This window comes from Fusarium solani, assembly GCF_023522795.1.
Source record: "Fusarium solani strain SB1 chromosome Unknown bctg00000012, whole genome shotgun sequence".
Classification (NCBI taxonomy): domain Eukaryota; kingdom Fungi; phylum Ascomycota; class Sordariomycetes; order Hypocreales; family Nectriaceae; genus Fusarium; species Fusarium solani.
This window is the reverse complement of record NW_027072146.1, coordinates 68,151-929,253: the sequence shown is the minus strand read 5'-3', so window position 1 is coordinate 929,253 and position 861,103 is coordinate 68,151. Positions and strand designations below refer to the sequence as shown.

At 44.6% G+C, this 861,103-nt stretch overlaps 251 protein-coding genes across 251 annotated transcripts; 136 read left to right on the top strand and 115 right to left on the bottom strand.

Annotated features, from left to right (window-relative positions):
- Positions 1 to 37,658: 37,658 nt before the first annotated feature.
- On the top strand, positions 37,659 to 39,401 carry MRS44_016293 (uncharacterized protein; the record flags this gene model as incomplete). The annotated part of the gene is made up of 3 exons (XM_065617968.1): positions 37,659 to 38,169; positions 38,222 to 38,562; positions 38,622 to 39,401. The coding sequence occupies 3 exons, from the start codon at positions 37,659 to 37,661 to the stop codon at positions 39,399 to 39,401; spliced, it is 1,632 nt and encodes a 543-aa protein (XP_065474040.1).
- Positions 39,402 to 42,869: 3,468 nt separating this feature from the next.
- Positions 42,870 to 44,279, top strand: MRS44_016292 (uncharacterized protein; the record flags this gene model as incomplete). Its single annotated transcript, XM_046277784.2, has 1 exon — positions 42,870 to 44,279. The coding sequence occupies one exon, from the start codon at positions 42,870 to 42,872 to the stop codon at positions 44,277 to 44,279; it is 1,410 nt and encodes a 469-aa protein (XP_046125053.1).
- Positions 44,280 to 45,084: 805 nt separating this feature from the next.
- On the bottom strand, positions 45,085 to 47,137 carry MRS44_016291 (uncharacterized protein; the record flags this gene model as incomplete). The annotated part of the gene is made up of 4 exons (XM_046277785.2): positions 45,085 to 46,147; positions 46,212 to 46,421; positions 46,498 to 46,705; positions 46,804 to 47,137. 4 exons carry the CDS (start codon positions 47,135 to 47,137, stop codon positions 45,085 to 45,087), a joined length of 1,815 nt encoding a protein of 604 aa, XP_046125054.2.
- A 1,562-nt stretch (positions 47,138 to 48,699) lies between these two features.
- MRS44_016290 (uncharacterized protein) lies at positions 48,700 to 49,284 on the bottom strand (the record flags this gene model as incomplete). The annotated part of the gene is made up of 1 exon (XM_046277786.2): positions 48,700 to 49,284. One exon carries the CDS (start codon positions 49,282 to 49,284, stop codon positions 48,700 to 48,702), a length of 585 nt encoding a protein of 194 aa, XP_046125055.2.
- A 2,977-nt stretch (positions 49,285 to 52,261) lies between these two features.
- On the top strand, positions 52,262 to 53,827 carry MRS44_016289 (uncharacterized protein; the record flags this gene model as incomplete). The annotated part of the gene is made up of 1 exon (XM_046282780.2): positions 52,262 to 53,827. One exon carries the CDS (start codon positions 52,262 to 52,264, stop codon positions 53,825 to 53,827), a length of 1,566 nt encoding a protein of 521 aa, XP_046125056.1.
- A 1,204-nt stretch (positions 53,828 to 55,031) lies between these two features.
- Positions 55,032 to 56,609, top strand: MRS44_016288 (uncharacterized protein; the record flags this gene model as incomplete). Its single annotated transcript, XM_065617967.1, has 4 exons — positions 55,032 to 55,364; positions 55,417 to 55,633; positions 55,718 to 56,130; positions 56,229 to 56,609. 4 exons carry the CDS (start codon positions 55,032 to 55,034, stop codon positions 56,607 to 56,609), a joined length of 1,344 nt encoding a protein of 447 aa, XP_065474039.1.
- Positions 56,610 to 57,951: 1,342 nt separating this feature from the next.
- MRS44_016287 (uncharacterized protein) lies at positions 57,952 to 59,079 on the top strand (the record flags this gene model as incomplete). The annotated part of the gene is made up of 2 exons (XM_046271714.2): positions 57,952 to 58,535; positions 58,593 to 59,079. 2 exons carry the CDS (start codon positions 57,952 to 57,954, stop codon positions 59,077 to 59,079), a joined length of 1,071 nt encoding a protein of 356 aa, XP_046125058.1.
- Positions 59,080 to 59,423: 344 nt separating this feature from the next.
- On the bottom strand, positions 59,424 to 61,200 carry MRS44_016286 (uncharacterized protein; the record flags this gene model as incomplete). The annotated part of the gene is made up of 3 exons (XM_046267947.2): positions 59,424 to 60,389; positions 60,444 to 60,827; positions 60,889 to 61,200. 3 exons carry the CDS (start codon positions 61,198 to 61,200, stop codon positions 59,424 to 59,426), a joined length of 1,662 nt encoding a protein of 553 aa, XP_046125059.2.
- A 1,284-nt stretch (positions 61,201 to 62,484) lies between these two features.
- Positions 62,485 to 66,936, top strand: MRS44_016285 (uncharacterized protein; the record flags this gene model as incomplete). The annotated part of the gene is made up of 6 exons (XM_065617966.1): positions 62,485 to 62,726; positions 62,775 to 63,545; positions 63,594 to 64,315; positions 64,738 to 65,160; positions 65,217 to 66,258; positions 66,417 to 66,936. The coding sequence occupies 6 exons, from the start codon at positions 62,485 to 62,487 to the stop codon at positions 66,934 to 66,936; spliced, it is 3,720 nt and encodes a 1,239-aa protein (XP_065474038.1).
- Positions 66,937 to 68,472: 1,536 nt separating this feature from the next.
- Positions 68,473 to 71,264, bottom strand: MRS44_016284 (uncharacterized protein; the record flags this gene model as incomplete). Its single annotated transcript, XM_065617965.1, has 3 exons — positions 68,473 to 70,679; positions 70,729 to 70,973; positions 71,032 to 71,264. The coding sequence occupies 3 exons, from the start codon at positions 71,262 to 71,264 to the stop codon at positions 68,473 to 68,475; spliced, it is 2,685 nt and encodes an 894-aa protein (XP_065474037.1).
- A 3,403-nt stretch (positions 71,265 to 74,667) lies between these two features.
- Positions 74,668 to 76,644, bottom strand: MRS44_016283 (uncharacterized protein; the record flags this gene model as incomplete). The annotated part of the gene is made up of 5 exons (XM_046279745.2): positions 74,668 to 75,337; positions 75,400 to 75,731; positions 75,795 to 76,063; positions 76,117 to 76,210; positions 76,261 to 76,644. 5 exons carry the CDS (start codon positions 76,642 to 76,644, stop codon positions 74,668 to 74,670), a joined length of 1,749 nt encoding a protein of 582 aa, XP_046125063.2.
- Positions 76,645 to 77,747: 1,103 nt separating this feature from the next.
- Positions 77,748 to 79,427, top strand: MRS44_016282 (uncharacterized protein; the record flags this gene model as incomplete). The annotated part of the gene is made up of 4 exons (XM_065617964.1): positions 77,748 to 77,896; positions 78,220 to 78,990; positions 79,052 to 79,171; positions 79,226 to 79,427. 4 exons carry the CDS (start codon positions 77,748 to 77,750, stop codon positions 79,425 to 79,427), a joined length of 1,242 nt encoding a protein of 413 aa, XP_065474036.1.
- Positions 79,428 to 80,444: 1,017 nt separating this feature from the next.
- On the top strand, positions 80,445 to 81,588 carry MRS44_016281 (uncharacterized protein; the record flags this gene model as incomplete). The annotated part of the gene is made up of 2 exons (XM_046282781.2): positions 80,445 to 80,780; positions 80,830 to 81,588. 2 exons carry the CDS (start codon positions 80,445 to 80,447, stop codon positions 81,586 to 81,588), a joined length of 1,095 nt encoding a protein of 364 aa, XP_046125065.1.
- Positions 81,589 to 82,080: 492 nt separating this feature from the next.
- Positions 82,081 to 83,855, bottom strand: MRS44_016280 (uncharacterized protein; the record flags this gene model as incomplete). The annotated part of the gene is made up of 2 exons (XM_046273150.2): positions 82,081 to 82,161; positions 82,209 to 83,855. The coding sequence occupies 2 exons, from the start codon at positions 83,853 to 83,855 to the stop codon at positions 82,081 to 82,083; spliced, it is 1,728 nt and encodes a 575-aa protein (XP_046125066.1).
- A 594-nt stretch (positions 83,856 to 84,449) lies between these two features.
- MRS44_016279 (uncharacterized protein) lies at positions 84,450 to 86,202 on the bottom strand (the record flags this gene model as incomplete). The annotated part of the gene is made up of 3 exons (XM_046273151.2): positions 84,450 to 84,539; positions 84,590 to 86,144; positions 86,198 to 86,202. The coding sequence occupies 3 exons, from the start codon at positions 86,200 to 86,202 to the stop codon at positions 84,450 to 84,452; spliced, it is 1,650 nt and encodes a 549-aa protein (XP_046125067.2).
- A 1,173-nt stretch (positions 86,203 to 87,375) lies between these two features.
- Positions 87,376 to 89,306, top strand: MRS44_016278 (uncharacterized protein; the record flags this gene model as incomplete). Its single annotated transcript, XM_065617963.1, has 6 exons — positions 87,376 to 87,808; positions 87,867 to 88,058; positions 88,111 to 88,245; positions 88,302 to 88,501; positions 88,554 to 88,705; positions 88,841 to 89,306. The coding sequence occupies 6 exons, from the start codon at positions 87,376 to 87,378 to the stop codon at positions 89,304 to 89,306; spliced, it is 1,578 nt and encodes a 525-aa protein (XP_065474035.1).
- An 888-nt stretch (positions 89,307 to 90,194) lies between these two features.
- On the bottom strand, positions 90,195 to 90,938 carry MRS44_016277 (uncharacterized protein; the record flags this gene model as incomplete). The annotated part of the gene is made up of 2 exons (XM_046281690.1): positions 90,195 to 90,779; positions 90,828 to 90,938. The coding sequence occupies 2 exons, from the start codon at positions 90,936 to 90,938 to the stop codon at positions 90,195 to 90,197; spliced, it is 696 nt and encodes a 231-aa protein (XP_046125069.1).
- A 232-nt stretch (positions 90,939 to 91,170) lies between these two features.
- Positions 91,171 to 93,169, top strand: MRS44_016276 (uncharacterized protein; the record flags this gene model as incomplete). The annotated part of the gene is made up of 3 exons (XM_065617962.1): positions 91,171 to 92,471; positions 92,523 to 92,950; positions 92,997 to 93,169. 3 exons carry the CDS (start codon positions 91,171 to 91,173, stop codon positions 93,167 to 93,169), a joined length of 1,902 nt encoding a protein of 633 aa, XP_065474034.1.
- A 1,008-nt stretch (positions 93,170 to 94,177) lies between these two features.
- On the top strand, positions 94,178 to 95,690 carry MRS44_016275 (uncharacterized protein; the record flags this gene model as incomplete). Its single annotated transcript, XM_046277788.2, has 9 exons — positions 94,178 to 94,285; positions 94,347 to 94,486; positions 94,540 to 94,581; positions 94,630 to 94,696; positions 94,747 to 94,774; positions 94,843 to 94,855; positions 94,909 to 94,998; positions 95,055 to 95,397; positions 95,448 to 95,690. 9 exons carry the CDS (start codon positions 94,178 to 94,180, stop codon positions 95,688 to 95,690), a joined length of 1,074 nt encoding a protein of 357 aa, XP_046125071.1.
- Positions 95,691 to 96,003: 313 nt separating this feature from the next.
- Positions 96,004 to 96,576, bottom strand: MRS44_016274 (uncharacterized protein; the record flags this gene model as incomplete). Its single annotated transcript, XM_046270189.2, has 1 exon — positions 96,004 to 96,576. One exon carries the CDS (start codon positions 96,574 to 96,576, stop codon positions 96,004 to 96,006), a length of 573 nt encoding a protein of 190 aa, XP_046125072.2.
- A 45-nt stretch (positions 96,577 to 96,621) lies between these two features.
- On the bottom strand, positions 96,622 to 97,278 carry MRS44_016273 (uncharacterized protein; the record flags this gene model as incomplete). The annotated part of the gene is made up of 1 exon (XM_065617961.1): positions 96,622 to 97,278. One exon carries the CDS (start codon positions 97,276 to 97,278, stop codon positions 96,622 to 96,624), a length of 657 nt encoding a protein of 218 aa, XP_065474033.1.
- Positions 97,279 to 101,172: 3,894 nt separating this feature from the next.
- MRS44_016272 (uncharacterized protein) lies at positions 101,173 to 102,139 on the top strand (the record flags this gene model as incomplete). Its single annotated transcript, XM_065617960.1, has 2 exons — positions 101,173 to 101,274; positions 101,492 to 102,139. The coding sequence occupies 2 exons, from the start codon at positions 101,173 to 101,175 to the stop codon at positions 102,137 to 102,139; spliced, it is 750 nt and encodes a 249-aa protein (XP_065474032.1).
- A 1,589-nt stretch (positions 102,140 to 103,728) lies between these two features.
- Positions 103,729 to 104,568, bottom strand: MRS44_016271 (uncharacterized protein; the record flags this gene model as incomplete). The annotated part of the gene is made up of 1 exon (XM_046282782.2): positions 103,729 to 104,568. The coding sequence occupies one exon, from the start codon at positions 104,566 to 104,568 to the stop codon at positions 103,729 to 103,731; it is 840 nt and encodes a 279-aa protein (XP_046125074.1).
- A 2,881-nt stretch (positions 104,569 to 107,449) lies between these two features.
- On the top strand, positions 107,450 to 108,571 carry MRS44_016270 (uncharacterized protein; the record flags this gene model as incomplete). The annotated part of the gene is made up of 3 exons (XM_046277789.2): positions 107,450 to 107,792; positions 107,846 to 108,075; positions 108,134 to 108,571. 3 exons carry the CDS (start codon positions 107,450 to 107,452, stop codon positions 108,569 to 108,571), a joined length of 1,011 nt encoding a protein of 336 aa, XP_046125075.2.
- Positions 108,572 to 108,974: 403 nt separating this feature from the next.
- Positions 108,975 to 111,371, bottom strand: MRS44_016269 (uncharacterized protein; the record flags this gene model as incomplete). The annotated part of the gene is made up of 1 exon (XM_046281691.1): positions 108,975 to 111,371. One exon carries the CDS (start codon positions 111,369 to 111,371, stop codon positions 108,975 to 108,977), a length of 2,397 nt encoding a protein of 798 aa, XP_046125076.1.
- Positions 111,372 to 112,283: 912 nt separating this feature from the next.
- MRS44_016268 (uncharacterized protein) lies at positions 112,284 to 113,978 on the top strand (the record flags this gene model as incomplete). The annotated part of the gene is made up of 1 exon (XM_046271707.1): positions 112,284 to 113,978. The coding sequence occupies one exon, from the start codon at positions 112,284 to 112,286 to the stop codon at positions 113,976 to 113,978; it is 1,695 nt and encodes a 564-aa protein (XP_046125077.1).
- A 6,492-nt stretch (positions 113,979 to 120,470) lies between these two features.
- Positions 120,471 to 121,383, top strand: MRS44_016267 (uncharacterized protein; the record flags this gene model as incomplete). The annotated part of the gene is made up of 2 exons (XM_046277790.2): positions 120,471 to 120,885; positions 121,169 to 121,383. The coding sequence occupies 2 exons, from the start codon at positions 120,471 to 120,473 to the stop codon at positions 121,381 to 121,383; spliced, it is 630 nt and encodes a 209-aa protein (XP_046125078.2).
- Positions 121,384 to 121,562: 179 nt separating this feature from the next.
- Positions 121,563 to 122,315, bottom strand: MRS44_016266 (uncharacterized protein; the record flags this gene model as incomplete). The annotated part of the gene is made up of 1 exon (XM_046271706.2): positions 121,563 to 122,315. The coding sequence occupies one exon, from the start codon at positions 122,313 to 122,315 to the stop codon at positions 121,563 to 121,565; it is 753 nt and encodes a 250-aa protein (XP_046125079.2).
- A 1,649-nt stretch (positions 122,316 to 123,964) lies between these two features.
- On the top strand, positions 123,965 to 125,206 carry MRS44_016265 (uncharacterized protein; the record flags this gene model as incomplete). Its single annotated transcript, XM_046279746.2, has 2 exons — positions 123,965 to 124,466; positions 124,515 to 125,206. 2 exons carry the CDS (start codon positions 123,965 to 123,967, stop codon positions 125,204 to 125,206), a joined length of 1,194 nt encoding a protein of 397 aa, XP_046125080.2.
- An 833-nt stretch (positions 125,207 to 126,039) lies between these two features.
- On the top strand, positions 126,040 to 127,131 carry MRS44_016264 (uncharacterized protein; the record flags this gene model as incomplete). The annotated part of the gene is made up of 1 exon (XM_046271708.2): positions 126,040 to 127,131. One exon carries the CDS (start codon positions 126,040 to 126,042, stop codon positions 127,129 to 127,131), a length of 1,092 nt encoding a protein of 363 aa, XP_046125081.2.
- Positions 127,132 to 127,589: 458 nt separating this feature from the next.
- Positions 127,590 to 128,948, top strand: MRS44_016263 (uncharacterized protein; the record flags this gene model as incomplete). Its single annotated transcript, XM_065617959.1, has 6 exons — positions 127,590 to 127,700; positions 127,754 to 127,779; positions 127,828 to 127,907; positions 127,961 to 128,228; positions 128,278 to 128,749; positions 128,850 to 128,948. The coding sequence occupies 6 exons, from the start codon at positions 127,590 to 127,592 to the stop codon at positions 128,946 to 128,948; spliced, it is 1,056 nt and encodes a 351-aa protein (XP_065474031.1).
- An 828-nt stretch (positions 128,949 to 129,776) lies between these two features.
- On the top strand, positions 129,777 to 130,610 carry MRS44_016262 (uncharacterized protein; the record flags this gene model as incomplete). Its single annotated transcript, XM_065617958.1, has 1 exon — positions 129,777 to 130,610. The coding sequence occupies one exon, from the start codon at positions 129,777 to 129,779 to the stop codon at positions 130,608 to 130,610; it is 834 nt and encodes a 277-aa protein (XP_065474030.1).
- Positions 130,611 to 130,958: 348 nt separating this feature from the next.
- Positions 130,959 to 132,191, top strand: MRS44_016261 (uncharacterized protein; the record flags this gene model as incomplete). The annotated part of the gene is made up of 1 exon (XM_065617957.1): positions 130,959 to 132,191. One exon carries the CDS (start codon positions 130,959 to 130,961, stop codon positions 132,189 to 132,191), a length of 1,233 nt encoding a protein of 410 aa, XP_065474029.1.
- Positions 132,192 to 132,541: 350 nt separating this feature from the next.
- On the top strand, positions 132,542 to 133,546 carry MRS44_016260 (uncharacterized protein; the record flags this gene model as incomplete). Its single annotated transcript, XM_046271727.2, has 1 exon — positions 132,542 to 133,546. One exon carries the CDS (start codon positions 132,542 to 132,544, stop codon positions 133,544 to 133,546), a length of 1,005 nt encoding a protein of 334 aa, XP_046125085.2.
- A 2,145-nt stretch (positions 133,547 to 135,691) lies between these two features.
- MRS44_016259 (uncharacterized protein) lies at positions 135,692 to 136,525 on the bottom strand (the record flags this gene model as incomplete). The annotated part of the gene is made up of 1 exon (XM_046280362.2): positions 135,692 to 136,525. The coding sequence occupies one exon, from the start codon at positions 136,523 to 136,525 to the stop codon at positions 135,692 to 135,694; it is 834 nt and encodes a 277-aa protein (XP_046125086.1).
- A 400-nt stretch (positions 136,526 to 136,925) lies between these two features.
- MRS44_016258 (uncharacterized protein) lies at positions 136,926 to 140,131 on the bottom strand (the record flags this gene model as incomplete). Its single annotated transcript, XM_046273154.2, has 3 exons — positions 136,926 to 138,604; positions 138,653 to 139,856; positions 139,907 to 140,131. 3 exons carry the CDS (start codon positions 140,129 to 140,131, stop codon positions 136,926 to 136,928), a joined length of 3,108 nt encoding a protein of 1,035 aa, XP_046125087.1.
- An 8,205-nt stretch (positions 140,132 to 148,336) lies between these two features.
- MRS44_016257 (uncharacterized protein) lies at positions 148,337 to 149,988 on the top strand (the record flags this gene model as incomplete). Its single annotated transcript, XM_065617956.1, has 4 exons — positions 148,337 to 149,282; positions 149,332 to 149,715; positions 149,764 to 149,823; positions 149,879 to 149,988. 4 exons carry the CDS (start codon positions 148,337 to 148,339, stop codon positions 149,986 to 149,988), a joined length of 1,500 nt encoding a protein of 499 aa, XP_065474028.1.
- Positions 149,989 to 153,312: 3,324 nt separating this feature from the next.
- On the top strand, positions 153,313 to 155,193 carry MRS44_016256 (uncharacterized protein; the record flags this gene model as incomplete). Its single annotated transcript, XM_046273155.2, has 1 exon — positions 153,313 to 155,193. The coding sequence occupies one exon, from the start codon at positions 153,313 to 153,315 to the stop codon at positions 155,191 to 155,193; it is 1,881 nt and encodes a 626-aa protein (XP_046125089.2).
- A 576-nt stretch (positions 155,194 to 155,769) lies between these two features.
- Positions 155,770 to 156,644, top strand: MRS44_016255 (uncharacterized protein; the record flags this gene model as incomplete). The annotated part of the gene is made up of 2 exons (XM_046274274.2): positions 155,770 to 156,172; positions 156,229 to 156,644. The coding sequence occupies 2 exons, from the start codon at positions 155,770 to 155,772 to the stop codon at positions 156,642 to 156,644; spliced, it is 819 nt and encodes a 272-aa protein (XP_046125090.2).
- An 838-nt stretch (positions 156,645 to 157,482) lies between these two features.
- Positions 157,483 to 158,163, bottom strand: MRS44_016254 (uncharacterized protein; the record flags this gene model as incomplete). The annotated part of the gene is made up of 1 exon (XM_046279747.2): positions 157,483 to 158,163. The coding sequence occupies one exon, from the start codon at positions 158,161 to 158,163 to the stop codon at positions 157,483 to 157,485; it is 681 nt and encodes a 226-aa protein (XP_046125091.2).
- A 2,518-nt stretch (positions 158,164 to 160,681) lies between these two features.
- On the bottom strand, positions 160,682 to 162,549 carry MRS44_016253 (uncharacterized protein; the record flags this gene model as incomplete). Its single annotated transcript, XM_046282786.2, has 8 exons — positions 160,682 to 160,873; positions 160,930 to 161,164; positions 161,218 to 161,384; positions 161,436 to 161,699; positions 161,753 to 162,011; positions 162,064 to 162,188; positions 162,243 to 162,336; positions 162,392 to 162,549. 8 exons carry the CDS (start codon positions 162,547 to 162,549, stop codon positions 160,682 to 160,684), a joined length of 1,494 nt encoding a protein of 497 aa, XP_046125093.2.
- Positions 162,550 to 163,398: 849 nt separating this feature from the next.
- On the bottom strand, positions 163,399 to 164,798 carry MRS44_016252 (uncharacterized protein; the record flags this gene model as incomplete). The annotated part of the gene is made up of 4 exons (XM_065617955.1): positions 163,399 to 163,646; positions 163,695 to 163,825; positions 163,877 to 164,658; positions 164,709 to 164,798. 4 exons carry the CDS (start codon positions 164,796 to 164,798, stop codon positions 163,399 to 163,401), a joined length of 1,251 nt encoding a protein of 416 aa, XP_065474027.1.
- Positions 164,799 to 165,315: 517 nt separating this feature from the next.
- Positions 165,316 to 167,171, top strand: MRS44_016251 (uncharacterized protein; the record flags this gene model as incomplete). Its single annotated transcript, XM_065617954.1, has 5 exons — positions 165,316 to 165,367; positions 165,419 to 166,304; positions 166,352 to 166,667; positions 166,722 to 167,079; positions 167,128 to 167,171. 5 exons carry the CDS (start codon positions 165,316 to 165,318, stop codon positions 167,169 to 167,171), a joined length of 1,656 nt encoding a protein of 551 aa, XP_065474026.1.
- A 1-nt stretch (position 167,172) lies between these two features.
- On the bottom strand, positions 167,173 to 169,019 carry MRS44_016250 (uncharacterized protein; the record flags this gene model as incomplete). The annotated part of the gene is made up of 3 exons (XM_065617953.1): positions 167,173 to 167,910; positions 167,957 to 168,498; positions 168,539 to 169,019. 3 exons carry the CDS (start codon positions 169,017 to 169,019, stop codon positions 167,173 to 167,175), a joined length of 1,761 nt encoding a protein of 586 aa, XP_065474025.1.
- Positions 169,020 to 170,293: 1,274 nt separating this feature from the next.
- On the bottom strand, positions 170,294 to 172,789 carry MRS44_016249 (uncharacterized protein; the record flags this gene model as incomplete). The annotated part of the gene is made up of 6 exons (XM_065617952.1): positions 170,294 to 171,193; positions 171,241 to 171,632; positions 171,690 to 172,083; positions 172,137 to 172,288; positions 172,335 to 172,655; positions 172,699 to 172,789. The coding sequence occupies 6 exons, from the start codon at positions 172,787 to 172,789 to the stop codon at positions 170,294 to 170,296; spliced, it is 2,250 nt and encodes a 749-aa protein (XP_065474024.1).
- Positions 172,790 to 173,939: 1,150 nt separating this feature from the next.
- On the top strand, positions 173,940 to 175,853 carry MRS44_016248 (uncharacterized protein; the record flags this gene model as incomplete). The annotated part of the gene is made up of 1 exon (XM_046277791.2): positions 173,940 to 175,853. The coding sequence occupies one exon, from the start codon at positions 173,940 to 173,942 to the stop codon at positions 175,851 to 175,853; it is 1,914 nt and encodes a 637-aa protein (XP_046125098.1).
- A 753-nt stretch (positions 175,854 to 176,606) lies between these two features.
- MRS44_016247 (uncharacterized protein) lies at positions 176,607 to 177,812 on the top strand (the record flags this gene model as incomplete). Its single annotated transcript, XM_046280363.2, has 4 exons — positions 176,607 to 176,689; positions 176,740 to 177,202; positions 177,254 to 177,448; positions 177,498 to 177,812. 4 exons carry the CDS (start codon positions 176,607 to 176,609, stop codon positions 177,810 to 177,812), a joined length of 1,056 nt encoding a protein of 351 aa, XP_046125099.2.
- Positions 177,813 to 179,437: 1,625 nt separating this feature from the next.
- Positions 179,438 to 180,658, bottom strand: MRS44_016246 (uncharacterized protein; the record flags this gene model as incomplete). Its single annotated transcript, XM_046272386.2, has 1 exon — positions 179,438 to 180,658. The coding sequence occupies one exon, from the start codon at positions 180,656 to 180,658 to the stop codon at positions 179,438 to 179,440; it is 1,221 nt and encodes a 406-aa protein (XP_046125100.2).
- A 391-nt stretch (positions 180,659 to 181,049) lies between these two features.
- Positions 181,050 to 182,351, bottom strand: MRS44_016245 (uncharacterized protein; the record flags this gene model as incomplete). The annotated part of the gene is made up of 1 exon (XM_046282789.2): positions 181,050 to 182,351. The coding sequence occupies one exon, from the start codon at positions 182,349 to 182,351 to the stop codon at positions 181,050 to 181,052; it is 1,302 nt and encodes a 433-aa protein (XP_046125101.2).
- Positions 182,352 to 184,558: 2,207 nt separating this feature from the next.
- MRS44_016244 (uncharacterized protein) lies at positions 184,559 to 186,805 on the top strand (the record flags this gene model as incomplete). Its single annotated transcript, XM_046277792.2, has 1 exon — positions 184,559 to 186,805. One exon carries the CDS (start codon positions 184,559 to 184,561, stop codon positions 186,803 to 186,805), a length of 2,247 nt encoding a protein of 748 aa, XP_046125102.2.
- A 402-nt stretch (positions 186,806 to 187,207) lies between these two features.
- MRS44_016243 (uncharacterized protein) lies at positions 187,208 to 188,487 on the bottom strand (the record flags this gene model as incomplete). Its single annotated transcript, XM_065617951.1, has 4 exons — positions 187,208 to 187,712; positions 187,971 to 188,141; positions 188,218 to 188,269; positions 188,325 to 188,487. The coding sequence occupies 4 exons, from the start codon at positions 188,485 to 188,487 to the stop codon at positions 187,208 to 187,210; spliced, it is 891 nt and encodes a 296-aa protein (XP_065474023.1).
- A 1,458-nt stretch (positions 188,488 to 189,945) lies between these two features.
- On the top strand, positions 189,946 to 191,220 carry MRS44_016242 (uncharacterized protein; the record flags this gene model as incomplete). Its single annotated transcript, XM_046279074.2, has 1 exon — positions 189,946 to 191,220. The coding sequence occupies one exon, from the start codon at positions 189,946 to 189,948 to the stop codon at positions 191,218 to 191,220; it is 1,275 nt and encodes a 424-aa protein (XP_046125104.2).
- Positions 191,221 to 191,539: 319 nt separating this feature from the next.
- MRS44_016241 (uncharacterized protein) lies at positions 191,540 to 192,921 on the bottom strand (the record flags this gene model as incomplete). The annotated part of the gene is made up of 9 exons (XM_046272387.2): positions 191,540 to 191,579; positions 191,629 to 192,048; positions 192,095 to 192,232; positions 192,284 to 192,321; positions 192,367 to 192,521; positions 192,575 to 192,616; positions 192,666 to 192,756; positions 192,801 to 192,830; positions 192,877 to 192,921. 9 exons carry the CDS (start codon positions 192,919 to 192,921, stop codon positions 191,540 to 191,542), a joined length of 999 nt encoding a protein of 332 aa, XP_046125105.1.
- Positions 192,922 to 193,572: 651 nt separating this feature from the next.
- Positions 193,573 to 194,379, top strand: MRS44_016240 (uncharacterized protein; the record flags this gene model as incomplete). Its single annotated transcript, XM_046277793.2, has 1 exon — positions 193,573 to 194,379. One exon carries the CDS (start codon positions 193,573 to 193,575, stop codon positions 194,377 to 194,379), a length of 807 nt encoding a protein of 268 aa, XP_046125106.2.
- Positions 194,380 to 195,073: 694 nt separating this feature from the next.
- MRS44_016239 (uncharacterized protein) lies at positions 195,074 to 195,702 on the top strand (the record flags this gene model as incomplete). The annotated part of the gene is made up of 2 exons (XM_065617950.1): positions 195,074 to 195,286; positions 195,340 to 195,702. 2 exons carry the CDS (start codon positions 195,074 to 195,076, stop codon positions 195,700 to 195,702), a joined length of 576 nt encoding a protein of 191 aa, XP_065474022.1.
- Positions 195,703 to 196,503: 801 nt separating this feature from the next.
- Positions 196,504 to 198,778, bottom strand: MRS44_016238 (uncharacterized protein; the record flags this gene model as incomplete). Its single annotated transcript, XM_065617949.1, has 4 exons — positions 196,504 to 196,914; positions 196,965 to 197,256; positions 197,304 to 197,670; positions 197,773 to 198,778. 4 exons carry the CDS (start codon positions 198,776 to 198,778, stop codon positions 196,504 to 196,506), a joined length of 2,076 nt encoding a protein of 691 aa, XP_065474021.1.
- A 491-nt stretch (positions 198,779 to 199,269) lies between these two features.
- On the top strand, positions 199,270 to 199,695 carry MRS44_016237 (uncharacterized protein; the record flags this gene model as incomplete). The annotated part of the gene is made up of 1 exon (XM_046277795.2): positions 199,270 to 199,695. One exon carries the CDS (start codon positions 199,270 to 199,272, stop codon positions 199,693 to 199,695), a length of 426 nt encoding a protein of 141 aa, XP_046125109.1.
- Positions 199,696 to 202,764: 3,069 nt separating this feature from the next.
- On the bottom strand, positions 202,765 to 204,096 carry MRS44_016236 (uncharacterized protein; the record flags this gene model as incomplete). The annotated part of the gene is made up of 1 exon (XM_046282791.2): positions 202,765 to 204,096. The coding sequence occupies one exon, from the start codon at positions 204,094 to 204,096 to the stop codon at positions 202,765 to 202,767; it is 1,332 nt and encodes a 443-aa protein (XP_046125111.1).
- Positions 204,097 to 216,519: 12,423 nt separating this feature from the next.
- MRS44_016235 (uncharacterized protein) lies at positions 216,520 to 217,983 on the top strand (the record flags this gene model as incomplete). The annotated part of the gene is made up of 1 exon (XM_046274276.2): positions 216,520 to 217,983. The coding sequence occupies one exon, from the start codon at positions 216,520 to 216,522 to the stop codon at positions 217,981 to 217,983; it is 1,464 nt and encodes a 487-aa protein (XP_046125113.2).
- Positions 217,984 to 218,358: 375 nt separating this feature from the next.
- Positions 218,359 to 219,182, bottom strand: MRS44_016234 (uncharacterized protein; the record flags this gene model as incomplete). Its single annotated transcript, XM_046271725.2, has 2 exons — positions 218,359 to 219,003; positions 219,057 to 219,182. The coding sequence occupies 2 exons, from the start codon at positions 219,180 to 219,182 to the stop codon at positions 218,359 to 218,361; spliced, it is 771 nt and encodes a 256-aa protein (XP_046125114.1).
- Positions 219,183 to 220,420: 1,238 nt separating this feature from the next.
- Positions 220,421 to 221,940, top strand: MRS44_016233 (uncharacterized protein; the record flags this gene model as incomplete). The annotated part of the gene is made up of 3 exons (XM_046284371.2): positions 220,421 to 221,142; positions 221,190 to 221,388; positions 221,434 to 221,940. The coding sequence occupies 3 exons, from the start codon at positions 220,421 to 220,423 to the stop codon at positions 221,938 to 221,940; spliced, it is 1,428 nt and encodes a 475-aa protein (XP_046125115.2).
- Positions 221,941 to 222,691: 751 nt separating this feature from the next.
- Positions 222,692 to 223,954, top strand: MRS44_016232 (uncharacterized protein; the record flags this gene model as incomplete). The annotated part of the gene is made up of 1 exon (XM_065617948.1): positions 222,692 to 223,954. The coding sequence occupies one exon, from the start codon at positions 222,692 to 222,694 to the stop codon at positions 223,952 to 223,954; it is 1,263 nt and encodes a 420-aa protein (XP_065474020.1).
- Positions 223,955 to 225,908: 1,954 nt separating this feature from the next.
- On the top strand, positions 225,909 to 226,875 carry MRS44_016231 (uncharacterized protein; the record flags this gene model as incomplete). The annotated part of the gene is made up of 3 exons (XM_046282792.2): positions 225,909 to 226,247; positions 226,303 to 226,366; positions 226,418 to 226,875. 3 exons carry the CDS (start codon positions 225,909 to 225,911, stop codon positions 226,873 to 226,875), a joined length of 861 nt encoding a protein of 286 aa, XP_046125118.2.
- Positions 226,876 to 228,815: 1,940 nt separating this feature from the next.
- Positions 228,816 to 230,192, top strand: MRS44_016230 (uncharacterized protein; the record flags this gene model as incomplete). The annotated part of the gene is made up of 1 exon (XM_046273156.2): positions 228,816 to 230,192. The coding sequence occupies one exon, from the start codon at positions 228,816 to 228,818 to the stop codon at positions 230,190 to 230,192; it is 1,377 nt and encodes a 458-aa protein (XP_046125119.1).
- Positions 230,193 to 231,178: 986 nt separating this feature from the next.
- On the bottom strand, positions 231,179 to 233,307 carry MRS44_016229 (uncharacterized protein; the record flags this gene model as incomplete). Its single annotated transcript, XM_065617947.1, has 3 exons — positions 231,179 to 231,488; positions 231,584 to 232,097; positions 232,146 to 233,307. 3 exons carry the CDS (start codon positions 233,305 to 233,307, stop codon positions 231,179 to 231,181), a joined length of 1,986 nt encoding a protein of 661 aa, XP_065474019.1.
- A 1,803-nt stretch (positions 233,308 to 235,110) lies between these two features.
- Positions 235,111 to 235,810, top strand: MRS44_016228 (uncharacterized protein; the record flags this gene model as incomplete). Its single annotated transcript, XM_065617946.1, has 4 exons — positions 235,111 to 235,117; positions 235,187 to 235,287; positions 235,374 to 235,510; positions 235,612 to 235,810. 4 exons carry the CDS (start codon positions 235,111 to 235,113, stop codon positions 235,808 to 235,810), a joined length of 444 nt encoding a protein of 147 aa, XP_065474018.1.
- Positions 235,811 to 237,102: 1,292 nt separating this feature from the next.
- On the top strand, positions 237,103 to 238,786 carry MRS44_016227 (uncharacterized protein; the record flags this gene model as incomplete). The annotated part of the gene is made up of 5 exons (XM_046267949.2): positions 237,103 to 237,261; positions 237,315 to 237,603; positions 237,653 to 237,787; positions 237,834 to 238,060; positions 238,109 to 238,786. The coding sequence occupies 5 exons, from the start codon at positions 237,103 to 237,105 to the stop codon at positions 238,784 to 238,786; spliced, it is 1,488 nt and encodes a 495-aa protein (XP_046125122.2).
- A 760-nt stretch (positions 238,787 to 239,546) lies between these two features.
- On the bottom strand, positions 239,547 to 239,956 carry MRS44_016226 (uncharacterized protein; the record flags this gene model as incomplete). Its single annotated transcript, XM_046279748.2, has 2 exons — positions 239,547 to 239,656; positions 239,707 to 239,956. 2 exons carry the CDS (start codon positions 239,954 to 239,956, stop codon positions 239,547 to 239,549), a joined length of 360 nt encoding a protein of 119 aa, XP_046125123.2.
- A 2,001-nt stretch (positions 239,957 to 241,957) lies between these two features.
- On the bottom strand, positions 241,958 to 243,342 carry MRS44_016225 (uncharacterized protein; the record flags this gene model as incomplete). Its single annotated transcript, XM_046272388.2, has 4 exons — positions 241,958 to 241,999; positions 242,049 to 242,399; positions 242,449 to 243,116; positions 243,168 to 243,342. 4 exons carry the CDS (start codon positions 243,340 to 243,342, stop codon positions 241,958 to 241,960), a joined length of 1,236 nt encoding a protein of 411 aa, XP_046125124.2.
- Positions 243,343 to 244,370: 1,028 nt separating this feature from the next.
- Positions 244,371 to 246,414, top strand: MRS44_016224 (uncharacterized protein; the record flags this gene model as incomplete). The annotated part of the gene is made up of 3 exons (XM_046281692.2): positions 244,371 to 244,381; positions 244,482 to 244,551; positions 244,768 to 246,414. 3 exons carry the CDS (start codon positions 244,371 to 244,373, stop codon positions 246,412 to 246,414), a joined length of 1,728 nt encoding a protein of 575 aa, XP_046125125.2.
- Positions 246,415 to 246,977: 563 nt separating this feature from the next.
- Positions 246,978 to 247,923, bottom strand: MRS44_016223 (uncharacterized protein; the record flags this gene model as incomplete). Its single annotated transcript, XM_065617945.1, has 2 exons — positions 246,978 to 247,564; positions 247,623 to 247,923. 2 exons carry the CDS (start codon positions 247,921 to 247,923, stop codon positions 246,978 to 246,980), a joined length of 888 nt encoding a protein of 295 aa, XP_065474017.1.
- A 691-nt stretch (positions 247,924 to 248,614) lies between these two features.
- MRS44_016222 (uncharacterized protein) lies at positions 248,615 to 249,538 on the top strand (the record flags this gene model as incomplete). The annotated part of the gene is made up of 1 exon (XM_046279077.1): positions 248,615 to 249,538. One exon carries the CDS (start codon positions 248,615 to 248,617, stop codon positions 249,536 to 249,538), a length of 924 nt encoding a protein of 307 aa, XP_046125127.1.
- Positions 249,539 to 250,040: 502 nt separating this feature from the next.
- Positions 250,041 to 251,172, bottom strand: MRS44_016221 (uncharacterized protein; the record flags this gene model as incomplete). Its single annotated transcript, XM_046267951.2, has 3 exons — positions 250,041 to 250,789; positions 250,841 to 251,084; positions 251,140 to 251,172. 3 exons carry the CDS (start codon positions 251,170 to 251,172, stop codon positions 250,041 to 250,043), a joined length of 1,026 nt encoding a protein of 341 aa, XP_046125128.2.
- A 1,997-nt stretch (positions 251,173 to 253,169) lies between these two features.
- On the top strand, positions 253,170 to 254,653 carry MRS44_016220 (uncharacterized protein; the record flags this gene model as incomplete). The annotated part of the gene is made up of 2 exons (XM_065617944.1): positions 253,170 to 253,688; positions 253,781 to 254,653. The coding sequence occupies 2 exons, from the start codon at positions 253,170 to 253,172 to the stop codon at positions 254,651 to 254,653; spliced, it is 1,392 nt and encodes a 463-aa protein (XP_065474016.1).
- A 183-nt stretch (positions 254,654 to 254,836) lies between these two features.
- Positions 254,837 to 256,599, bottom strand: MRS44_016219 (uncharacterized protein; the record flags this gene model as incomplete). Its single annotated transcript, XM_046281693.2, has 5 exons — positions 254,837 to 254,852; positions 254,902 to 255,787; positions 255,836 to 256,098; positions 256,145 to 256,317; positions 256,372 to 256,599. The coding sequence occupies 5 exons, from the start codon at positions 256,597 to 256,599 to the stop codon at positions 254,837 to 254,839; spliced, it is 1,566 nt and encodes a 521-aa protein (XP_046125130.2).
- Positions 256,600 to 257,061: 462 nt separating this feature from the next.
- Positions 257,062 to 258,051, bottom strand: MRS44_016218 (uncharacterized protein; the record flags this gene model as incomplete). Its single annotated transcript, XM_046282794.2, has 2 exons — positions 257,062 to 257,537; positions 257,586 to 258,051. 2 exons carry the CDS (start codon positions 258,049 to 258,051, stop codon positions 257,062 to 257,064), a joined length of 942 nt encoding a protein of 313 aa, XP_046125131.2.
- Positions 258,052 to 270,131: 12,080 nt separating this feature from the next.
- Positions 270,132 to 271,924, top strand: MRS44_016217 (uncharacterized protein; the record flags this gene model as incomplete). Its single annotated transcript, XM_065617943.1, has 2 exons — positions 270,132 to 271,512; positions 271,650 to 271,924. 2 exons carry the CDS (start codon positions 270,132 to 270,134, stop codon positions 271,922 to 271,924), a joined length of 1,656 nt encoding a protein of 551 aa, XP_065474015.1.
- A 483-nt stretch (positions 271,925 to 272,407) lies between these two features.
- On the top strand, positions 272,408 to 274,611 carry MRS44_016216 (uncharacterized protein; the record flags this gene model as incomplete). The annotated part of the gene is made up of 3 exons (XM_065617942.1): positions 272,408 to 272,997; positions 273,051 to 274,123; positions 274,172 to 274,611. The coding sequence occupies 3 exons, from the start codon at positions 272,408 to 272,410 to the stop codon at positions 274,609 to 274,611; spliced, it is 2,103 nt and encodes a 700-aa protein (XP_065474014.1).
- Positions 274,612 to 274,949: 338 nt separating this feature from the next.
- MRS44_016215 (uncharacterized protein) lies at positions 274,950 to 275,549 on the bottom strand (the record flags this gene model as incomplete). The annotated part of the gene is made up of 4 exons (XM_046267952.2): positions 274,950 to 275,057; positions 275,117 to 275,191; positions 275,245 to 275,480; positions 275,525 to 275,549. 4 exons carry the CDS (start codon positions 275,547 to 275,549, stop codon positions 274,950 to 274,952), a joined length of 444 nt encoding a protein of 147 aa, XP_046125134.1.
- A 4,738-nt stretch (positions 275,550 to 280,287) lies between these two features.
- MRS44_016214 (uncharacterized protein) lies at positions 280,288 to 282,225 on the top strand (the record flags this gene model as incomplete). The annotated part of the gene is made up of 3 exons (XM_065617941.1): positions 280,288 to 280,697; positions 280,748 to 281,753; positions 281,812 to 282,225. 3 exons carry the CDS (start codon positions 280,288 to 280,290, stop codon positions 282,223 to 282,225), a joined length of 1,830 nt encoding a protein of 609 aa, XP_065474013.1.
- A 161-nt stretch (positions 282,226 to 282,386) lies between these two features.
- MRS44_016213 (uncharacterized protein) lies at positions 282,387 to 284,406 on the bottom strand (the record flags this gene model as incomplete). Its single annotated transcript, XM_065617940.1, has 4 exons — positions 282,387 to 282,858; positions 282,911 to 283,566; positions 283,613 to 283,995; positions 284,046 to 284,406. 4 exons carry the CDS (start codon positions 284,404 to 284,406, stop codon positions 282,387 to 282,389), a joined length of 1,872 nt encoding a protein of 623 aa, XP_065474012.1.
- An 816-nt stretch (positions 284,407 to 285,222) lies between these two features.
- Positions 285,223 to 287,122, top strand: MRS44_016212 (uncharacterized protein; the record flags this gene model as incomplete). The annotated part of the gene is made up of 6 exons (XM_046273158.2): positions 285,223 to 285,382; positions 285,426 to 285,491; positions 285,546 to 285,665; positions 285,715 to 286,269; positions 286,319 to 286,654; positions 286,710 to 287,122. 6 exons carry the CDS (start codon positions 285,223 to 285,225, stop codon positions 287,120 to 287,122), a joined length of 1,650 nt encoding a protein of 549 aa, XP_046125137.2.
- A 971-nt stretch (positions 287,123 to 288,093) lies between these two features.
- Positions 288,094 to 289,459, top strand: MRS44_016211 (uncharacterized protein; the record flags this gene model as incomplete). The annotated part of the gene is made up of 3 exons (XM_065617939.1): positions 288,094 to 288,229; positions 288,284 to 288,659; positions 288,709 to 289,459. The coding sequence occupies 3 exons, from the start codon at positions 288,094 to 288,096 to the stop codon at positions 289,457 to 289,459; spliced, it is 1,263 nt and encodes a 420-aa protein (XP_065474011.1).
- Positions 289,460 to 292,131: 2,672 nt separating this feature from the next.
- MRS44_016210 (uncharacterized protein) lies at positions 292,132 to 292,782 on the top strand (the record flags this gene model as incomplete). Its single annotated transcript, XM_046271718.2, has 1 exon — positions 292,132 to 292,782. The coding sequence occupies one exon, from the start codon at positions 292,132 to 292,134 to the stop codon at positions 292,780 to 292,782; it is 651 nt and encodes a 216-aa protein (XP_046125138.2).
- Positions 292,783 to 293,455: 673 nt separating this feature from the next.
- Positions 293,456 to 295,197, top strand: MRS44_016209 (uncharacterized protein; the record flags this gene model as incomplete). Its single annotated transcript, XM_065617938.1, has 5 exons — positions 293,456 to 293,612; positions 293,660 to 293,810; positions 293,864 to 294,100; positions 294,187 to 295,111; positions 295,162 to 295,197. The coding sequence occupies 5 exons, from the start codon at positions 293,456 to 293,458 to the stop codon at positions 295,195 to 295,197; spliced, it is 1,506 nt and encodes a 501-aa protein (XP_065474010.1).
- A 55-nt stretch (positions 295,198 to 295,252) lies between these two features.
- On the bottom strand, positions 295,253 to 298,119 carry MRS44_016208 (uncharacterized protein; the record flags this gene model as incomplete). Its single annotated transcript, XM_065617937.1, has 6 exons — positions 295,253 to 296,597; positions 296,643 to 296,728; positions 296,796 to 297,176; positions 297,225 to 297,360; positions 297,414 to 297,620; positions 297,680 to 298,119. 6 exons carry the CDS (start codon positions 298,117 to 298,119, stop codon positions 295,253 to 295,255), a joined length of 2,595 nt encoding a protein of 864 aa, XP_065474009.1.
- Positions 298,120 to 300,139: 2,020 nt separating this feature from the next.
- MRS44_016207 (uncharacterized protein) lies at positions 300,140 to 301,427 on the top strand (the record flags this gene model as incomplete). Its single annotated transcript, XM_065617936.1, has 2 exons — positions 300,140 to 300,160; positions 300,366 to 301,427. The coding sequence occupies 2 exons, from the start codon at positions 300,140 to 300,142 to the stop codon at positions 301,425 to 301,427; spliced, it is 1,083 nt and encodes a 360-aa protein (XP_065474008.1).
- A 1,464-nt stretch (positions 301,428 to 302,891) lies between these two features.
- Positions 302,892 to 303,629, bottom strand: MRS44_016206 (uncharacterized protein; the record flags this gene model as incomplete). Its single annotated transcript, XM_065617935.1, has 1 exon — positions 302,892 to 303,629. The coding sequence occupies one exon, from the start codon at positions 303,627 to 303,629 to the stop codon at positions 302,892 to 302,894; it is 738 nt and encodes a 245-aa protein (XP_065474007.1).
- A 2,726-nt stretch (positions 303,630 to 306,355) lies between these two features.
- Positions 306,356 to 307,144, top strand: MRS44_016205 (uncharacterized protein; the record flags this gene model as incomplete). Its single annotated transcript, XM_046267954.2, has 2 exons — positions 306,356 to 306,575; positions 306,627 to 307,144. 2 exons carry the CDS (start codon positions 306,356 to 306,358, stop codon positions 307,142 to 307,144), a joined length of 738 nt encoding a protein of 245 aa, XP_046125143.2.
- Positions 307,145 to 307,353: 209 nt separating this feature from the next.
- MRS44_016204 (uncharacterized protein) lies at positions 307,354 to 309,183 on the bottom strand (the record flags this gene model as incomplete). Its single annotated transcript, XM_046284372.2, has 1 exon — positions 307,354 to 309,183. The coding sequence occupies one exon, from the start codon at positions 309,181 to 309,183 to the stop codon at positions 307,354 to 307,356; it is 1,830 nt and encodes a 609-aa protein (XP_046125144.2).
- A 416-nt stretch (positions 309,184 to 309,599) lies between these two features.
- MRS44_016203 (uncharacterized protein) lies at positions 309,600 to 315,193 on the bottom strand (the record flags this gene model as incomplete). The annotated part of the gene is made up of 7 exons (XM_065617934.1): positions 309,600 to 309,751; positions 309,799 to 310,037; positions 310,119 to 311,700; positions 311,996 to 312,811; positions 312,867 to 314,552; positions 314,614 to 315,029; positions 315,078 to 315,193. 7 exons carry the CDS (start codon positions 315,191 to 315,193, stop codon positions 309,600 to 309,602), a joined length of 5,007 nt encoding a protein of 1,668 aa, XP_065474006.1.
- A 1,657-nt stretch (positions 315,194 to 316,850) lies between these two features.
- On the bottom strand, positions 316,851 to 319,320 carry MRS44_016202 (uncharacterized protein; the record flags this gene model as incomplete). The annotated part of the gene is made up of 3 exons (XM_065617933.1): positions 316,851 to 316,968; positions 317,454 to 319,173; positions 319,293 to 319,320. 3 exons carry the CDS (start codon positions 319,318 to 319,320, stop codon positions 316,851 to 316,853), a joined length of 1,866 nt encoding a protein of 621 aa, XP_065474005.1.
- A 1,437-nt stretch (positions 319,321 to 320,757) lies between these two features.
- Positions 320,758 to 321,752, top strand: MRS44_016201 (uncharacterized protein; the record flags this gene model as incomplete). Its single annotated transcript, XM_065617932.1, has 2 exons — positions 320,758 to 321,039; positions 321,096 to 321,752. 2 exons carry the CDS (start codon positions 320,758 to 320,760, stop codon positions 321,750 to 321,752), a joined length of 939 nt encoding a protein of 312 aa, XP_065474004.1.
- Positions 321,753 to 323,684: 1,932 nt separating this feature from the next.
- Positions 323,685 to 325,985, top strand: MRS44_016200 (uncharacterized protein; the record flags this gene model as incomplete). The annotated part of the gene is made up of 6 exons (XM_065617931.1): positions 323,685 to 323,694; positions 323,744 to 323,870; positions 324,052 to 324,153; positions 324,207 to 324,466; positions 324,555 to 325,441; positions 325,497 to 325,985. The coding sequence occupies 6 exons, from the start codon at positions 323,685 to 323,687 to the stop codon at positions 325,983 to 325,985; spliced, it is 1,875 nt and encodes a 624-aa protein (XP_065474003.1).
- Positions 325,986 to 326,488: 503 nt separating this feature from the next.
- Positions 326,489 to 327,850, top strand: MRS44_016199 (uncharacterized protein; the record flags this gene model as incomplete). The annotated part of the gene is made up of 2 exons (XM_046282798.2): positions 326,489 to 327,390; positions 327,436 to 327,850. The coding sequence occupies 2 exons, from the start codon at positions 326,489 to 326,491 to the stop codon at positions 327,848 to 327,850; spliced, it is 1,317 nt and encodes a 438-aa protein (XP_046125150.2).
- Positions 327,851 to 328,848: 998 nt separating this feature from the next.
- MRS44_016198 (uncharacterized protein) lies at positions 328,849 to 333,642 on the top strand (the record flags this gene model as incomplete). The annotated part of the gene is made up of 5 exons (XM_065617930.1): positions 328,849 to 329,394; positions 329,448 to 331,428; positions 331,497 to 332,431; positions 332,507 to 333,557; positions 333,623 to 333,642. The coding sequence occupies 5 exons, from the start codon at positions 328,849 to 328,851 to the stop codon at positions 333,640 to 333,642; spliced, it is 4,533 nt and encodes a 1,510-aa protein (XP_065474002.1).
- Positions 333,643 to 333,727: 85 nt separating this feature from the next.
- On the bottom strand, positions 333,728 to 334,708 carry MRS44_016197 (uncharacterized protein; the record flags this gene model as incomplete). The annotated part of the gene is made up of 1 exon (XM_046277800.2): positions 333,728 to 334,708. One exon carries the CDS (start codon positions 334,706 to 334,708, stop codon positions 333,728 to 333,730), a length of 981 nt encoding a protein of 326 aa, XP_046125151.2.
- A 463-nt stretch (positions 334,709 to 335,171) lies between these two features.
- MRS44_016196 (uncharacterized protein) lies at positions 335,172 to 340,457 on the top strand (the record flags this gene model as incomplete). Its single annotated transcript, XM_065617929.1, has 9 exons — positions 335,172 to 335,214; positions 335,292 to 335,322; positions 335,370 to 335,595; positions 335,646 to 335,711; positions 335,766 to 337,491; positions 337,551 to 337,934; positions 337,990 to 338,150; positions 338,221 to 339,152; positions 339,209 to 340,457. The coding sequence occupies 9 exons, from the start codon at positions 335,172 to 335,174 to the stop codon at positions 340,455 to 340,457; spliced, it is 4,818 nt and encodes a 1,605-aa protein (XP_065474001.1).
- Positions 340,458 to 340,699: 242 nt separating this feature from the next.
- On the bottom strand, positions 340,700 to 341,771 carry MRS44_016195 (uncharacterized protein; the record flags this gene model as incomplete). The annotated part of the gene is made up of 3 exons (XM_065617928.1): positions 340,700 to 341,332; positions 341,439 to 341,559; positions 341,611 to 341,771. The coding sequence occupies 3 exons, from the start codon at positions 341,769 to 341,771 to the stop codon at positions 340,700 to 340,702; spliced, it is 915 nt and encodes a 304-aa protein (XP_065474000.1).
- Positions 341,772 to 342,396: 625 nt separating this feature from the next.
- On the bottom strand, positions 342,397 to 344,424 carry MRS44_016194 (uncharacterized protein; the record flags this gene model as incomplete). The annotated part of the gene is made up of 5 exons (XM_046284373.2): positions 342,397 to 342,825; positions 342,877 to 343,054; positions 343,105 to 343,260; positions 343,311 to 343,520; positions 343,574 to 344,424. 5 exons carry the CDS (start codon positions 344,422 to 344,424, stop codon positions 342,397 to 342,399), a joined length of 1,824 nt encoding a protein of 607 aa, XP_046125154.2.
- Positions 344,425 to 345,425: 1,001 nt separating this feature from the next.
- Positions 345,426 to 346,364, bottom strand: MRS44_016193 (uncharacterized protein; the record flags this gene model as incomplete). The annotated part of the gene is made up of 1 exon (XM_046277801.2): positions 345,426 to 346,364. One exon carries the CDS (start codon positions 346,362 to 346,364, stop codon positions 345,426 to 345,428), a length of 939 nt encoding a protein of 312 aa, XP_046125155.1.
- A 276-nt stretch (positions 346,365 to 346,640) lies between these two features.
- MRS44_016192 (uncharacterized protein) lies at positions 346,641 to 353,694 on the top strand (the record flags this gene model as incomplete). The annotated part of the gene is made up of 4 exons (XM_065617927.1): positions 346,641 to 351,344; positions 352,256 to 352,367; positions 352,574 to 353,015; positions 353,091 to 353,694. 4 exons carry the CDS (start codon positions 346,641 to 346,643, stop codon positions 353,692 to 353,694), a joined length of 5,862 nt encoding a protein of 1,953 aa, XP_065473999.1.
- A 920-nt stretch (positions 353,695 to 354,614) lies between these two features.
- Positions 354,615 to 356,492, top strand: MRS44_016191 (uncharacterized protein; the record flags this gene model as incomplete). The annotated part of the gene is made up of 4 exons (XM_065617926.1): positions 354,615 to 355,149; positions 355,201 to 355,245; positions 355,369 to 355,585; positions 355,634 to 356,492. The coding sequence occupies 4 exons, from the start codon at positions 354,615 to 354,617 to the stop codon at positions 356,490 to 356,492; spliced, it is 1,656 nt and encodes a 551-aa protein (XP_065473998.1).
- A 686-nt stretch (positions 356,493 to 357,178) lies between these two features.
- Positions 357,179 to 359,254, top strand: MRS44_016190 (uncharacterized protein; the record flags this gene model as incomplete). The annotated part of the gene is made up of 3 exons (XM_065617925.1): positions 357,179 to 357,682; positions 357,734 to 358,307; positions 358,365 to 359,254. 3 exons carry the CDS (start codon positions 357,179 to 357,181, stop codon positions 359,252 to 359,254), a joined length of 1,968 nt encoding a protein of 655 aa, XP_065473997.1.
- An 84-nt stretch (positions 359,255 to 359,338) lies between these two features.
- On the top strand, positions 359,339 to 360,088 carry MRS44_016189 (uncharacterized protein; the record flags this gene model as incomplete). Its single annotated transcript, XM_065617924.1, has 1 exon — positions 359,339 to 360,088. One exon carries the CDS (start codon positions 359,339 to 359,341, stop codon positions 360,086 to 360,088), a length of 750 nt encoding a protein of 249 aa, XP_065473996.1.
- Positions 360,089 to 360,588: 500 nt separating this feature from the next.
- On the bottom strand, positions 360,589 to 362,702 carry MRS44_016188 (uncharacterized protein; the record flags this gene model as incomplete). Its single annotated transcript, XM_046273160.2, has 3 exons — positions 360,589 to 361,890; positions 361,965 to 362,002; positions 362,063 to 362,702. 3 exons carry the CDS (start codon positions 362,700 to 362,702, stop codon positions 360,589 to 360,591), a joined length of 1,980 nt encoding a protein of 659 aa, XP_046125160.2.
- A 1,231-nt stretch (positions 362,703 to 363,933) lies between these two features.
- Positions 363,934 to 364,715, top strand: MRS44_016187 (uncharacterized protein; the record flags this gene model as incomplete). Its single annotated transcript, XM_065617923.1, has 2 exons — positions 363,934 to 363,964; positions 364,015 to 364,715. The coding sequence occupies 2 exons, from the start codon at positions 363,934 to 363,936 to the stop codon at positions 364,713 to 364,715; spliced, it is 732 nt and encodes a 243-aa protein (XP_065473995.1).
- Positions 364,716 to 365,652: 937 nt separating this feature from the next.
- MRS44_016186 (uncharacterized protein) lies at positions 365,653 to 366,566 on the top strand (the record flags this gene model as incomplete). The annotated part of the gene is made up of 3 exons (XM_065617922.1): positions 365,653 to 365,970; positions 366,071 to 366,305; positions 366,364 to 366,566. 3 exons carry the CDS (start codon positions 365,653 to 365,655, stop codon positions 366,564 to 366,566), a joined length of 756 nt encoding a protein of 251 aa, XP_065473994.1.
- Positions 366,567 to 367,941: 1,375 nt separating this feature from the next.
- Positions 367,942 to 368,721, top strand: MRS44_016185 (uncharacterized protein; the record flags this gene model as incomplete). The annotated part of the gene is made up of 1 exon (XM_046277802.2): positions 367,942 to 368,721. One exon carries the CDS (start codon positions 367,942 to 367,944, stop codon positions 368,719 to 368,721), a length of 780 nt encoding a protein of 259 aa, XP_046125163.1.
- Positions 368,722 to 370,362: 1,641 nt separating this feature from the next.
- On the top strand, positions 370,363 to 371,085 carry MRS44_016184 (uncharacterized protein; the record flags this gene model as incomplete). Its single annotated transcript, XM_046273161.2, has 1 exon — positions 370,363 to 371,085. The coding sequence occupies one exon, from the start codon at positions 370,363 to 370,365 to the stop codon at positions 371,083 to 371,085; it is 723 nt and encodes a 240-aa protein (XP_046125164.2).
- A 376-nt stretch (positions 371,086 to 371,461) lies between these two features.
- On the bottom strand, positions 371,462 to 377,502 carry MRS44_016183 (uncharacterized protein; the record flags this gene model as incomplete). Its single annotated transcript, XM_065617921.1, has 4 exons — positions 371,462 to 376,767; positions 376,836 to 377,004; positions 377,056 to 377,319; positions 377,374 to 377,502. The coding sequence occupies 4 exons, from the start codon at positions 377,500 to 377,502 to the stop codon at positions 371,462 to 371,464; spliced, it is 5,868 nt and encodes a 1,955-aa protein (XP_065473993.1).
- Positions 377,503 to 379,020: 1,518 nt separating this feature from the next.
- On the top strand, positions 379,021 to 382,256 carry MRS44_016182 (uncharacterized protein; the record flags this gene model as incomplete). The annotated part of the gene is made up of 4 exons (XM_046282803.2): positions 379,021 to 379,370; positions 379,426 to 380,454; positions 380,902 to 380,965; positions 381,012 to 382,256. The coding sequence occupies 4 exons, from the start codon at positions 379,021 to 379,023 to the stop codon at positions 382,254 to 382,256; spliced, it is 2,688 nt and encodes an 895-aa protein (XP_046125167.2).
- Positions 382,257 to 382,435: 179 nt separating this feature from the next.
- Positions 382,436 to 384,077, bottom strand: MRS44_016181 (uncharacterized protein; the record flags this gene model as incomplete). The annotated part of the gene is made up of 3 exons (XM_046271724.2): positions 382,436 to 383,333; positions 383,382 to 383,605; positions 383,661 to 384,077. 3 exons carry the CDS (start codon positions 384,075 to 384,077, stop codon positions 382,436 to 382,438), a joined length of 1,539 nt encoding a protein of 512 aa, XP_046125169.1.
- Positions 384,078 to 384,887: 810 nt separating this feature from the next.
- MRS44_016180 (uncharacterized protein) lies at positions 384,888 to 386,282 on the bottom strand (the record flags this gene model as incomplete). Its single annotated transcript, XM_065617920.1, has 6 exons — positions 384,888 to 385,349; positions 385,397 to 385,439; positions 385,487 to 385,607; positions 385,654 to 386,005; positions 386,069 to 386,141; positions 386,206 to 386,282. The coding sequence occupies 6 exons, from the start codon at positions 386,280 to 386,282 to the stop codon at positions 384,888 to 384,890; spliced, it is 1,128 nt and encodes a 375-aa protein (XP_065473992.1).
- A 1,178-nt stretch (positions 386,283 to 387,460) lies between these two features.
- On the top strand, positions 387,461 to 389,409 carry MRS44_016179 (uncharacterized protein; the record flags this gene model as incomplete). The annotated part of the gene is made up of 3 exons (XM_065617919.1): positions 387,461 to 387,867; positions 387,977 to 388,506; positions 388,559 to 389,409. The coding sequence occupies 3 exons, from the start codon at positions 387,461 to 387,463 to the stop codon at positions 389,407 to 389,409; spliced, it is 1,788 nt and encodes a 595-aa protein (XP_065473991.1).
- Positions 389,410 to 390,516: 1,107 nt separating this feature from the next.
- Positions 390,517 to 392,050, bottom strand: MRS44_016178 (uncharacterized protein; the record flags this gene model as incomplete). The annotated part of the gene is made up of 3 exons (XM_065617918.1): positions 390,517 to 391,591; positions 391,735 to 391,990; positions 392,041 to 392,050. 3 exons carry the CDS (start codon positions 392,048 to 392,050, stop codon positions 390,517 to 390,519), a joined length of 1,341 nt encoding a protein of 446 aa, XP_065473990.1.
- A 1,795-nt stretch (positions 392,051 to 393,845) lies between these two features.
- Positions 393,846 to 395,640, top strand: MRS44_016177 (uncharacterized protein; the record flags this gene model as incomplete). Its single annotated transcript, XM_065617917.1, has 3 exons — positions 393,846 to 393,944; positions 394,339 to 394,698; positions 394,741 to 395,640. 3 exons carry the CDS (start codon positions 393,846 to 393,848, stop codon positions 395,638 to 395,640), a joined length of 1,359 nt encoding a protein of 452 aa, XP_065473989.1.
- A 423-nt stretch (positions 395,641 to 396,063) lies between these two features.
- On the bottom strand, positions 396,064 to 396,700 carry MRS44_016176 (uncharacterized protein; the record flags this gene model as incomplete). The annotated part of the gene is made up of 3 exons (XM_046284374.2): positions 396,064 to 396,140; positions 396,191 to 396,577; positions 396,628 to 396,700. 3 exons carry the CDS (start codon positions 396,698 to 396,700, stop codon positions 396,064 to 396,066), a joined length of 537 nt encoding a protein of 178 aa, XP_046125174.2.
- A 390-nt stretch (positions 396,701 to 397,090) lies between these two features.
- Positions 397,091 to 398,701, bottom strand: MRS44_016175 (uncharacterized protein; the record flags this gene model as incomplete). Its single annotated transcript, XM_046282806.2, has 1 exon — positions 397,091 to 398,701. One exon carries the CDS (start codon positions 398,699 to 398,701, stop codon positions 397,091 to 397,093), a length of 1,611 nt encoding a protein of 536 aa, XP_046125175.2.
- A 1,236-nt stretch (positions 398,702 to 399,937) lies between these two features.
- MRS44_016174 (uncharacterized protein) lies at positions 399,938 to 401,485 on the bottom strand (the record flags this gene model as incomplete). The annotated part of the gene is made up of 3 exons (XM_046279081.2): positions 399,938 to 400,050; positions 400,107 to 400,966; positions 401,025 to 401,485. 3 exons carry the CDS (start codon positions 401,483 to 401,485, stop codon positions 399,938 to 399,940), a joined length of 1,434 nt encoding a protein of 477 aa, XP_046125176.2.
- A 1,249-nt stretch (positions 401,486 to 402,734) lies between these two features.
- MRS44_016173 (uncharacterized protein) lies at positions 402,735 to 404,301 on the bottom strand (the record flags this gene model as incomplete). Its single annotated transcript, XM_046282807.2, has 3 exons — positions 402,735 to 403,988; positions 404,059 to 404,238; positions 404,290 to 404,301. The coding sequence occupies 3 exons, from the start codon at positions 404,299 to 404,301 to the stop codon at positions 402,735 to 402,737; spliced, it is 1,446 nt and encodes a 481-aa protein (XP_046125177.2).
- Positions 404,302 to 404,712: 411 nt separating this feature from the next.
- MRS44_016172 (uncharacterized protein) lies at positions 404,713 to 406,707 on the top strand (the record flags this gene model as incomplete). Its single annotated transcript, XM_046282808.2, has 6 exons — positions 404,713 to 404,870; positions 404,923 to 405,190; positions 405,247 to 405,387; positions 405,435 to 405,749; positions 405,804 to 405,913; positions 405,990 to 406,707. The coding sequence occupies 6 exons, from the start codon at positions 404,713 to 404,715 to the stop codon at positions 406,705 to 406,707; spliced, it is 1,710 nt and encodes a 569-aa protein (XP_046125178.2).
- A 319-nt stretch (positions 406,708 to 407,026) lies between these two features.
- On the bottom strand, positions 407,027 to 407,352 carry MRS44_016171 (uncharacterized protein; the record flags this gene model as incomplete). The annotated part of the gene is made up of 2 exons (XM_065617916.1): positions 407,027 to 407,156; positions 407,210 to 407,352. The coding sequence occupies 2 exons, from the start codon at positions 407,350 to 407,352 to the stop codon at positions 407,027 to 407,029; spliced, it is 273 nt and encodes a 90-aa protein (XP_065473988.1).
- An 838-nt stretch (positions 407,353 to 408,190) lies between these two features.
- Positions 408,191 to 409,674, top strand: MRS44_016170 (uncharacterized protein; the record flags this gene model as incomplete). The annotated part of the gene is made up of 3 exons (XM_065617915.1): positions 408,191 to 408,537; positions 408,590 to 408,930; positions 408,986 to 409,674. 3 exons carry the CDS (start codon positions 408,191 to 408,193, stop codon positions 409,672 to 409,674), a joined length of 1,377 nt encoding a protein of 458 aa, XP_065473987.1.
- Positions 409,675 to 409,760: 86 nt separating this feature from the next.
- On the bottom strand, positions 409,761 to 411,484 carry MRS44_016169 (uncharacterized protein; the record flags this gene model as incomplete). The annotated part of the gene is made up of 5 exons (XM_065617914.1): positions 409,761 to 410,083; positions 410,135 to 410,610; positions 410,660 to 410,707; positions 410,762 to 411,172; positions 411,282 to 411,484. The coding sequence occupies 5 exons, from the start codon at positions 411,482 to 411,484 to the stop codon at positions 409,761 to 409,763; spliced, it is 1,461 nt and encodes a 486-aa protein (XP_065473986.1).
- Positions 411,485 to 412,210: 726 nt separating this feature from the next.
- On the top strand, positions 412,211 to 413,866 carry MRS44_016168 (uncharacterized protein; the record flags this gene model as incomplete). The annotated part of the gene is made up of 5 exons (XM_046271722.2): positions 412,211 to 412,321; positions 412,379 to 412,487; positions 412,546 to 412,625; positions 412,675 to 412,922; positions 412,978 to 413,866. The coding sequence occupies 5 exons, from the start codon at positions 412,211 to 412,213 to the stop codon at positions 413,864 to 413,866; spliced, it is 1,437 nt and encodes a 478-aa protein (XP_046125181.2).
- A 43-nt stretch (positions 413,867 to 413,909) lies between these two features.
- Positions 413,910 to 417,292, bottom strand: MRS44_016167 (uncharacterized protein; the record flags this gene model as incomplete). Its single annotated transcript, XM_046273163.2, has 7 exons — positions 413,910 to 414,335; positions 414,383 to 414,771; positions 414,825 to 415,016; positions 415,071 to 415,332; positions 415,386 to 415,574; positions 415,804 to 415,883; positions 415,939 to 417,292. 7 exons carry the CDS (start codon positions 417,290 to 417,292, stop codon positions 413,910 to 413,912), a joined length of 2,892 nt encoding a protein of 963 aa, XP_046125182.2.
- Positions 417,293 to 418,930: 1,638 nt separating this feature from the next.
- On the top strand, positions 418,931 to 419,605 carry MRS44_016166 (uncharacterized protein; the record flags this gene model as incomplete). The annotated part of the gene is made up of 1 exon (XM_065617913.1): positions 418,931 to 419,605. One exon carries the CDS (start codon positions 418,931 to 418,933, stop codon positions 419,603 to 419,605), a length of 675 nt encoding a protein of 224 aa, XP_065473985.1.
- Positions 419,606 to 420,053: 448 nt separating this feature from the next.
- On the top strand, positions 420,054 to 421,592 carry MRS44_016165 (uncharacterized protein; the record flags this gene model as incomplete). The annotated part of the gene is made up of 1 exon (XM_046271713.2): positions 420,054 to 421,592. The coding sequence occupies one exon, from the start codon at positions 420,054 to 420,056 to the stop codon at positions 421,590 to 421,592; it is 1,539 nt and encodes a 512-aa protein (XP_046125185.2).
- A 513-nt stretch (positions 421,593 to 422,105) lies between these two features.
- On the bottom strand, positions 422,106 to 426,687 carry MRS44_016164 (uncharacterized protein; the record flags this gene model as incomplete). The annotated part of the gene is made up of 7 exons (XM_065617912.1): positions 422,106 to 422,234; positions 422,293 to 422,533; positions 422,593 to 423,255; positions 423,310 to 425,411; positions 425,472 to 426,443; positions 426,497 to 426,617; positions 426,668 to 426,687. The coding sequence occupies 7 exons, from the start codon at positions 426,685 to 426,687 to the stop codon at positions 422,106 to 422,108; spliced, it is 4,248 nt and encodes a 1,415-aa protein (XP_065473984.1).
- A 661-nt stretch (positions 426,688 to 427,348) lies between these two features.
- On the bottom strand, positions 427,349 to 429,009 carry MRS44_016163 (uncharacterized protein; the record flags this gene model as incomplete). The annotated part of the gene is made up of 4 exons (XM_046273164.2): positions 427,349 to 427,636; positions 427,690 to 428,461; positions 428,518 to 428,649; positions 428,708 to 429,009. The coding sequence occupies 4 exons, from the start codon at positions 429,007 to 429,009 to the stop codon at positions 427,349 to 427,351; spliced, it is 1,494 nt and encodes a 497-aa protein (XP_046125187.2).
- Positions 429,010 to 429,338: 329 nt separating this feature from the next.
- Positions 429,339 to 430,820, top strand: MRS44_016162 (uncharacterized protein; the record flags this gene model as incomplete). The annotated part of the gene is made up of 5 exons (XM_065617911.1): positions 429,339 to 429,540; positions 429,605 to 429,658; positions 429,753 to 429,855; positions 429,918 to 430,465; positions 430,549 to 430,820. 5 exons carry the CDS (start codon positions 429,339 to 429,341, stop codon positions 430,818 to 430,820), a joined length of 1,179 nt encoding a protein of 392 aa, XP_065473983.1.
- A 557-nt stretch (positions 430,821 to 431,377) lies between these two features.
- MRS44_016161 (uncharacterized protein) lies at positions 431,378 to 433,845 on the bottom strand (the record flags this gene model as incomplete). Its single annotated transcript, XM_046273165.2, has 2 exons — positions 431,378 to 433,693; positions 433,756 to 433,845. The coding sequence occupies 2 exons, from the start codon at positions 433,843 to 433,845 to the stop codon at positions 431,378 to 431,380; spliced, it is 2,406 nt and encodes an 801-aa protein (XP_046125189.2).
- A 559-nt stretch (positions 433,846 to 434,404) lies between these two features.
- MRS44_016160 (uncharacterized protein) lies at positions 434,405 to 437,684 on the top strand (the record flags this gene model as incomplete). Its single annotated transcript, XM_046282811.2, has 5 exons — positions 434,405 to 435,300; positions 435,375 to 435,696; positions 435,745 to 435,857; positions 436,074 to 437,335; positions 437,392 to 437,684. The coding sequence occupies 5 exons, from the start codon at positions 434,405 to 434,407 to the stop codon at positions 437,682 to 437,684; spliced, it is 2,886 nt and encodes a 961-aa protein (XP_046125190.2).
- Positions 437,685 to 438,136: 452 nt separating this feature from the next.
- On the bottom strand, positions 438,137 to 441,227 carry MRS44_016159 (uncharacterized protein; the record flags this gene model as incomplete). Its single annotated transcript, XM_046271720.2, has 6 exons — positions 438,137 to 438,217; positions 438,270 to 438,422; positions 438,479 to 438,630; positions 438,898 to 440,755; positions 440,820 to 440,905; positions 440,966 to 441,227. 6 exons carry the CDS (start codon positions 441,225 to 441,227, stop codon positions 438,137 to 438,139), a joined length of 2,592 nt encoding a protein of 863 aa, XP_046125192.2.
- A 652-nt stretch (positions 441,228 to 441,879) lies between these two features.
- Positions 441,880 to 443,458, bottom strand: MRS44_016158 (uncharacterized protein; the record flags this gene model as incomplete). Its single annotated transcript, XM_046271723.2, has 4 exons — positions 441,880 to 442,490; positions 442,538 to 442,811; positions 442,874 to 443,114; positions 443,172 to 443,458. 4 exons carry the CDS (start codon positions 443,456 to 443,458, stop codon positions 441,880 to 441,882), a joined length of 1,413 nt encoding a protein of 470 aa, XP_046125194.2.
- A 657-nt stretch (positions 443,459 to 444,115) lies between these two features.
- MRS44_016157 (uncharacterized protein) lies at positions 444,116 to 445,798 on the top strand (the record flags this gene model as incomplete). The annotated part of the gene is made up of 2 exons (XM_046277804.2): positions 444,116 to 444,744; positions 445,039 to 445,798. 2 exons carry the CDS (start codon positions 444,116 to 444,118, stop codon positions 445,796 to 445,798), a joined length of 1,389 nt encoding a protein of 462 aa, XP_046125195.2.
- A 1,619-nt stretch (positions 445,799 to 447,417) lies between these two features.
- Positions 447,418 to 448,959, top strand: MRS44_016156 (uncharacterized protein; the record flags this gene model as incomplete). Its single annotated transcript, XM_046277805.2, has 3 exons — positions 447,418 to 447,518; positions 447,574 to 447,999; positions 448,059 to 448,959. 3 exons carry the CDS (start codon positions 447,418 to 447,420, stop codon positions 448,957 to 448,959), a joined length of 1,428 nt encoding a protein of 475 aa, XP_046125197.2.
- A 2,928-nt stretch (positions 448,960 to 451,887) lies between these two features.
- MRS44_016155 (uncharacterized protein) lies at positions 451,888 to 453,529 on the bottom strand (the record flags this gene model as incomplete). Its single annotated transcript, XM_065617910.1, has 5 exons — positions 451,888 to 451,891; positions 451,940 to 452,099; positions 452,154 to 452,809; positions 452,864 to 453,014; positions 453,064 to 453,529. The coding sequence occupies 5 exons, from the start codon at positions 453,527 to 453,529 to the stop codon at positions 451,888 to 451,890; spliced, it is 1,437 nt and encodes a 478-aa protein (XP_065473982.1).
- An 817-nt stretch (positions 453,530 to 454,346) lies between these two features.
- MRS44_016154 (uncharacterized protein) lies at positions 454,347 to 458,925 on the top strand (the record flags this gene model as incomplete). Its single annotated transcript, XM_046267961.2, has 9 exons — positions 454,347 to 454,378; positions 454,433 to 455,360; positions 455,414 to 455,532; positions 455,669 to 455,800; positions 455,849 to 455,998; positions 456,052 to 456,623; positions 457,019 to 457,255; positions 457,314 to 458,779; positions 458,830 to 458,925. The coding sequence occupies 9 exons, from the start codon at positions 454,347 to 454,349 to the stop codon at positions 458,923 to 458,925; spliced, it is 3,732 nt and encodes a 1,243-aa protein (XP_046125202.2).
- A 953-nt stretch (positions 458,926 to 459,878) lies between these two features.
- On the bottom strand, positions 459,879 to 460,160 carry MRS44_016153 (uncharacterized protein; the record flags this gene model as incomplete). Its single annotated transcript, XM_046277807.2, has 1 exon — positions 459,879 to 460,160. The coding sequence occupies one exon, from the start codon at positions 460,158 to 460,160 to the stop codon at positions 459,879 to 459,881; it is 282 nt and encodes a 93-aa protein (XP_046125203.1).
- A 679-nt stretch (positions 460,161 to 460,839) lies between these two features.
- On the top strand, positions 460,840 to 464,015 carry MRS44_016152 (uncharacterized protein; the record flags this gene model as incomplete). The annotated part of the gene is made up of 3 exons (XM_065617909.1): positions 460,840 to 461,060; positions 461,145 to 463,547; positions 463,601 to 464,015. 3 exons carry the CDS (start codon positions 460,840 to 460,842, stop codon positions 464,013 to 464,015), a joined length of 3,039 nt encoding a protein of 1,012 aa, XP_065473981.1.
- Positions 464,016 to 465,349: 1,334 nt separating this feature from the next.
- On the top strand, positions 465,350 to 467,593 carry MRS44_016151 (uncharacterized protein; the record flags this gene model as incomplete). Its single annotated transcript, XM_046280366.2, has 5 exons — positions 465,350 to 465,687; positions 465,742 to 466,312; positions 466,375 to 466,500; positions 466,550 to 467,394; positions 467,461 to 467,593. 5 exons carry the CDS (start codon positions 465,350 to 465,352, stop codon positions 467,591 to 467,593), a joined length of 2,013 nt encoding a protein of 670 aa, XP_046125205.2.
- Positions 467,594 to 469,428: 1,835 nt separating this feature from the next.
- MRS44_016150 (uncharacterized protein) lies at positions 469,429 to 471,222 on the top strand (the record flags this gene model as incomplete). The annotated part of the gene is made up of 5 exons (XM_046272389.2): positions 469,429 to 469,667; positions 469,720 to 469,796; positions 469,855 to 470,130; positions 470,180 to 470,348; positions 470,415 to 471,222. 5 exons carry the CDS (start codon positions 469,429 to 469,431, stop codon positions 471,220 to 471,222), a joined length of 1,569 nt encoding a protein of 522 aa, XP_046125206.2.
- Positions 471,223 to 472,279: 1,057 nt separating this feature from the next.
- MRS44_016149 (uncharacterized protein) lies at positions 472,280 to 473,293 on the bottom strand (the record flags this gene model as incomplete). Its single annotated transcript, XM_046271716.2, has 1 exon — positions 472,280 to 473,293. One exon carries the CDS (start codon positions 473,291 to 473,293, stop codon positions 472,280 to 472,282), a length of 1,014 nt encoding a protein of 337 aa, XP_046125207.2.
- A 673-nt stretch (positions 473,294 to 473,966) lies between these two features.
- MRS44_016148 (uncharacterized protein) lies at positions 473,967 to 476,613 on the top strand (the record flags this gene model as incomplete). The annotated part of the gene is made up of 5 exons (XM_046279083.2): positions 473,967 to 474,268; positions 474,322 to 474,593; positions 474,645 to 475,015; positions 475,064 to 475,809; positions 475,866 to 476,613. The coding sequence occupies 5 exons, from the start codon at positions 473,967 to 473,969 to the stop codon at positions 476,611 to 476,613; spliced, it is 2,439 nt and encodes an 812-aa protein (XP_046125208.2).
- A 693-nt stretch (positions 476,614 to 477,306) lies between these two features.
- Positions 477,307 to 479,613, bottom strand: MRS44_016147 (uncharacterized protein; the record flags this gene model as incomplete). The annotated part of the gene is made up of 5 exons (XM_046277808.2): positions 477,307 to 478,430; positions 478,483 to 479,102; positions 479,158 to 479,319; positions 479,370 to 479,464; positions 479,524 to 479,613. 5 exons carry the CDS (start codon positions 479,611 to 479,613, stop codon positions 477,307 to 477,309), a joined length of 2,091 nt encoding a protein of 696 aa, XP_046125209.2.
- An 848-nt stretch (positions 479,614 to 480,461) lies between these two features.
- Positions 480,462 to 482,134, top strand: MRS44_016146 (uncharacterized protein; the record flags this gene model as incomplete). The annotated part of the gene is made up of 2 exons (XM_046284375.2): positions 480,462 to 480,750; positions 480,804 to 482,134. The coding sequence occupies 2 exons, from the start codon at positions 480,462 to 480,464 to the stop codon at positions 482,132 to 482,134; spliced, it is 1,620 nt and encodes a 539-aa protein (XP_046125210.2).
- A 601-nt stretch (positions 482,135 to 482,735) lies between these two features.
- MRS44_016145 (uncharacterized protein) lies at positions 482,736 to 485,046 on the top strand (the record flags this gene model as incomplete). Its single annotated transcript, XM_046267964.2, has 2 exons — positions 482,736 to 483,811; positions 483,882 to 485,046. 2 exons carry the CDS (start codon positions 482,736 to 482,738, stop codon positions 485,044 to 485,046), a joined length of 2,241 nt encoding a protein of 746 aa, XP_046125211.2.
- Positions 485,047 to 485,211: 165 nt separating this feature from the next.
- Positions 485,212 to 487,768, bottom strand: MRS44_016144 (uncharacterized protein; the record flags this gene model as incomplete). Its single annotated transcript, XM_065617908.1, has 7 exons — positions 485,212 to 485,647; positions 485,700 to 486,003; positions 486,059 to 486,180; positions 486,389 to 486,513; positions 486,707 to 486,742; positions 486,834 to 487,469; positions 487,535 to 487,768. The coding sequence occupies 7 exons, from the start codon at positions 487,766 to 487,768 to the stop codon at positions 485,212 to 485,214; spliced, it is 1,893 nt and encodes a 630-aa protein (XP_065473980.1).
- Positions 487,769 to 488,650: 882 nt separating this feature from the next.
- On the top strand, positions 488,651 to 489,481 carry MRS44_016143 (uncharacterized protein; the record flags this gene model as incomplete). Its single annotated transcript, XM_046282816.1, has 1 exon — positions 488,651 to 489,481. One exon carries the CDS (start codon positions 488,651 to 488,653, stop codon positions 489,479 to 489,481), a length of 831 nt encoding a protein of 276 aa, XP_046125213.1.
- Positions 489,482 to 491,092: 1,611 nt separating this feature from the next.
- Positions 491,093 to 493,148, top strand: MRS44_016142 (uncharacterized protein; the record flags this gene model as incomplete). Its single annotated transcript, XM_046281694.2, has 4 exons — positions 491,093 to 491,160; positions 491,236 to 491,804; positions 491,867 to 492,481; positions 492,580 to 493,148. 4 exons carry the CDS (start codon positions 491,093 to 491,095, stop codon positions 493,146 to 493,148), a joined length of 1,821 nt encoding a protein of 606 aa, XP_046125214.2.
- Positions 493,149 to 493,376: 228 nt separating this feature from the next.
- MRS44_016141 (uncharacterized protein) lies at positions 493,377 to 495,646 on the bottom strand (the record flags this gene model as incomplete). Its single annotated transcript, XM_065617907.1, has 7 exons — positions 493,377 to 493,863; positions 493,910 to 494,104; positions 494,157 to 494,770; positions 494,829 to 494,909; positions 494,970 to 495,450; positions 495,501 to 495,573; positions 495,637 to 495,646. 7 exons carry the CDS (start codon positions 495,644 to 495,646, stop codon positions 493,377 to 493,379), a joined length of 1,941 nt encoding a protein of 646 aa, XP_065473979.1.
- Positions 495,647 to 496,063: 417 nt separating this feature from the next.
- MRS44_016140 (uncharacterized protein) lies at positions 496,064 to 497,536 on the bottom strand (the record flags this gene model as incomplete). The annotated part of the gene is made up of 7 exons (XM_046284376.2): positions 496,064 to 496,206; positions 496,272 to 496,399; positions 496,460 to 496,739; positions 496,793 to 496,944; positions 497,007 to 497,072; positions 497,140 to 497,188; positions 497,242 to 497,536. 7 exons carry the CDS (start codon positions 497,534 to 497,536, stop codon positions 496,064 to 496,066), a joined length of 1,113 nt encoding a protein of 370 aa, XP_046125216.2.
- Positions 497,537 to 498,205: 669 nt separating this feature from the next.
- On the bottom strand, positions 498,206 to 499,270 carry MRS44_016139 (uncharacterized protein; the record flags this gene model as incomplete). The annotated part of the gene is made up of 1 exon (XM_046274279.2): positions 498,206 to 499,270. One exon carries the CDS (start codon positions 499,268 to 499,270, stop codon positions 498,206 to 498,208), a length of 1,065 nt encoding a protein of 354 aa, XP_046125217.2.
- A 405-nt stretch (positions 499,271 to 499,675) lies between these two features.
- MRS44_016138 (uncharacterized protein) lies at positions 499,676 to 501,213 on the top strand (the record flags this gene model as incomplete). Its single annotated transcript, XM_065617906.1, has 3 exons — positions 499,676 to 500,111; positions 500,166 to 500,300; positions 500,348 to 501,213. 3 exons carry the CDS (start codon positions 499,676 to 499,678, stop codon positions 501,211 to 501,213), a joined length of 1,437 nt encoding a protein of 478 aa, XP_065473978.1.
- A 356-nt stretch (positions 501,214 to 501,569) lies between these two features.
- MRS44_016137 (uncharacterized protein) lies at positions 501,570 to 502,848 on the top strand (the record flags this gene model as incomplete). The annotated part of the gene is made up of 7 exons (XM_065617905.1): positions 501,570 to 501,870; positions 501,920 to 502,013; positions 502,069 to 502,261; positions 502,321 to 502,372; positions 502,424 to 502,579; positions 502,634 to 502,706; positions 502,752 to 502,848. The coding sequence occupies 7 exons, from the start codon at positions 501,570 to 501,572 to the stop codon at positions 502,846 to 502,848; spliced, it is 966 nt and encodes a 321-aa protein (XP_065473977.1).
- A 418-nt stretch (positions 502,849 to 503,266) lies between these two features.
- Positions 503,267 to 504,987, bottom strand: MRS44_016136 (uncharacterized protein; the record flags this gene model as incomplete). Its single annotated transcript, XM_065617904.1, has 2 exons — positions 503,267 to 503,316; positions 503,400 to 504,987. The coding sequence occupies 2 exons, from the start codon at positions 504,985 to 504,987 to the stop codon at positions 503,267 to 503,269; spliced, it is 1,638 nt and encodes a 545-aa protein (XP_065473976.1).
- A 580-nt stretch (positions 504,988 to 505,567) lies between these two features.
- Positions 505,568 to 506,788, top strand: MRS44_016135 (uncharacterized protein; the record flags this gene model as incomplete). Its single annotated transcript, XM_046281695.2, has 8 exons — positions 505,568 to 505,613; positions 505,663 to 505,767; positions 505,820 to 506,023; positions 506,078 to 506,308; positions 506,366 to 506,489; positions 506,551 to 506,650; positions 506,706 to 506,714; positions 506,762 to 506,788. The coding sequence occupies 8 exons, from the start codon at positions 505,568 to 505,570 to the stop codon at positions 506,786 to 506,788; spliced, it is 846 nt and encodes a 281-aa protein (XP_046125221.2).
- Positions 506,789 to 507,291: 503 nt separating this feature from the next.
- On the bottom strand, positions 507,292 to 509,581 carry MRS44_016134 (uncharacterized protein; the record flags this gene model as incomplete). Its single annotated transcript, XM_065617903.1, has 7 exons — positions 507,292 to 507,669; positions 507,737 to 508,005; positions 508,064 to 508,351; positions 508,399 to 508,543; positions 508,603 to 508,655; positions 508,703 to 509,204; positions 509,261 to 509,581. 7 exons carry the CDS (start codon positions 509,579 to 509,581, stop codon positions 507,292 to 507,294), a joined length of 1,956 nt encoding a protein of 651 aa, XP_065473975.1.
- A 1,010-nt stretch (positions 509,582 to 510,591) lies between these two features.
- MRS44_016133 (uncharacterized protein) lies at positions 510,592 to 511,545 on the bottom strand (the record flags this gene model as incomplete). Its single annotated transcript, XM_046274280.2, has 1 exon — positions 510,592 to 511,545. One exon carries the CDS (start codon positions 511,543 to 511,545, stop codon positions 510,592 to 510,594), a length of 954 nt encoding a protein of 317 aa, XP_046125223.2.
- Positions 511,546 to 513,349: 1,804 nt separating this feature from the next.
- On the bottom strand, positions 513,350 to 515,273 carry MRS44_016132 (uncharacterized protein; the record flags this gene model as incomplete). Its single annotated transcript, XM_046282819.2, has 6 exons — positions 513,350 to 513,592; positions 513,648 to 513,742; positions 513,798 to 514,334; positions 514,393 to 514,702; positions 514,765 to 515,005; positions 515,077 to 515,273. The coding sequence occupies 6 exons, from the start codon at positions 515,271 to 515,273 to the stop codon at positions 513,350 to 513,352; spliced, it is 1,623 nt and encodes a 540-aa protein (XP_046125224.2).
- Positions 515,274 to 517,135: 1,862 nt separating this feature from the next.
- On the bottom strand, positions 517,136 to 519,766 carry MRS44_016131 (uncharacterized protein; the record flags this gene model as incomplete). The annotated part of the gene is made up of 2 exons (XM_065617902.1): positions 517,136 to 518,376; positions 518,482 to 519,766. 2 exons carry the CDS (start codon positions 519,764 to 519,766, stop codon positions 517,136 to 517,138), a joined length of 2,526 nt encoding a protein of 841 aa, XP_065473974.1.
- Positions 519,767 to 521,129: 1,363 nt separating this feature from the next.
- Positions 521,130 to 522,159, top strand: MRS44_016130 (uncharacterized protein; the record flags this gene model as incomplete). The annotated part of the gene is made up of 2 exons (XM_046284377.2): positions 521,130 to 521,752; positions 521,802 to 522,159. 2 exons carry the CDS (start codon positions 521,130 to 521,132, stop codon positions 522,157 to 522,159), a joined length of 981 nt encoding a protein of 326 aa, XP_046125226.2.
- A 480-nt stretch (positions 522,160 to 522,639) lies between these two features.
- Positions 522,640 to 523,714, top strand: MRS44_016129 (uncharacterized protein; the record flags this gene model as incomplete). Its single annotated transcript, XM_046282820.2, has 2 exons — positions 522,640 to 522,879; positions 522,929 to 523,714. The coding sequence occupies 2 exons, from the start codon at positions 522,640 to 522,642 to the stop codon at positions 523,712 to 523,714; spliced, it is 1,026 nt and encodes a 341-aa protein (XP_046125227.2).
- A 246-nt stretch (positions 523,715 to 523,960) lies between these two features.
- MRS44_016128 (uncharacterized protein) lies at positions 523,961 to 524,935 on the bottom strand (the record flags this gene model as incomplete). The annotated part of the gene is made up of 1 exon (XM_046279085.2): positions 523,961 to 524,935. One exon carries the CDS (start codon positions 524,933 to 524,935, stop codon positions 523,961 to 523,963), a length of 975 nt encoding a protein of 324 aa, XP_046125228.1.
- A 410-nt stretch (positions 524,936 to 525,345) lies between these two features.
- On the top strand, positions 525,346 to 525,916 carry MRS44_016127 (uncharacterized protein; the record flags this gene model as incomplete). The annotated part of the gene is made up of 3 exons (XM_046282821.2): positions 525,346 to 525,500; positions 525,554 to 525,615; positions 525,669 to 525,916. The coding sequence occupies 3 exons, from the start codon at positions 525,346 to 525,348 to the stop codon at positions 525,914 to 525,916; spliced, it is 465 nt and encodes a 154-aa protein (XP_046125229.1).
- A 558-nt stretch (positions 525,917 to 526,474) lies between these two features.
- On the top strand, positions 526,475 to 528,196 carry MRS44_016126 (uncharacterized protein; the record flags this gene model as incomplete). Its single annotated transcript, XM_046271712.2, has 4 exons — positions 526,475 to 526,655; positions 526,710 to 527,005; positions 527,066 to 527,427; positions 527,485 to 528,196. 4 exons carry the CDS (start codon positions 526,475 to 526,477, stop codon positions 528,194 to 528,196), a joined length of 1,551 nt encoding a protein of 516 aa, XP_046125230.2.
- A 621-nt stretch (positions 528,197 to 528,817) lies between these two features.
- On the top strand, positions 528,818 to 529,918 carry MRS44_016125 (uncharacterized protein; the record flags this gene model as incomplete). The annotated part of the gene is made up of 1 exon (XM_046282822.2): positions 528,818 to 529,918. One exon carries the CDS (start codon positions 528,818 to 528,820, stop codon positions 529,916 to 529,918), a length of 1,101 nt encoding a protein of 366 aa, XP_046125231.1.
- A 76-nt stretch (positions 529,919 to 529,994) lies between these two features.
- MRS44_016124 (uncharacterized protein) lies at positions 529,995 to 532,340 on the bottom strand (the record flags this gene model as incomplete). Its single annotated transcript, XM_046280369.2, has 1 exon — positions 529,995 to 532,340. One exon carries the CDS (start codon positions 532,338 to 532,340, stop codon positions 529,995 to 529,997), a length of 2,346 nt encoding a protein of 781 aa, XP_046125232.2.
- A 759-nt stretch (positions 532,341 to 533,099) lies between these two features.
- On the top strand, positions 533,100 to 534,258 carry MRS44_016123 (uncharacterized protein; the record flags this gene model as incomplete). Its single annotated transcript, XM_046284378.1, has 3 exons — positions 533,100 to 533,351; positions 533,406 to 533,487; positions 533,540 to 534,258. 3 exons carry the CDS (start codon positions 533,100 to 533,102, stop codon positions 534,256 to 534,258), a joined length of 1,053 nt encoding a protein of 350 aa, XP_046125233.1.
- Positions 534,259 to 534,423: 165 nt separating this feature from the next.
- Positions 534,424 to 535,772, bottom strand: MRS44_016122 (uncharacterized protein; the record flags this gene model as incomplete). The annotated part of the gene is made up of 4 exons (XM_046282823.2): positions 534,424 to 535,002; positions 535,056 to 535,158; positions 535,216 to 535,372; positions 535,430 to 535,772. The coding sequence occupies 4 exons, from the start codon at positions 535,770 to 535,772 to the stop codon at positions 534,424 to 534,426; spliced, it is 1,182 nt and encodes a 393-aa protein (XP_046125234.2).
- Positions 535,773 to 536,140: 368 nt separating this feature from the next.
- MRS44_016121 (uncharacterized protein) lies at positions 536,141 to 536,896 on the bottom strand (the record flags this gene model as incomplete). Its single annotated transcript, XM_046282824.2, has 3 exons — positions 536,141 to 536,422; positions 536,474 to 536,701; positions 536,759 to 536,896. The coding sequence occupies 3 exons, from the start codon at positions 536,894 to 536,896 to the stop codon at positions 536,141 to 536,143; spliced, it is 648 nt and encodes a 215-aa protein (XP_046125235.2).
- A 1,974-nt stretch (positions 536,897 to 538,870) lies between these two features.
- MRS44_016120 (uncharacterized protein) lies at positions 538,871 to 539,263 on the bottom strand (the record flags this gene model as incomplete). Its single annotated transcript, XM_046274281.2, has 1 exon — positions 538,871 to 539,263. One exon carries the CDS (start codon positions 539,261 to 539,263, stop codon positions 538,871 to 538,873), a length of 393 nt encoding a protein of 130 aa, XP_046125237.2.
- Positions 539,264 to 539,681: 418 nt separating this feature from the next.
- MRS44_016119 (uncharacterized protein) lies at positions 539,682 to 540,887 on the top strand (the record flags this gene model as incomplete). Its single annotated transcript, XM_046271715.2, has 3 exons — positions 539,682 to 539,732; positions 539,804 to 540,253; positions 540,306 to 540,887. The coding sequence occupies 3 exons, from the start codon at positions 539,682 to 539,684 to the stop codon at positions 540,885 to 540,887; spliced, it is 1,083 nt and encodes a 360-aa protein (XP_046125238.1).
- A 615-nt stretch (positions 540,888 to 541,502) lies between these two features.
- MRS44_016118 (uncharacterized protein) lies at positions 541,503 to 542,541 on the bottom strand (the record flags this gene model as incomplete). The annotated part of the gene is made up of 3 exons (XM_065617901.1): positions 541,503 to 542,100; positions 542,154 to 542,380; positions 542,437 to 542,541. The coding sequence occupies 3 exons, from the start codon at positions 542,539 to 542,541 to the stop codon at positions 541,503 to 541,505; spliced, it is 930 nt and encodes a 309-aa protein (XP_065473973.1).
- A 1,361-nt stretch (positions 542,542 to 543,902) lies between these two features.
- MRS44_016117 (uncharacterized protein) lies at positions 543,903 to 545,753 on the bottom strand (the record flags this gene model as incomplete). The annotated part of the gene is made up of 5 exons (XM_046282826.2): positions 543,903 to 544,504; positions 544,566 to 544,670; positions 544,726 to 545,155; positions 545,213 to 545,363; positions 545,413 to 545,753. 5 exons carry the CDS (start codon positions 545,751 to 545,753, stop codon positions 543,903 to 543,905), a joined length of 1,629 nt encoding a protein of 542 aa, XP_046125241.2.
- Positions 545,754 to 546,809: 1,056 nt separating this feature from the next.
- MRS44_016116 (uncharacterized protein) lies at positions 546,810 to 547,937 on the top strand (the record flags this gene model as incomplete). The annotated part of the gene is made up of 1 exon (XM_065617900.1): positions 546,810 to 547,937. The coding sequence occupies one exon, from the start codon at positions 546,810 to 546,812 to the stop codon at positions 547,935 to 547,937; it is 1,128 nt and encodes a 375-aa protein (XP_065473972.1).
- Positions 547,938 to 548,117: 180 nt separating this feature from the next.
- MRS44_016115 (uncharacterized protein) lies at positions 548,118 to 548,860 on the bottom strand (the record flags this gene model as incomplete). Its single annotated transcript, XM_065617899.1, has 3 exons — positions 548,118 to 548,380; positions 548,439 to 548,549; positions 548,599 to 548,860. 3 exons carry the CDS (start codon positions 548,858 to 548,860, stop codon positions 548,118 to 548,120), a joined length of 636 nt encoding a protein of 211 aa, XP_065473971.1.
- A 1,083-nt stretch (positions 548,861 to 549,943) lies between these two features.
- Positions 549,944 to 550,717, top strand: MRS44_016114 (uncharacterized protein; the record flags this gene model as incomplete). Its single annotated transcript, XM_046271728.2, has 1 exon — positions 549,944 to 550,717. The coding sequence occupies one exon, from the start codon at positions 549,944 to 549,946 to the stop codon at positions 550,715 to 550,717; it is 774 nt and encodes a 257-aa protein (XP_046125244.2).
- Positions 550,718 to 550,933: 216 nt separating this feature from the next.
- Positions 550,934 to 553,528, bottom strand: MRS44_016113 (uncharacterized protein; the record flags this gene model as incomplete). The annotated part of the gene is made up of 7 exons (XM_046267966.2): positions 550,934 to 551,546; positions 551,610 to 552,039; positions 552,087 to 552,129; positions 552,184 to 552,247; positions 552,296 to 552,419; positions 552,469 to 553,312; positions 553,367 to 553,528. The coding sequence occupies 7 exons, from the start codon at positions 553,526 to 553,528 to the stop codon at positions 550,934 to 550,936; spliced, it is 2,280 nt and encodes a 759-aa protein (XP_046125245.2).
- Positions 553,529 to 555,554: 2,026 nt separating this feature from the next.
- Positions 555,555 to 556,685, top strand: MRS44_016112 (uncharacterized protein; the record flags this gene model as incomplete). The annotated part of the gene is made up of 1 exon (XM_046284379.2): positions 555,555 to 556,685. The coding sequence occupies one exon, from the start codon at positions 555,555 to 555,557 to the stop codon at positions 556,683 to 556,685; it is 1,131 nt and encodes a 376-aa protein (XP_046125246.2).
- A 413-nt stretch (positions 556,686 to 557,098) lies between these two features.
- On the bottom strand, positions 557,099 to 558,218 carry MRS44_016111 (uncharacterized protein; the record flags this gene model as incomplete). The annotated part of the gene is made up of 3 exons (XM_065617898.1): positions 557,099 to 557,419; positions 557,585 to 557,717; positions 557,971 to 558,218. The coding sequence occupies 3 exons, from the start codon at positions 558,216 to 558,218 to the stop codon at positions 557,099 to 557,101; spliced, it is 702 nt and encodes a 233-aa protein (XP_065473970.1).
- Positions 558,219 to 559,301: 1,083 nt separating this feature from the next.
- MRS44_016110 (uncharacterized protein) lies at positions 559,302 to 561,289 on the top strand (the record flags this gene model as incomplete). The annotated part of the gene is made up of 2 exons (XM_065617897.1): positions 559,302 to 559,523; positions 559,640 to 561,289. The coding sequence occupies 2 exons, from the start codon at positions 559,302 to 559,304 to the stop codon at positions 561,287 to 561,289; spliced, it is 1,872 nt and encodes a 623-aa protein (XP_065473969.1).
- Positions 561,290 to 561,531: 242 nt separating this feature from the next.
- MRS44_016109 (uncharacterized protein) lies at positions 561,532 to 561,930 on the bottom strand (the record flags this gene model as incomplete). The annotated part of the gene is made up of 1 exon (XM_046277809.2): positions 561,532 to 561,930. The coding sequence occupies one exon, from the start codon at positions 561,928 to 561,930 to the stop codon at positions 561,532 to 561,534; it is 399 nt and encodes a 132-aa protein (XP_046125248.1).
- An 838-nt stretch (positions 561,931 to 562,768) lies between these two features.
- MRS44_016108 (uncharacterized protein) lies at positions 562,769 to 563,293 on the top strand (the record flags this gene model as incomplete). Its single annotated transcript, XM_046281697.2, has 1 exon — positions 562,769 to 563,293. The coding sequence occupies one exon, from the start codon at positions 562,769 to 562,771 to the stop codon at positions 563,291 to 563,293; it is 525 nt and encodes a 174-aa protein (XP_046125249.2).
- A 2,523-nt stretch (positions 563,294 to 565,816) lies between these two features.
- MRS44_016107 (uncharacterized protein) lies at positions 565,817 to 566,690 on the top strand (the record flags this gene model as incomplete). The annotated part of the gene is made up of 2 exons (XM_046271711.2): positions 565,817 to 565,942; positions 565,992 to 566,690. 2 exons carry the CDS (start codon positions 565,817 to 565,819, stop codon positions 566,688 to 566,690), a joined length of 825 nt encoding a protein of 274 aa, XP_046125251.2.
- A 488-nt stretch (positions 566,691 to 567,178) lies between these two features.
- MRS44_016106 (uncharacterized protein) lies at positions 567,179 to 568,957 on the bottom strand (the record flags this gene model as incomplete). The annotated part of the gene is made up of 5 exons (XM_046282829.2): positions 567,179 to 567,563; positions 567,617 to 568,215; positions 568,263 to 568,450; positions 568,501 to 568,676; positions 568,722 to 568,957. The coding sequence occupies 5 exons, from the start codon at positions 568,955 to 568,957 to the stop codon at positions 567,179 to 567,181; spliced, it is 1,584 nt and encodes a 527-aa protein (XP_046125252.2).
- Positions 568,958 to 570,046: 1,089 nt separating this feature from the next.
- On the bottom strand, positions 570,047 to 571,132 carry MRS44_016105 (uncharacterized protein; the record flags this gene model as incomplete). Its single annotated transcript, XM_046271702.2, has 1 exon — positions 570,047 to 571,132. The coding sequence occupies one exon, from the start codon at positions 571,130 to 571,132 to the stop codon at positions 570,047 to 570,049; it is 1,086 nt and encodes a 361-aa protein (XP_046125253.2).
- A 412-nt stretch (positions 571,133 to 571,544) lies between these two features.
- Positions 571,545 to 573,728, bottom strand: MRS44_016104 (uncharacterized protein; the record flags this gene model as incomplete). Its single annotated transcript, XM_065617896.1, has 3 exons — positions 571,545 to 571,633; positions 571,684 to 573,463; positions 573,513 to 573,728. 3 exons carry the CDS (start codon positions 573,726 to 573,728, stop codon positions 571,545 to 571,547), a joined length of 2,085 nt encoding a protein of 694 aa, XP_065473968.1.
- A 1,440-nt stretch (positions 573,729 to 575,168) lies between these two features.
- On the bottom strand, positions 575,169 to 576,740 carry MRS44_016103 (uncharacterized protein; the record flags this gene model as incomplete). The annotated part of the gene is made up of 2 exons (XM_046273168.2): positions 575,169 to 576,532; positions 576,596 to 576,740. 2 exons carry the CDS (start codon positions 576,738 to 576,740, stop codon positions 575,169 to 575,171), a joined length of 1,509 nt encoding a protein of 502 aa, XP_046125255.2.
- Positions 576,741 to 577,220: 480 nt separating this feature from the next.
- Positions 577,221 to 579,437, top strand: MRS44_016102 (uncharacterized protein; the record flags this gene model as incomplete). Its single annotated transcript, XM_065617895.1, has 4 exons — positions 577,221 to 577,470; positions 577,534 to 578,221; positions 578,277 to 578,424; positions 578,478 to 579,437. 4 exons carry the CDS (start codon positions 577,221 to 577,223, stop codon positions 579,435 to 579,437), a joined length of 2,046 nt encoding a protein of 681 aa, XP_065473967.1.
- Positions 579,438 to 579,575: 138 nt separating this feature from the next.
- MRS44_016101 (uncharacterized protein) lies at positions 579,576 to 580,478 on the bottom strand (the record flags this gene model as incomplete). Its single annotated transcript, XM_065617894.1, has 1 exon — positions 579,576 to 580,478. The coding sequence occupies one exon, from the start codon at positions 580,476 to 580,478 to the stop codon at positions 579,576 to 579,578; it is 903 nt and encodes a 300-aa protein (XP_065473966.1).
- A 317-nt stretch (positions 580,479 to 580,795) lies between these two features.
- MRS44_016100 (uncharacterized protein) lies at positions 580,796 to 581,638 on the bottom strand (the record flags this gene model as incomplete). Its single annotated transcript, XM_046282831.2, has 1 exon — positions 580,796 to 581,638. The coding sequence occupies one exon, from the start codon at positions 581,636 to 581,638 to the stop codon at positions 580,796 to 580,798; it is 843 nt and encodes a 280-aa protein (XP_046125258.2).
- Positions 581,639 to 583,801: 2,163 nt separating this feature from the next.
- On the top strand, positions 583,802 to 585,246 carry MRS44_016099 (uncharacterized protein; the record flags this gene model as incomplete). The annotated part of the gene is made up of 3 exons (XM_065617893.1): positions 583,802 to 584,489; positions 584,549 to 584,738; positions 585,156 to 585,246. The coding sequence occupies 3 exons, from the start codon at positions 583,802 to 583,804 to the stop codon at positions 585,244 to 585,246; spliced, it is 969 nt and encodes a 322-aa protein (XP_065473965.1).
- An 896-nt stretch (positions 585,247 to 586,142) lies between these two features.
- MRS44_016098 (uncharacterized protein) lies at positions 586,143 to 587,414 on the bottom strand (the record flags this gene model as incomplete). The annotated part of the gene is made up of 4 exons (XM_065617892.1): positions 586,143 to 586,510; positions 586,569 to 586,685; positions 586,744 to 587,112; positions 587,165 to 587,414. 4 exons carry the CDS (start codon positions 587,412 to 587,414, stop codon positions 586,143 to 586,145), a joined length of 1,104 nt encoding a protein of 367 aa, XP_065473964.1.
- An 859-nt stretch (positions 587,415 to 588,273) lies between these two features.
- Positions 588,274 to 589,278, top strand: MRS44_016097 (uncharacterized protein; the record flags this gene model as incomplete). The annotated part of the gene is made up of 1 exon (XM_046277811.2): positions 588,274 to 589,278. The coding sequence occupies one exon, from the start codon at positions 588,274 to 588,276 to the stop codon at positions 589,276 to 589,278; it is 1,005 nt and encodes a 334-aa protein (XP_046125261.2).
- A 1,151-nt stretch (positions 589,279 to 590,429) lies between these two features.
- Positions 590,430 to 595,768, bottom strand: MRS44_016096 (uncharacterized protein; the record flags this gene model as incomplete). The annotated part of the gene is made up of 2 exons (XM_065617891.1): positions 590,430 to 594,009; positions 594,066 to 595,768. The coding sequence occupies 2 exons, from the start codon at positions 595,766 to 595,768 to the stop codon at positions 590,430 to 590,432; spliced, it is 5,283 nt and encodes a 1,760-aa protein (XP_065473963.1).
- Positions 595,769 to 596,821: 1,053 nt separating this feature from the next.
- MRS44_016095 (uncharacterized protein) lies at positions 596,822 to 599,561 on the top strand (the record flags this gene model as incomplete). The annotated part of the gene is made up of 4 exons (XM_065617890.1): positions 596,822 to 597,021; positions 597,089 to 598,178; positions 598,225 to 598,949; positions 598,997 to 599,561. The coding sequence occupies 4 exons, from the start codon at positions 596,822 to 596,824 to the stop codon at positions 599,559 to 599,561; spliced, it is 2,580 nt and encodes an 859-aa protein (XP_065473962.1).
- A 55-nt stretch (positions 599,562 to 599,616) lies between these two features.
- Positions 599,617 to 600,651, bottom strand: MRS44_016094 (uncharacterized protein; the record flags this gene model as incomplete). The annotated part of the gene is made up of 1 exon (XM_046267968.2): positions 599,617 to 600,651. The coding sequence occupies one exon, from the start codon at positions 600,649 to 600,651 to the stop codon at positions 599,617 to 599,619; it is 1,035 nt and encodes a 344-aa protein (XP_046125263.2).
- A 5,815-nt stretch (positions 600,652 to 606,466) lies between these two features.
- MRS44_016093 (uncharacterized protein) lies at positions 606,467 to 607,326 on the bottom strand (the record flags this gene model as incomplete). Its single annotated transcript, XM_046272391.2, has 3 exons — positions 606,467 to 606,490; positions 606,550 to 606,709; positions 606,758 to 607,326. The coding sequence occupies 3 exons, from the start codon at positions 607,324 to 607,326 to the stop codon at positions 606,467 to 606,469; spliced, it is 753 nt and encodes a 250-aa protein (XP_046125266.2).
- Positions 607,327 to 607,728: 402 nt separating this feature from the next.
- On the top strand, positions 607,729 to 608,844 carry MRS44_016092 (uncharacterized protein; the record flags this gene model as incomplete). Its single annotated transcript, XM_046277812.2, has 1 exon — positions 607,729 to 608,844. One exon carries the CDS (start codon positions 607,729 to 607,731, stop codon positions 608,842 to 608,844), a length of 1,116 nt encoding a protein of 371 aa, XP_046125267.2.
- A 5,271-nt stretch (positions 608,845 to 614,115) lies between these two features.
- On the top strand, positions 614,116 to 614,571 carry MRS44_016091 (uncharacterized protein; the record flags this gene model as incomplete). Its single annotated transcript, XM_046273170.2, has 3 exons — positions 614,116 to 614,248; positions 614,299 to 614,348; positions 614,398 to 614,571. 3 exons carry the CDS (start codon positions 614,116 to 614,118, stop codon positions 614,569 to 614,571), a joined length of 357 nt encoding a protein of 118 aa, XP_046125270.1.
- A 397-nt stretch (positions 614,572 to 614,968) lies between these two features.
- MRS44_016090 (uncharacterized protein) lies at positions 614,969 to 616,111 on the bottom strand (the record flags this gene model as incomplete). Its single annotated transcript, XM_065617889.1, has 6 exons — positions 614,969 to 615,173; positions 615,229 to 615,325; positions 615,376 to 615,632; positions 615,682 to 615,740; positions 615,825 to 616,033; positions 616,090 to 616,111. 6 exons carry the CDS (start codon positions 616,109 to 616,111, stop codon positions 614,969 to 614,971), a joined length of 849 nt encoding a protein of 282 aa, XP_065473961.1.
- Positions 616,112 to 616,644: 533 nt separating this feature from the next.
- Positions 616,645 to 617,979, top strand: MRS44_016089 (uncharacterized protein; the record flags this gene model as incomplete). Its single annotated transcript, XM_046280371.2, has 2 exons — positions 616,645 to 616,849; positions 616,907 to 617,979. 2 exons carry the CDS (start codon positions 616,645 to 616,647, stop codon positions 617,977 to 617,979), a joined length of 1,278 nt encoding a protein of 425 aa, XP_046125272.2.
- Positions 617,980 to 618,911: 932 nt separating this feature from the next.
- On the bottom strand, positions 618,912 to 620,626 carry MRS44_016088 (uncharacterized protein; the record flags this gene model as incomplete). The annotated part of the gene is made up of 4 exons (XM_065617888.1): positions 618,912 to 619,883; positions 619,940 to 620,291; positions 620,343 to 620,409; positions 620,473 to 620,626. 4 exons carry the CDS (start codon positions 620,624 to 620,626, stop codon positions 618,912 to 618,914), a joined length of 1,545 nt encoding a protein of 514 aa, XP_065473960.1.
- Positions 620,627 to 621,028: 402 nt separating this feature from the next.
- MRS44_016087 (uncharacterized protein) lies at positions 621,029 to 626,652 on the top strand (the record flags this gene model as incomplete). Its single annotated transcript, XM_065617887.1, has 6 exons — positions 621,029 to 621,359; positions 621,403 to 622,695; positions 622,751 to 623,620; positions 624,027 to 624,208; positions 624,266 to 624,720; positions 624,771 to 626,652. The coding sequence occupies 6 exons, from the start codon at positions 621,029 to 621,031 to the stop codon at positions 626,650 to 626,652; spliced, it is 5,013 nt and encodes a 1,670-aa protein (XP_065473959.1).
- A 409-nt stretch (positions 626,653 to 627,061) lies between these two features.
- Positions 627,062 to 628,183, bottom strand: MRS44_016086 (uncharacterized protein; the record flags this gene model as incomplete). The annotated part of the gene is made up of 2 exons (XM_046284382.2): positions 627,062 to 627,814; positions 627,881 to 628,183. The coding sequence occupies 2 exons, from the start codon at positions 628,181 to 628,183 to the stop codon at positions 627,062 to 627,064; spliced, it is 1,056 nt and encodes a 351-aa protein (XP_046125275.2).
- Positions 628,184 to 628,841: 658 nt separating this feature from the next.
- On the top strand, positions 628,842 to 629,706 carry MRS44_016085 (uncharacterized protein; the record flags this gene model as incomplete). Its single annotated transcript, XM_065617886.1, has 3 exons — positions 628,842 to 629,093; positions 629,161 to 629,512; positions 629,564 to 629,706. 3 exons carry the CDS (start codon positions 628,842 to 628,844, stop codon positions 629,704 to 629,706), a joined length of 747 nt encoding a protein of 248 aa, XP_065473958.1.
- Positions 629,707 to 630,022: 316 nt separating this feature from the next.
- MRS44_016084 (uncharacterized protein) lies at positions 630,023 to 632,259 on the bottom strand (the record flags this gene model as incomplete). The annotated part of the gene is made up of 6 exons (XM_065617885.1): positions 630,023 to 630,220; positions 630,276 to 630,465; positions 630,528 to 630,576; positions 630,631 to 631,348; positions 632,164 to 632,210; positions 632,250 to 632,259. 6 exons carry the CDS (start codon positions 632,257 to 632,259, stop codon positions 630,023 to 630,025), a joined length of 1,212 nt encoding a protein of 403 aa, XP_065473957.1.
- Positions 632,260 to 632,596: 337 nt separating this feature from the next.
- MRS44_016083 (uncharacterized protein) lies at positions 632,597 to 634,646 on the top strand (the record flags this gene model as incomplete). Its single annotated transcript, XM_046277814.2, has 7 exons — positions 632,597 to 633,199; positions 633,251 to 633,284; positions 633,337 to 633,457; positions 633,522 to 633,542; positions 633,605 to 633,984; positions 634,041 to 634,215; positions 634,268 to 634,646. 7 exons carry the CDS (start codon positions 632,597 to 632,599, stop codon positions 634,644 to 634,646), a joined length of 1,713 nt encoding a protein of 570 aa, XP_046125278.2.
- Positions 634,647 to 643,193: 8,547 nt separating this feature from the next.
- On the bottom strand, positions 643,194 to 644,728 carry MRS44_016082 (uncharacterized protein; the record flags this gene model as incomplete). Its single annotated transcript, XM_065617884.1, has 3 exons — positions 643,194 to 643,908; positions 643,958 to 644,436; positions 644,492 to 644,728. The coding sequence occupies 3 exons, from the start codon at positions 644,726 to 644,728 to the stop codon at positions 643,194 to 643,196; spliced, it is 1,431 nt and encodes a 476-aa protein (XP_065473956.1).
- Positions 644,729 to 645,262: 534 nt separating this feature from the next.
- On the top strand, positions 645,263 to 646,675 carry MRS44_016081 (uncharacterized protein; the record flags this gene model as incomplete). The annotated part of the gene is made up of 3 exons (XM_065617883.1): positions 645,263 to 645,477; positions 645,531 to 645,647; positions 645,697 to 646,675. 3 exons carry the CDS (start codon positions 645,263 to 645,265, stop codon positions 646,673 to 646,675), a joined length of 1,311 nt encoding a protein of 436 aa, XP_065473955.1.
- Positions 646,676 to 646,691: 16 nt separating this feature from the next.
- On the bottom strand, positions 646,692 to 648,574 carry MRS44_016080 (uncharacterized protein; the record flags this gene model as incomplete). Its single annotated transcript, XM_065617882.1, has 8 exons — positions 646,692 to 646,822; positions 646,872 to 646,971; positions 647,021 to 647,127; positions 647,185 to 647,664; positions 647,711 to 648,335; positions 648,394 to 648,422; positions 648,469 to 648,497; positions 648,546 to 648,574. 8 exons carry the CDS (start codon positions 648,572 to 648,574, stop codon positions 646,692 to 646,694), a joined length of 1,530 nt encoding a protein of 509 aa, XP_065473954.1.
- A 496-nt stretch (positions 648,575 to 649,070) lies between these two features.
- MRS44_016079 (uncharacterized protein) lies at positions 649,071 to 650,870 on the top strand (the record flags this gene model as incomplete). Its single annotated transcript, XM_065617881.1, has 5 exons — positions 649,071 to 649,291; positions 649,340 to 650,029; positions 650,077 to 650,512; positions 650,567 to 650,586; positions 650,642 to 650,870. The coding sequence occupies 5 exons, from the start codon at positions 649,071 to 649,073 to the stop codon at positions 650,868 to 650,870; spliced, it is 1,596 nt and encodes a 531-aa protein (XP_065473953.1).
- Positions 650,871 to 665,524: 14,654 nt separating this feature from the next.
- MRS44_016078 (uncharacterized protein) lies at positions 665,525 to 667,945 on the top strand (the record flags this gene model as incomplete). The annotated part of the gene is made up of 1 exon (XM_046277816.2): positions 665,525 to 667,945. One exon carries the CDS (start codon positions 665,525 to 665,527, stop codon positions 667,943 to 667,945), a length of 2,421 nt encoding a protein of 806 aa, XP_046125282.2.
- A 37,843-nt stretch (positions 667,946 to 705,788) lies between these two features.
- MRS44_016077 (uncharacterized protein) lies at positions 705,789 to 706,984 on the top strand (the record flags this gene model as incomplete). The annotated part of the gene is made up of 4 exons (XM_065617880.1): positions 705,789 to 705,889; positions 705,955 to 706,072; positions 706,126 to 706,697; positions 706,747 to 706,984. The coding sequence occupies 4 exons, from the start codon at positions 705,789 to 705,791 to the stop codon at positions 706,982 to 706,984; spliced, it is 1,029 nt and encodes a 342-aa protein (XP_065473952.1).
- A 546-nt stretch (positions 706,985 to 707,530) lies between these two features.
- Positions 707,531 to 708,573, top strand: MRS44_016076 (uncharacterized protein; the record flags this gene model as incomplete). The annotated part of the gene is made up of 4 exons (XM_046280437.2): positions 707,531 to 707,592; positions 707,655 to 707,774; positions 707,821 to 708,186; positions 708,237 to 708,573. 4 exons carry the CDS (start codon positions 707,531 to 707,533, stop codon positions 708,571 to 708,573), a joined length of 885 nt encoding a protein of 294 aa, XP_046123730.2.
- Positions 708,574 to 713,924: 5,351 nt separating this feature from the next.
- MRS44_016075 (uncharacterized protein) lies at positions 713,925 to 715,007 on the top strand (the record flags this gene model as incomplete). Its single annotated transcript, XM_065617879.1, has 3 exons — positions 713,925 to 714,249; positions 714,309 to 714,682; positions 714,726 to 715,007. 3 exons carry the CDS (start codon positions 713,925 to 713,927, stop codon positions 715,005 to 715,007), a joined length of 981 nt encoding a protein of 326 aa, XP_065473951.1.
- Positions 715,008 to 724,867: 9,860 nt separating this feature from the next.
- Positions 724,868 to 726,303, top strand: MRS44_016074 (uncharacterized protein; the record flags this gene model as incomplete). Its single annotated transcript, XM_046278033.2, has 3 exons — positions 724,868 to 725,704; positions 725,754 to 726,052; positions 726,105 to 726,303. 3 exons carry the CDS (start codon positions 724,868 to 724,870, stop codon positions 726,301 to 726,303), a joined length of 1,335 nt encoding a protein of 444 aa, XP_046123728.2.
- Positions 726,304 to 727,971: 1,668 nt separating this feature from the next.
- On the bottom strand, positions 727,972 to 729,983 carry MRS44_016073 (uncharacterized protein; the record flags this gene model as incomplete). Its single annotated transcript, XM_065617878.1, has 5 exons — positions 727,972 to 727,980; positions 728,028 to 728,113; positions 728,168 to 729,642; positions 729,701 to 729,864; positions 729,930 to 729,983. 5 exons carry the CDS (start codon positions 729,981 to 729,983, stop codon positions 727,972 to 727,974), a joined length of 1,788 nt encoding a protein of 595 aa, XP_065473950.1.
- Positions 729,984 to 730,701: 718 nt separating this feature from the next.
- Positions 730,702 to 731,906, top strand: MRS44_016072 (uncharacterized protein; the record flags this gene model as incomplete). Its single annotated transcript, XM_065617877.1, has 2 exons — positions 730,702 to 731,095; positions 731,149 to 731,906. 2 exons carry the CDS (start codon positions 730,702 to 730,704, stop codon positions 731,904 to 731,906), a joined length of 1,152 nt encoding a protein of 383 aa, XP_065473949.1.
- A 3,692-nt stretch (positions 731,907 to 735,598) lies between these two features.
- Positions 735,599 to 736,017, top strand: MRS44_016071 (uncharacterized protein; the record flags this gene model as incomplete). Its single annotated transcript, XM_046268589.2, has 3 exons — positions 735,599 to 735,761; positions 735,814 to 735,902; positions 735,970 to 736,017. The coding sequence occupies 3 exons, from the start codon at positions 735,599 to 735,601 to the stop codon at positions 736,015 to 736,017; spliced, it is 300 nt and encodes a 99-aa protein (XP_046123725.1).
- Positions 736,018 to 737,694: 1,677 nt separating this feature from the next.
- On the bottom strand, positions 737,695 to 739,074 carry MRS44_016070 (uncharacterized protein; the record flags this gene model as incomplete). The annotated part of the gene is made up of 3 exons (XM_065617876.1): positions 737,695 to 738,347; positions 738,398 to 738,606; positions 738,824 to 739,074. 3 exons carry the CDS (start codon positions 739,072 to 739,074, stop codon positions 737,695 to 737,697), a joined length of 1,113 nt encoding a protein of 370 aa, XP_065473948.1.
- Positions 739,075 to 739,478: 404 nt separating this feature from the next.
- Positions 739,479 to 741,310, top strand: MRS44_016069 (uncharacterized protein; the record flags this gene model as incomplete). Its single annotated transcript, XM_065617875.1, has 4 exons — positions 739,479 to 739,513; positions 739,607 to 739,869; positions 739,921 to 739,965; positions 740,277 to 741,310. The coding sequence occupies 4 exons, from the start codon at positions 739,479 to 739,481 to the stop codon at positions 741,308 to 741,310; spliced, it is 1,377 nt and encodes a 458-aa protein (XP_065473947.1).
- A 7,237-nt stretch (positions 741,311 to 748,547) lies between these two features.
- MRS44_016068 (uncharacterized protein) lies at positions 748,548 to 749,333 on the top strand (the record flags this gene model as incomplete). Its single annotated transcript, XM_065617874.1, has 1 exon — positions 748,548 to 749,333. One exon carries the CDS (start codon positions 748,548 to 748,550, stop codon positions 749,331 to 749,333), a length of 786 nt encoding a protein of 261 aa, XP_065473946.1.
- A 2,224-nt stretch (positions 749,334 to 751,557) lies between these two features.
- Positions 751,558 to 756,235, bottom strand: MRS44_016067 (uncharacterized protein; the record flags this gene model as incomplete). The annotated part of the gene is made up of 6 exons (XM_065617873.1): positions 751,558 to 751,972; positions 752,027 to 752,256; positions 752,305 to 752,538; positions 752,594 to 753,535; positions 753,590 to 755,116; positions 755,165 to 756,235. The coding sequence occupies 6 exons, from the start codon at positions 756,233 to 756,235 to the stop codon at positions 751,558 to 751,560; spliced, it is 4,419 nt and encodes a 1,472-aa protein (XP_065473945.1).
- An 11,427-nt stretch (positions 756,236 to 767,662) lies between these two features.
- MRS44_016066 (uncharacterized protein) lies at positions 767,663 to 768,820 on the bottom strand (the record flags this gene model as incomplete). The annotated part of the gene is made up of 3 exons (XM_065617872.1): positions 767,663 to 767,800; positions 767,864 to 768,333; positions 768,796 to 768,820. The coding sequence occupies 3 exons, from the start codon at positions 768,818 to 768,820 to the stop codon at positions 767,663 to 767,665; spliced, it is 633 nt and encodes a 210-aa protein (XP_065473944.1).
- Positions 768,821 to 770,409: 1,589 nt separating this feature from the next.
- MRS44_016065 (uncharacterized protein) lies at positions 770,410 to 770,688 on the top strand (the record flags this gene model as incomplete). Its single annotated transcript, XM_065617871.1, has 1 exon — positions 770,410 to 770,688. One exon carries the CDS (start codon positions 770,410 to 770,412, stop codon positions 770,686 to 770,688), a length of 279 nt encoding a protein of 92 aa, XP_065473943.1.
- A 5,287-nt stretch (positions 770,689 to 775,975) lies between these two features.
- Positions 775,976 to 776,473, top strand: MRS44_016064 (uncharacterized protein; the record flags this gene model as incomplete). The annotated part of the gene is made up of 2 exons (XM_065617870.1): positions 775,976 to 776,231; positions 776,298 to 776,473. The coding sequence occupies 2 exons, from the start codon at positions 775,976 to 775,978 to the stop codon at positions 776,471 to 776,473; spliced, it is 432 nt and encodes a 143-aa protein (XP_065473942.1).
- An 11,984-nt stretch (positions 776,474 to 788,457) lies between these two features.
- On the top strand, positions 788,458 to 789,864 carry MRS44_016063 (uncharacterized protein; the record flags this gene model as incomplete). Its single annotated transcript, XM_065617869.1, has 2 exons — positions 788,458 to 789,510; positions 789,556 to 789,864. The coding sequence occupies 2 exons, from the start codon at positions 788,458 to 788,460 to the stop codon at positions 789,862 to 789,864; spliced, it is 1,362 nt and encodes a 453-aa protein (XP_065473941.1).
- A 2,013-nt stretch (positions 789,865 to 791,877) lies between these two features.
- MRS44_016062 (uncharacterized protein) lies at positions 791,878 to 793,460 on the bottom strand (the record flags this gene model as incomplete). Its single annotated transcript, XM_065617868.1, has 2 exons — positions 791,878 to 792,116; positions 792,173 to 793,460. The coding sequence occupies 2 exons, from the start codon at positions 793,458 to 793,460 to the stop codon at positions 791,878 to 791,880; spliced, it is 1,527 nt and encodes a 508-aa protein (XP_065473940.1).
- Positions 793,461 to 802,541: 9,081 nt separating this feature from the next.
- Positions 802,542 to 803,212, bottom strand: MRS44_016061 (uncharacterized protein; the record flags this gene model as incomplete). Its single annotated transcript, XM_065617867.1, has 2 exons — positions 802,542 to 802,918; positions 803,026 to 803,212. The coding sequence occupies 2 exons, from the start codon at positions 803,210 to 803,212 to the stop codon at positions 802,542 to 802,544; spliced, it is 564 nt and encodes a 187-aa protein (XP_065473939.1).
- Positions 803,213 to 803,407: 195 nt separating this feature from the next.
- MRS44_016060 (uncharacterized protein) lies at positions 803,408 to 804,956 on the top strand (the record flags this gene model as incomplete). Its single annotated transcript, XM_065617866.1, has 5 exons — positions 803,408 to 803,432; positions 803,534 to 804,253; positions 804,329 to 804,575; positions 804,628 to 804,863; positions 804,910 to 804,956. The coding sequence occupies 5 exons, from the start codon at positions 803,408 to 803,410 to the stop codon at positions 804,954 to 804,956; spliced, it is 1,275 nt and encodes a 424-aa protein (XP_065473938.1).
- Positions 804,957 to 805,128: 172 nt separating this feature from the next.
- Positions 805,129 to 806,547, bottom strand: MRS44_016059 (uncharacterized protein; the record flags this gene model as incomplete). Its single annotated transcript, XM_046278030.2, has 1 exon — positions 805,129 to 806,547. The coding sequence occupies one exon, from the start codon at positions 806,545 to 806,547 to the stop codon at positions 805,129 to 805,131; it is 1,419 nt and encodes a 472-aa protein (XP_046123712.2).
- A 458-nt stretch (positions 806,548 to 807,005) lies between these two features.
- MRS44_016058 (uncharacterized protein) lies at positions 807,006 to 808,972 on the top strand (the record flags this gene model as incomplete). Its single annotated transcript, XM_046283144.1, has 3 exons — positions 807,006 to 807,806; positions 807,862 to 808,174; positions 808,227 to 808,972. The coding sequence occupies 3 exons, from the start codon at positions 807,006 to 807,008 to the stop codon at positions 808,970 to 808,972; spliced, it is 1,860 nt and encodes a 619-aa protein (XP_046123711.1).
- A 698-nt stretch (positions 808,973 to 809,670) lies between these two features.
- MRS44_016057 (uncharacterized protein) lies at positions 809,671 to 811,121 on the top strand (the record flags this gene model as incomplete). The annotated part of the gene is made up of 3 exons (XM_065617865.1): positions 809,671 to 809,733; positions 809,812 to 810,468; positions 810,576 to 811,121. 3 exons carry the CDS (start codon positions 809,671 to 809,673, stop codon positions 811,119 to 811,121), a joined length of 1,266 nt encoding a protein of 421 aa, XP_065473937.1.
- Positions 811,122 to 811,903: 782 nt separating this feature from the next.
- MRS44_016056 (uncharacterized protein) lies at positions 811,904 to 814,399 on the top strand (the record flags this gene model as incomplete). Its single annotated transcript, XM_065617864.1, has 1 exon — positions 811,904 to 814,399. The coding sequence occupies one exon, from the start codon at positions 811,904 to 811,906 to the stop codon at positions 814,397 to 814,399; it is 2,496 nt and encodes an 831-aa protein (XP_065473936.1).
- A 204-nt stretch (positions 814,400 to 814,603) lies between these two features.
- Positions 814,604 to 815,659, bottom strand: MRS44_016055 (uncharacterized protein; the record flags this gene model as incomplete). Its single annotated transcript, XM_065617863.1, has 2 exons — positions 814,604 to 815,093; positions 815,622 to 815,659. The coding sequence occupies 2 exons, from the start codon at positions 815,657 to 815,659 to the stop codon at positions 814,604 to 814,606; spliced, it is 528 nt and encodes a 175-aa protein (XP_065473935.1).
- Positions 815,660 to 816,950: 1,291 nt separating this feature from the next.
- MRS44_016054 (uncharacterized protein) lies at positions 816,951 to 817,574 on the bottom strand (the record flags this gene model as incomplete). Its single annotated transcript, XM_046270278.2, has 1 exon — positions 816,951 to 817,574. The coding sequence occupies one exon, from the start codon at positions 817,572 to 817,574 to the stop codon at positions 816,951 to 816,953; it is 624 nt and encodes a 207-aa protein (XP_046123704.2).
- Positions 817,575 to 818,854: 1,280 nt separating this feature from the next.
- MRS44_016053 (uncharacterized protein) lies at positions 818,855 to 819,913 on the bottom strand (the record flags this gene model as incomplete). Its single annotated transcript, XM_046273268.2, has 4 exons — positions 818,855 to 819,354; positions 819,439 to 819,577; positions 819,637 to 819,661; positions 819,738 to 819,913. 4 exons carry the CDS (start codon positions 819,911 to 819,913, stop codon positions 818,855 to 818,857), a joined length of 840 nt encoding a protein of 279 aa, XP_046123703.2.
- Positions 819,914 to 820,738: 825 nt separating this feature from the next.
- On the top strand, positions 820,739 to 822,603 carry MRS44_016052 (uncharacterized protein; the record flags this gene model as incomplete). Its single annotated transcript, XM_065617862.1, has 2 exons — positions 820,739 to 822,000; positions 822,057 to 822,603. 2 exons carry the CDS (start codon positions 820,739 to 820,741, stop codon positions 822,601 to 822,603), a joined length of 1,809 nt encoding a protein of 602 aa, XP_065473934.1.
- A 747-nt stretch (positions 822,604 to 823,350) lies between these two features.
- Positions 823,351 to 824,437, top strand: MRS44_016051 (uncharacterized protein; the record flags this gene model as incomplete). The annotated part of the gene is made up of 5 exons (XM_065617861.1): positions 823,351 to 823,391; positions 823,458 to 823,510; positions 823,579 to 823,747; positions 823,803 to 824,005; positions 824,067 to 824,437. The coding sequence occupies 5 exons, from the start codon at positions 823,351 to 823,353 to the stop codon at positions 824,435 to 824,437; spliced, it is 837 nt and encodes a 278-aa protein (XP_065473933.1).
- Positions 824,438 to 824,848: 411 nt separating this feature from the next.
- On the bottom strand, positions 824,849 to 826,586 carry MRS44_016050 (uncharacterized protein; the record flags this gene model as incomplete). Its single annotated transcript, XM_046272454.2, has 3 exons — positions 824,849 to 825,855; positions 825,916 to 826,336; positions 826,416 to 826,586. 3 exons carry the CDS (start codon positions 826,584 to 826,586, stop codon positions 824,849 to 824,851), a joined length of 1,599 nt encoding a protein of 532 aa, XP_046123700.2.
- A 630-nt stretch (positions 826,587 to 827,216) lies between these two features.
- Positions 827,217 to 828,966, top strand: MRS44_016049 (uncharacterized protein; the record flags this gene model as incomplete). Its single annotated transcript, XM_065617860.1, has 3 exons — positions 827,217 to 827,542; positions 827,685 to 828,213; positions 828,277 to 828,966. 3 exons carry the CDS (start codon positions 827,217 to 827,219, stop codon positions 828,964 to 828,966), a joined length of 1,545 nt encoding a protein of 514 aa, XP_065473932.1.
- A 1,147-nt stretch (positions 828,967 to 830,113) lies between these two features.
- On the top strand, positions 830,114 to 831,854 carry MRS44_016048 (uncharacterized protein; the record flags this gene model as incomplete). Its single annotated transcript, XM_046284442.2, has 3 exons — positions 830,114 to 830,272; positions 830,351 to 830,771; positions 830,839 to 831,854. The coding sequence occupies 3 exons, from the start codon at positions 830,114 to 830,116 to the stop codon at positions 831,852 to 831,854; spliced, it is 1,596 nt and encodes a 531-aa protein (XP_046123698.2).
- A 1,080-nt stretch (positions 831,855 to 832,934) lies between these two features.
- MRS44_016047 (uncharacterized protein) lies at positions 832,935 to 834,212 on the top strand (the record flags this gene model as incomplete). Its single annotated transcript, XM_046278027.2, has 1 exon — positions 832,935 to 834,212. One exon carries the CDS (start codon positions 832,935 to 832,937, stop codon positions 834,210 to 834,212), a length of 1,278 nt encoding a protein of 425 aa, XP_046123697.2.
- Positions 834,213 to 834,784: 572 nt separating this feature from the next.
- Positions 834,785 to 836,412, bottom strand: MRS44_016046 (uncharacterized protein; the record flags this gene model as incomplete). The annotated part of the gene is made up of 2 exons (XM_046283141.2): positions 834,785 to 836,040; positions 836,091 to 836,412. 2 exons carry the CDS (start codon positions 836,410 to 836,412, stop codon positions 834,785 to 834,787), a joined length of 1,578 nt encoding a protein of 525 aa, XP_046123696.2.
- A 1,499-nt stretch (positions 836,413 to 837,911) lies between these two features.
- MRS44_016045 (uncharacterized protein) lies at positions 837,912 to 838,532 on the top strand (the record flags this gene model as incomplete). Its single annotated transcript, XM_065617859.1, has 3 exons — positions 837,912 to 838,002; positions 838,075 to 838,209; positions 838,384 to 838,532. The coding sequence occupies 3 exons, from the start codon at positions 837,912 to 837,914 to the stop codon at positions 838,530 to 838,532; spliced, it is 375 nt and encodes a 124-aa protein (XP_065473931.1).
- Positions 838,533 to 839,303: 771 nt separating this feature from the next.
- On the bottom strand, positions 839,304 to 840,191 carry MRS44_016044 (uncharacterized protein; the record flags this gene model as incomplete). The annotated part of the gene is made up of 1 exon (XM_046271894.2): positions 839,304 to 840,191. The coding sequence occupies one exon, from the start codon at positions 840,189 to 840,191 to the stop codon at positions 839,304 to 839,306; it is 888 nt and encodes a 295-aa protein (XP_046123694.2).
- A 15,459-nt stretch (positions 840,192 to 855,650) lies between these two features.
- Positions 855,651 to 857,151, top strand: MRS44_016043 (uncharacterized protein; the record flags this gene model as incomplete). Its single annotated transcript, XM_065617858.1, has 4 exons — positions 855,651 to 855,698; positions 855,754 to 855,826; positions 856,234 to 856,630; positions 856,683 to 857,151. The coding sequence occupies 4 exons, from the start codon at positions 855,651 to 855,653 to the stop codon at positions 857,149 to 857,151; spliced, it is 987 nt and encodes a 328-aa protein (XP_065473930.1).
- Positions 857,152 to 861,103: the final 3,952 nt, after the last annotated feature.

Sequence of the window (861,103 nt, the reverse complement as noted above, 5' to 3'; positions counted from 1 at the left end):
CTTTAATCTTTTTATAAAGATTACTAAGACCCCTAAGATCCTTAAAAAAGAGCCTAATAAAGTAGCTAATTTAAGAATTAATAACCTTACTATATAATTTACTTAGCTCTTAATTAATTTAATAGAAAAGTAAGAGACTTAATTATAACTTATATAAATTGTTTTAAAAAAATAATATATAAATAAGTATAAAAATAACTTAACCTTTTACAATATTATATTATTAATTAATTTAGAGACTATAAGAATTTTTATATAAATATAGCCTATAGGTTTAAATAAGGTAATTATTAGAGTTACTTAATATATTAATATTATATAAAAAGAAATTATTTTTTTAATATTTATATTAACTTAGCTTATAATAAAAGTAATAATATTATAAGCTATAACCCCTAAGGTAAAATAGCCTAACTTAAAACAAATAATTTAATATTATTATTAAATCTTATATATTAACTTAAAAGATTTAAAGTCTAAACACTTATTTATAACTAATGAATAAATTTTTTATAATTAGATTTATATTTATTAATTAGGTAACTTAAGTAATATAATAAGGCTAGGCTTAGGCTTATATTTACCTAGCTTAAGAATAATATTATTAATAATTTAATTTAGAAAAACCTTAAGGCCTTAAACTATTATTAATTAAAATATAAGTCCCTAGAGAGATTTAATTCTTTACCTAAGGAAATTATATAAGAGAATTAAGATATTTTAAATAATTAAAACCTATTACCTAAGACTTTTATTAATATAATCTTAATTAATAAAGACTTTATATTATTTAATTAAATAAAAATATCTTAAATACTTATTATTATAATTATTATTATTAATATTAATATAAAGAATAGCGTTTATATAAAAGATATTATTAAGAAATAAGAAATTATTTAGTTAATTAAAAAGTTAATCTTAATAAAAAAGATATTTATTACTAATAAGAAAAAGACTTAGAGGTTTTAAATATTAAACGAAAAGTAAGCTTTAATTATCTAAAAATTAAGAGATAAATATTAAATAAAAAATGTTAAGTTTAATAAATAAGTTATTTATATTGTTACTTTAGCTAAATAAAGAAATAATAAAAGATTATTAAAAGATTATTAATAATATAAAATAAATGATTTATATTAAACTTATTTTATATATTATTAAAAAAACTAGGGATTATTTAATAAAAAAATTAATAATATTAATATAATCTAAGTTAATAAGTAAGACTAAGGGGAGGCTTATTAAGTAATAATTAATAAGAGAGCTAATATAAATATAATTTTTATTAATAAAGAAATTATAATTAATTCAATTAATAATAATATAAAAGACTTTTAGTTTAATACTTATATTATTATAATTAATATAATACTTTAAATAAAGAAATAAGAATTATAAAAGTTTATTAAAAAGGGGCTAAATTTATAGAAAAGATTATATTTATAATAAAAAGGGAGAATTAATTAATTAAAAGGTTAATAATCTTAAACTAATAATTAAGAATTAAGGGAAAGTAATTATTTAGCCTTAAGAGCTACCTTATATTCTTACAAGACTTAATAACCTAGAGGGTAAAATAATTAAAGTTATAATAAATCTAAGCTTAGAAAGGAATATTATTTTATAAGAACTTATAAAAGCTTATAGGCTTAAGATTATCTAAGCTTATATTTTAATTATAGTGTTCTCTTAAGATTAAATTATGATATTAGGCTAAATTATTATTTAATTATACCTTAGTAATATATAGATTTAATAAAGGATATATATAGCACCTTTTTATAAAATCTTAATTCTTTTTATTCTTAATATATTATTTATTTACTTAGTAAGAATATTATTTAATTATTTAATAAGAAATAATTAAATATTTTTTTAATATTAATTAAATAATACTTATATTATTATTTTAATAACTAGGTTTATTAAATAAGAAGCCTTAATTTATAATATAAATAAAAATATATTATTAAAATATATATTTATTTTTTCTTTAAACCTAAGTTTAATTAAGAAAGTAATTTATAATTAGACAATATCTTAATATTATTATAATAATTAAGTTAAGAGTTAAAAAACGAAATAATAAGTATTATTAAAATAAAGATAATTAAGTAATACTATATAGCCCTAGAAGATATAAATTAATTAATTAATTAAAAAATATAAAAAAATACAACTATATTTAATAATAATAAATTAAAAGAAATATTAATTAATACCTTTTATAAAAAAAAAGAAGTAAGAAAAAATATAAAAGAAATTATAAAAAGATTTAAAATATTATAATTAAATTATATTAAAATTCTTAGAAATTAAGTAAGGGACCTAAATCTATAAGGAATAACTCTAAAGACTAATTAACTAAATAAATAATACCTTTACTTAAGAAAACCTTAATATATTCCTTGAGAGTATATATAATAAAGAGGTAATATTAATATAAGAATTCTTAGAATATAAAAAACTTAATCTATTAGTAATACCTTTATAGGTTATTAAGGTATTTAAGTATAAGGCCTAATAAATATAAAGTATATTTATTCTTAATAGATATAAAAAAGAAATATTAAATTTTTAAGAACCTAAATAAAAAAAGAAATCCTTAAAGAGGGTTATAACTCTTATAAAAACTTAAGTTTTTTTATTTAGAAAAAAAATAATTAATTTTAATTAATTAATTTTCTAATATTAATAAATAAGTATATAATTTAAGATAGCCTTATTTCTCGTAGCTATAATAAGTTCTTTATAGATTCTATAGTATATAAGATATTATTACTTTTAAATTTCTTCTTAATATTATAACCTTCGCGGTTATATTATATAATCTCTATAATTCCTTCAAGCTAATATACCTATTAAGTCTTAGACTAATATTATATTAAAATAATAATAATCTAAGACTAATACGAGCTAGAAATAATATTACTCTTATTTATAATTGGTCTTAATAAGATATATAAAATATATAAAATTTACTCCTTAGTACTTTCTTATATATTAGCTACCTTAGCTATTAATATAACTTAATTATATTTAATACTTTTAAGTATATTACTAGATATAACTTATTCCTTATTTAAGATAATATTAGCATCCCCTCTATAAATATAAACCAATATAACTAGTTTATTTCCCTTAGGACCTATATAATTACTATGCTTAAGATATAATTAAATAAAGCATATAGAAATTAATAAAGATTAAATAAGTTTTATAATACTAATTAAATTACTAAGGATATATATATTATTATAAAGAGTTATAAATTCTATTACTTAATTTATATAAAATATTTTTTAAATCTTAAGAGACTTAATCTTAGATCTATATTAATTATTTTTAGATAATATTTATATTAATAGACTTATAATAAATTATAATAAGAAAGATATAATCCTAGGGATATATTATTCTATCTTAGAGTATTTAATTAATCTTAATAAGGTATTAAGAAATATTAAGCTATTAAGATATATAATTATAAGCTAAAAGTCTTAATTTTATAGAAAAATAATACTAATAATTAAATATTTCTATAAGACTTATAAGAAAAAGCTAAAAGAAAAAAAAACTTATATTAATTTTAGAGTAAGAAGTTTATTTTAATATTAGGGAAATAATGTCTTTTTTTAATATTATAAGATATCAATATTAATATATTAAATAATTTATATAAATTATAAAGCCCTTAATAGACTTATTAAAAAAAGATATTAAGTTTATCTAGGGACTAAATTAAAAGGAGGCAATAAAGATATTAAAGAAGAAGATTATAGCTTTATTAGTTATTATTACTTTTAATTACTTAAAAGAGACAAAAGAGGTAATCTGAATAATTAATATAAGCCTCTTAGGCTAAGGGTATATTTTAATATAAGTAATTAATAAGAAATAAAACTTAATATAATTTAAGTTTAGATAATAAAACCTAGTTAAATCTAAGTATAATATAATAAAAAAAAATATAAAGTAATCTTTTATGCTTTTTATTACCTTAGGGGTATAATTTATAATTTTTTTTTTATTTTTAAGACTAATTTATAAATATTAATTTATTAAATTAATAATAAGGTAAATAATATACTTAGATCCTTTATTTTAAGATATATTAATTACCTTTTTCTCTTTATTTTTATTATTAAATATATACTTAAAAAGAAAAACCATATAGCTAATAGATTAATATAAAAATATATAAGATTATTTAATTAATTAGATATATAAATTAAGGGAGATATTAAAGATTTTATAAATTTTTACCTTAATATAATTTATATTAATACTAAACCTAATATCCTTAATAAGGTTTACTCTTAAGAATATAAAAATATTATTAAATCCCTTTATAGTAATTAATAAGAGTATTATGATTAACCCTATAGATTATTATAGCCCGTCGGAAGCTAAGTTTTAGTTAATTTTAATAAGCCTAAAGGGCAAGAAGTATTTTAGCCTTATAATTAGTATATAATATGCTAGGTAGTCAAGTATTAATTAATTAAATTAAGAAGATATTAGGTGAGGGATTTTTAGCTAACTTACTTATATAGCTAACTTGCTTATTATATATATTAGGTAAAAAAACAATAATATTTATAAAAGATTTATAAGAGTTATATTACCTTAATAGAAATAACCCTCTTTAATAATTCTTAAAGATAAATATAATCTAAGATAATAAAAGTTATTAATTATTATTATCTTAGGCTATATATATAAATTAGATTAATTATTTCTTTTTTAGTTGTTTACTTAGGTTTAAGATAATTATTTTAATAATCTAAAAAAAAACAATTATTTTATGCTAATTTAATAACCTTAAGAAATATAAATTTATACTTAAAGAAAATAAATATAATTATATATATTATAATAATAACTTAGCTAAATTTTATTTTTCTTATAATTAAACTTATAAGATTGAATTAAACATTAGGCCCTTAATATTATTAAGCTATTACTTAAGTCTTAAAATATTTATTTTAATTTTAAGATTATATCTTTAGATTTAATATAAACTAAGGGTCTAAGAAAAATATATTTCTTATAATTATAAATATAAGCTTTATTAATAATATAAAAAATTAAAAGAGGTTATAAGTATTTACTATAAAGCTATTTAAAGAAATAGTTATTTAAAGAATAAATATATAAAATATAATTATTATGTTTAGTATTAAGGTAAAGCTTTTTATCTTTATATTTTTATAAGTTATTAAGAAAAATATCTTTAAAAGCTATTAATTATCCTCTCTTAGAGTTAACCTTATAGGGTTAATCACTTAGTAAGGCCTAATAATAACTTTAATTAGAGTTAGTATTTAATATAATAATTAATAAATAATTTATCTTATTAAGGTAGAGCCTCCTTAATTATATATAAAGCTTTATTATATAGATATATATAATTATTAGCTAAGATAAGAGATTAAAAAAAATTTAAAATAAAATATATTTCCTTAACCAAGCTTATTATTAATAACTTAATAAAGGTTTTTGTATTAAATAAATTTAAATTATCTTATATTTAATTTAGCCTAAAAAATATTTTAATAAGGCTATAATTAAGAGAGAATTAAGAGTTATCTAATTATTAAAGGGAAAAAATATATAATTATATAATACCTTTATTAAAGCCCTTAAATTAAAGCTTAAATAAAGAAATAGAACCCTAAGTTATTAGCCCTAAAGGTCTTAATAAAATATATATATAATTATATATCTTATATAAGAATAAATAAATTAAAGCTTAAAAAGGGCTATAAGAATTAAGTTATTAAAGAATGAAATATTAAGTAAATAAATAAAAGCTATAAAGTATATAATAAATATATTATATATAAAACATAAGACTAATTTTTATTAATAATAATAAAGACTTATCTATTCAATTAAAGTTAATTTATATATTTAGAAAAGGCTAAGAGGCTATTTTTTTTGACAAGGCTAAAGGCTTATAAAGTTAATAGGCCTAGGGTAAGAAAAAATATAACAAACTAAATAAGTAAAGATATATATAATTATTATTAAATAAATTATTACTTAAAGATCTATTAGTATTATTAATAAGATGCTATTATTATAAGAAATAACCCTTAAGAGCAAAGCCTAAAATAATTTATTTATAAATATTTTAAATACATAACTTCTTAATATTTAAAATAATATAATTAAGGGCTAAATTATTATAATAAGAAACTAAAGGCTATAAAAAGTTAATATTAATAGTTAGAGCTAATTTATTAATATGAATTTCTTTAAGATAAAAAGTATTTTTATAATTATAAAGTTATAAAATAATTTCTTTAAGAATATAAATATAATAATTATTAATAATATATAAAGATATAATAATTATTATATAAGATTAAATCTTAGAGAGAGAAAGCTTAGTACTTATCTATAAGATATATAAGTTAAGTATAATAACTTAAAAGATAATAAAAATATATTAGTTATAAAAAAAAAATTAATAGTTATAAAAGAAATAAGCTTTTAAAGTATTATTTTTTTAAGGTAGCTTTAATAAAGGTATTTAAAGTTAGCTTAATTAAATATTTAAGAATTAAGTTTTAAATAAAATTATAATTAATTAAAATAATAATAATTACTTATTTAACTTAATAATAAAATTAATTATTATTTAAGTTATTATATTATTATTATAGCTTTTTTATAATTATTTAATAAGCCTAAGTTATACTTAGAAGTTTTAAGGGTATTTATAAGAAATTAATTAAAAGTTTTTTTTAATTATTTATTATATTATATTTTTTATACTTATAATTATAAAACTATAAATCTTTTACTTATTATTAATTATATATAATAAAATAAAGTATTTTTAAAATTATTATTAAAATTACTATTATTTATATATTTATATAAGCTAAGATATATATATTATATATTTAATTAGATAGGTTTAATTAATTAAACCTATAGACCTCTATTTACTACTAAGTCTAGTACTAATACTTATTAAGTTTATAAAACTCTAATATTAACTCTAAGAACTAATCCCTCTAAGTAAACCTATAATACTAATAACTTTTATTTCTTAATATAATTATATTTATAGCTATATAGCTAGATCTTAGTTAATTATAAGATTTCTTTAATCTTTTTATTTAGTATTATAAAAGGTATTAATATTAATAATAAGAGGTATAAGCTATATTTTATATTAGTTATTATCTTATAAGTCCTCAAGGAATATAATATCTCTATTAATAAGATCTTTCCTTTTTTTTAGCTTCTTTTTAAGAGCCTTTAATAAAAAAAATTCTTTTTTAATAAAATTAAACCTTTTATTAATATTATAACTAAGTAAATAGAGGCTAAGAAAAAGAAAAAAATATTATAATTAATAATTATAAGTTTAATTTATATTAATTAGCTAAGTTTTATACTTAACTTAATACTTTAAAGGGCTTTATTTAATATTATTTTTTATAGACTATTATAAGTACTTTTAGTATCTTTATAAAGCTTATAAATTACCTTAGTAAAGTTATTTTAATTATATTTAAAGTTATATTAATAGGTACTAGTTATATTACTTTAATTATTTAATTAAAGGTTTTTATATTATATTATTATAATCTTTTTATTAATATATTATTAATTAATTAACTAGTTATAAATTAGTTAATTAGTTAGTTACTATTAGTTATAGTTAAACCTCCTTTAATAAGGATAATAGAAGTATAATTCTTTAAGATTTTAGCCTCTTTAAGTGGTCGAGAATTATAAGGATAATCGGAAGGTTAATATTAAAAGGGGGAGCTATTATGTAAAGGGGTTAGATTTTAACCTCTTTAGCTGGTTAAGATATAACCTGTTTATTATAAATAGAGCTGGTTTTAGTGCATTATTAAAGCTATTAATAATTATATAGATAAACCTTATTGATTGAAGCCTATTAAGACCTTAGGCTTTAAGCATAGAGTCTTTATTATTAAAATTATTAAGATATTAACTAAGATACTTTAATCCCTATTTTAGGTAGAATAAAGTCTAAGAATAATATTATTTATTTAAACCTTCTAATTATATAATAAGTAAGGTATTAAAATAATATAAATTACCCTTAATTTTATCTTATATAAAAGTACTAAAGTATTTATTATATATATATCTAAAAAGCCTATAAAGCGTTTCTTTTTATAATAGGCTTTATATTACTTCTAAGCCCCTTTAAATCTTATATTAATATAGGTTTAAATTCTCTTATAGTTATTATAAAGAAATAATATAGTCTACTCTTAGTTAGAGTTATACTTTAATATCTCCCCTTTAATCTTAATCTTAAAATAAGTAATAAGTATAACCTTTTTAAGCTTATTCCAAAGTATATATAATATAATTAATATTAAGTTATTAAGAAGTATTATATTACTTTTTTTTAAGTCTTAATATATATATTAAAGGTATTATATATACTTACTTATATTACTTTATAAATAAGATTATTAAAATAATACCTTTAAAGCTTATTTTTTCTAAGCTTTAATTTACTTAAAAAATTACTATTTAAGGTATTAAGGTATTTAAAGGTTATTAAGTCTTAATAGTTTTATTTATCTCGCGGCTAAAAAAAAAGTAGCTATATAGAATTATATAGCTTCTTAATTATATATAAAAATTCTTTATATTTCTTAAAGAAACTTTTTATTTCATTAAAGTAATTAACTTAAGTTATTAAGTAAGTTATTTCCTTTTTTTTATAAATTATATATAATTAATAAAGGTAAAAAAAAATAATCAATTATATAAATAAAGATATTTTAAGGGTTTAAGATATACGTAAAGGTATAAGGTCATTATTATTTAAAAGTCTCTTATTATTTAATCTTTAATCTTTATAATATATAATTATAATATTATATTATTTTACTTAATTAATTAAAAAGGGATTAATTATTTTTTATATTTATTAGCGTATAAAAAGAGAAAATTAGTTTTAGAAGTAATTATTAATTTATATTAATTAAGCTATTATTAAATAAAGGCTCTTATCTTTTTAAAGAAAAAAGATATATATTTTATACATAAATAAAAGAAAGACTTTATATTTTAATTAAATAATTAATATAAGTAATTATAAATAATAAAGCTTTATATCTTTATATCTTAAGGGAAATAAATAAAAAGTTAATTTATATATAAAATATAAAAATAAATAAATTTATTATTTCTCTCTTAAGAAGCTAATTAGCTTCTTTAATATACGCGAGGAATAACTATAAATTATAACCTCTTATATAGAGATTATTTAAATATATTGCTTTTCTTTTCTTATAGATTTTTACCTTATATATATATAACTTCTATATACTTCTTATTTTCTTATTTTCCCTTTTTTAATCTTTCTTCTCTCTTCTATACTTTCTAATTAATTAATTTATTATATCTATATAAACTCCCATTAAGATTCTTATTAATAAGTAATAAAATATCTTCCCTAATATCTAAGTTATTACTTATTCTTAGATTATTTATATTAATTTCTAAAAAAACATTTTTCTTAATAAAATAATTATAATAAGTTTAAGGTAACTCTTATAAATACTTAGACTATTAATTTTCCTAAGGCTTATTCTTATATCCTTTATATCTTTAAGTCTCTTTTTAATTATATAATTAAATAAGTTTATAAATACCTTAAAGTCTAAATTACTTATATTTTACCTTTAATTAAGATTACTTCCCGCTATACATTTAGCTTATTTTTAATATCTTTAATAAAGAGAACCTACAGGCTATTATAAAGTATTTTTTTAAGTATTATAGCGCTCTTAATATAATTATTAAAAAGCTTATTTTATTAATCTTAAGTTATTTTCTTTAGATTATTTATATCTTTATTAATTTTATTTATTTTTATAAGTAATTCTTTAAATAATTAATTACTTATTTAAAGTATTAAAAAGCCCTTAAGATTACCTTTTTAGGTTTTTATAACCTTATTTTATATTCAGATTATTATTAGTCTTATTTAATTAATATTAGCTAAAATATAAAATATATTTTTTATTTCTTTTTATTTTATATATTAATTAAGGGTTTTATAAATATAAAATATATTAATTATATTTAATATTAAAAGCCTTATAAATAAGAGTTTTTATTAAAGTATTTATTAAAGTCTATTAATAAGGGTCCTTTAAATTAGCCTTTATAAAAAAAAATACCTTAAAGGATTTATTAAGTAAGGTTAGAATTAATTAATTAAACTTAATAGCTTATCTTTATATTTTTTATTTATACCTTATTATAAATAATAATTAAGAGTAAAATTATAAGCTCTTTTAAGAGATATATAAGCTAGCTCTTAATAAGAAGGCTAATTTGATTAAATTCTAAGAAGGATTAAGTTTTAAGTTTTGTTAATTAAGTAATAAATTTATATATAATAAAATATTCTTATTATTTTTGCTCAGCTAATAATAAGGTTTAATTTTATATTTATAATTATTTTTAATTAATTATTTACTTCTTATTTATTATTATTCTTTTCATCTCTTATTATATTTTTTTATGTAATTTTTCTATTACTATATATCTCTTATATTTTTATTAATTAATAATTTCTTAGTAAGGTATTATACTATAAATAATATTATAATTATTTTTTATTATATTTTACTTATCTTATATAATATCTTAGGTATCTTAAATAAGGTCTTTAATATCTAATTAAATAATCCTTATATCTCTTATAAAAATAAATACTTATATTTATTAAAAATTATAATAATTATATTATAACTTAAAATACTTTTTTCTATTTTTTTCTTTCTTATTAAAAACTTAAGGCTCTTTATAGGTTTCTAATATTACTTTTTTTATCTTATTATACTTAAAAGCTTTTATATTAAGTAACTTACTTACTAATTAAGCTAAGAAGCTATATTTTTATATATATAGAATTCTTCCTTTTAGGCATAATATCTTATTTTTCTTGCTAAGATCTTCTTCTTTATTATTTTATTTTTTATTTTTTTATTACTTTCTTAATTAATTATTTAATTAATTATTACCTTTATACTTCTTATAACTTATATACTTTCTTACCTTTCTTTATCCTTGAGAGCTCTCTTTTTTATTTTTATTTTCTTAAGTATTTCCTCTTTATTTAATTCTTTTTCTTATTAATTATTTTTATTTTTTATAAATTTCTATAAATAATCGCTATAAATAGAGTTTAAAATTTTATAGCTATTAAATATTTTAAGTTTATAATAATTTACCTCTTTATAATACTTAAGATATAAAAAAGACTATATTACTTATATATTATTTATATATTTATAGATATATTATTTACTTATAGTATATTAAACCTTAATATTAAGTCTTTAATCATTAAAGAGATTTTCTTTAATTTATAAATATTATTTTTATTTTACTTTCTTCTTATTTTTACTTTAAAAACTTTAATCTTTTCTTATATTACCGCTATATTTATATTTTTCTTTTTAAGGACCTTAACTTTTATTAAGATAAACTCTTTAGTTATTAATATTCTATTATAATTAATTAATTATTTAATTAAGCTTTTAACCTTAAGGGGGTATATTAGCTTTTATCTATAAATAAGGCAAAAAAGAAAATATTTATATAGTACTTTTATAGCTATTTTATTTATAAATAAGGCTCTTTATAAGTTATTATATTAACTTAGTTTCTCTTTTTTTTATTTCCTTTGATACTCTAGAAATTAAGTAATATCCCTTTTTATTAATATTATTAACTTTAGGGTTATATAAAGATATAATAATATATAATACCTATAATTCCTTAAGTAAAAATATAAATTCTTTTTTAAATTTAAATCTATTATTTATAATTATTATAGAAATTATAGTAAATTAATAAATAAAATTAATTATAAAGCGCCTTAATATATTAGTTATAATCTTCTTTAGAGAAATTACTTTTATTTATCTTAGTATATTATTATGCCTTACTTCTATAAGATATTTAAACTCTTAGTTTATTAATATATATTAATAATTAAAATAAACCTTAATTATTAGGTTAAATAATTATATATATTAAATATACTTTAATAGCCTCTAAGGAGTATAGACTAAATAAGTAAAATAATATTATATAACTTTAGAGATTTAATTTTATATATTATTTTAAAAATATTTCTTTTTTATAAAGTTATAAATAACTTCTTTACTTTTATAATTAGTATTAAAATAATATAATATAATTAGCTTTTTATATATCTTATAGTTATTTATTATAAGTAAAAGTATATTATAATCTCTTTTTAATTATTTTTAAAGGTATTACCCTTAAATAAAATAATTTTTTTTTTAAATTATTATTATTATAAGTAATTTAATCTTTTAGGCTTTTAAAAAATATATAAATATTTAATCTCGATAGGATATTATCTAGAAATTATATTAGCTATTTAATCTAGAGGAATAAATCCTTATTTATTTTATTCTTAACCTAGATTCGCAAGGATTTCCCTCTTAGCTTTATAGTATTAAAGAAATAACTAATTAATTACTCGCTAACTATAACGCGCTATTAATTAATATATATTAAGTTTATAATTTTATTAAGTAATATCTAGACCTTTAGATATATTTCTTTTATAAATATAATTACTAGAGAGCTAAATATAAAGACCTAATAATTATATATAATTAATTTTAGCTTATAATAAATATAATTATAAAGTATAATATTTAATTAAATAATCTTTATAATTTTAATAAAATTAATTTTCTTATAAATATAATTATAAATAAAATAATTATTATAAGTATAAAAAGGTATTTAAAGCTAAAATTAATATAGCCTAAAAATTAAAAATAAATTATAATTATTTAAGTAATTAATATAAAAGATTAAATAATCTAATTATTTATTATTAATATAAATTAATATTATTTTATTAAATTTAAGAAATATTATAAAAAAAAAATTATTTACCTTTATATATTATTTTATTTTTTTTTATTTATTTTAGCCCCTTAGTATTAAATACTTTAAGTTATTTAAAAAGGCTTATAATTAAAAAATAAAATATTTAATTAAATAGTTTATTATTTATATTTTAAAAACTAAGTTTTATTTAGCTTTTTATATTATATATAAGGCTATTATAATAAAAAGAAATATTAAGGGGGTATTTAAAAGAATTAGCCTTATTTCTTTTAACCTAGAAATTATAATCTTAAAGCTTAATATATAGCTATAGATACTAATATTAATTAAGGAGGTAATTAAATTATTAACCCCTTAGGCTTTAAAGACCTTAAAGACTATACTTAAGGCCTAATCTTAGTTTAAATACCTTAAAAAATAAATTAAAAGGTATTAAAATAGCTCCCTAGAGTTAATCCTTAAAGCCCTAAGGTCTCTTAAGAAAGGGATAAAGGTAATTATATATTAAGTTACCTTATTAATTACTAAGAATAAAAACCTTTAAGAGGTAAATAAGATACTTAATTAGGGCTAAAGAGTAAAAAGAACTTAGCTATAAAAAAGAGGGGTTATAATAATAAAAAAAAGAAGGTAAGTAATTAATTAAATAAATATTAATATATAAGTAATAGCTAAATTACTAAGAAGTAATAATTAAGGGAGGTTAGCGCGACTAAGGATTTAGTATTATAGTATTTATAGCTAGATTAGCTATAATATAAAGACTTATTAAGTAGTAATTAAGATATCTAGGGAAAAATATAATAAGTATTTTAATTAATTAAATAATTTATAGTATTTTTATTATAATTTTAATCTTATAGGGTAAGAAAAGTAACTAACTTACTTATATAGCTAACTTATTTATTATATATATTAAGCTTTAAAAAATAAAAGATATAATTTTTTATATAAAAAAATAAAATAAGATTATTAATAATAGTTATTATTAAGAATTTTTTTTAAATTATTACTTAAGAGGCCTTTTTAAAAAAATATTATAATAAAAATATAAATATTTTTAAGTTATAAAAGGCTTTTTAAAGTTTTAAGACTTTTCTTAATTTTTAATATTCTCTTAACACTTTTATATAAATATTTTTATAAAAAGAAATATATATAAAGGTATTAATTATATTATATTATAATAATTAATAATTAAAATAATTAATAATACTTATTAATATTTTAAATAATATTATTCTATTACTTTATGCCACCTAAAATAAGAATCAAAGTATCTTAATTAATATCTTAGTAATTTTAATAATAAAGGCTCTATACCTAAAGCCTAAGGTCTTAATAGGCTTAAATTAATAAGGTTTATCTATATAATTATTAATAGCTTTAATAATGCGCTAAAATTAGCTCTATTTATAATGAATAGCTTGTATCTTAACTAGCTAAAGTAGTTAAAATCCCCTTCGCGTAGTAGCTCCCCTCCGATATTAACCTTCTAATTATCCTTATAATTCTTAACTACTTAAAGAGATTAAAATTACTTCTATTATCCTTATAAGAGGAGGTTGAACTATAACTAATAATAACTATAACTAACTAGTTAACTAATCTATGACCGGCTAATTAATTAATAATATATTAATAAGATCGCAATGGCTATTTTCCGCAAAGACCTTTAACTAGCGGATTAAAGCAGCGCGGCTAATACCTATTAGTATACCTTCTTATATGACTAGGATAACCTTACCGAAGAGGTCTATAAGCTTTATAAGGGCGTAAAAAGCACCTATAATAGGCTACGAGAGATAATATTATATAGAGCTATTCAGAGCATTATAATAGGCACGCGGCCTACTAAATAAAAGGTTTAGGTTAAACTCGCGATCTTTAGCTATAACCTTTATCTTTTTCTACCTAGCCTCTTTCTATTTAGTTATAATATAGATAGTCGATTTAACTTTATTAGAGAAGAGCTTTCTTTATTAAAGGCCCTTAAAAAGAAGCTAAAGAAATATAGGTATTTCGCCTAAAAGGAAATTAGTTTCTTTAATAGCTTAAGAGATAATAATAATACGCACCTATATGAGGCGTAGCTTATAACTCTTATTATTAGTATTAATACCTTCCGCTACGCTAAATAAGAAGATTAAAGAAGTCTTACTATAGCCAGCTAGGATCTAGCCACGTAGCTATAGGCGCAACTATTTTGGGAAATAGAGGTTATCGGCGTCATAGGTTTCAGAGGGATCGGTTCTTAGAGTCGGCGTCGGAGTTTAAACCTAAAAAGTATCGGCGCTAGGGCTTAGCGCTAGACTTAGCGGTAGATAAAAGTCTATAGGTTTAATTAATTAAACCTATCTAGTTAAATATATAATATATATATCTTAGCTCATATGAATATATAAATAATAATAATTTTAATAGTAATTTTAATAATAAATTTTAAATAATATACTTATAATTATAATAATATAATTATCTTAATTATCTCTTATTTATTAATCTTTATAGATTATATAATATATCTTAAACTTAGTAAATTTATTATATATATATAATTTATAAGTATAAACTTAATAATAGTATAATATTTTATTATATTTTATTATTAGCCTTAAGACTTTTATTTTTAAACTTAATTACTTATAGTTTTAGAGATATATCTTTTTTACCTTATAAAGTATATTTTAATATAAATAATTCTATATAAGTATATAAAAATAAAGAAATTACTTTAATAGTTTTTAATATATACTAATATAAAGCTTTTTATATTATTCTTAATAGCTTTTTATATACTTATATTTAAAGAGTAAATTATATTTCTTCTTAATAATAATAGATTACGATTAATTAACCCTCTAAATACTTTTTAATAAGTATTTTTATAATATTTTAAGGACTAAGAAATCCTTAATAGAAATATAATATTAAAAAAGAGCTTTATATATATTTTCTTAAAAATATTTATATTTTCTTTATATATATTTCTTTATTATATTATTTTATATTTAAGCTAATAACTTAGGTATAAATAAATATTATTAATAAGATATTAAATAGTATAAGAATGTTTTAAATCTAATTAATATATATTCTTTTAATTTAAGAAGTCTCTTTTTATATAATCTTTTTATTAATTTTAAAGGCAGGTCTTAATATATTTTTTTTATTATATATTAATTTATTAATCTTCTTTAATTCTTTATTTAAGGCTTAGGTAATATATTTTTTATTTAATACCTTTTATTTTAATATATACTTTTAGATTTATCTCTAAATTACTTTAAGGGTATTTTTAAAGAAATTATTTATTAAAGACTTAATTTAAGTATTAATAGATTACTTTTTATTAAATATAATATCTTAAGTTATAATTTCTTATATAAAATAAAATTTATATATATAATAAATTACTTATAATATAACTACTAAAGAATTTTATTTATCTCTTATTAATTTATTTTTATAACTAATTTTATTATAATTAAATATTACTTATAAAGATATATATACCTTATAGTTAAATATGTATAAATATAAAATAATTAATTTTAATATATTTTTAAAATATTATTTATAATTAAAAATTTTAGAAAGTATATTTATTTTATATTAATAATATATAAATATGTAAATATATTATTACCTTTATTTTATTAATAAAATTAATAAAATTATTATTATTTATATATTTAAATAAGCTAAGATATATATATTATATATATAATTAAATAAATTTAATTAAATTAAACCTATAGACTTTTATTTATTACTAAGTCTAGCACTAATATTTTTTAGGTTTAAATACTAATATTAACTCTAAGAATTAATCCCTCTAAATAAACCTATAATATTAATAACTTTTATGACCTAATATAGTTATATTTATAGCTATCTAGCTAGATCTTAGTTAATTATAAGATTTCTTTAATTTTTTTATTTAATATTATAAAAGGTATTAATATTAATAATAAGGGTTATAAGTTATATTTTATATTAATTATTATTTTATAAGTCCTTAAGGAATATAATATTTCTATTAATAAGATCCTTTTTTTTTTTTTTAGTTTTTTTTAAAGAATTTTTTATAAAAAAAGCTTTTTTTTAATAAAATTATACCTTTTATTAATATTATAATTAAATAAAAAAAGTAAAAAAAAAAAAAAAATTATAATTAAAGATTATAAATATAATTTATATTTATTAGCTAAGTTTTATATTTAACTTAATAATTTAAAAGGCTTTATTTAATATTATTTTTTATTATTTATTATAAGTATTTTTAATATTTTTATAAAGCTTATAAATTATTTTAATAAAATTATCTTAATTATATTAAAAGTTATATTAATAAGTATTAATTATATTAATTTAATTACTTAATTAAAGGTTTTTATAAAAAATAATTATTATAATTTTATTATTAATATATTATTAATAACATAATTATTATTAATTATAATTAAATCTCTTTTAAGAAAAATAATAAAAGTAATTTTAGTCTTTTTAAGTAATTAAGAATTATAAAAATAATTAGAAGATTAATATTAAAGGGGAAAATTATTATATAAAGGGGCTAGATTTTAATATCTTTAGTTAATTAAGATATAACCTATTTATTATAAATAGAGCTAATTTTAGTATATTATTAAAGCTATTAATAATTAAATAAGTAAACCTTATTAATTTGAGCCTATTAAGACCTTAGGCTTTAAGTATAAAGCCTTTATTAATAAAATTATTAAGATATTAACTAAGATATTTTAATTTTTATTTAAAGTAAAATAAAGTCTAAGAATAAGTATTCCTTTTATTATCTTTAATTAAAAATACTTTAAGAGTTTAATTTTTTTATTATTATTATATTTTTTTAAATATTAATTATTTTAATTATTTTAGCTTTATTATTTTATATTTAGGTATTTAATATATAAAACTTATAATATATTTTCTTTTTAGAAACATATAATTACTTAAAGATTAATCTTTATAATTTTATTATTATATTTAAAGACTTTTATCTGTAAGGAATATTATATCTCTAAGAGCTTTAAGGATTCTTTTATTATAAAGAAATAATAATCCTATAAATAACTTAAGGCTTTATTTATAAAGATATAACTAAAGATAAATCTTTTATAGCCTTGTATTATTTAATAATCATTTATAATAATATATTTTGTTAATTTTTTATTAATTCTTTAAGAGCTTTTTAAATTATTTATTAAGTTTTTATTATCTTATATATATTATTATTAATTATTATAAATTCTCTTAAACCCTAAGGGTTATTTAACTTTAATTTTATATCTCTTAAGGTAATTATAAGGTATTAAAAAAATATATAACCCTAAGTGCCTTAGGTATTAATATTATATATAAAAGTCTCCCTTAAGTAGCTTATATATTATATAACTTATATATTTTATTTTATCTTAAAATAACTACTTTATTAATAATATATATAACTTGATTAAGTTAATTTAATTAAGTTATCTCTTAATACTTTAAGACTTATTATTTATAAATTGTTTGTGTTTTTTTATAAATACTATTTATTAGTCTCCTTAGGGAATTTTATTTAATTTTATATTTTATATAATATTTTAATATTTTAATTTAAGAATAAAAGCATAATTTATAATAAGGTTTATATATTAAGTAATATCTTAAAGCTTTAATTTCTTTATTAAGTTATTAGCCCTTCTTAAAGTAATAATAATATCTTTATAACTATTTATAAATATTTAATTTATATTTAATTATAATAAATCTCTTATTAAGATACCTTATAAGTTCTTAAGGTATCTCTAAAGATATATAATATAGCCTTAAAGTTAAGTAATATATTATTTCTTAAAGGGTAATACTTAATAATTAATAAGGCTATCTCTTAATTATAAGGATTAATAAATTATATATTATTCTTAGACTTTATTTTACCTAAAATAAGAATTAAAATATCTTATTTAATACCTTAATAACTTTAATAATAAAGGCTCTATACCTAAAGCCTAAGGTCTTAATAGGCTTAAATTTATAAGGTTTATTTATATAATTATTAATAGCTTTAATAATATATTAAATTTAACTCTATTTATAATAAATAGTTTATATTATAATTAGATAAAGTAATTAAAATCTCCTTTATATAATAGCTCCCCTCTAATATTAACCTTTTAATTATCTTTATAATTCTTAATTACTTAAAAAAGGCTAGAATCTTAAAAGATTATATTTTTATTATTTTTATTAAAAGAGATTTAATTATAATTAATAATAATTAATTAATTAATAAATAATATATTAGTAATAGAATTATAATAGCTTTTTATAAAGATTATAAATTAAATAATTAAAATAATATTACTTATATTTATTAATATTACTTTTAATATAATTAAGATAATTTTACTATGGTAATTTATAAGCTTTATAAAGGCATTAAAAATAAGTATAATAAGCTATAGAAATTAATATTAAATTAAGCCTTTTAAAGTATTAAATTAAATATAATACTTAGTTAATTAATATAAATTAAACTTATAATTTTTAATTTTAATATCTTTCTTTTTTTTTAAGCTCTTTTTATATAATTATAATATTAATAAAAGGTTTAATTTAATTAAAAAAAGGCTTTTTTTATTAAAGTCTTTTAAAAGAATATTAAAAAAATATTATATTAATAGAAATATAATATAACTTATAACCCTTATTATTAATATTAATACCTTTTATAATATTAAATAAAAAAATTAAAGAAATCTTATAATTAACTAAGATCTAGCTAGTTAGCTATAAATATAATTATATTAAGTAATAAAAGTTATTAATATTATAAGTTTATTTAGAGGGATTAATTCTTAGAGTTAATATTAGTATTTAAACTTAAAAAATATTAGTGCTAGACTTAGTAATAAATAAAAGTCTATAGGTTTAATTAATTAAATTTATTTAATTATATATATAATATATATTTATTATTAAAATTACTATTAAAATTATTATTATTTATATATTTATATAAGCTAAGATATATATATTATATATTTAACTAGATAGATTTAATTAATTAAACCTATAGACTTCTATCTACCGCTAAGTCTAGCGCCGAGCCCTAGCGCTAATACTTTTTAGGTTTATAGAACTCCGACGCCGACTCTAGGAACTAATCCCTCTGAAACTTATAACGCTAATAACCTCTATTTCCCAATATTACGCCTATAGCTACGTGGCTAAATCCTAGCTGGCCATAGTAAGACTTCTTTAATCTTCTTATTTAGCGTTACGGAAGGTATTAATATTAATAATAAGAGTTATAAGCTATGCCTTATATAGGTATATATTATTATTATCTCTTAAGCTATTAAGGAAACTAATTTCTTTCTAGGCGAGATACCTATATTTCTTTAGCTTCTTTTTAAGGGCCTTTAATAAAGAAAGCTCTTCTTTAATAAAGTTAAATTAACTATTTATATTATAACTAGGTAGAAAGAGGCTAGGTAAAAGAAAAAGAAGGTTATAGCCGAAGATCATAAGTTTAACTTAAACCTTTCGTTTAGTAGGCTATATACCTACCGTAATGCTCTGAATAGCTCTATATGATATTTTCTCTCGTAGCTTATTATAGGTGCTTTTCGCGCCCCTGCGAAGCTTATGGACCTCTTCGGTAAGGTTATCCTAGTTATATAGGAAGGCATGCCGATAAGTATTAGCCGCGCTGCTTTGATCTATTAGTTAAAGGTCTTTGCGGAAAGCTATTATGATCTCGTTAGTATATTATTAATTAGTTAGCTAGTCATAGATTAGTTAACTAGTTAGTTATAGTTATTATTAGTTATAGTTCAACCTCCTCTTATAAGGATAATAGAAGTAATTTTAATCTCTTTAAGTAGTTAAGAATTATAAGGATAATTAGAAGGTTAATATCGGAGGGGAGCTACTACGCGAAGGGGATTTTAACTACTTTAGCTAGTTAAGATACAAGCTATTCATTATAAATAGAGCTAATTTTAGCGCATTATTAAAGCTATTAATAATTATATAGATAAACCTTATTAATTTAAGCCTATTAAGACCTTAGGCTTTAGGTATAGAGCCTTTATTATTAAAATTACTAAGATATTAATTAAGATATTTTAATCCCTATTTTAGGTGGCATAAAGTAATAAAATAAATATAATATATATATCTTAGCTTATTTAAATATATAAATAATAATAATTTTAATAATAATTTTAATAATAAAATATATTATATATAAATTAATAAGAGATTAATAATAATTTAATATTATAGTTATAATTAATTAGATTATAAAGCCTTAGATTATTTATTAAAAAAATAAAGAAATATATATTAAACCTTTCTTAAGAGAAATAATCTTTTAAGTATAATTAATTATATATATTTAAGCTAAAAAAGATTAAATAAGTTAAAAAATTAAAATAAATATAAAAAACCTAACCCTCTCTATATAACTCTTATGAAATAAATATCTATAAAGAAAATAAACAAAGTAAAAAATTTAATTTTTTAAGGGTATATTAAAAAAAGCTTAATATGTTTCTTATTATAAGATCTAAGATTAATTAAATTAATATAAATCTTATTAAAAAACTTAAATTTAAGTTTAAAGTATATTATTACCTTAAGGTTAAAATCTTTTAAAAGAAATATAATAAACCTAAGAAATATTTATTAACTTAAATTTTTTTTTAATAATTATAAAAAGTTATAAAAAATATAATAAGTATTTATAAGTTTTAATATTAGCTTAGGGAAATATAATATAATCTTTTTTTATTATTTTATAAGGTAAGAAAGTATTATTATTAATTATATTATTAATTTATAATATTATACAAAGATTACCTTTATAAATCTAAAATCTTATTTCTAATATATTATTAAAAACTAAGAGGCTACTTATATATTATATATTATAATTACTTTTATATCTTAAGAGAAAAATATACTTATATTTAATAAGTTCTTAAATATAAAGGTAAAAAATATTAAAATAGCTTTTACTTAAACTTAAAGATTTAAAAGGGTTTTTTAATAAAAAGATAATTTAGAAAATATTACTTTTATTAAAAATATATTATAAGATTAATTTTATTTAAAGAAATAAATTACCTTATAAGTTATTATACCTTATAAATAAAGTATAATATATTACTATTTAGGAATATATTATAAAGAACTTAATAAATAGGTATATTAAATACTTAATAAGTAAAATATATACCTTAATACTTTTTATACTGAAGAAAAAAATATATTTATATATACGTTATTATAAATTAATAAAATTATAATTTAAAATTAATATTTTTTTCTTTTTATTAAAGACCTCTTAGATTAGCTTATTAAAGTAAAATAAATCTCTAAGATTAATATTTATAATATATATTATTAAATAAAAGTTATAAAATAATTAATAAAAAATAACCTTTAATATAAAATATAAGTATTTTTAATATATAATTATATTATTTAAGCTTATTAATGCCCTTATTATAGTCTAAGTATATATTTATTCATTACTTTTTAATATATTAAATATATATTATATATCTTATATAAATAATATCTTAGTTTATTTACATATAAAAAGAAATATATTAAAAACCTTAAAGAGGTTTTATAATAGCTCGCAAAAGTATAGCTATATAATAAGTTATTTAAATATAATTGTTATTAATAAAATATTAAGTTTTTTAGGTATATTATTACTTAAGAAAAAATAAAAATAAACTATATTTAAATTGAATTAATATTTAAATACTAAGCCTTAGTTAACTTTAAAGATATATAACTCTTCTTAGGCTTTTATAACTTTTCTTAAAAACTTATTATAGATTACTTAGTAATAATAAGGTTAATTATAATATTATTAAAAAGAAAAAAAAATAAAAATAAAAATAAGCCTTTTAATAGTTTAAATAAGCCTTATATTTTATAATAATTTTTTATTATTAGGACTTATTACTTTTAATTTAGGTAAAAATATATACTTTAAGAAAGATTATTTTAAATATCTTAACTTAATTAATTAATACGTAATAATAATTAATTATTTATTAATTATAAAAGTTATAAGATTAAAAATAATAATAAGCTATAAGATAATAAGAGCTATTAATAATTATTAAGAGCCTTAAATATTAATTTTATTAATTATACAAACTCTTAAAAAAGTTTTAAATTTTAATAAATTATTAAGTACTTATAAGTATTATTAAGGTTTTAAGTAAAGATTTATAAGGTAGATTTACTTACTAAGTCTATTAATTATTTACCTTTAATTTTAATATTAAATATAAGCTAAGAATAAAAAACCTTATAAATATTCTTTTAAAGAGACTTAATTATTTAAAAACAGAGATCTCTTATAAAGATATTTTATTTATACTACTTAAAAAGTTAGAGCTTATATATAAATTATTAAAACCTATTTTATAATATATTATTATACTTAAAAGTAAAGTAAGTATTTTAATTATATATATCTATATAATATAAGTTATAATAAAGGGTTTTTTTTTCTTTTATATATATAAATTAAAAAGTAATACATATTATATAATATTTATTATTATAATTTAATATTAATAAATAAATAAACATAACATATTTTATAAATTACTAAATAAATATAAGATTTTTAATAAGTCTCTAAGGACTTAATTATAGCTAAAGTTATTATTTTAAAGTAATATATTTTATACTTAATTATATAAAAACTTATAAAAGGTAAAATAATATTTTCTCTTAGTTTTTTTTAAAAAGGTTAAGGTATTAATTAAAGAATTATAAAGCTAAGATTAATAGTATTAAGAATTTAAGGTAAAGACTTAAAGAATTATTAATAAATATAAAAAATATATAATTAACTCTTGAGATTTATTATAATATAAAAAAAAATTCACTATCTTAGATTAAGGTGCTATAAAAATAAAGAATTTTTGTTAATATTATAATAATTTAAAAGTAAGCTATATAAGATTATAAAAAATATTTAATTTTATTTTAAAGAAATTTTATTAATAAGGTATTATATAAAATATCTAAGAATATATTAAAAGCTATTTTAATATATTAAAAGAAATTATTAATAATTAAAATAAGCTAGTTATTAATAAATTCTAAATAAACCTTATAAGAACAATAAATAATATATTATAAATTATTAATTATATATTACTATTAGATAAATAATTAAATATATATATTAAGTACTAAAGAAATAATAAAAAATATATATAATAGAATTACCTAAAAAGTAAGTAATATAACTCTTAGATATTACCTTTATTTATAATAATAATAAATATTTAATTATTAAGGACTTTTTAATAAAGGTATTATTTAATTATTACTTATAAGATATATAATATATTTTAATATAAATATAAATAAATATATAAGGTATCGCTAAATACTTAATAATACCTAGCTATATATGGGCCTAAGTATAGAAATATTAAAAAAGAGCTTTAAAGTTATAAGGGAAATATTATAACTCTAAGTATAAGTTGTAAACCTATTATTAAAGATAAATTATTAAAATATTAATAAAAAACTAAAGATTTAAATACCTTAAATTAATTTTATAATTTATAAAAGCTAATATTTTTAATAAAGATAAGAAATAAACTTATACCTTAGAGTTATTAAAGAAATACTAATATAGATATAAGATATTTTATATATTACTTATTAAATCATAAAGTAATTATAAAAAGATTAATAATATTATATAAGATTAATTAAAGCTTAAAAATAAGCCTAATAAATAAGAGGTAAAAAAAGTATTCTTATATAAAGAGAGAATAAATAAAAATCTTTAATTTTATTAAATATTAAAATAATTAATAAAATATAATATATAAAAACTTAAAAAATATTTATAAAATATATAAATAATAATAAAAAAATTACCTTTAGATTATAAAAAAAATTATAAAAAATAAACAATTAAAAGAAATAATAACTAAGATTTTAATAATAAAATAAAAAAGCCTTATTATAATTTAAGGGTTATTATAAATAAAATAATATTTATTAATAAGCTTAATAATATTAATAGCCTTAGGCTTCTTAGCATTATAGCGCTTATTTTAAGTAATACTTAATAAACTATTAATATTTTTATTTTTATTCTTATGAAAAATAAATATATTTATAATTACTAAGGGTTAATAAGAGATTAATAAGGCCTTAAAGATAAAGGTATTAATTAATTAAAAAAATAAAAAAACATAACCTAGGTTATGATTATTAAAGGCTTAATTAATATAATTATATAAGGCACTAAGAATATTAATAATCTTATAGGTATTACCTTTAATCTTAATATTAATTCTTAATATATTCTTATAGTCTATAAGTTAATTAATTATCTTAAGTAAAAGTATTTTAGCCTTAGCTTATATATAAAAGGTTAATTAATACTTAAGTAAAATATAAGAAAAAGATATATATTTTAAAGATAAAAAAGAAATAATATCTCTTAATTAGATATATGCTTTTATATCTAAATATAAGATACCTAAAAAGATATCTTAATACCTTATAATATAAATTTATAGAGATACTTAATAAGCTTTTATTAAGTATATATTATATCTTTAATAATATAATTAATATATTAAATTTAAGTATAAGTATTAAAAATAAATTTATTAAGAATCTAATTAATAATAATATAAATATTATTTTAGAGATCCTAAGTAATACCTTAAAGCTTATAAAGAATTTATAAAATAAAAAAAGTAACTTATATAGTTATATTTCTTTTTATTATAAATATAAAAATATTAATAATTTAATAAGTTATTAATAATATAAGGCATTTAAAGATCCGTATTAATATATTCTAAGTAATATATATAAGAAACCTAATTAATATCTATCTTTTAGAAATATATATTAAGATTATATATAAACTTAGAGAATATAAAAGTATAAATAAAAAAGAGAAATATTATTAAAAGCTTTATAATAATAAAATAAAAAAGTATAATATAAAAAAGAAAAGAATTAAGAAATCTTATATAATATATTAGAAATAAAATAAAGAATTATTATAAAATAAAAAAATAAAATAAATATATATTATAAAAGTATATTTAAATTATAATAATAATAATTATATTTAAGCTATAAATATTATATAATAAATAATATAAAGTATTTATTAGTTTAATAATAATTAATTAATTATAAAAAAAATAATATAATTTATAATAAAAATAATAAATATTATAATAAAAAAAATAATAAATAATTAATAAGATATTATAAAAAAGTAATAAAGGCTAAAATTATTAAAAAATAATTAAATTTTTAATATTTTTTAATATTAAATAATAAATATATATAATTAATTAAATAAGCTTATAAGACTAAGCTCTTAAAAGAGGGGGTAATTATAAAAATATTTATATTATATTAATTATTTTTTAATTAATTAAGAAATCCCTAGATAATTATATAAGCCTTAAGCTATATAAAATACTTTTTAGTAAAATATTATAAAAGCTTTATTAAGTTAAAATATAATTAATAAATTAAACTTATTTTATAGCTCTAATACTACCTTAATTCTATTAATTAAGCTTATATTTTTATAAATAAATAATAATATATAGTTTTAATTAATTAAATTTATTTAATTAAATATATATATATATATTTTACTTTATATAAATATAAAAATAATAATAATTTTAAAAATAATTTTAATAATAAAAAATATAATTATATTATTTTTAAAGTTATATTTTATAATATAAAATCTTAAAATATTAATTATTTTAAGGATTTCTTTTATTAAAAAAAATTATAAAAAATAATTTTAAATTTTAAATTATATAAATTATAATTATAAAGTTTCTTTTAATTTTTATAAGAGTATAGTTCCCGAACGGGTTAAGGCCAGCTAATCGGCTAAACCTCGGGTATAGGGTTACATAACTCTACCTTAGTATAGTATCTTATAGCCGAGGGCTCTTAGAGGACTTAGTAAGTTAAAGTCTTATATATAATAGAGACCTACCTTTTATCTATAATTTTACCCTAATCTAGCTATTAAGGCCTATTATCTTATAATTCTTTAATTTCTTCTTACCTAATAGATAATTAGCGCGGAATTAAGATAGATAGGTTATTAGGAGAACTGCATTATAGCCCCGGGCTATATGCTTTGAGGGTATTCCCTAATAGCTCCCTTAATATAAGGGGGAATATTACCCTTAACCCTAAGATGCCATAGTATTAAACCACGGCGGGAAGTATTAATAAGCTAATCTAGGAGAATAAGGGATAATAAGAACTATATTATATTAATCCCTAGGTTAAGGCTAAGAGCTCGCTAATGCTATTAGAGGGGATTACTTATCTCCTTAATGAGGAATAATAACCTTAACCTAGAGGGCTAGCCTTATTAACTATATATTACGAGAGAGGTAGCTCGATGCGCCGTAGGCAAAGGAGCTCTTTGGGGTTATCTATTAGCTTTAGCTTATTAAAATGGTCTAGATAAAATCATAAGCGAGAATAAAGATATAAGAGATAAGAAGAGTAGGAAATATAAGTAGCTACTCTAAAAGTACTCGCCGATAATATATATATCCTTACTTAGCTCATAGCTTAATTAGCCAGAGGTCCTAAGAGGGACTATAAATAGCCGCTATAATATAATTATAAGACCCTTAATAAGGCTGCCTCTATAATAGAGATCTATAACTAGCTATAGGCTATTAAGTCTAGTAATTAGCTATATATAGGCATAATACTAATATAATAGATTAAATAGTTTTTAATAAAGTTATGCTATTTATTATAAACCTATTAGAGAAACTATATTACTAGCTTACTAAGTAAGGAATTATCCTAGGAAGAGTTTAAAGTATTTATGCTTAGATAATATATTAATTTAGAACTCTAAGAGAAATAAGCTAGGGATTAACTTATAACTATTAAGTAAGCTATAAAGGAGACCTTAATATAATACTTTATATATTAGAGAGTACTCCGCGATATATTAGATAAAGAATAGGAAGAGAGTAAAGTAATTACTTATTATTTCTTTTACTACCTATAAAACTAAGTTAAAAAGAAACTTAAGAGGTAGAGATTTCCCTTAAATAAGGCGAGAGATATCGCCTAAGAGGCAGAGAGGCTCTGGCTATTCTTTATAACCTAGAATGCTAGCTCTAAATAGAAATACCTCTAAGAGGGCTCTAAGCTATCGCATAAGAGGCATCGCTTACCTTATAGAGGAAGCTTTAAAGGGAATAATAAGAGTAATTCTTCCTTAAGATATCTCTCTTAAAACCCTAGAGAATAGGGATACTTAAGCATAGGTAGGTTAAACTCCTCTATATTAATATCTTACTAGCTATAGTAATAGTAGAAACCTATAGTAAAATATTAGAGGTATAGAAAGTAAGGGTATAAATCTTAGGTATGCTATGCTAAAACCTATATTAATAGAATAAACCTTATAAATTAGATATTACTAGGCCTAAGGGGAGAGTAATTAGTAAAGATTAGCTAGATTAGGGCTAAAGAGCTAAATAACTTAGAAAATTAGTTAGGGTAGAGGTTAAACCTAAACCTTTAACCCCGTAGTAATATTAATAGGTACTAATAGGCGAAGTAGCCTTAGCGTCTATGTTAATCCTTAGAGGGCTCACTAAAGAAGAGATCTTAGTCCTTATAGATATAAGCGCAGAGATTAATATAATTAATATAAAGCTCATAAGGAAGCTAGGGCTTAAGTCTATTATAGACTATACTACCCCTAGTCTTAAGTCCTTTAGAGGTAATTAAAGCTATAAGGGAAATACCTATTAGCTTACCTTTTTTTTATTAACTCTTATAGAAGGCCTTAGAAGGTCCGGTAAGTACTTATGGGATTAGAATTAAGATATAAGAATTATAATATTATTATAGCTAATTACTTAATGGGATAAGAAGGCATTATTATAGACTGCGGAGCTAATAAGTGGCATTATATTATGGTGGCTATAATAGACCTTGATTTTTTTACCTAGGAGCTTATTAAGAATAAGGAGAAAGTATATATATTATATATTATAGCTTTCTTAACCCTATAAGAGGTAGCCTAATAGGATATAAGCTTAGAAGAAGATAAGGCATAGAAAACTCTAAGGGAGCTTTTTATTAAACTTTAAGGACTTAAAGGATTTTTTAATAAGTAGGTAGTAAAAATAATACTAGTCCTCTTAGAGGTAATCTATAAGATTAACCTAGTAGAGGGCAAAGAATTACTATATAGTCTATTATATCTTATAAATAAGGTATAATATTAAGCTCTATGAGAGTATATCGCTAAGAATATAGCTAATAGTAGGATATAATACTCTATGAGCTAAGCCAGGGTATTAATTCTCTTTATTTTAAAGAAAGATAGAGGCTTAAGACTTTATATAGACTATAAGGGCCTAAATAAGGTTATTATTAAGAATTATTACTTACTCCCTTTAATCGGCGACCTACTAGATAGGCTAGGTAGCGCTAAATAGATCTCAAAGATTAATATCTAAGATATATATTACTAGATTAAGATTATTAAGGCTAACCGCTAGAAGATAGCTTTCCGCACTAGATATAGCTACTTTAAATATATAGTTATGCCTTTTAGGCTAATTAATGCGCTAGCTATATTCTAAGCGTATATATATAAGTCTCTTGCTAACCTCTTAGATATATATTATATCTTATATATAGATAATATCTTAGTTTACTCTTAGACTTAAGAGGAGTATATAAAGTATTTGCGGAAAGTACTTTATAAGCTCGCCGAGGCATAGCTTTATAGGAAGCTATCTAAGTATAACTTCTATTAATAAAGTATAGAATTCCTAGGATATATTATTATATAAGAAGGCATATAGATAGAGCCTTTAAGGGTTAAGTCTATTAAAAAATAGCCTATACTTACCTCCTTTAGAGATATATAAGTCTTCTTAGGGTTTTATAACTTTTATAGAAAGTTTATAGCCTATTACTCGGCGATCATAGGGCCACTAATAGGAATACTTAAGGGTAGTTAAAATAGAAAAAAGATAGGCGACTTTAGGTAGGAAGAGGAGGCTAATAGGGCTTTTTAGGACCTAAAGCTCGCATTCTACTCCGCGATTATTCTTTAGCACTAGGACCTATCTAGACTAATAAGAGTAGAAATAGATATATTAATTAAGGCTATATCTAGTATCCTAACCTAGCTTATAGACTTATAATAGAGACCTATTGCCTATTAGTCGAGGAAACTCTAAGATACTAAGTAATATTAGGCAATAAGTTAATAAGAGCTCCTTATTATTATTAATAGTTTAGAATATTAGAGTTATTACCTTTAGGGGCTATTAGAGAAGTTCCTTATCCTTATAGACTATTAGGCTCTTATAGGCATTATAGATACCTCGCCGAAGGAGCTTAGGGGAAGACTAGCTAGATAGGTATATAAGCTATCTGCTTTTAATTTTAATATCTAATATCAGCTAGGTATAAAGAATCTAGTAGATAGCCTCTTAAGAAGACCTAATTATATAAAGGGGAAAGTATCCTATAAGGATATACTTTTAACCTTAGCTAAGAAGCTTACTTTTATATATAAGCTTATACTAAGCATTTAAAAAGAGATTACTAAACTTAAAAGTAAGATACTAGTAGCTAAGGTATATATCTATGCCGTATAAGCTATAATAAGAGGACCCCTTCTCTCTAGTAGGTATACGCCTAAGAGTATTACCTACTATTTAATATCCGCAGTTATAACCTAGCGCTAAAGGGCAAGGGAGACTAAAGTAGATGCTCTGCGGATAGCTTAGAAGGGAGAGGGCTCTTATAGAGCCCCCGGGGATCTATTTATAGCTAGGGTTATTATTCCGGAGTAGTATATCTTATATCTAGTTATAAGACTTTTTATAAAGGACGAAATAGTATTTCTCTCTTTACCCTTATAGAGGCTTAAGATATTAATTAAGGAATTATAGAGCTAAGATTAATAGTATTAAGAGCTAATAGAGAAGGTATATAGAGTAGCTAGAAACTATAAAGGCTATTAAATCAATGACCTATAGTTATTATAATTTAAAGGATAATTAGTAATCCCTAAATAAGGTGCCTTATGTAAGGAGATCCTATAGAGATACTATAATGACCTAAGAGTAGGATATATAGGGTCTTAGAAGACCTTAGACTTGGTTAAGAGAAAGTTTTATTAGCTAGGTATCGCGGATAATCTCTATAAGTATATAGAAAGCTACCTAACCTATTAAGGCATCTAAGTATTAAGGCATAAGCTATATAGTTAATTATAGTTATTATTACTATTATTATATCTATTTTAAGAGATTAGCCTAGATTTTATTATAAGACTACTAGATAATATAAGAAGTAATAGCGAGCGCTATAATATAATCCTAGTAATTATATATAAGATAACTAAATATATAATATTTATATTAACTATAAAGCGACTTAGAGCTATAGAGCTCGCGGCTTTGTTATATAAATATATAGAAACCCGCTTTAGTATACTAAAAGGTATTATTAGTAACTATAATAAACTTATTATAAGTAAGTTCTAGGTAGACCTTATAAAAGAAAGGTAGATTTATCGCTAATTATCTACCGCGTATTATCCCTAGACTAATAGCTAGATAGAGAGAATATATTAAACTCTAGAAAAGTATCTTAGGGTATACTTAGGAAATAAGCCTAAGCGCTAGGCGAGCTAATTACTAGATGCCGTATTTACCTATAATAATAATAGATATTTAATTATTAGAGTATTACTTATATAAGTACTTTTTAGCTATTACCTAAGAAGTATTAAGTATATGCCTACTAAGGTTAAGACTAATATCTAAGGCATCGCGGAGCGCTTAGAGATCTTAGGATAAGTTAGGTAAAGGGCATAAGAATATTAGTAAAGGGCTTTAGAGTTATAAGCTAAGTACTATAATATAAGGTATACTCCTTAAGAATATTAGGAGGGATAAGTTATTAGTATATCGACGAGGAATTAGAGATTTAAATACCTAAAGCTAGCGCCTAGATTTATTAGAGTTAAGATTACTAAGAGATATAATAAATAAGCCTATAGTATTAAACTTCTTAAAGCCTATTAGCATATATATAATATCTTTTATATATTACTATTAGAACTATAGAATAACCGGCGAGAAAAAGCCTATAAGTCTTAAGACCTATTAGAGCTTAAGGATAAGCTTAATAAGTAGGAGGTAAAAGAAGTAGTATTATATAAAGCTATTAGCGAGGAGATATATTACCTCGTGAAATAGAAAGGATAGCCTATAGAATATAATACCTAGGAATTAGATTATTATCTTATAAACGTATAAGTAATAATTAAGAAATATTATAAAGTAATAAAGAGATATTATAAAAAGTAAAATAATACCTAGGAGAATATATAGAGAAAGTAAGAGTAAGAATAAAGTAGAAGATTTAGACTAAGCTACTTATATAGAAATAATAAATAATAAAGCTATAAGTAGAGAAAAAGACCTCTCGCTAAGTAAAAGTAAATAAACTAGCTAGGAAATAGATATAAAGAATAATAGATAGAGAATAGCTAAGATATAAACTTAAGGGTTAAGAAGATTTTAAGAAGTATTAATAATAGTAGTAGGCTAAGCCCTTGGCTAAGTATTATTTATAGCTATATAATATCTCTTATAGGGGCAAGTAGGGGCAGCGGTAATTAATAGGTTAGTGCTATTATTATTATTAAGATCTAAGCCCTTATCTTTATCCTAGGCTCCGCGAGGAATTAGGGGAGCACTAATATAATAAATAATATATAAAAGAGATTATTTATTATTCTATTACTTTATGCCACTTAAAATAGGGATCAAAGTATCTCAATTAATATCTTAGTAATTTTAATAATAAAGGCTTTATACCCAAAGCCTGAGGTCTCAATGGGCTCAAATTAATAAGGTTTATCCATATAATCATCGATAGCTTCAATGACGCGCTAAAACTAGCTCTATTTATAATAAATAGCTTATATCTTAACTAGCTAAAGTAGTTAAAATCTAACCCCTTCGCGTAGTAGCTCCCCTCCGACGTTAACCTTCTAATCATCCTTATAATTCTTAACTACTTAAAGAGGTTAAAATCTTGAAGGATTACGCTTCCATTATCCTCGTGAGAGGAGGTTTAACTATAACCAATAACAACCATAACCAACCAGTCAACTAATCTGCGACCGGCCAACTGATCAATAACATACTAACGAGATCGCGATAGCTGCTTTCCGCAAAGACCTTTAACTAGCGGATCAAAGCAGCGCGGCTAATGCCTATCGGTATGCCTTCCTATATGACTAGGATAACCTTGCCGAAGAGGTCCGTAAGCTTCGCAGGGGCGCGAAAAGCACCCATAATAGGCTACGAGAGATAATATCGTACGGAGCCATTCGGAGCGTTGCGGTGGGCACGCGGCCTACTAAACGAAAGGTTTAGGTTGAACTCGCGATCTTCGGCTGCAACCTTCTTCTTCTTCTGCCTGGCCTCTTTCTACCTGGTTATAATATAGATGGTCGATTTAACTTCGTTAGAGAAGAGCTTTCTTTATTGAAGGCCCTTAAAAGGAAGCTAAAGAAACGCAGGCATCTCGCCTAGAAGGAAATCGGTTTCCTTAATGGCTTAAGAGACAATAACAACACGCACCCGTACGAGGCGTGGCTCATGACTCTCGTCATCAGCGTCAACACCTTCCGCAACGCCAAATGAGAAGATCGAAGAAGTTGGCCAGCCAGGATCTGGCCACGTAGCTGCAGGCGCAACTGCTGCGGTGAGCCTGGGTTAGGGTGTCTGTACAAGGGGATGGAAAGTGGCGAATCTCTCACTGTTGGGAAATGGAGGTTATCGGCGTCATAGGTTTCGGAGGGATCGGTTCCTGGAGTCGGCGTCGGAGTTCTGCAAACCTAAAAAGTGTCGGCGCTGGGGCTCGGCGCCGGACTCGGCGGCAGATGGAAGTCTATAGGTTTAATTGATTAAACCCATCCGGTCAAATGCATGATGCGTACATCTTGGCTCGTGTGAATGTGCGAATAATAGTAATTTTAACAGTAATTTTAATAATAAAAGAGATTATTTATACTTATTATTAAAAAGCTCTATGGTAAGAGAGAGAGTAAAATCGGTATAAAAATAAATTAAAGTCTTTTTATTATTTATAGTAGTATTCTCGGCGGAGGTAAAGTAAGTTAATATATAAGTAAGCGCGCTAAGTTAAGTATTATCCTAAGAGTATAGAGGCTAAGTAGTAATAACGCAGCGCTATAAGTTAAGAGGGTTAAACTATTAATTATCTTATTATAAGTTAATAAGAGCGAGATAATAAAGAATAAATAGAGATAAATTTATATAAGAATATTAAGAGTAATAAGCTCTTAAGTTATAGCTAATTCTTATAATATATACTTAGTAATCTTTAAGGAATTAGCGGCCTTATAGGGAGCTCTTAAGTAATTAATAATACCTTTCTATGCTAAATTATAAATATTAAGGGCCTTAGCGATATATTAGATATTAATAAGAGTAAGAGTATTTATTAGAGCTAGGTTAATAGAAGGATTGCAGGCATAGAAGGCCATAGCGGTATTTTAGTATTACTAGGCAGCCCTAAGGAGTTTATTAGGAATCTAAATAACTATTAGTAGGGCGCTTACTAATAATATAGGTAAGAATATTTATACTATTATACTTATAATAAGTAAACTTATATATTATATACTTTAGGTAGTTATAGGCTTAATCCTTAAAATATATATATAGAGTATAAGTATCCTAATAAAGCTCGGCGATATATTAGAGGTAAGGCTTATAGTTAAGTTCTAGGTCTTTAAAACTAGCATTAGGATTAAAGTTATATTACGCAAAGATACGCGCATAGAAGGGCAAGGTAGATATAATTAATTTACTAGAGAGTAATTAGTAGTAATATAGGCAAAGACTATTAACTATAAGAGAGGAGAATATTATAAAGATAAAGAGAAGGTAAATAAAAATAATAGGTATAATTATAATATTTATTTTTCTATAAGTATTAGTAAGCTAAAGCAAAGGAGAGTTATTAGCGCTATTATTAGCTAAAATTATTTATTATTATTAATAGCTAATAAAAGAAACCTAATTATTTATAATATAATATAAAGATATTATAAAGGAAAATAAATAATAATAAATAATATATTACTAATATAATATATATAACTTAGCTAGGTATAAAGGCAATAAAAGAAGCTATTTAGAATTTAAATTTAGTTAAAGGGATCTTAGGGACTAAGATCTTTAGAGGAGAGGTAATTATAAGAGTATAGTTCCTAAATAGGTTAAGGCTAGCTAATTAGCTAAACCTTAGGTATAGGGTTACGTGACTCTACCCTAGTATAGTATCTTATAGCTGAGGGCTCTTAGAGGACTTAGTAAGTTAAAGTCTTATATATAATAGAGACTTACCTTTTATCTATAATTTTACCTTAATCTAGCTATTAAGGCCTATTATCTTATAATTTTCTTATAATAATTATAAAATAAAATAAAATAAAATAAATTATATATATATAACTTTTTTAAAAAATATATTAAATTTTTTATTTAAAAATATTATATTTTTAAATATATAAAAAAAGAATTTATATAATATATATATATAGTAAGTAGATTAGATAAGTAAGTAGATTAAAAATCCCTTATCTTATATCCTTACTATTTAATTAATTAATTCTTTATTACCTATAATATTATAGCTAAATTATAAGGCTAGAGTTCTTCTTATACTTTATGCCTATTAAAATAACCCTAAGTTAAGTCTTAAATATGCTATAAAGACCTATAAGGTTAGTTATAATATATTATAGCGCTAATATAATAGTATTTAATCTCGACGCAATATTATTTAGAAATTATATTAGCTATTTAATCTAGAGGAATAAATCTTTATTTACTTTATTCTCGACTTAGATTTATAAGGATTTCCCCCTAGCTTTATAGTATAAAAGAAATAACTAATTAATTACTTATTAATTATAATGCGCTATTAATTAGCACATATTAGGCTTTAAACTTTATTAAGTAATACTTAGAGCTTAAGATATATTTTTTTTAAAAATATAACTACTAGAGAGCTAAGTATAAAGATCTAGCTATTATCTATAATTAATTTATATTTATAGTAAATATAATTATAAAGTATAGTATTTAATTAAATAATTTTTATAATATTAATAAAATTAGCTTTATAATAGGCATAATTTAAAGTAAAATAATTATTATAAATATAAATAAGTATAAAAAACTAAAATTAATATAGCCTAGAAACTAAGAATAAATTATAATTATTTAAGTAATTAATATAAATAGCTAAGTAATCTTATTATTTATTATTAATATAGGCTAATATTACCTCGCTAATTAATACTAAGATAATAACCTCTTAAGTAATTAGGCTATTATAATAACCTAAAATAGCTAGATTAATAATAAGATTAGTCTTAAGTAGCTTAAGTACTTTAATAAATATATAGCTAAGTAATTAAATAATTACTATTATTTTTTAATCCTTAATAGCTATAAAAGTTATTACTTAATTAAATTTAAGAAATATTATAAAAAAAATAAAATTATTAAGTTTTATATATTATCTTATTTATCTTATATACTTTAGCCCCTTAATATTAAGTATTTTAATATACTTAAGAATACTTATAGCTAAGAAATAAAATATCTAATTAAATACTTTATAACTTATATTTTAAAGATTAAGTTTTTTTTAGCCTTCTATACTATATTTTAGGCTATTATAATAAAAAAGAATATTAAATTAGCCTTTAGAGGGACTAAGCTTATTCCTCTTAACCTAGAAAGTATAGTCTTGAAGCTTAATATATAGCTATAGACTCTAATACTAGCTAAAAAGGTAATTAAACTATTAACCCCTTAGGTTTTAAAGACCCTAAAGACTATACTTAAGGCTTAATCTTAGTTAGAATACCTTAAGAGATAAGTTATAAGGCATAAAAATAACTCCCTAGAGTTAATTTTAAAAGCTATATAGTCTTATTCTAAGGGAATAAAAATAATTATATATAAGGTTATTTTACTTAAGGCTAGGGTGAAAAAACTTAAATAAGTAAATAAGATATTAAGCTAATACTAAAGGGCAAAAAAGACTAGACTATAGAAAAGAGAGGTAATAATAATAAAGGAAGAAAAGTAAGTAATTAATTAGATAGATATTAATATATAGGTAATAGCTAAATTATCGAGGAGTAGTAGTTAAGGAAGGTTAGTGTAACTAAGGGTTTAGTATTATAGTATCTATGGTAAGACTAGCTATACCATGCAGTACCCACCTGCCGGTAATACCCACCTGCCGGTAAGCAAAAAAAATATTTCCCCATACAAAATGCCCAATTTCACTTACACAGTACTTTATCAAAAGGAAAGATTTTTTCATGAGAAAATGTCTGCTGTATTAAGAATTGTATGGAATTTAATATTCCAGCATTGTCTAGTTAATGACGCATGCGGCATGGTCGCGCGGCACTAATGTAAAATGTCTCAAAATGCCTCCCTTATCACCCAGCCTCCCCGAAGCTTCATCCAGAATTTTCTCTTTCCCATCTTTCCTCAATCGCCTCAAACATGCCTCGATTATCTTATACGGAGGAGGATGTTATCCAGGCCGTACTGGATGTCACCGATAATGGCCTCTCCCAGAACCAGGCTGCCCAGAAGAATGGCGTCCCTCAAACCACTCTTTCTGACCGATTAAGAGGCCTACCGTCAAAATCAGAGGTCACTCAGCCTGCCCAGCTGCTATCCAAGTCGGAGGAGTCCAGATTGGTCACCTGGATACTTCGACAAGAGGCCTTGGGCTACGCTCCTTCCCACAGTCAAGTCCGCGCCACCGTCGCTGCCCTCTTGAGACAGCAGGGCCGGGAAAGGCCTATCGGTGTGCACTGGCTAGCCAGATTCATTAAACGCCATCCCAATATCAAGACGAAGGTGGGGAAACGTCAGGAAGCTGCAAGGTTCAATTCCTTCACCCCAATGGCCGTCAATTGGTACTTTGATATCCGCGAGAGCGAATATGGCTGGATCAAACCGGAGAACACGGTTAATGTTGACGAGGGCGGTATCATGGCTGGATTTGGTGAGCATTGATTATTTTTGCTACGAAACTCTCTAATCCACTGAAAAAATAGGCTTGGATTCCTTGGTCATTGGCAGTAGCGACCCTAGGAGGAAGGCCTTCCTCAAGGGCTCGCAGTCCCGCACTTGGACTACCTTTATGGAAGCCGTCACCGCAGATGGCCGTCTTCTCAAGCCGGGGATTATCTTCAAAGGTAAAGAGCTCCAGCAACAGTGGTTTATCGACGAGCTCCGGGGGGTCGCCGACTGGTATTATATCACGTCCGACAATGGCTGGACGGACAACCATATCGCAGTCGAGTGGCTAAAGGAGGTCTATCTGCCTCAAACGCAACCGGCGGATGAGTCTGATGCAAGGCTCATCATACTAGATGGCCATAGGAGCCATGTATCTGTGAGTATCTACCTGTTCTAGATCAGAAATCCCTCTGACGGCGCTGACTGAGAATTCAGGATGAGTGGATGGCTACGTGCTTTTTGAACAACGTATATTGCTGTTACCTGCCTGCTCATTGCTCTCACGGTCTACAACCACTTGACAATGGCCCATTCAATGCATCCAAGGCTGGCTATCGCAAAGAGCTCCAAAAACTGACCAGCCTGACCGATTCTGCGCCGGTGGACAAGGTCAACTTCATCAAGGCCTATGCCAAGGCCAGGGAAGTGGGTATGACGAAGAAAAATATCCTCTCAGGCTGGAGGGTGACTGGAAACTGGCCGATTTCACGGCGGAAAGCGCTCATATATCCTGAGATCCAGCCGGACAAGAAGGAAACGACGCCCGGGTCGGACGGCCACCGAGACGGGCAAGTCGACTCTGATAATACGCCAAAGACCAGCCGCCACATCCGAGATCTGGGGAAGAATAAGAGTCCGTCAACAAGAAGGCGCTATTCTGTGATATCGAGAGGGTTTGAAGCTCAAGAGTCAAAGATCGCCTCTCTGAGCACTAGAATAGCCAGCCTGGAGGAGGAAGTTGGGCGGTTGAGCAGAGGCAAGAAGAGGAAGGCGATACCGAATCCCAACAAAAGATTCATGACATTGGCGGAGGCTCTAGTGGCTGGTGAGACTATTTCCGAGGTAAACGAAGTAATTGAAGAAGCGGATGCTGTTGGGGATGTGATCGAGGTGGGAGGGATGGAAGAAGATGAGAGTTCAAATTCGGAGGGGGAAGAATTAGCTGTGGTACGCACACGCGCAGGGCGTGAGGTCAAAATACCGCGGAAATATTAAAATTTACTTGATTCTAAAACGAAATTCGAAACTAATTTCACGGGTTTTATTTTTGGTGAATTTTCCACATATGGTTGAAAAATTGCATTTTGTATGGGGAAATATTTTTTTTGCTTACCGGCAGGTGGGTATTACCGGCAGGTGGGTACTGCATGGTAATATAAGGACTTATTAGGTAATAATTAAGATATCTAGGGAAAAATATAATAAATAGATATAATTAATTAGATAATTTATAGTATTTTTATTGCGGTTTCTAGTTTAAGAAGTTAAGATTTTTAATTTACTTATTTATCTAATTTACTTATTATATATATATATTAATTATTATTTTTAGATTTTATTTTACTTAAAATAAAAATTAAAATATCTTAATTAATATCTTAATAATTTTAATAATAAAGGCTTTATATTTAAAGCTTAAAGTCTTAATAAGCTTAGATTAATAAGGTTTATTTATATAATTATTAATAACTTTAATAATATATTAAAATTAGCTTTACTTATAATAAATAAGTTATATCTTAATTAATTAAAGAGATTAAAATCCCTTATATATAATAACTCTCTCCTTTAATATTAATCTTTTAATTATCTTTATAATTTTTAATTACTTAAAGAGATTAAAATCTTAAAGGATTATATTTTTAATATTTTTATTAGAAAAAGCTTAATTATAATTAATAATATATTAATAATAAGATTATAATAATTATTTTTTATAAAGATTTTTAATTAAATAATTAAAATAATATAATTACTATTTATTAATATAACTTTTAATATAATTAAAATAACTTTATAAAGGTAATTTATAAGCTTTATAAAAGCCTTAAAAGTATTTATAATAAGCTATAAAAAATAATACTAAATAAAGCTCTTTAAAATATTAAATTAAATATAAAGCTTAATTAATTAATATTATTTTATTACTTTATATTACTTAAAATAAGAATTAAAATATCTTAATTAATATCTTAGTAATTTTAATAATAAAGGCTTTATACTTAAAGCCTAAAGTCTTAATAGGCTTAAATTAATAAGGTTTATTTATATAATTATTAATAGCTTTAATAATATATTAAAACTAGCTTTATTTATAATAAATAGCTTATATCTTAACTAGCTAAAGTAATTAAAATCTAACCCCTTTGTATAGTAGCTCCCCTCTTATATTAATCTTTTAATTATTCTTATAATTTTTAATTACTTAAAGAGATTAAAATCTTAAAGAATTAAACTTTTATTATCTTTATAAGAAAAAGTTTAATTATAACTAATAATAACTATAACTAATTAATTAACTAATTTATAATTAATTAATTAATTAATAATATATTAATAAGATTATAATAATAATTTTTTATTAAAACCTTTAATTAATAAATTAAAATAATATAATAAATATTTATTAATATCCCTTTTTATATAATTAAGATAACCTTATTAAAGAGATCTATAAGCTTTATAAAGGCATAAAAAATACCTATAATAAGCTATAAGAAATAATATTATATAGAGCTATTTAGAGTATTATAATAAGTATATAGCCTATTAAATAAAAGGTTTAAGTTAAACTTATAATCTTTAATTATAACTTTTTTTTTCTTTTACTTAGTCTTTTTTTACTTAGTTATAATATAAATAATTAATTTAATTTTATTAAAAAAAAGCTTTTTTTATTTAAAGCTCTTTAAAAAAAAAGCTAAAGAAATATAGGTATCTCGCCTAGAAAGAAATTAATTTCCTTAATAACTTAAGAAATAATAATAATATATACCTATATAAGGCATAGCTTATTACTCTTATTATTAATATTAATATCTTTTATAACGCTAAATAAGAAGATTAAAGAAGTCTTATAATTAGCTAGGATTTAGCTATATAGCTATAGGCATAACTATATTAGGAAATCAAGGTTATTAGTGTTATAGGTCTATTATTTAAAGGGATTAGTTCTTAGAGTTAGTATTAGAGTTTTATAAACTTAAAAAGTATTAGCGCTAGGGCTTAGCGCTAGACTTAGTAGTAGATAAAAGTCTATAGGTTTAATTAATTAAATTTATTTAATTAAATATATAATATATATATCTTAGCTTATATAAATATATAAATAATAGTAATTTTAATAGTAATTTTAATAATAATAATTAATAAATATAAATTAAATTTATAATTTTTAATTATAATATTTTTTTTAATTTCTTTTTATTTAATTATAATATTAATAAAAGATTTAATTTTATTAAAAAAAAGGAAAATTTTATTTATTAAAATATTATATTTCTTAAGAACTTATATAATAATAATTAATTTAAAATATAACTTATAACCCTTATTATTAATATTAATACCTTTTATAATATTAAATAAAAAAATTAACAAAATCTTATTATAATTAGCTAAGATTTAGCTTTATAGCTATAAATATAATTATATTAAGAAATAAAGGTTATTAATATTATAAGTTTACTTAGAGAGATTAATTCTTAAAATTAATATTAGAGTTTTATAAATCTAAAAAGTATTAGCGCTAGACTTAATAATAAATAAAGGTTTATAAGTTTAATTAAATAAATTTATCTAATTAAATATATAATATATATATCTTAGCTTATATAAATATATAAATAATAATAATTTAAATAATAATTTTAATACTAATTTTTATAATTATAAATATTAAAATAAAATTTAAATAATAAAATTAAATAATTATAATCTTTTAACTTATTAAAATTATTTAAAATTATTATAATTATTTTTAAATTTATTTATTTAAATTTTATAAAATTAATTATATAAAAAAGTTTAATATAAACATTTAAAAGCTTTAAAATAATAATATAAAAAACTTAAATAATTTAATTTAATACTTAAGTAATATAATATATTTAATAATATTATAATATTTTTATAATTATATTAATTTAAATATTAATAAAATTAATTAATAACTTAAGGTTTAATATTTTAATTAATTTTCTTTTTAATTAAATTAAATGATTAAAATATAATTAAATTACTAATTAAAACTAAAGGGGTTATCTTAGTATTAGTATAGCGATTCCATATTTTTTTTATCCCCGACGGGGCTCTTCAGAGCTTCTCCACTAAATTAGGCCTAGACCAAGATCGTAGCGTTGCTCTACAGTGTCAGCTTGCCTTAGCGCGTAGTCAGCCGTACCATGTCAGAAGTCCCTTTCATTTCCTCCTGCTGTAGCCCCTCCCCTCTTTTGAATCTTGGCTTTCTCTTAAGGTCTTGGCTTTTCCTTCCTTGTCTCACCCACTTTCCTTCCTTCACATGCACCCATCGCGTCAATTTGTGCATCAACGCTCGGTAGGCACTCCGAACTCCACTGTTTCCTTCACCATTCTACTTCACCGTGACAGACTGACTGACTCTCCCAGTTTCACAGAGATCGCGTCCCCTAACACATTCGTCGACGACGTGAACCGTTGAGCAAGATGCAGGCCACCACTGCCACGGTCCAGGCGACCGAAGACAAGACTCAGGCGGCCCCAAATGTGAAACCTCTTCACTCGCCCGGACTCGACGTCCCGTCCTACCCACAATCGCCTCCTTCGCCAAGCGTCCACGCCCACCCGCACCTCTTTCATCGCACTACCGAGCCCGATGACAGCTACTTCACCGGTCCGCGAAACCTCCAGAGCCATTCAAAATGGCCGTTGGTCATGCAACTCCATGGTTCCATCATCCCCAAATTGATGGTACCACTCCTTCTCATCGCAGCTTGGTCGACCCTCATAACCGTCATCTCCATGAAGGTTAAACCTATCAACGTTAACTCCGTTCTTCTCACTATTCTTGGTTTTGTCGTCGGTCTGTGCCTTTCTTTCCGCGGGTCCACCGCATACGAACGTTACGCCGAGGGTCGTCGTTATTGGGGAAGCCTCACCTTGGCATCGCAAACCCTTGGTCGCATCTTCTGGATTCACACCGTTGAGCCTGCTGGCCAGGACTCTCGAGAGATCCTCCTCAAGAAGATTGGGGCTATGAATCTTATCGTCGCCTTTGCGATGGCTCTCAAGCACCAACTCCGTTTCGAACCCTGTGACACCCAACCCGATATCCAGCCCTACATTGCGTCTCTCGATACCTTCATTGTCGCCGATGGCAATGGCACTTCACCCGAGGCCCGCGTCAGCCGGTCGAAGTCGATGTATCACTCCGCTGGCGAGTATCTGGGCATTCCCTTTGCTACTAGCAATCCCCGGAAGGCTGTTAAGAAGGCCGAACAACACCAGGGAAATCTGCCTCTTGAAATCCTCAACCACCTTGCTGTCACTCTGGACTCGATGGTCCGCAACAAGCAGCTGCCTGTTCTCATGCAACAGACCCTCGCGTATAATCATCTGACCATGCTCAACGACGCCATGACGGGCTGTGAGAGGGTCCTCAACACCCCACTACCGATCGCCTATACAATCGCTATCAGCCAAATCACTTTCATTTATGTCATTCTTCTTCCGTTCCAGCTGACGGGTAAGCTTGAGTGGATCGCCATCCCGGCCTCCATCGCTGCCGCCTACATCATCCTTGGTCTACTCTTTATTGGCCAAGAGATCGAAAACCCCTTTGGTCATGATGTGAACGACTTGCCGCTCGAGACATACTGCGATCAGATTGCCGCGGATATGGACCTCATCGCCTCTTTCGACACTCGCCAGTCAGACTCTTTCCTCCTGAGCAGAGACAGTCTGCCCCTGCACCCGGTCAGTGGCTCTTCCCCAGAGGTGTGGATGGACCGAAGCGTCGACAAGCTTCGACAAGTCATCAAGGAAAAGCCTCGCACCATTTTCGAATGGCGGCATGGACGTGGCCGCAAGGAAGAAGATGGTACGAAGCAAGCCTAGAAGAGTGGAGGGCATGGTGGCATGGCCTGGATCATTTATATTATTGGAAGTTTCACCTGGTCCAGGTTCCGCATCTATACGACACAATAACACCTGAAGAAAACAGTCTCTCAATATTACTAGAAAAGTTTACCATAGTTTAGCATGGAGTTGAGAGAAGCAGGAAGGCACTGTTGACCAAATTGACCCTTACCGTTTACCTTGCGTCTCCAACAGTCAACCTGGAACTCCCGTTTAAGTCGGTGCCTGGGCCATTTTCACAGCTTGAATCCCAACAGCTCTTGGCGCTTGTCAAAGGGTTCAAGCCAACAGGATTTGCACATTTCACAACGTGCTCGTGGTCCAAACCGTCGTGTACCCATCCATTATTTCTTGTACGATGACTTATTCTACTCCTTGCTGGTGTCACGAGTTGCTGTCAAGTTCCCACTAAGATGGACCCTCGCTGCTTGTACCTAATACAACAAGGCGATATCTCAAATGATGCCATAGGCTTGTTTCTTAGACAACTTCACGGCCATCAAGATCACAGGAGTCCAATAGAGGATTATAGTCTGCCGCTGGGGCTGTGAGAACGATATGCCCCTTTTACAATGTAGAATGGAACTAGGTCTCGATCAGATCTCGCTCGCTACGACGTAATCCCCTTGTTCGATGACATCCATGACAATAGGGCTCGTTAGTTGAGTAGTGGTTGCGAGGTTTGAGAATTGAAGCACATCGTCCGAGCTTAGTTGTGTGAATCTTGTCAGGTATTAAGTCTATTGAACACTTTGTCTTTGCCGCGATAGCCCATCTAATTAGTCTAACACATGGTATTATACAGTCGTTTCCAGAGGGGCCAGCCTTTTCTCGCCTCCGCCTCGTCCTCGTTCCAAGTCTGCAGATACCTCCGACCCGTATCAACATCCATGTCCTTGTCACGCACAAACTTTGTACGACACCAAAGCTTGTGACCTAGATAAAAGGCAAAGATTATAGGCACCGTAAGGACTTGCATGAAGAAAGTCTTAACCCTCTCTTGCGTGGAGGGTTCTCCATCTTCAAGCGGAATTGGGGATGCCGCAACCCAGAACTGCAAAACCAGCACCATTCCATAAGATCCAAGCGCGACCCAAGATCCCCACACACCGACTTGAGAGCGGAATGCTAACTGTGAGAGGTTATATCCAGATAGTTCCCAGGCTTTCCGGAAGCGGATGTGGCAGAGGCAGATGCTAGCCCAGGTGAAGAGGGTGCTGAGCCCACTGATCGCAAGAAGCCAGTTGAAGATTTCGGTATGGATGTCGGTATCGGCGAGAAATGCAAGTAGGCCAACGACACAAGCAAAGATGATAGCAGCCAGCGGGCGGCCACGACGATCGATGTAGGTGAAGATCTTTGGTGCCAAAGACTGCTCTGCCAATGCAGTCAGGGTGCGGGACGAGGCATACACGGCAGTATTGCCAACGCTGATGAGAGCTACAAGGATGACGCCGTTCATAACACTCGGAAGCACCGTCTGACCACCGCTCTCGATGGCAATGACAAAAGGACTAGCCACGGCATCGGAGCCAAACTTAGCCCCCAGTAGCCTAGGTTGGTTATAAGGCACCAGCAAGCCGATCAGCAGGATCGAGGTGATATAGAAGATGCTGATTCGCCAAAACACTTGCTTGACGGCGGCCGGCAATGATTTTCGGGGGTTTGCTGTTTCGGCTGCGGCGAGTCCAACCATTTCAGTGCCAGCAAAGGAAAAGGTTGCCGTGACCAGAACGCTGGCGAAGCCTTTGAAGCCATGGTTGAAAGCTCCAGGGTTTGACCAGTATTGGAACCCGATGTAGCCGCTGTCTGGATGGCCCATGACGTTGATGATGATACCGAGAAGGCTAGATCACGTTAGAACTAGTCCCCTTTCTATCTTGCCGTAGAGGGGGAGTTGAGCTCTCTTACATAAATCCTAGAATGGCTATCACCTTGACCGTGGAGAAGATGAATTCTGCCTCGCCATATCCTCGCACACCAAGCAGATTGATGCCCGCGATGATGACTAGGAACATGGCAACAAATATCGACTTGCTGGGCTCTGGATTCCAATACATAGTAGTGAAGGCGCCCGCAATGATTTCAAGCGGTAACACGATGAGGTACTGGAGGGTATAGCTTCACATGGTGTCAGTGGTCATTGTCTAATTCAGGTGACCCCTGATGAGGGGTTGAAGGCCGACGGGACACTCACTTCCAACCCATCGCAAAACCCCAAGATGGATCCAAGAAACGAGTCGAATAATTGGCGAAGGATCCGCCAACTGGAAAGGCCACGGAAAGCTCACCTAGAGCCTGCATCGTGAAGAACTGCATGACGCCCATGATGACAAAGGCAAGTAACAGGGAGGCTGGACCACCACGATAGAGAGCTACTCCCGACGCGACGAATAGACCGGTTCCTGTGATGGAGTTAGTTGTCGTCAATATGTAAAGACTAGATGTCATCGAGGGCGACGCCAACACCGCATGAGGCATCTGAGTTGAAGGGTCCACATACCAATTGAACCACCAAAGGCAATCATCTGCAGATGACGATTCTTGAGTTCCCGGGCCAATTGCGTGTTGGCAGACTTGTAGTTGGCCCTCCGAAGACTGAAGAACCGCCCATGGGGACCATGGGCTGTGCCGTGGCTGCTCAGGCTCATGCCATCATCTGAGCGGTTGGAAGCTGGACCAAAGCTGTGCAGCAAACGATTGAAGGCCCCCGTTGGCTCCGGGACCGGCTTCTCCGGCTCGCTAATGGTGACGGCGAAGCTGTTTTCGACGAGGATGACTGGCTTCTGGGGCGGCGGCGGTATCGCCTGCATCTCAATCTCTCGTTGATAGGCCATGGTTGAAGGCATACCCTGAGGTTGAGCGATGCTCAACTGTCGATCTGTTCTCACCTCGCTCGTGGGTTGGGCTGGATGTCAATTGACGACGGGTGGTCAAATCTCCAAAGGGCGTCGCAGCCTTTTCACAGGCAGGGGATTCCCTAGCACATCACAGCACGTGCCAGCGCTAACCTGAATCGCTTGAGCCCCTGTCTCCACGTCCGTTCGCGGGACGACGATTCCGCTGCCAAGAGACGCCTCATTCCTTATCAGCAAGCGAGTGCTTCGAATGTCGTCTTGGGAGGGTGGTCTCGCGAGATCTAGATGCCTTCGAAGCTTCTTGTCGTGCAATTGCCATACAGGAGAATCATGCTTCATCAATAGAAGCGATTCATGCCATGTCCTCGATTCGTTAAGGCGCGCCACATGCCGTCGCCAGCTGATACGATTGGCAATGAGCTAAGCAAGCCACAATGCATGGTCCAAACTCAAAATAGCCCGATTTGCCCCCTTAACTAACTTGTTGTGGAAAGGTTGAAACGGAGCTCCAGCCGAGTCTGTGGCACAGATTTTCCGATTGACGGACGGTTCTCAGACCAACTGTTCCCCGGACGAGCTGTCGCAGGAGTCGGTTCCAATTCTCGGTACCGGACGAAACCAGGAGATAAGGCTAAGGGGCCGTTGAAATTGCTGGTTGCTTGCCATGACTCTTGTTGCCTCTACCGAAGCCAGTTGTGTGGGTTGAGTTGTGCATTGGTGGGAGGTAGAGGGACCGTGCGGGAACTTTTGCCTGAGATTCAAGGCATCACTTGGACAGTCGGGCAGCTTCTGCGACTGAATCCCTGTCCACACCTGTTAAAGAATACTTAGAGTGGTACAGAGAAACCACGGAAACGTAAGTACTCTTTAGCAGGATCGTTTAAGTTTTCTTTCAACATGGTTCCACAAGTTCCTCGACTGCCCTGGATGGACCAGCCGGGCTCGGCGGTTTGCTTCATCTCCGCCATCTCCACCAAGACAGACAAGCAAACGGGAAGCCATGTGGCAATTGCCCCGTGCCCAAGCCACTCAGGAACCTCGATCTTGGACGCGCAAGTTGGTCAAAGGGTTCAAAGAGGCCTGGGGGCGGGGGATTTCCATACGCAATATCATCGACTAGATACTTTGCAGTCAGGGGATGATTAATGAAAGGTGCTTGTCATGCTTGAGCTATCGACCTTGCGTTTTCTTTCTTGAGAAAATCTCTAATGACCATAGGAATGGGGTAACTTCTTGCACATCTCCCCAGATGTCAGTCATCTGTCGCGGAACCGTGTCAAATCCCGAAAGCTTCGGTGGCGATGCCAAGATGAAGCATCACCCCCATGGGGGCCGTGCGACGCCCTCGAGATGCCACTTGCCTAAACGGCTCTTTGAGAATTGTGGGGGTAGGGAGGTCCTCGGACGAACCCTGAAATGTCACATCATGCAAAGTGTTGACATGGTTGAGCCAGAGTCGTCAGTTCTAGGATGACAAATTCACAATGTGAGGTACCACGTTGTTACAGTGCGTGCTTGAGCCATAGATTCATTGTCTCTGTTTATGCAACTGCCTCGACGAGCTTCTTCTCAAATATCTTGTAATCAGTGGGCCCCGAAAGAAGCTTGGCCAGTTCAGGGTAGTCCTCGTCAAAACTGCCAAGCTTGACAACCTTGTAACCCAGTCGTTGGTACCACGCCTGCATCCTCTCCTTCCCAGCATGATGAAAGGTTTTCGGCACCAGCACTTCCAATTGCATGATCATGCATCCGCTCCTGCGGCATTCGGCTTCCGCGAACATGGCTAGTCGCCGCCCTAACCCAGCGCCCTGATGCTTGGCATCCAGTGCCAACATGCCGAACTCTCCTCGGCCGGGCCCGAGCAACTTGATGCACACGCAGCCAATGGGGTGGCCGGAATCCTCGAGGTACGCAACTGCGAGTTGCCCGTTGCGGATGAATTGGGCGACTTCGGTGGGAGAGGTGCGTTGGTAATTAGGTAAGAAGATGTCCCCTTCAGCCTCTGTATAGGCTGAATTGACAATACTGGCCACTGTCGCGGCAAAGGACTCATCGTCGGCGTGAGAGGAGGGCGGGATCTTGATGACAATCGCTACCTGCGACTCGTTGGCTGCTTCGTCCCCCATCTTGGCTCGTGCGATAACCAACAACTTCGATTACAAGGACGCTGCACTCAAATATATATGATTGAAACAAGTTTACAACAAAACATCAGAAATTGAGGATCAAAAGAGTACGGTGTTGTTCACAGGTTGTGAGACTTGTCTTACTCATAAAATCAAGGCTCGGATATACGAATATCCCACTGTGACTATCCACTTTGATTTGCATCTTTTTAATGCATTACGAAATCGAAACCGTTTTAAGAGACCATGTATTCTTAGCGGGGAGTTAGTTACAGGTCTGTTAGCATGACTAAGATTCAGATCCTTGTGTAACCTTCCATAGAATGCCAGGGAAGGGAATGCGAGAGATGAAAGGATCTTCCACTTTGGACAGTGTCAGGAGTCATGGATACAATGATTACATCAATCAAACTGGGTCTGGTCTCGGCATAGATACCAATCCCAGGATCGGTTATACGCGCCGGACCTATCGGTAGTGAGTGACACTGGTTGTTTTGATCTCATGCCAATAACATAGCGGGCCTTGATCGAAGCCCCTTCATGCTTCGGTTGATAAATTGATCGTCCCGGGCGCCAAAGTCTGACCCGGAATCACCAGGGGAAGTGGTCATGATAGATCCTCAAGCGTACGTTTCCGCACAACTTGATCACCCTAGTGTTGGGCCTAGGTCATTAGACACTGTTGGCAGATCAATCGAGTTACAGAAAATTCGTCAACTATTGAAATGGTGGTGTAGGGTGGCATGCTCCGTTCTCAAACCACACACACCACTTTCGTACGGCTCCATCAACGTGCAGACCAGAGTTGAGATGCAACTGCGCGGCAGCTCGCCCATAGCTAGGCTGGCTAGAATATTTCGAAACATTTGATCATCGAGTATCCTCCTATATAATTGGAGGAGACCATTTGTTAGCTGTAATCAAAGCCAGACTCTATGGTGTCCATGACCCTACCCTCCTAGCTGATGCGGCAGGACAGGACCCGGGAGGTCATTTTTGGTCTAGTTACTTCTATTGTCACAGACACAAAGAGAGCTCCAGACTTAGTAGCAAGGCACGCGAATAGAATCTTGGAGCGCCTTGACAGGACTCCCGTCGACGCGATTTACTGGCCACATGCGAGTGTCTGCTCGTGCGGCATAAGATACCGTGAACTCTCCCCCTCCCCTGAAACATGGCGTTATTGTAATTTATCCAGGGGAAAAAAAAAAAAAATACTTAGCGAGTGCTATTAATTGTATACGGACGGGAAGCATCATGAAAAGTCAGGCTATTTGATCTCGCGAAGTGCAATGAAGCTCTCCCCTTCTCTTTGCCCTCGCGCGTAGGTTGATCGGATCTCGGCCGGGAGCATCGCTCCTGGATTCTATCATCGGGCGATCTCCCGAACTGCTGTCGGTCGTTGACATAAAGTTCCACATGGGATTCATTGATCTTGCAATTGACTTCAAGCCGCACAGCCGCCCCTGAAAACGGTCGGCGCTCCACCTCAACTCTCCCACGTGAAGTTATTGAGAACCAAAAGCATACGGTAACATGCGTTCAGCGAGTTGGCCGAGGTTTCTGAGTTATGAGAAAGAATGGCATGAAAGGCCAGGGTGTCAGCAAACAGAATCATAGTGGTACGATTCTCAGATGACTGGGACAGAAACAACACTGGCCGTCACACACAGCTTGGCTTCATTCTGTGCCAGAATCCCGATCCTCGGACTTTCCCGTGATATCAGAAGCAAATATGCGAGCAAAGCCCCGAAACTTAGCTACGCTTAGTTGATTCGCATAGCGTGCTAGTTCGTCAGGCTAAGAAGTCTAGAAGCTCAGGTACCTGGTTGTCCATCTTGTTCAAGCCGTGCTGGAGGACATTGAGCTCACAGTACAGACTGATGGAATTTTTGCCTCATTTCAGAAAAGACCGGCTCTGTACCAGCTCCCATGGACCTGTAGGGTGAATACCATTGAGTTTGGACTCAACTCGTAGTATTCTCATCTTGGGGAAATGATCTACAGCCGCTCTCAGGCCGCGGTTAACCGTCAACGAGAGAAAGGTCACTAAAACTATAATGTGCAAATTTTCAGGAGTGACGTCGAATAGCAGACCAAAGCGAGCATCGAGAGACAGGGTATCCCTGAGATGGATAGATGAACACACGGCATCGGCGAGCTCAATATCTCGCTCGCTAAAGCTCTCGTCAAGCCTCTGATTGAAGATTACGTAGTCAAGAAAGCGTCTCGACCGGCAGTGATGGTGTGGCGTCTAATACCCCTCAGACAACGTTTCAAAAAAAAGTCATCGTGGGTTGTGCTCCAATGGCGCCTCCCGTCCGGTTACATCCGTACGCGCCCTTACACGGCCCTGACTTAATAGCGGGAGCGTTAATCATCGTATCCCCTCAAACTACATGCTTCATACAACTGATATTTGAAATCAATTGACCGTCTCTGACGAGACCCTACCATTCGGGACAACGGAAACCAATGCTGGATCGCCATCCTCGTGCGGGGACGCCATCCACGTCCCCCGCAAACTCTCTTGACAAGTGACTTTGCAAAGGCTGACATGGCGGAGGAATCGAGTATCTCGGCGTTCTGGGACTCAACATGCATGTACACTCGCGTTAAGCCGTGAGTAAGGCCGAGCGAGCCGTCCAAGCCATGCATCTGGTTACTGAGAGCAGTGTACACGTGAAGATCAAGACAGTATCAGGCCATGAGACTTGATGAAACCCGGCCAAGGGCAACTACGACTGCGGAGAGAGTTGTATTAGGTGCAAATGTGATTCATCGCTGACAATGCGGCGTCTCGCCATGACGCGGATCTCATGTGTGCTGTTTACAGTTGGTCAAGGGGAATATCTATATCTATCTCCTCCCGTTGACTCAGAACTTCCAGGACACAAACAGCTCAGACACAGCTACTTGTCTATTCATTGCAACAATTACTCTCAAAATCTTTTTCCCAACATTCACTACTGTCAACATGGGTGACCTTCGTTTCTCTTCCTCTTCCTCTGGTTCTCAGGACAACAGGACCTTCAACATCGACCCCTACACCTTGGTCGAGGCCCTTCTCGGCCAGAAGCTCGAGAAGCCCTCGGATGGCCTTCAGGCCGACTACGAAGAGGTTCCCGAGGTGACACCCATGTCCTCTCGACGTGGCAACAAGATGCACCCCGACTCTCCTCCCAAGGACATCAACGTCGGAGCTGTCAACCCTTATGCTCTTTGCGAGGCTCTCATTGGACGCAAGATTGACAAATACTCGCCGACCTCGGCCACCATCCTGTCCAATGTCTTGCAGACGGACTACGATGAGCTCTTTGACATGAAGCACAACTCTGTGCTCTTTGCCGGACTCAAGCTCGATGAGAAGGACCGCAAGGCGGAGCGACTCAACGAGAAGGACATGAAGATCCTCAAGGAGCGTGATCTCATGACCCCTGATCTCTCCGAGATTGAGAGGCTCGACGACCTCGAGCACCTCGGCCTCAAGGACTTCGCCAAGATGAAGGTCAAGATGGCCCGCATGCAGAACGGCAAGATGCACCTCGTCCTCAACGCCCACTCTATCGGCAGGACCGTGTCAAACCGCGACTTGACCATGACCATCAACGAGCTCGTCAGCGAGTATCGAAAGCAGGGTGGCCACTGGAGCCCTCCCAACGGTACCTGGCGCGACATGTACGACCGCCTGTTCCAGGACGTCAACAAGCGACTCATTGGTGACATCGCCATGTTCCGACTTGGCGAGGAGAGAATCGCCATGCACGGCTTTGACGACCCCACTCAGGGCTGCTCGAGCAACAGCTGGCTGATTGCTGCTCTCTTCTCCGTCTTCTGGGCTGATCCCTCTTGCATCAACCGGGCTACCAGGGTCCACCACGACCAGAACCAGAAGAGGAAGCTTGCCATCAAGTTCCACGACAAGGGCGGACACAATAACTCCAAAACCGAGACTGTTGAGGTCAACTACGAGATCCCCATCAACAACTCGAACAACGAGCCCATCTACTGCCGCTCCAGCGACGGTGCCGACATCTGGCCTTCCCTGTACGAGAAGGCCTTTGCCAAGTGGATCACTGGCAGCAACTCTGAGCACCCCGATATCACCAAGACTCACTGTGGTGACCCCGTCAAGGCCATGGCCCAGATCAACGGCCAGGACCCCCACTACTTCCAGACTGAGAAGCACTCTGCCTGCAGCCTCCTTGGCCTTGTCCGCCAAAACTGCGTTAACTTTAAGACCATTAACCCCATGACCGCCTGGACCTATGCCACCGGCGACATGTACCAGGGCAGCAACATCGTGGCCAACCACGCCTACTCTGTCCTCGGCTACACTTTCAAGGGTGACAAGCAGTACATCGTCCTCCGCAACCCATGGGGTGTGACTGAGCCCCTCGGCCTCAACAGCTATCCCGACCTCCTTGAGCGCCTGACCCCTGATCAGTGGCACCCCGCTGCCATGCTCGACCACGGTGGTCTCTTTGCCCTCGAGGCCCGCGCTTTCAAGCACTGCTTTGCCTGGATCGGTATTGCCGACTAAGCGAACACACCTTGACTGGTATTTCCGACCCTGAAACGAGGCAGTCGATGACCCAAAATTCCACTTCGTCGTCTTCCGTCGACCCAACAAGCTGGGCCAATCATTTGGGTTTTCCTTTACAAAACTTCTCTTGGTGATTTTCATGTGACCACACTCCTTACTTATCCTTCTTGTTTGGTAGTCTAGGTTTGGTAGTTGGTTGTCGGGTCGGGGACTAGTCTGGTTCGCAATACAACCATGCTTGCAATTGCACGTCATTGATCTGGTGATTTTCTCGAATTGAAAAGTGAATTCAGTACTCAACTACATATGTCTTAGCAAGATAACGGGGTCTTATGATTAAAGATGTGAGAAGAAGTTCTCGCCAGCAATAGCCCAGATGTTGCTTATCACGACTGTTCAGTATTCTCCTCAGTGCCTCGACATGAAGCACGGCCACAGTCAAAGGCATTGCTCGGAGAGTTCTGAATCATGAAGAAACAGATATGAACATACTCTAACTTGTATATACTCGCGACAGATGGTGGACACGTTCCTGAGCAAGTGGTTCTCATCAGCTTCTGCCATAGAGCAGAGAAGAGGGGGTAAATTGATCAAACATTGGCTTACCTAGCTGCCAGGTATCATCCATGAGCATCAGAATTGGTGTATAATTCCAGCTTGTGGCTTTTGCGCCATGCAGCTTCTTAGTTCCAATGGATCAAGATAATGCCTCGACCTTACTCTTGTGCTCATTATCGACGTTGAGCCCATTCGGCTTCTCCGGACGCAGTCTGCTGCAGTGTCAGCCACTAGCGTTATCCTCGACCTCAGCTCTCGCTTGGGCAATGCGTTGAAGATTGCCTCCATTCTCGGTTTTTTATTTGCTATCTATTTATCCTCCCCCGTCTTGGCGCTGCCTGATTGAGTATCAATTGCCTCTAGTTCGTAGCTGAATATCCACCTGTCAAACCTGTCAGACCTGTCAGATTGGTCCCGCCATGAATTCCCATGTCATCTTCCAATAGTGCATCGCTTCGCTAAGCAGCCCTGCCGGGGAGGGCTGCATTCGGCAGTTTTCAGCTGCTTGGCGTACAGCTACAACAACGAAGCAGATATTTGGAGACCCATATGTGAGTGAAAGGACAGGCTTTAAAAGTCGTGGGTGCTCGGTTCAGAGCCACTGAATTTGAACATCACCATTCTAAGAGTAAGCAGAGCCAAGATGAGGCAATTCGCTTTCATCCAATACGCTTTGGCCGCGCTATTCTTTTCTCTTGCTTCTGCAGCATCAACAGCGTCGACATGCTTTCCCGCGAAGAAGATAGCGGCTCAGCTGGGTCCCATGCTGTCTGCTGATGCCGAGATTTACATCCCGAACCAAGCAGATTTTGTCGATGTCAGCCTGAGATGGTCCAAGTTTGCTGCTCCATCGTATGCGGCATACGTCAAAGTGGCCAGCGAAGAGGATGTTCAGGCAATTGTATGCTACAGCAGCCCTTGGTTCTCTCCCTCCTCTGCCTTGGAGGAGAATCACGGTGTCAAAGTCGGGCACAAAGTGTTGAGTCGATTTATTACGGAGCCTCTCGCTAACTTGTGGCTTTTGACAGGTTCGATATGCCAACAAGAAGAACATCCCTTTTCTGACTGTCTCTGGAGGCCATGGTTGGACTTCGCAACTGCAAAGAATGCAGCATGGTATTGGAATATCTACTCAGAAGCTCAACACCATGAAGTTATCAAGAGATGGCAAGACAGTCAGTCTCGGCGGAGGAGTAAAAAGTGGGCAGGTTGAAAGGTTTCTTTCTGCCCAAGGCAAGCGTTCAGGTGAGTACAGCCGACTCTCAGAGGGCTTCTGACCTAGGCCTTATCAATTAATTATTTGTACTGACTTTTGATCTCCACATCAAGTGACCGGTGTCTGCGAGTGCACCGGCCTCATGGGTGTTGCCCTTGGAGGCGGCCATGGCACCCTGCAGGGACACTACGGCTTACTTACTGACCAGATTGTCGCTGCCCGCGTTGTGCTAGCCAACGGGAAAGCCGTCACAGTCTCCAAAATAAAAAATTCTGATCTCTTCTGGGCCCTCCGGGGAGCCGGTCACAACTTTGGGATTGTTACAGAGGTCACTTACAAGGTGTACGATGCCCCTGCCAAAGACAACTGGCTTGTCAAGACCTTCATTTACCTCCCTGATCAAATCGGGGCTTTCTATGAAGTTGCGAACAAAGCCATCGCAAACGGGTATGGCGTTGATCGGCAGCCAGCAGGCATGCTTGTCGCCTCCCTGTACACCATCGTTCCTAATGTCGACCCAAATACGGTACGTGGGAATGTCTTATTTCTTCACTTGTTTCGGACGCGCAAGAAACCCCCACTTACAAGGCTTGAGCATCATCATCGCTGACAAAGATCCAATAGCCAGTACTACTCTTTCTCATGGTGTACGATGGCTCAGAGAAGGAGATGGCACCACATGCCAAGCCTTATCTAGACCTCAAGCCAGTTTTCAACAGCACCCAGGAGATCTCCTACGGTGAGATCTCTGCCGTCTTTGCGTTTGACGATAACTCTGTCGCGTGCCAGAAAGGCATCCGCACACAAGGCTACTCCCTGAACCTCCAGAAGTATCATGTCCCGACTCAGCGCGCTGTGTATGATGAGTTTAGCAAATTCATAACGAAGAATCCCGACTTCAAGCGCAGCTATGTCATATTTGAGGGATACCCCCTTCAAGGAGTGCGGGCAATCGATGCATCGACTACTGCGGTAGCAGATCGAGAGAGCAACATTATTGCGTAAGTCAGACTCAAAAGGATGCGTAATGTGGCCCTGCTTTAACAAGTCATCTATAGTCTTTTCTCTCTTCTCTATTCATCCCCAAAAAATGACAAAATTGCCGCTAAAATTGGCACAAAAGTCAGGGGTTTGTTGCACAAGGGGACCAGCGAGAGAGACATGAGTGTTTACATTGGATATGCAAGGGGCACCGAGACTGCTCAACAGGTCTATGGAAGCGATGGCGTCCGTTTGAGGAAGTTGAAAGGTTTAAAACAGAAGTATGACCCCCACGGGAGATTCAGCTTCTATGCGCGTATAGAGTGAAGGGCCCTGCAGCTCCGGCCGGATTCCATATTGGGTGCGAATTAAAGTTTAAGGGGCGATCAGGGGTTTCATCCTTCATCTCTACACCATGAAGAACGCACGGATAGCGGTCACAGGAGTCGTGGAAACAGGATGAAGATTGGGGAACAGACCAGTTTTCAAGTCGGCTATTTGTTTAACCAGACGGCTCTACCTTCATAGGTGCTCTTCAATAAGCCGACAGTCTCAGATGGCATGATTTAGTGTTTATCATGGGGGTTGCAATTGAGCACAGAACCATGACAAAGATTTACCACCACTAACTTGCTTTCCAACACGCAAGGTAGAGAGCTATCCTCACCGATTGTTACCCTACGGAGAGCAAAGAAAGCCCGGCTAAGGCGTCATTAGAGTCAAGATGATTGCTTAGTTCAGAAAAGCCTCAAGCTTGCAATACCCGCGCGGCTCACCTCCGAGGCTGTTACCTCTAGTTACCTGGCTTATTGGTTGTTTCACACCAAGTAGAAGATCAAGGACAAATTTTCTCCGTGGTTCGAGCCCGCTAAGGATTGCCACTTATGCTTAAACACCAGCGTTTAAAACAAGGCAAATATGCTCTCCGTCATGTTTATGAAAGAATTTTGTAAGCAAAGCGCATTGTACTTGTGTCCTCGAGCCACTGCAAGGAAGAAGCACTGTTCCTTCTAGGCCAAACAGAGTATCTTAAGCCGTTGTCTAATTATTGTGATACATGCCAGGCCTGGAGATCCACACCTTCGGCCAACGCCGAACGGGCATTCGTCGTGCCCAGAAACACAGCCCACGATGGTTGCATTGACGCGTTTAAATCAAGCGGGTCATCCCGCTCGGCTGTCGTAGATCTTACGCGGCAGCTTATTGATCACCATTGCCAAGGCAAGCAGCATTGCGGGATATCCCTTTAGATGCTTGGCAGAGGTCAGCGGTGTAAGTCAGAATAAAAGAGCAATGTCGTCACCCTTCGTTGCCATTGAACACTCATCACTTTGTTCTCAATCAGGAGTTCATTCAGTCGTTGATCATGATTCGCTCACTTCTTACCATTGCCCTGCTGGGTAGCCAAGCCCTCGTCAATGCGGCGGCGACAAAGGTCGAAAAGCGCAGCATTGATGAGATTCACAAGGCAGCCCTTGCTGAGGGCGGTGTTGTGACCCTCTGGCACGGCGGTGACGAGGCCAATTCGCGAGACGACTTGAAAACGGCCTTCGAGCAGCGATTCCCTGGCATGACCCTCAATGTCACTGTCGACTTGTCCAAGTACCACGACGGCAAGTTGGACAAGCAGATCGCCGAGAAAAATGTCCAGGTGGACAGTATCATCCTCCAAACCCTACACGACTACCCTCGATGGGCCTCCCAGGGTGCCCTGCTGGATTACGCCCCTCTCGGCTGGGACAAGATTCACCCCAAGTTCAAGAACAAGGGAAACGCTTACCACTACGGAATGGCCATCATCGCTTGGATTGGCCAATGGAGATCCGATAAGCTCCCGGGAGTTGAGGGACCTATTGAGTGGGAGGACTGGGTGCGTCCCGAGTTCAAGGATAAGCTTGTCCTCACTTATCCCAACGACGACGACGCCGTCCTCTTTGGCTTTGATCTCATGTGAGTATTCAGTGGTCCAGTAAGGCTTAGAAAGAGTCGCTTATATATCATATTTAGCATCAAGGAGCTCGGAACTGAATGGCTTGATAAGCTCCTTGCCTTGAACCCTCGCTGGGTTCGTGGCACCAGATCCCCGAGAACCCTCCTCACCCGCAACGACACCGAGTGGGCTGCCACCTTCACCGCATCCGGCGGCCTCAGCCCTGTTGCTCCCTACAACATCTCCTTCCCCGTCAAGGGCCGCTTCGTCTCTTGGCCTCAGGCTGGTGCTATTCTGAAGGATGCTCCTCACCCTGAGGGAGCTAAGCTTCTACATAGCTTCATGTTGAGCAAGGAGTTTCTGGAGCCCCGTGGCAGCTGGACCGTTCGCCAGGATATTGCGCCCCCTAAGAACTATCCTTCTATCCTTGAGATGCCCGGAACTGACCCTACAGCTTTCGGCAAGTGGATGTCGGACCGAGCGGCTGTTGAGAGGCTCAGATTCTATCTTGAAGATCGTATTGGAACTGCTCAGGGTGTCAGCCCGCTTGTTGACGATATCTAGTAGCATCGTTGTTTTCATTCATAGTTAGTAGTTTTGCATCTATAAAAGCGTATGTTTGGAGATTTAATACTTGATCCTTGTGTGCATCTACGTGCTCAATATCTCCACAATCAGTTACGGTCCATCCACAGATTCCCTTGAGCCTGGAGAGAGGAAATAAGTCGATCATTGGCGTGTATGTTGGTAGGTCGAACTGCGAATTGACCTACCAAATTTATTTCATACACCTTGCTCATTCTAATGATCAAGTGTGTAAACGTACGGAAATATATTTGACTCTATGGAAGCCGTGGACCAACATCCCCGCCTCACCTATCGTAACGCAACGCCGTAAATCCGACACTCTATAGATGAGGAAACATCTGAAGCCATGCTGGCGAGAGAAACACACCTAGAGGAACAGATCTCAAGCTCAAAAAAGACTCAAGCACGATATAGACCCTCGCAACGATATACATCACCAAGACAGGAATGTTGAAACAAATCAAAGCATAGAATCCGGTATCCCAATAGTCGGACTCACCCCTCTTCTTTGATTTCCCATCTTCTGCATCTTCCCCGTCTCTTGGGCGGTTGGTGACGGTCCGATAGTTGATAAGTTCGACCAGTCCCATAAAGGCAATATCTATGATGAACATGACCGGGGATGCGCAAACAATGAAGAGGCAGCAAATCTTCCAGAAAAGACCCTCAAAATGGCTTGGGAAGGTCCATTTCCATGCTGCTAGATGGACACCGCCGTAGCATGCGGGAAGAAGCAGCGCCAGGCCAAGAATGGCGACGTGAAAGTTCACTACCAGGTTCCGTTCACGGTGGCTGAATGGATACTCGCGAAAGTCCTCTGGCTTCTCAAACTCGTCAAGACGACTGAGGTAAAGAGCCTGACAATCCGTCTTTCCCTGCCCCATGAGTTCAATCTCTTCTTCCATGTGTGGCGCGTCAAACTTGGGGCCGGTCCCACGAGCAAGCACCTCACAGTCTGCGTAGGGAAATGCACTGAAAATGGCATTCCATCTTTCGAGAAACTGTGCAGTGACCTCCAGCTCTCTAGAACTTGTGTGGAGGGCCAAACCAGACAACAGGATATCGCCTTGTCGCATGACTGATGAGTGTTCCGGGCTAAACCATAGCATAGATGCCCGATCGCTGGCTAGCCTGAGGGGAGTTATCGGCCGTTCAGCAGACCATGGCGGGAAGATGGCCAGTTCGTTTGACCAAGAAGAGTAGAACTGTTGTTGAACCATCGCTGCGGCCTCCCCAAGGAACTGGCTTGGATTCACCACCTCTGGCTCCTGTACGTTGAGTGGTTTCTGGGGAGTTCAGTCAGTGACCGAAACGAAGAATTGGGCCAGAGGTCAACATACCTGGAACCAACAGGCGTAAAGAAACACGGCACAGATAACGTGCACCACAGTATGTATCTCCAGCAACGTCAAGGGGAGATCATTCATGTAGCGCGTGACGCACTGAGTAACCATCCAAAGAATCTGTGTCAGAACAAGAGCCTTCTGGATGTAATCTGCTTTGCTTTTGTCATCAATCCGTTTCCTTGAAATGTACAGCCAATGCCCTTTCTCGGCCAGCCGGATGAGGCCACGGGGACTAATAGATGCTGTCCGAGGGGATGGCATATTGGCAAAACGAGTATAGGCACTGGGATCCAGATCCGGCAATGAGAGGATTTCTTCCACGTCAATGTGAACGCCTAGCATCACGACGAAGAAGGCATATTTCAAGTCGAAATTGAACTAAGGTAATAGTCAGCAAGAAAGCCGATAGCATATATCAGAGAAACAGAGTAGCGCCTACAGATTTGTCTACTGTATCGCTCCGACTCTGGAGGTTGCGGAGCTTGCGCCGAAGCGCCCAAGCCCGCTGCAACTGGTCAGCAGCCATGTACAGCACAATCTCGGGCGCGAAGAGGGTCAAGGCGACCCATTGCGTTTTAGACCATAGGATTTGATACCAAGCCGTCTTCTCGGGTACGTTGAGGTGCAAAGCAGTGTAAATGCACGCCACAAGAGTGAGGAGACAGCTCTGGAGGATATCCATTGTACCTCGGACATTGGGGGGAGTTGACCCAGTTAGGGACGACGATACCGCGAAGGGCGCTAGTGTCATTCTGATGGGGAAATAGGACGGTCCATGGCGAGCTTATTGTCGAGTTGTCGTCTGATGGCGCCATGAGAGTTCGTTTGCTTCCGGCTCAAGCTTAGAAGTTTGAGGGAATTTCTTCAAAGCCAAAAGGAGCCGAAGAAAGGAAGGAGGCTGAAAGCAACATGAGCCACCCTGCCACGTACGGGAGTTTTCAGCTGCCAAGAGAAGGTGATTCTAGACCTTGGGCTTTTTCTGCACGTTTCAGAACAAGGCTGCGAGTGGCGTTGAGTACGCAGCCAATGAGGAAGACCAATGCCTACCAGCCTCGATTGAGGTCAGGGATAAGGAGACATGGCTGCCGGGCGATTTCGGTGGAAGGTATCTAGAGATTTGTTAGGTATGCGACATGAGAGACTCGCCTTCTTGTGAGGACTTGACAGAAGAATGTTAATGACTGGAGGTGGAGTTGGCGAGGGTAGCCCAGATGGGGGAGGCGGGATATGAGATTCAGCTGCAGAGGATCCAAGATATTATAAATCGTTACTGCTATGATCGAGCTAGAAAGCGTTTTGGTCTCGGTTTCTCTTTCTATGGATGTCATCTTCATTTAGGTAGTGATTCTGGCAAGCCGATGTCGCATCTTTACTGTTCACCCCTTCTTTTCTCCTGGCGTGGACTCCAGGAATTACTAACTGAACGCCGGACAGTTCAAGCTATTAATAATCCCAAGTCCAAATGTTGACGTTTCTCTCCCCTAGAATGGCCCGTAACTTCAAACAGTCGTGGTCTTTTGCCCCAGACTCCAGCATCCCCTGAAGGGATGGTCACGTGATCTGTGCCACCAGCAGAGGCAGGGTGTTGGTCAAGATGAGACACAACGCCACTGGAGGCATCATGGCTTCCTTTTTGGGCAATATGGTAGTTACAGCTCTGTCTCTCCATCATGTTTTCGGATGTACACAAGCAGTAGGTATCTCACTTTGCTCTGACCCACAAGAGGGGATAGGAGTAGATGGCAGATTGCAAAAGTCCAAGTCCAGGCTGGCTGCGAGTGACAGTACGATACTTAGAACCCTTGAGCTGGAGATTTATAGATAGTAAGCCATGTTTTCCTCAGAATCTCTTCAACATATACACTACATGGTACAGGTCCCGTCCCAATCCTACCCCGTAAGCAGCGGAGCCGGACCCTTGGTGGGGTTAAGCTTTTGCACGGATTGGGATGCTAGCAACGAGATCTTACGCTGAGTGCTTGATAATCAGACCCCTGGTCTTTTCTCTCCTCTGATCACTTCACCGCTCCATACAATGAATACAACGGCCATCGCTGCTACGACAGGCTTTGTTGCTGAGACGAGCTCGTACGGCAAAGTGCTGGTGTTTCTCGTGCTGCCATGTCTCCTTACATACGCCTATACCTCGTACGGCAACAAAGGGTACCGCCATGACCAGGCATCTCGGGAACCACCGAGGGTTCCGTACTGGGTCCCCGTCGTCGGCAACACATTTGGGTTTGCCTTTGACACGGAAAAATTCCTCTTTTCCGCCATGTAACACTCCACCGCGCCCCTTTTGACGCTTTTCCTAACAATCCCTAGATCCAAGTTTGGCAATGTTCCGCTTCGACTCCTGATTGGGGCCGAGCCCATGTACTATATCCCTCACGGCCAACCAATCCTTGATCTTTTCAAGGCGTCTCGCCATTTGACGACCAAGTCCCTTGGTGTTATGACCATTCGAAACGCATTTGGTTGTCCACCTGCAGATGTCAAGATTTATGCAGACGACGAGTCTGGGACAGATGCAAAGCCTGCGCCTGGCTGGGAGCACGTCGATCCTTCACAGCGACTGCACTTTGTGCACCATCGCGACTTACACACACTTCTAGCGGGAAGTTCGTTACATGCTCTTGAAGAAAAGTTTGTGGAGGCATTGTCAAGGAGTATTTCAAACGATTCAAAGTTTAAGGAGGACGAATGGACGGAAGTGAGCGACTTGTACGCCCTATTCAGGGACTACCTCTTCTGTGCTGCACTTGAAGCCTTCTGTGGTGAAAAGTTCTTGGAGCTATCCCCGGATTTCCCAGAGGATTTTTGGGTGTTCGATCATCATCTTCCAAACCTATTCAAGAGGCTCCCCAAATGGCTCATTCCCAAGAGTTTTCGCACGAGAGACAAGGCGCTTGAAGGAGTGCTGCGATATCACAAATATGGGCGAGAACAATTTGACTTCACTGACGATGATGTCTTGAAAGGAGAATGGACGCCCGAGTTTGGATCACGACTTATGAGGGCGAGACAGAAGATGTTCTTGATGACTGGGTTTTCTGTGCAAGGCGCGGCCGCCCTTGATCTAGGCATGCTGTGGGGGTAAGTTCTGTCCTCTCCTCCGATTATCTCGATGCTAACGTGCCCCAGTGTGAATGCTAATGCCATTCCCGCTGCCATGTGGATGCTACTTGGGGTTCTCCTCGACGACCACATCAAAGATCGCCTCATGGCTGAGATCGATCCTGCATTCACTGCATCTTCACTGTCGTTCGACAAGGACATACTCTGCTCAGGACCACTCCTCAACTCCATATACTGCGAAACCCTCCGTGTTCGAGTTGCCGCACCTGTGGGTCGGACGTCGTTGATCCCGGATCTCAAGTTTGGGAAGTGGAAATTGAAACAGGGTGTGACAATGCTTTCAACATCGTGGATTGGAGGCCATGATACTAAGTTCTGGAACGCTGGTAGAGAGTTCCCTGACGGGTCTGTAGAGCATCCTGTGGATTCTTTCTGGGCCGAAAGATTCCTTCAGTATCCAGATGACCCGTCAAGCGGACCAGTTCGCAACCCATCCGTCAAGGCCCCATTCAAGACTAAGAGACGCACACCGAAGGACGATCGAAATGCCCAGGTTGTAACAGATGGCACGCAGGGATATTGGTACCCATATGGTGGAGGAACCAAGATGTGCCCTGGTCGGTTCTTTGCTACTCAGGAGCTGAAGGTCGGGGTTGCCATCATGCTTCGTGCATATAAGATTGAGTTGCTCGATCATGAAGCAGCTACCAAGATCGGGCCCAATATGGACTACTTTCCTTTTGGTACCATCCCTCCCAATGGCAAGGTTGCCGCTCGAATTAGGCGTCGTAAACTGGAGTAAGAAGACTTGGACTTACTTATATTTTCCGCTATGCTTTAGGTAAATGCAGACAATGCCGTGTTCCATGCCGTGTTCTGATGTTGCTCGATGTGTAGCTCAATCCAAGGGTCAAGAAGGGTGGGGGGCACGTCAAGCCCTCACGAATGCCCTGCGACTACTCGAGTAGATAGACTAAGTCAATATAAACGGTAACCAAAGCAATCGGCGTGTCGAATATCACAAACCCTCAAGGCAAAGAAACGCCAAAGTGTCAGCCAAGTCATACGACCAAAACCCAAGTCCATCGTGGCTGTGCTATCCTATCAGAATAAACCCCTCAACATCTGCAGATCCAATGTTTCCCCGCCCTCATTTCTTTGCCATGTCAACTGTCAGCCCTATGAACCAAAACACACTCTCCGTCTATAGCGATACCCACCATGCCATCCCAACTGTGCCACCGCTGTCGCGTCCTTGAGATCGACGACTCGGCAGTTGGGACTATCAAGTCCATCTTGAGGGGGTCGGTGGAGTATCTTGACTACAACCGACAAGGCGCAAGCAGGCAGCCAGACCCTATTCAGCTCGACTACCTCCTAGAAGATACCTTACCAGATCTCGGAGTACTGCAATTCTCAAGGACTGATGGGGGGTTACCTTGTGACTTCTGCCAACTCCTTCGAGACTGTATCTTGGATACCAGACCTGAGGACTCGGTCTGGGCAGGCAAACTCAACATTCGTCTTCAATACATCTTCAGAGAGGGGATCCCTGAAGCATTGCGCGCCTATTGGGAACCACCAGTCGGGACTGAATCGTTTCCCCAAGGCGTACTTTTTGCTTTAGAAGGAGGTCCACGAAAGTCCCCCTCCTCCGTCGTCCAAGCAGCAAACACTAACAAGCAACAGCCCAGATCAAAAGCTGGCTACGATTAGCCTATTCAAACCCTATTCGCGAGGCTTTGGACGCAGAGACTATCACGATGTTTCAAGGTGCAGCCGCACGGAGCGGCCAATATTACCCAATGATGGAGAAAGTGGGATCGTTCTGGCCATCCAGGTTGATCAAGATTGAGGGTTCCCCATCAAACAGAAAGCTCAGCCTAGTCCTTCGCCATGAGATTGAGAAGTCTGAGGACCCAAGCAAGACCAAAGCTGGATACGCCGCTCTGAGCTATTGCTGGGGAACAGCAAAACATGCTGCCAAACAAGCAAAAACATTTACAACCACATTGGCGCAAAGACGAGGTGACATACCCGAGTCTGACCTGACTGCGCTGATCCGTGATTCGATCACCGTCTGCCAGAGCCTGGGTATCACATACCTCTGGGTGGATGCCCTGTGCATTTTACAGGACTCATTCGAAGACTGGTCAGTGGAGTCCATGGCGATGTCAGAGATCTACGCAGGCTCTGCCATCACGATTTGTCCACTGGATGCTCAACACTGCGAGCACAGCTTTCTTTCTCGGCGGCTGGACTGTCAAGTCGAAGTTCCTTTTACTTCAAAGCTCAGGCCTAGAATCACAGGGACATATACACTACGATATGCCGGAATGGAATTGAGCAACCCTGCCGACGACGAGATACCATCGCCTCCAGACTCTTTGGACAGAGTATTGAAGAACTCGCCATGGATGAAACGCGGTTGGACGTGTCAGGAAATGCAGCTCTCCAGGCAGATGCTTTGTTTCGGAAAGACCAGAACCTGGCTCCTGGGCACTCTCAACGCCACCACCGAAAAGGGTGATTCTGAAGTCCCCAACCCAACTATCTTGCCAACTATTTCCGAAGAGTTGTTCTCAAATGGTCTTTCTGATCGTCTGAAGGCTGCACAGCTGTGGATGTTTCTTGTCCAGGACTATACCAGTCGGCAGCTCACATACCGCAAGGACACGTTCCCAGCCCTGTCCGGTATTGCCAAGATATTTGCCAAGAGCCTCAAGGACGAGTATGCCGCTGGGCTCTGGAAAAGAATATCTTGCGTCAGTTGATATGGACCATCACACAGGAGGAGCTCCTATCACAATCCACGTTGCCTTTCCAAAGTTTAGCGGGCTTGCTGGGGCATCTCTCTGACCCGAGAAACTGTTATGGTCCATCTTGGAGCTGGGCAAGCCGATCTCTCGCTGTTGAGTACAACTCAGACACCGATGCTGCATCAACCCTTCGAGACGAAATCGAGGAAATTAGCGTCCACACAAAGGTCGAAGGCCCCAATCCATTCGGTACTGTATCAGGGGGCACTGTTAGGATCCGGACGAGGGCGAGAAGCTTGGATTTCTCCAAAGCTAGGCCATACGATGAGGCTAAATTCGAGTTGAATGGTATATGCCATTGGGTCGTGCCATTCGAGAAAGAGGAAGTCCATTGTCATTTGGACTGGATCACCAAAGAGTTACCAAAGGATCTGAGCAACGCTCGCGTCGTCCTATTGCTCAGCGCAACGGACTGGCTAAACGACGAAACCGATACGGACAACCAGGTTTTGGGTCTGATCGTTTACCCTCTTGACAAACTCCAGAACACTTGGGTACGGATTGGAACTTTTATTTGTGGTGGTCGCCCTGGTACTATCGGCATGAACCTGTTCAAAGGTTGTACGATTGAGGGGACAACCATCCTCTGAACCGTAAGAACAGTATGGCCGCTGGCGTCTCTCAGGAGAGAACCATAGATTACCTAGGGGAAATGAGTTGTGAAACCAGAGTTTGGATTAAGTAGATCTCAAGACCAGCCTCAATGCTTGCCTCGTGAGTTGCAGATGACCTCAGACCACTCATGATCACCAGAATTTCCACAATTAATGACTTGAGCACATTAATTTATTAGTCCTGCGGTTGGCCTATGCAGTTGTTGGTTCCAGTTGAGCCTGAATCGCATGTCGACGGCACAACACCAATTTCACGCTGAGTTGGCCGTTGTTATCCACTTGTTGGTTTCAGATTGCCCCATCTGCATGTTAATTGATGAATTTCAGACACAGAAGATGCGGCTGGGGTTATTCTTTTATCCAAGGCATAACAAAAGTGCTCAGTCGCACAGTCCGGGCTTCTTCCTGGTTGGTCTCAGGTTCATTAATTGCTGGAGCTATCACTTTCACCTCACCGGCCAGGCTCGTCTTTACCCACTTCTAAAAACTTGATCACATCATACTCATTGAATAGCTCATTAGACAGCTTTGCCAATATCTGCTCCCCCACTTCGTCTGAGGTACATTGCTTAACGGGGCAATGGCCGTGTGCCTCGTCGCTCTGGCCTCTTCACCGCTTCGCTTTCACCCAAGCTTGCTCTCAAACATGTTAAGCCACAGCCAGCTCTTACGTGTGTATAAGCCCTATACACTAAGGCCAGAGAATGGCATTGGCCTTCCTTTTATGTGTTCCAGTCCTCCCGCCCTCACGCCAAGTATTTCCAGGAGACATGAGCTGGAGAAGTGGGATCTGCCGTCACGTAGAGTCGGCAACCATATCCGCTCCAACCTTTGGCCAAATTCTTATTGATAAAGAGTGAAACATCTGCTGCTGAGTTTGCTCCACAGAGTCTCCGTGGATTGTAAATGCGGCTGTGATCAGACTCCGCTCCCCTGCTGGCAATGGGGGCCGAGTACCAACAACCCTCCGCCCTACGACCAAGGGAGATGCCAGCTAGGACGTCACATGCACCCAGAGATCCCAGGGGTACCGGGATCTCTATTCAAAGCCTAACCGAGCGCGGTCAAATTTGAGACGAGGCCATGAGCGCAAGGCCCGGTGGCGCGACAAGCTCTCCTTAAGGTCGGGCATCATTTAAAAAGAGGCGGCTTCTGCAGATCACTTCTGGGAGATTGCGGGGAAGGCTAACAAGGGAGATTACATGTATCTTGGCGCCGATCGACCAGTTAGTCTGCAGTCCAAGAGTCCACCGATCAGCCGCCTCGAGGACTTCCATGGCTGGGTCCAGTCCAGGGAGCAGGGCTCTTGGTATGGGGTATCACATTGGAATCACATGGCCTGTCAAGCATCGATGCTCCCGTCATTCATCATCTTCCAAGCGAAGAATCACTGCAGCCAGTTCAAGCAGATGGATGCATCTTTCAGTACGAATCACAGAGACGAAGCCAAGAATCACGACACATTCATCCTAACAATAAAATCAGATTCGCATTACTCCTTCCTAATCCTAATTATTCTTCTTTATTAGAATTAAAGCCCCAGAGCCGTTTCCGCTCTGGGCCCCACCACTTGGAGACCGCCTCGGCCTCGATAGCCCATTGCGCAGCCTCCTCGCCATACTTGGACTTGACGCCCTTGGCCAAGTCGCTCATGGACCACTTCTCGAACGGCGCAAGCTCGAGAGGGTCGTTTTTCAGATCGGTGAACCGATATTGGGTATTTTGGTCCAGAGGGATGACGATCCTCCAGGGCGCATCGGCAGAGGTCATGGAAAGCATACTGGCTCCGCCGTTAATGATGCCAAAGTTCCAGGCCCTGCGGCCGTTGTGGGAGGCCTTGTATGGTCGGATTAGGGATTGGCCTTCGTAGTCGTGGATAAGGTCGGATGCGGCTGCTGTGTCCTTCTTGTTGAGCGAGCCGGTGTTGATGAGGAGGTCGAGAATGGTGGGAAGGATGGAGATAGAGGTGGCATTAGCATTATATTGGACCCGAGGGATGTTGGGGTGTCTAAAGGTGATGGGCACACGGAAGTTGCTGACATGGCCGTTCTCATAGGTGCCGGTCTTGGAGCGCTGGTCTTCCTTGAAGGCCTGGCCGTGGTCGCCGACAAAGACGACGAGGGTTTCGTTGGAGATGCCAAAGTCGTCAAAGGTCTGCATGAGCTCGCCAAGCCACGCGTCGGTGAAGCGGATCGCGTTCATGTAGTTGTTAAAGTCCTCGTGCCACCCATTCTTGCCGTGAGTCTGGAGATACTCCTCCGACTTGAAGGATTTAGGCACGCCCCAGGGGTGGTGGGTGGTGCTGGTAAAGTGAGAGAAGAACATGCGCTTGTTCTCCTTCTGGATCTTGGTAATGTAGTCCTTGATGTGGGACTTGAGGGTCGTCTCGGCGTATCCGAAGTAGTTGATCTCCTCCAACTCGCCCTCCTTGGCATCGGCGTCCAGGCGGTCCTTGGTGACAATGTGCTTGAAGCCGATCTTTTCGTCAAACTTGTCCTGACGATCGTATCCGTCGGTGATGGACTGGAAGAAGGCGGGGTACCACTGCTGATCTAAAAAGTCGTCGCTGGGCTTGTCCTCCTTGATCTTGTTGAAGAGTTCCAGAACCTGAGGGATGCAGGCCTGATAAGCTTGTGTCTCGGACTCCTCGAAGCCGTCGACGGGCATGGACCAAGCACCGCAGTGAATAGCAGCCATGCTCTTGAAGGAAAGAGAAGACGTGGTGAAACCTCCAACGACATTGATGCCGCCGAATCCCTCCTCGGTCGTGTCGTTCCACTGGGGAATTACTACAGGGTCGAAAGCGGAGCCGTCCTTCTTCTTGAAGTCAGCCGACTTTCCAGTGATACGCTGGGCAACGGGTCCCAGGCCGGCAAGTCGAGCGTTGATCTCGTCCTCATCCTTGCCCTTGTTAGCTTGCATGATGATCTTGTGCATGTCAGAGCCGTATTGAAGAGGGAAGAGCTCCTCTCGGAAACTCTCCATCATGATCAAAGCAACGTGCTTGATCTTGACGGTTCCATTGTTGAGAACGTCCTGTAACACCTCCAAGATGTCGTTGCCCTGGTTCGAAATCTTCATGGGGTCGCTGACGGGATTGTAAAAGGCGTCCTGGGCCTCGATGCCAGGGCAGCTGTTCTTAGCCTTGTCGGTTGAGTTGTCGGTCTTCTCAACCTCCTCGGGAACCGCCTTCTTCAAGGACCACTTGCCAAAGCCAGAAGGAACATCCTCGGGGAGCCAATCGGGGACTGTGTCGCGGTACTGCTGAACGTAATCGTTGTTGCTTCCGGGGGCCCATCCCTTGAAGTGACCATTGGGACTCTCCCACTTGGACACTTCGAGCTGCTCGGGGTAAGGCCACGGGTTTCCGTTGAGCGCAGCATTCTCAGCGCACACATCGGGCGTCGACTTGAACATCTCGAGCATCTGAAGCGGGAGGGTGGCCGACATCATGTGGTACGGCGCGAATGGTCGGCAGAGGGTGGTGAGTGTGATGAAGACGGCAACACCACAGACAATGAGCCATGGTGTCTTTTGAGTCGGGTATTCCTCCCGGTTGTCTCCATAGCCACTCTCCAGGCCACCCTTCATCTCGTCGAAGTCATCGCTAGAGTCGCTAGTGTCGCTATCGGAGTTGTACGGGTCGAGGAGTGTGTTGGGGGATCGGGGGTAGTAGTTGCGGCGTTTCTGGGCCCTGGAGCCTCGGCATGATGTCCAAACTTGGGAATATTAGCTGGAGTGAGGCTGATGAGATATGAGACGGAATACCATAGTTGATAGGTGTTGCGATCAAGACCAGCAATGCGCCAACCCCTCTGTAAAGATACCACTTAGCAACCCAGGCAAGACCAAAAATGAGGAGCCCAGATGCAATGACGGTGTTGAGACCGCTGAGCAAGATCTTCATGCCATCCTTGTCGCCAGCATAGCTTCGTGCCTCGGACCATTTAATCTCATTGCCGGTTGAGTAAAAGAAGCCAATTTGTGAAGAGGCGGCGCCAAAAACGATGAGACTGAAATGTCATGTCAGTACAACACAGACAGGTGAGACAAATTGAAGCTTCAACGTACGAGAAAATACAGCCTAGCACGCAGGCGGTGACAGCAGCAACGCCCTTCTTCTGTCGCAGAGCTAGACGTGACACCAAAATGACCAGGAGGTCCGGGAGAAGCAGCGAGGGTAGGAAAAGAACAAAGGCAGCCAAGGAGACGGTCTTGGCGTGTATGGAGAGGTGGACCAGCTTGGTCAAGGTCAATGAAACGAAGGTTAACGAGAAACAAAAGGGAACGAGCGTGGCAAACATCTTTACTAACACGACTCTGATAAAAAAGTACAGGCTAGAAGAAGATGTCGAACATAGAAAGGAAAACGGCTTCAAGAGAGGAGAAAAGAAAGCGAGAGTCAAGAAGCCGTTCAAGAATCTGGGGGAAACAGAAGAAAGTGGAGGAACGGGATCCGTCTCCGTAAGTACGGAGTACGGAGACAACAATGGTCGAAAAGCAAGCCACCTACACCTCAGGGGATCAGAATGCAGCAACAGGTCGCGTGTGGCAATGACCAACAGGCAAGTTCCATGATTAGTCTAATTAAACACACCTCGCACGGGTGTGACCTCGCGCTCTGAGCGTCAAGCAAGCATCTGTCCGTCGGGCACCTCAATAGGGCTGAGCCGTGATGAGTGGCGGTCGCATGGCTCTCTCGTATTCAATCTCGACCCGGGACACACAGTTTTCGCTGACTTTTTGCTTCTTCCCGGCTAGCCGATGGGCATTGGCCCTCAGATTCAGGGGCCATTGTTCGAGAGAGCCAATGAACCATTGTGTTTTCTTCTCCTCTGCTTCCATGGCTTCAGCCCAGCGGAACCCCTCTACCAATGCCTGTCCTTATCCCGGGCGAGAACCTCCACCCCCTGGGTTGTACAGCGCATGTTGCGCCTCATACGAGCTGTGCCTAAACGAAGCCGGTCTGTCAAGCTACCCCAGAGAACCAACGCGGTGGAGAAAATCTCACAAAAATCTTTCCAAAAGTTCCCGCTTCTTTCCTGCGCTCCCAGGGGTGACCCCCCGGCCGGGCGGTACCTGACCTGGGCCGTGGGTCGATGGCTCAGATTAATAGCACCCGCTAACGGCATAAGCGGCATGGGCAGTCAAGGCTAGGGGCGCACAGGAGCGTAAGAGTGACATGTGAGGCATTTCCCCCTTGGACATGGCGTCTTTTTTTAGAATCAATTTGCGGTACGGGGCACGCGACCATTGCGAGCAGGCACGCGAGCAGTACAGGAGAGTACAGGACAAAGAGGTTCACTGTTGCAGCGGTGGCGGCATGATTCAAGAGCCACGACAACCTCTAGACTCCTTATTAGTCGCCATGACGCGCCCATTGCCGCTCCAGACTGTGCCCTCACGTAGAGTTCACCACCGTCCGTTTCATGCCGAGGCACTGCTGCACTGCGCTGCGCTTTCGTGATGGAGTCGGGGAGATTACACGGCGCTCCGTCCGGTCAGTTTAGCGAGCGAGCGAGAGAGAAAGTACAGACAGGTAAAAAGAATCAATGATCGCCTGAAACCGAGGCCCATCGCGCCATGTTTCTCGTCTTGGCGGCGATTCGGGCCATCCATGGTTCCCGGCTCGTAAAGCGTCCATTGACGCACGGCTGTTGATCATCGCTGCATTCTGCTCGTTTCGGCATCTCTGTTGAGAGCCGACAGGGGCGATCCTCCTGGATCCAATGAGTTGGCGACAGATCAGCTGCGCCACACCAGCTCAGAGGCCGTCGGCGACCACGCAGGGCGACCTGAGAGGCCGATGCTGGCCAGGAAGTCAGCCACATCAGATCATCTCCGCTGGTGTGGTGTTCTAGCTGGTTCAGTCAAGGGGTACTTGTTTCTCGCACGCAGCATGACTTGCGCCCAGGTACTTTTCATCATCAGCCCTCGGAGTGTTTTCTCATTAGCTGAACGCTACCCCACAAGCCTTCCAGACTCTGATCCTTCTGGTGGCTGATGCTACACGCTAAACGAGTTTGGCAGCCTTCAACCTGGACGGAAATAGCATCACCACGGGGATTACTGCTTTTGCTGGTTGAAGATGACTTGTTCGGCTGTCAGAACCGAGAAGTGCATGTCTTTGTTAATCCAACATTGGTCGCAACAATCGACAATTCACTTGTTCTTGAAAGTCATGACAATCACTTGCTAACCACCGACGCAATCCATCCTGCAGATCCCACGTCCTACTGTGCCGCTCTACCGCACCACTTTTCCTGTCGTCAGACAGACAACCAACCTGAAAAATCCCTTTCCTCGCTTCATATCGACAGGGCTGGTTTTCCTGCCTGTCATTCAGGATCCGAAAAAGATGCCTAAATACGGATTACGATACAAACCGTATCCATTTCGTCCCCTTTCATCTCGCAACTTTGCGAATCCTTCGCGCAAAACCCCTACCCTAGATTTGAACACCGTTTCTTCCGCGATGACGTAAGAAATACTCTTTTGACGCTGACACTGCGATCGCACCGGAAAATCGGCATCGCCAGGCGCCGACTAATTGTTAGCCTCTGCAGCCTCTTGAAACAAGCCTGTTTTGATCGAAGCCGTGACGTGTCGAACGGCTGTTGCCTTGTTTGCATAGGATCTCGGCGAGGCGCAGGCGAAACTAGAGGGTTGTTAACAAGAGGCGAATGCGCCTTTCGTAACGGACAGGCATCGATCCTTAACTAGGCAGCTGTCATGATCCTTGCAGGATCTCCGTGGTTGATGCCATCACCGCCCGCATGATTACTTGCTGTCGTAAGAAATGGTCAAGTTGAAGAAGCCGAGCTTCCGTGGATAGCGATGCCTTTGAGTTTCCATGGAGCGGAATCGCCCCCATTACAGATGCCTCTTCCGAAACCAGTCGGACTCAAGTTTTGACTCAGAAATGCCTTGTTTCCAGGTTTTCTACAAGTGCAGTTGGACATTCTGACCCTTGTATGTCTTCAATTGCCCGTGAGGGTCTAGACGTAGGCATGTGAGTAAACCACGATGGTTCTTTGCCTCGGCTGAATCATTCGTCCTCGATCCGAAACAAACCTGGACAGTAGAAAGCATGTGGCTGGCTGGTGAGACTTCTGGCACAGCAGCTTCAAGGGGGGCTCGGCAGACGGAGAGTGGCTGACACATGTCTCCGTTCGGAGAGTTGACACTCTCCACTTGGTTTCTTTTCCTAGATATTAGGCAAACTCTATCTATTTGGAGTGTTATCTTGATTAGAGACTTGCCGTTGGGTGCTCAACGTCTCTGAAGTGGCGTTCAACAGATATGACACGCCCGCGCCTACTTGCTACGGGCCTGATTTGGTGATAGGGTTCGAAATCATTAGGACATTTTGGTTGTGTACTCATTCATGGGCTGTGCATTGTCTGCTCTGCGACGCGTCCCTCTGATCTAGCCAAGGACTGACTTCGAGATGCAAGTCTCAACGCCTCTACTAAGCCATAGATCACTGCCTAGATATACCATGACCGTAAACGGCGTAAAGACAGAGTGGTGAACAAGAGTTGTCAATATATCAAGTACATTCGCTGTGAATTGGCTTACCCTAGGCAAACATGGCATTGGGCTTGATGCAATCAACATTACAGCGTAACTTGGACTAGACAAGAAGTTGCTCATGTTTTATGGGTTTCATTAGAGACATAATGGTATATAAAAGCTAGAGATAATCTAGTAATTGAATCTCTCACCGTTTGACGGACTCCTCACTGCTCCTGCTCCCGCAAACCCAAGCCTGACAACACCTCCACCAGCATCCCAGGCTCCATACCTCACCGGCCCAAGATTATCAACAGCCTTGACAATCCCGTTGACGTTCTGATTCGGATCAACGTGCTCCATGACGCGTGAATCTTGACCAAAAGTTCCAAACGCGTTTGCAATCTCCAGCGGGTTCAGGCTCACATCTCGTCCCAGCTCCCACCAGCCCCAGAAGATTGGCAGAACGGCAAAGATGCCAACGAGAGATGCGCCGACGGCTATCCACATCTTTTCATAGTCGGTAACATAGACCAATGTCGTCGTACCGCTGCTATACTCGACGCGTTGCTTATCCGTCTTGTTGAACTGGGCATACTGCAGGCTCGCTCGGAAACCAAGGTCTCTGGTGAGCTCGATCAAATCGTCCATAGGGTTCTCCCATGTATCTTCACATCCGGGGACAGTGTCGTTCATGGTCATGTACTGCGTCGCGGGTAAGCCGTCGGATTTGACATCGTAACCCGTAGCACCGGTGAAGGACATCCATGCCAAGGAGCCGTAGAGAGCATCGACAATGGTACTGAATCCGCCCAAGATATTTCCAGTTCCGCTCGCAACGGTGGCAGCAGGAGTCATATATCTATAAAGTAACCCGGGTTAGCATCGATATTGAGTATAGTCCGCCGGATGCGAGATGCGTACTTGCGCTGGACAAACTTGTCATCCTTCCACGTCCCTCTAAGCTTCACCTTGTCGCCATCTAGCTGCACCGGAAACGTTGAAATTCCAGCATGCAAGTCACAAGTCTGGACCTTGAGCTTGCCATTACATTGGTTGGTGTCTTTAAATAGTGTCGTATAGCGGAGAAATGAGCCATCTTTCATTTGATAGACCGAGTAGTCGCTGAACTCGGTCACATTAACCTGGAAGAGATGTGCTCCATCGAATGCCTTTAGCATACTTGCTTGATCCATGCCGACGGTGAGATTGAAGTTTCGTGTCGACTCGGTACAATTTACCTGAAATCCGAAGCCCTGTGCTTGGTCAGTAAAGATACGGCCTCAAGACCTTGAAGTCAAGTTTCGATGAGATGGTACCTGGACAGAGGTTGTACAGTTATTGCAGTTGGTGTTGAAAGCGATCATATCATTCCGGTTGTTGTATGCTTGGGCAATGTCGCTAAAGTTCTTGGTGAGAAGAGAAACAGAGTGCGTACGACCAGTCTGTATGCTGGCATAGTTGCCAGGAAGTTCTCGAGCAATATGAAAGTCAAAGACACCTTGCTGCGCTTGGAATTCGTTTGCTGTTGAGGACGCCCGTTGCATAAGGGGACCACGTAGGACGGATAATGTCATTAGAATTGAAGCTGATAATGTGAGAATGATGTAGTAGGATAGTAGGATATTGTCAAACACATACCCAGACCAAGAGTCTTGGATTTCATGCTGAACAGATTTATCGCTGCATCGATAAGACCTGTAGAGGAACCATATATGGCATGTAGCCGTTGCAACTGATGACCGTTAACTACTTATATCCTTGAACCATGATAGTACTGCTTACCGTTGCTGTCCTTCCAGCAGCTCGCCAATACGAAATTGCTGCACCTTCTGCAAATGCACATGCCAAGAAAGCACCAGTCAAAGCTGAAGTCAGAGCCAGCCAGACGGTAGGCTGCATGTACTTGTCCCAATGATCAACTGGAACTCCATCGCTGTAGATGAGTATGAAGACGGCAGCCCCAGTCCCGACCAATGCCAATAGCCATGCCCCGAGACCACGGGCGGGGAGTCGCTTCCAGAAACCGGGCTGCCATGGTCGACTGAGCCTTCCAGGATCTGTAGAAGATAGCTCATGCATAGGTTCGAGCTGATACCATGGCCTCTTGTCTTGGACGAGGTCGGTAGGGCCCTCATCCTTGAGTGGCCATTGGGGCGAGACACCCATTGCTGCTGCGGGCTGCTCCACCGAAACAGTGCAGACTTTTCCACAATGGAGAAAATAAAAAAAGAATCAAAATACCAAGACGCTAAATGAATGAAAGATCGTGACTAGACGATAGTAGAAAGAATGGCTGTGGTGAGACACATCAAGGAGAGACACTACTTCCGCAGTGAAGTTTAGGGCAAAAAGAAGAGAAGCAAAACAAACTTCCAAGACCCTGAATATAACATGAAACTTCTGAGACCGGCTGTCAAGTCTCAATAGCCCACAAATAATGACGTCCTTAATTTCTATACGAAGAATAGGGTTCACCAAATCGCCTAACGGACCCGCTGGTAAGGGGATCAACGCTCCACGGGTTTGCCACTGGACGATCAATTGAGGACGACACGAGCTGGCAATGGGTTGAAACATGGGGTAGAAGCGCGTTCAATGAAGAGGAGATGAATTATTCCTCGAGTTAACCAAGTGTTATTGGTCCCGTGGTTCTGGAAGCTGCATCGTCTAGACGTTGAACATCCCCTGGTTTGCCATGTGGTGATGCCAACCAGGATGGTAATGATCGGCCTAGGCATTGCACGAATGAGGAATAACGCCTGGCAGGCCCCTTGGAAAGGCCGAACGGCACTTACATGGTGCCTTGACACTTTCAAGCTATCGTACTATGCGATTGAAGGTGGTCACACCCATTGCTTGGCTGTCTTAGTTCCCCTTATAATATGAACGACAGCTGCGACTAGAGAGGTCTTGGACCTTGAAGTGCAACCTGTTGAGTGGCATCGAAAGCTTCTTTACTGATATAAACATGGCTCTTCATGCTTTCTCCCGCTTCGTCGTTAAGTTGGTTGACTAATTACTAATTAAGCAACTAGTTTGTAATAGGCGTATCGTTTAAATAAGGTACAGGGCTTTGGAGCGTGGAAGGCCAACATGCACCCTGAGGTGAACAGCCACTTGGGCGATAAATCTCCACTACGGAGTGCCTCATCGTTGGAAGAAGCCTTGTCTGGGGTTACATGGGCAGACAGCCACATCCAAAAATACAGATCATTGAGCTGCTGCCTTTGCGTTGCAGACTGAGGCGTTGTTAGCGTGTTCTGGCCGAGATGGTTCCTTCAATCAAGTATCGGCACCTTCAACTTCCCAAGCCTTCGCGCAGCCACCAGACACTAGCAGCAACTGGTGAAGCAAGCCATATCAAATCAATCGACCATGCGCCGGCTACACGGCACATCATATGGAATAAGGCAATCAGGTGCCTGTATTAGCGTCCTTCGCCAAGACTACATAGTATGCTGCTATCTTCCATTGCTATGACTGTCCTTGATCTGGCACTTGATCCTCCTGTTTGACAGAAGACCCAACCTACCGGTATAGCTCAACGCTCCTCGAAATCATCATAACACGTGTGTTGTCTAGATGTCCACTCCAAACTTGGCATCTCCGGACGCTCGTCCCGAGGCCTCCTCGCCTCCCCTGCCCCCTGGCTGGATAGCTAACTGGAGCCCCGAACACAACTCATGGCAAGTAGGAGCGAGTTGTTTACTGTCAGGCCTGTCCATAACATTGATTTCTTAGGTACTACGTCTTCACTGCTACCGGCGCGACACAATGGGAGTACCCGAATGCTCCACCAGATCAACCGCAATACTCGCCCGCCCCCGATCACCAAAGCCAGCCTCCGTACGACACCGCGGCCGATACACCAGTTCAGGATGGAGATCGCGGCTTGGGAAAAGTTGCACTTGCCATGGGCGGCGGTTACCTGCTTGGGCACGGGCACAAACATGAACAGCATCAACAGCACGGGCTGGGCAAGATGACGCAGTCAATGGCAATGGCTGGCGCAGGCGCAATTGGTGCCAAAATATTCGGGTTATTCGGGAACAAGCAGCAACAGCAGCACCAACCATCACCACCACCACAACCGCAAGTACATGTATATCCGGTATACGTACCTGGCCCCCAAGCAGCCCCCTCACCTGGACCTCCGTCGTATTACGGACAGCCTCCGCCCGTAGGGCAGAACTTGGGTCACTACGGCGGCACTCCGGATATGACACCGCCTGCCCAACCCTATCATCACGGGGGAATCCAGTCTCCAGTTATTGGTGGTATGGGCGCGTTCACACCTCAGAATGGACCGCCGCTACACATATACGGCGCCGTGTTTGCAGACAGGGACGTCACGCAGATAGTCAAGAGTCTTGTCACCCCGCAGCAGACACTGACGCTATCCGGGGACACACTGGCCGAGAAACTTGGGGATCCATGGCCTGAAGCAGGACGAAAAATGTTCAACGTCTTGTATTCGTATGGTGATCGACCTATGGAGCTTATCGCAGCTGAGTTGGTCATGCCCGTTGGCTGAATGTGAATGATACTTGGACTAACACGCACTGATCTGCAGCACGACCACGACCAACATCGAAATCAAGCACGAGGCCATATCGAGAAAACGTATGGAATTCTGCCAGCCTCCCCCTTCACGTATTATCGCCTGCGTATGGGGTTATGAGAATCCTTTGACGTGAGTACTAAACTAACACATCGACCGAGCTCTACGAGACTAACAATCTTGTAGACAGCCGAGGATCCAGCAACTGGAAAAAGACGGCGAGATGGAAGGTTCAAAAGAGACTCTCGGCCGAGGCGGATTCTGGGACTGGGAACCAAGAACGCTGGTCTGCTATTACAGGACAGAGACTGGAGCTGTCGGGATCGTCTATTGTAGAGAGGGTGGCACGATACGCCTTCCGTGGAACCCCCTTGCCAAGTGGTCGTGATCGAGCATGCACTTCGTGAAGAGTTGCAGACCGGATCTGATTCGTTCAAATTGCTGCTTCATTATTACATGTGCGGATCCCACCAGACGGAAGTTAATAGCTAATAACACCCGTTTAATAGTTGTTGAATGCTCAGTCTTTTGTCTTCTCGTCGACAACACTCTTCCCCAACTATCAACTAAGCTGGTATAAAACTTGCCTGCCATGCTGAGTGATGAGGGGCATCCACAGTCCCGGATCTTTGAGGCTCATCCCCAAGTACATCCATATTGAAAATCAACAACAATAACCTGGCGGGCGGAAAATCAGGCCGAGTTGGCAACGCGGCTCTTATAATGCACCGCGTTCCAGGTTAAAACGCGGGAAACGAGAACTCGTCTGTAGGTAAGCCAAGCTGGAAGCATCACAGAGTTGCATCGACACCTAGCGCTGCAGCGGTTTCAAAACCGTTGGTACCAAAAATGACATTTCCTCAAGCTAAGCAAGCATGGTGGATAGAATATTAAAGCACGAGAACGTGCTCAGCCTTCCGGACCATCGGGGCGGATCATCGGCTCATATGCCAAGAGAGAGACGTTGAGAGCCGTGTTATTAACGGGCGGCCGATCCCTAACGGTCGTGACGTCTCTGGGCAGAGCATGTAAACTTTGCTTCTTCCAGTGGGACCCTATTGACTACCGATTGGTGGCTGGTAGTTTGATTGACCATCTTAGCAGGGGGGCTGAGCAACTGGCTTGGAGACGACGTTGCTGACAGAGGCAAGTGTAATCTGCTCAATGTTCGAAATCTAGACATCATGACGGGAGTTGAGAGTCGATCACTGCGGTACTCTACATTGTGCCGCGTCTCTTGCGCCTCAATGAAGCATTGCATCTGGAGATTAATCCTGGAGGTTTGGTGTTGAGTCAATATGTATAAAATGTCTTCATCACCGAGAAGCTGCTCTTCTGGACATCTTTCCAACCAAGCTCAAGCTCACCAATCGCATCATCTCCAGAGCCCACCAAGTGAATCAAAATGAAAGCCGCTTGTGTCATCACCACCCTCCTGAGCAGCTTCGCGCTCGCTCACCCCTCGAAGCCAAGGACCAACGATGGCTATCCCAGTCCCACCATGGAGCAGCTGAAGGACATCTCGCGACGAGCTGACGGCACTTTGTCTAACGCGCCACCTCCTCCAAAGCTGGGCGAGAGCAGCAAGACTGCGTTCCAAGCTCTTGCCTTTGGTGAAGAGTTTGAGCAGGCGTACTTTTCGTCTCTGCTTCAGAATGTCACCGATGGTGTACCAGGATACAGGCACCATGGACGATTCACCAAGGCTGAGCTTGTCAAGGTTTTGGAAACTGTTGTTGCTGTAAGTTTTCAGCCCTCGTTTGTAATTCACTCGCTAACTTGACCAACAGCAAGAAGAGCTTCACGCCATCAACGCGATCAACGTCCTGAAGCACTTCAACGTTCCCGCGCCGATGCCCTGCAAATACCACTTCCCCATGAATAACATCGAAGACGCATTTGCCCTCGCCGAGAGCTTTACGATGCTTGTTGTGGGCACCCTGCAAGACGTCAGTAAGACCCTTGCGCAGAACGGAGACAACGGCGTTGTTCAAGCCATCGCCTCGGTCATCGGCCAGGAGGGTGAGCAGGGCGGCTTCTACCGTACTCTTCTTGGACGGGTCCCTTCTGAGAAGCCTTTCTTGACTACTTCTGTCGGAGCATTTGCCTTCTCTTACATCTATAACACGTTTGTCGTTCCAGGCTCTTGCCCATTCGACATCTCAATGATCAACCTGCCCATCTTTGCCAAGCTTGACGTCAAGGACGGTTCAATGGGTCTCGATGTGAAGCCTAAGGACCAGTACCTCACCTTCACTGCCGACATTAGCACCGCGAGAGGTGCCGAGAAGTTCCTTGGAGGCAATGGAAAGGGCCTGTACCTCACCTACTTCAGTGGTCAACTCCTGCCCATCAGCGAGCCTATCACCAACGTCAAGTGGAACAAGGGCCGCATCACTTTTAATGCCTTCTTCCCATTTACGGAGAATGTCATGAAAGGACTTTCTGTCGCGGCTTTGACTACCTCGAACAACTTTACGGCCCCGGGTATGGTCCCTGGTGCCACGATTGCTGCCCCAGCTGTTATTCAGGTCAACGAGAAGCTGTGAGCATGCGGATAGGCGGACTTGCAACAATCAACTTATTGACTGATATGCACGAAGGGGATGGACGAAGTGTTTTGATCTTGGTTGATGTGTAATGTGTTATTCTTCTTTACTTTCTAGCTGCAAATTATTATCTATCAATTTATGTGTGAATCTCACACCGTGGCTTTTATAATGGTGATGTGGATGGCGAGAACTCTCTTAAACCGACCTTACATAGCTAAGAAATCATATTTACCCTTCAAATTTGCCCAAGAGTGATTGTTCGTGCCATGTCTACGGGAGAGTATCAGATGTCGCTCATCACTCTAACCAAGCCTGATGGGAGTCTGAGGAAAAGTAAGACGCATGATATGACCCTAGGCGACGGAAAACGCCGAGATATATGTTTATGTTTGTATGTTAATACGTGGTTTCTTCTAGTTATTCCGTCGAGCAATAGGCTCTAGCGCTGACTCTCTATCTATGCACATGCTTCGATGCTGAAACACACGTTCAGAGCTTCGAGCGAGAAAGGTCAATGCTGAATTCAGCCTTGGCCATATCCCGAAGAGCCCTTCTGAGAATCTTTCCAGACTACAAGACATTAGCATCGTATCCAGACATGCCGTGGGTTTACTTACCGGGTTCTTTGGAATCGCCTCGACAAACCTGACTCCGCCCTTGAGACGCTTGTGCTTGGCGACTCTCTCTTCCATCCATTTCACTATTTCCTCTCCAGTGATCTGCGAGCCCTGAACCTTGACGATGTATGCTCGTGGGACTTCGTCTCCATTAGCTGGGACGCCAATGACAGCAGCGTCTGCTATCTCGTGGTGGTCGAGGAGGACAGCCTCCAACTCGGCCGGTGCGACTTGGTTCCCCTTGACCTTGATGAGTTCCTTGATTCTGTCGACAATGTGAAAGATTGCTCCAGGCTCGAAGGACTCGACGTAAGCAATGTCGCCAGTCTTGAGCCACCTGGTACCATCTGGGTCAACAGCAATCGTATCAGCTGTCGCAGTAGGGTTCTTCCAGTACCCCTTCATCAAAGTTGGGCCTGTAACCCAGAGTTCACCGCGTTCATTTGCCTGTTCCACCACGGTCTTTCCATCCGACTTCATGATCCTCGCTGAACAGTTGGGCGAAAGCTCACCCACTGCCGCGACCTTGCTCTCCACACGAGGATCCCATGTCATGCAAGTGCATGTAACTTCCGTCATGCCCCATCCCTGCCTCACGATAACACTCGCATCCGGCCACAAGGCTTCAACGCCCTGAGCCACCTCGCGACTGAGTGGTGCAGCGCCAGAATTGACACGTTCGACGCTGCTGAGGTCGTACTTCTTGACAATCGGGTGTTTTGAGAGATAGACAAGGATAGGCGGAACACACATGAGGGTCGAGATGCGAAACTGTTGCACGTGCTGCAGCATCTTCTCAAAGTTGAAAGCTGGCATAACGTAGACGGGCACGCCGATGCGGGGATAGATGGAGACAAAGTATGTCTGCCCATAGGCATGATATATGGGAAGAAAAGCGAGCAACCGGGATCTCTTTCGGAACTCGGCTTCTTCGGGGTCCTTGTTTGCGAGCTCAATGACGCCAGTGCCGTTGGCGACGTAGGCCCTGTGGGTGATCTCGACACCTTTGGGGACTCCTGTTGTGCCACTGCTGTAGTTGAGGCAACAGACGGTTGCCTCCGGGTTGCTTGGCTCGCTCCATTCCCAGGTCTTTGCTCGTTCTTGGTTGCCTAGTAGAAGGTCGGTCCACGAACGGACACCGCTGACTTGCGTGGCCTGGGTGGGAGCTGATTGATCAAATGGCGGCAGTACCGAAGGATCCAAGGCAAAGATTTTGTCCGACGGAAGGCCAGCGACATTGGCAGCTTCGAGTGCAGTCTCAATTGAAGTCGATACTGTGAACAGAAAGGTACTGCCCGAGTCTTTGAGCTGGTAAGCGAGCTCTCGCGAGGTGAAGCCAGGGTTTGCGCCGGTGAATATCCCCCCGCTCATCAAGATTCCAAGAAACACGCTTGGGAAGTATATATTGTTGGAAGAGAACACGAGTACTCTGTCACCCTCACGTATGCCTGCATCGATAAGACCTAGCGCAATCTGCTTTGCGAGGAGACGAAACTGGGTCTTGTTGAGGTGGTGAGTCTCTGGTCGATCGGCATCGATGAGAATAGGCTTTTCAGAATCTTCCATAGGACCGGAAGCCGAACCAAAGATCCATTGCTGCAAAGAGCAATCGGGGACTGGCTCCTCCCAGCGTGATCTCAGCGTCATGGTGTTTGTGAGGAGGAAGTTGTAACTTGTAGGGCTTCAGTGGGTTTTTGTTGAGGAGCTAAGCCAACACAGGCAACCGCAGAGTTTGAGACACGGCTTCTCGGAAGATGTTTTAAAAGAGGTTTTAAGATGAAAAGAGAGACAAAATACACCCACCAACGTCTAGAGACTGCTCTAGGCTTTATACCAACTCTTCATCGGCTGGCGCCGCATCGAAATCTCGGAAAAAGCCAAAGTGTGGGGTAAGATCATCCATGACCTCGGCGTCTGGCTGCAGCCTCCCTTGTTTAGGTCGACGAGAAGAGAAGTGTGCCGAGGCACGTCTATATAATGATACGTCACCATTGTTTTGGTCACCTGGCTTCGTTTGTGACCGAAGGGGCAAGTGTTGCGTGGGCTGAACTGAGCTGGAGAGGATGCGGATGTATTGAACGGATTTAAAGGCTACAAACAGAAATTCGGGATATGCATTTGCTCCAATGGTATAGTTGCTATTGTCATAATGAAAGAAACCCCGTAGTCCACGACCTCCTTGGCGGCAATGGCTGAGGGCATAATGGCTCCCAGTCCCACCACGCCCCTCGCTTTTCTCTCTCAAGATGGAAGTTCCGCGACCACGGAACTGTCAACTTCCGCTGGCTCTTCCTTGCGAGGAAGATTCGTGATGACAAGGTATAATACATTCTATGGGTCTTATTAGCATATTCCCCAAGAGTTTGGATGCGGCTTCTTACGCTCTGAAACAGCTGTCCCCATCCACCGGAAGAATTCTTCTTGTCCTCGTCTTTTGATGCACCCTGATCTTTTTCCTCATCATCACTCGAATCATCAGTCTGTTTCTTCTTCTCTTTCTTCTTCTCTTGCTTCTTCTGTTCCTTTTCGCTATCTGAATCTCGATCAGAGTCTGCCTTGCTAGCACTGCTCTCCGCCTCGGCAGGTTTCGCACGCCCATGCTTCCAACGGCCACCAGTGAGCAAGGCCACGATATCACCACTAGAAGCTGGATGATTCGGATCGGCATACCGCGACCGAAACTCGGGTTTGGGTAGCATGTTGGCCACTGAGTGATCTGGATTCTTCCTGATCCACTTGGCCTGCCCACGCCTATCCATGTACTCATCGAGCCACTTCTCTGCATTGTCAAGTTTCTTTTTCTTCTTCGCCTCGCTTTCTTTGCCTTTGGAAATCTCGTCCAGTGACGGAAAGGTGAGTGGTGCTGGTTCAGGCCAACAAACAGTGCCTTTGGATGGCTTCATGTTGTCTTGAAACTGGTACTTGAACTTCTCCAAGCTTTCCTTGCCCGAGGCTTTCTGCATCACTATGTCCTTCATCTGTTGAGTTAAAGGTGGCGACTCAACCGGCCGGCCATCCAAGGCGACCGCAGATACAAGTTCGTCGTTGGTGTTGGGGCTCCAGGTCACGACGAGACACACAAGACCACGCGGAGCAAAGAACTCTGCGTTGACATGGTCCAAGAATTTGTTTGACTTGAATCGACTGTGTGCCTCGACCGTCATGAAACTCAACACGTCGATACTGGCACCAATGAGCATCGAAAAGGGCTCGGGAGCAGCCATGCTGGCAAGACCAGTCAAGTTGATGGCATAGAGATATGGGTTCGGCTCCAAGGACTTGTTGAACGAATCGATCAGGTCAAGAAATGTTTCTTGGTCGATACCAACGTCTGCCAGTACTGGGGCATACGCTCGCACAAACCCGCGACCTCTATCCTTCGGGCGTCGCTGAAGTAGGATGACGGGCAACGCGAGTTTTGTGTTGGTTTCTGTTTGGCACTCAAAGGGGTGTCTCTGAAGAAAAGCCTTGGCGACGTCTTTGGGCTCTTTTGGTTCCTTTTGTTCCTCCGGCTTTGGCTTCTGTAGTTTATTGCGCACTTTGGACTCTTCAGGCTCGTGGGGTTCCTTGAGTTCTGCAGACGCATCGAGTTCCTTGGGAGACTGTGAACTTTCCTCCCATGCCGCTTCTTGGCCGACAACGTCCAGCTCCCAAATGGCCTCATTCAGTTGCGCGGCGATGGGAACTTCATCTGGCTGCTGGGTCACGGGCGCATTCTGTTTCTTTTTCGCTTCCTTCTTCTGTCGTCGGTAGTGGATGGTTTCGGAGACGAACCCGATGCTTGCAGCCGCCAATCTGACGAGGTCATCGACTGGGTCATCCTTCTTCTTGATGGGGCCCTCGGGGCGGCTGATGTTCTTGTCTCTCTCACGAATAGCCTCTTGGACTAATCTAGAGGTGATCTTGGACGTCACCGTCTTGTCTTGTTTTGGTGTACTGAAAGCTATTAGCACGGCACTGGTGTTACATGATTGAGCTCAGATATTTACCTCATATTGGAATTGGGATTGACGATATGGATGAAGTTTGAAGTTGTTCATGTCAGTCTCACTCCAGACAAGATCTCAACACTCTTTTATGCAAATTTCGCAAACACACCGCCTCATTGCTTTGCCTCACGGGGCGTAATTTGTTTCCAGAATACTTCGAGATTGAGGCATCCGACGGTGAAACCGAAAAACACTCGTCATTAAACGTGAACGAGGCATGACGAATGCATCCCAATCCTTCTTCCTGGGCGTGATCTTGGCGTTTAGCGGCCAATGGACTGAGGGTACCCACGGCGCCCGCGGGGAGCGACAGATCTTGGCGTAAGACTCGCACACGAAGGAGCCAAGATCGTCCGATGAAGCGTGGCAGGCCGAACGGAGCCCTGTCTGAGAATTAAAGTTTAAATATACGCGTTTGTGATAAGCTTCTTGTCCCTGCTTGGCGTATATGTTGTCTTGCAGTGGCATCTGAACTAGAGCTTTGTTAAGAAGCGTTCGCTATACGACGGGTTATTTTTGACAGTGGATTCCTCTGTTATTGATTTGCCTAAGTCCGTATTGGAATCTTGCCCTCCCGAAGCTCTCACTGCAAAGTTGTGATACGAGCAAGCTCCCTCCTGACATAACCAAGAACCGAGATGCCACAAATGGCTGGACTACAGAAATCATCGCTGCGCATGGCATGGGCTTCAGCGATCTCAACATAGTCCGGTTGTGAGGGGTGCACTCGACGTCTCTGGAAGAGTGCTGTGTTCTTGAAGTTGATTCGACAAGCGCACATCTCGACGTAACACGTCCATTGGCAGCACAAAAACACAGCCATGTTCATGCCGCTGACTGGCATGAATAGCCCATTGCCACCAGAAGCTAAGCAAGACGCCCCACACGCCATCAAGGCACCACCTTGGAGATGTTTAGCATGTGTTGGTTGCTAGCCATGTGAGGCCGTCCTTGCAGCGCACAATGCCGCCAATTCGAGGCAAAGAGAAATGCAATCCGTGATAGTTGATTTGTCGCCAGTTGTCCTGCATCTTCAGCCGCTGATGTCAGCTCTACAGAATATGTTTCATTTTTATTGAACAATTCAGCATACATAAAAGGCCATATTTTTCAGCTCGAGTTCCAAAGATGCAGCTCGAGCTCGTTCTTCTTCTTTCTCTTTTGGAAATTGTTTCGAGATGGCGACCCTGGGAGTGGTACTCTACTCAGCCCTCGACTCAGCCCCGCTGATCACGGCCGAGGTTTCATTTCTGCTGGGGATCGTCGCACACCTAGCAATCAGGCCCTTCGAGATCGACAGCCAAGCCTGGGCCATTGTTTTTGCCTATTTGGGCGTGATTACCACCCTCCTGCTTACTTACATCCAAGTATGCAAGTTCACCATTATCGGGGCAATTTTGAGAACAGCACTTGTCTCGAATGCCTTCAATCTTGGTCTTGAGAGTAGTATTCTCATCTATCGAGCTTTCTTTCACCGGCTTCACCGTTTTCCAGGACCATTCCCGGCCAAGCTTTCACGCTTCTATGCTATGAAAAATGCCGCGAAAGCATTGAAAGCCAACGAGGAAGTCCAGAAACTGCATGAGATCTACGGGGACTTTGTTCGAGTTGGTATGCTTCTGAATCATAAGTCTGCAGTACGAATAGCAGCTGACTTTGAACGGTACAGGACCTCGTGAGATCTCCATCACTCGTGAAAGTGCCATCTCAATCATCTACGAGCCCCCAAACCAATGCGTAAGATCAACATGGTATAGTCAAGTGTCAGAAGATGTGAGAAAGATCTCGCTTCATACCACTCGTGACTTGACCGCCCATAAACTCCGGAAGAAGGCATGGATGAGAGGCCTAGGCTTTAGAGGTACGAGATTGAAAACCTAAACAAGAGTCTGTACTGACAAGAAGTAATCTAGCCCTTGCCATATATGAAGAGAAGATCGCATCGAAAGTAGAAATTTTGATGTCTCGAATTGCAGAGAAACAAGGCACACCGATGGATATGACTCTATACGCAGCCTTCTTTGGATTCGACGTCATGGGACAGGTTGGTAAGTGAATCTCAACGTGCATCTTCTGACATGATATGAAACACTCACTCAATCAGGTTTCTCCAAGGACTTCAACATGCTGGACTCGGGCCACAAGCACCCAGCCATACAAGCCTTACATGAGAACATGGCTGCTGTTGGTGTACTTTCGACAGTGCCTTGGCTTATGTCTATGCTCGGCAAAATCCCAGGGGCCACTGGGAGCTACGCAAGATTCGCAGACTGGTGCGCACGAGAGCTTCAAGCGAAACGTGCTGTGAGTTATGTCACCGTTCAATCTCCTGGACCTTTAGCTGACCTCATCCAAGATCGAGAACAAGAACAAAGAAACCCTCAAGGATCGGGACCCGAGAGATGTTATCTCTTGGCTCCTCAGGGCTGAAGACGAGAATGACCGCTCTGCCCCTCCTGGAGAGGGAGCTTTTCAGGAAGACTCTCGTCTCATGATTGTTGCTGGCAGGTAAGCCATTAAGCAACAGCCCGCTATCCATGGCAATTGCTAATCATTGTAGTGACACAACGGCAGTAGCCTTGACGAATGCGTGGGCGTCCAGTTTCACCTAACCTCTTGATGAACTGTGCTAATCATGCCTAGGCTATTCTTCTTGACCAAATACCCAACGTGTTATCGAAAGCTACAAGAAGCTGTCCAAGCTCAGTTTCCCGAGGGAGTCAAAGACTGGACATACGGAAAAACCAAGTCGATACCATATCTCGAACACGTCATCCATGAAACACTGCGGTTGAAACCGTCAGCCCCTGGAGGACTTTCTCGCTTGACACCCCCGCAAGGTCTCCAGATCGACGACGTCTTCATCCCTGGTGACACAATCGTCTCTGTTCCCACTTACACCATCCAGCGAGACGAGCGATACTGGGAGAATGCCCTCGAGTTCAGACCCGAACGCTGGGAGAACGTGAACCCGGAGAAGGTGGCGTGGATTCCATTCTCAAGGGGTCAGTACAGCTGTCCTGGAAAGAACCTTGCTTTCATGGAACTCCGTATGGTTCTTAGCCGTATTGCTCTCGAGTACAGCTTGGCCTTTCCCCCCTGGGGATGATGGAGAGGCCTTTGACAAGGGAGCCAGGGATACCTTCACCCTGAACGTGCCGGAGCTACCTATTATATTCACGCCGATCAACTGAGAGGTTAAACGACAAGAAAGAAGCACAAACTTTGCGCGCTCCTAGGTTTCTATAATGGGCATGTTCCGTTGGTCGTGCAAGCACGACTGCTTGCCAACATCACGTTAGAGGTCACGGGGCTCCTAGACAGGGGGTTGCTGATAGAAGGGCACACACTAAAGATGCTTCGCGAAGAGTCACTGCTGGAATGATAAATAGAAGACGGTAGCCATTTGATGATTTGATTAGTGTATTAATATAAATATTGCATGTAGCCAACAATTGCAAGACTGTTGTTCACATGTCGTGGCTCAAGGAACTGCACGCCCTTGGCTGAAGGGAGTTTGTCCACACGACCTTGCCAACAAGACTTGTCCACCGTTACCCGACAATAGCAACGTCTGAACGACTCGTGAAGCAACATCTTTTCGAACCCGACGTCATGCGGAGTTATGCGGTATTGGGTTTCATTATTGTCCGCAATGACGTCTCCAAAAGCAGTCATTTGTGGCTGATGGCTCCTCCTTGAGACATCATTGTAGACAATGATGAAACTGAATACCGCATCACGCCGCATCACATCGGATGTGGTTTTGGGGCTCATGCCAGAGGGTTATCGGGACTGTCATTGATGGCCGCACTTCCCTTCATAGAAACAGTGAGCGCTAGCCACAGCATCAAAGAACGCGGGGATTAGTCAAGAACACAACTAACTAGTGTGCTCTTTGCTAGTCCTGTATTCTTTGATATTGTGCCCAGCACCCCCTGCCTCTACCGGTGAAGAAGTGAACCGACAATAGCACCTGCCTCTCTGATAGTGAAACTCATTGTATGTCCAGCGTTGTATGATCGAGCCGTCGGCGTCGCTTTTCGTTGGTCGCGTCTCTTGCTGGTGTTGGAGATTGGGTGTCTGTTTCAGCGTGTTTCCTCTTCTTACTTATCGAAACACTCGCCGCTGGCGGCGGCTTGGTATCAAGATTCGACAAGGGCGGAGAGGACGGGGTGACGCCGAGTGGCTTTCCAACAAATGGGCCCGTCCGTATCCCGAGCCTCGGAGCGACAGTCTGTTTCAACGCAGCGTGTGACACCATGTCGCAGCTCTGCGGAGTATTGGCCGATGCCGTCGTTAATGATCGCTCGGACGAGGTGCTGCTGTCGGAATCGTAGAGGCCATCGAGGGCAGTCCGGCGCATCTCATCTCTCAGGCCCGGTGGGGTGTGTCCCGGTCGGATGTCATCGGCGGTAGCTGTTCCATAGATGTTGCGGCGGACATTTTGCTGCAAAATCGCCAGCTCTAGGCCTCTGTGTAGCTTTTCGGCAAACTCAGGGTCGTGTGATTGATTCGATGTTGGCGTCGACGGGGCATTAACGAGGTGCGAGCCGGCAGTCTCAACGGGATCTAGAAGAAACTAGGGAAAAGTTAGACGCGAGACCATCGTAGGGGGGAACAGTCATACATCACAGGCCCGGTGCTCGTAAAGAATTGCTTCGACCAGTCGCCATGGTGCTGGATGGCGTGGAGCGCGCGGTTCAGGTGTTGGAGAGTTGCATGATTCAGATATCGGCATGTCGCCTTGGACAAATATTTTGGCGAAAGTTTCAAACGAAAGCTATATCGCAAGCATTTTGCCAACTGTATCCCATCGATATTGAGCGACTAGGAGGTTGATGCGCCGGCTTATTGACTGATTGATGTGGGAGGCCGACCGTCCAGAGGCCGACCGTGAGCAACCAGGAGGCCGACCATGAGGGTGCTGTGATACCGGCATGGAACAATTTTGGCCCGTCACCGGAACAAATATGTCCGGCCTCCCGCGTGTCCTTCAGCCTGCCCCACCCGACGATAGCGTCTCATGCCCCTACCCATCATTCGACGGCTTGTCGAGCTACCAGAGGAACCGTGTAGCACACGTTTTGGCTCATACAATGGCCTCGAGCCCTGCTAGTAGCGAGGTCACAAACGAAGATCCAACGGGGCCTCTTTCTCCAGCCTCCCATGCCACGATAACAATCACTCCTCGTAATGCCGAGGCCAGACTTGCTTTCTCTGAGGTCATGGACTGGCTCCTTGAAAAGTCTCAAGAGGGCCAAGATGACAACGGTGTGAGCTCCGAGACCGCATCAAGAACTCATGCGATCGGCTACATGTGGTCACCACCCAGGCATGTCCGAGATCCAGGGGTTGGAAAGCTCATAGAGCAGATGAATACTGGTCAGCTCTCATCATCATCCCCAAGCTCGTCTTTCAACCATCATTCGCCGAACCAAAGCTCCGGTGCTGCTGTTGCCGCAGAGGATGACCCTGCAATGTCTCCCAGCACGGATCCTGGCACATACATTCGGACAGGCTGTTACTACATTGATCTCAACCGTTCACCTGCGAGCTCTATTCGTGGGTGGACGGCTGGAAGACGAGGAGCACGGAAGTGGCATAATGAGTTTGTATTATGCTTGCAGAACTCAGCTTTGTATGGAATCAGACAACATCACGCCATCTTTCAAATCCATGAGACTGGCAGGATCCTTTTAAAGAAGTTGTCAGACCGGGGCTTGGTAGAAGTTGACGGGGATGCGATGCAACCGAGAGAATTTCGTGTCCTGAACAAACACTCTTCATTCATCCGCCTCGGCCAGTTGAGATATGAGGTAGCATATACACGCTTCAGTGGCACCCAAGAGCACACCGATAATCTCGGCTGGTACATCAGGCCTATTTATGGTCATTCCATCCCCCTTGACCTAAGCCTAACTCCTACCCCAGCAGCCGGAAATAGCATTCAGGTTGGTCAGTGGACTCTTACCAACGCAGGAACTGTTGGCTTGGGAGGCGAAGGACGTGTGAGCGTTGCACTCAACAAGACTGGAGAGGTCGTGGCCTTGAAGCGAATGTCTGTGTCAAAAGCCAGGACCGCTATCCACAGGCGCCAGAATACTCTAGAGGCCCTCACGCGAATAGCTAACGCGGCGAAGAAAGAGCTCATTGTGCGACTTCGAGAAGTCATTACTGATGACCCCCGGGCGAACAATCAGACAGCTGATGTGTGGTTTGCGTTGACGCCTTTTGCGCCCAGTATACTATCCCAGTGGAAAGCACCCGTGCAGTCAGTGTTTGCCTCGTGAACACAACTATGTGACTAACTTTCACTTCCCAGACCAGGTATGGCTCGGACAATGATTGTGTCCTTGCTGGAGGCAGCCGGCTTTCTTCACGCCAACAAATGGATCCATGGTGATATCAAGCCCCCAAACATTGGGGTTCATCACTGGAACTCGGAAAAGGCGTCTATTGTCCTGCTTGATATAGAGGATGCCATCCATGCACCTCAAGGCTTCGCATTGTCAACCCCCGGATGCTCTGGGACAGTAGGGTGGCTGTCGCCAGAGCGTGAGATGGGGCAATTCGATTACACAGCAGATGTCTGGGCTATTGGTGTTGCAGCTTTGCGGATGCTTTTAGGGAAGCATCCATGGCAGTTTAGTGTCAATCCTTGGCGCGAAGGACATGAGTTTGAGGGTTATCGGGAGCGTTTCCATGCCGAGTACGATCGGGTGACGCAGGTGATCACCTCAAACTACCCCGGTAAGTTATAGGCTCAGCTTACGAAGCGATGTTAACACAACAATAGGAAAGCTTGGAACGGCGATACTCCAGATGATTCGACACCCTCATGCACGTGTCGAAGAGCAGGCTCAGAGAAGACCCAGTTGCCGAGAGATTCTCGAGGTCTTGGGGGGCTCAGGACCCAAAATTGAGAGTTCAGATGGCCCGTCAACCAAACGAAGTCGTTTGGATAGGTGATCACATACTTGAGCATCAGTGGAGGCCTCAAGGGAGTACAGCATCACCCACCCTGTAGTTTCGATGCATCATCATGCACACAGCCTCTCACTGCCATGGAGCGTCACTATCATGTTTCTTGAAACAGAAAGTGGACCATGAAGCTCGGTGTCTTCATCTTCCGTCTTAACCGCCCGATTGTGACTTTGACATAGGTTTGAAATAGGTGAGTTGAGACCATCCATTTCGGTGGTGTTCTCACATCCGGTTGGAATACGCATGTCTCAGCCACATAGGGACGGCGGCTCCCGCGGCAAACGTAAACTCTCATGGCTTTGATGCCACTCGTTAAATGGCGTTACCTTGGCTAGACCAGTTCCGTTTTCGTTATGCAGCTACTTGTGTGATACTGCATTTACCGGGGATTCAGCTCCCACTGGAATTGGTCAGGGTACATCGCCGACCTCGTCAACGCAACCGAGGTTTAGTGACTGTCAGCATGGCCAGATGGGGAAAGCCACGTCAATAGGGGGTTGCGGACCTTTGTATCACACACATTATGAAGTAACGTTGAAGGGAGTCATAGACGTGATATAATATGAGACTCTAACAGATATTGATGCTTTGCACTAGACTCGGATAACCGCCGAGATAACTTGATGGGAGCCAACGAGCAACAGCTTCTCGCCCAGACACGGAAAGGGAACCAACATCCTCTTGGCCCTTGCGCCGGGCATTCCCAACTGTCACACGTCGCATCCCAGCCTCACAATTGAGGCATTTCCCACGGGCGGGGTAATGTTTGCGCATTGTTTTGTGACATGCAACCAACCAACCCAGGTCCAGAGGCTGGCTGCCAAGATGCAATAACGTGGAGTAATTCTCGCGTAGTAAGAGGCAAGGGACAAGGGGGCCTTTGACCGGGAATACTGCAGCCCCGCGTCCAACCGAGCGTGTTAGATAAATGATATGACAGTAGCTGTCTGTTCTTCCTAACTCTTTTTCTACGATTGTCAACTGTCTGCCAAGATGTCTGAGCAGCAAGCCACGAAAGAGCCCGAGACCACGACCCCGCAGGCGCAGAATGAGCCTCTCCCTGGTGTTCTGCCTGCCCAGCACTGGGCCCAGATAGCACAGGTATGCGCAGATCAGCGAAGAAAGACACGATCAGCGAGAAGGCTAATTCTACGACCGGCAGACCCAGGACCCAGATGACGATGCGGACTCGGCTATTGAGGATAATGCCAGCAGCACGGCTTCTTTGTCTTCATCTATCCTTCAGTATCGGACGATCCACGGCCGGACTTACCACAGCGATCGGGGGAACGCCGAGTATTGGTAATGTTGACGTGTCCCCAGTAACAGCTCAGAACCTAACCTTGCCTGTCCAGGGCATCAAACGATGAGAGACAGAATGAGGCACTAGATATCATGTGAGCGTGGCTTTTCCGCACTTATGATAAAACTAACAATCTTCACAGTCATCACGTTCTCACACTCTCTCACGATGGCAAACTTCATCTAGCCCCTTTGAAAGATAACGTTGAGGTGTGTTCATCTCCCAGACCCACCAAATCCGCAGTCTCATTGTGTATCAGAAAGTCATCGACATAGGAACAGGCACAGGTGAGTCTTTTTAATATTCACAAAATTGAAGACTTCGCCTCTTGAGGCTAATATAACTGCCTGTGAAGGCATCTGGGCAATGTAAGCTTCGCAGGTCTCCCCCTCAAGTTCAAATAGTGACCGTTCACACGCAGCGACTTTGCCGACGCGCACCCCAACGCAAAAGTAGTTGGTACCGAAATCTCGCCTATTCAACCTAGCTGGGTACCACCGAATCTTGAGTTGTGAGTCTGGACCGGGCATCTGTCTCGCCTTTTACAGTAGCTGACATATCTTCCAGTCAAATGGATGACTGTACGCAAGAATGGACCTTTGAAGAGAACTCCTACGATTTTGTGCATATCCGATGGCTTTTCGGAAGCATCATGGACTGGGTCGCTCTCTTCAAGCAGGCTTACAAGACTCTGAAGCCTGGCGGATACATCGAGACCCAAGAACCTTCTATCCGCTTTGAGAGCGACGACGGCACTGTGAACGAAAAGACCGCTATGGGCCAGTTTGGCAAGATTTTTGTTGAAGGGGGCAAGAGGATGGGCCGTACCATGACAGTCTTGGAAGATGGTATTCAGCGCAAGGCGTTGGAGGAGGCTGGGTTCGAGGCGATCGAAGAAGCCAACTTTAAGGTTCGTTCAACCAATGAAGTAGACCACTTCAAACTTCTAACTCTGCATAGACTCCCATCGGATCCTGGCCACATGACCCAAAGCAAAAGGAGATTGCGAGGTTCCAGCAGCTCGCTGTTGAGCAAGATACAGAGGGAACAATGATGTATGTGGCGGCCCTGGCTGGTTGGTCCAAAGAAGAGGTCACTGTCTACATTGCTCAACTTCGGCGAGAGTTCCGATCCAAGGATATACATGGATACTACCGGCGCAAGATTCTCTGGGCACGGAAACCGGAGACATTTGATGGATAGTGGATATTATCTGAGGACTATTTTGAGGTTTGTATAAGATTGGCGTAATTTGCGGCTTTAGTTTGCTGCGTTTCAAATCGTACTTTTGATGCCATACCTGGGGCTCTCTTTGGTTTTCCCTGGAGGGAAGTGAAGCCGTGAGGAAATATGTCTTTTGTTTGGAAAGTCAAGTCATCAAGCAGGTAATCAAGTGCCGAGAAGGTCATCCGACACAATGGGAGCTCTAGAACTCGGGAAAGTAACATGCAGCTAATACGAGGACTTGACACAGTGATGGATAGCCTACGCAGACCCTGCTATATTCAGTTTGCCTCTAACGCAAGTACCTTTTTCTAAAGTCCAGCTGAAAGTTCAGACTAGAATTGTTATCCCAGAACTCCTGACCGTTTACATTATATCGAACGCAAAGGAACATGAGCTTCATCTCAAGATCTACCAGTTCCGCCAGCCCGACTGTAAACGTGAATACGTCATAACCTTCAATCTCGCGGCAATGCTGCGCCGTAACTTCAGAGATGGTATTCCAGAAGTCCATGGTGAATCGACACACAACAGACTTGTGGTAGGCAAGATTGGCCACCACGACAGTGCCCAAGAGATTCATGCTGTCATTGGAAAGGTAGACACGATCCAGTCTGACAGGTGCGGTCTCTTGAGACACGCGAGAGCGAGGAAAGTTGGGTGTGGAGAGCTCCCACTCGTACGGACCCAGCTCCTGTGGGGGCAACGAGAAGTAGCAAGATGAGCGGTCCATGATAGGCGAGGAACCTGCACTCACCGCTATAGGACGCTCGGCTTGGTTGAAGTAGCGTACGTCCTCCAATGCTGGACCGAAATGAACCGCCTTGGGGAAGGTGGGGCGCTTGCACTCCGCCGATGGACACATGGATGAATGGCGGGGCGGACTGGATCCGTGGACTTCCTACGCTCCCTAGCTCCTCTCCATTGATCGACCTTGTCCTGGCTGTTGGAAGTGAAGGACTGATGTTCCCCTATGAAGTGAGCCGGCAACAGTCCTCCTCCGCAGCCACCTTGGCTCGCCCTGAGCCTGCGGCCCAAGACCCCCGTGCTGAAGGAAGCTCGACCGGCCATCGTCACTTGAGGTTTTCTGATCTTTCACGTCGAAGCCAACACCTGCTTGCGAGCAGTTGGAACGCAAAAGCCAATTGACGAGTTGCCGCAACTCTGTTGATGTCTTATCCTTCCTGCCCAGGAAATGTCGATCTTCTTGGTTGATGGAAGAGGGGGTGATTGTCGTGATACCCTGGTACTGGTGCTTGACTGGCTGCCTTGGCAGGGGCGTGATCGGCGCCCCGGCGGCCACATGGCTTTTCTCCGTGTGCGTGTCCTGCAGGGTCCTTGCACCCACTGCTTCGGCACAGAGGAGTGTAAGTGTGTGCAGAGCATGGTGTGGGGCTGACGGAATGGGTAACGGTCGCTCAGGGGTTCGATTGGCGTCGACAGAGACGGCTGAAGAGGAAAAGGAGGAATAAGGTGATGGAGGAGGAGTAGAATAAGAGTAAGAGGAGGTTGAGGAAGAAGAGGACGAGGGAGAGGAGGAGTGCCGTATCGGAGGAGTGCAAGGCATCACTGTGAGGATGTCCGCCTACTATCTGAGTGGCTCAACAATGCAGATGAATTGAATGCTCGATGAGGAACAGGACAAACTCAACGCTGTGATTGAGAGGCACGAGGTTGAGAAGCTCGCAACATATCCTTTTGTGCCGAAGGCCGACCACGGCGTTGAACCGAATGGCCCTGATAAAAGACATCCGAGATGAACTAGCTATGATAGATGGATGGTACGATTCGACGGACCCCGGAATACCCCAAGTTCAGCTCCAGAGTTCATCGTTCTTCAGGGGCGGGGGTGGAAGCTTGTGGTGTAGTCCCCTCCCAGCGATGGTCCCGAACTCAGACTGCTGGGAGGCTGTTGACTCACGGGTTGTTACCCAACTTCATGCGAGGCTGGGGTTGAAATCCCCAACCAGCAAGTCTGTTCGGCTTTGCACATTCCGACCAGAGTCAGTGGTAGCCAGCCAGCCGGACAACGTGAGAGGATGAGGTAGTACAGTATTTGAGGGGGCCTAGAGTCCGGCCCGGTCTTCCGCAACTCCGTTGTGCTCGGAAGACCAAGCACAGGGGGGCGGTTGAGTTAAGAAAAGGGCCTTTGATTGGGGAAAAAAGATACCTCTAATTAATAAAAGTCACTTTATTACTAATATACTTAATAAGTGAGATAATTAGATAAGTGAGATAATTAAAAATCCTAGCCCTTAAGATAAAAATTATAATAAAAATACTACTAACTATTTAATTAATTAAAATTACTTATTATACTCTTCTCTAGATATCTTAATTATTACCTAATAGGTCCTTATATTATGCCCGGGCTTACCGCAGATACCATAGCGCCAAATACTTAGTCGCGCTAACCTTCTTTAATTATTACTCTTTGACGATTCCGCTACTACCTACGCATTTATATCTATTTAATTAATTACTTACCTTTCTTCCTCTATTATTATTACTTCTCTTTTCTATAATTTTATCCTTTTTGCCCTTTAGCGCTAGCTTAATATCTTATTTACCTCTTAAAGGTCTTTAACTTTAGCCCTTAATAATATAATCTTATATATATTTCCCTTTATAGCCTTTATAAGAGACTTTATAGCCTCTATAATTAACTCTAGGGAACTATTATAATACCTTCTAATTTATCTTTTAAGGTATTTAAACTAAGATCTAGCCTTAAGTATAATCTTTGGGGTCCTTAAGACCTAAGGGGTAAATAATTTAACCCCTTTCTTAATAAGCATTAAAGTCTATAGCTATATATTAAGCTTTAAGACTATAGCTTCTAAGTTAAGGGAAATAAGGCTAGTTCTTTTAAAAGCCCCCTTAATATTTCTTTTTATTATAATAGCTTTATATATTATATAAAAGGCTAAAAAGAACTTAGTCTTTAAAATATAGGTTATAAAGTTTTTAATTAGGTATTTTATTTTTTAATTATAAGCCTTTTTTAGAAATATAAAATATTTAATATTAAGGGGCTAAAATAAATAAGAAAAATAAAATAATATATAAAACTAGATAATTTTATTTTCTTTATAATATTTCTTAAAATTAATTAATTAATAACTTTTATAGCTATTAAGGATTAAGAAATAATAAAAATTAATTAATTAATTAATTATATATTAATTAAAATACTTAAGCTATTAAAGACTAATTTTATTATTAGTTTAGCTATTTTAAGTTATTATAATAGCCTAATTACTTAAGAGGTTATTTTTTTAATATTAATTAATAAGGTAATATTAACTTATATTAATAATAAATAGCTAAATTACTTAGCCTTTTATATTAATTACTTAAATAATTATAATTTATTTTTAGTTTTTAAGCTATATTAATTTTAGCTTTAAATACCTTTCTAAGCCTATAATAACTATTTTACTTATAATTATACCTATAAGAAAGCTAATTTTATTAAAGTTATAAATATTATTTAATTAAATACTATACTTCGCGATTATATTTACTATAAGCTAAAATTAATTATAAATAATAATTAAATTTTTATATTTAGCTTTTTAGTAATTATATTTCTAAAAAAATATATCTTAAGGTCTAGATATTACTTAATAAAGTTTAAGGCCTAGTATATATTAATTAGTAATATATTATAATTAGTAAGTAATTAATTAGTTATTTCTTTTATACTATAAAGCTAAGAGAGAAATCCTTATAAATCTAGGTTAAGAATAAAATAAAAAAAGATCTCTTTCTCTAGATTAAATAGCTTATATAATTTAGGGATAATATTAGCTTAGGCTTAAATGCCTTAATTGCGATTAAATAGAGTATTATAGTTAACTTTATAGATTCTTGTGGCTCGCTAGAGACTTAAGTTTAGGGTATTTTAATAGGCCTAAAGGGTAAGAAGAATTCTAGCCTCTTTATTTTTTTCTAATATATTAGGTAGTTAAGAATTAATTAATTAAATAGTAATAATATAGGTTAAGGGATTTTTAATTATCTTACTTATTTAATTATCTTACTTATTAAGTATATTATAGAAAAAAAAAATCTAATATAACTAAGAACTTTATTAATTATTATCTTTCTTTCTCTCTATATATACTCTTCTTTTTAAATTATAGACTTTATAATATTTTTTAGAGTTTTTTTTATGATCAAGGGACTTATAGTTACTAAGAATTTCTATAGAAAAGAAGTATCTTTTTTCTTTTTCCTAATTAACCGGCCATTTCCTTAGTCAACGCACCTCCCGTGTTTCGTCTTCCAAATGCAACAGAAACCAAACACGGGGGACCGGGCCGGTCTCTAGGCCCCCTCAAGTATAAGCTGGGTCTTGGGATTGTGATACTTTGGCCTCAACGACGTCATGATGATGATCTAATGGACAGATGCGTCGCACAATCTTAATCCGCTGGTTGGCCCGCTGGCCCGTCTAGCTTGCTGAGGTGAACAGGGTCCAGAACCCCGTGCCCTGTGAGGCTTTGCATTACGTCTCGCCATACAGCACAGGACAGCGTAGCGAGCGCGCTATGTAATGCACCCCTACACACCATGATTGTTCCGGTGCTATCCGCATGGTTAATCGAACCACGTCCCACACAGCACTCGGCACTTGGTGGCTCTCATCTCCCTCCATCACGGGGTCTGGACCTGAGGCTCTGAACCCCGAAAAGTAATCATGCCCCTTTGATTGGTCCGACCAGCTTTCCTCTTTGCCCCCTCCGCAGGCAGGGAATAAGCTCCTTCATGCTGCGGCTGAGAACTGCATCTCCAAGTTGTTTGGGACTGATTGCGTGTGACGGCGATGCCACTTTCCGCTGCCGAGGCTCGATGCCCCTGGCAATGACGAGGGCTACGTAAGTTTGTCACCATGAGAATTAACACTCGGACACTTTTGCACCTCGTCGAGTTCTTATCTCTGATCTTCCACGTGTATGCATGTCTTTGAGAAGGGTGACTATCCGAAACTAGGCTGTTGACCATCGTTCTAAGAGTTGACCATTAGGTGCTCAAGATTTGATCCAACCCCCTTATAGGGAGATCCCGTGTGCTACATGTGTCGACTTGGAGGAGCTTGCACACTCCAAGAGGACGATTCCAGCCCCGACTGACTGGGGGCCGTCGAGGCCGGCCCGGCCGTCCACACAACGGCTAAAGCTTCCTTGCCTTCCCGGCTCTCTGGAGGGCTTGGGGTGACTCGTAGATGCTTGGTGGAACGATCCCAGGGTCTTGCAACGGGATCGATCGGCCTAGACTTAGCCTCATGAACCGATATCGCGACGCCTTGATCAGCATCTCTATTTGCCTCACTGACGCGCCATTCACCGATGGTCTTGGTAGATATAACATCATGGGCCCATCTGGAGAGATCCCTGGCACGTCCAAGCGCTGTAACAAGTCAATTCCATCTTTGAACTTGTGTAAGAACTCCAGAATGGACTCACTCCACACACTACGACCCTTGAAGCCAAAGACATCTCCCCTCGACATTAACGATAACTTTGGGGTCTCCTCTTGGGAGGAAAATCAACTCCAGGTCAGCCGCCTTTGACGTGTTTCCAGACCAAGTCAATGCACATCACCCATCACACCCCAGCCCTGTTCCCTAGAAGAATGTTACCACCGTCCCCTGACTCCTGCTGCGGCACCTACTCTTGGGCCCTGCTGACACCGGCTGCTGTAGATGATATTTAAATCACCACCATGGGAGCAAGGTAATCCCTTGACTGTACCTCAGATAACACATCTAGTAGGTGCTCACGCAGCTTTTCCACGCAGTGGCCCTTTCCACGAGAACCTGGGATGCGGACGGATCATCAGCATCTGAGCGCTTCACCCACGATGCCATCTTGGCCTATGGGTTGTCTGATATGCTGTTAGCCGATCCATCACCTCTTTCTGCGGCTGGCCTAGAGGTAGACCCGAGCGACGCCAACTGCAGCGCCAGCCCGGAGCATCTTCTCTTGGATAGCAGCCCTCTTCCGACAAACCACGATTTCCTAGAACACTCAGCACACCGGGGACCTAGACGCGGCTCAGACTTCACGCTGAAGACGGCTTCCGAGAAGCCAAAGAGACTGGCGCGTCACCGCAAGCCAGTTGGTCCGTCAATGGAGGCCAGTGCCCGGGAAGGCCACAACCTGGCCGAAAAACAGTACCGCATCCGACTCAAGGCGCAGTTTGAGGCTCTCCTGGCCGTGCTGCCGGTGGCGAACAAGTCCAACGATGTCGGCCCGTCTCCCAGGGTGATTCAGGGCCAGTGCTTCAGCAGAGGTGAGGTGCTGGACGCCGCAAGGGAGACCATTTTGAAACAGGAAAACGAGATTGAGGCCCTGACTGCAAAACGCGACCAGCTGGAAAGAGACATGGCAACCTTGGAGCGGGTCCTACTGAGAGGTTGAATATGATATGCATGTTGGACGAACGAAAAACTGCTCCTGGCCTGTGGAATGGCTGCGTTCAGAGTGGCACTTTCGCCGTCGGCTGAAGAGAGGTAATAAGTACGGCCATGCGTGGCATTGGCCTAAGCGGGGTGGTGGCCTCTTGTAAATTAATTTATGAGTTTCATATCTAGCCACAGCTGCCCTTATCTGCATTCGACTGGGGAGGACGCTGACAGGGCCTCGTTGTCAGGGTGGCGAGTAAGATCTGTGAGATGGACAATCCGTCATTGAGCCGGAGCAAGTCGCAATGCAAACAAAGAAGGACGTAAAGTCGTCTTACGTGTCTTGTTCCGCGGTTGTGAGGGGTCCCGAAAATCATCGGGTTTTTGGGCAGGGAGCCTCTAATGCTGACCACGCGAGAGTACAGTAGACCACGCAGTTCTGTACAGGCCACGAGGGTACCGAGGCCGGCCATTGGAAGCCGCCTGTCAGCCCAACGTGGTTTGCGTTGCGTAATCGCATGTAGACCCTGTTGGTGGCTTGGAGATACAGTCACTCCGTGCGAGCGAGATGCATTAACAGACGATAGTGGCATGGCCAAGCTTTTCTGCCTCCTCAACCCCTCAACGACTTGGTGTGCTCCTGCTGACTGCCCAAGGACCAGCCCAGGGGTTAGTAGCTTCTCGATGCTGCGATCCGTCTGATATCACCGTTGCTGATAACGGGGGAGAGGCCTTCGAGGACGTGACGTGTGCTCTAGGGTTAGACTTTGTGTGGCTCGCCCACGCTTAGACTTTGGGCTTGCAACGGTCATGAGCTCGGCGACGGATGTGTCGACCAGACCCAAGTCCTCGCAGACCAACATGCAAACCAAGCTTCGGGGATATTACCTACTGATCCGACTGGGACCCCACGATTCATCTAAGGCCCTGGACGCGCTAACCCGGTCCGTCCTGGCCTCGTCACCTCTCCCAGACCCACGAACCATAGCTACAGCCAATAGATGATAGGGACTAACGTGCGCCGCTCGAGGCCTCGTCCTCCTGATCTGCCGGCGCACATAGCCTCGACATCTTCCATGGACCTCCAGTGAGAGGGATGTCGAGGTTTGAATGCCTCGCTTCCCCTCTCACTGCTGGAGATCCGTGAAAGATATTGAGCCCGGTATGTGTGAGATTATCTTTTCTACTCTACTTTTCCAATGACGTATCCGTCATACACTGGATCAAAGAACACATGAAGAGACACACAGCAACATCAAAACCCAATGCTGCAAAACGCCGTAAGAGACTATCTTTTCCACAGCGGCCAGCCGTGGAAACTTGTGCCATCAGTCAATGGATGAGATTTGACCTGCACGTAAGGAATCAACCAGCAGTGTGCCCAGGCACCGCTAAATTCGGCTTGCTGCGCCAGGCCGCCAAGATGATTGCGCATGTGGACAGATGTTTACACGAACCCATCAGGGATAGGAGACACAGTGATGTGGCCTGCTCAGGGTACTGATTTGCTCGGCGCTCCAACTGCCTCAATTATCTACAATGGGACCTACAATATTGAAGTACGTTGTCCTCTCATTCCTCATCGCCATGCATTGTCTCACCACATTAGCCGGTTGAAGTCGAAACCCGTGGGCTCAGGCTGTCAACTGTTCTCCGGGCTTCTTTCTCAATGTACTCCCGGATAAGCAAGCAGTCGCAGCCAGCATGCTGCAGCAGCTCCATCCTCGTACGGAGCACCTCTTCCTTGAGAAAGCTGTAGTAAGAGGAAAGGTATTGATTGTGGCTCTGCAAAGCATCCCCCTGCGCGACCAAGGCCTGTGCCTCACTCCTCCTGCGCTGGCGGGATCTTTCCGCCGCAAGACGGTTGCCTTCAAGACGCTTTCGGTAAAACTCTTCATCAGACGTCGCAGAACCCCTGCGGCCACGTTTTGATGCCCCTCTTCTGCCCTTGCGCGGGACCTCCTTTGAGTTCCGACTATGTGACATCCTCCTGGGTAGTTCCCGGTCGAGACCAGACGCTGGATCTCGCTGTTGTTTCTTGCTACCAGCGCTGGGAGCGTGCCCCGGCTCTTCATACTTGGGCGAAGAGGCGCTCGGGGCAAGCTCTGTGATCTCAATGGCTTGCTGGAAGTCGGCGGGTGAGGGTACTAAATGTTCCAAAGCCATGTTGTAGGAGAATCTATCGATGGCCGTATCGTCGACATATATCTCTGATCTTTGACCTGAGCTCCTCTGCAAGTTAGATGCTGCGGGGGAGCTTGTTGTGAAAGATGGGGCAGAGGAGAGCATCCGGCTGTCAGGGGTGCAGAATGCAGCCAAGTCCTGAAAATCGAGTGAAAATGAGTCAGGGTCAAAGATTTGCCCATCGCTTATAAGCTCATGCTGACTGGGTGGTTGGTCAAGCTCAAAGAAGCCAGTATCAAGGATGGCTTCCGTGTCTACCATGGTAACGGTTCAGTTGTCAAGGTAGCGAACGTCCTTCGTGGTCGGTGAGACAGGTCGTAATGTCCAGGCGTTGGCTTCAGTCTTGACGAGTTTGGTCTCTTACCTAGCAATGGTAAGGCTAAATAGACATGTGACGGCGGTGAATTGATACAAGCAGGGCAAGCCGTAGATCGATGTGTTTCTGCCCGTGCTTAGGGCTTGGTGCTGCTGCGTGAGGTCTAACAAATACTGGCTGGCGTGGTATATCTGCCTTTAAGACGCTTGGAGACACGTTGCAAGAGCAAAATGAAGACTGGATATTTAAAGATCAAGTCATGAAGATGTAACAAGGCACAGCGGTTTAGTTTAATGGTACCGCCATGGGCCACTGTTCCCCCATATAGAGCAGGTCTCTTGACCACCGAGTATCTGGCCATTTCTGGGACGAAAGGTGTGACCAACACATGTACCGAGAGATGTCGCACAGTAGCTAGCAGTCCAGCCACGGCCATAGGGAGCTCATGATGGCCTGACCTGCCTCACGAGAATAAGTTTTCTCCAAAGCAGCCCTATACTGTACTACGCAGGATTATAGGTAGCTTAGAGCCAACAGCCTTGGCCACGGACAGGGTTACAGTACGGTGCCGTTTGCGCGGCAAGGATCGGATTAGCGGGCGTACAGTGCGGTGCTGAGACTTGGGGTTGACAAGTCAGGAGTGGACGACACCGGCAGCAGAGCAAACTAGCGCCGTACTGGAGGAATTGTCGACCTTGACTAAAGTTTGCCTGATATCAGATCATACCCCAACTCTTTGCTCTCTGTCGGAGTTTGCCGAATTTTGTGGTATGCTGCATTTCACTCACGTTGTGGATATCGATCAACTCCAGAGCTCGGATGCTTTTTCGAATCTTGGACTTTGGGTAATTCTACTTCTAAAATATTAGCCATCAAGAGAGCCGAAATGTCTACGACTTCTGGTCTCGGGAGACTGTCAGCTTTTGGGCGACGATGCCATTTCATCCCACTCATTGACATCGAGGATCAAGACTTGACATATAACGGCCAGACATTGAGCATCCAGTTTGAGACGGGACGGCAAAGAGCAATCCATGCTGCTGTTAAGACGAGCTCTTCGCCTTGTCCACCAGACAAGAGGGAAGGGCGCGCCGCATCGGGACAAGCACTGCACGTTCAGTCCTCCACCTTAACTGTTGTCGGTGACTTGAAGGAAGTTGTCTAAAGCAAATAAGGTAAGGTCTCAAGTCATTCACTCCCAAATAGACCTGCTAAGCGGACAAGCAGAGTGTATATTGCATGTCTACAACTCGGACCGTGGTCCAAGCAAGAAGTGGTGAGCAACCGTAGTGGGCGATGAAAGCTACAAGACATCATGTAGTTAAGACTGTCTATCCAGTAGCCAGGCCAAGAATTCATTTTAGCCTCTATTTCTTGACATCAAGGATTCCGCCAGTGCCTCAGGACGCTAGCAAGTCCAAGGTAACGATACCGCCGTGGAATTTGGTAAGGATATGTGGCGAAACAATTTTCGACGCGTACTTGGGATTATATTCGAGGTGATACACTGGTCGGCTCGACTAACATGCTATGGATCCTTTAGTCAATAAAATCCATAACCCTGCTTTACGAGTGTTGATACATCTGCCAACCAATCAACCGAGGCATAGGACTCAATGTCCCTACCAGTTCACTGGATCGCCAACACTCTAACGCAGCAGCATTGACATAATATGTGGCATGCAGAGGGCAAACCCGGGTCTGGAATACTCGGAATGGTCCTAGTGATCTTTGATCTATCATATTGAGAGCGAACAGAAATCTGTGGTACAAGTATGCATCGCCGAGGTTGCAGGTATTTTGGCGAGAACTCTACCGGTTAGCAACATTGTTACGTTTATTACTTGGACGTTTGATTCCAAAAAAAGTTGGGCCAGGGTTTGTTCTCATACCATGCTTCTGTGACGAGTGATGAAAGGTCGTTGGTTAGTGATAGGCATGGGGCATCGTTACTATCTGTTGGCTTAGTTATCTCGTCAAGAGCCGGGCTTCAACTATATCCAAAAAAAACAATAGGACATCGCAAATTTGTTCAGTTCCCTTAGAAGCTGTCTCTTCTGTCCTCCCATTGACAAAGTTGGCTTTGAAGGTCGTTGACTAAATGTTATCAAGAAGTAGTCTGGCAGTCTAATGAATATCAGGGACACCATCATCACCACAATGCAATGGTTTCTATTAAAGCCTGGGATGATGTAGATAATAGCTCAGATTCTGCCCGTAATAGAGAACCTGCTAACTAACCAAATGACTAAAATCACCATACCCCATAAAGAGATGCTGCGAGGGCTATCATCAAAGGCAAACTTCAGGATCGTGAGACCGCTCAGTCGGGTCAAGGGGTATGTGAAAATCGTCCAAGCATGAGGTTATGAACTTCCACCAGTGACCCTGTTATATTTGGGCTGGGTAGTTGTGGAGATGTCGAGGGCCTTGGTAGTAAACTGATGAGATCAAATGAACAGCCAGCGTGCTTCATGGTGCTGGCTAAATGTGTAGTCGCGAACTAAAGGCTGTCACGACAATGCCGGCGCACGATTGACACGGCGACCGCCGAACCCACATGGTTCAGCCTACCGTACGATTGCGGCCAAGGTGATAACATGAAGCTTATTTTGGCCGTGGGCAAATATGGAAGGATGGTAGAATCTGTGGGCGACGCTTGGCATCAAGGTTCAGCCAGTGACTGCTACTGTACGCAACTTGAGGTTAGTTCCATGATCTGATGCAAAGACTAAATAATACCACTTTTGCGCCACAATGACGCACCTATCCTGCGTGGGTAACATGACATGTTAGAGACTCTTGACTGGCTGTCTGGCGCATACCATGTTAAAAGCCACGCTAGGCCCCTTGTCGAAAGCACAAGCTGTACTGTACATGATCGCAGCGAGCATCCTGCTTGAGTCTATTATGGTCTCCAAGTTTCAGACCGCAATCGTTGGCGTCGGCCAGGTTGGCGGCGCAGCGGCCTACGCACTCATCCTCAGCTCCCTCGCGAGCGAGCTGCTGCTTGTCGACACGGATATCGAGCGCAGGGATGGCCAAGTCCAGGACCTCCGCGATGTCGCCTACGGTTGCAACAGCGGAACACATATCCGGGCAGCCACACACCAAGAGGCAGCCAAGGCCGACATGATCGTTGTGACGGCCGGATCAAAGCATACCATAGGTAGGAGCTAGAAGCCGAGGCCCAGGCTGTATGCTTACTCGACTACTTCCCAGGTCAGACCAACCTCGACTACACGTCGAGAAACATGTCGATTATCCGCGAGGCAATGGACTGGATGAAACCCCTCAGGCCAGAAACGATTCTTCTCATTGTGGCAAACCCCAATGACCTCCTCACGTCCCTCGCATGCGAGCTCTCTGGCCTTCCGCCCTCGCAGGTCTTTGGCTCGGGTACCTATCTAGACTCGGTTCGGCTCCGCGGGTTGGTAGCTGAAAGGTCCGGTGTAAGCGTTAGCAGGCGGTTGCGCTCCTTGAAAGGCCCTATGCTAAGAGAAACACCAGATCTCGGCGGACAAGATAGACATCTCGGTGCTTGGTGTCCAAGGAGATTCCGAGGTTCTGGCATGGTCGACTGCAACCATCAACGGCACGCCCATTGACAAGTCGGCCGCAGCCGAGACTCTCAACCACGAGCAGCTGGCGTATGAGTGCAAGCACCGATCACGCAGCATCATCCGAGCAAAGGGTGCGACCCCATTTGGGCTCGGCTCCGTCGTGGCTAGCATCTGTGCCTCGGTGCTCCTGGACAAGGGCGATGTTCACCCAGTCAGCCACTACCAGAATGAACTTGGTTGCTGCATCAGCCTACCTGCTGCCATTGGGAGACATGGAGTTGTTGGTACTCTGCAGAGGCCTCTGGACAGCGAGGAAGAGTCCAAGATAGCCCGGTCATCGGCGGAGCTGAAAGAGATCATTGAATGGGTGCATCATAGCTACTGAGAAGGACGTATGAGGTGTTTTGGGGCAGGTTGAAATGCATCTATGTATTGATTTGGAGTTATATAGTGAGATTTAATGACCAGGTTTGCGACACGCGTGGCTTACATGAAGATAAGTGCTTTCATGCTGAATAAAAAGTGACTATTCTCAGGGGTATTGTTTTTGGAATAAACCGCTTGCTGTTTCTCAAGCGACAGTGAGCGCCTCTTTGTTACACCTCAAGCCTGCCAGAATGGGAGTGTATATAGGCCAACCAACAAGACACTCGATGCACGCTTCCACACGGAAGAACCTTTACAACACGATAAGAGAAGGCAACACTCTTAATTAATGATCGACGGCTTAAGCTGAATAACTCAAGTATAGTCATACAAGCCCCCCATACCGTATCAAAACAACATGCTCACTCGGGCCTCTCGGCCGCCACCGCGTGTCTCTTGACAGCGACGAAGCTGTCAGGACTTACCGAGATGGAATCAATGCCCGCGTCAACCAGGAACTTTGCAAACTCGGGATGATCGCTCGGCGCCTGGCCGCAGAGGCCAATCTTGCGGCCCTTCTCACGGGCGACCGAGATGACGCGGGCAATCATCCACTTGACGGCCTCGTCCTGTTCGTCAAACAAGTCGGCCAGCTCGCTAGAGTCGCGGTCGACGCCGAGCGTCAACTGCGTCAGGTCGTTGGAGCCGATGGAGAAGCCGTCAAAGTGCTCGGTGAAGCTCGAGGCCAGGATGACGTTGGAAGGTATCTCGCACATGACATAGACCTGCAGGCCGTTCTCGCCTCGCCGAAGCCCATTCTCTGCCATGACTTGCAGGACCTTCTTGGCCTCGCCGACAGTCCGACAGAAGGGGATCATGACGATGGCGTTGGTCAGACCCATCTCCTCGCGGACTCTCTTGATGGCGCGGCACTCGAGTGCGAAGCCTTCCTTGTACAGCGGCGAGTAGTAGCGCGAGGCGCCTCGGAAACCTATCATGGGGTTGTCCTCCTTGAGCTCGAACTGGGCGCCGCCGATGAGCCCGGCGTACTCGTTGGTCTTGAAGTCGCTCATGCGTATGATGGCGGGCTTGGGGTAGACTGTGGCGCAGAGAGCTGCGAGACCACGCGATAACTTGTCGACAAAGTAATCGGGCTTGGTCTCATAGCCGGATGTGAGTCGAAGGATTTCTTGCCGGGCCTTGTCGTCTCTGAGCTGGTCGAAGTGGACCAGAGCCATGGGATGCACCTGGATGGCATTGCTCACGACAAACTCCATACGAGCGAGGCCGATGCCGTCGGTTGGGAGACGCCACCAGCGGTACGCAGCGCCCGGGTTGGCGAGGTTGAGCATGATCTTGGTGCGCACCTCGGGCAGGCCGGCCAGATCGACCGTCTGGGTGACAATGTTCGAGATGCCCTCGTACACGAAGCCCGTGTCTCCCTCGGCGCACGAGGCCGTCACGTCCTGACCCGTGTGCAGCACATAAGTGGCATTGCCGGTGCCAACTATGGCCGGGACGCCCAGCTCGCGGCTGACGATGGCGGCGTGCGAGGTGCGGCCGCCGTGGTCGGTGATGATGGCGGCGGCACGCTTCATGATGGGCACCCAGTCCGGATCCGTGGCCTCGGTCACCAGGATGGAGTCGTCGACGAACTGGTCGATATCCTTGGCCGAATGTAGCAGACACAGTCGCCCAGAGACGGCCTTGTCGCCGATGGAGAGGCCCGAGACAAGGACTCGGCCCTTGTTGCTAACCGAGTAGGTCTTGAAGACGGCGGCATCACGTCGCGAGTGCACTGTCTCGGGCCGGGCCTGGACAATGAACAGCTGGCCCGTGATACCGTCCTTGGCCCACTCCATGTCCATGGGACATCCGTAGTGCTTCTCGATGGTGCATCCCCAGCGTGCCAGCTGGAGGATCTCACCATCGCTGAGGACGTAGGCCGCCCTCTCCGCCTTGGAGGTGGGCACGTTGCGCGTGCCACGGTGGCCGTCGCCGTAGATCATCTTGGCCTCCTTATCGCCGCACTTCTTGGATAGGATTGGGGACAAGGCGGCGTGGGAGAGCAGTGGCTTGAAGACCTGATACTCGTCTGGGTTGACGGTGCCCTGGACCACATTCTCCCCGAGGCCCCAGGCGGCGTTGATGAGCACCACCTTGTCGAAGCCACTCTCGGTGTCGATGGAGAACATGACACCCGAGCCACCTAGGTCGGAGCGCACCATGGCCTGGACGCCGACCGAGAGGGCGTTGGTCGTGTGGTCGAACCCCTTGGCCTGGCGGTAGCTGATGGCCCGATCGGTGAAAAGAGACGCGTAGCAGCGTCGGCAGGCTTCCAGGAGGGCTCGCTCGCCAGAGACATCGAGAAATGTCTCCTGCTGGCCGGCAAAGCTTGCGTCTGGGAGGTCCTCGGACGTGGCGCTGGATCGCACGGCAACGCTGAGGCTCTTGACACCGAGCTTTGCACACAGCTCGTGATAGCTGGCTTTGATGGCGTGGGAAGTGTCCGCCGGCCAGCCGCTGTGACGGAGGAACAGACTGCGTATGGCGTGACCCGCCTCGGCCAGGGTGATGGAACCATCCTGCCACTGTGTCATGAGGGCATCTATCTTTCCCCGGATGCAGTTGGCGTCCACAAAGTGCCAGTATGCGATGGACGTTGTGGCAAATCCGGGAGGCACCGCGATGCCCTCGGTGCTTAGAGCCGTGATCATCTCGCCCAGGGAAGAATTCTTGCCGCCAACGAGGGGACCATCGCTGCGCGACAGGTCCTCAAAGTTACGGACCAATGGTCCTTCAGTCTCGATGTCGTTCATGGTGATTCAGGTTGGCTCGTTTTGGCCCATTTCTGGTTGAAGCTTGCTCGCCCCGTGGCCGAGGGCTGACGATATAAATAATGGCATCACTGCAGAGCATGATCTTACAATAGCGGTCCAAAGGTGCGCCTGACAAGTGGAAGCCACAATAAAGAGAAAGGTGGACTTGCAATAGCAGTCCGGCATTGCCCCTACCCTACCCTCCCCTCCCATAATGGATCTCGTGAGCCAACTCACAGAGGCATAGTGGATGATAGAGGCATGACGCATGAACAACGCTTTAACCCAAGCTTTTCTATAAACTCCATACCATCGTCGTGATTCCTTGGCCCGTAGTCTTTGATGATATCACCGGGACGTCGGAGCCGTCTGCCCGTCTGATGGTGGCCAGTAGCGAGGTTGTAGCTTTTCTTTGTCAACCCTGTTGACCAATAGGCACTCGTAAACATTAACCGCAGACTTTCCGCTTCACCACATCTTCTTTAAGTTTCGAGAGTTGATCATATCATGCCTCAGCCTTAGTTCTTGATGATATGTTACATCTCCTCCTAACGCGGACAATGGCAACACCTCCAAACTCTTATTCTAAGCCACCGGTTGGTGGTGAGGCTTCCAGCCGTCAATACCCGTGGCATCGTGGCCATGCAATCCTTAGTCATGCTACTCAGTCGGTAGTTTGGGCCGTTGTTCCAACCGTTAGACATGTCTGTGTACAATTGGCCCTGTACCGTTTCTCGTCCCAAGGCCGTAACCAGTCGTTAGAAGTCTCACTTCATCAGAGACATATTGCCATAAACTCGGCTTCAACTGTCTAGCATAAATGAAGACCGTGTTATCCATCCCTCATCCTAACCAGACTCTCCAGCTTCATCCCCCTGGCAGCAACTGTACCACTATCAGTGAATGTGCACCATGGCCTCGTTCACAGTTGGCGATTATCTCGCCGAGAGGCTCGCCCAGATCGGCATCCGCCATCACTTCATCGTGCCTGGGGACTACAACCTCATCCTCCTAGACAAGCTGGATGCACACCCACTCCTGACCGAGATTGGCTGCGCAAACGAGCTCAACTGCTCTCTAGCAGCCGAGGGCTATGCCCGTGCCCAAGGCGCCGCCGCATGCATCGTCACATACAGCGTGGGTGCCTTCTCGGCCTTCAATGGCATCGGGAGCGCCTATGCAGAGAACCTGCCCGTCATATTCGTCAGCGGAGCTCCCAACACCAACGACGTGGGCCGTCGCCTCCTCCACCACACGCTGGGGGAGTACGATGTGGGTTACCAGCTGGAAATGGCCAAGGCCATCACCTGCAGCGCCATAGCCGTGCGCACTGCTGCTCAGGCACCCGAGGCCATCGACCGCACCATACGGATGGCCCTCTTGAAGCGGAAGCCGGCGTATCTCGAACTGCCCACAAACCTATCCGGAGAGCCCTGTGCCCGGGCCGGCCCTGTCAGTGCCATCCTTGAGCCGACGCCGAGCGACGCGTCGACTGTGGATGCGGCCATAGCCAAGGCATCCGAGCATCTGGCCACGGTGAAGAAGCCCGTCATTCTCGTCGGACCCAAGGTGCGAAGAGCCGGCGCCGAGAAGGAGCTGCTCTCCCTGGCAGAGGCTATCGGGTGTGCCGTCGTTGTCCAGCCAGCAGCGAAGGGCTCGTTCCCTGAGGACCATCCCCAGTTCGCGGGCACATTCTGGGGCCAGGTCAGCACGCTCGCGGCCGACGCTATAGTCAACTGGGCAGACATGCTCATATGCGTCGGCACCGTCTTCACCGACTACAGCACCGTCGGATGGACAGCTCTGCCCAGCGTCCCGCAACTGATAACTGATATCGACAGCGCATCCACAACTGACCCGGCTTCCTACTTCAGCCGTGTCAGAATGTGTGACTTTTTGTCTAGGCTGGCCGAGGCGGTTAGACGGAACGACTGCACCATGGCAGAGTATAACCGGCTGCGCCCTGACTCACCCTTGACGTATCGGTCCAACGGACATGGCGAACTCACCAGGAGGGAGCTCGAGAACCAGACCCAGGCCCTCCTAACACCGAATACGACAGTCTTTGTCGACACGGGTGACTCATGGTTCAACGGCATCCAGTTATGCCTCCCGACGGGGGCAGACTTTGAGATTGAGATGCAATGGGGCCACATAGGCTGGACTATTCCCGCCTCGTTTGGTTACGCTCTGGCGAAGCCCGAAAGGAGAATCGTGGTCATGGTCGGCGACGGCGCCTTTCAGATGACAGTCCAGGAGGTCTCGCAGATGGTGCGGTTCCGCATGCCCATCATTATGCTCCTAATGAACAACAGAGGCTACACGATCGAGGTTGAGATCCACGATGGGCTATACAACCGGCTCCAAAACTGGGACTATGCGCGCATGATACAGACGTTCAACTCTAGCGAGGGCGGGGGGCGAGCTCTTGGTCTCAAGGCCCAGACCATCGAGGAGCTGTCTCGCGCTCTTGAGAGAGCAACGGCGCATACCGACGGGCCGGTCCTCATCGAGTGCAATCTCCATCAGGATGATTGTAGTAAGGAGTTGATCACCTGGGGCCACTTTGTCGCGGCGTCTAATGCCCGGCGCCCGGCCAAGGATTGATGGACGAGGCTGTTTGCGGCTGGCTGTTGGATGGCGTCTGGGGAATGTAGCTCAGTCGTTTAGTTTATAACCATGTCCATATGAATTATTCCTTCTTGGCTTGGTGTATACTTGTGAGCCGTCTCCCATCTGTTATTGTCTTCGATGACGAGTCTGCGAGAGACCGTCAGCCACAACCGTAAAAGACACAGTTGTCTCCTGTCTGTAATGTTCATAACTTAAGAAACCAATCGCAACTCATAGCTTTGCAAATAATAGTGCATATTCTCACTATAGCTTATATAATCACTACTACATTTTGTGTTCTTATTAAATATATTAATTAAAATTATAAATGACTTATCTTAATTAGTCTTATCTTATTATATTTAAATCTGTGCGATCGGGGCCCTTCGAAGTGATGCCAATAGCGAACGACAAGTCTCGGCAGATAAGTAACTACATATTCTGACAGCTGCTTGTGATGAAATACTCCAACAGCTCGGGTATGCCAGGTTTCAGATGATTAATATGATCCATGTTTGTCAACACTCCATCACGTTAATGAAGCTTTCTGGACATATGGCAGTTCCGACCACTTGGCACAGTAGGCGGATTACCACGACGTGTCTGATCTGATTGCATTATACTGAACAACCCATGAATTTCCACGTTACGATGCAGAAAAAAATCGGCCAAGGATGGAACATTAACATCAATTATCAACTACAAACTCATTCGAAACATTCAGAGTCTGGACATCTGTCTATCTACGTTGTCAATCCCTCACCCTTGCTCCGTCCGGCCGTGCCGACGAGACGATGTCATTAAGTGAATTGAGCAGATGGGACAGGTGTCGTGCCTCCTCATGAACCATTGGGAAATGCAATCTGAGTGGAAATTATGCTCGCAGGGTAGATGGCGGACTAAGTCGTCATCCTCGATAGTGTCCAAGCAAATAGCGCTGTGCGGATCTGTCAGTCTCGGCAAACAGGTCTGTATGCCAAAAAGTGAGCGCACCAGATCACGAGTGAACCCAACCTCGCCCATGGTGGGAGTCTAGGCCTGGCTTCTAGCTGCTCCCTCATCTTGTTGCAGGCCTTGGGTGGAGCAATAGAGTCCAGGCCTCTTCTGGCGGAGTCGGCATTGCTAGATGAGCCAGAGCTCTCTGTACTGGAGAATTCGTCATCATGTGGGGGCCGGAAGTGTCTAATGAGCTTGCGTAGTCTTGATTTCTTAGCGAATGGGGACCGGTATCAGCGATTGTGTGTGCCTACGCGGGGTTGAGAAGGACGGCCAAAACTACAGCCACCAGGAGTATGGCGGGAAAAAAGGCCAAGGCCTGGTTGGGTGAGTTGTCCCCTCGTTTGAGGGGGCGTCGGGGTGCATGTCGTTGGTTATCACAGGCATTGCGTAAGGGGCGAGGTGTGGTGGTCGTCCAGCAAACGAAACGAAGCACGGCAGTGCGAATCTATACTTATGTGCTCTGCACCATGACGGCTCCTGCTACGTATGTCTGGGCTGACATTGTCGTGATGCCTTATCCAACCCGTCGACCCGGCCGGGACCGTGATGATCTGGGGTTAAGGTTGGCGCCGTCACTTTGCCATCGAACCACCTCATGACAGATGCCAGACAAGAGTGTGACTACCCAGGGGGCTGACTAATGATAGGCCGCCCCTCTCTTCACCAGAGAGGGGGCATTATAACCTATAACTACATCACTCCTATAACCGCCTCGATTATTATAATTGCCTTATTTCTCTATGAATTAAAGTCTAAATAGCTTTAAATTAAAAATAGATATTATTTTTAATTAAAATTAACTATGCCTTGATTTTTAGCTAAAGAAAGCGCTGCTATAGCGTATATAGCATATATAGCATATATATATCTATTAGGGCTATTTTCGCTATTAATAACTTAGGTAAACCCCTCCTTAGCTAAATATAGTATTAATAATACCGCTATTATCTACTATATAAGTATAGCCCTAACTAAGAAATATATATATTTATTAAAAGCTAAGAAACCGCTATCTTTTAACTCTAAAGGAGAGACCTTAATAGCGCTAATTAGGCTAAAAAAATAAGCTTTAATAACTTTTATTTATTTAATTAAATAAAGCGCTTTTACTATATTAGAAACCTCTATTTATAATTATATTAATTTCCTTTAGGGATATTAATTTAATAGCTTATAGCCTCTTATATTAATATTATAAGTAAAGAGGTTTAAAAAGTATTATTTAGAGCTCTAATATAAGTCCCTTAAAGTCTAAGAAGTTACTTATATTATTACTAAGAGTAATATATAATATATTAATAATTAGTTTAAGGAATTTAATGCCTTAATAAGTACCCTTAGTATCTAAAAGTATAATCTTTAAAACTTTAATAAGACCCCTTATAAATTAGGTAGGTAAATAATAGCATTAAGCTCTTTTTTACTTAGATAAAATAAAATATATAAATAATTATTTTTTAGCTTAGAAATAAAAAGTCTTTAATATCTATTAATACTATTAGTATAGCTAAGAGGTTAATTCTTTTATTTTTAATACTTATAGTAAAGGTATTATTAGAGGAATATACCTAGGCTAATATTAATAAATAGGTTATCTTTATATTTATTAATATAAGTTATAATAACTCTTATTAAGCTATTTAGTAGCTATAATACTTTAATTATTATTTCTTTACTACTAATAAGACCTTTATTAAATCTTTTATTAAGAAGTAATTTAGCTATTTAATAATTATTATAAAGTCTTAATTTAATAAGAAATATATATTTAAACCTTATTATTAATTTAAGAGAGCTTTAATTTTATATTAGCTTTTCTTAATAAATTCCTTTTTTATTTATAAAAATCTTAAATTTATCCAATATTATAAAATATTTAATATTATTTTATATTAGCTCTTAAGTTATTTAAATTATTATTTATAACCTCTTAATATTAATATTTATTAATACCTTAAAAATAAGTAAAAATATATTCTTAGGGACTTTATAATAGCTAGTAATCTATAGATCTCTTAATTTAACTTCTTAAATTAATAGAATTATATATATATAGCGGCCTTTAAGGCTTATTATATATATATTAGGTTTAAGAAGTTAGGTATTTTTCTTATTAACCTAGAAGTTATCTTAAGTTTACTCTACTAGTATACTAAATAATAAGAAAAGCTATTATTTCTAGTTAAATTAAATAGAGATAAAATAACCCTAAGGAGAGTTAAGAAATAATTTTTTAATTAATTTATCTAAAGGTTTATATCTCTTCTTAATATATTAATAAGAAAGATTATTTATTATGCTAAAGTATATATTAATATCTCTATTATAACTTAAGAGTTACTTATAAATAACCTTATTTTATAAAAGGAATATATATAACTTAAGGGATATTATATATAAAGTTAATATTAAATTAAAGGCATAAAAGATAATATTTTTATTATAAGAGAATTAAAATATATAATTAAAGTATAAGATTAAAAGTAATAGAGATTAAATTTAAAAAAATTAATTTAGAAATAAAATAAATTCTTTTAGACCCTTTATAATAATAATTAGCCTTATCTTTATAATAGCATAGCTATAAAAGCTAAGTAAGAAAAGGTAATAATAAAAATAGCCGCGATAGCTTTATAAGAGAGTAATTAATAGAGATTAATAGATAAATTAAAAAGGGAGATCTTAGAGAATTATTAGTGCCTTTAAATTAAAGTTAATAAAAAAAAATAAGACTTTTATTATTAAATTTAGGGCTAGTATATTCTTAAAGCTATTCCTAAGTCTATTAATTATTTAATAGACTTTAATAAGGCTATAGCCTTACGAGAGGCTATAGCCTCGCGAGATAATATCCCTAAAGATATCCTCTTAGTATTATTAAGAGACTTAATACTATTTTTACTAGGTAATAAAGAAGAGAATTATAATAATATTAAGGTTATTATAAACTTATAGATCGAGGCTTTTATATAAGCCGCTTTAATAGCTAGAAGAGAGGATTATTTATATAAAAATAGCGATTAAGAAAAAGATTTATTATACCGAGAAGATTAAGGCGGATTTAGCTATAATTATATGCCTAATAATTACTTAGATAATAAGAGGGTTAAGGCATATATTATAATAGCCGAGATAATAATTCCTATGCTATAGTTATAGGCCTAAGACTAGGTATTATATTTATTTATATATAATAAGATAGGAATAGCTTTAAGTAAATTAAAATTATTAGAATTAATTAATTAGATAAAGGGCTATCTATTAATTATCTTTTTATTAAAATTAGACTTTATTTAATAGAGAAATAAGGTAATTATAATAATCGAGGCGGTTATAGGAGTAACGTAGTTATAGGTTATGATGCCCCCTCTCTGATGAAGAGAGGGGTTGCGTAACGAGCTTACCTAATCCCCTGAGTAGTCAAGTCACATGGTTTCTAGTTCAACCCCTCATCTACATTCATCGTGAAATTGTCCATTGGACTGGAACGGAGAATATCAAGCTCAGGAGTGATATCACACGAACTCAAAAGTGATTCCGCTGTTTTTATTCCTCTCTGAGCAGGTACAGCTTACACCGAGGTACCAAGAATTTAAATTGTTTCTTTTGGTTCATGTTAGCTTGCGGCTCTGGCGTTCATAGTGCCGTTAACATGATGGTGAACTGATTGATGCAAAAGCACATCATAAATGACATGACGTCTTCTTCCCCAGGAGGGCCCCGCCAACCCACACGGAGCTTCCTAGCTAGATTGCAGAAGCAGCACTTGCAAGGACAGATGAGAATAAAAATCGCGCTTGGTGACTTGTCTCCTTCAAGCAGAGCTTCGTTGGCTGGAAGACTGAAGTACGATAAACTCTAGGATGCTTGAGTGCCCACTTGGGGACAAAGCGCTTGCCCATTTCGTGTTCTAGAACATGACTACACAGTGAGGGCTACTCGCATTGTTGAAGGGTGTGGTTTATATGCCCAAGATCAATAGCTCGGAGGCAATACTTGCAATCTGAGAAGGCTTAGAATTTAGTGGAATCAGAAGAGTATCCCTACAGTGATGCAGTTATTTCCCAGTGACTTCTCATCACTATTACCGGCCGCGGAGGTCTATTCTTTTAAGAAGGGTTAAGGATGTCTTTGCCTGAGCTTTGATGTCCTGAAAGTTGAGCTTCCCAGCTCCTGGAGTTGACTTGTATTTCCCGACCCCCAACCCTCGTTTCAAAGTCCGAAGCAGTGGCCGGAATGATACTGGCCATTTGGTCTGATGCTTCTTACCCTATGGCGATACTGGGAGATATGACATTGTTCTGGTTCTGATTGCCTTGTTTCCTGTGTGTAACTCGGGGTTGGGAGCTGCGTTCAAGAAAACCCCATCAGCTTGCGCACTCTTGTAAAAAGAAACTGCAAGTTGTGATTTTTAATCCACTATGACAGAGTACTCCTCCCTCCCCCGACTTTTCCACAAATACAGCGGCAACGCTGCTCCAGAGCCTCAGCACCACGGTAAGCATCACTAACCGATCCCATAGCCGCCACAAGTTGACAACCGCAAAAAGAAACCATCGGAGGGCACAGAGAGACTTGCTCCCGCCAGGGCTTGAACCTGAGACCTTCGCATTACCGATATTACAGTGGAAACTGAAGTATTAGTACGACGCTCTAACCAACTGAGCTACGGAAGCCATCCGAATGGTTGGCGGGTGACCCGCTCTTGGATGGAGACCGGGGTTGCAAATTGGGACCACAACGCTCAAGCAGACACTGCGAGCTCTCTGATGGGTTGTCAAGACCATCTTTTATGGGTTCGTCCGGAGTTGTGAAGGCTAGACAACTCTTGATTCAGTGGCCTTGTGAGACTGTGATCAACATTTTACATAGTTATGGAGACTACCTTTCGTCAGCACTCGCTGCATGCTACTCTTTTGATCGCTAGGCGTGGACATCGCATTTAGGCGAGCGGAACAATGGGGACTGAGCAATCCCGCCAGACTGAATAGAGAGGTTAGAACGTTCTTGTGAAAACTCGATCGGGTTACTTGGGCCACTGAGGAGTTGTTGGAAGGGACTCGGTCAATCGGGAAACCTTATTGACTGCAGTTTTATTATACTGTAGTGCATGATACCCTGGGGCGCGGTGCTGAGTCTGTGTAAAGCAACAATAGATAGTCTGATTCTAGATAGCCAAACCAGATCGGGTTGTAAGCTGTACTCGGAGAGTGAAGACATACCCACTTGACACACCAGCCAAAGGCAAAGCCTCTTCCAGAGCTCAGCCCTGCTCAGCCCTACCATCCCATAGCCCCATTCCATGCTGACGCCCAGCGACGGTCATCCTATTGGTAGCATTTTTTGCGAGCCATCTCGGCGATGACTAACGGGCAGTCTAAGCCACGCAGCTGAAATGATAAAACAGGCTTTCACCTCACGACTTGGCTTGGCATTTTGGCTTGGCATTTTTCTTTGTCTCATCACTCGCATCACACAGAAATCATCATGTCGCGCTTCATCAGACGCATAATAAATCGCCGCTCTATTGAGCACCTGGATTACGAGGTCGACGATTCACCAGAAGATCCAGAGGAGAGAGTCACCATCAACAACATGCGGCGCATCGAAAAGCCGAAAAGCATGCGCTGGCAAGCCCGCCTGTCTGGCTCCGACATGACCAAACTCCTCAAAGGCTTTCGACCATCCGAAATGGAGCAGAAATGGGTCATTGCCGCCAGCGGACCAGATGGCAAAGGCATCATTGATGTCCATCTTTGCAGAAGCTGGACTGGGTTCGAGATCTACACCGTCAGAGTGCGCGTCTTGGCAGGTGAGGACGGCAAGCCTGGTGATGCCGAGAAGAATGGAGGCGAGGTTTTTGAGATTTTGTACGAGACGAGCAACAAATTCGACAACACGTGTGAGAGTGAGGTGGAAGACATGGCAGTTGGGCTCTGTCGGGGATTTCTGGGTGTTGAGTTGGGAAGGGGGCCTGAGCGGCCAAAGCCTCCAGTGAGACACGAACGGCGATAGATACTGAAGGAACGTGCACTTGTTGAGATACGTGTGCTCTGGTTTACGAAATAATGAGAGTGCCTTTTGCTTTGCTGCTAGATCTGGAGAAGAATCAACTGCGCTTGCTGCCTGCGAACCCTAGTCCCAATCACTGATGCACGTAGTACAATATCCTCACAATTCAATAGCCACCCGCCGTCCTATCCATACCACGGATCTCTCCACCAAGCTGGAGGCGCATCTTCATCCCCAGGGCGGCGATACCCAAGCCTTGGATAAGGATTTGGATATTTGCCGCCTCTGTCACTCTTCCAACGGGGGTAATCAGGGTCCTATTGATCACGGTAAGCATATGGCCCCGATCGCACGAAAAGGCGTTACTTACGTCGTCGAAGAAGGGTAGCCTTCGCCCTAGCTCGCTCAACTCTTGATGCCATTCCTTGGTTGGTCGATGTCGTCTTCTACACCAAGTGCATCGGGGAACTGTACCTCGTTCCAGTGTCGCGCCACATGTGCACCAGAACTGTATTACAGCAAGTTAGCGATCCGAGTATCGAGGATAGAATGTAGAAGACAAACCGCTCAACAAAACTTATGGTCAACGATGACCATGGAAGGGCCAGATGGCTCATCATCATATGGGACATCTCTCAAGGCTCGAGCATCGTCACGAGAAAACCACTCAGGATCCCAGTCCCATTCCATAACAGTGTGTTTGTCGAAATAATCCTTGGTGAAGTTGTCCTCTTCCTTCTTGCATTTGAGACAGATCCATCGTGTGTACCTATCGCAGTCACATAGCTCATTGAGAAACTTGCCAGCTACCTCTTTCTCTGTTGAAGCGTCGCATATTGGGCAAAGGCAATAGATGTCATCAACCTCCCCAATGAAGTTCAAATGCGGACGACGATTTTGCGAGAAGATGGATGATGCTGCCCGCGGACGGATGCGACATTCCTCACAAATATTGATGCCGCATTTGACGCAGGGCAAAGCTCCAGTCGCGTCGCATTTGATGTTGTAGAGACGAACCTCGATTTCCTCGTCCCTATGCATTTCAAGATATCGTTGGTTTATCGGGATTGTCTGGCCTCTATCAGGCGGGAGCTTATCTGTTGTTTGGCGTATGACGAGTCCACGGCCATCGCATAGACACTGTCGTATGAGACACTCGAAGAGGGCGGGCGAAGCGAGTATGTAAGATTGAGCTGACCGACTTGTCAGACTCAGATGGAATAGGTCAAGGGTTGATAGCCATGGCGCAAGCGTCGAGAGGATGCTGTAAGATGAGATCAGGTCGATGATGGAGGGTGGGCTGTCAAATGGAGTTGCCATGAGGTATGAAGAGGGTGAGCCGAGAAATTCCTAGAAACGCGGCCGATAGGGACTACGGCAGAGCACAAATATGCTGGAGGATCAAAGATGATGGAACGAGAGGCTGTTGCCCTGATGATCTGATTGCGGAACGGAAAACCCGATCCAACGTCAGCATATAGCGTTGATCGCCATGCCTCAGTGGCTAATGAGTTTGTCCTCCCGCTGGCCTGGCGTTGATAGCTTCAATCACGCTGGGCATGATGAAGCGGCCGAATTAACTGGATTCGGTTATTGAACATGACATACTGAACTCATCTTGATGCAGCAAGGCTTGCTGTGCCATGGTCTACGTTGTGCTCTAAGCGGAGGGTTTAGATGAGGCCCGTCACTCAACAACAGCAGAATCTGAAGTGTTTTTGTAGCAACTGACTTGATAGCCTTATTCTCACTGTAAATCAGGATATGAAGGGAGATTTGGGAGCCTGAGAGGGTGTTTGGTACCTTTGATACTTCCCTGACCGGTAGTTTTGAGAGGTGGTGTCTACCTTGGAGAACATCTTGCCACCACCGGGCGAAGCTGATTCCAGAAAGTCTGAAGACAACTCGGAACTGTCTCATGCTTGTAACTTCGATATAGCATATGCGCGGTTAGAAGATGGAATCAGGGACGAGCCGCAGCTGTCTCTTCGGAGTTTCTTCCCCGCATCGCTTAAGCTTGTCTAAGCCACGATCGCCTTGCCGGACCAGCACGCACCGAACTCGGAACTATGCAGGAGACAAGGACTATGTGTCTGGCAATTTTTAAGCCATTTTTACAATTTGAAGAGAGATTGGCCACATTCTCATGCGTGGCTTGCGTTCTAGGTCTCAGACTGAGCTTGGCGTTACGTCAACCTATTGCTTCGTTGGCTTGATGCAGAGCCTGGTCGCGTGAGCGTCGTAATCATTTGGAGCGAGTGCAAACAAAGTGCCGTAAGAGGAGACCTTTTGAGGACCAAAATGGAGAGTAACTACCAAACTTGCATATTGATGTCCCCCAGTCCCCTGATCTAGTTACGATGATTTCACGGCGTTGCCGTGCCTAAAGTGTGACACATGTTGATAGCACAGCCTCTGGAGCCTTGTTTGGTCGAGCGAGATCTGTTTTCTATAACTACCTTATTTACGCCTCAAACAGAATGCATTCCACATCGGTAAGCGTTCCTGGCGGTCACCTGGTACTCCCTTACCCAACCTCCGCAAATTGACGGCGAGCAAACAAGCACCCTGCAGACGCACAGCTGTGGTTTCTGCCTGACAAGAGTCTAGACGGCTTGAATGGCGCTGCTGCAACTGCATACCCCTCATTCAATAGTGTCGGAGAGCCGCCCTGCTTTTCAGCTTGCACATTGCAAACCTATCACGGCTGCTGTGGCTGCCTGTATGGCGCAGGTCCTCGCATATCGGCATTCCTCTTTAGATCTCCCATAGAGAGTGTCCAATAGACGAGGGGCTACGATGGCTGGTAACACTGCGTTCTATGCTCTTGGCTAGAAGTACTGGCTAGACTGAGCGAATACTACCTAATGGCAATAAAAGGCCCTCGCAACCCCCGGTCAGAATGCATCCACCAAGGCATTCTCTTCTACATACTGCATACGAGGCATTGTTCTACTTGCTTCAACGCCATGATCCTAGACACTTGCAACAGCAACTCAACAAAAGTCGGTCCTGAAGAGCTGGGCCTGACCATCGCAGACTTTTCTGCATCTCTGGCCCATGGCGAATACTGCGCCAAGAACGCATCGTACATCAGGCCCGATGACGCTGGGTCTATCCTCCCATGGCCTTACACGCTGGCCTGGTTCCTCATCCATTTCCCAATCACCTTGATCAGGGTCCATCGCTGGGAGAGGGTGCAAGCCCTGTCCATCATCCTGGCCGTCACCACAGTGTGGTTCCAACTTCAGGCCTACACGAGCAGCATCGAACCAGAGGCTGTGCTCGTGTGGATGCCCATCTTTGTCGTTCTGGATATTGGAGCTATGATGCAGCTCGTCTTTCTTATCGTCGAAGACACTGGGTTTTGGCCTCTGGTGAGGGCTCTGCCTAACTTCTTGCCGCTCAGTGCGCGCCGAAGTAGTACAGCTTCAAGCACGGTAGTAGGGAGCGAGGAAGTTAGGATTGAAGGTATGGCACACCACAAGTCTTCCTGGGGTTTATGAACTGATGAACTAGGATCTGGGAAAACGGCAACACATACTCCCTTGCCCCCGTCATGGACTGAGCTCAACCGTGAACCAGCGAGTTCAGAGCTTGTTGGCCGCGCTTGGCTTGCGTTGCTGTCCTTTGTTCTGGGTATACTTCTTCTTTCTATCCAACTCTTTGGCCTTGCTATGGCCATCAAAGGGTTTCATAGCGACCATGTTACAGCGCAATGGTGTTCAACCTTCTTTGCTACCGCCGTCGCGGTCGAGTCTGACTGCAAGCTCTACGATGTCACGCCCTCGTTAAGCCAAGGAATTGGATGCATCACCATCAAAGGCTACGAGCAGTACACCTGGCTGCAGGCGTCCATCATCATCATCTCTCTATCCTTGGCCTTTCAAGTATTTGACTGCACAATCATGACGCTGGTCAGTGGTACAACGAGGTGGAGAGGAGCCAAGATGAAGCGGCCGTGGTTTACCATGTTTACCGGAAACATTGTTCTTCTGGTATTGATTGTTGTTGGAGTTTTTCAGTCACAGCGTTTGCCCAGAGATGTCAGCCCAAGCGTTCTGGTATACAAGCATGGGAGAGGCCTGGGTAATAGCAATCACACATGTATTGGCGAGCTTACACCTTACGGCGTACGGGGAGCCATCATTGGATGGACGGATGGGTTCTTGGAAAGCTGGGGAGACACCTATTCTCCAAAGTCATATTGAAAGGGTTCACGACAGGGCCAAAACGATTCTGATGGTGTTTCAGCTATCGCAGTACGAGAAGTGGAGTATAAGGTAGGTTCTGGAGGAGTATAGGCCTTGGATTTGGGTTGCAAACATTGGGACTCTGGCCGTGGTTTAGATAATGCGTTGGGACAAATATGAGAAAGATGCGACAATGTTACGCCACTTACTGAGGCGCCTTTGCCCGTTGATCTTGCTTGCGACATTACTCAAATCGCCAAGATCAATGCCCTTGACGATCACGTTCGTGCCTCAATGAAGCCAGAGTCCAGACGTCCCCATTGCGGATTTAGTCCCCTGCCTTGAGCCGCGAATATGCCCGATTAAAGCTCTCCGACCGCCTTTCGTGTCTTTTTTGTTGCGGTGGACAGGCTGATTACCTCCAGGCTTCTTATCGCTGACATGGAGCGCAACATGATTCCCGATCTGGTATGCTTTTCATTTCATGGAACACGAACTAGTGCCTAAGTAGTAGCTTAAACAGCAGGGTATACAGACCTGCCTGGGTCGCACTCGGTAGTATTTGAGCGCTGAATGGCGCCTAACACAGTTAATCTTTGGAAGTCTCATTATGAGTCAATGGGTATCCATAGGCCTTTACCACGGCGGTCTCGGTCTAGCCGCCCATGACAATTATTCCCTGGCTGCGATAATGTCTGGAGGATGGTGGTCAGCCCTATCAATTGACGATCATCGCTGAAATTCGAATCTCCGAATCTCCGACTCTTCCTTGTACATAAACTCTCTTCAGCTCCACCCGCGATTCACGTGTCATCAGCGTCGACGCAGGATCTCATCCCCACTTTCTCAAAATGCCACCATCAACATTGGGCTTTCGAGTGCTCGCGACCTTGTTGCACACATACAATTCAATCCGTTACGGTAAAGACAGCATGGAAGCTCTTTTTGGTCAGGCTATGAAGGATAGCGCGACATTGAGGAAAAGCGAGGTGCCGTGGAAGGACGATGAACCACATACGCAATCTTACTACACTTTTGACTCGGATACTTCGGCTTGGGTCGCAAAGACTCCGTCGGAGGAGGCGGCCGGAAATGGCGGGATCAACGGAATCGCGCTCTACAGTTGGAACATTGACTTCATGCTTCCCTTTGCTGAGGCGCGTATGAAGCCAGCGCTCGCCTACCTTAGCAGCCTAGTAGGCTCTAACCCGACAAATACGGCTCCCGTCATTTTCCTCCAGGAGTGCACGCCCTCAGACTTGGCCACCATTGCCGTCACGCCATGGATCCGAGAGCGATTCCATTTGACGGATCTAGATGCGACCAACTGGGCGACAAATCATTATGGCACGGTCACGCTGATTGACTCCCGTCTGCCCATTACAGCCGCCTTCCGCGTGCATTATTCCAAGACACGCATGGATCGCGATGCCTTCTTCGTGGATGCGTCTGTCGAAGGCAAGACGGTCCGCCTGTGCAATACGCATCTCGAGTCCATGGTCTTCAACCCGCCTTTCCGCCCACCTCAAATGCAGCTCGTAGCACAATACCTACACGAAGGAAAGGTCCATGCCGGCCTAGCTGCAGGAGACTTCAACGCAATCCAGCCTTTTGATCGCACGCTGCACACGGACAACGGTCTTAAGGACGCGTTCCTTGAGCTGGGCGGAAAGGAGGATACTAACGAGGGCTACACCTGGGGTCAGCAGGCAGCAACAAAGCTCAGGGAAAAGTTTGGATGCTCGAGAATGGACAAGGTCTACTTTTGTGGTGGCGCCGACGTGGTCAAGTTTGAGAGGTTTGGTGAAGATGTGTTGACCGAGGGAGAAGACGAAAGCAACCAAATCGTGGCGCTTGGGTTTGAGAAGGCTTGGGTGACAGATCATCTCGGCATCAAGGCTGAGGTCAAGATTCTCGGGGATAAGAGCACGAGCCGTCTCTAGATCCGTCGACAAAGTGTCAAGAACATGAGAAGAACCCATGAATAGAGTTTCTACGCCTCCGACACACCTCGAGCTTGACCGCCTTGGCTCATCACACACGCCAGCCCAAAGCCCTTGCCCATGGCTTGCCCCATGGAATGCAATCAACCACCCAATAAAAACCCCGTCTCCCTGCTTAGTTCACGAACCAAACATCGAACGACCCCTCTTTCTCCATCAGCGTCCCAACAGTCTGGGTCGCCCTGTGTCAGAATTTACCTCATGCAACCTCCCTTAACTTTGTGCGTCTCCAGAGCCAGAACCAGACTGTCGGTATCGCCAGTTCCACTCGTGTTTTGTCCTCGTAAACATCACCAACAGACCCCTTTTTACTCTCTCTCCCTACTCCGGCCTAGCCGAGGGCTTTACACCACCCTTTCCGCTTTGGGTTGGGTCTTGAGGCCTGACGATTCCCCACCATGGACTCGAATGATCCGGCATCCAGCTCAACGACACCAAGAGACAGTCTCTCGGACTACAAGTTTAGCTTCGAGTCTTATCTTGACTATGCGTCAAAGATTGAGATTGACGTGAGTTTATAATGAGTATTCCGACCGATGTTTGACCTGTGCTTACTTGACAGTCGAATCCCCGAACACACTTCACATTGTAGGTCTGGCGGTCCTCCAGCCAGTCCAGCTGCTCATATTTTCGCAGAGACACCGCGTCCATAGCAGAAAGCATATACGAGTTTCACAAAGAAAATGGACGAACCTACCATGCTTATCGTGCCGGCTGTAAGTTCTCCTCCCTGGTCCAAACTTGAGCAAGAGGAACGCTAACGTCGCAGCGTACCATTATCCCAACGACGCGCTTGAAGTTGAACGACTAGACGCGCAATACGACATCCTCAAGATTTTACTTGACGGCAGGGCTTATCTGTCTCCATTTTCTCAAGAGAACCCCCCTCAAAAAGTCCTCGACATCGCCACAGGCTCAGGCTCTTGGGCCATTGACATGGGCGATGAATACCCCGAGGCTCGCATCGTCGGCACAGACTTGTCGCCCATCCAGAGCGACCTAGTCCCACCTAACGTCGAGTTTATTGTTGATGACGCGTGAGTAACAATGTTTTGACAGTGGAAGTCGCTAATCTGACGACACTAGAACCGACGAGTGGCCCAACGGTAGGGACTGGTGCGACTTTGACTTGATACACACAAGAGTCACTATGGGCTGTTGGTCCGACATGGGAACCCAAGTCATCAAGCCAGCCTTTGACCATCTACGACCAGGCGGATGGATGGAGTGCCAAGAGCTCATGGGTCTCTTGGAATGCGACGACGAGACTGTCACCAACGCAAATGCCTTTAAGCGATGGTGCGACGACATAGTAGATGCTAGTTACGCTGCTGATCGTCCCTTGCCGCTAGCTGCCAATTTGAAGCAGTGGTTCATAGAAGCCGGCTTCGTCGATGTGGAAGAGAAGGTGTATAAACTTCCAGTAAATGGGTGGCCAAGGAACCGAAGACTCAAGAAGCTCGGGGAACTATGGCATGCAAATATCGAGGAGGGACTTCAAGCCCTCAGCTACGGCCTCTTGCACCGGTTCAAGAGACGTACAAAGGAAGAGATAGAGGTATGTCCCCAGCTACCTGGCCAAGTCAGCTACCTGGCCAAGTCAGCTACCTGGCCAAGTCAGCTACCTGGCCAAGTCAGCTCTTACTAACCCATGACAGGTGGACCTCATCAACGTGAGGAAAGATTTGGCAGACGAGAGGATGCATGGGTATCAAAAGTTTTATGTCGTATGTGGTCGAAAGCCAGAATATGCGTAATTTGCCAGTTTGATAGGCAGCATGCGGATGTGGTAGCGGGAGAAAATGTTTCATATGGTATTTATGGACACTGCAGGTGCAAATAGATACCTGATCATTCCTGGGACGCCGAGATGCGGACTTTGGGCGTGGAAACTTACCAGGGTTCTAGCTAGAAGGATGCTACTCTCGTTGAGACGGAGGTGAAGATGAGGGGGATTTAACAGCGACCCAAACCCCGACGGAGATTTGTCTTGGATGCCCATTCTTATGCCCAATCATCGGATTATGACAAAGGTAGTGGTCAATCAAGTCAGATGAGACGGACACCTCTGACGAGGGCCAGAGCGTTAGTGAGCAGGCCTGTGATCCTTCCAATATCCCAGGGGATCCGGATTCGTCTGAAGTCGACGCCACCAACACCAAGTTGCTCTCCCTTGTTTCTTCTTTTTCTCTCATCACGGCTAATTTTGTTTCAAGACTCTCTAGTCATGCAGATAGGACCCCCCTCCTTTCTTCGTAAACCTCTTCATTGTGACCCTGCATCGCTCCGCCACGAGCAACACTTGTCGCCAAATCGGCTCTGTCGGAAACATGTGGATGAAATAAAACATGACCTACCCGATCAAGCAAAATGTGTCACAGCTTTATTAACGTCATGATCCTCCTGATCGTGATCCCTGTGTAATTCAGTGGAAGGGCCCTTGCCTCAGCCAGGCAACGTCGTTTCACCACTAGCGCTTATGTCGACCAACGTACGACGCCGTTCGATCATTATATAAAGATACCGGGATCGAAACGATGAGAAGTCGAGAGTTCAGAATCCAGTACGGCCCTCGCAATCTCAATATGCGCTTCTCAACTACTGTAGGCCTTCTTGTGGGCCAGGCAATATCTACCGCTGCCACCGGCGTTCTACTCCCCCTTTACGTCTATCCTTCCCAAGAGGCAGGCGATGGCGCTGTCGACTGGAATCCTGTGTTTGAAGCCATATCATCAAATGTTAACATCCCATGGTTGGTCGTTGTCGATCCGTTGAACGGTCCCGGGGCTTCTGGCAAGCCCGGCAACGACGACATCAACTACATTGACGGCACATCCAAGCTCAACAGCTACTCCAACGTCAAAACCATTGGCTACGTTCGCACCAACTACGGCCAGGCGCCTCTCGACGAGCTCAAGGCCAACATCACTACCTGGAGCAACTGGGGAACGTATGCCTCTGCCGATGTTGGCGTGGACGGCATCTTCTTTGATGAGAGCAGCGCCAACTTTGACTACCTCAACGAGACTATCACTTTTGCTCGTAATACCTTCAGCAAAAGCATTACGACTATTTGCAACTTTGGTAGCAGAGCAGAGACCGAGTACTACTCCATCTGCGACGTCGTAATCGCATTCGAGAGCTGCCTCAACTGCGCCGATGGCCCGCCATACGAGAGCCAGAAGACTTTGAGCAGCAACATTCCCGCTGGCTACGAGTCAAAGGCCGCCGTAATATTGAATAGGCTCACTGGGACGTCTGTGGATGGCAAAGAGGCCAACCGAGGACTGATCAGTGAGTATGTGGAAACTATGAAGGAGAGTGGTCTTGGCTGGTACTACTTCACATCTGCTGATTACAATACTATTGATGCTGAACCGGCAACTGTGGGAGCCAATGTGGATGCACTGGTTGCTTGAAATGGAGCTCTGCGAAGAGTTGAATGTGCATGCTGTGTTTTATGGAGGATTGGGTACAAGCTTGTCATGGATGTTTCTCGAGCTTCATTTCACCTTACCGGGCTCTTTGACCAGTTCTTTCCAATATATTTCTCGCCTTAATCAGAGACGTGTTAAGGGGGCTGCAAAGCTGGACTGGGATCGTCAATACGTGACTGGCCTGCTCGGCTTTGTGTTGAGCACAACGCGTAATGATTGGTCGAAGTCACCCCACAGTAAGAATGTGCCCGTTTTCATGGCCACGCGAGGTCATGTATCAGAGTGGACGAACAGCACGAGTCATGTTTCAAAGGGACCAAGGCTTTTGTCATGGACAAGGCCAGGATCAGGATCGCGGCATTGTCTGCCATGACGCAGACGTGTATGGCTCTACGACACATTGCTCAGCCGTACCTGTATCATTATCCCTGTGTACGCGCGCCCGTAGTATACCAGCTGCTACTCCGAACTCTTGTTGAGCGTCCAGACCTCGCCCAGTACATCAACGAGCTGTCCGCATTTGACATGACCTGTGACGATATCAGACTCATTTCACGAATCCAACCACATATTCGACATGTCGAAGAGAGGATGGTCTTGCGTCACACTCGAGAATGTGACAGGTATCATGATCCCCCGAGCCGCGGAAAACGCGTCGACATCAAGTACGACGTCAATACATTGTTCACTACCATTGTTTTACCCTTTGGCACCAGCCTTCAAACTCTACATCTCGAATTATCTGAAGATTGCGAATTTCCTTCTTGTGAGCCCGGGTCACTTCCACAACTGAAGGAACTGGTTGTAAAGAACTGGGACGCAGAGGAGTCACTCGCAATCAGGGTCATTGCGTCTATACTCATTGCATCTCCAGCTCTGGAGCGTCTTGGGGGCCTTAAAATTTTCCTTGCTGAGTGGGAGGGGCCTCAACCACCGATTCATGAAGACGTCAAAGAGATATGGTTCGAACAAAGTGTGTTAGGTCCCGAAGGGGTTGCTGTACTTTTGGGTCTATTCCCCAGGCTAGAAGCCTTCACTTACGAGTCAGACGATGACAATTCAACCGCATCTGTGTCGGAAATTGGTGAAGCTTTGCTGGCTTGCCAGGACCTGCGATTTCTATCACTCGACTTTACCAACTGCCAAAACGGGGGCGAAGTTTATCCGACAAACCAACCGCGCGGCGGCAGTCTTGCAGAGCTGAAGAAACTGCAAAAATTCTGTGTCAAGGGGTTGACCCTGTTCCGTGAGACAGAGTGGCTGGGTAGGTCTCCTATCACGATCTCCAACATGCTTCCGACTTCGATCACTGAGCTTGAAGTGACACGCCCAAGCGACATCATTTTCGATGATTTGCTTGAGCTCTCTGGGGTGGCAAGCCAGAGATTTCCGTTGCTGAAGCATGTGTCAATTGATGGGATTGAGCAGGAGTGTGAGGTTTTTGACTGGCGTCAACGAGTTTGCATGGGGCTGGAGAGTATTAATAAGTTGCGCCAAGCGTTTGGACAGAGTGGGATTGAGCTCTCGACGGGTGATTTTGGAAAGTTTGTGGGTTTTTTCTGACCTGACATGGGCTACGCTGAGAGCCTAGGTGTAGCAATTTCTTGGACCTGTATATATCCAAGTGGAGATGTGGTTGATGGGTCTCTGACACATCGTCAACGTTAAATGTGAACCTCACAGGTTTGTCAGCTGAGACTTTGAGGCAGATATGTCAGCAAAGTTTGTCAGCGTCACAGTTTGAGACTGTTTTATAGTGCATGAAGAGATTTCTGGTGGGAATAACATCGTTATTGTATGTCTGATGTGCTCCTATAAATTGACTGCTTTCGCAATGTGTCAACCCGTATGTGCCGAGGTCACCGCGAGGCACTCACCACCATTGACCACAAACTTGAACGACCATTACAATCATGACATTGGAAACACGATTCTTTACTGCTGATGGCCATCCAAACCTTGATGCTAGGCCGCCGTCTTCCAACATCTCTCTCACGTTGGCTTACCGCACCTATGGTTCACCTAACAACCCCGCCATACTGATCCCGACCTGCTTTTCAGGCAAAATCGAAACGACATTGGCTTTCTTATACGGAAACGATGATTCTGTCCTGAAAGACTATTTTGTCATTGTCGTTGGCCTTCTCGGTGGTAGCGAGTCCTCCTCACCGTCGAATGTCCCCGAGCCTACCAAGTTCCCGCAAACTTCTTATGAGGACAACATCCATCTCCAGTACAAGTTGCTCAAGGCTTTGGGCATCGAGAAATTGGCCGCCTATATCGGTTTCTCTATGGGTGGCACTCAGGCCTACTACTTTGCCATTCTCTATCCCGACTTTGTGCAGCGCATTATTGTCCTTGCCAGTTCAGCGAGAACCAGTTGGCACAACAAATCTTTCCTCGAAGGACCAATTGCCGCCCTTGAATCCAGTGTTGACTGGCATGGTGGGCTTTACACCGAGCCTGCAGTCCGTGGGACCAGAGCCTTTGCACGCGTGTACTCCACATGGGCTCTAAGCTCAGCGTGGTTTCGCAAGGAACAATGGAAGAGGCTTAGGTGTGAGACAGTCGAGGACTACCTCGTCAAGGTTTGGGACAACGCTATGGGAAAGTGGGATGCTCGCGATCTGATGCATTTGGTCAACACTTGGAGAGGAGGCGATATCTCTGATCACGGGCCGGTCAAGGGTGATCTGCCTTCCGCGCTAGCAAGCATCAAAGCCAAGGTTCTGCTGATGCCAAGTCGAACTGACTTGTACTTTCCTCCGGAGGACAGTGAGGAGGAAGTGAAGCATCTGAGATTTGGAGAACTCAAGGTTATTGAGAGTGTTTGGGGACATCTGGCTGGTGGAGAATGGGCTCTTGAGGAGGATAACAACTTTATTGCTAGCGAGACTGAGAGATTCCTCTCTTGTTAGTCCCGGTTTCGTGCTCTGACCAGGCAATATGATGTTCGGGATGATGATAGAAACCCGGAGGCCTCCAGGGTTTAAGCCAATAGAAGGGCCCAAATAGAGTTGGCACTTCCTCGAACGAGGCAGGTCGGCACAATAAACCAGCATTTGCAGTGAAAACCCTAATCACGTGGTACAATACAACTCCGTGACTACATTGATTTTCCCAGTTGTTACACCGCTTGTTTCTCAAGTAATCGGATCAATGCGAAGTACCAAGTGTCGAAATGCCCTTGATGAATATAGTGGTCGCACTGCTTGCGAGGCTTCAGCCTTCCCTCAGTCTGTACCCCCCCCCAGGAGCCTTACGAATTTTCAATCCACATTTCCAAAGCTAACGGTCACAGTGGGCCTAGGAAGCAGAGCAGCAGCTATCGGAACAAGATTCGTTGATCTTATCCGGGCTTTTCCTACGACCCTTACATCCTTGTCTACGGCAAAGGCCAGAGTAAAAGGACTAGCAGATCGCTTTCCAGTACTGAAAAATTGCCAGTTCTGGGCAACCATCTTCACTACTGCCTCTCTTTTGTTCGCTGGCCTGGCCTTTTGGACATCTTTCGAAGCAGGTCAATACGCCAAGTGGACAGCACACAAGGATTTTACTCTCCTGTGTATGGAAGAGGTGAGCCATGCGTGTTCTACAGTCAAACCAAACTTTTCCTGATGTGAGATCCTAGACAACGCGATATTTGAGCCTGGAATGCCCAGACGCGGCAAATGTTAGCCTACCGGCTCCGCCTGGCTTTCATGGCACTCCAACTCGTCGAGACTTGAATCCCTTCGGGGATGCTCAAGACAATAGCCCTGCCATCCCACACTCTTTTGCACTTGTTGGCTCAAGCTATTTCTACCAAGACATTTGGAATATCACGAGTCTGACCCCAGACCAATGCCGATCCCAGACGACTTTCTGGACCACCGTCCAAGTAGCGATTGCAATATCAGCGCTTATTTGGGGGGGGCCGTTTCCGTTCTGGTCCTGGAAGTCGACAAAATCATCCCGGGATTATCTTAGTGGACCACATCTCCCCTTACAGCATGCAGTACTTAAACGCTCCGGTTTGATGTGGCGTGTTCGAAGTTATCAAAGCATTCTCCTCTTTTGCCTTTATTTACCCCATCGGTTTCTATGCTCAGATGCAGTTTTCGATCGGCAATCCACGATTAAACTTCCTAAATCTACCGAATTGGACGGTTTCTTGATCCTGGTTTTCAAACAGTTGCTGCCCAGACTATCACTTCTCCTATCCCGTCCCATCTCGTTATGTCTGGAACTCGTCTTTCGCTCTCACAGTTCCTTCGGATACTATACTGACTTCGAGGTATTCATCTTGGAAGCGATATATTTGTCTTGGATTCCTTTCCATTCTTTTTTCGTTACCTGGCCAGACCATGACCTTCCCATGTGTTGCAGGTGGCTAGCGTTTATGTGGTGCATTGCTGTAACACCCCGGTCTTTCGAGAAAAAGTTGGAACAACACTACATTGACTGGATCTATGATGCGTCCATCAGTCCAAAGATATGCCCAGATTGCATAGGAATGAAGGGCATTACTCGCGGATACCCTGGGAAATGGCCAAACTGCCGAAACAGAGAAGCTTTTCCTTGGCAGGTAGGATGTATCATCTGTTTACGACCAAAACAGAAGATTAAACTAGTCACGAGCGGAGGCAAGAAAATTGCTTTCTGGTATGGCACCTTGTCAAATCGTTCTATCTGGGACAAGTTTGGTCGCGGTCTTGACTTGCTGGGTTGTGTTGTGATCGCCCCTCTCTGGGTTTACGCCTGGAAGCGTTGAGTCGGTAGGCAGTGGGCAAGCGTCTACACCTCAACTGGATAGCGACAGCATGTCGTGATAGGTGGTGTTGCATCCTATCCAAGGAAGGTTATGGGTAACTAAATGATCGGAGGTACGGATGGAGGCCACAAGCTAAGAGCGTATGTCGAAGGGGTTCAACGTGTTCTTGCAATGGCTATGTAGTGATTAGGCATCGTTGTACCTCGAGTGCTTCTCGCAAGCGTAACAGCGATCCAGAAAAGGAAAGGACGAAAAATAATGGATTGACAGGAAAATACCGCCTTATATGTCAAATCTAAATCCCGTTTGCCTATTCTATCCAACCATGCTGCCTAAGCCATGCCTCACACATCGATGGCCACTTGGAAACGGGTAGATTCAGGGTGTCAAGCGCAAATCCATGAGGAGCGTCAGCAAAGATATGAAGCTCCACAGATCCTCCACCGTTGGTGATTCCCTCAGCGAGACGGTACGCGTTGACAACAGGCACAACTGAGTCGTTGTTGGAATACACAATAAAGGTTGGTGGAGCTGGAGACTTGATCTGTACGTCTGGCTGCACGATGTCGTAGAGAGATTGCTTCTCCACTGGCGGCAAAGGCGGCTTGTCGGCGATGATTGTGCGGCCGACTGCATTGGTAGAGATTGGTCCATATCCGAGAATTGCAAAGTCGGCTCGCGGAATCTCGGGATCAGGAGCAGTCCATGCTTGTGGGTAATCGGCCAACAGAGCGGCTCCAAGGTGGCCGCCAGAAGAGAGACCACATATTCCCAGTCCTTGAGGAGCATGCCCACTCTCCTTAATCAACTTCAATGCGCGTCTCGCGTCATCTAAAGGTGCTGGGGCACCAGTATCGGCGTTTGGAAATCGGTGGACGAGAACAAAGGCGTAGAAGCCAAGACTGTTCAGCCACTTTGCCACCGCAACACCTTCACGTCCAACCATGAGCTGAACATATCCTCCTCCTCCGAGAATAAGAAATCCTCGTCCATTAGCCTTCTCAGGGCGATATCCAAAGAGAAAAGGTCTCTCAACAGTGGTAACGACTGCATTGTCGATCTTGCCTCCCGGTGTTTCGAGTTCAAAGGCTCCTTCGAGGGAACCCTCTCCCCAGAGAGGCCAGTGCTGGTCAGATTCGAGCATCGTGCGTTTTTATCAAAGTGAATGAAGAAGGATTGTTTCAAGTAAAGAAGTGGCCAGAACAACAGACTTTATGCGGGGATTATGACCTGTTGAGATGTGGATCTCGGTCAACACCAACCCGAGGCCCGAAATGCACTTTGGGGGTTGAAGCTGGCCCATGTTTCTTTACTATTTCGAGAAAAGATTTACGCTAGGAAAGGCTATTTCTAGGGATACTAGATTGTAGTCTTGCAAGTTATTGAAAGCACGGCTCCCTACTGGTCCGTCACGTTCAAATCAAACGCCCGCAGCAAGCAGCAAAACATGTCAACAAGACAATAAACGAGCAAGTGAACATATAAAATTTCATTACAATATATTTATATCCGTCCTGAACTCCTTGAACTCCTATAGTCGCAGATCATCTGTGATCTGGTCTAATCTCTGGCGGCTTAGGCCGCTCATCATGTTTCAGAGACAAATGATCCGTGAAAATTCCAGCTCGCGCAAACCGTTTGTGACACCAAGGACATCGATAGAGTCCATCAGAAAAGCAAAATTCAGAGATCTTGGGGTTCTTCTCAGTAGTCCTGAGCCATCTCCTCACTCCTTGCAGAATATACTCGGAAACGCCATAGAGAGTCTCGCCGAATCGAGGCTCGGCTTCTTCTACGGCGGCAGGTCGGTGTGGAGCGAGAGGTCTCTGTGTGGGAACGGGCCTCCTTGGAGCGGTAGGTTTTTTTGTGATGGCAGTTCTCTGCGCGGTGGCAGGTTTCGGTGTGGCGGAGGCCCTCTGTGTGGGCACTGTAGGGACAGGTCTTTGAGAAGGAACAGGTCTGTGTGTAGGGACTGGCTTCCGCGGACCAGTCTTCTTTTTGATTGTCGTGGTAGGAGCTTGGACAACCGGTGCAGGCATGTGCTGTGGTGCCGGTGTATGTTGTGGTGCTGGAGTATGCTGCGGTACTGGTGTGTGTTGTGGTGCTGGTGAGTTGTACGCAGACGAAGGTGCGCTTTGAGATGGAAACGATTGTGTCTGGCTAATGCTGGGTGCCGGGGAGCCCATCTGATCACTAATGGGTCGGAGAGTCTGAGAATAACCCTGCATGCTAGGAAGTGATTGGATAGGTGGTAGTGTTGACTGTAGTGTCTCCAGATCGAATACGGCTTTAGGAAAGATGAGAGTCGTTGACTTTGTCTTGAGTTGAAAAAGATCGGCTGACATGTGGTTGAGTAAGGCGCGTTTAACGCTGTGTTGATGAGACTGGATCTCTGATGGGGGTGGTGTTGGTACGGGGTCGACATAGGTGCTCGCAGGTGAATATGTGTACTGGTTATCCATGACAACATTTTCGGTATAGAAGCTCCGAGACTCGCTGGGCCTGCTTGGTTGGTTCTCAATAGATACCCCTCGATGGGGAATGTTGGTGGGCTCAGGGCTGTTGACAGACCTGAAAGCGTTGGCAGGCTCAGTGTTGATGGATACGGGCTTGCTGACGACCTCTGGGCGGCTAGTAGGCTCGAAGTTGTTCATCGGCTCAGAACTGCCGATCGACTCAGGCTCGTTGGTGAACACAGGGCTGGCGACGTGTTCGGGAATGCTGATAGGCTCAGGGTTGCTAATAGGCTTGGGGCCGTTGGTTGCCCGAGTCTCGTCGACAGGTTCGGATTTGCTGATGGGCTCAGAATTACTGACGGGCTCAGGTTCACTGATCTGCTCAGAAATTTCAATGGGTTCGGAGTCGGTGGGCCTGGAATCGTCGATAGGATCAGTGCTGGCGACTGGCTCGTCGTTGTTGATAGGTTCAGAATTGCTGATGAGCGCTGGCTTGTGGACGAGCTCAGGGCTGCCAATAGGCTTGGGATCAGCGACCTCTGAGAAAGACTCAGTAGTGACTGAGGGCTTCGAATCAGATTCCACGGAAACTTCGCGGCTTGGCTCCGTTGTTGGTGTTTCGACTGGGGGAGTGGCCTCCTTCTCTGGGATAACAGACACAACGACCGGTGCCTTCGGTGGCAAGTTGTCAGAAATCATCAATACGGGGCTTTCAATCTTTGTCGGCGTTGCTTGTGTCGAGGATTGCGTCTTGGGATCAGCTTCGGCTAAAGGTTGTTAGCAGCTTGAAAATCAGAACCCGGTTTTCAACTTACTGTTTGGAATTGCAAGAGGGCTCAGGCTCTTGCAGGCTGCTGTCGTACCCAGACGCTTCGCAACGAAATCGCGAGCCAATGAGAAATGCGGTTCGAGACAAGAAGAGGTATCAGAAAGATCCAGTTCCTGCAAATCACCAGTGCCGACCCATCCAGCAGCATCCTTGCTTGGGAAGCCTGTCGCATCAAAGTAAACCACTGGGAATTGCCGTTGAGCGACAAGAGAGCCACCATCTTCGTACTGCGCCTTCCATTGCAAGCATTTCGTCCCCGGGTCGTAGACATAGCATTTGGGCACGTTTTCTACCAAGCCGAGGGATTCGAGTGTTGTTGATACACCGACCTTGTGGAGGTTATTCCGGGGTAGAACAAGAGCGGGAAGCCAAGTTTTTGTTGATTTTCGGTAGGCCAGGTACACGATGCCTGGCGTTGGGCTTATTATCGGGTCATGGCTCGATTCCTCCATCGGTTCGTCCTTCGTGGGTGATACCTCATTTTCCACATTGCATGGTGTTGATGACAGTTTTCGCTTCTTGTGGCGCGGGATGGTCTCTTCTGGCACCGGTTCTGGAATCGGTTCTTGTTCTGTCGGTTCTTGTTGTGTTGATTCTTTTGGTGCTGACTCCTCTGGTACTGATACTTCCGGCACCGCTTCCGATATTGTTTCCGGTACTGCTTCCGGTTCTGCTTCTGATGCCGGCTCTTCCGGGACTGGCCGTTTTGGTACCGACTCTTCCGGTACTGACTCTTCTGGTACTGCCTCTGGTGTCGGTTCCTTTGACACTGATTCTCTTGGTGCAAACTGCGCTGGTACAAACTCATCCACGTGTTGGGTTTCCTCTCGCTTAATGGCGGGTTTAAACTTCAAGGCGGCTGCATTGTTCTTCTGCGCAAGTTCCTCATTGCAGTTCAAAACCTTGGTGCCGAAATGCTCGATGACGGCTGGTCCGGTCGTGTCTTGCAGGCGACCGTGCTGTCGGCTCCTCAAATGCGCCGAGGCAGCTCGTAGAGGGTGAGTCTTGAAGTCAACGTCATGCTCCTCGCATCGGAGGATATACCAGGATCCGTGGCCTTTCGGGAACTGAGTAATGATGCGCTTGACCGATTCATTCTGAAAAACCTCGTCGAATGGTATTGATCGCTGTGTCAGCTGCTCCTCTTCCTCCACGTCCACCTCATCTTCGTCCTCGATAATCGGCGCCCACTGATTTCTAATGTCAGGCAAATTCAATCATAGTCCACTTTCATACTCACTTCAATCGGCGCGCAAATAATGGTATCCTCTATTCTCTCTGTTTGCGACTGTTCAGATTTCACCGACGGGCTTGGCGAAACTCGCGATCGCTTCAACTTTAGATTCTTGGGGGAAATCTTTGATGAGGCGGGAGACACTGGCGGAGATGAGAGGCGGAGCTTTTTGGACGGCCTCTCCGGAACGAGATTGCTGGAACGCGACGCGAATCTTCTTTTAGGGGGCATCTTGGCGGCGATAAACAGCGACGACGAACGGCGCCTTTCTGAGCAGGTTACTGCTTGAGCTGATGCTTGAACAGAGTCCAGAAGCCAAAAATTAAAAAAGAAAAACATGACTCAACTCATTTGCGGTAGACACGGTCTCCTTATACCACTCAGCCCGAGGCCCGATAGACTGGTGCAAAGCGTGATTGGCCGACGGGCACACCACTATCTCACACATTGCCTCCTATGGCCAATCGCTTATAGCGCCCCAGCGGGGTTGGTACGCGTTTGCAGGTGGCCATCATCATGTGCCAATAACGCCGCCCGACAAGGGTGATTCCATACAAAACACGTGGCCCCTTTTGGCCGAAGGTGACACTGTCCATGACTCCCCAGCTACTGTAATGACTGTTACTAAAATCATTCACTGAAACATTACAAACTTCAACACCCGCGATGATCCCAATGCTCGCTGTTACGCTGCTGTTACTCTGCATAATCACTCCCCCCATTGGTGCTCCTTGTTGCGACATGGGCTAAGCAAGGGGGGTCCGCTGAAACATGCCAGGGTAAACGGTGGAGCTGAAAGCGTTATTTTTTTTTTACGCCTTTTTTTTTTTACCCTCGTAATCACACCAGGCGTGCCCATCTCATAGGAGAGCTGCCCCGGGAGTGCCACACTCACAAGGTATGCCAAGACTGCCGGCGCACGGCGTCCACGAATCAAGTTATACCAAGAATCAAGGTGCTCCGGCCAAGGTGTGTGGTGCTGTCACCAGATGAGTCCGAGCTTAATACGTAGCGGTAGCGAAATCGAATGGTTCAGGGGTCTAGATGACCCTTGCGAGTGAAGCATGGGTTTCACACGTAAGCTCACAGGCTCAGTAATCGGGCTTTTGGATTGTCTCTCTCACTTGGAATTGCGAAGATCTTGGCCCAGAGGGGGCAGCAAAAGTGTCAGGTTAGCGCCGATCGGACAGATCTTGAGGGATCGACAGAGTTTTCTTTTACTGCTCCATGGTTGAGGGCCTCACTGGAACTTGCATACAGTACATGACGCGATGGTGTGTGTTTTACCGTTTCAAGGCACATCATCACAATGGATCACAAATACTTTTGTCAGACACGCATGCTTAAATCAGCGCCAAATCTGCAGGCCAAAGCATCCATGACAATTCGTGAAATGTCCATGCATACAAAAGCGGCCGCCCGAAAGCATCGCCCTATTAATTGCTTGCGCTGGATAAGACCCAAAAAGGATTCAAAAACCTGCTCGTTCGCTTGCGAGCGAACCAATCCTACCTCGAAATAGGTGGCGTTGGGGTCGTATGCTACCCTATGAGGGCATTCGCGAGGATGGTTGGCTACCCTTTAATTTCAGCCATCCAACAAAAGGCGCCACCAACGGGAATGAATGCGAGCCGCCCAAAGAGAAGAGAATATCTCAGAGGGAGCTGCCAAGGTGAGTCTTGTCTCACAGGCTGCGCGCGACCGGTAGAAGTAACTGATTGCAACCCGCGGTCTTTTTTTGCTAACCTGGACACTCTAATTCGGAACAACGGACCGCGAGGCGCAGCATTACAGAACATGGTCTAGCTCGGTTATTGAGAGTTCACTCTAACAGGGCCATAGAGTTTGATCAAAGTTTAATATTTCAATTTATTAATCAATCTTATCAAGTTACCTCGGGAGTTGACAAAGCCAGCTGAATATTGAGGCCGGGAGAAACACCAGGTTGAGTTCTGTGTATTTTCAAGTGACAGGGCAATTCACGGCTCAGCCGGAGACAAACGTTAGTACGTCGCAAAGGACACATGTTCCAATACCACAACGGCTTGAAATACAATGCTGCGGTTCCCTTTGAATTAGATACTCTTCGTCTTGTTCATTTCTATCAGCGTTTGATTTCTCAAACGCGCTCCGATACCATTCTCCGGTTACCCTTTCCCTTGCCGCGCCCCGTGAGGTAGTTTGTCCCTAGATACCCAGCCCGAGAAGCACATCCTTACCCTCCCATGAGTCTTCACGTCCGATCTCTAGTTCTTGATGAAATCTCCGAAAGAAATAATATCTTTGGGCGCTCAGCTACCAATATTCCAATCAATATCAACGGAATGCTCCCCTAGGAAAAGAAGATTGGCTGTTCGCATAAATTCATATCATAAGATGATATAGCGACATGGGCGCTTTAGTCCACGGCCCCTTATCCCCTTCTCACAAGTCTCAAACTGGATTGAATTCGCCTCACCGTGGTCGAAACGAGAAATGTCTCGGCTGTCTGGTTTGAAATTCAGGTTGGAAACCTCGTCGATGAGCGTCATTTGGACATTCAGCTTTCGTGGCTGGGAAAAATCCATTTGAACTAGACATGTAATTGTCCCGCGATCTTTCCGCTTCCTCCGGAGACACATCTGCCCTAGCACTCATATATATTAGCTCTTTCAAACACATTGTCCTAACGGCTAGCGAAATCAGGGCTTCGTCGACGTGGAATCTGTTGCTCGAGGTCACTCGTGGTTGTGCTCGGGATTGTTGAAGGTCCCGAGATCCCTACATTCCACATTGTTGCATCTAATCCTTCAAGGACTCATCCTCCACGACCCAACTGGACACAGGCAATCCATTCTTCTGGATGACGGTGTTAGACAAGACCGAGGAGAGCATGAGTGTGACGGAGACACCCTTGGGCACTAGCGCGATGTTTTTGTTTACACTGACTTGACCACAGTTCATGGAGTTTTGTTGACTTTGTTTCTTTGGAGTCCTGAAGATTGCTTCCAACCGAGAGAAGGATGGAGAGCACTGATGCGACCTTGTTCCTGTCTGCTGAAGAGTAGGTGGCAAATTAGGACTCTTCTAGCTTAAGCTAGAGAGCTCGGCCGTCGGCTTGGTTGTTGACGCTTGCAAACGCGTACCTAGCGGGAGGAGCGGGGCACCCCTCGGCAAGACGGATCAGCAACAGTTTTGAGAAGGCTTCATGGAACACAAAACCGGTGACAGCCAATATTTCAATATCTTCGGACCGGGAGCTCTCGGGAAACGCCTTAACGGTCAGGTTTTTGTTCAGCTTAAAAACTAATAGAGGGTACTGTGTCTCCCTCCTTCTGGATCCGGGGTTTACGGGGTTAGTTGTAAGCATGGGTGCGGGATTGCCCCCCATAGCTTGTTATGAGGGACGGTGCTCTTTGCAAAAGTCGGGGGTAACGGCTTCACGCTTATCGTTTGAGTTGAGCATTTCATTGGTCATGGCTTCCACCACCCATTTCTCTTTTCGGTGTCGATGTTATCTGTTGACAATTTCAAAATTCAGGAGGAGACAGACAATGGCGCGTTGGTCCAAAGAAAAGTGTGGCTTGCTTAGAAAATTCTCCCTGCTTCATTAGAAGCCCAAGTTACGAGACGGATGTTTATCGTAGCACTTCCTAACTACCCAGATAGCTAGCTATCGCCTACAGCGCCAATCTGGACCTTCTCATGCGGGGAGCTCCGGGTAGAGAGAGGAGCAGAGTAGATCAAGTCGGCGACCACCCAAATGTTGTCCGAGGCCAACAAGCCCGTGGCTGGCTGAGGTCTCGACCGCCGCCAAGAAGAGCGGCCTAGCCGAGCCTGGTGCGCCCACAGGTGGCGATCAGCTGCGCCGTTGTCTGCCGAGGCTGGAGGACTGCATGCCCCATCGCGCTATCGACGCACCATCCTGGGGCTATTGGGCAGGTGTGACAGGGTAGTTTTTGCATGGTGTGCTGTTGATACAACCTGATGTGATGTTCATCCGTGCTGACGCGCACACAAGGAGACCCTAATGTTTCTCCGATTGACTGTCTGGGTGTCTAGAGAAGCTTGGAAACTTGACGAGCGAAAAGAGAGTAGTCATAGTGAAGGTACCTCACCCTAGGACACGATGATCAAATAATCGCTCAGCAAGTATTTACAGAGATGAGCTAAAGAGGGGATGCCTTACAAGTATAAAGCAAAGATACTGCCTGCTGTCAATGCGGTAATTATGCTCAAAACTGCCCAATAGATCTTTTGGCCCACGAGAAGCGAAGTTGTTGTCTTTTCCGCTTCCCTTTCGGAGCAATAGCCTAGTCGCTCCTGTACCAGATCATGCTCAGATAAGTAATGTTGAATGGTCCTGGAAGTGGTGTCCCCAAAACCCAACCAAGTTTGCCAGTCTTAGTATTCCACTCCTTCTCTTCCTCTGTTAGAATGCCGCGCACGCCAACAAAGTCCACAACCTTGCTCCCATTCCCCTGCCCGACCAAGGCAGGCTTGACCTCTGCCCATCGCTCCTCCTAGCCTGCCCATTGGCCCAATGCCTACAAAAGCCGCACAAGATCGCTGTGTGGTCAAGGTATCGTATGATGTATCCGGCCAAGTAACGTATTGGGCCTAGATAGAAGTTGACTGATTCCACTTGGTGTCTATCCTTGAGAGATCTAAGGTCGTCGAGGTATTCGACCTTTTCCTTGCTGATTTCCGTAGTGCCGATGAAGGGGGACATGTAGTGTTGGCTAGCCTTTCTTTCGCAGGCATTTGCCGTGGCGATTGCATCCTCAGGGAGAGGACGACTCATCAACATCTCGCAATTCGAACCAACAGGGCTGCTAGTTGGAAGTAAAGGCTAGGTGGTTGTTGCTGTTGATTACTCGTCGGTTCTTGAATCATTGAGACCCTGAACGAGTGTTAGGAAGTATTCTCTATAGGAAGTTGAAATCTTTAGAAACCGCGAAAGCTCTAGAAGCTGAGAGAGAGCGATAGTAGCGGGGGTTTGAAGCGTGGCGACAGAACGGCCAAGTGCAGGAAACTCCTCACTGTGGCAGTTTAGAGTCGACTGTAGACTGGAGACTCTCCCATTGGAGTTTGGTGGTTCTACAGATTCGAGAACCAGCTGAATACTAGATTGGGAGTTGTAGCTGACGATGTGAAAGCTCTTGGAAGCGTCTACCTCGCGTTTACCATGGACAAGCTCTGACCCGCTGGTGTAGTAGACCTTGAGACCACGGACAAGATCGTTCTTGACCTAAATCGCTACTTCGCTCCATGTAGCCGGGCCGGCTGGGGAGGATGGCACCCTTTCCGGGGTCACCAACTACACTCCGTGTGTCTCCCGTGTGAAACACCTTGGACTTAGTCTTATGACGGCTGAGGGCGATTGCCAGGGTTGGGAGTGGCGTGCGGGAGTCTGAGCTGTCCATGCGGCTGCACAGCCACTGCTGCAACTGGGAATATTCATCTGTCCTGCCGAGAAGGACAAGATTCTTGGGGTCGAGATTGTATTCAGCATTGTCCGTATCGACGACCCGCAAAGTGACGACGGAGAGTGGTTAGGTGAAGGGTTATCTCAGATGGTGATGAGAAGTGATGTTACAGGAAGGGGCTGAGTAAAGATGCGAGGGTTTACTTCTCGCTGATGATTCTTTGCGGGGCTGGGAAAGGTGGTGATGTCGACCTGGGTCGTGTTAGTCTTGAAGAGAATACACGAATCATTGGCGCACATTGAGCCGTGAGATCCGAAAAGTTGCAGGCTGCTAGTATGAGGTTATTCAGATCCCAGATGGCGTTATTGCCCCTTATCTGTCCGCCACCGCTCCAATTGACAGTGACAACCTTCTGGGTCGAATTCTTGATCTCATATTTGCTGATATTAACCTTGCCCTTGACTTCTCCAGAGGGAGCATGTATGCCAGAGTGCTTCAAACTCTGCTTTCACGGAATACGTCTTGGTCTTATCGGAGACCTTGACTGAGATCAAGGCGTTGACTTCTCCACCCCTTTTCAAACCTACAGATAAAGGTAGCCTTGGCTTGCCAACAACCAACTGTAGCTGGAGCGATGGAGCACTTCCGTCGTAGACTTTGTTGAAATTGCCATCGAGAGACAAGACTGCTTAGAATTCGGTATAGCCCTCGCTAATAATAGTTTGATTCACCACCTTAACTTGAACAGGGAAGTTGGTGTTGACTCCCTTGAACTTGCCACTATCAATGAACTGGCCATTTGCTTTGTCGCCTATCGTTGCAGTCTTGATTAGCAACGAAAAATAGATGTTCATGAAATCCATAATAGTCAGATGAGGACCCAATTTTTAGCATGATGCATCGCCTGCACCTCTTTCAGCTGCGCCCCAGCACATTCCTCAACCGTAGATGGAGTCGTATGTGGCGTCTATGCCAAGTTCAGCTCCCGCCCCGCGACTTCAGCTGAGGGGGCAATGGGGAAGCACCATGAGTCATTGATCAATGATGTACCTGTGCACCCAGGTTCGTATCACGTAAATGTCTCTCAGTAGTAACATCCCAGCCCTTCTAGGCTCTCTTGCAGACCGCCTTATTGCATAAACGATCGAGACCAAGACATGTACTGGGAATCCTTAAAAAGCATTGGCGATCTTTTTATGCCGAGACGAAGTAGCCAACAGGTTATAGGCAAGCCATCGACGCCACTAAATCAATGCCAGTGACGATCTTGATCAGGCCTCCAGACCTTTCAGTTAAGCCCGGTAACCCTAGCTAAATGTTAGTTACGTCTTTCCTAACATGAGCTTGTCTTAGATGCCTCCATAAGTCTGCTGAGAGTGTGTGAGGGCTCAAGTTGTCTAAGTATTCATTGTCATAGGCCGGCCTTCTGATGGTACTTGGAACCGCATCACGACTTCGCGTTTTGTTGGTCTGCCCATACGCCCTTCACCCTGTCCTTACCAAGACAGGAAGAACATGATCAAAATTATGCTAGACAAAGAGCCAATTCGATAACCTCTTCTGGCGATTGGCGAGCTATTGGAGTTCTCCCGAAGACTCCTTCATCTCGCCCAACCTGGAGGGTGAAATCAGATAGTGCGGATCAGACCGGAACGCCAATTTCAAGGAGGAATATGAAAAACTGCGAGATTTAATCCTTAATAAGCATGAAAAGAACCTAAAAAAAAAATCGAAAGGACCTTCTTGAGAACCATGAGAATATGATGGCTGGGGATCGGGTCAGGTTTGCCGCTGAGACTCGAAGGAGGAAGAACGCAGTCGTAGCTCAGTTCGCACCTGATGTCAAGAAAGAAAAGCCTCTGAAAGTTGGGTCTCTTGGGGATGAGTCGAGTTGCAACACTGAGACGCTGGCTGCCCTGGAGCTGGGGAGGAGTTCAGAAGCTCCTACAACCACTCCATCAACACACGATGAAGGAAATGCGTTTACTGATCCTTCTACGGCTACATCCGCTCAGGTGAAGACCTCATCCACTTACAAGTGAAAGCCTGTGGTGCGCTTAAATGCATTCGGTAAGTCTTCACACCCACTCATCCTTCAAACTGATTCTTCTGACAGTGGTCCCAGGCGAGGCTACTCTCTCTTTATCGCGGTCGAGTTCATTGACAAGTACTACCAGGGACCCCCCTTCCTAGGCATCTCCACCTAGAGACGAGTTCCCGGATGGCTCGCGATGGGCGTATCTGCGTTTTGATGAGGCTTTTCACTCTAGCCAAAACTAGAAGAACCCTACGTATCGCTACTTGGTTTATCATCCCTTCATTCGCCCTCGTCCAATTCCTCAGACCATTTGCGGATAACATCACTCTCGCCACCGTTTTGTCCATGGCAGAGTCTGCCTCAGAGTCGAGCAACACCTACGTAGTCAGTAGAGGGATTGCTATCGGAAGCATAGTCAAGCTAATTGCGGCCCGCCAGCTCCATCCATTGAGGCAGTTCGGTCCTCTGGAGGTTCTAGGATGGGCGCTGCTAGTATACTGAATCCAACGAGTATCAGAAGCGAAGTGATGGAAACAAACAGACGAAAATGGACCTCAGAGTCGCATCAAACGGACTACAGGAACAGGCTGATATGGCAACCCCCGGCGTAAGCATATGATGATCAAAAAGAATGGGCAGCAACCAAAGAAGAATGGGTTCGGCATGAACCAGAATGGTCAACCGGTTGGGAAGGGGCAAGGTGTTTGGTATTGAAAACAGGGCTGTGCAGGCATAATCTCGAATAATCCATAGTCACCTGACTACAGGGACGTCAGATTTTAGCGCTTCTGTTGGTTTAAGACTTGCACGGAAGAAGACTACAATGACACCCTGTGCTGTCAGATCAGCACTGGTCCCCGTTAACCAAGGCTGACTTGCGCGTCAGCAATTAATGCCTAAATCTGCCTTGGAAATGGTAATAATGGGCTCATAGGTGCATTTCTTTCAGCAATCACTGCTTGGCAGAATGCTTCGCCTTCATCCGACTCAATGGAGGTAATACCGGTTCCACTAACAGACCAGCCAAACCCTGTCGACAGGCTTCGCTCTCGCACATTTTTTATTGTGCCAAACAAGCTTGACAATGAAGTTCTGAGAAATGCGCTCGATAGACTCATCAGGAATCATTGGCTGAAGCTTGGTGCTCGACTCGTCTTGTCACCCTCCACGAAGCTCCTGGAGTATAATGTTCCGTCCTCGTTTGATGAGAACTATGTGCTCTTTAACTGGTCTTCAACGACCAATGCTGAATCTATCCGAAAGGTTGAGAGGTTATCTTCCTTTCTTGCACCGAGCCAGAATGTGTCTTTCTTGCCCTCCATGGATGTCATCGACAAGCTCTTTCGACCAGCAAACTGGCCCTTTGAGCGGAAGGACGAGCCGTCCGATGCACCCCTTCTATACGTTCATTTGACCATCTTCAGTGATGCTTCAGTCGTGGCCATGAGCTGTCCGCATGTATTGGCCGATCAATTCGGAGTGGCCAATATCGTGAAAGCCTGGCTGACAGTCGCTAGAGAAGAAGCGCCTCCCGACATGCTGGGCTATCGCGAGGATGTGCTCCCACCGGGACACCCAATTTTTGATTTCATTGACAAAGAATCCCGGAAGGGAATGATGCGTGCCAGAGGTAGAAGAGACCAGACTGCGGTGATGGCCGGTATCGTCCTTGACCTTGTGAGAGCTAGGAAGGAGGAATCTCACATTGTGTTTATTCCTCTCCAACTGGTAGAGAGATTACGAGAACGGGCATCAAGAATTCTGGCAGAGAAAGATAGATACCCTCCAGATATTAGCAATGGGGATATCCTTACTGCCATCTTTACCAAGGCAAGTGTTCTTAGTCTCGGAGCCACGTCACCCTTTCTCACTGGTATCCAGATGACTCGACACGATCGACCAGAGTATCCTCTGAACCTTTCTCAGACTGTCAACCGTAAGTCTTATGTACTCTTTTTGAAATTTCCCCATTAAAGAGTTCCCAGTACGGGGCCGTGCCCCAGGGCTGTGGGACGATGATGGCGACCGATTCATCCACAACGCCCTGCATTACGCCACAGCAAATTTCAAGATCAGCGCAACTACCCCGTTGCACGAGATAGCTCTTCATAATCGCCAAGCTATCAATAAGGCCTTGGAGCAGCCTGAGATCGAAGTTGGGTTGGCAGCGCTGCGAGACGTATCCAAGCGGAGGCAGGTCATGTTGATTTGCGAGCCATTCGAAAAGCTGTATAGCGTCTCGAACTGGTGCGGAGCATGGAAAGGTATCGACTTTTCTGCAGCAGAGAAAGAGTCTCAAGAAAAGAGGGAGCAAGACTGGGATATGCTTGTGTTTGGTCAAAGCAGGCTCACCAAATCGCCTGCACGATGTAAGTTGGGCCCCATCTCTCCGAAATACCGAAGCTGATCGGCAATAGACCGGGTGAGCATCATGTGCAAGACCAAAGAGGGGTTCTGGTGTGATTTTGCGGCTCCGGGTAAGATAGTTGCAAGGATAAGGGAGCATTTGGCGAACGACCCATTGTTAGAGAGGCTCTGAAGAAATGCCTGGCGAAGGGTCCCTGGTCAGGAACGATAAGACAGTCGGATGCCGGCACTATCCGGGAAACGGGCCTCGGTCGGCAGTTGAGAAGGGAGGCTGAGTGTACTCTTCGAATACCTCATGTGATATGCTTTTATGAATCTTCTCCTGCTTTTGGTCGTTGAACTCGTCTGTCCATGTTGTCATGAACCCCGAATCTCATTTCTCATAGGAAAGAGGACATTCGTCGTCCTTGTAGAAAATAACGAGATTAAAGATGACCACTGAACCGTAGCTCGCCGAGGAGATTTATCAGGGCTCGGTATGGTGCCGAGTACATAGCGATGCTACACTTCCTAGCGTTTTACCAAAATCTGCGCCTAGTTACTAACAAAGGTTGCGCTCTCTGTGTAGTATGTAGCTTGGCATATAACACAAACTATCTGAAGAAACGGGCATAAGGCTGTTACCGTAGTAGAGACAAACCTATGCGGGCTTGCCCTGCCGAAGAACAACAGCCATGTGATTGCGGAAGCGTTGCGCTTCCGTTATTGAACAATATCCCCCGCTCAGCGATAGGTCATATTCTACATGTTGACAAACATGAGTAAAAGTGACAGCTATGCTCTCGATCACACCACTTGTGAATCGGGTCCGCAACCGCTTCCGCCGGAACACCTGTTGAGCCGCACACGGCACGGCCTTGAGGCTCCGCGCAGTGGCCTGATCAGTCGGAATTGGAAGCTGATCCGGCGGCATAGGTGAACGGAACCGAATAGAAACTCTGTACTCACGGAGCCGCATACTGCCCTGAGGGGATTCCGCATGTTCTTTTCCGCCGGTACAGCGACCCCGATAGTTGCGGCGCTGAGGTTGGGGTTGTCCGTGGTTGGAATGTAAAACATTCCGGTGAGCGCGTCCGCGGCGGACGCGCCAAGATGCATTGCAGTGTGTTTCCGCTGTGGAATCGTGCTTCTACGAATGGCATCAAGGACCGAAGCCATTCAATTATGATGCGCGGTAATGGAACTGGATGGATGTAGTGAAGTGTGAACTGGTGATCATATCGTGCTGGACAAGCGTGAATCGTCGCCTGACAGCCTATCTCCGTATCTGGCAATCTATCTTCATGCTCACCATCTTAGAACAGTTATCCAAGTTCATTTTGGAAAAGGCCTGTGTGGCCAACAGCGTTCAAAGCAGATCAGGCCATTCAGGACTGAAGGGCATGGACCCGATTCTTTGGATGTATGCTGGCCCTTGCTGGCCGACGGAAGAGCGGTCAAACCAAACGTGGCTCCGCTCTCAAACAGGAAGGTATTCCGAAAGTTCATGTTAATGCGGACGCGACGGATCACGATCGGGAACCCAGAGCGACTTGAATGCACTTCACTATCATTCCTCAACTCTTCAACCTATCTGGGACTTGAATCGCTTCCGCAACTCTGTCAACAAGCAAGTAGCAAAGCGAATAGAGTTTCTTCCTTATCGCAACCTTATCCCGACGGAGCCGCATCGGCCGTGATGCCGAACCAGGTCCGCCCCGGGTCCGCGTCGGCATTCCAGACGGAGCGGCCCCACGCCGGATCCGCATCGGATTGTATCATCGGATCCGCAAGTGAATTCTGAACGAAAGCGACAGGTTGACAACTCCAATGTAGAGAAAGCACTCCGCATCTCGAATTCTATCTGATGCGCAAATGCCACACTGCATTTAACTCCGGACCCGCATTTTGGAGTTCATGCCGCGGAACCAACGGTTCGTGTCGACGGTTCCGCTCTCTGGTCAAGTGGCATGATTGGTTCAGCCCCGAAATCTACTGAGAGAAGGTGAGAGGAGGATCATTGCCAATTTTGAGTGGCTCCTGGATATTTCTACTTCACATGGCCTATGAAACCAGTAGTAAGGGCGACCTGCTCATGACCAAACCGTCTACATGTGAACAAATTCCAGCTTCACACCAATAGTAGTCAAGCGCTCCTCCGCAGGCTGGACTAGACAATAGCTTTCAACATGCAACTTAAGATTTTCCGTGTCTCTCACTAACCTATTAGTTCTACTACATTGCAACTATATCGGTGCGGTTTGTGCCTTGGTGCTTCAATTTGAATCTCGCTCTGACAGGGGGCTGAGGAGCGCAACCTGGGTAGAAAACCACCCTTGGACGCAACATGATGACTTCGGAGTCAGTTTCAGCTGGTTGAAACGGCAACTACACTCTTATTGGCAGATAAGATAACTGCTATGCTTCTGGTTGATTAGGTTCCATTGGATCTTGGGGCTGAACGTCAGAGCAAACAGCGGTTACTCAGACCGTCAAAATGTCAGGCGGGGGACATATTGCCCTCCCCAAGATGTATGGTATAGGAAATATATCAGCAATGTTACCATAGAATATCTGCTTAGGGGAACAGAATACACCCACGCACGGCCTAAAGAAGACGTCAACTGCTTCTTCCTAGAGGTTTCGCGTAGGCAGTTTCACGCTCTGTCCGCTAATTATGAGATAGTAGCAAATAATAATGGCAGAAGCCCATCGCCCTTTTCCTACCTAGGAACAGAGAAATCACCCTGTAGCCTGGAGTGGCTCAGTATGCTTTCGCTTCAACTCAATATGAGCTGGGGTGTCTTGGACCAAGCTGCTCTACATCCATATATCACTGGCTCAGCCATTGGGTACCTTGGAGCTAGAAGAAAAATATATCGCCTCCAGTGTTGTGCGGTTATCACAGAATGATAAAAACTCGGCGCGGTCATATTTGCCAAGATTACGACGTCAAGGCAACATACGCATCACACCTTGTTCTCAGTTTCTCTTCTTAATCTTTTCCTACCCTAATCACTCTTGAAATGAAGCTAGTTAGCTTGCCAAGAAATCGTCATGACCCCAAGAGGGTAGCTACAGGAACTCACTAGCAATAGTCTCGTTACCGAAGTACCTTTGGAAGCATGTGGTGCATTGTTAGAGTTGGGGCATTCGACTAGGCAGCAATGGTCATATGTGGAACCAAGTTATCGTGAAGTTCTGAATAGCGAGCGCCACACATCACTAGTCAAGTGCCTGAGCTCTTAAATGCCATTTCGACCAGGCAGCAGGCTCTAGCTCGGACACTTTTAGGGCAGCGTGACCATTGTGGCATCAAAGCTGAATTGTGATGATCGGTTTTCTGCGACTAACTGTGTAAACCTCTCATTCATTCCAGCGTTACATAGAGTTAAGTTTTGAACTTTTAATCGTCGACGTGCAACAATGCGACAAAACTAGGCATCACTTTCAATAGTTTTTTTGGGGGCGGCTGACGTGAGGATTTGAGACATCTGTTACGTCATGATGAAGATGGATCAAGGAATATTCCAAGATTATTTCTTTCCATCTTGTCGGCTTTCAAATCAATCTACATCTCAACAACGAACATCGCATCTCATTCTTTTGCATCAAACACCATGGTCAAGATACTGCCACCTCCTAAGCCCGATATTCCGGAGCCAGAGCCTGGAATGGCCCTCTCCCTCTTTCCATCAGGTCACTACTTGTGGTTAGACGACTATGAGTACTACGACCAGCTAGGCCGCAATCCTCTCCAGCAGGCAAAGCTGTGGCTCATCACCGACCCGGAAGAGCGAGTGGCCAAGCTTGACGAGGTGCTTGAAAACTACCCGAAGCAAGTTCACAGGCGGAACATGCTATACGATGCCGCAAAGCGCGGCGACGAGGCCTTGGTTCGACGCCTCGTGGCCACGGGCTTGAAGGTGCACCCGGATATCCCAGAGGGTCCTCAATCGGAGGAGGAGGCTCAGGCCGATCAAGAAGCGAGAGAGAATGGATCCATCCCGGATAAGGATGACCCTTCGGCGACCCCAGTTCATGTTGCAGCCCTCTACGGGCATGTGGGATGTCTTGATATCCTCTTGGAACAAGGAAAGACTGATGTGGATGTCCGCGATAAGTCTGGGCGTACTCCACTCATCTTGGGCGCGAAACACCCAGAGGTGGTGCGTTGCCTCCTCGGCAAGGGAGCAGACCCGACTGCAAGGGCAAATTCTGAGTGTGGGAACGGCAACGCACTAGAGTTTGCAGCTGATAGTGCTGCAATTGAAAGTGTCAAACTGCTCTTAGAACATCCCATCCACAGCTCAACCAAGAAGAGGAAGAACACTACTGATAAAGAGCCGGAGGAGTGGGTCACCCCGCTGGCCATCAAAGCGGCTGCAAAGGCGCTTAACGGGTTTGATACGCTCAAACTTTTACTCGAGCACGGTGCTTATCCATTAGAGGCACGAGATGGTAAGACAAAGGGGGAGCTGCTATCAAAGGAACAACGGGAAGCCATTGTCGAGGCGATCCCAGAAGCAGCAATGGCCGGTTCTATCGAGGCTCTCAAGCTGCTCCTCAGCTACCAGTATCCCACCGACCTTGATGGAGAAATCCTCCCCTTTGACATTCCCGAAGACCTCCACAAGCCGTTTATCTATGGCGCGTACGGGGCCATGGAAAACAACAGCCCCGACAAGTTCGAGTTCATCGACAGCTTTGGCATCACCGAGCACGAGACCATGTCCCTCGACAAGCTTCCCGAAGGCCAAACCCTCAACCTTCAGCATCTACTTGACCAAGCTGCAGGGGCGGGGTCTATTGACAGCGCTCGACTGATGATAGAACGCTACGGCGCTGACCCCAACAAGCACCGCATGCCGCCGGGTATGAAGCCCCTCTACTTGGCTGCGGCCAACGACAAGCCCGAAATGGTCCGCTTTCTTCTTGAAAGTCACGGCGCCGACGTCCACGCGGGGAACGGGCGGTACGCGACGGGTCCGACAGCGCTATGGATCGCGGTCGTTCTCAAGTCTATGGAGTCCGTCCGTCTTCTTCTCCAGCACGGCGGCCCGGTGGACCACGTCGACGAGGCGATCCGAAAAGTGCCAGGCCCAATGATTGTCATGCTCAAAGCCGACCGTGAAGACACTGGCTCCGCATCTTCAGTGCGACTTGAGACCCAAGAGGCGGCAAAAGCGTATCTCGAAAAGTACAAGGGCAACTTCCAGAATCTCAACCCACCATTCGTTCTCTTAGAGATAGGACCCAAGGACAAGGAATGGATCGAGAAGCTGCAGGCGCGAAGGTCGGCCGAGGAGCTGGCCGAGTCTGGAGAAAATGCAAGGGGGCTGGATGAGAAGTCGGGAACCAAAGAAGACGAGCTCAGTGACGATGATCCCCGGAAGCTTTCGGCGCCGTTTCCGACCATTACTGAAAGAGACGACGAGCTGCTGAATGATGATGATCTCATTCCAAAGTTTGTGCCGTTCTTGGTGCCCGCGGGACAGTAGGAGTCTAAGTGGTTGCGACTGGACGAGACATGCCTACAAACAAAAAGCTATTTTCCTCTACCAATGATGACTGATTTCACGCACATCTGTCAAAGTTGATGATCGACTAGCTGCTTACGATGCTATGAATGCTTGGAGGTATGAACTTGATAGAATAGCCTCGCCTTGTTGCTCGATTCTTCTGTGATAGCAATTGGCCTCTGCCCGAAAAGTGAAAACAGTCTGCAGTTAATAGATAATTACTCAGACACGCGTTTGAACCAAACAGCGTAGTTGGCAGCTTGCGTAATCTGGTCCAATTACACCCTTGCATGTGGTCCCTGCTCATCGTGTACTTTTAGTTCCATCAATCGCATCGCTATTTCGAGTCTGGGTCGAGTTTCGAGTTGATAGAATAAACAATTGGTTCACCATGCTGAAACAGCAAGGTTGATCCTTTATTAAATTCCCTGTGGATATAGGAGAAGCAAGCCTATCCGTTCATGATCGCCATAAAACAATGGCCTCGCGCCGACCGTGGCTTCCGCTATGGGGCTATGGTGTGTTGTTTCTTGATTCGCGACACAATTATCCATAATGAAGCTTGCGTTTTACCTCGCTGTCCCTACCCTCGCAGTAAATGCGTCGGCGATAGGCCCCCTTCGCCGCGCCAGTGGCCAACCGACTTCAACCTTCTGCGGGGCGCCGAACGAATTCGAGATCATCTCTGGCAGTCCGTGGATTGTGTTTTCCATGAACTACAATTATCAAGCAATTGATGGCTCTTGCTGTACCGGATACTATGACATTTCGGGGTCTGGAGATGCTCAGCAGATCCACTGGAGCAGCATTTGGGACATTAGCCCTTCAAAAAGCCCAGATCTGGTAAAAGGATATTCTTTTGTCGGCCTCACTCAGGGCCTCCAGACAAGACTCAGCGAAATTGGGAGCATTCCAACCACCTATGAGTGGGCTGTTTCCAACTCTACTACCTACAAAGGTACTTCTGGCTTCTAGGATCAGGACCGTGAGACATCAGCTAATGTTTTGAGCTAGGCAACGTCGTGTATGATTTCATGACTTCCGACACCAAGGGCGACGAGACGTCGAGCGCTGCTCAAGAACTAATGCTCTGGGTCAAGTACGAGGGTGGACAAGTGCCAATCGGTTTCGACAAGGGCCCCGTTGCGACCATCAACGACCTCTATGGAAAGAGTGGCTGGAAGCTGTACCAAGGCCTCAACACCGACACTGGCATTACTGTTTCGTCTCTGCTGGCTCCCGAGAATGACCAATTCGGTAACCAGGCTGGGGGTTCTTTCACGGGAGACATCAAGGACTGGCTCTTGGCTCTCTCGAAGCAGGGTGTGTTTAGTGAGAGCACTTATGTCAACGTGGGAAATGCTGGAATGGAGCCGTTCTGGGGAACTGTGACATTCGACAACACACTGTCGCTCAGAATCAACTTGTAGGGAGAGGGGTTGTAGGGTTCGTTCATCATGTCTAGTAAGAGTCAGGTTGTAATGCTATCAACACCAATCTCGCCGGTACAAGAAGCCCTTCGGATATGCTGGCACACATCTTTTTCAGTAGAGCAGTCCTGAGACTCGTACATTCCTTGCCTCTTGATGGTCAGATCGTGCCCGACCAAACTCAGGTCGCAACGCTCAGATCACTTTCTGACCTGCATGTCATGTGTTGCATTGCCAACACCACTCCTTAGTCAAGGATCATTGCCCTTCAGCCAGTCACGCGACTAGGGCTGCAGAGAAAAGAATGGAGAAATGACCCTACAGTAAATGAAAACCTGGATTGCGCAAAATTTTCATTTCTTCCTCTTTCTCTTCCGAGCTATCTGACCTCAGACGCCTGCCTCTGGTCTCGCTAGTCGAAAAAGGCCAGCACCTAACGGACAGTATCAATGAACATGTTTTTGAAGTCATGGTAAGTATCAAACAGTCTCTTCAAACTTCCACGTCTTTGATGAAATCGAATCAATTACTTCCATGGCTATGAACATCTGTCATGATTCAGACACATTCCGACTATTAATCTGAGACACCTTTCATATTACTTGCTTGTCAGACACCAGTCTTGGAAGAAGAATGCTGACCGTTCAAGTTAGGTCTTGTCTGGCATGGAAAGCCTGAGATGCGTTCTCACGCCAGGCGGATGATACGGCTGGTTCTTGTGCGCTTGTAGTATCCATTGTGTTAGATAGTTGGCGAAAGCCACAATCAATTATTAGCCATTAATTGAAACAGAAAATCCATTCTTCCATTGATGCTTCTTGAGAGTTATGCGTCATTATTACGACTGCAACCAGTTCACTGCTGCCACAGCGAACCCTGCTGCGGTGACCGCCCATAATTCAACATTTTGACCTCGACTACCACCATTGGCGTTTTCCGCCGTGATAGTGGCTTTAACGCCAGTCTGACTGACTCCTATACCACTCGTTGCGGTTGGCGCCTTATTATCTGTCGATGTACTAGTCGCATGTGCTACGACGTAGCAACCGACAATCGCGAGGGTGTCATTCAGCCACACTTCCCCATAAGGTACCGCTTTCATAGCTCTATACCATCGGTTGGGACAGTACGCAGCGTTCTCAACAGCTTGGGAACTATGCTCAGCCCACCACGATGACGCCACGCCACCAAAGGACCAGTACTCAGACAACAGAGTTGATGGCACATAGTCTGAGAAGGAACACACTTTTGATCGAGGGGGATTGGTGCAGGCGGATCTCCCCATGACGTCGATAAAGGTGGACTCGCAGCCTTTGTTCAGCTCGCTGCCAAAAGATAAGAAGGCAGAGTCGAGTTCTCCAGTCGGTTTGTGGACGTCAAAGAAGGACTCGAAGGAGCGGGTTGTGCATTCTGGAGGGTCGCTTGTGATTGTTGGCCTTTCTGTAGGCAAGATGGTGTCGAATAAGGATGCTATGGATCCGGTGACGTGAAGGGAAGGGATTGCTGTGGTGGGTTTCATGTTGAAGATGGTGTGAGTGTGTTGTCGTGAGGGTTGGTGTGATGACAACAGTGACAGACAAAGGCGTCCAGAGAGTCGTTTTCTCACTAAATGTGAAGCAAGAGGAAGTATAATATCCTCGTTGATCGTGAGTTGGGTTTGAAGTCATCAAAACTGACCTGATACTCCCCTGTTCGGCGTTATCCCCTTTAGGCACGCGCGTCTTCGGCTGCTGCCATAAGAGGCTTGTCGGTTGAGGCTGGGTAAATTGCACCCTCGCCAACATCCAATGGGAATTGACGGAATGGCGCTTTACCCCTTGGTGATGAATTGAGCCCATGGAGAATTGAACTTTTCCGAAGACGACCGGAATCAACGGGCAAATTCAAGGCCGGCCATTTCAATGTCGCCGACGACAACGCGAGTATTAACCTTTCACTTCTGGATGATGGATTGCAATCCTAAACGTAAGATTAATGGTTCGTGTTAGCAGAAATACTGCTAGTCAAAGGAGACCAAGACAATGGTGTCCTGAGACGAAACGCAAGGGACACGCGTGTCAGCAAGGGGGCCAGCCGTTCTCGTGGCTCGTCTCAATTACTTAACCGTTCTCGCTCCTGAGCATCGGGATCTTACATCCAGGCGGCTTTCTTTCTACCTTGGCTTTGTCGCAGAATTATTTACTCCGGGCGAAGTTGCTAGACAAACTTAACTGATGATCAAGGCTGAAAGGGCATGGACCAGACGAACAATCGCTGTAGCCTTCCTGGACCAATCATCACCGGTATATCGGCCCAGACATCTGCCCACTCCCCAGCTTGCTTGACTTGAATCCCCAAACCGATTAGCGCGGAGAGAAAGCGTGGCATGTAGGTGACACAAGCTGACATGCGGTGCATAAAATGGCTGAAAGTCACAGCTGGCGAGCTTGGCTTTGGGCAAATTCCGCCTACGAAATGCGCCTGGAATCATCACTTCTCCAATGAGAGGCATCCCTCACGTAACTTTTACTCTGGGCTGAAAGACACTCTTCTCTTCAATAATAGCGAACTTGTGGCCCTGGCAGAATAGAGGGAGCATCGGGGTAAGCCAGTTTGGGACGATGAGTATTTCCAGTGCCAACCACATCGCGTCACTTACAGGATCAACGTCACTTTTATCAATGACATCCGTCGCCTCCAGGTCATCGACGAAGAGTTCCTAGAGCGCGTTCCCTGGCCCATGTTTCCTGGGAACATGTCACTCTCAGCGACCTACAGGGAAACCAACTATTGGGCATACCAAGCACTGGCCGATCTTGTGGGCCAGCACTTCCAAGGGCATATTTGGTTTCCACGTGGGGGCTGGGGTGGACGGGTGACAACAACAATGCTGAGCTACTCCTCGCTGGTTGGGCCGCAAAAAGATTTCAGAAATACGAACGAGACCGTCTTTCCATTTGTGGAATGGCCGAGACTAGGCTTCCGGCAAGGCATCGTGGACTTGTTGAGAAACATCACCCTCTCTCTCCTCGCAGACCCAACTTTGCATATCTACGATACGAGCGCCGGCATCTGCGAAACATTTTCGGTCTCCAACATCTGGAGATACGTTCCTAGGGCACTGTGGATTGCTTGCGGGGTCGTCTGTCTGGTGTGCACGGTCGGAGTCGCCGTCGGGGCGGCTGCGATGAGACTAAACGGCTGTTCCAGTGACGTGTCGTTCTCGAGGATACTATGCACGACAAGGAACTCCTCACTGGATCAGGCCGCAGATGGGTCTAGATTCGGGGCCCATCCACTAGGTGAAGAGCTAGAGAAGTTGCCGTTGAAGTTCGGGGAGCTTTCGGACCAGGGCCATGTGGGTTTTGGCACAGAGGGTCAAGTCACTGAACTTGCAAGAGGACGATGCAAGAGAAGGATTGCCTGAGAAGGGAATGTGCCTTGCGATCACCTCGGTTTCTCCATGATTGGCAGAGCCAAGTCAGCTGGCTTATTTTACCCCTGGTCTCAAGAAATTATTCTCCATCGGCATAAACACCTCAATCTGCTCACAGGCACTCTTAAAAGCCTTCGGCCATTTGTCTTGAAGATAGATTCCCCTTCCCCTTAAATCAACCACAGCATAATGCGTGCAGCTCGAACCTCCCCGACGCCTCTACCAAAGGAGGTGGACCCGATGGGCGTCATCTACATCGCCGGCAGCCGCGAGTTATGGGCGCGAATCCTGACTCAACGTCAAAGACTGCGAGATCATCGAGGACGCCATCAGAGCAGACACTAAAGAGCCTGTTGAAATTTGAGTACTACTTTGAGAGCCTGGGGGAGGCTAATCATAAGCCAGAGCGGATTCTACGTCGAGGCAGGATAACTATCGAAGCAGAAGGGGTCAGAAAGAGGAGCGCGGGGAATGGGAAAAGACTCCGCAGCATTGGGATAGCAGTAGTTGGCCGTGACTTTTCCTCTCGAATTTACGCCCATTGGATATGTGGTGAAATGCAATATATTGGCTATGCTTAAGTAGGATGCTAGATATAAGATGCTACGTGCGTCTCCATACACTAATAAACATATCGGAAGTTTAGGTTGCGACGGTCCGTCTTGTCAGAAATCTCAAGTTGGTCCGGAGGCAGAGAGATGGTCGTCTGTTGAAGTTTGTCTCGGCGTTTATTCTCCGTGATCAGTGTGAAACGCAGAACCAGCATCGTCAATGTGGAGATGCCGAAGCAGATAGTCGTTGCAAGGAAACCACTCTGGGATGAAGTCAGTGATGCGCACTCTTCTGCATCAGGAATGGATTGTAACTCACTGCATACTCTGGGGCTTCACGTGGGAAGAAGAGGAAAGGCCCAATAATGTTACCAGCGGCATAGCAGAAGAACATCATGGCTGAAGCAACACTCTTCTTAGTAAAGCCCGCAACGTTGGAAGCAATCAACGAGAGAGAGATGGGAAAACCGGCGGCAAAAGCTACAAAGAGCCAGAGGCCAAGAAGTCGGCTTCCTTGATTGGGCCCAAACCGAACCAAGATCGAGCCCGTCAAACTAAGGCAATGTTAGCTCAAGGTAGTGCCGGCCAGGCCAGGGTCTGTACTAACCTGATGAGACTCAGAGCTGCGCCGATGATGGTTCTGTAGCCGTCGAAGCGACTGCACAGGTAACTTGATCCAATGGCGAAAAAGGCCAGGATAGCACCCATGGGCATATTCAGCAGATACACCTGAAATCGAGTGAACCCAAAGCCAGCCATGACCAGACTGCTAAACTATAGAGACGTCAGAGAGATGTGCTTCATGTCTTCCACCGCTCCGCTTACAGTTGTGTGGGCACCGTTCGGGATGCTGAAAGTCAGCTGATAGACCATCAGCAGCAACACGTTGGGATCCTGGACCACCTCGCGGACTTGGTCCCACTTGAAGTGATTATCCTTCATGCCGGTTTGGTTGCTGCGGATTCGGTCGACGGCTTGAGTTCGTTGTGGTTCATCGAGGAAGCGCGCTTTGTCAGGCGTGTCGGGGAGAAAGATGAGAAGGACCACAGCCCAGACGAGGGTGATGATGCCAAAGATGATAAAGAGCCACTGCGGGTTGAGCGTTAGCTGTGAAACGATAGAGAACTGGGAGTCTTCCATACCCTCCATGCGTCGAGGCTTCCGCCGATATGAGCGATGCCGTAGGCCAACAGACCTCCAAACATGGTAGCAATGGCGTTACCAAGGAACCAGATGCCGTGTCTGAGGGGCTGCTCCTCTCGCTTGTACCACATTCCGGTGATCAAAGAGAATCCAGGCGAGATGGATGCTTCAGCGGCACCGAGAAAGAAGCGAGCAATGATAAGACCCTTGAAGTCCTGAACTGCAGCGTGACAGATCAAGACGACAGCCCAGACAAAGCTGTGAGCCAGGTGAGATTTTGTTCACTGCATCGTGGATTGAACTGACTGACCTTGTACCGGCTAGGTATTTACCCAGTGGCAAACGAACCATCAAGAATGAAGCCGGGTAGCTAAAAGCCAAATAACCAAAGTAAAAGACGCTGCTGCTCCAGCTGTATCTTGATCCGACCAAGTCCTAATGTTGTTAGCTGACTCGAGTTGGAAAACTTGACAAGGAGACTTGACTTACCAGGTCATCGATAATTCCCATGATGGAAGAAAAGTTCAATGATTGCTTGTCGAGAAACTGGAGCGTGTACGAAACGAGGAGCAGCGGCATTAGGCTAGATGACCATTGTCAATATGCGCACCTCAAAATTCCTGATACTCTAGGCTTACCATAAGTCAATTCTCCTCAAAAGATGTTTTCCTTGGTGGTTTCTTGCCGTCCCCTCCTCCGCTACCTCAAGGGAACCTTGCAGACTGAGCATCTCTCCGACCTTGGGAGTTGGCTCCTCGGGGTGGAACATGGTCTTGTCTGTCTTGTCTTGATCCATTGTGGGTTTGCAAAGTGATAATTATTCGAGATGTTGATGCGTCTGCTGAGGTCGCCACTGAAAGGCAGACAGTTGCCTCGTTAAGTAGGAGAAGCTGTATCTGCTGAATGGGGAGACCGAGCGTGACAATGGCCTGTTACTTTATCAATAGCTCCATAGAGCGGTCCAGTCGTTCTCCTCCCCCGCAATCTATAACAAGGGGTATTATCTGGTTCACCGACGTCGTCGTCAATTCTAGACGTCAAACTTTGCCTCCCGTGATAACGTGCCGCGGCGTTAGCCTCCGCGGAGCAGCAACGAGACCGCGCTGATTGGCCACATCGGCAAATGAAATGTTCGCTTCACAAGGTCTGAGCGACGGGTGCGCTAACTTGATCTGAAGAGGGACACCGATTGGCCATGTCGGCAACGAAAAGCCACCGTCCGAGTCGTGCCCTGGAACCTGAATCATCAGGTGGGAGTGGGTGGTTGATATGCTTCCCGTTCCCCGGATCCGAGACCATGGGTTGATATCTCGAACGTGGGGTAATTGGGTTTTGATTACATTCTTGGAGATAACGACGTAATCTCAAGTGGAGATGAGGGCATCTAGATTGCCAGATCTGTCCATGTGGGAAAGTCATAGCGGTGCACACGAGATAACAGGACGGAGAAGTATGCCGTTCTAGTTGATACGTCGGAACCCGGATCCGAGCATTACTGCCAAGATTGCAAGTGATGCCAAAACGAGTCAGGGGAGACGACAGATCGATCAGGGGAAGAGTGCCAACTCAATGCAACCATTACATGAGGGATATCCAATATGTTGGCAATTATGTACATTTTTACTTGAATATGCGGTTTCACATGCTACAGTCTATCTATGATCGGCTCCACATCCCGATGAAACTCCTCCCAAGCTTTGTTCGACAGCTCCGGCCCTAGAAGTATTTCGCAAGCTGTTGCGGCTAGACCTTTGCCGCAGTCTAGTGCGCTGTCTAATGCCTCCTTAGTACCAGCTGCTGCTGCAAATTCTGTTGTGTGAGGCTGAACCAGGGGGTCCTCGATTCCTATCGAGAACATTGGATGGATGCCTGGTACGAGATAGGTGACATTGCCTGAAAGTGTCAGTGAACTGGTGCTTGGTGAGTTTCATCTCGACTTACCCATGTCTGTTGAAGCTCCCATTGGCGGTTTCCCCGAGTCTTCAAGGTACTCTCTGCCAAATGCCTTCATGTGTCTCGTAAACTCTGTCGAGATGGCCGCGTTAGGGCAAAGCTCCATGTAGTCTTTGTCTCTGTTTCCAAGTCAGCAAATGCGCATTCAATGAGCTCAGACAGATACTTACGAATGCCAGTCGCACTCTAATGTGCAACCAGTCCCTACCGCTCCAGCCTTGAAGCACGCCTCCACCTTGCGTGACAGATCTTGGATACTCTCGACGGTACTCTCCCTCAGATAGTACTCGAGACTAGTGGTATCTGGGATGATGTTCGGCTCAGCGCCTCCTGCTCTGATGACACCATGCACCCGTGCCGAAGGAGGCAACTGTTGTCGCAAAAGGGAAATGTTGACATAAGACGATACCACAGCGTCGAGGGCATTCTTCCCATGCCATGGACTCATCCCCGCGTGAGCATTCTGTCCCTTGAACGTCACTTCCAACTGCCTCCGCGCACTCGACTTGGCCGCCGAGATACCATCCACCTTCCTCGTTCCCTCAGGCGAGAGGCGTCCTGTGGGGTGCGCCATGAGACACGCATCAACACCTTGATAAGCTCCAGCTTCGATAAGACGGATCTTGCCTCCGCCTCCTTCCTCAGCTGGAGTTCCAAGCAGCCGCACTCGCCCCTTGAGCTTTCCATGGCTGAGGACTTCAGCTGTTGCGAGGAATGCAGCAATGGAGCTTGTTGCAATCAAGTTGTGTCCACAGGCGTGGCCAAGACCAGGGAGAGCGTCATATTCAGCATTGAACACGACCAACTTGCCTCCTTGGCCAAACTCGACTTCAAAAGAGGTCTCGAGACCATATGCTTGTCTCGTTACCTTGAAGTCGAGATTTTGCAAGAGATCGCAGATGTTGTCATGGGCCTGGAACTCCTGAAAGTTGTACTCTGGGTTTTCGTGGATCTAGAGCTAGATGTTAGCCTTGTAAGTAGCGGTGGGTCAGTGATAAATACCTTTTTACATATTGAAGCCAAGTCGTCTGAATGAGTCTCGATTGACTTGGAAATTGTGTCGTATATTTGCTCCGTGGATAGAATCATCATGGCGTGTTGCTGCTTGACAGATTGGTAACTGGCAATGCACGATATTTGACTATCAATATCATCGTGGCTTTTACAATGCAATTCTTTTATATAACGCATCTACTTCATCATCAGACCATAGCTGCATCTCAACACCAACCAAGGTTTCACGACCTGAATCGCGTGGAGCTCACAACAGGGGGCACACCGAGTCGGCTAAACCGCCCAATCACAAACTCTAATCAGGCGGTCTGTGTTGCATCTCCACTCTTTATTGGCAAGCTAAATTGCCGAGGCGGCCACTCACGAGCTCGCGGGCTGTCGCTCGTGGCTTGGGGGAGTTGAAGCTATTCCCAATATTGAATGCCGAGCCAAGACACTCGCCACCGCGCTTGAGCTCCGTGAATACTTATCCGCGCATCTTGCCGAGCTGACCAATCGGCATCCTTTAGAGTCTTTTAAAGTTATCTGTACCTTGCCGAGCTGTCCATTTGCAACCTCGAGTTCCCTCGTTCTCACACTCATCACGACTCGTCAAATGCCGAACGAGGTCCCATCACCGAATCGCCGAAAGGCGCGATCGAAGAACGGTAAGCAAAGTTGCCTTGTTTTCCAATTTAGGAAACTTACCCCCTACACAGGCTGCCTAACCTGTCGGATCCGAAAAGTCAAGTGCGACGAGCGACGGCCCGTCTGTGAGAGATGTGCCAACAGCCCTATGAAGTGTGAGTGGCTGGAGGCCGGGAAGTCTCTGAGCGTGAGGAGGTCACGGGGGTCCAATAGTGCGTCTAGTCTAGGGAGCTGCCGTAGCTCTCCTCGACCGTTGGCGCCATCACATCCAGCCACGCCTCGAGATAGTCCATCCTCCAGGAGCAGCGGTATGCAGCATCCCACGACACCATCACGATCGAACGAAGATGCCTCGAGTCATAGCCCAGAAAACAACAGCCGACAGCCTCAGTCGACTCTGTCCACGAACCATGCTCCTCTCGCGAATTCACTGCAGCTCAGCGCCGACGATGAAGCAGCATTTCTCTACATTCCAGAGTCGATGATGGTGTTGTGTTATGGGAAGCTATGGAAATGGAGCTGCTTCTCGTACATCTACACACACATTGCGAGCCAATATTCCGGCGTGATGAGAAGTCTGATTGCCGTTGCAAGCATGGAATTACGTGCTCAACAAGTGCTTAAGGCCCAAGAGAGCGATAATTCGACCAAATCACTTGAAGCAGCCCATCGCCTTGGGGCCGCGGCCGCAGCGCACTACAGTCTAGCTCTACAGGATTTGTCATCTCTACTTCATCTTATCTGTCATTCTGAGGGCCGAGACGACGATATAAACGCGTTGTTTACCATGTGGTTCCTCATTTTGCGGTACGAGGCCTACGACTCGGAGAGTACCGGAGCTTCTCTGGTTCATCTAGAAGGCATCCGGTCATTCCTGAAGCCGTATCTGGATGGCGACGAATATTTGGATGGGAAAAGACTGCCGTCCCTTTCACAAACAATGCTACTATACACACTGTAGGCCTTCTTGTCCGAGATGCGAGCTTAGACTGACGGGTTTTCAGATACTTGGATGCAGATTCTGCTACTGGGAATGTACATGGCGGCCAGCTCTGCATGGACTTTTCATCCCGAGAAGCCTCAGACTACATCTCCCACGAGCGCTTATTCCTAAGCGGACGATCCATCCTGCCCAAAATATGGGGAGACGACTACCCGGTTACTGAGATCCTCGATGACTTGGAAAACTACCGGCCACTGCGCCTGTATCACTTGTGTCAGGGTGCAAAGCTGGAGCTCCTAAGACTGGCAAGATCAGCAGCAGGTCCCGACAATGTCAGCCTGCAGAGACTCTGGCGCCATATCCAGAGCTTTGGTGATGTAAGCAGCAACTAACAGCATAAAAAAGAAAAACAGCTGACTGATATGATCAAGGAATTCACTGATATCTTGCTCTTGGCCAGGCAAGTCACCAGCTCCGGCGGCAAGCGACTCATGTGGACAGTCTACTCAGCCTTCTTGGACTTTCACGCTCTACAAGTCCTCTACTCCTGTCTACATGTAGACCAAGAATCTCAATCACGAATGGACTCATCCCTCACCCAAATTCTGAGAATCGCATCCAAGGCTCTAAGAGAGGATCCAAGGCAGACCTACCGCTTGATGTGGTCGTTGTCGGTGGCTCTCTGCAAGACTCAAGGACATCCTGATCACCTGTGGCTATCAGCACAACTCGCAAAGGCGCGGGTGTTGTTGCCAAACTTTGGCGTTCCTGGGTTGATACTTGGACAATGTGATGGACTTCAAAGTGGACATGTACAATGAACTGCCGGTGTAACAGATTGGCATCATATCATCAGCGACAAAACAAACAAGGCTGCTTAAGCTAAACACTCTGCCGTGGTCCCGTCTTTTCCAAGCTCAAATAAACATACTTTGGCGACCTCGACAAAGCAACCTTCTCATCCTGCTTTCTCAACTCTGGCTTGATAGGGTTCATCTTGAACTCCCAGAAAATCATGGTGAAGAATATCCGCAACTCAATATATGCCAGCTTCTTCCCAAAACACCCTCGAGGACCAAGACCAAAGGCTTGAGCAGGTCCGCCGTTGGGATCAAAGACGGTCTCTTCTTCTCCGCTTTCCGTCTTTTGGGTTCTGAGCCAACGCTCGGGGAGGAATTCTGTAATGTTTGAGTTGTCAAAGGCTGGAACCTTTTTCCTGTGCGCTTTAGAGTTCGCTGATCGTTTGCTATAGTCAACCTCGAGGCTTGGAGTGTTTGGTGTCGTCATACCCGGTCCACTGGCCATCATGCCTACCGTCGTGCCCTTTGGAATATGAACACCAAGAATCTGAGTGTCAACCAGAGCTTGGCGAAGAGTGATGCTAGCAGTACGGGCATGTCTCAGAGACTCCTCGATAACGCCGTCAAGATAAGCGACGTGCTGGTTCTTGGTGATCTCGGCAAGTGTTGGGACACGGTTCTCGGCCGCTGCTTCGGGGTATGCTTCGTAGAGGGCTTTTCGAAGAAGGGATTGCGCGCGCTGGTCATCGGTTAAGTACTTGCATGCCCAGCGGATAACAGACGACGAGGTCTCGTGGCCGCCCACCAGGTATCCAAGGAGCTAGATAATGTTAGCGCAAACAGTAGTGTTGAAGAGCCCAACCTACCTCGTCAAGGATGACTTGGGAGTAATAGTTTGGCTTCCGACCCTCCTTTTCAGCAATGACGTCCTCTCGAGCCAGCATGTTATCCAAAGCACATCTCTCTGGATTGCCAGATCTTCTCCGCTCAACACTCTTTGCAATCTCACGATTCCTAAGCCTATCACGACCTGCTGCAGCTCGCCTCATCGTCGGTGAGAGATTCCTGTACAGAAAGTGACTTAGTCTTGGCAGAGGCGACCTGACAGCAACGAGGATACTGTCTGTCAATGTCGTGAAGCATCTAAGTTCCTCGTCGAGGGGCACGTGCTTGAACTCGAAAACGTCATCTCGTCCGCCTGGGCTGGATGCACCCTCAAGCTCTCTGGTTTGCTTAGCAATCTGGGATTGTTCGAGGCCAACACCAAAGGAAGCTGCCATGACGATATCAAGGGCTGCATTGTGGATGTCTTCAGACGCGTTAAACGGTCGTCCGTTGGATAGACGAGCCTTGTTATTCCAGAGATCAACAAGAAGGGCAAACTTTTCGTAAATCTCGGGGAAGAAACCTAGAAAAGTCAGAATAGTCCAAGAATCGGGGCATGATACCAACATCCTGCAGGAAATTCACCGACATCAAGTCTCGGACAAGCTCCTTGTTCCTCTTGAACTGGGGATTTGAAGAATGCATTACGATATGATGACTCGGAGCGACGCCCTCAAACGTATAGATGGTCTGATCAGCTCTGTCAAACTCCTTCGCACGATGCGTCATGATATCCACAGCCTCCCAGTGGTCGGCCACAAACACCCACGGCAGACTAAAAGGACGGAGAAAGACCTGGATCATGGGCGACTGGTGCTTGATGACCTGGCTCACCCACCACTCCCTTCGGTCTGGGGCGGTTCTGAACTCAGGAAGGTCGCCAAAGAAGGAGTTTGCGGCTTCAACATTGTGCGGGATGCCCGGGATGGGCTTGGGACGAGCGAGGCGTAGAAGGACGAGAAACAGGCCGATGAAGACGGCGCCCACGGCCAAGCCCAGGCCTGGCGGCGCCTGACGGAACAGGTCAATCGTGTTCTGCAGCATCTTTGATGTGCCAAAACTCGGTGGAGATGATGAAACAGACAGAGGTCAACCTCGTTTATAGGTGGCTAGTCCTTGTTCACCATCTGCCACGTAGTAATCAAACTCTGATGAGTGGCTGCATCGCCGGCGACCGGGCCTGAGCTTCTCATTGGTCTAAAAGGAATGGTGGAGGGAACATCCAGCCCGATTTAGTCAAACGTGGCTAACGTAAGATAAGCAGTAAGAGTCGATTTGGGGCGTATTCTGCGCTTAGTAGCTCAACTCTCATATTTATCCGTATTGAACCGTCTTACCAACCCTCAGAGAGTTCGAGGTCGATACGCTCATACGCCTGGACTTGACTGAAGTTCCGTTGAGGTATCATATTTATAAGGCAGTGTATAAATAGGTGAGGGCAGCCGAGGGGGGAGGGACCAAGTAATGGCAAGATGCAATCGCCGAAATATGAGTTGGCGGGGTTTATTATCTGTCTTGTAAGATTCACTTGGTGATCTGTTCCATGTCGAGCATCTGAGCATGGCCATTTGGGGAAGCTGTGTTGTCATCTTTCCATCACTCGCTGAGAGTCTGAGAAGGGGGGCGTGATGCTTGGCAGGAAACAAGGAAAGACAGTCATATAGTACCTCGCAAAAATTTGGCCAATCGTTACAGCCGAGTATAAATCCTGGAGTAGCATGGGGTTGGGTGGTTGGTAGGTCCATTCTGACATGTCCAAGTAAACCAAGAACAGGAGAGAAGCATCGACAGCATACCAAAAGGTCATAGGCAGGTTTAATCCTTCTTCTCCCAAATCCTAAGTCACAAAAGAGTGCTCTATCTGGCCGAGTAGTTAACTCATAAGACCTCGCACCGCCCCAAAGCAAGATTCTCCCTTCCGTAATGAACCTAAAAACGCACTCTCTTTTTTGCATTTCCCAAACTTGATCTATCAAGAGTCTTATAAGCAAGGTTAACCCTTTCTCTCCCATCCTAAAAGCACAAAACGTGCTGGCGCCTGGTCAAGTGGTCAATCTCAAAAAATCCGCTCCTAAAAACAAACCTAAAACCACCTCTCTTTAATCCGCATCCCTAAAATTCACCTCTGGCCAGGCGCCATCTAAAAACGTACCACCTAAAAACCCATCTTTTTGTGGTTTTTAACAATATCATTCTTTATCATCATGGTCTTGTTCAACAGAAATCCCCTAGCAGATAACAGCGGCCACAGCTTAACACCAAGACATGGCAAGTTGGAACTAAACGATCTATTGCTCTAGTCTTGATCTTTTTATTTATCACAGATTGAAACTCTCCTCAAGAGGGAGACTTCTACTGCTCGCACCCACAAAAATTGTGTAGTTTCCAGTCTGAAGAGTCCACTCCTGCTTCACCACATCCCATACACTAAAGTCTCGCCGAGTCAGCTCAAACTGGACCTCAGCTGATGATCCCTTCTCGATAGCCAGCTTCTCAAACCCACGTAGCTGCTTGGGAGGGCTATTGGGGATGGCTACGTAGAGCTGGGCCACCTCCTCGCCGCAGACGGGGCCGACGTTGGTGATGGTAGCCTTGACCGTAGCGATGGTTTCCCACAGATACTCGGTCGAAGCAGTGTCTTTGATGTTGACCTTGAGAGAGGAATACTCGAACTCGGTGTAGCTAAGGCCAAATCCAAACTCGAATCGTGGAGTAATGTCTCGAGCATCGAACGAACGGTAGTCGAGGTAAACACCCTCGGTAAAATCGCACTGCGGGTCCTTGCTACCTAGCTCTAGACCACAAGGAACATAGGGCGTGTAGTCACTTTCATTCTTGGCGATGGTGTAGGGAAGCTTTCCCGAAAAACCAGCTTCGCCGTAGAGGAGCTTGACGAGCGACTCTCCACTGTCTTGGCCGGGAAGGTGGGCAATGACAGTCGCCGTGATATTGGGATGCTCGATCCATTGGTCGACGAGGCGGATGCCGGCGGCGTGAATGACGACGATGGTGTTGGCGCACTTGGATGCCACATTCAAGATCAAGCCATCGCTAAAGTCATCATGAAGACCATCGCGATCCCAACCTTCTGTGGCCATGGCGTTGATAAAGACCAAGCAAACATCAGAAGCACCGTTGACATCAGGGTTGAAGGATGAAAGATCCCAGTTGACCCATCCGCCGTCTTTGGCTGCTCTCTGTTGAATGGCACTGAGGGGCTACACAACGTTAGCCAACCCCGAACAACTTGGGAGACTCAACTTACATCGCTGATGTATGGCGGCGAGTTGGCAGCAGCACGTCCTCCCGAGACAATAGTTCCACCTCTGGCCGCCTGGTCGAAATGCTCCTCCTTACCAAGAACAGCCTGGCCCATTTCAGGCGACGAAGTGTATCCAAGCTCGAAGAGAATATCGGCATTCTTTGTCTTGGGGACGGTAGCATCGTATCCGAAGACGGAGATCATCTTGGGGTTCTCGCGGAAAGGGAGAGCGTTGTCTTCGTTCTTGACCAAGACGTGGCCAGCTATGGCGCCCTCCAAGAGGATCGGCCTCGACTCGGGGACACGCGCATCAACTTGTTCGTGAGGAAGTGTGAGGTTCTTCATTCCGATGCCAGGGGTAGGGAAATGAAGATCCTGGCCGGTGAGGTACCAAGCTGCAAGGATTCTGATGGACGTTAGTGACGAGCGAAAGAAACAGGCTATGAACAAACCTGGTAGCCATATCCGTGATGCGTTCCTCGCTGATGGTGCCATTGTGAACAGCCTCTGTGAGATTCTCCCCCAGTTTCCTCTCAAAGGCATCACCATGTCGAGACCAGCATTAGCACTTGAGAGGCTGTGTCGAGCATTCCAGTCGAGAAGCACGAATCCATCAAACGACAGCTCGGACTTGAGAATGCCGTTCATAAGCTTGCTATTCTCGCATCCGTATGTGCTGTTAATGCGGTTGTACGAGCACATGACCGAGGCGACACCAGCTCTGACGCTGTCGACAAAGGGCCAGAGGTAGTACTCGTGCAAAGTCTTGTCGTCGATGTTGGAGGAAACAGCCTCGATTCCGAAGTAAGGACGTCGGAAAGTCTCTTGTTCATTGGCGATAAAATGCTGCAGGAATAAGCATAGGATCAAGAGCTAAGCCAGATAATACGCGCCTTGACGTTTGCGATGACTCCAGCATCTTGGTGGCCGATGATGGACTCGGCACTCAACTGACCCGTGAGATATGGATCAATAGAGAAGCCTTCCCAGTTGCGGCCTCCCAGAGGTGTCCTTCCAAGGGGACCAACATTAGGGCCAAGCAAAACGTTTACTAAAGACCATTAGTAGATGTCAGAACCGTGACGAGTTGAGCTCACCTCCTTTCGCCTTGAACTCTTTGCCCATGTAATAACCCCTTTGGTACGTCAAGTTCTTATCCCAGCTAGCACCAACGTGCAAAGCCGAAGGATAAGAATTCACAAGGTCAGTAGCCCTGACACCGTTCCCCGCATCGTGCAAACACATCCCCGGCCATCCAAGACGAGGCACTGTCCCGGTGTTCCCGGCGCAAACATTGTCAGTTGCAACACCCCCTGTGATGTTGACCTTTTCCTCCAGCGTCAGCAGCGCTACAAAGTCTCTGGCGCTCGCGTATGCATTCTTCCAGATGCCCTTGCCAGAGCCGGGGGCTGCGGGTCCTGTGAGTGGAGGTTTGTTATTGTTGGAATCAGGGGAGCTCACGTGACGGCAACACTTCGGGCGAGAGATACTCTGAGCGAGCAGAGGTGCCAATCGCCTGCACAATCAGATACAAAAGCCCTGAAGACCACATTATGAGCGGTGGCATATGGTGGTCATGGACCTTGACGGTGTCATTTCCTGCTGGTATTTATTGTTGATACCTGAATTGGCTGATCAATTGAACTCGTGTCGGTGCCCGAATATTAACCGACGTCACACTAGGGCGACCAATCGGAAGCGGCCAGGCTTCACCGCATAAACATCCCCGTCCAACCGGAGGAGATTCCGTGTTGCACTGCATCCCCACAGCCAAGTCAACCCCTGAATGCGTCAAGTTGAGATTAAGCGAAAAGAAGTGCCGATGCGTGAATGTCGAGATCGGAGACGTGATGTTGTATAATTCTTCGCTTCGTGACAAGAATGAACGAATCGGATGCCGTTATACACGTGTTACGGATGCAGCGGGCCTATCCCCGATGATCTTCAGACCTTGTTACCCTCCTCGACTGAAGCCGTATCTGACGTCTCACAATGGACACTGCACCTGATACCCTTGGCCACCACATCTTCGGGCGGTGAAAGAAAACCTCGTAAGTGCCAAATCAAAACTGCATCAAGATTCCCTTCATTGATGTCACAGGCTGATAAAAAGGATGAGCCAGTAGCAAAAAAAGAGAGTAGTTATAGGAAAAGCCCGATGCGGGGGTCGAACCCGCAACCTTGAGATCGCGTACTCGTTGCACTTAGATGCGCAAGCTAAGAGTCTCACGCTCTACCGATTGAGCTAACCGGGCTCAATCTGTTTGGTGATTGGCTGGACCCCTGTGGCAGCCTCAAGTTGCTGGCACGTGCAGTGCTGAGAAGGTTCTAGGGTAGGTGTTCGCGACAACATTGTCTCCGACCACGTTGACTGTGATCAACATTAACTCAGGATTGGGTTCGATTTGTGACCCAGGCCAATCAAGAAACTCGGAGTTAAGCATCACCTTGGCTAGGACGACTAGAAGAGGCAAATTGTTGCGACCTGAAGGGCGTAAATCGATGGGTCACTCTCTCGACGGGAGCCACATGATAGGTCCCTCGATGCTGACATGCAGGAAACGCCTGCTGCCTTGACCTTCAACGTCGAGATCCAATAGACGGCGTATGAGTCATCAACAAAGCTACCCAAATCTGGCTTCATCTTGATACCCATTTTCACGATCCTACTCGATCTGTCATTTGCACCATCGACGCCAACAATGCCTTCCCACATCGAGTCTCTCCCAAATGAGCTATTCGAGCCCATATTACTCGACTTGAGCTTGCTCGATGTCGCACACCTCAACCAATCCAGTAAACCCCTCAACAAGTCCTTGGATGGCTACCTGCTCAGGCTCCCAACCGCCACAAGTAGGCTGATGAGATGGGGATGCCAGAATGGGGAGAGATGGGCCATCGAGAAGGCTCTCGCTCACGGTGCCGACATTACCCTCGTCGAAGTCGGTCCCATTGTGTCGTCTACCATCTGCCTCGCCGCGCGACGACATCAGTATGAGACCATCAAGTTCCTTTTGGAATCGGGTGCGCGACTCAACCCTAGCGGCGTTGATCACCGACAAGAGAGGGCTCTAAAAAGGCGACTGTTTGATCCCAGAAACCCGAAGCTGCTTCGACTTTTCCTGGAACTTAGGGCAGGAGACCAAATACCCAACCTCCAAGAGGGCCTTGACGATGCACTTCTCAAGTGCGTCAGGCTGGGTCTAGACCATGAAATCTGTCAGCAATGGATGGACCTGGGAGCCAATCCCGCGAGCTTACCGGGGAAAAACGACGACCCCCAGTCACCATTTTCGATGGCCATTCTTTCTGGATCTCTTCCGTTGGCGCAATTACTCCTCCCTCCAGACGCGAATCTGGGCATTCCCTACGACACTTTGCTATTTGAACTGCCTCGGTTTGCATACGCAGATTTGCATCCATGGCATTCCATACCCATCTTGGCTGCTGCGCGCTCAATGGCAACAACTGGAAAGACAGATATGATGGAGGCACTCCTCGACATGGGCGGAAACATCAACCTCAGCGTCAAATGTCACCTGTCGGCTTTTGGACTGCCTAAACATGATCCGCATCCAGTAAACCCGCTCCTCACGTATGTGCTGTCACTGGACACGAACCAGGATCTGGGAGCCATGAAAGTGACTCCTGCTCAAGGGATCAAGTATCTTCTCGAAAAGGGGGCAAAGCTCGACAAACCAAGACCAAAAGGAGACGACCATGATTCCTATGGCCCCTATGGCTCCCATAGCTCCGTAGTTTTTCCGCTGATCAGCCTCCTGTGGGAGAAGCACAAAGGGCTCAAGTGTCTCCTCAGCGACGAGATGTTCGCCGCGTTCAAGGTCCTCATCGAGAACGGCGGCGCCAAAGATGCTGTTTCTACCTTTATTGTGCCGTTTGATCCCGGCTACTATAGAGGGCCTTATCGTCGTCGTGTGTACGGGCATCGTCAGACCGGGGACGGCAAAGACCCTCTTACTGACGACGAGTACCGCGTGCTGATGGAAAGATGGGGCGTTCTGCTCGACTTGATCCTCAGAGATGAAAACTTTGAGATAAGCCTATTAGTCGAGATCAACGACCTCTTCCTTGACTTTATCAAAGGTGTATTCTCGACGACACTGCATCTCACGATAGACGTCACAGAGGAATCTCCCACCAACGACTTGTATGAATTCATCGATGAGAGTCATCCAACAACCATACAAAAACTCGTCGAAAAAGGCGCAAGCCTGGACAGGAAATCTGCAATGGGCCCATCCTACGCCGACGCCCTCAAACGTGGCGGCTCTACCCTCCTCAAGGATATTTTTGAACAGGCCGATATAAGTCGCGACAACTACTACCTACCACAGTGGCCCCCCTGGTCGCGTCTCGACAATAACCTCCAAGCGGCGAGGCAGCGCTCATTCATCGCTATGTTGGTAGCGATGGGCGCGAGGCCGTTTCTCAACACGCCCGAGCCTGAGAGGCATTCGCCCTCTGCGTATAAGAAGCTGCGTGCTGCGTTTATGGGTGAGATTGTGGAGGCGGAGAAGTTGCTTTGGAATCCGAGATGTGGGTTTTTGTGGGATGGGTCTTGGGAGGAGAGTGACACGGATATGAATGATGGATGAGAAATGTTTTCTTGATTGATGAGGGGGGGTGAAGAGAGGGTTGTGGTACTCTGAAGCACCTGTCCTTTGCTTGATGGTGATACCCATGAGAGATGATGGATGAATTATAAGGCTGGTTCTAAATTGTAGTGACGAGTTGAGAATCTTTCCTCATTGTTAGGCGGTTAAACTGACCATGCTCAACTAAGAGGAAACAGTGTTAGTGTTTCATCGCTGTCATTTTGTCTGGGCAGAAAGACACGACGTTTGATGAGCGATGTGAAACAGTAGCTTCTCAACCACCACCAACCCCGGTTTCGGGCCCAACTCTTGACTGCCCTTTGCCTCTACTCATGCTCCATGTTCAACCCGAGTTCTCATCAAATTAGAAACAATTTAGAGAAGATTAAAATTCACAGATTTATTGACAGTAAAGATCTTTTCGCTAACCGTTGCTCTGGTGATTACGATCGACAAGGCTTTAATTCAAAGCATAAGCTGCCAATCCCGCTTCAAACCCACGCCTCGCTTGATAAAACCGCCTAATTAACAGACCAATTAATGCTCCCCAGGTGTACATTCGGGGCAAAAAAAAACTCGTATTTTGCCATGACTAGCCTCTGCGTTAGTAGGTACGCAATGTCCACGTACCTCCTTCACCCCACGTGACGCGGCGGTCTCCAGTTTTGCCCCCTTTCCCCTTCAACCTTTTTTCGAAATTCTCGTATTTCGTAACGTGTTGTGTATAAACCTTGGAAAATATTCGTTGCAAGAATGAGAATTGCAGACACGAAGCTGGAATGGGCGTTTTTCGGTGTGGCGGTTGCACAATTTGTGCTGGTCACTCTTCTGCAAATGTGAGTTCCTCTCTATTGTCTTTCAACCTGACGCTAAGTGTGTGATATAGATCTGTTCTCGTCAGATATCTAGACTGGGTTAACCCTGCAGTCTATCAAGTTCCCTTATCTTACGTCATTCCCATGGTCTTTGTCATACCGACCTTTGGGTGTCTCTTCCAAGCTACCGTGGCCTTGGATACATGCCGCATCAAGAACAAGATCCAGATATGGGCGCAGTGCGTCATCAACATCTGCCTCTCTGTCACGGCGGGAATGCAATATGTCCAGGCCAAGGAAGCAACTGAGAGGATTCTGAAAGGCCATGACAAGTTTAACAATCCCTTTGCGGATAAAGATGAGCCGTTTTGGAAGTACACGCAGCCGGCTTTGATTGCGTGCATTGTCTTGTTCTCGGCCTGCAGTATTCTTATGGTTGCCCTCGCATGTTGGCTACATGTGGAATTCTCATGGACGCTGTACGAACATGTCAGTCCCGATGTCAAGATGAAGGCCCGGCACTTGAGATACCAGGTAAGTGAGGAAGAGATGAGATCAGGTGGGCATATGCTAACCATTTGAAAGGCATATCTAGTGTGTCTCAAAATCTCCCTCCTCTTTGTTATTCTCTTTGTCGTCGTCTACGGCTTTCTCAATGTTCATTACGAAGAGCCCGAGTTTGGCCTGACAATGGCAATCCTCCCTATTGCCGTCATACAGGCGGGCCTCGCAGCTTACTGCGTAACAAACGAGCATAAAAAGGGCATGTTTGTAGTGATAGTAAGTATCTTCGCTCTGTTGTTGATTGTGTACTAATCTTACCATCAAGGCTTTGCACCTTGGCCTTGTCGGCTACCTCGTCAGCAGGCTGACGATCCTTTTCGGAAAGGGACTTCGGTCCAAGACGTTGATGAAAGAGGAGATGGTACTTTTTGCTGCTATGGGCCTGTTCTTGAGTATTGTATCAGCGATAGCTGCAGCCATTTGCACGGCGAATTTCGACAAGGGATTGAAACCGTTGTTGTTGGGTCAGGAGCCAAGGAACCTGGCACCGCCGCAGGGGTTTGAGCTGACGAGACCACGGCCTATAAGTGGTGTATTTTCTCGTCCTGAGCGGATGTCTCGGCGCTTTGACATCGATTAGTCACTGCTGCCATGGAGGATTGGGCGGAATAAATCTTGTAATTAGGTGCAGTCAATGATGAAATGCGTGCATACTTCATCTTCCAAGCCACCCTCCTTCAGTGACCATTCTTGACAAAAGTTGTGCGTCTCTGACATGACTCGCGAATCCATGGATGTCCGAGTTGACCTTGTGCTTATTGGGTGGTCTGTGAGTGGATCACGGCGATTGGTCGTAAGCTGTAAGAGTCATAAGGCAGCTGCCTAGCACGATGCTGATAGCCAAGCCTCCTCTTCCTATCCCCATAATCGACATGAGAGAGACTTGCTGCGGGCCGTCCTTCTCAAAATTTCTTCATGAGTTGAAAGCACTGTGCACACAGCATGGCAGGTCGCAAAGGATCCAAGTCACAGAAAGGCGGCCAGAGTAAGGCCACTGCTGCAGTGCTGGTGTTTCCGCCTTTTCTCTTCCTTGGGCCATGTTCAGCTGCATCATCTTCGTCATTTCTACAAAGCAATAGCGTCACTTCTGTCATTAGCATCGGATCAACGCCGTCAGAAAAGATCGATGGAGTGACATACCACCGAATCTCAATGGTGGACTCTCCATCTGCATCAATATCCGAGTCGATTGAATTAGCAGCCAACATCATTGACGAAGTCGCTGCAGAAGGCAGAAAAGTATTGGTCCATTGCTCGGCCGGAATATCAAGATCTCCTACGATCATTGCCGGCTATCTAATGACCCGACAAGGCCTGCCACTGAAGGCGGCGTTGGCAGCTATCGTTTCGGCGAGACCCACGGTTTGCCCTAATCCAGGATTTATTGGTCAGCTGCGATCGCTGGACCAAGATTTGCATGGGCATGACTCTTTGGGGGTGGATGAGCTTCCGAGAAGGGCAGAGGATCGCCTTGGTCTCTTCACTCAAGCGGAAAAGGAAACGGATGGGTAATGTGGGTGTAGGAGCCCAGAAATGAGTGGGATGGATGGGAACAAAGGGCAAAGTCATCGCGGCAAGCCTGCAATTAGGATGATCAGCATTATGGCTAATTGGGTGGATTTGAAGTGCGCGCTACTCACCGCGCGACTATGTCGAAGATCGCGGCTGTTGCACTGCAAATTTAAACCCCCTCAAGAGGTGAGAAGTAATGAATGGGACTCGCAGAACCATCATGAAGACCCACCTGCGCATAGTCACTTGCACAACAGTATGTAACTATGTAAGCTATTCACCTAGAGCTGGTCCCTTGATAAGGGGTTGAATAGATTATGATCGCACAGGGCGGCTCTCATCTCACAGAGTTGTTCCTTGAACAGGCGAAGATTCCACCAACAGCCCTTGCAGTTGGGATGCCAATGGCCTAGCTGAGTCGATGTCTACCTGATATTTGGGCTATAGCCATGGCTATCAAGGTACTAGTTTCATTGTGTAGACCAAACACAACCTATCTGCGGTCATGTGTCTCTGCCTTACCTAGGTACCGATCCACTCAACGGCGTGGTCTTGCCTCCTACCATTGTCCACAGGCCATCGCAGCCGCCCCTCCACCAAACTCCATTGTCTGATAAAATACTTCCTAGGAAGATTTATGCGTTAATAAGTGAAGACAGAAACTCGCGTTTTTGGATGTTAAAGACCCTACCTTCATGACGGAGGCAGACGCAAGAGCGCCAACTCCGGCCAATGCTCAGAAACATCCCAAGCAGAAATTTGATTAGAGTGGGATCCACGCTCAGAGCCATCATCAAAGGCATCCACCGGGAAAAGCCAGAAGCCAAACGTAGGGCGCACCGCCTTGTCGAGATCTTCGTCTCGGAACTTCGGAAGCGAAGAACCTGCGGTAGTTTTCCAGTCTATAGTGGAAAAAGGCCCGGTGTATTCGTATGTGCCGTTCCAGATTTCGTCTTCTTTCTGGACCCATTTTCTGGCGTCTTGTTCGTTGTATATGCGACCGTATGGGCGAAAAGTGAGCAGGATTCGGTATTGGGCCTTTGGCGGATCGATGCCCATGCCCTCCATTGCCTCTAACCACGAGGTGTACAGCTCATGTGGGCTACCCATGATAGAGAGACTTTTAAAGTCCTCCCCAGCCTGTCGAGGGTCCCGGCCTATGCAATCAAAGCTGAGTGCCATGCCCGTGATAGGAAATGAGCGGTTGAAGGAAGTTTCGTAGAGCATGAGGGCGCCAGTATCACGGCCTAGGACCATGCGGGCGATATTTTGAACGGATACAAAAAAAACCTCTTCAAGCTGAGATATGATGCCGTTAAAGGCCCTCATGGCTTCGGGGTTGGTGTTTGAAGCTGGCAACGGAGCGAGGCGGCATGGATTATTGCCTAGCGTCCTGCGGCAGAGCGCCAAGTTGCGGATGCCAATGTGCTGCGGATCATATTTGAACTTCAAATCATAGAAGAAGTCTATCATGTCCATGCTTTCTTGCTTAACGTGGAGAAAGTCGTACTCTGGATTGAAGTAGATGGTGGCAGGGACTAAATCGTCACTCCTGGAAGCCCCCTTTGTCAGCCAGCAAGGGAGATGGACCCGGTAGAAGGACAGAGCCGCTCCTCTAGAATCTTTGTTGACTCGCAGTAGCTTGCTCAGTGTCTGATATCCTTCAACCACAGGACGATAGTTCTGGCTTTGGTGTGAAGCTGGCCTTGTCTGACCATCATAGGCCAACTTTGAATCGAATGCGGAGGGGTACCGCAAATGCACCTTGAGTATGCGAGGGTGTTCTAAAGAATGCTTCCAGATCTTGAAGCGTAGTTCGGTCGGCAATTTGGAGAAGAGAGTGAACTCTTTTAGGTCGGCGTTGGACTGGGGGGCATCAATCTTGAAGATCTGGAGATGCGGTTTCGTAGTCATGTTTGCTTGAGACGGTGGCTGAATTCATACATTCTGAAGTATCATGGAATGTTTACAAGAATTTGCATGGGCTCAAGGCCCTCCTAATTATGCGGTGGCAATGGCTGCTACCTACCTGGGTATGCTGACGTATGCGAGTGGCGCAGCCAAACCGGAGGGTGCATCATCCGCACCGCAAGCAAGCTGATCGACATTCAATCCAACCTACGAATGAAGCACTTTGTTCCAGGCTTGAAGGATGTGAACGCTCTCAATGGGTGGCAGGAACTGGCTGTCAAGGCGGCGTGTTTTGGTTCATGCGTGAAGGTGGATAGTGAGAGGTAGTAAATTTAGGCAAGATGCATTTTAAGTGTTGAACCAGCAACAGTCTATCTCTATATCAGGGCAACATCTATTTCGAAGCAGCAGGCAATGGCTTCTTGGCAAATCCTATCCGAGAATTTCCTCCATCAAACACAACAAAGGCAGCCTTCAGCGCAATATCACCAAAGATGTTGATACCCGCAGAGTCACTCGACTGAAGACCACCAAAGCACATGCCCGATCCCTGTTCAGCTGCCTGAGCCTTGAGTCCTTCAAACCTCTGTCCATACCTCCTCTTGTTGAGACCCTGACCCTGAGCTGCACTTCCTGGGATGGGGGCAAAGTTGATGAAGGCGCCGGGAATGGTGATGGCTGCTTTGCCGACACCAAAGGAAAAGTCGGGGAGGTCCGAATCGCAAGGGAATGTGAAGCCACCTGCGGCCTGGTCCAACTGGGCTCCTTTGACTTGGGAGTAGTAAGCCTGGTTAACCTCTCCGGGGAGCAGAAGAAGCGAAGTTCCAGTATCGGCGATGCCGGTCAGGGGTGTCTGAGAGAGGGCATCTTTTCCGACAGAGAAGCCTGTAGAGGTAAACGTCCATAGACCGGAAGAGGAGTCGACGTCGGTAAAGGCGATGTCACCTGTGAAAGCCGACTTGTCGATAAAGCCAAAGTTGTACTTGCCAGGCGCATCCTGCTGCAGATCGGCGGTGAAGAGTGTATTTCCATGCTGAGCGTTGGTGCCAGCAAAGAAAGTTTTTTGCTTCTCCGGCTGAACAGTGTTGATGGAACTGAAGCCCAGACCAACGAGTCCGTCGAGATCCTGCTGCTGAAGGAAGGATTGGGTTACCTCATCCGCAACTTCGACAGCTTGGTTTTGCACAGCAAGACCACCGATAGAGACAGTATCCGTCACGACGTGTCCGGCAGCAGCGCTTCCATCTCCGTATTGGATTTGGAATGAGGCACCGTCCAACTGCTTAGATGTGTTGCTCTCAGCAGCGACATATTGAGTCTGACCCCCTCCAGCAGCCGCAGCCTGAGGACCATAAACCCAAAGATCCGAAGAACCAGTGTCAAAATCCATCTGAAAAGTCTTGGGAGGAGACCCGATCTGCACCGGAGTCAACCACTCGGCGTCGTTTTGAACGGGCACAGTTACAGCACTGCCGGTATCACTGCGGCCGTGGATCCCCCTTGCAGCGGCAGCGAGGTTCTCAGGGAGCGTGATGCCATACTTTCTGTAGGCTTTGATGAGAGCGCGGGTGCCATCTCTCTTGAAGTTGGAGTTCTTGACCTGCTGAACTGAAGAATGGGCCCCGGAAGAGACACTAGGGAGGGCGGAAACGAGGGTGAAGGCCCAGAAGCTTGAGAAGAAGAGAGTAGACTTCATGGCGACGGATATAAAAATTAAAGGGGGTAAAAGAAAATGACAGAAGGAAAGGGTGTTCACAGAACTGGGAAAGGAATGGATTGGCCTGCAACCTTGGTGAGTACATCTCTTGGCAGCGAAAGAAGGCCATTATTATACATCATCAAGGTATCCCTTGAGGATTCTTTGTTCGGTCTTCAGCTCGGAGGCCACCAACGAGTGAAACAGTAGCTTGACAGAGATATCCGCGTCACCAGGAGGAATACGATCATGCTGCGGAACTCCGAGTTTCATCCCTTTAAGCGCAGCTCTCCTTAGTAACTGAAGCCTTTTTGCAGTGGATGCCATAGTGAAGCGGTCACGTTTAGTTGACGCCGTCGGAAAACCGGCAGTTTTGAGATTGTTTGTTCGTGCAATTTGAGAACCAATAGAAACGATTCCAAACGCGCTTAAGGGGCTTTTCGAGTTCAGACGAAGATGCGGGCGGTTAGTACGGCAAATGGATCCGGGGCGATTGGTGGAAGATGGCTGGTACGGGTATAACGGAATTGTGAGACGAGGCTAGTGGTGGCGCCTAACACACTTGGCGAGTTTCAGATGATTTTCTAAGGGGAGAGGTTTCAAGTCGGGAGATCAGGTGACATGATGTTTATATAAAAGTAAAACACTTCTCCTCCGAGTGAGTGAGTGGGTGAGTGTGGTTGGGTTGTGGGAGGGAGAGGCGACTCCAAGGTGGTGAGCATGGAAGTAGCCCATAGCAGTTCAGCCATCTAGTGAAGACATTGCCGCTTTTTATTCCAATTGGAATTTATCATGAATTGAGGCTTTCCCCCTTACATGATTGTCATGATAAGGTCGTAACTGTCGAACTTCTTGAATTTGTCGTTCGTCCACATCGCGTGGACTGGACGCCAGGTCCCACCAATAGTCAACCAATACAAAAAAGCATCGCAGACAACCTTGCGAATTGTCCAAGTCCACAAGACAGGCACATGCCAGCGGATGAGACAGGCAAAAAAAGAAGCCATGCTAGCAATCGTTTAATAGGAACAGCCCGATGCGGGGGTCGAACCCGCAACCTTGAGATCGCGTACTCGTACCAGAGTAACTTTGTTACCGAGGCATTCTAAGAGTCTCACGCTCTACCGATTGAGCTAACCGGGCGTGGCTCTGATTGGTTGGCGGGTGGCATCGAAATTGGATGCCATGCAGTTGAGCAGCTGCAAAAACACCCAAAATCAAAAACTGGCATCTATAACAACTCGTGCCTATGCGTTTTATAATTGCCTCCGTCATGAGCTAAGATCTTTGCCCTTTTTTGCCTTGTTCATCGGGCTAGAAACTTTGCCACTTGTGACTCCGGAGCGGCAAGCCCAAGAGAGACGAGGGGGAAGCGGTGGTGATGGCGAGGACTTTCATGGTTGTGATATTTAGGGTAACAGGAAGATCGAAGTTGAAGGAGCTTAGCTGAGCGATGGCCTTGTTTGTCTTGTTGATCTATTGGTTTGATGATGAGTTAGAGAGATGTCTCTTGACCAAGGAGATGTCTTGGCTTTTATAGTTGGTCAAGACCTTATAAGGGCTTTGGGTCCTGCTTACACTGGTGAAGCCTCACAGACCTTTGTACATGATGCGAGAAAGATCGCCACAATCCTTCGTTCAAACATTCTAGCATGAGCAACTTATTCGGAGAGGGTGCTCAGTAGATGAGACCATGGGAAGAAGACGTAGCGAGCCGGCAAATGAATGTCACTGCCCGGTTGATCTTTAGGGAAGGGTTGCTTCAGCTCATGCAACAAGGGACCTTGTGCATTCGATGTGTGGTGATAATGCAGGCACCTGACGTACAGACCCCGGCTTATCACATCACTAACCCTCGTTAACATGAAACAAATAAATGCAGCTAAAATTCAGCTCCTATGCTGCCAAGTGAAGAAGCAAGGGTTGAACCAATCAGATGCATCACTTTCGCGCGCACTCCTGGCCCATGTCAACTGCGGCTGAAGTAAACTCAACAGAATCCATGACCAAAATGCGATTCTGTAATTAACAGCCGGACGCCATGTGCAGGAGCCCTGGCGTTACATATTAGGTTGCAACCCTCCTTGCAGATCGAGTCAGGTCACTGTCGAAATATTGTGAACCTGTCAGCAGAGTAATAAACCCCATCAATCGCACAGAATCTCGTCCATTAGGTGCTAGCACCACTGCCCGTGTTAATCTTCACCATGTCATCCGGACTCCCATTAAGGCTTCTTTGCCACGACAACGGCAACTTCTTCGTCGTCGACCCTGCTGCTCACCATGTGACAAGCTTCGACATCCTCTCTTACACCTGGGGCCCAGAGGTGGAGCCATACAACTGCCGACTTGGCGGCGTCACCTGGAATGTCAAGATAAATCCCGACAAGCTGGAAGACATCAAGCGACTGATGATGGCGGCTGACATCAAGTATGTCTGGGCCGACTGTGTTTGCATAAATCAGACAGACGAGGATGAGAAGGCGAAGGAAATCCCAAAGATGTTTGAGTACTACAGGAGCGCCGAGAGATGCCACCTCCTTCTCGACATGGAAGAAGAGTGGATCCCGCAGGAGATTGTCGACGACCTCAAGTTCATTGACCACGTCTTGTATCACATGCGCGGTGCGGCACTCGCCTCTGAGGCCGTCGGGCTGACCGACAATCTTATCAATCGCCTGGATCAGTGGGCCAACGCGGAATGGAACTTCGACATAGGCCAGTCAACAGTGAGATCTGCCGCAATCGACATGGGCGTACTAAACTGCTACTCAACATGCATCAACCGTGTCATATCGCTCTTTGACAATGCTTACTTCTCTCGGGTCTGGACGTTCCAGGAGATGATTCTCGGCAAGAACATAACCATGTGGGGGATCAACCCCACGAGTATCTTCTACATCGGTCAGCTCCATACCTGGATGGACCTGGCTATCGATTGCACCGACAAGGCGGCCAAGTTGCACGATTGGATAGAGAACGGTCGGTTTCTCCAGACGGCAGCGGTCAGCGCCATACTGAGGGTCATTGGTGAGGATATTCTATCCCTCGTCAGCCTGCAGACCCAAGTCACGGGGATCAACAGCGCAAGGACCGACATCATCAACGGTGGTTCCTACTGGTGGCGAGAGAACTACAAGGGGATAAGCAACATCTTCTCTGCCATCTCCCTCAAGCCAAGAAAGTGTGGACACACGGCCGACATCTTCAGGGGTCTATTGGGTATCTTCAGCGGGCTGTTTACCAAAGATGAGGTGAATACGCAACTGTCAGGAAGCGACATCAAAGTCATCTCGTTCAATTTCTTCAAGAGACTGTCTACTGAGACCGGGCTGGCATGGACTAGGCTTGGGGTAACTAGCAAGGCAAGAGAAGGCGGATGGAATTGGATTCCAGTAGTGGAAAGCGACAACCAGATCATGACGACCGACTGCTTCGCTGGGGTACTCAACCTGGGTAGGCTCAAGAAGGAAGGGCGGGCTAAAGCACCGGCTATGACAGGTCTCATCGGAACCCCACGGAAGTTCATGAAGATCCGACTGAGCCAGGGAAATGGGGATTTTCAGTTCATCTTCAAAGGCTGCAACTGTGGCAAGAAGCTCAAGACTGGCGTCTTTAGCAGTGAGCGCATACCCACTTACGACCGGCCCAGAGATGTGGTCAAGGACGAGACAGGAAGGATTCTGGTGCAATGCGCCACCATCCTGGGGGCCATCATGGACCCGGGGCGAGATAATCTTGTCGAGTATCGGAGGAGATTGCTCAGAAAGCTGCAGCCGATGTGGGAGACTACGGATCCCATGGCGAAACCCGTGGGGTGGGAAGACCGGTCGGTCAGCGGCACGTTCTGGGAGAATCCAAACATCATCGGTTTCCGGGCGCATAATCTGTCGATGATCTACAGGATGGTCTCGATCACGAAATGCGGTTCGCGCCTTGCAAACGGAAGCACGGCGAGCATCACATGCCACGTCAGTGTCAACTGCGGATGCACCATAGTTGCCCCATTCGCCCTCATCTTCGAGGCTATAACTGCGGTGGAGGGAAGCTCACTTGGTGAAACGGCCGTGACATCGGACGACGACGGTAGGATAGTCCTGCAAGATGGGCTGGGGTTGGTGCAGGTCGGGGACGTCGACAAGGCCTTCGACCTCATAGCTTTCTCGGGTGATATACAAGCCCACAAGTTGTATGCTGCCAGCTGCAGAAAGAAGAAGGAGAACGAGCCTATTGATTATGGAGTGCCTTTGCCGAGTGGCAGGGCTCTCGTGAGGGAGGAGTTTACTCACGACGTTACCGACATGATGAGGGATTATGGGTACGTGCATACTGAGGGGTCTGGGAATTTGCTCTTGTCGAGGAAACATGTCCTCGATCCGTACAAGATCGTCGGAGTTTGTATTGATGAGTTTATTCCGAATAAGAAAGGGGAAGGGCTAGTCACGATTCAATAGGGACATTGCTCAGGTTTATAGTGTCGGACTTTGCTTGTGTTTAGGAGGACTCGGTTTATAAGATGATTGTAATATTAGGGTTAGGTGCTATGTGGAATCTACCGAGCTGTAGTGAGCAAGCTTGGGAAGTAGTATGAGCTACGGCGGAGAGTAACAGGTGTCAAGATACCGGCGAAATGTAGCTGTAAACTCAAAATTGTGAGATAAATAGCGGAAGCACGTTAAATAGCAAACGAGTGTGAAATATGGCCTGCCAAGCAAGATTAGAAATTAGATTAAGATAGACCTAAGGGTCTGACCTGGATCAACCAGGGTGTTCTTCCCAGCATGCTCACCCATACCTTTACATCATCATAGTTGAAGCCAGGCCCTTGATGGGATAACTGAGCCAGAAGGACGCCTCTACACCATCCTTGCCTCTTGACGCATCTGTGATAATGAACCAGCATCAATCACTCCAGAAGGCAACCCCAACTCATGGATAGCATCGCCATGACACAGTATTGCAGTGCCACTTATGGTTCGAACATCCACGTGAAGCCGGCATCCCGTGTGCAACATGAGAACCTGTTGCCAAATAGCTTCGACAGTATGGTGAAGCCCAACCCCCCAGGTACTTTGTACTGTAATTGCTGCCTTTTGCCGGCTGTATCTGAACGCGCATGCGTGTCCCTTTCCGCCGTTCCAGAGAATCATCTCTTGCAGCTTGGGCATCCTCGATGCAACAAGAGCGGCGAGATACAAAAGCTCCATAGCATGATGTAGCCTCTCCTTGGTCGTAGAAGCTCCGACGTCAATGAGAGGAATTCCAGATTGTGCCACGTCCAGAGTCGTTGTTCCGGTCGGAAGAAGTGGAATGCTTCGATCAAGAACGACACAGAGAGGTGTGTGAGCTGTAGACTCTGCTCTGCTATTGTTCTAGCAAGCTCGGGGGATCCGATTCTAGCTAGTCCGGGACGTGGCTGAGGCCATATGCTTGTTCGTATCGGTCTCATATGGATCTCGTCGAAATCCTCGAATATCGATAGCCTCTTGAGTGTACTCGGTAGACCGCCTTCAAGCATCATGTTGTAGTCTGTGCTCTTGTCAGCCATGAAGGCATCCTGTGACCAGCAGATACCCTTACCTCGGTCACGTAGCCGTTGTATTAATGGATCCCACTGACGCCATGGTTCGAAGAGTAGGCACTCTAGTCGGGGAAGCTTGTCCAGCAACATCCGCAAACTGGAAGCCGTGAGCCGTCGGCGGAGATGTCGACGTATCACGAGCCTTGTGACGACGTCCACTCTGAGAAGCCGTAGCCGAGAGGTCAGGTCGATGGTTTCGAATAAGCGTCCTAATGTTCGAGAGTTAGGAGAACTTATTCGAGTTCCATTAGACCAGCCATGATCCGAACTTCCCCAGTTCCTTACCCCTTGGCTCCCATCTCCGAAGCAGTAGTTCTTGAACCAGTGCTGCGGGTCACTAGGTGAATTAGTGCTGAGCTCTAGAGTGACACCGTCGGTGGAGTCCCAGGTACTCAGTATAGCAAAAAGCTTCAATACTGCGACCTTGATCATGCGGTTGTTGCGTATCCAGGATGATTGCGATTCTCGACGATGGCAGATTAAACAAGTGTATCGGGGGATTGCGACATGAAGCCAAATATGTTGCACAAGTGGTCGGGTTCGGTCGGTGACCATGGTTCTTAAGTCGTTGACACATGTTGATCGGAGCTTCAGTCGGCGGAAATTTCGTCTCTCGATCAAGTCCTGCCATTCTCTGCAGACAGCAGCACAGGTGGACAAGTGCCCTGTACCACAGGCTGCAACATATTCGAAAATCATGAAGCGGAGCTCCATAGGCAAGGAGTTCCAAGAGTTCATGATACATTGTGTAGGTCTTGGGCGGTGTGGCGCTTTTGGTGTTTTGTTGTCATTGGTGTCGTAAAGATGATGATGAAGGAGGCAAAAGGAAAGCCTACCATCTTTATCCTGCGGACTTTGTTGAAGGTTTGGGGGTTTTTGGATGTGAAGTTTACAGGGAGGAGAGTTCTAAAAAGCTCAACGCTGCCTGGAGGTGTTTAGGTTCTCACCATGCAGCATGTTTTTTGGGTTCAGCAGAAATGCCTCCTTTCAGCTCCGTTTTGGCTATGCTGCCTTGAGTGAGCAACATGACAAATAAATATCATTGTCAGTGAGTTAAATGTACCGTTGAAGGAAAGAATTTTTTTCACACAAAATTCAAACACCGTGAAAAGTCTTGGCTGTGTGTGCTCCCGTGACAAACCATCTCCCCCGGCCTCCGCGGAAAGGACGTTTAAACTCTGACGTCTTTATGCATTAAACATGGAAACCTTGTCAAGTTAATTTCTCGTATTCCCGAGGACACGTTTTGGTCCCTGTCAATACGTAAAACCACAAGGTGTATTTATATGAAACGCCGAACAGCTGCCAAGATGGTCTGGGCCGGGTTCTCGCCTGTCAGCAAAGGTTTTAAATATTGACCGCGTGATGGAAGTCTTAATAAAGACTCCGTATTATTCTTCGGCAAGTGTATCTGTCCTTAAACCCGTATCCATTAATACTACCATCTTATCTAGTGATGGTTGGGGACCTTTGTCTTCCGGGTTATCGCCTCACTTACACCGTATCTCCAAATGGCATCAAATACGACCACAAACTCGCGACTTTTGTAAACAGCATGGGGGAAAAAGAACCCCTATATATCCCATTGGCCCGCCTATCTCCGCCTCTTCCAACTACCGTAGTATTCCATCCTCCTTCGACAGGGCTGTCGAAAGAAGGTGTCATGTCCATTTTAAACTTCCGTCTATTAAGGGGCCCTACTGTCCAATACGACGGGGGCTACCTTCCTATCTGAGCCAAGCGACTAGCCTCTGAGACCCGGAGCGTCGGTTCCGTTGATCCTCATTTAGATGCACGTTTGACGGCTTTCACGGCGTGAATCATTACACCAATCAGGATGAAGGGAACCCTCGGGAATGGGATGGACGATGCGGGTTTCATGGGTCGATGGACCCCGAGGAAGAAGCTTAAAAACTGCCGGTAAGGCATATAAGTCGAATTGTTTGGACTGACAAGACGACTTTCAGCATTACAGATCAACTCTTTACATTCTTTGACTTACTTTTTAACAAAATGGCTATTTCTAAGCAACTTCTTCTCGCCCTTTCTCTTCAGGCCATCACTGGCTGGGCAGCTCCCGAGGGCATGCTCGTGGAGCGACAATCTGGATCAAGCTACGAGGCAAACCCCAACATCGGACCCGGCGGAAGTCAGTTCAAGGACTCGAACCATTTCCGCGTCTATGGCAACAGCGGCCAGGCCGATAAGGCCCTCTCCATGCTCGAGGCTGCCTATGACTGCTTCGTCGGCACTCTGGGCTTCCGAACCTCCGGACTTTCGTTCAACGATGCTTCCGACAATGGAAAGAAGACCAAGACCAACGTTTACTCGGTTGCCAGCCTGCCTGGAGCAGCTGGCGTCATGCACTCTGATTTCTCAACTGGCATGGGCTGGCTCGAGGTCCAGAACTCGTTCCTCACCGCGTCAGGTGTGACGGTCCACGAGTACGGTCACGCTTTGCACTATCATCAGAAGACTTGGGTCGACCAGGGCCGGACAGGAGCTTGGTGGGAGACGTTTGCCAACTGGGTTGCCGACACTTATCGCACCTCTGATCTGTGTGCCGCTGCCCGTCGGGCCCATGGTCAGGCCACCGAGAACACTGAGATTGAGCTGCGCAAGACCATCGGCGACTCTTTCCAACCCATCGTTGACGGCTCAGTTGACACTGGAAACTATTACCAGGCTTGGCCCTTCTTCACTTACTTAACCAACAACCCTGACAAGTATGCCAAGCTGGGTACTGATACCCTTCACCAAATGATGGTCCAGTACAAGGCCAACAGCAACGAGACGCCTCTCCACACCCTGCAGCGTGTGGCCGGCAGCACCACTGTTGCCCAGATCGTAGGTAGCTACTGGGCTCGCATGGCCTACGTTGACATTGGTCACACCTCTGCTCACCAGACCTTCCTCGACCAACGTCGCTCTCTCAACTACGCCAACGTCGACTCCAACGGTAACGGTAAATACACTGTTAAGTCCGCCCGCCGACCTCAGTACATGGGCGCCAACATCATCCCTCTCAAGACCTCCAGCAGCAGCGTCAAGGTCCAGATCACCGCCAACGGCGCCTACACTGCGACTCTTGCCCTCTTCCGTAACGGAGCTACTCGCTACGTCAAGGTCGACGGCTCTGCCACTGTCACTGTTGCTTCTGGTGAGGAGGTGAGCCTTGTTATTGCCAACACTCCTAGCCTTATTCTCTACGACCCTTTCAACCTGTCTGCTGAGGCTAAGAAGGGTCTCGATTACTCTTTCACTCTTACTGGAGCTACTGTTGCTTAAAGCGGTGGTGGCATTTCCGAGAAGTAGTCTTTGGTTTCACGTATATATTGAGCGGAGCTTTGATAGCTCGCGCTCTCTGCTTGCAAAGCGCCTGTTTCATAGTCTTGTTTCTGTCACATAGCTTCAAAAGCATTCTGTCATCAATGATGTCAAATGCCTCCCGTTCTTGTGAAATTGTCTGCTTGCTACCTAGTTAAAGTGCATACATATCTGGCCGAGATCAAGACTGATGCCATCAGGCATCCAGCTGACCGTATTGATGGCCGGTACACCATCTTTTGGGCAACACCATCGACCGTCAAACGTTCTCGTAAGCTCCTCACAAGGTAGTCTCAGGCTTCCTTGCATAAACGGAGCAGCTGTACGGGTGTCAGTATCAGAGCATGAGAGGAAACACGAGCAGCTTACATAGGCCAGTAAGCATGAATCTTTGGGTCATTAAAGTCCTTCCGCAGTTTGACTAGGAACAATTCCACCTCCTCAGCACTCCAGCCGAGGCCTCTGGTGAAAGGCGCTAGAGTGAGACCTTCGAGAAGGATATTTGAGTTCTCATTGTTCCACGCCCCGAGTTCCTTATACTTGGGATCCTTGGGCCATCGGTTGGTGGGCCATTTGAAGCGCGTCTCGACAATTTCTGTGAATCCCGCATCGGCTAGATAACCCTTGAAGGAGGAAGTCTTTGCGAATTTTCGCTCTAGCTTTGCGGCTGCCTCTTCGAGAAGCTTGCACCATTTGGCGAGAGTGTCGTCTTCGGAGAGGGTACCGTCATCACAACCCATGATGACATCCACCTCTTGGAGCTCGACCCAGCCTCCGGGAGTAAGGTTGCTGCGTGCATTAGGATAAGAGGTTGAAATAGGAAAGAGAGACACACTCGTAGATCTTTTGGAGATAAACCGGCCAGTCTTGAACGCTAAAGTTCATCATCCTGCTGTGGATATAGTCAAAAGGCTTGCTGTAGGTCCAGTCCTCATCAATATCATCGATTAGGAACTGAACATTCGGAGGGACCCTATTTGACATGTCAACAATACCATTGGAAGTTAGTGAAGCTCATGCATACATGTTGGGCTGACTGGGCGAGAGATCAACTCCCACAACCTGTGCACTGTCAGCTTAGGTCTATCACATGATCGTGCGACTGACCTCGGCTTCGGGGTGTTCGTCACCAAAATCGATAGCCCAGATACCAGTACCCGTGCCGAGATCGAGCACGCGCTGAACATTCGAGTCAGGCAAGTTGGGCGGGCAGAGACCAAGCTTGTTGTCAAAGGTAAGAAGGCAAAGGTGGTGTTGAAGATCTGCAAGGCATAAGCACACTCCTTGGAGTAGCCGCGTCGATATCGACACCTACCCAGTCTCTCGTTTTCCTCGCTGTCGTTGGGAAGGTTGTATTCTGCGCGTGTGCATCAGACCTGGCCTTTGATGTGGTGCTTATGACATACTGCCGTCCTTGTATCGGTGGTATGTCCTACCATTTTCATGGCGATAGTCAAGGATGGAGCTTCTTAAGCTCTCCGTCGAGGTTGCGGCGTCCTATTGGCATCAGAAATTTGCTTCTTCGGGGTGGGCATCCATACACCACCGAGCGACGAATCGCCATCATCGAACTAGTTCATGTCAGATCGAGCTATTCCATCAGGACAATGAGCTTACATCTTCATCGGCAGCAATCACGGGATCCGCGTCGACGGTAGCCATTGTCGCTGTTCTTCGAGTCTGTTCGTCTCACCACAGATGAGGGGATTCTCGTCATCTGTTGAGGGGTTAAAAGTCACTCAAATATTGCTGCTTGCTTATAAACAAGACCAAATGGCCAATCGCTATCCACTCGACTTGCATTGTTGTCTCTTGTCTCGCCTGATGGTTTGCAGGGATGGGGCGTAGAATGAGCTGTTGGTTCTGCAGTTGAGTGCTTGTAAGTGGTAAAGATGAGCATAACGGGACTGGGATAAATTAATGCAACATTATGTGCATACCCGATTCACATAGAGGAGCTTGATCAAGTTGGTGACAACTACTCATTCACGATTGAGTCGAAGCAACTCTCTTCGAGACTGCATACTGTATGAACCTTATAGTGCTGTTAAATCAGTGCCTAGCTAGGCAGGTCAGAGATGTCTACTAAAACTAATATACACAGAAAACAGTCAAGATTTGACATGATGAAAACAAATCTCCATTGGCTACAAATATGTATTCCAGGCAGCCACTTGGGGGGCCTCTCAGCCTGTCAGCTTGATTGATTTTCCGACCCGACGAGAGGGGTCAGTCAGCCTTACGTCTCACCCTGCATATGTCAGTCATGCCATCATTCTTCAACATTCAGTGACTCTTTCGACAGAAATAATCATGGACATGTCAAGTCCTGAGGGTATCTCTATGTTTGGGGAGGCGGGAAGAGGTGACATCACCGCCATGAGCACATCGTCATCAGACTCGTCATCAGACTCATCATCAGACTCTCTCAGCGCCAAGACGCCTGGCAGCTTCGACTTTGACGACTCGGTGGCCTATAACATCAAGGCATGCGCTGCTCTGGCACCCACTTTGGACTCGGCAACACCGACTGTAAGCCGCAGCGACCAACGCCGTATGCTCATAGAGCTTGAGGCTATCAGTTCTTGGGGAAACGACAAAGAACGATGGTATACACTGAGACCAATCGTTGAGGACCGATTGGATGCATATCTCGGAACATTTATCGGTCCCAAGGATACGCCATATGAAGGCGGCGTCTTTCATGTCCGCTTCAGCCTCAAGGAAGGGTATCCATTTACACCCCCAGAAATGTGGTTCTTGACCAAGATTCTACATCCAAACGTTGATACCAGAGGAACAATCTGCATGGACCTCGATTGGTCCCCATCACTCACTCTAGAAGTGCTATTGGCCTCTGCAGCATCCTTGCTCGATACCCCAGACTGGTGGGATCCCATGCCAGACGGTCTTGTATCCACGCTGGGGAACGATGCAGAAAAGTTTGATGAAATGGCGAGAAAGTGGACAAAGGACTTTGCAACGGGAGAGCTTATTCGTCCTGGGGATAGAATTGATGGGTTCTGCAATACGACTGATTCAGTTCCGGGATGGGCCAAGCCGATTATGTGGGCGAGGAAGAGACTCAATCCGAATGCTTTTGGGTTATTCAAGAGATAGTGCTTTTACAAAGAACAAGATTATATCAGGTGTTTTGGAGAGTTTATCCTTGTTATTATCTGGGGCGGGATGGGTTTGATGTGTCGTGTTCCCAAGTTGGTGCCATCAAGGACGTGAACCGGGACATGTCTTTTCAAGTCCGCTAAACGATTTGAGAACCATAATTATCATCTCCAATAACTATATCACTTCCGTTCTCAAGTTTACTGAAGTGCCGCGGCTATCTCTGATGTGTCTCGTATTGGCCGTTGATTGGCAGCACGATCTCTACCCACAACCTCTGGCTCAACACCGACGCAGACGCGCCTTGTCTGGTTGCCTGAATGGTGGTCAGACGTCAGTCTCAAGGAGTAACGCATTTATAATCTGTCCAATCAAACATCAATTAGAACCATGCTTTTCTGGTTCAATGTAACCTCAGCCCTTCACTTAGTGGTCGCTTCGCACTCAACAAGAAGCGAGACGAATCAGGCAGTGACCTCCGACGCGCATGCAATCCTCCTCAAGCTAGACCGGGCGAACCGACTGCATGGATACGGCATGGCACGACCCTGAATCTATTAATGTCTCCTGGGAGTAATTCAGCCCTGCAGGGATTCCCATCCCATGGCCGGACATCCCCAAGTTCTGGGCTTTGGATGTTGGCCAACAACTTTTTTCCTTGAACCCAATGCATCACCGCACATCAATTACCATGTCGCGCGATTACTCCGATCTCCAAGTCGTCCCCGACAGGTCTTATCCAGAGGTGGTACCGCAGTTCGAAAAGGACCCTACAGACAAGGTCCCAGCCGAACCGCCACAGCAGGCCACACCTCCAAGGAGGATCTGTGGTCTACCCCCGAAGCGATTCTGGATTATTGTTGTCGTGGTCGTGCTCATCACAGGCGCGGTAATAGGAGGTGCTGTAGGAGGAACACAAGCCAACAAGTCCAAGTCCAACGACGATACCCCAAACAGTCCAACCTCCACCGCCGACCAAGCCACGACCGAACCTACCACCTGTTCCGCAAACGCTGCAACGTTGGTTTCGCAGGCTCCCCCGACAACGTTGTCAACATACCCGCCAAGAGCCTCGACGACTGCATCAACAAGTGTGCAAGGTATAACGAGAAGAACAAGACTGAGATCGCCTCAAGGGAGAGCAACGTTTGCAATTCTGTCTGCTGGAGGCACAGGGTCACGGGAGATGACTGGCCCGGCCAGTGTTTTGGGTCTACGATACAGAACTCTACGAGTAGTGGGTTTCCTGTTGATGAGGACCAGATTGAGTGTGACTCGGGGGCTTGGATAAATCAGGAGATACCGGGCAGGGATGGGTAGAAATAATAACCGTCGTCACAAACGAATCCACAGTTTCAGCTCGGTTATAGGTGGTCCGTCACGTCGAGGCTACTAGGTTAGACTATTTTAGAATGAGAATATCGACGCGAAGTATCGCTGCTTTTATAGAGGGTAGCTTAGGCTCACCTCTGGCATAGCTTAGCTAGTCCTTACCCCGGCTTAAGTGCCCTTACTTAAAGATTTAAAAGTACCTGTTATATAAATATAAGTATTTAAAACTATAACTCTTTAATTCTAAATAAGTATATAATTATTAACTTAGAGGAATATGTAAAAGGGTTTAAGAAAATCTTATTTTATTTACTAAGTAAGATAGCTATACTTATAATAATTATATATTTCTTAAAAGATAAAGAAGTTATACTAGGCTTATATAAATAAGAAGTACTAGGCATAGTCTAAGTAATAAGGTTATAGTTATATGTACTAATTATAAAATAATAAGTCTTAATAGCTAGAATAAGGTAAAATTATAGATAAAAAGTAAGTCTTTATTGAGTATAAGACTTTGACGTACTAAGGCCTCTAAGAGGGCTTGTGTTATAATTATAATATAGCACGGGCGGGGAAGCCTAGTAGAATAATAACTAAGGGAGGACTAAAGGGAAAATATCACGTCTCATTGCGTTGACTTCGTATTTGGACATCAGAACGAAGGACGGCTCTCACCATCCTTGCTTACTTTTTCATACATAGACTGGTGATGAGGCCCCCTTCTTTATGGTGATAAATCTCCCAACAAGCATCAGGCTAATCATAGTTGATCCACTGCGAAGCCGCTCAAGTTGGTAGATTCCCCTGACCACTCCCCTGACTCGACATCGGCTCTGGCCTCAACCATTCGAATGTGTCGAGAAGACCAAACTCAAACTCCATTGATGTGTCTCCAAGGTCCCAATTCCAAGGCTCGAACGCGGGCACCGCTTGTGAAACTCCGCCGGCCGGAGGTGCGTCCTGTGTCACCTTTTCCAAAACGTGGCGGATTATCCGCTTGCACGATCTGCACAGCTCGCCGTTCGGTGCATTCGGTGACACCCAGTCAAGGAAGCTCATCAAGAGGAATAACTTCTCCATGATGGCGAAACGTGACGGGCCCTGTTTCCCGTCGGCTGATACCATGGCGGGGGCTGCGGTTCGTTTGAGGAGCTCCTGGGAAAGGATACCCCCGGCCGGGGCGGCATATGCCATAACCTGACCAGTGGGTGAGCTGAATCACCAAAGGATATTTAAGCACCACTTACCAACCACTCCAAGTCTGTCACGATCCAGGGCAACCGATCGAGGTGCGTCCAAAAAAGGAGGGCAAGGGAGACCATCTCGAAGCTCACAGCAACTAGATCGGCCTGGCTATCATGCCCCTGCTGGATCAGTAGTCTGTAGATGAAGAAGTGGTTTTGGAGATGCTCTAGATGAACCTGCAGCCGACTGTAGAACATGTTCTGATCAATGCGAGGATCGAGCAGGTCCTCTTGTTTGTACTGGAGACCGACCGGGAAGGTCGCCACCGTAGCAACCTCTCGTCGGAGAATATCCCTGTGCTGTTAGCACAAGACAGATGGTTGCCGAAGATGAAGACTCACAAGAGCGTGTCGACTGTCGTTTCAGGCCTGTGGCCCAAGGCGATCTCAAACAGCTCGTCCCTGAAAAAAGCAATCATGGACCGAGCGCGGCAGATTGTGGAGGGGGTGACTAGTCCGCTCTTCTTCCAGCCGTCAGTATCGAGCTGTTTCATGGCCTGGGCCAGAGACTCCTTGTTCCCCAGCAACTCGTGGTCTGCTAAGTCGAGGGGTAAGGCAGTCAGCATGTACCGGCGACCGAAGGCTGGCGGCCTGCCCGTGAAAGATGCCAGGACCTTGTCGATGTTGAAGATATAGGCGACAAGTCTCCGCTTCCACTCCGAACAGATCGTCGGCTGATAGTTCGGGCGGCTGGTTTGTGCGTGGAAGCCTAGAAACGTGAGGAGGGAAACTGTATCACTGTGGAACCTCCACACCAAAGGACCTCCTTAACATTAGCGAGGTGGGTATTTGCCTTCAATGGTGGACCCACTGGCGTCTCCGGATCTCATCGACTCAAGAATGCCTCGCCGCAGAAGGAAAAACAGCAGAAACGAGTTTCCGTTGGTCAGACTCCTGCAGACGTCGACGCAGAGGTTGACGGCCTCGAGATAATCCGTCATATGGAATTTATACCGAGGATCCCTCAGAAGCTCAGCGCGGAGGGGCGTCGAGACATTCGTTCCAAACGCCCAATAGGTAAATATGATGCCCAGGGCTTCCCATCTGAAGTTCATCCCAGAGAATTGTTGCCACCATCGCTCCGGTTCCTCTTCATCTTCCGACAAAGGCTGGGAGGTGTTATAGCACATTCTCTTTGCAATTTCCCCAAGGCCAGCATCTGTTCTATCGTGGCCCAGAAAATATCCAAATGTGTCATAGAACGAGTCGAGCGTTCGATGGCCGACAAGGCGGAGCCACAGCTCATTGGGGTTGGCGTAGATCCTACATAGTTTCTCGCCCTCTTCCCGGTGAGGAACTTTTCGGAGGACGGAAAGACATATTTCCAGCATCCGAGGGGACAAGTCCGGTAATTCTATAGAAGGGACAGGCTCAGCTTGCTGTGGGGTGCAGCCGCAGTCAGTCCGACGGGCGATAAAAAGGTTCTCTTCCGCTTCTTCATAGATGTTGCAAAAGCTCGTCGGACCCAGATAGCCCAGAGAGCTGGAGGGGTTACAGGGCAAGGGGTCTGCAAAAGTTCTAATATCTCCGGTAGACGTCGCCCGCGTTGATCCGGTAGGAGGTTGGCAGGACGAGTGGCTTGATGTCGGCGAAGATAGAGACCGGCCAGGTGTGGACGGACTTAGGATGGACATCCGCGGGTCCACGATGTACTGGCATTGGCTACTTCGAGAAGTCTTCTGGCACCTGCGGCAGATGGGCTGACCATTGTCGCAGGCCACTTTGCGCTTCCGGCATGGCTCGCAAGCCTGAGGGCGTCCATTCGGGCGGCGGAGCGAGGGCCGGCTTGCTCGGTCAGCTGCGTGAGGCGATGGCATGGCGGCACTGGCGCACATAAGTCGCAGGGTTTGGGGATCCGAAGAAAAGCGCTCAATAGGCGGGGGTAGGCCGTTGGTTCGAAGAGTACGCCGTAAAAGCTGATTATGACTGTAGTCACACTCGGCTCAAAACTCGGCTTGGAAGGCTTCGGCTTCGGTATCGGCTCGAACACAATTGGACAATCCGGTCGGGTCGAGCAATAATCGGTGCTGACAATCTCGCCGAAATAAGTTGACCAACAAAGATGTCGCCGATCCACATTTGTTCGGCTTCGGCTCAAGATCGACCCGCCTCACGGCGCGTCCCTCGCCTACTCTCAGCTTCGAGCCGAACCCCGACTCGTGAGACTTTCGTTAACAAAAACGCCTGCATAAGAAGGCATACATAAGAAGGGCCACAATTCCTTGACCTGGCCTTCGTTTCCGGAGTCCGAATCATCCTACAAAGCTATCAATTAAGTTTCAACGCCTTAACAACTCCAACCTTCAACATGCCCCCTCAACTAGGTCAAATCGTGGAGACGATCCTCTACACCTCGTCTGTTCCCTCGCTCGTGGCATGGTACAAGGATGTCTTCTCCATCACTCCCTTCGAATCCAATGAGGCTTTGGCAGGCTTCAGCCTGCCCAATGACTCCATCCTGCTACTCTTTGATAGGAGTGCCATCACGGCGGACAGACACCCACCTGGCGGCACGATCCCCAAACACGGCTGTCCTACGGGGCTGGGCCAGCACATCGCATTCGCATGTAATGGTAAAGAGGAGCTTAAGGAATGGGAGGAGCATTTCAAAGTGAAAGGAGTGGAGATCATTGGGCGCATGGAATGGGAGCGCGGGGGGAGCAGCGTCTATGTTAAGGACTGGGAAGGACATGTCATCGAGGTTATGACCAGGAATATTTGGCAGGTTTACTGACTTGACCATTGCGGGTAATAGAACGCAATTGGGCTTCTTGGGTGGGGGGTTGCAATTCCGGCTTTGTTACATTCCCTGGGGCGGTGAAAAGAACCTTCATTTGCGCCATCCTATCGCCTGTGGGGTGGCAGTGCATAGAGTAATCTCCATCAGCGGGACCGCCTTCTCTAGAATATACCGTCCATAGACTACCTGATATGTGTCTCAACTATAGGTAGAGGCATGTGTTAACTACGTACCATATGTTATTAGCCTGGCGTTGAGGGGGTGACTTGTTGCCGAGGTGAGAACGGATCTATTCAGCTGGGCTTGTTATGTGGGTTGACACTAACTAATATGACAGCAGAAACTAAACAGATCCGATGCTAATGGACCGAATGCCTATACATACTATTGACAAGACAATGACTAGAACCTCGGAAGTTCTACCTAAATAAAGAAAACCCAGCCCCCTCCCCGGTCAGAAGTAGAATGGACTATCTACGAATGATGGAAACTTGGAAAGTGGAAGGGCTCCTCTCATAATGGTAATGCAGGAGAGAAGTGACAGAATACTAGGGCAAGCCTCGTCTAAAACCTTGAGTCTATTAATGATGGTAACCACTTGGAAATAAATTGTTAGGCGGGCTAGCACAGCGCGGGAAACTCGAATACCTTGTTGAATAGAGAATTCGACCGCGGTGGAAAAGTTGTGGAGTGGGGGGCGACGATAACTCGAGCAGGGACTCAGGTCCTGTTTGATCGTCTTAGCGCCATGGTTACGACCGAGCAACAAGGAAAGGGCTGGCTGTTTCTGTCGCCATGTGAAGTGGTGTCCAACCAGAACTATCCGTAGTGTTAGAGCCTTATAGCCAGCGGAGTTAAGGAGTCATCAACGGTAGCCTGGCGTATTACAACCTTCAAGAGGTAGGTCATTGTGTAGGTACAGGCAAAACTCTGTCTCCCCGGCACTTCGGTCGGGGATCTCCAAGTTTTGCTGGCTTGCAGTCCTTCTGGAACTGGAGTAACTCAGGATTAAAGTCTTTCAACGCCTTGCCCCCCGTTGCTGTGTCACGCAGGGATGCTGAGTGCGCTTGACAACAGGTAGTTCTTATTGTCGAGATTGTAATTATTCTTAGTTAAGTGTTCTTTTTTTCTTTCTTTCTTTTAAATGATCTCAATGAGAGGCCCTTTGGGGCCTTATATCTTTGAATGATCACATCTATGACTTTGAACCTTGACCGTAGGACTTCAAACTTTAATCTTGATCCTGAAGTTAAGGGGGAACTCTCAGTTCTTCCAACACCCCCTCCCTCTGCGCTGACAAGATTAAAGCCTGTGACGAGCTAATACCACAGGGGGAGTATGGAGCACGCAACACCTACCAGCTATCCACAGGGGCCACTCCCGCTTGAATTCCACAACACTCGTGTCGGTAAAGTCGACGTCGAAGTCCTCTCGTCCGCCAATCGCGTACCAACACCTGGTTGCATTGTCTCAGCCAATCAGGAACAAGACCCCAAAATACCCACACCACTCGTTGTTAAAGGCGTCATCAACCAAGGCACAAAACAGTGAATTACTTAATGCTAGTGATGATTTTACCCTCGTTGCTCTGACATCATCATCTCGTGGACTTCTTCGTCAATGCTGGGCCGTCAGATTCATCTACCTGTGCTCGGAGCTGCCGAAACACTATTGATAATTTAGCCGGCTTGACTCTCAAAACAGGACTGGTCACATTGTGCAACAACGCTTTTCAACCTTTTCAGTCTCGGTTGAGAAGACTGCTAAACGGGCTGCTGCAGCAAAAACCTCATTAATGCCTTCTCCGGTCTTAGCCGAGCACTCAAGATACCGTGAGGCTCCGATCTTGCGGGCAGCAGCCATGCCCTCGTTACCAGTGGCAATCTTATAAGCCGCGTGACGATGTGACATTTCGATTGTACCGGGATCATTCCGAACGTCTTGCTTTAGCCCAACAAGAATGATCGGCACATTGAGTCGAAACAAATTGACCTTGTCCTTCCACTGGGCGGGTTAATAGTGTATGTAAGAATTCTGGAATGTAGGTTAGGGATTGTGCAAATCATACCTTGAATTGGGCATTTTCCAACGACAAGATAGAGCTAATAGCAAAACAAATTAAGAAAACATCGGCTGTCGGATAGATGCGATGTGACACAAAGTCGTGTTCCTCCAGATTGACTGTGTCGTGGAAACCAAGACTGATACGAGTGCCATCGATGATATAATCCTTCGACCAATAATCAAAGCATTTAGGTAGGTCCTCGGCATGGTCAGACGTGGAGGGAAAATGATAAATTTATTGGGGATTACTGACATCCTATACGCCGAGTTAGCTAACGTTTTGCGGTTGGGGGCAAACGACATGCGGGAGGGAGGTGCCCGAGGTGGTATCTTGAGAGAAGACTTGTCTTCCCGCATCCGGAATCTCCAATGATTACAAGGCTCCTACTGCTTTGTTAGAATGATATGCCGGAAATATACCCCAAGTGTGATTGTAGGACTACTTGACATGGATAACAGGTTAACAGACCTCGAGATAGAGGGGGTACTATCGGGGTTTGACCCGCTGGAGTAAATTGATTGCCTGAGTTGATAGCTGCTCATGGTGCAAGTGTGGTGACGAAAATCAGTGGGATGCTTTGTCGTTAAGCCGTGATCAGAAGGAAAAGAAGTGGTCATCTGTTTAACTTCTCAGTTGGCGGCAAGCCGGATAAATATTTAACCTACCCGGGCCTGCCTAACTGGATAAAGGGGGGAGTTTTATTGGGGTTGCCTCACGTGACGACCACACTGCAGAATAGGCTTCCTATCGCATATCACCGCTAGGTTCGTGCGATTGGATATAAGACGCGGCTTATACTTTAGGTTCGTATATCCGGTTTCACATCTAATTTATCGCATCAAGGATTTCTAATCCTAACGATATAGGCTTGAGTAGCTCTGCCTAAATACATAGCTATTTAATTTCTTTTATTCCTCAGATAAGTCTCATCAATTGACTGGTGCCATCTCTGATCCCTGTGGAGCTAATTGTCTGACAGGCATCCCTCTAAAGGTACCTCAGACCATGTGCCGTTCCGATGAGTTTTCAAATGTGAGAGGGCAGGCGATAGATCCCGTTCTATCCGTGAGATAATTGGACAGATTGTCTCGTAGCGGTGAATACAACTCCCAATCCTCATTCTCTCCGTCGCTCATGCCGCAGAGTCTGCCGTGTAGGGATGCTCGCTGCAGCCTCAGGTTGGTTTTCATACCCGGCAAGAGTTCGCACCAGGACGTAATACCAAGGGAAATGTTAGAAAGCTCGAGGTCAATCAGTGTGCTCCGTTGGAAGACTAGCGCCTTCAGGAAGTCATGTCGGTTACTTAGTATGTTCCTCAGCTTCAGGCTCGAAAGTTGAGTCCATACGTGTCCGGAGGCGAGAACGCAATCGAGGGTAGCGGGAAAGGCGTCATCGTCATAGTGATTTTCGTGCCGCGACGTAAACTCGACCCCTAGGCGCTCAAGTTTGCCAAGGGAAGCCAAGAAGTTTGCAAGTGTGCAACTTTCAGACAAAAATTTCCGACAATCCAGCACGTCAGCCTTGGCTAGCCTACCATCACGGGGGTTGGCTTGGATGCGTATTTGGAAATTTGCCAGGTTAGAGAACATTGTGCCGAGTTCTTCCAATGTGGATGGAGATTGGTTGAAAAATCTCCAACTGATTCCTTCAACTTGAAGGGATCGTAGATTACCGGGATGTGGGCCCGTTTTTAACCCATGAATCAAGGCTTCCATATACCGGCATCCAAGAGGGAGTGGGCCTCGTCCGGGGAGAAGGAAGACCGAGTCCTCACGAAAGGGACCGTTCGGGATCCACCACGGTTCCCTGGGACTAACTGTAGTGACGGTGATATCTTCCAGGGCCGGGAGCTCCCTGAGGGCGTTGGCGAAGAAGAGAAAGTCGCTTTGATCTTTGATCATAGCGGTTTGGTCGTTTACTGCCTCGATATACTTAGAATAAGAAGCCTTCAGGAAGTTTCCCGGCCGAAGTCGTCTTCGAATCGAGTGCCCGGCATCAGTTGGTGCGCCGTAGCTCCGACTCCGGTCGTCCAGGTCTTGGTTGAAGCAGCGCCTAGCGAACTCTCGGAAACAAGAGATGTCGTGGTCATAAAGCATACCATGATATCTCAAAGACCTTACAGACTTGGATATCACGTGGTTGCTCAAAAGACGGCTCAAGAATGCGAAATCCTTGTGATGGGAGTAGAGTATGAGCTCTCGGAATGCATAGGACGAGCCTACTGTCATAAGCGCTCTGCATACTAGGCGGAAGCTCCTGGCGTCGCGGTTTGGGAGCTGGGAGCACACCTGATACAGGAGCTCCTGTGGTAGACGGTCAAGAGAAGCCATGGTAGCCGGCAAAACGAATAAACGAACAAAGAGACCAGGCTATGACTTTGAGGATTTCGATGACAGTGGAGTGTGTCAGAATCGAGACCCCAGCCACCGATGAATCGAGGCTCCGCCAAGGTGCCAGGGTTTAAAACCAAGGGCATAAATGCATTCCAGCAGCCGGACAAGCCGACGGCTAAATTAGTATGTAATTAGGCGATCATAGCAGTGCATAAGCCCCGGCTATATCGCCCTTATTAGGGCTCGTTAGGTAGATTACTACAATCCCCTCTTCAGCCTATATAAGCACCCTTAGCCCTAAAATTTAAGAGTATAAATACAAATATAGTATTATATAGCTTATATTTATATAGCGGGAGCCTATAGGTTCGCGGTGTGACGGTCGTGTATATTCCCAAGGGATAAACCGGTCGTGCTGGGTTTATATTGGCAGGGGATTAGGCGCGTTGTCTTAGACGGGGTGTAAGTCACGTCTAGTAATATGCTTAAAGGTATTAAGTGTAACTAAGTTATATTAATAGCTGAGGTAGCTACTATATAAGAGAGTATAATAAGCGTATCTTATATACTTTCTGTGATATAATAGCTCATAATAGATTATATCTTATAGGGCCTAAGCTATTATGATCTATCTAGCTAGATTAGAGAGGATTATAGCCTGCGAGGCGTGATCCATTCTAATCCATATGTGATTAGTTAGCTAATATGGGTCCTTCTTATTATATGGCCTAATATCGTTTTAGGCCGTAATATAATATTTCCCCTCCGTTAGTCTTATCCTTAAGGCTATATTTATAACCCTAATTATTTCGCGTATATATACTAATCTTAAACCTATAAAAATCTTTTACTAATATATCTAGTTATCTTGCCCTTTCTAAGAAGTGGTTAGCTATTATTAAACTAGGTGATATTATTAACTATTTTAGATTTAAAATTATGCCTTATTTGTCTTATCGTTCCTATAGTCTACGCTATATAGCCTTACCTAAAAAATCAGATCACTGCGGGGAGTGCGCTTATTATGGCCTTTCTTATAATATATTAGCGAATATTTTTAATGCTTATTTATATATTCTCGCCTGCGGGGTTTTCTATTTTACTAATAATTTTCCTAGTAAATTATATTCACTGAGAGTCTAATTATCTAGATTCTAAAGAAGAGCATACTAAAGAGGACTTCTTGCGTTTATAGCGAGAGGCCTAAGAGGCTTAAGCGAGGGTAAATGAGGTTTTAGCTCGTTTAACTTGGCTCTATCGCTAGAAGCGTTAATTATATACTAAAGGTATTAAGATAGCTATTTATGGCCTTTGTTCCCTAGACGAATTAGAGGAGACAAAGAAGGCAGAGTCAGAGGCTATGATTGCTGCGTAGACTATAGGTGCTATGGATACTATTAACTAGAGTGCTATTAGCCTTGAATTTATACCTCTTTTTAATATCACTAATGGAAGTCCTTTAAAAGGCGTTATATACTAGTGAGGTATTCTAGGGGTTTCTATATATTTTCTAAGTCTAGGTAGTCTTTCTATTTAACGAAGTATATTATTTTGCCATTAATTTTATTTATATTAAGGATAACTTCTATAATATATTCTTCTAGTTTATTAACTTTTATATTAGGCTTATTGCCTATCTTAACTTAAATAGTATCTTATATTAATTTAAGTAATAAAATATAAAAGATTAAATAGAGCTTAACCTTAGGGGGTAAGTCTAATTTATAGTTATATTTTAAGATTTTCTGCTTAATTTTATAGGGTTTAATATATTTATAGTTAAGTTTTTTATTTTAGCATTTTATTTTAATATTTTTTATCGCGAGATAAATTATATCTCCCTCTAAGAAGATTAGTCCCTTAATTCTTTTCTTATTAGCATAGCTTATTATCTTATTTCTAATAAATTTAAGTTTTATTCTTATTTCTTTATATAGGTTTTTTAGTTAGTTACTAGTGAGAATTACTTTAGGGTTAATAATAGTATCTTATATTCGCTAATATGCGTCTAGTATAAATCTAAAATTAGTATAAGTTAGTATGATCTTTATGCTTTTATTTATAGCTATATTATAGGCTAACTATGCGGCTAATAGCTTTTTAACCCAGTTAGTTTATTTATAGTTAATATAGCATTAAAGGTACTATTCTAATATCTAATTTATACGTTCTATTTATCTATTTATCTCTTTATAGTATATAATAGAGAGTTTATAATTAATTCCTAAGTATCCTATTAGGCTCTGCTAGAATTTTAAGGCAAATAATAGTCCTCGATCTATAATAATCTCTAGTAGTAAGCTATATATCTTAGCGATATAGAAATAAAAAAGGTAAGTGAATTCTTTTGCTATTATTAATTCTTTATAGGGTATAAAATAAGAAAATTTTATAAGTCTATCTATAATAATAAGAATACTATTATAGAAGTTTCTAGTGGCTAGTTCTTCTAATAGGGGTAGTTTAGTGATAAAATCTATAGTAATAGAGTCCTATAGTTATTATATAACTAGGAGCAGTTATAGTTTCCCGTAAGGTTTATGGCGTCGTGCCTTAGTTTTCGCGCAGAGGTCGCATTAATTAATAATTATTGCGATAATCTTCTTTATTTTAAGAAAAATAAATATTATTTTAACTCGTTTTAGGGTTTTATTAATTCCCTAGTATCTATATAGCTAATAACTATATATCTCGCGTATAAGTCCATATTATAGTTTATCTGGGACTTATTATTTATTTATTTTTTTGGCGTCTAGAAGTTACTTATTATATTCTAGGATTTATTCTAGGAGTAAATTACTTTATTCTACTATATAGGTGGCTCTATTAGTTTAATATAATATTCTAGTGACTCTAGACTATTTATAGAGTCCTAGTTCCTTCCGTTATTCCTAAATTTATTAATTAATTTATTCATAGCATTTCTTATAATAATATATCTTTCCTTATATTTTATCCTTAAGGTCATAGTCGTCGTAGTGCTATTATATAGCTTAGGTTATTTCTTCTAAGTTGCTATGCTAGGTAACTTAGTGATAGTAGTAGTTAAAGATAATTTAGAGTACTCCGTTAGGGATAGAGATCTTTCCTTTATAGGTTTAAACTCCGTCGCTTTATCATCGGTATCCTTATATATAATTAATAAAATCTATAACTAGTCTTTTATATTTCCTAATAAGTGCAAGGTATTCTAATAAGGGTGCTAATTTTTATATTTACCTAATAAACTTTTATCCTAGGTATTCTTCTAGGGTAAAGTATAATAGTTATTCTTTAGCTTTAATCCTTCTAGTATCTAGGTTAAGTTATCGGCTAATAGTATTAGCTCGGCTATTCTTTATTCCTTTAATATAGATAATAATATAGTTAAATTCTAAGAGGTATTTAGCATATTATAATTATTACCCGCTAAGTTCTTATGTTTTTATAAAGTAGGTAATATTCTTATAATTTATATATACCTTAATCTAATATTTGCTTCTAAGAAGATAATATTAGAATTCCTTAAAGGCATTAATAATTACAAGGAATTCCTTATTATAAATAAAGTAATTAAGTTCTGCTCTATATAGTTTATAAGAGTAGAATATAATTAGGTATAAGAGTCCTTTATTATCTTATTAGCTAATCTAAGCTCCTAGCGCAAAGTCTAAGGTATTTATCTTAAGTTCTATTAATCGGGATAAATTAAATATCTTAAGTATTAGTTTACTTAGGATAAGCTCTTTAATTATATAAAAGGCTTCTTATGCCTTATTTCTAAATATAAATATCTTATCTTTCTTTATGAGTTTAATTAGCGGTATTATAACTTTCTTAAATTATTTTAGGAATCTACGGTAGTAATTAATAAAACCAAGGAAGGCTTATATTTCCTTAATATTAGTTAGTTCCTTCTAGTCCTTAATTACTAAGACCTTCTTAGGGTCTATATATATCTGTTGTAAGAGATAATATATCTAAGAAATTCTACCTCCGCGGCATAGAACTTACTCTTCTTAGGTTTTACTAATAAGTTAGCGTCTTATAGTATTTATAGTACCTTATAGATATATTCTATGTGTTTTTCTTCTGTTTTAGAGAAAATAAGGATATTATCTAGGTAATATATAATAAATATATTTAGATATTCTTATAGTATATTATTAATTATTTATTAGAATATAATAGGTGCATTTATGAGTCTAAAAGGCATAATGAGGTACTTAAATAGTTTATACTTAGTATAAAAAGCGGTTTTTTATTTATATCCTTCTTTAATCTAAATAAAGTTATAGGCTCCTTTGAGGTTAAGTGCAATAAAATACTTTATTCTAAAAAGTTAATCCTTTAGCTCGCTAATAAGAGGCAGCGGTATATAATCCTTAATTATAATAGCGTTAAGTATTTTAAAGTTAATATAGAGGCAGAGTTTTCTATTCTTCTTCGGGATAAATATAACGAGGTATTTAATAAATAACTTACTTTCCCTAATATATCCTTTCTATAATATTTCTTTAATATATTCCTTTAATACTAGTAGTTATGCCGCGTTAAGTAGGTAGAGTTTACTAAAGCTAGGTTACTTCTTATTAATAAATTCAATTTCTAAATCATAGTATATATATAGTAGTAGACTTATTTTAAGTTCCTCCGCGAAGAGTTTCTTATAGATACGGTACTTTAATAGTATATTCTTAAGTTATTTTTCTTCTAGTATTTTCTTAATTTACTTAAGGTCTTTTTTTAGTTATTAGAATTATTATATAATGCATATAATTATTCACTAATTCTATTATTTCTATCTATTATGGTATTTATATTATATCCCTTTAGGTAGAGAGGTATCTTATATTTGCCTTTACCTAACTTCTCTAGCGTCTTTAATAAAAGTTTAAGATCTTATATTATCTTCTAAGTTATTATTCGTCGTAGAGGGTGCCTTATTATTAAAAGAGAGCACTTAGCTAGTCCTCTAGTCGAAATATAGGTTAAATCAGCGTAACTATAAGTACCTAAGTACTAGGTTATAGCCTTCTATAGGTATAACATTAAATAAGATTCCTTAGTTCTTCCCTTTAATAAAAACTTTAAGGTAATTAATCTCGCTATTAATAACTCTATTATTATAATTAAATTACTTCCCTTTAAGGTTAATCATAATATAAGGTTCCGCCTTATACCTCTATAATAGCTCGAGCTTATTCGCCATCCTCGGGTTAAATAGGTTTTACTTAGCTCCGCTATCTACTAAAGCGCATAGCTATTTTCCCTTAACTTATACTAGTATTTCAAAGTATCTTCATATTAATCCTCCTTTAGTGGTATATAGGGCCTTTTATAGCATTATAGCCTATTCTTCTGCCTATAGCCCTTTTATAGGTAGGTTTCCTAGTTTTTTAATAATGCATAGCCAATATAGTTATGCTTATATTTACTATTATTACATGCTTTATAATTATGCATATCATCCTAGCTATATAGCTAGTCTTAGTATTATTATTTTTATTTTCTTCCTAGGTCTTTTTTATCTTTTAACTAGGCTATTAGTTCTTATTTTTTCGGTACTTCCTTCTAGCTAACTTATTTTTATTAGTCTTTTACCTTATAAATAGTTTATTTGCGTTTCTAGATCGCTTAGTATAAGTCTTTATAGTATTATGCATATATAACGCTAATAGCATCATACTAATAGAATATCTAATAACCTTCCGTTTTATACTATATATAGGGTTAATTATTTAGTTAAGCTAATAGGGCAACGAGGAAATAATCTTATTCTTACTTCTCTTCCTTATATTTTTCGCACTAGTAATATTAATAAGATATCTAAGAAATACTAGGGTATTTCTTATATATAAGGTATATCCTTATATTATCTTATAGGTTAAATAGTGCTTCCTAGTATTATAGGTTTTTAGCTAGTTCCTTATAGTAGGCTCAGATATAGATTTCTTATATATCTACTATGTCTATGTATTCCTATGCGGTTTAGATATATCTTTCTTATAGATTATTTTAATATTAGTTATTATTCTCGTCATATAGTTAGGGGTAATTTTCCTCTTTTTATAGTTCTTTATTACTCTTTCTTACTTTCTATTATTAAGTGCATAACTTATATAGTTCCCTCTATAGTTTCTTTATCCTATATTTAAACCTAGTTTAGTAGATATCTACATTATCCGCTCGGGGCTAATCTATCTATTAGGGTTTCTTATTATTACGGGCTTATTCCTATTATTTATAGGTTTTATTATATTCTTATAATGCTTTGATTTAGTATCATAGGCATAGGTTGCGGTTATATTATATAGGGTTATCCTGCTAATAATCCCTGCGGTGTATAATAGATAGTAGTAAGGAATATTTATTATATCCTATAACTTATTTCTTATAGTTAAAGCCTTCTATAGCGGCTTTCTTATAGTCTACTTACTTAGTTAGTATTAAGGGCATTTATTATCCCTATTCTACTAGTGCTACTTCTTTCTTTTATTTAAGTTTCTTAGTAATTATTATAATAACCCTCCTGCTACTTATTATATTTAGCATAGGGTTTCCCTATTTTATTAGTTCTAGGAGTGGCCGCTATTATATATTCTGGGTTTCTTTTAATTACTTTCTAGGGGCGTCTTACTTAGCTATAGGCTACTCTTATATCTAGTTCTTATTTATATTTATCTAGGTTTCTCTTAGGCATATTATATCCGCTTCGTGATATTGCGACGAGTTTGGTTAATTAAATCGCGGTCTAGGGTTCCTTGTCTTCCTATTGGGCTTACTAAGCTGTATTTATATATTTCTTACCTTCCGGGAGGGTTTAGCGTTGGTTTAGCTAGTAGCATCTCTCCTTAATATCGCATTATTTTTTATAGCATACCTTTTTAATATAATTTATCTTGCTATAGTAATAGCATTTGAGACTATAGTAGTCTCGCTTACTCTTCTACGCGGCTCTAAGTACTATGGGGCCGGCTTTAATGCCATAAGAGGTATTATTACTCTGTTTCTTACCTTAGTTAGCATTAAATCAGGGGTTATTAGCCTTATTATTACTAAACTTAGGGTTTTAAAGTTTTTTTTTAAGAGAACTATTAGTTATTAATCTTAATGGCTTAGCTAATATAGTTAACTAGGTTATTAGGTTATTCCTCTTTATAGAGTTTTACTTATATTTCCTTTTTTAGTCTATTAAAGAAGAAGGATATTAGGGGGCTCCTAATTCTAGTTAAGCTTTAAGGCGAGCTATAAATACTTTATCTTATATTCTAAAGCAGATTAAGTCTATTATAGTGCCTTAATCTCTCTTTTAGCTTATACCTTCTTATTAATAGTTCTAAAAGCTTATTAAATCACTGCCTTAAAAGCTTTATAATTCAAGTAGAGGTATTAGGTATATAGTAAGTATTAGCTGGCCGGAACTATAAGGTATTCTCTTATAATAAGTTTAAACTATGCAGCGGCGTAGCCCTTAAGTCTTCCCGCGGCATACTAGACCTTACTAGCGGCCAGGGTAAACTACGTTAGGTAATATATTATAAACGCCCTTAGTTAAGTAAGGAATATAGGTAGCTTATAGGCCGTTCCGTCAAAAGGTTCCGGGGGGTTTAGCTTTAAGATTTCTCTTATATCTCTTCCGTTTATAGCGGTGGCTACTATATTACTAATATTCTAGATATTATCTAAGTATTCTACGTTTTAGGTGCGCTGGGTTTTACTTATTCTTTTAATAAGTTCGCGTATAACGTCTATCTCGGCGCTTATAGCGGTGATCTAAGCTCGAAGTTATTTGTTTTCCTTATCGTCTGAGCTATCTCTATTTTTTATCTCTTCGTCGGTTAGAGTAGCTTAAGCGGGTATAGCAAGTAGGTAATTAATAGGTAGGACCTATTAGTAGTTATTTGCGGGAGTTGCCTAAGTAGCTATTATATTTAATATTATTTAAGGTAATATAAGTAATCTATTAAATAAGAGCTATTAATATATAACGGTTATATATATTCCTAAGGGATAAACTAGTTATGCTAGGTTTATATTAGTAGGGGATTAAGCGCGTTATCTTAGACGGGGTATAAGTCACGTCTAGTAATATGCTCAAAGGTATTAAGTATAACTAAGTTATATTAATAGCTAAGGTAACTACTATATAAGAGAGTATAATAAGCATATCTTATATACTTTCTGTGATATAATGGCTTATAATAGATCATATCCTGCAGGGCCTAAGCCGTTATAATCTATCTGGCTGGATCAGAGAGGATCATAGCCTGCGAGGCGTGATCCGTTCTGATCCACACATGATTAGTCGGCTAATGTGGGTCCTTCTTGTTACGTGGCCTAATATCGTTTTGGGCCGTGACACGCGGTACCTAGCTAAACTAATATATAATTAGGCAAGTATAATAATATATAAGCCCTAGCTATATTGCTTTTATTAAGGCTTATTAGGTAGATTAATATAACTATATAGAATAGAAATTGCAAGTAAAGTGCCAGAGAATAATCCGGTGGGCTATGCCATGTGTATAATAGGCTAATATGCAACAAAGGTTAATTACCCCGCATCACATGTGTTTATCACCCCGGCATTATATATAAATAGCTTGCCCAAACGCATTTTTTTCTCATTCCATAGACGCCGTTAGAAATTTCAATTTATATATTTCCGGAATGAATTCTTTAGACGAAATTCGTACATCACGCTTATTACTACGAAGGCTGAGGTCTAACCGTGATGGATCGCAAGATCTTGAATGGTATCACACCGTTTGGAGCGATGACCAAGCTACACAATGGAGGTAATTCACCACTTAACCTATTGTGAAGATTGAAGGCGAGGATCTTGGGCATGACTAAATCTCACATTCTAGTCCTCACGGGCCCTGCAAGACCAAGGAAGATAGCCGTGATTGGATGGCGGGTATCATCCCCCAATCTACCCAAGACAATGGGATAAGAATCGGCTATGCAGTCTTTTGTCAGAGGTCAAGCGAACCTGGGATGATTGAAGCCGACGAGGACTGGGAGATTGCTGGCGTAATCACCCTCTTAGCACCCACTCATGGCGGCTCTGAAGGTACGGCCACATCGGAACCACAAATAAATCGGAGACCTATTGACATCGGCTATTTATTTCTTCCATTCGCATGGGGCCGCGGGCTTGCGACAGAGAGCTTGGAGAAATTGTTGGAGTTGTATCAGGCAGAGTTGGCCGCTACAGAGAAGGATATCCACGTCGACTTGTATGCATACGTGCACTTGAAAAATGCGCCGAGCGCTCGTGTCGTACAGAAGCTTGGTTTTGAGGAGATTAAGAGATTTGAAAAGAAGGTATGGCTGCCGTTGATACAAGGTCCCTCACAAGAGGTTATCGTGGAGTTTCACAAGTCTCTATGCTGAGGGACTAATAATAAACTCTTAGATCATAAGATCAGGGACTCATTCAGTACCCAAATCAGAGTATTGCAGGGCTATTGGGATCAGTACGGCACCTTTTTTCACGACAATTGTGCCTGGCTGGCCAGCGCAACGCTATACATAGGCTGATTTGCGAGGCTGGTAATATACCTTTTATTTCGCGTATTTTAATTAGATTAACCCCCCTATCGTGACCCCGCTGGAGGTTTATCATAGCTCATGGGATAAGGCGCAGGGCAGAATGCTGGAGGGCGTAGCCCTGGAGCTGTGGGGGACGAAGACGATAAATGTCGATGGATATATCGTTCTCCCACAATGCGATCCATATAGCTTGTAAGGGCAGGCGTCGTGATGGCTGTCGCTGGACGGCATTATATTATCTCTAAGATGCGGGATAGAGATCAAGTGGGCCGCCGGGTTCCCCACGAGATGACCGTGACGCAGGCCAGACTGGAGGAATTAAGCAACAAGCTGTTCAGGAAGCTCTGATTCTATGATCTCCCTTACAACACTTGGGCCGCCGCTTCACCATCCGATGGCGACGATGACTTCCAGGACGACGACTCCTCAAATTCTGGGAACTCCGCCCCGCCCGCACTCTTACCATCGACGATGCCATCATTCAGATTTCGCTATCGACCTCGTCGAAGGGATCCTTGGCCTGAATCCAGACAATTTAGACAAGTTCCAGCAACTAGCGACCGAGCTGCGTCAACACTCATTACATCCCGTCTAGAGGCATTACACCGCTGATCGCATGCAGTCCGATCATGTGCAAGATGCCGGCCCCCGGAAACGCAGAGACCCTCTCCCTCCACATACACGCCCGCTCGATATCCGATCGCCAGATCACGATGCTCCCCGAGAGCCTGATGACGAAAGTACCCGCCGAAAATCTGAACCCTGTTGGGACACTTGATAGAGCCCTCTTCGCGATCAATACTCTGGACCCCCAGCCAAGTATGCAAGCTCACATAGTAATTCACGCAAGGGCAGCTCATCTTCAATGGAGATGCGGTCGATCGGCGATAGCCTGGTCGTGTGTCGATTCTCTCACAGAACGAGGAGGAGAGGTCTGAATATCTATCAAGGTGCGGGCCTAACTTAAGAACACTGCAATTTTAGCACAGATAAAAGGGAACGCGAATTAACCAATGTCCCACGGCATGGAGCGGGTGTCGTTCTGATGGTAGAATTCGCCAGCAGTGACGGCATTGCCGAGTAGGCGAAGAGGACGAGCGCCATGATGACCCTCATCATTCTGCATCGTCTGTATGCGGGTCTACACATTGGGAGATTGCCTCTCTCGCTTGGCGTAGGTACAAAAAGAACAGATCTCCACAACGATGCCTGCAGCAAGCTTTAGGTGCCTGCGCCGTCGTTGTGCGATTGGTTGGGCTTGTGGCAGTCGGCGCGTTAAGGTGTGCTTCAGGGCTTTCTGTGGGGAACTAATCTGTACGCCGCGACCAGCGTAGTTGATCCGAAGGAGCCAGCACAGGGGCCGAAGATCTGAACCGCTTGGTGATCCACCCCAAGCCAGCCAGGGTCCCTGAGGCTATGTCTAGTGGACGAAGGAAGCACGAGACATACCAGAAACGGCTGGTCGCAGTCCACCAACATGTTGTTTCATGTATCACCGTCCTCAAGTGAGGGGGCGCCCATCCCCAGGCCCCGTCTTGAGGCGGCCTTTGTCCTACCTTTACCTATCTCTTTGTGTCCGTCCCGCTTCCAATGGAAAGAGTCGTGACATGTAATTCCATGGTCTAAGACTTAGGCAATCACGTGGAAGGCGTCCCGATCTCACCCCACACAGCCCGAAACCGATCGAGATGATTCAAAAAAGGAAACCAGCAACAAAACACCAGAAAATGTGCATCTTGTATCACAAGAGCAAAAGAATTATTCAAAGTGGTTCAGAAAAGGCAAAAAGAACATCGACAACGGCAGGATTCGAACCTACGCGTGCGAACACAATGCCTAGATATGCAAGATAGCAGGGCATCGCCTTAACCACTCGGCCACGTTGTCCTGTGATTGGTTGAAGGAAGGAGCTGGGTTCAGCGCTGATATTGATGGTTGTCTCTACGCCCGAGGCCAATCACTGAGGGTAGCTATGCAGTGTGTTGATCATATAGGATAGCTTTCACAGTGCAGCTGTGAGCGACTGCAATAACATCCTCTAGAGTTCCCGGCGAGGAAGCCAAAGAATTTGGAACTCTTCTCTCGGTCCTAATTTTCATGGTTCATCATCTCAGGTGTGTTTCGCGTGCACTTTTGCTCGACTTTGCCAAGTCAACGATTAAGAAGCATTAATGTCTCGGTGTAGCAGAGGCATAGCCACTCAGAACACAGCAATCCATATCATAGTAACACCGCCACATTGACTTATGTAGGTCCTTGATTTTTTTATATCTTCTAAGTTTGCATCATATTTCTTCTTTCACCCTATCCACTCAGGAGGTCATATAATGCCAGTACAGTAACTGATCTCAGTCCGTAGAACAACCCACGCACTCCCACATTTCGGTAATAACGCGATTTCTAATACTCCAACCTCATAATATAAGCTTCAATAAGCTCACTAGCTGATTTCGGTATCAACGACCCTCAGCTTATATCTTATGTTCGAAAGGATTCTGCTTTCTAAACAAAATCTCCGCAACTCCGCTCAGCTCTGTGGAACCCCCCGGCTGACCACCAATCACTCGACTGCGGCTACAAATCCTTCCGAAGACGGCGGGTATCCAGCGGGTTGTATTGTACCGGTCGGACTCATAACGTTATCGCTTTCCCGCTTATTGTCCGCCGAGATAGATGCCAACTCCCATGCCTCCTTGCGGAGACTGGGGCTCAACGTTATTCTCAATTTTGTATGATGAGATGGTGATAGGGTGAGATACGACGAAGGATTCGATTCTCATGTAAGGACAGGAGAATGAAATCGTATAAGTACAAACATCAAGTCATTCCTGCTGATGATTCATCATAGCCACATACCAAAGCAAGATCAAGAAGCAGAACATGAAGCTTTCGACAAATCTACTTTTCGCTCAGGCTCTCTGGAGCACAGCTTCCCAAGCGCAGCAGATCCCTCCAGCTGTTCCTTTCTCAACAGACTTCAACTCTTCCTTTGCCTTGACTCCTGCTCAGATCAAAGCTGCTGGGCTGTCTGAAACGATCGCATCCAGCGTCAATGCTATCATTAACTTTGATCGATCCAACCTCGCAAACGGCGGACCCAGACAAGATGAATTTTACACACTCCCCCCAAAGGGAGCCAATCTGCGACCTGGCCAAGTCCTCAAGGTTCAGGAAGTCACGGACCCGGAGCCTTTCAACATCGCCTCGGGATCCTCTCTAAGCAGGATCCTATACACCACCCGGGACATCAACGGCACCGTTCTTCCTGCCAGTGCTTACATTCTATGGCCCTTCATCCCGCGCCAATTTGACGGCGAGCCCAAAGGCAAGGCCCCTGCCGTGCTCTGGGCTCATGGTACATCTGGATTCTTTGCCGACGCAGGACCATCCGCATTTCGCACTCTGCAATACGACGACAAGATGCCTAACCATCTCGTGCAGGCTGGATACGCCGTTGTTGCACCAGACTATGCTGGACTCGGACTGGAAAAGTCTTGGGACGGAAGCACAATTCCGCACCAGTACTTTGCAATGCCAGCAGCTGGGCAAGACACCCTGTATGCCATGGAGGCCGCACTTGAGGCATTTGGCAAGCGACTCAGTGGCAAGTTCGCTGTCGCTGGACACAGTCAGGGTGGCGGCGTAGCGTGGAGTGCGGCTGAACTGCTTGCTTCTGGCAAGAAAAACACCTTCAAGCAGCTCATCAAGGGATATGTCGGAACCATCTCGTTTGCTCCCATCACTGAAACGTTGCCAAGTCCGAATTTCGCTAGCACTGTCGGGATGCGCGTGTCAAGCATCTTTCCGGATTTTACTCTCGATCAATGGCTTCAGCCCCTGGCCATTGCTAGAATCAAGCTGTTTGCTCAAATCCAAGGAGGAGCCTCTGTGTTTCAGCAACTCTTCCTCACCGAACCGGGAGATGCTCTTGCCAAGCCAGGCTGGTATAACTCGTCGTACCATGCTCAAGCGTTTGAGAAAATTGGCAATGTTGGAAAGAAGCCGTTTGCAGGACCCATGTTGGTGGTGCAGGGTCCCGAGGACGTTTTCGCTGTAGAAGCAATCACAAACAACACTGTGACCGAAACGTGCAAGCTGTACCCAGACAATGCTCTTGAGTATATGGTTGTAGATGAGCTTGGTCATACTCCGATTATTACGGCGGCTAGGCTGTTGTGGATGAACTGGCTTGAAGAGAGGTTCACGGGAAAGAAGGTGGCCGGATGTAAGAGGACTTCAGTTGAAGGATGGCTTGGCAAAGGAAAGCACTTCACGGGCAGCAACTCTTACTCTCAGTGGGCTGGAGCGCCGGAGTATAGGTATCAGAATGCTGGTTCTATATGATCCGGACGGAGCGTTGGGTTGCGATTGGCTGGCCCGTTCGTGCGAGGAGGCATTTCATCTATGACCGAGAGCTTCTCGATGAAGACGCAACGCAAGAGACAAATTGCCGTCCAAGTTGAACAACAATGTAATTTCTATCGAGTTATTAAGGAAAATCTAGACTTGAGTTACAAAGGAAACGAAAGAGCACTAGTGGAAGCTACAGCAGCGCTATCGTCGAGAAGAATCAAGGAAAAATTCCACCACGGACTGGAAAACACATCATCCCAGGCATCACATCCCTTTAACAGCTAACACGTGAAGAAATCCAGCACAAGCCCCATTAGCTAATAGAGCGCGAGCTGTTGGAGACTAAACACCAGCCCTAGGACCTCCTTAAACTGGAGCAGCCTCCATATCCGGCTGACGACGTCCACGGTAGGCGCTAAAATCGAGCTCCAGCTTACGCCAGTCCCATCGGTTCGCAAAGCCGGTAAAGACAAATGCAAATATGGGCAGGAGCAAAACGTCCAACACACCAAAGATGATGGATCCAACTGTCCTGCTGACCTTGTGGCCACCGTCGCTGATACCAAAGGCGATAGGGTAGAGGAACCATAAGAAGTTGACCCATCCGGCCAAGATGAGGTAGTCTCGGCCGATGCCTCGACGCTTTGCCTCCTTGTAGCTTTCGTTGAGGGTGCTCATGGCGAGGATGAGGTATGACACGGTGCCGAACGCAAAGAAACCCCACTTGTAAGAGGTCAAGGTCAAGGCGGCGGTAAAGTATGGGAGGATCCAGAGCCAGGTGATGGCCATGTTGCAAGCAATGGTGGTCCATGAGACACCACTGGCCAAGCCGAGTCCGAGGGCGAGAGAGGGAAAGGCGACGAGCCAGTTGGCGTATCTGGCAAAGAAGAGGGTGGTGGTCGCGGCTTGGCCGTAGTAGCTGACGGCACCGACGAGGACGGCGACAGTGAAGAGGTAATGGAAGACTCGCTTGTTCTCGGGCACGACGAAGCAGATGGACAGGATGGTCAACTGAAAGAAACTGTTAGCGGAGAAACTTGGACGGAGTGTCGTCGAGAACGAACAAAGGTGACGATGTGGATGGCCGTCACAGCCCAGAGCCAGTTGATTCCATGATTGAAAAAGGCCTTGTTATCTTCCCCATTCGGGTTTATGGCAAAGACCTCGTTGAGAATAGGTAGAATATCCATCTTGTCTTTGGCGGAGCGTGGAGTGGTTGCAGCTGGCGGAGGAAAAGGATGAGTGAATAGTTGTCGATGAGCCAGGCAAAAGGGACACAAGGCATTTTGTAGTCATGCAGTCAACCTACATCATGCCGAAAAGTTGAAAACTTTACGGAAAATAGTTTTTGGTGAGGCATGATGTTGTCACTCAAGATCGGAAAAAGGTTTTGGGTAACAGGGTGTTGATGCGGAAATAAGTTTTGATCCCTGCAGGTAGCATCATCACGGAAGACCTCTCCTCGCTTTCTATTGGATGTGAAAGTCTACAGGTATGACGACCTGGATGCGATAGAATACAGCCGTTGACAAGCAGGCAGCCGAGGGAGAGCCAGAAACCGTCATCGTGCATGCGGCTCTCTCATAGGGAACAACGTGCAAGGAGGAGGAGCAGAGCGGTGGGCTACAATACATACTAGACAATCACGTAGGTGGAATAAATGGACCCGGTTTATCATATGCATCAGAGACGAACAGTATTTTATCACCACTGTGTTAGCATTGGGATATGATGCTATGATGTGTTGACAATGTGTTCTTGATTATAGTTAAAGCCCGGCCCTTGATGGGTTAACTGAGCCAGAAGATCGTATTTTATCGCCTCTTCAATTTCTCATAAAGATGACAAAAGACCTGTGGTCTGCCCCGTCATCGATTCCTTGGTAAATCGGGCCGCGGACGGCAGCAAAAAATGAATGAGAAGAGTATGCCGAGAGAAAAAGGTTAGACCAATGCAACACGTTGCAAATCAAGGCCTGGCTGCCTGGCAACTCACCATGTGACGACACATTCATGACCACCTGTGCAAGACTCGTGCTCTGAGCCAGTGAATAGAGGCGAGATATCCGCGAGAAAACAGCTAATTTATCACCTGACCCAATCGAGTTGCGGGATTGGTCTTGGCTTGCCTCCAACTGAGACACGGGACAGTAGTAAGCCACTGTCGCGGGTCTGCCAAGGCATCGTTATCGTCCAGAGGGCTGGATGACGATGCCGGATTGGACTAAAGATCTAGCTCCTGCACCATGTTTGTTTTTCTCAGCTAGGATCCGTGCGCCATCAAGTGCTAGAATTACGCCAGTGATTGTAGTCGATCGAGATGAGTATTCACTATGGAGAACCAGCGAGTATTTAGCCCACCACAATCGTCGGTCACCATCTGCCTCTGTACCTTCTCTTATTCTCTCTCAAATACGAACACAGTAATCATGTCTCTCGGGAACTTTTCTTCGCTGGTTCTGGATTTGGGCGGTGTGTTGCTGCTCTACTCAGCCAACAACGTCAAGACCCTCACTTCCCGCCAAATCAGCAATGCACTGGACTCCCCAATCTGGCATGACTACGAGCGAGGAAAAGTCTCGAAGCAGTCTTGCTACGATGACATCTGTAGAGAATTTGGCTTCGATTCAAACACCTGGGCTGAAGCGCTGGATACAATGAGGGAGTCACTGCAACCAAACAAGGAACTCATTAATGAGATTAAACGGCTGAAGTCGAACAAGCCTCAGCTGCAAGTCTTTGGACTTTCCAACATCCCCGTGGAGGACTCTCAAGACCTCAAGCCATTGATTGACGAATGGGGCATCTTTGACGACTTTTTCGCTTCTGGCTTGACTGGCTTCCGCAAACCTGATGCAGCCTGCTACGAAAGATTCTTGGAGGATTGCAAGATACCCCCAAAGGCGTGCATCTTTGTGGATGACCGAATCGAAAATGTCGTGGCGGCACAGTCTCTGGGCTTCCGAGGTGTTCATTTCACTGACACGAGTTCTGTGGTGGCTACTCTGAATAACCTCCTTGGCGACCCTGTCGCTCGTGGGTTGGAGTTTCTCAAACGCAACGCCAAGAATCTCTTTTGTGAGACAAATGCGGGGGAGACACAGCCTGACAATTATTCTCAGCTGCTCATACTCGAACACACTGGAGATAGGTGAGCTTTGGCAGATCACATCCAAGACAATGACTGACATGTTACAGAGATCTAGTGACGCTGGAAAAGACTGGTCCAACTTGGAACTACTTTATTGGAGAACCCGTGTTCTTTGATACAGTTTACCCAAATGATGCAGATACGACATCGTTAGCTATGCATGTGCTTGGCGACGTTTCGGCAGAGGAGGAGGCATTTGCAGTAAACGAGATTCTATCCCATCTCAACCCGGACGGCCTGCCATACGTTAGTAACACCAGACGAAAAAAGCTCACTTCTAACGTGATGCAGTGCTGGCTGCAGACTTCGCGCCCTCGGTTCTGTCACGGCATCTGCGCCAACATCTTTCGCTTCTTCTATCTCAGCGGTCAGATCGACAAGCTGCCCAACGTCTACCAGTACCTTTGCCGTCTGCTAAGGACTGAGGCTTACATTCTTGGAACGCGCTATTATGAGAACCCGGATTGGTTTTTATTCCTCCTTAGTGATGTCTGTGGGAAGCGTCCGAATGTCGAGGCACTGAGTGAGATGCGACGTCTGCTCACTTTGCAGATTCAGGATCGCATCGGTTGCGATAGAAACGTTTTTGGTGCAGCTCTACGATCCCTGGCCGCGCAGGCTCTTGGGATCGTGAATAAGAGGGATATCAGAACTTTGCTTGAGACGCAGCTGATTGATGGAGGCTGGGAGAAGCAGTGGCTGTGGAAGTATGGCAAGGAGGCTGTTAAGCTCGGGAGTCGAGGTGTCGTCACTGCCATGGCGGTGAGGGCGATAAAGAAGGCTCGGGAGGATGCGTGAATCTGAACTTTACAGTTGTAGGCTGCCATCGAATCGAAATGGACATGTTGACTTTGCGAACCTCGATTGTGTGATGCTCACATCCAAGTTCTGATTCAACTCTTCTTCAAGCCCTGTATGGCTGAACCCTGCAATATTTACTCTTGAATCTTTGATTTGAATCATGTCGTGGTTTGAGAATAGTTGTTGGGGCAGGCAGAAGTTGTACTTCGCATCAGAGAGAAATTTAGGCATCAAAACTTAAATAAGAGCAGCAACTAACAACTTTATACGTATTTTAAGTTAATGTGAGTCATTATGGGGGGGTTGTGCTCTTGATGAAGTGACTGGATGTTCTGTGATTTCCCGAATACCTGTCAATCCATGTAAACAACAAGCTATTCAGCAACCCAGCGAGCAGTAGGCCCAGTTGAACGATGTAAAACGAGTTACCCGTGGTGGAAGTCATTACTATTCAAAGTCTAACATGTCTTCCGAACTTAACGCGTATAACAAATCACATGTAAGACCAGACAGCTCAACTGCACAATGAAACTCTGTTGAACTCCCTCAGTTACAGTTGTCCAATGCATCAACCCCAACCATGTGCCAAGTCCCTAGTAAACACCTGAATATATGTTTTGATCTATATAGTGCTTCCTACTTCACTTCGTCTAGGCTTAGTAGACTCAAGGCGATCGACTGAGGATTTACTTGCACCTTACCAACCATTACTCGAGCACAAGTGCCTATTATCAACCACTTTTTCATCATGCTTGATATCATTCTTCTGACAGTGTTCCTTGTACGCCTTCTGTTTTGGGGCACGAGACCAGCCAGATCTGTCGAAGGTCATGCTTCCGCGGTTGTCAAGAAAGAGCTGCCTATTGTTCCCAGGCCTAGCAACCCCCTCAACGTCCTCCCGAACGAGCTCTTGATGGATATTGCCGATTTTCTCAACCCTGCCGATAGAGCCTGCTTCGCTTACACAGACCGACGGGCATACTTCTGCATCGGCAGAGCCTTGAAATTCACCTCTTCAGCGGATAAGCTGGAGTTTCTTACTCGCCTCGACCGGGAAGGATTCCTACCTTTCGACATTCTCTGCCACGAGTGCGCCAAGTTTCACCCCCCAAGAAGCAATAGCATGTGGAATGAGTTTGAAGGCAGAAGGGCATGTGTCCGCGATAGCAACTCGGAAGTCATCCAGCAGGGATACCTCGACTCCCCTTTTCTCCCCTACCATGTCTTTTTCGACATTATCGCTGCTGTTTGTCGGTCATTTAGACTCAAAACGGGCAATTACATTGTCAATTGTCTTGCTGATCGACAAGTGTATAAGACTGAAGGGGTCAAGATCTCGAGCAGGACGTCGGCACGCATCTGCGAAGGTCGACTCATTCTCAAGACAGAGAATGTCCTGCTTCTCCAGCCTGGCCCCGATCTCTCGCGAAACGTGGAAAAGCTCAATGAGCTTCTCTATGAGAATTGGTGGTTGACCGGAGTATGCGGGCACGTCAGCTGGGATATGATCTGGCCCTACATCTTCAACCCAGAGGAAGAGCCTGACGTGGGCATTTACAACCGCGTTTTGAGCAAAGATACCACGACTCTCCCGGTTCTCGATGGCTGGGATATCAGCAGTTGTGTCTGGCAGGGCGACATTACATGTTGGACTGTCGATGTCATAAGCCCGTGGGCCGAGTGGCATTCAGATGAACTCTGGACGTGCGGGAAATGCTCCACCAACTTCAAGATCAGTGTCGTTCGCAGGCCGCCAGACCACCCACGAGCCAACGCCATAGTGTTCACCTCGTGGAAGGACCTTGGTAGCGGCGTGAGCTTATCGGATGATAGCTGGAGGGGGCATATGGATACCTTTGATACCGTGGACGACCATGAGTATCCACCGGCGACGCGGCGGAACTGGGCTGCAGAGCTGTTTGAGGGGATTGAGGGATTGGGTACGCGTTTTACTTATCTGCCGGATTTGGGCGAGGTTTTGGATGAATTGGACGAGATTGGCGATGACTGATCTGAAATACGGTTGGAAGGAATTCTTGCCTTCTTACGGGTTCCATTAGTTGAATGAAATAGAAAAACATGGCTCTATGTATTGCAATGGGTTGGCTCATCCAATTGTGAAATCTATTATTATTGTCCACAATGATGACAAGAAGCCATCAACCACAACAACAAATAACACAGTCATTACTACAAGACAGTATCAAAACCCAATACCGTATAACACCATATGATGAAATCTATGTCTATGCTAATGAGTGATCTTCAGAACCGTCTATCCAACAACCAACAACTCCCAGTCAAATGTCAGCTTTGTCTTCAATCCATTCCCACAAAGACCACACGTCTATCCTGCAGACCTCAAACACCCAACTCCAGAGCCTTGTTTCCTGCCCATGTACAAGACTCGGTGTTGTTTCTCGACTCAAAAGTACGACATGGGCACATCCTCCGTGCTGTTTGGATCCTCGCTGCCATCTCCCACCTTGGAGCTGTCATCTTCCATGTTCTGTTCATCTACACCCGCCACCTTTGCGGAATGGTAGTGGCCTAGGGTAAATTCACGATTCCTTTTGGATGTTCTTTTCGCGTTAGGATCGTGATAGGCCACATCAAAACCCCACGGTTGTTGTCGTTGTAGAATGCTCGACATTTCCCCGGCCTCCTTTTTGCGGTGTGGGTCGTCGTCTGGCCGGGAAAAATAGGAATATGCTCAAGAGGCGCAGACGCCTGCACTAGAAGTCTCCCTTTGTTGCGAAAATATCTGGGGTAGTACGTCCGGCTGGGCGTTGGAGCGTTGGCTACCTGGGCTCTCACATGTCGAGCGTAGATCCATGTTTTATCTCGCCAGCGGGCGATATATCTCCCGAAACGATTACTTCTCCTGAGGGAGATATTTGGCCTGCCGTCGAACGTGAACTATGGGCGGGCGGTGCGAGTGACCTGAATACCAACTGCGAGGACGTACATACGTAGGATGAATCGGTCGGACAACGCCTAAGCACTCTCTGAGGACAGGTTTAACACGGAGCCGTGCTAATGTAGCTTCCGGTGCCACTGCAGGTTGAACATAGAAGCGTGCTGGTGTAGCTTCCGGTGCCATTGCAGGTCGAGCAAGCAGGCGGGATAGGGCGTCTTCCTGAGCTGCGGTAACTTCCACAGGCCTTGCCGTTGTGGGTTCCGGATCCGGCGCAGCTAGCACAGGCCACCAGGGTCGATGTCGTTCCATTTCCCGAACACTGAGAACAAGGGATCAAGTGAGAGATGGCTCCTGCACCAGAACAAGCAGAGCATTGTCGCGTGTTGGGGTTCAATTTTACTCAAAGAAAGCGAAGAGAACGTGAATGGAAAGATGGCCTTCAGAAGAGCAGCTTCGATGGCTGGACTTCTTATATCCCCGTACTTCCCATCATCTAGGCCGACCAGAGATACCAGCACATATTTTTTGCTCAAATATCATTTTCGCATATTTGTTAGGGCGTTTTACAAGCTGGGTTGACACACGGTCTTCTGGCTCAGTTATCCTATCGGCGGCCGGGCTTCAACTACAACAAAGAACACATTACTGGGCTGACACACGGTGACCGTAAGCCACAACGGAGTGCTTTGTTCAACGCTAGCTCGTCACAACTCAAGAAACAGGGGCCTCCCAGACCTGAGAGTTGACTCTTTGAGTTGTCGTTGTGGCGCATCAAGAGGCTGCGTCACGCGCCCAACTTGAACCAACTAGGCTGTGATGAAACCCCCCTTTCTATGTGTTGTTAGTCCGTGGCCCTATTCAAGATTCAGCTGGTCTGAGGGCTTTGTCTCGACTGAGGAGACTGCCAGCCTAGCGAGAGGTCAGCCCACGCTATAAAGCCAGGGCTTTGAACTTGCTTTTTTCATCTCAGCCCCTGACTCTTCCAAAAGATACACCATTTTTACCGTCAACATAAATTCTGCACCCCGTTTTCTGCACAACAAAAATGGTCAATCACATCAACCTTAAGAGCGCCATCTATCCAGATGACCCTGAATCTACGCAGCGCCTCTTGGACGTCATCCAAGTCGGTCTTGGCAGGCCAGGTGACGTATCAACAAAGGCTGCCGCGCTAGCTGATGACATTCGAACACTAGGCGAGGCGCGAAGGGCCATGGGTGAGGCCTCGGATTTCATCGAAGAGCTCTGTGGGGTAGCAGTGGATGTTGCCTTTCATCTTCCTCCGGACCACCCGTGGCAGGACACTTTTGTTCAGACGATGCAGAATGTGCAGCAGACTGAAGGAGATTATGAGTCTGACGGAGATGATAAGCAACTTGACGAGGTTGGTATACTGTTCAGTTTATTATCATGCCGCGCTAACACCAACACATCTCAAGGTCGAATACCTGGACTGGAAACACTTACCCGAGATGGGCATGTTCATGCGGGACTGCTGGTTTGGTACGTTTTCGGTCTCCATACTTACAAGTGTTTTGAGGCTTACATTCACAGATCCCACTACTCTCGACGACTGGGAACCCGAAGAGGTGTCCCGCTGGGAGAATCTCAACTCCTTCGCTGCCCGGTTCAAGACCGATACATTTGAACGTTGGCTCACATTCCCAATCTGGCAGCTGAGAGACGCCCTGGAAGAGAAGCTTGACAAGGGCCCAATCCTTAACAGCAGATTGTGGATTGCGACAGAGTGGATTCTATTCTACGGAGAGATTATCTTCGAGGACCAGGCGGCTGGGGAGCAGTTCGATAGGGGCACATCTAGAGCCTTGGAGGGAGGGTCCCTTTGCAAGGGTATCGCACAACTGAGCTTGGAGAGGTTGGCGTTTTGGAAGAAACGCCTTCTCGAGATGTTGGATGAAAGGGAGGCTTTGGGACTCTCTGATGAGATGGCTGAGAGGGTGGCCAAGTCGGCAGAGATGATTGGCGAGTTTGAGAGCAGACAGTCGCAGTAAACATCCGTAACTGCCTGGCGTTGGCGGTGGTTGACAGAAACGGCTTGAAGAATGGCTGCGCTGGACGGGAGGGGTGGAAGTCGGCGTTGTGATTTTTTCAACACTATTAGGTGGAACCAATGATTTGCATTGTAATTGTATTTAGCTTGAACATTCTTTTGTATGCGATATCTTACTTTTGACAGGATGGTGGGTACTTGTAACTGTGCTCTTTGTTGTTGTGGCTGATAACTTCTTTTTGTGAGGCCGTCACCACGCTCACAAGTGGGTACTGGGTACAGAGACCAGGGGTAGGCCAATGAGGGTGCGATATCGATTGTGAAAGTGAGGATGTGGTGTTTGCTGTGTTTTTTGATATAGTTGAAGCCCGGCCCTTGATTGGATAACTGAGCCAAAAGACAGATAGAAGATGTGGTGTTTTTGGGCTCAAGGCCCTCACGTGACCTCACGTGGTACCCCCAAGATGCCTCTTGGAGGCATCAGTAGTTCATCACTCACCCTATACAACATGCCATCAAAGGCTTTATCAGGCTGATAACGCACACACTCACACACACTCATTCAGCCTGATGGAAGAGGATGAGCGGCACCCAATTTAATGAGAGTCTAATCAGTCTAAAAATATTTGGCTACCGTGTCTCTACCCTGAGTTGAGAAATCTTCATCTCTGCTCAGCAGTAGAACACTTTTCAGACACATGCATTAGCGATAAACGTTTCATGCATGCCAAGATGTTGTAACGGGTGCGTTAAAAACCGTGTGAGGGAAAATATGCTTAAATTACATAATTTACATGGGTTCAGTATGTCAAGGGTTAAGATGTGATCAAAGAAAGGACTGATCATCCTTCGGAGATCGACAGTGTTCCCGCCATATCATGTCATTGGGCGGGCAGTCTTGGCTCGCTCGCAACACCTCCAACCCAGACAGCCCCTCTACATTCGCGTGTTTGCACGAGGCACACCACGTGGTCGAGATGTCATTTCAATGCGTCTCAAGGCAGGAGAGCAACGTGATGATCTACCTGGCCTTAAAATACGGAGCCGCAAACATAGCTAACCCGAGACAAGTACATGGCGCAGGAATGTCGAGTCATATACTCGGTCTTATCCACACGTTCCTCCTCTCGAATGCGTGGCCTGTGGGGAGGTAAAACACCACAAGGATCTAAACCAACCAATCGTATGCTACCCAGATCTGGAACAAAAGCTACCCCAACCAGGCTGGTAGGATGAAAGCCAACAAAAGAGGTGAATGGGCCGGTGACCGGATCATTTCTCTATACGAATACTCCAACAAACCAAGCCTCCAACCGTCGCCAAGCTTCCCTCGACTCCTCCTTCATCATCACGCCCACTCCGACACCGGTACATGGCGCCGGAACCCACGCACAAAGGGCCGAATACCTAAAGCCCCGGCACACACAATAGCCAACAGTGCTAGCCTCCACGGGGGATCGCCCTTAAATGCCGCCTACTATCAAAAACCGACGGGCGTCGTGTCGGACCGACTTGTCTCCAACTCCCCACAACGGCGCTCCCCTGCTTGTCCGTTTGAGGCAAGGTTTATTCGGCGTTACCAGGTTGGTGTGGCGGGGAACGACTCCTACTGGGTAACGGCCCGTTGTAGCTTGTTTTATGGTTCTTCCCCGGACGTCTTCTAGGACGGTCTCGATTTACCTAGTGGGGGACGGTGACACCGCGAGATTTTTTTTTTTCGCATTCACCTTGGGGAAGCGGAGGAGGAGACCAAGCGGAGGAGGGTCTCCTCCTCCACATCAAGGGATGAGTCTGGGGATGGGGTCTTGTTGGGGAAGTGGAGGTTAGGTTATCGGGGCGACAGGATCCGCTACGACAAGAGAGAGATATAAAGATGGCAATGATCAAGGTCAATTCTTGCTTGAATCATCTCATCATCCTCCTTCATCTCAATCATCTACAATGGCCGGTGCTATTCCTACTGCTGCCCCTCAGCTGGCAGGCGGCTACCTCACGGGTCGAGCCCTCATCTTTCCCCTGTCGCTCATCATCTCCCTCTTCTTCCTGTGGGGTTTCTCCTACGGTCTCCTCGATGTCCTCAACAAGCATTTCCAAGAGGTGCTCAAGATCACACGTCTTGAGTCCACTGGCCTTCAGGTCATGTACTTTGGCGGTGGTTACCTCCTCTTCTCTCCTGTCGCCGCCGAAGTCCTCAAGCGAAGAGGTTACAAGCAGACTATTCTTATGGGATTGACTCTGTACTCTCTTGGTGCCATTCTCTTCTGGCCCGTCGCCAAATCTGCCGACTCCAACAGCAACGGCCGTGCCGTGTTTGGCGGCTTCTGCGCCTGCACCCTGGTCATCGCCTGCGGTCTCGCCACGCTAGAGACAGCCGCCAACTCGTACGCTGTCGTCATTGGCAAGCCCGAATCTGCTTCAGCTCGACTCCAATTCTGCCAGTCCTGGAACGGAGTTGCCTCTTTCATCGGCCCCCTCATCGCCTCCAAGTACTTCTTCCAGGGCGAGAACCAGAACAGTCTTAAGAATGTGCAGTTCGTCTACCTCGCTGTGGCCTGCGCTGGCGCTGCTGTCGCCGTGCTCTTCCTGTTTGCCAAGCTCCCTGAAGTCTCTGAGGCTGTCATTGAGGACGAGGCTCATGGACAGACTGCTCAGGGATCTTTCTGGAAGCAGTACAACATGTGGTTCGCCTTTGGTGCTCAGATGTGCTACGTCGGTGCCCAGGTTACCATTGCCACATTCTTCATCAACTATGCCCACGAGAACGGTGGCTTCTCCACCAGCAAGGCTAGCACTATGCTTAGCTATGCTCTCATCACCTTTACTGTTGGTCGATTCGTTGCCACGGGTCTGGCTGTCTTCTTCCGCTCCGACTTTATTATGGTCATCTACTCTCTCGTCGCCATTGCGCTCACTGCCTACGTCAGCGCCGGCAAGGGTGCTGCTAGCGTTGGAGTCCTGATCGCCATCTTCTTCTTCGAGGCTCCCATGTACCCTACCATCTTTGCCATGGGCACCAAGAACCTCGGTCGCCACACTCGACGAGCTGCAGGTGTTCTCGTCATGGGTGTTTCAGGTGGTGCCATCTTCCCTCCCATCCAGGGTGCCATTGCCGACGCCAAGGGAACTCGCATTAGCTACCTTGTCCCCATGGTTGGCTTTGTCTACGTCCTTGGCTACGTCACTGTTCACTGGGTTCGCAATGGCATGGGCATCATGGCCCCCAAGGCGGAGCCTACTCTTGAGGAGATTATCGACAAGGAGAAGAGCGGTGCTATTGTTGAGGAGCACGAGAAGCGAAAGGAGGATGATATGGCTTGAGCGTTTTACCCTATTATGAAGTAGCGATGATTAGAAGCGATAATGCAGAAGTCTTGAGTTAAACAGCTCTTGAAGATATAAACGACTTCACATAATCTATCGTGCCTGACCCTGCCTGTGACCATTTCAACATCTCCAAACCCCTCAGACATGAACGGATCCGCAACAAGGTCTTGTCAAACGCCCACCTCAACGAACCCCATCTCGATGCCCAAAGCCAAGATCCCACCCACGTCTACCCCATGGGCTTGGCTTCCCGGTCAAGCATTAGCTCCCGTTGTGGAGCAACTGCGACGCTCGAGACCTTCTCTATCCACATCACCTGTGGGCCCGTTGGTGAAGCCATTTCTCGTAAATCCCACTCGATGCGAAAAAGGGCCGAAAACACGGTTCACCTGGCTGCCTTGGTCGTTATCCACAAAAATTGCGTGGGTGCCGCTATTGAAGTAGTGAAATCGTCGGGGTAGAGCTAGATTCACCTTGGACGTTCAGCGAGTCATGACTTCTCCCCAACAGTCATGCCAACCATGCGTCTATTTTCGCTCGAGAATGCAAGTGTCCGATTAGCATCAGAAAGTCATATGGCTGCCAATAACCCTTATCGAAGAGCTCACTCTTATCGGTTCGCATAATTAACCGTCCGGTTCCATGAACTGACACGAAGCTGAATTAAAATGGTAAACCGGGTTGAGGCAAGACACAAGATCACCGAAGACGCCTGTCGAACCATGGACGTCAACGGTCAATGGGTCAGTTACAACCACAGAATCACTCGGGGGACACTTGGCAGGAATATCATTACTTGTTCCTTGTTACCTATTCACATCTACCAGGGATTCAGCTCAGAGGTTTCATCAATCGCCCAGTCCTGACCCGCCATGTCTGTTACCGAGGCCCTTGCCACATCCCGGCTAGTAGTTCCGAACTGGCGCATAGCCCCAGACTGGAGAGCAGTTGTAGTTCGGTTGCTGATTCTACTTTGGCGGCTATTTATTGTTTTGGTAGTAGTTCTGGCCGGGATTCTGGCCGGGATTCTGACCGTAGCCTGGCTGATAGCTGTTGCTCTGGTTGTAACTCTGGTTGTAGTTCTGATTGGAGTTCTGGTTGGAGTTCTGGCCGTAGTTTGGCTGGTAGTTATAGCGTGGCGGTTGGTTGTAGCTCTGGTTGAAATACTGGCTGGAGTTTCCCTGCTGGTTGTGGTTCGGCTGCGACTGCCCATATCCATGCCCCTGGGGATACGCTGGCCTCTGTTGCCCCTGCTGCTGTCTCTGGGACTGCTGAAACTCATGTTGCCACCTAAGTTGTTCATCAGTCCACTTGAACTGCATATGAGCTTCGTTGTTCCCCCTCCCTCCTCGATGGTCATCCCGCCTTCATCATCGTTGGCCCACTGCTCGTCTTCAAGGTGGTCGCTGAGAACCGCATCGTAAGCGTCCGTCGGCAGACCATTGTCGTCATCCACCATCTGGGAAGTCGTCATGTTGGGTGGAATGAATGTCGGGTTCGTACTCTTGTTCTTAGGATCAACAGTTGTGGACGGGGCCGTTGCCGACTTGTAGGCCACCGCAAACGGACGGATTCTTCCGTCGCTGGTTTCTTCCGCTGTAGACAAGATATGAATGAACTGAATCTGCCAAGTGGACCGCTTCGTTGGCGGTCTTCCTTGCTTCTTAGGCGGCTTGTATCCGTTCTCATAAAAGTCGTGGCCCCTGGTTTGTGGGTTATAGACATATGTTGGGCAGGCAAGGGACTCTGGAAGAAGAGGTGACACTTCGTGCCAGTCCTTTTGCAGCTGATCCTGACCCTCCTTCCGGAGGATCCAACCGGGGTAGAATGTAGAGTATATCTTGGGGGTTTTCTCTTGGGTTTGCGCGTAATTTCGAAAACGCCGAATGGTTTCAGGATCTGAGTCGTCAGCATTGATCATCTCACTGAATCTCACTGTTTACTCACTCGGATGAAGGTACTGTCCTGTTCTGTTTGGCGATACCACGCAATTATTTGGCTCTAGCTTTTGCCAGAGCTCCTCGGGATTGCTATGCTTGCCTCCGTGGTGAGACCACTTGGCAACAGAGCACTTTTGTCCGTCAAAGAAAGGGGATTTAGCCAGGGGACTCTCTATCGGAGTGATAGAGTCTCCTCCCCAGTACAGCGAAAGGTGTGCCGCTTCCGGAAAGAAGAGCACAGAAATGATGGACGACATATTCGCCCAAGTATCGGCCGGCGTGATTTTCTTCCTTGCAAGGGCAACTCGTAGAGCCGCTTCGTCCACCTTTGCCCCGCAGACAAAGCCGCCAACGCCTATACACACGAATCGTGGGTACTTTGCGCCTTGAAAATTGCTCACTTTCACCACACTCTTCATCTTGTTGACCGTAGACAGGAGATCATGCCGAGCATTGTCTGCTGATTTGTCCATTGGCTGGTTGAGATAGTGCCAAAGAAAGTTTCCTGTGAAGAAGTCCATCCCTAGAAGCTGGCGGTGACCCCATTTTGCGATGCAGAGAGGATAGCCGTCTTGGATGTGGTTTCTGAAGTAGACTTGGCCAGTTCCCTCTTCCTCATTAAAGTTCGATTTATCATCGTCTTTGATGAATAAATCGTTCGGTCTCTTCTTGAGCAGATCCGCCTTTGGAGGGTCCGGTACAGCGGGATATTTAGGAACACTGACCCAGTTTGGACAGTACAGATGTGAGAGTGGTGTGTTGCCCAGATATTTCATGCGATTCGACCGACCGTTGCCGTCCATGTTTCTTTGAAACATTTTGAGACTGCCTGCCCAGTGATCATTGTCCCAGTGTGTGACAACCCAAGCATCAAACTTGATCTCCTGGGGGCCTGCTGGGTCGTATCTGGCCCATATCATCTTGAGTGATACTTCGATGATATCGGCAGCATGACTGGCAGACGCGGAGCCGTCGTTGCCGCCGTCCATAAGGATGCTCCTGAGAATTTTCCCCTGAAGGATGTCCGTTCTCTGAACGAGCAGATGAACTGAGCAGTCTCCATTTGGTACAGCGATCTGGTAAGTATCAACTTCGATGGCGTTCAGTTCGGGTCTGGCATGTTGGGAGACCTCAATGCCTGAGGTCGGACCATTGTGAGAAGAATACATGTTGTGTTGTAAGGCTGGACGTATGGAAGTACGGGAGTAAGAAAGATCCCTGTCGGACGCGAGCCTTCTTATGCTCGCAATACTTGCGCTTGCTGTAGGCCAAGAAAGCAGAAAGCAAGCCCTCCTTTACCTGGTATTTCCTAGGTAGCCCGGCCATGGCCTCAATTCTGCTAAACCCCTAGTAGTTGACTCATACTTTCAACTCTATGAGGGCCGAGACCGCTCGGGACCGCTCGCTAACCTCATGCACTCAATCCTCCGACATGAGCTGAGCACTTGTTACCCCTCACACATACCGATTGATAATGTGGCAAGGCGGCTGACCTGATGGGGAAATTTCAGCTCGACCACAGCATGGTTTTTGGAGACTCCGAAAAGCCTATCAGCTAGCTGGAATGTGAAAACGAATCTGTGAGTCGATAGTTTCAAGACATGATGCGAAAGTGTTGCCAGAAACAAACATTCAGCTCAAGCCAACTTCAGCTGAAGAAGGGCTAGACCAGTGAGGCCCAAAGCTTCGTCTCATTGGTTCATCTCTTTACGACGAGCTGATCCGGGATAGCTTCCCATTGGTCGGTCTGCTATGATGTGGTTGCCATCCGACAGTGTGCACTTCAATAAATGGCTTGATGGCGCTGGCAAACTACCATGGGAGCAGCACTTTTTCGCAGTTCGCCATCGCGTGATGAGCTGATTCAGTGTGTCGAAGGTCCCTCGTCCTCTAGGTACTATCCGTCGGCATCTGCCCCTCACTACAAAAATAGAACCCAAATTTGACAGACACCTCAACGGCGCCATGTCACCACCGAATTTATCTCACTTCATGATTGATTTCATTGCTTCTCCCTTAGTAGTACTCACAGCTGTCACCATAGTCAGGTGAGAGGATCCCTGGGGTCTTTCCTTGACTTCCCTTGACAAAACATGTGCAACAGCAGGGAAACAGTGGAGAAGTGTGATGCACTGGGCACATCACACAGCCAACAGGTCGACCTGTGTCGAATCATGAGAGAATAGGTGGATTTATGGCTTTACAACCGCCCACATCAAGAGCGGGGGAGTTTATCGAGGTAGAATTCTCTTTTCCAACCTCTTCCCGAGCTAGTCCTGTTTCGTTCCCACGAAGCACCTCCATCACGATAGCTCCAGAACCGGGATAAGATACTCCAGTAGTCGAATTGCGACATGCTCTCGCGGAATACCCGTTACAAGCATATTTTAGTAGCTTCTTCTACTCGAACATGTACCGTGCCTCTGTTGGTACGGCTGTTCCAGGACCATCTGGGTAATACCGACTCCTCTTAGAGCAAACCATAGGTTTTCCGCATAGGTTCCCAACTACTCGGATCTAAATCACTGTAGCATTTCATCGGCCAGTCTATAAGCCTCGCTATCCTCGGGCATCTTGGACTACAATTGAGTGTTTCACAATGAGGTGGAATCTGAGGACGGTCACCGCTATCATGCATTTCGTGAGGGCACTTATCGAGTGACGTTTCCTCGTGATCACTTTCTATAGCCACAAGAGAAACTGAAGCTAGCCCATAGCCAAGCATTGAGGAAGAACAAGATAGAATGGATCTTGTCCGTCATCCGTACTGCGTGGTACTTGGAGGGGAATTGTTCCTTGCGCCTCTCCTTGACCTCCTAGATTTAGGGACAGGCACTGGCCTCTGAGCTATTGACTTTGCCGACTATAAGCCCTTCTTTAGAGGTTAGTTGGGTCATAACTAACGCCGTCCCCTGCAGTCAATTTCCCTCGGCGGAAGTGATTGGTACCGATCGGAGCCCTATCTAGCCCGCATGGTACGTGAGTCCTTGGCAGTCAAGCCAAGCTCCAACACACCGAAGATTCTCTTAAACTGCACCGTGGAGGTAGATGGTCTCGAGTCAGAGTGGTCCTACCTCAAGCAATTCGGTTTCATCCACCCTCGCGAGTTGGAAGGATGCGTTAGCGATGACGACGAGCTGTTTCATCAGGTATATCAATACTTAGTCCCAAATGGCCCATTGAGCTACAAGCCACCTATTCTCAATTCCTCTCTGACGGTGATACCACCAAAAAGGCAGAAAATGCGCAGTGCTGGCTCAAAATCCTGATAGACGAGCTGGCTCGGTTTGGGAAACCACTTGACAACGCTGTTCAGTGGAAGACCAAGCTCGAAGCTGCAAGGTTTAGGAACGTCTACCAAGAGATGCGCAGGTAGCTACCATCCCATCTCACCGAAATTCTCGATGCCAATTGAATGATTAAATACCCGTTGGTGCCTGTCCCAAGGGCCCTAGACTGAAGGAAATCGGTAGGTTCCAAGGCATCCAGCAAGTGAAGGCTGTCGAGTCGTACATGCCTGCCGAGTTTGATCAGGTTCTTGTGTTGAGTAATAAACAGATTCAGACCCTGGTCTCCAAGCTGCGCAAGGAGTTGAGCGACCCTTCGATTCATCTTTACATCCCTGTGTACTTTGTTTGGTGGGAGAAGCCTGGGTCTGGCGACGATGCGTAAAGCTCGTGTGGATGATCAGTAAGTTTTGTTGCGACAATGAAGCACCATGGATAATTCTGCTGTCATTTGGGCACCAAGCTCTGTGTCCGAACACGTAATTCCGTTGATTGTATGACACTTGAATTCATGGTTGGTTGTCGGACCGGTGAAAATGCTTGGCCAAGGTGGATTGTGTTGGTGGTCGTATTTTCGCTCAGACGCATCGGTTATCATCGCCTAGAAATTGGAAAGCTTATCTAGGCTGACCGCAAATCACCCAAGCAAATCTTCGTTCAGTGCAAGGAATAATACCGGCCAGTTTACGAGAAAAACTCGATCAACGCGGTTGGTGCAGGGTAGATCGACCTCGCCGGTAACGTTGCATCGGCTTGTCCACGTCCAATCAGCTGAATCCAATCGCCAAGACGTGCCAAGGCAACGAACAAGAGCCCAAGACAAATTGAGTAATTGCTCTCGTGCTCATTCAACGTCGGCGGTCATGTGTTGAGAAGGGCATTGACATGAATGCGAATAGCCTCGGCTTTATATCTTTACGCTATGAGCATTTTGGTAGGTAAAAAGCTTTGACATCAACAGCTTCTTCACATGTTTGGTGAGTCTGTTAGTGTGGACCTTGTAATTAACACGCCCACAGTCTCAATCCTTACAGATGCTGTTAGTGCCGTGTTACCCGGCCACCAATTATCACCAGAATCCACCCTGCGTGATACCACCTGCCACAAAGGTCACGTCGGGGAGTCCGTGGTGAGAACAGGCGAGGCCGATAAAGAGAAAGAGGAAAATCTCTTGAAGATCGTCTCAGCTGTAGCTGAATCGTCCACGGACCCTCAGTGATTGTCCCCTGCTCGGGATGTTTATGCCGAGTAGTCAAGCCTTTGGTGCGCCACAGCAGCAAATCAACACCAAACCCGAGATCCATGATGATTACGTATCACCCCCAAAAGCCAATCAAATCGAGTATTTCCCGCACGCAGCTATTGGAAGCATGCTCCGATCTTGAGGAACTTCTGCTCCCTCGAGTGGAGACACCGTTGGTTTGACGGATTCGACCCTTGTGTTGTCCTCAATCCTTTCCCCTCTTCAGAAGCTTTTCTCGAGCCCATTCCTTCTTTTCACACCGAGGATTCGGGCCTTGAGACTTGTGATTTTAATCTGCTTGGTGATTTGTGTCGCCTTGTGAGACTGTCGTGCCACCTCTGCAAGCCTATAACTTTGTCTTGCTGTCCACCATTTGGAGGGCCTCAGCTCATTCTCACCACAGTAATTGCTATCGCCTTTGTGAGCCCCTCACGATGTTTGGGTTCGGAAAGAAGAGCGAGGAGAACTCTGTTGAGCCTCACAACAGCGACAATGCAGACATCGAGCCACGTCCTCAAAGACCGTGGGTAGAGACGGCCCTCCCTGTATTTGCTTGCGGAGCTGGTCTCTTTTCTGATGGCTACATCAACAACGTGAGAATCAAGAATTGAGATCCTAGGCCTCATGTTACTAATGCGACAGCTAGGTCATCGGTTCCGTCAACACGACTCTAAAAATCCAGTACAAAGATGTCTACATCAACTCCAACGCCTTCAAATATGTTGCCGATATTGCCTTTGCTGGTACCGTCGTGGGTCAATTGGTCTTTGGCTTCCTGGCCGATCATTGGTCGCGAACCAACACTCTGATGGTTTCTACGGTTATCCTCATCATCTTTACTGCATTGGCGGCTGGATCATACTGGCATGGGGAGCCTGTAGGCATGTTCAATATGCTCACTGCTTGGAGATTCTTTGTGGGTATCGGTATCGGAGGTATGACATTATCCTTTTCCCTTGTGCCATAGTTGGTTGACAGTTGTAGGTGAATATCCTGCTGGTAGCGTCGGATGCGCCGAGTCTAGCAGTCAGATGAAGAAGGGAACCCGAAACAGGTGGTTTATTCTCTTCACCAACTCCATGATTGACTTTGGATTCGTCATTGGCGCTTTTGTTCCTTGTAAGTAGATTGCATCTGTCGCTCGAATGTCGCTAATATGCTCTAGACGTGGTCGCGGCAGCCTGCCATAACGGCCACCTCAGCACGATATGGCGAACCAGTTTGGGAATCGGTGTCGTGTTTCCCCTCGTGCTCTTCGTCATGCGTCTTGGACTCAAGGAGCCCGAAGAGTTTACCCAGAACTCCATGAGACATCAGACACCTTACTGGCTGGTTCTGCGCTACTACTGGTTCAGACTTCTGTGCGTCAGTCTGGTTTGGTTCCTCTACAACGTGAGTTTCCAAGATTGTTGAGTCGCGTTCATCAAACTGACAAATTAGTTTTCATCTTACGCCTTTGGCATCTACTCGTCGTCGATTCTGTCTGGCATCTATGGTGAGGACGCACCTCTAACTACAGTCTTTGGTTGGAACACAGTCGTCAACATGTTCTACCTGCCCGGTACTTTGATCGGTGCTTTTGTTAGCGACTGGATCGGTCCTCGATACACTCTCGCTCTCGGCGTCACTCTCCAAGCCATCGTCGGATTCATTATGGCTGGAGTATACACCAAGATTTCAAACCACATCGCTGCCTTTGCCGTCGTTTTTGGTATCTTCCAGGCCCTCGGCGAGTTGGGACCCGGAAACAACATTGGTCTGTTGGCTGCTAAGACCTCAGCGACGGGAGTGAGAGGACGGTACTACGGTATTGCGGCTGCTACTGGAAAGATCGGCGCTTTCGTTGGTACCTGGGTGTTTCCCTATATCCAAAAGGCTGGTGGCAACGACACAGAGTCCGCCCAGTACCCTTTCTGGGTATCATCAAGTTTGTGCATCTTGTCTGCCGCCATTGTCTTGTTCTGCATCCCGCATGTCGGCCAAGACACTATTGCCATCGAAGATCAAAAGTTCCGCGAGTATCTCCAGGAGCATGGATGGGATACTGCCCAGCTTGGTGTGAAACAACCTGGTGTGGAGGAGGGCGCTGTGGTAAATGATAAGGCTGTTGAGCAGTAAGGAGAGAAGAGGGCTTCTGCACCGGACGGTATCGCGCTCTCGAATGGAACTATTGATGTACATGGTTCTTGTACTCTTCACTCCGGTCTGCCCATGGGATGAGAGATACCAGGAACGGTCAAAGGAATCCACAAATGAAGCCAATAAGCCCATGATTAGCGTCATATCTGGAGGTATACAAACAGTAGCTGTCACATTTGACAATCGTCAACAAGTGCGTCCAATTCGCGTGGAAGCTCAGCGACTATGGAATTGCACCATGGCTGGGCTCACAGATTTGCCCAGACTGAGTCAATTAGGAGCCTCGTGTCGATTCTTATCAGAGTTGTATCTCGGATTTGCCAGATACGATAGGTTGAAGCTAGCCTGGGCAGAAGCCAAGCTTAGATAGACTTGGACCATCCGTGATCGAAGACTTTCAGTGCTCAATATTGTGCAATACGCATTATTGATTGTGTTGACAAGGTCTGCGAAATGGAATGACGGACTGAGCGACTAGGAGTACGGATAGGGTGGACGATGGCCAGGTTTTAATAGGGTTCAGGAAGAATTGAGTATCACTATAGAGATGCTTGCATAGAATAAGTTTGTATATAAACTAATTGAAGTCTAATGAGAGTGACTCGTGAGATTAAATCTCGTCTATCTAGTATTCAAGGACCGGCGCCGGCGAGCAGAATCTCGCGCGGCCATTATTAACAAGTCCTAGTCGTAATCATATAATAGGCTCGTGATCATCAAAGTAGAGGCCGTGTGCACTCTACTTGCAAGAAAGGAGGTAGCTGCCGTACTGCTTGGCACCAGTGTGGCAGCTTCCAACAGAAACCTCCTGGCGGTCTTCCTTGCAGGAAACATCGCTGAAGGTGTAGACTAGAGACTGAATCAGTATTGGATCGAGTAATCGAACATCATCTACTTACGTGTGCATCCCTTGGCATTCTCGGTGATCTGCTCAATGTTCAAGGACTTGATGGTGTAGGTTCCGTCGAGCTGGCCGCACTTGTTGATGCCGGACCGTCGGACGCTCACGTAGCCAACATTGGGTTGCTCGCAGTCGGACTGAGGGTAAAGACGGACTTGGGCAAAGGGGTCGTAGGGGCCTGAAGCCGGGGCAGCAGAGGCACCCATGGCGAGGGCAGCGATGGAAGCGACGATGGTGGTGAAGTGCATGTTGATGATGGGTGGTTGAGTGGAGGTTGGGGTTGAAGGTGAAGCTGTGTTGTTGACTTGTTTGATGATGAGTGATTGCTGAGTGAGTTGATTAGTTGAAGGTGAATGCGTCTACCTTTATATGTTTTGGATGATGGCTGTGTAGATTTTGATGCATTTCATCTACATCAACGGGCCCCTACGTCATCGTCCACTCCAGCACGAAGCTCACACAATGTAAGACTTCCCTGGGCGGACAATGAGACACAGCTTCTGGATACGAGACCTCGTGTCAGCACTGGGTCACGTTGAACCCACTGATCACCATCTAGGATATCTCGATGCACGACCGGTCTATTCAAAGACACTGTTTTCTGCATCTCCTGATTTTTTTTGCTTCGTATTTCATGCCTGTACAACTGGTTGGATCATGACGATTGTTTATGCTGGGTCGCATGATCCACACCGACGTACGTGCAGGCAGATTATTCGTGGCGGAGGATTTATGGACACTGCCTCTCCCCAATGTTTCACAGAGAAGTGCCGGGGCCTCTGTGGACGCAGAGTTTTGCACTATTGGGAATGGTGAATGGAACTAGTCACGACGATAGGTTTAGAGGCCAAAGTAATGGAAGCTTGAAAGTCGCTTGTGAAGTTCCCAACTTTCATCTTCCTCACTTGTTACCCTTCATAGCCGCCCAGAGAGAGGTTTCTATACTACGTTACTATGCACCTGCAACAGACGCCCTGGCCTCAATTGTAGATCCAAGAATAGATCATCCATGTACCGACGACTCGTAGACATGCAAGAGGAACGTCGGCCCCATTATCGCCGATGGTCCGCTCCTACCAAATCGCAGATCTCAAAATTCCAGAAAATCCCATGGCCGAATCGGCAGATTCATCGTATTTTGCGAGATCCCTCTCATCCTACCGGGATCGAGTGGCAAGTCGGTCAGTTAGGTGCATGGCAACATAGCACCTAAGAAACGTCACCGGATACCTACAGAAAAAAAAAGTATTTTTACACGTTTGAATCGTACGTAATTCGGATCTATGGGCCGTTTAATACGGTCAATTGCTTCGAGCATACACGTATGTGTGTTGCGTAGTGTGGGGAGGATGATCCGCACTGCCTAGAAGACCCCTTTTACCCTGCATCAAAAGCGTTGGATTGCAGCTTCTGGGCGGATGCGGGAGCGGACAAGGAGGTTTATTCGTTGCCGTGTTTTTCATGTCGATCAATGGGGTCTTATTGCGAGGCAAGGTCTATTATTAGGTCCTGCGGGGACAAGGCATGCTTACATGGATTGGGCGGAGCGTCGCAATCCTGAAGCTGTGCCAGCTCAAAGGAAGAGCCTCAAATGCCAGGCATGTCTGGATGATTTCATACTTTACTTTGTGCTCGGGGTATCCCAGTAGATATAGCTAGGACTCGGGGACCTTGGTTAAAGGGCCGGACCTTGGTAGCAGGACCAGGCTGCGGTTCATTTCGTGATCACAAGACCCACGAAGCTTCAGTCATCATGGCCTAAGCGACTGACTGACACGATCTACCTGCTTCGGCGGCCGCCCTGCAGATCTTGGAACGCTGACTTCGTATTCAGATGCACCGTGACGGCGTATTGAGACTCATGTGATGAATAGCTTTTTTCATGTCGAGGAGAGGCATGTGAACGCGTCGTCTAGGTATTTCGAAGTATCTCCATCCCAATGAGAAATATCTTCGCTCCATGACTTCCGTTGCTCTCGTTCGACTCGTTTATCCGAAGATTCGGTCCCGACTGATTAGGCCAAGCCCCATTATCTATGCACACGTTGATGGGATCCACAAGCATTGCAACTTCCCGATAATGACAGTGGAATATCAGAGGGTTTTCAGGCTGTGGCTGGGGTTCGAACAGGCATCTATCTATATATCTTCGAAAAATAACAAGTAGCCGACTCGCTGTCTAGGTAAATAATAACAATACCAATAATATGACTCATTCCTTGGAGCAGAACGCTCTCCCTTTCGACACCTTACGCTTTACCTAGGGTCTTGATCTTCTTTACATACCAGGCCTAGACTGAATGTTAACACCTTATCACGTTCAGGGGTCATAGAACAAACCGTTTCATAACCAGCTCCGATGACATAGTTGCCAATCTTTTTCAACAACCAAGGCGTAGGGATAGAAATGGCAATGGCCCGCGCCTCATCGTCCTTCTTGCTCTTGTCTAGGAGGGTGTTTGTCGGAACAGCGGGATCTAGCATTGCTGGCCGAGCTATGCCAACCATGTCGAGCGAACCGCTTGCCAGAGCGCTCTCTATTACCTTTCGGCTGCGGAAACCGCCCGTGACAAGCAGCGGCAGGCCGGGGAATTGGTCTCTGATGGCTGTTGCAAAGTCCAGGAAGAAGGCTTCTCGTGCCTTTGTGCTTTCTTTCTTGGCGGCTGGGATTTTATCGGGGTCGACAATACCCTGTGGAGCTTGTGAGTAACGGAACCACTGACCGGGAGGAGGAACATACAATTGGCTCCTCGTAGCTTCCACCGCTGATTTCGAGAAAATCGATCCCAGCATCTGTGATCAAGCGGAGTTGTTCGAGACACTCCTCCAGGGCTTGCGAAGACTGGTGATCGACAGAGTTGAACTTGATGCCAACTGTGAAGGTTGGTGGCACGGCCTTGCGGATGGCCTTGATAATATCCACCACAATCTTTGCCCTAGCCCCAGGTGATCCTCCATACGCGTCAGTTCTCTGATTAGTCTTGGGGCTCAAGAATTGCGAGAGGAGGTATCCATGTGCTCCGTGAAGCTCTATCCCGTCGAAGCCGGCGTCGGCGACAAGGACTGCCGTCTTGACGAAGCGATCCTGAACGTCCAAAATCTCTGCGACCGTCATGGCCCTTGGCGTTCCAAACAGTAGCCGAGAGATCACCCCCGCGAACACGCCTTTGCCGAGACGTAGAGGGATAGCGCTAGGGGCGAGCGTCTTGTCGAAGAAACCTCGAGTGCCGGCGCCGACTGGAGATTGCCGACCGGGGTGGCTGATCTGGACTACAGTCGGAGTTCCGCCGCTTCTAGAGGCGGATGCCCACTTCTTCCAGCTGTCTAGAATGCGGCTCCTGTCGATGGAGTCATTGTTGGCAATATCTCCAGCTTGACCCAGGTGGCGAGGATCAACCTGCACGTTTCCTAAATACAGCGGTTAGCAGCCAATGGACCCATTGATTGCTCGCAGAATACCTGTGATGAGCATGCCCCAACCGCCATTTGCCCAAGTTTTGTATGCGATATAGACTTGATCCGTTGGCAAAAGGTCCCCATCTGCAAGGTTCTCCGCCATGGCGGCCTTGACTAACCGGTTGGGCAGCGTCAAGCCATTTTTCAGCGTTATGGGTTTCTCAATGTGGGAAGTCATGGTGCGAAATCCTGTCAGTAGCTTTGGAGTTGACGAATGGTAACAAGTCGATGCCTTGACGCTACCAATCTTGCTGCTCGTGTGGTAAAGAAAAGGTTATAAGTGCAAGATTTGCCTAGGCAGTGCCAATCACGTCACGGAGCCGTGGACGGCATCGCATTAGACCGAACGTAATTAAACGCCAATGGCGTCGGCGCAACTTGGGTCCGTCCCCGTGTCGGTCGAGCCATGAATGATTAGTTATCAATCCCGCACCATCTTGGGCATTGCTGTGGATCCGTTGATTGCCACTACGGGTCTCATGCTGATAAATACTCTAGCCAGGGGACATGTTTGTTAAAATTCCCGATGGTCTAATTGGGTGGTCGAGGGGCTCGAGGTTGTTAAGGCTGGCGCAACTGCCGCTGATGCCTTGGTCGGAGTCCGCGGCACCGAGGTCGTTCGGCATCGCGGAGTTCACGGGCGTCATAACGTCATAACCGATAACCGAGTGCAATCGACTGCTGTATCATGTATCATTAACGAGCAATCCGATCACATCAAAAATCGGCAGCGCTGTAACATTATGAACTCTGGGCCAGGTGTCATGCCATGCCTTTTTGTTGACGCAGGGGCGAAACACGGCCCGCTCGCTAGGGCTTATCCAGACATCTGTCAGAACTGTATCGATCCTCCTCTACCTATCAGAAGTGTAGTACCATCCCCCAATAGAATAAGCCATCTAAAGAGGTGATGACTTACACGCAATATCTCGTAGAGAAGATGCCTCAAGCCCTGAAGCAGCCAATGCGGAATTGTGCTGATACGCGTACGCGGTGAACGGGACGGAATGTCACTCCTCGAATTTTAACTGGCGCCGTTGGTAATCATGACAGCGGCGGACTAGCTGGATTAGGGGAGCTAGAAAGAAAAAGACGTGGAAGTGGCGCCATTGTTATCGGTCAGTTCCAGTTGTTTATTTCGTGATAATGCAGCTGGTAATGGTGATCAACAGTTGGCACCTGTCCACACCAGATCCTGGGTGAAACATGAACTTCTGGTTCGTGCGGCTGATCCATCCGGCGTGGTTTCAAACGACCGGCCCAACTGTTGTTCCACGTTTCGAAACTGCAAACTCGAAACACAACGTTATCCTCCAGCTTCGATCCATGGGGAGATGAGGTTCTATCACAGTATAAGAGATGGCTTGTTCGGGACACGGGATTGAATGTAGGTAGCTCAGAATCAACATTGTTTTCATTGGCTTCTCGAGGCCGTCCGCTCTTTCAACATGTTTCATCTTATCCAACTTCTTGTCCTTCCTTTTTTCTTTTTTCTACCTCCAACGCCCTTCCCAAGCCAAGGCACGGCAATGGAGGGCATCGGTGTCGTCCCGCCATTTCGTCGAATATTTTCGTGCCAACTTATGCTCTGAGCAAGACGCAGGCGTCTGAGACAACTGTCTCGTCCCTTTCGCTTGAATCTTCCACCTCTACTGCTTCTATCGTTTCTACTTCTTCGACCACTGTTCTGTCCCTTTCGACTGAGGCCATCATCTCTACGGACTCCACCATTTTTACGTCTTTGACGACTGCTTCGACTCTTTCGACTGAATCTGCCATCTCTGCGGATTCTACTGTCTTCACATCTTCCGGCTCTTCGGCGACAACTTCCGCTGGCAAAGTCACCCAAACCACCTCCGAAGAGTCTACCTTCGAATCGACTTCAATCTCGCTGACCGAAAATACCTCTGCCCCAACCACGACTTCAGAGCTCTCAACTGCGTCCACTTCAAGTCTTCAAACCGTCTCGATTGAATCTACATTAATCTCTGATGGAATTGCCACCACCAGTACAATTTCGTCCACTTCAGCCGCCCCTACTCAGGGTGGTCCTCCAGCTGTTTTCACTGCGAACCCAAACATTGGCCCTGGCGGAGACACCTACAAAGAATCGGAGCATTTCCGAATCTATGGCACCATTCCGGGCAATGTGAACAAGACCCTCGACCTCCTGGAGGGCGAATACGATTGCCTCGTCAATACGTTGGGATGGCGATCACCGGGCTTATCCAACTACGTTGAGGGCGAAAAAGGTCCCTGGTGCAAGACCAACATATATTCTGTTAGCGATCTCGGCAGCTCGGCGGGTGTTCAACGGGCCGACACCAAGCATGGCTTTGCTTATCTCGATGTTGTCACCAAATGGCTTGATTCCGGTGTCACGGCTCATGAATTTGGTCACGCCCTTCACTTCCACCAGAGAACATGGGTGTATCAATCCAGAACAGGAGCTTGGTGGGAAACTGTTGCGAATTGGGTCGCAGAGACTTACCAGACATCTGACATCTGCGCCCCAGCTCGGGAAAAGGTGCACAGGTCGGCTGCTTCAAGTATCATCGAAGTCAAGAAGCTCATCGGAGACTCGTTCCAAGTCATCGTTGACGGCTCTTCCGGCACTGGAAACTACTATCAAGCCTGGCCTTTCCTCACCTATCTCACCAACAACCCTGATGAAATCCCTGGATTGGGAAGACATGTGGTGCGTGAGTTGATGGTCCAATACAAGAAGGACAGCAACGAGACTCCTCTCCATACTCTCGCGCGTGTGGCGACTACCAAGGTCGGAAGCATCGTCGGCTCATACTGGGCCCGCATGGCCTATGTTGATATTGGACACGCGCCCGCTCAGAAGGTGTTCCAACAACAACGCCATAGCATAAACTACAAAAACGTCGCTCTGCAGTACGACAAAACCTACAAGGTTCTACCTGAGCGCCAACCGCGATACATGGGCTGCAACATCATCCCCTTGACCACATCAGGCGCTGCCACAGTCCAAGTCGACATCAAGCTTGCAGAGAAGGCCGAATTTACCGCAAAGTTTGCTGTTCGAGACACTAGCACGGGGTCTGTACGATACAAGACTCTGGAACAAGGATCTGGATCCATTGAGGTCTCGGACGGTGAGGAGATTAGCTTGGTTGTTGCAAACACGCCAGCGGATCCCATCTTGTATGATGGATTTAAATTGACTAGCGACGTGCAAAAGGGCTTGGACTATTCTTTCAAGCTTTCCGGGGCCACTGCATAGTTCAGCTCAGTGGTGAGGTGTCTTGCCGCGATGACCTTGGAATCTATTTCGTTGATGCCAAAGAGTGGTTGCAACTGAGTTTGCGTATACCCTCTTGAAGCGAATATTCCGATTTTCGTTCATACTATTCACTCATTCGTACATATTTATACCGTTCGCTTTTTAATAAACATTTGATCTATCATTCCTTCAAGCAATACAATTCTAACTGGGTCAAGACCAAACACCCGTGGTGCAATGTACAGCTGCAACAACTCCAATATGACCTATCTCAAGATTACCCTGCCAAGTTGTGCTGGCTCATTTTCTTTGCCAAAAACCCCTACCCCAGCACGCAGATGACCTGCGGGATTATTATCACGCTCTTCAGTCACTCAATGTCGGCACATATTGGCATCCTGACCACAGCGGTGCTCATCTTAGAGCTTTGATTTTGACTAAAATTAATAACTGTGGGCTTAACTAGACCACTCAAGAAGATAAAAGTACATTTGATATAGACTAAGCAGTCGAGGTAAGGCAGTCACCCATTTTCTCGCCCACTGCCGGAATGATCCTCAACTTTAGGCATACAGAAGAGGGAGGACCTCGGGGATATTGAGCTCCAGGTCCACAACAGACACGTTCTGAGACAACTCAGCAGAGCGCTTTCCGATTTCCTGCACCAATGGATCGCCTTGCTGCTTGAAGAAATCCTTCGCATCTGCGACAACATGTTCAAGCGACGGTGATGCTCGGTGAACAGTCTTCTTGCCACCAGCAAGAGCTGACAGGGGGAACAAGGCCAGTCTCTGCGCGAGCTTATCGATGTAGTCATACAGCTCGCGCGACGTGTCAAAGGCCTTGTTGATCCAGCCAATTTCAGCAGCGTCGACTGCAGTGATGTCCTTGGAGCTGAGGATGTATTCCATCGCCCGTCCTCTACCAATCAGATTCGTAAGAAATTGACTACCTCCTCCTCCGGGAAACAAGCCGCTGCCGACCTCGGGTTGGCCAAATGCGGTGTCTACCTTGGTGGCGAATCGCATGTCCAGGGCGACGAGGAACTCATTCCCAGCGCCTCGTGCTCGGCCCTCGACTGCGCCGATGGTGACCTGTGGCAGCCTCGATACGTTGTACATCAAAGTGGCAAACGACTCGACAAATTCAGCTGCATTCCGTTAGCACTGATTCTCTCGCAATGCTTTGTATGGGTATTGGAATCATACGCTTGGCTAGAGCAGGGAGGGTGAGATCGAGATGAGCGACAAAGAACCGAGGCACGTCGCTATTGAAGATGACAACCTTGGTCTCATTGTCATGTTGTAGTCGCGAGACCAAATCAGTCAGGTCATTTTGAGTGTCCTCGTCCCAAAGATTGACAGGTGAAGACGGGTTGTGGAAGGTGACGGTGAGGATACTGTCGTTCTGGGCGGTTTTCAGACCCGTATACTTGGGAAGGTCTAACGAAAGGACAGATGAGGCCATGGAAATGGCCATGGCCAGGCTCAAAGGACGAAGGGGATACATGTTTTGGGAAAAGGCGGGTTGACTATGGTGAAGGTCTGAACGAGATGGACAATCCTCTCTGAGGTTATCCCGCCGTTGCTTTATAGGATCAAAAGACACATTGGCCTTCCTGATAACCTCTTCTCAGGTCGTCATTGATGCTAACAAAGCACACTGGCCTTCTGATTACAAATGGGACGTGGTCAGTTGAATGCGTATACGCATAACTTAATTAATGCGCGGACTATGGAAAACTCTACTTTTGACCCAAGTCAGAAGTAGACATGATTCAAGATGGCGAATGGCATCACAGCTGGCGTTGGCTGTACTGACGTAAAAGCCCCTTGTGGCTGATATTTTCCGATTAGTGAACACGACTCGGGCGAATAAATTGCGCCTTCGGCCGGCGGAGTTGGAATTTTCGCTACCAGGCCAAACCACACTATGAGAAACTTGCGGAAAGTATAATTATGTGCTCCGCAGCTTTAATTCCTGGTTGGTCAGCATATTTCAAAAAGGCAATTTCGATCTGAATATTTCAGCCTCGGTTTGGCTTGATCGCGGTCTTTAATTCATCCTGATTCCCACCAACACTTCCCTCTTCTCTACTTACAGCTATTCGATACCCGGCTCAGCCTCTGAGCCATCCTACGTTTATCTTTTCCCGTTTTAAACACCCCCCCTCTCAAAGCATCTTAACACTACCTCCATCATGTCGTTTAACCCCAAGGACGACATCCCAGATCTGTCTGGCAAAGTCATCATCGTCACCGGCGGCAGTAGTGGACTCGGCAAAGAGAGTGCCCTCCAGCTCGCAAAGCACAACCCCGCCGCCATCTTCGTCACAGCCAGAACGGAAAAACGTGGCAATGCCGCCGTCAAGGAGATACAGGATGCCGTGCCGAACTTCAAGGGCCAGATCAAGTTTCTAGAGTTGGATCTCTCATCCTTTGCGTCCATTAAGAAAGGCGCCACCACCTTCCTCGGCCAGTCTGATCGACTCGACATCTTGATGAACAACGCCGGCTTGATGGCCACCCCTGCCGGTCTTACAGCTGACGGCTATGAAATCCAGTTTGGTTCCAATTACATGGGACCGGCCCTGTTCACCAAGCTACTTCTCCCGACTATCGTCAAAACGGCTGAACAACACGGGGGAGATGCTCGTGTCGTCAACTTGAGCTCCGAGCTCTTCAAACAGGCGCCAAAGGAAGGAATACTTCTTTCTCGCGCCAAAACCCCCCTCGAAGACATTTCCAGCTTGGCTCGCTACGGTCAATCCAAGCTCGCAGATTACTATCACACCCGTGCCTTGAGCAAGTTCTACCCAACTGTCAAGTTTGTCGCCATCCACCCAGGAGTTGTGAACACGGGCCTGTTTGATGATTTCAGGAAAAGGCGCCCTTGGCTCGGTGGATTGATCAGTGTGATTGGCTCCATTTTCCTCACGGATGTTCACGCTGGCGCAAAGGCCCAATTGTGGGCGAGCACGGCTAAGTCACAGAGTGTTAGGAGTGGTGGCTTTTATAACCACAAGCTCAAGGAGTATAAAGACGCGGTTTTGGATGATGACAAGGCTGTTGAAGAGTTGTGGGACTGGACTGAGAAGGAGTTTGCGAGCAAGGGGTTTAAATGAGAGCGGAAGGGCGCCCTGACATACATAATGCTGTAATTATTTCTTTTGTAAATCTAGTCTGAGATACCTAGTCCTTATCCGGGAGATAATAAGAAGAACTTGGTTGTCATTTAGGTGTCCTGGAACCTCAAGCTTTGAGCCTCTGGCGAGTTCACCTTGCCTCCGCAGCACTGGAGGAGGCGCACCCGATGCCCGTGTCAACACTACACAAAGCTGACAGATAATGAGGACATGGGGTATGCTGGGGTCATAATTCGGGTCTGTGTAGGAGAGCTAAGTGACATGAGAGCGAGAGCAACGGAATCCACCATCCACCATCCACCTGTAAACCATGTCCGAATCGAAGGAGCACTAAACCATCTACCGCCCTCTTCCTCCATTGTCAAGAGCCCCGCTCATCATTCGACCCAACCAAAAAAAGAGAAAGCCTGTTCCTGTGAGTGCAGGCGACTAGCTACGCCAATCACAAACGTGATGGGCTGGTCAGAGACAGCTAGGTGATTCAGCTGGCATTGGCCCGACGACCTCGGCGGCGGGAAGGAGGCCGAGCGGCTCTAGTAGAGGTAGCAGAGGGTCGACGCTTGGGCGGCTTGGCTGCGGACGGCGCAGACTGACGGTTGCCAGGTGCGTTGGCGTTGGCAATCGACTGATGAAAGCCTGTCTCAGGTCGCGTACGAGGAACAGCCGACTGTTGTGCGACTAGATCAGCAGCAGTGTACGGAGAGACAGTAGCCAGAGGTGAAGATACGCGAGGGGCATGAGCGTGGGTGTATCGCGAGGGACCTCCATCTTCATCGGTGTCCAGGGTGATGGGGTTAGCGGCAGACCCGAAGTCGAGGCTTGAATGGGAGGCAGAGATGCTATCTAGACCTTCCACAAAGCCCTGGGCTCGCTGAGTGTCAACAGTCAATGGCTGTGGCGCGGGCGATGGCTGGAACGCGGTCGCTGGATGGGCTGGAGCCGCTGCAACAGGAGCCTGGATGGTGTGCTGCGGCTGAGCAAAGTTGGTAGCGATGGGGAGAGGACTTCTGGCCGACATCGCCTGCCTCAGCCGATACTGATAGACGACGTTCTCCTCGGCGCGCTTGTCCTTGATGTACTTCTTCGCGTTCTCGATAGTCGTCATGTCGTTGAGGATGAAACCAACTCTCCACTGAAAGAGGTTCTCATCTTTGCCATTTTCAACTTTAAAGATGGCCTCCCATGCGATCACATCCGAAAGAGTCCCCTTGGCTTGCGCCAGCAGGCCACCTGGATGAGGTCAGTAAGTCGTCAACACTGTCATAGACCCGGAAAACTTACGAATGACAACGGAGCGAAGTTCGTCTTTGTAGTCAAAGTCCAAGCCAATGTCCTTGATCAAATGATCTGCCATCACCTCCGGGGCAATCAAGTTGGGATCGAGGAACTTCATGGCGTCACTTCTCAGGCGTCGAGAGAGAATCATCATCAGCTTGGCCTCGAGGTCGGCACAGAACTTGAGGGTCCATGCCTTCTTGGCGGAATCTGCTTCGAGGTAGGTGGAGAGTCTCTCGCCGGCTATCATCTGCAGGTGGCGTTGGTCAAGTCTGGTGTCGCACGAGGACAAGGGACGGGCTTACTAGGGGGCCATTCTTCCCACAATGTTTGCACATGGCTGGAGCGAGGCTGCGCTAGGCGGACTCGAGGATGGCGGAGTATTGTATGCGCGAGGAGGATCGTGGAGGAGGAGACTGGTCAGGGATGTCCAGGCGACTTGGATCAGTCCACGAGGGGAGTGTTGATGGGAAGATTCGAGAAGAGTTGGATGAGGTTGCACCGAAAAAGTCTTTGAGCGGAAGGGAAAATGCATCAAAGCTCGTTCAGTGCGTCCAAGCAGGCCAAAGTACCGTAAAGGGGGAAATGGTCTCGATTGTGATGTCGTTTGCGCGAGGGGTAGGTCTAGGATTGCCGTTCCGTTTGCCATGTCCAACAATGCTCGCAAAACTCTTGAGGACACTTCGGACTCGGCTGATCAGGCTGACAATGAAAAGTTCTCTTTTTCCGTTTGCACAGTATCAATCGAGTATTTTCAGTGGCAAACGGGTGGGTGCATATCGTGTGCACAAGTTGACGCACCAAGTTTGGTGATAAAGTGCGGTCTCGGGGATAGATCAGGTGGCGGCGCTAGGATATTTGTTTGTTTGTACACCCAGGGAATAATAATCAGGCCAGCATTGTCGTCAGCACATGTTCGTGCGGTCGCAAACGAGCCCAACACTGTATTGTCGCGGCATGTCAGCCTGGAAGAATCATCCAACTTGCGGTGAAGATGTCAGAAAGAAATGAAAGTCGTAAATTGTCCCTCAAGGCAAAACGGTAGCATGATTCTTTGTTCGGCGCCTTGGTGTGACAAACAATACCAAACGCCACTTCCCAATAAATAACCGGAAAATCTTGGTGCCCGAGGGGAATTTCCAAGGCAGCCAATAATCAGGCATCGACTTGACAAAGGACGTGTCAAGTGGGCGAAGTGCAGCTGAAGGGGGCTGTGCTTGCAGAAGCTGAACATGGACAGTTTTACCGCGATAGCCCGATCAACACTTGAAGGCTGACAGGAGCATTGATTTATATGTGTGCAAGATCAGATGGGGAATAAGATTACCCGAGAATGATCCCCTGCTGTTGTCTTGATACCGTCATATGTCGAGAACCTCGTTTGTGAATGTCGCTAATTGCGTCTCTGTTGACCAGCTACTTAATCTCGATAGGACTAAATGCCTCCTCGGCATCACTTACCCCTTCGCCATTCATCATTCCACGAACGTCCACTGCGCACAAAACACACCGAGTCCTCCCGCCCGCCAGCAACCAACCCTCATCGTTGACCTTTGTCTCATTAGACGCCAGTCCAAGGGAGCCCCCCGTCGTTGGGAACAAAGTCCGGTTATTCAAACAAACCGATAGCCTACCCAGAAAGTTATCTTTATCAGACCAGTTTAGCCGCCTACAGTCTTTGCCTTCTTCACAAAGACCCTCGTCGTTGCCGCAGATTTCTTCGATAGATGGCAATGAGCTGCAAGAGTCCGCCGCATCCAGTTCCGCAATAATTTCGCAAGTGCAGATAGTGGCTACCGGTACGGGTTCTCTTTCTCTCAGCTATGCCCGACCGTTTGATTCGCTGTATCCTTTACCCGCGATGGTCGTATACAAGAGAGCATCTTAAGTCCTTCCAAGTCATCCGCTTCCTTAGTCAGCCAGTTCTCCAAGGCACTGTCGCCTTCAGCCTGCACCATCATCCTGCCGACCTGCGCAAACACCTCCACAGCAGACTTGGAATAGTCAGCCACTAACCCATCCACAGACCTTGCTTCAGGTTTGTTGAGTGATATCTTAAGTAGGCAGCTCAGCCTTATAAGTTGAAAGCCTTTGTGCAGCATCAATGTCAGCAAGTCTTGGCGTCCGCCCAGTTGCCATGCCACTGTATCGTGGGCGATAAGCCTGAAATGGGCAGTTGGACTCCAGGCTCAACCCGTTTCAAGTCATTCTGAACAGCCAATCGTCATCGTCCGTTGGAGTGGCTAAGTGGGCGCAGCGCCGTCTCTGGGCGTAAGCACAAAAAGCGGCATTTCAACTTGCACATCATCAACAGCTTCACCGTGATATCCTCAACATGTCATCAACTCCCGGAATCTACGCCCGGAACGACCTACCTCCAGAGGTATGGAGCGAGATATGCCGATACCTACCAAAGCCGACACTACACCGACTGCGGCTTGTGTCTACCAAGCTGAGCGCTATTGGCTTACCCTGGGTGTACAAAAGCCTACGCCTAAAGGCCTGTGCCGACTCAGCCCAGAGATTCATTCTCATCGCCAAGAATCCCAAGCTTCGTCATCTCGTACGAGAGGTCACGGTAAAGACCTGGGGAGATCACGGTGACGATCAAGACCCAAACGGACCCTGGCATATATCCTGGCCTTTTGCCAACGCCCTACCCTATTTGCGCTGCTTCACCAACGTCACTGCACTTCATGTCCGCTTTCACGAATTATTGGGAGTTTCTTACTACGCCCCGGTGGCTTACGATATTGAACATTCAGGGCTTTTCCGATACAGGGTCATGGAAACGATATGCCACTGTGTCATGGGCATGTGGACACCAGAGATACAAGCCAAGATTGATGAAAGGGTACGGTTCCATCGATATTTCAGCGACGCACAGCCCCTCCAGTATGCCGATGACAAGGAGATCCCCTGGGCCACGTCATGCCACTCCAAGAGCTTACCATTTCCAATCTCTCACCTTATAAAGATTATCTCGCTGAGGATTCGGGAGGGTTGAAAAAGATGTTGTCTCTACCAAATCTCGTCAACCTCAAACTCTTGATTACTTCCGGCGGTTGTCCCGATCGTGATAGGGCCCAATCGCTGTTAGAAAATGGTATGCTCCAGACGTTACCCGAGACGTGGATGTTCCCCAGCATCGCCGAAAATCTGCAGACACTTTCGCTCGTCTATGGCGAATACTGGGGTCTATACCCCAAAGTCGACTTTCGACAACTCGGTGAATCATCGCTCCCGAGACTCAAGGTCCTCGCTCTCGGAAATTACGTCTTTGGTCAAGCGTGGCAGGTTGACTGGGTCGCCTCGGTAGGCCAGGAGAACGGCGGACTACAAGAGCTGTATCTTGTCAAATGCCCCATCATTGTGAGGGCCTGGCGTCGACGTCCCTTTGACGATGGAGATAATGATGAGTCCGTCACTGAGACTTTCACTGGGCCTGAGCCTGGCCTTGGGGTCCGTGAGTATCACCTTCGATGGCACAATGTCCTTTCCCGATGGGCAGAGTCCATGAACGGGTTGAGGGTGTTTTGCATGGGCGAGGGCCCCGAGGGTCGGGATACTTCCAAGCCCATCCATGACAGGAAGCATCAAGACTTTGCGTCCGAGATATGCACAGACAAGGAAAAGCGGCTGAAATATGCCAGGCTCAACATCAACATGTTTCACGGTCATTCAGGTTGGAAACCAGCTTTGCAGGTCAAAAGTCCAGGGGATGTTTCTGAGGGTGATACGAGAATCAGGGACGAAGCCGCGTATGAGCGGCTCACGTCGATGGTCAATGCAAGGGTTTTGGTGCAAGGTTTTTTGTGAGACTAGGTGCGCTTTGGCCGGGAGAGTCTGTCAGAACAAGCTGTAATACAAGCTGGGGCCGTGTAAGGCGTTTCTCTGCAAAGTTGTTGTGTCTATCATGACTGCAGAGTGCTCTGGGGAGCCAGTACCTATTCATAGCCGAAACACCCAAGGTAGTTTGAAGCACGTCGCCAGACCTGAGCTTTACAGGACATATCGGCTGTTCACATATTAGTACTGTTCAGCGACTCTCGTTCATTGTGACTTACAAAGCAAGGTTCTCTCGATCTGTCAGGTCCAGCTGCCTGGTGTTCACCACCTCTTCTGTCGTCTGCCCGCTCTCATCAACATGTTCAATAACGCCAACCTCTCTGATCAGACCTTGGCGGTCAATTTCATCTCGTCTCTTGTTTTCCGTTGCCAGATACCACCTTAGGTAGAGGACAATGCAAGTTGGGAGAATGCATGCCACGCCGAGGATGACACCCCAAGTCACGAGGTATCGAGGCGCGTACTGCGGTTGGAAGAGTTGAGGGGAAAGGATATTGCCCAAACCGTATCCAACGTGATACAGGGCAATGACTGCTGTCTTTTTCGTGTGTCCGGCTGAGCAGTTGGCGGCCCAAATCATGACAACAGCGTAAGGGATTCCACCAGTTGCACGTATCCAAATAGCTGTCAGTAGACCCCAGCGGTTGCCCCAGGGAAGGGTTAGGAGCATGATACAGGAAACAATAGGGGGTATGTATGCCACCGCAGACACCCAAGCCCGGCAATTGTGTGTCTTGGCCAAGATCCAAGCAGCTGCGCCAAGAGACACAAGCGCAGTAACACCATTGATGCACCCCAGAAGCGTCGTCTGAAGAGTCGTAAAGCCAAACGACTTGATGATAAGCGAATATTGATTGGTCAGACCGTTGGCCATTTCCTGAGACCATGCGTGAAGGAAGAATAGCCAAGTCTTGGGGTCTTTGATGGCTTCGATGAATTGGTACTTCTTAAAGTGCTTTTGTTCGATGCCGGAATGGTTTGACTCGATGCGGAGAATGGCTTGCGCTCGTTCCTCAGGTGTGAGAAAATGGGCCGTGATGGGACTACCGGGGAAGAAAATCCACACGGAGATGCCGTATATAACGGTCAAAGTGCCGGTAATGACTGGAGAATGCATTAGCAAATATTTGATGTATTGGCTTGGGGGCATACCCATGAACCATCTCCACGGGGCGAAACTGCCAGTATCGATAAAGAGGACGCCATACGAGAGCAGCCCTGAAGTGATGGGACTAGAGTTCCCGATAGCCCACATAATTGGCATCAATACTGCTTGTTCATCGTATGTGAAGAACATGGATAGAATGACGAGGAACGATGGCACGATGCTTGCTTCGGCGACACCGAGAAAGAAGCGGACAACGAAGAAGGAAGCAAAGTTGTTGCATGGGATATGAAGCAACAATATGCATCCCCTGGAAGCTTGTTAGAGGCAGCGATGAGAGAGGGGAGTTGACGTACCAAACGGTCAGGTTAATCGCCAGCCATCGCGCGACAGGAAATCTCTGAATGGCCAAATTCTGTGGCCATTCTGCCAACAGATATCCCAGGTAAAATATTGAAGATAACCAGTTATACTGAGTAGCGTTCAAATGGCCATCTTCAAGAATACCAAGAATTGCAGAGCTTCCAAGCTACATGTCAAGTCAGGTTGTGAGGGTGAGCATGGAAGAGAGGACGGCACTCACAGTCTGCTTGTCCACATACATAAGGTGGTAACCAACACATAGGAAGGGAAGAATCCAGCGGATACACTTATTCCGGATTCTTTGTGCTTCTTCTGGTGTTGGGGGGTCGACCTTGACCTGGGTGAATAGCTTGTAGCTCTCATCTGCATAGCGATCAGGCAACTTGGGTGTATCGACTTGGACCTCCCTCGACGAAGTCCGAGCGATGCTTTTCTGTGGCTGCGCCATGTTTCTTGACAGGCCAATAGATTGCAACGGAGTATTTCCTTGGCGCCATTTGGTACAATACGGATAGATTCTATTAAATATGTCGAGTATATCTCGTGAGTGTATTCCTCATTCCCCACCGTAATCACGAACACCTCCAGCGGTTGCATCAGAGGATGGCGCAACGATCGACACGGTCGATGATTGGCTCGAGTAGAAGCATCACGAACTCGATATGGGAATAGTCGGCTTTTGTCCGACCTGCAGACGGGAAATCGGCATTACCTATACAATCTGGAGGCATCGTCATTATTTTATCGCCTTGCATCACTGAAAGGTGAGAGCCCTATTGGCTTGTAGACCTCCGATCGGAGACTATCCCATGTGATTATCCCACTTTCTAAACCGAATTAGACCTCCTTGATACTTTTGCGCCGACTATTTGCCCCCATAAACTCCCAAGTTATAACTCATTCCCTTGCCTCATAGGCTGAATCTCCCACCCATCTGTGCCGTGACAAACTCCCGAGTTTGATCCATCGCTCCCATAAGAAACTTATCGAGATCCATATCAACATCAACAAAGTGCTGACCAAAGTCCTCTCCCGGAACCAAGTCCTCCACACCCTCTCCCTGGTTGAGACGGAGCTGAAGCTGTTTCCCAAGCCACACCGCAACCTTTTCGTTGTGTCCTCTGATCAAAGTCTCCATGTGAGTTCTAATCTCTCGGCGATACTGCAGAGTCCAATCCTTGGGCTGGAAATGGTCGATGTTGCCTGCGGCTGCGTAGGTCTTATCCAGATCGTTGTTATCGTCGAGATCAAAGAACGACTCAACCGCGACGTTTTCGATAGCGAAGTTCTGCGCCCCGGGTTCGTTGGTGGTATCGGCTATGTAGCCGTAGACGGACGTGCATAGACCAGAGTCGGCGCAAGTGTGTTCGATATCTTGAAGGTAGCCTGTGATCTGTGAGTGCGTGTCTCCTCGGGGCCGGGCTAGGTACTTACAGTCGTGTCCAAGCAGCACCTTGGCGCGCGGAAGACCATAGCTTTGCAGCATCGGCACAGGACCTGTTGGATCGGGAGACTCGTGAATTTGAAGAGACAGCTGCTCGACTGTCATTTTAGAGCCTCTTTCGTTCAGAGCGTCGATGATGAGGCTCAAGGCGTATTGAGTAGCAGTGCTTGCGATGAAAGAAACGATGGCTTTGGCTGGGCCAGACTCGGCTTCGGGACTCTCCTTGACGAGAGGCGCATAAAGCGACATGCTAACAATGAATTTACGCAGGAGTGAGTCGCCGCATGTCTGTCGCATCAGGTCTCCGATGGGGATGGAGCCACAAGGGTCGTTGGGCGAATCTTGCTCCATCGCTTTGAGCATCTTGAGATATCCGGGTTCCACTTCCATAGCCCCCGAGTTCTCGTGGTCGACTTTCCCATACCAGGTCGGTGATGAGGGCGCTGAGAGCTTCATGTTCACGCAAGATCCCCGGGTACGGTAATCGATCAGATTGAACTTGAAGGCTGGGCTTGATGGTGCCGAGTGACAATCAGAAGAATGGATAAAGACTCGCCCACGTTTGTACAGCCCCGAGAGTGATTGCCAGAGTTGCTTTGCGATTGAAGGACAGTGGAGCAAGGTTATGCTGAGGTGCCGAGTGCAGTCGGCAATTGAAACAATTACTACGTTTATCCACAGTCACTCAAGGTCATTCAAAATTTTATTGTCTGCGTTCATTGACTTCAAACGCCGTCACCCGAACAATAGGCCCATCAGGCCAACGGCATCAAACGCAACGACTGCCACGGTAAGCGGCAACGCAGTGTCTTCCGCGCTGCTGAGAAACACGTCGGATTCGTTTGACGAAATATCAGAAATCTTTTTACCCAAATACAGTGTCCCATTGCCGGCCGTTGACGGAGGTAGCCATCTATTGGCTCAATCAAACGGTCGCCCGCAACGTCGGATGCCTCCCCGGGGAGGTGACAGATGACATTAAACAGATTTGACTACTCAAACAGCGGTCAATGTGAATTTGAGAGTTGACGGGGGGGTACAATACGTTGATTAGTCGACTGTGGCGTCGAGATGGAGTGTGAATGTGGAAGAAGGATGGGCAGCGATGATAGAGACAACACGGGAACCCGCCGAAAGAATTGCGAGTCTCGAATCGATCTGAAACAAAACCTTCATCTATCCGTCGGCTCCTCGGTTGTGAACCAGCAGTAATTAATTTGACGCAAGAGCTTAGCTTGAGTGTGCCTGGGAGGCACTTGGCCAGCCGCTCGGGAGGGTCCACTGCCACGAGCCCACGCCTCAGCCGTTGCAGCGTTTGTTAGCCACTCCCTACAAGCCGTTGGTGTGTCGAGATGAGTGTGTATCCGCCTGTACCTGCTACCTAGGTACGCACGCCCTGGCAACGGCAGTCACACAACCTGACGCTAGTGTGCCGTGTCTTGGCGATGGCGTTGGGCTCGAGATGATAGTGGCCAGGGTAAAGCAAACACCCAGGCGAGTGACTGAAGGTAGATGGAAAAGGGTCAGAAAGAATCGAGTTAGAAAAGAAGGACTCAAAAATGATATTCAAAGGCTAGTGATACCCTCAAAAGCAGAGTGAGTGTGGGCTGGGGTCAAACAAGGCTCTCGACTTCTGCACCCCTCTCTTCAATCACGGAACACAATTGGACCATACTCCGTACAGGAGCCTGCGTCTCTAACCACCCTCAAGTGCGCTCCCATCGGCAGTGTCCCAAGTCCTAGCTACTGTGCCGCCCTCGGATGTGACGCGTCTAGACGCGTGAAGCGGCTGTGGGATCGCGATGCCGCCTCCCCTTGGCAGATTGCATGGACTACGTAGGGCTCCGATCTTGTTTGAGTTGTGCTGCGAAGTGGTAGGGACTGTGCTTGGGGTTGAGATTTATGCAATAGGTACTGGTCATATTGTTATGTAGATCTATGCATAGGTTGCACGTGGGGATTTGTGCAATCGGTCAGTGACGAATGCAAATGGATCTGCATATCTTTGTTCAAGGCCGTGCGTCCATGTGCACAATCAAAGCCATCCACCAGACTTAGCCGCAAACAAATCGACGCTGCATAACACTGAGCGATGCAATTTAGGCACAATGAAAATGACATTACATACTAGTTAACGTCTAACCCCCCATAACCGACTACCCCCCATAACTGACCACCCATTTTCCACCTTGTAATACTATTAGGCCATATCTTTAGACCGCGATTTCTTAACTAATATTAAAGCTATCGCTAAGCTAACTTTTATATCGTTTTTGCTATGCCTAAATAGACTAAATAGAATATATAAGATGCGTTATAGATATATATAGATAGTATTTTAATAAATAAGGCCGCCGACGCGTATAAGATACTGCGTTTTACCTTTAAGGGATAAATTTATAGCTATAATCCGCGAAAAAAGTATAATAAAGCCTAGTAAAAGCTTATATTATAGTAAGAAAGAAAGCTATAAGACTAGATTCTTATCTAATATAACCTAGGCTATCTTATTTCTTACTTATAAGTTAGAGACTTCGCTAGTAAGGTAGCTATATATAATAGCTTTAAAGATAGTATTAGAAAATATTAGCTTAAGGGTTTTTTAATATATTTTTTAAATATAAAGATACTTAAAGGTAAGAAAATTACCTTTAATTATTATTATAGCGCTTTATTAAATTAATTAAGGCCTTTTTTATGCTTTTAATAATATCGCTTATTAAGAAGATTAAGTAAAAGTATTATTATAATATAAATAAAGTTAGTATAATAAAAGGGATTAGACTTAATAGTCTTATTTTTAATTAAGTAAAGAAGAAATTAGTATTTTTAAAATAGCCTAGTTTAAGGTCTTAGATTTTAATTCTTAAGTATATCTTAGCGATAAGGAGAGTCTTAAAGCTCTTAGTAATCTTTAAAGGTAAATTAGTTTAATAATAATAATTCCCTTATAATATTAATTTCCTTAAAGATTAGAACTTTATATACTCTAAGAAAAGGTAAATAAATAATTAGATTATATTTTAATAGCTATATAATATATTTATCTTAGAGATAGTACTTAAGGACCCCTAGGAATTATAATTTTTTATTCTTAATAATTATAGTAATTATATAATTAAGGAATTCTTTTTTAAGTATTATAATAATAATATCTATTTTTTATTTTTTATTTCTTACTTTTCTTATATCTTTTAGCCCCTTAATATTATTATCTTTAGTCTTTTAAAGACTATATATTATTACTTTTTTTTTAACCTCTCCTTTATTATAGACTTAATACTAATTAATAATATAATTTTCCTTATTAATTATTATAAGGCCTTGTCACGGCCCAAAATGATATTAGGCCATATAATAAGAAGGACCCATATTAGCCGACCAATCACGTATAGATCAGAACGGATCACGCCTCGCAGGCCATAATCCTCTCTAATCTAGCTAGATAGATTATGACGGCTTAGGCCCTGCAGGATATAATCTATTATAAGCTATTATATCACAGAAAGTATATAAGATATGCTTATTGCACTCTCTTATATAGTAGCTACCTTAGCTATTAATATAACTTAGTTATACTTAATACCTTTAAGTATATTACTAGATATAACTTATACCCCGTCTAAGATAATACGCCTAATCCCCTGCTAATATAAACCTAGCACGACTAGTTTATCCCTTAGGAATATATATAACCATTATATATTAATAGCTCTTATTTAGTAGATTACTCGTATTACCTTAAATAATATTAAACGCAATAGCTACTTAGGTAACTCCCGCAAATAACTACTAGTAGGTCTTACCTATTAATTACTTACTTACTATACCCGCTTAAGCTGCTCTAACTAATGAAGAGATAAAAGATAGAGATAGCTCGGATAATAAGGAAAATAAATAACTTTAAGCTTAGATTACTGCTATAAGCGCCGAGATAGATATTATGCGCGAACTCATTAAAAGAATAAATAAAACCTAGCGCACCTAAAACGCGGAATACTTAGATAATATCTAGAACGTTAGTAATATAGTAGCCACCGCTATAAACGGAAGAGATATAGGAGAAATCCTAAAGCTAAACCCCCTAGAACCTTTTAATAGAACGGCCTATAAGCTACCTGCGTTCCTTACTTAACTAAGGGCGTTTATAATATACTATCTAACGTAGTTTACCTTGGCCGCTAGTAAGGTCTAGTACGCCGCGGGAAGACTTAAGGGCTACGCCGCTGCATAGTTTAAACCCATTATAAGAGAATACCTTATGGTTCTGGCTAACTAATACTCACTATATACCTAATACCTTTACTTAAATTATAAAGCCTTTAAGGCAGTGATCTAATAAGCTTTTAGAACTATCGACGAGAAGGCATAAGCCGAAAGAGAGATTAAGGCACTATAATAGACTTAATCTGCTTTAGAATATAAGATAAAGTATCTATAGCTCGCCTTAAAGCTTAACTAGAATTAAGAGCCCCTAATATCTTTCTTCTTTAATAGATTAAAAAAGGAAATATAAGTAAAACTCTATAAGGAGAAATAACCTAATAACCTAGTTAACTATATTAGCTAAGCCATTAAGATTAATAACTAATAGTTCTCTTAAAAGAAACTTTAAAACCCTAAGTTTAGTAATAATAAGGCTAATAACCCCTAATTTAATATTAACTAAGGTAAGAAACAGAGTAATAATACCTCTTATAGCACTAAAGCTAGCCCTATAATACTTAGAGCCGCATAGAAGAGTAAGCGAGACTACTATGGTCTTAAATGCTATTACTATAATAAGATAAACTATATTAAAAAGGTATATTATAAAAAATAATATAATATTAAGGAGAGATACTATTAGCCGAACTAGCGCTAAACCCTCCCGGAAGGTAAGAAATACATAAACGCAGCTTAGTAAGCCCAATAGGAAGACGAGGAACCCTAGACCGCGATTTAATTAACTAAACTCATCGCAATATCACGAAGCAGATATAATATGCCTAAGAGAAACCTAGATAAGTATAAATAAGAACTAGATATAGGAGTAGCCTATAGCTAGGTAAGACGCCCTAGAAAGTAATTAAAGGAAACCTAGAACGTATAGTAGCGGCTACTCCTAGAACTAATAAAATAAGGAAACCCTATGCCGAATATAATAAGTGGTAAGAGGGTTATTATAGCGGTTACTAAGAAACTTAAATAAAAGGAAAAAGCGGCACTAGTAGAATAAAGATAATAAACGCCCCTAATACCAACCGAGTAAGCAGACTACGAGGAAGCTACTATAGAAGGCTTTAACTATAAGAAATAAGTTATAAGATATAATAAATATTCCTTACTACTATTTATTATATACCGCAGGGATTATTAATAAGATAACCCTATATAATATAACCGCAACCTATGCCTATAATACTAAATTAAAGCATTATAGAAATATAATAAAACCTATAAATAATAGGAATAAGCCCATAATAATAGGAAACCCCGATAGATAGATTAGCTCACCTAAGCAGATAGCGCAAATATCTATTAAACTAGGTTTAAACATAGGATAAAAAAACTATAGAGGGAACTATATAAGTTACGCACTTAATAATAAAAAGTAAGAAAGAGCAATAAAAAACTATAGAAGGAGAAAAACTACCCCTAACTATATAATAAGAATAATAACTAATACTAGAATAATCTATAAGAAAGATATATCTAAACCGCATAGGAATATATAGATATAGTAGATATATAAGAAATCTATATCTAAGCCTACCATAAGGAACTAGCTAAAAACCTATAATACTAAGAAGCACTATTTAACCCATAAGATAATATAAGGATATACCTTATATATAAGGAATACCCTAGTATTTCCTAGATATCCTATTAATATCACTAATGCGAAGAATATAAGAAAGAGAAGTAAGAATAAGATTATTTCCTTATTGCCCTACCGGCTTAACTAAATAATTAACCCTATATATAATACGAAATAGAAGGTTATTAGATATTCCACTAGTATAATATTATTAGCGTCGCATATATATAATACCATAAAGACCTATACTAAGCGATCTAGAAACATAAATAAACTATTTATAAGGTAGAAGACTAATAAAAACAAGTTAGCCAAAAGGAAGCACTAGAAGAATAAGAACTAATAGCCTAGTTAAAAGATAAAGAAAACCTAGGAAGAAAACAAAAACAATAATACTAAGACTAGCTATACAGCTAGGATAATACGCATGACTATAAAGCATGTAATAATAGTAAATATAAGTATAACTATATTAGCTACGCACTATTAAAAAACTAAGAAACCTACCTATAAAAAGGCCATAGGCGGAAGAATAGGCTATAATACTATGAAAGGCCCTATATACCACTAAAGGAGGATTAATGCAAAGATATTTTAAAATACCGGTATAAGTCAAGGGAAAATAACTACGCGCTTTAATAAATAGCGGAGCTAAGTAGAACCTATTTAACCCGAGGACGGCAAATAAGCTTAAGCTATTATAAAGGTATAAGGCAGAACCCTATACTATGATTAACCTCAAAGGGAAGTAATTTAACTATAATAATAGAGTTATTAATAGCGAGATTAATTACCTTAAAGTTTTTATTAAAGGGAAGAACTAAGGAATCTTATTTAATATTATACTTATAGAAGGCTATGACCTAGTACTTAGGTACCTATAATTACGCTGATTTAACCTATATTTTAACTAGAGGACTAGCTAAGTGCTCTCTTTTAATAATAAGGTACCCTCTATAATAAATAATAACTTAGAAGATAATATAAGATCTTAAACTTCTATTAAAGACGCTAGAGAAGTTAGGTAGAGGCAAATATAAGATATCTCTCTACCTAAAGGGATATAATATAAATACTATAATAAATAGAAACGATAGAATTAATAAATAATCGCATGCGTTATATAATAATTCTAATAACTAGAAAAAGACCTTAAGCAAATTAAGAAAACACTAGAGGAAGAATGACTTAAGAATATACTATTAAAGTACTATATCTATAAGAAACTCTTCGCGGAGGAACTTAAAATAGGTCTACTACTATATATATACTATAATTTAGAAATTAAATTTATTAATAAGAAATAACCTAGCTTTAGTAAACTCTACTTACTTAACGCGGTATAACTACTAGTATTAAAGAAATATATTAAAGAAATATTATAGAAAGGATATATTAGGGAAAATAAGTTATTTATTAAATACCCCGTTATATTTATCCCGAAGAAAAATAAAAAACTCTGCCTCTATATTAATTTTAGAATGCTTAATGCTATTATAGTTAAAGATTATATACCGCTACCTCTTATTAGCGAGCTAAAGGATTAACTTTTTAAAATAAAATATTTTATTATACTTAACCTCAAAGGAGCCTATAACCTTATTTAGATTAAAGAAAGATATAAATAAAAAACCGCTTTTTATACTAAGTATAGACTATTTAAGTACCTTATTATGCCTTTTAAACTTATAAATGCACTTATTATATTTTAATAAATAATTAATAATATACTACGAGAATATCTAGATATATTTATTATATATTACCTAGATAATATCCTTATCTTCTCTAAAATAAAAGAAAAATATATAGAATATATCTATAAGGTATTATAAATACTATAAGACGCTAACTTATTAGTAAAACCTAAGAAGAGTAAGTTCTACGCCGCGGAGGTAGAATTTCTTAGATATATTATCTCTTATGACGAGATATATATAGACCCTAAGAAGGTCTTAGTAGTTAAGGACTAAAAGGAACTAACTAACATCAAGGAAATATAAGCCTTCCTTAGTTTTACTAATTACTACCATAGATTCCTAAAATGATTTAGGAAAGTCGCAATACCACTAATTAAACTCACGAAGAAAGATAAGATATTTATATTTAAGAATAAGGCATAAAAAGCCTTCTATATAATTAAAGAGCTTATCCTAAGCGAACTAATACTTAAGATATTTAATCTATCCTAACTAATAAAACTTAAGATAGATGCCTTAGACTTTACGCTAAGAGCTTAGATTAGCTAATAAGATAATAAAGGACTCTTACACTTAATTATATTCTACTCCTATAAACTATATAGAGTAAAACTTAATTACCCTATCTATAATAAAGAATTCCTCGCAATTATTAATGCCTTTAAGAAATTCTAATATTATTTTCTTAGAAATAAATACTAGATTAAGGTATATATAGATCATAAGAATATCACCTACTTCGCAAAAACATAAGAACTTAGTAGGCAATAACTATAATACGCTAAATACCTCTTAGAATTTAACTATATTATTATCCACGTCAAAGGAATAAAGAATAGCTAAGCTAATACTATTAGCTAATGACCTAACCTAGATACTAGAAGGATTAAAGCTAAAAAATAATTACTATACTTTACCTTAGAAAGATACCTAGGATAGAAGTTTATTAGGTAAATATAAAAACTAATACCCTTATTAGAGTACCTTGCACTTATTAGGAAATATAAAAGACTAGTTATAGACTTTATTAATTATGCATAAAGATACTAACGACGGAGCGATAGAGTTTAGACCTATAAAGGAAAGATCTTTATCCCCAATGGAGCACTCTAAATTATCTTTAACTACTACTATTACTAAGTTACCTAGCATAGTAACTTAGAAAAAATAACCTAAGCCATATAATAGCACTATAATAACCACGACCTTAAGAATAAAATATAAGGAAAGATATACTATTATAAGAAATACTATAAATGAATTAACTAATAAATTTAGGAATAATAAAAAAAACTAGGACTCTATAAATAATCTAGAGTCACTAAAATACTATACTAGACTAATAGAGCCACCTATATAATAGAATAAGGTAATTTACTCCTAGAATAAATCCTAGAATATAATAAGTAACTTTTAGACGCTAAAAAAATAAATAAATAATAAGTCCCGGATAAACTATAACATAGACTTATACGCGAGATATATAGTTATTAGCTACATAGACACCAGGGAATTAATAAAACCCTAGAATAAGTTAAAATAATATTTACTTTTCCTAGAATAAAGAAGATTATCGCAATAATTATTAACTAATATAACCTCTGCGCGAAAACTAAGGCACAACGCTATAAACCTTATAAGAAACTATAACCACTCCTAGTTATATAATAACTATAGGACTCTATTACTATAGATTTTATTACTAAATTACCCCTATTAGAAAAACTAGCCACTAGAAACTTCTATAATAGTATTCTTATTATTATAGATAAACTTATAAAATTTTCTTATTTTATACCTTATAGAGAATTAATAATAGCAAAAGAATTTACTTACCTTTTTTATTTCTATATCGCTAAGATATATAGCTTATTACTAGAGATTATCATAGATTAAGGACTACTATTCGCCTTAAAATTCTAGCAGAGCCTAATAGGATACTTAGGAATTAATCATAAACTCTCTACTATATACCATAAAGAGATAAATAAATAAATAGAACGCATAAATTAAATACTAAAATAATACCTTTAATGCTATATTAACTATAAATAAACTAACTAGGTTAAAAAGCTACTAGCCGCATAGCTAGCCTATAATATAGCTATAAATAAAAGCATAAAGATTATACTAGCTTATACTAATTTTAGATTTATATTAGATACATACTAGCGAATACAAGATACTATTATTAACCCCAAAGTAATTCTCACTAGTAATTAACTAAAAAACCTATATAAAGAAATAAGAATAAAACTTAAATTTATTAGAAATAAAATAATAAGCTATGCTAATAAGAAAAGAATCAAGGGACTAATCTTCTCGGAGGGAGATATAGTCTATCTCGCGATAAAAAATATTAAAATAAAACGCTAAAATAAAAAACTTAACTATAAATATATTAGACCCTATAAAATTAAGTAGAAAATCTTAAAATATAACTATAAACTAGACTTACCCCCTAAGGTTAAGCTCTATTTAATCTTTTATATTTTATTACTTAAATTAGCATAAAATACTATTTAAGTTAAGATAGGCAATAAGCCTAATATAGAAGTTAATAGACTAGAAGAATATATTATAAAAGCTATCCTTAATATAAATAAAATTAATAATAAAATAATATACTTTATTAAATAGAAAGACTACCTAGACTTAGAAAATATATAAGAACCCTTAAAATACCTTATTAGTATATAACGCCTTTTAAAGGACTTCTACTAGCGATATTAGAAAAAGGCACGAATTTAAGGCTAATAGCACTCTAGTTAATAGTATCCATAGCACCTATAGTCTACGCAGCAATTATAGCCTCTAACTCCGCCTTCTCTATCTCCTCTAATTCGTCTAAGGAACGAAGGCTATAAATAGCTATCTCAATACCTTTAGTACATAACTAACGCTTCTAGCGATAGAGCCAAGTCAAATAAGCTAAAACCTTATTTACCTTCGCTTAAGCCTCTTAGGCCTCCCGCTATAAATATAAGAAATCCTCTTTAGCACGCTCTTCTTTAGAATCTAGATAATTAGACTCTTAGTAAATATAATTTACTAGGAAAATTATTAGTAAAATAAAAAACCCCATAGGCAAGAATATATAAATAAGCACTAAAAATATTCGCTAATATATCATAAGAAAAGCTATAATAAGCGCACTCCCTATAGCGATCTGATTTTTTAGGTAAGGATTTTTTAGGTAAGGCTATATAGCGCAGACTATAGGAATAATAAGATAAATAAGGCATAATTTTAAATCTAAAATAATTAATAATATCACCTAGTTTAATAGTAGCTAATTACTTCTTAGAAAGGGCAAGATAACTAGATATATTAGTAAAAGATTTTTATAGGTTTAGGATTAATATATATACGCGAAATAATTAGGGTCATAAATATAGCCTTAAGGATAAGACTAACAGAGGGGAGATATTATATCACGGCCTAAAATGATATTAGGCTATGTAATAAGAAGGACCTATATTAGCTAACTAATCACGTATAGATCAAAACGGATTACGCCTCGTAGGCCATAATCCTCTCTAATCTAGCTAGATAGATCATAACGGCTCAGGCCCTATAGGATATAATCTATTATAAGCCATTATATCACAGAAAGTATATAAGATATGCTTATTATACTCTCTTATATAGTAGCTACCTTAGCTATTAATATAACTTAGTTATACTTAATACCTTTAAGCATATTACCAGACGTGACTTATACCCCGTCTAAGACAACGCGCCTAATCCCCTGCTAATATAAACCCAGCACGACCGGTTTATCCCTTAGGAATATACACGACCGTTACACCTAGATTAAAGTAATTATTAAAGATAATATTATAGTAGGCTAAAAGGCTTTAAGATTATAGCTAGTTAATATAGCCTAGGTCTTAATAAACTTAATAGTTATAGAGATACCTAAGAGGCCTAAAATACTGCTTATATCTATAAAAAGTCTTTTTAAATATCCTCTAAGGACTCTTTACTTAATAGTATAGGTAAAATAAGTACTTAATATAATCTCTTTAACCTATGAGATCCCTCTAGTTATATCGCTACTTATAAGGAAAATAAGGTATTATTATAAGGATAATAGCATTATATTAGAGATATAAGTAAAGGAAATATTAATATTAAAGTATTAGAATAAAGAATTAAGACTAAGGAAGAGGAAAAAAGTTATCTTTAATAGTAATACTAAGTTTATAAAAGTTCTTGCGATTAAGAAAGCTTATAAGGCGATACTTAAGATTATATAGCTATATAGGACCGCTATGAGGGTTTCTAAGATAAAATAAGCTAATCTAGAGTATATATTCTATCTAAACCTTTATTAGTTAAAAAATTAGATTAATATAGCTTCCCGTTATTAGTTATTAATTAATTATCGCGATTATATGACCTTGGTGTTATTATAGAAACAGGTGGTCGGTTATGGGGGGTGGTCGGTTGTGGGGGGTTAGACGTTATATAGTGGATTATTTGAACCAACTGGGCTCTCTTCCGTTTTTATGTAGTGTGAGCGAAGCAGCGACAAGTGACGCCAAGCTGCCTGGTTGACTGGCAACCAGCCCACCCAGACATCAGTTCTCCCAGCATACAAAGTTATTAATGTTTCAGGGTTTAGTTGTAGTTTTACGTCTGAAGTTATGCTAACATTTTTCATATTGAAAACGTGAAGCTGTGAAAGAGATCTGAGAGGTTGTGGCAAGGCCAGGCAGGTTCCGAGCTGTAATAGAAGTGCACGCAGAGCATGTGAATGAGCCACCTAAAAAAAAAAAAAAAAAAAAAAGAGAGAGAGAAAAAACGCACGAATAAAGAACCGTGACCGCTCTTTTTCTTTAAGCTTCTGCCCCCCTTTTGCCTGCTTGGCGCAGTAGCGAGGCCATACAAGGCTTGTCCTTTGAGCGTACAACCAACAACCTCCATCAGACGACTGTGGGTCACGATGTCTATAAAGAGACGGCGAGCAGGCCAAGATCTCAGTTTCTAATCTCAAAGGATCCTGTAAGACGGGGCGCTTTGATCAAACAATGCATATACACTCCACGCTCTTGTATCTTCCCCGGGAGATTCTAAGCAACATCACATCCTACCTACAGCCTCCTCAGCTTGCACAACTATCCTATACTTGCCAGTATCTCAGCCAGCATGTCGAGCCTCTTCTCTGGAGGAGTATTGAACTCCACAAGCCCGGCTACCATGCACCCCCCGTCGAACCAAACTCGGCTCCTCCAATCAGACCTGTATCCTTCTTGCGGTGGAGTTATAAGACGATGAGTTGGACTGCTTTTCTGAGGGCCAGCCATAGGGCAGAAGCCTTCTTCACGTTGCTGCAGCGGCTACACAGAGATGACCCGGAACAGTTGCGCCGGCTTGCCAGTCGTGTGAAGAGTCTCTGCGCTGTTATCAAACCAGACTGGCAACCTCACACCGTTGAGGCTGACGCTCCCGAAGGTGGTATCATCCAGTTCTGGCAGCTACTGCCGTTCTTTACCAACCTGGAAAAACTCGAACTTCACGGAGACATCGTCTCGAAATCAAAATACGAGCAAGCTACCCCCGAAATCACGGCTCAGCCTCTGCAGCTCCAAGTAGCCAAACTGTTCGGCTACATCCCTCGCACCGTTGTAGCGTGGCTTCTCAAGTCGGGCAACACTCTCGAGTGGCTGGAGCTCGGACTCCTTGATCGTCCAAACCGTATGATTGGCGGAGATGAGGAGAACTTTCCTCTATCACGCAATAGAAGTGAAGGTGAGGGCAGTGGAGATGAGCGCGAAGCCTACGAGATTGACGACAACGACTTTTTTACAAATTCCACCATCCCAAGACCTCTAGTCAAATTTCTCCCAAGCTCTCGCGGCCTCGAGTTCCCGTCAGAGTTGACTCTGCCAAGGCTGAAGCATCTACATCTGTGCCAGCCATGCAAAGGAAGCTATGATTCTTATGAGGTGGCTTGGTCGATCAGTGCCCAAGCAAGATGCCTGTCAAATTGGCGAGAGATTCTTCTGGCTTGTAGCAATACCCTCGAAGTGCTGGTTTTGGAGCAGCGACCATCTTGTGACTCGGAGGGCATGGTCATGGATGAATTAGGCGAGGTTGAAGTTATAGAGGAGGATGATGATGGAAGAAGACACAGGTCACTAATCAAGATGGTAAAGCGGCTCTTTACCTCTGATAGAGCACTGGCAAAGGTGAAGCAAGTATACCTGTACGGAATGGTTATCGGGCAGGACGCGCTGGGGAACCCGACAGACCGCTTTCCCTCTGGCCGATTCATGGGGTTTCTTGAGTCTCGGGGAATCGAGTGCGAGGCAAGGCAGGGACATTGGTTCGTGTACGACCATAAACCGGGGTTTGAGTTTAGGAAGTCGCTGGATGGGTTGTATGGGACCGAGGAGACGGAAGACAGCGGTGAGTTTGACTTTATGTGCAAGCAGACTCCATTCTTGGCGAGAGTTTAAGATGAGATTCTGCTAACTATTAGCCTTATATTGCTATCTTTCCTACATACAGCCAACTTGATAATATACCACCTTATGCCTGTCAAGGGAGCCATGATAGTCCACCACGGCGGATTGAACGGAAAGCCAAGGACGATGTAGAAAACACATCTTCTGCTCCCTCGCCGCCGGATGAGATTAAGGAGGAGTTTGGGCAATTTTCAGTTCTCATTCATTGGTCTCCATACTTTGTGTTGACAGAGCCCGAAACAGAGCCTGAGAAACATGAGAGGCTTGCATGTTTTGACGTTCAGGGACCACAGGTGGATGTCATGGGTCAGTTGTTTGCGAATTCCATGAAGGGCGATATCACTATTGCCTGATCTTGGGGGCTTTAACGCTTGAATACGAGAGTAGAACAGGATAGATTATCATCAAATGATGTCCTTCCTGCGCGTCGTCGTTTGTCTAGAAATATCCCTCCGCTGCGTTTTTTTCAAGCAAAATCTGTAGGTTGTTCAAAAAGCCGTGCTAAACTTGCCTATTCAAGCGATATACGACTGAATTTCCAAAGACCCATGTTTTAACAATGAAGCGATCCATTCTTCTGGATTCCTATTATACAATCCTTGGCTTCTGAGTGGCTCGTCTCCTCGATCCTGTTAGCGACTGCAACACGTCGTCCGCGGAATCTTCCCAATCGAGCTAGTGCTGACGGGAACATCAACGACCCCAGACATGTTTCGACTCAACTTCGTCCGCGGGCCCCGAGTTTGAATTGTTATCGTTTGATAAAGGGCTTCGATTCAGTGTGGCCATTTATCGCCTTCAAGGATCTACTCAGAGCCAAGACGCACTGGCCAACGATGGAGAGTCCAGCCCTCGAGCCCTCAGGTGGGGATGCCCTGGCCAACATGCCCAAACTCAACATCGTCATCATGGGCTTTGGCAGCCGCGGCGACCTCGAACCAACTCTAGAAATCGCCAAAGTCCTGCAGTTTCATCACGGCCATCGCGTAAGATACGTCACTCATGAACGTCATCGACCTCTCGTCCAGGCCGCCGGCATCGAGTTCTACTCTCTGGGACGAGCCGACCCGAGGGAGATGATATTCCGGAGAAGCCTTGGCGCAGCAGGAATGCGCAAGCTTTTGCCCCAGATTCAGGATGAGTTCTTTGAGATGGGTCAACGATTTTGGGGGGGGGCTTGTATCGATGATCCTGCTGGCATGCCTGAGGAACCGTCACCAGAGCCGTTCGTTGCGGATGCCATCATTGCGACTATGACGACCTTTGTCCACAGCTCTGCTGCCGCCAGAATGGGCATTCCTCTTCATCTTCAGGCGAACAATCCTCGGATATACTCAAAGTACCTGCCACATTCACAAGCGGAGAGCTCTGCCACAAGCGATTCGGTTGTCAGGAATGTGCTCTCGTGGTCGTTGAAGGACTTGGCGTAAGAAACTGAAGTAACCTAAATTGCATTCCCCGCTGACTATTTGCATACAGTTTTCTTCTCATGCTGAATTCTGGTTTCAACCGACTTCGTGTTGATACCATGGGCCTTGAAGCATTCTCTCCCTTATGGTGGGCCAGCCAATTCTTTCGCTTTCGATTGCCTTGCACCAACCTTTGGTCTCCCCATCTTCTCCCAAGCCCTGCCGACTGGGGTGATGAGATTGACACCGCTGGCTTTGTTTTTTCGGACCCAGAACCGTACACTCCGCCCGCTGAGTTGACCAAATGGCTTGAGAGCGGAGATGAGCCGATCTATGTCGGGTTTGGGAGCATGTCATTTCCAAACACGGAACAAGTCCTTCAAGCTGTCTTTGGCGGCATCGCCAAATCTGGTCGTCGTATCATCTTTGCAAAGGGATGGTGTGGCATAGACTCTAGCTTATTTCAGAGAGATGACATCTTCATCGTTGACGAGATACCACACTATTGGCTCTTCCCTAGAGTGGCGGCCGTCGTCATTCACATGGGAGCCGGAACCTTTTCACTGGCGCTCAAGCTTGGAAAGCCCATCATCATGATTCCTATTGCTGGAGATCAGCCCTTTTGGTCTCACCGTGTGTTCCAAGCCGGGTGTAGTCCACAGCCGATTCCTCTTCAAGGCATCACCTCTGATCTGGTCGCCACAAGAGTCCAAGAGGCATTGTCGCCCGAGATTGGTCAGAATATCAAGTCGATGGCAGAAAATATTTCTAAAGAAGAGCCGGGTCAGTTCAGTTTTGCGAGATCTGCTCTGAACACTTTTCAGAAGGCGTACGCAGACGGACATTGCGATCTACTGCCTGACCGCGTAGCTGTGTGGAAACACAAGCCGTCAGGCTCTAAACTGTCGGCGATGGCTGTGAGCATTCTTGTTACCGATGGCCTGATCCAGCAGATAGACCTGAGCTTGATACGACATGTCGAATTGCCGGATCTTAAAGCCCCCGGAGATCCCATCTCGGGAATTTTCAGCGGAGTCGCCCTGCTTGGAGGCCGAGTTTTATCCCTCTTCAAGGCATTCCGAGGCCTGGGAACTACCCAAGGAGCCGTGGAACTGCTGAAGCGGGTGGTTCATGTTGTTGAAGGTGAGCAATCCAAATCCATGGTGAATGACTCTGCTAATCAGTATCCAGCACCTATCGGTTTTCTACACCAAGCCTCTTACGGAGTTTATAACCTTGCGGAATATCTCACATTCAAACTCGGCGGTATTCATCGTCAACAGTTTGACAGCAACCTCTGGGCCTACTCTTATCCCGAGATGCTCTCATTGCTGCTTCTGGTGCCAATCAAAGAGATCAATCCCTGGAGAAATACTTTCATGACGCTGCTCCTGTCACCTGTCAGGTTCACTATTGCCACAGCCAATGTGCCCATTGGATTTCTAGCCTTCACCTTGAGGCTGATCGACAGAAGGATTGAACAGTCGTTGGGCTATCGCCCCAAGGAGGATACAGTGTACAATGCGAGAATGAGGCAGGGCCGTCAAGAGATGGGACTTGCACCCGCCGAGCTGCATGGCCGAGTGTTGCAGTCCTGGGGGAAAGTGAACGGGTCAAGTCGGGCGAAGTGAAGCTGTCGAGAGTCTGTCAGTGGAGTCCTAAGACTAGCGAGTCAGCCGCACACTCTATTACTTTAAGTCAGGGCCCAATGAACTTGGAGATGAAGCATTCGAATGTTGTGTAGCAGAACCTTGCCGTCAAATACGAGTTATCGAATTCTTTTAAAGAAAACAGGAATGAGAAAAATAGGAATGTCATTGGCGTCAAGCACAAGCAGAAACAATGAATTGGACGAGTCAAGTTGATCTTGTTTGCCGTGACCTAGTCACTTGGCATAATGTGGATTGCATCCACCGTTGGTCATTACTATTTACTCATTGTTATTGAAGATGGACACGCTTTTGTTGTTTTACAGGCGGGACTTGGTGCTCTCCTCACGGCCCTGGAGGTTGGGGTGGGGAGTTCGGACGGGTCGAGTCACGGCGTAGAAGGCGAGGCCCTGGGACTTGGTGGAGAACTAGGCGGGTAATGTTAGTTATGTGCCCATGGAGGAATGTCATGCGTATGGACACATACCTGGACCTTGGAGCCGACGTGGAAGAAGGCAAAGTCACCAGGGACAAGGTGGTGGGTGATGCCGGTGGCCTCGTCCTTTGACGTGGTTAGTATGAGTGTCAAGAACGACTTCTGTAGCTCTGACACACCAGAATGTCAATCTGACCGCTGAGGATGTACTTGGTCTCCTCAAAGGTATAGTGAGCAGGTCGTGCCTTGCCAGCGACAATCTTGTAGAAGCCCGAGGTCAGGTGGGTGGGAGAATCGGTCGTCTTGGTTCGGATCGAGTGAAAGTCGGCAGTGGTGGCGTTCTCACCCTGGGGAAGGGGGATGAACTCGTGGCCAGCGCCCTTGACGATGGTGAGGGGGACGAGGTTTGCAGACACTGGGAAGTTAGTAGTGAACTTGGTGTGATGGGAGGTGTCTTACTCCTGTTGTAAGTCTGATGGATCATGGTTAGATTGACTATATCAAATGTCAAGTAGACAGGGCTACCCGTCTAATATAGCAGCTCCAAGTATACATCGGTCAACTCGGTGCATTCTCGGGGTGTGGAGAAGATCTCGGGTGCATGCCCGGCATCGAGGAGATGGCGGATGCAGTCCCGGGGTCCACATGCCCCAGAGGCAAGCCATGCATTTGTGGTGAGAGTGTAGATACCATAGGTGATGCGTTTTCATACAAGAATGGCATGAATCCCAAGAAAAAGCCATTCAATCGTGCTATTTGATTATGTTTGAGCAGGCAGTCTGACCTATAGGCATCGATACGTAGTAGACGTGATGTCGTTAATCGGAGATGATAAGCGAGCAGCCACGGACAATCACGGAGTTTTACGACCAAGGCCGGTCACATGACCTCACACGAAGGAGAGTCCCAGGAACGAGTCTTGGCTCTTTGATCAGCAATTCTCATCGATCTACCTGGATATGAGCAATGAACCGCTAACAGTCTCAGGAAACATCCCTATCGGCACATCCGACTCCAAATCTCTCATATCGCCGAGAAATGACGTGAGTTTTCGGCGTGCTTCAATCACGGTAAGCCTACGCGCAAGCTCTCCGCCCGGGTGGATCCCACCGGCAGATTACCCCGTCCTCCGCCCCGGACCTTCGGCAGACGGGCCGGTCAGCAGTTTCTTGGAGCTGGGGTAAGCTTAAGCGCTAGGTCCAGGAACGGATGCCGAAGGTTGCCGTCAACGTGTCGTAAATGGTGGCATTTTTTACGGGCGTGTGGTAGCGGCTGTTATATGCTCGGATCAGCAATCCTATACCCATTGGCTCATGTGGGTCTAGCGACCCAGGCGAGCCAACCTAGCAAGCTAGGTTAGCCACAAAATTATAAGACAGCCACAAAATTATAAGATAGCCCCTCACTTAATAATATCCTCATTTTCATACAATCACCACCTATTTTAGCCATATTTCACGACATAAACCAATAGAAATTACCCCTCTTTTATCTATCTTCATTATGCCAAGTAAAGTAAATCTCAGGGCTGCCCGGGAAGTCATAGCATTACATACCTGGCACGCCCAGGGCCTCCACTAAACCTCTTCCTCTAGCATAACTTAACCTCTCTTACTTTATATCGCCTACTCACGCCACCCCGGGTCCTCTATTGCCTCTATTTAGAGGATCATAACGAGGATAAAGACCAGATTTACGCCCCAGTAAATCAGTAGACCATAGGTCCTCACAGATAAAAAAGATAAAGCTATTATAGCCTTTATTATCTAAATAAAGAGGTCTAAGTTCCTTGCCTCTAAGCCTAAGATAAAAAATACCGCTATAACCCTTTATTAGCATAAGAACCCTAATGCTAATCCTATTAATAAGATATAATATACTTACTTTTATAATAATTATCCTAAGCTTAAGTAGATATTCCTTAAAGCTATAAAATAATCTCATAAGTCCTAAGAAGCTAGCGGTCTTAATAACCTTAAATAATAATTTAAGAACCTTACTAAGACTATCTAAAGTTATAATATTAATACCTTTAAGTACTAAAATATTAACTAGGCCGGTATTAAGATTAAGGTCCTTAAGGAAAGCATTAAGGTCCTTATTATATAAATAAGGCAAAAAATAAAGAAATAAGTTCTCTCCCTTTTTAACCGGGAGACCTATACCCTTATTAGTATAAGTAGCGCAATAAGTAATATAATACTACTATAGCTTATCTTTAAGATATAGCCTATACTAGATTAGGCATATATAAATATTAATCCTAATATCTACTTCGCCTAGTCTAATATGGCCTTCTTTAATAATAAGATTACTCTTAAGTAAATAATATACTTTAATTAGTATTCCTAGGCTAAGTCTACTAAGGTATAATATATAGGATAAATATTTAAGGAGTAATTTAGGTATAATAAGTTCCTTAGAGATCCTATATAAAAGTATATTTAATATAATATTCCTCTTATTTCTTAGGCTATTAATATAACTATTTAGAGACTTATTATCTTTAATAGCTTTATAAGATATAAAGTCTTTGCTATTAAAGAGTATTATATAAAGTTCTATATTATTATAGCTCTTTTACCTCCTTACTCTATGTATATACTATAGCTAATAGATATTAAAGTCTTTTAGCCACTAAAAAACGCCTATTAAAAGCTTCTCGGCAGGTAACTTTAAAAGAGAAATATCTCTTTCTCTAGGGCTAATTTTATCTGCGGCTTTTAGGTAAGTTATACCTTTTTTTTTTATATTAATAAAGTTATTAAGCTAAAGTAAAAAGTCTTTAAGAAAGAATTTATAATATATAATATTATCTTAGGCTTTAAGAAATTAAGTATCTATTTATTAAATCCTAAGCTAATAATAATATACCTAGCTAAGAAGTAACTTTAAGTAAAGTAAGCTATTAACCTAGCCTTTACCTCCCTCCTTCCTTAGGAATCCTACTTCTAGGCCGCTATAAATACCATTAAATAACTCTTAGACTGATATAGTAATACCTTTAGCTCCCCTATATATACTAGACTTTATTAGATATATAATATTATTATAGAGGCTATAGTTCTTAAATCTATAGTTATTACTTATATTAATAATTACTAGGCTTAAATTAAAAAGAGATATAATACTAAGAAAAGAAGGAAAAAAGTAAAGCTAATAAGAGATTCTAATTATAATATTAGTTTATAAGAGATTTAAGACTAATAAGAGGAGGTTATTACTAAAGCCTAATAAAAAAAGAGAAAGCATAAATTTAGACCACTTATAGCCTTATTATCTAGGAAATAAAAAAAATTAAGGATTAATAGCAGTAAAAGAAAGAAATTACTATTAATAGCATAAAAAAAAAGCATTATAGTCTTAGTAATTAGAGCATATAAGGAAAGATATTAAGTATTATTCTATAGAGATATAATACTTAACTATATATTAGATATTTACCTAAAAGCCTAACCCTTTTATAATAAATACCTAACTTCTGCAAAAAGTCTATAAAGCTATTTATAATGCTAATTTTACCTTAAAACCCCTTAGCGTGATAGACTAGACTGCTCTTATAAGAAGTAATAATAGCATTACTTTCTAGCTTAAATTAGCTCCTCCTAAGAAGAAAAAAAAAAAAAAAAAAATAATAAGGAACTCCCTTTATTTAAACCTTAACTATAAATGCCCTTATCACCGCTAGTTATACCCTCGCCGCTGCGGCTATTATCTTTACTACCTAAATTTCCCTCTATGCCATGCCTAATATAGCCTTAATACTATATATTAGGGATATAAAGAATTACGAGCATTATTACATAAGCAAGGGCCATATAAGAAGCTAGCCTAAAGGGCTAAAAAGATACTCTTATAGCTAAATTTATATAAAGAATCATCTAGGAAGGCAATAGCCTTAGAGGCTTAGGCGGCGGCTTTTATTATAGCTATAATCAATATTATTAATATTATCATATTAGGCATCGCTAATAGCTTTAACTTGCTCTTTTATACCTTCATAAATTACTCTAGACGGCTTCTAAAACTAAAAGACTGAAAAAGGAGGTATTTCAAGGGGAAAACAGGGCCCCATAGTATCTCATAATTTTATGGCTATCTCACAATTTTGTGGCCAACCTAGCTTGCTAGGTTGGCTCGCCTGGGTCGCTAGACCCACATGAGCCAACAGGTACTCGATAATAATAAGTGCCCTGATCTGCTGCCAGCCGAATTCTAGGGGTGGTCGACGCTGCCTGGACGGGACAGACGCAAAAAAATCAGGGTCGTGTCCATCTTAAATGGATGAGCCAGTCCTGCTCCTTCGGGTGCCCTTCAGTCCACGCGCATGTCGCACCGGCTTGCGGGCGGGTATTAGGTTTTTTACTGCAATATTAACCCCTCACAACCGACTGCTTCCCACAGAGCTGGTGGAGGCACCGAGCTACCGGCGCTTACCTGCTGAGATGCAAGACGCGGGGAGTCATACCTGCACCGGGGCCGGTGCAAATAAGATCTGTTATGTAAGCTAGCAGCGCAGAGCCAATCAGAGGCTAACTTAAAATCGGCCACTTAGCCACACTTAGCCACAGCTACTTAACCACCGTACGAGGGCGCTGTAAGCTGCCTCTATAAGCCGGTTGCCTTCTTCAGCGCAATTGGGGCTGTGAGCTTATATAATAGATCTTATTTGCACCGGGGCCGGTGTTGTGGGCACGTGACTTATCTGCACCGGGGGCCGGTGCAGGTATAATTTCCGGCAAGACGCAACCTCCAACGTGGGGGTTCATATTTCACTGCATTTCTAACCCCAGCGGACCTCTTGGGCTGCAGCTTTATCGATAAGGCTACCATAGATCCAATGGAATCGTCTCGTCGCACGTCTTGGCATGGATGGACCTCGACTCGGCCATTCAATTAGCACTGCCGCCATGAGGTGAGGTTTGGCGATGAAATTGTGCAGCCTGAGATTGCTGTTGCGAGTTGGATCATCATTATTTTGTTTGAGCATTTAGTGATACTCCGAGCCGTCTCGCCTTATCGATAAGACTCTTATCCAATGAAATCCTCATTTCTTGACACAGATCTCCACTACTGGACGCCGCCATTCAGCCTCACATCAAAGCTACCAATGAGCTTCGCTCACAAACGCCAAAGTCGTCTTCGCGCAAAGAGCTGAAAATGCGCAGCCTGACCTCATCTTCCCCGCTTCAATCACGCGACGACGAAATGCAAACGCCCCGATGGACCCTCTATCCATCGCAAGTGGCTGCGCCGGCTTGATAACGGCCATCGGCGGCCTGTCCGTCAAGATCCACTCCTTTGTTCGGACGTGTCGAGAGGCTCGTGGCGATCTAGATAGCGTCTCACGCGAGCTTTTGTCTTTGCAGACCATTCTTGAGCTCATTAAAGAAGACGCGTCTGATAAGAACAAGCCATTTCCGAAGACTCTGAGCCAGCATGTCACGGCTATTCTTGGCAATTGTAACTTAGTTGTGGCTGAGATTCAAACTTGTATCACAAAGTATGGCCAAGATCGGCTCAAGACCCGAGTGGCCTGGGCCATCAACGGGCAGGGCGACATAAACAAGCTGCGATCAAGCTTGGAAGCCCACAAGACGGCACTGGAGATTGCTCTGGATATGCTGGCTCTGTAAGTATATGAATGCGTCTAAAGGTTTCGGTATGTTAAGTGTAGCCTAGCCACCTGACGAAAGAGATCAAAAACGATACGACAGAAATTCGCAACGACACTGCCGCGATAAAAGAAGACACGACGCTGATCCTCGAAGAGATTGCTCGACTGCAGGCTCAACTCCCCCGAGATGCTGCTGTCGCTGCATCAAACGACTTCATCCTTCAGAGGTTCTTTGAGGAGATGACAACTTATACTGAGCAAGCACTTGATGCAGCGCTCAGTGACGCCGATGCAAACAGTTCCAAAGAACTGTCATTTGGCGAGGGCCTAGAAGAACATACCACGACTCTAGTTGAACAGAATTCTTGGCCCTACCACTCCATGCCAAGTTCGTCCAAGCAAAGCTCGCGTGGGGAATCATGGGTCTCAAGTCAGATCCAGAATCCTTACCGAGACTCAGAGGCCACCAGCGACACGTCTTTTCCAACCCTCATCAATGAGAGTCTCGGGCCAATGGAGAATTATGTTGATCTGCATCACGACACATATGACGAGGATGCAGACAAGAATGCATCCACCGAACATCAGGGGGTTTCTGGTTTCGAAATTCCAGTGCCTGAACAAGTTCTCAGCCGGTTCCATAGTTCTTTCGGTTTTCCATCTGTCCGTCGCGAATTTACCCACCGCAGGTATTCGACCATCACCTGTCGTCCTCAAGAATTCGCAAAACTCGATTTCACATTTCGGCTTGCCGGTTTTGAACCACCAAGACCGATCAATATCGTCCTATTGTTTTCTATTTACCCTTCAGAGGATGCGTCATCGTTCCACAAGCGATGGCAGTTCCTGCTTTCGTCCTTCTCTCGTCTCCAAGAGGGGATGCGTTATCTGTCAGCCTTGGAAGGCCCATGGCAGCAAATACTTGTTCATATCGACTGCGACACAAGCTTGTATAAGATCGACCCACTCGTCCGGAAATACCTGGCCAACATTGGCATCCTCAACGCTCCCAAGGCAGACGCAGACAGGAGGTCGGTCACGGCAGCCACCATCCAAGCCGAGATTTTCGAGGTAAATTCAGTTGACAATAGAATAATCTGTACAGAATAAAGCTAATACGGACTATTAGTATACAACACATGCGGCACTCTGTCAAATCCCTGAGATGCCATGTGATACTTTGCCAGCGCGAGGCATGACGTTCATCCAAGTCGTCCTGACAGCCTACCGTAACAATTCCCGCTTTCATATGCCGAGTGTTGAGATGATATACGCACAAGCCGGGTGGTTTCACTCAATATGCGCCCTTATTAAACCCGGAATGATTATAAGAATGCCTGACGTGGCCGGCGAAATCCAAGAGCGGGAGTATCGGAATCAAGAGTTCCTCTATGAGGCATGGGAAAGGAAACGCGATACATCGGGTCTCAGGACATATAATGGCATCACTGTTACATCCCTAAGAGAGTACCTGTCGACGCCAATGAGGAAAAAGCCCAAGCCAAAGGGCATCTTGGCGAAAATACTGGACAGTTTGGCATAGGACATTTGTGGAGGTATCACTCACAAGGCGAACCGGGGTGTATATATCTCTTTTCATATCTCTAACACAAACTTGAATGTACAATTCGCCTATTGAAACTAATTCCATCATTGCTGATTTGGTGACTCCTCTCCTGGTACTGAGATTTACCTGCCAGTGATCTAATCAAAGTGAATTCTCCAAAGCTCTCGATCAATGCCCGCAGTGAAATCGCTCCTCGTGTGCATCATTAGAACATTATCACTGACGACAATGTCTCCCTTGTCCCAGGCGTGATAGTACGCTACCCTGCGATCATAGAGGGTTGCATCGATAGCGGCGCAGATCGATGCACTCTCACCAGGTTCTTGGCCTTCAATGATGACGTCTGTGGCGTCGAATTGAGTCCTGCTCTGGGGCCATGGCTCGTGGTAGCGCAGACAGGGCTTCTCGGTGGTTGGGTGTGGGATGACTAGGGGCAGGCCCTTCAAGACGGTTTGGTCGAAGGAAGAAGTCGACACGCTCCATGTGAGCTTGGATAGTTCGTCGACCTTGAGCCACTTGGGAAGGTACTTGAAGAACAAGGTTGACGAGGCAAAGATGGTGAATCCTGTGTCTCGTGGAGATGCTGTTGCACCCTCAAAGAGCTGGAATCTAGAGCCCAATGTTAGTGGTAAAACTGACAAGCCGGATGGGAAAAACATACTGTGGTGGTGTAGAGACCAAAACCTCCTTGCCACTCTCATCGACCTGCTTCACTGTCTTGAACAGTCCATCATAGTGCATGGGCATAGGCTCCGCCGAAAGAACATTGTTAAGACCTCGCGTCTCCAGTCCTCGATCCTTCACCTCGAGCAACAAGCCAAACTTCCATGGCAGCGGTGTTCCAAACTGGTGGCTGAGGTTGATGAATCGCTCACGATCAGGCTTCTTGACGAATCCGCGCAAGATGACGGGAGAGTTGATTTCGGAAAGAGCACGGACTTTCTGTGTGTCGATGTCGTCGATGGTCAACGATCCAGGTCCGTTGGCAGGACGAATGGTGAGACCAGCTGGGTAGATGGGGTCAACGACGATGCCGCCCTTTTCTTCAGCCCAGCTGAGAAGAGGAGACTTTTCGCGGTAGTAGCTTGGACGACCGTCCTCGTAGATCAGCTCTAGGTTGTCGTTGTTCTCAAACTGAGATCGCATTCCGGTCTCGATGGTTCCGTCCAGCTTGAGGACCAAGGTGCTGTGCCATGGCGTGGTATAGATGCTGTCAGTGGGAAGCAAGCTGATGGACAGCTTAACAGCGCCAGTGGATGGGTGAATGGATAGGCGGACATGGTCAGGATACTTCTGACGAACCGCGTTGGCAAAGGCCTGGCTGTGTTAGTCTCTTGTCTCATAGGCATTCTTAGGCACTTACATCTCCTCGAGCCATCATCTGCTTGGCAATGTACTCAGTTCCCCTCTTATACCGAGACTTGGTACGATCCTCTCCAATAGGATACACAGTCTCCAAGTCGGTCTGCAGGAACTTGATGTAGCCACGATATGTCATGCATGCATCCTCAGCCTGACGGACCTCATCCCAGGTCCAGCCAGGCTTGCTGAAGGTGTTTAGAAGGGCACGACGGAAGTTGGAAGCATTGGCGACATATGTCATCTCATCGAGCTCTTTTGGTAGATCAATGTCGACGAGATCTCGGAGACGGGCAAAGGAGATGTGAGCGAAGCCCTTGGAGGCGGCGAGAGCTCTGAGGGTCTCTCCATAGTTCCAGACATCCTTGTCAGGAACACCAAGAAGGTCTAGCAGCGTTAATGTTTTGTATGAAGAGTGAAACAGTGAGATAACACACCATTGTACACAAGACCATCGGAGATAATGGTCAGCTTTGCACCAGGAGGATAAATGTCGGCAATTGCTTGACACATTCCATTCAGATGGCTCAAGGCAAACTCTTCCGCCTTGTCAGGCAGCTTTCCAAGGACCTTGGACGTCGAGTTTGGTGACTTGAAGGGAAACGCAGGAAGGCAAAGCGGCACGGCCTGCTGGGCCTTGACATGTGTGTAGATGAGAGCAATGAACTTGAGGACAGACTGATCAGCACTGGCGTAGATGTTTTCTCCCTTGTTCAGACGATATCTTCCAATGATGTCGAGAATCTTTGAAGAGGTTTCAAGAGCCGAGGTATCGACAGCGGAAGCCAGAGGCTTCATGCTGTCTGCGGCCACATCATGGAGGAAGCTTGGCTGGACAGGGGATATGAAGTGACATCGGCTACAGCCATTGTGAAGAGCGCTGCAGAAGAACTTGAAGAGTGATGGAGAAACAAAGTACAGAAGAACGGAAGAAGTGCTGTTGAAGCTACTACTATTTGAGTTCAAATCCGACGGGAAAGACATGGCAATAAATGTCTTGAAGGCAAAAATTTTATCCCCTCCCCTGTCTGTAAAGACCGAGGATAACAACACACACACGATAGGTGTATCCAAGTCTGGAATTGCTCCGAGATTCCGAGGCGGTTTGACCCCCTGGACATTCAAGAATCGAAAGATCTAATCTGATGTTCAAAACGTCACCGAAAATTCTTCGGCCAACTCTTGTTTTTGCATAAGCATTACCAAATTGGAAATTCAACCTGATGCACCGCCGGAGTGAGGCCAGAACTAGAAGGACGTTGCGTAATCCCCTGAGGCGCTTTATTCCTTGGCGAGACGAGAGAATGATTGAAACAAGGTATGCGGAACAAGGGCTTGCGTCGTCACGGCGCTTTGATGCAAATCATCCCAAGCTAAAAAGCCGGTGGCGGAGTGTATCCCACCGCGGTGGATCGGCGCCGCGCGCTCGGCTATCCCACCGGTCATCCCATCTTAGATCCAGGGTGCACTGCCGGTTCTGCTTACTAGGCCCGACCCGCAGGAGGAATCGGCTCCGGCCGGTGGGTGGGGACTCTGCCGAGGAAGTCCCTTGCGTGGTCAGGCGCATGGGTTCATGGGCTTGTTTTGGGTGACGAGAATGGACGAGTATTTCCGATGTTTGGATATGATACAAGTTGTACGAGTCTGGCTGGATTTTTCAAAGAGTCGACACTTTATTCTGTATTACCCGTTGTTCTCGTTATTCTCGTTATTCTCGTTATTCTCGTCTGTGTTCTCGCAGTCATGGAACAAGTTGATGTCACCATTGTTGGAGGTGAGTTTCTTTGCTTTTTTATGGACTACGCTAACAACATCAGGTGGTCCTACCGGCCTCTTCATTGCCCTTCTCCTGAAGCCTCTGGGTGTTTCGGTCCGAGTGCTGGGTCAGTAGTGAGAGAAGAGTGCTCTTAGCCATTGACATACTGACGACTGTCTAGATGAAAAGCCATCCACGCTTGAGCTTGGTCGAGCTGATGCCTTGAATGCTCGCACTCAGCAGTACTTTGAAGTCGCTGGCATTCTTGATGAGCTGCTCCCAGATGGCCTCAAGTGCAACAGTAAGCATTCACCTACTGACATTGAAATCCTCTGCTGACCTTCGTAAAGCAAGCTCTACCTTCAAGGGTGGAGACTTCAAGTCCCGCCAGAACGAATGGTGGGTAGGCATCCAGAATGCCCTTCACAAGAACTTCCTCATGATTGGCCAGCCTGTGGTTGAGCAGGTCATGAACAATCGACTTGAAGGTGTCGTTGCCTACAATGAGCACGTCACCGACATCACAGAGACCGATGACTTTGTTGAAGTCACGACAAGCTCAGGTCGCAAGATCCAGAGCAAGTACGCTGTTGGTGCTGATGGTGCGAGGTCGTTTGTGAGGAACACCCTGGGCATCAGCTTCACTGGCACAAAGCCCGAGATGGTTTGGGCTGTGCTGGACACGTTCCTGGATACCGACTTTCCCACCTGCCCTGAGATCATCACCTTTGAGTTGGACGGCCAATCTCGAGTGGCTTGGATCCCTCGAGAGCGTGGCATGTCCCGCTTCTACGTTCTTCTCAAGGGCGATGTCACTCAGCCGCTGGCTGAGGCATCGATCAAGGAGCATCTGGCTCCTTACAGAGTCGACTTCAAGAAGACTGAATGGTTCAGCACCTTTACCAGTAAGCGCATTAGGTGACATCGTGCCGATCTTCAGCTAACGCTTTCTAGTCAAGGAGAGGATCGCCGGATCTTTTGTCTCCAAGGATGGCAACGGCCGCATCTTCCTTGCTGGCGATGCCGCCCACGTCCATTCCGTCAACGGTGGCCAAGGCCTGAACACGGGTGCTGCCGATGCATTCGCTCTAGCCTGGCGTCTCAGACTCCTTGTCCAACCTTCCCTTTTGGCTGAGAACGCGCTTGAAAAGGTCATCCAGAGCTACGATATTGAGCGAAGATCTACAGCCGAGCAAGTCATCGGCGTCGCAGCTAAACTAGTTCGAGACACTGTCCGCGAGGCCAAGAAGTATGTGTCTACGATTGAACGGAATGCTGGTTTCATCACAGGTCAGTGTGCAAGGCTCGATTAGACTTTCGGGGAGTCCGCTAACAGGGGATGCAGGCATGGGTGTCAGCTATAACGAGTTTCCTACTCCGCTCATCAGTGGGGAGGAGCAGGGGATCTGGAGACCAGGCGATCGCTGCCCTGACATGGTCTTGGCCACCGGCTCTGACGAGACTAGACTGTACTCCAGTGTTTCGTATGGGAAGTTCTTGGTCTTGTCCATTGGACAGCATCTCAAGGATGCACCCGGCAACGACCAGGTTTCTGTCTTTACGGTATTGCCTCAGGGAGTCACCAATGGACATCATGAGCTGGCTAAAGGGGAGATTGTATTCTCGGCGGATTGGGCCGATGCAAGCAATCCATTGGTGGTGGTTGTAAGACCAGACATGTATATTGGATACGTCAGCCAAAGCGTCGATGACGATGGCTGGAGGGCATACTTGAACAACATCCTGGCTCAGTCTTGAGCATTGGGGGATCTGCATCTTATCAGATCAGGGGTCTTTGTGTAAATTAGTAACTTGTACCGAATCTAAAAATTGAGTTTACGCCCACCTTCCTAGAATAGCCGCATGAACGACCATAAACAAGAGTGAGAGATTGATTGTGGTGGTTGACGTTTTTGACTTGCCAGATTCAGCAGCTGTCAGCCGTGATGTCCAGGATATCTTTGCTGTGACAAAGTTTCAGCTTCAGCTGTCACACGGCACAGATTACGACGTGTCAGTTGAAGATAAGACGTCACATTGTAAAAGTATTGCGGTTCCTGGTTCCTGTGAAAGACCAAAGTCCCTTCTACAATCACCTTCCAAGCTCGGCTTCTGGAATTCGGCTTCTCAATCCCACTCGGCTTCGCAGGGCTTGACTATTCCCTGAGCACTAATGCAACTGTAGGACCTGCGTGTTACAACCGGATATAGCACCACTTGTAGGTAATTCGGCGAAGCTAGGGCCCAGGATCGTATCAGGAAGGTCGGCTTCAGCTGCTAAAACGTCATGGTCCTTGTCCATGGCGCTGGACAAGTTTCTTCAAAAACCCATGTTTGAAGCCAAGTGGAACCTCGTGGTGTGATGTTCCGGCAATCAACCTGGGCCTTGACCGTTTCTTAATTCTCCGGGATATCCCATGTAGTCCTATTCGCCCCGATCTCCTGAGATTGGGTTTCATTCCTTCCACTAGGCGCCCTGCCAAGCCCTTTGCCCTCTTATCCCGAGCGGAAATATGTCCGTGATGACAAAGGAAGCGCGCGCGGCCTTGTGGGACGCGATAATGTAATCCACGCATGAGAGAAAAACTTGGTAAAATGGGGCCTCGGCATTGACTGCGCCCACTTGGTGCGTCGTTCGAGGTTCGATTATTAGTCTGTGCTAGCCCTCTTTTATTGGTCTCGTCGTACAGCTTCAAATATTGAGCCTGTGCATCCACTGCTTGTTTGCCATGGCTTCTTCTAAAGAGGCGTCAGATGAGGCCCCGTCGGTCAATGATGCGTCCACGTCGACGGTCGTTCCAGATGGAGGCCTCCTGGCTTGGCTGCAAGTTGCAGGTTCATTTTGTCTTTATTTTTGCACTTGGGGTATGCATCCATATAAGTCCAGACCATTGGGCAATTTCTGACCATCTTGAACAGGTCTCATAGCCAGCTTTGGATCCTTTCAGACCATTTACGAAAATGACGAACTTTCAAGCCGCACACCATTCCAGATTTCGGTCATTGGATCTCTCCAGACCTTTCTCATGGTGTTTTCAGGTTTCGTAATGGGTCCAATTTACGATGCAGGCTATTTCCGTCATCTTCTCGCTGTGGGATCCTTCTTCATTGTCGTTGGCACGGTACTGCAAAGTCTGTGCAATCGGTACTGGCAGTATATTCTCACGCAGGGTCTGATGATTGGCATTGGAGCTGGTTGTCTCTCGATTCTGAGCGTGGCCATCACCTCGCTCTGGTTCACCACCAAGCTACCTCTTGCCAATGGAGTCGCTGCGTGTGGAAGCGGACTAGGCGGGTAAGTGCATCATCTCGTGAGCCTTGCATAACCACTAACTTTGTTACAGTGTCTTGCTGCCGATTATGGTCCGAGAGATCCACGCGAAAACCACTCTCCCATGGGCTGTGCGCGCAGTTGCTTTGCTTCTTCTCGTCATGCTGGGTTTCGCGAATATCGTTCTTCGACCCAGAGGTGCTGCCAAAGAACCGCGTCAGCGACGATCACTTGTTGACAGAACCGCCTTTACTGACTGGCCATATCTACTCTTCGTAGCTGGCTGTTTCTCAGTATTTTTGGGCATGTACACGCCGTTTGTCTACATCCAACCATATGCCCTAGGTCAGGATATCGTATCGCCGAAGCTGGCTCTGTATCTGCTCGCAATTCTCAACAGCAGTTCAATCTTTGGGCGCATCTTTCCCGCTCTCCTCGCTCAAAGAATCGGACCAATGAACATGATTATTGCTACTGCTGTAGCTCTGGGCATCACTAGCTTGTGCCTCATGTCGGCCACCTCTCTCCCTCGGCTCCTCGTCACAGTTCTTGTTCACGGCTTTTTCACGGGGTCATTCTTCGCTTTGCAGCCGACCATCTTTGTCAGACTGGCAAGTGACCCCAGGATGATTGGAACCAGGTTTGGCATGGCATTTTCTGTCATGTCTTTTGCACTTCTCTTTGGGCCACCTGTTGCTGGGGCATTGCGAAGGGCGAAAGGGTATAACGGCGCTTGGATTTGGGCCGGTTTGACCATCTTGGTTGGAGGGGGTCTGATCTTGACCAGTCGACTATTCAAGGGAAGGGGAACCTTGAGGATATAGAAAAAACTCTATCTGATCTCAAACTGCCCGCTCTTCCACTGCCACCGCTCATCGAGTCATGTGTCAACTGATACCTTGACTGAAATTACGTTCTTTCATCCTGTCCGTGTTTGGCCAGCTCTTTCGTTGAGAGTAGAAATTCGAAAAGACATAGCATCACGATGTGAACCTGCCTTTTTCTTAATAGAAGTATGGCTGTCTTTGATGCATTGGGCCTTTCGCTTACTATTGCTAGGTCCCCATCTGAGTTTCAATCCTTCCTGATTTTCTTGTTCTAAAACGCGAGGCTGATATCTTTGCACGATTATCAAAACCGCTAGTTATCCTTCATGGAAAAATAGCTTAATGAGAATATCATATCAATCACAATCCTCTTCACTGTAACTTCAGGTCTACTCCATACCTTCAAGGAGAGAAGTGCGGCGAGTGCCTGAGCTGATAATGGCGGTGATTTCACTCCTTAAAGTGGAACGCAATTGCAGCATCAATCACAGTTTTTAAGAACACGTATCTCTCTCCAATAAGTGCTAGGTCGTACTTGCGTTTTCAACATTGCCTTTCTGGTCCTTCTTGGCGTATTTCGCTGTCGAAACGAGTTGTCCTAGAAACCAAGCAAAGGTTCACGGTTGTTAATCTATTAAGTTATTATTAAAACATTCAATGTTGAATATTGGCGCAATAGGTCCCAATAAAGAATAATGTACTTTATTCAAATCATCACACCCAGTCTAACACCCCAGGGCTAATAGGCATCGTACTTCTCCTTCTGTCAGAGTACCCCACTTTCTTTCGCGTGAAGTCAACAAGGATTGATAAAATTCATTTTACCTATGTCTCAAGTTTCTTTTATCTTTCTGTTCTTGTCAATTAACTAATCCACTTCCCTCCATTGTTACTATCAGCAAGGTCGTCTCCGTCGGGAGAGTAGCAAAGGGCACGATGATAAACACATGATAGCATTAAATTTCAATACTACAAAACACCGTAACCTCAATAGAATTAAGTCTCTACGGCGGCAGTTATAGAAGATTGGTAGTAGAAAGGTGAGTCTTACCGTGCAAGTCTGCAAGATGCCACTCTATCCTTTTCCCACGAGAGGATCGCACCGCTCTATCCAGAAATAGAAAGTACCGGGCGGAATGGCTAGAAGATGTTTTTTTTAACCTAATGCCATCACCAAAACCAACTTCACCTAGACTTATGCCTGTCTGATTCTCCTTCTCCCTCGTGATTGTTCTCCCGCTGTAATTAATGTAATTAATCGCGAGTATGGAGTGGCTGTCTGGTTGTGGGTAATCAATGCCAGCAACATCTCGATACTTGATAAATACCATAAAAACAGACTTGTCAATGCGGGAGCAAACATAGACAACATAAATGGTTAGTATCAAGTATTCATGTGATTCTTGTCCACCTTGAAGGCATAAGTTTTGCAGGGATCGGATTAGATAGGAAACAACCGGAGAACGCGCGTGGAGTAGAAGATCACACCACACATCAACCAACATATAAAGGAAGCCAACCCATTCATTGTTTCTTATGGTCTTAATTAGTTCCACTATCTTTGCTTTCAAGTTCGCGCATTCTCAATGTCCACGCGACACAGAAAATGCCAGGAATGTAGGGTAGCCCACTTCTCCAACTGAATCAGGTTAGATAATCCACGGCCCCACCCAACTCACCAGCGTTATAAATGTCCATGCCCAGCATCTCAGCTCATTCTTGCCGCTGACAAGACACACGGCCTTCTCCTACACCCTCAATTATGCGCACCACTCTCCGCAGATCCTGCAACGCCTGCGCAAAGGCAAAACACAGCTGCGATCTTCGGACCCCGCGGTGCTCGAGATGCATCAAGAGGAGGGTTTCTTGCGTTTACGCGAATGAACCCTTGACTTTGCAGGCGCCGGAGGGTCCGGGGCATGGCAGGACCATGATCAACAAGGCGAGCAAGGTTACTTGCCTTGCTCAAAAGGATATCAAGATGTCTAGAAAGGTTCAGGATGGCTCGGTGAAGCTGTTGAACTCTGTAGACACGTCTTTTGATCCGTTTGATTCGTATCCGCCTACCCGACTCTCCCGGATACACGTTCAACGCCTGATACACCATTGTATGCCGCTACGTACGTTTTTACGTCTGAAATCTGACTTGATTAGTTCTCTCTAATATTGCCTTTCAATATTACCCACTGGATCTCAGCATGATATCGAATCCCTTCATCGTATCATGGTGGCCGCTGGCCCTCGCCGACCCAGCCCTATTTCACGTATCAATACAGACAGCATGCCTAGACGAGGAATTGAGGGCGCACAAGGGATTTCCAATCTCTGAGCTTCTCATGGTTGATTCTGTGTCCCTAATACGACAGAAGATTGAGAATTCTTCACTCGCTTTTCAGGATGACACGTTGAACTCTGTGGTCACCTTGGCTGCGATTGAGGTAAGAACTCGCACCTAGCAGGCCTCCCCTCTACTTATACGTCTACGGATAGCACGGAAAAGGAAATGTCGAAGCTAGCAGGACCCATATTGACGGGGTTAAACGCATAGTCGGAGTCAGAGGCGGGATAAGCCATGTGCGGCAATCAAGTCCACTAACGGCGAGAATGGTTGCTTGGTAAGAATGCACATTTCAGAGGCGGACGCTTGCTAATATGCTGGTAGGGTATCAATGCTTGTTACAGGCGCACCTCAATTTCCTATTCAAGATGATCTAGGGATTGGAGATGGAGTGTGCCCGACGTTGCAGTGGCTTCTTGCATCACCGGGTTTTGAGTCGCCGAGTGAGGTCATCGACGACCTAGATATCGACCCTGCCGTGATCGACATTTTGACCCGTCTTCGCAGCATATCACAAGAAGCATCAAGCTTATCAGGCACTGGGCTGCACGATCTCACTTGCTTCGTGGTGCACAAGTTGCTCCTCCTACCACCACTCTCCACGCAAAATTTGCAACAGTCGGCCGCCTCGGAAAGTCTTCGGTACGCCTTGGCACTCTACATGCTCGCGATTCACGGAACGACATATTATTCACATATCGGCTTGGTCATGACCATCATGCAACAATTTCGAAGTTATCTCGAGATCCTGGTGGGAAGCGACGTGGATGAGTCACTAAAACTCTGGATATTTTCTGTGGGAATGGTGTCTTCAATTGACCCTATCAACAGCAAATGGTTTACGGAACAGGCTTATCTAGCCGCGACATCTCTCAAGATCCAGACTTGGGAGCATGTACTTGTACACTTCAAGAGGGTATTATGGATGGAAACACCACGAGGGGTAATATTTCAGCAGCGTTGGAAGGGCATGTTGACATGACGCAATACCAAACAATTCCACTCTCCCGCTCTCCCTTCAATCGTTTGGCAGAAACCGTGTTGACGCAAAAACAGAGTTGGCGCCCGTATTCGGATTCAAGCTTGTTTCGGAGACTAGAACTAAATAGGACTAGACTCCGCAACCGTTGGCCGGCAATAAGAATAACCGTTATAACCGGACCAACACCAAGCCTCGGATTTGGTGACTGGCCGAGAGGTTGGCCTCAGCTTATTTCGATGGCATCAGCAGATTTTACAGATCTCCTTTTTCTTCATTCCCCGGAATTGCCCGTTTGTCTTTATCGTGGCCATAGCGTGATGGAAAATGTGTTCCCCACACTCTGGTTCGGAGTCTAGTACGCAAATGGTCATGGCAGGTCTTGTCGGATCTTCAGGGTTGATAGAGATCCCTGTTGGAGACGCTGTGAATCTACCAGAGTTACGGAGATTCTCTCGGGGGATCGACTTGACTTGAGATCTGGCCAGTCAGGTTTGAGGATTTGTCTTGTATTCGGATTCGGTTCGTTTCAAAGGTCGGCCACCTTGGATGGATGATAAAGCAGGGTGAGTTGATCAGTCATCGGCCGACCTTCGGGCATTCAGTACTTAACGGTCTTGTTGCCGGCTCGTTGTCTGAATGAATCAAGCTCTCAACTCCTAGAGCGACCTTCACCATGATTATGGACATACAGGACAGCGGCATGCTGCACAATGGAACCCTCCCTGCAACTGCAGTCCCAAACCATGGCGTCTTGACAGGTTATCTCGTCAATTGTAGCAACTGGCAGATCTTCTTTACCATATTGCTCCTCTTGATGACCTATGATCAAGGTATGCTACTTGATTCTGTCCGGACGGCAAACTGCTAACGGTTCCAGTTGCCTACCTTATCCGGAAAGGCTCAATCGCTGGTCCAAGGTTCAAGATCCCCTTCATGGGGCCCTTCGTGCAGGCTTTGTACCCTAAGTTTGACGCTTACCTCGCTCAATGGGCCAGTGGTCCTCTCAGCTGCGTATCAGTCTTTCACAAGTTTGTTCGGATCTCTCCTGGGTGTCTACTCGTGCTAACACCGTGTTACATAGGTTCGTCGTCCTTGCCTCCGACCGAGACATCGCACACAAAGTCTTCAAGTCCCCGACATACGCCAAGCCATGCCTCGTCCCGATGGCGACCGAAATTATGGGCTCCAATGCTTGGGTCTTTCTGATGGGCAAGGCGCATACTGAATACCGCAGGGGTCTCAACGGCCTCTTTTCCAACAAGGCTCTTGGTTCCTATCTACCCGTCCAGGAAAAGGTGTACGAGGACTACTTTGGGAAGTTTGTTGCTGAGAGTGAGGCCCATGGGGAAAGCCTACCGCGTTCATGCGTCTCTTCAGAGAGATCAACTGTGCGCTGTCTTGCAGAACGTTCTTTGGCGACTACATCTCGCAAGACGCCGTTCAAAGGATCGCTGACGACTTTTACCTCGTCACCGCCGCCCTCGAGCTCGTCAATGTCCCTCTTTCGATCTACGTCCCCTTCACCAAGTGTTGGAAGGGGAAGCGCACTGCACAAGCTGTCCTGGCCGAGTTCGCCAAGTGCGCAGCAGCATGCAAGGCTAACATGGCCGCTGGCGGCAAACCAACATGCATCGTGGATCAATGGGTTCTTCACATGATGGAGTCCAAGAGATACAACGAGAGGATCGCCGCTGGAGAGACTGGAATCGAGAAACCGACGAACCTGATCCGCGAGTTTACAAATGAGGAGATTGGTAGCACTATGTTCACGTTCTTGTTCGCTTCGCAGGATGCCTCGAGCAGCGCTACTACTTGGCTTTTCCAAGTCCTCGCTCAACGACCCGACGTCCTCGACCGTCTCCGAGAAGAAAACCTCGCCATCCGAGGCGGCGACAGAAACCGACCATTCGAACTCTCCATGTTCGAATCAATGACATACACCAACGCCGTCGTCAAAGAACTCCTCCGCTGGCGACCACCCGTCATCTTCATCCCCTACCTCGCCACAAGATCCTTCCCCGTAACACCCAACTACACCGTCCCCAAAGGCTCCATGATCGTCCCATCATGCTACCCGGCCCTCCACGACGCAAAGGCGTATCCCGACCCCGAGACGTTTAACCCGGATAGGTGGATCACGGGGGATGCTGAGCAAAAGACCAAGAACTGGCTCGTGTTTGGTGCCGGGCCGCATGATTGTCTGGCTAGAAAGTATGTGCCGTTGACGATGGCGGCCATGATTGGTAAGGCGGCTTTGGAGCTTGAGTGGGAACATCATGCGACAGATCGTTCGGAGGAGATTCGTGTTTTTGCGACCTTGTTTCCCATGGTATGTTGGTTGCTTGAATACTCTGAGATGTTTGCTGACTCGATGAACAGGATGAATGCCAGTTGGTGTTTAAGAGACGCGAATGAGTTCGACGTAACGTCGGTTTCGGTAGAAATGGATCGGTTATACCAAGTAAACTACCTACTGCAAGCTCTCATGGGCATCGTGAAAAGTGATACTATCTTCGCCGTCGCTCCAGTCTCGTTCACTGTTATCGTTGTCGCCGTCGTCATCTTGTTCTTCTTGTTCGTCGCCTTTGCTCATCGCTCCCCACTCTCCTGCAACGCTTCCATCTGAAAGATGATGTTCATCGTCATCAGTTTCAGATGGACTGCTTTCGTTATACTCATCTTCGTACCACCCCAGAAGGTCATCTTCCTCACAAGCACAGCCACCCCATAACCTGCCCTGCTGCATCAACCGACGCTGGTGCATCACCCATCGACGCATTCGAGCGTGTGAACCATCTGCTTCCAACTCTTGCTTCTTATCTAGAAATATTCCTGCTGCCCAGTTTGCCTCGCGGGTTCCCAGGATCAGGTCGACCATGTTAACGACGATGCGAATAATCAGTGGCTGCCACGTGATGGAGTCGCACACCCTTTCAGCCAGGAAGTCTAATGGAGTATCACCGCTTATGTCGCGAGCGTCGGGATTTACGCCCACGAGCAATTCTGGGTGAAATAAACTGGGTTCAAGATCTGGTTCATTGCGGACCAAAGTTGAGAGCATATTTCGTCCGTCGTCGTCTAACGCTTGGACATTTGCGTGGAGATCAATCAGGAGGGGCACATTTCTGCATGAAAAATCGCAAGCATCGAGCAAAACTGTTCTTCCAACCATTTCTTTGGCCTCGAGGTCTGCGCCGGCGTCCATGAGAGCTCTTGCCAAGGCCGCGACGTGGTCCGAGTCGGCATCTTCATTGTCAAACAGAAGGTGCAAGGGCGTGTGTCTTTCCCCATCCCCACAATTAGGGTCGGCATTAGCATCCAAGAGAATTTGGACCACGTCCATCTCTTGTTGTCGGCCCCGAATGTTGTTGGTAGCGTAATGCAATGGCGTCTGTTTGTCAATGTCAACCGACGAGATGGAGGCGCCCGCATTGAGAAGTGTTCGAACCATGTCCACGTTGCGATTTACGCATGCGAAGTGAAGCGGCGTCTGACGTAGGTGACTGGTTTGCTGGTTGATATTGGCCGATGCTTTCATCAGAGTCTGAAATGCGGCCATGTCTTGTTTATGAACAGCCCAGTGCAGAGGGGCGAACCCAACATCGTCTGGCGTGTTGATGTGCTGCGGCTCCATCTGAATGCACTCGTCCAATGAATGCGTCGTCTCCCCTCGGATTGCTTGATGTAACATGGTCAGCGACGATGTGTCCTCAAGCTCCATGGCCGCAATCTGCCTCAGTGTCACTTGAACCTCTGCGGGTGCCCAGTTGGAATTTCCATCTAGTTCGAATTGCCGCGCCCAATGAACGGCACATCTGCAACTTAGTTTGCAGTCCTCTGATTGACAGGACGAATCTTACCTGCCCGTCAGATCCTTCATCCTTGGGTCAAACCCCAAATCTAGAAGAATTTGCAAAAGTTGCCAGTGTTCTTGATTGATGCATACCTAAGGTAGGTGAGCTCATTATATTATTCCATGTCCTTCGAGCCCACCGGTTTGATTATTGTCTTACTGTTAAAAAGTTTTGGCCCCATTCGACCAAGATATCAGTCGGACGAATTGTGCCACCCCGGAAACGATCGATGAAGGCCCTATCGTCATGGCTTGACGTAATCAACCACACGAAACCGCTGATAGACCGCGGGATCTTGAGAAACAAAGCGGCGCCATCATCGTTGATGGAGCTCCACGATATCGACGCCACCAGTGCCCGGGCTACCAGCCAGCGGGGGAAACACCACTGAAGCTGAATTGATGACTGAGACGCTGATTTACACAACGGCTTGTCGCATTTCTTGATGCCCAGTATCGGAAGGCTCTTGTACTGCACAAAGAGTGATCCCATGACTGAGCTCAACCATTCTGGTGTGCGAGCATATGAAGTCCGATGACACTGGCATCTGCAGTTTGGTGGACATGTCTGCCTGAGAGTCGTGCTGACTGATATCACTGTGTGGTCAAACTGGGTTCTGGTCTGAGAGCCTTGAGTGGCGCGGTTCGAATGTCGGTCGGGAGACAAGTTCGCCATGACCCGGGAAAGCTGCGTCTCGACTCTTGCTTCGAAAACATCCAGTCTTCTACACATAGCTGATATCAAAAGGTGCTACAGAGAGAAGGGGGACAGACATACCTGCTGATGGTTGCACCGGTTTCTTGATGGTTTGCTAAAGTCGAATGGAGGAGGGCAGTTTGAGTCTCGTTCTGCTGCATTATGTGATTAATCGACTCGTGGTCTTGCTCTGTCAAGGTGTTTCCGTGCTGGATTTGTGACGCAACATCCGTAAAAGACTGTTCCATGACTGCTCTGACGTCAAGCACGAGACCAGTCTGCCGCACCCTGTCATTTTGCGTCAGCCTTTGAGTGCAACCAAGTTTATAATATCGACTCGAGCTCACCCTTGAGAAGTGGTGATAGCAGCTAGACAATCCGTCATCTCGCTGCTCAGCTGCTTCACTCGTTGGCGAAGTCCCATCAGATTTGACTGCTGCCTCTGCCACATGATTCTGGGGATCCTGTGACGTCCTTGACTGTCGAGTCCCTTGCTTTTAGCAATGAAATTCATAGCTGTGTCATTTAACTGGCTAGAGATCTCCTTAAAGTGTACTTGAAGATTGCGAATCGTGTCGATATCCGCGTCGGGAACGTCCGAATGGGCACCTGCCAAGGAGTCGAGAGAACGTCGGAGAAGCTCAGCCCGCCCGTTGAGTGTGGAAAGCTGATTCAACAAATCCATGAACTCAACGGGAGCCTGTCGGATCGAATGTAGCGTTCGGATGCCGGTGGTAATCATGCCGATGCCCTGCGCAAAGGCAATGGCGGCCGCGGCGACCTCCATCACAAATGTTGTTTTTGGGTGGTGCGGGATACGCGTTGATGAAACAAGAGATGGTTAACAAGGTGATAATTATCCAAAAAAAAAAAAAAAAGAAAGAGTCCGAGATTTCCAGAGCCTGATTCTAAAAATCAGGCTGTCGTTCAGCTCCCGCACCAGGTCAGCTGACCCTCACACCCATATGTTGTACGCCATGGTGGTGGTGGCTCAGTCTGCATCTCGATATGTCATTGGATGCTTCTAGGCGGTTGAAACCGACATGCAGGCCTGGTTGATGCGGGCGATTGGTTCTGCCAGCGTCCACGACACGAGGCATCTTGGAAGGCACAAAGTCAAATGGCTGGAGAAGCATAGGCATCTGCAAGTCAACGTTGACATTAGTGCTTCACAAAATCCTGGGTGAGTTTCTTCATATCTCACTGCTTCAAGAGTGGAAGGTTTTGCAGCGCTGGCGACGCTGAGGGCAGTGCCACTGCGGAGTACCGACGATGCCAAGACGCAAGCCACCAACGCCCTACTGTCCAGTTGATCAGGGGTTGAGAGCCGGTTGACGTGAAATCCCAATCGCAAAGTCGAGAGCCTAAGGCAATGCCCCCACACGTTTGGGCCAAAGCTCAATGTCTCGGTAGGCGATAAATCGACACTGACGCTGGAGTCTCTTTCCCCGAGCCACCTTTGCACATCCACTCACATACAATGCCCGCCAAACATTAACTACCTCACTAGGCATTATACATGCTGTATTGACGAAGTTTTGACGTTGGATTCCAGGGTGTAGAGACGGTGTAGAGTTATTTTCTCCCGAGACAACATCCTGAGCACGCCTGCAATGTGCAAATTGGTGGAGAGTTACACCCACGAGGTTTGTGCCCAGGAAACGCATAGGAGGTGTCAACGGCAAATGGGATCCACGATAGATAGCTATGGCAGATGAGGTAGTCGATATGACGTGCTGCGCTCTCCGCGGGTCTTGAACAAGCTGCCCGCGGACATCCATTACAGCTCATGAGGAAGAGACTATGGATGCCAAGCAGAATTTTGTCTAGACCAAGGTTACATATACGAGAAGACCAATAGGATTCTGTTGTCCGCGATTAGAGGATAAGCGACAAGACGTTGGTTATCTAGCTGTTCGCCACTGAGATTATTGCTTGTTCTGAAATAGCCTCAGCCCCTGCTCACAACGCCCAGGCTGACGAATCGAGTCCCAATCCATCATTATTCCGTCCTCTCAGGGGTCTTCAGCCCTGGGACATCCATCCCACATCCCGTAAGCAGACTCCACAAGGCGCAAACTACCAGCCCTTTGGTCGACACTCAACAACATCATTACCCAACATCCCCCTCCCATTTCAAGCCCTACAACCAATACGGCGGAGAAGCCGTCGTAGGGCCATGACAGAATATCCGTATCCGTCACCAAACCCGGGATCAGCCTTGCCACCGGGTCCAAAACCGGCTAGCACCCTCGGGCGAGTATCTGAGATTGGTTATGTGCCGTGTCTTACCCCGGCTTGTGATTACCGAAGTGTTATTTGATGCGGAGCCCCTGGCAGCAGTAGTGGCTTTTCTCAAACTCGCTTGTTGGGGACTTCAAACGGTAGAATAAACTCTAAAATTTACGTCTTTTTCGACGTCGGTTCTAGAAAAGTCTCGGAATTGTGATATCTTGCTTGATAGGATGGACTTATCAGTCATTGTAGACGGAATAATTAGCTCTCAGATACCCGCCATTTCCGATACCAAGAACCAATGGCAATGACTTCTTGACCTCAAGCCTCGCAGCTCCCCCACAAGTTCACACTTCATCCCATCTTCCATGACCCCTTCAATTGACAACGGTCACCCCGTATTCCTTCCTCGGTAAGGCTCCCCTGCCTTGTCCAACCCCTGAGACTGCGTCTCGGGTGAGTAAGACCCGACGCACTGTTAAAGGTGACACTTCTTCTTGGATTTTATCTTTTCTGGGATTCTGTCACTGTCACCGTCACCGCCGCAGAAATACGACACAGATGGGTTGAACATGGCTGTGGACGTGGATCGGGTGATTTCCTCCCTCACCTTGGCGGGCAGCGCTCTTTCGTGCTTGGCGACGACTTTTGTTCTGATTTCGTTCATTATATATCGTCGGCATTTGCGGAGCTTTCGGCATGTTCTTGTGTTGAACTTGGTGGTAGCAGGTACGCTTTTCATCTCCAACTGCAATCGCATCACATTTCGAGATACATCACTCACACGACACTTCAGAGTTCATCAACACCTTGAACAACTCTGTGTCGGGCATAATCTTTCTCAAGACTGGTGAACTACAGCCCGGTACGCCATGCATCGTGAACGGCATGGTGGGCCAGTTCTCAGTGCAGGCAGCCGACTTTTCAATCCTCGCCATCGCCCTGGTTACTCTTCTCACGGTAACACGCTTCGTGTACATGCCAGGCGTCTCGACGAAAGGATGGATCCTGACCTGTCTCTCTGTCTGGACTATTCCACTCATCACCAGCCTCACTCCGACATTCCTTGGCGAGATGGTACCTGTCGGCGGCAATTGGTGTTGGATCTCTGCTGGTCGACCTGATCTTCGCTATGGCATGGGTCATGGTTGGCGATTTCTGGTCATCTTCTCTACTATTGCCATCTACATCTACATCTGGGCATATCTACGACGACACTTGGGATCGAAGCCAGTTAACCAACGGTCATCATCTTACGACACACCTTCTACTGGAACGATGGGCTCATTTTGGTCGAAGTGCGGGAGGAAGGGAGGGTTCCAGGTCATGAAGGATGAAGAAGTCGAGCTCAGTACTTTTGGCGATGGATCGAATACGACAAACTCGCAACGAGACATTGATGACGACAAGATACGGAGCAGCAACAAGGAAGAACTAGCCGACTTAGACTTGGAGGCGGCAGAAGGGTCGGGGTCCAGCTCTACCAGACCGAGAAGAAGGTCGACGCGTCACATATCATCTGCGACCAGAAAGGAATTGGGGCTGCCAATTCCGGAAAATGCTCACGTCAGGTATGATGACGCATCTCCAGTTGAGAGACATGGCCAAGGTGCCACGTTGCAGACCAACGCAAGCGAGTTCCCCATACGACGAGACACTCACGAAGTCGAAGTCGAGATCAAGAGGATGATGCTTCTCAACGCGTATCCCTTCATGTACGTTCTTTTGTGGATGCCGGGACTCATCAACCGCCTCATGGAGGCTTCGGGACACTCAACCAGCAAGACGACTATCGCGGCTCTGCAGATTTCAACGCAATACATCGGGCTGGCGAACGCATTGAATATTATCATCACTTGAGGGACAGACTAAAGGGAATGTATCTGACGCCAGCGATTTCACGGATAAAGAGGAGGTTTGGGAGGTAACGCATGTAATCGATAGTTTATGTAATGATAATGAGGATGAGCTTCAACGACTGCAAAATGTTTCCGCTTCTTTGGTAGTGTGCTTGTGCATAGCGGACTAGCATTATCGAGAACGCTGTTAGGATTCTGTGACCTAGAGGTTCCAAGTGCTTGACGACTGGAGCAGTGCAAAGACAAGAGGGCACGCCATTGCATCAGGCTATTATCTTCGTCATTAAATGTAGAACTGCTGATATGGTCTCTTTGTGGACGATATAAGTTAGGGAAGCCGGTGGTTGTTTGGTGTAGGGTGACTCTCCTAAAGACCGGACAGCTTATAACGAGACATTAAAGCTGTCAGCTCCCAGATCTGAATTTTAGATTGACTTTTTCCTCCTAAACAACTACCCAGTATCTCAGCCAAAGATAGCCATACATACTTCTAGATTGAGGTGTTTTAAAATGTACGGTGTTTTGTGTAGGGGTTTGTTGCCTTCACGTAGGGATTGATAACTGGTCTTTGACGGTTGTGGCCAATGCCCTCTTCAAGAGCCCCCATCTATGATAACAATAGCAACCCTTCTAGATCCCCTGTAGGAAGCGTTTACTACTTGAATCTAGGTTCGACCAAATTTGCACAGCTTCAAGTGCTTAGAGTTGCACCAATGGCTCTGCTGGGAAAAGCCTTCGACGCACATCCATTCTCTACCGAGAGGTGTTCCAATCAACATGGATATTCAACTAAAAGACTTACTAGTACTGACAACTGCTTAAAGAACTGAATCTTCACTAAAATTTACCCGCGTTATCGTCGATCAATCTCAGACATAGGGCAGCCGAGTGTCACATGTTTAAAAAACGTCGCCGATGTTCTTGGAGTTAATACATCGCCACTAGACATCCAAACTGACTACTCATGAGTGGCCTTTTAAACCTTATTTAAGTGCAAAGTCGGCGTGGGATCGCTAGATATGGCACTGTTCGTCATGCGGTCTTGCAGCGAGTCCTTTCGTTAACTGCCAAAAATGGGGTTTTGTCTGCGAGGGACAGCATCCCCCTGCTGCTAGACGTTTTATAGTCCAATCTTAGACATTCGAGTTGGGTCAAGGTGCACATTATCAGACGAGTTTAACGTTGTTCATTCTTATATACATAGCGTTGCGAGGCGACAATGCCCGTTATGCCGTAGACTGCAACCAAATTGCATATCCATCCTGCTCGCATCGACATTCTGAGAGTACATCAAAGTATTTACCGGCAGACACAGCTCTTGGCCATTGCCATGCCCTTGAAATGATTCAACTAGTGACGAGAGAAGAAGAAAAGACCAGCTGAGCTCAAGTAGCTCCTTCAAGTCCACGATTCCAGCGCATTCAACTTGAAAAGGGGTGTAGTACCACACCAGAGTTGATCCTTCTTAAGGGGTCTGGACAGCGGGTCCGGGGATGGGGTAGCTGCTGAAGGACTGGTAGAGGTTGAACAGGATGCCGGGGTCCTGGGGGGTGTAGAAGGTGGTGAAAGCGCCAGAGCCCTGGAGGGAACCGGAACCGCTGCCGGTGACCTTGAGGTTGATGCACTGGGGGTAGGCCTGAGCTCCGTTGGCCTGACCGGCGGAGTGAAGGGCGATGATCTCGTGGCGGAGCACATAGTTGCCGGGCTTCAGGTTCTTGGGGATCGTGACGGTCCAAGAGAACCCGTTGGAAATAAGTTGGTCAGCAGCCCAGGTTCCGGGGTTCGAGCCGGAGATGAGGCCCTTCTGGGAGATTTTGGTCCACGAGAGGCTAGCCTTGTTGATGCTCGCGAAGTCTCCAGAGACGGGAGCAAGATACTCAATGACAGGACCCTTGTGAGATTCTGGCCAAGTATCCCACACCAATGTGAGAGTATCTCCAGCGGCGACAGTGGCGGCGTTGGAAGCGGGCTTGCCGTTCTTGTGGCAGATGATGTCGGCGGTTCCGAAGGCATTGGGTTCGACAAAGCCGTTATCTTGGTTACCGGCAGACCATCCAACAGCATCAGCAGGAGCGTTCCAGGGAAGACCACCGGTGTAGGTCTGGCCGCCTGCGACGATGATGGACTTGACGTGGCCGTGGGCGTTGGCAGCTCCGGCGAGGAGGCCAGTGAGAAGACCGAGAGAAAGGCTGGGGTGATGCATTGTGAAGGAGACTTGGGCTAAATCGAGTTCTGTTGGTTGCTTTGAGCTGAGGAATCATCAAGGTAGAGACAGAATCCCTTCTTATATCCGTATTCGAAGAATGTGAAGCCCCCTACTATACAGGGAACACCAATATGCATAACTGGGCCCCTATAGCCAAAGCCCCGACTATAAAACCACTAACCGGATTCGTAACGGAGTATACGTAAAAATGTTAACGTGGGACCAAGTTTGGGGACTTGGCAAGGAGAGTGAAGATCCGAATTACCCAACAGAGCCACCTCAATGCCCCAGGTCTCCAATAATGCCACCTACCAAAGACCATCCTATAGGAGCACGTCTTATTCCGAGGCAATGGAAGGTTTCATGTACAGCGGTGGCGTGGTCGATCACCTTCAGGCTATACTGCCCGCGACCAATGAGATGCATGTCTTCGCGGACTACGGGTGCATCTTCCGAGCCTCAAGTCATATGCCCACGTTTCGAACAGATCCCGTGGCCCCCAGGAAACGGAACAGTGACCCGATTTTCCGTAGGCCGAGGGCAGATTCCTGGGTCGCACTGATGCGAGGCGAGATCTTGGCTTATTTGTATGAAACGTCTTCTCCACACGGGAGCATTTACGGCGCTTGTTAGGTTGTATCTCAGCCATTCATTGTGAAACGGGATTGGTAAACGTATCCACTGGAGAAATTCTTCAGGAGCTTCTTGTGGGTGCTGTAGCATGTTTAAATGCTTGTTTGATGCTCATTCGTGGGGTAACTTGAGGCTCTGGAGATGTTTGGCGGCGAAATAGGACTGACCAACAGCAAGACGGGAATAACCTCCCTGGAATCCTGATCCATCAAGTTGATACATGTTCCTGGGCTTGGTCATGTATATACATCTGAAATAGAAATTTTCAAGTTGCAGTCGGAGAAATATGCCAAAGATCAGATGGAGCCAGAACGCGTCATGAAACACCCCTATCGGAGGATCTCGGGTCTGTGAGCCAAGATGTTTTAAGGACAAAGATATCTTTTCTTGCGCTAAAAAATCTTCCTATCACGCAATTGGTATTCTCAAGGTTATTGAGGAAACGACTAGTATGTGTGCAAGGTATCATCTTTTTAAGCGGATCAGGAAGGGCTGCGAATGGCTTCACGACGGTGGTCACAAACACACGCCGCACCTCTTCGATTGGCTTGACCGCTGTCTTTTTTAGCAAGTAACCATGGCCAAAAGGTATGCTCCGGCTAAATAGAAATATCGAACCTGCAGGGTAGGGTGGCATCCGTATGAATCCATTCAGTCGTGACCAGCAGCCGAGTCATTGAGGAGCCGGCAGTTCAAAGTGCCTTGTTCGATTCCATTTTAACCTGATGCAACTCATCGAGTGCGGGGGGAAGCATTCAGGCCGGGGTTCTCCTCATTTTATACGTATTACCCATTGTCACCCAAGACATCTCATCATGAACTTGGCAGTTTCCTTCTTTGGTCACTCTCATCATCCTCCGTAGAGTTTTCCACTTCTAGACAATACTCTTCAACATGGTATATAAACTTTATTTTTGCGGAGCTTTGTTGGGCACTGCCCTTGATTCAGCTTCTTTTCCTTTCGGCCGGCTTGGCCACCTGATCAAGCTCGGGTCACCGTGAAGGTTACATCGAGCGAGCAGAGTGGCATCTCGATGAGTACACCACGAGATCACCCATTTCCTCACATTGGATTCATTGGTGCTCTAAGTGCTTCTGGGCTCTTTCAAGCGGCTAAAGTAACCTCCCGTGGCTCCTTCGACGGGTCGAGAGGGCAAAACGCCGACGGCACCGATTACTACAGTAATTATGGAGATTTGCTTAACAGCATCGACACCAAAATACTCTGGTATCATCCTAGTCTTGTCTGGTTTCAGTTTTAAGAGGAAATCTCATGCTAGTTAATGTTTTGAAAGTCTTTCCTGCTAGGGGTATCACTACTAAATGCTTCCTTAAATCACCTTGCTATCCTACATTCTAATAACCTTCAAGTAGAGGGCACTGCTATACTACAAACTGGAGCTCAAATCTAGTATTTTAATATTTTTCTTAGGTCAGTTTACTGGTTATGCACTCAAGGAGATAATACTCATCAACTAGCCAAGCCAGCATGTCACACATCTGCTCTTCAACCCATCCGCTTAGCTGTGCCTCCTGCAACTAGTACGGATCGATTAGAACGATTTGCATACGCTTTTGTCATGCCCTAGCGTTTATCCCAACCTCATCTTTTATCCTCGGTTACTACTTACAGAACCTCCTTGTTCCCGCATACTTACATGCTCTTGACACTAGGGCGCAGGATAAGGGCGAGCTATGACATGCCGCGTCAAAGGTTATCTCGATGACAAATCTTCACCGAGGGCATTCTCTGCAAGAGGCTAGGTTCTCCGCTCTCAACCATTGGAGAAGAGGTATTCTTTAACTTGGCAATGACACATCAAGTCGGCGGCCAATCCCCGGCGGCCGGTTGAGTTCGGCAATGATCAATCACTATGGGAATTTAGAGATCTCCTCCGGATTACATCAGCTCTCTGTGTTGGGAACGTGGATAGTGCATTACGTCAGGAATTGCTGATGTGTGCCACCATGCGGAGATTTGACTGATCTTTCCTTCTGCTACAAATAAAACTTTGACTCTTCATCATATCATATTGATTCCCTCTTCCCATCTCCACAGGACTCGGTAATCCCGCATCTTACTCGTCACAATGTCTCAAGACGAAGTCGGTGCCAACGGCTGGACCAGCACCCCTGCTGATGCGGGAGCTATTTTCGGCGACAAGAGTTTCATCAATGAACCCAGTCCCTTATCAATCAAAGACATCAAGTTTCCATCGCATGATTCGATCGTTGCAAAGACGGCCGACTATGTCAAGGCTCGACTTCACCCCGAGACGTTCAACCACTCGATGCGAGTTTACTACATCGGTACATATCCAACACTCAGTCTCATCTTTACATGACTAATATCAGGTATAGGAATGGCCATCACGAAGCAGCAGTTCCCTGAACGGTATGCTGTCGTGAACCCCTCCAGCTGGGCTCTCACGTGCCTCTTGCATGATATCGGCACCGCCGAGGAGAATCTCACTGCGACCCGCATGTCGTTTGACATTTATGGCGGCATCAAAGCTCTCCACATCCTGAACGACATTGGGGCTACCAAAGATCAAGCCGAGGCAACCTCTGAAGCTATCATCCGCCATGAAGACATGGGGGTCGACGGAACCATTACATACTTTGGGCAACTTATCCAGCTCGCGACAACATACGACAACACGGGATATCATCCTCACGTCAAGGATTTTGGCAAGATGCTTCATGAGTCTACTCGAGCCGAGATCAATGAGGCGCATCCCAGACTGAAGTGGTGCACTTTCTTCTCTGGCACGATTCGGAAGGAGGAGGAGATTAAGCCCTGGTGTCACTCGACCCACCTGGCCAACTTTGCCAAGGAGATTGAAGAGAACACTCTCATGAAGCAGTGGGAATTCTGAGGGCAAGATAAAGGAACTGAGTTACTTAGAAGGATCGTCCACATGTGCCAGAATTCAGATTGACGATGATCTCTGTAGCTCCAGAGCTGGCTGTCGAGAATATATCCAACCCGCCTCCAGGGACTTACTGCAGTATTTCTCGTGCATTGTATACCACTCGAGCCTCAGTACTCGAATGCTATTCGACAGAGTGTCTATGAAGAAAGGCGCTAAACAAGAGTGAATGACTCCAGCTCTTCCTCTTTGGGCAACAGACCTCCCTGCATGATTCCATGGACAAAGGCCGCAGAGACGAGAGAGAAATGGTTGCTCTGGTCGCTGAGGCCCTGTCCAGGTTTTCTCATAATGAATGGGGTATTTCCGCCAACCAAAACATGGACCGTGTCTCCGACTTGAATATCCGGAGATGCCAGGCCCATATAGCCTTTGCGCGTGATGAAGAACCGCTGAAAATATAGCAGCTGTAGGTCAATGTTGACTGGCCTTCCGTCTAGAATTGTAGGAATTTCCACCTCCACGAGCTGTCTGTCTTGGTGGGTTGCCATTCGGTAGTCATGCGAGTTAAGCCAAATCAGACCACGGCAGAGTATCATCCACATGTTGTCCTCGTATGTGCCCTCTTGAGTGGGATATCGGGAGTTCCAGTAACCGAGAGATCGAACGAGGTCAACCCACTTGTCAAACACCTCCATAATCTGCTTCCTTGGACAAGGTGTCACTGCATCGCCAACAGCTATGATGTCGTCAAAGAGAATTCCAGAAACGTCCAGCTCCAAAGGGTTGTCCCCAGCGGGAGGCTTGAATGGGGTCAAGTCGACGGGCTTCCAAAAGTCCTGAACGTACAGTAAAGCGACGGAGTAGTATTCCCAATCGCCACCGAGGGAATAATCCGGAACCCATGAAGGAAGTCCCTGAAGACGATCTCCCTGGAAGTGATAGACTTGCATAAACGGCCGGAGATCGCCGTGTAGCTGTATCAACTTGCGAGCTATCTGGGCATACAACTGCACCGTCTCGATGGTGTAATCAGCTTCGATTCCCGCCACAGCAGCCTCGTCATGCGCAAGTCCGAGGACCCCATAGATCATATCTCTGGGATCAGTCGCTTTGCGATCACGGAATCTGCCCAAGAGCATATTCAGTGGCAGTGGATCTTCTCTTCGTCGATCAACAGCCGAGACCTTATTGTAAAAGGTCACAATCGGCGGCTCCTCAGCCAAGTCGTTTCGGACTTTCATGTTGCAGCATCTTCTCTGAAAATGTCCAAACATGTTATCCACAGCCTGACTGAAGAACATCCAACTCATCTTGATGGCCCCGTATTGCACGGTTGGATCATCTGGGAGGACGGCTTCTTGGACGGTCCACATGCGGGACCACCAAGGCTGGGTGACAAGAGAGCATATGCATTCGGTGGCTTTGTACAGGACTCGGAATGACTTGTCTGGTAAAGAGCTCTCATCGGTGTTGAAGTCGAGGTAGAAGATGTGATGATCGTCAGCCAGCTTGCGGATAAGTGCAATCGCGTTCTCGACTCCGGCCTGGCTTTCTGGTTCGACCTCTGTGCTGAATGGCGTAGAAGGCGTTGCATCGTCTTGGTAGTCACCGATAAAGAGCGTGGTCCCGGAAGCTCTCGTAAAGATATCCCTCATCAAGTTGACCTGGTGAGCCTTTTCGACATCATCTTCTTGATTGATGCAAATGGCGTCAGCCCAGACTTGACGGGGAACGGCCTCATATCTCAGTCTCTGAAGAGCCCTGTACAGGTTCCTCGTAACGCAAACCTTATGCTCATCGACAGTGATCTCGCAAACATCAGTTCTATCACCCCAACAATAGGACAGAGCTTCAAAGATGGGCTCGTCCTTGAGGTCAACTATTTCGAGATGGCCTACGATATCGCCGCCGTATTTCCCAGGTTCGAGCGTTAGAAGTCGGATATGTCGACTGTCGAGAGAGAGGTAGGTGCCCTCAATGTCTGCACCTTCGGCTTCGGAGACGACAGAGGCAAAGGCCAAGCCAGAAGTGGTGGTTGACATGTTTAGACGCCAAGTTCAGAGCCCGCTTCCATGAGAAGGGACTTAATTCTCTTTATCCTAACGGTCAAGCAGGTGGCGATCTATTCACGCAACGTAATCGTCCCAGCAAAGCCGTGATGGGGCGGGGCGCACTAATTACAGGCAGCAAGGCAGAATAATTCACGGTCATCTGAGTCTACCAGCTCATTGGCCAACATATGGCGTTGAATAAGCACAATGGCCCGGTCGTCAGCAACAACTTCAACAAGCAAAACGTAGAGAATGACCGTGAACTGAGGCACAGGAGACATGATCATGCAGTGAAAAATGAGGGTTATACGCCGTCACAGTACACGGTATAGTCTAATGAGCAGAAGGAAATACCAGATATAAGGAATCGAACCACTTCGCATGAAACTACAAAACATCGCCTAACTTCAAGAGTACGGTCCCACATAACGAAATCGGATTGTCGGAGACGGTGAGAAAACAACACGACCCCCCAAGCAACCTCTCAGTTTGTGAGTGGAAAAGGCCACGCAAGGATAAACCTTGCCCACGAAGAACTTGTGCTTGTTAAAGGCGGTTTCTAGGAGCAAATTAGCGTGGTAATGGATGATAAAACATAGTATTTACTTGATTTCAGCCGATTCCCATTCAGGGTTACGAAGCCTTCACCCGTGCGCATGTTCAGCCCGCATCCCACGTTGAGACGTTGTCCTCCAGATTCGATGGTCTGGCTGCTGGCGTCGTTCTCCCCGGATGCCCAGGCAGTCAAGGTCGCGGTCGAAATCTCGTAGGACCAGGAGCCAGGGTGTTGCCCGGGTAGTTTGTCGCGTGGTAGGTCGGCGGTGCAGAATCCGACGTAAAGTTTACTACACCGCGTTAGTAAATGCAAAAACCAGGGTCGTTAAGAACTTGGTTAAATTCTTAGAAGGGTCGATATAAATACGCACCCGCTTTCATTCTTGATCCACGTCCCAGCCTCAAAGTAAAAGTGTTCAGCATTAGGCGGTATGCATTCTTGGGTGCGAAAAACAGCAGATGAGAGCCCCGGGTTAGTCAGAGCGGCCGAGATATCCAGCCCGTCACGGGCACCTCTGATAGTGATGTCAGGGTCCTGGTATATATCACGAATAGTTGCTGGGACAGGATACGACGGTCTGTCGAGTCGTTCAACGTCGGTCTTTGCCAGGTGTTCCCTCAAAAGGTCGCCCGCCTCGGTCTGGCCGTAACTGTCAGCGACGTCTGACGGGATCCAATTATCCTTGTCCAGGCGCAAAGCATCTGCCCCGGCTTCGAGAAGCTGTGCAAGAGTGGCTGTATCGCCATGCTGGGCAAGAAAGTGTAGTGCCCATGGGTCCTCTCTCAATGCCTCCAAATCGTCGCGTCTGGAGATCCAAGCTTGAAGGACAGCTTCGCTGGTGTTCGTTGTGAGGGACATTCGAATGAGAATGTTGAGGTCCAGGATTGATAACTGCATGTCTGGAATGCTCTCAAAGACACGGTCGAACAAATCAGTATCCTCAATTTCCCACTTTCGGTCAGTAACCATGGCTTTCAACCCGTAGATCCGCATCGGCATGTTCGTTGCCGCATGCAGAAGGGCGGTACTGAGACATTCCGTGTTACAATGCCTGATGGCCAAATCAAGATCTTGGAAGCCATCCGGGCCACTCTCCTGCCAGCCGTTAAGTACCTCATCACAGGAGAGCAATTTGTCAAGTGTCTCTTGCCAATTGTGTTTCAACGCCAGCTGCAGCGCCGTATCTCCATCCTTGTCGTGGGCGCTGAGCTCAGCGCCTTCAGAGACCAGAAGCATTGCAGTCGACGTATTGCCCGCTGCAGCCGCAATGTGTAGGGGCGTTTTGAGAGCCTTCTTTGTGGTGGCTTTGATCGTGTCTCTCCCAGCATTCAAGATCAAGGATACCAGGTCACTTTCAGCGTCGCGGCAGTCTGCTGCGTAATGCAATGCATTCCAGCCTCTGTCGTCAATGCTTCCGACCTGGGCCCCTAGACTGATTAGCTTCCTTGCAGCTGCTGTCCTACGCTCGAGAGCGGCTAGATGCAGCGGCGTCTGGCCTTGTCTGTTTGGGATGTTGACGTTTCCCAACTCTTTTACGAGATCCTCAATTTCATCCTCATCTGAGAATGCAGCCACATAGTGAAGGAAAGAGTTTCCGCTGCCGCCGTCGGCCTTGGCCGCGGTCCATGTTGCCATGAGTTCTTTGGCAAAGTCGGTACGACTCTGGTCTGCTGTCTCGTCGTCTTCATTCCTCAGAAGGTATGTCAGTGGGGTGTTGCCGAGGTTGTCGACATGAAAAGCCTCAGGAAAATGGGCCAACAGTCTTCTTCCAATCTCATAGCTCCGTCCAAGGGCTGCGACATGGATAGGAAGTCGTCCCCAGATGTCGGTTTGACTAGGTGACAGGTGCTTTAGCAACAGCTCGACGCAGTCCAAGTGCTGTCCCTCCACTGCGAGATGCAATGGGGTCTTGCCGTCCAATCCGCCTGTCTTCAGGGCATCCTTTTGGGCATCTGTTTCGACACAGTCGAAGCATGCGGTGAGAAATTCTAGATGACCGAAAGAAGCTGCAACATGAAAGGGGCTCCGATGAGATTTGCTTAGGCACAAATATGCCTCCACCCCCGGCGTCAGGGTTCCCCTACCGACATATCTTGCGAACTCAGGATACTCTTGAGGCGGGGCAGTTATAGCATAGTGTAATGGAGTCCATCCAAATATGTCAGGCAATGCCCTTTCAGAATCTAAAATGGTAAGCTTGGGGGCACTTTTCAATCTCGAGGGGACGTGTAACCAGGTAGAACTTACCAAAAGGGTCATTCAGGATCGTATAACTTCTCAGCAAAGCATTAAGATGCGCTTCCCGAAACCCACAAGCCTTTCGAAAGCCAGAAGAGTCCTGCCTCACCATGGTGTCGCTGTATGGTAAGAGGGCTTTCGCAAGGCTATGGCGGAACCCACAACGCCTGAAAACCTGATAGAGCTTTTGTGCGCGATCCTGCAGATGAAGGCCTGGTGCTAGGTGCCTCAGCGTGCGTGAAAATTTCTCAGCAATCTCAACTAAAATGCTTCTAAGTGTGTCGATCAACGCATGACTTTGTGAGGCGATAAGTATAAACTCGATCGTTTCCACTAATACCGCTGTCACGAAACGCTCGCCATCTCGACTACTGCATTGTCCTAGCAGTTTGCTGTATAGATGTGTCGTTTCCTGCCATCCGTATTGCTGAATCCCCTCGGAGACTGATGGCATGAGTCCAAGGACTACCTCATTAGGGAGCAGGTCCCTAAAGCTGAGGGCCGGGATCATGCACAAGAGAATGTCGTTTACCGTCCCAAGCCCTCCTGATTCTATCTCCTTTGCCGCCCGTGATAGTCTAGAATGGCTCAGGCGCGGCTTATACCACGTGGAAATTAATTTGTCCGGGTCGAACTCGGTGGCTGAATCGAGCTTGACGAAGTCGGAGGCGTTCGGCTCTCCCTGGTGTAAAATGTCCTTTGGCATGTGTTCCGTGGCGGCCCAGATGAAACTTGTAAAGAGGTGTTGCGCCATGATGTATGGGAGGTCTGCAGTCGATGAGTGAATCATTCTTCGCTCACTCGAGTGATGAGGTCGTGCGTTCCCTAGACCAACCTATTAGCGAGTATGGGTTGATTGGCCATGACCACAACATCTTACCTCGCCAGGGCATATCGAACCCTATCAAGAGGCTCGAGCCCTTGTTCCCACCTTGGTGAGAGGCTTCGTGCTCATCTTCGCATTCTAAGGCAATATCATTACCAATCCACCACGAGATATCTCGCTTCAATGAATCGTCAATGGTCTTGCCCCTCCAATCGCCGACAATCCTGCGAAACTTGACCTTGGCGCCGCCGGATCTTCTCCAATCCCCCTTTCCTCTATCTAAACGGTTGTCAGTTGCCTTACTCTGTTCCGCAACCTGTTGTGCCTCAATGCTAGCCATCCAAAGCGACATTGTCGCCTCAATCTTCCCCAGCTCGGCGACCCATGTGCCATTCTTCCTTTCAATGTGAACCACTACCTCCTCTACATCATCGTCACTAGTAGTATAGAGATTGCTAGTTTTGATTGCCCATGGGATCTCGTCTAACTGGTCTTCTATGAGGCCGAATTCCAACGTTTCGTCCTCGCAGAAGATTTCCATGAAATGCTCAACCGACTGCGCTAAAACAACTGCCATTTCAGACACGGCGGTTTTCCATTTGCACAAGTCCCCCAATCTCGCACGGACTTCGACAAGCTGTTGGCTGGAGCTTTTCTGACGAGGCTCAGAGTCTGGGCCTTCTGTTGGTTGTGCGTCGTTTTCCAGATCAAGAATTGGGCCTGTGCCGTCTTCTGATCCTTCTGACTCTAGGTTTGAAGGAGCTGTCAATCTAACCTTTTCATTTGCTGTCAGCACCTCCCATCGACACACGTCACTCAGATTCCTGTCTCTCAAGTCCCCATTTGATGGCTCACCGTCCTTGAACTCGCGAAAGTTGGGGTAGAAGACAATTTCGGTTGCAAGGAAGTCAAGCTCGTAGCCTGGTAGCGCTGGACAGGCCAAGGGGATTATCCCAACTCCACGTCGGATCAGGGCCCTGACGAGTGCCATGAAAACAATAGCCAGCAGTTGGGACACGGCTACAGGCCATGGAAGTCCTCGTAGACCAATGAATTGAACGATGAATCCCGCAGATCCAAGGAGAACCCCGATGAGAGTAACTACCTCCCACCACCTCCTCCTGCCTTGGTTCACATCGCCAGACCCCTTGCGGGAAGTTTCCGCAGTCCAAAGGTCGTTGCTGCGGGACGATGTGATGATATACGGCTTTGAACCTCCAAGAATGGCATAAGATTCGAAAGCCTGATCACCGACGCTTTGAGGTTGCTGAATCCACATGATGTATGGGTTACGAGTTGGGTCACGAGTTGATTGCGAGTCTGTTTCGTCTTCTGGAATGTTCCCCCCTGTCGAGCGCGTCCATACATATTCGTCGGTGCTGCTCTCAATAGCAGCAGAGCAGATGGCCATTCCAATACAGAGAAGGACAGACCCAGCAACGTAACAAGGAAATCCATAAAGGTTGTTCTCAACCCCGACTGCTTTGCTGGTAGGACCATTGTGTGTCACAACAGCGGCAATGGCAAGTAGTGAGAACTGGAGAGCAACTGCAGTGGTGGAAGCAGCGAAAAGTTCGGCATCCTTCCTTGCACGGGAGGACTGGCCGGTTGAGACGTTCAGCTGAAGGTTTGGTGGGCATTTTGGATTAAGTGGTGCTCCCGGCTGATTGTTTGGGCTTTCTTTTGCGTTCTCGGGGTCTAGCAGTCTTTGAAGTCGTCGGTAGGTTTTGCCTTGATACTCTGGTAAAGACATCTGTTAGCTCACTGATGGCACACCTGAAGGTGGCCGACGTGAACTCACTGGACCTCTCCATAGGTGGGATTTCCCGCTCCCTAGACTGGAGCGCCGTCTGGAGCGTATGAATGCCACACGATGGATCATCGGACTCGCCTCTCTGGACGGCATCATACACATCCGGCAAAATGATGATCTGAGCGAGCGTAGATCTTCCCATCGTCCGGACGATGCCACTCCCGTTGAACATCTCACACACCTCATGAGATACTGATGACATGAGGCCAATTTCGACGGTAGCTAGGTTTTCTCGGGCACGGCCGATGAACGACCGGGCGAGCCTGGGGCCACGGGTGCGAATGGCGCCCGAAAGCGCTGTGATGATACCGAGCGGAACGCAGGCAAAGATCAAGTGATCGAGCCAAGTGAAGCTTTGGCTGAGATACTGTTGGGCAAATTGCTCCCCAAACAGTGCAAGGATGCTGTAGCCAGGTATCAGTGGGTGTCTGGCGGAAGGCCTGATAACTTACGGAGCAATATCAGTGAAGAGATTCAATGTAAACTCGCTTGAGTCTTCGGCGGCTGCCACCCCCCGTATAATGAGGAGCAGCACCACCGGTGGGAAGTGGATGTTTGCGTTCAACATCACGTTGATTGCTATCTCGTGATAAACGACCACAGTAACAATTTGAGGGGAAAAGTTCAAAATTGGATCAATTTCTCGCAGCCTGCTTTTGAAAAGACAAACCGACATAACTGCATAATTATGTGTTATCGAATGTCTTGGCCTCTAATGTGATTGGTGAAAGATCCCATCAGGCTCTCGCTCATCGCTCTGTGATTGCATAGAACGACTGTGAAGTGGCTGCTCACCACACGCCATAAGCAGGGGCATTGCTCAGTTGCCTCGAAAGGCAGCCAGTGGCTGCTGCAAAGAGGGTTGAAATAACGCACAGCGAAACTGGTTCAGCGAATCACAAAACCCAGAGCTGAACAAGGGGCCTCGCAGCTGGACAGTTTCGCTCTGTCAAAAGCAGCAGTCAAGACCGCGAAGCAGGGCGAGCAGCAACGTGAGCTTATCAAACAGATACGTACTCTTTATGGAGGGCTGCATTCGCCTACTGCTCATTCGCCCTGCGGCTTACCTCGTCGCCCGTTCCTGGCCATCCACATTCGGGTGGCGTCCAGCGTGGAACAGCCAACCAGTTATCGCACCATGGTCATTCACCCATCACTCACTTTGCTCTTATCATCGGCTTCCCACTAAATCTCAGTCCTATGCCTCCACGGCATGATGGTCAGATCAGGGAACGCATCCACGTCACATCTCCCGATAGCGAGATGACCAGTTATAATTAGGCCATGCCACACTGTTCTCGACTTATTAATTCATTGCAGCTCACAATTGTATCAATAGGTGTACCAAAACTCGTGGTTGGGCCAGCTGGCATACATCTAATTAGATAGCCATGTAAATTTAGCGTTAGGAAGTAATAAAGTTAAGGCTACCTTAGATAAAGAGAGTCTTATTATTATGCGAAAAAAACAAGCATAGGTCGTGCGTAATATAGAAACCTAAGTATATAAGCTTATTAGAGTATTTTAATAAAGATATTTATAATAGGATAAGTCTTGTAATCTTATTATAAGAGCGCTAAATTAGTATTTAGAAAAGTTAAATAATAAATAAAAGGATAGTAAATATATATAAGGTAGATATAGGTATATAAGGAAAGATCTAAATATATGTGCTAACCCTGACCCGAAAAGGACTATTAATAATTTCTAGTTCACAATTAATTACTTCTTTATTTTCCCAAGATAGGGACTCTAAAGTCCTTAATAAAACACTCGTGAAAGCCACTGCCGATGTTTATTATCTCAACCTCACCAGGAAGCATTATAACCGCCCTTGTGTTCGGTGGTATCTGGACCTGGATATAAAAATCGGAGCCCCTCCACCTCACTTCGGGTCCATGACCATCCTCAGCCTCTACCCACCACTTGCACGAAACCTCCCCATATGGGCTCACGAAACTCGTCTGAGCCCTGTCTATTCCACCTCCAGGAGCGGGCGCCACTCTGACTTTCTTTCACGCAGGCTCGAGGAGACTGAGTCCGCCGATATACTTATGCATCCAGCCAGCCACACTGCCAAACGAATAGTGGCTAAAGCTTGGCCGTTCTGAGTGGACTTTACCATCGGGAAATAGACCGTCCAAGCGCTCCCACATGGTTGAAGCCCCCATGGTCACCTGGTACAGCCATGAGGGCATGCCCGTTTGCAGCAACATGGCATAGAACTAGTCAATGGCATTGTTTGATGACAGCGCAAATCCTACGAGGGGTGTACCGGCGTAACCGGTACCAATCAAGAAGTTGTTATCCGGCACGAGGTTGGAGAGGGAGGTTGCCGCGTCTCTGCGTGTGGAGAGCACAGATGGTGGGATTTGAAATATTCGATCAAATTTTTTATTATTGTCTGCAATGATGACAAGAAGCCATCAGCCACAACAGCAAAAAACACAGTCATTAATACATGACGATATATTCGATCAAATAAATATTCCAAATAGCAAATCTAGCTTTCCAGGCCATCAAATATTTCAAATATGACTCTGGATTTGATATTTTTGATTTGGGGGTGCTGATAAGATATGGCAAGAGTTGGCAAACCCCTAGAAAGACCAAGGATCTACGTTAGTCCCTAATCTAAAACTCAACCCTAAATCCTAAAATCACTGTATCTCTTATCAGATCTCTACCCAATGACCACTGGTTCCATGCGGCGACAGCTGCAAGCTGGAGTCCCAAATGCCATTTTGCCGATAATTCTTTTCCCACAAACAACCATCCCAACACCTTCAGGGACCGTGAGGTCAAAAAAAAGACCCGGGATGCGATACACCTGGGCCGCCTCAGGCCTCGGTTCTTCCCAGCAAGTCAGCCGATAAATAAAGCGTGCCGCGCAAAACTTGCACCGAACACGAGCAATGCCCTCCATCTCAGACCCATGCATTTCTTGGTGCCAGTTTATCTCTCTCCACATGTCTCCTATGCGAGTGTCTGTGGTGTGCTTCTGTGCGGTTTCCATTCCTAACAAGGTCGTTAGTTCGACGGCCAAGCCCTTCAAAGCTGCGTATCTTGGTCCATCCTGCAACTCCAAGTCCCATTCCAAAGCCAACCATTTTCCGAGCAGGCCTCGAATACGGGCAAGTTCATAGTTGCTTCCTTCGGTGTAGTCCCACTCAGTCGGGTTTTTCAACATCTCGCCTGCCATGCGTATGCCCTTCATCTCTTCCTTAGGGTAGATGCGGTCGAATGCGCCGCAGAACGCCTCAGGAGACTCCCCGCTCGCCTGTATCGTTCGCGATAAAACTTTGAAAAGAGTATCGTCAAACTCTTCCGTGACATGAAGTGTATCCCAGTCCTCTATGACGCCAACTGACTCGAGATCTGGTTGAACTCGCCCACCACGTATGATGTTTCTATGTTTGGCATTGCGGTAGCAAACACCCCAGTCCCAGAAGAGAGATGACATCTTGGAGTATCCTCTCAGCCACGGGGCGCGGGGGTCATCCTTCTCGCTTTCCACCGGGGTAAGGAGCAGAGGCGTGTAGTCGCCGTCCTCCAGTGCCTTCCACGCTAGGGAATGAAATTGTTGGAAGCTGTCTGATGGTTCGCTCATGGCCGTACCACTAGTTTCGAGCCCCGTCCGATCAACTCCCATCATAGCATCAAGAGCAACGAAATAGTCATTCGGGTTTCGGCACTTTTTCGAGCCCATGATGAAAATCGCTCCGCCGAGGGTACGATATATATCTTGGCGGTTCTTCCACGTCTCCATGTCGGTCCACGAAACCTTGATGTCCCAATTACAGCCTATTCTCACCAATTCTCCTTGTGAACACCATCCGGTGCTGTTTCTTCCATAAATCGATATATGGTCGTCCAGACGATCGAGAAGGTCATTTGCGGTGATGTTGAATGGGGCCAAATCTTCTCCAATAATGATGACCTTGTTGCTCTGAAGATACTCAAGGGTCACCCACATTCGCTCAAACCAACGAGACCGTGTAACGGCCACCAAGCCGTCCAAGAACAAGGATTTTGACGGATTTTCGTACAGATGCTTGAGATGCATCGAGTCCACGTCATCCAAGTGAATGATCGTCTTGGGCGGGTAGCTATATATCGTAGGAATTGCAGCAATGAGGGTTTGTTGGACGTCGGTTCGCCATTGCGGGACGCTTAGGTAGTCGTGCCATATCTCTACCGGCCCAAACTCTACCGTCAACGCGGCGAGGATCTTAGCAGTGGTTTGGAACACTAGCCGAGTGGCCTCGAAATGATTGGAATCGCGGATATTCACGCCATCCGGCGGCCGGTTAGATTGGATCTCGGCCACCTCTTTGTGCCACGCGTGGGAAATGGGGAGATAGAGAAGGCCGTTAGAGCGAACGCATTGGAAATGACGATTATTGATCTGAATGGGACGAGCCGTTACCGGAGCCTGGGTAATGTCGAAGCGGTTTGGGTCATGCTTGTGGGACTTGTTGAAAGTGATGGTGCGAAGAAGAATGTCGTTGCCATTGTTGTTGATATGTCTCCCGCAGACGTGACATGCTGAATCCAATCCATGCCGCCACACATGCGACAAGAAATCCGACTGGGGGATTTCCTGCCTCGTTTGATCCAGGAAAATAGTGACTTTTAGATCGAAATTTGGTTGCGTGAGCTCTGACCTAGGTGAAATTGTTCCGGATTGGGCATCGTTACTGTCAGGCTCTGAGTGTCCCAAATCCCTATCTCTCGAAACCCATGGTCGTTTTCGGCAGGGCCGTGAGCTTGCACTTGAATCCGCTTCAAGTGACATATGAGACAGCTTCGAAGTGGGGTTTACCAAGATAGAGATGCTTTGCCTTGCACTGTCTGCAATTAGTAAAAGGGCAGACTTCGAGAGAAGAGAGAAAGCTGTGGACTGACCCCGCAGCCGGCCTCACACGGGGTCTATTAATATTGCATAAGACCATGACACAGGATTAGTCAGTCATAGCTGGCAAAAGATTGCGAACCGCGCCTGAGTGATAGGGCACCCGGCAGCCTAGGTATAACTCGCACCGGACTCGGCCCAAATCATCCAGTATCTCTCACCACTTGATCCACACCAAGGTACGACAATGTTGGACATCCACAGGTCTGATGAGAAATCTATCGTTTGACTATTGGACACATAATGGTCAATGAGAAGCCCCCCCACGCTTGCGGTATTCCCCAGCGTTAGAAGCCTGCACACGTTACTGAGCAAGTTATCCGTGTGGCTGGACTACTTAAGCATTGCACTACCAACCACGTCTTCCACAGCTGTTTCAACCTCCCGGTATAATTTTCCCTTGAGATTTCTCGCAAGCTCTTCCCCCTGCTACGCCCATTGATTAAACAGCCGGTGCGACACGTCATCAAAACACAGCCCAGTCCTGTGTAACAGTGGCATCCTTGGCACCAGAAAATGGCACAGCCTCGCGGATAACAGCGCATGCCCTCACACTTCATCGGTAAGAATTGCCAATTTCAGTTAGAAGTAAGTAGAGGAGATATTTTTTGGGCCTTGGCTGGTTGGAAACTCTGTCATGTTTCGAGAGTCCTAAGTCTTCCCATCTGCGGACCGTCGCGCTTCACCAATGCCTTGGTAGGAAAGAAATTGTCGTTTAGCATGTTAGCTATCAGCTATCTGGCAGTTATTCAAAAGAGCGTCGCTCCAGCTAATTGGCGTCGGTAGGCTCTTCTATAACGTTGAGGCTTTCCGTCTATACGGTTGTTGACTAGATTTGGCGGAGTAGTCAAAACCCACTCGAGCGTGACCGCCATTTCGCGTCTCGTTCACCCTCCCGTGTTATATCACACTCTAGTGTCGCTTCCCGTGGGGTCTCTATCATGAGAGTTGGGAAGACTGCATAATGAAGACGGGTAGGGGAGTGCCTGTGTGCGTTGCCATAGATGTTGCTTCCAATAGATTATTGTGCTTTGAAGCTTACGAAAGAGGTTGACATTAAAGAGGATGACTGTAAGCTACATAATACACTTGTGAATCCGGCAATCTTGTTCCCATCCCACAGCTCTCCTCCCATCAAGTAGTACTTCATCTGTCAAACTCAAACTGCTCTCTGGTCTACCAAGCGATCATCACTCACCCTCACCTCTGCCACCGAAATGCCTTCTGATTTCATTCGCTGCCGTGCTCGGCAGATCCAGCGATACGTCCGCGCGAAGCCAGCACAGCCCTTCGCCGACCTCATCACCAAGAAGCATCCCCGTCGCGCTGCCAACCTCGAGAAAGACTTTGCTCTGAGTCTCTCTCCAGACGACGAGGCGCAGTGGCCTTCTAACTGGGGTTCCAACTCCCTCAGTCTGAAATCGTTTCTCCGTTGTCGTTCATGGGTGCGCCTCAAGGTTCCTGCTGAACCCAAAGACGATGTCGTCGACAAAGAGGTGGTATGTCGGTATGGTTGGGACATTAGTAATTGTCAAAAGCTAACTCGTGTCATCAGATAGTCATCGAGGACAGCGAAGATAAATATAGCAACGAGAGCGGTGACACGGTCGAGAGCGATGACGACCAAGCTCAGAAAGCCGACGACGAACCCGAGCCGTTCGCCGAGAACGACATCAACAAGTCCAACGAAGAGTCTGGGGTTGAACAGAACGCCGCTGCAGCTCTGATGGCTTTTTACGGCCGTGGAACCAATGACAGTCCCGTCGAAGAGATCCCGCGACATCGTCGCCAGGGTTATCAACCCTGTCCTATCCCTCGATCTGATCGCTATTACGCTCATTGTGCAACTCGTTCAGCCTACTTCACAACCCAGGAGTCAACCTATACATTTCCCCAACACCGTCCCACTTTTGCCATCCCAAGCTACGCACCATATGGCATGCCCTATCCATCGTATCCCGCTTCTTTTGCCCCAGCCGTTGCGACCGTATACCCGATCGTACAGACACCCGGGTATTACCCTCCTCCCTTCCCGGTGCTTGATGGTCTTCGCCCTCGGTCAGTGCTTGCATACGCACAGCAGGGCTATGAGCAGTATATGGCCAGCAATTTCACATCCTGGTATTCTCGAGTTGACGGGCAGAGCCACGATCAAGAGCAGCAGCATCATGCTCCGCCGCCTGCCCCAAGGGGCCACCGCAGACGGCACTGATGGACCCATGAGTGTTGGTAGGCGGGTGGTCGGGATTCCGAGACAGTTCGTCTAAGGATGAGACAACGGCATTATTCATAGATTAGTACAAACCGGTGCGGATGGCAGAACAGGTATAACTTGAGAGCACTAAAAAAAAATAGGTTGGACGGAAGAGAAACCCTACTACGGAGTACCCTTATGTCTACTTGGCATCTTGCTTGGGAGAAAGTAGGTGGCTGGTGGGCGAGAATTTCTTTTGTACCTTGCTAGCCGCCTCTAAGTGCGCAATTGGATCCGCCTAGGTAGGTAACCGAAACAGGCGCCGTTCTTCTCACCTTCTTTGCGGTAATTCCCTTAGCGAATCTGGTGGCCGGAGCAAAATAGCCGATGCTAGGATTGGCCGGATGTGGAGATACGCGGCTATAGGGTAATCTACTCATAGAGCTTTTTGTTTTAAACTCACGCAATTTTACAGTTCGTAAACAATATTAGACCCCATAAGATTATAATCCTAGGTATTTATCGTATGTTCCTCTAATATCTGCAATATTTCTGCCAAGTGAAGAGTAACATGCATTGTTCAATCTGCGTGGTAGACATGCCACTATCACCAACCTAGGTTAAGCCCAAGCTCGCCCCAAGTGTGGTGTTGAACGACGAGAGCCAATCACTGAGGGTGGTAAAGTGTTGTTCCGAAGCACACCGAGATACGGAGCACGTGCTCCAGGGGGATTCACCGCTGTTCCTAGTCCCTCAATCCTGGTTGATTCATAAAACCGTGTCCCTTTGACGCCCATTTGGCATTTGGTGACACGAAGACAGTACCTGATTCTCTTTTGCTACCAACCTGCTGCCTCCGCGACCATGCCTTCCCAGACCAGCCAATCGACGAATAGTCAAGGCACCAACAGCTCCGCCACCACGAGCTCAGGCACAGCCAACTCTGGCAGCAAACCCCCCTCCCGATACAGAGTCGTCAAGGATGGCTGGGGGAGGAGACCGCCCCGCTTTTCAGTACAGTTACGGCCTTGGAAGTGAGTTCAGCAACCAAATTCCCCTTGAGGCATCGCTGACAGGCGTGCCCGGTAGTGGACCCGGACAGCATCGCAGAGGGAAATGAGATTATTGATGCCATGATTAAGCATGAGTATGGATACAATGACAACAAGGAGCGTTGAAGTCACGACCAGGGCCTTGTGCATAAGACGAAGTGTCATTCACTGATACATTTCGCTCCAGCTGACCAGTTTTCTCAATGATGAATCGAGTTCCTATGCTGTCCTGTGCTGATCACCTGGCCGATTGTTTTACTGTCCGGAATGCCTTTTTTAAGCAACCCCATCTCACTTCGAGACTGACCTTGCAGAATCAATCTTCCAAGCCCAAACTGATCATCGGCAATCGCGTACTGTCACCTGTCACTGAATCTCCGATACGGAGTTATGGCCTGGAGCACTCCGTCCCCGCTCCGTCCCCACTTCGGCCCGTCCGGGGATCCCGTGTCAACGCCGGCCCCCTCGTTACATTCTACGATGTGATTTTGACCGACCCCGAGATAGCATGAAGTATAGTAGTTGGCGAATTATTTGATGCATCCTGATTGATCTCCTCGGGCAATACTTTTGACGCCTCCGAAGATCCCCGGTTGGGATAGTCTCAGTCGTGTTCAGACCCTGATGGACGAGCTTGAGTCATGGATTTGCAACTCTACCTGATAACCGTATTCGCAACTTTCTCTCATCGGCCGGGTGAAAGTGAAAGATGACAATCGCATTCCGTGGCCAGTGAGTGGTTCACTGTACGTCAATCCACCGGCGTTGGCATGTCCGATCGGGACTAAGACGGATTCTTCCCGATCACATGACCGGAATCTCCGCCCATCCCCTCAACCACCAGAATATGGTTTCACTCTCTCAACTTTTGAATTGACCCGTTCAAGCAGTGAACACTATGAGCACACGTAGGGCACGGAACTACAGACGTGTCTCCCAAGCCTGCGACAATTGCAGGCGAAAGAAGGTGCGCTGTCCGGGCCAGAAGCCAAGATGCTCAGCTTGCACCCGACTTGGCCAAGCTTGCTGTTACGCAGATGGAGAGTACAGTGGACAGGCTGCAGCGGGAGTTGAGACCAGAGTGGTACAGTTCATCTTATCGTTGTGGAATGTTCTCTCGTTGACGGTATTAGGCGAACCGCCTCACCCAGCTGGAAGAGAAGCTCGATAGGATCATAAGCAGGGTAGAGTACGTCAAGACAGGCATGGGATATGGGGTAAAACGGGAGTGGATACATGGACCATGCTCTAACGACGCATTACAGCCCCCTGGGGACACAAGATGTTACCCCCTGTTCAGCCCCCGGTGCAGGGTCAACCACATTGGCCTCTTCGCCATCGTCAGTCTACGCACCCCCCACATCACTGTGAGTTCCCTTCAGGTTCATTATATAGACACAAACTAATGCCCTTGGGTTAGACTATCGAGAGAGACCATCACAAGGGCAATCGAGATCTACTTCACACGAATACATCGCCAGCCACTATGGTTGTTCGACACCGAGTCCCCACCAACGCCAGACTCCAGCGTGGAGCTCAACTGTATCATCCTGGCGTTGAGCGTGACCTATAATGGCGCCGGATTTTCCGACGCCGGCTTGAGGAGTCCAGTCTTTTATGGGAACACTGCCCGAAGACTCATCATGCTCAAGGTCGCTGAAGGGACTGTCGACTTGCAGAGTGTTCAAGCTTTGTGCCTGCTGGCCTTTTTCAATCTGATTTGCAGGTAATAAGCCCCAAAAGAATGATAGCTGTTAACCCTGAATAGCTGGCGATATACCTCTGGCTGGCCTCAACACCACGCTAGCAAAGAATATTTTGCAGTACCTGACCCTCGGGCACCAAGGTCAGAACAACTCTTCGACTACCGACGAGCACTCGAAACTATTTTGGAGCATCAACCTTTTGGATGCATGTTACGGGCTACCAGTCCTCGCCCCCTCTTCTTCTGCGGACGCGCAATGCCCGAACTACTCGACTATTCAAACATGGAAAACTTCCGTGACCTGTTCCCCGTTCCCTCAACAATCTCGGCCTGAGGGAGAGCAGACTCTCCCACACATTTGGTCCCACTCTGCAAGAATTAGTAGTCTATGGGGAGCGGTCAGACTCTACATATCGCGGTGCTTTGAAGACGCAATTACTGCTCCCTGGCAGCCGACCTCGGACTACTCCACACTATGCTCAGATCTTCTGGAATTCGAGACGTCGTTTCCAATCTCGCTGAGTTATAATATGGTAAACTTCCCGGAACGTTCTCCCCAAGAGGTTCAAGACAACCGAGCGGACTGGCTGCCATGGCTCAGGCTGCAAGTGACCTACCACGCCATTCACTGTGTTCTGAACCACCCGTTCTTATACTCACCCGAGTCCTCCAAGCAGAGACTTGGGTCCAACACGTTCTGGAGAGGATCGTTTGAGAAGGCTCTCCGCCATTGCACGTGGATCTCCCGATTGATAAGGGTTGCTAACGAGAAGGGCCTCGATCTGGCAGACCCGTTCTTTGCCCAGGCGGCGGCTATCGCTGGGACATTACACTTGTACTGGACGCGCAGCAATGATGATGCCTTGAAGAACTCGGCTACAGGCAACTTGGAGATCTGTCAGGGACTGATTGTCCAGATGGCAGCACACTGGCCGCTCTGTGTGACGATGGTTGGTCCTTCTGCTCAGGCGTTAAAGCAAGTTTTTGGCTGACACCTTTCAACAGTCACGCGCCTTGGAGCACTTCATTGATCTCGTTAGTGCGTCGAACGGGAAGGAAGCGGAAGCAACCCCGGTTGCAGCGAAAAGGTCATTGATGTGGATGATCATGGATATCGCCGCTCCACAGTTCCCAGCCTACCCCGGTGAAGCATCAAACGACAAGGACCTCTGTGAAACTGGGTTCAATGATGATGAGTACAGGGCGACGAATGAGTCTGAGATACACTCCTCTCCAACCGATATGAGGGAGTCCACAGCGCACTATGCGTCACCTCCAGAATGGCTACCGTCAAGATCGGATGGTCCCAGTACGGAGCACCGTACAAAAGAGTCGTTGCAAGAACAAAGACATGTGGTCCCTTCCGGTTCTATTGAGGAAATGGGGTTTGATAGGAACAGTCTAGATCTATTGTGGGGGCCTTGGGAGCAGATGATGCGTATGAGCACGAACCCTATTACCGACTTGGACTGGTGGGACATGAGTAATCTGTGAGCTGCGAGAATTGGTGTGCGCGACAGAACAGACAGTAAATAGCTCAAATTGAATTCTCAGACCCTATCTGACTGGGTGGGATAATGAAGATGTTGTTGACCTGTCACCCTAGTCTGTTCCCTGGCAAGATATTAAGTAATGTTTACCGAGGTTGGTTCTCTTGAACAACCACGCTGTTGTTACTATCACTGCGGAGAACCTTTGGCCCTATCAGTAAAATCCGGCTATCCCCGGGATCTGTCACGGATTCCACCCGGCTATTCCGTGTGAATCCCGCCTCTGACATGTGTCGTATCCTTTGAGACTGAGTTTCCGCTCACATGACCGGGATCATGATACCTCCACGCTTCGCATAGCTGCAATTGGTACGAGTTCCTTGGCCTGTCTAAGTAGATATGGGACATAAAAGGCCCCTGTCATTCAATGCTTTGATTGTAGGTGAATCTATTATCTATCCATCGAGAACAAGCCATCACTACCTCCCATTGCTGCCACCTTCCACCATGACTCCCACCACGTCCCCTTCTTTCGACAGTAGCAGCCTTTCGGCTGTCGCTGCCTTTGCCGCCGTCTTGGCCTTGGTAGTCAAACTCCTCAAGAAAGCCATCTCGGTCCAGAAGAGTGCGGCCGGGCGAAACTCTTTCACCACGACAACTCGAGCACTGCCAGCCTCTTGGTATAGTTCCCAAGAGATCTACGAGCTTGAGAGAAGAGCCATCTTCTCCAAGAAATGGATTCTGGTGACGCACAAGCTTCGGTTTCCAGAAAGCGGATCGTGGATACGATATGAAGAAGCTGGTTTTCAATTTTTCCTTGTCAAGAACAAGGAGGGCAGGATCAACGGATTCCACAACATTTGCCGGCACAGAGCATTTCCGATCGTCACCAAAGAACAAGGCCAGTCGAGTGTCCTCTCGTGCAAATATCACGGCTGGTCGTATGGCCTAAACGGCCAACTCGCCAAGGCACCAGGATATCTCGACATGAAGGGATTCGACAAGACTAATAATGGTCTCTTTCCAATTCATGTCCACGAGGATGCAAAAGGTTTCATCTGGGTGAATCTAGACGCCTCCAAGAAGCCCGAGGCCTGGTCTCAGGATTTCCACAAGATTGACCAGATGTCGCGACATGAGTCCTTCAACTTTGAGGACTATCACTTTGACCATACCTGGGGGATGAGCGGCGACTACAACTGGAAGACCTTGGCCGACAACTACAATGAGTGCTACCATTGCAAGACGGCACATCCCGATGCTGCCTCAGTTGCGGATCTCTCGGCCTACAAGGTTGATCCCAAGGGTGGAAACATTGAGCATTTCGCCAACACCACGACAAAGCAGGAAGAGGAGGGTCTGAAAATCGTCAGCAACTACTATTTCCCCAACGCATGCATGACCGTCTCGTAAGTATCGAGTCCTCGCTTCGGAAACGCCGCTAACCAGCACAGACCGCACTTCTTTTACATGATGAGATGTGTTCCAACATCGGCTAACCACTGCTCAATGGAATACGAAGTCTATCGACACAAGAACGCCAGCGATGCCGACTTCAAGAAAATCGACGAGATGTTCAAGAGAATTCTGAGTGAAGATAAGTGGCTATGCAACAACGCCCAGAAGAACCTCAATGCTGGTGTCTTCATCAACGGAGAGATGCATCCCAAGATGGAGCAGGGCCCTCTGTATTTCCAAAGCCAAGTGAGAAAGTTTTTGAATCAGCACCACAAACTTGAGGAAGCGGCCAAGAAGGAGATTCGGCCTGCTCAGCAGGTCTTGAGTGGGGACAAGGGTGTGACTGAGGTGGACATGAGGTTCTGTTCTGGGGTGGCTTGTGGCAAAGATAAGGGAGCATTGGAGTGGTAAGGTCAGTAAGACCAGAGGGAAGAAGGCGATATTCCTGTAGTATCTGGACAACTTCAGTTAGTTAATGAACTGCGAAATCTTTTCAATACTCAGAAGTCTGTAAGGGTGAATCGTCTCCCAGTGCCCTCTTGTGAAGGTCAAGCACAGTCTCTGCCTGGCTCTCAGCACAAACCTCCTCGGGAGTGCGTCTAGACTCCCCAGCGCTTCCTGTACGCAAATATTGGACCCCTGACGCATCGGTCGCGTGGCCCAATGGCAAGGCGTCTGACTACGAATCAGAAGATTCTGGGTTCGATCCCCAGCGTGATCAAGTTCTTTTTTTGCGTCACTGGGGCGCGATGGGTCCTCCAACTCTGACCAGTCATGCCACCCGTAAGCTAGTCATGGCGAAACATCTACACAACGATCGTGAAGGAAGGGGATGTTCTTTTTGAGGTGAGAAGAAAGTTAAAACGATTTGTACGTGTTCTCACGAACCTTAATCTTAACGTGCTTTGAGCTTAAAATGAATCTCTTTCCCGTTCCGCTTTATCTTATCACCGTGATCTTGAACTTGTTCTCCGCAAGTATTCCTTGAAAAGCTCTCGGCTAACGCGATGCTTCAACTTATCAGGCTTGGCTCAAATCCGCACTCCTACGCACCCCCATGCAGTCAGATTGAGGCCTCCTTTAAGGAATGGGTCTTGCACATGTACCCCCGAGGCAAGCAGGCGATAGGCAGAGCCATGTTGAAGGCCTGATAGGCTGCACATTGAGGCTGTCGGTTAGCCCAGTCTCGAATCATATCTCAGAAATGCAGCGTTTAGATCCACTATCAGTCGTATTATTGGGTGGCCAAGATTGTGGCTGCTTGAAGCGATGGTCTTCACAGCCTGATTCTTGAACAACCGTATGTATAGAGGACCTGTTGTTTGAAAACCCCGCATCTTTTCTTCGGCTGGGAATCGTTGTGACATTCCTTCTCTCCTAGTGCAAAGACAGAAACCTTCGTGCCGACCATGGCACCCAAATGGCTCCAAGCGTTGCGACCCAAACGAAGCAGCAGATCACCATCTCCATCCGGTGGGACGCGCCAGGATACGCTGCCTCATTCGGCGCCGCCTCAGCCCGGACCCTCATCATCCGCCCCTGCACCAATCACTCCAGAATCTCAGGTGTCGCCGACCGTTCCGGTTGTTACCGCCCCGAAAGATCCAATTCGAACTCGAATTTGGAATAGCGCCTACAACAATGTCAAAGAAGATGAGCCACGCCTGGTCGAAGCCTACGAGAAGATCCTCTCTGTTCAGCTTAGTGACGATAACCCTGCCCCACAAGATGGAACCTCGACCAATGTGATCAATCAGGATCCGGGTGTTAGGCAAGACCAGATGAAGCAACTAGTCGACAGAGGGGTGGAAAAGACCGAGAGAGAGGCCAATGTGAAAGAAAAGATCAAGGAAGGAATGCAACCCATCAAGAACATCAAGGACTTTGTGGCGTTGGCAGTCAAGTCAGAGCCGACTGCTGCGGTTGCATGGGTGGGCATCACAACATTTATGGAGGTGAGTATTGTCTTCTTCCTAGGTATACAATGGTGGCCGACTGATCCGGACAGATCATCACAAACCCGGTTACCGAGCCAAGTATCAACCGTGACGGTATCAGACACGTGCTCGAGACAGTTCAATGGTATTGGGAGTTGTCAGATCTTCTCGATGCCGATGGTGCCGACGAATCCACTATCAAGTTGCAAGAATTGCTCGAAAAGCACATCGCCAGTCTATACAAGAAACTACTTGTGTACCAGATGCAGAGTGTGTGCCTGTACAACAAGCACTGGGCTGCTGTTCTCGTCAGGGACCTCGTCAAGGTCGATGACTGGCAGGAAAAGGTCAACTCGATCAAGAAGGCCGAGGAGGCCATTCGTGAAAAGATCAAACAGAAGAGCTCTGAGGTTCTCAAATCACGGCTCGGTTGTATCGATGAAAAGTTAGGAAATTTGCGTCTGGATGTTCAAGCCGTCACGTCGGCTGTGGGAGGGGTCGAGTCAGCTGTCAACGAGCAGACACGAGGCCTGTTGAAGATGCACTATGACGAAAAGGACAACGAGTGCCTCAAGGATCTGCACATTGTGAACCCGCAAACGGATAAAAAAAGACTGGAGAAAACGAAAGGCGGCCTCCTCAAGGATTCATACCGATGGATTCTCGACCACGATGACTTCCAGGGGTTCCGGAGCGACCCAGACCGACGGCTGCTCTGGATCAAAGGCGACCCAGGCAAGGGCAAAACGATGTTGCTCTGCGGCATCATCGATGAGCTAGAGAAGGAATCCTCACAGTCTTTGTCGTACTTTTTCTGCCAAGCTACTCAGGACCATCTTCGCAGTGCCATTTCGGTACTCCGCGGTCTCGTGTGGCTTCTCTGCAAGAAGCAGCCAACGCTGATGCCTTGTGTTCGAGAAGCATACGACATGGAAGGCAAGAAGTGCTTCGAGGACTTTTTCAGCCTCAAAGCCATCTTGGAGAGTATGCTTCAAAATTCATGCCTGCAAACTGCGGTCTTGGTTGTGGACGCCCTGGATGAGTGCTCTTACCAAAGAGACGGTGTCATCGAGAGAGAAGAGCTCATTGACTTGATCATCGAACTTTCGGAGTCATTCAGCGCAAAGTGGATCGTGTCGAGCCGTAACTGGCCCGTCATCGAGGGGCAACTTCGTTCTGCCGACAAGATCGCGGTTTCGCTCGAGTTGAACAAGGACTCCATATCCCGGGCAGTGGAGACCTTTGTCAGATACAAAACTGACGAGCTGACGCGCATCAAACGGTACGACGAGAAAACTAAAGAGGGAGTCCTTCAAAGACTTCTGATCGGTGCAAACGACACATTTCTATGGGTGGCCTTGGTGTGCAAAGAGCTCGCTCGCCCTGTTGTCAAACCATGGGAGACATTGGCCAAGCTCGATCATCTCCGCACCGGACTCAACGAGCTGTACAAGCGCATGCTCGAGCAGATCGTGAACTCAGACTACTCAGAGCTCTGCCGAGAGATCCTTGCTACCGCTTGTGTTGCGTATCGGCCCCTGTCGCTGGATGAGTTGCGGACTCTTGTGCCCGAACTCCAGGCCTACGGCCCAGAGGCTTTGAAGGATCTAATTGGAGAATGCGGATCATTTCTTACCATCCAAGGAGATGTCGTCTATTTCGTGCATCAGTCAGCCCAAGATTTTCTGGTTGGCGACGGGAAAGACACCATATTTCCTTCTGGTACCCGACAGCAGCATCGTGTTTTATTCAGACGCTCACTGGAAGCTTTGAAGGTCCTCCGGAGAGATATCTATGGATTGAAAAGCCCGGGGGTTCTCGCCAAGGGCATCACGCCACCGGGCCCCGATCCCCTTTACCCGCTGAAGTATGCTATCCTTTATTGGATCGACCATCTGGAGCAACTTCAAGGGGACAGACATACCTCTGACGACAAGGCCATTGACAAGTTCCTTAGAGAGAAATACTTGTACTGGCTTGAAGCACTCAGCCTGCAAAGGTTCATGGAGCATGGGCCAGACAAGATTCAGAGGCTTCGGGGCACGATTGTGAGTACGCAACTATTCAAAATGGCCAGCCGTGATTTCTAATATTTTGGCAGCGTCATAGTAATGATATAGGTCTCACCGATCTTGTCAACGATGCTTGGCGATTTGTCTATTCGCACTTGGACATCATTCTGGAAGCACCGCTCCAGCTCTATGTTTCAGCGCTCGTGTTCAGTCCCTCTGGAAGCATGATAAGACGGCTCTTCGCACACGAGGAGCCAAGTTGGCTAATTATGAAGCCAAGGATGGGACAAAACTGGGGTGGGTGCGTTTTGAAACTTGACTTCAATCGCATCCGCCGTGTGGTCATCTCACCGAATGGAAGGCGTTTTGTGCGACTGGACCATGATGCTGTCGAAATCTACAACATCGGCTGGAGCGACATGACACATTCAATCAAGTTCGCCGATTGGGCCGGGTATCGCATGACTGCCAGGTTTGCACCAAACGGGGAACATCTCGCAGTGTGTTCCGACAAAGGAGCAATTCAGCTCCTGGATACCAACACAGGACGCCGCATCTGGGAACTCAAAGGCCACGAGAACTTCATCCAATGTCTCGCTTTCTCCCCCAACGGAAAACTACTAGCATCAGCCTCGCCACAGACAATAATCCTATGGGATCTAGACACAGGACAACGGCTTCAAATGCTTGATTGCAAAGCCTCAATGTCGATGTGTTTCTCCTCCGATAATCAGCGATTGGCATCAGGTTCCTATCGTTCTGGGGAGATGAGGGTTTGGGATGTTACAAGCGGTGATTGCATCTGGAGCATAAAAGCTCACGATGAGGGCATCGATTCTCTCGCATTCGTTTCTGGAGAAATTTTGGTCTCTGGCTCATGCGATGAAAGAGTCAAGATCTGGGACTTGACAGAGAAGATCTGCACCCAGATACTCCAAACCACTTCCAACTCCCCTTCAGTTGTGTCCTTTCAAGACGGAAGGCGCTTCGCATACTTCTCAACTCGTAAGGATGTTGTCATCAATATCTGTAACGAGCGAGGGGTACGCCTTCAATCAATAAATGTTGGGGGTGATTTCGCAACGAGGCACGACTTGGTGTTCCTACCAGGCCCACAGTTGTTGGCCAGGACTTCTTCCGAAGGGCTCACACTATGGGACTTGGCATCAAAATCATCTAAGCAAGCTGATCAAGAAAGCAGCGACCGTCTCGACAAGCTCGTATTGTCATGGGATGGCAAGTATCTGGCTTCAGGTTTAGAAGACCATACAATCAGACTTTGGGATACTTCTGATTCCACCCGTTACCTGATGCTTGACTACGTTTCAGGCAGCCGAACCCTCACCTTCTCAGGCAATAACCAGCTTCTGATCGGAAGGCCAGCTTATTTTAACTTAGTTGTCTGGGATACTGCCAACGGCAACCGTCTGGGTACGTACGGCGGTTACCAGGGGTTACAACTCTCTCCTGATGGTCAACAGATGGCAGGGGAATCAGTCGAGGATACCATCACGATACACGATCTCTCAACTGGCGACTGCATCCAGGAGATCAATGCCGAACTCTGGGAACAACAATTTCTGGTAAACGGAAACCGCATGGTTTTGGTCTCTGATAAGGGCATCAAGGTCTGGGACATTCTTCAATCACGGTGTATAGCCTCTTTGTCATTTCCGTCTTCGGAAATGAGGAGCGCATATATTTACGCTGTTGCGCTATCAAACGATTCCAACTTGATTGCGTTGGATGGCGATTCTGGGCCCATCCAGGTTTGGGATCTAACCACTCAGGAGTTGCGCCACGAGTTAGGTGTCCTATCACAATCACCTGCCTTTTTCCAAAATGGGGAATTGATGTTGTATCACAATCATGGTTACGACACTATTGAGATCCTAAAGCTAAAGACGGGAACTCTTCTACAAAGCATCCAACTTCCAATCCGCGAGTGGCAAAAAGGGTGGCAACTTGACCCTAACGATCAGTCTCGACTATGCACAGAACTTGGTGTGATTGATCTGAGCAACAGTCTTCGTGGTCCTGATTTTGAAATTGAGGAAGCCCGGCGTCAGCCTCCCCACAACCCCCATTATCTAGGCTATGGTCTGAGTCTCGATGGCGCTTGGATCCTCAAAGGCAGCACTCGCATCCTCTGTTTGCCCCTAGAATATCGTGGGGGGCAACTGCAGCGGGCTCAACTGTCGCGATCGCACACGACGAGTCGGGACGAGTATCAGTGCTTCGGTTCGCGGAGTAGGGACCGGGTGAAAATGGAAGATAGCAATGTCAATGAGAATGGGATTTCCATGCTATTCAAGTTCCCAGATGTCTCCTGCTCCTACCTAGAAATGATCTACGCCTATTGTCTTCAGTCGCCTCTTCTCATACGCCTTTGTCGCCCTCCAATTACTAATAAACATGACAAGAACAAACAAAAAGATAAAAGCAGCCGCTATCAAAGGAACAATTAGAGAAAACACTGTGAGCCCATAACTCGTATCCTGGAACGCCTTGTTGCTCTCCAACCTCTCGACGCTCAGCCCAACCTGCATGGCTGACAGCGCAACCACGACGTAACCGAGGATACCGGCCAGCACGGAAAAGTTGTCGCGAAGAAGGTCGCCGTAGACGGAGTGGGATGCCACTCTGGAGTAGCCGCGGAATAGGAAGCCTTTTCGGAAGCTGTAGATCTTGTTGAGGCGGCTGAGACGGAGCTCGCCGTACCAGTATCGAGGGTTCACGCGGTCGTAGCGGTGGTTCTCCAGGAACTGAGCTGCCAGCGCCTTCCAGCCCTCCCAGCTGATGGCGTCTGGTAGCAGACCGCATTCTTTGGCGATCCGAAAGTCGCTGCGATAGGCGATCAAGGCCGTGTAGGAGAACAAAAATCCCCGGGCGCAAGCATCGAGATTTCCACGGTACGCGTCGATGTGCTGGGCATCCGCCGTGATGCCGATGTGGGCTTTCCAAAAGTCTGGGTCCAGAAGGTAGGGAGGGAGGGGCTTCAAAAAGATGCGGTTCCTCCACCAGACCATGTGAAGCGCGATATCCTCGCAAATGACGATGTCGCGAGAGAGGAGCCGTTGGTGATGGAGCGGCCGAGGCGGCATCGGCCGACCACAGATCCAGAGAAGGTCATGGATGTCGTTGAGTCGATTCACGAGCAGCTCTCGCTCCAAGAACTCACTGTCGGACTGGGGGATGACGATGTCATCCTTGACGCGACTCGTGGCCGGCAGGAGGCTAGTCTCGCTTCGCTTGCTGTGCTTCTCATGATAGTCTGGCTCAAGGACCTGCAGTGTAAATGGAGGAGATGATAGATCCATGATAGAATTAAACTTTAATCAAGGTGTGGGTGGGAGTAAAGAAACGTAAAGATCAAAGCCAGGTGGGCACAAGACAAATCCCCCCAAAAAACCGCCCCCTCAGAAGGGAAAAAGTGCGAAATTACCCAAGCCCAACGATCAAGCAAGGATTGGGGCACGAGCTGAGTAGGCATCCAAGACAATTGGGGGCGAAAACCCAGCCATTGGACACTTGGGTCATGCGACTCCATTTAAATCTCACCCACAGGGGAAATCATTTGCGAGGGGCGCCACCCGCTAATGACGGGACTACCCTTTTGTGTCTTGAGGCCCGCTTTCCCGCCAGCCCGAGTTCCCGTGGCTGAAACGATTAAAAAGCAAAGGCGAGGCGGTCTCTGAGCCAACGTCAAAAGACGATTCACGTCCCTTTCAAGGAGGGGAAGAGCGTTTTCGCGATAATCACGTCGAGGAGCTCAGTATCGACATGTCGCTTCGTCGATCGGCAACTCGCAGAGCCCAGGCCAGCAGTGATGCTGCTGGCCCAAGGCAAAGAGGGGGCTTGCGGATGTTCAGCAGGGGATCAAGCAACTCCACCCCGAACCAGGCTCCGACAAGGACAAAGAGACAGAGATTGAGTATGTGTCACTTCAGCCCTATGAGCCCTTCACTCACGCGTCTTCAGCATCGTCTTCGTCCCCGGTCTTGGCGCCCATCCAATAGACAGCTGGAAGTCTGGAACGACGAAATTCAACTGGGCTGTTGACAAAGAGGGAATTATCAAGGACTTTCCCAATGCACGCGTTTTGCTCTACATGTACGAATCCGCTTGGATGGGTGGATTCAAAGTGAAGCAATTTCTTAGCAATCTTGCGTCTACTCTGCTGGATGGGTTGGATGGGATAAGAAATGTTAGTATCTACTAATACCGCAAGCGACATGCGCTAACCAAGCCGATCAGGATTCCAAAAAGTCAAACCCGATTGTGTTCATTGGGCATAGCATGGGAGGACTGGTTATAGCCAAGGTTTGATCCTATCATTATTACGTGTGTATCACGACTAGAACTGACCGGTAACAGGCCATCTGTATCGCAGAGTCCCGCAAAAATGTCTACCCTCACTTGTTTGAGGATATCACCGGCTGTGCCGTCTTCGGTACCCCGTTCAAAGGTGCCCAAGCCGCTTCTATGGCCGTCATGCTCTCGTACATCGGCGAGAAGATGGACAAAGCCGAGCCATCGAAGCTCCTCGAGCTAATGAGACCTGATGATGAGGGACTAAATGAGCTGAGGCGCGACTTTGTGAGAGCCGTGGGAGAGTTGCACCCCAAGATTGCCCTGTTTGGCTTCTGGGAAGAGCACAAGACCCAGTTCTCCGATCTCGGTCCTGTGCCGGATTTTATCAAGCGTCTTGGGATTCCTCTACCCAAGAATCTTGCAGAGTTTGTCACCAGAGACTCGGCGATCCTGGATTGCATGGACTCTATGGGCTTGGCAGCGAATCATCGAGACTTGGTTAAGTTTGAGAGCTCCAAAGACCTTCGGTATGCGTTGGTTCGAAGTCCGCTCAAGAGGTTGATCAACGGTGCTGTTTTGGTGGTTAAGAGCCGTCGTAAGTCTACAAGACCCATCGACTGGGACCTCTTCAACAAGGCCATGGATGCTCTTGATGGAGCACGAGTATGGAAAAAGCGGGACGAGATTGACAAGAAAACTACGCCCTCGTCATGGATACCCGATGAGCCGGAATACGTCGGTTGGCTTTCCAAGGATGGTGGCGCTCTGATCCCTCAGCCTCAGGGGTCCGAACCTCTTAAACAAGGAGAATGCCTCTGGATCCGTGGTCCAGATGGAAGAGGCAAGACCAGTGCCACGTTGGCAGCACTCAATGGCATCGACCACATGATCCAGGCAGGGGCAGACAAGCCCTCAGTTCCCATTCTTCTCGCATACTTCTTGTGCGACAGTACCCCCGATTACGGCACAGCTGAGGAACTCGTCAAGTCACTTGTGTGGCAGCTCATTAGAAGGGATGAGTACCTCGCTTCACACGCCGAGTTTTTGGTAGGCAAGACCGATAAAGTCAAGCCCAAGGTCCAGCCACTGTTGACGGTCGAGAACCTTTGGCAAGTGCTTCAGGACATTCTGGCCGATAAGACCTTGTCTGACACAAGCATATATCTTGTCATCAACAACCTTGAAGCGCTCCCAGACTCAGGCTCTACGAGCACGCTCCTGGGCTTACTCAACGCCGAGGTCGAGAACATGATTGGACGACATGCGAAGGTTAGGTGGATGATCACCAGTGGAGAGTCATATCACATTGGACAGGCCCTCAAAGGCAAGTCCCTGAGGCTGATCGACCTGGAGGATGAAAAATACAGCGACCAGGTTCAGTTGGAGTTGAGAAATCATGCCGCTGAAAAGGTCTCTGCCTTGGTCAAGGAAAAGGACTACAGCAAGGCTCTTGCCTACTTTGTCAGCAGCTTGATCGGTAAACGGGCCCAAAATACGCAATGGATTGATATTACATGTGTCCACCTCCAGGAGCTTCCTCACAAGACTGATCTCCAAGTCCGTCTCCAGTTGGAAGTTGTGCCTCAGGAACTCGACGCGCTTCTCAATTTTGCGTGGCAGCAGGTTTTTGATGTCAACCGCGCCAGGATTGCTGAGATCAAGGAGATGCTGAGAGTGTTGGTCCTCACTCAAGAGGACCCGACAGAGCAAGAGCTCGCTCTTCTTGCGGGCTTGGACTCCCCCCCGCGGAACAGGCAGAGCTTCACGACTTGGTATCCAAGTGCAAGCCGTTGCTAAGCATCAAGCCCACTACCAGGTCCGAGACTACGGTTTGCTTCATTGACGCAGTTGTCAAGAAGCACCTCTTGAAGAATACTCGCAGGATGCTTGGACTATCAGAAGAGGACATCAAGCTACAGCACGGTATGCTTGGCCTTCGAGCATTTGGTCATGTCATGAAGGCTCTTGAAGATCTCCGCAGTACTGAGCCAGATGAGGGTGATGACGCGGGACAAAATGACCAATTCTCCGACGACGAGTCCGATGGTGGAGATGACGAAGAGGGCGATGACGAAGACGAAGACGATGACGATAGCGAAGAAGAAGAAGAAGAAGAAGATGAAGATGAAGACCCTGAAGCACCTGAGATCAAAGACAAAGCTCATGCTTACGCCGTGAAATATTGGCTTCATCACGCTAGCCAAGCCACGACCGACATTGCCGATGACTTGAGTCGAGAGGCAGAATTCTGGAAAAAGGACAGTCATTCGTCGCCGTTGGCTTACAGAGCATCACCAACTTACCGACTCTTTCAAGAACTGGGAACGTGTTGAGTTGACTGGTCTTCATGTGGCTTCCGCCATTGGGTTCAGAGGGTTAGTTGCAGCTCTATTGAAGAATGGATATGATGACGAGAAGAACATGAGAGACTCGTTGTGTTACACCCCTGTGAGTCCTCCTCAACAATCACCAAGTTGCAAACATGATGAGTACATGCTAATGTGAAATAACCATCTAGCTTCACTTTGCCGCCGCATTCGGACAGACAGATATCATTGAGGAGCTCCTAAACAAGGGCGCAGCAATCGATGACGGCAAAGAAGACGACCTCCAGACTCCCCTGCATCAAGCTGCAGCCAAGGGCAATGTCAAGGCTATGGTCATGCTACTGCAAAGGGGAGCAGACCCGAATGCCAGCTGCGATACTTTTGGCAGAGTCATTAACGCTGCTGTTGACTCTGGAAACTGTGAAGCCGTGAAGGTCTTGGTTGAGAAGGATGTTTCTCTTGAGGGAGAAGACAGCGAGGAAGAGGAAGAGGAGGATGGTGAGGCTGAGGGGGAGAACAAGCAGCCAGGAGATGAAGCCGAGGACGACAACGAGGACGAGGATGACGACAATGAAGACGACGACGACGACGACGACGAGAACGAAGATGATGATGATGAAGACGATGAAGATGACGAAGAAGAGTTTATTCGCTCTCCACTAGCCCTGGCTGCTCTCCGCTCAGACCTGACAATGTTCGAGTTCCTCATCAAAAATTACTCGGAGAAACTTCCACCAAAAGAGTTCAACAAAGCTCTCGTCAAGGCTGCAGAAAGTGGTCGTCTCGAAGCCTTCAACCATCTCTTCGACTCATACGAGCACCCCCAAGAGACGTTCCAGAAGGCACTTGAAGGGGCGGCATACGAGGAAAAGTGGGACATTCTGGCAATCTTGCTCGAGAAGCGCCCTGGCTTGAACTGTGATCAGCCCTTCTTGAACGCGGCCGAGGGCGATGATGGGGATCAAGCGATTCGGTCAATAGAGGCTATGTGGGAGTATACCAACGGATCCATCTCTGCCGAGCAGTTGGATAAGTCTTTGTATCAAGCCACCGATTTTCAAAACGAAAAGACGGTTCAGCTGCTTCTTAGGTTTGGAGCAAGCCCTGATGCTACCGGCGAAGTGTAAGTTCGATCCCCCATGGAGCTCTTTCTCTTGCTAATCACGACCTTTCCTCTAGGTACGGAAATGCCTTGACAGCAGCAGCGTACGACGGCACCAAAGATATCGTCAACATGCTCCTCGACGCAAAGGCTGACATCAACTCTCCCAACGGATGGGCTCTGCAGACTGCTGCTGCTGAGGGTCACATGGAGATTGTTGAGCTGCTTCTCAAGCGTGGAGCTGACGTCAACGCATTGACTACCAACGATAACATGAGCTCAGGAACCGCTCTGCAAGCAGCCGTCGAAGCTGGAAATGGGGATATTGTTGCTCTTCTTCTCGAGCATGGCGCTGATCCAAACCTCGGAGGAGGCTCGCTGACATGCCCCATCATCGCAGCGGCAAACAACGGAGAGAAAGAGATCCTCGATCGTCTTATCAACGCCAAGGCTGACGTGAACCGCTTGGGAGGAGAATATAATTCGACTCCCCTGACCTACGCAGCCATGTATCTCCCCCAAGAATCTCTGCGGTCTATTCTTGATGCTGGTGCCGACATCAACTTTGCCGATGACGACGGCGACACCCCGCTCATTCTGGCTGCAAGGTCGACGGATGCCAAGTCTGTGCAGTTCTTGCTTGACCGTGGCGCTGACGTGTTGCTGAGGAATAACAGCAACGACAACGCGTTGGATGTCGCTGTGGCGACTGAGGACATTGATTGCATTAAAACCGTTGCCAAACACGTTTCTGCCATTATGGAGGCTTTGAGTGTTGCCATGGAGGGCGGTGATGCTGCGGTTACGGCTGTTGTTCGAAGTGTTGAGAACCGCAAGCAAGAACTCAACTATGATGAGCCCATTCCTGAGGAGGATGAGAGTGAGGATGATGAAGAGGTGACTCAAGAAACTACTGAGCCGGTCGCTGAACTTGAAGGAGCTGCTGCTGCCGCCGGGGGAGAGAATGGGCAAGTCTCGAGCCGACCTGTATCAGAAGTGAAATCTTTTGACTCTACCAGCACCCTTGTGCCGGAGGAAGCAGGAGGCTCGGGAAACCAGACACCAGACGGTGCTGCAGCTTTGAGGAACAGCTATCAACCTCCTCAGCCAGGGATCGCTCCCATCAGGAGAAAGCCCATCACCGGCGTGAGGCCCACCCCGTACAGACCATACCAACCACCTGGTGATGTAACCCAGCAGCCCGGCTCTGAACAGAATAAGTATTTCGCCTACAGGCCAGGGGCGCAGCCAGAGCCTGTCCCACCTCAGGCTCCTGAGCAAGCGCCTCAGTGGTCACCCAACCCAGCCGGTGTGGCAGAACAGTAAGTTAGCCTTCTTATGACGGTAGTCGAACTTTTACTAACGAGAAAGGATATCTGGATCTGACAGGAAAGAGCATCGATCGTCGTTCTTTGGGATGAAGGCTCCCTGGTCAGGAGACCGTTACTCCTAGGATTTGATAGAGAATTAGAGATGGTACAGTAGCATATTAATACCTAGTACTACTTCTCGATTGCTTAAATAGTAGATTCAATAGGCACACGTAGGAAATAATATTGGATCTAAAACTACTTGTTCAGACGAACAGGAAGAGCAGCAGTGCCTGTGACGTTGAGGCTCAAGAGATCAGGTCGTGAATAGTGCCCCACAACGTCAAGGTTCTGCTTGGCCTTGGCTCGATCAGCTAGGTCAATCTCGGCATATGCAATGCCCTCCGCACCAGGATCGAGAGGCTCAGAGAGCTCAGATCCATCAGGACCATAGATCATCGTGAAACCTCCACCGGGAGTCTTGCCCCAGGATCCTGAACCCATCTCAGCCAGCTTGGTGTTGGCCTTGCCCTTCTCGCTCAGAACCTCCGTGCAGGTCATAACAAAGCATGCACCCTCCATTGCCATTACCTGAGAGAACTTGTTGCTCGCGCTGCCCGAGATGTGGTAGGCCCATGGCTTGCCCTCTGGGGGCTCCCAGATGAGGGGCCAGCTTGCGACGTGGATGTCGACGTCCTGGGAATACTGATAGTATCGCAGGAGAGGCTGGGTGTGCTCCCAGCAGTTCAGGCCTCCGATCTTGCCAAACTGCGAGTCGACAACGCCCTTAAGGGAGTCAGCCTGGCCGTCACCCCAGTAAGCCCTCTCCACATGAGTGGGCTTGATCTTGCGACGGTGGTGGACAATGGTGCCAGTGGGGTCGATGAATGACTATAGCTTAGTCAGTTTAGGGAGTCCCGTATCAACCGTGAAAACTTGCTTGTGCAATGTACAAGGTTCCTCGATATCGCTCGCTGTAGCCGAGAACAACAAACACCCCAGCCTCGCGGACAGCAGCCCTAATACGGTCCATCTCCTTGGACTCCCTCTCCATCGAGTTGTCAAAGTACTCGTTCATGAAGGGCACATTGTCAAAGACGGAGTTTTGCCAGATGCTCCTTGTAAGGTCAATGGGCTAAGCACATTACTCTGGGAGACATAAGACTTACCACGGATAGCCAGGGATAAAGACCTCTGGGAAGCCAACAACGTTGGCTCCGTTGCTACCAGCTTCCTTAATCAAAGAAATGACCTTTTCAACACCGCCTTGGAGATCGTTCCAGACGGGTTCGGCTTGAACGGCGGCAACCTTGATCTTGGAAGAAGCCATTGTTGTAAAGTGGTGGTTGACAAGTTGTTCTTCGGATGATTTGTATTGTTGCTGCGCTCAGGCTGTGTCTTGACATTCCTTCAAAATGGGAAGCATTGCACCTCTTATATAATGAATTCTACATGCTGTGTAACTATGTAAGTCACTAGTTGAGGCAATCGTGAGGCTGATCATGCGGGGTGCATGCATATCGGGATAATTGATACCCGCTTGGGAAGCATACGGATCGACCCTGGATAATTAATACCCGAATCCCGTACGGTCCGTATATCAGAGACGTCAGGAAGATCAACAATGGATAATTAATATCCGGACATTGGTGGCCATATCATTGAGAACAAGGTGTTTCCGTTCGGTCCGTATAGTAACATCTAAGAGGGGACCATAGGCCGAGTCCATGAAGTCGTCAGGGGTTCTTATCTTGTAAGATGATCGCTTCGGCATTACGCGTGGACAGATCTACTTCTTACTATCGCCATCATTCTTTATTCTAATAGAAATGACCAAGGTTGGGCCTGTTGTTGTTTTGTAAGCGCCCAGTCTTGCCATTTTGTAGCTATAGGAGTGATACGAACAAGATCTACATTGCTTCATATCAAGGCACTAGTCATGTTATTCAACATCGTCAAGCCTCATCGGAAAAGTCAAACGCCATGTGACCCATGTTCTGGTCAAAAGCCCAAGCCTGAAAGAGCTCATCAAACATCTCTGGGGGCAACGCCTGCTCCCCGCCGACGCCCACTTCTTGGCCTTGGCCTGTCGGAAAGGCCCCACGTTCGTACAACTCAAACTGTCGCTTATTGACTTCTGGAATGTCACCCAATAACTCCGGGGTACTGAGAGTGACGCCCCATTGGTCAGCCAGGGAGCGAATGGCTCGGATGGATCTGTTCGCCCAGTCCCAATTCGTGTTCATTTCGTAGAGTGCTTTGATGCAGATGCTGAGACAACGCATTGCCTCATTGTTTGCGTTGGGTGGGCCCATCTTAAGATCTAGTAGATGTATAATTGCTGCTGTGAATATGGGATGGACCGCAGATATTGGCTGGCATTGCTGGAAGGTTTGTTAGTAAGTGCTAGATGGTTCGGGGAGCTAACGACTCACATTTGTATAATTGCTCCTGTATATGCGAACGATCTTTGCAATTTTGATTGCCGATGCTTTGCAAGATTTTGAGTGGACATCTTTGCCTTCAGGGTCGAATTCAACGCAATTGCGGCCGCGAGACAGAACCTTGAAGAAGGGTCGATGAAGAAGGATGATCGAGTGATGGTATTGAATGCTGCGCGGGTCATTAGCTTGAGAAAGTATCTGAGCGGTGCTATAACTCACTGAAGGTGGTATACATATGGCGGCACAGGGTAAAGACTTGACTCGGACATCTTGAGTGACTTTGGAAGCTGGTCAAACAGCCTTGCAGACCGTAAATGCGTTTCCATGACGCGGTCCTCTCTTTCTCTGTCTGTCCATGAAGAGCGCTGTGCATACCTGATTTTGATCAGTACTAATGGTTTCTGCCATTCGACTTTGCATCTTACAGTTGATCAATAACCTCGGAAGTAATAATCATGATTTCGCAAGTCTTGATGGCATTCTCGGTGATGTGAGACGTCGGCCAGGGCTGTGAGAATTTTCTCTGTTCTGCAGAGAGAAGTGCTGCAGGTCGGTCTTCAAGAATCTTGGGTTTGGCTGTCGTAATGTTGTACTCCTGAATGCTAGCAGGTCTACCCATTCCAAGGCAGTACAATCTGAGATGTTTTTGTCAGTAATTCTGTATGCCCATTTCATGGATATCCCCTACTTGTCAAGTACATATATGCCCCAAAAGGCGACGTTGCGGGCCTCGACGTCCTCTTCGGAGATGATTCCTTTGGCTGCGTATTGTGTGCAGTCCGACTGTAAACCGAGGTTCATTGCCATGCGTGTTGCCATGCCGATGTACATGAATCCAAGACCCTCGTTGTCGATAGATGCCCAGAACAATCCTAGCAATGCAGTCGCCTGAACCGTTGATGTCGTCGGAGCTTCGGATTCATAGTGTAGCATGGTCTTGGCTTGATCTGCAAATATGTAGCCGGCGGTATTTGCATCCTCCGGGTCCGTTCTCAGCTCTGGTCTCGGCGAGTAGCGCGACGAAAGGGCGAGTATTGCGTTGAGAAGCAACGGCGTGCAGAAGCGTCCAGACTTTTCCACGTAAAGGTCAACAATGAATGACTCTCTAGGCACAATGTATTGCCATGAATTCTGCCATTTCCAGAATAAACCCAGAAGATGATCGCGAAGCTCGTCTGTGGGCTCGAAGAAGGTTGGCAGTTGTTGAGCTGCTTCGATACCTCGATGTCGGGCCTGGACCGAAGAAGCGACTTTGAGAGATGTGCTGGGCATGAGATCGAAATTGCTGGATGTACCAAAGAATCGCAGTTCTCCGGCATCGCCTATTGTGAAACATCCGAGTGCATCCGCGAGATCATCTACCGACTCGGTCTGGTTGGCGTCGTCGGATGGCGACAGTTCGAAAGCGGTTTCTAATGCAGCTGTGCTCACCCCTTCTCTCGGCAGCCGGTAGTTAGAATCATGGACAAATAGTGGGTTCGTCTGTGTTGCAAGGGCCAGGCTCTTCTCAAGGGTCTGAATGCGCGCTTCCAAGGCCATGATGTACGCGTTGCTGGGACGCCTAGACCGCGTGAGATTTGAGACAAATATGAGTGGCAAATTTTCTTCACCTTCTTTTGCTCTCTTCTTGGGTATATTCGCACTCTTGCTGGCGATATTTGCAGGCGCCGCATTGTGGTTGCTCCCCATCGCACTGGGATAGTGAGTAAGATGATATTACCCCCGCTGCCTCAAGTTTGTTTGCTTACCTTGGTCCTTTTTACTCGGCAGCCATTGCATGCCAGGGTAATCCTTTTTCTCCCCGGTCGCCGACCCGGCTCCGTAGTGGGGGACATCTTTGACCTGGGCCTTGGCGCCCAAGCACACCCTACGCTGTCAATGCGAGGTTGTCGTCACCTGTCAGGCTGATACACGTCTCCTTCTCAGGAAGCAACGTTGTCTACAATGAGCGGGGTTGCTTTAATATAAACCTGGCAAGATATGAAGGGATCCGGCAGATAAGTTGTTCCAGGATGATCCGCGCCAACGAGCACTAGTAAACTTTGATAACTAATTGGGGCCTCTCATTGATCCAAGATGGGATCCAAAGTGCGGGGAAGCTACGGCTAGCGTGACTGGCTGCCAAGGAACGGCTGCCTCTCTCAAGGGGTTGAGGTTCTAACTACTTACCCTACACTTTGGAATGATCAACCCATGGAATAGGCCGCCCTTGCATTGTTGCAGCACATCGTTGGTAGGTAGTCTTGGAAGCCATTAGACTAATCTCCAAATCATGACTCCCTGGAACGCTACGGCAAGGCTACATTTCACAGACACATATATTATTGTGACACAAGCGGGCTAGACATTGGCAAGGCCCTAGGAGCCTAATCACCATGATAATCTCGAAATGACAGTATATTGGCTCATCTATTTATCATGACTTGAATACAGCCTGGCTTAAAACAAAAGAAGAATGGGAAAGGCGGCGCTTTCTCCTTATATACTTATACTCGAGCTTTGTCCTATCAGGCACATGCCCCCAACCGCGTTCCTACGCGCTAAATGAGGTCAAGGTATGGAACATTCTCTCCAAGCTCCAGAAGCTGCACCCCATTCTGCAAAGTAATCTCCAACGCGTCGTCCTGGCCGGTTTTCCCGGGTCTAGCTTCTTTGACCACACCATCTTCGTCATCAGAATCCCACTCAAATTCTTCTTCCTCGTCTTCATCATCACCACCCATCGACAGGTGGTGGCCTTTAGCCCTCTTTGGGCGACCGATCACAGGTGTCTGGGTTATCAGGTTGGGGGACCACGTTAGCTTGCTGGATAGCTTGACGACAGAGTATGCAACAGCAATGATCTGTTCTTCAGCAACATGCTTCGTGTATGACCGCGTGTTGCTGGTTGATCCATTCATGCCAAATCCCACATCCAACAATCCGGGATCCGGGATCCCAACAGCCTCTCCAACAGGCACGGTGGCGTTGAACCCCTTTCCTCGACCAACCGTTGTTTCAATCGTCCAGGTACTCTCAGTGGCGGTTATGATGCCAGTGACAAGGTAGGCACGCCCTGACCGAGTGCCCTGAAGCAACCTCAGGGCATCCTGTGCATAAAATTTATTTTGCATGAGTCGTAGAAAGTGATCTTCGGGCAGCGGTAGCATGTACTTTTTGACTAGTTCGCTCTGTAGCCCTCTGCTCTCCTCCTCTGTGCGGGATAGATCGATATTAAGCAGTGCCGACAATTTCATAGAGAAGCCTCGCTCCCTAGCGACCGTCGTGGTTTGGTCGACAGATTTGACCATCTCGGGTTTCGGGAGAATGCATGGGATGATATCGTTTGTCTTGTGACGTACGTCGCCGGAAGGAGAGTATGGAGCGTATTTATCCAAGGGCGATACTTTTGAGACGACTAGCCGACCTAAGAAACTGTCCACTTCGGTGGCCGGGATAGGCTCTTGAAGAAGAAAGAATCTTCGATCCTGTGCCCTCATTGGAACGTTATGGGTGGGTGGGTTTGAAAGGAGAGATGAAAGGCTTGGCTTAGTTAGGTAAGATAGGTGCTTGGAGAAGACGAAGCAATGAGAGAATTTATATCAGTGGCTGGAGGCCTCTGTTTGGGGGGAAAGCACTGCCACATCTTGCATAGGCAGCAGAGCCAGATGTGTTGGTTGAACCCTGTCGGGTGGCGCCACCAACAGGACAACCAACAACATCTTTACATGTCAACAAATGCCTCACGTACGTGTGCGAGGGTTCGGCGGTAAAAAATGTCTCAAGAGCTCGAAATATCGTTACAAGTCGTCGGTCAGACGTCTGCCGGCGGAGGCTGGACGGTCGACCTACTCAAGGATGGAGAGGCCATCCAGCGCAACCTACACATCTCGGATCCTCTAGACGCCGAGGGCAAAGCCATATGTCGGTGGTACTTGCAGCAGTATGTACAGCTCTCTCCTTTTTCCCTCGACAGAGCTGCAAAAGCCGAAGCTTTGCTCGATGAGTATCCTCGCAAGCTTTTGCGCCAGCTGCCCCTGAGGCAGGCTGTGCTGTCGCATATCAACGACCAAATCTACAGTTTGACCCATAATATCATCTCGATCGACATCTACCAAAGAGATAGCGATGGTGGAGACCAACCGGAAGACAACATGCACCAACTGTTTTGGGAAACGCTGGAATCCAGAGAGCTCTGGGGCTACCCTACCTGGCATGTCATTGTTCGACGGTGCATGAAGCGCCAAGCTGCTCTTCTTGCTCCTCAACCCGAGACTATCAATCCTTGGGTTGATGGTGATGGCTCTGCAACAATCAACATTCTGTTGGTGGTTGCGAGAGACCTGACAAGCAATCCATCCGTGTACGATGATGTCAGCCCTTCAATCGCCACGACCACCCTCCTCAAGCTTCGAGATCATCTCAATAAAGTGCCTGGACGCATCAAGCTTAACGTCGAGGTTGTCCGACCTGGGACGTTTGAAGCGTTCAAAGAGCATTTACAGAGGACTGAGCAAACTCGAGGACGGGGGTACTACCACATCGTTCACTTTGACATGCACGGAAGAGTGGGCCTGAGAAAAGGAAGCGGCTCCAAGTACGCCATGCTCTATTTTTCCAAGGTCGGCTCCTTTGAAACTGCCCCAACGCCAGGGGTACGTGTTAGCAAGGTCCTGAAGACGTACGGAATCCCCTTTGCTGTCTTGAACGCCTGCGAGTCTGCCAGAGCTTCCGATGGCGACGACGCCAACATCGCCAAGCTGTTCCTGAAGAACGGTCTTCGAGGGGTCATTGGCATGTCCTTCAAGATCTCGAGTAGCTCCGTGGGCCTGTTCTTGGATCGCTTTTACTGGCTTCTCCTTTCACAAGGTGCATCTTTTGCTGCATCTGCGGCTGCTGGCCGAGAAGCCCTTCGCTCGAGCCCGATGCGTCCGGCGAGGTATGGCTCCGAGCGCCATTTAAACGACAGTTTCGTTGCTGTGGCCTACGAAGATGGCAGCGACCCGTCCTTGTCTTTGCATAGGTTGCAAAGCGACCTCCAAAGCCTGGGTTTTGGATACGACGCCAACTGCTATCATTTACGTCACCAGAATGCTTTCACGTTTGGTAGCAATGTCCCGGAGCTATGTCCAGACAGTGCTCTGGTCGGAAGCAAGATGCCGCTTCTCAAGCATGATCTGGTAGGGCGTGACTTTGAGCTTCTGCGGCTAGAAAAAATGATCAACGAACAGCGTCTTCTCTACTTATCTGGGCTTGCCGGGGTCGGAAAGACAGTTCTTGTCAAGCACGCGGCATCTATCTGGAAATCGACCAATCTTGTCCAATTCACAGTATATGTAGATTTCGATACGGGAGCCATCAAAACTGACCAGGATCTTTTGGAGGCAATATTACGCCAATTCTTCATGCAAGACTCGGGCACTCAATGGGCAGGTTTGTGGTCCATGACATCTCGTTCCTTGCTGTCTTATGACACAAACAAGCTTGAGAACCTTGTCATGGACCTCCTGTCCAGGTTCAATACCGCCATTATTCTGGAGGACCTTGAGCCAGCCCCCCTTCCGTTGGACATGGGAAAGATATTGATTGAGGAGATTTCTCTTATAATCAAGCGGCTCTTGGGCCTGACTCAAGATGAAAACAGATCGACCCAGCTTTACGTCATTCTTACTAGCCGGAGAAGGTCGCCTCACTGCCTCGAAGAAGAACTGGATCACGAGCTTGGTAAATGTTGTTATGACCTCAGTGGTCTTGGACTCCCCGACGCCATCGAGCTGTCAAAGACAATCCTACAGAAAGCCGGCGAGCCTGTAGATGAGTGGACATCCGAAGATGCTGACTGGCTGGAGAGCGTGATTCACCTAGTACAAGGTATTCCGTCTGTCTTGCTTGATATCTTGCCTCTTCAGCGGTCTCGAGGAATACCTTGGCGGCAATTCTTTAGACGTCTTCATCAGGGCATCTTTATGTCACGTGCCGAGATCAAGGAGGATGGCTTTGAGGAGTGTGCTGCCAGTAAGCAGATATACTCGACACTGTTTACCGAGAGCTACTCATTACTTCTCTGCCTTGCCAGCAGTTTCTGGCACAAGGCAGTATCTATGGAACAGCTGATTAGAATTTTCCTCGATATTGCGGATGATCCACTCAAGGAAGACTTTCAACACGGACGCGGTGGTGGAACAATATTCTGGGATCAACTATTCTACGGCTTTGTTGATGACCGTGGATACATTCGAGAAGACCGGAACGGCATTCTTCACGTACATCCCATGTTCACCGTTATTGGCAGAGGTTATCTCTACGATAGTCACATCGACCTCTCAAACAGGGTATTACTCCAAAGAAGCATCGGGACTTCGATGGAGGCGTGTCCCCTACACCAGCTGGATGGGAACGAAGCATTCCCGGCAAATATTTTCAATCTTTTGACTATATTTGGGTGGTGCACTCACGAGGTACCAGCATCCCATTGGCCCTTGAATGTCCTTGGCTCGTCGATGAGCATCAACTTCGACAAGCTACCCCCGGCCTTGCGAGCCCATCTACAAGAAAAACAGTTCACCCTGCTGAAGGACATCCCTTTCAAGTTTCCCCTGATTGAGAACAAGGTTGGCCACGCAAGCCTCTATGCCCTAACTCTCCTTTCATTCTCTTTTGGTGAGCGGGATCTGGACAGAGCAACGTGGAAGCGCGTCTTGGAGGTTTCAGCAAAGGGGCACCCTCTCGTTGCGTCGCTGAGCCCCGATGACGACGCTGAAGCCGTGAACCTCTGCCGGGGATGTCTCCTTGCCGTATCTATAGCCTCTGCACATCGGCTTCGAGAATTTGACCAAGCCCACGCCAGCTGGAAATCGTTGCAGCTCTTGAAGGATGAGCTTGGGTTACCAATACTGCCACCCCTTTCTGCCCACACCACCATGCTAGACCTGGAGGCCATCCAAAAAGCATACTTGGATCAAAACGGACCACCGCGCAACAAACCGGGCTTCGGCGATCCGTCGTTATATAAGTTTCTACTAGCCTCTATCCTGTCGGGCGTCGAGAGCGACATGAAGAAGTGGGAACAAGGAGAGTCGCCGTTGACGGAAAGCCTGGACAAAGAGTCCGATCTGGAGAAGAAGCTTGCCAATCTCTTGAGTGTTGAGGCCATCAATTCGGCCTTCCCACCGGGCATCGACTGTCCCGCACACGTATCAGAACTGATTCTGTTCAACCGTGTTGACAGGCCCCCTCCTCCTGTCGAGCCAAATGCACGGAGAAAGTTGGCTGACCTCGAGGAAGCCTATGACGCGGGAGAGTGGATTGATACATGCGAGAGACATTTCGCCATGGCTCTGGATGCTCTGATGGGGGATCAATTCGAGGAAGCGACAAGTCACCTCGAGTCCATCTACGCCGTGGCGGAAATGGCACCCGCTTCATCATCACTGCTTCTCACCTTGGAGGGCTGCCTAGCACGGATGATCAAAGCAACCTGGGCATATTTGTGTCATACCTCCATCTTCCTTCCAAGATTCTTTGACCGAGGCTCTGGTTATGGCTTTGCCCGACAGTTGGATAAAGCACTTCACTTGAGCTCCATCGACGAACGCTTTTGGGCGACGCAGGCTCTTATCTGGCCCTCTCAAGAGTACCTCTCTGACAGAAATCCGCCCTCCAAGTGGTGGCAATGGTGGGAATGGCTTCTTGAGAGCCAAGGTCAGGACAAGACTTGGGTCACACACGTGCGTGCCAACCTTGGTCTATACCTTGAACAGGCCAGGCTTATGGACCAAATCTTCATCTTCAGTGGCCACAACAACTTTGAAAAAGCCCTCTCTCTCCTCGGCGAGCTTGAACTGGCCTGTAATGATACTGTTTTCACCCACTTTGCTACTCCCATGTCGCCGCTGCAAAGCATCCGGGACTGTCTCGAACTCGCTCTTGAGCAGTCATTGATTGGCCAGAAGCTTGCGGCCTGGAACCATTCAACTCAAGTTCTTGACGACTACCTGGCTCTTATTGACGATTTGGCTTATCTCCGGCCACAATTCTGCTCTTGGCTTCCCAGCAAGAGCATCGAGGGCTTTCGGTTTGCGGCTGAGAGATTTGACCTTTTACGGTACCAGGTCGAAATGCGCGACAAGTCTTTGTCTGTTGATCCCGCTGAGCTGAAAGAGCTTCATCAAGATTTTGTTTTGGCAATAGAAGAAGGCAGATTTGCTCGTTTAGATGCCGATGATGTCCTCGCCGTCAGGTCCAAGAGTCTAGAACTCATGCTAGACAAAGCCACCAAGGACCGACGGTGGAAGGATGGTATCGACTATTGCGACGAGTACTTGGTGGTGACACAAAGCTCTGAGGATGAGTATCTTCGGTTACGAGACCGCTTGATCAGCGTCAAAGAAGAATGCCAATGGCATATTGTCCGCGATGACCTTGAAGAGGCCGAAAACAATCTCAACTTCGACAAGTGCGTTCAACTCCTCGATCAGCAGGTGAGCATGGCAAACAGGCAGATTCAAACTCCTGGACTGCCTCGTTCGACCTTTTTTCTTCCAGGGTCTCGACTCCTGGAATTCAGAAGACAAGTTTACCTTGACAGCTGTTTCCCTTGTGTAGACTGGCTGAACAGGATGCGTCAGCAGCCGGACACTGGCAGGTCTCTTTCAAACGCCAACAAATTGCGCAGTCGCCATCGCCTCGTGATGTGCCTCGTTTGGGGAAACAGGTGGAGAACCCGACGGAGGAGGGTAATGAAGATCAAGCGGAGAGTTGCTGGTGTTGGGCGGATCCGACGAAGCCGGTTATATCCTGTGGACTCCCATAGTCGCGATCGACTCCGACGCTCTAGACTTCCCACCCCGGACAAAATTCCTTGTGAGGATGGCCATGACAGAGAACAGTTTCGAAGGCCTTTTGGATGTGCTTGCCATTGTACTGGCGGATATTGCTTCATGGAGTAGACATCTTAGAACAACCTTGTAGGCGAAGTTACAGAATAGTAACATGAAGGGTACATGGGAAATCCGTTTCCTCAGTACTAGTAGCAACACTACATATGTTATTGAGCGTATTAAAACTAAATAGTTGACTGTTTAGTCCCAAGAATAAATGCAAGTTAGGTACCTGGGTACTACACGTACCGCTTGGACTAAATCCCTCTCGCGCTAGTTGAAGAGGTACCGGGATTTGTATTCAATAACCACGGAGTTCCATGTATTCCTTAGCAGCAGCGTCTAAGGGTTTCTTTTGCTCGCTTTACAATATCAGGCCACGTGATTCTCATCTCTATTGTCGTAGCAATCAATCCCGCTCGCATCCGGCATTTCTGACCTCATCCTTACATTTGCGATAATAATATAGGGCAAACTTAGCACCCAAATCATACCAAGACTATTAATTATAGCACTTTTTTAACGACATGTCGGACGACCCTGCTATCCGTCTCTGGCTTAACGACGTATCAGACGGCCCGCCAGAGAGCCATGTCGCGATTGACCCAAGCGAAGCAACATCGCGTAAGCGAAAACTATTCCAACAGCCCAGCTCGTCGGCATCAACAGAGGAATACAATGAGAATATGTCTGCTATATCAAAAAAGTGAAAGATTGACAATACCTATCTCACTTTCCGAGCCGAGGATATGAGGATAGGAACCATGTACAACCCACCATCTAGACCCTCTCTGGAGTCCTCTGAACTTTCTGAACCCACCACCACCAAGACGATATCAGAGACATCTACTTTTTGGGGGAGATGAGGAGACTTCCTGCAGACGATGCAGGTCTCGAATATCAGGAGCTTAACATCGATGCACCTCCACCTGTTGCTGCCAACTTAGTCCAGCTCTTTGGAGAAATCAGTAAAGGCATTGGAATTCTGCCACATGAGTCCAAAGAAGATGTAACCAACTATCTTCAACAACAGAACTGGAGCCTTCAGCCATTGACAATGGCCTTTCTGGAAAAGGGTGATGAGTCTAACACCGCTCCCCCTGGCTCTATCCGACGTGGGAAGATCTGTTTACTCTGTGTTTGCGCGAGAGACTGCTCCATTGAAGGCCACGATGGGACCAGTTGGAAAATCGAGGTCCATTATGAACTTCTTAAAAAGATATTTCGAGCATCGGGGGCAGACCATAACGGCTCATTGGACTTTATGCCATGGTAAGTTTTGTTTCTAGGATGGTGTTGATTTGGCCAGACGCTGATTACTGATAGCACAACTGCACGCCCGGACAGGACCTATCTGCCGCAGCCTTGGGAAACGAAATTGGTGGATTTTTGCCTTTTTGATGACACAGGCGCCGATAGTCAAGCTCGACTGGATTTTGCAAATGTTACACCTGGCCGATCGGTGAACCACACAGGTTACCGCCCTCTTCACCGCCGCCCTATTGTTCTTAGCATCGAAACTTGGCGTCCTGAAAAAACCTTGGACATGAAAACCCTTGCAATGGGGGTGTGGCATGCTACGCAGTGGAGCTTTCTTCGATCAACTGTAGCTCGCAAGTTCAGAGCAGATGATCGAGAAACAGCTAGCAAGCTAGCTTATAAAGCGCTGAGGGAACTCGGGTTCATTCCTGGAGTCGTCGTCCACGGTCATCGCTGGCTCTTTGTCTTTTCCACACTGGAGTCCTGGACGGCACTTGTTGATGGGCGCGGACGAACAGTCTATCGACCTGTGTTGTGGGCTGGGCAGGAATTTGGATCGACGCGGAGTATGCGCAAGACTTATCAGATTGTTGCTGGACTTTGTCGCCTGGCTGGATGGGCTACTGATGTTTACATGCCTTGGTATCGGCGACATGTACTTTTGATTAGTGATCAAGATCAGGGTGCGTGATCACCTCCCATGGATCGGCGCATTTACTGAAGATAATAAAAGATAATAATAGAATGTCGCAAACTCGACTCCAGGCCGAGCTGCCTCTTGCTCCATCCTGTGTGACCCAATCCCGGGGCAAAAATACAAGTTGTAGGGGCTCATCTGTGACATACCCCCAGCTCATTTACGCATCAGCCGCAGGCCACAGATGGAGAGAAACGAGACGCGCCAATGCGAGCTGCCTACCTGTGTAATAATCGTGGCGAAGCAGTAAGCTGCATTTTGAAGTTTATTGAGATTATTGAGATCAACAGGAGATGTATACAAGAGCAGATGGCCAGTTCTTTGCTCGTGGCCAATAATTAAAGCTGAATACATCGGAGAGCCAGCCACCGAAACACCACACAGTCAGATCTTGTCCAGCCACTATACCGTTCCATGGCACAGCTATTCAGCTGCCCAGAATGACGCCATGGAACCTCTCAAACAACACGTCTAGTCATTCCCAGCGCCGTTGGTCCACAACAAGATGCATTCATCCAACCAGCCTCCATCGTGGCAACCCGCAGGGCTGAGTCTTATTTAAGCTCTCTCCACAATGAGACATTCCCTCTAACCGTTTCTGATGAAACTGGGCGACGTCCTATCATATGGTGACGATCTTGCATGGAGGCTGGAGTGGGTGATCGTCACGCCAAGCTTTTGTGCTCCCGTCGCAGCGGCACATGGTGCCAGAAGGGGTTTGGCGCCGTGGCTGAGCTTGGAGGGAAAACAACATGACGTCGATAGAATGTATACACATGAAGCTGAGAATTGTTGAATTATGATATATAAGACATGAGTTTAGGAGGCCAAAATGGACTTGAATCAGATCAATTCACTTCAGCATTGCTCACAGCTGGCGAACACCCATCACGACCTTTGCATCTTTGCCAACAATGCACATTCATGCACCATTGAGTCTGCTGGCTTTTGCGGCAGCTGGCTCAGCAGCTCGCATCGTCGCAACCGATAATGTCCCTCTCCTCGGCCCATCCTTTGCCAGCAACTTTGACATTTCCAAGTCAAAGGCCATTGAAGATGCCAAGGCCAAGTTTCCGGATCTCATCGAAGGACTCTTCGAATCTAAGGCCCTCGACAAAGACGGCCTCATCTTTTCCCTCGACGTCTTCTCGGCGAGCACCAACAGCTCCATCTACAGCTACAAGCACGTCGGCAAGAGCCAAGAAAAGGCCCTCACCGCTGGAAACCTGAGCGACACGACGATTTCTCGCACAGGAAGCGTTTCAAAGCTCTTTACCGCGTATGCCTTCATCGCCAAGGCAGGCATGGAGGTGTTTAGTCACCCTGTTACCAGGTATATCCCTGAGCTCGCTGGGAACAAGAGCGAGAACCCTCTGGAAAGGATTGACTGGGACGAGATCACTGTTGGCACGCTTCTGTCCCATCAAGCTGGCACTGGAGGAGTTTCAGGTGTGTTTTTCTCTGTACTTTCTTATTTTTTCTCTGCTGACTTGTTGGTAGACCTCCTCATTTCATATTTCAACTCTACGAACCAACCGACCGATGGTAGGTCGATCGCACCCCCCTACTGGCCATAGTTGACATTCTTGACTTTAGAGGGTCTGATCTTAGAGGGTTTGAAACACTTCCGAGATGTTAGACGTCCAGCAATGACTCCGCACCACACAGCTCTATACTCCGATGGCGGCTACAGTCTCTTGACTATTATCTTCTCTCGCATGACAGGCAAGCCGTACGGTGACGCCATCAAGGAAATTCTCTTTAAGCCCCTGGGACTGGACCACATGTCATCAGGAGCGCCCAACGGCTCAGACATTGATGCCATTGATCGCAGACCCGTTGATAACTCTAGCTCGTGGGGTGGCAACCCTGAGTTTGTCGCTGGGTATGTCACCTATCAAAACCTGAAGGATTCAAACTAACACGGCTTCAGATCTGGTGGTATCTACGGCAGCACCCGAGATTTCCGTCTCGCTGGCCTGTCCATTTTGAACTCTGAAATCCTCTCTGCCGCTACAACCAAAGCCTGGATGAAGCCCATGAGCGGAACTGGCTCCCTGGTTGAGCTGGTTGGTGCTCCATGGGAGATCCAGCGTCTTATGATCCCCGCCACGCCTGGCTCAAACCGCACTCGTGTCTCGGACCTTTACACCAAGGCTGGAGGAAACGGTGACTACACTGCCATTATTGCGCTCTCCCCCGACCATGGCATCGGCTACTCTCTCTTGGTTGCTGGTACTTCGGCTACTCCAGCTCGCTGGCCCCTGCGTGGCGTTCTTGGCGAGACCTTTATCCCAGCTGCCGAACACGCCGCGGCGGAGAACGCAAAGAAGAGCCTTACAGGCACGTTTGTCGCTGAAGGTGCAGAGGGTACCAACCTTACCATAACCTTCGATGAGGGCAAGCCTGGACTGGGCCTAGAGTCCTTGTACTTCGAGGGTGTCGATATCCGCTCCCAGATTCTCGGATCACCAGAGCCCTTTCCCATGTCAGTTCGCCTCTACCCGGCCGGTATCACTTCCTCAAAGTCCCTGTCCTCTCTATACAAGAGCAAAGGCAAGATTTCCGTCAAGCACACAGCGGTTATCAGCCCTGTTCCACTGCCGCCCCGGGCTGCAGTCGAGGGCGGAAAGGGAGGCCTATTTGACAATTCGCAGGCTTGGATGAGCATTGGACAATTTGGATCCGCGGATGAGTTTGTCTTTAACCTTGTTGATGGAAAACTGGAGAGTGTGACGAGCATTGCTCTGAGAGATGCTGGTGTCGAAGGGGACTTGAAGCGAGTTGATTAGATTTGCATATTGGCCATCTGATTGGTATAGAATTTGCATTGCTGATTTGGTGTACATATTTATATGGGACTATTTCGCTCACCTTGAATAGATTCAATACTTCATTTGATAATTCGCTCAACTTTGCATAAAAGATTCATGGATGACTGGCTATGTTCCTCCATGCATGCGGGCTACATTCTTACCAATGACACAAGATCTCAGACTTACCCCAGCACACGGAATTGGAGTGATTAGTCAACTTGTATAATTCGCCCTAGTGAACAGACGGGCCAAAAGTAATGCAACGCATCTCCCTAGTAATGCTTGCTCTCAGCAGGTAGCAGAGCAAACACAACACTGCCAAGCGCAAACGCAAGCCCTACTGGCGCCTAAGGTCCCTACTTCTGAAACGAGGCTGCCAGGTATTGGGCTTAATGGCGATTTATCATGTGAATTAATATCGGTCGTGGCTGTTAGTTGGCTCACATACCCCTCGCTGTGTAACCAGCACTTTGTTATTTTTTTCTTCACCATTTGCACTTTTGTCACGTCTTCATCTTTCCAAACTGCTTTGCCTTTGAGTGCAGTATCATTCAGTCGTCGCTATTCAGTTTGCTCCATTCTTAAATCATCTCTGGAGACCATCTCAAGCCCTTCCCCTACCCTCTGTTCAACACCCCACCCATGCGTTCTCACCCCCCACAATGTCTGACCCAGACCCAGAACCACCTCAACTCCAACGGTTTCGCGAGTTAAAGAGCCTGGTTTCCCGATATGAAGAAGCATTCGAAAGGTTACAACCCCCGGATGCCGCCTTTGAGAAGAGGTCTGGCGAGATTGAAGCACGTCTCAAGGAAGCATGGGCCCAACTGTCAACTGCTCGGCCTGAGGGTATACCCAAATTTCAACAGAAGATCGTCGAATTGGGCGGGAGTAAGAAAGAAATCCAACTCGGCCACGAGAGACAAAAGGAGCTCTACGAGGTTCGGCTGCGGATGCTTTACAGTGGGCTACGCGATCGCATCAGTAAGGTCATGGTGGAGCGGCCTGAAGAGACGCCAACAGCGGCCACCTCGAGGGATGGGGATCCTGTCATTCGAAAACCATTAAAGAAAATATCCCTCTCATCGACGCCATCGCTTTCTTCACCCGCCAAACCATCCAGCTCATCTCGCGCTCCGACAACTGCTTCAGTCACTCGCCCAACGGTAAGCCTGTTCCAAATACCAGACGTCAATACGTACCTGACACGTTTCTAGCGAAAACGAAAAGATCCCTCGTCAAGTCTGCTTACGCCCGAGCAAAAGCGTCGCAAACTCGAAAAGACCCCGCGTAGACACCCTCGTGGCAACCATTCCGACCAACAAGACAATCAAGGCATCACTGATCCAGAACCTGGCCAAGTGTACCTTGCCTTTTGCGAAAGTTCCAAACAATGGATTCCGGTCCTTCTCTTACCCATGACAGACCTCGAGCGAGTCGGTGTCTCAGGGTCTCTCAACAACCTCAGCTTGGCTGAGATACTCCCCATTTGCTACGACCAAGACAGTCTCACGGGAGAGCGCACATGGCGAGATGGATACAAGAATGGCCAGCCTCTTGTCACAGAGCGCGAATTTCCCGCCATCTACTTTGAGGGACGCGCGTTCCCAGACAAGAGCCCCGTGAGATGGGTTGCTGCCAAGGACCTGCGCAGGTTTGATGTCGCCACTGCCGCTAGTCATCTTGTTCCGCAGATTCAGATGGTTCCCAAGTTTCTCAAGGGACGTGCTGTTGACACGTCTTGCAATGGGGCAGAGAAGACGAGTCTCGAGAATGATGTTTCTTCATGTGGTTCGTTTCCGATGAGCTGACGGTTATTGTGATCCTGCTAACACATTCTGTTTCTAGTGGATGGCCAGTCCCCGAAAGAAGCTTCTACAGTCTTGAATCAAGATGAAAAATCTGCTCAAGTTTCACCCGCCCCAGAAACAGCCGCAGCACCAGAGGCATCGACAAACGGTACACAGCCTGCATCTGGTCCTACGCCAGAGTCTCAACCAGCACCGCACACACCTGCGACTGGCGAGAGGCCGAGGCCTGATACTACAACCGAAGCTGCGCCAAAAGAGCGTTCGACGGGTGACGCCCAGTCCAAGTCTACGGAAGCTCAGTCAGTGTCACGGGATTCAACACCTCTGTGGCCCTATCGCCCGGTCATGGGGGACTTGACACCTTCAACTCGTGATCCCACACCAGTTTCGGAATCTGAGCTGAGACCCCAGAATACCATCACAAAAATGGAACTGGGTCAAACATCGGCGGACAATGCAGAGCCTGCGCCCGAAGCTGTCATGGCACTTGACGAGGAGACCCCGACAGATGAGTCACCTGGACATACGTTCAAGGTTGAGCCCGACCTGGACATCCCGCGCAATATCGACATTCCGCGCGACATCGAGATCATCTCGATCGCGAGCACCGAGCCTGAAGAGGAACAAGAAGACGATGGCGAGGCCTCAGGGCCAGAGTTTCCCAACGCCACACTTGAACTTGAGGGTCTCCCAGGCCCAGCAAAGCAGCCAGGTGCTGTGGGAGAAGACAGAGCCGAAGAAGGGCGACAACCGCATCATGATGAGAGCCAGAGTGATGCCCAAACCGAGAGTCCCCCTGGCAAGGCGAGTCTCGATTCGTCTAAATCATCTGAGCAAGCACAGGAGACGCCCCAGCCCTGTCGTCCAACAGGATCGATGCCGCGGACAGCGTCGGACGGAGCGGCTGATCCGGATCAAGCGCGATAAGATGGAGCATGGCGTGAGAGTGAAGCTTGGCCGCTACGCACACCAATGAGGAGAGATATTGTCGTAAGAGACACTGTGAGGAATATGCATGCTATTCTAGTCAAACACGGCCTCTTCGACCTCGCGCGTCATTACGAGAACCCCAGTTTGGACCCTTCAGCGGATTCTCCGATTTGCACATCGCCAAAGGACAGCACCCCGAGTCCTCCAGGAGCGGAATCGCAGCCCGTTGTAGAGACTCCGAGCGCTGGTCGTGATCGAGGCTCAATTCACATCCGACCTGACACTCGCGATCCCCCTCTTTCACGGTCAAGCCCGCCGTCCATTCATTTCACGCCTTTGAGCTCCAGTGCATTGTCACCGTCGACCACGGCCGCACCCTCAGGTACAGCGACTTCCTTGCCACCCACGTTTGCTCGGTCATCAGCTCCCAGCTCAGAGGCTCATCATCTCGATTCAACCACTCTGTCAAATTCAGACCAACATTTGAGCAACTGTGGCATCAAACGAGTCCCAGCACCTACCGATGCACAAGCAGCCAATATTCCTTGCCTCCAAACACCCGCATCACAAGGGCAAGCAACACCCCAGGGGATCATGCGTGGCACCAAGTGGCACCCCTTCTTCCCTCTAGGCTTCATCACTTACTTAGAGGATGTCTTGCGAAAGAACGGAGCTCCGGTTATTGGGATGAAGTCGCTCATGAACAGCTATGGCAAGTACTTTTGTCTCTTGTGCAAGCCGGCGAAACGCAAGGCCTACGTCAGGGCTGGTAGTTTTGTATCCCACATAACTCGGCACTGGGAAACAAATGAGGGTCATCGACCAAGTTGAGGGGATCTATCTTCATGGAAGATGCATCAGCGGGCTCTGTGGCATTAGGTTTGATACCGTTATGTGTTGAAAAGTGTTCTTTGGTTCGTTGGTTGATACCATCAAGCCTCTTTCTGTGAAAAGAAGCATCATCATTGAAGAAAAAGGAAAAAAGGGGAAGATCTAGAAAGAAAAGGTCAAAAATCATGGAAGAGTCATGGTGGAGAAAACGGCTGGAGAAGATGAAATGGGTAGCCGATTCTCGTGAGTTTTGTGTTTGGGAGGCATCTGTCAGTCAATACGCTTGGTTCTAGCCATGGGGACATTTTAGTCCATAACTTCAATAAGAAGGTTCCATTAAACATTGTTGCTAATTTTCAGTGAGGAGTGAAGTGATTACCCATGAACAACATATGCTTCTAATGAGATGTTTCTGCGCGTAGCTTAACGCCAGATGAAGTCAGTTCCTGGCCAACAGGCTTTATACAAAACATGTGTGGTTTCAATCCTTTCTGTATAAATTAATCCAAAAACCACCCAGGCAACAAGCTATCCAAGTTCAAGCCGAGGTATGTCTCCAAGTCTATAACGGACCCATCTGGGTTGGTTGGTTCCATGCTAGGGGTTGGATCAAGGGCGTGGAACAGAGACGTCAATAGGTCCGCTGCTTGTCTCGCCTCACTTGATCGATGTTTGGATCGAAGCCAAAGCTCATGAGTTTGCCTTAGTGTTGACAAGATACGGACTTCCATGTCTGTTCCTGCTTGAACGAGCGGATGAGGTCCCAGTGTCGAGAATAGGGCCTTTGAGAGAACCACGGTAGCTAGAAGAAATTCGTGGGCAAGAGTAGATGAGAGCTTCCATCTCACTAGCCAAAGCGGTCCTCCTGGTTGCGCCTCCTGGTAGAGCAAACCTCGATATTCAAGGAGTTTGAGAGCTGCGTTCAACAAGATGTTCAGAGAACTATCCGGCCGAGTAAAATCGTCTTCTTGGGGCGGCGTCGCCATACATCGAAGATGCACGAGCATCTCCGCTTGATGCAGCTGAATAGCCAAGACATATCGATGCATGATAGTTCGGGGGTGGTCGTTAGGCCCATTAGATCCAAGCTTCAGGACCGAGGGAAGGGAATCGTAGGTGGCTTTGAGTAATCCGGCAGCTCCGGCAGCCTTGACCGGGTCGTACTGGGTCGCATTTATGATGTCGGCCATGACGCCCATCACCTTTGCCATCTTGTACCTCGCAATGATGAAGAAGACGGGTGTTTGTTGATCGTCACCTCTGGAGGGCGGGAGTTCAGTGGTGTTCTCGTCAAAGTCCTCATCGCTCAGATTCAATGGATCACGAGTGTCCCATTGACCCTCTTGGACCATTTTCGGTACCCCGATTTGCATCGAAACCATGATATCCGAGATGTACAAAGTTGCCCATACTCGTCTTCGAATCTCACATTCGATGGGACTCAGCTTCGGAAATTGCGCTGGATCCCGGTGATATCCCATCCGCAAGGCAAGACGTAGAATGACACCGAGGATAAGCCAAGTATCAACTTCAGTGTCTGGTCGCCTTACGTGTTCGATGGTGAAGTAGTGCAGGAGGGTCTCGATGACATACGGGCCTCCTCGACTATAATCTGCCAGGGACAGGCACTGGACCACTTGATCAATGTACTGAGGTCTCGCGGTGCGCGTCTGGGTGTTTTCAACGTCAGGCTCGGCCAACATGTTTGCTGGGCTGAAATGTGCTGAGAGACACATCATGGAGTACAAGAACCCCAGCCACATGATGGAAGCGCTGTCGGGGTTGGACCAAAAGTTCTCATACTGCGATAGCTGTCAGGAAACGGCATTTGACGACAAGAGTCTCGATGTACAGTCATCTGCACATCGCAACATACCTGTCGAAAAAATGTTGGTGTATGGAGGCATGCGATATCTGCAGTACCATTCCATCAGTAAGCCAGAGAATTGAATGGTGTGTGGGTTTATCACGTACGTGGCATCATATCGAGGTCAGTGAAATACTCAGATACCAAACGGTCTACCACAGGCCTGGGCGGCATGGCAGCAAGGATGTCTTCCCTCGAAATGCTCCCCTGATGTCCAAAGAGAAGTGCAGGCTTCTCGACTGGGTCCCTGGCAGGGCTATCGTCAGAATGTGGTGACGGATTATCGCTTTCTGATTGGACCTCATTCTTCATCTCAGAGATGCTGTCGAGGATGGCGACCCAGTGTGTGCTGCTGACGTAGGATGGTGCACCGGTAGAAGTGTTCAAGTTGCCGGCCTTGAAGTTGGGTTGCTGGGAAGGGCCTGTCTTGTTGAGGATGTCACATAACGAATCCAGGCTCATGTTGGATAATTGGTCAGTGTTGTCGGGTAGTGAGATTGGATGTGAGACTGCGCTAGTCTCCATCAGAGAGATGATTTGATGCTCGAGGTTATCCAGTCTCTTCCGAATGCCAGTAGAGCTCTCAGCTCTTGGTCGAGACACGCCAGCCCTCTTGGGCTGCCTCGTAGGTGGATAGGTACATTTTGCAGCAATATCACGCTTCACACAGGTGCTGCATGGCAATTGCCGGTCACATTTGGCCCTGCTCAATGTCAGAGTTACGAGGAAAGTGAAGAATCGGAGCATGGATGGGTCAGTGGATGCCGCTTACTTTCTCACTCTACAGGCATTGCACGAGAGCTGGGGCTTATCTCTCCGCCTGTTCGGAGGTGGACGCCGACCCGAGTCCGGGGACGAAGACGGATGGTCCATTATTTCCGGAAGATGAGTTTGTATCTTTTTTGAGGAGTGTTTGTATCAAGTTGAATTTGACTCTTTTCCATGTGTTGATGGGATTGAGCGGGATTTTGTCATGTCCGCCACCGTCCGATCCTCCGATCCTCCGACCGTCCGACCCCGTGACCCCGATCCGGTTCCGCGGAGGATAGAACGGAATCTTATTGGTGACAGAACAAAACAACAAAAAGCAAAGATGATCTGATAAAATGTGTATTGATTCATCCAACATGTATTTATTCTTCGGGTGAGATGTTGGGAGAATTATGGAACTGTAACTTCGGTGAATAACGGACGAATGCGTCCTGAAAGACGGACATAAAGACACCACTTATTATGGCCCAATTAATTGTCTCTGATATCGGAAATCCTACTCGGGCTTCAGTGAGTTTGTTTTTACGCCGTTCGGACTCGTGACGGGATGACTGTTGATCCCCGTGGCATGGGGTTAAAAAAGTAGATGCATTCGGGTGATCAACTTGCGGGACACAGCAACCAGCATCGGAATAGAAGTGGCCATGAGCTAGACCGACTATTATAATTTGTCAAGACTATTTGCATCATTTGGGACATAATATACTCCCAAATAGGGTTGCTCCAAGTTTCCTAGCTATCTCAGAGACAACCTGTGCACTATTGCCCTCTTATGAGCAGCATTTCAGGACGAGTTGCAACTTGTCCAGAGGTGTCATCGGCCTTGATCATTCAATTAGTCAAGACTATTTCCCAACTTCCTAACGTCGTATTAGCCCTCGGAGTTAATGTGGATGCGACGGCTCAGAAATCTATTCCCGAGGCCCCTTTCTTAATAATCTCCGACTCCGCAAACTAAACTGCCTAGGGTTTTCCCGAGGCGCGCTTGCTTGAGCCCTATTCCACCATCAATCACCAAACCAACAAACCAGTTCCTCAAAGATGGGGTTGTCGTCGCCAGACCTAGCCAATCGGGGTCCTGCGTCTTCTGTGGAAGCACAGGGCGGATGTGACCAGGTCAGCCAGCAGAAGGCCTCAATTGAGGCTGCGGCCAACGGCAGCTCACCGCTAGAGTCTCACACTTTTTGAGGGGTCCTTGGCATTTGGGATGCAGGATGTGGTGGACGCCTCTGCTGCGGGTATGTTAACATGTGTATCTCTCACTGTCGTACGCTTACAGGCCTCATAGACCACCTGAGTCCACCTATTCCGGGGCCGGATTGCGACATTTTCACGTTCAAGGATGACAACATTATACCTTCAACTCTGCCAACAGACCTCACACGACCTTATTTACTCGTGAATATCGGCTCTGGAGTTTCATTCTTTCAAGTCTTTGACAATCGCCGATGTGAGCGCATCACAGGCTCGTCTTTTGGTGGTTCTGCCCTCTGTGGACTTCTTCTGCTTCTCACAAAAGCCCGTACCTTTGATGAGATGCTTGACCTTGCAGACAAGGGCGACAACTCTAATGTCGATAAGCTGATTGGAGACATATATGGCGTCGACTATACTCGGATTGGCATGAAGATGACTGCTGTTGCATCGACATTTTGCAAGGCATTCAGCAAAGAGCATCGATCACAGTACCACCTCTCCAGAACAGCAGAAGACGATGCATCACAAACAACAAGCAAACCTCCCTTCTCGGATGCCGATATCTGCCATTCTCTGGTTTTCGCCTTGTTCAACAACGTTGGACAACTTGCGACACTGCAATCACGGGTACACGAGAATGCCGACATATACTTTACGGGTCCTTACGTTCGTGGTCACCCTCTCATCATCAGGACCCTTTGTATTGCTGTTCGATACTACTCTGGAGGAGAAAAGCGAGCGCATGTTGTCAGCGATCCGAGTTTCACAAACGAAATGCATGAAACGTCTTGAGCAGGATACCTTCTGCGGCCACTTCATATACCCTCTGTCGATTAAACTACATAGAAACATCATATCATGGCCCCTCTCTGATCAACCAGACTATCATCAATAATCAAGCCACCCAAATCACAGCCCTCTCCAAACACGGCAAAATGATCTCCAATGTCTTAAAAAAAACACGCTATGACGTCCAACGATCGACGATGCCACCACCTCTTTCCATTCTAGCCTAACACCAACACGTCGCACAGGCTGCACGAGCAGGAGGAAAAGGTCCGCATTGGGTGTTGGTTACGTGCCAACGGGCTGTGGCTGTCGACGAGAGGGTAGGGTGACCCTCCACCACGGCTTAATATCGATTAGCTTTTGGGGTCTGCAAAGGACGAGAACCTGCAGATGGACGAGATGGGAATGGAATGTAACGCTCGTGGTTCAGATACCTGGTCGGTTCTTGAGGCTCCCTGGCAATTACTGGTATGAGAACCTCACCGTCGACACCTACAATATGCGCCTACGCAAATCTCTGTCTATTGCTAGGCGAACCGTCTTCAGCTGTGCAGTTTGAGCATCATCTCACCGCAGCAAGCCGTGTATATCACTTCACTAGACAATTCAAAAAGTGCACTTGATGTCATAGCGAAGAGTGCCCAGTAGCCTACCACAGGTGTCACCGTCACCCGTTCGACGCAACAAACAGCCAATGTGCGCGTCATTCTCAAGTCCAGCACATCAGCCAAGAGGAGGGTCAAATTTGATGTTTGTCTCAAGCCACTTTAGGTAGCTTGATAGCTCCCCCAGGTTTTCCTGACCCAGGAGTTGAATTTCCCTGCTTTTCTCTTTTATGCGCACAGCAACACCATCTTTTTCTCTTGAACCGGATTTTCAGGTTCGACACTAGGCACAGACAGCAAGGATCAAGCTTGTATAGCTCCTCACACCAAATAACATGGCAACATCAGACGAAGCCGGCGTTTTAGACGGTCCACCCCATCAACGGTACCGACTCAGTCCAGTCGGTCGTCACCTCGTCGCAGCATCTGGCGAGTTTGTGGGGACCTTTTTCTTCCTCTACTTTGGCTATGCAGGGAATCTCATGGCCATTCTCCAAGCGCCATATACGGCGCCTAACGGAGGACTAGCCAGCAGCACTGATATCTGGATCGCCGTGTCGTACGGGTTTGCCCTTTTGGTAAATGCATGGGCGTTTTATCGCATCAGTGGCGGTTTGTTCAACCCAGCTGTAGGCAGCCCCTTTCCCGATCTGGTATATACGCAAACTCATATTCTTTATATAGGTGTCTTTGGGTTTATGTGTTGGGGGCCAATTGTCATGGACGCGCGCAGCCTTTCTCTTTCCTGCACAGATTCTTGGGTCTATTTGTGCTGGTGGTCTTGTTGATGCCATGTTCCCTGGACAAGTTGAGCAGGCCAACACTCTTCTTGGGCCAAACACCTCTGTCGCACGCGGTGTCTTTCTCGAGATGTTCTTCACGGCACAACTCGTCTTTGTTGTTTTGATGTTGGCGGCTGAAAAGTCACGCGACACGTTCCTTGCACCCGTCGGCATCGGACTTGCACTCTTTGTGGCCCTTATCCCCGGTGAGTAATCCCTAGTCTCCTTACGGCAACATGACCGAGTACTAACACTCTCTGACAGGCGTTTCCGTGACGGGTGGCTCTGCAAACCCAGTGCGCAGCTTTGGATGCGCAGTCGCAGGCGCAAGCTTCCCCGGCTATCACTGGATCTACTGGGTAGGACCGGCTCTCGGTGCGACCCTTGCTGCTCTGTATTATCGGCTTGTCAAGCGGTTGCATTATGAGGAGGCGAACCCCGGACAAGACAGTCCTCACGAGGTGTAGTAAGCGGGCGGTCGGCATTGAAGCAAATGCTACCCTAGAGCAACGGCGATGCTGGTATTTTCAACGGATAATGGGGGACAAGCTGGAGCAAGGGATAACTATTTTCGGGTAATGAATGGAAACATTTTTGATAATTTCGATAAGCGAGCTATAATATTTGGGCATTGAGCGTGAATTGTAGGAGCACAGCCGGCAGTGTAAACACCTTGTTTCAAGCCCTTATGAAACACCAAACAAAGCTCTCACAACAACTGTCACTACCCGCCTGTTTAGAAAGTCTAAAACACCGCTAATACCACTAAAACAATGCTTGTTTAGCATAATCTAAGTATTTTTACTCTCAATTTGTGCCATGAAACCACCAATACCAGCGCAAGCAAAGACAGCTCAATGCAACCCTCACTAGCCACTGCTCAAGAACGCAGAGTGTGGCTAGGGCCGCAGCAAAATCTATTAAAAGCACTCTCCTCTCCCATGAACCCTGTCGCTTTGATCGATTTAGACGTGTTTTAGTCAGGCATTATTTGGTGATATTAAGATTACGTGGCTTGGCTCAAGTCAAGCGCGATGGATCCCAGCCACTTTGGAATCAAAAGCTGTCATACCCCAGATGCACTCGACAATCTCGCAAATCCATCACAAAAGATCTTTTTTACTTCTTTCACCGACTTCATGTAGATGAGATGCGGGTTAGAGCTGTCATTGTGACATTGCAGAGTCAGCAGGCAATTTCGGGGACCTCAACTTGGGCCGTAAGCTGCATCACCAAGTTGGGGTCCATGGCCCATTGCAGGTTAATGCTTAGTAGTAAAAACCAAACAAGGCTAGCCCTAATCTCGCAGAAACAGATCAATAGCCGACCAGCAAATGTCTCCGCAGTCATCAGCCCCAGCGATCCTTCAGGCCCCTCCAGCCCCCGAAGAGGCGGAGCAAGCCGTTTGGTACTGGAAATAAACGGTCAGCTATGCCAAGCTTGACTCTGATTGGTTACCCTTCCGGAACTCGGCTGCCAGCGCACAGAGATTCAACTCAGCCCTGCTATCAGGGAGTAGTTGGGAATAACAGTGTCATGTGCGGGACTGGCAGTACCGATGCAGTCAGATTCTTGTGATGTTAGCGCTGACGGTTGAGGCCCAAGAACTTTTCTTGCGAGCGGCCGATTAAGGATATCACAGCTTGTAGCGAGGTCAGAGTCCGAGGTCAAAGTGCTTATAAGAAGAACAAGACGGACTAACAAGACACCATCATCACTCACCACCACCCTTCTACACCATCAACAACAACACTAATCATCCACATCAAATCAACAAACTTTTCACACTCGACAACTTCTAATCACTTCTAAACTTTAATCAACACCCCTAAATCACTCAAAATGCAGTTCATGAGCATGCTCCTCCTGGCCGGCACGGCCCTCGCCGCCCCCGCAACCGTCGCCGAACGAGGAAACGACAGCATCGACAACGTTCTCCCTCCCATCGTCCCCATCAACACCCGCTCCGGCGACAGGGACCTCATCGCCAAGCTCCTCACAGCCCCCACCCAGGTTGAGCGCGTCAAGCTCCTCGACCAGCCTGGCGACTACGTCTTTGACTTCAAGGCCGCCACTGGAGCTGGAGAGTCCAAGGGAAAGGGTGGCCGTTCCACCTCTGCTACTGCTCTCACCATGCCTGCTCTCATCGGCAACGGCGCTTCCATGACTGTCGCTTTCCTCGGTCCTTGCGGCATGAACACTGCTCACGTCCACAACCGAGCCACCGAGCTCAACATCATCGTCAAGGGACGTCTCGTGACCAACTTTGTTATTGAGAACGGTGCCCGACCCATCGAGAACACCATGGACACCTGGCAGATGTCCGTCTTCCCTAAGGGAGCCATCCACCAGGAGTTCAACCCCGACTGCGAGGATGCCGTCTTCGTCGCTGGCTTCAACGATGTCGACCCCGGTGTGAACCAGATTGCTCAGAACTTCTTCAGCCTGAACGGGGACGTTGTTCAGGCTACTCTTGGTGGAATCCAGACCATCGACGGAAAGGACATTGAGAGCTTCCGCGAGATGATTCCTGCCAACATTGCTCTCGGCATTGACGCTTGCCTGAACAAGTGCGGTATCAAGAGGAACGCTAAGCGCTCCCTCGAGGAGATTCTTGCCTAATTTTCCGGTCTTTCTTTCTTTCTTTTGAAAACGGTTCGGTTGGGTGATGGGCATGCATGGTATGGTATAGATTGATGATGGATGACGGGTAGGATGAGGGAACGAGTACATGGCATATTTACCTTCTTGCACATATTCTGCACATATTATTGTTTCATATCAGTTATCTATAGACTGTATATAAGTTTTATCATGTTTCATTCATTACATATAGAACATTATGCTTGATTACTTCATTGAAATGTTTACACCAGACCCGCAATGCGCCTATTTTCATCTCACATTGACTGCAAACATAACAGTGATAGCAGCATCAAGGGCACGTAAATACGGCCTGCGAATAGTAGCATTTCAACCCGAGACATGAATTATGTTTCTCAAGTTTCTGATGAATGTGCTCGGCGCTATTGATCGCAGCTAAATGATAGTTTGACAGGTATGCAGACTGGCCAGTGAAGCATCCCCGCGATTGTTACTCATCATGAGAGTTCGCTTAGCTGCCAGCTTACAATGATTCCATGCCTTGTCAGCTCGGGTACCATAACCGAGAACCCTGTCCATCAGGTCCACCACTGTTCATTGGCAGGCTGGAGCGATTGGGGCAATGTCAAAACGGTCACTCTCTTTGCTTGGCCTTGAGCACATCCTCATTATTGATTGGCGCTGCAGTGCGAATTACTGCCAGCCGAGGTGCCCTGCTCTGAATTGTAGGTGGCTAGCTTGACGCACTTGACTCTCTTGGGCTATGGTTATCGCTTAGAGGTCAAGGGCTGACGTGAGGTTGGAAATTGGGGACGTCTGGATGACGGCCAGTCCACTGTCTTGAACGCTCCATCCAGAATAACGTTAGTTTGTACGCTTCAAACAAGGGTCTGACAGGGCTGTGAGCGAGTAAAGAACTTTGGTATGGGCGGCTAGATGTTCAACGATGACCAATGAACCCTGCCAGGTTCGTTGAGTGGAAATATGACGCAAAGTCCGATGACTCCCATACGCGTCTGACTCGAAGAGATATTTATCTCGACTCAAATCTCATGGGAATGCGCGGCTTGTTAACATTCTGCCGTCCGTATCAGCGTCGAGAGATGACTCAATCGGCGATTTGTCAGATCAGGCCGGCGTAATCTAGCTTAGAAATGTACATTCCCAATTCGAACCGCGCTCGTCATTTTTCCGGCAGACGCGATCCCTGTCGGCTTATCAAGCACCGCTGACATGGAACACCGAAGAAACCGAAGACCGAGCACGCAACGCAATGCAAGCTCGTGTTGAAGAGTTGGATGATAAATGTGGTGTTTATAGAATAGCTGTATAAAGATAATCGTTGCCTTGACTCCCAAATCCCATCTCATAGTTCCACATCGTAAACACTGCACACCGTGTACTGCTTCATTCATCCCGATAAGACATTGCTCAAGTGCTGACCTTGTCACATCGACACTAATCCAAATGCGACACACAATTAAACCCCAGCCCTTGGAGGGCAATGGTGAGCCTGCCCAGGCGCGAGTGCCAGGGTCTTGCTGACAGGCGTTGTTAGGCGCGCGATCTCATCAAACGAAAAGCCTCAAATCGTCTTCGCGTAAACATGCTGGGTCTTCTAGGCAATTGGATCAGCTTTCTCGGCTTTACGATGACGCTATGGATCTTTTCAACCAGTCTGCTCTTGCTGCCTCTTTTGAGGACATGCTCAACGTAAAGAACCGCCCACGGATCACGAGACTCGTGTCTCTTGGTCTTGGCAGTCTCTTGGACTCGAAAGACCAACAGCGTCGGATTAAGCAACTCGTTATCTTTATGGCTATCGCGTCCCACCTGACAATACCAATGGCCGAGAAGGGGCCGCTCACGTTATACGCCCAAGATCCCACCTTTACAGCCATTGACGAAGCTTTCCTAAACAGTCTTGGCATCACTGTTCTTCGAACGCCATCCTCATCAGATTTGGGCGACGCTGGACAAATGATCAATGAGGAAACCCTTGTGTACAGTCCATTTTTGACGATCGCCACATACAAACTCCTATTCTCGCAATCATTACATACATCAACACAATCTTCATCTGTATCACCAAAGATTCCGATTCTCGTTAGCGACGACTTTAACGCGTTGAAACTCAAGTGGGATAAGAGAACCAGCGAGCATCGAGACGTGGAGAACCTGATAAAGGGAGCAAAATCGGGCAACTATCGTCGTCGGGCAGTTAACGGGGAGGGCTTTTGGACCGAGTCGGATCGACCGTTCCCATTGGCGATATACTGGAGGCAAACAGTCACTCAGCAGAAACGAGGTATAGAACGGGAGTCTTGCGCTTCGGCCATGAGCTATCCACGGGAGAGCCAGATCATGTCAATTCAAGTATAGATGACATGTCTGAAGAAGGGAAGATCTGTGTTTCGGAGCACAATAGAACTTATAGAGGGTAGCGATTTAGCGGGGCGTTATTGGACAGCAATTGAAGATTATACAATATATATTTACTTCTACTCCTCTGCATGCTTCTCTCGCAAGCTCTACCTCATATTGTGCAGCCACCTGTCACCATCATTGCGGTATCTGGTGTCAACTGTATCCCACATCCAGCTTCCGGTTGTGCCTCGTCAGAACCTCGACCAACTGCATCCGAGTCCCATCTAGCAACATCGCCCCAAAATGGGTGAAAATAAATCTCCCCCAATAGGAAAAGTTAGGTCGTGACTTAGCATTATCAGGACACTACCCGCAGAACCCACATGGCCGATCATCTTACGGGCTTGAACAGGTCAGTCTCTTGAGTATCGCCTCCTGCTGACTTGAGCAGAGACTGAATAGTATCCTCGCTCCAAACGTGGCCTGAGTTTCTCCGTTCTATTTCTGCGCTCTTGAGGGCAACGTCCAGCGGGAGATTGCCATCGGCATCACGCTTGGCCGCATCTGCTCCATGCTCGAGTAAGTGCTTGACCGATAATGTTGAATTCATCTTGCCGGCAAGATGGAGCGGGGTGTCGTAGTTCTCACGACGGTAGTTGGGGTCAGCCCCATGCTGGAGCAAAAGCGCAACAAGGTCTGGTCGGCTGGTTGCGATGGCAATGGATAGGACGTGCTTGAAAGGACCACCGATCTGATTGACGTCTGCACCCTTTTCAAGAAGCCTGACAACTGTATGTTTGCTTCCAATCAGACAAGCCACATGAAGAGGCGACCCTGCTGCACTCCTCGTCACGGAGACAGGGCTTGCACCGTTGTCTAGTAGCGTGGCGGCAATCAGCTCACACCGATGGAACCTGGGAAACGCGATAGTAGGAGGACTGCTTCCGATGTCTTGAGGCCACTTGGATAATCGCCGGCGCTTCCGGGCTGTCCCACGCCTTGGTTTGTGCCATGCTGGCCCTGAATTGGAGAGGTCGAGTCGTGGTGTTCCGCAGGCCTCCAAGGCTGCTTGGAGTGGTGTTTTGCCCTCGCGGGTGGTTGCGTTCAAGTCAGCTCCATGTTGGATCAAGGTATTGACAACAGCTGGGTGTAGATGCGCAGCTGCAAGGTGGATGGGATAGTCCCCTTTGTCGTCAGCCTCGTTGGGGTCCACGCCTTGCTGCAATATCCGCTTCACAGCTTGATCAGCCCCCGCAGAGCAGGCTTGACGTAATCTCAAGGCGGAAGTAGGGAGATAGTCAAGTATAATGCCCACGCTTCTGCTGTTGTCTTCCTTGATAGCCTCGGAGAGAGCTTTCTCGATGATGGGTTCAGGATCCGGAGTCTCCATCAAAACCTCCAGAAGGGCCTCGGCGATCCGGACGTCCTTCACCTCCCTACGATAGGGTTTCTTGAGAGCCACTATCACAGGATTCTCCCAGGGCCCTTGTGCAATGACTCTTGCCCTGGCCGCTAGCAGGTCTTGAACTATTCCCAGGTGGTTATGCTCAGCTGCCTCTGTGAGGACTGTGCGGACTTTGGCCCCGTGTTTGAGCAAGAGACGCACCAGATATTGATCCTCTACGTCGACTGCGAGAGAAAGTGGGCTTCTGCAACCTTTGTTTGTATGGTTCACGTCGGCGCCACGTTCCAGAAGAAGCCTGGCAATGTCCAGTCGTTTCTTGGAGATCGCTGCACAGAGCGGACACGCGTGCCCGCCATCGAGACTGCTGCAGTTGTCTCTCTTTCTGCCCTCCGCGTTGACATCAGCACCAGAGTCGATCAGAGTTCTTGCTATCTCTAGGTTCCCTCGCAGAACAGTAATGATGAGCGGAGGCTGATCAACGTCCTTACCCATACGGTCTGACTCGTCGTCGGATGGAACAGCTCCAGCCTCGAGAAGGGCATTGACTATGCCAACCTTGTTTGTCCTGATGGCCAGTTGTAAGCAGGAAGATGTTATATCTCCATGGTTCTTGGTTTCGAATGTCGACCCCAGCTTGAAGTCTGCGCCGTTGCGAAGAAGCGTGCGAACGACCTCCTCGTGACCGCCGACAATTGCGGCACGTAGCGCCGTCTCCCACTGCCCTTGGAGGATGTTGACTTGAGCACCTGCACTAAGCAGCCGGAGGACCATATCATTATGTCCACAACGTGCTGCAGCCTGTAGAGCTGTTCCGTAGTAGTGTCCTGCAGCATTGACATCGACGCCTCGTGACAGCAGCGTGGCGACCAAGTCGTGGTGGTTTAGAAAGGCTGCCATTTGCAGTACATGTCCGCATCTCTCGTCAGAAGCTGTCCACTGGGGATAGAGCGCCATCAAGGTAGAAATGGCTGCTCCAGGTCCTTGCTTAAACACCTCTTCCAAGGACTGATTGACCTGAAAGCCGCGGCTACGAGAAGAACATCCATCCTCTTGGGGATAGGGATCAAAGTAGTACAATGGCTTCCCAAATAGCTTTTGAATGGTGGTTTCTTCGTCAGGAAGTTTGGCTCCAGAATCCACGAGCACTTTCAGTGCCTCCCCGCTTGACACCTCTCGACCAGCTGCCTTGAAGATGGCCGAGTCTTCCCACACAATCAGGTTGGCATCGGCACCAGCTTCGATTAACTGTTTCACCACTGAAGGAGGACAAAACTCTGCGGCAGCTTGGATGGGATACATCTGTTGACCCCCAAGCTCATTTGGGTCGGCCTCCAAGTCCAGCAGCACTTTGACAATCTGATCAGGGTCGGACTGAGGGTTGATGTTACGCTGCATGCACCCATTCCTCGTATAACCACAGTCTGCTTGTGTGAAGCCTCGAAGAGCGGCTTGGAGAGGCGATATGATAGGGAGAGAAGATCCGGTATTCTTGGGACTTGATCGAGAAGGGCGCCAGATATCCACTTTGAACGGAAACTCTGACAACAGACCTAGCAGAGAATCGAAAGCAAGCTCGTTGACATTTGCCGACACGTCTTGGACCAAGTATTGAGCAACACAGGCATGTCCTCTTTCGCAGGCATTGACTAACGCGCCGCCAATAACCATGGTGCTGAATGGTGCTGTCTCTCGCAACGAGATGAGCAACTTGACGATATCGAGGTGGCCATTTGCCGCTGCTCCGACTAGGCAACTGTCTGAGACTTTGGATATGTCGTGGATGTAGTCAGAGTCAAGGAGAAACTCAAAAAGGGATTTGAAAGGTGAATAATGGCCATACATGGCACACTGGTTAAGTGCTTCTGTCAATTGTTCTGGCTTGAGTTGACAAATATGCCTTGAGTCGATGATGGTCAACAGTTCATCAAGCTTCCCATGGGTACAGGCGGACCTCATATCTTGAGCCACCGGCAAATCATCGCTTGCCTCGTATCTTTGAGCCATCGTGAGCGTCTCCGCCTTGAACTTGTCCAGTTCGACAGGGGTGCAGTATTGGCCTACAATGGCAAAGACTTGCTCCGCCACTGAACAATTCCGAGTCTTTGATTGACGCGCAGCGTCAAAAAGAGACTCGAGACATTCAGTGATGGGTATCCTGGTAGCTAGATGCTTCAGAAGAAGATCGAGAATCGAGAAATGGCCTTGTTCCACTGCGACTACAGTAGCTTTTTCGACTGCGTTGTTGCCAAGATCTAGAGCATCTGCCAGGCTGAGGATCAGACCAACCACACTATCATGCCCTGCCCGGACAGCTGAATCAAGAGCGTTGATGTACTTGAAGGAACCCCTCTCTTGATCCGTCATCAAACTCTGTTTCCGAGTCCAGGGATGCTGATCGGCCTCAAAGATGGCCTCGAGGTTTGTAGGAGGCGAGGAGCATGATTTGGAAGCGGCAATCCCCTTGCTCTCGTCATATTCGCCGTCTTCTCGAGCAACCCTCTCCGGAGATGTTTCACGTAGAAGGTCTCTGGACTCGCTGGAACGGGCCGGCCATTGCTCTTTCCCATACAGCCTATCGCGTGGCCGAGACGGGAAACCTCTTGCGAGCAAGAGCAACACAATATCAGCGTGGCCTCCCTCTATTGCGGCATGAAGTGCGTCCTTTGTATAGCCTCCGATAGAATCGTCTGCCCCTGCGTCAAGTAGCAGCTCTACTGTGTCCAAGTGACCATTGAATGCAGCAGCCTGCAAAACGGATCTATGCACTCCTCGTCGTCGTCGAAAAACGCTCGCTCCTGACTCAAGGAGCATTTTGACAATGCTTGCGTGTCCTTTCATTGCCGCAATGTCCAAGGCACTTCCAAAAGTTCCCTTTGCATTGACGTCTGCCCCGAGTTGAATAAGTACCCAGACGCCGGCTTGACGATTGAGTAAGCTTGCCGTAACCAACGGTGAACCGAATTGACCTTCAGTTTCGATACTCATGCCATTGTCTAGGAGATACCTAACCGTCGCTAGGTCACTATATAGAACAGCCACGGCCACTGCGTCCACCGGGAGGAGATCGGAAGCGAGGGGCGATGTCTTGAGATACCAGGCAAGAGCTTCAATGTGACCACCTTGTATGGCCTTTCGAGTCATCAAAGTCACTTTCTCCTTGTTTTCCTCGGAGAATAGCTGATGATAGAAGTTGAGATGCTCAAGTCGTCCAAGGCCAGCCACAGAGCCAACTTCTGTTGCCTCCACGATGGCCAGTTCGTAATCTGCGAAGGTCTGGAATGATGCTTCGCTCTGAGCAAGATGAATAGGGATCTGTTGCGGGCCACTGGCCGTTTCAACTCGAGATTCAATGCCAAAGGTGCTTCCTTCTGGCGAGGATGTTCCGGCTTCGATCTTTCTCTCTATACAGCCTGTAAAACAGATCACATTGAAAGAGACATCACCTTCGGTTTGAGTTGGAAGAAAGCCTTGAGGCTCAAGGTGGTCTTCAGCCAGCGTGGAGAAGACGTTGATGCCGTCACTGCAAGATACGAGTATCTTTGCCACGTTGCCCGTATTGACAGCAATTTCCTTCAGGGCTTCCATCAGATTGCGACGATCAACCTCCTTGACCTTGTCAATGGCGGTAATGACAATCGTCAAGGGATCTTGCTCTGCTAGTTCAAGAATGAGCTGCACACACTCGTGGCTGTTCAGCCTGGCGACATGTTGCCCTCTCACTCTTGCTAGAGCTGATCGGCGTTCAAAGTCGGCCCATAGAAGTTCGCGGATCTTTGTTTCGTCGTTCTTGTGAGTGAGTAATTGTGACAAGATGGTACGCATAATGGCGTCTGACAAGGAAACCTCATTTCCATACGGCATCTCGGTGCAGCAGATGTGGGCAAACGGGGCAGGAGATACGGTCTCTTGGGCTGCGTCCCACAACTCGTCGACCGCTGCAGAGCACCAACCAGGAGGGGCATGAATGAATAGCAGGCAAGATGAGCTTGAGAGGTGCCAGGACCGGAACTGTGGGTCGTCCAGCACCGGGTTGAATGCTGATGAATCTCTGACAGGCTGGCTGAGTGGTATAGGGGCAAGCCACGAGTTCAATCTCTCCTGGCTATCCGCAGCCAAAGTCTCCCAGCATACCAGAGACAAGGGGGAAGATCGAACGAAAGTTGGTTCTAGGAATCGTGATGCTTGAGCCTCATCCAGTTGAGCAAGATTTAGTATGTCTCTTGCTTGCCTCAAGATTTCCTCCATACCCGCCGAGTTCTGTCTAGGAAGAAAATCACTTTCCTCCATGGTGTCTGTTGTACTGGGGTTAGCATTAAAAACGACAGAGTAAGAGTGTCATGGAAGCACATGTCCAACCTACTAAGAGTGTTTGCTTTGTAGTAGCGGATCATTCTCCCAAGATGCGCGAGAATTTCGGTATACATGCGTGTCAATGCCATTACCAGGTTGTCTCTCATAGAAGGGCTTTGTTGATGAAGGCTCTGGCGTTCGACTTGGGCGCATTTGGTTATTACGCGGGTAATTTGTTCCTATCGCAGTCAGTCGAAGTTTTGGTCTGAGGAGCCTGAAGTATATCTTACCAACTCGCTGATCACAAGGCCATATTCTTGAGCATCCTCGATCAGCTTCCGAAGGAGGTATCGAATAGCTGTCCAGGGAAAGAAAGCATCGATGGGATCAGACAGCCCCTCATTCTGGCTTTCTTGCTGGAACTGTTTGATAGAGCAAGTCATCTTCTGGAACAGGTCGCAAGTTATGACCTCATTTCCATCAACGTCTCTAAATCTCATCCTCTTTCGGATGCAGTTTTGTTCCATCTCTCCTGTGGTTTGTAGCAATGCCGACTTGATGGAACGTTAGGCTCCCAATTTCTGGAACGTATCAGCAGAGGCACATACCAGTATATCTCTCTTTTGCGTTCTCGCGGTTGTTTCTAGCACAGCTTTCAACTGCTCATTCCCAATCTGAGTGAGAGCCTTCTCCCACAGGCTCCCAGCAGGAGCGGAGGGATTTGGCGTAGGATCCATGATCGCTTGCGCTACAGGTGGTGATTGTCGTTTAAAAAGGACAGAGACAAGGCTCGGGGGTAGCAAAAATGGTGGACATGAGCTTCGAAAGGTATTTGATGATAGTGGCCAACATAGCTGGATTTATTTAGGCAGATTAGCTGCGCCAAGGGGGTTTCATATAAAGCTGTTCTGTTGGCTGTTGGACTGCTGATGTTGGCTCATCCCTGGTCTGTGTTGGCACAGTGCACAAGCATGTATGGACCTGGTGCGACGGTGTATTCGAGTATTCGAGTAAGGCCTGGCTCTCAAGAAAGCAGTTTATGGGTGAAATAGAAGAGGGCAATAACGAGAATACTTCAAGAGAGTTCAGCTGGTCGTTGGATGGCAGGACCAACGCAATACGTGCGCCGCCGACAGTACAAATAACGTAACGTGACTCGCACAATGGCCGTGCAAGTATGATGACTGCTCACGGCACACATGGACTCCTCTGTAGCCAATTAGAAGACAGCTTGCCATCCAGCCACCACGGCCACACCTAGCCACAGCAACGAAGGCGGTTGACAATTCAAAACGCCCAAGCGTTTTATGCGTAACGGTCTCAAGGATCCACTAACCATTAATAGTAAGCAAGTCCGCGGACTCCCGCGGCTTCTCCCTCTTCCACATCAATGTCTTCTGCATTCCTCACCATTCCCATCAATTTGAACCGGACTCAAAAGCCCCCGAAGACACCGATTCTAAGCCATGAAGCGCACTAATGCGGGTGATCCGGTAATGGTCATACACCGACCAGCCAGGCCTGCTCTCTCATGTCGCCCCTGTAGGGAAAAGAAGCGGCGTTGTGACCGGAACAAGCCCTGCTCGAGCTGCTCACAGAGGGATATTCCCTGTGTGTATGAAGAAAGGCATCAATTCGTCCAGAGGCCAGTGGAGAACGCCCCGGCACAAGTTGGTGCTGGCCCTACGCCCGCCGACTCGACCCCATCTAGCAGCCTTTCAATGGCACCCTCGGGGCACTCGGCCTTGTGAGTATTCTCCCCAGTCCTTACACACAGATTATTTACAGGCTATGTAGCGACTATTCGGATGTTCTTGGCCGATTACAGAGATTAGAAGAAGCTGTTTTCCCCATGCCAGGAAATATGCATGGGGGCGATTCTGCGAGCCACACCATACCAAGTATGAACTTCTACTCCACGACTGTTCAACACTTGATACTGATTGGTATATCTGGTAATCAGATTGCACTCCACTAAGTTCTCACAACGCCAACACCGTGCCATCTAGCTCTTTTTCCCGTTCAGAACACATTGCACAACTGGTGGCGCAGCTCCCTCCGGTCAACCAGGCAAGGAAGCTATTTAACCATTTCGCCTCCACGCTTCAACCAAGTTTGTGCATTCTGCACATCCCCTCCGCTCGGGACACATTAGAGAACACATATCGGATCATTCTTAGAGGTCAGGGGAAAACAAGATTGAAGACTTGCTCTTGCTATTTAGCATCTTTGCCGGAGCAACACTATCCTGGACCATGCAGCTTCTCCAAGAGTTGAACGCAACCAAAGACAACGCAAAGTATGCCTTTGAGACGTATACCCACCTGGCCACGACGATACTGGATGATACAAGCCAGCCTGTACCACCATCGACAACAGCGCTAGCAGCAACAGCAACTCTTGCACATATTGTCATCAACTCGGATGAACCATTCCCTGCCAAAGCCCTGGCCCTTCGTCTTCGTTGTCATCTGATGGCAAAATCCATGCTTCTGCATCGCCTAGACACACCTTCAAGCAGCAGGGAACGGCTACTTGAGGGTGCCAACTCGATAGAGGCCGAAGTTCAACGTCGAGTTTGGTGGAGTATGGTGGCCTCGGACTGGTAATGGCGCATCCCAATGGTATTTTAGCATCACACTAACCTATTGTCTATCCAGGTTGAGTGCCTTCTCAGGAAGCTCCCAAGAAGGGGTCTACACCTTTATTCCAAGGCAAATGCATGTCAACTACCCAAACAACGTCGACGACGAAATGATGAAGCCGTATGATCCAATACCCAACTTTCCTTTATCAACACCTACAGGAATGACCTGCTTTCTTCACCGCATTAAACTAGCTGATCTCTGCCGAGAGATTGTCGACACCATACCACCCATGATGGACGAATTCTTAGAGGCCGACTATGAAGTGATTCTGGGGTTGGATAAAAAGCTCAATGATTTACTCACAAACCTCCCCTTCTTCTTTCGACTGGATGCTGAAAGCATTCGACAGAGCCAGGACATCTGCAGAGAACGCCCTTATATCACCTGGCAAAGAATCGTCCTCCATTTTGGCTTACATGCTCGTATCTGTCGACTTCACCGGTCCTACCACCTTGAAGGCTGGTGGAATCCCAAGTATGCCTACTCGCGCTCCGCAAGTGTACATTCAGCCCATCAAGTGTTGGAACTTCGACGCATGATGGATGGTCCAACAGCTTCGGGTGGCTTCAGGGCCGAGAGGTTCTGGGTGGTTCTGCAACACGTCACCATGGCTGCTGTCACTCTAGGGACAGATCTATCCTTCAACCCAGACGCACCAGATGCCCAAGCTCGCAAGGAAAAGATCTTGGCGATATACAAGACGCTGGAAGGGTCTGAGAAGGACACACATGGACTGATTAAAGGGATCAAAAAGAAGATGCAGTTGATCATGGCCACTCTTCAGCCTCAACAGCGACAAACCGAAAGCTTGGCAGTAGAAACCCCCTCGTCGTGGATGATACCTGAGTCACGGAACGTGGAACCGGGGGTTGCTCCTGTTTATCCGTTTGGAAATGCAGCAACGGGCCATGCCGAGTCACCTGGAGAAGAGCAGTTGCACCAACTTTGGTCGGAATTCCTGGCTGCGGTGCCTCATTTGCAGGACTTTGAGTGGACATCTCTTCTGAACGATTTGGACATGGACTTGGATAATGAATTGTAGTAAGATAGTAGTAAGATTACTGCCAATTGACAATAAAGGCCAACATGTTAGACCATGGGGAATGAATGATAATGCTTGTTTTGAATGAAAATACTACCTCTTTCACTACCTAAGGGTATGTCTGCTATGAGATATCTGGTCTTGTACATTTACCGGGCGCGGCCGCCTTTTGTTATCCGGCGCCGAGTTTTCCCCATAAACTCGGTGCCGCGTAACCCGGATACCGGAGTGTTTTTTTTTTTTCAAAGTGCCGCCCGATGCACTATGTGAGTGCATCGAGCCGTTGGGGTCGCTGGGGAGGCCCGGAGTGCCCGGAGTCCGGAGTTTGAGCCTCGGGGCCGATTACCTGATCAGGAAATATGCGTCCGCGGACGTCCGCGGGCTCTTCTCCGGTGTCCAACATATAATTCATTTTGCTTCCTACCGATCTCACTTCAAATCAACAGCCAAAGAACTCTCAATTCCTTCTTACTAGCACCAAAAATTCAAGTCATGTTGCAAAAGACGAAGGTATGTTGCACCGTCCCGTTCAACCACCAGCACTAACATGTCCCAGGCCATCATCATCGGAGCGGGACCTGCTGGTCTGGCAACCGCCCTTCGCCTACATCAAAAGACAAACATCCTTTGTACAGTCTATGAGATTCGACCAGAGCCGACGACTCTAGGAGGAGCCATTGGCATCCCGCCCAACGGTCTCCGCCTGCTGGACCGCCTGGGCGTGTCTAATGAACTCCACCAATACGGCAGCAACCACTCCAACCTCTCGATGCACTCCATCAGTGGAAGCTTGCTTGGACAGCAAGATTTGATCGGACCTGCTCAGGAAATTACTGGATTTGGCTATCTGCGCATCAAGCGGACGGATCTGCAGAAGGTTATGACTGACGCTGTCGACAAGGCCAAGATTCCCATCCATTACGACAAACGAATCACCTCCATCAAGGATACAACAGATGGCGTTGAAGTTACTTTCTCAGACGGAACTGTCGATACTGGGGACTTGCTCCTTGGGTGTGATGGTATTCATTCCGCTGTACGAAAACTCCACGTGGATCCGGAACAGGCACCCGAGTACACTGGAATGGCGGGTCTAGGAGCCCTTGTGCCAGCGTCTAACCTCTCCGAGGCGGCAAGATCGATTAGAGGGATGAATATCACCTTCACAGAGGAGGGTATGCTGCTTGCCATGACGTGCACAGCTTCGGATGATGAGTTCTTCTGGGCCTTTTCCAAGGAAGTTCCTCTGCCTGACTCGGGCGATGCAAGAGACGGGTGGGAGGTCCGACGAAAAGAAGAGGTGGATGGCTTCAAATCATCTCTTCTCGACACTTTGAAGAATGCAGGCGGAGAATGGGGAGATGTCATGAGGCAGCTGGTCGACAACACATCTGTCGTCAAGTTCTATCCCACCTACAAGCTACCTCTTGATAGGCCATGGAACAAGGGGCGCTGTCTACTCCTTGGAGATGCCGCACACGCCATGCCTCCCCATGCTGGCCAGGGCGTGTCCATGGCACTCGAGGATGTCTTTCTTCTTGGCCGACTGCTTGGAAACCAGCCTCAGTCGCTACCAGAGACTCTTGCGAAGTTCAGCGAGATTCGAAGACCCAGAGTGAATGAGATGGCCAGCAGATCTGTTCAGAATGGAACGATCAGAAGGAAGACGGGGCCGTGGGGTTTGTGGATGAAGGAGATGGGCTTGTGGATGTACATGCGTGGCTTCTGGGCGTTTGGCATGAATCGATGGGGTTCAGCCACGGAGCAGATGGTGTATGACATCGACGAGGTGCCTATCTAGGCCAACAGAGTTGTTTGTTTGTTCAAGGATGGGATAGACACGGTATTAGTAAGTAGACATCTGGATTGTTTTGGAAGTGTATTATAAAGAGATTGCTGTACTCTCGGTAGTTAGTTTGTTTATCTACAAGTTCATTGTATGTACAGGAACTTTTCATTCTTCATCAATCCCCAACATGCTCATCGCTTGACAATCTTGAGCTCGATGAATCTGAGGATAGGGAAAGTCACAATCGCAAATCCACATCCAAGCCACATGCCAAGATCCGCCAGTGAAGCAGCCTCGGAGACGGGGCCAATGTACCAGACCTGGGACATTCCGAGAATAGCTCCAACCCAACCAAGGATAAAGCTGGCAAAGGCAGCATATCCAACTGGGAGATAAGACTTGTCCTCCCAGGCAGCCCAGTCGAAGCCCTTTCGGCCGCGGAAGAGAGCATGCTCTATTCCAACGATGCAGATCATGAGCATGACCCAGTATCCCATCAAGGCGACAAAGTTCTGGAAGATGACTAGCAGGTGCTCACGGCCAGCCATAGCGAGCACCAAGGCAATGAGGGTAAGGACGCAAGACCAAGACCAACGAGGAACAGCCTTTCCATATCGGCCAAGGACCTGGCATCCCAGAGCACCAGAGTAGATAGATGGGGTGCTGTTGGCGATGACACCAAGAGCGATAATGACAGAGCAGAAACGACCAAAGCCATGAAGAGGGTCGTAAGCAGCGACGATCAAAGCGCCAGTGCTGATAGCATTGGCATCAGTCCAAGCCTTGTTGTTGGTAAGACCGGTAGCGAGACCAATGGCAATGAGGTACACAAGGTTGAAAGAGAGTGTGAGACCAGCGGTAGTAAGGAGAAAGATCTTGAGGCGAGAAGTACGCTCAGGGTAGTAGACGTAAAAGTCGGAGGCGGCAGCAGCCCACGAGTTGGGGACGTAAAAGCAAAGACTGAAAAAGGAGAGACGGTTGGCAGCGAGGGTAGAGCCAGTGACGGTGGGCTCAGCAGCAGCGTCGAAGTAAGGACCGGCTGTACCGATGAGAACAGCGAGAACGATGACCTGAGGGATCCAGGCATATCTGGATGGCATTAGTTTGAGCTTCAAGGAACGGGAGAGGGTAGCATACTGTTCGTATTTGTGAAAGATGCGCATGCCAAAGACGGCAATGATCAATGTCACAACAGCAACGACGATGATGCCCACTTGGATGGTCATGCTACCACCGCTGACGGCAGAGAGGACTTGACCACCAATGATACAATCAATCGTTGTGTATCCAACCATGAGAACGACATTCAGAAGAGTGGGCAGTTTGGCTGGCCAGTATCCCATAAAGTAACGCAAGACGACCTACAAGGTCAATGTCAGCCAAGTATAAGAGTAGATGCGGGCATGCCATGCTCACCATTGTTCGGTTACCGCTCTGCGGTCCCCATGTTGCCATGTAGGCAGTCGAACAAGAACCGAGGATGGTTCCAAAGACAGCAAGCAATGCACTGTCCAAGAAGCCCAAGCCAAACACCATGGGACCAAAGAGACCGGTAGCGAGGTTGTTGAGCGACAGGTTGGCGCTGAACCACAGCACAGCGACCTGAAGATCAGCAGCATGGGATGGAGCCTGACGTTCACTGGGCAAGACACGGTCAATTCCTCTTGCCTCAAGGCCAGCGAGGCCCTCGATACGGTTGTTGAGCTTCTTGAGAGAGGACATCGATGTGTCGGGCTGCCCAGTAGAGCTCATGTTCTCATCGGTGGATGGCGTGGTGCTCACCATGCCATGCTTCTCGTTGGCGAGCTCTGGATCAGGGTTTGAAGCCGTCATCTTGATTGACGAAAAGAAGCAGGACAGAACAAAGGAAGAAGAAAAGAAGAAGGAATGGAACGTGCAGATGGACGGCTGTGTGGGAGCTACAGAATGCAGTGCAGCATGGTACAGCAGACAGACACGTCCAGCAAAAGGGAGAAAATAGGGGAGCAGGGTTAGAAAGACGTTCTTTTTCAGAGGCTGCAGGAATGGGAGCAGCTTAGAGTTTTGTTTAATGACTTGAGTGCATAACCGGCGGCCGCACTCCCACGTTACGTTAGTCAAATGGGCTTCCGTTTGGGCAAGCTACGCGATGCCTGGATGGTTTCACTGCTAGCATGGCCCCGTCCTTTCAGCCCCCAAGGATTCAACGCATGGAGGCTTGCGTTGTCTTTTTGCTGCGAGTCTGCGCTGGCCAAACGCATCGAGGCCCTGAACCCTGGTTACATTTGGCTTTCACTGTGCATTAGCAGCGGTGAAACCACTGCGAAGAGCTAACGCCTTCTTCTCCACCCATCCACACCAGCCCATGCACGAATCAAGGCTAGACAGGGCCACTCTCAGCACGGGCTGCCGACTCAAGCGGGAGCCAAGAAATCTTGGGCGGGAGCCAAGGAACAAGTCCGCGGGGTGCGCGCCCAGAAGAAATCTGCCGGAGCTAGAGGAGGGTCCAGAGGGGCAGACAGGCAGTCCCACTGCTGCCAAGACAGAGGATTTTACACTTCATTTTGATGTTCTAGATCTAATATTTTACATGTACAGCTGTTGAAATAAAGAAAAAACGCCGGAACTCTTCCCATCGCGAACGTAGATATGTACAATCATCGTTTACTTTGTCGTGATATCCACCTTGGTCACCACCATGATGTGATCACCCGAATTGTGTCCATGTCGAGGACGCCCGGTCGTGATCTCAGCTTCAGTCTGATAAGGCTGTTTCACCAAATCAGGCACATTCTGGCCAACGAGCTCTATCTCGCTGCCCTGCTCACGAGAGAGCTCCGTCCTCCCATCCTCATCATCCAACTTGGCCCACAGCGACGCCTTGCTGGTCAAGGTGTGGCGGCTCTGGGGCATGCGACGACCCGAGCTGTCGGGATAAGATGTGTTTGGGTACGAAGGATTTGATGAGTCGCCCTTGGAGCCGAGGGCGAGGCGGATTACTGGCCAGCAGAGGGGCAGGTTTCCGACGCACATGGCCACGCCGACCTCGGCGACGTACCAGTAGAGGAAGACGTATGAGTTGGGGTTGCTGAAGTTGTAGTATCGGTTCAAGACGGCGGCGAGGATCTAAACAGTCAGTGAATGAGGCGTGACAAGGGAGATGGTCTTCTTACGTTGAAGACGCCAAGACCAAAGACACAGCAGAGACCGATTTTCCTGCAGCTGTCAGTAATGCCCACTGGGTAATTTTAAGGGTTACTCACCTCTTGCGTGGCAATCGAATCTTGATCATGAGAGGAATAGGAACGAGAAGCAGCATCAGATCTGATGAAATGTTGCAAGCCGTCGCAAAGATCATGTGGTTATAATACGTCGCGCATTGCACTGAAGGGTGTTAGCAATGAAATAAATGCGACCGATAAATACTCACTGATCTTGACTGGTACCCTCCAATACTCATAGGTAGGACTGCACCAGTAAAAGACAAACATGAGCGTGACAAGCACATAAGTCACGGCGCAGTACGCAGCGACGACCCTGACTCCCCAGCGTTGTCGCGTCGATGTTCCTTCTGTCAACCGTCCGTACATCAACAGCAGACAAGCCTTGACCGTCCAAGTCGCTGTGAGTGTAAAGATCTCGAGGACAAATGTCATCTTGCTGCCCCAGATGGCTTGCGCCTCGCCCTCGGGGGTGAGGTTGGCGGCAACATCGGGGGGTAAGTAATTGCTGCCATTCTTGGCGACTTGGTTGATGCAAACGACAACACCGGTAAAGTTGAGCTATAAATGAAGGGTGTCAGTAATCTGCAGAGTAAGGATGGAAAGGATGGGATGGTGACGTACAAGAGCAAAGACCATGAGATAATCTTCAATGGCCAAGAGACTCCATTTTCCAATCTTCATCCGTCGGGCTATTCTGTAAAGTAAACAGTCAATGAAAGGATTCTTGCCAAGAGATATTTGGTAATAGTAATACTCACAGTCGACAGACGACAGCTGCCAAGCCAACAACCCAAAGAGTCCAAGACTCCAACAACAGCGAGTCTAGAAATTCCATTGTTGGACAAACAAGTTCAACGTTCCATGCCCGCCAAGAGCAGACTTGTCGCTTGTAAAAAAGGGAAAGAAACGAAAAATCTCGCGGAGAAATTCCTGCAACATTTTCCCTAGAGGAAACCTTAATATTGGAACGGCTTCGTTTACAATCAAACCCCGTTCAGGGGAAACCATCCTGACACCGGCGTCAAGCTCTCGACCATGGTCTCGCTCCCAGACCACACGTTTCGGTGTTGAGCTACTGAGCGGGCGATTAGCATGCGGGATATTAGTGCGCGTGTAACTTGCTTTGTCTCTTTAACCGGTTGAATTTTAACCTTGAGTCCAAGCAGCCACTAACAATTTCGACAGGGGCCGGAGGGACACCAGATCTAGTCTAAAACCGCTGGGGTCTAAATTACGGTGGCATCGCAGGCGCTCGAGACCGCGGGTCGGAAGACGGCCCTGGCTCCCCGCTCCGGCTGGGCAAAAGCTTAGCTCCCCGGGGCCACACGATGGAGATGGGGGATGCGAATATTGCGAGATTCTTGAGCTTCTTGGATTATGACGATGATGACGGTCATGTGTGATTTACAGAGCCTCAACGAGGCTCAATTAACATTTATTAACACGTAGATTAGGTTCCATCTAAAGTGGTTCTCTTTCTGTTGGTTCCATAAGTACAGCATTATCCCCTCGACCAACAGAGGATTTGAGCCTGTCCCTTCGTCCTGCCGGAATTCTCCGGTTTTTCCGTCCCCTCGTTCCAGGGATCATCCTTATCCAGCGCATCCTCCGTACCTTTCAGCTCGGGGGATGGGGAAGGCTTAGTGGCCGTGCTACTGGGTGAAATAACCCATCTAGTGCAAACCCATGGTTCGAGTGCTTCGTATGCTACGATAAGAGGAAGCAAAAGCAAGACGGGCCAGCAGGGGCCCTGCAAACAGGTATGCGCGCGTAGGGCACAGTTATAGCTCCCTTCTATTTCCACCCTGTCGACCTGCACCCTCGGCGAATAAAGTGTGCAGCCCGAGACACAGCCATCACGGCGCTAGCAAATCTCCTCTCCATGGGCGATTTATTCTCGTTCATTATCGTCTCAGCCAGGCCCGTTGCTTGCACCACCTAATCTACCGTGTATAAGACTCTAACGTAGCACCCGATTAGCCTCTCCAGCGCATTGCCCATCTCCAACCAACCATGACGAACCCACGGACAGCTGTGGACGCTGACGACTTCAGCCACCGCATCTTTGACTTCCTGATCGTCGGTGGGGGCACCGCCGGCCTGGCTGTGGCCTCGCGTCTCGCAGAGTCTGATGCCTCTTACACGGTTGGTGTCATCGAGGCGGGAGGCGTCGTCGCCCAGGGCGAGGACGAGATTGACGTCCCAGGCCTGTACGGGAGGTCACTGGGCGGCCGTCACGATTGGCACCTCGCAACGGTGCCGCAGCAGGGTCTCAAGGGGCGCTCTCTGCCCTGGCCAAGAGGCAGAGTTCTGGGAGGCACTAGCGCTCTCAACTACATGGCCTGGAACCGCGCCAGCAAGGATGATTACGATGCATGGGAGGCCCTGGGAAACGAAGGGTGGGGTTGGGAAGGTCTTCTGTGAGTGCATCCATCTCTTATCAAGGATTCCTTGTTTGCATTGGTCGTTAACCAAGATTGAGCTGAGCAGGCCATTTTTCAAGAAATCCGAGACATTCCACCCTCCAAGTGCCCATGTACAGAAGCTGCAGAACGTCTCCCACGACGCAAACACGTTTGGCTCCTCGGGTCCCATCCAAGTCTCGTATCCCACCGATTACTCCCCCACGCACAATCTCTGGCATCCAACTCTGAATGCTGTCGGCGTCGAGACTAACTCATCTCATGTTGGGGGTTCCAATGTCGGCGTCTGGACATGCGTCAATGCCGTAGACCCTCGATCAGCCACTCGTTCCTTTTCAACTGGCTACTGCTCGGCCGTAAGGAGCAATCTGCACATTCTCACCAACGCTACGGTAAATGAGATTGTTCTGCAGGAGTTCGACGGCCAATATGTGGCCACGGGCGTCCGCTTCTCATGCAAGGGCCAGGAACACACTGTCTCAGCGTCGCGCGAGGTTATCCTGTCTGCTGGTGCCATCAAGTCACCGCAGATCCTTGAACTCTCCGGGATCGGCAATCCCAAGGTTCTGGCTCAGGCTAAGGTGCCCGTCAAAGTTGACAGCCCGACGGTGGGAGAAAATCTCCAGGACCACTTGAGTAAGCACCCAAAACCTCTTTCAACTTGTCTGCTAACGTGAGGGATCGACAGTGTTGGCGGCGATATTTGAAGTCGACCCTCTTCTCGCTAATCGAGACGATCTACTGACAGATGAAAAGCTCGCCGCTGTCGCGTGGGAAAAGTATTCTCAAGACAAGGCCGGTCCACTGACGATCCTACCCTGCTCTCTCTGCTACGTGCCTCTCAACCACTTTGTGCCTGAAGAGACTCTGGCTCAGCTCTCTGCCAAGGCTGATAAGCTGACGGCATTCGATGCCGACAAGAAGGCCATCTTGAAGCAGCGACTCAATGGAGAGTCCAAGCTAGGCCAGATTGAGTACATCTTTGACCTTGGAAACTGGAACCCCTTCTTCCAAGGCCAAGACGGCAAAAGGTACGGCACAATGCTCCAGATCCTTCAATATCCCTTCTCCGTCGGGTCCATCCACATCCCGCCGTCCTCCACATCGGGAGAGGACCACCCTAGCATTGACCCGCGCTACTACGGTGGCGCACACGGGGCGCTAGACTTGGACGTGATGAAGGAGGCGGCGCGGTTTCTCGACCGCATCGTCCACACGGAGCCCCTGGCCGGCATCATCCGCGCGCCAGCCTCTCCGACCTTGGCAACGCTTCGAGACGATCAACGCCTCGAGGAGTGGATCTCTGACAATACAATTACCGATTGGCACCCAGTAGGCACTTGCGCCATGGGTGGACGTGCCGGCATCCGGGGCGGCGTCGTCGACGACCGTCTTCGTGTCTACGGCGTCAGGGGATTGAGGGTGGTCGACGCGAGTGTCATGCCGCTACAGATCAGTGCACACATTCAAGCTACTGTGTATGCCATTGCGGAGAAGGGGGCGCACATGGTTCTAGAAGATGCGAGAGAGTCAAGATAGATTGCGAGTAGACAAGGTTATTTCTACGATTGCCTTCAAAGTTCACAACGACCCGTTCATGCCAGATGTCACACAAAGGCTGTGCGTGCTGATCCCGTCAGCCCGAGCGAGGGTGGCACAACCTTCACGACATGTGGCGGCTGGCTATCAACACCGTCTGCATTAGTGCTTTATCGAGAAACCAATCGCATCCCAGGATCAGAAGCAGCCTTCATTCGTGGGATTCGCATCCCGCGGTTACCGGTCTTAATTCATGAATAATTCCCTTCTTTATGACTCGGATTAGCTCACCTGGAGCACACTTTATCCAACATTCAGCGCGCCGTTGATGCCACGATTCAAGAGCGACACTACTTTATTTAAGTCAAGAGAAGCCGATTCAGAGTTATAGGTCGGCGATCTGACATCGGATCTAATATAGCCTTCTCGAGATTCTGGCCTGATCATATGTCACTTGGTGAGATAGCGTCATGTCACTCCCAAATTTTCTATCCAAGTCTTGCCTGTATAACTTTGTTTAGCTCCTTTCATACATTCAACTAAGATAGAAAAAAACTGTTCCAATGAGGATCAAGGCTAATTATTACATGATGGTCGACGATACAGCTCATCGTCCTTTCCACTCTGCGTTCCACTACGTTCGGCATTCCCAGAGTATTATCTCATGTTAAATCGCGGTATTGCCATGTTGGATCTGCCAGTGCCAACACAGATTACCCTAGATTAAAATATGTCCAAATCGTCAGAGGAGAAGTGTCAAGCATCGGCAAGATGCAGCACTTGAACACAGTTATCTGGGGTTTGGTTTAAACTAGATGCTTCCTCTGCATGTCATGCTGCTAGATTAACACTATTCATTATTTCTCTTCTTTCTTTATCAGTCCTTAGGACGCGTCACGCACATTACGACGACAATCTTCGACCAACATCAAATACAAGGGAGTAGCGCGAGGTCAAAGTACGCATGGTAGCCCAGGGTCCTGATCGAAAGATGAATAGACCTGCTTTAGCTCAAAAGATGATGCCCCCCTAACAGTTGATAAGTTCCCATAAACTCCATCAAATACTTGACCCAATCTCACATATAACCAGTATCGCGCACCAGTACTAGTCCTCCCTAGCCTTCTTCGAGTTTGCAAACGTCTCCTCAACCATCTTGTTCTGGTGGATAATCTCATCCCTCGCTCCCTCCCAGGTCTTCCTCTTCCCGGTCTCAAAATACCGAAACATGTGTGCTGTCTCAACGCCGTGGTTCATCAAGTTGTACATCTCTCTATCCTTCCACCAAAACTTCCATCCCGCCCAACCCCAGCCTAGATTCTCCATGCCTGTTCCGGCTTGTTTGTGCATCCAGGGCTGGAACTCGTACTGCTTCACCATGCTGACGTCCAATCGAGGCTCAATTGACCAATTCTTTGCGACCCAGTCTTGATGTGTGTCGACCCATTGTTCCATCTCCTTGTATGAAGGCAAGTCGCTCACGCCCCGCCAAACGTTTGAGATGGCCATGCTCATCACATCGCTAAACGAGAAGCCGTTGTTCTTGCCAAACGCCGAGTAGCACAGCATCGCGCAGCTATCGGCATATTTGGGCGGGAAGACGTTCATGTACAGCCGATGAATAGGAGGGCCTCCGTAACTGTGAGCTTTTGGAGTGCTTGTTTCAATGAATGGCGTCAAAGAAAAGTCGGCACGATAACCCGTAGTGAAAATGACGCTGTCAACGTCATCCAGCACTGTGCCATCGTCAAACTCGATCGACTTTCCACCCAAAAAGCGCTTAATGCCGTGCAAACTCGTCAAGCTTCCATCTTGTAGGTGAGGAAGGCAGTCTTCGATCAGACCAGGCAACCGCAGAGTGATGCTGGGAAATGGCTTTAGACGCCATTCTGGGTTTATCTTGAAGCCGGCAGTCCGTGAAGCGAGCAATGAAGCTGCCCAGTTTGCCATGTTTCTATGGAGAGCTGGCAGGTTGCGAGCGATCCATTGGCTAATATTGCGGCGTCTCCATGAGATAATGAGATCTGTTGGCCGTCCGTTGCGATATCGCTTCACGACGATTTGGCCGCTTCGGTGAGAGACGTACACCTTTCGAGCAATGCTGATGAGTTGAGGGGCAATCTCGCCCGTGGTGGTTGCGAGACCAAGGAGTACCACAGTCTTGTCTTGGTAAGCCTCAGGACTGTTAGCTATTAGCAATGATCCTGTCACCAGATCTGAGCTCACAGCCGTTGATGTCCCAACATAGGCTCCCGGAACCAGTCTCAGAGGTTTGAGTTCACTGACCTTCGATATTGCTGTGAATGCACTATTTCTCCCTCATACATCTCTTGCCCTGGAAAATGTGGCATTTTCTTCTCTGTCTGATATCCATGGCAAAAGACGATTTTGTCAAAGTCTCGTGTTTCGGTCTCTCCGGTTTCTACTCTCTCAAGCTGAAGGGCCCACTTTGTATCATCCTCATTGCGCTGAACGAGCTTAACGCTGGTGTTGAATACGATGTATCGAGTCAGGTCGAAGTGATCGACATAGTCTTGCATGAACTCCTGGAACTGTCCTCGACTGAGGTGAGGAGGATATTCTATGGAATAGTCAGTGGCATGCCAGCGAGACTTCGAGTAAAGAACGCACTGTCTGGCATCGGAAAGTCGGTGAATCCACAAGTATACTTGCTGATATTCGCACGAGTCTCTTATTTCGCATTTCCGTCAGCAGACTTCGCGGCAGATGGTGAGAAATGGCTATCACCTTTCAGAGCCGTTGTCCATCCATGATCTGCATCATAAGCCCAAAGCCCTCCAACTTTGTCTCGTCTCTCAAATAGTGTAACATCGAATCCATCCTCAAGTAGCTGCTTGAGCATGGAGATTCCTGTAGGGCCTGCTATAGTATGAGCGGGCTGATTTAATACCTAGTTGAAAATACTTGCCAGCGCCAATGACAGCCACTGTAGTTTTCTCCATCATTTCCTACCACAATCGAGTTTGCGTGCAAATGTACAAATGTAAGCTTGGGTATGGTTAAAGAGATTTATCGTGGATGTTTCAGGCCAGCGCAATACCACTCTCTTATTATGTTCTCAGCAGAAGATCAGCTCTCGGACTCAGCAAAGCCCCTCGAGAAGCTTACGTAGGATGTCTCAAGAGCGCGCGCGCCGGTCCCCTCATTGAGCAGCTCGGAATCCCAAGTTTTGGATTGGCTAGTTCTTCCAGGACGACGTGGTAGGCGTCACACGCGATGCTTCACAAGCCAATCAAAAAACAGGTTTGACAACGGATAAGCCGGGCACGGATAATCATCCGAACTAAAATCTCACCTCAGAGATAGATTGTTGAAACAGGCTTTCGCAAGGGATATGTTGGCGAGCCGACGAGTTATGGCGAAAGGATATGTCGTATAAGACCATGTCACGACACATGCGCTTTCTTACTCACGGCTGACACGTTTACGGCGACCAAGGGAATAGGCGAAGGGGAACTGCTCTTTTGGCGAATGCGAAGCTCACTCATTCTGCCTACATGTAGAAAAACGCTTAGTAGCCTGAGGCCACGTTCTCTGAGCTGGAAACATTTAACCGTGAGGAATTTCCATTCCAGTCTAGGATAGTGATGACATCATTGACCCTTTGAAAGGTCATCGTCAGATCACGTGGAGGGACTTCAGGCAGGAGCGTGGAAGTTCACGTGCCTGACTCCACCAGAACTTGGCTCCACAGCAAACGCGAGACGCGCGCGTGACGCGAGGCCAACAAAGTTACCAACCCACACGCGCCATCTTGGTCTGGGCGCTTTAGAACAATCCCTCATCTCACGTCTTAATAAGATGAGCTCGATATTGGTAAATTGGAAGTTGCGCTGAAAGACGTCCGCGCCGCGAGGATCCAATGACTACGTCATTCTGGACGAACCTGTCGGATCACTTTCCAACAGCATCTTGGCAAAGCATTGCACCGGGCTGAGAATCAAGGCTGGAAGTTGGGCGAGAGTACCTGACGGCGAAAACGTGAATGAACAATGGGTGAGATCATGTAAATAGAATGAGCCAATATCAAGGCACTACTACAAGGGAACGTTGAGCGGTGTCTTTGCTCTTGTATCTGACTCTCCAACTCTACGAGAAGACACGTGCCCCGATTGATAAGGTAGAAATTACATTTCTTCTCCGTCCACTATGCAGCAGGTCACGCGCAAGTACTCGGGTCTTTTGCCTTGTTGGAGAGATTAATCACGGTGCATGAATGCTGCAGTTATGCCGCCACATGACGTGACAGCAGAAAGTATTTTCACAACTGTGAGGTCACAAAATATCTGACGCCCTTCGAGATCTTTGCCCGTTCTTGGTGTCCATGAGCTGATACACGACTGTTTTCCAAGATGTTACATTTTATCGTCATTTTTTTGAGGGATTGATCGTATTGGCTCATAGCATAGAGCGACATGATTGATAGAGAGGGCATAGAACCTGTATTTACGGGCATTCAGAGACGGCCCGATGCTATGCACAGCGATAACTTTAACCAAGACAGCCCTTTTGAGGTAAATCATCAGAAGAGCCCATGGACCTTCATTAAATGTACCAAATCAAAGATAGAAACCCCTGTCTGGTGCCCATGTTGGCTCTTGAAGTCTTCTTTTCTGTTATCCCCTTTCCCCCTTCCACACGGACTCACTTATTCACCCTTCCGCACATACCCGACACAACTCAAACAACCGGACTTGCGTTCATATTTACTTCAGAATGGGCTGCGTCCAAAGCACAGAGGCCGGCCACAATCTGGTTGGAAACCGGCCAGTATTGTTGACCGGCTCTCTTCCTCAGGCAAACACAATCTTGCACCTGCATCCTCCCCAACAAACGGTCCAAGACACTCAGGGCTACCAGAAACCTGCCAAGAATCAACCCAGCTTTAAGCTTACACAAGTGGTGTAGGATGCAGAGCTGCCTGATTATCACCCTGAGGCATCGGTCGACTACATTCTGCGAACCATTCTGGATGCTGAGAATTTCTCCAAGTATGGAATAAAGGGCGCCTTTAATGTCTTGGGCGACCGTCACTTCAATATCTTCATTGACTCTAGCCACTCGCTGTCTTCCGAGACCCGGTGCGCAATCTTGTTGGTGGCCACTGTCTTGCTGATCGTCGCGCAGGCCAAGGACTGTGACATGACGTTTTACTTTACAAGCTACCCGAACAAGAAGAGCAAGAATCTCTCAGAGATTGAACGCCGACATCTCAAGGACCTAATCAACTTGTGGAAGACCCAGAGCTGGCAGGAGGCTCTCGGGATGGTGCGATACACGCAGTCTTTCTAGGACAAGTTGGGGATCCAGGACTGGATTTATAAGCGCAGAAACATTAGCGATGATCAGAGTGATGTCGAAAGACACGCTAAGCTTCTCAACTACTGCCGGGAGAGGATGCTTGCCTTTTGGCATGGCTGGCACCAGCGAGAGCTCACTGTGGACAGCCTTGAGAAGCTGTACGGATCAGCCATGGTCAATGCCAGCCAGCAGCTGAACTCCCTAAACTCGACCGCCTTCACCTACAAGAGGGCAATGGGTCAGTACACTCGTCTCCAAGAACTGTACCAAAAGGACCCATCACAAGCCTTCCCCGTCTCAAACATTTTCCTTCTGGGGACAGCAATTCGACCGACTGAACTGGCCGCCATCCAGGAAGCCCAGAACATTGGAGGGAAATCCGGCAGCAGCTATGGAAGGCCAGAAACGCTCAACATTGAGGGGCGGGGCACCCTCTTTCAAATCTCTTCCGTAGTCATGATCGACCGTATGACTGAAAAGTCTATTAAGTTATACAAGAAGGTAGACAGCTACGGAAAGGGCGAGGATGACATCAACGATTTGAACACGCTGAAGGAGAGGAAGGTCTTGACAAACCTCTTGAGCCCTGGAGCATTCTTAAAGATTCTCAACTCTCATGAGCCGGCGGTGGACAACGATGTCCAAATGCCTACCGGCGATACCATGTATGGCCGACAGCTTCTCAATGCCACCGGCCATACTATCACTTTGCCGAGCGTGAAGCAAGTCAAGAGGATCTTTGGCATCGAGGACCTGTCGGCACTACCTCGTGCTTTGGACGACAGTGACGACGAAGATGATAAGCCAGCGCCGCCTCGGACGGGTCGTGCCAGATTCGAAGTCTCAACCGATGCAGCAGAGCGTAGTTCTGACAAGTACGTTACGTCTCCGACATCAAGCATGGCCTGACTAGCGACTTGCGTAGACAGTTCTTGTACGTGTGACTGGGAGCTTTAAAGGAAAATAATGGGAAGGAAGAAGGGGAGCTTGGTTCAGAAGGAGAGGGTGAAATGTTGAGATGAAGAGGAGTGGGTGTCGAGTCTTGTAGTATTTTTTTAATCTTAATCGCTACTTTGCTCACATATCCTTAGCCATCTGTGAATGTCTCCTCCCTTTTAGAATCTTGACCTGTGATACTCTTCGACTGAGGGTAAAAAGGACAATGGTAGCTTTGGCAGGTTCCAGCAACTACATCGTGAAGACCGCCTATCGGACTGGTTGCTTCGGTCTACTCCACCCCTTGAAGGTTTCAGCAAGCCCAACACTCACCCATCCTCCACCATTCACTGAGTCCCCTTGACCGACCTGGTCCCTTAATTCGACTCTTCGGATTTAATCTTGCTTGAGTTGAGATGAAGTCCGAAGCCGGGCCAGAAGCCGTGACTGCATGTCCAAGGCCATGGCAATAGCTATGCAAGGATTAGAAGACGCCAAACGAAGCGATGCTGGGAGTACTGACGTAGTACGGCATATGGTAGGTATGCCGCATACAATAAAGTCTGCTTGGCCTCATGACTGATGACCTCGGGACCCAGGTGATACATGTTGTGACACACAATGGCTGTGCAGAGACCGGTGACTATACCGTAGACACTGGCTGCAAGCTCACCAGGACCAGAAAGACGTTGTTTCGACACCAGTGCTCGAGTGAGATACAAAGCAATGGGGAATTGAACCAGCAGCTCGACATAGACAAGGAAATCGAAGAAGTGTCCAGGAGTCTCAATCTGGTAGTACGGGTCAGACATGGTGGTGATGTACCACTGGCGATAGTCAACGAGAAAGTGAAGAGGTGAGCCTGGGGGTTGGCAGAGAGACTGGGGATAGAACGGGACAAAATCAACGCCTGGACATTGTCGTCAGTTTCACGAACTTGTTGAGGTGTTGGACACTCACCAAGCATCGCACTCAAGTGCAAGAGCACGACGAGCAAGTAGACATAGTCTCTAGCTGGCTTTGGAGACGCCATGATGAAGGAGTCACTATAAATTGCAGTTCCAGGGATTAAAGAGAGAGTAAGAAAGATGACAGGAAGAGGAAGAAGCGAAGAAGAGGAGTGATGATCAGCCAGCAGGGGCTACATTGTTTAGCCCCATACCGTCGTGGCATGGAGTTAGTGCACTATCGCATGCACAGGTAAGTTTGTACGCTGACATGATATAGACTTAATGAGCTCCGCGTTCAGGCTCTTAGTGCTGACTGGATGGTGGTAATTGTAAGAAAACGTGTCGCGATTGGCCCAATTTTGGCTGAAATTATCACCAACGTGTTAAGCGATAACGGGAGACAAGGTGAAGAAAAGAAGAATGTACATGTTCTATAAAATATTGATCGAAAATGGTCTATGAGCTACGTCTAATTACAAAACCGTATCCAATGTTTGGGTCTCTTCTGGCTGAACCGGCGGATCCTCGGCTTCAGCGACACCAGTCTCAGTAGGAACAGGGGCATCCTCGCACTCAATGCACTTGATGCAGTCCATCTCAGTCCAGGTAAGGCCGCGGCTCATTGGGCTGAAAGACCAATCCAGCTTGGATGCGTACAGAGCGCAATACCTGTTGGGAGTCTCATCGTCGTATCCGAAAGAGAGACAGCCTGGCTTTTCGGCACAGGCAGAAGCGCAGGTTTGCCACTCTTGAACCGGAGTCTTCATGTCCTGGTACTGGACATCTACAGCTCCAGAGACGAAACCGACTTGGAAGCAGGTTGGTGTCCCGGGGACTTGATCAGGGACGTAGCAACCTCCGGGAGCGGACACACCTGAGGGGCAGATGAGCCGGGTAGATGTGGGAGTGGTAGAGGTTGGGATCAGGGTCTCGGATGTTGTCTCCTCCACCTCGGTGCTGGTCTCCAACGTGGTGGTGGAAAAGGTAGTCTGTTGCGCGGTTGTGGTCTCTTCAGCGCCTGTGTCGGTTGTGGAAGCAGTCTCCTCGGCACTGGTCTCGGCTGATGTGGCGGCAGCCGATGTGGTCTCTTCAACGGTAGTCTCTGATGCCGTGCTGGCAACGGAAGTACTCTCTTCAGAGACTGTCTCGGTAGCGGTCTCGGTAGCAGAAGTGCCCTGTTCCTCAGAAGTGGATTCAGACGCCGGGGCAGTCTCCGAGGTGTTTCCCTCCTCAGTAGCTGTCTCAGTGCTCGCCTCAGTAGTCGCTTCGGTAGCTGAGTCGGAGCTGACAGCATCGCTCGAAGCCACACTGGTAGCATCAGTCGTGGCTTCAGTGTTGGTCTCGGTGGCGGCCTCAGTGCTGGTGGCAGAAGGCAGTTGGCTGGTCTCGGTACCGGCAGCATCGAAAACAAGATCGGCATCGCCGATAGTCTCAGGGGTCACCTGGTTGGAGACAAAGATGGAGTCGATGTAAACCTGAGCAGAACCACCACCGACACATGTCAGGGAGAAGCTCATCTGTCCCTGAGTGACCTGAATGTTGGTGGAAACAGTGGAGGAAGCCCATGACGAGGGGGTGTTGGAGCTAGGGAAGTAAGGGGTCGAGGTGAAGACATTGGATCCAAAGGAGGCCTCAATCCTGCAGGCACCAGACTGAGCACTTGACTGAACAGCGTAGAAGAACTGAACAGTGTAGGCCGATCCAGCCTGGAGGTTGGTGAGCTGTTGAGAGATAGCCGCATATTGTCCCACGTCTCGCTTTCCTGGGCCAGGCTGGGTGCTGGCAGCCTCCAGGCTAGCACAGTTTTTCTCTGTGCTTCCGCCGCCTGTGTAACCTCCACCCTCGACGTAGCTGCCCTGGCCTTCAACAACAAAGTTGGAGATGCCGCTGGGCGAGTTGGACCTCCTTCGGAAGTCTCCGCCCTCGATCTCGTTGACGATAGGTCCCGAACCGTGACCAGAGGTGGAGGTGGCAGATGCGCTTGAAGTGGTAGCGCTCAGGGTCGAAGAAGAGCCAGGTCTGCAGGGGCCGGCAGAAACGGAACCGGCCAGGGCCAAGGCGGCGAACGTGCCGACGAAACGCATCTTGTCGAAGTTTTGAAACGATTGTAAAGGTCGGTTGACAAGAGGGGCGGTTGGACGTTGCGGGTTGGACGGCAACGGCCTGGTGATAAAGCATTTATGGGATTTATCCAGACTCACCGGGTCTTCGGTGATCCCCTAACACAGTGGACCCAAGAATCCGAATAGGTCGTAAAAATGAGTAGTGTATCCTCATTGAGGCATTCAGCTTGTCGCTATTGTAAAGCGGACTCATGTGCGAAGCCACAATAATCAACCCCGTTGACTATCGAGCGCCTTTGGCGCCACACCAAGCAAACGGCCGGCTGTCGGCTTCAGCTGCAGGCAATGGTGCTGGACTAGTTCTCTTAATAAAGCGAGACTTTTCCTGAGCGAGAGGAGCCCCTTGTGTCTAAACGATGGCCTCGCATTCTGACCGCTCTATTAGGAAGCGCTTTATCTCAAACGTACGATTTCTCCGGTGGTTGATTGACACTTCTAGAACTATTGTCTACTTATGCCAGCCATTAGCGCTCTGTGGCATTCTGTTAACACTTCGTCTCGTGGATGGCATCTCAGTTCTTGCATGGCGACCTCTGCCAGAGCCTGTCTATGTGTGCACCTTCGGCTCGGCTCGCACAACCGTTTCAGTCCATTCAATCGAGGAGAATACTGGGTTTTTTAACAAGTGTGGTGCTGGTCGAACTGTTGGCAGATGTTGGCAGTCAAGCCACGAGGTCCAGACTTTGGCAGTCCACAATGGGCGCCAATAGTGCGGCACGCTATTCACAGGCTATCAACAAAAAATGGAAGCAGAATCCACAGTAATTTCGGACATGTTACTGTGGATTGCTTACTGTTTCTTGTGGTTGGCTAAGTTTTCTTCGCGCCAGACTCAGAACTTGTTTGTTTCACGTGGCAGACATTTGACAGGGCTGGCTGAGTCGACGTGTCACCTTGAGTCTCTTTCTTAGCTAGCACCCGGACTAAGAAAAAAATGGCATACTATAGGCTAGCAACGAGACCTTTGCGGGCTATAGGGACGCAAAAGAAATTAAAATAAATAAATAAATAAATAAACTATACTCTAAAGTCTATGTATGATCTTAGATTTATAATCATAAGCCTTTTATGCTGTGGTTCTGCGGATTAAAAAGGTAGAGTACTTGCGAAGTGTGAAGTGTGCCGTTTTTTTCTTGAACCACTAAGCTAGGTAACCAATGCGACTGATGTTGGCCTCTCCCTCTTCTTTATCGAACTCTAACCTCCAAAAGTGATAGCCTTGTAGTGAATAAACTCTTCGATTCCATATTTCCCACCAGCACAGCCCCATCCACTACCCTTGGTACAAGTTGCGGGCCCCTTGATAATTGCTGCAAGAAGCATGACATCAGTAACCCGAGCATCAATAGGAATACCCTGGACCTACGTTTAATAGCCAAGGTCATGTCGTTGATCTGGACCATTCCGAATTCTAGCTCTTTGGCCAGGGCAATGGCTCGTTCTCGGTTGCTCGTAAAAATCGCTGCTGACATGCCTCCCTCTCGCGAGTTTGCTTCGGCAATAGCTTCTTCATCGTTCTCGACTTCAACAACAAAGGCGGTAGGTGCGAAACCCTCCTGGCTTGACAAGATTGATCCCCGTGGCACATCTGCCAAGATGGAAGATGTCATTGATGCCGGACCAAGCCTCTGGGAGCTGCCGGCGACAACTCTAGCCCCCCGTGACAGTGCATCTTGGACTGCCACATATGCTTTATCGGCAAAGGTATTGGAAACTGCAAAACCAGCCGAGGGTAACGCATCGATGGCCTCAGTGAGTAGAGAATAGAACTTGTCTTTGACAGAGGAAATAATAATGATTCGTTCCGTCGAGAAACATACCTGGCCATGAAGCAACGTTGCTCCCTGGGCACAAGCTTGGGCTGCCTTGGACAAGTCGGCGTCTTCAAGGACGATAAGAGGACTTTGGTCCCCAAGTTCCATGATCGTAGGCTTCAGATATTTTGCTGCCATGGCTCCAATAGCCTTACCCACCACTGGACTTCCGATGAACTCAATCTTGCGCAGGTGAGGATGCGAGATGACGGTCTCGGTGATTTCTGCTGCTGTTCCACGTGATGACACAATGAGGTTGACAGAGCCCTTTGGAAATCCGGCTTCGAGAAAGGTTTCTGCCACGAACTGATGTGTCCAGGGGCACATCTCAGAAGCCTTGAGAATGACCGTGCAGCCAGCAGCCAGGGCGGTCGCCACGGCGCGGACAGCAAGCAGAAGCGCGCCGTTCCACCTACAGAACAAAAAGTTAGCGAGTGTATGGAAGTAAAGATGCTTTGGAATTGACACACGGAATGATGGATAGAACCGGTCCGATCGGCTCTCTCACCACGATGCTCCGTTCATCGTGAGCCGGATCCGAGAGATCTTCCAAGGCAGCGGCCAGCTCTTGACAAATAACAGACATGCTACCAGCATTCATCTTTGCCCAGTCCTCGTTACAACTGGTCTCGGTCATCTGGCGGTGCATTGCATCGCTAATTCCGTTGTCAAAGAGCTCTGCAGCCTTGGTCAACAAGCGGCGTCTCTCGTCAGTGGGAGTCTTCCGGTAAGCCTGGAAAGCTTTCCATGAGGACTCAACAGCCAAAACAGCGGTGCTGGCATCGACAGACTGGCTGAAGTGAACGGTTTCCTGTTTCTGGGAAGAGAGTATCGGAATGTATGGTTGGTGAGACCTGGCGAGGGGCTGGCCATCGATGATGCAAGCCACAAAAGGCCGACCGTCAGTGTCTTTGGGAAGTACAGTAGGCATTTGAGCGAGGATTCCGATAATAGGCGTAGGGGAGAGGAGAAAGAGAAGAGGTGTGGTATTGACTGCAAGTTCTTGATAGTCTATGAATGAATCCAGCACGATGTTTCCACGGCCTCACTAGATATACGTATTTGGTATTGGAAGACGGTACTATGAATACCTACATGAAGAAAGTGCTTCGGGAATATTGATACAAAACTCTCAATCGGATTTACAACTTTGCCAAAAACGCTGTATAAGGCCAGACCGGATTTACAACAAGACGGAGGACGATAAACCCGATCGCCGAGAAGATGAACGGGGGTGTTTCCGGATGCTAAGAGAATAGAGTTTCGGCACTCGCACTCGGTAGATGAACGGGCCGTCCAAACCGATGATTCCCCGACTTTACGGTCCTTACCAAGGCCTTGAGGGTCAAACACCAGTTTATTGTAAATTGGCTTAACATTCTCCCTAGCTGCAAGTCAGTTGTGCAGCTTCATTAGGCTAGGGCCCGGCTGCTTGCCCGCAGAGTGTTCAGCCTTCACTCGTCATATATATTATTTTTATAAACTATCTGGTATGCTCTCGAGTACGTGAGATAAAAGCTCTCTAATAGAATAAGAAAAGAAATAGAAAGATATGATCCAGAAGCAATTCTACTACAGGGTGTAGTCAACAACAGTAACACAAGAGTCATTAGAGCCCCAAAGCTTCTTGCAACACCGGCCGAACCCTCCCTGCTCACGGATGTCCAGATAGTCATACCAAATCTCGTTGCCGAGGAGCACATGCCGCTGCCCTCGCGCTTGAACTGGTCTGAGGACAGCGACTTGTAGCGGGGATCTTTGTACTCAGTGCCACAGGGGAAGGATTATCTCCACCCTTGCCTTCTTTGTAGACCTGGCACAAGGCTGTCGATCCAGGCCGCTTAGTAGGGAGGGGCCAGACTGGGCGTCCAAGCGGAAAAATGGCTTGAACATTTCGGCTGCCTCATCTTCGTCCCATGTCATAAGCTCATAAGCTTAAATAAAAGTAGTGATTGCTTATGATTACAAGTACCTAAGAAAGGGAATAAGATGAGTTAATATTTGCATTACACGGGAGACTATTTTGAGAGAAAACACAGCGCATAGTTCTATTTGCCCTATTTCGTAATATGTTAGGGAATGGTCTGCATGTAGTAGTAATAAATACTATATATAGAAGGAAACTTGTTAAGATTTCTAGTTATCTACGAACTAAATGATGCGGGTGACCAGCTATACTATCAAGCCAGAGAGTTGGTGTATGATCTCTTAAAGAGAGTCTTGCTATGCCACCAAACTGGGAAAACCATGAGATATCCTGCCCAGAGGAGTGCTGCCATTGTAGCAAACTGTTTGACAGGACCGACTCCGTGCATCCAAGGAAGCGAAGCGTACGATACTCCGAACCCGACCGTATTCTTCAAGACGTTGACAAGGACTCCGATGTCTCCGGCGCGTGCTGGGATGGTATTAACAGCGTAAGCAAGCAGGACGTTTGCTGAGGCTGTTAATCCAAAGGCAAGCATACCCCATCCTACACACACTTGGATCCAGGTGTCAGGGTGTTTGAGACCGTAGCCGAGAACCAAGCAGCCTGAAGGACTGATGAGCATGCCGAGAAGAGCAACCGGAAGTCGGCTTGCCGGGCTAGGGCCCCTGCCGTCTTTCGCAGATCGTATATACAAAAGGTCCGAAAGGTAGCCGCCAAATGGAAGTCCAATAAGGAGACCCAGCAGAGGTGCAACGTTGAGGAGGCCGATTGACTGCGGACCCCACAGCAATGGTGGCTGGGCATATGTCATACCTAAAAGGATCGAGATAATCACTGTCCAGCCAATGGTAAGTCCAAAGACGTAGACGGTGACGAGAACTTGAGGCACAATCAGCATCTGTAGTGGTTCGAAGAAAGCTGGGAGAGCTCTGTTCCATTCCAATGGCATGGGTCTCTTTGTAAAGGATAGCGATATCCACTCGGCTCGAGATGAGACAGTAGGCTCGGGCGATGGCGGTGGTAGTGTTGCTTGGGCATTCTCGACGGTAGAGCTTGTCGCCTTCGGATCGGACGCTCCAGAGTCCGATCCAGAGTCGTTCGTCGGCTCTGGCTTGTGGGTAGTTTCGGGAAGCATGAGAATCGAAGCCAGTAGGTTGAGGCTTGTAATAATAGAGAGGATCCTCAGATACCATCTCCAGCTTCCTTGGTGTTGGGCGACGATACCGGAGAAAATAGGCCCAAACGCAGACCCAGCCGCGAGAGAACCGACATAGACCGCCATGGCTCGAGCCAGCTGATGATCTCTGAAAGTCTCGTGCACTATGGTCGGGCCAAGGGCTTCAACCAAGCCACCGGCAAGGCCCCCAAGGATACGGGAAATTTTCAGAGATTCATAGTCGGAAGCCTCGCCGGACCAGATATTGAAAACAATGAAAAGGGTCAATGATGCGAGGATCGTGTATCGTTTTCCGAAAAGAGCGACCAAGGGGAGGGCGAACACATTCTAAACAAACGCGTCAGCCACTGGACAACTCAACAAGGAGCTGGCATGCGTGAACGGGGGCCAAACATACCGATATTCCCAACATCAAGAGGGAAAAAGTAGTCAAATCTGAAGCTTGCGACTGGGAGCAGTGGAACTCCCTGATGATCAACTCGAAAACGGGTGATATGCCGGCGGACCAAGCATTGCCGAGAAGGTTGTAGAAGCTAACGTTGAAAAGGACCACGAGGCGCCACCAAAGGGGCCAGTTCTATTGATCGTGAGCACGAATGACGAGACTCGGGTAGGATGTGTAACGTACGTATGGGGACATGGTGATGATTCTATGGTGTTATGATGAGAAAACGAGATTCTCTGGTATGGTAGAGGTGTACTTTCAATGGTTATTTCAGGCGCTCCCCGTTGTTGCGTATCACGGCGCTTTGTATGTTTTATTCGGCTCGGGCGGCGTCCGTCTTTGCCCCGGAGCTCGCTCAACTACCCCAGACTCCCTGATTTACCCCGGATCCCTCGGTCTGGGGTAGCCCGACTTTCCTGCATTACCCCGCAAACAAGATCAAGATGATCTGGCTAGCGGGATATCCAATTGCTTCTTTCCGGGCCAACCGAAAAGAAGGTATTACTTATTACTTAAGAGATCAAAGACACTCGGAATATAACATAATTAAACAGCAAATCAGCATAGTCACTTTAGCAATTGGTTCTCTTGTCCCCAACATCGAAAATGGCCGCCGTCGAGATTGGTTACAACAAGTACTTTGTACCTGAGAAAGATCTCAAGTATGTGCCTCCATACCTTGGAAATACTCCCGAGACTACGGAAGAAGTCAAATGTCCAATTATCGGCCACTGGCCTAAATGGCTGGATGGCACACTGATCAGGTAAGTATTGCTAATAACAATGTTGGCATATATACTGACATTGTCCTCACAGAATGGGAAGTGGTCGTTTCACAGTCCCTCTCTCAGAGGACGGTTCCAAGCCCAATGCTGTGCTTCAGCACTTTTTCGACGGGCTTGCCATCTTGCACAAGTTCAGGATGAGCAATGGGCAAGTCTATTATAGCAGTCGTCACACTGCTGAAGGTGTTGTGCGAAAGGCAGCTCGGGATGGTTTCCTGACGACCACAATGTTTGGCCTCAACGCCAATACGCCTTTGATCGACGCCCAAGATCCGTGTTCTGCACTTCTGGGTGCGCAGGTGAGTATACCTGGAGCTTACTCAGGATTTGGAATAACTGTTACTGACCTTTATAGCAATCCTTGTATCTCCCCCAAGGACACCTTCTCCCGGACGAGGTCAACATCAATGTTGTTCCGAGGAGGGGAATGCATATTCCCGATCGCCAGAACCCTCATGACAGAGGAACACCAGCTCAGACCCCTGAGAAGCAGGAAGTAAGTGACTGCCTACAATACCAGTTGCATATATTAACCATGGATAGATCCTTGTTCATACCGACTTCAACATGCTGCAAGTATGCAATGCCAAGACACTGGAGCCCAAGAGAATGCTCACCTACGCTCAAATTGACCCTGAGCTTGCTGGCTACGGTGTTTGTGCCCACCCTTGCAAGGACCGCAAGAGAGGCATGACATTCAACTATATCATTGACCCAGTTACGAATGTTTTGTCGATCTTTGCCCTCGACTATCGATCCAATCCGGCTTCTTTGCTTTGGAAGACGCCTCTCCCCTGTGAACCTTGCTACATCCACTCTCTGGCTATGACTGACAAATTTGTCGCCTTTATTCGCAACGTAAGTAACCTACCTACATCAGCTATGAAGATGTTGATACTAATATTGCTATAGCCTATTCATATGGACGTTAGCGACGTGAAGAAGCCGGTGATGGAGATGCTTGAGTACGAGCCCGACTCTCCTACACAAATATTTGTCCTCGAGAAGATGAGCGGGAAACAGTACGTATCTTCTTTTCTTAATATTGGTCTCCCACACTGGCCTTCTCGTAGTTGTAGGCTAATAACAACACGGCAGCATTGCCACCTATCACTCTGCCGACGGTTTCATGTTCTTTCACTCCGTCAATGCGTATGACTTTGTGGATGAAAAGTCCGGAGACACAAACATCCACGTTGATGTTTGCAGCTACCCGGGAAACTATATCCCTTTCCGAGAGTACGGCTTGAGCAACGTTGTCGATCCTGCACGCCCTTATCAAGATGGCACTCTTGTTAGGTACGAGCTTGAGGCCGTCAACTTGGCAGACATTGAGAAGCCTGGCCGTGTCATTGTGGCAGCTGCCATTCCTGGTGTCGCATCCGAGTTGCCACGGATCTCAAAGAGAGTCTCCATGCAGCCAGGGTATCGCTATGTCTACTCCACAGCTGGGAATGGTGGCGCGGCTCCAGGAACCTCCGTCCCCATAGGTCGCCTTGGAAACGGCTTGAAGGTTGTCCAGGGTGCCTTTTTCGGCAGCCTGGCCAAGTTTGACTGGCAGACTGGAACCTACAAGCGTTGGCAGCCTCCTAATGGTGACAGTTGTCCATCTGAACCCATCTTCATTGAGAGGCCTGGCGCTACCGAGGAAGATGACGGGGTTGTTTTGACTATCGTGATCAACAAAGAAGGAACACACAGTATTCTAGTTGTTCTGGATGGTCACTCGTTTACTGAGATTGCTCGGGCTGATATGCCCCAGGTGTATAGTCTTGGTCCTCATGGGACATTCATTGAGGGTGCCTTTGGCGAGTGAGAGATTCATGTAGCGTGGATATCGGGGGCGAGGCAATCGATCAGAGGTCGCAGTAGCGCATGGGTTAAAATCTGTGCCACAATGGGTGATATTTTATTTCTTTGAGAAAATGACATTCTAAAACCTCCAGAAAATGAACATAACGATCTATACAGTACAAAAAGAATTGCTCGACTTCGAAAACAAGACTTATATGAGAAACGCGCCAACTCAGACAACTTACTCCAAGGGGAAACAAAGTGCGGGCTACACTCGTGGCCTTTGCTGAAGCTAATTTTCGGGAAGGGTTGCAGTTAAACAGTTAACCGCCAATCATATATCACACCCTCATTCCCCTTCTGTCAATGTGGAGGGTGGTGATGTGTTTCCCGGTTGGACCTTGGAACGCGACTGTGATGTGCTCCCGTGCATTTGGGTTGGTCCCTCCCTTGTGCCAGCTTTTCTTGCCACTATTAACTTGTTAGAAGAAGGCTTGACGGGAAGGTATCTGAAATGTACTCACTATTTGGCCGGAGTGCAGAGAACCGTTGCAGAGCCGAAGTTCCTCGTATCCTGTTGGGTATACGTGACCACGGCTTGTTCCGCTTCAGATGTTCTGGCCGCTTCGTTTGTGAAAGCGATGTAGTCGGTGCTATTGATGCCCATGGTGATATGAATTCTCCGTGTTATGAATCAAGTGTATTGTGATGATGATCTGTCTGAACATTACCTTTGACAAGATCCGTCTGGCATCTCTTATAATCCTCGTTCTGCACCCATTGGAGGTGTGAATACTTCTTTCATCTTCAAAGCATTTTTGTCCAAAGACCGCCCGACGTCTTGGGGTGGCTCCAAATCATTGGAATTAACACCTACATTAACTGTGTTCTTTGTTACCGTGGCGAATAGATTCTTCTGGAGACGTCAATCGGTAAGCTCAAAACGTTGGCATCAGTGGCTATTTTCGGGGCATATGGCTTCACGACAAAGCGACAACTGAAAGTGAAAGCAGCCAGCGCGTGGATTCTGATGACCGGGGCATGAAAACTGCAGTCCTAAAGTTTTTGGTCTACGCCAGCGCTCAGGTACAAAGAGAATCGCATGACGTTAGGATGCTTCTGTTAGAGTTGTTAGCTCCTTTGTTGGATTCCTACTTGCAGCCAAGCTTCAAGTAGGCTTGTCACAACAGGGCTATTCCCTGACTGGCTAGCTTACAGTCTCCATGTGGGCGGCTCAGTTACCACAAATAGTTGATTGGGCTCGTGCCCCTCTGAAGAAGAACAAAGGCTCTTTTGAGCATCTTTATGCGTGACTTAATTGGGTTCGTCATAGCCTCCAACCACAAGGGTGCCAAGATGATTGTGGCCGCCTGAGGTACTCATGCCTGAGGCAGGCCCGTCCACTCAACTGAATATATAAACAAAGAGCCCTTCATCTTCCCCTCCCAACACAAAAAGCCATCTACTGTCACAAGGTTTCTACAGACCAAGCAAAATTACCGAAGATGGGTAACTTCTTCGCGAAACTGCTACCATTCCCAACCCTGCCTACGGACCAGGCAGACCGGGTCCCCAATCAGCAACCCGACCAGGCCACTCAGCTTGACACCATCTCTGAAGATGTTGAAGAGCAGGGCACTCAGTCTGACATGGTCTTGGGAGGTGTTGAAGACCGGGCCGTTCAGCATGATACCGTCTCTAAAGGTATTGAAGAGGGAAAGGCCGCATACCGACTTGGCGGCTTCCATCCAGTGTATATCGGCGACATCTTTAACAACAGATACAAGGTCCTTAACAAGATTGGCTACGGCCAGTATTCCACAGTCTGGCTGGTTAAGGACCTCCAAGCAAGGTGAGTGAGCTTCTACTTTTCGCCCTTATTCTTAGCTAACACCTAGCTCCAGCGGCGACGGGCCAAGCGTTTTTCGGGCATTGAAGGTGCTGAGTTCTGTATGCTACGGCCAAGGATATGACACCTTTGAGAAGGAGATTCTCACCCATCTTCGAGACGGGGATCGCGACCAGTTGGGCTACAACTACGTTTGTCACCTTGTTGATGATTTTGAGCATCAGGGCCCAAATGGCACCCACACATGCCTTGTCTTTGAACTCATGGGCGAGACACTTCGCAGCTTTGGCGTCTGGTTCTCTGAGCACATGATCCCACCTTCAATCATGCACAGGTTCGCGATTCAGCTGGTGCTGGCGCTTGACTTTGCCCACGAACACGACGTTATCCATACAGGTATGTTCCTCAGTCTACTAAGCCTATCCTCTGTCTCAGACTGACCATCTAATAGACATCAAACCGGATAACATCTTTGTCAAGTTTCGTGATCACTCGCTGATCGAGTCTGGCTATCTGAAGGAAGTCCCCATTCCAGAGCAATACCAAGAGGAGATTCAATACTGCCCAATACCTTCGCAGCCTCTCCGTGGGTACTACTTCGATACCGAGAACACTCGTGTAGATCAGTTCGACATTGCACTGGGTGACTGGGGAGTCTCTAGCTGGACTACGAAGCATCTCTGTGAGACAATCCAACCAGTGGCCCTTCGGTCTCCTGAGGTCCTTATCGGGGCTCCCTGGAGTGCCTCTACTGATTGGTGGAACTTGGGCGCTGTCCTTATCGAGGTCTTTCGCGCTGTTCGAATGTTCGATGGCAGAGTTCCCCCGGACGGACACTACGAGCTCAAGGAGCACTTGACTGAGATTGTTGATCTCTTCGGACCCTTCCCTAAGGCACTTCTTGAGAAGGGAGATCAAGATGTTGTTCGTGACCTGTTTGACGAAGAGGGACGTGTCAAGGATGCAGAACCCTATGAAGGGCCTGGTCTGGAATCGGAGGAGTACCTGCCTGGTCTGAGCCTGGAGATGAAAGCAGACTTTTCCTCGTTTCTAGAGCTGATGATGAAGATCCGCCCTGAAGAGCGCCCTTCGGCAATGGATCTCTTGCGACATCCTTGGTTGAATGCAGTGCGGTCTTAGGTAGCTCAGATGAATATGTGGGGAAGAAGATTGTCTTTGCATAGAGCATAACTAGTAATGATAACCTTGTCTCGCTCCCGCTAGTCCTAACCCTGTGCCTTTTCTCTCCCGTCGTCTTGGGTCTCACTAAACTCCGCCTCAAGATCAGCCGTCACTGCTTGCCTGTTGGCATCCCGTCGACTAAGATATAGGATGGTGTATATGACAGCCAACTGCACAACAGTCGTTCCAAGACTACTCTTGAACCCAACAATCCACCTCGGTGCGCCTGTGGCTGGGAAGAGGCCGACTTGTGCGCCCGCCATGATGCCCTGACCAATTGCGTTCATGCTTGCTGTCACGACAGCTCTCTCTTCAGCGTCGTTTGCCATGATGACTGTTGCCCAGCCCATTGACATCGGGGACATTGCTGTTGATGGAATTAGAAGGTGTTGGCTGATGGACTTGGAATTGTACTTACGGGCCATAAAGCCTTGGAGCATAAAGGCGGCCAGTCGACCCTTCTCGCCGACGTCCCACACGTTCAATAGGATCATTCCAATTAGAACAGGAACGGTCGTGATGGTAGCTGGGATCCAGAAATTCCCCAGTCTGTCTGCAGCAACTCCGGCTGTGAGTGCGCTAACAATCATAATGGCTGCAGTAACTGTCGGCAAGGTGTTGACTTGGACGATAGAGTAACGGTCTGGGTTGGCTCTCAGATATAGAGAGAAGGGCTGACCACCTGGCAGAATGTTCAAGTCCAGGATGGTCCAGAGGATAACAAAGGCGTAAAAGTGCCAGCGACCCAGGACACGTCTGAAGATGGTTGTGGATAGTTGAAGTTGAGGAGGCGCAGTCAACCCTTCAATTCGCTTCTGTGCCAGGGCATGCTCAGCTCGAGAGAGCGCCAAGGGCTTCTTGCGAGAGGGAACGTCTGGGAAGACTATATAGCCACTAAGTAATGGGTCAGCCGCTGTGTTGGGGAGTGGAAAAAGGTACTCACATGAAGGCAATGCCAATCGTAATGATTCCATCAATGATAAATAGCCATCTGTGAAGAGGAAATATTAGTAAATCATAGCGTGTAATGTACTTCAAGCCTCACCTCCAGCCAGAGAGGCCATGGACTCCATTCAGGTTCTTGTAGGCAGCTGCCTGAAGATATCCAGCAAACATGGTACCACCCGGACTAGCAATGAAGAAAAGAGCAATTCTCCGAGCAACTTCATTGGGTTTATACCATGAGCCAATGATGTAGATGGTACCGGTGAAAGAGCAACATTCGAAAAGGCCAACAAAGAATCTCATGGCGTAGATGGCCTCCACATTCTTGACCCAGGCTAGTCCAAAAGTTGCCAACCCCCATCCAAGCTCAAGGGAGGGGAGGACAATGTTGGCTGGATATCTGGTCATGAGATAGCAAGCTGGAATCATGGCACCGCAATATGAGGCCCAGAAGGTGGCGGTGATGTAGTTGAGTTCATTTCCCCACAGGCCAATCTCCTCTCTCATGCCACTGACGAAGAAGGTTAGTATGAGCCTTGTAAGGCATATGAGTGACTTGCCTGACAAAAGCGTTGGTGAGGGATTGTTGGTCGAGATATTTGGTAAAGAAGGACAGGCACCCAAAGACAAGAATACTCAGATCAAGTTTCAAGACGACCAGTTTCTCAGAGCTAGGCATCTCACGAGAATACCATCCGACAAAAGTCATGAACCTGATCCAAAGATTCTCATGCTCGTCAGACAGATTCCCGAACTCATGCTGACTGGGGGTGTTAGCCGCAGGCTCAACCGTCTCAGACGGCGTGTCTTTGGCGAAAGCCATGGTTGACAGCTGACGCTCTCAAAAGACGATGTATGAAAATAAACTTGAAAATCTCACGGATAGATTTGAGATTCGGCGGTAAGCAGGAAATACTAATAGCTTATAATGTGTCCCCTGAGAACCACTATCGATCACGCAAACCATAGCCTGCATTGCGGAGAATTTCTTGGCAATCTCGGTCATGGCATGATAAGGATACAGTGATCCGACTTAGGAAGTATGAACCCTACCGAACCGCATCGTGCCCCAGCGGCCCATCTTCTGCGGAACCAGATGAGATCGCACGCGTTGTGGCGGAACAGCTCCGACACCGCTCTCACGCTTTGTAAGCTGTCTATCCCACATTATAGTCTCTTCGTAGAAACATCGCTTAAAATGGGTATCAAAATATTGGGAGCCGGGGCTATTGCACAAGAGTGGCGTCCTTTGCCTCATTCTTCGATCTCGTCCAACGATGCAGCGAAGGACTCCGCCGGCAATAAAAGACGGCAAGTGGAAATACGTCCCACACATGGCCTGAGGTGTCCTTTACTACTCGATGACTGATGGAAGTGGACCTTGTTGGTGGGATTGATCTTGGCGATTTCATGATCCCCATCCTGAATTACGCCATCTGATATCAACTGGACCAGAGGTGCAAGATATCCTTATCTATATCAGGCCAGGGAAAGCATGCCAAAGCTTTGCAAAGAGCTTAGCATTGACCAATGTTAATCACCTCGCAAAATGTCGTCTACAACTGAAGACCAGAAAAGGCCAACCGGAGAGGGAAGAACCATTCTTTTGAATGCGTTCGACTTTTTCGGGCCGGGGATGTTATCCCCAGGTCAATGGAAGGTAGCCGCGCACAACGTTCAAGGGTTTATCCGACCAGTGCTCTAATTTCAGAACTAGAATCCTGCCGATAAGGGTCTGCAAAAGTTTGACATTTCATTTTGGGTTGAATACGCCAAACTCCTGGAGAAGGGGGGCTTCTTTGCTCTCTTCTTGGCAGACACTCTTGGTAGCTACCCCGTGTCGTCCAGATACTTGTAAGGTCTTGAGATGCTTACCGTTTCTAGGCGGATACGATACCTACGGTGGAAGTATAGATGAGACAATCAGACGGGCAACTCAGTATCCTGCATTAGATCCCTCTATCGTAAGCCAGAATACGTTCTCCTCTTGAACTTGGTACTAATGTTTTGTAGCCAATTGCTGCAATGGCAGCTGTTACGAAAAGGTTGAACTTTGCCATCACAAGCTCAACGTCTCATGAGCCGCCCTTTCTTCTAGCAAGGCGGTTTTCAACTCTTGATCACATCACAAACGGCCGTTTTGGCTGGAATATTGTCACTGGATGGAAGAAGTCCGCCTTCCAAGCTATTGGCCTTGATGAGGCATTCGAACATGATTTGCGCTATGAGAGGTCTGATGAGTACCTCCGAGTACTCTACAAGTATAGAACCTTAATGACAACAAAGGGAATGAAACGTTGGCTGACCATCTCGCAGGCTTTGGGAAGGCTCCTGGGCCGACGACGCCGTTGTTGAGGATGCTGAAAATGATGTATACGCCAATCCAGACCGTGTACGTACCATCAAGCACGAAGGCAGATTCTTCAAGGTCACCAGTAAACACATTGTACCGCCATCGCCCCAGCGTACCCCATTTCTCTTCCAGGCGGGCACTTCTGGAGCCGGCGTCAACTTTGCCTCGACCCACGCCGAGGCAGCTTTTGTTGGAGGAACAACTCCTTCACAGACGGGCCCCAAGGTGGCTCAGCTTCGGACTGCATTGGCTGAAAAGGGAAGAGACCCTCGAGCTTTCAAAGTCTTCATCAGCTTCTGCCCTATACTCGGTAAAACGGACGAGGAAGCCCAGGCGAAGCTGGAGGAACACAAGAAATACGCAAGCGTCATTGGTGGACTCGTTCAGGTCAGTGGAGTCACGGGCATCGACCTCTCCAAAGTCCCTCTAGATCACGAGTTGAGTGCTGCCGATGCTGGTCAAGCCGTGATAAGAACTCATCTGGATTCCTTCGTCACCTCTGCCGACGGGGAAGCCTGGACAGCTAGGCGAGTGGCAGAGTTTGCATCCATCGGCGGCCTCGCTCCATTCGCAGTCGGTAGTCCTCAAACAGTTGCCGATGAGATGGAGCGTTGGATTAATGAGGCCGACGTGGATGGTTTCAACCTTGTTGCTGTGGTGACTCCGGGGAGCTTTGAGGATGTGGTCGAGCTGCTCGTACCAGAGCTGCGTAGACGGGGGCTGTATCCAGAACCAAGCACGGAGGAGTTGACTACAAGGGAACAGGTTCACGGAAAAGGGAAACGGTCTCTTGATGGCAGTCATGTCGGCAGCAAGTACAAGTATGATGTTTATCAAGAGGAGTCTACCTAGGGAGTAGTGCTTGGAGCATTGGAGACACCCACTGTGCCACAGTTTACACAGAATTAGAGTTGTCAACGCAAGACCAAGAACCGGATGCACCATCGGCCTTGAGGGCGCCAATAATTTCCAGGACGGAACCGTATGTACCGGCGATCATCAAGAAGGTGCCAGATACAATAACGAAAAGGCTCCAGCACACCATCAGGGTCCATCGCACCGAACGGCCTTCTTGCTTGCCCGTAGCCCAGTTATCATATAGCCACATGCAGCCCATGGGCTGGAAGCACTGCAGTGTACCCAACAGGGCTCCAATGAAACCGATGAGGGGACCAAACACGGGGATTCCGCTCGCGATACAGTAAGAGATGGTGGCGCAGCCAAAAATGCACCCAATCCAGGTGCCCCAATGAGTGACGGTGTTGGCAACAAGGTGCTGAGAGCCTCGTAGAAGCCGCACGAAAAAGTGCTTGCTCACTAGCTGTATCATGGTTAGTCAAAGGGTGTCAAGGCTCTGGAAGCACTCACATGAATAGCAAGGGTTGAGCTAGCAAACAACCCTGGGAGCGCGATGCCGTACGCAATCTTCTTTATGAGCCTACCTGCGGATCCAAGAGCAGGGGATGCTACATAAGACCCGCAATAGTAGTACACGACAATTCCAATTGTGACATATGTGATGGTCACAACGATTTGGCATAGGACTAACGCCTTTGTATAATGTCGAGGGTCGCGCATTTCGGACACGATCGGAAAGAAGAAGGGCGTGCCGGCGTAGGATAAAACGAACATGGAAATCGCCGAGGCGGCTGCTGTAAAGCTGGGGTTACCAACTAGCTTGTAGTCCGAAGACCATGGGCCTGGAGGAGCAGCATCGGGGTGATCTTGGACGCCAACACCAATGGTCACCATAAAGACTACTACTGGTAAGAACTAGTATGTAATAAGGGTGTTGTAAGCAGGCACTTACTGGAAACGAGAAGTGAAATCAAACCGACCCATGCAATCCAGCTCAGACGATCAAGAGTCCTAATGCTTGCAAGGCCCATGACTCCGACGGCAGCAACTGCGACGAAGACGGCTGTACAAGTTCCGTGGGTTGAAATGGCATTGAAACCAATCGAGATGCCAAGCATACCGGAACCAGCTGCAAAGATCAAGTCTGTAAGAGTAAGGATCAGTACTCGCCAAGGAAGATGCCACCTTGGTCACCCACAGAGACTGAATCCGGCTGACAGAATCTCTCGTCCGACAACGCCAAACATGATCCTACTCGCATCATCGATTCCGTAAACCTCGGGGTGTTTAAGCTTGAAGACACCAACCATGTGGTTCGACCAGGTGGTGACAATGGCAATTGCAAGTAAGCATAACACACCAGGGATGAGACCGAGGACGTTGAAGGCGGACGGGATTGATAGGACACCGAGACCGATCTGGGTCTTCATCATCAAGACCGAGGTTCCGATCCATCCAACCTGGGTGAAGCGTGTCAATCCTTGGATGAGAGAGTTGAAGAAATTGTGCATACATTACGATAGTTGGGCCCGTCCTCGGTAATCGTACCAAACACGGCATCGTGAGCAACAGTGTTGGCTGGCGATATCTTGACAAGGGAATCCACCTTGTTCAGGCCCTCTAAATCATTCTTTGCCAGCTTATCACTGGTCGTGATTTCGTTCGGGTTCGACATTTGAAGAAGAGAGGTGTTGCTCTGGGCCTGACACAGCGATAGCAAAGCCAAGACGGGTATCGATACATCTTTATATTGCGCATTCCCTAGAGTTTGTGCCGACAGGTAATTCTCCGTGCCCTCTTTTGCCTTCAATTTTCCGCGTGTGAGCGTTTATCTATCTCTAGATGCCGATCTAGGCCTATCAGACGGTTGTAAAATTCCGGCGAGCCCAGACCTCCGACTTCCCCGCAATCTTGGCCTACCCCACACTCACGTCGATCATCATTGCGGGAATTCCGTTCATGCTCCTCTGTGGTGGCCTCTTCTTGATAGTATTTGGGTCCATGTGCATTTCTATTGAAGCGCTCAGCTAAGTGATGGAGCTATCATTTTCGAATCTTGATGTTACCCAAGCTCTCCCTTATCAAAACAGTAGTGTTGAAAGCCTTGGATAAGGTTTGAATGTCCTTCAAGATACGCTGAGCTTGAGCTTTGGGTGCAGCTTTTGGCATTGCACGGTCCGGTAAAGACGTATCATTTGTCAACTGGTTATGGACGAGCGGGTGAAGGATAATCTCCGAAGGTAGATTGTTCTCAAACTTGACCTCGGAAATGATTCCGTCGTCCCACTCGACGGGAAGACGGTAGCCTCGGAAGTTCAACCCGAGGCTATATGTCAGAGATCCTAGCCCGTAAAAGATGGGTCGAGATTTATACAACTCGATGCCACGCAGGGTATGAGGACCATGAACTAGCACCACGTCAGCACCGGCGTTGATGGCGGCATGGCTAATGTTCTGCGTGTACGTAGCCGGTACCCGCGACGCGGGCTGGAGTGGGATATAGGATTCATCAGCACCTGATGCGGCTTCGTGGGCGTGCAGTGAGAAGATAGTGATATCAGAGTGATCCTTGGCAGTCCGGATGGACTGCACGATGCCGGCATAGTCGTCAGGGTTGATATCCCAGGTAAGGGAGGGTTCAGCTTCCGTACCCAACCTCCAGTGAGACCAAGAAATGGGTGATTGTCCAGTATACAAGGTTATATCGGTTTCATAGCCCGTCAAGGGTTGTCCTTGTGCTAGAGCAATATCTCGAATAATGTCGAATTGGATATTGTTCAGCACCGTCACCGGAGTTGCACGTAGGGCGCTGACGCCAGGGCGTGGCCGCAACTTTTTGTCAGGATCACCGGGCCCGGCAACCGACTGAGGCGTATGTGTGCCGGCAACGGCAACAAGTGATACGCGTCTTCCGCCCTTTTCGAGGTAAACAGGTCTTCGAGCATCGGCAAGCGAGAGCCCAGATCCGGCGAATAAGATGCCGGCCTTTGCGAGGTTCTTGTGAGTTGCAACCATGCCTGCTTCTCCAAAGTCCCAGGCATGATTGTTAGCAAGAGAGGCCAAGTTGAACCCATAAGAAGCAAGGGCAACCGTTTCGTTGGGTGGATAGTAGGGACCGCCTCCAATGCCCCCATAGTTGTTGTCTCCTCCGTTCTCAGAAGCAGGATAACCAGTAAAGGAGTTGTCGTCAAAGATTTGGCCCTCCATGTTGAAGAAGCTCACATCGGCAGCCTTGGTAATCTTCCATACATCTCGCGTGCGAGAGTCAGTTGTGGGAACCACATCTCCGATTAGATCCCCAGACGCTGCCAAGGTCCACGAGCTGGGGCTTTTTGCGGGACTGGCATGACATATTGGTTGAAGAAGGGCTGTTCCAGTGATAACAAAGACTAATTGACGAGGGACCTTGAGGAGAAACATGACTAACTCCTACAGTGCTTCGTGGAGAGCCCCGAACAGAGAGGATGTTGAAAGATAATGTGCATAAAATGTGGAAGAGTACAAAGGACTGATCTTGTACTTATTGGTACGATGCGCTTAAGGATGAGTGACTGGATATCTAATCGGCTATACTGGTACTTTTGATAAGGTCAGCCAAATGCTTCTGATCTACCTATGTAGCGGACTTTGCTTTGAGGAGAGCGTCTATCATTGTACCTAACCTAGAGAATATCCATGCTCCTTCGCATCCCTTAGCCTTCCCCAGACAGGGTTGCGGAACGCGGTCTGTATCTCCATAAAGAGGATAGTATAGGTGGAACCGTAGACCCCATCAAGGATAGGGATATAAACGCCCCTGGACAAAGGACCCGCGACTCTCGGGGGGCACCGAACTAACGGAGAAGCTTCCTATTTGAGTATCTGAGAGCGAGGTCCAAGTTGCCCAATTCCTCTCCCTCAACCGCAACTCTCCAGTTTAACCTACCACGGTAATCGACATGCCTCATGGGGAACCCAAAACCGTGCATCACTCGTTCTCGATCCGGCTGCGTAACCTGTCGCAGGCGGCATATCAAGGTGCGTATCGACTGATGCGCTATGCTATTACTGACTAGGATGTAGTGCAATGAGGCGAAGCCACATTGCCAAACGTGCAGGCGGCTTGGGATACCTTGTGAAGGGTATCCAAGCGCCTTTGTCTTCCGCGATGACACGAGTACAGTGCAGCGGAGAGTCCAACGCCTGAGGAAGCGGAAAAGACGCGTAGCGGCCTGTGCTAGAGAACCATCACCCGAGCATCAAGAGAAATCCCTACGCCCTGACATTGACAATGCCCAATCTCTGGCGGAGTCAAACACCTACTCCTCAGCCCTTGCATCTTCACCCAAAACTCGCCCACCGTCGTGCAGATCCGGAGATACCGTTGGAGACACTTGGCCTAGCCAGGATTTCCCCGCCAACCTCCCCCCTGTTTTTCGAGAGATTTGGGAGGGCGTCGGCTACTCGCACCCGGCACTCAAGCTTGCTCTCCTCGCCTTTGCGGCTGTGAACAATGCCAATCATCCTAGAGAGCTTAACTATCCCAAAGATGCAGTCTAGCTTTACAGCTGCGCCTTGAAAGCCATGGCCGAGTGTATGCCTAACCACCTGTCCAATGTCAGTGTCACGAATGGTGCTGTTCTGCTCACCATCCTTACATTATTATCTATGCTTGAGATGAGCTTTGGGTCGTTTCTAGGCGGGATCACTCACTGCAAGCAAGCTCATAGCATGATGGAAACCTGTATCCAGCAACTTGGTTCTTTGGAAATCGGCTGTCGCATGATACGTGCCTGGGTCCCGATCAAGTGCTGGTACTCTCTGCAGTGCGCTCCGTGGGAGGATATGTCTCATCCGCTCCCAATGAGAGTCAGGAATGCCCTGTGGGATATACTGAGTTCCTCTGCAGACTCATCGGCAAAATTGCTTGCCCTTTTTTGCACTGCACGCAAGCTCAGCATGCAACTGATATTTTGTCGTTTGGTCGGCACAGACGTGTCGTCAAAGACTTATTGCAGCTGGTCGCGTCAGCTTCAGTTGATAGGGAATCAGGCGCCCAAGCAAGAAGCGTTTGCAGCAATGTCTGAACAGGACGCAATTGTTGGTCTCGCTATCGTTCGGGCCAGACTGGATCAATGGCATGACCATCAAGAAGTTTCAGACATGCCAACCGTAAAGGCTAAATCGGCGCCCCAACAGCCGCAGGTATCGCTACCTCGTTCCATACAGTCCGGACCTCTGGTTTTCCAATCTCCCCGATCTGCAAGCAACTATCTTCGTTATTTGGCAGCTCAGGCTCTGGCTTCCACTGAGAGGCTTGAACACATCCTCTCGTGTAAGCCTGGGCACAAAGTTCAGCCTGACCGTTGGACATGCCTTGCATTACAGACAATGGCAGGGCTATCTGAATCTTTACAAGAAGATGGCATCGCTGTCGGACTGGCTTGGATAGTCCTCAACGTCATCTTGCTCTGTGGCCCCGATCCTGAAACCCTTGACTGCCTGGAAAATTCGCTGCCAAGTCTTGGACTGCTGGCGGATTCCCGGTGTGCTTTGTGTCCATTTTGGATAATCAGAGATATTATTTGCAAGGTTAGGGAGCAGTCCTCTCGTGGAAGGCTCGTCCTCCATGTTGAATCAGGCATACAGGCTAGTGAGGAGCTCTCCATGTCTCGGTCAAACCCTGACGAGATCCAGATCATGCTCCTGGGCTACGACGTCACGGAACAAGCCATGTTCCATACGCTTGGATAATCTTGCATCAATACCACGCTATATTCAGCGCCGGCCATCAACATTATGTGATGTTTCAGGGTCACAGCCTTGATTTCGGCCCGTTTGGTCCAGTCTTGGCGTTCCCACTTGCCGTAAAAGGTAATCGACTGCGCGCAAAGACAACCAGTATTCGGCAAGTCGAGGTCTGCCAATCATGCATCTTCCTTTTGCATGGCTATGATTGTGGACTACGTATCTGCCTGGGTCTAAGAGCGAGTCTTACAGCCGTCGTTGCAGATCGTATTCGTCAGGGCTGTGTGTTGAACCACGGCTCAATGTCCTCAATGTATCCGGGACGAGGTAGACCGACTCCCAGCTCTTGATCACCTATATCTGAAGAATAGAAAAGGTCGAACAGACCCGTTATAATTCTGCTGGGGCTTCCCATTACCATTCTACTCTTCATCTTTGACCCTGACTGCCCCCGATGTTGTGGAGGACTGCAGTGCTCGCCTCTTTCCAGGCCATCTTGGTCGTCCTTGCAGATGCCAAGGTGCCCTCGCCAGCCAAGTCGTTGCTCCCCTCAATCAACGTCACCTTGACGCCTTTCCTCAACACCAAAAACGCAACTATCCGAGGGAAAGTCGTCTTGGATAGCCATGTCGCGAAAAACGAAACGCTTGTCGCTTTACCTTTGACCATGGCTGGACAGCCGTCAGCGCAGTACACGAAGAAATCCCTCAAGGCATTCGACTCTCATGGTCCCCTGGAGCTTAGCCAGGTGGATGGTAGCGCAATTGACGGTACGCCAAGCAGGTTCTGGGTAGCCGAGAGAGGCACCAAGGGCCCGATCGTTGTCGAATTTGAAGCGAAACCCCGTCAAGTTCAGGAGAACACCAAGATGGGGCCGCTTTTTGACATTCGCCAAAACGGACAGGGCCTTCTTGGGTCCGCATGGGCTCTTGTACCTCTGCCACCCAATGACACTGCCGAGTACCATTTCTCCCTCAAATGGAACCTTCAACACTCGCCCCCTGGGTCCAAAGGGGTATGGACTTGGGGAGAAAGTCCGGAAACTGTTAGAGTCAATGGCACGACTTCAACCTTTCTTTACACTTTCTGGATGGTCGGCCCTGTTTCTTCCTATCCGGGTACTTCGTCATCAAGCGCCGTGAAGCCACTGAGCCCCAACTTTGGAATGTATTGGCTCCAAGATCCGCCATTCGATGTCGAAACGACGGCCTCATTTATCGATAGATTCTTCAATTACTCGTCTGAATTCTGGAAAGACCCTGGAACTCAACCATATCGTGTCTTTATTCGACACAATGACAACGTCGGCAGCGGAGGCACTGCGCTGACAAGATCTTTCACCTTTGGCTGGTTCAACGAGAGCAGTACTACCGAAGAGGGACTCAAATTTCTTCTCGCGCATGAAATCACCCACAACTGGCCTTCCATCAGTACTGGAAACGACTCTGCTATTTCTCGATATGCTGAAGGGACTGCGGAGTACTACTCGCAGCGACTGCTTTGGAGAAACGGCCAAATCTCGGCTGAGGTCTACCTGCAAGAGATGAACAAGAGGATCAAGACCTATTACATTAACCCTTACGTCAACATCTCCGACAAAGAAGCCTACGATCAGTCTTGGATTATCCCTCAAGCCCAGACAATTCCGTATGGACGTGGCCTCATCTACCTGACCAACGTGGATGGAGAAATGCGAGCCACCTCAAACGGCACCGAAAGCCTGGATACCATCACATTGAGCTTAATCGAGACATGCCGCAGCATCCCATCCCGATGCTCTGAAGCTGAGCTCCGATCGTTACTCAACGAGTATCTCAGCCAGGCTGCCGTGGCTGAGTATGAAGTTGTTGGAACAGGGAAACCCCTGATTAAGCCGAGTGCCAACAGCCTCGGGCCATGCTTTGAGGTGGTTCAGACCAGTACCCAGCCAGTTGTATACCAGTGGAAGTTGAAGGAAGGAAAGGATGGTTCTGATAGGAGTTGCTTGATCTAGGCTTCTGGCGTTTGAAGTAGATGGTATGCTCGAAATCCATGCAGTTGCTCTCGAGACCGAAACTTTTGCTCAAGCCTGTGAGGGTTTCCGCTCTGCATCATGACTTGTGAACATATTGGTATATCTTTATTTCATCCTTGCATATTGGATATTCCAACTTGAACTATATATCAATGCAACTACACATATAGGTACTACGAGATGTCTTTCCATTTCTGCATGACTCGGAAGAACTTTCAGAATCAAGATGAAAAATCATCTCTAGAAAGCTTATTTAAAAGAATTCTCTTGCCTTGTATCATTCTAGGTATGTTAATATGGCTAGAGGAGATACTATTTACAACGTTAAAGAGATACCATCAAGTATGTCCTAGGGATGGTTAACCAACTACCCTAACGTGGCACGCTAAATAGCCAAGCCAGTATATCACGTACGCATTCTTCTCCAACACACAGCAGAAGAAAACACAAAGGATAGGCCTAAAGCCGCTATGTAATACGGACAACCCATGTTTACGTCTTCGTCTTTGCGTCAGCAACCAATTTTGAAAGGATCGAGGTCTTGTCCTTCAGCAACTCCCCGGGGGCTGCATAATCTGCCACCCGACCATCATGCATTACCAGAACCTTGTCATGTTCGAGCTATGGAGAATGTGTGTCAGTGACGCATAGCGAACAACTAACTAAAAGAAAAACTCACAGCCGAGTGAATATTATGGGTGATGGTAATAACTGTGTGATTGCGGAATCTGTGCTTGATCACGTTGTGTATGATGGCACTTGTTGAGGCGTCCATGGCCGCAGTAGCTTGAAGAGGTGTCAGCCAAAGCACGTCAAAGACCACAGGTAACCCACCTTCGTCTAGGATCACAATTTTGTTCTTGGCTAGAATAGCCCGGGCGAGTGCGAGTATTTGAACCTGCCCACCAGACAAATTTCTCCTACATAGATATACTTAGCAAAGTGACATGTGGTTCTGGATGCCATGAGCTCGACATACCCCAAGTCAGAAACGTAATAGTCTAGCGGATCTTGATGAGGCTTGATGTTGAAGATCTGACGCATATTGCAAACATCAAGAGCCTCGCGGAGCTGTTCTTCAGTTCGTGCTCCTTCTGGGTCGAGGTTGAACCGGACGGTTCCTTCAAAGGTTGTAGGTTCTTGAGGAAGAAGGGTTATACGTCTGCGCAAATCCGTCAAGTTGACACGCTCAATTTCAACTCCGTCGATGGTGATACTACCGCCTTTGCTCGGGTCATGCTCTAGGGCGCGAAGTAGAGCCAGAACGAGAGACGACTTGCCTGCGCCGGTACGGCCCACGACAGCAACATGCTCACCTCCCTTGATAGTAAAGGTCAAGCCATGCAGACACGACCTATCACCAGCCTTGTAGGATGCCTCGTAACTCTTGAAAGTGATGGATGGGTTTTGAGGCCAGCTTGGCAACGGGACCGTCTCGTCGTCATGCTGATTCTCGGGCGCTTTGGCAGCATAGGACCATATCCGCTCAACAGACGTCATGTCTGCTTCAAGAGTGGCACGCATCTGAACAAAAGTGTTGAACTGAGATGTAATCTGAATCAGATAATTCATGACAAAACCCAGGGTACTGGCAGGTGTGCGAAGCCACAGAAGCAGAACAGCAGACAACAGTTGAACAATGCTGTAAAGTGTTAGCTTTGTGCTTGTAGGATAGAAGATTAGATTATAGACGCACCTGGAGAGTAGTTGGAGACGAAGTATGAGCCAAGAATCCAGCGATACAAAGGGGACCCATACACGGATATGATTGTCTATGACATCCCTGGCCTGCTCCTTGAAAGAGGCAGTCTGATCGAATGTCTTGATGACAGACGCTCCAACGCGAATCTCATTGGCAATATTGAGAATAGGGCCTCGAGCTAGAGTTTCAAGGCGCCTGAGTTGCCTGCAAGCGTGTTGATAGTATGACTGAACCGCGAAATACACACCGCCGATGGGGACAAGATATAGTATGCTCAGTGGCGTTGCTGCCACAATGACGAGGATCGATGCCGATGCTGTAACGCAGAGAGCCACCAGGCTGATGAAGCCAGCACTCACCGAGCTGTCGACCTTGTTGATATCATTCGTGAAGCGATTGAGAATCTGTCCAAGGTTGACCATGTCGAAGAAGGCAAACTTGGCCTCCAGAATCCCTTGCGTAAGCTCGGCGTGGATGGATCTAGATGCTGGGATGACGCAGATGTAGTAGGCGACGAGAACGAAGATGGCTGAGAGGACACCGCCGAGAAGAGCGCAGGCTGAGTAATAAGCAAGCTTGAATGAGTGTTCCTGACGCTCGAATTCATCGCTTGACAGCTTCAGGAAGAAGACGGCCAAGATGTCCAACAGCTTGGAAGCGCCAGCCGTCACAAGAACGACTATCCAACCACCATGCTTGGCAAGCTTGAGGAATCTCAGGTACGCATCAAATCGTACTGGAGCACTACCAACGTCGGTCGGTTGACTTGTCTTGGGAGCCGGTGGCAAAAGGGGTGCGCTTTCCATGTCGCTGTCGGGCTCTGGGACTGTTACCGATACAGACACATTTGACTTGATGGCTCCATAGCCGAACAACGGTTTCGAAGTCTTGTCGACGTTCTCAAGCCCGCCCAACGTGCTGCTTGGGTCAAGCTCCGTAGCATGATGGTTAACTCGCTGGGGTCGCTCGGCTGGTGACAACGCTCCGTCTTTAATAACATAGAGTGCATCAGAATAGGACATCAAAGCTTCGGACGACGTTGTGACGATTCGAAGCGAGTCTTTGAGAATGCCCTGGGGTCCCAAAACACGCCTGATAAGGTGAGCCCGAACCTTGGCATCCACAGCTGCGAGGGGGTCATCAAGGACCACAACCTCGCGCCGGGCGTAAACTGCCCTTGCCAGGGCAATCCGACTCTTCTGTCCACCGGATAGAGCAACGCCGGTTCCTCCCAGCATTGTGGCATCGCCCTCGGGCAACCTGGCCAAGTCCGATCGGAGTGAGACGGCATCGAGAACCTGGTAATAAAAAGGCCCGTCAAAGGGCAGACCAAAGAGAATGTTGTCGCGGACTGTGCCGCAGATTAAGAATGGAACCTGTGGTGCGTACGCGATTCTCCCATGGACCCAGACATGACCGACATGAGGACTGATTTCTCCGATGATGGAACGAATCAAAGTCGTCTTGCCACATCCGACAGGTCCCGATATGCCGACGAGAGAGTTGGAAGTTGCCTGCATTGTGCAGTTTTGGAGAATAACATTGGACGAGTCTCGGAACGCTGGGAACCCAATGTCACACTTTTGCATTCCAAGCTGGACTGGTCTTTCATCCAGGATCCCACTTCGGTTCAGAGCAACAGCCTCGTCGTCAGAGGCAAGTAAGAACTCCTTGATGCGACCAAACGAGATTTGGCCACCCTGGTAGAGCATCACCAACCGAGGAAGCAAAGATGTTGATCGTGTAATGTTGAAGCAGAAGGCGAGGGCTGGAAAAACCACGCTGCTGGGCAAGCGATGCCCAAGAAGGATGGCGGTACCGAATGTGATGGATATCAATGCTGGTGGCATGACGTAGACGAGAAAAACCATGCAAGCGTTGAGGAAAGCTATTCCTTTGTACTTTTCGAGCTCCTGGGATCGTTGTTTATCGATCCTGCGCTGAAACAAGGCCTGCATAGCACCGAGCTTGACTTGTTTAACTTGTTTGATGACTTGAGTAACTAGGGCGATTCTCGAGTCCTTGGCCTGCATCACGAGGACCATTTGTCGAGAAATATGCTTGGTGGTGTAAGCGATCAATGGTAAAGCCACAACCTTGAAAACAGTAAGCGTTCAGCTTCGGTCTTGACATAGAAGAGGTGGAGAAAGCCTTACCGGAGACAGAAAACCAGCGAGGACGCTTTGCCAGCCGAGGAGGAGAACCAGGGCGGCAATGCTGATGGTGGCCTGCAGAGGGACCATCCAGAGGAAATGATATTGCTCGATCAGCTCAAAGATCTTGGCTGAGTCAACCTCAATCAGGACTGTGGGATCAGCAGCCGATTCTTCGTCCTTCACGATAGACATGCATCCATCACAAAGCAGTGCAGTCAACGCAGACCTGACCTGCACTCCAACCTTGCGAAGAAGCAATGTCATGTGAGCGTCAGTAGCACTCGCCATGATGCTTGCTGCGAACAGTCCACAGGCAGAGTATATGCCGCCTTTTTCGAGCAAGGATTGGAGAAAGAATGGCTGTGCTAAGGCTGTTGCCACGCTGACGAGAGCAAGGAGGCAGCTCGCCATCATCTCAACCCTAAAGTTGCGCCAAAGCATCCGACCAAGTCCAGCCGACAAACTTTGACGTACGGCGTGCGGTTGAAGGCCAGGCCGCTCCAGTGAGTGCCGGACTGACATATGGCGGTCAAGTGGCCAGGTGTCGTCGCTGGACAGAGTTCCTTTCGCCGCTAGCTTCATCAAGGGGTCAAGCCAGGACAGGGCGATTCTGTGAAGCCAAGGGGCGCTCGAGAGGGGATGATCGGCGAGACTTGAGGCATCGGGGGTCCAAGGGCTGCTGAACGTAGTGATCAAGACGAATAGGTACAATGTCGGAAAAGAAACCCCGAGCCAGTCCAAGTTGGGAGCCGAAATCAGAGTAACGGCCCAGATAACACATGATGACAATTCGAAGATGGCCTGCAGCAAAGACGGTTCGTTCAAGAGAATAACCAGGATAGAAGCAGTCGATGCGATTATTACGCCAATGGTTGAAGGTAGGCAAGTGGTTGTGGTTGGTGAGCCTCTCTCCCCCTGTGCCCACCTTAAGCTGGCCAGAATGCCAACCAGAATAAGGGCCACGTTGGTTACCTAAAGAGGCAGTTAGCATGTAGAACGACTCTATAAATGCTAGCCTAGCTTACGCATCCTATTGTTTTGGTTGTAGTCCATGCAAAATTCCGCTCTTTCCGGCCGTGTCTCGAAGAGCAGAGGCGATGCACTACCGTCACCACATGAACTAGAACACAGACTAGGAAAGAAACCCTATGGATATTGTGAGCTCAAAGTTTCGTATCTGTGCATTGAATACCCACTGCAGGAGATTATCAATCATTATGACGAACGTCAATGGGCAAGGAGAGCAGCACTACGGGTAGGCAAAAAGACTCTCAAAGGATATGTTGAATCCAGCGCGAGAGGGCTGCTTGAACGAGAGGTTGCGGTAGGAACAGATGTTATCACGTGAAGAGCACAATTTGAGCAAACAGGACTCCTAGGACCTTGTCACTAGGTACCCGGTGGCAATATCATTGAATGCGGGTAATATCAGTTACCATGCAAGGGTTGAACGGCCGAGGATTGCCAAAAACGGTCAACAAGAGCGCGAGACAAGCGGTTAATCGGCCTACCTAGACAATAAGGCGAGCTAGTCGCACCCGTCACAGGGAGTGATACGCAAATATACTCTGGGATTGCGGTGGGTGCTGCTAGCAGGCGTGGGAGCTCTCCTTCCACAGCACCAACTACCACTTTAATATGTACTGTACATCATATTCTTTACGCTGAAGAGGTCATTATTTATGAATTTGAACCTGTGATATTTCGACACGGTGCGTTTGACGCGGCTGTTTCGAAATGGTCGTATACTTGCAAGTTGGATTTCTTGTCATCATTGCGGACAATAATAATGCAAAGAATACTATAATGGACTTGGGAATTTTAAAATGAAACTCAATAATCGTCATCTACCCTGAAAGACTATGTGCAAGCTGTTACTACGAACTTGGAAGTGTTCCCTGAATCCAGGCGTTGATAAGAGTCAGTGCCTCCTCAGGCTTGTCAAACGGTGACAGATGCCCAGCATCTGCGATTTCGGCATAGGTAAGAGGCTCAAAGGACTTCCATCGACCAGCGGCCTTTGTTCCAACGTACCATGGCATCAACTCCCTGAGCCGGATAAAGGGTTGGCCATCCCAGCTGAGGCCTCGGTCGACGAGAAGACGCATCCCCGCAGAGTTGCAGTATAGATCTTTGTCTCCAACGTAGATGAGAACACGAACACCCTGCAGATGTGCCATAGTCAGTATAAGATAGTCAGTAATGCCTCGTCACTTACAGATTTCAACAGATAGTTGACGTAGTTATCACTCGATCTCCACAAGTCACCCACCCTCTCCCATTGCTCTAAAACGTCAAAAGATATGCCGATAAAAGGCAGCTCTTCAGGCACCCCGAGTGCCCTTTTAATATCACTTCTGTTTAGATACTCATCGATGTGCTGCATCTCTGGGTAACAAGCTGCAGGATCATAGCACTCTTGGCGGAAGTCATATGGGTTGCGGTGCATGTCTTCTACGACAACTCTGCTGATTGCGCTGCACTTGGCCTCGGCCTCTTTGCAGTCAGGAGATTTCATGCCGTCGGTTTCGCAAATGCCGAGATTCTCTTCGCACCACATGGCCCGAGGAGCCCACTGCAAACATTGAGACGTGTTGAACAAGCTGCCAGGTCCATTGCAGACGGTCTCGAAGAAGCCAATGTTTTGTATCGATCGTCGAATGAGGCCATTGCCGATCATGACGCCCTTAATATTGATCCGTGGGCTGTTGTCAGGATCGTGTGAGGCGGGAGCAACACCACGGCCTTCTCCTTGGACTTGTATAGGCTCCGCATCGTCGGTGGTGTTGCTCTGAGATTGTAGTATTGTCGTAGCAAGAGCGGGAACCCATGAGCCACCGTATGACTCACCTGCTATGTAAAAGTCTCGATCGGCTAGATCAGGAAACGCCAGCATGAACTGGCGAAGGAATTGGTTCATGGTTGTGGAAGCATCATGAAGACCTTGCGAGCTATGCTCTCCGCGAGAATAACCAACCCCGACTGGCTGACTTGAGTAGAAAGGGGAGTCAGTAAAAATATGTCATTACGTTCTCTCTTAACTCACTCGACAAACAAGAGAGTGGCATTGGCATTCCACCCGAACGGGTTGTCAACAGTGTATCCGCCCTCGGGAGCGATACGACATGGGCCAAGTTCCATCAAGTGCCCATAACCTACAGATGAAGCACCTGGGCCACTACATGACGGTTAATTGCCTGTAGGTCTAAAGGAGGTAAGGCAGAGATGGGGCATACCCAGTCATCCACAGAATCACGGGGTCTGATTTAGGATCATGTTTGCTTTCGAAGAACCAGAAGAAGATTGAACTTTGACCTCGACGTCTGTCCTTGGAGGTAATGAAACCAGATGTGCCTGGGGTCGAACTGTTGCACACACTAGCTGTGTCGTGACCGAGTCGCAAAGTGAAGGGCTCGACGCCAGGACGGCCAGAGAAGGGAGTGCCGGGATCGAGGTGCGATGGTGAAGCTACCAGTGGAATAGCGGTCTGTGCCCGCGCGGCCAGGGCTACAAGGCACCAGGTGAGAAATCGTAACATGTTGCTTGAACAACTGATGTGAGAATGTAGACGTAAGTGAGGTAACTTGCTGCTGAGTCTGCCCCGTGCGATAAATGTGACTGATACAGGTACTTCAACAACCAATTAACGTATTCGCCGCAGTACTAACAAGGAAGTTTTGTGCGATCCTAAACCAAATCGGGTCCTCCGATCCGCACCTTCACCCACGCAACTCTACCTAGCAGGGAGCCGGCTTTGTGGTGCCGGAAATAAGTAACGTTACTCCACCGTTGACTGCCCTAGAGTAAGGCTGTTATCAATATCGATTGACTTCTTGTCCCAGGGTGCCATATCACGAGCCGGCCACAATGAGACTCTTTAGAAGAATTCCGGTGCTGCCTCTGGCTGCTATGGGATGCCTGGTCAGCGCCCAGGTCCAAAAGCCCATGGCAAATGCCCATCAAAATGTCAAGTTTGACGTTAGAGAGCAGTCCCCTGACCTCTGCGACGCTGGATCCCGATACTGGACTGGCACCGTCAACATCACATCAGAAAAGTCCATGTTTTTTTGTGAGTAGTTACTCCCGCTCCTTCTGTTAATGGTATCTTGACTTGCCATACTGACGCTGTCTAGGGTACTTCCAGAGCCGCAGCAAGCCAGACACGGATCCTCTACTACTTTGGATGAGTGGGTGAGTATCACATTAGGGGGGGATGAGCCAACCGCACCACTTGCTGACGGGAGGAAATCACAAGCGGCCCTGGTGCAACTGGAGAGCTAGGCTGCTTCCTCGGCACCGGCCCTTGCACGGTCAATCCAGATGGAAACTCGACAAGACGCCTGGAGTATTCGTGGACGGATCACGCCAATGTCATTTATATCGAGTAAGTGGCCGTCTTGAAATGGTCATCTTTGGCATGTCCGTCTCTCTAACATTTCGTCCCAGCCAGCCGATCGGCGTTGGCTTCTCAGAGATTGCCAACCGTGACGACATTGCCGTGAGCCTTGAACAGGGCGCGCGAGATATCTACTTGTTCCTATTTACCCTCTCTACAGAAGTATTCCCCGACTTCTACGGGCGCCCTTGGCACATAACAGGCGAGTCAATGGGGGGCCACTACGTTACTGGTTATACCAAGTATATCATGGAGCTAGAGCATGAGAGAGTCGCTCGAGGGCTAGATCCCCACATCAACATCTCCTCGGCAGTTATCGTTGATGGTTACATCGATTCATCGTATCAATCTTCTGGCTACTACGACTTTTTCTGCACTGACTGGGACCCTGTTTCCCAATTACGCACCGCACCACTGATGAACGAAACTGCCTGCGCCAACATGGCTGCTGCAGTGCCAACTTGTGAGCTAATGGGGGCTCACTGCAGAGAGAGCTACAACCCCAAGGTTTGCCTCTCAATGATGGACACTTGCGAGCGCACTGTTGGGAAGTACTTTACCCGAGATATTCGCCCAGGGGGCTGGGACCCTTATGATAGTAAGTCACAGCTAATCCAAGATTCTAAACCAGTCTTAGGATATAGTCTAGAGCTTCTGATTCAGATTGCTGATGTCTTCCAGGTCGTCACCCCTGCGAGAAGCCTCCGCTGTGCTCCAACTTTGCACATGGGGAGACTTGGACATTCTTTAACCAACCCTGGGTTCAAGAAAGGCTTGGCTTCTCGGGATTCCCTTTTGAGCTGATTGACTTTGATACTAATATCCGTTGGGTCAAGGCCGAGTACCTGTATCAGCCCGTCACTCGTGAGTTGACTTGGCTACTCGACAACACTGACATTCGAATACTCGTTATCAATGGTAACAATGACATCATCATGCAAGTACCCTCTTGAATACATCACTATTCGTTCTTCTTCTCCCGTCTCTGAATCTAAATATCATCTATTAGTAACACCCCCGGACAAATGCGATTGTTGGATGCGCAGCCTTGGAAGGGCCAAGCGCAATATCGAAGCCTCAGCTACGAGAACTGGTTTTTTAAAGACGGCAAACTGGCATCCTCTAGGGAAGACAGGCGGGGTGCACAGAGGGGTGGATTCTGGAAGGGAACTGATCGCCTACAATTATACGCTGTTGATGAGGCTGGGCACTTTGCCCCCTACTTTCAACCAGAATCAATCTCGGCTGTCTTGGGGGCGTGGCTTTTGAAATGAGGAAACGTTGCTTCGAAGTAACTATCTAGGAATAGAGATTACCCATCGCGGTGGTAGAGTTTGTTAGATATCTATTTATTTCGCACTATGGGATGAAGCTGGCCTCCTAGCAAGGCAAGATGTGAAGAAAGAATAGCTCTTGCCCCCTGCCCCCTGCGTAGGTACCTTAGCATGCGTTGATGCCATATACTGCATATACTATTGGTCTGATCGTGTAAACAAGTCTTTGCACATTTCTATGTCTGGGTGAAAGGGACCAAATCATTAAAGTATCGACCGTCCGGTTCGCAACCAAGAATCATTAAATACTCTTCTTCCCGTCCAGATAACAGGGTCTCTCTGGTTGTCCATTCGTCGTGCGTTGAACAAACAAAGAATACCGTCCTACCACCCGCCACTTGGTGCTGCAATGATTTTTGAAAGTCTAGAAATGCACGGAGAGGGTAGAAGGGGTTTTCAAACTCCATTCGGGCCTCAATCATCCGTTTGACGGCATCGGTGATGAACTTTGATGAGACCTGGCCAGGATAGAAAAGTCCAGCATAAAAGAGGGAGCTCACGATTCCTCTCCTATATGTGTTTTCTCTTGCGCACTTGGAGACATCAAGACCAGCAACGGTGCGTGATAAGAGGCAAACCCATGGGTCCATGGTAGTCGTTATATCCAAAGTCGTGTCTGGGAACTGGCGTGGCAGGTCTTTTGAGCGTTCCACCAGAGCACGAAGGCGCCCTTGGCTGCATACGATGTGAGCAAACGCAAAATCAGCCACCTCTATGGCGCGGCGGTGGTTGGGGAAGTGGAGGGGCAAGATTTCTTGAGAAGCCGGACCTTCTTCGAGCATGCTTGGCTGGAATCCGCTTGGGGCATCACAAGTGTCCAAGGTCCTTTGCAACTTCTCCAATTCCTCATACAGCTCATCTTCGCCCAAAATCCGGTTTTGGTCATCTCGTGCAGGTTCACACAAGTGGTTCCCCTTCAAGATCCTCCACCAGTCATCCACCTTTCTCATAGTGTCAACTGGCCTGTCTCCTGGTGCCTCGAAGCACTTGGCTACTAGGACGCGGTGCCAGATTCGAGTGGCCTTGGTCGTAATCAAGTCGATCATCTGTGGAGCTCCGGCGACCCTCACCTCCAACTGGTTGATCAATGACTCGGTGGGATCCTCGGGTCCGTAGAGGCTATATGGACCCTGGGCATCGGCTATGAATATCCGAAGGTGAAGCCACCACTGAATGATGGTGCGGCCGTTGGTTGACAACAAGACATCCTCGGGGCAGCTGAGGATCATGACATTCAATATCGAAAGGGAGTGGGATGCACTGCTAAAAGAGCTGGCTTCAAGCTCGTAAAAGACGACTAGAATCATGGTTACAAGCCGAGCATCCAAAGATACGGCTGTACCGCTTTCCAACGCTTCAACAGTGTGTGTGGAGAAGGCGGAAGCTCTAGCAGAGTGGACTGGCATAGCGACCCAGGCGGATCCGTTGTCGTCTGGTTGCTGGCCCTGTAAGTTGGCGAGATTTGCTGCCGAAAGTGATAGAGCGGCGTAACGAACGGGCTCTGACTTGATGACCATGTCCCACAAGAATGGTAGCTCGAGAGGGAAAGCCTTTAATACGGCAACCTTGAAATGGGCGAGGTAGATTCTGTGGCCCACAGAGATCTTTGATCCAGGGGGCGGCTTCTGAGCTTTTGGCCATGGTAGCTGGACAGATGGAAGACGGTTTCCATGGCTGGTATTCACTTTTGATGTTTGGTGATTCCGTTCAGCTGACGGAGATGATTGTTGCTGGTCAGGTAGTTGTTGTGGATCGTCAAGTACCAAGGGCTGACATGTTGGATCGATTTCACAATTCCCATGGACATCAGTATCAGTTGACTGTTGTTGAATTGGTGATGCCGGCGAGTCTCCAACTGCGTTGTGCATCATAATGTCGTCCCAGAAAGGCTCTTCCAATCCCGTATCTACCAGGCTATCAGGGAAATCAAGGAGATTGGGATATAGAGCATCGTCGGCACCTGCTGTGGTTGATGCAAGATCAAATCCAAGCTGACCCAGGGTGGCCCCAGTCCACTTTGGGGAGTAGAAAGAGTGCAGCAAAGATCCGGCCATGGAACCTTGACTGCTCGTAGGGGGGTCTACAGCAGCGATGGATATGGGCGAGGGATCAGCCTCGGCGCCCAGCTCGGGGACCCCAACTGAGCTCTGGCTACAATCGTTCTGGTCGGCCAAGAAGGAAGCAGGCGGTGCACCTCGGTAGAATGCCGCTGAGGGTACTTCGATCTCTCGAGGCGGCGACACCTGCTGGTAAACAGGCGTGACTGTGCTTTCGTCTGAAATGGACGCCCTGTATCCTTGAACCATCTCTGTCAAGGTGTGTGGTGGCGAAGGAGTAGTTTTTGTTGTTGTAGCTGATGGCATGGCCTTTCCAAGTTCAACCTTTTGCGCTGCCCATCGCGTCGCCTCTCTGAACTTCAGTGTGATGGCCCCATACTCACAGTCGGCCATGGCTGATACACAACGCCTGCAGCTCGGCTTGCCCTCATCACACTATGCGAGGTGTTGGTCAGCAGCCGTCTCTATGCAGAAGAGTGATTTCTCTCTAGCGTTACCTTTCTTCGTTTCTGGCGGCATCGAGCGCAGCCACTTCGGCTTCGTGTGATGTCTGTCTTCTTGTTGCGTGGTGGCGCAGGGGCATACATGGCGAGCCTCTTGCAACCAGACCGTTTCCTGCTGCTACTTCGTGTCTCGTATCTTGGCTTGTATCTCACCCTGATGCTGCCGCGGTGCTTGGTGTCGTTGGTTCTGCTTCAGATGGTCCCAGTCACTGTTGATGTTGGGGAGAGAAGTCTTTGCTCAGTGGTGACACTGGATCGGCGCCCCCGCATTTTAGCGGCTTCGGCCCAAATGATAATGATAACCTGGCTCCATTCCGTCATTGGTGAGTTAGCGTAGGGGTTCCCTGGGCCCCAGCCGCCCACTGTCACCCGCTATCCCAGTGCCAGTGGACAGGGGCAGGCCGAGTAGTGGTGATAAGGGATCGGAACTGTATTAACGACACCGCGCCATCCCATGCTTCCACTGAAGCGAGTCTCGGCTTGCAGCGGGTTCCAATTGTGCCGCCCGTGGAAGCCGGAGTCAGTCAACAAGCTCAGCAAAACTCCGTCTATTGTATAGATAAGTTGTCAGTTATCAGTATTCACTAGGCACTCGTCTCAATTCAACATTATTCTTGTTCATACCGTATCGGACAATTCAATCATGGCCCAAAACTTCCCACCCTCGGCACGAGCGTCTGCCACCCTGGACCAAGGTCCTGCCTGGACTCTTATGCAACAAGTCAAATCTCGGCCGAAATATGACGCTCAAAACAAGCCAGACGGTCTCATCAACCTTTCGGGGGCGCTCAACGGTCTGATGGAGGATTGGATGAGCGCATACGCAGACAAGAACCTACACTTCACGTCTGAAGCCTTGTCTTATGGGCCTCTCAGCGGGTCCCAAGACCTACTCAGTGCTGCAGCCGCATTCTTTAACCGCTTCTTCGATCCGGCAGAGCCAGTCGCTGCTGAGCAGGTGTTGGCAGCCAACGGGGTCACCTCGCTGCTCAACATGATGGCGTGGACTCTCTGCGACGAAGGGGATGGAGTCCTTTATACCACGCCCGGGTTTTACATGCTCGACTTTGACCTAAGTGTACGAACCGGCCTTGTCACAGTACCAGTTTCGACGACCGGCCTGAAAGACCCGTTCGGGACTGACAGATTGGACGAGTTCATTGAGGCGCTTGAAGCTGCTGCTGATAATGCCCGGGACAAACTCAATGTCAAGTGTCGCATGTTGTGCCTGAGCAATCCTTCAAATCCCCAAGGGCGATGGTATTCCAAGGACACCCTTGAAGCACTGGCGTCGTGGTGTGCCCAACGGCAGATGCATCTCGTCGTTGATGAGATCTACGCATTGTCCAGCTTCTCCAACTTGGGCCAGGAACACGGCCACAGTAGAACAGTTCCACCGACAAGCATTCTCAATATCTGTGCTCAAGAGAATGTTCACTGCCTCTACGGACTCAGCAAGGACTTTAATATGGGAGGCGTACGAATGGCATTTCTGGTCAGCAGAAATGCTCGAGTTCGCGCTGCCGTCTCTAAAATCACGTCAGTGCCCTCCTGCATCCTCCAGATTGCACAAGTTGTACGAGAATCATGTCTAACCACTCTTGTACGCACAGATGGTTCACTTGGCTCACCGTCATGTCAGACAAGTTCGTGACTCACTTTCTCGAGCAACTGGACCTGGTTCAAGAATACCTCGACGCATACAGACCAAGGCTCAGCCATGCCTATCACCAAGTTGCCACTGCACTCGAGACACATAGAATTCCATTTGAACGAGCTGAAGCTGGTTTGTTCGTCTTCATCGATCTGAGCGCTTGGATCCACCATTTTCAAGACCCGGCTGGTAGACCACCAGCGACCGACAATGCCTTGAGCCCCGAACTTCAGCTCTGCGAATGGCTTATTGATCACAGGGTTTTCTTGAATGCAGGCCAGGTAAGTAATCTCACTCTCCTCTCAAGTGCCCCATTAACCGACCTCTAGTTCGCCGGCTGCGATCTCCCTGGCCATTTCCGGCTTGTCTTTACGCAAGACCTCGGCGCCACTCTTGGGGATCCGGCGGATTCGGGCAGCTCTCGACCAACTGGAGCATGCGTGTGGATCATGAGGTTGAAGGTAGCGGATCGGGAGCCCCTTTTAGGCGAGTGAACCGACTTGCCTAATCGGGTATGCGGGAACGCACGAGATAGCTACTTGCCGAACTGACTTCTCCACGGCGGATGCAGGGGTCTAAACTGACCAAGACTTCGGATTGACTGAGTTGAAAGGTGGTTTATTAAGAATAGTTGGTGATCGAATTCAACAATGTGAAGCAAAAAGATCGTATTGCATCGCATCATCTTGCAAGATATGACTCTCCTGAAGAATCGAGACCCAAACACCATGAATCCAAGCCAGGCCTACTTTGTCCCAGACAGCCACTATCAAGTGGAGACGTCCTGCAGTTGTCAACATCAGGAACATACACCTGAGAAACCCTCTCGACAATGGAGCTCTTCTTCAGACAACTCTATCGATGGCTGGACTACCGTCAACTCGTCTCCACGTGCCCAGTTTCCCCCACCTCTCTCGGTCACTTCTCGAGTGAATGCAGCCTACCAGACCAACAACCATGATGGAAACTCTTCATCGGCCTGCATCTTTGCCCACTGTCTGATCCCAGGACGAGGCGAACCCATCTTCAACGCTGCCGTCGGCATCTCTCTCGACACTGGATCTATCACCTTTGTTGGGCCTCAGTCAGAGCTGCCTCGATCTCTCGCCTCAGTACAGCGGGTTTCGGTGCAATACCTTCTTCCGGGCCTTTGGGACTGCCATACCCACTTTATCGGCACTATCAATGTCGACTTTCCTGACATGGTCTTGACTCACCCTGCAACGCTGGGGGCTGCCATCACACGCGGCCTCCATCAAACCCTCATGGCTGGGTTTACTTCAGTGAGAGATGTGGGCTCTTACGCAACCGAGGCGGCCCCTCTGATAGAAAGTGGCATCATCCTTGGGCCCAACATCTTTGGAGCGGGCGCTGCTATCGGCATAACAGGTGGAAGTTGTGACGCTTGCACTCTGCCATCTGACTATGTCTATTCCCGCCAGGGCACTTCAAGTAGCAACCCTTGGCCGGGTGTTAGTGCTCTTGTAATAGCCGACGGCGTGGATGAATGTCGCAAGGCTGTCCGGCAACAGATCAGGCGAGGGGCTCGCTGTATCAAGGTGGTTGCGACCGGTGGTGTCCTCAGCACTCAGGACGACCCAAAGTACAGGCAATATTCCGATGCAGAGCTCGCTGCTCTGGTTGACGAAGCCACTTTCCAGGGTCGGTCGGTAGCTATTCATGCGCACGGGAAAGATGGTATCATGGCAGCTGTTAGGGCGGGCGCTCACACGATCGAGCATGGAAGCTACATCGACGATGAGGCGGCCGAGCTGATGGCAGAAAACGGCGTCACGCTCGTGGCGACTCGTCATGTCATTGAAGCGGGCCTCAAGAATCTCGACAAGCTTAACCCACCCACGGCCAAGAAGATGGTCAACATTGCCGAATCTCACTTGAGAGCATACCAGACCGCCGTACGTAAGGGTGTCAAGATCGCACTGGGCACCGACATTGCCGGGTCTGATCCGGGACAGACACGGCCCATGGTAAGAACGGCCACGAAGTCGCTTATGCCGTCAAGGCGGGTTTGACTCCGCTCCAGGCCATCGAGGCTGGGACCATCAACTCGGCCGAGACCCTTGGAGCCCTTGCGCCGAAGAAGGGGCTTATCCAGAAGGGTTGGGATGCTGACCTGATTGCTCTTGAGGAGAACCCCTTGGATAATGTTCATCTCTTTGACAGCCCAGAGAATATTCGATATGTCTGGAAAGGGGGACTTCTGGTCAAGTCGCCTCAGGGTCAACTGCTGTGGCCTACGACGTCGTAACTTGGCCTGACTGCTCGAGATCATGTGTATTCACTGGAAGAGTAGTAGGTGCGTGCTTTTAGACCCCTCTGTCTTCATTAAGTTAGATACAGTATTAGACATAGTAGTAAAAGATGTCTTTTCAGTGTAATGGTAGGCTCCTCTCATGTCCAGAAAGGGGAGGCGACACCTCTCCATGATTTAAGTTAGAGGCTTTTTTTTGGGGGGGTTTTTTTTGGCTCCAATATACGATTACAGCGCTAAATTTCATTAGGAAGTGGTTCTACTAAAAGAAACTGGAGTCACAAGATTAAGTATCCCAGGGGCAAGTCGCTCACAGAAGGCCTCAGAGATGAGACTACGGCACGTTACCGATACCCAAGCGCAGCGAATGGGCATAAAGATTTAGGCCTTGGTTTAATTCATATCGTCTTATTCAGATATAACACCGCCCAGCATCTCAGTGAGCTCTCCTATGCATTCACGAACGCCGTGCACTCGATCTCAACGTCGGTTCCAAAAGGCAGCTGGTGCACAGCCACGCAAGTTCTGGCCTGAATTACTAATATTAGTTTCTTCCTTCCTAAGTAACAAGAGACCACCTACTGGCTTAATATCCTGCGTAAAAAACTCGTCGTAGGCTTCGTTCAAAACACCAAAGTTGGCCATGTCTGTGAGGTAGATGTTCATCTTGATGACATTGTCAAGACTGCTTCCAGCTGCCTGCAAAACCGCTTGAATATTGGAAAGAATTTGTGTCTAATTAAAACTTTGGGTTCAGTGCTGCAACCGGCATATCAGGTCCTGTCACTTACCGCTCGGTCTTTTGTCGTTCCCTCCACCAGCTCGGCCTTGGGCCCAGGTTTGAAAGCAACGTTCCCGGAAACATACACAAGGCCATTGTACACAACGGCCTGTGAGAACTGGGGAGAGGCTTGGCGCCCTCGGTCGTGAAGATGGGGGTAAACTTTTGTGTCATGTTGGTGGATTGTCGTCGATTGTCACGAATAATGAGATAGTATGATAGCTTGGTTTAAGGGAATCTGAGATTTGTCTTTGGGGATAGAAGCGATATCAGATCAGTCATACTGTCCCATATATAAGAAAAAGATGCTATGGATACAGGTCTCCTTGCAAGATATCGGCGGACCTTATGTCCCAATCAGGGCTAGTAGGCGCCAGCTCCATCGCCAGTACTCCTTTTGGGAACCCATTCCGACAGCTTAGCACGCACCTCCAGGACATCCAATCATTGTTCCAAGCTCACTACCGCCGACACCCGCGATCTGGAGAACACTGAGGACAACATAGCCGACACCCTCTCCCGCAATACCGCCCGATGCGACGGCGTACATGAACCTGGCGTGGGACTTGGGCCAGCGTTTGTTCCATACCCACGCAATGACTGAGCCGATGGCCACTGTGACTGTCGTGGTAGATCCAGGAATGGTCATTGCGAGTCCAACAAGCGACATGTTTGGTACAAATGCATCCCACTTCTTTAAATGCGGCCTCTGTACCAAGTAGCGCTTTAGGATAACAAGAGCCATTCCCACAATAGAAAAGACGACAGAAAATATCCAACTGGACTGGCTGATGGGGAACTCTTCAGCAAGAATGGCCTCAGTTACCACTCGCCATGCCGTGACTGATGGCAGAGCAAACTGGCAGGTCGTGGCCGATGCGTCGGTGATGCAGGGAAACGCTTTGGTGAACAAGACAAACAGGCCTGGGGACAGAAAGACAGCCATGAGCGTACCCAACAACTGAGCGTGCCACTGAGCCCGGGCTGGCGTTCCCAAGAGAAAGCCAGTGCGGAAATCCTGGCACAGCTCGCCAGCCTGGTTGGCAGCCGCAGAAGACAGGACAGTTCCCACGAGAGTGGAACGGGCAGCGTGCTCAAATCCCTGCTTCTCGACCTGGTTACGAAGGACGCCGCCGGTAACAAATTGGGAACCCTTCGCAACGGCCGAGATGGGGTTGGTGCCAGAGGCTCCAAAGACTTGGATCACCACGAACGACCAAATAAAGCCCAGGAATACATTGAGGAGAATGAGTGCAGGGGGCACACCAAAGGTGTACTTGAGAGTGATGGTGGCAAACACGAATGCCACAACTGTCACAGATGACCACTCCCACCACCGGACCTGGTATTTCCTCGGCACAGGATCTCGTATCTCAAAGTCTCCGAGGGCCAGAGCCCCCGGATCAGAGTCGGCCTTGAAGAGCAGGCGTCTTCCCGTATGCTTAGCAACCCTGGACTCCAGCCGCTGGAGGCCATACTTGCCAAGTTTTCCAAAGTTCTTGGTCTCTAGGAGAATCGTGGCGATGGATGCGGCAAGCATCATCAACACGGCTGGCCACAGCACCCAGTATCGAGGCGAAGGGTTCGTCTTCAGCTGCTCGGGAACAAAGGCATTGTAGGTGATCAGCTTGGGGTTGGTGCGGTCATAGGGAATCCCAATGGCTTCACCCTTTGCCACGATTATTGGCCCAATGACACCCCAGGCCAGAACTGTTCCGAGAAGGTAGGACAAGGAAGCGTTGAGATCGATGAGCATGCCCACTCCGATCATAGAAGGGGACCATTGCCAGGAGAGCCAGCCCCAGTTCACGGCACTTAGGACAACATGGCCCCCCCATTTGTAGATCCACCAAAAAGGATTCCACTGGTAGAGAATTCCTGGGGCGTAAGAGGTAGCGACGGACCATACAACAGATGCCGAAAAGGAGTAGCTGATTGACTTGATCTTGTCCCTGGCTCCCATGGAGCCCTCAGTATTCGAGTGAAGGGCGCGTATCGTAATGGCTGATGCTTGTCCTAGAGGAAAGTAGAGGCTTAGTTGACGTGCCAACCTGAGAATAAACATGCGTCTGAGAGGAACAGCGAAACCGAGACCCCAAAACCCCGCTACAAGTGTGAGACAGAGCATCCTTCCGTAGTCGGATTGAGGGCCGGGTCCAAGAAGCTTCAGCTGGTACATGGCAGGTACGCCGCTCATGAACATGAAGCCCACGCCGATACATCCAAGAGACGTTGCCTGGATGATGTTGTTCTCGTGTGGACCGAAGTGGCCGGACAGGAAGGGTATCTGAGCTTGTGAGCGCGTCATCTAGGTTGAAGGTGCCCTTCTTGGGAGTCGAGCAATGTCTCACCTTGGACTTCTCGAGGAGTCTACAAATGGCATAGCCAAAGATTGCCGAAAACAAGGACGCATCGGCGCCGAAGCCAGACTTTAACCCTGGATAGGTATTTTCACATTAGTCCAACGGTCTCGACTTAGCCATCAAGGTGATAATACCGAGATACAAGTTCGAGCAGGCAATCAGAGAGCCAAGCACACCACCAGTCAAGATGGCGCGGATGGTTACCAGCCTGCGGCCGTCATATATGGCCACGCCTGAGAGTGGCTTGTATGGGTCGTCTTCCTCGGTCTCGCCGTTGGAAATGCTGGCACCATCAGTAGCTTGGACCATGCTGTCTGGCCCCTCCTTCTTGGGTAACTCAAGCGCGATGTCCCCCAAGGACTCATCCATCTCGGTAGAGACGGTCGCAGAGCGCATCATAGGGTAAGTAGACAGAAAAATGAGCAATGAGAAGGTATCTAATACGCCAGATGCCTTGAGGAGGAAATGAGCCCTGCTTATGTGGGGAGCAGGCGCGTCCAAGATATAAATTGATGTTCCCAAACACCATGGCGTGGTGGCGGCACTTTCAGCTGACAATCCAGTCGATATACTGGACCTTTGGATCCAGATCACAGTCCAGTAACTGCACACGAGTATCAGCTTCCGTTAACCGTGTCCGTGCATATTGATGATAGCGAGATAACCCAGCCAACGACAATGATGTTTGAGTCTAGGATCAGGAGGATTATCGACGCTAACAAGGCTGGGCGACACTGGCCATACCACATCTGGCCCGCGGATCCGCACGTAAACGCGGGGTACAGTACAGCATCATTGCCACTGCGCACCGATAGTCGGCTAACAGCAGGGAGATGATTGATGAGGGAGATGGTAGATTGTTACATCAGGTGATGAAACCTGGGGAAGTGGAACCGGGAAACTGGAAATCTTGTTTATTCTCCGAAGGTAAGGAGTTTTACACCTCCTCCAGAGTTGTGGCTAGTCTGACCATCGACATACTCGTATCTCAAAGGGCATTGGTAGTCTTGAACATGTAGACTACTAATGATAAGCTAGACGAAAGACTCTACGTAGCCGTATCGTTCTCTGCTGTGCCGAGAAAACCCTCGATCTCCTTAATCCAGCCGTTGTACTGCTCCCAATACCAGTCAGGGTATAAGGACCTGTCATGAGGGGCACCAATCTCCACGTCCTCTCCAGATCCTCCTTCGTAGAGAGATGGGCAAATTCCGTCACCGTTCTGAGTGAAATCAAGGAAAACGGCCGGCTCAGTATCGTTCTTTTCGAAAGGTACCAAGCCGCTCAGTTCGGGCTGGTCGTTTCTATCTCGGGGCGGAACGAGAGGCATGTCGTTAATCTGGTCGTAGATCATGGGAATGTATGGATAGAATCCAAACTTCCTCTCGACGTATTTTGCCAGAATGAACATGGTGTAGCTGTCGTCACTGCGTTGGATAAAGTAGCCCAGAGACTGATCTCGGCGCCATGGCTGGAAACTGGCCAGAATCTTGGCTAGACGGGGACCGTAGACCTTGGTCCATTCCGACCTCTTTCCTTTATCTGGACCAGTACCAAAGGTGAACTTGATAAGAAGGTCCCGGATATCTGGATTTGGGTTACCGCCCTTGGAGTTGGCGGCCAAGTCAAGGTGCAACAGCTCGTGTAAGAAAGTATCAGCTGATAATGTTAGTAGGAGTAGCTACCTGGAAGAGCTTTTCCCTTACCGCGCCCCTCATAATTTCTCAGGTCAGCCTTCAAGATGGGGTGACTATGGCCGGATCCAAAAGCCATAGCATTGCCCAAGTTGCGCATACGAAAAAACACTGGGCAGAATGAAATCTCCGAGTACTTGTCGTTCTCTTTCTCAAATGGATTCCTCGCATAAGCGACAGTTTCGGCTGACTGATCCTCGCCTTGGGTAGATGCTGGTGGACATTTAGGATCATCTGGGTCTTCTGGGTCTTCTAGGCAGTGGTTCAACGGATCATCGCATCGCACCTGAGTCATTGAGCTAACTTGCAAACTTGATACTAATGTTGGAACTGAGTGATGAGACTTACACGAATCCAGTTGGGAGTAAACCAGCTGGCACCCTCCTTAACAGTCGCCACATTGGTTATCACATTCTGTATCTGAGCTTGCTGATCTTTGTTGAGTCCTGAAGGACCCAAGTACTGGAGAGCAGCAGCAGAGTTGAAGTCGAGATTCTCTGTTAGATCTTCATGGTTGATCAACTCGTTGGCGTCAGAATACGCTTCAATGATCTTCTCTCTCCACGTCTTGTCCTTCTCATCACACCCGCTATAGCATAGTTGGTCAGGTATTGGCGAGAATACAGGGGGACAGAGGAATACTTACTTGAAACCAAACAAACTTGTTCCATACCAATTCTGAGCGTCGGCCGGGTCGCGTGGAGGGAAGGCATTCTTCATGTCCTCAACTGTCATGGTGTCCACAACCCCAGCTGGCTGCCCTTGGTCTGGCCCGGCTGGCTGTCCTTGGTCTGGACCAGCTGGCAAACCCTCGTCTGGTCCGGCTGGCAGATCGTCGCCTGCTACGGTTATAGCCGATGCGACCGGGTTGCCTTGTGGTAAGCCTCGCACGCCAGTCAAGAGAAGGCATATGAATGAGGAGAGAAACAACATTGTGGGGATGGGAAAGTAATTCGCAAGCACTCGTGTTCCAGGCTTGGACTGTTTGTTTGAGATCAGAACGGAACATCATAGGCCTTGGAGAACTCGTCCTTATTTATAACCCGACTTCACGTAACCCGTATATCTTGGTCGCTTTGCATACTCAATTGGGTGTTTTCCTTGATGCAAGGATAGATTACACGCAGCTGCTCAGTCTTAGCGCATGTCGCTCTGACGCCTCAAAGGGGCACACTGCTGCTGATGTTTACGTGAGCTAGGACAAGGCTGTCTATTTTCTGGAACACGCAGGACCTGCAACTGTCATCCTTGACGGGCCATTTGCAAGGATATTCGGCCCACACAAGGGGGCTGAGGCACTGTGAATACGGATTACGAGAACGAGCATGCTCATTCACAAGGACCTAGATAGGATGCACTAGGAACATGACTAGGGGTCTTGGTATTAAATATTTAGTCAGCCTGAGAGTATCAGCTGAAAAGTCGGGTTGAGAGGCATGCCTTTCCCCAGACCAAAGACAACCGACTCTCGAGCCCTCAGATCTCAGACCTCTGGGCTTACTTACACGTGACTTTGTTGGACGTTTTTGTCGTAACTTCCCCGCACTCCTTTCTCTCTTCATCATTGTTGAACTAGAATTACATCTCACCATGAAAAGCACTACCCCCTTGTGTCCAGAAATGGATTCTGTTAAGCCCCCCAATGGCCACCAGCACCGAATCATACCCAGTCTCTACAACTATAAAGTCATTGCCTATCCGTCAGTGGGTGGCGTGGTCCTGGGCCGATTCACAGGCGTTGAACTCGAATGGCTTGGGCTTCCACGCTCATCCCGAGAGTCCTTTAGCCAAATTCCCGTAGATGAAGAATCCCTGAAGGAGGAAGACACACTCGCCCTTCGCCTCATGCAGCTCGGTGCTCGATGGTGGCCCAGCCTTAAATTCGAAGCGCACCAGCCAGACTCGTCCTACCCCTACGGTTACCATTATCCGCCCAATTTGCACGTTGCTTACCCTTCAATGTCTTCCTCTACGTCTTCCCTAGGAGAGAACGGACAGCCTATTCTTCTGCTCAAAACGTTCGCGGGAGACTCCTCTCTGCGGCTACCAGAGCATGATGCACCCGAAAAGCCAGACGACTGGTCCCGGCTGGCTGCCTGTGGAACCATGGAGGAGCGGTGCGCCGTGTTGCGAGATTTTGGCGCGACGGAGTGGGATGATGTGAAGAAATGCCCCGACATACCGCAGTCGTTGCAAGAGGGTATGGCTGAGGGGAAGAGGTACGAGGAGTTGCTGAAAAAGATGGAGGATTCGGAGTACCTTGATAAATGGTTGATGAGTCTATGATGCTGTTAGGGAGGGTTTCTGTCAGTTGAAGGGAAATACAAGTTTTGGTGAGAAACCTTGAAAGAAATGTGTTGATAAGGTCGGCATGGGACCTTAAAACTCACCGTAACAGTCGAGCCGATCCCTTGCTTTAAATTCAACATCTTGGCCCTTGATTCGTGACTTGTCTTCTAGCCAGCCTCAACTCACTCATCTTTGGTCAGAATCTTGTTTGCTCGCCACAACAGAATCATCATGGAACCAACACCCACCATGGTCGTCTTCTTTGACCTAGACGGCACGCTATTCGACCACTACCACTCGCTACATCTTGCAACAACCGCAATACAGCTAACATATCCTGGTCTTGCGGGAAAGAATGTGGAGGAGTTGATCGACAAGTATAACACCGCCCTTCAACAAGCCTATAATGATTATCTGAACAGGGTGATCACTTACGAAGAGGCCGACACACGGAAGATCCGTTTATTCTTCACAGCTATTGGCCTGCCGGAACCCAGCCTTGACGAGGTCAAGGCGTTCCGTGCTGGGTACAAGGCAGTATACAGAGCCAGCCGAAGAGCAACGCCAGGAAGCTTCGAGACGCTGCTTGGACTACGTAAGCATGGATATCGCATTTGCGTAATCACCAATGAGCAAACCGAAGACCAGGCAGCCAAGGCCGAGGCCATCGGAATACGGCATCTGGTCGACCGCATCATCACCTCGGAGGAAGCAGGTTATCGGAAACCCGATCGGCGAATCTTTCAATATGCGATGAAACAACTCGGCGCTCCTCCTCAGACAATTATGGTCGGTGACTGTGCCGACTCGGACATCAAAGGGGCATTGGATGCGCAGTTGGTTGCCATCATGTACTCGCCCACGGCACAAGAATCCCAGAGGCTTCTATATGGACACCAAATACCAGTCATTCACCACATGAGTCAGTTGGTGAAGCATCTTGACATCCCGAGTACAACGCCATGTCGGTTCAAGAGTCCTTAAGCGGCCTTAAGAAAGGTGGCACAATGCTGAAAAAAATAAACGAGACGCTATAGCGGCGAAGACGATCATCAACACTTTAGACCTCTTTTATTTAAAATCGTATTATGTTTATTATATCTTATGAATTGCCCTTAGGGGTGAATATGCTAAGGGCTCTTTGGCGACGTCATTGAGGATCAGAAAGTCAGAAGAGATGATCCTATATTCTTATTGTCCGGCGGCCAAACCATAAACGAGGCAGCAGCACAATGACATGAACCAACCCTACCCTCCTCTTCAAGATCTTTTGCAATAGCAGCTGCGGCGTTAGACAAGAATCTCGATCGACGGCCCACAAGCGTCTTTAGTACGTTCAAAAGATCTTGGCGAGAGGCCTTATCTCCAGTTGCCCACTCACGCACCCTATCCTGAGTGCTTCTCGTGGAAGAAACAGATTGTGAGGGCCAGGCACTCGGCGAAAGCTGAGGGGAGATGACACGAAAGTTGATGAGCAGCCTTACCACGAATTGAGCAGCATAGCTTTCGAGCCAAGTAGTTATATTACCTAGAGCCCATCCTACGGCAACTCTCAGTCTTTTTTAGCATTAGTAACTCGAACGTTATCAGAATCGTAAACCAATTAACTATGTCTCTTAGCTGTCCGCCAAATGTCTTCCGTTGGACATGCCCGACAATGTAACGTGACATAGTAGAGGCACATATTCTCGAACATCTTGACTGGGGAACTAATCTCAAGCAGTAACTTAATAACTGACTCGAATTTGGAAAACAATCGTTCCCAGAAAGGCCTCCAATCCGAAGTTCTGCACAATATTACAAATTTATTGGTGCATTTGTGGCTGGGTATTTGAAGCGTGATTCTCACACTACTATGACGAGTCGTTCTCCTTTCACCTCATTGAGTGAGTTTCATATCACCAATCCTATTTCAGCGATTGATTTTCCGTCAATGACTCCGCATCGATCTAATCATCGCGTTAAACTCATTAAAACGTATTTAAACCAGGGCGGTCCGCGAGACTCTAGGGTGGGTGCCTGCAAGGGTGGCAGGTCCCTGCCACGACAGTATCTCCACTACCATCCTGGAGTATGGAACCGATCACGGGTGTTATTCGCGGGATAAATCCAACCCCTGCACTAATATCCAACGACATGATAAGCGACCACGGAGTAGATAGAAACAGGCAGCAAGCATACGAGTCCTCAGGTGCTCAAGGCTTGCTTACAATCTAAGCACTAAGCTCAGGTTGTCCTAGCGAGGTCAAAGTCCGGGCTACCTACCCAATACCAAGCTAAGGAATTGCGCTTACATCACGTGCTGGCATTTTAGAATTAGCCGTGATTATCCCCCTGAAAACACAATAAAGGCTCTGCGGTGAGCATCAGCAGACTCGGCGGTCAACAACAATTGTCCTCATTCATCTGGTGAATGTTGATTCGCTGCGCCAAGTTTCAAGCTGGTGATCTCCGAGGCAATTGGTGTCAAGTTCTTTGTCCCCGTTGTGAAGTAACGAGACTCGGCAAAGATGCTTCTCGAGAGTTTGTCCCTATCAACCGCAGGGCTGGCAGTAGCCCTGACAGGACTGCTCTACCTGTTGAAAGCATGTCTCTTTCCAACTATGGATCCACTCGAGCCGCCGTTGTTGAAGCCAAGGGTTCCCATCTTCGGTCATATCATCTCTATGATGACAGAGAAAGCTGGGTTTTATACGCGTTTATTGTAAGCATTTACCCTTAATAACCCGTTGAGCTGATTTCTCCAACTCCAAAATTAGTAAGGAACGGCGCATGCCCATCTGTACACTTCCCATGCTGAATGGCAAGCTATACGTTATCAACTCGCCCAGTCTCATTCAGGCAGCCCTACGAAACAACGACATCTCTTTTGACCCCTTCATTGTTGAGTTCTCCAAGGGAATTTTTGGGCAAAACGAGAAACAAGTGGAAGTCATCAGCCGGCCGACCGTAATGAAGGAGTTGCTAGACATCATTCACTCATCTTTGTTGGGTGAGCCTCTGCATAGACTGAATGTGGTGGCACTCGAAAAGATGATGGGACACATCAATGTTATCCAGCCGAATAGCCCTGCTGCTATTCCAGACGCCTTCATCTGGATCCGCGATATGATGACAGAAGCGACAGCTGTTGCTCTATTTGGAAAAAAGAACCCCATCACCCCAGAACATGTGCACCTTTTGTGGTACGACATCCACCCTCCTTTACTCAAAACCCAAACAGACCGCTGATACTCAGTTCCAGGACATTTGACAAGAGTGCTACGCTGCTAGCTATTGACGTGGCCCCCAGTCTAATCGCAGGAGAGTCTATGGCGGCAAGGAGCAAGTTGAACAAATTGTTTCTCCCATTTTATGAGGCTAGATGCGAGGAAGGACCTGATGTCTCCGACATCATTCGGAAACGTACTGCGGTCCTTCGAGCCGCCGGCTACAACGATCTGGACCTTGCTGTTCAAGAACTCATGTTGCCCTGGGTCGGGTCGACCAACACCATCCCGACGCTATTCTGGCTCTTTGTGAACCTTTTTGCCCGACCTGAATATCTGGAACGCGTTCAAGCAGAGATCGAGGCCATCACAACCATTGAGGATGGCCCTAACGGAAGGAAAGCCTTGGTCGATTCTACCAAGTTCGAAAAGCACTGCCCTGTGCTCAACGCTTGCTATCAGGAAACACTTAGAATGTATCTTCACAGCGTTGGAAATAGGAGGGCCATGGACGACACTAAAATCCAGGACTTGGACGGCCGAGAGTATCTACTGAAGAAGGGAACCAACGTGCAATGGCCGCCAATGGTGACTCACTTTATCGACACGGTATGGGGCGACGATGCAGACACTTTCAACCCCGAGCGGTTCATAAAGCCCACTGCACAAGACGAAAAGGCGAGACGAGGGGCTTTGCTTCCGTTTGGAGGTGGACGTCACCTCTGCCCGGGCCGGAAGTTTGCTTTCGCCGAGATTCTCGGGTTCACTGGTGTCTTGGCCCTTGGCTTTACGGTAGAAGGACTCGCGTTGCCCGACTCGACCGACCCCATCTTCGGATCGGCACCAAGGCGGCCTGCATGGGGGGCGAGTGGCCCTGGTTTCAAGCTCGGTAGGAGGCCTGGCTGGGAGGATGTGACGTGGACCTTTAAGAAATAGGTTGGGTAGGGATATAGGAGTTAGAGTAATCTTGCCTACATGTATAATTTGTCCTTCTAATACGTTAGGGAACTATATTTGTTATTATTATCCGCAATGACAAGTCCGCGAGAGACCGTCATCCACAATAGTAAAAGATACAGTCATTAATACATGACGGTATCAAAACCCAATACCGTAAAATAAACCATCTTTATAACCACGAACTACCTCCAATTAGTAGTCTCTTTGCGTCTTCTCTTACAGCCCCGGTGACATCGCCTGCTTTCTCCAGTCACTTGACCATACCAACTCCTGTGCCTGCCCAGACGGCCATGAAGTCCTTGATAGGTGCCTCTCCCGAGCCCAATTGGGCACTTGCATCATATACCCTTCTTTTCACCTCCTCAATTAACATGTACAAGAGTGACAATACTTGCACCGTACGCATGTCCGTGGGCTCCGACGTCACTTCCCTGTAGAACTAGAGCGTCTGCTAGATATGAAGAAGTCTTGAGTGATGAATACTGAGGGAGGAATTCCAATAGCACTTGTACGTTCCACCAACTACATTCTAACTACCACCTACTTGTACGTTTTGATTGACCACTACAAATCCTCACCAAGAAAAGATTGCTTACCATCCTTACGCAATCCTGCCAAGCCATGGTTAATTTCAGCTAGCCAAATCTTCATAAGCTGAAGTGTCCCCGCAGGCTGGTCGTATGGTGCCTTTACTCGGTGGTTAGATGTGATTGGGGATAGAAAGTAGCAAAGGTGACTCACCATACGGCCCGCTTCGGCCAACTCGGCATACCAGAGCTTTTCACTCTTCTTAACCCTTCCTCCAGCATAGCCAGCATTGGTCTTGAAGGGCAGTTCTTCAAAGGGGGCGTTCTTGAACAAGGGCCTGCCATGCCAGCGCATGTTATCCAATGCCTCGCCAACACCCTCGAGGTTGACCATTATGTCTGCATCACTCGCCGTATACAGCATAGGGACGACTCGGTCCTGAAGGATGGTTTCGGTGTGCTTCAGACTATTCATAACCAAGTCGCCCGACGCAACGAGGTTCAGATAGGTCTGGGAATCCATGAATTGGTAAGAGTCCTTCTTTCCTGAGGTCTGATTGGTGATATCCAAAAGGTCTTCGAAAATAGGCTCGGTATTTATCCAAGCTTCCATCTCGTCCATGATAGGATAGCATTGACCAGGAGCAGGACAAACCATCCGGCGGTCATACTTGTTGACTGTCTGGGTGTAGAGATAATCAAAAATACCTCGATGGCAGAGCTTTACCACCTCGCCACACATGATGCCATCTTGACTGGCGGTGTCTTTGTCCAGCTGGTGGCTCCGGACGATCCCCTGACCCTCAATGCCTTCACCTTGATCCGAAGCAAAGTCCATTTGACCGGGTCTTACATCAGAAGCCGCAAAGATATCCGTGAGATGTTTGAACTCGCGGCGGCCAAGAAGATAGAGCCGTGGGTTCAGCTGCGGCCAATGCAGGAAGCCAACGAGGCAATTGTGGATATGGAGAACGGGCTGGCTAGATATAGATACGTCTTGACCAACGAAGGGTTTGAGGAGAGACACTGACCTAGGATGGGGGTATGAAGGATCAATAAAAATATCGAGCGCTAAGTGCTCATGCCCCTCTTCTCCAGTGACTGACAAGCGTGTTGTATCCGCCCGTGACTCGGTAACAGCCCCGCTGGATATCTATTCGTAATAGTCGAGTCGATTTGACGTCAAGTTGCAATTCTGACTCACAATAGTATATTTGTAAATCGGAAAATCCCATTGCTGCTTCCTACAAAGGGTGCTAGCTTCTTGTACGTTATCCTAGGGCTGCTTTCACCTTGATAAAGGCTACAAAGGGTAAAAAATAATGCTCTCAGTCCGAACAGATCTCGTCTCCCAGTGGCACGACCATGATCCAGTCCTCTACTAATAAAGCTTATATTCAATGGGCTTGAAACTTCCGGCATTGGTCTTCGGCGCAGAGCATGCTGTAAGGCCGATGATCAAGTCCATCTCGGCCACAAAGTCAATGTGGTCGCCGGCCTTGCTGATTGGAGGCTTGATCTCCAACGCGCCTGTCTCTCCATCCACGACCACGTGCATGAAGATATTGAACGGGGTCGTGATGCCCTCTTCCGGAATGCCGAACTTTGCGAGGACATGGGCAAGATTTCCATGACACCCTGGTAATTCCTCGACGTTGTCATACATCAGGCGGAAAGTGGCTTTGGAGCATGGGGTATAAAGAAAGTCATGCCTTCCCACCGTGTCCTCAACGATGCGGAGCATGACGTTGCTTCGATTGCTGTAGAGCTTGTCGCCCGTAGAGAACAGGATCTTGGAACCGTAGTCAAAGGATCGCCCGTTGCTGAGAGCTTCGCGGGGATCGTTGGCGCTAAAGGCTACGAGGTCTGCGACGGAGGCGCCCTTGGGGTCAATGACGGAGAACCTCTGGCCTTTGGCGACTTTGAATGCGGTGCCGGTTCGAGGCGCGATCTGAACGGCGCCATTGGGAAGGGTCTTTACCTGTTCAGACATGATGGTGATGGTGATTGGCAAATATGTTGGTTAGCAGCAATAGAAGAGGTGCAGCTGATGGTCTTCTCGGACGTCTAGACTGCGGCGTTATAAATAACTATGTACTTGCAGAGAGAAGCCATTGGGCAGGTGGGTAATGGTCTTATCCGAGGCCTCTCCGACGCCCTTGTCGTTGCGCCCTGTCCATGACATGCACAATGCAGATGCCACCCCGGGCCCATGACGGAGCTGGTCGGAGTAGCTTCGGGGAAAGGTTTCGGACCGGAGAAAGCAGTCGCATTAATCCAGGAAGAGATGATAAACTATCGAGTAGGCAAGGATGAGCCAGTAGGTGCATAGTCTACATTATCTACTAAAAAAGACATACCCTAACTTCGATTTACTTCACCTATGAATAGATAACATACAAATCCTTCAAGCTCTCTATAGAGTATACCTAAACCCCTCTCTATCTTCACATAGTCCCTCTCCCTTGTCGGCTCGCTGATTCTGCCATCGAAGCAGGATCATGGTAACAACGGCAGTTAGCACAGCGGCGATGTTGATGGCCATGACGGCAATAATACCAGGGAGATAATTAGGGGCATCTTGTTGGCCTACTCCAAAGTTAGCAAAATCATTGGATAGCGTCGGCCAACCTGAGAACTTACGGAAAACCATGCTTGAGTAGATTCCACCAACACCACTCATGCTAATGAGGATGGCGGTTGAGACAGCTCGTCGGGAGTCACCAACGATATTGTTGGCCTGCCATGCGAGTGTTGTTACAACGAGACCGTTGGCTCCAGCAACACCCAGGAAGGTGCCAATGTATCGAGGAGTTGGTGAGTCCAGAAATCCAGTCATGCAAAGCCCGATAATACCAATCAAGCCCTGGAAGACAACGAACGGGCCACGCATCTTCATCTTGTCAGCGAGCCATGAAATCGTCATGGCCTCGACAACCGAAAAGAGGGAAGGTGGTGTGCTAAGAATGAAGGACATCTCCAGAGAGTAACCAAGACCACCTCGGAGGATGAGTGGCAGGAAAAAGAGGAATGCGTAGACTCCGACAGCACCGGCCGCGTACATGAGCGAAAACGCCCAGGGCTTCCAGTCAGCAGCTGTCTTTGCAACCACCTTCAGAGTGACCTTTTCGCGCTCCTCAGGTCCACGGTCGGCTGCGAGTCTGGCCTTGACAAATGCTCTTTCTTCGGGTGTGAGGAATGTGTTGGCGGACGAATCGGGGAAATCGACGATAATGAACCATGAGCCGATGCCGGCTACGACCGTGATGGCACCTTCGATGATGAAGATCCATCGCCACCTGGACATTTGAGGGTCAGTTTGTGTCTTGAATAACCCGAGGGGGAGCAATTACCCTTTGTAGGAGTGATGCTTCGAGATCTGGATGAGGCCATAGGCGAGGATGTTTGCAAAGGCAGACAGAGCAGACGCTGTCAAGAAGAATCCAGCCATTCGTTTCTGCACCTCGTACCGTCTGTACCATGAAGAAACCAGGTAGACACAGCCTGCGAGGGCATTAGCAGACGTGTCGATATTCCACCTCAATCAACTAACCTGGAAAGAAGCCCGCTTCAAAGACACCAAGTAACGATCTCAGCACCGCAAAGCCCTGCCAATTATGAAGGAATCCGATTCCAAGCGAGGCTAGTCCCCAGGCCACGGCTAGAAACGCAAGCCAGTTGGCAGCTCCAAGTTTGTGAATGAAGGCGTTGCTAGGGATCTCAAAGATGATGTAGCCGATGAAGAAGACCATCAGTGAGATAGAGGCGCGACTGCCCTGGTCAAGGCCAAGGTCTTCATCCATACCGGAGATGCGCGCAACGGCAACATTGGATCGATCGACGAGGGCGATGGTGTAAAGACAACCGAGGATGGGGAGAAGTCGCCAGTCGACCTTGCGCAGAACCCTCTTCTCGAATTGGACGTCTTCTTGTTGATTGCCTCCGGTCTCGGCTCGTTCGACTTCTTCCTTGGACATGTCGATATTATCGTGATGGGAAATGGAGTATTTGTCGTCCATGATCATCGGCAAAGCAGATTGTCCTGCTGGCTGAAGTGAACAATGTAGGGTAGGGTGGATGGTGGAGGTGATTTAAGATGAGTCGCGAGCAAGATTTAAATACATGTACGCGCCAAAGAAGAACTCATGACAGAGAAGTGATCCATGGTCTCCTTGTCCTGTCCGAGATTTCTGCACCCTGACATCCCTGGTGTTGCTGTGTGCCATCGGCTAACGATCCCGTTGTCCATCGGCTATGGAATGTTCGGCTATGGATGCCTTTAGCGACTGTCAGTTGACCGAACCACTCGTGAGGGGTAAACCAACTAGTGAATGGTTCTGTCCAATCAAGGATTAAAGATAAGAAAGCTTTGATAAGTGACTCGCTTGTGGGCAAAATTTCTTAGCAGTCAAAGTACACCCTCAAGGATCCTGGCCCCTCGTACAATTTCCCTTCTGGGAATAGACTGCCCTTGAGGAAATCCAACCAATCGGTGTCCTCTCGCCCCGGATCTTCGGGGCTTGACCGGCCCTTTCATCCATGTTTTGCGGGGCCCCGGATTTTGGGCCGCGGACCGATCTCGCTCATCTTTGCGCACGCACGTTCATCGCCCTTGCATGACTCTCTTTGGCTCTTCTTGCTGTTTTGTTGGTGTCAGTTGACTCTGCAGATATGGAGCCTCTCAGCCAGCGCCCACCAAGCTCGACACAAACACCCAATGCGGCGAGAAGAAGAAGAGGGACAGCATGTGAGCGTTGCAATCGGCGCAGAACCCGATGCGACGGATGGACCAACGGAGTTCCTTGCTCGGCGTGTAGAAAGAGCAACAATCAGTCGATGTGCGTCCTCATTCAGTCGAAGCGTCGAAGGTATGATCTCTACGAGTCGCGCCTGATGATCTTGTCATCTGACTTTAACTCCAGAGGCCCGGATGGACGGTATACCTACCAGGATGATAATGAATCGCATCAAGGTCTCTCAGTTGCCAATTCTGAGCCACCAGCACCTCCTTCTACAATTACTCAACCACCTGATCGAGATGCTGCGAGTTGTGATGATACGGCTGCCGATTCACGTCACCCCGATGGAATCGATAGAAACGGCCCCTTTGATTCGGAATTGCCATCTGAAGTTACGACTCCCAACGAAAGACCTAGAGTACCCCATACGCAAAATCCAACATCACCATCCACTGTTCAACCAAGTTTTGTGGGCGAAAGTTGGTACGCGTCCTACTTTATGAGAGGGTTTGCTCCTGGTTGCACCAGTTTCCACCGCCCAATAGATGACTGCAACCAGACAGTTCAGAACGTCTCTCGCGATACACCTAGGCAAAATTGTCCCAGGAGATCACCACAGCCACGAGGCCGAACCGAGCTATCAGACCTACCACGCCCCGACTTGATGGATCGGCTCATCCATGCATACTTTGACCGATTTCACACCTTTTGCCCGATCGTCGGGAAGGAGCCCTTTGCTGCTTCGCTTCATGATGGGACCGTATCTGGAACCCTCTTGCGCTGCGTGCTCTTCGTCGCTTCTCTGCATTGCGACGTGGAGATACTGCATGTCATGGGTCACAGCACTCGATTGGATGCCAACTCCGATCTCTTCAACAAGGCCAGCACTTCATTCGACGAGGACACACAATCTGACCGCACAAGCATGGTGCTGTCCTCATACCTGCTTCACTACTGGTTCGGTAACCCTACCTCCTACCGTGATGCGCATTGGTGGCTTGCAGCTGCCATCAGGTCTGCACAATGCATGGGCTATCACAGAAGCACCAAGGATAGCCAGATGCCGCCCCAGGAAAGGTTGCGATGGAAGCGTATATGGTGGTGCCTCTACGTGAGTGAAAAAAGGTTTCCTTGCGCCAAATACTGGCTAACAGATACTATCAGATCCGCGATCGACAGACCTCCCTCTCTACTGGCACCCCCATGGTCATCAACGACCTCGATCACGACGTTGAAGAGCTGGTGATGGAAGATTTGTCAGACGAGACTCCAGAGACAGCACGGTATATAATCTCACAGATGGAGTTGAACAAGACCGGTACGAGACCCTTAAGCCAGCTGATGGGGACATGGTGCTAATGGAACAGCGGCACGACTGTATTTTCTTCACTGTTCACCGTCACGACTCCCTTTAAGCAGGGAGACTTCTGTGCGTCAGACTGCCATGGAAGATATCCAGATGGCCCTCCAATCATGGTACACGACCTCTGAAGGAATCAACGTTTCCAAAAGAGACCACCATTTGACGTTGACCCTGAAAGTCTGCTACTAGTGAGTTTCTTTTTGAGTCGCCCAGATCATTCTGCTCACGTTAACCAGTTACTACTTCATTAACCTTCTTCAGCGCCTACAAAGACAGTCCAACCGGGGCGGCGACACTAAACCGATTCTCGATGCTGCTCTTCAGGTCTTTGGCCTGGTGGAAGACTCGCTCCTGTACTGGACGCCAGAGCATTTCCCCATGATTTAGTGAGTGTTTCATTAGTTTATCATTGCCTCGTTGCGCTGACTCAAATGGCAAGTGTTTCTGCTCTGTTCTCTGCCATGATAGCAGTCGCTGCCGATGGTAGCATGTCTCCGCCCAGAAGTGACCAGCTCCTTTGCAAGATTCGCCCAGGTCTACTGGCCCTCAAGCAGTTTGAGTCAGTCTATAATCTGGCTCGATGGATTCGAAACTTCTTTATGGACATCTTGAATCGTTCCGAGCCACATACTGGTGACAAGACTGCTCAGGCCCAAGAATTGATCGAACCACGCCGAGCTCAGGATGGGCAACCCATAACGCCAGAGAGCGTCGCCCAAGCCCCCGCGGAGAACACTGTAGCAGCTACTCCAGTACCAGCGGAGCAGCCTGACTATTCGACCCCAAGCTTAAATGTTGAAGACCCGAGCTTTCTATTTGGGCATGATGCCCGTGAAAATGAGTGTCATCATCCAGAACTGGCACGCGTTGGTGGATTCTGGCCGGCATCCCTGGTGACGGGCATCTTTTCCGGGACTCATAACAGCGACGTGATGGACTTCCCCCAGCCTGATTCCCTTCAGTATCAGGCCATGCACTTTTTGGCCGACTTGGGCATAGCGAGTTCGGATTGTGTGTAAATAAGTAGATGGGCTCTTTGGTCGATGACCCATGTTTTCACGGGGTGGAGCTTTGGGAGGCCCTAGTCACCGAATAAGCAAAGTCCTAATTCTTGCATTGCGACTCATCAACCTTGAAATCCGTACGGTGGTTCGCCAAGACATGAGCCTCCTCCCTGGATAACCGCCGAACCGAGGCCCGGGCCTCATAAGGCCTCATTACCCCACAAACTACCCATAGATGAATGCCTGCATCGGAGTTCGTCAAGCCCACTCGCGTCATCGCGTTGTCGATGGATTCACGGAGGGTGGCTCCTCCATAGCCGAAAATCTTGCACCATAGCCGAAGGCCATCACCGATCTCCACAGTAGAGCGGGTCTGGATCTCATCTCAGAGCTTCGTTGTAGATTTAAGTAAAGACGAGCTGGTACCAGAAGTTGCCATTGGGCCGTTTCTCCCTGTGGAAGATCTTCTCCTTGAAGCGGGCTTTGAACTCTTGCACACGATGCTCACTTCACATGGACATCGCGCGTCGTCTAGACTTGGCGGCTTACTTCTCCGACACGCTTCCCGACAAGTCCGACCTCTCTCGACTTCAAGTAGACCATCGCCGAGACCTAACAAGGATTTCGGAAAATATCTCGGTAAGCATGAAACCTATCCCATGTCTTATTGTAACTAGTTAGGCTCATAATATGACAGGGCTGTTTTCTTTGGGGCTGGCAGTAGCTGGTGTTACGAGTTTCACAGTATTGGGCCAAACAGCTCGACAGACATCAACATTACCACTTTCCGGAACCCCCAAGATAAACCACGACACCTCAGCAGCGAACATCAAAGCGGCCTGTGCAGAGTTTGAGCAGATCATTGGGAAAGATCACCTCTCGACAGAAAGAACCGATCTCGTCACTCATTCTGGATCAGATTATCAGTCATATGCCTGGTCTGAAGAGAGTGCCATCCTTTCGAATGTCATCCTCTATCCAGAAACAACCGAACAAGTTTCACAGATCGTCAAAGTATGCTTTCGCCGCCGTTTACCAGTGACGCCATACTCTGGTGGCACCTCAATTGAGGGCCAATACATTCCCCAGTTCCAAGGCGTCTGCATCGACTTCACTCGCATGAACCAGATCAAGGAGATAAATCCTGTTGATCTCGACTGCACAGTGCAGCCTGGAATTGGGTGGGTGGATCTGAATGACGAGTTGGCGTCGCACGGTCTCTTCTTCCCGCCAGACCCTGGCCCAGGCGCCATGATAGGAGGAATGGTCGGGACTGGCTGCTCAGGAACTAACGCAGCTGCGTATGGAACCATGAAAGATTGGGTTCTGTCGCTCACGGTGGTACTTGCTGATGGGACCATCATCCAGACAAGGCAGCGAGCAAGGAAGTCCAGTGCTGGTTACGATTTGACAAGGGTATTTGTTGGAAGCGAGGGAACTTTGGGACTGGTCACTGAAGCAACCCTGAAGCTGGCGGTGAAGCCTCCACACGAGGTCGTGGCTGTCTGCACATTTCCCACACTGCGTGCCGCGGCATCTGCGGTACGTGAAGTGGCCTCGAGCGGTATCCAAGTGGCAGCAGTCGAGATTCTCGACGAAGTCCAGATGAGGAACATCAACCTAGCTGCCCTGACACGACTCAAGTGGAAAGAAGAGCCTACGCTATTCTTCAAGTTTGCCGGCAGTGACGACTTCATCGTCAAGCATATTGCCAAGAAGGTTGGAGAGATCACCAAGAGAAACGGCAGCTCGACATATACCTTTGCCTCTGACGAATCCGAGCGCAATGAGCTGTGGTCCGCGAGAAAAGCTGCTTTGTGGAGCATGCTTGCCCAGCGTCAATCGCCAACGGACAAAGTCTGGACTACAGATGTTGCTGTTCCGCTGAGCAGACTCCCGGACATTATCGAGCTCGCCAAGGCTGACATTGAAAAGTCTGGCCTTATGGGTTCGATCGTCGGACATGTGGGAGATGGGAACTTTCACACATTACTCTTGTTCCCGGAGGAGAAGAGACCTATTGCTGAAGCGGTTGTACATCGGATGGTAGATATGGCGATCGAGATGAAGGGCACCGCAACTGGCGAGCATGGAATTGGTCTTGTGAAGAGAGACTATTTGGAGAAGGAGCTTGGGAAAGAGACTGTGGACACCATGAGGGCTGTGAGTATTATCCCGTTCCCAGAGATGCCTGTTTGCTAATGCCCCAGTAGATGAAGAGCGCCTTCGACCCAATGTGTATCTTGAACTGTGACAAGGTCATCCGTATGAAGCCAGTGGAGGAACAAGAAAGTCAATGGAGACCTTGAACGATGGATAAGTGTGATACTGAGTTTGTTGTTGTTATCAAGCCACTCGAAGCATGCCAGGCAATGTGGCAGCAGAACGGCTGGGATTGTCAGCCCTAGGAAATACAACAAGGTATCATCCGGCCTATGTCCTCTAGCTGGTATCAACGTTACGTCTCATCGGGGAGGGTTATCGTGTGTCACGTGAATACCGTCCTGAGCAACTCATGACCTAGAATTACTTTAGGCACAGAGAGCGAGGTTGTGACCATAGAGGTAGATAAATTTTGGACTACCTAGTCGTCTATCATGGTCCTCCGAAATAGCCGGGTACGAAGCGCTGCATTTGGACTTATTGACGCATCAGGCGCAAAAATCCCTCTTTTTCCAGCAATACTCGTATTTAGAGCCGTGAATGAGGCCCACCTTTGTTCCTGACCAGTCTGCCTTTATTTTTAAGCTTACTATGATGCTTAGCTCTGCAGGGGACGGATGCAAGCTGTGGCCATCAAGGTAGACGGGTAGTTGTGGCGTTCCCAGCCTTCTGATAGTTCATGTCCATGAGCCCACCAACATGCTTGGCCAGGCACCTGCCTGTCTTGGTAGTTAGACCGTTCCTTGACGGGTGGATGAATCGGAGGCTTGGTCCTTGTAATGGAGTTGCGACATCCAGGTACCTGGTTATGAGTATGGGGCAGTTGAGTCAGTCCGGACCGAGTTTATTCATTGGATCTCTGGCTAAGTATGTACTTCATAAAACGTAAAACGAGCGACATCAATCATGAGATGAACAGAAATAAAGATTGCAATTTTCAATCCCCTCTTCCTTTTATCCCTTGTCGGCCTTGTCGTCACAAGGCAACCAACGAGAAGTGGGTGTTCGTGGGGCTCTCTCTTCGCTTGGGTGTCGACCTTGTCATTAGGTTAGCCGACAGTCCGGGCAACTGGCAATCCTTGTTTGTGTCTTACTCCACCTAGTGTGCGTGACAGTGCCAGCCCTGATCGGCGGCATCGGGGCAAGTAAATCCATGGGTGCTACCGATGAGGTGGCACTCCTCTCCGCAGAGCGCGTAGACATCACCCCCGAAGACGGAAGGGCAGCAGAAGTACTCTGCGTCGCCGTTGTAAGTGTGTTGGCTGCAAGACAGTTCCGGGTACTCAATGGGGCAATCGTCGCGGCGAACCAGGGTGTTGGCTGGGAGCGCCATGACGGCCGAGAGGGAGAGGCTGACGAGGGCAAGGAAGGTGGTCTTCATCTTGAGATTTCGTTAAGAAGAGAGGAGAGAAAGGTGATTCCACTTGAGTTTTGGATGAGGCTTGGTTGTTTCTTTCCATTACTTTGCAGGATTATTCTCTTCTATTTGTACTCAAGGGGTTGAACCATGATCGGACCGTCGGCGTGTCCAAATGCAACTTGATGCGAGCAGCAGAACCACGAACAGTATCGAGCTCGTCCAAGTCCGTCTGGCAAGAGAGGGGAAGATGCACTATCTCTGGTTCTGACCTTTGTGAGTTAACAACACGACCAATCGAGACCCTGAATCCCCTCTCTCGTCGCGATAATCAGGGTCGTGGCTTGACCAGCAAGGTACTGCGTGGGCGACATCCCGCGCCAAGAAACCATCAAGGGATTCAGCTCGGTCTTCTGACCAGGAACAATATCGCGATGACTGTGTGATGTTGGTGATGGAGTTTTTGTTTCTCCAAACATGAGCACCATCAGTCCGTTGTGAACACGAACAGCTTGGAAATATAAGTTGCTCTACTTCCCGCTCATTCTACGATTTCCTCCCCTTCCTCAGCAGCCTCTACTTGTCAACTTAACGAGGTCTTTCTCTCCAACCTGCACCAGGAAAACGCACGCACGGCGCTTTCACTGGGCCAGCAAGGTTCCCTCTGTTGCAACAACTCGCGTGCAAAAGCATGCATGTCAAGATGCATCTAGTCAAGTTCTTCCTGGCTACTTGCCTTTCTCAGGCATGGAATGCTTCCGCACGACCACGCCCCCAGGCCGAAGAGGCATGCACCCCTCACGATGATCATTGGCATTGTCCTCCTGGTGTACAGCCGCCCACCACACCTCCTGGGCAAGCTGATCCTACAACTACTGCGCAACCACAGCCGACTATCACCGCTGCCCCAACAACAACTTGCTTGTAAGTACTGCGTTGGCTTGGAGTACTTTTTGTGCTTCCAATGGCCCTGCTATGATGCCAGTATCAGATACTGACCCAGATCAGCCCTACCACCACCCCAGTTCCTCAATTGGTAACTCTCAAGACGAACCTGGAGGACTCCAGAACCTTCCTTCGGTACATGAACCCAAAGTACTCAACCTCGGGTGCCGTCTTCTCAGGTTACTCTGTTCTCTGGTATTCCTCAGAGGGAACGTACACTCGAAGCACCGGTGTCATAACCGTGACCAACACCTTGTTCTACGATTCCAACGCCTTGTCGTCCGAGGGATACGATATCACCACCAAGGCATCCACACGGACGACCTGCGTCACTCGAACCACCGATGGCCCATCAGCAACCTGTTCCCCACATGGAGATCACTGGCATTGTCCCCCAGGAGTTGAAGAGCCAACTACACCTCCTCAGCAGGAGCCTACAGGAACCTGCTCCCCACACGGTGACCACTGGCACTGCCCCCCTGGGGTCGAAGAGCCTACGACGCCTCCCGCTCAAGAACCTACCGGAACTTGCTCTCCTCACGGTGATCACTGGCATTGTCCTCCTGGAGTTGAACAACCAACAACACCTCCCCCGCAGGAGACTACAACTACCCCAAAGGAGCCTACGGGAACCTGTTCTCCACATGGCGACCACTGGCACTGCCCTCCAGGAGTTGAAGAGCCAACTACGCCTCCCTCACAGGGAACTACAACTACGCCAAAAGAGCCCACGGGAACCTGCTCTCCTCATGGTGACCACTGGCATTGTCCCCCGGGTGTGGAGGAGCCCACCACACCTCCCCCGATCATCACGTCCAAGTCAACTGTGACCACAGGCAAGGATGAACCTACAGGAACTTGTTCCCCCCACGGAGATCACTGGCATTGCCCCCCTGGGGTTGAGGAGCCTACGGCTCCTCCTTCCATCATCACTTCCAAGTCAACTGTGACTACGGGTAAGGATGAGCCCACAGGAACCTGCTCTCCTCACGGCGACCACTGGCACTGTCCTCCTGGCGTTGAAGAGCCTACGGCTCCTCCTCCCGTCATTACATCCAAGACAACCAAGACCACAGGCAAGGACCAGCCCACTGGTACATGTTCCCCTCATGGTGACCATTGGCACTGCCCTCCTGGTGTCGAAGAACCTACAACACCCCCACCTGTCATCACATCTAAGTCGACTGCCACGACGGGCAAGGATAAGCCAACAGGAACTTGCTCCCCCCATGGCGACCATTGGCATTGTCCTCCGGGTGTAGAGGAACCCACAACACCGCCCCCTCAGGAGTCTAGCACAAAGCCTTCTCCTACGGGTGGTAACAACGGGTGCACTCCCCACGGTGACCACTGGCATTGTCCTCCCGGTGTGGAGGAGCCTACCAACCCACCCGCCAAACCCACCAGCGGTACGAACCCGTCCCCTACAGGCAGCACCGAGTGTACAGCTCATGACGACCACTGGCACTGCCCACCAGGTGTTGAAGAGCCCCCCTTCCCTCCTAGTCAAGGCTCCGACAATGGAGATGGTGATGATGATGGGCACAATGGCGGCCAAGACCCAGGAGAGTGCGTTGCTCACGGAGACCACTGGCACTGCCCCGATGGAGTCGAGGAGCCTCCTTTCCCTCCCGGCCAAGGTTCTGACAACGGAAACGGTAGCGATGATGGTGGACACGACGGTGGCGAAGATTCTGGGGAGTGTGTCGCTCATGGTGATCATTGGCACTGTCCTGATGGAGTCGAGGAGCCCCCCTTCCCTCCTGGTCAAGGCTCTGGTAACGGAGATGGTGGTGACGGCGGACACGACGGAGGCCAAGACTCGGGAGAGTGCGTTGCTCACGGAGACCACTGGCACTGCCCCGAAGGCGTTGAGGAGCCTCCTTACCCCCCAGGACAAGAGCCTGGTGGTGATGGTGATAACTCAAGCGGTCACTCTGGCAGCGGTGATGGTGCCGCCGGTGAGTGTGTTGCTCATGGTGACCACTGGCATTGTCCCGAGGGAGTCGAAGAGCCCCCTTACGCTCCGGGAGAAGAACCAGGCAACCAGTCCGGCTCTGGCGATAACCACGCTGGTGGCGATGCCGAGGGTACTGAGTGTGTGGCTCATGGCGATCACTGGCACTGCCCCGAAGGAGTTGAAGAACCACCCTACGCTCCAGGGGAAGAGCCTGGTAAGGAGGCCGACTCTGGTGATGGCTCCGGCGATGGCTCTTCTACTGAGTGCGTCGCCCACGGCGACCACTGGCATTGTCCTGAAGGGGTTGAGGAGCCCCCTTATGCCCCAGGAGAAGAACCAGGTAATGAATCCGGCGGCGATGGTGGCCATAGTGGTGATGCTGGAGCCACAGAATGTACTGCACATGGAGATCACTGGCACTGCCCTGAAGGAGTTGAAGAACCTTCTTACGCCCCCGGAGAAGAGCCAGGTCATGAGCCCGGCTCTGGCGATGGTGCTTCTACTGAGTGTGTAGCTCACGGCGACCACTGGCATTGCCCGGAGGGAGTTGAAGAACCAGCTTCCCCCCGGGAGAAGAGTCAAGCAGCCAATCTACCTCTGGTGGTGAGCACACAGGCGATGGTGCTTCTACGGAGTGTGTCGCACATGGCGACCACTGGCATTGCCCTGAGGGAGTCGAAGAGCCTGCTTACCCTCCAGGACAAGAGCAGTCTGGCTCTGGTGATGAGGCTGAAGCCACCGAGTGTGTCGCGCACGGTGATCACTGGCACTGCCCCGAGGGAGTCGAGGAGCCCTCGTACCCCCCTGGAAGCGAGTCACAGGCTGCCGTCCCAAGCCCAACTACGCTGGTCACCGTACCGGAGCCCACCGCGACTGAGGAGTCGCCTGTTGTTGTAACGGGCGCAGCCAGCCGATTCGTTTCTCCAGCTCTTTCGGCGTGGGTTGCTATCTTGGTTGCCGCAAACCTGCTCTGAACAGTGGACTAAGCGATGGCTTGTATCCGAGAAGCAGCAATTGTCCATACGTAAGAGTTGTGATGTAAATGGCAAGGATGATGGATCCAACCAGGGTTGAGGGATTCGCATGATATAACTTACAATTCTTGACATTCCTTGGTAATTTAATATAATCCAGCCGCTCATAAGAGTGTCAATTCTATACTTGGTATCATGTTATGTGACAGATTGCCTTCATCCTCAGATTGTGACTCAAAGGTCAAATAAGATCGTTTATCTGGCCAGGGTCCCATGATGGTTAACCCGCTACAACAAGCCCATATGAAGCACGAACCTATCAACAATGAAACGGAAGAAGCCTCACCTAAGTACGTATTCATAAATAACCTTAATTCGCAGTTCATCTGTTCCTATCCTCCCGTCGCGTTGTGATCTAGGGTAGCCATGTTCTCTTCCCTGTTGTGCTGGTGGTCCAAGCGGATCCGAGTCCACAATCATGGCCAGCGTCGCGATGGATGGGAACATGAGGTTATCAGTCGGAGTCTCTAAGAGGGCCTGAACCTAGATAACGCCGGAGACGCTGCTGTCGAAGCTGTTGCTGACGTTGTGGCTGCCATGTACTCCGTAGAGAGTGATCATGATAGCGACTTGTTGAGGGCCCGCCTATGAAAACGAGCCGAGCAGAACCTGGCCGGCGATGATGCCATAACCCTTGCCACCGCGATAACGGATGAGAAAGCTTAACATGACCGCTGCCCGAATCCTGCGGTTGTAAGGGTTAATTGACCACGAGTCGATGTACCGAATGCCGGGGAAGAAGATAGTGACACGATAGGCGAGCGTGAGATCTCGCGTGGTTTTCTCGACTCCGCGGAGGCCGGGGCCAGAGTCTGAACCTGCATGAGATCTCTTTACGAGTCGTGAGAGTCTGGAGCAATCGAATCATGATAAGCTGACATGAATCTCATGAATCTACCACATTCAGCAACGCAATCTATCACGCCAGGATCAAGGGTACGTGCAGCACTCCACAAGCTTAACGATAGGGGTAAGTCCGAGTCTAGCTGCTTTTGGGCAAAGACATGTTGCTGAGTCGTGACAGAACAGTCCGAAAGTCCGAAGGTCCGTCAACGCGGACATCTGAAAGTCCGACACATTTTCAGAGGAACTTGTCAGTAAGTGGAGAAGACTTCGTAGTACAGTGGTGAAGCTCAGGAATCGGTATCAGGGAATCATCGGAATAGGATTCCGCATAAGAAGGTACTTATTCTCCCATCACGCCACAACAATACAACTCAATCAACAATCCAATCGACCGTGCATCATCACAATCCATTGTCCATTCGCCCACAATGGCTCGCATCCCACATCCCCTGTCTCAATTGAGTCTCGAGGAGACGGCCTTGGCACGAGATGTGATTCGCCAGGCTCACCCGGACACGCTCCTCAACTTCCGCGTCATTTTCCTCCTCGAGCCTCCCAAGGCCGAGGTTGAAGCTTACCTGGAGCTCGAGCATTCTGGAAAGCTCACTGCATCTTCGCAGCGACCGGCGCGATTGGCCCAGGCTTGGTACGATGTGATTGGAAACTCGCGTGTGCCTCAATACCACGAGACGGTTGTCGATCTTAGGGCAGCCAACATCACTGAGAAGAAGGTCATCGACGCCAAGAGCCAAGCTAGTCTCTCAGTGTCAGTCTAGCTATTACCCCTTCTTTTACTATTTTCTTGCTGACTCTGTTTCAGGTGGGAGTTTGACCAATTGGTCAAGTGCGTCACAGAGAACGCAGAAGTCCAAGCAAAGGTCGCCGACTTGAAGCTCCCAGCTGGATTCGAACTCGTCATCGAGCCTTGGCCATTTGGTGCTCCCGATCCCAGAGATGGAGACGACCGGCTATTCCAAGCACTGATGTTCGCTCAAAGAAGTGGAAACCCCGACTCCAACTTTTATGCCTACCCATTGCCCATCATCCCTGTGGTCAACATCCACAACCTCGAGGTTGTTCGCATTGAGACCCCTGCTACAGGTGGTGGAGGTGATTCTCTGACAGAACGATCGAACTATGCTGGTATCGTCGATCATTGCACAGACAGCGAATACGTGCCGGAACTTCTCCCCGGTGGCACGAGACAAGACTTGAAGCCTCTCACCGTGGTTCAGCCCTACGGACCTAGCTTCAAGATTGACGACGGAAATCTCATTCGATGGCAGAAGTGGCAATTCCGCGTTTCGTTCAACCCTCGTGAGGGTGCTGTTCTCCATGATCTGCGATATGACGGCCGAAGCGTTCTGTACCGTCTCAGCATCAGCGATATGGTAAGTCTAGAGAAGCGAGAATGTGGATGGTCTTGGATAATCCAGGCTAACTCAATCGATAGACTGTCCCCTACGCTGATCCGCGAAACCCTTACCACCGAAAGCAGGCCTTTGACTTTGGCGACGGAGGTCTCGGCAACGCTGTGAACAACTTGACTCTGGGCTGCGATTGCTTGGGTGTCATCAAGGTAAGTTGATTTCCCTAAACAGCGTTGAACCAAGACTTACGTGTTCTAGTACTTTGATGGTGTACTTGTTGATCACGAGGGTAAGCCCCAGGTCACTAAGAATGTCATCTGTCTTCATGAGCAAGATAATGGCATCAATTGGAAGCATACCAACTGGCGAACCGGTCGAGCTGTCGTTACTCGCCGCCGAGAACTGGTTATCCAGTTCATCATCACCCTTGCCAACTACGAATATATCTTCAACTTCAAGCTGGACCAAGCTGCTGGAATCATGGTGGAGGCCCGCGCAACCGGCATTGTTTCGGTCGTCAACATTGACGAGGGCAAAACTGCGCCTTGGGGCAATGTCGTTAACCCCGGAGCGTTGGCTCAGAACCATCAGCATGTGTTCTGTGTCAGAATCGACCCTGCCATCGACGGCAGCCGCAATACCGTCGTCCAGGAAGAGAGTCTACCAGTGGCGATGAACCCTTATTCCAACCCCCAGGGCAACCTCTACGAAGTCCGCCAGGTCCCTATCGCCAAGTCGGGAGGATACGATGTTGAGCCTTTGAACAACCGGGTCTTTAAGATTCAGAACACGAACAAGCTCAACCCTGTTTCGGGCAAGCCTATTGCCTACAAGGTCATCACACCCGCCACACAAAAGCTACTCGCAGACCCTCGAAGCACTCAAGCTCGACGTGCTTTGTTCGCCAAGCATCATCTCTGGGTTACCAAGCACAAGGACGACGAGCTGTATGCTGGTGGTCGGTATACTTTGCTGAGCAAGGATGAGATTGGTGGTGTTGCAGATGCTGCTGCGCGAGACGACGATGTGCTGAACGAGGATGTCGTCTTGTGGAGTTGCTTTGGCCTGACGCATAACCCCCGTGTCGAGGACTGGCCTGTCATGTGAGTCATTAACCCCCCGGAATACCCTCATTGAAGAACTTGTTTCTAACAAGTTTGTCATTCTAGGCCTGTTGAGATCTTGCAGGTCTCGCTTACTCCCGCCGACTTCTTTACTGCGAACCCTGCGCTTGATGTTCCCTCGAACAAGGATTTGGGCTCTAGGTATGCAGATGCTTGCTGCAAAGAGAACAAGTTGTAAAACTTTGTGTATTTGGTTTGAGAATGATTAGAGCGTTGTTGTTCAAGTCTTGTGTACGAAGAGAGCGTGTACTGTTGATGGAACCCATAGAGATTGTCGAGAACATCTCGCTTGTTGAAGTAGTGGCGAGGAGACATCGAATAGTCTTTCAAGAAAATTTTAAATACAGAATGAGCACAGCAGAACGAATATTGAATGTGCAAAACACAAAGTTCCCCATATGAATACGGCTCTTCATCCTTGGAGGCCCCTGTTAGCCATGCCATTACCCAGAGTCCGACTGGCTTTCTAACCACCCGATTCCGTTGTATTGTAAAAGTATTCATAGGCTAATTCTATACCACGACCTATCATGATGGTCTATACCACTCGCTATGACGCTCATACCTCGCCTCTCATGAAGAGCCGCTACTATGTCTTTCCTCATGCTCGACCCCAACGCCTAATTTTAAGTTGTTGTCGCCATTCACAGTGCTACCAAGAACACACGATTGGTTCCCAATGTACTCAGCGAAAATTCTTCCGACATTATGTGCCTCTGGCAACATTCTAGCGGTCTGACGAGGAAGAGGCTAGTCTATGATTCACTAGACATCAGCAACAGCAAACAGCGGATTGTTCATACTGCTCGGGTTGGAGATCAAAAGCCTATTGACTAATTCCATTCTACTCAACTGAAATCTCCTTGATCAATATCTTTGACCCCCGACGAACTAGCAAGCTATCAAGGACCGATTTGTAAGTCCGTCGCCACATGGTGACCCAGGAAAACTCAACTCAGTGGAGTTCACCGGTATCCCACATCCCACTACCTTTACTGACAAACCTCGAAAAGATAGTGAATACGAGGTCATTGGATAAATGCTATCTTTGCGGCATTTGATGAAGCTCAAACATGAGTGCAACGCAATATATCCACGTAGTCATGATAAGTATTACATTCAGTGTCACAAAATTTTCTTCGACGACTCAGCCGCCCACGCTTGGATGACCTCGCTGAACTCTAGACTACTTAATGCCGACCATTTAAACCACTTATGGTAAGACCATGAATCGGATCCGGGGTCAAAAACTCACTAGGGGACCCTTGCAAAGTCCGAATGTCCGTTGATAGCGAATTACCTGGGTCCGAACGTCCATCGTGGCCGCATGGGCCAAAACGCTCGGAATCAAACCCTTCAATTCCGAGCCCCCTGGGTAGAACATTGGAATATTGCCCGACCGTTGTATGATACTCTGCAGTGAAGGGTACGCTCGAGCCAATCATCTCGTTGCCAATTGCCGTTCCTCGCCTCCAGCCTTAGCCTTTAACGATCTGCGGGGAAGAGATCGAGTCATGCAGATTGAGGGACATATGACCAGCTTTCCCCAGATTTTGAGGATTCTCGGGCTCGTTTCCGAACCGCCCGCGATCTGGGGAGCGTCTCCAGGCTCTCGTGTCACTAAAAACGACCTCTAGGTCAACTATGCCCCCTGTAAGCTCTACCATAGAGGATGGCATGCAGTAGATCAGCACTGTTTTGCGCTTGGTGCGACGAGTGATTGATAAGGCGCTCGGAAACATAGGTCATGAATTCCTAGATAAGCGACTTTTGTGTGCGCGTGGGAATGTCTTATCAGCAATGCCACCCATGCACCAAACGGCATGGCCTAGCCGGCTATCTCTTGTCCCAGATAATGCCAGCCTCGATGTGGTAACACGCAATCTACCCCGCAATCTCAGGAGGCGAGGGTTCCGATTCCGACACGTTTGGCTACAGTACAAAACATAGCCTTGTCCATAGGTAGGCAGATAGTGATCTTTCATCATCAGGCTTCACGCCAATACCGCAATCATGGAGAAAGACGGTATCACCGCGACTCGGACCCGAACAAACTCGGTCTCGAAGCATCCTCAGGATGATGACGCTCTTCGCCTGGCCCAGATGGGCCACCAGCAGGAGCTCGAGAGATCATACTCCCTGTTTGCTCTTGGTGCTCTCTGCGTCTGCCTTATGGCAACCTGGGAAGCGTTGTCGACTGTCATTGCTACGGCCCTGATTAGTGGAGGAGCGCCCTGTCTGTTTTACAACCTGTAAGTTGCCTTGGAAAAACTCAGAGTAACCCCTTTAACGCGGTACACATAGGCTTCTATCCACGTTTTCCACCATCTGCATTGCCTGCTCCTTGGGAGAAATCGCCTCGATTTATCCCACTGCTGGTGGTGAGTTTGACCAGCCTTTCACTGACCTGGGCGAAACTCACATAACCCTCCTTTCTAGGCCAGTACCACTGGGTCGCAGCCCTCTCTCCGCTATCGATCCGATCCCCCTTGGCTTATATGACAGGATGGATCTCTATTGGAGGTCAAATCGTCTTGACTTCCTCTGCCGCCTTTGCAGCTGGCCTGCAGACCCAGTCTCTGATCATCGTAAACTCTGACTCTTATATCCCTCAGCGCTGGCAGGGTATGCTCTTTTACTGGGCTATCCTCACCTATGCGTTGGTCATGAACATCTGGGGCCATCGGCTACTCCCTACAACCAACACCATCTCGGGTTTGTGTGAACCTCTGACTTGGGGGTATGCGATGCTGACTCTTCCCAGGTATCCTTCATGTAGCAGGTTTCGTCTCGATTCTTATCGTCTTGGGCGTCATGGCCCCCAAGAACTCAGCCTCCTTTGTCTTTACCGAGTTCACAAACTCAAGTGGCTGGTCTAACGATGGAGTTTCTTGGCTCGTTGGACTCTTGAGTGCTGTGTATCCCTATCTTGGGTAAGTTTTGTCATAAAGCTCAAGTTTCAAACATTGAACCGTCTCTAACTACTCAACCTCAATCAGTTACGACGCAGCATGTCACTTGGCAGAGGAAATGCCTAATGCGAGCCGAAACGTCCCCCTTGCTATGGTCGGCAGTGTCTCCGTCAACGGACTTATGGGTCTCATCTACGCCATCGTCCTACTCTTTTCGACCGGTCCTCTCGAGTCGCTCCTACAAACACCCACAGGCTTCCCATTCATGCAAATCTTCCTCGACGTAACCAAGAGCCGAGCCGGAGCCACTGTCATGTCTGTTGTCATTATATCAATCGCCATCGCAGCCTCGGTTGCAGGTGTCACATCCACCTCCCGAACGCTGTGGGCTTTTGCTCGTGACAGGTCTACTCCTTTCGACAGGCACCTCAGCAAAGTCAACAAGAGTCTTCAAATCCCCGTTCACGCTGTTGTACTAGTCACCGTGCTTCAGATGTTGCTTGGTTTCATCTACCTTGGCAATACCACAGCTTTCAACGCCATCCTATCTATGGCTATCATCGGCATGTACTCAAGCTATGCTCTCCCTATCATCCAGATGTTGTGGGCTAGAGGCCGTATCATCGGTTCCAATGATTACGGCCCTTTCAAACTGGGCCCTATCCTTGGTCCTGTGGCAAACGTCATCAGCCTGATCTGGATTACTGTTGTCATCATCTTCAGTGTTTTCCCTAGTTCGATGCCAGTCATTCCCCAAAGCATGAATTATTCCATCGTTGTTATGACCGGCTGGGCCCTGTTTGGTATTGTATACTATATCTTCTACGGGCGGTTCAAGTTTGAGGTAGCGGCTATTACCGATGTTCTTGATGGAGTTCCAGGTTCAAGGCCTTGATTCAAGAATTCTGGTTATCGATGACTCTATTCGAGAATGATATCAGCATGGCAGTTCTGCATTTCTCGGTTCCACAGTTTCAGTGGTGTCTCTTTGTTACAAGTGACACGTCTTTGAGAGTTTCTTAGTTGACACTTGGTCATTCTTGTACGGAAAGTGCCTCTTAACTTCGTTTTGTGTAGTATTAAATACAACCCAATTTGCCTTCCGGAGTAACCATTTCGTCGACTGAAGAACGATGTACCTTGCTATACTATTGGCAGAGTCTTCATGAATTCAACCAAAGAGCCAGGTTAGGTTAAGAACTTACTAGAGTAGATCTTCGAGGGTATATCGGTTATTCGTTATTTGCTGAAAGTCTTCCAGGTTCTCAGATAGTCAGCGGTGCAATAAAGACAGATACATAATCTGGTCCTATGGATAAAGCTGAGTGAACTTCTTGGTGTTCTCTCAGCTTATTTAGCAGTATGGTACGAACAGATAAGAGTCTAATCACAGCCAATGACTCAAGCATCTGTTAGTAACGTAACGCGGGGCTATACCCTGTTGTCCCCATCTGGACTGCTCAAAATATGCTCATCCATCGATTCCTAAAGCACCATGCGGTATAGAAGCCAACAGGATACACCAAGCCAGGTCTTCTATTTGTCTCCGAACAAGTGTCCGATCAAGACAAAACTTTCCGAAAGATCCATCTCATCTGGTGACCATTACTTGAGAGAATTTGCGACGCCTGATCTCATTCCAGTCATCAGCCAATCCTTCCGTCAAATAGGATCAACGTTGACGCGGCCATCAGCGACGCTCAAGTAAGTTCTCTGACGACGGTTACAAGTATTGATCGTCTGATCAAACAAGAACTCGGGCCTTCCAGAGCATTCATTCAGTCATGTAATTGTCAATTTCGCCATGCATATCATTCCTGACCCGGCAGCAGTCCTAAGTGGCAAGCCTCCATCTCCTACTCCCTAGACGCTCTGATCTCTAACCATTATTATAAAAGATGTGATCCGCATCCTTAGACCTGGTGGTGTTTCTGCATTTAGTGTCCCGCATGCTAATAACGGTCACGACTACTCTTAATATCCTTAATAAAGTCATAAATACATTGACCAATCTCGTCTGGCTTCTCCATCGGCGACCAGTGGGCACAGTCGATCACAACCTCTTTCAGGTAAGGCACCAGACCAGATTCCTTCGCCGGTATCATCATGTCCGGAACGCACACGGCATCCTGCGAACAGATGGCAAACAACAGTGGGACGCCGATTCTTAGTTTCTCTTTCGGAATTGTGGAATCAGAAGCCGCTTGTACGTTTGTCATGGTGGCCTTGTACATTTGCAGCGATGAGGCGAATCCGTCCTTCTTGAACTGCTGCAGGAAATTGTTTTTCCATCTCGCCTGCGCGGCATATGGCTTCAGCGGCACCTCCTCGTCACCCGTTAAGAACTCGCGCATGGCATTTGGAACGCAAAACAACTTCTTCATCCAGTCTCTGACGTCCCCATGCAGTACCTGCCACATCCTCTCCAGGTTGTCGTCTATGATCTCGGCACTGTCCGGCGCAGTCAGGAACTCCCAGTACGAGAACTGCGGGTACCCCAGCTGCTTCTCAGTGGCTGCGTTAACCATGTCGAGATCGAACGGCTGTTCTGAAGGGATCATGTAACCAGTATTGAGGAGAACCACGCCGCTGAACAGTGTGGGATGGTAAAGATAAGTGCGCTGAGCCAGTACACTGCCCCAGTCGTGGCCGATGATGATAGAGCAGTGGGCCCCCTCCTTCTTGAGAATCTCCGCAAGGTCATTGGCCTGATCTTTGTACGCGTACAGTCGTGTGTCGTCCGGCTTGTCCGTGCCGGCGTAGCCCAAGCAGTCGGGGATAATCATCTTATTTGGGAGGCCACAGAGATGGGCAACCACGCCCGACCAGAGATGAGCTGAGTCAGGAAAGCCGTGAATGAAGAACAAAGCAGGAGTCTGAGTCGTAACTGTGCCGTGTGTTGATACATAGTATGTATACTTCAGTGACCGCTGCGTAACGAGCGTCTTTGTCTGGAACCCTTCCATTGGAGGAGATGTGATATCGGTTGTGGCGTCGAGGAGTCGCCACGACGCACCTTTATGAAACCGTCTCAATCTTTTCTTTATCGAGGAAAAATGCGACGGCGTATTTTGTTTCTGGAGATGGGACCCAACGCTTCGCCTAGGGTGGTAATAGTGTTTTGTTTATACTCTGCGTATCTGACCTTTATCTCGGGGCTAGGTCAGTCACGGCCTTGGATTCCCACTGTCGGATAAACCAACCTCTCCAGTTCACGGTCCGACATGTCTGATCACATTAGGTGTGGTCAGCGGTTGCTATACGGTGAGTGGACGTGATGCAAGGCCGTCTTTCGTCCCTTCGGAAACAATCATCATGGCGCATATTCATCCGGGCCGGTTCTCCGAAGGTGTCCTCGGATTTGCAACTGTGCATTTTCCCGGCGCACGAAACGGCCAGACCCTTGCAGCTCTGATCGGATGCTGGGAAGGATACCAGCTACCGCCTGTATGGATGAGCGTGTCCTGTATACCCTCGCGGCGGCAACCGAACCGACCTCCGCGGTGCATGGTTCCCCAGATTCACGACTAAATGTCAGGCTACGGGGTAGGGAGCATCCGACAGGGCTTTTATTAATGACCTTGCTTTCCCGTTCTATTCGATGGTGTACATCTCTTCGGTCACAATCATCATCTACCAATGGCATCCAAAAGTGAATTCAAAGTCATCATCGCCGGTGGCAGCATCACCGGCCTTACCATGGCCAACATGCTGCAGCTTTACGGCATTGACTTTGTCGTGCTCGAAGCTTGGTCAGACATTGCACCCCAGGTGGGTGCAAGCATCGGCCTATTACCACACGGAAACAGAATCCTGGACCAGCTAGGAATTTTTGACAAGATCTTAGACCTCTGCCCTCCTTTGGATTCATTCCACTTTAGGGACCAGACGGGAAAGGTCATCTGCGAGTTCCGAGGCATGAATCACTCTATGCACGAAAGGTATGTTGACCCGTGACTCCGGGAGGAGGGCACAAGTCCTAATGCTGTCCCAGGCATGGCTATCCCATCACGTTCCTTGATCGTCAGGTGGTGCTCCAGGTACTGTACGATAACATCAAGGACAAGACAAAGGTCCTTGTCAATAAGCGCGTTGACAAGGTTCACACAAGCGACGATGGAGTAGTTGTCAAGACGTCTGACGGCTCGTCTTTTGAAGGGCATATCCTCGTCGGGGCGGATGGAATTCACAGCACTGTGAGAGGAGAAATGTGGAGGATTGCCAACGAGATGTCACCTGGATGGATTCCATCCGACGAGCATACTTGTAAGTCTGGAAGCTGCCTCTGTTCTGCCTGCCAACGCTGATTTGCCCAAGCTGTCCCTTGCGATTACGGGTGCGTCTTTGGGATCTCTAACCCCTGCAACGGCATCGAGCCCGGCGCTTCCAACTCTGTTTTCAAGAAGCATGAATCCTACATCGTCAACGGAGGGCCCAAAGGTCGAGTCTACTGGTTCTACTTCTTCAAGCTACCGCAGCGAGCTTACGGCGACGACATCCCGACATACACCAAGGAAGACGAGGCCAGGGTGCTCAAGCGGGCGGAAAACGACGACATTACTCCCAGCCTGAAGTTCAAGGATGTCTTGGACAACAAGATCTCGTCGGTTCTGGTCCCCCTGCAAGAGTACGTCTTTAGACAGTGGCACTTCAAGCGCATAATCACCATCGGCGATGCCGCACACAAGGTACGGCACACAGCGCTCAGGCAGGCCACATGTGCTGACAGCTCCTAGTTCCATCCCATCGCGGGTCATGGCGGCAACGCATGCATCGAGTCCGCAGCCACGCTTGTAAATAACCTCCGCAAGGCGCTGGCAAAGTCTGGAGGTGCCAATCCTCCCTTGGAGCAGATTGAAAAGGGGTTTGCCACGACCCAGAAAATTCGTCAGGCGAGAACACGGAGGCTCAAGGAGCATTCCCACGAGCAACAGCGGACTGAGCTGCTTGATACACCCCTGCACGAGCTGATCGCCTTCTACCTGTTGCCCATGACCGACGTCGAGGATGTCACTTTCAATTTCTCTCGTAACATGCCTCTTGCCGAGAAGCTCGACGACCCCAAGCCGATGCCCGCCCAGAGACTCATACCTTACAAAGACGAGCTTCTTAGCGCCCCAGCACCCAGAGGCAAGGCGAAGTGGTGCTTTGTTTGTTTCTACTTGCTCATCGCGGGGCTCGTGCACCTTGGTATGTGGAGATGGTCGGCTAACTGGGGTCTCGGGGAGCATCTCGAGACGATCGTCAAGACCGGAACCTTCTCGGACGACCCAAGTTTCCCCCTCAAGCGCACATATTTCGGCATTAGGCCTGTCGAAGACTATCTCGTATTCTTGGCCGCAGTGTTCACGCCGGGTCTCAAGAATTGGGCCCCGGCGTTTGGGATGCTCCAAATGTACTTTCTGGGGATGCTCGCCCAGCCTATTGCGATATGGTCAGCTGAAGCATTCCGCAAGCGAAACGCATTGACGCCCGTATCACTGTAAGTCTCCCTTAAGAGCACTTCCCCGTTGGCCAGATTGTCTCACACGCCCCCAGCATCACCGTCTGGCTCCTTTTTGTGCAATGGGCCGGTGTCGGAATCTTCATGCCCATCTACTACGCTGTCTACACCTTCATATCGGAGCCTGAGACTTACTGGTGGCCCCTCAACCGTGAGGTCCCAGTTCAGTTCGCCGTATCACTCCCTTGGGCCGTCATAACCGGATACGTACTTCCCACTGTTCTCATGACCATTCCTTGGGGTGACGCGAACATGATTCAGAACTTCGAGGTTCTTTGGCAGGTCTCTCCTATGCTTGTCCCTCTGCTCTGCAACATGGCTGGGTTCTTGCACGCCAGAAGAAACAACATCTCTCGGGCGCCCAAGAAGGCCAACCAGGTATTCCCGGACCTTGCACATCTCAAAAGGCTCTACATTGTCACTGGTGTTCTCGGGCTTTCCCTGCACGTTTACTGCTTCGCCAAGATTATGCTCTCGGACGAACTCACTCTGTCATCGGTGTTCTGGCCCGACTTCTCCACCCAGCCAAAAGAACTAGCCCAAGGACTCAGTTCTCTCTTCCTGGCGGACTTCTGGGGTTTCCACATCGCCACGTACGTGTGGCTGTGCATGTCGGTGTGGGATCTGAGGCGGGTTGGCCGGACCACAGTAGATGTCGGGAAGGCGTCTGCCTTGATCGCCGCGGGCAGTCTCCTTGTTGGCCCTGGTGCCACCATGTCGGCGGTTTGGTACTGGAGAGAGGGTCTCATGGCAAAGACGTGCTTCTCAAGCGCCTCGAATTAACGGTAGGTGGGATAGTTTGGTTGCATATTCGACAATGGCAAGGCGCCTAGCTGCAGAATTATCATGGCCTAGCAAGCTTCTGCTCCAAGTGTATCTGTAGATCTGGGAAGATAGGGAGCACTAAGTTGTGTAAACAATTTGACTGATTCGTTCCGCCTCCCTACTAAGACGTTTCTGTGTTCCATCATGTGTGAGTAGACTAAAGGACATGGGGCGGACTCCAGGCCAAAGTTTCTGCACCAGTACAGTACCATCTGACTGCAAGCCGAATCAACTGACCTGGGGCCGCTGCAGGACTGCATCTCGGGTAAGTCTGGGCCTTTAGTGTGGCGCGTATGGACAGGCCAGGTCTCGTGCAGTTCAGATGGGTAAGAGGGGAACATTGGCGATTGAAGAGGGTGCTAATCTCAAGAGATGCTACGGTACGGCACGAAAGGCTTCGGAAGCCGCGTGCAGGCACACGATGTATAGGAGTATTGGGTTTTTTGGGATGCTGAAATTTGATGTCAAAAACTACGCCATTTGCTAGTGTTGCTGGTTTCTCGGCCTCTCCCTGGGCAATGAAACACAAGTGTGATATCCCCCCCCCGTTCGTTGCTCCCCTCCCTAGTGACTTCAACAAGCTTTGGTATTGAATAGCGGAACTCACGGGCCGTCCTACATTCTGGAAATCTGAAGGGCATCGTATCCGCCTCAGGGAATGACTGGCGCTGTATTGGAAAGGAAAAGCTCTTGTGTGGTGTGGTGGTGTAAAACAGAGTCGCCAAATCCACCGGAGAAGATGTCCAACGGCATATCCCAGTCGAGGTTTTCTAGGAAGCCGTCAAGGCCAGTTCCGGACGCTGAAAACCTGTCTTGGGCTTTTCCTAGCCTTGCACTGTCATCAACATACTGACGGGGAGCTACTAGATCGCGAGTTGAACCATCTATGTAGTCTTGATTTGCGTGAGGGAACATGTCACACAGCGGGCCGCTTCCGCAGATTTGCTTGATATAGTCGAGCATACGCCCTACGACCGGAAAGTGCGGGTACACCAGCTCCATGCTCTTCACCAGTTGGCGGAGCCAGCTGGTCTGGTGCTGCAGTCCGTCGATGCTGTCGGCTCTACTCAGATGCTCGGTCATGACAGTCGCCGCGACCACGGCATTGTCGAGCATTATGGAAGGTATTTTCTCCATGCCGAATGCTTCTCTATATGTCACAATCAGGCGAGCTGTGCGGAGTGCATACCGGTAGATATCGGAGCTGGAGCCATCGGATGGCGTCTGACGGCCTCTGCCACTTTCGCATTGAGAGTGCCGCCGCTTCCTAGGATTGTTTAGGGTGGCCAGTTCTCGGCGTACGAGTATCTGCACCTTGCAGTACTGCGTGTGCAAGCCGTATCCGGCCAGGTCCATGTCCATCAGACGATCCTCGTTGTAAGCAAGCTCGGGAGGTAGACTCTGGTACCATTCTTCCGTCTGTATGAAGAGCGCACGCAGCGAAGATGCCCTCTCCGAGTCGCTGACATGACGAGCGTTGAGAACTTCGGATATCTCAGCCATGGACATGCAGAGGCCAACCCACGCGTTCAGCCATGGCGAGTCTCCAACCCTACGTGCTCTGCAGCGCGAGGCAACAGCGTCCATAACCGACCTTGAGATGGAGCTTGGCCTGCCGAGATACAGCGTCCATACGCCTTCATAGACTATGCAGGCTGACAAGAGTGCGTAGAGGAGGTGACCTTCGTTACTCTGCTCATGAGCTTCGCTAGAGGTACCGTTGACGCCCACGTGCTCATGGAGACCAAGATCGGAGAGCATCCGACAAGCCATGCCTATCATGGTCAACGGAGGGATTGTGACAAGGAACTTTCGTGGCATACTCACCACAGAACATCCAACCGGCACGATCGTTGCCCTGGGTGACCTCGTACTCACTCAGGAGCAAGAAGCCTTGAAGCCCAGCCGGCGTTGGCTCACACATTGCTTTCAACGCCTCCTGCTTGGCCCGCTCAAGGTACTTTGGCCCCAAGGCACGCACAGACTTGGAGGTGCTCAGTCGAGTTCCGGCCGCGAGCATGGCATTCTCAAGAAACCCAGAGTGCCACCGAGAGCTGGCACCAGCTGCCTTATGAGCCGCAAAGGTTGTCCTGTCGACAATTTCAACCCACAGAGTCTGGTACTTGAAGAAGGACTGCAGGAGGTTGTCTCGCAGGTGGGGCGAATCTAGGTCAAGGTCAATGGCTACAGCGTTGGCGTCGGCGTCGGCATCCTGGGAGGCTGCGTATGGCTTCTCCTGGGGCGAGACAACGTGAGGGTGAGAGGTGGCCCCGTAGAAGCTCGGTGATCTGTCAGCGGCCTCGTGAGATGGCCTCTCGCTGAGTGGCACTGCGGGGGGCGGAGGCTGGGGTTGGTCTCGTCCGCACGCTTCGTCTGGAAAGACCACAGCGAGGCCTTGATCACCTCCGAGAAGCGCAGAATCGGCCTCGTCTGCTGACTGCGCGGCGCTTGGGAAAGGTCAGCAACGGGCCACCCGGAGAGCGGCGAACCAGGAGAACATACGTGGGCGTACAGGGCATCGGCACGGTCCGGTCAGACGGTGGAAAGGGAGCAGCTTCTTCTTGACCGGGCTCCGAGCTCAGCTGGCCGGCCGGCCTTTGATTGAGACTCTCCAAAGCCTCTATGCGCTGCTGCAGCTTGTTCACCAGCTTGTGACTAACGGATCTACCAAGGTGTGATCAGCTGGGATCGCAGCTCGAGGACCATAAACGAACCTTCTTCGGTCTGACAAAGGGTCCAGCAGGCACTGTTGCCCGGTCCGTCGACAAGGGCCACATCCATCTTTTGACGGCGCTGACTGCGCATCGCACTGGATAAGGGAAGCTTTGAGAATGCTGCATAACGGATTCAAGATGCGGGGCGCAATACCTTGACCTTGCGCAGGCGGCAGTTCTGACAGGCAACAGTGGCGCGCTGGAACCCTCCTGTCCTCGAAGTCGCCTTTGGTCGTTCCACCATTGACGTGACGTGCCTGGGAGGACAAGACTCGAGAGAAATGAAGCGTCAGGGTGATTCTGGAGTTCTACAGCAGAAGCAGACGTCAGATGTGGGTTTCATCGAGAGCACATTTGCAGCCCGTATGGCGAGGGCGGGGAACATGTCTGCGTCGGCGCGATTTGCATTCATGCCTTACTGCCAAGGCAGCAAGGCCAAGTTATCATAGGCTGCGCTGCCACCCCACCGCTCCCTTGTACGAGATCTGCCCGCTGTGGACGCCCTAGCTCAGGCCCAGTCACTTCCCCATGGGGAAGTGCAGTCTATGATCTCAGCGGGGAAGGGGGGAAGGGAAAGACTAGAAGAGCCTGGACGTGGACCGCACTTTGCCGGCCCCCAGCCAACTATCCTGGGGTATCGGATGTTGCGCTACGCCAGTTCCTGCACAGTAGTTAGTCGGCAGATCCACTCCGACACTCTTCGGCAAACGCCGAACACCTCAATGACCTCCTTGACGGACTAGACCCCGGACCCAGGGGCTGTGGTCTAAATCCGAGCCAAGCTCTACCCCAGGTCTGATCCGATGGAGCCGTCTGTCTGCCCCTGCGGCGCTGTAGCCGAGGCCTACTTCGCCTGTCCGTCCATCGTGCTGGGATTCTCAAGGTGTCGGCTGTCTCGGCCGGTGGTTTCCGGTGTCTAGAGCAGTGGGAAACACCATCGTCGGATATGCCAATGGTAGAGCAACCACCATAAAATGCTAGATAGACGGAACCTCGCAAACCTCACCAACTCGAAACTTCACCGTCTCTCAGCCTGTTGCGACTTCAAGACCAAGATTCGCATCTCAGACCCTTTAAAAACCTACTGCCAAGATGGGATCCTGCAATCAAGCCGACTACGATGCAATCATTGTCGGTGCAGGCTTCAGCGGCATCCGGACTCTGTGGGAGCTCAAGCAGCTCGGCCTCAGGGCCAAGTGTTTTGAGGCCGGAACCGATGTAGGCGGCGTATGGCACTGGAACCGCTACCCTGGTGCCCGGACTGATAGCGAAGCATGGGTTTACACCATGAATTTCATGCCGGAGCTGAAGGACGAGTGGTCCTACGGCGAACGCTATCCTTCACAGGAAGAGGTCCAGCAGTTTCTGGGCCGTGTCACAGGTTTATCTTATCCCCGTCTTTGAAGTGGGACTTGACTTACTGACGCAATGCAGACCGATTCGATCTTCGCAAAAACATTCAGTTTGGCACTCGCATCAAAACCGCGTACTACAGTGATAGCAACAACATCTGGTCAGTCACAGATGCAGATGGGGTCTCGACGACTTGCCGCTACTTCATCCCTGCTACAGGCCCCCTCTCGGTGGCAAAGAAGCTACCCTTTGCCGGGCTGGACTCGTACGCCGGCGAGTGGTACCAGGCATCAAACTGGCCCAAGAGGAAGGTTGACTTCAGGGGCAAGCGCATCGCTGTTATCGGGACTGGTGCCACTGGTGTTCAGATTATCCCAAAGATTGCTCCTGTAGCTAAGGAGCTGGTCGTCTTCCAGCGCACGCCCAACTTTGTTCTCCCGGGGCGAAACTATGTCATCGACGAGTACGAGGCCGACGCCATCAAGACGAGCTACGATGCCATTTGGAAGATCGCCAACTCGCACTCTGCCGGTCTGGCCATGCAGAAGTCTGGAAAGAACGCCAAGGACTTTTCAGATGCCGCTCATCTACATCAGCTCCTAGACGTTGGATGGGAGTCTGGTGGCTTTCATTTCCAGTTTGAGACTCTGGAAGATATTACCACGGATCACGAATCCAACCAGATTGCCTCCGAGTACGTTCGTCAGAAGATCCGCGCTATCGTCAAGGATCAGGAGACGGCCGAGAAGCTCTGCCCGAAGCATCCGTTCGGCTCTAAGCGCCCTCCCTGTGGCCACTTCTATTACGAAGCGTACAATCGTTCCAACGTCAGGCTTATCGACATAAGTAATGACTCTATCGAGCTGTACGAAAAGGGGATCCACGTAAGCTCTGGATTGGAACAGGAGTTCGACATGATCATTTTCGCTCTGGGATATGACGCTGCTACGGGTGCACTGAGTGAGATGGACGTCAGGGGAAGGCAAGGCAAGTCCCTCAAAGATCTATGGGACAAGAGGCTAGAGACGTATGCTGGAGTGCTCATCAGTGGGTTTCCAAATATGTTTACTGTCTGCGGGCCCCATATACCCTTTGGCAATATGCCCGTGGTCTTGGATATTGAGGTTAAATGGATTGGCAAGACAGTTCGTTTTATGGAGGAGAGGAGGCTCGTCAAGATCGAAGTATCACAGGAAGCCGTGGACGTATGGTGTGACCATGTGTCCGACGTATTCGACGGCACCTTGATCGGGAAATCGGCCAGAGCATCTCGAGCCTGGTTCGTCGGTGCGAATATACATGGAAAGGCAGAAAATGTTTTGTTCTACTTTGGCGGGGTGCCAGTCTGGGCATCGTGGTTAGAAAAGGAGAGCAACTCAGGCTGGAGGAGTATGACGTTCTCGTCAGCCTAGGAGTTTGCTCGGATCTCGCTTTGGTACGCTTAGCTACATAGTGGGATATATTTAGCAGGAAGTAAGGTCAAGCTAAAAAAGGTATTATCTATTGTCTTACCTCTCCTTAAATTGCCTTAGGGGTCCGAGATTAAGTAATCCTAAGATATAAGGCTTTAATAAGGCTTTAATAATATTTTCTTAACTAGAATTAATTTTTTATATATAATTATATTTAATAATATTACCTCTTATCAAGAAAAAAAATTAAAATATTAATTAATATAAAAATCTATTTAAAAATATAAAATTAAATAATTTAAATTAAATAAAATATGAATTATATTCTTTTTAATTATATTATATTTATAATAATACTTATAGGGACCTTTATAACCTTTAATATCTTAATATCTTAGCTTTTTCTTACTTAGTTATAAAAGGCGGGGTAAAATCCCCGCTCTATTTATTTCCCCGCAACTTTCCCCTGATTCGCATACAAAGCGGCAAGTATCACCCACCTCATAGGAGCCGAGGTTCACAGAACTGACGGCCAGAATCAGACTGCCCTTCTCTTCTCGCCCCTCAACTATTAGACTCTCAGTGCCTAGAACAAGAGAAAATGCAGGCATGCGATAGGTGCCACTCTCGCAAAACCCGATGCGATCGCCGAATTCCCCAGTGTGGTGGCTGCGAGAAAGCTGGCGTAGCCTGCGTCCACGCCGATAAGCTACGACAGCGCAATCTGCCAAGGGGCTACCTAGACAGCATGGAGGCTCTCGTGCAGCGTCTCAGGGAGGAGAATGAAGAGCTTCGTCGTAGTCTGGCCGCCTCGCAGGCCGCAGCCGTCGCCCCAACACACGCTTTGGGGCCTCGGGCAGAGGAGAGCAGTCATGTTGATGATACCACAGCTACAAGCACTACCGCTGATGCACCCGGCTTGTCTCTGGGGGATACTCTGGAAAGCGACTTTGCCTTGGAAGTAGGCTATCTATCGCTCACTGCCACCGGGGAGACTCGCTATCTGGGCAACAGCAGCGGCCTGGGTCTAGCAAACATCATCACCACGGTGCTCGATCTACAAGGAAATGAAGAGCGCGATCAAGAGGAGACCTCGGGACAGTCGGACAGTCCTCCGGTGCGCTGCATCTCGGCAACCTTGTCAGACAGCGCCCTCCCCGCACCCGCCACGGCGAGATCTTTCATAGACGCCTACTTTCAACACACCCACATCAGCTTTCCCCTCATTCATCGGCCTAGCTTCCTCGCAACCGTCAAAAGAATCTATGAAGATGAGGGGTTCTACGAAAATAACCCATTCGACGCTTTCGTCTTCGACATGGTGCTTGCCATTGGCAGCTCCAACTTCAACCGCTTCGAAGATTCTGTCGCCAGTTCGTCAGGGCACTTTGCTCGCGCCAACTCCAAGTTGGATACGGTCTTGAGGATGGGAAGGCTAAGCCAGCTCAAGGCCATCTTGCTCATCTCCCAGCACGGTATATTCAGCAACCTCCGCGACACCAGTGGAAGTATCTGGCATCTGGTGGGTATCGGGGCCCGTATCTGTATCGAGCTTGGACTTCATCTTGAGCGGAAGCAGCCAGACGCCGCCAATCGGGAGCCTTTTCCCGCCAGCATCGTCCTGTTCGAGGAAGAGATGAAAAAGCGATGCTTCTGGTCCCTCTACAACTTGGATAGGTAGGCTGCATACACTGACACACGCGAGGAACAAAACAGACCAGTTGGATGCTAACGTCTGGTTTCATAGGGTCGTCAGCTTCACCCTTGGCAGGCCAGTCGCCATCAGAGACGAGGAAGTCGATGTGTCCCTACCATCACACCTAGACGATGACCAGTTCGGCCCCGATCGCCCTATCTTCGTGCAGCCGCAGGTAGATGGCGTCCCCAGGAACGATTCTCCTTTCTTGCACATCACCCGCATCCGCCGTCTTTCTGGCAGGATACTCACGCAGCTCTACAACCTACGGCATTCGAATCAGGGTTCAGTCGCTGACAAGAGGGCTACACGCCGCATGTTCCATGCAGAAATCAATGCCTGGAGAAATGACACGGGGCTTCTTGGCTTGTCCGCAAACGCGTCGAATGGCGGCTACTTGTCCAGCTTTGTTTCTCCAGACTGGTACAAAGTCGTGTACAGCAACGCTCTCCTCCTGCTTTATCGGCCGTCACCTCTTTTCCCTCATCCATCGGCGACTCCAAACTCCGACGCCGGGAAATCAGACCTCTTGGAACTCCTACACGCAGCGGAAGCTTCCATTCAGTCGTACAGCGAGCTTCACCGGAAAAGGCGGCTCAACTATTCCTGGATCACTCTCCACGGTGTCTTCATCGCAGGGCTTTCCTACGTGTACTCAGTCGGAAGAATTCTCAGGAGCCCCTCCACATGTAGCCTGTCTCCCGATGTCTTTTCCATCGTCGAAGTCACCCGAGCCTGCTCAAACGTACTGGTGGCGATTTGTGAGCGTTGGAACGCGTCTCGACGCTCGTGCGAGTTATTCAACAAGTTGAGCAGTGCCGTGACGCGGGATGCTCTGAATGCTACGTCCAAACGCTCTGGCAACCCCCAGTCCCAGACTGGATCCCGCGCAGCGGTTCCCACCCCGAAAAGCGGCACAGTAACTGCTTTACTGCCACAAGGCGCAGAGATGATGGCCCTAGATTCCTCCATGGATGACAGTGGCTCAGCGGGCCTGGTGCAGCAATGGGATGACATGCTGGTGATGAGCGAGTTCCGGGATATCTTTGGCTCCGTTGATGCCATGCAGCACGTGGAAGGCTCGCTTCCAAGCGAGTTGCTTTCAAGCTTCTCGCAAGCTTGGAATTTTGACACGCCCCATGCTGCCGAGGCTGATCCGGATGACCCAGGAGAAGGGAACGGAATTATAAGTTGGGACCTTGGGACAGATGCATAGCGAGCAACTCGGGTAAAAATTTGAGTCACATTTGTTACAATTCAGTTAAAGAGCCGAGGGTGACAGAACTGCGCGAGGTTTCTTAACTAGAGATAAGGGTTTGATAGTGCCAAAGATATCAAAGCTATCCCCCCGAGAGCAACACCAAGTTGAATCTCGTCATGCCTAGAGCTTGCTCTGAGCACCAATCGTCGCTTTCTTGTCCAAGGGCAGATCCTGAAACCGCCTATAAAGCCTCAATGAGTCTGGATTAGCCACCGTGCCGCTGACAGCAACTTGGCGGCCGCTCACGACGTGCTTAACGTTGATCTCGCACTTCTTGCCGTTCATAGTGTAGGGGATATCCGCCACTGGAAAGATGAACTGGGGCACGTGTCTATGAGAATACCTGCTCCTGATGGCAGCCTTGATTCTCCCCTCTAGCTCCTCGGTGTAGGGCGAGCCTGGGTGCATTTTAAGGAAGAGGAGAACCCTCTCATCAGCATCCGCAACTCTCTTCTGGCCCACGCAAAGGCTGTCGGCAATCTCTGGAAAGGTGTCGGTAACTGCGTAGATCTCGGCAGATCCAAATCGGACCCCAGACGGATTGAGGACGCCATCCCTAGATCTCATTAGTGGTGTTTACAGCCACGAAAGCTCTCCCTGTAACTTACGACCGGCCCAGCATGACGATACCACCCGTGTCAGGCAGGCGCTGAATCAGATCACCCTGACACCAGATCCTAGGGCCGAAACGTTCGAAGTACGACGACCTGTAGACGTCCGCTCCTGCCGGGCCATGGAAGCTGACGGGCTGGCTGGGGAATGGTTTTCGGCACACCAACTCCCCTGGCAGACCAGAAAGTTCCACACTGCGGGGCTGTACCAAACCGGGGTCCAAGATATCTACAGCCATGCCAAGGGCCTTGACCTGAATTTCACCGCTGTATACCGGCAAAAGGGGAGTTCCACCCACAACTGGCGATTGAGTTTCAGCCACGCGAACCATGGCAGCGCCGGGAAGTAGACTTACAGCACCCAGCAATGTCAGTTCCGCCGCTCATAGATATGAGTTGTGTGCGTGGGGGAAATGCGGTTTCATAGAACCAGTCGTAGAGGTCGGCAGAGAGCGCAGATCCTGTTGAAGTCATGACCCTGAGTCGGTCCAGGTCAAACTGATGCCCTTAGAAACCAAATTAGGACTACAGACTAGATTCTATGCCGCGAAGATGGCGACTTACTTGGTATAATGTTGCGGCTCCTCAGCTCCTGTAGATATCGGGGAGATGTTCCAAACACGGTGACCCTAGATATACAACTTGTCAATAAAACTCAAGCATCGAATTCTCGGAGTCCAACTTACCCGACCTCTTGCGCGAGTTTAAGTAGTATCGTTGGCTCGGGGTGAAACGGCGATCCTTCGTACAGAAGCATTGACTTGCCAGACGACAAGTTCAAAAGGTTTAAAACCCACATAACCCACGATGTCTTGATTCTGTTAGCACTAGAGGACCCTTGAATTAGAATTGCCGCCGTTTCAGTACCGTTGTATATTGGAAAACCACATCATTCTTTCTCACATCGTGTTGGAGGATCATATCAGTCTTCACCTTTAAAGCTATGCCCTGGCCGCCATCGGATCAGCATCTTTGTGTAACAGCCCCAGAATATATGTACCTACTCCTGAAGAGTGGATGATGCATTTTGCCTTGCCGGTCTGTTCGAGATTGTGTCAGATAAGTCACAAAGGTCCCAGCCTTCCCATCAGCGCGAGTGCATGAGGAGAGATGACAGATCGCGAGACTTACAGTGCCCGATGAAAACATAGCAAAGGCCGGGTGGGAAAACGGCTGTAGGTTGAAGGTCAATTCCTGCCCAGAGGTTCGACTAATGAACGAGTCCCATGAGCAGCCACGATGGATCTTGGAGGTGTCTATGTCGAGCTTGCAAAACGGAACAACCACGATGTCCCGCAGTGACTTCGCAGCTTGACAAATCGGCTCTGACCACTGCCTGATGCGATCAGCAAGAGATACTCGCTGACCACGGTGCAGATATCCGTCATCTGCAAACACAATCTTGGGGTTGATCTGCATATATCTGTCGGTGATGGCGGCAGGTCCAAGATCGGGCGAGGAAGATGACCACACGGCACCGAGGGACAAGGCCGCGAGGCAGATCACGATTGTGTCTACCGAATTAGACATGACAGCCACCACCATATCGCCTACCCTAATGCCCGAGTTATCCAGGGCGTCCCTTGTCTCTCGAACACGCTCTCTGAGGGTTCTCCAAGTGACCTTCACCACGCCTGCAACATCCTCGCGCGCAAAGTGAATGGCAACATCTTGATCCTTGCCATCTCGCAGAAGAAGCTCTGCAATGTTGAGAGAATCATGAGCAAAGAAAGCCGGGGGCGGGAAGAGGGGCGTCGTGGCTGAATGCTAGTGCCGTTGTCCTGTTAGAAGCTATCGTTCAGGTGTTTCCCCATGAACCATCATCGTCTCACCTCATCCGCCAGCATGGGCCCTACAGGCTTCGATCCCGGTGGAGCAAGCTCGAGCCACTGATAAGCAGCCCGCCAGAAGTCTTGGAATGTTGCATCACCAACTGACCAGCTGTAAAGGTCGTCGTATGTCTTCAGCGACAGACCCAGCTGCTCGTTGACGTACGTGATAAACTTAGCGACGTTGGTTTGGTCGCTCTCGCAGTGTTGCCATAGAGGCGTCCTGTGGGGGCTCATTGTCAACTTCGGGACGATAGGTGCGCTCTCTGAAAGAGGGAGGGCGAAGCGGAAAGAAAGGGAGAACGTTGAGCAGGTTGGCTTGTCCTCGCTCGGGTGTTGATGCCTGGAATCGGCATTGTCAGAAACGTTGGCACATGATAAGACTCGGTTCGGTCGTAAACAAGGTGCTTGCCATCGCACCCTAACTGTCGAACGCCACTCCAGCTGCGGTATATGAGGTAGTAGCCGAGGGTCGGCGTTCGCCGAGAAGACAGTGGACGGAAATATGAGCCGAAGCCCAGCTCATCTTGGCATGGATTTCCGGCAGCAGGCGGGACCTAACTACCGACGCTAAACAACTCGCCCGGATCTACAAAGAACGCTAGCTAAGGGGCGTGCGGGATAGATATGCATCTGGTTAATAAGTTGTTGTTAGTCTATTTTTTAGCGGAGTATGTATATTATATACATAGTTTATTAGAAAAAATATAAAAAAAGGTATTTTATATTAAAATATATTCCTATTAAAATTATAATTAAAAGTATTATTACTTATATAATTAAAAAAAACTAAAAGATATAGATTAAAAAAATAATTAAGAATTTTAAATATATAAAGTAATAATTATAATAAGTAATATACACCACTACTTAATGACTTCTAAGAATACTAGCTTCCTATAATTCGTATTAGGTTTTAATACCGTCATGTATTAATAACTGTGTTTTTTGCTGTTGTGGCTGATGGCTTCTTGTCATCATTGCGGACAATAATAGCTTTATATAAGACCAGTGAAGAAACACCTACTATATATATATAGCACTGGTTCTCTATTCCTACCTCGACTTTTATCTTTGTCTAACTTATCAACCTGATTCTACGATCTTGTTTTCCAAGCCATGAACTCAATTAACCATTTCTGCAACCGCTTGGGCCGATCCCAGGCTCTCTCCCCTCGCAACTTTCAATACGCATGCGCTGTCAGCGGCGTTCTGTGCTCCCTCTTCTTCTTCTTTGCCTTTGTGGCTTGTGACTTCCTCCCTCCTATCCCAGCCACCTGGGGGGCAGAGCGCACCGTCGAGCACTACAGAAAGCATGAGAAGGGCATCCAGGCGGGCGCGGCGATGCTGGTGATTTCCGGCATGTTCTACCTCCCCTTGACAGCTGCCATCTCGGCCCAGATGCGGCGAATCCCCAACCTTCACTACTCTGTGAGCGCACTGCAGCTGGCTTCTGGCGCAGCCGGCATCTTTACCTTTATCATGCCAGGCATGATTCTCGGCGTGGCCAACTATCGTCTGGACCGCCCCGTCGAAATCACACAGGTCATGAACGAACTGTTCTGGATCACCGCTCTGATGCCATGGCCTACGTTTCTGGTGCAGAACTTTGCATTTGCCTATGCTCTGCTAACCGACACCCGCCCACAACCGCTCTTCCCGAAGCCCATCGCCATTGTCAACATCATTGTGCCTATCCTCTTCATCCCCGGAATCGCCATGCACACAGTGTATAGTGGACCTCTGGCCTGGAACGGTGCCCTTTCCTTCTGGCTTGCCGGCATGACCTTTTGTCTCCAGTTGATCGTGGACTCCTTCTGTATTGCTCGAGCTGTGTCCAACGAGGTTGCCGGGGGTGAGAAGATTGTCGACATCTTCCCCACGACCGTGGACCATAACCTCCAGAACGAGCCCTCCAAGGGCGACACGAACGACTCATCTGTGGTCTAGCAAATGAGTCCAAGCCAAACTATCCGCAGGGCCGGTACCCCTTATCAAGCTCGGTGCCGAAACTAGTTGCCATGTGGTTTCTGGGGGCAAACAATATTTCTCCAGGGCGAGATTCAAAGACCGGGCCCGACGAAGAGATTGTGCCTTCCGTATTTCCCTTTGCGTACTCCGCAACCTTTCTTGTTTCTTTCTCATCCAAATTGCGCACATAGTCATAATTGTTATGCTGTTCCATCCGGCGAGGCATTTGTGGCTTGGAGTGGTCTGAAGACTCTAGTTAGAGTTAAGAAGCAGCGCAGGAACAATAAATGATTCGAGATGACTGTGTTGGGTCACAGTTCAGCAAGTTTGCGACATGAGTGATCCAGAAGTGCATTAAATCATGTTAATCCTGTATTGACAGCCTCATCCCCGCGCCTCTGACGATACTGATGGCGATCCTACATTTACATTGTTGTCCGTGACCCAGCTCCCTCGCCTGTGAGATATGGGAAGGGCGTTGTGACAGGTATCCTTTTCTTCTTCAACTCGGCTGGCCTTGGCCTGCCTGCTGTATAACGACAACCGCAGCGACAGGCAAGACTAAAACGTGGCTTTATTTCAGGGTTGAAAGGGGCCTTGTTATACCGGGAAGGATGTCCAGAATGTGGCCTTTGTTGCACTGCGGTGTGGCGATTATATAGCTGAAACTGGGCTACGGTGAGGTCATGCGTATGAATAAGAAGGTCGGTTTGCTTCACGTTTTTCTTTCTTCGTTGTCATTAAGGACGAATTTGAAGGGTCCATCAACCACGTAAATAAATGATACAGGTATTAACACAAGGCAGCATTAAAAGCCGACATCATGACACATGATAAATGTTGTGCTTATCAAAGCTAACAGGTACGAGAGCTTGCGTCGGCAGCGAAAGTGAGCTGTAGAAGGAGCATGATTTCTCGACCACCACGGACTCAACAGTAGTAAACTTGGCCAGCCGGGGAGCTCCCCACCGACCGTGGCATATTTCGGACGCTCGAACAAAGTCAGAGTCGGGCTAACTTTTCGTTTTATGACTGGCTATCGTCTCATTCAATGCGGCCGCGGTTCCATAAGTCACGGCAATAGCCCCGGAGTTCCCCTCCGAATGTATTCGGACTTTGCCGAACTGGCGGCAGGCGTACCCTAGACTAAGATCTTAATAATTACTAATTTTTAGCTATTCAGATCAACCATTATAAAATATAATATATTAATAAATATCTTTTTTTTTATTATATAATTATTTAAAGCATAATTATTTTATATCATTTCTAATAATAATTACTATAGTATTTAATATTTTTCAGCAATAATAAGAAGTTAAATCTAAGAAGACGGCAAAGGCCGACGAGGGAGAAAGACGTCGGTATTTACCCCCTAATACATGTGGTCAAATAGCCCCAATCGATCGCTCGGTGTCTGGTCTTTGGTACGAGCTTGAGTCTTTGGACCAAAAGATTATCTAAAAACACGACACGTCCTCGCCTTCAGTAAATAGCTATATCTCCTCCATCCCGTCCTACTTCCCCCCATCTCCCATTTTTGCTTTCTACGTGTCTCATCAAGACGATTGAACAACGGCCATCACAATCATGGAGACAAAGCGCCCAATTGTCATCGGTAATGTGGCCGGCGCCATGGAAGATTCCCCCCACGCCATGTAAGCTCCAGCTGTTCCAACGAGGCTCTTGTTGTCACTGTAGGTGTTGTTTTACTGACTGATTTAACATGCTAGGCTGCGGCAGATCAGGGATGGTCACGTCGATGCTATTACTGGAGACTGGCTCTCTGAGCTAAACATTGCGTGGAACGCCATCCGAAAGTACGAAGACCCTTCCAAGGGCTACGAGGTGGGCTTCCTGGAGCAGCTGGATGAGTGTATCGACATCATCGCCGAAAAGAAAATCAAGCTGGTCTGCAATGCTGGTGCCTTGAACACGCCGGAATGTACAAAGGAGGCCAAAAAGATATGCCAGCAGCATGGCCAAGGGCACTTGAAAGTGGCCTACGTGGAGGGGGATGATATTTCTGACATCGTTGTTGATTCCGCCCGGCAGGATGAGCTTGGAGGCATCTTCCATCTAGACCACCATGAAAAGACCCTCGAAAGCTGGGGGAAGACACCTCTGTGTGGAGTCGCCTACTTTGGCTGCTGGGGCATCGTACAGGCCCTCAGAGAGGGTGCAGACATTGTCATCTGCGGCCGGGTCACAGACGCCAGCCCCGTTGTCGCGCTGGCCGCATGGTGGCATGGCTGGCCTCAGGACGCCTGGGATGCCTTGGCCGGTTCTTTGGTTTCTGGGCGTGAGTCTCTGCGTCAATGTTTGACAATCCTCACGTCCTCGTTGCTGACTCTGAATTACCAGACTTGATCGAGTGCGGACCCTACGTTACTGGTGCCAACTTCTCTGGGGTGAGACCATACCTGGACAACCTAGTCGACCTTGGCTTTCCTATCGCGGAGATCGCCCATGATGGAACGGCCATCATCACCAAAAACCCTCTGCATGGGGGTTTCGTCGACGAGCTGAACGTTCGCGCCCAGTTTCTTTACGAGATCCAAGGGACAGAGTACATCAACCCGGACGTCTTGGCCGATATCGGGAGCGTCAGGATCGAGAACACGGAGAGTGGAGACCGTGTCCGTGTCTCTGGCGCAAAGGGCAGCCCTCCTCCCGCGACTACTAAGGCTATGACGGTGGCCATTGGCGGGTACTTGGCCGAGGCCACATTTTACATGAACGGTCTCGACTTGGACGCCAAGGAGCGCTTCATGAGGCAACAGATTGAGCATGCCTTTCAAGATTCAAACTTCGCAGAGCTGAGCATTGAGCGATATGGAGCTGCATCGTCCAATCCAAGCAACCAGGCCATGGGCACCATCTCCATCCGTGTTCTGGTGAAGGCGAATGAGAGAGACGACATTAGAGAGGATGTATTCCGCAAGAATCTGTACGCTCTGAGAATGCAGTTTTACGCAGGTGAGAAGCCTGCTGTGGCAATTTCCGCTCTTACGGCCATCCGCTGCTTCACCTCTTCCTACAAGACCGGGAAGGCTGACCGAATGAATCCCTCACAGGTTATCACATGTCTCTTGACTTCCGAACCATGTCTCCTAGGATGTTTATGGAGCTTTTCCCTGGCACCATCTCATACGAAAGGCTGCCTCACCGCGTGGTGATGGACGACCGTATCATTGAAGTCAAGCATCACGGAATTACATCCCCCCCACCTGGCAAACGACCCAGCTATGAGACCGCAAGCCCAACCGACCTCGACAGCTTTGGAATCACAAGCAGGGTCCCTCTAGGAGCCGTTGCGCACGCGCGGTCCGGTGACAAGGGCGACAACTGCAACGTGGGAGTCTTTGTCCGCTCCGAGGAGGAGTATCAATGGTTGAAGTCGTATCTGACCGTGTCTCGTATCAAGAAGCTCCTGGGAGACGATTATCAGCCGAATGTTGCAGTTGAGAGATGCGAGTTTCCAGAGATCTGGGCCGTTCACTTCCGTTTTCTTGACTTCCTAGGTGGGGGTGCCGCAAGCAGCACCAGGATCGACATGCTAGGTAAAGGTGTCGCCGAGTATATCAGAAGCAAGTTTGTCGATGTCCCGGCGAAGTTCCTGACGAGTCCCATATCTCTAGGATAGCTCAGGGGCGATCGAGCGTTGGAGGAAAGGGGGGATATGCAACAGTCTCTGGCCCACTCAAGAGCTTAGACCCGTGCCATCGCTGTGGAACTTGGTGCAGTTGCTCGGGAAAGACCAAGCCTAGTCCCTGCACGAAACTGCCAGAATTTCTCAGAGGTACGGGGAGCTACTTTGCTCTTTCGGCTCATGATTGCTTCTGTAGAAAGAGTACCTTTACTACTGTGCTAGTTACACGCCATAGATGAATCCTAGCGCCATGTCAAGAAGCTGATCGAATGAATATGCGTAGTCAACATATTCCTCTCCGTGACAAAACTCTCTGGAGACAGTCCAATCTGCGGCAAGGATTCGACCTTCAGAGAACGACCTGTCGATCATGCGGGCGATCTGGTAGTAGACGTTCGGGTGCCTGGATAAGAGATGAACCCACACATTCTCCCTAGCAGGACTAAAACTCAGACGAGTCTCTCCTTTGTCCATACTAGACGAGGTTTGAGGGTTAGGTCCTCTCGAGGGGGCTCTATCTTTGACGAAATGGACCGTGGTCTTGATGCATCTGAGGACACTCTCGGCACTTTGGTAGCGACCTCTGAAGACTTGCATGACGTGAGCGCATGTGTTCAGGTCTCGCTGAGAGGTAGATGATGGAGCATCGTCGACGATGACGTTTGTTTCCAGGATTGCCCAGAGGAGCGGAAACGCGGAGAAAGCGACGCTTCGATGCATTAGCTGCTGAAGAGGTCCAATCTGGAGCCACTCACAATGTGTTTGGCAAGAGCAGGACCAGGCCGTCGTGGGAAAGCTCTGCCAAATCCTCAGCAATGTTGTGCAGGGATATGCTCATGTCTGATTGCGACTTAACGCAGCGAGCCTCGACGCCGTGCGGCACGGATCGATCATCGGGGTTGGCCATGGAGGCAATTATGATGCGAAAGCATAGTCGAGCCTTTGCAGTGCTGCATCTCTATTAAGTTCCGGAAAGACATCTCCACAGCTGGGCATACTCACTGATAGTATATGTACATCATCTTTGTGAACAGCAACACTGACTTGCGGATGCCAGCTGTATATGCTGGTATGAGGAAACTTTCCTGTGCTTTGTCACGCCACCGATCCAACTGGGAGTGGTACATCTCCAGTCCTTGGCCCTGTGGTGAGTCCAGGAGTGAAAATGCTTGCGCTGAGTGCAGAAGGGTGAGGACGTCGTTGAGGGGCACCACAAGCTCACATAGGGTAACGACGAGCTGCACCAGGACCTGCTTCGTGGCTGCGCTGTACACCTCCGACCTCCTTATTTCCTCCCTGAAGTCGCTTACCAAAAGTCCTGGCTGTGTAAAGTCAAAGCTCGCCGGCTTGATGGTGAGTGGCCGCCCCATTGCCAAGGCCATGACCCTATCCCGCAGGATACAGCACCACCACAGGCGCTTGAGCGCTATCCTATCTTGCCGAGAGTCTTCGAGGATGCAATATCGATCTGCCCCCACAGATTCAGCACGTGCAATTGCCATGCGTAGCCAGTATATGCTGATCTCGCAGTCCGCTGTGGGCGCGTGGTATGTCAACATGAGCGCCCCCTGAGCACAGGAAAAGTCGTCCCCAAAGCAGTCAAAGTCGAACAGGGTCTTGGAAGGAGCAGTTAGATCATGAAACATTGTATCTGTAATGACAGGCTCGGCATACCTTGGCTCGTAGATAAAACTCTGCTTGGGCAGCCTGGACATCTTCAAATCCCAACGAGTTGAGTGTCGATGTGGCGACGAACTGTCGTGGTATCAGGTCCCCGTCTGTTCATAGCCTGTTGAAAAATGGTGCGAGGCTTACCGGGCTGGAAATGAAAAGCAACGTGTGAACGACGAAAAGGGAAAATCGAGGCTTGTCAAGAAAGGTGGACGGAGGAGAAGAGTATAGCTCCCAGAAACTCGCCTCGTCCACCAGGGGAAGAAAAGGGTGCATGTACATGAAGTAATTCTGGATAAACTCTGCTAAGACCGGCTCCGCTGGGACCTGGAAACAACGTCTCTTCTCCAACAAGGTCATTTCTCCTGGAGAGAGACGCCATACAGCCCCAGGATCAATGAAGGGGTAGTGGATGGCAAGGACGAACGGCGTGCCGTCCGTTGCTTCGGACTTTTCGTCTCGGGGGACCTCGGGCAAGTGTTGGGAAGAATCCTCACATGCCAGGGCGGTGCTGGGGCTTGCTGGCTCCGGCTGTTGCCATGGCTGCTTGTTGCCTTTTTGGTGCTGTGGCAGTTTGAGGTACGGCTCTCGAGCGGGCAGAAGCGTGGCATCCGATTTCGGCTTGCTGTTTGACACATGAGCAGGGACTTCTTTCAATGCTTGACCGGCACGCACCCCCTTCGAGCTCTTTGTTTGATGAGACACTCCCGACAGTCCAGCGCGCAGTTGGTGCAGGGCACACCGTGCACTACAACGTCACAGCGTACTTTGCGTCCTCTGCATGCTAGACACGCCTGCCTAGCTCGCTTACTGCGATTCATCTTGACATATCTACTCCAACAGCCCTCAGCGCATGTGGCGTCGACGCAGCCCAAGCCTTATACTCTTGTATGACCAAGACACCCACGACGAAAGAAAGCTGCGGGTCGGAACGATGCCGAACCTCCCGCGATTGGTTAATCCTTCCGAGTGGTGCGCCGTAGTGGAGACACCCGCCCCGCTTTCGGCGATGGCCGGCCGGCCGGCCACCGGGGCACTAACCCAATGAAATTTACCGAGAGATCAGACCTCCAGCCGAGCCAACCCAGGCTAGTTACAAGCAATCCAGCGTTTGCAGCGGCCATCCGATTCCGACGTTGAAGGTACGCATCGGAGTCACTTTGAGGTTGAACGGAGGGCCTAAACCGGCCAAAGGTGGGCATAATGCCAGACGAGACTGGCAGTTTAGCTATGGAATATCAAACCTCCACAATTGACTGGGCAGTTTCAAGCACGATTGCTTCCCAATCCTTCAAGAAATCTCCCTCCTGATAGTCATCGTGGCCCAGGTCAACATAACCCTCCGGCGCCTCCTGGCGCGGAACGATTCCAAAAGCGCGACCTTGAGTGGTAGATTAGTTCTCCTGCTCCGAACGGACGTACGCCCCCGTATCCAAGAGCGCTTACCATTGACGTGTCTGTTGGACGCAATATACAGCATGGCCTGCACGCAGTCCGGCACGCTGGCAAAGTTGACACCCTTCGATCGCAAGTATTCGATCACCTTTGCCGGTAGGATAGGCGTATGCACATACCTGTCACCATCCAAGTAAGCAGCAGACAGGGCGGTGCGGGGGTCAGGTCGGCTTCCTCACCATGGCGCCGTGAGATTAACTCTGATGCCCTCTTTCCAGGCGGTTCGTCTGAGATTTCGAAAGAGACCCCGCGCTCCCCACTTGGACATGTTGTATTGCGGAGACCCTGGCTGATCGGCGTAGGCCGCAATGCTGCCTTTGATGATTAAGCATCGATCGCGGGAGGGTTCCTCTGGCTGTCGCCGGAAGTAGTGCAAGGCGAGCTTGGCCGTGTACGCAGTCCCCAGCAGGTTGATCTCGAGGATTCTCAGATCTGGCTTGACGGGTGGGCCATCTGGCTCTGCTCCGAGTCAGGGCCTGCGGCGGGCAACGCGTCAGGTGCGCGGCACTCACCCTGAAGCTTGAAGAGGTCGTCCGCACCCACAACGCCAGCGTTTGCAATCACTACGTCGACACTCTTGGACGGGGAAGACGATACAGCAGCCTCGAACACGGCCACCTGGTCGTCCCAGTTGCGGACATCACATTTGACGAACTGAGCATTGCTAAGAGAGTGAGTGTTGGGAGCCTGTCAACTGAGCTGGGCCGGAGGCGTAAAGAGACATACGGAGAAATCTCAGCCGCGGTGGCCTTTCCCTTCACTTCATCATAGTCTCCGATGGTCACAAACGCCCTTTTAAGTCATCTGTGTTAGAGTGGGCGCCGTCTGTGGGCGTCGGGGTTGGAAGAAGGAAACCCACCCAGCGCGGCAAAAGGCCTCAGCGTAAGCCTTTCCCAGCCCACTACCTCCTAGGGTAGACATTTAGCGCACATCAAGGGCTTGAGATGAGCCTCAACTGTACCTCCAGTGATGACCACAGATTTGCCCCTGAGAACTTCCAAGCTCAGCTTGGCCGGAAGATCGATAGCACCTGTGTCCTTGTACTCAGGAATCGGCATGGTGGGCAAAAGATGTTTGGAAAAGGCTGGTTCAGAGCTGCAGATGGTAGGGAAATGAGGTCTTGAGACTAATTTGTACAGTCGTGCTGCAGAGCAAGGTCGAGACACTGGTCTATCAGCTTCCCGCAAGCGACCGAGGCTTTGCATCTCAGTGTCGGCGCTCCCTGCCGAGCCGGCCGGGGCCGACTTACCACCCATTGGCGGCTTACTATGCAAAGCCCCTGTTGTCCCCTCGAGCCGGCTCAAGTTATCTTACATGGCTCGGTGAAGGCCGACCTCCGGTAAAGGTGCAGGGCCAAGATGCGTCACCGATTCATACGTATTCCCGCAGCTATGCCGCGATCAATACAACATGACAACTTTTAGATGGACCTTGTCGACGGAGACCTTCACCCGATACAACATCGCGGTGAGAAACGGCCAATGCCACGGTTGCTCTTGGCAGGGCCGGAAGAATGCTGACGAAGCTACCTCCTCGCGGGTTCCTTCCACTGAAGACATATTGACCTGATAGCAGAGAGCATGGAATGAATGTCTGACTGCTTGCAGTGCCAGAAAGCTCAAGGTATCTAGTATGTCACCGCCGCCACCGGGATACTCTCGAGGTACTCTTCCGACTTGAAAGCGATCTAGGTGATAATATAAAATAATAATTAATTAGCTTCTTTATATAAGAGATATTAATTAAATCAATTAAGTTAAGATATAATTCTATATAATAGTAAAACTATATTGTAAACATCTCATAATTAAATAGAGTGTGTAATAAATATAACTCAAGGCGTCTATCGGTGCTAAGGCATCAGCGAGTAATTAAATTTACCCTGAGCTATGACTGCCTGCCCCCCTGTACGAGCTATTGCGCGGTCACTTCTCTAGCACAATCCGACCAGAAACCTTTCCATCCCTCAGCAAGTCCATGGCCTCGTTGACCGAGTCCCAGGGCATCTTTTGTACCGGCACCGGGCTAAGCTTCCCGTCATTGGCCATCTGAACAAGCCTTCGCAGCTCATCCAAGTTGCCTGTGATGTTGGAGTAGATGGTCAGGCCCTTGAAGATGTTGGCCACGAGTGACAGCTCGATGGAGCCTCCCATGACACCGACCTGCACCCACTTGGCTCCCTTTGCTACAAGGCTGTTGACCAAGGAGGCGGTGGCCGAGCTGTTGACAAAGTCAATGACAGCAATGACTGGCCCGCCGGTGGCTGAGAGGATATTCCCGGCTGCCGAAGGCCCGGAAGTGTTGACCGTCGCCGTTGCGCCGGCAGCGGCGGCAGCGGACAGCTTCTCGTCGCTGATGTCAGCGCTGACTATGAAATTGTGTCCCAGCGCCTTCAGGACCGATATTGCGGCGAGTCCCAAACCACCTGCACCGATCAGGAGAACAGGCTCATCCGCCGGCAGAGGCATGATCTTGCTGACGGCACTCAGCGCTGTGATGCCAGAGCAGCCAAAGGTGCAGGCCACGGCCGGGTCAAGATGACCCGGGTCTACCAGGTACTTGGGATGCGGCACCACCACGTACTCGGCAAAGCCTCCATTTCGAAGCGTTCCGAGACCCTTCTGGGTAGCGCACAGGTTGTCTTCCTCTTGAGCACAGCGCGTACAGGCACTGCAGCCCAGCCATGGGTAGACGATCTGGCGTGTCCCAACTTGTACGGAGGTCGCCTCTGGTCCGACTGCGGCCACCTGCCCCAGGATCTCGTGTCCCAGCGCTATAGGCAGCTGGATGCCGCGATCCTTGACATAGAATCGCTGACCATTTCCCATGTCGTAGAAGCCTTGGGCAGTGTGCAGGTCTGAGTGGCAGACGCCCGCGTGGGTAACCCTCAGCAGAATCTCTGAGCCCTCAGGTGATGGGACGGGCTGGCTAATCTTTTGCAGGGGGCGATCCCACTCCGTGAGAGCCCAGACGTCCATCTGTTCTGCCATTGTAGTGAACAACAAGATGATTGGCCGGTGAAGATTGTCAGTAGAGATGTGTGTTGCGTGACCGGTGAAAGAGATATCCCAGACTCAGCGAGAACCCGACAAGAACTCTTTGAGTTTATCTATTCGTAAGCGGCCTCGCTCTGACTGATTCCTCATTCTCTGTCCTCGCCGGATACTGGGTATGCATCTGGAGTGACTCAAATCCGGGGCTGGATATCTCGGGCCGAAGGCGATCTTGATGGCCGACATTTCCGCCCGGGACGGACCTGAGCCGAACTCACTGCAAGAGCAAACGTTGTTAAATGTCGTGCCAAAAAGTCACCACACCGGAAATTGGCAGGCATAGTTGTGTGTCTTCGATTCCGCTTAGATCAAGATTATCCAGCACAATCCTTTGCATCACCCATGTCGCAAGAAACAACAGAGGGAACGGTCCCCTTGGACCCAAAGTCCTTTACCCAACTATTCTTGAACGGCCGGTACGTTGCAGCGCAGAACACGGAAACGTACAGTCTCAGGAACCCCAAGGACAACAGTTTGGTTTCCGACAAGCTTCCGATTGCCGGGTCAGTCGATGTTGACGCCGCTGTCCGGTACGCCGAGGAGGCCTTCAATGGGCCATGGAGTCGTTTCACCGCCGTCCAACGGACCGAGTGCTTTCTTAAGCTTGCGTCTCTTCTCGACCAGGAGCTCACGCCCATCCTGAAGCTGGACTCGCTGACGTCAGGAATCCCGATTTCTCTTGCTCCAGTCCGGGAGCGCAATTACATCAGAAACTGTGTGCTCTACTACGCGGGGTGGACCGATAAGCACAAAGGAGACTATTTTCCCGCCGATGATGGTAAGTAGACTCTGTCAGCCAAGTCTTGCCCCCTCTAACATGGTCATGTCTCAGGCTTTGTCAAGTTGGTCCGGCACGAACCCATTGGCGTCTGCGCCGCCGTCAATCCCTTCAATGCGCCTCTGGCAACTCTCTTTCTCAAGGCTGCGCCAGCACTAGCGACAGGGAATGTGATGATCGTGAAACCCAGTGAGAAGACACCTCTGGGATCTCTGGCCGTTGCACCGTTGTTTCAGAAGGCCGGTTTCCCCCCGGGGTTGTGCAGGTCATCACAGGACCCGGATCCACCGGCGCTCTACTCTCTGAGCACATGAGGATTCGAAAGATCAGCTTCACCGGCTCAGTGGCGACGGGGAGGAGGATCCAAGTGGCTGCAGCTCAGAGTAATTTGAAGCGGGTGACGCTTGAGCTTGGGGGCAAGAGTCCGGCCATCGTCTTTGAAGATGCCAACATAGACAACGCCATCACGTGGACGGTCAACGCCATCTTGACACGAAGTGGGCAACTTTGTGTCGCGGCCTCGAGAGTCTACCTCCAAGAGAGCATCGCAGACGAGTTCATCCAGAAGTACAAGAGTAGGATGAAGGCAGCCATCGACGACATGGGGGATCCCCAAGACCCAGACGTGAAACTAGGACCCATGGTTGATCAGTCGCAGCTAGAGCGGGTGAAGAAGATGGTCGACCGAGGACGATCCGAGGCTCAGTTGGTTGTTGGAGGTGCCCAGCACGGAGACACGGGATGTTTCATGCAACCTACAGTTTTTTTAAACCCAAAGGACGACGCCCAGGTCTATCGGGACGAGGTTTTTGGCCCGGTCAGCGTCATCAAGACGTTTGCGACTGAGGAAGAGGCACTGAGTCTGGCCAATGACACTGAGTATGGCTTGATGTCCGGAGTTTTCACGCGTGACATCTCACGAGCCCTGCGCTTCTCCTCATCTCTGGAGACTGGCGTCGTCGGTGTGAATTGTGTCAGCCTTCAGAACATGCAGACACCATTTGGGGGTAAGAAACAAAGCGGAATCGGACGGGAGTTTGGCGAGTACGCATTGAGATTGTATACTGAGCCCAAGACCGTTCTTATCAACATGGCAGCCTAGTTGGTTGATGTCCGATATAGTTATCCGTAGTAACCAAGGTGTGCTGTGTGCCCCATTCACCTAGGTCCCACATGTTATGAGCCTGCCCCTATGCTGATGAAATACTAGAGTAATTAGGTGGGAATTAACTGTTGGGAAATAGAGTGTAAATTCCGTGAACGCCCTATTATTCCTCGGCACCCAGCCTAGCTCTCGGGTACGTTTTGCCAAGTGTTCGGTTCATTTATCCGAGCCTACTTCCGAGGACACTAAGCATGCCTCATTCGTTCATCTATAAGTCCATGGTATTTCTTCTCCCTTCACTTCTTTGATCCTATATGTCTCTCTTTCTTATACTTAAATGCAAATACCTCGAAATGGACCCTGGATTCTCGAACAAATCTGTATCGCCCAGCAGCGAGTGGGTCAAGGTTGCAGGGAATCAAAGAGTTCTCGATGAGAAAGCAAGGAAGCTGTACAGTCTTCCACTTCATGAGTTTCGCAAAGAGCCGTATCGAGCTGCGCCCCTTTCCCCAGACGCTCCTATTCCCGGCAGGGACTTGTCAATATCACAGAGGGAGGTGAGAGTCCGTGATGGATCCACCATCATAGTCCGCATCTACCAGCCTCTGAAATTGTCCCAAAATCATCTGCTGTTTTTTAACATCCACGGCGGGGGTCAGAATATCCGGGATGGAACTCCGTGCTGTTGCTGACCTTGCCTCAGGTTGGACGGTAGGCTCACCCGAGTCTGAAGAGGGTCAAAACCGGATCATTACTGTCCGCAATGACGCAGTTGTAGTCAGTGTCGATTACCGAAAGTCAATTTCCTCGGCCTCCCTACTGTTTAAGCTGTGCTGTGCTCACATTACAAAGGGCCCCAGAGTTTCCGTTCCCTTATGCACTCAATGATTCCTATGACGCTCTGCTATGGGTTCGACCCCATGCTTGCCCCAGAACAGCGATAAGAATTGCTGAACTCATGTCACAGACCCTAGCGAATGCCAAGTCTCTTGGCGCCGATCCGACCAAGACCATCATGGGGGGTGGGAGTGCCGGAGCCAACGTGGTATGCGCTCTTCTAGAAAGCCCCATCTTGTCGCTTACGCTGAGAAACTTGTGCCAAAGGCGACGGTGATTGCGCGCATTGCCCGGGATGAGGGCGTCAATGGCATTATAGGTCAGATATTAAATATCCCGGTAACTTGTCATCCGGATCACTACCCCTCAGGACACAAAAACAGCTCGTACAAGGAGAACATGGACGCCCCTATTGTCGACGCCGAGAGGATGCGTTGGTTTTGGAGGAACTATCTGCCCAGGGGCGGGGCAGACCCACTAGCAAGCCCACTTCTCGACAAGTCTTTGGCAGGCCTTCCCCCAGCTCGTGCGGCCACCCTCATGCTCATATCCACGAGATTGCCTGGCTGATTTGCCGCAGTTGTACAGGTTGCTGAAATGGACCCTCTCAGAGACGAAGGCATTGCATATGCCAAAGCTCTGGAGGGCAACGGGTATGTAAATGGTCCTTGCAACACTTTGACATGATGATTGAAAAGGGAATGGACTGGTGCTAACGATGCTCGGCGATTCCAGCGTGGATGTTGTTCTCAAGTTATACCCTGGGTTGCCTCATGGATTCTATATCTACCCTAACCTTGGGGCAACTATTGATTACTATCAGACAATGGTTAATTGGATCCAAGGCCTGGTTAAATCCTTGCAGTAGTACCAAGACTGCGATTTTGGATATCTGGGGCTTTGCTGGGGTGGAAAGATGACCTGTGGCAGATGAGCCTCCCATGTAACAGATCAGGATGAGCTGGGTGTAAATTGAACAGGACGCGGCTTTTCAAAAGCGCAGATACATTCAAGACAAAACTTGGCATTTACCTGTTGAACGGTCTTGAAGGTTGAGACTACCATACTTCCCAAATGCCCGATTCCATGAGCCCCCTGCGTCTCTCCCAAGCAGCCAGTGAGGCAGAGTCAAAAGTCTAAAAACAATTCTCATAATTTATTATCGGCACTGTCACCAGGGATTTCCTATGAAATAAAACAAGCAATTCAGCATCTATTCAGCATCGCCACTTCCGTTGGGCTGTTCCGTGGCACCATGAATGACTGTGAATCCATCCAAGTTTCGCAGAGCCGTCCTGCATTCACTGATATAATTCTTGATTCCCCCAAGTAATTCAACTGCTCACGCTTCTTTCCAGGGATGTTGGCGCCCATATACCACGAGTCAGTCAAAGGCAGCAGAGTCCGGTCGTTGGCGTCTTGGATTGCTTGCTTCCACTGCTCCTCGGCCTCCCTTTTCGCTTCGATTGACTTGACACCTTCCTTGTCGAGCTTCTGAAGCAGGTCAACGACGACTTCGACTTGGCTTTCAATAAAAACAGGTCCATTCGTAAACGCCGTGGGTGCTAAGTCATTGTCAGCAGCCGTAGTCGCTCGTCCCTGGTGAAACTTGCCTTGGGGACCGTAGATCATGAACAGGTTAGGACAGCCGCTGCTGCAAAGGCCTAGATGAGTAAAAACGCCATCCTTCCATCGCTCTGCGAACGTCAAGCCATCTGTGCCTTTGATGTTCATGCTTGACAGGCTGCCAGTCATCGCATTAAAGCCCGTAGCCATCACGATTGTGTCGAATTCTTTCTCCAGTCCATCTTGGCAAATGATTCCCTTTTCGGTCAACTCTTGGACCGGGTTAGCCTTGAGATCCACAACTTCGACATTATCTTGGTCAAGGCACTCATAGTAGTCCTGCTCTAGACTGCTGCGCTTAGTTCCAAATGCGAAGGGCGCCTTCTCAGGCACTAGAAAAGCCGCCTTTGCTGGGTTCTTTATCCGCGGACGAGTCTTCTTTGCCCAAAACTGATACATAAGCTCGTTGGCCTTCTCATCGACTAAGAAGTCCCGGAAGTTTGCTTGGTTGAAGTTGAATCCGCCTCGGTTCCAGAGCTCCTCCCAGAGCTCCTCTCGCTGGTTGTCGCTTAGATCGAATACCGAGCCTGGCCGGATATCGTACCCCAGACCGGACTTGGTGCTGCGGCAGTACTCAAACATCCTTCGATAGGTGGACTTGTCAATCTGCTGCTCAAGCTCAGTGAGAGGGCGTTGAACCATGGGCAGCGAGATGCTGGCAGTTCGGATGTACACCGTCAGATGCTGGGCCTCCTTGGCTATCTCTTGCGTGCACTGGAGCGCAGTGGCGCCTGCGCCGATGATGGCGACACGCTTGGCTTTAGTGTTTGCGATAGCAGGCCAGCGAGTTGAGTGAATGAGTTGTCCTTTGAACTTGGCCAAGTTCTTGAAGTCGGGATAATGCGGCTTGAATGAACTTCCCGTTGCGCAGATCAAGTATCTACACGATGCCTTTTCGCCGCGCTGCGTGGTGACCGTCCACCTTCCTGAAGACTCGTCAAACGTCGCCTCCATGACGGCAGCACCATAGGTGATATCTCGAGATAAGTGCAGCGTCTGGTCGACATGCTTGAAGTAGGCCTGTAGTTCTTTTCCGCTGGGGAATCTCTCAGACCAAGTCCACTTCCGCCAGACCTCGGGAATTGAAAACTGATAGTAAGGAATTTCCGAATCGACGCGAGCGCCAGGGTAGGTATTCCAGTGCCACACTCCTCCAAGATTGGAGCCTGCTTCATATACATGGGTCTGAAAGCCGAGTTGACGAAGCTTGTAGAGGCTGTAGCATCCGCCAAAGCCGGCACCGACAATGAGTACGTCGAGCTGTCTGGTTTCATTTTTGTCGTCACCGGAAGGCTTTTCTGAGGTCATCTTTGCAAAGATTGCTGTGTTGCTATTGATATCGTTGTTGTCGTTGATGTCGGTCACTCTTCCAAGCTCGTTGAAGCGACAGACAGACTCGTTTCAGGTCTAGCGTGGTATTTAACAATTGCTCCTTGGCACGGAGCAAGGCTGTCTGAGCGCCGGATCAAGCCTGACTCGAATCGATAGACGGAGCTGGCCGATCTGGTCGGTGGCCAACCCAACCCCGCCGGATATACGGCGCCGTCAGCCGCAACGATTCTTCGGTCAACAACTCCGAAGACTTGCCTCGCCCTATCCTGGCTGAAACCCAGCAACACGGTTATGAGCTCAACATCTTCCCGTCGTCCAAGGCATGCCCGAGCCGACTAGGTTTACGGAAATACTAACCGACGATGACAATCCCAAGTCGCGTAGTGCCCTTTCCTAGAAGATGTGGAAGTGCTTCGGACCAGGATGGGATTTGAAGCTCCTGATCTCTTCAGATCTGTTTTATTCCGACATACTTAGACAACAGATACTGCGAATAACTTTGGATTATTACCTTGCCGGCTTGCCTCTTACCTACCCAGTGTTGGCAATTACGATCATGAGTGCTAATCCACAACTTAACTTCCCACGAGGGATGCTATCAGGTAAGGACGCTGTAAGCTATTCTAATGACTCAACTAACAACCCCTCCAGGGCAAGTTGCCATTATCACAGGCGCAGCCCAAGGTATAGGTGCCGAGGCGGCCGCTGTCTTCGCACGGGAGGGATGTATGGTTGTGATTGCAGACATCGATGCCGGTACTCCTGCCCTGGCCAAATGAAAGAAACAGCGTTACTAAGCCCATGGCAGCAAAGGCGGACGAGACAGCACAAGCCATTTGCTCGAATGGGGGCGCTGCAATCGCCGTCAGTGGAGATATCACGGACAATGAAGCTATCAACAACCTTGTCCACAGGGCGGCCGAGTTTGGTCATGGCAAGATTCATATCATTGTCAACAATGCGGGCTACGCTTGGGATGACCCCATTGAGAAGATTCAAGACACGCAATGGGGTAAGTCTTGCAGCTCGCCCCTCAAGATAAGCAACTTGTTTTTAACTGCCAAAGACACAATCGTCTCCCTGCACAGCACGGCGCCTTTCAAGCTCATCCGCGCAGCAGCACCGTACTTTATGGTACAGGACGGCGAACCGCGGTGCATAGTCAACATCTCTTCCACATCCGGAGTTTACGGTAACGCTGGGCAAGCCAGTTATGCCTTAGCTAAGGCAGGCATCATAGGCCTTACCAAGACAATCGCTCAAGAGTGGGGACCGCAGTATGGTGTGAGGGCCAACAGTATGCATCTCTCCTTTTTCTGTCCCATTCCTGAGCCATGCTGAGACCTCACCGCAGCTGTTGCATTTGGGGCTATCAAGACCAGGCTAACTCAGGCTCCTGTGGGTGAGTATGTTACGAGACCTGATGGCGTCAAGCATCCTGTTGGATTTCAAGGCGGCTATGACGAAGCTGAGAAATGGTGAGCCCTCTTTCATGTCCATACAGCTGATGCCTGATTGGCCTAATATTAACATTTTCAGGGTGAGCGACATCCCCTTGAGACGGATTGGAACTCCAACCGATGCCGGGCGTGCCATTTTAGCAGTGGCCTCTCCACTCTTCTCGTACGTGACTGGACAGGTTCGTACATTTGACCACTGTTATAGAAACATAGGCTAACTCGTGAGTTATTCAGACAATTGTGGTAAGTATAAGAAAGTCCGCTCTTAGTAACGTACTAATTATGAGAAGGTAAGTGGTGGCAAGGGGGGTACGTAACTTTAAAGAAAGAAACCCTAAAAATGCAACAGCCAAGAGGCTTAATATATTTATATTGGTAAGGTTTTAAGTTATACCTTGGTAAAAGTTATACCTCGGGTGCGGCGCCGGTCTGGTCGCCTCTTGTCTCCAAGGGATGATCCAGCCGTCAGTCGTGTCACTGAAGAAACTCCTCTCCGCCGACATTAAAGCGCGACTTGTAGATATTCTCACAGAGGGCGCACGAAGAAAGTAGGTTGGTCATAAGATAGTGACAGGACAATAACCGATGTACAGGGTTATGCCAATGTAAATTAGTAACTGCCTACTTGAGGAATAACTACTAATTTGAAAGTAATAAAGGGCTTCAAGCCAAGAATCGTTTGCGCCTGACTTGGCACAATCTGTCTGTCCATGTCCATCTTATGAGTCTGGTATGTAAAGGGCAATTTGCAGTGGATAGCGGTAGACAACCATGCTTCCTTTGCCTCTCGACCCCAATGGTAGAGCAACAACGATGTTGATCAGACACCTGAATCATCCTGGAATGGACCACTGGCGTTCCAATGGTTCTTAGGGTTAGAAAACCACTTGTCCCAGTTCTTGCAAACCCTCCTAGTTTCTCGCAGTCTCTCCTTGGTCATTAACTTCTTCAAGTCTTCCTCACGCTCCATAATCTGCAACGCCAAACCACTCGAAGCATGCCAGGCAATGTGGCAGTGGAACAGCCAGGAGCCGGGGTTGTCAGCCTTGAAGGCAACAACAAGGTAGCCCCCAGCCGGGATCAATGCAACATCTCGTCGTGGGGGGTTATCAAACTTGAGTGTCACCTCGTTCTTCTCAATGAGTTTGGAGTCGTTGCCTTGAGCGAGGAGAGCAAAGTCGTGACCGTGGAGATGTAGCTATAAAACGATCAGACCAATGTCACCTCGGAGGTATCAGGGGGCACCGCGATGCATTTGAACTTACAGGATGTGCAACAGGCGCAAAGATCTTCTTCTTTCCAGCCACAGCGGCGTCGGGAGCAGTGATAACAAGATAGACCCATCCATCTTTGTTCTCTGCAGGCACCACAACGTAGTCCTTGGGCCAAGGATCCGTCCTATCTAGCCCAGTAATGGTCGGCTTTGAAAAGTCTACCCACAAGGGGTTTTCCCCAAAAGACCACCAACTAAAGTTGTTTCCAGCAACAGGTCTATTCTCAACATGTTCCAGGCCAATGTCGAAGCCTTGGGACCCTATATTTTGATGAGTTGCGTGTTCTAGTATCAGCTTACCAGGGAGTGGTATACTCACTGTTGTTCAACTCAACCGGTGTAATTTTCCACTCATGAATGGGCACCAGGTTATTGTAGTTCTCATCACGGCAGGCCAAACTGTATGGGTCTCTCCAAGTAGTAGGCACACTCGTGCTGCTGGCGTTGTACCGAAGGATGCCCTGACGCTCATCCGGCTCGTTTCCGACCTCGAAACCTTTGCATCCATCTGCGGGGACTGTGCGGATCCAATAGTTTCCTTCGTCCGATTCCGGGTAGTTGATGGTGTTGATTGGGTCAGCGTGGAGAACGATGTGGTATCTTTGACCTACTGGATGTCAGCTATGCACTTCCACAGTACAACGGTTAACTTACCAATGCCTATGAGGACATGGGTCACATTATAGGGTTGGATAGGGACAAAGTCAGAGCTCATAACCTCGAACTTGTGGTTGTCAATGCTGAAGACGAAGGTTGTGTCGACAGATGTGTTGATGACACGCAGAATATATTTCTTGCCCTGTGAGTACCTGGTTAATACCTCCATATGCTGTGGTCGTATCACAGGGGTGCACAAACCTTGGTCACAGTCATGTTGAACCGCTGGCCTGGGAAGCTGCCGGCGAAGTTTCCTATGACTTGTAAGCGACGGAGGTACATTTGGCAAACAGAAACATACCAATTCCATTGATCAGGATACTGTTCATCCTAGGGAAAGTAGGGGTGCGCGTCAGTTCTCGATCCCAATCTTGGAACGCGCTCCGATGGTTCCAGTCTGTGATCAGAATCGGGTCTTTTGCCTCGTCGTAGTTGGCTGATGATGGCCCGTGAATGGTTATAGGTCCCGCCAGGCCATCGGCGTACTGCAGAGAGTAATGGCTGTGGTACCAGGAGGTTCCGTACTGGAGAGCCTTAAACTCGTAGGTGAATGTGTCGTTTGGGGCGATTGGGCACTGCGTGACGCCATTTACGCCGTCCATCTCCATTGTGTCCTTCTGTCTGAGTCCGTGCCAGTGGATCGTGGTGCCATTGTACTTGAGCTTGTTCTTGACGGTGACTCTGATAGTGTCTCCCCAGCATGCCTGGATCCAGGGGCCGGGGTAGGTTTGGTTGAAGACCTTGCCTTCATAGTTGAATACGCCGTCTCCGTTAATGGTCATGTTGTCCACCACAAGATAGTACTATTGACATCGCGGTCAGATAAGAAGCGATAGCCATGGTGATAGGATCTGCTTACTTCTCTCAAGACCCCGCGTGGGTAAAATTTCTCATAGTCTGTCGTGATGTTGTATTCTTGCTGAGTGATTTTATTTCTGAGCCAGCATTTGCGGTTGTTCTCCGTCGAGCATGACACCCATTCATCTCCAAGATCTGGATACCTGCAAGTGAAATTCTTGACCGTATCTGGGCCATGAGGTGCTGGGAACTTGGGGTAGTGAGGAAGGTTTTGGTCAATGGAGAAGATGGGTTGCTGGGAGTCGTCATGCTGACCGAGCGGTATGGAAAAGAATGTGGCAACGCAAAGGATGAATGCTCTACAAGCCTCGTAGAGCCCCATGTTGGATGGTTTTCAAGATATTTTCTCTCAAGATGTCTTGACAAGTACGAAGAACTTGGAGGATGAGTAGGAAAGGAGAGAGGCTCCAGATCTTGGGGCTATCGTTTCTCCTCTTACATGTTCTCGCAATTGAATTCCCCCTCACTTGTCTCCGAGTTCAGCTGCCTACGAACAATGTGATAAGCCACACCAAGGTCAAACGTGATGCACATGCCTTAAGGATGTCTTGGTGTGCCTATCAGTAACATACAGGTCGAATCCGAGGGACGGATTACAGCCATATGGTGGAGCTGGTCTGAACCTAACTGGAGCTATTGGATGTATGCAAGCCTTCAACGATAGCGCAGTTCAAGCAGACTTTAACCCCTGTCGTCAGCCGCACCGAAACGGGTTCTAGCCCATGCCACTTTCGCTTTTCCCCCTCTCCAAGGTGAATCTTATTCGTTGACACGCTTCGCGTGAGGGGAGCAAGGGATACGTTTTTGTCGAAATTGTTCCAGGCTAGCTAGCCGCGTCGTGCCGTCCCGCGTAGGCAAGCAATACCTCCGCTTCCTCGCATCAACAGTCAGCCAGCCTCAGTTCCTCGGGTTGCCAAAGACGGATGGGAGCAGGGGAGAAAAGTGCTTTTGTTGCTGCCAAAGGCCATTGCCGAGCTCCTTGCTTAACTTGATACAGCTGACGCGTCGATCTGCAACGGTATTGGAGAGATTGTTGATTTCTATGACGCGAGAATCACTCATACCGACCTCGGCAGATCTTGGTAGATTTCTTTGAGGCCTACGCCATGCAGTTTGACATGATTAAGTTGATATACGATTTGTCTTTTCTCCGATGCAATTTGAAGCAAGAGTCCGGTGACCCCAAATAGAGCATATGCAAACCGATCAAAGGAGATTTTCTGAACACATCAAGGTACTTCGTCAAAAGGCTGCACAAGGCCAGGGGGCGGGGGCCTCGGAGCAACTCAACGGAACTGGCACAGCCGTAACACAACTAAGCACATCAAGGGACTAACATGCGTTGAGCTTAAAAACCAGAACGGCTTGGCATCCCTTAATGTAGCTGGTAGCTGAGACAACAGTAGTTGCTCCGATCGATAACCATACATTTGCTCCGTAAGCCGGGTTTTCCTTGAAAAAACTCGCCATCCACATCCATCCTGGAGTCGCATTTGCTCCCTTGTTCGGGTACGAAAGAATGTACAACCCCAAGCTCAAGATGAAGATCAGGCCTACTTTCCGGGCCTTTCTGCTGATCCTTTGATACCATGGCATCATACCATGGGCCTTCTCTAGGTCGAAATCTTCAGTCCAGGTTGCGTCTGTTTCGCTGCTGCTGGCGGGTTCAGAGAGCAACAAGAGATTGCCTTCTGCCACGACAATCCCTGCCAGGAACAATGCCATGGCCCATTGTTCTTTGGCCATGAAGTAGACACATAGGCAAGCCACAGTCACCATTCGAACCCAAGCTCTGCACCGCGCAAGGCCCAGGATAGTTATGAATAGGATCATTGATCCGCGGAATTCGATCGGGATTGTCCAAAGGTGTCCGTTGAAGTGAAATCCGCCGTTGCTAGTTACTAATGTGAAAGGATTCACAATCCGATCAATATCATGTAATAGGGCCTTTGTGTCGGACCGAAATGTTGCCCCTTTGTGTCTCTTTGGGGAGATATTCGCGAGGTGGGCCAGGTAATGAAGAAAGAGCGAAGTAAGGCTGGGAATGGCCAGTCGCATGCCACGACGAAACACCGATGATGACAATCTCTTCAAGAGTGTGCCGTGGTCTTGCTTGTGTATGAACTTCAAAGGTGAGAAGGACAGGGCATATCCGGAAATGACGAAAAAGATTGCCACCATCGCGCGGCCGTGGACAATGAGTCGTATGAAGGGCAGCTGTATAAGCAGGCGTTTGTTCTCTCCAGGACCGCCATATGCCCACAGGAGGCCAGGGTGCCCATGCATTGTGTGATGGAAGAGAAAGACGATCTAGCCAATCGGTACTGATCCGGCTGCTTCCAGCTTGGCGTGTGCCAGTTTGGCTTGGCCGTTCTTCTGCAGAGGCATCGTGTTATAGGAAGCTGGGTGTCAAGATTTCCTGAATCTTAATGGCGGCTACTCTCCAAGGGCTGGGAGGAGGAGGAGGCGGCAGCACGAGGGAATCGAGGCTCGATCGAGAAGAAACACTGCCGATTGCATTGGTCGCATGGTCAATCTCTCGATCTCTTGCCGTGGAAGGGCCGTGGATGCTGACTGGCTCATGATGCCAGACGAGAGAAAGGCCGAAGAAAATGGAAAAACCAAGAAAACCAAGAGTTGCCGAGAATGCGGGTAGGGAGAGGTGCAGGTTTCGGCTGCTGCACCCAAAATACATCTATAGTCTACCTTGGTCCCCCTGATAATCCTGTGGTATGGCGGCATCGGTTATTTGGAAGCCAGTATCGTGTTAAAACCGAGGCTTTTGCCATCGTGGCTGACTAGATCACCGAGAGGCAAAGCGCTATGTATCCAGATGCCCGATATCTCTCCTATGAGCAGCGCAATAGCAGATTTTGCTCCGTACTAAAGTCGCGTTCCAATCTGCCCCTTTGCAATCCAAAAGACTCCCTTGCGATGTTATGGCCTCCCTTGCGTTCCGGCCCAGTTAGCGACGTGGGCTAATGCTGCTTATCCCCTCCCTTACATGGTTAGGACAGCGTTCGCCTCGACTCAGTGTCTCACGCCTCCCTTCAGAAAAGTATACATTAAGCATAAGGCTCGTGAGAATAAGCTTATTTCTACATCGTAGGGTCGTACAATTTCGACGATACAAGGCAGCAAGTTGAGGTAGAGATGATCGACAGGTTCAGTGCCTCTGTTTGTGGCGAATTGCAGGACGAGGGAACGCGTTGCTGTTACCTTGGAAGAGCCTAGTTGGACTGTGCCTCGGCTGCCTCTATCATAGCAGGACTCGATGTTGCCTTCGGAGTAAGAGAATGGGATGCAATTCCTCAGTCTCAGCCTAATTCAATTAATGTCTCTCTTGGGCCGCCTCCTTACTGCATTGTTCCATCAGCTGGTATCCTTGCAGAGTCGAAATAGGCAAGAGTCGAGATTTCGTAGCATCTCCTGGTAGAAGCCAACGATCCTCCGCCAGCTCTTTTCTTTGGTGGGAGAGCTGACATCCGGGTTTAAGAACGTGCCAGTCACTGTGGCCTTGACATGTCTGGTTTCACACTGCTACTATCTAGGCAGGCTCGTTGACATGCGATCGACATGGTTCGGGTTGTTTGTGGTAAACGCGCTTATGCAATTGCACGTAGGAATTCTAGTTGTTCGCCTCGAACTCCTTGAATCGAATTTCAGCTGATGTTGTTTGGCATCATTCTTGGACCACTCATGCGAGGCCGAGCAAGATGCGAGTGTTGGTCACAAAATTCCTGGCAGGGGGCTGGTGTTTCAGCGAAGCCAAGTGGCGAGGTCATGGTGGAGCAGTACTCAGACAAAGATGGCAACAATCTTGCAGCATCATAACCCTTATCCGAAGCTTCGATCCGGTTCATCGTTCTATTTCCGAGTCGAGTGTGTGTGTTGACGATGCGAGACCTTGTCAGTTCCAGGTCCTTAAAGTAAGACATGCTAGGCTCCATGCTGATGCCAGCTCTGTTGGCGAATCTGGTGTAGTATTAAACCTAATACTATACAAACACTGTAATATTTCTCACCCTCCCATCATTAAGCCAATTCACCGAGCCTTATGATCTCTTGCCTGTATGGAGGGTTCCATAGTTTAGTGCTGACCCAAGCGGAGCTGAACACTTCTCTGGTGGGCAGTCTCGGTGGTAGCAAACTTCCAAGCAGGAACACCACGCTCAAAGAGCTCATCCAGCTCCTCATATGTTCGTCCCTTGGTCTCGGGGAATAAGAGGATCGTGGGAACAAGATAGACAACCGTGATACCACCGAAGAAGAGACCGATCTTCTGACCCCAGCCGGCGTTTTGGTTAGACAACATGAGCGGCACCGTATAGTTCTAAAAGAAAGATTAGAAAGCATTCAAGGATAATACAAGGATGGCTAAGACTTACAAACAGAACACCACTAGCAGACTGAATAATAGAGGCGAAAGCAGTCGATTTGGCGCGGAAGAGGGGACTCGAGACTTCGACCAAACTAATCCAGCCTATCACAAACAGATCAGCAAATGTTTCCAGATAGCAGGTGACGCCAAGACATACCAATTGGAGCAAGTGAAACGGCATAGATGAAAGCCCAGAGGGCGCAGAGAGTAACCAAGGCGGCACCTGTGGCCGAGTTGGCCTCGAGGAAACCAAGACCACCAACGATGAAGCAGAGGGCACCCATCACTATTCCACCATAAATAACGAGTGTTCGACGACCAGCCGTATCAACAAGATAAAACGATGCGATAATGCCGGCCACCAGGACGAGTTGAATGATCAGGTTACCGAGGAAAGGGTCATCGAGCTTAGCAAGGGCGAAGAAGTATGTAGCGTAGTTGAAGAAGAGAGGGGCGCCGACAAAGTTCTGAAAGGTAAATGGCAATGTCGCAATGATGGCTCTCTTGATATTCAACCAAGTGAAGAATGCTCGCCATTGGTTGTCGGCGTGCGATTTTTGGAGTTCGACTGACTTGTCGGTTTCGTACTTGATGACGGCGTATTCGTGGTCAAAGTCGTAGCCTTCAACGTTGCCAATGAGTCTTCGCAGAGCTTTCTTGGCATCTTCGGGTCTATCGTGCATAGCGTACCAGACTGATAACAAGTTAGCTGTTGCGAATTGCGTGAGGGACCATCGATAGGTTGTGCGCACCTGGCGACTCTGGGAGATAGACCATGGGGATAAGCCAGAGACCACAGAAGACAAACTCGGAGAAAAAGATGTTGCGGAACTTGAGGGGGGTAGTGTCCTTGAGAATCTTAAGACCAATGGCGAGGAAGAGCTGGCCGATAGCAAAGAAGAGCGAGAAACCACCGAGGAGAGCACCACGGAACTGTGGCAAAGCAGTCTCTGACAGGTAAATCATGATGGAGGAGCTCAGAAGACCCGAAGCAAAACCTCCGACCAATCTAGAGCACAGAATAAGTTCCCAACTCTTCGCGACGAGGGCGAGAATGATAGACTGAAGAACCCAAACGTAAGTATTTGGCTGGTGACGACTAGAGAGGAGAGGGCGTATCGTACCAGGGCGAGGAATACGGTCAAAGCCCACATGTTGAACTTGCGACCGAACCGATCGGCCGTAATAGGAGCGATCAACTGGATAATAATCTGCGACGCAAAGTTCATGGCCTGCCACAGCGAGACGTGGGTCGAGCTGAGAGCTGGGGAACCAGTCTCGGGATCGGTCACGGTAGCGAATTGTTCGATGAAGCCTTCGTTGGCAATGATACTTCCGATAACGGAGTGACCGTAGCCGGAGTACCTGTATGGGAACCGTTAGCCATTCATTGGACTTTGCAAGTAACAGGGGCCAAAGAAGCAAGACTGGCGTACATTGCGCCGATAGATACCATGAGGCCGGTGGCGTAAAGGCGCCAGAACTTCCTCACGGCCTGGGCACGCGTCAAGCCCGCAAAGGCCGAGGTAATTGGCGTTATCTCATCGTTGGCCTTTTCATTTTGGGGGACATCGTCGATGTGGCCGAGCTCGTCGGCATTGGCGACGCTGGACTTGTCGCAGTGGTTGTGCATGCTGTTCCAACGCGTCAAGGGGCAAAGATTGATAAGACAGGTCAAGGGGAATTGAATCCAATTGTGATTGGGTATGAGCCTGGATTGAACCTGGAATCAGACCTCAAGTCAGAGTCCAAGACTCAATCTTCTTATACAACCATGGAAGAAGCTCATCGGTTTCTGACACCATTGTTGATGGATCAGGCGGCTGTCACTACCGACTGTCTGGATCGAGACCATTGATGTGGGGATGGGAGTTTCTCCGGGCCCAAGCTATGGTTCTGTTTGTGAGGCCGGAGAAATAGACCATCCCCAGATAGACCCAGTCATGGGGTATTCTCCGGTCAGTATCTCAAATCTAATTGGTTGTCCGGAGAAACTAACATGGTCAACGCGTCGAAATTGACCAAGTTGACGCGGTAGTCTCAGAGCTTAACCGTTCCTTTCCCCGCGTTTATCACCCTACTATGTAACGCAATCCCCGGATCACCGCTTCTCCAAGCTCTGACCGTTCAAGCCGTCGTTCCTGGACAAGATACCGAGGCCAAAACAGCTTCCCGGGCCCAGCAGGGCGGCTCACTCTCGATTTTATCCGGAGAGCCAAATTAGCCGCCATTTCTTAAAGTGGGATAGTGTCACATGCGATGCTAACCCCAGATCGAGACACATGACCTGGGGAAATACGGAGTTACGCGTAACCTGTTTTGTTTACGTACCTCGTACATCGTTGGAAGATGCCAGGGTCACACCATCAGATCAGGCCAGTTGGAGAACTTTTCAGTTAGCCGACGTAGATCCGTTTAACCGGTCACAGGAGCCTCTTGAATCCCCAACGCGTCGTCAAAGGCTGCCATGGTGTGGTTCCTGGCATTAGCAGCACCGGCACTCATATGTGCCACATAATTGCTCTGCCAAGTCGTGAGGCCGTCGTTGAGCAGTGACATATCTAGAAATAAACTGTTAGAGTCTCTTCATCACCTTCAGCCTTTCTTCTGTCTCAGCATCCTCCTCACATGTGTGGGATTAAGTGGTGAGCCCATTAGTCGATAGTTTGGTCGAGACGCGATCGCATGGGACCGTCGGAGAAATCGGTGGATCGAGGAGTCAGGTGTCAAGACGGATAGGCCCCATGCAAATCACGGTAGACTGCGTTGATCCTCAACACAGGTTGCACATCACCTTACAGAATCACAAAGATAGGCCCATATTCCATGATCGCGGGAGCCCATTAGATCACACGAACATTAACTTCAACGACTAATTTATCATGCCAACTCATTTGAGGGTCGCGTCTTCCAGCGTATTTAGATGTCAAAAGCACTGGCAGAACCCTACCCTATACCACTTCATAAGGGACAAGGGACGTTGGTAATATAGAGATCTTGTCAGTGAAAGTTAAATTTACAATCATGTGAAATATCAATTTATCCCTGAGCTTGCAACTTTTACAAGTCCTAGAGCTATTGCCTATGTGACTCTTAACCGAGAAACGCTCTGTTTGTTCTCAAGGCTTTCTTCCGTGACCCAGTCCAATTGTGGTGGCGATCAAGTGATGGCACGTGCAAGCTTATGCAAGCTTATGCAAGCCACGAACCATCATGGTTTTGTCGTACGTGCCTAAAGAGGACCTCGTGATAGCCTCATTTCTCAAATCAATGGCAACCCCATCAAGACGGTTGTTTCCACCCAATTTTGACCTTGATACTTGCGAAAGGTTTAAAAGAGACTAACGAAGCTTGACCATTTGCTGCTGTAAAATGGATAGCGACGTCAAAATATAAGTAGTTTATTATCTCCCACCATTCTGCCAGAAGCAATACTCCCTGGAACATATGATCGCGGTCTCAATAAGTCCGAGTTCATGTAACATAGACTGTGGCTCATCCTAGAATGAGTTCGATGTCTTCAAGAGGCTGCCTTTCCCAAACATGTTGAAAGATACGCCCCAGTCCCTTGCGATACGCTATCCCATCAACCCATTCCACCCAGAGGATATTGACAAAGTCGTAGTCTTTCCCCAGGTTAGAGAAGGCATGCCCTTTCGAAATTGCGACAACCTGAAATGCTTCTTCTTTGCGTGTTGGTCTGGTGGTGATGCTGTCATAATTCTTCACGTTTCTTGCTCGGCTCTTGAGCTGGCGACGATCCAGTAAGCACGACCCGCGTGTATACATTGCCTCAGTCGGCTCGCTCTCCTCGTCCTCCGCATCTATGGTTGAAGAATTTGGAGCCGCGTGCAAGGTGAGATAACCAGCAAACAACCCGTTCTGATCTTTCAGATATATAGGAATAGGGTCATCTGTAAATTTCCTGGGAGAAGTGGGAGGGTAATTGTGTTCCCATTCGAGAATCCTAGCGTCTGGTTCTCCTAGAAGCACGTTCTCGGATGGCTCCCTCCAGAACAAGCCCTTCTGTGTCCGACAGGACAGATACCTTCCCCATTGAAAATCGTTCGAGGTTTGGCTCAATTTGATTATGGGAATGGGATACCAAAACTCAGTTTCCGGAGCATCCTCATGCACATAGTAGAAGGCCGGCGTTTCCTCTCGGGGTTTCCAAGGGCGGAAGTGCTTATCGTCTTTGACCGTAGACCTGTCACTTTCCAATCTCGTCCAGCCAGGTGATAGATCGCCCTCCCCCTTGTTCAGGAAGCGCTGTCTATATTTGAACCCCTCATTCTGATAGGGTATGAGCTTTGGCTCAGATTCCTTCTTGTCTTGAGCGTACCATTGCACCAGGGGCTCTGTCCGGCAACCATCGGAGAAGAAGCGCATAGTTTTGCTGTATCGAATGTAATCGCTTGCTCCGATCCAAGACGAATAGTCCACCTCTGTGGCCCAGCCAGCCCATGACCAGGTCGGTGGGCACTCCCCTTGCGCTTTTGAAGGGACTTTTCGGTAGATCTTGTTGGCAGAACCGGGCCGAGGCCATTGGGTATGAGGATTCGACTTCCATAGAAGCGCGGCATCGAGAAACATGACTGGAAGGCCTTGGATGAAGCCTCCCAGAAAGATATTGCTGATGGCGGTCGAGAATCCGGCAAATGCGCTCAATGTATCCTCTGCAAAGGTGAACTGTCGGGTCCCATAAGTTTCCACAAGCTGATTCAGCCCTGCGATGTCTGGAAAGGTAGTATTCAACACCTCTTCGCCTATTACCCCCCATCCAGACCCCAGGAGCCTTGGCTTATGATCGTAGTCTAAGTCCTCAGTCTAGACCAAAGTACCGCAGCTCCACTGAACGGAGTCGTCACTGAAAATGAGGCGTCTGGGAGAAAACAACGCTTCTTGAAAGGTCCAGCCTCGTCGACACCATGGCATTAGGCCGGTGGTATACTCTAGCCTCTCCACGAAACGATAGCCGCCTGCGGACACGGTTCGTATATGGAGGGAGCGAGGTTCCGAGATATTCTCAAGGCCTCGCAGGCCGTGCCAAGCATCGGCTGCTTGGGCAGAAATTATCGTCAGTTTGGCAGCCGCATAGATCGACGACATGTTGGTGATCTGGTGGTGCTTGGATGCCCCATCGTCTTGGACAATGCATAATGCATCAACCCACATATATCTTTCGCCAAGCAGCTTGACGAGCTCGATCGAGTCGCGAATAGTGCGAGCGACTTGCTGAGCCAGCGGGCCTGTAGAAAGAGCCTGTTCCTTCTGAAGCTCGGTCAAGTTGCTCCGCTCTGTCATCAACATCTTCTTGGTGCCCCATATGTAGCTCAAAGCAACATATTGGTACTCAGGCTGCACGGGAACCAAGCAGTACTTGTGGGTGTCAACAAGCCATACGGCACGAGAAGCAGGTAGTCTTTCAGAAGCCAGCGTCTGCCCACATTTGGAGTCGTGCGTTGTGCAACACTTGTCCTTCCACTGACGAAGAATAGTTGAGTCAATCCAAGAAGGGTTATTGACGCGTCCGTGTCCGATGTTGTTTCCACCTGCCGACTGTTTGACCAAATTGAAGTGGAACTTGTAGGCGAAGCGCGGATCAAAGATGATGCAAAGTCCAGGCTCATCATTGTCAGCAACTATCTCGCAGGCTAGGCGAGACCTTTTTGGAAAGAAGCCCCTGAGTAGTTTCGGGTGGATGGTGCAATCTGAAGAGGGAGAAAGCTTCCCAATAGTGTTTATGCCGGATGGAAGTTGAATATAAGAAGGCAATGAACTCAGGCGCTTGATCATCTCGATGCACACGTTGCAAATATGCTGACTTGTACCTGCGACGCGCCCTTCGTTACCATGAGTTGGGAAACATGTTATATGGAAAAACTTTGTACCTATCTGGCCAGACTTGGGGTTGTTTTCGGGGATCTGATCCATCATTTCGTTGATGTTGGTTGATATGGCGTGGCTACTCCCTGTGCGGAGGCGAGCCTGGCTGCCATTTCGTAGGAGCAGCAGGTCAAGAGGGTTCATTTTGTATGGACTGGGGATGTTGGCGGAGGCGCCGTCGTATGTCGAGTAGTTATCAAGATGAAGAGGAGTGAGCTGCTGGCTGGGACGCTTTGGCATTTAGCGATAGTCCAACGTGGTCGGAGTGCCTGCAGAAGGCAGGCAGGACAGTGTCATCAATCGCCCTATTGATCATCAGGTTGGGGCTGAGCAGACTGCGGCTTGAGGCTGATGTGGTGTGCAGGCGTCAAGTAAGATCCAATGAGTTGTCGAGGTTTTAGGCCGTCTCACTCTACTCGTACGGTCCTCCTTGTATTCCTGCTGACAGATGGCCGTCATTAATCCTTTGGCAGTAGTGGCAGCGACGGATCCTGCAAGGCATTTTTCGGCTTTGGTCGCTCCTTTGCACAACTGGGCCATGCCCTGAGGACTTGAGATAGTAATCCCTGTCATTTTTGAGGAGTACTGACATATTCGCCAATAGTCCAGGCGGTCGTGCCTTGCGACGGTAGAGTCATATGCGAACATGAAGCACCGACTGTCAGTCAACTGGAGATCGTGTTTAATCTGGGCGGAGCTAACGGTGTGCGGTAAACGTAGGAGAGCAGGTAGATGCACTGGGTGGCATATTATGGCCGACGGAGACGTCATTGATAACAACAAAACGTAACAAGGGTAGCAGACATTGATATGCAGTTGGTATCTGAGCCTTGATTCTTCAAACCTTCGTATTCTGCAGGATCGTGTTGGACTGCTGCAGCCTGATATTTTTCGTGTTCTCAATGGACAGAGTAAACAACGTCCCAAATACTGTAAAACATTAAGTAATAACTCACTAACACATAACAGCGATCTTTATCAGACTGACCAATGTCTTTAGTCGCCTGGGCTTCTTTTCTACAACCACAACAGCTGCCCTCTCACTTTCTAGGCTTGAATCACATCGGTATCGCCGGCTCTATTCCGTGGGAGCGTGGTTGACAGGGAACTATTGTTTCACGGTTGGCGCTATCGCCGCTATTGAACGCCACTATGGATCCACGGAATTCGGCCCCGAGATACGGATATAAAAAGACACAGCAGTGATGCCACCAGAAGCGCAAAATGAAGATAAATCAACCGTGCAATATGTGGCGCTCTGTGAAATTTCTCACGTACGATGCTTGATATGCTCAGAAATGATGAGATGCTCAAGCTACGGGTCTATTGTGTTCGTTTAATGTGAATATGTGTCGCTGATCTTGCCCGTCGAACCCTGGCCAGAAGTGGATGCCAAAGACAAACTATTGAATGGAGACCGCTAGATCTAAGCAATGAACGTCCATGCCACGCACGCAAGTGGATGTTCATTTCGGAAATGATTCTATGATCCTTGGCACTTGCATTGTTTAAATCAGTTTGGCCCCAATCCGTGGTAAGAGCCCAACTCTCGCCGTTCACTTCATCCAACTCCTAGACTTGCCCCTAGTGTCCGCCGTTTGCAATGATCTTCTCCAAGGTCTTCATTGCCGTCACGGCTCTGGCCGTCAGTGGCTCGGTCAACGCCAGCCCTTGCCGTCCCAGCTCTGGGGCCTCGTCGTCCACTCTTTTGTCTACTTCTACTGTATCTGCTTCGACTGAAACCACTGCCTCGACTTCGGGCGAATCATCGACCACGGCTACAGCGACGGCCTCGACTACCGAATCGTCAACCTTGGTAGAGTCCACTTCCACCGATGCCTCGACTACCGAACTCACCACGACGACTGCTGAGACTTCGACCACCGTCGAGACTTCCTCGACTGAGGCCTCCTCCACTACTATTGAAGTCACTTCAACCACTGCTGAAGCCTCTTCGACGACTGCCGAGATCTCGACGACTGTACAGACCTCGACGACTGCTGAGACTTCAACAACTGCTGAAGGCTCTTCGACAACTGTCGAGAGTTCCACCACCGTCCAGACCTCCTCGACCACTGCTGAGGCTTCCTCGTCCACAACTTCGGTTTGTGTCGAGCCCACAAACTTTGTCCAAAACCCATCCTTTGAAAACGGAGACGAACCATGGCATTTCAGTTCGGGAGCTGGCAGGGTCCCATCAAGCAACTCGGATGGCGACTGGACCCTGTACGTCTCAAACCTCTCAAGCACGATACCTGACTAACAAACAATGCAGCGCCCTCACACTCGAACAAGCGAACGACTTGCAATTTGCTGAGCAGACTATCAGAGGCTTTACTCTTGGTCTCGACTACAAGTTGACCTATCAGTGGCATACTCCCTATTCTGACACACCAGACGGCTGCTATTTCCATGTCGACGTTGCTGGTACAGGCCAGCAGGATGACTCCATGCCAAGCCCCAACGACTACTTTGTCGAGGGCCCATCCTTCACATTTACCGCGATGTCCTCGGTTCTGACCGTTCAGCTTGGTGTATACTGCACCTCAGAGCCTTCCTTCTCGGTGAACCTGGACTCCATCGTGATTTTGCCAGTTCAGCCAGTTTGTCCTCGGAATGTGGGAGGAGATTAGGATGGGAGAGACAAGAACGATGGCGGTCGACTTTTGCTAGGAACATTAATACCCAAACTAATAGCCTTACATACCTTTTGAACTATCTAACATGATTTATATTGCCTGCACTAAAGGCAATTGCTATGCTTTCGCTCCAAAGTCCTTTATCATATTGTCTTCTGAAACCTGAGAAACGTGATGCTCTTCTATCATGTCCTGGGTTCCGCCCACATTCTCATCATGACATGATGAGTCAGAGTGGAAGGGCCAAGAATCGCCTCCGATGGGAGTCTTTTCTCCTCCGCACCGCTCAAGTGGATGCTGGGGTAGAAATTGGGCCGTCTTTTTACTCCAACAAGACGGCTCGGTCTTTCGATTGCTTTGCCGAAAATGCTTATCAAGACTGTCAAGAGATCATAAAAGTCTGCCAACATATATGAGGTGTAATAATCTGGCTACTCGGAAACTTACCTCATTGTTTCTCGACGCACCTTCGTCATGACGGATCAACACCACGCGCCGAGCGGCAGCCCAAATGGCATCGACGCTAAATCTTTCGGCTTTATCGGGCTCGGGATTATGGGATGGGGCATGGCCAAAAATCTGAGGGCCAAGATACCGACCGATTCGGTGCTCAATGTTTGCGAGATTAACAAACCTCGACTGGATGAGTTTGTATCCTCAACGCCAAGCAAGATCCTGGTCTGTGACAGTCCGCTGGAGGTAGTTCAGAGCAGTGTGAGTGATGATGCGTAATGCGAGATGAACTAGTCTGATATGTCTCCAGGATGTCATTATTACCATGCTGCCTCGCGGAGAGCATGTTCTCCAAGTCTTTACAAACCCAAAGAATGGTCTTCTCTCGACGGCTTCTTCTGGGACCAAGACCTTCATCGACTGCTCTACTATTGACGTCAAAACGTCACAGGAAGTGGCCGCCGCGGTGGAAAAGTCTGGCCATGGAGTGTTTGCCGACGCGCCTGTCTCCGGAGGACAAGGGGGCGCCAACGGAGGTACCCTAACCTTCATGGTGGGCAGTACCCCAGAGGTCTTTGAGACAATCAAGCCGATTCTCGAGAAGATGGGCAAGCCGGAAAACATCTTTCACTGTGGTGGCTCTGGTGCTGGACTAGCTACGAAGCTCATCAACAACTACCTCTCCGCCATCAACATGATTGGAGTCTGCGAAGGCATGAACATGGGTCGACTGTACGGACTGGACCCTGTTATCCTTGCGGGAGTCATCAACAGCTCCACAGGAATGTCGCGGAACAGCCGGGAACAGAACCCAGTGAAGGGTGTCTCGTCTGTGGCGTCCTCGGCCACCGACTTTGAGGGTGGCTTCTCTACCGAGCTCTGCCACGGCGTTCTTCAGATGTCGATGGAGCTCAGCGAGCAGCTTGGCGCGAAGAGCATGCTGGCATCGGTAGTTAGGAGCATGTACGATTATGCTGTGCAAAGCGACAAGTGCCGCGGAAAGGACTTTAGGAGTATTTACCGGCTGTTTTCGGAGGACGAAGGACAGGAGTTACCAGTGGGAAGTTGGAACAAGATTAATGGGAGTAAGGAGTGATAGGTAAAAGTAGAGACTTAATTGCTCATGACGTTTTACATCCCTGCGGTGGGTATTTGTTGATCCATAAGGGACGGCAAGTAACGGCCGTAATATTGAGAACGAGGCATGGAGTATCTTCATACATTAAGGCGTTAGTGTTGAAGCATGCCCATTAGAACTGGTGTGTGATGGCTTGAAATTTATGTCCACTTGTAATCTACTCTGTAATCTACCTAAGTTTGTGCACCCTTTACTCTGAGCGCATCAAAGAGCACCTGGGAAGAACCGCCCTTGACTCTTTGCTTCCTTTTCCCAATCTCCATCGTGCGCGAAAACAACCTCGACTTCCTTCATATCTCCAGGATCTCGAATCGTCTCTCTGATAATACGAAGAGTCTTCTCGGCCTGAGTCTTGTCCTGGTGGATACAGCAGACGACACCCGGGTATGCCGTGTCGTTCCAAGTCGCCACGTCCTTCACTCCAGTCAAGAGTCGCCGATCGTGGCATGAATCTCCGGCCAGGTAGACATGCTTACCACTCTTTAGTCGGCACAAGAGGTTGATGTGGCCGTCAATGTGACCCGGCGCGGAGACAACATGGACACTTCCGTCACCAAAGATGTTCATAGCGGCTTCGAAGTGACCCTTGCGGTGCCAAGGCTGAGAGAAATGGCCGGCCAATCGCTTGGTTTGGGTTGTCAAGATTGTCTGTTCCTCTAGCGGCGGAGGGGTTGCTGGTAGACCTGTTGATGGCAGCTCTATCGTCCTTTTCATGTCTAGCATGCCCTCCTCGAAGTGGTTGTGACTTCCGGCAGTGGTCTCTCCCCTGCCGTTGATGAGCTTTGCTGCACCTGGCCCGATAACATATGTTGAGTTGGGGTAGTCAGAAGGCGTTCCGACATGGTCCCAGTGGAGATGACTGAACATGACGATGTCGATATCGTCAGGCCCTAGACCACCATCCGCGAGTGACTTGAGGGTGTCCGGGTCTCCGGAAAGTGGCTGTCGGGTCTGGGCATGCTTGAATATGGACGCGGCATAGTCCTCGAGCTTCCGCCGGATGCCGAGATCGAATACGATCCTGGTGATTTTCCCCGAATGTTGGTCCGTATGCTGGATCAAGAATGAAAGGGAGGGGACCGTTGTCCGCGCAGAGGTATCTTCCAGGGGCGTGACAAAGAAACGCTCTGGCAAAGTCAGGTATCCTGCCTGGAGGGCGTGAACCGAGACGAACGACATGACGGGTATCTGCGACAAGATGCAGAAGCAGAGTCAAGGGAATAATGAAACGACAGTGGCTAGATCAATATGCTATCTGTTTCTAAATAACGAACCTGGCTGCCTTTGTAAATGCCGAGCTCCAGAAGAAGCCGAATAGGTGCTGCTTCGACGGACCTCATATTTACCCCAAATGATCGCCCGCCAGATGGCGTTATTCCCCCCTTGTTTCTCACGCGACAGGACTACTAAAAGTTGTCACACATTTTTACCCCGAGCTGCTGGAGGAGATAGACCCACGGTTGTTGACGACATTTTAAGCAACATAAAGATACGACTGAATGTCCGTGCATTGATCGATCATTCATGAAGAACACGCCTCAAGCACGGTTATTGCATACCCTCTAGAAAATTCTGAGATCATCGCCAAAATGTCCACTGAAAAGAAGTTCGACAACCTCCACACCGAGATGTTCGATCTCGGCCTCCAAAACCGCCGCGAGGTCGTTGGAGACGCCTACGTCAATGCCGCCCTCGAGAACGGCAAGAGCGAGTTCGCTTACCCTGGCCAACAGCTCGTGACCGAGTGAGTGTAGTCTTCTCCGCGTCCGGTGGCTTCGTCTAACTCGTCTCGTCAAGATGGTGTTGGGGCAATATTTGGTCTCGTCCAGGCCTCGAGCGGAAGCAACGCAGCCTGCTGAGTACGTAATTCTGCCTCCTCAGTGGGTGACTGACCTGATCTAGTGGACTCTAGACATTGGCATGTTGATTGCCCTCAAGAGCTGGCCAGAGCTAGGTGTCCATGTTCGTGGCGCCTTGAACAACGGTCTCACCGAGATTGAGGTCCGCGAGGCCATTCTCCATGCTACTATCTATTGCGGCGTGCCAGCTGGCGTTGAGGCTTTCAAGGTTGCTCAGAAGACGATTAATGATATGGTTGAGAAGGGAGAACACAAGAGGGAGCTGGCCGAGGTGTCGCCATTTCTCGAAAAGTTTCCGTAAAGTACTTAGCTAGAAGGAATGGCTGCTTGTTGCCACAGTAGAAGAATAAACTACGTGTAACACTTTATTAACATCCATGGATGCCATGTTCAAATTCGCCACTGAAAGCAACTGACGCCACCAAGTTCACACAAAAAGTGTTTGTTTAATCTCCAGTTCGTTCGCTTGTGTGTCCCTGGGGCATTTTGGCTCTCCAGCTTGCCAAGCGTTCTCCATGCATTCATTATACGACAGTTGGGATGTCATAGCCGCGCTAACGGCTCGACCCTCCTGTTCCAGACCCTCGGTTCGCGACTAGACATGACTTAATCAGTTCTAAGTGGCCCTCACTTAGTCCATCTTGACCCCATACCCCAGATCTACTCCGCATATTTTCTCCCCCACGGGCACACAGCCTGGTCCGTGGACCAAGAATCAGGGATGGTGTGAATTGGCTCACAGCTCACAGCCACATTTCCATATTGAACATACATCATGATCCCCGGTATATAAACTCTCTCCGTGCTTGTACATGTCTCCTTACACACAGATCTGTTTCTCTAGACCTCTACTGCCATCATGTCGGGCACCAGCACGAGGTATAACTTTCTCATCATCTTCTTTGTTGCCCTAGGATCTTTCACCTATGGCTTCAACTCAGCCATCAGTGGCTCTGTGCTGGGCCTATCTTCGTTTCTCAACTACTTCAATCTCGTCACCAGCGGCCCTGGTGCCAGCAAAAGTAACCAGATCATCGGTGGTTAGTCTCGACTACTGAAGACACGAGAGGACGTGGGCTGACTTTCCTCCATAGCCAATAATGCCCTCTTTGCAGGTGGTGGTGTCATCGGCTGTGGCCTCGTTCCCTGGCTGTTGGACCGATGTGGCCGGCGTCTTGCTATCCAGATAACTTGTGCCATCTGCCTGGTGTCGGCGGTCTTGCAGGCCGCATCCGTTCATATTGGGATGCTCCTTGTTGGCCGTTTCATCAATGGCATTGGAGTTGGCATGATTGACGTTGCTGTTCCAATTTATCAATCCGAAATTTCTCCTGCCAAGGTCCGAGGACGCATGGTTGGATCTCATGGATTTCTCGTTGTTGTGGGATACGTAAGTTGATGCCTGTTGGGCGTGTCATTGAGATGAAGCTAATCAACCTTTACTACCTAGGCTATGGCTGGATGGGTTGGCTATGGATGTTTCTTTATCACCAAAGACGCCCTCCAATGGCGTCTCTGTCTCGCATTCCAGATCATTGCCCCTCTGCTTCTCCTGGCCGGCTCTCCTTGGATGCCAGAATCCCCACGATGGTTGTGCAAGGTTGATAGGGTCTCGGAAGCCCAGAAGGTTCTCGAGAAGCTGCATCCTAGTTCCGAGAATCACCCCGAGGGTCGCTCTTTCGCCGAGAATGAACTTCACCAGATCAGAAACCAGCTTGAGATCGAGAGGCTGGAGAATGCAGCCACCGGTTGGACTGAGGCCTTCTCCCGAGCTTCGTACCGCAAGAGACTCCTCTATGGCTTCTTTGTTCAGTGAGTAACCTCTGACTCTGTTGTAACGGGACTTGCACTAACCTAATGCCTCTACAGATGTATCGCTCAGTCAACTGGCGTTCTGGTCGTCAACAACTACCAGATCCTCCTCTACGATGGTCTCGGCCTGCGGGGCTCGATCGCTCTTATGCTCTACGCATGCTACAACTCCCTGGCCGCGTTTATGAACTGGGTCAATAGTTTGATCTTGGACCGCTTTGGACGCATCAGAATCATGGTCGTCGGACTCATCGGCTGTTCCCTGTCTCTCTGCGGCTTCACTGCAATGGTCGCTGAGTTTGTCGGAAGCACCAACAAGATCGGCAACGGCTTTGGCGTCTTCTTTCTCTACCTCTTTGTCTTCTTCTACGGAGGCAGCATGGATGCATCATCTTACGTGTACTGTGCCGAGATCTTCCCTACCTCGGTCCGTGCCCAGGGAGTCGGATTCAGTGTGGCTGGTCTGTTCATCATGACTTTGATCTACACCCAGACCGCCCCCACCGCATTTGAGAACGTCGGCTGGAAGTACTACCTTGTCTTCATCATCCTTCCCTGGATTGGCGCCTTCATCATGCAGCGATACTTCCCCGAAACCGCGGGACTGTCTCTCGAGGATATTGCGGTTCTTTTTGGCGATGAGGCAGCCGTGAACGAGAACAACGAATCGACAAACAAGTCGAGTGAGGGATCTACTATGCAGGAAGGAGTTGAAAAGGGAGAGACGGGCCACAAGAACGTTTATTCTGAGCATACCGAGGTTGCCTAGTTGGTGGAGCATTGTAGCTGAAGGGCAAATGGGGATCAAGGCGGAGGAAGGGGATCTCGTCAACAGTTCGACCTGATTTTCTTGGGGAGGTGGACGGGAAACAGGGGACTTCTGCAAGTTGCTTTCAGATGTATTCTAGTTACCTAGTTGACGCACGCCTTCGCTGATGTGCTTTGTTCAACTCACACATCACCAGCCATACGTCACGAGCACTATGAGAAGTCACACATGGGAAGGACAATAGAAGGGAACAATCAAGCATCACATTGACCAGTCACTTGGATCGACGGATTAATGATTTGCATTCTTGTGGGCGAGTTAGTCAACCTCCAATGCTGGGTCAATTGACTGGGCGATACCTAAGAGGAGATGGGCCTCATGGAGTCACAGGAACTGGCGCTAACCTACTTGACTTGCTTACGAATCTTTTCTTCTCCAGCTTTTAAAGCCTCCAATATCGTCCCTCATTCATCCTGCAGTGGCTTAGCCCACTTTGATTCATGGTTCAATGGCAAGAATTAAATCCAAGTCATTGCACCAGACAAACCCAGCGACGATTGACCAGGGTCCTTTCACTAAACCCGTCTGTTCATTTCAAGTTACACTCAATTCCCAATCAAGATGCCGGAAACCCAGACTGCAGCGGTAGTTGAGCGCTTCGGCGAACCATACATCTTGAAGCAGATCCCGCGCCCCAAAAACCCCAAAGGGCCTGACCTGCTCATCAAGGTCCTCGCAGCCTCATACTGCCACACAGATGCCGTATTCGCTGCAGGGCTCCTATCTCAGGACCTGCCCCGGATAGGATGTCATGAGTTTGCTGGGGAGGTGGTGGCAGTCGGCCCTGAAGTCCGGGGTATCGCGATAGGCCAGAGGGTGGGAGTTCCCGGCCGGGCGTACCACCCCTGCGGCTCTTGCTACGAATGCACGCATCCCGGGCAGGATGAGATGGGGTACTCGCCTTACTGTCCCCAAGCTGGAAACCTAGGTCTGACAAGGGATGGAGGGTTCCAGGAGTATTGCCTGGTGGACAGCCGGCAGATCGCCCCCCTCCCCGAAAGTTTGCACGCAACGCAAGCTGCACCGCTGATGTGTGCTGGCCTTACTATCTGGAGCGCTCTTCAACATGAAAAAGTGCGGAGAGCGCAGCGGGTTGGCATCATTGGTGCGGGAGGTGGCCTGGGTCATATTGGAGTGCAATTCGCAGCATACCTTGGCAAAGATGTTCTCGCCATTGACGCTGCAGATCAGGCACTTCAGCTTGTCCAACAGGTCAAGGCCGACCTCGATGAAGCGGGAAAGAGGGTGTATATTTCCGATGCCCGGAGCGAGGACCCGGAGACTATGAAAGCCCTGGGCCAATCGGTAAGCGGCACTGCACCTACAGAGATTGGACTAGATGCCGTCATCCTTCTTCCAGAATCCCAAAGAGCGTTCGATATGGGCATGAAGCTCCTTCGAAATCACGGAACCATGGTCGTTGTCAGCTTCCCCAAGGACAAGCTGTCAGTCAGCGCGCATGACCTTGTGTTCCGCGACATTTCCGTCGTTGGGAGCTTAGTCGGAAGAAACCACCAGTTGCGAGAGATGTTGGACTTTGTGGTGAAGCATCAAGTTCGGGTTCGGGTCAAGACATTCCCGTTTGGCCGCCTCAACGAGCTTGAAGAGCAATCTCACCAAGGAGAGGGTGGCAAACTTGTCATTGATATGGCACTCGAGTGAAATAGCTAGCGAATAGCGCTCAAAAGCGTCTTCATCTTTTGGTAGGAAGCCGCGCGTGTCCGTGCATGTACTTTGTTTACTCCCGCTCAAGAGTGTCCGCCACAATAGACAGGCTCTGACCAACTACATATACAATCTCAAAGACCTGGAAGCCCTTGAATGTCTCGGCCCAAAGCCGAGCAACAGAGGCCGCCAACTTCCGTATCCGACTGGCGTGATCCTGGGCGCCATCCAATGAATCGGCCAACTCAGTCTCGTGGACGAGAGTGACAACCATGTTGAGCAGTTTCTGCTCGTCCGGCCGCAAATCAGCCAAGCCGGACTTCTCAACAGCAAAGGCAAGTCCACGGAGCCATCTAGTAAGTAAAAAAGCACATTCAAGGTTAGAAAGAGCGTGTTGGAAGCTCCAGTTGAGAGTCATGGTACGAGCGACAAAGGCAATGCCAACACGGACTGGGATGCTTAGTGCGTGGATGCACTGCAAAATGGCCCTGTCGAGATGCGGTGATCTGTTGCAGACGCTGATCTTTCCATCGGTGAATCCACGTGCAATTATGACTGGGTCTCGCGTAAAGAGCTGCCGAAAAGGTCCCGTATGTGCGTTCAGGCGAATGTAGACAAGGCGGAGAAGAGCGGTCGAGTTGAAACCCAACGGGCCCTTTGGGGACGACGGGTCTAGAGTTGACTCGTGGGTTGCTTCCCAGGATTCCTGCCAGGCTCGGAGCGCTGCCTCCATCTTCTTGATGAACTCTTCACTCAGCGAGCCTCTCGAGTCTACAGATGGACCCAGGGCGTTGCGAGCGTAAAAGATTTGCAGGAACAGACCATGAATGAGGGTGTAGTTGCCAAAAGCAGAGATGGATCCTTCGTGGTGAACCGGTGCTCCAGAGAGGAGCTGTTCTAGAGTCTCCTGAAATGGCCTGGGAGGCCAAGGAGCATTGTCGTAGAAGTTGGACCACTCAACTGCTGTCTGTGCTTCCCATTCTGCGGCAGAGGCTGGAAGATTGAGACGGACTTCCTGATTCAAGATCATTGGGGGGACGTTGAAGGCGGTACATTGAAGACCAAACTGCACGTATGCCACAAAGAGAGTGCGGCGTCTCTCCTCCGAGAGTATCCAGTCCTCCCATGACGTCTCTCTTGTTAAAGAATCCTCGGGGTTACTGATGCCAAACTCGCGTACCAATGTTGCCACCTGGCTGGCCATGGACAGGGCATCTCGAACAAGTGCCTTTTCGCCCCAGGATGTTATCGCCATGAGGACCAGCAGTCCTTGTAGCAAGCGGATGCCCTGATGTCCATGGGACAGTATCGGAGATGGCCGGTCATGCTGCGAGTCACCAGGGACGAGTGCGAAACCTGCATATCCGGGCGAAGTGCTGGTAAGGCGTGAGATTGTCTCTTCGTGCAACTGATCTAGCCGCCAGTTGATGAGGGCCTTGGCAACACGATACAGCTCCACGCCTTTTGCATGCTCGAAGCGATAAAGAGCACCGACTGCAGCCAGAGATAAGATCAGCTCTGGACCCAGATCTGTCGCCGTGAGGGTTGCCGTGTGGAGCATGGGCATGTGCGCATGGAAGCCACGGAAGTATCCCTCGAGGTATCGGGAGAGCGTGCGCCTCGAGGGCAGGGTAAAAGGATGGGGGGTGACCGTAGCCCATAAGCCTATCCGTCGTGAGAGCTCCTGATATTCCTCGGGTGATATCCGCCAGGGACAGACAGTTGGTGCTTGCTCTGAAACGGAGAATGGCTGGTAGCTTGGAGTTGTCTGGGACGGGACCAGCCTAGAGGATGCCTCCCGGCTTGGAGGTTCGAGCGATGGGAGTCTTGACACGACGGGATGAGTGTGCGTTGCCTCATGGGATAGGCTCGGGTCGATGGGTGGATTTGTACTCAAGTCTGCGGTATACTCCCTCGACGGACCGACAGCCGGCCGGTAAGCTGCGTACTGATGTGAGATGTCAACAAGTGAGAAGTCGGTGTCAAAGAAGGTGGTCGGGAGAGGCTGATCGTCGGCCGGGAAGTCGCTCCATAGGAAATCGAACTCCTGCAAACCCTCGGCTGCGCCTACAAGGAAGTTGGGCGTAGCTGATAGGCCCAAAGGCTCTAGGCCAACTGCTGTGTCAGTGGTTGTGGTGGTTGGTCTCTCAGAGCCTGTCTCTGGTTCACCCTCCATGCCGGGACCTTGGAAGAGGATGGCCTCTCCCGTGTCGACTTGCTCGAGAGTCGGGGGAGGAGTGACTTGCCCGAACCCCTGAGGAGGAGTGGGCGGCGGATGTTCTCCACCGGAGGGCGAGTTTTGGGCAGAGTGGATCGACCCATCAGGATCTGGGCTATGTTCTACACCATCCTGCTTCCGCTGATGGGATTGTCGATGATGACGGGTGAGGAGATCTCTGTCGGCGTCTGAAGTTGGCATGAGGTCTAGGTTTGGGAGCTACTGGCACGTACCGTCTCGAAAAGCTCCGGCCGCAACGACAAACGAAGGGCTTCTCTTGTGTATCTACAGACACAAATCAGCTATCTCGAACCTGAAACTGGCTGACTGGGCTACCGACGGATTCTCTCGTGGCGCTGCAGATGCTCCAGGCGCTTGAATTGCTTCTGACAGAACTTGCAGGGGGCCACGTGCAGACGGGGACGACCCCTTCGCATTGGAGTCTACTCGGGGTCGAAAATTTGGAACAAAGAAACAGCCCCCAACTCCTGGTGGAAGTGTCGATAGAGATGGATGCCAGTCAGGATAGTCCAGATGGCAGATGGAGCAGACTTGGGGTTGGAGATGATTTCTGTGCTTTGGTTTCTGCTCCAAATTTGGGGCTTATTAATCAGCCAGCCACTTGGACTAGACTACGAGCGGGGAAGTAAACCCTATTCTTGAACCCCGAAGGAAGCGAAAAGATTGACAGAGAGGGTAGAGTAGGGTAGATGATGCAGATTGCATGTCATACAAGAGTCCCGTTTGGGAGCAAGTGAGGAGTATTTTCTAGGGAGAATCAGCATCATGGGTAGTAAAGCGGCTTGAACTCCTGGTAGGCGTCTTGCTCTTACTAGTGGTTGGAGATGAATTTCTTCTCCAGACGGACCCCTCCCGCCACATGCTCATTTTTCCTCGACATGTTACTGCTTAAAAATGCGCAGAAATATCCCAAAAGTCTAGTCCGGCATGCAAGCAGCAATGTCAATGAGGGCAGTCGTATTCAAGGGCGTCGGAAGCGTCCAGGTCGAGGACCGCGCCATCCCCACCATCCAAGACCCCCGTGATGCAATCATCAAGGTGACTGTGGCCGCTCTGTGCGGCAGCGATCTCCACTGGTACCGCGGGCACCAAAAGATCCCCGTGGGGTTTATCCCAGGCCATGAGTTCGCAGGGGTCATTCATGAGTTGGGAAGTCAGGTCACTGGACTCACCGTGGGCGATTCAGTAGTGGTAAGTGGTTACTGTCAACAGCTCCCGATCATCTCACTGACCAGACCTTGATAGGCAACGTTTACAACCCAATGCGGCGAGTGCTTTTACTGTAAAAGACGCCAAACAAGCCGTTGCGCGAGAAGCTTCTTGTTCGGTATGCTCAACTCCCACGGATGGCTCAGTTCACCAACACTCACGACCTTCAGGTAACAGCGCCGGCACCACGAGCATTGACGGTGGTCAGGCCGAATATGTGCGAGTGCCATACGCAAGCTCAACTCTCGTCAAGAGGCCCAAAGAGATCCCGGAAGACATGCTCGTCCTGATGGGAGACATTTTCCCTACAGGTTACTTTGCAGCCTCGCGTTTCCTAAAGAATGTGCCACAAGAAGAGGCTAAACCTTCAACCACGGTTGTTGTTGGATGTGGTCCCGTCGGCATCTGTGCCATAGCAGCAGCGTCCGGGTGGTGTGACAATATCATCGCCGTCGATATGGTCCCGGAGCGACTTGAGGAGGCGCGCCGTCTTGGGGCGAGACCGATCCTGCTGTCGGATGATCCCGTCTCAAAGGTCCTGGCAGCAACCGAGGGACGTGGTGCAGATGTAATTTTAGAGGTCGTCGGCAATGCTGCTGCAATGAAGCTATGCGTCGAGCTGGTGCGTCCCTTTGGCAGCATTAGCAGCGTCGGTGTACATACGGAGCAGCTTGCTTTTGATGGTCCGAGCCTATACGCCAAGAACGTCACTATCGCTTGGGGTCGGTGCCCTGTCCGCGGTATCTTTGAAGAGGCACTCGCCTGTTTGAGCAAAGTTCATGGTAAGCTGGCGTTTTTGTGCCAATGTCGGATGAAGTTGGAGGAGGCACCAGAGGCGTACGAGATTTTCAGCGCTCGAAAGGTTCACAAGGTGTTGTTGAGTCCGTGATAAAAAGAAACATCAAGTTGAATGAGACCAAGTTCAGCATGTTGTTATAACATCTGGCTACTGTGACATTGTGGTCGCATTGGGATGCGGCTCTAAGGCAACTTGAGCGATCTGTAGCTGATGTACTTGGCATTACTAAATCTAAATCTTTCAGTCAACACTTTATCATGACCCCTCGGCATCTACAAAACCCTTCTCATTGTCCCATGTGACCTGCTTGCCTTGCCTCCACTGCCCAACAACCAGAGGCTCACGACCAGGCTTCTTGCCCTTAGGCAGCTCATTGAGAAAAGCCCATCGACAGTACTCCTTGAGTCCTCGCTTCTTCCAGTCGTTGATATCTTTGGTCGTATCGTTATTAAAGAGAGGGAGAACGTCGAAAAGGACGTCGTCATGAGCCAGGCAGACAAAAATGTCACTGTGTGCATCTAAAAGTTGAAGCTTGTCAAGGCTCTTTTGCGCGTCATCGCCGAAACTGTAGGCACTTCCTGCGGCGCGAGACACGTCATAAAACGGCTTGGTGCGAGCCTCAGAGCCTGTAGCCTTTGGGTGATGTTGTGTGAAGGCCGAGCAGGGGCACGGAGATGGATAATATGAGTCCAGCGCTGGGGCGGAAATCTCTCGTGGTAATGGTAGATACTCGGTTGGACGGAACATGCCAGCGTAGTGACAGCAGTCGCCTCCCATGAACACGAATGTATCTGGGGTCGTACGAGCCAGTCCGCAAATATGTCCAATGGCGTGCTGATCAAGTTGTTAGTACGGCAGATGGGGATATGAGCATGCGGAGGACTGACGCCAGGGACATCAAGGAGATAGAATGAACCATCACCAAAGTAGTCAACGGCCGGGAAGCCCACGACAGTCAGCGAAAACTCCGGTTCGTGAATACGGTGGCCCCTGCATGGGGAAACAGGTTAGTACTCAGGCGATGGTCAGATCAAGAAGTGAGCTTACTGTAAATCACTTGCGAGCACTGGACTCTTAGGGTTCTCTGGCCAACCGGGGACGAAGTTCTTGGTGAATCCAGGTCCAACAACAAGGTCAGTCCCAGCCGGGAACTTGGATCCGTCACCAATGTGGTCCCAGTGCCAGTGGCTCCAGACGATGGCCTCTGTCGATTGTCAGCATGGATACACTACTGTCAGGTCGAACATGGAAGGGGAAATACTAAGGTCATGAAGGTTGAAGCCTCGCATTGTGAGGATCTCATCTACCCCGTACTTGATCTCTACGGCCGGCACGTGGCCACCAATCATGCCCTGCGTGTGCGGGGAGCCGTTCCAGAAGTCTTTTCGAGAACCGCAGTCGAAGAGAATATGCTCGCCCTCGTGCTCTATCAAGAAACACATTGTCTTGAAGTTGAGCTTCTCATGGCCCTTGATCTGCGGCTGCACAAACGCGTGGGCATCACAGGCCATCTGTGTCGTTGTGTCGATGGCCCTAACACGAACTGTTCTCGTAGAGGATGGGAGCTCCAGGTCTGGAGCTGGCTTGGATTTGACGTCGTCCATGTTGATTCAGGCTTGTACTTGCCAAAGAACACTCAGATATGATACCCAGAAGCGCTGACCAGGCTTTTATCTAGCAACATTCCCCTCACTTGAGCGGACACTAAGGGTAATCTCCTCCACACGGCCAGAGCAGTCCGTGGCCAATCAGAATCGGCGCCGGTTCTGGAGGTCTGGGGTGCAGAATCAGTACAGCCAACCCCATGGGGGTGAGAACCCCTGGGACCTGGGAAGAGAGAGCTTGCTAGGAACAAGTAGCATGCATTTGTCGTACGTGGAGGCATAACCTTGCCACAGTACGGGTTATGGAGAAAATTCATGGTGTTCATCCAAGTCTTCATTCCTCATCATTGAACTAGTAATCACTCTACTCAGACAGTCTTGGAGTCCTTGATTCGTTTCCTCTGGTCATACTCAAGTGTGCTCAACGGTGTCATGAGTGCGCCAGCTGTTCTTGTGTAAAAGACGTCCTCATTCGGCCTCACATAATACACAATCCAGTCTCCCTCTGGTTTGCCAACCAGCCCAGCAAACTCGCCAACGTCGATCACAGACCCAGGAGGCTTTGATGTCATTCCTTCGGTGAAGGTAGCCAATGCCGCACCGAAAAGAACAAGAGCCTGCTGGGGGTGTGACGCATTTAAGATAATGGTCTAGCAGATATGTAAGCCAAGCATCATCATGTCTTGGAACTAGACACTCACCAAAGTAGACCATTCATTTGCTAGTGGCTCATCAAGTGACACGGTTCGTAACTCATCATTTCCTGGGGCAGTGAACTCGTGCATTTCGCCAAGATACTTCTCCCACGGTAGCTCGACGGCATGACTGAGGTTTTTGAAGACAACATGAGAGAACTTGTGTAGTTTCTCCATCACAGTGACAGACATAGAGCTCGGGGCGCCGTGCTTTTGTACCACTAGGCCTTGCGGCTTAAGTATGGCAATTATCAGTCATGTACAGATGATTTAATGACATACTAAACTTACCAAGGTCTTGAGTGATGCATCGCTTTGCAAGACAGGAAGGTCAAGGACGAGAATGCCCGGATCGCCGCTTGCCACCGCTTCCCGAACGGCTGGAAGGCCAGTAAAGTCTTGCAGGGACTGGTAACTCAATGATCGCATCTTTGACAGGGCTGGTGATGATTTACGTGAGGCGGTCCTGGGGAGATACAGCAGATTTAGACATGCGCCAACGGCGCTACTTTTCTGCCTCCCACCACTAGCCCCAGGTTGGTGTTGGAGAAGTTATTCGGTGCTGACAAAGCCGCCCCATCTACTGTGGATAGGTTGGAGAAGGAATTCAAAGATCTTTAGTGAAGACTGTAGCTCATCTCTAGCGATGGGGATGTTTCGAGGTATTTGTATTTGTGTTGGGACATGACAGAAGAGATTGCATCGTCTAACCTATCCGCTGCGAATTTCACACTCTCTCCTAACACCCTGTAACCATGGCTGGGCAATTTCAACACCTGTTGAGTCCCCTGCAAATGGGGGATCTCCAGCTTAAGAACCGAGTGGTCATGGCATCCTTGACACGGAATCGAGACAGCGTTCCCCGCGAGAACCTTCATGTTCCATACTACGCTGAGCGAGCGGGAACCGGCTTGATTGTAAGGGTCCAGCCTATTGCTTTCGGAATTATGCTCATTGCTCGGCTAGATTTCGGAAGCGGCATTGATCTGCCCACAAGGTGTTGAGTGGACATTCATGCCCGGTATCTACTCCCAAGAGCACGTCCAGGGTTGGAAGAAGGTCACAGACGCCGTGCACGCAAAAGGTGGAATCATCTTCTGCCAGCTTCACCATGTTGGAAGGGTAGCACATCCTGGGACGCGAGTTCAGCGAGAGTCAGGCCAACCTGTGCCGGGCCCATCCGCAGTCGCTGCAAGGGGAGGCAAGTTCCGCAACGTGCCCGGAGGGCCTGGTTACGTTGTTCCCACTGCAATCGAGGACCCCAGGACCATCATAGAACTATACGGCAATGCTTCGCAGTTGGCAAAAGAGGCTGGCTTTGACGGTGTGGAAATTCACAACGCCAATGGCTACTTGCCCATGCAGTTCCTGGAATCTCACAGCAACCGTCGCGAAGATGAATGGGGTGGCCCCTTGGAGAACAGGATGCGCTTCTCGCTGGCGTGTCTGGCAAAGATGAACGAACACTTCCCCTGGAACCGGATCGGAGTCAAGATTGCTCCCTGCGGCGGATACAACGACATGGGCGAGATGGACCCTGAAGGGAATCCGTCTCCCGAGGCCGCCCTCGCCACCTACGGCGGGTTCTGCGCTGGGCTTGATAAGCTCGGGCTCGCTTATGTCCAGGTCATGCGATGGTGGGCGTCTTACGACCTGATGATCGAGGGCAAGCCACGCGGCGTCCAGTGGGATCCCATCGCTGCCCTACGGCCGATCCTTGCCAACACGCTTCTGTTTGGCAATACAGCCTTCACCCCTGAGGAGGCCGACGGCTGGATCCAGAAAGGATACATGGATGCTGCAGTGATCGGGAGACCTCTCCTCTACAACCCGGATTACGTCGAGAAATTGCAGCTCGGCCAGGCGCACGCGTTGTATCAGGAACAGCCAGGTGACGAGCATTGGTGGTAGTAAGTCAAAGAGCAACCTGACTTGCAAATTCGCTTCATGCTGACAGTAATAACAGCAAATGGAGAAACAATGATAAGAGGGACGGATACCTAAACTGGGCAGGGAGAGCCACTATTCCGACACACTTAACAACTCAAGACAGACTAAGCTTGATTCACGATTAGAGAGTTTAGTCCATAGTTGCCTCATTATTGATTTCACATGTTGAAGAACGTATATAAGCATCCCTTAGCATTCCTAGCAGTACTATTGTACTGATGCCACTGAACACCTATGTCGCTCCTGTCCCTCCCATGGAAACCCTAACTCGATGTATGGTTAAATTTCTACATCCTGGGAGTGTATCGTAGTAGGGAACTCATGGAAAAGTATTTAAGACAGGAGATGTATTTGGTGATAATGACCCTGTTCCTTTCCCCGTGTATTGTCGTCTCAAAGAGGGTATGTTTTCCATTCCAACCCGTCCCCCAATTCATCTCCAAAAACAACCCTTCATGACTCGTAGGTGTGGAAGACCTTGGCAATAATCTTCCATTCACCGTCAAACTTCATCATGGAGTGGAAGTCTGTGTAGTCCTGCTCGGCGGCGTCGCGCTCCATGTCTACCTTGACGACGGCGGTTGTAGGAGTGATGCCGATGACATCGATACGGGTCTTGATGTTGGGAGCATCGCCGTGTTGGTTGATGAAGTCGTACAGGTTGGAGACGGGGCCGCCCAGGAGTTCCCCAGTCATGGTGAAGCCGTACATGGTGGCATCCTTGTGGAATGCTTGCTTGAGGAGCGAAGTGTCTCCCTTGTGGCAGCCCTCGCAGTAGTATTGCTGGACGACTCGGACGACCTCATCGTACTCCGCGGTAGGGATGGTCTTGATGTTCTTAGACATGATGACAGGTGGTATGGTGAGATAGGAGGGCTGATGGCAAGTATGTGAAAGGGTTGGTGTGTCGTATAATGTGAGTTGTGTCGTGATATTAGTCTTTATAGTCCTTGTCCCCCGTACGACCTAGGAGGAGTCCCACAACCGAGCTTACCAATCCTCATCTGGCTTCCTCCCGTATTGGTAATGGGACTGGATGGCAGTTGGTATAGTATGTGGAACCCCCCAAAGCCAAATGGTCTGATCGGACTTTGGTCTGCCGTCGAGATTTAAGGGCAGTATCTACTCCACGCTGACAAATGCCGCTGCATTTCTTCTCCAGTCATGAACCACTAAAGTGTCCAAAATGACCCCGGACCACAACGTTTGACCTCACAATTCTGCAGGAGCCTGAGCCTGAATACGGTTACGTGCGGCGGACAACATGGCTCACGAAGCAATTCCTAAACGGATGAAGGCGCTGCGACTACAGGAAGTAAGATGTTCTGAAATCGAGTTGTGGAGACGAAGCATTTGGTAAGGAATCTCGGCTTACAGGATTATTAGTACAGCCAGAGCTATGTCCTTCGTGACGACGTCCCTGTCCCAATCCCAAAGACGGGAGAGGTCCTCGTGAGGATGGCGGCATCTAGCTTCTGTCACACTGACTTCCAGGTTATCCAAGGTGTCTACAAGACTAAACTGCCAGTCACTGGATCGCATGAGCCAGCTGGGACGGTTGCGGCACTCGGCGAGGGCGTCAGGGGCGACTGGAAGCTTGGGGATCGAGTGGGTGTGTTGAACTTTAGAAACCCCTGTGGCTCATGCAGCGGCTGTAAATGGGCTCTGGAAGATATTGGGTCCCTTGATCCTCGATTCTGCAAAGATATTACCATGGCCGGGATCCTGGGTGCAGACGGAGGGTTCGCCCAATATATGGTGGCTCCTGAAGATACCCTTGTCACAATCCCGGACACGGTAGCCTTTGAACAAGCAGCGCCATTGATGTGCGCGGGAGTAAGTCAGATTGAGAAGAATACTGGAGGTGTGCTTACCATGTCTTCGTTAGGTCACGGTATGGAACGCCATTAAGCAGACGGGCCTGAAGAAGGGGGGATCAATCGGAGTCGTGGGCATCGGCGGCCTGGGGGTTCTTGCAATCCAGTTCGCAAAGGCGTTGGGATATCAGGTCGTTGCGGTCGACAACCGTGATATCGGCCTAAGATTGGCCTCCGAAGTGCCCTCTCATCTCAAGCCTGATGCGATCGTCAAGTTCGGTGACGAAGAGGCGGCCAAGCAGATATCAGACTTGACAAGAGATATCGGGCTACACGGCGCCGTTGTATGCACCGACGACGTAGAGGCAAGCGACTGGGCCCTTCATCAGTTGCGGCCCAGGGGCGTTTGTGTTGTGCTAGGCCTGCCCGAGCAGGGCTACAAGTTTGACGCCTTCAACCTCGTGTTTAGAGAGATTGTCGTCAAGGGATCCATCTTCACAAGCGCGGACGAGGCTCGGAAGATGCTCGAGGTTGTTGGACGAGAGGGTGTGCGTAGCCACCTCACATTACTCAAGCTAGAGGAGGGAGAAGTTATCTATGATAAGGTGGCAGCACGCGACTTTGATGGGCGGTTAGTCGTTACTATAGATTGAATGTATCGGGCCGTTATGGCGCAATCCAGTTTGACATCACCGCAGTAGTAATTATCTTTTGTCATGAAAGTATGCACTATTCAAGACCTGTTCTCCTTGATTAGGGTTCAAGACAAGTGTATATCCATGTATCCATCGCGGGAACGTGGGACATTTTAATATCAGGAAGTTTACCAGCCGGTTCTAGGGATCGTGTTTTTCACCGGGCTGGTAACAATAGGCCAAGATAGAGTGGAGAAGAAACTCCACGAGGTAGTCAGTTCAAGACACTTGCTCCATTCTGCTCCAATACTTCTCACTCCGATTTCGATTATACGAAGGTTCCTCTACTTTGCAATTGCGGCATCACTTTGACTTCTACTGCCAAATACTAAAGCGTGGACGATCGCCGAGGGACGACGAGCAGCGGCTCCTCGGCATTATCGCTAGCATTGTGAACGAGACAGAGTTATGCCTCTAAGTCCAGTATGAGCAAGACCAGGTACAAAGGATCAGTCAAGTATCGGCTGCAATTATTCGTCTTTGGGCCTATACTTTCAAGGGTGCGCATGTATTTAAGATTATAGGGCCGATAGGGGCGGGCCCGGATCTACTACTCATGTATCTAAACCTGTGTTATTTACCAGTCCAGGCACGGGTAATAAGATCATCAATACTCGTGGTCTGGACCTCCGGGAACCTATCATTCAGGCGACCCCCCTTTGGAAGTAACATCTCTCCCTCGGCCACGGAAGCTCCTAGCATCGCCATCATCCCCATAGTATCCATACCTCCGTAGGATTCTTCATTTGGGAATAGCACGGTGGCTTTTCCCGCTTTAAGCTCCTCCAGGGTGTCATAGGTCACGGCCAGTTTATCGCCAATGGCCTTCTCCGCGATAGCCACGATCTGGTTTTGAGTGACGTCCGAGCCACTAATGAAGCTCCACTCGGACCATTCATCTTCATCGACGAGACGAGCCACGAAACGTGCGAGGTCCTTCGAGTAGGTCATGGTGATGAGTTCGTTGCCGGTTCCTGAAACGACAGCGCGACGTGATGGGAAGTCAAATGCCCATGGAAAGTTGCGAAGGTGGCTGGGGATATGAGGGAGTCCCATGTAGTCCATAAACATTCCGATTGCGATACGGGTGTACTTGAGACTCGACTTATCGAGTGCCTCTGCGGCATGGACCAGTGGACTAGTCATAGGGTTGCTCAAAGCGGCTTCATCTCTAAAATGGCCATGTCAGTTGACTAGATCAACTCGAGAGCTGGTCCAACTTACCCCTTGGGCACGTAGCCTGCGTATTCGCTGGGGATGAACCTGTGAGCTGTGGAGGACTTGTCGGCTGCCGCAATCAGGTTGAGTTGCGCCTGGGCACTGGGACCCGCGATAGTCAGGGCAGAAATGACCGTGTCAACCTTGTTGCTATCCAGCATCTTTGCCGTGCCCTCTATATCATCATAATCGGTCTCGGCGTACTCTGCACCTGAGACGGCTGTCGCGGGAGTCTTGTAAAGGGGCTTAGCTGTCTGAATTCTGGAACTGACCAAGACCTGCCACTCACCTTTCTGCAAAGCACAATGACTTTATGCTTGCCCGACTGGACAAGTTCCTCGACGAGTGTTCGACCAACATCACCTGTCCCACCAGCAACTGCAAGGATGGCCATTTTGGTCTTGGGGGGCAATGTGTAGTATCCGGGTGGTAAGAACTGTTGAGACCAGGAGAGGGATTGACGTGATAACGTGAAGGGGTGGATGAAAGACAATGTAAACGTAGGAAACTCGAGAGTTTTATATTAGATGGATGTCTACAAGAAGTCAAGCTGCGGAGTTCAGTTTAGGTAGGTTGCGGACCTCAAAGCCCCCAAAGTCCGCAGGATGGGTCGAATTCGCACTCACGGACACGTCGGGCGCCGAGATGTTATAAAGGACGGGGTCCGATACCCCTGCATTGGTGTTGAACTTGTTTCACAGATGGATGGCGGGCTATTTGAGACATACCTCGTACCAACCTTTTATCGAGATAGCAGTCGCCGCAACGTATTTAGAATGTCAGCTATGATATATCTACCTAATACAAGAAGCCTCAAGGAGATCAACGCCCACCCTCAACCGTTCCGCTTTAGGGCTTTTGTCACTGGGTGAGCAGCCACCGATCGCGGCTAATAACATTAGAGCCGAGAGTTATGGGCTCTTATCTAGAACTTTTCCAAGTTGTCTATAAATTCGTACAGAGTAAAAGCGATACGACCCATATCGGGGTGTTCGCAAAGTCCGGCGTCCCGTCGCGACCAGGCTAAGACGCCAAATAAAACCCCATTGGTGCTACCGTATCGACTCGATACACTAACCCGAGCCGGTGGAGCGACTTAGTCCCATTCTCCTCAGACAGACCAGCTTCATAGCGGTTGACAAGGCCATCTGTTTTCTCGACGAGGTCGCTAGTGGGGAATGCGGACGTCAAGGCCTTCACTGAGAGCGGTTTGGGGAGGTAGAGCAGCGAGGTATGGCGATGGCGAAGACAGGGCTGGACTGGTATAACTTCCGCCTCGAAAAAGCGAGGGCCAGATCTGCTACTAAGACTACATGCGCGACCCCCGAAGAGATCCTAACAGAGGAGTTCAAGGATTTCCCTAATGACTGTGAGACACCCCGGCGACAAGGGCTCGTCTTCTTCCAGTACCGGCTAGCGGACGGTGTGTCTAAGCAGGTGCATGCGGCCGGGAACGCGGAGGCTCTACTCAGGGACGTGGACGTCCTGGTTGCCAAGAGCATTCTCACGTACAAACCCATGGTGTACGAGAAATTTCTCACCATCTCGGCGGCCGGCATCTCCCAGTCCAACCTCGACAGACATCGCGGAAGAGGCGAAAAGCCCAGTATACAATTGACGTGTCTCCAAGCTGGGTATCATGGAAGGGGTGGAAAAGTAATGTGCAACCAAGCTGTGGCTAATACCGCAACTTGAACGCCGTCCCAGCGCCTCTAACCTGCCGCCAACAAGACTGGCTTTCATGACTTCGCCGGGCTACTTTCTCAGCTTGCCAACCACCTTTTGCCAGAAGCTTTCCTTCCATTGCTGCTCCTCGGCAGTCTCCGCTTCCTGATACTCTCTGCGTCCCGTAACAAGGTCCATCTCGCCTGGCGCCACCCTCTTCGTTTTCTTCCAGAACTTCCAGACGACCGTATTGATCGCAAAGATGACGATCCCCAAATACTTCAGGACGAACCGATCGGATTTAAAATCCGGGATGAAAGCATCGTAGCCGCTAAAGAGGAGGATCAAGCATGACATGAAGAGAGCATAGTACGACCCCCAGGGCTGGCCAAAGCCCGCATAAGGTAGGTCTTTGATGGAAATTCCCTGTGCCTTTAATCCTCGGCGGAAGGATATGTGAGATACCAGGATTGCCATCCAGTTGAGAACAGCAAAGATGGTGACGAGGCTGACGAAATACTGGAAGACGGTGCCGGCGGACTTGCTCACGTTCAAGAAGCCCAGGCCCACGCCGCAGCTTGAGATACCCACAGCCCAAGCCGGGTTTCCGTTCTTTAGGGTTTTCGCGAAGATCGAAGGGGCTTGTCCGTCGCGGGCGAGGCCATACAGCGATCTAGAAGCGCAGTAAATATCTGCCAGGATGTATACGTTAGTTCTATTGCGGCGTGACAGGGCAAAATGATCCGTACTCACCTGTACAAGAGGCGCTCAGAGTAAACACCAGCAGTGAGGCGTTCACAAAGTCTGGGAAGACGGAAATACCAGCGATACGAACGGCAACGACGAACGGAGATGCGTCTGATTTGTGAGTTGTTAGTTCCGGGCCCAACCAGTTCCTATCAAACAGACTCACCAGCGCTCGTAGATTTCTGAGTTGCTCCGATCAACAGTTCGCTGTCACTGGGGATAGCCATGCCAAGGACAACGACACCCAAGATGTAGAAGACTGCAATTCTCCAGAACGTCTGCTTAACGGCTCTTGGAATGTTCTTCCTCGGATTGGGTGTTTCGCCAAAGGTCATACCCACCACCTCGGTGCCAGTAAAGGCGAAGCAAGCCTGACAGATACACGCCCAGACACCGAGGAAGCGCCCAAGAGATCCCTCTAAAAGGTATTCTTTGAAAGCACCTGGATCGTTCCAATACTGGAAGCCGCTTCTCTTGTGGTTAGGTCCACCGCCAAGGGCCACCACGAGAGACGAAATTATCATGGTAGTCATAATGATGATTTTAGCGGTGCCCATCCAGAACTCCATCTCACCGAGACTGGAAACATGCAAAAACTGAGGACAGAGGTTAGCACATCGGACCAGGCACTGAGTAGGGGGAACATGACGTACGTTGATGGCAATGATTACAGCTCCGAAAACTGCGATCCAGATGCCAACATTCAAATCAGGCCTCCAGTATCGAATAACAAGGCCCGCCGCAGTCAGATTCGTTGGCGTAGCAACAATATACTTGAAGAAGTAGTTCCAACCAGTGGCGAACCTGACCAATATAAGTAAGTTTGCTCAAGACGAGCATGGAGGAGACTTACCCAAAGGCTGGGTCAACCAAGCGGCTAGCATAACCTCCGAAGCCTTTGTTCATTGGGAGGAACGCAGCCATCTCTCCAAGGGCAGTCATCACAAAGAAGACTGCAGTACCGATTAAAACGTAGCCAATAAGGAGACTAGCAGGGCCACCTCTCGCAAGTGCAGTGCCAGAGCCAATAACTAAGCCGGTGCCGATGGCGCAGGCAATGGAGAACATAAAAACTTGTCTGGGTTTGAATTCGCGCTTCAGCTCATTTTCCTCCACAGTCTCGCCCGGCTGGGCAGAGAACTCGCGTTTGAGGTCATTTTCCTCCAGCTTCCCGATGTCGACGACACCCGCCATGCTGGGCAACAGGGAGATGGATAACCGACAGCCTGACGAAATGGCCGTACGTGAATCAAGCCAGGTAAGAAGTAGCAGCTTGAGCTGGTAGCAGAGGAGAGAGAGCAGATTGATAATAATCCATCGCAGTGGTATGGCTGGCTTTTATATCTGTGGCGGCCTTATCACGACGCGATGCAGAGGCTGCCCGCAACCCCCTGACTCAGGTGTCACTCCGCACGCCAGTGTCTCACGCCATGGTTATCAGCTGGGGCTTCCCCAGGCTCGCATGCAAGCGTCCTAGCCCCTGGAGATTTCCGAGATACCATCCATGACGAAAGAAATAATGGACGGCCTGGAACAGTCGGAAGTTCAGTTGCCCTCGGATAAGCAGGCCGAAGTCGGGCTGGGGCAATCGTGGCAAGTGCTAGCTCCGGGTAGGATTGCCGAACCCACAACATCCAACCTCGGACCCCCAAACTGTCCGCTCCAACAAGTTGTCTCTTCGTATACATGACAATGCCTTCGCAGCAGCTACACGAGATGAAAATTTGTTGAATAGCAGGATGAGCTTTGTAGACAGAGGTCGTACTTGGCGGCTTCAGCATCAAAAGTGGCTTGTTGAGAGTCAAACCTAGACCCGAGACGTTGCTCAAGGGTATTTCTTTGACCCTTATTCCCTTGTCTCTCACATCCGACATCCGTTGTGGCTCCCTGATTAGGCCTCTAGAGTACATTGTGGCAGCAGGGGGTTCATATATTCCACTTACATGGCTCAGCTACAGCACTCCCGCAGTCGCGCCCAACCTCGCCCCCGCATGAGATGACCCTTCCCCATATCTACTACGGGCAGGCGACAAAGCCTACGTCTAATGTAAGCGTCGGGAGTGGCTTCCAGACCTCTGCAAGGATTGTCCGATCTCTGGCCCGAGATCGGAGTGACCAATGGGCTGTCGTCCAGTGACGCCAGCTATAAACCTCTGTTGATCACGGAACGAAGTCCTGGCTGCTACAAGCTTCTATCATAATATTCACTTTTGTTGCAGACATCTCATCAACAATGGCCAATCTGGAGACATGCCCCCCTTGACCAGAGGCGCAGTCCTCGAGGCGCACAAGCTTATCGAAACCCACATCCATCGAACCCCGGTCATCACAAGCAAGGTCCTGAACAAGATGGCATCTACGCCAAGGGAATCTACTTCGATTAACGATTCTAGCCCCGCAAGGCCTGTCATCAGACTCCACTTCAAGTGCGAGAATATGCAGCGCATGGGTGCCTTCAAAGCCCGAGGTGCTTTCCACGCCATAGAAAGGCTTCTGCAAGAGCCAGGGTGGGTAGAGAATGGCGGAAAAGAAAAGGGCGTTGTAGGATTCAGTTCTGGTAAGCCTCCATTCCCACTTAAATATCGACAGTTGATCCAAGATCTGACGCCGAGACACCCAGGCAACCACGCTCAAGCATTAGCTCTCGCTGCGACCGACAAGGGCATCAAATCTTACATTGTCATGCCCAGCACCACACGGCCGAACAAAATTGCAGCCACCAAGGGATACGGCGCAGAGGTCATCTTCTCTGGCCCTCAATTTGAGGATCGAGAGGTGGTCGCGGCCAAGGTCGTCAATGACACTGGCGCCCGCCTTGTGCCGCCTCATGACCATCCGGATATCATCCTCGGCCAGGCAACGGCAGGTCTCGAGTTTCAACAGCAGGTCAAGGACCTCGATGCCATTCTTTCCCCTTGCAGCGGCGGAGGTCTGCTTTCTGGCACTGCTCTTAGCTGCGAGGGCACTGATATTCGCGTTTTTGGCGCCGAGCCGGAATTCGAGGGCGCAGACGATGGGCGGCGAGGATACTATTCTGGCACAAGGATCGCAAAGGTCAGCACCAGAACTATCGCTGATGGGTTGATTGGAACCATTAGCTCGCATCCCTGGAGCATCATCTATGAACGTAGATTAGTCAGTGGGATGTATGCTGTCTCGGAGGAGGAAATCGTCGAAGCTACTAAGCTCATGTTGGAAAGACTCAAGATCTGGGTCGAGCCGTCCGCCGCAGTTCCATTGGCGGTCGTTTTGTTCAACGAAGATTTTAGATCTATGGTGGAGAGGGAGGCTGGCGATCAGGGTTGGGATATAGGCATCATAGTGAGCGGAGGGAACATCAATGCGGAGGGGATGGCGAAACTTTTTTCTAGCTCATAGTAACCCTCTAAATGGACGCACTTTCTAGGCCATGATCAAACCCATATCTTCCATATCATCTTTCCATTTCCAAGAGAATACAATGATACAATGAAACATGTCCAATTATCATGGCGTCAATAGGCCTCTGCAGGGCGAATTGGATGCAAGGATATCGTCAACGTAGGCCGGGTGTCGAATCTATAGAATGAACATGTGGATAAGAACACCAGTGCCAATTAAGATTGCTGACAGAACAGCAATGGTCTGCAATGCCTCCATCATGTACATCTTGGCAATCTTATCTTCATGATTATCCCATCCGGCAGCCGCATTGGTGTGGGGAAATGGTTCGCCAGGAACCGGTTTACCAAGGAACTCACAGAGCGGATCCCAGCCATCCTCGACAGTCCACTCCAGCAACCTTTCCTTGGGGACAAGTCCACGAATCATGTTGCAATGTTCTGGTTGGTCAATGTCAGTTCGTCACATCGGACACGGCAGACTGTCAAATCCACTAACCTTTGTAGACCCATTTACCATTCCTTGCAACACCTGTCTCGATGTCATTGTCCAGTCCCCTGAATATGCCTGACCACATAAAGTCGAGGTACACGTGCCAAGCCCAGAAACCTTGACGGCTTAGGAAGGAGAGAATCCAAAGGATCCAGTTATGTTTCACTTGCGCTACGGTGCCACGCGTCCAAGTCTTTGCGGTAATTCAGGACGACCTTTGCATTGGGGTATGCTTCGATGAGCTCGGCGGCGAAGACCGAGCCTGCTGCATCGGTCACGGCAGTTGAGTGACCCATAACAGCATCAAAGTCCTCTTGCGTAAACGTTGTATTCCCATCGAGGGGGCCGAACCATCTGTGTGCACGATGAGTACAGATGCATGCTGAAAGACGGTTGCCATTTACTTTTTGCGACAAAGCTTGACCCATTGGGGTGCATAGTTTGGCTTTTCATAGATAATGTCCCAACCGTGATATGTGTGATCATAGCCAAGCGTCGACAAGGCATGCTGGAGAGATTCAAGTGGCTGAACGAGGCAGGCCAACACAGATGATCTCCAACGGCTTGGTTCGGACTCGAGGAGGTGGTTCGGGCAAGGTGTATACGTGCTCCTCAAGGAAGCGATACCACCGGGTATTGAGATAAGCCATTGTCCCGTCTGGAGACGATAAACTCTAGGATGAAAGTTGGAGGAGTACAAAAAGTGCTACGTCTTAGATTTAAATAGGTCACCTCGCAAAAGATTCCGCTTTGGTTCATATAGAAGTCAACTCGCGAAGGATTTTCCCATTCATTTCATGACGTCAGCTGACCTTGGCAGCGACAGTCCGTAATGCGATGATCCGATCTCATACATGGCCTTTCTTCGTGGACATGTGTAAGTCTTGTCAGCGCCTCATATAAGCTAGGCCTATAGTCCACGTAGGGAAAGACCTTTCACCCTAGGAGTTTATTAGACTCGACAAATTGCTTGATTATAAATTGAACGGGAGCTACGCTTCCTCCTTGAGACTCACCCTGTACCCGGAACCTCCGTTTTGTGCCAAGACACAGGTTGGGTCTCCAGCAGGGATCTAAACCAATCATAACTACGGAAGTGGCGAATGCTTGTCATCTCGTTGCGATAAGGAATTAACAGATCTCCACCAAGATTGGTCGTGTGGCAGATATGACTATAGCGGCAGAGCCAGTGTGGTGTAGCGGCATCCATGACTCGACTCAGCCACTTGTCGATCTCGCCTAAGCTTTTCCGAGCTTATCCAATCAAACTGACTGGAGGTTTCTCGTCCGGGAAGACGAAGGGCAAGGTCCAATCAAATGACCTGGAGCGTTTTGCCCGAAATTCTGGTCATGAGGGGGAGCACAACCCGCAGCACTAGCTTGTGGCGAGACGAACAGTAAAAGGGTGTCCATCACCTCAGGTTGTTGCATTTGTATAAGAACCTAAGGAGGGCCCAAGACATGCCAGCGTGAGTGACAAGCTCTCGCTCTTCCGACAATGTTTGTTCATGATGCCATCGTTAGATGACACCATTTCCGATTTATTTCCAGATCCGTGGACCTTGCGCGACGTCATTGCCTACCTTTCCAGAAGCCATTGCCTGGAAACCATCCAATTCCTCGAAGACGCCTCCAGGTACCGAGTTTGCCACGCAGAAATAGTCGATAACGATCGAATACCCGAAGAATCAAGAAGATGCCATTACGATTATCTGCAAGACCAATGGGAGAAGTTGCTCACGACCTATATCCTTCCAAACGGCGAACGCGAGCTCAACCTCCCTTGTGACGTTCGGGCTCGGCTTGTTGAAGTTCAGTCCTCCCAGTTTCCTCCCCATCCCTCGGAACTGGACGGTGCCGTCAAAATCGTCCGAGAACTTTTGGAGGGCTCGATCTTATCCGGGGCGTTGAACTCTGATGGCTCGCCGGAACCACAAAGCGATGATGAAGGTGGCGGTTGGAGGAAAATCAGCAGTAAAATCCTACGAAAACCATCACCGCCAGTACCAGGACAGGACCAGAGGGGCAAAGTCAGCACAAGCACTGATTCAGGACCGACGACGTTTACTTGGAGAGACAAGACCGAGCCTCCCTGTTGCACACGGCTCCAGTTTCTAGGAGACACCCAAGACTCACCCCAAAACCACTTATCACGGCGTGCCATAGAGATTTTCAACAATGCCATTCGTCGAGTTAGGAGCAAGAGGCAGCTCAAGTCACCACCAGAGAAGGGTGGAGTTCTCGACAGTGTGGTGGGTGTTAAGAGTCACTTCCTCAGCCCGTAGCTATTGGGATGAGTCTGCCGTTGATGGCACTCGACGAGAATTTGGATACCGGTTTCATCCCGGTTCTTCAAAAGGATGAACATCTCATGATGACGACACGCAGTATGTAATGCCAGCATGGAGGGGCGAATCAACAGGCCACGGGAAAGACGTAATAACAATCCGATTGCCTGATGCAATAATGGTACAAACACAAGCCCATTACATTGATGCCATTCAACTGACCTCTAAGCACAGCTCTTCCAACACACCCTCGCCTCCGACTCCAGTCCACCCGCTCGGCTGATCACTCCCTATGAACCGATTATCGCCCTCCAAATATACCGATGCGCCAATACCAAAATTCTGAGGGTTCCACTGAAATGGAGGGGAGCTATCAACCCTCAAATTCATTTCTTTGTCTGAGTGCAGATTCTTTGACTGCCCTGGAATTTCCGGCCACGGCTTGCTTGGACTTTCACCCGAACCATCCTTGCTATTGATTGTGCTGAATGGCTGGCACAGTATTGTCAGGAGTTTCAACGACAGACTGACACGATCGGGATCAGCAGTTGTCGGAACTTTAAGCATGTAACGGAGGGACGACGGGCTCTGGGATGCGTTGGCACTTGACAGAGGGAAGATGTACGACGTGAGTTTATCGTGGATAGGGACCACGCAATCCCGAAATTTGAGTGCCACCGAGTCGAGAGTGCTGCAGAAAGACAGCACATCGAGGCACATGCGAGCCTGTGTGAGGTCATCTTCCCACGAGGACCGAGGAAAGTGGTGTATCTGCTTTTGGGCAACACAATGCAGAAGGACAACGCAGCAGGTGTATGATTGGAAACTGGACAAGCCGTTAGTATTAAATTCATTGGACGAGGTGTAAAGGGGGTAAGCCGAGACATACATAATAAGCCAACACTTTTTAAAGATTCCCTTTTCCGCTTGCAATAATCCCAGAATACGTGACGACTGTTTCGCAGCTGTAATACCGTGTTCCGCATGACTGAGAAGATTGTCCTCATACGATTCCCTCGCAGCGTTGCTCTCACGGGTGGGACAAGGCCAAACAAGTTGTGAGGCGATGCGGCGATATAGCAGCATACGAGTGCCGAGATAGAGGAGATGGGTAGCCAAGATGGACCGCCGAGCTTCGACAGGAAGATCTTGGCGGCAGAGGTTGGGGAGATGCATCTCGCTGGGAAGCAGATCGTGCCAGTCCTGAAGGTCTTTGTCGATAGAATCCATTGCTTGGCAGGTCATTTCTTTAGATGAAAGATGCATCCGTAGAATTTCGGCGTTCAGAAGAGAGATCTTGGTCATCTCTATTTGGACAACTGTGACCATTAGAGACGGAGGAGATATGGCTCATAAGCTTACTTACTGTGGCTAACTTCAGATGAGTGGTCACCTTCTACTTCCACCAACTATGGTCATGTTAGAGCCTATCTGATTGAGGATGAATGATAGTGGTGCAATACCGGAACCAGTTCCCTGAAAGATATATCACCACCTTTGATGTATCCGAGAGTGGAAGACAGCCAGCTAGGCAGGGTCAGTCAACGTCAGCGAGATCGTCAGGGACAAACCTACCTTGAAAGAAACATCAGAGATCTCCATGCTCTTCGATAGTCGGCCCATTCCTCTGGAGAGAGGCTGGGATGATGATACAACTTGTCGTTGAGACTATGCCTCTTGGACATGCTCAGGCCGATATCTACAACAGTTAGTCCAAGAACGCACTAGGACAGCATGGGACCACAAACCAAGGTAAGCGAGTGACACAGTCGCCTTATTCATCATGTTGTACATGGCTAGCATCGTGCAGGCCTTGATTGCGTCGAGCGGTTGCTCCTCCACCAGATTCTCGAAGAAGTGCCTTGCCACGTCGTAAAATACGCCGTCAGTACCAACGTCGAAGTCGTCACCGTTATATTGAACCCCGACAGCTGCCACTGCAGCAAGACAACAAATGGCCGTCTTCTGATTTGCCATAGTGCAGCCATCATTCGTAAAGACATCCTTGTGGTAACGTAAGACCTGCTCATGGGAGAAAACGTGAAAAATTCGGCCACTGGAGCTGAAAAAGCTGTCAACCGCTGCTTGCGTAATGATGGCACTTGGGATGACTAGTGAAACCAAGGACCTAGACACATCTATTGACAGTTCCCGTTGTATTGGGGCGGGGTTGGAAAGATTGGCTTTTTGAGCCGTTTCATCACTGACATCCGCCTCTTGGAGAGAACAGGGGTTTGTGTTCTGACCAAGAGAAGGGGAGGATTTGACCGACTGCTCTTCAGATACAGTGCCAGCTGTGGGACTTGAGAGACTGCTGACGGCTGAGCTGGTGTTGGTGGAGCCGTTGAGGCTAGGCGGTGATGTCTCATCCTCGAGATCAAGCAAGGAGTCAATGTCGTCGCTAGAACGAATTTGCTGCAGCAACAGGTTCGCATCCTTGGTCGGTTTGGCCTGTAAAGTAGAGAACAGCTTCTCCAATGCTTCGAGGCGGGTCTTCAGTGCTGCTCTTCTCGGCAGGTTCGCCTTGGATTCGTAGCGACAGGAACGTAGCCTGGAAGTACAGGTGCCGCACTGCGGCCGACGGCCATCACACTAGAGAAGAGTGAGGCTAGCCCCTAGAAGTAAAAAAGGAACGAGGTAAATCACCTTGACTTTGTTCTGACGACAGTTCCGACAGGCCTGCGCGACGCTGTGGATTCTCTTGCCGAGCTTCACAGAAGAAGTTCTAGCATGGCCAGACTCCTCAATAGCAGCAATGGGCAATGACTGCTGCACAGCTGGTTGGATCAAACGGAACGAGGAAACCATGGTTGGCCAATGCCAGGCGCTTGGCACTGAGATTGTTGCTAAATGGTTCGGTTTGGGAGTATCGTCTGCCTGGGGGGACGAGGAAATGACTTGGTTATTCGTCCCTGGGCGATTATGCACGTGTAGGGGACGTGGCGAGTATTCGAATTTCGCACCAATTGACAGACGTTACGCCATGGCCACAAGCTCCAACCGGAAAGGGGTTCTGACTCGTGTAAGTTCGCTCCAGTGGTGGGTGGTCTGGCGGGGAAGTGTCTGGTAATCCCGACTAGCTCGAAGTCTCTGACAGGGTCATGACGCCGTTAGGTAACAAATTGCAAAAGTAATAGCATTGGGGGCTGCAGGTGGTTGAAGAGAGAGCACATCCGTCTCACTACCGTATAATGAGAGAATTGACAATGAATATGGTGCGCCGATGGCTCCATGACTAACGTAGCCACGGTAGGCAGATGGAGAAGAAAGGAAAGTTAGTGGATGCGCCGCGTACTGTAGACTACAGGACGCAGTGTGCCGCCTCAATCAAGGAGAGGAGGGACTATTGGCGAACGCGACATGAAAAGGGGCCTCAGCGTGCAGCAGCTCCCAACAGGCTTCCATGAGTACCAGGATGGTGGGATACTACAAGGGTTTCGTTGGATCTAATGGAAATTAACTTTGCATTAAAATATCACGGTTGTGACTTGTCGCATGCTCAGGGCCCTCGTGCACGACCCTCACCTAAAATCTTGACCCCCTGATCAGCGTTGCATTTACAGGCATTCTAGTTCGTTGAGATGCATTTTGGATCCCTGGTAGAAGGCTTGAAGCCGGTGAAGGAGCCAGACAAGCGCCAATAGTGCCACAAGTACCGAAGGCAAGCCACTCGGTCGGTAACCGGACTGTGGCGTGTCTGGTGAGGCTTGAAGTAGCCCACCCTTACCCGGCTCTCAAGCCACTACTAAAGTGCCAGCCAAGTAAATGTCCACCCAAATGGCGGGGAAGGGGGAGCTAATCTTACCTGACTGTACAATAGCTGCCGTGCATGTGATAATGCCATTCTCTTGGACAAGAAGCGGCGTTGTGCTGCATATGTGGGAGCATGACAAGGGGAAAAGGAAGAGGAAAACGAGAGACTTTGATACTGAACTGGTTGGGTACCATGACGGTCAGGTTTCGACGGTGGATGGGAGGACATATTGGAGAAAGTATGGGTGTCAGAAGTACACAGTTTCCGGGGCACACGGTGCCAAGGACCGATATGGACGATCAATCAGGACCGGCACGGCCCACCACGAGCGTTTATGCAAATGAATTCAACATCAGCTCTCACCTTCCGCGGAGCAGCTATCCGTACCCTCGGTATTGTTGATGCGCTAATACCTGATCACGGCACGGGCAAGCCGGGCCGCTTCCGGGTTGCTTCCGGGTTCAGGGATCCCCGTAGATTCGGAATAAGCCGACGATGCTAAGCTCATGATCATGGAGGGGGCTTCAATGGCTTTCTCGACCGTCTGTCCGTCTCTAATGAACCCGGGTTCTTCCAAGTCCCTTCCACCTTCTGCACCCTGGCCTTGCTTGGCGAGTCAGCAAACTTTGATGAGTCAACTGACCTTCACGCCGACAGCTTCTACGGTTTCGAAATATGGAAGAGGAGGCGTTCTGACACTTTACAAAAGCCAATACGGGCGGGATTCCGGGCTTCCGTCAGCCATGGCTTAGGGAAGAAAGGGAGGGCTCGCGGGGTGCGCATGAGTCAGAACCCTGGTTGTGGTGATCCGCCTAGATCAAGCCTCATCGGGTAACTTGGAACTACTGACACATCTAGGCGGGATTTCCTTGGCATCAAGGAATCCTAGATCTGGCGCAAGCTTAGCTGTCACACTGCAACGGCGGCGAGAGGGACTAGGCAGTCGTTTCCGTAGCCATTCACCTCCTACATTTACCCACAAGACGCAGGCTCCCTCCATGCTTCAGTGCCTTGGTCAAGTTCTTCTTCATCTTTTGCTGAGCCCTTCTCCCTCGTTCGATTTGTCCTACGCAGTCTCGGATGGCAGTTACAGCGCAGCCCCGGGGCTTCGGCTCCGGCGTCGACTCCTCCGACAACCAAACATCTCTGACCATCATTATCGTATTTCTTGCCATCTCTTTCTACAACGTCATTGAACTTAACTTTCTTATCTGGGGAACCTTCAAACGCTATGTCGGACTCTACTTCTGGACAGTCCTCATCGCAACTTGGGGTATTCCTGTATACTGTTCCGGCTTCCTCGTCAAATATTTCGGCTCATCTTCATTGGGATACCTTTCCTGCACATTGATTGTGGTTGGCTGGGTATGCATGGTCACCGGCCAATCTATGGTGCTGTGGTCACGACTACATCTAGTCCTACGGAATCAAAAGCGTCTTCGGCTGATCTTGTGGATGATAATCGTCGACGCAATCATCTGCCACGGCGCTATCATTCCTATGGTCTATGGGTCTTTCTCAAGTAGCCCCGAGATGTGGAAGAAGCCTTATTCCATCATGGAGAAGATCCAAGTCACCATCTTCTTTCTGCAAGAGACGATCCTGTCCAGCTTTTATATCGGGGAGACAATTAAGATGATGAGACTCGAACGGTCTATGGGGAACAAGAGGTCAAGTCGTCGCTTGATGAAGCACCTTATCCTTGTCAACGTTCTCATTATTGTCCTCGACATCACGATTTTGGCCCTCGAGTATGCCAATCAATACGAGTATCAGACATCATATAAATCCTTCGTGTACAGTACCAAGTTGAAGCTGGAGTTTACTATCCTGAATCGGCTGGTCGAGATGACAACAGGAAGCAAGAATGCGAGCTCTGGTCCAAGTCGAAGTCACACTACGGCCAACAACACTTCCATTCCTCTTGAAACGTTCAACGAGGAGAGGGATGGAAAGACTCCTGGTTTTTCATATCAAGCATACGCTGTCGGGGGTAGCAATGGTGCCGGTGATGGAGGCAACATGTCGCTCAGCCCAAATGACCACGGGGTGATGATGACAACGGAGATTACCCTTCACCGCGACGAAAGACACCATGATGATAATGAAAGTGGGAAGTCCTCAGCGAACTCAACGACTGAGCCAGTGCAAGCATGTGACGGAGATTCAAGGGCGTCCTCGGAAGTTCAGTTGGCAACTCGCGGGTTCTGATAGTACGGGATGAGGTTGGCTTAGTTCAATGGTAACATAGGAGGAGACTTGGGCAGATAGGCTAGTAATAATAGCATTAAAAATGACCAGTTTGCAACAAAGATCTACTGTTATTGTGATACCATGTGCGGTAGCATCATCCATCTGGATGGATAAAATGCTCAATTGGGAGAGGAGGCTATGATGTTACCGAACAGACCTCTTTATCACTTTTGATTGTAAGATGTCGTAGGATAGCTGACAGACCTCTGTCTTGCTTGATAGAATCGGAACACCGATCTCTCTGAAATCTGAAGCTACCGAGCAAGGATTTAAATCCCCTGCCATCAATCTACTCCCTCACTCCCTAGACTGTCCACGTGGTCGGATATTCAAGGAAAGAATGCATATCCAACCTACCAACGCTACACACCTTAATTGTTGTGGTTGTAATTGCAGTACTCGCACAGGTTGCCACCAGGGAAGGTGACGATGTTGCGACATTCGCACTCGGTGCAGGTGCAGACAGGGTTAGCCATCTCGACCGGGGCCTCAGCGGCGAAGGTCTTGGTGTTGGCGGAAGCCTTAGCAGTGGTAATGATGGGAGAGCACATTGTGAATATGGTTTGTATGTGATATTTGTGTTGTGAAGTGGCAAAGATGTCAAGTTGTGCTGTAGAGTGTTGGGTTTCGCTTTGGTTGCTGCTGATTGTTGTTGTTGATGATGAAGTAGCTTGAGTCAAGGAGTAACTCTCCTTTTATAAGTAACTCTTGACATGTTGATGTGTGAGTTGTTTCTTATCGAACACTGAAGTCAAACAAAGCCTCATGCCCCATGCAAAGCCTAGATTCTATATTAAAACAGTGAAGCAGTCACTCTAGGACAACGATATTGCAAACCAATAAAGAAATCTACTGACCCTTATGTGTTTGATGTTTTGTTCGGCAGTTCCAATATTTGAGTCAAGTGCGAGGATTTGATGGAGAGTGTTCAAGGCCAGCTGAGTTACCCAATCTTCACAGTCCTGTTCCGATTGTCCTTCAGGAAGACGTCTAAAGGGTGTGGCATATTATTGTTCCAAACTGCAGCGAGAACTCGGAGATGATCTTTGTGGTTCATTAGAGACGATGACTGTCATTGTTCACCATTCTCTTGTTCACATGGTCCTTCAACAGCACAGGCCAAGCTTATGCAAGTTTCTAATTTTACCTACTGTATAACAGTGTTCTTTGAACGCTATGTGCTTCTTGACGCAGTGGCTCTTCATTCAAAGGAATATGGCACATTAACAACAACCAAACATACCCAGCTTCCAAGAAGCTTCCGCTTGGGACGACCACAGAGTTTTGTGGTGCTTGGACGCGACCATTGTGATGTTGAGTGCTTCCATAGCTAGAGGGCGTGAGAAGCTCATTGGCGAACAAGAAACGCAACTTTTGCCAACCTCCTTTGGCCCCCAGAGCCTCCTTTGTTTCTGTCGAGACTAGCTCAGGTTTGGCCCTAAACGAACCGAAGATCGACCGTGACTCCCAAGTCTCTGGTGCCTGCGCCATTCTCTAATTGAGATCGTAGGGAGATGCAACATCGCGCAATGTACCATATCAAGTCTATCACATGACCACCGCGTTTGTAGCGCCCTGTTCAACATTTCTGTCCTACGAGGAACTCAGAGAAGTGTGAATTAAACCGGCGATTTTTCCCGGAGCACCAACAAAGCTGCATACACGAAGCAATGTCACGATAACCTTGTCAGGCACCAAGTGTTGAACTCTGGTTGTCAATAGGCGTCGCGTGAACCTTACAACCGCCACATCGTAACGGTGATGTACTGTGGACAAATTATAAACAACTGTGTGGTGAGCCCTGAATGCTAACCAGCAGCCCTTACGGGAAGCTACTCAATTGAGTCTTGGTACAATAGGAACCTTACGGTAGTGGTGCTGCCGTGTGGTGGGTGGTGTTGTCCACTGTCGCTGGATACGCAAACGATTCTCCTTGGACGTTTACGATGACGATAAAGGCCAGATTGAAATTAGTCCTAAACATGGTGGACAATAGAAAGTTGGTCTGGGTGTAGTATCAATTTTATGCCAATCATCATATTGACTGATACGTTCAGAAAATCGTGCGAAGCAGTCGACGGAGGATAAACAACTTTTGAGGTGAGCTGAACAGCCCAGTTTCTGCAAGTCAGATGGCTCTCTTGCAGCTGAAAACGTAACCATGTTGTCATCGTAGACATATGGAGCATGCAATAGACAAGTTTCCTAAGCCATGGCTTTTTCCTTGATGGCATCACGAGAAGTTTGTGACAGGTCCAACGTCTCCTCGCAGCTGAGTGAGACGCCCCCTCCCCCAAAGCGGCCCCGAGACTGACATGTCAATTCTTCAAAGTTAAAGTTCAGCCAAAAGTATCGCATTGCCAACCATCCATAAACGGACATCGTTCGAGCGGCTGAAAATGCGGAGCTGAGGCCACGAGCTTACGAACCGCCCTCACCAACTTCCTGTGATCATATCACTCTTCCTCAGTACTTATTACCCGACTGCCCTTTGTTGATAAACTCCACAATTCTAGGTCTGGTTAACAGTCAGAGACATAACCACTCAATGTCAGTATTATTTCATGACCAACCATGACCGACAGATCTTTGAGGCTATCTCGTGAACTTGTCACGGATCCTACTCCAGAACATTACTCCCAGCTGGAAATGGATTCTTCCGACTCTGACTCCGACTCCGACTTCGACACTCTTGACGACTTGAGCTCGCTTTGCCTCTCTGATGTTGAACCTGGAGATGAGCCTCAAGTCGAAAATCGCTCCTATTTAAGGGGTATAGTTGATATGGGAAGGCAAGTAACGCTTCATTTTGGAGTTGCTGAGGGTTAAGGAGACAGCTTATCCTGGAATGCAATGGCCATGGGAATCAAGATCCATGGTGTTTAGTTCGAGGCTGACGAATACATTGCTAGCAATGGGATCCGCTTCTCAGTCACAGACCTGTCCCCTCCCTCTCTCGCATTCTGCCGACAGTCCATGTTTATCGTGTCGCCATATCACTCTACGACGCACAGTTTGACCCAGAGACTGGGCACAAAATCCCCATCCCCCAAGACGTCATCGGCGAAACCGTGGCCGCCCTGAATCGTTTCAAGCTTGTTTGTGCCGATCTTGGTGTTCCCCGAGCAAACATCCACATTGTCGCCACTGAAGCAACTCGCGCTGCCCTTAACTCTGCTGAGTTTATCAAAGAAATCACCTCAGCTACCGGCCTCACTGTCGATATGCTCCACAAAGAGGACGAAGGACGGGTCGGCGCCTTAGGCGTCGCGAGCGGCTTCTCCGATATTCGTGGTCTCATGATGGACCTTGGAGGCGGTAGCACTCAGATTACCTGGATCATATCTCAAGCTGGAAACGTCCGTATCAGTGACAAAGGGTCAATCAGCTTTCCATACGGGGCAGCTGCCTTGAGCAGGACTCTTGAAGATCTGAAAAGGGGTAAATCGAAGGAAGAGGCAGCGAAGGCACTGGCAAAGTTGCGCCAGGAGATGATCAACAAATTCCAAGACGCTTACAAATCGATCGCGGTCCCCGAGAGTCTGGTAGAAGAAGCCAAGGAAAATGGCGGATTCCCGCTCTATCTCTCTGGAGGGGGGTTCAGGGGTTGGGGCTATCTGCTGCTGTACATGAGTCAGGTCGGCAAGCATCCCCATCCAATATCCATTATCAATGGTTTCACTGTTAGCAGGGAGAGGTTTGAGAACACAAAGGCTATGGAGGAGGTTGCTCGGACGGCACATTCCGTGTTCCGGGTTTCTGATCGGCGGAGGAAGCAAGTCCCTGCTGTTGCGTTTCTGGTCAACGTCCTATCCCACGCCATCCCGCATGGCATTCGAGTTGCGCACTTCTGTCAGGGAGGCGTGCGAGAAGGTTTGCTCTTTAGGGAGCTCGAACCAAGCATTCGGGCACAGGACCCGCTCGAGGTCACAACGCAGCGCTTCGCACCCGAGTCAGTTCAGGCCATATACAACCTTCTCATGTTCTCCTGTCCCGCGCCCTCAAAGGGAGGTACTCGCAAATTCCCCGATGCCATCAATGCGCACGTTATCCAGGCATTCGCCAATCTTCTGTATGTCCACACCATCATGGACAAAGAGCTGGCCTCAACAGCAGCCATGTACAGCACGAGCGCCGGATTGCTCGCTTCTACCCGTGGAGTTTCTCATGAGGATAGGTCCAGGCTTGCTCTGATGCTGGAGTCGCGGTATATGGGTGAGCTTCCCCCGCGCGAGGCTCAGTTCAAGGAGGCACTCCGTCATGTCATCACACCAGAGGAAGTTTGGTGGGCTGGATACCTTGGCAGAGTTGGATACCTGATCAGCCGCCTCTATCCGTCGGGGAAAATTGATGAGAGTAAGCCTCGAGTCATTCTTTCATCTGAATGGGCTTGGGATCTAGGACGCAAGAAGCAGAGAGAAGGGGTGAAATTGACAATCTCTGTGCAGAAGGTCAAACATGACCCTGCCAAATTGAAGAAAGCGTTGAGGGACCACGTAAAGATAGTGGAGAAGGTCGGAAAAAGAAGAATTGGATTGGAGGACCGGATGGATGGGGAATGAAGGTAAAACTTGTGGTTGTGGAAGAGGATATTATGACTTGACCTGGGGTCAACCCAAAAAGTTGAATTAAATGGTAGTCTTCACCTGGTGCCTGAGAATGACAGCTGCCAAGTCATGATAGTTAGATAAGTTGCAATGTAGTTATTTACAAGAAGTATAATTATTATCCACCCAGACTCCCCTTTGCTGTTACATGATCACTCGATGAGAACCCGGGTAGATTTAAAAGCTCAGCTCGACATCTAGCAGCACAGCCCATTGTTAACGTCGCTCTCGGGGAAGAAACAGCACTGGCTACAGCAGAAAGTCGCAAAGTTGTTGATAGTGCAACCCCTCACATTCGCAGGACGGCACTCAAACGGCGGGTCGCTGATGCTGGTGGTAGTCGCAGCAGTGGTAGAGACGGTGAGCACTGAAGTGCTGCTCTCGGTAGTGAATGTGGTGGTTTCGGCAGTGGTCGTGGCTGCTGACGTGGTCGACGAGTGGCTCGAAGTTTGGGAGATGCTCCAGCTCGAGGTTTCCGTGGTGGCAGTAAGGAGTGTGGTCAAGCTCGAGGGCTTGCATGGTGAGGCCTGGGTGCCAGGCAGCGCGAGGAAGGCGAAGATTGCCGCTGCCGCGATGTGCTTTGCCAGGGCCATCATGTCCGACGAGAAAAAGAATGAAACGAGTGAAATTAAAGACGACAAGCGCCGGCAGATGTTGAGCGTCGTGGGTCTTCTTTTTAAGTCAGAATCCCCCCTGAGGAGTTAACACTAGTGGCGGCTTTAGTATCAATAGTTTCGGCCTTAATCGCAAGCCAAGATGTTTGAAAACCAACAATATGAGCATTGGAGACCGTTGATTAGGTCCTTGGTCCCCGACTGTTACCTTAAATTGCTTTTGGCGCAAAGGTGGCTGCGCCATCAACTGCCGTGCCGTGGTTCAGCTCCAACCAGCACTGCCGCCAGGGGTCATTCCGGACCGTGCCTCGCGTTGGACGGTTAAAAACCATCCCTTTCTGCGTTTCCACAGCTTGAATAGCACAGCCACGATGATCAGCTCTATTCACCTGGTCAAAGAATCGGCCTTGATAACCAACTAAATGTAAAATTTGACCTCGATATCAGAAAAAGAACCCGATGCCATGCCACGGGGAATAGGTACGGTGTACATATCTCGATTCGCTGTCGATGGTGGCCGCTTCACACAAATGAAGTCTTTGCGGCCAAGGGTAGCCGGCATCGGCAGCCCTTCTGGCAGCAAACGCCTCACACATTCCGGGTTGGGGACAGTGTGGCCGTCGCCTGTACGGGACACCCCATCGAGGAACGCAATTTCCAAGAGGCCATCGGAGTCGGTCGTGATGGGGGCTACGCCAAATTCACGGTAGCCCCAATAAAGAATCTGGTTCATCTTCTGGATTTGGTCAGCTTCGCCAAAGCCGCCGTGGCTACTGACTCGATCGCTACTGCATACCACGCAGTCGTTTCTGAAGGCTAGATGGGAGATTCCTCTACAGTTGCAGTTCTCGGATTAGGGGGCCTGGGACTCAATGGTGTTGCCATTGCTGCTCTTCGTAGTGCGAAAGTATATGGAGTCGACATCAACACCTCCAAGTTCAGCCAGGCGAGGGAGCTTGGTGCCATCAACTGTGCGACAAGCTGGGAACACTTTTCGAATGAAAAGTTCGACGTTGTCATCGATTTTGCAGGTGTCCAACAAACCATCGGAGCAGCCATGTCGACGGTCCGGCCAGGAGGTACAACCGTGGTCGTAGGGCTTGCAGCTGAGACCATCCAATTCACGACAACAGACCTTGTTACGAAAAACATTGCGTTGAGGGGATCGACTAGCGCCAGCCTTGAAGAGTTCCGTCAAGTGATTCTGTTACTGGAGTCCGGAGCTTTGCAGCCACAGATCAAGCAAATCCCTTTCGGCGATGTTCCCAATGGTCTCGAAATGCTTGGAAGTGGACAGGTATCTGATCGCTTGTATGTAATTCCCTCGGACGCTGTGGAAATCTAGCTGGCGTTTGCAGATAGCGCATCTAAGGTCATAAAAACATATATATATTTAAAAGACATATGTTGATCGTGATGACGTCTCAAACCTAGGGAACGGCCAATGCTAATCCGTACGCCGTGAGGTCAGGTTGTCAAAAGTGGCCATGACGCCTACTTTGCCTACCTGCAAGAGTACCCTGCTAGTGAAGATTTTAAGACCATTTCCAACGTTCCCTCGTGAATACTCGGTTGAAAAGTGTTGATCGGGAAGCAGTCCCACGCCTTAATGAAATTATCAGTGTGTGCTCCACATGCAATGCTCGGCTGAGATGACTGGAACGCGAAAATTGAAGGTATCCTACTTATGGGAACTCCTAGAAAATACCTCACAAAGATCCATGAAACGGTACTGAGAAGGACCGCATTCCGCCGCTCTGTGCCCCCAATAGACATGGCAACAGCTTCCTTAGGTGTCATTTCACTGGACTCGTAAGCACGACATCTTTGATCTTTTGAAGTCTGCATACATCTGCTGCCTGTGATTACTTATCTTGTAGGGTAATGGTTGTCTGTCGGCGACCGCCAAACGTGGACATGTGGCCTATACCTTCTAACGACTCTGTCGCCCGACTTTTGTGCTCGATGAAAGTAATCAGGTCTGGGCACAGTCGGCTATTACTGAGCTGATCCGGGCTGAGATGCTGAAGGTGTGGATTGGGGTGAAAGAGACGGAGTTCAGCTATGTGAGTAGACCGATTATATGACATACTAAGACAGACGGCCAAGACTGCACTATGTCCCCGGGCAGGATACATACCCTGTCCACGCCAGTAACAGATTGAAGGTATTTATGAGAATAAGGATTGAAGGCGGCAGCAAAAACACAGTTCTATCTATGGTTATAAACGTTCTCTTGGAAGAGCAATCCACGTCGCATCACAAGCCGCATATTGAACACCTGTTTCCCCCTCAATGGTAGTCTCAACGAGGATTTTCCGTCCCGAAATTTCCACCAAGGTAGTCTTCACAAGAACAACTGCTGGTGTCGGCAGCGGCTTTTTGAGTTTTATGTCCATGCGTGCCGTGACGGTGTTGACAGCGGTAAGATCCATCATATCCACGGGCAATGCCCGCTGCAATTTTGCCTCCGCCTGGAGCCGATAATTGATATAGAAGCAGCTTCCCATAGCTTCGTCCATCAAAGCGGCAAGAAGACCGCCGTGCGTCCAACCCTGGAAGCCATTGACACCGGGCTGAAGGCTGAATAGCAGGGTGGTGGAGTCTAAAAGTAGTCGAGAGGCTTTCGGTCTCGGGACGCCAGCGTCTGATTTCGTTTTAGAAGGACGAATGTAGAATCCAAGGCAGGCGGGAACTGCCTCTGCTGTGTTCAGGATCTGTCTGAATAGCTGGTCCTTGGAGATGGACAACCCAGCTGGATCCAGCGCTCCTAATAGTCCAGACCGTTTGGACTATTAGTCCAGACTGCAATCCAAGATCAATAATCAATCCACGACGGGCGTTCGTGGATTGACGACTAGGATGACGCGTCCCTTGAAACGGGCCTTGTTGATCTGGATCGCACCAGTAAATTGATCGGAAATATCCACAACAAAATGGTTGGCACAGCAACAAACATGGGTACCCTGGATTTAGCGTACTTAGCGTCCACACCGGGCGTCTGTATTCCCCTGCCCTGATCTGCAGTCTGGACTAATAGTCCAAACGGTCTGGACTATTAGGAGCGCTGGCTGGATCCGGCGGAGAACGACAAGGTGGGTTGAACGTTACAATGTCGGGAGACCCCAGGAGGGAAGCACACCATGGAACTGCCTCGAAATGGAGTTTTGCAACCTCAAACGTGTCTTGTGAAGTGAATTCTACCACTGCATGCTGGATTAGAAGGTGTCGTGTAAATGGGGGCGGATTAGGGACCTACTGGTCGATTGCGCATTTGGTGAGAATAAAACTGGATTTCGTCGCTGCAACTCAACCCCAACAAGCAGGAACAAAGAGCTTAAGTCTCGCATAGCTACCCCTGGCAAACACTAAGCAGGGATAGCGATGGATGATAACATGGTGGGCTGGTTATCCAACCTCGGCCTTGGCGCAACTACCTGCGAGAAGACACAATCACGCATCGACCACAAAGCATGACAGGCATTGAGATGAGAGCTACATCCTTCTGCATGACCAAACTGTTAGATTTTCCTTAGAGAAAATCTAAAGGACTTACAGGTCTATAGTTCAAGCAATCTCAAGATCATTAACAATGTCAGATAGTGACTACCGCGCATGTGAACGACCTCAAGGAGTCGACCTCGGCATTAAGTGGGTCTCGATGACAACCCCTTGGAAGCCTTGGACCAAGACCCTTCGAATAGTCCCCCAACAAAATTGCGTATGTTTTTTTTAAACTGTGGAGGATTGATGTTGTGCGATGACCGGAATCTCCGGAAGTCTGAAACCCCCTGTCGCCATGATATAAAGACCATGACCCCCAGCCCCTGGTATCCTAAAACTAGATCCAATCTTCACAGCCATCATCATGGAGGACTTCCTAATCGCCTCGCCAGAAACTCTCTGGTCAACAATGAAGTCAGTGTTTAACCTCAAAACACTGGCTCTTGCCTTTCTCCTCGCCAACTTCAAGAGTCTGCACTTTATGTGGTTTGTACGCATCCCCACCGCCGTCTCAATCCATCAGTCCCTAACTCCTACAGGCACGATTCCTCCGCGCCTTCGTCCGCCGTCTCACCGACTCAGCCCCAAACAAGCATCTCTCCCCCCGCTGCCTCTTCCTCCCCGCAATCAGTGCAACCCGCTCTCCCGCCCTGGAATGCGACTACAACCTCCACAAGTCCAACTCGACCTACTTCACCGACATGGACATGTCCCGAGGCAACTTCTGTCTCGTCCTCTTCAGCAAACTCTTCAACCCGATCCCGGGGCCAAACCACTTCACCATGGTTCTCGGCGGAACAACGTGCACGTGGAGGAAGGAGATCAAGCCGTATGCGCCGTACGAGCTATGGACGCGCATCCTCTCGTGGGATGAGAAGTGGCTCTATGTTGTGACACACTTTGTCAAGCCGGGTGTGTTTCACCCGGATGAGTATGTTATGCAGCCGAAGAAGAAGACCAATTCCAAGAAGAACAAGGAGGATGTTGAGTTGCTAAAGGCTGTGTATGCTTCTTCGGTGGCTCGATACGTGTTCAAGAGTAACAGACGAACTATACCACCTGAGCAGGCACTCAGAGACGCTGGTCTGCTGCCCGAGGATGAGGCCGGTTTGGCAGAGGCTGAGAAGACGAGAGCGGGATCACTGGCTATTGGAAGACTCGAGGCAGGGTGGGATGCCGTTCATAGTTGTCTCCAACCGAGGGGGGCTGCGCTAGGCTGGTATAATAGTGCTTACTAAAAGAATTCACCAGGCGGTAATTAAATATAGAGGTTAATAGCTAAGCCGAATGTAGACGGAGAACCCTTGCTACTCGGGAGAGCGGTTGACTTTGATGCGTTGGACTTGCCATTTCCAACCGATTTTCCTGAAGATGGACTTGTGACTCATTGTGTCCCTTCGGGCCATCATCAAAAACACGAGTCTAAAAGCATCCAGACCGGGTCTGGCTCGCTTACGCAACTGGTTTCTGCGGTGCAGAATAATTGGCACACCACACTTCCTCGGGACTGGATCTTTGGCAGAGGCGACTGTGTTAGCATTGGGATATGATGCTATGATGTATTGATATTGTGTTTTTTGATATAGTTGGAGCCTGGCCCTTGATGGGATAACTGAGCCGCTAGATAGTAACAAGTATCCTACTCTTTTAGGACAATAGAGTTGGTAATATCTTGTTGCTATAAGATTCTTGAAGCATTCATAGTTAAAGACTAGAGGAATCGTAACTATTCATAATCCACAGTCAGCCTGTCCTGCGACATGGCCTTGAATTTTTGGGCTGGTGCTCGAGCATGAAACAAGGCATCGATCCGTGCATAGGAAATGTCCTTGGTCTCCGGAATCTCGATCCAGGATAAAACAAAGCCAATGACGCAAAACCCACAAAAGACAAATCCAATCTTCCCGCCCAAGTTGCCTTGGTCGGAGTTGAACATGTAGGGAACACACAGCGAGAAAGCCCAAGTCATGAAAGCGTTTGTAACAAAACCAACACCTAAAGACTTGGCACGCAGTCTCATTGAGGGAATCTCTGCGGCGGCGATAGGATATGCTGTTCCAACACCGAGATTGCTGCAACAAGCTGCCAAAAGGAGAGCAACTCCAATAAACCTGTGTGATACCGTGTTAAGTTGGTACCGAGAAGAGATGATGGCGGTACCTACCTCAGAGCCACCCGGCTTTGGGACCAGCACCCGGCTATGCCCATCCCCAGGAAGATCAATCCAGCCATAACAAAGCTGGCAAGAATCGACAAGCGGCGGCCTATCCTGCTCATCACGACCCAGGATATGAGCGTACAGGCCATGCTGCAACCAACACCAACCTGATTTAGAGTCAGGGACATTGTTGGGCTCATTCCAGCCATGATGAAGAAGTATGTCGAGTTTGAAACAAGAGATACGCCGATGAATTGTTGAAGCGAGTTGAGAAGACAAACAATGCGTGTACGCCTCCAGTTGGTGCCCTGAAAACATTCTCTCATCGAGGTCTCTTCCGCATCAGCCCCCATCTCGTGTTCGATGGTGGACTGGATGACGAGAATCTGCTCCTCAGATGACCCTAGAAGTTTCAACGATTTCTTGGCCTGGGAGATCTTGTCTTTCGTGACGAGGTAAACGGGGCTTTCTGGGACAATGAAGGCCACGAGCATGGCATATCCGGAAAACGCCCACTGAGATGCGAAGGGAACTCTAAACGCGGCCGGGGTCATGTCGCTGACGCGTGAGAAGACGACGGAAATAGCAATCATTTGACCCACAGTCTATAGTTGTCAGCTTCTATTCCAAAGAACAGACATGTGCGACTCACAATAATAAATGGGTAGAAGCCAAGCAAGATAGTTCGAAGACGTGGAGGGGCAATCTCTGACACGTAGGTTTGGCAGGTTGACATGGAGATGCCCATGGAAACACCAATGATGAACTTCCCGACCAGAAGAAGACCGCGTCTCTGGTCTACCGAGGTTAATTCAGAAGAGACATAGGTAATTGCAGCACCTATATGGACGGTATTAGTTGATATCCTGAAATATTAGAAACGAACTGACCAAGAGCCGAGATTGCACCGCCTACGAAGAACATAGGCTTTCTTCCAAACCTGTCCTGCATGAACCCATTGGTTGCAGCACCAAGCATGATTCCAGCAGCATTAAATGCTTGCCAGAGACCCTGCCACAGCGCTGGCAGGATATAGGCATCGTGGAATATCGATCCGTAGTAGACACTAAAACATCAGCCTCGGTAAATGGATGATGGCAGGGTAACTAACGAGAACATGGGTAGTGCAGTGATGGCTCCTTGCACGAGCACATCGTATCCAAATAAGAATGAGCCACAGTTTGCGAGGAATGCAAAGACAATGACCCGTGGATTCTCCCGGATCAACTGCCAAAGGCCCTTGTCACCGTTGGCCGACTCGATGGCCTGAACAACGGCTTCCCTGTGAGAGGTGTCGGCTTTGATGTCGACATCTTGCTGGCTGATTGATCTGTCAAGAGTGGTCATATTGGATCGTTGTAGAGCCGAGGGCATAGAAAGTTAAACGGAGGCTCACTGGACTGTCCATGGCTGCCAATTTAAGGAGTTGAGGTGGCCACGAGAACCCCGCCTGTCACACCAGGCTTTTCGTGTCTCGGTCCTAATTACAACGAGTTTATGGGGCCCCACGGGGTAGACGGGGTAGACGAATATGAGTTCGCCCCGTGCTCCTGATCTTCAGGCCGCCTTGTCATGCTCTGCCTTGCTTGTCGTATGGCAAATTACCCAATAGTAAGGAGGGCATAGTGGGGGAGCCCGGCGCCCGTTCCGCGCCGCGTAAAAATTAAGCTCGTGAGGCCCAGGTGGAGCCGAGTCCCGATAGAGTCGAGACTGTATCGGTGAGCAGCATGTCTCAAGCCCCTCCTCTGCCAGAATGCATTTGTGAGCCATTGCTCATACAAGATGAGCATAGAACATGGTGTATTGGGTCTAGCTATTCTCTCTATTAGTGGTGTACGAGAAGGTCACCGTGCCTGGGTCGAAAGGGAATTAACAGAGAGGGGCCTGGATACAGGGTTGTATAAATTTACTGGGTAAAACACTTAAGAAGGCTGGTTTGAGCTTCAATAAGGCTACCTATAGAGGACATTTCGCAGTCTTCTGGCTCAGTTATCCCATCAAGGGCCGAGCTTCAACTATATCAAAAAACACAATGAGGACATGTCGCACTTCGGGTAAAGACATAACGAGTCTCCTCCACATCCCGAAGGCTAAGGGTGATAGTGCCTTTCGAGGCCGGGTTAGCACATATGTTTGGGTGCGGCCGCGGGTCTTGACAAATTTTTTCTTGTGACGAGGGTGTGCCAGCCGTGGAAAAACTGGTCGTACTGGATTTACAGTCTTGTTAGTAGGCGAAGGCGGCGTGGAGTCCAAGCGAGAAGGTCAGGTCTGGTGATATATAAATTAGAGGGTTGATATAACTAAGTATTGTTAACAGCTAAGATCACAAAGTATTTTGTTAAAGATATAACGAGTATATACACACACATTGAAGTATATCACGACGTATTAATTTCACGATAGAATTATGATGACTGAAGCTAGTTTCTTGTCATGTTACTTGAAAACCTCTCCTTTATGTACAATAACAGTCGCCCTCGAAACCTCTCCTTTATGTACAATAACAGTCGCCCTCGATGCTTGCTCCAGCAGTGTGTCCTTCACAAACCCCTCAATCCCAAGTCTCAGCATGCGATCAAGATTCTCAATAGTCTTCTGAGAAAACCATGCGATATGACTAGTGATGGTTAGGTTAGGTACCGGCTCTTCGCCGTTTGCAACATCTGGAATCAGAGGCGTGGTTTCAATACCACCAGGCTCCGTCTCGAGCACATCTGTCGCAGCTCCAAAGATGGTGCCTTGTTTCAACGCTGTTGCCAGGGCACTTTCGCAGACGATTCCCCCTCTTGAAATGTTCAGAAGTAGCGACTCTGGCTTCATCATCTTAAATTCCGGGGCAGAAATAAGGCCCAGCGTCCCTAGTTCTCTTGGGCAACAAACGGTAATAGTCGTGGCCGCTTTAAGGAGATGCTCAAAATGAACCCTCCCATCGCGGACGTTGCTTTCACCCTTGCGCTCTGCAATCAGGATTTCCCCAAACCCCACGCCTCTGGCCAAGCTCTCGACCTTGCGACCGAGTGACCCGTATCCGATAATGCCCAGGACTTCTTGCTGACAGCTCAGAGGCGCCCCCTGTTTCCACCGGGGTGTCAAGGAGCCTTCTTTTACCCAGTAACTTTCCGGTGCGGTGACGGCATTGTGGACTTCAACAATCTTTCTTCGAGCAGCAAAGTAGAGTGCCAAAAAATGCTCTCCAACCGCATCCACATTGTTCTGCGGGCAGTTGACGACGGTGATGCCTCTCTCCGCAAACGCTTGCCTGTCTAACCAATCGAACCCCGTTGCAGTGAGGGCGACGCACTGTAACTGAGGAGCGTGCTCAAGATGCTCCGGAGTGATGGGTGCGAAGCCCCCGAGAATGACAATTGTCGCGTCTTTGATACGCTCTGGTATTTCATGAGGCTGGGTGCTTTGGTAACGGCAGTATGTGTGAGGGAAGGCGAACTTTGGAAGCGGTGCATTTGCTGCTTCGAGGAAGACGATGTGATGCGGTATTTCTGTTGCGGTTGCAGGGTGAGACATGACGGATAGAATGGGCAGATCTAGATGACTACTCGAGTCTGTATGTGTCGTTTGAGGGTTGTTGAGTTGCTGAGAATGCCTCACTTCTAAATACTGCCTCGCGGGGCATCTCTTCAATCCTTCAGATTTTCTCCCGCTTGCATTGCGCCCGTTAGACACCCACAAGCAAATATTGATCTCGCTGGGTCATTACCTAATGATTTCTGTAACGGCAGTTTTTCCCGAGCCAGGAAAAGAGCTAACGGCGCCGCTTCGCGGTATCTATCCGCCATGCATCCCAAAATCTACATGATCCTGGAGCGGGGATACGGGGATGGGCAGCAGGAAGGTTTTGGGTAATGGAATGCCTGGTGAGAGGGGAGTCCTAGTAGATAAGAATTCTTGCAACAATTACGATCAGCCCTTCAAGAGGTCAAGGGTTGCACATGGGGCAGAGACGCTGCTTTCGAGATTCATTATACGATGGGATCTTGCACGCATTGAACCCCATTATCTTCTCGTCTATTCCATGCACAGTTATTTTAATCCTAACCAACCAGTTGGTCGCCCACCAGGAGCGGCCCTGGCCAATACAACGGCCATTGTCATGTCCCGAGTGACGGGGGCCCATGTCTTATCCAATCCTTGCCTCTCAACCGGCTTGGGAGTGATTGTGTCCACGGTAAAAGAGAATTGTGCTTCTCCCTCTCCTGTCTTTGGGAGTTCTTTGACTGAAATCTTATCCGATGGGACAGAAGAGGCATCAATTGTCATGTCCAGCTCTGGTGGCCCAGTCATGGGAGAAGGAATGGTGACTGTGCCTTGCAAAGCCACACCAAGTGAAGTTCCGTCATCCTTCGGGGTGACTTCGAATTTCTCGACAATCAATTGAGGGCGGGGCAAATTGACCTGGCGCTTCGTGTTCGACAAGGGAACAACATCAGACTCTAGAGCAGGAGTATGAGGTGGAGGGATGCGATGGTGCGTTTTTGCTTCGTACGCATTCGCCCACTGGAGTAGCTTGACATCATCATACGCTCGACCAGCAATTGTCAAGTTTACCGGGACCCTCTTGTCGCTCATCAGTCCCATCGGCACTGAGACCGAAGGGATTCCCAAGTGACGCATGGCCCTATTACCGTTGCTGTAATAAGTGCCATTCCTCCACGCCAGGTCTGAGCCTTCGAAGCTCGAGTCCGCGTTGGCTGGCCCGACGTCCCCAGCTGCAGGGAATGCAACGCAGTCGCAGCCAAGGCCCTTAAGCCAATCCTCGAGAAGGACTTTACGCATACCTTCTAGGGCCTTGACAGCTTCTTCGATGCCGTCTACTCCGAAAAAGGTTGTGTTGCGGAGGTAATCTGCTAGCTCGTGATATTGAATGGCATTGGCAGTTTCGAAATGTCGCAACTCAGGTTCCGTGCGAAGCGAGTCGGGATAAATATTGAAAGGGTCGACGGCGAAGAGGTCGGGGAGGGTAGAGTCGTTGAAGTCCTTTAAGAAATCATTCCAGGCATGCGCAATTAAGGCTCCTCTCTCCATCGCATTCCAGTCTTTCGGGCGTCTCGGGCACCCCTCTGGCAATAGATCATCATTCTCGTATGCCGTCATCGGGGGGAAATCAGGAACCAAGACAATTTCGGCACCGAGTGCTTCGAGATCTTGCCGTGCTTGGTTCCATAGCTCGACAACAGCTGGGCTTGTTTCCACTTGTCTTGTCTTGCACCCTCCGGTGCCGGGCCGCCGATGAACATCTCGGGGACCGCGATTCGCAGACCAGACAAGGACTTGAAGGAGGAAATCTTTTTGAACGAGCCTTTTGGCTTGTCCTGCCAGGACTCCTGGATGTCGACAAACTTTTGCTCTCGCCAAAAACTCGCCCTTCTCTATCGGGTCCTTGACAGCGACGACGTCCAAGAGAGCCAAAAGATCCTTTATGGATCGCGTGTGTGGAACGGGCACGTCACACGTCGGATACAAGGGCCAATTACCCCGAACCGAGAGGAAACTTCTCGAGGGAGTATAAGCGACCAAGCCATTGTTCGAGGCGGGTGAGCGCCCAGACGACACCGTCTCGGCGCCAAGTCCAAAGGCGGCGAACGATGCAGCAGTAGAGGCGGCAGACCCATTGGAAGACCCCGACGCAAAGGCTGCAGCGAGATAGTCGGGATTGTATGGGTTTTCGGCACGACCATAGATGCCCCGCTGCATGCCACCGCAAGCGACAGCCGGCATATTTGTGCGACCGACAAGGACAGCGCCTGCGTCGCGGATTGTCTTGACTATGAAAGCATCTTCATTGGCAACAAGGTCTTTGAACGCAGGCGACCCTGCCGCAGCAGTCATTCCCTTGGCCTTGAAGCTGTCCTTGATAGTGAAGGGGATGCCCCTCTAGGGGCCGCACAGGCTCTCCAGACGCACGATGATCATCGGATCTCGCTGCCTCTTCGAAAATGTTCTTGTTCAGGACAGGGATAGCGTTGAGGGCGATGTTTCTGCAATCATACGTGCTGATGCGGCGGAGGTAACGGGCGGTCAGATCAACGCTGGTCAATGACCCTGAGGACAATGCATTCTGCAAGTCTTCAAGGGAAGCTTCGACAAGGTTGAGTGTAGCCATGTTGGACTGGATAAGGATTTATGCAAATAATGCAGCAGTGCCTGGTCAGATAATGTTACTGGACGTCGGGGATATTGCAAATCCGGGGGCGTGCCTTAAATGTACTAGCAACCGAGACAAGGATTCTCGCGAGACTCCGAACGCTAGCGAATTTCCGCCCTCGTTATGATTGGCCCACTGGGATCACACCAGAAAAGACTTTCCCTTTTTCTCTAAGCGAGGATGATAAGCTGTGACTTGCTGTAACTGGCGAGTTGCATGAGAATAAACATGCCTGATTAGAGTCGGTAGAACCAACCACTGGGATGCTTGAATTGACATTCCAGGTCTTAAAAATGTCTGTGAATTATGGACTCGGTCTTATCTATCTTCCAAGCTCTATCACGGTCCATGGTAGCGTAGCCTCGGATTGAGTCTACCGCAGTAGGACGTGAGAAAGAGTCAAGATGGAGAGTCTGAGATCCTCCGAGTCTCTCTTAGAGGTGCTGTGAGGTTCGATGATCCTTTTACTCCACTCCGGGATGTCCAAGTGTTGACAAATGAGGAGCTATCGACTTCGTCGGAAGAGCAGGGTAGTTCCGGTCGATGGAACCCTGTGCTGAACGAAGCCTCATGTGAGAGATATGGATCCAATCCCTGGTACCAGTTCCTCATTGTAATCAAGGGCAAGGCATCAAGTCGACGGTCCACTGGTTTGTTGTTGCTGGAAAACTGAGGGGGTAATGCTTCTCGTCAATTTGTGTACAGGGTAGGTAGGTATGGACATACGGTTTAGTCATTTGGACAACTTGGGATAGTAGAAAAGACCCTGAAAGAAGAATGAAAAGTTCCATCTATACGGGGAGTCGACCTTCATGTATAAGAGACTGGAGGTATTTTCCGAATGAGAGCATGAGCAGTTGCATTCGTGAGTGCCTCGACTAGCTTAATTCGCCTCTACTCTGTAACCCAAGGGCATTGAGACCTGTTGACGTCATTAGTGGCGTCCTTAGTTTAGCCACATCCTTACACAGCCACAGCAACCTCAAGAGGTGCGGGCAGCGACACTTAGACCTAGGGAGGAAAACAAGCCTCATTATACCCACGCAAAACCACGTACTTTTCAGACCCTGCGATTGCAATCCTCCACATTCTCACACAACAAGTACAATGCCATTCAAGAAACTGACGCACATATGTTGTAGTTTGGCAATGAATTTTTTAGGCTTTTGGGCCTGGCGATTTCTGCAAAAATGCACTCAATGGTTTGATCTGTATTTGGGGGCAAGGATTCAAAGCTGGACTAAATGGTACACATAAAATAATTGCGTTACTACTTGATCGAGATGCTGTCTGCTACTGACCAATTATTGCAACCTAGTAGTTGTCCCCGTCATCTAGATTGTGTCTGGGCAATGCCCCCATATCACCGAATAGTTATTCTGGATTGTTCCCGGCCCCCTAAGTGAAGAATCGGAACTTGGGAGACTTCTCTCCATCAGGAAGCTCCGAAGTATCGACATCCTGAGCCCGAAGATTCACGCCTTGCACCTTGTTCCTCCTGCGGTTTTCCATCTTCATCCATCCACCCAGAATCACAATCCCAGTCATGGCAATGACGTTGCAGCAGCAGGTGAGGATCAGAGTAGGGATATACTTGGGCGCGTACTCAGTGCGGAATGTAGCAGCCGACATGATTCCTGCAAAGTTGCCCAGGCCGACAAGCAGACCAGTCGTTGCGGCTCGGCTGCTCTCATTCAGGTTGTTGTTGTTGTGCCAAGACTGAATGAGACAAGAAGGAATGTAGGAGCCAGAGGCCATGAGGAAGCAGGCAAAGTAAGCCACAGCTCGGTGGTTCAAGACGTCGATAGTGATGAGGATGATCATGCCAACCAGTGATGTGGCCAATGCCCCGAAGACGTGGAACGTTCGCTCGTGGAAGTAATCGGAAGACTTGGCGACGACGAGAAGCACGACGAACCCAACAGCGTTGGGTGCAACCGTGTACAAGTTGGTCTTGATGACTGAGTATCCCAGTCGCTGAACGATCTGTGGCAGGAAGTTGGATGTAGTCGCGAAGGCGACGGGATACGTGAAGTTGATGATGCACCACAGACCAAACTTCCAGTCCTTCCACGTGGAGAAACACTCCTTCCAGGAAAAATTAGTCTCAACCGCATTCGAGCCATCACGAAGGGTTCGGGCGCGAGCTGCAGCCTTCTCCCGGTCGTTCAAGAACCACGCCGTGGCTGGGGAAGCAGGCAGCCAGAAGAAGGAGATAGCACCGACGATGACGGTCAAAACGCCTTCGATAAGCATCAGCCACTGCCAGCCCTGGAGTTTGGTTCCCTCGATCTGGAAGACACCGTAGGAGATGGCACCACTAAAGGCAGCCGCCAGCAGGGCACTGCCGAAGAAGATGGCGATCCGGAAACCCAGCTCAGAACGACGGTAGAACAAGGTGAAGTAGAAGACGACACCGGCAAAGAAACCAGCCTCGCATGCACCGAGAATCAGACGCAGGACAAGAATACCGGCAAAGTTCTTGCAAGCAATCTGCACGGTGGCAATGCCGCCCCAACCGACCATCAACGTAGGCAGAACCCACTTTGCAGAGAACTTCTTCGTGAGCAGGTTGAGTGGGAGATCCAGGGTGCCAAAGGGGATGTAGAAGAGCAGGATGAGAAGGCTGTACTCATTGCCCTTGAAATTGAGGTCCTCTTCCAATCCGTCTGTCTTTGCGTTGCCCAGGTTGGAGCGGTCGACGGCGTTGAAGAAGTACATGAGAGAGAGGAATGGCAAGAGGAACATGTCCAGTTTCTTGACTACGGATTTCCAGTCAGTGATTTGGGGAACAGGCAACATGGAATGACTTCATCAAATCTTACCGTATGAACGCTCAGCTTCCGGGTCTATGACAACGCTGTTGCTGGGATCTGCAGCATTGACAGAAGACGACTCAAGGTCGTTGAAGTCGTCATTCTTGAAATCGACGTTCGTCTTCTCCATTGCCGTGTTTTGAACGCCCGTCATTGCGAATTAAGAAACCGTAAGGGCGTAAATAGATACTCAAACCACAAGGCTGGTTGTGATGAACGAGACCTATTCTGAAGAGTCTTTCGACGTTATATACGCATGTTATTCGGCCTGTGATGGTTGGTTGCACTTCCGGCATGGGTTCCGATTAGCGGCGAGGACTCAATCCTAGTCTGCTGGTAAGTAACACCGAGCCAGTCTCAAGAGGTACGTCACATCAAACACCTCGTCAATGCTTATCACACGAGTCATCATCGGCCATCTCATTGGCTTAGCCCGTCAACGGAAAGTCTTAGCGAACCTCGCCTAGCTCTTCCTGGGCATAGAAACCCACATCCGTATCCAACAAAACCCCGCAGTTATCGTTCCGCTTATCATCAGGTAATTGGCGAGTGTGGAGCGAGGAATCTTAATACTGCAAGGCATCCCGATATCGTAATCTTCCCCAGAATCTTTGCTGGGGAAAGGGAAATCAGCATGCGGCGGACGCGGAAACCCAAGACAGGGCCTCGAATTCGCTCCTTCGGGGGCTGTTTGACATGCAGAACCCGCAAGGTCAAGTGTGATGAGACCCATCCAATCTGTCGCCAATGCCAGCGATCACGGCTCGTCTGCGGCGGCTATGAAGCCAAGATCCGGTTTGTGCACTTTTCGCCTGACGGGACTGGGCCTCAAGGTGATGTCAAGCAGAATGACGACGGACACAGTCGTCGTATACTCTTTACCGGTATGTATGGATTAGGTCCATCTATTCATTTGGGACCACCACCATGCTAACATATCCTTCAAGAGTCACAGCGGGCGGCCATGTCTAGGCACATGCAAGAGGTGATCGATGAGGATGAAATCGATCAAGTTCTGAGTGCCCTCGACTCCGGCTGCGAGAGCCAGATATGTGAACTGCCACCGGACGGCCCATTCTTGGTCTTTTCGGCCAATGATGGTGAACCGACTTCTGAAGTAGCAGCTGAACCCATTCATGTGCACCCGGATCATACGGTGGTACTACACGAACCACTTTCCTCTCACGGCCTGCAGGAGATCGTCAACGTAGACATTCCCAGCGCACCCAACCCTTGCTCATGGCCTGAGACTGCTCTCCTCGAAACGGGGAACATTTCGGCGCTGGATGATATTCTCCTTGGTGTTGATAACTCGGACGACCTCGGCGTGGACTTGTCGTCCTTTTCCATGATACCTAGGGCGTCGCCCATCCCTATTGCTCGAACAGCAAGTCCCTCTCCTTGGGACTTGCACGTCAACTATGATTTCACGCTCTCCCTTGATACATCTGTTTCGTCCCATGCACACTTCCTTCTTGAACATTACAAGTCCCAGATGGGAAAGCTCTTCTCTCCCCTTCGCGTTCGCAAATCTCCTTGGTCTATCCTACACTTTCCACGCGCCCTCTCCGCTCTATCAGAGCTGAGCATATTCAAAAGGACCAAGCACGCCCACACGTCGCTCTTCTATGCAGTGTTGGCTGTCAGTGCCTTCAATTTGGGACAACATCCACCGCCAACAAAAAGACAGTACAACATACTGGCGCAACGTTGGAGAGGGCTTTCGTCGTGGAGCAAGAAAGGAACTGGAATGGGCCTGCGAGACGGAGCTGGCAGGTGAGAAGAGTTCAAAGTACAAAGATATTCTCATGGCCATCTTGACAATGGTCACCATTTCTGTAAGTCCTCTTATGCCCTGGCCTTCTTCTCACATCAAGCTCAAATGAAATAGGTCGTCACTGGTCAACAAGAGGAAGCCCGTTCATATCTGCTCAACGCCGAACTATTCATCAGCCTTCGGGGAGCACCAAAGGTGAACAAATCGAGGAAGGTCAAGCTACTTCACTCCATCTACTTGTTCCTCCGAGTCATTGAGGAGAGCACCTACATGTACCCTCCCGAGAAGCAGCCCCTCGCAAGCCTATCGCGCGCTCCAGAGAGTATGCTGTTCCCATCGTTGCGAACACATAGTCTGTGCTTGGGGAGAGATCTTGATGAGTCGTGCGGCATGGCCTTCGAGTTTGGGCTCTTCGGAGGACTTGAGGACCAGGAAAATCCCGCCTTTTTCAAGGAAATCTATGGTTTCCCTCAAGACCTTCTGTCCTTCATCTCGCGTGCCACGTTCCTGGCGAATGAAATCTCGATGCACAGAAGACGATTCTCCGAGCTCTCCATGACTACGGAGCTTGAGAACCGATGCGCAGTGCTGGAGGGTGAAATCTGCTCATGGAACAACTACAACGATGGCACTGAAGGAGACTCAGACGATCCAATCGCCGCCTTTGCCAACCGAGCCATCATGTCCCATCTCATCACGGCCTTCCACTGCGCAGTCTTGATCTTCTTCTATCGACGCGTCCGCCAGCTACACCCCTTCCTCCTACAACCATTTGTGGAAAAGACAATCGCAAATCTTGAGGCGTTTGAACAAGAGCAGCGCAACTTTTCGCTGGTCAACTGTGGTATCGTCTGGCCAGGTTTCATCGCCGGGGCGGAAGCTGTCGATCCTGATCTACAGGCTCGCTTCTACAAGCGCCTGCAAGATTGTTCAAGGTCGAGCGGGATGCAAAATTTTGGCTTTGCCGCCGAGTTTTTACGAGATTTCTGGGCGCTTCGCAGACAAAAGGGGAATGAGAACATGACCTGGATGGACATGGTCAGAGACAGACAGTTGGCATTGGTTCTCACATGATACGGGGTTTTGCCTTGAATGGATATGTTGAGTTGGTGGTTATGAATGCCAAAATGATGCACTCGTTCCTCCTCGTTCGATATGCATAAATGTTCTCTCAGCTAATGTCAAACTCGGTACGCGAAATCTACCTCTCATTCATTTGCGGAATGCTCCATTACTCAAAGCATCCTCAACCTCAAAGTCGGGCTGAAACTCGCAGTACAAACTCTCTGCACTCGAAGTCATCTTGAACGTGTAGGCAGCGACATCGTCGTCGATAATTCGCTTAGGAATGCCGTTTGCGGCAGCAGCTTCCGCAAGCAATTGGATCTGGCAGCTCTTCTCCATCAACGTGAATAGGTAGGCTGCCTCGTCAACCGTTTGGCCAACTGTCAAGAGACCATGGTTTGTGAGTGTCATGACTTTGCCCTCTGGCCCGAGTGCATCAGCGAGTCTCTTTCCTTCGTCTTCGTCAAAGACGACACCCCCAAAATCCTCGTAGACTGCCTGTGCCTTGCCGTAGAAGACGCACGCATCTTGATTGATCATCTCGAGCGGCCTGCCGAAAGTTGACCAAGCCTTTCCATAAACCGTATGCGCATGGCAGGCAGCGTTGACATCAGGCCTCGCCTTGTGTAGAGCGCTGTGAATAAGAAAGCCTGCCGCATTGGAGGGTCGGCTCATGTTGCCCCCAACGGCTTTTCCATCGTAGTCGACAAGGACCATGTCGGAGGCCAGCATCAATGGCCATGGACGGCTGAGTGGGTTGGTCCAGAAAGTGTGAGGGTTCTCGGGATCTCGAACAGATATGTGGCCAGCCATGCCCTCGGCGAAACCCTTGCGAGCGAAGATGCGAAAGGCAGAGGCCATGTGCTCAAGGATATGGGTTCGCTCTTCGTGGTAGGAGGGAAACTTGGGAATGCCCGCCAGGGTCATGCCCTGAGAAAGGGCTTCGAGAGCCGTCTTGTCCTCTTTGGCATGGGGAACCCAACGCTTCTTCTCTGACGATAGGCGATCGGTTGTTGGAGATTCGATATCGGTGTTCGAATGTGGAGCCATGATTGCGAAGGAGTTTGATATGAGTATGGCGAGAGGGCTTAGAGAGACTTTGGTGGATGATGGGAAGCAAAGAAGGAGGTGATAATCAGATGTCGGATGTTAAACACCGGCACGTTGGTACATCAATAGATAAGAAATAGCACCATGAAAGTATTTAATGCCTGAGAGATACTTGTTATGCACGCTTTGTCGCCCCCGAAGCTCAATGCGGAGAGTAATCCCGAACTGTTTGGCTTGGTGGGCCTGCCTTGTCTTCCATGGCAAGTTAGGCCGAAGCCATCTCGGGGTTACTCCCCCACGGCAACATTTTGTATGGATCACTCCTTTCGTCCAATAATAATACCTGCCCTGAGCTGTATCCCAACACCCTGACCGTCTCCCCTTGTGAAAGTTACCGCGACCTTGTTCACAGCATCCACTATCAGCTCGCTCGCCTTCTTCCTCTCGGTATCCGTCCATGCAGCAAAAACCATCGCACCCATCCCCTTCATCAAGATGTTCGCCACAACCTCGGCTGTTTCTGCGCCGAAGTGGACCTCGACCTCACTGGACTGAATGTCCCGGAACCCGGCTTGGGTTAGCAAGCCAACTGTATGTTCTGTTTTCAGCCATTCAGGCGACACTGGGACCTGGAAGGGCGGGTCCTCGGGCTTGATCTGCATCTGCACATGGCGGATAACGTCGACATTTCGGGGTGCTGTCCAGGTGGTGACTACGGCAACCCCGCCGGGCTGCAACGTGCGCCAGATCTCCTTGGCTCCTTTGGCTGGGTCGGCGAAGAACATCAAGCCCATGTTGGTAAACGAGTGGCTGAAGGTGCCGTCAGGGAAGGCTAGCTCCTCTCCCATCATTGTCGCGGTGTGGGCTTTGGTGCCAGAAGGAATCCTCTCTGCCGTGATGCGAACCATGTTCTCGGCGCCATCGACAGCATGAATTTCTGGCTGAACAGTCGAGGCGTCTCTAGACTGGAGAAGTATGTCAATAACGATGCCGGTGCCGCAGGCATTGTCGAGGATTATCGATTTGTCATCTATTGGCTTGACGTTCTCGGCGAGGCCGATGCAATGCTCTGCCAGCTCACGTGTGCAGCCGCCTGTGCGAGCTTCGTAAACTGCGGCGTCCGTATTGAAGTGTTCAATGATGGGGTTTGGGGTGGACATTCTGTCTGTTCTGTATGATGGAGAGACGGTCGATTTAAGAAACTTGACAGGAAAACTATTGCGCTCCTTGTTATAGTTGAAGCCCAGCCCTTAATGGGATAACTGAGCCAGAAGACAGTTGACAGGAAAAAAGGAGCAGGCTGAGGGGATATTTGAGCCGTGCTTTGGGATTCTCGTCTCCGCCAAATGATTACGAGCGTCGGATCCTTTAATCTGACATGCATAAGCGGCATAGAAGAGAACATATACTCGTAAGCTGACATATACCCATCAGTGATTAGTGATTAGTAGTGCCGTTCGGATCTGGGGTAGCGTCGCACCTTGGATCATTATCGAAAGCATGTGTTGACCGTCCACAACGTCACCCTTCGATCCGCCGACCAAAGAGAGACTCGCCGAGCACGGTAAGTATATTAACACGCGATCGGCAAAAAGGACATGGTCTACTGGGGATTCAGTTACGGAACCTTACTCGGATACACATATATCGCTTTTTCCTGAGCCCTCTCACCGCGTCATTATAGATGGCGTGGTTAACCAAATTCAGTGCTACGAGGACCTCATTCTTAAAGACGACTTCATCGATCTTCTGGCTCAGTTAACCCATCAAGGGCCGGGCTTCAACTATAAAAAAGAACACATTGTCAACACATCATAGCATCATAACCCAATGCTAACATAGTTGCCTTTTTTTTAACCTTTTGCTGCCCGCAGTAGAAGAGTCATCCCTAGCCGCATTATCATGAAAGATTAAACCTCTCATGGGGTATATAATTGCCTGCTCTAACCTCCGTACGAGAAGACGACTTCATTGATATATAAAACGTTCTCGACGGATTCTTTAACAAGCACATCAAGTCGGCCAATAGGTGCGCTCCATCGGGCCTTGCTAGTTCTGAGGAATAACTACAGCGCAAGGCCGTCACCTTCTAGCAAGGACTTGACGAAGAACCGCTCCCTGTCTCTATCAATGCTACTACCTACGGGACTCTTGGCTACATTACGCTGTGGAGCGCAGTCTTCGAGCACATATACGAACAAGCTACGTGGTTCGACTTCACGACTCGACTCAAAGAACTAATATGTGGCAATGCGATAAGCGCATCCCTCGATTACGGCATCGAAGGCTACTCCCAGCAGACCGACGACGCCATCGATGTTGTGAGAAATAATGACAGCGAGTCGTGTTCGAAGCACTGGCCAATCTCGAGAACGGGATTGCTCGACATTCATGCCCCGTTGTATAATCCATCTTCGTTCGCCTTCTCCGAGAGCCAAGCATACTATGCCAAGCAACAATGGCAGATCCCGCGAACGCAGAACTTCAAGCCAGGGAGCTGTGCGGTGACGACCTACCCGTTGTTGATCTTGTCGACAACGTACGATCCAATTTGTCTGCTGAAGTTCGCAAAGAAAGCGGAGGGTGTTCATGTTGGCTCTTGACTCGTTGAAGTTATGGGATATGGTCACTGTTTTATTGTTGTGGCATTCGCATGCCTGGCTTAGCACTGCGTGAATTTCTCCGTACTGGAACATTGCCACCCGGAGGCTTAACTTGTGAAGGGCTCTTTCCAAATATGCTTAATAACTCGCGGCGGTGGAACTGGTTTATGCTGAATTATGTAAGAGTCGGTGCATGAAATGAATTGACGACGGCAAGATATTATCCTTTATGGGGATAATTCCTGAAACGGAATAGTAACTAGAGAGATTGTGTAGCTGTACTAAAATCTTTGGTCCGTCTCGGGCGCCGTGAAAGAAGGTTCCGTCCTTAGTATTATTAATTATCATAATCCTAGTATCCCACTCGGTGTAATATAGCGGGATGGAAGTGTTCCGGAATTTTTGAGCGGGCCAAAGCTTAATGTAGTAAAGCCATATATCGAGTTGAATATGACTACTCGGCCGACTTTTATTACGTGAATTGATATTTGTTCGGCGTCTCGCGGTCGAAAGTCCCGATGTTGCGGAGCGGCGGAGAACAATACGAGAACATCAAATCTTCCATTTCCCGCTCCGCAATAATCCTCAGGGATCATTGCCTGTCATGTCACTTCCATACCAGTGAGGCTGAGATGACCGTTCCGTTGTATTTATTCGCGTTCGGCCGCTTTCTTGTCCCCTCTCGTGATGTCAACGCAACGCTGAAGCGACACTGACAATATGCGGTGCGGTAACCTTCTCGTGTGCTTCGCGTCCTTGGCAGTCGCCTCGGCCTTCAGCTCCCCTCCCCGGGCCGCAGCGGCAGCCTTGGATAAATTCACCCTTCGAGTACCCGACGAACATATCAGGGAATTCCAAACCATCCTCACCGTGTCGAAAGTAGGCTCCAAGACATGGTACGACGACCGCGGCGACTCGACGTTTGGCACAACACGGCGCTGGCTTGCCGGGGCAAAACAGGCCTGGCTCAAGCTCGACTGGCGCAAGCAAGAGAAGCACATTAACTCGGTACCCAACTTCAAACTGACCGTCAAAGACTCCGACGTCGGAGCTACCACCCTTCACTTCGCTGCTCTCTTCTCTACCAAGGAGGACGCGATTCCTCTCCTGCTCCTTCACGGTTGGCCCGGGTCGTTCCTTGAGTTTCTCCCTATGCTGGACCTGCTACGCAAGAGATATACCCCGGAGACCCTACCCTACCACATTATTGTGCCTTCACTCCCGCACTACGGACTCTCTGGCGGCCCGTCACATGTGGAGCTCACGCTAGACGCAGCAGCGCGCCTCTTGCATCAGTTGATGGCAGACCTTGGGTTTGGCAACGGCTTTGCTGTCCAGGGAGGTGACATTGGAAGCTTTCTGGCTCGGATTCTGTGTGCCGAATACTCGGCATGCAAGGCATTTCACAGTAAGTCACCCCATAGTGAAGAGGAACTTGGTGCCTGGGCTTTCACTAACGAGCTATAGTCAACATGCTGGCTCCTTCGTCCTCGGATGAACTCCTCAGCTCCGATAACCTAACGCAGGAGGAAGTAGATCACGTCCAGCGCATGCTGAACTTCAGCTCGACTGGCTCGGCATACATCCTAGAGCACGGCCAGCGACCGTCCACCATCGGCCTAGCCCTCTCCTCAAGCCCTCTTGCGCTATTGTCCTGGTGGGCTACCCCGCGGGTCTTGGCTTGAAACTGTGGCTGACCCTTCTCAGGATTGGGCGAAAAGCTCATCGAGTGGCCCGATCAGCGATATCCCCTACCTCTTGAAACGATTCTAACACTGGTGGGCTTCTACTGGTACACCGACACTTTCCCGAGGAGTCTGTATCCGTACCGTGCCCTGGCAGCTTTCTGCGTCCTCGGGGGTACTTCTCGGTCCCAACTTCCAAGGAAAAGCCGTTTGGGTATTCGGTATTCCCAGCAGAGAACATTCTGGTACCCGAAGCGTGGGCGGAGCAGATCTATCCCAACCTGGCGTTCTATAAGAGACATGACAAGGCACGTATCGTCCGAATTTTGAGTTTGCATCGTAATTACGACCTGCTTATCTTACTATACGTACTAATACAATATCTATAGGGTGGACATTTCGCGGCACTGGGAGCAGCCTGAAGCCCTCCTGCAGGATGTGGAAGAGTTTCTAGCAAAGGCTTGGCCCACCCACACTTAATGTAAAGTGCTGGGCTCGTGGGGGGGGGGGGGGTCTCGAGTCACACTCTCGATTAATAACCACAAGCACTAAAGCCCAAGATGAGCCCAAGAACTTGAGTTCTTGGGCCTTCCCATTCTTCACTCCTTTCCTTCTTTTTCCTACCCTGTTTTAGGATACACATTGCATAATAGCCCAGCTAGTTAATATACTCGGTTGGGTAGTTATGCTAAGGACTTAATACAATGTTTGGAGAGAATCTGGCCTTTAAGCAGACCAGTTGTATCCCACTAAGCTTAGCTAATAAATGTACGAAGAGGTAGAGTGAAGCGAGTGTTTGACGGGGGATCTGGAGGAATGTAGGGGTAATGGCATCTGGAAACAAGTTAGCAAGCGCGCCCCTATCCGAATTTTCTTCCCAAGCGTATTAAGCTTCAATGATTCACCGTCGGCATTCCCAGAGGTGGAGGCCACCTCCCGGTGGCACCTCTGGGCCTCGTTAGATGATAACTCTGTCAGAATGGCGATCATAATTACCCATTTAACATTTTCGGCCGAAGTTCCGAAAGCGGACGAAAATTCATTGAACCTGGATCGGCTGATACGAAAACCGGTGAGTTCAAGGTGCTGAGCACCAGGCGATTCCGCCCTGCGTGCCTTAGGTACGGCGTAGTGCGTTGGCGATGTGGACTGCATTGTCGACATTCCGCGAGGCGATTACATCTACTCCTCCGATTCAGATGGACGAGTTGAGATACTGCAACACGATAACATGGATAGCACTAAAGACTTCTCGATGACACCCGCCGTGCAGTTCATACGAAACTATCCACCCCCTCCACTTCTTCCTCCTGAAGGCCGACGGCCCCGAGAGACGGGACTACACGTCCTCATCTTCATCAAACCAAGCGTGTGTGCTAATTCGCACCTCGGATGGCGTCCAAACTCATAGCAAGATTGCCCGCCATTGGGGACCATCCCACACCTCCCTGACGGAGGTCTTCGGTGTTCAGCAAAATACCATCTTCCAGAGACGTCCACCCCGGTCTTCCCAAGTCTCGCAGAAGCTGCTCTGCCCTAGCTTTCGGCTTGATCTCACTGAGATCCTGATCGGTTTGGAAGTTGTCAATGAAAGTTACATCTGGATTCTGCTTTCGCAATATATCTAGGACCTTGTCCCAGTTGAAGGGTTCCGCGAAGGCAAAGATACGCTCGTCCTTGACATCGGGGTGGACGGCCGCGGCAACGTGGAGGATCCCAGTATCTTGGACGTCGACGAAGTGTCCTTTGAGTCTATGTCAGTGAATTGCTAAGCTGCTCAAGGTAGCAGGGGGCCGTCGTACGGGGATCGAACTGTTTCAGGATCTCCAGGTTCTGGTTTTGCCATAGGAAGACGAGGAGCCCCGACGTAGACGGGTGTCCCTGGTTAACAACGTCGAGACTCTTGCCAAAGTTGCAGTCTGGGAGCACTTTTATTTTTTAGCGGCGGAACTCGTCCTTTGGTGGCATCAGGCTCACCAGTGTTAACGACCAGGTCGGGGCGCTTGTGTTTATTCTCGTTATAAAACTTCCAAACTTCCTGTTCTGCTTGAGTCTTGCTGGCAGCATAAGTCAAGTTAGCCTGCTCCGCTGAGTAGGCCGTGAACGACCAGGCTAGCTTGACGGCTTCATCGTTCCAGGTGTTCTCCGTCACGACGATTCCAGGCACATTTGGCTTGGGCAGCAACGCGGCCGTCGAAGAGGACGTGTAGACAAAACGCTTGACGCTTGGCTCTGCGAAAGCGGCCTTAAGTGCATTGACAGCGCCAGCAATGACAGTAGGGATGACCTTGTTAGGGTCAGGGTCGAATGTCATGACGGATGCCACATGAGCGACGGCCGACACGCCTAACGAGATTAGCGTCTGGTTAGCACGCTGGGGGGGAGGATGCTCGTGTACCCTTAACAGCTTCGGTAAATGCGTCATCGGCCGACATATCTGGGATAGATAGCAGCTCAAATTGACCCGTTCCGTACTTCTTGTCGAAGACGTCGCTAAGCCAGGCGCTCTTCTTCGTGTTGCGAGCGGTGCCGCGGACTTTGTACCCAAACTGAAGGAACTGGTCGGCAACATGGGAGCCTACGAGACCGCTGGCGCCTGTGACCAGAACGGTAGAGCCTTTGGGGATCGCGAATTTAATGGTGGACATGGTTGCGGCGATTTGTTGACTTGGTGATCTAATGTGTGCGGTTGAGGGAGTTTCGGAGACGCTCACGACATAGATCGAAACCACGTCGGGGGGTATTTAACACGGCGTCTGTTCTTGACTGATTCTGTTGTATTTCACTACGTATCATAACTCACATATACCAAACCAAGATTTAACCCAGGTGCCAGTATGAGCCGGGTAGATTGGGCCTCGAGCTTCGGGCCTCGGGCGAATTCTACCGCTCCTTTGGTACTAGGACAACGTCCACGTACATAAGGGGCAGTCGGATCAACTATTAGGCCGTCGGGGTAAATGAAACTGCTAGTTGAATCAAGCGAGAAAGTATAGAGGTTTCACCTACCTTCGACCGTCTCGGTGGAAGAGATGGTGGAAAGACGTGCTATGACATAATAAATCGGACACGCTCGGAATAGCCTTTATCGCGCCCCGTGTCGCGGAGAAGTCGATTAAATTGAAGATGTCCCCGTAATATTAGGCGGGCTGGTCTTGTCGCCCTCATATCAAGCGTCCGGACGAATTATAAAAGCGCGTTCCCCGTACATCAACGATCATTGCCTAAATTAATAGTGAGTTGGTTCATAGCACAGTCTAACGTTCAACGGGGTATAAAATCGTCCGCATGATACAAAGTAGGCAATATGCAGCTTTTACTCGGCGTCCGTTCGGAGAAGTCAAGACAAGGTTAGCCGAGGAAGGGCTCGCTTATCGGACTTTGGGCCGCTAGACTAGCCCGATAGACCCAGGTTGAAGTAGACTCTCTTAAGTCTCGTTGATTTTATGCTTGACTTGGACTTGTTTTCACCCCGTCTTCTCACTGAACTGCGATCCCAACGCCGCAATGAGTCTCCTCCTCCCCGCCTCCGCCGTCCTTGCCTCCATAGCATATGGTCCCTCGCAGTACACCGACCTCGTGCTGCAGAACCCCTACCTTTCCCCAATCATCGGCCGCGGAGGCGTGAAGGCGCTCCTCGGCGCTGCCCTTGGCCTGAGCCTCACCAAAGTCGCCAACAGAGCACTGAATGCGTGGGCTTTGAACAATTGGCGCGTGGCGGCCTACGCCGGCTGGAACTGGGATGAAGAAGTTGCTGTTGTGACTGGCGGCTGCGGCGGCATTGGGAGGGAGCTCGTCCTTGGCCTCATCCACAAGCGGGTCAAGGTCGCCATCCTCGACGTTCTTCCGCTCCCCGATGATATGAGGGGAAACCCCCTGATCCTGTACGTTAAAACCGATATTACGTCGGCGGCCGCTATCGCAGAGGCGGCGGCGACGATCCGAAAGACCTTTGGCAACCCGACCATCCTGATCAACAACGCTGGGATTGCCGCGCCCCATACGATTCTCGAAACACCCGCCGAGTTCCTCCCCAAAATCTTCGGCGTCAATACAATCGCTCTTTGGCTATTGACCAAGGAGTTCCTGCCTAGCATGATCAAGGAAAACAAGGGACAAGTCGTTACCACTTCGAGCGTCACGGCCTATATGGCACTGCCAAGAATGGTCGACTACTGCGCCTCAAAGGCTGCTTCCCTGACGTTCCACGAGGGCCTGAACTCCGAGCTTAAGACCAAGTACAAAGCCAACGGGATCATAACCACGATAGTCCAGCCCGGCTGGGTGCGGACCCCGATGTCCCCTGACAACGCCGACGAGATTGAGCGTAGGGACGGCAAGATGCTGTCGCCCCAGGAAGTTGCGGGCCGTACGCTGCAACAGGTTTTTGCCCGCCGGGGCGGCCAAGTAATTCTGCCAGAGAATGTATCCTTCTTTAGCACTATAAAGGGTTGGCCCAACTGGATGCAGGAGTTGCTAAGGGATGCCATGGGTAGAAGCAGCCTGCTGTAATATATGTATTATTTCTCTATGGAGCGCCCTTTGTTAGCTTTGAAATAGCTGAATATTTATAATTTAGTGTGACGGTCAAGGTTCCCAACGTAGTAAACCGTAACCTGCTTGGGTTTATGTTGGCAGTTGCAACGGGGCGTGGCGTACTGAGTATAGGGTGGCGAATCACGTCTGATAATGTCAAGAAGTATTCTTGAGTAATCAAGTTGTATTGAAAGCTAGAGAACTAGATTGACAGGAAATGTGCGAATGAGGGACTCTATATACTACATCTCTTTGTACGGGAGCGACATTGAAAAGTCGCTCCTTCTTCGAGGGAGCGACATCAGAAAGTCGCTCCTGGGTGTTGGAGCGAAACGGGTGGTCGCTCCTTTTGTGATTGGTTGCTTTCCTGGGGGTCACGTGCAAGGGCAGTGGCGAGTTCTCGTGTGACGGGGGTTGTAACACGATGTCCCCTCTCCCATGGTCTTGTCCTCAAGGCCTGTTATTCGGTTTTGTTTCCCTTGTTGGTTGGTGCCTCGTCCTTTTATCTTCCCTCCTTTCCGTGATTATAACAGGATGACAGATAGTACCTCGAAACGTCGTAGCAGACAGCGCACCGCTGTTTCCGATCGCAAGGAAAGTGAAAACTCGGCGCTTTGCGCTTTTATTGATTTGAACGGGGTTTCTGCTGATATGCCTTGCACTCGTTGCTTCCGCGCGAAAATCCCTTGTCTGATGACGGAAGACGATTCCCATCGTTGCAAAGAATGCATTCGTCAACGGAAAGCATGTGACGGGGTCTTGGTGGCGAGTTCCTGTCAGCCTTCGCGCCGTTTTGCGTCTTCTGATGCTCAATTGTTTCTTAGTGACGCGGCTGCTGGAACAGCAGAAAAAGCTAGAGGCAGACGAGGAGGCGGCCGGGAATGCGTTGATCGGTCTTCAAGCTCAGTTGTCTGTGTTGCAGACGCAAGTATCTGAGGCGGTGAGCCGGTTGGCTCGGATTCGGCGTATGCGGAATAAGGTGAAGGAGCGTAGCTCCGAATTGTTCCGTCGCGGGATGCAGGAGGCGGAAGATTTAGATGAATTGGAGCGTCTTGAGACGGAGGAGCGTCAGGGTGCTGAGGCGGGTTCCCTGGATGCTGCTCAGCTTCCACCGGATGTGTTGGATACTATCGATTGGAATTCTTTGGGCTTTTCCGCTGGTTTCGACGCGGTGGTTGGTGAAAGTTCTTCAGCAAACGTTGGGCATTGATGAGGTGTTTGGCTGGCTCCCAGGTGTTTTCGGCGTCGGTGTACCCTTTCCACTTGATCAGGTATTCCAATCGATTTCCCTTTTCCTCGTTTTTTCGTGCATTGAGGATTTTTTCTGGCTCGTATTCTCGTTCGTCTTCAACTTCCATGTCGTCGTCGTAGCCTGTATCGACCTTGATTGTTCCTTCTGCTGATTCAAGTAATGAAATGTTAAAGACTGGATGGAGCTTGACCTTCGGTGGCAAGTCCAATTTGTAGGTGTTGTCTGAGAGCTTCTTGAGAATTTTGAATGGTCCGAGGTATTTGAAGTCGAGTTTTTTGCTTGGGCGCTTTGTTTCGATGTTTTTTGTGGATAGGTAGACCATGTCTCCCTCCGAAAAAGTCGGTCCTTCCGATCTTTTCTGGTCGTAGTAGCGCTTCATCCGTTCTCGCACGAACTCGAGTTCTGCCCTCAGTTCCGCGTGTAGTTCTCTCAATTTGTCCGCTTCGACGATTGCTTTGACGTTTTGGATTCCATTGTATGAGTCTTTATACGGGTCCGGTGTGTAACCAAATAATGCGTAAGCTGGTGTGGTCTTGGTGCTTTCTTGCAGCGAGGTGTTGTAAGCGAACTGAGCCATAGGCAGCAGTTTCGCCCAATTGTTCTGCTCGTAGTTGATGTAACATCGTAGGTATGTCTCCACAATCTGGTTGACTCGTTCCGTCTGTCCGTCTACCTGGGGTCGGTAGGCCGTTGACATTCGTGGGTGCAGTCCTAGTTGAGCCATGAGGCCTTTCCAGAACTTAGAATCCAATGTTGATCCTCTGTCAGAGATGATTTCGTCAGGCATTCCGTGTATGCTAACGATATTTCGCATGAATATGTAGGCAAGTTGTTCGGAATCCGTCTGTTCGTTGAATGGTAGAAAATAGGAAAACTTCGTTAATCGGTCAACGATTACGAGTATGCTGTCGTAGTGTACTCCTGTAGCGGGGTCTTCTGATATCGGTAATTTGGTAATGAAATCCATAGTGATCGACTGCCAAGGTCGCTCTGCGACTTCCAATGGCTTGAGCTTGCCGTAAGGTTTGTGTCGTCGTGCTTTGGTGCGTGCACACAAGTCACATCGTTGTAGTACCGTTCTTACCACGTTTTTCATTTTCGGGAATTCATAGGTTCGTTGGAGTCGTTCCATCATCTTGGCTACTCCGGGATGTCCGTGCAATCTGTGTTCATGGATGTGTTTGACCAGAGCTTCTTGAAGGTGCGTTGGTACTTGCATTTTCCCCGTTTTGTCTTCTTCTGGGATGTCCTGGTTGTGTTCGTAGATCCCATGGAATAGTTCTCCTTCCGTGATCTTGTCGATGAAGGCGATTCTTCGAGTTTCCATGAGTTTTGCCTGCTGGATGTAGGTTACTTGTCGTTGTTCATAGTGACCTTCTGGTGTCTGATGCAAGATTTGATCTTGCACAATAACTTGTTCTGTCTTGAAATCACTTCGTCGGCTGATAGCATCAGCTCGTCCGTTCTCTGATCCTTTCCTGTGGATGATGACATAGTCGAATTCAGAGAGGTATTCAGCGTATCTGAGTTGTCTTCCGCTGAGTTTTTGTGTCGTTGCAAAATGGGATATATTCTTGTGGTCTGTGTAGACCTTGACCTTGTACTGACTTCCTAGGAGGTAATGTCGAAATTCTTTGAAAGCATTGACAATTGCAAGAAATTCTTTGTCGTAGATAGGGTAGTTGAGCTCGGCTCCATGTAGTTTTCGTGAATAGAAGGCTATTGGATGTAGCTTGCCGTTCTCATCTCGTTGTCCAACTTGGGCCCCTAATGCATAGTCTGAAGCATCAGTTTCTAGTTCGACTTCTTTGGTGGGGTCGAATGTGGCTAGAACAGGTTCTTTCAGGATTGCGTCCTTGAGTGCTTGGAACGCTTCTTCTGCCTTTGGGGTCCAGATGAATCTTGTCTCCTTCTTTGTGAGTTCAGTCAATGGTATTGCGATTTTCCCAAAGTTGCGTATAAACCTTCGGTAGTAGTTTGCGAATCCTATGAAGGATTGCACTTCCTTGAGGTTCTTCGGCCGTGGCCAATCTCTGACGGCCGCTATCTTCTTGGGGTCCATTCGGATTTCGTTCGGGCTGATGATGTGTCCCAAGAATTCTACTTCGTGCGTGTGGAATGTGCTTTTCTCGGGTTCGACGAGTAGGTTTGCGTCTTGGAGTGCCTTGAGCACTTTATGGACGTGTTCCGTGTGTTCTTCTTCTGTTTCCGAAAAGATTAGGATGTCGTCCAGATAGCATACCACAAAGTCGTCGAGATGTTCCCTCAGCACGTGGTTGATCATTCGTTGAAATGCCGCTGGTGCGTTCGTCAAGCCAAAGGGCATGACTGCGTATTCGAACAGTCCGAATTTCGTTCGAAATGCTGTTTTCCATTCATCTCCTTCCTTGATACGGATAAGGTTGTAAGCTCCCTTGAGATCTAGAGCTGTAAACCATTTCTTGTTGTGTAGTCTGTCTCGTAGTTCCGTGACTAGAGGCAACGGCGTTCGATCCTTGAGGGTGATGTCGTTGAGTTGCCGATAGTCGATAACGAGTCTGAGTTTTCCATTCTTCTTGGGTACAAACATGACTGGGTATCCTGCCGAGGACTTGGAGATTCGGATGTATCCCTTTCTCAGCATGTCTTGGAGGTATTCCTTCAGCGTTCGTAGTTCCACTTCGTTGAGGTTGTAGATGGGGTAGAACTTTGGTTTTGTTCCAACCTTTAGCTCTATTTCGAGGTCCCATTCGCTGTGTTCTGGTAGTCCGGTTTCCAGTTCTTCTTCGAACAGCTTCCGATAGATTCGGTACTGCAAGGGTATGTGCTTGAGCCTTTCTTGTTTGTCGGTTGGTGTGTGTCCTTCTTCGAAAGCTTTCTTCTGAAGCTCGAGGACTTTATCCATTTGCTTGAGTTTGCGTTTGACGAAAGCAATGGTTCTTCTAGTGCGGTTTGCTTCCTTTCTCGCACTGATATGTCGTGTCCCTTTGGGTGGTGAGGAGGTTCTTTCCTCATGCCATTCTTCTCCGTCGTCGTCGGTAGAAGGTTGAGATCTCAATTCATCGTTTGACTCGTCGTCATCGTTGGAGAGTGCGTCGTCCCACTGTCGCACCTGGCCAGTTCTCCAATCGATCCATGGGTTGTACTTGTGCAGCCATTTGTAACCTAGGACCAAATCGTGGCTCATGGCAATCACATCAAACGTGATTCCTTGATTTCTTTCATCGATTTGGACTTTGAGGTGATCAATCTCTCGGTCTACTCGTCCTCCATTCGAGGTAAACGGTTGTCCTTCCAGGTTCTCGGCCCTATACGGTTTCTTCTTGTACTTCCATCTGAGTCCAAGTTCGTTGACCACTTCGGGGTCCATGTAGTTCTCTTCTGCACCGCTGTCTACCAAAGCGTTATACTCCCTTCCGCGTATTCGTACTGAGAGGTTGAATGACTTCTGTCGTCGTCCGGGTTTTTCTGCACTTCTGAGTGCCTTTGTAGGGAGTTCTCCCCTGATTCCGCCCCCCTGCGGCCCTCCTACAGGTGGCGTTCGTCGTTTGGGTTCCCGAGTGTTGCATTGTCTCTCGATAGTCGTCGTCGTTCCTGTCGAGACTTCCTGCTCTCTCCTTGAAGGGTTCGTTCCATCAAGAATCGGAATTCTTTACTTGTGACTCCTTCCGTGTCCGACAGATATTCTGAATCTTGTTCGGACTGTCCCTTGGAGTCGTTTTCGGGGTATCCTTGTTCGCATTCCTGGCTCCTCCACGGTAGTCGTTGCTCGTAGAGATCAGGGTCGTTTTCTTCGTCACTAGTTTCAAGATATTTTTCCACTGGAGTCTTTCGTGCCATGGCTACCGTACGCGTTCGTGAAGAACCGAGTTCCTTGGTAGGTTTCGGGAAGATAGCATTGACTACTTTTTCGTCCAAGTGGTCGATGCATTTGTCGTCATAGCAATGTATCCACCCGAGACTCTTGTGGTTAGGCTTGGTCGTTCTGATTGCTCGAGGTTCCTCTTCGTTGTCCTGGTTCTGGACTATGTTAACCTGTTTCTTACCTTGATTCCTTGGCTTCTTCGACCGTTCGCAGTTAGACGAATAATGCCCATACTCGTCGCAATTGTAGCATTTGATCTTGCTGATGTCTCTCGGTTTCCTCTCTCTACCTTTCTGAACGTTCCCCATGTTCATGGGTCCTGGTTCGGTGCCGTGAGAGGTGTCAGGCTGTCTCTTTTGTCCCTGGTTGGACTGGTTCTTAGCCTTGTCTTGAAGGTGGTTGTAGTTCCCCTTCTTCTCCTGGCGTCTTGCGAAGTTTCGATTGTCGATCTTGACTGCCGTTTCCATGTAGTTATCCAATGTCATCATAGCCTTGTCGATCTTGCAGAGTTCGTCCTTAACATCTTCCTTGAGACCCCGATAGAACCTATCCTTGAAGTATGTCTCATCCCAAGGTATCCTGGAGGCTATCTGAAGGAAGTTGGCGACATATTCAGATGCAGCCTTTGTTTGCTTCAGTCTCATCAGTCGATCAGTGGCCGCCTGTACTTCATCCACTTCCCCGAAGACTTTCTTCATCCTATCTTCGAAAGTGTCGTAGTCTCGAAAGATTTTCATGGTCACATCATTCGGGCTTCCTCGGACGTAATCACTCAGGAATGGTTCGAACCATCCTAGCGCGCTTCCGGTGAGGCAGCTTCCAGCGAATTTGACACGGTTTTCGTGCTTGAAGAATTGCGTGGGATAGTAGTGAAAATAGGTGCGTAGCTCCGTCAGGAATGTTTTGAGCTTCTTCTGGTCTCCGTCAAACTTGGTTGGTTTGTGAGGCTTGATGATTTCTCCGAGATCTTTCCCTCCATTGGCCTGGTTGGCAAGACTTTCGATGGTGTTGATTTGTTCGTTCCTGTGTCGGTTCCGTTCTTCATAGGTTCCGACGAGCTTGTCGACCTGTTCCTGCAGGCTCTTGTTATTGTTCCGGAGCCTTTCGGTTTCTTCCGCCTGCTGTGCCTTGCTAAGCTCGAAGTGGGCGAGGTTTCTTTCTTCGATCTCCTTCATTCTTTCAATGGCTCCGTGCTGACTTTCGACCACCGTCATGAGGCTCTTGACACGCTCATGTAAGACTCGGATTCTTTTGTCATCGTCTTCATCTGAATCGGACATTCGGACAATGTCTTCTTCATGATCCTTCGGTGGGGAGTCCTGAGGCTGCATTCCCTTGGAGGATTCTCCGGTAGTACCTTTGACAGGCATGTTGTCGAAACTTCGTTATTGCTCAGCGTGACGCGGCGTGCAACTGAACAAGAGCTTTCAACGTGTGACGGTCAAGGTTCCCAACGTAGTAAACCGTAACCTGCTTGGGTTTATGTTGGCAGTTGCAACGGGGCGTGGCGTACTGAGTATAGGGTGGCGAATCACGTCTGATAATGTCAAGAAGTATTCTTGAGTAATCAAGTTGTATTGAAAGCTAGAGAACTAGATTGACAGGAAATGTGCGAATGAGGGACTCTATATACTACATCTCTTTGTACGGGAGCGACATTGAAAAGTCGCTCCTTCTTCGAGGGAGCGACATCAGAAAGTCGCTCCTGGGTGTTGGAGCGAAACGGGTGGTCGCTCCTTTTGTGATTGGTTGCTTTCCTGGGGGTCACGTGCAAGGGCAGTGGCGAGTTCTCGTGTGACGGGGGTTGTAACATTTAGTTTATTTTCTAAGTATAAATATAAACGGTGCTATTATAATAAAAGTAATTACATTAATTAAATAATAGTAAGTTACTTCCTCTTTAGGTTTTAATTATAAATTAAATAAAAAGATTTTTATAATTTTTTTATAAATTATATTTTTCTTTATTAACTTTAACTCTATATATAGCTTTAAAGGTAATTATATAAATATAATAATAAATAAAACAAATATTTTTGTTTTTTAATAATTTAATAAAGTTACTTATTATATTTATATATTACTTATTTTATAATTTTATTTTACTTAATATAAATATATAAATATCTTAAGTATTATTTTAATAATTTTAATAATAAATGCTTTTTACTTAAGTCACACGTGACTCTACCCCGCGTTTCTCCTGACATAACACTAAATGCTTTAAAACCGCAGACGTCGGCCCTTTGTCGTCTCGCTTTCCTTTTAACCCTTGATCTACTGTGACTTATCGGCCTTAAAGTTATGTATAATAAACAACGTCATGGCTGAATCAAGCTCAACCGGAAAATCCCAAGTACGCCTATTCTAAACATCACCTGCCGTGCTGATATGTTTCCACAGAGACTGCTTCCATGTCCAGAATGCCCCAGGAGGTTCACACGTCCGAGTCATCTCAGTCGGCACCAGCTCACCCACCTGACGGCATCCCACAAGGACTTCATTCCTTGCCCCCGGTGCCAAAAGACTTTCAGCAGACGCGACGTCTTGCTACGACACTTGCGCTCCACCCATCACATAAAAGGACAGACGAAGCGCTCAGCTCAGAAGTCATGCTTTCGATGTGTTGAAAAAAAGCTGAAGTGTGAACGTACCAGGCCGTGCAAAGGTTGCATCCGATCCTGTACTAGCTGCGAGTACCCCTTACCAGAGGAGTTCGATGGCTTTGTGCTTGATGGTTGCGATGCTGGCGGTGAAGGGCCCGACGTGCTTCCTGATGCTGAGCAGGCGCCCGGCCAACACGACGAACCGACACCTACTCACAGGAGTTCATGGCCCCCATCTTTTGCACATATAAGTGACCTGGATGGCGCTTTAGTGGATGCTTTACCAGAATCTATGTCCTCACCGAGCTCATCCTTGATACGCCAAACTGATGATGCTCATACTTCGAGTCAATCTTGTGGGGTTGGTACTTTCAACGGCCTTCACGAGAACTCGGCTATCTCCTCAAGTATTGACACATCACAACCATTTGATGCCTTGCTGACAGATATGGGTGACGGGGGCTTGACGGAAGACTTTGCCATATCCCCCTCTTACATGTCTTTAATGCAGCCCAATTATCGGACCGGTGGCCTCGACTGGTTGAGTTTCGACATAGATCATGGTCCTCAAAACCTTCAACTAGACACCCTGAATAATCTCTACATCCCAGAATCCTGGCCCTCGAACATGGACCAACGAGACCACGAGACAGAAGGGACGAGTGATCATGGTGGTGATGATAGGACCCAGCAGGTGCGCACTCATACAGAAACAACGCGGAATATTCCATCCACACGATCGCCAAACCTCCAACTATCTACTACTTCATGGCCATTCGATCAAGCGCATGACTCAATGCCGCATCGGTATCGACTCCCCCCTCTTCGTGATGTTTTGAGCGGCTGTTGGCGAGCGAACCGGCCCGCTCAGACAACACTCGTGGACGGCTTTATACGTATCCTGTCGGAGAGTCCCCTCCCGCAGCTTGCGAATCTACGAGACACCCACGCGGTCCAAGCATTCGGCGATCTACAGCGTCTGGTCGATTCCTACTTCGATCGGTTCCATGATGTGCAGGCGATTCTCCATAAACCCACTTGGGCCATGTCTTTGTGTCCACCTGCCCTCCTGACAGCCATGGCGTGTATTGGTGCGCTGCTCTCGGATAAAGAGTCAGATGCTGAGCTGTCCTGGGCTCTGGGCGAGATATGTTCTACTATGATTACCTGGATGGTATGCTTCCCTCACCCACGCAAGCTGTTGACGCTGACCTTTCAAGGGCGCTTCGGATGCTACAAACTATGGCGATGTTTCATACCTCAATGCTCTCTGCCTCCACCAAATCTACTCTTTGGGTTCAGGCAACAGGCAACTCTATCAGAGTGCAGACAGGTCTCGTGGTACCTTGATAGGTGGCCTACGGGGCATGGGCCTGTTGAAGCCTCGTTCTGCCGTCAGCTTGGACGAGAGAGGGGAAAATATTCCCATTTCTGAGGACAATCAAGCTCTTACTCATGAGTGGAAAAATTGGATCATGAGAGAATCAGGGCGTAGGGCAGCCTGGGCAGCATTCGAGTACGACTGCAGCCTTTGCACTCTCACAAGTCGCCGAGGTGTCGTTGACTTGAGCGAGCTGCCTTCTCTTTTACCGTGCCCCGAGTCCATATGGAACGCTACCTCAGCACAAGCCTGGTCTGCCCTCATGTCTCGGCTAGGGCCAGGTAGCTCGAGACCAAGTTTATCTTTGGTACTCAAGTTAGCACTAGCCGGAGAACAAACCCCCTCATTCTTAGGGTCCTGGGCGAAGAGGCTTTGCTCACAGGTCATGGGGCGCTTACTGTGGGACCTCTGGCAGCTGGAAGTTGTCGCGATGCCCGAATACTGCGGCCTTGGCTCCATTATAAGCGCACACCGAGATACAAAGAAGTCGCTTTTAAAGAGCTTGAATAATATGGTTGATGCCCTGGCTGCACCTTCGACAACTAGTGACCTGATTAGCTACAAGTAAGTGGATGCTCTTGCAGGACCGATAAAACTTACAATGCAAACAGCATCGCGAGCCTCCTTTGTCACTACTCGCATCTCTGTGCCGCGAATGGTGTCCTTGACCTCGTAATCTATATCGTGCGCAATCTCGTTTCTTCGGCACCACAGCAACATAACGGAATTGAGGTCGCCCGCGCGCGTCTCAAGTTGACATTTGCCAAAGATCCCAAGACAGCAAGAAGGCTGTGCTGGCACGCGACTCAGATTGTTACGATCGCGAATGAGTATCTCGTTTCTGCCCCTTGCGAGATCATGCGGGTCTTCATGGGCTACATCTTCATTATTGCGTACTCGACCTACGGCCCCCATAGAACTGCATCGCCGAGTGAGTATAGCAATACTGTCCGGCTCGATCTCCACGATCATCATCTATCTCAAAGACGAGTGGTGGTGAAATGGATCCAAGCTGGAGGGCCGGCGAGCTTTGGGTCTGTTCAAGATATTGGTACCGACAGTTGCGTCCCCGCTATCAGTCACGACGCCCAAGAGATGCTACAGAAGTTGAAATGCTGGGGATTGGCTGGTAAATTTACCAGAATCTTCCAAGTGTTAGAAGCAAAAGGGTTCTAGTCTGAGGACGACACTTGTGCAAGGTGATGTCGTGGGTTAACAAGTTCGGTGGCATTTAGAATATGGCTATACAATTGGGAGGACTGCTTACACCTCCAGGCATGTTAAGAGGCGCCGATGTAACAAAAAATTCCCATCTCTTCTCCTCCTTACAAATACGGCTGAGAGCTTCCAAATCGAAGAGCTCACCAACTGGCATTCCCCATCCTGCAATCAAGTATTCGTGCATGAATAACCCTGGCACTGGAACATCCGTCTCCCTTCGTTTGTAAGACGGTTGCGGTGGATACACCTCGAAGGAGATGGCGTCGCTGGCTACTGCCGAGAAGCCTTGATTCCAAATCCATCTCAACATCTCCTCAGTGCCTTCGAGGCCGGCATGTTGAGGGTTAGAGCTCTGGGCGTATGCAAGCTTGTCAGCTGGAGTCATCTGCTGATCCCACTCCTTGATGACTCCTATCCTGACAAAGAGGATATCTCCCCGACGGAATTTTACATCCTGCTCCTTTGCGATGTCAAGAAGAACATGAAGGGGTATAGCATGGTTCGAAAATGTCGTGTATGTTATCGAATGACGCATGGCGTATTCACCATAATCCAGCAAGACTCCACGACCACAAATTCCCTCCTTGGCCCAGTGTTGAATCCCTATGCGGGTGTTATTCCTGTCTTGAATCTCGCCCGACGTCATGCCACCGTAGAACAGGCGACGTTTGGGATCTGATTCAGTAGGGACCGGGGCCGAAAAATGGCGGAGCCCATCCCATTGGGATGACTGTTGCGGGTTGAAGATATAGATATCGTCATATGCAGCGCCATTTAAGAGTGAGACGATGTGGTGCTGGGCTGGAGCTCGATTGAAGTTGGCAATATCGAGCTTGGTCAGTTCCCAGTTCAAGGATGTACGCCGGCCTGTCTTGATGCATGTGGCTGCCGCTTTGGTAACCACTTCCGGTGTGAGGAGCACAAGACGGCCAAGACCTTCTTCGCGTGAGCCTGGCGCCCCGGTCCAGACTCTTCGAGGGTCCGGAAGGCTGTCGTAGTCTTTGTAGTGAGGTGAATCATACTCAGAAGAGATTAGAGAGCCCATATTGAGTACTGTGGGAGACCCGAGATCCAAGTTACACGAATGAACAAGCTTTGTGCCTTGAACATGACAGGACCTTCTATACTTTTTTCGGGGCCGGCGTCTTACCACCTCAATAGCGCAAAAATAAAGCACCCCAAGCCAACAGAGGAGTCCAAGCACACGCCCCGCTCGCCATCTCCTTGGGAGGGGGTATGCATTTGGATGGACAGGCCGCGGGGAGTCATGTGCCATTTGCCAACGTTGGTCTCTGCAACTCAATTGGCCGCAACGACTGGAGCGTGCCACATCTGCGGGGTGCGCCCGGACCGCATCGGTCCAGGGGAGATGAACTCCGCTCTGTCAAAAGGCTGGAGGAAAGGGGTTAGCTTTTGGGCAATCCAACGGAAATAACACAGTCATAACACAACTGAAGCTTACACCCAAGCTTCAATGGCACAGTAATAATCCAGTAAGGTTTGCAATCATAATGAATGACGCCGTGATAGCCTCAACAAAGCTCCTTCTGAGATGGATAAAAGGCACCATCCTTACCCTCGTGCAAATGCCAAGCACAAGAGACAGCCAATATGAGCAACTGAGGGGAGATCAATAACTCGCATCGAGCAGGGGACATTAATCCCAAAGATAACTCTATTCTACACCATGGGAGAGACTAGGTCGCATCTTGTGTTCGGCGCGAAGTGGCATCGGGCAGTAGTGTCTCTCACCAACCCCGCGAGACTCAAGCAATCCCTTCTGTCGACCGATCTAGGTTTTGAATTGTCTTTGATGATCAGTCCATAAGAGGCCATCTGCCACAGAAGCAAAAGATACAGTAATCAATACAAGACGGCATCAAAACCCAATACCGTGAAACACCGTAATCTACGCTCTAGGTTTTAATAACGTAGCGACTGGGACTGAATGACTAATGTGTATTAGACGAAATTTGACTTGACACATTTTTAACTACTTGACACCGTCGATTTCTCATTCCTTGTCCAGATCACCCCATTACCCTCTTGGGCCCGATCAAGCTGCAGCCTTGGCTTAGGCCTCGACTTTGCTCTCTTTTCCAGAACTCTCCATATGGGCAACGTCCAACTTACCGAGGAACTTATCAAGGTCCTTGCGTTGCTCATCCGGAACGTCGTTGACGTGGACAGCGACGTCATCGCCGAATCGGGCTGAGATCTCCTCCAGGGACAACTTGGCGGTCTCGGGGAAAAGAAGTAAACGATAGGGATAAAGACAATGCACCAAACAATAATTACCAGGTAGTATTTCCAGCCAACATGGACAAACCCGATTGGTGCTGTCTGGAGCAGAATGATGGTGCTAGTGAATTGGCCAAAGAGGGAGAATCCCATACCGATTGGGCGGATCTCTGTTGGAAAGATTTCTGCCACGTAGATGTACATGGTTGTATCGCAAAGGGTTCTGAAAAGCACCAGTCAGAAGTCGGAAAGCGCTGGCTTAGAAGAGTATAACTTACCCCTGGAATGCTAGGTAGAGAAAGACGAAGAAGACCCCAGCCGCATTACCCGCCTTATTCGAGGTTCCGGCAAACTCAGCGATACAGGCAGCAAGGCCGCTCGTGGTAATCAGACAGCCAAAGAGGCCTGCCATGAACATCCACCGACGTGAGTTGACCTTATCGTGAAGCCAGGCGCCCAGCGGGTTATAGATGATGCCGGCCGTGGTGAGCCAGAGGGCGGAGAGTAGGAGAGGCATGGACCCAGTTTGACCAAGGTTGGTGTAAAGAATGACGGAGTAGTTGTTCTGGAAGAGTTAGGAATAGTTCAAGCCGGAGTCAAGAACTTACAATAATGAGAGGGCCAGCAAATTCGGCACCCCATTGAGTGAGGAAGCCTATCGCCATGCGTTTCCGGTAGCTCTTCTTCTTGATCACAGCCATCCAAGGCCCGCAACCCAGCGCATCGAGCTTTGCGGCGTCCAGGGCAATCTGCTCCTTAATCTGATAGATCTCTTCTCGAGCCACCAGGTCGCCGGGATCCTCTGGAGACTTTCGCAAATTACGTACAACCGCCCACGCCTCTTCGACTCGACCCCTCTGCAAGAGCCAGCGTGGAGACTCAGGTATCCAGACAGAGGCCACCAACAGAACGAGGGGGAGAGGCACTGCATACACAAGGGAAATCGCCAAGCAAAGTCTGGCATGCGTGATGTGGCGAAGTAGCAGGCGTACCCAAGCCAGCCTGAGAGCATGTAGCCGAAGACGAGAAAGATGGCGTGGTGGCCTACAAGCCACCCTCGTTTATCGTGTGGTGCGAGCTCGCTCATGTACATAGGGCAGACTGTGACGAGGATGCCGATACCGATGCCTGCCAAGATGCGTCCAGCTTGAAACATCCTGAAGATACTGGGTTAGTCTTCTGCTCCATACTATAGAGACGATGCCAGCAGATGGGTAAGCCTCACCCCAAGTTGGCTGCACCACCCTGCAGGGCTCCTCCCAACAAGGCAAAGGCCCCTCCGATTTGAATAGACCTCTTTCGTCCAAGGGCAGTCGCAGCCCACATGATGAAGAGTGTGCCAATTGCGCCGCCTGCGCTGTAGATTCCGTTTGCGGTCGAGATAGCTTGGGTAGTCTTGGTGCTATAGCCCGCCTCGCCCTGCTTGGGCAGGTCAAAGAAGCTGTACCATCCTGGCTGTCCAATCGTGCTTCCGATGACTGAAGAGCAGTAGCCATATGTCTATAGGCGAGTTAGCATCCCACTCCCGTAGAAATTGTACTGACATACAAGTGAGCCAAATGCAACAGCAACTGTGACCAGCCTGTTGTAAGCGGTTGTGTGCTTAGCCATGGCAAAAGAATTAAGGCAATACGAAATCGCAATGATTTGAGGTATTCGCAAGAAGAGGAAGAATTGGCTGTTGTTTTAAGGACCTGTGCTTGTTCCTGTGACCATGTTTCAATGTGGTTGACAGGGGATATGCTCTATACCAACTCTGTATTAGGGGGCTCCGCAACCCCAGACTCGAGACCCTTGTTTCGGGCTCGCTTGATCATGCTTACCCCAGAATGGAGGCCGGGGGCGGGGTAAGTCCGAGATGGCTGCTTGGCTTCCGGAGCGTGCCACTCTGGTGGCACACCAGACATGACCTACGGAGTCTCTAATTTCGGAGTCAGGTAGGGAAGCAGATGGAGCAGCCCCACGAATTCTATCTTCTACGGGGCCAGCTTGCTGTCGAACGCAATGGCAAGGCTCATTCGCAACTTGAGAAGGATCGTGCCTGACAGGATCGAAAGCGGCTACCCCAGTACGACAAGATCCAGGCAGTATCAGGGCGACATGGACACTGGCTACCCTCTTGGTGCAGCAGAGCCAGTGTATCAGCGCCTACGCTTGTACAGGCCCTGAGCTTACTATTTGGACTATTTGCTACTGTACCATTTACATTCAACCTCTTGAGTTACAAATACTTAATCATCGTGCCTCTTGGATAATACACTCTCCCAGGTTTCTTGATTAAGCTGAAAACTTCAAAGTTTAGCTGGTCCTTATTCATATGTCCCATTTTTACCCTATGTAGCTCAATACCTTCCTTCAATAGACAATGTCCCAGTCTTGCTGATGAGGAACTCATCGACAGCAACGTCCTTTCCACTCTCCTTCCCATGCCCGCTGTCCTTGATTCCTCCAAACGGCGCCTCAGCCGAGGAGCTGTTACCAACATTCTACCCAATGTCAGTGTCATTTCAGGTCAAGAATCTGGACAAGACTTACCAGTCCAATCATGCCAGCTTCCAGGTCCTCAAACATCCTCAGCAATCTGTCAACGTTCTTCGTGAACACGTAGCTCGCCAACCCAAGAGGTGTGTCGTTTGCTCTCTTTACAACCTCATCCTCCGTGTCGAAGCGATAGACGCCCAGAACAGGCGCAAAAATCTCCTCGTTTGTCATGGCCATCTTGTCAGTCATGCCAGTGAGAATCGTGGGTGCCATGAAGTAACCGTCCCCATTCTCCCTCTTGCCATTGCCCAGGACTGCCGTAGCGCCCTTGCCGACAGCATCCTTGTACAGCTCTTCTGCCTTGTCTAATCCCCTCGGCGTTGTAAGGGCACCGATAGCAGTACCCTCTTGCATGCCATGCCCAAGCTTCAACGCCTTTGTCTGGCTAATGAGCTTCTCAACAAATCCATCGTAGATACCACTCTGCACGTAGAGTCGGTTAGACGTTACGCAAGCCTGGCCTGCATGCCGCCACTTGAGCGCCATAAGCTGCTCCATTGCCTGCTCGACGTTGGCGTCATCAAACACGATGAACGGGCAATTTCCGCCGAGCTCAAACGTCGTCTTCTTAAGGTTCTTCGCGCACAGGCCTGCGATCAACTTGCCCACACGTGTGCTGCCCGTGAAGCTAACCTTCTTGACCCTCGAGTCTAGACACAGCGCCTCGGCCACAGCAGGTGTGTTCTCGAGGCTCGTCGTGAGCACGTTGAGTACACCTGGTGGAAAGCCTGCTCGTGTAGCGAGATGCGCGACTGCGACGGCTGTGAGGGGTGTTTCGGGAGAGGTCTTGACGACCATTGTGCAGCCTGCTGCCAATGCGGCGGCCGCTTTCCGCAGAGCGAGCGCGATAGGAAAGTTCCATGGGACAAGAGCGGCTGCGACACCGACGGGCTGCTTGATCGTCAAGGCCCTGCGACCGGGAATGGCGCAGGTCATCGTCGTCCCATGCTCCCCCCGGTCGGCCTCACCAGAGAACCACCAGACAAATGTCAAGGCATAGTCAATCTCGCCGCGAGCCTCAGCCAGTGGCTTGCCGGTTTCGTGGACAAGAATGCGAGCGAGATCCTCCTTCGCAGCGAGCATAACCTCATGCCATTTCATCAGCAACTTCGCCCGCTGGCGCGGCGTCGTCTTGGAGTAGTGCTGGAACGCCTCGTAACAGGAGGCGATGGCAGGCTCGACGTCGGCAGATGTGCAGTCGGGACATGTTGCCCATGGCTTCCCGGTACCTGGGTCAAGGACATCGAAAACCTTGTTGTCCTGGGCTGAAACGAATTGGCCGTTGACATAGGAACTGAAGTGAAGGAGGTCGGTGTCTTGAAGCGTGAAAGGAAGAGAGTATGGGCTTGACCCTTGTTGCTGTGTGGTCGCCATTGTGCCTTGATGTTGGAAAAAGCAGATACAGCCCCAATGCCCCGATTAAGCCTTTTCACATTTGATATACAGTGGATGGATTAGCTCGAGTTGGCGCAATTTCTGAAGCTCGCAGGATGAGAAAGTTGGAGCCGAAGCTATCCGTAACAACCGATGCCGTCTCCGGCTCCGGCGGGGTGATCCGGGCCCCCGTAATTACCCCGCCTTCTCGGAGCTGCAGTGCAGGGATCAGCTTCCATCCGGGAGCGGAACCCCTGCACACCGAATACGGAAGAGCATCTGAAAGCAGCTTACCGAGCATATGTTGGTCTAGATTCCTTTTTGTTTCAGTGTATCTTTTGATTCGTTGCTTGGAGTAGAAGGAAATCTATTGAGCTACCGCAATCTGGCGCTCAGATCATGCTTTTGGGGCAACGCGGGAGAGACCCAGAGGCAATGTGTGTGTCGCTTCCGATGCTGGCTCGAGGGGTCCAACGGTAGGTCGATTGAGTGGCTACCTTATTATACACATCAGATGATAACACAAGCTAGCTCATCGGCGATCATTTGCAAGGTAGTGGATGTATTTCTAATCACCTCGTTTGGGAAAGCCGCTACGTTTTAGGTGGGGTGTTTACGACTTTACAGGTTGAGCAAATATGTCTTGTATGGGATTCCAATCATGTTTTTCTTGTCATTTTTATATTGCCATCGCTATCTCATAATTACACACAACGTCCTCCGTCAACCTATACCGTATATTCGTTAGAATCCTGGAGATCGAAACCAGCACAGCAGTTACACGTACCTCGAGATCAACACCAGTGATGAAGTTTGCTTCTTCACTGGCCAAATAACAGCAAGCGTTGGCGATGTCACCAGGCGTCGATGGTCGCCCCAGGGGAATCGTAGACACAAAACCCTTTCTGTTCTCCTCGGTATCGGGCTTGCCAATGAAGAGATGGGTCCTGCCTAGATCAGCATGATTTCTGCAACATTCACTGATAGAAACCCACATTCCGGTGCTCCCAACCACTGGAGACACAGAGTTGAAGCGAATCTGGTGAGGCCCATATTCGACGGCCATGGTCTTGGTGGCGTTGATGACAGCGGCCTTAGAGGCATTGTACCAGGTCAACTTGGGCCTGGGCCGACTTCCCGCCGTTGAAGCAACCTGAATAAAGCACCCAGGCCTCTTCTCCTTCAAAAAGTAAGGTACCAGAATGTTTGTTGAGTGGTACACACTCTTGACGTTAACATTCATAACCAGATCAAAGTCGGCCTCGGTAGCATCCTCAGTCGGCTTGTTGGAATATGTTGCGCCAGCATTGTTGATGACGATATCAAGCTGCTTGAACCTCTCAAGCGCAAGAGACAAAACTGCACGCCAGTCGTCGGGCTTAGTCACGTCTGCGCGGAGGAAGTGGCACTTCAGCTCAGAGGCGACGGCTTCGCCTGCTTCGGAGGAGAGGTCGGTTATGATGACGTTGGCGCCCTCAGAGACAAATTTGGCGGCGATGCCTTTGCCGAAGCCTGATGCACCGCCAGTGACGATGGCTGTTTTGCCCTGGAGACGACCTGACATGTTGAGTGAATCCTAAAAAAGGGTTAGAAGATGGTAGTGGTTCAAAGAGGGGACGTGAAAGACGGCTTCACTTGTTGATATAGCCGTTTAACAACCGGTTTGTCACTGATGCCCGCCGACGGCAACTGAACCCCGCACACCCGAGCGGCACACTCCATGCAACACATCATCAAAATACATCACAGGAACATAAATCCTTGCCGGTGTAATCCAGCATCCTTGGCGGTCCCACCATCCGTGCAGTCTCACTGCGTCGTGTCTGTCGATCCACGGTCGGTACCGCAAGTCCGACATCGGAAAAGCACCCAAGCTCAAGCCCGTAACAAAGCGACACCGTTGTATTTGTACGGGTGATGATCTCCAGATTGCCTTGTTCCCTAGTCAAACATCTCACTTGTTACAATGACTCCTAAAACTCTTCGCATCCTCGTCCTCCCCGGCGACCATGTCGGCCCTGAAATCATGGCCGAGGCCATCAAAGTCCTCGACGTGATTGAGGCCAGCCGTCCAGACTTGCGCTTCGAGCGCGACACGGACATTGTCGGCGGCTGCAGTATTGACAAGCACGGCACACCCATCACTGACGCTGTCCTCGACAAGGCCGTTGCCAGCGATGCTGTGCTCTTCGGCAGCATCGGCGGCCCAGAGTGGGCGGGCGCTGACCCTACACCTGAGTCGGGACTTCTGAAGTTGCGCCAGAAGCTCGATGCCTTCGCCAACCTAAGGCCATGCGAGATTCTCGTCCCGAGTCTTGTCGGCGCCTCACCAATTAAGCCTGAGCTTATTGCAGGCACCAAGTTCATCGTGGTGAGGGAAAACTGCGGCGGTGCGTACTTTGGCGTGAAGAAGGAGGAGGCAGACGTTGCATCTGACCTGTGGGTGTACTCGCGGCCAGAGGTTGAGAGGTTGGCGCGAGTGAGCGCTGCTGTCGCCAGAATTCTGCATGCTAGCACCGGCGCCGAGGGCAAGCCGGTTGTCTGGAGCGCCGACAAGGCCAACGTCCTTGCGAGCGGGCGACTTTGGCGTCGTGCGACAACAGATATCTTTGAAAAGCAGCTATCCGACGTGGAGTTGAAGCATCAGCTCGCTGATAGTCTGGCCATGTTGATGGTCAAGGACCCCAAGCGCTTCAACCACAGCGTCATTCACACAGACAACACCTTTGGCGACGTCCTCTCTGACATCTCAGGTGGTCTCACAGGCACATTAGGCGTCCTGCCCAGCGCCAGTCTCGCCGGTGTTCCTGGAGAGGGCTCATGTAAGGGCCTCTACGAGCCAGTCCACGGTAGCGCGCCGGACATCTCGGGCAGGGATCTCGCGAACCCTGTCGCCGAGATTCTGAGCCTGGCTATGATGCTACGGTACTCGTTCCTACTGGAGAAAGAGGCCACTGCTGTGGAGCAGGCTGTCATCAAAGTGCTCGACGCGAAGGAGAATGGCGGATTAGAGATCAGAACTGGAGATCTGGGGGTAGTGCAAAGTGTAGCGAGGTTGGGGATGCAGTTTGTCAAGTGCTGAAGGGGTTATTGGAGTGAGAGTCGCATGGTTTAAAAGAGCTACAGCGTACTAGTAAAGCGTTTAGCGCTCGTTAGAAGTTTCGAGCACAATCACAGTGGGCAGTTTCCCATCGCTTAGTAGTCTTTAACATAGGGATTATACACCGGGAGAGGGAGGTGACTATTGCAGCATCCCAACATCAATGAAGACATGAGATTGAGCGACGGTACAACATATTTTATACTCACTCAGCAACGGGGGCATGGCATGGTGACTCGCTTGCTGATAGACACAACAGTAAGGCTTCCACAGCCCCGGAAGACGCCAAAAGATAGTGCATAACCTAGGCAAAGAGGTGTTACGGATTGAACTATCCAATGTATCAGCTTTCATGTAATCACGCTTTGCGCCACAATCAATGGAGTTCTCCATCCTCTCCTCTTGATTGAGGACCTCTGGCTCGCCCCATCCCGATGAAATCCAAAAGGAACCCTGAAACTCTTCCCATTCATCTCCTGTCATTTTCAACATATCCTGACAGCTCGAGGTCTAAGAGCTAAAGGCGCGACTCATATTTCAACAGAACCGAAAGCTAAATAGACAGAACCGCACCACTATATAACTCGTTCCATTCCTTGTTCAAGCCATTGGTGGATTTTCCAAGTGACCTAACGCTGTTCACAAATTTTATGGATGGGGATATGTAACCTAATTTCAAGATTCGAAAGATGAATGATTTAATTGGCATGGTTACCACAGACGTATCGCTCTAGATATACTCAGGCTTCTTGGTAAACGCTATAGATAAAATTCTAAGCATCCAGAATCGGGTCGGCTTACCCTAGGCTTTAACCTGGGCCCTCATTTCGGTCCTTCATAGGCTGAGATAAGCCTCGGGCGCCGTCTCTTCTTCGGAAGACTTGGAGATGACTCCTCTGCGACGTGCTTTCATGCCTCCCAAGTTGTGTCCTTTAATTTTCCGGCAGCGTCGCGTATCGAGCCTAGCCTGCTGCTGCCTTTGCCTCCGTTTCAGGTCACTATCATGTTTTACCCGACTCAAACTAGACGCTAAATCTATAGTAAAACTACTAAATATAAAATTTAAGCATACAATAAGATATTTTAACTCATCTTACCTATTTATTAATAGGTTTTTATTCATCGTTGTTGTTATATTCGTCTTGTAAAGTTGTTGACCTTGCTGCCGCCTCAAGTGTTGCAGCCAATCACGAATTTCGCGGTCAAAATCTATCCATTTTTAGAAGCGTAGAGCTGCTAACCCACATAGAGCCTAGCGTATCATTCCAAGATGCTTAGCCAGTTCGCAGCACCCTTGTCGTTCCCCTATTTCTTCATCGCCACACGATGCTTCATGAGACTGAGAGTGCTTGCTTGCTTTTTATTCCTGGCCAAGCTGAATTTCTCAGTACCGGTTATCCCCCTGCGCTCCAGCCCAGCACTGGACACCTTACTTACTCATTTTATGAAACCCTCCTGCCGCGAAGTCCTCAAGCCCTCAATAGTTGAGAATGGATCCAGCTGCCCCCGGACTCGACATTCTCACTCGACTTGTTTTGCACATCGACCCGGATGCGTAGGTGCCGATTTTCTGTCGACCAGATTGCCGATATGCACTCTCTGCCAAAGGCTCTGCCGTTATCATACATCTGAGGGTGAAGCACTAAGTTGATTAGTATGAGCGAAAGCGCTTGACTGAATTCCTAAGAGGTCTAGGCCAGTCATATTTGGGTGATCCCAGCGATGCGTCACTTCCTAAGGACGGTTCCCCAGAACATCCTCATTTGTGGGTTTGGGAGGGGTATGTCGGCCGAAAATGCACATTCTGTACCACCAACTTCTTATCCTTAACCCGCCATATTTCCATCCAGTACTTTCAAGGTCAGCCTCCTAGACAACGTGAGCTTGATGACTTCTACGATGAGGTATAGCTGCAGGTATGAACAGCAGGCTCAAACCAGTCTCGAAAGTACTATATTATCAGTCGTTGGAGTCTTTCTAGCCGCCTCGCCGTCTACGGCGATTCCACTGCCGCTTTCTAAGTGTGCAGCCTCTGGGTGCAGCGGGGGCTTGACCAACGTTAGTTATGATTTGTTGAATTTAGAAACCCGAGTTCGAACGCGGATACAGCCAACATGCACTTCTTGCGAAGATTGCCGGACTATACTTCGGCATGACCTTGTCGGCAACGAAAAGCTTGCCGGAGTTGGCGTGGAACATGGCCTCGACACTTGCATCAACGTCAATGGTGGCACCACCAGAGTTACACACGGAATAGTTGCCACGGAGGTCAAAGCTATCCTCGGCGCTGTGGAGAGACGGCGGCTGTGACACTCTCGCCGGAGTTATGGTTCATCTGGGTCTCACTCATCGTGCCCTACTTTCATCGGTAACGTTCTGTCTCCTCACCCATCCCCTTCATGTATACAGATCGGCTGCGAGTTACTCACTTGATCTTCTAAGTCATTCCGTAGCTGCCCGGGGACCACCTTTTGCGTGGGCACTGTGGTCCCCGTACGCGATCGAGGGGTACTTGCCTGCATAGCCTTCTCCTTAAAAGGTGGGACCGGGTCTCTTGGCCATGATGGCGCTGTCCTCTAGACTTGGATATATTTTTCCCTGAGAAGCTATCCAGGCGGGCACTTTTGGATTCCGCACATGAACTATGGTGGCCAAACATGAGGGAACCCAATGGCAGCTACGAAATCTGGACCGCTTGGTCGGCGAAGAGGCATCCCTGCGTCGAGTCCCATCAAGCATGACGCTGGGAGTAACTCGACGTCATACCTCACAGGATTAACATGGGCTGTTTCAATGTCGTCTCAATTCTAAACCTGGAACAACCCAAACGTTAGTGCTACCAGCTGCCGCACCTCGTTCCCGTTATGTCAAAAAGGGAATAAGCCCAAACAGCTTAGCTGAAACGCTCTGTGTAACTGTGATGACTACTAGCCTAAATCAAATCAGGCTGTTACAACTTGTAACAAAACTTAAGACGTCAGGCCTGCGATTCCACTTTTACTTCAAGAGTATCGTAAAAAACTGGGGAAGAGGGGAATATAACGCTTCTGTGTTATATCTACGACCTAAGTATAAAGATACCTAACTGCGCCCTCGAAATCATTGATTAAACACTTATCACAGGATCTAGACACATTACAACTGCTCATCACTCAATTACCTCGTCACTTCCTCGCCAACTTCACGCAGCCTATATACACAACTACACTCATTAAAATGCAGCTCCCCACGTTTTTCCTCACTATTACCTTCTTCACGATGGGCCATGCTAACGCAGGTAAGATTGACCCTCCCCTGGCCCTATTCTTTGTATGTGTCTTCATGCTAACCCTCTTGGAAGCCTTGATTCGTCGTCATGATTCCGGATTTAGCGACTTTATTACTGGAGCTGGAAGTGCGGTTTTTGGGAACGCAGGAAACCCATGTTCCGTTGGACGTGACGAGGGCGAATGCGATCAATTTGGAAGATGCGTGCAGTTTATTCCTCCAAATGAGCAGAGCATCTTGAACCAGGGAGGAGAAGTTGATGAATGCACCAAGGGAGGGCAGACAGGCACCTTGAAGGCTTAGCAATTCCGTTGCTATAGAGGTTAAATACATGCAGCTAGGTATGAGTCTTCTACTGCAGGCGGTAGAAGGTTAAAAAAAGGCCACTGTGTTAGCATTGGGATATGATGCTATGATGTGTTGACAATGAGTTCTTTATTATAGGTGAAGCCCAGTCCTTGATGGGTTAACTGAGCTAGAAAATCGAGGTTAAATACTCGGACTTAGAATACTACTCTGTAAACTCTCCTAGCTTGATAGGGTGTATAGTAGGCAATTCGAAGCGTCGAGGGGGGTCCTAGACAAATTGAACATCATCCAACTCACCATTCTGGAGAGCTTCTACCGTTAACAGGGCATTGATTCTCAGACCCTCCTCGAGTTGTTGTCCATCAGCCAAGCCTACGGTCTTGTCAAGATGGCCTATGTTGCTCCATATCGTGGCGATGAAGTCATCATTTTACCAGGATGCAAGCTAGAGACGCTGGTTAGCGACAGTGGAGTAATTCAGAATCGAACAGCTCAACATCGCTCATCCCTTTCTGGTTTATATGGTATCCCACCACGACAATAGTATGGGTATGACTTGACTAGCATCCGATTTGCCTTGGAGCATAGCTCACCGATGGGCTCATCCAGGGGCTGACTAAGGATTAGGTTTTCGAGAGCACAATGAGAGTCCAAGGTCTTCCATAAGCTGTCTAGGTATCTCGTTGCTTAGATAACACGGGGTAATAGCTTTTATCTCCATCAGAATCTTCGCGTTGTAGTTCACCATCGTGACGCCTTCCTTTTATAGATTAGCGCAACAAAACAGAGTGTGACCCTTTCCTAATCGGGTTAGCACAGCTTCAGTGTTGATGCGGTAGGGATGCCCTAAAAGGCTACCACTCCTGTTGATAAATAGGGCTTATCCTTCAACCTGTGTGTATTGCTTGTGTTGTTCTTCTTGAGATAATTCCTTCCTTCCCTTTTCGGATCCCGACGTGGCTTTCCTAATTGGGCCTAGTCGGCCCGGCTAACCGAAGATCACCCGGCTGGCCGTTGAAGGCACGTGACCACCCTCAGAGCTATCGTACAGGGCCCAATCCAACAACAACTACCTCAGCTATTAATACAGCTTGGTTACACTCAATACCCTTAAATACATCACCAGACGTGACAATGCTTCTATTTAAACAACGCGACTAGTCTTCCTGCCAATATAAACCTAGCATGACCGGTTTATGCCTTGGGAAGCACACGATCGTCACACTTTCCATTCTGAGACAGATATGAGGCTCTCAACCATCTTTGAATCAGTGTGACAAAGCTGCCAATCACGATAAGTGTCTATAAGATTATGTGATCAAAAAGACTTAATATGTAAAAGGACCAATGACGAGGGAACTTGTTTCTCGAGGCCAAATGTGTACTTCTGCCGAACTCGGAGTAAAATGTACGGCATGCAAATGCCCGCTGGTGCAATTGAGAAAAAAGTCAAGTACATTTCGCAGCCCGGAAGTTCCGATCATGTCTACGAACCAGCCTCGTAACAGCGATTTTCGGCGACACCCCCGCATCTCCTCCGGAAAAGCCACGCAGAGGTGGGTCAAAGTATACCCGCGTTAAGCAACCAAGTGTAGGTATGTATATTCACATCATGCCCATACTTCGTACTTCATCACAAGCAGAATTTCGCAGGCAAGTTAAAGAGGCACCGCCACAATGACCACAAGAAAAGGACCGTTCAGACTTGTTACTGTCAACACCGCGCCAGAACGTGCAAAGCGTCTTATTGGTCGCTTGATCACCGAGCTCCAAGATGACTATGAGATTATTCACGTCGACAACTGTCAGAGTGAGTTGGCTGACGGAGCGTCTCTCATATTTTACTAACGTATTGGCTAGGCATTGATGAGGTGATCCCCAAGGTCACTGAGCACAAACCCAACGTTTTGGTAAGTGGGCCAAATGACTCAGAGCTTACCCTAACCTTGCCTTAACCAGTTCTCTGCCTCTATGTGGTCTCCCGAGGAAGCTCAGCAAATCCACTCTTTGGCCAAGTCTATCGTGCCTGACATCAAGCTGCACGCGATCCCAACCGGATTGCAGGTTGAACGAGGACCAGATGCTATCGTTGAGTATCTTGTTGAGAAGGTCCCCCCTCTGCTGGATAGTTAGATTGAGCCAAATAGTACATCAAATTGGACGACAAGTAATAGAGACCAATTAGACCATGTATAACAGATTGGGTGGAATGAGTCCTGCGTCACTTCACATGCATACCGTAGAAGGTTATTATTCATTTTTTTCATTTTCAAGTCTTATACCAACTGATTCATTGATGCATTGGAAATTTGATATCTGCAGGCGAGTATATTTACTTACATGCAGCCTAAAACTTTCTCCCTCCAAGGCGCAGCAGATTGGTATGACACTATCGTCAGCAAGTCATGATACTTCAGTTGTAAATCTATGTAAAACCTCGTACTCTTGTGTCATTTCGAAAGATGTGTGTGTAACATATAGTTTCTCATTCAATTCAGCGCTTGGTGCTCTTCAAGGCTGCAGCTGATAGCTATTCATTTTGGAATGTGCTGACTAGTGTACCAATGTGCGGCAGGATCTCCACCCTGAATTCATCACCATGCTCAAGAGTCTCCCTGGGCTTTCTGCCAATACCCACTCCCGCTGGTGTACCGGTAATAATCACGGTGCCAGCTGGAAGGGTTGTGCCTTGAGATAGAAAGCTGATCAGCTTAGGAATGCTGAAGATTAGGTCACTGTGTCGAATAAGCGAATGAACATACACCTCAAAAAGCAGTTCTTAACACTTACTCTAAAGAACAATCTTGTAACACTTTGCCATTCTTCAAGCCCCGAATATGCAGCTTGGAAGGATCTGGGATAGCTGACGCGGAGACTAGGACGGGCCCTGCAAACCTGATGAGTAGTGTCATTTGAAAAGAAAGGAGGGACGCTCACCAATGGGACATGCCCCGTCAAATCCTTTGGAGAAGCACCATTGAGACTGGCTCAATTGTGAGACGCGGCTTGAGACATCATTGGCTGCGGTGAACCCCAAAACGTATTCCATAGCCTCCTCTTCGGACACATTCTTAGCCGCTTTGCCAATAACGACCGCCAGCTCCGACTCATAGTCACCACTTCCATCATTTTGGGTTATCTTGGGCAGCAATGTGACAGCAGGCCAAGGGTCACCTAAAGATGTGCTAGGCTTACTGCGGCAACGTATTAGTTGTGTAATACCTGAAGTTGATGTGGACTTACAGAAACAGGGTCGGGATGGTCGGGATGTCCATGTTCACTTCTTTCGCATGTTGAACATACTAACCAAACAGTTAATATAGAAAAATCTTGATATCACTGATTGGGGCGCTTGCGTTTAATCCGATGCATCGGATGGCTCCTACTTCTTGTTGGGCCAACGGTGACAGTATTCGCTCAACAGATTCCGTTCTATCTGTGCGAGAGCCAAGCGACAAGACTGACTGTCCGGAGAACACATTGACGGCAACGTCCTTGCCATCACGAGTCGCTAAGCCGATGTCCAAGTCCTCTTGTGACGGCTCGCCAATCAAGATACTAGATGGATCGGACTTGGGAACAAATCGTACGAGACCTATGAGCTGTTCGTTAGCTAATCGACACTGGATTGCAGTTCTGAGAGTCACTTACGCTTGAATTCTGGAGAACTCATTTTGGTCGGTTTAGAAATGATTCCAGGATGACAGAACTGATCCTTTAGCAGTTGAAGCAACGCGTACTCTCGTGAACACCTGCCTTTGTACTCGCTGTGTGATTGACGCTTAAACCGGCGAGTGATCGTGTTGACTCCGCTCACCTTTGCCGGGGCCTCCTGTTTCGGAGGGGCTGGACTTCGGATATGCCGGTGTACCCCAGAAACCTCCTTATTCAACGCCGCAACGGAAAATCCGAGCATGAGGATTGAACCAATCAACGGTTACAAATTCGAGGATCACTGGAATTCGGATGAAACTGTCCCATTGCGGAAAAATACGGCCGAGCCGCCCTTGGTATGAGGCCGAATCGATGAGGGCACCGAGTCCTCACAATTTCAGCTAGCCATTAATACTCCAGGCTTGGTTCCCGACCTTTAATCAGCATTGAGACCCGCCCGCGAGAGTTGCAGTTATCATTCGTGTCCAAGCATACCATTACTACGTCACGTTATCACGGAGTTGAGAGCCTCACAACGTCATTTTGTCAGCCATGGGTTCTCAATCGGGTCCTGGTGAGGGCTTTCGCCAGCACCTCCCGGATCTCAGCCTGCCGCGATTCCAGGACATGCAAAAGCAGGATGCTCATCAATACGCCGATACTTTCAAGAAAACCGGTCAACCTCCGTGGCTCCACGGCTTGTATCTTCACTGGCGCAAGCTGTTTCAGCAGCCTTATCAAGGCATCACAACAGATGGTACGTCCTATGAAGATGTGACGACGGCTGTATCCGATCTTGACTGACGTTTGCCAGGCGTTGCTAGAGAAGGCTTGTTCGAATTGCAGGATGAGGGCATACCAATAGACGCCATTACTGAGGCTGCGAACAATGTCTTTAACAGCCTGAGCGATGATCAAAAAGTCAAGACCTGCTACCATATCGATAACCCCGAGTGGCGTTCATGGTCAAACCCAGAATTCCTTCTTAGCGACAAAGGCATTCGGCTTGATGAGCTCACCAGCGACTTGAGATCTAAGGTTCTGAGAGTCTTGGAACTCACGCTCTCGCCCGAAGGCTATCAAAAGGCCATTGGAGCGATGCGAGTAAATCATTTCTTGGGTGTGCTTGTAGAGTCGCCTGCCATTATGAACGAATTCTCCTACAACTTCGTTCTGTTCGGAGAGCCTTCAACTACTCGCCCTTGGGGATTTTCGTTCTACGGCCATCACCTCTGCCTGAACATTTTTCTCTACAAATCCCAGATCATAGTATCTCCCTGGTTCACCGGCGCAGAGCCTAACCGTATCGATGACGGACCTTACAAGGGCACGCAGATTCTTGATAAGGAAGAAGGTCTAGGACTACGTTTGATGCAAAGTCTTTCTCCAGACAAGCAGAAAGCAGCGCAAGCCTACAAACTGATGAAAGATCCCGCGATGCCCCACGGCCGCTGGAATCACGATGACCAACGACACTTATGTGGTGCCTACCGTGACAACAGGATCGTGCCTTACGAGGGTATTCTTGTGTCAGAGATGTCGACAGAGCAACATAATTACATACTCGGAATTGCGAACGAGTTCCTTCTTTATCTTCCTGAAACAGCCAGACGACTGCGCTTGGAACAGATCAAGAAATGGTTCCACGAAACCTACTGGTGCTGGATCGGTGGCTATGGCAATGATGATCCGTTTTACTATCGGATCCAAAGCCCGGTAGTGATATTCGAGTTCGACCACCACTCAGGCGTTTTCCTCAATAACAAAGAGCCTGCAAAGTTCCACATTCATACCCTGATGAGAACCCCCAATAGAGGGGACTACGGCATGGCGCTGAGGCCACTGATACCAGGAGTAGAACAAGGCTATCTTTGGACGGGAGAGTGATAACAGAGTAGTAGGGATAAAAATGTTCTATATTCATATAGTTTTATGCTCGCGCTGTAGGAATTTCAATCTTGTTATTGCTATTAAGGCTACTCATTACATAATATCTATTTATAAAACTACTGCTGGTACGACTGTACCGACATCAGTAGCAACTGCCTCCAGAGCGCTCAACAGGATATAGATACCATCGACGCGCTTAAGGTCAACAGAATCATTCAGGGTTAAAGCGGGGGCTTACGAGGGTGCAAGTTGAGGTATGAGCTGACTTATGTATTGGGAATGAGGCTTGAGTGTTGTAAGCTGAAGAAAATCTCAGACTCCCAGTCATGAGTTAAGAATGGCCAAGTATTGACTGGACAGTTCATTCTTGGCTATGAGTGTTTGCTAGGCTGCATATACAGGCTGGCCTCAGTTATCAAAAACTGAGAATCGAGAAATAACCTCTTTATTGATACGAGAAAGGAAGCCATAGAGCAAAGGGGTGGTATTGAAGATGTGTCAGGAATGAAAGAAGGCTGCCTGCGGCTAGGATACAAGAAGTCATGGTGGTTAATGCACAAGTTCTTACGCGCACCCCGGAGACCAAGTGACTGATTTAGGCATGGTATTTGCATCCTGAATCCCGGACTTAGTGACTCAACGCTTTCAGGGTGCACACTAAGAGGAGCATGATAAAAGTCGCAATCGAATGAAGTAATTATGCACTCTTCAGGTGACACGTCTGGGAATCAGATAGTACAATAATGGTGAAAACCAGTCCCCAACCCTCGTCTGTCGCCGAATTTGAGTCATGGAACAGACACGAGGCAAACCTAAGAGAACTTCAACTTCAATTCAGCGCCTCACCATGAAGACTTCCTAGATTACTATAGACACCTTGCAAGACAGTGGTATCGTACAATCAGAACTAATCCCATTCATCAACATCATCAGTCAGTCTTGTAAGACTCAAAATGACGAGCAGGGATTTTCTTCTCGAACATGATATCAAGTTCATGAAACGTCCTGTCCTTGGTACCTGGGACATCAAAGTAGACAGCCACGATCATCAAGACGGTCATACCAAAGAAGACCCAGCCAATGTGACCACCCATATTGCCTTGATCCTTGTTGAACATGTAGGGCAAGACAGTCACCCAGACAGTACTGGTAATGGCCTGGAATCCAAAGGCAATTCCTTGAGACTTGGCCCTCAACCTAGAAGCAGACACTTCACCCGCCACAGCAAGGCTCGAACCAACAGCTGGTCCATAGGCAAGACAGGTAAACTGCATGACTATACCAATAGCCAGGAGTGTTTTCTCAGATTGGGGGCAAGAGGCAGCAACACCCATGATAAAATAGATGATAGCGCAGATTGACATGCCAAAGAACATGAGTGGTCGATGTCGGAAAAGAGTCATCATGTAGATATTGATGACACATGACAAGATTGAAACACCAAGTCCGATCTGCATGAGCTTTATGATCAAGCCACTGCTGAGACCGGTTTGGTTGAGGAAGTAGGGAGCATTGGATGACAGGCTGGAACCTACGATCTGCGGCATGTACATGCAGATCAAGATGATACGAGTTCGACGCCAGTTGATGCCTTTGAAACATTCTATGAAAGAAGCCTTCTCACAGCTGATGAGGCGCTCAGCCTCGATTGTTTCTTCGACGTGCTTGATATGGGCGTCAAGATTTTCGTCGGCCGCGGAGAGCTTGGTCAGGTGCTTCAAAGCGAGATCACGCTTGTTCTTCATGATGAGCCAGTAAGGCGATTCGGGGAGAAATGGGAGACCGAGTGCAAGAATGCCTGGGAAGACCCATGCAGCGGCAAATACAACTCGGAATGCTGATTCGTTCATGATACCGACTCGAGCGTAGGTCGTGGAAATTGCGATGAGGAAACCGACGTTCTGTGTAGATGTTAGCAAGATGACGGGGGCAATTCGAAGTCCAGGGAGCCACAAACCATCATGAGAATGTTGAGAGACAATGCAATGCCACGCAGAGGCAGAGGAGTGATCTCGGAGACATAAGTCTGGGTAGTTGACTGGAACGCACCCACGGCAAAACCTGAGATGATCTTGGCTCCCATAAATTGAGCTGGTGTTTCAGCCAGGTAGGCCAAAGCGATTCCACAAGAGACTATGATGACGCTGAGAAGGAATACGGCGCGTCGACCGAGTTTGTCTTGGACGAAACCAGCAGCGAGAGAGCCGAAGAGTTGCATGATGTTGTATGTGGCGTTCCACAGCGACTGCCAGTAGGCTGGGATGATGAGATTTCCGTCGATCTCGCTAGCGAACTTGACTCTATCATCACTATCATTCACAAAGCTCGTATGCAAGGGTGAATAAGGCTTGAGGTCTTACTGGAAAGCCGGCAAGGCCAAACAAACGGCAAGAGCAAGGTTTTCGTAACCAACCAGAGTGGCACCCACTGCTCCAAGTGGTCTCGTTAGAGTCTATATCTTCTCCAAATCTGTATGATGAGGAGACATACAGTTGGCGTAAAGAGCCCAGAGGATAGCCTTTGGGTTCTTGCGAGCGCATTCCCAGGCGCTCACTTGGTGCTCCTGGATGGCGACAGCATCCTCAGAATGAATCACCTCGGCCTTGTCGAGCCTTGTGTCATTTTCCAAATCTTGATGGGTCATCTTTGAAGCAAAAGAGGAAGAATAAGAAGAAGAAGAAAAGTGGTTATGTTGAGTATGGTCCACTGCAAAGTTGGTGGATGTTGAGATGCAGAAACAAACGAATGCTGCAGGTGCCTCCTTTATCAACTTCGACTGGAGTAGTAAACAGCCCCTTTGTGCTTTTTCGCTTTTTCCAACTACCATCTTGGTGGATACTGATACGCTACCCCAGAAGTCCAGACTCATCCTTTGCGGGGTCCCCGCAAAATGAGGAGAAGTCGGATATCCCGGTGCTGCTTGGATATCCCGACCACGGTCGGTCATCGGGATAATATTGGGACGATCGATGCATTACAGACCGAGACTTTGCCAGATTATATGCTAAATTAGCTTCTCTTAAAATGATCACTCAAGTGGTCAATCATGCGGTCGGGCAATCACACTGCCATCACAACTTTCGGCTGTAACTCCAACATGCAGAACTCGTCAATGCCACCCAGTAACCCCAAGATCGCCTGCCCAATGCGGGTCTTGCGAACTTTGGGGAATGTCCAAGTTGGGGATGAGCTTTCCTTTCTGAGCTTGGTCAATGCAGAACCTGTCACCAAAGCCGAGGTCCTTTTAGACTATGGCCGATGCGAAGGTGGCTTCCCAATTTTCGCCATCACTTCCGCATCAGCGCCCAAGGGTCAGCGCCAAGTCTCATTTCAAGTCACTTACAGCGAGACTATCGATGGTATTGAACACGAAAAGGGTATGCTTAATCTTGTCGTCCGCCTCACCTGAACCCCCACAAGATACCAGTGTTAACCCTGGTCCAATAGGCGATGGCCCGTTTTTCCTATTCTCCAATGCGATGGATAGCTACAGGGTCTGTCAGCATCATGCCAACACTGGTACTGATGCTCAAATTGTCAAGTCTCGATTTATTCAAGCATCTCAAAGGTATCAAAAGATCACCTTGATGGAACCAGACACAGCCCTGGTGTTCTCCCAGACCGGCTTTCAGGCAGTACGCCCGGAAGCTACGATCAAGGCCAGGTTTCATTGCTCCGATGAGACGATTAACCGCATCTGGAGAGATGGTGTGCGCACGGTTGATATGTGCACCGTCCATCGTGAAGAGACTGTTCCAGCCTGGGACGTTCTTGATCAGGGAACGCGTGTCTTTGGTGGCCACTGGGCGCCTTGCAGGCAAGGAACGAGGTGGTCCAATAAGAAGGTAACATTCCAAACCAAAATCGAGAAGTCTGGCGCCAGTTGGGCAGTTCGAATGATAACAAATGGCCTTATCTTCTGTTTAGACGTACGAAGCAGGAAACTGACGGCCGTTGAGGGATTGTCAAACCAATCCTCCATTCTGCCTTCATTCGAGCGAGGATCATGGCAATTGCCAGAAAGCCTAGACCTGTCTGGATGGTTGACCATTGAGACGCTGGCCGTTGAAGACCGTTTAACCGTCAAGATTCAGGGTCAAGAAGTGGCCAACGTTGCAGAGATTCAGGTCAAGGCGATGCTAGGCGACAATCTCGTCAATACCGGCTCAGTTGCGTTTGGCGGCCCACCTGGCTGGGTTGCACTGTACCGCGACCTATCAGTGAGAGACCTTGACGGCCAAATTCTGTATGAGAATTCTTTCTTGCAAAGAGACGCTGATCGTACATTTGCCGACTTTCAAGTGGGAACAAACAAGCTCCCATGCACCATAGACGGCGCAAAGCGAGACAGGGCTTGCTTTGGTGGCGATGTCTTTGTTACTGGTCGCTCCATTGCATACTCCACCGCTGATCTTGATGCTTGGAAAGGCACGATTCAATTGCTACTCAGTCACCAGAATAAGGATGGCTATCTGGGTAACCTCTGCCCAATGCAGGCCCCAGAGCATACCGGCCAGGACGAGCCACCATACTACGGACATTACTCCTTGATGTACGCCCTGCTACTGGTCGTGTCAATCAAGGATTACTGGCTGAGTTCGGGTGATAAAGCTCTTGTCGAAAGATTATTTCACCAACTTGAACGTCAGATGAACTTCACGAGGAGATTCCTGAACCACGATGGGCTAGTTGAAGCTCCACCATATCTTTCAAGTATGTTATCCCCGACCAGTCCTTTCTAGTTGCTCATTGTACTGATCAAGAGTAGTGACATGGTTTCCTATGGGCGGGCCTGTCTTCGGCGTTTCCGCAGGCTTGAACCTTGCCTACTTTGACGCACTCAACGCCATGGCATTCATGTCGAAAGATAAGGAAACAGAAGCCCAGTACCTGACTCAAGCCAAACGATTGAAAGAGGCCTTGATTAGTTCTCTTTGGAATGGAGAACGAGGCACAATGCGTCCAAGCCTCTCTTTGCCCGCCGATGGAGTGTTCCAAGACGTGAATGCCTATGCAGTCACCCTGGGCATTTCTCCAGAGCATCCCCATACAGTGGAAGGCATATTTCCACCTAATGAGCGTCTACCACCAGCATTCCGAGGCCTCGATAGGTGGGACAAGTTCGGGTTGACCAGCCCATATGCGTCTGGATTTGCTCTCGAAGCCCTCTTTACTAAAAACGAGGGTACGCAGGCGAGGGATCTGCTGCTCAGCGTTTGGGGTGCAATGGCGGATCAAGACAGCCCTAATTACTCTGGGGCTCACTGGGAAGCTATGAAAATGAATGGTACACCTTTCAATCACGATGTGTCACTGGCTCACGGATGGTCTACGTGGCCTGTCTTTCTATTACCCAGGTATCTTGCGGGAGTTTATCCCCTTGAAGCAGGCTGGAAAAAGATTGGCGTAGAGCCTGTTTTTGCAGGCCTGAACACGGTGGAATACTCACTTGACACTCCTCAAGGCCATCTCAGAGTTGGACTGTACGTAGAGGAACAGAAGAGCACTGGCACGATCAAGCTGCTGGCACCTAAGGGTAGTACGGTCGTGGTCAAGGCACCAAAGGGTTGGTCACTTGCTGCGGGTGGTTTCATTGAAGGGAACGGAACAGAAGTATATCTTGAGCTGTCGAAGGAGGGTAAGTAATTTTGTCTGCGCCAATAAATTTCATTGAAGTAGTTATCAATGGATGCTGTCCAGGCCACTGCCCCGCGATGATGAACTAACAATGCCACTAATCATGCCTAGCATAACCTTAGCGAAATGATCATGTTTAAAGCTATGGATTTTCCCACAGTTGCGCGGGATTTCTTGTTTCGCTCTCTCGTGTGTCAGGTGGCATGCTCGCGCTGATCCGGGGAATGGGGACTCACGCCCGTGGTGACTATCGGAAAAGCCGAGACACACGGTGGGGGGTTTCATCTCCTCACTGACTTGGCTTGGAATACCCGGGATTCTGCCCACATCGGCTTTTGACTGCGGCACAACAACCACCTATCAGGTGCGCCTGGTATATATACGCGCTTGTAGTAACTGCACTCCAGTCACTCAAGCCAGCAGCAAACTATATGCAAGTACAACAATGACACTATACTCAGAAGACATGGACACACAGGAGATCCTGAAGAGTCTAACTCTGGAGGAGAAGGTCCGACTACTGTCCGGCACCCCTAATGACTTTGTCTCGATTTCTGGCATCCCCGAAAAGAAGATTGCACCCCTCAAGGTACGCGGCATACGCTTTCCGAGATAGTATGTTGACATCCGCTGACCATCTGACTAGACGGCCGATTCTATCAGTGGAATACGGCCTAGTGAGTTTGATGGTGCTCTAACCACAGCTTGTTTCCCCAACACGGCTTGCATAGCTTCAACATGGAACACTGAGCTTCTAGAAAGAATGGGCCGAGAGCTAACTCGCCAGGCCAAGATCAAGCATGCACAATTGATCCTCGGTCCTACAATCAATATCCATAGAGACCCTCGAGCTGGGCGTAACTTTGAATGCTTCAGCGAGGATCCACTCCTCTCTGGGTACATGGGTGCTGCCATAGTGAATGGCATTCAGAGCCAAGGATTTGGTGCCTGCGCAAAGCATTTTGTGTGCAATGACTCAGAGACTCAGAGACGATACTATAATGTCGACGAGTCTCCTTATGGACGTACCTTGCGGGAGATTTACCTCGCTGCTTGGTCGTTTCTCTTGAAGAGATCAAACCCTGCAGGGGTGATGACAGCGTAAGTGGTGCATAACTTGCCGAGTGTCTTGTTACTGATGAACTATCAAGGTACAACAAAGTTGACGGAAAGTTTTGCTGTGACAGCGAAGCCATCGTTGAGGACATCCTCCGAAAAGAATGGGGTTACAAGGGTATCGTCATGTCCGACTGGTTCGGCACTCGCTCTACCGTTGCTTCTATGAAAGCTGGTGTGGATGTTGAGATGCCTGTTCCGGTTTTCAGAGGCGAGAAGCTGGTCAAAGCTGTGAACAATGGTGAGATCAGGCAAGATCAGATTGATGCCAGCGTGTCAAGGCTCCTTGACTTGCGCCGCCGTACGCGAAATGCGCAAAGCGAGGGGCCAGAGAAATCGGAAATTTTTGTACAGACCAACGAAATTGCCCGACGGCTTGCTCAGGAAGGCATCATCCTGCTCAAGAACACGAAAGAAACCCTCCCCATACAGGGATCTAATGACTTGCGAGTTGCAGTCGTTGGAGAATACGCAAAAAACGCTGTCTTCACTGGCGGCGGAAGCGCATCCTGCAATCCTCAGTATCGCCAAGTTCCGCTTGACCTTTTACGAGAAGCACTACCAAACCCGGACAGTGTCTCATACGCCGCTGGCGTTCGCCTGCGTCGCATTATTCCTGTTGCCTCCCCAGAGATCATCACAACAGATCAGGGTCAGAAGGGCGTCGAGATATCCTACTTTAACGCCGGCGGTGATAAGCCTTTTCTCACTGAAATATTAGAAGAAGCTACGATCAACCTGATGGCTCAACGCAAGCCAGGATTGGAACTCTCCGGCTCTCACATTGAGATGTCCACCAACCTTGTACCGAAAACCACTGGAACCCACACCCTTGCCCTTCGACACTCGGGATCTTTCTCTGTCCGAGTTGACGGTATAGAGGTGTTGAAAGGTGATGCGCCCGGCATCACTACGGAACAATTCTTGTTCAATCTTCGCAAACTCGAGTCACGTGTTGAGCTCCCAATGGAAGCAGGAAAGTCTTACAACATTCGCATCAGGATGCAATCGAGACAGCCTGTAGTTGGAGAACCCACTCCATACGGTCTTACGCTCGCTTTTGAAGAGCAGTATTCTGAGGAGCAAGCCATATCTCAAGCAGTTGAAGTCGCAAAGATGTCCGATATTACGATCATCTTTGCTGGTCGTAGCGAACAATACGAGTCTGAGGGGTTCGATCTGGAAGAGATCACTCTACCGGTCAACCAGGTAACAATGATCAAGGCAGTTGCAGCCGCTTCAAAGACAGTCGTTCTTCTACATTGCGGAAACCCAATCGACATCAGCAGTTTCGTCGACGATGTTGATGCTATTGTCAACATGCACTTTCCAGGCCAAGAAGGACCCCAGGCTATGGTGGATATCCTCACTGGAAAGGTCAACCCCAGCGGCCGGCTGACTACAACTTGGTTCAAAACGCTTCAAGACTGGCCTAGCTTTGGAAACTTCCCTGCAAAGGATAACAATGACGGCAATTTCGTCATAAAATACGCTGAAGGATTGGCTGTTGGATATCGAGCTCCAGTCCCGGCTGCCCGGGTTCAGTTCTCCTTTGGTCATGGATTGTCTTACACCTCTTTCTCTTACGAGGGCCTACGTGTCAGCTTAGACGAGTCGTCAAGCCCTGCTGTCTTGAAGGTCAGCGTTCGAGTGACAAATACGGGTAGTGTTCCGGGCAAGGAAGTGGTACAGGTATACATCTCTCCGCCAGGCAATGTTTCCGACTGGAGACCATCCCGAGAGCTGAAGGAGTTCACCAAGGTTGATCTTTTGGCTGGTGAAGCAAAAGAAGTTTCCATCGACTTGGACATCGACACGTTCTCGAGCCACTGGAGCGACAGTTTGCGTGCTTGGACTTTAGACAAAGGAGAATACACGGTAGAAGTCGGAAGCCAACGTGCGACATTTGTAATTTAGTTTAGGATAGATGTCGATAACCAGAAACTTAAGCAATTATCATTTGATATTGTACCTTTTTCAAATATGAAAGCCTAAATCGACATTGTGTGCGTCTAGCTGGAACTCACGCTGGAGGGCTTCCTAAAATGATGCGTGGCCAGGTAGAGCTCCAAACTTAGGCAGGTCGTTGAAATAGTTAACTAGAAAACCCCAATATGAAAGCCAGCTATAGAGTCACGGATTATTAAACGTGGTAGCAGAAGAAAATCCCGCCATAACTGACAATTTACATTCCAATATGCGAACAATTTGCGTCTGAACGTAGAACTTTGCGCATCTCGACGATGGAAGCTTAATACAAGTGCCAAGTGCTGAATTTTTTAAACAGCTCCTATTCATATAATGTAGTAACGAAAATCACAATTGTTTACAGCTCTGCTAACTCGACATTGAGTTCTTTGCAAACCTCCAAAAGCTTGGACTCTTGCCACTCTCTAGCAGCTTCAGGTAACACGACCCCTGTAGCTGGCGATCCAGCGTTCTGTACCACTTCCTCAATTCCCCGTCCATTTGCAAAAGACCAGACTCTAACGTATCGACTGCCAAACTCTAGAGTGAAGGTTTCACCCGCAGCGATAACGACCGTCTGGCCCTCCCGGACTTCATTCCATGAACTGCTGTTTCCTGACTTGATCTTGACCTTGAGCAAGCCTTCTTGAACGATAAAGCAGTGATCAATGGACGCAAATGTCAACCACCGACTTAGAGGTGATTTTCCGTACACACTCGATGACTCAATGCTGGAGATTGAGAACTTGCCGCTAGATTGGGATGAAAGGATAAAGGGTCGCGATACGACGCCACCGAGCAACCATCGTGGTCCTGTATTCGCACGCAGGAAGTATGCTTCTCCAGGTCCAGCAAGCTGACTCTCGGAATCCAGCCAGTCTCCAACCTCTGGCGGCTGGTAGTCACGCTTGAAGTGGACGTCAAACCGGTCCTTAGCTGCCATCATCTTTTGTATCAACATAGACTTGATGTCGCGATCGTCATTCTCAGGAACGATGACACCGTTGTATACCTCTCCAACATATCTGAAGAAGTCAACCCAGTCTCCAGGGGCCACCAAGCCCACAGTCTCGGTATGAGGCCCAAGCAAGAGAGGGTTATGAATCACATTCTATCATGTCTTGTTAGCTAATTTGGGCTCTGGGCTTTGTGACAGAGAATGAAAGCGTGGACTCACAGGAGGAATGTAGGCAAAGTCACCAGGACCCATAATTCGACACTTGTCACCAGACCATAACTTCAAGAAGCCCTTTGTGACAAGAAAGACATCGTGAGCTTCCTCGTGCCAATGAAATCCTGGAGCGTCGGCCAAGACTGCCCCACTGGTGAAAACAGCCATGCCGCCATTGGTTTGCTTAGAGGAGGCTAAGATTCTGAATACGCCCTTGCTGCCGGGAATGCTGATGCGCTCTCCTTCGAGCTGATCAATCACGTAACTTGTCCTCTCGTTGGGAGGAGATGAATGCAGAGGAACACTCATGGTCGGTTTGGAAATGGGAATCGACTAGGTAGACAGTGTCGAGGTTCAAAACAGAGGAATGAGAAAGCAGTTGGTAGTTGGTAGTTGGGTGTGTTGAATGAAGAGACAAGCCTCGATTTCCTAGGCTGGATTCTCCGCCTCTTCTATCACTTTGAACTTTCTCATAGCGGCTCCGGGGTTTCCGCACCTCTTTTCCCCCAGTCAGCGACAAACCCTGGGTCCGGCAAGATAGTTCGGCTTTCTGCGTCGGAAATGCCGCAACTCACATGCTAACCCCCACTTCCCACTGCGGCACCTCCGGACCATTGACGCAAGGGAACGTACGTGCATCTGCTTGAAATGATAGAGGCCACTGTACACGCGGCACCGAGCGACGCCGAAGTGCTACTCAAGACTTTACTAAGTATCTTTTTGATTGTTGCATCATCATTGACGATGGGCAATCCTACTTACTTTCGGGCTGTCTACAAGCATGTTGAAGCACAAGAGATAGATGTTGACATCTACCTACCATTTGAGCATGCTGTTTCTTCCTCGAAATGTCCGGTTGGTATGTCGGTTCTTCTTATCATCATGGCAGTGCCTGAACCCGTGTAAGGCTGACAGCTTTTTAGTAATTAATATCCATGGCGGAGCTTTTATGCTAGGCTCCTCCAAAATGATCAACATGGATCAGGTCTCGGATTGTCTCAGCAGAGGATGGATTGTCTTAGGCCCAAATCATCGACTTTGCCCTCAAGTTAATCTTTTGGAGGGTCCGATTCAAGACTGTCGAGACCTTTTGGCCTGGGTCCACCAAGGAGGTCTTGCAACAGCTATACGCGACCTGGCTAGTTCGAGCCTCGTGCCAGATCTTGACCATGTCTTTGCATTTGGCACATCGTCGGGCGGACACCTTTCCCTTTGCCTGGTAGGTTACTCCACTTTGGCCCAAATATCACTATGGATGAAAAGAATGATAACTTACTCGTCCACAGGGATTCGAAGTTCCTCGTCCCGTTGCTGGAGTGTACGACATGTATGGTCCTTGCAATTTCGACGATGGTTTCTGGACCACGAAGTTACCAAACATGAAGCTACCTCCGGGACTGACAGACTCCTTCATGAACAAAGTATTTGACGAGGACCCAGTACCAATCACTGGAGGTGTCTCCCTTGAGGGTCAAGCCACTGGACCACCTGACTTCAGTGACCCTCGTCAAGCATATGCGCTGACACAGCTGGCGAATGGCAGTGTATTGGATGTAATCTTTCCTTCCAAAGACTGGCGCAAGGTTGATCCCGCATTGAACATCGGCCCTTCCTTTCCTCCCACTTTCATTGTGCACGGTATGGAGGACACAAAGGTTCCGATTCATCTTAGCAGAAAACTTTTTAAAGATTTGAAAGAACAAAACATCAAGTGCGAGATGGTAGAGGTCCCTGGGGAGGAGCATACTTTTGCTGCTAAGATGGAAGTTGGTTCTGTTACCTGGCAGCTTCAACAGCAAGGCTTTGACTTTCTTGAGTCTTTGATACATTAGTTGGACTTCGACTTGCTTCCTGTACTAGACCAACTTAGTCTCTGATTATCTTGTTAAAATGCTTGTAGGATACTGATGTACCCTTGAAATAACTGGTCACTTAATCGTAAAGATTCTGTGAGAGCTTTGGCTACTTTTCACAAAAGGACAATTACTTCCTTGGAGAATTCTCCGCTACCATCAAGTCATAGCTTCGTACTTGACTTTCGCACTGACGATGAAGATTTGACAAACATCAAGCATGTAGCTAACTAAAACGGATCGTGTGAACTTTCGAAATAATTACACTCAATATGCCTACATGATCATTCGCACCTTAGTTGCTGAAAGGGCTGTTCTTTACTGCATCCTCCACAACCTCAAAGGCATCATATCCATAGAGCCACGGCTGCACCTGTGGGCAAGTCCACCTACTTGGGAACGGGCCTTGGAGTTCTTCAGCGCCCAACTGGGATAGGAAAGTCTTGTCTCGAGCCTCCTGAGCGGGTCCATCTGGCATATGAAAAGACTCACGCTGTCGGAATGTTAGGAAACAAGAGATCAATGTTACGGTTGGAACAATCACGTACCTGTTTAAATGTCTCTCTAACAATAGCCTCACCGCGAGACTTGCGCAGCTCCTCGTACATATTCAAGGCTTTTGGAAGTTGGTTCTTCGATTGTATATGTCCGAGAAGAAGTCCCAAGACCGCCCCGTCCTCAACGGCCGAGTTGGCGCCTTGGGCCAGGTAAGGAAGCATTGGATGACAGGCGTCGCCTCTGTAATAAGTTGGTCAATACTCGTTCTTGTTTGTGAGGTTTTAAGTGGCAGCGTAACCTACACAAAAACAAAGTTGGAGTTGTCGTTGATCCACGAATCGAGCTCTTCTCCTAAAATATTCATTAGCTCACACAGTCAGTTATTAATAGAAGGTTCACACGTACTGTGCATCAACTTCCACTTATCGACCTTGTCCACTTTGCTCAGGAACCTCCCCAAAATTGGGTCCCAGTCATTGAACAACTGTCGCATCTCCTCCACTGAGCCAGCTTGTCGGCTGATGCCTGACGGGAGATCATCTGGTACAAGGAGCACGATGTTGTACATCTGTCCGCCACGCATGGAGTAACCCACAGCGTGAGCCCCAGGACCAATCCAGAAATGCACTGTTGGTCGTTCGACCCATTCCCGAAGCTCTGGGTCGTCGAGCTCATTCACGTCCAGCACCACTCGGTATGCCAGATCGCCAGTCGGTTTGGGCTTATCGTTAGTGGAAAGAAACTTGGAGCGGCATTTTGACCAGAGCCCATCTGCTGCAACGATAAGGTCACCAGTGTATTTGAAACCGGCCTCGGTCTTGGCCTCGGGAATATCGAAGTCAACATCGTCCACTTTATCTCCGAGCTTCAACTGAACGCCCAGCTCTTTTGCCTTTTCGTAGAGAGAAAGCTGAAGGTCGACGCGATGTAGGTCAATAAAAGGAGCCCCATACTTCTTCCGGATGTGCTTATGAAAGTCGGGTTCTATGGCAAGAGTTTTGCCTGAGTATCGATGGACGACTAGCGAGGTAGGCTCAGCAGCAGACTGCCATAGTCGGTCAGGAAGGCCCCATTTCTGGAGAATACGTGTGCAGTTGGGAGTGCATTGTAGACCAGCTCCGACCTGTGTAGATCCTCACAGTCAGTATTCCGGGGTTTGGGCGTCAATGGCAAATTCATAGCTTGCTTCTAAAAGTTCCTTGGCCGATTCCAAAACTGTAACCTGATGTCCTGAGAGAGATTGACACCGCCGCGGCGAGGCCCGCGAGACCTGCTCCGACGATAATGACTCGAAGTTGCGTAAGCGCTTGCGTGTGCGGCGGCTGATCTATCTTCCTGGCAAGTTAGTCATTGCTGTAAAATGTCAATGCAAATCTGGATGGCCAACCATTGCGCCCGGCATTATGACTGGAAGTTGAGGATTAGCTGCTTGAAAGTTGATGAAAAGAAGTTATCAGATGCAGGTACTAATTCGGCTACCTGGGCCACTTGGCGCACATCAATCGGTTTATAGGAAGCCTGTCTGAAGTTCATTGATGTAGGGTAGTCGAGGCAAGAATCGGAACAGCCGAGGGTACATGGATCAGACCAGGACCGTAGCCCGGCTTTTCCGCAGTCGACTACTCTAGCCTGATTCAGCTTAGGGACAGTTCATGACGACGAATGAGAAGCCTGAGAGAAGTTCAAGGCTCGGATTGCCCCATGATTTTTTACCCCAGATTTGCCTCGAGCTTACTCAAGATCTAGAGACCCCGCATCCAGACCTCGGCCTCTCAACACTCCGAACGCGCAAATTTTCTGGGGAACTGTCTTGGTCCGCTTTGACGTGTATTCGAGGCTTTCCGACATCTCAAAGATCAAACCCTTACAATCTATAACCTCCCAAAGTCGTTCGCATGGACGAGTCAACCGATTCCCGTGTTCCACAGGCCAACAAACCTTCGGGTCAGCGTCCACGGCGGCCTCGAGCTGCTCGTGCATGCGATCTGTGCCGGTCTAAAAAATACAAGTGTGATGAATCTTACCCCTGCTCATATTGTCAAAGTGAGTTGCTAAGGCTCCCTCACCAATCTAACATTTCAGTGACTGACCAGTTAAAGGCCGCAATGTCGAATGCGTCTATAAAGGTCAGGATATGTCGCGTATGCGCATGACATCAAGGTAGTTATCAACTCGCCATGTTTCTGTTGAGTCTTGGTGGCTCATTGAGACCGTCTACAGCTACATACGCCAATTGGAAGATCAGGTCAAAAGTTTGTCCAGCATCGTGGAAACCTATGAGAAAGCAACAGCCGATGGGCCTGGTAATAGCCCAGAAGGGGTAGCATCTAGCCTTTCTGCATCTCTTCCCAATCCTCAGCATCACACCAACATGGAAGCTTTACCTACCCCGAACAGCACCTCGTCATGGCATACAAGGGAGCAAGAAGTATCTGGCATGAACACACATACGAGGGACGTTGAATTTTATGGGAGTTCGTCTTCTGTTGCCCTCTTGTCTCATGTTCAACGAAGCGCAGAAGGAGATCACCCCGACGACGACGCGGGTGCCCTTCTCTCTACTTTGCACAACCCAGCTTTTGATCCAAGTGGATTGCAAGACACCCAGAGAAGTCGGAGAAGTACCGAGGACTCTGACAACTCATTATGGTACCTGCAATGTCGTACCTTTATAGACGCCTTCTTCTCTACCATTCACTATGTTCACCCCATCCTGGATAAAACCTCCTTTCTCCAGCGATGCGAATCCTTGTGGTCCGGCGAGGAGGCTGGAAATAGGAGAATTACAAGCTTTGTAGCTTTGTACTACAGTATTTTGTCGATAGGCGCTCTAGTCAGCACTCGGGATGACGAGCTCATCGATGGGATAACTAACCTATCTTGGAGCCGCAAATTCTTTGATCGAGCCAAAAGCTGTTGCAACCGACTTGGAATGGTTACAGACCTCGAGATGGTTCAATGCTATTTCATTCTGGTATGTCACTCCACGCCTTCAGAAGCAATTGAGCCCGGCTGACGATTCTAGGCCAAAGTCTGCCAGAATGAGCTGCATCCACATTGTCAGTCAACTACGGTCGTCACCTTCTGTGGGACTTCACTCACCTTTTCTAGTGTCATACATGTATGTTGGCCTTGCAATAAGAACAGCTCTAGCAATGGGCATCAATCGTGAGTCGGGGCCAAATAGCAAGAAACCGCCGTCCCTGTTGAGAGCTGAGTCGAGAACATGGTGGTATGTTAACCATATAGCCCAAACAATGGGTAATAATATCCAGATACTGACGCCTGAGCTACAGGGGTCTTTACTCGCTCGAGACGTATGTTCCATTGTTGGTATTCTCTTATTTTTTTGAGCGATTTCTAACTCTTTACCCCTCAGTGAGATGTCTTTCGCGATGGGAAGACCAGACACCTTGGGAGCCGACCTGTATCACAACCGACGATTTCCACTTATCAAGACCACCCAAACCGAAGAGGGAATGAGTTCAGAGCTATCCGAGCACCCTTGTTGCGCCATCATAGAACAAATGGTACACTTCTCGAAGATCACGAGGAGCATCAGCCTTAGCATTTATTTGCCCGAAACGACAGTATCAATGATGGTGGCTTTGGCCGTCCAGATTGAGAAAGATTTGGAGGGCTGGGCTCAAAAGCTTCCCGAAGCTATTCGTCCGACAGGCTCAACCTCTCAGGTGCCTTCTTTAAGAGGCGTCAAAGATGTCCAGTGGGTGAAGAGACAAAGACTTGTGCTGAACTTGAGTACGCCCTACCCGATACCACTGACATGTAAAAAGTCACTGACAAGATGATCTTAGGATACCATAATCTGAGGATTCTTCTCTTCGGGTCTTTTCTCCTGAGATCAACTGCGCAAGAACGAGCTTCGATCACTGAGACCAAACATGGGATCCAGAAGTGCCTCGAATCGGCAAAGCAAACGATCGAACTCATCTATCAAACTTATCAACACAGTGACTTCTTCCGTACATGGTACATTAAGTCCACGACTATCGCTTTGGAGTTTGTACTGACAACATGACAGGTTCTACAACACCACATATACTGTATTTGCTGCGAGCATCATTCTCGTATACGTAGCACAAGAAGCAGTCGAGACTGAGATCCAGCCGCTACTTCGCTTAGTCGACATGGCTGTCGAGATTCTCATGATCATGGATGAGTGTATTGTCGCTCTACAAGCGGCAAAGCTATTACAACAAGCAAGAGAGAAGGCTACACAAAAGTCGTCGGCCAAAACCTTGGCACCCAATAATCCAGGGACGTCTTGGCCGGATGGCATGGTGTATCTTAACCATTACTGGGGGCCACTGAACCTGTTTGACGGGGATATGGACCAGAACCTTGCGTTGTCCGCAATAGACTTTGACGAGGCAAATTTGTTTATGCCAATACCTCACTAGTTTAAAGAGACTTGTTGTGCTAAGGCAAAGTAAGAATGCTAAAGTAATACCTTTTACTATAACTAATACCTTTTATTATGAGACACTAATAACAAGGCTACTTAATAGATTTAGAGTAGCTCTAAGTATTTTTAAAAGAACGTTTTATATATATTATAAGCTTATTAAAGAATAATTTAACCTTATAGTATACCTAAAGGTATATTAAGGTAACTTAGTAAGAGAAATATAATTTCATATCTAGTTAAGCTATTATGCCTAATGCCTTTTAATATAAATAATATAGGTATATATTAATAATAAAATAAAAGTTAATATAATATACTTAATAAGCGAGTAAGCTACTTAAGTAAGTAAGCTAGAGGTATTTATATCTTAAAGAAAGAATTAAAAAAACCTTTAAAATTCTATATTTAGCTTAAAATATATATAAACTTAATATTATAGTTATTATATATTTTATTATATTTTATTAATCTTTAAAAAAAATTTAATTAAATTTCTTATAAGGTAATATAAGAAAAAGTAGATTTATACTATATAGTTAGTTATTTCTTTATAAAGGAAATTATTTAAAAATTTATAAAAATAATTTTTATATTTTATATTAAGTTAAGCTTATAAAACTACCTTTTTTAAGTTAATAGCTATTTTATAAAGAAAGTTAAGTTATATAGGATAGGTTAATTCTAGGTATATAATATATTAGCTTACTTATATATCTAGCTTACTTATTTATTAAGTATATTAATTATATATAAAATTATAAATTATTATTATTAAAATTATTATTAAAATTACTATTATTTATATATTTATATAAGCTAAGATATATATATTATATATTTAATTAAATAAGTTTAATTAATTAAACTTATAGATCTTTATTTACTACTAAGTCTAGTGCTAATACTTTTTAAGTTTATAAAACTCTAATATTAACTCTAGGAATTAATCCCTTTAAGTAAACTTATAATACTAATAACTTTTATTTCTTAATATAGTTATATTTATAGCTATATAGCTAGATCTTAGCTATAATAATTATATATATTCCTAAGGGATAAACTAGTTATACTAGGTTTATATTAGTAGATAAGACTAGTCGCGCTATACTTAAATAAGGGGGTATTATATCTAGTAATATACTTAAAGGTATTAAATATAATTAAGTTATATTAATAGCTAAGGTAGCTATTATATAAGAAAGTACGATAGATATAATTTATATACTTAAAGGGCCCTTTTTAATTATTATCCTTAGAATATTAATTAAAATAATTATATAAGTAATTATAAGTAATTATAAAGTAATTATTATAATTACTTAGGTTTTAATAGTAATTATATCTTAATTAATAAGTAATAATAAGGTTTTCCTTAATTATATAATAAGTATTTTATTAAGTTATAATATAATATCTCCTTTTTATTAAGTCTTATCCTTAAGGCCCATAAAGCTAATTACTTAACATTTTATAATTTATTAAAACCTTTTTTTTTTAAATATTTTAATAATATTAATAATATATTAAAAATAAAATCTTAATTTATTATATCTTATTATTAATTATTTAAATTAATTAAAAAAATAAGTTTTAAAGTAATATATTATTTATATTATATCTAAAAATAGCTATTATATAAGATACTTAAGGGTATATCTTATTATTTAAAATATATTTATTAAGATTATACTTATAATAACTTAAGAGTATTAATTTCTATTAATAAATATAATTTAATTTAATATTTTTCTTTTTATTAACTTATCTAATAATATCTCGCCTTATAGCTAAGAAATATTATCTTAAGATTAAAAATAAAAGGGCTAAAAAGGAGTTAATTACTATATAATAATATATAAATAAAATAACTTTCTTACCTAATATATTTATATTACTAAAAGAAATAAATTTATAAGCGAGGTATAAAGATAATATATTAAGGTTTAAATTTATTAGGTAAGTTAGATAAGGCTAAGAGGGTAAAATTAGAGGCTATAATAGCTATATAGCTCGCGGGTGCTATAGATATTCTTAATTAAAATGCTATTTTATTTCTTTATTAATATTATTAATAGAAATTCTTTAAAAGGTATTATATATTAATAAAGTATTTTAAGGGTTTTTATATATTCTTTAAGTCTAAGTAATCTTTTTATTTAATAAAATATATTATCTCATTATTAATTTTATTTATATTAAAGATATTTTTTATAATATATTCTTTTAATTTATTAACTTTAGCTTTTAATTTATTATTAACTTTAATAATTATAATATTAGCTAATATAAGTAATAAAATATAAAACATTAAATAAAGCTTAATCTTAAGGGGTAAATTTAATGTATAATTATATTTTAAGATTTTTTACTTAATTATATAAGGTTTAATATATTTATAATTAAGTTTTTTATTTTATTATTATATTTTAATATTTTTTATTATAAGTAAGATTATATCTCTCTTTAAGAAAATTAATCCCTTAATTCTTTTCTTATTAATATAACTTATAATCTTATTTTTAATAAACTTAAGTTTTATTCTTATTTCTTTATATAGGTTTTTTAGCTAATTATTAATAAGGATTACTTTAAGGTTAATAATAATATCTTATATCTAATAATATATATTTAATATAAATCTAAAATTAATATAAGCTAATATAATTTTTATATTTTTATTAATTATTTTATTACTTTATATTACTTAAAATAGAGATTAAAATATCTTACTTAATATCTTAGTAATTTTAATAATAAAGGCTCTATACCTAAAGCCTAAGGCCTTAATAGGCTAAAATTAATAAGGTTTATTTATATAATTATTAATAGCTTTAATAATATGCTAAAATTAACTCTATTTATAATAAATAGCTTATATCTTAATTAATTAAAATAATTAAAGTCCCCTTTATATAATAGCTCCCCTTTAATATTAACCTTTTAATTAACCTTATAATTCTTAATTACTTAAAGAGGTTAAAAGTATTTTTATTATTCGTATAAGAAGAGATTTAATTATAACTAATAATAATTATAATTAATTAATTAATTAATTTATAATTAGCTAATTAAATAATAATATATTAATAAGATTATAATAATTACTTTTTATAAAAACCTTTAATAAATAAATTAAAATAATATAACTAATACCTATTAATATATCTTTTTATATAATTAAGATAATTATATTAAAGAGGCCTATAAGCTTTATAAGGGCATAAAAAATACTTATAATAAGCTATAAGAGATAATATTATATAAAGCCATTTAAAGTATTATAATAAGTATATAGCTTATTAAATAAAATATTTAAATTAAACTTATAATCTTTAGCTATAACCTTATTTTTTTATTATTTAGTCTCTTTTTACTTAGTTATAATATAAATAATTAATTTAATTTTATTAATAAAATGCTTTTTTTATTAAATACCCTTAAAAGAAAGCTTAAGAAATATAAATATCTCGCCTAGAAAGAAATTAGTTTTCTTAATAGCTTAAAAGATAATAATAATATATACTTATATAAGGCATAGCTTATAACTCTTATTATTAATATTAATACCTTTTATAATACTAAATAAGAAAATTAAAAAAGTTAGCTAGCTAAGATCTAGCTATATAGTTATAAGTATAACTATATTAGGAAATAAAGGTTATTAGTATTATAGGTTTTAAAGGGATTAGTTCCTAGAGTTAGTATTAGAGTTTAAACCTAAAAAGTATTAGCGCTAGGGCTTGGCGCTAGACTTAGCGGTAGATAAAAGTCTATAAGTTTAATTAATTAAACTTATTTAATTAAATATATAATATATATATCTTAGCTTATCTAAATATATAAATAATAATAATTTTAATAGTAATTTTAATAATAAATATTTTTATTTATAATTATATTATAAGCTAGCTATATAGCTAATAGCTTTTTACTTTAATTAATTTATTTATAATTAATATAATATTAAAGGTATTATTTTAATATTTAATTTATATATTTAATTTATTTATTTATTTCTTTATAATATATTATAAAGAGTTTATAATTAATTTTTAAATATCTTATAAGGCTTTATTAAAATTTTAAAGTAAATAATAATCTTTAATTTATAATAATCTTAAGTAATATATTATATATCTTAGTAATATAAAAGTAAAAAAGATATATAAATTCTTTAGCTATTATTAATTCCTTATAAGGTATAAAATAAAAAGATTTTATAAGTTTATTTATAATACTAAGAATATTATTATAAAAGTTTTTAATAACTAGTTTTTTTAATAAAAATAATTTAATAATAAAATATATAATAATTAAGTCTTATAATTATTATAAAACTAAGAGTAATTATAACTTCTTATAAGCTTTATAATATTATACCTTAGTCTTTATATAAAAATAATATTAATAAATAATTATAAAAATAATTTTCTTTATATTAAGAAAACTATAAGTTATTTTACTTTATTTTAGGGTTTTATTAATTTCTTAATATTTATATAGCTAATAATTATAGATTTTATATATAAGGTTATATTATAATTTATCTAAGACTTATTTCTTATTAGTTTTTTAATTATTTAAGAGTTATTTAATATATTTTTTAATTTATTTTAAAAGTAAATTATCTTATTTTATTATATAAATTACTTTAATAATAAGGTATATTATTTTAATAATTAGGTTATATTTATAATATTTAAGAAATAATTTTAATTATTAATTAATTATAATATAAATAATATTTTTTATTACTCTTAACTATTTTTTTAATAACCCTTTAAGCTTAATAATAAGTATAAGGTATTACTTTAAAACTAATATATTTAATAAACTCTATAGAAATATAATAATAATAGGTTAAATTAATAATCTTAATAATATTAGTTTTCTTTTATTTTTTAAAAATATAGCTAGATATTATATTAAGATATATTAATAGAAAGTAAAGAAATAAAATAAGAAAACTAATTAAGTTAAGGGTAATAACTACTTATATAGCCTTATAGATAAGATTAATAGAGACGAAGTATTATATTATAGCTAAATAATAAGCTAGGCAGTTTAATATAATAAAACCTTATTATATAATGAAATCGCTATAAGAGTAAATAAAACCTATTATAATATAAATAAATACTTTTATATAATACTTACTTATAATAACCTTATCTAGGTAAATAAGTAAATATAATAAATTCCTTATTTATATATACTCTAAGTATATAAAATATACTTATTATATTTTCTTATATAATAGCTATCTTAGCTATTAATATCACTTAGTTATTTTTAATACCTTTAAGTATATTACTAAATATAATTTATACTATATTTAAGATAATATTAATATCCCCTTTATAAATATAAACTAATATAACTAGTTTATCCCCCTTAGGACTTATATAATTACTATAAGCTATAAGTAATATATTAAAAATATATTAACCTCTTAGGGAAAAAACTAATAAATACTTTATAATTATTATAAATATAAAAGACCTTTATAAATATTAATTATAGGTATAATTATATTATAATTAATAAAAATATTATAAATATTACTTAGGGCTATATTATATTATTAAAATATAAGAATTTGTATATTTTATATTAAAAGGCTATTATGAAGGTAAATATAAATAATAAGGTATCTTAATATCTAATTAATTAATTCTATATATATAAAAAGTGCCTATATATCTAGTGCTATATTAAGCTAGCTACTTCCCTTATATTATTAAGCTCTTAGCTTAAGCTAATTCTAGATATAAGTTATAGCCTAGGTCCTTATACTCTCGCTTATAACCTAATATAAGTTATTAAGAAAAAAATAGCTTAAAGTCTCCTCTTAGGGGTTATTTTAAATAAAATCTTATAAAATAAGTAGTAAGAGAGCTAGCTAACTATTTAGTAATAAGTAATCCTCTTAAATAAAAAGATCTTAAAATAAGGTAATCTAAGTAATATTAAGGAGCTAAAAGAGGTAAAGTTAGCCTTAGTAGTAATCTTATAGCTATAAAGCTAGAAAATAAATTATTTTAAGGTAGCTTCTAACCCTAATATATTATTAAGTATATATTATAATATATAATACTTAATAAGCTTAAGAATACTAGGGATAGCTTTGTATATAGCTATTATACTTAGATTATTACTTATATTTTAATTAATTTTATTATATTTAATTAAATAGGCCTCTCTAAGGAAAAGAAATTATAAAATTAAAATAATTATAAAGAGCTATACTATAAATATATTAAAGCTATATTATATATTATTAAAGGTAATATTAAGAATAAGAAAAAAAGAGATTATAATAAAATTATATTTAATATCTTTAATATAATAATAAAATAAAAATATAAAAAACCTAAGAGTTATTTCTTTAAGCTAATTAAATATCTTAGTAATTAATTAATTAAATAAATCCTCTTAGGATTATTTCTAATAGGCCTCTATATTAATAGAGATATTTATAAAATTATTATAAGCTATTTTTTATTTATTATTAACTTTAAACCAGGCTATATATAAAATCTCATATTAATAAAATAAGCTTTAAATCTCTTAGATTAATTAATTAAATATATATAATATAAAAATAAAGCTAAGGTTATTAAATATATTAAATATAATAAAACTTAGCTTAATATTAAAAGAGACTAATTTATATAAAAAGTCTTTTGAATTAATAAAGTTATAGAGGTAATTAATTAAGCTAAGCTAATTAAGCTATAGCTATAACTATATAAATTAATCTAATTATTCTATAAGGTTAGCCTCCTTCTAATAAATAAAAAGGGCCTAGGCCTAAAATATTATAAATATATCTATTTAATTAAATAATTCTATAATAAGCTCTTATATATTAACCTCAAAGTACTTATTATAATAACTTTTCTAAAAAAGCTATTAATAAAATACCTTAGAATAATATAATTAAAAAGAAAATAATAATATAATTATTTAAGCTATAGCCTTAGGTAGTTTTTTAATTTAGCCTCTTTATTTAGATTATTAATACTTTAACTATAGATATTAATAGAGTTCTATAAGGCTAGAATAGACTTAGGGGTAATTAGAGCTAAATATATATTTAAAGCTATTTCTTTTTATTTCTCTAAGCTTAGAGATTAAAGGCCTAAGTAAAATAAGATAAAGTAATTAATTAAGGCCCTTAATATTTTTAATATAATTAAATAATTATATTTATTAAATAATTAATTAAATCTCTATTAATATAAAATTATAAGGAAATTACTTTAAGTATTATTAGATATAATTACTAAGAATAATAACCTTATAGGTTTTATAAATAAAAAAAAAAATTAAGATATAAGTAAAATATTTTATGTAAATAAATAAATAAAGGTCTTTATAATAATAAAATTATAAATTAGCTAATAATAATTTTAAAAAACCTTATAGATTTTAACTCTAAGGTTATAACTCTTACCTTAAGTAAAATATAATTAATAATTAGTCTTAGAAGGCTAAGATAAAAAGGGCATAGCTTAAATAAAGGTAAATTACCTTAAAATAACCCTAAATCTAAGGGTTAAGTTAATATCTTAAAAATAAAATATATTCTAGGTATTATATTAAGTAAAATAACTTAATTAAGTACTTTTTAATCTTCTTATTAACTTTAAGGCTCTTCTAGTAATATAAATCTAGTTTTTTCAGAAACCTAAGGTTAATAAGATATAAAACCTAGGCTTTATAAGTAAGCTATTAGCGCCGCGCTAAATTCTTATATAAAAAAACCTTAGGCTAGCTAACCCCTAATTATAATATATAGTAGGGATTTTAATATATTTAATAAAAAGAAGACTTAATTATATATATAATAATAGGGACTTAATTATATAAGTAATAAAAATAAACTTTAAGATATATTTTTAAACCTTACCCTAATACCTTAGTATAATAGCGCCTAAGCCCAAAAGAAAGTAATAGAGAGTTGTACAACAGTTACCCCTATCGCCCACCGTAGCATTCTGAGATGTGAACTAGACTGTGCCAAGGCCCTATAGGGACTTCCCTCCGGGCGAAATAAAATCCATCCATCTAACCGTAGTGGGGCGAGTGACCTCCCTAAGGGCTGTGGCACTCAAAGGGATAGAAGCCGTATAGCGTCGTTACGGTGACCAATCGTAACATCACATCTCTATCCGAAGACATGTGATAATAGAAAAGAGAGATGATGGTACACTACAAAATATACAATGATTGATTTTCCTCTCAATTCCGTTGACGTGAACTAAGCACGAGCATAGAGAATTGGCAGCTCATATGTTCTTCGAAGCCATTTAGAGATATATTGGCCCTGAGTCCTGTTATTCTTAGGAAGAGCATCGACGATGAAGAGCAATTTAAAGAAGCAAGTACGTGTTAAGTAAATACTGAGTTGCTTCTGCTGGCAAATATGATTTAATAACTTCAGAAAAATTAACACGTAACTCGAATCTGAATGATCGTTATTGATATAAGTAATACTATTTACTATTGTACTAGTCTAAGTCACTGTAATCACTCAGTTAAAAGCTTGCATAGCTTTCCATGCAGTGTAAGGCCGTTCCACGATCATTTCCTTGGCTGTGGGCAAGGCCGAGCGACCCTCCCCAAATCTAATACTCGACCTCATAATCTCGCGCCATCTCCTGCCAGGAGCAATCTTGCCCGAGATAGTGTTAGGCACTAGGCTGTCACTATTGATAGGAATCAGGGCTGATCGCCCCAAGATAGCCTCCATGGCTTGTTGGGCAAAGGAAACTGCCTCCTTGGCATCCGATGGGACTCCGGTCTCGTCTAGCGGCCGAATCTTTGTATCCGGAAGCTGCTCCCTGAGATATTTGATGATGGTCGGGTTTCGGGCACCACCGCCGCACATATACACCTCTGAAATCTCATCCACGCTGATGCCGAAGCGAGGGAAGAATGTGCGGTATTGCTTGATGATATTCTGGGCCGTTATCCGAGTAATGGTTGCTAGTGTGTCGTACTTATCGCACCCAGCAGCAAGACACTCGTTAATCAGTTCTTGGCCTTCGTTGTCCCCAAATGTCTCCCGTCCTGTAGTCTTGGGAGGAACGTGGTTGCAGTACTTATTTGTACTCAGAAACTTATCGACAAGGTCCTGGCGCACGGTGCCTTTGGAGCTCCATTCGCCGTCTCTGTCGTATTCCATCTCGCCGTTAGTGAAATATCTCATGGCGTTGTCAATGAACATGTTGCCCGGGCCGCAGTCCCTAGAGATGTTAGTCGCTTTATTAGGGTGCTATGTAGAGGATTTCTCACCAGTCGACCATTGCGTCCACTCCGCCCTCGGAATCAGGGGGGATGACACAAAGATTGGCAATTCCGCCAATATTCTGACAGACACGCCACTTGGTCGGGTGATGAAGTAGAAGGCCGTCAATTAGAGCAACCAATGGGGCACCCTGTCTACCTACGGCTTGCTCTGCCATTCGGAAGTCTGTCACAGTTGTGATACCGGTGATGGCACTAATAACTGTGCCCTCCCCAAGACAAAATGCAGAACGTGTCTCCCCCTCTTCCGGCATGGACAGAAGCCAAATGGTCTGTCCATGTGATCCGATGAGGTCAATGCTGTTCATCGATATCTCGTGTTTATCGCAAAACTCTTTGACGGCATCACCAAACATCTGTCCAAGTTGCACATTGAGTTGCGACATTTTTGAGGGAGTCGTCCTGGTCTCCCGAAGCATCGTGAGAACGGGTTTCTTGATCCATTGGGGTACGGGGATCTCATCATACTAAGTATATGGTCAGCAACAGACGAGTAGATAGATACCGCGAAGTGAAACATACTTTAATGAGCTCCATGTGTAGAGGGGCATCCGGAGACTCTTGGTGATATCGAACAAGTGCACAGTCGATACCGTCCATGGCAGTGCCACTGTTCATTCCCAGGACGGTTAAGTCAAGCGCACCAGTGGTAGATGCCCGAACATGGCCATTTACATTGAAGGAATTGCCATTGGATTCATGTGGTTGACCGTTGGTAACGGAACGGCTTCCATTTTGCTGGGGTTGTGGTCGTGTCATGGTGAGATAATATGTTAAGTCCAGTATGTTCGAGATCGTTGAATAGTCTCGGAATTTGTTCACGGACATGACTTCACATTTAATATAATGTGGTATTCGATGGCGCCTCGATACGAATCGCATTGAGAATCCCCTGTTTGGAAGTTCGTGACGATGAGCGAAGAGCAATAGCAATTAGTAAACTTCCCGGAGGAGATGGTCCTCTGTTAGTGACTAGCTTACTCCACAGAGGGATCACAAGCTCTAATTTCTTAGTATTTACACTAGTTTAACCTCTTTCGAGTCGAAGTGCCTTTTTGGGCAAGTCGTCTCGAGGCTGAACTAGAGGCGCAAACCTTTAATTATTTCCGTGTTGTCTCCGCCAGTAAGCCTAACCAGGATCAAATTGTCGGAAAGTTATCTAATCAATTGACAAATGCAAGTCCGGTAGAAAGGGCATAGAAACCTATTTATTCTCATCACAACACGACCGTGAATTTCTTATCCTGTTACTTGACAATAAGAGACAGTCAGCGAAAGACTGTGCATAAAGAAATGGAAAGCCCTCGGTCTGTGTGGACGTCCGACCATGGCAGCATGGCGCACGAGACTGCCAAGTCTCGCTGGCCTAAAATTGTGCAGGGCATGATCGATGATGTCCGTGTTACCGGCGCTGAGCTTGCTCCATCCCATGCACTTGACGAAATCAATTCGATAGAGAGAAGCCTTAGAAGACTCCGAGAGGAAATTACTGGTAATGATCAGCTGTGGTTAGTGCTCCTTATGAACTTCTCTCGTCGGTATATCACTAAACAAAGCTCAGTCCCCTCGAAGATGATGGCTCGGCAGACATTGCGTCGTACAATCAGATTCTCCTTAATATGGGCGAGTTGACTTGGCTCAACTGTCCATGGTTGTATGGTGAATGCTACCTGTATAGGTCAGTCTTGGAGTTGTTGTGTGCCGCCAAATGATGCTAACTTCTGCAGGCGAGTGCAGCTGTTATTTTCCATGTCATCTTCCTGGCAAGGGTACGATGTGTTTAAACGTCAAAAGGATTCTTCCCTTGTCAAGTCGCAGAAGGCCGTCCAGGAGCTGGCGAGCAGGGTCACTCAAGTCATCGCAAACCCGATACAACCACTCCAAAGCTTGGACGACGATGCAGCGAGACTTGTCTTTTCTGAAATGACCGAGCTGGCATTATGGGGAAACGCAACAGATCTGTCTCTTCTGACCAACCTCAGTCTGGAGGAAATTCAGAAGTTACAAGGAAGCGCAGCGATCGAGGAGAGCCAGCGGAACATTGTCGACAATGATACATCTCATGTGTGGCATTATCTGCGAAAGACTCAGTTGACTCAAAAAAATCGACATATCGACATCGTTCTTGACAATGCTGGGTTTGAGCTATTTGCAGACGTCCTCTACTCGGCATACCTCATTGCATCTGGACTCGGAACGAGCATCACTCTCCATGCGAAATGTTTTCCCTGGTTTGTCAGCGATGTATTACCCAGCGATATGGACTTCCTCCTCGACCATCTGCGGTCCACAGGCTTGAATTCTTTGGCCACTCAGATCAAGAGGTATCTCGAACTCGGCTTAATGCGTATCGAGGTTCATTCGTTTTGGACGACGGCTTGGTCATTTCATGAGATGGTCGCTGTAGCACCTGATCTATTTCAGCGCTTTCAGAACAGCCATTTGACTATATGGAAAGGAGACTTGAATTATCGAAAATTGACCAGAGACGGTCTCTGGCCACACACAACGACTTTCAAGTCTTCGCTTGGTCTACTAGGGCAACGAAGTGGTGTCAAGGTCCTCGCGTTGAGAACAAACAAGTCCGATACCTGCGTTGGAATAGAAAGTGAGGAGGCTGTCAAGAGACTTAACCGGGAGGCACCCGGGATGGGATGGGTTAGGGATGGGAAACATGCCGTGATATCATTCAGTGACGGCGTCTGAGACAGATAATGTACTACTAGCATTTTGACCACTCCTCTCGCAAAACATTGATTATCCAGGCAGTTGGCCAGGCATGCGATGTCTCGAGATCCTCAAACATGCTTACCAGTCTTGTTTGCTCTCGCTCATCTGTCATCAAGGGGCCCCCTTTCATAGGTTAGACAATTCTGACTTTTAACAAGATGGTACAACCTACAAATAAATGTAGAGTGGCATAATGTGATGAGGGATGGCACAGTTCCCGGCGAGCCTTTGCATGCTCCACAAAGGGCTCGGGCGTGCTCCATGACAGACTCCTGAGGTGATGTCAATTGAGGCAAGTTACTCTATAAACCATGAACTCACATCAGATTCCGGTATGGTTCGGCGGACATTTCGAATAGCAAATCGCGGAGATGGACGGTAGACCTTTAAAAGCATCCTAGCTAGGTGGTAGAATCCAAATGCCATAACTGATAACCATCAGGTTCCATGGACTAACGGGGAATTGTTCTGGAATTTGTGCCTACCATGCCAATCTGCTGTAAACCAAATCTCTGGAAAGGGATCTGCTCCCAGCTCTGGTTCTCCAGACCATATTGGATCAAACGTACTCGGTTTCGTCTTGTTCCAGTTCTCAACGGCCTCGGACAGCTCGTACCATCTTTGCATCCTTGTCGATGATTCTGAGTACAAGACACTTCCACTAAAACAGAAATGCATCACTGTAGCGCAAATCCATGTCATGGTATTTGCCCAGGCAGTCTCCGACTTGACATCGACAGCTTGTTCATGGACGACGGGTGGTGGTGGCATCAACACCAAGTCGAAATTCAAATTGGGCGGCTGCTGATTGATGCAGGCGTTGTAAAAGGATTGTCTTACATAAACCCAAAACGCAGCTTGAGAGAGGGTAGGTGCCGAGGGATCTACTTGTTGTCCTTGAGATGCCTTGAGCAGAGCACTCAACCCAGCAAGATGTCTCTCCTGATCACCGCCCGTCACAGTTACTGAGGTAAGGTTAGATGAGCAGAGCTACTGCGCAACGGGACTTACCACTCAGCTGTTCGCATACGCGCAATATGACTATGGCGCAGAGGATACTCTCGTCGTGGGCAATGGTCTCGGTGCTTAGCAAGGGAATGAGAAGCACTATACACTTGTCTTGGAATTCATCAGCTGTATTGTTATCACCTAAATGGCGAGCGGCATAAGAAATGATAGCATATAGAAGAATGGGTGAGCTCTTGGCCAGGACAGTCACATTAAGAGTAAACTGTCGTGATGCGTCCGTGCAGTCTAGCCACCGAGCCACGTGCGTGGAAAAGTGATGTAGATAGAAAGCCTCCTGGCGTTGAAGCGCAGGACGGACAGGGGTTATCCTAGGTACGCTCACGGGAGAGTCACCTCTGTACTGGTTTGGAGGTTCATGTTGACTAAGGTCGAAGATGGAAGCAGCTGAAGGCGGCGACGTCAGATTCTCGGGGCACCAAATTGAATCCGGCTGCTGTAGAAAGTTGAGTGGTGATGACGGCCCTTCCGCCGATGGATTATCTCCTTCTGGAGGATGTAGGAAATGTTGACCATGAACCGGACGTTCCATTTGCTTTGGCCGGTATCGCTTAATCTTGAGCTGAGGGGATGAATCGTCCCAGCGGCACAGTCGGTCCCTCTTGAGGCACTAGTTTCACTTAGCTCCATCATCTTCTCGGTTCGGCAATTGGATATGCTTAACATACCAGCCCGCAAGTCGGTCTCGTCTCATCACCTGTGAAGTCAGTATAACGAATTTCGCTCTATCCCTGGAGGCGTACATTTGACGCGACGTTCTCGGCACGTAAGGCTATTCCATGTCACCTATCATTCTGGAGCATCGGCTCATCTGACTTACCAGCCGTTACGAGATCGCAGCCGACCCATGTTACCCGGGCTGTTCTTTGATTGCAGAAGCAGGGAAAGGATTTCGAGACGAAAGAACCAGAGATTTGAGACGAAGGATTCCGGGGGAGTGGAACTACCCGTTTATGCTGACTTTACTAGTGCAACATCCCCGCATCTATGCTAAATTGTTCCAGTTTGCGCCATTATGAGTCCATTACTGGCTAATAATTTATCACCATGTTGTCAGAAAATCGGAGCCGCAAATTTTGAAACTAACCTTTGTTGGTAATTCGAGACGAGGACACAGCTCGCTAAGATTCCGTAACAAATCCTCCGCGTGGCGCCGCGGCTAAATCCCCATGGGGGTTGGAGTAGTCTAAGCTCGCAATCTCTGGGGAGAAGAAATAGATATAATGGGGGCACTTGAACACCATGACGACCTTTCCCATCGGCCATATCAAAACACAACCAATAATACCTTGACACAACTACATATATTACTGTATTAATCTTACGACATTAATTCATCGGCATCATGTGGAATCGCCAGAGCTGGAAGTCCATGTCCGGGCAGCAGTTGCTCAGGCTTGTTACAACTGCCTCCGCCGTTGCAATCTCCTACGAAGGCATCAGTCAGGGCGTTATGGGCGCTGTGACTGTTGCACCCGAGTTCGGACGACGTATGGGATACACAAACGATAAAGACGAAGTCGTCAAACCCATGCTGCAGGGCGGTATTGCCGCTGTATATTACTGGTATGTGTCCCCTTAGTCTCAAAGGAAACAATACCTAATCTGACTAAGTGGCTCTCTCTTCGCAGCCTTTTGGGCTGGCAGCTTCTCTGACAACTACGGTCGTATCAAGGGCATGTGGATGGCATGCTTCTGGTGTATGGCCGGGGTTATCCTGCAAGCCTCTGCTGTCAACCTCACACACATGCTTTGCGCACGATTTGTTGCTGGCATGGGTGTGGCTTTCATCCTCGTCATTGCGCCTATGTGGACGGCCGAGCTTTCTGCTGCATCACACAGAGGCAAGCAAATCGCTCTCACATTCTTGGCCAATTTCTCCGGCATCGCCCTCGCAGCGTGGATCGGTTTCGGCACGTCCTTTACTGAGGTGGGCGGTGGACAGTTTCGCTGGCGGTTCGAGTTTGCGATTCAAATCATTCCCGTAATCTCGCTGGCGGTACTGAGCCTCTTGGTCCCGGAGTCCCCGCGATGGCTGGTCAAGGCCGGGAGACCTGATGAAGCATTGGAAATTATTGCAAAGCTGCGGGGGGATGGTGACTCTCAACACCCTGATGCGCAGAACGAGTATCGAGAGATTGTGACGGTAGTGGAAGAGGAGTCTCAGTACGCCAAAACCAACTACGTCAAGATGTTTTTCGGTATCGGATCCGGAGACATTCATCTTGGCCGCCGCATCCAGCTTGCCTTCTGGCTCCAGGTGCTCATGCAGTATGGAACTGGAATCGCAGCCGTGGTTATATAGTGAGTTATGCTTCTTTGAAAAAGATAGTTTGCTAACTGCGTTGTAGTTCTGGAACCATCTATCGTACAGCCGGCTTTGATAATGTCAAGTCCGGTTGGCTGTCCGGTTTACTGATGCTGGTTGGTATCTTGGGTACAGCCATCGCAGCCTTTACCATCGACAGGGTAGGCCGCCGAAGAACCCTTTACTGGGGTGCCGTAGCACTCAGTATCACCCTGTTCATTATCGGCAGCCTCTTTCGGGGAGCCATTGACAACCCAGACAAGGCTGTTCAATACGGCACAGCAGCTTCAGCCATGGTTTTTATCTACCTCTTAATCTTCAGTTCTTCTTGGCTATTGATCCCTTTCATATATCCCACCGAGATCTTTCCCACCTGGCTTCGAGCCAAGGGGAATGCATTTGGCGTGGCCGGCTGGGCTGTCGGCTACGGCGGAGGTTCTCTCTTGGTGCCTGTTATGTTTTCTGGCATTAACGAAAAGGTATGGACTCGCCTCAACTACCTATGACTTTCTCATTTCTGACTTGGCTTGCAGACTTTCTACGTGTTCGGAGCGTGAGTATCCTTTGATCTGCCCGAAACGGCAAGTGGCCGCTGACCTTTTTACTAGTGCTATGTTTGCATACATTCCCTTGGTGTACTGCTTCCTACCCGAAACCGCCGGCCGTACATTGGAAGAAGTCGACTATCTCTTTGCTAGTAAGAGTCCATTCACTTGGGATGAGGAGAAAGAATTTGCGAAGCGTACAGCTCTCTTGCATGAAAGATTGAATAAAGGGAACGGGAGCGACGCAATGGCACAGGACAAGTCAATTGAATTACATGTCGAGGTTGTATAAGCTATTTTCTTTATCATCTCGCATGTGGCCAGAAGCTGACAAGCAAGGGGTTGCACGTACTTATATAGCTGCTAGATGGAGGTAGTATAAGGAATCACATTGGAGAATGTTTAACCGGGCTATAGACGATTGTTTTGCAGTCTCTACATTGCTACTAAATATAACATATGGGCAAGTAGTGGCGGCTAGTCATTCATAGACTAACACGTAGCTGTAGTAAGCATCAGAGGCTGATTGCATGTATGTAGTAGTGGATTAATATATGGCCGTAATAATAGAGGTGCTGCGTTTGGTTTAACATGTTATATCTGATTCTATGGCAACTAAGAATCTGGGGACTTAAGGACACCATAGTAGCCGTGTAAAAGTTCTAGCCTTATATCTGTGGTTACAGTTATATCTATAGCAGACGTTTCGATACTGGTGGTAGTTGTGACGGTTAAGGTTCCTAACGTAGTAAACCGTAACCTGATTTGGTTTATATTAGCAATTGCAACGGGGCGTGGTATACTGAGTATAGGGTGGCGAATTACGTCTGATAAGGTTAAGAAGTATTCTTATGTAATTAAGTTATATTAAAAGCTAAGGTAGCGAGAGTATCTATCTAAGGGATATTATATGGTTTTTTATAGGTAGGGTCTAGGGAGCATCTCACGATGCCTATCGTGAGATAGTATTATATTCTTACTTGCCCGGAGTGAGAAAGTAGGTCCCGCTTACTCGCACCGAGTGAGTAGAATATATTAAGCCGTGCTATATGGCGATATATATTTAATCGCGGCATGGGCTATAATAAATAGCGCTTAACCTAAATAGCGCTTTATATTACCCTAAATATTAATAATTAGTAATTACTACTTCTAACTCTCTTTACTACTTATTATTACTAACTCTTATATTAGCGGTTAATAACTACTATTACTAACTCTTTACTCCTTATTATTATTAATTCTTATATTAATAATTAACTTTTTTCTCTTTTTTTACTTTTAACTCTTTTAAATACTAGTAGTTAATATCCTACCCTCTCTTATACCTCTATAAATAGGGTTAGGTTTATAATATATTATTTCTTTACTATCTTATATATAGCTAAATTTTATTATAAAGCTTAACTTTTTATATAATAATTTATATATATTTTTATTTTTATTATTAAAAAGGTAATTATTATCTTAAAGAGGTATATATTATATATATTACTTTAAAGACTTTATTAATTATTATAAATATTAGACTAAGTAACTTAATTAAGAGAAATTATTCAATTAAGCCTTATATAATAACTCTAAGGGTAATTATATACCTTTAATATTAGGCTAGGTAATCTCTAGATTATTAATATATTAGGCCTAATTAAGAAGGCTATATTATAACCTAAAAGGGAAAAAAAGGATTCCCTTAAAAATAATAATATAAGTAATATATATAAGTTTAAAAATAAGCTTAACTTATTAATAATTAAGAGTATTATATATAAATTAATAATTATTAATTAAAATATTAAATAAAAAAATATTTATTAATTACTCTTTAAATAATAATAATAAATATAAATATAAAGCTAGCCTTTAAGAATAATTAGGTTACTTAGTATAATATCCTTAAAATAAAGGTAAAAAACTAAGATTTATAAGTCTATATTAATCTATTAGCTAAAAATAAGCCTAGCCTTATATTAAATTCTTATATAATACTAGATATATAAAATATAAAGAAAAAAGGCCTAAGGACTAAGGTAATAATTATTAAAAGAATTCCCTTAATATAAGGCTTATATATTATTTTCTAAGAAGAAAATCCCTTTTTAAAGCTAATATAAATAATAGCTAAAAGGCTAATATAATCTTAGACCTCTTAGTAATTAATCTCTAGACTTATAACTCCTTATAGACCCTCTATAAATATCTCTTATTTAAATATAAAAACCTTAAGAAAAGAATTATAAAGGTTTAAAATTAAGTCCTTAAAATAATTAATAAGCCCCTTATTTATTATTATTACTTAGCTAATAATATATTTATAAATTAAATAAAATCTTTATATAAAAGATTTTTTTAATTATAATAAATAAGAAATAAAAGGCCTAAAAGGTATATAAGAATTACTTAATAAACCCTTATTAAAGCTATTTAATCTCTTATTAAGCTCTTAATAAATAAATTATAAGGTAATATAATATAATTACTAAGGTAAGAGATATAAACTTCTAAGAAGCTAAGGAGATAAATGTATAATTCTTAGATTTTCTTAAAGTATTTTATTTATTACTCCTTAAGTTATAAATTCTTAGTTATAATATAATAAAGAGAAATAATATAAGAGAAAATAAACTTATAATAGCCCTTATAATTATAAATATAAAATAAGCCCTTAATAACCTTAAAGAATCCTTAAAGAAAAAGAAAATAATATATAATACTTTTATAATAATTAATAAAAATATCTTAAAAGAGGCTCTTAAACTTAGATAATAAAAGGGCTACCTTAGGGGAATTTTAAAAAAAAAAAAAAAGCCTAAGAGATTAAAAATAAAAGTATATAATTAATATACTTAATATATAATTATTTATATTTTTTAATTAATTATTATAATATATTCCCTAAGAAAAGATATAAGAAATATAAACTAAATATACTTTAAGAGAAAATAATAAAAAAAAAGATTTTTCTTAATATTAATAGCTTAGTTAATTAAATATAAAAAATTAAATTAAAAAGGTTAACTTAATTATAACTTATTAGCTCTTATAATTAAGAGATAACCTTATTAGCTATTAAGTATTACCTTTTAAGAAATAATATATTACTTAACTCTAAGGCTATATATCTTTCTTTAGAGATACCTTAAGGCTTAAAAACTTATAAGTTATCTTAATAAAAAATTTTTTTTAATGAAGAATAAATTAAATATTAATAAATAGCTATAAAGATATTATTATTACCTTAAGAGAGGCTAATAATTTAATAAAAAGGCTAAAACTTTAAGATATTACCTTATATATTAATTTTATTATAAATCTTATTTCTTTTATTAAATTAAGAAAATAAAACTTTTAATAAGATATAAGACTAAGTAAGAATTATATAAGAAAAATAAATAATAGCCCTCTTAAAGAAATAAAAAAGATTTATAGATAATAAATCTTAAAATACTAAGAGGTAACTTAATAAAGCTAGCTTAATTAGGCTATATTTATAATTAATAAGGTAATAACCTTTTTTCTTAAGATAAGATATAAATATATAATTTATATAATATAAAGATTACTTAAGGGAGACTTCTTAATATAATATTAATACTTAGAGTACCTAAGATTAGATATTTTTTAATACCTTATAATTACCTTTAGAGGTATTAAATTAAGGCTAAATAACCCCTAGGGCCTAAAAAGGATTATTATAGTGAATTATTATATATATAATATAGCTAAGGCTTAATAAATAATCTAGAGAGCTCTTAAAAAATTAATAAAAAAAATATAACTAAGGGAATATATTATTATAAACTTTTATTTAATAACTTAAGGCTATAAAGGTTATATCTCTATTTAGATCTTTATAAATAAAGCCTTAGGTTATTTATAAGATTATTATATTATTAATTATTATATAAGTATTATTTTCTTATTAGTAAGAGAGTTCTTAAAGCTCTTAGAGGTTTAATATTCGTTAGTAATAAAGGTCTTTAAATATAATAATAAAATTATAAAAATTTACCCCTAAGTAATTACTTCTCTTTAAAAGAGAGAAATATATTATAAGCCTTTTATATTAAATACCTAAGTAAAAAATAATAAAACTAAGAATATTAAAGTAATTATTATTTAAAAAAATAACATAATAAAAATAAAAGCTAAGCTCTTAAAGTATTTTTAGCTAGAAATAATAAAAATAATAATATATTTATATAATTATATACTTTTAATTTAAAGAGAAAAAAAATTATTTTATAAAATCTTTTATTTTTAATAATACTCTAAGAATATATTAAAATTAAATCTCTTATATATATAAATATTTAGCTATAAAGTATATACCTTTATAATTAATACTTAATTATAATAAAGCTACTTATAGAGATAAGCTTCCTAGAGATAAATAAGATTTCTTATTAATTATAGCTTAAGTAATTTATTTTATATATAGAATTTATTTTATAAAGAAGTAATTATAACCTAAGATATTATATTTAATAAAAAATAATTCTTTAATAGCTAAATTAAGTCTTTAAGAGATAATTTTTTTAAAAAAAACCTTAAAGTAATTTAAAGGTAAATCTAAGAGCTTATAATAAAATAAAAGGCATTAAGTTAATAAATTATATAAGCCCTAGATAAAAAATTAAATAAGGTTAATAAGTTAAAATATAATAAAAAAGGAAAAGCACTTTAAGACCTCTCTTTAAAATTAATAAAAAAACTATATAAAGAGAGACTTCTTAAATTAAGAGAATATATATTAGCTAAGTTTAAAGTCTTCTTTATATTACTTAACTCTTTATTAATAATATTTATTTATACTTAGGCTATTAGCCTAAATATAAAGAGATATAATAAAGAAGATATATATAAAGAAAATAAAAATATTCTTAGCAAAGTATATATAAACCTCTCTTTTAATATTATATTTCTCTTAGGGACTTTATAATTCTTAAAGTATTATAAAAGTACTTATTAAAAGGTACTTAGAGGCTTAACTAGCCCTAATTTATTATTATTAAAAAGAAATATAACTTACCTTTTAGATATAAGTATATAAAAAGCCCCTAAGAGTAATATAAAAAGCCTTATATTTATTAATAAAAAATAACTTAATATTAATATATATTAGAGGCTATTAAAATAATTTTTTAATTTATATATAAATATAAAGAGTTATTTATATTAAGATATAATTTATAAGGCTAAGGAGGTATACTTTTAAAGCTATAAGTAATTAAACTTATAAATAAAAGTCTTAAGGCTAATAATAAAAAGCTATAAAGTCCTAAGGTATTATTAGGTATATACTTATAAATTAAATAAATATAATAAATTCCTTAAGATTAAGATATACCTTATAGTCTATAAAGATTAATAAATAAAAAATAACTAAGATATATATATAGTTATACTTATAAATATATTATTTAAAACCCTAATAGCTATTATTAATTACTTTAATTATAAGATATTATAATATAATATAATTAATACCTTTATATATATCTTACTTAATAAAAATATTTTTATAAAAATATTAAAAAAGTATTAAAAGCTAAGTAAAATATTAAAGCTTTAAAAAGCCTTATATAAACTAAGAAAATCCCTTTTATTATAATAATATTACTTTAAGAAAAGTCTTTTAAGTAATAATATAAAAAAGATACTAAGTAAAGATTATTATTAAATAATTAATAATATTATTTTATTTTTTTATATAAATAATTATATTTTATATTTTTTAAAGTATAAATAAGAGAAAATAGTAATATTAATAAAAAATTTATAAAAATTATATTACCTTAAGGGAAAAAACCTTTTATTAATTCTTAGGGATAAAGGTTATATAAGATTAAGAGAGCTATTAATTATAGCTCTCTTAAGTTATTTATATTAATAAGATATATTACTTTCTTATTAATAACTTACCTTAGTTTAAGATAATTATCTTAATAATATAAAAAGAATTCTCTCCTTATAATAAATTAATATCCCTAGGGAGTATTAATTTATATTTAAGAAAAATAAATATAATTATATATATTATAATAATAACTTAGCTAAATATTACTTTTATTATAAATAGGCTTATAATATTTAATTAAAACCTAGGCCCTTAATATTATTAGGCTATTAATTAGGTCTTATAATATTTATTTTAAATTAAGGATTATACGTTTAGCTTTAAAGTAAATTAAGGGTTTAAGAAGGATATAATTTTTATAGCTATTAATATAAGCTTAATTAATAATATAAAGAATTAAAAGAGCTCTTAAGTATTTAATATAAGGTAATTTAAAGAAATAATTACTTAAAAAGTAAATAAATAAAATATAATTATTATATTTACTATAAAAGCAAAACTCTTAGCTCTTTTATAAGTTATTAAAAAGAGTATCTTTATAAGTTAATTATTATTTACCCTAAGAGTTAACCTTATAAGGCTAATAGCTTAATAAGATCTAATAATATTAATTAAAGTTATAATTTAATATAATAATAAATAATTAATTTACTTTATTAAGGTAAAGCTTATTTAATTATATATAAAGCTCTATTATATAAATATATATAATTATTAGCTAAGATAAGAGATTAAAAAAAAAAGATTAAAGTAAAATATACTCTCTTAAATAAGCATATTATTAATAGCTTAATAAAAGTTCTCTTATTAAATAAATTTAAATAATTTTATATTTAATTTAGCCTAAAAGATATTTTAATAAGGCTATAATAAAAAAAGAACTAAGAGTTATTTAATTAATAAAAAGAAAAAGATATATAATTATATAATACATTTATTAAAGCCCTTAAATTAAAGCCTAAGTAAAGAAATAAAAAGCTAGATTATTAAATTAAAAGCCTTAAAGGCCTTAATAAGAGAAATTATATAGTTATATACCTTTAATAAGAATAAGTAAATTAAAGCTTAAAAGGGGCTATTAAAATTAGATTACTAAGAAAAGAAATATTAAGTAAATAAATAAAAAGTATAAGGTATATTATAAGTTTATTTTAAAAAAAGTATAAGACTTATTTATATTAATAATAACTAAAGCTAATAATAAAATAGATTTCTCTTAGTAAAGCTAAAGGCTTATAATATTAAGGGACCTTAGGCCTAGAGGAAAAAAATAATAAAAATAAAAAAAAAATTAAAAAGATAAGTATAAATAGCCTAGTTATTATTAGATAAATTATTACTTAAGGAATAATTATTATTATTAATAATATATTATTATTAAGAAATATAGCCTCTAAGAGCTAGCCCTAAGGTAATTTACTTATAGGTATTATAAACTAGAGGTTTCTTAATATATAAGATAATATAATTAAGGGCTAAGTTATTTTAATAAAAAAATAAAAGCTATAAGAAATTAGTATTAATACTTAGAGCTAACTTATTAGTATTAATCTCCTTAGGATAAGAAGTATTCTTATAGTTATTAAGCTATAAGATAGCTTTCTTAAGAGTATAAGTAAGGAAATTATTAGTAATATATAAAGGTATAATAATTATTATATAAGATTAAATCTTAAAGAGAGAGAGGTTAATACCTACTTATAAGATATATAAGTTAATTATAGAGATTTAAGAGAAAAAAGAAAATATATATTAATTATAAAAGAAAAAGGTTAATAATTACTAAGAGGAAATTAACTCTTAAAGTATTATTTTATCCTTTAAGGTAACTCTAATAAGAATACTTAAAGCTAATTTAATTAAATACTTAAGAATTAAGTTCTAAGTAAAACTATAATTAATTAAGGTAATAATTATTTATTTAACTTAATAATAAGATTAATTATTATCTAAGTTATTATATTATTATTAGAGGCCCTTTATAGCTATTTAATAAGCATAAGTTATACCTAGAAGTTTTAAGGGTATTAATAAAAGGTTAATAAAAAGAAATAAGAATTAAAGTTATTTATTATATTATACCCCTTATAATTATAATTATAAAAGATATAAGTTTTTAACTTATTATTAATTATATATAATAAAATAAAATCTTAATAAGCCTAAGTAATATAATAAAAATATAATATCTTATTAGCTATATAACTAATAAAGGTATAATTAGAATTATAAGAAAAATAAATTAACTAAATAATATATATTATAAAAAGAAATATAATAAAAGATAATATTAGTATTTAAATAAAAATAAAAATAAAAAAAGATTATATTTAATTAAAAATTAATACTTATAATATTAAAACTACTTAGACTTAAGTATTTTAAGCTCTTAGCGAGGATTAAGGTAAATAAGCTATTATAGGCATAAAAGAAATAAAAGTAATTTTATATATACTTAAGTAATATAAAGACTTAGGAGAATATATAAAAATATCTAGGCTTTAGTTAAAGGCTATCTTAATAAAAGAAGTTATTTTAAGATAATATTAGTAATATTAAGGTAATATTTTTATATTAAAGGGCTATATTAAATTAGGCCCTATATAATAGCTCTAAGGGTAGTTATATACCTTTAATATTAAGCTAAGTAATCTCGAGATTATTAGTATATTAGGCCTAATTAAGAAGGTTATATTATGGCTTAAAGGGGAAAGAGGGGATTCCCTTAAGAATAATAATATAAGTAATATATATAGGTTTAAGGATAAGCCTAACTTATTAATAGAAATAAGTTATATAATTAAGTAATAAAATTTCTAACTTATAACTTAAATACTTTAAATTTAATTCTTAATATAGCTTTTATAAGTTTTATTTTTTATATTATAAAGCTTTTTTTTTCTTTTATTATATTAATATATATTAGTCTTATCCTAGACCTTAACTTACTTTTATATATTATATTTTTATTTTTTTTATTTTTTTTTATTTTTTAAATTTTAATTAAAAGCTTTATAATTAATTATTATTTATTTATTATTAATAGCAGGTTTTACCTAAGTTTAGTTAATATAAGTACTATTATATAATTTACTTATATATATTTATTATTTCTTAATATAGCACTTTTATTAAGTTATAATATATACTTTTAATAAATCTTAAATATTTAATTAAACTATTTTAAAAATTAATTAATATAATATAACTAGTTATAAGTCCTAAAATATAGAGGTATAATTATATCTAGGAATTAATATTATTTTATTACTTTATGCTACGTAAAATAAGAATTAAAGTATCTTAATTAATATCTTAGTAATTTTAATATTAAAGGCTTTATACCTAAAGCCTAAGGTCTTAATAAGGTTAAATTAATAAGGTTTATATATATAATTATTAATAGCTTTAATAATATATTAAAACTAGCTTTATTTATAATAAATAACTTATATTTTAATTAATTAAAGTAATTAAAGTCCCTTTTATATAATAGCTCCCCTTTAATATTAACCTTTTAATTATTTTTATAATTTTTAATTACTTAAAGAGGTTAAAATTACTTTTATTATCCTTATAAAAAAAGATTTAATTATTACTAATAATAACTATAACTAATTAATTAATTAATTAATTTAGAACTAGCTAATTAATTAATAATATATTAATAAGATTATAATAGCTATTTTCTATAAAGGCCTTTAATTAGTAAATTAAAATAATATAGCTAATACTTATTAATATACCTTTTTATATACTTAAAATAACCTTATTAAAGAGGTTTATAAGCTTTATAAAGGTATAAAAAGTACTTATAATAAGCTATAAGAGATAATATTATATAAAGCTATCTAGAGTATTATAATAAGTATATAACTTATTAAATAAAAGGTTTAAATTAAATATATAATCTTTAACTATAGCCTTTTTTTTCTTTTATTTAATTTCTTTTTACTTAATATATTTAATAAGTAAGTCTCTTATATAAGTAAGTATCTTAAAAATCCTAATCCTTAAAATAAAAATTATAATAAAAATATTATAAATTATTTAATTAATTAATATTATTTATTATATTTTTCCCTAGATATCTTAATTATTACTTAATAAATCCTTATATTATACTTAGGCTTATTATAAATATTATAGCGCTAAATACTAAGTTTAATTAATCTCCCTTAATTATTACTCCTCGATAATTTAATTACTACTTATATATCTATATTTATTTAATTAATTATTTACCTTTCTTCTTTTATTATTATTACTCCTCTTTTTTATAATTTAATCCTTTTTACCCTTTAGCGCTAACTTAATATCTTATTTACCTCTTAAAGGTCTTTATTCTTAATAATTAATAAGGTAACTTAATATATAATAGCTTTTATCCCTTTTATAAGACTTTAAAGAGCCTCTAAAATTAACTCTAGGGAGTTACTTTAATGCCTTTTAATTTATCTTTTAAGGTATTTAAACTAAGATTTAACCTTAAGTATAATCTTTAAGGTCTTTAAAGCCTAAGGGGTTAATAATTTAATTACCTTCTTAATTAATATTAATATTTATAATTATATATTAAGCTTTAAGATTATATTTTCTAAGTCTAGAGGAATAAGCTTAGCTCTTTTAAATATACCCTTAATATTTTTTTTTATTATAATAGTCTTATATATAATATAAAATACTAAAAAGAATTTTATCTTTAAAATATAAGTAATTAAGTATTTAATTAAATATTATATTTCTTAATTATAAGTCTTTTTTAATATATTAAAATACCTAATATTAAGAGGCTAAAATAAATATAATAAATAAGATAATATATAAAGCTAGATAATTTTTTTTTTTATAATATCTCTTAAATTTAATAAAATAATAATTTTTATCGCTATTAAGAATTAAAAAATAATAATAATTATTTAATTACTTAGTTATATATTAATTAAAATACTTTAGCTATTTAAAACTAATCTTATTATTAATCTAGCTATTTTAAGTTATTATAATAACTTAATTACCTAAGAGGTTATTATCTTAGTATTAAGTTAGGGCTCGGGCAAGCCTATTAGTCACGTGCTTAATCACGTGACCACCTGATCAAAAGAGGCATCTTTCGCCACAGCTCTTAGCTAGTTATTCTTTTTATCTTTACCTTCTAATTTACCTCTTTTTTAACTGCTTATTAAGCAGCCCTCTTAGCCTTAATTAGCTATGGGTGGTTTATGTGTTGTGTTATTATTCTTTCTATAGATAAAGTATTAATTAGTAAGGTAATATTAGCTTATATTAATAATAAATAACTAGATTACTTAGCCTTTTATATTAATTACTTAAATAACTATAATCTATTCTTAGTTTCTAGGCTATATTAATTTTAGGTTTAAATACCTTTTTATACTTATAATAACTATTATACTTTATAATTATATTTACTATAAGTTAAAATTAATTATAAATAATAATTAGATCTTTATACTTAGCTCTAATAATTATATTTATAAAAGAAATATATCTTAAGGTCTAAGTATTACTTAATAAAGTTATAAGCTTAATATATATTAATTAATAATTTATTGCGATTAATAAATAAATAATTAATTATTTCTTTTATATTATATAGCTATAAGGGAAATCCTTATAAATCTAGGTTAAGAATAAAGTAAATAAGAATTTACTCCCCTAGATTAAATAGCTAATATAATTTCTAGATAATATCGCATTAAGATTAAATGCCTTTTTACTAGTAGCTAAGAGTCTTTTAAGAGACTATATATATATTTACGGCGCATTAAAGACTTAAACTTAGGTTATTTTAAAGGGCATAAAGAGTAAAAAGTATTTTAGCTTTATAATTAGACTATAATATACTAGGTGGTTAAGAATTAATTAATTAAATAATAATTATAAAAGTTAAGGGATTTATAAGATATTTACTTATATAAGATACTTGCTTATTAAGTATATTAATTATAATATAAATAATTAATTTAATTTTATTAAAAAAGAGCTTTTTTTATTAAAGGCCCTTAAAAAGAAGCTAAAGAAATATAAATATCTCACTTAGAAGGAAATTAGTTTTCTTAATAGCTTAAGAGATAATAATAATATATACCTATATAAGGTATAGCTTATAACTCTTATTATTAATATTAATACCTTCTATAATACTAAATAAGAAGATTAAAAAAGTCTTATAGCTAACTAAGATCTAGCTATATAGCTATAAGTATAACTATATTAATAAATAGAGGTTATTAGTATTATAGGTTTTAAAGGGGTTAATTCTTAGAGTTAGTATTAGAGTTTAAACCTAAAAAATATTAATATTAGGGCTTGGTACTAAATTAAAACTTAGTAATAAATAAAAGCCTATAGGTTTAATTAATTAAATCTATCTAGTAAAATATATAATATATATATCTTAGCTTATATAAATATATAAATAATAATAATTTTAACAGTAATTTTAATAATAAATAATATATATTATATTATTAAATACTTAGTCTAAATAACCTTTCTTAATTATTAGTTTTTAATAATTTTCTAATTACTTATATATTAATATTTATTTAATTAATTATTTACCTTATTTAATTTATTATTATTACCCCTCCTTTTTATAATTTAATCCTATTAACTCTTTAATATTAGCTTAATATATTATTTATTTATTAAAGCTCTTAGTTTTTAATAATTAATAAGGTAACTTTATATATAATTACTTTTATCCCTTTCTTAAGAGACTTTATAGCTATAATAATTAACTTTATAAAGCTATAATAATATCTCTTAATTTATTTTTTAAGGTATTTAAACTAAGATCTAGCCTTAAGTATAATCTTTAAGGTCTTTAAGACCTAAGGGGCTATAAGACTAATTACCTTCCTAGTAGGTATTAAAGTTTATAGCTATATATTAAGCTTTAAGATTATATTTTCTAAGTTAAGAGAGATAAGCTTAGTTCTTTTAAAGATTAACTTAATATTTCTTTTTATTATAATAACTTAATATATAATATAAAAGGTTAAAAAAAACTTAGTCTTAGAAATATAAGTTATAAATGTCACGACCTGACAAAACACTCGTCACGTGACCAAGGGGGGATCCACTGTTACCTACCAATCAAGGCGCGATCACCCCTGGGAGCCGAACGATCACGGTGATCACTTCGTGATCACCTATGATCACTTACACGATCACTCTGATCAACCTCTTGGAACAAGTGATCAGGGAAAAATCCCCAAGTATATAGAACACACTCATTGCACTTTCTTATGTAGTAGCTACCTCAGCTATCAATACAACTTGGTTACACTCAATACCTTTGAGCATATTACTAGACGTGACTTACACCCCGTCTAAGACAACGCGCTTAATCCCCTGCCAACATAAACCTAGCACGACCGGTTTATCCCTTGGGAATATACACGACCGTCACAATAAAGTAGTTAATTAAATATTTTATTCCTTAATTATAAGCTTATTTAAGTAAATTAAAATGCCTAATATTAAAAGACTAAAATAAATAAATAAATAAGGTAATATATAAAATATAATAATTTTTTTTTTATTATATCTCTTAAAGTTAATAAAATAATAACTTTTATAGCTATTAAGAATTAAAAAATAATAAAAACTAATTAATTAATTACTTATATATTAATTAAAATATTTTAATTATTTAAGATTAATATTATTATTTATTTAATTATTTTAACTTATTATAATAACTTAATTCCTTAAGAGATTACTTTTTTAATATTAATTAATAAAATAATATTACTTTATATTAATAATAACTAATTAAATTACTTAGTTTTTTATATTAATTACTTAAATAATTATAATTTATTTTTAATTTCTAAGCTATATTAATTTTAGCTTTTTATATTTATTTATAGTTATACTAATTATTTTACTTTAAATTATATTTATTATAAAGCTAATCTTATTAAAATTCTAAATACTATTTAATTTAATATTCTATTTCGCAATTATATTTACTATAAGCCTAAATTAATTATAAATAATAATTAAATCTTTATACTTAGCTCTTTAATAATTATATTTATAAAAAAAATATCTCTTAAGCTCTTAATATTATATAATATAGTTATAAGCTTAGCACTTATTAATAAGTAATATATTATATTTAATAAGTAATTAATTAGTTATTTCTTTAATAAAATATAATTATACAGAAAATCCTTATAAATCTAAGTTAAGAATAAATTAAATTAAGATTTATTCCTTTAGATTAGATAATTAGTATAACTTTAAGATTTAATTATATCGCGATTAAATGCCTTATTTATAATAATATTGCCTTAGCTCAGAGACCTTATAGATCTTTATAGCGTATTAGACGCTTAGCTTTAGGTTATTTTAAATAGCCTAAAGGGCAAGAAGGGTTTTAGTCTCTATATTTAAGTCTAAGATAATTAGTAGTTATAAAATTAATTAATTAAATAAAAAGTTAGGTATAAGAGGGAAAAGTATATTATATACTTAGATATATTATATACTTATTATATATATTAAGTAATTTTAAAGTATTAATATATTAGGCTTAAATAAAGAGGCTATATTATAACTTAAATAAAAAAATACTTATAAAAATAATAATATAAGTAATATATATAAGTTTAAGAATAAGTCTAATTTATTAATAAATACTTATTTCTTAGAAATTTTTAATATTATTTTTATTTATATAATATTTTAAATAACTTTGCCCCTTTAAGCTATTATTAAATTATTAGTAAAGCTATAAGATAAAACCTTAAAGAACTCCCTAAGGCCTTACTATTAAGGGTTTTTATATAGTTTTATATTATATTTTTAAAAATTTCATTCTCGCCAGTAATACTATTCTTGCCTTGTCGCTTTTTGTTAACATCGGCGAAGTGGGGCGCCACGGATAAGTATTAGTCCGAGGTGCTTCCGCTCTTTCCTAGATCCCGCGACCTGGGCATACAGGTGGGACTAAGAACGTAACTATAACCGCAGAGGAAGTAATCAATCAAGCAAAACGCTTTTTAAAAGAAAGAATCTCCTGTGCTTTCAATCTGTATCCTGCTGAAATGAGTCCGTCAGTTGACGCGCTCTGCAGCACTTGCGAAACTATCGACTTTAAATCCCTCATCTATACCCTAGAAGTTGGATCCGTCCCCCGAATCAACATCCAACTCGGAAACCTCGAAAGCATCATTCAGCGGGCCGATAAGTGTCAGTTATGCGCTCTCATCCTCGACGCGCTGAGAGAACGCTATAAGCGGACTCCTTCAGGCCACATGTCGGATGTTTACTACGGATTCAAAACTCTACCCATCGGCGAAGTTACCGAAGAATGGATCGACGAATACCTGTCAGGACAAGCACCCGACCCATGGAAGGCTGACGATGTTCAAAAGTACGGACTTCCATTAACATGGTCGGATGAACCTATCGTGTGTCATATCACACCGTCATTCTTGTGCTCTCAGAGGAACCTGGTCGATGCCGAAGATGACAAAATGAAAGCGCAGGGTGATCACAACCAGGACAAAAGACTACGCGTTTCTCGCCTCGGGGTGAAGTTGTCGCCGTCACCCTGGGTAACTTTCTCTGGAGACGATGCAGTAAAGCTACAGGTTGTTTGGGACAAAGGCCAAGCCGGGGTGGAGGACAAGCACACCAGCCAGCCGATATCTCCCCTGGGCTCTGGGAGGAGAGTCGGTCCCCTAATAGAACCCTCAACAATTCGAGGCTGGCTGCGCCAGTGCGAAGAGGAGCATGGGGACTGCTGCGCCAGCCCAGCCTGGGTCAGTGGAGGCCAAGACGAGTCGTGGGTGCTCCGGGTCATCGATGTCAAGGAGCGTCGGGTCGTGTATTTGCCTCCGAAGTGCCGGTACATTGCTCTCAGTTATGTTTGGGGATACGATAATCACGCCTTGGAGTCGCGCTTGGACAGGTGCTTGACTAGTCGGAACTCTGCGCAACTCCAGAAAGTCAATGGTCTAGACAGAATCGCTGTCCCACGGACAGTTCAGGATGCCATGTCACTCACCTTGGATCTCAAGGAGCGATATCTCTGGGTAGATGCTCTGTGCATCCTTCAAGACGACATGAGCGATTTAAGCGTTCAGACATCACAGATGGACCTGGTGTATTCAGGTGCAGTTCTAACAGTCCTGGCTGCGTGCGGTGAGAACTCTGAAGCTGGCCTTGCCGGGATGGCAGCGAAACCGCGGGACATCTTCTACCGTCATGTGCGAGTTTCCCCAGAGGGTTTGTGTCTTGCAACCACGGCAGCTCTGTCCCGAAACGATACGCTCCCATCCTCGAGGTGGAGCTCACGGGGATGGACGTTCCAGGAAAGGCTGCTCTCCAGGCGCGTATTGGTATTCACCGCATCCCAAGTCTATTGGCTTTGCGATCGCTCCATGTGGGATGAAGAGATCATACTCGAGCCATCCGAACCACCGGTCTGGATTCTCCCGCAAGCCTTGGGTTGCAATGACGAGTGGGATGACGGGTATGCCAAGTTTTCTAAAGAGGCTCTGGCAGTCTACATCGCGCAGTACAGTAAACGACAGTTTACATTTCCTGCTGACGTGCTTCCCGCCTTTCTGGGGATAATACGACGGTACGAACATTTGAACAAGGAGAAAATCCACTGGGGTTTGCCAACAGAAAGGTTTGACCAAAGTCTCATATGGGAATTTGGTATCGGACGTCGTGAGGAGTTGTATCGAGTTGTCGAGGGGTCCCTGGTCCGTGACATCCCGTATCCAAGCTGGTCGTGGCTTGGCTGGACAGGTTTTATCGGTGCCAAAATCTACAATCGAGAACTGGCCAACAGAACCCGTACAGGTGATTCAAAGTCAGAGCTGATATTCTACTCATTGATGAGCGATGGCACCGTTCGACCGGTTGACATGAGTTGCCCAGAAGCTCAATCCGACGATTGCCCCAAGGACAGGGATTCTGCTCCAAAATGGAAAGGAGTTACCACTATCGCGGGACCTATTACGGACTACAATGGTGGACCGGTCTCGCAGGTCAAATTCCTCCACATTTCAGAGACGGACTTGAAGCTTGACCCCGTGTATGATACTGGCCACCTAGTGTTCTGGACAAGCCATGCCCAGAACACTGCATGGCTCAAAGATCGCATGGGAGATACACTTTACGTCGACACCGGAGATGGAATTCTAGAGCTGGATGCAGGATTCAGCTCAGATGAAGTTTTGTCTCTCGTCCTGAACACTCCACCCAGTCCGCCGAGAGTCACTGCTCTGCCGACGCCAGTCAACGATTTGGCAAAGCATATAATGAACTTTATTGTCATCTCGAGATACTACAACATCTGCCGAGGCGAAGAGACCGGGAAGCTAAACATTATGATTATCAAGGAAAGCAAAGTTGAGCCTGGTATATGGAGCCGTGTTGGAATTACTGTGATGGAGGAAAAGGACTGGCTTCGTCTGGAGAGGAGCTGGAAGATGGTGATACTCGAATGATTCGATCAGTTTTGAGACTAAGCCTCATGTCGTCGTAAAGTGCCGCAATGTAGATCATCGCATGCTGGTGCAAATTGCTGGTGATGTTCGAGGCGGTCACCTGTTCTACACAGGTATTCAAGACAGTACTAGACCCCATTCCAGCTTTTAGATCAGTCAGAACTCAGAGGACTCTACTTATTTTTCTAGTTGGAATCAGAGCCTGTTTCTAAAAAGGTTATATTTAGCTAGGACTTAAAACGTAGTTTATTTCTAGATGTATTTAATTTATATAAACCCTATTATTTATAAAAAATATTAGCTAAGTTATTAATTTTTTTTCTTATAAGAGAAACTTTTTATATAAATAAATTATAAGTTAATTATTTTTTGTTTAATAAATTAATATATTTTTAAAAAGAGTTTTTAAATAAATAAAGTATTAAAAATAAGATATATTAATTATTATAATTATATATTTCTTAAGAGATAAATTAATTATATTAGGTTTATATTAATAAAGGATTAAATTATATACTCCTAGGTAAAAAATATAAGTTATATCTAATAATATACTTAAAGGTATTAGGTATAACTAAGTTATATTAATAGCTAAGATAATTAATATATAAGAAAATATAATAAAAGTGTTTTATATATTTTATAAGAATTCCTTAGAGTATAAGGCTTTTAAGATTATATTACTCTAAGATTATTATTACTTTAAGAGTATATTATATTTTTTATATATTACTTTAGCCCTAGTTAGCTAGGTATATAAGGCTTACTTATATTTTTATATAGTTATACTTAATAAGATTGCCTTAGTTAGATATAAGTTATAATATTAATATTAATTATTATAAATTTTATTTTATTTTTTATTTTATATATTTTAATATGTTAATATATATTTAAATAAAAATTATTTAATATAATATAAGGGTATAAGCCTAATTAGCATAATAAAGGTAATATTAGAGATATAAGATAGGTCTTATCTATTAATTAGACTTTAACTTAGCGAAGCTTTTATAATACTTCGCTAAGAAGTATTTTATATAGCCTAATACCTATATAACTATCTAAGGATTTCCTAACCCACCGGCGATAGCTAATATAACTTAAATATTCTTATAATTACCCCCTCTCTAAGAAGCTTAGTCTTATAAGCTTATTTAGCTAATTATATTTCTTCTTTATTTAATATTAAAAAATATCTAAATTTAGTTATCTTTTAGTAATCTTAGGCTTTAATACTTTTTTATAATACCTTATTAATTATTTATTATTTTTTTTATATTTTTTTATTATAATATTTATAGTCTTTATTATAAATTATATTATTCTTTTTTATAATTAATTAATTATTATTAGGTTAATAATTACTTTATGCTATTAATTATTTAGTATTAATAGCTTAAATATAATTATTATTATTATAATTAGAGTTTTTTTTTTATAATAATTCTTTTTTTTATTTTGTTTTTTTATAATTATAATTCTTTTTACTTATTATAATATTATCACTATAGCTTTTATAATTATCTTTTACCTTATTTTTTAAGTTATTATAAAAGATTTTTTAGTTTTTTCTTTTTTTATATTTTACTTATTTATCTTATTATTATAGAGCTTTTTATAAAATCTCTCTTTTTTATTTATGCCTTTATACTCTCTAAGTTTAAGTATAATCTTAATATATACTTCTAGAAGATAGATATTAGTAAGGTTCCTTATATATATTACTTAAAGTATATTAATAAGGATCTTTAGATCCCTTATATTATTAATAACTTATTAAATTATTATTTTCTCTATACTTATAATAAGAAGAAATATAATTCTATAAGTTATTTTTTTATTTCTTATTTAATTTTTATACATTATTATTTATATTTTATAAATTCCCTATAAGCTTTAAAGTATTACTTAGGATTCCTAGAATAATATCTATATTATTGTTCATAAAATTCTTAATAATCTTATTATTTATATATATACTTAGATTTAATATATTAATTATACTATTAAGGATATAATATATACTTAGCGAAAGCTTATTAATTATCTTTATAAATTTATGCTATAAGGTATTAAGATATCTCTCTAGATATTTTATATCTAGATATAAGAGCTTATATCTAACTAAGAGATATTATCTCTTTTTTGCCTTTAAAATATATATCTCCCCTCTTTTATTTCGCCTAGGTATTAGTTAACCTTTTATATAAGCTAAGGCTAAAATAACCTTATTTAAAATAATTAATTATATTACTATTATTACTCTTTTTTATATCTATAATAATATTTTTATTTAGTTATTACTTAAGGCAATTAATTATCTTAAGGACTATAAGAAGATACTAAGAGTTAATATTAAGGTTAAAGGTAATACTTATAAGATTATTAATATTTTTTATGCCTTATATAATTATATTAATTAGGCCTTTAATAATAATAACCTAGGTCTTATTTATTTTATCTTTTTCATTAATTAATACTTTTATCTCTAAGGCCTTATTAATCCCTTATTAACCCTTAGTAATTATAAATATATTTATCTTTTTAATAAAAATAAAAATAAAAATAAAGGTAAAAATAAAAATATTAATAACTCGCCGAGTATTACTTAGAATAAGTACTATAAGGTTAAGAAACCTAAGGCTATTAATATTACTAAGCCTATTAGTAAATATTATTTTACTTATAATAACCCTTAAGTTATAATAAGGCTTTTTTATCTTATTATTAAAGTCTTAATTATTATTTCTTTTAGTTTTTTATTTTTTATAATTTTATTTTTTTAGGCTTAGTCTTTATATTAATTATTTTATATTTATATTATAATACTTTAATAAATAATCTTTAATTTTAATTTATAACTTAATATAATTTAGTTTTATATATATTTTTATATTTAAGTCCTTATTTTGTATATTTAAATTAATAAGTTTTTTTTTATTATATTTTTAATATATGTTTAATTATATCTTATTTTATTTCTTATAATTTTTTCTTATAATCTTAAGGTATTTCTTTATTATTACTTATATATTTTATAAATATTCTTTAGGTTCTTATATATTATATTTTATTAATTACTCTTTTTATTTAATAAGATAAAAAGTTTTATTTCTTATTTCTTTATATAAGCTTATCTCTTTTATTTTTTATTTATTAAGTTTATCTTTAAGTCTTAGTTAATCTTATATAATATTATTAATCTTTTTATAATTACTTTATAATTTAATAAGTAATATATAAAATATATTATATATATATTAATATTTCTCTAATAACTTTAAGATATAGGCTTATTTCTTATACTTATTAAGAACCTTAGCTCTTATAAATTATAAAGTTAATTTAAGGTATTTAAACCTTTAGTTCTTTATTAATACTCTAATAATTTATCCCTAATAATAGGTTTATAGCTTATACCTAGAGTTATAATATTTTACTTATAACTTTAAAGCTCTCTTTTAGTATTTTTATACTTAGGCCTATATATAGCTAAGTATTATTAAGTATTTAATAATACCTTATATATTTATTTCTATTTTTATTAAGATATATTTTATATATTATAAGTAATAATTAAATAATACCTTTATTAAAGAGACCTTAATAATTAAATATTTATTATTATTATAAGTAAAAGTAATATCTAAGAGTTATGTTACTTACTTTTTAAGTAATTCTCTTATATATATTCTTAGATATTTCTTAAGTATCTAATATATATACTTTATCTAATTATTTATCTAAGAGTAATATATAATTAATAATTAATAATAAATTACTTATTTTTTTATAAGATTTACTTAAAACTTATTAATAATTAGCTTATCTTAATTATTAATAATTCTTTTTAATATATTAAAATAACTTTTAATATATTTATATAAGAGAGCTATAAGCTTTATAGCCTTAAGCTTTTTTTTAATTAAGATAAATAATATAAATTTAATTATTTTATATATAATAATAAGGATTATATTATAATTATTATTATTACTCTAAGTGCTTAGTAATAGCTTAATAATAAAAATAAAGTTAATTTCTTAAAATAAGTATAATAATAGTAATAAGGATTAAAGTTTTTTATAAGGCCTATATCTAAGAACTTTAATGCCTTAGTAGGTTAAGTAGCTCTTAATAAACTCTTAGATATCTTTTATAATACCTTATTAATAAAACTTTCTTAAAATAAAATTAAGTATCTTTTATAATCTTATATAACTTACTCTTAGATTATTATAATATTACTAAAAGATCTCTATCCTTATAGTGCCTTAATCTAAGATAATTAATTTTTTTTTATAATATAATAAGTCTTAAGAGTTTATTATATATCTCTTATATTTACTAATAGTTCTCTATATCTTTATTTTAAACTCTTAGTATTATTAGTCTTAGCTTTATAATTCCTTAATTAATACCTTAAATTTTTTAAAAGGCTAAAAAAGAAATATTATTTTGCCTTTTATAATCTTTTTTATAACTAGGCATAGGATATATTACTCTAGAATAATAACCCTAGCTATAATTAAATCCCTAGAGACGTACTAAGAGTCCTTTACTTACTTAGTAATTTATAAAGTATTTATTTTTTTTATTTTGATTTATTAATATTAAATTATAATAATAAATATTATATAATAAGTATTACTTTTTAGCTTATACTTATAAGAGGGGCGGGGGCCTCTTATTATAGCTTATACTATATAGATATATATAGCTAAAATGCTTACTTTACTTTTAAGCATAGTAATATATTACTAAGTAGGTTATAATAACTTATATATATGCTCTAGCTTCTTAGTTAATATAAGTAAGATATCTTTATAAGAGATTTCTCTCTGTATATAATTAAGTCTCTTTAAAAGATTATTTATAGAGTTTTTTATCCTTAGCTTATATTTAATATTAAAGTTAAAAGCAAATAATTAATAAAACTAGTAGGTAAGTTTACCTTATAGGTCCTTAGCTAATACCTTAATAATACCTATAAGTATTTAATAATCTATTAAGATTAAGAACTTTTTTAAGAATCCTTATAAGTAATAAGACTAATATTTAAGGCTTTTAATAATTATTAATAGCTCTTATTATCTTATAGCTTATTATTACTTTTAGTCTTATAACTTTTATAATTAATAAGTAATTAATTATTATTAAGTCTTAATTAATTAAGTTAATATTATAACCTAATATATACTTATTATATATATTAGCCCTACCTAAAATTCTTATTAATTAATATTAGTTTATACCTTTCTTAGATTATTATAATCTTAGATTATAGTAATCTTAGATTATAATAATCCTAAAATACTATAATCCCTTTAGGATTACCTAAGTATATAGATATACTTATTAATACTTTCTTATATAATAGCTACCTTAGCTATTAATATAACTTAGTTATACTTAATACCTTTAAGTATATTATTAAATATAACTTATACCTTATTTAAGAATAATATAATATTCTCTTTTATTAATATAAACCTAGTATAATTAATTTATCCCTTGGGAATATATATAATTATTATATATTAATAGCTTTTATTTAGTAAATTACTTATATTATCTTAAATACTATTAAATATAATAGCTACTTAGGTAACTCTTATAAATAACTATTAGTAAGTTTTACTTATTAATTACTTATCTATCATATTAGCCTAGGCTACCTTAATTAATAAAGATATAAAGGATAAGGATAATAATAAGAAAGATATTAAATAACTTTATATATAAATTATTATTATAAGCGCTAAAATAAATAAAATATATAACCTTATTAAGAAGATAAATAAAACCTAATATATTTAAAATATAACTTACTTAGATAATATCTAAAATCTTAGTAATATAATAGCTATTATTAGAAATAAGAGAGATATAAGAGAAATCTTAAAGCTAAAACTCTTAGAACCTTTTAATAAAACCGCCTATAAGCTACTTATATTCCCTACTTAGCTAAGGGTATTTATAATATATTACTTAATATAATTTACCTTATTAATTAATAAGGTTTAATATACTATAAGAAGACTTAAAAACTATATTACTATATAGTTTAAGCTTATTATAAGGGAATACCTTATAGCTCTAGCTAATTAATATTTACTTTATACCTATTAGTTTTACTTAGACTATAAAGCCTTTAAGGTAATACTTTAATAAGCCTTTAGAATTATTAATAAAAAGATATAAGCTAAAAGGGAAATTAAGGCGCTTTAATAAACCTAATTTACCTTAAAGTATAAAATAAAATACCTTTAACTTACCTTAAAACTTAATTAGAACTAAGAATCTTTAATATCTCTATTTTTTTAATAGACTTAAAAAGAAAATATAAGTAAAACTCTATAAAGAAGAATAGCTTAATAACCTTATTAAATATATTAATAAGGTAATTAAGATTAATAATTAATAATTCTTATAAAAGAAATTATAAAACCCTAAGTTTAATAATAATAAGGCTAATAACTTATAATGTAATATTAATTAAAGAAAAAAAAAATAATACCTCTTATAATACTAAAGCTAGCTTTATAATACTTAGAGCTATATAAATGGGTAAATAAGACTATTATAGCCTTAAATGCTATTATTATTATAAGATAAATTATATTAAAAAGGTTTATTATAAGAAATAGCGAGATATTAAGGAAAGATATTATTAACTTAATTAATAATAATCCCTCTTAAAAAGTAAAAAATATATTAGTATAGCTTATTAAGCCTAATAAGAAAATAAAAAACCCTAAATTATAACTTAATTAATTAAACTTATTATAATATTATAAAGTAGATATAATATATTAATAAGATAAGATTAAGACAAATATATATAAAAACTAAATAAAAGAGTAACTTATAGCTAGGTAAGATATATTAAAAGGTAATTAAAAGAAACCTAGGATATATAATAATAATTACTCTTAAAACTAATAAAATAAGGAAACCTTATATTAGATATAATAAATAATAAAAAGGTTATTATTATAATTACTAAAAAACTTAAATAAAAGAAAGTAATATTACTTTTTAAATAAAAATAATAATTACCCCTAATACTAGCTAAATAAGTAGACTATAAGGAAGCTATTATAAAAGGCTTTAATTATAAGAAATAAGTTATAAGATATAATAAATAATTATTATTATTATTTATTATATATTATAAGGATTATTAATAAAATAACTCTATAAAATATAATTATAGCTTATACTTATAATATTAAATTAAAGTATTAAAAGAATATATATTAAGCTATTATATCTATAATTTAAAACTATAATAATAAAAAACCCTAATAAATAAATTAGCTTACCTAAGTAAATAAAACTAATATTTATTAAATTAGGTTTAAATATAAGATAAAGAAACTATAGAGAGAGCTAATATAAGTTATATACTTAATAATATAAAGTAAGAAAAAATAATAAAAAATTATAATAAAAAAAAGTAACTTTATTTATATAATAAAAATAATAATTAATATTAAAATAACTTATAAGAGAGATATATCTAGATTATATAAGAATATATATATATAGTAAATATATAAGAAATTTATATCTAAGCCTATTATAAGGAATTAATTAAAAACCTATAATATTAAGAAGTATTATTTAATATATAAGATAAAATAATAATATACTTAATATATAAGAAATACCTTAATATCTCTTAGATATCTTATTAATATTATTAGTGCGAGGAATATAAGGAAGAAAAATAAAAATAAGATTATTTTATTATTACTTTATTAGCTTAATTAAATAATAAACCATATATATAATATAAAATAAAAGATTATTAGATATTTTATTAATATAATACTATTAATATTATATATATATAATACTATAAAGACTTATATTAAGCTATTTAGAAATATAAATAAATTATTTATAAGGTAAAAGATTAATAAAAGTAAGTTAGCTAAGAAAAAGTATTAAAAAAATAAAAACTAATAACCTAATTAAAAGATAAAAAAGACTTAAAATAAAAATAAAAATAATAATACTAAGATTAATTATATAGCTAAGATAATATATATAACTATAAAGCATATAATAATAGTAAATATAAGTATAATTATATTAGTTATATATTATTAAAAAACTAAGAAGCCTATATATAAAAGGGCTATAGGTAGAGAGATAGGCTATAATATTATAAAAGGCCTTATATATTATTAAAAGAGTATTAATATAAAGATATTTTAAAATATTAATATAAGTTAAGGGAGAATAATTATATATTTTAATAAATAATAAAGCTAAGTAAAATCTATTTAACCTAAGGATAATAAATAGGCTTAAGCTATTATAAAGGTATAAGGTAAAGCCTTATATAATAATTAACCTTAAAGGAAAGTAATTTAATTATAATAATAAAGTTATTAATAACGAGATTAATTACTTTAAAGTTTTTATTAAAAAAAAGAACTAAGGAATCTTATTTAATATTATACCTATAAAAGGCTATAACTTAGTACTTAGGTACTTATAATTATATTAATTTAATTTATATTTTAATTAGAGGATTAATTAAGTATTTTCTTTTAATAATAAGGTATTCTTTATAATAAATAATAACTTAAAAGATAATATAAGATCTTAAACTTTTATTAAAGATATTAGAGAAATTAAGTAAAGGTAAATATAAGATATTTCTTTACCTAAAGAGATATAATATAAATATTATAATAAATAAGAATAATAAAATTAATAAATAATTATATATATTATATAATAATTCTAATAATTAAAAAAAGACCTTAAGTAAATTAAGAAAATACTTAAAGAAAAATAACTTAAGAATATATTATTAAAATATTATATTTATAAGAAACTCTTTATAAAAGAACTTAAAGTAAGTTTATTATTATATATATATTATAATTTAGAAATTAAATTTATTAATAAGAAGTAACCTAGCTTTAATAAACTCTATTTACTTAATATAATATAATTATTAATATTAAAGGAATATATTAAAGAAATATTATAAAAAAGATATATTAAAGAAAATAAGTTATTTATTAAATATCTTATTATATTTATCTTAAAGAAAAATAAAAAGCTCTATTTTTATATTAACTTTAAAATACTTAATATTATTATAATTAAGGATTATATATTATTACCTCTTATTAATAAGTTAAAGGATTAACTTTTTAAAATAAAATATTTTATAATACTTAACCTTAAAGGAGCCTATAATCTTATTTAAATTAAAAAAAGATATAAATAAAAAATTACTTTTTATATTAAATATAAATTATTTAAGTACCTTATTATACCTTTTAGACTTATTAATATACTTATTATATTTTAATAAATAATTAATAATATATTATAAGAATATCTAGATATATTTATTATATATTACTTAGATAATATTCTTATTTTCTTTAAAATAAAAAAAAATATATAAAATATATTTATAAGGTATTATAAATATTATAAGATATTAATTTATTAATAAAACCTAAGAAAAGTAAGTTTTATACCTTAGAGGTAAAGTTTCTTAGATATATTATCTCTTATAATAAGATATATATAGACCCTAAGAAGGTCTTAGTAATTAAGGACTAAAAGGAATTAATTAATATTAAGGAAATATAAGCCTTCTTTAGTTTTATTAATTATTATTATAAATTCTTTAAATAATTTAAGAAGATTATTATATTATTAATTAATTTTATAAAGAAAAATAAAATATTTATATTTATAAATAAGGTATAAGAAGCCTTTTGGATAATTAAGGAACTTATTTTAAGTAAATTAATACTTAAGATATTTAATTTATCTTAATTAATAAAACTTAAAATAAATATCTTAGACTTTATGCTAAGAGCTTAGATTAAATAATAAGATAATAAGGGACTTTTATACTTAATTATATTTTATTTCTATAAGTTATATAAAATAGAACTTAATTACCTTATTTATAATAAGGAATTCCTTATAATTATTAATACCTTTAAAGAATTTTAATATTATCTTCTTAGAAGTACTTATTAAATTAAGGTATATATAAATTATAAGAATATTACTTATTTTATAAAAATATAAGAACTTAGCGAATAATAATTATAATATATTAAATACCTCTTAGAATTTAATTATATTATTATTTATATTAAAAGAATAAAAAATAACTAAGCTTAATATTATTAGCTAATAACTTAACTTAGATATTAGAAGGATTAAGGCTAAAAAATAATTATTATATTTTATATTAAAAAGATACCTTAAGATAGAAGTTTATTAGATAAATATAAAAACTAATACCCTTATTAAAGTATTTTATATTTATTAAAAAATATAAATAACTAGTTATAGACTTTACTAATTATATATAAGGATATTAATAATAAAGCGATAGAGTTTAGACCTATAAAGAGAAGATCTCTATCCCTAATAAAGTACTTTAAATTATCTTTTAATTATTATTACTACTAAGTTATATATTATAATAATCTAAAAAAAATAACTTAAGTTATATAATAATATTATAATAATTATAACCTTAAGGATAAAATATAAAGAAAAATATATTAATATAAGAAATATTATAAAAATAGCCTAATTATTAGACTTATAAATAATCAAGTATTATAAAAATATTATATTAAATTAATAGAGCTAACTTATATAATAAAATAAGGTAATTTACTCTTAGAATAAATCTAATAATATAATAAATAACTCTTAGATAATAAAAAAACTAATAAATAATAAGTCTTAAATAAACTATGTTATAAACTTATATATAAAATATATAGCTACTTACTATATAAATACTAAGGAATTAATAAAACCTTAAAATAAATTAAAATAATATTTATTTTTCTTAATATAAAGAAAATTATTTTAATAATTATTAAATAATATAACTTTTATATAAAAACTAAGGCATAATACTATAAACCTTAAAGAAAACTATAATTACTCTTAGTTATATAATAACTATAGGATTTTATTACTATAGATTTTATTATTAAATTACCCTTATTAAAAGAACTAGCTATTAAAAACTTCTATAATAATATTTTTATTATTATAAATAAACTTATAAAATTCCCTTATTTTATACCTTATAGAGAATTAATAATAATAAAAGAATTTACTTATCTCTTTTACTTTTATATTACTAAGATATATAATATATTACTTAAAATTATTATAGATTAAGGATTATTATTTACCTTAAAATTTTAGTAAAGCCTTATAAGATACTTACGAATTAATTATAAGCTCTCTATTATATATTATAAGGAGATAAATAAATAAATAAAATATATAAATTAAAAACTAAAATAATACCTTTAATGCTATATTAATTATAAATAAACTAACTAAGTTAAAAGCTATTAGCTATATAGCTAGCCTATAATATAGCTATAAATAAAAGTATAAAAATTATATTAGCTTATACTAATTTCAGATTTATACTAGATATATACTAATAGATAAGAGATATTATTATTAACCTTAAGGTAATTCTTATTAGTAATTAATTAAAAAATCTATATAAAGAAATAAGAATAAAACTTAGGTTTATTAGAAATAAGATAATAAATTATATTAATAAGAAAAGAATTAAGGGATTAATCTTCTTAGAGGGAAATATAATTTATTTTATAATAAAAAATATTAAAATAAAATAATAAAATAAAAAACTTAACTATAAATATATTAAATTTATAAAATTAAATAAAAAATCTTAAAATATAACTATAAATTAGACTTTATTACTAAAGGTTAAGCTTTATTTAATTATTTATATTTTATTACTTAAATTAATATAAAATATGATTTAAATTAAAACTAATAATAAATTAGAAATAAAAGTTAATAAATTAAAAAAATATATTATAAAAGCTATTTTTAATATAAATAAAATTAATAATAAAATAATATATTTTATTAAATAAAAAAACTACCTAGACTTAGAAAATACCTAGGAACTCTTAGAATACCTTATTAATATATAATACTTTTTAAAGGACTTTTATTAATAATACTAGAATTAGGCAAGGGATTAAAGTTAAAATTACTTAGATTAAGAGAGTCTTAGTCTATACCCTCGGGATTAAGGGATTAAAGTTCCTTAAAAACCTTAGCCTTATAATAACTTAACTTTTTTGCTAGATAATTCTTACCCTTAAGACCTTATATTCCCCGCTAGATTTCTACTACTTAATGCTCTTTTACCTTGTTTTTAATCTTATATAACCTTAATAGGTAACCCGCGGCTAAGGCCATTTTTGCCTAAAGAGTAATTAGCTCCTTATAAAGCTTTAATAAGTCTTTACTTATATCTTTTTTATTTTTCTTTAATTTTTCTCTTAGGAAATAAGCTTATATATTACTTAGAGTTAATAAAACTTATATAAAACCTACTAAGAAATAGAAAAATATATAAGAAGTAATAATATATATCTTATTATAAGAATAACTATAGTAAATATACTTATTATAATATAAAGAACCCTTAGATATTAAATATACCTTTTAGTGCTTAAAGTAATAAAAATAAGGTATATTAATAAATTTATATAATAATTTCATATTTTTTATAAAAAAGGTATATTTTTTAACTTTTTAGCTAATATACTTAAAAGTATAACTAGATATAATATTAATAAGATATATTAAAATAATTATAAAAGTAGGTTAAATTAATTAATAAGAAATTCTTAGGCGGCTTACTTAAGTAGCCTTAAGAATAAAACCTTTAAAGAGGAGATATTAGATTATAACCTAATATATACTTATTATATATATTAATCTTACCTAAAAATTTTTATTAATTAATATTAGCTTATATCTTTCTTAGATTACTATAATCTTAGATTATAGTAATCCTAAAATACTATAATCCCCTTAGGATTACCTAAGTATATAAATATACTTATTAATACTTTCTTATATAGTAGCTACCTTAGCTATTAATATAACTTAATTATACTTAATACCTTTAAGTATATTACTAGATATAACTTATATCTTATTTAAGAATAATATAATATTCTCCTCTGCTAATATAAACCTAGCATAACTAGTTTATCCCTTAGGAATATATATAATCGTCATAGTTAAGATACCTAAAATAGCCTGTACTAAGGTATTTATTTTTACCTTAGTTAAAAGTAATAGGTCCTAATAATAAAGAATTATTATAAAGTAAAAGGCTTACTTAAGTTATTAAAAGGCTTATTTTATATTAGCTATCTAAGTAAATTTATTATTTTTTTTTTATTTTTATTTCCCTTTAATAAAGATATAATTAGGCTTATTATTACTAAGTAATATATAATAAATTTCTAATAAAAATTATAAAAGCCTAAGAAGACTTAAATATCTCTAAAGCAAATTAGGGCTTATTACTTAGATATTAACTTAACTTAAATAAGGTCTATCTTTATTTTTTCTTAGGTAATAATATACCTAAGGAACTTAATACTTTATTAATAAAAGTTATACTTAGATAGCTTATTATATAGCTATACTTTAGTAAGCTATTATAAGACCTCTCTAAGGTATTTAATATATTTTTCTCTTATTTATAAGTAAACTAAGATATTATTTATATAAAATATATAATATATATCTAATATATTAAAAAGTAATTAATAAATATATACTTAAAATATAGCAAGGGTATTAATAAGCCTAAATAATATAATTATATATTAAAAATACTTATACCTTATATAAAAGGCTATCTTTTATTAATCCTCTTTTATAACCTTTATCTAATAATATATATTATAAATATTAATCTTAGAGATTTATTTTATTTTAATAAATTAATTTAAGAGGTTTTTAATAAAAAAGAGAAGATATTAATTCTTAATTATAACTTTATTTAACTTATAATAATCTATATATAAATATATTTTTTATTCTTTTTAAGTATAAAAAATATTAATATACTTATTTTATTTATTAAATACTTAATATACCTAATTATTAAGTTCTCTATAAGGTATTTTTAAAAGGTAATATATTATACCTTATTTATAGGGTATAATAGCCTATAAGGTAATTTACTTTCTTAAATAAGGTTAATCTTATAAGTTATTTTTAATAAAAGTAATATTCCCTTAATTACTTCTTTATTAAAAAACCCTTTTAAACCTTTAAGTTTAAATAAAAGCCCTTTAATATTCTCTACCCTTATATCTAATAACTCGCTAAGTATAATTATATTTTTTTCTTAAGGCATAAAGGTAGCTATAATATATAATATATTAATAGCCTCTTAGTTTTTAATAATATCTTAGAGAAGGGATGTTAGGTCTATAAGGGTAATCTCTTTATAATATTATAAATTAATAATATAAGTAATAATAATACTTTTTAGCTTATAGAGTAATATAAAAGGATTATATTATATCTCCTTAAGCTAATATTAAAACCTATAAATACTTATTATATCTTTTATAGCTTCTTATAGTTATTAAGAAAGAAAAATATAAATTAATAAGTATTTCCTAAGTTTATCATATCTCCTCTAAAAGATTTTAACCCTAAGGCGATATAATTTATTATAGGCTTAAGTCTAAGCTTTTTAATAAGGTTTATATTAATTAAATTAATCTTAGATCTTATATTAAGGAGTATATTAAGCTCTTTCTTAATAAGCCCTTAGAGAATTAATCTTTTTATTTAGGTTATTTTTCTTATAGGTATTTATTTAATAAGAGTTATAAATAAAAAGTTAAGTTTTTTTTTATTTATTTTAATTTTTTAAGTTATTTAATTTTTTAGCTTAAATATAATTAATTTTTACTAAGGGATTATTTCTCTTAAGAGGGATTTAATTTATATTATTATATTTCTTTAATAAATAATTTAAGGCTTTATAGCCTAATTAATTATAGCTATAATATCTAATTATTATTAATTTCTTATTAATTTATATATAATATATTATTATTATAAATATACTTAAGTAGCTTTAAGTTCCTTAATAATATTTTAAGCTTACTCTTAAGGGTAGCCCTAAGAAAGAGCTTCTTTTATAAGTTTTTTTATATCTTCTTTAATAAGAGAAATAATATCTCTTTATTAAAGGTTTAAAAATATCTAATTTATGTTTCTTCTAAGTTTTATTATTAACTTAGGATTAATTTTAGATATATTTTACTTTATTAATAATATCCCTAGCTCTCTCTAGAGGCTATTTAATGTATTTAAGCTCTCTTTTAACCCTAGGTATAAGCTAATAAAAGTAATAATAAGTTATATCTTTATTCTCTTTTTATTTTATTAATAATATATTATAGAGGGTATATTATTATATAAAATATTAAAGAGGAATCTTTTTTTTCCCTTATATAATAACTATAAGTTAGTCTCTTATTTATTATTTTTATAGTTTTAAGTTAATATATTATCTTTATATAAATATAAGGTATTTTTCTTAAAAAGGAGGGTTTATTAATAAGCTAGTAATATATATTTTTTATTTTATTTAAAGTATATAATTAAGCTTAGTTATAAATTATTTAATTTATTATTTAGTTATAATATTAAGCCTTAATTAATTATTAGCTTTAATAGCCTTAATTTAATTATTAGTCTTAATTATATTAATATACTTAATTAAATACTTATAATTATATTATAATAATTTCTTATAATCTTTATAAAAAATAAGCGCTAATTACTTAATAAGTTATATTAATATTTAGTTTTATTATAATAAATAATCTAAGATTACTTATTATTATTTTTATTTATCTCACTAATAATATTATTATTTTTACCTTTATAATCTCCTTAATTTTTTTAAGGATAAAAAACTTAAAAAAGATATTAATAATAAGCTTACTCTTCTTTATTATTACCTTAGCGAGGTTATTTTCTAATATAGTATTATACCTAGGGTATAGCCCCTTTGCTATTATTATTCCTTATTAAGTAAGTAAGTAATATCCTTAGATTATATTAAGGAGTAGCTTTTATGCTTATATAGAGATATTAAGAGAGTCTCTAAAAAAAAATCTCTTATTATTTTTTATTCTCTTAGATTAGCTATTTAAGGTCTTCTATATTTATATAACCTAGGATCCCTAATCTTATAATTAAGCTAATAAGCAATATTATTATTTTTCTCTTTTATTATAATTTTATTAAGTTACTTTTATTAATATAGCGCTAAGCTATTAGCTATTAATTAATCGAGGTATTCTTATATAATTTATCTATCTTAATAATATACTAATCTTTTATAAGGGTAAAAGTTAAAGAATTATAAGGGTATAGGCCTAATTAATATAATTAAGGTAATATTAGAGATATAAGATAAGTCTTATTTATTAATTAGACTTTAATTTAGCGAAGCTTTTATAATATTCTATTAAGAAGTATTTTATATAGCTTAATGCCTATATAATTATCTAAGGATTTCTTAACCCGCTGGTAATAGTTAGTATAATTTAAATATTCTTATATATAATAATTAATATTACTAATATAATATTAAATATCTTTAATTATTATTATAAGTTAGTTATTTAAGTATATTAATTATTTTATTTATTATATTTAAAATATTTTTTTAATTAAAAAGTATTAAAATATTAATAATTGTTATTTTTTTATATTATACCTATAGCTATACAGCTAGATCCTAGTTAGTTATAAGACTTTTTTAATTTTTTTATTTAATAATATAAAAGGTATGAATATTAATAATAAGGGTTATAAGCTATATTTTATATTAGTTATTATTTTATAAGTCCTCGAGAAATATAATATTTTTATTAATAAGATTGTTTTTTTTTAATTTTTTTTAAAAGTCTTTAATATAAAAACCTTTTTTTTTATAAAATTAAATCTTTTTTTAATATTATAATAAAATAAAAAAAAAACTAAAAAAAAAAAAATAAAAAATAATATAATTAAAAGTTATAAATTTAATTTATATTAATTAGCTAAGCTTTATATTTAATTTAATACTTTAAAGGGTTTTATTTAATATTATTTTTTATAACTTATTATAACTATTTTTAATATTTTTATAAAGCTTATATATTACCTTAGTAAGATTATTTTAATAATATTAAAAGTTATATTAATAAGTATTAATTATTTTATTTTAATTATTTAATTAAAAGTTTTTATAAAAAGTTATTATAAGCTTATTACTAATATATTATTAATGAATTAATTAATTAATTATTATAAATTATAATTAAACCTCTTTTAATAAGAATAATATAAATATATTTCTTTAAGATTTTAATTTCTTTAAGTAATTAAGAATTATAAAAATAATTAAAAGGATAATATTAGAGGGGAGGGCTATTATATAAAGAGGTTAGATTTTAACCTTTTGAATTAATTAAGATATAACTTATTTATTATAAATAAAATTAGTTTTAATATATTATTAAAGCTATTAATAATTATAAAAATAAACCTTATTAATTTAAGCCTATTAAGACCTTAGGCTTTAGGTATAAAGGCATTATTATTAAAATTATTAAGATATTAATTAAAATACTTTAATCGTTATTTTAAGTAAAATAAAATCTAAAAATAATATTATAAAAATATTTAAACCTTAAAATTAAACTTATAAAGTAATTAAATAATATTATTTTTTTAATTCTTAGCTTTAAAGCTAAGATTAATAAAATACTTAATATATTTTAATACAAAAAAACTTTTTTAAAAAATTTATTATTTAATTTTAATTTAATTAAAAAATATTTAAAAAAGAGTTATAAGTTAAATTTTTTTATAAGCTTTTTATTATATCTTAAAAAACCTTATAATTATATAATTAAAAATTATAATACAACTAAGTAATATATTAATTTAATTAATAAATATAAAGATTAATTAATTATAGCATTTTATACTTTAATTATATTATATCTTTATTTATATAGCAAGGGGCTTAGTAGGACTTTTATACTTATATATTAGCTTATATCTTTATAATTACTTCCCTTTTTATAATAGTTTAACTATAAGGGAATAATAACATAATACATAGACTACCCACAGCCTATTTAGGGATGCGAGGGCTGCTTAATAAGTAGTTAAAAAAGAGGCAAATTAGAAGGTAAAGATAAAAAGGATAACTAGCTAAGAGCTGCGGCGGAAGATGCCTCTTTTGATCAAATGGTCACGTGCTTGATCACGTGGCTAACAGGTTCGCCCGAGCCCTAACTCAATAGCACGCCCTAAGTTAGTTAATTTAATACCTTAGATTTACTTCTTATAGCACTAGTCTTATATAATTAGCTAGGTTTATTTTATAAAAATAACTAAGCCTTGCCCCGGGCGGTTATACTTATATAATTATATAACTTAGTTATTATAATTAAAAATAATATAATAAAGGTTAACCCATAAGGCTAGCTATAGTAGGTTATTATATATTACCTTATAAGCTTAATATAAGCTTAATATAATTATAAGGACTTAGATATAAATTAATAACCTATTATATAACTAAAAGATGTTTAAAATATTATAATAATTATAATAAAACTAAGTAATATATTAATTAAGTTAATAGATTAAAAAATTTATTTATTATAATACTTTATATTATAAATATATTATATATTTATTTATAACGAAAGGGGCTTTATAGGACTTCTATGCTTATATATTAGCTTATATTCTTATAAGAATTAATGTATTATATTAATTAATTATTATAAGATTATTATAAATTATATTAAGGTATTATAATTATAATATAACTTATTATTAAGTATAGCTCTTTATATAAGCTAGCCTTATAAGTATATTAAAGTAAAGTAATTAAAATAAGTAATTATAATTACTTATAAATCTTTTTAGCTTAATAATTAAGTATATTTATTATAATAAAATAACTATTTACTTTATTATAATAATTTAATTATAATTTAAGAAAGACTTATAATATACTTAATAAGTAAGTATAATAAATAAGTAAGTATAATAATGTATTATATAATTAAAAGCTATTAAACCTTAAGTTATTAAAAATAATTATAAATAGCTAGAGCCTTTATAAAATAGTTTCTAGGTATTTAATTAGTAAATATATTATATATATTTCTTTTAGATTTTTAAAAAAATTCCTTTATATAAAAAAATAAATTATATAATATAAAATAGCTTTTACTTATACTATCTTATAAGATATAGCTATATAAGCCTAAAAAGATTATATAAGAGCTTATATAATATAATAACCTTAATTTATAATTTATAGCTATATTAATATTAATATTAATTAAAATATTTAAGATTTCTTTTAAATTCTTACTATAGGGTAAGAATCTTAATATTATACTTACTTATTTATTATACTTACCTATTATATATATTAATAAATTATAACTTATAACATACTTAATATACGAGCGCCGCAGTTAAGTAAGCGCCGCACCTAAACTGTGCACTAAAATTAAAAATTTTTAACCTTAATAAAAACCACACTAAAATAGCTAGAAACCTAAAAAGTCGGGTTTTAGCTATCTAACTTATAAACAAACTATATGGGACTTTTTAGGATTTTTTAAAAAATTCCCTTTATAGAGAAATGGCTAAATACATAGTGCGAATATGTTTTTTCTTGCTTATATAATAAGCAATTTTTTTTAAGAAAATCTATAAAAACTAGGGTAAGTTTTACTATAGAAGAATAGCTTAACTTTCAAATTATATCTTATTTAGATGTAATTTGAATTTCTTAGAATTTTTAAAGGAATTTTCTTTTTTAATAAGATTTGCACTACAGGGTAAAAGTGCGGCGCTCACTTGTCTGCGGCGCTCGCTTATCATATATGTTAGCTTATAAGTTATTATAATCTAGCCCTAGGCCCTTAATATATCAAATATACTTATTTTTTTTTATATATTAATTGCCTTAGTTATTAATATAACTTAGTTATAACTTTATTTTTTATTAATATAAACCTAGTATAATTAATTTAGCCCTTAGAAAATATATACTTATTATATATACCTTTACGGGTAAGTTATTAGCACTGCGCTAAACTCTTATATAAATTAAATATACCTTAACTAAGGCATATTTATAATATATAATAAGGTTTTAATTATACTCTTTAGCTAATGCTTAAATTTGCACTAAGACTTTCACGACGCCCTTAACCCTCGCCCTGCAAGCAACATTGATTAGTATGCGGTAACTCCAATAACCCTCTTCACAAGGTTGCCGACCTCATCAGACCAATACAATCGATACTAACTCTAGGTCATGTTGGCCATCCGCGAGCCACTCGATTGCCTCTCCAAACATGATCGTACTGACATAACAAGGCCCAACCACCTCGAACGCTACCTGGTCAAGCGTCCCCGCCGCCGGTCTCAACACGACCGGCATGTGCATGAATACGAACTCTGTGAATCAAGGGGTGTAGCGCTCTTAGCAGCGAGACGCTGGCCATCCGGCGAGAAGACCACTGACCGATTTGTGGCTGGCATTCAGAAGATCCCATACGTAATGTCACATATGTATGCTCCACAGTCGGTGCCCTTTGGCGAGACGCAGCAAATGAAAAACCGCCAGGTTTGCCCTTAATTGTAAGTTTTTGGGATAGAAACCCAGGCTACTTCCTTTGGTGAGCGAGACGTTCAGTAAGACAGTCAGGAGTAATATTGGCACAAGGGGATTGGGCCACGTAACAAGACTAACCCCCCTTTGGCCACCACCCCGCTTTAGCCACATCATCATCGACTTCAGTGATAGAAGAGGGGAATTTATGTTGAATTGGCAGCATAGTAGGCAATAAGGGAAGCACCACTAACTAGAGTGGCGCGCCATGCTTTTTGGCCTAGTGGTTACTTTCCGATAATTTACACTTAGCCATAATACCTAATTTATAGTTTAGTAGAGATGTGTACTTCATAAAGGCTTTAAGGCAGCTTAGTGCTTTTCTAAATTTTAAATACTATATAGATAACGCTTACTACTTATAATAATTTACTCTCTAAGTCCTAGATTCTTAATAATAATATCTAATGCCTTCTTACTAATTATAATAGCTATATTATTTATATTAGTACTAATATTAGCTAAGATAATACTTAAATTAATACGCTTAAAACTATTTATTTCTTAGATATTAAGATATTTATTAATAATACTAAACTTATCGCAAGGAGCTATCTAATAGGTAGCGAGAAAGTGTTATATAGTTTTAATATTCTTATAAACCTATTACTTAATAGCTTTATTATTCTTAGTAAAATACTTAATATGCTTAATCTTAGAAAATGATTACTTAAGGTTTATATATATAGCTAGGGAGCCTTTATAAAAGGCTAGGTAGCTAGGAGTAATTTTAATATAATATATCTTAGTATAATATATAATCTCTTAGGATTTCTTAAAAGCCTAGACTTATTTCTTAAGATTAATATTATTTTTATTATTAAGGTAGCTAATATTAAAGTCTAAGAGGTTATTAATATTTAGTTTTATAATATATATATAACCTTCGGAGTAAAAGTATATTATATAATTTCTTATAATAATATATTACTTTTTAATATATGAAAGAAGTTACTTAAGAGGTTATTTTTTTACTAATTTTATTATTATAATTTTTATAAAATAACTTATTAAGAAAAAAGACTTATTAATATAATAAGCTTATTAAGAGTATTCTTAAAGTTTTTATTTTATACTTTTTAGAAATTAAAACTTAAAGCTATAACTTTAGTATTTATTAGTTAGAGCTTAGAGGAGATATTAATTAAGTTTTAACTAAGGATTTTATTTTTTAAGTTAATAACCTCTTAATACTTTTTAAAATATTAAGAATTTTATTAATAATCTTATAAGGCTAAAGACTAATCTTATAAAAATCGAAAATTAATTAATAATTTTAATATTTATAACTAATAATAAGTAAGCTAATTTTAATATAAATATTAAGTTTTTTAAAAATATTAGAATTACTAAGATTAAAATACTTAAGTATAAGTAATATATTATAAGTATTATATAATATAATAATAATCTTATAGGCCCTAATAATTAACTTAGAATATTAAATAAAGCTAATTTTAACTTAAAAGGTAAGGTTAAGTATATACTTAATATTAATAATATATTTATTATTATTAAGAAATACTTAAATAAGCTTAGACTTAATTAATATATATATATTAAGTTACTTAATATTAATAAGCTTATCTTAAATATAAATAATAATAATATCTTATTACTTATCTTTCTTAGAGATATAATAAAGGTAGTACTTATAATTATTATAAAAATTTAATAATTTTAATCTTAAATCTTAGGCTAGCTAACATAAGATATAGCCTTAATAAAGTAATTTTTTAATATAATAAAGTAAAATATATTACTATTAAAATATTATTAAAATTATTATTAAAATTATTATTATTTATATATTTATATAAGCTAAGATATATATATTATATATTTAATTAAATAAGTTTAATTAATTAAACTTATAAACTTTTATTTATTACTAAGTTTAATATTAATACTTTTTAGATTTATAAAACTTTAATACTAACTCTAAGAATTAATCTCTCTAAGTAAACCTATAATATTAATAACTTTTATTTCTTAATATAATTATACTTATAACTATATAGCTAGATCTTAGCTAATTATAATAAGATTTTTTAATTTTTTTATTTAATATTATAAAAGGTATTAATATTAATAATAAGAGTTATAAGTTATATTAATTATTATCTTATAAGGCCTTAAGAAATATAATATCTTTATTAATAAAATCTTTTTTTTTAATAAAATTAAACCTTTTATTAATATTATAATTAAATAAAAAAAGAACTTAAAAAAAAATATTATAATATATATAATAAGTAAGTACTATAAATAAATAAGTATTATATTTTTTTTTATTTCTTTATAAGATATTATAATAAAAATATTATAAATTATTTAATTAATTAAAATTATTTATTATATTTTTCCTTAAATATTTTAATTATTATTTAATATATTTTTATATTATAATTAAGCTTATTATAAATATTATAATATTAAACTCTTAGTTATATTAACCTCCTTTAATTATTACTTTATAATAAATTTATTATTATTTAAATATTAATATTTATTTAATTAATTATTTATTTTCTTTTTTTTATTATTATTATTTCTCTTTTTTATAATTTAATCTTTTTTACCTTTTAGCGCTAAGTTAATATTTTATTTACCTTTTAAAAGTCTTTAATCTTAGCCCTTAATAATATAATCTTATATATATTTCCTTTTATTATTATTATAAGAGACTTTATAGCCTTTATAATTAACTCTAAGTAATTATTATAATACCTTTTAATTTATCCTTTAAGCTATATAAACTAAGATCTAGCCTTAAGTATAATCTTTAAGGTCCTTAAGACCTAAGGGGTAAAAGATTTAATCCCCTTCTTAATAGGTATTAAAGTTTATAATTATATATTAAGCTTTAAGATTATAGCTTTTAGGTTAAAAAAAATAAGCCTAATTCTTTTAAAAGCCTCTTAATATTTCTTTTTATTATAATAGCCTTATATATTATATAAAAGGTTAAAAAGAATTTAGTCTTTAAAATAAAAATTATAAAATATTTAATTAAATAATTTTCTTTTTTCTTTTATATAATTTAATACATTATAACCCTTATAAAGGGGATTATATTATCTTAATTAGGTCTTAGTAGTTTTAATAATAAGGTATTATTTTTACTTAGGGAAAATTACTTAATTAAAAAAGTAAAAAACCTTAGTTAGACTTAAAACTACCCTTTATTAGCTCTAAATCCCCTTATTAGCTAGGCTTAATTAATAACTTAAATTTATAAGTTAGTTAGTTATTATATAACTTATTATATAGTCCTAAGTTATATAATATCTTTCCCTTTAGTTATATATATACCTTACTAGGCTCTACCTTATAATATAAACATATAATTTTCTTAATTAGGTTACCTTATAGCGGTTAATTATATAATACTTAATTATATAGCTCTTAGTTAAGTTATTATATTATATATACTTCTTATATTAAGTTAGGCTATATAATATAGGCTTAGGTTAATTAGCTATAAGACAAAGAAGCTAAGTAAGGTCTTATAGTAATAATTAGTAATATTAATAGTAATTTTAATAATAGGTATTAATAAAATAATAGCTATAATAGCATAGTAATAAAGCGGCCTTAATTAACTTATAGATTAGGGGTTTAATCCTTAGCCCTTATAATCTTTTATAATTATAAAGGTTATATAAGCGAGAGAAAAGGGCCTTTAGCTAGGCTTAAATTAGTAGCTTCCTTATAAGTAAGGTAACCTTAACTATAATATAGAAATTATTATACTATAGAGGTAATTAAATATTTTATTTATTAATTATAAGCTTATTTTAATAACTTAAAATACTTAATATTAAGGGGCTAAAAGAAATAAAAAAATAAAATAATATATAAAATTAAATAATTTTATTTTTTTATATTATTTCTTATATTAAATAAATTAATAATTTTTATAATTAATAAAAATTAAGAAATAATAAGAATTAATTAATTAATTAATTATATATTAATTAAAATACTTAAGTTATATAAGATTAATTTTATTATTAATTTAATTATTTTAAGTTATTATAATTATATAATTACTTAAGATATTATTTTCTTAATATTAATTAATAAAATAATTTCAGCTTATATTAATAATAAATAATTAGATTACTTAGCTTTTTATATTAATTACTTAAATAATTATAATATATTTTTAATTTCTAAGTTATATTAATTTTAGCTTTAAATATCTTTTTAACCCTATAATATTTATTTTATTTATAATTATACCTATAAGAAAGCTAATTTTTTTAAAATTATAAATAATATTTAATTAAATATTATATTTTATATTTATATTTATTATAAGTTAAAATTTATTATAAATAATAATTAAATCTTTATTTTTAGCTTTTTAATATATATAACTATAAAAGAAATATTATTTTATTACTTCATATTACCTAAAATAGCGATTAAAGTATCTTAATTAATATCTTAGTAATTTTAATAATAAAGGCTTTATACCTAAAGCCTAAGGTCTTCATAGGCTTAAATTAATAAGGTTTATCTAGATAATTATTAATAGCTTTAATAACTGGCTAAAACTAGCTCTATTTATAATAAATAACTTATATCTTAACTAGCTAAAGTGGTTAAAGTCCCCTTCACGTAGATAAAAGAAATATATTTTAAGGTTTAGGTATTACTTAATAAAGTTTAAAGCCTAATATATATAAATTAATAATATATTATAATTAATAAGTAATTAATTAGTTATTTCTTTTATATTATATAATAATAGAAAAAATCCTTATAAATCTAAGTTAAAAATAAAATAAATAAATATCTCTTTCTTTAAGTTAAATAGCTTATGTAATTTAGGGATAATATTAAGTTAAGATTAAAGATTATTTTATTACTAATATAATTATTACTTATTAATTATATAGGTATTTGCGGCGTATGACATATTTAGTTTTAGGTTATTTTAAAGGGCCTAAAGGGTAAGAAGGGTTTTAGCCTTAATATTTAAGTCTAATATATTTAATAGTTAAGAATTAATTAATTTAATAAAAAGTTAGATATAAGAGGGAAAAGTGCGGCGCTTACTTATCTATAGCGCTTACTTATTATATATATTAATTAAAGATTATAAGTTTAATTTATATTAATTAGCTAAGCTTTATACTTAACTTAATACTTTAAAAGCCTTTATATAATCTGATTTTTTATAATTTATTATAAGTATTTTTAATACTTATATACAGTTTATAAACTACCTTAGTGAGGTTATTTTAATTATTTTAAAAGTAATATTAATAAATATTAATTATATTAGTTTAATTCTTTGATTAAAGGTTTTTATAAAAAGCTATTATAATCTTATTATCAATATATTATTAATTAATTATTTATTATTAGTTATAATTAAATCTTTTTTAATACAAATAATAAAAGTAATTTTAGCCTCTTTAAGTAATTAAGAATTATAAGGATAATTAAAAGGTTAATATTAGAGAGGAGAGCTATTACATAAAGGGCTTAGATTTTAATCTCTTTAGCTAGTTAAGATATAATATATTTAGTATAAATAAAGCTAGTTTAAATATATTATTAAAGCTAATAATAACTATATAAATAAACCTTATTAATTTAAACTTATAAAGACCTTTGGCTTTTAGTATAAAGCCTTTATTATTAAGATTACTAAGATATTAACTAAGATACTTTAATTTATCTTTTAAGTAAAATAAAATCTAAGAATAATTAATTAATTATAAATAAGCTTTTAAATTTTAAATTTTTTAAATTAATATATAAGATTTAATAATAATATTATATTATCTATTATAAAAATATAATTTTAATTTAAATATTATAACTTATATTATTAGTATTTTTATTATAAGCTAAGTTAATATAAATATTAAGAAAATAATTTCTCTTTATATTATTAAAGTATAATTAAGTCCTAATTATATATTATATATTATTTTATAATACTTATTAATTAATAATAATAAGTAGCTTACCCTTATATATATAAATTAATATATATTACTTACTATAAATATAATAAATAATTATAATTTATTTATCTAAGCCTTTATCACTTATCTAATATATAAAATATACTTATTATATTTTCTTATATATTAGCTACCTTAGCTATTAATATAACTTAATTATACTTAATATCTTTAAGTATATTACTAGATATAACTTATACCTTATTTAAGGTAATATTAGTATCCCCTTTGCTAATATAAATTAATATAATTAATTTATTCCCCTTAAGACCTATATAATTATTATATATTAATAGCTCTTATTTAGAGGATTATTTATATTATCTTAGATAATATTATATTATTATTAATATATTAAATAATACCTTTATTAATTAATTATTAGCTTATAATATATTATTAAGTATTACTAAGATAATTATTAAGGTTTAATAATAATAAGCTCTTATAAATTAATTCTAAGCCTAGGTTACTTAGTAATTATTATAATAAGTAATACCTCTATTAGTTATATTTATAAGAGATATTAATAAAGCTATTAAATCCCCTAAATTAGTATTTTCTATTAGGGATATTAGGGATATTATTTTATTTTTTATTTATTATAAGAGGTATTTTATATTTTTTTTTAATAAAGTATTTAATAATAAGGTATAAGCTCTATTTATAAAATAACTCTTAAAAGGTATTATTATAATATAAATAAAACTTATTATAAGAGACTTTTTATTAAATAAAAAAGCTAATTAAGACTAAGATATTATTAATATCTTTTTAAATTAAAAAAATTTTAAAATTATAATTAAAAATATATTTAAACTTATTAATAATAAATAATAAGCTATTATATAGCTATTTAAGCTTCCTTAGAATAAATTCTATATTACTTATATAGCTTAATTTAAATAACTTACCTCTAAGATAAAATTTAATAATAAATCTATTATAAAAATCTTTTATAAAAAATTAAAGCTTAAAACTAAAAATAAACTCTATAAGTTTAATAAGCCTAATAACCTTAATAATTATATTATTATAGCTATTAAGATAAATAAATAATAATATATAAGATATAAAGAAAAATTATTAAAATAAAATAAGCTAAGGGGAATAAGTTTTAACCTTTATTTCTTAAATTAATATTAATAATATAAAGATAACCGCGGAGGATAATAATTACCGCAAGGAGGGGCCTTATATAATATAAACCTAGGCCTTATAGAATTAAGCGCTACTTAATAAGACCCTAATAGTATTAAATATTATTATTATTATAAGAAAGGGCATAAAGTAAATAAGTATTATAAAAAGACTAGGGATATCTAGGAAAGATATTATAAGCTAAGAAACCCTTAATAACTCCCTAAAGGTAAAAAATACCTAAATATAGCTAATTAAAATAATAACCCCTAGATAGCTATTTATATAAGTAAAATACTTAAAATAATAAAATAGGGATATTATAAGATAAGACTTTAGCTACGAGAGATTATAATAACTTATTAGGCTGCCTATATAATAAACTAATAAGTAAAAGGTAATTATATAATTAATAATATTATAAAAGAGTAATTCTATAAGCCTATTAAACCTCTAAGGGCTTATTAGCTATACCTTATTAACTTATATAAATAAGAATTATTATTAAAACTAAATAAGGTAAGGAAAATTATAATTACCTTATTATAATATATAATTATTATACTTAGATATATTAATAAATAACCTATAAAGCTAATAGGATTAACCTTAGTAATATTCATAAAATAAAAGTAATAATTACTTTTAATATTAGCTAAATAAGCTAATTTTAAAGAAGTTATAATAAAAGGCTTTAATTATAAAAACTAGGTAATAAGATATAATATTATATTATTATATATACCTTTAATTATATATAAAAGGAACTATTAATAAGATAATTATATATAATATAATTATAACTTATACTTATAATATTAACTTAAAGTAGTATAAGAATATAATAAAAACTATAAATAATAAAAATAAAAATATAAGAATAAACCTTAATAATTAAGATAGCATAATAAATTAATTAATAATAATACTTATTCAGTTAAGTAAAAATATATAAAGAAAAAAATAAAAAAAGAATTATATAAAACCTAAATATAATAATAAAGACTATAAAAGATTAATAAAAAATTATAAAAATTTTTTTTTTTTAAATTTTATAATAAAAATAATAAATAATATTAAAATAACTTAAGAGAATAATATATCTAAATAATATAAAAATATATAAGAATAATAAATAAATAAGAAATCTATATTAAGGTATATTATAAGAAATTAGCTAAAAACCCTAAGTACCTTGAAGTATTATTTAACTTATAAGATAATATATAAATATACTTAATATATAAAAAGTATATTAATATCTTATAGATATTATTTTAATATTATTAATATAAGAAATATTAAAAAGAGAAATAAAAATAAGATTATTTTTTTATTATATTATTTTATTAATTAAATAATAAACCTTATTTATAATATAAAATAAAGGGGTATTAGGTATTTTATTAAGATAAATATATTAGTATTACTATAGTATAATACTTATTAAAACTTTATTATATTATTTAAGAAGTAAAAATAAATTACTTATATAATTGAAAATTAATAAAAATAAATTAGGTATAAAAAATAAAAAAAGCCTAATAATACTTAATATAAGAAAAGTAAAATAATAAAAAAAGGTATTATTAAATAATAAAATAGCTTAAAAGATAATTATAAACCCTATATAGATAATAAATATAAATATAATTATTATAGCTATATTATAATAATATTAAAAAATTAAATATTTTATTTAATATAAGGTAATAAATAAATAGATATTAGAATATATTATTATAAAAGGCCCTTTACGTTATTATTAAAATATATAAGTAATAATACTTAGATTAAAAAATATAAATTAAAAGAAAATAATTAAATATTTTAATAAATAATAAAGTTAAGTAAAATTACTTTAACTTAATAATAATAAATAAGCTTAAACTATTATAAAGATATAAATAAATACGTTATTTATTTCTTAACCTAAAAAGAGCCCTATTTAAGTATAATAATAAGATTATTAACTCTAAGATTAATTACCTTAAGGTTTTTATTAAAAAAAGAATAAAAAGATATTATTTAATATTATAGTAAATAAGTAATATAACCTTATATTTAGGTACTTATAATAATAATTAGATATAATAATAGATAATTAGAAATTAATTAATTAAAAACTTCTTTTAATAATAAGGTATTTTTTATAATAAATAATAACTTAAGATATAATATTAAATCTTAAACTTTTATTAAAAAATAAAAAGAAATTATATAAAAATAAATATAAGATATCTCTTTACTTATAGGGATAAAATAGAAATATTATAATAAATAAAAATAATAATCATATAAAATAACTATATAAGTTATATAATAATTTTATAAATAAGAGAAAACCCTTAAATAATTAAAAGAATTATATAATAACTTAAAAGAAAAAAAATAACTTAAGAATATATTATAAAAATACTTTCTTTATAAGAAACTCTTTATAAAAGAACTTAAAATAAGTTTACCTAAATATATATATTATAACCTAGAGAATAAGTTTATTAATAAGAAATAACTTAGTTTTAATAAACTTTATTTTCTTAAAAGAATATAATTATAAATACTAAAAGAATATATTAAAAATATAATACTAAAAGAATATATTAAAAGTATAATATAAAAAGAATATATTACGGAAAATAAATTATTTATTAAATACGTTATTATATATATTTTATAAAAGAATAAAAAGCTTTAATTTTATATTAATTTTAAAATACTTAATGCTATTATAATTAAGGATTAGATATTATTACCTCTTATTAATAAATTAAAAGATTCATCTTTTAAAATAAAGTATTCTATTATATTTAACCTTAAAAGAGCTTATAACCTTATTTAAATTAGAGAAAGATATAAATAAAAACCGCTTTTTATACTAAATATAGACTATTTAAGTACCTTATTGTACCTTTTAGACTTATTAATATATTTATTATATTTTAAGAAATAATTAATAATATATTATAAGAATATTTAATTATATTTATTATATATTACCTAAATAATATTTATATTTTCTTAAAAATATAAAAAGAATATATAAAATATATTTATAAAATACTATAAATATTATAAGATATTAAGTTATTAATAAAACCTAAGAAAAATAGGTTTTATACCTGAGGAGTAAAATTCCTTAGATATATTATTTCTTATAATAAGATATAAATAAACCCTAAGAAAGTCTTAGTAATTAAGGATTAAAAGAAATTAATTAATATTAAGGAAATATAAGCTTTCCTTAGTTTTATTAATTATTATTATAAATTCCTTAAAGTATTTAAGAAAATAATTATATTATTAATAAAACTTATAAAAAAAATACAACTTTCATAATAAAAATATAAGCTAAGTAAGTATTTTAATAAATTTAGGAACTTATCTTAAGTAAACTAATATTTAAGATATTTAATTTATCTTAATTAATTAAACTTAAAATAAATACCTTAGAGTTTACCTTAAGCGCCTAGATTAAATAATTAAATAATAAAAGATTTTTATATTTAATTATATTTTATCTTTATAAGTTATATAAAATAGAATTTAATTACCTTATTTATAATAAAGAATTCCTTATAATTATTAATACCTTTAAGGATTTTTAATATTATTTCCTTAGAAGTAAATATAAGATTAAGATATATATAAATTATAAAAATATTATTTACTTTGCGAAAACCTAAGAACTTAATAAATACTAATTAAGATATATTAAATATCTTTTAGAATTTAATTATATTATTATTTATATTAAGGGAATAAAAAATAATAGCGCTAATATTATTAGCTAATAACTTAACCTAGATTTTAAAAAAATTAAGATAAAAAAAAAACTCTTATAGCTTATATAGGAAAGGCACCTTATATGATAAATAATTACTTATATCTAGTAATAAATATTATTATATTATTTAATAAATAAATAAAAAATAGAATTATTACTAACCTTACCCTTAAATAACTTAAGAGACTTATATTTAGATAAGTAAACTAAGTAAGAAGCTAATAAGGTATAATTATATATTAGAAATATATTTTTATACCTTAGAAATATATAAAAGAATATATTAAATATTACTATTAAATTATTAAGTATAATAAGAAATTAAATAATAAAGACTTCTAGGGAATAATATATAAATACTTTATATAAAACGACCTTAATATAAGACCTAACTTCGCGAATTATAAAATATATTATTATCATTAATAGCTAAAATTATTTAATAAATATTATACATATAACTTAATTATAAAAATAATATACCTTATTACTAGAATAACTTAGATATAGTAAAATAAGGTAATTTACTTTTAGAATAAATCTAAGAATGTGTTTAATAACTTTTAAATAATAAAAAAATAAATAAGTAATAAGTCTTAGATAAGTTATAATATAACCTAATATATAAAATTTATAATTATTAGCTATATAAATACTAAGGAACTAATGAAATATTAAAATAAATTAAGATAATATATATTTTTCTTAATATTAAAAATATTATTTTTATGATTATTAATTAATATAACTTTTATATAAAAACTAAGGCATAAAACTATAAACTATATAAGAAACTATAATTACTCTTAGTTTTATAATAATTATAAGACTTTATTATTATAGATTTTAATATTAAATTATACTTATTAAAAAAACTAATTATTAAAAACTTATTTAATAATATTCTTATTATATAAATAGACTTATAAAGTTTTCTTATTTTATATCTTATAGAGAATTAATAATAATTAAAGAATTTATTTATTTTTTTATTTTTATATTATTAGGATATATAATATATTGCTTAAGATTATTATATATTAAAGACTATTATTTACTTTAAAATTTTAATAAAGCCTTATAAGATATTTAAGAATTAATTATAAACTCTTTATTATATATTATAAGAAAATAAATAAACTATATAAAGTAAATACTAAAATAATACCTTTAATATTATATTAATTATAAATAAATTAATTAAGTTAAGAAGCTATTAGCTATTTAGTTAGCTTATAATATAGCAATTAATAAAAATATAAAGATTATATTAGCTTATATTAACTTTAGATTTACCTTAAATATATATTAATAAACCTAAGATATTATTATTAACCCAAAAGTAATCTTTATTAATAATTAACTAAGAACTCTATATAAAGAAATATAAATAAAACCTAAATTTATTAAAAATAATATAATAACTTATATTAATAAGAAAAGAATTAAGGGATTATTTTTCTTAGAGAGAAATATAATTTATCTTATAATAAGAAATATTAAAATAAAATAATAAAATAAAAAACTTAATTATAAATATATTAAACCTTATAAGATTAAATAAAAAAATCTCTAAATATAATTATAAATTAGACTTATTACCTAAGGTTAAGCTTTATTTAATCTTTTATATCTTATTACTTAAATTAATATAAGATATTATCTAAGTAAAAACTAATAAGCCTAATATATAAATTAATAAATTAAAAAAATATATTATAAAAATTATCTTTAATAAAAATAAAATAAATAATAAAATAATATATTTTATTAAATAAAAAGATTACTTAAACTTAGAAAATATATAAGAATTACTAAAATACCTTATTAATATATAATTTATTTTAAAGAACTTCTATTAATAATATTAAAAGAGATAATAAAACTATTAAGGAAACTAAGATCTAAGATATTAATATAAATTATAATTTAAATATCCTCTATAAATAAAGACTCTTATTACTTTAATTACTTAAGCTTATCTAGGGATACTAAGCCCTTATATATTGTCTTTATACCTTATAAGACTAATTATTACTTATACTTATAATATAACTCTAACTAAGAAAATAACTTATTTAAATCTTATTATACTATTTATAAGGCCTCGCGGCAAGAAATAAATAGCTCTTTAGCGATAGCCTCTCGCTTATTTAATTAATAAGCCTCCTTAATAATATAAGATATTAATATTATTAATAGAAACCCTAGAGAAAAAATAAGAAAGATTATATATAAGAATTTAAAGAAATACTTATTATATTATAAGACTAATATAAATAAATATATAAATTATATTTCTTAAAACCTAAGATTATTTTATAAATAATAACTTATTTTAAATAATAAAAATAAGATATAACCTTAAAATTAAATTAATTAATATTAGAAGTAAAAATATAATAATTCTTTATAAAAAAAGAAATATTAGACTTTTTAGTTATATAACTTAACATTAAATTAATATTATAATAGAAATAATAATATAGGTTAAAATTAATTACTTATAAGAGAAGTAATTATAATTATAAGAAATAGCCTTAAGGATAAGACTAATAAAAAGAAAGTATTATATTATAATATAATTTAATCCTAATTATATATTATATATTACCTTATAATACTTATTAATTAATAATAATAATAAGTAACTTACCTATATATATATATATTAATATATCCTACTTATTATAAAGGTAATAAATACTTATAACTTATTTACCTAAGCCTCTATAACTTATTTAATATATAAAATATACTTATTATATTTTCTTATATATTAGCTACCTTAGCTATTAATATAACTTAGTTATATTTAATACCTTTAAGTATATTATTAGATATAACTTATACCTTATTTAAGATAATATTAGTATCCCCTTTACTAATATAAACTAATATAACTAGTTTATCCCCTAGGACTTATATAATTATTATATATATAATATTAATATATTATATTATTTTATTAATTGTTTTATTTTAATTTATAAGTTATATATATATAAAGATTCTTATAATTCTAGGTTTAATTAAGTAATATAATATTTATTTTAAAAATTTAATGTATTTTTATAATAACTTATTTATTATTTTTCTTTTAAATAATTTATATAAATTATAATTATATTTTGTTTTATTTAATTAAATAAGAGCTAAGTTAATTATATAATAAAGTTACTAATCTTTAAGTTAATTATTTTATTATACGTTTTTCTTAAGATTCTTATAGTCTTTATATTTTTTATAAAGAGATTAACGCTCCTTAGAGTAATTAAGGCTTAAATAACTATATAGGTATTACTTTTATTTCTTAAGTAATAAACCTTTTTAATCTTAATTTTAATTTTATAATATTATTTAATAATATTTATAAGGTTATAATTATTTATAATACTAAGCTCTTTAATAGCTTTATTATATCTTTTATAAATTTTATTAGTAACCTCCTTATATAATATTTTATAAATAGCTTAAGATTATATATAAGGGTTTATATATTTCTTATTAATTTACTTAAAGAGATATTAATATTTATATAATTATTTAATAATACTATAAAAATTAACCTTTAATTAAGCCTTATTAAGTGTTTTAAGGTTTTTTTTATGTATTTTGACTTAATTAAACTTTTTATTTATGAAGGACTTTTTTAACATTTCTTAGGCTTTTTGTTAATTAAATCCTTTTATTATTTATTAGATTTTTTTCTTAATCTTAGGGTTAATATATAATTTAAAAAGCTTTAGCTTTTTTTCTTTAGAAATATTTATAAGTTTTACTTATTAATTAAAGTTTTATAAGTATTTAATTATATCTTTGCCTTTAAAGATAAGAAATAAATAAACTAATATTATAAATAAAAGATTATTTAATTCTTTAATTATAAATTCTTAAAATAAATTAAAAAGAGCCTTATTAATTATTACCTTAATATTATTCTTAGCCTTTATACTTAAATTAATATTATTTTTTAATATAATATTAAGGCTTTTATTATTTTAAGCTATTAATATAATATTTATAATTATTATTATTTAATTAAATATCTTTGTATTATTATAATACTTTTTATTTTAATTTATATCCTTAAGGAAATAAAGAAATTTTATTATAAGGGTTTCTTTAAATATTATTAAAATTAAAATAAGAAAAATAAAAATTGTATTTTTTATAAGCTATTAACTAAATATTTTAATAATTAAGACCTTTTATTATTATATTATTAATATTTTTATAAATACTTTAAATTAAAATAACTTATTAGCTTTTATAAAAAAAAGTTTTTTTATATTAGTTATAAGTTTATAATTTTTTTTTTATATTTATACTAAATAGGTTTTTTTTATAATTAATATTTACTTTATATAAGGTATAAAAAAGATATATTAATTTTAATAATAATTAAGTAATTCTTAACGTTTTTTTAATTACTTATTTTATTTTTTTATTTATAATTCTTTAATATTTTATATTTTTTAATTTTATAGAGGTAATTATATTTATAATTTATTAATTAATTATATAAAAGTATACTTTTCTATTTCATTAACTAATTTTAATTAATTATAATATATATTAATTAGTAAAAAATATTAAAAATCTTATATAAAAGTATTAAATTTATTAAAGAAATATATTATAAAACATATATATTTTTAATTTATTATTAATTATATATAATAAAATAAAATCTTAATAAGCCTAAGTAATATAATAAAAATATAATATCTTATTAATTATATAATTAATAGAAATTAAAATATAATTATATAAAAAGTAAATTAATTTAATAATATAAATTATAAAAAAAAATAATAATAATAAATAATATTAATATTTAAATAAAAAAAAATTAACAAAATATTATATATAATAAAAAATTAATACTTATAATATTAAAATTACTTAAGCTTAAGTATTTTAAACCTTTAATAAAAATTAAGATAAATAAGTAATAAAGAATATAAAAAATATAAAACTAATTTTATTTATATTTAAGTAATATAAAAGTCTAAGAAAATATATAAAAATATTTAAGCTTTAATTTAAAGCTATCTTAATAAAAGGAGTTATTTTAAGATAATAATAATAATATTAAGATAAGACCTTTATACTAAAAGGGTATATTAGATTAAGCCTTATATAATAGCTCTAAGGGTAATTATATATCTTTAATAATAAGCTAAATAATATCTAGATAATTAGCTAATTAGGCTTAATTGAGAAGGTTATATTATAGCCTAAAAAAGAAAAAGAAATTTATATAAAAATAATAATATAAGGAATATATAAAGGTTTAAGAAGAAGCCTAACTTATTAATAATAACTCCCTAGAAGGTAGCTGCGCTAAAGAGGCATATTAAATAAAATATGCAATTGCGATCGTGCTACTAACAATATGGCGCGCCTAGTTTTTAGCGCAGTTAAACTTTCCAACACGAGAAGCCTGCCAGGGAGGTCACTCATAAAATTAAGCAGTATATATTAGGCTCAGGCCCTTGGTCTGGCGAAATAGCCACTGAGGTAGGTGGAAATCTCCTTGACGACGTCGGGGTCCATGGTGGGGTATGCAATGCGGAAGAGAAGCCATGCCGAGCAAGCCTTATACAGGCTGGCTTGGGAGAATCTTGGAGAAGACATGCATTTACTTGCTTAACGACTTTGAAAAATTTGTAGGATTTTTTTTATCACCATCATGATGACATGGCGGAGATCTGTTTTACTATTGCTTGGGTTATTACAGAGGTGCACTAAGTCCTAAAAGTTAATCATTTCCTAGTTCCTAGTGATATTTCATATGATATTTTATTAGATATTAGGGACAATTTTACAATACAGCCTTTTCTCTATCACTGATTTCATAGTATCTCGTTACTCTTTAACCCGTGTGGCGGGATGGGCATAGAGAGGAATCAGGAAGTTGATGATCTGATAATCTCTCGCCGTTCACCATATGACGCAATTATGTCGGCTTTAACACCACAGACAGCAATCCCCGCAGTTTACAAATTTGCATCATCATCATATCATTGTACGACTTCGGTTATTGATATAGAGTTCCATTCGTGGCCTCGACTCCCTGGCAATGAGCGTCAAACTCAATCAGAACCTCAGTTACTATCGACAAGTGTCTTTTTACTGCTTCCATCATGTCATCCATAAGTCTTGTCAAGGCCGCGTGGCGAGCTTCGGCCTGTGTGCCAAGGGTCTTTTCCCGATCCTTGTCAACATCCCGCTCGCTACGGGCTCCTGGGCCCATTCTCCTGGAAGACAAGGAGAATGGGTTTGGGTTCGTCCGTCATAATGCGCGCCCGCCAAAGCCCAGGTCGATTGGCGTCACAGACATTCGGGGTCCTTATTACTCGGCTATGTGGGAAGCGGTATCTGCAAGATATTCTCGAAACGTAAGGTTCTCTCTTTCTAGATCAAGCGAGTAATGGGACAAACTTTGGTAACTGATAGGTGCTAGAATGGGGCATCATGTAGATGGCCTCAAGTTTGCTGGCGGCTCCTTTGCCTTGTTCCCTGAAGATAAGCTCAAGGAACTCATTGACCTTGCCCACCAGCACGACGTCTACGTATCCACGGTATGTATGCTAGTTCCGTCAAACGTGTGCACTGACTAACATTCTGGTGATAGGGCGGCTGGATGGAGCACATCCTTCTGCAGTCTGATCCACCGTGGGCTGTGGACCAGTATCTGAAGAAGTGCAAACAGCTTGGTTGCGATGTGGTCGAGATTTCGGCAGGATTTCTGTCCATCCCACAAGATGACTGGCTCCGAATAGTCGAAAAGGTCCATTCAGAAGGCCTCATCGCCAAACCAGAGTGCGGAATCCAGTTCGGAGCAGGAGGTGACACGGAAGCCTCGGAGCTGTCGTCTCTGGGAACGTCAGATCCTTCTAAGATGATCACCATGGGAAAAAGGTTCATCGACGCGGGCGTCGAACGCATCATGATTGAGAGCGAGGGCATCACGGAGAATGTTGCAAGCTGGAGGGCAGACGTGATCCAACAGGTCCTGAAGGAGCTGCCAGGGGAAAGGGTCATGTTTGAGGCCGCGGATCCGAAGGTGTTTAACTGGTACGTTCGAGAGTTCGGGGGCGACGTCAACCTGTTCGTGGACCATTCGCAGATTGTGCAGCTTTCTTGTCTGAGAGAGGGCATCTGGGGGCAGTCTGATACTTTTGGATCGGTTGTCAACTATAGATCGTGAGCTAGACGTCCACGCTGGAAGACAAGTATGGCTTGCGATGTTCAGGTGGACTAGTATTGTATTTGCACAAGTCGCCCTTCTGACTATGCGCGTTGAAGATGGCATGTTGCCAAGGGATAACTGCTGTGGGCTGTCCTTCATTTTCTCAGAGGGCTCAACCAGTTTCCTGCCTAGAGTTTCTAAGATATCATGCGTACGAATTGATATAGATGGCTACGCCAGAACTATTGGGTGGACATGGGAAGGGCATTACTCCAAGCTACTCTTGGGCGTCGAGTCATAGCCTGGTCTTTCCTAAGCCACTTCTGGTTCGAGGATGACTACTATGTCATGATTAACAAGGGGGGGGTTTTTTGATAAGAGACACCTCCTTGAAGAAATATTGAGAGGATACCTCGGTATCGAGAGAGACTTGCTTGGCAATGTAAATGTTCTCATGTTGACGGCAGACGGCAGCTTGGGTGACGCAGCACATCCATTTGTGTGTCGAAAATTTCAATTGAGAAATACTCATGATGTAAATATAGCCGCACATGCAGCTCTTTGTTGTTTTAGCTTTGCCTCATAATAGCATCATGGTGGCTTCACCCCACACTGCAATCCTGAGGCAACTTTGACATCATGGGTATCAGCGGCCCATACATTATCAAGGGAACTGGCCCGGATTGATTGACTTTTTTTGAGTGTCCACAAAAGCAATCAAGATCATTTCTTGCATTTTCGCATGGCCTCTCTATTCCTCGTCCGTCGACTCGCTCTTCAGCCCACCTTTGTCCGGATACTCAACAGGCCATACATCTTTAGATCTTCATTCCACGTCTGCGCAAAAATGTCTGCAGAAGGTGGTCAATTCAAGCCTGTTCCGGAGAAGCAGGCCCAGGACCTTCCAGGGTGTGTCCGCCCTGCTCCCTTGGTGCTCCATCTTACCCGATTGTCTAACTGCCCCCTTGCAGCACAGAGAAGGACATGAAGCCGACCAGCGAGTCTACAAAGCTTGAAGGCAAAGACAAGTTCCACGAATACCGAGCTGCCAACAAGCTCCAAGATAGTAAGGCTCTGATCACAGGCGGAGAGTAGGTTCTTGGTATTCAATCTCTCTCACGATGCTGACAGACCCAGTTCTGGAATTGGACGGTCAGTCGCCGTCCTCTTTGCGCGTGAGGGTGCAGATGTGAGCATCGTGTACCTCCCAGAAGAGCAAAAAGACGCCGAGGGCACCAAGAAGATGGTTGAGCAAGAGGGCCGCAAGTGCGTGCTCATCGCCGGCAACCTCATGGACAATGAGACGTGCCAAAAGGCGGTCCAGAAACACGTCGACGAGTACGGCAAGATACACATCCTCGTCAACAACGCATCCAAGCAGATCATGTGCAGTGACTTGAAGGATATCGACTTGGATAAGGTCGAGAGCACCTTTCACAGCAACATTCTGCAGATGTTTGCCATTACCAAATATGCTCTTCATCACATGGAGACTGGCGGCTCGTGAGTCAACGGCGGTGTCTTTCTTCACCTTCACGGACTAACATTTGCAGAATAATCAACTCGACGTCCACGGTGGCCTTTAGGGGCACAGCCTCGATGGTCGACTACGCATCCACCAAAGGCGCAATCACGTCCTTTACCCAGTCCCTCGCCAAGCAGCTCGTTTCAAAGGGCATCAGGGTAAATGCGGTTGCTCCGGGCCCTGTTCATACCCCCCTTCAGCCGTCGTCCAGACCAGCAGAGCAGATGGAAGGGTTCGGCCAGGGGTCTCAGCTCGGTCGTCCTGGACAGCCGAGCGAGGTTGCACCCAGCTATGTTTTTCTTGCTTCGAAAGACTCGGAGCTTTACTATGGGCAGGTTCTGCATGCTTATCCTCTCGGGGATTAGGCGTTAGCTGGACTGACGGGGATGACGAGAGTCGCTGCGCCGCGTCATAATTTGGTCTTGATGGATTGCTGTTTCGCAGGTTATGGCTGGCTACCCTAAAAAGACATGGTAGCAAAGGTCTTGTGGCATTTGAGAAAAGAGGCAAGTAGGATGAGATGATAGTTTGAATAAATGTGTTGGAAAGTAACTACTATGCTAAAAAGCATGGCCGCGCCACTTTAGTTAGTAGTGCAACTCTTATCATAGCATATAGCTAATTTAATAAAATGTTTTATAAAAGGGACTAAGAACTCTTTTTAAAGTTTTAAATACCTATTATAACTATAGATACTTATATATAGAATCTCCCTATCTAGGTGCACTTTTATACTCTTATATTTTTAATATATTACTTAATTAAATGCTTTATTATATATTATAATTAGGAATTAACTAACCTAAGGTTTTTATATATAAGTATTTAGTATAATATTAATAACTTATTTATAAAGCCTATGTTTTATATCTTATTAATCCTATTTTATATTTTAATAATTATAGTATTTCCTAAGAGATAAACTAGTAACACTATGTTTATATTAGTAAAGAATTATATTATATACTTTAAGGTAAAGGGTATAAGTTATATCTAGTAATATACTTAAGGGTATTAAGTATAACTAAGTTATATTAATAGCTAAGGTAGCTAATATATAAGAAAATATAATAAGTATATTTTATATATTAAATAAGCTGCTAAGGCTTAGGTAAGTAAAATAAATTTACTTATTATCTTTATAATAAGTAATATATACTAGTACATAAATATAAAATTTAGTAAATTAATATTCTTATAAATTAACTATATAATATAAGGTAATATTTAATATATAATATACTTAATAAGTAAGTAAGCTAGATAAATAAGTAAGCTAGTATATTATATACCTAGAATTAACTTATCTTATATAACTTAACTTTCTTTATAAAATAGCTATAAACTTAAAAAAAAAGTAATTTTATATACTTAACTTAATATAAAATATTATTTTATTACTTTATATTACTTAAAAGAGGGATTAAAGTATTTTAATTAATATCTTAGTAATTTTAATAATAAAGGCTCTATATTTAAAGCCTAAGGTCTTAATAAGCTTAAATTAATAAGGTTTATTTATATAATTATTAATAGCTTTAATATTCTACTAAAACTTAATTTATTTATAATAAATAGCATATATTTTAATTAGCTATAATAATTGAAATCCCCTTTATATAATAGCTCTCCTTTAATATTAACATTCTAATTATTTTTATAATTCTTAATTACTTAAAGAGGTTAAAATTACTTTTATTATCCTTATAAGAAGAGGTTAATTATAATCTATAATAACTATAACTAAGTAATTAATTAATCTATGACTAGCTAACTAATTAATAATATATTAATAAAATCGCGATAGTTATTTTCTATAAAGACCTTTATTTAGTAGATTAAAGTAATATAGCTAATATTTATTAATATACCTTCTTATATAATAAAGATAACCTTACTAAAGAGGTCCATAAGCTTTATAAGGGTGCAAAAAATACCTATAATACGCTATAAGAGATAATATTATATAGAGCTATTTAAAGTATTATAATAGGTATATAGCCTATTAAATAAAACGTTTAAATTAAACTTATAATCTTTAGTTATAACGTTTTTTATTTACTCTTTTTTTACTTAGTTATAATAGAAATAATTAATATAAGTTTATTAAAAAAGAACTTTTTTTATTAAAGGCTCTTAAAAGAAGTTAAAGAAATATAAGTATTTTACTTAGAAAGAAATTAATTTCCTTAATAGCTTAAGAAATAATAATAATATATATTTATATAAGGCATAGCTTATAACTCTTATTATTAATATTAATATATTATATAATATTAAATAAAAGAATTAAAGAAGTCTTATAATTAGCTAAGATCTAGCTACATAGCTATAGGTATAATTATATTAAGAAATAAAGGTTATTAGTATTATAGGTTTTAAAGGGATTAATTCTTAGAGTTAATATTAGAATTTAAATTTAAAAAGGATTAATATTAGACCTTAGCGCTAGACTTAGTAGTAGATAAAAATCTATAAGTTTAATTAATTAAACCTATCTAGTTTAATATATAATATAGATCTTAGCTTATATAAATATATAAAGAATAGTAATTTTAATTATAATTTTAATAATAAAATATAAAATATTTTTATAAATTTTTAAAAACCTTTTTTTATAAATAAATAACTAAGTATATTATTATAGCTTAATTAAGTCCTAATTATATACCTTATATTACCTTATTATACTTATTAATTAGTAATAATATTAAGTAGCTTACTTTTATATATATAAGCTAATATATATTACTTATTATAAAAGTAATATATAATTATAACTTACTTATTTAAGCCTTAGTAATTTACTTAATATATAAGATATATTTATGATACTTTTTTATATATAATTACCTTAGTTATTAATATAATATATATAATAAGTAAGTATTATAATTATATAAGTATTATAAAAATCTTAACCCTTCTTATTAAAGATTATAATAAAAATATTATAAATTATTTAATTAATTTAAATTATTTATTATATTCTTCCCTAGATATCTTAATTATTACTTAATAAGTCCTTATATTATACCTAGGCTTATTATATATATTATAATACTAAATACCTAGTATAATTAACCTCCCTTAATTATTACTCCTTAATGATTTTACTATTATCTATATATTAATATCTATTTAATTAATTAATTATTTTTTTTCTTTTATTATTATAACCCCTCTTTTTTATAATAAGGTCCTTTTTACCTTTTAGCGCTAACTTAATATCTTATTTATTTCTTAAAGGTCTTTAATCTTAGCCATTAATAAAATAACCTTATATATAATAGCCTTAATTCCCTTAAAAAGAGATTTTAAAGCTTTAAGAATTAACTCTAAGGAGCTATTTTTATATCTTTTAATTTATTTTTTAAGGTATTTAAACTAAGATCTAGCCTTAAGTATAATCTTTAATTTCTTTAAGACCTAAGGGGTAAAAAATATAATCTCCTCCTTAATAAAGATTAAAGTTTATAGCTATATATTAACCTTTAAGATTATAGCTTTTAGGTTAAAAGAAATAAAATTAATTTTTTTAAAAGCCCCTTTAATATTTCTTTTTATTATAATAGTCTTATATATAATATAAAAAGCTAAAAAAAACTTAGTTTTAGAAATATATATTATAAAGTATTAAATTAAAGATTTTATTTTTTAATTATAAGTATTTTTAAATAACTTAAAATACTTAATATTAAAAGGCTAAAATAAAAAAAATAAATTAATATATAAAGCTAAATAATTATTTTTATAATATTTTTTAAAATTAATTTATTAATATTTATTATATTTATTAAAAATTAAAAAATAATAAAAATTAATTAATTAATTAATTAATTATATATTAATTAAAATATATAAATTATTTAAAATTAATCTTATTATTAATTTACTTATTTTAAGTTATTATAATTACTTAATAATTAAAAAGGTTATTTTTTAATATTAATTAATTAATAATATTAATATATATTAATAATAAATAAATAAATTACTTAGCTTTTTATATTAATTACTTAAATAATTATAATTTATTTTTAATTTCTAAGTTATATTACTTTTAGCTTTAAATACCTTTTTAAGCTTATAATATTTTATTTATAATTATACTTATAAGAAAGCTAATTTTATTAAAATTATAAATATTATTTAAGTAAATATTATACTTTATAATTATATTTATTATATATTAAATTTAATTATAAATAATAATTATATTTATATATTTAGCTCTTTAATAATTATATTTTTAAATACAATATATCTTAAGGTTTAAATATTACTTAATAAAGTTTAAAGCTTAATATATATTAATTAATAATATATTATAATTAATAAGTGAATAATAAATTATTTTTTTTATATTATAAAGCTAAGAGGGAAATACTTATAAATTTAAGTTAAAAATAAATAAAATATCTTTTTTTAACTTAAATAACTTATATAATTTAAGGATAATATTAACTTAGGCTTAAATACCTTAATTATAATTAAAAAGAGTATTATAATGAATTTTATAAATTCTTATAACTTACTAAAGACTTAAGTTTAAGGTATTTTAATAGGCTTAAAGGGTAAGAAGAATTTTAGTCTTTTTATTTCCTTTTAATATATTAAGTAATTAAGAATTAATTAATTAACTAATAATAATATAAATTAAAGGATCTTTAATTCTTTTATTTATTTAATTATCTTACTTATTAAGTATATATATATATTAAGCTAAAAATAAAATTTTAAAGGCTTTTTTTATTTCTTTTTATAAGATATAAATACCTCTAGCTTTTATACTTAAGTAGCTTACTTACTTATTAAGAATATTAATATATAATTATAAATATTAATATTAACTAATAAGGTAACTAAATTATTAATCCCTTAGGTATTAAAAACCCTAAGAATAATTATTATAATTAAATCTTAGTCTTAATTCCTTAAGAAATAAATTATAAGATATAAAAACATCTCTCTAGAGTTAATTCTTAAAGCTTTATAGTCTTTTATTAAGAAAATAAAAGTAATTATATATAAGATTATATTATTAATAGCTAAAAATAAAGACCTTTAAGAAGTAAATAAAATATTAAGCTAATACTAAAGGGTAAAAAGGACTTATTAAGTAGTAATTAAAATATCTAGGAAAGAATATAATTAGTAATTTTAATTACTTAAATAGTTTATAGTATTTTTATTATAATATATTATAAAAAGATAAGAAAAAATATAATACTTACTTATTTATTTATAATACTTACTTATTATATATATTATTTAATTTTATATATTATAATTACTTTATTAAATAAAAAAAAAATCTCTTACTTATATACTTTAACGCGCTTATATAATAAATCTTATTTATATAGCTAGCTATAAGATATATCACGTGACCTTATTAACACGGCCGGCCGTGCCTATACTAGTTCCCATCAGAGAGCGGGACATTACGTAACAAGAATGCTGACATGCCCCTGTTAGCAAGAGTTAGCATTTAGGAGTAATATTTACGTCAGCTATACATCAGATTCCACGAAACAAGGCAGAAGGCCAGTACCTGGTCCAGGAAGAAGGAAATTTTAAAGAAGAGACAAAAACCACGTCAACTTGAACTATATTTCTCGGAGTGACAGCTATCGACTTGAGATATAATATTGCCATCTCCAACATTGAATCTGTTTGAGGGAACAACTTATTACAGCACGCAATAGGTAACATGTCCACGACTGTCCTTAGACGAGCGACACGCCTTACCCTAACTAAGGGGTCTTTGCCTGCACGCGCATGGAAGCTTCAATTTACACCCTATCGAACTGCCGGCCCAAGGGCAATTCACACGTCGCAACAAAACAGCGAGAAACCCCGAAACCCCGATCCCAGGGAAAATCCCGCCAACGAGCTCAAGCTACCACGGGCCACCAATGTGGGCCGGAAACAATTCGCCGACTTTGACCTCGCGGGCAGAGTCTTTGTCGTGACTGGAGGCGCCCAGGGACTCGGTCTCGCTTTGGCCGAAGGTCTTGTTGAGGCTGGCGGAAAAGGTTCATAGATCAATCATACCACCCGACTGGAAGGCGGCGATGAGCTCACTATGAGACAGTCTATTGCTTGGATCGCGCCGAATCACCAGATGAAGGTTGGGCTGAAGCGAAATCAAGAGTCGTGCCCGAATGGGGCGGCTCGCTACACTACCGTCAGCAAGACGTCAAAGACGAGGACGGCCTCGACCGTCTTATGGCAACAATTGCCGAGGAGAACCAAGGTATCGACGGTGTTGTAGCCGCAGCAGGCGTTCAGCAAATCACACCCTCGGTGGACTACGAAGCCAAAGACGTAACCAACATGCTCGACATCAACTACACGGGCGTCCTCATGACTGCCAAATCAGCAGCCAAGCAAATGTTGAAGTACAAGCGCCGGGGCAGCATCTGCCTAATCGCCAGCATTTCAGGTCTCAAAGCCAACAGAGGCCTGGTATCGCCTGTTTACAAATTCATCCAAAGCGGCCGTCATCCAGCTCGCACGAAACCTGGCAATGGAGTGGAGCCCCATCAAGAAGGACGGAACCGGCGGCATCAGAGTCAACTGCATCAGCCCTGGGCACATCTTGACGCCGATGGTCCAAAAGAACTTTGAAGAGGTGCCGGGGTTGAAGGAGGAGTGGGAGAGGGAGATTATGATGGGACGGTTGGCGGAGACGCAAGAGTTTAAGGGAGCTGCGCTGTTCTTGCTGAGCAATGCGAGCAGCTACATGACGGGGAATAATGTTGTCATTGATGGAGGGCATTCATCTTGGTAAGATAGAGTAGATACAGCCAGCGTGTCTTTTGACGGTAGACCTGCGGGTGGCTAGGTATGGTAGTCACATGCTGTACATAGAAGGTTGCAGCATGGATGCAAAGCCCGCGCTTCGCATTTTGGTCTCGTCCTCTCAGTGGATAGGCGGCATCAGCCGATCAGTTGTTGTCAAAGGAGTCTCCTGTTGTGGTGCATTGTATTGAGATATGAGAATAAAGCTAACTATTAGGTAGTTAAAAGAAAAATAATTTATAGTTTGGCCACGATGTCAAATATGCACCGCTCTTAAAGAAAGACAAACCTTAATAAGTAATTAAAAGAATTAAAAGCTTATTAAGAAGTCTATATATTAGGTAAATTAAATTACAATATACTTATTAAATGCTTTTTATATTTATTAAAAGGTAAGCTTATTTTTTCACTTATATATATTACTTATATTCATCTTAAAATAAAAAGTGTTTTGTATTTAAGACTATAATATAGCCTTTTTAATTAAAGCTAATTTATTTAATTAGCTAGAAATTACTTAGCTAGCTATTAAAAGTATTTAATTATACTTAGACCTATTATATAAGGCTTAATTTAATATATGTATTAAATATAAAAGTATTATTTTAATATTATAAATATTATTTTTAAAATAGCTTATTTATTAAATAGTTCTTAATTAAGCTTAAATATTTATATATAATATATTTAATATATAAGCTATATAAATATATAACTTATATAAAAATCTCTTAACTTATACTTTTTTATTAAATTAATTAATTTTTTACTACTTAATATATTAATATTATTTTATTACTTTATATTACCTAAAATAAAGATTAAAATATCTTAATTAATATCTTAGTAATTTTAATAATAAAGGCTTTATACTTAAAGCCTAAGATCTTAATAGGTTTAAATTAATAAGGTTTATCTATATAATTATTAATAGCTTTAATAATGCGCTAAAACTAGCTCTATTTATAATAAATAGCTTATACCTTAACTAGCTAAAGTAATTAAAGTCTAACCCCTGTATATAGTAATTCCTATCTAATATTAACCTTTTAATTATCCTTATACTTCTTAATTACTTAAAAAGGCTAAAATCTTAAAAGATTATATTATTATTATCCTTATAAGAAGAGGTTTAATTATAACTAATAATAATTATAACTAATTAATTAATTAATCTATAATTAGCTAACTAATTAATAATATATTAATAAGATTATAATAGCTATATTCTATAAAGACCTTTAATTAATAAATTAAAGTAATATAGCTAATATTTATTAATATAAGTTCTTATATAACTAGGATAACCTTACTAAAGAGGTCTATAAGCTTTATAAGAGTATAAAAAATACTTATAATAAGCTAGAAGAGATAATATTATATAAAGCTATTTAGAGTATTATAATAGGTATATAACTTATTAAATAAATAGTTTAAGTTAAACTTATAATCTTTAATTATAACTTTTCTTTTTATATAATTTCTTTTTACTTAGTTATAATATAAATAATTAATTTAATTTTATTAAAAAAAAACTTTGTTTATTAAAGCCCTTTAAAAGAAAATTAAAGAAATATAAGTATTTTATTTAAAAAGAAATTAATTTCCTTAATAGCTTAAGAGATAATAATAATTTATACCTATATAAGGCATAGCTTATAACTCTTATTATAAATATTAATACTTTTTATAATACTAAATAAGAAAATTAAAGAAATTAGCTAGCTAGGATCTAGCTATATAGTTATAGGTATAATATTAGGAAATAAAGGTTATTAATATTATAGGTTTTAGAGGGATTAATTCTTAGAGTTAGTATTAGAGTTTTATAAACCTAAAAAGTATTAGCGCTAGGGCTTAGTGCTAGATTAAAACTTAGTAATAAATAAAAGTCTATAGGTTTAATTAATTAAACCTATTTAATTAAATATATAATATATATATCTTAGTTTATTTAAATATATAAATAATAGTAATTTACTAATAATTTTACTAATAAATTATATTTTATATATTATTTTATTTATTTATTTTAACTTCTTAATATTAAGTACTTTAAGCTATTTAAAAAAGCATATAATTAAGAAATTAAGTAATTAATTAAATACTTTATTATTAAAGCTTAATATATAAGTTTTTCTTAGAAATATTAATTACTTATTAGGCTATTATAATAATAGAAATATTAAGAAGGGTTTTAAGAGCTAAACTTATTCCTTTAGACCTTAAAAGTATTATATTAAAGCTTAATATATAGCTATAGACCTTAATACCCCTAGAGAAAGAAGCTAATTACCTTAACCCTTAGGTATTAAAGACTCTAAGAATAATCCTTAAAGTAAGCTCTTAGTCTAAGTAGCTTAGAAAATAAAGTAAAAGATATTAAAATAGCTCTATAGAGTTTATTCTTAAGGCTTTTAAGTTATTAATTAAAGGAATAAAGGTAATAATATATAACATAACCTTATTAAAGTCTAACATTAAAAACCTTTAATAATTAAATAAGGCCCTTAATAAGTAATATAAAATTAAAAAAACTTACTTATAAGATAAAAAAAAAAATTATAAATATTATAAGAAAAATAATTAATTAAATAAATATTAATATATAAGTATAAATTAAATTATTAAAAAGTAATAATTAAGATAAATTAATATAAGTAAAAGAAAAATATTATAAAATATATAATAAGACTAAGTATAATAAAAAATATATTAAATTATTATTAAATTATTTAAAAAAAGTAAAGTAATTAAATTTAATTAATTAAATAATATATATAATAAATAAGTAAGCTAATTAAGTAAGTAAGTTATTTTCTTCTTTCTTTTTAAATAAAAATTATAATAAAAATACTATAAATTATTAAATTATTTAATATTATTTATTATATTTTTTTAAAATATCTTAATTACTACCTAATAAATCTTTATATTATAATTAAACTTATTATATATATTATAATATTAAATACTAAGTCTAATTAATCTTCTTTAATTATTATTCCTTAATAATTTAATTATTATTTATATATTTATATTTATTTAATTAATTATTTCTTTTCTTTCTTATATTATTATAACCCCTTTCTTTTATAATTTAGTTTTTTTTACCCTTTAATACTAACTTAATATCTTATTTACCTCTTAAAGGTTTTTATTCTTAGTAATTAATAAGGTAATCTTATATATAATAGCCTTTATTCCCTTTGCAAGAGATTATAGAGCCTTTAAAATTAACTCTAGAGAGCTATTTTAATGCCTTTTAATTTGCCTTTTAAGGTATTTAGACTAAGATTTAGCCTTAATTATTATCTTTAGGGTCTTTAAAGCCTAAGAGGTTAATAATTTAGCCCCCTTCTTAGTAGGCATTAGAGTTTATAGCTATATATTAAGCTTTAAGATTATACTTTCTAGGTCTAGAGGAATAAGCCTAGCTCCTTTAAAAGCCCCCCTAATATTTCTATATATTATAATAGCCTTATATGCGGCATAGTGAGTTAGGGCTCGGGCGAGCCTATTAGTCATATGCCTAATCACGTAATTATTTAATTAAAAGAGGCATCTTCCGCTATAGCCCTTAGTAAGTTATCCTTTTTATTTTTATTTTTTAATTTATCTCTTTTTTAACTACTTATTAAGTAGCTCTTTTAGCTTTAATTAGCTATAAGTAGTTTATGTATTATATTATTATTTCATTATAGTTAAAATAAAAGGCTAGAAAGAACTTAGTCTTTAAAATATAAGTAATAAAGTATTTAATTAGATATTATATTTCTTAACTATAAGCCTTTTTTAATAGGCTAAAGTACTTAATATTAAGGGGCTAAAATAAATAAAAGAAATAAAGTAATATATAAAGCTAGATAATTTTCTTTTCCTTATAATATCTCTTAAATTTAATAAAGTAATAACTTTTATAATTATTAAAGATTAAGAGATAATAATAACTATTTAATTACTTAGCTATATATTAATTAAAGTCTTTTAGCTATTTTAAATAAATCTTATTATTAATCTAGCTATTTTAAGTTATTATAATAACTTAATTACCTAAGAGGTTATTTTCTTAGTATTAATTAATAAAGTAATATTAGCCCGCGCTAATAATAAATAGCTATATTACTTAGCCTTTTATATTAATTACTTAAATAATTATAATTTATTCCTAGTTTTTAAGCTATATTAATTTTAGCTTTAAATACCTTTTTAAACTTATAATAATTATTTTACTTATAATTATACTTATAAAAAAGCTAATTTTATTAAAATTATAAATATTATTTAATTAAATATTATACTTTATAAGTATATTTACTATTAGTTAAAATTAATTATAGATAATAATTAAATCTTAATACTTAGCTCTTTAATAATTATATTTATAAAAAAATATATCTTAAGATCTAAGTATTACTTAATAAAATTATAAGCCTAATATATACTAATTAGTAATATATTATAATTAATAAGTAATTAATTAGTTATTTCTTTTATATTATATAGCCTAAGGGGAAATCCTTATAAATCTAAGTTAAGAATAAAATAAATAAAGATTTATTTCTCTAGATTAAATAGCTAATATAATTTATAGATAGTATTATATTAAGATTAAATAATATGCTATTAGCGATATAATATTAATTACTTAATCTTATATATATCTATAGCGCATCAAAGGCTTAGTTTTAAGGTATTTTAAAGGGCCTAAATAATAAGAAGTATTCTAGCCTTATAATTAGACTATAATATATTAAGTAATTAAGAATTAATTAATTAAATAAAGAGAATATAAATTAAGGAATTTTTAATATACTTACTTAACTAGCTTATTTACTTATTATATATATTACTTTATTATATTTTTATTTTTAATCTTATCTTAAAGGTTAAAATTTTTAGCTTACTTATTAATTTAACTTATTTACTTATTATATATATTAATATAATAATAAATAATTAAATTACTTAGCTTTTTATTTTCATACTTAAATAATTATAATTTATTTTTAATTTTTAAGTTATATTAATTTTAGCTTTAAATACCATTTTAAGCTTATAATAATTATATTTCTAAGAAATATATACCTTAATTACTAAGTATTACTTAATAAAGTTTAAACCTTAATATATATTAATTAATAATATATTATAATTAATAACTAATTAATTAATTATAAATAAATAATTTAATATATTATAACCCTTATAAAGGGGATTATATTATTTTAATTAGGTCTTAGTAATTTTAATAATAAGGCGTTATTTTTATTTAAAGAAAATTACTTAATTAAGAAAGTAAAAAAACCTCAATTAAACTTAAAATTACCCCTTATTAGCTCTAAAACCCCTTGCTGGCTAGGCTTAATTAATAACTTAAATTAATAAGTTAATTAGTTATTATATAACCTATTATATAGCCTTAAGTTATATAATACCTTTCCCTCTAGTTATATATATACCTCGCTAGGCCCTACCTTATAGCATAGATATATAATTTTCTTAATTAAGTTACCTTACGGCGATTAATTATATAATACCTAATTATATAGCTCTTAGTTAGGTTATTATATTATATATACTCTTTATATTAAGTTAGGCTATATAATATAGGCTTAGGTTAATTAGCTATAAGGTAAATAGGCTAAGTAGGGTCTCATAGCGGTAATTAGTAATATTAATAATAATTTTAATAATAGGTATTAATAAAATAATAGCTATAATAGCGCGGTAATAAAGCGGCCTTAGTTAACTTATAGGTTAAGGGTTTAATCCCTAGCCCTTATGATTTTTTATAATTATAAAGGTTATATAGGCTAGAGAAAAGGGCCTCTAGCTAGGCTCGAATTAGCGGCCTCCTTATAAGTAAGGTAACCTTAATTATAATATAAGAACTATTATACCACGGAGGTAATTAATTAATTATATCTTTAATATTATATAATTAAGAGAGAAATTCTTATAAATTTAAATTAAAAATAAATAAAGATTTTTTTTTTAAATTTAAATAACTTATATAATTTAAGGATTATATTAGCTAAGGCTTAGAAATTATTATATAAAGTATAAAGGGTATTATAATTAATTATATAAATTAATATAATATATTAAAGACTAAGTTTTAAGTTATTTTAATAGGCCTAAAGGGCGAGAAGGATTTTAATTTATTTATTAAATTATAATATACTAAGTAATTAATAATTAATTAATTAATTAAAAAAGATATAAGTTAAGGGATTTTTATATAATTTACTTATTTATATAACTTACTTATTAAGTATATTATAATTTAATAAAAAGATTTAAATCTTGTTTATTTTTTAAGCTTATTAAACTAACTTAAAATATAATATACTTAATAAGTAAGTAAGCTACTTAAGTAAGTAAGCTAAAAGTATTTATACCTTAAAAAGAAATTTAAAAAAACCTTTAAAATTTTATACTTAGCTTAAAATATATTTAAACTTAATATTATAATTATTATATAATTTATTATATTTTATTAATCTTTAAATAGATTTAATTAAATTCCTTATAAAGTAATATAAAAAAAATATATTTATATTATATATTTAGTTATTTCTCTATAAATGAAATTTTTTTAAATTTATATAAATAATTTTTATATCTTATATTAAGTTAAGCTTATAAAACTACTTTTTTTAAGTTTATAGCTATTTTATGAAGAAAGTTAAGTTATATAAGGTAGGTTAATTCTAGGTATATAATATACTAGCTCACTTACTTATCTAGCTCACTCGCTTATTAAGTATATTAGTTTTTAATATATTATTCTTTTATACCTTTATATTACTTAAAATAGGGATTAAAGCATTATAATTAATATCTTAATTCTTTTAATAATAGAGGCTTTATATAAAAAGCCTAAGGTCTTACTAAGCTTAAATTAATAAGGTTTATTTATATAACAAAAGGCATTAATAGCCTGCCTTGACCCTCTAGGAAGGCGAGAAGAGCAATGAATACACACAATTCACCTCAAAATCTAACACCACTGGTCTGCGATAGATGAAGGGGGTGCATTTCAATCATCCCTTCTGCCCGCACCCATGTTGCACGCTTCAACCCTCTGAGGTTTAGTCAACGGGTAGTCCAGCAAACCCGCTGCAAAAAGACACAGGGAACGGTCCGTTCCGAAGATACACAGCAAGAAATATTTGCGCCACCTCCGTCAATATCCGACTCGGAACTAAAGAGAGGTCAGAACCCCGTCAGTAAATCAACTGGCTGAGCGGTATTGAGCAGCATAACCATCTTATTCCCATGTGAGATCATCTCAGATACCCATGCTACAATGAGAAGTGCCATGACAACTCATTATCCGCGTGTACCCCAAGGGTTCCGCCTCCCCGATCTACTGCGGGGTGCATCGGCTGTCAGCCCGAGCCTCTGTTACGGGGAGCGGAGCCGGAAGCATGTGCTGCATCGCGGCGGAGTCCACCCCTTGTCGTAGACCGACCATCCACGCGGCGCCGAAATTGTATTATAACCGGGTCGACACACTCTTGGTACGGCATGGCGGTGCCTCTACCCTTCAGTTGGTCGAGAAAGATCCGCACAGCAGTCCGGCCTTTTCGATAACCTTGCCTCGGCTATCCCGACTTGGCTACGTCCTAATGCCATGGCCCTCTTCACGCAGGTCTTAATCCTGGCCAGCTGAGCAACCATAAGTTTCCCCATCTATATTCCCCATCCTTATCATTGCGTCCCCTGGCTTGTTCCACAGCTCGGCTGAACGTCAGTTCCCCTTGCCCGTTCGGCGGTGCTTTGCTTTGGCCACGTTGGCCGGGGTAGTGCTTTGCTCGCTGCCACATGGCAAGGTCGATGCGCGATGTTATCTAAGTCCTTGGCTTGATGATTTACAAGACGCACCATTCTACCTTTCCGTAGGTCGACAGGTGCTGAGGAAAGGATTCGTGGAAGTGTCAGGATCACGAGGTTGAAGCTGACCTCCGAATGTGGTTAGCGTCGCTCTTCCATGTGAGATGCGTGACATGGGCCTCTCTTTTTCTTCTTTTCCTCCCTTGAACTGATTCGCCCTGACCCTGGTAGATACGTCCTTCCATATTCCCATCCGAATCCCAACTGTATCATCGTCGACTCCCTTAATGAGGCTCTCCTCGGTCAACTGAAATCCCGAGTGCCGGGTTACCTCCACGGGCGGCGTTGTGTGTATTTTCTAGATACTCTACCCTTGATCTAGTGCCTGGTGGTGTTGTGTCGTGTCATCTCCAGTGCTAAACCTTGCTGCTTTAATGTATGAGGCTAGTTGCTTATCCGGTTCTCTCCTCGTAGATGCCTCGATTCTCAATTGCCGAGAATATCCGACAGAGCTGCTCGCGAAGCGGCAACCGACTCTTGATACGCTTGGGAGGGACGGCCATATGGCTGAAGCAGACGATTGCAGGGAGAAGAGTTTTGATCCGGGGAAACCACGTAGAAGATTGCGAGGGGGTGTCTGCTCTCAGAATGGCAAGGATTAGATCCCAAACTAGCCCCAGGATGGTGAGGCCTGGCACGGCTTGTAACACGGATCCACGGCGGTGACGCCGATGTGGCGTTGCGGCTCTCGGAATTGCCGTGACTGCTAATGGCCCAACGCTGTGGCCCCTGTCGCTTGGGGAGGGTTCGTTGTTTCCGAATCGTCTGATGATTGCTAAATGTTGTTCCGGCCGCACACGCTTGCCTGCTGTTTACAACCTGAACATCGGGATTTGGCTAACAGGGTTGATTAACGAACGGCCAACTGAACAAAGACCATCATCTCACTGTCCCTGTCGCCGAAATCCCTGCCGAGTTTGTTGAAATTGTGTGGGTGAAGAGTTTTATCCCACCGCGGGAGAGCCAAGCGCTCAACGAACGGTTTCTCCAACCCACGAGAGCCGCACGGGAGGACCCGGATTCCGCCGTACGACAGTGTCTGCAATCTTACTGTTAGTTTATATTTTGCCTGATACCTACGTGTCACATACAAAATTTTCATGTACAGTTGTACACCTACCAGCCGATCACCTTATATGCTGAACTAGAAACCCGCATGGAAGGTTTATGTAGCTAGTTTTTTGTCTACTTTGGGTGAGACAAATCGACACCTTATCTCTAGCCATTTATCTGCCACAAGGTCACGCTCACCCCTCCTCGCACCACTTAAATGTGCCATTCTATCCGTCAATCCTCCATCACCAAGGACAACCCCTCACTTGAATGTGCCCCGATAGAGGGTCGACAACGGTCGTTAAGGAGGATGAAGCGATTTCAGAAAAGAGTTATAACCCCCGAGCCTAGAATTGGTTGCTCTGGATCTCGAGAACTGACGTCTGCATCGACAGATCTCACGAGGCAAGCCCCTCACCAAATCCAACAAGACGAACAAGCCATCCAGAGATGAAACTGTGTCTCCACCAACCGGAGCTTCATCCAGCCAGTCATCTCTATTAGAAGTTCCATCTCCCAGCCCAGTTTTGAACGATGCCCGCATCAAACGGTCACCCCCGCGTCCTGCTCGCCCTCTTCCTTTGACCCTGTCAAGCATCGAACAGCCGAGCGAAATCCGGGATGAAGTTGCTTCGACAGGCGATATTGAAAATACTAACTGCGATAATTCGGACCCGGAAGTACCTGAAACCATCAGTATTAGCCTAGCACCTGTCGTAAGCGGCTTGAGACCTTGATAAACGGGCATGTTACTAAATCTAACCCTAGCATTTTCCCCCGCCGGATACCACGGAAGCGATACCTCATCACCTGACACTGCCGGGAAGAAGCCAGGAGTTGCCCCCAACCCAGAAGGCAATAGACTGCCTGGATGCGATACCGACGGTGTTTCTGATGCCCCAACAACGGCGAAACTCGTCCGGCTTTAATATACCCACTAGCAAAGAGCTAGAGCGTCTTCCGAGCATCTACGACGTGCCCCTGAGCCAACGGTATGACCTTGTCATGCAGAAGATCGACCAGTGCAATATTATCTTCGACTTCAGCGACGCGAGCAGCCATGTGGAATCCAAGGAGATCAAGAGACTTGTACTTCACGAGCTCCTCGACAGTATTACTTCTAATACACGATTCATGAGGCCATACATGTACTCGAAAGTATTCGACATGTTGGCGAGAAATCTTTTTCGACCTTTACGACCACCCATGTCGAATACCCCGTCTGGGGTCTTCGACCTCGAGCTGGACGCGCCAGTTTTCGAGGTTGCCTGGCCCCACATCCATATCATATACGAGCTCTTCTTGTGCTTCATAAGGAGCGACGATTTCAAGACAGATGTTGCCAAGGACTTTGTCCAACAGGGCTTCGTGCTCCAGCTTCTAGAGCTCCTCAACTCTGAAGATCCCCGCGAGCGAGACTATGTGAAAAACATCCTTCACTCCATTTATGTCAAATTTTCTACTCTACGATCTTTTATTCGGCGGTCTATCAACCACATTTTTCTCCAATTTACATACGAAACACAAAGGTTCAACGGCATAGCTGAACTACTGGAAATCATGGGCTCTATTATTGCCGGCTTCTCCATACCCCTGAAAGAGGAGCATAAGACACTCCTGAATTGTGTCTTACTCCCCCTCCACAAACCTACGATCCTAGGCAGGTACCATCCCCAGCTGTCCTTCTGTATCGTTGGATTTCTGGAAAAGGATGCAGCACTTGCTGAGTCTGTAAGACGACTGGAATTACCTTTTCGTTACAGCATTCTAACTAGTACAGGTAATCCTCAGACTGCTGCGTTTCTGGCCCAAAGTCAGCAGCACAAAGGAGATCCTCCTCTTGAATGAAGTCGAAGACATCTTCAAAGTCCTGGATTCTGCCGAATTCTTCAAAGTCCAAGGACCTCTCTTCCGCCAACTTGCCAAATCCATGACTAGTCCACACTACCAAGTTGTGGAGCGTACATTGTGCTTATGGAACGGCGCACATTTCTGCGAGCTCGTCACCGATGGTGCGGAGGTTATCCTTCCAATCATGTTTGGGCCTCTTTTTGAAAACTACGAGTGTTATTGGAACAGGTATAGTAGACCCAACTCCAGGTGTTGGCAGACTTGTTGCTTATATGACCAGAGCGATTCGCAGTAGGGTGTGTGATATCCTGGACGCATTCAAGGAGGTCAGACCGAAACTATATAACGACTGTGCGGTCTTCTACGATCGGCAGAGAAACGGAGCGGTCATGCACGAAGCAATAAGGAAGCGGAAATGGGCAATCCTGACTGAGAAAGCCAACCAGAGAAGTGAATCATTGAGAAGAACCGGATCTTGACTATGCAAAGCCATTCTAAATTCTTACCACGAATTGGCGTTATGCCGTACGGGTCAGATTGAGCAATGAGATTGTGTGCTTAGTGCGCCCAGTTTAGAGACCTGGCAAAAGCACATGAACACGTGAAAAGCAATTCCCGAAACCGCGGACTCGGTAGTAGTGAGCGTCTCAACGATAGATGACATGGACTTTGTGACTTAGTAAGTGGCGAGTGCTTCAGATGTATAGACTGAAACCGGGTTCTCTCAAACTAGCACTCATTGCCCTGTCTGTCCCTAACAACTGAAACGCCTGGCTTGCAGAAGGTCGGGTTCTGCGGCTCGTCGGTTGGGGTGCACATTTTAGGCCGGGCAAGCGAAGGACTTCTCAGTACAATCTCCCAAGCTAAAATTCATCTGCCTTTGTCCTAATGTAAATATCCGTGGAGTTACGAGCCATTTCCTTTTGTATGACCTAAGAATCCAGTCCAGAACCACAGTAAATTGAAGTACGTGGGGGGTAGAGCATGAACCACCGCCTGCTCAGGCATATAGATATGTTCATTCTGCATGAGTGTCGTGAAGGCCGTTCCCGTTCATCCTCGGTCCCCTCTTCTTTTCATTCTTAGCGCCATGCTCGGACATCGAAGTGACTTCGGTAATGATCCAGTCATGCTCGGATCCTGGTAATGATCTGTGTCCGAGGAACTTTGGAGAGCTTTCCGCAAACCAGGCTACCAGCAGTGGACGATGATCCCTACGATTCCAACGCGCACGGAATCGTTGCGAACGTTTTGTACGCCATCTTCGCTATCATCGGTATCATTCTCTCTTTCCTCATCTCTGCTGGTACCATGAACACTCCAGTCGCACGGTCGGAATTACCCTGGGGTGCCTCGCATCCGACAAACTTCAGCAGCATTCAGACGATATCATGTTTAAAGCTCTCGTTGCCGGCAGTGTCTATGACACCCGTATCAACAATTACGGGATGAACTGTGATCAGAAATAATTCCTTATTCAGGCTAGTATTGAAGTTGTACGGGTGGAATGTCCCTTTGACGGTAGGTTATGCCTGTCCGATGTCCTTGGACTCCAGATAACAAGAACATCACTTTTCTCGAGGCAGGCGCCAATTCTTCTTACCATGAGCCACTACCTTTCTTGCCGTACGGCTTCTTTAGATCCCCTGACGCACCCATTTAACAACTAGACAAGGCGATGGGGTTCATTGATAACTGTAAAATAGCTTAATTTTGATGACCCTTCCAGCAGGGTAGAGACCAATATATCGATGCTAATGAACACCCCGAATGGGCCGGGGCCTATTTCAACGACAGTTCGGGTTTCACAGCATACCAAGAGGGCTCGTAGCGGGGCCTCGGCCAAAGGTTTGGCCGGTTCTTTGTTCCCGGTTCTTCCAGGGGGAATAACCACTCTCACGGGCTCGCCCGTAACACCTAGTAATAGCACTATAAATAAAAGAGATATTATTAAGGTTTATAGCAAGCATAGGACCAACTAGCGTGTATGGATAGAAAGCATGTAATTTATTAAATTACAAGTGATCCTTTACATATTAATAGTAGTAGTAGGTGGCGGGGTGGACTCCAAGTATCCGCCCACAATCTTTACGTTCTAGTTAGCCACCCCCACAGGTGTCATACACAAAAGTGCCTGACCAAGCTAGTCAAGGTAGCTATGTTAGCCTCAGTCGTTCCGTATAAGATGCTTCAGGTTACATACCACGGGTAGAACACAGCAGCGGGCTCGCTGACCAGTGGCCGCACATATCTGACTGAACGAGTCTGGGTCTGTCGGGGTCTCGGTTGCTAATACGTTGATCAGTCTAGAACTCTCAAACACGAGGGCGAAGCACAACTTACGGGAATCGCACTCCGCGTCCACCACTCCTAGGCCATTAACCGAACAACATTGAGGGTTTCCGTATAAACTATCCGGGCAAGGCTCATAGGAAGTACCCGTTTCGGCTGGAGCGTCAGTCAATGCCAAGCTGTCCGAGGGTGCCTCAGTCGAGCCACTTGGCTCGCCGGGGTCAGTGGAGGCTGGGCTAGGAATCGACGTCATTTCAGTTGGTTCGGTTGGCTCGGTGTTTTCAGTAGAGGCTGGAAGACTAGTAGATTCTGCCTCGGTTGATTCGGCTGGTTCAGTGCTTCCAGCTGAGATTGGGAGAGAAGGTGAATCCAACCCAGTAGATACGCCTGACCCTGTGCTTTCAGAATCAACTGGAAGGGAGGAAGACTGGGCCGCTTCAGTAGCTGTAGCCGACGTCGGAAGTGAAAGAGACTCAGCCGGCTCGGTGCCTTCAACTGAGGCTTGGAGGGAAGTGGATTCTGTTTCAGCAGACTCGACTGACGTGTTGGTGTCAGTCGACATGTCTGTCCCGGGGCCACTAGAGCCATCAGTAGACGTATTGGTGCCGCCATTGGAGCTTGTTGAGGTATTGGCGTCAGTGTTGGCCGAAGCACCGGTCTCAGCCATAGCTTCGGTCGAGTCAGTCTCGTCCCCATCACCAGACGTGTCAGTGCTACTGGGAGAATCAGTCTGAATGGACTCTCCTTGGCTTGTCGGAGCAGTTGTCTCATCCACGTTGGTGACATGAGAGTCTGTAGGGCCTTGCGTGTTTTTAACTGGTGCTGAGCTCCCGTTATCGCCTGTGGCAGTCGTGGAAGCATCCTCCACTGAGAATACTTGAACGATGACAGTGCCTAGGTCACCATCGTCGGTTGGTTGGTATGTCCTTGTGACAGTACCATCAACACTTCCTTCCGAGGTTGTAGTGATGGTGGTGTAGTGCGTAGTTGATGGAAATTGGGGTCCTGTTGTGCCGCCCCCACTGGATGCAACAGTAACTTGCGGCACTTCGACAACAACGGTGCTCAAACTTCCACCGTCACTTGGGGGGTGGGTTCTCGTAACAGGGCCATTGTTAGTGCCTCCAGTGGTAGTGACGGTGGTGTACACCTCAGTAGATGACAAGGGAAATTCAGTGTTTCTACTGCCGCCGGTAGCATCAGGGTTTGAATCCAGTTCGATGACAACCGTGCCAAGGCCATCAGGGTCTGTCGGAGGATATGTCCTCGTAACGGGGCCGTTGTTGTCGTTAGTGTCAACAGTCCTGGTTACGGTAGTATAAAGCCCGGCGACTTCGACATAGTCCTCGGTCTCGGTAGGTGTGGAGACTCTGGTCGTTGGCGGTACCTGGATGATCACAGTACCCTGGCCGTTGGGATCCTTCGGGGGATAAGTTATCGTAGTTGAACCGTCATTGGCATCACCTGGACCAGCGGTTGAAGTGATAGTGATGAACTGCCCCTCGAACGGATTACCGCTGAAGGCGCTGCTTATGATATATCAGTCAAAGTATTTAACGACACGAGAGTTCAACTTGAACGAACCTTGTGACTTGGGTTACACTCGTAGAGGTCTCGGTTAAAACGGTGCGGAGCGACACGGGAGCATCGGTAATATGAAGGACCAGATCGTCGTTGATGACAAGGTCGGTGTTGGCAGGAATGAAAGTGTCGACGAGAATGGGCTGCAGGACTTGGAACTCGATAGGCTGGACGTTGAGGCCGATGGGGCATATTTCGTCAACCGGGGAGACCCCATTGTTTGGGCAAGCACAGAGCCCATGTGCGCTAGAGACGCAGTGGTTGCGACAGCTCTTTCAAGTTGCATGGTGGTAAAAGAATGTGTCTGGCAGGAGGGAAACGAATGATTTAGAGGTGACTATGGTCTGCTTGATATTGAGGAAGGGCACCAGAACAGGCGATGGAGTCTGCACATATATACTTGGAGATGGAACCAGGGGTTGAGAGTCCGCGTTGCCCTTGACAATGCGTGGATGGCTCTAACAGCATTTCTCCTTTTCTCCTGAAGGAATGTCCCGAATGACTTCTGCACTGCGGGGTATTCCTGTGGGAAATTGGCTCAGCTAACTTCCCTAGTCCTCGACAGAAGCAATTGATGTCGGTGAAATGTTTACCGGCAGCTGAATAGAGCTACTTAAACGAAATGAGAAGTGATAAGCATACACGGTGGAGGTTATCGAGACAATCCTATCCCGGTAGCAGCGCTTGCGTAGTTGGCGATTTCGGCCCGATTCGATTGGGCTGTCCGACTAGGGATTCTCTTTGGTTCACCTCTACTTCAACTCCGAAGTTTGGATAAGGATTACTGGCATTTCTAATTTCCCGTTGCAATTCTAGTTCAGCTGAGTGGTTTTCAACATGTGAAGCCATGGAATAACACTTGGGCAGAAAATGACGAAGCACTGCGTCTATATAATCTAGCAGACGGCCTCTTCTCTCGCCGCTTTGTTCACTTGACATAGTACACATTATCGCACAAGTTACACTCGTTCCTACATTAATATTGCCCCTTCACTCGTTTCAAGATGCAGACTTTCAAGTCCTTTGCCCTCTCTTTTCTTCTGACCGCGGGGTCTACCGTCAGGGCCGACACGACTTCATGTGTGACTTCGGTCAATACCCTTCCCACCATCACCAGCACCATTACTGGAAGCACCAGCACCTGGTCTGGAGGCACCCCTGGTCTTGATCACCAGACGAGCATCGTGTACACTACTCAGTACCCTGAGTTTTGCCCTACTGGGCTGCGTATGCATACGTACGTCATAACTACGTACTGCTCCAAGGCCGAGTGTTCTCCTCATACCGGCGTCCCCCCTGGTTTCACCTCGACTGTGGCTGTCTGCTCGTCCTGCGGCCATGAGCCCATCACCGCGACGCTCACTGTGCCGATTGTCGAAGCCGCGCCGACCCGGGGAGGTTGCCCACGGAGGTTTCGCTGGAAACCGGAAGAACATGCCTATTCCGTCCAGGCCTGATGCCTGCACCACATGCGGCGCCCAAGAAAAACACTCCCCATGGGTCACCCCAGACAGCGTCTATGCCCTTAAACCCGTCTATCAAACACCCTAATCCTGGGGCTGGTGGCTCCGCACCCATCCCTGAAAACGAGAAAGGCATGCCTGTCCCTACCGCTAGTGGCCCCGGAGCTAGCCCTGCAAAGCAGGGAAACACACATATCCCGTCGGGGGTTATTGGCGGCTCCCCAGGGAACCTTCCCGAAGAGCCGTCATTTGTGATGGGATCTGGGTCTTCGCAGCCATCTGTCAAGCACCCTGCTACTGTAACTGGCGGTTCTGGAGCTGTCCCTGAGAGTCAGACAGACATTTCTCTCCCATCGGAGCCCAGTCCCTGTTCCACAAGCTGTGCCGCCAACAATCTTCCCGACGAGCCGCCATCCGGCTTCTCACAGCCATTTGCCAAGCAGCCTGCTCCTACGGCTGGCAGCTCCAGAACCACACCCGAAAGCGAGGGTCATAATTCCCTTGTCTCAGAGTCTAACTCCTGCAAAACTTGCCAGGGTTCAGGTAGCATCCTCAGTCATCCCTCCTCTTGGACGGTATCCGTCTCATCACACCCATCTGCCGACGGCCCGACTTCTCCGGCTGTAGGCCCCCAGACGACTGGTCCAGCTGTAGTTACCGGCGCTGCAACCAGCAATGTCAATGGTCGTTTCGAACTTGGTGTGGTTTTTGGACTGGCATTGGTTGTGTTTGGCGTTGCAGTCTGAACAGGCTGTGTCGGGGAGTCGGTCATCAAGCAAAGAGTAGTTTCTACCAGAGACCACTTTAACGTAAATAGTTCCAAGGCTTGGAGGGGCATTTAAGCTCTTGTCTCCCTGCCGATTTCTGTTTTAGTTAGAAAGCCGATGATCACTCTATCCTCGCTGTGCCAGAGCTGAATAAAACGTGGTTGTCGTCTTCATTGAGTTATGTCTAAGACATTGTCAGGCATCGATCGACGGTTGGAGGACGCCCCTGCCGCATACTTAATTAGTCTATTAGTCCATCCTGATATATCATAATCTGGTGTCGCCGGTTACCCAGGGGGCTGACTAATGATAGGCCGCCCCTCTGTTCATCACAGAGGGGGCATCACAACCTATAACTGCGTCACTGCTATAACCGCCTCGCACACCATAATTGCCTTATTTCTCCACCAAATAAAGCCCAATTTCAATAAAAAGGTTATCAATGAATAGCGCTTAATCTAATCAATTAATTCTATTAATTTAAGCCTTCTTAAGGCTATTCCCATATTATTATATATAAGTGAATATAATGCCTAGTCTCGGGCCCGCGACGGCGGCATAGGAATTATCATCCCGGCCACCATAATACACGCCTCGACCCTCTCGTCATCCAAGTAGTTATTAGGCACGCGATCATAGCCGAATCCGCCCCAATCTTCTCGGCGTAATAGATCTTCTTCTTAATCGCTATTTCTAGGCGAATAATCCCTACTTCCGGCTATCAAAGCGGCTTATATAAATCCTTCGATCTATATATTCATAATAACTTTAATATCATCACAATCCTCCTCCTCATTGCCGGGCAATAGCGGCATTAAGTCTCTTAATAATACCGAGAGCACATCTTTAGGTATATTATTTAGCTAACCTCGCAAAGCTACCGCCTCTCGCAAGGCTATAGCCTTATTAAGGTTAGCCAAATAGTTAGCAGCCTCGGGAATAGCTTTAAGAAGAATATATTAACCCTAAATTCAATACTAGAAGTCCCGTTTTTCCTCGTTACCTTTAATCTAAAGGCGCCTATGATTCTCTAAGGTCTCCTTTTCCGTCTTAGATATTATTTTCTAGCGATTGGCCTCCTATAAAGCTATCGCGGCTACTTCTATGGCTGCCTTTTCCTTTTTTACTTTCATGGCCACGCCGCCACGGAGACGCGGCTAGCTATTATCACGAAGGTTATAGAGGAAATTATTTTATTGCTGAGTTAGTTTCTTAGACTCTAGTCTCCGCTACTCTTCCTCTCGTGCTTTAATTATATGCTTTAACTCTCCTATAATAAAAGCACTATCTTTAATGCCCTTAATTTAGCGTCGACTTTATATGCGGCATCCCTCGAGTTATATATGCTCCTTCTATAATCTAATAATATTCTTATATGACTTTTACGTTATAATAGCGAGATTAATATATGCTTTAGCGCTCTAGATAACCTTCCGCGTTAATATATTAAGGAGGGATATAGACCTTTAAATAGAGAGATTAGAGAGTTACTTTTTGACTTTTCTTAGAGTTACCTTATCCCTATTTAAAGTTACTAGGAATAGAGGCTTTTATCGCTCTTTAGTATATTAGCGCAGCGAGCCTAGGATAACTTCTAGGTTAATAAGGAAGATACCTGACTTTTTATAGCTAATATATATATAATAGGCCTTAAATGCGGCTATATATATATAATTCCACTAGTTTAGAAAGTTAAATTAAGAGATTTATATACCGCTGGCTATTATAAAGTCCCTAAGAGCGCATTTTTATTTATTTTTAAGGTATTAATAAACGCTAATGTTAAGAGGTTATAGATAGTGACTAAGGTGACTTAGGAGGCAATATGGGATAATATTAAATATTCTATAATACTAGATAAATTTAAGATCCTTATAAGCAGAAAAGGAGTCTATTAGTAAGAGCCGGTATAAGGTTAGGGCCTTCTTAACTTAGTAATAAGGTTTAAATATATATTCTTCGTTAAATTAGGACTTTATAATAGTTATTAGGTAGTTAAACTACTCCTCCTAATAGAGGATCTAGCGAAGGTCTCGCTAGCGGCAAAGGAATAGCGGTTAAAGTATTATAGCTACTAGATTAATCAATAAGAGTTATTATAACCTATATCTATGAATATAAGGATAATACGCTCGTTAATATTAGCATGTATATATTCCTCTAATAATATCTTTGCCTTAAGTATTAAGAACGAAGGAATTAACCTCTTAATTGCGCTAGTAGTATTAATAGATATTAAAGACTCTTTATTCCTAGGCTAAAAGATAATTATCTATATATTTTATTTTATCTAGGTAGAAAAAAAAGCTTTAGGCTATTATTTACTTACCTAATTTATAAGGGGGTCTTATTAAAGTTTTAAAGATTGCACTTTTAGATACTAAGGGTGCTTATTAGGGCATTAAATTCCTTAAACTAATTATCGATATATTATATATCTATCTCGGTAGCGGCATAGGTGACTTCTTAGACCTTTAGGGACTTATATTAAAGCTCTAGATAACGCTTTTTAAACCTCTATACCTATAATACTAATATAAGAGGCTATGGGTTATTAAATTAATATCCCCGAAGGAAACTAGCATAGTTACGAATAGAGGTTTCTAATATAGCAAAAGCGCTACTCTTAACTAAATGGATAAAGGTTACTAAAGCCTATTCTTCTAGCCTAGTTAGCGCCGATAGAGTCCCTCCTTTAGAGTTAAAAGGCAGCGGTTTCCTAGCTTTTAATAGATATATATATTTCTTAGTTAGGCCGGCATTTGCGTAGTAAAGCGCGGCGGTGTCACTAATGCTATATTTGCCTAGGGAGGGGTTCGCCTGAGTTATCGGTAGCGTAGATGCCCTAGATAGATACGTATGCGCTACACGCGCCGCAGCAGCGCTTTCTTTACTTAAAAATCGAGGCATAGTTAATTTCAATTGAAAATAAAGTCAGGCTTTAATTTAAAGCTATTCAGACTTCAATTCGTGGAGAAATAAGGCAATTACGGTATGCGAGGCAGTTATAGCAGTGACGCAATTATAGGTTATGATGCCCCCTCTGTGATGAACAGAGGGGTTGCGTAACTAGCTTACCTAATCCCCTGGGTAGCCGGGTTTCTGGGATGATCCCTGATGGCATGCTGTCTTCCCGTGCCTTGTGCATCCACAGGATCCACCAAACGTCTGCATCCCGCTCACTCATTGGGCAGTTAGGCTGATCGATGACATTTGTGACTGTTCAGCTATCGACTGCCAAGACTGTTCCGGATGAATTGACTCTGGGTTTTGTCTGAAATTACAGGCGGGGGAGGCTTGAGCGGGATGGGACAATTCCAAGACCTGGGGTCAGCCACAATCGGAGCTTTTGCAAGCCTTCACACTTACGTCAGGAGCGTACGCGTAGAGCTGAAGAGCATTCCAAACTCCAAGTCGAGGTAAACTTCGGCGACTTCAGCGTAACCCTATGCGTCCAGAGCTGAGTAGGACATGCTCAAAGGCACGAGAACGAAATGATGAGGTTTTGAGAAAGGCACAAGGGGACGGCAATCTAGCAAGTATAAAACCACCGATAGGTCCTCCAGAGAGAAACAGATTTTCACCATCATCAGAACAACTACCACTTCAACAAGCAAGCACCTTTCACACCACAATCATCTACGCCTCAAACATCTACACCTCAAAACATCATGAAGTTCTTCTCTGTCCTCTCCCTTCTCTTCGCTGGCGCTTCCGCCATGCCTGCCGCTGCCGTGGCCGACTACGACGCCTGTCCCGATGGCGGTCTCTTCGGTAACCCTCAGTGCTGCGGTGTTGATCTCCTCAACATCATCTCCGTCGATTGCCGCTCCCGTAAGTATCACTCCCTCAGACTTTCCGAGTCGGACTAGCTAACAATGTGCAGCTGTCGAGGTCCCAAAGGACGCCGCCCATTTCGCCGCTATTTGTGCCAAGTCTGGCCAGCGCGCTCGTTGCTGCGGCGCCGCTGAGGTTGTAAGTGAACCCCGTTGAGCCGCTTGTTTCGAGTTTGATGGCTGACATGCTGTAATTCTTCTTTTAGGCCGACCTTGGTCTCCTTTGCCAGAAGCCCGTTGGCGTCGCTGCTTAAGCCTTTATTCGAGCGCCAAGAGGTCCACAGCTCGCTAATGGTACTACTGCCAACGGGGACTTGGTGCGTATCTGGGGTTGGAAGTTGAGCCAGCAATGGTGTCATGTGGCAGGGGAATCAAAGCTACACGTACGGTTCAACCTGCAAGACAATAATATGAACTTGAAATGTAGTCTAGGTTAGATTAAATTAAATTGGACATCTTATGGTCCTTCGAATGTTAGACCATTCTCGTGAAGGGTATTCCCGTACTCTCTACATTTCTGGGTTGCTGACTGTTTAACAACCGAAGCTTTGTGCCCGCAATAGTCATAAATAAGAAAGAATGGTAACCCAAATAGACATGCGAGAGATGGGGGATCTGTTGTAATGTATACCGTTATTGCAAGTGGCCTCGGGTCAAAGAGACGGCATATCATAGAGAAAGCTGTGAAAAAGACGTCTAGAGCAGAAAACCTAGCTTGGACCCGTACTTGTCCAATGCTCCCAGAGTTCAGGCATAGCGTTGGTGGTGTTTGAGCTCTATCTCCCATGGTATGGTATTTCATTTTTAGCTCCCGTGGCCAGTGTCGGCCCACGGTATTTTAGGGTAGAGTCAGTGGCAAATTCGTGGATATAGGAATATATGTGAACGTGAGCGGGAAGAAAGTTAATAACTGGGCTCTTGTAAGGCCCATAGCCCTGATACCAATTGCTTGAGGTACGTCAGTTCGACCCATGAATTCACGGCTCGGGGGAGATGAAGACAATTTTATCGAAGATCAAGAAGCTTCAATAGGCGAGCGGACGGTCAGAAAATGACCCCAAGAACGAGAGGCAAATTGGCGTGGAGAAACTGGAAGACGCTAAGGAGAGTGTGAAAACAAAGCGAGGAATTTGCAGGTAGCGCCATTGGATCGACTTCACTGCGTGAATAGATTGCCAGTCCGCATATCCTGGGGTTTGTACTTATGGTGGACCAGGCCGATTCCGGCTTGTTGATCTTCACCGTTTCAGCTGCTCAAGGCGAAACACAGCCAATGACTAGGTTTAACTGACCCAAGTCAGGGATTAGCTCTTCTTATCTTTCAGCTGAATGAGGTAGCTTCTCAGCTCACCTTGATAGACTAGCTAGGCTGGCTGGGTACACTCCCGCGAGATACCTACCCAGTTCCGCTAGTCAACGGGGCGGTGATTCAAGGGGAATTTAAACTTACCAATGCTCACGCTGTAGCATCGAATACCCCACATTGTTTGTGACCAGTTTCAGTCCTCACAGCTAATCGAAATGCCTCGATCTGCATAGCAACGCGGTATTAGTTTGAGAGTCTATTGTTGCTCACTCCGGAGACGCTGAGCAGCAAAGATCAGCAGGCTCAACCAGCTTGATCCCACACATTACTAACGTACACCCCGACCAAGCCGGCAAGGGAAGGCAGCGACGGTCGCCACCCCAGACCACGATGTTTCTGGAGGTCAGTCCGTCCGTTCCCGCCCCCCAGATCCCATTCTGAGATCCACTGAGCGACTTTCCAGTGCTGACATAGTTGGCTTTGGCATTTCCAGCTTTCAAACTTGCGTGTAGGAGAACCATCATTTTCAATTCACTGTGGGAGGTATCTACCTGGAATCTACGAGGTTAGTCCGCGAGAGTACCGGCAGTCTAATTATACGGTTGACAGTAGAATCCATGACTGGTCATGCTCGGGCAATCTCTCGGCCATCCAACCAATCCAAGAACCAGTTAGCCATGATCACAATCTTTCTTCGCCAGCTTCGAGTCCAGAACAAGTTCTTGCTCCTCCAGGCTGCCCAGGCTCTGGTCCCCGACCAGCCTGTCTTCCCTTGCACCACGCCGTCGTGACCACCTATGTATGCTACGAGGGTTTTTTGCCGATACTCAAAGGGAGTGTCCAAATCGTGCTTGTTGAGAGCCGTGGCAAGATATTTCGCCTTCTGCACAGCCACCTCAGCAGTCGTCGGAAGGGTGCCGCACTCGATATCGGCCGCATCTCCCAGTGCGAAAACGCCTGGCACAATTTCCTTGTCATCGGAAAGCACGCGAAGGCACTGGTCCGTCAGAATCCGAGGAGGACGCCCCGTCTTGGCAACCCCCAGGTTGGTCACGAGCGGGCACTGCTTGTTACCCGTGACCCATATCGCCATTCCACATCCAATGTCTCCTTGCCCTTTGACGATGATGCGGTCACTAGCTACCTCCTGAATCTTGACGTCAGTGTAGACCTCGACATCTCGCCTCGAGAAGCTAGCCACAGCATATTCTCTCAACGACTCATCGAAGGTGCCCAAGATGGCATGCGCTACATCGTAGATGGCAATGGCCATCTTGCCTTTCAAGTGGGGATATATGGTAGAGAGGTCATTGCTGAAGAGGTCAGACATCTCAGCAGCCATCTCAACCCCGTAGGCCCGTCACCGATGAGAGCGATGTGCAACAGAGATCTCTGCTCCTCTTCGGTAACGCCAGGGAGCGATGCGAGCTCCAAGAGCTGTTGCATTCGTAGCTGCACTCTCTTCGCATCAGGGGCATTTCGAACAAAGTATGCAAATTCTTGTGCGCCTGGGGTGTTGAAGGTGTTCGTAACGCATCTATTTCTTCATGTTAGCCTCAACACGGTAGGAACCGCTTTTCTGTGGTGCAATAGGAGGACTCTTGCCCAGGCGCCAAAGCAAGCAAGTCGTAGTGAACGGAGAAGGTCCACTGGCCACTATCGTCTACGCCCCGGCAGAAACAGATCCTCTGACCAAATTCGACTCCCTCCACGGTAGCTTTGTAGTATGTCACTGGGTGGCCGGTATGTCTAACGGGCTCCTCTGCCAGGGTGAAGTCGAAGAGTCCACATGCTGCACTGGCCGAGCATGCGCGTTAATTTCCATCATCGATGATTCGCGGGGGCGAGGGGAGATGATGGGAAGGGGACGAACAAGGGGCGGCGTGTAAGGGCTGGTTTGTTCCGGAGAAATGATGATGTTGAACTGCGTACAGTCAATATCTTGCAGAAGTGTGTAATCACCCCAACCGGTTCCGACAATAACGAGTGATTCCTTGATGGCCATGTCGGCGATAATTACGGTGACGGATGTTTGATTTGCCAACCAAGGGAGAGGAAACGTGAGCCTGAGAAGCTGAAACTCCGTGCATTAAGAAAAATGAGATATTTTACCGATACCAGCGGGCTGCTGAATCCTGCAGGGTACTCTCAGCTGATGTTGTCGTCAAAGTCGGCCCGTTTTCATAAAGTCTATGCCCTCCCTCACCTACCATGTCATGCCGGATAGCCAACCAGCTCTTCAAAGTGCATTCCTGCAAGTGCTATTGCATCCGGACGCGGAACACGGGTGCCATCATTGCACGATATCTACTTAACCGCTGAAGGCACTCCTTCCTCGCTTTCTTTCTAATTACGTCAACCAGACCTACTTTGTATCCTTTTCGTCCTGAATTCAACAGCCCAGAAAACATGACCAGCTTCCACCTACCATCCCCCGAAGGCAGGTCAGTCGCCGTCCTAGGTGGTGGCGTCCTTGGGCGCTGAATCGCATGTGCCTGGGCAGCAAGTGGCTTCGATGTTACCATACGCGACCCTAGCCCAGAGCAGAGAATCGCCGCTGTGCACTACTGCACTGCCAGCATGTCCCTCTATACCGACAACTCCGAGTCTGGAGACGTACAGGCCTTCACTGACCTTAAACCTGCGGTAGAGAAGGCTTGGCTTGTGATTGAGGCCGTTCCGGAAAACCTTGATCTCAAAATCAAGACTTTCCAGGAGCTGGTGGCGCAGGCACCTTGCGATGCTATCCTCTGCAGCAACTCATCATCATACAAGTCTCTAGGGATGGTGAACAATCTTGGTCCGTCAGCGAAGAGGCGTATCCTGAATATGCATTACTATATGCCTCCAGATTACCGTGTGGTGGAGCTTAAGACGGACGGGGAAACAGATGAGAGTATCTTTCCCTTCCTGGTCAAGAAGCTCAGATAGATCAAGATACACCCATACGTTGCCAAGAAGGAATCCAGGCCAACCTGGTCCATCATAGCAACTGGTCCAATGGCCTGTCTTGTCCACATTTCGGTCCACAGATGGTCGATTTCTTCCGGATCGGCGACACCCTCGGCCATGATGTAGAGGGCCTCGCGCTTGATGGCGGCCCAGAGTCGATCGAATATGAGGCCCGTAGACACCGTGTCATTCATCGAGGAGCATTATATCGAGGAGCGCAATCTTCCTCGGACATCTGTTGACTTCTTGAAAAAGTAAATCGACGCGGGGAGGCTCGACACCAAGTCAGGGAAAAGAGGTCTCCTGCCTCCGGGTGGCGCAGTGAAGGCAGCCCCAGCAACATCCAATGTGCCCTGCTCTATTTCCTCGACATCGGCCTGGCATCCGAGGACATTCTCCAGACTGGGCAGCGCGGGAGGATCCTCGTTGGTGCCTCGGACGGTCGGCCCATGAAAACATTGGTGTCGAGCCAACGCACCCCTGACGGATTAGACATCTCTATATCTGCGGGGAAATTGTTTTGGACCAGTATGGGCATGCCAACTGCCAATGATGGCGCCGTCTACTCGTACAACCTAGACGGAACTGATATAAAGGCGATCGTCCCCAAAGGAAAGGTCCACACGCCCAAGCAACTTGTTGTCGACAATGAGAAGCGGCAGCTATATTTTTCCGATCGAGAGGGGCTTCGAGTGTGGCGATGCAACTTCGATGGCCAGAATCTAGAGCTCCTCATTCAGACCGGTGACTACCAGGTCCTGGAGGAAAAGTTGGACCAGACACGTTGGTGCGTCGGAGTTGCCTTCTCACACACGACGGGCAAATTCTATTGGACTCAGAAAGGTCCATCAAAGGGCTTCCAGGGCCGCATCTCCCAAGACAACATTGACTTTCCCAGGGGCCAAGACGGGACCAACCGTACAGATATCGAGTGCCTGCTTCAAAATTTGCCCGAGCCAATCGACCTTGAGGTGGACGGTACTCGCCAGGACTTGTACTGGACCGATCGTGGAGGACTGCCCCTGGGGAACAACATTAACCGTGTCTCCCTAAAAGGGATCAAACCGGTATCGGCGTCGGGCATTACAAGCTCCCCTGGCAAGGACTACGAGCTCGTTGCACGCAATCTTCACGAGGCCATTGGCATCAAGCTAGACCCTGTGAACCACCATATCTACACGACTAACATGGGCAGCGCCGTGTATAGATTTGATTTTGATGGTCACAACCGGAAGAAGTTTTACGAAGATGCTGGGTCATTCACGGGCATTACTCTAGCCCATGTGTAAAACGAAACGTCTATGTTGGTAAAGACTTATGTAGTGGCACATATAGAACCTTTGGACAATCTTCGCCCCACGCCATACGCATGAACTCTATTTAAAAACAGAAAGGAGGTCCCTACTTGTCTCGGGACCGATGATGGCGACTCATAGCGGCATACTCGCGCACAGCCACCCAGCTTGAACACATTCCTAGATCCCATCTGCCATGCGGTCTAAAGACTCTGCGTTGAATATAGTATCCCACTGTGGTGAAAAAAAATGACCTGACGTACCGACGAACCCCCAATGAAATCTGACGATTTCATGGTACCAAATGGAACCAGGCTGGAATGAGCCGAGTAGCAATTGTAGTGGGTTTTGGGCGGAATATTCCGTTATTGAGAGTTCGACGTACCAAGGTAGCTGAGATGACACAATCCACTCCACCTACGCGAGACTGTTTCGGATATGTCGTCGCACGCGTCATGGGACAGGCAGTTTGAGCTTTGCAATATCCTTAAAAAAGAAACAAACATTCCGCATGCGTCCCGCTGCTTACTCTAACGGGTAGGACTACTCGAATAGGTAGGACTACGTTGGGAACAATTGCACCCGTCTTTGTGTCTGCGGCAGCCGGATGGTACGTCCTTACATCTTTTGTTCTCGAGACTGTCGATTTTCCTGTCACGCTTCCTCTTCGTGAGCTCAGTAAGTCGGGAAAGGGCAGGATGCAGAGTACCAAAAGCCTTGAACTGAGGAACTTGGTGTCTACCAGTCAGACATTTAAACCCTGAATGCTCGTAGGCTTCATGAAATATAGAAAACATGTAGGTTATAATCGCATCAGATCGTCGTTATAGCCGTGATAAATCATGGGATCACCCACGCCTATCATGACGTCGAGGCTAGGACAACTCGACATGTCGGGCTTTACGGCACCAAAGTCGGTATCACCAAGGCTCAAATTGGATATGGCCAGGCTTTGGAACGCGCTAACCTGCGGCTGCTGCATCGTAGTGTCGTTGGGCACCGACTTGGGCACGTTCATGGTCGGCCCGGTGTTGTGGCTACCCTATAGCCGGCTATCGACTACTTGGTTGGGTGTTTAGAAATATCATGGCTTCAAACAAGCATCAACATGTGTCTCCACGATCAGGCGTATTTTCTATTTTCTTCAAATGCTTTATCGGGGATCGTGGATGAAGTTGCCGGGGAAACCTTCAACAAGATTTCCAATCTGGGCAGAAACTGTACCTTGGCACCCCCACAATGTCTTATTTCAGCTCGCTCCTGCACGTATGACACCCCAATTGTCTGGGGGGCCATCATGCCCTGAGACATGAGTTCTTAAGTGCTGAAAACTTCACCCGCCCTAGATAGATCTAACCATTCTTAATTAATCACTTCCCTGCGATGCGCTGTACTGGACAAAGATTACAGGGCACAAAAATAGGCGAACATGGCCCAGCGCCTCAGAATGGACTGCCTGCTGCTTCTTATCTCATCTGCGCCGTGGCTCACTTTAATAAAACTCACCTGAGAGTTGGATACGTGGCTTTCCCCTGTTATGACAAAATATCCACATGCAGCTCCTTCATCCTAAGAGTGTTGAAAACATAGCTTACATAAAGAACGAACTGTATCAGGGAAACGGCATATGCAAGGGTCAATCTTCAATGCCGGAATAATTTGTCTCGTATGAGCCTATTCAAGTTGGCACCCATGTGTTGGAACTAGCAGCGTCTAGCCTGTCGGTGCAAAAGAATCAGGAGCACCACTGTGTTCAATAAGAGCCCAACAACTCCAACAATAGCCTGATCTCCGTTCACTAGCCAAGAGGCGGTACATCCAGCCTTAAAATTCCAAGAAGATCTCTTGTAAGGAATCGGAACGCGATCCTCACAGACAGACGGCGGCCGCGAAGTTGTCGAGGTCGACAGCAATATAGTGTTCCATCGAGTGAGGGTGGCCCAGAGCGGTTTACAAGCCTTTGAGTGCTCCTGCCTCTTCAGCGTTGAAGACCTCTGTAGGCACTAAACGACCTGGGTCATCTAGAACTACCCAGCCATCCTATCGGATATTGTGCCCATAGCTGGCAGTTCTGTTTTTCGATAGGGAACCGTTCGAGCACATAATCAAGGCATGCCGTGACACCAACTGTAGTTATTGATGGAAAGATAGCACGGATTCTTATTACAATACTATTTGCAGCGGTGCTCCTCGATCGCTGTCGAAGTGTTGCAAGATAAGAACAAATAAACAAACAAACAAAGTGGAGTTCAGCAGGACAGAGTGCGAATCATTTTGAAGGGGAGGGACTTAATGATACGCAGTCACGCATTCCCGAGCCCACTGCTAATTCCACCTGAAATTCCTCTGCGTTGGTAAAGGCTGTCATTTAAAATGCTTTCATTTAGCCCTAAATACCTAAGCTATGTGTGCATTGTAAACTAAGACACAAGATCTAGTCGCTGCCGGCATTCTTCTGTTTCTCTTCGAATTTTTTTTTCTTTAAACGCACGGCCATTCTAAAACTGGCGTCCCCACGCAGCGCCATTGGTTAGGCTTCGATTTGTTACATGATAACCCAGGTGACCACTACTACCTAGATCGATAACCTCAGTGGCTTGAACTTGTTGCTTCAAGGTTCATTTCACACTTCGCACGAGCTCTTTGTTGCGAAATCATCTCAGCGTCAACTACAGAACCACCATCAGGAGCGAGACGACGAAAAGTTTGCCAGTTAGCCAACCTTGGGCATGTGTGAGGATGGGACCAAGCCCGCTAGCGACACAGGGTCTACAGGAGGAACGGATCGAGGATGGTTTTCCATATGCTCCCTCTCTTTCACGAGTGGTGAGCAGGAAACCCGTTCAGGCACCTTTGTCTGATCGTAGGATGCCAGCAATCTCCTCATACTCAAGCCTCGACACAGCCTGTACCTTGCATATGGCATCGGTGTTACGCCATGGGCAATTGAAATATGAGGGTTACCATACAACACTCGAGCAGGAAGTTGAACGTCCGAAAACCACGTCGGCTGTATCTGGATTCACAACCTTCGGCTACCAATCCACGGCATGGCATAAATCTACACGAACAACTTCCATCGACGACGGCTGCGGGACCGAAGGCGCGGCAGAGATCGAGCCTCATGGCAGATACGTAACGGTACCTCGTGCCATTCATTGGCGAAACGTGATTAAGGAACTCATCGATACGGAGACGGTATTTGCAAGAGATATGAGAATTTTGCAGCAGGTATACAAGGGGACCGCAGATGTTTGCCCGGCTCTAGACGCTCAGAGAGCTCGGTCGATCTTCCGTAATATCGACGATATCGTTTCCGTTCACATCTCCTTTCTTGCGCAGATCAAGAACGCTGTCATCAATGTTTACAACCCGGATCGCAATCAGCCACCCCTACATTGGGACGAGGCCTCTAAGCCCAACCAAAATCACCGCCATTTCATAGAAGTCGACGATGCTAACGACCGAGCCTCAATGGTCGGGTCTGTTTTCAAGATCAACATGGGCAAGATGACCGCGGCACTCGAAGAGTTTTTCAAGCGAAGCGATCAAGTTGCGGAGCACCTGACAAAAATCCAGCAGGATCCGATCGTGAGGTTCTGGCTAGGCGAGTGCAGAGAAGTCACAAAACATCTCACTAGAGCCTGGGACTTAGACTCGCTTCTGATTAAGCCTGTGCAGCGAGTTACTAGATATCCGCTTCTCATTTCAGCACTCTTACGACACACTCCTCAAGATCATCCAGATTGGAAAGATTTGCTTGAAGCTAAGGAGCTTTTGGAAACTTTCCTCGTCAGGGTGAACACGAACAAGGGAGGTCTCCAGGCCATTGGACGAGTTCCCATCGAAGAATCCAACGAGTCCGATGCTAAAGTCAGTGCGAAACGAGCCTTTGACAAATCCGTTGACAAGATGCGAATATGGAGCCACCGCTTGAAGGAGTATAGGTTCACTATGAAGCCACAAAAGAAACCCCATGTCTCGTTATACAACTATAATAGTATATCTGGAGCATTCGGTTCAGAGAGGGCACCTGAGCCCGCCCCTTCTGGCCACTTCTGTCAGTCACTGGGCAACCATAAGATTCTCTCAAGACCGGAGTGGTCTTGCTCATTCCCTGACCTGCGCGCAGGGTGGTCATTGAAGGGATGATTTTCGAGCACGACGATACACGAATCTTTTTCATCAAGCAGAATCTCAGAATAAAATATGAGCCTGAGAGAGAGATGAAGTTATCTTTATGCTCTTTAATAATGTGTACCATGGCCTAATCGATCACATCTAGGGGTCTTAAGCTATTTGTGTGGCGGGCTAGACTCTGCTGGACAAGGCAGTATCTTGTCCATTCGGTGATCCAAGTGCCGTTACTTGGGTGACGGCTCCTGGCTTATTTTATTAACGCCTCATTTTTTTCTTCTTCGTTCCCCAATTCGTATGTAAAATGCACGAGGACTATATAGCTGTGCTTTATTATAACACTTCACAGGAGCAGGTAGCCGTTCATCAGTGAGTGCAATAAAACTTATTAGAGATCAAAAGTGTGAGGCGACTAAGGCGGTGGCAAAGTATGGAAGGACTCTTCCATGGTTTCATGGTTAATAGACTGAGTCGTCACTCTACATGGGTTACCCTTCCGTCACTGGGTTATCTAGTATTTCTAGAAACCCGAGATAGCATCGTGCTGGTTGGTGACCGATGCCCGTTCGTATCCTTCTCCTTCCAGGAGACCCTCGGGGCTGAATTGGGCGTTTGAGCCTCTCCGGGGCCTCCACCCAACCAACTTGCCCAGGCCTGAGGAGGGGCTGCCTTGAGGCGTGTCATAAAGGCTCCGAGAGACAGATCAGTTGACGGGATTTGATACGACTCTTGGTATAGGCAGGCCGGCGAAGGTGTCTCAGAGTGCAACAGTGCTTCGTTTATAAGCACCTCGAGAGAGCACAGGCTAAGCTATAACGCCCATCACAATTATTTCAGTACCACTAAGGGGCTAAAAGGTAAGCTAGCTAAGACGGGATTTAAGGGTATAGATATTAAGACTACCTATAAGAGATATGGCGGGTTTATGAGAGATCACACATTATATCCGGTGACGGGGCATAAACTTATCTTTTAAGTCTTTAGAGCTCTCCACAATCAAGCTTTCGTCGATTGAAAATGTGGTTCTCAGATCTGGGGTCTTAATTTGAGATATTATCTCCTCAGCCACTTTTTTATTTTCCTCGTGGATAATGTGATCATTAAACTGTTGCTGGTGAGAAGACTGAGGCGGAGGGGTGCCAGGATTGAGTTTGGCGGAGACGTGATTCGGCATTGCAGGGCCGGGGATCAGACTTCAGCGGCTCGAAGATTTCGGTGCGGAAGTGCCGGAGTTTGTTGGAGCGTAAATGATGCTAGATTTAAGCTGGCATGCTTTCTTCTGACCTTACGGCTCTCGGCCTTGAGCCGCAACATGGTAGTGGTGACGGACGTGAAGCTATTGGGAAACCCGAGGGGTTTCTAGGGGCATAAAACTCTAGAGCAAGCACTTCATCCCACTCGAGTCCAATCCGACCGTCTTCACTGAGCTGGCCCATGGCCTTGGCCTCTCACCTGAGCTGGAATTCCATGATGTTTTCTCGCTAGACGAGCCTGACCTTCTTTCCCTTATCCCTCGTCCGGCTTTTGCTCTGGTGCTTGTATTTCCGACTTCTCCAAACTACGAGGCGAATCTTCAGCAGCTTGACAAAAAAAAACCGCCTGAATATTCCAAGAGCGGCATTGATGAGGATGTCGTATGGTTCAAGCAGACTATCAACAATGCCTGTGGACTGTACGGCATCTTGCACGCTGTTACCAACGGAGCCGCAAGGGATTTTATCGGTCAGTACAACCCCCCTTGTTCACATACTTCGACCTAGCCATCACAAGTGCCCAAATCACATCTCGCGAGCCTTCCTACATCAGTGGAACCTCTCAAGTACTTGGACCGTGCGGCCGTCCTGGAGGAGGATGAGCAGCCGGAATCTATTTATAAGACGATTGCTTTGCAAGGCGACAGCGAAGCACCCAAAAACGCCGAGGACTAGGTTGACTTTCATTACGTCTGTTTTGCCAAGTCTCACAGGAATGGCCATCTCTACGAACTCGACGGCGACAGGAAAGGCCTAATTGAAAGGCGTGCCTTGAACCAGGACGATAACATGCTCTCAGAGAGGGCTTTTGGCGTGATTCTCGAGTTCATTCGAGGTGTAGGAAAGGACATTGGCTTCAGTCTGCTTGCTTTAGCCCCAGCAGTAAATTAAAATTGTATTATTAGGGTTTGCCTGAACAGACAAGTGCCAACCAGATAATGTTAAAGTCGGGATCCCTTAAAGAAAGCTCGGCCTCTCTGCTAACTCTGTTACGATAGCAGAGCTTCCCGCTGACCTTGCCTCATTGCTTTTATGTCGTTTATTTTACTCCCGATATGACATTTCGATAAAAATACGGGATCCTGATAGCACCCGAAATGCGTCGCCTCAGGTGTTTGGACTTGAAGGTCACAGGACTTGACAGCAAAAGATCAACAACTACCAGCCACTGGAATGGCGCATCAGAGCACTTCCCACGGGGCAGTACATGTCGTGAGTCAATGAGCAGGGTGCAAAGGGTACGGGACGAAAAGGCGAGGTGCTGGGTACCATAGCCTAGAGTAAAACACCAGATGTGGCTGGGAGAGTGAAGGTCTGGACATGGCAGCCAGAGGTAGGCACAATGAAGAGATGAAGCGGAAGGTAAACAGTTGCAGTTCAACAGACTTGCAGGAATCACCGCCGATGGCTTATCTTGTCTGGGCGCACTGACCACTTCCAAATATTGACAGTGCACACAGGTTGTAAGTTAGTCTAGAAGTTGTGTTTAATCAGGATTGGCGAGATCATCGCCCCAAGTCGAGGGTCTCGACTCTTTAGCTGGTGGAGTCTCACCAATAACTTATCAATAATGCATCTTAATTTTCGCTAGTTCCTCGGTAGTGCTCCTCCCCTAAATGAAATGGCTTTTATCTTCTCTCTTCTCCCATACGGCACGAAAGAAAAGAGGAGGTCAGCCATGCTCACGTTCCAAGCAGTTTCCATCTCTTTTTACCGTTTGATTCTTGCCTCTCGTTAATTGCCTAATTTAATATAATGCATTACAGCGTTTTGGTCTCGCTGGCCTTTGCCTTCTTGGGCGCGGTAGCAAGTCCATGCAAGCCGGGTACTTCGGGTAGGTCATGAGAAGACACCAGCTTCTGCTAATATCAGCAACGAAAACCGCCTCACCATTCAGCAACGACTCGTCTACTTCACTAGAAACGTCTGAGACTTCTGCACTATCTGCGACTTCGTCTGTCCCTGTCACATCTTCTACCTCCTCAGACTCGACAGCTTCGTCAACAACTTTTGACTCGGCGACGGAATCGATAACTACCTCGGCTAGTTCAACTACCGTTTCCGTCACATCTTCCGCCACGTATGATGTGACGACCTCATCCACCATTGCTCCCAGTTCTACCTCTTCTCCGGTCCTTGGGACCTTCAACGCAATCGGCCAGGGCGGCGGTGCAAGCGGTACACCAGCCAGGCTTCCACCTCCACAGTACGGCAGCATAACCTTGGGTGGTTACAACCCTTCCAACGTGCCAGCGGGTATCTTTTCCATCGAGGCGGGCACTGGCGCCCTTTTCGTCGACGGCTCCAAGATATGTGGGTTTTACAGCGGCTCCGAGTCAGCTTCGTTATATGTTTGCAACGCATCGCCCCGGACCAATGAGGCGCCCGTCACCTGCGACCAGGGACAGATGGATGGAGGCGTTCTGAAATGTAGTGCACCAAAGATGACTTGCATTGAGGACTTTAACGATGATAATGACCCAGTATGTTACGCTACTGGTGGCGTTTGGACCCAATTCATTGGTTATCAATTCCTCGGCAATTATTTCCTTCTTAGTATAGGTTCTGAGGCTGCTGCTTCTACAAGAGGCTTTATTCCTATTGACCTTCTTATCCAAGCTGTCTAGAGCAGTGAGGAATAAAGGCATGTTGTTAAGATATGGAGAAAGGGGTTGTCTGTGCTCCTAGAGGTATAGATTGGCAGACATCTCATTCTACAGTTTTTCTTTTTCCCCATTCGCCTTTGAATGGAAGAAAATATTCTATAATATCTGTTAGAGATTTCCTTCGCGCTTGAAGCTTTCCAACCACGACGCAGACCAGCCTAATAGGGGCGGCGTATACGATTGAGTCCTCTTCCTTAAGTCTGTCTACTTCCATCTGGATCTGGTGATGGATGAATCGCCCCTTAAACTCCATAATGTACGCATTATCGCCAGTCAGGCAAAAGGCGAGACAACTGAATTTAGAACGACAAGCTTAAGCTCTCTTTATATATCACTAGACACTTCACTAAGCAGCGAATGTCTGGAAACCCGTCATAGCCGTATACCCATTGAAACCATTTCTGATGCTGCTGGTTATAAACAGTACTTATCTGGTTGGGTTGAGCCTCAGTGACTGGCGTGTTGGACTCCCATCGGATGCTTTTAGGAAGCTTCATTTAGGAGCCTTGAGCTAAATTTGCTATCAGCGAAGATCCCGTCTTCAGCATGGCGGTTCTTTGGTGGGAAGCTATGCTATTCACCGAGGCATGGTGATGGGACGGGAGAGGTGTTGGCCTGAGTTTTGGTCTCATCACATAAGAGATATGATGTGAGCTCGGGGCATTCGGAAACTTAGATACAAACAAATCCCCGAAGAACATGTACGATCTTCAGGCTCAGTTAACCCATCAAGAGCCGGGCTTCAACTATAATAAAGAACGCATTTTCAACACATCATAGCATCATGACCCAATGCTAACACAGTGGCCTTTTTTTAACCTTCTGCTGCCTGCAGTAGAAGAGTCATACCTAGCCGCATTATCATGAAAGGTTAAGCCTCTCATGGGGTATTTAACTGCTCTAACCTCCGTACGAGAAGAACATGTACAGATATCTGTAACCCTTGGTCGATGGCTTGAAGCAATGTTATGTCACGGTACAGAACGTCGTCCCCCCGCACCGTTGGCTGAACAGCGAAATACCACACAAGAGTTCGACCTAAACACCTCCATCACTTCAAGCGTACCAATTCTAGTCATTGTTTTTAGATGCCACCTCTGCACAACTATTCTTCACCCTGACTGGTTCTGCTACTAACATATACGTTGCCATATGAGCCGCTGGTAATTCCACTCTTATTCTCGCTATCGGGCGACCGCGCCTTAACCACCAATACCTTCCACTACTTCGCAGTGGGCATGGCTAAATTGATACACCGAGCTAAGTGAATAAACGGTCTTCAGATACAGTACACTATAGTTCGACGGCACGCTTGAAATTGAGACGATAATGGCGGACAAGATCGTTGAATGTGCGAGGCTGGATGATGATCTTGACAATAGGGTTCATGCAGTTTTGAGAATGATCCTTCGAATACATGACCGAGTAAGACAACAAACCTGCGTCCATCCCAACCCCCTAGTACTTACTGTATCTCCAGGTGCATGCCCATCTCCATCCCACCACTTGACTATTAGCTCAACCGCCCGGGTACCTCTGGCATTAGTACAGGGCCGGAGATTACTGTCCTCGACTCGTCCGATAATGCTTCCTCCCCCGGTGTTGTCAGTCGCATTTGTGTAAGAGGGCAGCCAGTATTTAGCAGCTACCTGCAGCATGATGAGCAGCTCGACAAGTCCTGTTTCAATAAGGCGGGGTGGGTTGATACCGGAGATCTGGGCTATCTTGATGCTGAAGGCTACCTGTAATCCGCGGAGAAGGGAGTTTTTCCCTTGATAAACCTGTCGCTTATGGGGGACAAAGCAGTAATAAGTAGGGTGCTCTGGCCTCTAAGACGGCTCGCATTCTTCTATTAAGAACCCCCGTTCAGAGCAGGGATTTAGTGTTTCCGCAAACCCAGGAAAGTCACTTGAATTCAGCGCAAGATCTCATTATGTACGGAGTAATTATAAGATGATGTTCTTTTTTACCCTATCAATTCTATTTTATATGATTTCCGTCCTTCAATGTCTACTGCGCCTAGATACTATCGTACTCAAAGGAATATTATATCTTCTCCACATCTGAATGTGGGATGTGCGTGGCTCGCGGCCCTCTACGTTCTAGGCGACAAACACCCAGCCCACAGTCATCGTACTCTTGGCTGATTAGTTGATAATCCCGTATTATACGCCGGTGTATTGCTTCAATCCTTCTTGGTCTTCTTTTTCTTGGGAACCCTCACCAGCCAATAGATGGCCAGTGCCATAGCGATATTGAATATGCAGTACGTCCACATGAAGCCAAAGTCTCTCCACCTGTTGCGGAACTTGACATGGATACCATCCAAGAAGGTGTTGGTCTCGTTCATGGCACAGTATCGACAGTCGCTGCCGCTGGAATCAGCAAGATACCCTCCGGCCTTGGACATGTACCCAGACATGTACGCTCCACAGGTTGTGCCGTTTGGGGCCTCGAAAGGAACGAATTCGGAAGGTCCGCAGTGCATCGGGGCGTTGGCCAGCGTCGTACCGAGGATACCCTCAATGACATAGGTGAAAGGGTTGACACGGTACATGAAGATCCAGAATCCGGGAAGAGTGTTTGGGCCTGCGAGGACACTATCAAAGGTCAGCCACAGATACTTACAAAGAGCCATGTACAAGGCAACTTACCCGCAGAATGTAAACATCATAACCATGAATAGATTCACGATTCCTCCTGCAACGTCCGCGCTTCCTATGCCGGCAATAATCATGTGCGCAAACGTGCTGGCAAAAAGGAAGAATACCCAGATGTGCATGAAGGTTGTGAATCCTCGTGAGTCAACCGAGTCGGTATGCTCGGCATTCTTATAAAGGCCAATCGGGAAGTACCAACAGATAAAGCACAGCACACCCATGAGCTGTCCATGGTTAGCGTTGGCTCGTGGCGAAAATAGGTTGTCACTTACAGAGTTCCAGGCCAGCTCGACAGCAATGTTTGCAACCATAAAGGCCTTCCAGGAGTATGCCTTGGAGGGACGCTCCCGAGCCTCATACATGGTGCGCTGCGAAACAAAAACAGGCATAATTTGGTTTACGATCTGCGGGAAGATGCTGAGGAAGATGAAGACTCCAAACATCTGGTTCTGAAGCCCACGCTGAGTGTTGACGCCGTTCAAGAAAGAGAGGCCGATAAAGAGCGCCTTGCAAGTCAGTACATCTCGTAGCGCACTATGGGGTTTGCGGAAAGCAACTTACCGCGCCAACCGCCAGCAACATCTTCGAGTAGATGTACCCCGGGCTGCGCCAGTACTGCTGGAAGGCACGCTTGGTAACCTCCGCGTACTGATGGGTTGCGGGAGAGGCAAACTCATTATAGTTCGAACGATCTTCGCCTGACCCATCCTGGTTCGGAGATTTCCCGGCATTGACCAGGCGGTTGAGCTCTCCCTGGACTTCCTGATACTCCTGGCTCTTTCGCCAAACTTCCGGCCAGTCAAATTCTGTCCGAGAGCCAGGCGCAGCTCCAATAACTCCAAGCATATACTCGGCCGGGTTTGCTCCAGCAGGAAGCTCTGGGGCACCATTGCGAGTGAAGTAGTCAACAAGTACCTTCGAATTCTTGCCAATATCACCAAAGTAGACAGTCTTCCCCTTAGTTAGGAGCAGAAGCCGGTCGAACCTTTGGAAGAGCATAGCAGAGGGCTGATGGATGGTGCAGAGAATAGCCTGGCCGTTTCGTGTGAGTTTCTCCAGCAGGTCACAGATAGACCACGAAGTCTGACTGTCCAGACCGGATGTAGGCTCATCGAGGAAGAGAAGAAGCTGAGGACGGGCGGCGAGTTCCACGCCTATTGTCAGACGCTTACGCTGCTCGACATTAAGCCCTTCCCCGGGAACACCGATAATGGCATCCGCATACTCCTCCATGTTAAGAAGACCGATGACGGTGTCCACATAGTCAATCTTTTGCTGTCGAGTATATCGCGCGGGTTGTCTAAGAAGGGCGCTAAACTGAAGGGCCTCTCGCACAGTCGAGGTATGAAGGTGGAGGTCTTGCTGTTGAACATATCCGGTCTTACGTTGGAAGGATTCATCCCGAAGATTGCCATCAACAAGCATTTCGCCACTAATAACGCCCATGGTCACTCGGCTCGCAAGTACGTCGAGAAGCGTAGTCTTGCCGGCTCCGGACGATCCCTGCATTGTACAATCAGCAAAGATGCTTCATCCGTCACAGGTTTGTTTACTCACCATAAGTGCTGTCAGAGTGCCAGGTTTAACCCAACCGTCAAGGTTGTCCAGGATCCTGCGAGGCTCTCCCTTGATCGTGACGTCATAACAAACATTCTTCCAGTGGAAGATAGAAGTCTGCTTCTCAACCAGTGGATCTGAGGTATTGTCATCGGTTGAGTCGGTAACTGCAGTCACAGTGCCGCTTTCGACGTCCTTTACGCCCTTCTGCTGACGCTTGTTCATGGACTTTCGGCTGAACACCAGCACCTCTCCCTTAGAGCGTTGCGATGCGACGTACTCGGTGGCGAGCAGGTGTAGCAGCAGGTATCCAATCATGAAGGCGACCAAGATACCGAAGTTGCGCCACTTATGAGACTCATCGTATTTAAAGGCAGTGGCGAGATACGCGGCACCATCGACACGATCTCGACCGGCCACTGAGCCAAGTGCTGAACAAGCTCTTCCAGTCGCTGATACGTCGTCGTATCCGGGCCCAGAAGGCACAAAGGTCGAACAGGCGAAGTCTCTTCCGACGAACTCGTTAAGCAGGGCGCTCTCCAGGCTATAGAAGATCGGGTTGCCCCATCGACACCAGCCGATCCAGCCTTTCATGTACTGAGGTGGAATCGCATAACCAGTATACAGGACCAGCGCCAGTAGGATAATCGATGCCGGAGCCAGAGCTTGAGCGATTGATTTGGTCGTCGAACCAATCAACCGGAAAAGCATTGACATAACGAGGGTCGTGGTGAAGGAAATGAGCAGGAAGAAGAAGAAAGGCCCGGCTTCCCGCCGAAGGTTTGCCATGAAATAGAGAGTCACGTTGATGATGATGGCGTTGAGTATCTTGTATGGCAAATCCACGATCATCGAAGCGAGGGCCTCGGCGCTAGGGTGGTAGAGGGCATACCTCGCGTGCTTCTCCACGATATTGCGTTTTGCGTAAAGGGTCATGATTTCCAATATACTGCCGAAAGCGTTAATGAGGATGATGAAGAACATCAAGATAGCACGCTTGTTGAAGGTGTTTGTAGTTTGGGGAAGGTTATAGAAGATGCTGCTGACGACGAGGGCTTCGATGAAGTTGCTCACCAGCATGGTGATGGTCATACTGGGGTCGGTCTTGAGCATGGTGTAGCTCCTCCACATGTTTAGCCACATCTGCTCTTGGTAAGACAAGGTAAATGGAGACTTTGGACGTTGCGAATTCGACTGGTCCATCCGCCGAGTCTCCAGGAACTTGTTGTAGTGTTCTCCGTGGAAGGGGTGGTTTGCAGCATATTCCTCGATCTCCTCCATCAGACGGGCGCGGTGGTTGCTACGCTTCCAGGCCTGCGCAAACTCTTCCGGTGATCGCGGAGTCTTGTTTTCCCACCCTGGGCGGACGACACGCTCATGTTGGCTCGTCATGGATGTCAGGAAGTCAGCAGTGGTCTGCTGCTCTGGGCAAACAAAGCCGAGGCTTTCAAAGTACGCCTTCGCCTCGTTTGCCTTTCCGAAGAAGATCTGTCGGCCCTGGTATAGGACTATGACTTTGTCGAAGACCTTGGTGTGTTAGCCTCACCGTCGGATCCAGAGATTAGCTTGGCTTACGTCATACGCCGCCTGAGGAGCTTGATAGATGGCAACGCAGGAAGTGCTGCCCATCACATCGGCCTGAGTCCTCAGTGTCCGGCAGAATTCGACGGCATTTGCGCTATCAAGGCCTCGCGTGCTGTTATCCCAGCACTGCAGTGGCGAGTAGCTCAGAGATGCCTCCGCAATAGTAACGCGCTTCCGCTCGCCACCGCTCACACCTCGAACAAAGTCGTCGCCCACGCGGGTGTTCTTAGTGTGGGAGATGCCGAACATAGCCATAGCCACATCGCGCAGATGCTCCACATACTCCGCCCGACTGATGCCCTGCGGAATATTCTTAGGGCACCGGGCGCGGGCGGCAAAGTATAGAGTATCTCCGACAGTCAGGTGCGGGAAGTGGTGGTCAACCTCGGCGGTGTAGATTGCTTCACCTCTGAAAGCACTCCTCATCTGTCCCGGGTGTATACCCTGATAATTGATAATGGAGTTGCTTTCGATGTGAAAGCCGTAGGTGTCACCCGCAATAGTCTTGAGAAATGTTGAGCATCCAGAGCCAGGAGGTCCAAGCACACAAAGCATCTCGCCGCTATGGACGACGCCCTCCAGCCCGTGCAGGATATCGACTCTCTGCTGCTTTTGGCCTAACATCTTCTTGACCAGTGTGCCGGCCTTAAGGAAAACATTTCCCACGCTCTTCTGGAAATCAGTAGCGGTGCCATACCCAAATACATTAAGCTCTTTGAAAGCAACTCCGGTGGTTTTGGGCCTGGTGCCCTCGAGAGTGTCCTTTCTAATATCGTAGAAGGCCTTCGCCCACTTCTTCGCATTGAATTGGGGACTGTTAGGGTTCAGGGGTCCGTCTTCGGCGGCAGGGAAGAGCGATCCTGGTGCTCCCACAGATTTCGTCGTGAGGCGTCGGGCGAGTTGAAGTACATCGGCGTTTATGCGCTCTTCTTCTTCTTCTTCTTCTTGTTGGGTGGCTGCCCATTCCTGATTGGCTGCAGTGGCTGCTGTGTTCGTTGATGCAGAAAGTGACGACGGCTTTTCCGATTTGGGAGCAGGTTGTTCAGAGAGCTCATCCATCATTCCGGGATAGTGCAAGCGTTCAAGATTCGACTGTTGAGTGATGATAATGTCGCTGTATTCTACAGGCTAAGGGTTAGAACAATGAGAATAATGAATGCTAGGGGTTGGATTGACCGGGCTCAGTTGCGTGTTGATTGAAAGTTGTAAAGATATCGCAGCTAAATGGACGGATAAAGACCTTGGCCCTTTTATATTCATGGCTAACTCCCTTCAGCCGGCGGAATTCAAGCCGTGCTCAAATCAAGCTACGTCAGAGGTCGTAAGCCATCCTGTTAGCCTCCGGACTGTGAGCCCCGTTGCGCCGGGGCCGAAGGACTCTCGGACGTCCCGGAGTTCTGGAGGCCGAACGCCTGGCCAATACGGCTGCGTCTCACAGTTATCAGGCCAAGAGTGAAGGACATTGCGGGCCTTGCCAAGTTTGGCTGGACCCCTGGAGGCTAAGGAATCAGGGGAGGTATGGAGTTGGCCCCAGACCCTTGGCGCTTGTCTGCGCTATTGCCACAAATGTGCTGAGCTGAATTCTAAGATTGCGGAATCCTCGGCTCCCGTTTGGTCCTCATTTCTGGCTTTAAGAGTCTGACTTCAGATGCGGTCCAGGTTTGCAATTGGTGAGCGTCCTCCGGACGGCCACCGCGGACACCCGAGTCGGGCGGGGCCTGATATCTACTTAGAGTTAGCCACGACGAAAACGCTTCGTGAAGAGCCAATTCCCCCGTGCCCTGTGACGTATATGGGGTCATCGCAATGACGTCTTGTAGTTCCTAATTGCCGTAGATGTGACCCACGGCGATAGGGGCTTGAATCGCCACGGTGAGTCCGGACCTCGCTTTTGGCAACGCTCTGAACAATTCAATCTTCGACAATTCAACTTCAGTTTAATTCGAGTCGATCCAGATTCGCCACACGCCGTGGGTAGAAACAGACCAAGTGTTGAGGCTGTGTTTCGAGGGTTGAATACTGATGAGTCGATGCACCAGGGAACCTTCTCGCTTCAGCAGGTGCCGTCAGTGGGCGCAACAACGAAGAAAATTTAATACACAAAGAGCGTACCACCGCGTCTGCGATGGAGAGGAGATTGAATTTGGTGGCTACTACTGGTAGGTTGTTGCGAGATGGGATAGCGAAGCTAGAAGAGTGCTACAGAAGCGGTCCTTATGGGGAACGGGGGAAATTTTGACCAAATTTCGCTTGGTTATTTGTATTTGATGACGCTTGGGCTGCTTTAGATAACTTTAGCTGTCTTTCATCCCGATAAAGAATATACCATCAGGTTGCATAAAAAGCCACCAGCCGGTTCCAAACTCGTCTTTGCAATTACGAATGTAGCTAGTGCTAACACTGAAGCCGAAGCCAGAGCGATTCTCAGTGCTCATGACTAGATTCCTAAATCTCTCCGCCTTTTCTCTTAGAGCAAAAGCCTGCATACCGATGGGGACTGGAAACCGTGTTCGCGGAGGAAGCTATGCTCTGGCAATCTGAGTATGACGAGTTGTGGACATTCCTGAGCCAAGGCCGCCTTGGCGGAGTTATGAAACGACAGCCTCAAGACTGCGTACTCCACGCCTGGTGGGACCATAGCTCCCGGCCTCGCGGTTGTCGTACCATACAGCCAATATTTCTGAGTTAGAGACCTCTATTACCAAAGGGAGAACTGCTAAGTACTAATTGCTCATAAGTAGCGCACACCGCACTCTTAACCCAAAAAAATGATCACGGGTCCCCGCGCCGTAGGCTTTGTTTAATACCACCCACGACTGGCATCGGGAAACATATGTTCAATCCATTCGTTGAAAGATTGCCACACCCAGCTTTCGTATTCAAGGACACGCCTTGAAACATCGCCATATGACAGATCTAGATCTTCTGAACCAACCGCGTGTTGGCCCCCAGAGTTGGTGGAGGGCTGACATACAACGTCATGTCCGTCGGGGCCTCTTCCTTGCGCTAAACTTCCGTAGACGTACTCGCAAAGCTGCTCGCGTTCGATCTCAGTTACTCTAAGATGATTAAGAATTTCGACTTTCGCGTGCGACCCAGCAGATCCTGTCTCCGGTTGTTCTTTCGTAAGAGTGCTCGGGAAATGGAATTTTCGAGGTTGCTTGTATGCCTATGTCAGCGGTGGCGACTTGCGCTTGTAGTCTATTTGGGTATCAGAACACTTTACCCAAATCTCTTCTATTTTTTTGGATGTAATTTTCATTCCACCCAGTAATACATTCTCGTGCGAGTGCTGTGAATAGGCTGGAGATATGCTGTCGGACGTGTTTGGTAATATTGTGTGATGTAGTATGCAAGAATCGGCCAATGGAAAGAGGCTGGAGCAAGAGCACATGGCAGGCGACGATTTCCCGCCCATTCGCTCCCTATTTGGTGTAGTGTGGTTCCATTTCAGATCTTGGTCCATCCACGACCGTGTATGTATGACAGATATCATCCGCGCTGAATCCTGCATAATGACGGGGTGATCTGTTAAGCCAGGATAGGCCGGGAGCTGCAGAAGCAGGTGAATGCGTAAACTCGACACGGACTGCCTCAGAACTGCTAGAGATATAAATGTAGGTTCTAGGGATATAACCTGTCCGACACGGTAGAATTTATAATTCAATAAGAGTGTAGACAAGTAGCCGCTCATACAGGGGTGTAACTGAGGAGCATGCGAAAATTGGGCCATGTTACCGCCATCATACGTGCTATTTATGTACGTCGCACGAGTGGGTGGCATGGTGGCATCGTCTCTCGCATTCGCTAGAAAAAACCGTCTCCGACCACATATGGCTGGCGACTCCGTGTGGCAAAGCTTCGCGCATTGACGGGTTCCCGGAACCCGCGGCACTGTTCAAACCTAGCACGAACTAGCCCCTAGCGACATAATGCGTGGCGGCCTTGTTCACTCCAAGGTTGGCCCGTGCACCAACTCCAGATGCCCAGCGATAGCGTACACCTCAGCAGGGATAGGGTGATGTTTCCTCAGAGAGGAGCCGCCAACGGGTATCAATATCGGTAACCGGTTGCTCTTCTCTGATCAGCCACACTTCGCATTAGATAATATCTATCTATCACCCTGGCTCGAGCTGAATAATTTGACACGAATTCCAGCAGCGCAGATGGGGGGTGATAGCCAGAGAAGCTATATTACAGGTGGTTTATCTATTTTCTATCCGAGGCAAGTCCGCCTTCAAATAGGAAGCAGGCAAATAGGAAGCAGACTTCAAATACTCTCTCGAAATCTTATTTTCGATTATCTTTATACCTTTTAGAATACCTTATAGCCGCTTAGCAGAGATCTACGCCTTTGGCGGATATCTAGCGCTACGAACCCCGCTTTAGACGTTATTATCATCATAAGACGCAAACCAGACGCTCTAGGCGGGGGATATTATTATCCCCTACGTAAAAAAGCGAGAATAACGAGGGTAATATAATTAAAGCAATAAGAATATAATATAGAATAATAAGAGGAGGAAAGTAGCGAGGGGGTACTAAGTAATAATTAACCCTAGAGAAAGGCTATACCTAAGGCGGCTAATAATATAACTAATGCGATTTAAGGCCTAAAATAGCTCCTAAAATAAGACTTTAATAAGAAAATTAAAATTATAAAAATAAAGTTCTCGCTTAAGTTTACTAAGCTTAGTGACTATATAACTAAGGAAGTTACTAAGACTATAGCCTAGATAATATAAGAATTATTATAAGTATAAAAATAACTTACTTAGGTTTATAGCGAGCTAAAATATACCTAATTATAGCTAGATACTATAAGTAATACTTATATAATATAATTGCCTAGTTAATTATATATAGATATTACTAAGATAATACCTATTAATATTATTACTTAAACTCTATGTATAGTTTAATTAGTAACTCTAAAATTAATATTTTATATAATAAATATATCCTAGGTGCCTAAGGATTATATTAGAGATATTTTATTAATAATACTTTATAAAAGTATTAAATAAGAAATATAAATATCTAGTAATTAACCTAATTAGTGATATATTATAATAACTAGAGATAGATGAAATACTAACCGCCTAAGGGTTATTAGTAATAAGTTAGGGGAAAAGGGTACTAAGCTGTTTTGGGCTATTGGGCAATTTCCTATATATAGAAAAGGGTCAGAGGCTAAGATGCCTCCAACTATCTATTATCACTATTAACATAGTCAATAAGAAAGGAGCAGCTTTTAGGCTCTTTCTCTAACTAGATTTTCATTGCTATTAATTAATTATTTGCCCTTACTATTTTATATTATATTTGCCTTACTGAGAAGTGTGTGAGATCTCTCTTTAAAAGTCCCTAAGAAAAGTCGCAGAACGTTCAGATCTGGCTGTGGTTGGTATGTTCTGTTTCTCTAACAAAGTAGGAATGAGGAAGAACTAAAGAAGATTAAGACCATTATTAAGGTTAAGAAGGCTCTAGGTGCAAGAGTCCTCCGAGACTAACTATACCTAGTCAAAGTTAATAATATTAACTATATAGCTATCCTTAACTAAGAAGGCAAGGTCCTTCTAGGAGCAATAAAAGCTTTAGGCTAAGAAAATAAAGTCTAGATTACTAAGATAGCCTAATTAAGTCAAAAAGATAGCATAAAGGCATATAGATTTATAATAATATATCTCACTAAAAGTAGTAATACTAAGAGACTCCTATAGAAATATTATTTCTATATAATAGGTAAATTAATATATACTAGCGCATTTAAGCGAAGAACTAAACTAATATAATACTATAATTACTAGGAGCTTAGCTATAAGGCCTTCTTATATAATAAGAATTAAGTATATATAAGATACGCCATTAAAGGCTATTATTATAATAAGTGCTAGATATAAATACCTAAGTATATTCCTTATAATAAACTATATAAGTTATTTAGTAAAAGCTACCTAAAACTCTATCCTACCTAGTATAAATAAGATATTTTAGGTAATCTAATTAAATATAAGAAAATAAGATATAATATATAAAAGCCTAATAAATAATAACATACTTAATAAGCAAGCGCCGCAGTTAAGTAAGCGCCGCATTTTTCTACCTTATACCTAACCTTTTATTTAATTAATTAATTCTTAATAACCTAATATATTAGCTACTACTATTAAAGCTAGAACCCTTCTTGCCCTTTAGGCCCTTTAAAATAACCTAAAACTAAGTATCTAATGCGCCGTAAGTACCTATATAGTTAATGAGCGATGACTACGTCGCCGCTAATAAGGCATTTAATCTCGATGTGATATTATCTAGAAATCGCATAAGCTATCTAATTTAGAGGAAGAGATCCTTATTTACTTTATTCTTAATCTAGATTCGCGAGGATTCCCCCCTAGGCTTTATAGTATAAAAGAAATAGCTAATTAATTACTTGCCGACTGCGACGCGCTACTAATTAGCACGCATTAGGCTTATAACTTTATTAAGCGGTACTTAGACCTTAAGATATATTTCTTTTATAAATATAATTACTAGAGAGTTAAATATAAAGACTTAATAATTATTTATAATTAGTTTAGGCTTATAAGGAATATAATCGCAAAGTATAGTATCTAATTAGATAATCTCTATAACTTTAATGAGATTAGCTTTCTTATAGGTATAATTATAAGCGGAATAGTTATTATAAGTTTAGAAAGGCATTTAAAGCTAAAATTAGTATAGCCTAGAAACTAGGAATAGATTATAATTATTTAAGCGATTAATATAGAAGGCTAGGCGATCTAGCTATTTATTATTAGCGCGGGCTAATATTACCTCGCTAACTAGTATTAAGAAAAGTAACCTCTTAGGCGATTAAGTTATTATAATAACCTAAAATAGCTAGACTAATAATAAGACCGGTTTAAAGTAGCTAAAGCACTTTAACTAATATATAGCTAAGCGATTAAATAGTCGCTATTATCTCTTAATCCTTAATAGCTATAAAAGTTATTACTTTATTAAATTTAAGAGATATTACAAGGAAAAAAAGATTATCTAGCTTTATATATCGCCTTATTTCTTTTATTTACTCTAGCCCCTTAATATTAAGTGCTTTAATATATTAAAAAAGGCTTATAGTTAAGAAATAAAGTATCTAATTAGATACTTTATAACTTATATTTTAAAGACTAAGTTCTTTTTAGCCTTTTACGCTATATATAAGGCCACTATATAATAAAAAGAAATATTAAGGAGGCTTTTAAAAGAGCTAGCCTTATTCCTCTTAACCTAGAAACTATAGTCTTAAAGCTTAATATTTAGCTATAGACGCTAACGCTAATTAAGGAGGTAACTAAACTATTAACCCCTTAGGCTTTAAGGACCCTAAAGACTATAATTAAGGCTAAATCTTAGTCTAAATACCTTAAAAGGTAGATTAGAAGGCATTAAAGTAGCTCACTAGAGTTAATCTTAGAGGCTTTATAATCTCTTATAAAGGAGATAAAGGCTATTATGCATTAGGTTACCTTATTAATAGCTAAGGTTAGAGACCTTTAAGAGGTAAATAAGATATTAAGCTAGCGCTAAAGGGTAAAAAAGACTAAATTATAGAAAAGAGGGGTAATAATAATAGAGGAAGGAAAATAAGTAATTAATTAAATAGATATAGATGCATAGGTAGTAGGTAAATTATCGAGGAGTAGTAATTAATGAAGGTTAGCGCGACTAAGTATTCGGCGTTATAGTATCTACGGCAAGCCTAGCTATAATATAAGGATATATTAAGTAGTAATTAAGATATCTAGGGAAGAGTATAGTAAATAGTTTTAACTAATTAAATAGTTTATAGTATTTTTATCGCGATAACTCTAGAGGGGGTTAAAAAAAGTGCGGCGCTTGCTTAACTGCGGCGCTTACTTATTAAGTATATTAAGTAACTCTAAAATTTTATAATTTTAGTAATCTAAGAACCATAGGCATAAAAAGTTAATAATAAACTACTTATAGTCCCTATAAGATACCCTAAATAAATTAAAATAATTTTTATAATTTAGAGAGATAATAAATAAGCGGTTTAGAGTATAATATAAGTAAATAAAAATATAGAGGTAAAATAGATATTAATTAAGTTACTAGATATAATAATATCTATTATAAGGCTCCCTAAGTAGCTAGTCCTAGTAGTATTAATTTATATACTAAGAGGAGATACTTAGGCTTTATAAGATACTTATAATATCTTATACTAAGTTATTATAAATATAAGAAGAGAAGTAAGTAGGGTTATAGATATAGTAATTATTAGAGACTTTAATTAATATAATTAGCTCTAGGGAGGAAATAATATTTTTTTAATAAGATAGAGTAAAGCAGACTAGATTATTAACCTTATATATAAATATAAGCTTACTAGCTTACTCCCTAGAGAAATAAAGATATAAAGTAATAAAGTCTTTAAGATAATAATTAACTTAGTCTTAGCCTTAGAGGAGTTAATAGCATTAATTATCTAATATATAATTCACGAGATAAAATATAGCTTAGATTATTAAGCGATTAATATAATTTTTAATATTTTAGTTCTTAGACCTAAATAATAAACTTAGCTTTTCTTAAAAAATAAGCTATAAAGAGAAATTAATATAAGAATTATAAGCGCGCTAGAGGTATTACTATTAGAAGGCGTTATATAAGAGAAAACTAATAGGCTAATATTAGTAGTTATAGAGATAATTTATTTCTTAGCACTAAAAGCTAAGCTATCGCCATATACTAAATAGTAGTAAATAATAGATCTTATATAGCTTCGCTAAATATATATAAACTAGAGGAACTACGCTTAAGCCGAGAGGTAGGTAAGGTAAACTAAGATAGAGCTAGAAGAAATAACAAAAGGGGCTATAAAGTAATACTATAATGCTATTAAATAATAAAAAAAGAAGCATTAAAATAAGTTTCTAATAGATAATAATAATATCTAAAAGGTAGCTAAATACTTAAAGTCTAGGGATAATATAGTATTTAGTAAAATTCTATAGCTAGCTAGGGTAAATAAGATAGCTATAACTAACCATAGGGAATAAACTAAAGAGCTACTATCTAAGTTCTTTCCTCCCCTATTAAATAATATTAAAGATAAAGGCCCTAGGCCTTAAAGAGCCCTTATAGCTATACTAGATATTATAATAAAAGAGGTAAAATAATAATTATTTATAATAAAATCTTAAAAGGCCCCCGGGGAAAATAAATTACTAATATTTATTTAGAAATAAATATAGCTAATTAATAAGCACTAAGTAAGAGTAATATTCTAGGCTTTATTAAAAGAGGGAATATTACCTTATTAATAAAAGAATATAAAGATTATACCGCTTAAAAAGCCTAGTAAAAGAGACTATATAGTAATAAAGGCTTAGTAATTAATTTCCCTATTAGCTATATTTAATAAGGTATTAAAATTAATAGTCGCAGAAAGGCTCTTATATATTATAAAAATATATAACTTATTCTTAATAAATTATTTTAGAGCCTATAAGTAATAATTAATAAAATACGTATTTTTACTTTTATAAAAATAAATCTATATTACTTAGTAATATAAATAAATATTAAGCCTAGTTAATTTTAATATTAAAAGAGCTTATAATAAAGTATAAAAAGAAAGGCTTTTTTAGAGAATAAAGATATATAATATCTTAAAGTAACTAATTAATTAAGTAAAAGTATTCTACTTTAATTATATAATATTAATCTTAATTAATAAAGAGCTATTAGAAATTTAAGACCTATTATAAGTAGGCTTACCCTAGGGCTCTTTACTATCCCTAATCTTATTTCTTTTCTTTAATATAAATTTAGTATAGCAATAGATTAATAGTAATAAAGAAGTAATTATATTTATAGATAATTTTATAGCCTAAGTTATAAGGCTAATAGCGCAAAGTAACTATAAGAAAATTAAAGTAATTATTACAGAGACTTTAAATTAAAAGAAGAAAAATAACGCGGTATTTAAGATAGATAAAACTATTATTATATATTTTACCGAGAAGAAGTCTAAGTCTAACTTAGAGCCCTTTATAATTAAGGGGTAAATAATTTAGCTAAGAGACTATATTAAGATCCTAAGAGTTATTATAAATACGAGGCTTAAGTATAAGGAATATATTACTAAGGCAATATATAAGGGATTAAAAGTAATAATAAAATTAATGAAATTAAGGGATTATTACTAGTAATAATAACATAGCTATTTATAGCTATAATAGCCCTAGTTATAAACTATGCCTCTAATATATAAATATATAGGTACTAAGATAAAACTATAAGACTAATTAATAAGATTTAAAGAGTAAAAGCCTAAGCTATTATCAGAATACTTAATATAATAATAATAAATATAATATAATAAAAGCTTATATTACTTTAATATAATAATAATTCTAGAGGAAAGTAACTAAGATATAAATAAATATTTATATATTACCTAATATTAACCCTCTCTATAAGATACTAGCTTATATATAAGCCTTTAGAAGGGCTTATTAATTATTATTTTACTAAGTAGTAATAATACTTAGAGATATATTAATAAAATAGCTAGAAATTATTTAATTATTTATATTAGCGCTATAAAAAGAAAAAATAAAAGCTATTACTAATAAGGTAGCTCTAAGAGAATTAGAAATAGGCTAGGCTATATATATTATAGTAAGCAGCTCTACGTGAAATAATATAATAAGTATTAATAGAGTAGTCTAAATTCTGCTATTAATGCGAGGTAATTTAAAGCTTAAGACCTTCTTATTTACTCTTAATATAAGAATAAAATAAAACCTATATAGCAGAGAGCTAATAGCGATAATATATACCCTAAGGCAAACTCTATTAAGGGTAAAATATTATAGCTTTATATTATTAATTAGTAATAAGGCTATTATACTTATACTTAAGTAACCTTATTAATAATCTAAGTAAAAATATATATATAGTATTTTTAATTTAATTAAAGATTTATAAAAAGATAGAAATATTATAAGAGTCTTATAGCTACCCTTAGGTAATAAAAATAAGCTTCTAAAGTAAGCTAAGATAGAGATATAAAAGATAATATAATAAAGAGCTATTTCTTAAAAGTAAGTTCTTAATATAAAATTAATAGTACTTAAAATTATATAATCTAAAGTTAATACTAATAAGTTATTACTAGATAAGGTTAAAAGATATTTTAAAAGAGTTAATATAATACTCCCGGGGAAATATATAAGATAACTCTATAACTAATTATTATAAAAAAAAGCTAATATACTCGCCTAGCTTAGAATAGGCATAGTAAGATTAAATATATATTCCTTTTATATTAAAGTAATATTATTAGACCGGTATAATTATAAATAAGTAAGAGAAATAATTAAATATTTCCTCTTTTAATACTAAAAATAAATAATATATTAGATAGAGATACTTATTAATACCTAGAGAGGTAATATCTCTTTTTATCTTAGAGGAAAATTACTATTTAATAATTAAAAATAGATATTAAATTTAAAAGCTATTTAAGCAATAATCTAGTTTATATTAGCTACGGGCTACCTTAATATAAGCTAACTAAGGAGAAAAACCCCCCACTAAAACCCTCCCTACTAATTAACTATTTTCTAACTTTATTTAACCCTTACCTTATATAAATAAAAGCAAATACTACTTTAGCTGCTATAGATAAGATATTAAATACTTAGAAAATAGGCTTTAAGCTAGTTTATTAATAATACTACTAAACCACGGGAATCTATAGAGAGAGAATAGGTAAGGAAGCATAAGTAATAAGCAGGCACGGTATAGGCTTAAGGAGATAAGGATATAATTTGAGAAATATATAGATATATTAGTAATTAGTGCCCTTTCGGTTTAAGCCGCCGGGCGTAATAAGTAAATACATAAATAACTAAATATATTATAGGTAACCTCTGTCCTCGAAAAAAGCAATCAACTAAGAATAAGACCATGCAGATAGGTTCGAGCCACTCCTCCCCATCTCACTTCGCCCGCTCGGCCGTCTTATCGCTCAGGCGCAGAGTGAACTAGCACCAGTTTATTCGTAGCTAACTACGTACCCGGCTGTCACAAGAGTGTTTGCCCGATCCACGAGATGTCATGTTTCATTGCCCTCCCGTCCTTAGTTTCGCCTTGCTAATTTACGTCCTTTAAATCTCTGTGTACGTGAACACGTTTCGTTTCATCCTGCTACCAGGTTTGATTTGTTGTCTCCGTAGACTAAGTGGTATTGCCGGCTTTTGCGCCCTAGCTAGTCAGGTAGCACAAGTTTTCGACTTGGATTATATGCCCATGGATAGGCTCAGGGCTTCTGACAATATATCCTCCCGTTCTGGGACTAACCCATGTCCGATAACTCAACATATAAAAACACAGGCCGCCTTCGGGACACCCGCTTGGCATGCTAACCTCTGTCCTTCGGAGCAAAAATCGGCAAGCAACAAGACTCTATAGCTTTAGCTCTGGAGCCAAGATGGAGAGCTTCTCTTTCAGGGCGATTTTAGCTTCCTTCACGGTTATTTTCACGAGCTCATCACAGGTGGGGATGTCGTGAATGAGTCCCATGACCTGCCCAGTTATCCATACCTGCAAAACCGTCAGTCAGTAACCATGTTAAGTAGACATGAGTATTGGTGTTCCTAGACTCACGTCAAACTCCAAATCTCCGTTGATAAACACCTCTTTGAATCTTTCCCCATTAACAAGCGGCGCCAGCTCCTCAAACTCGCCTGAGGTACTCTCCTTCTCCACCTTTAGTGCCTCAAGCGCCACCTTATTCTTATAAAACCGGGTTGTATTCTTCCACCTTCGCACTACCAACGTCGTGTCCGTTTCCTCTGCGCGAACGATAGCTTCCTTCACGTTATCGTGGATAGGCGCCTCTTGGGTGCACATAAAGCGGGTGCCCATATTAATACCACATGTGCCGAGGCACAATGCAGCAGCTAGTCCGTGGCCGTCAGCGAAGCCCCCGCTGGCAATGAAAGGCAGCTTGAGGGTCTGGCGCGCCTTGCTAAGAAGGATGAAGTTGGTGATATCGCTCTCGCCAACATGGCCAGCGCATTCAAAGCCATCGATGCTAAGGAAGTCGACGCCGAGTTTAACGGCGCTCTCTTGCACTAAGTTATGCAAGAATCAAACTCAAGCGGCTTTGGCATTGCAACTTCTTGTGACGGTCAAGGTTCCCAACGTCGAAAACCGTTGTCGGATTGGACCCTGTACAATAGCTCTGAGGGTGGTCACGTGCCTTCAATGGCCGGATGATCTCCGACTCGTCGGACAGACTAGGCCCAATTAGGAAGGCCACATCGCGGTCCGAAAAGCAAGGAGGGAATTATCTCAGGATGAAAAAAAAAAGGAAGAAATACACACAGGTTGAAGGATAGCCGGGCTTTGCAGCAACCGTAACCTGACTGGTTTATGTTGGCAGTTGTGACGGAGCGTAGGGTGGCGTATAACGTCTGATAATATCAAGAAGTATTCTTGAGTAATCAAGTTGCATTGAAAGCTGAGGTAGCTAGAGTGTCTGTCTAAGGAATGTTGTGTGGTCTTTTATAGGCATAGTCTAGGGAGTATCTCACGATGGATATCGTGAGATATCGCCATATTCTCACTCGCATAGAGTAAGAGACCGAGCGGGACGACGGGTTCTGGAGTGAGCGGTAATACGTTGATCCGTGCCGTGCAGCGTCATGCATTCGGTCGTGGCATAGGTCGTGACAGGGAGGTTTAACACAACTCAAGGGATAACCTGTAACTGCTGATATGTATAATTACCTCGCATACTATAAATGTCTTATTTGTCTGCGAATAAAAGTCTAATTTTAGTTAATATATTATTAATAAGTAGCACTTAATCTAATTAATTAATATAACTACCTTATTTAATATAAGGTAATAAATAAATAAGTATAGTAATATATTATATTAAAAGGTCTTGTATTTTATAAATAAAGTATATAAGTAATAATACCTAAAATAAAAATATAAATTAAAAGAAAATAATTAAATACTTAAATAAATAATAAAGCTAAGTAGAATTATTTTAACCTAATAATAATAAATAGCCTTAAGCTATTTAGAAAAGTATAAATAAATACCTTAATTAGTTATTAACTTAAAAAAAACCTCTTTTAATTCTAATAATAAAGTTATTAACTATAAGATTAATTACGTTAAGGTTTTAATTAAAAAAAAAATTAGAGATAACATATATAATAAGTAAGTAAACTATCTCTAAGTGAGTGAACTACTTTTCCCTCTTATACCTAACCTTTTAATTAATTAATTAATTTATTAACCACTAGATATATCTAACCTAAATTATAAGGCTAGAATACTTCTTATACTTTAGGCCCTTTAAAATCATCATAGATTAAGCCTCTAATACGCTATAAATATATATAAGGTTAACCGCATAACCTTATATCGCTAATAAAATAGCATTTAATCAAGACGCGATTCTATACTAAAGTTATATCGACTATCTAATCTAGAGGAATAGATTATTATTTAGTTTATTCTTAACCTAGATTCACGAGGATTTCCCCCCGTAATAGTAAGTTAGGGGAAATAGGTGCTAAGCCGTTTTGGGCCATTAGGCAATTTCTTATACATAGAAAAGGAATCAGAGGCCTTTGACCTTTGACTATTATTATATCTTCTTCAGAGTTAATTCAGGAATAAGGGAGCTTTAGGCTTTCTTCCTAGACAGGACCTTCATCACTATTAATTAATTAATTGCCCTTATTATTTTATATAATATTTAGTTCATAAAGAAGTATATATAAAATCCCTCTTTTTAAAAGTCGCTTGAAGAAAAATCACGTTCCAAGTTTCGGCTGTGGATGGTGTGTTGTGTTTCTCTAATAAATCTGGTGCCCCCACATAGGATTTTTGATACTCTTGCTTTTCTGACGGTTGGTATATACCTGAGTTGGTTGAACCGATCAAAGAAACAAGAGAGCGCACTCCTATGCTGCCAATTAATGGACTATAAATACAACCACCTCCACGGGATCAAGAAACGCGAGATATTGAAGAATTGCAACGAAAAAGACGAAGTGGGCGAAAAGGAGGACCCTGAAAATCGCCTAGCCATTATCGAAATTAGCCACGGCTCGATTCCGCCTCTCCCCTGACCGCCAAAAGATTAGAATCATTTGATCAGATTACCCCGGACACTCGGAGTCAACATGGACCCTTCCCGCGCCCCACACAAAGCAAATGCCAGTTACAGAAGAAACCCACCTACCACGGATACCGAGAAAGCAGGCATCTTGAACCCATGGCTAGCGCGGAAGGGACCTCCCTTCACCGGAGCTAGCCGGCTACCTTCACCTGAACTGCTCATGAAGGCGCTTACGACGCAACAACGGAAGGTCCTGGTCGTCGGAATGCTTGCTTGGTGGCTCACGAGAAGCGAAATCCTCACCGCTCTCATCTTGATCCTCCTAGAAAGAAGAACTATATAGCTAATAGACTATTATAAAAGCATATAAGATTATTAAATTAATTAGATATATAAGTTAAAGGGGATATTAAAGAATTTATAAACCTTTACCTAAATATAATGTATATTAATAGGGAACTTAATATGCTAGATAGCGCATACTCTTAAGAATATAGGGATATAGCTAAATACTTATATACCCCTTAAGAAGCCTAAGGGATTAATATATTTATAATAATAATAATTTAAAAAGAAAATACTTTTTTTCTTTATTTAAGGGCAGTATCTCTAGAAGTAGCTAAAATAGGACTATAACTCGCTCTTGCTAGTAGTAGATAACCTAGAGATATAAAAGAAGTTAATTAAATTATATTACTTTAATAATAGCTATAAGGGCAGGGAAGTAACTTATAACCTTGCGAAGAAGAGATACTTCTAGAATACTATATAAAACTAAGTCTCTAAGGTAATATAATATTACCCTACTTATTAAGCCTATGCCCCTTAGAGGCTATTAGAAGCTATCTAGTATACTAAACTATTTAATCTTATAGTTAAGGTCTATTTTAACTACTAGTATATATTATTAAACTAAGGGTTTAAATACCTTGCGGAGTTAAGATATAATATAATAAGATAAGTAGAAATAATTCCTCTAAAGAAAATTAAAGCTAAAGCGCTAAGGCGCTTTAGAATTAATATTATTTACTAATTTAATATAATTTCTATAGTAATTATAAATAGTAAACTTAAATTTAAAAAGGAAGTTTTATCTTTACTTAAAGAACTAAGAATTCTATATATTATTATATCCCTATATAACCCTAAAGCTAATAATATTAATAAAAGAGGATATTACTTAATTTTTATAGCCTTAAGGAAGCTAAAAAAAGAAAGAAAGCTAAGATAATATAATAACTTAAAAAGAGTATTATTCGCTAATAAGATAGCTATAAAAGTATTATATAGATACTCCCCTTTTTATCTTATCTATAGGTAAGAGCTAATATACCCTCTAGAGGTTAACCTTCTTACTTAGCAATTAATTAATTAAAATAAAATATTAATAGCTAAAGACCTAATCCTTGCGAGGGTTAAGATCCTTAAAAGGAAAAGTAAAGATATAAAAGTAATATAGTAAAAGATTAATATATTTAAGGCGAAAATTATAAAGAGGCAAAATAAGAAGAATATCTATAAGTTAAGAAAGACCCCTTTAAAGGTTAGGGATTTAATATTAAGATTTAATATTCCCTAATTAAATAATATATTAATAAAGATAAAGATAGTATATAAGTAGTATAGCCTATTTTATATCTTTTAAGTATTATAATGGGGTAAATTACTATAAACTTAAGATACTTAATAGCTATAAGATCTCTAAATCTATCTATAGGGATTACCTAAAGAAATTTATAAAAGATAAAAATAATTAGTAGGAAGGAGAGTTAGATAAAGAGGAAGTCCTTAAGAAGCTTAAAGAGGAAAAGAAAAGACTAGAAGGCAGCGGAGATAAAGAAAGCATATAAGTAATAAGAAGTAAGAAATTAGTGGCTAATTAAATAATTAGCCGAGAAAGCAATAATAAAAGCAATAAGATAAATAGCAGGGAAGAGGATCTTAGCGAAAAGAGTGAGATGCTATACCCAAAGAGAAATACTCTAATGCGCATAGAAGTGTAACTCCCTAGCCTCACTGCTGAGCAAGCTGCTTAGTATGAGAGCCTCTAAAACGGAATAAAGAGGAGAGAGGGTGGCACTAAAAACCTATGAGGACCCTTAGGTTTCTAGTAGGGGGAGGAAGAAATAAAGGAGGAAGTTTTAGTACTATAATATAACCACCGGAATTTTTAATAAATTCAGGCATTCATTTTTTACGAGGGACATATAGATCATTTAATTAGACACTAAAGACGCTATCTAAAACAGGCAGGACATATTAAAAGACAGCGGCAATACCGTTTATAACAATTTAGACGCAATACCTGAATTCCCTATTTCATAAGAAACAAATTCGACGCATAGCCTGCGCAGGACAGTCAGAGCCAGATAGTAGGACTAATAGGAAGATTGGCAAGGAATGGGGAGCAAATAATTAATTAAAAGCAACTATGGACGCAAAGCTAGACCTCACCATTGGTTAAGCAAAAAATAACAACGCCTTACCACACTTAAAATTCATCCCTTAGCGAGAAAACTTCTAGGACTTAAAATCCACCCCTTTTAAAACCCAGAAGAGTCAGCCTTCTCATTAAGAGCCAATTAGCGTATTCCCTAGAGAAGCTAATAGTCCTGCTCTTAATTCCTATCCTCGGAAGGGTATAAGTAGGAAATATAAGGATAAGATACCTAGTTTAATTAATTAATTCTAATCTTATTAGGTAAATCCTTTAAGTATCCTTCCCCTATAGAGGCTAATCTAAAGGACCTTTAGTAGTAGATTTTAGCTAATACCTAAGTAGAAATTCTTACTTATAAGGCTTTTAATACTAAATATAATTAATATACTTCCCGTTTATAAAACCCTTAATTAAGATATAAGATAAGAAAGGGTAAAAGATATACTTTTTATTTTAACTAATATTAATTAAGTAAGACTAATAGTAATATTAATAGAAGATAGAGTTATAAAACCTAAGAAGGGTAATCCTAAGAGCTTTTTAATACTCTAGGTAAATAATTAATTACTTTAAAGAATTATCTATAAAGATAAGTAAAGTTAATAAGAATATAAATAATCTAGAGAAAATAATTTAATATTAATAAAATAAGCTCTCTTATAACTATATTAAGAGCGCTATAACGCTTAAAGAAATATTTCGCGATAGCCTTTAGGTTCTTATGGCCTATATTATTAAAGGTAAGCTTAATATATAAAGAAAAACTATCTTAATTAAGGGCAAAGCAAGAATAAATCTAGACCTTAAAGCACTTATAGACCTATTTAATTATTTAGTTAAAAAGGCTATTAAAAGCAGAGAGGATATAGGAACTAGCCCTAGGGAGATTAGCTATCTAGGCCTCTATAAGAATTACCTTAAACCCGCTATAATTACTCTACTAAGAGGAAATACCCCTCTAGAAGTTAATATAAGAAAGCTAAGGTTAAGTAAGAGTCTAAATATTAGGGAAGATATTTTATTACTTATTAGCAAGGATCTTATAGGGAGTCTATATAGATATAATAAATTAATTAATTAAAAGCATAGATAAAAATAGTAAAGTTAAAAGAAAAGAGAATAAGAAAATAAGGAGCATATAGAAGTTATATATATATAAGGTTAAAATATATAAAGAAAGAGGAGTGGTATATTTAGGTGACCTCTATGTAGGGAGCTATGATTTATAGCTACCCTCCGCGCATATTAGAAGAGCTAGATAGTCTCTTAAGAGAAGAATAATATACTAACCTTCTTTTATACCTTATACGCAAACCGGCCCATTACTTATTTCCTTAAGGCATAAAGATATAAACCCCTCCCTATTTATAATCACCCGCACTAACCATTTGATTAGAACATAAAGCCCCTTTCTGCCTATTTAAGAACATATATCTATCCCCCTCGACAAAGTAAGATTCTTTATCCAATAACGGCGAGATTAGCGCAGACCAGTGACTGACCTTAAGATTAGCCCCTTCGCACTCTAGAACTAATGAGTTTAAAAGACTAAGCGATCCTCTTCCATTTAATTATATAAAGCGCAACCACATAATAACCATATACTACGCATATCACACACAAATTAATAAAAAGACTTTCTAAGAGTAACAACTCTATATCCCTAAGTATACTTTAGACCTTTAAGATGCCTCTACCTATATAACTAACCGTTTTCTTCGCCCCTATTAACTACTCGCGGTTTATAAAGAAGGGGAAAATAGCTTACCTAGTGGCTTAGGTTAAATACTTTAGAGAAATAAGAAGCTTCCTTAAGAAGAATAAGACTAGCCCTAATATAATCGAAAAGTTATATAACTCCAAGTAGCCGCCTTTCTTTTAGCCACGATAAGAATAAGACTATTAGGACCCTGCTACCTTTAAATACCCTAGCGCATCAGATAATTACTAATTAATTAAATTAAAGCTTAGGAAGGATAAGTTCTAGCAGTACTATTATAATAACCCCACCTATAATATATTATAGAGGGAGTATACGCTAGCCCTATGGCGCTTATACTAAGACCTAGAGAAAGATAGAGAGATGCTCCTTAATGATTTAATCTCGTCGGTACTGTAAATGCTTAGAAATAGCCTTGAGAAGGTTATTATAGTTATGCAGTATAAAATTGATATCTAAGAAAAGAAGCTAGAGTATAACTCTAACTAAGAGAAGCCTTTGCCTTTCCTCCCTGATGACTATAAGAGAGTCCCAATAAACCATAATATGGGTTTTAGAGGGATTTAGAGGTAGCATAAGGCCTATAGAGGAAGAAGATTCTTTATAGGATTCTTTAGGTTTAGGTATAATAAATACTTTACTATATTTATATAAGATAAGGTTAAGGGCGACTTCTATTACTTTAATATAATATTAACTAATTAGAAGCTCTATATAAAGCTCGCCTCTATCGCTTAGCGGGAATACCTTATAAGCGCTAATCAACTATACTACTTTAACTTCTATTTAATTCCTTTAACTCTATAGCGAGGAGAGTAAGAATATAGTCTCCTTAGTATATTCTACCTCTTTTAAATCCTTAGAGGACTCATAGGAGTAACTTTAAGCGAGTTAGCTATAATTTACTCTCCCACGGCCTTAAATATTAACGGGAGTAAGGATATACCTTCGCAACTATTTGATCTATTGGTCCGCTACTAGCTACTAGACTCATAGACTAAGAGAGGAAAGCCCAGAGATATCCTATACGATGATAACTTAGAGGGGATTTAGGGCATCTACTAGACTATGATCTTTAATGAGCTAGGAATTAAGGACGGTTACTTCTAGCGCAAGAGCACCCGTAATAAGATCATAATAAAACGGCAGTCCCTCTACGCGGATTTGATCAACTATAGTCCGGTCGGATTTGCTCAGAAGGTGCCCTAAGACTAGCTTTACACCGACTAGGGAGGATATATACCGGCAGACGTAAGGGAAATCAGCCACATTAGCAATTAGCGATCCCACCGCTTAATCCTAACTCCCCAGGGCAATCTAGGTGGTGCGGTGGAACTTCCTCAGGGACCAGGGCCATTTGCAGTCCTCAACTCTAGAGTCACATTTCCTAACCTCCCCGCGCGACTGATCAAATGGTACACCGACCGAGGCGTAGAGATCACGGACAACTTCCCTATTTACCAAGAGGGAATGGTCATCTCGGCTGACGACGATGAGCCCGACCCAAAAGCGAAGAAGCCGATGGCGAAACCGGCCGGCCCAAGGCCCAAATCTCAGAAGCAAACCGACAAATCCTCGACTCCTGCACCTTCTGATCAGAAGGATCAGCCTTGGACCCCGAGCAAGCCTTTCAAGAATCTATCCCTGGGGACCCCAAAGCGGCCACGACCTTCGTCAAACAGCGGCTCTGAGTACCAGCAAAACGGGAGCCCTTCCTCATCTGAGGGTGCGGAAGACACGACTACGGGGCAGAAGCCATCAGGTTCATCTGATCAAATGATAACTGATTAAGGATGGGGTCAAACCAGAGACAGGCGTCCCTACGTCGTCGAAGAAGGACCTTACATCCGCGGCGCCGAAGATTTCGTCTGCTCAGACTATGAGACCGATGAGGGATCTGCATCGAAGCGAAAGGCGATTGGGGCAGGGACAAAGATTATGTCAGTCGACCCAGGGGAAAAGAGTTAGCTCGGCATGGTGCGCGGCCGGCCTACGCAGCGATTGCTGACCGGCAACTACGCCACTCACCTCCCTGACGGGATGGTAAGACCTTCGCAGTGGGATGAGCTTCTGGCCGCCGCCGCTCAGCCTTGGACACCTGCTGCGGTGTCAAAAGAGAGCCGAGACGAGAGAATGAAGAAGCGGCAGAAGAGCAGGGACACTTGATCAATTGATCCGTGGTGGCTGTGAGCCTGGCATGGTGCTGGGTGAGGCGCGATGGGAACAATATGTGAAGAAGGGGGGACAGGTTTGACGAGGCTTTTTGGGAACCGTGAGGATAGGTATTAAAGCCTCGTGGGGAGCTATGAGTTGGGGGAAATGGGTGCTAAGCCGTTTTGGGCCATTGGGCAATTTCTTATATATAGAAAAGGAGTCAGAGGCCTTTTACCTTTGACTATTATTATCTTCTTTAGAGTTAATTTAGGAATAAGGGAGCTTTAGGCTTTCTTCCTAGATAAGACCTTTATTACTATTAATTAATTAATTGCCTTTATTATTTTATATAATATTTAGTTTATAAAGAAATATATAAAATCCCTCTTTTAAAAGTCACTTAAAGAAAAATCACATTCTAAGTTTTAGCTATAGATAGTATATTATGTTTCTTTAATAAAATAGTATTTTATTAAAGAAATAACTAACTAACTACTCGCTGACTGCGACGCACTACCTATTAGTAAGCGCTAGGCTTATAACTTTATTATATAATACTATAAGCTTAAGATATATTCTTTTATAAATATAACTACTAGAGAGCTAAATATAAAGATCTAATTATTATCTACGATGAATTTTAGCTAATAGTAAATATAATCGCGAAGTATAATATTTAATTAGATAATATCTAGAACTTTAATAAGATTAGCTTTCTTATAAGTATAATTATAGCCGGAATAGTTATTATAGGCTTAAAAAGGCGTTTAAAGCTAAAAATTAAGATAGCCTAGAAGCTAAGAATAGATTATAATTATTTAAGTAATTAATATAGAAGGCTAAGTAATCTAATTATTTATTATTAATATAAGCTAATATTACCTCGCTAATTAGTATTAAGAAAGTAACCTCTTAGGTAATTAAGCTATTATAATAAGCTAAAATAATTAAATTAATAATAATATTAGTCTTAAGTAGCAAAAATACTTTAATTAATATATAAGTAATTAATTAATTAGTTTTTATTATCTTTTAATCCTTAATAGCTATAAAAGTTATTACTTTATTAACTTTAAGAGATATTATAAAGAAATAAAAATTATTATATTTTATATATTACTTTATTTATTTTATTTACTTTAACCTCTTAATATTAAGTACTTTAACCTACTTAAATAGACTTATAATTAAAAAATAAAGTATTTAATTAGATATTATATAACTTATATTTCTAAGACTAAGTTCTTTTTAGTCTTTTATATTATATATTAGGCTATTATATTAAAAAGAAATATTTAATTAGCCTTTAAAGGAGCTAAGCTTATTTCTCTTAACCTAGAAAATATAGTCTTAAAGCTTAATATATAGCTATAAACTCTAATACCTACTAAGGAGGTAATTAGCCCTATAACCCCTTAGGTATTTAAGACCCCAAAGACTATACTTAAGGCTAGTTCTTAGTCTAAATACCTTAAAAGATAAATTAAGAGGTATTATAATAGCTCTCTAGAGTTAATTATTATAGCTATAAAGTCTCTTAAGAAAGGGATAAAAGTAATTATATATAAGGTTACCTTATTAGTTACTAAGAACTAAGACCTTAAGTAGGTAAATAAGATATTACGCTGGCGCTATAGGGTAAAAAAGGATAAGATTATAGAAAGAAGGGATAATAATAATAGATTAAGTAAGGTAAGTAATTAATTAAATAGATATAAATATATAAGTAGCTATAAAATTATTAAGAAATAATAGTTAGGGATAGTTAATTAAGCTAGGTATTTAATAATATAGTATATATAATAAGCCTAGGCATAATATAAGAATATATTAGGTAGTAATTAAAGATATCTAAGGAAGAATATAATAAATAATTTTAATTAATTAGATACTTTATAGTATTTTTATACTTATTTATAATAATAAGAGTTAAGAAAAGTAATTTACTTACTTAGATAGTTTCTTTACTTATTATATATATTATTATTTAATTTTATATTAAATAAATAATATAACTTTATACTTAGATACTTATAATTATTATAATTTAACTTATATTTTAATTAAAAAATTAGCTATATCACGGCCTAGAAGACCCCGATGCTATATAACGGGAAAGACTTATATTAGCTAGCTAATTACGCATAGATTAAGATAGGTTATGCCTCATAGGCTATAATCCTCTCTAAGCTAGCTAGATAGATTATAATAGCTTAGGCCCTATAAGCTATAATCTATTATAAGCTATTATATTATAGGAAGTATATAGGGTATACTTATTATACTCTCTTATAAAATAGCTACCTTAGTTATTAATATAACTTAGTTATACTTAATACCTTTAAGTATATTACTACATATAATACCCCCTATCATTTAAGTATAGCACGACTAATCTCTTTGCTAATATAAACCCAGCACGACCGGTTTATCCCTTGGGAATACATACGATTGTTATAAGCTAGGTACTCTTCTTAAATAATAATATATGCTATATAATAAATAATAACTTAAATATAAGATCTTAACCATTTATTAAAAAAAAGTAAAGAAATTAAATAAAGATAAATATAAGATACCTCTTTATTTATAGGGATAAAATATAAATAGTATAATAAATAAAAATGATAATAATAAAAGATTATTATATAAATTATATAATAGTTTTAAAAACTTAAAAAAAACTTTAACTAACTAAAGAAACTATATAATAACCTAGAAGAAAAAAAAGAACTTAAAAAGATATTATAGAAGTATTATATCTATAAATATCTCTTTATAAATAAACTTAAAATAAAGTCTATTTAGCTTTATATATTATAAGCTTAAAATTAAATTTATTAATAAAAAATAACCTAGCTTTAATAAGCTTTACTTACTTAATAAAGTATAATTATTAATATTAAAAATATATATTAAAAATATATTATAAAAAGGATATATTAAGAAAAATATAGTATTTATTAAATACCTTATTATATTTATTTTAAAAATAAATAAAAAGCTTTAATTTTATATTAACTTTAAAATACTTAATACTAACATACTTAATAAGCAAGTATCTTAGATAAGCGAGTATCTTAGATAAGCGAGTATCCTAAAATACCTTATACTAAAATTTCTATCTAATTAATATTTTCTTTAAAAAGTTTTAAAGAATTTAGATTAAATCCTATTAAGCTAGAATCTAGTCTCTTATTTTTATTTAAGCTAAGGTATATAGAAGTATTTTTTAGAAATTATTTAAAAAATCCCTTATAGGTTAGTTTAGAAAAAAAGATATTCGCACTATATATATTGCTATTTCTTTATAAAGGGGATTTTTTAAAAATTTAAAAAAATTACTTTTAGATTAAGTAAAGAGTTAGATTTATAAAAATACTTATTTCAAGTTTTTAGCTATTTTATAGCAGTTTTTAGAGATTTAAGGTTTATAGTATTTAGGTGCATAGTATAGCTGGGATACTCGCTTGTCTGAGATACTCGCTTATCAAGTACGTTAACTTATTATAAGGTAGTTATAAAATAGTAGTTTATACTCTTTTTTAGCTTACTAGTAGAAGGGTACTGCATGGTATTATCCTTATGGATAAGGTTAACAATAAATATGCTCTTAATAATAAATATTTATTTATTCCTGGGATGTCTGCATATCTGGCTATAATGGTGGGCCCACCGTGAGGAGAGCTGTGTTAGCAAAGACTCAGAGCTCGGAAGCCCATGCCTATTTATGCGCGCTCCTCCCATGCCATTTAGGGAATCCTCCATGTAAGCATTAAGGTGATGATTCTCCAACCTTGCCAAGTTGGTGGACACAGAAACTAGACAGACTGTAAACTCGGTGTTGCACAACTCCGAAATGCCGTTCCTTTCAGACATGGTAGGTAGTGAATCCTTTGAAAGATCCTCATTGCTCGATACGTTGGCGGCTCATGCCGTGTGCTGGCACTAGGCCTAATGGGGAATGCTTCCGCGACCCGACGAAATGCGGGGAAGTATGGAGTACGGCTGAAGAAGCTCATAACTGTACAAGAAGTCGCCAGGGTTGCTAGCTGTTGCGTGACGCATCGCCCTCTGATTGGTCAATCACAGTCCCTATTGCGGGGCGCTCGGTGGCTGATAAAACCGGCTCTTCAGCCACTTTCCTTTGTGGAAGAACAAGGCAAGTTAGTGACACTAGCTCACTCAGGCAGTCAGTTGTCCGCGAGCCAGGATACGCACCCCCCAGCATTCGTATACGAGTCTTCGTTAGTTCTCCACCTGAAAACACACTACCCATGCCACCAACTTCCCGTTCAAACAAGCTCCAGGGAGCTCGTTCCCTGCAACCTCGGCCACGACGGCGCACATTCACCGGTTGCTGGACATGCCGTGAACGGCGCGTCAAGTCCGACGAGAACCGCCCTGCCTGCTCTCGATGCCTTTCCGTAGGCAGGACGTGCTAGGGATACCATCTGAAGTTGTTATGGCTTACCTTTGATGGGGCGGGCGAGGAAGCTCCCCGTCAAGCGTCATAAGCGCCACTAGTCTCAGCCCACAAGATGTCAACCACAGCGTTCAAGCTTCAACCGCCGGCCCAGCAGTCGACGCACACACCTCGCTAACGGCTGCTGCTTCACCACTTGTCGACCGACCTGTGCGATGCTTTCATGCCGCCCCCTCACCGCCATAGCCCTCAAGGCCGATGAGGCTGGCTCGGGAGAGAGGAGCCCCGCCCTGTTAGCAATATTCCATCTGCTCTGTGCTACTTCGACGACGCACTTGGCCCGCACTGGGACGTTCAGACTTGGAATTAGACTATCCATCATGAGCGTCTTGGCTTTCTTTTGTATCCATATTCGTGCTGGTCTCCGCTGGCTCCGTAACTCCTAAGGTAGGCTCTGGAGGGCCTCGGAAAGCTCCATGACATTGTAGTATCTATTTCTTGCCTTTCTGTGCGCGACTTTGTCGCTCTACCCTGGCTTGGGGGTGCTTTCTCCCTTAGCCCGGAAAACTACTATGTCCTTATTACCTACGCCGAATAACTGGGCCTTATGTTCGGGGGTTCAAGCTGATATTGTCCGTGTCCTCGTGTCGGCTTGCGGTGAAGCCCACGACCAAGATACCGAGACTTGCTGGCGGCTCTATGGGTCATGGACGCTCAGCCAAATCATGCCTCTCCCATCGCCCGCTGATTCTGCCAACACACAGGGTTAGTAGAAGCTTAGATTCTATCACGAGAACATTTGCTACTATGCAACGCAGGTGTTGGTCTATTGATCTCTGTGAACGGCCTCTAGTAACTGTATTCCAGCTATCTAGTCCAGGATGCTATTTACATCAAAGATGAAGAAGAAAGAAAGAAGTTCTCAAGTGCCCCTGAGCTGTGGGATAATTTCCCATCCCTGGCGCGCACGAGCTCAGTACGTCTTGCGGCACAGCCGCAAGGATATGGGCCCTGGCCCGTGACAATCTCTCGGTAAAGAGCCAATAGGGAAAGTCGAAGACTTGGTCTAGCGTGGCGTGGACCCTATGGAAGGTTTCTATAGCCTAGGTATCCTAGGGTTAGTCGCCGTATGGCTAATATAAGTGATTGTCTGTAATGCTATGCATCCCACGACTTAGCACTGTATCTTAGATTAGCTTATATCCTCTACGTCCTGCTAGTTTTAGTTAGGGAAATAATAGCAGCGCTAGCGTCGAAGGCCTAGGAACTTAGAGAGTAACTTGCCCGGGGTATTAAGGTCAAGTGGTAGGATATTATATACTCTCTGCTTCTACATGATATTTCGATATTATAAAGATATTTAATTAGTAGTTAATATTATATCTATTTTCCTAAATAGTATAACTTATTATTAAGGACTTGCTAAAAGAAAGTCTCTTTAGCAGTTAATTCTTTATAAAAGGATTAAGTAGTTATGTAGCTATATAAGATTGTGACGAAACGGGGAGGCATGCCCGATTCGGACAAGGTCAAATCCAATTAGCCGTTAAGCCAAAAATATACGCGAGAAATCGCAATTGCCGTTGCGATTCCGTTGCCTCATATTGTATATAACGCCGCACCCCCATTGGCCAAGCTCCCAATTAGGCAACTTTGTTACAAAGATATATCACTTGAAGCTAGATTCTTGGCGCTTTCTAGTTATATAGCTTACGAAGCAGTGGCTTATAAATCCAGGAAGTTATTAGCGAGTGTTTTACTAGTTTCTTACAGGCTTATAGAGAGACCTTTAGGTATAAAACAGGCTATAGGGTATTCCGACGGATGTTAAATATCCGGCCGGATCCTAACTAGCCGGTCTATCTCTTACAGGCTTGAAACTACTACTGCAAAAGTCTTCTTAGATCAAGCCATGTTCCAACGCGGATTACGCAAGACCTAAACTACCTAGGAAGTAGAGCTGTATACCATTACAGAGCACCAGTTTCAGGCTATTGGTTGATGGTCTTTGCTATCCGATTGGCATTGTGGTTGTTGAGATATCTGTCCATAATGATAATGAGTTTCCACTAAGGTTATTTAGATCTAGCTCTTTAGCATCGCAACCAATACATGCAAGCTGGACCTTGTTTGAAAGACCCCCTTTTTGTTTTTGTATAATCATGTGACATCCTTTTTTATGTCCCACTTTTCCCTTTCTACACTCTTTATAAAAGAAGGAACTGGATTTAATCCTCCTCTTCTCGCCACCTACCCTATAGCTTATACAACTTATCTAATCGGCATTTTCGCCGCTTTAATACTTATAAAGAGGATACTGCTATTTACAGTAGATATACTCTAAGTTAGGGGTGGCCTCTCTTAGCTGTTATTAATCTTAAAATAAAGCTACTTTTATATATTAAGACTAATCTATCATCCAGGCTTCAGTTAAACCAAAACCTTTATGTATAGAACCCATGATCATTACCATTTCCTAGACTCTAGCCACCTCAGCCATTAATACAACTTGTTTATACTGAATACCCTTCGGCACTTTACCAGACGTGACTTAGAACTCTTCGCTCAGCAACGCCCCGATCCATCCGCCAACATAAACCCAGCACGACCGGTTTATCCCTTGGGAATCACACGATCGTCACAACAAGCGAGCGACGCAGTCTTGTCACGGCCTACGCCGCCACTGAATGCATGACGCCGCATGGCACGGATCGACGTGTTACCGCTCACTCCCTTACTCTATGTGTGAGAATGTGGCGATATCTCATGATGGATATCGTGAGATGCTCCCCAGACCCTGCCCATAAAAGACCACATAACATTCCTTAGACATACACTCTAGCTACCTCAGCTTTCAATACAATTTGATTACTCAAGAATACTTCTTGACACCATCAAACGTGATTCGTCACCCTACGGTCAGTGCACTACGCCCCGTTACAACTGCCAACATAACCTAATCAGGTTACGGTTTACTACCTTGGAAACCTTGACAGTCACAACAGGGCAAGGACTGGGCCTTTGATCGCAATTGTAGCAATCAAGCAGGTACCCAGCTGCTATATGAAGCCTACCGCTTACGGGGAACAAGGCTATAACAAGTGTGAATAGACTTTTTCTTTATAACTCAATAAAAGAAATTATATAAAACCTAGAAAAATTGCCCTGTATACTTCCTTAATTAACTGAATTTTTTAAACTTTAGCTCTCTTTAGCTTAGTTTGAATTTTTAAATGTTTTTTTAAAATCGCGATTTAGGCCCTGATTATAAATAGGGGTCAAAATAAATCATGCTTTAAATTTTCCTATTAGATGAATAAGGGGACATGCTTTCCTCGATCTAGCACTACTCCCAGCGGGGGATATAAGAATTAACCGTCCTAATTACATCTCTGCGCATAAGGATCGTCATCGTTATATATTACGCTAGCCAGGACCTACCGCGGGCTTTAGGTTGCCCGTGGAGGTAAGAGGTATAATAATTATACTAATTTTTATAATTTATTTTAAATTAGGCGAGAGGGGGTAATTAGAAGCTATTTATATTCCTATTTATTATTAGAAATAATATCTAAAGATAAAGAAAATAAGGGAAATTACTTATTTAATTAATAATAATAGTTTTCTTAATAATAAGGAATATCTTTATTAATTAATAATAAAAGATAAAGTTATTATTAATTGCTATAGGGTTCTTATTATATTGCGCTTCCTTAGTATTATTAGCGATAAGAGACTAACTTAGCGAGGCTATTATTACTATTATCTATGTATAAATATATATCTTATAAGAGACTATGCCTTATAGCTACTTAGCGGGGATAATAATATATTTAAGTACTTATTTTATATATTATATGCCTTATTTTAGGCCCTCTATTAATAATTATAGATTAATATTACTACTTATAATAATAGGCATATATCTCTTAAGTAGAAATAAATAATTATATTATAGATCTTTATATATAAAGAGCTATAAAGAAATATCGCCTTTTATTTCTATATTAGTTAGGAAATAGTCTTAAATATATTTTATAAACTTATTAAACCTCTTTAGTAATTATATATATACTTTATTATATAGCTAATAAGTTATTTTCTTAATTTATTAATTTTCATAGAATTATCCCTAAAAAAGAGGGCATTTAATAATACTATTAGTACTATAAATAAATATTATATACTTATTTTTATTTCTTATTAATAATAAAAGAGATATTAGTTAAAGAAGAATAATATCTTATAAAATATCCTTATAATAATTAACTTTAAGGGATTCTTTTATATATATACTTATAGGCACTAAGGGATCTATTAATAACTCCTCGCTTATATATATAGTAAAGATTATTAACCTATAAATTCTATTAATATAATTTTATATTATTAATACTAGCTTTAGCTCTAATAAAGGTATCTTAATTCTATTCCTAGAAATAAGATATTATCTTTAAGACTAAGAAGTAACTACTTAATGCCTATAGCGCCTAGAAGAGATATATAACCTTTATTACGCCTAGCTTCACGTAATTATTAAGTAGATCTTTAGCTAAGTTAAGAGGAAGTTTAAAATTATAAGATATAATGCTATAAAATACTTTATTAATAATTAGTATTATATTATACTTATAGTTATAGGTCTATAGAATTTCCTCTTAGTAGATAGCATAGAGCTTAGCGAGTATAATCTTAACCTTTTAATATACCTAAATAACTTCTCTCTCGCCTAGGAAGTAATAAAGGCAGCTAAGAGGCATATAAATAACTTTATACTAGTATAATCCCTAACTAGGCTATATAATAAGATCGCTAATATAACTTAGCGGGAATATAATATTATATTAAGAAAAAAAGAAAAGAAAAATAATAAGAGGCTAGAAATTAGTAGCGCTATAAAAGTAGCTAAGGCGAGGAAGGTAATAATAATAAAAAAGGTAGCGAGGGCAATAAAAGCAATAAGGTTAAAGAAAGTAAATAAAGAGAAGGCTAATAGCGCGGCTAAAGGTAATAAGAGGTAATTTAAAGCTATAAAATTAGGCTTATAATAGCTTAACTATAGTTAATAATAAGGCAATTAAATTAAGGTTAATTTACTAGGGAAAAGCTACCTTAATAAATAAAATACTACTAAGCTTTATCTTCTAAGTATAATAACTATATAGCCTTATTCTACTAGGCTAAGTTAGCTCTTAACCTAAGCTTCTTTTACCTCCTTTAAACCTAGTATATTTTATATTATTATATTTCTTATTTCTTTAAATAATAAGATTACCTTTATAGCATAAGTTATACCTTTTAACTCTTTAATAACCTCTAGGCAATTAATAATTACTTTCTCTAGGTCTTTTAACCTAGTTGCCTATAATATAATAAATAAGCTTCTCTAAGAATTATTATAAAGTAACTCTTTTAACTCCGCTACTATAATTAATCCCTTACTTTTTTATTTCTTTTTCTTTATTACTACTAAGGAAGGTATCTAATACTTTAATATAGCACTACGTTATTACCGCTATAGCTATAATAAAGAAGGAGTTAACCCTCTTATAGATATTAAAGATATTATAGCTAGTAATAATAAGGACTTTTCCCTACGCGGAGTATTAAGAATTAAAGAATTAGGAAGTTATAAAGAATTAAGAAGCTAACTTTATAATAGATTATTTATTTTATTATTACCTTCCTTATTATTCTTATTATCTTTATCCTCCTTAATTTCTTTATTATTATTATTAATTATTATAATATTCTTATTATTACCCTCTATTATGCCTCTTAGGTTATAAGCTACTTAAATTATCTTACTATTTACTATAGTAATAAGATAACTTACTAATAGGTTATCTATAAATATTTCCTCTTATAAGTCTATTATAATATACTAACTAATAAGTAGTCCCTTTATTATAGCTTTATAGCCCTACTATGAGAATCTTTATTTTATTTTTTTTTTATTCTCTTAGCTAAGATTAATATATTTAATCCTCTTATTATATCCTCTTCTTCTTAATAAATTATAAGCTTTATAAAAAGTATATTAAAAGTCCTTTAGGTTTTATAGCTTATTCTTTATTATCTTATAAGACTAGCTTTAATTCCTCTACCTTGCTTTAAAGCTAGGGATAAAGCTTATTAATATATCCTTATATATTCCTTTCTTATTAATATTTAGGTCGCTATTCCGCTAGGCTTCTAGTAGTCTCTTAAGGAAATATAAAGTCTACTTATTAGATTACCTTTAACCCCGGCTATTGCGAGGCTCTAATGCGATTAATTACATACTAGGATCATTAGGGTATATAGGCAGCGGCTATAATGCTTCCTATATAGTCGGCGGTAACTAGGATTACTTCTTAGGCTTCTAATAGGCTTTTAAGAGTGGTATCTCTTTAAATTAGGTGTATTTTCTATAGAGGATATAGGGATAACTCTCTTTTTCTCGAAAATTATATCTAAAGGCGGTCAAATCGAGCTCTAAAGGCGATATATTTACCTTCTTAATATTATAGCTATAATGACTTTACTATGACCTTCTGATAGGTGGGGAAGGCGGTTAGGGCTATCGCCCATTGAGGAATAGCTATGAATATGACGGGGTTTTAGGTATAAGACGGTGGCTGCGCTAATTTTATGCGATAGGATGTCTCACCTGAAAACTGGGTTCATTTTGACCCCTGTTCATGATCAGGGCCTTAAGGTGTAAAATTGAGTGTTGCTAGAACAAGGTGGAGGCTTGCACCTTGAGGCAAAAGAACCAATTGACCGTTAGGCCAAAAGATTCAGCTGAATGATCTCAATCCATTGAGATCTTCAGAACCTCACGTCATATACAACGGTACACCCTAATTGACCAAGCTCTCAATTAGGCATATCGTTACAGTTGCACTCACGGCCTTGTTGCGCACCAGTGGAGTACGTTATAAAAGCGGCCACATAACAAAGGCTGGATCAGGCTAGACCAGCTAGTCCGGTACGCAAAGGTGAGCAAATATCAAATCACCCCACGGTACGAGAACTTCGGCAACTCCCCGACTTACTCGAACATTTTTAACTTGGACTAAAACGTTACTGCGCTGGTCGGAATCGCCGACCGCGGCTGCCGAGGACCGCCAAGAACTGCCGCGGGCCACCGAAGGAGCCAGGAATTTCTTGGTACATCGGCAGCCCTCGCACGCCGAATGCAACGCTGAAACTTCGACCAATGAACGGTTATAGAGGTCTGGCAAGCCGCTGGCAATTACTCAACCATCGTTAATCGAGCTGATGCAAAAGCAATCTATATACTCCTCCTACGCAGCCCTCATTCCCATCGCCGCCCGCTAAAGGAAGAGCAACCACGACCTTCAATTTTCTCGCCAACCTCTTTGAAATGTCCTCTTATCAGACCGACCGCACCTACTCTTCCAAGATTCTCCTTCCCGGGAATCCAGAGTATGAGATTTGCCGACGAAACAACCCGAATAGCGACACGCCTGACCTATTTCCACAAGAGATTCATGTCGTGCACAGTGTCGATGACGTTTCCGCGGCGTTGAAGCGTGCCGCGGAACTCGGTACTACGGTTGGTGTTCGCTCTGGCGGACATACTCTCTCAAACGGCCACCTCAATCATGGCATTTTCGTCGACACCAGTCGACTGAACCGCCGGGTCGACTATGACCCCTCGACACATGAGATCGCCTTCGGTCCCGCTGTTCGTAACAATGAGCTAGGCACAGCCCTGAGCAAAAACAACCGGTTCTACCCTCATGGACACTGCCCGAGTGTTGCAGTGTCCGGATACCATCTGGGCGGTGGTCAAGGTTTCGCCATGAGAGGCTTCGGCCCTGCCAGTCGGGACTGGCTGATCAAGCTGGAGGTTGTTGTTCCCGACGGCCGCGTTGTTATTGCTAGTCCTGAGGAGAATACCGACCTCTTCTGGGCGGCGAGGGGCGGCGGCCCGGCATTTCCAGGTGTGATTACAAAGTTCTGGGGCCGTACGATTCCCGCGACGAAGCTGTGGGAGCAAAGTATTATTTTCGAGTTGGGGAAGAACTTCAAACCGCTCATGAAGTGGTTCTTAGCTCAAGCCGACAAGACTCCCCGACTATGGACAGAAGTCAACTCTGCAATCGCGTACGACTCTAAGCTTCTTGGAACCGAACAGCCGGATCAACCCTCCGCAGATGCCAAGCTGGTGTTTTTGGTGGTTAATAACGCTCTGACTGAAACTGAGGCAGAGGCCAAAGCCTTGTTGAAAGCTTACGAAGCAATACCGGATGACTTGCGCGATTCCGTCCTTGAGATCAAAAGCACCCACGAGATATCCCTTGACGACATGTTCAGTTTCCAGAATGCCTTGTGGACTGCGGAACACAGCGAGAAATGGCAGTTACATGGTTTGTGTTTCGATCAGTCAGTCGACCTGGACAAGGCAAGTGTTGTTACCTTGTTTAATTACTGGTATGCTAACTGATGTACTGCAAAGCTGCTGGACATTGCTGAACCCCGGCTCACCGACATTCCGACGACCCAGTCTGTTTCCATAGCCATTGTCTGCAATTTCGAACCAGCAGAAAATGAGTGCGCCTTCAGCACACCGATGTATCTCTACTGGTGCAGTTTTACAGGTTGGCGTGACGATGCAAACTCGATCAAACTACGACAACATTTCCGCAACCACTACAAGGACCTCTTGCCCCTCTCTTCGGGAATGTACGCTTGTGACTACGACGTCTTGTTTGAAGAGGCTAATGCGAGTACTACCCTGCCCTCGCCTGGCATTATTCACAACTGACAATTTTTCACCAGGCAAAGCCTATTTCCGACTCGGCTCTCACACGGTATCTTGCCATCTGCGAGAAATGGGACAGGAAAGGTCTTTTTCCTTATCGTCAGCAATACATAAAGACTCGGGACAAAATCAACGCTTTGTAAAGAGTTTTGCGATGGAATGGCCTGGGGTGTTCTATGTCTGAGCTACTTCCATGAATCGAGGGTTCTGAACGGGCGCCGCGGGTTCAGCATCCACATACTCATTCTTGCGAGCGAGTCATGCCATTCCTGTTCGCAGCTGAGCCCCACGCTAGCTTCCTTCCAGGAGAGTAAATCATATAGCTTGCGCGTGTGTTTTCCTGGCAGTGCAGAATCGACTTTCTTAGAGTACTTTAATACCCCTTCTGGCAACTTTTCGGTACTCCGCCGCTCCGCTTTCGTAATACTGAGCGTCGTGGACCTGGCCTGAACGGGTGTCTCTTCGGGAGGTAGCACTGTTTTGTACTTTGACGTGCTGCTGCTATGGCTACTCGTGCTAGCTTAGAGCCCCCGCCGGACGGAATCTAGGTAATTGAGGCCTTATTGCTGCTTTCCCTTAGATTTTCTACGGCGTTGTAGATATGGTAGATTACCCTCTGTCTCGGTTGCTGCTGGGGATGGCTGACCGGTAACGTTGCGGCCTTGTTACTGGTGAAGACTTTGATGACTTGATAGTAGAGCTGCGTTAGTAGATATTCTACAGAGTAATGATTTTGTAACTGTTGTTAACTCTGCCGTGTATGGATTCTGTTCTGCTCTTGTACTGAGCGTGATTGAGAACGTGTAAAGCTCCCTGCCTTGCCTGCATGACTCTGGAATTTGAATCGCCGCGCCTATGCCGATGAAATCGTCCCTTGCAGAGCTGCTCGTTGCGATTTGGACGACCTAGCCTGCGTTGGCTACCTTAGTCACCTTCTCATCGCCCTCGGCGAATAGTTGTATACGTTCTTCCCAAGGTCCTAGCGCAAATGGGTGAATGGTCTTTATCCTGTCTATAGGCATCCCCTGATGCGCGCTGGCGATCTGTTGTAAGGGTGATACTAATACTCTGAATGTGTGGCATCTAATTCTTTGGAAGGGGTTACCATCTGGTAAAGTTTAGAAGTCTATCCATAGCTTGGTCGCCCTCTTGTTCTCGAACTGGAAGTATGTTCGCCCCTGCCTCCGCCACGGCGGTCGCCACCGTGTGGAAGGTGCCGACTATCGCTTGTGCTCCTAGCCTCTGAACTCTGTTGACGGCCATTATCGACACATCCCTATATGTATGTATCCAGACGTTGGGGGCGTAGTCTATCACAGGAGCCACTATCGCTACAAACAGGTGTCTGGCGACCGATGGGGACAACCCCTTAAGTCGTCTCAGTACCATCACTGCTTCGACTTAATGCATGAGACGGGATTATTGAAGTCTGAGATCCAGATTCTTCGACAGTCAAATGAGGCCCTTAGCAAGCGGTGCAGAGCAAAAGAATCCGCCTGCAGAATGAAGGAAATATGGCCCTAAATGACGGAAAGGAAGCAACTGTCAGATGGATGGTGATATGCAGGTAGTGGCTGAACCACCGAGAAGTAGTGGCTGAGGAGGGTAGGCACGACGAAATGAAAGGCGCTGTGGAACTTGCGGTAAGACCGGCCATAGCGCAGCAACCTGTCACGTAGTCATTGAGATATCTAGGGAAGAATGTAGGAATATTTTAATCAAATAAATGATTTGTTGCGTTTTTACAAAGAATCTGTAATGCGGGTAGTGAAAAGTGCGGTACTCGCTTGTCTGCGGCGCTCGCTTATCATGTACATAACCCTCTTCTTATCACTATCTATCGGTATCGAAGCCTCCAGTCTACCAGCCTGGTGCTGACGAGAACGTCACGATGCGACCTTATCCCTTTGACGCAAGGGGCGTCTCAGCGTGGGATTTTCTAAACTCTATTGCTGGCTGGGAGGCCAGCAACTGCAGTTTGGGAGTGCTGTACCAGTAGCTGTGGCCGTTGCCTACTTAGATCCGAGTCTTAAGATCAAGCCATGTGCCGACAAGCAGCGACCGGGAGGCAAAGGCGGAGAAGCAACCAAGGCATAGAATGGTTAGGTACAGTCCAGACAGAGCCGTGGCACCCATGCTCTCGAGCATCTGGCCGCCAACAGGGACAGTGATGAGCAAGCCGAAGCTGGCGGCGAAGCTCAAGGCGCCATAGTAACGTCCGTAGTCCCTGGCCTCGCAAGTCTTGCCTATGCAGACTACAGAAAGAAGAGTCAGTGAATGTGCTGTTAATAAGTCTCGGGTTTCCCCCTACCTGATCCGAGTGACACAAAGGACCCAGATCCCAAGCCCCAAAGACCAGAGAAGACGTAAAGGGCCACGATATCGGTTGAACCGAACGGAACAAGAATGACCCCGGTGCAGATGATAGTGACGATAATCATGCCAATCAGAACGTTGTAGTGCCCAAATCGGTCGCCAATGAGGCCCGGTAGGACCCGCCCCACGCACGAGGCGCCGTTGAGAACGGCAACCATGGTGTAACCGGCTGATACAGGAAAACCAGACCAGCTCACGATGGTCGGCAGCATGCCTGTGATGCCGAAAATGACGAAATCTAGCAAGAAGATGGACCCACAGATGAAGGAGAAGGCTGGGGATTTGAAAACGGAGAAGTGGACGCCGGCAGTTCTTTTTGTCGCCGGAGCTACCCAGGGGACTTCTTGGGGAGCATCCGCAGTTTGTTCGTCAGAACGCGGGCCGACCCCGTCGGTAAGCAACGCAGTACTCTTCACGAGATTATCAAAGGGCAACATACAGAAAGTGCCTACAACCATGATGGCCAAGACGATGAAGCCCAGGGTTCTGAAGGACCACTGAGCTCCCCAGGTCGGCAGGATACGTCGTAGAATCAAGGGGATGACGACACCCGCCAAACTCGATCCGGCCAGTGCAACGCCCATTGCAAGCCCTCGAAGACGGACAAAGAGCTTGCCGACGATGGCGACGGCAATGCTGGAAGTCAGCGCAGCGCCAATGCCGCCCAAGACGCCGAGACAGAGCATAAAGTGCCAATACAGCTTGCACTCCCCGAGCAGGAAGAACATAGGCACTGTCAGGGCGGTCGCAACTGGGGCGAGACGATGAAGGCTGTAGATGTCGACCAAGAGGCCAGCATAGACACTGAGGAATAGCGTGAGGAAAGTGTACATGCCCGTGATCCAGCCGATATCGCGGGCCGAGTAATCCGATAGTTGGTTGAGGGAGAGGTACGACTGGATGGTGCCGACAGATTGCATGAAGCCTGAGACGTTAATTTTTGGGAAGGGACTGAGGATAGAGGCGGCAGAGCACCCACCATACGAAGGGATCATGAAGAGAAATGACCCTAGCACACAGAGCCATGCTTTCCATTTCCTCTCGTTGTCGACGGAGTTGGCGGGCCGACGAGGTCGAGAATTGTCATTTGTCTCGGAACCAGCGATGGCGGGGCTACCGTTGGGAGCAACCCAACTCCGAGACTGGGACGCCTCCAGTTCGAAGGGACAATGAGGTGCGGGGATCCGGCGCCACAAGGGCCATCTTGCAGATTCAGAAGCCATTAGATTTGAATTTTTTTTTACGTTGGGCAGATGGCAGTGCTTGGGAAGACTGGTTGTACTCCTTCAGACGGCAAATCCTGTACACATTAGCATCGATCCCATCCAGCCATTGTCCTCGGCTATCTCTTACCCTGATACCTCATTAATTACGATTGCGGGGTAGTCCCTGGGCAGCGGAGACTAAAGACCTTTCCCTCGGAAGACGGGGGACTCGGCCTCCGGCCGACGTCTTGTCTCGCCTCCGACGGGCTCACGGAGTCATTTCGATTCGATACGAGCCAGGGTAATGGTTCACTGTTCATATTTTCAAATACCATAGCGCAATTTATAATTTAAGGAGACCAGATGAACAGGATAATGGGTACGTAGCGCTGGTCCCGGATATAAGGATCTAAGAATCACCATCAGGTCTGCACTGTGATTATTCTATTGACATCCTATTTGCGCCAAGATTGCCCCCTGGCCCTCAGTGCAGTACTAACAATACAAACCCCACGAGACCGTATATGGCGGCGGAAAACGAAGACGCAAAAGCAGAAAGTGGACGCTGTATGGGCATTTACGAGATCATGACAAAGCTTGGGAAGCGGATATGTACAATAGCAGTGGCAAGCTGGGATGTACCCGAGAACTTGTCAGACGATAAGATCATCTCGGTTTTCCGTTCACTCTAGGCGTACGATGGATTCCATCGTGGTTCAGACTCTCGCAAGTTGGGCAGACGAGCACACCACCCCAATCATGCCCGTTCAGGGGATCTTCACCCCAGACCCAAATACGTCAGCGCAAAGGGCCGCTATATCGTCTGATATAAACTTAAGGGACTAAGCTGACTCGTCTCTAGGCTTTAATAAGCCGCCGTAACCCAGTATCTTAGGCGCGATTACCTTATAAGCCTGCTCCCGAAAGAGGGGGACCTAGTTACGCTATCTAATGGTGATGTCCTGGGGACCGTGGACGAGAAGGGCGTAACCTTTCGGTCTTATAGTGTTGATGGGCTTAGCGTGGATGTAGGCGTAGTGTCTATTGCAGATGGATATCTCCTTAAGGGAGCTATCACGTCAGCACTGATAGCTAATGCGTCGCGAGATCTCAATGGTACATGAGATTTTGGACAAAGAGACCGGTTTTCGTTTAGTGACATGAGGATCCTGAAGCGCAGGACGCCGAAGCTAGTAGAACGCGCCCTGGGGTGGAATGGTGTCCGAGGTGTACGCCCGGGAGTGCAGTACAAGAGGCATGATGATGGATATGGATTATGACAAGGATTGCTAACAGACGCCCTACCTCGAGGGACTATCGCTACCCCTAATATACTGCTAATGCCCTACCTTAGCCCCCTGGACCATCCAAGTGTTGGAATGAGGATAGAAGGAGGCAAGGATCACGATGAGGATGAACGACCGCAACAAGCATCAGGCAGCAGGTTGCTGCCTATGATATCGGCGGTTTGGATATAGGCATAAGAGACCGACCTTTATCGCTCCCTGAGATAGAATGAAGCAGCGCAATTCAATCATCTCTTCTGCCTACACCCATGGTGCACACCTCAAACTTCTGAGACCAAGAACCCCTGCTAAAGTTTACTAGCGTCCCTCGCGGTACTCGGATACTTACTCTCCATCTCTCTCGGTATTTAACCGCTGTCGCAAGAAGCATGTATCGTAGTGGAACAACCTCGGCATCATGGTCTGCGGACACTGACCAGGAATTGTCCGAGTACCCATCGGGAGCCGCGGACTCCGACTTGATTCCCACTTTCACCGGACGAAAATCGAAAGGCTAAGGTTGGACCGTGCTGCTCGCGGGCGACATCGCACTGCTCTGCGAGCGAGAGAGATTGGTGGCAACCCTAAGGGCTGGAAGATAAGCTCAATCTATTAATCGCGTCACTTGAGTTAGTCCTCGGAATGCGACGCATGACAACATCTTGACGCTCTTCAGGGACGTTTTGGTATTGGCATGGCGATATCTTTGGTGCACGTCCACAAGAAAAAAGCATATCATTAGACCTAGTTTGAGGATTCGTGCTCAGATACCCTGTAGATAACGGGATCAGCTTCGGATTGGGACGTAAGTATATTCCAAACGGTGCCGTCCATAAGAGTGCCCTGAAATACGAGCCTGATTAGCTTCGCAAATCCGGGTACGTACCTAATATCCGAAGTTCCCGCCGAGGTGCTTAAACGGGGACGATCTGGTCATGAGTTCTGCCACCTAGTGGACTGTGAAGCTTAGGAAGACGGACAAACCTTCAATAGCATCTCTAGTTTAAGCCAGGACTTTCTATTTAAGAAGATACTACCACGATAATAAATTTCAACCTTCCCTATTCGGGCTCTTCCGGGGGACTTGGTCTGTTTTATTTACTTTTGTGGTTTTGCATCTCGATGCTCGGACCGTTAAGGCTGCGGAAGGTTAATGAAGGAATTAGCCACCCCGACATCAGGGATACTACGACTTGGTAAGATATCCTATAGTCTTTTCTATATTATTGACGTGCGCAGTGAGATTATGGATGATGGATCGCCCTCTTATAGGCCTAATTTATTCGGGGTCATGGCACTTGACCGCTGACTGAGAGAAAGCGGTGTCCTCTTGGCCATATCTCTCGTATCGCTTTCGCAAAGGGTGGTAATACAATCTGCGATTCTGTATAACAGGGTTTAGAAGAAAGTTCTTTTTTAAATATCAAAGGATAAAAAAAAAGGAAGAGGGGGGGGATGTATAAATGCGTCTAATTACTCAAAAGATCAACCGAATTAGATCCCTCCCAAGCAGGAAGGTAGGGGTTTTCCAAAACTCGTATCGCTTAATTTGAAGCCCTGACTGGTGAGAGTGAAAGAATACAAGGCGCATGTTTCTTGAAGATAAAGCAAGTCATTCCCTCACTTTTATCCCTAACCGCGCTAAGGGGTAAGCATAAGACCTTACCTATGTCGTGAGTGAGCTGGATGGCTTGTTATTAGCCTTAATAGGAGGAACTAAGCGAGGAGTGTGTACTCCTAAGTAGTCAAAGAGTTTTATCGCTCTTCCCCTTTATTACGGCTTGGTCCCCCGTAATAGCGCTGTAAGCCCTATAGGCAGTTGAAGCACCTTCTGTAATTGCTACAATAGCGATTATAGCCCAATCTTTTGCCCTGTGGCGTGACGGCTAAGGTGCCCGCAGCTGTGACTGCCGTCACAGGTTATATTTACCTTTAGTAATAATATTTTTTTCTTATAATATTTATAAAACCTATAGCTCTCCATATACTAGTAGAAGTATTTAATAGTTTTTTATTACATTTTATAGCTCTTAGTATTATTGTAACAGTTAAGGTTCCCAGCGTAGTAAACTGTAACTTAATAAGTAAGATACTTTAAGATAATTTATTATTTATATTAAATACTTATAAAGGTATAATAATATATAACCTCTAGGTAGATTATATTCTTAATAATATTAACTAGGTATCTTTTAATTTAAGTAATAATTTCTTTAATACTTTGCCTTTACTTAATCTTAGTATTATTAATAAACGTTCTTTAAAACGTATTATGCGCCTATGAGGTATTTTAGTAGTTCTTATATATTTTTAAAGTCTAAGTAATTTTTTTATAAAATAAAATATATTATCTTATTATTAATTTTATTTATATTAATAATAGCTTTTATAATATATTTTTTTAATTTATTAACTTATATATTAGGCTTATTATTAGTCTTAACTTAGATAATATCCTAACGTGCTTAATAAGCGAGTGTCTCAGATAAGCGAGTATCCCAGCTATACTATGCACCTAAATACTATAAACCTTAAATCTCTAAAAAATGCTATAAAATAGCTAAAAACTTGAAATAAGTATTTTTATAAATCTAACTCTTTACTTAATCTAAAAGTGATTTTTTTAAATTTTTAAAAAATCCCCTTTATAGAGAAATAGCAATATATATAGTGCGAATATCTTTTTTTCTAAACTACCCTATAAGGGATTTTTTAAATAATTTCTAAAAAATACTTCTATATACCTTAGCTTAAATAAAAATAAGAAACTAAATTCTAGCTTAATAGAATTTAATCTAAATTCTTTAGAATTTTTTAAAGAAAATATTAATTAGGTAGAAATTTCACTACAAGGTATTTTGGGATACTCGCTTATCTGAGATACTCGCTTATCAAGTACGTTATATATTAATCTTATTATTATAACTTAAAAGTCTTATAAATCTATTATTATTTTAATCTAAAAAATATATCTAACTTAATAGATATTATATATTAAAGTTATTATTAAATTATGAGTATTAAAGATAGTATTTTTAGTATAAGTAAATTAAAATTAATAATTAAGATAGAAAAATAAGAAGAATAAAAACTAAGTTTTAATAGATTAAGCTAATAATAAAATATTAAGTTAAAAAGGTTTTATAATAATAGGCCGCGCCTCTATAGTAGCGCAGCTATAAAAGTAAAGAGGAAAAAGGCTAACGTACTTGAAAAGTGAGCGACGCAGTTAAGCTAGCGATGCACTACACTGTGTAACTAGAAATAACTAAATCTTAAGTTTTTAAAAATAGCTATAAAATAGCTAGGAACTTAGAAAAAGTATTTTTATAAATCGAACTCTATAAAAAACTTAAGACTATTATTTTTAGATTTTTAAAAAATTCCCTTTATAGAGAAATTACTAAGTATACAGTGTAAATAGGTTTCTTAAATACTAGCTTAGTAAGATTTTTTTAAAATTCTAAAAAAATTAAAATAGGTTGTTTTTATTTAAATTTATATAACTTTTAAATTATAGGCTCTTTAAGCTTAGTTTGAAATTTTAAGAATTCATACTAAACTACCTTTTAAGGTAAAAGTGTAAGTGCGTCGCTCGCTTGACTGCGTCGCTCGCTTATCAAATACGTTATTATAAAAGCCGCTATAATCGAGACATTTTTGTCACAGATTAAACACACACACAAGATCAATAATACACACGCTTCTTTTGCACATAATTGTATTATATTTCCTATATCCCTCGCGTCATAAAATGTATGTTTTGCGACTAACATCCTAATTATACCTACTCCTGGAAATCCACTAAGTTACACCTATTTATGTAATCGATTTAAGTTAAATCGCTAGGTAGAACAAGCACAGTCTCGCAATGTTAATAAAGAAGGAAGAAGCAAGAGCTCAGTGATAAAAGATAGGCAGCAGTCGCACCTCCCCCTTCCTTTTTTCAAGGCCACCGTCGCCTTTTATTCCGTGACATTCGGCGATATATCACTTTCAATACTAAAATTACCGCTTGTTCTTGCAGTCCTCTTTATTAATCTCCCCTGAAGCTTCCCCACCCTCCTTAGGTATGGCTCTTCAGGCGTGAATACGGCAATAATCGGGCTTAGCTTTCAGCCTATTACTTGTTCCTAATTTTCAATTTGTGGGCAAAAGGGGGCTTACTTGATCAATCAACTTGTCTGGGGCTAGTTGCCCCTTACCGCCCGGAAACAGTTCCCTGTATTGGATCTGATGAAATATTCTCACGTGCTGAATTTCTTTTAGGCTTGAACAGATGATTCTTGTAGCTCCATCAACTAATCATAGCTTAGTACCTGACACTTGAGCGACGTGTAAACTAGGCTCCTCATATCTAAGCATGCGGTAGGGTCTCACTTGCCCCATCCTGCGCCGGGGCTCGTAGTCGGTGATACCCGCCAAACACAGTATTGTTTCTTGTACCAGCTCAGGCCTAGCCACGTTTGAGAAACTAGGGACTTACCCTGCTTGGGCATCGTCTCTTCGGACGACAGAAAAACAGGCTAGGGCGCCCTGCATATCAGGGGCTCGAGAAACTTTTCTTCACAGCCTATTCTCGCTTTGGTGGTTGACAACGCCCCCTGATCTGTCGGCTAGTCGACTGAAAGTGCGGCAAAATGGGAGATGGATGATCACGCGAACTGGGAACGGTGGTAGAGATGATTAATGGCTCGAGGCCCGAACCTAACGCAGGTGTAATCGATCGTAGGACACGATGAGCGGTCTGACGGCAGCAGGAAGAAGAAACCAACAAGGGAAAGGGGGATCGAGCCGCATGGGTAGGATGGGCAAGGCAGATTCGTTGATGACTCATTCCAGAGGCATGACGCCGACTTGTCTTGTCTACTAAACTGATTGACGGAATGGCCGCGATGGGCCAATAGTAAGATTCCGTTGTGACGCCCCTCTGTTTAAACGGGGACGTCCGAAATGAGCGGCATGGATCAAATTGATTTTCATTCTAGGCGTGGTAATAGGTCCACTTCTGCCACTTAATCATGCAGCCGTATCCATCTGTCCCCGGCTAATTGTTCGTTGGGGGAGGGGAGGGAGGAGCAGCCTGTCTATGATGCCGAATCAGGCTCCTGCTGGTCATTTTACGAAGGCCGCTAGCTGACTGGTGCTGTAACGGCCGGCAGGCTCGAAACCATCCTCGTTGAGCGACAGGAGAGGCTGGGCGGCAAAACAATCTTGTCAGGCGGGACAATCTGGATGCCCGGAAATCCGGTCACTAAAGCTTGGCAATTGCGAAAGTTCGGTCAAGTGATAGACGAAAAGGACCAGGGCAAGTCTTATATCGAGGCGGCCCTTAGGGGCATCTAGTCTGCATGGCAGGAGCACTTCGTGGGCAGCAGGATGCTAAGCGTATCGATGTTTTTCCAACCCAAGGCCCTGAATCAATTACTTTCATTCAAGGCAAATGGTTTAAATGAAATAAAACGCCCTCACGATGGCCGGACTACCAGCCAAAGCTAGAAGGGGCGCTGCCAGCCGGCGGTCGTACACTCGATCCAGGCATCATCGACACGGCATCACTGGGTCCCTTCCAAGAGTATCTGCCAAACGCCTACAAAACGCATCTTGTACCGAGTGAAGACCACCACCTACTATCACGTTCGTTTGCATCCTTTCGAGACGGAGTCAAGGTCGCCTGTATGTCTTTACGGTCCTCGGCTTGCTCCATCTGCCGGAGTCGTCCTGTATCGATGGGCCGATCGTTTGTGGCGCAACTCTTATCTAGCTGTAGACGCAACGGGAAAGTCGAAATTCTGACTGGAATGGAGTTCCGCGGACTATGGTATGAAGGCTTCTCGGCTAGATTGCCCTCCCGACGTGCCAGCCTAGTGTAGGCAAGGATACCTGGATAAAGAGTCGGTATGGATCTTAGATAATTTGCCAGACTGGCATGCTCTCTAGAGTCCTCGCTCAGGAATGATGCATAGGAGGGTGCTATAAAAAGCGCAAGATAAATAGCTAAAGGAACCTTAACGAAAAGAGCGGGAAGGAGGGAGGCTAATGTGGGGCGAATGAGATATCCTATAGTATGAAGAAGCCTGTAGTCGCTAATGGTGACTGTGTATAGGTATAGGTTATCATTACCATCTCAGGGCTCGACCGTATATTAAACTTTTCCTGGTCCGGAAAGGCACTGAAAGCATTCCTTGGATGAATAACGTAGAGACATCTCATCATTGCGCGACGTCTATATGCCGTTCAGGCAATTCGTCCCATAAATAATCCACGTGCTGCAAGATCTCCATGGATATTGACAGAAATAGCGGCAGATAGCCTCGATAAGATCAGAGTAAAACTTATTAGGGTTGAGTTGTATTAACGTGCTACTAAAATATAATCCGTCGGTACTTCCTCGTCATTGGTAGTGCTTATTCAAGCCAGGGCTAAAATTCTGCACCCGCGACTCAGCAATCTAGTACCGGCAAAATGAGACGACTTTCAACCCAGCAGTTATCAATCTCGTCAATCATCACGTCCGGAATAGCCAATGGGAATGGGAAGTAAGCACTGCTACCACGTGAATATGCGACGCCTTCACGATTCTTGACACAAGTACCCGACAGGTAGCCACGAGAAGCCGCGAACTTATACGTGGCCTTATAAGCCGAACAAAGCGCATGATGTCGTTGTCTGGCGCGGATTTGGCGAAGTTGGGCGCCGCGTTCGCGCGGCGTATGCTCAAACTCGCGGTTTTCGAGTTTAGCGATCGCTTGCTCCACAAGACTGAAAAGGCGTCTGTTATGTGCGCTTCCTTTGCTTCCTTGCGACCTCCCAGTATTGCGGCGACCCTTGGCCCTCGTCATTTTCTGGGGTATGTTGCGCTTCCTCCCAGGAGTCGGGCCTGTTCCATTCGTAGCTTTTTCTTGGCAGCCGCTTGCGTGAACCTCTATTTAGTTTTCTTTGCTTTGGCTACTCTTATCTTCAGGGCTTGAAGGTATAACTGATAAAACAATATTGCGGGAGTGGAAGATGATGTGTTGTTCTTGAAAGGTCTAAGTTACATGTATCTGAGAGGAGCACAGCTACTCACTTAATATCCACTTCCCAGCCACCAGCAGATCGGACCATCTTAGTCATACGGTCTCAACAATAACAATAGTCTCCAGAAGCAACCCCCGATGATCATGTTGTTGTTCGGCCATCATAGCCCTGCTGGGCCTGATGTTCCAGATGCTCTTCCCACGTGAAGGGGCTGGGGCACGGAGAAGGAGGACGCGTGGGCGTCGAAGTAAATGCTTAGTGGTATAAATGAGGAGTGGAAAATTAAAAATGTTTATTGTAAGAGAGAGTGACCATCCGACGATAAGAGCGCGATGCTGAGAAAGATTAGGATTCGGTGCCGTGGCATTCTAGGAAACTCGTTGTTTAATATCCATCTGGTCACGTGATAGCCATTAAAGATTACACAGGAGGCGCGACATGCTTTGCTGTTTGCCGAATTGAGCATTGAGGAACGAAGCTTGGTATATGATAGGGGCACACAGTCTTCCCGAATGCAGAAAGAGTTCCCGTCGCGTTGTTGGTGGAGCGGCTGTGAAGATAGGTAGTTAGGAGGTAAACCCGTGAATGCACCTAGAGTAATTGACTGGCCCGCGAATCATGGCTACAAAAGAGATGAGGTGGCTTACAACTAGCTTAGGATTCAAAGGATTCCGGCGATAAGAGAGGGGTTGATATAAATATTCAGCTGCTTTCTCCACTGTTTATTAGACAAGACTATTGTACCACATCGCTTTCTTGACTCGGAACAAAATGGCCCTTTCGTAAGCCCCTTTCATTTTATACGACAAAATGCACCAGGAAGACGAGGATCCTTTTTGCGAGCTTGCCCAGCAGTCCGCCATTCCGCAGATCTCTGAGGCGGCTGCCGGGCTATGCGTAAGTTGTCTACATTCGAGTTGGGGCGCCGTCTTTTGTCAGTTGTGTAGCCGCCCGGTAGCTCAGGTGAGATTGGCGAAGTCTTGGCTTCGTGGATAGAGTATTCCGGTTTGTCGAAATGGCGGGCAAGCATATCTACGGCAAAGACACGCTTATCTGGATCGACCATCGCCATGTCCTGAATCAACTGAACATCATCGTCCCTTGAAAACGCTTGAATAACCTTTCGAACACCCCCGCGGGTCTGGCAAGCGTCCACAGCTGAGCGGAAGTCTTCAATAAATAGCCACAGCATTGTGGCATGCAAAGACCATACATCCATTTTATGTGTTTGCTTCCCCCTTCTTGGTCGAGCTCCGGTGCCATGTAGATCTTAGTACCTGCCATGGCCCTGGCCGCACTCGCATAATTGCCAATACCGAAGTCGCCGATCTTGAACACGTAGTCGTTGCCGCTGTTGATGTAGAGTATGTTGTCCGGCTTGATGTCACGATGGACAATTCCCTCTTCCGCAATGTGCTTGAGCCCTCGCAAGCAGTGCTCAAAACTGGTTTTCTGGGAGGCCATTGGTAGAGTCGAAATCTCCGCCTCGTACGAGAGCTGTTAGATTCCCGTCCATTTGCTCCATACAAATACTTCGCTCAGTGGACACGAAGCATCGTACAATGTTTGGCTGAGTATCATGAGCTTACGTTCTCGACGAGAGAGCCAGTCAGTCTTACATGGTCGAATCTGGAAAGGAGCGAGGCTTATGCCGTCAGCATGGGAAAGCCAGTAGACATTGACTGTGAGCCTCAGCCAACTAACATGTAGAGGTTTGTTCAAACTAATTCTGAAAAGAAAAAGTCGTAAATTGGTTGACCACCACTCAGCTGCGGTACATTGCAGGTCGAGCCTACGAACCCCAGGGAGACACGTCCCTCCACACCCACGGATTCGTCAACCCGACCTTCCGCCAGCCCTATGGTGTCTGCGGCGCGATCACACCCTGGAACGCCCCAGTTCTCATAGTAGCGCAGAAGCTCGCCCCAGCCTTCATCACAGGGAATACCCTCGTCGTCAAGATTTCTAAAAAGGCTCCTCTAAGTCCTCTCGTGCTGGCGAAGTGCTGCCAGGAGATGGGACTCCCCAAGGGCGCCGTAAATATCCTTAACGGATTCGGTCGTCCCTGCGGCGAGGCCATCGCGCGCCACATGGACATCAGGAAGCTCTCGTTCACGGGGTCAACCGCCACAGGAAAGACCATCAAGAAGGCCGCGGCAGAGTCAAACCTCAAGAACATAACGGTCGAGCTCGGCGGAAAGAGCTGGCTCGTCGTGTTTAACGACGCCGACCTTGAAAAGGCTGCCGGGGCTTCTGCATTCTCCTTCTTAGCCAACTCTGGGCAGGCATGCGTCGCCAGTTCAAGGGTGTTTATCCAATTCACCATTGCCGACAAGTTCGTCGAGGCCCTCAAGGCCTCGCTGGCTGGCTTTGGGCCCTCCGGAGACCCCCTGGCTGGGGAAACCAAGCGTGGTCCGCAAGCAGACCAGGTACAGTTCCGTCGAGTCGTAGGCTTTCTCGATGAAGCAAAGGCGTCAGGTCTAGAGATCGTCACGGGAGGAGAACGTAATAGAGAAAAAGGGTATTTCGTCTAGCCCATAATCATTAGAGACGTTCCCGAGGATACGAGGGTATTTACAGAAGAGGTATTTGGCCTGGCGCTCTGCCTCAACACGTTTGACGACGAGGAGGCAGTGCTTAAGAGCGCGAATAACACCGAGTTTGGCTTGTATGCCTCTGTGTTTATCAGGGATATTTCTCGCGTATTGCGTGTAGCAAAGAGGTTCGAGGCCGGGAGTGTAGGTGTTAACTGTGCGAGCCTGATGGTGACGCTAGATATGCCGTTTGGTGGGTGGAAGCAGAGCGGGGAGGGCAAAGAGAACTCTAAGTATGTGACAGACCACTGGACAGACCTGAAATCCGTGTATACTGCCCTCTAGGTTGAGGATTCTACCACACAGTGTTGCCGGTTATGGCGGTGTTGAGACGAACTATCTCTTTAAAACCAAAGATATTATGCTAAATCAGTTCCCTCACTTTAGCTTTGCGTGCTGGTCGTATTGGGGGCTGGGGTTTGCGACTCGTATCCTTATTTCCATGATTATTCCCAAGGGATCTATGTTCTCCCTGGAAGGAACGGGCGTGGATGATAAAGTGGCAGCCAACCAGCCATTCAGTGAGTCACGTTAGACGGCTCCTCTCCCACTGTGCAAAACATATAGTTATGACCTTGGATCTTCCTTCGTATACACCGCTGGCTAGGACTTAGAGAGTCACAGAGAAGGCACTGTTAGGCCTCAAGGAGAGTAGATCCGATGAGCACGCCCCAGCTAATGAACAACCACCGCGTCTCGTGTATGTCGAGCGATTACATGAAATGCTGAAGTCTTCCCAACATCTTCATAAACCATAATCCCATTCCAACTGTTAAACACCCATGCTTAAGACATTGGAACATCGTACGCTAGCAGAAACGGTGTAATATCCTGCCAATCAACACCAACACCCCAGTCACATTGCTTCTTAAGTTCCCAGATGCTAGATGCCAGCGCCGCCACCTTTTCCCACACCTCAAACTCACGGGATCTAGGGGATGCCAGCCAGCCTAAAATTCTGCACTGAGTCGCGCGATCCATGGCGTTGCAGGAAATCACCTGTATTGGCCACACTGGGACCGACGCTGGGATATTGAGGCCGTGGAACCCCTCCATGTGGTCCACGCCGTGCTGGACCAGGTCTTGGATTTGTTCTGTAGGAACTCTGCCTAGCGATCGACGGACCAACACCTGCACCGCATAGTAGCAAATGCTCTCGTGGTGGAACCGAAGCTTCTGCTGGCGCGCTGTGCCGGCGGCATCAGCAGGCGGCGGCGGCGGCGGAGGCATGATCTGCGTGATGGTCCATAGCGCACAATGCCGCTGGCGAGCTTCGGTCCCGTGGCCATGCACTTCACGGCACGCCGACACGAGGGCAAGAACAACCTCAGCTTGGACTCCGATCATGTGGCCCAGTTCCTCAGCGCAGGTGGTAAGAGCCTGATAGTCCTCCGGGTTGGGGGAGAAACTATCCCCGTAGCAGGGCGGAGCGACAAGGGCCGCGCTTAGAAACGCGAGAAATAGATGGTACAGGGCCATGCAGCTTTCCGAGGGCCGCCAGAGCGAGCCTTGGCAGTTGCGGAGCCAGCGGAGCCCGGCGTGGATGTGGATACGCCATAGGGACGATGTGCCTTTGATGCTTTCATGGACAACGCACAGGGTGATGGCTGCGAGGATGCGGTATGGGTCCATGCCCCCTTCCCCTTCCTGAGCCGCCTTAAGGGCACGTCGTAGCCAAAGAAAGGCGAGATTCTCGTGCTGGGTGGCGTCTAATTCCAAGTCTGCAACTCCAGCCCGGGCCAGGTGAGTCGCCGATGAGGCACAGAGCATATGGAGTATTGCCAAAGAGGCCGGGTTTCCTTCTGCCGCGTGGGTTTCATCGACGATGGCGGTGAGGGGGCGGAGCGGGTTGTTGACCGAGGATAGCGGCATGAAGGCATCACACAGGTAGGTCGACCAGTGGTGAAGCAGCAGACGATGGCCAGAAGTGTGCGTCGCCTGCTGCATGGACCGTTGAATGCTGGGTGCTGGAGTCCTCCGCTCTGACGTCTCCGGGGCCGAGGCTTGCGACGCTGCCCGGGGAGCTCTCTCGATAGCCCCATGAGCGGTGACCCATGACAACTTGAGATGGTAGCCCTGGCACGTTCTGCCGGCGGAGAGGCATCGACTGCAGGCCGGGCGGTTCTCGTCACACTTGACGCGTCGTTCTCGACATGTCCAGCACCCTGTGAATGTCCGCCCTCGTCGGCGGGGGGTGGGAGGCATGGGCGGTCGATCTGGCTTCAGCTGGAGGATTACAAGAACTCGTACGAGGCCGGGGGAGGGATGTATAGGACAGCGCCTTTGGGCTCGCGGACTACTGCCTGAGCGAGTTAGCAACTGGGGCGACTTCTGTCGTAAGTTATAAGCTTCTCTGGGTCCTCTTATCGAAAATTCCCCGCATTTCGGCTCGCGGATGCATTCCACTTCAGGCCTAGCGCTGGCAATTGATCGACGCCGCCTATCTTTCTAGTTCGATCGGCTAGGGTTTATTGAGGTATTGCTACTCACCAACTATCCTTCCACCAGGCTCTGGCCGTGTTCGGGGTTATATATTGGTCCTCGGAGGACAGTAGGAAAAATCTCGTGAAGCTGTAAACAATAGTTAAATAGACAATCATCCTTATCTCCAGAGCTTCAACTACCACTTGCACGCTTCGACTTACCACCATCAACGCTTCATCATGACTCCCGTCAATCAGGTCCCGCTGATCTCGCGCTTCGGCGTCCCTGGGCTCTATCAAGAGCCGTACACCTCTCACGCCGTCACCGTTGATGGGAATAGCCGTTTGACCGTGACGGCCGGAGTTGTGGGTCGCAACCCAGACGGAAGCGCCCCTGACTCCCTGGCCGAGCAGGCATCTCTCGCTATGGACAACTTGATCGCCATTCTCTCCGCTGCCGGGGCTGGCCCGCGGGACATCCTCATCCTGAACATGTTTGTCGTGGACTGGACTGAGGATCAGTTCCCGGCACTTCAGCCTGCCTTTGGGAAGCTCTTGCAATCAGACGGCGGCCCTGGCTTCCCCGGTAGCTTGCTGGTTCCGGTCAAGGCGCTAGCTTACCCAAACCTCAAGTTTGAAGTCCAAGTCATTGCGGCGCTCCCCGGCCGTGTCCGCAGCTGGCAGAAGGAGTCGGCTCTGTCACGCAACGACGCGCCTCCTCGGCAGGTGGATGTTGCCATCATAGGAGCAGGCTTCAGCGGCCTCCAAGCCGCTGCAGACCTTCAAAAGGCTGGGTTCTCGACCCTCATTCTGGAAGCAAAGGACCGCGTCGGTGGGCGAAGCTACTCCCTTCCACTGGCGTCAGGCTCCGGGCTGGTCGAATTGGGCGCCACGTGGATCAACAAGGACACGCAGCCTCGGGTCGCTGAGCTTGCTCGAAAGTTCAACCTCGACTATCTGCAACAGTACATGCAGGGTGACTCTCTGATCGAACTCGAAGACGGCACTCGCCTTCGAGCCGACTCGGAAAATGCAACAGAGGTAAGTCGCCAAGTCGGCCGCGTATTCTCTTGCCAGGCTTACAAACTAATGAAAGACTCCCGATGCCCCGGAATTCGGAGCCGCCATCGCCGAAGCAGCCGGGGCCTTTGATGCCGCAGCCGCTGATATTGACCTGGAAAAGTGCACCTGGGCAGAGCAAGACTGCACCTTGGAAGAGTGGATGGCTCGCAAAGAGTTTTCCCCCACGGCACGTGCCTTTACTCAGCTCTTTGTAGCCATGCTCATTGGTGGAAATGTTGCCGAGATTGGTGCTCACTATTTCCTCGACTACATCAAGTCGCAGGGCGGTTTTGAGAGCCTTGCCAGCGATGGCCCAAAGGGTGCTCAGAACCTCAAGATCAAACAAGGTGTGTGCTGAAGAGAACCACGACATGTTTTGAAAACTGACTGCTTGTCCAGGAACCAGCGCCATTGCCTCCGGAATGGCCTCGGGGCTGACCCCAGGTTCGATTCTCCTAAACGCCCCAGTCGCTTCGGTCCGTCAGGATGGCAGCGGAGTACGCATGCTGGCGCGAAACGGCCTCGAGATCGCCGCCAAAAGGGCTGTTATCGCTATCCCTTCTAATACATATAGTGCCATTAAGTTCTCTCCGCCTCTCCCTCGAGGCAAGGCCGCCCTTGTCTCGCAGACCAAGGGGGGTATGTACTATAAGGTCATCGCCACTTACTCAAAGCCGTGGTGGAGGGACCTCGGACTTGTGGGCAAGTTCTTGAGCTTCAAAGGACCAATCTGCTTCTCTTGGGATATCAGCGATCCGGAAGCAAGCCAGTATTCTCTCGCCTTCTTCGTGGCCGGGCGACTCGCTGTTGGTTTCAAGGATCTGCCTCTGTTTGAGCAAGAACAGGCCGTCCTCAACCACCTCGCCGCCCTTGTCGGCCCCGAAAGTGCCCACCTTGCCCACGACCCGTTGGAAGTCAACTCTATTGTGTGGCCAAATGAGGAATTCTTCCACGGCGCTCCGAGTTCGTTCATGGGACCAGATCTCTTATCCAAGTACGGGCAGGATTTCAGAGCCGTGTTCCAGCACCTACACTTTGGGGGAGCCGAGACTGCATATGAATGGAAGGGATACTTGGAAGGGGCACTGCTTGCTGGAGCGCGTGTGGCGAAGGAGGTTGCTGCGAGTCTTGGAGGCGGTAAATAAGCTGTGCACTACTTACGCCGGACGTGGTATATAGCGTAGAAGCAATCTAACAAGAGAGTCGTTTTCTGCCACTGCTAATGTCCTTGGCATCAATAATAAAGCCCTTAATGATAGACCTAAGCTGCTTTAATATCTATACAGAAAAGCCAGAATAGTTAGTTCATAGCACAAAATGGGACAAGAGTACAACACTTGCAACAGTGTGGACAAAGTACCAACTAGAGTAGATAAGAGATCAACCAGTATGAACAAGGCTATGAGTATTAGCTGCATTCAACGAAATAACGTCCCAAATGGACCAAGGGAGCGAAGCGAAACAAAGCCTTCACGTGGTGAACTTAGTCGGACTCCCGCGGACTCCCGCGGACTCCCGGGGAAAGGTCAGCTCGAAAAGGATGTCGAGTTCACTGTCCGCTAAAAACGGCGCGCTACTCGAGTCTAATGTGGGCCTCGGAGCCGGCCAGTCTGGCACTGGCCAGACGGAGTCGGATGGTCTGGATTCGTCCGAGGCTCCGAGCCGCGGTTGGCTCACCCCGCTCCGGGGCATCCAAAGTCGGGGGTGACCCCTCGCAACGATGATATGAAAGGAGGGGATAGGCTCCTTGATACAACGGACCAAAACTACTGCTCCAGGCCCACCCGACGAGACAAAATTTTAACCTTTCTTCTTGGATCTTTTTCCTTCCTAGCGAAACACCATGCCAGGGACTGATATCTCATCCAAAGCAGTGCGCTTTTGCTCCGCCGATGAGGTTGATGAGGTACAAGCTACATTTTCTCCCCGTTTGGATCGCCTCATTGTGCTCCAGAAATGGACGAATAGCTAAAACAAATACTAGGCTCACTCGGTGGTCACACGCGCGTTTGCCTCAGGGCAGACACAGCCCTTATCATGGCGTCTCCGGCAGATCAAGAAGATCTGGTGGATGCTCGAGGACAACAAGGAGAGAATCGCCGAGGCTCTTCACAAAGACCTGCACAAGCATAAACTCGAGGCTCTATCGGCAGACGTCTATGGCATACAGACAGTCTGCGTCTATACTCTCAGGCACCTGAAGGCGTGGGCAGCGGATGAGAAGCCATCGCGCTTTAATGCTCTGAACCTGTTCGGTCGTGCTCGAATCCGCAAGGAGCCAAAAGGTTCTGTGCTTGTCATTTCGGCTTGGAACTTCCCCTTTCAAGAACTCATCGAACCATTGATCGCCGCTATCGCCGCGGGGTGCTCTGCAGTCGTCAAGCCCAGCGAGGTCGCCGTCGCATCGCAGAACCTGATCATGGAAATGATACCCAAGTACCTCGACCACGACACCATCCGCGTAGTTACCGGAGGACCACAGGAGATGGGGCACATATTGGACAAGAAGTGGGATCACATTTTCTATACCGGATCTACCAGGGTTGGAACCATCATCTACCAAAAGGCGGCATCGCACTTGACCAGTGTTACCCTCGAGCTCGGAGGCCAGGGCCCAGCAATCGTCACAGCAAATGCAGACGTGGATCTGGCTGCGAGGAGGATCGCCGGGGCGAAACTCCTCAATGCCGGGCAGGCGAATCCCCCCATCTCCGCATGGGCAAACTTGCAGACTAACAGCTAGAGTAGGTATGCCTCAGCGTCAACCACGTCTTCGTTGATCCTTCGATCAAGGGGCAGTTCATCGCTTCCTTGGTCAGGTACTTTGACGAGTTCACCGACGGCGTGAAGCACCCGGAATGCTACTCCCACATCGCCAACGAGCGCAACTTTAGCCGCCTCGGCAAGCTCCTGGATCAGACGGGTGGCAAGGTCGTCTATGGTGGGCACCGCGATATCACCGCCCTTGCTTTCTCGCCTACTGTTGTCACTGACGTCTTGCCCTCGGACTCTTTGATGTCTGAGGAGCTCTTCGGCCCAATTCTCCCTGTTCTAGATGCGACACTGGATAATGCCATCTCCTACACAACCTCGCACGGCCACCCGCTAGCGTTATACCTCTTCTCCAATTCCCAGGCTGAAAAAGAACGGACGCTGAAGCAGACCAGGTCTGGAGGGGTCACCATCAACGACTGCATTGTCCACAATCTGACCCAAGGCACTCCTTTTGGCGGGACGGGTGCCTCTGGCATGGGTGCCTTCAGGGTTGAAAGCCACTCCACCCAATCCACGTAGTGGATCCACTCGTGGATTCCACTTTCCACTCCACTGGCAAAATCCCAGTGGATTGGCTAATCCACCGAATCCACTCGACGATGTCGTGGGTGGATTGGGTGGATTTGGGTGGATTAGAAGTGGGGTAGTTAAGGGCACCCATATATTTTGGCAGAATGCCTCTATCAGAGACTGGCAATGTTGCTACCCTATGTCAAAAACACCATGAAGCTTCTGAACAGCGCAATTTTAGAATGCATACAATAGGTACCATTCGAATGTCCTGGGCTTTCTCATTGGGATGACATAAGTCTCGATAGATATACTTAAGATTAGCTCCGTGAGTGCCATATTGTCAATGAGGGCCGTCAATACTTGTACTTTTTCCTGTTTGCTGAACAACATTTCCAGCGCATACCAAGTCCGACTGCCCATATCTGGACTTGTAATACAACACCTATACCATTAAATAACTTCCGGCAAGCTGACCCAAAAAACGCGTCCAGATCCCTCAATACCCCAATACTGCGCGAAAAATTGCAAGCGATACTACTCGCGTCAAGCTCGTGATTTGAAGGATGTTAGGGACTTATCTAATACCCGACCCCAATGTGACACTCGCTACGTGCTTGTCCACAACAAATTAGCTCGAAAGGCAAGTATCTGAAACATCTGCGGGATAAGGGCCTATTGTGCCAACTGACCGCGTTGGACGCGTCATGCGCGCTTACTTGACGGCCTGTTGTTAACCCATCACTGCACCATGTTTTGCGATTTCGACATGATAAAGAGATTATTTTACCATGACTTCGCCTGATTCCTGCTTCGACATTTCCGACAGCGGCTTCGGGTCCGCTGCCGAATCAACGCCCTGCCCGACGCCGTATCCTACCCGTTCAACCTCGACCCCTGTCTCGACTCTGACGACCTCTTCCGCAAGCGATGAACAGTACGAACGTACGCTCTGGAGGCATTTCCCAGGCTGGGCGTTCTCCGAGCGATCCAGAGAGACGCGTTGTTGGGCCTGGCAATTTGGATATGACATCCAAAAGGAAGACGACCGCAGATGGATTTGCCGAGCGTGTATTCGCAAGAATACCCCACATCCACGTCATTTCGAAGCTGATGGCATTCACAACGCGTACAATCATCTGTTCAACGACCACGGGATTCGCGCCCCGCCTGGAATGACCAAAGGAACTGCTGAAAAGAAGGCGAATTCGAAGGGCAAAAGGCCAGCTGGGCAGCGGACTCTCGCGGAATCCTTGAAACTTGATCTACACGACCCTCGAGAACAAGCAATTGCGAACGGCCTTATCAAGCGCTTCGACAGGGAACACTTCCGCAGGCTTCTGATCGACTGGATCGTGGCCAAGAATCACCCCTTTTCTATTGCTGAAGAGACGGAGCTCCAAGCTATCTTCGATTACTTGAACCCGTCAGTTTCGGCTCGTAAAGCCAATATTACCCATACAACGGTTCGAGAAAAGATCGTCGCCGCGTTCGAACAACACAAGCAGAAGGTGATAGAGGTCTTGTGCAAGGCGCCTGGGCTTATCCACCTGTCCTTCGACGGCTGGCGGTCTGGAAACCGACACGCCTTATATGGTATCTGTTGCTTCTTTAGGGACGAAAACAACAAGCCTTGCAAGATTACGCTTGGGCTCCCCGAACTTAGCGCTAGGCATACAGGACCCAATATCGCCGCCGAAATCCTCGACGTAATTGAATCGTACCAGATCCAAGACAAGATTGGCTATTTCACGCTTGACAACGCGAAAAACAACGATACCGCCATGGAGATTATCGGCGGAGAGCTCGGATTCGTAGGGGCTCGTAGGCGAGGGCGCTGTTTTGGGCATACCTTAAACCTCTCCGCCAAAGCCATTCTATTTGGCCACGATGCTGATGCATTTGAGCGGCGTCTGTCAGGGGCGGAGCCTCTTACTGAAGCAGAACACTTGATTTGGCGCAAGAAGGGGCCAGCTGGCAAATTGCACAATCTTGTGGTAGCTATCCACACATCAGACTTGTTGACTGGTATGCTTCGCAGCATTCAACAAGAAGCCTTCACCAAGTCGTCTGACCCTAAACTCAACGCCAGAAAGCCGTTGGATGTTATTTTGGACAACGATACCAGATGGCTGTCACAGTTGTATATGATACGACGAGCTCTACTGCTTCGCGACTATATCGAGCGACTCGTTGCCCACCATCGAATCGACTTCGAACAACAGAACAAGACCAAGAGGGGCGTCCCTAGGAAGTCGCTCACATTGCCCTTTATTTGCCAGCCAGAGAACCAGCTATCCGACAAGGACTGGGAGGTGGTCGAATTATTTGCGCAAATCCTTGGTTACTACGAAGCCACGATCAAGATGCTCGAAGGCGACGGCCAGATCCGCAAGCGGAAGCGTGGGTGGACTGGGTCCTATGGCAATATTTGGGACGTGATTCAAGGCTTCGAATTCCTTCTCGAGCAGCTTGAACGCTTCAAGGATATCGCCAAGGACTTCCCTGATCCTGAACACTTCAGGATCAACATCAATTTGGGCTGGCAAAAATTAAACGAGTACTACGAGACATTGAGTGAGACGCCTATGTACTACACTGGCCTGGCGCTCCATCCCGCATACCGATGGAAATGGTTTGAACGCAACTGGACTGACCGCCCCGAGTGGATTGACGAGGCGAAAAAAATCGTTCACGATGTCTGGCGTTTTGAATATCGGGAGGCTACTTTACCTACAGAGAGGCCATCCGCCGTTGAGCCAGTTCCAAAGCGGAGGAAGACTTCGGACAATCCGTTCCGGGAATACCTTAAACGAAACCGCTACACAGCGACAGAAGCAGGTCACGATGGCCTCACGCCAGGCGAAGACGAATACCTCCATTGGATTACGCACTGCGAAAGTGGCGATGGTTCCGTCGACGATCCTCTCGCTTACTGGCACGAGAAGCGATTCAAGTATCCCAACTTATCGCGAATGGCGCTTGACTTTCTCACGATACAACCAATGTCTGCTGAATGTGAGCGTCTTTTCTCAGCAGCAGGTCGGATGGTGAACCCTCTGCGCCACCAACTTGAAGCCCAGATTATCGGGATGTGCCAGGTATTGCGTTCATGGCTGAGGGCAGGGATTATTCATGATTTAGATCCCTTCTTTATCTCGGTAGACGATGAAAAAGTTGATCTCGAATTGGCTCAGATGTCAGATCAACAGCTTGAAGGGTGGGCAACAAAGTGGCTTACTGAGGTGGCGAGTATTCAAGACGAGATGGAAGCCAGTTGGAGATAGGTCTCACTTGGAAGTCGGAACAAGGGACGTAGGTGGGCAATGGGTCCGGGAATAGATTCACCATTACAAATAGAGGCACTTGCCAATCCACCCAATCCACCATAATCCACGGAAGCCTCCAGTGGATCCACTCTACTGAGATATTCAGTGGATTATAATCTACCCACTCCACTCGAGCAGCCAGTGGATTGAGTGGAGTGGCTTTCAACCCTGGATACCATTGAGAAGGTTGACTACGATATCCATCGGTGGCATTGGAAGTTGGCCTAGACCACCCACGGGGATGTGTTGCTGCAAAGGGAAACGAGGTCCACGACCAATGGACTGACGCTTTTGGAGCTCGATCAACTGCTTGAGATCGGACAAGGCCTCGCGCATCTCGGGGTTTACATGATCGATCGGGGTCCGTTCAATGGCATTCTCTAGAAGCTCGCTTGCATAAGATGTGTGGACTGCGAGAACCGAATCACCAGCGAAGGCAGATTCGTCATCGGAACTCTCGTGGTGAACAGTTGAGGGCGCCGCAGTCGTAAACCCGCTGCTGATTGCTCTGCTAACATTCGGAACAAGGAGCTGAGGAGCGCTGAGTAGTTGAAGATGGCTACCGGAGGCCGAAATCGTGCGCTGGGAGAGCTCTCGGAGGAGCGACTCAATGCTCGATAATCGTATCTCAATCTGATCGATCTTCTTTTCACTGGCAGCGTATTAGGTTATACATTGCGTTAAAATGGATGCCAAAGGTGTGAAGGGTTGGTGAGAAGGATGTGAGGCTTGTTACACACTATTGAGACGAGATCAGAACTCGTGATCGGGGCTCTTTGGTTTTCTGGCGAGGGTTTGTCGAGGTACAGGAGCGGTTAGCGGTACGGCAGTTAGAGCAAGGCATATCTCTATCACAACGGATCTATAAATCGCCAACCAATGTTAATCGACATTTTTGCCTTGCCATTTTGCTCTCGGTGCTATTTCAGGAACGAGAGGCGTGCTCACCTTGCGAGAACGACACTGATCACACTGCCAGGGAGAAATGGTTTCAGTCAGCCTCGATCCAGAAGTAATAAGGGTATTAAAATCTAATATTAAACACAACGTGAAGGTCGACGTGTCGGAGGGAACGTCAAGATTCAAGAATGATAACACATCTCAGGACGCTTGAAAGGATCACTGGCTTGACCAAAGGGAAAGCAAGTCATCAACTGTGAATAGACGGGCCATATCTTACCGCTCTTCGTGCTGACTCATCTGAACCTTGCAGTTCATTGTTGTCCAGGCTGATGGTCGGCTGATCCATGGAGTGATTGAAGCTTGAGTGGAGGGGAATGCAATGACAACGACTACCAGTGGGAGGATTATCTTGGGTACGCATGCAGCGGCGAGAAATGCAGAAGGAAATGAAAGGCATGAAAATACCGAAATCTCTCTTTTGTGCTTCTTGGTGGCGATGGCCTGTTGGATAGGTTCGTCATCATTGTTCTGTCCGGAGGCCGCGGGCCGCCGGCGATGCAAACAGGGTTCGACTGGTACACATTTCCAGCAATCATGTTCAGAGGACGGCATGATCAAGACCAAACCTTGGCCAACTATCTTAAGCAAACTCTCAACTTCCTACCGTGAAAAAACCTGGGAGTGGTTGGCGATCTAATACATATTGAAGCTAGCTCCAGGAACGTGGTTGGAGGGAGCTCTCGTATCGGGATGCGCGGAGCCCGGTGGGACTCGGCCGCTCATTTGTCATGGATGCAGTCGCGAGATAAGCTGAGCTTTGGTGGCTATATGACGCTGCTGGTCTTCAAGAAAACCGCCTGAGTCCTACTGTCTAATGTCTGAACTGTACGGAGTAGTACAGTTGCATTTTTGTGCCCTACTTTATCATATCAAAATATGGGGGTTAGGGTTCCCGCGTGATAAAGCATCTGAACAATTGAAAACTCATTATTATAGGCAACTGCTAAGGAGGCATGAAGAATTGCAACTTGTTGCATATGCCTCTACCCAGATTGCCACAAGAGTGCACCATGAGAGTCAGAGTGGTGTTGCAGATGTGTTGCAGGTTCGGCGGGTCTAGTATCATGGCCTCGCTTTGTCAAATATAATGAGGACGAGGAAGGAAAAAGACGACGGGATAGAGAGTTAAATCAATGAATAATCTATTCTCCATCTTGAAATGATCATTCATCTTGACTTACCACCCTCGTATCCGACACTTATCACCTGGGTGACGCGGCGCGCGCGTGGGGTTAATAGCGAAGCCGCATTTAATATAAATCAATGCTGGCTCTGGCGAGTTATAGTGTAAGCCGAGATTCTCGAGCCTTTTAAGCTGATTCGGCCGCAATGTAGTGATGGCCTCTATGCGCGTTACGAGGTCTGCCATATTGATGAAGCTATAGAGGCACTAGGAGGATAGATTGCTCTCTGAGAAGTTACGCGTATATAAAGAGGAGAAATTACCTATTGCTCCTTCTGTCCCCCTTTCCCTTAGTCGACGTAACTCAAATCACTACGCGCTATCGCCCATGAGCGCGGACTTCTACATAGTTGGCACGGCCCCTCATGGGAGAAACGCGGCGCGTTTCGCGTTCCTATTTTTCGGGACTGGTTGGAAATGCGGCGCATTTCTAAGGTGAAATTCGGGGTAAGGATATCGAGATGCTGATTGGTGCAGAGGCGGAAATGCGTCGCATTTCTGATCTACATTCTTGAGTACGGAGTAGGGAAGAGACAGCTGATCAACAGTCGCGCCGTGATCACCCAGAAGCGCCACGGCTTTATCTAGAGCCTTCTTTGTTCCTTCGCCGACGAATGGCCAGTTGTCAGTTCTGCAGATGGCGAACTTTGCTCCCCTTATGCCGTTGAATGTGCTCGGCTCGTCGTCTTTCAGGCCAAATACGTCGGCGAGAACGGCCAGGTCAGCAACCGAGCGGCCGAACCAACCCAGCGTGTCGAGCAGCATAGAGTGTACCCTCTGTCCTCCACTGGACACTGTACCCCATATGGGCTTTAGTCCATAAATGCCGTCGAAGCTTGCTGGGCGGATCACGGAACCAGCTGTCTGCGTTGCGAGGGCGAGAGGAACCTGTGCATCGCCGACAGCGGCGCCCGAGCCGGACGATGACCCTCCAGTGGTATGGGTGACGGAGGAAGAATTCGTGTTGGTGGTCTTGGGTCCGACCATGGTGGCTGCGAATTCGGTGGTGGTTGTTTTTCCTGTGAGGTTGGCCCAGGTTAAGGAGAGTCTTGTGAACAATCCAGTGAGGTTGCGTGTTACCGAAGATGAGAGCCCCAGCGTGACGGAGTATCATGACAAATGATGCGTCAACCTGAGGAAAAGAGCCTTTGTAGATTGTCGAGTTGTGCTTTGTCGGCATATCTGAACCAAAGCTCTGCTTAGCACTGATCATGATCAACCAGACTCAGGCATACCCTTGGTGTAGATGATGTCCTTGATCCCAACCGGCAACCCGTGAAGCGGGCCCCTCTCTTGCACGGGTATCTTGTCCAAGACCCTTGCTTGTTCATTTCTCGTTCTTATGAGGTGCGCGGGGTGGAAAGAGGGGGAGGTAACTTATCCGTAGTGGGCTAATAATTTCTCTACATTGGCTGGATCTGCTTCGGAACTTGTCTCCGCCTCTCATCCACTGATAGCCATGCTTTCTGCGAAAAACGGTCCGTCTTTGGATAGCATGATGATGGACAACACACCCAAAGAATTCTTGCCGTTGAGGCCCCGAATCATGAGGAGGCTTTGACCGAATGAACGGCTCGATGCTTGAAGAGGGGTTTCTGCAGAGCCATCGCAGTAAGAAGCATGAAGCAGATATTTCAAGAACTATTGGCACAGTTTAGCGCGCATGGGATCAGGCCATCATGGTAAGATTGTAGTCGCCTATATCGATTCCCTGGGTTCAGGCTGGATATATGAGCTATCGTTGACAATTGCTTGATTCTCCGATATAACACGACAATGATATATTTGCTAACAATGCTGCTTCAGTAATGGAAAAGAAGCAGTAGCAAGACTAAAACTTGGTACGATAGGGCATGATATATACACTAATTAGCTGGTTTCGGATGCATCGGAAACTTGGCCATAGGACGTCTTAAAGACGCTGATTGCTTTGCGACGTTTCCTTTCATATAATGGGGCACCCTATGCCTCTCAAAGGTTCAGAGAGTAAATGCTTAACTTTTCGACCGCTTGTTTCTTCTGTACTGTTTTCTCGGCCTTCCACTGATGGCCCTCTAATGCCTATTTGGACGACTGGCATTGGTTTCTATTAGAAGGGCTTCCCTTCTGATTGTAGAAAACGTTGCGAAAAGGTCAGGGCCAAGACGTCAAATTTGATCCACTAGTGCTATCATGTTGGTCAAGATATTCCGCTTCAGGCTTCCAGAAAGCCAAACGTCTCAACTGACCATTTAACAAGCAGCAGTGCCTTACACGCCAACAACGCCTCATCCCAAATGATCCTCCTTGCTCTCCCTCTCTATCGCAAAGAAGGTCGGCTTTGCGGAAAACCAGCCGGCAAGCTCCGTGCCAACCGTTTTGTAGGTGTACTCTGCCTCTTGATCGTTCACCTTGACAACCTGGCCTCCTCTACCAGCAGCGGCAGCGTCGGCAAGAAGCTGAACGCGGCAGCACGTTTCCAGGCTCATGAACCAAAATACGGTGCTCTCGACCGTCTTGCCGCAGGTAAGCAGGCCGTGATTTGCTAGGATGGCAGCCTTCTTATTTCCCAGGCCTTTGGCGATGTTGGCGCCCTCTTCGGCTTCAAGGACGATGCCTCCAAATGACTTGTAGTGGACGATGTCATTATAGAATGCGCAGGCATCCTGGGTGATGATATCGAGTGGTCGGCCTAGGGTCGAGAAGGCTCTGCCGTAGACGGAGTGCGCGTGAGCGACGCAGTTGACGTCTGGGCGGGCCTCGTGGACGGCATGATGAATCATGTATGCTATACCGTGTGAGATGGAGGACTCTCTACGAATCGGGGGAGACTTGAAGCAAATCGACCAAGAATGCTAGGAGGAAGACTAACCGGCTTTGTTCAAGAGCTTTACGGGACCGCCCTCAACGACCTTGCCTTCGCCATTAACGCGGGTAAGGTCTGAAGCCTTCAGCGTGGGCCATGCAACTCCAAAGGGGTTGACCCAGAATGTGGAAGGTTCTACAGGATCCTTCGGGGTGGTTAGTACGTACGCCTCTTCTTGGGAATCTACCGGTAGTGGGTGCATACTCTGACGGTGATGTGGCCAGCTACACTAGACGGATGGACCAGGGTTAGCATGAACAATAACAATAGAGAAGAGCTGGGTTCAATTCATAGCCAGCACCTACCCCTCATCAAACCCCTTTTGGGCAAAGATGCGGAATGCAAGTGCAAGCCTGCCCTTGAGATAAGCGCGTTCTTTGTGAGGATCATCAAACGAGGGCATCAATTGGACTCCGGCCCCGGAGCCCATCGCCACGGCGTCAATGTTGTCGGCGCCATTTCCGTGTTCGATCTCGAGCATGCTGAAGAGAGTATGAACTACGAATCTGCAAGACAAGATTAAGGATAGCGAGGTTCGTATGTGGACAGTTAAGAGATTGGGGAATGGCCTAGTGGAGCTTCAGGTCGAAGCCAGGGACATCTTTTATCGCCTGCATAGCATCATAGGCAACCGCGGCCTAGTAGGGTTATTCGGCTTTCAGAGCGTAGTAGAACCATCTCCCAGAAGAACAGAGTTGTTACTAGTTGCCCTTATCTTCCGAGCCGAGGCAGGCTGGCGATAAAGTGGAGAGCCGACGACCTGTCGTGCGGGGTACCTCCAGGGGTCCATGATGGAGGGACTCGATCTGGGAAGAACTCGTATCATCATGATGCGTTAGTGCGGCTAAACGGATGGCGTGTTGCGGGGGAGGGGCCGAACAAAGCGCGGAGAACGACGTCCGCGACAGACCGAAATCGAGAGGATGCCAGCGCCTAGATCCAATACGGATCTAGGCGCTGAGGTCTAGCCTCGAGCATCCGAGCGCTTAACTGATTATAGTTGGGCCCACATCGTGTCGGGACATGGTTGTCATGTCGAGAATTGGCCTGGAGGCGTCACGGTGGATCTAAGCGCTCGGGATCTCCATATTACGGTTAGCTCTACGTGCTGTTGGGAAGAGATATCCACGATGTCCGCGGAGCCCGGTAGGAGGTGACGGCTGAGAATGAATGAATAACTGTGATGGCCGGCCTCACTCATTAAGATACTTCGGCAGCCGTCCATTCCCTCGTCTTTTTCAACTCAGCCAATATTGTCCTTCTTGATCCACCTTATACAAAACTATACTGGCCTATACTATTCACCATGACAGTCGACGCCAACGGCCAGGCGGCGGAGGACGCCTTTGTCCAAACCCTAGCCAAGTACGAGCTGGAACGGCAAAAAAGACAACGCCCTGATGGCCTAGCCCAGTACATCGACACTGGCAAGTCGGACAAGTTCAAGCACTACGGGATCGACCCGTGGATTGAGCTAGATAACAAGAAAAGGACACAGCCACCACCTCCTGTTGCAGACGGGGGCCATGCCAAAGTTGTGATCCTTGGAGCGGGATACGGAGCCCTCACTTTTGCGGTCCGTCTCATCCAGGCTGGGGTCTTCAAAGGAGAAGACTTTGTCTTTGTCGATGCCGCAGGTGGTTTTGGCGGCGTGTGGTACTGGAACCGGTATCCTGGGCTCATGTGCGACGTCGAGAGCGCCAGTTATCTACCTCTACTTGAGGAGACTGGATACGTTCCCAAGCATCGCTACGCCTACGGGCCCGAGCTGAAGGAGTACGCGGAGCTTGTCGCCTCGAAGTGGAATCTTCAAGCTCAGGGTCTGTGGCAATCCACCGTTCGAGATTCCACCTGGGATGAGACCTCTTCCCATTGGGTCCATACCATCTCGAGGACCTCTGGCGGCCAGACTGAAACCATCACAATCCGCAGTGACTTCTACATCATGATCTCTGGAATTCTGACACGCCCCAAACTTCCTGGCTTCCCAGGCCTGGTCGACTTTGGCGGCCACGTCTTTCATACCGCCCGCTGGGACTACAACTACACCGGTGGCTCGCCAGAGGACCAGACTCTTTCCAACCTCAAGGACAAGAAAGTCGCATTCCTCGGCACAGGTGCCACGGGCGTCCAAGTCGTCCCTCAGCTGGCCAAGTGGGCCAAAAAGCTCTACGTCATCCAACGAACTCCAGCGTCCGTGGCTGAACGAGGCCAACGACCCATCGACACTGAGGAGTGGGCCAAGGACACGGCCGAGAAGGGCTGGCAACGAAGGCGTCGTGAGAATATGGCCGCTCGACTCTCTAACTACCCAGATGTCAAAGAGGATCTCATCAGCGATGGTTGGACCTGCTTCCCTTCCTACTCGGGCCTTGTTGGTGGCCCGGGTGCAGATGGCCTCACAGCCAAGACGGTGGAAGGCTACGTGAGCTCCCTTCTTGCACTCGATTTTCCCCGCTCTGAGGCTATTCGCAGACGGGTGTCTTCTCTGGTGAAGGATCCCACCGTTGCGGAGGCGTTGAAGGCTTGGTACCCTGGCTGGTGCAAGCGGCCCTGCTTCCACGACGAGTATCTCCAGGCTTTCAACAATCCAAACGTCGAACTTATCGATACGGACGGCAAAGGTGTGGAGAGGTGCACTCTCCAACTGGCCTTGTCGCTGGAGGCAAAGAGTTTGACGTGGACGTGCTCATTCTCGGAACGGGGTTCGAGCCTTGGACTGCTGGTAGCCCAGCGTACCGCGCCAATATCACTGTCAAGGGCCGCGGTGGGCTCGACCTGGACCAGAAATGGAGCGAGGGCATCGGAACCCTCCACGGCGTCTTCACCAGAAGCTTCCCCAACCTGATCCTGCCCAGCATGACGCAGTCTGGTGCTACGGTTAATATCGTCCACATGTTGGACGTTGCGGCGCAGCACGCGGCATATATCGTGTCTGAAGCATTCAAGCAGCAAGCTGCCCAAGGCAAGAAGAAGGTTCTCATCGAGCCGACGGCTGAGGGCGAGGCAGAGTGGGTTCTCAAGATTGTGCAGGGCGCGTACGCGTTGGGAGGGCTCTCGATCTGTACCCCCGAGCTACACTACCAGAGAAGGAGAGTTGGCAAATGTGACGAGTCCGGAGGATCAGATCAAGATGGCGAAGGGTTCGATTTGGGCCAAGGGGGTCAATGACTATATTCGTTATTTGGATAACTGGAGGGCGAGTGGAGGGCTCAGGGGGGTCGAGATCCAGGGTGTTTAGCTTGATACATGTAGTCAGTCTTGCAATTCAATATGCTTTCAGTGTGTGGCATAAAACCCCTAACCCAAATACATGCAAAAATAGTGTGAAATAGTGTATATTGATTTTTTTCCTCTTCGATTTCCATTCTCATACTTTTATCACTAAGGCTCTTCCCATCTCCGTCGCCACAGCATTGTCACCCTGGACGTCTCATAAAGCAGGAGTCTATTATCCAAACACAAAAATCCTCTCTGTGCTCCGGGCCATGTCCTGGTGCCTGTACTCCCTGACGTGAGACGCCTTGAGCATGTATGTCCATCTCCCACCCGACTTCACCGAACATCGACTCATCCCACGCATCGTGGATTTCTGTATTGCCTCCCGCAAGGCCGAATGATAAGCGCCGGGAAAATACTTGGCACTTGGAAGTTTCCGATTGTAAATGCAGCAGGCCGCCCGTGCTTCGAGCCTCAATCTAAGCGCGGCCGATCCCAACGGTCGCAGACCGAGGTCGGAGCCCGGAACCCGCGGAGCCCACCGAATCGACGAGGCCGGCCGGATTGCTCATACAATATGGGCCAGAAAGGCCGGCTAAACCATGACAGGCAGAGCTGAAAATCCAATAAGAGTGCTATCGGAGCCGGTTCGCCTTGTGTTGGATCGCTACCAGTGAGTACCCAATCACTTGCATCATAATGGCCGATGAGGGGAGAAAGAAAACCGTTCTCATCACCGGGTGAGCTTTGCTGCATCATATCTTTCTGCGAACAAAAGGATGAGCCCGAAGCTAATTGGCATACAGCTGCACGCCGGGTGGTATTGGCGAGGCGTTGTGTAATGAGTTTCATTCAAGAGGTAAGGGTTATTTTGTCTTCGATCACAGATCATTCATCAGCACTCCTTACTTACTGACTGTGCCCTAGGTTTTCATGTCATCGCTACAGCTCGGCGCCCGCATCTGTTGGGTAGCCTGCGAGATGCGGGCATGTCTGTTGTCCCCTTGGATGTGAGCTCGGCCGAAAGCATAGCCGCCTGCAAGAAAGAAGTCCAAGAGCTCACCGACGGATATCTGGATATCCTTGTAAATAATGCGTGAGTGCTATGCAGCTATTCAACACTTGATTACGCCTCTTAATGGTTGCTCTAGCGGACTCACCTATACCGTCCCAGCCACCGATATCAACATGGATGAGATCCGACAAACGTTCGAGGCCAATGTATTCGGCATCATGGCCATGGTTCAAGCCTTTGCACCTCTGCTTATCAAGGCCCGTGGCCTCATCATCATGATCAGCAGCCTGTCCTCCCTCTCGCCCTACGTATTCGGGTCCGTCTACTGCGCAACCAAAGGTGCGCTGAACTCATACAGCCGTACCTTGCGCCAGGAGCTGCGGCCTTTCGGGCGTCAGAGTTCTGGTGTCTCTGACCGGAACTGTGAAAAGCCAGATTGCCAAGGCTGATCGCTCGTTACCTCCTGATTCTATCTATCTCCCCATCAAAGAGGACTATGCGCGGCGTCTGCTATATTCTCAGAACAATGCGACGGTAGAATCTGGCGACTATGCCAAGAAACTGGTTGATGAAGCTGTCAAGGCAGAGGGATGGCTTGGGGGCTGGATTGGAGGAGCAGCCAAGTGGTTTTGGGCTGGAGGGATGACGACCCAGATCTGGCTCTCCCGGTTGCTCTTCGGGGAGTGGTTGCTAGATAATATGGCCTACAAGAAATTCGGGCTATCCAAACTTGAGACAATTATCCGGCAGAAGGGCATCAAAGCGGAATAGAGTGGAACTGTAGAAACTGCTTCTTGCTTCTTCACGGGCAAGTTTGTTTCCTATGATAATAAAAACTATTTTTTTCTTTTTGTCCAATTTTCCTTTCTTTTCAGATCTTTGACGTCATGGCCTGTCCGTGTAGTTGAACTTGGTCCTCATTTTCTAAGCTGCCAGGACCGCATCGTTCAAGCACAAGGGGGGCAGCCCAACTACTTTCTCGCGTCCATCTTGCATTGTCGGTCTCCTCTTAGCATGCCAATCATGACAGGAACGAAGAGCGTCCATGAGCATATCAAAGTATTAGCAAGATGCATGGGGAGAAGTTGTTCCTATACAAGGCAAGCATGTACTATGTATACAATGTATAGCATCCACACTACCGTATCTCCATAGTGCGAGCTCTAAGTCTGATTTCATACATCATGGAACCCGGGAGACGTGCGCACCGTCAAGCTTGAACCCAGCACCTCTTAACTTCTGAAATACCCGATCGGGATCATACTCCCGTGACACTTCCTCCAAAAACTTCCCAGCAGCAACTGGAGCCCCCTCGGCGGATTTACCAAACCCATTCTGAAACTGGCTGGCGTAATTGATGTATATGTAATCAACGGCGAGCTCAAGGCGTTCAGCTTCGGCAATGACCTCATCAGCAACAGTCTTCATGGCACGGTACACGCGCCAGCTCTGCCCGGCATCTTTCCAATGTGGTTCGATATTGAACATGAGGAATGGTTCATCGTCAGGCATACCGAGCCCATTCCCGCCCCGTCGTCTGAAGAAAGATGCCGTCTGAGAGGTGATGAGCTGGACGACTGCGGTCATTCTGATGCCGTCTATGTCAATCAACTTGTTGCCTTCGCGCTGCCACGCAGCAGAATAGAGCTTGATGAGTCGCTTGTCGACTTTGGTGCAGAACACCCACATGGTGTTGTATTCGGCCTCTGGGTATGACTGGGCCATTTCCCAAGCCTTTTTGGATAGGCTTTTTGGCCCAGTTGTCTCAAAGATCGACGGGATCTCGTAGAGCTTGTCGAATACCGAAGGCCGCGCGGTGACCCCGTCGCAGTAGAACAGGTCACCGACCCAAACCCATTGACCCTCGTAGAAGTGAAGAGCGGGTAGGAAGGAAGGGTTAGGGTCCTTTTTTACGTTTTCGCCGTAGTGTAGGAGGGCGTCGATGACGGCGTCTTCTTGGTCAAGCGTGGTCGCCCATACCCCTCCCCAACCACCCGTGTAGGGGTATGTATCGAGTACGAAGGAGGTGACAATGCCAAAGTTGGCACCTCCGCCTCGCAACGCCTTGTAAAGCTTAGGATTTTGTGTTGAACTAGCAGTTGTAATCGTGCCATTGCCGAGGACAACCTGGAACTCCTTGATATTGTCCAGACCCCATCCGTATTTGTTCGAGTGGAAGGAAATACCACCTGATTTTGACTCAAATTCAGCATGGAAATATCATCAGGTATCGGCTTTCCGTAACTTACCTCCTTGCAGGAACCCTCCAACTCCTACGTATGCGGACCGGCCTCCAATCACGGTCAAGCTAAGAGGCTCAAGGGCAGTGTACACATCGACCCATCGATTGCCAGGGCCAACGCTCAAATCTTTACCATCCTCGCCTAGGTCAAGGTGAGAAATACGGGCAAGGTCAATGGTGACGCCCCCATCTATCGAGGACTCGCCGTGCCATTGTCCGTGGCCACCGCTCTTAATGGCGAAGGGGGTGTTGGTGTGTCTGAGGATGACGAGTGAGAGCGATACTTCTGCCGCAGAGCGAGGCTGGAAGATGCAAGCGGGACTTGAGTCTCGTTGGGAGCGGTCCCAGTACTTGGCCCTTACACCCTCGTAGGCGGCCGTTCCGGGCGGGAGGGTCTGGCTTGGTTGGATGGTTGATAGCAAGTCGCACTACGATAAGAGCGGGCAGTATGCCACAAGCATCAGTCATCTACCATTGAGCCAAAAGATAAGGGCGATTCATTCTTACAGCAGCGCTTAAGGGCACTGATACACCACCTGAGACATTGCCCGAGATTCCGATCCAATCCTGGAGGGACTGGAAGCCGTCAGAGAAACTGCTGGTTTCGCCCAAGCCAGCAAGCAGAGAGAGTGCAACAAGTCGAAGCGAGATCCGTCGAGAAGGAAAATAATTGCCCATGGTAGGTGAGAAAACGTCGAATCGAACTTGGAATGTGTGCGGCTAGTGGCTGTTGGGCAAGGAGGGGTACCTATTGCAGTCCTTATAAGCCGACAAAGCCGACAAGGCATGCCATGGGGGAGCATCATGAAAGGCCTCAGATGGAGCAATGGAATTCGTATTCGTTGCTCGCCAACAGCATCACGCAAAGTTGGAACGATGGTCAAACGGCCTCCGCGGATGCTCGGGCCTCCCTGGGAGTCTGGGACAAGAGAGCCGGCACATCCAAGCGACGGGCATCTACCGGTCACGCTCTTATCTAAACGCCCAATGACCGATAAGAGTTGCATTGAGATCGCCAGAATGCCGGGCCAACAGCGAAGCCGAATTGAGCTCCATCTAGCTAGACATGGCTAGAGCATTGGCACTACCGAGACGCAGCACGGACAAGGCGGCCGCGGGTCCCGGATCCTCCCCCCTTGGATAGCATCTGAAATGCGGGGGAACCGAAGCTTGTCGGCTTCGGATTGGAATGTTTGCCATTCTCCGTGCTATGAATCAACGGGGGGACACTCGATCTCTGGCCTCCCTCCTCAACTTGCGGAGTCCACACGCAGTTCGACCCAGAAAGGAAGCGCCGACCGCATCGCCATGCCTCCTCCGGCCCTCACAAACGTCAGCCCCCGGCGCGCGCGCTCCAAGACGGGCTGCCTTTGCTGTCGCCTGCGGCGCAAGAAATGCACTGAGGAGAAACCCATCTGCATAAGCTGCAAGAAACTTGGTCTGCCATGCTCGTGGCCGCAGTCAAAGGAGTTTGCATGGCGCCTCAATCTGGGCATCGAGGGCGACACGCCTGCGCGGGAGGCTATCCAGTGTCTTTCCCCAGGTGTCGAGTCAGATGAACAAGACGAGGACGCGTTCAGTGTCGGCTGCTCCGCCGAATCCTTCCTCGCCGACTTCTTCCCCTTCTTCTTCAGGTTCATCGACATCCCTGCCGTCAGAAATACCCTCTCTGGACTTTGACGTGGATTCATTCATCAATGACGTGATAGACCTCGAGTCTCCCCTTTCCTCCGCTTCATCAACCGTCACAAAACCACCATCTATCTCGAGTAGCAGTTCTGTATCATTTTCATTAACCCAACCATCCAAACGAGCGTGTCAGAGAGATGAATCACATCCTCCCCTTCTCGCCTCGCTTGGCGGGACATGGTCCACCCTCGACTCCGTGTCCCAAGGAGTCCTTCGCTTCTATCTCGAGTACACCACCGACCGAATGATGTCGCAGAAGCCCGGTGCCAACAATGTCTGGAAGAGCACTGTACTCCAGCTAGCAGAGTCGGACAGGCTTGTCATGAACGCGGTCCTCGCCGTGGGCAGTGTTCACTTGGCAGCTGGCGTGACGGGCAATCAGCTTCAAGGGATCGAGCAGGCGATGACCAAGTATGTCCTCCGTTCGATCACCGGCCTTCAGCTAGCCCTGCAACACTGGGTCGGTAACGAGTCGACGGTGAGCGATGATACTCTGCGCGTGATGCTTGTGACGTGTCTGTTGGCCGAGCACGAGGTGAGCTTGTCCAGTGTTCATGCCCCCTCGCCCCGGCTTATCTTCTTCTGCCACCTCTCTTCTGATCATGGCGGCATCTCAGTACTGCAATGAGTTGTACCTTCACATCCTACGATGCCATTCTAACCTGCAATCTGCAATCAGTGCCTCGGCGGAAACTTCAACGGAACCTTGCAGCTACACCTGCGAGCAAGCTACCCCGTCGCCCGCGTCCTCAAATCCAAACACACAGACAGCCAAATGGAACTCGTGGCTCACCTCCTCGAACACACAGCTTACCTCCAGTTTCTCTCCGGCCTGCGCTTCCCTCGACCGGGCGACCGGAGCGGCAATGACTCGATCGAGCTGGTCAAGCTGATCCACGAGGGCCGATTCACGCTGCTCAAGAGTTACGAGACATTTGGGGCGTATTTCGGGTGCGCTGCTGACCTCTACGAGATGATTCCCGCTCTCCACAAGTTCTATTCGACGCGGGAACTGGAGATTTCGACGGGGAGGGATCTCGGGTGTGCGGCAGAGTTTACGAGGCTATTGCGTAGCATCTCGTCGTGGGAGCCGCCTCAGGAGCCGTGTGAGATGCATTACAAGCACACAGAGACATGGTTCAACGCTCTAGGCGGTTTCGAGGGACCAGAGGAGAGAGCTGCGCGCGAGGAGGTCGAGACGGCTCGCAAGACGGACGAGTCACCTATGGTTGCATCAGCTTATGCCATACAAAACTCCCTCTTGCTGTTCCTCTACTCGGCATACCTACAGCATAAGGAGGATCATGACCGTCTCGTTGTGGCGACGCAGCCAATCGTTGATGAGTCGCTCGACATGATCGATCGGTGACAGACACAACCTGGGAGAACACCACCTGGTGGCCGACGGTTATTATTGGGTCGTACACGCAGTCTCCGAAGCAGAAGCAGAGGCTTCTGGCGAACCTAGGAAAGTTTAGTCCTCCGATGGGGATTGTGTCCAGAGGGATTGAGCTGCTGAAGGGCATTTGGGATGCGCCTGATGATGTGTTTGGGCTAGATGGGATATCGAAGATTGTTGGAGAGAGCGACGCATATTGCTTTGGTTAGGGAATGGGTGATATTACAGGTACTAGTTTCTGGTGCTTCTGGAAGGCCATGGCCTTTAGTCGGTCTTTGTATTTTGTGCCTCCTGTTCCAATTAGCCAAGCCATGTGGGCAGTTTTGCGGAGCAACACCTGATGGTTTATGGGTTAATGAGGGCGTTGAAGCTCGCCATGCACCCTGGTTTCATACTGTGAACAGGGAGATGGTGATGCCGAGATGAGTATAGCTCGATATTTGAGGAGCCAAACAAGCCCATATTCACACTTTCCATACCATCTTCATGAGAACTCGCGCCATCTGGCTCCAACTTGAGATTCCTTAATAGAGCTCGCAAGACAGCAGAAGAAGGACCGTTGCCTAACAACCTCATGCATGGGTGATTAGCCAACTCACTAAACTACATAAGGTCGTCTCCTGTACGTGTTGGCCTAAGTCGTAGCTTGTCAAACTGAGCGGTGATATAACTTAAGCGCCGATCGCTTCCATTTCGCTACGAGAATTTGACCAATCGAACAGGGCTCGAGATTGGATCCCGAGGGTGCCATAAAGTGGAGCATATCTAAGCGCCATGTCCATTGCCAGGGAGATAGGACGGGAGGGGATGAAATCACTGCGGGCCTTCGATGACAAGGGTTAGGGTGCCTTGCTCGAGTCTGACGGCGCGGAGCAGACGGAGGAAGGGGACTTCCGGCAGCGTGCACAAGATGTCACGGAGCTCCAACGGCCGACAGGGCCGGAGCTTCTGAAGAACCATAAGTAACACCCCATGTGATGCAGCACGGGTATATAGGAGTCAGAGTTCTGGCGTTAGATGATCCAGCAAAACCCGAGGGTCCAAGATTAATATTCCGTTCTGAGCGCCTCCCTGCCTTAGTAGTCGCGTCTTGTGTACTATCCCGATAGTCTATACAATGGTCAAGCCACCGAAGAGCAAGCTGTCATACGGCGGCTGCCTCTTAGCCATGATAGCACAGTCATGTCAACCAGGCAGAGCCGCCCACCTTGACCAGCAGGTCGTATTTCCAGGCCAACCTCTCTCTTCTTTCGCCGAGTCTTCTTGTCCTGTCGCGGTACGTTACTCGCCTGCGATTTCTTTCTTACTACCGTAGCTACATCATCTCTTTACTTCATCTAACGACGCCCTATAGTGTGACCTCCTTTCTACGATCCGCCCCGGCCAAGTCCACTACCCTGGCACAGCAGCATACGAGAAGGCACGTTACACCTACTGGGATAAGGCACAAGCCACCACCTCCCAGAAATGTGTCTACCAGCCTGCAAACGCCGGTGACGTATCCCTCGCCGTCATCGTCGCCCAATATGCATCTTGTCCCTTCGCCATCAAGAGCGGAGGCCACGGCAGGTTCAGCGGGGAGTCGAGCGTTGACGGAGGCCTGGGCATTGATCTTGTGAACCTTGATCATATCGAGGTTTCAGAGGGCCGCGATACTGTCACCTTAGGGCCAGGGTTGCGGTGGGTGGATGTTTATACTGCGCTTGAACCACTCGGGATCACGGTGATTGGAGGGCGTGATGCGGATGTTGGTGTTGGTGGCTTTCTGCTGGCAGGTAAGTGGGCAGATGTTGAGCATTAAAGCGCTGTCTTCATGAGACTGACCATATTGCCCGAATCCAGGCGGAATATCCTTCTTATCAAATGAATACGGTTGGGGAACGGAGAACATCCGGTCGTACGAACTCGTCCTCGCCAACGGCACAGTCACAACCGCAAGCGCAACGCGAAACGCAGATCTATTCAAGGTCCTCCGCGGTGGAGGCGCCAACTTCGGCATCGTGACATCCTTTACCCTCGAGTCGGTTCCATATAAGGGCATGTGGGGTGGCATGAGAGCCCAGACACTGGAACATCTCGATAGCCTCCTCGACGCCTTTCACGAATACGCTACTGTGTCAACGAGAAACGACCCGCACGTATCAGTCGTCATAAACACAGGCCTTTATGAGGGTAATTGGATATTCGCAAATGATTTGGAGTACGGAGTTGCCGTCAAGAACTCTCCACCCGACATGATGAAACCTTTCATGGCTTTGCCCGCCGTTGCCGACGAGACGGGCATACGCAACATGTCTGATCTGACAATGAGCATGTCCAATCTCTCCCCTCGTGGCAACTATAACTCGTATTGGGTTCTTATCACCAAACACGACCCTGAGCTTCTCCGCTTCTACGTTGATACCTTCATGGACGAGTCCAACAAACTACTCGCCACTGGCCAAGTCGCTGGATTCTCTCCTACTGGGTGCATCCAGACAATTTCACCCAACATGCGTCACTTCGCCCGCGAGCGACATGGTGGCAATATCATGGGGTCTCTCGGCGAATCGGACGAGCCCCTGCTCTTGTTCAACCCTGCGATGCGGTTTGACGATCCCAAGGGTGCCGTACTTGTCCACAAGCTCATCCACAAGATTCTTACAGCAACAAAGAAGAAGGCGCAGGATCTGGGAAAGGATAATGAGTATCTCTACCTCAACTACGCGAGCCAATTCCAGAATCCAGTGGGCAGCTACGGTGCCGAATCGCTCAGGCTGATGCGGGAGGCAGCCGCCAAATATGACCCGAAGGGACTGTTCCAGAGCCTTCGGGCTGGAGGATTCAAGCTCGATCAGTCCTACGACTCTTTGGTTTAAGCAAACTTATTCCTTGGATACTTTTAACGACTGGGTATTATCGATGAGTTTGGGACTTCTAAGTGTTTATATCGGACGAGAAAGATGGCGATTTCGACAGTGACATAGACTTCAGTCAATTTTCGAGGCTACCCTGTAGGATTTTGATGGCCCTCCAGTATGCATCATTTATAGTTCATCGGGTTAACACAAATCGTCTGAAAACTGGAAGTAGAGTCTTGTCGAGCACGTCTCCAGGGAATTTGATGATGCTGAAGTCTTCATGGATAACTTTGCGTCTTAACTTCGACAAACATCTAACTGGATGCCTCGAGTGTTGCAGCACCCTCCGGTTACCCTAGAGAATAATAACTACTCCCCAAAACACATTCTGAAAGCATGGTGTAGTTTCAGAGCAGTCACCTTGTCCCGCCACCAGTTATGATTCTGTCGAGCTCGGTTGTTGCCGGTCGACCCTGGAGGGTCCGTCGTTTGCTCTTCGGTGTCCACGGGTCCCGAGTGTCCCCGCACCCAAACGGGAGCTCCCTTGCATTCGGCCGGAGGAAGATGCCCGACGCGAAATCGCTACCCGACGGCGCTTATCATGGTCCTGGGTGGGGCGAGATCCGCGAGTCGTGAACCCCTCTACTCGGCTCTAGACCGAGGATGTTTAAGCGCCTGGCACTAGGCCGAATTGGCTTCACCATCAGCGTCGCAACGTGATCATGTCCTCAGCCCCGCATCATCCTTGCGGAGATCTGGAGGCTGCCAAAGCGGAGAAAAATGGCATCTAAGCGCCATCGGAAGTCGTATAGACCTCATCCCGACAGTCGTCTCAAGAGGGGCCCAAGCACCAAGATTAATCGACACTCAGTAGCGAGGCAGGGGAGAACGGAGGCCGAGGACCACGGTCTGGTTCAGATGACCGAATCTGCATCGCGGTTGCTAACTTAAATGGGATGATGTACCTATGCTCGACATGCCAGCTGACCATATAATCCCAGGCACTATCTTATTCTGTGAATAACTTCATCCACCATACATCCGCTCCTGAGTAATCTCTGACCAGGTTTTATATCTTTCTTATTCACTCTCGCAGCCATGAGTGCAACCACCAAGGTCGAACAGCTCCTCGCTCAGTACCTCTCCCGGTACGAGGCCGAGAACCCCCAATCGAAAAAGACCATCCAGGATGCATCACAGTATCTTCCTGGTGGAACAACCAGAGCGACCCTACATCAGGACCCCTTTCCTTTGGTTATTGCAAGCGGCCAAGGCGCCGAATTGACTTCGGTTGACGGCGGCAAGTACCTCGACTTCGTCTCCGAGTACTTTGCAGGGATCTACGGTCATTCAAACCCCAAAATCCTCGAGGCAATCCAAGAGACAGCCAAAAGCGGGCTGAGCTATGGCTCTCCCCATCCGGCCGAGGCCGAGCTGGCCAAGTTGCTCGTGGATAGATTCCCCAGTGTCGACCGCATCAGATTCTGCAACTCAGGGTCTGAAGCCAACATATTCGCTGTGGCTGCCGTGCTCAACTTCACCCGCCGACCCAAGGTCCTCGTCTTTGAGCACGGCTACCATGGTGGAGGCATGTCGTTCGCGTCTGCCGGGGACAAGAGCCCACTCAACGTCTCGCATGATTACGTGTTCGGAGTCTTCAACAACATTGAGAAGACGAAGGCAGTCCTCGAGGGCCCCGATAGCAGCAACATCGGCGTGGTGATTGTAGAGCCGATGCAGGGCGCCGGAGGAGCGAAACTTGGCGACAAGGCATTCTTCGAGTACCTGCGTGAGGCTACCATAAAAATTGGCGCCATACTCATCTTTGACGAAACTATTACCTCGAGGTTCGTGTACGGAGGTCTTCAAACCCACTTGGACGTTACTCCGGATATGACCACGATGGGCAAGCACTTTGGGGGTGGCTTCAGCTTCGGAGCTTTTGGTGGTCGGGAAGACATCATGGCTCAGTTTGATCCTCATTCGCCGAGCCACTTACACCACTCGGGAACCTTTAACAATAATGTTTTTAGCATGAAGGTGGGCGTCGTCGGCACAAAGTTATTGACGGATGAGAGCCTCAAGAAGTTGAATGCTCTCGGTGACAAGCTTCGCGGGCGTCTCAATGACATACTCGCCGCCAAGGACCCCTCCAGGAAGCTGGCTATCATTACAGGCTTTGGAAGTATCCTAGGTGTTGGGTGGATTTCGCCCTCAGGACCGATTCATCGCGATCTGTTTTACCACTTCCTACTGTCAAAGGGTATTTACATTGGACACAGAGGGTTCCTGGCCTTGAATTTTGCGCATGACCAGGACCACATTGATAGAGTAGCTGATGCCTTCGAGGAGTTTTTGGGTCTAGTGTCAGAATGATGGCGTCGTTTAAGCTGTATGAAGATTAAATGAATACCATGATGCTGATTCAAATATCGGTAGACGGTTGCCGTTATTACATTTAGCAGCATATTAGATAGAAGCCTATGAAGCCATAACATGCTGCAACAAGCAATTGCGGGTGAGAAAGCAGGTATATTCTATATTAAGTATTCTACCTCTGATTCCCTATGTCTGAGTCGGAACTGGAGTCAGGTTGGGGCAAACAGACGGCCGCTTTCACTTGCTATTCATGCTAAAATTGGGTGCTAGTTACGATGGCTGGGGTGCTCTATACTTGCTCCCTTCCCTTAACTCTCCAACCACTTTCAAGACTGATCTGATACAGAGTGTATAAGCACCTAGACGGAAATTCAATCAGTGTCTGCGAAGAGATGGCTAGTGACGAGATGAAGAACCTTAGTTGTAGAGAGTTATGGGCGAGTGATTCAGCTACGTCATGGACTCTTTCCCAAGATAGCAATTTCATTGACATTAGGTACCTAGCCACGTATCCTTTCCATCCTACCAGGATCATCTTTCTACCCGACTGACCAAGCCTAAGTTCCATCTCAGACACATGGTGTAGGGGCGTCTCTAAAAACATCTGGTCCTTCGAATAAGGGCTTAGGGGGTTGATATGAGTGGCGAGCCATAAACCAGTTCCCAACCGTGAGAGCCACACACACCCCGATACATGCTGATGTCCAGTTCATCGTCGAAGGCTGGACAGGGATGAAGGTAGGGAAGTTGATAATGGTCCCAAGAACAGCACAGTAGGCCACAGCGGTGGCGTTGATAGCCGTGCCAAAACGTCCAAGGTGAAAGCTCCTGTTCTCAGGTAGCGACTTTCGTCCGCGGATCAACAAGAGAATAATTGGAATGCAATACGAGTTAACGAAGAAGAAACCGCCAGCCCCAAACATGGCGTTGAGAACTGTCGAAGGACCCAGAATAAGCAGGTTGACGAGAAAGAGTAGGATGACAGTCAGGAAGACCGCGTTGACAGGGACCTGAAGCCTTCGGTTGACACCAACGAGCCAGCTACGACGGTGAAAACCGCCAGTCTGGGCAAAGGACCAGATAAGGCGACTGCAGGTATAGACCATTGTGGTGACGGCAAATATGTTGAGAAGGGAATAGATAACCGCGACGGTGGTGACGAAGCCAAGGTTCGGCCAGGCATCCCAGCAAAGCTGGATGAATGCGAGTCCCGCCAGAGGCTCAAGGAGATTCTCTGGCTTGCTGAGGCAGAACAGGACACCAAGGAGCATGATGAATACCGACACAATGTTGAGGATCGTGGTACCAATCATGACCCTGGGGACCTGCTCAGCTGGTCGCGGCATCTGGTCTGAAGCGTGCGTGGCAGCGTCGAAGAGGCTGACAGCCACAGACCCAGGAAGCAAGCTCAACAGAAAGACCACACCATCTGATGACCAGCCTGTGTAGTTGAGAACGTCCACAAAGACAGTCGAGGCAGACGCTTTGGGAGAGGCTTTGACTAGGAGAGTGACGAAGATGAAGAGCGTCGCTGCGTTGAGGAACACAACATTGGGGAAGGTGATTTTAGGGAGAACCCTGATGGCTATCGTGTTCATGAACAGAGCCACGGCACCCATGGCTACAGTGACGAGGTAGACTTGCCACAGCTCGCGGGTGGGGGAACCGACAGTCAAGGTGCCGATCGCGAGGATGAATTCGGCACCAAGAGCGGCCGTACCAGCCATACCGAATAGCCACCCCCAGAAGGTGCAGATACCAACCCAGTACGTCATGAATCGGGACACTTTCGAAGGAGCTAGTTTTGTAACCCAGTACGCTTGACCTGCCCACGTGTCAGACAAGAGGCGCCAGACAGCTTCACAAAGCCCTTACCTGAGGTGTGCGGATACGCAGAAGCCAGCTCAGCGAGACTCAGAGCAACCGTAAACTGGAAGAAAGCTGCTGCGCAGAAAGCCCAGAAGTAGAACGGACTGCCTCCCACGCCGATGACGAGTTGGAGGCTCGAGCATATGGAGAGGGGAGCTGCGGTTGAAGACCAGTGGATGCCGACTGCTCCAAGGACACTGAAGCGGGTGCGGTCGAGGTGGACAGGCTCTGAGACTTGGCCGACATGCTCGACGGTGGATGAGGACGACTCGGCGGTGCGTTGGGGCTTGATATCGTCAGGGAGAGGATTATTTTCAGTTGCCGACATGGTGGTTGATCGACGAAGTGTGTATTCGGCGCTAGTTGTAGATCGGGGAGATGGTCGTGGCCTGGCAGCGACAATGCTTCGGGCAACAGGGCGGTAGTAGATGGAAGAGTTGTTGGTTTCAGGTGCTCAAAGCCCCGGACAAAATAGCAGCTGGGAGCTATATATGTGCTCGATGAGCTCTAGCGATGGCCTTGGCCGCTCTAATCACTGATCGGTGAGATGCCAGTGTAGTGTAAGCCTCGAGCACCGTCGCTGCCCCCCTCTACCAAGCCCGTCTTCACGCAAAACGACCCAGGTCCAGGCAAAGCAGCGGCAGGCCTAGACCAATCACAAATCCCAATTCTTCCCCCGCATTCGCAATCAATCTAAGCGCTGTCACGATAACAGGCCAAGACAAGCCAGGCAAGGTTTGGTGGCTTCCTCCAGCGCTGTCGATTGAAAAGTGGCTGACCTTTCATCTCGTTTCCATTATCAGCACACCGGTCCCTCATTGTTGGTGGCAAAGGGCGGGGTAAGGCACTAGGGACAACCCAGTCGTTCTGGGTTGGCTCCTGGGTTTATCTGTGAGGCCCAGGTTCAAGATGCAATCTTGATAATCATCGATGAGCCCCTCGGGTTCGCTTGACCCAGATAATGGGGTCAACTGCAGCCATTGGCATCGAGTTTCGCCTGGAGGCCCTGATAAGGTCCTTGCAAGTTGATCGTTTGGCAGCATCAATCCTGGCGTGGGATCGGGCAGGGATCATGGAGATGATACGAATGGCCGCTAATTAGCAGCCCAATGGTCTCCCTTGTCGTCCAAAATCTGTCACTCGGCCCCTCTAGCAAGGTCGCTTGAGACTCTGCTCAGAAAGAGCGAGACGGTGGCGTAACCCTTCTCTGTGCTCGATGTGCGGGGTTCTGCCATGGCGCCCGCCAGGTCTCATCAAGGGGTGGGAGGAGCCCGTCTGTCATGCGGGCTAGACTTGTTTACCGTAATTACCAGCGCCTAGATAAGAACCCCTCCGGCGCCTTATCGTCTCGACTGCTGCTCCTAGTCTATACCGCATTCAACCAAGCGCCTTGGACTGTCAACAAGCGGTTCGTTCGGCTGTCTAATCTAAAGGGATAGATAGAGTGCTCGGTTAACTTAAGCGCAGAGAGCCTGCGAACAAAGTTACCGACGAACACCTGGTTTGGTATGCCCGACCCCTCGCAACCGTTGTCGCGGGACTTTGGATAAGATATTTCGCCTGTCTCCGCGCTCCTCTCGGTCCCGTGATAGGACGTCCTCAAGAAGTATCATGTAGCCGGGAGATTGACCGATATGGCCGAGACAAAAGTGTTCTCCGAGGCTCATAGTTAAGCGCGGCTGCCATGCAATACCCGATTTATCACTTCTCCTTGAGTTATATGATAAGATCATCGTCATCGCACCGCTCCCGAGTCAACCCTGCAGCGAAGCCATCTTGGCGATAAGATCGAAAAGTCTTTTCTCAACCCTCTTAGAGCTATCTAAAATGCCCGTCACATTCAAGCGCGAGTCTGCCTTCTACAAGGTCCCTCCTTTGTCGGCCAAGATCCCCCAAGCCCCTGCTGAGATTCTCATGGGTATGGCTCCTCAGATCTATGTCCCCATTTGCTATAGGTCAGGGTTGTGTATCTAATCCGATTGACGTTCAGCCGATGTCTTTGGGACCGACCCAGAGACAAAAGCCGCAAACCCTCTCTCAGCTATGATGTTTGTTATGGAAGCCACAAAGGAGCTTGTACCCAGTCCCCCATATGAGTACGATGAGACTGGAATTGTCTTGAAGGGTACGTTTGTGTTATTCCTCTCTTCTAATCGTCAATGGGAGGCCATAACCCGCCATCTGACGTCTCACACTTCAAGGCTCGCGCCGAGAGAGAGATGGAGATGACTATACCTAAGCTAAGATGTCTTTGCAAGTGATGATCGACTTGTGGCTAATGTAAAATATTCCTTGACAGGAACATTTGTCATATCTGACGAAACTGGCACTACCGTCACTCTGAATGCCGGCGATACTTTTTGGATCGCGCGAGGTAGCAAAACCTCCTTTGGCACACCTAACTTTTGTGTGTGCTACAAGGTGACGCCCAGATATAACAAGTACTAGGCTGAGATAGAAGAACGCATGTGTAGGATAGTACCAGTCAAAATTGATATGAAACCGGTTTCCTTGCATAACCTCTACAAGCGATGACACTATAGAGGCACGATCAATTTCTCCAGGCTTTTTAGTCGGCATCATGCGCAATAGGAAGTGAATAGTGCCCTTTTGTCTCTGAATGCTAACTGGAGCTACCAAACACGTTTTAGGAATGAGGTTCATCGTTGAAGGGGCCTTGGAGAGCGGTTGGATAGGAGCGTATGATGGAAATGTTGACAGGAGAATGAGCTCCATGCAGCTAAGCACATATATCCAGGACCACCATCGAATATCAGCATATTCGCCCTTTGACTCCCCTGGCGGAAATATGGTGTCAGACTTCATGAATATATAGTGAGCTAGATCATAGAGAGAGTGAATTGAGTGGGAGTTGACGTGCATGGTATGATATCCACCTTGGCAAATTCTACAGCATCGCATCATTCTCTAATAGCTGGGTTTCTAACTCATTGTTTGTTGTTGAATTGAGCAGTGATGCTGGGTGTGATTGATAAAATCATGGTTATTATTGTTATTGTCATGGTGAGAGCTCCCTAGGGGTTTATATCCCATGCGATTCCATCTAGGACTTTCAACTTTCAATCTAGGACTTTGTGATGTGACCCTGAAGTGAGGGGGAAGCTCCCAATTATTCCAACATTGTTAGAGCCAGAAGTCCTTGGTTTTGCTGTACAGATACCAAGACTCAACATGACGGTCTCTCTCTTTCACAACCTCCTAGACCAGCTGGACAAGGCCACTAATCTCGTCATCACCATGCCCCTGTTCAGTTCGCTTCTTGAACAACTCCAGTATCGGCTCCATGAGCTTTCCCGAAACACCAAGTTCCTTACTTGTCCTGACGACGTTCTCAAGCGCATGGACCTGTTGGCTGCACTTTGCCCCTTCTCCTTTTGTTACAAAGTCACCCTCATCTAACTGTCTCCCTGTGTCGGTGAAGAACCCCTGGGCACTACCAATCACATAGGGAATGAACAGTGTCTTGATGAACCCTTGGATTCCCTCTTCTTTGAACAGAGACGTCTTCTTGAGCATCGCAACGCTCTGCACAAAGCCTGATGCAACCCCATATAGATTGGCCACGAGGATGAGCTCTAGGAGTGCAGATGCTTCGGTGTTGGTGCTGAGATGTTGGGGTGTTCCAAGAGCTTTCAGAGCTGGTGTGATTTTCTCAAACGTTTCATTCTTGCCGCTGGTGAGGTAGATTCCCTCTGGTAAGCCGACCTGATGCGGCATGGCTAGAATAGCACCATGGAGGTACTCAGGAAAGCCAGCCTGAGTAGCTGCTTCGATGGACTCATTTGTCAAAGCTGGCGATCCAGTGGTAAAGTCGAGGATGGTGCGACCTTTGGTGATTGATGGGTCCAGCTCCTTTAGAACTGAGTGGAGTGCCTCCGGGTTGACGATGACGGCTACTGTGAGATGGCTTGCTTGGATGCACTCAGCAGCGGTCTGAGCAACCGTCACACCGAGAGCCTCGAGGGGTGCAGCCTTTGCAGTGGTTCGGTTCCAGACTGTGGTATTCCACCCAGCCTTTATGAATGCCTTTGCAACGGCGGTGCCCATGAGGCCAAGGCCAAGAACAGACACAGACTGGTCAGGCATTTCAGGTGATGGAAGAAGTGATAGACAAACGATGAGGGCAAGAGACAAGTAGACCTAGATTGACCAAACGATGATTCCTAGAATGGCTCTTGTGCTTGAGGAAGATAAACGCAGTGGCTGAGTGGGACAATGGCTGCTATATCATGAGGATACTCCGACGGGGCTGGCACAGAGAGACAGGATTCGTTGCTGGGTCTCAGGAGACAGAGTATGAGAATCTCGTGAATCTCCGCAGTTGTGCGGGCTTCAGAGAAGAAAGGCTCTCATGTTTCAAAATTGGCTAGCATGCTACTATCTCCGCCGGGGGAGCGGAGATCGTCGTCCGCGGGACCCGGCTCAGGCCCATCAACCATAAGCCCAAGTGCGGAGTTAATGTGGAACGATGGCGCTTATTAAACATGTTCGCATTCCTCGGATTCAGGCGCTTAGATGGTTACCGAGTGTGTGTCCGAGTTTCTGCCCCTCTATTGACTCCTCAAGTTTGACAGCGGATGGCTTGTCAAGACACGTAGGGCATCACCAAGAATGGGTAGCGTTGAAGTATCGGGGATATGACCACTGTCGGTGCTTCATGTAAGCCTTATGGGTTAGGTGTGGGCTATTTAGCCTGCAAGGACACCCACCATTTGTCTATCTAGCCTCAAGTCGATGCCGTGATCATTCAACCATCTAAATCAGAATCGTGAACCATATCAATATATTCTTTTGGCGCCATCCTCAACATGCCAACATACGAGACTTATCGCCAATATTCAGCCAAAGTCTTGTATCCGGGCTCGCCTAAGTATGAGACTCGCAGACGGAACAACGCTAGTGGTGATGCGCCCAAGGCATATCCCAGCGAAATCCATATCATTCATGATGGAAACTCGTCAGCTATTTATTCTGAAGCTATCTATATATTCTGCTCGTGTCTAAAATGTTAGAGAGCCCTTTGAAAGGCAACCTTACTGGCAGCGCGTTGCTATAGCCGCTACTTCCTCTATTTCCTCGTCTTAGATCCCGGCCTAAGAGCATCGCTAAGCAGTATAATATGGCTTTAGCCTTAGCCTCTACTACCGATTCTTCGGTCGATAACCTTTATAAGATCACTTAGGGCTAATAATATTTTATTATAATAAGTATCTTAGATAAGAGGAAAAATAAGGGCTAGAAAAGCTAGATTAAAAACTATAGCTAATTCCTAGCAGAGTTAAAGATAAATAATATATCTAGTGAGGATATTTAATATTACTAGATCTATAATAATAAGGGTATGTCGCGATTTTTTAATACTTAGTTAATATCTTTAGCATAAGCCTATCTTTATAAATTTATAGCCCTTCTCTTTTCTAAGGGTATTACTAATAGCATTAGAGCTTATAAGATTACTAAGACCTTTAAACTAGGCTTATTTAATAACTTATTAGTCCTTAACCTTTAAAAGAGAGTATCTAAGAAATAATTAATTCTTCTTTCCTTAGTCCTTCCCTAAGCGAAGATAGCATAGATTAGAGAGCTATTAGTTAGCTATATTATGAACTCTAACCTCCCCTTTATTACCCTTAAGAGCACTTACCTATAAGAGTTATTCTATTAGATAGATCTTAATCTCTATCTCTAGGTGCCCTAGAGTTAAAATATAATTAAGAAAGATCTTAAGAATATACTTTCTATAAAGAAAATATCTATTAAGAAAGAACTTAATAAGGCTATTACTTAGATATATATTAGCTTTAATCCCTAGACCTTTCTAAATAGGTAAGCTTTTATTTTAATCTTTAGTTACTTTATTTACTAAGATAACTTATACTAATATTAGCTATTTACTTTCTAGAGGTAAATTAAGTTATATATTAGTAAAAATATTATACATATTATAATAAATATTATCTAGGATTAGGGGATTAACTTAAGGCTTAGGGCCTTAATTTATAATAATATAATTAGTAATAATATTTATTTATAAAACCTCTATATAATTCTTAATACCTTAATAACTTAAGTAAATATAGAGGCATAAAAGATATAATACTTTAAGTATATTTTTAATTTTATTACCTAAGCTTTTCTCTATAGTAATAATATAACTTCTTTTAAACTTTAATCTAAGGCTTATAATATACTAAAATAGGTTAAAGAAGACCTTAAATATTAATAAGCTAAGGGTCTAATTAAGAAGCTTTATAATATTATTAGGTTTATCTAAGCCTCTTTATAATATATTAAAGTATTTAAAGTATATATTAAGAAGTAAAAAGAGGTAAATCTATATTTAAGCCTAATATAAGAAATTAATTAAAAACCTATAATACTAAGAAGTATTATTTAACCTATAAGATATTATATAAATATACTTAATATATAAGAAATATCTTAATATTTTATAGATATCTTATTAATATTATTAATATAAAAAATATAAAAAAAGAATTAAAAAAAGAATTACTTTTTTATTATCTTATTAGCTTAGTTAAGTAATAAATATTATATATAATATAAAATAAAAGACTATAAAATATTTTACTAATATAATTCTATTAATATTATAAGCACCTAATACTATAAAGACTTATATTAAGCTATCTAAGAATATAAGTAAATAATCTATAAGGTTAAGGATTAATAAAAATAAATTAGCTAAGAAAGATAAAAATAACTAAGTAATACTTAATATAAAAAAAGTAAAATAATTAAAAAAAGCTATTAATAATAATAAGATAGCCTAAAAGATAATTATAATTATAAAGCTTATATAAATAATAAATATATATATAATTACTATAGCTATGCTATAATAAGGTTAAAAAACTAAATACCTTATTTTATATATAGTAATAAGTAAATAAATATAAGGAAATATTATTATAAAAGGCCCTTTATTTTATAAATAAAATATATAAGTAATAATACCTAGAACTAGAAATATAAGTTAAGGGAAAATAATTAAATACTATAATAAATAGAAATAATAATAATAAAAGAAAATTATATAAGTAATATAATAATTCTATAAACTTAAGAAAACCCTTAAATAATTAAAGAAACTATATAATAACTTAAAAGAAAATAAATAACTTAAGAATATATTATTATAATATTATATTTATAAGAAACTCTTTTTAAAAAAACTTAAAATATGTTTAGTAAAATATATAAATTATAACTTAGAGATTAAATTTATTAATAAGAAATAACTTAGCTTTAATAAACTTTATTTACTTAATAAAATATAATTCTTAATATTAAAGAAATATATTAAAGATATAATATAAATAAGAGATATTAAGAAATATAAGTTATATATTAAATACCTTATTATATTAAAAAAAATAAAAAATTCTAGTTTTATATTAACTTTAAAATACTTAATATTATTATAATTAAGAATTATATATTATTATCTCTTATTAATAAGTTAAAAGATTAATTTTTTAAAATAAAATACTTTATTATATTTAACTTTAAAAAAGCTTATAACCCTATTTAAATAAAAAAAAAGATATAAATAAAAAATTACTTTATATATTAAATATAAACTATTTAAATACCTTATTATACTTTTTAGACTTATTAATATATTTATTATATTTTAATAAATAATTAATAATATATTATAAAAATATTTAAATATATTTATTATATATTACTTAATATATATAATAAGTAAGTATTATAAATAAGTAAATATTATATTTTTTTTTACCTTTTTATAATATATTATAATAAAAATATTATAAATTATTTAATTAATTAAAATTATTAATTATACTTTTTCTTAAATATCTTAATTATTACTTAATAAGTCTTTATATTATATCTAGGCTTATTATAAATATTATAATATTAAATACTTAGTTATATTAATTTTCTTTAATTATTATTTCTTAATAATTTTATTATTACCTAAGTATTTATATTTATTTAATTAATTATTTATTTTTTTCTCTTTATTATAAATACTGTTTTTTTTTAATTTAATTCTTTTTATCTTTTAATATTAACTTAATATTTTATTTATTTCTTAAAAGTCTTTAATTTTAGCTCTTAATAATATAATCTTATATATATATTTTTTTATTATTTATATAAGAGATTTTATAGCCTTTATAATTAACTCTAAGGAGTTATTATAATACCTTTTAATTTATTTTTTAAGGTATTTAAACTAAGATTTAACCTTAAGTATAATCTTTCAGGTCCTTAAGACCTAAGAAGTAAAATATTTAATCCCTTCCTTAATAGGTATTAAAGTCTATAGCTATATATAAAGCTTTAAGATTATAATTTCTAGGTTAAAGGGAATAAAATTAGCTTCTTTAAAAGCCTCTTTAATCTTTCTTTTTATTATAATAGCTTTATATATAATATAAAAGATTAAAAAGAATTTAATCTTTAAAATATAAATAATAAAGTATTTAATTAAATATTTTATTTCTTAATTATAAGTCTTTTTTAATAACTTAAAATACTTAATATTAAATAATTAAAATAAATAAAAGAAATAAAATAATATATAAAATTTAATAATTTTTTTTATAATATTTTTTAAATTTTAAAAATTAATAATTTATATAATTATTTAAAAATTAAGAAATAATAATAATTATTTAATTACTTAGTTATATATTAATTAAAATATTTAAGTTATTTAAAATTAATTTTATTATTAATTTAATTATTTTAAGTTATTATAATAACTTAAATACTTAAGAAGTTATGATTTTAATATTAATTAATATAATAATATTTACTTAATATATATAATAAGTATATAAATTAATTAAATAAATAATTTTTTTTTATATTTTTAAATAAAAATTATAATAAAAATACTATAAATTATTTAATTAATTATTTATTTTCTCTTTTTTATTATTATAACCTCTCTTTTTTATAATTTAATCCTTTTTACTCTTTAATATTAATTTAATATCTTATTTATTTCTTAAAAGTATTAAACCTTTACCCTTATAAGAGCTATTTTATATATAATTACTTTTATTCCCTTTATAAGAGACTTTAATACTTTAAGAATTAATTTTAGAGAGCTATTATAATACTTTTTAATTTATTTTTTAAGGTATTTAAACTAAGATTAAGCCTTAAGTATAATCTTTAAGGTCTTTAAAGCCTAAAGGGTTAATAATTTAATTACCTCCTTAATTAATATTAATATTTATAGCTAAATATTAAGCTTTAAAATTATAGTTTTTAAATTAAAAAAAATAATATTAATTCTTTTAAAAGCCTATTTAATATTTCTTTTTATTATAATAGCCTTATATATTATATAAAAGGCCAAAAAGAACTTAGTCTTTAAAATATAAGTTATAAAATATTTAATTAATTATTTATTTTTTAATTATAAGCTTATTTTAATATATTAAAATACTTAATATTAAAGGGTTAAAATAAATAAGAGAAATAAGGTAATATATAAAACTAAATAATTTTTTTTTTTTATAATATCTCTTAAATTTAATAAAATAATAACTTTTATAGCTATTAAGAATTAAAAAATAATAAATAGTAATTAATTAATTAATTATATATTAATTAAAGTACTTAAGCTATTTAAGATTAATTTTATTATTAATTTAACTATTTTAAGTTATTATAATAGCTTAAATACCTAAGAGATTACTTTTTTAATATTAATTAATAAAATAATATTAGCTTATATTAATAATAAGATTAATTAGCCTTTTATATTAATTACTTAAATAATTATAATTTATTTTTAGTTTCTAAGCTATATTAATTTTAGCTTTAAATACCTTTCTAAGCCTATAATAATTATTTTACTTATAATTATACCTATAAAAAAGCTAATCTTATTAAAGTTATAAATATTATTTAATTAAATATTATACTTTATAATTATATTTACTATAAGCTAAAACTAATTATAAATAATAATTAAATCTTTATACTTAGCTCTCTAATAATTATATTTTTAAAAAAAATATATCTTAAGGTCTAGATATTACCTAATAAAGCTTAAGGCCTAGTATATATTAATTAGTAATATATTATAATTAATAAGTAATTAATTAATTATTTTTTTTATATTATAAAGCTAAGAGGGAAATCTTTATAAATCTAAGTTAAAAATAAAATAAAAAAAGATCTCTTTCTCTAGATTAAATAGCTTATATAATTTAGGGATAATATTAGCTTAGGCTTAAATGCCTTAATTACGGTTAAAGAAAGTATTATAGTTAACTTTATAGATTCTTATAGCTCGCTAGAGACTTAAGTTTAAGGTATTTTAATAGGCCTAAAGGGCAAGAAGAATTCTAGCCTCTTTATTTCCTTTTAATATATTAAGTAATTAAGAATTAATTAATTAAATAGTAATAATATAAGTTAAGGGATTTTTATTTATCTTACTTATTTAATTATCTTACTTATTAAGTATATTACCTTATTTTAAATAATAAAATATAATATAACCTTAAAATGAAATTAATTAATATTAAAAATAAAAATATAATAATTTTTTATAAAAGAAAAAATATTAAACTTTTTAGTTATATAGCTTAATATTTTATTAATATTACTTTATTATATTTATTAATTAATAATAATAATAAGTAGCTTATCTTTATATATATAAGTTAATACTTATTACTTATTATAAAGGTAATAAATAATTATAACTTATTTACTTTAGCCTTAATAACTTATTTAATATATAAAATATACTTATTATACTTTCTTATATATTAGCTACCTTAGTTATTAATATACCTTAATTATACTTAATACCTTTAAGTATATTACTAGATATAACTTATACCTTATTTAAGATAATACTAGCATCTCCTCTATAAATATAAACTAGTCTAACTAGTTTATTCCCCTTAGGACTTATATAATTATTATAATATAGAGGTTCTTAATAAGAAATAAATAGTATTATAATACTATTAATACTAGATGCCTTAGTCTGTATCTAGATACTAGCTTCCTCTACCTATTTATTACCTACCCTAATATACTATAATATCATTACGAAAAGTTATATAATATATAAGAAGCTTTGTCAATGAATCGGGAGCCTGGCCTATAGCCCGAGGCGTACTAGATCTCCTCCGTATTAAGTATCTTACTCAAGGCAGTTTCTAAAATCTCAACTCCCTTCCAAAGCTCTTCCTCCTTAATGACCAACGGTGGAGCAATCCTAAGTCTATTCCCAACGGCGATCACAATAACACCCATTTTTCGCATTAGCTGGCTCAATAGATCTGCGGTAACACGTCCCGAAGGATGGGACTCATCAACATGGAACGCGCAGAATAAACCGCGTCTGGTAGCCTTTACTGTCGCATGGGGACCTTTAATCGAGTTCAAGCGATTCATCAACTCTAGACCAAGACGACGAGATCTCTCCGTAAGACTCTCCGACATAACAATATCAACAGCGGCAATGGCGATAGCGCTGGCCAGGGGATTTACTGCGAAGGTGGAGGTATATCTAGAGACTATCAGCTGAGTTCAAGTCCTTATCTGGTCCGAGGGCACCTATACTCCGAAAGGTATCTATGTTATAATAGTCTAACTGCCTAGGATCATACTCATAGGGTATAATCCGCCGGTAAGTGCCTTTCTAATTACGACTATATCTAGCTTGATATCATTATGTTAATAGGCCATCAAAGTTCCCGTTCGACCAAATCCACTCTGGATCTCATTAGTAATAAAAAGCACGTTATGCTCTCAATAAAGCTCCTAGACCGCCTTGAGGTAGCTAGGCGCTATTAGCAAGTAGCCTGCAAAACCCTGCACGCACTCGATAAGAACCGCAGCCAATTCTTTGCCGTAGGTCTCAAAAGCCTTCTTTATATCCTTGATATTACTGAAATAGATATTAAAACCAGCCACATCTGGGCCGATATTAGGAAGCAAGGGGCCAAATCCTATTTAATGGTCATCTAGCTGCTAATGTCTATGGATTATGAGGCTTAACCTTACCATCCTTAGCAAAGGTAAAAGGTAAGCCAGATATAGGCCCTAGAGTCTTACCGTGGTAGTTTCTAGTAATAATCAGGATTTTTGCCTCATTTAGTTCGATCCCTTTGACATTATAACCCCACTTTCTAGTAATCTTTTTGGCCATGTCAACGCCTTCGGAGCCCGAATTCATAGACGCGGCTATATCATAGCCGAGCAGCTATTTATAAGGTCAGAAAAATCAAACAGCTTTTAATGGCTAAACCATACTTCGCACATCTTCTGGCATAGAAGAGGATAGGTTTCGTTTTGCAAAGCGCTTATGCAGAGTGCGATCTTTTGACACTGGTCGATTATAGCGTTAACAATACGTGGATGAGAATGACCTTGGTTAGCGACTGAGAAAGAGGACAGGAAGTTATTATACCATAAGAACTTAGTAAATTCGCGCTTTTTTAAGTTTAACTATTAGTCTTAGCGTATTACTTCCTAAATAATTACTTCCTTATATAATTAGTATATAAAAATACTTATTTAAGGGGTAATATTAGAAGATTAAATATTTCTCTTAGCTAAGATTTATATAATTTTTCTTTTATTTAATTTAAAGTTATTACTATTATATTTTTTATATAATACTACTACTTAATAAGGTTAATCTTAATATTAGCTAAATTATAAATTTAATACTAAGGAAAAAGCTTAGCTTAAAGCCTAAGCCTCTTATAAAATAAAAATTAAGAAAAATCTTATTAATTTAATACCTAGAAAGAAGCTATTTACTAAAGTAAAAGGTAAAAGTCCTTATATAGCTAATTTATAGGTATATTATAAAGAAAGGTTAGAAAAAGAAGCCTATAGTTTATAATACCTTAAGGCACTTTAAAATACTAGAAAGAATAATCTATAAATAATAATAAAAAAATATATTTTTCTTTAAAAAATATTATTAGAAATTCTACCTTAAGTAGCTAAGCCTTAAAGATTAAATATACCTATTTTTCTTAAAGCACTATACCTAAGGGAAAATAGCTATAACCTCTTAGTTCTACTAGAAGGTATAAGTTATTTATAAGGAGTTATACCTAGATTAAAGCTCTTAGTTTTTTTTCTCTATTAATTAATAATAAGATTTCTTTTAATATTATAATATTATAAAGTAATAAGTAATAAAATAATTAATTAAGAAATTAAAGGATTATATTAATATTATAAATAAGTTCTTATAATTTATTAAGTATATCTTTATATTATAATTTTAATCTTAGGCTATTATAATAATCTTAAATTTATTAAAATATTTATTTTATTAATACCTTATACTTAACTTAGATAAGACCTTAATTTTATTTAAATATCTTAATAACTTTACTTAAGAAAAATATAATATAAAATTAATCTTTAAAGAAAAATAATTATAATAAATAAAATAAATAATAAATTACTTTAATTTTTTATATATTTATAAATAATAAATTTAGGCTTTAATTAATTATTATATTTTATAATACCTTTATTAATATAAATAACTAAAATTATAAAAAAATATAATATTTTTATTTTTTTAATATTAATATAAAGTTTAATAAAATAATATATAATAATAATAAGCTTTTCTTTTTTAAATTAATAATATATTATTTCCTTTTATTAAAAATATAAAAGAAAATATATTACTTATAATAAATATAACTATATTTTATAAAACTAAAAGGATTAAAAAGAAATTAAGAAATAATAATATTTCTCTTATATTTATCCCTCTTAGTTATATAAGTCTTTTATAACCCCTTAATATTATTATTAATATTTTTTTAAGTAATAATTATAAGAAATAACTAATAAGTATATTAAATAAATAAAAAAAAAAAAGATTTTAAGTAATTAATTAATAATAGAGAGTTATAAATATTTATATAATTATTTTTAGTTTAAAGTATTTTAATATATAATTAGAGATAATTAAAAAGTATTTTTAAATTATAAAATAAATATATACCTTAATAAGACTAAGGATTAATTAATTTAAATTAAGAAGATATCTTTTAATTAAATTAATATTATTAAGTAAGAAAAAGTTAAAAAAGTTATTATTAAAAATAAAGATTCTATAAATCCCTTATATAATAATAAGAAATTCTTTATTATTAATAATAATAAACTTCTTTTATATATATAATATTATAAAGAAGTTATTAAGTAATTATAAAAATAGTTATAAAAAAAAGGCCTTAAGGTATTAAGAAAAAAAGTAAATATAATTTAATAACTATAAGATAATAATAACTCTTAGAAATATTAAGAAAGAGATATAATATATATTAGCTAATTAAATTATTAGAATTAATGCCTTTAGAAGTCTTATTAACCTTATTATATTATTAAAAAAAAGCTATTCTCTCTTATTATTTATATTCTTTTCTTAACCTCTAATCTATTTTTAATACTAAAAAAATATATATATAATATTTATAAAGCTAGTAGTAGTAGTAGCTATCTTTATTATTATAATATTAGAGGGTAGCTTTAATAGAAGGCAGAGGTTAAAATAGGAATAAGTCGCCTACTTATTTTTAATAGGGGATCTCTTTTGCCGCCTATCCCCGCCCTCTATATAGCTTACTAAGAGACGCTAGTTATATAGCGAGTATTACGTGCATAGCCGGCTGTATAAATAAGACCACGTGATTAGCGCATAGCTAGCTATGTAAATAAGATCTATTATATAAGCCTAACTTTTATATATATAAGTAAGAGATATCTCTCCCTTATTTATTAAGAGAGTATCTATTTATATAATTAAAGAGATTAAGAGGCCTTTTATATATATAGATACTTAGGATATAATATAATATTTATTAATTATATATTAATTTGCCTTAGGCTATAAATAATATATAATACTTTTATTTATATTATTAAATAATATAATTTTAAAGTAAATTACTTTAATACTTTTAATATATAAAATAAGCTTTTTTTTATTAAAAGAAACTTTTATTTTTTATTAAATAATATTATAAAGATAAATAACTAAAATTAAAATTAATATTAAAACTCTTAGGACTTTTTTATTTTTATTTATATTATATTAATATTAGCTAAGGTAATATATCTAATAAATATAAATATCTTAATTATTTTATATATTATTACTAATAACTAATAATAAGAGTAATACCTTAATAATCTTTATTTAAGAGCCTAGTCTCTATAAATATATTATTAATAGGCTTAATATATATTACTAAATAACTTTATTATATCTAATACTTTATATACCTAGAATCCCTAAGCCCTTATAAGAGCCTAAAATACTTAATATCTTCCTTAAGGTATTTTTATTATTATATTATTATACCTATAGGGATATTAGGTTAAGGGAGAGTAATATATTATATATTAGAATTAATAGCTTTAGTAATAATAATAAAAGATTAACCTTAATATTAACCCCTATTAAAGTATATATAACCTTTAGGCTAAAAATTAAGTATATTAAAATTAGCTTATAATTATCTTAAGCTTAATTTAGCCCTCGCTAGTAATAAAAATAATTACTTATTAGCTAACTCTTATAATATTAAAAAATATAAGGATTTATATTATAAATATTAATTAAAATAGCTATATTTAGTAATATTAATAAGAAAGGTAATAATTTCTTTAAAGATAATTATTTTATTATATATATAATTAAAGGCTATTAAGCTTATATTATATAATTATTTAATTTATTTATAGCTTAATTAAAATAAGTTATTAAGTTATATATAATATACTTAGAGATTTATTTTTTTTTTAAAATAATATATATTAATTATATTTCTTATTAATTTTATAAATATTAATTAAGGGGGTTTTTACCTTTATATTAATTCTTTTATAATTTATAATCTTTTTTAATAATATCTTAGATATATTATATCCCTCGCTATTATATAAAGAGCTATTATATTATTTCTTTTTTTATATTAGATTTAACCCACTTAGTCTTAGCCTTATTTTAATTAAGATAACTTATTATCTCTTCTTTAATTTAGTCCTTAATACTATTTCCTTTCTTATAATACCTCTTTATTTACTTATAGTTAAGGTATTAGTTATATTTACTTTTATTATAACGCGAAGGTAGATTTATAGCCTTTTAATATAATTAGTTAATTATTATAGCACTTAATAGCCTTATTATATATTAGGCCTCTTAGGCCTTTTTATATTATTAGTATATAATATAAGGGTTATTAGCTTATAGTATAAGTGCTACTAAGGCACTTAGGGTAAGAATAGTTATTTATAGGGCTAATAAAGGAGAAATTAATTAAGTTATTATATATATTATTATATATATTATTATAATAGTCTTAGATATAATAAGTAAACTTAATAAAATTATTAATAATAATAAGTAGCTTATAAAGTAATTAAATATATATATTATTATATATATTATTATAAAAGATTAGGTTTAAATTAATAATAAATTATTATAATATAAAAGATATACTTTAAAGTTTATCTTATAGCCCTTAATATAATATTTTAAGTATATTAATAATATTTTTTAATATAATATATTCTTAATAGCTTTAAATATAAAAAGCTTATATTATATACTTAATAATAATAATATTAATTTAATAACTAGGTAATTAAATTACTTATAAGGCTTAATAATAAGCTAGGGGGTTTCTTAATATTAGAGATATTAATAAATATAGAAATACTATAATTAAAGGGGCTATTTTAATACTAATAGCTATTAAAGGGCATAAATATAAAAGAGACTAAGACTTATATTAAATACCTCTATATATAAAAAAACCTTCTTTAATAATTATACCCGCTATTTTTAACCTTTTATAAGGCTTTATATAAGATCTAATTATATATATTATTATATAATACCCTAGATAAAGTAATAAGTAAGCTAGTTTATTACTTAGCTTAATATACCTTAAGCTTAATAACCTAATTTATTATAATAAGCTTAATAACCCTCTAGGCCTTAAATAAATTAGCTTAAGAGGTCTTTAAGTAACCCTTAATAAATTAATAAATACCCTTAGCTTATAATATAATAAATTAATTAAAGTAGAGGTATTAATAAACCTAAGTCTTAATAAACCTTTTTTTATAAAGGTCTAGCTAGGTCTATTAAATATAGCTTATCTTATTAATATACTTAAAAAGGTATTACTTTTTAAACTTCTTTAGCTTCTTATTATAAATATTTCTACTTATTAAGGTAATAATATTATATTATAAGTTATAAAACTCTTTTTATTTTTTTTTTATTAAGGTTATTTTTTTATTTTAAGTGAAGATAAGTATATAATAAATTAAGATAGCCTTATTAATATATTATAAGTATAATAATATAAGTAATATTAAAGAATAAAATAATAAGAAAAAAGTATTTATATATATTAAATAATAATTTATAAATATAATAATTAAAAAGAGATATATTATAAAGATTATATAAATACTATAAATAACTAAGAGCTTAGAAAAAATTATTTTCTTTTTTATTATTAAGGAATATAAAAGTAATATAAAAGGATTATTAATAAATATTAATATTAATTATATTAAGTAAGGGTATTTTATATTTATTAGTCTTATATATATAATTTAATATAAATACTTTAAGATATAATTTAAGATACCTTAGGGACTTTAAATATATAAAAAATATTACTTTAACTTAGCTATCTTTACTAAGGCAAATCTAGCTTTAAAAGCCCTTATTTTATAGCTATTTAATAAGAGTATATATATTTACTTTGCCCTTTAGCGAGGTCTTATTTACCCTATATAATATAATTATAGATATCTTATTATATAATAATTATATCTAATATTATACTTAGATAATATTTAATCTCTTTTAATATAATATTAGCTTTAATAAGCTAATAAATTATTAATTTATCTTAGCGTAATAATTAATAATATATAAGATATATTATTATATATTAGGACTTAGCTAATACTTATATTAAGTAAATTTAGTATTAAGATAATACCTTAAGGTCTATATAATCTCATATAGGCTCTCTTTTATTATAATAAAGAAGAGATATCTTATATAACGCATTAAGGTCTTTCATTAATATATCTTTAAGGAATTAAAAGGGGGTATACCCTATGCCATAGTTATAGTTATATATAACGCTAATCCTCTTATTAGGAGTCTTTTAAGAGGTATTTATAGTAAAGGTATAGCCTTATAGCGCTGCCTAAGTATTAATTATAGTAATTAGCTCCTCTTAGGAGTAAAATTTATTTTCTAGGGGGAGTATATTATTAGGGAAGACTAAGGAGTATTAATTAGGTTTATTATATAATAATAAAGGCATAGTAAATTAAATTAATATTATAAAAGGTATTAATTACTAAATTAGGGGTTATAATTAGCGGTATAATATAGTAATATAAGAAGGCTATATTGCTTCTTATATAATAGATCTTATTTACATAGCTAGCTATGCGCTGATTATATAGTCTTATTTGCATAGCCGGCTATGCACGTAACGCTCGCCCGGTTATACTTAAAAAAGCGCGAATTTACCGAGTTCTTATAGTATTCGTGCCTATCTATGTCCCACAGGCGTGCTCCCCTCTCCTTTTCTTAACAATAATAGGAATCGGGCTATGAGTTGGCGCGCAGTAGCGCGAGTTTAACTAGGCGTACTCCTCAGCCGTGAGCATCTTAACTGGAATTTAAGAACTAGTTTATAAAGGCGTTTCTAGACGTTAATTAATTTTAAGAAGGGGGACTGGGTCTTTGGGGTACTGATTCGCGTTGATGTAGTTATCTAGATGAGCAATACATGTCGATCTATATACGCCGTCCTTATCTATATAATACTTAGGAAGCTCGGTCTACCTCGGTGCCGAATAAACCATCGGTATTAAGCTATTTATAGTCTTGATTTGTGAATCCGCATCTCGCTCGGTTAAGATGTTTCCGGCGCTTCATGGTTCGCTTCCTGGTTCGCCTATGAGCTGCATATGGGTGAATCGAGATGCCGGGATGGGCTCACATTTAGTATTGCTTTACCGCTAATGCCGACAAGTCCTGGACGGGGCTTAGATCAGCTTACCTAAAGAGGCTAGTTGGCGCTTAGATAGATATCTGAATGAGAGGAATCCAGAAGTGTGCCACAACGGTACATGTGGGGCTTTCGGTTTCCGCGGCCACCGAAAATAGGGCGGGAATCCAATCTAAGCGCCCAATCAAGCACCTGTCATGTCGAGATGATCAGACCAAGCTTGCTTCCCACTCAAGGTTCAGGCAAGTTTGATATCTTGATGTCTATTTAGGAGGCGTCTATATCATGCGTCTGCTCCCTCAAAGGAAGGTTGCTCCCCCATCTCAATTGAACACATTTCTACTTGAGACACAGTCCCCAGTCAAGACAAGTCTAACCCATAAACTGCTTCTACATCAGCTCTCAGGAGGCGCACTGTTGTCCATTCTTCATATTTTCCAGTTCACAAATCTTTCCCATCATGAAGAATCCTTCCCAAAGCACCACTCTGCACTCAGCAGGTGTCGCTGTTAGTTGAACACACTGTCATCTATATATAGGTCTATCATACTGAACAAGTCTAGGTAGATGCTGTCGCGGCACTTTACCCTGCCGAAGTCATCAAACCATCATCTCCGGAATTCATCGAAACCCTGGGTTCATTCTGGGATGCAAAACAGCAACAGAGAGCTCCAGCCTGCTTCTTTCGACCAAATAATGCAGCTCAAGTGAGAGCCGCCATAGTTGAGGTAGCCCGAGCTAAATGCCGCTTCGCGATAAAAGGCGGTGGTCATTCAGCAAGTGTAGCCTCAAGCTGCCTTGGCGGTTTTTCAATTTGATCTTGCCAATCTCAATCACATCGAGATTTCTCAAGATAAAAAAAAAACCGTCAAGGTGGGGCCCGGCGTTCATTGGGGCCCATTACTTCAAACCCTTGAGAAACACGGCGTGATTGCCGTTGGCGGCCGTGACTTTGGTGTCGGTGTTCCAGGCTTCATTTTTGGCGGCAAGTCTTGCTCCGTTCCCAAGGTTCAGTGAATGCAACTAACATATCTAACCGATAGGCGGCATCTCGTATCTCTCTGCCCAATATGGCTGGGGAATCGACAATTTGGTTTCTGTCGACCTAGTGCTCGCGAATGGCGACCTCGTTACGGCGGATAAGTCTTCTCACCCTGATCTATTCAAGGCGCTCCATGGAGGCGGCGCCCATAACTTTGGCATCGCCACAAGCCTGACGTTAAAGTTATACCCATACCAAGGCATGTGGGGAGGTATGAATGTCGTGGCGGGAAAACACGCTGACGCTGTCTTTGACGAATACGATCTATTTACGCGTGAGCTGGTTAAAGATGGCAAAGCTCATATGATCATGGACTTTACGTGGCAAGGCGACCAAATCATCGCCATTCAGTTTATGGGTTACCCAGAGCCCAAAGACAACCCTGCCATCTATGATGGGTTCCGCCGGCTCCCGAATCTTCAAAAATACTCTTCGCCTCGCCGACTACAGCTCTCTTGCGTCTGAAATGGCCGATATGACGGATACACAAGGCAAGCGGAACGCGTACTGGACATTGGCCATGGAGTACAACATTAATCTACTCAAATCTATATATGAGCTTTGGGCCCAGACCACAAGGCCTTACGCTACTCGGTTCCAGCTAGCCATGGATGTCAACCATATAACTCCGGCCATGAGGAATAAGGCAGCTCGCGAAGGAGTAGGCAACCTGTACGGGCTTGAGGGGCCTGAATTTCCACTGACAAATATCCTTCTTACCAACATATGGGAGGATGAGGCCGATGGCGAGGAAGCCATGGCTCTACTGAGGAAGTTAGGTGCTAACTTTGAGGCTCTTGCAAAGCAGCGTGGCAAGGCCATTCCTTTCAAGTATATGAATTATGCACATCAGGACCAAGACGTTATACAGGGGTTTGGGCAGCAAAATGCATCTTTCTTGAAAAGACGTCGGCCTTAAATATGATCCAGAAGGGATTTTTCAAACTTTGCAACCCGGGGTTTTAAACTAGCTGAGGCAACTCAGACCTCTGAACTCAAATCATAAACGTCACGGCTTTAAAGAAGAAAGCTTAAGCCTATAGATAGTATATATAAAGGATAGTAGTGTCTGTCTTATCTATTTAAAAGATAGTAGTGCCTAAAAATAATGTACGTGATAAGTGAGTGGGCTAGATAGCTAAACATCTTAGCATTTAAGATAGGATTTAAGATTAAAATATAATAAAATATTTAATAAATTAAATTAAATTAAAATTTTCTTTCTTAGATAACATATATGATAAGCTTGTGCACCAAAAATCCCTCAGTCACCACCAATTGTTAGAGAAGTGGCATGCATGATGATGTTACACAGACAGCCACCTCAAGGGAAGATGTCACCCCATGATACCTTGATTGTCAGAACAGCGTTACAGATCTGTTGCAGGATCAGCAGGTCTAGTATCTTGGTCTAGTATCTTGGTCTAGTATCTTGGTCTAGTATCTTGGTCTGGCCCCCTCAGATACAAAGACAACGAGGGAGAACGAAGAACGAAGAACGAGGACGAAGAGAAGGAACCTCATCAATACACTCAAGATCATTCCAATATCATCTTTATCATCAGTTACCTAGTGAGGGCGCGCTGTCTAACACCAATGCCATTTGATTAATTAATTCTCCACCAAAAATCATGCTTCAACTCTATTCTAAACGTCAAATCCTTCTTGCGCTTCAAGCGCTCCAAAATAACTCAAAATTAAGTCTCCGAGGCGCTGCTAAGCAATACCAAGTTAACTATTAGGCCTTACGTCGCCGGTACAATGGCATTCAATCTCGACGCGGTTGGGTTTCTAAATCACGCAAAGTATCTGATCTAGAGGAATAGATTATTATTCAGTTCATTCCCGACCTAGCCTCGCGAGGATTTCCCCCGAGACGACGTGGTATTAAAGAAATAGCCAACTGATCGCTCGCCGACCGCGACGCGCTACCTATCGGCAAGTGCTAGGCTTTTAACTTCGTCAAGCGATACCTAGACCTTGAGACGCATGTTTTTTAAAAGTATAACTACTAAAGAGCTAAATATAAAGATCTAACTATTATTTATAACTAGTTTATAGTTATTATTAGATACGAGGGTAGTAAGTTAAGATAAATAATAATCTTAAGATATAGGATAGATTAGTAATTAATTTAACTCTCTCCTTTTTATCTTTATCTTTTTTTATTTTTATTATATTTAATGAGACGGGGCTATAATATAAGACCTGCCGGACCTGTAATAGATTTATAATACTACTCTGACTCTTATGTTATACTTATATATAATACTCTAGGTAAAGGCATATATAATAAATAATAGCTAAAGGCTACTAGCCTCTAACCCTTTGTCTATATATAAGAAATTGCCTAATAGCTTAAAACCGCTTAGTACTCTTTTCTCCTAACTTAACATTTTAATATTATATTTATATATAGCTAATTATATTAATAATACTATAACTAATTAATATTAATATATATTTACTTTTTAATGCTTTAATTATCTTAAAACCCTTTTTTTTAAAAGAATATTAGCTAGTCGAGAAAAAAATATTAGCTACCCTATAGTCTGCTAGCGTAAAAAATTTCCCCCATAGTAAAAAAACATCAATAGCTCAGCCGATGTTTTTCATAGGTAATAGGTATCCCAGGTAGTTGTTACCACGCGGCTGCAGGTAGACCGTGCTATTCACGGACCCTCCTAGAAAGCCAATATAAGAGGACTAAGCCTCTTCCTGCAGTTTGGGATACATGTGTATGACTCATGCATGCCGCGCCCAGAATCAAATGAACCATGAATCGAAGCACCTTACAAGTTAGCCACCTTGTGAATAGTAGAACTCTAGCTCATAAAATTACATAAGAGTTAGCGCTTTCATAGGCTACCTTAGATTAATCGGGATAAGCTTAATATTACTTCGCTAGCTCTTTTTATTATTATTCTATATATTATCCGCCGTTAAGTTAGGCGAACTTACTAAGTAATTAGTTCTTTATATACTAATACTACTAGCGCTAATATATACCCTATCCTTAATTTCTTAGAATCCTCTCTAGCTCGGATAATATATAGGGGCTAGTCTAGCTAGCCTTATTAACTTACTATAGCTATAGTTAGATAATACTTTAAAGCTTTGGCGGAAATAAGACTATAAGGAAAGAAAGTAAGCGATAATTAGGCTAATATATATATTTAGAGCGCTCTAGAGTTCTATAAGATATTAGGATATTAGTTCTATTAGTTAAGGTATAATATATTTAAAGGGGACTTAAAAGGAAAAAGATTAGAAACTTATTAATTAAGGTAATAAACTAAAAGTCCTTAGAATTACTTATATTAATTACTAAAAAATATATTAATAAGAATATAATATTTATTAAGCTAAGAAGAAAAAATATTATAAATACTTATTTTTATATATATAGATATTTATAGCTTATAGAGGATTAAAAATAATATAATAAAGACTAGCTAATAGCTATTAGGTCTAGCTTAAGTAGGTAGAAAACTAAATATAATAGATAATAAGTTATTAGATTTAAATAAGAAATAAGACTTATAAATAATATTTCCTAAAAAGTATAATACCTAAGTAATCTAGAATATTATTTTTATTAAGGTTAGCTTATATATAATCTCTAGTTTAGTAATAGACCTAAGGTATAGTATTAGATAGCGATGAGTTAGTAGGGAAAAAAAGAGATAATAAATAAAGATAATAATATAAGGGAAAAAGCGCTACTTATTAGTTTCTCTTAATTAAAAAGTAGAAGAATAACTAAATTAAAATAGTTATTATATATAATAGAGTATAATAATTAATAATTACTTATAGTAATATCTTTTATTTCTTTATAAAGTAGGGAAATAACTATAAGTAATAAGATAATAAAGATGCCTTATAGAGATAAAAGGTTATAAAGTATAGAATTGTCCTAGCCTATATAATCTAGTATGGGATTTAGGTTATTATTAGCCTTTTTTCTTATAAAGAAGGGAAGCTTTAGAGGGTATAAGATCTAGAGGCATTAAATCTTTACCGTTGACTAAGGTTTAAGAAGAAGTAAATTATTATACCTTTAATAAATATTTATATAATTTAATATCCCTATAATAATTAATTAAGAAGTAATTAATTTTAGGTCTTAGAATACCTTTAATATCTAATATAATATTAAATAAGGCAGTTATAAATATAATAAATTAAGCTAATATTATAAGTAAGTTACTTATTAATAGCTTTCTCTTTTAGATCTTAAGCTATAAGTAAATATAGGCTATAATAATAAATATAGTAATAATAATAAAAATATAGATTATAGCCTTAATTAGTAAAGCGCGAATTTACTTAGTTAATTATTTTTAATATTAGGATAGGTAAATAAGGAAGAATATATTAAAAGGGCTATACTAGAGGGTCTTAGAACTATAGTATAGGGATAACTCTATAAGTTAATATATTATATCTATTAAATATTTCTTAGATTATAATAGGGATAAGATAATTTTTTTTTCTTTTACTTTTTAGAGTAATAAAGTAATTAAAGTTAGGGAGGGATAATAAGTTATAATATTCCTAAGAAAAGTTAAAATAAGACTATAGCTAAGTGGCTAATAATATGCTTAAGTAAACTAGTTATATTTATCTCTTAATCTAGATACTTTGCTTATTTCTTTAATATAAATAGCCTTATTACCTTATTAATCTATATTATAGGTATATAGGGTAATTAGTAATCTAGTATAACCTTATTATAGCTAGCTAAAAGTTATTACGCTAATTATATTAAATAGAGTCTAGAAGCACTCCCTTATTATACTTTAGTTATTCTAAGGCCTATAGTTAATACCTAGCCCTATAGCGCCCCCTACTATCCAAATCAAGGT